Consider the following 816,966-nt stretch of genomic DNA (forward strand, 5'->3'; position numbering starts at 1 on the left):
AACTTCGTCCCATGGTTGTTGTGGTGGAGTCCTAAACTGTATATGTCCGTATTTTGCGTGTCGTTCAGCCTTGTTTTTCTGGCAATGTTCGCATCGCTTGATGTATTTGAGCACCTTTTGCCGCATCTGTGGAAAGCCGAAGCTTCTTTGGATGAGCTCTACAGTCTTGGTTGCTCCTGGGTGTCCTCTTGAGGGATCGTCGTGATGTTGTCGTATGCATTCTTCTTCTCGGTCCTTCGGTACCTGGTATTTTCCCTGTAGTATTGGAAACTGTTCCTCTGTGTCGTTGAGGATTCGCACTATGTTGTTGAATTCTTGTGTGTTGGCACTAAGGCTTCCGTCCGGGTTGGCCTTGAGAACTCGTTGTTGTACGGGTTCTTTTCCTTCCATGTAGTCGACTCTTCGACTCAAGGCATCTGCTCTACCATTCTCTTTTCCTGGAGTGCAGCGGATTTCGAACTTGTACTGTCCGAGCAGTTCCGACCAGCGGGCCTGTCTTCGGGTTAGTACTTTGGTCGTAGTGAAGTAGGTTAGATTCTTGTGATCAGAAAGAATCGTTAGTCCTGGTGCTCCTTCCGCGTAGTAGTTCCAGTGTTGCAATGCTGCAACGATAGCTAGCAGTTCCTTGTCGTGAACATCGTAGTTTTGTTCCGCGGGTGACATTTTTCTTGAGTAATAAGCCACTGGGTGTCGTTTCCCATCATGCATCTGTGTGAGGCATGCTCCTATGGCTAGATCCGATGCGTCAGTCTCGATGTAGACTGGTTCTTTCGTGTCAAACATCATCAGTACTGGTGCTTCGCAGCACATCTGTACTAGCTTGTCGAATGCTCTTTGATGTTGTTGTTCCCATTTCCATTTGAGGTCCTTCTTTGTAAGGTCTGACAGTGGTGTGGCGATCTTGGAGTAATCTTTGATGAACTTCCGATTGTAGTTGGCTAGTCCAAGGAATGACTGTACATCCTTGACTGTCTTCGGAGTCGGCCATGTTTTGATAGATTCGATCTTTTCCGGGTCGATTGCGATTCCTCTTGTATTGATGATGAAGCCAAGGAATTTGACTTCCTTCTTGTGGAATTCGCATTTCTCGGGTGCGGTCCGGAATCCTACTCGGGAGAGTCTTTCGAATACGCCTTGTACTTGTCGTTTGTGTTTCTCAAGAGATCCTCTAGTGTAGACGAGGATATCGTCCATGTATGCGATGACGCATATGTCGAGCAGGTCTCTGAGAATGTCGTTTACCATCTCCTGACAGGAGGCGGGTGCGTTGGTTAATCCCATTGGCATAACCGTGAATTCGTACAATCCGTAGCGTGTTCGAAATGCCGTCTTCCATTCCTCGCCTTCCGCCATGCGGATAGCATAGAATGCATCTCGTAGATCGATCTTCGTATACCAGTCTGATCCGGTAAGTCTGTCCTGCGATTCCTCGATGTTGGGTAGTGGATATCGGTTCTTGATCGTGATGTCGTTGAGCTTCCTGTAGTCAACGACGATTCGTGTCTTCCCGTTGGGCTTTGGAACGCCGAAGATAGGTGCGCCTGCACTGGACCTGGATTTTCGTATCCAGCCCTTGGCTAGCATCTTGCGTAGCCACTTATCTTCTTCTTGGAGCGCGTGTTCGGATTTCTTGAATAGTGGCACGAATGGGGGCTCCGTTCCGGGTTTCAGGTTGATCCGGTGGTCCCATGTCTGGTGTTTAGGTAAAGCGGTGATGTCTTCTACCTCTTCAAAGAGTTTCGCCCATTTTTGATACTCCTTGGGGATATCGGGTTCCGAGGCCGTATCCTTCGATGGTACGTTACTTCCATCTGTTCTCGTGACTTGGTTGTCCTCCTTGCCATCGCGAGTGACTGTCCGAGTTGGGCTCGATTGTTTCGTAGCTCCGGGCGACTGGAGTGTCATTTCGTTGATCTGTCTCCTAGCCTCATCTATCAGTGAACTCTGTCGCTGCATAGGGTCAATGCCGATAACGCAATCGCATTGTTCAAACCTGAGTACTCCTCGTCTCCAATCGATGATTGGATTGTGCTTTCTCAACCAAGGTATGCCTAGTACGACGTCATGACTGGCCATGTCTGTGATGTCTAAGACAATTTCCTCGTGGTGCTGTTGGATAGCAAGTGGTAACGGAATGGTTTCTCGTTCCACGCTTGGTAACGATGATCCGTCGACTGCGATCAATTCGTACCCTTCGTCCTTCGATTGGGTAGCTATCCCATATCGCTTCACAAATGATTTGGAGGCAAAGTTCCCGCTCGCTCCAGAATCAATCATGGCTTGGACCTTGTGTCCGTTGACGGTAATGTTGGTGCGAAAGACTGATGTTGATGCCTGAGCGCTTTCCGTGTTGCAGAACTCTCTTTGGACGCTCATTCCTTGAGAGTCGATCCTTTTCCCGACTGGGTCTCGATGGTAGGTGTTCTATACCATTCTCGGATCTGATGTGACTTGTATCTGATTGTTTCGTGTATTGTCTTCTCCTCTGGTGTTTCGATGCAAGCGTACATCGATTGACATTGTTGTATCTTGGCATATTGTTCGGAGATTCGGCGTATGTTTTCTCGTGCTGAGTTCGGCACGATTTCTTCGCTCGGTGTGACATATCCGAATGGTGTGATCGTGCTTCCGATAGGAACGAGTTCCTGTACCAGTGATCTGAAGTCGTACTGTACAGAGATTCTCGGCTGGTTCCAGAGTTTGATACGAAGTTCCTTGAGTGCGCGATCGAACTTGGTGGGGTGTAGGTATCGTTTCCCACCAATTCTCGGGAATATGTCTTCTTGTCGCATAGCCAGGAATAGCATAACCTTGCGCATTATTCCTGCCTGGGTACACGTGAATGTCGTGATTTCGTCATCCGGGTCTGGTTCTTCATCGGATGATTCCTCCGACACGTCTTCTTCGTCTGCGGACGAGTCTTGCCCTTCCTCCTCGGAGTCAATTTCAGGAGGGATATTCTCTTGGTTTTCATGGCAAGATTCGTCGTTATTTTCTTCCTCGGCGAGTCTGAGGTGTGGTGCTAACTCTTGCAGCTCCTCTGGAATAGGCAAGGGCCTACTTCCGTCATCATATCGCCGGATTGGAGGATCTTCTTCTCGGATTGGTTCGATCGGGAAGAAGTTGTTCTCCCTCTTGGAAGAGATGTGGGTTTGGCATGCGTCATCGTAACAGAATCGCCAGTGAAGGCTTCCGTGTCCGTGACGTTTTTCCCAGCGGATCTGTGTTGGGATGCTTCGTCGTTGCATCATTCCAAGCGTCCGTTTTGTCGTAGGTTCTTCGACCATTGCGTCCCTTAGAACTTCGAGTTCGTTGGTTATCCTGCTATACTGTCGAATCAGTTCCCTGAATCGCTTGTATTCCTGGTCCGTCCACAGCCCGGTCTTCGAGGTGAGGGGATGCATTTCGTTCTCGATTTCGCTTATTTGTCGGTCGAGCCGATCGAGTAGTATGAGTTGGTCGTCTTCTTCGGTAGTCGCCTTGTTCTCTCTCTTCCGAGATATCATACCGAAGGTCCTTACGTCTCTCTGGGTGTTATCGGAAAATTGACTTGCTCGGATCTGTTGATTTATCTCTTGGACAACCTTGTTCCTTTCTCCCACGATTCGATTGTGGAAGTCGCGAAGCTTGTGGGTTGACTCGGTGCGTTCTTGTCCCCGTGCTCTGAGCGAGTCTTCTTCTTCGCGAACCAGGTTGATTAGTCGATCCCATTCTTCAAGTCGTTCATCGAGGTTTATGTAGTCTTGCTCGATGTTCTTTTCTCGCGCAATCCATTCTGGCGGGATTGGCGTTCCTTCCGATTTTCGTTGTATCATGCCTAGAAGTCGGACCTCCTGAGGGGAGTTATTGTCGTTATAACCACCTCGTCCTTCTTCTCTTCTTTGCATCGTGTTGATGGATTGTCGCTGCACCATGTTCTTAGAACGACAATCCCTCGCAAAGTGGCCTGGTTTGCCACAATTGTAACAAGTCTTATCGCTACCTTGTTTCTTCTTGGGCTTGCCCTTTGGCTTGCCTCTTCCTTTGATCTTCCGACCTTTCTGGGTAACGTCGAGTTCCATTGGTTGGGGTCCGTAGTATGGTTTGTTGGACTGATTATTTGGCTTGGAATGGTATCCGCGGTTCCTTCCATAGTCTGGGGTGAACCCGGCGGTTCCTCCAACCTTGGAGTCGTACTTGCGTTCCAGCGCTCTCTCGTAGAGCCGGTCGTCGATTTCAATAGCCGCTTCGGTCAAATCCTTCAGGGTGTCAAGTGTTCCTCCGTGGTTCATTAACTGGTCCTTGACCGAGTCTTTGAGTCCACGTCTGAACATCGTCATTAACGCCTGTTGGTCCCATCCAGTCACCTGAGAGTGTTCCTCGAACTTGGCTGCATATTCGGATGCTGAGGTACGTTGCTTGAGGTGCTGGATAACCCTGATCGCTTGGGTTACCTCATTGGAAGATCCGAAGATCTCCTTGAGTTTGATCTTGAAAGTCGTGTAGTCTCTGAACATGCCGGTAGGGTCCTGTCGTCCCTCGCTGTCCAGATAGACCTTGAGGTGGGGTTTGATCCAGTTCTGTGCACTACCTCTGAGGTACGTGCTGGCAAAGACAGTCTTGAGATTTCCTTCGACGGGGTTGAACATGAGGAACATGTCCATCTGGTTGACCCAATCGTCGAACTTGTTCCGATCTCCATAGAAGTGGTCAGGCTTCGCTGGTTTGAAGCTTCTCGGTCTTGGGCCACTATCTTCGTCGTCGGAGTCATCTGGTGGAGTCGGTCTTGGAGGTTGGACTGGCTTGCTGCGGCTGGATCCTGCTTCGCTGGGGGCGGGATTCCCCCTGGAGCTTCCTGTGGTAGACATCCTTAAGGGCGTACAAAGCTGTTAGGTTATGAGCGGGATGCTGATGACCTAAGATCTCACTAAGCAGAAGCTTGGGCTCGATCGGGATTTGAGCTTGTCGGGTAGTCTAGAGGAAGGTAACGAAGTAGGAAGATTCACTTGATTCCAATCAGTGAGATAGAACAGTGAGTTGTACGCGATGACTATCTAGAGAGGCGATACTCATCGCTCGCTATATACAAAGGAGAATCCCATATGTTCCTCCGGGTCTGTTGTGTACGTGAGAGACCCGGTCCGCTGCTCTGTCGAGAGAGCGAGAGATCCGTTCCTTCATATGCAGGAGGATCTCTCAGGGTATGAGAGATCCTTCCTTGTCCCGTGACCGGGCGCAGCCGTGTGTCCACGAAAGATGACTGGGCAGGGGGAGTCGTGACGGTCAGAACCGTAACACTCCGTACCTGTTGTGACATCACCTACCTTTCCTGCCTGTCTCCGCCCGTGACATAGATTTCCGTACTTCCTTTCTAACCTCTATAACTATTTAGTATAAAGTATTAGAGACTAACTATTAGGTACTTTAGAGTATAAATTTAGTAATATTTAGTTAAGAAATAACTAAGATATACGCGTATTAAGTTGTTGTTTACGTAGGTGGATGCTCAAAGCTGGGTGCGGGTACTTCCGCCTATAACACACTAGAAACTAACTCCTTTGTATTGTTGGAAGGTGTGATGTCATCGGCTCGGAAACAAGCTTTGTGCTCGTGCACCTGCAGCGCCCGCGATTTGCATGTGCTTGCGCTTGCTTGCTTGCTTGCTTGCTTGTGTCGTCGCTTGGTTCTTTGACCCGTTGCTGCAGACAAAACTTCGGCCGCGCGCCATTGGACATTCTTCCACCGCACTGCGACGCGCCATGGCGAAGAAGAAGGCCAAGGGCGACGCGGGCGAGAGCTCCGCTGCTCCGCCGCCGCCGCCGTCGACGTCGAGCCTGATCATCTGCAGGAACAAGTAAGTAAGTCGCCCGTCTTTTCCTCGCGTCTCGCCCATCTGCCCCACTCTCTCCTCCTCTCCTTTTGTTTCCTCCTACCTCTCGGCCCTCACTCTTCCTCTCCCGCTGACGCTGCTCTCCACGCGACAGACACTGGCGGTACATCTCCAGCTTCCACGGACCATGGCTTCAACTTCCACCCGAGATCCTCGACTCGCTCGCCCACCAGAACTGGACCATGCCTGCCCCGCGCCTAATCGATCCCGCCGTCTTCTACGATATCGTTAAGATCCGCAAAGCTGTCGATCAAGCCTCAGAAGACTCGGTGCGTGCCTCGACGGGCTTGTCTAACGCTGCCATGAACGGCCGCATGGACTACTTTGGTGCTGGCGGGGGGCCGGGGAGTCAATTGAGCAAAGAGCGAATCTTCAAGATACGGCAAAAGGCTGTGAAGCTGCTGTCATCGGCTTTCCAGCTCGATGAGGTAGCCGCGAGCGTTGCGACCATGCAGGCAACGAGCACTGTCGAGGATGTGGCTCAACATGTGCTGAAGCGAGAGTCGCAAAGTACAGACGCGCGCTACGTGCACTTCTTCCACGAGAAGATTCCGAGTCGCGCCATGGAAGAATACACTCCCCTCGATCCACTCAACGAGATCATACAGGCACTGCCTATGGAAGAGCAGCCTGCTCCGTTGCGAACGCGGGCGCTGGTGCAGATCTTTAAACAGCAATGGCAAGGCGCTGTGTACGATCTGACCATCGCCTTGCGTATTATAGAGAACTTACGGCGCATACACAAGCCCGACCAACAGGAGCTGGAACTGGCGAGCAAGATGAAGGCCGAGCAGGAAGCATGGCAGAAGGGACACAGAGACTGGCGATCAGTACCGCACCTGAAAGAAGAGGATCAACCGAAGAGCTTGGAGATGCAACTCTTGTTCAATCGTGCTGGTGTATACCTCACTATTGCTTGTCAGAGCGTGCATGCTGCTCTGGACGGTCTACAAGAGTATCAGCAAGCCACTGCAGAAGGTGAGAGCAACGGCGTCGATCGAAAAGCGCAAGATGAGAGACTTGCCGCGCGAAAGATCGTGAAAGTGAACGCAAGGCGTGCCTTGAAGGACTACGAAGCATTCCTCTCACACTTCGACTACACGCCAGGCCTGCCTTATGAAATCACAAATGAGATCATGCGGAGGGTCCATGATCTGGCGAACGGCAATAAAACACAAACGACCCTGCCCAAAAGCAGGTTGATAGAGTTGAATGATTCTGGGGATGAAGTCCACAGCGACAACGCGGATGAGAAGCTTACGCCAACTTCGAGTTCCCTGGTCAAGCATCAGAAGCCGAAGTCGGATCCATTCGAACGCGGCGAGGATGGGTGGCCAAAGTTTCCGTCGCCCAAGATTCATCCTGCCAGCGCCCTCTTCACTCAGCAGCCTCCAGCCGATCTTCCTCCTTTTCCTAGTGAGGAGACCATAGAAGCGATGCGAAAAAACGACATTCTACATGAGGCATTCGGGAGTCGCGAAGCTGTTACCTACCACCCACTTCTCACCGATGCGCTGCACTCTTTACTATTGGCACATGCGCTCGTTCAGACAAGTCCCACTGAGATTCTGCGTCACGCGCATAATGCGGCGCGTCTGGCGAGGATCGCGGACGGCTATCCGATCTTCCAAGCGGCTCGCAGCCCTGCTCGTGCTGACTGGATTGAGGTACTTCGCAGAGCAAACAATTGGCTTGGTCTCAGTGTGCCGTGGCAGAAGCTTTGTGCGCCAGCTCCTCTACCTGATGCCGCCGGCGGTTGGGCAAAAGACACTTCGTCGAAAGCGGTTGCACGCCAGAAAGAACGAAAACAAGAAACTTCAGAGCAAAAGCGAGAGCGCATAAAACAGGAGTCCATCATTGATGCCCTATCCGATGATCGCGTCGTCGATGAAGAGTCCTTCCAGCGAGCCGTGCGTGCTAGAGAGCGTAGAGCGCTGGAGGACGAGGAAGGCATCAGTGGTCCACTCAGAGACAAAGACACCTCCGCGACGCCGTCTACCGGTTCGTCAACACCGACAACCGATGGTGACGGCTCTGGACCTCCGCCCAAGCGTTGGGCGCAAGATGAGCATGGCAAGGAGTATCCCATTAGTACTGAGCGCGCTGAAGCCATTGCTCGTTGGATCAAGGAGAGCCCGCTGAGTATGGGCGCGAGGAAAAAGAAGCGGCGCGCTGCTGGGCGGAGGACAGGACAGAATGGCGTGCAAGCCGCGACCTCTGGGATATCTTCTCTGGCCGTCGACGACGATGACGGGGATGATGATGGACCCGATTGATTTGATTCTTCCAATGCAGCTCTATATTGCAGAGCTGCAGATGCTTGTGCATGACTTAGGAGGTCCAATTGGATGGCTTCGCAAGTCTTGAGAAACCCAGCTTCAAGGGGCCGAGTTAGTAGGTACTTCGTTTTGGGCGGTCAATTGACGATCGTTACATAGGAGCTTGAAAATGGCCCATGGCGCATTCTCCTGCATCGCTATCCACGCGATGACTCTGATGTCCTCTACCATTCCAATCTTTCACCATGTCTCAAAATATCATTTGAAATGAAGTCAGCGTGTGTAGTCGTCATGTATTATGGCAGAAAAAGCCCCAGAACAGTATGACTTCGAACGTAGGAATCGCCTCGTTCTTTCACACTGTACTCGACCAAGTCATCCATGATGACTTGTGCCGTCTCTCGCTTCCTGCAAACTTCCATTTCCTTTTTCAGAAATCCTTAATGGGTATCATATCACACCTCGCCACTTTCATACTGCAAGGCCAGAGCGTGCAATCCCATGCCTCTCACCCGCGATCGCCACAAAGTCGTCAAGAACTCGGAGCGGCAGGAGCGACATTACTCAGTCCCAACTTCTCATTCTCCGCTCGCAACTCCTTGATCACTTTCTAATTGTCCCAAAACATGATCAGCCTAGTTTCTACGGGTATAGTCGACAGACTCGCAAGAGCCGGAGAACGGGACTCACCGCAAGAGCTTCAGGGTTGACCCCATTCTCAATCAGAGAAATGCAATATGATAGTGATTGTCGATCGAGGTTGCAGTTCTGTGTGAATGTAAGTTTGCTTGTTCGTTGCCAGCTTCTCGAAGGCGATCAAGGGCTGGGGAAGAACAAACCAGAATGGTTGAGATCTCGAAGAGAATGTCAACCGTGTCGCGTGCTGCGCGTCGTTTGGCTTCGGGATCCGCGGAAGGCATGGTGTTGTTGCTTTCCTCGTCAAGCGAGTATAGATGTTCCAGGCGTCGCGGTTCGCGTGAAGTGGGCTGTTGCGAGACGGAAAGCGAGAGAGACACGTCAAAATTTGAATGATAAATTAATGTCCCGAATTTCAATTCGTGTGAGAAAAGCGACAGGTATGTACAAAATATAATGCATTGTTCCTCCGCCTCTAAAGATCGTGCTGTTGCGCCGTGGTATCACTTCAATGCAATTCATGCATCCAATAAGAATTTACAAGCGCGCATAAGAGTCTGTGCCTCGAATTCGCGAGCTCCCATTTCCCATGGCTCATTCCTAGCTCCTTGTCTGTCCCCATTATAGCGATTGCATGGGAATCTCGTCCTGGGCCGGTTGATTCTGTTCCCTTCGAGCTCTTGCTTCGGCCCTTCGATTCGAGTACTCACGCCTCATCTTCCGCCACAACATCGCCAACAGAGTCCATATGGCGTACTGATCCGCAATCGCATTTGGTTCCCGTCGGTACCATGGAACACGAGGACGCTCTGGAACACGAGGAAGCTCTGCAACAGCAGAACGCTCTTCGAGACGCTCTTCGGGAGGCTCAAAAGGGTATGTCTGAAGCCCGTCGTGATCGGCAAGCTATGCTGTAGAGTGCTCTGTCACCGCGCGGTCGTCCACGAAAGCATTCAATATCTGGCCCGACTTCCAGCCCGTGCTTTCCAATGTTTGGTGATCCTTCAAGATCTTACCAAGATGGATGAGCTTGTTCAACTTTATGTTGTTCTGCTGTTCAATTTTCCGCTTGAGGACCAATATGGTTTGTTTAGAGCCAATGGTGACAGTCACATCTTGGGCGGCCGTATTCAATCGAGCGGTGACGCGCATTTCGTCTCCAATATCCTCGGCCCGGCCCTTGCCCTTTTCCTCTCGTCGTGAAGCCGAGTCTACATCTTCGTCATCTTCGGTGTTGTCAATGTCTTTCTCGTCGCCGCCCTCGATGATGTCGGCTGGATCAGCCACAATCCAGTAAGGTATGTCGTAAAGTTTTCCCCTATCGTCGTAGACACCCTCAAGACTCCTCTCTCTACCTTTAGCTCCTCGTGCCAGTCGACCATTGGGCACTGTGAGGCCTGCGGCGTCCAAAACTGCTTGCGCCTGGTCGAGATCGCCAGCACGCATCCTCTCTGTCACTATTTCTAGAGCATCCCAAATCTCCCTCCTGTTGCTGGTACGAGTATCGAAGAACTCTTTTCGCAGGTCCTCGAGAATGCGTCGTGTCCAGGGCGGCTGGTGGTGGCTATAATATTTCGGGCAGTGTCCCACTGGTCGAGGGGCCTGTAGCGGCTGGTTTGGGCGCACTATCGTTCCATCTGGTCGTCGACTCGCGCCAGCATTGTTAATTTGAGGCTCGCGCGAAGTATTACTTCGAGCATCGGGTGCTTGCGATGGTCGGTTGATCGCTGCGCGGGATGAGTCGTTGGGTGCATTGTGTTCCGATTCAGGCGCATTTGCCTCGCCGTATGGCGACTCGCTCGCGGCTCTCGAGTGACAGCAACCCTGCGGGACAGAACCCAATCAGCATGATTCCGCACATGCTCGAGGCAGGGCTGCGACATGCAACATACCATGACTGCTCATACTGCTGCCGAGCCGCCTCACTCTGCCCGCCTCGGCACGAAAGCCGAGATTGCTAATGCCTGTCGCCAGCGACGTTGCCGATTAGCGATGCTGTCTGTGAGATGTCTGCAAGGTTGAATACGCGAGGATATGGGACAAAGGGCAGCGAGAAGGCAGTCGAAGGAGGGATTTGGTAACGGCGCGACAAGCAGGAACGAACGGCAGCAACTCCGCGACTACTCGCACTGTAGCAGAAGAATACCGCGCCAGGCAAGAAGGAGAAAGGCGGGCGAGAGGCGTGTTCTAGAGGCCTTCATGCAGCTGGCGTACGTTAGTGTGCGGTGCGAGGTCGACACCCAATAGGGACGGATGACTTCACCTCTCGGCCGCCGGCTGCCACTCGCCATACCTTCGTACATTCTTGCGTGTCCTGCGTCAGTGGCATGATATCGATGCCGACACTACACACTTGCTTGAGCAGATGTTGTGCGCACGGAAAACTCATCAAGCACTCGATGGAACGGCACACTGCAGCAAGCGCGGAACATGTGAAATCATTTGTATTACCAGACTATTCTACCTTAACCGCTTCTAAACGGGTATCATCGTTTCAGGGGTATTCGCATCACTAAACATCAATGCAAACAAACTAATGTGGTATCCATCCAAAAGCAGACGCCACCGAAAGCAGATCCTTGTTCCCAATGCAGAAATGCAACTGACAAAGTTGGCTGCCACAGACCATGAGCGAGTGTCGGGAGTTGGAGATTAGGTGCGACGCAGCGGAAAGCGTGAGCAAGGGGTATCATTGTAGGGGTGACATCGCAAATGAGGCCATGTTCGTTGGGCAGTATGGCGGCCACCACGAACTGGTCGACATTCTCGAATGTCGCTGCGTCGGACCGAAAGCCAGTCACTTGAAGCATCAGATGTTTAAGCGCTGGCAGTGACGGCAGGAGTGTTGTGCTGCTGCTGTGGCTGACCAACGTTGACGGCATCAGGAACGACGTCGCCGATGGTCTTCTGAGCCTCTGGCTCTTCCTTCTTGGTCTCGCTGTTGACGGCTGGGGTCTCTTCAGCTGGCTTCACGGCAGCGGTCTCTTCGGCCTTGGCATCAGTGGCACCTGGGGCGGCGTTCTCCTTCTTTGGAGCTTGAATGCGGTTCAGAGCCTTGCTGGCACGACGACCGAGGCTGCCGAGCACCGACTGGCGCTTGTTAGGAGTGGTGGCCTCGGTCTTTGGCTCCTCGACCTTCTCGGCTGGGGCCTCGGTGGATGGCTCTGCAGCGGTGGCAGCGCTCTCAGTTGCTGGCTCCTCAGCTTTGACAACTGGCTCTGTGACGGCGGTCTCAGCTGGAGCAGCCACGGTCTCATCGGCTCTTGCAGCCTCCTTCTTGTGGGTGTTGGGGCTGACGCTGCGGTTGCGCTTGATGAAGCCTCCGATGCCAGACAAGAAGTTGTTCTTCTCCTTGTTGGGTGTAGCGACCTCATCCTTCTTCTCCTCAGTCTTGGTCTCGGCGACAGGCTCCTCGACTGCCGGAATGGCCGTGACGGCGGTGGAATCGGTGGTGGCAGCGGTCTCTGGGAGAACTGGTGGGTTCTCAGACACTGGAGCAGCAGTAGTAGTCTCGTTCTTGAGCTCAGCGTCCTTGATGTCCTTCTCCTTGGCTGGGCTGCGGAGTCCGCTCCAGCCAGACGAGACACGGCCAAAGATGCTACCACGCTTGCCGCCCTTCGCCTTTTCCTCAACTGGCGTCTCAACAGCCTTCTCCTCAGCTGCCACCTCGGCGGCAGCAGGAATCTCGGCAGCAGTGGTGCTGGCCACGATCGGTGCAGCCTCGGTGGAGGCAGCGACTGGAGTCTCCTCAGAGGCCTTGACCTCCTCCTTCTTGTCCTCACCCTCAATCTTCTTCTCGGCAGACTCCTCCTTGTTGGCCTTGAAGCGGTTCAAGATGCCGCGAGATGTGGAGCGGCTCTTCTGGCTCTTCTTCTTGTCCTCATCAGCCTCGCCGTCGGATGAGCCAATGCGCTCAGTGGGTGGGACATCGGTGCTCTTCTTTGGCTTGGAGAGGCTGCGGGTAGTGGCAGCGCCAACGACGTTTGGCTTGTCTGGTTTGACGTTAGTGTCGTGTTTCCGTTGCGTGGTGCGCGTCGTCAATACTTACTCAGCTTCTCGATCTCGGCCTTGTAGCCTTCACTGGCACGGATCTCCTCCTTGGAGGCCTTGGCGTGCTCAATCGCTCGCTCGATGGAGAGGTACCAGCCGTCACGCTCAGCATCGTTGGAAGCCTTGAATGTGTGATTGTCGCCGTTGAGCTTGAAGGAGAACTCGTGCTGGGCGGACTTCTTCAGGTCGCTGGCGTCGTAGAGCGCGAGGACGTCAGATGGGTGTGTGCGGTTGGTCTCGCCCTTCTTGTTGAAGAACAACAGACCCTTGCCGGTGTGGCTTGCCCAAGCAACGACGGGGTGGGAGATTTCTGGCTTCTCGCCACGGAGGTAGAGGTCGAGGTTTTGAGGAGCGACAGCCTCGTCGCTCAGCCAGAACTCCTTCTTGGATGGAATGATGGACCTTGTTCATGTCAATACGTGCTGTATTTTCGCTCCGATAAAACGCGTCCGACTCACTTGAGGAGACCTGGGCCCTTGTATGCAAGCTGCCCTTCGGTAATTGGCTCTACCGCCTTTTCTGCCACCTCTGTTGACTCGGCTGGAGCAGCATCGGTGGTAGTAGTGGCGGCGGGCTCAGCGTCGTTCTTTGCGGCCTCGGTGTCGACGACGGCGTCAGCGACAGGAGCGTCTTTGGTGATGCTCGTGGCGGTGGCGGGATCGGTCACGACGGTCTCGGTGACGGGAGCAGTCTGTGCCTGCTGCTGGGCGTCCGACATGGCTTCTCGATTACAGTAGGGTGATGGAGAAGTGGTACACTGCTGACTGCGTCGGGTGGGCTGGGGAAGGGAGTGGAAGCAGACAGAACGGGTATCAAGAAAGGGCAAACGCTGGATAAGGAGTTGCAGTGCAGTGGTTTGGGGAGAAGGGCGGCAGGAGATGCTTTTGACGAAGCGAACAGCACGCATGCACCGTGCACCGTGAAGCTCTGCAATCCAATTTCGCGCTGGCTCCACTTTCGTTGCGGTAGAGCGCTCTCAGCGTGCGCCGGCCTGCGTGCTGTGCTGCGCTGTGCTGTGCTGCACTGCTGTATGGCTGTCCCGACGCTGGTGGCCGTGAGATGGTCAGACGACATCAGCGGCCGGCCAGTTGACGCGATTTGATGGTGATGGTCGACGCAGACGCAGTCCCTTGCAAAGCTACTGCAGCCAGCCGCCGCTCACTCCACCACACCTCAGCAGGAGAATACTGTACATGTGAACATACAGCAGTGATAACAATACCAATCCGCACATATGGACCGTGTGAGGCTCGTCCGCCGTGTCAATCAATAGTGCGCCCCTCGCACGCCCTCCCTGGCCGCCGAAATCTGCTGAGACACGACGCTTTCTCTATATCGCGCTGTCTGTGCGGGAAACGCGCTAGCGCAGTAGTCGATCCGCTGCACCTGAACGACAAAAACTTTTGGACAGACGGCCTCGCGGATCTGAGATGCACTCAAGTCATCAGGCCAGACAGGTCACCAGCACGATATCCCCCGTCGACCCCGCCCAGCGAGCAGGCATACAGCTGCTTGCGAGCTCTGCGCCGCGCCGAGCAGCGTGTGAGATTGCGTCTTCGCAGCCAATGTCGACTCGTGCGCGAATCACCTGTTTCGCACACCGTCCGCGAGCAGGAGCTGGTCGCTCGCATGTGCTGCCACACTGCTTGCCCCGGTACTCGCCGTGCCGTTGTGCAACGCTCCGCTTCAGCCTCCCTCCCCAAATCTCCCAACACTGCATCCTGTCACCAGGGAACCATGGATGCGTGAAACACGACTCTCCCAAGAAGCTGCCGTGCTTAAACGCTATCTTTGCCGGCATTTCCACGGCCGGGCGCCACGACTTCAGGCCCTCCCGTCACATGTCCTACTATGGATCGCAGTGTTGATCAGTATATATGTGAGAGCGCACGGCACGTGTTCCAGACCAAGCTGTCGCCAGACCGCTCCCTTCCAATAAAGTGAACGCTTGCCTCTGATAGACAACTTCGCAAAGTGCTCCAACCTCAACGCCGGAAAATGCCTTTGCACAACTCGACGCGGCCAGTTCCATCCATCGCGACTCAGACTCTGCCAACGCTCACGTGTCATGACAGACGCGAAACGCGAATCGCTGGGCTTCGGGAGGCGTTTGGCACAAGCCTTGTGGAACCGAGTCCGACACCTGAATGGCCAATCACCGAATCTCCACATTGCCCTTCGTGCTTCAGATACACCGCACCTCACAATACCCTGCGACATGTCGCTTCAACCTTGTCTACGGAACAGAATTATCGAAGCAATGCGTTTCACCACAAATAGCAGGGAACCGAGCCTCCAACCGCACAAAAGATCCAGGCCGTCGTGTTGTTCTGGCGTGTAAACAACGTGTCTGTACAACCAGTTCTAGCCAAAGCTTTTCCCAAATGCATTTGGCGTTTTTTCGTCGAGGACATGCTTTCTTGCCGCCCACGCTATTCCAATGGCGCTCGTGCCGGTGCGTGACGCGGGAGCATGATTCTTGGCGGTCGACAGTCTATTCATTCCCCTGAGTGGCGGCGCCTTCCCGTGATCAGGGTCGTCGTTGCGAGGAATTTCGTGGCTGCGCGGCTGAGAAGGATTTCGGTCTCGAACATGTGCATTATTCTGACAGCCGTGTGAGTACATCTGTCCAGAGCTCTTTCCCTCGCACGTGTGCATGGTAGTAAGATTCTCATCAGTCAGTCAGCTGCAGGAAGCATGAGGTGGAGTATACTCCGGAAAAACTGGGTCTAGGATAACGATATGTAGTTCTACCACTTCCATCCCAAGACGTCACCATGCTGCACAATTGTCGATTCCGAGCACGATGCATGGTACAGCCGCTTGAGCTGCAGCACCGCAACAACCGCTTCCAAACAGACCCTACCGCCGGTTCCATAGTATCACCAAGCAACAGTGCAGTCGCCACGTGCGTTCCGCGAACCGCCAACGCCTCGCTGAGAGAATCACATCTTTCCAAGCAACTATCCCGCCATTTTTCCAACCAAACCTGGCCTGAGCTTGAGCTCCCTCTCGTCTCCAATATATTGTAACAATGATTATCACAGAATTCCACTCAACTCGCCGTAATCAACACATAACTAGTAATAGCATTCATTCGCTCCGCACTGAGCTTCATTCCAACCTTCAACAATTCCTGCGCCACTTCACTGTCCTTCTTTTGAAGCTCTTCCCATTTCTCGGGGGTCAATAGCCATGCAATGCAATCCGTTTCGGCGTAGACGCTACAGGTCCTTTCGGTCTCGCTGAAAAATGGCAATTCTCCACAAGTCGTGCCTGCCACAATCGATTCGTAGTAATTGCCTTGCTCGAGCGAGTAGTCCGCACGAAGCAGTCCGGATTGGAGGAGATAGAAGCCATCCGGTCGATCGCCCTTCCTGTATAGCAGCTGCCCTTTTGTCAACTCTCTCCTCGCGAAATATGGAACCGCTCGGAACCAGAAGTCTTCGGTTTTGGTTGTCAAGTCTTGGAAGGCTTGCAAGATCAGCGGCAAGGGCTGTTTCAGACTCTGCCACCTGTTTTGCTCGGGTTGGTTCACCTCTGTGATGGTCTGCGCCGCGGCCGCATGTCGAGCAAATGCACGCGGTGAGCCCACAATGCTGTCTAATTGAGAAATTGGCGATGGCTTGTGCTGATCGGGAATTGCCATCGGAGGAGAGTCTCCACCTGTCCTCAAGCTCTGCGACTGCTTCTCCGTCAGTGTGATGAGAAGGGCATTTTCGCACGCCTCCAGAGCACCATTCAGGTTCTCAAACACTTTTGGTGGCGGGGTCTCGTCGCTCTCCTCAAAGAGGCCATCTCTTTGCAGATTGCGTCCAACATCGTCGGTGAGGTTGACCCCAGCGACGACTAATTCTACATCCCTTCGCCTGAGAATGCGGTGCATACGTCCAAAGGCCTCTGCTGCTGAGAAGTCGATGCCGGTAACGTGGGAGAAGTCCAATATCAGGTATCGAATGGGCGCCTGAGCAAATGTCTCCGCGTCTATAGTTGCACGGACTCGTTTCTCCACGTCCACGATACTGCCGAAGAACAGGTAGCCTGCGATCTTAACAACCCGGATCTGAGGTCCAACGCGGTGAAGGTATGCTCGTTGCCTGGCATGACGGCGCACCGTTGACTCGGCAATTTCGCCGGAGAACTCTGCTCGGATCACAGACTTTCTTGACGTCTGCACGACATAGACAAGGCATGCCAAGCCGATGCCGATGGCAACGCCCACGACGAAGTCATAGATGCCCATGACAACGGCGATAACGAAGATCGTCAAGTATTCCAGGTTGGCCAGTCTTCCACGCGTGTCCCAGAGTGCTTCTTTCGCCAAGTCTATTCCTAGATAGTAGATAAGTGTCCCGACCACAATCACTGGCACGTAACCAATGACAACAGGTCCGATCATCCAAAGAACGGTCGTTGCTGCGGCAAGCATATAGCCAGCGAGCCGAGAGTCGCCACCAGTATCCATGAACAGTACGCTGTTCACATAGACCAGGTAGTTCTGGATACTGCCAACGCATCCTGACAGCGTATTGGAGACTCCGTGCATGATCAGCTCCCGGTTGAGGCTCACGTTGTCTTCCTGCATTTTCATAGCCAGATTCGGGATGTTGATCGGCACATGTAGGATGCCAAAGAAGCACAAAGCCAGCTGAGAAGGAATAGTCATGATGACAGCCTTCCAATCAACGATGCTGAACTGGTAATAGCTGTAAAAGTTGTAGAAGGTCGTGTCAGCAGCTGGGCCTTCAAACACCCATCCAGCTTCGCGCAACTTCTCCATGTTGAGCGACGGTACGGCGACAGTCACAATGTAGAAGATGGCGGTAATGGCGATATAGTATGCCGGTACCAAGAACGGCTTGTCGTAGTACCGCTTGATAACGAGAAGGAGTATCGCAAGCAACAAAGGTGGCAGCCATTGAGCAATACTCATTGGTGCAATAAGCTTGTCGAACACCTCCTTCGTGGGCTCTAAGTTGCCGTCTAGCCGGACAGATACTTCCAAGCCTGTCAAGAAGAGGAAGATGCCCACGCCACCAATGCAACCAACCAAGATGGAGTGCGGGAAGAATGAGACGAGGTTGCCCAGTCTCGCGGTTCCAAGACCGAAGAAGACGATTCCTGTCAAGATAGAGCTCATGGCGTATGAGGTGATGACTGTAGCTCTCAAGGCATCCGGGTCTTCGGTTCCCATTCGGGCCATAATCATATATGTCATCTTGTGGAAGAATGGTACGACCTCGATCATCTCAGAACCGACGCCTCCTCGGAAGATGCTGCCTGTAGAGTACACCAGCTGCGAAACAATGCAGCTGACATAGAACATGGACACTCCGTCGGCACCCATTTGTGAAAACACTTCTTCGCCGAGGGGGAACAAGATGATTCCGTAGGAGAGAGCATCCAGCAAATTAAGCAACAGACCCAGGAAAACCGAAGGCAAAGTACTTACGGGTCGCACAATCGCTGCTTGGTAGATCTTGCGAGCATCCCAGCTCTTGGGGTTTGCGACCGTTTTCGCGCGATGCTTGGCAGCATTGACAGATGGGGTGCGCAGAGCCCATCTGTTCCAGAACCCTCGGTCGCCTTCCCTGGCGACTGGCTGACCCTCAGCATCCGGCGTGGTGCCATATCTCTGCTTCCGGTACGAGGAAATCCTTTCGCGGGGCAATAGAGGTGCTCTCGCTGCTGCTTCAACGTCCTCTTGATCCTCAATGGCTTGTGAGTGACGGGTGGACGATCGGCGAAGTCCAGTGCCTTGAAAAGGTCTCGTTCCGTTCTCATTGTATATCAACAACGCGTCGTTACCAGAGGACAACAAGCCTGGAAAGTCAGATCCTCGGTGCTCAGTTGGCTCGTCCGGTGTCACTGGTTCGCTCTGCTCTTCGATGGGGTCATTCACGGAGGAGAGCTGCTGCCTGTTGGGTTCCAGGTGTTGAAAGTGCTTTGCCATTTCAGAGTCGCCCAAGAAGGACGACGACAACTCTGCCGTCTGCTCGCGAACGCCAGAGGAGGAGTATTGGACATCTGCGAGTAGTGAGTGGGTTTCCAACAGAAAGTCTAGATAAGGAGCTCGCGTACCTTGTAATTGGCTGCTGTGATTTACATTGTGAATGTGAGATCTGCTGGGAAGGCTGTTGCCATAGGCGGAAGTGATGGAGTGTGCTCTTGCGCGAGGCCTGGTACCGGAGGAGGCGCCGTCAGCTGCAAGGTCGTCCACGTCTCCGGCGCCTGATAGTGCAGACATCCTCCGCCGCTTGAAGTGCCGGAAGGAGGACATTGTCGTGCAAAAGTAAGACGATCACGCCAGTGCCAGTGCCAACAAAGTCTCCTCCCTCGACCGGCGCTGGGCGGGCCAACAAGCACAGACAGACGTCCAGCGAAGTCCTCCACGCTCAGCTCCTCATTGCTCCGACTGGCTGGCGAACGGGCAGTCACAAGCTGGCAGACGGCAAGAGATGCGAAAGCTTGCAATGATCAAGGATCACAAAAAGAACGCGCAACGTCTACTGGCAGCCGAAATGCACAGAAACTGGCTTTGCGCCCACGCTCACGGCAATCAAGTTGCTAGCGGCAGCTACCCGAAACTCTCGCTGCCCACAACACATGAAGAGAGACGCCCGCAATTCGTTCGCACGCTGAGGAATCCATTGGGGCCCGCAGATGGCGAAATTTTTCGTCAGGCTGCGTGCTGCAGAGAAGCAACTGGAGTCGGAGGTCCCATGCGGATTGCTAATGGGCCCTTGACCTTTTACTATTGGGCCCTTGACTTGCTTAGGGTAGGGTAGCCGTACCCACGATTACGGTTGACACTCGACTGCAAGACACTGCCGCCTCTCTCGACACTCGCCTTCGGCTCGGTCTCGTTCGTTGCCTAAAAGAAATAATGCTATCCTTTTAAGGGGCCTATGCCTCACGCGCTCGGGTATCGTACGTCGTCGTTCCGCTCGCAGGCTCGCACCTCCGAGTACTCACTTCGCTCGCAAGCTCGCCTCGCTTGTCTAAGCACAGTTTGGAGTCCGTGCGGAAGCGGATGTTACGCAGAATATCGCAGTCAAGGGCCCAATAGTAAAAGGTCAAGGGCCCATTAGCAATCCGCAGGTCCCATGCACCAATGCCCTGCATGATGCCCCACAGCCGGGTCTGGAAAGCGAGACCATGCTTTGCGTGCGTGCAGCACCACCTGGCACGCATATTCTCACACACGTTTGACGAGGCCATTTGGGTGCCTCGTCACTCCACCTGATGAGGCATATATGCACGGGAGTGGGAGCTATGAGCTTCTCAAGCGTGAGGCTAACCCTCTCTTCGGGACTCGTGCTATTACCGCAGGCATGACGATCACAGTGCACCAGGTGATCTGCTGGCGGTGATCTTCATGCTACGATGTAGGAAGCTCTATCCCCTCTTCCTCCGCCATTCGCAATATGAATTCGCGCACCGACTTGTCCGGGGCTAACTGTATGGGCAACTTGCCTTCACTGTCTCGCTTTGCGCCATCCGATCCAGCCTTCAACAATTCCACGGCTGTTTGTCCGTGTCCCTCGGCAATGGCGTGATGCAATGCCGTCAACCCATCAACATCTGATCCATTGACGGGACTACGATGCTCCAGCAACAGCTTAACAATGGGTACGTTGCCGACCGCTGCAGCTCGGTGGAGGGGCATTTGTCCGCGCCTGTCCTTGACCCTGGCACTGGCTTTGTGAGCAATGAGCTTCTTCGCCGTGTCGAGGTTCGACTTGGATGCAGCAAAGAACAGGGCGGTTTGTCCATTGTTGTTCTTGACGTCTGGATCGGCGCCCTTGTTGAGCAGCAGATCCACCATCTCGTCGCCGTCTTTCAAGCTCGCTGCCATCATCAAGGCCGTCCATCCACTTCCATCTTGTGCGTCGACATCGAACCCCTTCACGTCTGACAATATCTCGACAATGGCGGTCCGATTGTAGGACGCGGCGTAGTGTAGCGGGAGTCGATCATCATCGTCTCGTCTGTTGGCGAGTTTCTTGTCGGCGTTCAGCAGCGATTCGACCTGTCGTGCTGGCTGTTGTTAGACGAGTTCACATGTTCTCTTACCTTTGTCCTTTTGCTTACTCTGACCTTCGCGACAGCTCGCGTGAAGTGCAAATTTCGAAGCTTGCTCCTCGTCCATCGCGTTGGCTTGAAATCTAGAACCACGAGCCACGCGTTTGACAAGCGAACTCTGACGCAATATGAAGGGCGGAAGTTGCCGGAAAGCGCGCTAGTACAAGCGACCGGATAAGATCTTGAATTCAGCGAGGAAGGCCCGAGGGGAAGAGGTCACTTCAGTCCAGCCAAAACGGTTCGACGCCAGAAAATCTGGTGATTGCTTTTCGTGCCGTAGAGAGTCTTCGATCCAGTGCAAGTCCGTGCGTCGCTACTGACAGGAGCGCCTCAACCGTGCTTCTGCATCGAATGAATGAACCGGATCAATGCACCTCATGAAGTGGTCTCGTTGTCCACTCCTGTCCAGGCTAGGACCGTCTTATCGGCAGCTAGCTTGACGTGAGCGCTACCTGGATGGACTCGCAAAGTTTTGTTGTAATAGGAATCGACAACCTGCAAGTTCGGAGCAATCCAGGAGCCTCCTTCTGCATCATTGTGAAGCTGCAGTCGATACTCGACCTGGCTTCGACTGAGCGGCGCAAGGCTCAGAGCACGATACTTTGCTCCGCTGAACCCAAAGTCATCGTTTGCTTCCATTGTCAAAGCAAACGTGAGGTAATGAGTAGAGGGGTTCTCGAGATGGTAGCGTAAGATGGGGCTCGCACCCGTCTGACCACGTTCGATGGTACAGAGCACCCTAGGCTCCGACGTAGGAACTGTGAGGCGAGGCACAGCGATGATCGTTTCTGCCGTTTCAGTGGCAGTCCCTACCGACCATGTTGCAATCAACGAGAGGTCAATATGGCTTGGTCGGCGATCATCCAGAGAGATCTTTTGTGAAAGAAGCTCGAATTCCGACATGTGCCTCGCCTGCGCCGAAAGCAGCACTTCGCTGGTTCGTGTAGCGTCCGCAACGGTGCATAGTACATCACCCTGTGCCTCGTGAACAGCAATTTCCAATGTGCGCAGCAGAACATCTTGATCGGTCAGCGATGCCAGTTGAGCGCGAAGTCCCCATTGTTGCTTAATGCCAGTGGGTGTGTCTGTGCTGGTATTCGAGAAATAGCTCGGCCATGGGTCCGGATTCAAGCGTGGTAAGAACGTAAAGGTGGCTTCGAAGGCAGGCACGAAGGACAAATCGAATGTGACGACTTTCGACAGAATGGTGTCGGGATCTGATTTCAGAGCGTACTGCACCTCCAGGGTCAAAGCGATGCTTGATGCTTCAGTAGGTGCTTGTAAGAGAAGTTCTTTCGTTGCACTCGAGGACGCAGAGAGATCCGATATTACTGCCGGTGCACCAGAAGCGTCGTCACTAGCCCATCTCAGACTTGTTGCTGGGTCTTCGGTGGTGCCAACAAGCGCGGATGTGATTGTACCGCTTATGCAATCGGTTTCCTCGTTGAACACGTTCACGCGCAGGCGTATATGCTCGTCAGTAAAATACTGTTTCCGGGGCTCCAGAAGCGAGATCTGCAGTTTCGGTGGCTTCGGCAAGACTGTGATTGCTTTGGGGTCCACGTGAGGAAGCAACAGACTATCAACTGTTTCGTCGCTCCAAACCTGCCACCGGTTCAGAGGTAAGATGCAATGATCTGCCAGAACATGCTCCAGACTGAAGCTAGATTCTTTGACATAGATGATCACGTCGTCGATGCGGCACACCTGCGCCTCACGAAGCATGATCTCGAACTGAAAAGTCCTGGTGCTCCGTGGGCTGAAGAGTAGGTCTGCTGTGACGTCGGAGCTGCCACTATCGTGCTCAGCAAACGATGGCAAGATCGTCAGTTCCGATGCCGTCGAGCTTTGCGTGCTGCCAGGCTCGTGGTTAACGTGCACGTGCTTCTTCCCGAGTCGAATATGGACGGACGAGAGCTGTATCGGCTTGGCCATCGTGGCAGTGTTCAGCATCAATGTCAGCTGGCATTGTTGCGACTCACCGACATAACTGCTCTGCGTTGCGAAGGCAAAAGACACGGTGAAAGGACATAGCCTGTCTCCGTCTCTGTTTGTCAATGTGATAACGCCATTCTCGGACGGCGCGGGCATGCAATTCATCAAATCGAGCGGCATGTCCGATGGACCATCGCTTGCAATAGCAAGAAGTTCCCATGTCACGGCTGGTATTATCGAGGAATATTGCTCCGTGTTTTCTTGGCGTGCACAGTCAAGAAGCATACGCAGTAGACGTGCAAATGGAATGTGCCACTCGTCTTCTCGCCATGTGCAGCTTTTCCATATTTCCATCAGTATCTTGATGGCATCCGAGCGTTGACCTGCCGAAATGAGGTCTTCGGCAAGTTCAAGTCTTATCTGCTCGCTCATACGCAATTGCTGACGAGCGGCAAATTCCTTGAACGCTTGCATGCAAGCAGTACCAAGCTCTGCGACATGATCATGGCCTCCCTCCGCGGAGACAGACATTTCCTCGTGAGGGTCGGGTACGAGATATGCATCGTAAGTTTTCCAGCGGTTCGCTACTGACGAGGCTGGCGATTGCCCTGGTGACAAGCGGTCCTCATCTGGAATAGCCAGAGCCCTTTCCCATCGAGCTCGAATGCCTTGAGAAAAAAGCCGCAGCCAGTAGCCTGGATGATGCAGTAAGTCCCACGGACGTAGTCGCTCTGTCGCTAAAGCAACTCTTTCTGGTTCGGCAAACACTGCTACTTCCGTAGAACTTTCAGGGGGAGGTCTTTGCAAGGAAGGGATCTCAGCACGCTGAATCAGCTGTGACATGATGACAGCCCATCTACCCTCCCAAGCAGCCCAGCTGTACGTTCCTGATCCCTTGCCTCTCCGGTCGATCAGGTCTTTCATGCGGTGCTTGTAGCTGGTCCATGATTGAACAGCGCCTGTGGTTTGCCCGAGCCACAATTGACATCGAAGGATCCGCAAAGCAGTCACGTCTGACAACAATCTTGCTTCGTTCCATCTTGGAGACCACTAGACATCAGACTGTCAGTCAGTATTCACTTCGGGACCAGTGATTGGTGCATCGTGCAAGACAACCTACATTTGTCGTTGTCTCGAGGACACCGCCCTCAGTACTGAAGAGTTCTTCTAGAGCAGCAGCGAAATGTCGCTCAGCTACATCCATTTCCTGTCTGTATTCCGCGAACACGGCCTGCTTGAACTCGTATCGCACATTCCAACCAGATTGGGTCGTTGCTTGGGACGCTCCACCCACTGGCGTGTGCGATAGGGGAGGAGGACCACCCCTCGCTTTCTTGCGGCGGGCATGCTTAGTCAAGTCTCGGTAATAGTCTACACATTGCGGCTGCAAGACCTTCATCATGTCCTGAACGAACGTCTGAATCTCAGCATCTGAGCCCATTGGAGGCATGAAAAACAGCCCTGACTTGGAATCCAAGTTTGTTGCCCTGCGTATCATGCCCAGTCGGTCTTCAAGGTCCGGCGCTTCGAGAATACTTCGATCGCTAATAAGCAATACTGCAAAGCGGGTCTTAAACATGGAGCGAGTAAGAGCATTGCGAATAGCATTAATGTCTCCTCTCAGGCGCTCATCCTGTGAAGCTTCATTGGCACTGATCTGGAACGCAGCCAGCACGAGGCAAGGCACTTGCTCTTGGTGTTTGTGCAGCCACAAAGGGGTGAAAACGCCATCAGGAAAGACTGGCGAGCCAGGCGACAGAGGTGATAACGGAGAGTGGAGTTCGGTGCTCCTCGCAATATGTGGGCTTTCTGCTCCCGGTGACTGTGATAGGGGAGCAGCCTTCCGGGGCGGAAGACTGTAAGTCCTGCCCACAGCTTTGATCTTGAATCGAATGCTACTTGTGGGGCCGGGCTGGGCTGAGGAATTCCAGGCGCTATCTGTGCCGCCTAACGATCTGAACGCTTGCAGGAGTCGCTTTGCTTGATCTGAACGGCATTCTGGCGATTCGGTCGAAATCCGGGCGCCAGAGTCCTGTCGGGCAGGAGGCGACTTGGCCGAATCGTGGTCCAGCTGTCCCAAGCCAGACAACAATACCAGCGGCAGGTTGTGTTGGACATAATCAGGCGGATAGGCCTCCATGCTGGCCTTGAGAGTACTATCACCGCTGCTGCATGTCGGCTTCGGTGCGTTCCGTTGTTGGTATTTTGTTGACAGCAGCGAGATGTTTGACGCCCGGTCTGGAAGTTCACGCACGCCTGCCCTTTTGGCGAGCTTTCCATGAAAACTTGATTAGGGAGCATCAAAACAGTAGCACATCGGCAACAGACCCCGAGCTGCGGTCAGCTGCATCCAGCCCACGTTCTGCCAACGCGACACGACCATTCGTATATGCCCAGGTTCGTCGTCGCCCACAAGTCCGGCGCTCACAGACTCGCGGCGATCGCGCTTTATCGCGCCCTGCTCTCGCAATGTAATAAGCTCGACATTCCTGCCCAGCGCCGCTACGAACTGAGTAATGTCGTCCGATGTCGTTTCGCGGGCTTCCGACACACGACGTCGCACCGCCAGTTGAAGCTATTGTTCGAAGCTGGCTACGAAGCCATTGACCACCTGGATGCTGCGGTCGCCGGCGACGCGGACAGCAAGCAATATGTGCTGGACCTGCTGCAGAGGGCGCCGAGAAACGTGAAGAACGGGCCCTTAGTCACGCGGCGCTCGATTAGCGAAAAGTACAATGAGCCTTTTGACTACAACAGTGAGAGCACGGAGAAAGATAATGCTGCGGTCGTGGAGGATATGGCTAGCACGGGTACGCGTTGCGAGGTCGTCCTGGTCAAGCGCAACAGCGACACTGGGCGTATCATAGAAGGCATGTCCCAAGACAACGTGATCAGGCCGCCGATCTCGAAATATGTCTTCGACTCAACGGCGTTGCGTGGCACAGACTCGCCGCCCAGCTTTCAGTACCGCCCGGGAGACGCAGCGACTAGTCCCCCTTCTCCACCTTCCATTCTTGAGCATGCCACTCCTAGAGAATGGCTGGGCGGCTCCGGGCAACGGCACATCCCTAAGGTCTTCAGCGCCAACGCCATACCGGTCTTACGCATGAAGAAACCTCAGCCATTGGCTCTGACAAGGTATCTCAACTCTCGCATCAAGCAGCGGCAAAAACGACACGACTTGCGCCAGCATTTGCAAGAGCAGGAGCCTATCGCAGCTCAGGAGGATGAATGGGATGATATATTGTTTGCTTATGCTGGTGTCAGCGACGCCAGCTCTCATGCAAGCAATCGATCTCGGAACTCGTCTCGGGAGCCTCGCTGGGATTCGGAAGTGATCAGGTCGCTGAGAGAGGTGAGTTCCCACCTGAACGAGGAAAAGGCAAAGAATCGACGCATGGCAGAGAAAATGTATGCTGTCGTCGATCGAGAAGAAAGCCTGGCAGAGCAAGAGAGGCAAGAGGATAAGAGACGGAGGGACGAGATTGCGGAAGGGCTTGAGGGATTGAGTGGCATGGTTGGAGGTAGCGGTAGTGCTGATGACACATTCTCTCGTCCCACTAGCTAAAGATGACTTGGTCCCGAATTGAACCCTCTACGCTATCACGAATCCTGCAAGACATCATACGTGCTGGTGGTCAACAATCTCAGACTACTGCGCTTCCAAAGAATTCGGGATTCGACCAACAAACAAGCACAATCTCGCCAACATTCTCCGTCGTTGCACACGTCTTCTTCCTGCCACTTGCACCGTTGGCAACATGCAATTGCCCATCAAGGAGTCGGATAGGCGCGCGCTGGGACGCGAGTTGGCGTGGCTGGGCCTGTCGACGGCTCATACATGTTTCCGGCTTCTGTGAGGTCCATAACTTCTATGCCGCAATAATCGGTGTAGTGATGGCGATGATATTTTGCACATCGGTTAGATGCAGTGGCACATGGCAAAGTGACCGCAGCGTCTTTGACTTTGCCTCCCGCAGCTGTCAGACTAGTGCGGACGCGGTTGAGGAAGTCGGCAGGGCCATTGCGATCAGCATGTGGTTCGCGAAGCCCGGAGCCTAGGACATGTTAGTAGTGCGTCTCCAGTCATGCAGACCATTACATACCTTGGCCCTTCCACACGTGAAGGTCGACGATCACTTTTCTCAGGTTGTTACCCCAAGTGGTGTACTCCCAGACCTCAGCGGCCAAGTCAGTAGGAAAGCGGTCTGATAGCTCGACTTTTTCGAAGATGCTGTCCAAGACCTTATTTGCAAAGGCCTCATCGCTGAGAGACTTTGCTAAGACGTGTAGCAACATCAGGCGATGCCATTCTCTGTCTTCGTGAACCGTCTGCTTCCCGTCGTCAATATCGTCGATATCCCCATCCCACTGCGACCAGATTTTGCCCGTGTACAGATAAAGTCGCCAGATGGCAACGAGCTCTGGATCTTGGTCTACAAGGTGGATTAGACCGTTGAGCCTCGCCGGAACATTGTACAGCCAGTGGGCTGTGGGCAGGGCGAGTGTGTTCGTATGTAGCGTTATGAATTGGGGTTCTGGTCCCACAAACAGGAACAAGATCTGCTGGCCCAATCTGTGACTAATATTAGCTCAATGTGTCGATCACTGTCGAGGGCCTGGATTACGCACTTGGGTGCGTCGGCCAGGGGCGCGCGGCAACGAGCGAGTGCAGCTTCAAGGTCAATGACCTTCTTCTTGAGTACTTCAACCTCGTCAATCCTCTTCCGCTTCTTGCCTGTTGATGGTGGTGAGAGCATCTTGTTTGCGTGTCGAAGCAAGACCGGGTGGTGGCGTGTGCGGGTTGTGACGAGAATGAACAATGAGAAGCAGGTGGGGAACATTAATAGGCACGCAAGTGAGGTTTAGTTCAACTGCTGACTAGCCAATGTGAAGTGAGATTTCTTTGAGCAACTGCCTGACCAATATTAGGTCGGCAGTTGATGCAGTGTAACGCGCGCCGTTGCGCCTCTTTTGAGTGAATGAGTAAAGATACTTCTGTCGATATCTTGAGGTCAACCAGACAGGAAAACGCGCTTCACCAAGAACTCCCCAAAGTCACTGTTTCCAGTCGTCTGCGGAGTGCCAATGCAGCGCTGCAATCTGTTGCCTGCATTCAAAGAAAGCCAGTTGCCAGCATCACCAGGTCGCTCGCCCTCATCGCCCGCGGGCCGCTTCTTTCTCGTGCGTCGATCAACGACACACATGCCTCTTGTCCATTGTCCAGATGTCTCCACACGCAGGTCTTCGTCCTTGAGGATATCCCAGCCCGACGCGTCAGTAGCCATACAGTACCAGATACAGAGGGGATCATGCAAGTGCAGTCCGACCGCGTCCCCAGAGACATCCTGCTGCAGGGACTCCACTTTGTCAAACGTCGATGTGAGGAATGCCGTCGCCCACTCTGCCAGCGGCGACCCTACTGCCACGAGAGGCTCACTCAACGTTCGGAATAGGCCACGACTGAGTGCATGACATTCCGTGATGTCAAGGGGAAACAAGGTGACCTTCAGTTGACGCGAGAGCTTTTGGGGATAATCCGCCAGGTATGGCGGTGGTGCTTGATCAGCCTGCTGACCCGGAGGTGTTGGTGGCACTGGTGGCATAGTAGTCTTTGGAGTGGGCGAAGACAATGCGTACACGCGAGCGGCGGCTACTGCATCTGCGAATGTGTTGAATTCGGCAACTGGGGTGAAAGCGTTAGCTGACGAAGGCAACATGCATGCGAAAGTTTCCGAACTTCACTTACCTGGTGTCATCTGCCAGCCGTAGACCTACGTTAGCAAGTGTTGCGGGACCGCGAACACCACGAAGCTAGTCACTTACATTCCCTTTCTCATCAACGTTGCCGCCCATGACCACCACTTCCTTGGCTCTGAGGAAAGTTTCTGGGTCTTGTGCGGCAGCATGTGCAAGGTTGGTCAGCGGGCCGATTGCAACGATTGTAATCATATCTGGAAGGAAGCGCCTCTGTCAGCGTTCAATATATGCGACTTCCGCGTTGGTTCCGTGCTCACCTGGTTCGTTTTCTCTGAGCAATCGAAGGATTTCCTCGACTGCCGGTGCCTTCGATGCAGTGAACATTGCACCTTCGTTGCGCAGCTCACTTGCAATGATCTTATCAGCATCTGTCCCGGAGCTGACAGCTTTATCAAAGAGGCCCTTCCAGGTCTCGTTCGGAGTAAGATGAGGGTGCTGGTATCTTGTCAGTCAATGATCTTTGTTGGCGGACTCTCAGATCTCTCACTGTTCCATGAATCCCTCCAAGACCGTCTCTCCCATCTAAACTTTGGTCAGCTGCTGGTGGGTAAACGAAAACGGGGGAAAGCTCACGAAAGAAGTCCGCCATCAACATTTGATCAGTAAGTGGATGATCGCTGCCAACAGCAACAATAGGCTTCGTCTTGCGCAGAGCATCAAACCCCAAGGGCTTGCCTTGAGCTGCTCGCCATTCGATCTCTTTCTCAATATGGAAGAACATGGAAACGACATTTCTCAGACAGTTCTCCACGTCGATATTGCCATAGGTGATCGACAGAAGCAGTACTTCGAGTTCTTCCGGCAGGGCAGAGAGTGCCAGTAACATTGCCATAACATCGTCGACCCCCTTTTCTTGTTAGCATCGTCTTGACAAAAATAGCAGTTCCTCTCACCGGGTCGGTATCTATGATGACTTTTCGAGCCATGGCTGTGATTCTGCTGATGAAAATTTGTGCTTGGAGGTTGGTGAATGGAACTCCAAATCAGAGAGACTTCCAATTCTCCACGGGGCTCCAGAGCACTAATGGAACATCGGCAAACGAAATCTGTGCTGGAGGATGATTGTTACGTACAGAGCAGAGAGGCGCTTGGCGTCTGATCGCAGGTCGCCGAAACCAGCAGTCGGGATCTGACTCCTGCCTAAGGCTGCACACAGGAGAAGCTTGGCACTACATTAGAAAATCTCTCCAGCTGCGCGACTCTGTTCTTTTTTTCTTCAACAATGTCTTTAACCAGGCCACTTTTAGAGTCTCGGTGCGAACGTTCAGTGTTTGTGCAGGTCCCTCGAGGCCTCTTTGCGTGCTCCGGTGACCTCAGATTGAAATACACTTGTCTGGATAACCTGACAAACCGACTCGCGGTTTGCCCGATATCCTCCAAGCGTGACAAAAATTTATATACATGCGCAAACTAGCGCTCACTTGATGCCCTGGGACCGCTGCTTCATCTTCAATCTCAGCAGATTGGCCTTCGGGCAAGATACGGTGCCCGCGTCATCTCCTTCCTTCTGGTAGAAGAGGTTGCAACACTCGTATCTGGACGTGGCTATGTCAGCGAATGCGCCAGCGCGAGTTTTGTCGCATGTCTCACAGCGCATCGATCTGCAGGCCAAGTCAGCATGCCCTTCGTTCATCGTGAGCATGGGAGCACCTACCTGCTTTTGGCACTTCTCCTCCTTGTAGTTGTTCTTTTGTATGCACTCTACAACCTGAATTAATGCGTGGCGGCCATTGACGGCATCCGCATCCTCACCTTGAATTGCACAAGCTTGCGGGTGACAGGGAGGGTCCGTCTTCAGACCGTCTTCAGGCGTTGTGGGCTTCACTTCATCATCAGAGAGTGAAGTGACGCGCTTGAGAGCAGTTGTACATACCATTGTCGCGTGCAGTACCGTTGCTCTGCTGGTGACTACTCGAACGAGCAACAAAGCAATCGTGACGCTCTTGGCGCGTTCCGCTCCTTCTTTCCCCACTCTCGAGGCTTCGATTCTACGTCAATCCAGTCCAGCGTTGTCCCACAAGGAAATCTGATTCGCAACGCGCACACACACTGTTTGCTCACGTCCGCTCTTCGTAGTAGCAGCAGAAGAGCCTAGAAGCCACTCGACAAGGTCAGACGCTGAGTCGTGGTTGTTGCCGCTGCAGCGGATGCGACTGCCACTTGCAGATCACTTCCACCTTCCGAGCTAACGACAATTCACAGCACTCGCGCCACAAGGCTTCAACGCTTCAACTTCAACTGAGCTTCACGCTCACTCACGTTAGTCAGCGGTCGGCCGTATAAAGCGCGCTTCGCTCTTCCGCCTCCAACGTAAACCCCTCCAACCACTTCCTCCCACATCAAAACCAACGCGGTACATCCTCCGACCCCGCTACCACCCACGCTCGAGTCCACCATGGCAGAAAACAACGGCACGCCTCCTGCAGACCAGCCCGATGCGCAGCAGCCCGCGAGTGAACACCTGAACATTAAAGTCACAGACGGAAACAACGAAGTCTTCTTCAAGATCAAGCGCTCCACACAGCTGAAGAAGCTCATGGATGCCTTTTGCGACAGACAGGGCAAGAGTCCACAAAGCGTACGCTTCCTGTTCGACGGACAGCGTGTCAACGCGACGGATACGCCGGATGTGGTGAGTAGTTTTGCAAGTAGATTCAAAGAAACACACGCTGACATTGTCCGCAGCTCGACATGCAAGACGGCGATTCGCTCGAGGTGCACCAGGAGCAGATCGGTGGCTGTTGATCGTCACGCGAGAAGGATACGAGTCAAAACAGCGGCTGAGCTCTCGGTTGGATCAAGAGAGAAGTTTCCGAGTGGCTATCGAGTGCTACGAGAAAAAGACGCTTTTAAGGGCGCGTCGCTCGCCAGCTACAGGCAAGCACACATTGAGGTCGGGGAGCAGGTGCGACCACGGACACTTCAGCCTTTAAGATGGGCACAAGGCGCGGCGTCATGGAGTTCTGGTTCCGCGCACAGTCAACTGTGCACGGCACTTCGCAGATAGCTACACTGCCTGAATTTCAATATCAGTTTCTATGCCACAGTCTCATGTGAATTTCAATCTGCAAAAAAGCAGTCATAGAGGCTGAAGCCCACGATGAGCACACAGGCTAGACTCGAAAGTCACAATCATTGATATTGGGTATAGCGATAAACACGACTCGCTCCTCCAACTCCTCGCTGTCACGCATGTTTGGTCCTCCCTCATGTCAATCATATCACTAAAATGGTGCCTGCTGAGGCTTTTGTGTTGTTTTGGGTGTGATGGCAGCTAGCGTGTGCGAAATCATGGTCTGAATATCCTCCATTCCGTCCGTCTCAAGCGAGTGCATGAGTTCTTGCTGCTGCATTTGGGTGAGGCCTTCCCCGAAGACTCCCGTATCCATATCCCAATACTGCGGGACATACGGCTGTTGGTCTTGTCCATTCGGATCCTGGTCGAACCCGCCTGGGAAGGGATAAGCAGGGTTCGTTGGATCGAAAGCCTCGTGCGCGTAGGGGATAAGATGTTGCTGAGCCGGAAGTGTCGAAGTGTTAAGCATGGGCTGCTGCTGTGGAGCGGTCCATCCAGGCACTGTGAGATTAGGCATGAATTCCGGCAGGCTATTGAATTGTTCGCTGTGGTAGTGGTGCTGAGGCTGATACTCCATCGATCCGATCGTCGTGATCGACTCGGAACTCTGTTGATGGTGATTTCCCGTATTGGATAAGTGCCTCGGCGGCGTGGGCACATTGCTGAAGTTTGAATCGCTACGATATGGTAGTGGGGGAGGCTCTTCGATACTGCCCCTTGCCGCCTGGTGATTGATGTATCCGAACGGAGGCTGCTTCTCGGGCGGCGTCGCCACAGATTGCGTGCTAAGCGTTGCCGGACTCGTCGCCCGTGACCGGCTGTCTGGGAACATCGACCCTGGGGACGCCGCATCAGAGGGCGTGTTGGCGGATATTGGTACATCACCCTCCTTGTCATATATCTTCATGATCGCAAAGATGAGCTTTTGGTACAGCTGAACGGCAGAAGCCACGCCAGGCCAACGTTCCGAGGCCTGCTGAATAGCCGTCATTGCGATGGCGAGGTGCCCCTCAACTGATTCACGGGTGTACTTCCGTCGCACTTCCACGTAGCTCAAGGACCAGAGCATTGTATTGATTGCCATGAAGAGCGACTGTGTGAAGATCCACGTGAGGTCAACGTTTCTCTTCGCAATTTGCCCTCGCTGCATGTAGATGTTGTACTCGCAGGCTTCGTAACATTTGAGAGCAGCTTCCACCGACGGTCGAGGCACTTGGGGAGATGGTCGATACAAAAACACGATCATGGTATTGTAGCGTCCAATGAACCAGACCTTGTCGAGACCGGCGCCCTCGTCTTGAGAAGGCGCGGCATCCCTCCATGCAGTCAATTTTGCCTCCATGCGAATGAACCATGGGTCGCTATCGCTTTTCGGCTCTGGTCTCTTTTTCTGATACAATTTTCTCCGAATCTCAAGCTGAAGTAGTCGCATCTTGAAGAAGTGTATAGCAACCCATTTCTTGAGAGTCGGCCGTTGTGCAGCTGGATTGATGCCCTCAGGTGTGATGAATTGATCGTCACAAGTCTCGAACCAGCCAACATCGATGTGGTCTTGACCTGTCGCGAGCATGCCGGGTCTGCCGATCGAATGGGCGAGGCCCCACTCCATGACCATAATGCACCAGAATAAGCGCCGCCTCAGGTCGATCTCAAGACAATCGGCAGTGCCATCCTGCTGTCCTCTCGTAATTGTCTTCTCCTCTGTGAGACCTAGCGCCTGCAGCAAACGTACTGCGATGCCCACCACGTAGTATATTGCGGTGCGTGTCGGCGTCAACAGAGAATACTCTGCCATGAGTGCGAAACACTGTAAGGTTTTCAAGTTCATCGGTCGTACAACGGCCTCCATGTACTTGAGGGCAGCCAAATAATAGCTGTCCGCCAGTCCTGCGTATTGCGTATCCATCTTCTGGAGACTGATTGCAATGACCATGCGGCACACGAAATGCTGATACGGAGTGGCATGATCCGGCTGCACGTAAGCTGTGTCGAAATCTTTGTCTAGGGTGGGCTCGTGGAGTGCTGGATACATGGGCTGTACTTTCAGCTTGTATAGCTGTAATAACAAATCGCCCAGAGATCGCATGGGCAGGTCCGAGGCAGCAACATCGCTGATCAAGGGATATATCTTCGAAGTTGGCTTTGCCTGCTCTTGCGCATACAACTCCTTGATCTGTCGCGCTTGCTGGTCCGGCACGATTTCTGTGATACTCTTTGCGTCGGTGAACTGCTTTGCCAGCTGCATGACCAGGCGGGTGATGGCGATGCCGCTGGAGGGCCCGAGATATTTCGATTCCTTCTCATCGTGCATGCGCACGTTCGCCGCGCGCATGAGAGCTTCGGGATCCTCATGGCCATCCTCGTTCTCCACTCGGTCGAGCTCTTCCTCCAGCTCTCGGCATTTATGCTGTAGCCAGACTACATAATTGCGGTTGACATTGTGCCCTCGCGTGGAATCGTAGTATTCGCAGATGGAATTCGTTCGCTCGCAAGGCGTGCAGCGTGGCAGGCCGGGATCGCATCGCGTCTTGCGCTTCACACGTTTGTCAACGGCTTGATCCTCGTAACAACAGACGCTCGGTGTGCTGGTTTACCTGTCTGCACCGCGTGCACGCGGTCAATGTGTGAGCGACCTGACTCCCCGACGATCCATCCTCGGCACTTTCATGCCGCAGTGCGGCCTTTTTCCTCCCGCCGACATTGGTGTTGAGTGCGGCGAGCGGGTGAACTGCTGCCATGCTACAATCGATGGCAGAGGGTGCGCGCTTGGTGGCGCATTGCGCGTTGCTTATCTCGCCACTTGCTGAGAGTCGTGGCCTGCGATTCGGCGTGGGTGCCGGCAAGAAGCTCTGCGGTGTCTGCGGCACTGGAGGGGACGTTGCTTTGCCGGACGCGAACGTGCGGTGATGGCAGGCGCGCGGTAGAAGTTGTGGCAGCAGAGGGTGCGAAGCGAATAGAGGAGGCCTCCGCGCTCACATTCCATGAGCGCGCATATGAAGAACGTCCCTTCGCGGTAGTATCATCGTCCACTTCCCTTCCCTGCAGAGAGCCCCCACCCGCGCAAGACGGAACGACCTGTCTAAGGAGAGTGAATGATTCCAACTAGGGAGAGTGACCCTAATCAATTTGCGTCAAATCACAATCAATTTGGACAACTCGACCGAACGACACTGCCGCCTCTCTCGCGCGCGCGCCCTATGGCGCTTTGCGCTCTTTCGTTGCCCAAAAGAAATAATGCTATCTTTTTGAGAGGCCTATACCTTACGCGCTCGAGTATCGTACGTCGTCGCTATTGCTCGTAGGCTCGCAGCTCCGAGCAGTCACTTCGCTCGCAAGCTCGCCTCGCTTGTCTAAAGTACATTCAAAGTGTCGCCAAAGCGCCGCCAAAGTGTGGGGTCGTGACTCTCCGCAGTTGGAATCAGTCACTCTCCTTAGACAAACTGAAGACGAAAGGGCTCACCGCGTGCACGACATGCCATTCGCCAGCCGCCATCTCTGCCCGTCTTCAGCCAAGTGACGAAGGCGACGCCAGGCGAGCGCCGCGACACCGCTCCACGGCTCGGGCTGCGCTCCTCCAGCGCTCGTAGGGCAGAACGGGCATGCCGGTGGCCTCGCGGCTAAACCGAGCCCCAGTTCGGATTCCGAGCCCCAGTGACTTGTTACGGTTCATGTGACAAGAGGCTCAGCCCGAGCAGGCGCTGGGGCCTGAGGCATACGCCAAGGATCCAATGATCAGAGGCGCTCAGACCAACACCATCCTGATCACACTGATCACACTGATCACACTGAGCAGAATGATCAGGACCTTGATCAGCGCGATCAGTATGCTCAGAAGCATGAGCAGAATCCTTTTGTATATATCGAGCGATGAGTATCGCCTCTCTAGATAGTCATCGCGTACAACTCACTGTTCTATCTCACTGATTGGAATATTGAGATCCCAACTTCGTTACACTTCAACTTCATCCGACAAGCTCAAACCCCGATCGAGCTTAAGCTTCTGCTTAGTGAGATCTTAGGTCGTCAGCCTCCCGCAGATAAACCTAACAGCTTTGTACGCCCTTAAGGATGTCTAACGACAGAAGTGTTAGGGGAACTCCCGCCCCCAGCGAAGTAGGAACGAGTCGATCCTCCCGAACCACGAACGGAACCCTCGACCTTAAGGACTTGAAGGTCGCCAAGCCGGATCTCTATTGGGGAGACCGCGACAAGATCCAACCATGGTTCAACCAACTTGCCTTATACTTCAGGTTCAACGAAGTCAAGGAATCGGACAAGACACTCTTTGCCTCCACCTTCCTGAGGGGGAGGGCGGAGAACTGGTTCAAGCCTCACCTGGAAGACTATCTCTACAAGGGAGAGGACGAAGACGGATATTTCAACAACTTCTTCAAGTTCCGCAAGGAGATGACTGAGCTGTTCGGAATCTCCAACCAGATCAGCACTGCTGTTCGGGTTGTCTAACATCTCAAGCAAACCACATCGGCCTCCGAGTACGCGGCGAAGTTTAAGGAATACTCCCAGGTGATTAGATGGGACGACGAAGCCCTCCAAGTCATGTTCCGACGAGGCCTCAAGGAAAATGTCAAGGATGAGCTCACCCGTATGGGATTGGGCGCGAACATCGACACCCTTGAAGTCTTAATGAAAAAGGCAATCGAGATCGACGATAGCCTCTACGAGAGAGCGCTAGAAAGGAAATACGACTCGAAGATATCTGGAGTTGCAGGATACATCCCAGGCGGACCAAGACGACAGGGCCATAGACCAAACAACAATCAAAACAAGCCCTACTACGGACCCCAACCGATGGAACTCGACGCAACCCAGAAAGGTCGTAAGATCGAAGGAAGAGGCAAGCCGAAGGGCAAGCCAAAAGGAAAACAAGGTAGCGATAAGACTTGTTACAACTGTGGCAAACCAGGCCACTTCGCGAGGGATTGTCGTTCCAAGAATATGGTGCAGCGACAATCAATCAATACGATGCAACGAAAAGAAGGAGGACGAGGAGGCTATAACGACAACCAGTCTCCCAAGGAGATCCGACTTCTAGGCATGATATCCCAGAAACGAAAGAACGAGGAAGGAACCTCGGAAACCGACCAACTCATATCGCTCGAACGACTCAACCGACAAATAAGCGAGATCGAGAACGAAATGCATCCCCTCACCTCGAAGACCGGACTGTGGTCAGACCAGGAATACAAGCGATTCAAAGAATTGATTCGACAGTACAGCAGGACAACCAACGAACTCGAGGCTCTAAGGGACGCAATGGTCGAAGAACCTACGACAAAACGGACGTTTGGAATGATGCAACGACGAAGCATCCCAACACAGATCCGCTGGGAAGAGCGTCACGGACACGGAAGCCTTCACTGGCGATTCTGTTACGATGACGCATGCCAAACCCACATCTCTTCCAAGAGGGAGAACAACTTCTTCCCGACCAAACCAATCCGAGAAGAAGACCCTCCAATCCGGCGATATGATGACGGAAGTAGGCCCTTGCCTATTCCAGAGGAGCTACAAGAATTAGCACCACACCTCAGACTCGCCGAGGAAGAAAACAACGACGAACCTTGCCAAGAAGACCAAGAGAATATCCCTCCTGAAATCGACTCCGAGGAGGAAGGGCAAGACTCGTCCGCAGACGAAGAAGACGTATCGGAAGAATCATCCGATGAAGAATCAGACCCGGATGACGAAATCACGACATTCACGTGTACCCAAGCAGGAATAATGCGCAAGGTTATGCTATTCCTGGCTATGCGACAGGAAGACATATTCCCGAGAATCGGTGGAAAGCGATACCTACACCCTACCAAATTTGATCGAGCACTCAAGGAGCTTCGCATCAAGCTCTGGAACCAACCAAGAGTCTCTGTACAGTACGACTTTAGGTCGCTCGTACAAGAACTCGTCCCTATCGGAAGCACGATCACACCATTTGGATATGTCACACCGAGCGAAGAAATCGTGCCGAACTCAGCACGAGAAAACATACGCCGAATCTCCGAACAATATGCCAAGATACAACAATGTCAATCGATGTACGCTTGCATCGAAACACCAGAGGAGAAAACAATACACGAAACGATCAGATACACGTCACATCAGATCCGAGAATGGTATAGAACACCTACCATCGAGACCCAGTCGGGAAAAGGATCGACTCTCAAGGAATGAGCGTCCAAAGAGAGTTCTGCAACACGGAAAGCGCTCAAGCATCAACATCAGTCTTTCGCACCAACATTACCGTCAACGGACACAAGGTCCAAGCCATGATTGATTCTGGAGCGAGCGGGAACTTTGCCTCCAAATCATTTGTGAAGCGATATGGGATAGCTACCCAATCGAAGGACGAAGGGTACGAATTGATCGCAGTCGACGGATCATCGTTACCAAGCGTGGAACGAGAAACCATTCCGTTACCACTTGCTATCCAACAGCACCACGAGGAAATTGTCTTAGACATCACTGACATGGCCAGTCATGATATCGTACTAGGCATACCTTGGTTGAGAAAGCATAATCCAATCATCGATTGGAGACGAGGAGTACTCAGGTTTGAACAATGCGATTGCGTTATCGACATTGACCCTATGCAGCGACAGAGTTCACTGATAGATGAGGCTAGGAGACAGATCAACGAAATGACACTCCAGTCGCCCGGAGCTACGAAACGATCGAGCCCAACTCGGACAGTTACTCACGATGGCAAGGAGAACAATCAAGTCACGAGAACAGATGGAAGTAACGCACCATCGAAGGATACGGCCTCGGAACCCGATATCCCCAAGGAGTATCAAAAATGGGCGAAACTCTTTGAAGAGGTAGAAGACATCACCGCTTTACCTAAACACCAGACATGGGACCACCGGATCAACCTGAAACCCGGAACGGAGCCCCCATTCGTGCCACTATTCAAGAAATCCGAACACGCGCTCCAAGAAGAAGATAAGTGGCTACGCAAGATGCTAGCCAAGGGCTGGATACGAAAATCCAGGTCCAGTGCAGGCGCACCTATCTTCGGCGTTCCAAAGCCCAACGGGAAGACACGAATCGTCGTTGACTACAGGAAGCTCAACGACATCACGATCAAGAACCGATATCCACTACCCAACATCGAGGAATCGCAGGACAGACTTACCGGATCAGACTGGTATACGAAGATCGATCTACGAGATGCATTCTATGCTATCCGCATGGCGGAAGGTGAGGAATGGAAGACGGCATTTCGAACACGCTACGGATTGTACGAATTCACGGTTATGCCAATGGGATTAACCAACGCACCCGCCTCCTGTCAGGAGATGGTAAACGACATTCTCAGAGACCTGCTCGACATATGCGTCATCGCATACATGGACGATATCCTCGTCTACACTAGAGGATCTCTTGAGAAACACAAACGACAAGTACAAGGCGTATTCGAAAGACTCTCCCGAGTAGGATTCCGGACCGCACCCGAGAAATGCGAATTCCACAAGAAGGAAGTCAAATTCCTTGGCTTCATCATCAATACAAGAGGAATCGCAATCGACCCGGAAAAGATCGGATCTATCAAAACATGGCCGATTCCGAAGACAGTCAAGGATGTACAGTCATTCCTTGGACTAGCCAACTACAATCGGAAGTTCATCAGAGACTATTCTAAGATCGCCACACCGCTGTCAGACCTTACAAAAAAGGACCTCAAATGGAAATGGGAACAACAACATCAGAAAGCATTCGACAGGCTAGTGCAGATGTGCTGCGAAGCACCAGTACTGATGATGTTCGACACCAAGAAGCCAGTCTTCATCGAGACTGACGCATCGGATCTAGCCATAGGAGCATGCCTCACACAGATGCATGATGGGAAACGACACCCAGTGGCTTACTATTCAAGGAAAATGTCACCCGCGGAACAAAACTACGATGTCCATGACAAGGAACTGCTAGCCATCGTTGCAGCACTGCAACACTGGAACTACTACGCGGAAGGAGCACCAGGACTAACGATTCTTTCTGATCACAAGAATCTGACCTACTTCACTACGACTAAAGTACTGACCCGAAGACAAGCCCGCTGGTCGGAACTGCTCGGACAGTACAAGTTCGAAATCCGCTATACTCCAGGAAAAGAGAATGGTAGAGCAGATGCCTTGAGTCGAAGAGTCGACTACATGGAAGGAAAAGAACCCGTGCAACAACGAGTTCTCAAGGCCAACCCGGACGGAAGCCTTAGTGCCAACACACAAGAATTCAACAACATAGTGCGAATCCTCAACGACACCGAGGAACAGTTCCCAATACTACAGGGAAAATACCAGGTACCGAAGGACCGAGAAGAAGAATGCATACGACAACATCACGACGATCCCTCGAGAGGACACCCGGGCGCAACCAAGACCGTAGAGCTTATCCAGAGAAGCTTCAGCTTTCCACAAATGCGACAAAAGGTGCTTAAGTATATCAAGCGCTGCGAGCATTGCCAAAGAAACAAGGCCGAACGACACGCGAAGTACGGACATATACAGTTCAGGACTCCGCCACAACAACCTTGGGACGAAGTTACAATGGACTTTATTACCAAACTCCCACCCTCGAAAGACAAGGTCACTGAAACCACATTCGACATGATCGTGGTCATGGTCGACAGGCTCACCAAATATGCACACTTCATACCTGCAAGCGAAAAATACACAGCAGAACAACTCGGATACCTCGTGATGGACAGACTAGTACGGTACCACGGATTCCCGAAAATCTTTATTACCGACAGAGACAAACTATTCACGTCAAATTACTGGAAAACACTAGTCGGAACGATCGGAATCAAACACAAACTATCTACAGCCTACCATCCAGAGACAGATGGACAAACGGAAAGAACAAACCAAACCCTGGAACAATACTTACGACACTACATCAATCACGCACAAGACAATTGGGTTACACTGCTCCCCATAGCACAAATAGCACTCAACAACCACAAGTCAGAAACTACGCAGGCTACGCCATTCTTCGCGAATTATGGACGAAACCCGAACCTGTTCGGAGACCCGCATAGTCATCCCCAAGCTGAAAGAGCTATAATTGCGGCAGACGACATGAGAAATGTTCACGACGAACTACAGCACCGCATCAAAGACTCACAAAACACTATCACCAAAGCCAGACAAGAAAAGAGAAAAATGGCACCTCAGCTTAAAAAGGGGGATAAGGTCTACCTTCTTACCAAAAATCTGAGGACAAAAAGGAAGACCAAGAAATTGGATCACGTCAAGGTCGGACCATTTTTAATTGACGAAGTCAGAGGACCAGTCAACTACCGACTCAAGCTACCAAAGGATGCAAAGATCCACCCGGTGTTCCACGTATCGTTATTGGAACCCGCTGACGCCGAAACTCCATGCCAAGAAACATTCCACTTCCAGCCAGAAGAGGAAGACGAGTTCGAAGTCGAAAGAATCCTAGACCAAAGGGGCCAGAAGTTCCTAGTCAAGTGGAAAGGGTACGACGAGTCCGAAAGCACCTGGGAACCTCGAAGGAACCTCACGAACTGCCAAAAGCTCATCAGCGACTTTCTCTGGAAGGCGTAAGACGAACCAACCTTACGAACCGCCACCAGCCTCCAATACGGTCCCACCGGGATCGGCAAGGGAACCAAGATCCCAGTATTCGCTCGAGAGACCCTCGATAGCACCCCAGGTACCCGGAGACAAATGCAACGAGAAACCAGAGGCCGACTCGGGAAAGGTCAGAGTCTCGGCCTCCGCCCGCTCCTCAGCCTCCAACTCCTCGATGTTTGCAATCTCCACCGCGATAGCATCGTCCGCGCGACGATCTATCAAGTCCATCTGTTGCCGAAGCCTCATTTCCCGAGCAAAAGCAACCCGGGAAGCCTCGTGGGCGGCTTCAAGAGCACGGCGGGCGTCCTCCTGGGCACGCCTCGCATCCTCTATCCCTTTCAGGAGCTTCTCTTTCTCAGTACGAAGACGGTCAAACTCCGACTTGGTGACCTTGATGTCACATCGCTGACCACGACGCACACATTCATTACACTTTCCCGAGCGAGTATGGACCTTGCACACGCGCTTGTGTTTTGCGCAGGTCGAACAAGCACGAACCATGATGGTACCCTGAAGATCCAGAAAATCCGCAAGACGGTGACGACGCGAGGTGGAGGATTCAGAAGGGACACGAGGCATCGCGGAAGAAGGCCATAAATCCAGAAAACGGGAACGTGACGAGCTTATGAGTAAGCTTCGGGACGAAGCTAGGCTAAAAGGGGGATGGTGTTACGGTTCATGTGACAAGAGGCTCAGCCCGAGCAGGCGCTGGGGCCTGAGGCATACGCCAAGGATCCAATGATCAGAGGCGCTCAGACCAACACCATCCTGATCACACTGATCACACTGATCACACTGAGCAGAATGATCAGGACCTTGATCAGCGCGATCAGTATGCTCAGAAGCATGAGCAGAATCCTTTTGTATATATCGAGCGATGAGTATCGCCTCTCTAGATAGTCATCGCGTACAACTCACTGTTCTATCTCACTGATTGGAATATTGAGATCCCAACTTCGTTACACTTCAACTTCATCCGACAAGCTCAAACCCCGATCGAGCTTAAGCTTCTGCTTAGTGAGATCTTAGGTCGTCAGCCTCCCGCAGATAAACCTAACATGACTCCCCCTCAATAACCCATTCCGGATAGCCGCGGTGTCACGGGCTGGGCCCGTAGACATAAGACTGCCTGGAAGTCGGCGGAAGTTAGTAACGCCGGCCCCGGCTCACGTGCGCGGAAAGCACGGGAGCGCCTGCACACTTGTACGCTCGAAGAGAGAAAGCTCTCCCTTCCTCTCTTCGAGCTACGTCCTGTCAAAGAGGGCTACCTATAGGGTAGCGCAGTGTCTATAAAGCCTGTCCGTAGCACTCCGTACCTGTTGTGACATCACCTACCTTTCCTGCCTGTCTCCGCCCGTGACACTACGTAGCTCCTACCCTTAGGTGCTGTCGCACTTCCGATGTCCCAGCGACCGTCGCCTCCTCAGGCGGTAGACCAGCCTGCCGACCTAACCCAGTATGTACAAGAGAGCCCTACCGAGTGGCTCTTCTACCTCCGCAACCTCGATGCCTATATTTCAGGCCTCGAGGAGGAATTGCAAAATGCACGCGAGAGCGCCCAGGGAGCGCAATCGCTAGCCTCCCGATACCAGAAAGAGCTGGAGGATAAGAACGCTATTATCCAGTATCAGGGACAAGAGATTGAGGCCGCTCGGCGCCAGGCCTTCGCCGCTGAGGCCGAGAGAGATAGGGTGTTCGCTGCTGCGCGCGAGAACCCTACGCCTACCGTACCTACGCCCGACTCTCCACCTGCTTCCGCTACCGCTAAGGCTGTTCAAGATGTTGCAGCAAGAGAGACTACGCCTGCTCTTGCCACACCTTCCAAGCTATCTCTTTCCGAACGACTCCCCGACCCGGCCCAGTTCAACGGCGAAAGGAAGGACCTCCGCCGTTTCGTCCAGCAGATTTACGCTAAAATGACTGCCAACCTGGACCGCTTCCCCTCCGCTGCCTCCCGCCTTACGTACGTTGCTGGCCGCCTTCAAGGCGACGCGTATAACCTCCTGCTACCGAAGATGAAATATGGCGTGCCTCAGTTCGTCGACTACCCGCAACTCCTCGAGTTCCTCGAGTCTGCCTATGGCGACCCCGACCGCATCCAGAATGCCCAGAACGCCTTATACCGCCTTAAACAACGCAACCAGGAGTTCAGTACCTTTATCGCCGAATTCGATCGACTTGCCCAGGAAGGAGAAATGGCCGAAGAAGCCCTAGCTCCGCTGCTTACTCAGGCTATCTCCCGTGAACTCCAAGATATGCTCCTACATAATGAAGCCCCTACGCAGGAGTACCGCGCCTATACCCGACACCTACAGAAGCTCGATAACCGGTACCGCCAACACCAACGCCAGACCGAACGCCCCCGCCTACCGACGAACTCGAATACTCGTACCGCTGTGCCCGATAACCGCCCTCGCACTCCCCAGCCTACCCGTCAAGAAAAGAGCCCTATTGCGAGAGCTAAGAACATAGGCGACCCTATGGACCTAGACGTAGGTCGCAAGACCGACAAAGAGCTTGGGAACTGCTACCGCTGCCACAAACCCGGACACCAAGTCGCCGGCTGCCCTGAACCCGACCGTCGCCCCCTAGCTATTCAGAGGCGCGACGCTGAACGCCGCCGCACAGCTGCCGCTATATCTCCCTCGAGAGGCCGATCCCCGCCGAGCCCGCAACGCACCAATTCTCCCCCCTCCCCTCCGCCGTCGGAAAACGGAGTACGCCTGGCTTCAGTCGCAGCCCGGCGTTAGGTCCGCGCAGCCCTGTTCTGCCTGAAATTATCCGTGTCTCCCGTTCCTCGATCGACCCACTACTTGCTGTTCCGTATAAACACGACCGATCTACGTCACCGAAAATCCCGTTCTCAATCTCCCTGCAAGGGAGGATTGTCTCCGACTATGCTTTAGTCGATACTGGTAGCGAAGCCTACGCAATGATGGACCTGCAATGGGCTAAGGCCCAAGGCCTTAGTATTCAACCTCTAGAGAAAGAGGTTATTATGCTTCCGTTTGACGCCGATAGCAACGCCGAAGGGGTAGCTATCCGCTATGGCACCTGCTGTATGCTCCGAATTAACGACCACCTAGAAGAGGAGGTCGTTTTCCGCCTTACCGAGATAGGAGGTAGTCCTATTATCTTAGGATACCCGTGGCTTGAGGTCCACGATCCCGATATTCGCCCGAGCCGCTCTACCCTCCAGTTTAGGAGCGAATACTGTAAGAAGCACTGTTCTGTTCCAGCCGAGTCCCGACCTGTCCAGATGTATACGAAACGTCTTCCCCGGATCCAGGAAGGGAAACGCCAGACTGTCGACGTATTCAAGATATCGTTCCAAGCTGCTACGAAGTACGCCGCCCCGCCTATGCAACAGAGAGGATACCGCCTCTGCTACACGACGATCGAGGACCTACAGTCGATATTCACCTCCGAAGAAAAGGCCGACATCGAAGGACAGCTGCCCGAGTGCCTCCGTGACTTCAGCTCTGTATTTTCTCCGAAGCTAGCCGACCAGCTTCCCCCGCACCGCCCGTACGACCACGATATTAAGCTAAAAGAGGGCGCCGAACTGCCATTTGGCCCTTTATACGGGATGTCCCGAGACGAACTGCAAGCTTTAAAGGAATGGCTAGACGAGAACCTTCAGAAGGGCTTTATCCGACCAAGCTCTTCCCCAGTCGCCTCCCCTGTCCTATTCGTTAAGAAGCCCGGAGGTGGCCTACGGCTCTGCGTAGACTACCGCGCGATAAACGAGCTTACTGTTAAGGACCGATACCCGCTCCCGCTAACGACCGAGACTCTGAACAACCTAAGCGGAATGAAGTACTTTACGAAGATCGACATTATCTCTGCATTTAACAATGTGCGTATGAAGGAAGGGCAAGAGTACCTTACTGCATTCCGGACCCGTTTCGGACTATTTGAAAGCCTCGTTATGCCTTTCGGACTCACCGGCGCGCCGGGAACCTTTCAGCGGTTTATTAACGACACTCTGCGCGAATTCCTCGACCAATTCTGCTCAGCCTACCTGGACGATATCCTGATTTATAGCCGGACCCGGGAAGAACACGAGAAACACGTCCGAGCTGTCCTACAGAAGCTGCAAGATGCAGGTCTTTACGCAAAGCTATCGAAGTGCGAGTTTTTCCAACACGAGACTAAGTTCCTAGGGATGATCGTTGGCCAAAACGGCATCCGGATGGACCCCGAAAAGATCCAGACAATCCAGAACTGGCCCGAACCGAAGAATGTTACCGACGTCCAGTCCTACCTAGGGTTTGCGAACTTCTACCGCCGCTTTATACGGAACTTCTCGAAAATCTGCCAGCCGCTTACAGCTCTTACGCGCAAGGACACTCCGTTCGCCTGGACTCCCGCTCGCCAGAAAGCCTTCGACGACCTAAAGCAAGCCTTCGTAGAAGGCCCGATACTCGCCCCGTTCGATTGGACTAAGGAAGTTATCGTCGAGACCGACGCCTCCGACTACGTGTCCGCCGGGATCCTCTCCCAATACGATAACGAAGGAATACTACGACCTATCGCCTTTTTCTCAAAGAAGCATAGCCCTGCCGAATGTAACTACGAGATCTACGATAAAGAGCTGCTTGCTATTATCCGCTGTTTCGAAGAGTGGCGCCCTGAACTCGAGGGAGCCGAACACCCGATCAAAGTCTTGTCCGACCACAAGAATCTGGAATACTTTACGACGACAAAGCAACTTAACCGCCGTCAAGCGCGCTGGTCCGAATTTCTGTCCCGTTTCCGCTTCCAGATTACCTACCGACCAGGGAAACAAGGCCAAAAACCCGACTCTCTAACCAGGAGGTCAGATGATCTGCCTAAAGAGGGGGATGAACGTCTACAGCACCAGAGCCAAACGATTCTGAAACGAGAAAACCTCCCTGCCCCTAGGAAACAAAAACGAGTATCGTTCTCCGACCAGGTTACGATCTATACGCTGCCTACGCCGGAACCGCAGCTATACGCCTTCCCAATCCGAACAAGGGAACAGTCCCCGCCGAGAGACGCTATTAGCGCAGTACAGATCCCCGAAGAGCTCCAGGAAACGATAAGGCAAGGATACCGAACCGACGAGACCCTCTGCGAGATAATAGACGCAATACGAGAAGGGAAAAGCCGTTACCCGACGATCCAGCTCGCGCAGTGCGAGCTACGAGAGGACCTGCTCTTCTACCGAAGCCGACTCTACGTACCGAACGACGAAGAGCTTTACGACCAAGTTCTCCGCCTCTGCCACGAAACCCCAGCTGCCGGACACCCTGGAAGAGCCCGTACGTACCAGATCGTATCGAGGGACTACTACTGGCCAGGTATGAGCGCGTATATCCGCCGCTGGGTCCAGAACTGCCATGTCTGTAGTAGGATTAAGCCTAGCCGACAACGTAATCGAGGACTCCTACAACCGTTACCGACACCCGACCGTGCCTGGGATTCGATCTCGATGGACTTTATTACACACCTACCTAAGTCCGAAGGGTTCGACGCTATCTTCGTAGTCGTCGATCGCCTTACGAAGCTACGCCACTATGTCCCATGCCTTACGACCGACGGCGCCGAAGAGATTGCTCGCCTGTTTGTTAAGAATATCTTCCGACTCCACGGGAAACCGATTAACATTGTCTCTGATCGGGACGCCAAGTTTATGTCTGACTTTTGGAAACACCTTACGCGGAAACTAAGGATTACCTGCTCCCCATCGACTGCCTACCACCCGCAGACAGATGGCCAGACCGAGAGGCTAAATGCAGTCCTCGAACAACACCTGCGTGCGTACGTTTCGTACCTACAAGACGACTGGGTAGAATGGCTACCGCTAGCGGAATTCTCAGCGAACTCAGTATTCTCCGAAACTACCGGCTTGTCTCCGTTCCTAGCTACCTACGGTTTCCAACCCCTCCTAGGAACCGAAGTCCTACAGCATACGACCGACGCCCCTGCGAGTCGAGAAGCAGAATCTTTCGTCGCAGATATGAAGGCGATTACCGACTTCCTAAAGGCCGAGACCAGCCTCGCACAGTCCCGATATGAAGAGGCTGCAAATCGGCACCGTAGCGCCTCACGCAAGTTCTCTGTTGGAGAAGAAGTCTGGCTCGACGCTAGGAATATCAAGACCCTCCGCCCTACGAAGAAACTTGACTGGAAGAACCTAGGCCCGTTCCGCATTCTTGAGGTCAAACCGTATACCTGCCGACTAGACCTGCCAGCGACGATGAAGCTGCACCCGGTGTTTAACAACGATCTGCTTACTCCTGCCGCGAACAACCCGCACGGCTATCAGCGTACGCCCCCGCCGCCGCCCGTTATCGTCGACGGGGTCGAGGAATGGGAAATCGAAGAGATCGTCGACTCGAAGGTCGACCGCCGCGGCCGCGGTGGCAAAGAACGACTGCGTTACGTAGTAAAATGGAAAGGCTACGACGTACCGACTACAGAGCCTGCCGATACGATTATCGAGGATGTGCCACACCTCGTCCGGAACTTCCACCGCCGGTACCCGCTCAAACCAGCGCCCCGCCAAATGCCAGTGTAAAGAGCAAAAGTCGGCACGACGTTGAGACACCGCAGGTGCTATCAACGTTATGCATAGCCCGTCGAGGGTTCGAACCTCGAGCGTCAAGCATGGCAACCGAAGAGACAGACGTTGTGTCTCTCGGCCTACACCTGTGCCCCAGACCAACTGGACGAGCTGACTAAGCACGATTCCTGCCGCAGTATAATGCCTGAAATCCGTTGGACGTTACAGACTTGCGCTAGCATACGGCTGCAGCGATAACCGCCAGAGGTTACACGAGCCCACTGGAGTCGAAGATCTTCCGCGCATCCAGACCCCGGAAAAAGTCACATGACTTCTTGGCACGCCCGCCTGCTCCGCCAACTACCCCCTCCGACCGGTCGCGACCCGAATGTACACCCAACGCCGCTGCCCCGAACCGACTCGAACGCGTGACCCCGAGGAGATTGACCTCCCCGCCGAGAATGGCCATATCTCACCCGTCGTCGCCGGGAAAAATGTCCCGACTTCATCGCCCACCTGCACATGACCCCTGCTACGCGCCTACAGCTTGAACCGCTCGAAATCCGATACTTGGTTCCTGCCCCCAACGAGGATTGAACCCGAGGCCCCAGATTCCTGCTGGACAATCATAACCGCTGCACCACGGAAGCAACCCGAATTCTGAAGAGTTATGTTGGATCTGGAATCTTCTGCTCGCGACCAATCAGACAAAACTGACTATGGGGGTCCCCTCCGGGGGGTTCCTGTAAATTGAGGGGCTGCATATGAGACTGGCCTGACCACCCAGTGACTCTAGTGCAGTAAGAGGGCCGTCCTGACCACGAAGAACTGTGTACAGTAAAGCTCCGGTATTGTCTTTGGATTCTATGTACTAGTCGCAGCAACGATGGTGGATTGGGTTCCTCGAGCGGGCTGTACATACCAAAGGCGATACCGTGGAAGGCTCCTGCTTGCAGGAGCTAACCTGTTTGCTCCGCTGTTGCAGAGTATCTGTCCTGTTTTGTTCTGCCCTCGGGTAAGACCCGAGGAAGAGGAGCTGCACGCTGCCTAGGAAGGGAGTGCGCTGCACTCGCCCTATTTTGAAAGAACGTGACTCGGAGCGTCACTGCTAGGAAGGGAGTAATGTCACGGGCTGGGCCCGTAGACATAAGACTGCCTGGAAGTCGGCGGAAGTTAGTAACGCCGGCCCCGGCTCACGTGCGCGGAAAGCACGGGAGCGCCTGCACACTTGTACGCTCGAAGAGAGAAAGCTCTCCCTTCCTCTCTTCGAGCTACGTCCTGTCAAAGAGGGCTACCTATAGGGTAGCACAGTGTCTGTAAAGCCTGTCCGTAGCACTCTGTACCTGTTGTGACATCACCTACCTTTCCTGCCTGCCCCCGCCCGTGACAGCCTTCCCTTTACTTTGCAGCCTGCGTAGCCGCTTCCTTTGCCTCTGTTTTTCCTTCGGACAATACTAGGTGTCTAGCGAGTCCTCCTCTCACCAGGTCCTATCTCTCCCTTCTTCTCTCCTCCTTTCCTCCTAGTCCTCTTTCCCTGCCAGCGAGAACTGTTCTAGGACCCCTTCCTGGATAAGTGTTAGGTTATGAGCGGGATGCTGATGACCTAAGATCTCACTAAGCAGAAGCTTGGGCTCGATCGGGATTTGAGCTTGTCGGGTAGTCTAGAGGAAGGTAACGAAGTAGGAAGATTCACTTGATTCCAATCAGTGAGATAGAACAGTGAGTTGTACGCGATGACTATCTAGAGAGGCGATACTCATCGCTCGCTATATACAAAGGAGAATCCCATATGTTCCTCCGGGTCTGTTGTGTACGTGAGAGACCCGGTCCGCTGCTCTGTCGAGAGAGCGAGAGATCCGTTCCTTCATATGCAGGAGGATCTCTCAGGGTATGAGAGATCCTTCCTTGTCCCGTGACCGGGCGCAGCCGTGTGTCCACGAAAGATGACTGGGCAGGGGGAGTCGTGACGGTCAGAACCGTAACACCATCCCCCCTCTAGCTTAGCTCGTCCCGAGCTTCCGTGCTTATTAGCCTCAGGATTCCCCTCGTCATACCTGGTGGTAAAGATGTCTCTTTCTTTCCCTTGCAACATCAATCCTACTGACGCGCCGTCTACGAAGAAACGCAAACGCCGTGCCATTCGAATTCACCAGTTCGGAGAATACGCCATGAAGCCTTGTTCTCGCTGTCAAGAGAACAACTTGGTGTGTCGGATCCATATTTCGTCGGGGAAGTGTTCCCACTGTCATGCCAGCAACGCGAAGAGGTGCGACGCGCGGATAACAGACTCTGAATGGGAACGCCTCGGGAAACAGCGCAAGAAGCTACTGTCCGAGCTGGATCAGGCGAAAGATGCGCTCATGAAGGCGCACGCGAAGGAGATGCGCTTGCGGCGGCAGTTGGATGCCTTGGACCAGAAAGTAGAGGCTGGTCGTGCTCTTGAGGAGCGGGAGCTCGAGGAGATGGAGGAGGAGGAACGTGCCATGGAACAGGCGGGTGTTCTCCTTGCTCCCGGGGACTCGTCTGGTCTTGCTCTTAGTCCTCTGACCTGGAGTGCTATGGATGGTTCCGCGGATTCCGCCTTCTGGGGTTTTCTCGACGGAGTTGTGGCAGAGCCTGCCGACGGAACTGCTCAAGGAGTGGCCGGCAGTTCGTAAGGTTCGTCTCCGGCTCCCAGGTGTTGTCGGATTCGTGGTACCCTTTCCATTTGATGAGGTATTTCTGATTCTTGTAGTCCAGGATTTTTTCGACTTCGAACTCGTCTTCTTCCTCTGGTTGGAAGTGGAATGTGTCTTGGCATGGGGTTTCGGCGTCGGCGGGTTCCAACAGTGATACATGGAACACCGGGTGGATCTTTGCATCTTTTGGTAGTTTGAGTCGGTAGTTGACTGGTCCCCTGGCTTCGTCAATCAAAAATGGCCCGACCTTGATGTGATCCAATTTCTTGGTCTTCTTCCTTGTCTTCAGGTTTTTGGTAAGAAGATAGACCTTATCCCCCTTCTTTAGCTGAGGTGCCATTTTTCTTTTGTCTTGCCTAGACTTGGTGATCGCTTTTTGCGAGTCTTGGATGCGGTTTTTGAGTTCGTTATGAACGGTTTTCATGTCCTCTGCCGCAACCATTGCTCTTTCAGCTTGGGGATGACTATGTGGGTTTCCGAACAGGTTCGGATTTCGTCCATAATTCGCAAAGAATGGTGTAGCCTGCGTAGTTTCTGACTTGTGGTTGTTCAGTGCTATTTGTGCCATGGGGAGCAGCGTAACCCAATTGTCTTGTGCGTGATTGATGTAGTGTCGTAGGTATTGTTCCAGGGTTTGGTTCATTCTTTCCGTCTGTCCATCTGTTTCTGGATGATAGGCCGTAGATAGTTTGTGTTTGATTCCGATAGTTCCGACTAGTGTTTTCCAGTAGTTTGATGTGAATAGTTTGTCTCTGTCGGTAATAAAGACTTGCGGGAATCCGTGGTATCGTACTAGCCTGTCCATTACGAGGTGTCCGAGTTGCTCCGCTGTGTATATCTCGCTTGCGGGTATAAAGTGTGCATATTTTGTGAGTCTGTCGACCATGACCATAATCATGTCGAACGTGGCGTTGGTGACTTTATCCTTCGAGGGTGGGAGTTTCGTGATGAAGTCCATCGTAACTTCGTCCCATGGTTGTTGTGGTGGAGTCCTAAACTGTATATGTCCGTATTTTGCGTGTCGTTCAGCCTTGTTTTTCTGGCAATGTTCGCATCGCTTGATGTATTTGAGCACCTTTTGCCGCATCTGTGAAAAGCCGAAGCTTCTTTGGATGAGCTCTACAGTCTTGGTTGCTCCTGGGTGTCCTCTTGAGGGATCGTCGTGATGTTGTCGTATGCATTCTTCTTCTCGGTCCTTCGGTACCTGGTATTTTCCCTGTAGTATTGGAAACTGTTCCTCTGTGTCGTTGAGGATTCGCACTATGTTGTTGAATTCTTGTGTGTTGGCACTAAGGCTTCCGTCCGGGTTGGCCTTGAGAACTCGTTGTTGTACGGGTTCTTTTCCTTCCATGTAGTCGACTCTTCGACTCAAGGCATCTGCTCTACCATTCTCTTTTCCTGGAGTGTAGCGGATTTCGAACTTGTACTGTCCGAGCAGTTCCGACCAGCGGGCCTGTCTTCGGGTTAGTACTTTGGTCGTAGTGAAGTAGGTTAGATTCTTGTGATCAGAAAGAATCGTTAGTCCTGGTGCTCCTTCCGCGTAATAGTTCCAGTGTTGCAATGCTGCAACGATAGCTAGCAGTTCCTTGTCGTGAACATCGTAGTTTTGTTCCGCGGGTGACATTTTTCTTGAGTAATAAGCCACTGGGTGTCGTTTCCCATCATGCATCTGTGTGAGGCATGCTCCTATGGCTAGATCCGATGCGTCAGTCTCGATGTAGACTGGTTCTTTCGTGTCAAACATCATCAGTACTGGTGCTTCGCAGCACATCTGTACTAGCTTGTCGAATGCTCTTTGATGTTGTTGTTCCCATTTCCATTTGAGGTCCTTCTTTGTAAGGTCTGACAGTGGTGTGGCGATCTTGGAGTAATCTTTGATGAACTTCCGATTGTAGTTGGCTAGTCCAAGGAATGACTGTACATCCTTGACTGTCTTCGGAGTCGGCCATGTTTTGATAGATTCGATCTTTTCCGGGTCGATTGCGATTCCTCTTGTATTGATGATGAAGCCAAGGAATTTGACTTCCTTCTTGTGGAATTCGCATTTCTCGGGTGCGGTCCGGAATCCTACTCGGGAGAGTCTTTCGAATACGCCTTGTACTTGTCGTTTGTGTTTCTCAAGAGATCCTCTAGTGTAGACGAGGATATCGTCCATGTATGCGATGACGCATATGTCGAGCAGGTCTCTGAGAATGTCGTTTACCATCTCCTGACAGGAGGCGGGTGCGTTGGTTAATCCCATTGGCATAACCGTGAATTCGTACAATCCGTAGCGTGTTCGAAATGCCGTCTTCCATTCCTCGCCTTCCGCCATGCGGATAGCATAGAATGCATCTCGTAGATCGATCTTCGTATACCAGTCTGATCCGGTAAGTCTGTCCTGCGATTCCTCGATGTTGGGTAGTGGATATCGGTTCTTGATCGTGATGTCGTTGAGCTTCCTGTAGTCAACGACGATTCGTGTCTTCCCGTTGGGCTTTGGAACGCCGAAGATAGGTGCGCCTGCACTGGACCTGGATTTTCGTATCCAGCCCTTGGCTAGCATCTTGCGTAGCCACTTATCTTCTTCTTGGAGCGCGTGTTCGGATTTCTTGAATAGTGGCACGAATGGGGGCTCCGTTCCGGGTTTCAGGTTGATCCGGTGGTCCCATGTCTGGTGTTTAGGTAAAGCGGTGATGTCTTCTACCTCTTCAAAGAGTTTCGCCCATTTTTGATACTCCTTGGGGATATCGGGTTCCGAGGCCGTATCCTTCGATGGTACGTTACTTCCATCTGTTCTCGTGACTTGGTTGTCCTCCTTGCCATCGCGAGTGACTGTCCGAGTTGGGCTCGATTGTTTCGTAGCTCCGGGCGACTGGAGTGTCATTTCGTTGATCTGTCTCCTAGCCTCATCTATCAGTGAACTCTGTCGCTGCATAGGGTCAATGTCGATAACGCAATCGCATTGTTCAAACCTGAGTACTCCTCGTCTCCAATCGATGATTGGATTATGCTTTCTCAACCAAGGTATGCCTAGTACGATATCATGACTGGCCATGTCAGTGATGTCTAAGACAATTTCCTCGTGGTGCTGTTGGATAGCAAGTGGTAACGGAATGGTTTCTCGTTCCACGCTTGGTAACGATGATCCGTCGACTGCGATCAATTCGTACCCTTCGTCCTTCGATTGGGTAGCTATCCCATATCGCTTCACAAATGATTTGGAGGCAAAGTTCCCGCTCGCTCCAGAATCAATCATGGCTTGGACCTTGTGTCCGTTGACGGTAATGTTGGTGCGAAAGACTGATGTTGATGCCTGAGCGCTTTCCGTGTTGCAGAACTCTCTTTGGACGCTCATTCCTTGAGAGTCGATCCTTTTCCCGACTGGGTCTCGATGGTAGGTGTTCTATACCATTCTCGGATCTGATGTGACTTGTATCTGATTGTTTCGTGTATTGTCTTCTCCTCTGGTGTTTCGATGCAAGCGTACATCGATTGACATTGTTGTATCTTGGCATATTGTTCGGAGATTCGGCGTATGTTTTCTCGTGCTGAGTTCGGCACGATTTCTTCGCTCGGTGTGACATATCCGAATGGTGTGATCGTGCTTCCGATAGGAACGAGTTCCTGTACCAGTGATCTGAAGTCGTACTGTACAGAGATTCTCGGCTGGTTCCAGAGTTTGATACGAAGTTCCTTGAGTGCGCGATCGAACTTGGTGGGGTGTAGGTATCGTTTCCCACCAATTCTCGGGAATATGTCTTCTTGTCGCATAGCCAGGAATAGCATAACCTTGCGCATTATTCCTGCCTGGGTACACGTGAATGTCGTGATTTCGTCATCCGGGTCTGGTTCTTCATCGGATGATTCCTCCGACACGTCTTCTTCGTCTGCGGACGAGTCTTGCCCTTCCTCCTCGGAGTCAATTTCAGGAGGGATATTCTCTTGGTTTTCATGGCAAGATTCGTCGTTATTTTCTTCCTCGGCGAGTCTGAGGTGTGGTGCTAACTCTTGCAGCTCCTCTGGAATAGGCAAGGGCCTACTTCCGTCATCATATCGCCGGATTGGAGGATCTTCTTCTCGGATTGGTTCGATCGGGAAGAAGTTGTTCTCCCTCTTGGAAGAGATGTGGGTTTGGCATGCGTCATCGTAACAGAATCGCCAGTGAAGGCTTCCGTGTCCGTGACGTTTTTCCCAGCGGATCTGTGTTGGGATGCTTCGTCGTTGCATCATTCCAAGCGTCCGTTTTGTCGTAGGTTCTTCGACCATTGCGTCCCTTAGAACTTCGAGTTCGTTGGTTATCCTGCTATACTGTCGAATCAGTTCCCTGAATCGCTTGTATTCCTGGTCCGTCCACAGCCCGGTCTTCGAGGTGAGGGGATGCATTTCGTTCTCGATTTCGCTTATTTGTCGGTCGAGCCGATCGAGTAGTATGAGTTGGTCGTCTTCTTCGGTAGTCGCCTTGTTCTCTCTCTTCCGAGATATCATACCGAAGGTCCTTACGTCTCTCTGGGTGTTATCGGAAAATTGACTTGCTCGGATCTGTTGATTTATCTCTTGGACAACCTTGTTCCTTTCTCCCACGATTCGATTGTGGAAGTCGCGAAGCTTGTGGGTTGACTCGGTGCGTTCTTGTCCCCGTGCTCTGAGCGAGTCTTCTTCTTCGCGAACCAGGTTGATTAGTCGATCCCATTCTTCAAGTCGTTCATCGAGGTTTATGTAGTCTTGCTCGATGTTCTTTTCTCGCGCAATCCATTCTGGCGGGATTGGCGTTCCTTCCGATTTTCGTTGTATCATGCCTAGAAGTCGGACCTCCTGAGGGGAGTTATTGTCGTTATAACCACCTCGTCCTTCTTCTCTTCTTTGCATCGTGTTGATGGATTGTCGCTGCACCATGTTCTTAGAACGACAATCCCTCGCAAAGTGGCCTGGTTTGCCACAATTGTAACAAGTCTTATCGCTACCTTGTTTCTTCTTGGGCTTGCCCTTTGGCTTGCCTCTTCCTTTGATCTTCCGACCTTTCTGGGTAACGTCGAGTTCCATTGGTTGGGGTCCGTAGTATGGTTTGTTGGACTGATTATTTGGCTTGGAATGGTATCCGCGGTTCCTTCCATAGTCTGGGGTGAACCCGGCGGTTCCTCCAACCTTGGAGTCGTACTTGCGTTCCAGCGCTCTCTCGTAGAGCCGGTCGTCGATTTCAATAGCCGCTTCGGTCAAATCCTTCAGGGTGTCAAGTGTTCCTCCGTGGTTCATTAACTGGTCCTTGACCGAGTCTTTGAGTCCACGTCTGAACATCGTCATTAACGCCTGTTGGTCCCATCCAGTCACCTGAGAGTGTTCCTCGAACTTGGCTGCATATTCGGATGCTGAGGTACGTTGCTTGAGGTGCTGGATAACCCTGATCGCTTGGGTTACCTCATTGGAAGATCCGAAGATCTCCTTGAGTTTGATCTTGAAAGTCGTGTAGTCTCTGAACATGCCGGTAGGGTCCTGTCGTCCCTCGCTGTCCAGATAGACCTTGAGGTGGGGTTTGATCCAGTTCTGTGCACTACCTCTGAGGTACGTGCTGGCAAAGACAGTCTTGAGATTTCCTTCGACGGGGTTGAACATGAGGAACATGTCCATCTGGTTGACCCAATCGTCGAACTTGTTCCGATCTCCATAGAAGTGGTCAGGCTTCGCTGGTTTGAAGCTTCTCGGTCTTGGGCCACTATCTTCGTCGTCGGAGTCATCTGGTGGAGTCGGTCTTGGAGGTTGGACTGGCTTGCTGCGGCTGGATCCTGCTTCGCTGGGGGCGGGATTCCCCCTGGAGCTTCCTGTGGTAGACATCCTTAAGGGCGTACAAAGCTGTTAGGTTATGAGCGGGATGCTGATGACCTAAGATCTCACTAAGCAGAAGCTTGGGCTCGATCGGGATTTGAGCTTGTCGGGTAGTCTAGAGGAAGGTAACGAAGTAGGAAGATTCACTTGATTCCAATCAGTGAGATAGAACAGTGAGTTGTACGCGATGACTATCTAGAGAGGCGATACTCATCGCTCGCTATATACAAAGGAGAATCCCATATGTTCCTCCGGGTCTGTTGTGTACGTGAGAGACCCGGTCCGCTGCTCTGTCGAGAGAGCGAGAGTGTTACGTCCTGCCGGTCCGTTGGCAGCCTAACCCTAATCTAATATGGGGGTGGCCTAGGAAGTGTCGATCCTCGCAATGTCCTCGTGGTATATCAGAGAAGGTCCTGAAAGGTTTGTAACATAACCCCAAGAGAGTTGTATTGAGTTGAGCACGAGGCTCCTATCCTACGGTAGGGAGCGTCGTCTATATAGTTCCTTGTTACCTATGTGATCATCCTGATCACTGCGACCGCAGTGACCCGAGTGATCACTCCGTTCACTCTGCTCGTTCTGCTCACTCCTTGGCGAGTGAGCACGGCTCCTCCCGTGTTCGTTTCTCTCCTTACTGGCCAGCGGGTGGCCGCGAGGGCCAGACCGTAACAGAGAGATCCGTTCCTTCATATGCAGGAGGATCTCTCAGGGTATGAGAGATCCTTCCTTGTCCCGTGACCGGGCGCAGCCGTGTGTCCACGAAAGATGACTGGGCAGGGGGAGTCGTGACGGTCAGAACCGTAACACTAATTAGCTACTATTTCTTTATATAATTAAGGTAGAGCTATTGCTTTAAAGTCCTAATTTATCTCTATAGTGTTACGGTTTGAACAGGGAACGCTCACAGCCACTCGCTTCACACTCTGGAGCAGACAGGGGCTTGGCAAAGGGAGCTGCTCTGTCACGTGATGGACAGCTGCTCAGTCGGAGCAGAAAGAGCGGCTTGGGAGAAAGCGCTCTAACCGCTCTCTAGGGATAGTATATAGACGACGCTCTTTACCGTAGGATAGGAGCCTCGTGCTCAACTCAATACAACTCTCTTGGGGTTATGTTACAAACCTTTCAGGACCTTCTCTGATATACCACGAGGACATTGCGAGGATCGACACTTCCTAGGCCAACCCCATATCAGATTAGGGTTAGGCTGCCGACGGACAGGCAGGACGTAACATATAGTAATAGTAACAGCGTCGCGATTTGGGTACGTTTGTCACGTAATTTGAGATACGTGGGGATTATTGAGGGGGAGTCACTGGGGCTCGGAATCCGAACTGGGGCTCGGTTTAGCCGCGAGGTGCCGGTGGGCGCTGTTGGTCGTGGCCGCTCGCCTGATGCGTCAATCATATTGCAGGCCAGCAGCTGGGATGGACGGATGAGGGCAAGGCCACCGCCACGGCGTGTGCTGCAGCTCCTCTGACCGCTCCACGACACGCATGCTGCAAAGCAATTCTCGTCAGCAGCGGACGGCGACGAGGTGGTGAGTGAGCATCATCATCATTATCTGCCGAACCAGCAGCGAGCAGTCGGCGTGCCGGCGTGTCCGCATTCCACCCCTCCGGATTTCATTCCACTGCCGAACCTTCCAAATTCGCGTATGCACATGCTGCCTTGCCTATCGGCCCAGCTCTCACCAAAAGTGGGATCCGAGGTCGCGACTTCACTTGACCTGTCCTTCCACGCTCGCGGATCCGCTTCAGGCATCGCTGCACGCCCAGACATTGCTGTCCTGTCCCTCGTGCGCCTGCTCGTCGCGTGCAAGACACGACTCCAGCAGCCAACTCGACGTCGTCCTTCGCGCCAATGTCGATACGAGTGGCTTAGCTGGTGGCACCCCAAGACGCAGCCGTGCTACAGGTACGTTTCGCCTGCAGTGCGCCTGCTTTTAGGGCTACATCGCCTGCGGGAGGCACTATGTGGACAGCACAGCGACATAAGCTGCGCCATTCCCTGCCCGTCGGTTGCGTATGTCTGCTGAGCCTGGCCCGCACTGTGGAACCCGCCTGCAATCGAGGAGCTGACAAGATGCCTCCAGGAAAATTCGACGCCAACGGCCTGATGCCTTTGGAGACCCCCATCCTCAAGGTCTCGCGGTATGGCTGTGTCCGAATAACGAAGGTGACGCGTGTCACTAACGCCACGCTATCCCCATAGACCCGTCGCTGCGTGCTCGAGATGCCGCAATGCCAAGATCAAGTGCGATGGGTGAGTGGACGTGGATCGCGCAGAGACCACCTGGAGGGCACTCGCTGACCTTTCGCCGCTTGGCTCTGAAGTAAATTGCCAGCTTGCTCGTCGTGCGAGAAGAACGGAAGGGCTGCGGAATGCACCAGCACTAACGACCAATTTGCACGCGGCAAAGAACGCAGCTATGTCTCCACGCTGGAAACTCGGATCGAAAAGCTCAAGGAGAAATTAGAGGATGCCCGTGCCAGGAAGCCTTCGGTCGTGGACATGTTCGAGGACGACTCCGCTGCAAGACGTCAGTCGTATCAAGTCCAGGAGCCACCGACACCCAATACGCCTAACCAGACGAAGGCTATGAGGCGCAAAGAGGCCGCGACGATCGATGATTTGGTATCAGACTTTGGCTTCCTGTCTGTCAATGCCACCGCACGAGACTTTTATGGCTTTACTAGTGCCATGTCGTACGCTCGACTTGTGCTCTGGGCGAGCTCGAAGGAACAACTTCCAAAGTCCATGTCGCAAGAATTGCCCCCTCGCCATCAAGCAGTGTCTCTTATCCAGCACTACCTCAACAACGTCTTCGTGCTCTTGCCAGTCTTCGACGAGGCAAGCTTCTGGGGCTCTGTGGACAGAGTCTATTCACGCCATCAACATTCAGCCGATGGACATGATCACTATATGGTACGAGTTGTCCTGGCCATCGCGAGTGCCTCCATGTCCGAGCAGCGTGGCGACCAACGCTACATGGAAGCCATAGGCCATATTTGCGCTGCTCTCAGTCACTCCGAAGACGTACTCCATCCAGGAGAAATTGCTAGTATCCAAGCTTTGATCCTCTTGACAGAGTTCGCCATGTTGGATCCACACCACTTCGACTCGTGGGAATTGATCGGAGCTGCCTCTCGTGCAATGGTAGATCTCGGCCTGCACCAAGATCCTCCCAAGGGCACTGCGATGCCAAAGGCCAAGTTAGACTTGCGGCGACGGGTGTACCACTGCGTATACGCTCTGGATCGCTCCACATCTTTGGTGCAGACTCGCGCTTTCTCGTTCTCAGACGATAGCGCTAGGGTCAAAATCCCTTTCTCAAAACCTACAACTTCAGCTCCTACTTCTCCGGCGCCAAACACTTCACAGGGCCTCTGGCTGCAATCATATGAGCATGTCGCAGATCTGATCAAGCTTCGTCAGATCCAGTCTCAATGGTACACGGACTTATTCCAATCTGGTCGAACTCGCTGGGACGAGCCGTATCACTACATATGGGATACCTGCGATTTGATGCGCAAATGGTTCGACAACCTTTCTTCTTCGATGTCACCGAACATGCGGGCCTTTTTCGAGCTGGACTTGCTCTACTCTTACGTCTATGTACTGTCTCCGTCTCCGAGAGTACCAGTCGTGCATCCATTCGCACAGAAGCTCATCTTCGAATATTGCATCCGATATGCCGAGCTCATGCTGCGCATGATCTGCGACCCTGGCTACACCTCTCCTCTGACCTTCTACGATGCCATGAGGGTGTACATGACTGGAAGGCAGTTTCTCGACGTGTTGCAGCACAACATCGAAGGTCTGTTGCCAGGTCACGTACCTGCACATCCCGAAGTCAAGCCTTCAACTGCTGCACCACCCCGGATGCCAGTTGCCGCTTTGCCATCGGGCGACACAGTATTGAGATTCAACATCACACGCAGCATATCCTGCATCAAGCAAATTACAGAATGTCTCTCAAAGTTCGGTATTCGGTGGGGTTACATGAGGTAAGAGCATGAAGAAGGATGAGCTGTGCAATAACTGACATCTATGGCAGCTGGAATCAGCGATATCAAACAGAAACCTCTGGCATGCTCGATGAGCTGAACTCTCGCCTGCGCGAAATCGATGGAGCCGCCCGACGGCAAAGCACCTGGCACCACCACGGGTCGACCGGCTCGATTGGAAGTAGCATCAACGGCAGTCTGTCTTACGCAGGCTCTCCGTCAGCTTTGCCTGCCGGGCAACCTTTATATCAAGGATCTCCAGCTGCTTTGCAGCACACACCTGGATCGATGCATGCACATCCTGTACACCAAGTCAGCCCGCCCGCCCAGCAAGTCCCGCAGCAGGTCTCGATGTATCGAACAACGCCACCTCTAGTTCACGGGCAGAACATACAGGTTGGACAACAAGGACAACAGCAACAATCCTACTTCCAGCAACCTGTATACAATTTCAACGAAGTCCCCATGCCGCCGCAGCATCAGCGGTCTGTCTCACATCAGACCAGTGTCCATCCCGCTTCGCAGTTCGCAAACTGGACAGGATATGGAGGCCCTGGCGGTAATCCGGACACGCTTGATGAGGAGAACGCGGTACCTCCAATTTCATATAATCCCTGGAATGTTGATACTCATGGCTAGAGTGTGCTAATGGGATCCAGATCGCAGTTGAAGCTACTCGGTCTGGAGCTGCCATCCAGCTCAACCCAGGAAGTCAGATTTATCCACAGCCGGTCCCCGCTATCAACAGCGATGTGATAAACCCGGTTCATGAAGCCGCGGGTCGCGCGGACAGATCACGACTGCTCAATTTCAGCATCCCGAAAACTTCGATTCTGCCAGAACTCGATGGCAGAGGGCCTGCACCTGCACTTGCCCCGCCTGGCCGCCGTCACCCGAGAAGCACTATGATGGATGCAGCTACGACCATCTCGTCCCTGCCAGTGCGACTGCCATATGCTCAATCGCCAGGCAGTCTAGCAGGTGGACTGAACCGCATTGGGCGTGGCATATGACTCAACGCTCATTCATGCACATCGCCCATGAAGAACTTTCTCGCAACATCTAGCCCTGTACGGAGTTTCCTGTGTCAGTGCTGACAAACGCCTGCAGGTGCTGGTGATGAACCTATTCTTGGGTCATGCAATCGCTTCGCGGCGTCACGAGACATTCATTAGCAGAGCCGCAGCAGTAGTGGGGATCGATATCGATCGTGTGTTGTTGCACAAGCATTGTCCACAGCATCGACACTTTGGGAATGAATGAAAGGCCTTTTCAGAGGTTCTTCAGATAGTCGATGGCATGAAAACTATCAAATTGTACTATGCGAATTCAGTTCGCTATTCACAAAATTCTCTACATTCGGATTATCAGCTACATCAGTACGGCTCACAATTCTTTCGTTCTTTCCTCTGACTCTGCGATCCACTTGTCCAGCATTTGACGATTGCGTGGTCGAAGACCAATCTTGAAGGGCTTGGGATCCATCGTCAAGCCGTTCGGCAGCTTATTGCACTCCATGGCGTCGAGGATTGGCCGATCCTTGGGGTCTTTCGCTTCCACAACTTCAAACGCGACAATAATCTTCAAAAAGGCGGTGTACAATTCCCGATTTGCCAGATGTGTTCCAATGCACATTCTTGAACCAGCGCCATAACCGTAATGAGGAGTCCCTCGCGTCGCAGAGGCATCATCGATGGTTTTATCTGTGAGGTACCGATCTGGATTGAATGTATATGGGTCTTTGAAGTGGGTGTCATCGTAGTGTGCGGCGTAGGCGTTCATGTAGAAATCTGTGCCTGCGGGGATCGTGGCGTTGCCCCATTTTACGTCTTTGACGCTGCGTCGGGGCAAGCAGATGGGAATCACAGACCAGAAGCGGAGGGTCTCTTTGACGAGTGCTGTGATGAATTCGCATTTCTCTTCGACGAGGCAGCGTTCCCAGGCATCGTTATTGGGGTATTGGGCTTGGATTTCTTCGTATGCGCGCTTTTGGATTTCTTGGCCGTGGGGAGAGGAGAGGTAGGCGACGCCCTGAGGAGAGAGTATTAGTTCGATGTCTTTCTCGAGGTTTATATGTGAATGCTTACCATGATGAGATTGCCTGGGACTGTGTCAAGACCGGCAGAGACCATGCTGAGGCCAATGGACATGACCTCTGCTTCGCTGAGTTTGGCTTCAGGGTCCTTGAGGACGTGGCCGCTGATGCATGGCTTGTCTTTGCCTTGCGCCATGCGTTCCTTGAGTCCGTTGAGCAGCTTGTACATGTACTTCGCTCGACGAGCCTTGTACTCAAGTGGCTTGTTGTTGCCACCTGGAAGAAGTCGCATCAGAGGGATGTAATCTGCCCAGTTCGTGGCCGTGCTTCGGAATTTGCTGATCTCACGCTCGACGTGGACGATTTCTTTCAGCAGCTCGTCATCGATGTTTCCTTCAATCTTGTACCCATAGTTGAGAGTCAATGATGTGGAGAGCGCGAAGCGGGAAAAGTACAGGTTGATGTCAACATCGCGCTGGCCGTAGTCGGAGTCATGTGCCATCTCTTTGATGGACTTGGTCGATTCGTAGTCCAGAATGGGCATGTAGCTTGCCACTGCTGGTCTGTTCAATGCCGTTGCAGCGGCCTTTCTCCTTGCCTTGCAACTCTCATCCCAAGGACTAGTGCCGATTGTGAAGCCCTCACTGGAGCTGACCACAGTGTGGAAGGTGTGCAATGTCGGTCTGCTGATCAAGGCGGATTGGTTCGTGATCCAAAGATTCTTGACACTGTCGAATGTATTCGCGAAGACCACTCTGCGGTTTCCCAGACGAACTTGAAATACTGGGCCGTGCTTTTTGGCCATCTTCATTGCGTTAACAGCATGGTTGTCTCCTAGTTGTGCCAAGTTTCCGACAATGGGAACTCCGGGCACCTCGGGTAGTCCTTTGATTTTGGGGACATTAGTTCTGTCGATGATCTTGATGGCCGTGTAGATTGCGGCAATGAGGAAGAATGGCAGTATGTGTGGTTGCAGCAAGAGACCGACAATGCTTTGTGGCTCTGTCGTGTTCGCCATGACGGCTGAGACAAAGTGAGGTGTTCCTGCCTCTTCGTCTGCACTTGCTTTTGGGATTCAAGAATGACAGGTACGGAGACGATGCTGATGTGACCGAAAGGATACGAGGCAGCTCAATGGCCAGAGTAGCGAACAGCGATTGATGTTGTCTGATATACTAAAGCACGACGGAATCGAGGAAGAGAGTCGCCGATTAACCGTACGAACAATGTTGATAGACCATGCTAGAAGGTGGACATGGTGCACTTTCACGCACCTTTGATTCCGTCCAGGACATCATCTTTGCTATGATTGGTGCTCAAAAGTGGCACCAAGAGTACCAAGTACAGCCCCAGGTGGTGAGAAAGTGGGGATTAGGTTCGGTGGAGGAGCTTGACAGCGGGTCGAGGGCGCGAGCGCGGAATTTCGTCCGCCGCACTCCTCTGAACAGCATGTCCGTGCGCAGTCGAGCTGCACTTACGAGCTTAGGAGTGCGTAGACCCATGCTTCGGTACATGCGGATGATAATGGGAAGTCTGGACTGTGGAGGCATATGATAGAGTTGTTTGCTCGTAAAGAAGTTCGTATTTGGGCTTGAGGGTCTAGAATCGCTAGGAGGTATGCTCAGAATTTGATGTCGAGAGCAGGTTCGATGCGGCCAATGCATTGGCCAAAACCCACGATCGCACCGTTCTCAGACCCACAGTGTCCGGTCAAGGAGACAGTATCCCCATCCTCGAGGAATTTACGAGTCTCGCCACCAACGAGCTTCACGTCCTCCTTGCCGTTCTCCGTCTGCTCCAACAAGGCTCCCTTCTCCTCTTTCGTTGTGCCACTGATCGTTCCAGATCCCATGAGATCACCTACATTGAATGGACATCCGCCAATCGTGTGATGCGCGAGCATCTGTGGGAAAGAGAACAGCAGCTGTGTCGCTGACGTTCGAGAAAGTATGGTAGTGTCGCCAGACGCTGGCGTGAGAGCGAACGACAAGTCGATTTTGTAATGCGACTCTCGTCCTTTCTCATTAAGATATGGCAGCAGTTCAGTGTCGTTCGGGATGCCCGAAGTCTTGAACGGCTCGAGAGCATCCATCAAAACAACCCAAGGTGAGATGGTGGTGCCGAAGTTCTTGGAGTTGAATGGACCTAGGGGCACATATTCCCAGGCCTGGATGTCACGTGCGGACCAGTCATTCATTAGAACCACGCCAAATAGATGATCCGGTGCGTCATCAACACTGATGGGCTGTCCCATTTGATTGGGTTTGCAGACAAAGCAGCCGAGCTCCAGCTCGATATCCAGCTTCTTGCATGGACTGAGAATTGGCTGCTTCTTCTCAGCTGCTGGGTTGGCTAGTATTTGTCCTGTAGGCCTTCGAATGGGCGTGCCAGAAACGACCACAGAGCTGGCACGTCCGTGGTAGCCCACGGGGAGGTGCTTGTAGTTCGGCTGCAATGCGTTCGCTGCACCGCGGAAAAGGACACCGACATTGTATGCATGATTCAAGCCTGCGTAGAAGTCCTGCTCAAAACTCAGCTCAGGTCGTCATTGAGAGACGATCAAACGTACCGTGTAGTCACCTATTTGCATAGGTAAGTGTGTCTGAACTTGATCAAGAGGAAGAAGGGCCTGCTTCTGCAAGGCCTCGTTCCGTTCTAATACTTCCGGGAATGGTCCGTCTCTGAGCAGCACGCTTTGGATGTACTCACGCACTACCTTGTGGACAGGACGACCGAGCGCCGCAAAGGCGTTCAAGGTTGGGGAGGAGAAGACTGCCTGGTGAGGCTGGATGGCAGAAAGCTTGGCGAAGCCATTCCCTTCTGTGAAAGCGTGAAGGTCCAATGCATGATCCCCAATGGCAATGGCAGGTCGCGGTTGCTTCGAAGACTGTGTCGATATGATTCCGAACGGAATGTTGTGCATGGAGAAATGACTCAAGGGGTCAATCTGGAGCCAACTCTTGAGAGGCGCCATGATGGAGCGTATCTTGGCCAGTTTGTTGGTGAGGGTGGAGGCGGGGGACGAGATGCGGCTCAGGGAGGATGATCAGGAGCTGCGGGAGCTCTCGCCGTGTGCTCAAAGCTGTAGCAACCAGACCCAGTGGCAAAGCTAATGACAGCGCGTTGGCAGGGCATCTTGCTCCCAACTTATGGACGACGGTGGTGTCGATGGCTACTGATGGCTTTGGCGCAATGTTGCGCGCGGAAAGCGGCCGCCCGTCGCGCTTAACCCGAGATCGAACCCTGGCACATCGAAAGTTGACACTTGCACGATGAGCCTGCGGTAACCTTTTGTAGGCGGAATTGCATCACGGAATGCTGAGCTGGAGCTGTTGCGCGGGACTTTCGGTCAGCACTGCCTGCCATAAGAGCGACGCAGTTGTAGTCCCGTCGTTCTCAGGCAAGTACCTCATTTCCTCCTCTCCATCGTCACCACCATGCCCGTCACACAGTTCAATCGCGCCGAGAAGTACAGGTACCAGAACGGCTTCGGCTGCTACCACGAGACGGAGGCAGTCGATGGCGCTCTGCCTGTCGGCGCCAACAACCCTCAGAAGCCGGCATACGGTCTATACAACGAGAAGCTGTCCGGCACAGCATTTACCGCACCACGACACGAAAACAAGCAGTCCTGGCTGTATCGCATCCTCCCCGCGAGCGCACACTCCAACTTCGAGCCTCGAGAGAGCTCTTCGTACGACCTGAACCCTGGTGGGCTGCGAGATGCCAAATGGCATCAGATCCCCAATCAGCTTCGATGGAACCCCTTCGACCTAGATGAGACTGTCGATTGGATACACAGCCTCAAGTTGGTGGCGGGAGCGGGGGATCCAACAATGAAGACCGGCTTGGGCATTCTCATCTATGCTGCAGGCAAGGACATGGACGAGAGACACGCTTTCTACAGCGCAGACGGCGATCTTCTGATTGTGCCGCAGCATGGTGCTCTGGATATCCAGACTGAGTTGGGCAAACTCCTGGTGAGGCCTAATGAGATTTGCGTAATTCCGAGAGGCATTCGACACCGCATAACGCTGCCCGACGGTCCTGTCCGTGGCTTCGTCCTTGAGCTCTACCAAGGCCACTTTGAGCTGCCAGACCTCGGGCCCATTGGCTCCAATGGTCTCGCGAATGCACGCGACTTTCAAGCTCCAGTCGCCGCCTTCGACGAGGACACCGAGAATGAGCACACACTCTTTGCCAAATTCTCAGGGACACTCTTCGCGGCTAAGCAAAATCACACTCCGTTCGATGTCGTTGCATGGCACGGCAATTACTACCCATACAAGTACGACCTAGGACGGTTCAACACCATTGGCTCGATATCCTACGACCACCCAGATCCCAGCATCTTCACTGTCTTGACGGCTCAGTCCGACCACCCTGGCACAGCTGTGGCAGACTTTGTCATATTCCCACCTCGATGGCTGGTCGCCGAAGACACCTTCCGCCCGCCGTGGTACCACCGCAATACTATGTCTGAATTCATGGGCCTCATTCACGGCCAGTATGACGCGAAGACCGGCGGTGGATTCCAGCCTGCAGGTGCCTCTCTGCACAACGTGATGAGTGCGCATGGACCAGATGCATCGACACACGAGAAAGCGAGTAATGTGGAGCTGAAGCCAGCAAAGGTGGGTGACAACAGCATGGCTTTCATGTTCGAATCGTCTTTGATGGTCGGCGTTACGGAGTGGGGTCTAAAGCAGTGCAAGAAAGTGCAGGAGGATTACAATGCAGAGTCCTGGGAGCCATTGAAGCCGCACTGGCCAGGCAAGGCCAATCTCAAGAAAGGCGGAACAAATGGCACACATGCCGCCAGCACTGAAGAAGCAGATAAACAGCAATTACCCCACTACTCATAAGTTGGAATTTATAGCCATTGCATGCAAATGATATCCGGTCATCAAGTATGAAACAACTCACCCATTTTGCATAGTTTTCATAAAAGTTCACGAATTGCTTTCATGTGCAAGCGATGCCGGAGACTAGGCTGACACGGAAATAATAATCGAGACCCCAGATCTCCCCACAAACGTAGTAAAGCTCCTCGGATAGCGTGAACCCTGCTTCTCTCAGCCCCACAGCTATCCGAGGCCATGGTCTGGCTACCGACTCTGCAGTCGAGAGTCGGCGGCAATCAGAAGTACAGCACCTGTGATTCCACGTTGCGAAAGTCTACATCACCATCCCGGTCGCTATAGACATTTCTTCAATTTTCTCATCACAAACTCCCCATCAATCGATATCGCAACGAAAGCAGAAACGCGCAACATGACAGCCAAAACCCAAGTCGCCGTGCCCTTCGCCGAACCACCGTGGAAGAATGGTCTCCCAAGTTTCTGGCTTACACCAGAACTGAAGCAATGGCAAGAGAAATGCCACTCTTTTATCCAAGAGCATTTGACACAACATGCTTGGGATTGGGAGAAAGAGGAAACCATCCCGGCACACGTCTTTGAGACATTTTCCAAACACAACATGTTGATTCCCTCTCTGCCTGCACCCCTGCCAGTTAAAGAACTGCATGCAGCAGGGATCTACGATATATTGGGCACGAAAGTGGAAGACTTCACGAATTGGCATAATTATATCTATGGAGATGAGCTGATTTCGTCTGGATTGGCGGGGCCTAGTGGTAGTTTGACCACGGGAATGGCGTTTGGTAAGATCATGATGGGTCCTAGGAATTTGCCGTGAAATGCCGGACTGACGATGGACTGAAAAGGTGTGCCACCGATTATCAAGTTTGGAAACGAGCAATTGAAGAAGAAGTTCTTGCCTGATCTTCTGACCGGAAGAAAACGCACATGTATTGCCATTACAGAGCCAGATGCTGGCTCTGATGTTGCGAACATCCGCACCACCGCGGTCAGGAGCAAGGATGGCAAGAAGTTCATCGTTAACGGCACGAAGAAATGGTGAGTCGGAGCAATTCTTCGATCCGGAAAGTGCTTCTGATCTTGACGCTTCCAGGATCACAAACGGGTTCTGGAGCGACAACGCGTGTATGGCTGTGCGCACCGGAGGGCCCGGAGCAGCGGGTCTATCGCTCCTGGTGGTTCCTCTGAAGGGGCACAAGGGTGTCGAGATGAGGCGATTGAAGGTTTCAGGACAGATCAGTGCTGGCACGACCTTTATCGAACTTGACGACGTTGAAGTGCCCGTCGAAAACCTCATCGGTGAAGAGGGGAAAGGTAAGACGTGTTCTCTGACTGTGTCTGCGAATGTTTTGCTGATATATTGTCAGGAATGCTGTACATCATGACCAACTTCAACCATGAGCGCCTCAGTATTGCTATCGGCGCAACACGACAGGCTCGTGTAGCGCTTGGCTCGGCATTCGGGTATGTGCTCAAGCGAGAAGCGTTCGGGAAGACACTTTTCGAGCAGCCAGTCGTCCGGCATCGCTTGGCCAAGGCAGGACTTCTGCTCGAATCGCAGCAAGCTTGGATCGAACAGTTCATATTCCAGATGACGAAAATGAAGAAGGAAGATGCGGACCGCGAGCTCGGAGGCTTGACGGCAGGAGCAAAGGCGAATGCGGCCATGGTGGTAAGTCCACTCCAGAGCGTGCAGTGTAATAGCCGAAAGTGTGCTAATTTTTGCAGTTGAAAGAGTGTGCCGACTGTGCCGTGTTACTCTTCGGAGGAAATGGTTACACTCGCTCCGGCCAGGGTGAGATTGCAGAGAGAATGTGGAGAGAAGTCAACGGCAACCGCGTGCCTGGCGGCAGCGAAGATGTCATGCTTGATCTCATGGTCCGACAATTGGGCAAGAATTATGAGCGGAAGCTCAAGGAGCTTATGATGACGCCCGGCTCCAAGTTGTAGAAGTCGTGTATCAGGCAGAAAAGTGCCAGTAGATACATCCCAGATGCCATAATATGCTTCCCTGCTATGCTATCCCACATGTTGATCTTTTGCCCACAACTGTGCTTTGTACAATATATCGATGTTGAATGCGGCCGACAGTGCTAGTCGTCCCAGATGGCTTTCTTCGCGGCCTCTGCCTCTCGTTGCTTCCGCTCTTCCTCTGCCTTGGCCTGATCGCGTTTCTTCTTCTCCTGCACCTTCATCGCCTGATCATACTCCCGCTGTTCTGGAGTGCGTTTCGGTGCTCTCTGCCCCAGCCCAGCGGCGATGAGTCGTGAAGCGACCGCGGTGGTCTTTTCCGGCCTTCGCTCTGGGGTCGCACTGCCAAGAGGGGAGGTGCTCTGAGGTGGGCTCTCCAAGCCTAGAGGGCCAAAGTTTTGATAGTTGAATTCACGCTGCTTTGCATCAGTGGGCGAGGAGGGTGTCGGTGGCGGAGGGCCCGGCAGGTTGGCAGTGGTCGGGTGGACGGGGCTGGAGGCCCCATTGTCCTCGTTCTCGTCTGCAGCGGCATCCACCTCATCCTCCCATGACTCGGTGGGCCCGGGCTTGCGCGACTTGATGTTGTCGGCGATCTGAAGCTTGCCGAGCGACTCAGCGACGTTGGTGGGAGACATGAGGTGTGCAGGAGCAATGCCAGTGGAGCCTATGTCGGTCAGCAAGCTTGAACGCAACGCACCAGCGCACATGGCAATCTAGATCTTTTTGTGTTTGCTGCGGGTCGCGCCGAAAGCTGGGGAAAGCAGGAGCAATGGAGGCGACGTCATTCTTGACGTGCAGGAGCAGAGGAACAGCAGCAACAACGACATTGAACAGGGAAGGCACGGTTGATTTTCAACAGCAATGCTCCGCCTCCGGACTTGTCATTATTCCCAGCACCCGCGTCGAGGCAATGTCGCTGCGTTCAGGAACAGGCAGGAGCTGCACGCCAGCACGTCTGCTGCTGGCTGCCGATGTCGGCATTCCCGGCGATGAAATTATTCCCGGCAAGCTTCACGTCGACGCGGTTGTCGGTAAACTGGTATAAAAGCAAACTGGACCATGATGTCGTGTGCGGCTCAATGAGACACGGCCCCTTGTGCACCCTCTCGACCTCTCTCTCCTCTCCATCCTCATTTCTTCTCCTCAAGCATCACTCATTCACTTCGCGCGCCGCGGCAGACAGAAGCTGTGTAACGTCATGGCCACGGCTGTCAGAAGCTCGCGAGCTTCACGTCTCACACAGACGACACGATGTATACCGCGGAGCTCCACAAGATCCTTCTCGAGCTCGCCGCTGAGAGCTTCCTACGATGACACCGTGCACAATCTCAAGATTGGCAAGCACACGCGTGTCATGTACCAGGGCTTCACAGGGCGAGTTGCCACGGGAAACGCAAAGGACAGCTTAGCATATGGCACCAACATCGTTGGTGGTGTGACGCCTGGCAAGGAGGGCGAGCACATTGGTCTCCCTCTGCTGCCAGATATGAAGAAAGCCAAAGAGCAGCTCAAGCCAGACGCCACAGCAGTCTTTGTGGCAGCTTCGCAATGTGCGAAAGCCATTGAAGATGCCATTGAGGCTGAGATCCCGCTGATTGTTTCTGTTGCTGAGCACATCCCCGTGCATGACATGATGAGGGTGAGCATGAGCATGAGCACGGGTCGACTCCTGACACATCGGTTGACATCCCACAGGTTGCTAGTATATTGAAGACCCAGTCCAAGTCGAGACTGGTCGGTGCCAACGCACCAGGAATCATTGCACCAATTGGATTTTGCAGAATCGGGTTCCAGCCACTGCCTACATTTGCTCCAGGTCACATTGGTATTGCTGCAAAGTCTGGCACTCTTTCCTACGAAGCGGTTGCCTCCATCACAAGAGCAGGTCTTGGCCAAAGTCTGGTAATTGGCATGGGCGGCGATATCGTGGCAGGTACCAATCTTGTGGATGCTCTTAGGGTCTTCGAGAAGGACGATGAGACTGAAGGCATCGTTCTGATTGGAGAAGTTGGAGGCAAGGCAGAAGAAGACGCAGCAGATTGGATTAAGGACTATCTAAAGCGAGAGAAAAACCCCAAGCCCATTGCAGCCCTTGTCGGCGGCAAGTGTGCAAGACCAAACACCGTAATGGGACACGCAGGTGCATGGGCAGCTCGGGGTGAGCACGACTCTCACGAGAAGTACAGTGTGCTCAAGGAGGCTGGTGCGACCATGATCGACCATCCTGAAAACTTTGGCGGCATCATGAAAACACTCTTGTCGCAAAGCGGCCGCGACGTGAATAAAATTCAACAGAACGCCCAGGCTACACAGAAGCGCGGATATCACACCCTGCGTCGAAGTCCAGCATCAGCCCGATCAGGTCCAGTTCTCCGCCCACGACAACAGACACAACAGCAACGTGGACTGCACATCGCTCCCGAGCTCACGCCAGTCCCACTCTTCCCCTACCTCTCCAAGATCCAGGGTGTCACCCTCGCACTCGATGAGGCTCCCAAAGACGGCTACTATGTAGGCATCATCGTCGATCGAACCGAACGCTGCCCCTGCATCGCCGTCGCACCCACTGCCGACCCTTCCACAATCGACGCCCGCGTCAAGCGCTTCCCCTACGATTGGCGAGAAGGCCCCTCTGAATCGCTTATTGCTTCTGCAGTCGACTACCTCCAAATCGGATCTCAACAAACCGCTCGTCAACAAATCACCCAACTCATCACCTCCCTCGCCAAAATGTACACAGAAAAGGAAGCCATCATCCTCTCCGGTTGCCTCTCCATCGGCGGCTCCGGGAATCTCAAGCTGCACCAACCCTCCCTAACTCTCATGTTCGACGACGCCGCATACCGCAGCACAAAACGACAAGAAGACATTCATCGGCTACGACAAAAAGACCAGGAAGTCCCCGAAGAAGTCGAAGCGGAAAAGGACGGCATCGTATACGTGAAATTTGACGACCCAGACGCCAAAATTGGTACACTGGTCAACGGAGCCGGTCTGGCAATGAACACTGTCGACGCTCTTCGACTACATGGCGGCTCAGCCACAAATTTCCTCGACACCGGCGGCAAAGCCACCTCCGAGACAGTGAAGAAGAGCTTCGAACTCATTCTACAAGATCCTCGCGTCAAAGTCATCTTTGTGAATATTTTTGGTGGTCTCACAGACGGAGGCATGATCGCGAATGGAATTTTACTGGCTTTTAAAGAGGTGGATATGAAGAATATTCCCGTCGTCGTACGGATACGAGGCACGAATGAGGAAGTGGGACAAAAGACAATTGCCGAGTCTGGGTTAGGCTTGGATGCATTCGATAAATTTGAGGATGCTGCGAAGAGGGTCATTGAGATTGCGAACTCATGATCGGTGTGCGTGGAGAAGCATTTCATCGTCGACGTTATGTCAACATTTACCAGAAATTGCGAGGCATATACAGGGAAGAGGGTTAAACGGAACGTGAGATCAGTTTCAATAGGAGCCTCTGCAAGAGTTTCTTGTTCTTTTATACAAATGATATGCACACATTTCTGGCATCTCCGTGCCCAACACCTGTGAGCAGTGATGACGATCATGTTGCCCTTCCGTACAAGGCCTTCCTCTATATCCTGAGCCCGACATGTGATGATGGGTCTAAGGGCCGCCAGACTGCTGGCTTCCCATCGGTTTGCTCTGTTGTCTGTTTCGCTATGCTAAGGAAACAAATTTGTGCTTGCAATCCGAGCCAGGCATCTGCACCGGTGGCATTGGAGTGTCCTGGAAATGCCTCTTCGCGGCGCGGAGTTGTGCTCTCGGCACGGCTTTATGAAATCGATGCGGCGGGATCGCTGGGGAGGCTCGTAGGCCTGTCGGTGTTTGTGTACTGTGGTCCATCACCGAGTGTTTCAAGGCGCGGTATCATCTTTCTTCGCAGAACTAGGCTCTCCGCTGTACGGGCCTTGTGGAAATCGAGGTGTGGTGCCGTCTTGCTGACTGGGAGGATGCTGCGTGTTGGCCGGCGTCTCCTTCACAACCACTTCATCTTTGTTCGATGTCTCTGGGTGTGTTTCGAGGCGGTATTCTTTACTCAGATCGCTCTTCGAACGTTCGCGACCGAACCGCAGACTGTCGTTGTCGCCCTCTCTCCGCTCGATTGGTGACCAACCACCAGCAATCGAGCCGGCGACAATACCTGCCATGGCTGCGCCAGCAAAAGCAGAGTTCGATCGTGAGCGACCACGTTTGCGACGCGAGTCTGGAGTAGGAGGAGCAGGTGAGTGTCCATCTTGATCCTCTGGTTCGTTGTTTGGCGTTCTTGGTAGGCTAGAGCTCGCACGGCTACGGCTCGGACTACGGCTGTGCATGAAAGTCTCCTTCGGATGAGTGACGGCGAATTTGAGACTGTTGATGCGACCTCCCTTGTACTTCTTGAGCCAAGCCAACTCTTCCTTGATCTCGTAGAGTGCTTGATTGAACTCGAATGGATTCTGGGCACCTTCTTCATCCGTGATCATGAGATTCTTCTTGTCTTGTCTCTTCCGCGACCAGTTCTTGATGAAGGGTGGCACGAGCTTAGCAGCGATTTCATCGGGGAAGAGCCGGACTATTACGCCGACGGGAAGCGATAGGACACCCAGCACTAATGCAATGCCCCATTGGCTGCCAGTCTGACGCTCGGCGTTGAAGGCGTTCCATCCACCAACGAAGATGATGAGCACTTGACCACCAATCATGACCAGGAATATTCCGACAAAGAACAGATTGCGTGTCAGTCCTTCGAAGACATTGAAGCGGTTATCGAGGCGACGATTGTTCAAGGCGTTGAAAATCTGCATCCAGGTAAATGTGTTGAAGACGAGAGTCCTGTGTTGACGATGCTCCAGTTCGCCTTCGTAGTCCAATATGCTCGGCCCAGCAAAATAGAGTATCAAGGTCACAGTAAGCTGGTAAATGGCTTGTCCAATGATCATCTTCCACATAGTGACCGAGAATAGTGGTGCCGATTTAGGATCTGGCTTGCGGTTTAGAATCTGTCTGCTAGGCGGGTCGGTGGCAAGAGCGAGAGCGGCCATTGTATCCATGATCAGATTGATCCACAGCAGCTGTACAGCGGTGAGAACGGACTCTTCTTCTGCGTTTGACACCGCGCTAATAAATGCGAGCAGGACAGCCGTAATGTTGACGGTAATCTGAAACTGTAGGAATTTCCGGACAGCATCATTGACAGCACGACCCCACATGAGTGCCTTGACGATGGAAGTGAAGTTGTCGTCCATGAGGATAATGTCGGATGCCTCCTTTGCGACCTCTGTGCCAGCGATGTTCATTGCGAAGCCGACATCTGCAGCTTTGAGCGCAGGCGCGTCGTTTGTGCCATCACCAGTCACGGCGACGGTCTCACCCATCTCTTTGAGGCGCTTGACCAACGTCTTCTTGTCATCTGGCGAAGACCGGGCGAGAACTTGCAATTTCGGAATGATGGCGCGTTGCTCTGCTTTGGACATTCTCCTAAACTCAGGACCCTCGAGAGCAGTACCGCCCGCGGTGAAGATGCCACATTCTGTCGCAATGGCCTTGGCAGTGAGGATATTGTCACCAGTGACCATGCGTGGGAAGACGCCTGCCATGATACAATCCTTGACAGCGTCGGGCACTCCAGCTCGTAGTGGATCTTGAATGCCAACAATACCCAGGAATGTCATCTGTTTGCAGATATCCTCGATCATGGCTTGAGTCCTGTCGTCTTCTGCGCGTCTCACATTACGAGGTGGCCACGACTCGGAGTCGAAATCACGATAAATAAAGCCGATGGTGCGGAGAGAGCGGGAGGCATAGGCATCAATCAAAGCCTCCAATGTTTCCTTGTTCTCACCAGTCATGGTGGTCGCCTCAAGCCCTTGCGTAGGATCCCGGACGATGAAGTAGCAGTGACGGAGCATGATCTCGCTGGCACCCTTCACAATCAATCGGTAGCCGCTAGCGTCCTTTCGCTTGATAACCATGGCCATGAATTTGCGACCAGAATCGAATGGAATCATTTGCACAATCTCAGCGTTGCTCCGCTCGGTGGCGATGCGGTCCATGCCTAGATAGTCGCGTGAGAAGTCCAACAAGGCCGTTTCCGTCTTTGAGCCGACGAAGATCTGCTTTCCTTCCTCCTCGGCCTCGAAAGCGGTCGAGTTGATCGCGATGCTATCTTTCCACAGGTCCTTGATTGCTGGAGACAATGACTTGATACATTCAGCAGTCGGCACATCGTCCACGTTGTCGTGCACATCCTTGTTCGGATCCGGTTTAGAATCATCGGCGGCACCACCAGCGCGACTGCTGAAGCGACTCGAAGTACCAACAGTGCCGGCAACGACAGTCATGACATTCTGCGTGAGAGTTCCAGTCTTGTCTGAGCAGACCGTAGTGGCATTTCCCATCGTTTCGCAAGAACGGAGTACACGCACTAGATTGTTGTCCTTCAACATGCGCTTGGTTGCATATGCCAGGGACAGCGTGACAGCCAACGGAAGACCCTCCGGAACAGCGACGACGACAATGGTGACGGCGGTAATAAGGATTCTCATAAATTGTTGACCTTTGTCCGCAGGAGTCCTGTCGTTGTTCGGCAGCCCAGCCAAAAACTTGATCAGCAAGACCACAAAGAGTAACAACGCAGCAGCGCTTCCCAACTTTGCAATATATTCCGCAAGGTTATTCAGCTTGGCTTGAAGTGGAGTTGCGTCGTTGCTTTCCTGTAACGAGAGCATAGTCCTGCCGTACGTGGAGTTGGTGCCAACTGCCGTGACAACCATGCGTCCAATTCCCTCGGTGACTTTGCCGCCAGAAATCATGAAAGGATCCAGCTTCTTGAGAGGCTCGCGGGCCTCCATGGCACGGTGGACTTCATCAGCGGCAGTCTTCTTCATGATGTCTGATTCTCCAGTGGCCGAGGATTCGTCACATTTCACGCCGTGGCCAGTTATGAAGATGCCGTCGACAGGGAGGATGTCTCCGGGCTCAACCAAGAGAATGTCGCCAACCAATATCGCTTGGACATCGATCTCCTGAGTTCTGCCTGACCGGACGACTTTGACATTGCGCGCTTCCTTCTTCTTGTTCAATTTCGCGAATTGACGTTCCTTCTGCCAGTCATTGACAGCGCCTACCATCACGACTACAGTGATGGCAACAATGATTGCGACGCCTTCGATCCACTCGACGGTACTGTATGCGATTGCCTGGTAGATACCCAAGGACAGAGCAATGACAGCTGCGACCGTCAAGACGATCAGCACCTTGTCGTTGTAAGCGATCCACATCAGCTCGAAGATATTCTTGACCCTCTTCTCCGGCAGTTTGTTCTCGTCAAAGATGCGTTTGCGGTCATCGAAAGCGCCAGAGGTTGTGTCCGTGCCGCCTACGGCCATCTCTGGCTCTTCAGTCACCGTCTTGTCAGACGAGGGACTCGCCACATGAGTGGCCTCCTCGAAAGAGACTGTGCCCTGTAAATGGTTCTCATCCACACTGAGACCACTGTTGCGATCCGTCCGTAGTCCTTTCTCCAAACCAGCAAGGCCTCCTAGCGCGTGGAAAGCACCCAAGCTCTTCGGATTCAGCAATTTCGACAAGTGTCCAGGCGCAAACGCGAACGGATTGTTCTCACGGTGAAACTCTCCCTCGGTGCCAGGATCCGGTTTGAGGGCTTCTTCGTCCGAGAGCACCGCGTGTTCTTCGGCGTTAGAACTACCTCCGAACGCCTTTGAAGCGTCCGAAGGCGACTGCGTATTCACGTATGTGGTGTCAGAAACGGAAGATGTCTCTTCAGTGTCTATGCTACCTCCACGACTTCGCCCGGTTGGCACCGATAGAAAAGCTCCCGGCGACTGTCCCCATTGCTGAGGAGAAGACACATTATGCGGGCTCGTCGGCCGTGAATCTCTGCTCTCAAAGCTCTGCTTGCCTTGCAGATCTGGAGTAGCATGAGCACTATTGCCCGAGGGTCGCAGACCTGAAGAGACGGAACCATGATCTGCAGTATCGACGCCTTCTTCCTCGCCCGGCCTTGCCCCATCGGTCGACCTTCGCACGTTCGAAGTGTCGATGGTTATCGTGGGTGCCCTCTGCCTCCCCTTGGAGTTGTCTGAGGATAGGCCCGGAGGACCTTGATCTGGCGGGTCTGCCATGCTGAAATGATGGCCGGCGCGGTCAAGACTAGAGCTTCGGCGGCAGCCAGAAAGCTGTCGAGGGAGCTCGAGGGATCGCGCGGATCGGTGGCGGCCTCAGGATCGAATGCTGGTCATGTAGATGCCACGAGGGAATGCCCAGTAGTGCTGCTGGTATGTGAGGGTGGCGCAGTAATATCGCGTGAGAGGAATCTGTAGGACGACGATCTCGATTGGGGAAAGTATGGATGCGGGCAGTGGGATGTCGAAGCCCGGGCGGCCTCGTTTGCCGCTCTTGCTTGATTGTTGATATCTAGGTGTGTACTGCAAACACCGCTCGTCAGTATGATGATGTGATGGCCAACACAACGGCAGGAGCAGTAGCGGCGACTACGTGCCGCCAGTCGATGCCCCTGTGCAGACGGAGCGCGAGCATGAGGACCGGAGGGGAAGTAAGAGGGCGAGTGAGGCTATGCTGCAGCTGTCGGGCAACACTGCAGGCGCCTCCGCGGCCGGGGGAAGGCACATACCAGAGAAGGAGGCAAGTTCCTTCAGATGCGCTGGACAGGCGTCCAGTGAGCGGTCGAGGCGAGGGCGGCCGGGCGTCGGGCTGTGTTGGCACATGCAGTGGGTGGTGATGGCCGTCGAGCTGCAGAAGAGGCGGATGATGGCAGAACAGAACAATGCGAGGACGCGCAGGACACGCGACGGGCCTTTCGTGCAGCAGGCGTCGATAGAACAACAGCAGAGACAAAGACTGTCGAAGAGATCCAGTTCCAGAGCTCTCGCGCTCCCAAGCCGCTAGCAAGCGCTATTGGTGAGCCTTGGGCAATTCACTACGGTTGTGGTCGATTGAGGCAGTGCAAAACCGACATGGGTCGCTACGTCGGCCTGCGCTTCGTCCTCTCCGACGCCATCACGGCCAAACGACGCGACTCAGACTCGCTCCAGTCTGCCAGACATCTGCTACGCGCCGCACATCGTACTTTAACCACATCATGTCACACCCGTACAACACGCCGCCTTCTCCATCGATACCGCGAGGACTGTTTGCGGTATTTCGTGGCTCCACCCATACGAATCCCTGCTAAGCTCCGCTCCCTGGGTCCCACGCGGCAACAGAGGCATGCAAATGCAGGTCGCGCAGGATGCGGCAATATTTCGTCAACACTCATCAACCTCAAACGCCTGCCTCCAGCGTGTCATTCATCACCGCTCCCTCTCCTCGCCTTCATCTCCTGTCACAGTGTCCTGACAAGCGAGCCGACTCACAGACGTCCAAGCCAACGCTTCGACCATATCAAATCTCACCAGACTGATCGCCGCCAGCATCGCGATGCGCGCCGGCCGTTGCTAGCTCGTTTTCTCGAAACTGATCCGACCCGGAGATCTCCACATGGGTGCGCCAACCTAATTACCATGCCAAGCCCTTCAACCTCTCTTTCACCTTCGACCGCATCGTATAACAACATATTCAGCAGATGCCTTCACTCTTGTGATCGATAATCTCGTCCATATCAGCTCGCGAACTGCAAGATATGCCCGTATGCTCCTGGAGGAGAAATGGTGGCAGCTCCCGCCGGTGGCGCTCTTTCGAACCGGAGACCGTCCGGGCCAGTCATAGCCCAGCAAACTCCGACGCATCACTCTTACTGCAGGTCTGCTCGCCACCCAACTAACCTTACCACCTCGAGACACGAAACGATCATCCGCTCAAGTCCATCGTCATCGTTCAAAGCCTCCAAGAATCCATGTCGGCATGGCAAAACATGGTACTACTTCTCAGCCATTCAAGCGCGTGCCAATGCTTGCCTAGAAACTTAATCCATAAACTCGCGAGAGGCTTTCCAAAGTGTGTGCCCCTACGAAACGGCGAGAGTTGGCAGAGTTGGCAACGAGCGACCGAGCCATGACGGTCAACTCCTAATCAGGCGATGCGATCACCAGACTTCTTTGTTCTCGCCGCCACTCCATCGCGCAAACAGGCTTTACCAGTGTGTCCAGGTCGATTGGCCAAGCTCAGAACGAAGCTGGCATGATGCTTACATCCATGAGAACCCACCCTTCAAGCTTTTGGAGCTCCAAGAGCAGGGAACAGTAGTTCTGGCACTACTGTAGCACCTCCGTAGTAGCAAGTTTTGACAACACTCGTTGCGGAGTGACTCTTGATGGCATTCTGCCTCGATCGCAGCAGGAAATGGCGCGAGTCTTGACCTGGAGAGAGGTTCATGCTGGATGTATCTCACCACAAGGTGGCCAATCTCATCTCTGGTCAGGCCAGGGCCGTGGCAAGCCGCTCATACTCATTTTCGAGACTCGCAGGCGAAAGGCCTTGTCGTGAAAATTTTCGGCGACCTGGGCTTTGAGTCTGCGAGGGCTGCCCAGCTCATAGCACATGGCTGGCATGCTTCAGATGATTTCCACCTCGGCGATGGGCGTATCATCCGGGAATAATACGCAAGCTTCACATGCGCGGTCGGAAAGGGCATGTTGCAGTGCCCCAACCCTCCTATAACGATCGGGTTCATCCATCTTCTCCAAAATGAGTCCCAGCTGCTTGTCGATCACTCCCTTAGCTTCATTCCTGGTCTCCGTGACAAGCAGGCAGAATAGGTCCAGGTCGGCAGGTAAGATGTAGTCAGCACGGAAATTCCTATGCTCGTGCTCATGGTCTGACTCCCGCTCCAACGCAAGCTTTCGGTCAGTCGTAACAAAGTATCCATTGTCGTGCCGCCACTCATCTGGCCGCTCCGTCATGTCCTGACCCCACTTGACTTTGAGTAAAGGACCACGAAGACGAATGACATATGGTCCGAAGTCACGTATCTGGCCTAGAGCGACGCTGAATTCTGTAGGCTCGGGCAGCGTTATAAGCTCAGCCTTCAGCTGTGCATCGATCAGATAAGCGTACCTGCCGTCAAACATGGCACGAGATGCCATGTCTACTATCCAAGGGTTGTACACCGCTCGGTTTCGTGCCATCCAGGACCAAGAAGGCGCTCGATCGAATAGCTCGGGGTCCGAATGCGGTCCCTCTGCTCGAAGCGGAAACCAGAGAAGATCCGTCAAGAAGAAATCATGCCAGAGGCCAAAGGACGCCTTCATGCTGAATTTCTTTTGGATCAGAGCACCAGCTCCCGCCAACGCACGGCTTTTATCTTGGTCGAGCGATAGCGTCGAATTTGTGTAAGCTGAAACAATAAGATGCCAGGTTGTTCGCAGTATCGACTCCCACATCAGATCTCGTCCATCGACGTCCAGCATCTGGAGCTTGCTGTAGCAACGCTTTAGCTTTCCGGTCATGCCATTGTCCAGGAGGATATCATGCTCTCGGATATCGAATTTCTTGTCCTCTTCCTTTTCAGCTCTGCCGTATGCATTGGGGCCTTCGAAAGGTTGCTGCTCGTGGTCTGAAGTCTGTCTACAGTCCCAGAATATATGCTCTTTGCCGTAGTAGATGGTACGAGGAGACAGTAATCTTTCCTGTACTACCCATCCTCTCTTATCGAGAGGACAGAATCCCGGCATCTAATAATTGAACAGAGAAGTCAGCAAACGCCCTCTGCACGCGGATTTCTCTGTCGGTACTCAAGACTCACAGCAGAATGTTGTTGGCCTGCATCTGCATGGGCAACGATGTTGACATTTCCTTCTTCGGTAAGCCAACAATCCTGCCAGGACAATGGCCATCTCGTTCCCAGGAAGCCTGCGTCCGTCTCTGGAGCGTTGGCCAGGGCAACAGTGAAAGTAGAGCCAGCATACACCTCGTTCATTCTACTGATCTCCTTGGACAACGACGCCTCATCGTCTTGCACTATACAAAGGGCATCGATCCATAGATGTGTGAGTCCGAGCTTACGTACTACAGTCACAGCATCTTGGAACGTTTTCGGCAGATCTGAAAATGGTATGCGCTTGCCATACTCTTCCGTTGTCGCCTCTGTCAATCTAGTGGCAAGATTTGCTCCCCATCGCCAGCTAAGAGTGGCGTACTGGACTGTCGGGCCACAGAAATTTTGCCCAACTCGCACGTCTTCCGACCCGGGAAAGGCGTCAAGTCGTAGGAGTCTCGAAGGCGATCGATAGTGCTGGCTTGCTCGACAGTATTCATGCAGGTGTAAACAACGATCTAACCACTTCCGGACCATTTGGAAGCACACGTCAGCTTCGAGTGAAGTATGCCATCTGCTCAAATCTGACTCGATGGCAGTCGGTATGGTGCCTATAACCGTCGTCAGAAATACTCTACGTGTGAATTTGCTGTCATCACCTTGACTGGGTTCCAAATAGACACTTCCTTGATTCAGCGTCTCCATCGATCCATCATCCGCTCGCCATCTGAGATCCAGAATGAGATAGCCATTGTTCCTGAGAAATCTATGCTTTCGCTTCGGCCGGTCCACAATGCTGTCAACTGCGAAGTGATCATCCTCTCTCCACCGGGGCTTGTCTTTGATCTCGGGATGTTCTGCAGTATGTCTTAGTCGACCGAGGATGATCGAGCACAAGTGGCAGCCTGCTCGCGCTCCACGAGAGATGTTCAAATTGGAATTGTAATGTATCCATCGGTGAGGTGGAGTGAAGTGTTCAAGTGTCGCGCAAAAGACGCGGCATTCGTTGCAGAGCCGGTGGGGCGTGACTGTCTCCGGTAACGGCTGGTTGCTTGGGGTGGAAGGAACGTGGAGCTGGGGTAGAACTGGAGCGAAGGTGCGACGCCGGAAAATATAATGGTGCTCGACATCACCACGAAACATGATACCAGCTGGTGACTCTACAATTCTGCTTCCAGGTCAGTGATCTGGTGTCCAGAGTCAGCAGCATTGTCCAAATGCATAGGTGCGAGAGGAGGTGCGCTTTAGCGCCCATGTGGCGGCGGCTATGCATATTCCAGCCATGATGGATCGAACCAAAGGATTTTCTAATTTAAACATTTCTATAGACGTCGTAGAAACCTTATGGCCAATATACAGCCAAAATGCAAGATCAGCCTGATGAGTAGTAAGGATGGAAGTGGCCTATCACCAAGTCCATTGATATCGATCGACGCCGCAGAATCCGTGAAACTCGAGTCAAATGCTCGTAATGTGTCAAATCGTAGCACTGCCAGCCAGATGATGTCGAAGAACTCACTCTAGAGTCCGCGGTGGCTTGTTGTGTATGTGAAGTTTCCGTTGGCCGTGCAACGCAGTCCACAGCTATTTCCAACTAGGGTGCCATCGCAACAGCGCAGCAGTCCAGAACGGCGACGAGACCAGTCCAGGTGATCATGCACTACCGTCCACAATGTCTTGCTTTTGATCCACGCACCAGAGAAGGAAGGGACCAGAGTATGCTTCTCCCTCGATGATATTGGTTGGACTCCACCAGCGACCAATGATGATCTGGCCATCTGGCAGCACGACTCCTTCGTATGCCCACAGAGACTCATAGTCAATTTCGTTCGTGTCATCGTCGATGAAGTACTTCATCATGGTCATGCGCTGCCAACCTGGCACTCCCATCTGCGGCGGAAGAGAATTGAACCACCCATCAGCGAGGAAGTTCTGCTCTTGGTCCTCACCTGCGCCTCCAAAGCGGAAGGAGCGCAACTTTGGGTCCTCCTGAGCCATTGCGCTGGACTTTTGTGCCCGAGTGCGCATCTTGCGTTGTGGTTTCGCCAGGGACCGCAGAATATCCTCAAAGATCGGTGACCAAGACTCCGCACCAGCTTCTGTCACGTCGAGAGTGAGGTCTTGAAGATCTCCATGTACTTCGTCTCCACTGAATTCATCCTGGATGTGTTCATGGTCGCCATCGAGACTTCTGATGGTCAGCACCTCATCCTCAGTGACAAAACCATATGCTCCCTTCCACTTTTTGCCCATGCCAGGGGCAACGGCATGCTCCAGTTGTTTCTGCCAGAATCGCGGCCTCTCGTGGTCCTCGAGCAGGGAATAGCAGTAGTTTAGCGTAGCCTCTTGCGGCGAGAGCAAGTGAGAGCGCCAGAAGTTCAGCTGATGGAGTGTCCATGTGAAATTAACATCCAGGCCACTGCAACCGATGAATATCGGCTGCTGGCGAACACTCGAATAAGCCATGTACTGTGATCGCGGGTAATCGGCAATGTGTGGCTCGTTCCCGGGGTTAAAAGGACGAGGATCGAGCAGGCTGGGCGCCAGAAGGACCTGGAGCATTCGCATGACCGGATTTGCGTTGACTCGAGCGACATCCGACTCGCTGGTGGCACGTGGCACGTACTTGGAGCCGAAGATGCCCTTGAGCAAGTTGCAGTCATGTTGGAACGCGACAATGTGATCTTGGATGTTCTTGGAGCTGCCGTTCTGGCGGGAATAGGAGTCTGCGGGCTGGATTAGCAGTAGTGCGAGGCGCATGTAGCTCAACGTACCCAGGATCATGTCACGCAGCACAGCCAAACACTGAATTTCTCGTTTTCTGTTTCCCAGAAGAAAGAGTGGCTTGTTCCGGAGGACCTCTCGCCTCTTCTTGTATTGATCTTCAAACTGGGCGTCGCCTTTGATGAAGCTGCCGACCCGTGGATGATCAAACTTTGTCATGAAACGTTGCCTCCAGAATTTATCGCTTTTCACCGTAATGTCTGCGTCGCGGAAGCTCAATTGAAAGTTGCACAAATCTGCATCGTCTTCAATCTGTAGAGCGATGTTCCACATCAACTTCTCAAGAGTCAGTCACGGTCAGCCAAAAAGAATGGCTGTGCGTACCTCAAGGGGCAACTTGTGAAAGGGGTTTGGCACGTTGTCGGCATCGTGTCTTGGAGTGGCAACACTCGCATATTCACCATACACGGTGTGTTTAGGGGCTTGGTCAAGGCGCCCTACTTTTAGGGGCGCTGAACTTTGGAGGATGGCTTGGAGATCGGTCTCGACCACGGCGTTGGCGTCAACATCGCTTCTACCGCCGCCGTCTCCAAGATGGGTGCGCAGAGTGAGGATCGGTCGTGTAGCGGAGGTGACTTGACCAAGGAGCGCTGTGCGCGGGGCCAAATTCCGGCGAGGCAAGTCTTTTCGAGGCATGGCGGCAGCCTCAAGAGACAGATGGGTTGCAAACTGTTGGTGATATTCGGTAATGTCGTTGAGCGATGTGACTGTGGTCAAAGTACCTGAAGCTGGAAGTGGGAGTGGGCGGTGTCTGTACGTGAATAGTCAAGGTGAGCTTGCAAATGCACAAGCTGCAGGGGTTGCCTAGAATGTCAACAGGTGAATAAAGTGAGCACCTGCATGAGAACGTCCTCACTTGCGCCGTCAATCTGCCGCACATGCAGAAGCCAGGCTCCCACATGTGCAGTATCAACCTTGTTGAACGGCCGCATTACACGCAATTGGGTGCTCTTGCTCACTGTGCGCTGTACCAAGAGCTAGAGATATTGGGACTTATTTGATTGGAGAAAGGGTACTTACGGCGTGACAGCGTTGAGTGAAGGCAAAGTCGTCGCAGCCACATGTATGGCGCGTCACACAAGACTCTGCGATATTGTCAGCGCACACCGGCGCTGTGTGGAGATCTGATGCCATGGAATTGCAAACTTTTCGTGAGTAATCTATGGTCGTGCCGCTCGTTGAAATCGTCTAGGCTCGGGGTCGCAATCATTGATTGCCGCCAGCTCCGCGGCCTGCACCTGGGTTCATGAAATTCCTGGCCATTTCAGCGATGCTGGGGTCGTTCATGAGTTGACTGAGATCCGGCATGCCGCCTCCCCCAGCTCCGCCGCGGCCAGCACCGGCACCAGCACCACCTCCTCCAAATTGCCCAGCCATTTCCCGTAGTCGAGGGTTATTCATGAGGTTGTTCATCATGTCCGGATTGCTCATCAAGTTCTGGGCCATCTGTCTCATCATCGGATTCTGCATGAGCGATCCAAGATCAGGCATGCCGCCAGCACCGCCTCCGCCCATCATTCCTGCCAAAGCAGAGAGATCTGGCATGCCTCCAGCACCTCCTGGTCCTCTCGCTGATTCCTGGCCAGCAGCGGTGTCGAGCTCCCCATCCTGCTCCTGCTCCTCCACCTTGCGCTTGGCAGTCTCGTAGCCCTTCTTCATCGCATCGCTCCCACCGTTCCCCTCAGCATCGATACCCTGCTTGTATGCTTCCATGGCGCCCTTGGCATCACCCAGTGCGTATTTTGCGAGACCTAGTCTCGACCAAGCCTTGGTGTACTTTGGATCAGTCGCGGTCGCCAATTCGGCGTCGTTCTTCGCAAACTCGTGTTGGCTCATGGCGCTAAACGCAGCAGCTCGGTTGGACAGGTAGATAGGGTTGAGAGGACAGATCTCGAGAGCCTGTGTGTAGTAGTCCACAGCGGCCTGGTATTCCTTCTTCGCCAGTGCAGCATTGCCCTGGCCCTTCAGCTTCTCGCTCTCCTCGGTCGGCGCGCCTTTCGCCTCAGGCTTGTCACTGTTCGCCGCAGAAGCACCTGCAGCAGCACCTGAAGCGGCTGCAGCAGGCGTCGACTTGCCCTTTAGCTTCTCATAGACGCCAAAGATGGAGAGCAGATTTTGGCCGCCCAGGGCTTCTTTGACGGCGGTCTGGTCGGTAGGGTCAACGTGAAAGACATCGCCGATGCAGTTCGTGGCGATTTCGACTGAGTCTGCATCTTCGGGGGTGAGCGTGCCATCCTTTAAGCTGGTCTGGAGGAAGTCGCAGATCGCAAGAGCGAGGCGCTTGCGCGAGTCGGTAGCCTGGGTCATGATGTCAGTGGAAAGTACGTGGGTAGGCTGATGCAGCAGACCCACCATGATGGCAGAAAGTGTGTAGTGGTGTCAGCGGAGAATTGTCAGTAGTCGAGCAGTGCTGCAATTAAATAAGTCGAGATGTCGTTGGAAAGTTCTCGGGACAGAAAGTCAAGCTGGGCAGCTGCGACGTCTCGTCACGAGCCGAAGGCCGCACGGACCTGACTCCGCCCTCCATATGGTTGTGCCCCGCGATATCGAGGGGTCCATTGCTTCACTCAAACTGACATCTTTTCTGTTGCAACTTTTGGTCATTGGGCTCATACCAAGCCCTACACTCGCCCACCATGTTCAAGAAGGAGTTAGTATAATCTCCTCATCTGCACGTTCCCAGCCTGACATGTGCGCAACACAGGTTCCAGCCCGGAGCCAAGTCAAAAGTCAAGTCGTCTGCTCAGAGAGCAATACGCGCCAAGATCGTCGAAACATATCCTCTCATCGAGCCCTACATTGATCAGATTATGCCCAAGAAAGAGCAACTCGATGTCACAAAGATCCCAGACCGTGTCCAACTCTACAGCTTCGGCTCCACACCACTTTTCTGGCAGCACATGGACGACCCGATAATACCGCATCTGAAAGTTGTGCACCAGTACCCACAATGCTTCCAGCATATTCGGATCGATCGTGGTGCCATCAGATTTGTGTTGAGTGGTGCAGCACTCATGGTGCCGGGTTTGACGAGTCCTGGAGGAAGACTCCCGGGTGGAGAGGAAGAGCCGTGGAACAATGGCGGGAAGGAGATTGAGGCGGGTGATGTGGTTGTCGTGGACGCTGAGGGCAAAGAGAATGCTTGTATGGTGGGTGTGTTGAGCGTGGGCACCAAGGAAATGAAAGAGAAGAAGAAAGGACCAGGCATCGAGGGAGGGCATTACGTGGGCGATGGTCTGTGGAAGTTGGACTTGTGAGCAGCATCTGGATGGAATGCCACAGCATATCGCTCAGAGATGGAGACCTGGGTCAGGGTGCCTTGCGGAAACAAAGGAAGCGAGAGATACGCCCGGACGAGTGGTCTATGACTAGCCAGGCACAATATGCAGGCGGTCAAGAACCAAATCAAGGGTGCAATACGTGCGATCTCCAGTACTTGTGCACTTACATGCCCGGCTCTCCACAAGGAAATTGCAAAAATATTGCAACATGGGACAGAAGGTGGTGACAGGATGGCAATGCCTGATACAATCGCAAAATTCGTTATCAACTCTACCGCGAGTCCACAGGTATCCGCAGCGTGCCAGCAAATATCTTCGCCCTAGCTGTTCGGGTCAGGGCTCACTGCGTTCAAACGCAGGAGACCAAAACAATCGAGTATCGACGTCTCATTCACCCATTTATTGATGAGCCTTGACAACACGTTCACAGTACCTCCTTCACAGATTCAACGGGGTCGCCCGCCGAGAATTCGCATTGCCCTCTTCCATCCCATCGAGTTCATATGCTGATCAAGACTAGCTTCTGGCGGCACCACCACATTCCCAGCACCAGTGAAAAGAGCCTTGCGTGATAGAGCGTGGGGTCGGACAGCAGACTCACCACGCTAATCACAGCTTTGTATTTACTGGCGTTCAGCTCAGTCCAATCGTCAGGAGCAGAAGAGTTCTCAATCGGGGAGATTTTTGAACCACCTCGTGCCGCTCTCGCTCAACGTGTGAGCGTATTCAGGGCGGCAGCATCACATTCTGCCAATCTGCCAGCTGCACCGTAATGTCGAGACGCCCAGGCGGTAGGAAATGCGCTGCGTGCTGGAGCACTCCTTCCCCAAATGTCTCTGGGGTCAATAGCCAATGTATGTCGCCAAGTCGCGCAAGGAGATCGCATTTGAGAATTGAAATGCGCCGCCCGGTTTCATCGATTGGACATTCGGCCTTTTCATAGTGCCGATATTGGAAGACATTGCATCCATGCGTAGCTAATAGACCTTGAAGAGCTGCAGCAACATTGCAAGGCTCTTAAATGAACGTAGATCGAGCGGCCATCTTACTACAACTTCCACTTAATTGCAGGTGCCCTGGGTTTCGGGGGCAGCGACAGCCAAGCTCTTGGAATTTTACTACGTCGACCACGCACGTACTAGAGCGATAATCCGACCGGGATAAGAGGGAGGCAGTGGAGGAAAGCCGCAGCTGCGATCAGTGCTACGCGCTTAGTATAAGAATAGCTTACTAGGGAAGTCGTAGCCACTGCTGCTGCTAGTATTTATAAAGGCTGTCTGCTGAAGCCAGACTGAGATATAATCCATCGATTCTAACGTTAGTCTCCGCATTAAACATTATAGGGAGGGTCTTTCTGTGGTAAGCACTTCATGAGACTTGTGGAGGTGCCAGGAATCTATCTGCTTGCTTCGAGCATTCTGAAATGGTGGTGTTAACACGCTGCCTCCCTCTTATCCCGGTCGGATTATCGCTCTAGTACGTGCGTGGTCGACGTAGTAAAATTCCAAGAGCTTGGCTGTCGCTGCCCCCGAAACCCAGGGCACCTGCAATTAAGTGGAAGCTGTAGTAAGCCTATAATGCCGAGCAAAAGTTATACGATAATGCGCGGCTATACAGGACATCCGGACACAGCAAGTGTGGCATGTCCTGGAATAGCCGGGTAGCAATATCGAACGATACCTTCCCATCGACATCAAATGTCGCCGTCCTCACCGGCAGAGCACTCGTCGAAGATGCTGGAAGGGTCCGTGTGGGCCAAACATCTGAGCAGGACAGACAATGAGATTGCGGGCATTCTCGACACAGTTGGTCACCGAATCAAGACTGAGCCAATCAATACCTACAGGATCAACGAGGACATGGAGATAAAATTCCAGAAGCCGCTCTTGTCACCGCATGACTTTGTCAATGCCTCTCTCGGATAGCTGCCATTGCAAGCCGTGCCAAGACACGACTGTGATCAAGGCCCGCGGTACGGTACGAACTTGTTGGGCAGCGCACGCTGCTACACATGGCTCGCCGCCCCCATATCAACAAGCTCCTCTTCCATGGACTCGGGTCGAGTCTATCAAGCTGGTATGTGACCACAGGCCTTCTGGTGTCGTGCCACACTTGTATGCCACCTGATGGTGAGCGCTGGAGCTCACCCTCGTCTAGCGTTTGGCGGAGCATATTCGCTCGCTTCTAGCAGCTTGTCTTATTACACAGCTTTTATGCGCCTAGCAGCTGGCACGTCGGCCAGCCAGGTCGGTGTTTTGTTGTCGTCATAGTAGCGGTAATGCCTGGCCAACACCGACATTCATTTAGCAGTACAGGTGAAGCTGCACGCACGGAGAGCAATTGACCGAGCTCCAGATGTTTGCCATGGACGGGGGCCCCAGGCGAGGCGCTCGAGCGCGAGCGTCAACAAGCACGCGCAGAGAATTGGTACGGGTGGTGACGGCGTTGCACAGCACTGTCGTCGTCGTGGAGCGGTGGTGTACGCACGAGACAGCACGTTGGCAAGTCGCAATGTCCGGGTGTGTCAGGTTCGTCGTCCGCCGCGCTCCCGCCGCCGGACACGACCTGCATATGCTCGTCCAGTGCCCACCCGAGCAAGCGTCGCATGCAGAAGCTGGTGGGCTGTCTGGAGCAATCAGCAGCAGCGCAGTGCAGGCGGTGAAGACAAGTGCGGCTCTACGCGCACGCCCGCCGAGTAGCTCGCGGAGGATGTCGCGATGATTCGGCAGACATGTCGTGCATGCTGAACTCCTGCACCGACGTCTGCCACCTCTGCATATCGTGCGGCAGTGGTGGTAGAAAAATCTGCGTCGTTATTATTACTGCCCACCGTCGCCGCCGCTCGGAGTGCTCTCTGCTCTGCTCCCGTATCACAATCTTGCCAACAACCTGCCGCAGCGTGGGTGAAGCCTGTCGATCTCCCCAGCATGACGAGCCCGTCCTCGCCAGCCGCGCACCGCTGATTCGCTGCGACGCTCGCCAACGCGATTGGCTTCGATACACAGCGCGAGAAAAGGGCCTCCTGCACCCCTGGCACAGCGCTGCCATCCACACTTGCCCCAGACGAGTGATTTCACTGGCCTGCCTGCCCCATCCACACCACACCTCTGCCACTGCCGCACCACACGACGCCTCCTGCTGCGAGCTGGTCAGCACCTTCCCGGCCCTGCAACCTGCAATTTCTGCGACCCGCGAGCGTACTTTCCGGCTCGCATACTTGAGCGACCACCGCCGGTCGTGTTTGGAGCTCACGCGCGCAGCTCCAACTAGCTGTGTGCCGCCCGGATCTGGACAGTGGACGAGACTTCTCCCTCTACGCAATCGAAACAAGAGTCGCCTCTCATGATCACCGCCCTGTTGCACGCGTTTCAGACCGGCTACTCCAATGGCACTTCAAGTCGCAACAATCGGCGAATTGCCCCAACGCGACATCCCGCCAGCCACCACTTCTCGATCGGATGAGAAACATGTGCTCCATACGAGGATCAGGACACTGGTTGGGTTCTGGGAACGATTGACTGGCGCGGTTGAATTTCCCAGTCATAGGAGCTCGAAAACACAGCGCATCGTAATTAAGGACTTGTGGAAACCAACGAAGAGTGCTGCAGAGGAAGTGGGATCATTGCCGAGATACGAAGAATGTTTGTACGATCTTCCACCCGATTACAGCGCGACAGATTCCTTCGCCTATGCGCGATGTATGCAGGACACGGAAATTGCGACCAATGGCGTAGAGACACGAACACAGGGGAACAGCTCATGTCAGCTCCCCGGCCAGGCATTTGACGTCAAAGTCGACTTCAACTGCGAACACGGCTTCCGTTCGCATGCTAAGAAGAAGAAAGCTGCTGCTAAGGCGGCTGCAAAGAGTAAGTGGGCTGACAGCGACAACGAGGAGAAAAAGGATGAGGCTCCCGCCGGAGGGGATGAGAATAATGGGAGCGGAGGTGGAGGTGATGGGGCTGGAGGTGGGAGCGATCCGCCTGGCGGAGATGACGGCAATGGAGGCGGCGACGATGGTGATGAATGGAACTTTGGAGGCAGTAAGAAAAGCAAGAAGGGCAAGAAGTCCAAAACTGTGAGTGGACAATCAAATCACGGACATGTGTGGGCTGGGCTGATTTCGAGCACAGGAAGTTGAAGAGGAGCAGGACAAGGCAGCCGAGGAGGACGCTGCAGCTGTAGCAGATACTGCCGCAGCGCCCGCCGAAGCTGAACCTGTTGATGGTATTGACAAGTTTCCTGGAGTCACACGGTTCAGACGCTGACAACGCGCACAGATTGGGGCTCATTCGCGACGGTAGGCAAGAAGAAGAAGCCCAAGAAGTCCGCTTTCGCATGGGACGCAGTAGAAGAACCTGAAGCTCCAGTTGAGGTTGTCGCCGATCCACCTCCGCCACCAGCAGCAGCGGAAACGCCGGCCGCGGACGACTGGGGCTCCTTCGCGACAGTCGGTACGATTACCCACACAGACTATGAGATCCAGACTTTGCTAATGTACTGTAGGTAAGAAGAAAGGAAAATCCAAGAAATCTGCCGCTATTGAGCCTGTGATCGAGCCCGAAATGCCTCCCGAGCCTGCAGCACCAGCAGAACCAGTGCCTGCAGCTGAGGACGACTGGGCCACCTTTGGTAAAAAGGACAAGACCAAGAAGACCAAGAGCAAGAACAAGGTACGTTCAATGATCTATGTTCCCCCGTTCAAGTATTGCAGCATCTCGAGCTGTGGCGAATCATGAGCTTCTGACCCATTCCTGCACTCCATGCCACGGCCGCTCCGGGCCGCCGGGAACCTCCGCAATCTGACTTGCGGAGACGAGGCTGGAACGTTGCATGCCTATCGATAGCACTCACCCCTGATGTGATCCGGCTGCGCCCAGCTCGTGCACATCCGCTTATGTCGACTATGGAATACTGATCGCATGCGCAGAACGAGCCTGCACCCGAAACGACCGCGACCGACAAGGGCGATATGAAATTCGACGAGATCAACCTCGATGACGACAAGGGAGCACCAAAACTCGACCTCGACTTCGGCCTAGGCAAGAAGGAGACGCCAGCAGAGGAGAAGAGCGCCAGTGCTTTCAGCTTCGGCGGATGGGGCGGTGGATGGGGATCGGGCGCCACATGGGGATTTGGCAGTTCATCGGGCAAGGCTGAAGCTGATCCAGTTCCTGAAGAAGAACCGAAGATGGACACTGGCTGGGGCTTCACATCTACGTCGAAATCGAAGGAGAAGGAGGGCAAGAAGTCGGCGAACGGCTTCGACTTCAGCTTTGACGAACCCGCCGGCGAAAACGCGGACCTCGGAGCCACGACAGTGCCAAAGGAAGACAAGGCGGCAGACGAAGATCCTTGGTCGGGTTTCATGAGTGCTAAGGACAAGAAAAAACTAAAGAAAAAGGGCTTACTGGCGCCGGAAACAACACAAGAGCCTGTCGTAGCTGAACCGCCTCCTGTCGAAGAGCCGGCTAAGGCTGAGGACGATCCGTGGTCGAGCTTCACCTCTGGCAAGAAGGATAAGAAGTCGAAACTCAAGAAGGGAGCGCTGCCAGAGCCCGACCCAGTCGTCGTCGTTCCAGAAATTGAACCGGAGCCTGAACCACAGCCAGCGGCAGAGAAAGCTGCGGACGAGGATCCATGGGGTGGCAGCACATTCATGAGCGCTAAAGATAAGAAGAAAGCGAAGAAAAAGGGGGCGGTAGTTCCGGAAGCGCCGCCTGTGACCGTCAAAGAGGATGACGACTTTGGATGGGCTACAGGCAAAAAGTCCAAAGGCTCCACGTTCGACTGGTCCGAGGAACCCGTAGTAGAGGTTCCACCGTCTCAAGAGGCCGCTACTACTGGAGGCGATGATTGGTTCGGAGACGCTTGGAGCAGTAGCAAAAAGAGCAAGAAGCAGCTTACCGCAGCCGTGCCTGAGCCACCGCCCGTCCCTGAGCTTCAACCGGAGGCAGTCATTGAACCAACAGCAGCAGAGGATGACTGGGCGAATTCTTGGTCTACTGGAACGAAGAAAAAATCGTCCAAGAAGACTGACAAGAGTAAAGGTATCGTTGAAGTGGTAGACCCCAGCCCAGGAGCCTCTGTATTGCTTCCAGAGTCAGTACAAGAGAAATCCGCAGAAGATGACCCTTGGGGATCTACCTGGACTACCGGTAAGCTTGAAGTTATTCAGCGGTGCTGCGAGGAATGTGAGCTAATCTGTTTGAAGGCAAAAAGACGAAATCGAAGCTCAAGAAGGGCGCTGCTGCCGAGCCTCCCCCGCCGCCGCCCCCAGCCGCTTTGCCTGCGCCGCCTGGACTGGAAGATATCGCTATGGACGACGGAAATGCCGGGGCCGACCTCCTCGACATGAACGAACCGCCTGCCGACGATCCCTGGAGTTTCACGCCCGCGACAAGCAAAAGTAAGAAGAAAAGCGCGAAGGACGCGCCCGCTCCGATTGTTGATGCTCCGCTCTCGAAGTCAAAGTCGAAAGATTCGAAAACAAGCTCCAAAACACCTGCGGATGACATCCTTGACATCGTGGAAGAAGCCGAGCTCGAGCCGCCCAAGGAAGACCCAAAGCCTAAGAAGGAAGACAAGGCGTCTTCTGGCTGGGGAATTTGGGGCGCCCCATCCAAGAAGGAGACTCCCAAAGAGAAGAAAGCGCGCGAGAAACGTGAGAAGGAGGAACGCGAGGCTGCTGAAGCTCAGCGGATCGCAGAGGAAGAGGCTGCCGCGGCAGCAGAAGCTCAACGCGTTGCAGATGAGGCTGCAGCAGAGGAAGCAAAACGAATTGCTGAAGAGGAGGCGCAAGCAAAAGCTGCAGAGGCTGCCAAAGCGAAACCAAAAGCCAAGGAGACCACCAAGGAGCGCAAGGCGCGCGAGAAGCGTGAGAAGGAGGAGCGTGAGGCTGCTGAGGCCGCTGAAGCCCAGCGCATCGCAGATGAAGAGGCTGCGGCTGCTGCTGAGGCTGAAGCGCAACGAATTGCCGAAGAGGAAGCTCTCGCAGCTGCGCTCATCGATGAGCCAGAACCAGCACCTATCGAAGAGGCCCCCAAACCCAAGTCCAAGGTCAAGGAGTCTTCGAAAGAGAAGAAAGCCCGTGAGAAGCGAGAGAAACAGGAGCGCGAGGCTGCTGAAGCCGAAGCCGAAGCTGCAGCCCAGAAATTGGCTGAGCAGGACGCTTTTGCTGCCGCGTTCGGCGACGAAGGAGAGAGCATGCCAGCGGATGAGCCTCCAGCCGAACCAAGTAAGGCAGATGGCTGGAGTTTCTGGGGTACATCGCTCAAGTCGTCTAAGAAAGCCACACCCGCTGCCGAGATGAATAAGGATTTATGGGCCAATCAGGACACAGCAGTCGATGAATCTTCGAAGAAGCCAGGTTTCTCTTTGGACGTCGACTTCGCATCAGCAATGCCGCCTCCCAAGACAACAGAAAAGGCGTCTTCAAAGTCGAAAACTGTCAAGGGCAGCAGTATACGCGATCGTATTAGCGCTTTGGGTGCTGAAGCACTTCCCGCCGCCAAGGGATCCTCCAAGTCTAAACGGGACAGCTTCCCAGCCCCACCTGAACCACACTTTGACGAGGAACTCGAGGAACCCATTGTCGAGATTGTTCCAGAACCCGCGCCCGTCAAGAAATCGAAGAAGAGTGACAAGGCGGACAAGAAGTCGAAAGCGCTCAAGGATCCTTCACCACCGCCGCCGCCATCGATCTCACCTGTCCCGGGCGGATTTCCAGTTGATGATTTACTCGACGATATCGTGCCGGAACCTGAGATACCAGCATCGCCGCCCAAGAAATCGAGCAAAGACAAGAAGGCATCCAGCAAGTCCGCTAAGGCATCGAAGAAGCAAGAGGAGCCTATCATTGTGCCGCCGCCACCCCCAGAGGCTGACTTTGACGAATTGCTGGTCGACGCAACTGCAGAACTTCCAACTCCACCTCCCGAGGAGACACCGAGGGACAGGAAATCATCCAAAAAGGAACGCCCGAAGGTTGTGCGAGACGACAAATCCGCATCGTGGGCCTTCTGGGGCGCCACACCTGTGAAGAAGAAGCCCTCTGAGCGACCAGCAGGTCTATTGCGTTCCAAATCAGCACGCAAAACAACCGAAAGAGATCCTCTTGACAAGGACTCCAAGTCATCCGAGTCTGAAAAACCTCAGAAGCAGTCCAAATCTCGCCCGAGCACTTCTCGCGGTATGAGTTTCGGAGGTCTCTTCGGCACGCCACAGCCATCGCGTACAAAGTCGACCAGGGTTTCCTCGTCCGCGGCGAAACCCAGCTCGCGCCGTCATTCGACGGCTGTTGAGGACAGTGGTTTAGTCTCGCCGCCTCCAGAAATGTCAGCGAAGGCAGCGAAATTGACCGGGGTCAGTCGAAGTAAATCGACTCGTGAGAAGAAGACCCGCATGATTCCTGATCCGTATCCCATCGACTCAGACGACATGATAATGGTTGACGCGCCCGAGGATTCTGCCAAGGAGATCGATAACCACAGAGAGCGCAAGAAATCGAGTCGGTCGAAGCGGCACCATATGTCTGGCGGCTTAGGCGATAATGATGAGGAAATGGTTGACGCTCAACGGGGCCCCGAGGAAGCGCGACTCTTCTCGGGAACTGACGACATGGATCGACCTGCTCCGCCTCGACGATCTTCCACCATGAAGAAAGCTGGTCTGATGGGCGGTATCCTCGGCGCGTTTGGTGCTGCTTCGCGTCCAGCCGCAGATCGTCGCCAGAGCAAGTACGATAGTGAAGATGCCGGCGGTTCGCGTCGGAAGCGCGACGCCATGTACGAGGATGACGGATCGAAGCGGTTGCGGCGGGAGGATAGGAAGGTGCATCGCTCCTCGCGCAAGGCCTCCGAAGGCGAAGGCTTGACAGACGCAGCGCCAGTCACGGACATGGAGGCAGATGACGCCAGAGATGCTCGAAGGCGCGAGCGCCGCGAACGACGCGCAAGGGAAGAAGCTGAAGAGGCGGAGAGAACTGCACGTCGTGAAGAACGCCAGCGCGCAAAGGCGAAGGAAGAGGAGGACCGCCAGCTTCGAGAGGATGAAGAGAGACGTGCCAGGAGGCGTGCTCGCCGTGCAGAAGAGGAAAAATTGGCTCGTGAAGAAGAGCAAGCGCGTGCAGAAAGGCACGAGCGCCGGCGCCAGCGGGCTGCAGAGGCGCCAGTCGGCAAGACCCCACGTCCTACGACAGATCGAAGGCGTTCGTCGTACATGGACGCAGGCGAGGACGAAGAAGCTCGAAGGCTACGGCGCGAGGAACGCCGCATGCGCCGCAGTGCGGATGTCGGTGGAGGTGCATCAGGAAGGGATAAGGACAGACCTCGCACCTCGCGTCGTCCCTCTGAGTACCCCGAAGATCGCAATGGTGAGCCAACCTCTCCCCAGGGTGCAATTCCACCGTCGCTTGCTCACGCGATCAAGACCGGCGGCGATAAGACATCATCCTGGGTCCATTCGGTGAACGACGATCCACCGCCACCTCCACCCATTGAGGGAACCATAATCGACGCACCTGTCCACTTTGCGGCGGACAATGCACCTGACGCTCTCGATGAGAACGAGACTACGGCTCGGGAGTTCCGGCATCGGCGAGAGAGGCGAAGGGACAGAGACGATGGCTATGGGTATGGGCAAGACGACGACTACCAGCGCAGACGCCACGATAGAAGTGAAGGAATCAAGAGCAGCAGTGGTGAAGGCTCTTCGGGTCGGAGGAGAAGTCACGCCCCAGCATATGGAGACATGTACGGAGGCGGCATGAGAACATTCGATGGCAGGCCATCGATGCCGCAGAGAAGTGACAGTAAAAGAGGGAGTTGGTTCAAAAAGATCGCAGGACTCTGATCATCCTGTGTGGCGAGGGAGATATATCTCGGCCATTTGATGCTGCATGTGAGATGGCGTTTACGATTTTGCATTAATTTTCGGCTATGATACCCTTCTGCATTTCGCTAGGTTGTACGATTGCACGAACTGGCTTCTGCAAGTATATATCAGCCTTCTACATGGTTGTATGATGATGAAAGTTAGACTTTATGCGACTTCACAGAGTTTCCAGTACAGTGGCCATTCAGTAACTCGCCCTGCACACGCTCTTCAGTCGTAACCTTACGGTTTTGCGGATTTTGGCGGCTGTGGCAAGCACAATTATCATCACTTTCCAGTAAAGACGTTAGGCGATATTCTGTGCAGAAAGTGTTTACAGGAGCATCAGGACATCAATAGCGATTTATATTACATTCTCATCCCGAGGGGGGACTATCCACCTTGTGCTTGCGTAATACTAGTGAGCCACCTCCGATTAAAATGATGGCAATCGCTAACACGCCGTTGAAGATAGCCATGAGAAAAAATGGCGCTCCAGTGTGCCACGAGTCGAACAATGCGCCACCAGCTTTTGTCAGTATAAGAATGCCGGCACCTCCCGCAAAGCTGTACATGCCCGCAATACTTCCAGACAGCCTCGATCTATCAATCCCCTGTGCAGGGGCGCGCGACGCCCTTCGGAGCAGGGGAGCTCCTTCTTCTTCTGATTGTTGCTCTCCATGCTGAGGTGCAGCTGCGACTGATGTATTGCGAGTGGGCGCGGCTTGGTTCACACCTCTTCCAAGGAGAGCAAGGGAGCAGACGATTGCTCCGATCTGGCTGATGCCAACCAAAATGACCGACAGAAATGCCCATTGGCCGCCGTCGCCGTGGAACGCATCCGGATTTCTCAGAACGCCGAAACTCACATAACCCACCACGCCAACCACTGAAGCAACGAGTAACGGCCACTCTGATCGGCTTTTGACCGCCCGTCCACCGATCCAGCCAAAGAGAGGGGCACAAATGAGAGCTGCCAGTTCTCCAATTCCAGTGAGCGCCGCAGCAAGCTTATAGGCACGCTGGCAATTTTTCTTGATGTCGGTCAGGTTGTCAGGGTTGGAGGTACACAACCCGTTACGCACGAAATATGCATTCACAAATAGCGGAATGAAAAGGCTGATACCAACTGACGAAGCCCTCGCCACGAAGCCTCCGAGGTAGCCAAGACCGATGGCCGGATCTGTGAAACCAAGCTTGAATGACTCTTTGGCCAGTGAGAAATATGATGGCGCTGGCGACAATATGATATGCGGATTGCCATCGACGCCTACAGTTGTTGTCTCATCATAGGGAGGTTGCAAGAGGGCCGCCATGTTCTTCTTCTCTTCGCCAGGCAAGTTACGAAGACCCACAAAAATGAATACGGCCACACACAGAGCCACCAGCGCAACGATGTAGAAACTGACTTGCACGCTTTCGGCTTGACCAAAACCTTCGTTCTGGAGGTGGGCCGGCAGAGGTAGGAAGATGGCCAGGGCTACCAAAGCACCCGCTCCTGTGAAAAACCCGACCAGACCCGCGAGTTGCGAAGTGCCGGCGGAGCTCGCAGTAATCTCGTCGTCTTCAGCATGGTACCCACGAACGTTCTTGTTAGGTTCGACCCGCTGCTGAACGTGTGACGCAAAGCTCGCTGGTGTTATCGTGAGCTCACTGTTTATGCTCGGGGAAGCCGCATGGCCCACACTGCCGTTGCGGACGCGCTCTTCTTCTTGCACAGTAGCGAGATGGTTGTTGGGTATGATCGTCTCTTGATCCTCTGTTTCTGCTAATCGTCGATCGGTAATCATGGTCGGCAGGACAGCAGTGACCATCGTGCTGCAAGCAGCTCCGCCGAAACTAAACCCCAACCTGCCCAGCAGAAGCTCGGGGTAGACATTGGTGCTCTGCACAAGGCAGACCAACGAAAAGGCCACAATACAATATCCGATTACTGCCACATTCCGCACGCCAATGCGATCACTTAAGAGGCCCCATGCTGGACATGCGACCAATGCGAGTAACTCGTCTGCGAAGCCGAGCGTACCCACGGCATCTCCCACGCGCTCTTTCTGCCCGATCACTTCGGTCACCACGAAGGAGATGCTGCTGTTGAGAAAGACGAGAAACGAGATGCTGAACAGCGCGATGCCGAGTAGGTACGTCGTGGCCTGGAGTCGTGTAGCGGTGAGAGTGGGGAAGAAGCGCGCCATGGCGAGTGAGATGGCCTCGCGTCACCTTCGGGATTGTTGTGATCGGCTTGGGAAGTAGTAGGATGGGCTATCGTCTGGGCTTTGCCCTTCTCATGTGTGACTCGCCATGCGAGCGATGGTCCAGGCAGCTCTTTCAGCAAACCACAGCTCGACGTAGATGGTGTTGGCTGGGAAGTGGCTAGCGCGTCATTCGAAGCTTCCTGGACTCAGCCAAGCAAGCACCGACCAGCGCCGTCTCGTGACATGGCGTTCTTAACCCCACCGCACCGCCCAGCAGGCTGCTTTGTTCTTAGCATTGGAGTATCATTCCGACTCCGACCGTCGAATCGTCAAATTCGATGCGATCCAGAACATGATGGCCAGAGTAACGGCGCTCTTGTTATATTGTACTCGTCGAGGAAGCTTTTCATGAAGCGGAAGGTCAAGAGCAAACGTGCGGACCAGCTGATAATTCTTCCTATGTGCAGGCCTGTACCTCTGGCTGCGGGCAGGACCTTTTGGCAAGTCCACCAAAAGCGAGCCTACCCCTATCGGCAACAGGTAACGCACCGCGATAGTGCTGGAACGGAATTGGACGAGCGAGAACCTCCGAGCCGAAAGCGCATGGAGAATGTCGAACGTGCACAGCCAGATAGTTCCTACTGCTCCAATGTGAAGCCAAGGGACCGATGAGATGATCTTGGTGTTGCGCCCTATACTCCAGGCGGCAATGCGGCATCAGCACACCATGATCAAGGTCGTGCATTGCGATGTGACCCTGGAGGCGCCAAGTAATGGATTACTATACATGAAGTATTTTGGACAGCGTGCAATTCGCACCTGGATTTGCAACTGCCGCCGATGAACTGCCACCAATGCCCTCAGGAATCCGCTACATAATGGATACGAGGCAGAGGCGACGATGACATATCGCTGGGCCAGCTGCATGGGATTCGATCGACGCAGACGTCCGACAACCGACATTATTGTCAATGGAGCGGTTCTAGCACTGAGCCAGGATCTGTACAGGACGTGATTTGGCAATATCACGGGCGGCGCGCGTGACACAGAAGATGGTTCTACAACGGGGGCACGATGAACATCCTTCAACACATTCCTAGCTACAATTGGCCCATGTCCTGCCTCCTTCGGTATATGTATTCATGATACATCCATTGCCAACAACCTTGCAAGAGAAGCTCTAGTAAGGAGGGAGGAAAAGACGTTAGCGGCACTTCCGCGTGGATTCCACAGTCGATGCTATTTTGGCTTACTTCTTGGCAAGGCTGTGCGTTCCCGTCTGGGACAAGCACACCGTTGTCGTATTCCATGCAAGTGCCGTACGGATCGAATTGTCGCCAGTTATAGCCGTCATCGGGGTGGCCGCATAATGTCTGATCCTCTGTCAATCCATCATAGCAGTGCGGTGAGGTCTGTCGGAGTGCTACGATCATACATCGGTGGCGTAGACCAAGGTGCCGAAAAGAAGCGCCACGTATGGGATGAAGGCTTTCATGTTGGCGGCGAGATAGTGCTGGGTCTTGAGTATTACAGACTCTCATGCAGCGAGAATTTGTCGCTCTCTTGTAGTTTTCCTTTCGACTGCCGTGCACGACTCTAGACTCTTTGGCGCGAGAGCTTCAGAGATAGACTGACACCGGCGACTCGTTTTGATAGAGCTACCCGGCCCTCCAGAGATCACCCGTCAATATCGTCCAGAGTAGACATCCCGTGGCAACATGTCGCTTGCCTCTTCCCAACTGAGGATTACTTTCCATCGTTCGCAGTGAACCTCATTATGGCACCACGAGCGCACTTCTGGACTGCTGGGATGAACAGATCCATGATGGACCCCAGCTTCTGCAGTGGCCCATCAATTTTCCACCATATCTTCGTTACATGCTCGACGCTCGGCGGATCAGACACCGTCTAATCGCAATGAGTTCGCCCCAGCTTCGGCATTTAATAAACCCACTGTCGTGGAAGAACCTCGTCAATGCAGAGCGGTCTATGTGCGGTCTGAGTCTTTAATTTGAGCGTAGAGTCAGGCATCGCTTTGTGGCTGTCCTTCGCGCAATCGTCTAGAAAGAAGTTGCAGCAATTTCGCCACTTTTGAGGTTCTCTGTGGTAAGCCTTTATTCAACCAACCGTGGGTTCAGCATAAGCTGTTTCACCCTCAAGCTTGTGCCCAAAGCCCCCGAATATATTCTTTGGATGACGATAGAAAGTCTCCGTTCCCTGATGATGAAAGACTTGAAGCTGTTTACCGATGTAGCAGAATTCGCAAGCGCCGACAGGTTTAGGATACTGCTGCATTATGGACCACAAGAATGGACGGAATGAGAAAAGTTCACCGAGGCGTAGATGGCCTTTAGGGAACAGGCGTTGCTTTTACCTGCCTTGCAATTACTCGACGACTTCAAGTGCGTTGCATAGATTCGACGTGTTATCTGTGAGATCTGCTGCTTTGTGAGGCCAATCGTACTAGATCCCGCTGCACAGACGAGTCTGTTGTTGAATCGAGACCCTATGTCAGCGCGTGACATGAGGAATGTTGTAAGGCAAGTCCTGACGCTGTTCTATAAGCTCGCCTGGACCCCACCGCCAAGAACTAGATGCCTCAGCATTGCTCTTGATGTATCCTATCAGCCATACGAAGTATTGGGGGCGAATGAGTCAACAACAGCACGACACATTCTTTATAGAAGCACCGTGTCGCACCTGTCGGGATCTGACTTCCTGGGAATTCTTGCTCACAGCGACAACCTACATCGATTATGGCAGAGAGAGTCGCAGTCACTGATTATCAGCAGAGGGTGTATGCACTGCTTCGACAGATACCATCTGGACGAGTGTCGACATATGCTGCACTCTCAAAAGCTCTAAGCTCGAGTCCTCGAGCCGTTGGTGGTGCGCTCCGAAGGAATCCATTTGCACCCGAGGTGCCCTGCCATCGTGTGATCAGTGCGAATGGTGTACGTCTAAAGCGGTTGTCCTGAAACCTTTGAGCTAACGGGCATTGCAGTATATCGGCGGCTTCTTGGGAGAGTGGCACGAAGCTCCTAGCGGCATCAACCAAGTAAAGAAACTGGAACTGCTCAAGCAGGAGGGCGTTGTGTTCACTGAGAAGGGCATGTTGGTTGAGCAGTCACGATTCTGGGACGACTTTACCATGTGATGGAAATTGCGCTCTAGATCCGCCTGAAATGTTTCGCGCAATGCAAATCGGGCAAGTTTGAAGCAGTGAGGGAAAGAGCTGGGCCCAAGATGTGGACTGTCGGGAATAGGAGTGCAGGTGGATTACCGCACGAGCCTGCAGAATCGATCTCGGCCTCGTTGTGTTCTCGATTTATTGACTCAGGCCAGAAGCCGCGACAGGCAGAGCCAGACTCGCTCGCTGCGGAGCGTCTCCGACTGCTGCTGCCTCGTCACACCAAAGCATGTTACTGTACGCATTTCGGTGACATTTGTTTGTGGCCTGCCCCATTGCTTTGGCGCCTCCCTCACACCTTGAAGCCGGCTGCGAGCTTTGCAGGCCGAGACCGCACACTGAGGAGATGGGGCTTGAACTTAGCTCGAGTGTGCGGCGGACCACTGGCACTCTCAGCTCATCACAGCCACATGCTAACGCCTATTTTGGTCTCGACTTGTAGTGACAGCCGGGAACTGTGGACTGGCCATTTGTGGAGGTTTTCTGCACTTGAAGATCCTAAGAAGCTTATACACAAACAATATAGTTGAGTTGCACCTAAGTCGCACGTCGAATCCCGGTCCGTCAACGGCCAAGTTAATAGCACTATCGCAAGGTGTTGACCATTTCATGCGGTATTTGCTCGGTGGAGGTGGCCTTTTCAGCCAGATGCAGCACAAACAAGTGCTGCACGGTATGGGCGTAGCCTATGAAGGCTCAACACTCAAGAAGCGCGAGCTGAAAGCTTCGTGAGCATCGCGGCCAGTTGTGATTGAGCAAGTTGTTGAATGGAAGGCGTTTTGGTGGTTACTGCACATTCAGCCAAAGCTGGCCTAGATCGTTCGACAGATCTCCGACAGTGTCCTGAGCTTGAAGCCTCAAGCTTCGGTCCGTTCCATGGTTGGTGGCTCTTCCAAGACTCCGAGCTTGCTACCTCCGTAATTATTGGAGGCCAACCTGCATCTGTCAGCCTGAACGATGCGTGTGAACTATGATCACACGGCCAATTGCAGGAACCAAACCGGCCGACTGCATTAGGTCGGAGCCTTGGGCTTGCCAGGAATCTCAGTGCACTCCTGCTGGCAGGAGCAGTGTCTCATGCTGCCAACTGTTGAGCGTGTTTCAAGCTGCCAACTGTTGAGCGTGTTTCAAGCTGCTGAAACCGTGGTGCTCTGCCGGCCAGACCAGACGGCCATGTGAGTTCGTGCTGCGGTGGGACCGAGGGCTCTAACAACCAGAAAGTTCCGCATAGATTGCACGGCCAGGAGGAAGCTTCACGGCGCCAGCGTGAACTCCGGCCGAACTGTGCTGGCGGCGCGGTTGGCAGTGGTATTGGCGGTCGTGGTGTGGCGGCGTGGTGCGCTGGGAAACAGGTTGCCTGGCATCGATCTAGGCACGTTCGGCAGTGCGCAGATGTGGCTCACGCTCGCCAGCTTGGATGCACCGTCGCGCTGGTTGCCGGCCTCACCTCCGCGCATCAGAGATCCAACCACGAGCGTGCAGAGGGCGCGCGAAACTTGGGTGTGCTGCAGCAGCGAGCATCATTATTGCGCGACGCGATGCGATGCGCCATCGATGCGCCGGCGGGCATCGAAGCTAAAACGAGGGTCCGAGTCGTCCGACCAGGGCGCGATCGGGCGATTGAGCGTGCAGAGGGTCACGCCGGTTGCTGGACGGGCTAGGCGAATCTTTGATTCTGCTGGCCATCTGTGCGACACGCTCGCTCGCGGCAACCCACGCTTGTGACCGTGTCTGCCCAGCTGCACGCCCGCTCGCGATTGGTGTCGTGCGCCTGCGCCAGAAACCATCTGCGATGCCTGCTGAGATGATCCCCGATGTGCTTCCGCCCAGCGCCCTCCATATAGCCCACGCAGTCGCTGCCGGCACCATGGTGCGCCTTTGCGATCGCAGTCCCTGCTGCCCATCAGCCCTTCATTCCAGCGTCTCGACGACCTCCGGATCCACCAGACACGAGTACATGGCGTGTACGTGATGCCCATGCTGGACACCCTCGACTCTGGTTTTGACTACTTCACCATCCTCCCAAATCGATTGGCAAACGAGACACCACTTTGTTCGCCCTTGGCCATACCAGACGGCCTCACAACTCTCTCGGCAGAACATCCCCTACTGGCTTTTAGGCCCCCAACCCATCCACCACTGCTCTCGCCCATCATGGCCTCCAACCTGATGTCTGTCCAAACCACGGCCGCGCACGCACAATCACCTACTCGGCCACGTCCTGTTCCCATGCAGCAGAACGTTCTCTGGACCAGCAGCAATGACTCCAGCAGCTCCAGCGACAGCAGCTCGGAGAGCACCTCACAGATTCCCGTGACAGCCCGCTGCTCAAGATGCCAGCGCACACCGAGCGTGGACATTCACACAGGCAAGAGTAACATGATTTCCTACGGACTCAACCTCTGGTACTGCAATCGATGCGCTGCTCTCGTCGGCTTCAAGCGCTGAGCAAAGAAATGAAACGCCAGACGATCGACACAAGATTTCTGGTCACTCATCACTACCTCCTACAACGCCATATTAGATGGACAAACCTGCCTCTACCGGCATCAACAACAACGGGCTGTGTTCACAACATGCCTTCGACCCACAAACAAATGACACTCGGGCCAGGCACGAGAGTGTCAGTACCGCCAAGACGAACATGTAATCCATGTCGACTGAGCTCAAATCAAGATGATGCAATGGAGTGGAGATCATAGCCCTGCTGAGCCGAGATCTGCCTGATGGTGTGCAACCCACGGTGGTACAAAATTCGAATTCGACCTTTCAGGCGCGTAGGCGGCGCTTTTCTGACGACAGAAATGATAAGACGGGAAACAGAGACGAAGAAGTTGTGTATATTATTATGATGTGACGAGCAGAACGAGACATGATAATTTTATGTGTATATACTTCGCCTTCACACCAATCACATACTGCGAGGCTGTTCTCACCACGAGTGGTCGCTGAGCTCAGGCAATTTGACACTTCAACGTGAATATTACTTCCTGCATTGTTTGTCTCCGAGGACGATTGGGAAGTGGGGTAAACATTGAACTACCAATTTATCTTTCGATGAATGCTAAAAGTTGGCTTAATGCTTCCCAGCCTAGTGGTGTACTTTGGATGGAGTTTATGGCAGTTTCACATCGCATTGGTCTTCTCCAAGCGTCTGTCCACCGAAATGAAGCTCGTATAGTAGCCTCAAGAATGTCTGCCAACCGCAAGACAGTTTCTGCCGGACGTAGCGCTACACGCCAAGCCGCCTGAAAGAGTTTATTGCCGGAACAAGGTTGCCGGAACATCTGTATCGAAACGAGCTATCGTCGATGGGGATCCCGAACTCAATGTCCACTCCTCATGTCTCTGCCAAGCTGCCACTGTATTCCAGATCTCTCTTCAGCTGTACGATCTCAGACAGCTCACAGAGTCATTTCGACGTTGTCTTATCCTCATTCCTAATAGCGTGGATTGCCTGGCCCCCGAGGACTCGTCGCGCATGTCCGCATGATTGTAGTTTCGTGTAAACGCCTGCTACGCGGACGCGTATCCCGAGACTAGGTCACCTCAGCGTGAAGTCCGCGTCCAGCTCCGGTGGTATCGTGGCTTGCTTTGACTACTGGTCGGGTTTTAAGGTTATCGAACTGTGAATCCTGCTGGTATCCAGTGGCTGAGATGGAGCATGGATCTGAGCAAGACCAAGGAAAGACCAACATTTGTGGCTGCAACATCGAAATTTGGCAAGCACTGAGATTCCAGGCAGCGAGCAATCGCTGGCTAGTGAAGAGCATTATCAGAATTAGACCAATTAGTATTGACTGACCGTCCCCATGGAAGGTACAATCATCAATGTCGTGTGCATCGGCCTCGACTTGAGCACCGCGGCACGTCACCAATGACACATCGCAACATTCTTGCTGTGAGTGCAAGTACAACCGTAGTGAACGGCTATCTCTCTTCTGAAGAACATGGAGGCTGCCCTGAGCCACTCAGCGGCTGAGAATCAGAGGACGACCATCAGGCCTCAGGTCGCCACGGCCGCGCAACCATTCGCGCGGGATCATGATGGTGTGCTAGTGCATCGTGACATCGAACTCTCCATCAGCTGCATCGGCACAGGTTGCAGGCAACGGAACGGTCGGCAGCACTTGCAGTAGTGTGTTGTGTGAAGAACGTCGTCCTCGCCCCGAAAACAACATGGATTGGAGCGCAGGCACGTGAGCGGGCCGTTCCTGCTGGAGATCTGCAAAGTCTCGAAATTTTTGGAGAGCCTAGCAAATTGCAGCCAGGCACGACCATGGATGAGTACAAGACGTCGATTGCCAATGTCGACACGGCACTCAATAGGCTGAAGCATACATTGGCATCCTTCGAGCTGTCTGCCTCTTCGGCTCAGAAATCGAGCACAGTCCGAACGGAAAGCACTCCTGCGCTCAATCGCGAGAGCGACCAGCCCACTAACGGCAAAACACAATGCTCGATCTCTTCAAATGCTACGTCATCTTGTCCGGAGTCGATACTCACACTGCGAGCATCTCGCCAGTATCCGGAGGTGTGTTCCTGACTTCCACAAGCCACGACCTGTTGACGTCGAGGTAAGCTGATGCGGCCTCTAGAAACATGTCAAAGGCAGCGTCAGGCTGGCCGAGCTAGAAAAGAGCTTTCAATATGTTGCCGAAAATCCATACTCGATACCCGCGCATGTTCTGATAGCTAGCGAATATCTCGGTCTTGGCTACCCAGATCTAGCTTCTGGGGCTGCGTACAAGGCACTTTTGCTCTCCGATGCGCTCGAAAACGATGCCGAAGAATATCACGATGAGGCTTGTGAAGCTCTGAAGACGATTATTCAGGGACAGCCACTTGAGGAACGTATCAAAATCATTCGACAAGCAATGGATGCCGGCATCCAGAACGGCGGCGTGTCCCCTGAGTTGGATCCTGCGCTCGACATTGAAATCACACTCTGGTTAAAAGTGCACTATCTATTGATCATGTGAGTCTTCGCGCTATGAACGAGACCTGACAATCAATCTGACAACATCTAGCTATCGCATCTTGGCGCGCAGCCTCTTGCTTTGTTCATGTTACCGGACTGCCTATTCCTATGCACAGCAGGGCCTTTCCCTTTACTCGGACGATGAGGAGCTGAGCGATCTTCGACAGAAGATACGCAGCGAGGTCACAAGACTTCATGGCGCTCAGCTTGAGGACGCTCCAAATGAATGGCCCGACCAAGGCCTTGTGCGCCGAGAACTTTACCCCTGGAACGATCGAGAGCCCGACCGCATTGCCGACCTTGACCAGATCAATATGCTTATGAACGATGTGTCCGACAAACTTGAAGTTCGTGCAGTAGAATTGCCAGCGCTGACCGGTGATACCGAGGGGACTGTGACGCAGCTCGGTGTCTTTGCGAAAGTTGACATCCAGCCAGGCGAAATCGTCTTGAACGAGACGTCCCTCCTGACAGCGAACAACAAACTGCAAGATGCGCTCTGCGACGCTTGCAGTGCAGACCTCCCTGAAGTGGGCAGTGCTGACTGGGAAAAAGCAGTCGTCTGCGATGACTGTGAAGTCGTCTTCTGCAGCGATTGGTGTTTCGAAAATGCCAGAGACATGTACCATCCTGCTCTGTGTGGCCAGGACGTGGAAGCTATCGCAAAGGACGTCCCGCCGGCTCAAGCCGCAGATTCGCTATACTCACTGCTCTTGCTGCGAGCGCTGGCCATGGCGGAGACACAAGAGCTACATCCACTGGAGTTGCCAGATGTACGATACATTTGGGGCGACTTTACACCGACACCGGATGTTGACACACCTGCATACCAAGACCTGGACTCTTCTGCCTCTTGCCTGGTACCACGCACGTTGCCATTCAGCTTCGAGAACAACGTTCGTTTACCATTCCACATGCTCGAGAAGATGGACGTGGACATCTTCGCCAACACTCAGTACGATGTCTGGGTCTTCAACACGCTCTACGCCAAGTTCCGTGGCACAGCATCCGCGCGTCTTTCTGGTCTCGGTGGTCGTACAATTCGAGGCCCTGAAGTCTCCGCCGTGCATCCCATGTGGTGTCTCGCCAATCACAGCTGCGATCCAAACGTCAGCTGGGAATGGGGAGGTGCGATGAAATTCTGGGCAAAAGAAACTCGAGCGGCCTGGGTGGGCAAAGACGGAACCCAGTCCGTGATGTCTCAAGCTGGCATCAAGAAGGATGAAGAGATCATGAACCACTACTGTGACATCGATCTCCCAGTCAAGGAGAGACGGGAGTGGGCGCGCGGTGCGCTTGGAGGCGATTGTCTGTGTCCACGTTGCATATACGAGGCGGAGGCGACAACGAGAGAATGATAGCTTCGCCATACGAAGCTATCCTATATTTATTGTGTGGTCTTTTCTTTCTCACATCACAGGTAAGTCATTCCTGCTGCATTGACCACGGAACGAAATTGTCACCGTTCGACCTGCTGCCTTTTCCCATGCACTGGTCTGAACATTGAATGTTTCAACGTTCCAAGAAGAACACGATGTGTTTAATTGACTTTCCCTTTCGATTCCATGAAGGCGACAAGTCTCATTCCACACCGACAAACAAAGCGTGAATCATCGTAATTGGAGCGCGGACTCGCTAAGCATCTTCCCGGACACCGACTTTGCTCTTGCATATGCTACATACTGTATCTTTGAATGCTGTGAAAGCTCCTGGCGCCACTGACTCGCTATGCTTCAATCTCTCGAGAATGCTGTTCCACCTGATTTGCAATTTCCTCGTTGGTACGATGTAAGTCATCGCTGTCGCGGGCAGTGGTCCCAGATAATCGCGGCTCATCATCCCCACTTCCGGCGTTCTCAGCATCGAGTTGGGCCTTGTTCGCCTCTCTCCGTAGCTGAGCTTCGGATTTCGGATCGGAGTCAGCCCTGACCCCTGCGGGTATCAGAGGCGGACCGTCTTCGTCGCTATCAAGTTGAAGCAGGTAAGTCTCCCAGAGTTCGATGAGCTAATTTCTCGTTAGTAAATGATCGAGACACGTGGTATCGAACATCGTCTTACCTCTTTCTGTGCTTCAATGGCGCTCTCCAGGAATGTCTCGACTCCACTTTTGAAGTCTTCCACCTTCTCCCGCTCGAAGCGGTCGAGTTCAGCTCGCATCAGGCGACCCATGTCTTCGAATAGCAGTCGAGTGGCATGCACTCGTCGTTCCTGGTCCGCAACATCTGCTTGCATCTGGCCCAGTCGATCTTGTTGCGTTCGGCCAGCCCGAAGCAGTTTGTCTTGCTGCTTTTTGATGTCAGCCAACTTAGCCTCTGCCGAATGCCATGAGTGAAAGGCTTTTTGGCGTTGCTCGAAGGCTTTCTTCACTGAACCGATAAGGCGAATGTATTCATCAATGACGATCCCCAGTGTGAGCACATCCTGCATTGCCTGACGCTGGTAGAGCTCCTGTATGCGAAGTTGCAGATCACCGAGGGCATCCAGAGGTCCACTCAAGCTTGGCGACAGCTCGACAGCTGCCAGATTGTGCAACGACAGACTGAAGTCCGCACATGCTTCGGCGAGACCTTTGCGTTGAGCCACAACCGTGTCGGTGCTTTTTTGAAGCGCTTTGAGCTGGTTCTCCAAAGCATCGAGATATACACGGCGGTCGTGAAACCAATCATCATGCTCGATGAATTTGCCTCCCGAGCTGCCTCCCAGACCAATGCTTGACATAATACCTTTGGACTCAGTGCCGCCCAGGAGAGGGTCCTTTCCGGAGTGTTTGATTGCCACGCTGAATTGCTCTGATTCGAGGAACGTCTTGAGATCACCATCCATTTGCAGGATAGGGTGGGAAGCGATCTTGTTGATCATCCGCTCCAACGCCTGCCTTCTTGACTCGATGAAGTTTTGATCAAACCGTCCCATAGCTTGCTTCTCAGGTGGAGGCGGTACTACAACTCCGGGATTATTGTCGTGCAATCGCTCGTACAGCCACAGGAAATCGCGGTATCGTCTCGTCACAGTAAAAGTTGGATTCATATAGGCCTTGGAAGTGGTTTTTGTGATGACATTGTATGCCGTGTGGCTGCCTGTTGCTCCTCCTACATTGTGCGGGTCGCCAACGACAATGTGGAACGTCGGCTTCGCTGCTTGCTCAACAGGTTGTGATGGCTGTGCAGGTCTGTGTCGGCCACCAAACTGCGGAGGCTCCACTGGAGGAGGAATACGAGGTCCGCCATTCAGCGAGCTTCCATCATCGTCGAAATCTGCGCCGCGGCTGGACGCACCCGACGCCGCAGTCGAAGGGCGAGAGCCAGCAGCATTCCGGGTTCTCGAGGCCAGCTCTTTCACAGGAGGCGTAGGCGCCACGGGCTCGTCGACCGGCTCCATCCCTAATGGACCCAAGGGCCCCATGGAATCGTCGAGGGTCTCGAGCGTTGTCGACTGCGTGAGAGTGGCATGGCCGCGACCTCTTCGGGTTTTCGTTGGAGCTGGTTTGACGCCGGCGGCGATGTTCGGTGTAGATTTGGAGAGACCGGCGGGCGAAACAGGCTCTGCTGCTGTAGAGAGTCAGACAGCGTATCATGCCATGGTGTATGGACTTCTGACGTACCAGGCGGCGACGAGGGTGTCTCTTCAGCCTGTTTGGCGAGATTGTGGTTCGAAGGCGAGCGCGAAGGCACGTCTGTGGGCGCAATCAGCACATGAGAGCGATTGAGCGGGTGTGATATGGCGCATGGCACTGACCGTCCCAGGGAGAAGCGCCGTCATCCATTGTCGCCCATGGATCGTCGACGAGAAGAGTGTTGCTGGAGTGGTCCATGGCGGCGGCCTAGCTTCGTATGCGACTGCGGTTGGTCCCGCACGTGCATGTACGTACGTCGTCGTCGTCCTCCGTCTGCCCTGGACGCTCGAATCATCCGTAATCGTGTCTTGGTGCTGGCCGCGCAAACAGAAGCATGCACTGCAAGCGCCACACACACGAGCAACGGGACATGAGATGAGGTGGAAGGTTGACGCACGAGCCTCTGCTCTGTGCCCGTCAGCCTCGCAATGGCGCACATGGATGCCCATGGGTGGACGAGGGTTCAGTCTGTCTGACCGCCGCCTGTCTGCTCTGTCATCTCGACACTTCTGCTGCGCTGGACAGGAGGGCACATTGAACATGTCCATGCCGCGAGCTCATACGCGTGAGACGGCATGAGGCATAGCCGGACTACGTCCTCGCTGGAGAGCCTCGTTGCGCTACCTCTATGGCCAGGTCAAGGTCATCAACGGCGTTGTTTTTGGCAGCTATATGGTGGAACGATCAGAGTGGAAATACTACTGCCACCGCAATTTCGTATCATACTTCTGCCCAGCACCGCTGTAGTCTGTACTTTTGTTGTTTCAACGTAGCATTGCCAGGTCTAGCTCTTGGCACTTTAGTCCGACGTCTGCGAGCCAGAGTTGCGCGCAAACGGCTTTACCCGAGCTCTGGCGAGCCGGAGCACAGCTTCTGCTTCAACCACTTCCACATCCCATCTCCACCCCATTGACCACTCTGCCCGTCATGAACTCGCTGCGAATTGCCCGGGGCGCCCTCAAGGCTGCCAAACCTGCCTTCCGCGCCGCTCCAGCCCTCCGCCGTGGCTACGCCGACGTGGCATCCGACAAGATCCAATTGACCTTGGCCCTCCCTCACCAGGTACGTCAGCAGTGCGACGACCTTGCGATGCATCTGTCTTCGGCATCTTCAAGAGCACATCTTGATTTGCGCGGAATGGGCGAGCTAACGCGTATGCAGGCCATCTACAAGTCCCAGGATGTGTACGTGCTTCACCACTAATCCACCGCCGACCACGACCTCGAAAGCGACCCGAATACTGACACTGAGCGACAGCGTGCAAGTGAACATTCCAGCCGAGTCTGGAGAGATGGGTGTCCTCGCCAACCACGTTCCATCCATTGAGCAGCTCAAGCCAGGTCTTGTGGAGGTCATCGAGGAGCAGGGTGGAAGCAAGCAATTCTTCTGTACGTGGAATTCGGAATACAACCGATGACGAGATCTATCGGATATTATGAGAGCACAAGGGCTGCGGAAAATGGGGCAACTAGTGGCTAATGTGCCCTGTGAACAGTGTCGGGCGGTTTTGCAACCGTGCAGCCAAACTCGGTCTTGAGCATCAACGCCGTTGAGGGGTACCCGCTCGAGGATTTCAGCGCAGAGGTACGGTCATCGTTCAAGGCACATGTGAGGAAACTGCTGACATTGTGCAGGCCGTAAGGAACCAGATCGCCGAGGCACAAAAGATTGCCAGCGGCGGCGGTAGCGAGCAAGATGTCGCAGAGGCAAAGATTGAGCTCGAGGTACGTCGCATGCAAAGATTGCACATCTACAGCATAATCCACTGACCGTTGAATAGGTTCTGGAGACTCTTCAAGCCCAGCTGAAGTAGATTCCCTTGATTGTACATACTGTATACCATTAAGTCACTGCCTTAGATCGCCCAAGGACGCAGCACGACAGGAACGACTTCTTTGACGGCGCAGTGACACTCGCTCTTGCTTCTAGTGGCTTCGGCAGCACCGATGCCTGCAAGCCGAATCGTTCTGCCCTTTTCTTCCATCCTGCGACTGTGACAAACACCTGCACCTCCATTCTCGTGTCATTCGCAACCACCGATCTATATCTGGACTGACTATCGCTCACAGAAGCCGTCTTCTCACATTTATGTAGCTGCAGGTAAATGCCAGCCTGGTCCACCGTCAAGGCAAGCGGCGAGACCGCTTCTGGCACTCCTATTGACACCGGACTACATATTCGTGATGAATGGAATGATGAAGAAGGTAATGCTAGTCACTTACTGTAATTCTAGAGGCTGACAGTGGAACGCAGCGCGACAAGCTGCTCCGTCGCCTTCGCTCGCGCCCAACTTTCGCAAGACTTCGGGGCAACGACGATGCCGAAGTGCGCAGTGTAGAGAGCACCAGCACAAGAGTCAGTCGTGCCCTGAGCAAGAGAAAGTCCGTTGCAGACTCCTTGAGAGTATATCCTGGGTCTCCGCCTCTTCGATCTGTTCGCAGCGACGAGGAAGCAGACACAGGACCAGAAGCGGAGCCGCAAACAACGACAGAACTCGGACCCGCTGCAGATACTGCGGAAGTGACGAGGATACCTTCCAATATGACCCTAGATACTTTGCACACAGTCGATACCCTACACGATTCACCCCCTGGAAGTATTTTAACAAAGACTCGGCTAAAGGCGCGGCATCTGTTCCCGAAGAGTCATGGTCGTTGGCACGAGGACATTTCTTCACCGGAGAGGAACTCAGCCAGTCCACCACCCGAGGACAGCTCGCATTACCCAGCAAGCGTGAGATCAAGCGCGACGAGCATACTATCCAAAAGCAAGCGCGTACCAGCACGCATGAAGTCAAAGTTGAAACGCAGCTTGACGGTAGTGCGGACACAACTCCGTCGGAAGCGTGGAATCAAGCAAGCGGTGCCAGATCCCATGTTGTGAACGTGGCGGATCGTGTACGAGCATTCGAGTCGAAGGCGACAGGTCCATTCTCAGTCGCGACCTCACGCAAAGATGGCAAGATGCGGGCCGACACGACAAGCACGCGAGATGATACCGAACAGCCCGTTCCCCTCGTCTTTCCTTTGCACGTCAGACGGTTCACCAGAAGGACAGGTAATGGAAGGTTTCTACGACCGCAGACGCCGCTCTACAGATCTTGTCCGGACGATGACACAGAGATACATGCGCCGCTTCCTCAGAGGACGATACCGATAGTGAGGTCGCCCATTGAGCGGAATGTTGCGCCTGCAGGAACTTTCCCAGACGATGGTCTGGAGCGCGAGCTCGATCGACGAAGTGCGGACGGCCTCACTGCGCCTCATTCATTGTCGGGCGATGATGCCACGACGAAGGCCGCAGATCCGCCCAAGACACCACTGGCACTTCCCCAATACCAAGTCAAGCCCCAAGAATGGCCTATGCAGACTCCTCAGGCCATTACCGCGCGGGTAGGCCCAGTGTCTCACTTGCATGGTCGTCGCAATTCGTGCTTTCGGCATGGCAGGAAGATAACCACATTCAAAGGCACTCGAGATCTCTACGATCAAGGCGGCCGAGGTCAATATGTTGCGGCAGGTTTTGATGAACCACGGAATGTAGATGCTACCAGTCCCTATTTGGTGCACAACTTGACGAAATACTCGAGAGCCCTCGACAGAGATGATGCGTGCCCTGACTGCGTGGCTGAACTGAGGTTGGTCACGGTCACCTGTTTCCAGAAGCTAAGCATCTGCCTGCTGACACGAACTCAGCATTCGAAGACGCGAGCCAGAGGTTGAGAACCCCTCAAGCGCCGAGATGCCGATTGCTTCGAAATGGCTCCAAGACCATTCCACTTTTGAGTTCAATATTGAGCAAAAGGGTACCGACTCGGCTGGCATATTGCGTAGCTTGCATAACACAAACGGAGCTGCGATGATACCTTCACTGGGCCGAAAGTCGTGTCAAGAGGAAGACGACACAGAATGCACTTCGCTCGACACACCAAAGGATTCGCAAATGATTGCAGCCGACGAAGACCATGACAACAGTTCTCCAGATCTCAGCGAGCATGCCGCAGCCACGGACAGCAATGGAGATGACAGACTGAAAGATGAGGGCAAGATGGTATTGACGTCAGATCTTGGTGAGGGCTTGGATGCTGTGATCCTAGAAAGAGGAGGACGACTTGAGCGAGTGATCATGAATCTCAGGAAAAATACACCTACAGTGGCAGCCCTGCTACGACTGTCTCGCGAATTGATTCAGGTGGCGGATGCCTTGGAAGTAGCTGCTTCGCAGGGGGCAGATTCGACCGATGGTGCCCACTCGAGCCCAGGCGAGCCAACATTCTTCCCCGCCCAAACAGTAAGAGCTGACTTGGATACAACGCCTCCTCGCGTTACCCACAGCGCAATCACGCGCCAAAGCACCATTCCATCCACTATCGCTGATTGTGACTTTGCACACTGCCAAGCCGTTCCAAGTCAGGACTTATTCAAACCCTTTCCGAGGCGAGCATCGACCAAGGCACCTTTACCTTCGGCCGGTGCACGCATTGTGAATCGGCAAAGCATCGAAGCTGATTACAAGGCACTGCGCAAGCACTTCGGACGTGGGAGCAGCTATGACGAGGCCGAATTCGCCGAATTGGGCGCAGAAGACCGTCTACAGATGCGCGCCGCTCGCACCTTTCAGACAACACCTCTAGGTCACAACACCGAACCGAGACTCCTCAATATGGCTTCCGTACGCTCTTCTCACGACGTCTTCTTTGACAACATAGGGTCCTTGGATGTTCCGAACATCTCCGTCACAGACAACGGCAATTACGAATATGATCCGATTCCACTACCATCGCACATCCTCAAAGCACGGGACATGGTGTATCTACCATTTTCCTGGAGAACAACTGGCACTCGATCACCTGCGCTATTCTCTCAGTCGACTTGCGTATCTCCCACCGCTTCTGCGACCAGTTCTGCCGAGCACAGCCCCATGAGAGGCATCGATTCCACAGTAGCGGATCGCTCACGGGTACACACGTGGAAGGAGCTGACTGACGCGACCGCTCCTTCCCCCGACACAACAACACGAAGTGGGCAGACAACGTCTCAGGATCAACGCATGTACTCCGAGGATCAGAATCTGCGTCACGCAGATAGGATTAGCAAGAATCAAGCCGTGCATGAAGCTGCAGCGTTGGAGCGACAGACGAGAAGGCGGAGGTATACGAGATCACAAGTGAGGGCATTGGACGAGTAAATCACCGCTGTGACCTGTGCGATATATTTATAACACCAGCAACAACCTCCGACGAACCTATCAACATCTTTGTACAGGTGAAGAACCTGCTTCTCCATGAAACTACCGATCAATCCGCATTTTCACATTCCGTCATTGAGTGCGTGATCATGTCTCATCGTGCCCTGTAGTGCTGAGAATCTCCCGTTCCATAAAACCAGAATGCTCGCTTAGAACGCCAAATTCGAAGCCAGATGAATCCGCACACCATTACAGAACATGCTCACGAGAACTCGACCCTGTTTCCTCTTGACGCTTCCAACCTCCTCGCCCTCTCTGCTCTCCTTCTCTTCCGATTGTTGTCAAATGCGCTCACATCAGTGCCCGTTCCGAGATCCGTCCCTCCTGTATTCCCAGGACTCGCGACCATTCCGCTTCCAGCCGGACCACTCACTGGAGGCACTCCCGAAGGAGACTCAGAAGCCTGCGGAACACGGTGAGGAGGCGGTGTGGGCAAGTTCAGCTCCGATGGAGGCCGACCACTACCAATGAGAGAATTCGACATTGCTGGTGGCGGAACGGGCACGTTGGAGATTGGCTGCTGACTTGAATCCCTCATATGTGCACCATTCCTCCGATATCTCGAAGGGCCTTCATCGGCACTGCTCAGGCTAGAAGCACGTCGTGACCTTCGCTCGCGCCTTCGAGCCGCACGCTCAGCCGCGGCTTCTTCCTCGTTCAATCGTCGTAAGGTGACGTGCTGTCCATCTGGATGCATTTTCATCTTGAGACTGACTGGCGGGCTTTCCACGCCCAACGCGCTTGCTTGCGAAGGGCCCGCTGAGGTCATACTGCCACGTCGGCCGGGGATTCGAGATTTTGAGCCTGTCCGAGAGCGCTGCCGTCTGGTTGGGGATAACGACTGCGGCCTTTGAGTCGCTGCCAGCGCCGCGCCGGCCAATGCTGCTGACGTTGCAGCCGCCGTGGTGCCGTCTTGAAAGTGACTCTGCCCGTATGTCTGCTCCGAGACTAATCTCGATGGGTCTGGCTCAACGGCTCCTGGTGGCATCTGAAGCGAACCAGGCGGCGGGGGCGCGTAGTTTGTAGGCCGTGAAGTGTCAGCTGGGGGTGGACCTGGAGGCGGAGGTGGCAGCACAAACGTGGTGTTTTGCTGCTGGGACTGCTGTTGGTACGGTTGGGGCGGCATATCATATCTCACCGGGTCCTGTGGTGACATGGGAACCGCTCCAGCTGCCATTGGAAGCGGAGGTTGACTGATGTCTGGCCTCAAGCTCTGCCTCGATATCACAGGATTGCTGCCAGGAGCGTGCTCTGGGCCTGTCATTAGCGTGTCGGAGTGACTAGCGCGCCGACCGCTGGCATCCTGGGGGCGAGGGTAGCGATTGGAGTTGCGTCGGTTGTACTGTTCTTCGCTCTCGAGCTGTTCTTGTCGCAGCTGGTCCTGTTTCTGTCTCTCGTTTCGCTCTTTCCTACGCTTGTTCCATTCCCTAAATCCAGCAATTGCTCCCATAGTTGCGATGCTCTCTCGCAGATTCGGGCCATTCGATCCGGGTCTAGGTGGCGGTGCATAACTTGCGTCGTCGTCGTACGAAATAGAGCTCACGCTGGGTCGCCTCCTGTTCGGCGGTCTTGAAGGCGTCATCTGCGTCGTCTCCGAGACGAGTGTTCCATGACCCCGTTTCGGATCATGTGGCGAGAAAGGGGCATGGCCACCCTCAACTCTGGACACATCCGTTTGACTGACGGTATTGGTCATTCCATGAGGAGGGGGCCTGTAGCTGACATCGGAGTCGATGTAATTGTCTTTGCGCTTCTTGCTGCCGAACATACTCTTCAACCCTTGAAAAGCCGCTATTCCAGCGCCTGCTCCGAGAAGTCGATTGCGCCATGTGTTGTCACGGGGTGGCTTCTCGCCATACTTTTCGTCGTCGTCGTACTCGTCATTCTCCCAACTTTGGGGTGAGAGGACCGTATCATCATGCCTCCGCGCTGGGCCGCTGCCTCTGCTAGATGCTCTGTGCCGACCGTCGTAAGTAGCTGGTGGGGGTGGCCTGCTGGGTACGCGACCGGGACGGCCATAAGGTGCCGGTCCTGAGTAAGCGACTGAAGAACCAGGAGGACCTGGCGTGCGACCTGGTCGTTGTGTGTTGTTCACATTGCTCTCAGTGTACTCGCTGTAGCGGTCCTCGTCCTCCTCCTTCTCTCGCCGCCGAGACCACCACTTGTACGCTCCAAATAAACCTGCACCGGCCAGCGCTTTCTTGGCCCAGCCACCACCTTGCTTCTCATCTCGGGGTCTGCTCTCCGCTCTTCGGCTGCGCCGATCGTGCGTCAACTCTGTTCTGTCACCGGTCAAATAGCTGCCGCTATAGTCTGAGTAGTAGTCCGATCTTGCGCCTGATATGGCTACTCCATCTCCGATGCGAGGCTTGTTCCGGTATTCGAGTGCGAGATAGAGGAATACGAGAAGAGCGCCAACCAATGCGTAGAGAATGAATAGTACCTTTGGAGAGCCATAAAGCGTCAGACCGAGCGCGATCTGAACGAATGCGAGCATAGCCACTGCTCGACCGAACAGCCTATGGATATGCACCTTCAGTGGTATGGTTGGATGCGGCTTGGTCCGCTTTCTCTCTCGTTTGGACATCCACCAGCCGTAGATGAACTGAATCAGGACACAAACGTAGATGGCCAGCCCAATTCCATGATGCGGATTTGTCAGACTCCGTTCAGGACCCACAGCGAACCAGCCCAGGGTGAAAACCACGGTAGCCAGGAAGACGGTCATGATTTGGAGGTATACGTGTAGTTTATATGCCAGCCTCCCACCGGAGTGGTAAAACCTCGCGATGAAGATGGCGGCTGGCACCACGCCAATGAATGTAATGGCCGCCATAACTCCATGTCCAATAATGAGTGACCTGTATTGCGGCAGGTCTCGAAAGCGATTGCCCATGCCGTTGTATCGCATCGTGTCGAAATTCGGCCCTTGCAAGTTCGGCAACAAGAAGCTGTTGCGCGAAGCATCCCAGGTGCCGTCACCCACGAACATGGTGCTGCTGTCGTAGGTGCTGCTCCCGGGAGCAGACAGTCCGTCGGTGGACATGTCGATGCAGATGTTGTCGTGCACCGGTCAAGGCGACTGCGCGCTCGGGCGCCCGTGTGCAGTTGAGCACGCAGTCTCTAGACCATGGCGGTGCAGAAGTTTGAGTGCTCGTATCGCTTGCGATTTCTTCTCCAACTGTTATATGGCTTCTCCGCAGCTCGCTTCGTGGCGGGGTAGATGGACTGGATTCTGTGGGAGACGACGTTGCTGGTTTCGGTGTACAATCTTTGCGTGCGCTGTGTAGCGATGGAGGCGGTAGATGATGATTCCTTGTGATCTTGGTAACTGGCGGAGTCGCCAGTGGTGTTGGCATAGGCTAATGCACGACGCTTCTTACCGCTTGCTCTGCTCAGCTACCACGTCGATGCGCCAGCAGGGATGCGTGTTGACACGACAAGAGCAACCACAGTAACCGGCAACGCCCGCTAGCGCCCGTGCCGGGACAAAACCTAAAATATGCTTGGCAGTCCTCCCTCGAAGCCGATATTTAGTTGTGCAGCCCCGCCGGGGAATTCAGGATGTCCTGCTACTGCCGTGATGGCGTTGTCCTGTAAAACCTTTTCGAAAGCCGTTGTACTCATCAGTCGTAGAGTCGTCGTGGACTCGATTCAAAATGATGAGAAAAGTGGTGGCAGACGAGAGTCGCGTGCGAAACCTGTTTGGATCTGGCCTATGCGGCACTTCTGCACATTATCAATATACGTTTATGTGCACTCGTACTGCTCGCCCGCGAAACATCGAGTGGTGCATTCCTGTAACGATCTGTCTCACGAGCCACTCTCATCATTGACTTCAAGACCTCACCAGGTGTGCTATCTCAGACGAACCGCGCAAGGACCGCCGTGGTCAATGGATATCGGTAGGGCGCATCGGCCTCATGCTTCAGTCGCTCGACCTCATCCAAACGATCGGCACTAAGCCAGTACGCCTGGTATTTCTGTCAGACGGTGGAGGCTCCAGGATGCTGCACAAAGACTCACCTTGCCGCATTTCTGCTGCAGATCGCATATTGAGGACAAGCGGCGATCGAGGCGATCATGATGTTTGTCGCAGTGTTGTTCCTGCCCGGTAAAGTCGAGATCACTGTAGTTGGCAGCAATGGTGCAGGACGCGAGATGCAGTGCAACTTTCCAAGCCAATTCTGCACCACCGACCATTGGGCCGTAGCGTAATATCTCGTTCACTTGGTAGCTGACGGAACACAGAGGTCAGCAGAGGCTCGGAGCGACGTCGCGTAGTGCTGTTGATGGACACGTACACAGATGATCGCACGCAAGCTGTCAGAGCGGTTCTAGGAATTGCTGCAGGGCGGTCGTGTGCATCTGCTTTCACACGCCCGATCGCTTGGGCAATGTCTTCCATCGTTGATGTGTATAGCTGGCAGACTTGCGATCGACGTACGTTGGGATCTCTCGAGCCTCTCGTATGTGTGAGAGGAATCGGTCCAGTAGAGGTTGCCAGAGGTAGTTCATCTGTTGGCCAAGTCGCAATCGAGACGTTGGTGTGGGAGACGAGCACTTCCGTGGCTGACATGCTTGCGATTGTGAATGATGTTGAGGTGAGGGTTCAAAGGAAATCGGAGACGCAGTGCAGAGTGCATCTTACAGGTGCTTACTCTGCAATGCAGTACCGTGTAGTAGTCGCGTCTCTGTGTTTCATATCATTCGTGATCTATCACTTTTGCGCAGCTCCGACGCGTGCCTCTACGCGCCGTGAGCTCACCGTTCACAGCAAACTCTCAGCAGCGGCATATGCTACGCAGGCGTGGAATTAACCTTGGCCGGATGGTCGTATGTTCACTCGAAGAGGTGGAGAGACAAGCTGCCACGGTTCCTACCCGACTTCGATGCGACTCGGCTGGTGTGGAAAGCGAGAAAGCGTTGGTCACACGCGTCGCCTCAGGCGCGCTTTCCCCCGCGTCCCCGAACGCGTCTTCGCGCGTCTCGTCTCCAGCACGTTCGACCACCATCTCTTTTCGTCCTTTCCCACCATCGCCCACACTGAGAGTCAAGGCCATACACCACCATGTTGGCGATATCGAGCGCCCCGCGTATCGACGCGAAGAAGCGTGCCGTCAATCACAAAAAGGCTCAGTTTCAGACGGCCAACTTCGCGGAGCAGGATTATGCCCATCGCATGAACTTCTATGTTATACCACCGACTGGAGATGTGACGCTGGAGCAGTTTGAAGAATGGGGAATTGCACGACTGAAAGTGCTCGCTGAACTGGAGTCGTGCCAGTTTCGCAACCGCACGCCTGCAGAAACGGAAGAGTACATGCGGCCCATCCTCGACAAGCATCTGCCCCTCTCAAGTAACAGCTCTCGCAACACCGACATTCCCATGCAACGCAAACGGGACCACTACAGCCACTGGACGCTACGTCTCGCCTTCTCCAGCACTCAAGATCTCCGACAAAGGTTCGCCCGCCTCGAGACACAGCTGTTCAAGCTGCGCATCCAACAGGATGACCTACGAGAACGAAGAACATTCATCGAATCATTACCCATGTCGTGGGAGACTGTTGGCGAGGAAGAGAAAGCACAATTACTCGATCAGCTGAAGGCCGCCACCGGCTTTTTCAACAAGACCGATGAAGAGAGCTGGTTCAAATGCGAGTGGGAGAACGTACCAGAGCTGGTCGAGAGACGGCAGGTGTTGCTGAAGAGGGGCAAGGCATATGTCCATGTCAGAGAGCAGATGAGTATGGTGGTCAATGAGTTCTCGCGACAGCTGGAGTCAGGCCTAGAGCTTGCGGCACGATTTCTGCCTCGGATGGACGAAGACAACAGACTGGCCCCCATTCTCCACCACTTATCGCAATCCTTCGTTGCACCTGATGCGGGCTATTCAGAAGACTCGAGCTTGGGCGACATTACGAACATGACCGCGGCATCCATCGATTCGTACAGCCAGCATTTTCCTCTATGCATGCAGAATCTTCATCGAGAACTGAAGAAGAACAGCCATTTGAAGCATTTCTCGCGCCTGCAATATACCCTGTTCTTGAAAGGCTTAGGCTTGAACTTGCAAGAGTGCATCCTTTTCTGGAGGAGGAGCTTCAAGCTGATTACAGATGGTGAGTTGTTCCCTACGGTCACTGCTCAAAGTTTACTGATGAATGTACAGACAAATTCAAATCCGAATACCTTTACAACATTCGTCACGCTTACGGTGATGTCGGCGGGGATGCAAATAGACGCGGTCGTGGCTACACATCCTACAGTTGCCAGAAACTGCTCACCGAGCCACTGCCCGCCAGTGGCCAGAATAATGGTTGCCCTTATCGTACCTACAGTCCCGACAACTTGATCACGTTGTTGCAAAATGTGGGCGTGAACGACAAGGAACTCTTGAAGGGTGTTCGAGAAGACGTCGGCAGACAAAGGTATCACATTGCGTGCAACAGGGTCTTCGAAGCAGCGCACAAGAACGAGCTCAAGAAGGTGAGTACCAAGGTATACCCCATACGCTTTGAATCGCCCTGCTGACATATTCGTGAAGGTGAAGGACGAAGATCTGTGGCCTGCCAGCGAATTGGACACAATCTTGCACCCCAACACCTACTTCAAACGTAGCTTCCAGTTGAAGAACCTCGGCAAGATACAGAAAGGCGATATTGGTATGGACGGGCCGACGCCATCATCGGCACAGTGATGATCAATGCGCCAGTATTCTTGAACTAATAAAGTGTCTGAAGCGTCGTCGTAAAGACCTTCGACAGATCAAAATGCATTGCACGAATGAGTCCAGACGATCCACTCTGGTGACGAGTTCCCGAGCAGAACGAGCAAGATCTCGGTGAACGACAGGAAACGACGACATATGTTGCTCCTGCCTTTTCAGTACGGGGCCGAGAGCGTTACGCGTTTTGAGAGACGGAACCCTGATGGGGACGCAGCGATCGACACGCCCACACGACACGGCGGAAACTAAAGCTGCCAATTAGGAGCTCCGTTCAGACGCAGCTAGTCTGGTATAATCCGAGATCTGCGCACGCAAGACCGAGGCCGAGGAACAAGCTCCTTCCGCAAGGCTTGACTTCGAGGCTTGCAGTGCTTCTCATTGCTTAGTGCCTTCGACGATGCCCCAAAGTTCCGTCTTTCAGCACGCCTTCACCGTGCTGAGTAGAAGTCACGGATGGGGTTACAAGATCGGCGCACCCAGCTCCCTCCCATTGGACCATGCCCGCTTCAATGGCTTGTGCATTCGACACTTGTGCGATCGATTGATACGCCACGCACGAAGCGATTGCACGACTGACGTGTGGAGGAGGAGTAGTGGTGCAAGAGAGAGACCAAAGTATATAGCAGTCAATGCCAGGTATGCCTTTGACACAACACTTTTAACTCAATACATCTTCCCAGTATGAAGTTAGCCCTAATCCTCTCTGCTGGAGCACTTGCTCTTGCCGCTCCAACACAAGAACAAAGCCCAGACGCTCGAATCGCTTTCCCTAGGAAGAGACACAACCAAATTCGCAGAGCTGATGGCAGCGTTGACCTCACCTGGTTCAAACGCACACTGAAAACCACCGTCTTGAAGTATGACAGCGGATTCCAACTGCCAGAGATCCTCAACGATGTCGATCTGTTGTTCAAGCGTGACACGGACGCAGAAGAGCACCTAACAGACGTCGTTGAGGGTCAAGAGGACGAGCTCTACTATGGCGCTGGGCAGGTCGGAGCTGCGAAGCAGACCTTTACCTTTGACTTCGATACTGGTAGCTCGGACACCTTTGTTCCCGGCCCACAATGCGGTACTGCCCAAGGCTGTGATGGCAAAACCAAGTACAACCAAAAGGGTCAAGATGAGCATAACACTGTGAGTAGGTCTTGAAGCTTTCTCTTCGAAGGCATGCGCTGAGAGACATTCAGACTACAGTTACCTACGGCAGCGGAGAAGTTGCTGGCGAGAATTACTTCGACAGCGTAACTGTTGCTGGCCTCACCGCGACGCACCAGAACATCATCTCCCTCACTCAAGCTCAAGGCTTCAGTGGCACAGGCTCTGACAGCTTGATGGGCATGGCGTTCCAGTCGATCGCCAACTCCAAGCAGCCCCCTTTCTTCTTTTCGCTGATCAACCAAGGGAAAGTGTCGCCAACCGAATTCTCCTTCTATCTTGGACGTCAGAAGAGCGGCACAGCGCAGAACAGCGAGCTTACGCTTGGTGGAAGGGACTCCAGCAAATATAAGGGCGCCTTTACCCAGGTTCCTGTTACAAGCCAGACCTATTGGCAAGTCAAGATCGATGGTGCTTCCGTAGGCAGCAATGCAGCACCCGCAACAGCACCCGCAACAACCCCTGGTCAAGCGGCTATCGATACTGGAACAACGCTCATAATCGCTCCATACGCCGCCGCCATTTCGATCTTCTCTCAGATTCCTGGAAGCGTTCCACTTCCGCTCGGAGCAGGTATTGTCGGCTTTGCATACCCATGTGCATCGAAGCCACAAGTCAACCTCCAATTCGCGGGCAAAAAATTTGCCGTCAACCCCCTTGACTTCAACTTTGGTACCTTGAGCGAGGACTATGGCATTCAGCTCGGAAATGATACACTCTCAGGCCTCCTTGGTGGCTTGATCAACTCCTATTGCGTCGCCGGCATCGCTGGTGCGGACTTGAACCCTACATCGGCGGAGAACTTCTGGGTTGTCGGAGATACTTTCTTGAAGAACTGGTACTCTACATTCCAGTATGTCAACCCGCAGAAAGCATATGTGAACTTTGCGAAGGCGGTCTAAAGTAGAACGGCGGTGTGCTTGAACGACCTGGTACGAGATTTATGGAATTTATGAGTGTGAAATACGAAACAGATATGATCGAGCACGTTGCGTCTCGATCATCATTTCTGACGCAACTTGAACAGTTCATGAATCTTGGTTTCTTTACTATACATGTCATACAAGAGTGGGGCGGTGTTGACAGGCAGCTGCCTTCTGCCGAATGTCAATTTATGCATTATGTGATCGGTTCAGGGACAGTCGGGGCGCGCTCGGTGTTCGTTGCAGCCACGTCAGATGCCACAGCCTCGATGTAATGCGAGTAATTCTGTACACGATGGTGATACACTCCGTGAAATGCTGGCGCAAGGCGGCTTTTCCAGTGAAGCAGAACGCCGGATAGATGCACAGAAGCCGGAACGAACATGGCGGAAGGGAGAAGTGTCGCAGTCCATGTGCCAGTGACAAGGTCTGCAATGACTTTTGCCAGGATATGCCACTCCCAAGAGGGCGATAATGGTACAAATGGCGAAGATAATCGCATGGTCCAGATTTCCGCTGCTCAGAGATAATCTCTAGCACTCTTTTGCATTTCAATGAACTTCCAGCCTCTGGTTTCAGGATTGCTGACCTCCTCAGGTATTCTGGTGACGCCGATCGCATATGTGACTTGCTGGACTTTGTCCTCCATACCAGCTGCCAGCTCTCCGCTCTTAGCATTGCGATACACGTGCACTTCCTGCGTTCTGCACATGAGGACAAAGACCGGAATCTCGCCAGGGTCTAGAATCCTCGCGGAAAGTATATCCACACCTCGGATGTCCAAGATTTTGCCATCTGACTTGAGACCGGCTGTGGTATATTGCTGCATTAGAGCATGGTATACCTGAAACTGTGCAGCAGATAGCCACAGCTTCAGTGTTTCTACGTCTCCTTTGACATATGCCTCGAGGACCTCCGGGAGAATGTAGTTGCGCATCTCATTGAGGAAGGGATCGAGCTGGAAGTTAGGATCCATCTCGCGGAACTTCTTAATGACCATGGCAGTCTCGTTCTCCGCGAAGAAACCAGCGATGCGATCCGAAACACTTCGCGCCGTGCTGATCAGCGGATTTTCAGACTCTCGATATACGGATCCAAAGGTGGCGAAGCGCTTTCCAATACCGCTGTTGTCGCGGAAGTTCTTCCATGCCTCTTTCCACGCGGCATCTTTGTGCACAGTCACGTTTGTGCCGGCGTTGGGATCCTCTTCCATTGGCTCGGCGACCCTGTTGGGATCAAAGCCCATCTTGAGGTCCCGTTCTTCGCGACGTCGCCGCCGTTCCTCCTTTTCAACCCAGCCACCGTATCGTGATGATGCGCCATCGTCGATTACATCCTTCACGTCTTTGAATGTTTTGGTTTCTCGAATCGGCTTCGTTGCCTTGTCCACTCCTGAACCCACCGCAGCCGCTCCCTTGCGCACAACCTTCGCTACAGGTGTGTCCCAAGTCCATGCGGCCCCCTTTCCGATTGCACTTGCGGTGCCAAACAAAGCCTTTCCGGTCGTGGAAGTAGCAGCCTCAGCGGCTTTGCTATACGCACTCTTTGCTCGTTGCACGTTCGGGTTCTGTGTGAAATCGTGAATGGTTCCTCCAAGCTGCTTGGTGCTCTCATTCCACTCTTTACTAGCTTTGAATTCCTGCTGTAATGTCTCGGTGAAAACCTGCCAAGGGGTCTTGCCGCCATGGGGCGGCGGTGGAGGCGCATCATCCTTCTTTTTCTTCTCCTTCTGCTCGCCCTCAGCTCCTTCCTCGGCATTCTCTTTGTCCTTAGGCTGCTCCTCTTCCTGCTCCGCTGCCTTCTGCCGTGCGGTCCATTCCTTGTCGGCTTGCGCTTTGAACTGTGCAAATGCCTCGTCCGCAGCAGAGAATTCGGGTTCGGCGGCCTTCTTGGTCTCTGGCTGGGGCTCTTGCGCGGGCGCAGCAGCTTTATCCGTCTCCTGTCCACTCGCTGCCTTCTGGCCACCCGCTGCCTTCTCCTTCGCCCGCTGCTCTCGCAATTCCTTGAAACTCACGTGTCGCACCGAAGTGGCAGGAGATGCCCCAATAGTGGACGGGAGGAAATGCGATCGCAATGCCAAAGGAGGAGATGATAGCGAAGACCCATGTTGTCGGGATCGCAGAGAGGCTTCGCTGTATTGCCTGAGTGTGTCCCCTATTCGTCGATAGGCGGCGGTGCGGCCATGCTGTGATGTGTGTGCAGATGCTGGAAAGCTTCTCGCAACGCCGCCGCCAGCTCGCAGTGACACGGCGCGAAGTGCGGGCGTGCTCATGCTCTGAATCGCCACTTCCGGCCCTGTATTGATGGAAGAAACCTGCCGATGGACTAGCAGGAGCGTGGCGGCGAAGGACGTTGGAGAGTGATCGAGGGAAAGAAGTTGCAGCGACGGCTTCCTCCACTGCAGCTCGGCAGAATTCCGAGAGAGACTCCCGATACTGGCCGCATCTGAGCATCGTAGACCACGCTGCCGGCCGACAAGCATTGACAACGACAGCTATCGACAAACATGGCCGCGTTCAAGGCTCCACGAGCATTCGGCTCTTTCATCTGTTCCTCATGTCGCCAGCGCCTGGCGCCGACCATCCCTCAACGCGCCTTCTCCAACACCGCGCGAACTTCTGCAGCATCCGACCCATTCAGTGCTTTCAGCTCCCTCACGCCCAGCAACCCTCGCACTCGTGGTCGTGCACCGCAAGGGAATACTACTTCCATCGACGACCTTCTCCAGCTTGACTCCGAGACGCTACGAAATTCCACCTTCGCCAACGAAATAGCAGGGGTTCCGCGCGATCAGCCCCATAAACTCCACGTCTATGCAACGAAGCACAATACGCACATAACATTCGTGCAGCCTTCGAGGCCAGCCTCGCAAACAGCGTCATCTGGTGTCTCGGGCACGTCCGCATCAGCGAAAGATCAGAACAAAATGGTCGATGTGCTTCTCTCTCTAAGTGCCGGTAACATTGGATTTCGAAAAGCTGGAAGAGGCAGCTATGATGCAGCCTACCAACTTGCTGCTTTCACTCTGAAGCAGATGCAAGAGAAGGGTATGCTCCGAGATATGCACAGTCTGCAGGTTATTCTGAGAGGCTTCGGCGCTGGGAGAGAGGCAGTCACAAAGGTCATTTTGGGTAGCGAGGGGAGGATGATCAGGAACCGCATCGTGAGTGTTGTCGATGCCACAAGGTTGAAGCAAGGTGGTCCGCGAAGCAAGAAGCCGAGGAGACTGGGCTAGATAAATCAACGATCAGAAACGAAGTAAAGCCAGATGGCTTCGCCTATCCAGTCTTCCACGTCTGTATTGCTGCTGTCACTAGCAAAGCCACGACCACGCGCCAAAAATAAGGCGACCGCAGCTCAGTCTCCCTGCGGAGGATCATGGATCGCTCAATTACTCGCCCCGACATCTTCAGCATTACGAAAGGAGTGAAAAAATTCAAGTCAGGAAACCCGGCTCCACAACTTCCCTTGCAAGGAGACTTTGGCTCAGAGAACTAGAAAAGCGGTGGCTTAGTTAAATTCGCGCGGGCTCGACCCGCTGATTCATCTGCAAGAGCTGGGCACGAATAAGATATCATGGCATGAGGGTCGATATTGCCTGTGTAGAGGTTCTGCAGACTTGTTATGGCTGTATATATATATCTCTAAGGCGTAGGGCGCGAAGATATAAAGTAGCCTGGCTGACAGCGCAATGGAACATGAACAACACTCAAACGAGTCGAATGCAGAAAGATGCTCGGATGCTGAATGTAATTCCTCACTATGCCCCTGCTGTATTCGGCTGGCCCAGGCTTGCTACTACTGCTAACTTTGCAGCATGTTGGCACACGGACATGCGAGCTTCTGCCCCCATGTCATATCACTGCGGTGGACGCAGACCCGCAAAAACGCCCTGTGATGCCTTGCGTAGACCTTCGTTAAACCGTGATGTCGTAAGCTTGCTCCCTATTGCTGCTTCAGACTAGCCATGATGGCCTTTTCCTTCGCGGCCACCTCGAATGGATCTCCATAGCGATCTGTAAGTAGTTAGCCATGGCCGACACCTTCCTCGGCCTATCTGGGACCGTACTCTTGATCATGCTATCCTTGTGCTGCAAACCTTCCCAAGCTCGCGCAAACTCGTCTTGCGCTTTCTTGTTGAGCCACCCATATCCGGGCTCGTCCTCGGCCCTGTTGTATGTATACCCGCTACTTTCGTGTGTCTTGTACGGGGCGTCCGATCTTGCTTTGCCGTTGGCGTTGCCCATGGCTTGAAGCTCTATGGTTATCGTGAGTCGCTGCCCAACTCGAAGTCCAGCACAAGAATGTGATGATACTCGATGTACGCACCTTCCATGTCGTCTGCACCGTTGCTGATGTTTTGCAAAGGGCGCTTGCCGTTTGAGTTCGCGAGAGATGTGGTCGGCAAGGAGCGTTCGCGGCGCTGCGAGTCGGGCGGCGACAGCACTGTCTCGGCTGGGTTGGCGGTTTGGGTCACCGGGGTTGTGATTTGCTCCAGATCTGATTCTTCGGGTGAAGACACCATTTGACTGTCGTCTCCTCTGCTGGGCATGATTTAACGTTTCCGGAAAGGTTCAATGCGTCAAGCGTTCCAGGAAGCACAGGTGGGATGTGACGCATGTGAAAGTGAGCTTCATGACCGCTTGGCACTGGAACTTGCTCGCTGTCGCGGCGAACGTGGCAGGACAAGTTCGTTCTCGGGCGTCGCCCGCGATACGACGAGCTTGCGCTGCTGGCAAGGCCACAATGCATGCCATGTTGTCAGGCGGGCTCATGTGCAGTCGCGTGTTATTACCTTAGCAGCGGAACTGCAACTGCATGCTGCCGATATATCGGTGCAGCACTCTTCGAATACAACTGTTCGAACGAGTCCGCGCATCAATGCACTCTTGCACACGCTGTTCTCATTCGCAGACACGGCGGCAATAGATGTCGAGGCACACAAGTATCACGCGCAACGACGCGTCTCTTCGCGTCATAGTGTCATAGGCATAGGCATTGCCCGCTCTCAACCGTGCACTCTACACGACCAGCCTTTCGTGCGAAATGCAACGCACCTTGGTCTTCACGGTAATTTTTCTGTTATTCCGGACTTCGGCTAAGTATGGGCGCGAGGTTGTAAGGGAGATGTTGTGTCCGTATGTTATACAGCACATGGCTACCTTCGGCCTTGGCTGTCCTTTCGGCTCAAGCGCTGCTCCGAACTCTACGGCAGAACAAAAACAATGCCTATGCGCGGCACGAGGAATGAGAATGTAGTAGCGATTTCAGTTCGCATTGTGCCCTTCACTCTTGACATTTGCAATGTCTGCACCAACCATCGGCCGGTCATTCTCGAGAGTGCTTCAATACCAGCAACTACGAACAGCTGGGTTACCACGGCCACTGTTCTACCGCCAATACCATGCGTCAATACGTCGAGATGTGGTCAAGCCGTTCCTGTTAGCAGACATTGGCGAGGGTATCACCGAATGTCAACTCATCCAATGGTTTGTACAGCCTGGTGCCCGCGTAGAACAGTTCGACAAGCTCTGCGAGGTCCAGTCCGACAAGGCGAGCGTCGAGATCACCAGCCCCTTCGATGGAGTCATCAAAAAGCTGCATTACGAGCCGGACGACATGGCAATTACTGGGAAGCCGCTGGTAGATATTGATATCCAGCAAGAACTGAGCGAGGCGGATGAAGCCAAGCTCGGTGACGTTGGTGACAAAGGGGAGCAATCCAGTGCCAACAATGCTCAGGAAGCTGAGCAGGCTACGCAGCAGCAAGAGATTGAAGCCGAAGGTGTAAGTGGAGAAGATGCTGTGGCTGCAGAGAGCCAGGAAACATCGGGGCACGAAGCACGTCGAGAGAGCAAAGGCACACATGGTTCTCTGGCCACGCCAGCAGTGCGGCACCTGATCAAAGAGCACAAGCTAGACATTGAAGATATCGATGGCACAGGAAGAGATGGCAGAGTGCTCAAGGAGGACGTGCAGCGTCACATATCGCAGGGAGACAAGACAGCTTCACAGCCGTCTGCCACAAAAGCCGTGGCAAGCAAAGAGGACCGCAAAGTCCCTCTCACACCTGTTCAAAACCAGATGTACAAGGCCATGACGCGCTCGTTGAACATTCCACACTTCCTGTACAGCACGTCGGCGGACATGACGGCCATAACTTCTCTGCGCAAGAAGCTCAATGCTTCAGCAGAACCCGGTCAGAAGATCACTCACCTCGCATTCATCATGAAGGCGGTCAGCCTGGCGTTCACCAGGCATTCCATGCTCAATGCTGCACTCAACACCAAGGACCCGAAGAAGCCGGAGCTGACGTACAAGGGCAGCCACAACTTCGGTATTGCGATTGACACGCCCAAAGGTCTCTTGGTGCCGGTCATCAGCAACGTTCAGGACCTGAGTATAGCAGAGATCGCTGCAAAGATGAGGCAGTTGTCCGAGGCTGCACGAAACAACAAGCTTGCACCTGGGGACTTCAGCGGCGCAACGTTTACGGTGTCGAATATTGGTTCTGTCGGGGGAGGTGTTGTCGCGCCAGTGATTTCGGAGCCGCAAGTCGGAATTGTAGGCGTTGGGAGAAGCAAGATTGTGCCAGCATTCAACGAGCATGATGAGCTGATCAAGAAGGAGGAGCTGGTGCTGAGCTGGAGCGCCGACCATCGTGTGGTGGACGGGGCGGAATGTGCGCGGTGTGCTGAGCGAGTGAAGACATTACTCGAAGACCCATCATCGATGTTGGTCGAGCTGCGATAAGTAGTGCTCTCATCGAACGCACCCATTCACGTCCGTTCGCGGCTCATTCTCTGCGAAAAGTTCGGCATCCAACGCCGATGTCAGGATGTGCTCTGAGATGCCGTCTAGCGTGGCCTAGCAGACTCTGCAGACTGGTCAGAAGGCCGGGGTACATGTGCCGAGTGCAAGCGATCCAGGAACGGACACCAAAATGTCGCCCTCAGTCGCCAGAGTGGTGCAGGGCACCGATGCCGGCATCCAAGTCCGAACCCCACATTGTGTCGCGGTGCTGGTCGCAGTGCAGCAAGGTGACGAAAGCCGAAGATAAGCGACTTCGCAAGCTCGAGCTCCAAACACGACTTCTCTATTGAAGCAGCGATTCTACGCTCGACCACGTTGCACTCCTCTTGCACGTTCTCGACTTTCACATTACACCGACATGGCCTCACGAAGTCTGACCGGCAAGTCTCTTGCCGCCTCGCTGAGGAATGCATCGACCACAACAACCGGCTTGCGAGCTGGTCAAACCAGTGGACTCGCAACATTGGCCAATTTCAAGCCTCCCACTATTAACAACGAACCCAATGTTGGTCTTTTTGGTCATCGTCCGGGATCGTTCGTCAAAACTAATATATGACAGAAACATTACGAGAAGGACTCCGTCGACCGCACAAAGCTCGCAGCTGCCATTCAAGCTCTCCGATCACAAGCACCTCTGCAGGTCCCGATCGTTGTTGCCGGCAAGGAGTCGAGAACACAGACGATCTCGGAGCAACCGATTCCGTACTCTCACAAGGACTCCATCGCTTCTTTCTCCAACGCTACCGCTCAGGATGCGCAGAACGCCATTGAGTCGGCATTGGCAGCGAAGAGCTCTTGGGAAAGCCTGCCATTTGCGGATAGAGCTGCCATCTTCTTGAAGGCAGCCGACCTGGTAGCTGGCAAATACAGATACGATATCATGGCTGCCACCATTGTTGGGCAAGGGAAGAACGCTTGGCAAGCTGAGATTGACTCTGCCGCAGAACTGGCCGATTTCCTTCGCTTCAACGTCAAATACGCTCAGGAGCTCTACTCGCAACAGCCCGAGCACAACAGCCCGGGTGTATGGAACAGAGTAGAGTACAGGCCACTTGAGGGATTCGTGTACGCTGTCACGCCATTCAACTTCACCGCGATTGCTGGCAATCTCCCTGGCGCGCCAGCGCTGATGGGTAACGTCGTGGTCTGGAAACCATCGCCCGCTGCCATCGCATCAAACTGGCTCGTGTACAACATCCTGATCGAGGCCGGACTTCCTCGCGATGTCATTCAATTCGTACCGGGAGATGCTGTGGAGATCACTAAGGCTGTTCTTGCCCACAAAGAGTTCGCCGCTCTGCACTACACAGGATCAACATCAGTCTTCCGCTCACTCTATGGGCAGATCGGCCAAGGCACTGCAGAGGGCAGATATAGGGGTTACCCCCGTATTGTTGGCGAGACGGGTGGCAAAAACTTCCACCTGGTGCACAGATCTGCCGATGTCGAGAACGCCGTACTCAACACTGTCCGTGGAGCTTTCGAATATCAAGGGCAAAAGTGCTCCGCCACGTCACGCGCTTACTTCCCGAAGAGCTTGTGGGATCAGGCGAAGCCTCTCCTGATCAAGGAGACACAGAAGCTGAAGATCGGTTCGCCCGAAGGTTTCGGCAACTTCATTGGCCCTGTCATCCATCAACAGTCTTTCAACAAGCTCTCCAAGGCCATTGACGAGTCTAACAAGGACTCTTCTCTCGAGCTTGTCGTGGGCGGCAAGCACGATGGCAGCAAAGGTTTCTTCATCCACCCTACGATCTACGAGGCCAAGACGCCTGACCACAAGAACTTTACTACGGAATTCTTTGGACCCATCTTGACCGTTTATGTCTATGATGATACCACAGATCCTGTCAAAGCATACCAGGACATCTGCAAGACCATCGACACGACTTCGGAATACGGGCTCACTGGTGCTGTCTTCGCGCAGGATCGAGAGGCTCTCGTCTACGCCGAGAATGCTCTGCGAAACGCGGCCGGCAACTTCTACCTCAACTGCAAGTCCACCGGTGCCGTCGTCGGTCAGCAACCATTTGGGGGCGCTCGAGCGTCAGGCACGAACGACAAGGCTGGCTCTGCCAACCTGCTCTCACGATTCGTGAGCATGCGTGCTCTCAAGGAAGAGTTCAACGCGATTCCGTCAGTGGAGTACCCTTCAAACATTGTCTAATACTTTGCATACATCGTCATCCGCGAGTGACAGGGGGCGGCAATTGGCCTGGATGGCATCTGACGTGGCGCAACAGCGGATGGATGACATATGATTTGAAGCGTTCAGCATGGCAAGAAAAGAGAGTACTGTCCTTTCAGTAATCCGTGTAGCATATGGACATGGCATGGCGTTGCTAGGAGCTGGGCTTTTAGTAAAACGAGCAATGAGAACAAATTGAGCGAGCACAGGATGACTTTCTCCGCAAATCCGCTGGCAATTCCACTCAAACGCCGTCGGCATTTGACTCCCTCGCGTGGCAAACGTCATCTGTGTCGAAAGGCACGACGTCCCAGCAATGGGAGGCGATGCCGTGCAGCGGAGTCGACACGGCCCTCCATATTTCCCTCGTTCCGACGTGTTCGTGACCACTGCAATGGGTCGCTCTATCCCGCACCTAGCGGGCGCGCAGCATTCGTGCTCCTCCCGTCGGCACTTCCATACAGCAGCCGCCAAATATAAGGTACATTCTTGGTGTCGCTCTGCCCGTCGTCTTTGGATCGCTTCTCCAGCGTCAACGTTCCGTGTCGATTGCCCATCTCCTATCACAGCTCACGATTCCGACTCCCTCTGCCTTGTTTTCAGTTGCCACGACTTGGACTCCTCACTTTAGCCCATCAGACTAGGCCCGCCGGCAGTCGCCTCATTTGCTGGACAAGCAGTCGCTCGCAAGAATACCTTCACCACAGCCAACATGTCAACTCAGGCAGTCATCCACTCCCCGGAGCGTCAACAAAACTTCCCCCCAACCCCACCTTCCGAGCCAGCGACCGAGATTTCGAAGATGTCGTCCGACAATGCATCCGCCTCCGCCCAAACGACCGCACGCTCGAGGTGGCACTCGCAGCACAAGCACATCTGGGTCATAACTGGGCCGGCCGGCTGCGGGAAGACTTCAGTTGCTGAGTACCTGCACTCGACATTTTCGCTGCCATATCTGGAGGGCGACACGGTATGTCTCGGAAAGTGGGACTGTGGAGAATTTCGGGCCGACTAACGTTGGGGGTCACAGTTTCATACGCCAGAGAATGTCAAGAAAATGGCAGAAGGCAAACCGCTCACCGATGCCGATCGTTGGGACTGGTTGGTCCTACTCCGCGAAGAGTCTGTCAAGGCTCTGCAAAATTCCTCATCGGATGGAGTGATTGTCACATGCTCGGCGCTCAAGAGAAAGTACCGCGATGTCATCCGTATCGCCGCATACCACCATCCCGAGATCCAAGTGCACTTCGTCTTCCTCAAGGCTTCGGAAGCGCTGCTTATGGATCGCGTGAGAGCGAGGCAGAACCATTACATGAAGGACTACATGGTTCACAGCCAGTTCGAGAGTCTTGAAACACCCACCAAGGACGAGACAGATGTTCTAGCAGTCGATGCGAGTGGAACGAGCAAGGAAGTGCAGGACCTGGCACTGAAGGTCGTCGAGCAAGAGATGACACGCGATTCCTCCTCATAGCGGACGGAACGACAGTAACACGCTGTATCGCATGTTACTCCCTCTCTGCTACACTCAATGATTCTTGATTCGGTGTTTTAGCGTTGGCGTAAGGAAAAGGGATATACCTGAGTCGGTCATAGAAAATAATGGTTTTCGTGTTCAGAATCACTAAGCGTCGCTCCATGCCTCTTCAACAATGTCCGCCAACTCTTGGAGAGTTTCTACTCGAAGCTTGAAGCCGTACTTCTCTGAAGCACCGCTGGGGTCGCCGCCCATTGCGCCACCGCGGTCTACCCATACGCTCTGCAGCTCTACTTGCTTTGCTGGGCCATGATCGTGGAAAAGCGATTGCGCGACATGGCAAAGCTCTGCTTTTTCGATGCCGAAGTCCGATTTGACGTGCTCCAGAAGGTAATGAAAGTTCTTCAAGTCTGGTTTGTAGGAACCAATGTCTTCAGCAGTATACACTTTATCAAAGTGGCAACCCTTTAGAGGCCCCGAAAGTGTTTGCTGGAAAGAAGCGAGGTCCACGTTCGACAGTGGAATGAGCTTGTAGCGTTTGCCCCTGCACACCGTTAGTACATGCTGATAGGGAGGCAACGACAACACTTCTGTGATTCGTAAAGCACTCACAGAGACTGTATCGCTTTCACAGTGTCCGAAAAAGCAGGATAGGATCCAATCTGTGAACCATATTCTTTCGCTGCCTGTTCGACCTGGTCTTGTTGAAGGTGGCCATTCTCCACGACTTTGAGCTCTTTGGCATATCTTCGAAGACCCTCGGCAATGATGTCTTGTTGTTTACTTGATGGTTGTTCTTTTTGCACCGTGGTATCGTGTCTCTCGATTGAAAGCATGAGCTCTTTGTGATCCTTTGGGAGATATGGTGCCAGAGCGGTGTTTCGTGCTGCCTGAGCTATACCCGATTCCCAATCGATCAGAGCTGTAGAAAGTCAGCTCATCTGGCCATGTACATTGTGACGAGTTTCGAAATACAGACTTCCGTAGATGTCAAAGCTCAAGGCCTTGATTTGTGTCCAGGGAATTGTTGAAGACATATTGAATCTGTGTTTTTAACATGAACTTGAGAGACGCTTTGGTGGTATGGAATGCAGATGTATATATGTCGCCGGATTTTGTTGCGGCCCAGTACTCGATGGTATAGTGCGCCCTTCGATTTCTGTAAAAGGTCGCCGTGACACGTCGCCCGGGCCGGACAGCAGTAGCGAGACGCCGAGACCCTGAGCTCTTAGATCCACTGTGACCAGACAATCGGATACCAATAATTCGAGACACATATCGTTGGACATGGCTCAGCCGAAATACAGCGAACATGCCTTGGTGTTGCATGTCAGTGTTATAAAAGAAGGTGCCATGTCGCTATTGAGAGGATAAGTGCAGTTCTCTTTCTGCTTCTACTCTACCATTTCCCATCCTCGGGAATCTTGTAAAGACCATTCTTCCGCCTCTCCGCAGCCCATCGATCGCACCAGGCTTTCATCCTCTCGCGACTTTTCGCACTGCCAACATTGACAGTGGGAATGATCTTTTCGATCCGTAGAGCACAGCAGAACATGGTGAGCTCTCTGAAGCTGGAATGCTCGCTGTACGGAACACCAAAACAACTTGCTCTGCTTGAGCTGCCGCGCTGCGGCACTAGATCTCGCATGCTATATGTGCTTCGCCAATTCTCCGAATGCAATACCGTGGACACCAGAGGGCTTTCAGTAAAGCGACTGTTTGGCGGCTTGTAGTTCCAGCCACTTGGTCGAAAGCCTACGGCACGAGTAAAGTGCGGCCAGAAGTCTTTGAGGTAATCATCTAGTGTCTCTGCTCGGATCTCGAACAAAGGTGTCATGTGCACCTGCGCTTCTTTGGGATTGTTGGTCATTAGAGCATCCAGCTCTGGATCCTCTAAAGCCGCCACGATGCGCTGTTTCGAAGGCGGAGCATAGATCTTGGAGTTGAGTGCTTTGGCTATGCCCAGACATATGCGTTCCTTGCCAATGCTATACGTGCCCACCACCACCAACAGCCGGCCCCTGGACTTCTTGTCCCTGGCGCTAGAAAGGATTTGTTGGCTGGCATGTGGATTCTTCTCAACGGTCATACTGTCACCACTTGTCGCATCTGTGACTTCGTCACTGGCTGCGGCGCCGGATGATTCGCGCTGTATGAACTTTACCATCCCTTCACCTGCGCGTTGCCGCTTCATTGTCTCCCAGCCATCTTCATCGTCCGCCGTGTCCTTGCTGAGGCAGACGCACATATCCGCGCACGCTTTGATGACGTCTTCTTGGCCCGGAAACGCATATTTCGGATTGAGATATGTGGTATCGAGATAGCAGACGTCGATTTTCTGCTCCTTTGTGTTTCCACTGACCTTGTCGACAACTTCTGGCATTAGCAGTGGATGTTCGACGTGCATTTTGCATGCCCGGAAGTCGCCACAGTGCAATATTCGCTGCACTCGAGGCTCTCCATTCTGCTTGATGCCTATGGTTTTCTCAAACAAGTAAAGCGAGCTGCCAGGACAGTGATTCGCGGAGATCATAGTGACTTTGACGCCACGCGTGCCTGGAACATCAATCTGTCGCTCGAACTCTAAAGGTATCACATATTTGGGGTCAACGCGCAGTTGCTGCTTGACGAGATTGGCTGTGACCTTTGAGCAATAAATGGGACCGTGAGTCCAGGTGGATGTGAGTCCCACGTAGTGATCACTGTGGAAATGGCTGAGAAAATACGCTTGACAGCCTTTGACGGCTCCGTATCGGAAGGCATCGACGCAGATGAAAAGACCTGGTAAGATTTTGTAAAATGGGCAGGTACGCTGGTAGGAGGGCTTGCCTCGGGCAGCATGTTCAGATGCAGCAGCCTCAGCCCATGCAGCCTCCTCTGTGTGTCCGGACATGAGCTTGTTGAACGCTGATCCACCTCCGTTCTGTACTGCCGAATCGCCGAAATTGAACGGGTTTGCTTGACCTGGTCGAGCTGGCCGAGCTGGACGTCGATATTGGCCGGCAGAACTTGAATCTTCTGACTTCACGGGCCAAGGTGTGGCGCGAATTTGCTTGTTGAGCTTCTCAGGCAGAGGAGTGGGCTTGCCATCCAAGCAGTTGTTGACATGCACGCCTGCGTCTCGCTCAGTGACACCATCGAGGCACAAGTTGCAGACCGGACAAAGCGTGGTGGCATGGTCCTCCATTCTCTCTAACTTGACGTTGTCATCATTCGTTGGCCGGTCATAGTCTTTCTCGTCCTCTGCTTCCTCCGCTTCCAGTCTAGCTTGCTCTTCCATGTAGCGACGCTCGCGGAACTCGTCACCCTCCTCGAACTGGTCTTCGTCAAAATCGTCGTCTCCAAACTCCTCGAACTCGTCCATACCTGGCTCGTAGCTCGTCTCTTCCTTGATAAGGTTGGGCGGTGATTGAGCACTGATTGCTGCAACTGCAGTCTCTGGACCTTTCGCCGAAGCCTCTTTTGTCTCGAAGACTGGTATTGCCCCCGATTCTCCATGCGCGATGTTCTCGACACCCGCAATTGCGGCAGATGTTTCTTCCTCCTGCTCGCTATCCGACTCTTCGCAGAATGGCCCAACTTTCCTTATGACGGCCTTGGTGCCCGACTCCGGTCGTTGGGGTGCTGTCTTGTCAGGTCGATTATCCGTCTCTTCGCTGCTCATCTTCCGCCGTTTAGATGGCCCCTCGATTTCGTTGAAGCGCTCCGTGTCGAACGTTTCATCTGAAGTGAAGAGCTCGGCAGCATCTTCGTCAATGGCTGCAAATGAGCTCGCCGCAGACTGTCTTCCATCGACGAACAGGCCGGGTTGCGCAACGCCACCATCGTCGGACTTCTTGAAGAAGCTGAGAATACTGCCGTTGCCCTGGCTGGAGAGTTTGTTCCTGGGTGTAATCGGCTTTTTTGAACTGCTTGGGCCTTGTCGTCCGATCGTAGGCAGCGGCACCTGCTTACTCGCCTTGGTTCGGGTCGCCATCTTCGGTGGCGGGACGGTGGGAGGCACCGCAAGACTGAATGGTGTCTTCGCCTCTGTTGTGGGCGACGGAGGACGTCCTACCTCGATCGATGTAGAGTCTCGAGGCTTGCGAAACATGGCCGACGTGCCATGGTCCTAAGAGTGCGTTGTGGGTGTCAAGTGAAGGCCCAGATTGATGTCAGCGCAACGAGATGCGCCTGATCCTCGCGCCATCACGTGAATCTTCTTTGGAAGTGGCAGTGGCGACATAGGAATCAGGGTCTCCACACTTGCTGGCACATTGTCCGCAGCCTCGTGGTGATCACAAAGGACACGGACACGGAACGGAGTAGTCTTGCGCCACGGCACCAACTTCAAACCGCCGCTCTCACATGCGCCATGAACTGAAGCTCTGGATCAGCTTCAGCAGTGATGTTAGCTTCCATTCAAGCAGTACAACTTGCCCGTTCTTCACACATCGCCAGGAGCGATCATGGACATCGATCTCAGCCTGCTGCCAGATGACTTCGAGGACTGCTTATTCACCCAATACGAAATTTTGCTCAGAAGATCGACCTTTCGGCTGCTCGACCTGCCCCCAGAACTATGGGCTCGGATATGTGAGTTGGTAATAAGGCTCTCGCAACTCGAGCCTTGGAACTGCTGCTGACTCAGTGATGTCGATGTGTAGGCCGTCATCAGACCCAAAGGCATCGTCCTTGGCCGCGAGAGCCACTCTGCGGACATGGCTAGGATCGTAAGGCAGCCTAACATCACTCGCACATGTCGTTTACTACGTAGCGAGGCGCTCCCGGTTTTTTATGGTCTTAATAACTGGGAAATGGTCCATTCATATCTGGTACCATGTCCAAGGCACTTTCTCATTGCAATTGGAGACGCCAACTTGAAGAAGATAGGCACCATTCTGATTCACAGTAATTGCGGCCATCAATGGTGGGAAAGTACCTTCCAACGAGGCAAAATCAAGTGCAGGGTCGAGATGGTCGGCAATAATCTCAAGTACATGGCACCGCTCTCGTGGCGTGGGCTCCATACGTATCGAGTAACCTTCGTCTGACACTGCTAGCACAGGAATTTGGTACATCGGGATGAGAGGTTTGCAGCGCAGAAGTTCTGGCAGTGATCTGAAAACAATCGTCTTGACTCAACGAACGACCTGAGTGATGCGCCAGAATTACCAGAATGGAGAGAGAGAAGATTCGATGCTCTGTTTAGACCACAGCGGCTGGTCAGTCACGCTCGCCGCTTCAGGGTGCATTTGGATGCTCAACAGTGGAATAACCTAGTCTCGTTACCAAGCGAGTATATTTAGGGAAGACAGTACAACTCATGGTCGGACAGCACATTGATGCTCAAGAAACAATATCCAGGTGTCTTAGCTCATCGCACTAAAGCCGAAGACTAGTGTTTAGTATTTCGTTCATAGCGTGCGCATCAGCAGCAGCAGGATTGTGCTTCAGCGTTGCCGCGAGCTGGCTTTGAGATCCGTGGAGCTTGTATCAAGCTGAGATACTGTAGCACTCGCTCAAAGACCGGCCCACACGTTGCAATAGTCGTGCAAGAAGGCGAGCTCGCAAGTAGGGTCTTCTAGCCATGATCATGACTCGGAGAGAGAAATTGATTAGTTTATTGTGTAAATGTTGATTTGACCCACGGAAAGCAGCAAATAACCTTTGAAGCGGATCACCTCCGCGGCGAGTGAACCCTCGAGCCAAAAGTTTCGTGGTCCTCTACACGTCTTCACAGTGACATTGCTCTATCACGCGCTTCCCACCATGGTGGAGCCAGCAAACTCGCCGAGCAATGGGAGCGCGGCGGCGGCACCAGCAGCAGATGGTGCTGCGAAAACCGCTAAGGCAACTGCGCAGAACCCTGCCTTTCGCATGATGGGCTTGCCTCGACTGCGACTGCCATCACGGAACTGGACTATCTTCTGGACAATCACTGGTTCCTTTGCCGGCGCAGTGATCTACGACAAGTATCAAACGAAGCGCACACGAGAGAAATGGGTCAATCTCGTCTCCCACATCGCCGACGAGCGGCTCGACACGAAGACGATTCCGCGTCGAGTGACTATCTACCTGCAAGCACCTCCTGGGGATGGACTGCGGACAGCGCGCGAGCACTTTCATCTGTACGTCAAGCCGGTACTGGTGGCAGCGGCCATGGACTGGGACGTCGTGGAAGGGAGGAAAGAGGGCGATGTGCGACACAAGACGGCGGAAAAGATCAGGAAACAACGTAGGAGGAATGGCGAAGGCGAGCCGGTGACTGACGATGAGGATGGAGCACTCATGGTTGAGAATTTGCGCCGGCAGAATGGAGATATGGAATACCCAGGTGTTGCCGGAGACATCGTGATCGGTCGACACACCTGGAAAGAATACATACGCGGTCTACATGAGGGCTATCTGGGACCTGCAAGTCTGCCGAAGGAGGCTGATGCCGATTCAGTCGCTGGTACAGAACCCGCAGGCCATGCACCTGCCTCTACTTCTGCCAATGACGCTATTGCGAATGCCACAAGCGCCCACGGAGCTGGTGGTGCTGAGAGTTCACCGCTGACGTCCCTAGACACTGTAGTCGAAAGCGCCGAGACAGGTAGCGCTACGGACGCCGAAAGTGTTGGCGACGGGGAAAACGAGGACAAAAAGGGAGAAGAGAGCGCCGAGTCAAAGGAAAAGGACGGCGAGCAGAAGCCGAAACGACGGTTTCCACCATCACCTATCCTCCCTGAAGACTACAGCACGGCTGTGCTATCACCATCTACACCCGAGATCTTGGGCCCGAGTGTTGGCGTTCGATTGCCCCATCTCCTCGGAATCAAGAATACGCCAGTGAGGATTTACCGATTCCTAACCAGGAGACGATTGCAGGAGGATATCGGGCGACAGGTTGCGGCTGCAGTTCTGGCCTCGTATCGCCCATACACCACTGTGATCGCGCAGGACGATGGCAGCGCGTCTGACGTAGCAAAGGAAACATCGGAGCAAGCCACAGTCTTGCAGCATGAGGAGAAAGACTGGTACAAGCTTGTCCATAAGCCCCGTGCAGAACATGAAGAGAGCTTATGGATAGAGCCAATAACTCTTGACGAGCGCATAGCAAATCGCATGCGTGCATTCGAGCTCACTTCTGCAGATGAGGAGCGCTCACGAAGGATAGCGGCGGGCAAAGAAGCCGCGTCGAATCAGGAGTCCTGAGGTTGCACTCGTTGCTCGAGGCGCAACGCTTCATCCAAAGTCGCTTCGCATGGCTCTGAGCATGCCCATGCTAAGGTCATACTTTTTTGCGCCTGAGCCGGGCAGGTGCAGCTTGGCCAGTGGAGGTGAGCGGCCAGATTCCGAGCATGGTGGCTGCTCAGCTTGTAGGATAATGTACAGTAATGGGGTTAGCCGCAATGCACTCCGCAAAATGAGGCGGTGCCCGTGGTGTGAACATCGGTTCCACCACACAAATCACTGCATGGTCGTTTTCTCCCTAGGAGTTCTCTTGTCAGGCCAGTCCCGAGACGAAGTTCCGGGTTGGCAATGCTCGGACAGAGCTGTACGTGGTAGTCTCTCGTCGATCAATTCTCAGGTCGCGAAATGGACGTCCGGACAGCGCGAGGTCGAAGAGCCATTATTACTGCTGCGGAGAACCAATCTTTCATATGCTGCCGAGGGTTGCTGGCCTGAGGTGGTTGGTAGGTGCCGGGCCGTGGACATGCAGGACGAAAAGCGTCTGTCATTGGCCGACTCGTATAGATGACGACCCGCTAGACTCTTCACAGTCGAGGCCAAAGTCAATCATCCTCGCTGCACGACCGTCAAGGCGTGCTGACGCTGGGAACACCGGACTGGACTCGCCCTGCTCCGCTCATGGATTCGGGCGTCGTAGGCACTGATCAGTCTCAAAAACATGTCCTCTCCTTGGTCGATTCGCACCCGTAGAAACGCCATTCCGCACGCAGACCAGCACACGACGAGGTTGTCGCCGTGACAGCTGCTCCATCCACCCGCCGACGAGGATCATATTGCAATGGGTCTTCGTTATTATGCTCAGCGAGTCCACCATTGTGGTTGAACGGCCCCGGTCCGGCTCCGTCAGCAGTTCTCAGAGCAGTTCCTCCAACGACCACAAAGTGGTCTCACGAGAGAAGCAGCTGGCCAGGGCAGAGAAACGGCCTGGACACCAGAGGAGATATGCACCAAAGACGCGAACTGGCTGCATCACATGCAAAGTACGTCCATTGTACTGACCTAAACCTCCACACTGCTTCTTCCCCGCTGCAATCACAGGTGCGAGCGCACAGCACTCCCAATGCGGCAAGACGTTGGTGGCATGTGCGCTCGCATCTCACACGTTGGTCTTTTGCAAGCACCACATGGGGTCTAGCTAATATGTCCATCTTCTGCGCTTTAGATACGGAGAGTGAAGTGCGATGAGGAGAAGCCACATTGCAAACGATGCACGACGACGGGCCGGAAGTGCGATGGCTACGCCCAAATGGGCGAGTCGCCTACCAGACCGAAATCGCCTGAACCATTGACGGTTGCTCTTATCAACGACGTCTCAAGTGATGCCCTGGAGCGAAGGACTTTCGACTACTTCCGTGCTCGAACGGCACCCTGTGTCTCAGGCTATTTTTCCGATACCGTATGGGAACGACTGGTACTACAGCTGAGTCACCAAGAGCCTGCAGTCCGACATGCTATCAATGCTCTTGGTGCTTTGCATGAGGAGAGGTCTCTGCGCCGATCCGCTGGCGCAGAGGGCATCGATGTGTCCCTTGTGAAGACTGGGTTCCCCATCCTTCAATACTCCAAGGCCTTGAATGAAATGCAGGAGCTGCTGAAAAGTGGTAAAGCACCTCTGGATGTCATCCTGTTGTGCTCTTTGCTGTGCATACACTTTGAAGCGTTGCGAGAATCGTTTGTCCCTGCTCTGATGCACATTGAAAATGCTATTCAACTGCTGCAATCGAACACTACATTCGATGCACGCAAAGTCAACCCAAGTCTTGTTCGAGCAATAATGAGAATGGACCTGCAGGGGACTTTGTATCTGGCCTCACGCGTGCCGGGCATGCCGTTCTTCACAGCAGCCACGGACTCGATACTACCAACATCTTTTCATGATTTGACTCATGCCCGCGACCTGGTCAACACCTGGACGAGTCGCTTATATCACTTCATGCGCACAGTCGGCGACCATCATAGACTTCAATCGCCAGGCGGTCACACCATCGATGCATTAGCCCAGGCACAAGAACTCGAGCAGACCTTCTTGAAGCTAGACGGTCTGCTCTGGGAGTTCATGCATAAGCCCACTGCCAAGCTAAGCACAAGAGAGCAGCATGGTCTGGGGATGCTCCGGACGCGCACAAAAATGAACCGAATCCTAGCCGCATCAAGCTTATATGCGGAAGCATCCTACTTTGACCAATACATTGGCGAATTTGAGAATATCCTCGCCATCTGCATGTACATCATGGGATCCGACAATGCAGATCGTCGGTTGTTTTCCGTTAGCCTTGACGAAGGTCTGATCCAGCCGCTATTTTTCTGCGCAACACATTGTCGAGATGGAAAGGTTCGGCACCAGGCTCTTGCGCAACTCCGGAAGCTACCTGTTCGAGACGGTATCTGGCATGTTGATACCACGACACGCACAGCTGAGATGGTCGTCCGATTCGAGGAAGCCCTGTGTGATAAGCCACCTGGCGCTGCGCTCTGTTCTGATATTCCCGAATGGCGGAGGGTGCACTCGGCGATTTTTGATACCTCCGGACACGATTCCACACCTAGGAAGAAAGTCATGGTCAAGCTGAGAACTCGGCCAAACGGAATTGATGGAGAGTGGATCGACCATGAAGAATCAATAGACTGGCTGGTACCTTCTCAGTACAAGAACATGAAAGCAAATCTTGGCCTGATTGTCAAGAATGGCGCATTCCCACGGACGAGCTCATAAGGACATGAGAGTATCACAGCATCCAATCCCTAAGCGACCACAGAGATCTCAGGAGGGAGTGATTGCAAGTAAGCAGAGCCATGCAGCTGCAGATTCAGCCCGTAAGGTCGTCATCACAGTGGAGGTCGAGTCAAGCGATTCGTGAATACGATCGGTCGGATGTAATATAGTTACTGCAGTAATGTTTGCAAGTGCAGCACACCACAACAACATTTTGTAACTTCAACTACTAACATCTCGCATATGTGATAGTGGGTCTCGCACCATCAGCTGCTGCGTCAATTGCCTCCAATCAACTGACCCGATATAGTCTTCGCCTATCACGCCCGAATTCCTCGGGCTCGAAGATATCTCCAGTCCAACCAAGAACACTCCGCGATGATACTGCAACAGACAACATCAGCTTCAGTCAACTATCAAACACGAAGACGCATAACGGTGCGCAAGAGGGGCACCATATTGGTGATGCTGTTGGAGGCTTAGCTCTGCAATCACAGGCTTGCAAGACTGGTCGCTAAGAAAGTCGAAGAGCCACTCGACAGGAGTCTCTTGTCTAACCCTCTCTTCTGGACCTCAGCGCTCGGACGATAACTTGCTCTGCTGCAACAGAGATGACGCGACCGTGGCCCAGGTCCAGTACCACGCGACCAGCGAGCCGGGTGGGAGCTCTTTCATTCTACGACTTCACCGCCGACCAATGTTGTCGATTCCTGAAGCTCCGCTTGCGAGTCCTGTCGCGGATAAAGCAGCACGATCTGCTCTCGAGAAGAGTCTTAAGCGTAACCGAGACGATGCTGGTTTGGATGCACCACACTTCGAAGATGATGGCGGTATTCGTCATCCAACACCGAGTTTTCGTATCGCGCCTCTCCGTGTATTCACAATGGATACGCCGCAGCCTATGTCATTTCAACTTGCCCGTATGCTGGAGCATGATGACCTGAGTGGTGACAATTTCAACGGAATTTTCGTCGTGGAGAGACCACAATCCATGACCGGCTGACCTGTTTGTCAGCTCATTGCAGTCTTCGCAAGGTCCGATGTGCTGTGCGAGCACGCCGACAACTCTTTGCGAAATCAAGTCGGTCCTCACCGCGCAGAGGAGGATGACTGGGTTGGAGAGGTCGTCGTTTTTGCTTTCGGTATTGTCAACTTCACCTCGCGCCGACACGAACGCAACGACGCGGCATGTCTCGTCATGGCAGCCAGCGTCGGCCTCACCCTCGCAAGACGTGGCACCAATAACGATTTTGCGGTCAATTTTGCTACCAAGGCTTTCTTCGATGGCGCTTACGCTGATCAGGCTGCACGTTTCGTAATCCTTCAGTATCTTGGGGGGATGGAGAGCGTGAGACATCAGCTGTCGAGTTTTACTGGAGTTTCATTGGCACGCACGTTGGGGAACACCCGAGTAAAGAAGCATTGCAGTGTACACAGTGCAAGAGAACTGCAGTTGGTCTTGCTCTTGCTCTTGTCAAATGGCATCGAATTTGCTTAAACCTCTCAGACGTATCCCACATTCATGCACTGTTGTACACCTATCCTTCCCTAATTGCCCATTCATACGCGGCATTGCGCTGTCTGTTCATCAACCATGCCTCCAACAAGTCTTCATGATCTGCTCGCCCACCCATATTCTGCTTGCCCTGTGGCCATGTGTGGTTTAAATCCCAGAAGTCACACACTTTTGCGTCAAACTGTGATGAATTGGGATCCCTTGCCGCAGCCGATGCAGCATTCGCAATAGGGCCAGAGAAGTATCCGTCCATCCGACCATTCCATCTCATGAAATACCGGAAGAACGGAGTCGCCATTAGCTCAGGGGAAACTCTCTTCTGCAATACATGTATGGTGACAAATATATATTGAGTTTCCCAGAACAGCGCCCAAGTACGGAAGAGATCCTGGGTAGCAGTCAAACCATCAAGACCTTTGATGATCAGGTTGAGATGGATAGGTCCATTGCGCGGATGCGCACTGCGGAGGTTGTTCGTGTTTTCCATGAAGCGGCGATCTCCAGACGTCTGACGTTCGCCGGCATGAATGAGATCGATTCGACAACCCTCTTGCGCATACGCTCAGCCGTGACTTTGACCGGCGAGAGTTCGACCCAGTTTTGCTCATATTCGAATCTGCCAATGGTAAGAAGGTTTTCTTCCTTGAACATCTGAGCCGCGGAGTCTGAGTAGATCTGCCTGCTACAGCGCATAGCACAGCCGAGAGCCTGGCTTCGGCCCTGCTTGCTCGAGTTCTGAATGAACTCCATGGTCTCGGTGCCGACGTCCACAAATGGGTTGGTAAACGGCATGGTGAAGTGGGAATGGATGAGAGCATCGTACACTCTTGCCTCGCGCCTCGAACAAAGCGTCCGGTTGCTATTGTGAGTGGAATCGATAATTACCGACCACAACATGCCCTGCTTGCGAGCGATCGACACCATATTCCCTCGCACAATGAATCGCAGCTCTTGTGTAGAAATGTCCACACGCGAAAAGCTGCCAAATGCCGCATCCTCGGGCCAGTTCTCTCGCGGAAAGGCTGCGTGGATAGCAGACTCCCAGTCACGGTGGGTAACACCGCCAGGAGTAACGCCGCCAGAGTTGTGGAGTGGTGTCAAACTTTGCTCGATCCGTGCAGACATCGTCCAGTGTCCCATAGCCAGAAGAATGTCAGGGTTGGAAGCCTGTACTTGATAGTCTATCTGGCCACAGAGCATGGCAAGAGTTGCCGCTGAGCGAGGTTCGGTAGGCCGTCCGAAAGGAAGCTCCAATTGCTTGCCCACATAAGCAGACTGCACGGCGTCGATGGCGAACTGTGGGATGCCCTTGACATTGACTTTGTCGCCTCTCAGCATCATGTCCAATTTCTCGTCGCTTAGCCCAGCAAGGAAACCACTGCAGAAGGGCTCCGCCCAAGTTGTTTCATGCTTTCCACACGTAAGGCCTTGCAATTCGCAGCTGGCACAGGGGATGGTGTTATTATCGCATGGCCGACATCTCGGCGATTGCTCCAAGTGATCTTGAATGTTGCTTCTCAGTATTTCCTTGCCGCAACTGAGGCACGTTATGACATTGAGCGAGTTGTCGGTCGCGCCGCCCGCTAGCGTGTACTGCTTGTGGAGCTCATAACTTGTCGTAGTGTCTGTAATCATCCTCGCAACATTCGATCGTCCAAGGGGAATGGTTCGAATAGCTAGTCGCGGCAGGATCAGAAGACCCACTTCCGTGCTGATGAATGAGCGCAGCGTACTTGTGTCATCTTCAGTACTTGTCTGCGTAGCCATGTGCTCCTTTCTTTGTCGCCCGGCGACTAACCTGTCCGCGCTCGGGAACGATCGTGAGCAACCGACAACTCTGCAGCGCTCTGAGAGCGCAATGGCTTCTGAGTCCAGACATGGTTGGCACGCTGTGCCGCTCGGCGGTCCCAGCGTGTGTTGGTTTAAGGCTCCCGCAAGATCCTCCGCTTCAGACAGCAGCACCGTCCCATCGTATAGGTCTGGATTGGTGACGCGATGTCTCATTGCTTTGTGGTAGATTTGACGAACAACCTCCGTCAGCCTATCTGGCACAAATGGTCCGAGCCGACTGCTGAGGAGTCCTTAACGAATATACACCACCTTGATACCCGACTTGTTGTCAAGCTGCATTGCGTACCCGGCGAATGGGGTATCTGCGAGCCCCGGACTGGATTACCATTCACGTCGTTTGTCTGAGCCGACGTACTCGTAAAGCTCGGCAATGATTCTGGGAAATTCCCCCTCTGCAGCAGTGTCGACAAGGCCCGAGAAGTCGTCTTTGAGCATGTTGCTGAGTGTTCGCTCTGAGGCAAGGTCGGCAGCAGTCTGGACGACGTTGGGAGGATTCAGTGGCGACCATTGATCAAGTGCAGTGTCGAAGTCTCGCCGGAGCTGATCAAGCTCGGATAACGAGACGTTCATGCTTGCCATTTCTGTCATGTAATCCTCAAAGAGCCCTTGGGCGGCGGCGGCATGATCTTTCTTGATAGTCATGATATGCTGGCAGATCAGCTCGGCATTGGGCAGGACAGGTTCCATGCCCAGGTACTGTTGCGTGTGGACGTGAAGGCGTATCAGCTGGCCTAGGTGCGATTCTCGAGGACTCAACTTCTCAAGCCATTGCTGAGAGGCTGCTGGAGGATATAGATGCTCAGCTAGTCGGGCCAGCCGTACGATGGCCTCGGCTCGCTCAGTAGCGGCTTGCTGGTCACGCGTAACGAGGAGCTTCCAGCGCCTGTACACTGCATCTACGTTCTGATGTGGAAAGAAGCGCTTGACAATCTCAGGAACGCGGAGTCCTCCTGCTTTGGCTGTCCGCTAAGCCTCGTCGTCTTCTTCACCCCAGTCGGCAATGGGATCTCTAGCAGGCCCTTCTACATCATCGTCGTCATCCTCGAGTACAATGGAAGGGAGTCATGTCCGTACCCGAACCTTGGTAGGTGTCGGCTGGGCGAGTAGCAATCGTTGATACAGTTCCCGACACTGGAGAGACGCTGTATTTTCCACCTACTATTCTCAGACGAGCGGACGTCGTCATTGACATCGGAGTGTTAGCAAATGCGGGACCTTGGGGCGGAGGGGAAGCTGGAAGGCATCATATCTTCCGGATTGTTATGCGGTGTAGCTGTTTGGCGAGCGCCCTAATCAAAATTCTATTCAAGTGCATCAAAGTCGCATCAAAGTCTCAGCTAGTCGGGAAAGGTGGAGTGTGGAGCGCAACTGAGAAGGAGGCAGTCTAGCACGAGTATGGTGGGATTGGAAAGCTGTATTGATGATGAGAATTGCTGTACCCTAAGCATCGTCGCAAGACGACCACAGTGGGATCCTCACATCACCACCAAAATTTCCAGCACCAGCGCTCATCACAGCAATTGAGGTAAATCGGCAGAGGCGATATCTTATCATTAAGTTAGCGTAAAGCTTAGACGCCCAGCTTCCATGTGAACACGAACATCACCGGCGGTATCTCAGAGCGCAGTGGCCTTGCAGCGCAATGCAGCTTTCAAGAGGATGCCCCTCGAGCGCAAGCATGCTCTCATATCGGCCGTTGTAGCATTCGTCAGCTGGGCTTACATCACTGAGTGGATTCCACCATTGCGCTTGGTACCTCATGCCTTCATCGCTGGCTTTGTCGCGAATCTGCTGGCAGCGATATACGTCCTCGCATCGACCACGCGACCACGGACCGCTTGGAGCAACGCCCACCGAGATGCGCCACTCGCCCTTACGTTCGCCCAGCCCGGCGTGTGGGAGGAAGAGAAGGCGACGTTGAGGGACCGCGGAGAGTACAGACGACCGATCATCTTTCCTGAGGCCGAGAAATTCTCAAAGCAGGTAGATGGCTTGCTGGATGTGATCCTGCGCGACTTTGTCACAAGCTGGTATGGGCATATCAGCAAGCGACCGCTGTTCCAGAATGAGATCGACCGTTGCATCCGTTCGGTGCTCCTCTCGGTCACAGCGAGGCTGACTGACCTGGATCTGGTCGAGCTCGGTGTGGCTCGGGTATTGCCTGTGTTGACAAGTCATATGAGAGACTTCTACGATGCCGAAAGAGCTGTGCGTGGCAAAGCACTTGAACACAATGTGACCGAGAGTGAAGAGCTGAGCATGGCGATCGCTGGCAAATACAGAGGCGGCAGACTACATTCTGTTGCTTCGCTGTCACAATCGGATACCACAGCTTCTTCACAGCAACATCTGCGTAGACTTGTTGAGAAGATCCTCCCCTGCGTCCTTCCGATGAACATGAGATCAAGTTCTGCGGTAACAGTGCTCATTAGAGAGATTGTGGCTTGTGCTGTGATTGGACCCATCGTGACGATGCTCGCGGACCCGGACTTCTGGAATCAGCAGATTGTCAGCGTGGGCGGTGCAATGCTTCAAGACCGGAAGTCTGTCCGCAAGATGCGTGCTGCACTCGATCAGCATGCACCTGCTTCTCCTGGAAAGCCCGGTCGAGGGAGTCAATTTCCCAGACTGCGACCATATGACAGCGAGCGCCAATTCGAGCGCTTCGTCAGAGCTATCAGGCACGTTAGCACCCTGAACGATGCACGCCTCTTTCGAAGCCAAGTCAGCCTGCAACTTAGACGAGATGCGCAAGTCGAAGGTCAAGATGTAGCGTACATTCGGCGACTAGAGACTGGGCGAAGATTGCTCGACCAGAAAATTGCGTCCTTATCCGTCGCAGATGACAGTAAGCCAGCGACAAAAGTCACAACAGCACGAAACGAGGAGTCTTTATCGCGAAAACGGCAGGCCTCGCTTCGGGAACTGATATACGACGCTGCTGGACTGAGTTACTTTATGGAGTATATGGATCGTCAGAACCTGATGCGTCTTGTACAGTTCTATCTGGTCGTGGACGGGTTTCGCAATCCTCTCGAAGGGGACAATGATGAGCCCCCAGCGTCATTGGCGGCAGATCCAGACCGCATGGACATTGCGCAAATGTATGCCGAGTACTTATCAAAGCCAGAAATGCGGGTGCCTCAAGATACTTTGCAGATTGTGAAGCAATGTTTGAAGGCTGGGTCGAAAGTTGTCGCGCGAGACTATCTGGCTGCTCGGCGGGAAGTGCTGCGCATGCAGACCAGAGTCTACAACACCATGAAAGATCAACATTATGAAGCTTTCAAGAAGACTGACCTCTATTACAAGTGGCTGGCGGTCGATGACAAACCCACATTTGGGCCACTCTTGCACGGAGAGGGCGAGACGGCCAACGGGTCCCGTGGCGCCGAGAGTCCTGCCGTTCATGTCAGAAGGCCGCAACTGGGAGCATTACAGAAGGAGCCCGAACTGCGGCGAGCTGTGCTCTCTACATCAGACCTGAAAGCTGTCGGTCGTAGCAGCAGCATGTTTTCTGACACCACACGGCGATCTTTAGACGAGGCAAATGACGGCGGCAGAAATGCATTGTTCGGCGAGGATCGCTCTCCTCTGTTCGCAGAAGATGCAGAGGGTGAGAACATGGTACAATCGATTTCCAGCCTGAAGAGCTACGATTCTGATGGTGACGGCACAAAGCATGCTCAAGAAGAGGCCAAAGCTGTCAGAGAGATGCAAGCTGCACTCGACAACATTGTCAGTGATGACCGTGACAAGGCCAGCTTGTTCTCCGAAACCTCTGGCAGACGGTCGCTTGAAGGGGAAGAGAGGCGTGAGTCGCTAGATTTCATGAGCCGTTCTGGAGCGTCGGCCACAGCTTCTCAAATCTTGGATCGCAGCAAACCCAGTCTTTCTTCGCTAGGACTCGTTGGGGGCCCATCCAACCGAGGTGTGTTTGTGGACGACTTATTCGGCCACGAGCAAGAAAGGTTTGCCGAAGACGAGCGAGAGGATTCAAACGCCGCAACCGATGAGGAAGACGAGCGCGTCGAAGAAGCAGCAGCTGGAGATCTGGGGCTGGCAGAGGCTATTGACGTTCTCAATGCAGACATTGAGAGGCTTAGCGCTCAGAGAAACGTTCTTGACTCATTGACTGCCAAAGCGGAGCTCACCAACAACCAGGCTGAATTGCGAATCTTGCGAAAATCGGAACAAAGCTTACAACGTGAGATTAGACGCAAAGAGATGCAAAAGCAACAATATATCGTTCAAGAGAGCGACAACAGCCTTTATGGGCGGGCGTTGATCGCGATAAAGTCTGTCATGGTCGGCAGAGAGGAGGACGGCCACGAATATGCGCTATATGTCATCGAAATCCGTCGACAGGCTGGGGAACAAATGCCGGCAGCGACGTGGGTTATCACTCGCCGATATAGTCAATTCCACGACCTACACAAGAGGCTGAAAGCACGATTTCCGGCAGTGAGAGAGCTAGACTTCCCCCGCAGGCAGACCTTGTTTACTCTGCAGAAGGACTTTTTACAGAAACGACGAGTCACTCTGGAGAAGTACCTACGAGCTCTCTTGCTGGTCCCTGCAATCTGTCGAAGCAGAGAACTGCGAGCCTTCTTGTCTCAGTCTGCCATCGTGAACAACGGTACCGATGGCACACAAGCTGATGCCAAAGATTTTGTGACACGGATATACAACTCAGTCTCGGATGGCATGGAAGAGTTCCTTGGAAACATACCGGTCCTCGACCAATTGTCAGTCGCAGGTCAAAATCTCATCTCGGCCGCTACATCGCAGATGAGTGGCTCTTCTCCTGTCGACAGCATGGATCCAGCTGTGCAAAATCCTGCTACTGCGACGGAAGTTGAAGCCGAGTTGAACGCATACGAAACGAAAGAAGTTGAACCTTTTGTAAAGCCCATCTGCGATCTTTTCCTGGAAACTTTTGAACTCTCAAAGGGAAACAGCTGGCTTCGTGGTCGTACAGTAGTGGTCGTACTTCACCAACTACTTGGAGGCACTATTGAGCGGAAAGTCAAGGAAGCAACAAACAGTGCCTTGGAGGACGACAAGCTGGCGAGCTACGTTGAGAATCTGAAGAAGACCGTGTGGCCGGACGGCAAGATGCGGCCGCCGACTGTACCGCGCACACCGGCCGAGAAGGCGCGCACCAGGAAGGAAGCAGGTCTTCTACTGGGCGCGCTGGTTCCAGATATTGCTGGCAGTGTGGTTGGGCGAGTCAATGCGCAAGCGGCGAGTCGAAAGATCGTCGCCATGTTGAACAATCCTAGGTTGAAGTAAGTCTTTCGGTGTGCCTCCCCTGTTCGATGAACATCTACTGACTATCATAACAGTGTGCACTTGATCTTCAGCCTGATAGATGAAATCATTGGCATCGTCTTCCCGGAAACAGTAGATAAGTAATGTTTATGAGAGCCAACGAAGTCAATCGAATTCTCGTGTGTGTACCTATATCGATCAAGACTTTCTACCGCTCCACAGCTCTCCTCGCAATTTGCGCACAACCACAGCTGCCAATCGTCCAAGTCGCATGTACCAGTAGAGCATAAGCCGTACAATTGAGAGCGCTGTCAGTCGTCGGGGAGCTTCCCCAAGGTGCACGCCGTCAGAACTACCCACCACATCTCACGCGCTCCACTTGGTACTGGAAGTCATCGGCCAGGAAGCGTTCGAGTGCAATGTTCTTGAGATCCTGAGCGTTGACGTCCTCGCCGTGCTCGATGAGAAGAGAGTAGGCGCGCGCGAGAGACGTGCAAGCGTAGCCCTCCCCGAACCCTCCATTCATTCCCACCATCTTCTCGTCGTGCTGGCGTTCTTCGACAGCGGTCGACACAGCGATGTTGCCGAACAGGGTTTTTGCGAATTCGAGCACAGTTTTGCCGCCGGAGTGCAAGGTGAAAGAGGCGCAGATGAGGCTTTCCAGGACTTGGTTTTTGGCGATCGATGGGACGCTGGGGGAGATTGTGGACGGCATGGTTGTCGTGCCCTGTCGTTCGTCAGTGAAGTTCTGGTCAAATGAGGCGCGGCGCACCGACTGGTTGTAAGTGTTTATCAGGCGCCACCGATTTATTTGCTCATCGAGCCCTTTGTAGCCTTTCTCTGGCGTAGTTTGTGTTTGATGTATGTGTGAGCGATATCGGTGATTCGCGGAAGTGAAGGCTGGTAAATGTTGCAGAGTGTCTGTGCATTTGGTGTAACCACGCCTTTGTCTCGCGCGTTGAGCTTCTTGCAATGCAGATCGCGGATCTGCCAGTTGCTTGCGCCGGTCACAGAGAGGAACCGACGTCGAATAATGCAATTCCATGATTTGCTGCTCCAACATTTGCTGATCAGATGCGTCGCCGGTATGAGCCTGATCAGCTGTCCGAAAAGCCTTCTAGTGCTCGACTGATGGCCACTGCCACGGGGCTGTAGGTCAGGATCCGGTTGTGTCCTGTTGACGTTAGTGACCTGGACACTGGTTTCCATGCTGAAACAGGACGCACCACCATGTTCAACAAAATCAAAGCGCATTCTTGGAAACCCATCCTTCTTGACATCGAAGACAGCGGGCCCCTCGTTGCCTGCAATGAGCTCACTCGGCTCCAGCTCACCAGTATCGAAAGCATCTTGGGACTTCCGCTGGCTGAATACGCGTTTATAAATCATCTCCGTCTGGTGGAAAGGTATATCTGCGTCGTTCAAGGCGTGTCTGTCATCGCCATACGAGTCAGCTTTGTTAGGAGGGCACGCCATGCCATTGCTTACATGATCTGAACAGAGCCTTTGTCTCGAGTGCCGCCGTTCAAATTCGGAGTCCCTTCGAGCGCATGGTAATATGCCCAAAGCCTGTCGGCGGTTTGCTACCACGAAGAAAAGTGGAAGGTAAGCGGATGTTTGGCAAGATGTAGACTTTGTAAAGACGGTCTCCCACAACTTGACTTACCCATTTATCCACGACTTTCGTCATGAGCATCTGCGCGAGGGTAGGAAAGGGTCTGAGAGGCAGCAAAAGCGGGAGGAAGCCACCAATCCGATAAGTGAGTAGAAGAGTTGGGATGCTGTTGAACGGAGCCGCAAGAACGACACCCGCAAAAGTGGTCGGCGGCGTTTTCTGGTCCGATGCATGGGACAGGCTCGATGTATGCAACAATGGGGGCAACAGGGCATTTCTGCGATCCGCGAAGTGAAGGGCAACAGCTGCTGAGACAGCAGTACCCAGACTCTGGCCGAGGATCACGATCTGCTCTGGTGGGATCTTGGTCGTTTCCATGATATATTCGACAAGCGCCACACCATCAGCGATCAGCCCAGCCTCAGTAGGCGTGCCTGTAGAATGGCCGAACCCACGATAGCTGTCAAGCCGATGTCAACAGGTCGCACTTGGAAAGGGGAAAGAGCAACTGACTCTATTGTGAAGACGTGTGTATCGGGCATGTTGGTGATCAGACGGTTGGCTGCAGGACGCCAGCCTTGAGCGATGTGGCCAGCATTACCGTGGACTTGTCATTCAGCAAAGTGAGGCCAGCACCCGATCTGGAGGCCACGAATACTTACAACTGACGACCACCTTGGCGGGAGACGGATTGCGTGAGGTCAATACCTTGTATGCCGTGGTGGAGGTGAAGTCATCGACGGGGCCATCTCGTCTCTGAGCCTCATTGAGGATGGCAGTCTCGTGGCGTGTATACTGATCGAGAGGCAGGATGTGCCAGGCATACAGTGTTTCGCCATCAGGGGTAGAGAGATTAAATGGAGTTACTTGGTTCGGAGCAAATCCATGAGCAGTGCCATCGTGCACATCCCGCCATCTCAAGGTATTGAAGGCATTGGCATATCTAAAGGGTGTGCATCAGACGAGAGTGGCGTGTTGGCGAGAGCAAGACATACATGGCACTGCTTTCGTCAATTTCCGTTTCAGTCGTCGGCAATGACAGGTACATACAATCTCTGTGCTCTCGGTGTGAGCAGGATGCCGAGCACGACGGCGTATACAGCTCCAGCGGCAGCACATGCGGTGGCCAGCTTGCCCACGGCCTGCGTAGCCGACTTCATGCTCGCAGCGTGCAGGAGGAGAGACGAGGAGGTGGAGTCGGTGACGTGAATTTGGGGAAGCACGCGAGCTGCACGACGCGGGCAACGGGCGCGCGTTGCGATCTGCATCCATCTCCATCTCCATCTTTTTGCTGGAGCCTCACTTGCGCCTCCGCTGCCACGCAATCGCCCTCCATCCTCCATGCGCAGCGTCCGGCAGCGACGCCCGCCCACACGTAGCAGGCAGAATGGCAGCCATGGCCGACGAGGTCACCACCGGCCACAAACGAGGCCCCGGCCGGCCCTCGAGAGGCGCAATGCCCGCTGCCAAAAAGCAGAAGACGGCCGCCTTCACGCCGACTCGTGATAGCTCCGTCGCGCCCTCTCCTGTCGCTAACTCCCCAGCGCCCGAGAAGAAGCTGAGCGGCTTGGTCGCAAAGCTGTCCGATGCTAGACCGCTGCCTGTTCTGCCCGATCCTCAACCACTGTCCCTGTCCGACGATGAGTACCAGTCTCTGATATCCAGTGCCGTGTTGGCGACGTCTCTAGAACGATCTCGGCTACGATGGATCTCTGAGGGCGTGTTCGAGCGATATTGGGTCAAGCCCGAGGGCGGCAAGAATGGCAAGCCGCCGCCTCCCAACAATCCAGATGCGAAATGGATGAAGAGCCGAGGGGAATGCAGGATACGCATTGAGCCACATCTATTCGTGGCCGACATGTACGTCGAAGATAGAGGAAAGCCGCCCGGGGCAGCATCGAAGCAACCCATTCCGCAATACAGACCTATGCAGCAGCATGGATCTCAGCAGTATCAAAATCGGCCACTGCCACCAGTGCTCCTACCGCCGAACAGCGGACAGAATGGCCCTGGCGCTCCGCCAAAAAGCCAACAGCCTCAAAGACCCCAGCAACCAGGTCCTCGGGCGCCGCACGCGAGCTCTTCGGCCTCTGCATCGTCCTCAATCCCTCCACAAGGCCCGAAGCCAGATCCCGTCATCAGCATGTTGGCAACTCGAGCGTCGAATGATCCACAGCTTAAAGCCCTGATGAAGGAGGTCGCTACGGGCAACGCCACGCAGGACCAGCTCAAGGTATTTCAGAAGCATATCGACGAGCTCACTGCCATAATCACGAAACAGAGACAGGACGAGGAGGATTCCACAGCAAAACCCTTCGAGCAGGGTAACATGATACAGTACGACGGGCCTTCGGATACACAACCTAGCATCGCATCTCAAGCCACATTGCAGCAACCACTGAAGCCTCCTATTCATCCCGCTGCACAGCATCCTCCGCCACAATACGGACAGCAGCAGACGTGGTCGGCACCCTTACCAGCGCCGACAAACTTACCTGTCATACTCGCCTTTAAAGACGCTGGAGCCACCGAAGATCGGTTCTTGTTTCCGGAGCACAGTATCCTCGAAGCACTATCCCCACAGCACTTGCTTGTCAGCTTCATCGTGACGCGCAAAGGGCATCAAGCTGTTGACACAACGTATGTGGACCTGAACACGGAGTATTGGCAACCGGTGACCATCATGATTGAAGTCGCCTACGGGCGAGAGGAGCTATTGAACTGCATACGTCGGTGGGTCAAGCCGGCCGACGAAGTTCGGAAGCATATGGAGAGCGTTATGCGGAGCTGCGAGCGGGTTCCGGAATGCCACTTAGCTCTCCGTCTGCCCTTCAAGAGTACAGCTACGGCCGAAAGTGAAGAGGTCTCAAAAGAGGCCACGCCGGTATTGGAGGATCGTGCCAGGCCGAAAGCTGGTGCAAAGGCTGCCAAGAAGGCTGCTTCTGCTGCCAAGGGAGAGGCAGATGCTGCGAGGCGGCAGTCTGGGAACCAGCTTGCAGAATCCATTACTGTGCAGCCCAAGAGCGGGAGTAAAGTTCAGGTGCCTGGTACGATGCCAGATAAGCCTGCGTTACACAACGCAACGGCAACAGACCAGGCAGATGGCGCTGCAGAAGGCGAGGGCGGTGGAAGACCAAGAAGAGCGACCCGGAAGAGCGTCAGGATCAGTGAAGGCTAACAGTCTCCTGTCCCCTCCTAGAGCTAGCATTCTGAACGACAGAGCCTCCAGTGTGCGCCATGGCTTTCTCGCAGTCCACAGTGGCAATTCAAACAGAGCCATGCCCGAGTTTTACGTTCGCATCTTCTTCTTATCCGTGCTTCGTGACTCGTGATGTTTCATCCCATTGGTTAGTTGGGGACGCCTGATCTGGAAAGTGGTGGCTACGATGCCGTAGCAAGCGAGGGACGGCCAACCACGCTCTCTAGCTCAGCTTGAGTCTCATCAAGTACTTTGATCAGCGCTGACACGTCCACTTTCCTCCTCTGCAAGTCGCGTGTGCGCTGCCAGAGCGCCGGTTCACGGCCAGATATGCACAGCATCTGCTGCGTATTCAAGCTGTTATTGCCCCACGAGGGAGCCTGCTTGATATTGCTCTTGACGTCTTGCCATCTTGAGGATAGTGAAGCGGTTGATAGAACTTCGCGCCCATCTGCACTCATGTCTACGACTACGAATCGCTCGTTCGTGCTGGCCGTCTCGTCCGAGTCGGTGTGCAAAGCATGTAGAGCGGCATTTGTGAGGATATCGGGATCATCATCGGCGAAAATGTAGTGCACCGCAGGATGGTGGTGCTCGCCAGTGACGGGGTCCTCTATCAGCGTGAAGAATGGTTTGAAGTCCGACGGAGGTTGGAGCGTCATCTGCTCCTCCAGTTCGGGGTATGTGTCGTCTGCATCGTCTTCGGTGACTGATTGCTGAGGCGGAGCGGCAGATGTTGTTGTGGTTGCAAACTCGCCATCATCGATTGGAAGACTCATGTGTGTCGTCGGTGGCTGTTCGCTTCCATCTGTATCTAAGATATGAGCGCCCCGATGCGGTTGAGGAACTTGCTTCAGCTCGACCTACCTGGTCCAGGTTCATGTGACGTTTCCTTGGTTTTACTTCCGCCAGTGCTGGAAGTATTCTGATCCAGCACTACTGCAGGCTGCTGGGCATTTTGTGACGAGAGCGTTGTTGAAGGAGATGCCATGATTGTCTATGCAAGAGGGAGCTTGCCTGGAGGCTGGACCTATGTTGCGTGACGATCACCAGAACCCTGTATCATGGTAAAGCAGCCGATTCGCTCGCCAATCTCGCGTGCTGCACCATTCTTGCTAGCGCGGACCCCAGTCTCTGAAAATGTCCACCAGCACGCTTGCAGTCACTACTAAGGCTGCATCAAATTCCGTATCTCTGCGAATAGCCTACAGGACTTATAGCGATCGTCTGGATTGTGAGGTTGCAAAGCCAGCCGCGGCAGGTTCTACCCTCCGCGAACCACGAGAGCTGTGTCGAGCATCTGCACGTTCACGCGACACAAGGGCAATGACGTTCATGGGTGAGACCACAGGAATATTTGCTTCTCGAGAACCCTCTCGCGTGCTGATATATCAACCCATATATCAGACGACGGAATTGACTTCCTTAGACGTTGACTGGAAATGCCGCGCTGGCCTGACTGTATGAAGTCTCCCACTCAACATGTTCAGAGCCCCTTTGATACATTCTGGACTGCGAAGGCGACCACTGTCGCCTTCGAAGTGATTTCATGTAGTGATTGCATGTTTCATACGCTACGTACCAACAAGCAACTGGACATGTCAGTAAGGCCGGACGATATTGTGCATCTTTGCGGATTATAGCACCATTGAGCTGATCGATTTTCGAGCATGTGTTAGAGCAGGACAAGCACGGTCTACACCTTTCGAGAGGATCCTGGCGAAATGGAAGTCGCCTTTGCTGCATTTGATGAAAGGTAGTCGACAAATTGATGCAAAAAGGTGTAGTGTAAATTGTGCTTGTTACTCGTCCGCGTTTATAGAGATACATATGGACAAGTCGTTCTCAAGGTCTCCCTGCGCTAATCTCCGACACTGTATTCTCCGCATCGAATGAGCACCGTGACGCGGCCATTTCGGCTGCCATGACTGCGGCCAGAGATTCCCACTGGCCGGACAAACCTCAACGTGATCAACGCCCCCTGAAAGCGATATCACTTTTGCGTTGGGAGCTAGTGGATGAGAGTGTTGTGTGAGCGCGATAGCCATCACTGTAGGGCCATGCACGGCAGGACCGCCAGCCAGAAGTTCGAAGAGCACATCCAGAAAACAAAGCGAGCGTTGATGATGTGGATGGAACCTCGTCTATGGTAACTCCGCCTTGGACTTCTAGCACCATTCCGCTCGAGCATCTCAGCCTTATCGAGTGTAGCGAGAATGGGATGGCATCCAGTCTGTGGGTATCTTGCGCCTTTCATCATGTGGTACATGGTGTTCGTGTCACATGCATCTTAGCCTTGCCTACCCAATGTCAGGGTGACCAGAATGTGGGAATCGTTGCTGGGTCTCTTACCTCTGTTTGTGCTTTGGGTTCTTGCTGCAAATGATGTACACGTATTTCCCACCCTTCCTCCTCACACTTTTGCAGCCCTCGCAAAGCTTCTTCACGCTACTCCGGACCTTCATCCCTCGGGCTTGCTGGCCAGCAATAGTTTTGGGCGCGTTCAGTCGCAATGCCTGAAGTGCATTGACGATTGAACTATGCCGGCCGGAGAGTAGGGTGCTGTTCGTGGTGTATGTGCTGAAGCCGTGGGCGATAGATTTCGAACGGCTGCTCAATCGGGTCGCGGGAAGGCGTGACAACGTAAATCGTGCCACCAACATTGTATCGGTCGCTGGATGAGATGATGCTGTTCGTGCCGGGAAATGTGTGTCGAAGACAACCTGCAGCGGAGGTGGTCGGTGGTGCATTGGGGCTTGCCCCGGTCGGAGGTTCAGCGGCCGGCCTTACGTTGACCCGAAGCTGCCAAGCTTGGCTCGCACCAATTCGAGATTTCGGGCGACTTCACAAGAACACTTGACGCTCGCTGCAGCACGACCCACGACCACCGCCCTCGCCGCCAACCACTAACGACAACAGATTGCACCGAATCTGCGATCATGGCGACCGAGTTGACTGTCCAGAGCGAGCGCGCTTTCCAGAAGCAGCCGCACATCTTCCAGAACTCCAAGAGCAAGGCGAAGTCCACCAGAGTCGGAAAGGGTGGCCGGAGATGGTACAAGGACGTTGGATTGGGCTTCAGGACCCCAAAGACTGCCATTGAGGGCCAGTACATTGGTATGTGCTGTCCATGAGGAATAGTGGGGAGGAATCTGTTGCGAAGGGCGAAACACGGCGCATCCGGCGCAGGAATGGGAACATACACTGACGGTGGTGGTCCAATAGACAAGAAGTGCCCCTTCACTGGACTCGTTTCCATCCGTGGCCGTATCCTCACCGGTACCGTCGTTTCCGCCAAGATGCACCGCACCATCATCATTCGTCGCGAGTACCTCCACTTCATTCCAAAGTACTCCCGCTACGAGAAGCGCCACAAGAACCTCGCCGCACACGTCTCCCCTGCTTTCCGTGTGTCCGAGGGTGACCAGGTCACTGTTGGTCAATGCCGGCCTTTGAGCAAGACTGTAAGCAGGGCTGAAAGAGTAGCTGAAGTGGAAGGAAAGGACTAACATGCTGAAACAGGTCCGCTTCAACGTTCTCCGCGTCCTTCCACGAACTGGCAAGCAGGTCAAGGCATTCAACAAGTTCTAAGCGATGAGACATGCACTTTGGGAAATGATCAGGCACGTGAACGAGGGCAGGTCGCACCTCGAAGATGCGGCTGCATTACTGGGCGGCGTTTGGGCATGCTAGCCTGGACGTGATAGCAATCTGGTGATCGATTGCGGAAAGCACGTCACATGTAGCTCGGCGTAGCGAAAAGGCCAAATGAGAACAGTCTTCATGCACTCCAGTCACGTATCTTCGAATCAATGTTTGGAAATCGTTGGCGCGGCCGTTTCCTAGCGCCTCTCGTTTGAGGCGTCGAACAGCAACTGCCAGAAGCGAGCAATCGGAGAAAGGTGACATGGAGAGAAGCTGTATCTGGTTGGCGTCATGGTGTAAAAATTCATGTCGTTTAGCTCGTTATGGGCAGCTTGTGACTACGTCTTCGCGAGGCTGAATCAAAGCCCCGGCCGATTCTATGGCGTGCCATTTCACTCCAGAGCAATGACTTCCACATTTGTGCCCCGAAACCGCAAAACTGGCCTGAACAGCGCTCAGGGCTAAATATGCGACTACCTGCGGTCTTCATGCACAAGCACTTGACCAGTTGCCTCCCGCAAAAACGTTATGGCTATTCGCCTCCTCCACGCTCATCTCTTGCGCTCAAAGTACCCGCTCGAGCTCATTATCGCAACACTTTGATCCATGATTGTCTCCCCTACCCATAGATAGTTCTCTATCCACTTCTTGATGCTGGGTGACTCTGAAAACGTGTCCGGTTTCAGGCTAGGACTAATGTTAGGGTCAGATCGCTGCTATCTTGATTCGCTCTTTTTCTTTCTTCATCGCATGTCGTGTCTAAGGGAAGCTAGGCTTTGCGTGGAGTGGACGAGCTCGGAGGGTTGGAGACGTACGTGAGACCGGTGGAGCGCTTGACGCCGGCGAGGAAGGCAGATACTAGCACGGCGTCGAATGCATAGTGGGTGAGGCGACCGAGCTGGACAGTTTCGTTAGCTTGTGATCGAGCGTACGCGAAGATGTTGCTGCATACGACCATGTTGACGTCTGTTGGGTGGCGCTTGGCGCCTGATCGTGTGAAGGGCACAGAGGCTGAGCTTGAGCGTCGTATGTGCTTCTGCGAAATGTCGATTACCTCGCCACAGACGCAGGTACCGGGGTTGCGGTGCAAGATGCGGTGAAAGTAGAGGCGGTGCGCGGTTGTGTAGTGTAGCGAGTTGGGCGATCGATCACATGGAGAAGAGTGGAGACCCTGACCACAACCACAGCCACAGGTCACCCAAGCTGTTCCTTCAGCTCGCTCGCGTGCAATGTGCTCTACTAAAATGCCATCACTTGGATCATAGTCGAAAATCTTGTGTACTTCTGCGTCTTGCGCATAAAGGTACAGGCCGTCGGTATCCAGACATACTACCGGTGCCATCGGCTACGATGGCTGCGCACACGGTACCCAAGGTCAAAAGGCCACCAATAATGAAATACCAAGGTCTCCTGCGCGCCACGAGACGGACAGCACTCGCCCGCCGCCAGGCATGATTTGATGACTGTTCTGTTTGTGTCGCAGCAAGATCGAAAGACAAGGCGGAAGAACAATCCGGTGCAGCCGGCACCCATTGCGCTTCATTCATGTGGAAAAGGACCCGGCTGCAAAAGGGTATTGCGTACGCGGACATTCTCCAGCCGGCATCTTTGTTTGCAGTCCCAACGTAGATGACACGCTACAAGTCGACTGCGGCAGATTTCTTTCTCCGAACTAACATGCAGTCCGACACACCATTTTGTGGGCATCTATTCTGCTCAGATTGGGCAGAGGTTGAATACCAGGCATGCTAGTCATGCAGTCGCAGCCTTCGAACCCGAGGACCTGAAAGACCATGAAGCCCAAGCCCTTCATGTCGTAATCATTCTCGACAGGCTCTTGCTGTTGCCGCTACCGATAGATGACGACCTACAACCCGCTCCCCTCTCCCCGTCTAGCGATTTCCCAACTGTCCGCGGAAGCTCATGTCTTGGCAGATGGGGAGCCTGGTACTGCAGAGGCCTTGGAAACATCATGGCACCAAACTTACTGTGTACCAAGCATAAGCAATTACTGGGCATGCCAACAACTCTAAAACCCGAGCACCGCCCTCCATAATTTTTGTTCGACTTTCATTCACGGAAGATGAAGAGTGCAATGGCTTCACGATGGGCTTTCGCCGCAGCGTTTGCAGCATTTGGCTACGTCCATGCTCAAAATAACACTGCCTTCAGCGGTCCAGGTAAACATTCTCCCGCATTCTCGGATCTCGAGATGAGGGCGGCATCAGCGCACTTCTGCAGACGTACTTACAATGCACCCAGGTCCACTCCCTGAAGGGCAGGACTTCCTCGAAGATGCTCAAGTCACTGCTGAGAAGACCGTTACGTTCGACCTGTACTTTCCAAACGACGGAAATGCGCCACGCTGGCAATTGATCACCCGACTGGAGGAAGCACCGCCTCCAGATACCCAGATTCCCAACGCACAGGTTCTGAACACTGTCTACGATTTTGGATTTCCGAACGGAGGCAACCTCACCCAAGCAGTTGCAGCGAGCAGTGGGCAGTTGGACCAGAACAATTTCTGTGTTACGATTCTCCAAACTCAGATCCCAAGTAGCAGGGCGAACGATTACAACACAGACACCGAGGACAATGCCAGTGAGGGAAGTTGTGCGTATCCTTTCCGGGATGCATGCATCAATGCTATCGCTGCACGCATTGGCGAGACCGAACCGGGCGAGGACGGCTGCCGAATGTCGGCCATCTCTCTTACGGATTTGGTTCAATGCGAGGCTATCTTCGAATCCGACACCAGAGTCGCGACTTACAATCTGTTGGCCCCTGACGTTTCTCGGAACTTAACGGGTGGATTTGCTCACATCACCTCTGATCCCTATGATGGCAACAACCGTACGTTCTTCGACATTGCCGAGACGAGGATCCACTTCGTGGCAATCGACTCTGGAAACACATTTACTCCTCTTTGTGTTAAGGTGGACGCGGAGAGAGACCAGGTCACGGCTGGTGCACCGACTTTGAACAAGAACTTGTGGCTCGTTGGTGCTATGGTTGCTGGTGCCTTGGCATACGCTCTGTGAGCAAGTGAATGATCATGCTTGAACAATGCCACTGCCTGCACAGAAGAGATGTGATGGAATGGTGAGGGGGATTAACGAGCGAAGATAGAACGACACGTGTGTGGAGAAGATTGCCGTAGAATATGTATTCAATCACATTCTTCTGACGTTGGAAACTGCCCTAGTGTAGGAGTGCAATGGGACGAGGACAATTGCACGTGGGTCGATTAAATGTATGGTATCTCAGGCAAGACGGCGCTGCTGTGTCCGTAGTCCACAGCATCTGGACCAATGGCAACAGCACAAGGCATCGCGATCATGTTGTGCAAGTTCTAGTCCGTAGTCTATGGCAGTCGTATCCCTGACCGTTGCTTCCAGAACTTTTGGCTTAGCTCATCGAGTATGTCCGAGAAGCGGCAGGCGACAACACATGGTGCATAGTGTCCCGGGGTTTCCTGCTGCAGCTTGGATATGAAACGCGATGTGGCCCCGGTATACGAAGACGTGCGCGCGCTACACCCATCTCTCTCGCGTGTGGCAACTTTGGAGCAGCAACTGATGAGCGACGAGTCAACGTGCCACTGCTGGCGTCGTTCTGAAACAAGGTCGTTCGCGACTCTTGGGAGACCGGACAAAATGTTCTCGCATACTGGCGCAAATGAGACACCAAGTGCCGTGCCCGGTTGACCCTGGGCTCATGTGGACCGTGGCTTGGCGCAGCTGATGCTCGCAAGGTTCTGCTAGTGGATCGCACAATTGTGCCAAGGAAGAGTGTTGGACTTCCAGATGCTCGGGGTGCGAAGACGCTCACGGTTTCAATACGGCCATGTCTCGCTCTGCTTGCACCTCGTTCAGCCCAGCGCCGCGTGTTGTTGACCAGCGCGCCGATCATTCTTCTCGGGCGCTTCGGCAGACGGCAGGTGACGATCGCGACATGCTGCATTTGAGCAAACCTTCGCTGATCTGGCTCGGGTTCGGCGACGACTAAAGGGAGCACAGGGCATTAACCTCACGCGATGGTACGACGGCTCCGCATCGATGAGCACAACAGACACCACAAGCACCTCTGCACCGCGACATGCACCAGCCGCTCCACTGACTGAGCGAGACTCGAAGGCGCCGTGCTGCTGCAGCTTCGCGATGAATGGACGAGCCACAAATCAGCGATGGCTCGACGCCTCAAACATGATCCAAAAGAAAGGCCACGGCGAAACTCGTGCGCTGGTCCACGCCTTTCCCTAACGGTGCTGCATTTGGTTCCAGCCCGCAGCGTATGCCACTGAATCGAGTAGTGCAACCTCGTGTTAGCGTACGGCCTGAGCCTAACTTCACGCTGGCTACCGCGTGGCGCGTCCGGATTTGGAACGCAGTATTGCTAGCAGCCGCCTCAACATGCCTCTTCTCATGCACTGCTGCGCGAGATGGAGCCCTGCCGTCGGGCAGTGGTCGAGCGGCGCATGCAGCCATGCCTTTCTCACCGATAGCATGCACCGTGTGCCACTACACGCACTGCATTCGCCGAGTTCTTGCCGCATCGAGACGTGCAAAGTGGCTGCAGCATGGGCCATTGAACTCAAACGTCTGAGATCCGTGTGCGGGAGTGCTCAGCAGATAGGCCTCCACTTACGTGGAACCTCTCTGCCAGTGAACTTTGCCTCTCTAGCTGAAAGTGTCAGCTTCCCGCCGCTCATCAAAGAAGAGCTTGGCCCGCTCTTGTTGAGCTCAGTCAGCTATTATTTTTCTCGCTCTCCTGATCCTCCAACTCTGCAGCTCGTCCTCCGCTCGACTGACTCCTTACCCTTCCAGCTCGGCCAGCAGAGCCATTGTGCAGGCGAGATGGACTACCAACATGGCACGGCCACTACAACGGCGACCAATACGCCGCGTCCGGGCACACCTGATAGCGACCCGATCGAGCGTGCACCACCAAGAAACCCATTCGCTTCTCCATATGGCTCAATGCCAGCATCTGCCATGGGCTCCTCGACTGCTTTCCAGTCCAGCGCTCCTCCTCGCTACTTCCACTCTCGCCGAATCAACAAGGCCGAGATAGAGAAGCCTTGGCTGGAGAAGAAGGATCCCAAGGAGAAATGGAGCACGATCATTCCCATCATTGGCATGGTTGTCGGCCTGGGATTGGTCGGCTTCCTCATCTACGAAGGCATGCAGACAGTGCAGAATCACGTTTATTGTCCCGTACTGGACGAGACTTTCTCGGGTGGTCTCAATCCAAGTGTGTGGACAAAGGAAGTGGAGGTTGGAGGTTTCGGGTAAGATCGACTGTCGAAACGCCCGAGCCCGATTCATGCTGACCCTTCATCACAGTAATGGACAATTCGAGATGACCACCAACACTGACGAGAATGCCTTTCTCAAAGATGGCATGCTACACATCAAGCCCACGCTCCAGGACGCGTCCCTTATCGAATCGAATAATGTCATCGATTATCTGAAGAGCGGCGAATGTTCTTCTGACATTTGGTCGAACTGCGTTGCAGTCACGAACACGACAAACGGTACTATCATCAATCCTGTCAAGTCGGCCCGTCTGAGCACGAAGGCTGGAGCAAGGATCAGATACGGGCGCGTCGAAGTAGTTGCGCAGGTTCCAGAGGGCGACTGGCTCTGGCCAGCCATCTGGATGTTGCCGGTAAACAACACCTATGGTCCATGGCCCGCATCCGGAGAGATTGATATCATGGAATCCCGAGGCAACAATTATACCTACCCAATGGGCGGCAATAACATTGTGTCGTCCACTCTTCATTGGGGCCCCAGTCCCGGCGACGATGCCTGGTGGCGCAACAACGTGAAGCGAAAAGCGCTGCACACAACTTACAGTTCCCAATTCCATACCTACGGACTGGAGTGGAACGAAAAATACATTTTCAGCTACATCGACACGCGCCTCCTGCAAGTCATGTACGTCAACTTCGACAAGCCCTTTTGGCCCAAGGGCAACTTCCCTGCCTCCGATCAGAACGGAACTCGACTTGTGGACCCATGGAGCCAGACTGGGCTAGACAGCACGCCTTTCGATCAAGACTTCTACTTGATCCTCAACGTCGCCGTGGGAGGCACGAATGGCTGGTTCGAAGATGGCGTCAATGGCAAGCCATGGGTCGATGCTTCCGACACTGCGAAACGAGACTTCTGGAACGCGCGATCACAATGGCTGCCTACCTGGGAAAAGAAGGGAGAGATGATCATCAAGAGCGTCAAGATGTGGCAGCAACAAGGATACAATGGTTGCTAAATATGTTGTTCTTTCACTATTTCGAAGAAGCATAGGCAGGCATGGCGTTAGCGTAATATCCCTCTTTTTTGCGGAAATTTCATTTGATTGTGTAAGAGCTCAACGAAGATATGATTGAGAGATAGAAAGGCATAAAATTTCCATCAGATATAAATTCTACCGTCCTGCGATTTCAGACGACGTTACACGGATTCTCCAACTCGAATACTAGTCATACACCTTGTCCAAACCCAGACAGGAGCCTCAGCGCAAATTGCAGTGAGGCCTAGAACGCCAGCCCAGTGTTCGAGATTCCGTGGTTGTTCGGCCCACGTGAAAGCAACGTGAAAAGTCATGGCCACTGCTGGGATCCCATGCATACATTGATCCGTTGCGGACTGGAAGACCGGATGCCAAAAAGGTTAAACTTGATGTACGCGGTGTACAATGAATAAAGCGGTTCATCCTTCACAGTCGGACTTTCCCGCCTACGAGCTCATTCCAATCATTCCTCGTGAAAGGCACATACGTCTCAGCTCCGGGCTTGACCCACACGATCTGATCTTTGCCACTCTCTCCTGCTGCGATTTTGTCGGGATCAACTCCTTCTTTCCTCGGCGCCACCTTGGATTGCTTTCCGTTGTGCATTAATGAAGGCGCTTCAACCAGTCGTAGAAATATCGGGACAGCGTATCGCGGTAGGCCTTTCCTCGCGTGCCGCAGTAGCGCAGCATAGTCGAAGCTGTCTCGCATCTCTGGGCGAATGTATACTGCCGCGCAACCGGCCCGTCCGTCGTGGCTGGGCAACTCGACTCCGTACACGTTGGCTTCGATGATTCCGTCAAAGCGGCCGAGCACTTCTGCGACTTCAGCAGTGCTGACGTTTTCTGATTTCCATCGGAACGTGTCGCCTAGTCGATCCACTGGTGGCATGTTAGTATCATGGGATGTGTGATAGGAGATTCTGCTTACTGAAAAACCATCTTCCATCTGCGTCTCGTCGGAGAGCATCTCCTGTGCGGTAGTATACGTCGCCCTTGCGGAACACATCATGTACGAATCGCTTCTCTGTAGATGCTGGGTCATTCCAGTAGCTGAAATCGGAAGTGCTCTTGCAAGCGACCAGAATCTCGCCGCCTTGTTCGTATGGCGCTCGCCGAGCAAATCCAGTCTTGGGATTTCGCCAGATGTTGCCTGTCTCGTGGTCGATCTCGACGGGAATGTACATGTTGTGAGTTCTCCGACGTTCGAGCAATCCATGGTGTCCAACGTGAGCGGTGTGGAATGGCCCGCGCGACACGTTAATCATCGACAGCATGCCTTCGCTGCTGTTGAAGAATTCGTTGATAACGGCAATTCCAAATCGTTCCCGGAACTTCTCCCAGATATCTACGCGAAGACCGTTTCCATACATCGCTCGAACTTTGTGGGACCTATCCAATGGCGAAGGTGGTGCTGCTAGTAAATATCTTGCCGTCTCGCCGACGTAGGCAAATGCATTTGCAGATGAATCGTGAACGTCTTTCCAGAAATTACGCACGCTGAATTTGCGCCCGATGGCAAGAGTTACACCTGACAGCATACAAGTCATTGCTAGCGTCCCACCGGTCCCTGTGTTCGAAGTTAGCCTGATGCGAATTGATAGGCCGCTTCCCTCACGGGCTTCAAGACCATTGCTTACCATGATAGAATGGCATGCAATCATACCACACATCGCCTGGTTGCAGGGAAGTGGATCGTAATCGAGGAAATGTAATGGACGTTGCAGCAATCGCAGGCCACCCGCAGGCCTTGGGTAGGCCAGTTGTGCCTGACGTGTAAAGCAAAAAGAGGGGCGACATTGGAGTGACGCCGTCTCTGTATGTATCGTCTGGTCGCCGTGGTTCTCTGGCCTCTATGCTCCTTTTGGTCTCCGCGTCAAGCACGACGATGCGTATTCCTAGTCCATCAAGCTTCTCACGAAGCTCGTGTATCCGCTGCTGGCAGCCCTCATCGCTATCGACGATCAAAATCTTGCTGTTCGCAATCTTCAAGCAGTGAATGAGTCCATCGCCTGCGAGGTTGTAATTGATCATGGCCGCAGTCGCCCCAATTGCCCATAACCCCAGCAAGTTATGCATGAAACCGGGTGAGTTCATCAGATACGTCCCTACAAGATCGCCTGGCCGTACGCCCTGATCGAGGAGGAACTGAGCATATCTATGCACGCTATTATATGTTTGTGTCCAGCTGTGCACCTCTGCGGGCTGAGCAGGGTCGGGTCGGTACCATATGCAAGGTGCATCTTTCCGCTGCAACGCTTGCTCTTCGAATTGGTAGTACGCGGATAGTCTATTCTCTTTCACTGTGCCAGGGCCGTCAGTGGAATGCGGCAGATCGGCGACGGCGCAGCATACCGAGCTTCTGATTCTTCGCCGTGACTTTGTTTCGCTCTCGGATGGTCGCGACGTCTTTGCGGATGTGGTACTTTGCGTCGAGATACAGGGCGGTAGCTGCAACAGCAGCGGTGGTGGCTGTAGACCTTGTCAGCATACACTTCGCTGGGATGTCGCTGACGACGCCTACCTAGCGCCATGACGGTCGACGGTTGCGAGATGTGTCAGGGTGGGATCAGATGAGAGAGACAGAGACAAGAGATGGTCACCGTTTCCTACCAGTCATGCATCTATTACAGTCCAAGCAGAGGCGCTGGTCTGCGCCTCGTGAGCTGCCGAAATGGCAGCGCCGGGGAAGGTCATGGCAAGCAACCTCGGGGGTGTGCTCCGCGACAGACGCCTTTGGCTGAGGTCGGCAAATGCATCGGCGACAAGCCGCGCAGAGCCTCTGGTCGTCTGCACTGTCTTCGGCACTTGCTTCCCTACCATTACGACAGCGACCATATGTCTACACGTTCCGCCACCCTCGGGCGCCGGCTGCCAGGTTGATCACGATGCATCTTCACCCTCAATGCCATTGTGCTGGTGCACCTGCATGTCGAATTACTGTTACAGTCAATGTCCCACGATGACGGAGACAGCGACTTGTTGAGTAATGCTTTCAATCTGCCGCAGCAATGTCGGACGAGACAGGCTGGATGTGTGCGCCTGACTCCTCCATGAGACTCTGCGGTGGTGAGAATATGAGGCAAGAGGACCTAATGGGAAATGTTTTCATTTCGTTCTGTATCTAGCTGATAACGAGTCGAGGATGACCCTCCAAAGTGCAAAAGTTGAGTCAGAGATGCCATCTTCGCGTCCGTGTAAGTAACAAGGAGTGTGTGCCGAACGCAGATATCATGCTGCTCGCAGCAGCCAACCGCGCCCTTGAGCCCGGTGAAGGGAGAGCTTGGAAGACCAGACTGCGAGCCAGCTCATCTGCTACACGCTAGGCTTTCATCATCTGTTGTGCTGTCAGTGTCATCCAGATTCAGTAGTCGCGCGGGTGATACTCACATGTTTTTGACTAGGAGGGTCATTGTGGGAGAAGAATCTCGTGTTGCAGCGCGAATGAGATTTTAAAGTCGTGCGGGAGCGGGAGTGGGCGCGCGCACCAGCCACAGTGCCACAGTTGATGAGAACTTGCCTCGTGCGTTCGAGAACATCACATTACATTGGCATCACAACGTCCAGATACTTGATGCTTCCGTCCTGGAGTCGTGCTATCGCGACTTCCCGCGCTGCATCTGTATGCCGGGCATCAGGTCGAGCCCGCCTCAGCCTGCGTGGGCTGGGCCCTTTCGCAAATGGCATTCGATTCTCGTCCGACAAAGCAGATGCCACAGAGGCTAGCACAGCTCACGTATTGCAAGATTTCAAAAAGACATTGAGCTTCCCTGCAACGACCTGCACGTTCGACGACCTGCTGCAAGACTGCGACAGCTTTGTCAACACCGGCGTGACACTCCATGGCTACCTTGGAACGCGAAGAGATGCATCCAAGACGCTCACGTTTGCTGAGTTGCATGATATGCATCTGCGGACTTCGATACAGCTAGTTTCGACCCAAACCAAAGGCGAAGAAGGAAGCAATGTAGCGCATTCTGAGCTCCGGACCTTGTTAGATCATACACCAGTGGCGGTGACTGGCACTCTTGTGTCACGAAAGGCTCCAAAATCATCCACCGCGAATGGTGGAAAGCACTCTCTGGTGACTGGTGCAGAACTCAAAGTGGAGAACATTACCCAACTCAACAGCTTTCCCAAGGACATTATCCTGGGCAGTGACACCATCTTCCCAGCAGCTGAACGACATTTGCAGCTGCGCAACGACCGCGAGCTGCGCCATGCTTTAGCTTTCCGTAGCGAAGTCGCTCGCACAATCCGCGAGGAGCTCAGCCAAAAGCATGGCTTCTCAGAAATCGAGACACCGCTGCTGTTCAAATCGACTCCAGAAGGGGCTCGCGAATTTCTGGTGCCCACGCGGAGCCCAGGACTCGCCTACGCTTTGCCGCAGAGCCCCCAGCAATATAAGCAGATCCTGATGGCCAGTGGAATCCCACGTTACATGCAGATTGCAAAGTGCTTCAGAGACGAGGACCTCCGCGCCGACAGGCAGCCAGAGTTTACGCAGGTTGATCTCGAAATGGCGTTTGCCAGTGGCGAAGACGTTATGGCCGTCGTGGAAGAGACCGTGAAGCGATTGTGGGCTGTTCTCTTGCAAGTTGAATTGCCAGGGAGCTTCGACCGGATGACATACCAACAAGCAATGTCCAGGTACGGCTCCGATAAGCCTGATCTTCGACTGGGATCAGAAATACGAAGAATCGAGTACATGCTACCAGTGGACTTGATCCAAAAGATTGGGCCCTTGGACTTTCCAATTGTCGAAGTGATGAAGATACCCATCTCCAACGACACTCAACGAACCCGAGACTTTGTGAACACTTTTATGGATTCTCCAGAGGCTCAACCATTCGTTCAAAATCCAGAAGGTCAACCGGGAATCTTCATTGTCGACTCTCGCAAACCGCTCCAAGGCCTCCAACCATTTGGCTTCGAAGCCGCAGAACAGCTCGAAGAAGTCCTCGCTCTGGAAGACGGCGATCTGGTCGTCATCCAGGCCCGGAAAGATGCTCCCTTCTCTGGCGGCTCAACATCACTAGGTAATCTCCGCCTCGCTATGCACAAAGCCGCAGTCAAACACAACTACCTTTCTGCGCCACAAGGCTTTGCTTTCACATGGATCACCGATTTTCCTCTCTTCTCTCCCATCAACGAAAACGAGCCCGGTCAAGGAGGAGCCGCAGGCATCACGGCGACACATCATCCATTCACATCACCCAAAACACCGGAGGATGTAGATCTTCTGGTCACAGATCCTCTCCAAGTGACAGCAGACCACTACGACTTGGTCGTGAATGGCGTCGAACTAGGAGGAGGGAGTCGAAGAATCCACAACGCTGCAATGCAAGAATATGTCATGCGAGAAGTCTTGAAAATGAGCGACGAGCGCATGAAAGATTTTGCACATTTGATCGAAGTTCTCCGAGCTGGCTGTCCCCCTCATGCTGGCATGGCCTTGGGCTTCGATAGACTGATCGCCGTCATGCTCGGAAAAGAATCTGTGAGAGACGTTATCGCGTTCCCCAAGAGTGGGAAAGGAGAGGACTTGCTGGTTAAGAGCCCAACGAAAATGACCAAGGAGCAACTCGAGACATATCACTTGAGTTTGAAGAGGTAATTCGATTGTACTCATAGAATGTATACATTACAGATACCTGCTTTTGATGTGGTTTTCGTTAATTCGTAAAGCGAGTCTGGCTCTGGCATCCGGCATGAGCCACTGTTGGCGCGAAGCTAATAAAGAATATTGCCGCTGTAGCATATGGATCGTCTCGTTCAGAAGTCACATCGCTCTTCGCACCATGTCGCTGAAGTGCGAGAATCCCCTATCGGATTGAGCTCTGGCAATTGTATCGTGAGCGAACCGGGTGATTGTCCCTAGGCCACGTCGATGTCCATCTGGTCTCCGGCCTCGACGGTTGGGACTACCCCTGCTGACGTCTCGACAACAGCCTCGGGATCGCCCGCAGACTTGTGAGCGTCGTCGACCGCTGCACCATTCTCGACGATCTTGTCGGCGGGACCTGACCCATGCACTTCTACAGTGCCTCCGCTGTTGCCTCCGCCGCTCTTGGTCCGACGTGCCACACGGTCCTTGATGTCATGCTCCTCGCGATCCAGCGAACGCATTCGATCGCCGTTGTCACTCATCTCGAAGCGGAGGTCATCAACAGCCAGCTTGCTCCACTCCATGTGTCGTGCGCACTTCTTTCGATCGCAAATCTCCGGCACCGACAATTCCTCATCCACCACGCCGCTGGCATCTAGATCTTGCCCAGTGACCAGAAGATCTGTGTCGAATGCCTGTTGACCACCCCTACTGTTGCGCCACTCCTGAAATTGGTCTTCGCTCCACTCAATCCGAGGATCATATCCGCAATACTCTTTCGGCTTCAGCTCTTTCTCCGTCGCAACGCGGCTTGCTGCCTGCTTAGCCAGAGTGACAAACTTCATGCGGTCTTTGAGTAAGGCATGTCGCTGTCGAGCATGCTCCTTCTCTGATTCGATACGAGCCAGGTCTCGTGCTTCTGACTCCGTGTACTGCGGCACATCTTTCGCGTCATCGGCCTCCGGGGTAGCAGGAGGGCTGAGGACGCCATCGCCCAGTTTGCGGAATTCGTCGACCGTGTGGGATGCATTCAACAACGCCTTGACCTCGCCAGCGGCCAATGCACCTCCTCGAGCCCCGAGATCCTCATCATGTCTGTCTGATGTATCTAGGCTGCCCTTTCTACGTGCTGCTCGACGACTTGCACTGTCTCCTGCGCCCCGGCTCTTCCCAGCCATCTCCCGAAAGTAGAGCACTCCACACTCCTCGGAGCAGTACTTACTGCTGTGGCTACCACTCTTGGTCTTCCCGGCTTTTGCAGGGCGTCTACAGTCGCTCCGCCGACATATGCGCTTCCACGTGGTTTGACCAACGCCAGCCTTCGTGCACGCTGGGCAGATGTACTTATCGATGAGATTCTTGTCGCGCTCAGCAACACCGACGCACTTGCCGTGAAACCAGTCATCACAAGTGCCGTCACAACCTATCATGAACTCGCCACTGTCTGGCTTCCGGCAGATGCAATATAGGTCACCGTCCTGGCTTCTCCCTTCATCGTCAATGTCGTCGTCATCATCATCCAGCTCTTCCTGTGGATCTGCCGAATACGATCGGGTGGAAGGAGCGGGAGACGAATTGATCGGCGTTCCTTTAGCACTGGCGACCTTTCCGGCAGCGGTTTTTGACGCACGTGAAGAGGGCGTGTCTGCTCGCTTTGTCTCAAGTTTCCTCTTTTTCGCTGGTGGTGCCTTCTCCTTCTTCACCGTAGAAGCTGTGCCCTTCTTCTTTGTGGGAGCTGGGCGCTTTCTAGATGCCGCTGCCGCTGCCGCCTCCTCTTTGGTCGGATCTTCCGTAGACGGCACTGGTATGGAGGACTCGCGAAGTGGAGACTTTGCATGTTGTTGGGTATGTTCATATTTGAGCGTAGTCACTGCCTTTTGCGCGTGGCCGTCGGCCTCTAGTCCAGGACGAGTGTCATCCAGAGACGTACTTTGAAAGGTCGAGGGACTGTCCATTGGTGCAGATGATGTACCTTGAGGTTGAGGCGTGATCGAGGGAACGGCGGCGGAGGTGTTGGCGGGAGGAGATCCGACCGCGGCAAAAGAATTCGCGTCATTCGGAGCTCCAGGCGAAGCAGACTGATCCTCCGAGGCCGCCATGAGAGCGCCAGACGAAGGCGGACTGTGGGGTTGTCGCTGAAGCGAATCGGTGGCGGCGGCCTTCGGCGGTGCGAAATCCTGGATGGGCGGAAGAACAATGTTGGAGGGCTGCGGCGAGGCAGCAGAAAGGCGTCGGTGGTCCGGTGAACGCGACGCGGCGTGGAAGTGCTCCAGCGTCGGCGAAGTCGGTTTTCGCGTCAAGTCGCCAGGGACGGGAAGCTGTGCACTGGCTCGTCTCTCCCACGATCGCTTGCGCTCAAGGCTCGCGCCGTCCTGCACACTACTGCCGCTCCATTGCGTCGGCGGCGGGCTCGTGGAAAGGCTGGCGAGGGCCTGCGCGGCTTCGTGCGTTGTCGTCAAGACCTGCGTCGAGGGACGAGCTGGGTCGTGCGCGAGTGCGGGCTGCGCTGCGGACGGCGGGCGGTTTTCGGGATTGAGGAGCGATGCTAAGCTGGCCATGGCGACGGCCTACTGCCTCATGGCTGGTTCTTCACAGTGCGCGGTACTATTAAGAGCGCGAATTCGCGCCGGCAGAGGGTGAGGGTGCGGGCTGAAGTGAGAGGTCGAGGGTGGTGGTGAACCAGCTCCACGCACGCACATGCATGCATGCAAAAGACTGGAGCCAACGTCACACGTCTTGAAGCTTCTCGCGCCAGACTTCACACGTCTGTCCTCCGTCCTTCTCCTGCTGGACATTCACCCTATCGACCGTCACAGGCAACTGCGGCCCTGCCAGCGAGCCAGACTACGCGTCTGTGCGATTCTAAGACGGACTGACCGACGACGGCGATCACAGTCTCGTGCAAGAGCAGCGAACGACGAAAGTGAGGGGTGCATGAGAGCAGCAGAATGACCGACGCCCTCAACCAATTGCTGCACACCAGCATGGACATCACTCTGCTTCTGCGCTCCGCGTATCTGGGCCTATCGATACTGGTACACCCATGCGACGTGTATACGCAAAGACCAGCACCTTGCTGATCGGAGGTAGGTACTGGTGATCCACACCATTCCGCCGTTGCGGACGCGTTTCATGTCGTATGGAGCGCGTCAAGACCCTTCAAACATCGTGCAGAAAGCGAGCGGGTGTGAAGGTCGAAGTCATCCACTAGCAACTATGCTAGACCAGGTTGCAGCCATTTGTGTGCCACACAGCTGGTTCACGTCGTTCTATGCCGTCTCCGTCAGCTGCTCGTTGTATTGGGCTGCAGAACTGATCTTCAAAGGCCCAGCTCTTGCGGCTGCTTCTCAATTTCAAGTCATCCGGACGCGCTCCATGACGGTCAAGCAGGTCCAGGTGGTCTGGCTTATGATGTTTGTGCAAGGTAGTCGCAGACTTTTTGAATGTCTGAGCCTGTCAAAGCCGTCGCAGTCTCAGATGTGGGTGGGGCATTGGGTCCTTGGGATCTTGTTCTATGTCTGTACCAACGTTGCTGTTTGGATAGAGGGGACTTGTATGAACCCACAGTCCTCAGAGGATGCTTCTCATGCTGACGACTGCATAGCTGCGATTCAAAAGCATGAATTCTCATCACAAGACATAGTATTTTCGCCGCCCAGTTTCCGCACATTCGTAGGCTTTCTGGTCTTCATTCTGGCCTCTGGCTTTCAGCACGACTGTCATGCGTATCTGGCTTCGCTCAAGACTGGAGGACAGAGTACCAATGCATACCGTATGCCTGGTCATCCGGCGTGGAACGTATCGCTTACGCCGCACTATCTCGCCGAGTGTCTCATCTACTTGGCGATTGCAATAGTGGCAGCTCCAGCCGGTCATATCTTGAATGTGACGATGCTCTGCGCCTTGATTTTTGTTGCAGTCAACCTCGGTGTCACAGCTGACGGCACGAAGAAGTGGTATACGCAGAAGTTTGGGGCGGAGCAGACGCAAGGCAGAGCGAGGATGATACCGTTCATCTATTGAAGTCGGCATGCGATTTGCTTCTATGTCGTCCAAGAAATCGAACGTGCGCAGTTTTGCTCGCGGTTATTTTACTCAACAGTCGACATCAAATTCGAGCTTTCGACTCTCATGAAGCGCTCCGTGCAAGACGCGAAGATCAGAGGAGTCGTCGATGCTACGGATCTATCGCGCTGCTCAGCGTCCAAGCCGCCCGGGACATTAGCGACTGTCATGCGACTCGCTCACAAAGATCACAAGTACAGATGATCGATTCTCCTCAAACTTGACATTGAGCGTGCTCGCCTGGGGAGAGAGAGAGCGCAAAGGTCGCCCCAGTTCGCTCGACGCAAAGATAAAGCTTTCACTCGGGCATTGTGGATAGGATCAAGACGGACTGCGGTTGTCGGACACAGAGCAAATGAATATAATCTTGAGGGCTTGCGCGACTCCAGACGTTCTTGACACAGTTCGGTCGTATTGACCGGTTGCATAGTGTGCAGCAGTATCTTCCAATATCAATAGCCACATGGATGCACAATCTGCCGAATATGTTGTGCGCATTCTTATTAATACACGGTGAGTCGACGTGATTTGGCACGTGAAAGCGGGCCGGCTCTGTGTCACCTAGCAAACAATCATATGCGCCATGTGAAGCCGGCGTTGTCGCGCGAGAGAGCGACAGACTTTTTCAATGTCACATTCCTAAAACATCGCACAGCCGACACGGGCAGTCACCACCGGTGCATAATGCCAGAGCAACGTGGGATTAGCATTTCCCTCCAGAGCCAATACGATGCTCTGAGCCTGCCAGAATTTCCAGCACCGGTCCCGACTGCCACACCCAGCAACGAACTGTCGCCGCAGAACCTGCCAAATCATGAACCCAATCAGACCAGCATAGTCGAAGCATACACTCCAATATATCCTGGCTCACAGTTCTGGATCGTGTTCCGCTGCAGCCAGCCGGCTGAGGAAATTCGGTATTACTACTTCAAGCTGTTCCTGGGCGGCAGGTGCGTTCTTTCGTGGGGATGCGGAAAGAAGAATGGATGGCACGGCCGCGTCGGCTTCGGTATCTTCGAGAGCTCAGGGAATGATCTCGCTGGCTATCCACTCCTCGAGAAGAGGGCTTTTGTGTTCTCGAATATGCGCGAGGCAAATGAAGGAGGAAGTTTTGAGATCCGGGTGTATCGTGCAATCGGCAGGAAGAGGCAGGATCGGCCTATAAAGGTGTGGAAACAAGGCGCAGCATCGGAAGGTGTGCGAATGAACATTGTAAGCGCATTTTCCGAGATCATGATGTTGCTCTGATGGCTGACCATTGCGGTTCTTACAGGCAGGATACATGAAACCACAGGATCCTTGTCGCATGTACGCCTATGCGCTTCTGGATTCAGTGAACAAGCCGTGAGTACTGCCAATTGCATGATGTTGGATCATACCTTTCCAGAGAGTGCTGACCTGCGTTTGATGTCTCTAGTTATGCCACCTTCGTATACCACTGCCACTCTGGACAGCAGCTGCGAGAGCTGGGACTCGACATACCAGCAGAGTTTGATGTCGATGACATTATCAAAGCTTCTCCAAGTAAACGAGCGCCCCGGCAGACCAAGTCTACGACACCACCGCCAATTGCACGTCCAGTGTCGCCGCCGAGCACGCACACGGGAAAAGACTCTCTCGCTTTGCGCCGCGGCCGTCGATCTGTTTCGCCTTGCGTTGGCACTGCTGATGACGCTGGACCTGATCAGCCATCATCGACCAAAGAGCGGCGAGAACAGAGTGTAGATGGAGCACTGAGGGGTTTGACACTCTCGCAGGCTGGAGGACCTGATGAGATCAAGACCGAAGCACGTCTCTCGCGGACTGGCACTTCATTCGGCCGCTTCAGGAGCATGGCCGGACGTTGGAAGCGAAGAAGTGGTACGGGTGAGCAGGAAGTGCTACTGTACGACGGAACCCATTGAGTGAAGTCGTAGTATCCATTGAGGCTCTGATGCGTTGAGTCGAACAAAGGGAGATGGTCAACTCGAATTCTAAAAATAGACGCATGGCCACGACTTCTCCAACTTCGTCGTCTCCAACACGCTGACAGGTGCTCACACCCGGCATTCAACCTTCTGACTTCGCTGTCCGATGCCACAAATTTTGCGCCATGGCATGTAATGACCAAATGCTCCAACGCTAATGGACCAATATTGCGACCAAGATGTACAAATTTGTTGATCTCACCAAAGAGCAGCAGCACGAGCGGAGGGAGTTGCTGGACTTTTATGGACTCACTGCTCAGTGCTCGGTCATATTACCGCTTTTTGCCATTGGCGTCCTCCACGTGGTCTCTCTGAGTCGGAAATGGTGGCCACGAGGAACGGTTGAAACGCCTGCATCGCCGTACGTGAAGGCAGCACGCGAGGCAAAGGGCTTCACGGTTGCCGGTGTTCGGAATAGATGGCGTCGGGTATGTCACACAAACACCATTCGATTTATTGTACCTTATGAACAGACTATGCTCAGACTGGCTTCGAATAAATTAGTAACTAACCTGATCGATGCTAGGCTGCATGGTGGAGTGGTGATCCATTGCATGTTTTTGGCTACCATGTTGGCACCAAAGGAGAAATCCTTTGGGGAACGGTCTGGACGGCGTGGCTTCTGGTATTGACGTTTCTGGACACTGGAGATGGTTGGTGATATTGTAACAGCCTCGATGAGGAGCATTCAACTGACATGATAACGAATAGACTACCTCCATCTCACCAAAAGATTCGGCGCTGTAGGCGGATCGCAGCTTCCATTCCACTACCTGCTATCGATGAAATCACCTTGGGCTCCTCTACAGATCTTGACCGGATCCTCCGAGGCCACTTTGCTGTCCGCCCATCAGATACTTGGACGAATTATCGTCGGTTTCTTTTGGGCTCACGTTGCGCTCTACGTGAACTTCTACGTCGTCAAGTCATTACTGCTCGCCAAACTCCAAAAGTTCTTCATCATATGTGGCATCATCGCTATCATCAGCTTCACGACTCTCTCGACCACTGCGCTGAAAGTTGTTCGGGATAAAAGCTATCGGATTTTCTACATTACGCATGTGTCTCTTGCCACATGTCTGCTGCCGTTACTTTACTGGCATGTCCATCATATTCGGCCGTTCGTCTACGAGACTGTTTTCATATACTTGGTCAATGTTGTGCTTCGTTTCTTTGCGACTCGTAAGCACGCTGGAACAATTCGACAGGTCAAAGATGCTGGCCTCGTGGAAATAAACCTACCGTTAAGTGCGGGGGCAATGAAATGGCATCCCGGACAACACGCATATGTATCTCTCGCCGGAAATCCCTTCTTGCGGACTTTCAAGACGAATCCGTTCACTTGCGCTTCGATCCCAGCCATCGACAACAAACTTCGATTCGTAGCTCGGATACTTGATGGGAACACAGCGAAACTCGCCAAAGCCGACAAGGAGACGCAAATTTTCTCAGTCGAAGGACCTTATGGTCTCGCTAGCCACGCAGACAGGCTTCTTGGATATGATCGAGTGTTGTTCGTCGCGGGAGGTGTAGGCGCCACATTTGTGGCGCCGCTCTACAGGCAGTTGCTCTCAGACCTTTCCCCGAGCAAAGGCAGTCATCGAAGGCAGAGGGTCAGCTTCGTGTGGGCGGCCAGAACGCTTTCTGAAGTCGCATGGGCTCTGCCTGAAGATGTGAAGGAGAGAGATGGATTTACGGAGAGATTGACAGTTCATCTCAGCCGACAAAGCGATGGCCAGATCGAAGACAGCTCTTTCGCGCTTGCCAACGATGATGATGATGAAGGACCTGGCGAAGAAGGTATCGAGATGGAGGAGCAGAAGAAGCTGTTGCACGAGGGCACCGACGAAGATGGCTCGAAGCCTGGCCTGCCAGCGCAAGGGCTTCAAATCCGCAACGGTCGTCCCAATCTGGTCACGGTCGTCGATCAGGTATTCATGCAAAGCAGTACGGAGAGAGTCGCGGTCGTTGTGTGTGGTCCCCGTCAACTAAGTCAAAGTCTGCGCATACAGGTTGCAAGATGGGTAAGGAAGGGCAGAGATGTCTGGTACTGGGACGAGGCATTTGCGCTTTAGATCGGATGTAGTCGAAGTGACTTGTCCATCGTGACGGCATATGTGACGGATATGTCTTTACGCCGACATGAGCAGCTTTCATCTCGTTCCGCGTAAGAGGCCAATACTAGCCACATACCCTTAGTAGGGTAGATGATTTGGCCAACGTCAGATCCAAGATGATTTCTGCTACGATCCTTCTCATCGTGAATAATCAACGGCCGCTCGGAAGTGAGCACCTTGGAGCATCCGTTGCTGTGCCAAGATTGTTGCGCCATAGTCGATGGCCGAGCACACTGCCGCCATTTCGCTTTGCGAGGGCGAGTACGGCCGTTGTTAGCCTATCTCCTTGCGCCGAGGGTACAGCGGTCGATGTACAGGCATGGCGCGAGCTCTTGTACGGACTCGGAAGTGCTATCAGGTGCTAAATGTCAACGTGCCTGAGCGAGTGGTAGTGTTGAGTCGGGTCCCACACGACTCTGCCCGATGCATACCAGGAAGCACGCAAGACTTCGGCAACACTGGATGGCATGACGTGGGTGCTGCATCGACGAACTCGGCCGCGGGTCGTTTGGGAGAGTCGAGGAGAAACACGTGTCTCAAGTCACAGGGCACGGATGTGGGAGACCCTCGCAGTGGAGATCGCAGTCTTGGAAGCTCGATTTTAGAACAGCCGCGCCTTGCTCGCCGGGCTCCTGCGCGCAACGAGAGATGGTGGAATGCTGCCCCTCATGCGGCTCGAAGTGGGAGAGGGGCATGCATAGAGTGCGCGAGCAACAAATGCACCGACAACCGACGAGCTACGGCAGTAACTTAGTGCTGTGGAGACCCGCCAGCGCGAACAGGTGGGAAGGCGCGCGACAATCAATGCGGTACAATCGGGAAGCGGAGGCTGCAAGAGATAATTTGGATAAGTGAGTATCAGGTGTGTGAGTCCAGCGTCCAGATTGGGACTGCGTGGAGATTAGAAACGGAACGGTCTTCAGTCGTGTGGTGCACGCTGGCAGCAGAAACACGACGCGTCAGATGATGGATTAGTCGACACGGACGCGGAAAGTTGGCTGATGATGAGATGAGGTGCCTACCTGTGATTGCGCCCATCATGGCCATGTGGCCCGACGAGTGACACTCGATTGGGTGGAGTCATGAGTGCGAGCGAGCAACAGCGGCGGTCGGTTCCTCGACGCCTCACAGCCTGGCCTGCCTCCACGCCTACATACTACTCGGCCGTGACTCTCTTTCTCTCCCACACAACCCACGGACACTCGCACAACGCACCGCCGAAATACTCGTCTGTTGCCCCGTCTGTTGCTCCGCCGTCTCCTGCTCCCTCGCATCGCATCGCGCTCCCTTCGACGCGCAGCCCCCATCGGCCTCCGACTCTCGGCGCAGCAGCAGCAGCAGCGACACCAGCTCGAGCGACTCGCCACGACGCGCTCGACCTCGCTCGCACCAGCTTTCTTGCTCTGTCAAGTGAGTCCCATCGTGTCGCGTGCCATCTGCGAAAACACCCTTCGTTGTTTCCGCTGTGGTTCGCGCTGCCCGACGCCTTATCTGCACTCTCCCACCCGTCGCATACTGATCAGCCCGCGCGTGCAGGAAAGCTACATCCGACCCAGCGACCACGCTCATGGCTTCCGCACCACCCGCAGCGATGGCTTCGGCCTCGCAGACTCCTTCCGCCAGCATCCCCATCATGCGCGACACCAGCGACATCTCTGGCACCGCCTTCTTCGAGAAGCGTGCCAACACGCTCCTGACTCCTCCGAGCTCCATCAGTCCGGAGTTGGCAGCTCGCCCTGTTAATGCCGGCGCACTCTCTCCGCCACCAATCAACATTGAGCACGATACGGATATGCAGGACGATGTGGGCAGCCTCCCCAGCGGCGGCATTCCTTTGAGCCGGGGAGCGCTCTCCAGCCTCGACGGCGCGGTCGCCATCACGCCTAGCATGCTCGCCCAGCACCACCTCCCAGCAATCCTGTTGAACCAGGGACCGCGTCCCATTCGTCAGGTCATGGGCGAACTGAATCACACTGTACCTGGCTTCTCTCGCATTCCTCCTGCCAAGGCCCGGCGCATCGTGGTCGCCGCTTTGGAGAGCAGAGATGGAGGTGGAGTCGACGGAAGTGTCGCCTTCAGCAAGACAGGATGGGGACGGTGGGATGCGCACATCAAGGGCTCCTCGCGCGACTCTGGAATCGGCTCTTTCAACGAAGGCAACCTCTCGCCTCCACGCAGCGAGCACGGAAGCTACGCCGCATCTCACAACGACTCTGCTGTCCATGTTCCGGCCGGTCATATGCAAGCTAGACGCAGGGAACAATTCTCAGGCGGCAGCTGGACCGCGTCCAGCATTCAAGAGGAGAACGAGTTCGACATGGACATGGATCCCATTGAAGAGGCGGCCGACAAGATGTCCCTCGACGGTTTGTCGAGCGATTCTTCTGACACGAACGACGGCGAAACCGACAACGAGGACTGGACGGCACTCGGCCTCGAGACGATGCGGAAGGCTTCATTGCCCACTCCCAACGCCCCGATCCAAAACTACCGAAAGGTCTCCGTTCCCTATACTGGACGCTACGCTCGGACTGGCATTCGAGGCCCACCACCAATGAATCCTGCCCGTAAGATGCATTCTTCTTCTGTTCCCGTTGGAAACGGCATGCGCGCCATGCGTACTGCTGTGCAGTCTCCGGCCGAGCGTGATGCAGTCGCCGCCTTAATGAGTATGGGCAGCATGTAAAGATTGCTTTCCTGGAGTTTTTGGCGTTGTCACGGACCTCCTCCCCTCTCCCACTCTACCTCACGATCTCCTGTTTACGAACGACACTGGGCACCAGTCTTCCTGTTCAAGTGCTGACGGAAGAACCTGGATTGACATGGGTGGCGTTCTCCTCTCTCTCACCCTCACCTTCTCGGAAGATACCCATTTTTGCTTGCATTGTTTCTTGGGATACAGACCCACGGACGATGATCCCGTTCCTACCGACGTCAAGCGCTGACGCCTCGGTTTCTGGCGACGATCACGCTCGTTTGCTGGCATCTCTCTACCATACCACATGGACTGACGACCAACACATTCAACAGGCCAAGTAAGCCTTTCACGACCAACATTTACTTTCTACATCAGTCGGTGTCTAGCGACGAAAGTCAAAGGGCCACTGCTTACTCATACACATTCACATTCACATATTATGAACGAGCTTGATCTATTCTGGAGAAGCGATGACAATCTTGAGCTCGCGAAACGATGCTAGAGCTCGATGGAGTAACTCCGATTGGTTTTGTTCATTTGCGCAGTTGAGTCGCTGAAGAAGGAGGAGGCTATATTGGCGGACTTCAACACACGCTCGCAATGCGTTTGATTTTGAAAGAAAAGAAAAATCGAGGCTCTCTGACTCCGGCGCTGCGGCCGGCATGCGTCTCATTCATTTGAGCACGCGCGAGCTATTAGTCGTAGCAGAGATAGTTGGCCGTTTGTAGATTCAGTTGCATTCGCGACTTAATTCAATGGTCATACGCCTCACATGCAAATTCACGCCCAGATTACCTCGACGTGACGTTTGTCCTTGGCCCAGCCAGCTGTTGGCGCCCTATGAAACAGGTTGATGACGATTTCTCGTACTTGTTGACAAGCTGGGATTGACTGCTAATGTATTCTTGTGCTACACGCTCTATGTAGGCATCACCATGATATCTTCAAGCTGCAATGCATGCTCAAGAGAGCAATTGCTGGAAGTGAGCGGACTGGCGGAGTAACTACTGCTTGATGACGCAGGTCTGAGAGCTCAGGAACTCAAAACACCCGACCTCCTCAAGTTGCTCGTCCAGCAACCCTGCTCACCGACATTCTGTTGCAATTGAGGAGAGTTGTATACGTTTGAAGAGAGAGTAAAAGAGTAATTCAAGATGCCGTCGCTACTGCAATATGCTAATGTAAGTAAGCTTAACGGCAGCTTTCCCGTGTGTACTCTCGAGAGCTCCGAGCTAACTATATGGCGTTTGTAGACATACCACGCATACGTTTTCGGTCCGTTATCCTGATGCCGTAGTTGCGGTGTGCCTGCGACTTGTTGTCCCTGGGTCGGCTGACTGACTTCCTCATCAGGGACAAGCTTCTGGTACTTTCTCAGAGGCATTGTCCGCGTGATTGATCCAGCGACTGTAGGCCACATTTTGAGCAAATGAGAGCAGAGATGTTGAGCGATTGGCTGACACCCCACAGGTGTGTGGCTGGTTTCGTCCTCCGATTCAAGGAGCGGTAGAACCTAATGGTGAGTTGTTGCTTCGTTGGCCTATTGCATGCGTGACGCTGACCGCTTAGATCTGGAACTCTATACCACGCGAACAGACGCCTTCGGCCTTTTGGCACTGGCAGCTATCCTCCTGGCCGTTTCTGATGCTGTGCCTCTGCCGGCCGGTCTCACGGGTTCGTCCTTGTCTGATTATGCACCAGTGAGCTACAAGAAGCCGTATGCGAGGGCGGTGGTGCTCATCACTATCCTCCATCATGTGGCCACGGGATTTGGTGCTTGGTCCCACTGGAGATACGCGTCGCACCATACTGTTGCCATGGATATCGGAGTGTATGGAAACATTGGATTGGTGGTATTGGGTCTCGCGGCTCTTGCGTACGGGCTCGAAGATCGAAGCGGAGTCAAGGAACAGCTCAAGAAAGCTTGAGGACTTCGTCGCGCGTGGTTGACGTTTAACCTGGAAGAGGTGTGTCGGATGAATGGTCGAGTACAATGTAGGCTTGGATGCCATAATTGGGCTTGCGGACGAAGCTTAGGTCTACGCCCTGCAACTCGCACTCTGCCATGCTGTCACACTCATAGCATCCCGATTCCACGTGTACACAATCGATGCCGCGCATCGAGGCTCTGTAGTGTTGAACGTAGTCATGGTGATACTTTCCATATCAAACAATCTCTTCAGCCATAGCTCTCCAGCTCAATCTTCGTGATGTATTGTCCAGGCACAACCACAAGACCAACGAATCTTTTCTTCATGTCCAGCTTGAGCTTACCCTCACTGCCCAATTTCTCATGTTCCATCGCGGCACGTTGTATGTCAGATTCGGTAGGATGACGGTACTCGTGGGTCATGGCGAGAATGAGGTTGCGTTCGTTGTCTGTGCACTTCATTTGGCCAACGAACATGCGGCCGTCGGAGGTGTGGACGTGCAGCGTTCGATTGAGCGTTTGCGTGAGGTATGCGCGTGGGTCTTCGATTTCGTCGGCCATGTTGCCTGCCAATGCTTGGGCATGCAGGATGTGTGTGGCCGATGAGGCTGTCTGCAGAACATTGAGTTTGAGGTCAGAATTCTGGCGAGGCAAGCAACACGAGCTTTTCGAACGCATGTGCGGAGCCGCTTCCGTTTCTGTCACATTTGCACTCACACGAGGGGGAAACACACTCGAAATCACTGGAGATTCTGTTGCCAATGGGCGATGGATACGTTAAACATCACAGGGTCTATGAAGTCTAGACAATAGAGCCCAAACATGCCATTTTCGCGGATACCATTCCCTAAGCGATCAACCTCATAGCGGCGCTACTCTGAACTCGAACTCCAAGACACTCCATATTCAATATCTAAAGGAAAACCTCCAGATTGAGCTCGAGTGTTGATGTTGGGAATGGAAGCTCGAAGTTCTTGAGCACAGCAGGATGCAGAATACCAAAGGTGCCAATGCGCTGCGCCTTCTTGCCTGCAAGTTGGAGGTAAATGGCTGCTGAGTGGCCGGCAAGGTAGGTCGGGTCTGTCATGTAGCATTAGCGAATTGCTCAGCTGAACAACAGCTTGATATTACTCACCATCAACTTCTTCAATCCAGTATCCTTGCAGCGCCTCATTCTTCAGGCCGTCTTCTCTTGTAATGAAAGCTGATCTCAGCATAGTCATGACGCGGTCGAGCAGACCGTGTACCTGCTCGAAACCGCTTGACTTTCCATACCATGCAGCTGCAAAGTGGCGTTCGTTCCGGCTTCGTCGCTCCAGAGTGTCATCTTTGAAGCACACGTCCGCAACCTCAAAGATTTTCATTGGCACTGCATGGCGCCTGTTCTCCCTGATTGTCTTCAGCAGACCAGGTACCAGGGATGTGCGCACGATTTGATATTCTGCAGTCTTTGGGTTTGCAAGTCTCACTGCACGGCTGTCGTCCTTCTGATTTAGCCATGCGTAGTTCTCATCGTGACTGCATAGAATGAGAGGCATGACTTCACTCCATCCTGCCATAGCTGACTCCAGACGCACGATGTCCGCGAGCTTGTTGACCGGCAGAGCAGCTGCTACCGAAGATGAAGATGCTGGGAAAGATTTGGGCAGGTTGTTGAAGCCATATGCAATGGCCGCATCCTCCATGATATCTGCCTGGTGGAGTACATCCGCGCGCGTGATTGGAATGTCGACATCCAATAGATCTTGGTCTTCTGCAGATGGGCGAGCATCGTAGGCCATTTTCTTCAGTAGGTCACTCAGGGACTCTCGCGATTCATTGAGACCGCAGACCGAGTTGATGAAAGAGGCTGATGCTTGGGCCTTTCGAGGTTGCAAGCTGGGCGTTTGCCGCGTACGGCCGTTGTGTTCTGATACGATCTGGACAGGCTCAATCGTGAAGGGCTCGCTGCAGTATTCCGAGAACATGGCGCATAGAACGTGATTGACAAGTTCGAGCTTGGTCTCGTCAGTGGCAGTGATATCGATGAACACGTTCTTGGTATCGAGCGTGATCTTAGAGTGGTTGCTGTTGATGATGGGTGGCATGGAAAGAACTGTTCGGTTCTTGTCGTAGATAATCGGGTAGACTGGAGAGTCACGGATGATGTGCAAGTAACGGGACAAGTGCTTGTCCTTTTCGAAGAAATCCATTTGTTCCCTGCCCGTCATGACCTTCGTCTGGTTGAGGGGCGCGAACTTGATCTCGTCTGGAGGTAGAGCTTCGTAGGAGAATGGGCCTTCAATAGTGTCGAGGTCGTGGGTGCCAATAGACACCAGGGTCCGCTGACGCGCGAGGTTCTGGTGTAACTTGTCCTGTAAAGCGATGAAAGAGTCGTAGCGCGCCTTGTCGAACTTGATGCCGCGAAGGATGGCACATGAGAAGAAAGGTCGTATCTGCTCGGTCTCCTTCGTGATGTTCACGGTGAGGAGCTTTCCATCCTTTGGCGGAGCAAGTGTGAACTTGGGCATTGGCTGCCGGCCCAAGAAGACATTCAGGGCCAGGGCAATGCCCTCGAAGCAGAGCATGTCATAGCGGTTTGCAGGAATCTCGATTTTCAATTGCGGGCGCTCTTCAACGCCATCGACTATGGGTCGTTTGCTCTCCGAGGTGTCCTCGTCGAGCTCGATGCCGAAATCGAAGCACAGTTGGTCGAATTCCTCTTTGGTGTATGTTTTGGGATCTTTGCCAATGGCTCGGTAGAAGTCCTCCTTGTCGACTCCGATGGTAGGCATTATGCTGCTTCTCAAAGGCCGTCTGGCTGGATTGCGATGAGCTGCAGCAGGCGAGTGGGTGTGAGTTGGGTCAGGCTCGCAGTGCGGCAGTGAGGTGACTCTTTGGCATTAAATTTGGAGCGCCACATTTCGATTCAGCCACATCACAGCAGCTTTGCGATGAAACGGGCTACATCATTCGAACAACACTGCGCGCCATTTCCACCCCTCTCACCACCACCGCCGACCACCACACGCGACCGACCGCCCTCGCATTGCATTTGGTACGTACGTGTCTCTCCGCCCTCGCCGGCCCTCCAGTCGCTCTTTCTCCCGCGCGGCTGGCCGTGTTCCTGCATGGACGTGTTCGCCAAAACCTTGTCTTCACCTGCGCCCTCCCCTCCGCCGCATTGCTCTGCTCTGCTCGCGACCGCTACGTTGCAGGAGCTCCACCGACGCAGCGACGGTGAGCTGACGGACCACAGCGCGAAGCTCTGTTGAGATCGCCGCCTCATACCCACCGATCCAGCCCCGCCTCGATTCGACCTTGCGCGCCTACAACAACAATCCCTAGCCTGACGCTGCATGTAAAGGCCACACGCCCGGCCATCCGTTCCTTACCACCCCACGATCCTGCAGACTAGAGACCGATTATGGAGGAGCAGAGCGCGCAGGATGAGCTGTACCCAATCGCCGTGCTCATTGATGAGCTCAAGGTATGAGACAAGGACATCTACCCGGCCCTCGGGCACCGGGCATCTGTGCTGATCAAGGCTGAGAACAGCACGACGATGTTTTGTTGCGCTTGAACGCCATTCGGAGGCTGTCCACCATCGCACTGGCACTGGGCCCAGAGCGCACAAGGGACGAGTTGATCCCATTCCTGGATGGTACGCGAGCTACTCCCTCACGAGCCTTCACCGTGCACACGAGAGTACTAACGGTTGTGCCAGAGTCTGTGGAAGACGAAGACGAGGTCTTGACTGCCCTGGGAGATGAGCTGGGCAATTTCGTTGAGTATGTTGGAGGGCCAGAGCATGGGCACGTGCTCCTTTCACCGCTCGAGAATTTGGCCACGATCGAAGAGCCACTCGTGCGAGACAAGGTGAGAAATTCCGAGCAGGCATGTACGAGACGTGAAGCTGATTTTCCAACTCAGGCCGTTGAATCACTTAACAAGATCTGCGAGCACTTGTCTCAGCAACAAGTTGAGCAGTACTTCATACCCCTTACCATCCGCCTCTCGAAAGCCGACTGGTTCACGTCAAAGATTTCGGCGACGGGTCTTTACAACACTCCTTACCAACATGCTACACCTGCGTCGCAAGAAGGCCTCCGGCAGCAATTCTCTCAGCTCGTGCACGACGACACCCCTATGGTCCGAAGACAGGCGGCTAACAACCTCGCCAAGTTCGTCAAGAGCATGCCGGCAGCCGTTGTGATTGAGGACATGATTCCTCTCTTCCAGCATTTGGCAGGAGACGACCAAGATAGCGTGCGACTGCTCACCGTGGACGTACTCATTGCGATTGCGGAGGCCGTGCCTAAGGAGCAGCAGAGCAGTCATGGAGTCCTTCTTACCGCATTGCGCAGTTTGTTTGAAGACAAGAGTTGGAGAGTGCGCTACATGGTCGCCGACCGATTCGAGAAGGTAGCGAAGGCAGTCGACGATGAGGTGATCGCCAGAGATCTCGTCCCAGCATTCGTCAGACTGCTCAAAGACAACGAGGCTGAAGTGAGGAGTGCAATAGCTGGTCAAATACCAGGTACGTGGGCTTATGCGCTGCTTTGTGGACGAAAGACTGATGTACATGCGTAGGTTTCTGCCAGCTCGTGGATCGCCAGGCACTCTTGCGGGACATCATGCCGGCAATCGAGGATCTGGTCTCTGACTCTTCGCAACACGTTCGCGCAGCATTCGGCAACCAGATTAGTGGCCTGGCGCCGATCCTGGGCAAGCAAGAAACTACAGAGCACCTCCTGCCGATGCTTCTTCAGATGCTGAAGGATGACTTCCCAGATGTCCGACTCAACATCATCTCAAAACTGGAGCAGGTCAACAATGTTATTGGCATTGAGCTCCTCTCGCAATCCCTACTGCCAGCCATCGTCCAATTGGCTGAGGACAAGCAGTGGCGGGTGCGACTGGCTATCATCCAATACGTGCCCCTTCTAGCCTCTCAATTGGGCGTCAAGTTCTTTGATGAGAAGCTGAGCAGTTTGTGCATGTCCTGGCTGGGAGACACCGTCTTCAGCATTCGAGAAGCCAGTACGCAAAACCTCAAGAAGCTGACCGAAGTGTTTGGCGTCGAATGGGCAAGCGAGGCTATCGTGCCGAAGGTGGCCGCGATGGCGGAGCATCCCAACTACCTCTATCACATGACGACTTGTTTTGCTGTCTCTGTAAGTTGGGCATATCTCTTTGCAGCCGCTGTACTTGAACTAACCCTGCACTCAGATCTTGGCACCCGCGCTATCTCTTCCGGTCGTGGCCGAATCAGTCTTGCCTATTCTGCAAGCTCTCGTCAACGATCCGATTCCCAACATCCGATTCAACGTCGCCAAATCATACGCCGTCCTCATTGACGTTCTCAAACGTCTTCCGGACTCTCCGACTGCCACCATTGTCGAGTTAGAGAAGCAGGGGGAGACAAACTTCCCCGGCTCTCAACGAGGACAGCAGCTCATCAGAGAGGAGGTCATGCCACCTCTCGAGAAGCTGATGCAGGATGATGATGTTGATGTGCGGTATTTCGCAACGACGGCAAGCAAGGCGTGGACGGACACGGAAAATGCTATGGAAACCTAAAGTGCGGATTCTTGGCGCTTTACGATGGGATAGATTTTGACGAATGGAAAGATGGGACAGCTCACAGCACTCTCCAATGCAGAAATCTGGGGGCAGGCCGCTTCGCGACCCTGCTGTGCTAATGACCTTCCGACCGAGGGCAATGTGATGGGATCAGCTAGATTTATAGGTTGTCTGGCTGTGTTGCATGACTTGATTGCATGCAAGGCATCGCTTGGGTCTGGGCTGATAAAAATGATACCGAGCGAACTTTACCACAGTGTTTTAACCCCGCTGTTCACGTCGAGCGTGTCTAGGTTGGCTATAGCTCTGTCCGGCCATGTTATGCAGGCTGAAGTGAATCTCCTCAACTTGACCCCTTCGCACTAATCCGCGTTAGACATCCTTCCAGTAATCGCCACAATTGGTCCTTTTCGAGCGATCGAGGAATCCTCACGCCGGCAGTACCTTTGGACAACAATGTAGCAATCGTCCGCCCGCATTGTGACTCGCTCGACCGTATCTCATCGGATGATCCATGCAGACCTTCTGTAATGACTGCGATTGCGTAACGCTCGCCGTCATTGTCATGGAACAAGTCTTTGAAAACAATGGCCGCAACGGCCAACGGGTCGTGTACCGGAGGTCCTTGCGTCAACCCGAATACCTCTGCGTAAGTTTTGGCAAAGAACGTTAGAATCTCATGAAACAGCTTTCGAGGTAACGAGACTTCGTTGCAGGCTGCAGCTTGTCTCTCATCGAAGCCGTACAGCATACCCTGCTGCACCTCCTCCGTGGCGAGGAATTGGTGCGTGAGATCGAGAGGGATTAATGTAGTCTTCTTCGACAAGATCTCGTTGGAGAAGATGGATCTAGCCGATTCCTAAGAAGTCGACGATTTAGCAACAAGATCGAGAGTACTATTTCTAAAAATAGGGGCGATAAGTACGCACCGGATCAATATAGATGTTGAACTCTGCAAAAGGTGTCCAATTCCCAGGTCTATCTTCCTTACCATGCACTATACCCATTGGTGCATCACTAAAGCCACCACCGATCGCCCCACCCATGATAGACAAGCCAGCAACGTGCTCTGCAAGATCAGGATGGACAGCAAAAAGTAAAGCGATGTTCGTGCAAGCACCCGTTGCGACGACGTATGCGGTTCCAGCAGGCTGAGCGATTAGAGCTCGATACATGGCATCCACTGCTGTCAAATCTGTCCTCGCAGGCACTGTCGGCACAGGCAGACATGTCGTTCCATCGAGTCCAGATTCTCCATGGATGTCGGCAGCAGCAGCAGGAGTGCGGCAGAATGGCTTCGAGGCACCGATGTAAACGGGAACATCCTCGCGGTCAGTAGCCTTCAAGATAGCACGGGTGTTGTATGTGGTGTTATTGAGAGAGGCATTCCCATGGATTGTGCTGATGCCCAGGAGGTTTATGGAAGGATGTTGTGCGGACAACAGAATGGCCAAAGCATCGTCGTGCCCAGTGTCGCAGTCTAACCAAAGTGGTACAGTATCTTCTTTTGATGGTCCAGTCATGTCGGTATTTCACAATATCAATAAGAAGCTGTGTGGGTGGCAGGTACATATATTATGCAAGCATGCCTTTGGTGTTTTTCATCAATAAGAAAGTGTCAATCGACGGCGGAAAAAGTTGCCGAGACGGCCAAGCCGGTCTCGCCTACGTGTTCGGGTTAAGCTAGGGTTAGCTAGAGCTGCCAGAATGGCTGCATTCGTGCGTGCAACGTTTTACGTTAGTTACTAGGAAGTCAAGCCATAAGAGCATAAATCGAGGGGTAAACAGCAAATTTTGAATTGATTCGACGTGCTGTCTAGACAAGTACATAGAGAGCACATAACTGTGACAAATTAGCAAAGTCATGCCACGAAGGTTCTTTAGTAGATGGATACTGACCAAGCTCAGACCCAGGATCATGCTAATCCAAAACATGATATTGTTGAGGAGTTCGCGTTTTTTCACCCAGGGTATCTGCTGGGCCGCCGTGAGTGGAATTTGCAGCATCATGAGGAAGAAAGAGTAACCCCGGGCTTTCCTCGTTATAGACCCCATAACTGTGAGGGCCCACTGGTCAGAACAAGCTCAAAAGTAGTGAAAGAGCCCAGACTTACTCAGTTCGTGTGCAAGGGCACTGATCAGGAATGTGATAATTGTTGCCACCGACCTTGACAAATTCACACCACGACTCGCAAGATAGACGTGACGGTGGAAAAAGTGGTGTACTGGTTTGTTCCACTCCCTGCTGAACTCTAACCAGCTGGTTGAATTCCACCTTTGTAACCGTCAGTAACCACTACCAGATTTCATGTGATGCGATTGCCTACCAGTCGGAATAAAACTGCCTGTCGCCGAAACGTGTGAGTTCCGCGAAAGCCCCCAGCACGTACTCGAAAATGACGAGGAAGACCTTTGGAACAATTAGTAGCCACGACCAAAATTCGTGCGATGCGTCTCCTACCAGTAAAAATATGATCATGAACGGGAAAAGCAGACTGCTGACGGTCTCTGCAAAGATCAACGAGCTGTCGATCCAGTTTTGTGTTACTTGTAAACGAATAGCGGACTCATGCAGCACTGGCAGAATGAATTCCTCGGTAGTGACCGTGATGAGAAAAATGCACCCGAAAACTGCCAGAGTCTTGTAAAAGAGCTCCATGTATGATCGAGATGGAGTTCGTGGATACCTAGAGGACAGACGAAGGTAAGCGTGTGTCCAGGGCAAAATCCTTCGGTCTCATGATGGAATCGTGAGACGACCCGTCCAATAGCCTCATTCTGCTACCACAGACAACAAGAAAGAAGTCAGCAGTGAAACTTACTCCAATTCATAGCAGAGAGTTGGGCACATCAGATAAAACGCGAAATTCCCGAGGGTGAGGTTCTGCGGGTACGAAACGTTTCCCAGAGGCGATGTGAGCTCAGTGGCGAGATCTTCTCGGAGCTGCATGATGGAGGAATTGCGCTCAAGCTTTGCGTCTTCATCATCCTGATCGCTGGGCGCCGATTGGGTGTAGGCGTGAGGATACCGGACGGCAGCTGCGGTAGGTGTTTGCGGACTGATGGGCTCGTCCAATTCTCGCAGGCGCTGCAATGTGGTAGCCAGATGTCCATTGTAGAAGGCATAGGAATGGCCCTTCATGAACAAGGCCAGCGTGTGTAGAAGGAAGTACACTTGTGCTGTCCACGACCAGTCGCGAAAAGATGGCCAGCCCACCCAGAAACACAACCATATCACCTGGAGCACGCTCTGGACCACGATGCCTCCTCGATTCCACCTTAACGGGCCATGACTTCTCATGTATAGCAGGTTGAGGGGGAGAGCCAATGCGGTGCTGGCCGCCATTGAGGCATCGCTCAGGGCCAATTCGAACAGGTCTTTCGTGAACAAGGGCCACTGTTTGAAGTTGAGTAGCCTTCCAGTCTCCTTCAGATTCCGCAGCATGGATGTCAAAATCATGATCGCCAGCCCAATCCAAAAAAGTACGAAGAAGCCCCTGAAGTTGCTGTAGCTAGATTTGGGGTCGAAGTGTGACACGCGCTCTTCGTATTCGATGGAAGGGAATAGGCGCTGCTGCCTCGTCTTGCGACGAACATGTTTGCGGGCTGCAGAAGTGGCTTTCACAGACGGTGGAGCATCGTCTGGCGGAGCTGGTGTCCCTGGTCCGCTGATGTTTCCCGAGCCTGGCGTCAATCGATCAGAGGTGATCTCGTCGCTGAAGTCGCGGGTGAAGCGTGGGTCGAGTGTCTTGCGGGCTCGAGGCTGATGTAGCTGCGTGTCGCGGTAGCCATTTGCCTGTCCGTTCGCTTCATCGGTGGACATGGCGGCGTGTCGAAAGGAGATCAGTGGTGCTGAGAATTTGTGGTCGCACAGCGCGGAGAAAGAGGCGCGGTAGGCGACGTGGAAGCAGCAATTCAAGGCATGATGCTGAGCAGTCAAGTTTTCCTCGTGATGGAGCCAGATCAGCTGCCAGGCGCTGCACCGCGAGACGTCGTTTCTACGCCAAACAAAAACACGCGAGGCAAGAGCGAATGACGTGTGGCCGAACTGCGCATCGGAGGTGCACTCGCGCCAAGCCCCGCTAGTCGGCCTTCACTCATGCCGATCCGGCGCACTTTGGAGTATTTGCTATCGTTGTCGCTGTTGCAGCACAAAGTTGACGGACAGCCCTCTGCATCGCCCATCGACCATCGCAGCTCGCCCAACATGTCTCAGCAAGCCTTGAACAAGGTCAGTCACGCCACAACAACGCATGTGTCCTCCGCCGCCTGCTGACATGCGCTTTCACACAGATCGCACCCAACAGCCCATCGAGGCAAAAGCCCAATGAGACCGAGCAGCAGATCGCTACGGCGCTGTACGAGCTCGAGAGCAACATCCCCGACATGAAGGCTGCTCTCCGCCCTCTGCAGTTTGTCTCTGCCCGCGAGGTAAGCTGAGCAAAGGAAGAGAAGAGCACGACACGACACGTGCACAAGAGATGGATATGCAATGGACATGAAAGAGGAAGACATATATCCTCGATCCAACAACGAAGAGGCGGTGGGCACTGGGCAGCTTTCGCGCTGACACCAGGATTCTTACAGATCGAGGTTGGCCACGGACGCAAGGCCATTGTTATCTTCGTCCCAGTCCCTCTCCTCCAGGGATGGCACCGCTCTCAGCAGCGGTAAGTCTACTTCACTCGACTTTGCTCTGCAGTTTCTGACATATTGTAGCCTCACCCGTGAGCTCGAGAAGAAGTTCTCCGACCGCCACGTCCTCATCGTTGCCTCGCGCCGCATCTTGCCTCGCCCAAAGCGCAGCAACCGCAGCCGCACCAGCCAGACCCAGAAGCGCCCACGTTCGCGTACTCTGACTGCTGTGCACGACGCCATCCTTGCCGACCTCGTCTACCCTGTCGAGATTGTCGGAAAGCGTCTGCGCACCAAGGAGGACGGCTCCAAGGTTCTCAAGGTCATCCTCGACGAGAAGGAGCGTGGTGGTGTCGACTACCGCCTCGACACCTACTCTGAGGTCTACAAGCGTCTGACCGGCAAGGGTGTCAACTTCGAGTTCCCACAGGCCCCAGCTGAGTACTAGACGATTCACGGTCACGCATAGTCACTTGCCTACAGAAGGTCAGCCACCGAGAAACCGAGGGCTTACAAAAAGCATGGAGCTGAAAGGGCTCTGCAACGGCGCTGGATGGGCATGTAGCTATTTGGAGGCGTTTTGCAGATTGCACAGCAAAGACCTCGATCAAAATTTGACTCGCTGTCACCAATGATACCCAAGACGATTTCACATTACCAAGTTGTCTTCTAACTTTTATTGTGCTGCGGTATCTCTGTACACACATGCTGGCGGCTGCCCCTACCATACATACAACAACGATGTATCTCAATCACCATCTGGCTCTATCTGCATTGCCTTTTATGCCGTTCCCTCCGTCCGCTCGGGTATCTATCAGAAAGAGACGTCGTAAATCCAGCCGTTCACCACCTTGAGCGCATGATCGGATCAATCTATCATGTTGTGTCCCACGAAACGACCGTCGCCATGCAAATGCCAAATAATGTCAATAACAGAGGCTCAATCCTCGTTCTGCTTTTCCGGGTCACGTTTTCGTCACGCCGTCCATCATGCCGCCTGTGGAGTAGCGATTGCTGGTGACTTCGCCCTCTCCACATCGTCGTCCGAGTCGTCAACAACCAGACACCAAGGGTGGTCTAGAACAGCTTGGATCCCAATTCGTCGCTCCACGTCCCGGTCCAGCATTTTGCGAATGAGATCAATGCAATCTTCACTCATCACGTACGGCACTCGCAGGTCATGGTCCATAATCTCGTCGATGCTATAGAAGGGATTCTCCTTGTACACGATGGTATACAGGAGAATCCCCAATGCCCAGACATCCTGCTCTTTGCCTCTGTACGGTAGACCGCGGAGGACTTCAGGAGCCGCGTAATCTGAAGTCAAGTCAGTGGTATGCAATGTGATCGAACTTGCAGGGGTATCACATACCTATCGTGCCAACAAAGACATCAAATGGCCCAGATTTGATGTAAGCGGCACTGCCAAAATCCACGAGTTTGACGCTGCCCTCCCCGTCCAAGATAACGTTCTCATCCTTGATGTCCCGGTGCACCACCTTGGCGTTGACATGTAAATGGCGCAGTGCCTCGGCGACTTGCTTGAAGATTTTCCGGCATTCTCTCTCTTCCATCGTTACTCGCAGTTCAATGTAGTCAAAAAGATCCATTCCTGGGAGTCCGTGAGGTACCATCTCGATATAATAATTGATATCGTCCTCGAAGAAGTCGGCCATTTCAACAATGTTCGGATGCTGCATCCCTTCCTTTCGCAAATAGTCCAGCACATGGATTTCCAATGGCACCGTTCCAAGTCTCCGATCTCTGTGCCATGTGTCGACGAGAATGCGTCGCTTGGTAACATATTTGATCACCATCTTCTTCGCTGCAGGTTTCTTGTAACGTGCGAGCTTCACCTGCCCATATGCACCCTGACCCATCTCCTCAAGTATGGTGAAATCGTCGATGCGTTTCTTGGATATGAGTTTCACGCCCGCTTCGATCAGGTCAGGCGAAGGATGTTCATACGGCTCGGAAGCATCGGTCCCGTTTACAGTGGCGCTTTTGTTGTCGTCAACTGCTACAGCAGCCGAAGTTTCCACTTTTTGACTTGTGTCCTGCCCAGCCGCTGGACTAGAAGTCACTTCATCCTCAAGTTGTCTTAAACCTGGTGCTGGCTGACGTGGTGGAGTGCCAGGCCGACTCATAACCGCCGTGACAGGACCTGTACCGTGATTCACAGCATGGAGCTGCCGACTGTAAGTGATCCAGAGGGCATACACAACCTCGCTACCATGGAATGACGGAGTGCTTTCGTCTTCCACGACTGTTTCATTGTAAATGGGGTCCCGGTCTGACTTCACGACCCGCATCTGCACATCAATCATGATCTCAGCACCGTCTCTGTGTTTCGCGGGCAGGCCACTGGGGCGTAGGAAGATTGCGGCGGCATCCGCTGAGCCCTCTCTCAGGGCGAGCAAAGCACGGGCTCTCCTAAAACTATGTTCTGGGATCACAATCCCGTCGACCAAAGCGATTTGATCCTCATCAGTCATTACACGAAGGGTCTTGTCAAAACCAGGAATGAGTTCATTGATCGGAAGCCCATCTGGGCTGGCGTGACCAAAGAGCGCCGCAGAGAAGACGGTGTTCGAGCTGCTCACTCGCATCGTCTGCGGGTTGACCACAATTATTCCCGCAATGTGAGGGAAACTAGAAATGCGGAACACATTCTCGCTCGGCTGTTGGTCGATAGTCACCGGAATATTGATCGAGTTGCTCGTTCGGGCCGTGAATCTCCGTATTCGCGCAATCGCGTCGTAGTCGATAGCGCCGGTATTTGTGCCGGCAACCTTCGGCCAAGCCGGTATCAGGCGTGTCACGTCCATCCCATTTCGCACTCGGTCTAGCCCAAAGATGGCTTCCAAATCGCCGCTTCCACGGAGGACAAGTCCGATTTCGTCCACAGTGAGCATGGCAACGTCTTCTGCTATCTCCTCCAGAACCCAAATGAGATTACTGCCTTTCTCCTTGACCCAGAGTGAGGCACTGCCTGTTGAACCATTCATTTTCCGGATGGGGACCACATCGCCGCAGAGCAAGACACCCCTGCTCTTGTTGGCAGGATGATAATTGTCTTTGGTGGGTGCTGATGTCCCGTTGGACGTCTTGGCCCGTCGAGGCTGCTGCCTGGAAGGAGGCTTTGATAGAAGTTTGGCTGTGATGCCATTACCCATTGCCGCAAGACTGTTACTTGGAGTGGCCTTACCAGGTGAAGGGACTTGAAGCTTTGCCTGCTTCGGGACTGTTCCCGAATCTGGATTCTTCAACTTTTCTTCCAGCCAGCCTCGACGATCCTCTTTTATGACCTCCATGATACCCAATTTCCTGACCTCTGCTCTCCCGACGCCGAATACCAAGCACGCCAAGTCATTTGCTGCGGTTATCGTCCATGGCGCCTTAGCTTCGGTGGTGAATATAGCCTGCGCTGGAGCGTTTCTGTGCCCATGGGGGGCACGTTCTGTGACTGTCGTGCTAGATCGTACAGGTGCTTGTGAGACAATCGGTGCACGTGCTTCCGGAGCGCGGTATGGTCGTGCCATGGCCTCACTCAGTTTGTGTTGCAGTGAGTAACCGGCGGTATCTGTATACGTACGTTTTAGAGACGGTTTATGGGGACGTCGCGTAGGCAGGCTGGGCATGAAGTCCTCGTCGTCCGCTGTGGAAGTCCGCAGCAGATTGAGTTGCTCGGGGCTTTCTTCACTTTCTTTTACGGGAACCAGTTCATGGTGCGGAACTGTCGCAGCTGAATCGTCCCGTACTACCACCGAGCTGCTAGTCATGCTCGTGGGACTTTCTGTTTCATTTTCGGGAGCGAAGAAGCTCTTCTCAAACACATTCTCATTGACCAAATGCGCAGGGCCAGTGAGTGGCCCAGTATCGATGCCAAGATTCGAGGCATTGAGCGATGTCGAATTGATGGCATTCGCTCTCTGCAATAGCTCCATCATGCTGAGAAGCTCCTCGTCGCCTGCTAATCGAGCTTGTGCACTCGCTATCCGAGGTGACGTTGAGGCCCACGCAAGCTTCTCGCGCATGAAATCAATGCTGCGTTTTAGCACATTCTGTCGATTGTGCAACGATTCGGTGCTCTGGTGAGCAAAGGAGAAGGAATGGAGTGACTCTGAGGGAAATCGGGTAAGGTCTTCGCCGAAAGCTATGGTCGGTGATGTTGGTCCAAATTTGTCTGCAGCGAAGGACGACTTTCGGGAGGCAGCAGGACTTGGTAGGACTGGCGAGTGTGGAGCCAAGTTGGGCGACGAAGGAACTCTACTGATCGATTGAGGATTCTGCCGTATCCTCCTCAAGCCCGTGTCGCGCTCCGAACCGAGTATGGGTGACCTGTGACATGCACAACGTCAGCCAAAATCCTCATGTGTGACATGGCCTGCTCGACCGGTGGGCCAGCTCGTTTGTCGACCGCAATCTGACCACCTTGCCCGCTACTTTGCATGCTGCCACCGCGACTCTCTAATCTTATGGACACCTCCAGGTGGGAGAACGCACCTCGTGTCGTAGGGATCCGCAACAGTACCCTCGATTGATAGCCTCTTCAGGGCCTCGGAATTGTCGACGTGCAGGCTGGCGGTGGAACTGCTCTTGGAAACGGTGGCACGGTTCTTGGGGACGTGGAGGGCGGGGGGTCGCTGCGTGCTGGGCGGCTCGAGGATGGCAGGTTGATCGCTGTTGGTTGTTGCTACAAGCATTGCCCATCGGTCAGCATGTGCGTTTGTGTGGCATGTGCGCACGCGTATGCGTGCGCAGGAAGCCGGTGGCTGCCTTCCTGGACGAGTCACAGCATCAGGCGGAGGGGAAGGGTGCGGAAGGCCGGTGTAGGGGGAGGGTTACCGAAGCCATTGTCGTCGTTGATCGAGCCCTGCTCCTGCGGCGACATTGCGCTCCTCGCTGCCCCGACGCTGGCCTCAGCACGCACGAGTGGGCGCCGCAGCTGTGCTGGGATCGACCCCGTGGGAGCGCGGAAAGGCACACGACGTGTCGCAGCTGGGCGTTGCTCACGAGCCTAATTGACAGCGAGCCTGTGGACGGCGGGGCTGCGGTGTGGCGGTGGAATCGATGCTCACGAGGCCATCGTGTACAATGTCGACGGCACTACTATGGCGCTTCTCGACGTGAGTCGACGGAGGCCGTTGCTGCGGGTTCGAGAGCAGCAGATGGAAGTCTGGACGACTTCTCCACAGGAGCGTCACAGGCTTCTGGGTAGCTCTCCGCGCCAACCCTCGTCCGCCGGGCCTCATACGCCTACGCCTGGAAGTCCGTACGTGCGATGGCCGTGCTCGCCGTGCAGCCCCGATGATGGATGACGTTCGAATTGGGGCACGTTGCTGCTGCTGCGCATTGTCCTCTCCCGCGCTCTGCGGAAATCTCGCTGCGACCTCGAGATCGCTCCATCCACGATCTTGCAGCAGCGGGTCAGACAAAGCACACGCACCAACGAGCCGATTGGCTACAGACTTAGGACACTGACTGACACGGCGTTCTACAGACCTCACGCGGTCCCGACACGCTGGGTGGACGTTACCAGCTTTTCCATGCGCTAAGTGTTCATGTTCATCATGCGTTATATACCAGCTGTCAGTGACTGTTCTGCTTCTGCTACAACCCAGCGAGGACCGATACTTCAGTCTTGCCGTTCGGGACTCGTGGTCCTCGCTCTATGACCTGGCCATCGACAAATGTACGTGGCTGCGGCCTGGAGTCCATCGATGCACTGAGCTTTGTCACGAAGTTGCCGTTCCCCTTCCCAGCGACGCTGCGTTGAGCCACCTGCATGAAATCAAACCGCACCTCAATTGGCACGCCCTTGACGCTGGGGTGCAGGTTCTTCCATACTTCGTCCAGGCGCACGTAGCGCAGCACAGCCTCTCCGTCGCGAAGTCGCCCTTTCATCTGTGCCACGGCTTTGACCCTGTCTGCGGCCCTCTGCATATCTTCTTCAAACGACAATCGATCGTGCAATTCATTGTCCATGGCGGTCTGATCAGGGAGATGTTGTGGCAAGCTTGCTAGCACGGCGCCAACCCGATCGTAGTCGCTGACGAGAACGTCCTTCGTGTCCCACAATTCTGCCAAGCTGCCGTCGAAACCGGGGGCGCCATTGGCAAGCATCAGCTCCAGCCCATGTCTGCCCACTAGCGGTGCAGCTTGCACATTCGTCACCCAGTATGGAGCATCATCGCCGGCCGGGAGCGTTGCATAAGGATCTTGGTGCTCGTGCTTGAGTACTTGGAGTGGTGTGAAGTACTGAACCAGGTAATCCAGAGCAGTGTCGCTACCGTAGTCAAAGGTCGACGACGGATGCAGCACGTGGGAGATGGCGATCGGTAGGGAGAGCGCAACGCGCTCATGATGGCGGATCTTCGCAGCGATCATCGCTTCTTGAAGACGTGCTTGCTCTTCCTCTGCGATGCGTCGTTCTTCTGCCTCCCGCGCGGCTTGCTCCTGACGTGCCTGCTCTGCCCGTCGCTCCTCTTCGAGCTGTCTCTCTTTCTCTGCAGCCTGTCGAGCCGCTGCCTCCGCCTCTGCCGCGGCCGCCGCTTCCACTTCTGCTTGCGCAGCACGTTCCTGCTCACGTTGGGTATCAAGTAGCTGAGCCTCGGAGGAAGCTTTCTCCTTTGGCGCATCAGCTTCCTTGTCCTCCGAATTTTCTGGTAAGGTGGGCAAAGACGGCTCAGCTGGCCCACGAACAGATGATGAGCGTCTGCGAAGCCGCGGAGATGAGGCTGCTGGCTGTGCTGAGATACTCTTGCGTCTGGCCTGCTCTGGCGTCCGACTAGCAGGACTCTCCGGTGGCTTCATCGTTGCTTCCTCGCTATTTTCTTCTCCCGTGGCGACATCGGAACCAGAGTCTTCGGATGACTCGTCAGAGGGAGCTCTGCCGCTGGCTACGCGCATGTCACGCTTCGACATGAGCCTCCTTCCATTTTTTCGTCGCGGCGCCTGTTCGTCGTCGCTGTCCTCTTCCTCTTCATCATTGAGAGGGCTCCGCCGCACAATACGACGCTTGCCTCCATCTCTCTTGGTGACCGGGCTGGAACTGCGGCGTTCTTTCGACCCAGCCCGCTGATCGTACAAATGCTGCAACAACTCCTTCTCCTCACGCCAGTTGGGCCCATGTCGTTCTTCAGCAATCTCAGGCCAGGTCTGACCTGAGCGATTACGGTATAAGGGATTGAAGTTGTCCAACTCAGCGAGCGACTTCACCATCTCCAAATGGGACGTTCCCAGAACACTCAGCATCGGTCGTTCCGGTCTCTGTAGTGCCTTCTTTTCAGTCATTTCGGCGAGTAACATGTTCACCAGGTATGAGTCCCCAGTTTTGGCTGCGGCAGCGATTACGTGATTGTCGACGGGCACACGTGCGTCCAAGAATTCCTTGACACCATTGCGATCATTAATCTGCACGAGTTTCAGGAGATTCTCATAGCTGCGGGCCATGAAGTGCAGCTCCTTTGTAGGCCCAGCTCGGTGCCGCATCTCCTCTTCCTCTTCACGTCGTTGACGTGAGCCGCTGGTGTTCCAGACCTCTATGGCCCTTCTAAGGGCTGCACGTATTTCCTCGGCATCGTCAGTATCATCAGTGACGACGTCGAGTGCCTGCTGTCCCTTGAGATTTTGCCTGAGAGGATCAACGCCAGCCCGGAGCAAACTATGCACAACGTCCAGGTGACCGTTCTCTGCGGCATCGATCAGAGGAGTATCCTTGTCCACGTTGGCGCAATCAATTTGGCATCCTTGATCAATCAGATAATCCACTACTTCCACATTCCCGTTGAGTGCCGCAATCTGAAGGGGCTTATTTCCAGCAAATTCGGCAAGCTCCAACTGGTCGGGGTCTCGATTTCGCCATTCTTTCACTTGGTCCAGTTCACCGGCCTCGCATGCCTCCGCGAGTCGCGTGAAGCCATACTTGTTGACGTGTCGCTTGTGTTCTCGCCCGGCTGGTCTACCGGGAGTCGATGTCGACCGTCCCACGCCTCTCTGAGGTCGCCGATTCTCCGCGTATCCATGAGAAGTCGTTTCTGAGGACGCATCCGACTCTTCCCACGCCGGCCGCGCCGCTTTCACTTCCTTGATCGGGCCATGAGTCCCCGATCTGCGCTTTCGATTGGAGACCTCCGCGGCGCCATCTCCTAGCGCAGATTGCGTAGACACCGCCCGGCGATGACTGCGCAACTTCGGCGACAAGGAGAGTTCCGTCCTGCCGATGGCCTCTTCGGAGTGGAGACCACGAAGTCTGCGCTTCGGCGGCTCGATACTTGGGCGTTTATTGGGCAAGCTTACTGAAGATGCTCGATGTTTGCGCTTTCGGGGGTTGGGCGAATGCGCACCATTTCGTGAAGCTTCGGGCAGCTCCGAGAAAGCACGAGATCGCGATGAACCGCGCGATGGAGGATTGGCCGACGATCGTGGGGAGCTGAGAGAGTCGCTAGGGTCGTCCGCGCCAGCGTCTATATCCATGAGCTTCTCATCCTTCACATCTTTCGAGGCTGTTTCCTTTTCCACGCTCGCGACAGTACTGGGCACTGGCGACGGCTGGGCGGAATCATCCTCGTCGCCGTCAGTCGGGACAGGGAGACCACCGATGCGATGCTTAGCCTTTGGTCGGCGTTCAGCCTTCACGAGCATCTGCTTCTCAGCCTCTCTCCGCTTCACAGGACTATCAATCAATGTCTCGGCCTCAGAATCGCCATCCTCGTGGTTGCCGTTGGGTGCGACGGGCTCTACACCCGTGTCATCGCCTTTTGTGCTCCCTGCGCGCTGTTCGTTGCCTGTGTGCGAGCCTCCTGGTGATGATTTCGATACCGTGTCACTTGTTGCATTCGTCTGGCCCGAAGTGTGATTCCCGTTGGCGTCAGTGCTGTCGCCTTTGGCAGCCAGTCCAGTCTCCAGAGGTGCCGGATCTGGCGACTTGCTACCATTCATGCCGTTCCTTGCAGAAGACGCCTCGCATTACACCGTCGTGGGCGGTGATGGATTTCGGGCGCGTGCAGACGCGGTCAAGCACAGTGACAAGTGCAGGGCTGCTGCAAGTGGCCGGTGTCCAATGGGAAAGTTGCGCGCGATCGCGATGCTGGGTAAGTCGCGCGACGGAGGTGATGTGGGCGTGCGGTGTGGTCTCTGTTTGGACGGGAGAGGACGTGACGAGGTGGAGAGGTCAGAGGTCCTCAAGGCTGCCAAGAGACTAGACGGCGCGGATCAGCATGATTGGATCGCTACCACAGCCCCCAAAGCGCTGTTCGTTGACATGTCTCACGTTTCTCGTCCTACGCAACTGCAAATGTACCAGACGCCAGCATCATATATCAGTTTCCAAAAGCCCTCCGCAACTGAAATCCCCAACTTCTCGTGTAACGCTGTCTCCAAGACTAAAGCTGGGCAGTCTGCCTGTGCGACATGGCTGCAAGCACCACAGCTACTCGCAAATGATTCGGGCTAGGAGGTAGGAATGTCTTCACATCACAGCACATCCGCCGCTTCTTGCGCGTCTGCGCCGTCCTCCGCCAACGCCAATTCCCGGTGCGTGGGCGTCATCCTCTTCATCAGCATGCAACAGCTGGGCCTGACGTGCTCTACGCTGTCGCCGGTGCCGGCCTCCACCATTCGTGCTGGCTTCTTCCTGGGCGATCATGAACTCTGCCCACTTCCTCTCGAGGCGCCGGGCCGCGATGAAATCGCCGCGCATCACCCGTTTGAAATGCTCTTCCACGGTAGGCTGATAAGTATAAAAGCACTTTAGCTGAATCACCTCTGTGGGAAATGTCGAGCTTTTGACAACTTGCACATTCTGCTGTTTTGCCATGTCATCCCCAAGCAGCTGTTTGGGCTGCGTGGTGATGGAGATATCCGCGTTCCTGGACAAGATCTCGCGCACACCAGTCCACGTCACATTCTGACAGTCATAGGCTACCAAGCGCAAACCCACGGTAGGGTTGAATGAGTGCGGTGCAATTCCGTGGATTGTCGTGCGGCCGCTTCTCTGTCGAACCATGCTGGCGGCTTCAGTCAACACCAAGTCTCCAATCCGAGTGTTGTCCATCTCGACAGAGCGAAGGCTCGTGCACGCTTTGATCACGGGCATCATTCCCACGTCACCCATATTCTCACAGTATGAGATACTGAGATGTCTGAGTCGTGCCGCGCAAGGAGAATTCGCCAATGCATGGAGAGTACTATTACTCAGGTCCTCGAGCTCTTCCAGATCCAGATGTGTCAGCAGAGGCACAGTCGGCAGCAAGTCCGTCAGCGTCGCGTCAAGGATACCGTGGCATTTGGATAGCTGCAGACCTTCGATTTCAGGGATATTGTTGACGAACGTACGCACTCCCTTGTCCGTTATTGACCTGCACCTGGTGAGGTCGAGATGCTTGAATCTCCGAGGAGGCACCATGGGTCGGCCTGAGATGTAGTCGATCTCACTATCGGTGCCTTCGATTAGAACCGCCAAGGATTCGTCGGACAGAGTATCGCAGTTCATGAGTATAAGACGCTCCAGGGTGTTCCGCTCGAAAAGCAGCTGCATAAAGCTCAAGTCATCCCAGCCTCGGATTTCGCCGGCACGCAGGTCCTTGAGAAGTGGACAGCTTTCTACGACCTTTCGAAGCCCACGTGTATCAATATTGTTGCACCAAGATATGTTCAATTGTTCGAGCTTCGGACAATTCTGAGCGATGATCTTCATCCCAGCATTGGTGGCGCCGGCCAAGCCAGACAAATTTATGTGAACCAGCCGGCTATTTGACCACAGAAAATTGTGTATAGATGCTCGATCAATCCGACAACCCTCAAGTGAGAAGTTTTCCAAGTTGGTGCATGCGTCGGAGAGGCCTCGGTAGTTCCATCGTTCGCGAAGCTGAACACATCCTCGCAAGTTGAGATCCCTCACGAAAGGTCCTGCAGCGGTGATGATTCGAACAAGAGCGTCTCCCGGTATGTCCTGGTAGAAGCCAGCGGTGTCCAATATAGCCCACAGTTGTCCGTCAAAACACATCTGGTGCCACGACTTGGACACAATTGAACAACGTACGATCTCTTTTGGTTCAAGATACGTTAGAATCTCCATTTTCAGCTCTGATGGTAGATCACGCCAAAAGTTCAGATCTCGACGTGCCGGTCTCTGCTTCGTTATTGGTCGCGAGAAATAGTCCTCATCGACCTCGATGATGCCCGGCTCGGGAGCAGGTTTGATCGTTGATCGGTAATCTGTGGGTAGTCCCACGGACATTTTGCCTTCATGCTGCATCAGGTATCGAACACGAGCAGCCTCATCAAAAGGCGGGCCTTGGACACCTGGAGTGGTTGCCGCAGACGCGGGTGTTGTAGCATATCCAGCGGAATGCTCGCGATCCAGTGCAGTGCCATATGCGGTCGCTGAGTTAAGCGATATGCACGAGATCGACCCTTTGCCATTGCCATGGTATCCTCTTGAGCGCGATGTGCTGAGCTTGGCTATGGAAGGCGAGGAGGAAATGCGGTTCAGCCCGGCGAGGAGTTTCTGTCGGCCTCGCAGCTTTCGAGGCTGCTCTGCAAATTCCTGGAACGGTGGGCTAGATGGGTTTAGACTACGAGGTGAGCCGATGGGGTTGTGTGCCTCGTCGAGCGACTCCGTAGAGCCGCTCGCCGTAGGGGCCGCCATTCAACGCAGGTCGCTTGTCTGAATATGCAGCGGTGTTGTCCAACTTCACCGCAGTATCAGCCGTGTTCCCACCGTCCTTGCTTTTGTTTAGCTCAGAGAGAAGACAGGCAGACGTTCGTGACGAGGTGCGATGTCTGAGGGGTGGCTATCTGCAGAGCTTGTGATCAGCACGTCCCGCCCTTCATGCTATGCTGTGGTCATACGGACAGTTGCATGCGACAGGCAAAATCTTCAGAACCAGATTCTCTACCACTGTGTGAGCCAGCGCTCCCAGGTCCTTAGGTCATGAGGGCGTGCAAGCAATGTTGCGTTGGACGGCGAAGATCGCGTCTTATCGCAGCGATTAAGCACGATGGCGGGGTTCGGCAGGGCTGAATTGCACGCTGCACTGGGTTGGAGTTTTGCTTCGTGACTCGGAACACCAAACAATTCGCAAACAGTACCCTGTGACAGGCTAAAACTCACACCCTGTCCGTGTGAATGAAGGTGGAGTACCGGTGTGTCGTAGTGACGGGGACGATGGCGAGGTCGTTGCGGGACAAGAACATCGCTCAACCTCGTCCGAGCACACGACAAGGCCCCACGGCGTTGCGCGATGCCAAAAGGAGCATGGCATCCGGCGCAAGGGTAAGCGAACTCTCGAGCAAAGTCTCTCGGCGAGAGGGACCGAGAATAAGAACGAGGACATGGCACAGGCTTGCGAGACTACATACTCTTGTGGCATCGCGATACGAGCGTGCGACAATATAGACTTGACTCTGGACCTGCTTCTTGCGGTCCCCAAGCAGCGGCATGAAGAGCGGAGGACTGCGAAAGCAGTAGACTGGGGTATCGCAACCCGCAGCCAAGGCGCTGGAGGATCGCCGACAGGCCTGCATGTGCGAGCCATGTGGACTGGGCCGGGCTGGGGCTGAGCAGAGACAAGACTAGACAGTATTCCTTTTCCACCTATGAATTACCATCCACACGTGCGGGCAGTCACGGCACTTCATGCAGGGCATACTCGCATCTGGACCCTACTTCGACGCCTTCTGCAGTGGCCTGTTGGCTGTGGTCTACCCTGCTCCAGCGTGCTGCAAGCGTCCTCGGCACTAGTGTGTGGTCCTGGCAGAGGATGTCCGCAGCCGCACAAACGGCCTACACCTCCACTCACCACCTCGCTACAATCATCCCGCATGATGGAATCATGTCTTCTTGCTCTGTTTCTTTGCCTTGGCCTGTTCCGCGTGCTTTGGGCCCAAAGTCTCCATTTCCTTCTCGTCCCAGCCCTGGCCGCCAAGCTTGGGCAAGAATTTGCCAACACGCTTCTGATACAGACTGTATTCGGGATACTTGCCGCTGCTTATGCGCTCAGTGAGTGGTGTACTTCCCTGAAATACGAGAAGGTACGCAATGGCACCACAGCACGTCCAGTTGTACATTGTGTCAGACTGGAAGCAGGACCACTGATAGAGGATGACCCATAACGATTGCTCAGCCGCGAAGTTGGGATGCCGACTATACTTCCAGAGCCCAGTGGTTACGAAACCGCGGTCCATTTGAGCTCGGGTCCAGCCAGCGGGAACTTTCGCAGTCTGTTGATACTCCTTCTTAGCGTTTTGGTAGTTCCATTGCTGCTGGTCAGCGAAGTACGTGAGTATGACAAGGGCCAGCAACAGTCGCGCAATCGTCATATCGAGCGAGGTCATCTCAGGCTTGAGCTGTGAAGTGAGCATGAGCACGTATGTTGGCAGGGTGACGCTCCAGAGAAGAACCTAACACGCGTCAGCAAGCGAAAATGCTGTATGAACAGTACGCTCACAATTTGCGTAGAAGAGATGAACAGAATGTTCAACATGAAGAAGCCAAAAGACCCGATTTGCTTCTTAATGAGCTCCCATCTGTAGTCTTCGCTGCCGATTTGATATCCACCCTTCCGCCAGTAGTTGTACGTCAAACGTATCGACCATATTACGCTGAACGCCAGCACATGATCGACTCTTTTCGTAGACAGCCCGTTCAACCGAGCCCAAAGCGCATAGTGGAAGTTGAACACGGTTGGGAGTATGCTCCAAACTCTATCCACCTGGCTGTAGTTTTTGTTGATCTCCGAGGCGATCAGGAAGATGGGCGAGAGAGCGATGCACACGGCAAGTCCAAAGATGGCGGGATTGGTGGAGACGTATATGTGTTTCAGCGCCTCGATGTCTCCGAGTGCCGCGTAGAGCTGGTTAGGGAGCGCGTAGAGCTGAGGGAGGAAGGGTTCGAAGGTCTTGCTGTACTCTGCACACTGGCGTAGCGTCGTAACGGCTGGCAGCGCTATATCGACTGCTGTTAAGGGGATCACCATCTTGATGGTGGTGTTGGCGGGAAGAGACAATACTTTGGGGGCCTGCACGCGTCAAAAGTCGTCTGGTTTCTATGACGTGCATAGCAGCCAAGGCCAATGCCACGACCTTCCAGCTTGCCAGCTTCCTTCTTCTCTTCCCCCTCACTTCCCACAACTTCGACGATGCGACTTTGCCATCGCCGGTCAAGAAACACCGAGTGACCCAAGATCTCTTTCGAGAACACGCGAGTGATAGTCCTTCGGATGTCTCGCTCCAAGTCGTCCGTCCTGCGCTGCCGCAGCTGTCCGACACGTAGACACGCCGATTGCAGAAACATGGACCCGAGCAGGCGCCGCCGACTGAGGCCATGTGGGAATAGTCGTTCAATGTGAAGACCCACATGCCGTGTTCTCAAGCGTGAGTTCGTGAATGTGAAGTGAATGGCCTTGTTCGTCTCGTGCAGAGACCTGATTGTGGGCACTTCGTCTTCTCACCTCTCCAGCTTTGGCCACTCCTCCACTCGACCTGCTCGACAGTCACCCAGTCCGCGAGTTCAGCTCGCAGCTTCCGCAACCAGTCTACTTCCCTCAAGCCCAGTCACCATCATTTCCTGCCATGGCCGCCACAGTCAGCACCCCGGCACCCTCCCTCTCGGCAGGAGAACTAGACGAGAACTCGGCCAATGTCTCTGAGCATGTCGATGAGGAGTTCACGAACTTCGAAGATATTCTTCGTCAGGATTGGAGCATCCTCGAGCGCGACTCTGTGCCTCTGGCGGGTAGAAATTCTGAGGTGGATGGTCCAATCGATCCATATATGCTGGATGATATGCTCGTGGACCCTGTTGACGGCACCGAGCAACCGAAGAGGAGTCTTCGGCCCCAGCAAAGTACGAAACGGTTCCGAGATCCTTGTTATGACCTAGATAATAGCGGCGACTACGACCCTGCAGAACAAGAGCGCCTGTCTCGGCAGCGACTAAAGCGCAACAGAGCAAAGAAACGGGTGACAAGATTTTCGGACAGCGACGAGTTGTGTGCGGACGAGGCTGCAACGGAGGAGCACCACTCTTGTCACACCGACCGACAGTGTTCGCAAGACGCAGGGAAATCATGCATCGTGTTCCGCGTGAACAGCGAGCAGGGAAAGAGAAGACTCGAGGAGTTGCTATCATTGTCCGCGAACTCAGCCGATCCCGACGTGAAAGGCTATGTAAGCTGTTGTGCATCACGGTTTGAGAATACAGCTAATGCGTGTCCAGGCACTTCGACGACGAGCACCTGGCGACGTTGCCACTCACGACACTCCCAAAGGTGAGCGCGGTAATCTTGTCGGGCACCCGATGGCACGCGGTTGTCACGAATGCGCTGAGCTACACGATGAGTGCTCGCTGCTTCATGATGAAACATCCTGGCCGTGCCACCACTGCCAGGCTGAGGGCAACGACTGCCGCCTTATCACAACGCCTAAACGTTTCAAGGCTTGCAAGTCTTGTGGAGGGCGTAGGCTGCCCTGTTCATATACATACACACGGAATCACGGCTCCAGCTGTCAGCAATGCGTGGCCAGCGGAGCACCCTGCGTCGCAGGTCCAGCAAAAGACTTTATCAAGTTGCGGGCCAGATATCCTGCCCTTGAGGAGCAGTTAGAGACAGCCGATGTCCCTGTGAAAGCGCTGCCGTCTTCGCTCAATCGTATAAAGAAGAGTCACAACAGGAACAGGCGGAGAAAAGTACCAGGAGATTGCCTAGAGTGCTCCACAGAATCGAGGAGATGCCAATACCAGCTCGATGACACTGGACAGTATGACAGTGCTGGATGCATAAGCTGCCACGATAATGGGCTTCCCTGTACGATTCGCGAGAAGCTGCCTTCGGCTCTGGTGAATGATAGCCCACAGACCGACATGCCTGCTAAGATCTCGACGTCAGAGGGTAGGAAAGACGTTGAAGGTGAAGAAGGATCTTCAGAACGGCCGTCTGCCATCCAGCCGAAAGTCATGATCCGCAAGATTGAAACCTCATTCACGGTAAGTAACCCGCGTCACAGGGCTCCTCCCCTGGATATCTAGCGGATTTGACTGACTCTAACTGCTACTGGTATCCGACATACTTCAACTGCGACGACGCCGAACATTCGGCCAATGTGCGCGACTGTTTGTTCTGTACATCACCAGAAGCTGCTATCTACGGCTTTGGCCTGAGACAGACGCATATCGAGGACCATCAAGACAGCCGTCGGTGCGAAGAAGTATCGAGGAGGATGAGGCCTACATCAATCTGCACCATATGCACAACAGCACGAATGAATGTACTGCTTTGCGAGGAGCACGATATGCGGCCTATTGTCGGCGTGTACAAGCAAACGGGCGCAGCATGTTATGAAGAAGTCGATGTGCACCATGTTGAGGACTTGAAGGGCATTTGTGCCATCTGCCCTCTCCAGGCCGTATACGAATGTGCTTCGGAGAAAAGCTCAACAGAGGATGGTAATGGCTGTGGATTACGGCTTTGCGAGCCCTGTGCTCTTAAGGTTGAGATGGAGCACGATGGAAACCTACGACACACCCTCTCATCGCTACCCAGCAAAGTAGGCGAGATGCTACAGCTGCGTGCAGATTGCGAACTGCTGAGGGACGATGGAGCGTTGCAGAGGTACATTCAATGGCTGAGTATTGGCTCGCTTGCCACGAACAAATCTTTTTAGGCTTGCTATAGAATACATTTGTTTCCTGCTGCAGTACAGTCGCCAGTGCAGTGTGCTAAGTCACGAAACCATGAGACCCAGGTGCGGAAGCGGTCACTGCCGTGGACGGAGGCACAATCCAAGTGCGAGCAGTCTGTGCTCCCAAAAACCGTGCCAGGAAGAGTTTGACCAACCGAACGCCATGCTACCCAAATCGCAAGTTCAAGTTGTCAACTGTCGGCCAGTATCGCAATTCAAGCACCATTTTTGCCGGCGTCTAGGTAGTCCTGCCCGGCATGCTCGTATTCAGCAGAGAGGTAGACATCGACACGCTTTGACAGCCATTGGGTCATCTTGGCCAACTCTTCGCGTAGACGACTCACTGACTGCGCATCCATATTGGTGTGGACAATGAGGTCTGGCATAGAGACTGTCTCAAGTCAGTTCCGAGTACCAATATGGGTGGTCTCTTCAAACACTCACCGAACAACCGAAGCAAATGCTCGCATCCGTACACGTCGCAGAATGTCTTGCCAGCATAGTCTCCAGACCCTGCCTCGAGCTTTTTGTGCATCTCGTAGAACTGAGGACGTTCGAAGCGGTATAGCAAAATGCGGCCCAGACACTTGTTGAAATATTCCTTCATGCCGGCGATGACTTCTTCGAGGATATCTGCATCTGCAGAACCAGCTCTTCGATGTACACTCTCGGACTGTTGGTAGTCGTCCAGAAAGCGTGTGATTGACATCGAGGATGGAATCTGAACCAGCTTCTGCTCCTTGGTCACCTTCTCCCAGTCGTCCACTAGTATGCTCTTGAGGACATCCGGTATGAAGAGCCGTACAGCTGGCCTACGTACGAATTCCTCTTCCTGTATCCAGACGTTAGTCCCAGTTCAAGCAATCGCATTCAAAATAATGCGCGGGCGCAATGAAAGGCTTCAGCAAGAGTGCGACAAGACGTGCTGGCTGCCGGGTACCAATTTTGTTTTGGGCACCGCCTGGCCGGGGACTTTTCACACGAGAACAAGACAACTTGCCTTATCTATGCCTTCGACATCTCTCGAGCGTTTCGTCCCCCGTGGGGGAGGTGGAGCCGCTGAGCTTCGATCCTCGCTCCCTCGTGCCGAAACTCCTAGAAAGCATGGTTAGTATCGCGTGCAGCACTTTCTGGCGAGCCCTTTCGTACCGCTTGCAGCTCTTCGTTGAGCATCCATGTCCTTCTTCAGATTCTGTGCGAGCTCCTTGTTCTCATCGGTGAATTTTCGCAATCGCTCTTGTGGAACCCAGTCATCCCACCTGTTGTTGAAGCAGTGTCAGCAATAGTTGTCTCACGGTCAGATACAGCCCCAAGTGGTGGCTGTCACTGATACAATGACCGACACCGCCACATAAGATCGGATATGTCGCATGGCAGAGGGTACCCAGAGGACCTGCATGCTTGTCGCCTCTGCCATGCTGTTGCGGATATGACGGGCTGGACAAGAGTTGACTGATGCGATCGAAGTGCGTGGAGACTCGGACCACGAGCGAGGCCTCGAGCCACGGACAAGATTGAACTTACGTATTCTTCCAGCCCTTGTAGTGGACGCGATACTTGTGGCCGCCGGCCTTGTCATCGGCATCTTTGAGCTTCGCTTCGAGGACCTTCGCCTCGTAGAGTAGTTCTCCGTGAAAGCACAGAACACGTTCGTCTTTGGCGTACATGGCTTGCGTCCCGGAGGCAGGCGCCATGTTGGTCTTCAGTGAGATTCGGCGAGCTTGTTGTTTAAGAGACTATTCGCTTGTGTCGCACTTTGGCAGTTGTGAGTTGTGGTGTATATTGGGATTGTCGCGGCAGTGGAAGTGGAAGTGGCTAAAGTGCTGTCGCGTGCGGGAAGGACAAAGCTCGGACGCGTCGACCACAAACGCCTGACTACGCGTTTCTGCACACTTCACGACTTGGAAACATAACGTGGTGAATCTATTCTGCTCATGCTACGAGTCGACTACTTGAAATCCGCAGCGTGCCGTCTACGTGTGCCCGAGCGACCAGATTGCGCATGAAAAATATTGTCCTACTCCTGGCCTCCGCCCAGGTCTTACTTCGGCCGCATTTGTGGCTGTTCATTCTATGTCTCGTCGCTTACCTCTACTCAACTCCACGCGACACAGATTAGGGCGAGCTGGTAGACCACTCTATGACCGGCAGTATTGCTACGGGGCATGGGCAAGAGTGCACGTCGGGGAAACGCGCAAGACGTCTTCGGCCAGGGCCAAAATTCGCGCTGGCTGGATTACTCAGAGCATCACTTGTGTCACATTTCGTGCAAAACCGACAGGTAAAGAGAAGAGAACTCACCTTAGGAATTGGGCTCGTAATGATCCGTGATACTGTAATAGTTCGTGATGAATATCTGCGACGCAGAATGTGCATGGTTGGTGCTTACTAACCTGTCCGATAGAAACCTTCCATTCTCCCAGCAAGTGCAATCATTGCAAGCGCACACCAGCCGTCTTCTGCCTCTTCCCTTGGGCTTGTCCCACGTTCGAGAAACCGGCCTCGTCGGAAATGTTCAGAATGCCTTTTGATGCATTCTTCTTCTCGTCTTCAATCTTTTTGAGCTTCTTCTCGGTCTTTTGCTTGCCTGAGCCCTTGCCATGGAATGCGTGACTCAGGTGTTTGAAAGCCTCCTTCTGATTCATCTCGCGTCCAAATTCATCGTGGTACTGCAGCTTGACGTCTGGCCTGTATTCCTTGTTGAACTTGTCAGCCAACAGACGCGCGATAAACTGCTCCCTTTGCTCGTTCTGTTGGCGAGCAAGCGCATCGCGCTCCCGGTTGCTCATTTTATCGAAACGACCACTGCGACGGTCAGCTTCGCGCTGTTCCTTGGCTTTGCGATCATATTCATCGATCAGGTGCTGCTTGTCTGCAAGGAATTGGGCCCGCCGTCGCTCCCTCTCGGCCTTCTGGTCCGCATCGGCATTGTCGATCAGTCCGCGCTTTCGCAGCATGGCCAGTGAGGCACCAATACCTTGTCCGATCATGTTCTCCTCTTCTTCGAGACCGGTCGCCGTGAGGTCAACAGGTCTAGAAGTCTCGGAATTCTCTCGTTGCGCGCGTTCTTGAGCCTCTTCGGCGTCGGCATAGGACTCCATCTTAACGTCGCCATCATCGTCGGCTTCTTGGTCATGAGTGACCTCATCCGGCGTCCGGGCTTTGCGTGACCGTTCCTCCTGCAGCTCCTTCGGTCTCTTCAGGTTGGCCACGAATTCAGATGTCTCGTCAATGACGAGACCGCCTTCCTCCTGATCAGGCTCATCGATGGCCATCTCCTCTCGCATTCGACGGGCGATCTCTGTGGCATCGGTCTTCTTTCTCTTCTTCAGAGCTTCTCTGCGGGTAGCAGCAAGCCTTGCCTGAAGATCGTCATCATCGTCGAAATCGAATGCTCGCTTCTTTGCGCTGGAAGACGCGCCCTGTGATTGATCACCATCGACATCCATCGAGTCTTCCGGCTGCTCTGTTGATGTCGGTGGCACGACATCATCCTCATCAACGGCTTTGTGCCGTGTCTTTTTCTCCTTTTTGCTCTTCTTGGGCTTCTTGACTTTAATGGTGGATGGGTCAACGTAATCGGAGGTCGGCGCATCTTCCTTGAGAATGTCGAGGCTAATTTTCACTCCCTTGCTTGCACCGCCAGACTCCTCCGCTGCAACTTTGCGTCGAGCCTCGATACTGACGCCGCTGCCATCAAGCGTGAAACGCTTTTGTTGCCTCCCGTCGATGGTTTCGTCGTACTTGGACAACAAGTTTTGTGTGCCATCTTGCTCAGTTGGATCGTAATCGGGACGCTTCTTCAACAGTCGTAGCTTTTCTTCCAGCTTCTCCTTCGCCTTCAGGTCCGCATTCTCTAGTTCGTCGTCCTCGCTGTCATCGCCAATTTCTTGATCCTTGAGAGTGAGCACTTGCTCGCCGGTGAGTTCGTCGAACTCAGTAGCCTCGTGGCCGACCTTTACACCAGCAAGATCACGGGCAGTGTACTCGGCTTGTTGCTCCCGCGCCGCCAGCTCCTCTTCCAATTTCCGTGCTTTCTCGATCTTTTTCTGTCGCTTTTTCTGTTGCAGCAGCCAGGTTCTCGTATCCACTTCTTCGCCATCGTCCTCTCCCAACCCTTTACCCTCCAACTTGGCAAATCGAGCAGCCTGATCACGAGCCTTCTTCATAGCATCTTTCCGCTTCTGGCGCTCTTGCTTCTCCCGCTGCTCCGCCTCATGCTTCTCCCAGTTCTTACCTGCTGCTGCAGCGCGCTTCTCGAGGGTGCTCAAATCATCGCTGTCTTCAGCATCGCTGCCACTGTCCTCGCCGCTCTTGAACTGTGGTCCATCGCCGCCGGGCACTGGCAACGGCGCCATGCCCAGCGAGATACGGACCTTGTTCATCTGCTCGATATCAGCTGCTGACGCCATCTTTGCTGTTACTGTCAGTCAGTAGTTGCGCGTTCGAAGGCGGCCAGCAAGATGTTCAGGTAGAGCACAGATGCGCGTCGGCGAAGTCGTCGCCAAGCCCGATCTGACTCGCGACTGCTCAAAAACTTTCCGCAGCTTCTTCCAATTTCTCTTCTCTCTCAACCACAATGATCTGTGTCCAGCGGTCCCGACGTACCTTCGGGCGCTGAGGTTGACTGCTGCGACAATTCAACGACCCATGGAACCTTCACACAATACAATGGAGCACATCCGGTTGACAGATCTGAGAGCAAATGCGACGCGCATCTTGAGCTCCTCGTGAGCTCGGTGCGTTGTCCGGGCGCTATATTCCAAAGCGTTTCTGAGCCCGTCGGGCCTTGAAAGTTGGGACAAACCATAGCTTGCCTACATTCTTACGGTCTTTGGTCACCTTGTTGCAGCATGCGAGACGAATGACGACGCTGCTGGTGGCGCAAGAGGAGAACTCAAGACTTGTACTTTCATCGGAGACTACATTAGTCTGCTTCCTTCATTCACTCACATCCTTGCTAAGTACAACAGAAACGACTTGGATAATACACGAGACTGAATCGAACCTCCGAAATTTCTGCCCCTCGCGCCCTGTACTGTCGATGGCGCGCCCTCCAGCCTCCCCACATTCTACCCTTCGGCGCCCTATGGTCCTCGTCAACTATGTCCAAACTCATCGTACCCTCGTCTCGCATACCCTCGGCTTCGTTCAGACGGCTCGAAGTGCCCTATCCGACTGTGCTGGCAGACGCTGCCTTCATGGCCTCGCTGTGCTTTCAAGCCCCGAGTTGATGCCTTGGTTTGCAACACTTGTATATGCCGGGAACGATCCAGTAGAAGATGATGAATAGGAACAACAAGCCTCCGAGTGTGCAGCCAACAGAAATGCCGATGAGGTCGCCACGGTCTCCTTCCGCCCTCTGCCCCTGCTATTGGTAGATGCGCATCGAATTCATGATCGCCGGCTTGCTGCTGGTATGGCTGTGTTGGAACACCGGTTGCGCTGCGAATAATGGTGGATCGCGTGATAAGTTGTGGTCAATGCGGACTGATGTCGCTTGCTCGATGCGCCGAAAATATTCGTGATTGCGATGTGGTGGGCTGCGCATTCATGTAGCTGGAAGCCGTGACAGCAGCCATATCAACGGGAACGTCATGATGTGGGAAGCTGCAAGTGCAAGATGGCGGGCAGGCAAGAGACACCCTACTTTGTTGCTCGACGGCCAGGCATTCGCGTTGTTGCACGATCATGGAAAGTGCCTGGACGACTTGGGAGGAGCGCGCTTGAGTTGCCGGATTCAGAAAGAGCTAAAGCGCTCTTTAGGGTCAAACACTGATCTCGTATTATAGCTCTTTCCAGGCCACCTCACTCTGCATGATGATTGGTGAGTCATATCCATGCCGGGTGCCAAAATACTAAATGCCGAATTGGCCTACATTTAGCCACGCAGATCCCTCGAGCGATAGATGTGCATGTCAGCCGCAGCCTTCCAGCTCGTCCAAGACTTAAGTCGAACCTGCCCATCTACCAGCGTCGCGCATCACCATGTCGGATTCGGGCACATCAATGACAAACGGCATCATTCTAGACCTTGGTGACGGTCTTACCGTTCGCGAACATGTCAGTTGAGCGAAATTGTCTTCCAGCCAAACATGCCAACGCAGATCACAGCGATTAAGTGATGTGAAGTCGGCGTCACATCACGCCAACAACAAAAAGCTTTGGCTCCAGCTCAGAGACCGATTCGTACGCGCTTGAGCATTCATGTTTGTTATTTGTTTCCTCGTCGATTGACCATAGCTAGCCTTACCCTTATACTGAAGAGAATGCTACATTCTGGATCAAGCACTGCCTAAGCGAAGAGAACTGTGTTCGTTCCGGCGACTGGTCATACGAGAATGGTGCTTCGGGTCCGTTGATGTGCACACACTACGCAATTGCAATCAACGATGAGGCATGTGGCTCAATTGGTCTAGATTTCGGTTCAGGTATGTTATTGAATCTGCGACGAGGTCCTACCGGCTGACCCGCTTGTAGACGTCTACTTTCACACAGCTGAAATAGGGTATTGGTTATCGGAGGAACATTGGGGAAAGGGCGTGATGAGCCGAGTTGTAAGGACTGAGTACATGAAGTGTGTCGCGAGACTGATGTATCACAGGTGCCGGCATTCGTCGATTGGTCGTGGAGAACATTCGGAATCCTCGCCCGTATCAACGCCGAAGTGGCAGAGGGCAACCTTGCCTCAGCCAAGCTGTTACAAAAAAGCGGTTTGAAGCTCGAAGGCCGTCGCGAGAGGCAGATTTGCAAAGGTGGCGTGTTCAAGAACGCTCTCATGTTTGGCGCCTTGCGTCCATAACTTGGGGATCACCAGAGCAAGTTGGCCTCGGCGTCTTCAACATCACTTGAAGGGAGCGACCAAGTGCTGTGAAACCGAGCATATGCATAATACTCTGTACACTACATCTCGTTCGCTGCCCCCTCTGTCTAGGGGTACCATCGGCTTTGCGATGCCATCGGCTACTTACAGTCTGTGGTCAATAGAGGAGCAATGGCGTTGGTACAAGCACACCAGTCGCGATCCTGCTTTCTGTTGCCGCTGCAGTCGGCGTGCTCCCAAGATGCGACAAGCTGGGATATAGCAGCGCTCCCAAGCCACCTGCCTCTGCACTAGGAGGACAACGATGGCAGGCCACATCATCGCTGGTTGACACAAGCGTAGCGCAGCAATGCAATTCTTGTCGCACGCTTGTAAACCTGCACGCACGTGAGCTGAACTTTGACACAGTAGACCTATACCTCAAGCACAGATCGTCTGATAGCAACGCATTGATCTTGCACCGCTGAGGCACATCGGAGCCAGAGAGTCTCTGATCCTCCATCGTCAGACCATGCCGTGCCCCTTGGAAGCCTGCACTGAAGATGGGTCGTCGGTGCTGAGCTGCTGGCTCGTCTATCAGAACAAAGCTCCCGCTCGCCAGTCGCCGACTTCAGACAGCAGCCTATCTAGCTTCAGCATGTCCCACCTTTCGTCACGACTTGAGACGAAGGATTGGAGCTGACAGCAGGCGCAAACATCTGTCACAGCGGCAGTGGTGCTCGAGGGTCGGCCTGATATGCTGTGCTCGTGCTCCGTGCTGGACCGAGCGCAAGTATCTTCTGACAGTATGGCGCTATCTCTGAGCGTCGTAATATTTCGTCCACGTCTGCCGTAGTTTCAGGACCTTCGCTTCGAAATGCGACTCGTCGCAAGCAGGCTAGTGATTCGCGCATGGCGTGCGAACATGCGAAGTCTGATGAGGCGCGAAGAGGGCATTCACTCGACTTTTCGCTACCAAAGCGGCATGTTTTGCTTGACGAACAATCTCATGCTGTACACGCCGCGGTATAGAACCACAGCAATGGCGGCGTTGTGCTGAAACGTGAGGTCGGACGGCAGAACAATCAATGGTTGGCCACGTTGCCGCCCGAACTCGCTTCCCGCTTACGTGGCCCCAACCGAACGGATTGCGATCGCCGGCGATGTACGAGGTTCAACATGACAAGCGACAGCAAGCGTGAGTAGGCGTGGATGATGCTGTCAAGGCTTTCACGTGTTGCCCAGAAGTCTTGTGTGCGACCAAGACATGGACTAGCGGTTGCCGAGAAGGGCGAGAACGCAAGGCTGCCAACTGCCAACTAAAATTTCGTCAGCGGTGGAGCACTCGCACGTTGAGACTGGCACTTCGCGCGGCAACGATACGGCATCAGGAACAGCATTCACAAATCCGGTTCCTGGCCTGCAGTAGCGGGAAGAAGAGAATTTCTCTTCCACGTCGGAATGGTGCAGGTACGGCAAAAGAGCCGTCGGCGTCCAGCGAATCGCGGAGCTGGAGTCGTCAAACATTTCGCCCAGTCACAGAGGGACACGGCTGTGCCTGTCTGCCGCAGTTTCTACATCCCCTGTCCAATCTGACCCGCTGCTGCATGAACCTGTAGGGCTGGCTGCTGATTGATCGGGGCCGCGGCTGTCAAGGGGCAAAGCCTGTTCCTCGTGCGTGCTGCACTCGTCAGTCGTCGAGGGGACCCGATCATGCTCGTTCTGCTCGGTGGGGACCATAGTGTTCCCTCGAAATTAAAAGAGTTCGCAGCGACGCGCGGTTGAAGATCTTTCGCTCCTCCCCCTTGTCCACACCATCTCTATACCAGCGACTTTCACCTGCGCATTCGGTCGCATCACTGCTGTGCAGTACCACTCTTTTACTGCAAGCCTTCGATACACTCCCTTAGACTGCCGATTTACCCAATTTTTGGTCGGCCATTGGACCAATTGAACTACCAGCGCAAAGTTGAGCTTCGCCAGCCGGATCACTTCACCTTGACCTACCCAGCGTCGCAATCATGAAGAACACTGCGATTGCATCTTTCGCTCTCTTTGCTTCGGCTGCCGTCGCAGACTATGGTTACAGCAGCTCGTCGTCAATGGGTAGTGCCCATGTTGTGGTGAGTTTCCCATAATTCAGAAGCATCGTGCCAAGCCTGACCACTTCACTTCCAGAACAACTGCAACTACCCAGTCAAGCTGTGCAACGTTCCATCAGCTGGCGGTGGTTATGAGGAGGAAGACACGTCTCTCGCTCCGGGCGCCTCGTGGTCGCAGCCTTGGACTCCGCTCTCCAATGGCAACGGTTGGTCGATCAAGCTGTCCAAGACCGACAACCTCGACAACATTCTGCAGGTATGGCACGAATATAACTTATCAACAAGCTCTGAATGCTAATCATTCTCTTGCAGTATGAGTATACCACGCATTCAGATGGTATCATCTGGTACGATTTGAGCTGCGTGAACGGCAATCCATGGGATAAGGACTGGGAAATCACCGCGGACGGCACAGAGTGCGCTCCCAAGCAGCAAGCATACCGTTACTCCACCGACGATGCCTATGGCATGCAATCATGTGGCCAAGATGCTGTCATCACCGTGACATTGTGCACCGGCACTTCGGCCGACAACGGTGAGACTGCGAGCAACGGTACAGCCCCAGCCGCATCTTCCTATGCCGCAGCTCCCTCGTCAGCATCATCTGCTCCAGCATACGAAGCTCCATCAGCAGCGTCGCCACCAAGCTACCAGGAGCCATCTTCAAGCTCAAGCTCCAAACCTGCTGCCGCGCCTACGCCTTATGGCTACAACTGGAACAATAAGGATGCTTCGAAGTCTGCTGCCCAAGCGACGCCAACAACCTTGGCGACTTCTGTCACCGCTGTCTACACCAAGAACGAAGCTGGCGGCGTGACCATCACCGAGATCGAGACAGTGTACGCTACCGCAGTGGCCACCGTCTACAACCGCCACCGCAGGCACGAGCACGAGCACGCCCATGGCCACCGCGCATAAGCAGCGCAACATTTCCGCTGCAACCAACAATACATATCGGCAACCCCAACGATTCTTCACTTCTCGTCTCCGCTAGCCCGTCACTCCACTCATTCGTGACGAGCAGCGTTCAAAAATTTTTGGCATGCTTCTTTTGTGGATAGACTTCGATTTTTTGGAAAACAAAGCACAGAACGGTTTGGAGTATTTGCCGCCCCGGAGTGGTGGGTTTTGGAGAAGCTGTACATATTGAGAATATGAGCGGGGATCGTGCGCAACTGGTGTTGCTGCCGTCGCTCATTTCTCAAATGTCGGCTATGATCATGAGTGACGCAGACCATGTGACAGAACATTTCGCTGGACGACGTCCCGTCCGGCAGAATTTGGCAATACAGATAGGCCGATACATATATTGCGATGCAAACATTCTCTCATGTTCTCCTGTTTTTCATGATCTTCAAGAATAATTTGTTGCATCCTCGATTGGGACTAGGACAGCTATTGACCCCTGACTTCAGATGTGTGTAGCTCGTTTGGCGCCGACACATTCAAACTTGTGTTACTGGGGTACATTGCATGCCATCACTCGCCATTGTCGGTCTTGGCATTTTGGAACAAAGGTTAAGCTGCTCATCTGATTCGAATACTTGCCTGTTCTATTCTTTTGTATAATTGATCGCACGTAGATCCCTCAGTCTCCCGATGACCCATATTTGCAACAGCGCGCGTAAAGATATGGGTTTTCGTTTCACGCATCGATCCAAAGCCTGCGAGGAGGACTTGCGTTTAATCTCCGATGCGATTTTGCGGTTGGCACGAGCTGTGAGGAAAGAGCGCTACGTGTTCGCCGATGAGTGAATAAAGTGTCCGCGAGATTGTGAACGATGTTGCGTCAAGCATTATCGGGTACCTCCAAGGACGTCACATGACTGTTCTCGCCTTCAGTTAAATTGACTGCGGCGATGCGGAAATGCCTTATCTACGCTCGGCGGAGCCCGAACATGACCCAGACGTGCGGTCAGACGCCACGAACCCCCATGTCAACTTTCGTGCAGAGTGAAGCTTTGATCACGAGAGCTTCGTAGGCATTCCAGAAGGGCAGTCACCGCAATTGACGATAATGCACAGGAGGTCATATGCACGCTTGTATGTACCGCACTGCACAAGAGGAGGGCCGTTCCGATTGCTGAGGAACGAAGCAGGCGATGTGCTACCGTTCCTTCGTTGGGGATGTGATTTCCTTATCTGGTATGAAGCTCTTCACAACAGCTTGAGATGTCCGGTGACCTCGTCGATCTTGCCTACCACGCGCATTAGCATTAGTTATAGAAATCTCGTAGTATAGATACGCGGTGACTACAGCAGTGCATGCAGCATGGATTGCTCTCCAGCGTGACTCACTTTTTGGAGCAGGACCGATGCCCAGCACAGTGGCCGATCCACTGGCAATCTGCGTGCGGCCAGCGTCGTGGATGACCTTTGCGCAGAGACCGAGACTAACAGCAGTAGCTTGCAGCATGAGCATCTCGTCTTCGCTGTCTACTTTGAGCGCTACTTTGGCTTGGCCGAGGTGCTCCCACCGCTTCAGCAACGGATGGTTCGGATCACTGCGTAGGAAGGCTTTGTAACACGCGAGTGTCGCATGCCCGCATTGTGCCGCGATTTTGCCTACGTATTCAATCAGCTCGCTGACGACGTTGCGCGTGTGTCGCACGCGACTCTCATAAGACCACGATGTCATATGTAGTTGCAGTACTTCGGTAAAGCCATACCCGCCACGCGCGACAAGACAGGCACGCGGCACTTGAACCAACCCCATGCACGTAGGCGAAACTCAATCGTGTGTGCCGACTCACCTTTGGTCATGCCCAGATCCGTCCTCACGACGAGGACGAGTTTGCATTCCTCTTTGCTGCCATCGAAGGCCTGCAGCTCGCCCAGGTCGTGGGCGGACTCGTCGGAGTCTGACGCGGAATCGTCGTTGTCCAAGGCCGCTCCCGATGTGGCGGGGCGGGCGGGCGACCGGCCGAATAAGCCAATCGAGCGGGCGCTGCCCACAAAGTAGCCGGTAGTGAAGGCGATGATGGCTGCAGCGATCGCGTAGCTGGCAGCTGACGGCTGCGGGCGATCCAGCGGAGGCTGCGACATGGCGAAGGCGAGCGTGTCGGCGGCGAGCGAGCTGCTGCTGGATGGAGATCGCGTGGCAGGCAGGCGGTGGAATGGCTTGTCGGACGAGGGTTGTCGTTGCAAAATTCAGTCGCGTGACGGGCATGCGCTAGGCGCGATCGGGCGCCGACCCGCTGCCGCTCGTCGAGTATAAAGACAGCCAGGCGGCCAATCTCGTGAGATCTCCTCACAACTTTCGAACTCAAGCTGCATCGATGCCGACCGTGCCTGGAAATGGCGTCGAAACGACAGAGACGCTGCGTCGCGCAGCTGTGGAGCGAGCGACGTTCAAATAGAGGATACCATCGCAAGGATTCGCCGCTTGTCACCCCGGATGCTTGGCGCAGCTAAGGCTCAGTCAGGCTAGCTGGCTTTGTTTCGCTGCTGCTCATCAATCTGCTGTAGCACGCCATCGATGGTCGAGGCGTCAAGGCGTGCTGCTGAGACGTCTTGGACGCACACGATTATATAAGTCATTGTCCGCGAATTCATAATCTTCCTTTCCCCCACAACTCGCCCCATCGCAGCGCAGCAGTTTGTTGGTTGTTGGTCGTTGCCGTTTGGTGCAGCTCATATCCACATTCCCCCTCCAAACTCAATCACAACCTCGCGGCCCTTTGGCTGCCGACGACTGCACGCAACAATGGATCCCGTGCAGCGTCTTCGCAACCTGCCAGACACGCCACCCACATCGCCGCCTGTCGGCTTTGCCGGACAGAATGGCTTCAGCACGCCTCTGTTCCCCTCGCAGCCCAACATTCTGTACATCATGGCCGACCAGCTGGCCGCTCCCCAACTCAAAATCTACAATGAGAAATCGCAGATCAAGACGCCGCACCTCGACAAATTGGCCGAGCAGTCAGTTGTGTTCGATTCCGCTTACTGTAATTCACCCCTGTGCGCGCCATCACGTATGGCCATGATCACTGGACAGCTACCTTCCAAAATTGGTGCTTACGACAACGCTTCACCGATTACCGAGGACACGCCGACCTACGCGCACTACTTGCGGAATGCCGGGTATGAGTGCGTGCTTGGCGGCAAGATGCACTTCATCGGTGACCAGCTGCACGGCTATGAGTATCGCCTCACCGCCGATATCTACCCCGCTGACCTTGGCTGGTCGGTCAACTGGGACGAGCCCGACACTCGCCTGGAATGGTACCACAACAGCTCTTCGATTCTGCAAGCAGGACCATGTGTGCGCAGCAACCAGCTGGACTACGATGAAGAGGTCATGTACAAGGCCAAGCAGTTCTTGTACGACCATGTGCGCAAGCCACCGAACAGCCGGCCGTTCTGTTTGACTGTCTCTCTCACTCATCCACATGACCCGTACACCATTGAGCACAAGTACTGGGACATGTATGAGGATGTCGACATCGATATGCCAGACGTCCAGCTTCCCAAGGATCAGCTCGACCCGCACAGCAAACGCTTGCAGCACGTCTGTGATCTGGAAGATTACGACTTCACGCCAGAGCAGATCAAGCGTGCGAAGCGTGCCTACTATGGATCTGTCAGCTACGTCGACGACAATATCGGAAAGCTGATGCAGACCTTGAAGGATTGTGGCCTTGCCGACAATACCATTGTCATCTTCTCCGGTGACCACGGCGACATGCTTGGCGAGAGAGGCCTGTGGTATAAGATGTCCTACTTTGAGTCATCTGTCCGCGTGCCCATGCTCTTCAGCTATCCCAAGCAGTGGGCACCACACCGCGTGCCACAGAGCGTCAGCACTCTTGATATCTTGCCTACGTTGGTCGATATCGTAGGTTCGAAATTGGTGCCTGGCTTGCCAATGGATGGTGTCTCGATCGTTCCTCACCTGAAGGGCAAGTCCACGCATGACAACGTCTTTGCCGAATACATGGGTGAAGGAACCATCGCTCCGATGATGATGATTCGACGTGGTGCCTGGAAGTATATCACTTGTCCTGCAGACCCAGATCAGCTGTACAACTTGGCAGAAGATCCAAAGGAACTGGTCAACCTCGCCACTTCTACCGACGAGGCTACCAAGAAGGTGTACGATGACTTTGTCGCGGAAGCCAAAGCCAAGTGGGATATGGAAGCGATCACGGCGGATGTGATCAAACGCCAGCGCCAGCGTCGGCTCTGCTTCTCGGCCCTCAAGCAAGGCAAGTGGACCAGCTGGGACTATAGCGTGCCCGACAACAGCCAAGACAAGTATATCCGCAGCCACATGGACCTGGATGATCTTGAGCGTAGAGCCCGGTACCCAATTGTGGACGCATACGGCAATATCAAGGTTCTTGGAAGCACCGATAAGAAGAACGGCGTGCTGACAATGCCTCATCAAGCTGGAGCTGTCGGACAGTAGGTTCTTGTGACGGTCTTTTGACTTTGGAGCTTGCGACGGCTGCACCACGGGAGCTGAAGCTTTGCTTAACAGCTGCAGGCGTGAGGAAGTGTTTCAGCTGTAGCTATGGGTGGTTGCACATGGCAACATTGTTTACGACGGAAATGCCTGGGCGATTTTTTTGCAGCGTACTGCATGGCGTTTGGGGCGCAAGGTGTGGCATCTTGAAACGATGCATTTGATGATGAAGCGTCTTGGCCCTCTTGGGTACTACAGCTGCGACGAAAGGGATGGTGAGGCTGGGTTTGTGTTGCGGCAGAAATTGTATAGTAGCGCTTCCACCGCAAGCAAGGTGTTTGTAGCGTGCGAAATACCAAGGCAATGCGAAAAATTTGCTGCACTGACCCGTCGCAGTGAACGCTCGTTGTGACACGAATGTCGCACGCGATCTTGCATATTCCCAGCCGTGTCTTGGTGTTGCCTGTTACCTGCTGGTTGCCGAGCTGCAGTGCTATGCAGGCGGGCTTGCAGTACGCCATGCGACCATTGTTTGCTCGCCGTGCCGGCTACAACTCCGGCGGACAGAATTCTGCCGTGACCCAAGAATTGGCGCATCGCAATGCGGTCGTCATGATCATGGAAAGACGTCGAAGCAGCGGGAAGGAGTGGCCATGAAGGCATGCAGGCGGATGGCTTCTCGTGGATCCGAGTTGTGAGCGGGGTACTTGGTGACAGCAGACACGCTACAGCTGCGGTTTATGCTGAATACGAGTGGGAAATGCCAGAAGCGGCTGTAGCTGAGCGGCATAAAGTTCGATATGGAGGATTCTTGCATGTACCTTGACGAAGTCCAAAAGTAGGCACATCGCCTGCTCACCTGCGCTGCCAACGAGTCATCCCACTGCGATCTGTGCTTGGGAAAAGGCACGCAGAACGCTAACCTAATGGAAATTGATTGCGGAGAGTGTGATTGACGAATGTGGAGAAGGAGTCGGTCGTCATCTGGATTACCACACTTGTGCAGATGCTGAGATGACGGGTAGTAACTGCTCTGTTGCGGTTGGTAACTATGGGCGCTGAGCGGTTCAGACACGTTGGACAGGCGACGGCTGAAACGGTCATGTCGTGTGAGCTTGTTGAGAGATTCTCTCCAGACTGTGACTGTGGCTCCACCGCTGGGCGGGCGAGTAAGGGCTGTTCGCAGCGGTAGAGCGGTTGTACAGTCATCCGAATAATCGACATCGCGAGATGTACGCGCGGGCCACGCAGCGCCCAGCAGACAAGACGCCACGATGGTGCTGATCGGCAACTAGAATTTGGCGGCGGCGAGCTTGGGCTGCTTCTGCTTCTTGGGCCAGCTGGGGCCGCGAGCTTGTGCGTCTTGGGCCTCGTATTGCGCGCGTGGAGGAGCGATGAAACTGGGTCAACACGAAGAGAGCGTCAGCCGTAGAGCAGAGCGGCGGTAGAGGCCATATGGTCGTCGCCATCAGCGCTAGTACAGCCTCTGGTTTTGCAGAGCTCGACGGTGTCGCCGGGCGTCGAGAGCCGCATTGTGCATGCTGCAGCTCCCTGCCGCTAGCCTTCAACGCGAACCTTGTGCGCCCGCCATCCGACTTTGTGCGATGCGGCGCGCGGTCGAGGACGTCATGATGGACTGCTCGACTGTGGGCAGAGTGTCGCTCATCACGGGCGCTCTGGATGGCATCAGCGGCTCTCGGTTAAGCGGTGGCCGTTGGCCGGGCGAACGTGCGCGGCGCCGCAGCCGGGACTGCGATCAACAGCAGGCACATTGCCCGACGGTCAGCGCGAGATTGGGAACCTGAGACACGCACAACGACGGAGCGCAGAGCAGAGCAGCAGCAGCAGTGGGGCGGGCGCGCGGTGGCGGTGGGCTGTCTGCTGTCGCATGTAAGCTCTGCGGTTGGAGTGGGAGCTCCAGCAGTGGCCGACGCAGACGCAGGAGCAGCAGCAGGAGGGAGGAGGCTGGATCGTCCACCCCTCGTCTGCTGGCCATTCACAGCGCCGCCCGGCCTGCTGCATCATCGTGCTAGACCGTCCACGAGGAGAGTCAATCGGTTGCTTGGGAGGCCCGTTGTGCCCGTCCCTGGCCATAGCTCACGCCGCACCAACCTCTCTCCCAAGCGCAGCGCGCCAATGCGAGGACCCGCCTTTGTGTCAATGGGATTAAATACCTCTTACATTCCAGTCTCCATGCTCTCACAACAAACCCACAGTCTCCTCCGCTTGCATAACAGCCTCGACTCGCGACTGTCTATTGATTCTTCATAGACTTTCACTCGCTGTCTATCGCCACCACCCTTCGCAAGGACTACTACTCGCTACCGTCTTACGCCACCGCTTCGCTGTATCTATCCCAGAAGCTCTAATATCTTAATATCTCGACACCATGCGTTACTCTATCGCCCCAGTCGCGCTTGCCGCTTTGGCTGCTGCCAACCCAGTGCCTCAGGGAGTCACTGAGAACATCACCCCATCGACCTCTGCTCCAGCTGGCTGCTCTCCAGACTACCCAGGTACTTTCCAGATCCAAGTCGTCAATGTCACCACCCCTGCCATGGTGAAGAGACAGCAGCAGGGTGGCTCCGGCACTTTGATCCTCACCCTCCAGGGTGGTGTTCTCAAGGACGCTCAAGGCCGCACTGGTTACATCGCCGACAACCGTCAATTCCAGTTCGATGGCCCAGCTCAGACTGGTGCCATCTACACCGCCGGCTGGTCCGTCTGCCAGAACGGCTCGCTCGCCATTGGTAGCGATGTTGTCTTCCAGCAGTGCTTGAGCGGAACCTTCTACAACCTGTACGATGAGAGCGATGCTGCCCAGTGCAGCCCAGTCTACATTGAGGCCATCAACGGTGGTGGCTCTGCTGCCCAGGTTCAGTCAGATGGACAGCCAACTGCCCAGCCAGTTAACCAGATTGCGGATGGCCAGCCACAAGCCGTGACTCAAATTGCCGATGGACAGGTAAGCTCACATCGTCCTCTTCCAACAAGTCCCTCCCGCTGACGCCCGCATGGATCCAAGCTCCCACGGGCTCTCCTGTTACCCAGATCGGAGATGGTCAAGTAAGCCCTCATATTCCAACAACTACAACTCGTTCATGTGCTGACGCCTTTAAATATTCAAGCCCCAACTGGCGCTCCTGTGAGCCAAATCGCCGATGGCCAAGTGAGTTCTGCGATGCTTATGCCCAGCTGGAGGTCTTGCATGCTAACACGGTCGTAGATTCAAGCGGCCACTTCTGGTTCTCCTGTCTCCCAGATTGCTGACGGTCAAGTAAGTAATTGAAAGCATCTGTTGCGTTAATCATGCACTGACCCCCACGCTGGTGCAAGCACCGACTGGAGCCCCAGTTACCCAGATCGCCGACGGTCAAGTGAGTACCACCTTTGGTCATTGTCCCCCAACTCTTGCTAACAAGGCTTTAGGTGCAGGCTCCGACTGGATCTCCTGTTACTCAGATCGCCGATGGCCAGATTCAAGCTCCTCAGCAAACTGGCTCTCCAGTCACCCAGATCGCTGACGGTCAAGTAAGCTATATTCCTACAAATCAAAGTCGTTCATGTGCTGACCCCCTCAAATATTCAGGCCCCAACGAACGGTTCTGTTGCCTCTCCAAGCGTTGTTCCATACACCGGAGCTGCCGCAATCCCAACCATGCGCAGCGAGCTCTTCGGTCTTGCCGCTGGTGTCCTCGCCGTGGCCATGCTCTAAGCATCGTGCAATTAGGAGCAGAACTACGACAAGAACGGTTGTCTACACTGTTGAGCATCATCGTCGCCCGTCATCTTTGCCGAACGACCACGAACGGCCCCTCGAAAGTTTGATTTTAAATTCGAATGTGCATATGAACACAATCCTTGATACAGCTGCGGATTACGGAACGATTGGAACGGTCTTGGGAATGAAAGCGTAGGATACGCCATGGTCTATTGGTAATGTTTGATATAAGCTATTGGCATCGAATGGTTTCGATGGGCCAGGCTTTTTGGAGGAGTAGGCCATGGATTACTTTCCGCATGAGCGGCTGTTATTGAATTCTTGCATAGCATGGTGATTGAAAGAGACGTTTACGACGATTCACACATTTGAGCCTATTTCCTTGTCACATTGCCCGTCTCATCACTTCGAACATGACAGCACGCGACTCAACCATTTCGAGGCATCACATGCTGCCCCGCTCTCGATTCTGTCACTCTTGCTCAACGTTTCGGGCTTCCAATAGCTCACCCGCTCGCGCAGCTCGACATGTACTGTACGCGCGGCACACCCTTCCACTCCCTTCCTTAGCGCTGCATGTTATCGCGATGTACCTCCCCACAATTCTCCCATTGGTCCCAGCTTCCGGCTTTTCTTGTGCATGACTAGTCTGTAGATGAGGCTCTTCGCGCATGATCACAAGCTGAGGCCCATATTTCGATGCAGTCCATGGCGAAATGACAAGTCGGTGATGATGATTTCAATCGTTCTCGCTATGCCGTTTGCGTCGCGCTGTGGACGTGAACCAAGTGATGTTCAGCTCGGATGACGTGGCCGCAGAGTTCCGTGCCGAGGGCAGGACGAACTTTATCCAGCCGACACCAACAATCGTTCCACACCATACTGGCATGCTGAGGTGATGAGAGAAAGACGTCAGCACGCTACTATTGAACTATCAGAACTCATGTTTCATATCGCAGGTTGGTGGTGAAGTCAAGACAAGAACCAGCCCGGAAAAGTATATATTCCTAGTACGTCTTGACTTCTGGCCCGAGCACACATGGCAATTTCCTTGGATCTGCTTGTCGTGCAGAGGCTCAAGAGCTTGAGACGTTGGCATTGGCATGCCGCGGGCTTGGAAACTGGAGGCATGACCTGAGAGTTGGACAGTCACAAAGCGTGAATTCCTGCCACGAGCGCATCGTTCGACCACTCCGGTGAACAGGCCGCGGGATATCCTTGGTATGGCAAGCCCTGCGACCCCTGCATCGTGCGAGTCTTCGGAGAATGGACCGGCGACTCCAGAATTCCTCCAGGAACATGGGTATGTAAGCAGACGAGTGGGGTGACACTCACGTGTGAAGCGACACCTGCGCCGTGAGACGACACCTGTGCCGTGATGAACGGCGCGGCATTTTGGGTGGGTGAAGATGAATGTACAACCAGATTCCGACATGGCTCATTCCCAGCCGGAAACGAAAGGCAGAACAGCGTAAGCAGTGCCAAAAGACCCAAACAGATCACGCAGCGTGTTTGGGGGTCGAGGCTACGAGAAGACCATCAACTTGAGAGCGACCATCAAATAAAACAGCAGCAGGCCGCCACCGAATGCTTCATTGTCAGGGCATGGTAGTTGCAACGACCGAGACAGCGACGTGAGCCCAGAGTCAGCGAACCTGAGAAGAGGACGAGCGAAGAAGTTGATATGAAACACAGCTGCTGAGCACGTTGATAGAAAAGACTCCATTCACAAGCATCGTTTGGGCACTTGTTGTCACCAAATTGCTCAATCTAGCGGTCGGCACACTCTTTGTCCTTCTCGAGTTTTGGCTCGAGTTTGTCTGTAGCCAGTCGCTGCTCTTCTGCAGAGTAGATCGTTGGACCTTGGTCCTCCGGCAGGGCGTTGAAGTTGTACACCAGAGGGCTCCTGAGGTCCATCATCACACTATTCACTAATTTCCACGTGGTCTGAGCGATCACAGCTCGACGGTCTTGCAGGACTGTATGTTTCAGGTCGTAGTGCGGAGTGAGGTGAACGAATGCGCTCTTTTCTTCGCCATGGAGGTTGATCAAGGACGTCACCAAGGTGATCTTGGATGCGTCTGGAAGGCCTTCGTGGTTATATTCCGGTCCCAAGAGAGCGAGATTGTTGGCGTTGTATCCGTCCGATTTCTCTAGTGTTAGCCGCACGTGATTGTTTTTCCGATCGAATTTCATAATATCTCGGATCGGTCGCCACTGCTTTGGGTTGATGCGAATATCGAACAATTTGGTGATATACAGAGCTGGGCAGTCGCCTCTGTGGCGCTCGCCGTTCTCTTCCATATTCTTGTCAACACGCTGGAGGAAGGATGTCGTGGTGTGATCATCGTTGAGACGCATACGCATCAGCGGCGAGCCCATGCCCAGGTTGCCGCGCTCCTACTGTCATCGTTAGCAAGAGTCAATAACGTCTGGCTCTTCTTGTGTTACCAAATTCGGCACCGTAACATTGGTGGGCTGATAGCCCATTGAGCTCCGGGGCACTTCCTCGTATGATGCCGTGCTCAGGAAAGCCCCGTCCTTCCTCCATTGCTCGATAAGTGCCGGCGGAACGCATTGTACGGAGTGCTCTGCGCGTCTATGCCAGCCACCACAGAACAGGGCAATATCCATGGTTTGGTCAAGAAAGACAGGCAGAGCGCCGTAACGAGCAAGAGCTACTCGTGGATGGGTATCAATGATGCCCACGTGGGGTTCCATGTCGAGATCCGCATCGTCCCAGATCCTGTACAGCGTCTTCTGTGCCGACGCTGCTCGGCGGCTCTTAGACTTGCGCTCTCGCACACGTTCGTATATGCTCCTCTTGCGGCCCCACGCACCATCCCCGTAAGCGGCATGCTTGACCAATTTGCTCTTGTCCTTGAGGTAGATGAGATAGTGGCCAATGTTGTACGCGCATGTTGGGGTATCGAGCGCGTTGGGTAGTCTGGCCAGCACCTCCGAAAGCTTCCACGGCTGGTTTTGACGGACGCATTGATCAGTGTGTCGTACAGCTACGGAGATTTCTCCCTGGGCCGCTCACAGTACCCTGCGGCGTACTGATCGGCTGCCATGTACTTTTCCAGCATTTTGTTGACGAATCCGGTGACATGGAACGTCCATTTCCAGAGACTTCGTGCCGCGAATAGGGCAATCCCGCAGAGACATCGTGCTAGCATTCGGCGGATCGACCGACCATATTTCATCAGAAATAGAGGTGTGTAAGCAGGCGAGTGGGGTAACACTCACCAGTGAGGGTGCATCTGATCCGCGAGAGGGTGCCTAATCCTTCAACGATCGCCAGAAAGTACAGCTTTCTCTGAAGAATCGAAGAGATTCGTAGCTCACGCGACGGGGCACGCGCAGAAACGTGACATGGGAAATCGACGGGAATGGTATCGCCATCAACATTCGGAGTTCTCTCAGGCCAGACTCTAGTGCTCCAACGAAAAGTCGAAGACCTAATGCCCAGACAGAGGCCGCTATTGCAGAGACATGAGAGGGGCGGCTGCTTTGACAGCGGCCGCGCGATACCAAGCCTTGCAGCAGAGCATCGCGACACTAAGCCTCGCGGCAGAGCATCAAAGAAGGAGAGGACACCAAGCCTTGCGACAGAGCATCAGACACTAAGCCTCGCGGCAGAGCGTCAAAGACAACAGAAACACTAAGCCTTGCAGCAGAGCGTCAAAGAGAGGGACACTAAGCCTTGCGGCAGAGCGTCAAAGGGAAAGAAGACACTAAGCCTCGCAGCAGAGCATCAGGAAAAGAGGTGACCCGGTCGCGTTGATGGCGATGGGTGTCGCGGAGTTGTTGTTGTGGTCAGATTTGCATGTGCAGTTTTGGCGCGTGGTGGGAAGTGCCAAGCACGCGCCTTCGCGCTAGCGCGTTTGCAACCGACGCGCGCCTGCTCTTCGACTTCAACTTGACCGACATCATTACCTTTTCTCAGTATCTTGCCGCAAGGCTTGACACACTTTTTCAGTATCCTGCCGCAAGGCTCGACACCCAATTTTTCAGTATCCTGCCGCAAGGCTCGACACCCCATTTTTCCAGTGTCTTGCCGCCAGGCTTGATACACGTTTCCAGTATCCTGCCGCAAGGCTCGATACACCACTTTTTCCGTGTCTTAGCCGCAAGGCTCGACACCCATCTTCTTCCGTGTCCTAGCCGCAAGGCTCGACGCCCACTTCTTCAGTATCCTGCCGCAAGGCTCGATGCACAGTTTTCCAGTATCTTGCCGCAAGGCTTGATACCTTAGGTGCCGCTCCGGCGGTGCCCCCTTCTATGTCCTCCTAGAGGACCTCTGGTTGGGCATCAGTACGGTGGGAATCATCCCGCTGTGCTGGAGTCCGATCATCTCAGCCTTGAACCGCAGCTTTGCCTCTCCGTCCTGCCACGAAACTCGAGCATTCTGACGTATCGGCGCGTCTCATAGAATCGCTTCTAATGGAGCTCGTTTCGGCGAGGCGCCCAAGTGAAAGACAGGAGATTTCGAAAATGCGTGAAGAACAGAGACCATCTGGCGCGGACAGTATGACTTCCCTTATCGAGGATAGTCTCCATGGCACGTTGTGTGAGTGATGAAGAGGTCCGCTGCCCATGGTAGAGCGTTTTGAAGAGTCAAAGGGTGGTCTCAAACCCCTCAAACGTGGTTTTCCTGCTTGGGCCGACGAATATTCGGCGAGGCTCCTCCAGACAGAGTGGCCATGATGCTGGGATACTCGAGCTGTCTGTAAAGGCGTCGTGCTTGTTCATAGCGTGCGTACGTTTTAACGACATCGGTAGCGTCTGTTGAGACCGGCCAGTCCTCTCTGGACATACATGTACTCTTCAGTTCTTCCTCTCTGTGCAGTGTTCGTCAGGCTTACAGTGGACCGGGGTCGAAAGCTACCGTCATGCAGTGTTTAGAATCATTCCGCGGACGACCTCACGATTTGTCCTTCCACAGCAGACTTCATGCTCGCCCATACAAGTAGCAGAATGCTTGTGAAGGCCCTTGGATGAACCAGTTGTTTGAGTATCTCTGTTGAGGTGGGTCATCGTGGCTGCGGTGCATTATTTCAGCCCTCACCATAACACTTCCCGTCCGTAGCTTCGGGGTGCGGCGAAATGAAAGGGAGGCTCAAGATCCACGCTGCAAATCGTTGGAACGGGAGATATTGAGAACGCAGTTGAGGTATGGACTGCTGAACCCACATGGAGGGAAAAAAATGATAGATTGATCGATGATCTCGTGTCTGGATCTTAAAGCCTATGGACAAGGGTATCGCATCAGGCCCCACAAAAAATCAAAAAGATGGTTGTCGACTGTTACGTCGCGCTGGTAGGACACCAATGGTGATAATGGTCCTGGTTGTAGTTAGTACAAAGTTCTGATATTTACCGAGAACTGTGTTGCTCACCCTAAGGGGGTCGAACCCCTGCAAATTTGTTAGCAAGATGCTCTTCAACTGCTGTTGAGATGGGTGGGATCGTACTCGACCTTGGCGTTTGAACACATGTAAGTGTTATTAGCACCACGCTCTAACCAACTGAGCTAAGGAACCGTGGTGGTTGATGATGGCGGAAAATTGTGATTGTATATACAGCTTCCAATCTTGCCCCGCCCGAGCCGGCTTGGCGTTGACCATGGATCACGGCGGAAACAGACGCAAACAGCTATGCTGGCTGTAATGGTATTGCATTTGCACCTGCTGATCAGATTTGCATCATGACTAGTTGTGACCACGTCTCGGGGCAGAAGGAAGAGTTGCCCTTCGACACTGCCAGCTCCGGCAGTTTTTCAAGGCTCGGGCTCCACCTTCCAGCTGTCGCCTCGATTCTTTAAAGCAAGTCCACTGCGAGCTCCGAAGACAATGGACTATTACAGTGAACGACGTTGCGAGGTCTTGCAAGTCCAACGACGCAGCATTGCGACTGGCTTCGAGACGCTGGCACTGCGATGATCCACCGCGATCAGCCAATCTTATCCAAGATCTAGGCTACTCGCGGACAGCCAAACGGAAAGTACGAAATGTCCACACCTTGTGATCTCTCCGTACAATCTTGATCCTGCGCCTGCATCGCTTATTGAGATGCAATGCCTCGAGTGCGCTCGACAAGGCGGAGATACAAAACAGTGCAGAAAACTCTATCTATCCTAGAGGAGAACATTGAGGAGTCAAAGTCCTACTTTCTGCGCTACTTTCCGGCGATGATCCACTTGCATAGAGCTTCCTAGCGTAGCTGCAACAGGCAGAGATACGAGGATCTAAACAGTACGCAGTATGAGTTTTGAATTTCTGTTTTGCTTGCCTGTCACAGCCAGGTCTCTACCCTCTTGAACCTTCAACAAACGGGACATACGAGTTTCTGGCCCTCAAGATGTTCAAGATAGAAGACCTCGGTGCGGACAACACTACGCACGTTCTCATTCAGATGGCAAGAATTTACCTATCAGATGCTCCATATGCGACCTATTCATGCGACCAGAATCCAGTCTCACAAGATCCTCACTTCATGTGCTTCTCATTCACGCTCACATGTAAAGGGATTCTGCAGTTGAACGGACGATTTGGACAAGAACAGGACCATCAAGTCATGGTATCCTTGTTCTAACTGATCACTCTCGACAGATCGGCGGTCCTGATCTATGAAGATGGCCTACACGTACGCTTGAAGGCAAAGATCAGTCAAGATGTTGATCTCCATAACCACGCTTGTGGCCTTCCTCGCCATCTGCGCAGAATCGGTCCATGCAGCTTCTCGAAAGCTATCCGATGTGTTCGACGTGAACATGGCAAGTTTCGAGCCGTCGAATAGCAATCCCAATCAAGGCTCCTGGCACGGCTCATGTCTGCGTCCTCTCAACAACCCACAATTTCCCGGAAACACAAAACCGCTCTTCGATCCTGCCGCCGACTTCAACAGTCGCGACAATATTCTCAACAACATCTGGTATCAGATATACCAAATGACCTTTCAAGCTCGTGTTGCACTCGGGAACACTAATCTTAAAACTTATCCGGAAGCGCAGAAACTCATATGGTCATTCTGGGCTATCTGGTGGACTGATATTTGGAGCGAGACGAATCCAAATGGACCGGTGCAGCCGCGAGGACAGATTGGGATGAAGTTGAAGGCGATACGAGGTACGTAGTCCGACCAAAATGTTATCAAAATCAATTTTGACATTAGCGACCAGATCGATACAAGAAGCTACACGAATTGTTCGAGCCTCCGCAGTCAGTGTCGCCAATGAGCAGGCGGGACATGCCCAAGCTCTCTTGCGATTCGACATACTTTGAGTTGCAAGATTGGAATGATCCCGCGCTTGACAAGAACGGAAAAGAGATCATTGATCCTGAAACGGATGAGCCTTACCATCTCAAGGACTGGGAGGCTGAGCATGGTCGAAATTTTGGTATATGCCTGTCATGGCCTCTCACGCGGTTTCATGCTAATTGAGAGCAGAAGATATGTGGTATTTGTGGTATGACATCGGCACCGACGTAAGCATTCCAGCATAGTCTCCGGCATATTTCTGCTGACACGGGCACGCAGAAAGGATATCTCGTCCTATCAAGGAAGGACTACCCCCCTGAAGCACCAAATAAGCCATGGCCGTGGGCACTCGACAAAGATACCGGCGAGCCATCATACTGCGCACATGGAACAGAAAAGGGAACAGAGCGAATGGGTGCAGTCTTCGTTCCCCTAGAAGCCTACGAAGCTTCATCCCACTCTGGTAGCTCTGACGAAGACGAAGACAACGGTGCCAATGCATGGACACAATCGAATCACATCATACTGTGCCCGCAGAGCTTTAACATCGGCAGAGCAGACGACTTCCTCGAACCGGAATACGATGACTCAACGCTCGATGATATGGAGATCACGGCGCTGACATTGTACCACGAAATCTGGCATCACCTCTATCCAGGTCGATGGGCTCCAGACTATAAGGCTATGCCGGCAGTACGGGATGCCAACAACAAACTGTCTCTACTGTAAGTTATTAACATCCGCTTAGGCGGTCAAGACCGCAATACTTCTTTGGATGTCGCTAACAGAGTACAGATGGCCAGCCCACAAAGCCGGCTACAGAACCGACTACGAGCACGACATCAGCGGTGCGCTAGAAAGCATGCAGCTCGCACAATACGAGCGAGCCATACCTGAGACGTTGAATATCAACGAGTTCAAGACTTGGAGATGCCCCGAGTGCTATGCTTGGTTTGGACGGGCATATTACTTGACTGTCCATCCAAAAAGCAAGAAACACAACCTGCATACCAATACATCAAAGACAGGTGCAGGGAGATCCAGAGGCAAGCACAAGCAGGAAGGAGAACAAGGAACCCTGCAACACCAACCCAAACCAGACAGGAGGAAATCCTCCAGCTGGTCCAAGGCCAAGAGACAACAATGCAGACACACCCAGGCTGCAAGGCATGGTGGGCAAAACACCAGTGGGACAGGAAGTGGGAGAAGGACAAGGAAGAAAGAAGGGCTAGGGCAGGAGGAGAACAGCCACCTGCATGGAGAACCACCACCTCCTCTGCCATAGGACCAAGCCTGCACAAAGGACTTACCAGACCAGAGAGCACAATGGTCACACTCCTGAGGACAGAGCACATTGGGATGAGGCAATACCTCACCAAAAGGAGAGTCCCAGGATTCACACCAGACTGCGAATGTGGGCAGGGGCATGAGACACCAAAACATGTATGCATATTCTGCCCCAGGTGGAGGGAGAGAAGACACCTTTTGTTCCAAGAAGGAGGATCTACAAACTGGAAGGACCTAGCAAACACAAAAAGAGGACTGCATGCTACGGCCAAATGGCTAATCCAAGAAGGTATCCTAGAGCAGTTCTCACTTGCCAGAACAGAGGTATAGGAGGGAAGGGGAAGAGAGAAGGGAAAGGATAGGACCTGGTGAGAGGAGGACTCGCTAGAAACCTAGTATTGTCCGAAGGAAAACAGGAACGAAGGAAGCGGCTACGCAGACTGCAAAGTAAAAGAGAACGCGAGGGTTTTTCGAAGGCTTTTCCCTCGACCGAACTATATAGAGCGTGCTGCTTACTCTAGTTAAAAGAGGTAGACCGGCGTATAAGAATTATCTATCTATCTATTACTTGACTGTCAAAGCAGGGCAGGATTGGTCAACAGGTTTGCTCAGACCTCATGGGAGTCCTTTCGTGAGTCCAACAGAAAATGCACCGAATGACAAACATGCCGTGGCGAACATTTCTGCACATTCTTTTGGAACGATCGAAGCGCCGTATGAGGCGTGGGACTTCGAGAAGGAAGATGAGCTTCTGGAGGATGCTGCAATTTGGACTGACGGGGCCTTTCGAGATGGACAATATCGATGAGAATGCACAATCGTATTGAGCGCCCTGCAATTTGTATTTATGCAGTCTCACAGCATGGCTGGCTTCTCCTCATATCGTAGTCTTTCGCACCCAGTGCTGTCGCTGCGTTTGGCGACGTCTCTTACTTCCGCAGGCTCTCAGCTCAATTTTTCCCAGTAATACCAATTGCGCCTTTCCGTTCAGACTGCTACTCCATCAACGTGCTCGTAACGCCAGCGAAGTCTCGACCTCGAGCATCAGCCTCCTCAAACTTTCCCGCCCGCCTCTTTCCACTTCTTGATTCTCTTCCGCAAATCCCCTTCACTTCTCTGCATGTAATTAATCTTCATATCCCTCGCCATCTTCCCATAATCCTCTCCGTACTTCTTCACCAATTCCTCAATGAACTGCACTTCTCCCTCCGGCTGCCGTCTCTTATGCTTCGCCGCAGGTCTAGAGGCCTGCTCTTCCAGTGCTCTCACAGTATCCGTTTTCGCAGGAACAGAACCCTTCGTCCCCGTATTCGCATGCTGGTTGCGGAGATTGAAAACCTGGTCTTCCGGCGCTTCCTCCTCTTCGCTGTCGCTATCAAATTCGGCGAGAGGGTCGTTCAAGGGGTTCTTTTTGGGAAGATCCTGTTCAATGATGCGCAGAATCGCGCCAGTCTCGGGATCACGTTCGATTTTCGCTTCGGCGAGATCGATTTGTTGTTTCTTTCGCGAACTGGTACTCGTGATATTCAGAGGGTCGATTTCGTCTATGCCCTGCCATTCTTTCTCGTCGTCTCCTGATTGCCGTTGCTTGAGATCCGATAGTTTCTTCTCTGTACCTCCAGTGGATTTGTTGAGCTTCACAGCCAGACCTAGCTTTTTGTAGTTTTGCGCGAGTGTAAGAGATTTGTCCCAATTGGCGGCGATGATGGGGTTATTGAGGACGCGCTTCTTCGATTTTGGCTTTTGGCGGACTTTGGAGATGCCCGAGCGGTTTTTGCGTTTCTGCAATTCTCGACCCATGATTGCTGTGGTTGATGCGATAGAGCTTCGAACTGCGAGTGCGCAGTTGAAGATTTCTGGAGTAGCAAGACAGGGTCCGCAGACTCGGCTCGCGGCGGAACCTCGTATCGAGGCAGCGATAGCCTCCTTATCACAACCACTCCCGAATTACGGAGCTGTGACTTCGCTCACTGGGGACACGAGGCATTGAGACATCCGGTCAACCCAAGATGGCCAGAAGAAGCTACAGAAACGTTGCTCTCGCCATTGTGGCATTGCTGGCATATACTGTCTATGCTGAGGTCATACGAGAGAAAGCCATCGATGTCTCAGCATTGAGCACGCAAGAAATTGAAGAGCAGCTCCAGGTCAGCGCTTGTCACCAAATGAACTCTGCAGCAAACAGTAACTCATTGATGTACAGCAATGCTCTATAATCCAGCAAATTACCGCTCACAATGCTGAGCACCATCCGCCGACTTCGTCATGGCTCTCGAGAGCCTTCGCCGTCCTCTTTCCATTCGAATCTCCCGCGTTGAACGCGCTCATGGGAACGCTCTACATCTCCGGTCCGCCAAACTTCCTACTCGCATTATGCCCACCGAACATCGACCCGTCAAGCTTGAACATCATGGTAGCATTCGCAGTGGGAGGTCTGCTGGGTGACACCCTCTTTCACCTGCTCCCAGAGATCTTCCTGGGCGAGGTGCCAGAGGGAGAAGTCCGAGCTGTATTGGTCGAGCCAAATAAGAATCTCCTTCTCGGTGTGGCAATCATGGTCGGCTTCGTTACCTTCGTGGCTATGGATAAGGGACTGCGAATTGCTACAGGCGGAGCAGGTCACACACACGACCACTCCAGCCACAGCCACGAGCAAAGCAACGGACAAGCTGTAGCAAGCGCAACAGGTGTCGCAAAGCCCAACGAACAAGAATTCAAGAAGCGAGGCGGCAAGCAAGACAAATCACTTGCAGCAGCACCAAAGGAAGATGCTCCGAAGAAGGAAGTCAAGCTCTCCGCCTACCTTAACATCATCGCCGACTTCACACACAACATCACCGACGGCCTTGCCATGTCTAGTTCATTTTACGCAAGCCCTACCATCGGGGCAACCACCACTCTCGCCGTCTTTTGTCACGAAATCCCGCATGAAGTCGGTGACTTCGCACTTCTCATTCAGGGCGGAATGAGCAAGAAACTTGCCATGGGCCTCCAATTCGTCACAGCATTGGGTGCAGTCCTCGGGACATTAATCGGAATCGCAGTCCAAGAATTTGGCGGCAATGCTGCTTCTGTCGTTCACGAAGCTGGTGTAGGAAATACAGGACTCTGGGGCACAAGTCTGCAGTGGGGAGACATGTTGCTACCATTCACCGCAGGGACATTTTTGTATGTGGGCACTGTAGGTGTGATTCCTGAGATGCTGGAGACGGGTCCAAATGTTGGCAAAGAGTTGAGGACAACGGCGTTGCAGTTTTTGGCCATGGCCGCGGGGGCGGGTATCATGTTGGGGATCTCGTGGGACTAAATGGAAGTGGGTTGAAGTTGTGAAGAGAAAAGTGGGGGTTTGCAATATATCTAGAACAGTGATCTTGGCGATCAGTAGCCTTCTTTGGACATCGTCGAGCAACTCATCCTTATTGAGAAAGAGCTTATGGTGTTGGAGCCTCCCACAGGCGAGTCCAAGCAACGGTAGATATCGCCAGAGGTACCACTAATCGAAGTGGATGGGATCGTAGCTGAACAACAGAAGCCACCGTTGTTGCGCGAGGCTGCTCTCTTGTCTGCCGGCGGTGCACACATCCAAATGAGGACTCTCCTCTTCACCTCCTGCAAGTGTACGCCACCAATTGTTGGAACTGGCATCTGCCTTCATGGCATTCGCACGCCTCGCATTTCCTGCCAAGTTGGGATGATGAGATCTACGGCTAAACGTCAGATGAGTGATCCAATGTCGATATACCTGATGCGCGACTCAGCCAATACGGACCAAGCCTTGACATATCTTGGTTGGTACTGGCGCAATAGGAAAACGATCGTGTATATGGTTGTAGGTGCAAGGCGAGCCCTTGGCATTCGGCAATTGTTGTTATAGGATCCTAGTTCAATCGTTCCGGGCTTCGGCAGCCACGCACGAAACTCTGGGCATATTGTTCTCTTTTGGGGTAATGTACACGAAACTTTGCGAGGAAACTCCCCGCACGGAGGTTGAAGGGGATCGAAAATGTTGCGAATGCGTACTGTCCCGACGGCCACGTATCGAGAAGTGGAGTCTTGGGTGCTAGCTCAAGTCACACGGACCTGGATTGGTTGTCCATCGTGCTGGCGCAATATTGGATTGCAAGATCCAGTGCGTCGGAAGGTGATTTCTGCCTACTCTTGCGGGGACATCGCTGGTGAGTTGCGCTTTTGCTAAATCGCAATCCAATCTGGCTAAATCGCAATCTCGGCCCCACTCGGCTGTAAATATCGTCTGACTCTGAGATGCACTGTCACCAAAAATACGTAGATAACTATCGCGTTCCTCGATTCCGGCACCTCTACGGAGGGAATAGTTTCTATAGATTCTTACTATATATTTCTACTATAATAATGTTACGGTCTGGTTCCGCAGGAACACCACGGACCAATCACACCCGGGATGACCCTGGTGGAGACAGCGCCTGGGACCAAGACACCCACCCACGTGACCTACTCTGTTTGGTGAGAACCACCAGAAACAGAGGAGGATGCCTCTGCAGAGGGTCTCTCTCTTGAGACAGAGGCAGGACAGAGCGATGCTCTGTCCTAAGGGAACATCTCCTTTGTATTTAGCAGCGATGAGTATCGCCTCTCTAGATAGTCATCGCGTACAACTCACTGTTCTATCTCACTGATTGGAATCAAGTGAACCTTCCTACTTCGTTGCCTCCCTCTAGACTACCCGACAAGCTCAAATCCCGATCGAGCTTAAGCTTCTGCTTAGTGAGATCTTAGGTCATCAGCTCCCGTTGATTAAAACCTAACAGCTTTGTACGCCCTTAAGGATGTCTACCACGGGAAGCTCCAGGGGGAATCCCGCCCCCAGCGAAGCAGGATCCAGCCGCAGCAAGCCAGTCCAACCTCCAAGACCGACTCCACCAGATGACTCCGACGATGAAGATAGTGGCCCAAGACTGAGAAGCTTCAAACCAGCGAAGCCTGACCACTTCTATGGAGATCGGAACAAGTTCGACGATTGGGTCAACCAGATGGACATGTTCCTCATGTTCAACCCCGTCGAAGGAAACCTCAAGACTGTCTTTGCCAGCACGTACCTCAGAGGTAGTGCACAGAACTGGATCAAACCCCACCTCAAGGTCTATCTGGACAGCGAGGGACGACAGGATCCCACCGGCATGTTCAGGGACTACACGACCTTCAAGATCAAACTTAAGGAGATCTTCGGATCTTCGAACGAGGTAACCCAAGCGATCAGGGTTATCCAGCACCTCAAGCAACGTACCTCAGCATCCGAATACGCAGCCAAGTTCGAGGAACACTCTCAGGTGACTGGATGGGACCAACAGGCGTTAATGACGATGTTCAGACGTGGACTCAAAGACTCGGTCAAGGACCAGTTGATGAACCACGGAGGAACACTCGACACCCTGAAGGATTTGACCGAAGCGGCTATAGAGATCGATGACCGGCTTTACGAGAGAGCACTGGAACGCAAATACGACTCCAAGGTTGGAGGAACGGCCGGGTTCACCCCAGACTATGGGAGGAACCGCGGATACCATTCCAAGCCGAATAACCAGTCCAACAAACCATACTACGGACCCCAACCAATGGAACTCGACGCTACCCAGAAAGGTCGAAAGATCAAAGGAAGAGGCAAGCCAAAGGGCAAACCCAAGAAGAAACAAGGTAGCGATAAGACTTGTTACAACTGTGGCAAACCAGGCCACTTTGCGAAGGATTGTCGTTCTAAGAACATGGTGCAGCGACAATCCATCAACACGATGCAACGAAAAGAAGAAGGACGAGGAGGTTATAACGACAATAACTCCCCTCAGGAGGCCCGACTTCTAGGCATGATACAACGAAAATCGGAAAAGACACCAATCCCGCCAGAATGGATTGCACGAGAAAAGAACATCGAGCAGGACTACGTAAACCTCGATGAACGACTTGAAGAATGGGATCGATTAATCGACCTAGTCCGCGAAAAGGAAGACTCGCTCAAAACACAAGGACAAGAACGCACCGAGTCAACCCACAAACTTCGCGACTTCCACAATAGAATCGTGGGAGAAAGGAACAAGGTTGTCCAAGAAATAAATCGACAGATCCGAGCAAGTCAATTTTCCGATAGCACCCAGAGAGACGTAAGGACCTTCGGTATGATATCTCGGAAGAGAGAGAACGAGGCGACTACCGAAGAAGACGACCAACTCATACTACTCGATCGGCTCAACCGACAGATAGGCGAGATCGAGAACGAAATGCACCCCCTCACCTCAAAGACCGGGCTGTGGTCAGATCAAGAATACAACCGATTCAAGGAACTGGTCCGACAGCACGGAAGAATCACCAACGAACTCGAAGCATTAAGGGATGCAATGGTCGAAGAACCTACGACAAAACGGACGTTCGGAATGATGCAACGACGAAGCATCCCAACACAGATCCGCTGGGAAGAACGTCACGGACACGGAAGCCTTCACTGGCGATTCTGTTACGATGACACATGCCAAACCCACATCCCTTCCAAGAGGGAGAACAACTTCTTCCCGATCGAACCAATCCGGGAAGAAGATCCTCCAATCCGGCGATATGATGACGGAAGTAGGCCCTTGCCTATTCCAGAGGAGCTGCAAGAGTTAGCACCACACCTCAGACTCGCCGAGGAAGAAAATAACGACGAATCTTGCCATGAAAACCAAGAGAATATCCCTCCTGAAATTGACTCCGAGGAGGAAGGGCAAGACTCGTCCGCAGACGAAGAAGACGTATCGGAAGAATCATCCGATGAAGAATCAGACCCGGATGACGAAATCACGACATTCACGTGTACCCAAGCAGGAATAATGCGCAAGGTTATGCTATTCCTGGCTATGCGACAAGAAGACATATTCCCGAGAATTGGTGGGAAACGATACCTACACCCCACCAAGTTCGATCGCGCACTTAAGGAACTTCGTATCAAACTCTGGAACCAGCCGAGAGTCTCTGTACAGTACGACTTCAGATCACTGGTACAGGAACTCGTTCCTATCGGAAGCACGATCACACCATTTGGATATGTCACACCAAGCGAAGAAATCGTGCCGAACTCAGCACGAGACAACATACGCCGAATCTCCGAACAATATGCCAAGATACAACAATGTCAATCGATGTACGCTTGCATCGAAACACCAGAGGAGAAAACAATACACGAAACGATCAGATACACGTCACATCAGATCCGAGAATGGTATAGAACACCTACCATCGAGACCCAGTCGGGAAAAGGATCGACTCTCAAGGAATGAGCGTCCAAAGAGAGTTCTGCAACACGGAAAGCGCTCAAGCATCAACATCAGTCTTCCGCACCAACATTACCGTCAACGGACACAAGGTCCAAGCCATGATTGATTCTGGAGCGAGCGGGAACTTTGCCTCCAAATCATTTGTGAAGCGATATGGGATAGCTACCCAATCGAAAGACGAAGGGTACGAATTGATCGCAGTCGACGGATCATCGTTACCAAGCGTGGAACGAGAAACCATTCCGTTACCACTTGCTATCCAACAGCACCACGAGGAAATTGTCTTAGACATCACGGACATGGCCAGTCATGACGTCGTACTAGGCATAACTTGGTTGAGAAAGCACAATCCAATCATCGATTGGAGACGAGGAGTACTCAGGTTTGAACAATGCGATTGCGTTATCGACATTGACCCTATGCAGCGACAGAGTTCACTGATAGATGAGGCTAGGAGACAGATCAACGAAATGACACTCCAGTCGCCCGGAGCTACGAAACGATCGAGCCCAACTCGGACAGTTACTCACGATGGCAAGGAGAACAATCAAGTCACGAGAACAGATGGAAGTAACGCACCATCGAAGGATACGGCCTCGGAACCCGATATCCCCAAGGAGTATCAAAAATGGGCGAAACTCTTTGAAGAGGTAGAAGACATCACTGCTTTACCTAAACACCAGACATGGGATCACCGGATCAACCTGAAACCCGGAACGGAGCCCCCATTCGTGCCACTATTCAAGAAATCCGAACATGCGCTCCAAGAAGAAGATAAATGGCTACGCAAGATGCTAGCCAAGGGCTGGATACGAAAATCCAGGTCCAGTGCAGGCGCACCTATCTTCGGCGTTCCAAAGCCCAACGGGAAGACACGAATCGTCGTTGACTACAGGAAACTCAACGACATCACGATCAAGAACCGATATCCATTACCCAACATCGAAGAATCACAGGACAGACTTACCGGATCAGACTGGTATACGAAGATCGATCTACGAGACGCATTCTATGCTATCCGCATGGCGGAAGGCGAAGAATGGAAGACGGCGTTTCGAACGCGCTACGGATTGTACGAATTCACGGTTATGCCAATGGGATTGACCAACGCGCCAGCCTCCTGTCAGGAGATGGTGAATGATATTCTCAGAGACCTGCTCGATATATGCGTCATCGCATACATGGACGACATCCTCGTCTATACTAAAGGATCTCTCGAGAAACACAAACGACAAGTACAAGGCGTATTCGAAAGACTCTCACGAGTAGGATTCCGGACAGCACCCGAGAAATGCGAATTCCACAAGAAGGAAGTCAAATTCCTTGGCTTCATCATCAATACAAGAGGAATCGCAATCGACCCGGAAAAGATCGGATCTATCAAAACATGGCCGATTCCGAAGACAGTCAAGGATGTACAGTCATTCCTTGGACTAGCCAACTACAATCGGAAGTTCATCAGAGACTATTCTAAGATCGCCACACCGCTGTCAGACCTTACAAAAAAGGACCTCAAATGGAAATGGGAACAACAACATCAGAAAGCATTCGACAGGCTAGTGCAGATGTGCTGCGAAGCACCAGTACTGATGATGTTCGACACCAAGAAGCCAGTCTTCATCGAGACTGACGCATCGGATCTAGCCATAGGAGCATGCCTCACACAGATGCATGATGGGAAACGACACCCAGTGGCTTACTATTCAAGGAAAATGTCACCCGCGGAACAAAACTACGATGTCCATGACAAGGAACTGCTAGCCATCGTTGCAGCACTGCAACACTGGAACTACTACGCGGAAGGAGCACCAGGACTAACGATTCTTTCTGATCACAAGAATCTGACCTACTTCACTACGACTAAAGTACTGACCCGAAGACAGGCCCGCTGGTCGGAACTGCTCGGACAGTACAAATTCGAAATCCGCTATACTCCAGGAAAAGAGAATGGTAGAGCAGATGCCTTGAGTCGAAGAGTCGACTACATGGAAGGAAAAGAACCCGTACAACAACGAGTTCTCAAGGCCAACCCGGACGGAAGCCTTAGTGCCAACACACAAGAATTCAACAACATAGTGCGAATCCTCAACGACACCGAGGAACAGTTTCCAATACTACAAGGAAAATACCAGGTACCGAAGGACCGAGAAGAAGAATGCATACGACAACATCACGACGATCCCTCGAAGGGACACCCGGGAGCAACCAAGACCGTAGAGCTTATCCAGAGAAGCTTCAGCTTTCCACAAATGCGGCAAAAGGTACTTAAATATATCAAGCGCTGCGAGCATTGCCAAAGAAACAAGGCCGAACGACACGCGAAATACGGACATATACAGTTCAGGACTCCGCCGCAACAACCTTGGGACGAAGTTACAATGGACTTTATTACCAAACTCCCACCCTCGAAAGACAAGGTCACTGAAAACACATTCGACATGATCATGGTCATGGTCGACAGGCTCACCAAATATGCACACTTCATACCTGCAAGCGAAAGATACACAGCAGAACAACTCGGATACCTCGTGATGGACAGACTGGTACGATACCACGGATTCCCGAAAGTCTTTATTACCGACAGAGACAAACTATTCACGTCAAACTACTGGAAAACACTAGTCGGAACGATCGGAATCAAACACAAACTATCTACAGCCTACCATCCAGAGACAGATGGGCAAACGGAAAGGACAAACCAGACCCTGGAACAATATTTACGACACTACATCAATCACGCACAAGACAACTGGGTTACACTGCTCCCCATGGCACAAATAGCACTCAACAATCACAAATCAGAGACTACGCAGGCTACGCCATTCTTCGCGAATTATGGACGAAATCCGAACCTGTTCGGAGACCCACATAGTCATCCCCAGGCCGACAGAGCAATGGTTGCGACGCAGGACATGAAAGACATCCACAAACAACTCGAGAGTCGCATCCAAGATTCACAAAAAACAATCGCCAAATCCAGGCAAGATAAAAGAAAAATGGCACCTCAGCTTAAGAAGGGGGATAAGGTCTATCTCCTCACCAAAAATCTTAGGACAAGAAGAAAGACCAAAAAGCTGGATCAAGTCAAGGTCGGACCATTTTTGATTGACGAAGCCAGAGGGCCAGTCAATTACCGACTAAAGCTACCAAGAGATGCAAAGATCCACCCAGTATTTCACATATCTCTGTTAGAACCCGCCGACGCCGAAACACCATGCCAAGAAACATTCCACTTCCAGCCGGAAGAAGAAGACGAGTTCGAAGTCGAAAGGATCCTAGAGAAAAGGGGTCAGAAATACCTTATCAAGTGGAAGGGATACCCCGAATCAGAAAATACCTGGGAACCGAAATCCAGTCTCGGCAACTGCAAACAGCTCCTCCACAAATTCCACCGGAAGAGGGAATCATAGACAAGGAGCAATTTCCCTCGGAAACGACCCAGCGAGGACATCGGACCAGGGAATCTCAGAATCAGGACCACAAACTGCCTCCCACGAATCCAGAGGCATCTCAAGCATCCCGTGGAGAAAAGGGAGCTCTGGAATCTCGACCGTGGGCTCCTCGGATAAAGCTTCATCGAGTGGAGGCTCTCCGGCCTCCAGCTCGTCCAGCGCTTCGCCGGTCTTATCCTCCGCCCTTCGCTCAGCAAGGCGCAGTTGCTTCCGAAGGCGAATCTTCTTCATCCGGCGATCCTGCAGACGCTGCATGATTTCTACCTCCTCCTCCTCGAGAGCCTCGATCTCCCGACGCAACTTGTCACGCGCCTCCCGGAGACGCTTCCACTGAGCATACGACAGGCTCACGTCACAACTTTTGCAGTTCTTCCGAACGCACTCCGAACACTTCTTCGACCGCGCACCCAGGATACAGCGCGGCCTCTCTTCACCCTTCTTCACACGGGCCTTCTGACAGTTGGTGCAAGGCGCCATCTCTATTCCCTCGCTGGCAAGATCGTTCGCTAGCTCTTCACGTTCGATGGTGGATTTTCCCCGGATACGGTTTTTGGATCGGGAAGGAGAAGAGGAAGACATCGCGCTGAAGGTGACGAACACTGACGCGGGGACCTTATTAAGCTTCGGGACGAAGCTAACCTAGATGGGGGATGGTGTTACGGTCTGGTTCCGCAGGAACACCACGGACCAATCACACCCGGGATGACCCTGGTGGAGACAGCGCCTGGGACCAAGACACCCACCCACGTGACCTACTCTGTTTGGTGAGAACCACCAGAAACAGAGGAGGATGCCTCTGCAGAGGGTCTCTCTCTTGAGACAGAGGCAGGACAGAGCGATGCTCTGTCCTAAGGGAACATCTCCTTTGTATTTAGCAGCGATGAGTATCGCCTCTCTAGATAGTCATCGCGTACAACTCACTGTTCTATCTCACTGATTGGAATCAAGTGAACCTTCCTACTTCGTTGCCTCCCTCTAGACTACCCGACAAGCTCAAATCCCGATCGAGCTTAAGCTTCTGCTTAGTGAGATCTTAGGTCATCAGCTCCCGTTGATTAAAACCTAACAAATAAAAAGATACTTCTAGAAGGAATTAAATCTTTACTTTCTAGCTAGTAGACTATATAGATAGATAGATAATTCTTATACGCCGGTCTACCTCTTTAATACTAGAGTAAGCAGCACGCTCTTTAGATTTCGACCGAGGGAAAAGCCTTCGAAAAACCCTCGCCTTCCTTTTACTCTGCAGCCTGCGTAGCCGCTTCCTTTGCCTCTGTTTTTCCTTCGGACAATACTAGGTATCTAGCGAGTCCTCCTCTCACCAGGTCCTATCTTTCCCTTCTTCTCTCCTCCTCTCCTCCTAGTCCTCTTTCCCTGCTAGCGAGAACTGTTCTAGGACCCCTTCCTGGATAAGCCACTTTGCTGTTGCATGTAGTCCCCTCTTTGTGTTTGCTAAGTCCTTCCAGTTTGTAGATCCCCCTGCTTGGAATAGGAGGTGTCTCCTCTCTGCCCATCTCGGGCAGAACATGCATACATGCTTCGGTGTTTCATGTCCCTGCCCGCAGTCACAGTCTGGTGTGTAACCTGGGACTCTCCTCTTCGCGAGGTATTGCCTCATCCCAATGTGCCCTGTTCTGAGGAGTGTGACCATTGTGCTCTCTGGTCTGGTGAGCCCTTTGTGCAGAGCTAGTCCTACAGTGGAGGAGGTGGTGGTTGCCCATGCAGGTGGCTGTTCTCCTCCTGCTCTGGTTCTCCTCCCTTCCTTTTCTCTCTCCCACTTCCTGTTCCACTGGTGTTTTGCCCACCATGCCTTGTGACCCAGGTGTGTCTGCATTGTGGTCTCTTGGCCCTGTACCAGTTGGAGGATTTCCTCCTGCCTGGTTTGGGTTGGTGCAGCAGGGTGCCTTGTTCTCCTCCCTGCTTGTGCCTGTCTTCTGATCTCCCTGCACCTGTTTTTGATGTATTGGTATGCAGGCTGGTTGTCCTGTTTCTTGGCTGCCTGTCTGGCCAGGTCCTGGGTGTACAGGTGAAGGGGGGCAATGTTTGCTTCTTTTTCCAGGACTGCTGTTGCAACTGACCTGTATGCTCCTGTGATGTTCTTCATTGCCTCTCTCTGGATCTTCTCAATGGGTTTGGTGAGGTTTCTGCAGTAGCCTTGTGTGCCTTCTGGGTTGGACCAGACTTGGCAGCCAAATGTAATGGCTGGTCTGACAACTGCTGTGTACAGGTGTCTTGCTCTCTGGAAGGATGCTCCCCATGTGGATTTGCACAGTCTTTGGAGTGATTGCATCTGGTTGGCCCCCTTCTCTGCTGCTTTCTTGATGTGTGGGCCCCACTTGAGTTTGGTGTCTACCCATACCCCAAGGAGCCTGAGTGAGGGCAGTGGTTCCCCATCAAATCCTTGGATCTGGACTGTGGCCTTAAGGTTGTGCTTCCTGCTCCTGGTGAAGTGGATAAGCTGGTATTTCTGTGGTGCAAATTCTGCACCGTGTCTTTTTGCCCATTGCTCACACTTTTGATGGGCTTTCTCCAGTTGCCTGCAGTTCTCCTCTGTTGACATGCTGTATGTCAGGATGTTGGAGTCATCCACAAACCCCATTGCTGAGGTGTTCCCTTCGTGTAGTGTTGGGAGCAGGGTTGATGCAAAGAAGAGGAAGAGAATTGGGGACAGGGTGGAGCCTTGGGGAATCCCTGTGTTCTGAGGCCTTGGTTGGTCCATAAACTCTCCCAACCTGAGGCAGGTGGTCCTGTCTTGAAGGAAGGATTGGACAAAGCTAACTATGTGGTCTGGGAAACCCTTCATTCTGATGTTGTGGAGCAGCCTCTGGTGGGAGACTTTGTCAAATGCACCAGAAATGTCTAGGCAGAGCATTGATGCAACCGCTCCTGGCTTGGCTTTCCAGATAGTCCTAACTTGTTCTGTGATGAGGTCCAGTGCTGAGGTTGTAGACCGGCCTGGCCTTGCACCCATCTGTTCTTCTGGGAGGAGCTTTCTTTCTTCAGTTTCCTTGGATATCCTCCTTGCAACTACCGCCTCCAGGACCTTTGCTATTGTGTTGAGTAGGGCAATTGGTCTGTATGCTCCTGGCTTCGTGTAGTCTGGCTTCTGTGGCTTCCTGAGCACCACTGTAGTGGAGTGCTTGAATGGCTTAGGGTGGTATGCTATCCTCAGGCATGCAGTGAAGAGCTTGGCCAGAATTGGGGCAAGTTGGTCTCTGCATTCCTTGAGCAGGAGGTTTGGTATCTGGTCAGGCCCTGGGGCTTTGTTGCTAGGCAGTTTCTTGAGGATCCCTTTCACCTCCTCTGAGTTTACCTTAGTTTCCATGTGGAACTGGGGTGGCAGCTGGGTGTGTTGGATGTCACTCAGGTCTGCATCTCTTGGGTTTGGGAAGAAGTGTTTAGCCAGGATTGCAGCTTTTCCTTCGTTGGTGTCTCCATTGTGCTCTGGGTCAGCAAGGTCTGGGAAATGTGGCAACTGGTGCCCTTGATTTGCCCCCTCCCTCGCCCATTTGGCCATCTTCCAGATCTTCTTAGGGTCCTCTGTTACTTCTCTTACTAGCCTTCTCCAGGCTAGGTTCTGTTCTCTCCTCACAACCTTGCTTCTTGCATGGGAGGCCTTGAGGTATTGTTCGTGGCTCCATTCTGTCTTGCTTTCCCTCCATTCTCTTCTCATTCTCCTTGCCAGCTTTGTGGCATCTCTGCACTCCTGTGTCCAGGCCATCTGGGCATAGCTTGATGGTCTGGCTGTTGGGACTGTCTCTTCTACTACCCTCTGGATAGAGGATTGTATTCCCTTGGCTAAGGTGTCCAGGTGTTCCCTTGTGTTGACTGGGAATTGATTGAGTTGGTTGGTTTCCTGGGAAATGAGACTCTGGATCTGGGTCCAGTTAGCAGCTTTCCATTGTTTCCTTTGTCCCTGCTTTGGTAGCCCATAGAGATTGATACAGAGGGTTGTCCTTATAGGGATGTGGTCAGAGCTGTGTGTTTCCTCTGGGAGGGCTTTGCATTCCTGGATTAGGTTCTGGAGGGAGAGGCTAACAAAGACCAGGTCTAGTGTTTGGCAGCTGGCCATATGTCTTTCCCATGTGATTGTTCCTGGTTCAAGGGCCAGCTGTAGATGGGCCTCTGCAACCGTTTCAATAAGTTTGTCTGCCATAGTATGCTGGGTCTGGGTTGTGTTTCCCCCCCATCTTGGGTGGTGGAGGTTGAAGTCTCCTAGGACAATGTGGTTTGCAGATATGTCTTCTTGGGGTTGCGTAAGTGCCTCTTGGAGTGCAGGTAAAGTCCCATCTTGCCTGTGGCTTGTTGGTCCTGATGGATTGTAGCAGTTGTGGATAGAGATGGGTCCTGTAGGTGTCTGGAGTTGGATGGTAACCAGGTCTCCTGTATTATGGAATAGTGGCTTCCAGTTAGAAGTTCCGATCTTGTCCGACACCAGCATTGCAACCCTTGGGTTTTGCTGGGGTGGGAGGACTGTGTGGTATCCCTTCTTGGCCTTAGTCTTGCCATTTGTTATGTTGAGCCATGGCTCTTGTAGTGCAATAACTGTAGCTTCTCTTGCTGCTTGGCTGTCTAGCAGTAGGGTTTGGGTGGTGCTTGACCTGTTGACATTGTCAGCATATAATTACACTCGTTCCTACAAACTTATGTAAGGCAGGTAGACAAAGTCTGCCCACGCTTTCCCGCTTAGGGACACCTCTGCGCCTTTATCGCTTCGAGGGAGAGGCCCCAGGCCAAAGCCCCTACCCTACGCTCCATATACTGTTTGCTCCTTAAGCCTTGGTTATGCTCTTTCGGACTTCAGCGAACTGAAGACCGGTCGCCTCTCTTCCAAGACCGACATGCGCGTCCGTCCTCTCGGGCTGAGCAGACAGTGTCTCAGTCGCTGCCATTGCCCACCACGCCCCAGGAGAATGACTCCCTTCGCGTTACCATACCGCATCTCTTTGGCTATGGCCGGCCATGTCTCGCAGGCTTGCTCGAGCGTCTACTCCTAGCCAGGCAGCAGTGCTCTTGCGTTTCCACCCACTAACCAATGTATCGCCTCCTCCTCGCCTCCTCACGCCTTGCACCCCCTCCTTCTTGCCTCGAGTCTTCCCTTCGGCTCGCCTCTCTGTGTCTCCTTTGCCTGCTTCTCTATGTGGGCCTTCCTAAGTTTCCGAGCTCTTCTAGGTGACTGCTGGACTAGGTGTCCTTCTTTGTAAGGCTGTGCCCCGGGCAAAACCCTCCTACTCGCACCTGAGCAATCGACAGGCCCCTACGGGCTTCGTAGCGTTACTCCGAGCTCCATTGCCCGCCAACTAACGCCTCCCTTCTAGCTCTTTCACCTCGGCTCTTCCAAGTGCATAACGCATCTGCTTCCGGCCTTAACAACGCGTACGCTCTCCGAGTCCCCTCAAAGCCTTCCAGAGGTAGGTGGTTCGGATCCAGAGACTGCATATTGGGTGACTTGTTGTCCTTTTGGCTCCAAATACCCTCAGCTGAGGATTCCTCCCATACACCAGAGGTGTCCTATCGACGCCTAGGAGTTCCGCGGCTCTTTCGCACGCTCACGATTAAGCGGACCTGTTTCTAACGCAGGTAGGTCGTCGTCGGATGGTTTTCAAAACCATTTCGGTGGTAGTCCTCTGTTCGGAGTAGTCTTGGCGAAACCGCACCGGATTTCGCACTCCACCACTCCGCTCCACCATGCCGTGCACTTTGCCAGCACGGTCGAGTTGCGAGCTCGACCGCCTGTTTCCGCCTGCGGCCGCGTGGAGGCGTGCAATCGGTCTTCGCAGGCTAGTAGACTATATAGTTCGTAGCTATAGAACCTAGGCTACGACTTATAATATTAGCTAACCACAGGCAAGAAGGGACTATCCCTGCACTCCAAGAAGCCCTCTCAAAAGCCCCAAAAGACACAACTACTAGCCATGTAGTAGTAGGAGACTTCAACCTCCACCACCCAAGATGGGGGGGAAACACAACCCAGACCCAGCACTATATGGCAGACAAACTCATTGCAACAGCTGCAGAGGCCCACCTGCAGCTGGCCCTAGAACCAGGGACAATTACATGGGAAAGACATATGGCCAGCTGCCAAACACTGGACCTGGTCTTTGTCAGCCTCTCCCTCCAGAACCTGATCCAGGAATGCAAAGCCCTCCCAGAGGAAACACACAGCTCTGACCACATCCCTCTCAGGACAACCCTCTGCATCAACCTCCAAGGGCCAACAGGAAGAGGCCAGAGAAAGCAGTGGAGAGCCGCCAACTGGGCCAGAGTCAAGGACCTTATAGCCCAGGACATTGACCAACTCAGTCAACTCCCACTTGACACAAGAGAACACCTGGACACCCTAGCCTGCAGAATACAATCCTCCATCCAGAGAACTATAGAGGAGACAGTTCCAACAGCCAGACCATCAGGCTATGCAAAGATGGCGTGGACCCAGGAGTGCAAGGATGCTACAAAGCTAGCAAGGAGAAGGAGAAGAGAATGGAGGAACAGCAAGACAGAATGGAGCCACAAACAATACCTTGAGGCATCACATGCCAGGAGCAAGGTTGTGAGGAGAGAGCAAAACCTAGCGTGGAGAAGACTAATGAAAGAGGTTACAGAGGACCCTAAGAAGATCTGGAAAATGGCCAAATGGGCAAGAGAGGGAGCAAACCAAGGGCACCAACTGCCACACTTCCCAAGCCTAGCTAACACAGAGCATAATGGAGACACCAACGAGGGCAAGGCTGCAATCCTAGCAAAACACTTCTTCCCAAACCCAAGGGAGGCAGACCTAAGTGACATTCAACACACACAACTGCCACCCCAATTCCAGATGGAGGTGGAGGTCAACCTAAAGGAGGTAGAAGGAGTCCTCAGAAAACTGCCTAGCAACAAGGCCCCAGGACCTGACCAAATACCAAACCTCCTGCTCAAAGAATGCAGGGAACAACTTGCCCCAATCCTAGCTAAACTCTTCACTGCATGCCTGAGGATGGCATACCACCCTAAAGCCTTTAAGCACTCTACCACAGTGGTGCTCAGGAAACCACAGAAACCAGACTACACAAAGCCAGGAGCATACAGACCAATTGCCCTGCTCAACACAATTGCAAAGGTCCTAGAAGCTATAGTTGCCAAGAGGATGTCCAAAGAGACTGAAGACAGAAAGCTCCTCCCAGAAGAACAGATGGGTGCTAGGCCTGGCAGGTCTACCACCTCAGCATTGGACCTTATTACTGAACAAGTAAGAACCATTTGGAAGACTAGGCCTGGAGCAGTTGCATCAATGCTCTGCCTTGACATCTCAGGTGCATTTGACAAGGTCTCCCACCAGAGGCTGCTCCACAACATCAGAATAAAAGGCTTCCCAGGACATATTGTTGGCTTCATCCAATCATTCCTCCAAGACAGGACCACCTGCCTGAGGCTAGGAGGGTTCATGGACCAGCCAAGGCCCCAGAACACAGGAATCCCCCAAGGCTCCACCTTATCCCCAATCCTCTTCCTCTTCTTTGCCTCTACCCTGCTCCCAACACTGCATGAAGGGAACACCTCAGCAATGGGGTTTGTGGATGACTCCAACATCCTCACATACAGTATGTCCACAGAGGAAAACTGCAGGCAACTGGAGAAAGCCCACCAGAAATGTGAAGAATGGGCAAGGAGACATGGGGCAGAGTTTGCACCACAGAAGTACCAGCTCATCCACTTCACCAGGAGCAGGAAACACAACCTCAAGGCTACAGTCCAAATCCAGGGATTTAATGGGGAACCACTGCCTTCACTCAGGCTCCTTGGGGTATGGGTGGACACCAAGCTCAAATGGGGCCCACACATCAAACAGGCAGCAACAAAGGGAGCCCACCAGATGCAATCACTCCAGAGGCTGTGCAAGTCTACATGGGGAGCATCATTCCAAAGAGCAAGACACCTGTATACAGCAGTGGTAAGGCCAGCAATCACCTTTGGCTGCCAAGTCTGGTCCAGCCCAGAGGGCACACAAGGCTACTGCAGGAACCTCACCAAGCCTATTGAGAAGGTCCAGAGGGAGGCCTTGAGGAACATTACTGGAGCATACAAGTCAGTTGCAACAGCTGTCCTAGAGAGAGAAGCAAACATTGCTCCTCTCCACTTGTACACCCAAGACCTAGCCAGACAAGCATCCAAAAAGCAAGAAACACAACCTGCATACCAATACATCAAAGACAGGTGCAGGGAGATCCAGAGGCAAGCACAAGCAGGAAGGAGAACAAGGAACCCTGCAACACCAACCCAAACCAGACAGGAGGAAATCCTCCAGCTGGTCCAAGGCCAAGAGACAACAATGCAGACACACCCAGGCTGCAAGGCATGGTGGGCAAAACACCAGTGGGACAGGAAGTGGGAGAAGGACAAGGAAGAAAGAAGGGCTAGGGCAGGAGGAGAACAGCCACCTGCATGGAGAACCACCACCTCCTCTGCCATAGGACCAAGCCTGCACAAAGGACTTACCAGACCAGAGAGCACAATGGTCACACTCCTGAGGACAGAGCACATTGGGATGAGGCAATACCTCACCAAAAGGAGAGTCCCAGGATTCACACCAGACTGCGAATGTGGGCAGGGGCATGAGACACCAAAACATGTATGCATATTCTGCCCCAGGTGGAGGGAGAGAAGACACCTTTTGTTCCAAGAAGGAGGATCTACAAACTGGAAGGACCTAGCAAACACAAAAAGAGGACTGCATGCTACGGCCAAATGGCTAATCCAAGAAGGTATCCTAGAGCAGTTCTCACTTGCCAGAACAGAGGTATAGGAGGGAAGGGGAAGAGAGAAGGGAAAGGATAGGACCTGGTGAGAGGAGGACTCGCTAGAAACCTAGTATTGTCCGAAGGAAAACAGGAACGAAGGAAGCGGCTACGCAGACTGCAAAGTAAAAGAGAACGCGAGGGTTTTGTCACGGGCGGAGGCGGGCAGGAAGGTAGGTATGGTTATTGCAGGTACAGTTGCTACGGACAGGGCTCAGATGCTCTGCGCTACCATATAGGTAGCCCGAATTGACAGGACGTAGCTCGAAGAGAGGAAGGGAGAGCCTTCTCTCTTCGAGCGTACAAGTATACAGGCGCTCCCGTGCTTCCCGCGCACGTGAGCCGGGGTCGGCGTTACTAACTTCCGCCGACTTCCAGGCAGTCCTATGTCTACGGGCCTAGCCCGTGACACTAGGCGTATTCTATAGCTATATCTTATAGGTTAGATTATAACTAGTAGGCTAGCTATTTACTAAAAGATAGTAAATCTAGCTACTTGTTAGGTTATGAGCGGGATGCTGATGACCTAAGATCTCACTAAGCAGAAGCTTGAGCTCGATCGGGATTTGAGCTTGTCGGGTAGTCTAGAGGAAGGTAACGAAGTAGGAAGATTCATGTTACGTCCTGCCGGTCCGTTGGCAGCCTAACCCTAATCTAATATGGGGGTGGCCTAGGAAGTGTCGATCCTCGCAATGTCCTCGTGGTATATCAGAGAAGGTCCTGAAAGGTTTGTAACATAACCCCAAGAGAGTTGTATTGAGTTGAGCACGAGGCTCCTATCCTACGGTAGGGAGCGTCGTCTATATAGTTCCTTGTTACCTATGTGATCATCCTGATCACTGCGACCGCAGTGACCCGAGTGATCACTCCGTTCACTCTGCTCGTTCTGCTCACTCCTTGGCGAGTGAGCACGGCTCCTCCCGTGTTCGTTTCTCTCCTTACTGGCCAGCGGGTGGCCGCGAGGGCCAGACCGTAACACCATCCCCCTTCTAGCTTAGCTCCGTCCCTGGAGCTTATGGTTCCGGTCCGCCCCTCCATCTTTCGTCATCTTCTGTGTCCAACATGTCTTCTTCCTCCTCCAAACATCGTCGCCTTGATCGTGTTGCGAAGATTCTAAACGACCCGTTCCCCGCAATATCTCCCTGCGATCGTTGCCACAATCGCGGCCGAAACTGCATTTTCATCTCGGATTTCTCTATCATGGCATGCAGCGAGTGTACGCGTCTTGGTCGTCCCTGCGTTACTTCGAGCATCAACCGTCTTGACGCCGTCGTTGACAAGCTGTCTGCCAAGATATCCGCGGACGAGCAAGAGTTGGTCGCAAGCATGGACGAGATGGGTGCCCTCCTGGAAAAGATCCAGGATCTGCGTCGTCGCATCGCGCGTAACAAGACCGTTCGTCAGGCGAACAACGACAAGCTTGATGAGGATATTCGTCACCTCGTTGAGTCGAGTTCCAACACGGACCTGAACGAGGGTCTGTCGGAGAGCGTGGTTTGTGGACCGGTCCTTGCGTGATGTTGGGCTCCCTGACCTCTTTGACTGGTCCTTCGAGCCGTTGTCGTCGTCCGTTCCTGGGTATGTCCTTTCTTCGTATTTCCGTGGTTGCGGTGCTGATCTCTCTGTGTCTAGGTCATCGAACCAAGAGACCGCGGTTCAATGAGCCCTTCGGGGTTGTCTCTCCGAACTAGTCGGATTTCGAGGAGTCTTCCTCGCATTCCCGGTATGCTGTTGTCCGAGCCATGGTGTTCATCTCACGGCTGACCTTGTTTTTCTTCCTGCAGTTCCGCGCGTAGTGGCCTTCCTCGCCACACTCGTAGCAGGTGAAGCCTTTGCTCTTCAGCTTCCTTCCTCGCCTACGTTCGGTAGCATCCAACTCCATTGGATCTCCGTAATCAGGGTCCTGACTTCTGGCCTTGAAGCCCCCTCTTCCGCCTCGAGCGGGTATCCGGTGTCCAGGCTGTACGAATCGGTCGTATCTCAGCTCCTGGAGTCTTTCGTCGATTTCCTTCGCTGCTTTGATCATTGCACCAAGCGTCGCTATGCTGGAGTTTCGGGATAACTCGGCCTTGACTGAATCCTTCAGTCCCAGGTAAAACTGCGAACGATAGGCAGCGTCGTTCCACTCGAGATCGGCCTGATATCCTTGGAATTCTGACGCATAGGCGGCGACAGAAGTGGTTTGTCGGAGTTGTCGGATATGGCGATCGGCGTGTGCCTCCTCGTTGGGTATCCCGTATAGATCATTAAGTTTTTCTTCGAACTTATCGTAGCTGTGGAAGATTCTTCTGGTTTCCGTTTCTGGTTCATCATCTGAATTCTGGCAGACCAGCCAGTCCTTCAGGTATGCTCGGAATCCTCTGGCGGCTCTTCCTCGTAGGAAGGATGCGGCATACAAGACCTTGTCGGCCTCGCTATGAAACTGGTGCGCGTTGAAGTGGAGGTACAGCTGAACCTGCAGCTGGAAGCTCTCCAACTTCTCCTTAGTCCCGTCGAACGTCTCCGGCGTGGATATCTTAGGTGCGTGGGTTGACTCGTATGAGCCCGCTGTGCTCATAGTGGGAGTCGATTGTTTCCCGCTTCCGTTAATCGACATGTTGCTCATTCGTTCCGTGATTCCAGTCGATAGCTGTTGTCGTGATGGACTTCTCGTGTCGGCGACGTCCTGAGTCTTTCTTGACATTGATCGATAGCGCTTCCCTTCGGCTTTTGGTGCTCAAAGTTGTTACGTCCTGCCGGTCCGTTGGCAGCCTAACCCTAATCTAATATGGGGGTGGCCTAGGAAGTGTCGATCCTCGCAATGTCCTCGTGGTATATCAGAGAAGGTCCTGAAAGGTTTGTAACATAACCCCAAGAGAGTTGTATTGAGTTGAGCACGAGGCTCCTATCCTACGGTAGGGAGCGTCGTCTATATAGTTCCTTGTTACCTATGTGATCATCCTGATCACTGCGACCGCAGTGACCCGAGTGATCACTCCGTTCACTCTGCTCGTTCTGCTCACTCCTTGGCGAGTGAGCACGGCTCCTCCCGTGTTCGTTTCTCTCCTTACTGGCCAGCGGGTGGCCGCGAGGGCCAGACCGTAACAATTCACTTGATTCCAATCAGTGAGATAGAACAGTGAGTTGTACGCGATCACTATCTAGAGAGGCGATATTCATCGCTCGCTATATACAAAGGAGAATCCCATATGTTCCTCCGGGTCTGTTGTGTACGTGAGAGACCCGGTCCGCTGCTCTGTCGAGAGAGCGAGAGATCCGTTCCTTCATATGCAGGAGGATCTCTCAGGGTATGAGAGATCCTTCCTTGTCCCGTGACCGGGCGCAGCCGTGTGTCCACGAAAGATGACTGGGCAGGGGGAGTCGTGACGGTCAGAACCGTAACACCATCCCCCCTCTAGCTTAGCTCGTCCCGAGCTTCCGTGCTTATTAGCCTCAGGATTCCCCTCGTCATACCTGGTGGTAAAGATGTCTCTTTCTTTCCCTTGCAACATCAATCCTACTGACGCGCCGTCTACGAAGAAACGCAAACGCCGTGCCATTCGAATTCACCAGTTCGGAGAATACGCCATGAAGCCTTGTTCTCGCTGTCAAGAGAACAACTTGGTGTGTCGGATCCATATTTCGTCGGGGAAGTGTTCCCACTGTCATGCCAGCAACGCGAAGAGGTGCGACGCGCGGATAACAGACTCTGAATGGGAACGCCTCGGGAAACAGCGCAAGAAGCTACTGTCCGAGCTGGATCAGGCGAAAGATGCGCTCATGAAGGCGCACGCGAAGGAGATGCGCTTGCGGCGGCAGTTGGATGCCTTGGACCAGAAAGTAGAGGCTGGTCGTGCTCTTGAGGAGCGGGAGCTCGAGGAGATGGAGGAGGAGGAACGTGCCATGGAACAGGCGGGTGTTCTCCTTGCTCCCGGGGACTCGTCTGGTCTTGCTCTTAGTCCTCTGACCTGGAGTGCTATGGATGGTTCCGCGGATTCCGCCTTCTGGGGTTTTCTCGACGGAGTTGTGGCAGAGCCTGCCGACGGAACTGCTCAAGGAGTGGCCGGCAGTTCGTAAGGTTCGTCTCCGGCTCCCAGGTGTTGTCGGATTCGTGGTACCCTTTCCATTTGATGAGGTATTTCTGATTCTTGTAGTCCAGGATTTTTTCGACTTCGAACTCGTCTTCTTCCTCTGGTTGGAAGTGGAATGTGTCTTGGCATGGGGTTTCGGCGTCGGCGGGTTCCAACAGTGATACATGGAACACCGGGTGGATCTTTGCATCTTTTGGTAGTTTGAGTCGGTAGTTGACTGGTCCCCTGGCTTCGTCAATCAAAAATGGCCCGACCTTGATGTGATCCAATTTCTTGGTCTTCTTCCTTGTCTTCAGGTTTTTGGTAAGAAGATAGACCTTATCCCCCTTCTTTAGCTGAGGTGCCATTTTTCTTTTGTCTTGCCTAGACTTGGTGATCGCTTTTTGCGAGTCTTGGATGCGGTGCTGTAGTTCGTCGTGAACATTTCTCATGTCGTCTGCCGCAATCATAGCTCTTTCAGCTTGGGGATGACTATGCGGGTCTCCGAACAGGTTCGGGTTTCGTCCATAATTCGCGAAGAATGGCGTAGCCTGCGTAGTTTCTGACTTGTGGTTGTTGAGTGCTATTTGTGCCATGGGGAGCAGTGTAACCCAATTGTCTTGTGCGTGATTGATGTAGTGTCGTAAGTATTGTTCCAGGGTTTGGTTTGTTCTTTCCGTTTGTCCATCTGTCTCTGGATGGTAGGCTGTAGATAGTTGTTGCTTGATTCCGATAGTTCCGACTAGTGTTTTCCAGTAATTTGACGTGAATAGTTTGTCTCTGTCGGTAATAAAGATTTTCGGGAATCCGTGGTATCGTACTAGTCTGTCCATCACGAGGTATCCGAGTTGTTCTGCTGTGTATTTTTCGCTTGCAGGTATGAAGTGTGCATATTTGGTGAGCCTGTCGACCATGACCACGATCATGTCGAATGTGGTTTCAGTGACCTTGTCTTTCGAGGGTGGGAGTTTGGTAATAAAGTCCATTGTAACTTCGTCCCAAGGTTGTTGTGGCGGAGTCCTGAACTGTATATGTCCGTATTTCGCGTGTCGTTCGGCCTTGTTTCTTTGGCAATGCTCGCAGCGCTTGATATACTTAAGCACCTTTTGTCGCATTTGTGGAAAGCTGAAGCTTCTCTGGATAAGCTCTACGGTCTTGGTTGCGCCCGGGTGTCCTCTCGAGGGATCGTCGTGATGTTGTCGTATGCATTCTTCTTCTCGGTCCTTCGGTACCTGGTATTTTCCCTGTAGTATTGGGAACTGTTCCTCGGTGTCGTCGAGGATTCGCACTATGTTGTTGAATTCTTGTGTGTTGGCACTAAGGCTTCCGTCCGGGTTGGCCTTGAGAACTCGTTGTTGCACGGGTTCTTTTCCTTCCATGTAGTCGACTCTTCGACTCAAGGCATCTGCTCTACCATTCTCTTTTCCTGGAGTATAGCGGATTTCGAACTTGTACTGTCCGAGCAGTTCCGACCAGCGGGCCTGTCTTCGGGTCAGTACTTTAGTCGTAGTGAAGTAGGTCAGATTCTTGTGATCAGAAAGAATCGTTAGTCCTGGTGCTCCTTCCGCGTAGTAGTTCCAGTGTTGCAGTGCTGCAACGATGGCTAGCAGTTCCTTGTCATGGACATCGTAGTTTTGTTCCGCGGGTGACATTTTCCTTGAATAGTAAGCCACTGGGTGTCGTTTCCCATCATGCATCTGTGTGAGGCATGCTCCTATGGCTAGATCCGATGCGTCAGTCTCGATGAAGACTGGCTTCTTGGTGTCGAACATCATCAGTACTGGTGCTTCGCAGCACATCTGCACTAGCCTGTCGAATGCTTTCTGATGTTGTTGTTCCCATTTCCATTTGAGGTCCTTTTTTGTAAGGTCTGACAGCGGTGTGGCGATCTTAGAATAGTCTCTGATGAACTTCCGATTGTAGTTGGCTAGTCCAAGGAATGACTGTACATCCTTGACTGTCTTCGGAATCGGCCATGTTTTGATAGATCCGATCTTTTCCGGGTCGATTGCGATTCCTCTTGTATTGATGATGAAGCCAAGGAATTTGACTTCCTTCTTGTGGAATTCGCATTTCTCGGGTGCTGTCCGGAATCCTACTCGTGAGAGTCTTTCGAATACGCCTTGTACTTGTCGTTTGTGTTTCTCGAGAGATCCTTTAGTATAGACGAGGATGTCGTCCATGTATGCGATGACGCATATATCGAGCAGGTCTCTGAGAATATCATTCACCATCTCCTGACAGGAGGCTGGCGCGTTGGTCAATCCCATTGGCATAACCGTGAATTCGTACAATCCGTAGCGCGTTCGAAACGCCGTCTTCCATTCTTCGCCTTCCGCCATGCGGATAGCATAGAATGCGTCTCGTAGATCGATCTTCGTATACCAGTCTGATCCGGTAAGTCTGTCCTGTGATTCTTCGATGTTGGGTAATGGATATCGGTTCTTGATCGTGATGTCGTTGAGTTTCCTGTAGTCAACGACGATTCGTGTCTTCCCGTTGGGCTTTGGAACGCCGAAGATAGGTGCGCCTGCACTGGACCTGGATTTTCGTATCCAGCCCTTGGCTAGCATCTTGCGTAGCCATTTATCTTCTTCTTGGAGCGCATGTTCGGATTTCTTGAATAGTGGCACGAATGGGGGCTCCGTTCCGGGTTTCAGGTTGATCCGGTGATCCCATGTCTGGTGTTTAGGTAAAGCAGTGATGTCTTCTACCTCTTCAAAGAGTTTCGCCCATTTTTGATACTCCTTGGGGATATCGGGTTCCGAGGCCGTATCCTTCGATGGTGCGTTACTTCCATCTGTTCTCGTGACTTGATTGTTCTCCTTGCCATCGTGAGTAACTGTCCGAGTTGGGCTCGATCGTTTCGTAGCTCCGGGCGACTGGAGTGTCATTTCGTTGATCTGTCTCCTAGCCTCATCTATCAGTGAACTCTGTCGCTGCATAGGGTCAATGTCGATAACGCAATCGCATTGTTCAAACCTGAGTACTCCTCGTCTCCAATCGATGATTGGATTGTGCTTTCTCAACCAAGTTATGCCTAGTACGACGTCATGACTGGCCATGTCCGTGATGTCTAAGACAATTTCCTCGTGGTGCTGTTGGATAGCAAGTGGTAACGGAATGGTTTCTCGTTCCACGCTTGGTAACGATGATCCGTCGACTGCGATCAATTCGTACCCTTCGTCTTTCGATTGGGTAGCTATCCCATATCGCTTCACAAATGATTTGGAGGCAAAGTTCCCGCTCGCTCCAGAATCAATCATGGCTTGGACCTTGTGTCCGTTGACGGTAATGTTGGTGCGGAAGACTGATGTTGATGCTTGAGCGCTTTCCGTGTTGCAGAACTCTCTTTGGACGCTCATTCCTTGAGAGTCGATCCTTTTCCCGACTGGGTCTCGATGGTAGGTGTTCTATACCATTCTCGGATCTGATGTGACGTGTATCTGATCGTTTCGTGTATTGTTTTCTCCTCTGGTGTTTCGATGCAAGCGTACATCGATTGACATTGTTGTATCTTGGCATATTGTTCGGAGATTCGGCGTATGTTGTCTCGTGCTGAGTTCGGCACGATTTCTTCGCTTGGTGTGACATATCCAAATGGTGTGATCGTGCTTCCGATAGGAACGAGTTCCTGTACCAGTGATCTGAAGTCGTACTGTACAGAGACTCTCGGCTGGTTCCAGAGTTTGATACGAAGTTCCTTAAGTGCGCGATCGAACTTGGTGGGGTGTAGGTATCGTTTCCCACCAATTCTCGGGAATATGTCTTCTTGTCGCATAGCCAGGAATAGCATAACCTTGCGCATTATTCCTGCTTGGGTACACGTGAATGTCGTGATTTCGTCATCCGGGTCTGATTCTTCATCGGATGATTCTTCCGATACGTCTTCTTCGTCTGCGGACGAGTCTTGCCCTTCCTCCTCGGAGTCAATTTCAGGAGGGATATTCTCTTGGTTTTCATGGCAAGATTCGTCGTTATTTTCTTCCTCGGCGAGTCTGAGGTGTGGTGCTAACTCTTGCAGCTCCTCTGGAATAGGCAAGGGCCTACTTCCGTCATCATATCGCCGGATTGGAGGATCTTCTTCTCGGATTGGTTCGATCGGGAAGAAGTTGTTCTCCCTCTTGGAAGAGATGTGGGTTTGGCATGCGTCATCGTAACAGAATCGCCAGTGAAGGCTTCCGTGTCCGTGACGTTTTTCCCAGCGGATCTGTGTTGGGATGCTTCGTCGTTGCATCATTCCAAGCGTCCGTTTTGTCGTAGGTTCTTCGACCATTGCGTCCCTTAGAACTTCGAGTTCGTTGGTTATCCTGCTATACTGTCGAATCAGTTCCCTGAATCGCTTGTATTCCTGGTCCGTCCACAGCCCGGTCTTCGAGGTGAGGGGATGCATTTCGTTCTCGATTTCGCTTATTTGTCGGTCGAGCCGATCGAGTAGTATGAGTTGGTCGTCTTCTTCGGTAGTCGCCTCGTTCTCTCTCTTCCGAGATATCATACCGAAGGTCCTTACGTCTCTCTGGGTGCTATCGGAAAATTGACTTGCTCGGATCTGTCGATTTATTTCTTGGACAACCTTGTTCCTTTCTCCCACGATTCTATTGTGGAAGTCGCGAAGTTTGTGGGTTGACTCGGTGCGTTCTTGTCCTTGTGTTTTGAGCGAGTCTTCCTTTTCGCGGACTAGGTCGATTAATCGATCCCATTCTTCAAGTCGTTCATCGAGGTTTACGTAGTCCTGCTCGATGTTCTTTTCTCGTGCAATCCATTCTGGCGGGATTGGTGTCTTTTCCGATTTTCGTTGTATCATGCCTAGAAGTCGGGCCTCCTGAGGGGAGTTATTGTCGTTATAACCTCCTCGTCCTTCTTCTTTTCGTTGCATCGTGTTGATGGATTGTCGCTGCACCATGTTCTTAGAACGACAATCCTTCGCAAAGTGGCCTGGTTTGCCACAATTGTAACAAGTCTTATCGCTACCTTGTTTCTTCTTGGGCTTGCCCTTTGGCTTGCCTCTTCCTTTGATCTTCCGACCTTTCTGGGTAACGTCGAGTTCCATTGGTTGGGGTCCGTAGTATGGTTTGTTGGACTGATTATTTGGCTTGGAATGGTATCCGCGGTTCCTTCCATAGTCTGGGGTGAACCCGGCGGTTCCTCCAACCTTGGAGTCGTACTTGCGTTCCAGCGCTCTCTCGTAGAGCCGGTCGTCGATTTCAATAGCCGCTTCGGTCAAATCCTTCAGGGTGTCAAGTGTTCCTCCGCGGTTCATTAACTGGTCCTTGACCGAGTCTTTGAGTCCACGTCTGAACATCGTCATTAACGCCTGTTGGTCCCATCCAGTCACCTGAGAGTGTTCCTCGAACTTGGCTGCATATTCGGATGCTGAGGTACGTTGCTTGAGGTGCTGGATAACCCTGATCGCTTGGGTTACCTCATTGGAAGATCCGAAGATCTCCTTGAGTTTGATCTTGAAAGTCGTGTAGTCTCTGAACATGCCGGTAGGGTCCTGTCGTCCCTCGCTGTCCAGATAGACCTTGAGGTGGGGTTTGATCCAGTTCTGTGCACTACCTCTGAGGTACGTGCTGGCAAAGACAGTCTTGAGATTTCCTTCGACGGGGTTGAACATGAGGAACATGTCCATCTGGTTGACCCAATCGTCGAACTTGTTCCGATCTCCATAGAAGTGGTCAGGCTTCGCTGGTTTGAAGCTTCTCGGTCTTGGGCCACTATCTTCGTCGTCGGAGTCATCTGGTGGAGTCGGTCTTGGAGGTTGGACTGGCTTGCTGCGGCTGGATCCTGCTTCGCTGGGGGCGGGATTCCCCCTGGAGCTTCCTGTGGTAGACATCCTTAAGGGCGTACAAAGCTGTTAGGTTATGAGCGGGATGCTGATGACCTAATATCTCACTAAGCAGAAGCTTGAGCTCGATCGGGATTTGAGCTTGTCGGGTAGTCTAGAGGAAGGTAACGAAGTAGGAAGATTCACTTGATTCCAATCAGTGAGATAGAACAGTGAGTTGTACGCGATCACTATCTAGAGAGGCGATAGTCATCGCTCGATATATACAAAAGGATTCTGCTCATGCTTCTGAGCATACTGATCGCGCTGATCAAGGTCCTGATCATTCTGCTCAGTGTGATCAGTGTGATCAGGATGGTGTTGGTCTGAGCGCCTCTGATCATTGGATCCTTGGCGTAAGCCTCAGGCCCCAGCGCCTGCTCGGGCTGAGCCTCTTGTCACATGAACCGTAACACCAGATTGGATTGCGAATTAGCAAAAGCGGTGAGTTGGACGTCGATAGCAGTGCAATGCATGAACAAGGACTGCATCGGGTTAGTGACTCCGGTTAGTGTCTTTCCCATCACCTGCCATTGCTGAGATCTTGGTCGACGAGTGATGTTGAGATTGCCGTAAGCATGAAACGCATCCATATTTTCCGTCCTGTGCCTCAATTTCCCTGATGGAAGCTTGTGACAAGGGACGACGGGCAGATTCTGACCGGGAGATGCAGGTCTGTCAAAGTGGTACAGTTCACCGCAGCCGTTGGCAAGTTCTGTGATTGATGTGCGTGCCCTCCGCAAGCATGCAGACCATTTGATGAGGACAACGTCCAGAAGTGATCTAAAGTGATCTATAAGGACCACATTGCCGATTCCGATGATGAAGTCCAAACTGGCGCGCCGACGGACGTTGGTTGGTGTTGGTGAGCGAGAGCTTAAAGGCGGCAGCAGCAAATCACACCGGGCGATGATGAAGGAGGCCACGCGCTAGCGCTGCAAGCCGTGCGGCGGAGGCAGCGTCCTTGTTCCTGCAGATCCCCTGCGTGAGACATTGGACCGCATTCGCACAGGGCGGCAACGGGCCTGGCGCGCGTGGTCGGTCTCGGAGCAGCCAGCAGGGAGGATTTGATGCGCTGGGGGATGAGAATGCAATGACTTCCCTGCCAGAGCCGCATGAGGGAGCGCCCTTTTGAGAAGCTACTGCTCCTGCCGCCGGCCGCCACACAAACGGGCACTGGAGCACGCGCGGGCGACATGAATTGTTTGGCTCTGATGACGACGGCCGCCCGCTGAGATCCTTGCTAGCCCTCCGGCGACACTCGTGTGAGTTGCGGGAGCTGAGAGCGACGCCGCCCAGTGCATGCGCGGTCGCTGCTGGGTCCAGTCGCCTGCAGCTGGTCGCCTGTCGTGCACCACCTCTGCGAAAGGCTATTGGGGCTGCAGACTGGCGGCACGGCCATCATATACGACTTCAAGACATAAGCGCACGCCCTGCCCGCCATGTCTGGCCCGCTGCCTCCAGTGCAGACGCGCTGGCTGCACGACGATGAGAAACCGCTGCCTCAGCTCCCGAGTCCGACGTTGAGCAACATCGATATGGTGCTGCCCATGAACAGCAATGGGGCTTCCGCCGTTACGTCCCCACCACGCGCGATGCAACGCCCACCGAGTCCGAGCTACTTGCGCGACACGAATCAGGAGCACAACTACCGTGCCGGGGCCATGGGCAAGAAAGAGAAGCTGGGCCTGATGAGTCGCAAGATGATGCTGCTCAGGAGTCGGACAGGCAGCAACGGAGGCGTGGTTCGTGCTGCTTCCTCGCAGTCGCAGACATCCATCGATTTCGTGCCCTCGTCACCCGTGCTGCAGGATGTGGGCAACCTCGCACCCGAGAAGTCGGGAGCGGAATTCCTGCAGCTGCCCGAGAAAGAGCGGCGCAGAGCCAGTGGCAGTTCGTCCAGCGGCCTCTCTGGCATGACAGCGTTCCTCGAAAAGTACGGAAAGGCCAGCGACGAGGATACGCTGTACGACAGCAGCGAGCATGCCACACCCGCGAGGACCGACAGACGGACGAGCGTCGACGTGGGGGGCAGGCCCAGCTTGGAGGAAGACCCAGAGGAAATGAGGCGACGGCAACAACAGGAAGAGTACGAGTCGGCCATCCTGAGCAAGCGGGCAGAGGAGATTCTTGCCAATGCCAAGAAGCGACTCAATGTCATGGAGGGCAACTTGCGGGGCGCTCGAGATCTCGTGCAGCCATTGACTGCTGCCAATCTGAAGCGAGCCACTTCAATGTCGGGGGCAATATACGGCAATGGGCGGACGCTGCGGTACGACTACGATGACGAACAAACCCAGTCTTCACCACGCAGACTGCACAGCCAACACTCCTCACCGCAGATGAACCACGACTACCAAACTTCTGACCGCGCCGGGGCTGCTCCGCTACCAGATCGGCCTTATACTTCCTTAGACATTCGACCACAATACATGGCGACCCCACCAATGAACCTACGCAATCCCCTTCGATCGGCCCAGCAGACACACGAACGCAATTTGCGTTCTACTCGCAGTCACGATCAGCTCATGACCAACGGCAGCTACAGCGCTGGTCGATCTTTCTACAGTGGGCCATCTCCAATCCCAGACCACCTTGAGCCCTTGACCGAGGACGAAGAGCGACATGTGCAGCAAACGATCTCGCATACACCTTCTTCCAGTATAAACAATGGCCTTGGCATATATCGACCATCTTCTCGGACTTCAGAACTGCGAGATCAAATGTCGAGCTTGAAAGGGAAGATATCTACGCTTAAGGAGCGCGCTCGCGAAGACAGCCTTCGACGAAACAGTCAATCAAATCTGCGACATCAATCGCCGTTCAACAATGCAGCGACTACGCCTCCAGAAATGTTCTATACACCTCCGGCGACAGACTATTCTATTCACCAACATGCTAGCACTGGCAACAGTCCGGCCCTGCAGACATTTGACACCTTCACTGGAAGCCGCAACGCATTTGCTGAGCAAGAATACGAACGCGCGAGACGGCGGAAGCGAGCGACCAGCAAGACAATCGAAAGCAAAACTCACATCCCATTACAACTGCAAGGTCATCGAAGAACCGCCAGCGGGACTGCCATCGTAGAATCAGCAAAGAATCGCTACTCTCACCACCAGCATAATAACAGCAGCAGCAGTCAAGTGAGTCAGAATGGTGGAATGGTGATAGATCTACCCTCGGCACATATGGCCGAGCACGAGTATCTGCAGGTTCCGCAACCGAATTCCTCAAGTGACGAGAGTCCACAGTCTTCATCCGACGAAGCATTTCCACGATCGGATGAGGAATACGAGCAATACGAGCCTTCGGAAGCGGACGCGAGTGTCTACGAAGACGCAAAGGAGCAGATGCATGTCGTCGCACATGAAGACCGCGAAGATGCGTTTGACTATGAACACTTCTTCCTTCATAGCGCAATGGGAAACTATAGCACTGATCGAAGAGACTCCCAGTCCAGTGTGGAGTCAGAAGATTCGGTCGAGACGGCAAGAGGTCCTGCATTGGTAGGATATGATGAAGATGACGAGTTTGATCAAATGGCTGGCGATTTACCACCGACTCCGCAAACACCGGAGAGATTGAGAGAAATTGAGCGAAATCTACATGTACGATCACGCTCGACGGGAAGTGCAACTACCATGCACACCTTCGCCACTGCACATGAGGAGGCGCAAGACGATGACGAGGAGGAGGATGAGTACGAGGAGGACGAAGAAGCGCCAGAGGAGCCCGGGACGGAGCCAGTTTCACCGATGGAGGAGCCTGTGCAGTACAACGGCACGTACTCGTCAGGACAGCGCTCGGTCTCACCACTCGAACCGCCCGTCGAGCACCATCCAAGAACACACGTCAGAGCAGAATCCTATACCCCGCAAGCATCCCACACAGCATACCACACCGCCGGCAGATATCAACGAAATGTTCAATCAGCCCAAGCAATCGTTCATCCGGACACCTTATCCGAACGTGCAGACTCAGGAGTAAGCATCACAAGCCGCAACGATAATCGACGTCAGCAACCGCCTACTTCCATGTTCTACAGACATGGTGGAAAGCTTTCCAACGCAAGCGCGATCAGTACACCACCGTTGTCTCCGCACGACGCGCTGACCAAGATGGATCCCACGACGATTGCGGTGCAGGCCTTACTTGACCCGAACGGCAGACAACTCGGCTTGAGAAACAAAGCTGTCTTGTTCGGCGTGGTAGAGAGTCTACGCAAGATTGTCCGACAAATGCAAGAAGAAGACGATGCGACTTTTGCGAGTCGGATGTTGCGCAACACACTTGATGAGGCGAAGAGAACGTTGGACGGGTTATGAGGACGAGGAAGACGAGAAATGCGCCGACTTGACGAGGTTTGTTGTGCTCCGCAGGTGGCGTCGGCGCATGCCATTCATTCTTACCACTAAAAAATTTCCTGGCATCTGGAGACTTTGGCTCTTCTGCATCAAGCGTTCCAGCGAATTCGATCTTTGCCTCGTGAGAGACAATTTCACTTTTTTCGCGATTTGATCTTGGATTTGGATTGGAATATACCCCTGAACGATAACTAACTTATCGGATGCGTTTGCGGGAAAGGGAGGGCTGCGAAGTATAAAATAGTGTCTATATACATAACTGTCCAACATTAAATGTATAATTACTTGCTCTGCATAACATGCTTCGCCAAAATTCGAGGACTTTGAAGCCATTTCGCTTTCGAAGGCATCGGAAGCTCACGTCTGCATATTCCAGAGAGGTTCGATGCAAGAATATTTTATTAGATCACAGCGTACAGAGCAGTATCTTACATGTGTTGGGTCTATGGACAGCGGCAATGGGCCTTGTTGGAAGTGTAGCGAGCTTTGTCACATGCTTCTGATCGCTTTTGCTCTTCCCCCATCGCCTAGGGTTAGGGTTCCATCACCGAATGCGGACGACGAGAATCGGTGCCAGAGTGGCCAGACACGACGCCATTTCAACATCTTTACGCTTCTATGCAATCGCTTGTTCGTTGAACAAAATGACACAGATGTCGCAGGTTCCCTTCAACTGTCTGCTGACGGCACAGGGAATCAAATATGTCCGAAGTCTCGAGAATATTTGTTGGAAGCTCCTGCATTTCGAGCAGCACACGAGCCCGACAAAGCTCACACCGTAATCCACAACACAGACATGACAATGTTGCAAGGAAAATGTCGTTACTGCTGCTGTATGACTGTCCGAGGCAGACATGAAAGAGTACTGTTCCACATTCGCAGAAAAAGTGCATGTAAGCATACTTCATATTCACATGATGACGTGTCGAAGACACAAAACCAGCACAACAGAAAGCAGCAGCAGCAGCAATAGTAAAATTTCATCGTTAACACACTGTCTGAATGTCTTTTTCAGAAAAGATTCTCATTGACCAAAAAACAATTTCCCATTCCCATGCCTCATGATGACGAGCCGACCGGTACGAAAACCCATTCCTGCAAGAAGAACCACCAACGCCTCGCCAGAACAGAGATGCACATCGTCTTGTCGTCTTCGCCTCGGAGACGCTTTTATCACACATCAACAACAACAATCGGCCGGGGGTAACCCGCGCCCAAAAAGGAGACAATCAATCGTTCGTAAGATTGCGGCTGTCGGTTCATGAAGCTTTGTGCCCTCGTACAGTTCCCACACTGCCCACACGCCCACTCGTCTTCCGCACTGCACTCTTGCTTTCCGTGCTGCGGCGGACAGGTGAAGAGCGCTTGCCCACACTGAGGGTTCCGACACCACTGCCACTCCGAGCGGGCGTTCGCGGGGGCTTGCTTGGACTCGTGACTCCGACCAATTCGTCACCAGAACCAGGGCGGTTCTCGCCATCACTCGTGTCCGAAGGTGCTTCCCACTTTGTCGTTGTGGTTGTCGTCGTGGTACAAGAGACGGCTCTTCGCTTTGCGCTGCTGCGATTCGCGGGAGAATGGCTGGCCTTGCGGGACAGCATTCGGAGTGCGTACTCCTCTTCAGTCTCGTTAGATCCTCGTGTTCGGCTGGTGCTGACAGACTCTGATTCTGCTTTGAGATTCAAAGGTTGGTTCTCGGTCATGATTCTACGACCACCGTAGACCTTGTTCGTCTTCCGAGGCTGCCCTGGAGTTGGTGCTGGCAGGTTCTCGTCTGCTACGCCAACGCTGCTCTTCATGTGATCGGTGTAGGCTGACGCGGGAGCTCCCTCGTTGTTGGTGATTTCACCTAGTGCCCTGCGCGGGCTCGTCTGGTGGCGGTCACCATTCGGAGGTGTGAAAGTCTGGCCATTGCTGGCAAGCCTTCGGCTGTTCGATTGCTGTAACCTCGTTGGGGTCGCTGGCTGCATCGAAGCCATAATCTTCTCGCGCATGGTATCCTCGAACCACCATTCTCGGAAAGTGCCCTGGTTCAAGTGCAGCCAGTGCTGTTGAGGACCAACAACCATACCGGGTCGCATGAAACGCATGAATGCTATTACCTCGTTTGCGGTGAAACCATACCGGTAAATCAGGTACGCGCCGATCAGGCAGCCCGTGCGACCAAGACCGGCTTTGCAGTGCACTGCAATACCCTTGCCCTTCTCGTTGATCATTTGGTGTGCAAGACTGATGAACTTCTTGACAAGGTTCAAAGGTGGGCAGGTTCCGTCGTCGAAGATCATGTCGAGATGTTTGATTCCAAGTGCAGTGAAATAGCTGGGCGAGTACAGCTCCGAGTTGAGTCGTACCACAAGCCCAATGCCACGCTCCGCGAAGTGGGTGAGCACATTCTTGAATGGCGTTGGCAGAGTCGGATCGCGTTTCACTGCCGACACTGATCGCGGAAGCTGAGCGTACAGAGGCTCGCTGGGCTGGAAGATGTGCGTGGGTTGATGTTGTGGTGATGCGAAGGCGAGAAAGTCAGGCGAGACCCAATTGAAGTCACCCATGTCGACTCGCTCGTACTTTTCATACTCCTCCAGACTGAACTCTTTCAAACCCACAAGGTTTTCTTCCTTCGCTTTCCAGACACCATAGACAATATCCTGGATGGTGAGCGAGTAGTCCGCCTGGCTGTATCCTGCATCACGGAATGGCATGCATGGAGGGTCCATTTGCGCAATGGGCGCAAGCGCGAGATGTGGAGGCCAGTTCTGGATCAGGACCATGTAAGTTGCAAGGATGCATGCCGCATTGGCACGACCTATGCACTGATCAGTATACGGCCTCTCGCTCATCACGTTTTTCAACACTCACTTCTCGAATCAGCGTGACTCCAGAATACCACGGGTCGGTTCTCGTTGTCAGGGTGTCCAAGCACTTCGTGAAGCTGGACGGCAAAGCGGTATAGATGACCGATGTGGAGCGGGCCAAAGTCGGCGTGGAAGGCATTGTAGAGCAAGGTATGGTCGATGGAGAAGTAGAATGGCGGGTGCTGCGGGGAGGCTGCCGCAGACTGTGGTCCTGCTTGGGCTCGTGATGATCTGGACTTGTGTGGCGAGCGGCTCTGTTTCGCTGGGTATGGGAACGGCGTGCTCTCGTCGGGCGTGTGCGTGTATGATGCGAGGTACAGACGATCTGTGAAGAGCAGCGCGGACATGTTAGCGATATGCATTTCGATGCAACGAGAGTGGGTGTAGCATCGGATGAGAGCGTACCTTGGATGTATTCAATCACCTGGCCGAACGAAGTCACGGCAGCCGCTTCCTGCACGCTGGAGCGAGACTGGTGCGGCATGGCTGCAGTGGTGAGGAAGTCGCGTGGTGGTCCGTTGCGCCTTCTTCGCGGCAGTCGCTATCAGACTGTTATCGATGCGCGTGGTCGTCGAGCTGCAGGCACGCGAGCAATGGGCGGGAGCGTGGATGCGGCGGTGGTGGTGGTAGCAATGCGGGAGCAGAAAGGGTGGTGAGTCGAGCAATCGCCGCAGCAGCGCACAGCCGTCTCCCGAGCAAGCAGCAAAGACTATCGTGACGGGCGCATGGGCGAGGAGTGGTGGTGGTGTGGTGGTGGTGGTAGTGGGCGTTGTTGTGGTGGAATGGCCTTATGGTTGTCCAGCGGCTTGTTATGAGAGGTCTGTGCCCGGTGCTTGATGTCAAAACATCCTCCACCCAGCAACGCTTCGCTTCGCTTCCACCTTCCCGCGGCACGCCTGTGCACGTGCAGGCACCGTTTTCGCGTTGCGCCCCCATCACTCGACCATCATCCGCTGCACGCTGCAACGCCTTCGATTGTGCCTTGATTCTAGACACTCTCCTCCCGCCAACCTGCTCTCCTTCCTCTTCCCCGTACTCTCACTCGACTGCCCCGTCAAGTGGTTTCGGGAGTCCGCAGACCGTCTCTCCGCCCCCTCCCACCCCTGTCCCACACGTGTGGCAACCACCGCTAGCACCCGACTAGTTTGGTCGTGAAGACAACAAGGGTCAAGCGTCCTCGCACAGCATCTGTCAAAACATTTGCTGGCTCCAGTCACCTCATCTCGCGCGATAAAGCAGCACAAGTGCACGTGCATCCACCATGCTGATACGCCGTGGCAAAGCAGAAGGCTGGCTTCACCTCGATACCAAGAGTCTCAAGACATGGGCCGAAGCGAGTGGTATCACTTTCACAAACGCCTCGCCGACTGCTGTGCCAGGGCGTGGAACGGGCTTGCTCGCGGACAGAGACCTCAAGACTGAGTCATCACTTCCGACAGAAATTTTGACCATTGATGAGGAACTCGTGCTCTCTGGTGAGGCTGTCAGACGACATGCACAATTCGACAAGGACTTCAGAGAAGTGCTCGAGAGCTTAGGTGATTTCGGAAGAGTAGGTGCATCTCGTTTCCCTTGTACGTTTCCTGTATCGATGACCTAGCGCAGAGCAATCTCATGGGTCATGCGGTATGTCTGCGGTGTGAGTCGTTCGAATATCAGCAGCAGATGCTGATGTTCGAGTGCAGACGCCTCGAGGTGCTATCCTGTCTTTCCTTCTTTTCCAAGCTTCTCTCTCCTGTCCCCATCTTGAAGAGCGTGTTGGCGTGCATTGTGCTTTTACAGAGTAGGTCCCCGTTCGAAGCATACTCACCCTTGAGCACACCTTTGCTTGGAGCATCCCGAATCTTGCGTAGCGGACGAAGTCATACTCGAACCAACTTCCAGCCCTATCAAACAAAAGGACTTGCAAACACCGACTGTGGCTGACACATACTAGCTACGTAAAATCACTACCTAGCGAACTCCTCCCTACCTTTTGGACTCCGGATGAGCTCCAACTGCTGATTGGCACCACTCTTGCTCCAGCAATTTCGTCGAAGCTCAAATCACTACGTCGAGAATATGACCTTTTCTGCGAAGCAGCGTCCAACACTCGTTGGTACAATATTGTTTCCCCACACTTCTCCTTCGATGACTGGCTACAAGTCGATGCAATGTTTCGCTCACGGGCGCTGGACTTCTACGGCTCTTGCATGATTCCTGGCATGGACCTTGCTAGCCACGCAGCTCACGAGAGGACAAACGCCTTCTATGATCGAGGATATGGGAAGTATCACCTGTACCTGATGAAGGGTAAGGAGCTTAAGGTTGGCGAAGAAGTGTGTATCACATATGGGGATGAGAAAGGGGCATGTGAGAGTGAGTTCTTCATGACTAACTATTGAAAGAGGATACGGACGTGCTAAATGTAACGTTCCACCTATAGTGCTCTTCTCCTACGGCTTCCTCGACGAACACATGGACACAGCAGAGACCTTGTTCCTCAGCCTGAACATCCCCGACGATGACATCTCTCGATCCGCAAAAATGAAGATCGCCAATTGTGCTCCCGGCTTCAAGCTCATCGATATCTCATCGTCATTCTCCCCCAACATCAACGATCCCGAAAGTTCCACACAAGACGCAAATGAAGACGACCCATCATCCTCGGGCACAATTGACTGGACCGGCGACTTCATATATCTTCTCTGCGTCACCCCCTCCGACGGCCTCGAGTTCCAGCTCGCTCAAACCATCGACACAACCTCTGAACCCGAGCTCCAGGCCACCTTCAACGGAACCGAACTCCCCGAAGGCGCCATTTCGCTACGCCGTCTCCTCGCAGCAAGCGACAAGTGGGACGTTTACCGTCTCCGCGCAATTGTGATCTTGCAACAAAGAGTCTTCGAGCAAATGCAAGTCCTCTACAGCTCGCAAGAGGATATGGAAAGTGTGCCGCACGGCGAAGGAACGGACGTGAGAGATGTGTGTTATGAGCAAGCGATGAAATTGAGACGATTGGAATTTGAGCTTTTAGAGAAGGCCTATGAGGATTTTGAGAAGCAGGTAAGTTCAAGAGAAGATCTCGGAGGGGCGTGGCACATTCTAACAAACGTGAAAACAGAAAATCGAATTGGCAGAAACGCCAGCTGTCAAGAAATTTTTGGCCGAGATGAATGGAAATGTCGGGGCAGAGGAGGACGCGGCGATAGGTTCGTCAGAGCCAGTTCCAGTCGATGAATTTGCTTGAGGAAAAGCGCGCTTCGACGGAACGGATACGTGTATGCACCAACGACCGTGACACTCTCAAATCAGTCCAGTCCGTCGTCGATAGCTCACCGCTAGTTGCATATTCACCTCCTCACGACCGTCCACATTTCCAAAATGACAATGGTGATCGGGCATGCTTATAGAGACGGGTGTTTCACAGATCCGCCATGGCGAAGCGCTCTTCCCGAATCAACCTGAAGATGTGGATGCTGAACGCGGATATTTCAGGAAAGCTTTGCGCCAATTCTGGCAAGTAGCGTCGAGGGCCCAGCGGAAGTTTGCTTAAGAGAGCTCCCGCGCGCAAACGGAAATGGGTATGGACGAGTGGTAACAATCCTTCTAGGAGCAGAACGAGTTAGCGGGAAAAGGGAATCAGCCGCACGCGCGCGACTGGTCAACTTGAAACAGTTGTTCCAATATATCGTCCTGCTCTAGGGACTGTCGGTCTGCTTTGAGTGTTAGTACTAATAGCTTGTGCAGTTTGCAGCTTCTTCGTAGTGTCGTTGCAGCACCCTGCAGCGCCTCGCAGGAAGGCACCTGCAGCTTGCTAGTGGCCATTAAAGCATGGAGGCTGGAAGCTGTATTGTTTGAGGCGTTGCTGTACAGATGGTAGGGGCTGTACCCCGCGATTTGCTTCAGAGGAGGAGTTTGGCGTCTGTGTCTTGCGGACTTCTCATCGAGCCGGAGGAGTAGCGGTCAGTGCTGCATGCAATCCTGGAGAGCGTCGACTTTGAATTGCAAGCCGTTTGACATGTCATCCTTGCCAGTCGCTTCGTGCTTCGCATGCTGCATCTGGTACTAAAAAGAGCGGCAACAAAGCCACAGAACTTCATCGAGCCGTGTAGCATGTAGCGAGGCGTGAGCTGTTCAAAGGATCTAGACAGGTCTGCTTGACGACCAGGTTGTTGGCGCCTTTCAAAGAGCACCAGAGCGCGGTCCCAGGCATGTCGTTAATGTCGTTGAAAGCACATGGAGTCGATGCAATCGGGGATACATCCCGTCCAGTTGGGAACCAATGGAGCGAGCTCCGATTGTTGAAACGGTTCTCCTGTTCCCCACAAATGCGCACGTTGGGGACCACTTCTCCAGAATCCAGGGACATCAGACCATGTGAACGTGAATGTTGCGCCCATTCTTCCTCGTCCTTATTGCAGGGCAGTCGTGGTCTATACGAGAGGAGCAACTCCACGTCAGGCAAACAAGGGTGCTTCTACCAAGCCTAAGACGGCTTTTGCCGAACCACATTGTATGCTGCTCTTGCCTTTGCATCGTCTGCCAGGTCAGATTCTACGCGGCGGCCGAGATTGACACATCCTGTCCTCTGTACACCCGCAGCTGCCGTGGTAGTGTAAAGGCAAATAGCAATGTGCCTTTACAGTCGATGAACAGAATGACAGCATACGCAATGCCATGAAGTCACGTCGCGTGAGACAAGACAACCGTAGCATGAACTGACGAATCAGCGTAGTAGTCAACTACGATATGGCTTTGCGCCCCGCTCGTTGTACGGCTCGAGCCAACCCCGACTGCTTAGGCTCGTAGCCAGAGTTCCAGCTCATCTCGCGATCCAAATGAAGTCACAGCTCGATGCGGAACAGCAGAGGACTGTCGTCGATGTGGTTCTGCTTACGCTCGTTGAGACGCCGATGTTTAGCAGCGCGACTTTGCGCCTGAAGGAAGCATCCGGCACCACCAAGCGACTGGGTGGGCCGGATAGTGCTGCCAACCTGCCATAGAGCGTCGTTCTCAAGGATCGGGACTTTCGGTCGTCTGGAAAGTTCAGGGCTTGCCATTCGCCATGCCTGCGCTACCCTTGGCTGATCTCCCCACAACCGACAGCATAATCGAAGCCAACAGCCGCTCATCGCCCAATCACGTAGCTGGAAAGTGCAGCTAGAGGAGCTGTTTCGAGAACCGACTCCGCAAAATGATCGTGTGAGGTGCCTCGTGCAGCAAGTCCGTCCCCATGCATTCCCCAGACAAGACGACGTTGTGCTTGCGTCGTGCTGCCGCTCGCGCCATACGCTTTTTCGCTTGACCACTTTCCCGTCTTACACTGTCATTAACATTGACTCCATCTCGAAGGGCTTGGGAGGTCGAAAAGCAATGCTTTGGCTCGCATTAGACTCTGGTCTCAGCACTGCATGCGCGTGACGACGCATCCCTCGGATTTTCCCCACTTGTTTGGAGCACCAGCGTACCCGGCTGCGGCCTTTACCACCCTACTGCACTTTATTCTTTTCCCAGCCCGGTCGAGGAGGTAATCTAGGCGGTGGACTGCTGCCTCCACGTTCTTGCCCATCATGCCAGGCATTCTCCCAATGAAGGTGATCAAGGTTGGCTTGAACGCGCAGACGAGGATAGCACAAGCTTGCGACAGGTAGGCAGCGCCGTCGACACCGTTCGACACCCCTTCCGAGCCACGTTCTTACAAGCGCAGATGTCGAAGCAAGAAGATCCGCTGCGATGGTATCCGGCCGTGCTGCTCGCAGTGCGCCAACGTAGGATTCGAGTGCAAGACGAGCGACAAGCTGAGTAGGCGAGCATTTCCGCGAGGATATACGGAGTCGTTGGAAGAGAGAGTGCGTGGGTTGGAGCAGGAGGTCAGGGAGCTGAAAGATCTACTGGACGAGAAGGATGAGAAGATTGACATGCTGTCGCGGCTGCACTCGCAGTCGTCCCATCAGTTGCAGCTGCCGTCACCGCGAAGACCGCAGTCAGCAACGACGGAAGCAACTCCGGTCACGAAGATCGACTCGCCACCCAAGGACGATATCTTTCAGGTCCAACAATCACCTTACCTATTGGACGATGAGCGATCGGATTCATACTTTGCTGGGACTTCCAGCGGGAGGACTTTTATCGAAGCGTTCAAACATCGCGTGCAGGAAACGGGCCGCTCAACACAGGACATCGATGTGTCGTTATTACTGGCGAGCAGCATGCCCAAGACTTCAAACGTCAACTCGCCTGCATCGACAGTCAGCTTCAAGGCACCCGCTCGCATGGTATCAGATCAAATGATCAACATCTTCTTCCAAGAATGGGCGCCACTATTTCCTGTGCTGCACCGGCCCACATTCTTGACACTATACGGACGTTATGTTGCAGATCCGGATGATGTGACCGACAAGGCTGAGATCGCTCAGCTCAATCTAGTGTTTGGCATTGCTGCGCTGTCGACGGGCACTCGGTCGTCACCGGATCTGGACAACTTTGAAGCGCAATGGAAAGCTGCTCTCGATGGGATCATCCAAGACAACACGATGGCCACATTACAGGCCTTGATTCTTGCACAATTATACTGCGTACAGAAAGGAGACCTGACTCGCGTACTCACGTACAAAGGTCTCTCGACTGTGTTGTGTGCTCGACTTGGTCTACACCAGTCTCAGAAGCGATTCGCTCTAGGCACATTGACCTGCGAGACGAGGAAGAAGGTGTTTTGGACACTGTACACCATCGATAGTTTCACTGCCGTGCTTCTTGGACTGCCGAAACAACTGAAGGACGACGATGCTCACTGTGAGATGCCCGTGGACGCCGATGACGAATATGTCACCGAACGTGGCTTCCAGCCAACTTTACCGGGAGAGTCCACCAAGGTTTCAAGCGCTTTGGCACTCTTTCAAGCTTCGCGAATTCTCTCCAAAGTTCTCGAGGAGGTCTTTCCCGCAAAGACTTCGTACGAACTCTCATTGAAGAAACTCTCCGAGCTGTCGGATGAGCTGGAGAACTGGAGCGCACAGCTCCCACAGCATCTCCGCCTTCAATTTGCTCAAGATAAGCCCAGCACGGGCACGATTAGCAGTCGCTCGCCACTGTTGTCGCTGACCTACCACTACATCCGGTCATTGATCCAGCGCCCAGTCATCGGCGCTTCGCTTGGTGCACGATCGCAATCGCCTATGCTTACCATGGCTAGTTCATGTAAGCATATGATCCAGATTGTCCAGTTGCTGGATGAGAGAGGGCTTGGCTTCTCCTTCTGCCTTAATCGCGACGAGTTGTTAGTCATCTCCGGATTCGGACTTCTCTTCCAAGGACTGGGACTTGAAACGAATTCGAAAATCCTCAAGGACAACAGCAAGATGCTGGCCGCTGTCATTGGCATCTTGAAAAAGACATCTGCCCCATGTGCCGCGGAATTTGAGCGTGTCGCCAACTCTTTTGTCCCGGCTACCAACAGTAGCAAATCGAAATCCCCTCCTCTTTCGCGACACAACTCGGATGGCCAACTCTCTACGAACAGCTCTGGGTCGCAAAGTTCCACACGGAAGCAACTCAAAGCTATTGCGTCTCGGTTCACGTCGAATAGTCCCAACAAGAACTCGAAGCTCGCTGCAACTGACAGCAGGTACGTTCCTTTGCTCGTTTCGCCTAAACCAGTAATCGATGCGCGACTAACACGCCACAGGAGGGCCACTGTCCATCAAATCAATTTACATCCCTACAGTCAGCAAACTAGCAGCACGCCATCACTGCAACCTCAGACTTCATACAGTCCGACGTTAACATCACGATCCGAGCCAGCGCGAAGTCCTGTGAACTTGTACAGCCGGCCACAGTCCACAGCAACCACGAACGCGCCTGTTCGACCCTCAGCACCTCCTCAACTGAAACCCAAGCCTAATGCTGTTAAGAAAAAGCTTCCAAATCTGGACTATCTGTCCTTCGGCAACGAGCCTGAGACGACAACAACTCCGCCCAACGTTCGCAGTACTCAGCCAGTCAAGACCGAACCAGGCCCGACAGATTGGGAAAAGCTCCTTGGATCGCTCGACAACGGCGACGTGAACATTCACGACAGTGTGTATGGAGGCGCACCGCTCGAAGCGCTCATTGACACGCCCAATGTCAACTCAGCTTCCACCCCAGCTCTTGTCGGCGGAGAGACACCCATCGCTTGGTCCCAAGATCTATGGGCCTTATGTCAGACTGATACAAATACCACGAGTACCTCAAGTAACCCAGGATTGACACCCGTCAATAACGCGCCGGCCAGTATTCTGTCTTTCTCGAGTGCTGATGATGGTCTGAGTGGAAGCGAGGATTTCGGCACGGGCAACAGCCCAAATGATGATTGGACGCTTACCTCTGGTGAGACATTTCGAGGATTCGTGGTACCGGCCGACGACGCTTTTGGCAGCACAGAATGGATCAGTTGGTGAAACTCTTATGGCCTGCAACTGTAAAACATGATGGCGGTGTAAAGAAGGATCTCCTGGTGGGCTTGTTCGAAGCCGCTCTTGGATGGAATTTGACAAGTCCGGAGAGCAGAGAGTGCTGGGCTTTACTTGGGTGGAACGTATTCTTGCATGATTTGCTCTCTTGTTGACGATGATACCACTTGCTGCTATGTTGAGCTATGCTATGAGCTGCCAATGAAGTTTCTTCTGGAGCGATTTGATTAGAATGGAAGCGAAATGCAAAATGTCCATGTCACGTCAAGAAGTGAGAACGATGATAATGCTTTGTTGAGAATGTCTATCTTCTCTTCAGTGTTGCCAGCTCTTCGGATCTCGGGAGTTCAAGGCAGGTACGACTGCGCGGATGTGGCACGACGATGTTCATTGGGAGGCTGTTGACGGGGCCATGGGTCTGGATCTGCAGTGAACTGTGACGAAGTGGAGCACGTGTGAGGAATTTGGCGGATTGCTGGTGTGCTTGCTCGCATGTGGGTGGCAGCCACTACGTCATACCTCGCGTGGATGCGTCAGGCGCGTAAATGATGAATGCAATCACGAAGGAGGCAGCAATATATATGTATCGCTGCTCGAGAATCAATGTGATCAAACACGCTACGCTCCAAACTACGACTTGCAACCATCAGGAAGCATCAAGCATCAGCACGACACAACAACATCATGTCTGACCAAAACACCAGCACTGTTCAATCGGCCTATGAGGTTAGCATATATCACGCTTCGTGCCTGCTGAACGCGATCACTGACATCCATCCAGAAGGTCACAGGCGCTGCACAGAGTGCCCTCGGATCTCTCACAGGTAGCACAGCCGACAAAGCACAAGGCGAGCGTAAGTTTGCTAGCTTTTAATCTAACCACCAAAGCTCATCCTAATGTGTCTCTCCTTTCAGAAAAGAAAGATGTCGCCGAAGCCCGCCACGATGCCTCAAAGGCCGGCGCAACCGTAGCTGGCCACTCAGTCTCTGCATCGGGTGTCACCCCCAACGACCCCAACCGCCAACAAGGCAGCTGGAACCAGACAATCGGATCTGGCAAAGAATTCGTCGGCGGAGCTCTGGGACTTGAAGGCTTGAAGAAGGAAGGCCAGCAGCAGAATGAAGAGGGCAAAGCCCAAGAAGCAGCCGGACAGCTCAACGATTTGGGGTCTGGCGTTGCTGATCGTGTGGCTGGAACTGTCGGTGGTGCCGTTGCTGGTTTGACGGGTGATCGTGAAGAGCAGGCCAGACGTGCAGATCAGCATGACCAAGGAAAGACGCTGCAGAGGGGTGTGGAGAGTGAGTTGCAGAAGCAGGCTGATGCAGAGAGGAAGTAGGGTGGAAGCCGGGTGGCTGTGATGTCGATTCATCAGATTGAGCATGATTTATGATACCCAGTGCGGAATGATTGCAGTAGTCCTGTAGTAGCAGAATGAATGTATGGACGTGTACTTCTCTTATTATGGAGCGCTTCGGAATATTGTCGTGTTGGCCATGCCATGATCGTGTTAGCACTGTTCGCGTGCTCCGTAACACGAGAAGCAATAGACTCTTCGATGCTTTGCACCAGGGGCCAACATCATCTCATTCACTCAGGAACCTTCTAGTCGTGATTCTCTACGTCAGGTCTGGGGGTGGCTTGGTGTAAGTCCGGGCCGATCGGCGGTGCACGCTTGCCCATGGTCGTGGCACGGTCAATTTGGTCTGGCCACCGTGCTGGTCTGGCTGATCCATTCTAACATCCACAACCACACGTGCGTTCCATGGTGTGAATGGGGGGCGATTTATCTGCACTGCCGGGATTGGGAAAGAGCAGGTGAAGGGAAGATGGGAGGAATGGTGCCGGCCAGCGAAGCGACCCCAACTTGGGAGACGGACCGAGCGAATGGGTTACTCCGCTTGCGATGAACGACGATATAGCATCATTTGCCGGACTTTGCTTCCTGCGCGTCTGACCAACGGACCAAACCCGAGACCTCTGCCCCGAGCATATCCTCCCGCGACGCCCTCCACACCACCATGGCCTTCCTGCGCCACATTCTCTTTCACGATGCGACCACCGGCACAACACAATCGTAAGACCCGCCTGTGACATCTCCGTCTAAACGCCGAGGGAATCATCGCGCACATCCTGGCCCGCCATCTCCATCGGTAATCGTGCCGAGCGTCACCTATATCGTCTCGCCGTATCCTGCGATCGCACGACCCACGCGTAGGCACGCTCACCATGGACGGACGCACGTCGCACCCGGGCACGCCGAACGATGGCTCTCGCACACCCGCGCGGTCGGCATTAGGCGAAGCGCTGTCGAAGACGCCCGTGAGGAGAGATTCGTTCGATCGTGAATTTCCCGTGCTCGACAGCACCCCGCGACGCTTTTCCACAGGTGCGGCGAGAGTACCACCGCCTGCGCCGCAGGTTTTTGCTGCGCAAAGTGTAGCCGAGGAAATGCTCGAGGAGAAGCGTTCGCGAACGCCAAAAGAGCAGGAGCAAATCAAGGACGCAATGGCAAGGTTCAAGCTCTGTTCAGATACGCCTTCGATGGCACGGCTGGCGGCGTTGACAAGTCCTTGCTTTTTCCACAAGCGTTTTGGAGACGCAGTGAATATCGAGAAAGTTCTCGAAGAGGTGAAGGGAGACGATCAATTGTCGCACTCGCGCCTCATGCAGACTGCAGCCAGTGTGCGGGAAGTGTCAAGACAACTACAACGACGACCTCTCAAGCGCGCAGTGCGAAATGTTATGATTGTCACGAAAGCCAGAGACAATACTCTCATCACATTGACAAGAGAGCTGGCGCAATTTTTGCTTGCAACTCCAAGATATGGTAAAGAAGTCGGAGTCAATGTTTGGATCGATTCAAAATTGCGAAGGTCGAAAAGATTCGATATGGATTCTCTGCTCGCGCAAGATGAACGATTCAAGGACATGTTGCACTTCTGGACGCCTTCGGTTTGTCTCGAAAAGCCAGAGTTATTCGATCTGGTCCTGACACTCGGAGGCGATGGCACGGTTCTCTACACGTCCTGGCTATTTCAACGTATCGTGCCACCTGTACTGGCCTTCTCACTAGGGTCATTGGGTTTTCTCACCAATTTCGATTACAAGCAATACAAAGACCAACTCAACCGCGTCATGGGGCAAGATGGGATGAGAGTCAACCTGAGGATGCGCTTCACGTGTACAGTCTACCGTTCTGCAGCATCGCCGGTATTGCGATCTTCTGGCGCCTCGACGACCAGCGTCTCGACAGCTACGAGTGCGTACGACGCCGTCGAAGATGCAGAATCTCAATCAGCTAAGATCGAGGGCGAAACGCATGAGGTGCTCAACGAGTTGGTTATTGACCGCGGTCCGAGCTCCTACATCTCAAGTCTTGATCTATATGCCAACGACAGTCTACTTACCAGGATCAGCGCGGATGGCATCATTCTGAGCACTCCGACTGGCAGCACAGCGTATTCTCTGAGCGCAGGCGGCAGCTTAGTGCATCCAGACATTCCAGCGATCCTTCTGACGCCCATCTGCCCGCATACTCTGTCCTTTCGACCTATGCTACTCAACGATGATATGGCTTTGAAAGTCGCCATACCATCGACTGGCCGAGGCGGCGCTTTCGTTTCATTTGACGGCAAAGGTCGTGTTGAGCTTGGTCGCGGCGACGAAGTTGTCGTTCGGGCTTCGCAGTACCCCTTTCCCACCGTCATGGGCCAGCCACTGGAATGGTTCGACAGTATTTCCAGAACATTGCGCTGGAACACTCGAGCTGCAGAGCAGAAGGGCTGGACTGGCGAAGAGGAAGGCGACACGGAAGAGAAGCAGGGTGAGCGAGAGCCCGAATTCGACATCGACTTTGACGAAGACGACGAGACCGTCTCTGCCAACGATTCTGGATATGGCAATTCCGAGGCAGGGAGAAATGGCAGAGAGGAGAAGAGGTGGAGTTGACACGAATTGCTTACTAAATGACATGCGTAGAGAGAATCTAGACGCTACAGATCGTGCTATCCTTGCCTAGACTTAGACACGATGTGATGATTGGATGACTTCTGGTGGGACTGTTAGACCGATGCTGTGTTTTAGCCATATTGCATGGCGGGGAGGTAGTGCGCGCGGTGGAGAACATCACTGCCACCGCTTGCACCAAGCCTGCGTCAACATCTGGGGACAACGAGGAAGACGCGTCTTCAGGAGATGGAGGCGGACCCTCTGATCTCATTCTATGTAAATACTCCTGATTGCGAGTGCAACGAACAGCGATGGTGTCGGTGGTGTCTATGGGATATATAACGGCCGAGCAACATGTGGATTAGTGAGCCGTACGAGCGGCCGCAAGCAGCATGAAATTTTATTCTTACAGTCACGACATACCTCGAGTCGCAGAATTGCATGTGAAAGAGTGTAGAGTTCTAAGAATATGTCGTTGAATGACCCAGCGCAAATCCCTGCAGTCGATCCCGAAACTCTGTTCGGTGAAGTTTGCGTGGCACCTCGTGGGCGAGCCAAGCAATCGACTCACATGTTGTCGTTGGGAGATGTTTGTTCTCCTCTCTTCAGTCATCAACGCCCCACAGTGGGCGATGCTCTTCGGATCCCGTGACCGCAGGAATCTTCGCTCTGATCTGCTGCGCCGCGATAGTCGCGAAATGATATTGGGCTCTCACCGCGAGTCTGCTCACTGATAGCGCAGAGGCCAGAGGAATAGCGACCACCAACAGATGGCTTTGCTGCGCGCATTGCGGAAAATCGCAGAACAATCTCCTAGCGTCTGCCTGCCAGGGCTTGCACTTGCCATCCGACGACGCCTCTACTTCGGCGCTTCAAGTAACCTTATGTTCGAGAACGCCACAGACCACGTTCTGCTCGCGCCAGCCGCCGGATGCCATCTGCTGCTGAGCGGATGAACTGCTGCGTATCGCTGCTGCCGATTCTATCGCACGCATTTTTTCTGACGCTGACTCTTGGACGACATTCCACTGCCTGCTGGCGCGTTCGATAACGCGGCTTGCCCGGGCGATGGCGATGGGCGACTCCACTCTCTGCTGAGAAACCCAAGCATCCGTCCTGGCCTGCCGGGGGCTCGGGTCTGCGATCGCTGGGGGAGCTGCTGTTGCACGTGCTGCTGCTGCGAGACGCTTGTCGCTGTCGTGTCGTGCTTCGATGCTCGGTGGGTCAACTGATAAGTGTACTTGCTCGATGCGTAGCTGGCTATGGGTCCTGGCGAGTGCTCTCTTTCCTTTCTGGAATTGCGTTGCGACCGCCAGATACGCTGCCGTGGTTGTCCTCTTCAACACCCCCTCGCTCTGCTCTCTCTTCTTTTCTGATCAGCACGGCAGGCAATTTTTCTCTTGCATCCCGACATTCTCTGCAACATTTGTCGTCTGTCTCATTCTTGCCACACGGCTTTTTGTAATCACTTACAAGCACAGGATCTCTGGAGCTGAGTTCTCACGCCACTGCTCGGAAACTCGTCTCCATTGCTCAGCAGCATCGAAGATCTCTGTCGATTGTTCACACTCGCTCAAGATACCAACGCGACATCTCTGCGCTTTCGCTCGTTTCATCATACCAGTTCTTACAAGCTCGAACAACAACATTCTAAATTTGGCAACCAACTCTGGACGACGACATTCCTTTGTCCCAAAGTGGTAGACCGGTTGGAATACCACCGCCCTGGTTCAACCACTCTGACGGATCCGGCCCGGTTGGAACGGGAAGCTCGTTGTTTGTGAACGCATCTGGTATCGGCAGATCGGTCGGCCGACTCCAATATGAGTACTCCCGTAGAAGAGTTTGAGAATCCCTTCGGGGACAACAAAGTCATGGCGGAGTCCCCAAAACAGACCCCCACTTCGAGTGGCGCTGTGACCGGCAGCAATGGGGGCACGCCAACAGATCGACCAGCCCCTTCGAAGGGCAAGAAGAAAGTCGGCTTCTCAGGCAATGCGGAACCTGGAGGGGATCGGAGCCAACGAACAAGCTGGGTGGAGACTTCTCCCAGTGGTGCTACATCTCCCATTAATATGAACACTACCTATGGAGAATCACCGGATGCAAGTGGGCTAAGTACACCCACGCATACACACACCAGGAGTAATAGTGGTGACCAATTGCTTTCCGGCGTGAGCAAATCCCACCTACCGGAGCTGTCTCAACAACAGACTGAGCAGATTCGAAGCGGGCTTGTCCAAAGTCTCAACGTGCCCAGACCCCGTCCAGCACTCCGAAGAGCACGTAGTCCGACAAGAGCGGACGATCCGATCTCCCATATTGAAGGTCAGTACGATGATGAACAGAGGTCGAAATTGCAGCAAGCCAGTCGGAAAGCCTATGAAGAAGCCAAACGGCTCGAGACTACTGAGCGCATGCACTCGGAACCAAACTCTCGACATGCTTCACCAGCAAGGCGGAGGAGGATGTCGAAGAACTCGCCCGAAGAGATACCTCTTCAGGACTTCAACGAGGACGACGATATCTATTCCGATGACGAGAGGGACCTCAACGGCCTGGAAAGACAGCGAAGAGCTGCAGAAGAGGAAGCATTCAAGTTAGTCCGAAGGCACACATTTGGACGAGGAAGATTGCAACATTCGCACGAAGAGTCTGAGTCTGGTGGTGCCTCTGGAGCTGTAACGCCTGGTAATGTCACACCTACAGAGGAGCGCGACTATATGGAAGACTATCAACCTCGACCGCCCAAGTACCGTGGTGGAATTCTCGGCAGCTTGCTGAAATTGTATGGCGAGGCATCTCCCCACGATGGCCGTCATATGCGGTCTGCTTCAGGCGCTCTACCTAGAGGCCGCAGTAGGCGATGGAGTGACGATTTCAGTCAAAACACGAGCGCTGCAACTACTCCGCAGCATTCGCCTCCGGAGTCAGGTGCCAGCACTCCTAATCCTGCCAAATCTCACTGGTACTCCTCTAGGAGCAGCAAGAACCATTCAACATCATCGTTGGCTCAGCTCGTCGGGTCTTCAGCAAGCTTTGGCTCGCCAGCTGTCTCTGGATTTGGCGAGCAAGTGAACCAAAAGTTGCGAGAGCACCAGGAACGAAGTAAACGTCCAGGCATTGGCAAGCGCGGTCTTTCCGGAGGGGTCTTCAATCGATTGTCCAAGCAGAGACAAGCAGAACAATTCAGAATCACGAACCACATTGCCGAAACGATCGCGAGACAGAAGTATTTGATGAAACTCTGCAAAGCTCTCATGGAATATGGAGCGCCCACACACCGATTGGAAGAATACATGCGTATGAGCGCCAGGACACTCGAGACTGACGCACAGTTTCTCTACATTCCCGGAAGCATGATCATGTCTTTTGAGGATAGAGATACTCATACGAGTGAGGTCAAGCTCGTCAAGGTACCTCCAGGCTTGGATCTTGGAAAATTGCGAGACGTCCATGAAGTGTACAAGGAAGTGATTCATGACAAGCTCGGCGTTGAAGAGGCTACCAAAAGACTCAAAGAGATTACGGGACGCAAAGCCAAGTTCAATCGCCTGATTCGAATTCCTGTCTACGGCCTTGCAGCCGTGTGCGTGGGACCATTCGCCTTCGGAGCTCGACTGATTGATCTGCCAATCGCTTTCATTCTTGGAAGCATACTCGGGATCCTCCAGCTCTATGTCGCACCGCAGTCGGAACTGTACGCTAATGTCTTCGAGATCACGGCAGCGGTCGTCACATCCTTCCTCGCCCGCGCATTCGGAAGTATCAACAACGGCGACCTCTTCTGCTTCTCAGCCTTGGCTCAATCATCTATCGCATTGATTCTGCCAGGATACACGGTCCTTTGCGCATCTCTTGAGCTCCAGTCCCGCTCGATCGTAGCAGGTAGTGTCCGCATGGTCTACGCAATCATCTATTCCCTCTTCCTCGGCTTTGGTATCACAGTCGGCACAGCAATCTACGGCATGATCGACAAAAATGCAACCTCGGAAACCGAATGCCGCAAACCTATCGAGGAACACTGGTTCTTCTTCTTCGTTCCCGGCTTCACCATGTGTCTCATCATCATCAACCAAGCCAAATGGAAACAGGCTCCAATGATGATGATTATTGCTTTCACTGGCTACGTCGTCAACTTCTTCTCATCCAAACGCTTCGCAGGAAACACCCAAGTTTCCAACACACTCGGCGCTCTGGCCATTGGCGTTATGGCGAATCTGTACAGTCGCATCGGTGGCCGAGTAGAGAACATGGCACTGGATCTCTGGGAAAACCAACTTCGTCCACGCTACAAAGCCGTACGGAAACGCGTGTTCCGTCTCGAATCCCGAAAGAAACATCCTAAGACGATGGAAGAAGGTTCCTATCACGAACGCAAGAGCAGCGCCGATGCGGAATCGTTCTTTCAAGCTGCACCTCGACGACTCGGATACTCTCTCGCTGCGGCTGCGATGTTGCCTGCGATTTTCGTGCAGGTTCCTTCGGGGCTCGCAGTAAATGGATCGTTGGTCAGTGGAATTGCGAGTGCGAACCAGATTACGGGGAATGCGACAAATGGGACGCAGGTGGTCAGTTCGGGGGCGATTGCTTCAACGAGTTTGCAGGGGTTAAATTCGATTGCTTTTACGGTGGGGTATTCGGTCATCCAGGTGGCTATCGGAATCACGGTGGGATTGTTCTTGAGTGCGATTGTGGTGTATCCGCTGGGGAAGAGGAGGAGTGGATTATTCAGCTTCTAGTCTTCTTTGTTAAAGATGCGGCTGCTTTTGGAGGTATGTAGAAGAGCTCATGGGTCCTGGTGTTCATTTGGTTTGGGTAGTACTTGTGAATTGGGGCATGGCAGGAGCGAAGGCATTGCGTCGGATCGGGTGGGAGCATTTGGGCGTGGAACTAGAGATACCCAGATAGATCGTTTTTTGGCTTGTAAGATAGATGAAGTCGTAATGTGTACCGTATTCGCAAAGCTACTTTCGGCCTCTACGCTGGTCACGGTTCTTGCTTGTAGGCGTGCTCTGCCCTTGCTGGCCACGGTCTTGCCAGTCTTGCCAACCTTGGCTCAAGCGTGCTCGCTCTTGCTGTGCAATGCTCAAGACTCTGCCACTGCCACTCCCTGTTCTGGTCATCCAGCTTTTTTGCTACGCCGTCGAGCCAGTACGGGATTCACGACGGGGTGCAGTGACCGATGCCCAACGACTCTTCAAGGCGGCTGGTGTAATCTTCTTCCGATCTGAGACCTACATTGTCGCGTTATGCTCTGTCACCGCATGCACTTACCAAGACATCTCTTCCTTCCGCACCAGCATCGTTCCTGCCGCACCGTGCACTTCGACTCGGGTATGGTAGCCCGAAGAAACCATCGACTGCGCGCTTGGACACTAGCACCAGACTGTGCACCAGGGATTTTCGTGGGTCCGGCCGGCTTGGAATAATTTTTGTGTCGGTATGCCAGGTGTGCCGACGCCGGACGACTTGATCATCGCGGACGCATTCATCCCAACATCTCTGCGAAAACGACTTTGTATTCGGCGCGACGAAGTTCACGGTCTGTGTAGGAAGTGCAGGCATCGCGTTCGAGGCAAGCGAAATGCTGTGGCGTCTATGCACTGGTCAGAAACGATGGCTAAACGAAGCGCGAGACGTGATGAGCAGGACGCGCCCAGCCTGCTCCGAGGATCGTTCGACCACCAGCCACGAAGATCAGCGAGGCAAGCATTCTGTGCACACTGGGCGGTGGCTGAACTCTGTGGCCTGAGAGTTTCTCTCATCTCGATGCCTGACAGGCGGCGACCAGCCTCACGTATCGAGGACAGAACATCTCGATATGATGGGCAGAGAAGCCACCTCCGCAAATTGACAGAACTGCTCTGCGCAGGTTTCGAGGCCGTGGTTCCACTTTTTGCAGACAATGATGCCGGTTCTCGCGGCGAATAAGGCAAGCAGCGCCACAGCATGACGCCTCTTTTTTCTTGGATTTAGTCGCTCGACAGGGTTTGGCATTTGTCGAGCCGACGCACGCGTAGCGGGTGCAGATCATACATCATCGGGTCATGAGCGCGGTGTGTAGCTGACGCAGCTGACTGCCTGTTATCTTGTGCCCAGCGTCGATGCATGTTCGCGCGGTGGGTGCAGAGAGCGGCTGAGAACAGGCAAACAAATTGTGATGGTGGCGGAGGGTATCAGCCTCAAACCCAGCGTCATCTTTCGATGGGGAAAAGCTATCACGTCGTGCTGAGTTTCGTAGTCTGCGTGGCTCGGTGGCTGGTTCCGAGGAGCGCAGCAAGCAGTCGAGCGTTGTGCCTTGTGGGTGGGTCAGTGTGTGAGACGTGCCGGCTGGCCAAGTGCCCTGTGCTCTCGTGCACCAAGAAGTGTGAATGAGTGCGCTGGTGTTACGTCAGAAGTGACGAGCAAGTATATTGTCGCCAGCAGCGCCTGACTTGTGTTTCTCTTCCTCCCCCATTCACCACAAACACCACAGCAAACACCCTGCGACGACAAGCTCTAGAAGCCTGCCCACTTCGTCCTCAAGTAACCTCACCACTACCACACCAAACCACCGTCACCATGCCTTTCACCGGAAGGTAAGCTACCCACCACAAGCTCTCGCGTCGGATGCGCGCGGCTTCCGAACGCGCCAGCAACTACACTTCTACGACTGGAGAGCGCACAATGCTAACAGCAACCTCACAGCGACATCATCAAGATCATCTTCGCGATCCTCCTCCCACCTCTCGGAGTCTTCCTCGAGCGTGGCTGCGGCGCCGATCTCCTCATCAACTTGCTCTTGACCATTCTCGGCTACATTCCCGGCATCATCCACGCTCTGTAAGCTGACACTCCCCACTGCCCCTCTCACCTCTCACAGCCACACTAACATGTGAAACCACAGGTACATCATTCTTAAGTATTAAGAGTATTGCGAGAGCCGGAGAGACAGTACCACCCGCGCGAGTCAGCTTTGAAACATGCGAAACCAACAGCAACAAGCTTAACGAGCTTGCCTGCGATGAGCGACGACGATGCGTGATGGCGCTATGATACGATGAGAAACACTACCACCCACCTACCGAGATACCCCATATCTGCGACTTTGCAAAGGCCGACGGCAGCAGTGAAGCGAGAAGGAACAAAGACTTAGGTCTGCTACCACTACTGGTCATGAAAATGCGCTTGCTGCACTGAGCACTGGGCATTAGAGGCGTAATGAAGGCACGAGCATACCGATCTTATTGAGCGTTTTCCTTAGGAGAGTAATTTGTACAGGTTGATCATGGTCTGAATCATTTCCCTCTCCCTACCATTACATTTCCCATCGCATCAATCGTTCCCACGAATGTTTATCGTCACTGAAATGTGAATGGAGTCGATCAATTGAAATCGGATATCGTATCGCATGGCTCATCTACAGTCTAATCGCAGCCCATTGGCTTGTCCCTTAATATTTCACTTTTAACCCTCTTCGCAATGCTATCGTAAGCACAGAGCAATTGTTCCCATAGTGCCCCTTCTCGCAGTTCTACTCGCGCAGCGCCTTCTCCGCAAACTTTGGAAGCACAAAGGCCGCCTCGTGCACCTTCTTGCTGTAGTATCTGAACAACTCATCCTCCTTCTCGTCGGAAATCGTGCGCAGAGGCTTGGTGACATCGCGGCTCGCGTCCTTGGTGCAGACCATGAAACCGATTTGGCCGCTAGGGTAGGTCGGGATCGTGGTCCATCCGTACTCGGCGACAGGGAAAACGGACTTGCAGTCCTTCTTGAGCTGCTGGATAATGTTCAAGTGCAGCCATGGGTTCTCAGCTAGACGCAAAAGCAGTTAGTAAACAATTTCTCAGACACCTCTTCATCATGGTGTCAAAATGGAGAAGGGCTTACAACCTTGGGTACTGATCACCCCTCCCTCTCGCAAAGCATCGTGCAGGAGCTGGAAGTAGGGCTTCTGGAACAAGGCCTCTGCTGGCCCATCCGGATCCGACGAATCCGTAATAATCACATCAAATTCGTTCTTGTAGTCATCCAAGAACTTGAATCCATCTCCAACGTGTGTCTTGCACTTGGGGTGGTTGAAACCCACTGACATGCCCGGCAAGTACTTCTTGCTCAATCGAATCACTGCCTCATCGATATCGCATAGTGTCGCCTCTTCCACGCTCTCGTGCTTGACCACCTCACGCAAGACACCTCCATCTCCGCCGCCAATGACGAGAACTTTCTTTGGGTTTGGGTGGGAGAAGAGTGCCAAATGGGCAATCATTTCCTGGTAGGAGAATTCGTCGCGTTCGGTGCATTGGATTACATTGTCGAGGACGAGGACCATGCCGTAGTCGGAGGACTCGAAGATGAGGACATCTTGGTATTTGGACTTTTCGTGGTGCACGACTTGGTTGACTTTGAGGGTCATGGCCTGACCAGGCCACATTTTGTTGATCTCGCGGAACCAGCCATCTTTGATGGTGGGGTGGGTGATTTCGGACATGGTGCTGATAAGACTACGGCGAGCAGTGGTCGAGTGGAAGTTGATCGGTCGCGGTGGAAAAGGTGGAAGCGACAGTGGAAGTCGATGTTTAAGATGAAGCAGGTTTGTGATGCGTTGGCAGCTGCGGTGCATAATTTTTCTTCACATGTTTCGTTTCAAGGAAGCTTGCGCGCGCTGCCTGCCCCGCCATTGCCCGCGCCCGCTGCAGGGACAGGCATTGGGCTGCCTACATACTTTACTCCTCCCACACCACTTTCATCGACTTCGTTATCAGCAGCAGGTGTTGCCATCATGCTTCTCGGGATCCCGATTTAATCCTCAGCATTAGAACCAAGTCGAGGTACAGTAAACAGTGCTAGATTTGCATCTTCTCTACCCTCGCAAGGCTACTATACTCTCACAGCTTGACGAAACCAATTTCACTAAGTGCAGGCGCAGACCGCTCAAAATCTTCGATAATCGTCGCGAACATTCTCGGCATTCCACGCACAGTATTTTCTGAGGAAACGGTGGTCCACCTTAGCGCGTGCATTTCGAACTCCTCTTCCACGGGGTTGAATTTGAGCTTGCCCATTAGACGCTCAAAGGTCGTCTCTGCTTTCCTCGCTCCCTTCCCGGCGGCCTCTTTGACCTCTCCCCAAACGATGTTGCCAGCTTTCTTCGCCGCCGCTTTGCCGCCGAGGAAGTCGCCGCCCAGGTGCGTGAGTGCCCCCGAAAGAGCTCCTTGAGCGGCGGCCTGGCCCAAACCATCTGTCAGGTCTTTATCAGGATCCGAAAAGGACTTTTCGATACCATTATCGGCGATCTGGTTCACCTCGTTGGAGATGGCGCTCATGAGAGCCTCTCCGCCCGTCTTGATGGCTAGATTGAGGCTATCCGTGAGCGTGGCGCTCGCTGCCGGAGAGAGGGAACGCGCTCCAACTTGGGTCAGATTCCAGACGCCTTTGGCGCCCCATAGGAATTCTCCGGCGGCTCCTGTGATAAAGCCGACGGCGGCAGAGACTGCGACTTCGCAGAAGAAGCCTTTCCAGAATTTGCCGTGGTCGATGTTCTCGTTTGAGGCGTCCATGTGGTCGATGGAGTAGAAGATTGCTGTGCTTCCTGCTGATATGAGTGCGCCCACGGCCCTGAAAAAATTAGTCAAGCCTATTTCTATGTTTCCCATGGTTTGTCGCAAAAGTAAGGTACTTACCCAGCAGCTAGAGCAGCGCCAAGTGGGCTTGCGACTCCGGCAGTGGCGACTGTGACTGCTATCGCGGCTCCGATCAGTACGGCACCCAGGATTATGCCACCTATGGCATCCCAGCTCCAGTGGCCCGTAGGATCTACATGGTTGACAGGATCATTGTTTTCAAACACATAGCGATTCAATCCATCTCTCTTCCCCAAACCAGAAATATCCGTGACTGTATCAGGGGTAATGAATCTTCCGATGACAGGATCGTACCACCTCCCTCCGAAACAGATCAGTCCACTGTCAGTGTCTTGCACTTTCCCTTCGAAACCTGGTCCATTCTCTTCACTCCTCGCGAGAGATTTGCCGTAATCAGAGAAGTTTTGTTTCGTCACAGTGGCCTTGTCGCAGTCGTAACTATGCGTCACAGTGCCTTTATGATCGAGCAGATACGCCTTCAAGTGCTTGCTTCCATCTGACTGTGTCTTTAATTGAGCGACAGGCCCTTCTGGGCCAAGAAGTGTCACGCCTGTCGTCTCCGCACCATCTTTGGCAATATCGACTCGATACTCTTGACCCAGTGTTATCTGCTTCGATCCATCAGGTTTTTGGCAAAGAATATTATTGCCATCGGGATCTTGTAAGAAGGAAGTGATTGTGCCTGCTTCGAGGTCTTTAATTTGTGACAATCTGCTTCCTCCTGCGTATGTGAGTGCATGCTCAACATCGCCCAGCTTCCGGCTGGTGAGACGCCCTGCGCCATCGAATTTCGCTTCGTACGCAGTGCTTCCGTTTCTTGTTCCCGTGATTGATGCTGGGGCATAAGCTAACTGCATATCGCCGAGGCTAGTGATGTTTCCAGAGGCATCGTAGGCATAGTTGAAAGTCGCGTCAGCGTGCTGCGAAGCCGCCAGGCGCTGCTTGTCATAAGTATACGCCACCACTTCCTGCGTTAGAACATCAGTGATGCTCGCAATCTGGTCTTTCTCATTAATTGTATAAGTCATCGACGCAAGGTCGCCCTTGCCGCGCATCGATCGCTTCATTGGCGTGTTCAGCTCATCGTGCTCCGAGTTAAAGGTTATGCTGCCTGCCGACAAAAATGCTCCCGACGAGAGCTGGGAAGATTGGACACTCCCTTGGGGGTTGTAGGTTGCGTAAGACGATGTGACGTTGACTGTCTTGCCGTCGGCAGAGACAATCCTAGCTTCCGCGAGCAGGTCTCCCATGTAAGAGGACTGCAATTTGGTACCGTTCGGCAGAACCTTTTCGATGAGACGATCTTGCCAGTCGTAACGATAGCTGAAGCTGTATGTGCCGGTGCCCGAAATGGAGATCTGACTCGACGACAATCTGGCACGCTGATCATAGGTGAAGTCGTACTGCGATTCGACATTGGTCGATGAAGGCTTGGATATTGTTACGCGTGAAAGCATGCTGGTACCGTTCGCAGCAGACGAAAAGGTTCTTGTCGTAGTTCGTAAGTCGCTTCCAATGCTCTGAAGAATGCGGCCCTTGGCATCGTATTCTAATCTGTTCGTCTCACCCATGACATTCTTGGTCGTGAGGAGTCGCCCCCTTTCATCATACGTGAAGACCACTGCCTTTCCGGCAGCACTTCCCATGGTGTTCTGGTATTTGTTATTGATGCTGAGTAATTGACCAGTTGCATTGTACTCCCGGGCTTCCACGTGCCCAGAAGAGTCTGTCATTGCTGTAATACGTCCGACCACGTCATAATCGATGGAAGTTGACAACCCCGATTCATCTATCGTGCCGATCAACTGCGGCTGACCAGCCACATTCCGGAATGTGTTTAGAGTCTTAGCGATCTCCTTGTCGCTCGTCTCGACTCCTTTCTCGTCACAGTATTTCGTGATCGATGTAGACTTTGTGCCCCCATCGACATAGCTGTGTTGCATGAGCGTCGCAGACTTGGCAGCGGCGCTTCGTGGACGGTATTGCAACACCGGACGCCGGAGTGCATCATAAGCCGATAGTATGCACTTCTCAACCGGAGGAGACCAGTCAAAGCCATCTTCTATATTAGATGGAAGATGCCAGGGCGTACTACGCACGAGATTGCTTCCTCCGCTTTCGAAGGTATAATACATCCAGACAGGCTCGAAGGAGCCACTTTGTTTGCGAGAGATACGAACGCGGCCGGTGCAGTCTATGGCTTCGCATAGAGTTGTGCTGCTCTTGTCGTCTGCTGAACTGTACTTAGTCACAAACCTGGTCAGCAGATTCTTTCCGGACCTTGTTTTCATTCGTTTGTACTCCGTGCGGCTCTGGCAAACCAACCGAGCCTGCGACAATGTCTGAGCGAGATCTGCGCTGGCTGCTGTCGGATAATTGGTCCTCGTTGGGTACGTGATCGTCGAATCTGTTGGGTCGGTCGTAATGACCATGCTCTGTGCTCTGCGGCCGAAGGCGTCGTGAGTCAGAGCTTGGAGCACACCAGTCGAAGATCGTCCAGCTGAAGTCTGCATATCGTAGGCGTTGTTTGCAGATAGCGTCGTCAGACTCAGTCCGGGAGCCTCTTGCGTTGTCTGCACAGCACAATTGGGATAATCAGTACTATACTTGACGTTGGTTGTAAGGCCGACAGCGTCAGAAGCCTTGATTCTGTTGCCAAAAGCGTCATGCTCGTATGTTTCGCCGATGAACTTGTTGTGGTCAGAAGACCAGTGTACCGTCTCTCGAACGAAGGGTGCCGCCTTGTCATATGTGATTTTGGTCAGAGTAATGTCGCCAGCCTCAAACACATCAAAGCTTTTGTTTTGGACATTTGTCGTGACCTTCTTCCTCACCGGCATTCCCTCGGCAGTGCCAATCTCAGCATAGGAAAACAATTTCCACAATTGGTTCGATCTCGTCTTCAATGTTGCGTCTGATTCCCAAGATTCCTCACTGATCATGTTTCCGTTATCGTCATGTGTCCAATTCATTCCTGACGATATCTTCCACGGCTTCCCGTTGTCGTACTGAAACAACTCTTTGGCCGACTGAAGAACCCTTCGGGTATCCCACTCATTCACGTTCAGTGACTTCACATCAAAGTCCAGCCTCTCCCTCTGGATAATTGTGCCACTGCTCAGCAAAGCGGAGATATCATCTGGAGATGCATCACCATTTGCCTGGGTCGACAACTTTGGTGTCTTTGTAGCAATAGTTGTCGTCTGAAACTTGATCTTAGACAGTGGCCAGACCTGGTGGAATTGCTCCTCCAACAGAACGCCTGAAGAGACGTCAAGCATGGTGGTCTTCTCGAAGCCCTGCCAACCACGACCTTCGAGGTTGATTTTCGCATTGCTATAAGACCGGATGATTTCTTGTCTCCACGGCAGATTATTGATCAGTGGTTCGTTCGAGGAAACTGTACGGGTTACCACGAGGCTCTGCGATGCAATGACGTCTCGTACGGCTTGGTCTGTGGGCATGGAGATGTCATGCCATTGTCTAGCCGATTTGTACGCTCGCTGGTCAGACATGGGCATGTACGAGACGTCCACCTTCAGTCCAAGGGGGTTCGTCGTGGAAGTGAGCAAGTCAGGCACCCCACTGGCATTGTAGACCGGACAGGCCGACCAGCTGCCATTGACATTGGTAGTCAGCAGCCATCCAGCCTGAATGAACGTACGGGTCAGTGGTGTTTGCGCTTTTCATGACGTACGATACTCACCTTGCCTGTGCCATCAATATCGACTGATGCAAGATCTATCTCTTGGCCTGGAGAGTGATGCAACGTGCCTGCCGGCGCGATCAACACCGAGGATCTGCTAGCTCCTGGCGATGGGTACAGCTCCTTGACTTGGCCGTCAGAACTGCCAGACGCAACGAGACAGACCCAGTCGTGCGAGTAGCTCTGCTGAAATGCACAAACTATGGACGGGAACCTCGATCCGTCAAGGCTAGTCGCGTAGAATCTACAAGGGTTTCTTGGCTGTTCACCACTTCGAAATGTTCGCTGTTGTCGAATAGCATTCCCCCGTTCTGTGAAGGCACCTTGCCCGTTATTGAGAAAGCTGCGGAAAACAAAATCGACGTGGAGGCGATCGACACTGTTTATCTGTTGGCAGATGAGCAAGTCTGTTACTCCGTCTCCATTGATGTCGGTGGTGAGGACGGTCAAGCTCCTCGCCTCCTCGTGCGTAAATTGTCCGATTGTGGAAGGCTCCTCTGTTGTGGGCATGAACACTCCTCTCTTGGCAGGATCAGGAGATATACGAAACGCCCAGGCCCTGAGCTCAGCTCCCCGATTTGTCTTTTCAGTGTAGACGCGGATCAATCCCTGAAGGCCGTTGTGATCAATGTCCGAGATGAGCCATTCTTTGCTCTCCGTCCATGCCATGGTCGTCACTGTTTCTACAGGTGCATCGAGCGTTGCAATTCCCGTGACATGGTCGTATAGGGCCCAAAATACCCGGAAGGCGATGCGATTGCTGTGCTTGTAGATCTGTACAATATCGACTCGGCCATTTCCATCACAATCGAGGGCCAAGAACTTACAATCGGACTGCCACGCCTTTCCTGTGTAAACGTTGACAAAATCTTTGAAGCCTGTGCCAATCGATTGCGATATTGAAAAGCTGAGCATATCCCCGGTTGTCCTGTAAGGCATAATTATGTCTGTTCGACCGTCTCCATTCAGATCGGCACACAACATCGTGAAATTATCGCCGGAAAGCGCTCCACGTGGCCCATAGGGGAGTTTGGAGATACTTGATCGGCCCGACATGGATGTTTCTGACCAGTTAATCGTGGGAGACCCTGCGGGAGGAGGCGTGCTCGGAGTCGCAAGCCAAGTTTTGAGAGACATCACACCCGTGGCTGAGTCGTGACGCACAGCGACTAGATCACATAGCGTGCGCCCCGAGACATTCACTGGCAAAACGGCAGCGATGTTTTCGACGCTTGGCAAAGAGATCGCTGCAGTCTTGTCCGGCACAAATAGCTGCTCTGGCTTCATAAGCGCATAGTTCACTCCGTAGTCAAATGTTGTTGGTGTGAGGCTGCTCCCATCAACGCCTATCTCAGCGACTGCTGTCAACAGGGAGACCCCAGAAGACGCCGAGTGAGTATATGTGAAGATGTAACTCTTCATCGTCTGGATCTTCGTTCCGCCCGCGTCGAGTAGATCGAAGTCTACACGTTTCAGGAGACAGCCAGACGTGCTTTGATCATGCCCATTCGTGATGACGACGAAATCCTCTCGAGTTTGATAAACAAAATTCGCGCGCCAGCGGCCACTGTAAGTCGCCTTGTCATTCGATGTGAATCGAATGCTCTCCAGATAGTTGACACCTTGTTCCAGAGACCCGAGCTGTGGAAGGGGATTCTTGTTGTAAGCAAAGGTTTGATAATTGCCAAATACATCGATGCTTTTCTCCAAAAACCATTCGCGGACTTCAGTAGCTGCTGCCACTTTGGCGGTCCTTTGGGCTTGCTGGGTTGCGCCATAAATTTGACGTCGACCGCTTCGATCTGTGGCCACGAAACCTTCCGTCTCGTGCGCTGCCACGACTTGGACGTCTTGACCGATTTGAGTGGTGTACGTTGCCCCTGGGCTGTGATACTCGCCCGCAATATTCAACAGCGCCTGGCCATTTAAAGCGAGCTGTTCTGTGCGTCGATCGACATCGAGCGTTGGGCGTTCCGCCCCCTTGGCGACCGTTGCCGGGATACGTCTGACAGAGGAGTAGGTCGATAATACCCAACCGAGACCTAGCACACCATTGCCGCCACTCTGGATATACTCCAGAGATATCGAGGGCTCATTGCCCATGCCAACACCTTTGGGAACATCGAGGGGAAGGGAATAGCGCGAGACGCCATTGCTATCAGTCCAGTGTCGCCCGAACGGCCTGTCGATAGAGATCTCGTCGGCCATGATGTCTGGCAATTCAACAACACAATTTGCTCGTGATGCATCCAGGAAAGGCCACTACTTCATCGATCAATCATGGGGCTTTCTCAGACCCGGCACAGTAATAACGATTAGCTTGCTCGCCATACCGTTCTCACCGCAGCTAGGTGAATGTGGCTAGCTGAGGTACTTCAACAAGGCCAGGATGCCGGCGTTGCCTCGAAGCTTCCAAGCTGGGTAATGCGCGCAGAGAATCGTCGCCACAATGCAACAGCGACAGCTGTGATAGTGCCCGTAACAAGGCAAAGCATCTCAGCCAGCCACAGAGAAGCGGCTCAGCTAGCCATAGACAAGGAGCTCAGCTAGCCACAGAGAAGTAGCTGAGCTAGCCACAGAGAAGTAGCTGAGCTAGCCATAGACAGGTGGCTGAGCTAGCCATAGACAAGTAGCCAAGCTAGCCATATTCAAATAGCTCAGCTAGCCACAGGGAGGATGCCCAGCTTTCCATGTGTCTGCGGGCGTTATCTCCTCTCTTGAAGCGGTACAAAGCGTGCTGTGTCCGACCGCCAATCTGCAAGAACGACAGCTATTGCCTTGGCTGCGATAGCGTCGAGATGTGGCTACAATAGCGTCCGAGATGAGGGGAAATCCCGTTTGGTGTGAGCGTGCGTGCTGCCGCAGACGGTGAGCTCGAAAATGTCACGAGCGTGTCGTGCGGCGTGTAGTGTCCATGTGGCGAGCTGAAGGGGACAAGCGGCGGTCGGCGAGGCGCGCCAAGTCCACGGATCTGCCCTGCTCGTCTCCTGCCTTTTCTTCTGCACGGCAACGACGCAGGTAGCGACTTCACCCCGCATCGTCCTGGAGGACCGCCCGTGAGTCTAGCGTGGCACATGCCGTCCGAATGCGCCTAGGCACGTACACGTATTCCCCCCAGGCTGACGCCGCTCTAGCTTGCATCTTGTGCATCAAACCCGGCGTGGCGCACAGCTGTAGAAGCCACGGATCAAGCTGGCGGCTCGAATGCAGAGACGAGTGATGATGAGGTATGCAGTGTGTTGCTATTTATCTAGGAGTATGGGGAGCCATGTTCTGCAGCACCGTGCTCGCTGGGAAGCTCCAAGACTGCCTCGACGTACTGTAAACACTCTATTGGTCACACTTGCACCATGTCCGATCCTCAATCCCCCATGGCCCCTGTGCTGGCCTGGATAGTCGACGGCGGCTTGGAACTATGGGCATTCTCTGAAGCGTCCCCTGAAGACGGCTACTTCACTATGACAAGCGCCTCAGTAGGCGATCAATCCTTTACGGGACCAATAGGGACGGTCGCGTACGACGAGGAGAGCAAGATTTTGCACCTCTTAGCAACCAGAAAAGTAGACGATGACGTTCAGGAACTCTGTCATACCGTCATCAGCAAGCATGGCAACATCACGGCGAAGCACGCAGTGCTTCCTGACGGCGAAAGCAGCTACCTGCCCGCTGATACCGGTTTTCTGTTACACAATAGAGCATGGGTTATTGCAGCCTGCGTACATCCAACAACCTTGGACGGTGATGATGATGATGAAGATATAGCGTGGCCCTGCGTTTTTTTCAACGCTACTCAAGACGGCGACGTGACCTGGAAACGATACAGAATCAACGACGTGGAAGTGTCATACTCCAGACCCAGCTGGATGAAAATTTTCTCCGTTGGTGGAAGAGGCGATGATTCCTACATTTATACAGCATTTCCTGGAACAGACGACCAAGCCACTATACGCCTGGCAGGCATACCAACCTCACAATTCAATCAGCTTTCCACCGACAGCGGCAGCCAATGGACGATCCAAGAAATCCCGGGGATTGAAACGTGCTGCGCTCCTCACATTGTAGTGACAAGCGGACCGAAGACACACTTCATCCATGTTTTCTATGTTTGGGATAGCGCAGTGTCGTACTTCACACTCGAAGCGAATGAGGATGGTTGGATTCACATGCCCAACTCAATCACTACTGATACGATAGCTTTTCCGGACTGTCCTGCCAACGAGCAAGTCAAAACACAGACTATCGTCAGTGCGGTGGAGCACAACGGCATGATCTGGATTGTCTCGACACAGACTGCGAACTCAATTGTATCCGTGTCAGCAAAACTTGATGGCGGCAAAATAGGCGAATGGCAAACACAGGCCGAAGGTCTTGGCCTTGGTGGATTGGGCGTGCCAGAACCAGAGACTTGCGCGTATTCTACGCTCAGTATTCCCCATGACATGTTCGATTTCGCCGACTCGGAGCGTCAGCTGGCACGTCGCCCCAAATGAGGCATTTGTAATGGAATCATCATTTCATAATAACACGTAGAAGCTTGCGACACTAGCGAAGTTCACATCGTGCTTCCTCAGTCATGTAAAGTCCAGCTCCACAGACTAGACGAATATCACTTCACTCTCCATACCCCATTGAGAGATCGCTCAGCACTAGAGTTTTGTTCGCCTTACCGCCCCCACTCCGGACCAAGACAAAGGTTCAAATTCAACGTCACATTGCCCGTATCAGCACAGCTATGGCCCTTGCCCTCGTAACCTACGGCACTACCGCAAATATCAAAGTTCTCGTCGGCATCTCCAAGAGCAGTCGTGACCTATTCAGTCAGCCAAGATCCGAGCTCCGACATGTACACTAGCGCAGCAAACTTACGTTGAAGTGATCCATCGCGTATGGCTCCCCATCGAGACTGTTGATCGACCATGATATTTGTCCTTGGTCTAGAGAGTAGTATAGAACGACCTTGGGTGTTGCGGTCGTCCAGTAGTTGTTGGACGCGGTAATGCCGAGGGAGTCTGGTGAAGTAGCTATCTTAGTATCGGTTGTTCGCGCTTTTTCTCAAACGGCGTTGATGAGCGGAGGATTAGACTTACTTCCTTTCCCATTGATGCCCGTTTGATAGCTATAATCGATTACGGAGTAGTCAGCTCATTAAAATTTCTCAGTGATGCTGATCAATGGTGATCATAGCAAGGACACTCACGCGACCTGACGATTCAATTCCATGGTCTGCTCACCCTCCACAAAAAATGTCCCATTCATGATCGTGATCCAGTGAGAGAAGGAGCAGAAGTTATTGACTTGTACGACAGAATTGGCAGCTGCCAACGTCGCGAGCAGACTTGCTGCGGATAAGAACCGCATGGCGAAAATTTGTGAGATGGAAGTGAGCGTGTACTGTGATGGACGGAAAGCGAATGTACTTGGTGAGTCTGCACAAAGTGCAAGATGAGTTGAAAGGCCTGGGGAGGAGACGTGGTGGGCCCTTTTTGAACATGCCTTCTGCGGATACCCGTGATGCCTCGTGGCACGTGGAAGCCGGCTTGCAGACATTGGGCATGTACCACCTCTCGTACAGAGAACATGGTGTCGGGAGCCTGCTTGGTTTGGTTCATGGTACGCATATTTTGACAGTTGCTTGTGATTGCCGTGCACACCTCGCGCTACAATGCGCAAGGACAACTAGGCACCTTGCGTGTAGTAAATTATGAACTTCGCCAGGCTCGGCGGGGGCACATTCGCGTCATGAGGCCTCCTCGTGAAGCTCGCAGGCCTGCTGAGAGATGGCAAGCGATGTCGTAGTCCACTTTGAAACAGTAGACTCGTGTTCTGAACGACAAGCTCGTTAGTGCTTTCGGGAAACAATGGTGATCTACAGGAACACTGTAAAAGAAACCAGAACATTCGATAAAGCATGCTATGCACTCTTGTCTTGCTTTCGTGGGACTCGAAGTCCTGCATCGAAGCGACAGTGAGGCAGTATGTGCGCCACGTCGAGAGCACATGCGGCACTTTTGCGTGTCCAGAGGCGAACTGTCGACTTCGCCAGGACCACGCCGCCGGCGCAGCAGCCAAGGTGTTCATCTGTTCACGACCACGAACCTCAGCAAGTCTTAGTTTCAGCGCAGCTCGCAAATCACTGCCCTTGTCACAACATCTTCTTTGTCCAGTGTGTATTTTTGGCCGTCCACGCCTTTCCCCACGCTGCCTCTTCACCCAGCCTTCGCCTTCGCCGCAGTCTGTGAAGCCTCTGCAACCCATTAGTCACTAGTACCCAATCTTTCCAAATCAATTAAACTTACCTCTCCTCGTAGCATCCTCCAACAAAGGCGTATCCACCGCCGCAGCAGGCAAATGCACATATCGCACAACACTGCCTCTAATAAAGACATTCTTGACGGAGCTCTGTCGCAACACAATATCGTCAGCACTCTTTCTATCATTTCTTCTAGATTCCCATGACTGCCGATCCTCTTCCCAATGCCTTCTGTCCTGAGTGTGGGAATTGCACGTACCAAATGTGGATACTTCAATTCCTCCAACACCGAGATATCATCCAGCTTGATGTTCAAATACTGATCCACGCTCTTCAGCGTCCCGCGAATCGAAATGTCGTTTTTCAGTTCCACTGTGACTTCGTGGTTCACGAGCGTTTTGAAGAAGCTGAAGAACAGCATGATTGTCGGTTTTCGTTTCGGTGATTGCGTTCTAGTAGATCGCTAACTCAGATGGAGAAGTGAGTCGATTGTTCGTATGGGTGCTTATTGCGGTCGAGGCGGCGCGTAGAGAGGCGAAGGCGGCATTGGTGAGTGAAGTCGCGAGTGTCGGTCGATCTGAGAAGCTCAGTCTAAGCTTCCAACTGAAGGAACGGAAAGTGTCCCGCGACACGTGACGTGGTTTCGACAACGCGCCCTCTCAGGAAGTGAGGAGCAGGCCAAATGCGATTCTACTTCACTTAAGTTTGCAGGAACAACTGACGAGAAGCATATAGTACTATAAGTCTACGGGGTATCAGAACAACTCGAAAAAGTAAATCAAGTCCTCTCCGTCATTCTTCCTCCTTGACCCGACGGCCCACCTCTTCCAGCTCCTCATCCATATCTATCGTCCATCGTACATCCTCACAAATCAAAACCTCAACCCACCTTCTACTTTCGATCCTGGATAAAACTTAGCCTCTGCTTCAGCGACCCCCTCCTCTCCCGCTTCGGCACATCCAATCCGCCTTTCCCAGCGTCCTCATCATCTTGCTGATTAGCGCGGAAAAAGCTCAACCGACTCGAACTGCGATCTCTCCTTCTCGACTGACTAGCCGGACGAGCCTGTCTCTCACCACCAGCATCATCACCATTCGTCTCTCCCAACAGTCCCTTTCCCTGCTTCGAAAGTCTTCTCTTCAGGAACGAGCCCCTCCGACCCCTACCCTTCTCCTTATCCGTTTCATCTTCTTGCAAGTCTCCTTGTCCAGCGCCCGAATTCGCCTGCTGGTGCTGTTCTATTGCAGCGGCTGTCAGCGCCGCGTGCGCCGCGTCGATGGAATTTCTTGGCGTAACATCTTCCTCCTCATAACGTTCTCGATGCGGGAAAAGGGTGCCCAGCTCATGCGAAAAGGTAGCTTCGAAGCGGGGCACTAATTCTGCTCTTGTAGCGAGGTGCTCGGAGTTCTTGTACAGAGCGAGGCAACGTCTAATGGCCAGTGTATGGTCAAGCAGGGCGACTTGCAAGGCGCTTTGCATGGGCTCGAGTGGAGCGTCATAGGAACGTGCGTAGAGTGAAGGTTCAAGGGATTGGTTGTCCTGGCCATGACCTGCAGGAAGGAGGCCACGGTATCGCGACACACTAGTGCCAGAGTCGGGGTCAACTGAGCTCATCAGGTCTTCACTCAGTCGTGACATGGCACCCTTGTCCTGGCCGCTCGCAATACGCTTCTCCAAAGCTAGCAATTCTTGTGTCTTGCGCGTCGTTCGCTCTACTGCAGCTTCGATCGGTAAGAGGGTGACGGTCTCGATCTTTACAATCTCGCTTCGTCGAAGGATTGTTGGAAACTCGTCCGCAGCAGTGTAGATGACTTTCTCTACAACCTGCTCCGTGATCGGAATGTCGTGCGCGGGATGTCTCGAAGTCATGGCGAATTTTCGCGGGTTCGCTGTCAGATTGAAGTCTCGCACCGCCTGTGATACTTTGGTGCGCTGGTAGACCATGTGCTCAAGGTCCTTGTTGGGACTGACAGCATAGATCTGCAGGAACTGTCCTTCCACGGCAGGCTCAGCACCACCACGCAGGATCTGTGCTGAAGGATAAAGTTGCTGCATGCGATCCTCAAACAGAGCCAGTCTGTCGCTGGGGTAGCCCTCAAAGATGAACTGCTTGTCTCGAAGCGTAGGCGGGAAGCCGAGCCCTCGATATGCCACTCTGAAATATCTGGGGTTCGGACGATCGCCACGCGCAATGCGCTCGTGAACACCGGCAATGGCGCGTTGTGTGCGGGCCAACTTTGCGTAGTCGAAGATATTGGATTCGTAGTGCGTAGCCAGCTCCCGGTATGCCCCAAGCGCTCGCTTCCACGATTGCCCTTTCTCATAATGCTGGCACATCTTGAAATACAGCGCCTCTCTGCGCTCGAAGGCAGTTTGCGCAGGCATTGGAGGATCTTCCAAGGCAGGGAGATGCATGTTGGGATCCCATTCATACCGGTCCGCGTGCATCTGAAGTGCCAGTCCTGCCTCAGTGATGTTGCCAGCTGCGATTTGCATGCCTGCCAATTGGTGCACGTAGCGCGTGTACGCATCTTCGGATTGTACGTCACGCAGAAACTCCATCAGACGCAGGGTATCGACAAGGCGGCTGGCATCGTTGATACCCGCTTTGCTCGAGTGCACGCTGGCCAGCATTTCCAGTAACTCTTGGATCCTGCTAAACATATCAACCACTGCACTGAACAGTGCGCGCTCGCTCGTCTTCTCCAATGGTCGGAAGCGTTCGATCATCTCAGGTACGAAGGTCTTTTGCAGCATTGACTCGGTCACGTTCGTGTCTCTGCATAGCTTGTCCAGGCAGTCGATCATGGCGGTCTGAATGAGTGACAAGTCTTGGTCGATTTGCCAAGCTCCGATGATCATGGCACGCAATACTTCGATAGCGACGGCTCGCAGACTGCCGTGGACGCTGAGGCAAAGCTCGACGATCGGCGCGACCATTTCGGGCACGAACTGCACTTGGTACCCACCCATGCGCTGGTAGCCATACAATTGCTTCTCTTCCTCGTCCGTCTCCCAACCGATCGCTTCCCAACTCCGCTTGAGTAGATCAGCTCCGAGCTCACGAACGTCTCCTGCAATTTTCCAGACTGCTCGTCGCTTCTGCTCTGGGAAAGTTTCCATGGCCAAGATCGGGCTGCTCAAAGTCGCAAACAGTGTATCGAAGTATGTCCGCCACATTGTTGTATCAAACTCGAATGCCTCGCTGGCGTCAGGGGCATATACGTCTGGCAGCCCATCAATCAAGATTTCCTCTATCCGTTCAAGCGCTGTGATGCTGTAGCGATGATGACTGACGAGCAAGCTCAGCCAGCTGCTCGGAAACGCCTGACATGACAAGATGCTCTGGCTGACTTCTAAGGCTTGCATCAGCACAGTAGGTATGTCCACAGTGTTGGAATCAAAATAGAGCTTTCGATCAGAGGAAAGCGCTGCCGCCAAAAGCGCTGCGATTTCGAGCATCGCCTCGTCGACGTCAATGTCTTCGGTCGTCGGTTTCGTTGGAAAAGGATAAGAGGTGGGGAACAGCATGCTGAATACACGTTTGGAATGGCGCGGTTGCTCTTTCAAGACGCCAAAAGACTCAGCCAGTTTGGGCACGTACTGGCAACTTTCTTCGCCAAGGTGTTCCATTTGCGCTGCAACGACCGAGCAGCATAACCGGACTGAATCCCGCCATTGCTGATCAGGTTCTGGTACCCATCCCCAGTAAGGTTCGAGCCAGCTGAAGGTGCTTGCCATGAGATTCGCCCTTGTTTCGGGCGTCTTGAAGATATCGAGGTGACTGTAATTGACCAAGAGAATTAGACGATACAGCGTCATTTTGCCTTTTGCATGAGAGCAAGAATTCATAAGGTCAGTCGCTACTTCCAGGATGTCGTTCGATGACATGATTGGCATCAGTTCTGGCAGCCATGTGTGGAAGCGCTGGATCAGTAGCGTTTGTGTGCCCAGCAACACTGGCATAGGATTGCGCAGCAATGCCATGATGGCGACGAAGAACTTCTGCAATTCACGTCTAAGCTCACCCTGACGATCAGCCGGCAGGATGCTGTTGTGCTCTTCCTCATCCACGCTTCCGGGCGAGTGCTTCATCGAATCAATGATCAGCTTCAGCATCTGGTCACCAACCTTCAGAGCGGCACGGAGCTTCCGGGAAGACTCAGGGTCCATGTTGCGGGCGACAAGTCGATGAAATGCGCGAACCAGTGCTTTGCTTGCTCGCGGCCAGTCGTGCCTTGTCATAGCATATTCCTCAATGATGTTACCCAGTTCAAAGCGCTTGTCCCGACCGATGCCGAGAATGACCACGAAATTGTAAAACACCAGGTCCTCGTACTCTTCAACTTCATCGTACTCGTGCAGAATCTCAAACATGACCCCAAAGACGTCGTGCAGCAGTTTCACGATTTCGATCTCTGGCACAAACGGAAAGCGACCCAGGAATTCCTTCAGTCCTTCGCCGTGGTAATTTCGCCAGTGCAATACGCCAAGAAGTGTTGGGTCCTGTGAATACTCTGTGCTGCAGAGGTATGTTCTCAATGCTATGGTGGCTGCCGCTGCCTGAGAAGGATCGCTTTTGTCGTGCCACGGTGGCAGAGCCAAATACGCGCCCTTGCCGTTGATTATGCTGCTCGAGTATTCATCGTAGACGTACAGAGACATCTGATGCTCCCCATCACGTACGAAGGCATCGAACTCCCATAAAGGTAACCACGCGAGCGCGAAAGGAAAGTTGGGATAATCTGCAATGCTCATCACGACATGGCTGCCCGGAACTTCCTCTGCAGGTATGGCCAGTCTGATGGTCTGGTTCCAGCCTTCTCCGCGCTCGATGCCAGTCGTGCGCCATGCGGTGTGACCTTCGTGGTTCGCGGACGGGAATATGCACCCTTCAAAGCGCTCTCCACTGGCTTTGCGAACCTCCAGAGTGAGCTGTAAATTTGAGAGGCTTGTTTGGGTACGTTGGTTGAGCGGCACTGCACCGTATTTGGAATGTGCGAGGGTGGAACTGCGTTGTAAGCGTGGTTCGGTCAACGTGAGATAGATGTCGCTTCGCTTTTCCGTCGGCACGCCAGAGAAACCGAGTTTAGGAGTCATCAGAACATTGTGTAGCAATGTCGGAGTGTCGCGAACGAGACCTGCTAAATCTGCTGTTGCGAACGCTTGCACAAAGACATCCAGACGTTTGATCAACCCGACACGGGAATAGCCACGACTTGCGCTGCGAGTTAGGTCCCGCACGATCTCTAGCCAGTCTTCGTCCTCGTCGTGCTTGTCGTCAGCAACAGAAGAGTTGGGCGTCCAAAGCGAGACCGTCGTTTCTATGCTCGTGCTGCCCTGAGCAAAGCGGGTCACGTCGATGGCTCCGACGCCCACGCAGCGCCGCACGAGTTTCGTTTCGCCTGCCGTGTCCGAGCCAGCTTTTCCACCAGAAGTGCCAGTCCTGTCCGATCGCTGGGACTGCGATGTTCCGGGCCGGGAAGGCACATTGGAACCATTACGTCCGTGGTCGCTCTTTTTCCTCGTGCTGCCAAACACACTGAGCCGTCCCTTCGAACTTCCCTGAGAGCCACCATGCGCGTTGCTTGTCAGAGCGGGCTTCTGCGCGTGATTGATCCCTTGACCATAGACTGCCGACCTCACAGGTTCGTCCCGCATCAACTTGAAGACGACGTACAAGGAGCGTGACGCTGCGCCTGTGCCAACATCCGCATTGCTCAAGTTCACGAACAGTGTCTGCGGCTGGTCCTCGGGCGCGGCAGAGGGCTCTTCTGGTAGAGGTACCGAGATGGCAAAGTTCTCACTCAGGGGCTGTGGTTTCTCACCATGCTCCTTGGTGAAGAGACTGACGTGAAGCGTTCCTGGATGTTCTGCATCAGCGACCAGGTTGCGCGCATCCACCAGAAGATGGTGTAGCATGTGCTTGTCTGTCACGGGCTTCGGAGGTCTGTCAAGTATGCTCATGTTCGCTTGCAGCTTGGTCATCTCAATGACGGAGTCGTCTGCAGTCAGGATGCGACCATTTTCTGTGGGACTCCGGACGATGACCTCTTCGCTCAGCATCTTGTTGCCAGCAACAAGATCCCACACCGTGTCTTCTCGCAGCACTACGAGCTCTTTCTGAGTCAAGACATCGTGCATGAGCTGACTTCTCGCAGTGTCCACTCTCTTGACGAGCTGCTCAACCTTTGCAAGCTGGGTATATCCTCGCGCCAGGAGCAGGTCGTGCAGACGTGCATCGTGCCATTCTCGCAAGCAGGATGCGATTTCGTCTATCAGAGGCTCGGTCGCTGACAGGCTGGACTCATCTCCCACGCGCAGGAGAGGGACGGGTGCCAGGGGCTTGGGCGCGCCAGGAGCTCGAGGTAGAGGCTCGTCTGACAGAAATATCGACTTTCGCTCTTTCCTCAGACTGCGTGTGCTCTGCTTCTTGCTCAATCGCTGGCTCTTCCGACGCGCAGCCAATGCCTGACTCTTCCTCCGCTGGCGCGGGTCCTCAATGTTGTCTGTCGCTTCATCTTCTTCGTTCCCATCGGGCAATTTCCCCTCGCCTAGGTATTCGCGGACTTCGACGCAGTTGGCAGGAAAGATTCCGGAGAAGACGCGATGCTCCAACTGCTGGCCGCGATCACTGGTGAGGCCCGCCAGCAGCGACGGCGGGGCCACCAGGTATCCTCGATACCACTCATTTCGAGAGCCACCTTGTTCGATGACATAGATGTGGTCGCCAATCTGCAGGGGGAGATCGTACTTTTCACTTGCAGTGAAGGGAGCAGTAGCAATAGCAAATGCGACTTGGCGGAATGGTGAGCACGTGCAGATAGACGTGGAGGAGGCATTGGAATGCAAGCTGATTCTTCTTACCTGAAGGAAGCGGCTTCCACGGCATCGCTCTAACGTAAATAAAGTGACTGGGCTGTAAATAGAGGCAGTGAGCTCATCGCGTCGTCTGGCGCATCTGGAGGGTGGTAAGCTGTGCTGGAGAGGAATCCAATGGTGCTGCCGCTGGTGAGCTGCTCGGCTCTCGTGCTGCTGGACGAGGCGGAGTCGAAGGCGCGCTGAGGACGATGCAATGAACGAGGGACTGCTATACCAACTGCACCAAGAATCGCCCGCGCGCACGCGTCAATCTTAACGCACGAGGAGAGGGACGAGAGCTGCAGTAGTGAAGGGACGTCTGTGCGCGCACAAGCTCAAACGGCGTGGCGAGCACATGAATCGTACTCCCGAGGCCATCGCCGCGCTCATTTGCTGTCTCGTCCCACGCTCGCGACGCCGACCCGCGACGCAAATTTGCGAGTTCGAGGGAGGAGGAGCAGCTGGTATCGTGCGGACTGCGAGCGCGGGCTGGCGGCCGGGAGCAGTGGCACCGGCAGCACGTCAGTGTACAGCAGAAGCAGCGTGCGGAGGGAGATGAAACCAGACGCCGACACGTCTGTCCGCCGGCCGACGCGAGATGAAACGCGTCCACGCCCACGCCCACGGCGCCCAGCGCGCCCTCGTATGTCCTTTCCCTGCACATCAACCTCGCTCGCCTGCTTCTGCCTTCCGGCTGCACGACTGCCGTCCCCGTCGCCGATGCCTTGCCTCATGCCGGCTCTCTGCTGTGGCTCTCTGCTGTGGCTCTGCCTCCCGGCCTGCGGCACCGTTTCGCCAACGTCACTGCAGCGGAGCGGAGCGGAGCGGGGAGCGGGCATGCCTTCCCTGCGTCACTACAGAGGACAGCAGCAACGCGTAGTGGAGAGACGTGCTGGCAAGACATCATTCCATTGACAGCTCGACGATCCATTCTGCTTACAACACGCACCACCGCCCTCCGTGCTCTGTTCGTGAGGAGGCTCCGCCGCCGTCCCACTCTCCCCGCAGAACCATTGGCCTCTGGTGCAACGTCACATTGCTTGCTGCATTCACCCATCACTGCCGACGAATAAGCACTAGCTTTCTGTATGGGAGATATATTGCTGCCGCTGATGGCCAAGGCTTGTGAGTCTTGATCGTTCTTGTCATTGACCGCAGCCATGCGCCTCTTTCGCTATGCCCTGGCACTTGCACATCTGCTAAGCCTACCGACCTATGCCCAGCGAGTCATCAGTCTTGTCGGCGACGACTGGACACTGTCAAATCCTCTATTGAATATCTCGTTACCGGCAAAACTTCCCAGTCAAGCAACCCTCGATCTCTACGACAACCAGGTCATTGGCGATCCTCTCTTCGGCCGAAACAGCTATGGTCTTCGTTTCATCGTCTGGCAGAATTGGACATACATATCTGCTCCCATCTCCGGTCTCTCTTCCAACGCCAGCAGCACATGGCTACTCTTCAATGGTCTCGACACCTTCACCAGCATCTCCTTCTGCGGACAGCACGTTGCCAGCACGAATAATCAGTTTCGCCAGTACTGGTTCGATGTATCGAAATTCTTGACCAATTGCGCAGAAGAAAACAGAATCCTTGACATCAACTTCGGTTCGGCGGCGAACATCGCCGACGAGATCGCCAATCAGCCCGGGCAGGAGACTTGGGCTGATGGAATCCAGCAATTGTACCAGTTCCCCAACAGATGGTTCGTCCGTAAAGAACAGAACGATTTCGGATGGGATTGGAGTGCCGGTAAGTGATAAATGCGATGCTTTCTCCGATGTCCCTGGCAGTCGGACAACCCAATTTACAGCGACTTAGCTTTGGGCACACTCAGCTCACAGGGATTCGTATCAGCCACAAGCTAACCTTTCATCGCTGTATTATAGGGTTCGTCCCTGCAGGACCATGGCAGCCAGCATGGATTGTACAGCTGGAAGACAGAGAAGTGCACATACGCAACAGCTTGGTCGACATCTATCGCCAAGGTCAACTAAACAACCTCCCACCCGACCAGAATAAGCCATGGGTCGTCAATGCGAGCTTGGACTACTTTGGCAATGTAAGTCTGCTTTTGCGGTATCAGCATCAGGGATACATATATCTACTTACGCTCCCCGGTACTCCAGGTTACCGATTCAGCAAGTCTGAAATACAAACTCACGAGCATCGATAATGCTACCATTGCAAGTGGTGATCTTACAGGTGTCAATATTACCGACACCGCAGTTACTGGATCCACCATAGTTCCGCAAGAAGATGTCGAGTTGTGGTGGCCAGTCGGGATGGGGCCCCAAACTCTCTACTACATCACCATCGAGCTTGTGTCGGGAACTGGGCAGAAACTGGCCTCAGTGAGTAAGAGAGTGGGCTTTAGAACCATTGTGCTCAATGGCAACCCTGTCAGCGAGGCGGAGATGGCCAGAGGCATTGCGCCCGGCAATAATTGGCATTTCGAGATCAACGCCCAGCCATTCTTTGCAAAAGGATCCAACTTCATTCCGCCTGATGAGTTCTGGCCCCGAGTAACGCCACAGCGCATCTCCGATTTGTTTGACACTGCAATCGCTGGGAACCAGAATATGCTGCGAATTTGGTCCAGCGGCGCGTATTCGCCAGACTTCATGTATGACCTCGCCGACGAGAAGGGATTACTCCTGTGGTCCGAGTTCGAGTTTGGCTGCGCACTCTATCCCGCAGATCCGGAGTTTCTTGAGAATGTTCGAGCTGAAGCAGAGTACCAAGTCCGGCGAGTCAATCATCACCCGTCTCTCACTTTCTGGGCTGGTGGTAACGAGCTCGAGAATCTTGAGCTCCCTAATGCCAACCGCTCCTCGCCCGAGGAATATCCACGACTGGTCGGCGAGTATGAAGCACTTTTCCTGCACACCCTATTGCCAGCAGTCTACGAGAACAGCAAAAGTATCAGCTACCAACCCAGTTCTACCTCCAATGGCTGGCTATCACTCAACCACAGCGCTCCTGCAAAGGAGATCATGATTCAACGATACAACAATAAGACCCAAGGAGCCGTGTATGGAGAAACAGACTACTACAATTACAACTCTTCATATCTCGGCAACACCACATCATATCCTGTTGGCCGCTTTTCCAACGAATTTGGCTATCACAGCATGCCTTCACTCCAGAGTTGGCGGCAGCAAATCTCCGAAAAAGACCTTCAATTTAACAGTACTACAATACTTTTGAGGAATCAGCACAATCCGAATTCTGACCTCGACATTTACAACTTGACCAACTCGCGCGTAGGTCAAGGACAGATGACAACGGCGGTCGAATATTGGTATCCCATACCCGAGAAGACGGATCCCATTGCGAACTTCTCCGCTTGGTGCCACGCAACACAGATCTTCCAAGCAGAATTCTATCGCTCCCAAATCGAATTCTACAGACGTGGCAGCGGTCTTCCCAACCGGTGTCTCGGCTCTCTGTATTGGCAGCTCGAAGACATCTGGGTCGCTCCTACCTGGGCAGGCGTGGAGTACGATGGCCGCTGGAAAGTTCTTCACTATGTCGCCAAAGACGCATACTCACATGTCATTGTTGCGCCTTACTTTGATCGAGCGACCGGGAACCTCAGCGTCTGGGCCACGTCCGACCTTTGGGAAGATGTCAGTGGGTCGGCGACCTTTGCATGGTATAACTGGCAGGGCGAGAAGCTTGACATCCAAATGGATGAGTCCAGAGATGTGACTATTGGTGCGATCAACAGCACCCAGGTGATCCAGACCAACACCACTGAGATCTTGTCGTCTTCCGACCACAACAATGCAATTCTTCGAATGGAGATTCAAGTCGAAGGACGATTGCCAAATTCCAACACGACGGAGACCTTCACACACGCCAGCTTCTTCACTCCTGGTGCCTTGAAAGATGCACAGCTCGTCGATCCAGGCTTACAGCTTTCCTATGATGGATCTTCAAAAAAGTTCTCTGTGACGGCGACCCAAGGCGTTGCAGCTTGGGTGTGGCTCGACTACCCTTCTGGAGCGGTCGTTCATTTCGAGAGCAATGGATTCTGGTTAGGAAAGAATGAAACGAGAGAAATTGGATTTACGGTGCAGAAAGATGAGACGTATGGCACGTGGAAGGATGGGGTCACGGTGGAGAGTATGTGGAATCAGACGTTGAGTACTTGACCGAGTATGTGTACACAGTCTCATCGCGAGCGCTTACACACGAATTCTTGATGTACAGCGATTCAAGTTCAAAATGTTGGAAGAATGTCTCCTCCGAATTGTGCATATCGTTCATCGATTCGTTCATTCGTTAAGTCTGCACCAACTCGTAGTTCGTAAAGTCTGCACCAACTCGTAACCGTGAATACCTCTGAATGCAACTACCTCTAGGTGCAAGCGCCTAGTCAGATTGGCTCTCAATCCATGAAAAGCTTTGCTGATTGGCTTAGCGACCTTCGGTCGCACTCAGAGGTAGTTGGGTTCAGAGGTATCCACGGTTACTGGTAACTTTCTACTTCTTCTCCGGCTCCCCCTTCTGGGCCTTATTCTTGTTATCTCCCGTATCCTTATAATCTCCTCCTTGGGCTTCATATCGCCTTGCCATCTCGCCAGCTTTCCACGCGGACCACTTGCCTGCGCCGCCGCCTATCACCACGTGTCAGCGAATGCACGTTATAACATAAACGACGAGCAGTCGTCCTTGGGGCATGGAAGCCCATAGGTTACCTTTTTCCTCTGCTTTAACTTCCTCCTTGATCTTCTCTCTCAACTCCGGATCCGTAGGCTCGCCTTTCGAAGAGGGCATTTTGAGAGTTGTTGTTGAGGTGTAAAAGTACTTGGATTGACGTTCGGATTGGTTGTGGTAGATTTGTATCACGCAGAGGAAAGCCTTATCGCGATGAAATACTTGAGTCTTTCGAGGGATAAATTTAGGGACAGAAAAGTGCTTGAGATGCATGCACCACTTCTTATGCTTCCAATGTCAAGGCGTTGCGTACTGCATATGTCATACTATCCTCCTACCTTTCTTTCTTCGTAGGAGACTATCTTGATGGTTCGTTGCGAAGACAAAAAGTCATGATGTCAGCGCGGATCATTATTCAATGGGTTGGATTTAGTGGTTGGTGGCTAGGAGCACAGGAACAAAGGAAAGGGTAGCTTCGATCTGTGCCAGATCGTGCGCTTATGCAGGTACTGAGCTTGGGCTTTGAGATCCGATCTGAAGAAGATCATACTTGTGTGGCCTTGCTAACTGTATTATTGTTCAATCTGTACAACTCCAAGCAAAACTATAATGGTATCTCTGTCATCGCTAATGGAAAAGTAGCTACACGAACGAGTGGTCGAAGCAATGGTGGTCACTTCTTGCCACGCGTTGATTTGCGCTCTCCAGGCGTCGCTGGTTTGGCCTCTTTCTTTGGTGCTGCCTTAGTTTTCTTGCCCTTTCCAGCCTCTGGCTCGTCCTTCACTTTATTGCGCGAAGACTGTCGTTCGCCGGGCAGCACAGGTTTCGCTTCCTTCATCGATTTCTTGAGAGTAGTCTTTGCCTTTTTGGCCTTGGGTTCCTCAACCTCGCTTTCAGCATCTTCGTCGTCAACAGGCTCGGCTTTGACTTTCTTGCCACGAGGTATTGTCTTCACTACGGGCTCAGCTTCCTCAGTTGTCTCTGCCTTAGCGTTCCTGCCACGCTGCTTCTTGGCTGGCAAGACTTCCTCCTCCTCCTCATCATCCTCTTCAGCCTTGGCCTTACGCTTAGCAGCTTTCGTCGTTTTCTTCTCTGCCTTTGCATCTCCATTTGAAGTATCAACGTCACCGGCGACTGCCGCAGTCTTCTTCTGGACAGACGGAACTAATGCAGAAGTCCTGCCACCAACAGTGATGTGTTCGATCTTTTCTCCACTAGGTAGCTTGTTGACATCGCCTTTCTTGCCCTTGTCCCATCGATACTTCATCAGCCATGTCTCTGGGAATTGGGAGCTGTCTGCAAGTGTCTCGCAAGCTGTCGAGACGACGGAGATCATAGCGTCGTGTAATCGCTTGATCTGTGCCTCGTCGAATGTGTTGCTGTACTGTTCCGGATGTAGCTTCGCTTGGTACATGATCTCGTCGGCGACCCAATTGCCAATGCCACTGATGTTGGCTTGATCGAGCAGGAGAGCCTTGACGGGGACTTTCTTCTTGTTGAGGAGCTTTGTCAACCAGGCGACCGTGACGATATCCTTGTCGATGAATGGATCTGGTCCATTCTCCTTCAAGGGGCTGTGCTTCCGAATGTCCCCTGCTTTGCAATCGACAAGACCAATCCTGCCTAATCGCCTTGCGTCGACAAACGCAAGTTCGACAGCCTCTCGATCGCCCTCTGCATCGCACTTGATCAACCATTTCGTCCACTTCTCTTCTGGCGGCCAGCTCTCAGGCTTCTTGTTATCCTCCTTCGCTTGCTTGTAGTACGCAGTCTCTTCAGTGGAACACTTGATCCAACCTGTCATGCCCAAGTGCATGACCGAATGTGGCGGCTTGTCGAAGGTGACGTAGAAGTATTTGCCTGTGCCAGCGTCAGACGCCGAAGCAACAAAACTCCATAGAGATACTGCACATACCTTGTTGTCCAGCCCCAGTGACCTTCTTCCCTGTCAACGCTTTCGCAAAGGTCTCAGCATCCGTGCCTCCCTTCTTGCCGTATACTATTGTGTCTTCGAAGCCTTGACATGATGCGATGGTGCGATTGACAAGATGCTTCCGCAGGTAATGCACCATGCGTGCCACTTCTCCAATCTGGAGCTGTCAGCAATGTTTCTCTCGCCGTTCGAGCTTCGAGCCCTTACCTCAGGCATTGTTGCAATATGTACGCTCACTGAGCGGGAGAACAAGAAGAGAATGAATTGCTCTCCAAGGCAGCACGCTTCACGTGCATGGAGCTAGATTCGCTGGCCGAGTGAGACGCGCCTCCTCATCCTCGACGCGCGCGACTCGCGAAGCCGACAACCTTGATGTCATCACATTTCGGCCTCTTCCATCCTGCTCTCTCTCTCAACAACATCATCAGAATGCACAATGCTTGACGCATGGGCCATCAAGTCTGGCCGCGCCCTTCGTGTTTCAAGCTGCATTTCATGACTAACGCCGCCGGTATGCACACCTCTAGTTCGGCTTGAGCTGCCCGAAGCGGCGGGGACCACGGCGTAGATAAGCACGATGCTGCTCAGGCTAAGTAGTTTCTGTTAATCATGATCCAATTCTCCTCTTCTTGGCTCTCAGAACTCCTCGCAAGATGATCGTGAAGACGATAGTACTGGGTGCTATTGCCAGCCTCGTCGCTGGTCATGCGGGGCACAATCATGGCGAGAAGTACGAACAGAAGAAATTTGTAGGCGAAACGAAAGAGGACTGTCAGTATGTCTTGGGCGCTGGAAACATACAATGCTGAAGAATCGTAGTGGACGCAAAATGGGGCACAGACGTATGTGTCCAAACATAACAACAGCCGGTAGCATGCCATTGACTCTGCTCAAGTGGGGTTTCAGCGGCATCAGCACGTTCGCCCATCTGCCACACACGAGATGTCTCCAGAATCCAGATCAACAATTCGACATTGCAATCCTTGGTGCCCCATTCGATACCGCAGTGACCTACCGACCAGGAGCCAGATTCGGCCCACGAGCTATCCGAGCTGCTGCTGGCCGTCAAACAGCTTTCCGCGGCTACAATCCTCGAGCTGGAATTAACCCATACTCAAGCTGGGCGGAGATTATCGACTGCGGTGACATTCCCATCTCTCCATTCGACAATGCTCTCGCACTCCGCCAGATGACGGAAGCCTTCACGAACCTGGCTCACAGCACAGCTCCCAAGCACAATGCGAATTCGAACATCAAGTATCGAAATACTCCAAAGCTGCTGACCTTGGGCGGCGATCACTCGATTGCTCTGCCAACACTACGAGCTTTAAATCAGATCTACGGGCCCGTGGCAGTCGTTCACTTCGACGCACACCTCGATACGTAGGTCTCTGCATCTGTCGGGTCAAGAATACCACTAAATATACAACAGATGGCACCCAGCCAAATATCCTTCAGCCTGGATTGACTCCTCTAACCCCAACGAGCAATCCTTCTTCACCCATGGCACCATGTTCTGGGTAGCCCACAATGGTAAGGTGCCAAAACTTTCCGCCTACGTGTCTCGTTCATTCGTGCACGTTGCTAAGTCCTCTGCCTAAACAGAGTCCTTGATCCGCAAATCCTCCTCTGTCCATGCAGGCCTTCGAACCCGCCTCTCCAGCCCGGAAGACAATGACGACGACACAGAACAAGGCTGGACAAGAATCGCCTGCGACGACATCGACGACATTGGAACCAAAGGCATCGTTGAAAAGATCCTATCAGTTGTCGGAACTGAAACTCCAGTTTACTTGTCCATCGATATCGATGTGGTATGTGAACACCCCATCTGCTAGCATCTTATCTCCCGTTTGAACATAATTCTCTATCCGAAGCTTCTTTACTTACTTTCTATCTCATCACAGATCGACCCCGGCCTCGCACCAGGCACCGGAACCCCCGAACCAGGCGGCTGGACGACCCGCGAGCTCATCCGCGTCCTCCGCGGAATCGAAAACTTGAACGTTGTTGGTGCAGACGTTGTTGAAGTCTCTCCAGCATATGACGGAACGGGCGAAGTCACAGCTCTGGCCGCCGCACAGATCGCGTTCGAGATCCTGACGAGTATGGTCAAGAAGGGATTAATTGGCGACGAGGGAGCGGGGAAGCAGGGACGCGATGAGTTGTGACGGGAAGATGAGCACGAAGGCGGTGATCGGTGCTGAGAGCCGCTATTGTGCGGGATGGATCCAGGGCATAAGCTGGATCAGCTTTTCAAGTTCATGTTCGTCTGTAAAGAGATAACCAGTATTGAGAAAACCAAATCTATTCGTTCACTTTTGCTTCTGTCTCTCTCGACACGCTCTGACTCCCGAGACGTGACCCCAATAATACATTTCGCACACAAGCTTGGCACAGCGCAGCATAGCACAGCAGAGAGCATGATAGTCTTCGTCCTTGTTCCGCATCCGCAACCTCTCTGACCATAAGCTCCAGCTCCCTTTCATCGTCATAAAAAGAAGAACCATATCTACACATTTCCTTCATTCGTTTCCATCTCGCCTCCCTCGCACTCATCCATTGTTCGTTTATTTCCCCTCAATAACCAAAGTATGTCGTGTGCTGCGCTCGCGCCCCTTTGTTGGTGGTGATGACGGTTTGAACTCCCTAGCTTTACAGTGTGTCCACCACAGACAGTCAAAAACGCCGATTTCGAAAATGCTCATTTGTTCCCTCTCCCCGATGATGATGATGATGATGATTGATCTTTTTTGTTCTCTTCGAAAAGCCCGCGAAAACGAAGCAACTTAAAGCAAAGGGGGTATAAGAAGAAACAGGTTGCCTCGCCGCCGCATCAAAGCAGGCAGGCAGAGACGACAGAAGTAGAAGGAATGTCGCTGGTGAGTTTGGTGTGTTACTGATGGTAGCCATGAGTCCACTGTGCTGGAGAAGGCCGAGAACGTCGCCGCCCGGTAGCGCCCACAGGAGAGATATCGCTTCAGACCAAATCTAGTTATTCCAGATGGATCATGCAGGGGCGTGTTAAACCGGCAAAGCTCCTCCGAAAGGACGCGGATAAAGGGCATTCGCAAGTTCCCACGACTCCAACTAGAACATCGGACCAGGAGGAAGACAGTGTCGGCTCGGGTCGAACTAGGACATCGCGCCAGGAAGAAGACTGTGTTGTCCATGTCCGTAAGCTCCGGTGATAGGCGCTTCGGCGCCATCTGACAGAGCCAGAAGCAGCTGCGCCAGGCAACGCTTGGTCGCAGCATCGTCTCTCAAGACTGGCGAAAATGTTGCATCGCGCAGTGGCTCTGGTAGACACTGGCGGAGCGCTTCCCGAGCACGAGCATTATCCGACAATCTTTTAATTATCAGCGTGGCAACGCGTGTGAAAAAGCGCGTGATCGACTTACCGCAGAAAACATCGCACTACGTGCTTGAGTAAGCGCACAGTCTGTTGATCGACCAACTGAGTGACCATGTTGCTCAGGACCGTTCCCACGGCATAGAAGCGCTCGTAAGTCTGGCAGATGTATTGCAGACCCATGTCATCAAGCAAGATTTTCTGGACAATGAAGATGGCGACTGTCTTACTGAGCTCCGATCCGGTTTCCATAATTCGAAGGCAGAGTGGGATGATCTCGGTAGTCAACAAGAAGTTGATGACCTCAGAACTGTCATTCTTGACGAGCGCGCCGATGACACCCAGAGAGGTCAGTCGCAAATATTCAAACGGTCTGGATTTGGAGGTTGTATTGAGGAACGGGTATAGGAAGAGCGGGATGTGAGCTGCGCTATCGTTAGCATCGTTCGGAAAAAGCATTTCTGTAAGATCAGCCATACCATTCAGGAAGAGTCCTCTGGTCTCGCCATGGCTCGCCACGCATTGCAACAGGGCGAGCGCATTGCAAACACGATTGGATGCGGCTGCTGTGAGCTGACTGGGGTTCAGCAGCGGGTATACTGATATAATCTCTTGTAGCAGAGACGTCATGACGCCTAGGGTAAGGTGTAAGTGTGCCATCTCTCCAACTCCGCTACCGCGTCGCACTCACCAAAAGAGTGCCACAGTATGAGCGCCAGCTCAGGAACCTGCTCTCGCTTCTTGCTTAGTTCCAACAAAGCGGCCTCACGTGTCTCGGGTCGCAGGACTTGAGAGATCCAGTCCAGCACTCGGCGGTTGTCTTCGCTCATGTTCTCGCCTGAGCCCATCCCGCCGCCATGCTCAGCGCCAGCACCACCGCCTAGAGCACCTCCAACGAGCGCAGAGGCGCCGTTCATCGCGTTACCGCCTGGGTTGCCGTTGCCGTTGTTCTGGCCCGCGGCGCTCATCGCTCGTCCGTAGTGCTGCTGCTGGGCTGCGACGGCGTTGGCCGCAGCGGCAGCTTGCGTCTGCGCAGCATAGTGATGTTGCTGCTGTGCCTGGCTTGGGTGGTGTTGCCAGTCGGGTTGCCCTCCGCCATGATATGCGTTCTGTTGCGAGAAGGCGCCATGCATGTTGGATGGGTTCTGGCGGCGCTGAGGCCCATGCATGCCCCTTGTGTGCGCCGCGAAGGGCGTCTTGTCGTCAGGTGGAAAGGATGTCTCGTCGTCGCCGCGAAATCGGTGCCGTGGTCGTCGTGGGTTGTGAGGGTGGAAGGGAGGAGTGTTGCATGCTCAGTCTGGAGAGCAAGATCGAGCTCGGATTCGAGTCTCGTCGGACAAGCTGATCTCAACTGAACAAGCTTTGACCCACTGCGGCCCTGCCGAATCACTTACTTACAGCATCACGGCACGATCCTCACCTTGAACACACATTGTCTTCAGAGATTAAGGTTGAAGGCGACGTGAGTTGAGCAGCTACGAACTGATAAGAATGAGTGAGAGATGTCAGTTTCAGTCGTTTTCAGGCTCAAAAGGAGGAGCGAGTTGTCATCACATGGCCGTGATCGACCATCCGCGCCAAAGAGACGTTGCGTCCTGGGGTATCTACAAAATGAACTATACAATACAGATAAAGCACAGGGCACCAAGTCTACGGCACGTTGTCTATACTAGATCGGCCTCCTTGGCCTCTCTCTTCAGCTCGTCCGCGACTTCCTTCGCATCCCGTCGTACCATCTGCACTGCCCTCTCCTCGCCCCCAGATCGGTTCTGCGCAGCCTGATACCGCAAGGCGAATGCTGCAGCACCACCAGCTATGATACCTCCCACATGTCCCGCATGGTCAAGCGTCGTCTTCAACGCTCTGAATGCTGCCGCGGTCTCGGTCGCACTGATCAGCGCCAAATACATCCAGGCGTAGACGGGTATCTTGTATCCGAAGATCTCAATGGATCCGGTGGGCCGTAGTGTGCAGATTGCCGCTGTCACTCCCAGCACGGAATTCGACGCACCTAAAATGTACACCATCCACTGCTTGCGTAGGACATTGTAGACCAGGGATGTGTATGTCCCTGTAACACCCGAGGCAAGATAAATTGCAAGGAAAGTGCCTCTTCCAACTTCTTCATGGAGAAAAAGCCCGAACAGCCAAAGTGTAATAACATTGGATGCCAAGTGGTAGATTGAGTCGTGCCGGAAGCATGCGCCAATGAGACTGAGAGCATAGGGATATGCCGGGGAGCAAGTCATGTACTTATTGTAAGTCTTCCAAAGGGGTGGCAGGCGACCTAGAATGAAACTCATTGCTAACAGGCCAGTGATGCCCCATAGCGTTGCCGCTGCCGGAGGTGTATCAGGCCAAAGCCGGGCGGAAGTGGGTGGTGGTGTATAGTTCTCGTGAAGGTACCAGCATCCGGCCAGGACCAGCAGCAACATCAGAAAGGACGGCCCAAGTCGTGCAATGTTGCTCATCTGAGGCACAACATTCTCCTTGATGATAGTGGCTTTCTCCTCGTAGTACTTGATATATGCAGGCTTCGCTCGCGGCTTTCCAAGAAAAGCTTGCGCCGCTGGCGGACGAATCGAGATGCCAAAGGGTCCCTTGTAAGTCAACTGGGAAGGCATTTCCGCGCCACTCAAACCAGGCTGTACACCACCAAGAAGTTCCAGAGGCCCACGTTGGGCGGCAACAGCGTTGAGCTCAGCCCTTTTCTTGGCCTCTTCTTGCTCCCGCTTGAATATCTCGTACTCTGTCTCATTTGCTTTGCGAGTCGCTTGTAGCACACTTTGGCCTGTTTTCTGTCGTCCAGCTTCTGTTCCCTGTTGTGACTCTTCATTATCCTCGTATTCCTGTTCAGCGGCATCTTCCTCGGTGGCTTTGTACAGCCGCAGCTTGACTGCTCGCGCTTCAATTTCTTTCCGTAATCTTTCCTCTTCCTCTCTCACCCACTCTTCTCCATTTCCTGCCTCGTCCACATCTGGTAGTTGAGACCGCAGATATTCCAAGGCTTGCAAAGCCTGCTGCTGTGTTACCTCAATCCCGCCAGAAAATCTTAGTCCCACATCTATCAGAGCTCCCGATTGTCTTCTCCAATGCATCACATTCAATATGTAGTTGCCTGTATCAACGTCGACATCCTCGTTCCCAAATATGGCATTGATCTCAGGTTGACTGCGCTCTCCGCCAGGAAGCGGCATTCCTCCTTCTGGATCGTAGTCGCGCCATGTTAATTGGTCTTCCTCCAATCGAGATCGGACACCTTCTGTATGCGACGCTACTGTCGGCGCAGGTTCTAGCTTCGCAGCCGCTGAAAGGGCAGCGCTCCTGGCCTTATGTGCCTTGGTCTGCGTCGATGGAGGTGCAACCTTCTTTGAGGTGGCCGACTGGGTCGTTGCCTTTCGTGTAGTTTTCGCAGGGCCTTTCTTTGCTAGGCAAGGAGTCGTGGAAAAGGTGGCTTTGTGCGGACGATTTGTTACGTCCGATCTAGAGGCCTGGCGGTATCCATGACAGGCGAACGACCACTGTGCAAAGCTCCGAGTGGATTGCGATTTGGCATAGCCATTGAACAGCTGCAGCAAAGGACTGATGCGCGTCTGCTGTCGTGGCAGACTCGATGCTACCGATGTCCAGACATTGCTCATCGCTGCAGATGCCTGCTATCTCGAACGCGGTATGCGGTGATCAATTCTTGACAGTCGTCAATGTCGATGACGGGACGAAACTCGGCCTCGCTTCGTCTGAGATTCTGCGGCCAATGCGGGAGACGCTCGGGAGCTTGAACTCTGAACTGGCAACTTTTTCCTAGCCTCTCCCTCCCAGCTACTTTACCCGACACCGATATTCGACTACTTGCTGAGTAGACGAGCGTCATGAAAATGACCTGTGACACGACCACACGAAGGTGTTTTTCATTCACCAAGGACATCTCCAACGTGGTGCCAGAGATTGCGAACACATTGCTCACGCTCAGCATTAGATTACTATCATGTCCTAACGGAGCTAGACTGACTACACTCGGACGGGAATGTGTCGTAGAAACAACTCAAGCCCTTATACGACCTGCCTAAGCTCTCCAGTCTCATCATCAAGGGCATATCCTACGACCTTCGCGAAGTTAGGCAGGAAAGGCCAAGCCTTGATCCTCTCCACATCTTCACGAATGCAATTTTCAAGTCCAATATGTCCGAACGTGCCAAAGATCTTATCCCGGACTTCGTACGCGTGATCGGGAACACGTGCGGAAAGTCGGGCACGGATTTCGTCGTCTGTGGTGTTCATACCACCACAGTCTACTAAACATTAGCAAGCAACTTCCAGCCGCCACGAATGTACTCACCGCTATGGTGAATGACCATCACAAGACCTATCGGAGCAATGGTTCCCATGATCTCCAGCGAACGAAGCACCTGTTCTTGAACTCGACCGCCAGCAACACGAATGATATTCGCTTCCCCTTTCTTCAGCCTGAGAAACTCTGCAGGTTCGATGCGGGCGTCAGAGCACGAGACTAGGCAGCAATCAGATATCAGCGGTTGGCAGGCGCACTGGGCTATGGTAGACGTACCGATAAAGATCCTTCCATTCTCTGGAGTCTGGGGCATACCAATGAAGTTCTTCATTGCCAATGGCTTTTTGTATTCCGGGAGGCCTTCCCTGTGGGCAGGTGTCAATTCAAAATCCACACCCTCCGTCGCAGCATAAGAGGATAGGATACCGGTGCCGGGCGAGGAGTTGCTCGAATCGGCGTTCTGCTGCCATTTTGTTCGCTGCTGTGGGTTGCTGTTCCAGGTGACGACTGTGAAGGGCGAGCCTGTCGACACATGACATCGTGGCCGATTTATATGCTTAGCACATCTCGAATGATCGTTCTCGCACTCGCTGTATATATGACAGAGAGCGTGCTTAGTGAACATTATTTTGAAGAGGCAACAGCTTTCTCTCTCACGAAGTTCTTCCGCACGGTCGAAACGAGGCTGCCTTACTGCCGCATTGCTTACCTTACGCCCCAGGCGATGTGTGCTACTAATCAAGAGACAAGTCACTCACCTCATCTGCGCCGAGCCATTGCCTCGGGATCAGTGATCAACCGACGACTGATGAGAGACTGGTCAGGATAGTTCAGACAGTTTGCTGACATTGCAAAGGATAAAGACGAACAAAAAGGTAGCAACTTGCAGCGAACGACAGAGGAAGCGCTCCTCGTACCATCAACTCGGGTAGTTAGATTCTTGTATCAGTCCAGCTATCCTCATAGAAGAGGTTGAAGCAGACTATACGCGCCTGAGATTGCTCTTTCTGCCAGGACAAAGTGTACTGCACGATTCCATTTATATTGTCCTCTGTACATGACTCGTAACCAGATCTTGCGGGGGCAACTTTCGCGCAACCCCACGTCGCGCGTCGACGTAATTCGAACACGATCCAACTCACGAACAACATTCCCTCATGCCTCGTCCGCTGCCTCCGTGGCTCGAACTCATCCCAGCAGCGGAAGGCAACACTGACAGCGCGTCAACAACCATCGAACCTTCACAGACCGAGAATCTTCTTCCGTGGGACACAATGTCCTCCTCCAGCACTCCCATCTCGCCAGAGATGTTTGCCATCGCCATCAAAGACTTACCAGTCGACACTCTCTACGCCAAAGCTGCCGAGCTTCTGAACAGCATGCAACACCTCCGCGACTCCAACGCCCAGATGGCCGAGTTTGCAGATTCTGGCGACGAAGTGTGTAAGGAAGCTATCAGCGAGAACGACGTCGTTATTTCAAGAATGCAGGAGCGGATAGAGCTGTGCAAAGCTGAGGTTGAGGGCAGAGGGATGCGCTGGACGGGGCATGTACAGGCGGCAGAGGGGAAAGAGAATGGCGAAGTGTTGAATGGCACGTTGACAAACGGCCATGCAGAGCAGGATGAGAGTGTGCCAGAGTCAAGAGCCCCAAGCGGACGACTGACGGATGAAGAGCTGAGAAGGCAACTGGAAGCTCAGATGGGCGATGATGACGAGGACGGAGTGCATCTCTGATTGCGCATTCTCCAGCTCACAGAGCACGATCCAGGAAAAGATGCTGTCTGGTCGCAGTAGAGCATGAGAATATTCTGGAGCAAGCGTGAGCGCGTATCTGTCAACCTGGTCAAAGCTAGCAGACCACTCGACTCCCAGACAGAGCCTTCATCGCGCGAGCAGGGCTTCGAGATGGACCACGCACGCGACCTGCAGCATTTGACCAAACAGCGGAACTATGATACGATCGCCCATGTTTCAACAGAGACGTTTGACATTGACAACTCCGTAGCAGAACAGGAAGAAGTCTTGGAAAGGCTAGTCCTTGGTGAATACACGGACGGGAAGCCCAAGACACTTGGACATGTGAATGAGAACATGGAGTGCGCTCCGGACTTGCGTCTCGACTATATATTGGATATCGTGCATCACTCTTATACTTTCGCCTGGCTCCACTGACACAGGCCCCAGTCGAGACGGATTCAGCACTGCCAATGGCTTCCTCGGCTACAGGACACTCGAGATCTGCGTCGGCAGTCTTCCTTATTACGGAACCGTTCAAACAAATCTTGAGCAAGGTAGATGCGAAAACCCTACTGCTTGCTCAGCGCGTCGACAAGCACTGGCACGGGATAATTTCCACATCTGCACCACTACAGCAGAAGCTGTTCTTTCGAACCGCGACTCGCGAGCAACTACCGACTATCCATACTGTCGAGCGTCCACTGACCACCATACCACCCAACGCTTCTGGCCTCGGGCTACAACAAAAGTCCTACCTAAACACCTACAAGCTCGTAGATCCCGAGGACAGGGAACAACCTGATCTCGAAGCCATCATCTACAACGCCCTCCTGTTCGACCGCCAGATATGGCGACAGCCGGTCTTGCAACCCAAGACGCCTTGCTAGAGTCTCCACCATCAGACCATCCTAGGAGAGAATGCTCCTGACTCAACCTCCGCAGCCAAAACTCGTCTTGGCTTTCGAGAATAGCGATTCATCAATCCCCCGAACACGCCACGAGGTCACGCTGGCTGGAGATGTTCCGGTGACCAATGTGCTCATTGCCGCCGAGCGGGATCTCCTACAGGCATACGGCACAAAGCATTTCGAGGGCTTGCACGAAGATGCGACACCAGATCGCAAGGTAGACATGTACCTTGTGGGGAGTGATGTGTCTATTGTTGAGCCGGACGGGCTTGGGCTCAGTGAACTGGAGGCATAGAGGGCGGGCTGCTGAATTTGACTGAAGCTGTACCTGATGGAATCGAGATATGGATGCTTGGCCATGCACGACTGGGCGGGCAGTACCATCTTCTGGGGCTCTCAATCGTGTTGGCACTCAGACCGTGATGCACCTCGGAGATTGCCGCAGACTGGCATTGTGAGGTCACGCGCTGCGATTTGTTCAGAGACATCATGGACAGAGGTAGCAGCGTGATAAAATTGAAAGATAGTCATCGGCAAAAGACTACTGAATTCACAAAAGAGGCCCTTTGCCGCGTACTTAGGACCCTGAGATGCTGCACAAATAGCACGATACCATTCACCCATCCACAATCTTTGCAAGAGGCCGGTCGATTACTCGGCATGGTGAATGGACCTGAGTGGGGCAGGTGAACAGAGACTGACCTGTCCCTCCACTATATATTGGCCCATTGGCACTATATTTCTTACTCTGTCACACCAACACACGAGACTTGGAGCCGACCTCGAGTACCGCATTCGAGTCTTCAACATCATTTCCATAACAAGATACGGCAAGGCAGGTCGGTCAATACACTATGCACCCTTTGCACATAAGGCACTAATTCTCTGCGAAGACGCACACTGCATTCGAGATGGACGCAACACGCCCGACTGCCTCGAAAGTTGCTGAAGATTTGCACTGCTCACATGTCTTCTACGTTACCGAATTGTTCGAGCAGATCATGATCCACGTCGACATGAGAACCCTTCTCCTCGCCCAGCGCGTCGATAAACACTGGCACATGACAATCTCAGCATCCAAGCCCCTCCAACAGAAGTTGTTCTTGCTTCCAGTAACTCGAGCGCAACTCATTGCTCTTAACACGATTGAGCTGTGCCCGGCCGTCTGGCATCCCGACGACGACGACAAACGGCCGCCAACCCAATTCGGGCCAGCCACTCAGCCAGAGGACCGCTACAACATCTGCAAGCTCCCGGGGAAATGCTACACGACTGGACCGTATCACCCGCCGAGAGACTTCCAACTCGTAGTGTACAACCCTATCATACTCAACATGCCGAAATCGAAATATAAGCCTCCGGTCCTTCAGCCCAAGATACGCAGCGTACCAGACTCGACTGTTCGACCCTCTTGGGAGAAAATGCTCATCGTGCAGCCTCCCCAACCGAAGAAGCTGATGTACTTCGTGGACACTAGATACTCCTCGTGCCAGTACCGCGCTGGCGCCCGGAACTTTGCAGCTGGGGGCGACGCCGCATTGCTCGAAGTCCTCAGTCTGGCAGAACAGTGCCTGCAGGAGAGGTACAAATCGACCCATCCAGAATGCGTCTGCGAGATTAGAGGGCCAGGTCAAAATGCTACTGTGCGTCTTGGCGCCGTCGCTGCGTCTCCTGAGGATGTCGAGGCGTTCAAAGTTGGCGAGCTGGACACTTGAAGGCAGGGTAGCAAGTGTTTTCGTGGAGCCACCGCGTTATATGGAGGTGATTGCTGAGGCATGAGCGAAAGACGGGGCAAGATAGAGACGCACAGCACCTGGCATGGCTTAAGGTCTGCCTCAGAAGCTGACCATTACGGCCACTCAACGTAGATTTGCGAGAGAGGCGCGCTTATGCAAAACGACCCATGCAAATCATGAAACCAGAAGGGTGTGTACGCATAACCTCAGCACCAGTCCCACGAGTCTGCATGAGCGTGGAGTTGATAATCATAAGCGTGAGTGAATGGATCTGAGCGGGCCGTTCCACAAAACGGGGTAGGTGAATGGGAACAACGACTCGGCTCCCCATGACTTGAGTCTAGACTATAAATCCATTTCAGCTCTCGTCACAACGAAACTCCAGTGTAGCACTTGATCATCCTCGCCCGTCTTGTGTCGCTTCACAAGCTCAAACCTCATTCGAGATGGATGGAGCCACTGCTGCTGCTGTTACTACAACGGCCGAAGAACACACGAGCCATGGACCGGCGGTCTTCCACATTATCGAGCTCTTCGAGGGGATCCTGTGCAACTTAGACATGAAGACACTCCTCCTTGCGCAGCGCGTCGACAGGCACTGGCGCACCATAATCTGCACTTCGAAACCTATGCAGCAGAAGTTGTTCTTCCAACCAGCCACTTTCGACCAGATTCTTTCACTCAACGCAGTCGAGACCCGCCTGCCCATTACAGAGCACGAGTACCCAGGGCAGAAGCAAGACAATCAAGTTACCCCTGAGCCAAACATCTTCAATCTCGTTTACGCCCAGCCCTGGAAACTGGTCCTCTACAACCCCCTCCTATTCGACCCTCAAGTCTTCGAATCCCCACAACTCCTGCCCAAGATCTACCAAAAACCAGACTCGACCACCATTCGACCTTCCTGGGAGAAAATGCTTCTAGTGCAACCGACCCAGCATGAAATCGAACTGAGCTTCGAAATGAGCACTTCATCAGGCTGTTACGCCTGTTCTTCAGCCTGTTTGCCAGGCGACGTCTTGGCCCCTGATGTGTTGAAGGCTGCAGAGCAGCGCGTTCGAGCGATCAAGAAGCGTGGTGCTGTTGGGTTTCGTATGGATCTCGAACCAGGGCTAAAGATAGACAAGTATCTTTTTGGCGGGAGTGTGTCTCTTTGGGACTTGGAGGAGTTCATGGATGATGAGGTCGAGGAAGCTATACCTGATGAGTCGGACGAGTCTATGCTTGATTAGTTGGAGGCTTAGAGCAAGGACTACGATTCTCACTCGGAGGGACACCCAAGCCCGGGATGCGAATGCGTAGCCATTGAGGAATGGTTCTTTCTAGTATTACCCCAAGGCCACGCTTGTGCAGACGGACAGCACTTAGTGGATCTTGAATGCTGCTGCCGAAGTCAGGTGTTGAGAGGCTGCTTACGATGACTCTGCGATAGATGCAAGATCTATGCAGTCACACGAAACTTACTGTAATGAAGCTGAGAACCATCGTATGCGAGGGCCGCATGGGCGAGCCCGAACACTACGCTAAACCAGACATGTACAAATCTACACAATGCTCAAACCCCACTAAACTCCCTTTCCCTCAGTACTGATGCCCTTTTCAAAACCGCTCTGCCGTATGTCACATTTCAATCATACAAACAAAAAACCTTCCCATCCCTTTCCCGTCTCTACCACCTCCTCGGCACATCCTTGACCTGCCCGGTCCACCCAACCCTCAGACTCGTCGGGAACGGGAAATATTGATCCCAATCCTCTGTCAAATACAGATGATAATGCCAGCTCTCCGGCAAAACCTTGCTATCCCCAGGCACAAACTCCTTCATGACCTTCTTCACGCTGTGCGGCTCACTCTTCTTACCAACGGCCACAGGCATAGGCTTGAGGTTATCGAGTCGACCGATGACTTTGAGCATCGTGGTGAGAGCTACGCGAGTCATGGGGAGACCGAGACATTGGTGGGGTCCGTGGCCGAGGATCAAGTAGCTTTCAAGGTCTCGCGTGAGGTCAAGTTTATCTGGGTTGGGGAAAGCTCGGGCATCGCGAGAGGCGGATTTGAAGTTGACCATGATGACGTCTCCCTTTTTGATATTGTGTGTGACTTTGCCTTTGTCGGAACCGGGGAAGTTCTCGAGACCGGTGTCATCGACGATGGTGGTGTCCTTGGCTGCGTATCGGAAAGCGCCAGTCTCACCATAGAGGCGAGCACCTTCCATCAGATAGTGCATGAGGGTGTCATCGGCTTCGGGAGTGTCAAGCTTGGCGAGGCGATTGATTTCTGCCAGGTGTGATTGGCCTTCAGTGAAGAAGTAGTCGAGAGCTTGTCCGAAGAGTTGGCCTTGATTTGGCATCATGCCTCCGACAGTGCCCATAATGTTGCCCCAAACGAGTTCGTCGACGTCCATGTCCGGGTTGGCTTTGATGAGCTGAGCGATCATGTGTACGCCGTAGTCGCCGAGTGGTCCGTCGTTGGGTTTGATGGCATCGATGAGGAGTTCAGCAATGCGGCCTGTGCGCTTGATACTTTCCACTTGGAGTTTCATGAGCGCTCCGAGTTGTTGGCAGGCTTCGCGAGCTTTGACGCGCAGAGGGAATGACTTAGGTGGATCTAGGTCGAAGAATACGCAAATGAAGACCTGGTCAAAAGTCAGCTCCGTCTCCCAAGGCCACGATGTGAGGTCTTAAGGACTTACCGCAGCCATGATGAGGTACATCTGCGCCTCAGTGAATATCCCTCGGGGGAAGTCCTTGGTCTTGAGTGGAAGGCTGAAGAGCTCAGATCCGAAATGCACATGAGCCATATTGCTCACATCGCGGATGATATCAACATAGTTAGTATCACCTAGCTTGTACGACTTCTCCTTCAGGAGTTCTGTAGTCTTGTATTCGTAGAAGTCACGAACGGCCTTCAGCCACTTCTCGTTGCCCTTTGGAATCGCCCGTGATGAGCCACCTTGGTACACGGCCTTCTCCATAACAGTCCTGGAATGAGTATTCTTAGGCCCATCGCCAGCGAGCATGAAGTTCTTGGCTCGTGGACCCATCAGGAACTCCATTGCTGGGCCCCACGTGACCTTGAACGTTTCTGGATCCTCGGTGACTTGCTTTGCGGCAGCAGCACTGAAGAGCACCGTCGGGTGATGACTCTCTTTTGGCTTGTCAAAGTTGTAGATGTGAGCCTTGTTGAGGCCCTTCAAGATGGTGTGCATCTCGTCTGGAACAGTCAGAGGGTAGTGTACGTAGGTCGAAGCCGGATTGAAGCTGTTTGGCAGCGCACGAAGGAAGAGCTTGTAGAAGACACAGCCATTATCGATCGTAAGGTCTGACGAAGCTTCTTGATATCCCCAGTTGGTGAGCAGTGCGGGCGTGTACGAGCTTGTGTAGAATCTGTCGCCGCGCACAAGAGCAACAGCATCGGACAACACACCGCGAGATGTCGTGTACGATGGGCAGAGACCAGAGCCAGGCATTTTGGGATCTTTCGCGTCTTCGACCACGAGACCAGGGTAGAGTTCCACCTATATCACGAGTGGTAAGCTTTTGTTCATGCAGAGATGGCACGTGAAGTTCTCCTTACCTGGTCTGGAGTATCGTAGAGATGCTTCAAAGCATTCTGGACCTCCACGTTTTCTGTAATGGACTCAAAAGTCTCATGGGGCTTCAGATCAAAATGCTTGCGCATCTCGTTCAACGTTGCACATCTCCACGTCCTGGCCTGTTGGATGCCGAGAATCTCAACTGCCTTCATGACGGTGGGAACCTGCCTTGGACCCATGGCATTGGCGCAGTCCTCAATACTACTGGTCAACAGATTGGCGATGTCATCATCGTCGTACCTTCCTGCGAAAGGACCAGCTTTGATACGCTCCATCTTCTCCTCCTTCAGCGCTGGGAAGTCACGCTCGTTGGGCATCTTGGATTCTGTCGTCTCCTGGATTTCTTTCAGCTTGCCCAAGAACTTGTACATATGCTGTGGCTTTGCTGCATCTGCAGGTGGTACTCCTGGAAACATTTCCCGGAACAATTGCTGTGTCCACAGGTCATCTCGACGAGAGACAGAAGAGTGCCATCTGGAGCGATAGGTGTAAGCAATAGTCACTGTCTCACATGTGGTGGCGCGGCTGAAAGTGAAGGCGTGTTTGTTTGCCTGACGCGTTCTTGCCTGCTGCGTCGGTAAACGGCCACATACCTGTAGACAAGGTTGAACTCTGCTGCACATTGATTACCAGTGGCAACTGGTGGGCCGTCAGGGATATTAATGCGCGGATCGAGTTGCCAGTTGTCGTCGGTTCGATTCAAATTCAGGATAGTCCTAACATAGTCTGTTTTCTTTTGTCAGTAGTCGTTTTCAATGTCGTGATTTTCTGGCTTACCGATGAGAATGATGTTAATGTACAGACCGCAGGTAATGAGACGAGCCGTCTGAAAGAGGTCGTCGTCACGCTTGTCGAGCTTGTCCTCGCCGTAGCGGGAAATTGTAGGCTTTTTCGGGTCGACGCTGAACCTTCCGTCTTCGTTAATGGCGGCGAGCTGCTCCACAACGTAGTTATGGTATCGATTGAAGCAGATCAGTATTGCTCCGACTCCAGGTGGGAAAGTCAAGAGTCGTGTCTCGGAAAAGCAGTCGGGCTTGATCTTGCCATCCTTGAACGTTCGCATACGCTTTTGCTCTTCCCAATTGGAACCATACAGTGGAGCCAGGTCGAGATACGACGATGTGTTGGATTTGTTGTAATCATCGTGATCTGTGCGGAAAATGTCGTGAATGATGATCGAAGCCAAGTAGAAGAGCATGGAGGATATTTTGTTTGGGTGCTGTTCATGCTTGCCTTCTGGACGGGCCATGAGCGAGTCGAACAGAATGGCAGGATCTGGCAAGACACCGCCTTGTTTGACTTTGGGCGCCACAGTACGAGCATAAGGCATGCCCGCCTTTCCAATGTCTGGGTACAAGTAGCTGTTGTTGCTCCCATCTGGCTGACGGAAAAGAAACTCGTCGCTCAAAAGTGTCTTGGGCGGGTGTTCGAGGTCGTCCCACAAGGTTGTGACCATCGTCTCTGTGATCTTCTTTTGCAGGAAGCTGTCAGGCATTTTCGTGGCCACTGCGATCATGCTTTCCATCAAGTACTCCTTGTCATTGAGGGGCTGACCGAACTTGGCAGATTTGATAATCTTGAACAAGCCCTCTAGATCATTGACATCTTGCCTTGGAATGTCGCGGAATATTTCGGCCACGTCTTTCCATAAGCTGTCCTTCTCTGGCTGTGGCAGGTACGAGCCATCTCCCGTATGTGTTGGTAGAGGTGCTTTCACTGCATTCAAAAGTGTCTTCATTTGTTGTAATGATTGCCAGACACTCGTGCGTGCCTTGTCAAGCGTCGACATTTCTGGCTCTGGCGTGTGGTTGACGCCATTGGTTTCTGTTTGCACATTGGTCAATCGATCGTTCTTGGTCGTAGTAGTTGGGTTCGCGCTTCGTCTGTCATACCTGTGTCGTGGCCCATCTTGGGACTGCGAATCAGTTAGCAGGGCAATCTTCCATGTGATCGAAGAATCAAGAGCAAATGGTACAAGGCAGCTCCGGAAACCAGTGCAGTTCTGTCAATGCGATCGATCTCGCTGCCGATGTCCCTCAAAGGCGGCAATGGCTTCCACAGTAGCTGTTCCTTCCTCCTGGTCCTTCGTCCACTTTTCTGTGCCCTTACTGAATTCGTTCCTGGGTCTGGATGCATTGCTTGGCTCTGCGAGCTCTGACCCTGCGTAGCATTGGTAGTTTCGCGTTCGGTCGCCCCAAGAAGCTGCATCTGCTTGTACTGATAGCCGCGCGACTTGGAAGGCTGCGGCATGCTTTGCGGCACCCGTTCCAAGGTGCTCCGACTATCGTTCATATTTAGGTGTTGTAGGGACACGAGACCGGATGCTTGCCAATTGCTCTCCGTGTCTCGATACGAGCATGATTCCATACTTGCTTTCGTGGCCAAGGATGGCTCCTGCTTTCTTCATTCGTCCGGTGGCCGGCGGGAGCGGTGGGCGTCCAGAAGAGAAACAAGAGAACATTTGAAGACGGGCGACTCACCTGTTTTGATGACGTTGCTATCAAACGTCAATGGCAGGAGCGGTATACGGGCACGCTAAAGGAAGGATAGAAGCACGCAAGAATACAAGAGCAACAACCAGTGAGCAGGAAGAGCAGACCGAGCGAGCCAGCGACTCGGGCAGGCGACAGTTTTGTAGATGGAGCATCTCAACCTGCATATGCTATTTTGACTTTTTGAGCTCTAGCTGAGGCTGAGGCGGTCTTACCGATGCTCCGTCCGCACCCTGGTGCATCCTCCTAAAGGGTCGATGGAAGGGAGAGGGCGCAGAAGCCGTGTGCATTCGCGTTGGTAAAACGTGCGCGTTGTTTGGTCGAGGCCAGGCACTAGCAGGTTAGAGCATGCAAGCCACCTCGTGGCCCTGAAGCTGTGGACTCATGGCGGCGCGACAGCTTCAGCCCTCTCGCTCTCACCGACGGGCGAGCGGTGGGGTCAATGTCGGCGGCGCGGAATGACATCCGCAGCACGAGCGGTGATTTGCGCGCTGTGCGACTTCAGCTGATCCTTCGTCGACCATGACGATGAAGCCGCTCCCACAGGCGTTCGCAGCTACGCCAAGGCTGGCGAAGGAGCCGGTGAGAGAGGACATGTTGCCCTGTGTAGGATACGACGGCTCCTCTGCCCACGCCAGCTCCACCTGCTAGCTCCCTGCAGATGTGCACACGTGCGAACTGCACCAGGCGTCGTTACTTGCCTCGCACGCGGTCTGGACCAGCTCGGCCGAGAAGCCACGGCGCGAGCTCGACGCAGCATACCGGACAGGACAAGCAGTGGCATGCTGAAGCGAGGCAAGAGGGCAGCCCCGATGAGAGCTGGAGCATTGATCTGTAGCGAACACGTGAAGAGCAATGCAAAGTACAGCCATATTGATGTGTCGAGACGCTCATCTTGATTCGGGTGGCAGAGGCAGAGGACCGCGGCCCGAGACGAGGCCGGCACGCATGTGCGTGAGGCCAATGCCAGCCTCAGCTCCGTCTGTCAATTCTGCAACTTCGCCCACTGACGACATCTTCATCTTTCGCCCAACATGGCTTCCAAACCGGTGACGCTGCAGGTCAAGCCCAGAGGTACACTTACCACATCCATGCCGAGACATTCATCCAACTCACCGGTCCCACAGGCAAGCGAATCCCCAAGCTGCCCCAGGAAACGAGCATCTACGTGCAGGGCAGCACGAGCGACCTGTACCACCGCATCGCCGCCGAAGCCAAGTTCGACATCAACCGACTTCGCATCACCAAGGAAGATGGTACCTTTGTGCCCAATGAGAAGGGCAAGACTGTCGACAGCTTTGGCCTGAAAGATGGGAGTGTCGTACAGGTCAAAGATTTGGGTAATGCCCCTCATCCTGCAGAACTAACACCAAATGATACTGACGACCCCCTTCCCAGGCCTCCAAATCGCGTGGCGCACTGTCTTCATCATCGAATACCTCGGGCCTCTCCTCATCCACCCCATCTTCTACTTCCTCCGCCCTCAAATCTACTCTGGCGCACCATCCGAACCTTCGTCCCTTCAGACCCTCTCCGTAGCCCTCATCTCCCTCCACTTCCTCAAACGCGAAATCGAAACCTTCTTGGTGCACCGCTTCAGCAATGCCACCATGCCTGCTCTCAACATCTTCAAAAACTCCGCCCACTACTGGATCCTCGCCGGAGTCTTGATCGCCTACTTCATCTACTCTCCCACACACCCCACAGCAGGAGAGCTGAATCCTTTGATTGATTATCCTGCACTTGCGGGGTACGTCATCGGCGAGCTAGGCAATCTCAACACGCACCTTGTGCTACGCAATCTTCGATCTCCTGGTGGTACAGAGCGGGGTGTCCCCAAGGGCCTGGGTTTCGATTGGGTGACATGCCCGAACTACATGTTTGAGGCGCTGGCGTGGGCAAGCATGTGTGTTATCACGAGGTCTTGGACGACAGTCGTGTTCTCTGCTGTGGCCATCGCAACGATGGGCGCGTGGGCGAAGAAGAAGGAGAGGAGATACAGGAAGGAACTTGGAGCCAAGTACCAGAAGAAGAGGTTCGCTATGATTCCAGGAGTCATCTGAAGGACGCAATGAAGAGAAGAAATCGAGGACACTGTTTATATTTTCAAAAGTAAATCTACGCTACGCTAGATAAAGTATACGGGGAAAGTGGAAGAGGAAGATCATCTGCAACCGGGACGAAAGTCTGATCGAAGGGCGGTGCCAGCTTCTAGCAGAGCAATAGAACAGTAGGCATGTCAAGCGATTGATGCTAGGAGGTATGTCGCTCGATGAGCGAGATGCTCTATTCGCGATGAGGAAGGAGACCCCATGAAATCACCGTGTGCATAACTAATGGTTCTGAACTTATCAGTTGTCTAGAGACATTACTCCATGGGGGTCCCCCACTCTTCATCCCGTGGCTACTGCTCCCAGCCCGTTTGAAGTTGTGTGAGCTCAGAAAGTGCCTGATATTGAGAGACATCAAACAAGGCCGTCAACATCATTCTTTATTACAGTCTACACAGGACACTGCTACCCCCAACTCGAAGCATTGAACTGCTCTCGGTTCCATTGAAAACACCACCTCGTGGCCCACCTGAAGTTTTGGGAGCTCAGAAAGTGACTCGAAACCAGAGACATCAAACAAGGCCGTCACTTTCATTGTTGATCTCAACTACAGACCCCTTAACCCGCCCTGCCCCCTCAAAGCGTATACCTGAACCCCTCCAACCCCTCAATAATTTCCTCTCCCCTATCAGCCCTCTTATTCGCCTTCCAGAATCTCCAATCCAACCACGCCGTGATGATTATTGTGAGTATACCGCAGCCAATTGTCGTCCACATACCCGGTCTGTAATTCGGGGCATCCTGGGACCGGAACACGGTCGACCCGATGATACCACCAACTCCGCCGGCGCCGACCATTGTCGCAGAAGAGAAAGCCCGCTTCCATTGACCGCGGATGTTATTCGCCTGAAAGCTCATCATGCAGGGAATGTTGGCTTGTGGGCCGGTGGTGGCGAGGAAGACGCCGAAGTAGCGGACGGCGGGAGTTTTGGCGAAGCCAAGCAAGGGAAGGCCGATGAGACCGATAATGGCGTTCATGATAATCTGTTGGAGAAATAGTTAGTCTTGTTGTGCTGGGTGTATACGCCCTGTCACTTACAAGAGGGCCACGAATGTGGTACTTGTCTCCGACGACGGCACATCCAAACATCCAAATGGCGGCAAGTACATATGGAGGACTAATAAGGCATCTGGGATTTGTTAGCACTAGCCTCTACTGTCGCCCGAGGCACAGTCAACAACTTACTCCGACATTGCGAGATCAAATCCCATGGAATCGTGAAGGATGATGGGCAGGAAGTAAGCGATGGCCTGAGAGCAGAGTCAGCATAGGCTTCGACATGATCTCCATCAGGCAGAGAAGTATGTAAGAGAGAGACTCACATAACCAACAGTCGCAGTCAGCATGAACTGGACCGCAAATCCCCAGACTTTGATATCAAGACCATGGCGAAGATAACTCGAAAGCTGGAATGGCGTGGTAATCGCATCATCACGGTCCTTCTCGATCCGGGCAACGATATAAGCCGCTTCCTTCTCAGTCAAGAAAGGCCGTACAATAAATCGAGACCTCTTAGCCGCGTTCTCCGGGAAGTCACTTATGAAGAATGCACCCCCAGCCGCGACCAACACGGTAATCAATCCTTGAATAATGAAGATCCAACGCCAGCCTGCAATCCCGGGTTTTATGCCGAATGGCAGGTGGGGGTTCTTTTTGGTTGGTCCATAGTGCTGACCGTATTTATCTCCGAGATCACCAAGGCCATCCATTTGGAGGAGACCGTAACCTAAAATACCAGAAAAAGCAGCAGACAAGTTGCCGATAAGGAAGAACACGGCATTCCGCTTGTGAACTTCGTAACGTGGGTACCAGCAGGACAATAAATAGGCGCATCCAGGAAAGAAGCCGGCCTCAAAAGCTCCGAGAACTATGCGGAGGGGAATCATCTGCCACCAGTGTATTACGAAGCCAAATGTCATCATAGTGATTCCCCAGAGCAGGGTGATGAGAGGAAGGAACAGTTTTGGCCCGACTTTGCGGAGGACAACCGTCGCTGGTGGCTGCAGCAAAACGTAGGTGATGAAGAACACCAGTACGATCGTGGAGTAGCGAAACTTGATGAGCTTGAGATCAATGCCCATGCCACCAACCACAGCAATCCCCAAGTTGGTGCTGTGTTGTCACTCGTCAGCTAGGTGCTCGTCATGTGCGGTGAGATATGTGAATACCGATCCATCAGCGAAACGCAATACATCAAGCCCAGAGTCAAGCATAGTCGCACATCGATGCGCCATATGAGCTTCTTCTTCTCCTCTTCGGTGAAAAGATTGAGGATGTCATCGTTCGAATCAGGAACAGAGCGTTCAGACTGTTTCCGCTCATACTCAAAGATCTCTTCCATCTTGTGGTCTGCCATATTGGCGATGCTTGTGAGGCTCGAAAGAGATGCGATAGCCTTGTTCATATAGAAGAGTCCTACCTCAGTGCCCCTTCTGGAGAGGGACTGCAGTCCGGAGACTCCGACCACAGGGAAGACGCTGCTTGAAAACACTTTCCCATCCTAGTTCGGGCTTGACAGTTGTGACAAGCAAATACAAGGTTGCTTGAACCTAGATTCTCCTCTTATTTTTGGTTTAATCCCCGCCAACGCATACAGCGAGTGGATCATGAGAGACAGTGTGGAGTCTCTTCACAGCTCTTGCTGCATGCGATCAAGAGCATGCAGAGGATGCAGAGCATACACTGGCGCGATCTAGAGGATTGATCAACACTCGGCGTCATATTCCCTGTGTCGCGGTGTGAAATCTGGTGCTTCTGCATATTGGTGAGTTTCGTGAAGACTGCATTTTCTCTGCAGTGAGGGCATCATCACCTGCGAGGAAGCAGTCTGTTGTCAATGACCGGGTGCGGATGGAAGTGATTCCGTGTGAAGAACATGAAGCTGCTGTTACAAAGTTATCGGATGTTGGTAGAGTCTTCAGACACGTTCGGCAGCTCGCTGGATGGTCGAGCCGGGTTGTCTGAGTTTCGCACCTACCATCCTCACGGTATGCGGCCGAGAAGATGAGAAATCAGGTTGCATGGTGGACACCATCAAACATGGCCTTGCGATCGCGTTTTGAATACGCTTTGAGAGGATGTGTGATTGCCAGAGAAGCAAGAGTGATGCAGTGAGCCCATGCGTCGATCATGAACCCTGGATGTAGACATCTCCGAAGTCGCTACGCCCTGTGATGAAAGCCAAACGTTCAGAAATTCGCTGTCATCACTCTGCACTCATTGCATTCACACTTCCGATCTTGTTCCACCCTGTTGGCACTGCGCATCCGAAGTAGTCGGGATGGCAGCACGGGTCTGCAGCAAGCACGTCAGTGCACTGTTGCGTGCTCGAACGTCCACCGGAGTTCCGCGAAGATGCTATGCGTCTGCTGCCACAGCACCTTCCACTCTGCCAGCCGGGCAGAGGCAGGCCATTGAGGTTTGCAGCATACTTCTCCGAAGAAAGAGCACAACTGACAGCGCAGCAGAGAGAAGCATCGCTTCGCACACCAGATCCAGCCGCCGATTCTCAGACTGCCCGCCTCGTCGAATCTCATGCGCCATTTATGGTCCCCACCTATGTCCGACCCCCTCCAGTCTTTCACAAGGGCGAAGGATGCTATATATGGGACATTGAGAACAGGCGATACTTGGACTTCACTGCTGGTATTGCTGTCAATGCCCTGGGACACTGCGACCCGCAGGTGAGCAAGATTTTGTATGAGCAGTCCAAGACATTGGTGCACAGCTCCAATCTGTACTACAACCCATGGACAGGAGCACTCAGTCAGTTGCTGGTTGAGAAGACGCGAGAGGGTGGAGGTTTTGACGCTGCGCGAGTCTTTGTGTGCAACTCGGGAAGTGAAGCAAATGAAGCCGCGATCAAATTTGCGAGGAAGTACGGAAAGAGTGTTCAGCCAGATGGCAGCAAGCATGAGTTGGTGAGCTTCCAGGGCTCGTTCCATGGGCGAACGATGGGCTCATTGTCTGCAACTCCCAACCCCAAATACCAGAAGCCCTTCTCCCCAATGATCCCCGGCTTTAAGTACGGCACATACAACGACATCGCGGGCATCAACGACCTCGTGACGGAGAAGACTTGTGGCGTGATCATTGAACCTATTCAAGGCGAGGGAGGTGTCAACGTTGCTACACAAGAATTCCTTCTGGCCCTGCGCAAACGCTGCACAGAAGTCGGCGCTGTTCTGATCCATGATGAGATTCAATGTGGCCTGTCACGAACCGGTAAGCTTTGGGCCCACGCTGCACTACCGAAGGAGGCGCATCCCGATATTGTCACCACCGCGAAGGCGCTTGGTAACGGATTCCCCATTGGCGCCACTCTGGTCACAGAAGATGTTTCGAGCAAAATTGTGACAGGAGACCATGGCACAACATACGGTGGAAACCCGCTCGGATGTCGCCTAGCACACAACATCGTCACACGACTCTCAGACCCGGAACTACAGAAAGATGTTCTGAAGAAGGAGGCGCGATTCCGACAGCACTTCGTGCGCATCCACGAAGCTTTCCCAGATGTCGTGCAGGAGGTCAGAGGCCGGGGTCTGATCCTGGGTCTGCAGCTGAGTGCTGACCCAACACCTGTGATCACAGCCGCTCGGGAAAGAGGCCTGCTTGTGATTACATGTGGTACAAATACCTTACGTTTCGTCCCTCCTCTAATCATCTCTGATGCCGAGATTGACGAGGGTATGGAGATCCTCGAGAGCGCCATGAACGCCGTCTTCCGTGAACCAGGTCATATTCCCGGTACTGACGGTCAGCAAGAGATGCGCGCATCAAGGTGATCAGGTCCTGCTTATAGCATCGGCCATAAAATTCAAGCATCCGCCATGGCTGCGATCGATTCTTGACTGTCGCCGAGGTCACACAAGCACTTCACCCGCGAGGTCAGAGTTTCTGAAAGATCCCACTTTGCCATCAGTATGCAGAAACCAGCCATAAGCCTCCGTCGTGTGGCCGCTCCTCATGGAGCGTGACGGGCATTCCATATTGACGGCCGCAAGTCACTACCTGGAGAAGGTTTCCGCGGCATACGCGATTCTCGGATCCACATCGTCCGCTGTCAATTCACTACTACAGCATGCAGCATAAGCAGAGGATGCTCATTACCCGATATCAAGCGCATGAGCAAACACATCAGCGCTAGGAACGATATGGATGTCACACGCTCGGTGTTTTGTTATGCGCCGGATACGTCATCAGGAAGATGTCTGTCTTTCCACGCCGGCCAAGTGCGAAGAGGATTATGGTGCCGCGTCGACTGTCGAGCACGGAATTGAATGTGCTCAATTCACGATTGTAACGAGTGGTCTGTAGCTCATTGTATAGATTCTAGACCTAACACGAACCGCTATTGAAACACCCCGTCTTCATCGCCGAAGAGTTCTCCCGGCCGGTTGACTTCGTCATCGCCCAGACTCCAAGCCTCAAACGTCTCTTGGTACTCCCATTCACTGTAGCGCCATTGGCTCCCCAACGGAACTAAAACAAAGCAAGCGCCCGAATTAGAAGAGCGGCGGCGTACGAGGCGTAGTCGTTGAAAGCTCGCAGGATCTCACAATCGTTTGGGCAACAGAGCACACGATCGATACTAGCATATAATCCCCAGCGACGTCGAAAGTCCGCGCGGCGAAACTCGTTCGGTTCGGACAACCACCCAACCAGGTACAATCGCAAAACGCCACCGCGGAAGGCGCGAATCGCCGCGAGCAGATCACAGATGAAACCAGTTCGTGTTTAATGCTGAGCCACCCCAAGAGTAAGCTCTGGTCTTGGCCGCTGCCATTAGCAGTGAACTAATCAAGCCCATCAACTGACATTCCACGCGCTGTCGCATGCCCACTCTCCGCCTTGCTTTTTCCCCTTGCCGTCTCTTAATCCTTCTTCTTATCCATTTCTCGCTTGCGGTCGCATGATAAACGAATACAACGTCATTTGACCCATATCGCAGAACATCCCAGCTCTGCGGAAAGGAACCAGGTGCTATCATAAGCGGACACAGGGCAAGAGCTAGAGACCTGGCAGGACCAGCCTATACCGGCCAACGCGACAAGGCGTGTGCGCGCGCGTGAGACGCAATATCATGATGAACAGGGATACGCTTCGGGGCGCGTCTCGCGAAATGGGACATCCTTCGAAGAAACTCATCGCGGCATATGTTTTCGACTGGGTCATTATTGTCGTCTTCGCGGCAGCGGGCGGCTTCCTGTCGTTCGTCCACCCGACCCATCGAGCTTTCTCGCTTTTGAACACCGAGATATCATATCCATACGTGGAGGAAAGCATCCCGGCATGGTTGGTCGGTGTCATCGCAGGGCTTGCCCCAGCGCTCATCATTGCTGTGGTGGCCCTGGTATTCGTGCCTGGACGTGAAGTGCGACGGTTCTCGACGAGGTCGCAAGTACTGAGGTTGAAGCTATGGGAGTTGGAGAAGGGCCTTGCGGGACTATGCTTGTCTCTCGCGGTGGCATTCTTTGTTACGCAGGGAATGAAGAACATGTTTGGAAAACCGAGGCCGAATATGCTGGCAAGGTGTAACCCCAACGTGGAAGAAGTCAGTTCTGCCTATCGAGGTGGATATGGACAAGACATCAGTATGCGCTGGACCATGGTCGACTCGTCCATCTGCCAGGAGACGGATGAGGAGACTCTACAGGACGCGTTCCGTTCTTTCCCCAGCGGACACGCATCTTGGTCATGGGGTGGACTCCTCTATCTCACGCTCTTTATCTGCAGCAAGTTTGGCATCGGACTGCCACATCTTCCAGTAGTCTTCTCGACAACAGAGCAAAGACAATCTCCTACGAACGAACACGAACTCCTTCCACTCCACGCCAACCGAGCACGCGGCTCCTCCATGGAAACCGAGCGCAAAGATGCCGAAGACAGCCCAGGCGAATACGCAGCTCCCCACGCTCTCCATCAACACAACCGCTCCCTCGACAACAACAACTTCACCGCAAACACGAGCTACAGCAACGCCAACCGTAACAACTACGTAACATCCACATCCTCCAACCCTCTCAGCGTCCGTAACGCAGCAGCCGCTCCACCAAACTACCTCATCCTCCCAGCCCTCACCCCAATCGCCGTCGCAGTCTACATCTGCTCCACACGCTTCGCCGAATATTACCATTTCGGCTTCGATCTCATTTTCGGCTCTTTGATCGGAATCGTCACCTCTTGGCTCGCTTTCAGATGGTACCATCTTCCAATTTCGAGAGGCCAGGGCTGGGCATGGGGTGCCAGATCAAGAGATCGCGCGTTCGCGTTTGGCGTTGGAACGAGCGGATGGGTTTCAGATGCTGGGTGGTCGAGTAAACGAGCGAGTCCTGCGGATGTGAGTGCTAATCCTGTTCCTGTTTGAGCACGGCGATTGTGAGAAAGGAGAGGAGAAAATGGTGTCTTTTATGTTGTGTTTGCGAATCTGTGCTGAGTTTTTGTTCTCTTTGCAGATTGATATTTCGAATCGTGTATAGAGATGCTGCTTGCTCCTTCTGTTCTATCACTCTTATCGGCACGCGGAGAGAAGGGAAAGAAGTATTAGATTCGATTCGATTTGTATGATTTAGCGTTGGCGCATGGTTGAGGATAATAGGACAGTCGGGCGGGGTAGGAGAACGAGAGAGAGGGGCAAAAATGTTGTGAAACGGACAGCGAAACAGCAAGGAGAGAAACAGTTTTCGAGATTTTTTTGCAACACCGGACGACAAAACAACCCCAGTAGTGGATAGTATGTATATGATGAGGAAGTTATGAATTCTACGCTGAGTCTCTTGGCAACGTTCTTCTCATGCTCGCACGTTGACAACGTACGCACTTTGTCAGCAACATATTTCTGCCTGGAGATGACACATGCTGTTGAGGACTTTCACTTGTACTATTTCAACGAGGTGACGGAAAGGTGAGACTGCTTTCTATGTCAAACTTGACATGTCATATATTGTTACAGCTTGTGGCGGGCACAGTCTCTCTCTATACTGAAGAAGACTCTATAAAAAAGGGCCAGCCGATGCCCTAGCTCTCGAGTTGAAGTGAGAGACCAGGTGGTGTGAGAAACTCCTCATGCCGGCTAGATTTTGTGGTATCCCCTCTTTTTTCATGTTGAACGCCCAAGCGCCTTGCAATGCTTTTATCTTTTGGCCCGCCCCTCCCGGTAATTGAATGCTCTGTCTGTTGAAAAGACAAAACCCCTTTCTGTTCCCAGCGTAAAAAGTGGTATCTTGCAAGTTCCAAAAAATTCACGTGTTGAAGCATCGCTCATAAACATCATAAACATCTCTTTGATGAGGTGTGCCGTCTAGTAACGGTACATCTCGGTCTTGAATGGACCCTCGATTGGCAGGGACATGTACTCTGCTTGGGCCTCGGTCATCTTGGTGAGCTTGACGTTGACGTGTTCGAGGTGGAGGAGGGCGACCTGCTCATCGAGGATCTTTGGCAGGACGTAGACGCCGATTGGCATGCGTGGGACGCTGGACTTGACTTGACCCTCCTCTTGGACCTTGATTGGGCCATCGGCCTCGCCTTCGATGGCACGGGCGAACTCGACGTACTTGGTGGCGAATTGGCGGTCCCCAGCCTTGTACAGCATGATCTGTGCAAGGACCTGGTTGGTGAAAGAACAGGACATGACGAAAGAGCTGTGGCCAGTGGCGCAGCCCAAGTTGACGAGACGACCCTCAGCGAGGAGGATGATGTGGCGACCGTTTGGCATGAGGAAGCGGTCGACCTGAGGCTTGATGCTGACAACCTCCTTGGCGGTCTTCTTCAACCAGGCAACGTCGATCTCAATGTCGAAGTGGCCAATGTTGCAGACGATGGCATCCTCACGCATGGCCTCGAAGTGCTTGCCAACAATGATGTCTCGGCAACCAGTGGTTGTCACGAAGATCTGGGAGATAGGAGCGGCCTCCTCCATGGTGACGACTTGGTATCCAGCCATGGCAGCCTGGAGAGCGTTGATAGGATCGATCTCAGTAACGAGCACACGGGCACCCATGGAGTGGAGAGCCTGAGCACAGCCCTTGCCGACATCGCCGAAACCGGCAACGACAGCGATCTTGCCAGCAATCATGACATCGGTGGCACGCTTGATACCATCGACGAGGGACTCTCTGCAGCCGTAGAGGTTGTCAAACTTGCTCTTGGTGACGGAGTCGTTGACGTTGATGGATGGTGCGAGAAGTCCATTTGGCTTGCCCTTGTTCTTGAGCATCTTGTAGAGGTGGTGGACACCAGTGGTGGTCTCCTCAGAGATACCGTAACAGCCAGTGAGCATCTCTGGGTACTTGGTGTGCACGAGAGCAGTGAGATCACCACCGTCGTCGAGAATCAAGTTCAGAGGCTGACCCGATGGGAAAGACTTCAATTGTTGCTCCAAGCACCACTGGTACTCCTCCTCAGTCTCACCCTTCCATGCGAAGACGGGAGTGCCGCTGGCAGCGATGGCCGCGGCAGCGTGATCTTGAGTGGAGAAGATGTTGCAGGAGGTCCAGGTCAGCTCAGCACCGAGGGCCTTGAGCGTCTCGATGAGCACGGCAGTCTGGATGGCTGTGGGCGATACGTCAGCGCTGCAATGGCACGATGTGTGGCGGCGGACAATACGAAGCGGAGGAACTCACTCATGTGCAAGCAACCGGCAATGCGGGCTCCCTTGAGGGGCTGCTCGGCGGCATACTTCTCACGGGTCTGCATGAGACCTGGCATCTCCTGCTCGGCCAGCTCAATCTCTCGTCGGCCAAAGGCCGCGAGGTTGATGTCTGCAACCTGCACCACCGCCCGTCAGTCATTGTTCTCGCGGGAATGCGGCGCTCCAGAGCCATTGCGTGAGCGTACCTTGAACTTCTGTGCTGGCTCACCCATTTTGGCGGTGTTTGAAGGATGTGGAGTGGGATAAGAGGGTAAAAAGTAGAGTGAGAGAAAGATGAAGAGGTGAGGAGGGTTGAGCAGTGAAGCAAAAAAGTTGTTGTTAAGCTCCTGCCCCGCGCCGTTCAGCGAAGGGCAGGAAGCACGGGCACAGCGGGCACCAAACGACCCACAGCTCCCGCCTTGCAACTTTCAGGGTCTGCGACGACTCGGCAAATGCACAACACACTCACACCGCCGCTGCCGCCCACGTGTGATCTGGATCAATGCTGCTACCACAGTACTGCGGCTTCTAGTGCTGCACGCGACGTTTCTCGAACTGTTCTCTGCCTGCGTCGAGCAGTGAATGCCACTGCCCAGCAGAAAGTTGCTGGCCTGCTCGCTTCTCGAGCAAAATGCACCGCGGCATCCGCAGCCTACACCTGCTTGCAATTCCCTATCCTAGGATCCTGTCTAGGATCGGGGCATTGCTAGTCGGTCACCGATCTCGCTCTCAACGACCAGCATATCTTCACACTGAGACGTCTACGGCAACCGGTCTGGAGAAGTGCACAATTGTGTTCTTATGGCCATCGTGGGCTGTGAGTTGTATACCATTACATATGCTAGAGCTCATACATCCTCCCACGCTATGCCTTGTACCTCGGAGAGAATGAGCTTTTCAAGAGCTCTATCTCACGACACCCTCCGCCAAAGCAGCTGTAATCAATCAAAGAGTATGCTCGCTGGCTTGCATCAAACCGGTTCCTTGTTCTACATGTGCTGTGCTTGCAGCGCGTCCTCGCGCGCTACAGCAGGTGCGGTCAGATTTCCGCTTTTGCTTTTGGTAGTCTTCTAGAAACGCCATGCTGAACGCCATCATGTGCTGTGAATCATAAAAAAGTTTTGGCAAATGCGCTGCAAATGCGCTGCAAATTCAGCGGGTGAGGGAACCCGCACAGTTTGCTGAATCGGTCATCGTCTCAGTGAATCAGTATGTTAGGCACCATGGCTCACGATGGAAGGCTCATCTCTTGCATCGTTTCGTCGAGGCCGGCGTCATGGCTTATCATTGGTGATCCAGAGCCATCATGATCAGTGGTCGCTTGTTTGCGTCGTGACAATCGTCGATTCGTTACGTCGTCATCTTGGGGCGAGTTGAAGATGCTGCGGAAGGCAGGTTCTTCATCGCTAACAGTTTCCGCGCTTTCGTGGTCCATGGGTGACCGTCGCCGGTTCGGACTGGTGTAGAGGCCTTCAGTTTCTCGCAAGGCATCTTTCACTTTGCGCTTCAAGCTACTAACATACGGCACAATATGCCGAAGTGTAGCTGTATCGAAGGGCACTTTCTTGTTTGTTGGGTATATCGAAGGCAGCGCAGGCGAGTCCTCCGCAGTCCCCCTGGACTGCAGAGCTGCGATGACCTTTTGAGCGACGAGTTCGGAGTCTTTCCGGGGCCGTGTCACAACTGTTGTGCCTTGCTTTTGACCGCGTGTTGGCGAAACATCCGCACAGACCTGGGGTTGTATCGCCATCACGTTCGATCTGATCGGCGTGACTTCCTCAAAGGCACTTACATCGAAGCCGGGAGACGAGGGAGGCGTTCGGCGGGGTTCGAGAGTGTGTTCCTCGCTTTCTTGGTCTGCAAGCTCAATCATGGCGTCCACCTCTCGCCACGACTGTGCATACGTGCCAGTCAGCATGTTCAAGGCGACAGCTCGGATGCGCAATTCCTTCAGCTCTTCGATCAATAATCCCCACTCTCGTAGCAAGCTTATGTTCGCTACGACATTCTCTTGCTGTTCACGGATGGATTTGGGTACGAACATGACATGCCCGCTGTCAATACGCCTCGAGTCGCTCTCGTTGATATCTTGCGCGGGCACTGGGACTTCATCGAAGTCGAAGTCGTCGTTCCAGTCTTCTGTCACACCTTTGCTGCCGACACCCCATGTGCCGAATTTGTTGGCTACAACGTTACTACGTTTGTTGTCAAAATCAGGCACAACAGGCACACTGTGACTTCGTGCGTGCATTCCGCTGACAGGTCGGCGACCAGCCGGTCTGCTTCCTCTGCTGTCTTGATCCTTCTTTCCATGTACAGTACGAGGCCGAGGGGGAGACTGTTGAGGATGACTCGGACTCGGTTGTGGCTCTGACCAATCAAACAAATTTGGTTTGTCCATTGGCGAGTATCCGTTGCGATATGGCGTGGAGTTCGCGGATCTCGAGTTAGTGAATCGCAAAGCAGGACCAAACCGGAATGGTAACGTTTGTGTTATTGTTTGCCCACCAAAGGAAGGCATGGAGTCATGTCGTTGAATGCCAAGGCCTGGCTGAAATCCACCATCGTTGTCGGTATCCCAATCAACATCGTCTGTATCGGGCATTAGGCGCATAGTAGGTGGCGACGAGGAGAAGATGTGAGTCGCTCCAGGGCGTGCTGAAGGCGTGGAAGTAATGCTCTTGTTCCGCAGAGACCTTACTGGCGTGCTGACCACGCTCCCTTCCTCCTCGATAGTGCTGTAGCGGGCGTTGTTGTGCTCATGGCCATCACTCAAAAAATCCCGTAGTTTGGTGCTTCGACCAGAGGAGAATGTAGGGGGTGATTCATCGAATATGGTTTCGATAGGAGGTCCACGTCGTCCCGAACTGCTTCGCGTTGTCCTCGTTGGTATCGAATCGTAGTATACGTCGCTTTGATAATCAGTGCTGTTATCACCTAACGAGCGCCGTTCACTTTCCGAGCCGACAGTTGAAGCAATTTCTGAGTAGGTCGCAGAGATCCTTGGCTGCCTCACCGAAGGCGCGAACGCGCTCTCGGGGGGCGAGCGATGGTGATCCGGTGTGCGTGCGCCGGAGCCGGGCGCAGGCGCTGTTTCATCTTCTAGATATGGTGGTTGCGGCAGCTCGCCACCAAGTTGGAGGTCGACCTCGTAGGCGGGATCCGAGGAAGAAGGATGCTCGCTAGAGAACGATGAGTATATGCTGCGCTGCGACGATGTTGGGTCGGTTAAATCGCGGCGTTTGGCAGGGCGTTCCAACTCTGGCTCTATGTTTCTGCTCACAAGACCACCCATTGAAGCTGGCCTGAGTCTGCGGTTCGATCTTGCAGACCACGGTCTGCCATTGCTCGTTGATGGTCGTCGCCACAATGGTTGTGGCCCTGTCGAGAGGAGGTCACCAATAGAGAAGGATCGTCGGGGAGACGCGCTTTCTTCGAAGAAAGGAACGTAACTGGGAAACGGCGAAGAAGCTGTACTCTGCGCCACCTTGACTTCGGTGGTTGCGTGGAAGGTCTCAGGTTCATCTGCAGCAAAGGGGCCTTCGACAGTAGACACGCGAACTGGTTCCTTTGCGGAGACCAGGATTGGTGTGTACTTTCGATCAGGAAACATGCGACGTACAGGATTCGGAATTCCTGTGGAATTTCGTCGTCTGGTCAATGTCGATTGCTCACGTGTCGCTCCGGGCGAGAAGTACGATCGCCAATGTGAAGCATTACCGGACGGAGGACAGGTACCATGGGATATGGGGCTATCCCAGCCCGAGCCTGATATCCGCTCGTGCAGTGTCGCGGAGCGCTGATGACTTGTAGCTGGCCTTCGAAATACGGGAATCCGCGAATTGGGCGATCCATGAGTGCTGCTGAGCGATGTTGTACGCTTCACGAGCTTGTTGGCTGCAAGTGGACGTTCGTTCGTTGGTGGTGTGCTGTCTGCAACCACGGGAGTGGACGAGCCGGTGACGGAAGGGGTAATCGATCCATTGGAGTGCGAGATGGCGGCGGAAGGTGGGCGTGATGTCGGCGTGCGACTGGAGTCTCGGGACGAGGATAATGAACTGGACAGTCGGCGGAACCACTTGCTGTTGACGGCGGATCCTGTCGCAGAGGCATTGGTGTCCCCGGGGTCGCCGTGCTCCTCCTGCGTCTGCGGCCGGCGCGAGGATCGATCCATGCCCACGCTGAGGCCGGTGTAGCTGTGTCGCTTGGCTGCTAGTGTCGTGGAGGCGGTGTTGGTGGAGCTGGAGCGCGACCTCCGCACATGGCTGCGTCGCCCGGGCAGCTCAGCAAACAGGTGCGGATGGGCGTTGAAGGTCGACACGGCGGTGGCGGTCGCGCTCATGTCGGCAGCAGGCCGCGCCGTGCCTGGAATGTGCGTGCTTGCGCTGGCGGGGGCATGGGCGAGGCGGTCGTGGGCATCGGTGTGGGCGCGCGGGCGGGACTCAGAGGCGGTTAGGACGAAGCCGATGCTCGCGAGGGCGGTGATGGTCGACGTGGCTCCGAGCGTCGAGGCAAATGTTGGCATGCCTCAAGACCGCACGGCCGGCCTGAGAAGGAGGAAGGCGAGGAGGCAGCGAAGGAGGGCGTCGTGGAGCATGTAACCATGTCTCGCATGTTTACTCGGGATGCTTAAGGTCCACCCTGCTGCTGCTGGCACTTAAGCGCGGCGCGCCCGCATGGCATCTGGTTTCACAATGACAATGAGCGACTGGGACCAAGCAGGAACGAGGCGAAAGAGTGGATGCGATGAGGAGGGGGTGCTTGTTGCGGACGGCGGAACAGCGCACAACCCTTGCACCAGAGCTGAAAGATCGTGGAGTCGGCCAATGCTAACTAGGCCCAAATCTCGAGCGCAACGACATCACTGCTCGTCCTTCCTGAGTTCGCCTACGCCATCCGTGACTTCCTGCGCCCCATGGCGGCGCTCGCTGCTGTGACTCAAGCTCGCCAGATTAGTGGCTCGCAAGCACCGACTGCCTCGCTCGCAACATGCACACTCCCTGGAGTCGTGGACGCAGGTTGTCTACGCACGAAATCTTCCGCTATCCTGCTTTTGCTGGCTCAAACTCTACAAGCGGTCGATCCACTCGTCGAAGGAACTCGTTCTTACGCGGGAATCCTGGCACGAAACGGCGTATCGACCATTCTTTGGTACACGACCCAGCCGCGGCCACCTGCAGATCCAGTCCGACTGCCTGATGCGGTTGCCGTCGCGGTAGGCACTCAATGCCGTCAACCGGGTCTTTGGACGACAGCACCGCAGGAGGCGTCTGTCTTGCAGCCGTCACCGCATTGTTCTGCAGCACGAGATGGACAGCGCATGACGGACCGATAACCTCGTCCTCCACTGCCTGCTGGGAACGGCTGCCCGCCAAGCACCGGATGGAGCTCGTTAGGATCGTCAACACGATCCTGCACAGAAAACGCCATCCGATGGGGTACTTTGGTGCCAGCCGGCCGACGTCGCACGAGCCGCAGCGTGACCCCGTAGCAATAGCACGGGGTGCCATGATGAAGCACCGTGTGAACATTAGGCGTTCCTGGTCAAACTCCAGCGTGTAACTGTTGACACCGGTCCAGCTGTAAGGAGTACTAACAACAGCATGGAGCAGCAACTGTGCAACTCTCGTGGCTCGTACGAAACACAATGCTGAGGTGTATAGCTCGGATCCCTGCTCTTACTACTATTAGACAGAGTGCCTTGCAGTAGATCCGTCTCGCGGGGCGAGTGACATCGCCCACCGCTCGGCATTCGCGTTGCTTCCTGATACGGAAGTCACACATAGATCCGCTCTACAATCAACGCGAGACGCTTGCAGTGCACAAAATACTATGTAGTATGCCGGCTAATGCCCGTCAACATGTTCTTCGTATAGCGCAATGTGGGATTGCCTGCTGAAGCCAGCAAGGAGCGGCTGCAGGGATGAGCTTTGATGCCCTCTCGCACACAAAATGTATGGCGCCTCGTCGAACTTTGCGCTCCCCAAGGTGAGAACAAGGTTCTTACAGTGAGAAATTAGGAAAGTGTCATTTCTCGACCAACGTCTTGCAAGTTGACAGAAGACTCTGACATTATTATTGTCGCTGATGTATAATGAAGACCGCAAGCTCGATCGATGCACGTGTGCATTCGGTGCAGGTGAGCTGCGGTAAGCGTACCAGTACTTCGTGAAGAAAGCGTTTCCTGCAGGCAACGCTCAGCAACCTTTTGACCACCACTGCCAACATCTCAAACTCTGCCTCAAGCCCTACCCCCGCATCGAGATCTGAAGCAACAGATCGCAATTCACCGGCTGGTTCAGCAAGCGCGCACGGTAATTCTGAAAGACTCACATGAAAAACTGACCTTGCCTCCTGCGCCATCCGGTCAAGCTCGGAAATTATTGTTTGCGCTCACGCCCAGCGACACGTCAGGTCCGATAGGCGACAGGTGCTAAGACGCCACTGCCATGCAGTCTGAGATACGGGAGCAGCTCCCGGACATCGATTCGGTCGTGGTCGATTATGCAGCTGGCTATCTGAACCACGCGGCTCGACAGTTCAGTGCAGAGGTCGATCCGTTAGCGGAGGCCGCAGCAGTGATAACGCAGCTTCTGATATCTGCATCTGGAGATCTTTCTGATGAAAACGAGACCTCCGTCCAGAACTTGGTCCAGAAGTTTGTGTCCCGACTCAATAGCCAAAATGGCGTTAACAGTGAGAGGCGACAGCAGGCGCCATCCGCCAAGAGGCTTGATCAAACCATTCAAGTAGCGTCACAACGAGGCGTGTCATCTACGCTCGGTCTCACAGGTGGCACTGTCGACCTGGAATCAGCAAACACTCGCAAGGTGGAGTCTCGTGTCGACAAGAAGAAGCTCGAAAAAGCCGAGCGCAAATTGCGCGCGAAGCAAGACCGTAAAGTCTTCAAGACTGTCGAGTATGAGGCCTCCCGCCTGCTGGACCAGCCAGACGAGCAGCAGTCATACGAAGAATTCTTCATGGCTGTGAATCCTCTGCAGCTGGGCTCAGATGCGCAATCCAAGAGCAAAGATATCAAGGTCGATGGCATTGACATCTCCATTGGTGGTAAGCGTATCTTGTCAGACACAAACCTGACTCTTGCCTATGGCCGTAGATACGGTCTGGTGGGTCAGAATGGTATTGGTAAATCGACATTGCTTAGAGCGCTGAGTAAACGTGAGGTTGGAATTCCAACTCATATTTCTATCCTTCACGTCGAGCAAGAAATCACTGGAGATGACACACCCGCTCTGCAGGCCGTGCTGGATGCCGATGTGTGGCGAAAACACCTGCTCAAGGAGCAGGAGAAGATTTCGAAAGAACTTGCCGAACTTGAAGCAGAGCGATCGTCCATGGCGGATACGTCAACCGATGCTGCGCGCCTAGACAAGCAACGCGAGGGTCTAGACATAACGCTCAGCGATGTCCAAGGCAAGCTCGCAGAAATGGAGTCCGATAAAGCTGAATCTCGCGCGGCTAGCATTCTCGCTGGTCTGGGATTCTCGCACGAGAGGCAACAATTCGCCACCAAGACTTTCTCTGGTGGTTGGCGTATGCGTCTGGCGCTGGCACGAGCCCTCTTCTGCGAGCCCGACCTTCTGCTGCTCGACGAGCCTTCGAACATGTTGGACGTGCCTTCTATCACGTTCTTGTCAAACTATCTGCAAGGATATCCAAGCACAGTGTTGGTGGTGTCCCACGACAGGGCTTTCCTGAACGAAGTTGCTACCGATATCATTCACCAACATTCAGAGCGCCTAGACTACTACAAAGGCGCGAACTTCGACTCCTTCTATGCAACCAAGGAGGAGAGGCGGAAGACCGCACAGCGAGAGTACGAGAAGCAGATGGCCGAACGTGCTCATCTGCAAGCTTTTATCGACAAGTTCCGTTACAACGCTGCAAAATCTTCTGAAGCTCAATCTCGTATCAAGAAGTTGGAGCGTATGCCCGTGCTTGAAGCGCCAGAGAGTGTCTACACTGTACACTTCAAGTTCCCTGAGGTGGAGAAGCTGTCACCGCCAATCATCCAAATGACTAATGTCACTTTCGGCTATACACCAGACAAAATATTGCTGAGGAACGTCGATCTGGACGTGCAGCTGGATTCACGTATTGGAATTGTTGGACCAAACGGTGCAGGCAAGACAACGGCGCTGAAGCTGCTCATTGGCGCACTCTCACCCACTTCCGGATTGATCTCACAGAATCCACGCTTACGCATTGGATTCTTCGCTCAGCACCATGTCGATGCCCTTGATCTCAACGCCAGTGCCGTTGGCTTCATGGCCGCAAAGTATCCTGGCAAGTCAGATGAAGAGTATCGTCGCCATCTCGGAGCGTTTGGCATTACTGGCATGACCGGATTGCAGAAGATGGGACTCTTGTCAGGAGGACAAAAGTCAAGAGTGGCATTCGCGTGTATTGGTCTGCAAAATCCACACATCCTGGTACTCGATGAGCCTTCCAATCACCTTGATATCGAAGCGATGGACGCTCTCAGCACGGCATTACGTGAATTTCAAGGAGGCGTGTTGATGGTCAGCCACGGTAAGTTCTTCATTGAAATTTCCATACTCTTGGATCAGTCTGCTAATCCATTGCCAGATGTGACGATGCTTCAGAACGTCTGCACCAGTCTCTGGGTGTGTGACAACGGAACGGTCGAGCATTTCGGTAAGCCGCATAACCACACATACATATATACCATCAACTAACATCTGCACAGACGGTACTGTCAAGGACTACAAGAAGCGCATCTCGGCTCAAGCGGGTGAGGCAGGCGTGGTAGCTCAGCATTAGATGTTCGAATACTGCGCATTTGTGCTTGCTACGACGCAGTGTAGACCAGGGAGGAATCACCAGCGTGCAATCGGCTCTCGAGACACGTACCGAGGGTTGCATTCACACATCGAGGCGCACAGCGGAAGTAAATATACACTAGACACGGAAAGTGAGCAGACAGTAGACATGGATGTGTTCACAAGCCACACTTGACGAAATGCTCCAGCCTCAGGCCACACAAATTTCCGCAACCCCCGCGCTCCTTACTCGAAAGCTCTTGCGAATTTCTCACAAAGACACTTCTTCCAACCTCCACACCACAAACTCATCACCACTGTGACGACAGGACACAGTCGTCGCGCACACTGTCAAAGTGTCGCTCCCTTCGCTTTCACGAATCCTCTTCTTTTCTTCAACACTCGCAGCCGGTTCTGCTTTCAACAGCTCAGCACGATCTGCGCCGAGAGTCCTCGCACTCTACACACAAACACAAGTCCGGACATACGCGAGCAAAAAGAAGAAAATGCCTCCCAAGAAGGAAGTGAAGCAGGAGAAGGTCCTGCTTGGGCGACCTGGCAACAGCTTGAAGAGTGGGATCGTATGTACGGCGAATTTGTGCGTGCTCTGCGCGTGCGCTGGGAACATCGATCTGACTAGTGACGCAGGTTGGTCTTGCAAACGTAGGAAAGTCGACATTCTTCCAAGCCATCACAAAATGCCCATTGGGTAACCCAGCCAACTTCCCATATGCCACCATCGACCCCGAGGAGGCGCGCGTTATAGTGCCTGACGAGCGCTACGACTGGCTTGTCGACCATTACAAGCCAAAGTCGCGCGTACCTGCCGATCTGACAGTGTACGATATCGCCGGTCTCACACGTGGCGCATCGACCGGCGCAGGTCTCGGAAACGCCTTCTTGTCACACATTCGAGCTGTCGATGCATGTTTCCAGGTCGTGCGTTGCTTCGACGATGCCGAGATTATCCACGTGGAGGGCGACGTCGACCCCATCCGTGATCTCGAGATCATTGCTGAAGAGCTTCGGATCAAGGACATTGAGTTCGTTGAGAAGGCACACGAGAACTACGTTAAGCAGACTCGCCGTGGTGGCCAGTCACTTGAAATGAAGAAGCTCAAGGAGGAGCAAGCATGTGTCGAGAAGGTTCTCGAGCACCTAAAGGCGGGCAAAGACGTTCGCAAGGGCGACTGGAGTCCGAAAGAGGTTCGTTCACAATTCTTCTCCCTCCCATCCTCCGCGCCCCCAACTATGATGAACCAGAGATTCGTCTCTATAATCCCAGCTCTTAGAAGTCTCACCCAACGCTTTCGAGGCATCATGTTAAGAAATCCGATCTGATCAAAGCTTGCACCACACAATCGTTTTGACTAGCTCTTGCTATCGAACAGTAGCTGACAAAGAGATGCGCAGGTCGAGGCAATTAACCCACTGTTCCTTTTGACGGCGAAGCCTGTGGTCTTCCTTGTCAACCTGAGTGAAAAAGACTACATTCGCCAGAAGAACAAGCATCTGCCGAAGATTGCAGAATGGGTCAAAGAGCACGCAACCGGTGATCCTATCATTCCAATCTCGGTTTCCTTCGAGGAGCGTCTATCAAGATTTGATACAGTAGCAGAGGCAGATGAAGAGGCAAAGAAGCTAGGCACCAAATCTGCCTTGCCCAAGATCATCACCACCATGCGCAAAGCGCTTGATCTTGGCTCTTTCTTCACGACTGGAACTGATGAGGTACGGCAATGGACGATCAGAAATGGCACCAAGGCGCCTCGTGCTGCTGGTGTGATTCACGGCGATTTTGAGAAGACCTTCATCCAGGCTATTGTGTACAACTTCAAAACATTAAAGGAGCTGGGCAACGAAGCGGAAGTAAAAGCACAGGGCAAAGTGATGACGAAGGGTAAGGATTATGTCGTCGAGGATGGAGACATCTTGCTATTCAAGGCTGGAGCTGCCAAGTCATAGACAGCTGGGTAAGCTGTACTGTGCCTCCGCAGTAGACTATATGCATGTTGATGAATGAAGACCTTGACTCTACGTCGGTCAAAATGAAGAATGCCAACTCGTCAAATGAATCGCAATGACACAATGCCGTCTCAACACAGAATCACTACTATCTTTTGCCCGGCATGACCACTTTCGCACCAAGCCGCTGTAGCTCTGGTTATCTGTCACATGCGATGCGCGATTAGACTAGGTTTCACTAGCGCCGCAGCTCGCAGTCCTCGTTTGCACCACTTTCGTCTCTGCCGTCGCTGCGCCATCCTGCTCCACTTGGAAACTACCCTTCCGGTCGATAGAACGCTCTGCGGCGACGACAGCATGAGTGTAAACTCTCATGCACCCACTCAATCCTTTTGTGCGGGCCTTCTTCCGAAGCGCACTGCCTGCGCAATGTCAGCCTATCGGCCATCACATCCTGCTTGTGCCCACGACCGAAGTCCTACTGCGAGCGAAGGACCGCGACACCAATACAACCTATGCTGATCTAGCGGGCACCGAGGAGTTCTTAGCCAGTCATGTGCTGCGCGTACCAGGAGGAGGACCACCGTTGAGCGGAGGCGGCGGCGGCGGAAATGCGCGAGAGAACAAGAATAAGGCGAAACAGTACACCACGATTAATGGACGTACGGTGGTGGTGAAAGATAGCTTTGTATACAGCAATAAGGGATTCAAGACACTCAATCAGGCGCAACTGCTGAGCGATGCCATTTACTATCCGGATGCCGCGGATGGGCAGCAGTGGTTGGTGTACTTCATCTCCCGACCTCTGATGGGCACATATCAGGCGACACCGATAGTGCCTGCTGTAATCAGCGATGCGCCGAGCAAGGAGCGCAAAAGCGTGCTGGCAGAAGCCTCGGGGACCTCCAGCGCATCAGGATCTACGACATTGGCACCTTCGCCGAAGAAGAAAGAGATCAAAGGCTTTGGGGATTTACTGGTTCAATTTCCCATGATATCGCGGCAGATGCAAAATGGACTGGAGAAGATCATTCGGGAGTTCATAGCGACCAACGACAAGCCACTACCGAAGCCTAGGTCTCGAAGCTCCTCGTTCGGCTCGCAGACATCGCGCCCATCCATCAGTGATTCTGTGTCCTCACTCAGGTCCTCGCTATCAGGCACAAGCACTATCCACCCTACCTATCTCGAGCTGGAACCCGAAGAGGAAACGCTCCGCACTGCATTGGAAACAGCAATTGTCGCAGCTATCGACCTATTTCAAAACGTGGACAAACAGCAGTTATCGATCTTGGGCGCGAGCACTGAGCTTACCGGGCCGGCTGTCGAGCGCATGATTGAGCGCTATGTGACTGAGCAAGTACACGACCAGAATCTCTTCCCTCGCGTATGTAGCATCCGACGACCGGACGATTCCGACCTGGAATCAAAGATACGCAAAATGTCCGACATCGATATTGCTCAGGTTGGCATACCTGTCGACGATGGGATGCAAGGAAAGCGAGCGCTTGCTATCCGGCTGACCAAAGGAGTTCAATTGTTCAGGAAAATGGGTGTTGCAAGCAGTCCACAGGAGATGTTGGACATCCTGCTTGAGACGCAAAAAGTCATCACCGCGCCCGATGGAAACGATAGCTCTGCATCAGAAGATCCTACTTTATCGACTGTGGCTGCTAGTCCCTTGACGATCAATGCCGACGTCCTCGTCTCAATGCTTTTGATTGTGATTATCCGCAGCGGCGTAAGGCACCTGCACTCGCGCCTGTTGTACATGCGTTACTTCATCTTCATTGATGAAGTCGAATGCGGCGAACAGGGCTATGCACTAGCTACCATGGAAGCAGTATTGGCACACTTGTCCAGTAGCTCCAATACTTTGAGGAAAGCCAGCAAGAAGAATCGTCTTCTATGGCAAGCCGTCAAAACAGGGGACGTGAAAGCTTTGGCTACTATACTGCAGGTTGACAACCTCCCAGTGCAAAACGACACCACGGACGGCTATCCGACGGCGCTCTCGTCGGATTCGGAAGAGGACGATTCTGCTGATACGTCGCTTGATGTGATCGAGTCTATAGAAGGGTCAAGGTCTGACGGCGCTGCTTCAGAGTTTGCAGCAGTGAACGGTTCTCTTCAGCACGTCTTCCCCTTCCAGAGACCGCCAACGCCCCCACCCGAGCTCCCGCCACGCAAAGCAAAGAAACACGTTTCGATGGCATCTCTCCCACGAAGTCACTCAGCATCCTCTGCGTACTCCTCTCGGTCGCACTCCCGACAAAAGAGTGTTGATTCGGATGCTAGTTATAACGTTGGAGGCGACTTATCTGTTGACAAAATTGCGCAAACTCAGGATGCCGACGGCAACTCAGTGCTCATGATGGCAGTTGAGGCTGGCAAGCATGATGCTTTGCGGTTCTTACTGAGTCTGCCGGCACACTTCCGTGCTGATTTCATCCTTCAAGATGCCAACAACGATGGCGCTACTGTTCTCAGTGCAGCGATTCAATCTGGAAATGGAAGGGTGACAGAGGAACTAATACACTACCTGGAGAGCAATGTGTCAGAAGAAGAGCTGCGAGGATACATTAGACTACAGGACAACAAGGGCCGATGTGTTGCTCATTATTTATTCCACCAACCTCACCTGATAAAGCGTTTTGGGAAAAAATTGCCCTGGCGGCTAAAAGACAAGAACGGACAGACACCACTCTTTGCGATGTGCAGATCCTATGATCATGAGAAGTACCACTACATGGTCGAGGAGGCCTTGAAGTTCGCAACCGAAACACAAGGTGACGGCGAGCCTCTGCACCTGGACGACCATGTAGACGCGAAAGGGAACACCTTGATCCACGTCATGAATGATATGCAGCTCACCATGCGGCTACTCCGATATTGCGATTCTGATGTTAATGCCGCCAACGACAAGCGCTTCACACCTCTGATGGTTGCCAGTAAATATGGTCGCATAGACTTGGTGCGAGCACTCTTTGGCGATCCACGAGTCGACATGACCTTGAAAGACATTCGTGGGCTTACAGCTGTCGAGCTGGCCAAGGATGACGATATCAGGAATCGCATTGACGACCTGAAGCTACTGTCTTCGGCGCCAGGCAAGGACGGGCGCACTACGACTGTAGTCAGATCCTTCTTCGTGGAGGATTCTACTGTACGGCTGGTGCTCAAATCTGGTGCACCGAACGCGAATGGACTCATTACTGTGACTACTTGTCGCAGGACAGTCGCCGACTTTGAAAATCTGTCAAAGTGGCTAACGATCGAGTGCCCAGCTAGCTGGATTCCGATGCAGTTCAATCTGACTTCGCCATTCTTAATCCCATCGAAACCTTCCCGAACAGTTCTGAGGGATATACAGATCAGGATGGACAACTTCTTCCGCAATCTTCTAACTCACGGCACCTTTTCGACACATGAGCTTGTGTGGGAGTTCTTTCTGGTGCCAGAGCTTGATCCGGAAATGCTTCTGGAACGGAGCAAGCGCAAAGCTGAAGCACGCGTAGACAACGTCAAAGACGATTTCGAGCCAATATCCGACACGCATGAAGTCGAAAACTTTGTGGAACATGCAAGGGAACAAATCAAGGGTGTTGCGTCCGCCACGAAAAAGGTCATCCGCGAGACCAACAAATACCGCATGCTGAGCAACGACATTTCGGATGCGCAAAACCTGGCTTCATCTGCTTTATCTACATTGACCTTCCTTCCTGATCAATACCACACTGCCATTGCACGGTACAGCAAACTGCTCATACCTAGCGAAGCCTCGCCTTTCGCAGGTCTGTACTACAATCTACACGCCTTCTACTCTTCCGCAACGGCCATTCAGTTCGCCACAAATCGGCCGGCGTACCTCATTGGATCCATGCAACAAGCGCAGAGAACAATAGATCGCAGTAAAAACAGCATATCTCGATCCAATCGCTGGACGCCGAATATTGGTCTCTTTGAAGACGCAAAGAAGGCTGTAGCAATGGAAGCTTGGGACAAAGCCGCCAAAGCTCGGACAGAGCTCGAGACACTCGGCAGCGAACTGAGGTATACGCAGCAGACGATTGCATCAGAGCTAGCTGTCTGGCAAGAAGAGCATGTGAGGAGCGGGAAGGAGATGCTGAGGCGTTTGGCGAGAGACGCAATTGTGAAAGAGAAAGCCAAGTTGGAGGGAATGAGAAGGGCGTTGAGGTGTGCTAGGAATGGCTCAGTATCAGCACCGCCAACGGCGCATCCGAACATGGCTTCCTCATGAAACACGGCGATCAGCTTGCTTCGAGGACATGATCATGGAGTTAGTGCACGTTGAGGGAACAAGAGAAAATGACATACTCAACGCGAACAATTTCCTCACGTGTCCCAAACGAGTTCTCATATCCTAGCGCCGTCTCACCTAACGTTGTCTAGGCCCATCAATGTTATCCCAAAGCCACCAACAAGGTCAAAAGCAGTAGCAGTAGCAATCATCGTAGCCACAGCAACTAGCCGAACACTCCTCCTACTTCTCGCCCCGAAGAGCTCACCATTAGCTCACCTCATTACCATCATAGTCATCACACTCCTGCATGGCGCTTCCACGTGGCCATCCAAACGCATCCTACCACACCACGCCTGGCACACCAACGAATGACCTTCCGCAGTCCCTCTGCACGCCTCTTTACGCTTTCTCGGCCCGGAAAATCCACAATCGGCGACTACGAGAAAGCTTAAACTTTTGCTCTCTCGCAAGCTCGCGTGTGGAAGATGACCCTAACTAGTCTAGCTAGCTGGAGCAGGCTAGCGCCTGGTCTTTCTGTTTCCTCCGTTGCGAGAAAGGAAAATGGTCGGTCGAACTCAGCAGCACACTTGTGTGCTTGCGTACAGCCTTTGACGGCAGCAGGAATGGATCGATGCGAACGTTGTTGATGAGTGTCAATTGGACACATTGGAGGAAGCGCAGCACCACTGTGACCGTACGAGCAATCGTGAGACAAGCTTGAATTTACCTGTTGTCGATCGACGGAACTAGTACCTGAGCTATAGTACCCTGTCTGCTCGCTGGTTGTTTGATTGTTATTAGACAGAACAGTAGTTTCTCGAATTTCTCCGTTTCGCTCGCGTGTGCAGATGGTTTCACGATATCTTCTTGACGCGAATTGTCGTTACTACTCTTTTCAGGAGATGGTGCATGCATAGTCATTCCTCGGCCAGTGAATGGCTTGTCAAGGGTAGAGAGGGTAGAGGGCGACTTGATCGACAGCTATAAGGACCCTTATTTCCATTTGCTGACACCGTTGCAAGCTAGCTAGCAGGTGCGAGATTCGAAGATAGGGATCCAGATGGTCGGCAGATGGTGTGCTGAACAGATCATTGTGGCTGAGCTGTGCTCTCTGGGCTTGATGAAGAGGCAGACACGTCTGTCTGTTCTGAGAAGCTCGTAAGAATTTCGACAAGGGAAGCGAGTGTCACTAATCTTTTCTCTTTTTGATGGCCGTGATAGGCGTGTTCGTAAAGCTATGAGTTCGTTCATTGCGCTATTCCATACATCCCGGTCCTTCAATCCTCACCCGAAGATGTCTCTCGGCTTCTCCTATATCGTACAATAGATCTCACTTTCTACCACTTCCTGGTCGAGATGATGCCGTGTTCCGTAGACTGCCAGCCAACCCAGAAAACGCCGCGCTAAAGATACAATATTGAATCGCGAAAACGACAAGTCGAGGTCCGTCTCATCGCCGCTGCTGCCACATCGCGATGACGGTTTTGAGCATCGCGATTATTTGTTCATTCCCAGCATTTGCCTGTGCCACTTGCAGAGGTGTTTCGTACGCTTCGTTCCGTACGAACGGGTCAGCACCATGTCGCAGAAGGACTTTGACCATGCTCGCTGACCCTGTGAGTATGGCACAGTGCAGCGCTGTGCTTCCGTCGGGCATCGTCTGATTGGGGTCTGCCTTGGCGCGCAGGAGTAGCTCAGCAACGTCAGGCCGCCCTGAGAATACTGCCCAGCTCAGTGCTGTGGAGCCTATGTGGGAGACTTTGCTCAGGTTCGGCCGGTGTTGTAGTAATAGTGAGATGACCTCTTTGCTCGAATATTTGCAGGCGTACATAGTCGGTGTGATCTTGTAGGCATTGTCGATGTCCACGTCCGCTCCGTGTTCGAGCAGTAGGCTCACAATGTTGAAGCTGTTGCTTCGGCACGCTTGGTGGAGAGGGCTGCTGGCGGATCTCGTAGTGCATGGCGAGATTTCGGCGCCGCTCGCAATGAGGAACTTCACCGCAGCCAGCTGACCATTCGAGGCGGCTCCGGCAAGAGGTGAGAGATGACCACTCTTGGCAGGCTTGAAGGCCTCAAAAACGCCCGGAACTAGCACGGAAGAGTTGACCGATGCGCCTTGGCTAATTGCGGATCGCATCGCTTGCAAGTCACCAGCACATGCTGCGACGAAGAGAGAATTGGCAATCTGACTTGGCGTCCTGGCTGGTGATGTAGTAGTGCGTCTCGATGATGTCTGCAACGATGCTGGTGATGCTGTTCCTGGCGAAGCTGGAGGCGACCATTTTGATAATGCAGCTTGAAATGCAGGTACTGCCGGTGCGAGAGAAGATGGTTTGTGTGATCGAACCATTGTCCTTTTGGTTTGTGAGGAGCTGTATTGCGGTCAGTATAACATTTAAATGTCCAGTTGGTTCTACCTACTCTTGCTGAGCTTGTTGCTGCTGTTGTTTTACTTCGCTCTCGAACACGCAGGAGTCCTGTCGCTTGAGCGTGTCTGAGTCGTCGGCCGCGCTTCGACGGATGGAATGCTCGACAAAGCGCTCAAAGGAGCGCATGGTGTCGAAACCCATCTTGACGGATTGGCAGAGTCAAGAGGGATGAATATGGTTCAGGCAGATATGTGAAGTAGGCAGAAGTGCACAGGATATAACTCCCCGATGGCTTGCTGCCCGTTCAAGCCCATTCAAGCCAAGTGGAGCTCAGTAGCGCAGGTGCCGCCTCAGCTGATATGGGGGTGATCTGGTCCGTGTAGTAGTGAAGAAGGATGTCTAGTCCCAGGCCGGAGGTGGTGCGTCGGTGGTCAGGAGGATATATCACATCGCACGCACACTGGGCAGCAGCAGCGCATGAAGGCATTAAGAGCAGATGCGACGCGGGCGTCAACACCATGGCCGGCCGAGCTTACTCACGCATGCTGGAGACGAAGCGGAGCAGCACAGTCATGGCGGTGACGCCAAGCACAGACGTTAGATTGCGCTGCGAGGCCGACCGCGAGCGCCCTCCGCTCTTTGCGCGGCAGCAGCGCCCTCACGGCCAGCAAAACAGGCGGCCGCGAGCTGGAGAGTTTCGGTGAAGGATCATGCGGGTCTGGCGGCAGCAGCAGCTCCGCCCAGTCGAGGAATGCCACTAGGCAAGGTCGCCGGCGTACAGTGCATGGGTCAGCGCTGCACCTCTGGCGACTCCGTGCGGTCGTGGAGCTCGCGCGTCGCTTACGCTCCCGACGAGGCGGCGGCAGGATGCGCGTGGTGTGAGAGTTGTGTATCAGGAGAGCAGCACGGCAGAGTAGCATTCGGAGGAGGCAGCCCTACGTGGTGCACTCACCATTCACATCCCTCGACTTCCCTTTCCACGTGCTCGGTTCGGCTGGTCCCGTGCCCGCAGAGTGCCCGCGACATCTCATGCAACTCAAAGCTGTGGAGCAGCGCATCACCACCAACTTCCTAATCGCGTTGCACCGCCACACCTTTCTATCCACTTGCCGGACCGCCGCGTTGGCCATACCGTTCGACATCATTGCGCGCATCGCTGCGTGACACCGTGCATGCGGACTCCATTCCAACGCGCACCGGTGGACCTCCTCGCAGACACTGCCACCGGTGAATAGCAAGATGCTGAAGCTGAAAATCGGAGCCGGCACCAAGGCCGCACAACAGGGCGGCGGCGCCAGTGGAAGCGGCGACGGCGACAAGACACCACAGACGCCTGGCGCGAGCACCCCGGGCGGCGGCGGCATCAAATTGAAGTTGAACTTCTCGCAGCCTCCGACTCCCATCGAACCAGGACCATCGTCGCTCAACCCACCAGCGAGCGCACCAGCGGAGAAGAAGAAGCGCGCATATACCAAAAAGGCTACGGATGGCGCGCCCAAAGGCAAGAAGCGCGCCCTAGAGGATGACTCTGCCGCCCCGGCTGCCAAGCGGAAAATCTCCCTCAAATTGGGAGGACTAGGAGGGCAAGTAGGTTCCGCAGCAGAGGCTTCAGCATCGCCGAAAATCACGCTGGGGCAGAAGAAGACGAAGACTCAGCCGAGACTGGTCGACATTCGCGCGCGTGGTAAGGTGCCACCGCGGCCGAAAGGTGTTGGATATGATTCTGAGGATTCCGAGACCGAAAAGGACCCCGCTGTCCAGCAAGCATTGATTTTGCGCATGCAGCCTGGGCCAGACGCCGAATACATCAGGAATGCGATTGCCGAAGGCAGGATTGGACCATCATCGAGCGGTGGTGATGCGGAGATCTCAATCAAGTTCCTCGAGCGGAATTACAGGCGCGCTTACATCAAAGTGCAAGGCAGGATGTACGGGGCAGTATTGGTCGATTTACCGTGCATCGTCGAGTCGATGAAGAGCTTTGATAAAAAGGGCTGGTGGAAGGTGGCAGACATCGCACAAATGCTACTAGTGCTCGGGAGATGCGACACAGAGGAGCAGGTGAAGATGATGCCCCTTCCGAGAGAAGTGAACAAGGAGAACTATCAATACGCACACGGAATCACGCCGCCTATGCATTGGGCTCGGAAACGCCGCTTCCGGAAGAGGCTGAACTACAACGAGGCCATGAATGTCGAAGAAGAGGTTAACAGGCTTTTGCAGGCGGATAAGGAGTGGGAGGAACGGGGAGGCTCAGTCACAAGCGCGAGGATCGGAGAACTCCAGCAACAGCAGCAGCAAGAGCGACACGAGGATGTGGAAATGGGGCAGGCAGACCAACAGAACGGGGGCTACTCATTCGAATTCGGAGATGAAGATGCGGAAGGCGAGGACGCGATAGAAACAGTCGAGCACGACGATATGGAGGAGGGCGATCCAGATCTGGAAGCGGGATTGCAGGCTATGTTCGACGAGAATGAAGACGAAGCCGACGCATCGCAGCTGATTTCTGACTCACCTGCGCCTATTGCAGATCAAGGGGCTTCTCTGGCCGCTGCTGCCATGCAATCAGACATCGATGCTACTCCTGTGGGTACTCCAGCCGCCGAACAAACGCAGGATGAGCAATCAGACGACGAAGACGAATCGGACGAGGATGAGGATTCTCCTGACGTTGTGGACGAAGATGCGGCAGCGAAGGCAGCAGAACGTGCTCAGCAGCTAGAAGAGGTTGCTGATCTGGAACGTGAGGTGGAGCGGGCAAAATACAAAGTCAACAGCATGTCGAATCAGCTGCTGCAACAACGCGAGAGGAAGAAGCTGGCGGCGCTGGAAGAAGAACTTGCTGTGAAGAAGCAAGTCTTTGGTTTGGATATGGAGGACTGAAAGTCATGCCGCATGGTCTGCAGCTAGAAACGCCTATCACTATGCAAACGGCATTATGTGACTGCCGTAATGAAAGAGCACCCCGCGGGCTTGCCGCGAGGGTAGAGTATCACTTCCCGAGCTATGTTGCTCTTGTCGTCAAGCATGGCATACTGATGCCTCCATTGTCTTTCTGTGCTTTTGCCTTGCTTTTTTGAGAAGTCTAAGCGATTCATCATCTTCCTAGTGACCGTTTGTCACCCCGTTCGTCACCTTTGTACCGATCACCACCTTTTCCAGTGCTTGCTTGACGTCGGCAATCAAGTCATCGGCGTCCTGCAAATACAAGTTAGCACACAGTCAAGCCGATCGATAGCATGTGGAGGACAGTACTCACCTCTACACCGCAAGAAATCCGCACGAGATCGTCAAACACTCCCGCAGCTTCTCTCTGCTCCTTTGGAATTCCCATGTGCGTCATGCTCGCGGGGACCTCTACCAAACTCTCCACGCCACCCAGACTCTCCGCCAACGTGAAAATCTGTGTCGCCTCGCAGAATCTGTTCGCAGCTTCGTTCCCACCCTTGATGCGGAACGACAGCATACCACCGCCCATGCCTTCTCGGTGTTGCTTGATCGCCACTTTCCTCTGCTTATGGCTGTCCAACCCAGGATAGTTGACTGCAAGAACATGTGGGCTCGCCTCGAGAGCCTGTGCGACAGCTGTGGCGTTCTTGGTCGCCTCGCGAGCTCGCAAGTGGAGTGTCTTAGCTCCACGGTGCGCGAGCCAGCAGTCAAATGGACTGGGCACAGCTCCAATGGCATTTTGCAGGAATTTCAGACGCTCGTGGAGAGCGTCAGAGTTGTAGGCTGCCACGCCCATGAGGACGTCTGAGTGGCCATTGATGTATTTTGTTACGCTGTGGACTACGATATCGGCGCCGTGTTCGAGAGGGTTTTGGACGTAGGGTGACATGAAGGTATTGTCGACGACGACCATGATGCCATGTTCGTGGGCGATGGCTGCTACGGCGCGGATGTCGACGAGGGAGAGGGTGGGGTTGGAGGGTGTTTCGATCCAGATCAGTTTGGTTTCTTGTGTGATTAGTTCGGAAATGTCGAGCTCGATGCTGGGGGAGAATGTGACGCGGACGCCGTGTGCGGAGGCCACTTTGGTGAAGTAGCGGTGCGTCCCACCGTATACGTCTGAGACGGACACGACATGGCTACCTGCCGCGAGGCTTTGGAGAATGATTGCTGTGGTCGCTGAGCCGGATGCGAATGCTAGCGCGTACTTGGCCTTCTCCAGAGCTGCTATTGATGTCTCGAAGTTCCATCTATTCGGGTTGGACGATCGTGTATACTCATGGTCGCCGACTGGCTTGCCAACGGAGGTTTGTGCGAAGGTTGTGCTGAGCGAAATTGGCTCAATGACAGCTCCGGTCACTGGGTCGTGTGGCGAACCTGCGTGAACAGCCAATGTACCAAACTTGTGCACTGGCGACGGAGCTCGCGGTGGCGTCTCAATGGGGCCGTGGCCGTTCAGCTGTGGAACAGTCATTGCGCCTCGTGCTTGTTCTTGGTCGCTTTCGAAGCTGTCGTGGAAAAAGTGTCGCAGAGCCTCAGGGAGCGGTATGCGATTCGAGGGGTCAATGTTAGGAGGACGCGCGGGGTCAGATGTAGGGCGCGTCGTCGGTCGACGTCAGAAATAATTTTTCGAGTCGCTTTGTGCCGGGCTTAAGAGTGTCTCAGCGTGGAGGGCGAAGGAACGCGATTACCAATGTCGAAGGCGAGGGAATGACAATGACATATACGAGTGTTGCGCCTGGCCCGGCTATTGGTATTGAACTTCTTTTATTGCGTGCTTTCAAATCACAAATTTAGACTCTGCCCTCCATGCGGTTCACTTTGTCAGGACCATCTTTTGCCGAGGGGCCGGGCCAGTCGGTGTGACACTTCCCTTTCGAGCGCACAGCTCTGTGAACAGAGAGCCGAGAGTTTGTCACGGTACCGTTTCCATACCATACCGTCCAACGGAAAATAAATGCGTCGGTACCTGGAGCTAGTGTCAGAAAGATGCTGGCATTGGTTCATTGTTGGATTGCATCATCCACGTTTGACGTCGACGTGCTCGACCAGCCGGCACGAATGGCGCAATTGACAGGAACAAAAGTACAGCCATTTGTAGAGACACAGAGGAGTGCAGGAACGCAGGAACCGCACATGTGGTTGGTGTGGAAGCCTATGTACCTGAAGAGACTAGTCCGATAGATGGCGTGCATATCACTAAATGGAGGCGCTGTCGTCCATGAAGCGCTTTCACAGGCCTCTAATTTGCACTTCCTTTGTCATGAGTGTCAAGATTCTAATATATGGACTTCGCTCGACTCGATGCGAACGAGAGGCATCAAAGACAAGTTGCAAAGGCAGGAGGCTGGCTTCCACTGCACATCCTAAGTCGCCGCGAGTCTGGCCAGACACGAGGTATATGGTTGCGTGGAGATATGGTACTTTCTCGACGACGGTATGGGAACAAATTCGTGAGTGACGAGCGTGTGTGCGTGATGGCATGCCGGAGAGACGTCTCTCGTGTGCTCCTCTGCGTTACAATAGCTTGCTTGATACCAATTGAGGATGGTCGTGGGAGTAGAGGGTGTGAGATGCCGGCTAAACTGGTTCCCTTTATTCGACATGCTTGTCAGACACTGGCAAGGAACAGTTGCGCGCCGGTCATCTTCTGTCAAATTCGGGTCATCGTTGGTGTTCCGTTGGTATCGTAGGTGACATCTGGCGCGCTGGGAGGATGGTGCAAGCGCCAGGGAGTCTTGGACTGATAGGCTTCCGGGTGGAGGCTGCGCTATGTCTGGTAAGTTTGAGGCCCTCAGGCACAGAGCGTGTGCGTGCCATGTGTTTTGAGCAACCAGACTCGCCCGGGAGAGTCTCGAATTGATGTGAGGCGTGCTGCGATGAGTAGGAGGAGGAGAAGCCATGCCAGTTGCTCGATAGCGCCAAGCCTCGACGCATCATCAGCGCAGTGGCCGAAGATGAAACACGGCCATCAAATCACAGCGCTCCACACAAGGCCGCGTCCCCTGCCTGGGGCCCCTTTCTGCTCACAGCGACGACCTGCCGCATGCCCGCTGCCAATGCGATCATCACTCGGCGGGTTTCTGTTACATGTATACAACAGACTCTTCACGACATCTCGCATGTGCCACACACAGCAGCAACGGCGCAGTTGGCGGTGAGATTGGGCGCAAGTGCAGCCGGGACAGCTGTCGAGCACCTTCCACCTGGTGGATGACATTCGCAGGCCGACTATGCCACCTTCTGCCAGGATTCTCCAACTGGCGGCAGCCACTACTCTCGTATTCACCTTCGCCTACTTTCTCCTGACTCCGTCCAGCGTGCACCAGCCACTGAACGTCACGCGATGGCAGAAGACCGCGCCACTGGAGCAAGCCGCCAACCTCACCTTGGACGTCGAGATATTGAAGCAGCTGAACGTGCCGCAAAGCTTCAAATTCCAGCGCCACTGTATTAATGCGAGGGAAAAGGACGGCCTGACTCGAACGTCCCTCATCGACATCCCGCAGCCTCTTTTCAGCGATGGCGAGTTCAAGGAGATCTTACTGGATGAGAACTTCCAACCCGATCCGCAGTATATGGCGATAATGCCGCCATGCGATTCTGCCATCGAGATCAACGTGCCCGAGTTTCAATCACATGCCGATGGCAACACACGTTCTCTCATGCTGGGCGTTGCGACCACGATGAAACGTATCGAAGAGAGTCTGCCTACCTTCTCACGCTGGCTGTCAAATACCGGATCGCCTCTTGTTGTTCTACTGGTCGACCAAACCGATCTGAAGAAAGTGGATCTGGACATTTTGCGGACGAATACGCAGGCTGAAGCCCTGGGCATTGAGCTCATATTCGAGCCGTATCACCACACGTTTCAGGCTGATAGCGAGGGTTTGAAGAATTTCGGACTCGCTACCGTGCTCGACAAGAATCGCCGAGAAGAAACGCAATGGTTCGGCATCATTGATGATGACACTTTCTTCCTTTCATTGCGACGGATGGTGGAGAACTTGGGAAGATATGACCATCACTATCCATGGTATATCGGAGCACTGACCGAAGGCCACACCCGGGTGGCAAAAGAAGGATTCAAGGCATGGGGTGGTGCTGGGTTCTTCATTTCACCACCCTTGATGCGAACTCTGGCGGACAATGCTGTCGAGTGCACACGTCTCGATAAATTCTTTGGTGATCTGCTATGGCGGGACTGCATTCAGGAAGTCACCTCGCCCACTGTCCAGCTCACTGAGATGCGTGGCCTGAATCAGATCGACTTGTGGAAAGACCTGTCTGGATGGTATGAGGCCGGCTTCAACCCTATCCTGACTGTCCATCACTGGAAGAGCTGGCACTTTTATCCTGTTGCCGTCGGCCACATTGTCGCCGATGTTGCCGGGCCAGATTCGTTCCTGCAACGATATAGATTTGGCAACCATACGGTCTTCACGAATGGCTTCAGCATTGCCGAGTATCCCTTCGGCTTGCCAGATCTCAACCTTGTGGAGTTGACCATGACCGAAGACGTGAATGTCGATCGTCCGCCGGAGCAACTAGAGTTTCATCACAGCTTCGGACATACACGACCAAAGATGGAGCTGGGACGCGATAAGATCCAATGGAAGTTTGAGCACGCGGTGAAGACGTCTGCGGGAGTGGTCAGGCAATTCTACACGAAGAGAGAGAACCACGACATTGATGTTAGCATCATTGAGATCGACTGGCGCCACGTAGGATGAAGCTGAGCTTTGGACCGATTTCTGCCAAGCCCAAGCTACCTCGTGGGTGCGAGCCTGGGGCACTGTGACGTATCGAAGCAGTATACCAGCGCCTGTCTGGGTCGTGCAGCGTCTTCGACGCACCGCAAATTGCCCCTGGTGGCTTGATGCCTGTGACCAGAGGCTCGGTGGACGAAATCTCGACACTGTAGTCACTTGGATTGCAGACACGTTTCTTGCCCCTTCACTCTCCTACGAGACAAGCGGTGTCACCAAGGACTGGGAAAGATCGGAGGAATAGATCCGAGCATTCATGGCGTCTGGCTGGCTGACACGCGCCGTGAAGGAAAAGTGTTCTTGGGAGATTCATTAGGACAGAGATACCCTTTTACCGGTTATGATAGCGTTTGTTGCATTTTCAGGAAGCATTTTCAGGCGGGATTGCATAAGCTGCATAGATTTCTTCCGTTTTCTCGTTAGCCTTCTCTTCTCACATTCTATGTCAGTTTGTCGAATAGAAATTATACAAAGCATGGGTCAAGTTTGATCCGGATGAAGGAAATCTCTCAATTGTGCAATTCGCTACATGTGTCTACCGCCGATCTGACTGAGCAAGGAGAGATCATCCGCTGCCATTGTCGCTACCTCTGCTCAGGCATACCGAAAGAACGCCCTGAGCTATGCAGCGCAAATCAACTTCTAACATATAAAAGCAAACCGAGATCTATCTGCGGAGCTCTACCTCTTCCGGCAAGGTGTTCCCATTGCAGGAAAAATGGATATCGCGATGCATTCGAAAGTGCAATATTCCGATGCGGCAAACAAGCCTCCCCCATTAAGCACGATCCTGTCTCCGTCTCAGGTTCCTTGTCCGCTTCATAAGCTTCTTGTACTTGTGCTTCTTCATCTTCAACTTTCGCTGGCGCTTGACAGAAATTAGAAGCATGCGGTTGAGCCTAGATGCACTGGGGGCGTTTCGGATAAAAGATTGTCCCATTGGTCTGGCTGTCATCTTTTCTTGTTGGCGGAGGAAGTATGCTCTCTGGTTGCGCTGCATGCGTTCTCGGAAGCCGCTGCGGTTGCTTTCCTGCGCAGGCTCTTCAACTACGGCCTGTGATTCCGGGATACGGACGATGGGTGATGTAGATGCGGTGTACGTTGTCTGCCCTGTCTCGCTAGTTGACTCCGTGAGGAAGATCGTAGTGGCGTAGTGCTTCTGTTTTGGTTTGGAGGCCTTTTTCTTCTCCACGGCCCTCACTTCCTCGGGAAAGGGCTGTGGCGGAGGAGGTGCCTCAAATGGTCGGAACTGGGCGACCATCTCGTCAAGTGTCTTCAATCGCGGCGGTCCGTCAAGGTGTTTCACACCGTCGTGCTGCCCGGACTGTTCCTGCATGACTTCCCATCGCACGCCGTCCTCTTCTGTCTGCCCTGTCTTGATCTCCATATCCTCGAATTGATGGCGCAATGCGTACACAACATCCTCTGGCCTTCCTTCTGCCGAATTCCCGTTCTCCCATGGATCTCGCGGTTTTCGAGACTCGAATATCCGGTCAAAGGCTTCGGTGCTCGATGGAGGCGGTATCGTGGATCCCAAGGAGAGTGGTCGATGCAAGGAGAAGAAGTTGGACACGGAGAATTCTATAGGAGCGGCAAATGTCAGTTCGCATCGCATCTCCTAGGGCCTGATGTACTCACCTGGATACTGCATGTGCATTCCAGGCACGGCAGGCAATCCCGCAAACTGATCCTCTTGCTTGTCGGGCACTGCGGTAGTCCGTGAACGCTTTGCCCGGGTAACTTTCTTATTCCCTCGCTGCTGCGATGCTGGCTCTGCCATAACCGCCTTCTCCTCCGCGACGGGCTTCGCAGCCGGTGCTGGTTTGCCATCGCTCGCAGCGTTTTCCGGAGGGCATGATGACGCCTTACTGCTGCTACTGGAGGGCCTGCGCTGATGTGGTTGTTGGCGAGCGGCTAAGCACTGTGTGGTTCGCTGAACAGCGGTAGTCGAAGAGCTGCCCGGTCCAGCAGCCGCAGCGCATGTGCGATTCGCAGCGCGGGCGAGCGATTTGGAGAACATGGCCTTTGTGTGAGCCTCGGTGGGTGATGCGAGGCTCTTGGAGAGTGCAGATGCACGAGGGGTGTGACGAGCTATTGTTGCGTGAGATGGGAGTCGGTCAAAGCAGGCACACCACCGAGTCTTGCCGCCGTCTCCACTTCAACCTTCAGCCACCTCGGAGTGCCGCCCACTACAAAGTACAAGGTCAGGCAGAACAAAAGGCGGAACTACCTCTCTCGCGCTTCACAGCAATACGAGTGCCAGAGGCGAACTGCAATGTGACAGGTCATCACATAGGGCGCGTAGACACATCTTACGCTCTTGGCTACCTGTAGGTCTCGGATATCATCCTTCCCGAACAGATACAGTACACATCACATGTTGCGCGGCTGAACGTATTCCACTTGCCTTACCCATATAATATCAAGCTACGAGAGCTCTCGGCTGATCAACTAGCTTTAACCATGGCCACATCTATCACAGACGAGAAGAGGCGTGAGTTGCCTTCCCAGGCTACGCTGGACGAAGTGGGCGAGATCAACATCAAAGACAAAGATGGCAAAGAGGTGCCCCTCAAGTCGCTGTACACTGGCAAGCCTGCGAACGAAAGGCAACTCATCATCTTCGTTCGACACTTCTTCTGTGGCGTAAGTTGTTATCTCCGTCCCGCGACGAGGCATACACTAACGCATCTCTAGTCATGCGAACAATACATCGAAGCGCTCGCCAAAGACTTGCCACCAGCCAAGCTGTCCGCTGTGGACACGACACTTACCATCATTGGGTCTGGAGAGCCTCTTCTGATTGAAGGCTACGCAAAGCGCACTGGATCACCATATCCGGTCTACACAGACAACTCAGTTCAGATTTACAGGAAACTTGGCATGGTTAGCACTCTCAAAGGGTCAATGGGCGGTCCGAAGTATACCCACAAGGGGTTCTTCAAGAACACGATTGATTCTATGTGGAATTCTGTCATGTCTGGTCATCCGCTGTCGAGTGGACCACCAGCTCAGAACGGAGGCGAGTTGTTGTTTCAGAACGGAGAGTTGAAATGGTGCTCGAGAATGGTGAGTCTGATCTTCGAGATGTGAGATTCTTCATTGCTGATCGTGGCGCGCAGCGCAATCCTACCGACCACACGGAAGTTGACGAGCTGAAGGAAGTCCTTGGCATCAAAGAGTGATTTATTGCAGAGTACCAGTCGCAGTGCACACGGATGTCCCCCTCCTCTCGTTTCATAAAATACCCTTTTAGCTTCAATGAGCAGGATTCCCTTAAATAGCAAATCAGGCTTGGTACACTTTACGTGCAGGCGAGTGTGATAGGTTTGAACGCGTTTCTGAGCATAAGCGCCAGTTCCAACGTGTAGCCCTCACAACAGTCTTGTTCTTCCGTCGAGCGCAGCCTGTTACTCAACTGACAGCCAAGACTCAGGATATATATACGCAACGGGTACTCCCGCTTGCTATTGCCATCGTGGCCGAGTGGTCTAAGGCGGTAGATTTAAGTCAGTCAACGACATGAAACTCTACTGGGGAGACCCGCGCGCGTTCGAACCGCGTCGATGTAGGTTATGAAGCCCAGTTGCTCGCAAAGGATGTACACTTACGCTTCATCAGGGCATCATCACACACGTATGAGATTTTACGTCTCTACAAAACTTTTTTTGTTTTCGCAATTCCCTACTACTGCTTTGATATCAAAGCCACTTTGAAGGTAGATGTAACTAGTCGACTTTTGAGTCACAGACCAGCCCTTCGTCAAGGATGCCAGAAAAGTCGTGGCAAGCAGCATGTCTTTGGTTTGCCTCGTGATTCATTTACGGTGGCTAACACTGTCCTCATTCTGCTGATAATATCAAGTACTTTTCTAAAAGTTTTGCAGTGCCACTTTCTGCAGGCTGTGAGGTGACACCAAGCGTTCCGCCTTGTCAACTCAGCCTCTTGCTGGGGCTTTGTCGTCCGCAAAGGATTGAGGAACATGGTTCGCACTCTGCCTGTGCCAGGCAGAGCACAGGCAGGGCAGCGTCGCGGTGCAAAACAATAAGTCTTCCCTGTATATTGTTCTGCCTCATCATTGGGCACATAGGTGCAGGAACAGGCGGCTAATGCAGGCCTGGAGCGAGGTCTTCACCGGAGAATGACGATCTAGCACATGAGGCCGCCTTTAAGATGCTTGTACATAGCCACTATGTTTCCGCTGACTTCGCCTCAGTATGGCACTCAACTTCATTGATTCCTACACATCGCATTGCCTTGGTAGCTGGTTATGGTGAAGTATCCTTGCGCTCTCTGTTGTCCTCTCTTCTGCTCCCCTGTACACGTTTCATCGTATCTTCATTGCAATTCCCTGGGCTTGGTCAACTTCTGTAGTGAGAGATACGACTTACGCTTGGGCAGAGTGCTTCGCCGTGTTCTGATTGACCTACATCGTCAGGACATTCTAGCTGCCTGCGCAGCGACTGACAGGCCTCGGGATTATCACCTGCACCGTCGCCCGCACAAATTCTTGGGCCGACTCCGTCGAACGACATTCTCCACTGTTGCTGTCGACGACAGTGGTCCAAATCAGCACCCACTTCACCACTGCCACTTCACAGCGCCCGACCACCGCGACGACCCCAACGCTATTGCCATTCTGCCGCTCAGAGAAATTGCCTCTTCTCCTCAAACATGCCCAGGAGCTGATAGAAGTCAAGCTGGCTTCGCTCTTCTCTTCCGTTCGAGACTGACCCGAAGAACGTAGGCCGCGACCTTCGAGGAGTCTTATCCGCTGTGACAGCGCAATCCAGAACATTCGTGCAGCCCAAAAGGTGATAACAGACCAAGGCAACCGCGATCTTCGAAGCAGCACCACTGGTCCACGCCATCACTAGACCGCGGCCGCCTCTTCCTCTTCGTTTGCTCTCCGGCCGTATCGCTTCGAGTCTAGGTCGGCATGCTGAGGACGAGCGGTACGGTCGCAACAGTATGACTCGAGCCAGTCAGCGCATCTTTCCGGGAATGAACAGTCGCGAGGCCCATTGGCAGATAGACGACACCTCTCAGCAGTGGCAGCTCGATCCCGTTCAGGTCCGTGGTGCGTCTTCTGCAGCGTCTCGCATTGCGAAGAAGCGCAGGAAGGAGTGCCTGGCGGAGGAGCAAGACCAAGACCCCACAGCTGCGATGGCAGTCGCGCCCAATCACGACTGGGCAGGTGGGCCGGAGCCGAAGGCGACCAGCCAGCCGCGGGCGCTCAGCCACACGACCTTCAATTATTCGAGCAGTCCCCATCCTGCAACACTCCCACCGAGCACGCAGAGCCGTGAGTCACCTAGTGGCCGTCAGCTGCCTAGCGCATTCAGCACTAATTCGCTGCCAGCATCAGGCGTCATCTGGAGCCCGGAAGTCTGTCAGAGCGTGCCGAGTCTTGGGCTGCTGTATAACACGTGCACTGCCGCACTGCCTCGACCGGGAGTCGCGGCCTTTGCACCGAGTGGGAATCTGTCGGCGTCGGTGCCTCAGGACCGTCGCATTTCATCCGTCGACTTGCACAATTCATCACCAGCGACACCGACGTGGCTGCACGACAACCAGTGGACAGCAGGCTTCTTTACTGATTGCAGCGGTGTCGACAACTCGCATTCTTTGCCACCCCGTCTGCCGCCCAACCAGGGACCTCCGACCATAAGACTCACTACTGCGACCGCCGCATCCCAGCCTCAGGCCGCGTACCTCTCAGCATCGGCATCGCCACCTGCAGGCCGCGATAATAATCACATTTCGGCCTTTCTCACACATCCGCACTCGCAGATGTCTCCATACATGGCTAATGAGACGATGGAACCCATCCAGGCGCCCGTGTCGCCCATCAGCCCGCGTCAGTCGCCGCACGACACGACCATGGGCGACCAGCAGCACCAACTCCCTCGAAAACGATCACATTCTGTCATGTCGCAACAGCACGATGCCGCCATAGCAGATGTGTTACGCAGCCGCGCGCCTTCGACTCATTCGCAGACGGGCGCGTCGCCGACTGAAGAATTCTCCCCACGAGGCTCACGGGCTTTCAAGCGCGGCGATCCACCGATGAATACAGAAGGTAAATACATATGCAACTTCTCGGACGATTGTAATGGCCAAGTATTTGAGCGAAAATGCGAATGGAGGTGAGTTTCCCCTGTGGCATCATCTTTGCGCTGTATCTGACATGACCATAGTAAGCACATGGACAAGCACGATCGACCATATCGGTGTCCACATCCATCATGTGCCAAACTCCAAGGCTTCACGTACAGTGGCGGACTACTACGACATGAACGAGAAGTTCACAACAAGCACGGCGGACCCAAGGCCCAGCTAGTATGTCCTTTTACGGATTGCAAGCGACATTCCGGAAAGGGCTTTACGAGGAAGGAGAACCTCAACGAACATCTACGGCGAGTGCACAATAACAAGGATGCGAGTTCTCAGCAAGACTCCATCTTAGAGCCAAATGGCAACGAAGTCGTTCCCGGAACTCTCGATGGCGAAACCCAAGCGAGTACTATGACGACTACTGGCGGCGATGATCTATCATCTCTTGAGCCGAGTCTAAAGCGAAAACGTTCTAATCCGCCTCAAGACCAGGTGGGGTTGTCTGCGCTGGACGAGAACAACATGATGCAGGAAATGCATCGACTACGTCAAGAAAACGCATGGCAGGCCGACCGCATTCGACAACTGGAAGCTGCAGCGGCCATGAACGCCGAGAAGACGCAACGGCTAGAAGAGACTATAAGTCTGTGGGCGCAGCAACAGAGCCAAGCGCATGCACAGCACGAGCAGCAACAACAGCCGGAGCAGCCGCTTATGCAACATCATGAGCCAGATCAGCAACAGTTTGCTTCACAGCACGAGGAGTCACAAAACAATGAGCATCAACAACTCGCCGAGCAGCAAATTGCTGAGCATCACCTGGCAGAGCAGCATCTGAGTGATCAACAGCTCGGAGAGCAACAGCTTGGTCAGCATGATACTGTGGAAGGAAACATGAAAGCGGTATTCGATGCTGTGCAAGCAGCGGAAAGCTAGGAGCTTGCCGCCGCTCATGCAGCACCGTCACTTTTTGTCTACGGTACAATACAAGGAGATTAGAAGCCATTTGAGCTCACTCCGGCATCGAGCCTCTATCTCTATTGGCAGGTCGGCAAGGCCTCGTCGAAAATGAGGCGCAGCGTGCGCTCACCCGGCTTATGATCGGCAGAGATTGGAGGATGTTTGGGTCAAGAAATGCTGCTGCCTACTTCACCGACACAGCTTATATTTTCGTCTTTCGTTACGTTTTGCGCTTCGCTGCTCACAATACCCCACAATCGTAGCGTCATAGAATGTGCTAATACTAAGTTGGTCAATCCAAGACATTGGATCTTACATTGTGGCTTAGTGGTGGTTGAGAGGTGACGTTGGAAGTGAAATGATATGCCTCAGGCAGATGAAATCCGGAACGTTTCTGTCATGGCGCAGTATCTCCAACGCTGTCTTCGCTATCCTTGGTGCCGTTGTGCCTAGCTCTAACATTGAGATCATTGCATCTCTGCGCGGAATGTTTGGTCACTTGTTTATCTGACTTCCTCACGCTGTACCGCATCCGCGTCCTTCACCACGGCAATTCGTACCCTTCGCGATGCCAGAACTTGCCCGTCTCTTCGATTCCCTTCTCCTGCACAATAGCCCATAACTTGGTCGCCGCTTCCTCAGGCTGAACAGCCTCCACCGGAGCCGAAGCCTCAGGCGTCAAATTCGATATCACAATTCCCGGATGCAATAAATCCACCACTATACCTTTCTCTTTCAGTTCCACTGCCATGCTTTTACCGATACTGTTTACTGCGGCTTTTGAAGCCCGGTAAGCGTAATTTCCGCCTGTGTTGTTGTCGCCTATGCTTCCGACACGAGAGCTCACGATGCCGACCTTTGGGCTCGAGGACTGGAGAAGGTTTGGGAGGAGGGCTTGGGTTAGGAGGAGGGGACCAAAGGTGTTGGTCTCGAATATGCGGGTTAGGATGTCTTTTGTTACGGTGGAGAGTTCGTCGTTGCCGGTCCCCGGGGCCATTACTCCGGCTATGTTGAGGAGGAGGTCTACGGGCTTGTTGACGAGTTGGGCGGCGAAGCCGGAAATGGATTCTGGAGAGCGGACGTCGAGGCCTGTTGGTGCGGGCGGTATGAGTGGAATTGTAGTACTCATCAGTTGGAGCGCGGTTCTGCTTACGGTGTAGGCGGCATTGAAGGGATTGCAATTTCTCGCCCACTTCATGGTCTGCGGCCTGCGTGGACGAGTCAACTTCCTCTCTACTATCTTGAGGTCGCTTTATTGGTTCGTACGTGTACCTCATAGCCCTACGGATCTCCGTCAGTCGCATACTCGAGCCTCTGCTCAGCTTGCCGTACCTCACTGATCAAGATATTGGCAAAGGCATGGCCAATACCTGAGTTAGCTCCTGTCACAACGGCCGTAGGCATCTTGCAGGTAATTTCCGTCTGATTTAAGGAGCAAATGTGCTTGACTAGAGTGGTAGGAAATGTGTTCACTTGCTCTTGATTGCAGCACTGGGCCGGAGGGGACATCAACGTCATCGCTGCTCGCCCGCATGTGCTGCTGTACGCCTTTCTACAAGAGCCGTGGCCATTGTGCGTGGACAGCTAAAGTCGGCCGTAGTAAAGTAGAGCTGCAATGCTCTGAAGCCATATGAGCGGCTGAGCCGACGAGTATCTGGATCATGAGCAGCAGGAGGAAGTGGCCAGCCGTGGAGGTTGGGCAGCAGCAGCCGGCACGTGATACCCATGGAGCAACCACGGGAATTGATGAGACTGAGTCATTGCATTGACGGCACTTGCTCGATGCCCGTCAATCCCCCTTGAAGATGAGCGATGTCCCATCCCCGTTTCAACGTTATAGGGAGACGAGTGGACTAGTGCAGGAGATATCCGACGACTTTGATGTTGATCTTTCCCTGCCGACTCATCGTTCTCGGTGTCCGAGTTCAGAAGATTGCAATATTCAATAGCGAACAAGCGATTGTTTCAACATTGATGTCCTCACGTGGATCACAAGCTTCTTCGCTGGAAAGACAAAATTTCACTGAACAAGGCCCATCGTCGGCTGATCTCATGGTTAGGAGAGAAGTAGGCACTTCCCTGCACAAAAAGTATTAACTTCAATATAGCCGCGCAGAAACTACTGGCGTTGGCCATAGTACAGGCATTCCTGGGTTTCACCACGACCTACCGGTGCTGCGGTTTGATCTTCACTGGCGCAAGATCTTCGTCCTGACATGAAGATCAGGTGGTCGTGGGGTGTCCCATCTGCAAGTCATCGTTTAGCCAATTGCTTCGACTCCTGTCTACGGTATCCACTCTATGCTGGCACAGCGACGTGGTCAGAGGGCAACGCTTCATTTCGCCAGGCATAGCAATGTGCATCATGAGCAAGTATGCGAATCGCCAGTCATGTCAGCCGCGGAGAGACATGTCACGGCGTGGATAGCGAGTCGCCTTGCGGACTACCGGTGCATGCGCGGCGCTCTCCACAGACCATAGATTGGCGCGGCATCTTGGAATGCTGCTCGAACAGTTGCCTCGTCTGTACGACTGCTTCTGCGGCAAGCTGAGGCGCTTTGCATGACAGATGTCTCGTTTAGCAATGTGCAACATCGCCAGTCGCTGATGTAAGTGCAGATGCGTGCTGCGATCCGTGGAAGCACTTGCCCGCGATCGACCGGAAAGGAGCCTGCAGAGCAGCGAATGCATACCGCGGAGCAGCTGGCCGATGCATAGTGATGGCGTGAGAAAGGGCATCGATGCCATTTGGGTCGTGTCGCAGGCGATCGAGCAGAGTTGTGATATTTTCTTCCAGCTTCGCGTGGCAATAAAGTGGTCATGGGACGCTCTCCGCCTGAAGACCACCTGTCCTGGAGTGGCGAAGCTCCGACCAGTTGTCGAGGAAGCTTATCGCGAGAACAGAGCGCAGCGCAGGAATGACTGCGGGTTCGAAATGCCAGCGCGCTGCTCATGCGATCAAATTGCAAATTTGACATGGAAAGTGTCGGAAGTCTACCGTCTACATGGATCCAAGCGTCTCGTGGCGTGATGTGACACGATATCGTCGAAGCTGCACGACCTGTCCGCGGCTTCGCTCCCTCGAAGGCGGTGTTGCATCTATTTGCATTGACCGGATGAGACGGCGGCCGCAGCAAGGCAACTTGTAGCACGTAAGCAGCAACGCGTGGTCGCTATTCTTGCTGTACACGTTGTCACTGCTGCTATGCATATCGAAGAGGCTGTTGGGATCAGCCTGTACGAACTCTGGAGAGGGCGGCCACGTGCTCGACGCCTCGCTGTGTTGTATGCACGGGTGCAGTGAGTGTCAACGTGATCATGCTTTGCGTTGTGCGTCGAGGCGTGCAGAGCGCGTGCCGCCATGAGCACTGTTCCGTCATCTCATCTGTGACAGAAGCTTCCATGCATGAGGACGGTGTATCGCCATGCCACCAAGGTACATAGAGTCAGATCGAGCTGGCCAACGTGCTTCAGTGTTGAGCGTTTCGTGCTATGTTTGTCAAGAAACACAGCACCGGCGCCAACGCCTCGGATTGTACAAATGACGCCAAAATATGCATACCCCAGCAGGGCATCGTCTCGTCTGCCTGCATGCCGAATCTCTTGGGATTCTGGCATGGAAAGTGCGTGGGTTTCATTGGCGAAGAAGCACGCCTCGAAGCACGCGCGCGAAAAGCCGCTCCTTCGCGCGTGGCTGCCCGCTGACGCTGCTGTGCTGTGTTGCTTGCGCTCGACGATACCGCCGGCAGTGTTGCTCGGCCAATGGTGAGTCAGACGTCGTCGTTGCGGTCTGCTATACGCCCATGACAAGTCGGCAGTGCTGTGCCGGCCAGTTAGCAGGCCTGGGATGTCAAAACTTGCTTTGGCTCACCGCCAGGCTCACGGCACGCTTGATCTGGTAGCAGACCTTGGGAGCGTCGTCAAGATCCAGAAACGTTGTCATTCGTGGTCGATTGGGCCGTTGGAAACCTACTTTGGGTGGTTATGCTTCGTCGAGTCCGCGGCGGCACTGTTAGGTTCGCTGACTGTGTGGAGAGCTCCCCTGCACGAGCCGGGGGCCACCATTTCTACGCTCGAGGGAAGAGTTTGGCATCGTATGGCAGCGACGCTATAGGCAACGCCGCGCTCGCCGCTGGCTGCCGCTCCTCGGCGGTCACGTAGCTCGTTTAAGCACGGAAGCGAATGGAATGGATGGCATCGCGTCGCATCGTCCGATGGGCATCACAGCATGCTCATGCCGCTCCACCGCTGCAGACAATGCTCCCTGGACGAGCGGCAGCCTCACGTGGGAGTCGGCTCATGTAACGACAAGAAAGGGAGCGGCTCCACTGCAGCGCACATCCTGGGCCGTCAGGATGGTGCGATCACAGGCACTCCGTAACGCCGGCGTTCGTGAGTGAGACTCGAGTCGCCGCAGCAGGCGGAGCTCTGCGCGGGGGCGGGCGCGTTGCGTTGATGGTCGGCGTGAACTGCGAGCAACAGCAGCAGCAGCAGCAAGCAGATGCAGATGCAGCAGGACCATACCCAACGGGCACGCATATGAGCCAAGGTGGATTCTACCAGAAATGGCCGCGGGAGGAGCACGAGTAGTTCGCACCCAAATAGAAGCTCTCGCGATGCCTTCCCCGGGGTCCGCGTAGCCGGGACTGCCACTTGCGGTTGCGGCTCGCTCGCAGCCAAAAACACGGCGAACGACCACGGCGGGCTGCATGCATGGCATGGCCCTCGTGATGCTGCGCGAGGCATTCTTAGCCTGCCAGCGCAGCAGAGCTAGCCCGCTGGCCCTCTCGCAGGTACCAGCAGTAGCAGTCGCAGCAGCAGCAGCAGCAGCAGCAGCAAGCGCTCACGGCCGAAACGCGCCAGCGCGCAGCGCAGCGCTGAGACACGAACGAAACCGTGTTCACGCAGTGCCATCGGCACTTGCACCCAAGATGAAAGGCAGTTTGTTGGGGCGCGCTGCGGGATGATGTCAACGCAACCGGGTCGGGAGCGCTCCTGCTTCCTGCACCGTGCCTGATGAGATTCGGGGTGAATAATGATGGAGCGTGCCTTGTCAGCGCTGGCGGAGCTGCTGCGTTGTGCTGCGCGGTGATGCACATGCAGCCAGCTCCGCGCGATCCCTCGCCTTGCGCTGCCTCTCCGACACGCGCACCGCCGCATCACCAGCCCGCCTGCCAGACCGACCAGCATCCGCCGTGGATCTGCAGCGACGTTTTGGCTGCAGACGATTCGACGGAGCACAAGGTTTTCTCAGCCTTCTGGCGACGATCTCCAGGGTCAGGGAGGAAACGAATTTGTCCTGGCCTGGCACAGGCTGGCAGGCTCGCTAGTGCCGCCCGCTAGCTTTCTCGTGCTGCGTGCTTGCTCACTGTCCGAACGCACCGATTCACACATCACCGACCGCTTTTCCATCCTCGCCAACCTCACCTCAGTCATTCCTTCTCACCTCCGCCGCTACACATAGACCCCGGGCGCCAGGACGCGACCCAGCGACAGCAGCGCGCCACTCCCACCGGCAGAGAACACAACCCTTTTCGACAGCTGCCGTTACACGACCGCTCTGACACAGGCACGCTGCTGCTGCTGCTACTGCTGCGCGCGCACCTCATTCCTGCGCACCACGCTCTGATCCGAACTTAAAGCACCCCCACATACTGCTGCGGATTCATTCCCATTGCAATCAGCCCTGCATACTCCTGCTGGCCTGCGGCGCAGTGCACCGCAGACTGTGCCGAGTCCTGTCGTCTTCCTGCCTGGTTGCAGCAAGCGACACATACAGCACGCCGCTCCGCAATCCTTCTCAGGCAAGCACGACTATACCACCAGGCCGGACCTACCGCGCTGTGCGCACTCAACGACTCCTCATCGCAATCAATCGCCTTGAAACCCGTCCAGGAAGTCAGCGCGCCCTCGCCTCCTCAGTGCTACCCGGAGACCCGGCCCCCATTGAGCGCTCCTGGGCTGAGATTCCATCCAACTTGGCGCCATCTTGCCAGGACGACTGTCTCCCGCTGCGCAATCCCGTCTCGACTCACCGGCTGTGCTCTCTGGTGTGACAGCATATCGTTTGGCGACGCTCTCTATCGCTGGTCACCATGAGCAGGCATTGTCGATTCGAATAACCCACTCCATCACCTACCTGTAACAGCCATGAACCTCTCCTCCGGCACTCGCAGCCAAGATGCCTTCTCGGCACGCACTGCTGCTGGTCCTGGACCCATCTCTAAGGCGCACGCTACTCCTTCGCATTCTCAGCCGACGAGAATCAATACAGCTATAGCCTTGACCGTTACTCCCTCTTCAGCTGGCATGAGCGCTTCGTCTGTCCCCAGCCGGAGCAGCTCTCTGCATCACATCTACTCAGTCAAATCGTATCGCAACGTATCCCAAGACTCTTTGGCTGAGAGCAGAATGTCTCCTCAGACATATCCTTCTCCCTCTTCGGTTCCACGGAGGGCCATGTCAGATCGTGCATTTTCAGAGCGCTCGCCTTCGCCACATACCCGCGTAGGACATCCTGGAGCGATGGCGGAGGCCATGTCTGCGACTGGCCGAGGCGATGGTCTCTTTCGGAGGTTGTCTCGAGGCGCTTCGAACAAGCTTAGACGCCGCGCATCCACCACGCATTCGCTTCGTATGCGGGACCAAAGCGCTGGACCCCTGCTAGTCCGTCGTCGCAGTGACAGTAATGGAGCTTCGGATTTCCAAGATGTGTCGGACTTGGAGCTGGACAGCAACCTGGATGACATGGACGAGTGCCCTCCCTACGTCAAGGATCGAAGCAATGCACTTGGAATCAACGTCGGGCGTCCTACTCTTGTGTCGCACGGTACAGGCAGCACATTCGTGGGTGGGATCGCGCCATCATCCTCTGCGATCCTGGAAAAGGGCACATGGGTCTGGAAACACACGCGGCGCAGCAGAAAGCGAATTCAATTGCGACTTGATTCAAGCTCCGCTAGAGTGTGCTGGCACGGCAAGCGACCCGACAAATCCTTCTTCATTGACGATGTCAGAGAAATGCGAGTTGGCGAGGAGTCCCGGAACGCTCGAGACGATATCAAGGTCCCTACGGACCAGGAAGACCTACTCGTCACTATCGTCTATGCTGTGGCAGAACGATCCAAAGGCCGCAGCATCAAAACTATGCATATTGTCATGCCGGACCACTACATCATGAAATTATGGACGAATGCGCTCAACATTGTGACGAGGCAGCGCATAGAGGTCATGAACGCATTGTCTTCGAATCCAGAGAAGGCAGAGAAAGGAATGGCCTTGGCTTGGAAGCAGGTCATGAGCCAGAAGGACGTCACTCAAGAAGAGCGATTGACTCTTGCAGATGCCATGGCGTTGTGCCGGTCGTTGGAGATCAACTGCTCCGAGTCCGCGGTCAAGACTCACTTCAAGGCGATCGGTCGTGATGAACATGCAGCACTCACCTATGACCAGTACAAAGATTTTCTCCAGTCCTTCCGGGAGCGAAAGGATGTCACCCACATCTTCAAAAATTGGCAGCTTGGCACCGACCACGACATGGTTCTAGAAACCTTCTTGGAATTCATGCGCTACGAGCAAAAGGCTGATGTCGACAAGGATCGTGCTTACTGGGAAGCTGTCTTCCAAAGGTTTGCACGACCTGGAAACAACCGTCCAACCCTACCTGATGCTGCCCCACAGCTGGACCAAAAGGTGTGGACAACTCAGAGCTTCCAGACGTTCTTGACCTCATCATTCACATCTCCTCTTGCACCACTCGGCGGTGAACCCTTCCTGGACAGACCGCTGAATGAATATTTCATCTCGAGCTCACACAACACCTATCTACTCGGGCGGCAAGTCGCTGGCACATCGAGCGTTGAAGGCTACATCTCTGCGCTGGTCAAAGGCTGTCGCTGCGTCGAGATTGATTGTTGGGACGGCGATGATGGTCGACCCATTGTGACCCACGGACGGACAATGACCAGCAAGATTCCATTCGAAGACTGCGTGTCGGTCGTTGCAAAATATGCTTTCCACAGCTCGCCATACCCGTTGGTCGTCTCTCTCGAGGTGCACTGCAACCCCGAACAACAGCTTGTCATGGTGGAGCTGATGCGCAAGTACTTCGGCACCATGATGGTCACTGAGCCGATTTCGAACAACACTGTCAGTCTGCCTTCACCGGAGGAGCTGCGCAACAGGATCTTGATCAAGGTGAAAGCATCGGCGGAGATAGAGCAATTGCAGTCGCTTTCGGAAGCTCCCACTGGTCGCAGCAGAGCACGGAGTCTCACGCAGACTTTCGGCCGCGCGCCGTCGACAGAAACTTCCAGCACAACATCATCTCCACTGGTTTCCGGTTCCTCGGCGACAAGTCCGTTGGAGGTCAACGGCGTCTTCACGCCCCGAGGATCAATTCCATCCGGAGTCATCACTCCTAGCAGCTCTGCAGACGACAGCGACGAAATTCGTCAGCCCGTGGACAGGGCGAAGCGACGCGGCAACAAGACTCGCATCATCCACGAGCTTGGCAAACTGGGTGTGTACGCGCAGGGCATCAAGTTTGGCGCTGGCTTCCAGACGCCCGCCGGCAAAACCTACAACCACATCTACTCCTTCAACGAGAACACATTCGACGATCTATGCACGAAGAAGACGGACAACAAAGCTCTCTTGGAGAAGCACAACGTCAGGCACCTCTTGCGCGTTTACCCGGCTGCCAAGCGCGTGGATTCTTCCAACTTCAACCCACTGTCGGTTTGGCGCCGAGGAGGACAAATGGCTGCTCTCAATTGGCAGACTTACGATGTCCCTCAACAGATCAACGAGGCCATGTTCGCCGGTGGTTTGGATCGCTTGGGATATGTTCTCAAGCCGGACGAGCTTCGACATGCCAAGCATCAGCCCATCTTCGACGCTGTTGACCAAGGTCCCAAGGACCACGAGAAGAGGGGCAAGAAGTGCGTCAAATTGAGTGTCGACATCATCTCCGCGCAACGCTTGCCCCGCCCACGCAATCAAAGCTCGGGGGCCGGCATGAACCCCTACATCGAATTCGAGATGTTTTACGCGGAAGATAAGGAGCGCGTGATAACCAAGTCGGATGGCATCAATGACGCGTCAGTACCAGAGCTGCCTACCGAGAGGGCGCTACCGAGCCGCAGCCGGACAAGAATTGTCGAAGGCAATGGCTTTGACCCGCAGTACCACCAGAACATCACGACTTCGGTCGAGACGAAATTTCCCGGTCTGGTCTTCGTCCGATGGACCGTGTGGAATGCTCCACAAGGCAAAAAGTCGGGGTCCAACGGCGTGCTCCTTGCTGCATATACAGCTAAGCTCAGTAGTCTACAGCAAGGCTACCGACACCTTCCACTCTTCAACCCTCAAGGAGAGCAGTACCGCGACGCGAAGCTCTTCGTCAAGATCAAGACGGAGGCTCCAGTTGCGATCCAGCAACACCATGACGAAAGCTTGTACTACGGCATTGTGGACCCCACAGCTTCGCCTCGATTCGACTCGTCCCGAGGCGCCTGGCCACGTCGCATTTTCAGTCGAGCTTCGTCACAACGGCGAAAAGACGCCTCCAGCGAAGTTGCAGGACCTTTGTCCCGAACTTCCAGCATGGACCGCGAGTCCTTGCAATGACCAAAGCACGTTTGAAACTTTTTAATTCTGCGCGCATTTCACGATACCCGTACCACATTCACATATTCGGCGTTCCACGGGCATAATTCGGCAAACACAGCTGGCATGCTGTTGTTCCATGGGCGGCTACATTGAGTTGAGAAAGAATACAGTCTTATACCCCACTTCGCAATCGCATTTGCAGGGCTCATCATCCGCGCATTCTCCACGTCTGGCGTTTTCTCCCTTCTTGCACCTTCGCATTTGGATCTTCTGTTCGGCTGGCTACCGGACTCTGTGCAAGAAAGAGAAGGGGAAGAATGCAAGGCGGCGACGACTACAACGCCCAGGTCGTGTTTTCTGGTTTTTCATTTGTTGTCTGTCTTCTCCTTCTGAAAGATGTACAACTTGGCACTACAAGAACAAGAAACGACACCGCACAAGGGCTGCGCTCTTCAAGAATGATTTCTGCATCATTTACGTTTTCTGTTTTTCTCCGTTTTTCCAAACAACTTCTGCACTTCGCTACGCCACCTCTTTGCGCTGGTCTCAAGGAGGGCAAGGGCCAAGCGTTGCTGTAATTGTATCACGAACCCTTTTACCGCAAGTTGCAATTGCGGAGGGCGCGTCAAGAGACTACCACCTTTTGTTGTTTTTCCTTTCGGGTTGGAGACATGAAGGAAATAGAACAGAACTTCTGGAAAGAGAGGAAAGTGAAGCATGGGAGGTTGACATTCGCTTTTCCACTTTTAGATCAGGCCTTGAGGACGGACAGTTGGGATTTGGCTTGAGGCTCTATCAGCGTCTTGGTCCTTCCCTTCTGCCACTTACTCAATGGCTACGAGAGAGACTCTTTGTAATTTCATGAAGATTTCTTCTTGGATGACATGGTTTTCCCGTGACTCGTTTCCTCGTTTCATTCAATCTCAATCTTCCTTCTGCATAGATGATCGCGATTCTATGCTATCCCATCATTGTCACCCCACATCGCGACACGTCACAGATGAAATATGGATAGCATGTTCCATGCTTCGGGCGGACACGGACAGAATGCACGCATAACCACATCGCTTTCTTGCGGTTTAGAAAACTATACGCCGAGTGGAAACAATGGATTTCGTGGGCATGTATGAGGTCAGAGCTGCAGTAGTGAAGGATTCAGAGCCTACTTCTCCGTGCAGACATGCTAGTGGGGGTTGTTTTCTATTCATAGAGTTCATTTGAGAGCTAACAGATAAAGTGCGGGTACAGTAGCTAGTCGGTCACGCGTTACGAGAAGCAAAGCCAAGGCAACTCTTCCTCGGCCTCGACACGGATACGAAGATGCGAAACCAGCGTCGGCAAATCTCGTGTTCTGACAGGATTCAGCAGTGCAGCCGTGCATGATAGCGATGTGCTGGTACAGTATGCTTCCGCGGAAGAGAAGCTGTTGCGCAAACATCAGTGGTCTGTCTTCACTTCTTCGCCTTCTTGCCTGCTCCCTTCTTCGCCAGAGTTCCTCCAAGCGGTAAGGTCAACACATGCTCATCACTGTCGAGGTCGATGTCGGCATTGATGATCCATTTTGCAAGCGCCGTCTTATCGAACACAACACGGCCGTGTGTCTTGATCAAATCTTCAGCATCGTCGTCTGCAGCGTTGTCCTCACCAAAGAAGATAACGCTCTCTTTGGGCTTCGTCTCGTGACCTTTGTTCGCAGTGCCGGCCAGGACCTCGACTGCTCCGGCCTCGTTGGCAAGCTTGACCACCTCTTGCCAGTCTTTGTAAGTCTGGGCCGCTCTGACAGTAAAGAACAAAGTCTTCTGAGCGAACAGCGAGCGGCGCGTTGTTGAGTCCGCATCGACATCCTTCAGATCGGCGTGGATGTATTCTTCCGTGTCCAGCAGCTCGCCTTCCTTGCGTGAGTCGGTGATCCAGGAGTCACCAACCACTGGCTTCCCTGCTACGAGTGATCGCAGAACCTTGAGGGTAGATGGCAAAACGTTGTCCCTGACTACGCAAACAAAGTTCGTTCCTTTGCTTGGTGTCTCTTCGATCCTCTCGATCTTATTCTGGGTCATCCACGCTTTGGCAGCCGGAGGCAAGTCGCCGGCGCTGAGCAGGATCTTTGGTGTTCTGCGCACTGTGGCAGACGGCGTGGCTGTTTGTCTGCGTGAGACCTTCTTTGCAGGCGTCGCAGCAGCTTTGGTGGAGCGCAACGATTTTCTCGCCTTCTTCTTGCCAGCTGCAGGAGGAGTCGATGCATCGTGATCGTTGACACGGGAGGCCTTCGGTGGCCTGCCCCTACCGCGCTTCTTGGCGGGCTGATCAGATTGCACAGCAGGAGCGATCTCGTCGTTGCCAGCGTCCGTGCTCTCCTCATCTTCGTCTCCCTCCTCGTTGTCCATTACTGCGGCCATTTTTGGTCTGCCGTCCTTGTTTGCTGTAGTGGTAGGCGGTGTAACGGTGGCAGCCTCGTCTTCGCCATCGGCCATCTCCACCTCTTCTGCGTCTTGCTGATTCTCTGCAGATGTCTGAAACCTTGCTGGCTGCCGCTGCGATTCCGTCGGGCTGGCAGCAGGCTGATCAGACTCGGTAGACTCACCATCGGCAGTTCGAACAGCTTGGAAAGCCGCATTGAGCTTCTTGGTGGCGGTGGGCGGCGCACTCGATACGTCCTTGTTGTCTTCCTCGCTGTCTCTAGCAGCCTTCGGCAGTTTGGCCCGCTTTCGTTTGGCTTCCAGATCGGAGTCTGGATCCCTCGGGACATCGTACTGATCAGCTCGAGCCTCCAATTTGCGCTTGATACCACGCGAGGCTGCTACAGGTGCAACGGAAGGCGTGGCGTCTTCTGCATCGCTGTCTTGAGGCTCTTCGACCTCATGCTGCTCGTTCACACCAATAGCCTCGTCATCTAATGAAAGTCCTTGAGAGTGCATCGTTATGCCATTGCTGTGTTTGGCAGCGGCCGGAACTTCGAGTGGTTGTGTCGCTTGCGTGTGGAAGGAACTATCTGCTTCGTCAAGCTGATTGGCTGCCATTGATGGCGACATGTCCTTCAAAGTTGCCTTCTTCTTCGATTGAAATTGCGGCGAGCTCAGATTGTCGCCGTCTGAGTCGGTCACGCTATCTCGCGCGAAGTCGTCGTCCTTGGCGGATGGCTGGTTGCTGGGGGTCACCATTGTGACAGAACTCCGGGGATTTGGATTTTGGTCGTTATGACGCGACAGCGCAATCTCAATCTTCACGTTCAGAAGTCTGAAGTCAATCGTGTCGCCTGATCTCAGGAGGATGGATTCGCCTGTCGAGGTGAGCACGTCATCACATCGATTAGGCGTGAAGCTGCAAGGCCAACATACGGTGCTGCGCTGTGCTTTGAGTAAGAGACAGCTGACTGTGATCCCAGTCGATTGAGCGGTACTTTGAAGGCGGGAGCTCGATCTTGGTGTCCTGAACGTAAGACTCGAGTTGAATGATTGGGCCGCGGACCTCTGCTGCAGTTAGTCAAGTGAAGTGAAGCAGATTGTGCACGACTCACTAAGGCGTGCGGCCACGTCGCCTGCAGTCCGGTTGATCTCTGTCTGCTCCCGAAGAGCGATGGTGCCGTTTCTGTAACAGATCTGCGTGTATGTGAAATCGGCGGGGTCGTCGCGCAAAGAGAGATTGACAATATCAGGCTGTGAAAGGAGGTTTCCGTACATGCACCGCAGCGCTAGTGTCGGCTCTGCCATGTCGAAGACATCTCTGCATGGGAGTGTTGAAGTAGTACGCCTGCGTTTGCTGCAACTTCTGCCTGAAGGACGCGCGCAAGACGCGCCAAGATTTAACGGTCGCAAGTGAAGGAAAGCACGGGGCGTGCATCGAGCGCCCTCGACACTTCCACATTTTCTCAAGTGATGAAGTCATGAGAACAGCTATTTGGAAGCTGCCATGTCGGTACGCTGGCCCGAAGTGATGTTCGAGATAGCACGAGCTGGTCAATGCTGGTCCGTGCCCCTTCATATTGTTCTTTCTCTGAGACCTCGCAGCATGTCGCTCCTGCACCTCTCCAGATGCTTCCGGGCTCAAACATGCACTGCCTGCCGACCCGCTATCCCTCTCCTCGTCGCACGAGCTGCAGTAGCGAGCGGCATCTGCATGTTGCAACGGCTGCCGTTGGACTGGAAGGCGGTTCAGGAACTGCCTAGGCGTACGGCAGAGAAGGCGCTTTCACGGAGCTGCCTCTCACACCATCCGGCAGCTTCCATCTCAACACCTCAGTCTTCTGCGCACCTCATTCCACTTTCCGCGGATTGGCGTTGAGCGGGCTCCGGCCACCTCGACGTGGTATTGTGCTGCGTTCACCTCCCCAGGCGAGTGGAGCGGAGCACTGAACAATTGCAAGCCAAGGCATACCCGCCGCCAACAACGTATTGTCTCAGGCTCAATTGTTCGAGAAGATACAAGAACTCCTCTGTTCCAGCGCAACGGCTCCTGTTTCTCGCTCTTTCATGACACAGGGAACGCGTGGCCCAAGCTGAACGAGAATATACCACTTCCCCATCGCGCAACCACGTTCTTCTTTATCTGGCTTTCAAGTTTCCTCCAGCAAACTGCGACTTCTCTGCGCATCCATCCCAGCGCTGAACAAAGCACCAGCAAACAGCAAGCATGGAGCTCGCTGGCCTGTCACCGAATGCCACGTTCGATCCATACCGCCAGGTCTTCACCATTATCATGCCAGATGGAACTACCGACATCGCCGTCCACATGGAGCACATCTTCCGACTTCAAGACACCACGGTCGACACGGGTATCATCTATGGCGTCCAGCTTGGTATTTCGGCAATCCTGATGCTGATCCTCGCCATCATGACCAGACCGGAGAAGCGTCGCAGCATCATCTTCTTCCTCAACCTCGGCTGCTTGGTGCTCCTGCTCATACGTGCCATCATGATGAGCATTGCACTTCATGGTCCCTTCTACAACTTCTACAACTGGGTCGTCAGCTACTACCATGACATCGATGGCTGGATTCGACTCTCTGTGGCTGCCGAAGTCGTCAACTTCCTGGTCGTCCTTGGTCTCGAGCTCTCGCTTCTGTTCCAAGTTCGAATTGTCTGTGTGACGCTCAAGACACGTTGGCGACTGGTGGTAACAGCAGTGACCACATTTATCGCGGTAGCAGTATGCGCTGTTCGCTTTGCGACTATGGTCGTCAATGCTAGACTTGGCATCGTGAAGGTCGCCGGTAAGACCGACGCAGAATGGGCCCTGATCGATGCGATGGCCTCAGCTTCGAACATCTGCATCATTACCAGCATCATCTTCTTCAGCGCCGTCTTTATCGCCAAGCTCGGGCACGCTATCTGGCAGCGCCGCTCCATGGGCATGAAGCAGTTTGGGCCGATGCAAATCATCTTCGTCATGGGCTGTCAGACCATGTGCATACCAGGTGAGTAATATCAATTCATGTGTTGCGGAACAAACACTGACCTGCATGCAGCGATCTTCGGCATTCTCACATACTTCGTGTACGGCGCATCACAGATCTACACCTTGATGCCCGTAGTTGTCGGTACCTTCCTTCCGCTTTCTAGCATGTGGGCCGCCACCAACACGAACAACATCAACATTGCCGCACCACACCAAGTCAAGCGCAATCGCGACATCGCTCTCGGACCACGTACACCGGGTCAAACTGCAGACAACGAACGCTCGCAGAGCGAGAAGGCGCTTGTGTGCGATGATACTTTGATCGGTGACGACTCTCCGAAGAAAGTGATTCACCAGGATGGCACTAGCGTGGACGTGGAGCTGGGAAACGGGCCGGGCTACATCCATGTTGACCGCACCTACAGTGTCAGATCCGACTAGGAGTCGCGTCACTACCAGGACGCGTCAAAGCATGATGGGGCAAGCATAGCCTCGTCCGAGTTGAGAGTCTTCTGATAGAATGGGAAGAACGCGTCGCGGGTGCGAAGTAAAAGACAGGCGAGCCCAGAACTGCTCATAATCAGCCTTGTTTCCTTTTGTCGATAATGATGGCATCTGGACAGATGTATCAAGCACAGCATACACCACACGGTGTAGATTTGGTTTCCTGGGTTCGAGGTTGTAATGGGTGATGCGCGGTTGTGATGAAAAGGGCAACGTACATATCTGCTTAATGGACCCGCTGAGCTTGACTAAATCTTCCTGTTCCGCATTTTGAGAGGTACCATGAGCTGTGGCGTGCACGGCGGTATTCCTTGGAGGAAAGTGGCACAGTCCCCGGAGGAGTGCTGCTCGTGATACGTTCACGAGTGCTGTCATGCGGGTTGCCGCTTCATGTCCAGGAGGTGAGAATGGTCCTTCGCCAACCATGCGTGCCTGAGCTCCTCGTTCTCCCAGCGCATGCGTGTAGGTCCAGTGCCTGAGCATTCGGATACCAACATTGTCACGCTTTTGCAGTCCTGCAGCATTGCCTCTCTGAGCGTGTCTCTTTCGCCTGCTGCCATGTCCAACACGTCCTACCCCACAATGATTGTTTCTCTTCTTCCTCGGTACCGTAATTCGTCTTAGCCTGGTCCGATTCTCGGCATGTCGTTGTGCTCGGAGAGTGTCGAGAGATACTTGTTCAGCTCTTGCACGCGCTCTTTGTGCGTTTTGACGCCTTCGCGTTGGAGTCGTTCCTCGAGCTATGGCGTGTTAGTCATGTGTCTTCTCAGAAGGCCTCTATGCGCCATGCGAGATGTAGAACCTACTCTTTTCTTCCTCCGCTCTTCATACCTCCGTTGCGCTTCCGTCTTGCCGTACGTTGTGATTTCTGTCGCGTCAGGGGATTTGGAGGTATCGTCGGTGTCTGCGAGAGCTTTTTGGAGGGCGGACTGTGAGGTTTCGGGATCTTTGGTTGCTGGCTTCTCGTTGTTGTCTGATTCGGTGGTGGGTTTTGAGGATTTCTTCTTTTTCTTCTTGGATTTGTCGATGCCAGATGACGAGCCTTTGAGTTTCAGCCCACCGCCTATGGCGGAGGAGTAGTCGGAGGAGGGCATTATGCGCACATAAGTGGGGGATCGCTGCAGGTTCGAGACGACGTGAGAACTCGAGGGTCGATGGAAGCTGCCACTAGCTATCTTGGGAAGGAAAAGTGGGGCTTTCATCGAGATACATGTAGCTCAAGGTGCCTGGCGCATAAAGTGTCTAATTTCCAGCTCGGTAGATATGGCATTCATCTTCTGTTGATCGTGTTGCCGACGAAGTCTGCAGTCTCTTGCTTTCGCGTACACATGTAGAGAATAATTGAGCTTTCTTAGCTTTTCGACCATACATATCAAAGCAGCGTCCTATCACTCGCAAAAGACATCATTCGGGCCTCGAGTGATGATCTTGCCAAACCCATAAACGTTACTCCTGATAATTTCGCACGTTTCGAGATCATAATCGTGAATCTCCTTGACAACCAGACATCTCAGTACGGGCTCGTCCGGTTGGATGAAATCTGCCGTGACCGAGCCGTTCGCATTGACAGAATATCGTGCATTGAGAACTCTCGCGTTGATGGCTGTTGCAGCTGACACAAGGACGGCTCGAACGCCGGCGCCGGTGACACCGAGAGAGACGGGAACAGTTGATTCTGGACCTAGTTCCGTATCCCTGAGGGAGGAGATCTAGTTAGGTGGCGAGTCTGGTAGGAGGGGAAGATTTGGGACTCACTTGAGGAACGCGGTCCTGCTTGAGAGAAGAGCAAGTGGAATCTTCGCAGCGTCTGCTATTGAATGGGATTCGATGGTTTTAACAAGCTGAGCAGTACCGGCAATGCGACGTTCTGGAGTACAAGGACCATTGGATCTTTGTGGTTCTGTGAGAGGGCCTCCAAGGACCGCTGTGGCACTCAGAAGCAGGTACGAAAGGATGTGGAGCATTGTTGCAATATTTCCTTCTCTCTTGTGAAAGTAGATTGCAGCTCAAGAGCGTTCGAGCTGGCTGAATATCAGATTATACTGGCGTTAGGGCATGCGAGGGGTCGGTGGGAATAGCGGCATCAAGGACGACTTGGCCGATCGGTGCTACATTCGTCGTTCTCGAGGTGCGATCCAGTTCACCTGGCAAGATCCGTGAACGCTAGTGATCATTACTTGCGTAGAACTTTGGTGGCAAGTTCGCTCGTGCTGGATGGGTAATAACACTCGCTTGTGCTCTTTGCGCAACACAATTCCTCTTTGTTATGAGAGTGTGAGGATTGCATCACCGGTCAATCGATAGGCTGGGCGACATTATTATTGAGCGCCATCGCCATCATCCTATCGATTTGCAATACATCTCCTTGTAGATTGGGTAGTGCGTTGCAGCTCGCGCCTCATGCCGATCAGCACCAAAAGTCGCTATAACCGTCGCAAATCCGCGAATCGAGTTGATCAGGAACTGTAACTACTACAACTTTCTTCTTTTTGGGTGAGCCGATCTTTCGTTCTGGCAAATAGCGTCCTGAGCCCCGCTCCTTGGCGGGTTGTAAAAAAGATGTAGCGCGGTGTAGTACTTAATATGTGTAGAGTGTTGCGCTTGGGGTCCGTCAATACCACAGCCTTCGCGATGTCTCCCATCGGCCGGATTTTGGTCTGCGTGCTGAGTTGGGCGCAAGCTGTGCGGAGTCAGAGATGCAATACACTACCACAAAATGAATATGCTCAGGCCTCACCAAGCAGTCAAGGCTTTGACTCTGCGAAACTGCAAGATGCGTTGAACTACGCCTCGGTCATGGGATCGTCTTCGATCAAAGTCTTCCGACACGGCTGTCTTGTTGGCTCAGGATTGCGTGATCCTCTCCTCGAAAGAGTACCAGAACTCAACGCGGGCCAGACCAAGACTGTTGTCGCCTTGCTCGCCGGAATTGTGGCAGGTCGAGATTGGGTCGATATCGATGCGGCCATCGATCAATATGTCGAGCCTGGGTTGGGAGATGCTGCTCACAGGAATCGAACTCTACGGAACTTCATGAACTTGGTTGCCGGCCAGAGAGTCAACCATGTCACGGGCCTCAATCTCTTCGCCGATATTTCTCGCTACCGCGAATACTTCTCCACAGAGCTGCTCAGACCTGCCGGAGAGTATTACGAGTTCGATGAGATTACCCCTTCGGTGGTCACTCATATCCTGGAACGCCAGGTCCAGCTCAACACGGGCACCAACGTAGACTTCCAAGACTTTGCTCAAACGGAGCTGTTCAACAAGCTGGGAATTCCACGCTCAGCTTATTTTTGGCAAAAAGATCGCGCTGGTGACACCACCGGATACTCCGGACTATGGCTTAGGCCACTGGAGTACGGTCGCCTTGGCTTACTGATGCTCAACGAGGGAGCTTTTGGCGGTCGTCAGATTGTGCCCGCAGACTTCATTCGCCAGATGCGGCAAGGCACGACCGCGAATTGTGGATTTGGCCTCTACGCCTGGCTTAACAGCTGCAAACCGGGCGAGCAACAAGTCAACACGGACTATCTCACCAGGAGATTGTATCCAGGCGAGGCGTGGGTCCAAAGCGCGCCTTCTGATATGTTCTACAGCCTAGGTCTCGGGACCAACACGTTTGTCATTCCAAGTCTTGACATGGTCGTGAGTCGAGCGGGTTATCAAGAACTTGATACAATTCCAGGCGCCCTAAACCTGGACTTACACGGCGCGTTCCCTGGCAATGCCGGAGGTCCCGGCGAACATGAGTTCTTCCGCCGCCTGATGGCTGCGGTGACCGACATGCCTGCCGACGTGCAAGCGACGATCCAGAATTCAGGTCCTTACAACCGCCCCGCGGACAACAATGTCGACACCCAGCCCTTTCTCGTACCCCTCGATGCAGCTGTGGGCAGCTACCTTGGAGTTGGGCACCATGCCGCTGAAGGCTGCAATGCTTTGCGATGTAACGGCGCAGACAACGACGGACTGCTTTACTTGCTGCAAATTCCGCGAACAGGTCTTGGTCTCATCGGACTGGAGCGACGGCCATCAGGCTAGATGCTTGTGCTTGGAGCAAGCAAGTTAGGTAGTATTTGTATCGCGATATAGAACTGCTCCCAGCAAGCGATCAGTGCATCGCTCAATTTGACCTGACCAGAGGTCTTTGATTGTCTGTTCATCGTGGTCTGACATTGCATACCCTAATACTTTGCTTTTGCAGTCGATCAAGCATTGCACGCTGGGACCATGTTAATGCGTGGCGATTGCAGTCTGGCGACGTCGATCTCGCTCACACACTGCAACTGTCGTTTTCGTACCAATACCCGGAACAGGCGTTGCCTCAATTGCCGGAGAGCACGCGCCGGGTGTGAAATGTCTCAGACTGGTGACACCATCTCCATGACTATCATCGTAACAACTGTTCTCAAGCAATTTGTGGGGAGATCGTTGCGCCCTGCATTGGAAGATCGTTATGTAACGTGGAGTGGTTGTCGCACAAAACGTTGACCGACTGCTGGGCGTGAAAGAGCAATGTCCCAAACAATCAGGGTGGATCGATTGCCAAAGGGTCCGGCTTCCAATGGTACCACTGATGAAGTGGAAGTGTGGTCCAGATGATCTTCTGCCCTACAAGCGAACGTTACTGCATAGGTCAAGTCGCTCCAGAACAGGCCACTGTGCGCAAAGTGCAGGATCTGAATGCCCCCATCGCGCTCTGACCAGTATCTGTCGATAGCCAAGTTACATCTGTCATCGGCCCCACCGCGCATAGGTCATCGTCATTGCCACGTTCGGCAGCGGTGACACATGAACGTTTTGAAAGAGTGCAGTGGGCTGGCCTTGTCGGTGCGCTGTCGTGACGTGCAGAATCATCTATCGAAAGACGGCCTGAAGCTTGCGGTCAATATCGATCCTGTTTTGCTGATCATGTCTCTGCGCAGAGTCGCAAAGTGCCAAGTTTTGCGGTTGGATGATGCATCGGTGGATCCTCGGCGCGGGCGTCACTCGCGGGGTGGCTGGTGGTTCAGTGGCACAGCACGGCTCGTGCCCTGGCAACGGAGAAGAGCTTCATCGTCACAGCTGCAGTTGCGCAAACGATTGCATTGTTTCTCTATCTTGATTGCGCACTGCACTGGAATCACTCGTGGCACACTGGCACCTCATGCTGTGCACACAGCACTGGTAGCACTGCGGCGCCAACGAAGGGGTTAGGTTGCGGGAATGCCTTCAAACAGTGGGAGATTAGATGTTGTACATAGTGTCGACCACGCGCCACAGCGGGCAGGAGCCGTCCTTGGCTCACTTCCCGACGTCCAACCATAGGGGCGGAGTAGCGAGATCAATAGTCGGGCATATTGTCGCAGCGCGGTGTTTCCAAATGGCGGGCAAATGCGGGCTGGTTGCGATGCACCTGCCATTGGCCGTACGGGAAGTGAGATAGTCGTTGCTGGGGTTGTTCGCGCCTGAGTAGTGTGCGCGAAACGAGGGCAGCAGGGAGCAAGCAAGCAGCAGCAGCAGCAGCAGCAGCAGCAGCAGTGCTCGCGCCACGCCGGCCGTTGCTATCTGGAAGTCATGCCTCGGCCGCAAGATTGCGACGCGCCGATGAGCTGCCCGCCGTTTGCGCAGCGCAGAACAGTCGCCGTTTGGGAGCGACGAGAAACATGTTTGCCAACGCAGAAGCGGTCAGCGCAAAGTGAAGTCATGCTGCTCAGTTTGCGCTGGGCCGGCGCTGCAATTCGACATGGTTATCAAGCGACGCGCCTATCACAGGCGGCGAGGACAGAACGCACGCTGGCTGCAGCGCGAAACACCAGCCACACGCTAGCTCAGGAACCTGGCGCGGCATCGCGCGAAGTTGGATTAGACTTTGCGACCAATATGGGAAGCTTCACAACGCTGCTCGTACGGGGCAACCGACTCGCAGGCAACGGCCACGATCGCTGCACCACCGATATGGCGGCGGAGCGCGAACGCGAGATGGGCGTGTTCCAGGCGCATCGTGCGTCACAAGCCGGGTGAGGTGAAGCGATCGTGGGCAAGCGCGAGGTGCAGTCACTGCAGCAGAGGCGCGCCCGTGCCTGCGCATGATTAAATGCTCGCCAACCGCTGTTCCCTGAGCGACGTCTCCCTCCTTCCTCACCCAACAGCTCCAGCACTTGCAAGCGTTCGCATTCCAGCCGTTGCTTTGGTTCAGATCGCAAACCACATCCATCTCATCGCCCCCGCGCACATCGACTACCACTCATCGATCCGAGCAGCATCACTACCACCAGCATCATGAAGGCCGCGTTCACCGTTCTCGCCATTGGCGCCACCCTTGCCGCCGCCCAGGACCTCGCCTCGCTGCCATCGTGTGGGGTACGTTCTTCCATTCCACGCGACTGCGTTGCGCAACGTCGAAGATCAATGGCTGACAGGACAACAGCAAACATGCATCAACAACATGCTGGCGCTGGCTCCATCGCTCGGCTGCCCAGACGCCCAGGCCGACTGCTTGTGCCGCAACGCTGACTTCGGCTTCGGTGTGCGCGACTGTGCCAACCAGGCCTGTGGTGACGCCGCCGCTGCTCAGCAGGTCATTGCCTACGGTACCCAGTACTGCGGTGGTGGGTCCTCCCCGAATTTAATCTTCTACAGCGTTTCCAAGCTAACAAACTTTCAGGCGCTCTTGCTGGCGGCGACGACTCCAACGGAGGTGCAGGCGGCGCTGGAGGTGCTGGAGGTGCCGGCGGTTCTGCTTCCGGTACTGAGTCTGGTGCAACTCCTTCTGCCACCGGCAATGGCGACGACAGCGAGGAGGGCGGTGCTGCTGGTGCAGCTGCCATCACCACTTCTGCCTTGACTGCTCTGGTCTCTGCCTCCGACTCGACCTTCGTCACCACCACTGGTTTCACCACCATCTTCGACACCGCCTCCGGTGGTGCTGCTGGCGCTGCTCCAACCGGCACCAACAGCGATGGCCAGACCACCGACTCCGCCGGCAACGTCGTCAGTGGTACGGAGACACCAACCGTAAGTTGACCCCTCGTGAGATCATCCTCTGAGTACACGAACTGACTTGTCAAAAGGACGCTCAGGGAAGCGCAAGCGCTGCTGCTTCCAGCGTGACCGATGCTGCCGGCTCTGCCGCATCCAGCGCCAGCGACGTCGTTATGTCAGCGACTGACAGTGGCAACGGAGCTGCTATGATGACCGCCGCACCAATGCTCGCCGCTGGTGTTTTGGCCATGCTCGCGCTCTAAGCACATCGCTGACCGATTCTTTCTTCACCACCATGAGGACGACGAGCGTTATCCACGCTCTGATTACGACTTTACGATACAGCCGAAGTCGCTTCACAGTGGCATTTTGCGAGAGGCTTGGGGGATTGCGGAATGATACCACACTTGGGCATTGAGCGAGCCTTCTGCCTCGCAGTCTTGTATTGAGCATATGCGTCGATGATTCTGACGATATAATGTCTTAAGCGTTACTTCGAAGTAGCCATCAATTAAATGGAACAAACTTCGAAACATTCTCGAGCATTCCTTCATTGTCACATGTTTGACTTCCCTGACAGTAATCTGGTGACGTCCACCTCCCGAGCAGTCCTCATGCATCACCACAGCCACGTGGGTTCATCTAGTCCAACGTTAACAACTGAGAACTGCTGACGCATGCACTGAGTGCCGCCTCGAAAATCACCAGAACGCCGCTCAAAATACGGAGAAAAGTCGAATCCGTTGCAGGTGCTGACCGGATGCCCAAATTCGTGGATGGAGCGCCATCGCTTCACAATTAGATCGTGCTCATGAAGGAGTGGGGATGCAATGACATCCCTCCCTCATGATGCAGACGGCCATGAGAGCTATAGCGTTCTCAATAGAGTTCAAAAGAACACATACTGAAAGCCCCAGTCAGGCCGGCAGTTCCTTTCATTTATGATCCAGAATGCGATCTGACTCTACTGGTACACATGGTTCATTGCCAGCTACGCGCTCAAATTTCCAAAACTCCCTGCCTGCCTGCCTGTCGCCTAGTTGAGAAAGTGGTTTGGTCACTTCACATGATGGTATTAATACAAAAAAGATAATTTCGGGGGTATCTTCCCATTTTCTCCAGATGAAACGCCAGCGCTCTTCTCTTGACTTCTTCCTGTTTTGTTATGGTTTCCGCCTTGCTGATCTAAAAGCTGCTAAAGGAGGGATGCTATGCTTTTGGCCCATCAAACTCGTAGATGCCGCCATTTTTGCTCAAGACTGTTCCCATTGCAGGTACCACTTCTGCTTGAAAAGGTTCGAATGGTATTCTTTCGCCGTCGACAGCGATCAGTCCATCATCTGAGCCTCCGACTGTTGTACCTCCTAGCCATCTTCGAAGTCTGGGTCCCAATTTCCGAGATTCTGCGGGCGCCGCGCGAGGTGTGATCCTGTACGCAAGGATTTTGCTGTATTTTGCATCGGAAAAGTCTATCATCGTCCCATCTTCGACTTTGAGAAGCATGCTTAAGCAAGTCGTGCGTTTGATGTCGCCGTTGATTGCCATCATGTCCATGCGGCCGTCGGCAGGTAATGCGCAGGCGAAGAAGGGGGCATCGGGAGACATGTAGCACATGTTTCCGACGTAGAAGTTTCCTAGTTTGGGCATGTCCGTTGTGATGAAGGATGAGGGGAGCGGATCTGTTGCTGTGCCGTACTTGAGTGTTGGGATGCCAAGTTCATCATCGTTGGTGATGCTTTTGGCTTCGTCATCGTCGTGAAGTGAATTGTGCATATTCTTTGCTTTCGCTGCTTCGTGTTCTTGCCGCGCACTTCGATATCGGTCTTTAATCGCGCGCTTGTCGTCCGTGTCCGTCAGCACGCTGACCTCCGCAGGATATATCGTCTTGCCGAGCATCCTAACGAGAATGCCCCACGTGAATCGGAATGCTCCCATCCAACGCAAACTCTCAGTCCCAAGGTCCGTGTCAGCAATCACGCCAACAGATTGGCTCAGAAAACTGTATAGTCTCCTGTCACCCTGTGTAATAGCGACAAGATCGAGTGATGTCCGGATTCCCTTCACAATTTCCAGAGCGGCCAGACTCGGATAATTCGTCCCGTTCAAGTTCAAGCTCATAGCATTTCCACTTCCACAGGGTAGCTGCACCACAGCAATCTTCCTCAGCGCCCTTCTCGCATCCCGTCTCTTGGCCAGTCCATTGAACACTTCATGTGGCAGTCCATCTCCTGACGCGCATGCCACAACATCAAACGCATCAAGATCCAGCTTCTCCGCAATCTCCACAGCGTGACCTCGATATGTTGTCCGCTCCACATCTATCTCGCAGCCCGCTGCGGCAAAGATGGGCTGGATCTCTCTTGACCACAACTTCTCGGCATTTCCTGTTCCTCCGTAAGGGTTGACGAGCACCTTGATTCGCTTCCGCCTCTTTGTGTGTACCGGATAAGCTCGATCGAGCAGCTTCTGCAACCATGCTCTTGTATGAGCGTACAGACTCTTGTCCGTCACAGCATACGAGATCACGCCAACCCGGCACGCTTTTCCTTTCCTCCCTATCGGCTGTGCATACCGCACTGTAATATCAAACGTCGATTCATCAAATTCCGCCCAGAGGATATCGTGAAAGGGTATGGCTTTCGTTGTCTTTCCCAGACGAGGTATAAGGCCGCAACATGTCGATGCAGCCCGTCGATGTCGGAGTCCTTCGTCGAGCACGATCAGACTGTCTGTGCCGAGTGTGAGCGTGGCGTCTCGGTCCACGGTCAGCACCAAGGCATCCAGCGAGGATGACGCTGTATCAGAGGCATCGGGATCGTCAAACGGATTACTATCGTCAGCCTGGAGGTGAGTTTTGCGGGAGGTGTCGGCCATGATTGTACTGGACTGCGCTGAGCGAGTGGAAGCGCGAGAGTCCGCAAATGGCGAATGGTCAGACGGACAAGGAAAGGGGAGGATCCGGCGTGCACGAGAACAGGAATGTGGAGAGTTTGTGCTGAGACGTTGCTGACCCTCGCTTGTGGCCAGTTCGTCATCGGGACCCCGGCGCGCCGTGGAACGCGAGGGTTCAGCTCGCATGCCAAGATACTCGCGTGAATAGTGCTTGAATAGAACAAGGCAGGTGAAGAAGTCATGCGGGTATTCTATAGCGTCTGATGTCCAATGCTCTGCTCCTACAGCTCGAAGACAGGTCCCACCTGTCGTCCATCTCCAGCCCCGTTTCTTCGAATATCCGCTAGATCCACTCTCCACCCCTTCCACTGATCAAGACCTCGTTTGACATCTTTGATTCTCTCCAGCCGTCGCTTCTGCTCTTCCTCTTGAGCGAGTCTGAAAGCCTCCTCGTCAAATCCGCCATCATCAGACATCAAGCCGAGACTCTCTGCTCTATTCCTAGGCGGTTGATTTCTTTCTCTCCCCGTGAAAGCATTGATGCCCGAATTGATCACATCTTGGAATGTGCTCGTCTGACGGGGAAGAGAACCCCGCTGTCTGTTCGTGCCATCAGGCGTGTAAAGGTCCACATCCTCCAACCCGTCGTCGTTCATGCCTGGCTGAAGTTCGGCTCGCTTGTCTCTCCAGACTCCGCGTCGTAGATCAAAGTTCTCGGCCTCCAATGCGCGTAATCGTGCTTGCAGCTGACCCGTCTCGGTTTCTGATTCAGACAACTCGAAATCGTCCAAGTTGTCCGGACGAACGTGAGAGCTTCTCTTATTTTGACGCTGCAGCTGTGATCGAAGGTCTGCGACTTCTCGATCTTTGGCCTGTGAGGTGGCATTGGCATCCTTGTGCAACTTTGTCAAGGCTTCAATCTTCTGTTCAAGAGACGTTGCGCGTTTGGCAGCGGCCTCGAGATTGTTGTTGGCAGTACGAAGATCAGACTCAAGAACGCTAATACGCTTAGTAAGAGCTTCCGGGTCGTCCTTCGCTGATGCTGTTTCGTCGCTCGGGAACGAGATCGATACGCGCAGAGCATCGAGTTCCTGCTTGACACTCTCCGTCTGGGCTTCTGCCACCTTCGCGCGGTCCTCCAAATCCTTTGCTGCAGCATCGCGCTCCGCTATCGTAGAGTCCAGAGTGGTGATCTGGTTGCGAAGATTGGAAATGTCCAGCTCCAAAGACTGAATCGTCGAGTCCTTCGTCGCAAGTTGCTCGACCAACTCCGGGCTTGCACTGGACGACGCTCTGCGTGTAGTATTCTTTTGCTCCTTTTGAGCCTGGGTCAGTTGTCTCTGAACAGTGGCCAGCTCAGTCGTCAATCGCTCAGTCTCCTTCGCCTTGCTGCGGAGTTCCGCGACCTCGCCGCTACCCTCACGTAGGCTTTCCAGCTCCTCCTCGGCCTTGCTCAGCTTCTTTGTGTTCTCCTCTTGCTGCTCCTTGAGCGACTTGTTCTCTTTCTCGAGCTCCTCGATCTTGGCCGTCTGCTTCTTATAGAGCTCCTGAACTTCGGACTGTGCGGCTGATGCCTCCTCTTTGAATGATTTCGTTCGCTCCTTGCCCTTCACCTCTTCGCGGATCTCCTCCTCCTCTTGCGCATCTGCCTCCGCATCCTCTACGTTGGCTGCGGCATCAGCTTCAGCTCCCTCCTCGCCCGCGTCTTCGGTCTTAACGTCGGCATCATCTTTCTTGTCGGCCTTCTTCTTGCCGCCCTTCTTCCCCTCTTTGGCTTGCTTCTTCTTCAGTTGTTCAAACTAAACCGAGAGACGAGTCGCGTTAGTCAATGCGTCGCGAAAGCGCGTTCGTCATGCATACCCGCTTCTTGGCCGCGGCGAGCTTCTCCGCCTTCTCCTTGTCCTCGTCTGCCATATCGACTGCGGTTCTGAAGGGATCGTGATGTACGTGTGTTTGAGGATCGGAGCTCAACAAGAGGAGGCTTGACCTTGGCAAGCCAGCTGTCCAATGTCAATGGCTCGGCGTGAGACCTGCAACGATGATCTCACACCATCGACGCGACCACAACCTCAAGACCTCGAAATAGCGAGATCTTCGTCGCGAGAAGAACCTGATTTGACTCAATGCAAGCCAAAGGAGGAGTTTCCACCAGACGAGAATGATGGTGGCGGCAGCTGCGAGTCCAAGATGTGGCTACACGCCATTGCACCTTTTGCTCTGCACGCCAGGGCAGCCAAGCATACACTGAGCTGATGCCGAACACGGAGACAGACAGTCATTATTGTTCTTCGTGTTCGGACAATCAGCATGCGCCTCGTTGAGTCCACCCCCGGAGCCACGCCTCTAGCCGGCCATCAATATGATATGCTATGACATTTGGTTGCACAATTCGTCACAAGATGGGCAGCGTGAAGACTGTCCAAAGAAGCGCGAGGCACATTGTCATCAGCGGAGACTCGTACCGGTTACAAGCAAGTCATTGAGCAAAGACGGTGTTAGCGACGCAGGTCAATACAAAGCCGCTCGCATCTCATCAACTATGTGGCCAAAACCACCATTGCCTCTGGGAATATGTGCCCGCTCAAGCTGTGGCGAATTGAATTCGGCTTCCAAATGTCACGCAGTGCGTCTTTGAGATACTTCGTACCAGCAATCGTCAACGGCACATGGTATGTAGACGTCTGATGACCTAGGCTAACACAATGTAGTTCGATCAGGGATATCGAGGCTAAAAAGCACGAGGACTTGATTCCAATTCCGCTCAATTCCACTACACACTGGATGAGATACACAACACATCGCTCCCTTTGTGTTACTGCCTCAAGTTGCAGAATTCTCGGCCAAATGCCTACGCAAAACCAGCCATCTCCAATTCTTCTCTTGAGCTCGACTCGGAAGGGAAGGCTCATTCATCTCGAGTCCCGATGCTTATCGTGCTGGACAGAATTAGTTTACATCCGATCTGACCACAGAGTGGAACTCACGAGGGCAGTTGCAGCCGCAGTAGCAGTTGGATGTGCCTGCACCTACGACCGACGAGTAGGAAGGCGTGCAGCACAGTCTCTGTGCCTGATAGCTGTTCCGGCAGGCATTCGCACACGAATTGACACTCTGGCATGCCAATCTCCAGTTACGTGGTGGGCAGCTTTGGCGAGTGTCGAGGTCGCTCTCGACGGAAAAGTCGAATGGGGTCGGGTTGGCAGAGACGACAGTAAGGGTTGCAAGAACCGTTGCAAGGATAGAGTTGAACAACATCTTTAATGCTGAATGGGGCAGATCGTTGAGCTTTGAAGAGTCGTTTTGCGAATTGAGCGATGTCTGGACTGATGGGAGTCTCTACCGCTACTGGACGTCTAGCAGGCTTTTATACCACTTGCTGCATTGTGAATGCGAGCGGCGTTCTTCTACGCATTTCGCATTCGACCGCTGTGTCGTCGAGATCGATACTGCAATACTCGACTGCGATGCTGGGCATGAAGTGTGCCTAACCCTTTTGCGGCGGACCAAGCTCCTGGGCATCTAGGCATCTGCAAGCACATGAACCACCCACCACCGCCATGGCATCGGAGGCGCTACAGAAGACTTTCTCGCATCGTGGCCTTGCCCTGCAACTAAAGACGAGATGTTGTTCGGGTAGTTCGACGATCAATTACGAGGTGAGATCTGATAATCCGCGTAGCTTCAGGTCAAGACAGTAGCGTGACTGGGCAATCGCCCTAACACCTGGTCGTGATGGAATGGCAATTGGCCCAAGACTATGGCTTGCATACACGAACCCCGCAAGCAAAAAGAACAGTAGCACTATCTGGCCGATATTCCTGCTTTCGCAAGACTATTTGCTTGACAATAAGCTTGATATGCGCCGCTTCGCTCACTGGTACTTAGGGCCACCTCGACATTCCACTCCATTGGGGATCGGGAATTCGATCGTCTTTGATCGTCCGGTAACACCTTAGTCAATTTCGAAAGCTCATCTACACTTACTATACTCAATCTCAGCCAAGCTTCGAATGTCTCTCTGGTATATACTTCGATCTCGCACGTGGCTTTGCGGCGATCAGTTTTGCTTCTCTGTGCCACGAGATCCCACGCATAACGATCGGTGCTTTTCACTGCGCGATGAGCACAGATGTAGCACATCGAATCTTGAACGTCGATTCTCTCTACCCGCCCACAGTCTAGCGCTCTAATACGACCGCGTCGGCCATACTTGCGCCGTGCCTACACCTTGAGCAATGCTGCACGCTGATCCCACTATCCTAGGAACAAGAGTTGGAGGCCCGAGATCGCGACTCACTGTGTCATGGCGAGGCATTGATTGTTCTCTGGGCGACCGAATGAAAAATCATGCTGACGTCGGGCGTTTCTCCTTTCTACTACGGCCTCGAGGAATGTAGTCGTTCTTGCCACCAGTTGAATACCCACCGGCAAGCTCGTACCGTGCTTACGGTGCTGCTGACGGAGGAGCTGGCTTCTCTAATAGGTTGGAAGCGAAAGCCGGGCTGACAAGATGTGAAGACAACTGCACGGCAGAAAGCAAGATGAATGGAGGGGAGGGTTGGAGGGGTCTTTGATCTCCACTCGTGTCTGGGCCCAAGCGAGTCGCAGACCCTCCGACCTCACGTATGTTCTTCGGCGGACCAAGTACTTTTGCCATTGTATGCCACGACTTTAACATGTCCACCACGACGTTTCTAAATGCGAGGCTATGCCGCAGCGGCGTACTGGTTGACGACGAGAAGCTCGTGGTCTCCACTGAGACAGGCAAGATCCTTTCAAATACTGGTCACGTTGAGGGCAACATCATCGACTTGGCCGGAGCCATCATAGCACCCGGATATCTTGAGCTTCAGACGAATGGCGTGAGAGGATTTCACTTTACGAACTTCGAAAATGAGGCAAAATATGCCGAGAAGCTCGAAGAGGCCGCGAGCTTCCTGGCTACTACAGGCGTCACAGGGTTCTATCCAACCATTCCAACTGTACCTGTTCAACATTACCACAAGGTAGGAGCGGCTCTCCTCTACAATAATATCGACCCACCAGAAGCATATAATTCAGATCAACTGTCGAAGCGACCAGGTCTATTGAGTCGTCTTCAGTGTCCGTCTGGCCTCAGCTCACATCGTGACAGCTTCTCCCAAGTCTCAAGCCCCGTACAGTCAAGAACGGCGCCTCTATACTCGGAGCCCACGTCGAAGGTCCATACCTTCATCCCTCCAAGAAAGGCGCCCACACATCATCACTCTTTCAACCAGCCACAACCTCACCAGAAGAGATTTACGGCCCATCCGGAACGTCCTCCCAGATCATCAAAATCATCACTCTCGCTCCGGAACTCCCCTCCTCAACCCCTCTCATCCAAAACCTCGCCTCAAAAGACATCATCGTCTCACTCGGCCACTCCTCCGCAACCTACACTGAAGGCCTCACAGCCCTCACCGCAGGTGCAACATGTCTTACACACACCTTGAACGCCATGACCCCCCTCCACCACCGCAATCCAGGTCTCGCGGGACTTATCACACTCAGCCCCAATCCCTCATCCCCTCCTCCACCCTACTTCAGTCTAATTTCCGACTCGCACCACGTCCACCCAAATATTTCCACCCTGCTCTGGCGCTCGTCTCCTCAACACTGCATCCTCATAACCGATAGCATCGAACTCCTCGGTCTTCCCGATGGAACCTACCCCGGGAATTCCCAAATCGACACATCACAAACAAAACTCGGATCCAGAGTCGTCAAAACAGGCACCGATACTTTGATCGGCGGGTGCGCGACACTCGACCTTTGCGTGAGAAATTTGGTAAAGTGGTCGGATTGTACTTTGGCTGAAGCGGTGAGGTGCGTTACAGAGAATGTGGCAGGACTGATGCGCGATGAGACGAGAGGGAAATTAGAGGCGGGGAGGAGGGCAGATTTTGTGGTGTTAGATGATGCAGGGAATGTGTTGCAGACGTGGATTGGTGGGGAAAAGGTTTGGGAGAAGGAAGAATGATGAGTATCTGGCCGCCGACATAATATAAAATAGAAAATAGACAATTCTTCATCAGATCATAACACATTTTCATCTACAGAGGTATATTTATTTTATCCTCATCGAGCCCGAATCGTCAAACGCATTCCGCTTCCTGCTGACCATTCGCATAATGGTAGCGCAAACTCTTACATCGCTCCTGTGAAGCATCTAGATGAGCTGCTGGAAAGCACGGTTCAATGGAGATCGGAGAGGCTTGACGTCCTTGTAGAAGTCAATGGTGGCCACAGCACGCTTGGCAATGCCCTCTGGTGTGAACTCAAACTTGGCGTAAACCTCCTTGTAAGGACCGGAAGCACCGAATCGGTTGAGACCGAATTGCTCGTGCGAGTACTTCTCCCAGCCAAGGGTACTCATGACCTCGACGGAAAGAGCTGGGATACCGTCTGGGATGACCTTGAGCTTGTAGTCCTTTGGCTGTGCGTCGAAGACTTCCATGCAAGGCATCGAGACAACACGCGCAGTGACGCCCTTGTTGTCCTTCAGGTACTTGGCGGCCTCCAAACAGAGAGACACCTCGGAACCAGTAGACACGAGAGTGATTTGAGCGCCCTCTGCCTCGACTGCAACGTAACCACCCTTGATGCCGTTCTCGATGGTTGAGCCCTCGAGCTGTGGCAGGTTCTGACGGGTAAGTGCAAGGATGGATGGGGTCTTCTCCGAAGTCAGAGCAACATAGTAGGCGGCAGAAGTCTCGTTTCCGTCAGCTGGACGCCAGACCATCATGTTGGGCAGAGCGCGGAAGTGAGCGAGCGTCTCGATAGGCTGGTGGGTTGGGCCGTCCTCTCCCAGACCAATGGAGTCGTGAGTGGCGATGTAGATGACTCGGTGGTGAGACAGGGCAGAGAGACGGACAGATCCAGCAGCGTAGGAAACAAAATTGAGGAAAGTGCCACCGGCTGGGATGAGAGTACCATAGGCCGCGAGACCATTCATGATACCAGCCATACCGTGCTCACGCACACCATAGCGGAGGTAGCGACCGCTCCAGTCACCGATGCCCAGGCTTGGGGGCTGGAAGTCGACGGCGCTCTTCCAGCGAGTGTTGTTGGATCCAGTCAGATCTGCGGAACCAGAAAGAAGTTCTGGCACAGCCTCATAAATGGCCTCAAGAACGGACTCGGACAACTTTCGCGAGGCGACAGCCTTGTCCGAAGGCTTGTATACTGGGAGCTTGTTCTGCCAGCCCTCTGGGAGCTTACCAGTCAAACGACGCTTGAGGTCAGCACCCAGCTCCTTGTGCTCGTTGGAGTACTTCTCGAGCAGCTGGTTCCACTCCTGCTCAGCAGCAGCGCCCTCAGCGGCGTGCTTGTGGTATAAGTCATACACCTCTTGTGGGACAGCAAAGCTCTTGCTTGGGTCGAAACCGAACTTCTCCTTGACCTGCTTGCAGTCATCCTCCTTCAATGGGTTTCCGTGCACACCGCCAGTTCCCTGGAGCACGGAGCCGAAGCCGATGGTGGTGGTCAATCGGATCATGGATGGCTTGTCCTTGACCTCTTTGGCCTTCTTGATGGCAGCCTCAATGCCTTCGAGGTCATTGTCGCCGTCCTTGACCCACTGCACGTGCCAGCCGTAGGATTCGAATCGCTTGGTGACATCTTCGGTGAAGGCGCACTTGGTGTCACCATCTGTGTCCTGTTAGCTCCAAGAGCGATGCTATTACTGCCCAAGTGACTCACCAATGGAGATATGGTTGTCGTCGTAAATGGCAATCAGGTTGCCGAGCTGCAAGTGACCTGCAGTGGAGGCGGCCTCGCTGGCAACGCCCTCCATGGCACATCCATCGCCGAAGAAGGTGTAGGTGTAGTTGTTGACAAGCTCGTATCCGGGCTTGTTGAAGACGGCGGCAGTGTGAGCCTGTGCAATGGCAAGACCGACAGCGTTGGTGAATCCTTGTCCGAGAGGACCGGTTGTCACCTCAATGCCGGGTGTGTCGGTGGACTCTGGGTGGCCAGGCGTCTTGCTGCCGACCTGGCGGAAAGCCTTCAGGTCGTCGATGGTGACGTCGTAGCCGAAGAGGTGCAGCAGAGCATACTGCAGCATGCATCCGTGGCCGTTGGAGAGCACGAAGCGGTCGCGGTTCAGCCACTTGGGGTTCTTGGGGTTGAAGGTCATGAATTTGTTGAACAGCACGTGGGCCACTGGGGCCATGCCCATGGGCGCGCCCGGGTGGCCCGAGTTGGCGGCGAACGTGGCATCGACCTGCGCGGATCTCGGTGTCAGCGGGGGTGCTCAATGGCGTCGTCGCGGTGGCGGGCGAAATGTTTCGAAAGTGTTGAGGCGGGCATGGCGGGGCACACTCACGGCCAGCGTCCTGGGGAAACACAGTCAGCTCGAGTCACGGCGGTGAGGGGCGGAACAGCGGATGCATACCGGATGGTGTTGATGGCAAGCTCGTCCGTCTTGTTGTAAGGCATGGTTGCGGTGTTGAGTCGAAGACGAGTGGAGGAGAGAAGGACGGACTTTCTTGAAAAGAGCTCAAGTTTTGCGCTGATGTAACTTCCCACGCAGGGCGACAGGGTCCCCACTTTGGACGTGATGACTATGTTGGTGCTCAAGCAGACGCCGACACGGTCTTACAACGGCAATACACGCGCCCCCCTCGGCGGCACTGCTGGCCTCGACACCGCGCCGCCGATGACGATTGGCTTCAGCACACCGCGACCTGCGACAGTGCCATCAATTGCTGAGCAATCTCGTTGTTTGTGCGTGCACGGCAATTTTTCCTCCTGCACCGGCGCGCGACGGGTCATCTCGCCATGACCAATGCTGACGGAGATTTTGCAAAGCACGTGTTTAGCCTTGCTCAGGTACCATTGGCACCTCAGTCACTCTTATCCGCCCTGGGATCTCGCTGAGAAGAGCCGCATCGGCTTCAGTGAAATCTGCCCCCATCCGCAGAGCGATCGGCATCTGAACAGAGAAACATTACGATGCCATCTTCGCCATCGTTGTCAGATTCTGCAATTATGCTACATGTACCTCTGGAACTGGAATCTCTATCGTCTACTAGTACAGGACCATTGCGGTCTTTCCGCTTGAACGCTGCAAATGAAATCACACTATGCCTCCATTCATCGTCGGTCATATAATTCGTGGAAATGACTCGCTTGCGGAGTCGCGACAGATACGCTCAAGAACAGATCGTCGCCTTTTCGACTAGGCGTCATCTTAGGCTCCCACAATGGGCTTCCCAACGATTCCGCAGGACTCTTCACTTGGACCGTTGCGGACTGGTTCCTTCCAGCGCTTGGCGGATTCGTGGGCCTGCCATATCCTTTCAATGGATTCTGCTGTCCCCGATGAGCGCGATTTTCACCCGGAGCCTGCGTCGCATTCTTCCGTGAGGTCGTATCGTAGGACGAGTTGCTAATGTGAAGGCCTTGTTCCAGATTGTGGGCGGCTGTATCGCCTCTCCGCTTCGCGGCTAAAGTCGAGCCGCTCAATGTCGGAGCGTGACCCGTGGTCTTCCTCACTTCCGTCGTCGTGTCTGCTCGACTATCTGTCCTTTGCGGGTGTCGAACAGGCGCGCCGGAATACACCGGCGATCGAGGAACAGCCTGATTGCTAGGTCTAGGAATTCTAGGATACCGGACATTCGAGATGGGCGACTCCACAACAGGACTCAATCGTTTATCTTCGTCCTCAGGCGGTGTCGTATCATCCGGATTGGTGCTCTCAAATGAAGTACGACGCGATATGTCTGATGCAATCGAGTCCCTCACAGCTTGTGGCTGATACGAGGGCTGGGTAATAACTATAGCAGCAGGAGCGGGTCGTCGCACCTGGATAGCCTCCTCGATGGGCGTCGAAGAATTGAGATCCTGAGGCGAAGCGCCGCTATCTGCGCTCGCGTAATAGTCCAGCAAGCTCGTCTTGCTTGAGAAGGCACCTGAATTTGTTCCCAGGCGTTGAAGTTCGCAATGCGGTTGCAGTGCTGGAGGTGGCGGAAGAGGCCAATTGACTGAATTGTGCGTGTCAGGCGTTCGAACAGGCTGCTGGGGGATCTGGATCGACAGAGCTGGCGGTGCCATGCTTACATGTGTTGCTCTGACGGGTTTGTTCTTCATTACCGCTGGATGAGCTGGTAAACCCGGGAACGAGACATCAGGCAGCCTTGGTGTGTGTTCCTCCTCAAAGACCGTGGCCGGAGTGTAGATCGCTGGGGCGTACGCCAGCGATTTTGATGGTGGAGGTGGAGGCTGACGGCCTGGTCGCTCGGGCAATAATTGCGACAGTGTTCGAATGCCTGTGTTGCTACCTGCGCTGTCCGGTGATGCGTTGCTTGTGCGACACACTTTGCTCTGCTTGTGGCCGTACTGCCGCTCCGCTATGGTGCCATGGCCTGCATAGGGTGACGGCCAGAACGTATGGTGTTTCTCCGAAACGGTCGCGGCGTTGTATCCACTCCACCCGTACGATGAGTTGCTTGTATCCAAATTGCCATGCACGAACTGCGAATGGTTCGTCGGCTCCTGGTCAGCAAAATCCCAGCTGTGTCTCTGTGTGCTATTCTTTTGTCTCTTGCGTCGTCGCATGCAAGATATAGCATATATTAGAGCTACAATGAGCGTCACTGCAGAGACAGTACCGATGGCGATGCCCACAGCTTGCCCGCTCGACAGTCCCGAGTCATCTTCAGGACGGGAAGATGCGAAGGCTCCTGCAGTCGCCGCACTCGAAGAGTTAGTAGTCGCTGCCGACGTTGTCGACGTTCTGACAACGGAAGAAGTTTTTGTTGCCGTCGAGGTTGCGGAAGAGGTCCTTGTCGTTGATGTTGATGGGACCACAGTTAGTGTCGTGTGCACGCCTGGAGCAGCGCCATATCGACCCGAACACAAGTTGTATGCCACCGCCGCGGCTTTCTCAGTTATCTCAACGCCATCGCAGCTTGGTCCCTTCACGCACTTCAAAGCGAGCTCCCCGAGTGAATACTCTGGTTGCGAATTGGAGTAGAAGCTGCATATGCAATCTGCTGCGAGACATGTTGGGTTGAATTGTGTTCGGATGTAGTTGCCTAGACAAGTGCGCGCACATGCAGGCACTGCACTTTGCAGCTCCTTGTCGAGAAGTGACTGTGTGGTGTTCGAATTGCCTTGTCTGTCTGATCGGCGCGAATTGTGGAATGACGGTGTCGGAAGGCGCCACGGCATGGTGCCCAGTTGCTCCCAAGCATGAAGTCCGGTCCTAACAATTATCGAATGCAATATTACGGCCGTCCAGCAGCCTGAAGAAAGAGATGAAAGGAAAGGAGTACAACTATACCAATGAGATTCGTGCAGTCGTAGCAACAAGTAGCGTCATGGCCGGAGGCTTGTGGACGTGGTTACTATGTTCAATTTGAACGAGACGACTCACCTCGCCAGGCTGTCGTTGCCGCCAGAGACTTCGTCATGGGAGCAACCGTTCGTCATGTAGCCGCCAACGACGCCGCAGCCAGGCATCGAGAAGGATCGCATGCGTTTGTGAGTGGCGACGCATCCTCGAAGACTGGATGGGCGCGTAAAAGCGCGCCTGATTGGCGCCACGGAGCCAAGACCGCCGCAACAGTAAAGACGGGCCATGTTGGTGCAGGATCAAAACATCAGCTCTGAAAAATGATAGGCGATGGGCAAGATCTTCTCTAGGCCTGCTGTTGTCCTCAGCGGCATCCGGCAAGGTGTCCAGAGACGCCTTGGATCTGCTTGGTATCGTATCCCGCTCAAGCGAGTATTCTTGAGGTCCGCCTTCATCCTGCGTTCGCCTTGCTTCTTCGCGCCGCCGGCATTGGGTGATACGCTCACATCGGCCTTTGGAAAGACAATTTGTGTTATTAGCTGACTTGATTTTCACTGCTCACCGTGGTCAAGGATGGGGAAATCCGAATCCTGTCATTTCATGGCTGTTCTTGATACTGGCCGTTGTTAGGACATATTCGTTGCGCGATTGTCGCAGACAAAAATGCGCAATAGATGCTAGTCGTATATCGGAATATCCGAAGCCTCTTGATGGTATGTGTCGGTAGAAGATGGATACGATGATGGAGAGGCAAGTCGAGGAGGGGCGAGATTTGGACCCTGCATGGTGAGCTCATCTGGCTCGGACGTCCAATTTTGTTTGACGGCCGCCGGACGCCGAACAGCCATTGACTCACAAGACTCTTTATTACTGCTGCTATCCTCTCTTAACACACCCCGCTCCCTTCCACCGACGAGAGTGCCCCCCGATTATACGACAAGCAACCTTCGTGAACGAGACCAGCCACCATGGCAGAGGGCATCCGACAGGCGTTTGCCCGCGCGAAGAGCGAGGGCCGGGCGGCTTTGGTGACATACACGACTGCTGGCTACCCCACGATAGCAGAGACGGCCGACATCCTGCTGGGTATGGAAGCTGGTGGCGCCGATATCATTGAGCTGGGAACGCCCTTCACCGACCCTATTGCAGACGGACCGACAATTCAGACAGCGAACACTATCGCGTTGGCAAACGGCACAACAACGACTTCATGTCTGAACATTGTCAAAGAGGCCCGCAGCAAGGGTTTAAAGGCCCCGGTCCTGCTCATGGGCTACTATAACCCACTGCTTGCCTACGGCGAAGAGCGCATGCTACAAGATGCCAAAGCTGCAGGCGTCAATGGCTTCATCATGGTGGACCTGCCGCCAGAGGAGGCTGTGAGATTCCGCCACCATTGCAAGACCTACGGCTTGTCGTATGTTCCCTTGATTGCACCTTCGACGAGCGACAAGCGTATGAAGTTGCTGTGCAGCATTGCAGACTCCTTCATCTACGTTGTATCGAGAATGGGTGTCACAGGTGCCACAGGTGCTCTCAGCACAGGTCTTCCACAGCTCGTTGAACGTGTGCACCAATACTCAAATGGAGCACCGGCGGCTGTCGGCTTTGGTGTCAGCACGCGGGAGCACTTTGTCGAGGTGGGACAAGTGTCAGAGGGCGTCGTGATCGGCAGCCAAATCATCACCACAATCAAGAACGCGCCGAGTGGGCAAGGAGCGAAGGCTGTCGAAGAGTACTGCCATAAAATTACTCAGCGAAGAAACCCTCGCGTTAGTCCAGAAGCGACCAACGGCCACAGTATCTCAACCGCTGCGAACACGAACGGTGACGGTAGCGGTTGGATCAAACAGACAAACGGCGAAGCGCCAAAGGAAATCTCGACTGCGGATCCTACGAAGCAACCCGCGAGCGAGAGCAACCCGTCGAATGGCACAGTGCACGTTGATGGAGTTATAAAAGATTCGGACACAAAGGGTCCTGGCCTTGCAGATCAACTGGAGGCGCTGAACACAGAAGAGAAGGACCCAGAGCTTGTTCCCTCACGCTTCGGTCAATTTGGTGGACAGTATGTGCCAGAGTCACTCATGGACTGCTTGCGGGAACTGGAGCAAGGCTTCAGTGACGCTATCAACGACCCAGAGTTCTGGAAAGAGTTCAGGTCCTACTATCCATACATGAGTCGTCCTTCGAGTCTCCACAAGTCAGAACGACTCACGGAGCGAGTACGAGAGGAAAGTCAGCCTGGTCATGGCGCCAATATCTACTTGAAACGTGAAGATCTGAACCACACCGGCTCACACAAGATTAACAACGCGGTCGGGCAAATCTTGATCGCCAGACGACTCGGCAAGACAGAGATCATTGCGGAGACAGGTGCTGGCCAGCACGGTGTTGCCACTGCCACCGTCTGCGCTAGATTTGGCATGAAGTGCACAGTTTATATGGGTGCTGAAGATGTACGAAGACAGGCTCTCAATGTCTTCAGGATGAAGCTTCTGGGTGCATCTGTCGTTGCGGTCGAGGCTGGCTCTCGGACACTTCGCGATGCAGTTAACGAAGCTCTCCGAAAATGGGTTGAGAAGCTCGACACAACACACTACATCATTGGCTCTGCGATCGGTCCTCATCCTTTCCCAACAATGGTGCGAACGTTCCAAAGTGTTATTGGAAATGAAACGAAGGAGCAAATGCAAGAACTGACTGGCCGTCTTCCGGATGCCGTCGTCGCGTGCGTTGGCGGTGGCAGCAATGCCACGGGCATGTTCTACCCATTCTCAAATGACCCAAGCGTGAAGCTGCTCGGCGTTGAAGCGGGTGGTGATGGCGTAGAAACCAAGAAGCACAGTGCCACACTCACAGGTGGAAAGCCAGGAGTTCTGCACGGTGTGAGGACGTACATTCTGCAGAACGACGAGGGTCAGATCGACGAAACCCATTCTGTATCAGCAGGTCTGGACTATCCTGGAGTTGGTCCGGAATTGTCTGGCTGGAAAGAAAGTGAGAGGGCCAAGTTCATCGCTGCCACGGACACAGAAGCTTTCATCGGCTTCAAGGTCCTCTCTGAACTGGAAGGTATCATCCCAGCCTTGGAGACCAGCCACGCCGTCTTCGGTGCGATTCAGCTTGCAAAGACCATGAAGGACGACCAGAACATCGTGATCTGCTTGTCCGGACGAGGTGACAAGGACGTGCAGTCTGTTGCAGAGGAACTTCCACGCATCGGACCACAGATGGGTTGGGACCTGCGATTCTAGTCGACGACATCCCTCCAATCGCTTTTTTCGCATGCATGAATTATGACTGGCGTTCGGATTGCGGATTGGACAACATCATTGCGCTCTCAGGCACTTATGTATAATGACGGCTTCTTCGCTTCAGCCATGTTGACGATGTAAAAGTTTCATAGATGTCGAAATACGACTGACCGGCTGAATGCCGATGATCAGCTTTGAGAGGCTGGAAAAGTATACCCCGGACATCCTTGCAAAACTGTGCACTCTACGAATCACGCTGACCTCTAGCAGCTGACATTTGTCGTAGAGCTTCGATGACTTGCTCCTCAGTGCCTGTAGGCACGAAGAGATGATCGTGATAGAATCCGCTCACTGGATTGACACCTATTCGTAACTTCGAAGCCAACTCTGTGGTGATGGCTGCCAAGAATCCCACAGCATCCAGACTAGAGTGGACGTTCAGAGTGATCTGCCGACACTCGAACATGTAGTCGAGCTTCTCGGCAGTTGCCATTGACTCTGGAAGTATGAGGGTCCATGCTTCCTTCTCTCTGAACAACATCTTCACGCCTAAATCGGATATCTTGAGAATGGAATCCAGGGCTTGATTCGAATCCAAGGGAAGCTTTGAGAATACGAAAACTTCGTCTTCTAGGGTTGGATTCATCGATTCAATGAGCTTGTCGAGATTTCTTTCGCCTGAGTGGGACATCTTGCAGGTAGCAATAACAATACCGGAATATCCGTCTCTTGTATTGCCAAAAACCCGGTCGGGAAAGGTATGCGGCTGTCCTGATCTCTAGCTCGCTGGTATGAAACACATCAAAAATCCAAGACCATCTGGATTGTCCCTAGGCATAGGTGTAAGGCTGCTACGCGGATTTCACGCACGTCGTTGGCTGCAGTACTCCACACTTCTACCCCTCCCCAGTGGCTTCTTTAGTCGGGAGTGAGGGGAGCTCCATGGACGGTTTGCCCCACACTTGCTAACCAGCCAGGCAAGCCACCTCTCGTTGGATCCAGACAACAAATGCACGCAGATCCAGTCAAAGGCAGCACTACACAATGTACGCTAAATCAATGCCGTGGAGCAATACTGCGTTAATTGGAGCTGCCGAGGTTCTACTCTCCCTCCTGGTCGTCTTATCTCATAGCTCTACCCACATGCTGTGCACGAGTCGAGACGTACGATTAAAAAGACCCATAAGTCTGCTCTACACTTTTTGGTTCTTTTCTTCGACATACCAATTTTTGTGTAACTGTAATCCAACTAACTCACCAAGTACTTCACACCTTCGAGAAATCTCACAATGGCCGCTCCAGAGATCCCAAAGAAGTACAAAGCCGTCATCTACGATGAGCCAGGCAAAATCTCCACCAAAGTCGTCGAGCTCGACACTCCAGAGCCAGGCCCAGGCGAGGTCCTCGTGAACCTCACACACTCTGGCGTCTGCCATTCTGATCTTGGAGTAAGCTGAACTTTTTCACCAAAAGCTCCCCACATAAAACTAAACATCATCCAGGTCATGACAAACCGCTGGGCAGGTCTCCCATACCCAACTCAAGCCGGCCAAGTCGGTGGCCACGAAGGCGTCGGCAAAGTCGTCAAACTCGGGCCCGGAGCAGAGAACAGTGCCGTCAAAATCGGAGACCGCGTAGGAATTAAATGGATTTCCGCCATTTGTGATTCTTGCCCAGCTTGTCATGCTGGACACGATGGTGTTTGCTTTAATCAGAAGATCAGTGGGTACTACACTCCAGGAACATTTCAGCAATATGCTCTTGCGCCAGCGAGGTAAGTGGTTCTCTATGTGTCTGTCTATCTTATTGATCAAAAATGTCATATACTGACAATTTTTGACGTCTAGCTACGTAACACCAATCCCCGAATCCCTCCCCTCCGACGCCGCCGCTCCCATGCTCTGCGCCGGTGTGACAGTCTACTCCGCCCTTCGCAAATCCAGCGCCAAAGCCGGAGACTGGATCGCTATTCTCGGAGCAGGAGGTGGTCTCGGACATTTGGCCACACAAATTGCCTCGCGGGGCATGGGAATTCGAGTCATCGCCATTGATGCCGGCAGCAAGAAGGATTTGGCCAAAGACTGTGGAGCGGAGGTCTTCATTGATCATACGCAGGGTAAAGCGGAAGAGGAGGTTAAAGCTGCGACGGGAGGGTTGGGTGTTCAGGCTGTGTTGGTTTTGACTGCTGCTAATGCGGCTTATGCGAGGTGAGTTCTTCTTTTCTTCTTGAGGGGTTTTGGCTGGGAGTGACTGACATTCTTTTTCCTACAGCGGCATGGGTATGCTCAAATTCGGCGGCACCCTGGTCTGTGTCGGTTTGCCAGAAGGAGAACTCAAGCCCATTGCCACAGCTTTCCCACAATTCCTCGTTGCCAAGGCACAGAAGATTGTGGGTGTTGCGGTTGGCGATCGCAAGGAGGCGATTGAGACTCTGGAGTTTGCGGAGCGAGGAGTGGTGAAGACGCACTTCACTACTGCGAAGCCAGAAGAGTTGACGAGCATCTTTGAGAGGATGGACAAGGGAGAGATTAGTGGACGTGTTGTGCTCGATCTGTCGTGAGTAGAGAGGAAGGATGAGTAGTCAGTCTTATGCACTCTTCGCTTGTTCCACGGGCTTAGTTCATAACACTGCCATGTACAGATGAGATGCAATTCGAGTTAACGATGGTTATAGCTCCGACGTAAGCTTCAGAAATACGTTCATTCATGATTTATCATAGCCATATCTTTATGTCTGATGCTGATCTTCTCTAATCACGCTTGCCGAACACCTTGTCGTATCCAGTCAAGACATATCTGTATCGAACCGTGTTCTCAGACACAGCCTTCACAGCCTCTGCACATCCCGACTCAGAGATGTCAACTGTTTGGATCCAGCTCTTGATGTTCTGCTTCGACGCCAAGTCGAACATGGCAAGCATTTCTGGTCGGTTACCAATGTGCGAGGCACCAATATAGCAACCATTACCAGCGAAGTCTTGTGCCATCAGCTCTGGAAGAGGATGGTCGCCAAAGCCGACGTTGTGAAAGCGACCCATGACCTTCAGTGTGCCGAAGTAGTCCTTCAGGTTGAACTTGTGCGTGGCATCGGCGCAGTTCAGAATGAAGTCGAAAGTGAAGGCCAAGTCCTTGTGCCAGCCCTCCTCGTTTGTGCAGATGAAGTGCTTAGCTCCCATCTTGAGGGCATCATCCTTCTTGTTTGGACTGTGAGAGAGGACGTAGACTTCAGCTCCGAGGGCCTGGGCCCAGAGCACAGCGAAGTGACCGAGTCCTCCAAGACCAACGATGGCGACCTTCTTGCCTGGGCCTGCTCCGAGACGTACGAGAGGGGAGTAGACTGTTAGACCGGCGCACAGCATGGGAGCTGCAATCGCGCTCTCGATGTTGTCGGGGATCTTGAAGGTGAAGTATTCGTGAGCGCGGATGTGGGAGGCGTAGCCACCTTGCGAGATGGTGCCATCTTTGTAAGGAGCGCCGTATGTGTCTGAAAACAAGCCTGTCAGTTCGACAACCCACTCTTCGGCGAGAGATTTCACTCACCAATCGAGTTGGGACAGTAGTTCTCCTGGTCTGCCTTGCAGTTGCCGCAAGTGAGATCGGCTCCGATCTGAGCACCAACACCTACTCGGTCGCCGACCTTGATCGTCTTGACGTCCTTGCCAACCTTGACGGCCTTTCCAATGACCTAGCGACGCCATTAGTTTTCGACGGGGACGCGTGTCTTGCTTGCGGTGATAACATACCTCGTGTCCCACGCAGATTGGGAGTGGGCAGTCGCCCCAGCCTCCGTTGATGGTGTGGACATCTGATCCGCAAACACCGCAACACTCAATGGCAATGTCAATGTCGCGGTCCTCAAACGGCTTCAGCTTGAACTCCTTCTTCTCGAAGCTCGTCCAGTTCTTCTGGTCAGCGATCATGAAGCCCTCGGCAGTCTCTGGGTAACCCATGTTGGCGGTTGTGTTGGGACGTTTGTTCCTGTATGAAATCGAGAAAATGGGAAGTTACTCTTTCAACTCTGCAATTGGCAGGCACGCGGCTATAAGACAGCGCGTCCGCGGGAAAAATTGAGCAGAGGTGCAGCTGGCGCCAAGTGACCTCATCAATCGTCAAAGATAGGTGGGCTGGCTCATCGTGATGCCCCCAATTGTCGGAGGCCGTTCCAAATAGCATCGTCCTCAGGCTGCTTTTCAGAACCACCATCCACGATCGTAGCGACCAGACTCCTTCTCCTCCTGAAGACTTGCTGGGGACGCAGTCAGCCTTACGCTCCAGTGTTGCGTGCGATCTACGCCTTCTTCATCAGTGAGATTCGAGCCTCAAGCGGCTCGGGTCAAAAGTGTCCGGCGGGACCAGCTCCACACTGCGCTCCCCCCAATCTCAGCATCTCTCCACAGGCAGAATGTCGATGAGTCGCAGCAGCAGGCCCAAGACTTCGTCCACTTGTCAGGTGCTCCAGCCTCGCGTTTCGCTGCCCTACATGGCAAGCGCCATCTGTGTGTCTCACTCCGCCGTGGCCGCCGGGATATCCGTTGCCAGACATCTCTCGTCCTCATCCCATACCATCATCTCACGCTCGCGCTGCACAGCCTTCACGTGCGACGCTTCTGATCGCTCGTGAGCGCCCGTCGTCTTGCTGTATGCGGTGATCCTTCGACATGTCGCACCACGTCGGTACACCGTCCGTGCCGTCTCCCCTCTCTTACCCCTCCACACGTGGTGTCGCGGCTCGAATAAGCTTCCAAAAGGACACGAGGCTTCGCGGAGAGTCCAGAAACGGCAATCCGGCCTGTGTATGTGCTTCTTTGCTCGCTGTGATGGCCGGTCAGTAGGAAGACCAGTGTTGGCAAACCTGTCCTTTCTTCTTCTGCTCCCCATCTCAATTCATCCTTCCCTAGTTCGAACCTACCTCACCGGTTATAGATTGATCATCAGTATGTCACAGCACGCTACAATTCAAGATAGCTCCCTCGATCATGCTACCGAGAACAAGCCTGCAGCCGAAAGCGGCAAGACGATGAAGGCAGTACGGTTCTATGCCAAAGAAGACCTGCGATTCGAAGAGATCCCAGAACCCGTCTGCGGTCCAGGTCAAGTCAAAGTCAAACCAGCGTGGTGGTAGGTCGCGCAGCTCGAATCCTGTTTGAAGCCAGACTGAGTCGTGTTACAGTGGCATTTGTGGAAGCGATTTGCATGAATACCTAGGCGGGCCGAATCTCTGTCCAGAGGACAAACCACATCCCATTACTGGAGAGACGGTACCTTTGACGTTTGGCCACGAGTTTGCGGGTGTCATCGAAGAAGTCGGCGAAGGCGTTTCCGACAGGTTCAAGGTTGGTAGCAGAGTAGTTGTGGCGCCAATCATTTTCGATGGCGATTGTGGCGCATGTGCAGAGGGCCTTGTCAATTGCTGCTGGAAGAACGGGTTCATTGGGCTCAGTGGATGGGGAGGTGGTCTGTCCGAGCACATCGTTGTGCCCGAGTACACGTTGTACAACTGCCCTGATAATGTCGGACTAGATGTTGCTGGTAAGTGCCGTGCATTGGGGCTTCTCAAACCCGACTGACGTTATTTCACAGCTCTGGTCGAGCCGTTAGCCGTTGGCTGGCATGCCGTGGAGTCATCGCCATTCAAGCGCACAGATTCATGCCTGATTCTTGGAGGAGGCCCGATCGGACTGGCCGTTATTCAAGCACTCAGAGCGCGGGGCTGTGCGCAAATCATTGTTTCAGAAGTCTCTGGTATGCGCAAACAGTTTGCCAAGGATTTTGGTGCTCATGTCGTCTTGGATCCGACAAAGGTATGTTGTCGTTTGATGTATACTGCGCGCCGAGCTCCGAACTGACCGATTCGAACAAAGGACGACATCGTGGCTGAATGTCTCAAATTGACAAATAATCGTGGCGTGGATGTCACCTTCGATGCCGCAGGTGTTCAAGCGGGTCTTGACCAGGCAGTGAACTCGTTGAAAGCACGAGGCACGCACGTCAACATTGCCATTTGGGAGAAACGATGTTCGCTCTTTCCCAATGACTTGGTGTTCAAGGAGCGGAAATATTTGGGAGTCGCAACCTACGTCAAGGCTGATTTCCAAGCTGTGATTGATGCATTGTCAGATGGTCGACTGGACAATGCAAAGAAGATGATCACGAAGCGAATAGAGCTGAATGAGGTTCTCGAAGAAGGATTTATGACTCTGATCAACGATAAAGAGCGGCAGGTGAAGGTATTGGTGAAGGGTAGCGGAGAGATTTAAGAGGTTGGGCCATTTGGGTGCTGCTTGGAAGGTATACTGTATTTTGAAAGGGGAAATCGGGGGGAATTCGGATCACGACATGAGATAGTGCCATCAAGGTCGGAGTTCACATTTGCAGCTGGCTTCGGTCGAGTAATGGCCGAAGTCATATAGTATTGAAGCATCTTCATACTCAGTCTTTTATTCTGCGGAGTATATCTGTATACTTCGGTACTGCAGAGATGAAATTGGCAAGTGCAATCGTGATGCGAAATGCCGCAGCGTTGGTGGACAGCAGCAGAGTCCGTGCGGCGCAATTTACTATAGTTCAGACTGTGAACTGTCAACAGACGCGCCGCTCCAATTGCAAGGCAACGTGATCTCGTTAGGCCGGGTGACGAGAAGAGGCGTTCTGTGCTGTGCCTTGGAAATTGAATGAATCGAAGGTGAAGTCGTGCCGTGGTCGAGCGGAAGGTTTCCTTGATCGGATGCTACCTGCTCGGTGGAGCGCGTAGCCATTGATCTGCCCTCTGGTGCATGCATGATGCCAGCTCTTCATGTGGCCGCGTCGTCACTGACGAGAAGGTGATGTCGTGGGGACTGTAACGTCATCAGCAGCCAGGAACACTTTTTGCAGGGAGTGCCGCTTTCTTGCTGGCAGCTGCAGGTGGGCGTGGCTCAGCGCGCTTAGACTTTGTGGCTGCTTCACCAGATCCGAACAGCGGCCAGGAGGATCTCCAGGATCGAGGTGGAAAATGACGAGAGGCAGCGAATCAGCGCAGTCCTCAGGCCTCCAAAACTTGTTCCACCCGGGCACTCTCTGGTCTGGGCCAGATTGTGCGCCACAATGCCGTCTCAGAAAGTGACGTCGCGTGGCTCAAGGATCTGCACGGCACATCACAACAAGCACCTACATTTAATCCTCCCTTCTGCCCAGCCCAGCACTTCCCGTATTCAAGCACCCTTGCCTTGCCAGATTCTCGCAACGTCCGTACAGCATACCCAGCATCAGCATCAGCACTAGCCAGCGACCGCCGCCATCATGGGTCTCGTCAAAGGAGGCTTCCTCAGGTTCTTCCAGACCTTCCTCTACGCCCTCGCCTTCTGCTGCGCTGCAGTCATCCTCGGCATCTTCAGCTACTTCCTCGCGACCATTGCCGACCGCAATGGCACAATCTTCACATGGGTCAAGGCCGTCGAGGGCATTTCGGGCGCTGCCGTCTTGTACACCATCTGCGCCGTCGTCTTCACCTGCTGTCTAGGCGGTATCTCATTCTTCGCATTCGTCGCCATCGTAAGTCTCACGTGCGTCGCGTCGCGTCCGCCCGTTCCATCTAACGATCGCGCAGGTCCTTGACATCGCTTTCGTCGGTGGCATGATCGCCATCGCCGTGCTGACCAGATATGCTACCGACCCCTGCACCGGCATCGTCACCACTCCCCTTGGCACTTTCCCAGCTTTGAGCACTTCTGATGGCTTCGGAGGCGAGGTCACGTACCAAGTCAGCCAGCGCACCGCCTGCCGCCTGCAGAAGGCTTGCTTCGCTGTCGCCGTCATTGGCGCGTTCCTCTTCTTGGTCACCGCAGCCATGCAGATCGTCTTGGTCCGCCACCACAAGAAGGAGAAGCGCTACGGACCAAGCCCATCCAACAACTACACTTCAGGATTCGGCAAGAGGAAGTTCTGGCAGCGCAAGCCAAAGAACGCCACTCGCGATGCTGAGATGGCTGGCGGCGCCGGTGGACTCGCAGTCCCTGCCAACCCAAACAACCGCGCTAGCTACGAGACTGGAACCACGGTGGGCAACAACGCCGCTCTCAACGACAAAGTCGACCACACTACTTATGCCCCACAGCCAGCCACATCGCACTCTGGCTACTACACGCAGCCAACTGGCACCGGCGTCAGCAACCCATACGGCACCACTGGCACCGCCACCAACTATTAGGAAGTTACTGCAATTTAATGACGAATCACACGCTCGCTGGCTAGTTGCCATATAACAGGTCATAGAACACTCGACCGCAGCGGATCCCAATCCTCCAGGATGGGCTTAATGATCGTGTATCACTATAATGATTGGACGCAGCGAAGGAAATGATACCCCATATACATATGCCTTAATCTAATGCAATACAACACGTTCAACCAAAATTCATAGCCGCATTCCTTCTAGGTCACGTTGAATCCCCGCCAGCTACTGCCACGGCATTCTGGCCGCGATTGTACTAACTTGGCGACATGAGTGTGAATAGAAAAATAATTGAACAGTCAAAGAAGACGAAACTCGCTTCATTGGCAACAGTGAACTCCGAACATGGAAAAACCCCAGACGCCGAGCTGAAGAGCAACAAGCAGTATGAACAACACTTGCAGGAGTTGTGGCCTGCACGACATCGAAAACTCGCATCTAGCTCAAGTCGGCATATCGTTCCAGAACGCATCAGTCACTCCTCCACCCATTCTCTTGCTCCTGTATCAACGGCGAAGCGACAACTCGCGGGCCCCGTCTCCCATTCTCAACGTGCGTCGCAAGAGTCGAATCTTTGTTTAGCCTGCTAACTTCCTCCCGCAGACTATCATCATCACCCTGCTGTTCGATATCACGATACATGATTGCAGGCCGCGGAAGATTCGAGCCTCGCGAACTCTCACTCGGTAAACGAATACCAGAAGGCAACCAACTCGACTCCGAAGCAGCGGCGAGGAACAGAGCAAGCTGGAAGAAATATTAGCACCTTTCCCACAACCTCCACGAGCCAGAGAAAAAGCAAGAAGAGGCTGAAGAGGAGAGATAGGACATACCTTCCACAAAAACACCCCCACCGGCACAACCAACAACATAACAGCCACTTTCCTCTCCTCACTCCTCCAAGGCTCCAAACAAGCCCTCGTCCTGTCTTCAAACCTCACACTACACATCTCCGCTCCCCCGTTCCTTCCTTGTCCTGGAAAAGGCCAAGCCATATCCTTCATACTCGCAAACCCACAACATTCCAACGCATCCTGAATCGCTCGAATATGCCTCCCATCTTTGTTCTTATACAAACTCTGCCAGCGATCATGAAGCGGACACCAGAGGCCTCCGATGGGGGCGATATGGGTTCCGGATAGTGTTGCGAGAACGGTTTCGTAGATGAGGAAGAGGGCGGTGAGGGTTTGGAAGGTTTTGGTGTAGGGAAGATTTTTGGAGGTGGTGTTGTTGGGGAGGAGATTGGTTTTGAGGGCGAGAGAGGATTGGAAGGATATGAGAGTTTCGAGCACGATTCCGGCCAAAGGTGGCAGGGCGAGGGTTAGGGCTGCTTGCACGTTGGGGATGGGGAGGGAGAGGGTGTTGTTGCGGTGAAGGGCGTAGCCGGCGAGGATGGTGAGGAGGAGTAGGTACTGGGTTGGAGATATCGATGTTAGTGATTGGGGTTTGAGAGTGGCGTGTGTTTTGTTTCTCGACTTACGAAGACGCTTATGGTTGTTATGATTTGGCGGGGCGTAAAACGCGCCATCACACTATGGACTTGTTTTGCTGCTTGTTCTGTCTTCTTCTTGATCAGCCACACGAGACTGTCGCTGCGAGGACGAATCCTAGAATGCTTTTGTAGATTTCTTCGTTTGCTCGCAGCACGGAGTGAAACTAGTCGATACCTCTCGAAGCTTGAACTCGAATGCAATCAGTTTTTGACCAGCAGACTCAACATGTGATGATATGTCTCTTCCTTCCTCCCAACTGCAAGGCTCGCAGCATGACCTTCACATCACGCAATCGCACCTGCACGACACAGAGTCTGAACTGGCGAATGCGGTGAAACAGGTCTATCAGCGGGGTAGAGTGTGCACAGCACTGTGGTCACACCCTCCACCTACCTAGATGTTGGTAACGAGTACAGACTGCACGCCAAAATGCTGTGCGGCAGATTAGCACGAATCTTTATCGATGATGGGATCCGAATCCTTGAACTTGGTGCGGAGTACGACGCACCTGGTTGGTTGGATGCAACGGAGGAGGCTCGAAGCTCTCGTGGGAAGAGGTGGGAGCTTCCTTGCTCGAGCTTGTGGAGTGCATGATCAGGAGTAGACTCCGTGCAATGCGGGATCGCTTCGATACGATGGCTGCATTTGTGCAGATACCTGGTCTATTAAAGCCACTCGCCTGGTGTACGACTAACTTGACCTCTATCCACGAAATAGTGCCCTCGCTTCTCGCCGTACTTACGCCAGTAACCAATAGTTCATACACAAGCAATGTCTTTGGAGATGTGCGAACCACGCCAGGTTCATCATTTCGCTTCTCAGCCGCTCGGGACTGATGTCTTCCATCTCAGAGCCGCATCTTCTGCAGATCCTTCTCTGCATATCGCTTTGCATGGGAATCTTTCTGATCACATCATAAGTCTTCCCATCTTCTGCCTGCCGACAATTTCTTAGCCCAATTCCTCGAGTGTCCCAAAGCATAAGGTCAGTCAAATTGACATTGTCACTCAATTTCGGCAGCATGCTTTCCAAAAGACTGTCAATCGGATTCTCCAACTCTGCAGGGATGGCGCCATCGACAACCATATTCGTCTCCACTTCGCTGCGCTTCTCCGCAGAAACTGAAGATTGGTTGTAGGCGCCTCGAATAGCCGTATCGAGTTCTGACATCATCTGTTCGAAATGCCGGAGTTCGAATGGCATGTCTTTCACTCGCTGAAGGGTCGCACTGAGCTCTTGTTGTTCTTGAACGGAGCGAGCGCGAGGAAGAACAAGCTGTGCTGCGTGTGTGAACTTGATCACCCACATCGTCTGAAAGCGTAGCATCACTCGTGAATAGCTGCACAAAAGGAGATGCAGCGCCACGCTTCCGGAGGAGCTTATGAGATTCGAGAAAGCCTGTCTGGGAGTGAGATCTGCGTTCAGACTACGCTTCGTCTCAACGAGCGTATTGACGATGTAGACCATGAGGTCCACACTCCACTTCACAAGTCCTCGAAGAGAGTGCACTGCATCTGCTGGGATGGTCTTCATGTCCTGTCGACTGAGTGTTTGAGCGCAGGCTGTGCCAGCTAGTCGAAGACTGAGCATGGCAAATGCATACTGGGCCGAAAAATTGCGTTCACCAGTAACTGCGTTGGTGCCGAGCGCCATTTGCGCGCTAAGACAGCGTGGCACGAACGGCTCTTTGAGCACGATCATCTGTTGCCTATTATTCTCTTGGCAGGAAATGTCTGGTGTCCTTTGTAGCATCTTTAGAATCATCTTGATGACCATCGATCGTAGTTCAAACTCGGCGTTATTAGGCAAGAGGGCGAGTACCTCGTCGGTGGAAATGTTGTTGAAGCACAAGAATGCATACTGCCTTGCGAGGCAGACTGTCGCCGCTTCAATGTACGCCTTGTTGTCGCCACCAAGACTATCGTCTGCGACCTGCCATCCGTGCGTAAAGGTCATGTTTTGCGTCACGATAGTTTTGTCCGGACGCTGCAAAGCTAGAGCACTGCCATCAGGGGAGATGGCAACATTGAGGTTCTGCTCGCCAGGCATATGATAGAACCCAGTTTGTGAAGCATTGGCCACTGTTTCTGTGCTGCCAAAAGATCCCAACCCGGTCATGGTCACGCGATCTCTGAAGTCGACACTGCCGTCGCTGGCTGCAAACACGTGAATTGTGTCGAATGCTTGCGAGGCAAAGGCCAAAACCATCTTATTGATCGTGACATCAGCCTGCCGCCTAAGAACTGTTGCCTGGTTCAGTACGTGATGGGCCTTTGCAGCAGCGCCTGGCTTGAGCTTCTTGAAGCTTTCATGTAGAGTAGGTGTATATGACTCTACAGTCCATCGCGAGATTGTGCTGCTGTAGTCTTGATTCTGAGAGCCGTCTAGAGGTAGGACGGCGTGTGTGAAGATAGCCTGAACAGTCGGTAGCGTAGGAGCCTGTTGGGCAGCCTCAGGAACAGCCGGTATGATATCGAGACGAGATAACTTTGCACCATCGATCTGCTGAGCGCGAACCTTTTCCACTGTCGTCAGGTGGTGCACGTCTAATTTCGGCGCCACTTGGGTATATTGCTGATTTCCTCGGCTGAGCTGACTTGCGTTCCAATGAATGGTGATCCGATACAACCGCAACTGTGAGCTATGATCGTATGTCACAGCCAGCAGGTCTGCGCCATCTTCGCCTAGAGCAGCATGTGAGATGTAGTCATCGCTTGACCTTGCCGTGTGAAGAACCACGCTCGTGGACTGCCACCCACTGCCTTCATTTTGAAACAGAAGAGTGAGCTCAGTTGAACGACTGATATGGAGCAACGCCTGTCGGCCCTCGGCCGGATGACGGGGCTTTAGAGCATTCTGGTCTCGATGCTTTATCTGCGCCTCCCACTTGTCGCCGTGCTTGTGAGCCACGTCGAGATACGGTCCCTAAATCGAGGTCAGTTGCAAGCGAGTTTGCGATCCCCCATATCCACTCACTTTGAACTCAGCTGGAAATAATGGCAGCCAATGCAGGCCAACCACCACGTTCAGCTCATGGGCTGCACCCTTCCGTGATAATTCACCCCCTGCAGCTGGCATCATCTTGCTCAACGCGCCAGTCAACGTGTGCATGTGCACGACACCGGCACTGTCAATGACTGCAAGTTCTATACCGAGCCCATTGAACTCAACGTGGACGAATTTACGACCCGACGGGGCTGGGATGGTGTGCTTGGAGGCCTCGCTGATAGTCCAGGCACCAGTCTTTCGATGCCGGACCATGGCACGAAAGGCGATATGAGAGCCATCAGGAGCGACTTGGGCTATGCTTCCGGTATTTGACCAAGCCAGCTTTCTACCACGTTATCAATACCACACCGCGACGAAGCGTGCTGCTGGGGTCAACTGACTCACGTGCAGCAACCACGGCTCTGCATTTCTGCCACCCGCAAGAACAAAGGTGCTGGCAATGGTGTCGCAGGCATCGCTGCTACGAGATCATTCGCTGCATCGCCAAATAAATCGTCCATATTGGTGTCCATCATGGATGCGTCTGGTATGGCTCCGGAGTCGTCCATGCTGGGCACGTCCATGGCCGCGAGTACGAGGCTGAGGCCAGCTCAACCGTGCCTGTTGATGATGGCTTGGAGATGTCTTGTACTTTTGGGGAATGAACACTCTGGACAATGGTCTGCGCGGAGTTACGAAATGGTCAAGCTTGACCCGGCTGGAGTGTCCGGATGGCCGCAAGGCTGAAACCTCGCCGGATCTGTGTTACGCGCCAAGAACACTCTACTCGGAAAGCAGTATCGTCACTCCTGCCACGGGGGATAGAGCCTGCTACGAGACAATTGGAGTGATCACTATTGTCATCAGGAAATCCGCAGAGTCATTGTCGCATTGCTGCATCGCAGTATTGTCATTGTAGAAGACGTGGTCGGCCGATTGTTTACAATCATAACAATCGGCAGTTCCCGTGTCCAGCACGTCCGGCTACACCTCGACTAACTAACGTCGTTCTACCGTTCCAACCAGCCTTCTTCACGACTCTCACGCGTGCCTCGCCCAACGTCAGCAATCGCGTGCCGGACCTTGCTCACTGGACTCGAGAACATCGCGCGACATCCTTACCATGCGATTGTCGCAGTAGCTGGTGCATTCCATCCCTGTTCGCGCCGGGCGCATTGCTTCTGCACATCGCATCATATCGACTGCGCCTACCCGCCGACTGCCCCTACACCTCCAACTCCACCATGGCCGCGTCCTTGAGCGACCCGGGTCCCTCCTCCCCCCTCAGCAGTGCGCCTCCCTCGTCGCGCTCCTCCTCGCCTCTCTCGGAACTCTCGCGGAGCCCGTCGCCGCCGTCCGCCGACATCATGGCGCGCGCCCCATATCCCTCACCCCCCGCCAGTCAACAAACCTCGCAAAGCGGTTCGCCTGCACCAGATGGCGGCATGTCTTCCGACAAAGACGGGCCTCCGCCCGCGAAGCGCAGAAGGATATCAGAGAAAACAGAGCGTTCGACCGAGCACTTGGACTTGCGCGGCAGTACTGTGCATCCCGACCAACAACATCAACTCGACCGCCTCGTCAACGTCCTTCATCGGCGCCAGAAGATTGTGGTAATTGCAGGCGCAGGCATCTCCGTATCAGCAGGCAGTGCGTATAACTCAGTGCGGCCGCGCAATTGACGCGTCCTTTGCTAACAACAACACGTAGTCCCGGATTTTCGTTCCTCGCAAGGCCTTTTCCGCAGCCTCAAGGAAGAATACAACCTCAAAGGCTCTGGCAAAGACCTTTTCGACGCGTCTGTGTACAAAGACGACGTGTCGACATCGTCCTTTCATGACATGGTCAACACCATGTCGCGTCTGACCAAGGATGCCAAGCCTACAGCATTTCACCACATGCTCGCAACCATTGCACAGGAAGATCGATTGCTTCGATTGTACTCACAAAATGTCGACGGCATCGATACCGGGCTCGAGCCATTGAAGACGTCCATACCTTTGGCGAAGGGCCCTGATGGTAAATGGCCGCGCACCGTCCAAGTGCACGGCGGACTCGACAAAATGGTGTGCTCGAAATGTCACGACTTGGCAGACCTTGACCCAAGTTTATTCGATGGGCCTGTTCCGCCAACGTGCCCACGGTGTGTAGAAGTCAACGACATCAGGGTGGGTGTGGAGGGAAAGCGCAGTCATGGCATTGGCAGAATGCGTCCGCGAATGGTCCTGTACAACGAGCACAATCCGGACGATGAGGCGATTGGAGCGGTCACGAAGGACGATTTGCGGAAACGACCTGATGCGGTCATTGTGGTTGGCACGACACTGAAGGTCCCTGGCGTACGAAGAATTGTGCGCGAAATGTGCGCTACTGTGCGAGACAGAAGAGGCGGCGTCGCCATCTGGATCAATAGCGACCCGCCACCGATTTCCAAGGATCTTGAGGATTGTTGGGACATCATCGTGCAAGGCCCTTGTGACAAAGTGGCTCGACACGCAGCCATGCGCAAGTGGGACGAGCCGGCCATTTCTGAGGAGTATTCGGAGGTCAGCGAGAGCGAGGCCAAGAAAACGGCTGCTAAGAGGATGCGCGTGCAACTGCCACCAAGTAATAACGCGAAATTCGCTCCAAAACTGGCCCGACCTTCTGCCTTGCATAGGAACAACAGTTTCAAGCCTCCTGCAATTGGCGAGATGACTCCACAGAAGCTTTTGGAACGTGGCCCCATCGACTGGAGTCCTATGCCGATGCCACGACTTTCAATTGTCCAAAGCATCGAGGGCGAGTCACAAACGGAGGACAACATCACTGTTATGACGGATCAGACGGATACATCAATCGACAGTGGGCTTTTGACGCCAACAAAATCATCGCGAGGCTCGCCAGCCAAGAAGACTTCAGCGAAGCTGCCCAGTTTCCCAAATCTCAATAAAGATGCGAAAAAGCCGCAAGGCGCGAAAGGTGCCAAGAAACCGGTGGTCGCAAAGACCAAGAAGCAGTCTAACGTCAAATATTTCCCGGCAGCGCAGCCAGAATCGAGGGGGGCGAAGCCGGTTGTGAAACCGAAGAAAGCTGGGCTAAAGACAGGATCGAAAGGCAGGTCGAAACGTCAGCCATCTCCCAAGAACACGTTAAAGTCGACATTGGGCGTGAGCAAGACGGCAGCCGATGCAGAACAAACATCCAAAAAAGAGACCGTTGGGAAGAGTCCCAGCAAGCTTCGTCAAGTGAGCAATGCCTCCTCGGAGCCCATGAACCCTGTTTCACCGCAGGACCTTAGGATGAATCCCAGCCCAGTGCATTTGCATGAGCAGTGTGGGAAGCCTGAACGGCCGATCAATCGCATGAGCATCGCCAGTCTTATGGACTGACGTTTAGGCTGGCGTCTTGAGGGGTTCGCTCGTCGCATATTTGGTATTTGAGCATGTGCAGCGTTAACGCATGGCGAGGCGTTCTTTGAATGCAAGACGGAGTCTCTGACCAGATGTCATGGAGGCTAGAAACCGCTGAGAGACGGCGCGGCATATTTGCACGCATTGCTGGATGAATCTATCATGGAGAGTTACGCATAATGATCAGCGCGTCTGTAAGAATACAGCGGACGCGTACAGAAGCGTTGTGGACGCGACTGCGTTGCTGTGAGGGCATACGTTGTAGAGAGAGATCAGTCGCAATCGCCGCTATTCACGAATCGACTATCTTTCAATTCATATCTGGGTAGCATCTTCGTAACACCGACTTCTCGCCCTAACGATTCTCCATCTAGCTGAATATGAGGCCGTAGAAAAATAATTCGCGAGCTTGGTATATTGCCAAAGTGCTTCTCGTGCCATCTGAAGCCTGACGATTCCCAATGCGGCTGAACCTTAAAGCGCGATAGTCTCCACTTTTAAACTTAAAGTAGCCGCATGCACGATCCCATCGTCCAAGCGCTCATGGAGCTTTCACAACAACTTCTCCGGTTCATCGTTCCACATCATCCAGTATGCGTGGCGGTAATGTGGCAGGCGCAGCACTAGCGACTGTATGCGGAATCGCTACTGGTATGTCCTGCACTACCACGTTGGTCTCTAGCGAAACGCATGTGGCGAGGTTGTCAAGACTGTGATACTGACATGCTATCTCATCGCAGCTTACACAACCTTCGTGCCGGCACTGGAAGAAGAGGCGGAGAGAAAAGCTGGGACATTCGAGGCGCAGCATGGCACTGAAGGTGACAATGTGAGGGAGAAAGATACACAATTGAGCAGGGCCATTCTCAGTGATCTGAAAGAGGCGAAGAAGCAGGCTATTGGAGAGGATCAAGGACGAGGAGGTTTCGCGTGGGGAATAAGGCAGTGGTTTTGGTCTTCTGGTGAGCCTGCGACCAAGACAAATGGTGAGGACAATGCTGTAAAAGCAGGGCCTGGTGTCACGGATCGCAAAGAGGCGAATGGCAAGTGAAGCATAGAGGGCGCACAAACCTGCTCCTCTCTGCCACCGGAGTGGAAACACGAAAGCCGAATAAGACACAAGATCGCGCTACACAGGCTGAACGAATGCAGCTGGAAATTTGTCGTGAAAGGGTATCTGGTTTGCTGCTCTAACGGCACTACTCCGCCCGGCATATTGGACCAACACCAACGCCCGCGCCCCAGCATTCGACTATGCGAAGTCTTCCTCCTGGCTTTGGATATTGTCCTTGACTTTCAACAGCAGCGTTGTCTTCCACTTGTCCAGCTTGGACATCTGGTCATACTGGAACAGCTTGTCCGCGAACTTCTCCTGGTCGCCTTCCTCCACAGCTTCGGCCAGATCTGCGAGTAGTTGGTGTTCTCGTGTTTGCTCGAAGGCTGGGTCAAGAACGCGGTAGGATTCGATGGCACGTTTCGTGGCGACATTGTCGTTGTTGGCGAGGTGGCAGATTCCGGCTTTGAGGAAGTACTCCTTGACAGACCACTTCATGAGATTGTTATTGATGGCGGATTTGGAGATACGCTCGTAGTTGGAAATGGCTGTGAGGTAGTCGCCATTGAGGGCTGCGAGGTCTGCGAGCTTGAGGTAGAGCTTGTTGGCGAGTCTGTCACAGTGTTAGTACGAACATGGGTATTGTATGTTTAAGCAGTACGTACTGTTCGGCACCATCTGTCTCAAACCAGCCTGCTGCGGTCTCGTACGCTTCCTGCGCCCGCTTGTCGTCTCCCAAGTCGATCTCGTACAGTTCCGCCAAGTTCTGCTTATGCGTGGCTGCTCTTCGGAAGTTGCCCTTCGTTGTGTAATGTTGAATCGCTTGTTCGAGTACTCGCGCCGCATCCTCTGGCTCGTCTTTCTTGTAAGCCTTGTATGCCTCGGTCAAGGTGTTGGCGGCATCATCTGGCTCGTTGAGTTTCTGTTGTTGTATTTGCGCCGCGCGCTCGAACGCTTGCCCCGCTGCTTTGCCATCCTTCTGTAGCCTGAATGCGTTCGCGGCCTGTGTGTACAACTCGGCGGCCTCTTCCAATTTCTGTGTCTTGCCGCCGAAGAAGGAGAAGCCTCCGGACGCAGCTTGCGCTTGTTTCTCTGCCTGATCACCCACCTGATTAGCCAAAGAGGTGGGATGGCAATACCGAGGGGTCTACCTTTTGCAGCAGCGCTCGTGGGTCTTGTGCCATGGTGAGGGCGAAGTGGTCGAGTTCCAGTAACGAGAGGACACGGAGGAAGCTGAAGTTACAGCGATTTGGGGTGAAAGATCGATACCGTCCTGGCCAGCTGGTCTGTCTCGTGTTTGGGTGGTGCTGCCTTCTGTTCTTTAGCTGCGTCACTTTGTCTTGGCGCTGTTGGTGGACCCTTGCAACGCTCAAGTCGCGTCGTCGCGTCTTCCGACCTCCCAAACGTGCGTGTCTCTGCTCTCCGAACGACAGCTCGCATTTCGACGTTCGAGCACGTTACCACAACATCGATAGACATGCTTACACAGTCAAATGAAGCGGTGGCAAGATCGTGGCGAGGTGGAGGATTCTGAAGACGATGAACTCGAACTGAACCTATCTTCTCCAAGCCCGGAACGACCTATAAAACGCGTGAGGCAGGACGAAGATGCGGCTGATGCCCAGGACAACTCCGTTGCGCCTTTCGCAATCGAAGATGGCGCCGACGACGAGGACGAGATCGCGTGGCTGCCTGCGAAGGTGGCAAACACCTATGGACGAAAAGGGAAGCTAAAACGGCCATCACGACGGGCACGAACGACCCCGGCAAAAGCCTCCAAGCGTGAAGCTTCGATTTCACCATCGCAAGGTGGGCCGCCATCTTCTGGAGAGCGATCGGACTTCGGGAGCCCAGAGTCTGCTGCAGAAGGTGCCGCTCCAAACAGCATTGTAGGACAAATCTCTGCCTCTCAAGGTGAAGCATCCAAAGCCATTGTTGCAACGACAGCAACGCACGAACAGACGCGCACGATCAGTCCACAACCTTCTACAGCCCCCACGCCAGCTTCGAAGAGGTCTCCGGCCCCGGACCGTCAAAAGGACTCGTCTTCAGTGAGGCCCGCGTCGGCGCCGTTGATCTTCGGCGACAACGTCAGCTCGACACAAAACAGCAGTCAAGAAAGTCTTCCCGATGCGCGAGAGCTGTTCGCAGCTGCAAAACTGAGACTCCCATCAGCTGCACCCTCGTCACCTTTGAGTGAACGCGAAGTCTCGCCACCGGCATATTTTGAACAGCGTGATGGACAGATTGTGGCCAACAAGGCCAAGGAAGTCTCCGGAAGCTTGGAAGATGAGAACGCAGTCCACGATGAGATATTGCGAAACTCCATGCTCGTTCATACACAATCAGAAACGACGACCGGACGACGAAGTCTGCGAGCTCGGAAGGAAATCCAACTGCATCCGTACCTGATCGACAAAGCTAAGTACCAGAGACAGTGCAAGGAGCGTGGTATTAAGCCAGTGCGTCTCATTGACGCAGAACCGCCGGAGGAGGAAAGCCAAGTGCTTGAGGACAGTAGCCAGCAATCGCCAGTTGAACCACAGTTGTCAAGCTCAGGAGGACTGGACGACTCCTTGAACTCACGACCCAAGGCTTACGTCAGGCTATCTTCACTCAGAAAAGAGCGATCTGTTGCAGAGCTGGCTACCGAACGTGCGGCCAAGCGGAGAAGGATTAGTCACGGGAAGGGTCGTTCTGCCAGACTTGATATGCTGGATCCACCACGCTCAACTCTTGGTACTCAACGAGACAGTTTCTCAGTTCCTCCATCGCCTCCGCAAACGTCGAGTGAGACTAGCACTCCAGGACCGTTGAGACAGCCTATGCAACAGACAGCTTCTGGTTTTCAGCGGCCTCATGGATTGAGCCCTGCGCCGCTACCAACGCCACATTTCTCGTCCGAAGTCAAGAAGGGTCATATCAACGAGAATGCCTCCACAGAATCGGGTTCGAGACTTCGCGGCTCACGAAATCGAACACACAGCCCTGAGGCTTTGTCGAGCGCCGGGGAACGGGAGACGTCTGGGTCAGAGGCCGAGTCGGAAAGCGAGGTGCTTGCACGACGATTGCGTCGCGAGCAAAAGCGCATCAGAGGCGTTCTACCAGCTTCGTGGCTGAGGATCGACTTCAAAGCACAAAAACCCAAACCGATTGCATTACTGACAGGGCATCGGGTCAGCTCGACCTCACCTGAGCGCCGGACACCACAGCGTGGTGTTGCGCAGAAGATCACGTCAACTCATCGAAAAGCTAACGATGCCGCTGGGGTCAATATTTTGTCTGATGATGGTGGTGATTCGGACGGTTCAATACAATTCATACGCGCAGAGCCGAAACAGTCGCGCTTGGCATTCGATGCAGATCGTCTTAACGTTGCTCCGAGCGAGATCATCGATGATGATACCATGGAGAACGATTTTGTAGATGCGATGCTGGCTGGCCGTCCTCGTTCAACCAAAGCTGCAAAAACGAAATCCCGACAGCCACGCATCACCGATAAGTTTCGAAAAAGTGTAGGAAATGCAGACATATTCTCAGAGGAGCGGGAAGCGCGAAAGCAAAGCGGTAACGCTCGTGGTATGAGAGGGGGACAAGCGAGGACATCGAAGAAACCACGGCGTGCCACTGTACGGTTGAGCATTGCTGATGTCCTAAGTCCCACCACGTCGTCGAATTCCGGCATGCCACCATTCATTCGTCTTGCAAAGAGGCAGGCAAAGAGGCTCCCTGATCGAGGTCGACATTCGCCATCAAACAAGATTATCCACCTCGCGACCGCCGACGATACTCGCGAGGCTATGTCGGTCCTGCGTTCATGGCGAGACGGCACCCTGGCACCTCGAAAAGATGGAGTTCGTACGCAGCCTCAAGGAGATCACTTTCATGGCGACGCAGACGCCGAAGATGCATTACCGAGTTCAATGACTGAGCGGCAGCCTCTGAGAGTGGTTTCTGGAAATGCGGACCAGCCGCATGCTTTACCATCGGCTCGTAAAATGGCAACGCGGCGTAATGGTGCCCGAAAAACAAGTGTGCGCCAAACGCAACGCGCAAGCGGCACACCACAAGTCCGGCGACCTTCAAGTAGTGGAGCAGATGTCACTCAACCAACGAGACGAGCAGTTGTGCCTTCACGGCCAGTTGGCTTGCGGCCAGTGCAGCTCGAGTCATTACAGCATGATTTTGATGAGCGCCATCGAGCAGCTGTGTTTGAGCGGCGAATGCAGTGCTTGACTGAGAGTGTTGCTGTGCGCGGGCGTCGACCTCATACTGCCGATTTCCAGCTTGCGAAATACTTTGCGCAAGAAGACGGCATAATACCTACAACTGAACACGACACTCTTGCTGCAGCTGATCATATACCGCTAGCATCTGACGAACAACCAAAGGTTTTGCTCCCGCATAGGCGAAGGAAGCGGCAAGCTCGAAGGCTTGAGGTCGAAGAGCATCAGCATTGGCAAGGCGACGATGCGGTCATTGACTTCGTAGAAGACGTGGTTGAAGTAGAGCCCGTGACTGACATCTCAAAACCTGTGCTCCAAGGATTAGGTGCATTCGGAATTGGTTATCCTGTTGATTTCGACGTTAAGCAGTTGCCGCCCCGACCCTTGTTTGGACAAGACAGCTTCATTGGGAGTGGCGACTTCTACGATGCGATTAATCTGGCATCTTTAGGCCTAGATTCTCCGCGCAACCATATCAGCGTACACTTGGACCGATCGATCGTTTCATGGTCAGCTTGGAACGAGGAAGTCGCCACATCATTCTCAAGAATACCTGCTGTGATCCGAGAAGCGTTGAGTGAATGCCATGCTGGGCCAGCAGGGGCAAGCGTTCCCGCAGAGGTGGATGAGTCAATTGCCTACCTTCTGCGCTCTGTTGTACGGTACTGCTCCAAGTGCTTGTACTTCGAGGACCCAGTCGATCGCGAGGAATGCGTTCAAAGTCTTCAACGCCTCATCGGAGAGCTGGCGGAAGCCATTGCAGAATGTCATGCCGATGCTGCGCTCATGCATGATACTGTTTTACTTGTCATGCAGTATCAGGTTGTCTTAGCGGCTCAGGCGGTCCAGATCAATGCCAGATCGAATGCCGATTGGCAGACTGAACCTCCATTACTGGGTCTTTTAGAAAGTTCCGCCAAATCTCTTGCGAAGCACGCTTTGACGGGCAGTTTCGATGTCCTTCGGAACTGGTGCCAGGTAATGCGAACGAGCGAAGACTGTACCGAACACTCTGCCGCATCTACGATCATCATCCTCGCCCACACATCGCGCCATCTCGGACATAATTGTACTGCGTGGCAGACGGTTGGGGCAGTCCTGGACTCGGACATCCACAGCATGATTAGCGTCAAGGACCTTGACGGAGTCTGGCACAACCTGTTTACCGTGCTTCCTTTATTATACATCGACGCCAAAGGGGTAGTTGAGCGGAATCCTGACTCCATGCCGCTCCAAGAAGACTGGACAATCGTCCGCAAACTGCTACAGCGAGCCTTCGAGCTTTACGAGAACACAAGCCACGTTCGGGGCTTCACTGCAAACTCATATTTGCGCACTCTGTTGCATCGCTGTCACAGGCTGGTCGACAAATGGCAGTGGGCAAAGTGCGAGATGATGCTCTACAGCGTTTACGACTTCTTCTCTAAACAAAGTCGAATGCTGCTGAAGAATGAGGAATGCAAAGGCTCGCCACGATTTCTTGAGGAGCTCAATCTTTTGCCGTCAATGGACATTCAGCCCGATGACTTGTCATTTCACATCTTTCTCAAGACACTGGTCAAAGGGCTGGTGGCGATGCGCGAGCGAAATGTGTACAATGATAGGAAGATCGGCTCCAGTATCACATATCGCATGATCCCGACCCATGGGCGCACGTATCCGAAGGAAAAGGACATGCAGCAGAGCGATGTTGATGCCCTTCGCAACCACCATGACCTTCTGTGCACTCTATACTATGCCTCGCCTCCGGGGTATCGGCCTGGCGTTGATATACTCAGAAACCTCGTAGACCACGCCAACTGGCATCGCAAAGCATGTCAATTGAACGTCAACGCATGGACTATGCTCACTGTCTTCCAGGCTTCGACTCAGGAACCTGCTGGAAGACTACAGCCTCTAACCGTCTGGTTCTCGGAGATACTGCGACTGACCATTATGCAATACCGGCTCGCTAGATCTGAGGCCGAGCATGACTTCCATCATGCAAGAGGCATGGGAGCAGACATTGGCGAAGCGTTCTTGCACGGTACTATTGCAAACAACCAACTGCAAATCGCAACAACCCTCGCTACTGCCCTCGCTGGACTCAAGAGAGCAGTCAGTGCAGCTTCCAGCGTTGGTATGATGCAGAAGCTAATGCAAGACACCAACTTCTGGACGATTTTTGAGCTTTTCGATACCTCACAGCGCCGCTTGCTTGGTACAGTGAGGGAAGCCCTGCATGTCATTGACGCCGCCTTTGACACTGCGCAACGACTGTCCGCATCAGGAGAGAGTCAGATCACTAGCAACGATAGTCAAGACTTCGGAGACTTTAGTGCTCTCGATGAACTTGTCGGATCTGATAAGGCAGATTCGCCATTGCCTGCAACAACCGCCAGAGATCTTCAGGCACCCGTCGGCTCTTTCTTGTCGAACGTTTTCGGCGCAGACATGCCCCCTGACGATACGCTTCTGGAGCACGTTGTCCGCATCTGGATTCGCATGGGCAGGGATCTGGTCAGCAATTGCGAAAAGAGCTGGCTGAGTTACGTTGATGACTACTCGCCCAACAGCTGGACACAAATGCGTGACACGAAGCAAAAGCGGAAGTTCACGCCGTACTACATGTCGCGCATTGTAGAGCAGCCGAACGTCGATGATGCCGCACTCGAAAGCATCATTACAAGCTGGCTGTTGTCCCTCGTAGAACGAGAGGCATTACTCAAGTTTCAGCATAGCTTAACGAGCGCACTCCTGAACCGCTGTGAATCCGAATTGCTGCTACAGAATCTTCCCTTCGCCAGAGACGTCCGAATTGGGCGTTTTAACATTTCATTGGAGGACCTACGGCAGCGGCGACTGGCTTTGATCTCATCAACCTTAAGCAACATGCGGTGTGCATTAATGCGGGCCAGGCACAACGTTCCTCCTCAGGCACAAGGCGTTCGGACCCGATATACAGAGATGCTTCGTCGCTTGATGCAGACCATGAAACAGAATTACCAGGAGTTGCAGGCCAATGGCAGCTCTGATGTCGCAGAGGGCAGCGTACAAGGTGCCTACGTTGAGTTTGTTCAACAGGTGGTCTCATTGTTGCAACAGCACACTGCCGACTTTTGCCCTGTGGACAAGTTCTTCACAGACTCCAGTGCTTTCCCTCTTCCCGCAACGGACCCGACATATGTGGTCGGCAAGCTCAAGGGCTACGCTCTAAAGCTCGCTGATTCAGGCCCGCGAAGAGAATTGACCATGTTTATTCAATCAGTCATCGAACGTGCCGTGGTGGATCGACAACAGCAATATCTCGTCAGCCAGATAGCGACAGCTATGTCTGATGAGCCCGAGATGGGTGACAGCAGTGCGCCAACATTACGATACGTGCTGCTGACAAGCATATTTCCCGCGTACTTCGATACAGCTCTTAGCTTGCCATCTGGATGGATGCTCTCAATGCCACTGCTGCAGGCTTGCGAAATCGTCGTTCGAGATATGCTGTACAATTTTGACCTCGACTTTGATCCCAGCCTGGCAGCTACCGTCGCTACCTTGAAAGCTATCTTGCGAAGCTTCAACGGACAGTGCGATACCGTCCTTGCACGGAACAGCCTCGATGGACAGCCATCGGCTCTATGTGTCATCTCCGCTATCTACACTGTCTGCTCGGCCGCGTTGCCAATCATCACCTGCATCCAAAGGCTGTCATCACATGGCAAAGACCTTCTGAAGCTCATACGAGCACTGTATACACAGTGCGATGTGCTCAAGGATCATCTCGAAGGCGCGATGTCACTGGACGAACCGAAGAGGACGCATCTAGACACCCTGGGTCCATGCCCCTGGGCTGACACTAAAGCTTTCGCGGAAAGACAAGTCCGAGAGTCCACAAACTCCTGGTATATTGCAGACGGCAGACACTATGTCAGGAGAGGAAATATTTCGAGAGAGGTGGAGGTGCAGCTAGGAAGCGTCGAAGAGGAGGAGTTAGCTATGTTGCAGGCTATCGCTGCTTTCCAGAGAGCCTACGAAGCAAGTTTCGGTGGGGGAAGGGAACGACGGAGAGAAGAAGTTGCGAGACAGGACACAAGCGGGCTGGCGGACTTGATCATTTGAGCATCGACTTTGTGTATAGTGTATAGCGTTCCGAGCGACTTGACAATGTGTTGTGAGATCGTCAAGGATGAGTACTCATATTCGCGCTCGCCTTCAGCAACGGATCTCAAAATAATCATTGAAAGAGCTGTGCTCAGACTCAATCATCATATTCTGTAGCCTTGCGGTTCTCGTTTTCATAGCAAAAGACAATTCTTCCAGCCACATCAAGCTTGTTAATTCTGCTCGTCAGGCGTCGAGCAGGTATCGAGTAAGCACGACAACGCACAGATCACGGGTTGGGTGAGACAGCAATGCTTTTGTGAGTCGATGCTACACGTAAGAACGATGTGCCTGTGAAAAGTCGCCTCGTTGCACCTGTGCAGTGTTGACTGAACTCAATATGGCATCTAATGATGGGATCTTCTAAATTTCCCGATGGCTGAGCAGCATGAAGTCTGTTCATGTTGGGACTCTCTTCACCTGCGAAGCTACAGTACCCGCCCAGCCGCCAAGCTGACCGCCGGCATTACCTCGCTAAATCACACGTCTCCCCCGTTCACAACACGTCGACGCATCATGTGAACATGTCTCGAAGGCATGAGTGTCTGACGCGCAGCGCCATGGTTACGCGCACACCACGCCACCACGAAACTGCCGCAGCGCCCTGAAAACGGGACTGCCGATGAAGTCATCGAGCATGAGCTTACCGCCTCAACCTGTACCACAGCGCGAGGCGACTTCTTAGCTGTCCTGGCAAAAGCACTTTCCACAGCCTAAGCATACTTTTCGTGAAGCTCTCTAACACCTCACTTGCCTTGTTCGCCCCTCATCCTACAAAGAAATCAGGAATTCTTCACGCACAAGACCGGCCGCACTTTGCTATAACGACTACATTGAGCAGACTGCAAGCTTCCTAGACCTCCGAGAAATCGAACCATCACAATGTCTCAGCAGAACGAGAACGCCCACAAGGGAAACCACCCTTCGTTGGTTGGAGGCCATGCACAGTACGTCAAGGGCCTAGGCGAGGTACGTTCTCGAACATCCATGCAACAGCCACGACAAAACCGTCTGAACAAAACGATGCACGAGCGAACAACCTCGCCATGACTCTTCTTCGTCTGATCGCCAGCTATGCTGAAGCGAACACACAAACGAGGTCTTGGGTGACTCCGTCGTTCAGCACTGCAAACAGCCTCCACAGCAGTCATCATAATCAGTTCGACAAGACACATCCCAGCTAACTCGTGCCTCCGCACTTCTAGGCCGGTGTCGCAGCCGTGACCGGCAACTCTGCCTGGCAACGATCCGCCGACCACGACAAATCCGCCGGTGTCGCAGCCATGAAGGCTGCTTCCGCGAACCGTGACCCCAACGAGCAAGGCATGGGTAAAGTCGAGGAACTCGCAGGCAAAGCTGTCGGATGCGAAGGCATGCAACAGGAAGGTGCTGCAAGTGCTCAGAGGCGCGAGAGTACGAGCGAGGGTGTGCCCAAGGGGCAGAGTGGAGAGGGAAAGACTTATTATAGCAGAGGCGAGGGCGTCGAGATCTAGAATTATGCGAGGGACAAAGATATGCTAAGAGATGGAACATGAATATGGGAAACGAATGTTATTTTGCTGTATATGATGTTTATGCTTTCATGAAATGAATACGACTGTAGGCTAGTGTATGAATTCTATGCTGCCTCTATCGATTGGGAGTACAGTCTCTGGTTCGCTCAGCCCAGCTCATGGTCGATGCGGGAAGGGCGGAGCCCTGAACATCCGCGTTATGCTATTTTCCTCACAAGATGATCGTTGTGGCCTGCTCGGTACTCATCACGTCTGGATGGGTCGAGACATTGACTGGGAAGGAATCCCAGTGCCGCAGAAATGGATCTCATTTCCGAGATGACATGCAAAATTGTTTCCATATGGAAGCAGTGTCCGGCCTGCGATTCAACACATTGTACTCCAGCAGACATATCGACCACTTCCGTGTGCGTGCAAACTGGCTGGCACAGCTTCAAGGGAGTACAGTCCATTCCCAACGAGCTCTTCGATCGTTGGCTGAGTTATTCCTCAAGCGACAGGCTTTGCAATTCTTAGCCTATGCTGTATCATCCAATCCTCTTCTTCTCCTTCCTCCTAACCCAAACTTCCTCTTCCGTTTCCCCAAACCCATTCTCCCCACTCCGGAGCTCCACCTCCCACACTCCCAATTTGTAGTTCCCCCGATCACTCTGTCCAGTATTCACATCAAAACTCCAGCCATGCTTCGGACACTCAATCCCCGCACTGAGCACAATTCCAAAATCTTCAATGTCGTATAGACTAGCTCTTGATAGCGGATAATTCTGATGCGGACACGAATGATCTATCGCGTGGATTTTATCTCGATATCGGAACACGAGGACTTGGGGCTGGATGCCGAGGGTCGTTTGGGCGACATCGGGAGTCAGCTCTTCTGCGGAGGAAGAGCCTGGAGCGGCGAGTTGGAGGATCTTGCAGGGTGTTGTGATGGTGGGTGAGGCGAAGATGTCTTCGGGATCGGCGGGAGGTTTCGTCGAGGAGAGTTTGGTGTTGTGTTTGCCTTCTGCTGGGGTGATATCTTCTATCGAAGATGCAGGACCGACATAGATCCAGGGATTGGGTGTTGCTTGAGGAGGAGCTCGGTAGGGCTGCATTGTGGTATGGGGGCTGTAGGTGAGGAGGAAGATAAGGGAATTTTGGGATACTTATGCTGAGCGGGTGATGGCCGTCGGGCTTTGCTTAGGAGAGAGCTCGGTCGACGGGTGTACGAGGCTCGGAGCGTGTTGTCAGTAACATACACGTCTACTGGCCACTGATGAATGTAGCAGCGCTCTGGGATGTTTGGATGCGAAGGAATAGAAGACAAGGTGATCTGCGTAAGGTAAGGTAGTCGAGCAGCTTGGGGTCTTGGCGGATGTGCACCCTCTGTGAAACATTGAAGGGATCGCCATGCACTGCACACAATGCACCAGGATACATTATTGTGTGATCGCAGGCTTTGGACTCTCTGGCAATGGGTTGCTTACATTGCTGAGTCGCTGGAACATCGTTCGGAGGAAGCGACGAGCGTCATAGTAGGATTTTCTACTCCTCATTGTGATTGACACATCCTGACTTGAACAATACCCGAGAGCTGGAGCTCAGGCTGACATGATATTACATGTAAACGCTTGCTACTGTACACATGGCATCCGACAATTCCATTATGTTGCTTCAAGTGCATTTAGCGCCCTTTCCCACCTCGCTCGTCCTCGAATCCAATCTGTACGGGCGACTCTGGGAACTCCTTCTTGGCCTTCGCTTTGGCTCCCTCATCTTTCTGCTCAGTGGCGACGCCGCCAGTGTCGTTTGCTCGAGCACTGTCATCCTACATCAGTAGCGGTCGACGTTCCGACCATGAGATAGGACTCACCTCCTGCCTGCCTTGCTCTCATATGCTTGCACGTTTGGTTCGTGATCCTTTTCCAAAATATGCTTCTTGTTCTCTCTCGGCCCTCCTACGTCAGATTTGTGCAAGTCGCCCTTCTCTCCAGTCGAGCCTGCCAGCGATGGTACTGTAGAGCTGAAAGGTCGCGTTCTGGCTACCGTTCTTGAGATTGTGCTAGTACGGAGGGCACTTGCACGAGTGAGAGTGCGGTAGAAGGTCAGGAACTCGGATGGTGAAGACATGGCTGTCTTGTGGTCGCAGAACACGGCGTGAAGTGGTAAGGGGACAAACGTGCGTACAGACGTGAAACTGTACAGCAACTTACCAGTTACACAAAGGCCATCGTGATGGGCTCGGCTATGCTGAACTTGTGGTTGCTAGGCGCGTGGTGATGAAATCATGACTGCGCGTGCCGCACGCTGCGCGCATGTGCAACGGCTCGTCATACCCAAACGCCGATTGACTTTTGGCTAGCGCCAGATGCAAGTGAGGCTCAAATCTCGCCCGGGCCAACTCGTCAGCAAACATCACTCCGACGACCAGACGACAGCCTGCGCGAGACACCATGGCGGCCGCAGTCGAAGACCCCGATTTCCCTTGCTCATTGTACGCCTTTCTTCTCCAGCACGAGCGCACCGCATTTGGCTGAGAGGCGGACAGGACGGTACACATTCCATTCCCCACAAACCGCTTGGCTCTGGCCGCTCTGCGGACACTGTCCGTCGACCAGGAACTGTCGCCGCTCGTCAAACGACACTTCAGTCTGGTCGAACCAGTCTCGAACATTCAGAGCGATCCCTCAAAGGCTCCGCTCGAGGCTTCGCTATGGGACACGCCGCCCGTACAGTCCACAGAAGCACCCTCGAGCATCGTGAAAAGTGCCAGTAGTTGGGAAAATGAAAGAAAGACGGTGCTGAAGACTGAGTACAAGGCTACCACAAATCGCATGTTGCGAGTGTCGGTCAATGGCTTCTTCGAGTCGCTAGGCACTGTCATACAGACCATGGAAGAGCTTGATCTGGACGTGGTGCACGCGAAGGGACTGGAGAGCCTAGAAGGCGCTCAAGGTGTTGAGCAAGGCTTGACTGGAAGCACTGGCTGAGCATGCGGCACCATCACATCGACTCCGCTGGAGATATGGAAAAGACTGCGTGGTGAGCTCTGCCTTGGCAATCGCGGATGTGGAAGCGGCCTCTGCGGCACGATTCCAGCATCCCCAAAGCGCCTCAGATTTGAGTGTAGGCCCTGTTCTTGCACCGACGACACAGTACGAGATGAATGTGAGAGCCACGGTTAGATTGAGACGGACAATCTGCGGCACAGCCAGTGCAACGTGCCTGCCACTACAATTGCTCTTTGAGACGGACACCAGAGGTCACACGCCTTACATCGCTTCAAATACATCACTTCGTAAACTACTGAGCCATCTCGCAGAAATTCCCATCTTGGTCGATTCGAATGCCCAGAAATTGCCCGCATGCCTATCCGCCGCTTCGGCCAACTTCATGGCCGAGTGGGCCGATGCTATCTAATTTCGTCCTATTATCTTTGCGAAAGGCTCTAAACGTGTTCTCTGTGAACATGTTGAATGAAAGTCCACGATGCGCCCCGAACTGCTACTCGTCCCCGCCCTCCCAGGCGCATCGGCCGTTTTTGATGCAAGAGAAGCCACCATTTCATCGACTCATCACGCGTTGTTCACGGGCCTGTCAACATGCAGAGAAGTCGTGTCGTCATTCATCAGTCGCATAGAATCTTTGAACAACAAGACGAATGCTATATTATCTCTCAACCCGAGGGCTCTGATTATCGCCGATGCATTTGATGAACGATTACAAGCCAACAATGTGTCTTATGGCGCCCTGTTCTGCATTCCCACACTTCTCAAGGATAATTATGACACGTCAGAAATGCCAACTACAGGTGGCAGCCGGGCCCTCCGAGACTCCCAGCCGACTGAGGATGCACCTGTCGTTAAGGCCTTGAAGAAGGCCGATGCACTTATCCTCGGAAAAGCTAACCTTCACGAATTAGCTCTTGAGGGCCTCAGCGTCTCTTCTCTGGGCGGACAGACTACCAATCCCTATGACAGCACTCGAACGCCTGGCGGTAGCTCGGGCGGCACTGGCGCAGCTGTAGCAGCCAGTTTTGCGATCTGGGGTACCGGAACAGATACCGTCAACAGCCTACGATCGCCGGCCAGCGCCAACAGCTTGTTCAGCTGCAGACCGACGCGAGGACTGATATCGCGGAGCGGCGTGATACCTATCAGCTACACACAGGACGTGCTGGGACCAATCGGTCGATGTGTGGAAGACGTAGCGACTGCGTTGACTGTGATGGCCGAGACGCCCTATGATGCAGCCGATAATGCCACAGCTCTTGCTCCAACTGGGATCAAGGGCACTGATTTTGTCGAAGGACTCGCAGCTGGGTCACTTCAAGGGTTGCGACTGGGTCTTGTAGAGGGTTTCTTTAATCGTACCCAGTCTGCCGAGACGGATCCCGTCAATGAAGCGATGGCGAACACCACAAAGAAATTACAAGCTGCAGGAGCGACGGTCATCTCAATAACTGACGACATGTACGATACTTCTACGATTGCAAACCTCGACACACAGCGCTACGAGTTCCGCGAATTATTGGATGCCTACCTCCAGCGACCTACACTTGAAGGTTCTCATCCGAACACGACATCCGAACTCTACCAGAGTGGCGATTTCGTCGTTATCCCGGCCCAGTACGAGTATGTCAACACAGCACTTGTTAGCTCGACGGCTAATGCAACATATTCCTCCGGAAACCTCACGAAACCATCATACGAAACCATCCTAACTGGGGTCCAGAACCTGACACTTGCCCTCAAAAGTACTTTCAAACAACATGAACTCGACGCAATCCTTTACCCCGAGCAGAAGAACCTCGTTGTCAAAATCGGCTCTCCTTCTCAAAGCGGCAGAAATGGAATTCTGGCAGCTCTGACAGGGACTCCCGTGGTCACGGTTCCTGTAGGATTCAGTCCCGCGACGGAAACGGCCCCCGAGGGAGTGCCAATCGGGATGGAGATTCTGGGACTGCCGTGGACAGACAAAGAGTTGTTGAAGATTGCGTGGCAGATTGAGCATAAGCTGGGAAGAGTGAGGAGGAGCCCCGAATGGGCGTTGGAGGTGGTTGAGAGCAAGGACTACGAGCGTGTGCCGATTGTTAAACCGAGGGCGATTGGGGTGGACTGGGAGGCGTATCCTTTGGGTACTTTGAGAAGGGTTTGATGCTGTCAGACTGAGCTGGAGTTGCGGAAAAGACTTGAGTGGGGCAGGACGATTGAACGTCTATTGATACAGCACTGGCAGTTGCCTGAGGTGTCTGCCAAGAGTCGCGTGTATTGACGACTGCACATCTTGCAAAGTAGCCACCTCTCGAACAATACATCACGAACCACCACGCACCACAGCTGCCGTCACAGCCACGTTGACCATGTACGAAAATGATGAACGTGAAGCCACGTGCTGGTGGGACAAGGCCAGGAACAGGAACTGCAGCAGCCCCAGGAACCCGGATTCAAGAGCAAATACCGTTGTACTCAAGGATTGTACAGCAGATAAGAGGTGCCTACCAGCACTTCTGCGTCTGGATGATCCCGTGGCCACGCGATGTTGCCGTGGTCAGGCGAGCAAAGATTAATGATAGGCTTACTTGGCTGTGGCTGATTTCCATTGCTGGCACGGCAGATCGACGATAGACTACGGACACTCCAGCTCGGAATGGCAGTCAGGCTCCGAGCGCAGCGTAGATGAGGCCACCGAGAAAGCGCTTTCGTACCTCATTTATTGCGGCCTCGGGTTCGCTGCCGGATGCCTGCACAGAAACGGCGTCGTGTCGTCCGGGCCGTGTATCCACGTGTCTGACACGGAATTTATACTTCTGCACTTGCCCGGATTCGTTGGCGCGCGCTTCACCACAGCTCCTGCTGGTCCTGCTGCTTCAGCTTCTCGATAGCTCGCATTCGCGTTCTACCGCACGCGCCCAGCTGCAGCAACAACGCGAATGCTGCATGTCTGGGTATTGGGCATGGCGGAAGCTTTTGCAAGTGGCCCAATCCGAGGCCCAGACCTAAACCCTCGCATCCTTCTTCGACTCAGACACGATTGCGCCCTCCTCCACGCTGATGTCTTCTTCAGCAGCATAAGCCATCGCCTTGCCCGGTGCAACTCAAGCTTGCTGACCCGAGGCTGGATTCGCTCTCGTACACTGCGCCCGATGCTCTCCACCGATCGCAGCCTTCAGGGAATATCCTCTCGCTCTGAGCTAGAGGCCGTCAATCAAGGCGCGTCTGCAGAGGAAGAGTTAGCGCAAGAATGACTGAGGCTACGAATCTGAAAAGATGAGACACTCTTGATGAGCGATACGCGTGCGGTCGCGCGTGTTGCGTGAGGTGTTGGACATGAGCGCATTTGGTCCTACCCATGCAGGCCAAGCCACCGGCCGTGTCTCTATGGTATCGAAGCTCGCAGCTGCGCCTTGTCGAGCCACCACGCCACAAGCTTGCAGCTCTGTTCGGAGAAACAGGCTGAGCGAATCGTTATACTGTCAAGCTCCAATGAGTAGGTGACAGAGGTCCGATCATGCTCACAAAGGACTTTTTCTTCTGCGCCAGCAATACCATGTCAACACGGTAAGATGTATGGATACAATGTCTGCACAACCAACCTTCTCGCACTTTCCAAAACTGGTAGGTTGATCCCACAATTGAGAGCAGATAGCATCTCGTCGCGCGAAGGATTTTAGCTCGCCAAGATGCCCAGAAACGTGCAGCCAGCAGGAGGGTTACTCCCGGCAACGAACGCCTGGATTGCTTTCTATGGAACGGCAAGGAATGTTGTGCATCAAGCCTTCTATGTCAGCCAACACAGGAACCTGGCGTCTGGAGCTTTGTCTGGCCTGAGCTCTCATCGAATCACATGCGCACGATTAATGACAAGTGCGCTTTGCTGCGAGAGGACTCTTGAGCTAACTTCCAGTTGACAGCCATTTTTTCCAACTCAAATCGCGAGCTGCAGCACCACTACCACCATGGTGCATGAACTGCCTAGGCTTCCCCTCCCTATTATGACCCGGCGTGGTTCCATGTGGGACCTTGCGAATTCTTTTGCCCAAGCACGCAATGTCAACGACCTCTAACGATATGTACGCTTGCTCGCACCCACCAGTCTCTCTTGTCGTACCGCTGACATGCGCTGAGGTCTGAACAATGCTTCTCAGGATGGGTCTCCAAGCCACATCGTATGCGATCAGCATGCTGCGAGTGTCACGCCGCAAAGGTCAGCAGAAGCCGTGGTGGCACACGAATCACTGGCGAACGTAAGCACTGACGTCTGTCACGCCCAAAGATTCGATGTAGCGGGCAGAAATCAGGCTGCCAGCGGTGCTTGAGCCTGGGTCTACATTGTGAATATGTGATATCGCTAGTTGGTCGCACGCCGCGACGAAGAAAGCAGCAGGAGCACGAAGACGCCGATGCCCGTGGAGCAGACAGTCGCTCGCAGGTCTCAGAACGTCGAAACACCTTCAGCGGAGTGAAGGCTACACCGAGTACAAACATTGAATCTTCAGCAACAATCGCCCCGAACGAAATTTTCAATGGCCAACAGACAAATTTCGGCCCATCTTGCTCGCACCCAGACCAGTCAGACATAATGGATGAGGAACCCGACTTCGACTTCTTCTGCAGCGAAGAATGGATGACGAACGACATCTCAATGCCCACTGCAGACAACAGTCACTTTTCACCTGCCATCAACACGTCAACGTTCGCTCAAAAGTCCCAATCCAGTAGTGGAAAGATTCGTAGCTCAGCATCAGCAACTGTCACGTCTGCTACAGCCCAAGGTGTTATCAGTCAATTGACGACTGCCCAAATTGTCGGCGCTTCGCCTCGTGCGACCATTGCTTGTTCTGTGGCCGAGATGAGCACAACTGTACCAGCAGACCCCAACAATCCTCAACCGCACTGGCCACAATGGCCGAACCTGATGGCGATCTGCGTGATGATCCGCCAGCTGGAGGTCCAGAAGGACGACGAAGCGGCTACACTCGACAAGATCATGCTGCTCAGCCAAATGTGCATCAAAGAGCTCGTGACCATTTCGAATGGAGAGCAGTTCAATCGCCACATCAGTTGTTCCATGATGGCAGCTACAGTTTTGGAGCTCATCGTGGGTCTTTACGAGCGGGTGATCCTGTTGCAAGCTGAGAGGCAAGTGACGAAGCCCGGCGGATCCGCAGCGAGTACCCAGGTTCCGCCGTTACAGTTTGGATGCTTCGAATTGGATCTGGACGAGCAGAACGCCTTTCGAGACCGCATCATTCGAAAGGAAGCTCAAGAATGTGTCCGCATTCTTCATGCGCAGAGAACGTTGCTCGAGGCGGCCGGCACTCAACAACCTCACTTCGAAAGACTCTGGTCATGGTATGAGAGCATGGCTACCAGGATGGACACGCTCATCGCGAAACTGGCGCGGTCTTCTTGATCGACATCGTGGTGGTAGGCGACTCGCACACGTTTCGAGGCCGAGCGTTCTTCGATTTTTGCTTTTCGATTCGATCTGAGAGCGATCTGATCGGTGTTGTTGGTGGTAGGAGATCGAAGATTACGACTGGTTGGTAAATCTGAATCTGCACCTTCAGCTTATGGTGTCTCGCTTCCAACATTAAAGGCTGGCCAGCTAATGCACAATCGCTTGATTGCCATTTTCAGTCAACGCATTCCGCGGCCCCGAACTTACTTTCTAGAAAAGGGTCTCGCGCATGCAGGTGCTCGGCTAGTAGCTACTATGCATGGGACTGCGCAGTGCATGTACCTCTCGAAGTAGATGGTAAGCACCGTCTTGGCACTGTGGAGCGGCCCGGGACTTCCAAATCGACAATCCTGCTTCCGCTTCCATCAGGAGTACTCGCTTGCATCCTTCCAGGAATGAGGATGCCGACCCGGCACATCAGCGGGCCGAAAGTTGCACGGACCAGAAGCCAGCGCTCGATGCGACTCCGTGTGCCGCGACGCATTGAGCTCTGCTGTTCGTCGGTGCGCCCAGCAGTGATGGATCACCACAAGCATTATTGCGTAGCCTTGCGGGCACGAAGGAGTGATGTGCACCAAGGAAAAGCATTGGTTCAAAGACCAAGGATCCTGACCTGGTCTCAGCGGCGCGTGGTCATCTTCTAGATATCAAGCCGCGTTGTGAACCACTAGACGTGATCTGTACTCAGACAAGCACCACGCGCGACTATGATGGGCTTATCGTTCACGGCAGGAGTGCCGCTCGCGATTGCAACACTGCTACTATTGATCGTCGTACAAAAAGTGTTCCAATTTGCCCGACTCCGTGCCTTCGAAGGCCCCAGACTTGCAGCATGGACCAAGATCTGGTTGTTGAAAGTCGTTCAGAGCGGCGAGATGCACCACATCTTCCACCAAATCAGCACAAAGTATGGTACGTCGAGCGAATAAACTGTCACAGGTCGCAGCGTAGACATACTTACATCACTTAGGCACATTCGCTAGAATCGGACCCTCTTCTCTCTTGGTAGCAGATGGTCTGGCAATGTCCGCTCTTTGTTTTACATGACGGTACTGATGGCCTCATAGTTGAATTCCTTCGCCGTGTGAATGCTCCAAAGAGCAAGTACCATCGCTCGGATTGGTACAAAGGCTCACGATTCACACCAAATGAGGACACTTTGATCAGCGAGACTGACGAGGTCATCCACAAGTCTCTGAGGTCTCGAATGGCACCTGGAGTAAGTAACTCCCCATCTAGGCTCCAACTCTGACGTACAGAGGGGCTGATGTGGGGGCTCAGTACAACCTGAAGAAGGAGAACGCTCGCTGCGAGAGCAGCATCGACCGTCAAATGGGAGTCATGCTTAATCTCATCGAATCGAAGTATGCCGCAGATTCCAAGAGACGCGGTCAACCGCTTGACTGGGGATACCTCGCAAGCTACTTTGCCATTGACTCCATTACGGACATTTCCTTCAGCGAGCCTCTTGGAAACCTGAAGGTGGACAAAGACCAGTGGAACTTTTTGCACAACACAGAGGAGAACTTGAAGCCCATGTCCTTCTTCACCATTTATCCCGAGATTTTGAACCTGATCCCTACCACTATACTTGTCAAGTACATGGCTCCTCATCCGGGCGATAATTCACCCTTCGGCATGGTGATGGGGTTCGCCCGCGACCGTGCAAGGGAACGTTACGGACCTGACAAGATTGAGAAAGATGATATGCTGGCTGTTTTCGTAAGGCAAGGAATGAGTCAAAACGAGTCAGAGCGCACCGGCTTGCTTCAACTGTAAGTCTTGCATTATTCTCTTTCGATCGCAACTCCCGATTGGAACTGATCACTTCGATCAGCATGGCCGGCTCGGATACAGTGGCGACATCGCTTCGTGCGGCGATTCTGTACATCGCTAGCGACCCTATCGTCACGAAGCGTATCCGAGATGAACTCGAGGCATCAGGCATCGAAGGACACCGCGCCACCTCAGATATCATATCTTACAGCAAAGCACGAGAACAGAAGTACCTTCTCGCTGTGATTCGTGAAGTCCTTCGCATCCACCCTCCAGCCATCGCCACGATGGAAAAGCAGCTGGGCAACGAAGACGATGTCCTGCCCGATGGACGAGTCATTCCCGCACGCACGATCATCGCTCTATCGCTTCGTACCATTCTCCGAGATCCTGACGTGTTTGGTGAGGATGCTGAAATCTTCCGTCCTGATCGCTGGCTTGAAGACGTCAGCGAGGAGCAGCGAAGAAAGATGGATCAGGCGCATGAGCTCATCTTTGGCTCCGGAAGATTTATTTGCATGGGCAGGGAAATTGCCATGATGCACATTACGAAGATTGTAGCAGAGGTGAGTACAAGCGTGCGTAATTCGATTTCTCACACTTTTGCTGACTGGACATGCTTCGTGTCGCAGATCTTCACGAGATATGATGTGTCGATTTTGAATCCGGAGAAGCCGTGGCATAGCCTTGCATACGGCATCTTTGTGCAGCATGATCAATTTGTGCGCATGACAAAGAGGGAGGACACGCGCCGCGATAGTGGGACTGCTTTGGATGAGCACATGCCCGCTGACCAGCTCAAGGCTTGATTGGAGGTTGCTTCGAGGTCTATGAGATTAACACAGGCAATGTCGTATAGTATCAGAATCCAGGTTTCAAGATCTGCTTTCGTCGATGGTTCCTGATGAGATTCGATGCAAAACCGTTGGTATGACTGAATCCCGAAGTCTCAGACTAAGTCGCCATGCAGAAAAGGGTCTCCACGACCAGCCTGGAGCCTGGAGAGCTGGCACTCCCGCAAATGACCTATTACTGTCGCGCTAGGCAGCTAATGGGACAGTGGAGTGGAGTGCGGGCCGATGCACAACTCAGGATCGGCGCCTATAGAGTTCGGAGAGTTCTCCCTCTACGTTTCCGTCGCCTGACGTTGTTCCGGAGACTTTCGAATCTGTGCGTGTAGAGTACAAATTGCTCTCACTTCATCACCGCCATGGCTGCTTTCAACGTAACGCAGGAACACACTGTGAACAATCGTAATGGCTTTGAAAGACGTCTCCAAAACCCTCGGACAGCGCAATCAGGAGTACTTTGAGTAAGTCAGCATGCCAAATATGATCTGACTGGGACTGCTTTGCTAATAAACGTTGGCAGCTCTGCTGCAAAAGACGCTTACAAGGAGAAATGGATTCACGATCTAGTGGAACAGATCTCGCAATACCTCAAAGACAACATCGATTGGATCGTGCCAAAGGATTCAAAGCAAGTCCGGATCCTCGATTACGCCTGTGGCGGCGGAATTGTGTCAAAGGTATCTCATTACAAAACACTGCGACTCGTCCACTTGATCTCGTGAACTAAGCTTGAGTAGTCTCTAGCCTCTGCCGCCCACGAACTACGAGGTATCGATGTCTCAGGTGGGATGGTCGACGCATATAACAAGTCGGCGAAAGACTTAGGACTCTCGCCGCAGCAGATGTGTGCTATAAGAGGAGACTTGTCGTCAGATGCCCTGGATGAGCAGGACCTGTTCAACTTCAACGTTGCGGGAATGTCCATGGCACTGCACCATGTGGAAAGTCCGGAGGACATGATTGTCAAATTGACTCAGCGTCTCGCTCCTGGAGGCACTCTTCTCATCATTGATTGGGTCACACATGCTGATCCTCAGGTTGGAGGGTCGCATAGCCATCCAGCAGCACATACGGTCACGCGTCATGGATTCAGTGAGAAGGAGATGGCGGAGATGTATACTGCTGCAGGACTGTCAAATTTTGATATCAGGCTGCACCCAGAACGTTCAACAGTTCCTGGTGGAGGAACACAGCAGCTATTCTTTGCGCTAGGTAGATTGGAATAGGGTTGAGTGATAATCATTATCGGCTCGGAATTTGGGACATGAAAGATGCCAGTCGCAGACACGGGCAGTCCTAAAGAACAACATGGTGCGATTCGCTCGCGAGTACTTGTCTCACGTGTGCGAGACTATGAACGCAACAAACACTTGGCCTTCGTTCTCTACATCGAACATGAGGAAATAAATAATGTGAACTTCTTGAATGCGGAAGAGATATAGGCTGGCAATGTGAGCCCGCTTTTCCTTTCTGATCGCTACATTAGACAACATCCCTAACCGAGAGGAAATACCATTAAAATCATTCTCTTGATCATACTTCCGACGCATTCGACCTTTACGACAACAAGTTATCATTACACAGCATCCTCAGGCGAACTAGAATTCTCGTCTTTAGTCTTCGTAGTCGCCTGCGGAGGCCTCAATTCACCCCATTTAGGAACAAGAGCTAGCAAAACGCTGACACCGAGGAGAGCGGTAGCCAGTGCGAAGGTGACCTTGATGCCATCCATGTATGCTCGCAGGACCGCATCCAGCTCGGTACCTTGGTACACCAGGTCCAGATCCGAGGCTCCCACATTGAGTAGGTTTGCTGCATCGATGCCTGGCGCATATTGGGTAACTTTGCTGACCAGAGTCGATGCGAAAGCAGCCTGAGCAGCAGCAAGTGAAAATGCTCCGCCAATGATCTGGAAGAATATGGTGACAGCGGAAATCGTCGAGATCTCCATGGGAGTGACGGCGGCTTGGTTGGCCATCAAGGGGATCTGCAGAGTGATACCAGTACCGATACCAGTCAATACCTGGTAGCCTATGTATTCTCCAATCGAGGTGTCCAGATCCCAAGTGTAGATCAAGCCGGCTCCAATGGTAGCGAGAACTGCACCTCCTGTCATCAAAGGTGCCCAAAGGCGACCGTAGGCAGTGACGATCATGCCAGATGCAATTGAGAGGAAGCAGCCGATGTTGATAGGCAAGCTTCGAACACCAGACTGGATTGGAGTCCTGCCTTGAACCGATTGGAAGAAGATCGAAATGTAGTAGATGAGGATGAAGAAGCCACCTGAGACACAGAAAACATGTGCATTGTTTGCCCAGATGCGCCTCATTTTCATCAGTCGAGGAACCAAAACTGCCCGTTCTTGCATCCAGATCTCGTTAGCGACGAAGACAGCAGAGATTGCGACGAATCCCACGATAGTACCAATGACAGTGCTGTCAGACCATGACTTGACAGACCCTCCCCACTGGAAAGCCAGGATGAAACACACCACTGCAGCCATGATAAGGAATGTCCCGACCAGATCCATTTGCAAGATCTTCTCCTTCCAAGTAGCTTGTTGAGGCTGTGCAGCCTTTGGCGTGCGATAGACCAGGATCATGACTCCAACTGTGACAGCACCGATAGGCAAGTTGATCCAGAAGCACCATCTCCAGGTGACGTTCTCAGTGAACGCGCCGCCTAGAAGTGGGCCTGCGAGAGAAGCTAGGGCATAAGTGGCTCCCCCAAGACCCATGTATGCTGGAACATGCTTTGGAGGGGCTGAAAACGCAATTAGTGTGAAGACACCTGCTGTCATGCCCGACGCTCCGAGGCCGGTAATTGCCCTGCCTATCACGAGTGCGGTGCTTGTGGGTGCCAGGGCACAGATCAAGCTTCCGACCTCAAAGATGAGAATCGAAAACAGAAACATGATCTTGATGGGAAAGTATCGAAAGATCTTGCCCCATGTTGATTGGAAGGCAGCTGAGACCAGCATGATTGCAGCTGCATACCAACTGACATCTCGGATAGTCCTAAATTCGGTCGTGATGTATGGAATAGCAGTGGCAAGAATCGTGGTATCTACAACTTTCGTTAGAATCCAAGATCGAACTTTTGATATCTCGTCAGTTCAGAGTATATCGAGAAACGTACCAAGATTCGCCGCGAACAATGCCAGAAACAATCCTAACATGACCAGGACGAGTCTTTTCGGGCTCGGAAAATCCGAAGTGTCCATTTGCCATTGTTGGCTTGTATCTCCCTCTCCCTGCTCCTGATTTGATTCATGATCGGAGTCTGTTCGTCTCTCTGGAGATCGACTACTCTGGGAAGAGGAGCTTTTGGTCTCCTTTCCATCGTCCGTCGTGGGATCGTGACCGGCGGCGGTAGACATCGTGATATAGAGTGATTCTCTTGCGGACAGAAGCCCAAACGTACTGTTCGAGATGCAATGTCTTCCCTATGTTCGGCATTATAGGCATCTGCTCATATACCGAAGTGACTTGCTCCTACCACTCGGAGACATATGACGAAGTGTCGATCGATGGGGGCTTTTGATTTGCGCTAGACCCAAAACGGCAAGAAGTTTCCGCCAATTACAGCTCGTTCAGCGTCCGGAGTCTTGGCTGGAGCTCAGATCGCCATCAAGGTGCTACAATTCAGACTGGCTTGTATGGCGCATTGTAGTTGTGAGCTATGCTAAAGATCGCGCCGATGTGCTATTCAAAGTTTGTCATGCAAGCCTCGCTGCAACCCGCATTCACATCTCACGCCACGGGCCGCAAGTCCAGAGCTTGCACCCAAGAGTTCCTCATCGGATGGATCTTTTCAAGTCTCCAGCCAGCATTCCCGATCAAGCGACGCCAAGTCTCCTCAGTTCTCTCTTGACCCTTGGCCGTCATTGCCATGTTGATGTCACCGTACCTGGAAAGTCTCCCAACTTTCCCGTCAGAGAGTATGGATTCCAGGACGATCAGGCGACTTTCCTTGCCTGGAACCAAGGCGTCTTTGATGTTTCGGAGAATAGTCTCGCATTCTTCATCATTCCAGTCGTGAAGACACCACTTCATCGTGTATACCTCGCTTGGTGGTACCCAAGTAAAAAAATCGCCCCCAATCAGATTTGCCTGGGGCACTCGATCGATCAGATCCTCGCAGGCTCCACCTTTGCTGAAAAGGTCAGAGGCGTGGGAGATGACATGAGGCAGATCATATATACTGCCTCTCATAGAAGAGTGCTTTCGCAGCAGCATGGAGATGAAACCTCCACTGCCGCCGCCGATATCCAGCACAGTCTTGTCTGCAACCTCTTCCCACGGGTAGTCTGCGAGTATGCCAGGACCCATAGCGACAGCTCCACCACCAAGGGTACGGTGGAGTCGAGGTACCCAGCCAGAAGCATTGAAGTACTCGAACATGTTCAGGTCCGTATCAAAGTTTATCTGCGCGGCCGAGCGAGTGGCGTCTTTGCGAACTGATTCGGGAATGCCGCGAGCAATATCATAGAAGACATCACCGTACAAGTCGACCCAGTTGCGCCATTGGGTCCAATGATCGGATCGTAGCAGCTCTGCGACGTGAGTGTTGGAATACTGTTCACTTGCTGCATCGAAGTCGAATATTCCGTTGTTCCGTAGTGGGCGGAGAATTTGGACCAGGCGGTCCGCGCGAGCACCGCTTTCGTCAGCCAAATCTTGGACGTTCAGTGATTTCTTGGCGAGTATGTCTGGCAGATTAAGTTCCACGGCGGCAAGGAGACATTTGGTGTCAGTGTAGCCTACAGCATATTAGTTGATTTTTTTCTTTCCGCTTCTCGAAGATTAAAAGTTAGTGGACTCACCAAGGAAATGATCAGCCAGGACTAGATGCGCTGGTTGCAATAACTTTTCAAGTTCGGACAGAAGATCGACGGCTTCGGATGCTTGTTGGGTCAAGAACCGATCAGGGAGCTTCTCAGTATCATGAAGACCTGAGGCTAGTTGGGTCGATGTTTGAGGAGCTGTCAAAGCCTTGAGCGAGGCACGAAGGTGAAGAACAAGGTCTCCAAGTGCCACATTCGCAGCATCGTATTTTGTAGTTGCAGAAGGCATTTTCGTTGAGTTTCTTGAGTGATCAGAACAGGCAGTGCTAGATTACTTCACATGAAATACTGCACAAGATCTCAGGAATCGCTTAAGTATCGCAACACTGACCTTCTGCCAACATTCTATGACCTTGCAGTCTGATCCATTTCGGACAAAGATCTTGAGAACGGGCGCCGAGAAGCTCGGACCGATCAGAATGCACATAGACGGCCACGTTTGAGCTCGGAGACTTTTCGTCAAGTCTTTGACTGGTACCTAAAATCCGACCATGCGCCAGCTACAAGTAGACGGAGCTCTCTCATAGCTAAGATGGCAACACAGTTCCATCTGCACCGCTTTTCCATCACTCTTATTGCACTCTGCTTGCTGTTTGGCTTCACAAATCCTTGCCTCGACAGCAAAATGAAGCCACTAATTGACGTTTTGATCATCGGCGGCGGCCCCGGTGGACTCTCAGTGGCCACGGGCGTCGCTCGCCAGCTTTATACAGCTGTTGTCTTCGACTCCATGGTCTACCGCAACATGAGAACCGATCACATGCATAATGTGCTGACCTGGGACCATCGAAGTCCCGGAGACTTCCGAGCCAAAGGACGGGCTGATCTCGCGGCACGGTACAACACTGTTACTTTTGAAAATACGAAGATCGACTCCATCAAGCGCTTGGATACTGGCCACTTCGAAGCTACTGACGCCAAGGGCCGGATTTGGACTGGCAAGAAGGTTGTTCTTGCTGTGGGCTGCCACGACATCATGCCCGAGATTCCGGGCTACGATGAAGCTTGGGGCCGTGGAATGTGAGTATCGAGCAGACAATTCTACGCGACTTCATAATTACTGACGCATATCACAGATATCACTGTCTATTCTGTGATGGTTACGAGGACAGAGGCGTAGAGTCTGCGGCGGTTCTGGCAATCGGAGACATTGCCAAATTGCCACCTGCACTGCACCTTTCGCGCATGGCCAAGAGGTTGACTTCGAACGTGACCGTCTATGTCGATGGCAACCAAGAGTTGGCGAAGCAGATCAAAGAATCTCTGGGCAACGATCCCGTCATCTCAGTCGATGAACGACGCATCTCCCGACTTGAGAAAGTCTCAAAGCAGACATCAGAAATCATATTGCACATGGAAGACGGAACCAAGGTGTCCCATGGCTTTATTGTGAGTCATACTGCTGTTGGGAACTGTATGAAGGCCACTCTTGCTAACCTACGTCTAGGTCCACAAGCCAAAATCAAAGGTGAATGGTAACTTTGTTGAACAGTTGTCTCTTGAATTGAATGAAATGGGAGTCATCAAGACTACGCAGCCGTTTTATGAGACGACGGCTAAGGGTGTCTTTGCGGTTGGAGATTGTGCAAGCCCTATGCCGGCCGTCATGAATGCAGTTGCTCAGGGAACTTTTGCCGCTGGAGGCTTGGCTGCTGCCCTGGGTGCTGAATGACTGGAAACGGTACTTGCGAGGTTGTAGAGCGATACGGCTTATTTATTACCTATCCTTGTTGATAGCATCTATGCAGCCTTCTATCTGCAATGCGTGAAAGAGCACTCAGAGTATGTTTGAACATGTTGCACATCTCTTCCTATTCGTAATATCCTCTCCCTCACATTTTGGGCGTTTCAAAGTTCCTGTCCCGGAGCCACTTTGGGGCAACCCAAGCCTATCGAAGTTGAAGGAAGGCAGTCCTAGTGTTCTTTCAATACGATCGAGGCTCTCGTTCAATAGGATGACTGGTATAGCGAAGGTGATTCTAACCCAGTCGTCTACTGCAGTGTGGCTGTCGTTGAGATCGCCCATATGGAAGCTAGTGCACGGAGCAACAAGTACAAGTGCCTCACGCTTCAAGAATTGTACAACAGTCTCATCATCTGAGATTGTCGAAGTTTGCTCATCAGATGACGTTGAAAGCGGACTGTCGTGCCTTTTCATCGTTCCGGACGAGTCGCCGACTCGTTGTGATTCCAAGCGAGCCTTCAGTCCAGAGCCCAATTTGGCGACAAGATACGGAGCGCTCGTAGCTGGCAGGAAGGGAATGTTCCAGAATCGAAGTCTTGTACTTATTATGGTATAGTTGTGCCTCAGCCGAGTCTTGTTTAGTGTCACCAACTTGTCGAGTTGCTCCGATAGGAGAAGAGCTCTCGTCATCGCCATTGAGACTGTGGATAATTGCAGTGCGGATAGTAAACCAAGAGATGTGGTCAATAATGCATTTTTCGCTTCAACAACATGGTTTGCCCCTTGCTCTTCTTCGCAGATTGATGGTCTTGCTACATGGACACCTATCCGCAACCCACTCGAGCCCAGGTCCTTCGATGTGCCCCAGATAGTGCTGATTGGGGGTGTCTGCAAAGGATCCAAATCGACAGCGAGTGCTGAAATGAAAGGAGCACAGCTTTCTGGAAACAGTGTCTGATCAATTGCATCCTCGGGGCACGACATGAGGCCCGGAGACTGACGGCTTTGCTGCATTTGAGCGAAATCCGAGAGAGCGTATATCTCGTCGGAAATGTAATGCAGATCCTGCTTTGCGCACCATTGTATGGCTTCTCGTAGGACTTCCTTGGTATAGCATGTGGCAAATGGGTTGTGCGGGTTGGATACAATCAGAGCTTTCACTTTGGTCTTGTCCTCAACAGTCGCTAGAGCTTGAGACAAAGCTGGTATCAGTGAATTGGGGAGCACTTTCGCGAAAGTCTCAAGAGCCGCGATAGGCGTAGTATACACGGGGACAATCCGAACATTTGGTCGAATGGCGAGGTGAACATCAAATCCATCTATCGAAAAATCAGTTCTCTGTGCTTAATGGTGACAAATGAGATTGGCATACTCCAGTACGGAGCAAGTACTAGTACGCTGTCTCCTGGCTCGCAGAGGCTGAATAGTAAGGAGTCGAGGCAATTGCTTGCTCCTGGTGTCACAACGATATGGCGAGGCTTTATCTCAGCAGCAGGCTTGAAGTATTTGTTGACAAAGGTGGCCAGTGCTGCTAGCAGGCCCGGTTCCCCGCTGAGTCCATCCACATAGGATAGATCCTTATTCATGATGTTAGTGATTTTCGAGGACGGAGAATAGCTAACTCACCGCGCACGTGAGGCTTGTTTGCAATGCTTTCCTATATATCTGAAGCACCTCTTTTCTGATGAGCCAATTCTCGGCTGTTGCAAGGTTGACAGATTGAGCTGGATCATTTCTTTGTGCAAGAGAAGAGTTGATCTTCGGTAGGAGTGCCTCTGTGGGCCTCTGCATTCGCTGGGAGAGTTGAGCCATGACGCCAAGAAGAGGGTTGTCTGCCAGCAAACGATGGCAAGTAGAAGCAATTGTCAGATAGTCGACTGCCGTTGCATGCTCGAGATGCTAGGCACCAATCTTCCTAATTTGGGAAATGGAATGCCAGGTAGTCACTTACCATTATTAGCGCTAGTGATATGGGGGCCGAGCGGCAGGAAGGTCTTGGCGAGTGAAAGTCCAGCGGACCGAAGACATCACAGTGGTCGAAAGCTGTTTGCAGGAGCTTCGGTTAGCCAGGTTACGTCAAGCATAGCTTCTGCATGCACATTCTAAAAGTTGTGTTTGTTGTATATTGCGCAACAGAGACAGTACCGCGTATGCTTGCAGACTCTTGCTCATTCCAAAACTGAGACGCAATATCTGCAATCTTGCCGGGCACAAATACCATGGCAATTGAAAAGGCAGCCACGAATGGCAACGGGACCAAACACTCGTCCAAGAATGGACAAGTAGTGATCGGGGATCCTGAGTTCGATGGGAGAACCATCATCTACGTTATCAAAGGTGTGATGATCTCAGGTTATCTGCATTGACGAGAGTACATTGCTAACTGTGCAGCCGACGAAACGTCGTACATCAATTACATGAAGCCACTGATTCTGGCACGCGAGCTCGATGCCCCGCATGTACTCTCCGTCATCGACACTCACAGTGACTGGTACTACTCTGTGCACCCTGAGCGGTACGTGCCAGCAATTCGCGATCGCGATCCTGTGACAGGAGAGAGCGCCATTGTCTTCGAGGGTACAGCATGCATCCAGTATCTTGCTGAGCGTTACGACACGCACAAGAATTGGATAGGCCGTAACTATGCTGAGCGAGCAGCCGTAATGTCGTGGACAGAATACCAGACCGCTGGTATAGGGTAAGTTCTTGACACGAGTGATTGTGCCATGGAAGCTCACCGAGATAGTGCGACTGCAAAGTACTGGCTTTATTTCTCTCGTGGATATCCTACGAGAGCAAATCCAGTCCAACTGCCTCGAACTATCGAAAAGTAAGCCATATTCAGCGATCAATGGTACCCAGGCCACGACTGACGCGTTTGAAGGTTCCACTCGAACACGATTAAGCAGTGGGATGTCTTGGAGAAGCAGCTTTCCAAGCCTGGACAAGATTACATAGCTGTACCAGACCGCCCGACACTGGCAGATCTGGCTTACTATCCGTTCGCGATGCCTTGGATGTTCAAGTTTCTGGGGGTCGACGTTGATGATTGGCCCAAGATCAAAGATTGGGCCGAGAGGATGTCGGCACGTCCGGCCTTCGAATATGTGCTGAAGCATGCTCCGACGATTGGGCATGAGGTGTGATCGTAGTAGAATGATTCGCGATGGTTTGCAATGTTCCAACGCAGAACAAAACATCCACGTCCATTTTGCTTCGATTGAAACGACTTTTGACCTGTCGACTCATAATGAAGGAAATGTATTATAGCGATGGAGAGCAATATACCGTGTGGTATTACATTAGTTAAGGTTCGGAAAAACTCCCTAAGAAATTCTCTGCGTGAAATCCCGAAGTCGCTTGCCAAAGAAGTCTTGCCCGTGGAAATGGTCCAATCCATCTGGCGGAGTACCTTCCACCTCGGCCAATCCTTTCTTCAGACTCTCGTGATTAGCCTTAGCAGATATCAGCGACATAGCCAGTGGTATCTGGTTTTGAATGCGTGCAATGTCCTCGTCAGGAACGATAGTGTTGTCATATTCCAGTCTCAATACCAATTGCCCGTTTGCTAAAGCAGTGAATTCGCACATGAGCTTGAACTTGGAGCCTCTCGACCAGACGAATGTTGGATCGGTGCCAGGAATTGCCACATCGAGGTCGTTATGCTGCCTGAAATCATGCATTGTCACCATGATCTCGAATAGTGGATGATTTGGCCAGTCTGTGGATATGTTGAGGTGATCAAGTAAATGATGCCACGGGACGGAATTGGCCAAGGCTTCTCGGCAGCTCGAAGCTACCGATGCCACGAAAGAGCCAGGTGAGCTGTCGTTGAACGATACCCTGATCGGAAGTGGCTGCAGGAATAGGCCAAAGGTCTCCATCTCATCTACTGTGTTTCGATTGAGATGTGGCACACCGATGAGCAGATCTGTGACCTGTGGTCGCGGATCAATACTTGCCGCAACGCTTGCAACTACCAATTGTTGGAGAGTGATATTCTCATCTTTTGCGAGCTGTTGGCAACTTGACCATACATCTTGAGGGACCGTCGAGCATATTGAGGAGCCAGAGTATCCACTTCGCCTATGATCAGAGAGCCAATGGTATGAGCCATGTGTGGAGTCTTTGAGATAGCCTTCCCAGAATGTCAAACTCTCGGACGAAGGCTTCACGTGGCCAATGGATGTCAAAGAGACCGGAGGTGCATCCAGACAACCACCATCATAAACTGTCTTGACTTCTCGAAGAAGAATGGAAAGAGCCGTGTAGTCGGCAATGATGTGACTCATGACTACGGTCAGTCTAGTGTCGTCGACCAGAATCCGGACGGGAGGGTCGAACTCCAGATCAAAGGCACGATTGATCTCGGTCTCTAGGTTCCACTCGGGACATGTCTGTACTTTTGGTACGCGTTCTGACAGCACGCGGTATACTTTATTCAAATCCTTGGTAGTATACGTCGATGCCAGAAGAGTGTGGCGGCTGAGCACAGTGTTCCAAGAATCAATCAATTTGTTCTTGTCCACAACCTCCAGGTCGAGCGTTGACGAGATCGAGACATTAAAAGCAGGTGTATCTCTATCAATGCGATACTTCTCAAACCATTCAGCTTCGATCGGCGTTGCTAGTCCATCTGGCAGTGTACCCGCTGGGGTCGGAGCGGTGGGCATCTTGCTTTTGCTACACTCCTCTACAGCCAGAGCCAAGTCCCGAACAGTGTCAGCGGACATGATCGTCTTGAGAGACAGGCGCATATTGAACGCCGCGTTCAACTGCTTTAGTAATTTCATATGAAGCAACGAATGTCCTCCCAATTCGATAAAGCTCGACCCAGAAGTGATCTCGACATCTTCTGAGAGATCCAAGACTTCCCGATATGACCCAACGATGGTGACTTCGGCTGGCGTCAGTTTGTTGGGAGCCGATCGTGCTCTTGGCTGGGGAGTAGCTTTCGCCACAGTCTTATAATCCACCTTGCCTGCTGGAGTCATGGGTAGCTGTTCGACCGGGGCAATGACGTGGGGAATCGCGTATGTTGGGAGAGCCTCTTCCAGTTCTTTCTGCATTTCTGCAACATCTATGTTGGCAGGTTGCACCATAGCTACTAGCTGATCCTGACGAGTAGTGACGCTGACTGCTTGAACGGCGTGGTATGCTTTAGCGATGCGCATCTCCAGATCGTCCATGTCCAGCCTATATCCGCGGAGTTTGACTTGTCGATCGTTTCGGCCCAGACAGACGACTTCTCCTTGCTTCGTCCAGTAGCCCCGATCTCCAGTCTTGTACATCGTTTCTCGAGATCCTGCAGGCCAGATCTCGTCCGGCAAGAAACGCTCTTTCGTTTGATCAGGTAACCCTAGGTAGCCTTTGGCTATCTGCACGCCTGCAAGATAGATTTCTCCAATGGTACCAAGTGGGGCCAGAGCTTTGTTTTGGTCGAGAATGTATATTCTCGTCGTAGGATTTGGGGCACCAATCGTGACCGGCCTCTGGGGCAGAAGACGTTTGATTGTGGCACCACATGTGCCTTCCGTTGGGCCGTACATGTTATAAAGCTGCTTGGAAGATGCCCAGTTGTCACATACGGCTTGCGAGACTTGCTCACCAACAAGGTAAACCTATTCGATGTAAGAATGTGCAGTGAGGTTCATGTGAGCAGCGGTACGTACCCATTTTAGCCGCTCAAACTCGTCTGGATCAAGTAGACGAGCAATAGAGGGGGTCATAATAGTGGTATCAACGTCGTGCAAATGTCCGAATGGGTCGGTTCCGCAAGGCAAAACCAATGTAGCTCCGTAGCAGAAAGTCGAGAAGATTTCGTGGATGCTTCCATCGAAGGCGACGGACATGATGTGCGCTATTTCCCGCCCAGGTGCAGCGAATAAGCGGACATCCAAGCTAGACTGGAAGGCGACCAGACTGCCATGAGTACAAAGCACACCTTTCGGCGTTCCTGTCGAGCCAGAGGTAAAGCAGACGTACGCTGAATTGTGTGGGCGTGCCTGCTCACGATGTTCAAGAACGTGTTGCGCATCATCTTCGATGACACTAGTCACTGTGAAGTAATGCCTGCAGTCCCCAGGAACGATTGGCAATTGGCAAGACTTGCCCACCAAGAAGACTTTCGCACCAGAAAGGCCATAGATCTTGTTGCGAGCTTCTGTTGGCAGTCCTGGGTCAATGGAGCAGTAAACGCCTCCTGCCTTGAGTATACCAAACATTGCGCAAAGCCAATACATTGAGCGATCAGAATACACGCATACAATGTCTCCAGGCTCGATGATTTTCGAGAGGCGTAGTGCAATGCGAGAAGCGATGTTGTCCATCGTGGCGTAGCTCATTTGATCTTTTCCTTTCTCAATAGCAATGCTCTCTGGGACCTCGCGAGCTCTTTTCTCGAAGAGAGTTACAAGGTCCTCTGTGATACTTGGAGTCAATGTTGATTTTTCGCAACGCCCAAACTTGAACAATTTGGCAAGGTTTTCTTCTGTGAGCATCCGGCTCATCACATCCCCCAGGGCATCTTCCGGATTAAGCAGTAGCCGGAGAGCATTGAGGAAATGGTCGGCTATTTGCTTGACAATCTCTTTCGAAAATCTGTCGTTGTGGTATGTGAAGCAGACTTCGTGAGCTGTATTGATCGCAAGACCAAGCGCTACATCGTGCTCTTGTCGAGTGGAACGAGCCACAGGACAGATTGTTGCTTTGCTACAATCTGGAAAATCGAACTGAAGGCTGACAGCTGTTTCAAACTCTCGACTGAAGCCGTCGTCGGAGGTCGTCCATTGGTACGATTCCAATTCCACGAACTCGTCGAAGGTAGACTTGAGAAAGTCCCGCACAGACTTCGATCTGTCTATGCGTATCATGAATGGCAGAGTATTAAGAAGTGGACCGACAGTTTCGAGGGCTCCAGCCATTGGGATGCAGCGGCCGCACAGCACCGCACCAAATGACACGAGATCACTGTCGCAGTAGCGTGAGAGCACCAAGCCCCATGCAGCGTTGAATATTGTCGTAGGTGTAATACCCATATCCCTCGCATGGGATTGAATCTGACTTGTGACGCCGTCGAGATCGAGCACTATGGAACTGCTCCCTTCTGTCTCGGGCCCGAGTGTACTTTCTGGAATCAGCATTTGATGGCGAGCTTGCGCAAGATCACGTTTTTTACTGTTCCAGTACGCCTGCGCCACATCCTTGTTCTCTTCTCTGTATTGCTCAAGCTCAATGAGAAGATTCGAGAATGAAGGTCCTGGCCCGGAATACGCTTGCCCATTAACGATCGAAAGGACCTTCCTCGCCAGTAGCACTGCACTGTAGCCATCGATGAGCGAATGGTGTACAGTCCACGTGAGTTTGCTGAAGTTGCAATCCACAGTCCGCACTTGGAAGAAAGATCCTATTCCATGTTTCTGCTGCTGGTCCTCCGGAGAATCCTCCTCGACCACGTGCTCCCAGTTGAAAGAGTGGGCAACATCGTCTAGAGCTTCGTGCTGTGGAAAGTCCTGGTTGAAGATAGGCTCAGATTCGATGACTTGTTTCCAAGCTTCCTTGAGCGCCGAGATATGCTCGGTAGCATAAGTCTCGCTGTGGACGATGAAGTTTCTGCCCGGGTGCTTGATGGACGAATGAATGAATGCTATCTGGAGCTCTGTCATCGGTACGTCATCGGAATGCGAGTCGGATGCTTCTGAGCTTGAGTATCCCGAGTCACTTGGACTTCTGCCGCGTCGAGGAGACAATTCATGCAGCTTCTCGATGGCCTCTGCAAGCTTCCGGCGGAACTCCTTTTTGCTGAAGGTGGCATCGGTCGGAGCCACAGGCTCCACACTCGATAATATCTCTCGCAGAGAGCTGTCTTTGAGAAGCTTCTCTCTCGATAGACCGAGTCCGTAGGCTCTGCACGCACCCACGAGTGCGATGGCTGAGATAGAGTCACCGCCATTGGCAACGAAACCCTGATCAAGCTTCAGGTCGAAGGGGCTTTTCTTGAGCGAGCTGCATAGCTCGTACACGACGAGGAATTCTGAGTCGAGGAACATGTCGGAATGGATATAGAACGGGTCGCTGTGAGTTCACCAGGGATCATCAACAAGGGTATAACCGCTAACTTCGATTGCTTCTGCGGAATAGAATGATAGTAGACTGTCGGTGTGGTCGCATCCAGTACCTTAGAACACGACCTTACAGATGTACCTTTGCAAGGCGACCATGCGCCTAGATGCCACGCGAGTCCGGCTCCTGCAGAGTCGTCGGCAGACAGGCATTGTGCGAACAGCATTGCCTCCGAGCATGCTGATATGCCGGGCCGCTCGGCCGGCACATTCTCGTAGCAACAGTGCGAGCGAAGAGCACCTATCCGCTTCGATGGGCGCCGGGATTCACTTCCAGATAGGGAATGTCTGGTGGGAATTTGTGTTTGGGAGCGCCCTCGGTTTGGATGTAAGGTACGGGCCAAAGCAATCAAAGCACATAGCGCTAGCCCAAACGATTGTATTCCAGTGAACTCCAGAAAATTGGCTTTTTGCCGGTCTAACAGCACGATGCGCGCTCAGTAGATACCCAATGCGATACTCCAATTTCAAACATTGGGAATAACTAAGCACTTCGTGGATCGTGACGTCTGAGTGTTGATCAATGCTTTTGAGCAGAATCGCACGATGCCCCAGTCAATGCCTAGCTACCTCAAGATCACTCGCCATTGCGCAACGAACCTCGTGCTAGTAATAGGGAAATCTGCTCTGGCGTCCAGGGCGACCCTATCTCATCGCAGAGTACATCCCAATCTCCTATGTCCTGAGCGACTCTACTCAGTGCTTCGACATCTTCCATCACTCTCAAAATGTTGAGGCCCATTAAGCTTTTGATATCTTCTTCGTCCACGCCTCTCTTGAGGAGTTCCTCTATGATTGCGGGAAAGCCAGTGGTGTCGTCCAGATCCGTAGGTCCTTCGAGCATACCATCGAAATCAGATCCAATACCAACATGCGCCCAGCCAATTGTGTTTGCGGCGTGCATGATATGATCAACGACCGACTGAACACTCGACGTCGATCGAGGCTCGTTTGATGCGCGGTCCTTTGGCTGTGGTACCAAGAGTGAGGGTACGAAGCATATCATGATGATACCGCCATTCGCTTTGAGTGCAAGTAGTGCTTCATCTCGGACGTTGCGTGGGTTTTGACACAAGGCAAAACTAGCCCGCAAATGTCAGTTGTGTGGCGTGAAAGGTGTGGAAACGTACCATGATGAGTGTGAATATATCACTGGTGCCTTGGTGTGCCTCAAGACATCCATTTGTGCCTCGTGGCTTGTATGAGATAGGTCGACGATCCTGGATGCGTTGTCAGTCATATTCTTGTTGGCCTACAGTGTTCGACATTCAGACATTCCCATGCGATTCATCTCAGTGATCACATCCAAGCCTCTCTTTGACAGACCATTGTGAGTGGCGGGTGCAGTCTAGAAGACAATTTTGTCAGTGCCAAGTCAGTTGGAGGTCTCTTGTCAACTCACAGCACTATCCACAAACTCGTTGCATGAATTATGGCACAGTGTTGCGTATCTGACACCCAGTCGATAGAGCATCCGCAGTGCACTCATACTTCCGTCAATCTGATGTAGTCCTTCGATCCCCAAAAGACTGACCAGCTTTCCAGCTCTGAACGTGGGCAAGATGTCGGACGATCGATGCACAAAACCAAAGGCTTTCGGATGTTGTCGAAACAATTCATGGAGGAGATCGATCTGTTGCAAAGTTTGTGCAAGAATGGAATATGTAGCCCCATCTTCCTTGGGCGAACTGCGATTTTGTTAGTTTGTGCTTCACGCTTCATTTGTAGCTAAGAAGTGAGTACCATGGCACAAATGCACTCCAGAATTGCCCTCCCAATTTGCCCTTCCACAATCGACGCAAGTCTGTCTGCCCTATAGGCAATTGATTGATGTCAAAGTCTGACCTGTTCAGATCGTTTCTGAACCATCCACGCAGGATATAGGCAAAATCATTGTGGCCATCTGAGACGTTTAGCGTCATGTTTTGTTGGAGCACTGTATTCTCGGCTCATTACCTATCAGTGGAACTGTTTCGAGGAGACGTGCGGCATCAATACGATATGTGTCATTGTCAATATGGTTGCCGTTAGCGACCATCATGATGAAAGCTATCGGATTGTGCAAAGAAGAGTTGTGGCAGAATTGGCTGTCAGACTGTCTGCATGATCAAATCTGATGCTAACGTCTGCCGCCCCCATGACCCCACAACCAGCAGTGCAGATAGTCGTAGTGAAGCCACACCGCTCTGAACAGCAACCAGACAACAGTCGGTGCCTCAATCACACTACGGCCGGTGTTCTGCTTGTTGCCACTGTCAGTTGAGGTCTTGATACGCCTCATCGTCCAGTTCACGATTGGCATCCACAAACCGAGAAAGAAGCGAGATCCGAGTTCTTCGGTCCGGGACAGATTTCTGCGATAGGTCGGAAGACTTGCAAGATAGTTTTGATATGCTGTCGGCAGGCCGTGCTCGCTTGCACCTTGGAGAAGCAAATCCTGCGTCAAAATGTTAGTTGAGGGATGATGTGTTGTGAATGAAATTTTGACGCGTACCAAGTACCGCTGGCTTGGTAGCGGGTTCGGTCGAAACGGATACCGGCTCACCAGCGTTCGGACCGTTACCACCTCACCTGCTTCCTCCTCACCAGAGACGGGCTCGGCGGCAAGGTCAACTTCCTGGTATGCGGTTCCGGCGCCTTCGGAGACCACGAGCTTCTGGAAGTCGGCCACGGAAAGCAGGTACCCAATCCCGTGCACTGCTGGTGACCGGTCCTCTGCTGGATCCTTGGGGCTGCTTCGTCGGCGTGCAATGCTGGCCATAGCGGGCTCGTTGTACGGTATACCGAAGACGTCGAATGTCAAGACGTGAGAGGGAATACACAGCCGTTTGGCATCGAGGATGGTCATCCCTCGGCGTCGCATGACATCAGTCTTCATGTTTGACCCGAATGCGAAGTACCAGACGTTGCTGCTGGAGGAAGCCATTGAGTGCACTATGAGGGTAATCCCAAGCAAGAGCTTTTTGGTCTCCCAGAGCTATATGTATGCAGGAGGTCGGCTGCCGAGGGTTGGCGGGTCTATCCTCCTGTGGCATAGTGCCACTGTCTTACGTCGCTTCTTCCGCCATTGGCAGCAAACCCTCCTCCTGGATCTCTGAATCACTTTCTTGCCCTTTGTCCCTCATCGACATCGTCACCTACTGTCGTCAAAATGAATTCTTCAGGCTCCATGAACCGAGTGCTCGACCTCGAAGCAAGCAGGATGTACCACTCCGTTTTGCAGATGCTGGGCTCGGTTGACAGCGTATCCTCGCGATACATTGGTGATGTGCAGTGGACGAAGGAAAGTCTGTTCTGGCTCTCTGCTGGGATTGCCTTGATCTTCAGCCTTGGTATCTTCGTGACTTCACGACGCAGAAAGCAGCACAATTTGCCGGTAGTGAAAGTCACAAGCAACAATGTGGTGAAGTTTCTGGAAGATGGACACGCAAAGGTCGAAGCTTCATTCAGTCTGAGCTGAACTCTCACTGAAAATCAGCAGTACCCTCATCAACCCTTCATGCTGTCTCTACCAGGCATGGAGATGGCAGTCCTTCCAGATTCGGAAATTGAAACCATTCGCGGACTTCCCGAGACTGACGTATCGATCAAGTGAGCCAACTGTGGTTGCAGATCAATGCTTCGCAACTGACTCTGACTAGAAAACACCATTACGACGTTTTTCTCGGAGAGTACTCGTACATGGGCACAAAGGCCGATGAATTCGACAGTACCATGCGGAATGTTCTGACACGCAGAACACCTGCATTGCTCGCATCCTTCAACGCCGAGGTCGAATACGCCGTCAACAAGATGATCGGGCCGTGCAAGGAAGCCACCTTGATCAAGCCGAGATATGCCATGTCCCGCATAGCATCCATCATGTCAGGTCGCGCATTTGTCGGATTACCACTGAGCAGGCAAGATGCCTGGGTCGAGGCAACTGTGGACTATACAGCAGGTGTGTCAAGAGCGTGGCTCGTCCTCAGACTCATTCCTTGGCCACTTCGCTTCTTCATAGCGCCTTTCTTGTCACAAGTCAAGGCATTGAAACACCAAAGAAAGCTGAACGAGGATATGCTCGCTCCTGTGATCGCCTCAAAGCAAGCTGGTGATCGTAAGGATGAGAAGATTCCTGGCGGCGACATGCTGGACTGGTTCATTTCACAATACGATCGACCTCCCAATGCACAGCAACTTGGACGCGACCAGTTGCTGGCAACTTTCGCATCGATTTACAACCTTTCCAACGCGCTCAGCTACATTGTATTTGATCTTGCAGCATTATCTTCCGAAGAGGTCCAGCTCATGCGAGATGAGGTATCCGCTCATGTGGGCGAGGACGGTATCGTCGATAAATCGAATCTCCCCAAGTTGAAGAAACTCGACAGCTTTGCCAAAGAATCGCAACGACTTTCGCCACCGTCTCTAGGTGTGTTGCAATAGTTTCGCTGAGATCTACTACACTGACGATTTACTACAGTCAATATTCCTAGAATTGTGACAAATCCCAAGGGCCTGCGCTGTTCCACAGGTGAAGTCCTGCCTCAAGGTACAAGAATGACTATACATGCACACGTGATCAATCAGAACCCGAAATTGTATCCCAACCCATCGGAGTTCCAGCCGTTCAGGTTTTCTTCACTACGAGAAGTTCCCGGAAATGAGAACAAATATCAGCACGCAACTACTGGAATTGATAATATCAACTTTGGTGTAAGTGGACCCCAATTCCAATCTACCCGGCATGTTTGTGCTAACCTACATTGCAGCATGGCATATGGGTGAGTCATTTTGCCGTATACGAACATGATTACCGAAAGTGAATGCTGACCCTGCACAGGCATGTCCTGGTCGTTTCTTCGCAAGCGCCGAGATCAAAATTGTTCTTGCGTACATTTTGAGGCATTACGATGTTACTTTGCAGCCTGGACAAGAAAAGCCAAAGCAGCAGCACTTTGGCCTGGCCATTCTTCCTGATCCTGAGGCCGAGGTTGTCTTCAAAGCCAGAACTTGATTCAATGAATAGGCAAGGTGCAGAGCGGATTTCTGGCAATCAGAGAGGCTCTTGAAGATGATGTCGTTCCTTGGACAGGTTTATGGGCCCTGGTGTGGTGGCAGAGAGGACTATAGCACTGAAGCTAATCTAAGACTACTTCTAAGCAGAATCGAATAAGACAGGTAACTGAGCTCCACTGAACTTTTATGACTACTGCTTCCGTCGGTATTTGCCTTGACAAAGCCGCTCGGCTTCGTCTTACCGCAGACAGAATGACCCGAGGATTTTGAGAAGTCAACAAGAAGAACTCAGCTTGCACATGGTTATACGATAATTACTCCTCAAAACGCCCTTCTCATGCCTTGTTCTTTGCGTGCAGCTCTCTTTTCTCACACTTCAACTTCGTGACAGGATGATTAATCCAAACTTCACCATTCCGAGCCCACTCTTGGCTGTCTTCAAGAAGGTCGAGACGATAATTTTCGACCAGATGCACCAGCAACGTGCGAATGATCAAATCTGCTGCAGCTTTTCCCATACATTGCCGAGGACCAAATCCGAAGCGCCAAAAGTTGTACCTGTTCTGCGAAGAACTTCGCTCTAGAAAACGACTGGGGCGGTACATCAATGAATCTTTTCCCCAATACTGATTTCGTTGATTCAAAGCGTAGGAATCGATAATAAAGTTCGTACCGGCAGGGAAAGAGTACCCTCCGACTACCCGGGCAGTTGGACACGCTTGTGGCACGGAAAATGCGGCTAGAGGTCGGAGTCGTGAAGATTCGGAGATGCAAGCGGCCAGAAATGTGTCTGTCCGTCGAACGTATGCGTCAAGAGTGGCATCATGGCCTACTTTGGTTCTTTCCACTTCGATCTCCTCTCGCAGAGTTGTCTGGCATTCTTGCGAAGCAGCCAGGTATACCAAATTCCAGGAAATGCCGCCAAGAGTAACGTCCAGATTGGCGAAGAGGATCTCATCGAGCGTGTGTAGAATGGACTTTTCTTCAATTGTGCCATCTTGAACGCTGTCGTAGTAGCGTGCAATTGGCTCGTCGCCCCGAGCTCTACTACGAGCTTGACGATTGAACGCAGCCCACTTGATCTGGAAGTCTTGTAGTGCCTTGTTTGCAGGGAGAGGCAGGTAGCTCGACCAACCATATCTGGTGAGCCCTCCTTGAAGAACTACCTTCATTAGGTTTTCTCTAATCGGAGCCAACTCTGCAAGCGTCTGCTCCATATCCTGCGTCAAAGGTCCATACAGCATTTCCGCAATTATCCAAAAGGGCAGCATCTTCAGATCCTGTGCCGGGTCAATGACCGCGATGCAGAGTTCTGAAGTTGCTTCCAATTGTCGAAAATGCTTTGCCGTACGCTCTATCATTTGTGGAACACACGCTATCGCTGCGGATCGAACGAATGGGCCTTCACAAGCTGTGCGTAGGGTCTTCCATTCAGTACCACTAACGAGACCAACGCATTTTCCGAGCAATTCGCCTAAGAAGTGGCCTGAATTGTTGTTCTTGGCTTTCAGATGTTTGTCGGAGTCTTTGAAAACCTCCTGGACATGCTCAGGCTTAGTGAGAACACTGTAAACCTTTAGTCAACCTGCTTTGTCTATACGTCACGCTGCATTCCACTCACATTTCAGGAGTGGTTCCGGACCAGATGCGATAGATCGATCCATACTGTCGTTCCCAGCTGATGCTATTCTCCCTCCCTCGCAGGAATTTGGCAGCATCTCCTTGCCCGTTGGGAAACTCGTACGTCGCGGATGGAAGTGTACCGTTGTCTCCAACACTTCGTATAACATGTCGTCGGGACAGTATGAGCTGTAGCCGTATAAGCTAGAAGTTTGAATCGCTATAAACTTTCCACTAACGTTCAAGATGAATGAAATGCAACGGATTGTAGCATGTTGGACAGTTGCGGAGAGCTTCAGGACAACAATCCCGAGTGATATGGCCGAAAGCAGCAATGAGACATACAACAGCATGGTGGGCAGACTGCTAGTAAAACTTCGACAAGATTCAGTACAGGTCAAGCGCGATGGTACCCATTCGTGATGCGAATATACCACCTCGCACATTCTCGCCACTTACTCGTGACAATCACCAACGTGCCCATCTGGAAACATGACGTCTCTGGTGACCCGATTTTATGTAGAGGCTAGAAATTGCTCTCATGAACCGCCCAGAACTTCGGCCAGCTCCACCCCAAACAGCAATGGTCTTCCGCGATAATTTCCCAAAACGGCAATTCTGGCTGCCCTTACTTTTGTAAACTCCGTGAGCGAGACTGCAACGTCATATATTCACAACAAAGCGCGGAGATTGTGAGCTATAGTATGATAATATCCATGTAGCCTACTTTCGTGACCCTCGCACAAGATCACATCTAACCTCATTTCTCGTAAAAGTCTCAGTCCGAAAATCTACCATCGCCCACGAACGAAACCCGTACAGGAATAATGTCGCCGCCAAGTTTCAACTTCAACGTTTCATACTCTGAGCCCGTGAATGGACCTGGCCTCGAGCCAGTGCTGACACTCGACGACGTTTGGCAAGGAATTTCTCGCGGTGCCCGCCGCCCTCAAGATATGGCGCCGTACGTGGCTGACTGCCAAGAGCTGCCGGGAGGCAGCGCGTTGAAGTTCTCACGCAAGCTCATCATCGGTGGAGATGGAGCCGTGCACACGGAAGCCGGAGAGCCCATTGTGCAAGATGTGATCTTGCGGCCGGGTTTGAATGTAGGTTGATGCGCGAGCGACTCGTGTGGTTCCGGGCGAAATTGTGGGTAGTAATGCTAATGAGCCTTACTGCGTGCAGGTTGAAGCTGTGACCCCAGACTCGGGGGCCACGACAATTTTCGGTATGTCGCTAGGCACGGCGGAGAAGGTAGATGAAAGCCGACCAGATATTTACTTCACCGGCGTTTATGAGCTATGGATTCCTGGGATCCAGGACGGTACGAAAGAGGCCGAAGAAGTTCGTGTCAAATATGGAGCACTGGCTCGAGGGGCTACGAAGGACGGCGTGCAGACATTCAGGAAATGGAAAGTTGACGGGAAGTTGGATGAGTGGCGGAAGATGTCGAACGGTAGCGCTTGATGGTCTCGGGTGTCCCCTGGTAGTCATTAGCTAAGTTTCGTTCGCAAACGCTTCCGATCGAAGAGCGTTGATTCGACTCTGCCAAATTTTCTAAGTGGTGTAATCAATCAAATGTGATCTTCCGACACAATCGCCAGGAACCACGGCTTTCTCTGATGCGTGACAGGCTTCACAGCACACGAGATTGGAGCAGGCCAGAAAGCTGCCATACGAGAATGGCTGAGATGTGATTGCCTCCAGCAGGAGTGATCGAGAGAAGAAAGTTCTTCTCCAAAACGGCGAAGTGTTCTCTGGCTCTTCGCCTACCGAGGAGGCGCAGTTGTGCAGCAAAAGCGTTTCTGAGACATGACTGCATGTGCATGTGAAGTATTCGTGCAGCGGCATGGTCTGAAAACTAACTTTTACCCTCTTCAGCTTTGGGAAAGTCGTGATTCGTATTGCTGATACACATCCATACACCGGCAGTCATCTGACCAATCGTCCTCAACTTGACCTCGATACTCACCGCTTCTACGAGACCTCGCTCGGTACCCATTTCAAGAAAGGTCCATTCTTATCGCCAGCTGCGAAATGATCCTTCACCTGAAACTCCAACGGCAATTCATCCCTCGTCTCCATCTCGAACAAGTAGGCCAGTCTCGCCACTGTGATATGAATCGTCGCAAGAGCCAAATTCCTTCCAATGCAAGCCCGAGGTCCATAACTGAAAGGCAGATGCGCAGATCGCAGCTTCTTGATCTCGTCGTCATTATCTGTCAACCAACGCTCAGGACGGAAGACTCTAGGCTCGGGGAAGACCTTCTCATTGCGATGCATCGCCCAGCCGGGCACGCCAATGCTGGCGAAGGCGGGGATTGTGTGGCCGTCGATGACTCCGTCGGTTGTGGACTCGCGAACCAGATAGCTTGGGACACCGGGCGCCATACGTAGAGCTTCTTCGACGCAAGCACGGAGATATGTGCAGCTGCGTAGCTTCTCGCCGCTCACGATGTCCTCGACAGATGTGAAAGTGGAGCGGATTTCTGTCTTGAGACGATCGTAGCATTCCGGATAGCGCGCGAGGTAGAAGGAGAGGCCAGTGAGCGCAGTGCCTGTTGTATCGCTTGCTGTCGATCGCAGACCGATCAGTCACTGTCACTTAATTATGATAGGATTGACTCACCGGCGATGATCAAAACGACAGCTTCATCAGAAAGCTCTTTAAATTCCATCTTTTCGCCAGTGTTCTTATCTTCTGCATTCAGTAATAGCTTGAATATGTCATCTGGCCCTTTGCCCTGCTCTTCGAGCTCAATTCGATGCTTGACCTGGCGGGCTACGTAGTCTCGGAACCTCTTGACTGCAGTCGCCATTGGAAGGAAGAGCAAAAAGCTTAGGCCGAATCGCTCAACCCAGGGCACACAGCCAAGAACGATTTGCATGTGTTGGAAAGAGTCGATAATCGGCTGGATGAAATGATCGTCATCTTTTGTGAGCATGTTGTATTCATGGCCGAAAGTAAGATTGCCCATGATGTCGTACGTCAAATAAGAGAACCAGCGGGACATGTTCTTGTATTCGCCTTGGAAGGTGCTTGGGTCTGAAACTCCCTTGCAGAACAATCGGACTTTTTTGAGGATGGTGTCTTCGTAAGATCGAATGGCAGCTTCACTGAAGGCATGTGCAATGATACGACGCTTGCGAGCGTGTACCTTTTTGTTGACAGCGCTGGCAAGGTTCTATCCCAACTCAGCGAGCATTCTTGCCTTTGCGGAGGAATACTTACAACGAGCACTTGCTTTTCGATCGGTCCTCGGGAATAGTAGTAGCCCTTGCCCCATTGTGAGCCCGTACCGTAGATAGCTAAAGACTGTGTAAGCTTTTACATGTAATTCAACGACACGTTTGCCTTACATTGAACCGAGTTCGGACTCATGATGGAGATGAAGTTAGGCTCGATCCTAACAATTTCGCCATATTGTTCGTGAAGCGCTTCGACTACGAGATGCTTGTCGCCCTTCCAATTGTGGTACAGATTCGGTAGGATGGTCATTCGATAGAAGAACGGCCCTGGGATCTTTCTGCACGGATGCAACAAGAGATTATACGTCCAGTCTAGCAGTTTCTAAACCGATGATCAGTTGATGCGCAAGTCCGGTTACTGATGCTCTTACAAAGACTATTGTCGACACAATGAGCCAATTGATAATCGTTGATGCGTCCATCGCCATAAGTGTGCCATTTTGGCCTTCGACCAAATGAGATCCGAAATCCTTGATGGCATTTGTCGAGTTGTGAATCATTCCAAGCACGGCCTCTGCCTCCGGCAGGCGAGTGGTAAGCATAGAGGCCATCTTGAAGCAGTGCAGGCAATCTGCTCGAGGTTCCAAGATGTTCTCACGAGCACACTTCACTCTTGAGCATTGGGGACTGAGGTTCCTGGCTTGGCTTGGCACTCGCCTTGAGGCAGAGCTAAGGCGGACCGTACTGGGTGAGCTGCAGCCATCGTGGTGTCCAGCGGGATAGACCGCATCCGATGATCTGAATCGGTCCCCTGCAAAGCTGTGTAAAGCAGGTAGAGAAGCGGCCGGCCAAGACTCCAGTCATGTGTGCACCGGAGACTTATTTCCGTTTGAGGAAGTACCTGTCCGAAGGTCACGACACAGCTTTCACTCCTCGATTAGCTTCCCATTGCATGCGGCACGTTCGTTGTGACTCACTGACACACTGATACATGCCGTTCACCGGTCTGGCTCGACGTAGCAGGCAACAAACTTAGGCGTCGAGAAAAAGCATATCTCAGCAGTTTCGATTTCTTAGTATTTGCCAAGACCCGGAGACATATCTGAACACCATGATACATTCGAACAATGTGAGAATGTCGTTAATGGAGGTTGCTTCCTCAGCACTGAAAGCAATCTCATGGGTCCTTGTATTTGGGCGATATCTTTCGCGCTCCATCATTTCGCATCGGTTTCGGTAGCTTATCCCAGTCAATGTCATGGAGTATCCGCAAATTCAATGGATGTGAGTTCTTCATCGACTGTGCAAAACCTCGTGTCGGTACTGCACCCAGCTCCTTGAGCTCGTCTTTCGAACGGTGGGCGTATTCATTCGTCATGCACACGCCGCAGACTGTGCAGAATGTTTTGTTGAGCACGTGGTGACTGAAGCTGTAGCGGCCAATGTTTTCGGACTCGGCTGCGGAGAGCACGACTTGCTTAGCTTGGGGATATATCCAGATGTACGCATTCTGTTGACAGTGGTCAGCAAGAGCTGATTGAATAGTGTGACGTGGGCTGTACCCGGACGCAGACGCTGCACGTGCACTCTGCGATACGGCCGCTGTAAGTATCATCAAGAGGTTTGCTCACAAGAGCCAGGCCAACTCCACCGCAATGGCAGGAGCCGATGTATGACTGCTGCCCTTTGGATGCAGTTGGGGCTTTGCCTTCATATTCCGGCGGTGCGTAGTCACCTCCTTCGGCGGCGCCGTCATGTCTTGCGAGGTGTGTCAACGCTGCGATTGGCAAGCAATTTTGGGGCGAGAAATACTCACTGCTGCCTCTTTAGCGCCCAGATATCAAGATCTTGGAGAACACGGACCTAGTGAGTTCAATTAGCATGGACCTGCGCCGCTCGATCCACTTCTCTTACATTGAGATAGAGGGCATCCCCTCCGGTCTCTTCTGCCATGACAGGCGAAGCACAAGTTGGACAGAACTAATCAGTGTCACTATCGCTGCAAGCAGTGCTTGGGATACGAATATGGCACCGACTCTGTGTGCCAGCTTCTCTGGACCAAAGGTATAGCTGCTGAGAGATTTCACGTCACCTTTTTCCACGTTCAGATCCTTGCGACTTGAAGTGACCCATAGATAGCCTTTTCGATAGCAAATGCTACAGTTGCATTCCGTGACTGTATGAATCTGCGGCAGATCGATCTCGAAGACGAACGCTGCACAATGGCAGTTGCCTCGATATGTTTGAATCGGCGCTGGCTCGTTCTCACCCATCTTCAGCGTTCCGAAAAGTCAAGAAAGGTCCAGTATAATCAGATTAGACAGCGAGGCAAGAAAGAGACGCGCTGTCTCTAAAAGAGAGGCGAATTTGTCGCGTCTTCTCCAGGAGTCAGTCCAAACCGGCGCCATTGACGTGGTCGGCCGCGCTAGTCAGTCGAACTGTGTCTCAGAAGAGCAGCGTCTCAGGAACGCGAATGACCTTCCCCTCATTCACGCAAAGATGTTTCGCATATTCCATTGAAGGATACCCCGTCTCTTCTTGTTGCTGTAGCAACACTGCAAGGGTGGGGAAGCTTGCTTCTCGTTGACCAACCTCGCATGGTGGTCCAGCATAATCAATAGCACAACGTCTTTGTGAATTGCAATGCCTGCTGACAAGTCGTCTCCAGCAGATGGCCTACACGTTAGGCTCATATCGGAAACCCTGCATATTACCACGTGCACATGCAGAAGATCGAGCGTTGCACGTTTACATGCAGCATGCTCCGTGGAGGAAAGTACGCGGCACAGTAAACTAACTTTGGTATGCCACTTGCCAAGTCGGCTATCAAAGTCACTTTGCTGTGCCACGAACCGGAGCTCCGTGTTCGACCAACGAAAGGCTTTGAAAGCGAGACAGGATAATAACCGCAAGCTGGTGACAAGTTGAAATTTTTGCAATCAAGCAAGCTCCTCGAAGATGCTGCTTTTCCTCTCAAACACGCTTCGGTCTATAACGGTTTTCGTCGCGGCAAGCAGTCTGAACATCGTACTTGTTGAATCAGTACTGCTTCCTGGAGACGAACCTGTAGTCCTCGGTCCTCAAGATGCGATCAGTGTCAAGTCTTCGGAGCAATGGCAACGAGCCAGATGTCAAAATCGCGACCGCGTCTGCTTCGATATGCCTCAGCCGGCTTGTTGCGACATGGCGCAGGGAGAGCCTCAGGACAAGTGTACCGAATGCGACAGCAATCAGCTCACAGCGCATTTCAAGCTCGAGCCGGGCGTTTGCAATAAGCATGCCGCAGTGAATGAAAAGGAGAACGGAGAGGCAAACCAGAAAGTTGTGTATGCTGGTGATCTCGCTTGGTGGCCACCCTCGCATGCAGCTCCCAGGAAGGGAAATATCATTACCATTGACGGAGTCCGGTGGTTCAAGATCAGTCCCGATGTTCCAGAGGAGCATACTGCGATGCTCGAAGCTTGGTGGACGAAAGAGGATGCAAGCTACGATGAGTTGCCTGACGAGCTGCTGCAGTATGAGGTCGCATATCCCACATGAGAACTCGGCTCGACAGAGTGCTCTTGGCGAGTGAGAGACAGCATCAAGAGGTTCATGGCGCTGCAAAGCGACCTGGCCTGCAGTCAGTGGTGTTGACGGCAGGCTGCACTTTGTCTCTATCACGCCCGCTGAACGAACGGCGACAAGCCTTCAGATTGGGTTGGGTGTCAGCAAATGGACAACTGCCCCAGACAGCCTTTCTCATGGTCGTTTTTCGAGCGTTCAAGTGCTCTGAATGCAGGCCTGGACGCCTGTTGGAAGTGCAATGACAGCATGTTGCAGCAATCAAGGAACAGGGCCGCGAGAAGCGAAAGCGGCCAGGTCCGGATCTTGCATTAGCCTTGTCAGTAGGTTTGTCAGTAGGATCAATAATGTTCAGACCCGTCGCTTCTCCAGAGCTTTGGCGAAGGTGTCATGGCTGTGAGGATACATGTACGCCTGACCACGCAACATCGCTCAAAGCACTTGCACATCTCGCGGCGGCAGCGACGGCCGAGCAGTTGACGTGTCGCGCCCCAGAGAATAGATTGCCTTGACGCAGCGGCGTGCCAGCATTCTTGGTCATGTCGAGAGGCGCGTCAGGCAATCCCAGCGACGCCTCCACCACGCACTTCGACAGCGCTGCTGCATGGAAGCCGCACAACCATCGGGTAAATGTCTGCACGGTCTCCTGCACAGTCTCCTGCACAGCGCATATCCAGACTAGGCTCTTGCTCTTTTACCCACGCGGGGCGTCTCAGAAACGGAACCGGCAGCAGAAGTACCTCCTGTCCGCCGTTCGGTCGTCGTTTTCCGCTCGTTGCACGCCGCGGCGGTAACGCGGCGAGTGGCTGGTGGATCGTGGGACGACGTGTATGCAGGCCAAATTGATGATGGAAGCCTGGCACAGCCTGGTATGAGAAGATCATCTTGCCATTCTGTACCTTCCTACTCACGCTGCGAAACGGGGTCGAGACGGCGTCGGCAGCAGCAGAGACCGACACGCCGCTCTTGGCGAGATCACCGCCCGCAACGTTACGTCGACTGCTTGTCAGCACACTTCAGCCTGCGGATATGAGGTAACCCTACGCTGTACTCTTGCCACTACCGCACGCTGCTGCGCCGGTGGCATTGCTCCAGGGATGATCCGCCCTTCGTTGAGTTAGCTTAGGGCTCCCCGAGCAACGATTTGCGTCAGACTCCTTCGTCAGCGGGCGATGCTCGACAAGACTCACGCAGACGCCTTCGCAGGAGTGCAGAGGATGTGGTGTGTGACGCTGACCGACGACTAGTCGACATATCACCTTCACGTGCGACCACATGCCGTGACGATGGCGCATGCTCGCACGCGTCTCAACTGCCAGGATCATAGATGAATCGACATGCGGTGGTGGGGAACCCCAATAGCTCCATCTGCCTAAGCAGACAATCTTTCGTTCCGATTCGCCAAGACACACGTACGACCGCTGATCAGGCACCCCATCAAACACTCTGAAGCAGGCTACGCCGTGCTCGTTGGCCAGGGAAGTTTGACTTCGAGTCAAATTATGCTCTGCATAAAATCGGCAATGTGGTGCCCGCCGTGGAAGCATCATGGAATGGTGCGTGTGTCTGGAGGGAAAAATCCATATAAAGAATAGCAAGCTCCTCCTGTGCTCGATCCTGTCAGTATAAGCACTTCGAAGTGACAGCCACACAATGTTGATCCACGATCTTCCAGTGATTGGGAGTCTGTCCCCAAACGAAATCGCCAAAATATCTGCTTCATTCCTCCTCCTCTACGTCCTCTACCATGTGACAGCAGCATTCTACACGGCTTATCTGGGACCTCTTCGCAAATATCCGGGTCCGCCACTCCGCGCTCTTACGAACATTCCACTGCTGCGCGCGACTGCACGAGGCGACGAGGATCTTATCAACGTGGAACTCCACAAGAAATACGGGCCAGTGGTCAGAGTTGCGCCAAAACAACTATCCTATGCTGGGTAAGTAGCACACAAAAGTTCATTAGAGCGCTAGGCGCACGCTTACCTTGATTCGATTGTGTATTTCAGAGGAGCTCAGGCGTGGAAGGACATCTACGGACACCGCAAGCAAGGTCAAGCCAGCAACGACAAGTACCGACCATTCTATGGCCAGAACTTCAATGGTGTCGATCATTTGATTACTGCTGATGATGCCGATCACACTCGACAACGTAGAGTCGTCTCCCATTCGTTCGCGGATCGAACACTGAAAGATCTCGAGCCACTGCTTATGCGTTGGGTCACCAAGATGAAGGATCGACTATACGAGTACGCGCAGAGCGGAGAAAAGGTCGATCTTCTCAAATACTACAACTGTAAGTGATAGCCAAGGACCGATGCCACAGCTCTTGGTGAAGCAGCTACTGATCAGCCTCTCAGGCACAACGTTCGATATTATGGTATGTCTAGGAAGGGTTTCGAGTGGTATACAACAATGCTAACAACATCTAGGGTGATCTGACATTCAGTGAAAGTCTGGGCATGCTTGACAATGGCGACTACTCGCCTTGGGTCAAGACCATATTCAACGGCATCAAAATCGGCACGAAACTGCGCACTTTCCGGGAATTGAATGTGTTCACAGATTGGATATTCATGAGATTTATCTCTAGGAACCCGAAAGTCGCCAAGTCGCGCGCAGAACATTGGAACTACTCCGCCGAGAGAGTTGCTCGGCGACTTGAGCGAACACCTGAAACGCCGGATTTGTGGACGAAAATCATCGAAAAGGGCGAAGGCGGAAAAGGTCTCACTTACGGAGAGCATGAAAGCAACGCATCGTTGTTCATGATCGCTGGAACGGAGGTATGCTGCCGATAAGCCAAGCGTCAACCTCGTTCGTTCACTGACTGTGAAGTAGACCACAGCCACGCTGCTCTCCGGCGCCACCTACAATCTCCTCCGTAACCCAGACTACCTCTCCAAACTCACCAACGAGATCCGCGAAGCTTTCTCCAGCTACGAAGAAATCAACATCGAATCCGTCCAACGTCTGAAATACCTGCATGCAGTCCTCCAAGAGTCTCTCCGAATCTACCCTCCGGTCCCCGCCCGTCTGCCCCGCGTAACACCCAAAGGCGGCGCCATGATCTGCGACGAATTCGTCCCAGAAGGGACACAAATCGGTGTGCACCAACTCTCCACCTACCGCAACGAAGCCAATTTCAAGAACCCTTACGAGTTCCGCCCAGAACGCTGGCTCGGAGATCCTACCTACAAAGACGATGACCTCAACAGTCTTGAGCCATTCTCTTATGGCCCAAGGAATTGTCTGGGCAAGAATCTCGCTTGGCATGAGATGAGATTGATTTTGACGACGGTGTTGTATAAATTTGATTTGAAGCTTTGTGAGGAGAGTGCAGGATGGAATGAGCAGAAGATCTATGTTATTTGGGAGAAGAAGCCGCTTATGGTGGAGTTGAGTCCTGCGAAGAATTGAGCATGGCGTTTGCAACAGAGCAAAGAGAATGAGAATTGATGAGCATTTCATTGAGCGAAAGCATTGGGAGGGGCGCAGCTGCTGTACGAAGACACGCATCAGGGGCAATAGTAATGACCTGACAGAATTAGCCGGCAGAGTCTGCACGGGAATGAATCCTTCACTACTCCAGACTGGGCGTTCATAGTGACATAGATTGTTTCGAATTATGCAACAAACACAACTGCCATTCAAGGCCCAGACGCCATTGAAACGAGACATGTGGGGGCCAAGTTGTCTAGCGCACATGTATGCATGGCAGCATCATGCCTTAGCTCCATTTCTTGATGTTCATATGACATTAAATTCTCGCTATTCATATAGCACTTTATGCATCTTCACATCCCATGCGTCTTTCATCTATCGTGCATCAAAGCGTTCAGTAATCCTCGGTAGCTTTCATATAATTCCACGTCATGTGTTCGGTAATCTTTCAGCGCTTAGTATCCTTGGCGTCCGGAAGCATATCCTGCAAGCTGATCAGTACAGGCACAATCTCTTCGATGTGACATTCAACCTCACCTTTTATCGCCGGCTCAGTGGTGACCTTTTTCGGGTATGTTACAATTGTCAACGCCGCAATCAAAATCGCATTTTCCGTCAACAAGAAATCGGAGAGGTCAAGGCCAGGACTCAGAAAATTCGTACACAGCGAATCGAGGTCCGGGATGCGGGAAACTTTGCCAGGACCTTCGTGTGAAAGGGCATCTTTTAGCAGAGCAAAGCCGATTGCGTTGTATAGCACGCCTTCATGAGTGAAGAAGCTACCAGCTGGTGCTCCGGGGCAGATTTGTTGAACTTCATTGTTCGAGACACCGACTTGTCGAGCATCTTTGATGAACGCCGATGCTGCTGTGCCGGCTTGCGGTTGAACGATTTCGTCGAAGAAGCTTGAGTAGACGCTCGTTGTTGGCACGTAAGCGGAGTCTCCTCCATTGGCGCGAAGAGTCTTGATGAAATCCGAGCCTGCTTCTTGCTGGAGAACTGCTGGTGGCAGAGGGATTCCTGGTGTGGCAAGAAAGTTGGCGTTGATCGTCCCCGCATAGTCTCCTGAGAATGTGACAAAGTCGGTGACTTTGGCGCGAGCGGAAGGCCAGTACTTGAATGCCCACTGTCCATCGATGCTGCCCTGTGACCATGCTGCCACCGAGACCTTTCGCTTGTTGCTGATGCCGTGAATGTAATTGACTGCGTACGCGACATATTCTGCATGTACTTGTGCATCTCCTAGAAGGAATCCCGGGATATTCAGCCATACTGGGTCTGCGATGTTCGAATCTTGCAGTAGAGGTATGTAGTTGCCAACGAATGTTGTGTACCCTTTCCATAAGTTAGACCATACACTGACTTGAAGTTTCGAACGACGCTTACCTGTTGCACCAGTTCCTGGTACAAGGATGATGGGGTTCGGCGCTCCTCTTGCACCGTACTTGTAGCTGGATGGAATATGGATGGCCGCGCGAAGGTCAGCCTCCGATAGAGAGAAAGGTGCATCCTTTGGGTCGGCTTTAGGAAAGACTTTGATCGAAGGTCTCCGCAGGTTGACATTTCTGGAGCTGTTCTCTGGACCAATGGCACCCTTCGCGAATTGGAGCAGATCAGGAATGTTGTCTTTGCTCAGACCAGCTGCAGCTAGGCTCCCAGCATAGCCGAAGAGGTTCGACGGCTCCGGCGCTGAAATGAGGATCTCTTTCAACGCATCTGCAGCAGCTGGAATGCTCACTGGCACTGCAGTAGCGGTGACTAATTGAAAGTCCTCAATCAGTCTGTCGAATAGCCCGTTCGTTGGAGGATTTCGCAGCGTCTCGTTGACGAGATTGTTCAAGTTCTTGACAGCCAGCTCGACTGGATTTGCCGGGAAAGGATTGAGGTTTCCATCCTTCGCTGTTGGCGTTGGCACCGCCTGGATATGAGGAAGCAGAGAGGCTATGAGCCCAAGTAACACAGTCGAACGCATTTTTGCAACAGTGTGAAGCGAGTGAACCACCGTTTGACGAAAAGAGCTGGAAGGAAATATGCTGAGGATGGAAGAATGAGGTGCACGAGATAGCGTTGCCGTAAAATTAACCTTACCTGTCCAAGACAGTAGACTACAATGAGTTGTAGACACAGATCGTCCACACTAGCACCGGCAGTGCACCCGACGGCGTCTGAATCTGAGCCGCAAACCCTACGATGCATCGCTCGCGCTCTGGAGATACGCCAGCGTCGCGATCAGTCCAGCAACCAGAAGTCCGCCGGGTAGACTGCTTTCCGCGAGGGTTCGCGCATGGCATCAGGTATCACTTCGGTTGGTGATCTCGCGGACGCTGCCACTGTCGCAGAGGGGAGGGAGTCCGGAAGCATGTACGTGGACTGCCGCAGCACTCTGAGTCGTGCCACGTTCCAGCACAAATTTCTTGTGCATTGAGAGCTGACTCGCGATGCGTGGCGCTCATCAGCAAGATTGCCGGAGTGTATTGTCTCGAAAAGGCAGTCTGCTTGCTAATGGCACTGTCGTGGTCAGACTAGCACGCTGTGCGTGAAGCCGCTTACGAGGTGCTCGATTATATTCCTGGCAAAGAGCCGTAAGAACGCTCAGTCGGCTCGGAGGCAGGCCCGCTGTTTAAGATTTACGGCTTGACACGATGTTGCCGATCAAGATCTTGTTTGGTACCGTCGACGCGTGTTTGGAACGGCTCATCGCGCGCACGATGCGTGGCATATGCCTGAAGTGACTGCTGCTGCCGCGCCAGACTTTCCGTCTCGCTGGCTCGTTGCACCCAAGGCGCGTTTGTGTTGACGGACAGAACCTCATGTTGTTGAAAAGAAGTGAAGTGAGGAAGAAGGGCGTTGCGGAGATGAGCGACCAGGAAAGTGCTGCTGAGTAAGCCAGCGCTCGGATCTCGCAGTGACGACATCCCTTCCTCGGGTACCACCAACATGCCCAGTACTACAGACCATCTCAGCTCGACGTGGTGATAACGACAACCAATATCGCACAGAAAGACAACGCGAAGGTAGGACGGACGTTTCCGAGATCGTGAAAGACTACCGGGTCTCCACTCGCAAGGAACACTATCCACGCCCTACCATTGACACGAACATTCATTCCACGAGCTCTGCTTTGTTGCTCAGAGTGCTCTCGTGAAGCGCAGCATCAACATCGCCATGTCGAGCTACAGGGTTGCTGTACCGGAGGAGAAGCTGATCACTCTCAAAATCAAGCTTGCTCAGGCAGAATTCCCAGACGAGGCATGCATCCCATTCTTCAGCCACACGCTGCACGGCAACTGACTCAAGCATCAGCTCGAAGGTGCAGAGTGGAACTATGGGGCTCCACTGGCAGACGTGAAACGTCTTGCAAAGCATTGGCAGAAGAACTTCGATTGGTAAAGACCCCAGCATGACATGCGAAGTACGTCTACTAATCCAGCGTGCTCGCCTCAAGGAGACTGCAAGAAGCAAAGCTCAATGAGCTACCCAACTATCAGCGAAGCGTGAAAGTTGAGGGCTTTGGTGATATCGACATACATTACCTGCATCAGCCTTCAGAGAATCCCAATGCCATTCCACTCCTCTTCGTTCACGGATGGTAAGCACAGCATTGAGAAGTGGAGGCACGAGCTGATCTCCTACAGGCCGGGCAGCTACCTTGAAGTGGTCAAAATGTTACCTGCTCTGCGAAACGGCAGCAACGGAGTGGCCTTCCACGTTGTAGCGCCATCTCTACCGAACTTTGGCTGGTCCCAAGGCATTTCAAGAACAGGGTTTGGACCAGCGCAGTACGCTGAGACGTGCGATCAACTCATGCAGTTCCTAGGCTACAACCAATACGTGACTCAGGGTGGCGACTGTAAGGAGTTATAACTCAAACCATTTGCAGAGCAAGCAGACTGACGAGTCTAGGGGGGTTCATGATCACCCGTGTGATCGGACTTCGCTATCCGCAACGCTGCTTAGCTTCCCATATCAACATGATCCGCGCAAATCCTCCGACTTGGCTCAAGAACCCTATATTGGCTCTACGACATAACCTCACGCCATATAGCCAAGCCACGAAGGACGGTTTCGCACGTTCACAGTGGTTTCTCAATGAAGGGTCTGGCTATCGATCGATACAAGCTACCAAGCCGCAGACTCCTGGCTATGGCTTGCATGATTCTCCAATAGCTTTACTGGCTTGGATCTACGAGAAGCTGCATGATTGGACCGACAACTATCCATGGACTGACGACGAGATACTGACCTGGGTCTCCATTTACTACTTCTCGACCGCTGGCCCAGCCGCCTCGCTTCGTATATACTACGAGGCGACTCACTTGTCAGGCCTCAACAACGTTCATCGAGACAGAACTCATGATTGGATCCCAAATGTGAAGCTAGGCTTATGCCATAGCCCTCGAGAAATAACGCTTGTCCCAAGCACGTGGGCGAGGACTCTTGGTCCGGTGGTCTACGAGGACTTCAAAAAGAAGGGTGGGCACTTTGCAGCTCACGAGATTCCAGAGGAGATCGTGAAGGATCTCATTGCCATGTTCGGTAAAGGAGGGCCATGCTATGGCATTATCAAGACCAAGGCGAAGCTGTAGCTGTGCGATGACGCCCAACGAACGACGACCGACGATGATTTTCTGGGTGCACCCACTCAGCAGTAGCGAACGCCATCAACAGTATGGCATGCTTTCTTTGTACCAAAATTGGAATGACACGCCACTAATAATCGGCTTTGTCTGCACACTCATACAATAAACTCGGGGCGCGCAATATAACCATATCGGCTATGCCGCCTCGGGTACCACTCGTTCCTGCTTTTGCGTCCTTCCTCACAATCCTTTCCTTTTCTGTCATTTCCATTCTTCATTCCCTATGTCTTCTACTTCCCTGGAGGAAACCCGCCGCGTGCAGACCGAAGTCGAGACAGCGCTGGCGCTAGTAACTTCGAGTACCACAGACCCGCACGTCGTTCATTTCCTGCGCTGTATCTACACCAACGAATCCACCAACAACTCCATCCATCCCCTTCTCGCTTGGAAACAGTGGAAAAACATCACCAAAGAACAATACCTCTCCATCTTACCTGCATTGGCACTAGCATCGCATATGCTGACCGAGCCCTTGACGTCCAACTTCATCAACGCGCTGATTTACTGCCCAACAAGCATAAAATTCGACAATCTAGGAAAACCGAGAAAAGCCTTCAAATGGCTTTGTGAAGATATCGAAGAGCCGCTTCGACCGGCCGCGCAAAGGAGATATGAAGAAGCGCTGGAGAGGCTAGTTCCTCATGTCCGTTTGGCACCTGTCAAGTGGCCGCGGAACATCTGCGCTGTGACGGAACCAAAGAAGGCGATAGCTGGATGTGGACCTGGTGTACAGAGCGAGATTCAGTTCTCCTTGGAACGAGTAAACGATGTGAGTCCACGATCAAAGAGTCTGGACTCTTTACTACTCTGCTACCTGGAATTGGTCCAAATCCTACTTCACGAATTAATGCACGCCATCGCTTTCGCATCAGATGGCGCGAAATATGGTGAACGATTCTTTTGCGACAACACTTATGTCGAAAACGGATTTTCGTGGGAGGAAGCTGTACTTGGCGGCATTTTGGAATTGGAAAGAAGGAATTCGCGCGATGTCATATTGACATTGAAAGATTTGGATCTGGCTGCGCTGGTCAGTTGTCATACGGCGAGGAATATCAGCTTTCCGGTCACGAGTTGCGAGGGACTGGCTGGGAGGATTATAAGAGAGATTACGACGCAAGAGGTGATGCAGCGCTTTGAGAGCCTGCTTCAGCGGTCATGAGGCGAGCGTATCATGCGAGTAAACATTGAGAGATTTCAAAAGCGTATGAGTAATGCGTTGCCATTACTCATTTTCCTACAGTACCTTCAGAAGCTTGCATTCTACCTCTCGGTCAAAGAGTGACGGAACGTGGGCTATCCTTTGTCGCTTGAGAGGTCATTAATTTCGCTTGTGCTTTGTTTCCCGCACCCATGTCCTTTGTGCGGGATCCCATGAACGACAGTCTGCCTTCTCCGGCAGTAACACGTATAAGGGTCATCCGGAGAAGGGGTGGTACATTTCGGATATGTGGGTGCAGAAGCTCTTCCCCAAATAATTTGGGCACATCGCAACGCTGGTGGCGCGAGAAGTGCATCAGTCATGCTCCAGACATACTGTTCGAGATGTTCTAGTCCGAAGGAAAGGCTGTGAGGATTAGTGAACATCCCACCCATTCATCCTCTGCTACTGCAGCACGAAGCTGCAATAAGCCCATCACATATACCTCCTCGTGTGCTAGTGGAAGGTAAGGAAGCAAGTTGACAGCACAAGAGTCATGAGCCTGGGTGGGCGGTTCAGTACTTCCGCTAGCGTCCTGTGTACAAGAGCCAATCTTTGTCGTTTTGGCGTTAGGGGTCCAGAGCCAACCACAGCATCCGCTGCGAGAAGGACCGTCTATTGGTTGACAGCCCCAAAGGGCTAACGGAAGACCAGAGCGGCCGCCGGAACCAGGTTTCTATTTGCAAATAACTTTCGGGTCCTGCTCGCTCGAGCGAACGGAACTTTATTGCGTCAGTCGGCCAGATGGTCTTCGTGACTTCTTCGAGGACAACGAGACGGATGCATGCTTCTTGGACTTCTCCATTGCCACGCAGGAATGTAGATCACGTTTATTGGTGCAACCTGGCGAGGATCAAACCTGCGATGCTTAGGAATTGTGACCGCATATGTGCGATGTCTGTACACGCATGCAGATGCTATCAGAATGCTCGCTATGCTGGCGCTCTCAATTATGATTACGAGGTTAACCTCTGGCTACCGTATAGGCACTGCCTCCCATTTCGCCTTGAAAGGGTTCTCCCTGTCCGATGCGGGTGTATCTGTATACAGGCTTTCTTGACGGTAGAGACCTGGCTTCGCTTCGCCGCCTCGGTCACCCCCTCGTTGCAGATACGTTCTATAGTCATCCGGGTTATCATCCCAGTTGGCTCTTTTCACGTGCGGCGTCCTCGGAGTCTGCACATATCCCGTCTGGCCCATTGATGCGAACGGCGTTTGGTGCATTTCGTATTCGTCCGGAGGCTCTACGCCAAACTCTTTCCGCCCGAAGTCTTCGCCTTCCGGCTTGTACATATGCTTCTTGTTGTAGTAGTAAATGGCGGCTGATAGTCCTCCGAAAATGACAGCCATGATTGCCACTGCCACGCTGTAGCCTACGACCGAGCTTCCAGCAAAGTTAAGGCCGAGACCACCGTTGATGACACCCAGTACCATGATCGACAGGCCAAGGAAGCGATGAATTTTGCCCAAAACAGTCGGTGTACCGGAGCGCAAGAAGATGATATGGTGACTCAGTCCGAGGCCGATCTGCAGCAGGATTCCAGCGAAGATGAATAATCCGATCACTTGATGCGCAGACTTGAAGTGCTTCGACTGCAAAATATTAGCGAGCTTCAGTTGGCAGTCTTCACGCGCTCAACGAACCTTGTTGTACAGTTGCGACGCATATACACCGAGCCCTAACCCGATAACAACTAAACCAAGGCCGACCACCTGGAATCCTGCATGGATGGGGGCTCTTCGCAAGAGCCTAAGACTGATGGCTCCAAGGGGAAAGACCAGAAGGAAAGCCAGAGACATGAAAACCGCATGCACAATTTGTGCCCACTCCGAATCGCGACCAGTGTTGTAGACATTCGAGCTGAAGTAGTTGGCAAAAGCCCAGTACGAGTCGCCGACCTGGAGCCCCGGGTCTTGTGGCGCAGGAACTCTTCCATACCATCCAGTGCTGTTAGTCGCGACAGTCATATCAAGTTGGAAGACACCATGAAACTCGTGAATATGCAGAGGCGCATTTAGGTCGTCCGAGTGAAGAGTGACATTCGGGCCGAGAGCGAAGATGAAGGGCTGGGTTTTGCTGGTCGTATCGATACTTCCAGTCGCCCACGATGAGCAATTCCGGCAAACAGCGTGCGAGATCATGATTCCATCCGGGCTCAACGTGTTGGAGAATGGAGCGTAGGTATCGTTGCGCACGTTGTCGATTCGGATGTCCTTTTCCCACTCTGGCTCGGAGTGCCCTTTGGACATGCGCGGACTGTTGATCAGCGTGTGGCCATCGTCGCCGATGTAAGAGATGATCATCCTGGTGTCTTTCATGCTACTCCCGAAACCGACACCCATCCATGAGTGTGAAGCAGGCGCATTCATGTGGAAGTAGACGTCTCCATTCTCGGCCACGTTGAGAGCAAAGACGTAGCCCGAACTCGCCAGGACGAAGTAAGCGGCCTTTGCATGGTCGTCGATTCCCGCAGATTTGATCTCGTCCTCGTTGCCGGCCCAGACCAGCTGGAGGGCTACCAGGAGAATTAAGAGGATGCTGTTCATGTTCGCGGTCGTCGAAGAGGCCTGCGGCACGCCACCCGCAGAGTGATCAGCCTGGAGGCGCAGGGACGAGGAAAGAAAGTTGGGAGTTGGGATGTGCCAGCAACGGAAGTGCCGCTACAAAGTTCAACTGTAGGCGCGCCGCGTGAGAGAGGACTCGTCATCCCAGCTACTCTCGAGCAGGTTGTGCCATACAGTCAGATTGTAGGCGCCCGCCACGTTGAGCTGCCACTCGCCGCGCGCGCTGTGGTTGCACGCGGGTCCAGGGCTGAGAGACTATTAAGCGCTGTGGTGGGGTATCTGCATGCAGCTGCGTCCTATCACTGCTCGTCTTCCACCTTTTCACTTCTGCTGGCCGGAGGAGCGGCGATGAGTGCCGGTCGCTCCATGCTGACGAGGTTGGTGGTGCTGCAGATTCCGTGTACCGCTAGTGATAGGTTCATCGCCGTCGTGTTGTGAACACGCGGAGAATGCAGGGAGCGTTCGAGCGGACGGGATGGGAGACCACTTGCTGACTCAGCCAATTCCCGCCCGCCTGGCTGGACGAGCATTCTTCCCTTCCTCTTGCAACCATATACCTCGCGGCATCAAGACGACCATCACACCCAGCTACGCGTTGGCGGTGCGGAACTCATGAGTCTACCACTGCATCCAGTTCGCCGCCTCGGCATCGGCTCACCTGTTGCACTTCAGTATAGATCAAACACAAGAATAAGTTCACACAGTGTCCCTATATGCCCGAGGCAGCCTTGCTCGCGATGGAAAAAATTCTTTGCTTACACCAGTGTGTGCCGTTGCCGTATCTCTTTCCGACGAGCACTGATGCTTTCGCCATTATTTTCACGCGATTGGAGCACGAGCAACTCCTTCTGGCGAAACTCGCATCTCCGATCCGGCATCTACACGAGTCCACGCATCAAGTGCATCTTCGCAATCGTGGAAACGGTCCGGACTTCGACGAATCCTTCGGACTTCTTGAAGCGAGAGTCGCCTGGCTCAAACCATCCAGCTCCCCTTGGCCTGCTTGTTTCCCCAAAGGATTCCATGGACACTAAATTCAGCCCTGAGCGGCATATGCCTTGGCACTTCGCGATGGACATCGACTCCACTGCATGCAAACACTAATAATAGACGTTCCGGAAGTGCTTGACTGTGCTTGACACTCTTCTTCTGTGGAGGCTTTATGCTTAGCACGTTCCAAGTTCTCTCCCAAAACAATGCTTGCTCTTGAGGCATTCTGCCACAAGCCGCGCGACGGAACCCTCCGACTTCGATTGTCTACACAAGATACCGCAAGGGTTGCCCTCCGCCTCGCGACAGAACGGATCTCGACTTACGGAAGATGTTTAGCCGATGCAAGGGCCGACATATTTTCGGCAAGACGATTGGCACTATCGTGAACGGAACCACATAGTCTACCCTGTTGACACGTTCTCGTGTCTGCATGCCCGCACAATGCCAGCAAATCTATCGCGTGCACGCATCTAGACTGTGGCCGGCTCGAGAAAAGACAGCGCCACCGTTCATCGTTCTCGCTGCTACGCGAACTCACAAATTCCGGAGGCGTTTCCAATTCCTGTTTCGCGAACTATGCATCGCTTGCTGAGTGAAAGCTTGCCTGGAGAACAGTAGGTGCCTTGCTGCAGAAAACCTATAAGAGTGGCGGCCCTGCTATCTGCTCCTCACATCGTCCCTTTGCATTCCCTCGAGCAAGCTGAAGTAATCAAGATGCTTTTACCACTTATCACATCCGCGCTCCTGGCGACTTCAGTCGTTGCTGACAGCGTAAACACATATTCTCAACAAATGTGCAAGACGGCATTGAAGCCCTCGCAAGGCTCGGGCGGGACAACGACACATTCGACCACCCAGCACTTGACCAAGACCGTGACACAGACGATCACGCCAACAAGGACTATCACACCCACCAGTACTACTCTCACGAAGAAAACCACTACCACAAAGTGGTTCACGCAGACATTGCCGCAAAGCACAAGCACCTTCTCCACCACTCTTAGTTTTACGATTACCAGCAGTGCCTACACCACCTTGGTCAGCACTCTCACCTCCTCAGTGAGCTCGACTACCACGACCACATTCACAACCACCACCATTCAGCCGTCTGCAGGTTTTGTTGCCATCTCGTCTGCATTGGCTGCCGAAGGTCACGCTGCTGCCAAGCGAGCCAAACGAGGCGCTGAAGTCGCGTCCAGTGAGCCTGTGTCTGTCCAGATGCAGGAACGTGCGACTCAGCAGAAGATTATCTGTGGCAACGACGGAACAATCACGTACGACCCACCACAATACAAAGGCTCCGTCACTTGCAACAGACGCGTTCAAATCGTTACCACCAAAACTGTCACATCTACTTCCAAAACTACAAAGACAATCCAGGCACCCCGTGGCACTGTAACACAGGCGAGTGGTTCCCTTTCCCTCCTCCACGAAATAGTCCTAACATCAAATAGACCTCCATTTCGACAAAGACCAGCACCACAGTCACACGGCTTCCAGTGGCCTCCACAACCATCACAATCTCAACCACAAGCACACTAAGCACAACCTTCACGGAGTCATCTACTACAACCACATTCGTCACTTCTATCTCAACCATCTACCAACCTCAACCAACATACTACGCAGCCTGCGGCCCAAGTAATACCGTCTCCTACGTCGACAATACTCGAATCGCCAACATTGCTGCCATAAACCCAGACAATGGCTTCTCATTCGGTTCAGGTGCGACAAGTGCCTACGAGTGCTGTGTTCAATGTCTATTGAGCGGCACATGCGGTGCTTCGACCTGGCATCCCGCTGCGAGTGTCTGCTACTTCTTCCCATTCGGCTTGAGCGGTACTTGCTCTGCGACTGAAGAGGTCGGGACGTTCGCCAAGGGCACAGGTAGCGCTACTGTCGGGTTCGTTGTCTCAAATAGCAACTGTGGTGAGATTGAGTTTGCTGGATAGGATATGATCTGGGAAAGCTGGACAAGTTTGAGGTCGTTGAATCGTGAATGCGTATATGGGTATCTCTAAAAATGTGAAAACCGCCTCCGCGATCTAGTATACAGAAGCAACAAATCAAATGCCACCCTCGGCTAGAGCCACCAAATCCAAAATGCCTTGTTCTGTTCACTGGGTTTGTAGAAGTCTGTGAAGGCACCGACAGAGCTCGTCTGTTTGTTCCTGCAATGCAATCAGTCATGACGCTCACTAGCTACGCAGGATCCGTGACCGCTTACCGAGCTTTCTCCCAGTCCTTGAACCTCTTTTGCTGATCAATTTTCCATTGTGGAAGCGGCTCTTCCTTCTTCTTCAGCCTTGAGAAAGGATTCCTGCTCTCTTTAGGCTCCGATGGCTTTGCAGTGCTGGGTGCTATTGAGGCTGGTTTCTCGCTGCCGAATTTGGTTGAGCATTGTGCGAGGCTTGCTGCATCGGACATCGTTTGTTGTTGTTGGTCTCTGAAGTGGGAGGATATCGCAGTCACGGAAAAGTCTGAATGTGTTTGAGTGTTGTGTGTTGCACTGAGATAGTATCACGATACCCTGGCGCGATGCACAGTTCGTTCTTTATGTAAAGTGGTCGGCGATGATGCTGCGGCGCAGGACAGGCCTGACCACGATCCTACAGACAGAATCCTGAGGCTGAATGAACTTTCATACTCGTAAATGGGGAGATGCCTGAAGATCATTGTGGCTAATGCACTTGATCGTCTTGCGACTCGGCAGTGTATGCAGTGGCTATGTTTCTTGGCGTACGTATCGAAGGATTCGCTGTGTCCCCAATTTACAACCGCGGCTACCACGATCGTTCAGATCACGCCAATGCCAAATAGAGTCAGGCAAGCTTGTTCGGTGGGTCAGAGTCTGGCGCTTCCGAGATATGGAATGTTGACTTCGCGAAGAGCAGGGGTGGAGGACCTTGAAATTCTTCAGCTCATCTATCAAGCATCCACATGGGCCAATCTGGGCCGGCACCTTGGCAGACCCCGTTTAGGGCTGTATCTTTGTTTTCTTGCGACTAAATCGACCAGCTTTTCAAACATTTCGGGTGTTGTTCAGAAAAGCGCGAAATGGTAAATGAAACGCTCGTTCATGAGCTCCACTGCTTGGTCCGAGATATACAACAATGAGGCTCTCGAGAAAGAGCGAACCCAAAATCCCTTATCGCATTATATGGAGCCTCCAGCTGCACGTGGAAGGATTTGTAGCGCGTTCAGCCCTCAGTGTATCATTCATCCTGCGAAAGGAGTTCAACATATATGAGATCTTGCGGACGACGAGCAATGCAGTCGCCCACGCATCTCTCACCCCATATCGAGACTTCGCCCCATGCAACTGATCATCGAGACGGCCTTCGCAATGGCACGCACAAAACAACTGTCGGATTTGATCAAGCCCCGCGAGCTGAAGGAGACATACAACTCGACTCCTCATCCGGAAACAGGCCGCATGATCGACAACCACCCAGGGATAAGGACCAAACCGATGAGAGTCCTCGTCCTAGGCGCTTCCCGTACAGGGACCATGTCCATGTTTTCGGCCCTGGAAACGCTTGGTTATACCCCATACCACATGGCTAAAGCTGTCCAAGCACCAAAGTCGAACCTCAATGTCTGGGCAGAAGGTCTCGAGGCCAAATACGAGGGCAAAGGGAAGCCCTTTGGGCGAGCGGAGTTTGACAAAATTCTCGGCAACTTCGATGCTTGCTGCGATGTTCCATGTATTGCGTTCGCCGAGGAGCTCATCGAGGCATATCCGGAAGCAAAGATCGTCATCACCACGCGCGATGCGGAGAAGTGGCTGCACAGTATGCAGACCACCGCAGGAAGGGTCCTCAGCTGGAGATCATGGGAATGGCTGGCTCCATGGGACAAAGCTCTGAGCGAACCTTTCTGGCGCCACGCGAACGCCTTGATGCCTAATTTCTTTGGTACGATGACGGACTGGTCGGTCAATGGTCCTGCCCACAAGCGCTTCGTTGAGCATTACGAGCTCGTTCGCCGATGCTCGCCTCCTGAGCGAACGCTCGATCACTACCAGGTCTCGGATGGTTGGGGGCCACTCTGCGGATTCCTAGGTCACGAGGTACCGCAAGAGAATTTTCCACGCATGAACGACGCCACTCAATTCATCATGGCGCACCGGGCCATGTATGTTATAGCACTTTCCAAGTTCATGCTCAAGATATCCGTGTTTGCCGCGCCTGTACTGGCCATTGGTGCCTTGACATGGTGGGAGCCAGATCGCTGGAAAAGACTGTGGTAGCTAGCAGCAATCTCAGACTGTTAGATCAAGCTTCATAAGCACTTTTTCGCCACTCTCTCTTCTTGCCATTTCTTCCCAGCCATGCTGTTGAAGCACCGCGTACATTCTCTCGAACCTTTTCGGATAAGTGCACACAGTCATTGACTGAGCACCAGCATTCCGAGCATGCTGTGTCGCCTGCTGCATCAAGAGTGCAAAGACACCGGAGCCACGGCTAGCTGGATCAACAGCAGCAAGCCATATGTGTGGCAGCTCAATGCCCAGCTCAGGCGCGGTCCGCAAGAGGACAAACACGAAGCCTAGTGGAACATGTTCATTCTCCGAATCTGTGACGTACAGCACAGCCGATCCATCTCGACGCAGATGTTTCTGCCACTCGGAGAGCTGGTTCGACGGCCTGTGTTCGTCCTCTTTTGCCGCAAAAGTCCTTTTCGAAAGTGCGAACACGCATGTCAATGCTTCGTGTGCTGTGTCTTGTGGACCGAGCGTATGGCAAAGGATTTGCTTGGCATGCATTTTATTTGACGAGAATTGACTGTAAGTTCTGTTCTGGTGAAGTCGCGTTCAACGCGGTGGCAGGAACCTCGAAGGTGGGAGAATCAAACCGGAAGATCGGGTCGTCATGATGACTCATCAGTTGCGTGTCTTCGTGTTCGCTCCAAGCCCGAGTCCTTCATCATTCACTTCACTACACTCCAATGGCTATTTGCGCTCTTGGCATTTGACGATAACATGAAGATGACCCTGGATTCGACGCTTGACCCAGGTCTCTGACTCGCTAGCCACGAGCCAGAACATACGCAATGATCCACCGCACCAAGCTCAGCGAATACATTCTCACCTGGATCGAACTACTCGCTTGGCTCTGATGTGAGATCCGTGACCACTTCCACCAGTCTTACAGTGCTGGGGAGCCTTGTAGTGCCTCCAGATTTTCTGTCACCCGTATACAGTAAGTCTTTATCTTCGAGGTGGCAGTGCTTGCGGTATTGCCTCTTCCATCTCTGCCGTAACAGAGCAACAGCTCCATGTTCCAGTTGCTGACAATGCCCAAAGATGAAGACCTCCATGGCACTAATTGGAGAGCTGCGATCCGCGCCTGCGGCCTTTATGAACAGGGCTCGTCTCCATCGCGAGCTCCAAGATCGATCTGAGAATTGATGCCCTCATCAATGTGCGCGTAGGGAGTCGTTCTTGCTTTTGCGTACCTTTTGCCTTCTGCCAATCTGCCACCCAATACGAACGATCTCATCCATGCCTGGGTCTCGATATATCCGGGTGTGCGTGGCTTACACTGATCACAAATCGTGGATGCAAATACCGCGTGACACCCAAGGCAGTTTGCCAGCATGAGACGATGCTGGATAGGTCATTGCTGATGTCCGGGTGTCCTTCGATGTCGGTGTGCAGACAGTGCACTACTGAGCTGCGTGAAACGCCGTCAGTTTCCTGCAACCTGGACTAGGACTACAGTATGTTGAGCGTCGCAAATTCGGCGAACCTCGGTCCAGAGGGCCACTCCGTTCCTACACCGCACACAAAGTCTAGGTGTAGTCGATTGGTCTATGCTCATCATCAATGTCTTACATACAAGCACACGCCGGCACGTGGGCTGCTTCACGTTCGCCAAGCGATGATGTTGCGCAGCTCGATAACACGTCATGGTGGGAGAAACCTTGTGAGCCGAACAACCGCAGGAATGGGCCGATGCCGACCGCTGTGCATTTATGCAAACACGTACACACATTCAAAACTGACACGAGCATGAGACAGCTGCGATTCTCGAGCAGTTCGCATTCTTCATAAGCAGGAGTATATTTCTGGACCCCGCTGCCACGCGGACAGAGTGCATTGACCATTGTCGGCGCGATGTTCGTGATCTGACGATAGATTCAACGTGGTCGGGGGTCGCTGTTTGCAAGGGCCGATTCCTCGGTAAGCAAACCTTTTCCCTAGTCAAGCTCAACGATGAGCTTGGTTATGCACGCGCCCGGGTACGGCCCATACCTGGCGACCCACGGCTTGGGTGCTTCTTCCAGCACTAGAGCCGCCACAGACGAGCATGAAGTCCATCTGATACCATCGAAACTCGGATGTTTGGTGGCGACATGCGCGGCGTTAACAATGCCTCTTGCCGGTTCGCCGGCAAGGCTTTTTTCCAATCTAAAGAAAACCCACTCGCATCCCTTGCCTCGAGCATTCCAGTTCAATCTTCAATTCTGTGCTGTCGATCTCCTAATACCACTACACCCGAGGCACTTGTCGATAAGACTTCTCTTCCTGGACTTGGCCGCCTAGACGTCCAAAAGCAAACAGCCACCCGTCATCGAAAACTTGTTTAGCCATATACTTCGTTTCATCTCCTGCGACCGTACAGAAGTCCAGCACACGTCGCCGACTCCTCTTTTCGAACCAGGGTCGAACGCCAGGTGCCGCCATCCGAGAGCATCTCCGTCTTGTAACAATAATAAGGATTTCTTCCACCGGCGCGCAAATCTTCTGAGAAGGACGAACGACATTGACGGCATTCACTTTCGCTGTCGGCAAATCGCAACACCCTGCTGCAATTGCGCGATCACGCAGGGGACTGAGATCTCCGCGAGATCTGACAGGGCGGAACCATGGCCGACAAGGACGTGGAAGCAGGGACCCCTCAGCAGATACCACATTTCCGACAAGTACTCTCCAAGTCTGGCATAACATCAGAAGTTCGAGAGTGGGAATACGATGGGTCAGGAACTGCAGAAGATCCCTATGTCGTTGAGTGGATTGAAAATGACCCGCGAAATCCCATGCTGTATGCAGAAAGCAAAAAATGGGGTCTGACCTTCGTGGTCGCACTCGTCACCCTTGCAGTGGCCTTCATCTCCAGTGCGTACTCGGGAGGCATTCAGGACATCATCCGCGAATTTCAGTGCAGTCAAATTGTAGCGACTTTGGGAGTGTCGCTATACGTACTGGGATTTGCGGTCGGACCACTATTGTGAGTCTTTCAGCACATTTTCAACGATTTTGCACTGCGGAGCACTACTAACGTGCTTTTAGATGGGCACCGCTTTCAGAAATGTACGGACGACAGATTTGGTTCACAGTTACCTACGCCGGCTTGACCGCGTTCACTGCTGGTGCAGCTGGATCACAGAACATCTGGACGCTGGTGATTCTACGTTTCTTCGCTGGCGCTATCGGCTCAAGCCCCCTCACGAACGCAGGAGGTGTGATTGCAGATATCTTTCCAGCGAGGCAACGAGGGCTGGCGATGGCCCTTTTTGCAGCAGCGCCATTCATGGGCCCGGTAAGTGTTTACACCGATCATTGTGTGAAGACAAGTACTGACTCTGATACAAGGTCCTTGGACCCATCGTGGGCGGCTTTACCAGCCAGTACGCGGGATGGAGATGGAACCAAGGCGTCATGGCACTTTTCGCTGCCTCTCTCTGGATCTTGGGCACCATCCTTGTGCCAGAAACCTACCCACCTGTCCTCCTCCGTGCTCGCGCAAAGGAATTGAGCAGGATGACCGGAAAAGTCTACAAAACCAGAGGCGACATCCAAGCAGGCGACACTTCGGTCGTGGAAGTGTTCAAGACTTCACTCTCGAGACCCTGGATCCTCCTCCTGACCGAACCAATCGTCTTATTGCTCTCCGTTTACATGGCTATCATTTACGGCACGCTGTACATGTGCTTTGGGTAAGTTTAGTCGTTGTCAGGCATCTCCGACGCGCGAAAGACTTGTCTTAGACATCTTCGTACCGCTTACTGACTGCTTTGGATAGCGCATTCCCAATTGTTTTCCAGCAGGGTCGTGGATGGAGCCCAGGAATCGGCGGACTGGCTTTCCTAGGGGTTGCCGTCGGAATGCTTTGCGCGGTGTCGTACTCTGTGTGGGACAACAAAAGATATGCCAGAATTTCCGACGAAAATAAGGGATTCGCACCGCCGGAAGCACGTTTGCCAATGGTCATGTTGGGTGGCATCGCAGTTCCCATCGGACTCTTCTGGTTCGCCTGGACAAATTCTCCCTCCATCCATTTTATGGTCCCTATTATTGCGACTGCACCCTTCGGATTCGGCATGGTTCTCATTTTCCTAGGGCTAATGAACTACCTCATCGATGCCTACACCATCTTCGCCGCATCAGTCCTTGCAGGAAATTCCGTCCTCCGATCCCTTTTCGGAGCCGCGTTCCCACTCTTCACCTCGCAGATGTACGCCAATCTCGGTATCCACTGGGCTTCGAGCGTCCCTGCCTTCCTCGCATTAGCCTGCGTACCTTTCCCATTCTTGTTTTACAAGTACGGAGCCGCAATCCGCAAGAAGTGCAAGTACTCCGCCGAATCCGACCGATTCATGAAACAAATGGCTGGCCAAGCTTTCAGCGATGACGAAGAAGATGACGAGAAGGACGATGACAGGAGATCTGGCGCCGACATGTCAACAGAATCCGATCCGGAGAAGAACGCAGAAAATACGGATGATACTGCTGTAGAAACAGATCAGGAAGCACAGGGTCCAGCCAAGGAAGAAGTTGAGGAGCCTCGACGAGATTCGATTGATGGAATTTCCGACACCGAAGAGGATCAACCACGATTTGCGCCGATCACGCAAACGAAATCCAAAGCCAGTTTGAGGAGTACCAGGAGCCGCGCAAGTCAGAGAGGCCCAATCGGGTACCAGTCCAGTCCCTTCGACCTGGACCGAATCAACACCAGAGAGAGCTTCAAAGTCGTACACGATGCAAAAGCTGCATCCCGCTCGTCGTCCGTTGGATCTCGAAGAAGCAGAAAGTAATTGTTTTGCTGAAGACTTGTTTTCGCGATTATTGGTGCGAGGGTTATATAAGGCATAGCGAGCGTCACCAAAAGATACCACTACAGGCTGGCACGGAGAGCCAGGAAGTTTTGTACAGTAATGTCATGACAACGCATCGTCGACGACGTCACGAAGTCAATTAGAATCTTAATACCATACTCTTAGAAGGTGGTTTTGAGCTTGTGATTTACCATGGTCTACCACGCATCGTACACACTTTGCCCGTGACCACTGCTCCCACTGAGTAAGGTAGCAGTGTATCACCGTGATGCAGCTAAGGCTTTGCTTTGGGGTTGTCGCTTCCGATCGCTGCTCCTCCTGAGAAAGGCACCAGTACATTAAGTCGATGCAACTAGGATTCTGGGCACTTCGCCGTGCTTCCTGGCACATTGCAGATTCTCGAGACTGCTGTGTTGGCGCATCCAGGTGGTGCGCTACCATTGGAGTTGTAGACGCCCCAGCTCAATACGGTAGTCTGCTTACCGTTCACAGTGGCCTGGCATGCTATTTCCTTTTGTCAGTAGGAGACAACCCATTTCGAATGGAATTTGCTAGTCATGATCCACTTACCGTAGAACCCGTTGTTGCCAGCAGCGAGCTTGCGATGGACTTCGGAGTTCGAATCGCTGACGAGCCACTCTTCTTGTTGCATGTCCTTGACAGCAGTGATGGTGGTTGCAATGCCGTAGACGGAACCCTGAAATGACGAGTCAACTCGTGTTTCATTTGGGATTTACAGCAGGGAGAACGAAGGTGAATGTCATTTACCACGTCTGCTGCGAAGAGGCCATATGAGGTACCCTCCACGTCCATGTTCAGCGCCACGTAGTCGAAGCCATTGGCTTCTTTGGGCTTGAAGTTGTACGTGTACGCTGGAGTTCCGCCCAAGCCTGCCGCGTGATCACCGACAAGGACGAGGTCTTCATTTGAGCCGTTCTTGGTAGCCACGAGTGCCACATACATCGGCTGCCCAGCCTCTCCAATTACACGCATGGTGAGAGCGAATTCTTGATCGCTAATGGCCTTGGAGAGTGGCTGGTAGCCAGATGGCGGGGTCTGAGGTGCAGCGAATGCGACTGCGATAGCAGCAAGGGTGAGGAGTAGGTAGGTCAGCATCGTGAACCAGGTGTTGTGGTTGTCGGTTGTGTTTGGAGGATTTGTTGTTTGCAGTGTGGGTGTAAGACTTCGGAGAGAGAGGTCTTGGAATGAGGAGGACTACTGCGCCATGACACGCAAGATCGACGCTCACTATAATTGTGCCTGCCACCACATGATGGGCGATCTTGCCTCACGGCTAGTATTCGCCCTCACTTCGCGGAAGGCGCATACCGCTGTCGCACACAGCAACTGTATCAAGCGTCGTGCATGCATATCGCCAGCCATGTCACTTTCCGCACAAAGCGTGCAAGATTGTGAGGTGAACATGGAAGAGTCGATATCGACTTCAGGCGACAAGTGGTTAGGAGGAGGTGTCGCTGCGACAAGGATGGAACTCTAGCGCGATGCCAAGGCCGTAAGGCATCATTCACTTTCGTGCCTGAAAGTGAAGCCAATTCCTCCAACACGACAACGACTTCATCATTGCTGTAGACTTTGCAAAGTATCGGGCATCATCCATCACTGTGTAAAAACAGCATTACATTTATAGCAAGAGTTTCGTGTGACAGACATGCCAAAACGTCTGGATCATTAGCACCACCACCACCACAGACATGCAGGTCAGGATGAATAATTTAGATTTATTTCTATCGTATCTCTCAAGGATACCACCACGCATCAGCATGCTTCAACTCATGCAATCCACTAAGATGCCTCCTCTGGGGCCGATCCGTCAGAGGATCAACCAAATCCTGCGCCACAGTCTCCGCCAAAGTCTCAAAATGCGGCCCTTTATCATGGTACGCCACACTCCTCTTCCTCAAAACAGCAGAAGGCTGATCATCATCCTCGACATCTTCTGTCTGGCTCAATTTCCCCTCCTTCGTCTCCTCCGCAAGCTGCGAAACCCGGATGGCCTGATCAAGTCTCACTCTCAGCCTGCGCTCCGCGCTGGCAATCCTCCCTGCATCACGGGCGCTCAAACCACCAGCAGCATCCAGTGAGCTCGTAAGCTCGGAGCGCTCGGCGAGTTCAGGCAGCCTTCCATCAGTCAGGGCATCGAGAGCGGCTTTTCGTGCCATTAATTTGTATTCTTGTTCTGGCTCGGCGTTGTTGTTACTGTCACTGCGGACTTCGGGATGTACGCGAGCTTTGCAAAATCCTACTGAGATGTCTTCGCAGTCGGCGAGTTTTTTTACGTCGACTTCCATGAGTGAGTCGCGTACGATGGTTTCTAGGCGTTTGGCGATTTTGGCGACGTCGTCTAGTGTTGCGGGGGTGGTTTTGGGTTCGTCACTTTCTGCTTGGGTGAGACTATCGAGCCTTCGGGGTTCGAGTCTTCGTGGTTCTAGCCTTCGCGGCTCAATCGCTCGTGGTTCAATCGTTCGTGGTTCAATTTGTGATTCTGCCGCTTGTCGCGGCGACCTGGTATATGCAAGTGTCGCACTCGGTCTTTCGAGGTGTGCCACTCTTGAGTATCTTCGGGTAAGGTATGTCTTTGGTAGTTCGGCACTGACGCAGTTCAGGCCATTAATTGTTGCTTCGCCGGTCTGCTGCAAGGACTATTAGACGATGGCGACAAGCAGATTCCCGAACAAGGCTTACTTGTGTGGCGAAACTCGATTTGCAGCATACTGGGATGCTGGATAGCCCAGTTGGGCATTCATGATGTGGAGAAGGTGCGAAGCTCTCAATAGGATTGCCTGGGAACACCAACATCAGCATGGTTGCGACACACTTTCTGCTTCAGGTTGACTCACGAGTTCTTCGCACCATCTGTGTAGCGACAAGACAGTCTTCCACTCCACCATTGGAGCGTACATCAGCAGGACAACATAGCCCCACATTCTGAGTCCTGGGGCAAGTGAACGTCGGATCATTCAGCTCTGGAAAGACGATCGGACTGGCGTGTGATAAGGAGACTAGAGAGAGTGTTGCTGAAAGAGCAGATAAGAGGTGCATCGTGCGCACGAAACTGGACATGGTCGGCCGAAACATTAACGAGTAGATGAAATTATGCAAAAGAAAGACAAAGACATAAAGCGTTGAGCATGAAACAAAAGACTGTGATGGGTAGTGAGGGAAAGCATCAGCAACTGAGCAGTATTTGCATGCTTCATATACAAATGCTGCTGTTTTGGGCGGCAATAGGCATTTTGGCAAAGCTTGGTTATGCCGTTGACAACGATGATGAGGAGAGTCGGTGTGCCGTATATGTAACAGCTTCTAACGTCGAAGAGGGCATGGTGGAAGTGGCTAAGCGTTATGCAAACCAGACGCGAAGCTCTCCTCCAGAGGCTGGGAAATGACCTAGAGCTCACGAAAGTAGCTTTTGCAGGTTTGTCGGGCGTTAGAGGCGTGGGTCTGGAGCGGTGATGAACGAGACGGAGGCCTATCACAGCATTGAGGGTCATCTCGGACGTTGGCACGCGTGCTTCCGGTCCTTCAAACGGCAAACACGCCAACAGTGAGTCAAGTTCACGAGGTTGAACGGCGAGCACATGTTGCAACTGTGTGGAGAAAACTGTCGAAGGTGTGATATGTCTTTCTGAAGTTCGCATTCTGTCGTGACGCGCAGCTAGAATACAGCAGCTGGATAGAGATGCATGTGCACCTGGCTCAAACTCCTTTCATTTCACCACCTCAGCCAACTCGAGCACTTCCACGGCATCCCGAGCCGTTACGGCGCATCATCCAGTTCCAGTCGGCTTGAGAAGCCGTTGACTCCGGTTCTCAGGAGTCGTTTCCAGATTCCGGATGTACCGGCGATCGACATCCGTACCAGATGACATTCGACAGGGTCGTGCTCTTGTGAGCTCCGAAACCCAACCTCAGTTGCATTCATTGCATTCGCACTACTGATCACCCTCTCCGCCATGGTATAATCGCTCTTGTCAGAAGAATCCTTTCGCTCAATCGAGTAGACAAGCTTCGCTCCACGTATGTTCAGGTTGATCCCTGCCGGCTTGATTCACCAGCGTGCTTTGAGCGGTCGCGCTGGAAGGCAGCCTCGAGCATGTTGTTACGTGCTTGTAGCTTGTCGTTCTGTGCTCTGAGGGCCAACACTCTTGCTTGTAGCTCAGCGATCTTTCCACGCTGTCTATCGCGATATGCTCTTTGGCTGTGTTGACTGTTAGCATTGCACAGTACCGTCAGGCTCGGACGAGCTTACGATGCTCGGTTTTGCTCTCGTCTTCGCATACGCTTGTTTGCGCCTGCTCCAGTGGCCACGATACCCGCTTGCGCTGTTTCGGATGCTGTGTCGTCGAAAGCAGACATGGGTGTGCTGATTTGCGAAATGTCGAGAAAGTCTTCGTGGTAGAGATTTGGGTCCAGCGTGGTATGTGGTTCGGGCGATGATGACCCAGACTGCTCGGAAGGGACGTAGTTGGTCGTCTCATACGTCTAAACACCTTTCTCAGCACCTATGTCAACGAACAAGAGACGGGCAGATCCTACCCATTGCCAGAAGGGTTGCATTGTGCCTTGTACCTGAGTATTGTGGTACTCTGCGAGAAGGTCGTTCGGCATCTCGGCTGACCACTCGCCATACATCACGTTGGGGTGACTTGTCATGGCGAAGTAATTCCGCGCTTTGTCGGTACTTGGTGATGGTATCGAGGCTGTGCTGAGCCTATGGTGTTTGTGTTACTGTCGTCTGTGGAAGATGACTGTGACTGACAGGGTAGAGATCTACAGTAATATAGGTACGAGCTGAAAGGTAGGCTGATGTTCCCCTCTGTATTGCGAGTGCGAAAGCGCCTCGTGGCTTAATGAGCCAAGTCTTGATAGCGAGCTCGAGATAGCAGTGAAACAGCCCTGTGGCAGAGGGTACTTGCCCTGTACGGTATACAGTCTGGACAAGTGAAGAGGATAGGATGCTCCCAGGACCGTCAGCGTTGCAGCAACTCGGAAACACCGCCAGCTCACCATTGCGACGGCGTGCCGTAAAGAACATTCTACTGCAGTCGTGCTGAAGCCAATTGGCACAGGCGGTGCGAAGCAGTGCTGCCAAGCAGCATATGCTCGTTGCTAACCTCGTGGAAGCGTTGTATGGTTGCTTGGCGTCCAAGCCATCGGATGTAGGCGATGTTTCTCTCATGAGAGGGCTTCAGCAGTAACTTCCGAAAACGGTAGGCGCCACAAGTGCTAGCATCACGTGAAGCAACATTGGCCCAGAAGCATGTTGGCCGAAGGATTGAGCCCTGTTGGTAGTCACTGGGAACAAGCCTCCACAAGCCAGAGGCACGAATGGCGCTGAAGACGTGCTGGGCCACGATGCTGGGGCTTGCGACTTACTGCACCCGCCCGTCGCTTGCTCCGAGCACGCGGTACAGCAAGATGCGTCTGAAGCCAATGAGCTCCCGCCAATATGGCGTGCGTCTGGAAAGCGTCCATCGTGGCAGGCTCGTGCTGAACGTCGCACGTGGTTTTTCGCACGGCTGGAGTGAGACGTTGTCGCTGTGGGCTGATGGATGGCCGTGCTGGGCAACGCTACGATGGCGGGCCATCCCATATAGTCTAGACTCCAGGAAAGAGGCCTCGTTCGCGCAGGGCTGAGTTCGACCCGCCCCTCGTGGCAGGCAGTGCTATGCTGTGCTGTTCTTAGTCTTCATGCTCTGCGGTCGTCATCAGGGTTGCGCTTGCTGATTGAGTCAGGCTGGCCGGGCTATGCTGTGCGGCCTGCGGAGTTGACTGCAACGCTGCTGGCTGCAACACGCTCTGGTCGACACGTCGACGGGACAAGATGCAGCACGTGTCGGGATGCCGTGGCTGCATTGTTGTTTGGTGGAGCGGGGACAAGATTCGAGGAAGCGAGCCCAGGCCCAGACCCAGACAGAGACAGACAGACCGCAAGCGAATCGCCTGAGGCATCAACCACGGACTCGTCTCGGCTAAACTGGTTCTAACGTTAGCGAGGCACACTTGATCGCATGGGCTGCCTTGTCCTTTGATCTACGAATCTTCTTCCATCTCACGACGATTATGGATCATCACCGCGAACTATTCGCTTCCGGTGGCATGTCCCACTTTATTGGGGGCTGCCGTATGCGGCTGAACGCAGTGTCGATCAGGCAGGGACCTCAGGCGATCCGCTGGTGGCACGAGGAGCAGTTGCGCTTCTCTGCCTGCGTGAACCCGTCCGAGCCAACGAGGTAGCCAACTCGGGCCACCATCATGGGCGACTCAACCCCAGAAGCTTCCGCTGTCCAGTACGAAGACATCAAAGACCCGAAGCTCGATGAGCTTGTGCGAAAAGTCCTCGAGGAATTCCACACTCCCGGACTGTCAATCGCGATTCTTCGTGATGGCAAAGTCAAGGCGAAAGGATATGGCTTTGCTGATCTCGAGGAGAAGACTCCAGCTGAGCCAGAGACACTGTTCTGCTGTGCATCTACAACAAAATCCTTCACTTCTGCTGTAGCGGGAGGTCTCGTAGAATCTCCGGATCATCCGATCACCTGGCAAACACCACTCGCCGAGCTCATACGAGATGACTTTGTGCTTGATCAAAGGTCTGCTGGTGGTCAATGGGCGACGAGCCATGTGACCCTAGAGGACGCTCTCTCGCACCGCACGGGTTTACCAAGACATGACAAGACCTGGATCAATGGAACCTGGTCAGATCGTGAGGTCGTGCGATCTCTACGTTTTGTGCGCAATGCAGTTTCCGTCTCTCGAGCAATTACTGACCCGTTATCACTAGCTACCAATGCATCATGAACTCAGAGAGAAGTGGGAATACAGTAATGTGCCTTACACGGCCGTAGCACATGCTGTCGAAACAGTAACTGGAGTTCCTTTCGGAACGTTGCTTCGCGACCACATTTTTCACCCACTGGGCATGCTCAATACCACGTATAGTTTGGCTGACGCACTGAGGCTATTTGAGAAGAACGAAAGAGCTCGTCTAGCTAGAGCCCATCTGTGGAATGAAGCAAGCAACGAGTACGAGCGCGTTTCCTGGGACGATGTTCCACCTGAGCACGGCTCTGGTGGGATCATCTCTAATGTCCTCGACTACACCCGTTGGATGCAGCACCTCATGACGACGCCTCAGGACCACAACCATGTTCTGAGCAAGAAAGTGGTGGCCGAGCTACGCAAACCGAGAATGCTGGTCGAAAAGAAGCCGCAACGACCTTGGATCGGACCAGAAGCATATTGCCTCGGATTGTATTCGCAAGTCTATCGTGGGCGTGAGATTCTGTCTCACACCGGTGCTATTGCCGGATACATGGCGAACATGCTCATGGTTCCTCCAACAGCAGCGGAGATCGAACAAGGGGAATCGGGATGGGCCGTAATGCTCTTGCAGAACTCCTACAGTATGGCGTACGACATAATCGTTCAACACCTCTTAGACGATTACCTCCAGACTCCAGAAGCCGAGCGTTTCGACACGGCGAAGTACATGCAGCAGGCTCAGAAGGACAAAGAAGCAGAACTGAGGGAAGACGCTGTTCTCAAGAAGCTGTTCGGTGACAAAGCTTTGTCGTCCCACATCCCGCCCTCGCTACCCGTACAGAGGTTTGAAGGCGTGTACCAGCATCCCGCCTATCACGCGTACCGGCTTTCCATGTCGAAACCGGCTCGTGGTTGCATTGAAACTGAAGATACGATGGGGCAACAAAGCAACCAAGAAGAAGCCGGCGTGCCGCTCTACCTCACCCCTGCAGGCAAAGCCTACCTTGATGTTACAGCAACGCTTCATCACGTCTCTGGTGACTACTGGTGGGCACTTCAATGTATGGGACCGAGCACCTGGATAACAGATGAAGCACTGAAAGTTCATTTCGTGGTTGGCGCAGATGGAGAAGTCAAAGGCATGCGATTTCAGGCCGAACCATCGATGCCAGACGAACTGGCTTTCTTTTTAAAGGTCGAGTAAGCTCCTAGCTCTCCATGTGAGCCACATGTAACACTGCAGGTACTTCAGTACCTGACCCAGCCGAACCCTGTGAGCTCACTACTTGTGCTTTGTGACAATGACGATGGGAGGTGCTAGAATATGGAGTCACGCGATGACTCCATCTCCTGATACATTGGCTGAACTTCGATTGGCCGGAGAATTGCGGCCGCTAATGGATGTTCTCAATCTGCCACCTACGCTCGTCACTCTTCTTTCACCGACTTGCTTCCTTTCTTCACACTTGAACATCGATGCACCCTGCTACACCTGGTTTGTCCAATGCGTCAGGTACACATGCTCGCATGGAAAACAGTATGAAGCGATGACCACCACGAGTGCTCATGCGATCCGTGATGCCCAGCTGTGATACTCAGCAATTGTCCTCGACATCAGCTAGTTTGAGCGCAACATCAATTGGCACGCTTGCCTGTGATGTCCTAGAGAGTGCCCATCAAAGCCACGAGGCTGTCGCGAACTGCCTGCCATTCATGATACTGCCGCGCAAGTCTCTCCCCCGTACCTGAAAAGGATCAGCGTAAGCACGGAGAAATCGGCAGCATCGTCTGAACCTTGCCATATTTCAGGCGTCCAAGGCGTACCACGTTCTTTCATACATAAGATCTTGCGTAACCTCATTGACGGGCCAGATGATCTACAGGCACTGCATTCCACCTCCGCAACCTCACTTACGTGGTCATCCGCATGAACCGAAATAACGCGTAACAGCAAGACAGGCCACGAAGCTTCACCGCAATCAAGAGATATAGACCAATCTCGACATGGGCCTAAGTATCCTAATCGTAGGAGGAGGCCTAGGCGGCCTTGCCGCAGCCGCCTACCTTCGACGAAACCACAACGTGACAATCCTAGAACGAAACCATCTCGACTTCACCAAAAACGACTACGGCATAAGCGTCATCGCAAATGCCTACAATTTACTCCAAAAAGCCGGAATCGATGACTCCAAACTTGATATGGCAGTCATGACAAGAGTCTGGATCCGCAACTACAAGAACCAAGAGATTTTCACCGAAGACTTCGACACGCGGCAAACATTCGGAGCACCCAGCGTTCTGACCAAACGGAGTCATCTGCATAAGGAACTACATCGACTTGCTACGAGCCCAGACCTCACTGGCAAACCCGCTCAAGTGATCGAAGGCGTTCGAGTTGTAGAAGTGGACACCTCGAATGGCACGGTACACAGTGCTGACGGAAATGCATACACAGCCGACTTCATCATCGGCGCCGATGGGATAAATTCAGTCGTACGAAGTGCCGTCGTCTCCAAATCAGGAGAAAGCAAGCTCGAAGCAGAAGCCAGAAATCACGATCTGCTTGCATACATGGCACAAGTCCCCATCTCAGCAGTCGAAGCCACGCCCGAACTCGCATACTTCGCTGCTTCCGGACACTTTGGACTGACGAGCTGGTCATCACCAAACGGACGAAGTGACAAGCGGAGAATGCTAGCTTACCACATCAACTCACGGGAAGTGCAGTTTGTGGGATATGCTAGAGAAGAAGAATTCGCTGCGCAATTCGAGGAAAAAAAGACGACAATTATCAAAGGTGTTCCAGCCACGAGAGTTCAAGCGGCGTTTTCGGACTATCCCCCAGCAGTGACGAAGATCTTCTCCCATCATCACTCCGGCGATGGAACTGTCGAAGCCTGGCGAATTCGTGACATTGATCCGCAGGATACATGGCATCGGGGCCGAGCTTTGCTTATTGGTGATGCGGCCCACGCTGTCACGCCACATGCTGGGCAAGGTTGCAACAGTGCGTTCGAAGACGCGGAAGCGCTGGGTTTCTTGCTCAAGGATGCTGAGACGTTCGAAGATGTCGAAGCAATAATACCGAAGTTCTTGCAGATTAGGAAGGCGCGCGCTCAGGATATTGCGTGGTCGTCGAGGCATATGGGTGGTTTGCTGTCACCAAAAGACCAAGCAGCGGCGGGTGAGTTTGATCAGGTTGAATTTGGGAAGAGGAACTATGGATACAGAGGTGCCGAGGATGCGTTGAAAGCTGCTGCTGCCAGTTAGTCGATGACATCGCCATGAATAGAAACTCAGCTTACCTTCAACGATTATGCTCGATTAGAGCCTGCTCCACCAAGGAATATATTCCAGGCTCTACAGCTGAATTTCGCCTACTGATAGGCGCCAGAAAGTGAAATCAAGGAAGCTGAGCTCTTCCACGCTGCAATACTCTATGCACTCCCCATCAGGGCGAAGACAGCCCTCGATGCCGACACACCTGCCCTGGTAGATTCTCATTCTTAGAGCTCGTTCATGGTCGAATCACTGGACCTTTCAAGAGGAGACCCGTTCGAGGTCGGATCACAGGACCTTTCCAGAGGCTTGAAAATGGTAGCTGATGGAACATGCCCAAAATGGCATCCTGACGCTGACTCTCAGTGCACAGACATGTCGCCGTTAGCTTCGAAAATGCCTATCGAACATCAGTAAGCTATCCATCCATCTAGAAAACTCGGAGAACTCACGACCAGGAGCGGTGGTGAAATCCTGGCCACATTTGCAATCGCTGAGATCGTCATCAGGTAAGGAATTTTTGTCATTCTAGTTTTGTTGAGATTTTGGTCTGGAAGTAGCTCTGCTCGAATGTAATTCTTCAAGACTCTGAAATCATTTTCTGCTGCTGTGAGTGACTGCCTTATTGGAAGCGTGGAGTGGGTCTACCAGACTGCGCGATGAATCAGCGTGCAAATAATTGATCTTACTTCCCGCTGCGCCTTGCAGACCAAACTTCTTGAAATCTCAGGACTCGTGACTGAAGAGGAAGTTGTCATTGTGTTGGACAAATTCTGCAATGGCAACTACACGAAAGCGCTTGCTGTGCATCTGCAAGCTGTTATTGCCATCGCTCATTCATTTCGAGTTTGGTCTGTGCGGATCATCGTCATGTTGAAGACAAGTGAAAAAGGTTTGGCAGGACTCCGCCTCGATGACACGAAGTCCGTATCGAATTCCCGTCCTGTGAGCCGCGTGCTCTTTTATGAGATTCTTGCTCTCGTTCCCTCCTGCAAAGACCCAAGACCGATTGCAGGATAAGGAATTCCCGCGCTATACAGTTCGCACACTTTCCATCCAAAGCCAGCCGGCGCCCGCCTATCCCGCTAAGTCCCCAAAAATGGTTCATGCGCAATACCAAGTTCTTTGCGGCATTGTGGTTGAACATCTGCCGACCTCTTGTATGTCCAAGGTTCTCCAGATTGAACATTACAAATTATTACTTCCTTTCAAGACGATTGCCACTTCTTTTCTCGAACGTACTGTTCCCTTCCAGCCTTTTTGCGCTCGCCGGTGACTTCTTCTTTCCATGACCAGTACTCTTTGAAGCGGCCTTCTGCGTATTTGACATAATCAAAGTCGATTTGACTGATGTCTGCTTGGATCAGTGCCCAGATGCCCCACTGTAGAAGTATGACTGTCAGTAAAACGTTCGAGCGGCCTCCGAAAAGGTAGTAGAACTTACATAGAATCCAGGCAGACCGCGGAATAAGTCGACCTGCACCATAAGAGTATCGATGTCTTTTTGAAAGTCAATCTCAATCGTCGCATCGCCTTCGGGAATCGAGTGGTATCGGTATGAAGCAACATAGTGCTGAATGAACTCGCGCCTCTGGGATTTGTTCGGAACGCAGGCATGGTCGCAGTCGTAACCTGCCCACTCTGCGAAGTGGTTCGCGATATCGAATGCGGCGGGACCGGGAGTCGCGTATTCGTAGTCGATGAAGCTGACTGGCTTCTCTTTGGCGTCGGAGTGAACATCGACAATCACGTTGCCGCAAAGTAGATCGTGGCTACGAGACATGTGTTAGTATATGGCTGTTCAGAAAATTGTGAGATATCCCTGGGCGAGGCCTACTGTGCGAACACGAATTCTCGACCATCAAAACTGGTATTGCCGAGCTTTGGCTCTAGCCATTGAAGTTCTGTCTCAATCATTTTTATGCGCTCTTTCTCCTCTTCGGTGCTTTTGGGCAAGACGTCGATCCATTGGCGCATGGTCGCCCACGTGTTGGGGAATGGGCGTGTGCTGTTGCCATTGACAGGCGCAAGGTGCTCTTGGGCTTCGGGCTCGCGATCGAGAATGGGCGTAGAAGTGATAGCGCCAATGGGCAGAGAATGCCATTGACCAAGCATTTTGGCTACTTGACGCGAGATCTCTGGCTTTGCGAGGTCCAGGTGCGAGCAGACATGACCAGGGATGAATGCATACATCAGACCATTGTCAAAGCGTGCGAGCAAAGGAGGCGCGAGGCCGAGATTTGCCAGGAGGTTATGTGCTCGAAGCTCTCTTTCACGGTCTATGATAACATCTGTGCCCTCGCCATATGCTCGCATCAATATGGCGTTCCGGTCAATCTCAAGCTCCGTCATGCCTGGCCGCCGCTTGATTGCCTTCATGAGCGTGTTTGTGATGCCGTCTGTGAAGCGCACGAATTCCACTGGCCCCTCCTCGGTCTTCCATTTCGGGTCATATTGCTCGATGAGTGCCAGGGCACTCTTCTCTGGCGCGGAACTGTCGAAGTGGAAGGAGATGTGTCGGAGGGCGAGCGGCGAGTCGACGCGGTCAGGTCGGGAGGGTGTCGAAACGGCGTGAGGCGAAGACATTGTCTGTGGTGTGAGCGGTAGCACAATATCTCATTATTCTAAGGAGATGGCATAAGGAGAGTCGCGGTCGACGAGGGGGATCTGTCGGCCGGTGATCACGCCAATTTCGGTTGAAGTGTTCAGTGCGTGCGTCGTGGGAGAGGAAAATGTTCACCTGCAGGCTTCCGGCAATCACTTATAGCAGCAATGCGCAGCGGCGTCGTAGTGTGCCTTCTCGGCAGCTGCCACTGACCATCAGCGTGTGCCTGACGGGCCCTTGGTAGCTTGACGTGCCATCATGCAGCCGCCGAGCGGGGCTCCTGAATACCGCCAGGGTCGTCTGGCATGTGAAGAATAGCCGGACGCCCGCCTCAGGCGCAAATGGCGCGGTGGATATGTTGTCGGGGCACTTTCATTTTCCAAGTGGCCTCCTCTGGCTTCGCATCGACTCACTCTTCGATAGAGCAACTGCGTCTTGCTGTTCGAATTGAGCTTCTCTGTTGGCAAACGACGCTACCGCGGCCCAGCAGAAGCCTGTGGGAGACGTGGACGTGGCTGCAGTGGCGCAGAAAAGTGGTGGACAGGTCGCGGTGCTTTTCTGGTTCGGCCGCCAAGCGACCCGCTCCTCAGATCAACTGTCTGCCCATTGAACATATGCAGGGGCTCGCTTCAAGGAGATTTACGACGCTCGTTCGTACGGATGCCCAGTCAAAATTCCTGATCCGTGGGCGCATTGATAGAGAAATCCACTACGCTCCTACTTCAGGTCCCAATAGGAAAGAAAGTGGCCGCGACTTTCTTGCTGCACGATGCAGCTGTGGACCCCTGCGAGACGCCCATGATCGTCGTGGCGCCCTTGGCTTTTGCGTTCGATGGCTTTCGCCGGCGTGCGCGCTGAGCGAAGCACGGCAGGTGGTCTCGTGAGCGGCCAGGAGTATGGATAATTGTTGCCGCATAGGATCAAAAATGTCGCAGGAGATCACTGCGCTGCTGAGCATGTCATTTGTCGTTCATCGATCATGTCCATCGCATGTCAGAACAGTTGCGATGCGGCTCTAAGTCTACAAGTCTGCTAGTTGTACAACTCCGCTGCCCACTCTCAGCCGAATGCTCACGACGCACTAGGGGTACCACTTGCTGCTGCTGCCGCCTTTTCTGCCAGGAGACTTTGCCGCTGACCGTAGCCCTGACTGAGGTAACTGCCAACACCAGCGGCCCCAGGATAGTTGCCACCACTTCCGCCGTGCCCTTCAGCTGCCAGTCTCCTCTCTCGGTACTTGCGTCCATTAATAATGTTCTGCAATCGTTTTCTCTCCCTGGGCTCTGTGATCTTGGTCCAGTCGAGATCTTCTCCTGGTTCTGCATAATTGATGATATCTGCCATAGTGCTTGCACTGATCTGTCCCTGACCACCGGTCGAGGCGCCCGTGTAGAGGTGAGAATTGGGGTTGATGCTATCATCGCGAGGGCGGGCGGGCGTTTGCGCAGGCGTTGACACCGGGAAAGAGGCGACATCAGACTGCAATTGAGACATATGCCGTTGAGGTTGCGCTGGCTGCGCATATTGTGGAATGTGAGCTTCGCGGGAGCCTTGATTCTTCTCGTGTGCGAATAGTCGGGCGTTCCAGGGTGGCAAGCGCTTGTCCCGTTCGTAGAGCAAGCCGCAATTATTGCACAGCGTCTGCGTACACGTTAGAAAAGCATCAATCTCAGCAGCTGGGAGCAAACTTACTCTTGCACCAGCAGGTCCATCGCGAACACCCCAAATCGCTGAGCCCCACACACAGCAGTGCGAACAATGCCAATACTGACGCTCGCCTTCGGTGAGCTGATAGGAGGTGCCTCCAAACCCTGCGGCTTCAGGAGTCTCGCGACCAACCGGAGACAGACTCCTAAACCGTCTCTTCTGTTTCGATCTTGCGCCTCTACCCATTCGCTCCTCATCGCCGCCGACTGTAGCTTGTGACGCGCCGAGACCACCGGAAAAGTAGTCGTTGAGCCCACTGCTCTGTGTCTGGTACGTGAGAGTCGTTGTAAATCGAGCTGTCTCTCGTCGCTGCCGCCGGATCTGCCTTTCTCGATCGCCCTCACGTTTTTCAATCTCGTCTTTGCTGAGCACTTCGATCTTCGGTTCCCAATCAGCGCCAAGTCCGTCCTCGTCCACTCTCCAGCCTGCGCCGACCCCGAGCGAAGTGATGCCAGTGCCATGAAACTCGCACACTTCATTCTCTAGCACCCCCCAGCCGTCCACACCACTTCCTACCACACCAGCAAGAGTGCCGTTGTTGTCCACCATGTCCTTCTTTAGACGCAGACTGGCCTCGTAGATAGCATGTGCCATCGTTGGAACCCATTCGCTCGGAAGTCCTATATCAGCACATGTTTGACGAGCAAAGATCTCAGGAAATCCAGGTGGGTGTAGCAGTGACCACTCGAACTTGTCAGTGTACAGCCTGTTTTGGACGTTGATGGAGAGCGTTATGATGCAGCGATGCGAGTCCGCAGGGTTAATAGCTGACGACGTCAATGAGTCGCGTGCGACAGGTGTCGCTGTCACTGCCACTGCAGGAGTCGAGCTGCCGTTTTCGTTGGGTGTAGCGGCGTCCGATGACGGCTCGATGCCGTTCATATGAGGTAGGTCAAGATTTCTGTTGATGGGCGTGCCAATTTGTAGCGGCGTGGAAGAGTCTTCGCGAGACGGACCAGGTCGTATTGACGGGGTGGGAGCATTTGTGGTGGTGGCCGGTCCGTTTCCTGCATCGGGCTGGAACAGTGGGTGAAGCGCAGTCGGCGCGTGCTCTTCCAGCTGCATACGGATTTGGGTAGCAATTTCGTTGATCATGTGCTGTTTGCGCATTACAGGAAAGTCCAGCTCGTCTACCAAAGTCTTGGCAAACATGTCGGGGGTGATCAGAGCTTCGTGCAGATTCCACAAAAATGTGTCCTTGAGCCTATATGGCGGCGTCGGCTCCGGTGCCTTGTATGCGGGAAGATTCTCATCGATCCCAAAATCCTTCGCATTGTTAGGCGTAGGTAACGCGGCCTCGGGCCTGAAAGGCGCAATATCCAGATCGATCTTGATTGGTATCAACGTCGTCGGTAGTGCAGACTGAACATGCATTTGCCTCTCAGTCAGGGTCCGCTTAGGTTTCCCCATCCAGTCTCTCCAAATGCCCTGCACGTCTACTGGCGCGTGAATCTCCTTGCCCAGCTCCTTGACCTTCTCGACCATGGGATCAGGCACATTGCGTTGCTGCGCGGTGCGCAAGCCCGTTGCGCGCCGCGAAGGGCCATCTGAGTCCTCTATACTATCATCCTCGAAATCGTCGGCGTAGTTGATAACGGTCGTGCCTCGTTTCGTTGTTCGTGCTGGCGGAAGGATGGTTTGTGGCACCACAGGCGTCAAAAGGGAATTCCCATATGTGCGTATTCGTGGAGCGTAACTCGAGACAAACGCCTGTGGTGCGTTCACACGCGTCGAGTTGACCGCTGCGGTGGCCATCTTCTCTGCTCGCGATCGTGGAGCGTTGCGGGTTTCTCAGTCGCGAAGAAGCTGGCGGCGCAACGCGTTGGAAGATTATGGCGACATGGACATCATCGAATTCGCATCAGCCCGGCGATCACGATAGGTTCGTTCTGGGTGCGGTAGTACGTTGGTTGTGATGTTGATGGTGGATGTTGGACATGCAAGGGACCAACGTGTGTTGCTTGTCCAGCGCGCTTTCTGCGAGACGTGTGGAGTTGTTCTCGGCAGACGGCCGAGAGCCCTACTTATCTGCTGACTAAGTCGCACGTCTACATCACTCACCCTTCGATCTCACTTCGCATTTCACAGCATACACATCCAGAAGCACCCTGCATCCTGCCTCGGTCGATTCATCGCATATCGAACGCTATCAGCACATACGGCTGGCATGATTCACCACGGCATGACGGCAATCGAGCGGGCGACTCCGAAGCGAGGTCTTCACTGCAGCAAGGCGGCGCGTACCTCGCGTTTCAGGTCGGGCGTCTTGTCTGCAACCGCACGACGAGAGCGCCTGGCTGCTCGGCACCTCATGCCGACAAACACATCTGGAACAACGCCCACGGGACTTTGAGCGCGGCACAATGCGCATTCTCTTCAAATCTTTGTGCTTCTGTCTAATCGCAGGTCTCGTCTCATGTTTGAATCCCTGGCGCACCTCCATACCGGCACAAAGCTTGGGAAATGCTTAGTGTTCGTGAAACATCGAATTGCGTCGAGCACTGCACACTCTTTGCCAATGAGCGCTTCGAGTCTCAAGAGACGCCCGTCACTTTCCTGCAGGACCCACCTGGAACGCGTGAATGCGACCATTGTGCGGCCAATCCTTTGTCCACGGTCGACAACGAGAAGCCATTCATTGTGTTACAGACACAATACATTGTGAATGAAAGGCCCTCCGACGCCTTCGTCTTCATCTTTTAAGTTCTACAGACCACTCTCCTTCTCTTCCCTTTCCCTCATTCAAACTCGAATCAACTCACAACTCGTCTGCACAGACAGTCTCAACACACTCTCTTGCAAACACACACCGGCTTCCACAAGCTACCTACAGCTCAACAGCAACTGCGTGCATTTCTAGCTGGTCTAGATCTGCAAGCACACAACCAAAACAGGCTCGAAACACGAAATCGACAGCAGCAACGAACAAGATGTTCACCAACGCACTCTCTTCCACCGTTGCGGTGCTAGCTCTTCTCGGCCAAGTATCCGCGCACATGAAGATGGCGCACCCCGTTCCATTCAACGCGGACGCCGTGACAACTTCCCCACTCGAGTCTGACAGGAGCAACTACCCTTGCCAGATAAGCAACGGGGTCTACAACGTTACCGAGCAGAACATGATGAAGGTCGGCGAGGAGCAACTGCTTTCATTCAACGGCAGCGCTTCTCATGGCGGTGGTACCTGTCAGCTGGCGGTCTCGCTCGACAAGAACCCAACAAAGGAGTCTATCTTCAAGCTCATCCAGGTCTATGAGGGTGGATGCCCCACTTCAGGTGCTGGTAATGATGGCTCGCACCCCTTCACTTTCAAGATCCCTGAGGGGTTCCCAAATGGCGAGTTCGCGTTAGCTTGGACCTGGTACAATAAGATCGGCAACCGCGAAATCTACCAGAATTGCGCCCCAATCACGGTCACTGGTGGCTCTGACAACCATGATGTTTACGACTCACTTCCCGAGCACTACATCATCAACCTTCCGCCGTCAGATTGCTCCAGCGTTGAGACTTCTGACCAGATGATTCCATTTCCGGGCCAGTACATCATCAAGGGAGAGGGCGCTAAGCCATCCGCAGCCACTGGACCATCCTGCGAAGCATCCGCGGCCGCTATGACGAAGAACGTCAAGGGATACAAATCTGAAGCCAGTGATAACGGCGCTGCATACACAGCTCCGGCTGGTGGCAGTGGCTCCGGCGCGAGCGCACCTGCTTCTAGTGCTGCCCAGGCCACTTCCGCCGCAGGTTATGGAAGTGCTCCGAGCAGTTACAACAACGGCCAGTACTCTGCACCCGTCACAACATCCGCCGTGACATCTGTCGCAACATCTGCCACAGCATCAGCAGACGCCCCTCCCACGGCCTCTCCAGAAGCTGAGTCGGCACCCATCAGCTACCCAACGCTCTCTCTATCAAGTGGTGCTGGAGTCAACGCTCCAGCTGCAGGCACCGCGTCTGCTTACGCCCCGATCGGTACGGGCAGCACTCCTGCTCCTACCGAAGGCTCGTCCTCTGGCAACGGCATCGTCTGCGATGCCTCTCACGCAAACCAATTCGGTGTCAACGTTGGAGGTGAGACTGTGTGGCGAGCGGTCGCTGCGGGAACCACATGCGAGCAAATCGCTGCGTACCGCAAGCGTTCTCTTCGTCACGCTCATGTCCGTCGACACCTTCAGAACGTCGGTCGTATCTAGGCAGTGGCCAGGTTCGACTTTCACGACGCTTTCGACACACCGTCACGGAATTGTATTGATCAGCGGGAATGTTAGCAGGCGCTAAGTGACGACGACACGATATTTTCTTTCTTGCATAGCGTCGGCTGGGTTTAGAAATACATGGTCATCCTGCTTGGTCAGGTTGCAAAATTGCATAGCATGGGTTTCGCCGAGGTTCTCATTTCTTCTTGTGTTATTGCATAGCGTGGGTTCACAAAATGGATTCCAAGCCTCGAAGGCCCCGGAATGTGCCAGCTAGATACTGCGAATACACAGCAATGAATCATTTCTTCGCCGCTTTCCTTGCCGTTCCCTGTATTGAGCATAACATGTCACGTGATCTTCTTTGCTCTGAGGTTGAAAATTTGTGGGACGAAAACGAAAGCCTCGATGTTCCTACACTTCGTTTCCACACTCACCTCATCTTTGACCACACCCACAACCCTCTTCCGTCGCAGTCGGATAGTTCTACTACTTGACACTACCGTCCAGTCCACTATCGCGTCAAGGACGGCACCGAATGCTCACCTGGGATGCATCGCTTAGCCGACATGCTCCACACTACGTGACTGCACCATCTCAGTCTATTGACAGCTCTTCGCCTCTAGAGGACATGGCAGATAGGCTGAGTCGCAGATTTGCGTGGGTCGCCAAGTGGAATAATGTAGCTAATGTTAGAGGATTCAAGGACTTTGTGCATGCGGCACAGCAAACGAGCCGCTGCTGTACGGCGCAGTCGACTCTAAGCGCCAGACCTTGCAAGGAAGACAGGTCCAAATACTTCAGAGCAGAGCAATATTCTCCAACAATGCATTCAGCTTCCATTTCTCACTTCTGCATTTGCACTTGCTAGTTTGTCTCGCCGCAGCTGGACTGCAGCAATCTCGTTCTTTCCTTTTCTCTGTTGCCAACCATCATGCAGCATACCGGCCCTTATCATCGCAGGACACACTGGTCCACCTTCGCCCTACTATTGGGGTCACTGCTATTTGGCATTTGCTTAGGGTTCGGACACCATGCCTTCTATCAGAGCCTCCACAAGTCCCAGGTTTCGGCAGAGCCTTTGCTCATAGCCGGCTGGAAAACGTCACGGCAACAGCTTATCTCTGTCGGTGGCACGGCTTTCGCCTTCGTGTTCAAGGCCAGTCTGGTGCTTTGTGCGACAGTCGCATATATGCAGCTCTTCTATTGCACTTTGGTGAACGGCACTTTCACTCTGGAAAAGCTGGATAGGTGGTTCTCCTCGCTGGACGACATTCGTTCACTTTTCTGCGTGACGACTTATTGGAGACACCCGTGTCTCACGTTGATGGCAATCACTGCATGGTATGAGTTTCTCAATTTTGGACAAGAAGGTTTGAGCGTTGACGCAGTCCACAGGTTACTTCCACTAGCCGCCATATTTTCGCCAGCTGCTCTTTCAATCAGCTTCGATGAGATCCAACCGAACCCTTTCCAATCTGTACATGTCCCACAACTCGCTTTCGACAGTCTCGCATTCTGGAGTCCAACACCAAAGAACGGGCTGAATCCCAACACGACCAGCGGTTTGCAATATAGAAGCCCCAGCGAGAACACACAGCGCATAATCCGGGCAGTCGCTGCTGGTGGCGAGATTCTTCCGATCACCCCGCCGGGCACAAATGCTTCTTGGACATCGGTTCTAGAATTGCCCAGGCTGTCATGCGCGCCGCTTGATAGCAGTGCAAGGAAAGCTGTGGAAAACAATATCAGCCAGGCGATCTTGGAAACTGGAGACGAGTTCAACTTTAGTCCAAACTCTGGATCCTATCTGACCAGGGCAATGTTCGCATATATGTCCTGGATGAAGTATAATGTTGGCATCGAGGGTCATAGTTACAGTGTGCCCTTTCCCCAGCCGGACGAGAACCAGACATATAAAATGAATGTTCAGGACTTCCTAAATGGTCGAACGTCCTACAACGGACTCGACAGCTTTTTTGGCGTGGTCCCGCGAGCTAGTAATTACACGGTTCCTGACAAATACTCTTTCTGGGACACCAAGAACAACACAGCGCCGCAATGGAATCCGCTAGAGCCGGGACAGAAATGGGGCAGTGAAGCTGAGGACAGCTTTACTTGGCGCAACCTCAGCAAGACATACCTCGACAATTACCTGTTGTTGTTCAAATGGTACATGGAGGATGCTGTCTTTCTCAGGTGTCAGCTGGCAGCTGCCAAATACACGCTGGATTTCTCGTATTCGAACCAGGCACAACGAATCCACATCTCCAGCATCGAAGAAGCTTCACTTGTGCCTTCTACAAGTGTCTTCAGGTTTGAAGTGGATGGCAATGAAACTCTATTGCTGGACACCTGCCAGACTTGGTGCACATCACAATCCCGCAGTCCGGTGCCAATGCGGGCTAACTCCTATCTGGCAATCTATCAAGCCTTCATGTCTCTCCTTGTTGGGGCTTATCAGTATCATTCGGGTCATCTTGGTACCGCTCAATTCTCTGGCGGCCCTTATTCGACGGAAGTCTTTTCCACTTCCCTGATCGAGAGCATCGAACTCTCGAAACTCGCTCTGTGGCAGCCATCAGCAGCAAACATCAGCAACGCTACTTCTGGGGCAGCCTTCGATGATGCAGTTAGCCTGTATGCTCCAGCTCGAACCGAGCCAGAATCACGGAAGCCTTTGGAGGAAATGCTGGAAGAGCTGTTTTTCAATGTGACCATCTCAATGGCAAGTTCCGAAGCTTTGTTGTAAGTGTCTTTTCGTGCACAGGTAGGTAGGTTCCTCTGACTTACAAGATGCAGATACAATCATTCCTCCCCCTTCGCACCTCCACCCCAGAATGTTACATTCCATGTGCACGGCAACATCTACACATACGATGCATACAAACTCTGGATACCGTATGGCATTGCCTTAGCTGTCAGCTTGCTGAATATCATCTGTGGACTCTGGGCAATGTTGAGCGTCGGCGCGTCGTTCACAGCAGACTTCTCCAGCGTGGCACGCATTGCCAGAAACGCAGATATTGGTGCCGACTTGAGAGAGGATCTCGCCGGGAAAGATCCTCTGCCCAAGTATATGGCTCGAGCTACACTGGACTTGCATGGCGATCAGAAGTTGAGCATCGGAAAGCCAGAGCTGGTCGTTCAGGAGGTCCGTCCTGACAAGGCCTGGGTCCATAGCCGGGAGTAGAAGGCACCGGCGTTTTACATGCATGGCGACTACGCATAAGAGAGTGACTTGAACAGCCATAATGCTCTAGAATTTCATATCCAGTGTCCTGGCAATTTTTCTTATGTCAAATGTCGTATATGCCACAGGCCGAGATCGCCATGACGACTACGCGCAAAGTAAGACCATCTACTCCACCACAACCTCCACATTCGTCACAACATTCCCCTCTGTAGCCCTCGAATAAGGACAAACACCCTTCGTCTTCTCCACCAACTTCTCCACCTCCTCTTTGCTAATGCCCTTGACCTTAACCTTCATATCCACTCGAATCCCCAAATCCAACTCCTTCATACTCCCAATCAGATGCACAGTCGTATCGACCACACTATCGCTCGGGAATTTGATTCCCATCGTTGGAGCGACAGCGTTCATAGCAGATTGGAAACATGCTCCATAGCCTGCAGCGAAGAGCTCTTCTGGATTTGTGGCTCCGCCTTTACCGCCGAGGTCTTTGGGCTGGCCGAGTTGGAGTTGGAGATTCTCAGCTGTGACTTTACCATTGCGGGCGCCCGTGACGGTTGCGTGGGCCGCATAGAGGGATGGGGAGGTGGATTTGTTGAGGTAGCGGACTTGGTGGGTTTGGACTGTGCTGCGGGTTGCGAGGCGGGGAGCGCTGCGGAGCAGGGGTTGAAGTGTGCGGACGGTAGCCATGTTGTAGCAATATCTTGTTGTATGGTATGCTTTTGTGGGACCTCGAAGGATTGCTGAAGAACACTATGTACTGTTGGTATGCGGCCAGAGCTCCGTTTATAATGAGCTCGGCGAGCTACCCTGGTTCGTCAGTGACGTGGGTGGTGGTCGCCATTGAGTATGGAGTCTGGGCAAGTCCTCCATTGGTGCGAACACAAGGTTTGCCTTCCAAATAACAAACATTGCCGCGATGGAGACCTCCAGAACAAATTATCGGCCGCGTGATGCAGAAGACAGGAATGATATGAGACACTCAAGAGAGGCGATTTCCTGCCAGCCATTCTACGACGAGGCCAAAATATTGCATTGCTGGCATTATTCCGTATGCACCCTCTGTTCTCTATGCGATGCGACAACGTGTGGGCATAATCCACGTGAAAGTCTGGAAGTAAGCCATCTCTGGAAGCACAAAATACATATGTTCTCAGAGTAGGTTGAATAATACTGAGCAGTGTTGTATAAGTCTAATACATCAACCTTTGTTTGCGGACCTCTATGGTCGATGGACAAACTGCTCAAAGCATGCTGGCTTGTTGAGGCGCGGCTGGATTATGATACACCTGTTTCCTGACTCTGGCGGCATCCTCCGGTCTCATTGTATCAATCAGCGATTCAAGCTTACTGCAGTTCTTCATCCGCACTTCTTTCATCCTCTCCAAAACCGCCTTCCTCTCTTCGGGAATCTTGGGCAACGGCGAAGCCATATGTCTGAACCAGTCCAAGCGGGAGTTTGCCAGCCATTTGAGCGTCTCGGGATATTCGCTCAACCGCATGGTGTTCTGAGAATTCAAGAGCGATACTGCGATCCAGTCAATGCCATGATTAGGATGGGGGATCGGACGGGAGAGGTAGTTCTTCGTCTGAGTGTCTGGGTATGTTGCTTCAAGATGTGCGATGAACGCAGCGCTGAATACTTGCTGACAATACCGGACTGACTGGAGAATTATCAAGTTCTTCTGGAAAACGGGCACTGCGTCCACTTTTGCGAGTCCGTCGGCAGTACAATCGATCCAAAGTGTGTCTCTGTCTGGGGCGTAGGAGCCACGCTCTAGTGTCACTTTAGTCTGATCAATCTGGAGCACTCGGCCTAATCGAATAACATTTTCGATCTGCTTGAGAGCCTCGAATTCCTTCCGCGAGACGGTTGCGCAACGGAACATGGTTGGCCAAACATTCTCTGATAAGCGCATCAGCTGGCCAGCTTCCGAAAGTTGCTGAAGTAGGTCATCGGCAGTCGTTGCGGCGTGGATGGCTTTGGCTTGGTTGGGGATGATTGCATGACGCCACTCTGCGAAAATGTCCCCCGCCTGATGGAAGCGGCGGTCAACGAGCCACTGGTCACGAGGCATGATCCATGAAATGGCCGAGGGCTGAATACCGATCCCAAGTAGCCAGAGGCATGCATCGATGCCCGTTTTGCCTGCTCCAACAACCGTGTAGTTGGAGTAAGGCCTGGACTCCAATGGCATGGTATTGGGTGTCACAAGCTTGACTCCCTCGCCAATTCCGTAATCTGGTGGTCCCATCGACGGAACCTTAACCTTCATATATGTCGCATCGACAATGCAAGTCGACTCGGTCGTTCGATATGTCTTGCCGGTGACCATGGATCTGAACCTGCCATTCCCAGTATATTCACACTTTGGATAGTATGCCACCCTACCCGAGGGCAAGAAAGTCTGGTGCATAACCTGGTCAAAATATGCGCAAAGTTCGCTGGCAGATGCGAGTTCGAACAGTCCTTCATTCCAACCTTCCTTGTCAATCGTGTCCATGCCAAGGGCCCTCGAATTCACACCATAGAAGTTTGAGGGCTGATGCAGTCGAACAAAGGGGTAAGCTGTAGTCCAGTGTCCGCCAGGCTGATGGTATCGATCCACGATGGTAATGGTGGCTTTGGAGTCCGTGAGCATGGTGTCCACAAAAGCCATTCCCATAGCTCCGGCTCCGATCACCAGATAATCAGAAGAGATGATTTCTTCGGTCATGTTGGGCGATGTTGTTGCTGCCAGAGGGCATTCGGCAAGGGAAAGTGGAAAGCACTTGGTCTTTTAGGAGATCCACCAGTTGAGCTTTATTTCATGTCGAGACACATCGGACCTGGCATGGGCACACTAGGCTCAAGGCACACCTGGCATGACCTGGGTACAAAGCAGCGGTCAATGAACCCTGGGATGGTACACCTTGTTGCTCAGCGGAATTTGCTTGCTTGCCGTTCACCTAATCTTGCTCACTTATTGTTCACCTAATCGTGCTTGTGCCGAGGAGTACACGCTGTCCGCTCACAACCACTTCCAAGCGGATTTGATGTCCCCGTTGCCCCCAAGGGGGATGCTCCAATACGCCAGTGAGATGGCAAGGCGAGACCGACGGATATGTTCAATATCAGTATTGTCGACTTTGAAGTGCTGAGATCTGGCGCAAAGAAAAGCTGTATTTGAAGAGTCTCGGGTTTGGTTGTGGCCTCTCGATCCAAGCCTAAATTGAGATTCTTCACAGGTAGGTGCAATTGGAGTGTTCCATAAAGCATCTGTGCCACGAGATGAGGCTTTTCATAACAGGAATCTACTACCTAACAAGGGTATGGCACTGTCGGCCGACGCACTTACTCAGCAGCTTTCATAAAATCCATCGCAAAGTCTGCAAACGTCTGCTGCACTCTCGGCGGCTCCGCTGGGCCATACAGCCTCCGATCGAGCTCCATGGCAGCATTCGATTGCACTGCACGGCATTCGACAAGACCAGGCTTTCCGATGGCTCTTCCCAAGACCTGCTGAATACCGACAAGTCTTTTCAAAGTGTCCAAGACCACCCCACCATGTTCAAAACTCAGCACAATGCTACATCGTATGGTGACCGCAGCCAGCCATTTACGACTCTCGTCTTCCTCGCCACCGGGCTCTCCCTGAGTATTGACACCCACCGAATCAGGATTCGCACAAGCGCCAGCAATCAGTGTGATGAAGAATAGAACTCCTGCCATGTGGCCCCAGCAGTCGCTTAGGTTCGATGCGACAAGAGCTCTTTGGATGAGAGTGTGCCAGCTTAGGCTTCCAATGTCCTCGTTGTGTAAGTGATCAGAGTTGAGATTACAGCTTCCCGTGTTCCCATTGTAGACACGACTAAGTTGAGCCGATGCAGCAGAGAAAGGAAGCCTCGATGCCAAGGCGTGAGAGTACACAAGAGCGGTAAGACGTAGCGACTCGTATTGCGAGCGCGCGTGCGCCGAACCGAAAGATTTGGCAATCTTGTTGGACGAAGGGAGCGCGAAGATCCTTTCTCGCAGAGAGTGCGCGCTGTCGATTTCTGTACTGGATCCGGAGTCAGGCACCAACCTCGTAGTCTCCCGGACAAAAGCATGCGTCAGGCGGCGGAGGAGCTGCAGCACCTCAAATGTCGGGCTTGATTCTTGTATCGCCCGCTTGACGCTTTCGTAGCCCGTCGGCCGAGTGTACAAGGGGGACTCTGGTATTTGCCCGGATGCGTGAGGTACTGAAGTCCGCGGTAGGCTTGCATGTTTCACATACTCAATCCGTGGTTGGGTTTCCCGAAGTGCACCAATCACGTACATCGTAATGGTGATAATGCTCGCCAGCTGACCATCGAGGCCCAAATGACTTAGCCCTCCTCGCTGACTAACAAGATCGTGCAAACCATTCTGATGTATCTGCATGATCTGATCGTCACAACCCATGATCTCGCTGTTCAGAACCTGCAGAATGGCAATGATCGTGCCATCTGTGCTTTGCGTTTCAGGATCTGCTAGGGCCTGGTTGATAAGAGCCAGGACCTCCGATCTGACCTTCAGCCTTGCTGTAGATCCATATGGTAGACGCTCGTGCGGCGCTTGTTGGCCTCTCATCATTATATCGTCATGTGAAGCCGAAATGCAAATAGTGCTCAAGAATGCATGTCGCGATTTGAGTAACGTTGGCACCCAGTGTAGACTGATTCCGCGAGTCCCAAATTTGCGACTGCAACTCCACTTGAGTTGTTCTACATTCAGCGAAGGATCGTTCAGCGTTGGCCAGCATGCAAATGGTTGTATGTTGCTGCCAATGTACGAATTGGGCCCAGGGATCTTCTCCATCGATGTTCGCAAGTACCGTGAATTATTGAAGCCACCTGCGATCCCTCGGATGAGGGGTGCTATGTCGTCGGCGAACCTGATCGGTTTTGGCACCAGGTCTTGCTGAGTCGACGGCATTTGCCGGGCTCGGGCGACAACGATATTGCTCTCTATTGACTGCAGTGCTTGATCACTTGAGCACGAATTGCGTACTGAGCCTGTGCGATGTGCAGATGAAACACCTTGGCGCTGGGAAATGGCGTTGCTTGGTGCGGCAATATCGGTCGTCACTGCTGTAGCCACACTCGAGCGCTTCCGTTTTCTAGAGGTTCCGGACTTTGTAATACGGATGTCTTTGCTCATCGGCTTCTGACGCTCCTTATCAAGGTAATCATGCATAACATGTTGGCGATTGGCCTTGAGCTGAGTCTTGTCTTTGAGCTTTTTCGGATCGTCGACCACGAAGAATCGTAAGGCAGTGGTTTTCGTAGTGGGCTCGCTTGCTGTCTGTAGGGCTGTGACAACCGACTTTCGCGGCCTTACAGGGACACAAGCTTCGGGCGATGCGCTTGATGCGACGTAAGAACTGCCAGGTGTGAGGTACTCGCGTCCACTATTCGCATCGGAATCTGTAAAGAGCACCGAGCTGTTGCTGAAGGGTGAATCTACCCGTAGGAGTGTCGATTCCCATGTCTCTGGCACGCCGTACGAAGCAGTGGGCATTGCAGCGGGAGCACTCGAAAGTAACGGAGCCATCAAGGAGTCGTCCTTGGGCGCAACACGCCTTTAATTCTCACTAGATCTTGATATCTTCTTGTTGACAAGACCCTCCCGTATAGTGTTTCCACTGGCCGGAAACGGTTCGCTTGGTGTCCAGAGTAGCCGTGTTGACACAACTAGTGCCTGCCCACGTGGCTACTCGTTGCTGACCGTCGTCAGGCTATCTCTGAAATTGCTGCTCGGTCTAGTGATGAGACAGCACGTTGAACACAATCATTGAAGTCGGCCAGAAATGGCGCCGAGGCTGACCGGCGAGTGTGGGCTGGCAGCTGCAGCGATAGTGTGATAGTGGCTTGAAGCTCCACGCTGAAGGTTCCTACGCTGACTGCCGGGCTTGCTGGGCGAATACTGAAGGAGGAAGGTGGGAAGGTGGTGTCTCTTGCGAAGAAGCATCATGTAGGATTGTCTTCATCTTGTACATTCTGAAGACGCTGCTGGCTGCATGCCCGGCAGGCATCCTGTTCGTGCTACAGCATGGGTGCGACGGAAGCTGTGGTGACCAGCTTGACCGGTCCGCGCAGTATGCAATAGCCAGGCCGCACAGGGTAGGCGAAGCCTTGGTGTCACACCGATAGCCGTGTGCGCGGAGTCGATGGGCGTCAGTGAGTGAGATGGACAAACTGGCGGTGCGTGCCTGCATGAACCTGAGGCTGAGCCGGGTGGGGCCATCTCTCTTCGCGTCCGATTGCCGCCCCCAAACGGTCCACAGCGAAGAGTCGTGGAGACAGTGAGCGAGCAATGCACTTGACCGACAAAAGCTCCAAATTGCTGGCGCATCAGTAGTGGCCCCATCGATGCGCTGACATGCGTACAGCCCTATACCGTCCAATCTGGCAGTCTTCAGAGGATCATGAGTATGGAGTAGGGCTGATGGTGCGAAGCTCGAGCCGAAGACATCACGTGTCACCGCGATGGTGTCGCGATTTCCACGCCTCGAGCATCAACAACATCTCTCCCACAACACGACACGCCATGTCATGGACAACATTCTGCAGGGCCTGAATCCTGCGCAGAAGGATGCCGTGGCCTCCGATAGCCACGTGTTGCAGGTGCTGGCACCTCCGGGCTCGGGCAAGACGAAGACACTCACAGCACGCGTCGCGTACCTGATCGCGCATCGCGGATTGCAGCCATGGAACATCATCGTCTGCACATTCACCGTGAAAGCGGCAAATGAGATGAAAGAACGGATCACGAGCTTTGTCGGACCAGAGTTGGCGAAACAGCTCAAACTGGGCACTTTCCATTCGGTGGCGTTGAGATATCTCAAGGCTTACGGACAACACATTGGTCTGCCGAAAGACTTTGGAATCGCGGATACCTCGGACACAAAGGCGATCTTGAAGCGGCTCATCAAGCAACTTGGGCTCTCAATTGAGCCCGGTCCAGCTCTCGGTCGAATCTCGTCTCGAAAAGTCAAAGGCGAGCCGACGAAGAACGCGCCGAAAAGTGTTGATCAGCAAGAATTCACGCGACTGTTCGACGAATATGAGGCGACACTAGCAGCCTCGAATCTTCTCGACTACGACGATATTCTGCTTCGATGTTCATTCCTGCTCAAGAGCCATCCGCAATGCGTGGCGAACGTGCAAGCCGTCCTGATCGATGAGTTTCAAGACACGAACAACATCCAATATGATCTGATGACACTCTTCGCGCAGAAACATAACATCATCACGATCGTTGGCGATCCTGATCAGAGCATCTATGGCTTTCGAGCTGCCGAGATCAAGAATCTGTCAAGGATGAAGAAGCAATGGCCTGATACGCTTACCATCAATCTCGAAGAGAATTACCGATCATCCGGTGCCATCTTGCATGCTGCACAGAACGTCATAGAGCAAGATGAAAGCCGCCCGCCGAAGAAGTTGCAGGCAACACATACCTTCGGCTTGCGTCCAGTGCTGCGAAAACTGCCATCAGCCACTGCGGAGGCGGACTGGTTGGTGTCAGAAATCAAACGGACCCGTTGTCTTTCTGGGAACATGATGGATCTCAGCGACTATGCCATCTTATTACGATCAGCAGCGCTCTCACGGGCTATAGAGACGGCTCTGGGCAATGCTGGACTTGCTTATCGCATGGTAGGCGGTTTACGATTTTATGATCGCGTCGAAGTGAAACTCGTAGTTGACTACCTCCGAGTGATTCACCAGCCTGATAACAGCGAAGCGGTGGAACGAATCTTGAATGTGCCTTCACGACATATCGGAGAGACTACCATCAAGAAATGGCGAGTAGAAGCGCAAAGCAAAGCCACGTCTCTGTGGTCATTGATATTGGGCATTGCTCAAGGGCGGCATAAGTCGGAAACCAAGATCATGGAGAAGACACTGAAAGGACTTTCAGGTTTCGTGGATGTCATCCTCAGTGGTCGCAAAAAGGTGGAGTCGTGGGCACTCGACAAAGACGCAGCGCCATCAGTGGTGGACTTGATCAATCTGATCTCGCAGAAGATCAAGCTGCAGTCATATCTGAGGGACAAGTTCCAGGCGGAGGAGACTTTCGAGGCACGCTGGACGAATGTTGAAGAGCTCATGGCACAAGCAGCGGAGATCAGCAAGTCTGAAAGCATGGCTCAGGTCGTCGAGCTGGACGGCTTGCCAGTACTTGACGATATCGAACAGCGATGGGACACAGACCAAGATCTGCTTTCAAGCTTTCTTGACAACATCGCTTTGACAGCATCTGCGGAGAAGAAAGCAGATGAGGAAAACGAGAAGGTGCAACAGATCACAATCTCGACCATACATGCTGCAAAAGGCTTAGAGTGGCCTGTGGTCTTCATCCCTGCATGCTACAATGGATCAATACCACACTCACGTGCCGACGACAATGATGAAGAGCGTCGTTTACTCTACGTTGGGATGACACGAGCGCAGGCTCTGCTGTATTTGAGCTGCCCCGTGAAGAACACCCAGCGTGAGACAACAGACATGTCCTCTTTCCTCACCCATTCAGGTGTGGGCAGTTTCTTCGAAGAGCATGGCCCAAGTCTGCCTACAGCGGCACTGACGAGTTTGTCGATAACGCTGAGGAAAGTATGTCCCGACGATGCGAAGCTGGCTGAGGTGGGAAAGACATTGGAGCGTGATGAAGACAATTACTGGCCCCTGAATGGCGAGGAGCCTGCCGAGGAGCTCTCAAAATGGAACCGCGCGAAGCCTGGCCAATCCTTCTCTCATGCCGGTTTCGCAACGGCGCAAACGCATACAATGACATCTGTGCAGCAAGGATTCTCCACTGCAACGGCAACGATGCCCGTTCAGCAAGGTTTTGTCAGCGTGGCTGCCCGCTATGACGAACTCATGGAACAAGCACAATTGCGGAAAGTCGACAAGCGAGCCGAGCAGAAGCAACAGGAAGACAAAACCCAGAGTTCAACATCAGCATCAGCATCTGCAGCTGTATCCAAGGGTCGAAAACGGCAGATCGCTGGCCAAGGCAGTATCGCGAGCTTCTTTTCGAATAGCAACAACACTGGCACTGGCCCGGCGGCTTTGAAGAAACAGAAGTCAAACGCCTCTGTCGAGGAAGGCGATGCTGGATTTGACATATCTTATGATAAATCGATGGCATCAACAACAACAGGCGTGAGATCTCAGCCATTACGTGAGATCTCGAACATGTCGAACACTCGCAGCACAACTCCAACGGCAGCAGGATTCATGACCGCCAAACAAGGCGGCTTACCAACGCACAAACCACGCTCGACGCCAATGTTCAGCAAGCCTGCTTCTTCAATGCAGATGGCTGGAGGTCGACAACGGCAGAATTATGAGAACAATGATAGTATCAACGGAGGAGATGATGCAGCGCAGAGAGAAGAGAAATACGTCTTCTTGTCGAGTTCACCTGCGAAGCCTGAACCGGATCATGATACTGAGGTATCTTCAGCGACGGCGCCGAAAAGAGAACCTGGGAGCAACGCAGGCGGGTACTCTGAGTCTTTCCAGCCTGCGAGTACATTTCATGCAACTTCCATGAGCAGCATGGCCGCTAAGAGCGCACCATTGCAGCAGCAGAGAAAGACGCTAGGGGTCAAGAGAAGCATGAATGGATGGGCTGCGAGGATGAATAGATAGACAGACAGACACGTCAGGGGCCAAGAAATGGAACGCTTCAGGGACATAGTTCGACGGAAACCGCAGACCGTCGTGGTCATGCTATTATTGTTTCATTTGGGGTATCATTACTTTCGTCATGAAGTAGAAGACTCTCCATCTCCCTCGCTGTCACTGTCTCCAGCGTGGATTGTTGCACCGCCTTCCCCGGCGCTTTCCTCACTTTTATCTTCTTCCCCCTTCTCGTCAAAGCCCTCGAAGTCATCGTCTTCCTCGTCTTCGTCCACATCATCCTCCTGCTCCGCTTGCATCTCACCCAACTTCCTCTTATGCGTGATTCCCAACTTCTCATCCCTACTACCTTCCTTCTTGCTCTCCAAAGCCTCCTCACCTTCTGCTTTGGGCGGCGCACTGAACCAAGGAATCTTCCCTCTCAAGAAATCGTTCAACACCATCTTTGCCACACCATCCATATCAGCCTCACCACCTTTCAATAATCGCCCGCCTTTTCGCGCGAGCATTTCCAAGAACTCAATCGATTCAGTCACACGCTCCTTCTCGGATTTCTCTTCAAAGGGCTGAGAGTCTTCGGTCCAGTTCTTGATTTGATATGTTCGTTCGAGATGATGTCGTTTGCAGCGGCCGAGCACAGCAGGAATATATTGTGCAGGGTTCTCAACATTTTCCACGCGAACAACACCTCGAAGGAGAATGTCTTCGGGTGTGTCGGTAATACTGGGTGGCACGATGCCGGGACAATCGATGAGGTAAATACGCTTCATAAGAGTGATGTATTGCCAGACCTTGGTCTCTCCGGGGATGGGCGCTGTGGTGCACACTTTCTTCTTGCGCAGGGTGTTGATGATGGAAGATTTCCCTGTGTTGGGATAGCCGATGAAACCTACGGATATTTGTTTGCGGGAGCTGTGGAGCGACGAAAATTGGCGGAGTAGAGAAATCAAGGAGCCTTTGCCAAATGAGTTTGTCATGCTGGCGTGGAAAGCAAGAGTTGGGTATTCGCGGGAGAGAATCTTTACCCATTTGGCCTAGCAATGCGATGTCAGTACGTTTCATCCGACTTTTCGATTGCTCGGAATTCCGCAGATGAGGCGAATGAATGTACGTCCCGTTACTAAGCTGTCCATCACGGGAATGAAGCATGAAGCTATCCGGATCGCTACTCAAACAAGACACAAATGCTCCGAGGTGATCATGCCAAAACGGCAGAGGATCGGGTGGAGCTGGGGTTCAATCTGCCATCGCTGTAACAGGTCTGCTTCATCGAACTGCCTGGAGTGGCGGAAGCAAACCTTGACTTGAGCAATGGCGAACATGTGTAGAATTGGATACGAAGAAATGATCAGACTTACCGCGACTGTAGTTGGCACCAGATCGCACTTGTTGAGGAGGAACACCAAGTGCTTGTGTGGGGCTTCTTCTCTCATGTATTTCTCCACACTGCGACATCGAGTGCCTTCTGGATCTCGACAATCGATCACATGGATGATCACGTCTGAGCTGTCGATGACCTTGTACAGTTCGTTCCATATTCGTTTGCTCTGGCCTTTCGAGAAGACGGGTTCTTTTGCTGTTGTGAGCTCGCCGTTCTTGTAATCTTCGCCACCAGTGAACCCGGTATCACCTTCCACATCTCCTGCGCCTGACAACAAGCGGGCTTCCTCTAAACGTTGTTCGTAGGTATTGAAGTCTTTACCCGATGCATTCGCAAGATCTTCGATATTCGAGACTGCTAGTCGAGGTCGTTTCCGCTGCGCCTTTGGCCCGAATGTGTCGCCGAACTTTTCGCTCTCTATCCGGATCTTGGCCTTGTGTTGTATGAGACCGTCTTTCCGTTCTTTGTCCTTGTTGTCGTTGATCAAGCTCATTGGAAGCTTGTTCTGTTTCAGCAAGTAGCTGTATGGGTCTTTACTCTGTGCCTCTACCGCCCCGCGGAACTTGTCAAGCGCATCTTGAGAGATCACTCGAGTGTTGGTAAACCATTTCCTGTTCGGCTCGACTCGCGCGCTGGGCTTTTCTTTGCTCTGATACGAAGCAGCTTGCACAATGTCTCCTTTTGCGTTGCGCACAGCCTTGCCCTCCTTGTACATGTTCAGCGTCTTGACCCGCTTCGCGCTACGGTAGAAGTTCTCGCCCTTGGTCTTGACGTTGGCCATGCCATCGCCGGTCTTGCCCTGCCGCTCCTTGCGGGCGGCTTCCTTCTTTCCTGAACCCATGGCGACTGTCTACTCAAAGCGTCGCGGGCAAAAGCGGTGGTGTAAGTTGTTGCGTGTGAGGCGGTGGAAGGAAAGAGTGGCTGGACTTTGCAGCAGCGAAACTTTTTGAGAGGGTCGCGCTGCCAAGATTTCAGTTGAGCCTCAAGCTCGCTCGGGGGTCCGCAGAGACACATCGAGCAGCCATCTCACATTGCGCTATACAGTCATCCACAATGCCGCCCCGGGGCTCATTATCGACGCTATTAGCGTGGAAGTGCCCGCAATGTACCGCTCGATCATTTTCGACCACCACTCGACAGCTGGCCGTCGGCCCTGAACATCCTCGCTTCGTGGAGATTCCTGAGCCACCACAGCAAACCGTGCCATACAACCCACCAGTGAAAGGTGTTCTGCCAGTCCCTCGCAATGTCTTCGCTGGAACACCGAAAGATCTTTCATCAGACGAGCAGATCGCTCTTGCTACGAAGCCGCCAGCGCGAGAAAAGAAAGTCGCTCCTCGCAGCAGAGAAGAATGGAAAGTCAAGATGAGCGAGCTTCGACGGCAAAATCTGCGCGAAGGCCTGAAGAGCTTGAAGGCGCGCCAGCAAAGCGAGGAGCAGCGCGTCGCAGCCCGATCGCGAGCCAAGCAAGCAGAACGAATGAAACAATTGAACATGCCCGAACGCGAAGACGAACGCTTGACAGCGCCGAGCAACAACCTCGATCTAGACGCTCTCTTTAACAAACCAATCCCTGACCCTACTCGCGAAGAACGACTCGAGAGGAAGCGTCTAAATCTCGAAGCGGATCTCCTTCGAAGACAGGAAGAACGCATGGATGCCCTACATTCGCTCTACATGAACGCGCGTGACTTCATCGTCACTCCGCAACAGCTGGACAAGGCAGTCGACGCGGCTTTTGGTACGCCCGAGAAGCCTGTCGGATTTGGTGCCAGCATGGGCGCGTGGGATAGTGTGGGAACAGGAAAGTCCATTTGGGCAGAAGGGAGACCAGCTCGTGTGCAGGATATGCTCAGGAGGGCGAAGAATGCCCCATCGGATAGAGCAATGGATGATGCGGCTGGATATAGCGGTATCAACAAGGACAGAATCAGGAGAATTGCTGAGTCGCTCACCGGGGGCAAGATGGACAAGGAAGCGAGACAGTAAGACTCGCCATTTCTGCAAATGTACATATATACTGTATGATTGTCACCGATAGCCATTCAGTGCAAGCCGAAGAGCTAGTTGGAATACCAGAAGTGGTGCAGTATTTGGCTCGGATGGGTCTCCTGCCACTGCGATGCCTTACGCACGAGTCGAAGGCGCGACGATGAATTGAATGCCCTGCTCCAAAGTTTGAACGCAATCTGGGGTCTGGATTACTGATCAGTGAAGCCCCCGTTCCACGCTTCCTACCACAGCTACCTCGGACCTCTTCACAGAAGCATGATTACTCTACAGCTCACAGACACATATACGTGCTTGCGACAGTAGTTCAGTACTTTCTCTGCCAGCGTACAGTAGGTCTGCATACTCATCATCATTCAAGCTCTTGTCAGCATCACAAACAGGTCCTAGCAGCAGAGCAGCTCCAAGGCCATGGCTTCAAACCAACCCGTCGCTCTCGTGATTGGCGCTTCTAGAGGTATAGGACGACAAGTCGCAATAGACCTCGCAAAGAATGGATATGCTGGTAAGAGAAGACCAAAGATTGCTACCGACTGCGCGGTTAACTCTTCCACCATAGTAATCGTCTCCGCCAAATCCACCTCTTCGCCTTCCTCCAACGCTCCCTTCCCTCCAGACCCCAACTCCTCCGACTCCACAATCACCACAGTCGCCCGCGAGATCTCAAAACTAGGCCACGAATCCCTCGCAATCGCCTGCGACAACCGCTTCCCAGATCAAATCCAGACCCTCATCACCAAGTCCTTCGCCTGGAAGCAACGCCTCGATGTCGTGGTCTACAACTCTGGTGCAATCTGGTGGAGTTCAGTCGACAAAACCGACCTGAAGCGATTCCAATTAATGCAGAAGATCAACCCCGAAGGTTTATATGCCGTAGTACAAGAAGTCCTCAAAGTCTGGAACGATGGGAAAGACAATGCACACAGAAGGATCGTGGTCGTCAGTCCACCGATTTATTCACGCTTCGTGAAGGGAAAGACAGCTTATGCGAGTGAGTATCCCCCTTCCTCGATTGAAAAAAGCCGAAAGATAGCAACCAGCTAATTTTGTAATAATACAGTGGGCAAATTCGGCATGTCAACCCTTACAATGGGTCTAGCCGTCGACTTCGAACGACAAGGAAAATCCAACATGGCCATAACCAGTATCTGGCCAGCCGCAGCCATCGACTCCGCCGCAACACAAGCGAACCGCACTCGCGAAGCTCGCAGCGCCTTACGCAAACCTGAGATCTTCTCCGACGCCATTCTCGCTATAATTCGGTCTCCTGCAAAAGATGTCAATGGCAAACTGGTTCTTGATGAGGACTTCCTTCGCGATCACGAGGGGGTTACGAATTTTGATAAATATGCTTTGGTACAAGGCACGGAGCCCAGACGTATCATGCCGAAGAAGATGCCAGATTTGAGCGTGGAGGAGCAGGATGATGAGGGCGTCAGAGTGGATAGTGTTGAGATCAGGAAGGATAGAGGCGCGAAGTTATAAGAGTCCACGAGTACATAGAACGTTGTATGCATGATGATAAGAGCAAGCACTTTGGGAATATGAGATATTGGAAAGGTTGTGAAAGCAAGCAGAAGATTAACAAGTCTCTGTTTTCAGAACTGCTAATACTGTTGATACAGAAAAAGTCGTCACTCAAATTCCCCATGATGCATGCCAAATGCCTCTTTTTGTGCATCACCCAAAAGAGGACACAGAAAAAAAACGCCGTTTTGCCTGATCTTTGTCTCTAAGCCGTTATGCCTTCTTCAATTCGCGCGTGAATCCATGACACATTACAATTGACTGTACACAAATCTATGCATCTAGTCAACCTCCTCCATGGCGCTCTCGGTGGCGCCCTCGGTAGGAGCTGGTGCGGCAGCCTCTGCCTCGGTCTCGACATCCTCGTCGACATTGAGGCCGAGCGACACGAGCTTGTGGATGCGCTCGGCGAAGTCGGCTGGCTCATCGATAGTGAAGCCAGAGACAAGCAGCGAGGTCTCGTAGAGAAGAGTGGTGATGCTCTTGACAGTGCGGTCGCTCTCGCCATCGGTCTCAACCTTCTTCTTCAACTCCTTGATGATTGGGTTGGCAGGCGAGATCTCGAAAGTCTTCTTCGAGCTCATGTAGCTGGACATGGAGGTGTCACGGAGAGCCTGGGCCTTCATGATGCGCTCCATGTTGGCAGACCAACCGAACTGGCCGGTACGGATGGCGCAAGGAGCACCGACGAGCTTGTGGCTGACAACGACCTTCTCGACCTTGTCACCAAGGACGTTCTTGAGGGACTTGGCAAGAGACTCGAATTCCTTCTCCTCTTCCTCGCGCTTCTTCTTCTCGTCCTCGGTCTCCTCGAGCTCGAAGTCCTTGGTGATGTCGACGAGCTTCTTGCCCTCAAACTCCTTGAGCTGAGTGAAAGCGTACTCGTCAATTGGGTCAACGAGGAAGAGCACTTCGAAGTTCTTGGCCTTGAGAGCATCAAGGAATGGTGACTTCTCAACAGCCTTGATAGTCTCGCCAGTGATGTAGTACATTTGCTTCTGGTGCTCTGGCATACGGGTGACGTAGTCCTGGAGGGAGGTGGTCTCCTCACCAGACTTGGTAGACTGGTAGCGGAGGAGCTTAGCAAGAGCAGAGCGGTTCTGGCTGTCCTCGTGGATACCGAGCTTGATGTTCTTGCTGAAGGCAGTGTAGAACTTGTCGAAGTTCTCCTTGTCCTCGGCGATCTCCTGGAACAGCTCAAGAGTCTTCTTGACGATGTTCTTCTTGATGACCTTCATGATCTTGTTTTGCTGGAGAGTCTCACGGGACAGGTTGAGTGGGAGATCCTCAGAGTCGACGACACCCTTGACGAAAGAGAGCCACTCTGGAATGAGGTCGGTGGCATCGTCGGTGATGAAGACACGGCGGACGTAGAGCTTGATGTTGTTCTTGGTCTTCTTAGTCTCGAAGAGGTCGAATGGTGCGCGCTTTGGCACGAAGAGGATGGCGCGGAATTCGAGCTGACCCTCAACGGAGAAGTGCTTGACGGCAAGGTGGTCTTCCCAGTCGTTGGAGAGCGACTTGTAGAAAGCACCGTACTCCTCTTGTGAGATGTCTTGTGGGTTGCGAGTCCAGATGGGCTTGGTCTTGTTGAGCTCCTCTTCCTCGATCTTGCTCTCCTTGACCTTCTTGGTCTTCTTCTCTTTCTTCTCTTCCTCCTCGTCGTCGACCTCCTCGACCTTTGGCTTGTTGTCAGAGTCTTCCTCCTTTGTCTCTTCGGCGTCCTCGTCTGGGACCTCCTTCTCGGTCTCCTTCAGCACGTGAAGGTAGATGGGGTAGGAAATGAATTCGGAGTGCTTCTTGACAACCTCCTTGATCTTGCTCTCGCCAAGGTAGTCAGTCTGCTCATCCTTGAGGTGGAGAACAATCTGGGTACCACGGCCGAGCTGCTCGCCCTCGGTGTCTTGCGAGATGGTGAAAGTGCCACCGGCGCTCGACTCCCAGGTGTACTGCTCATCGTCGTTGTGCTTCGATGTGACAGTCACGCGGTCGGCAACGAGATATGCCGAGTAGAAACCAACACCGAACTGGCCAATCATGGACACATCGGCACCTGCTGAGAGGGCCTCCATGAACTGCTTGGTGCCAGAGCGGGCGATGGTACCAAGGTTGTTGACGAGGTCCGCCTTGGTCATGCCGATACCGGTGTCGCGGATGGTCAGCGTCTTGTTCTCCTTGTCGGGGATGATGTCAATGCGCAGATCTTTCGCTGAGTCGAGCTTTGAGGGATCTGAGAGAGCCTCGTAGCGGATCTTGTCGAGTGCATCGGAAGCGTTGGAGATGAGTTCTCGCAGGAAGATCTCCTTGTTGCTGTAGACGGTGTTGATGATGAGCGACAGGAGCTGCGAGATCTCCGCCTGAAACTCGAACGTCTCGCCCGACATGATTGCGGTGGTGTGATGTGACTGATGGAGGTGCGCTGGATGTCTTGTGTGGTGGTCAGTGGATGTTCGTGGAAGCAAACAGCAAGAGCTGCGAGCGCGGGCTCAGATCGCCTATAGCAACGGTGGCGTCGAGAGACTCACAGTCTAGTCGAAGTGTGTGTGTGGTGTGGAGGGTGATTTGATCAAAGAGCGCGGGGAATGTGAAGCACAATGGGGTATCTCAGTTGCAGAGAAGAAGGCGAGGTGCGTGTAGCTGTGAAGAAATAGTTTGGAGCTCGGCCATGCGCACCTGCCTCCACTGAAACTCCAGCGATTTCTCGTACCTTCCATATCACTTTCCAGCTGCACTAGCGCCGGCTACTGCCGCTTTGGAACTGAGCGGAACAGAGCAGACAACAGTGCTCTCCATCGCCGAGCAACAGTCAGAATCGCGCACAGTTCCATCGAAGCGTCTACGAGGATCTGTTCGGTCGTTGCTTTCCATGGCCTGGTGTGATTCCGGCGCTGACAGAGGATATGGCGGTGATCAAAGTCTCGGCGGTTGAGCGCGGAACCACTCTTGCATCTCTGTCCATCCTGCTCTCGTCCTCATTCATTGCATTTGTCGACCTACCATTCTGTCGAAAAGAAGGACATTCGCAGCATCAGGCAGCATTGCTTTCCTAACCGTTCAATGGAGCCACCTCACAGTCAGGATTGACCGGCGTCCCGCAGTGGGCGGCCCTTCGGTTCAGCCGACGCGCAGCAGCTCACCGAAGGCGCAGGCAGGCAGGCAGCGATACCTCCCAGCGGGCCCAGCTGAACATCACCGCATGTGTACACCGTCCGTTTATTTCTGACTCACTGCAGCACCACGCCGCAATGCCCACTCGCTCGCCTGCCTGCGGTACTGCATAAGGCTCGTATGCCAGACTTCGCCTCAGGTAACCTATTTTCAACCATCTGCCATATTCGCCTACATCCCTTCTTCTTTCTCCCCTTCCTCAGCATGCTGCATAGCAACACAACTGAAGGCAAACACCTGCCTTTGCTTGATCCGGACCCACATTCAACGACTACGAGCCACCTTCTTACTACTGCCTTTCACAAGCTTCCCGAGGCCGCGTGATTGCCTGGAACATCTTGTGCATTCCGAAAGCACCTCATTACAAGCCTCTCGACACTCGATTGTCACCGCAACTCCACGCTAAATTACTAATCCCACGGCCAACAACTGGCACAAGTGACCAAGCACCGAGTCGAACGGCATCGGCAGCACCGTCGCCACCATGCCTGCCCCGTGGACGCCGATGCCGATCCACCTGTCCCTCTCCTTGTTCGAAGTGGCCACAGGCCTTCGCTCTGGGACGGCAGAGATCTTCGACCTCAATGCTGAGAAGGTTTGCAAGAATGCCTTGCGCATAGTGCAACGCCGGTCGCCGTTCCTCGCCAAGGCCATTTCCACACTGGTACCAATTGCCTTCCTCGGATATGGATCATACCTCTATCTCTGGAAACCTCTACGCCTGCAAACCGCGATCAACTACGTCACGTCGTTCTTCTTCGCTGAGGTTGTGGTTGAGGGCAGCGATACCGTTCGTCAGCACGTCAAGGACTGGATCGCTGACCAGACTTCCTCACTTCAAGGCCGCTCCGTGACATTGGTCCGGGAGGGCACATACGGACGCTCCTCAGAAACGCCGTACAAGTACATCTCCAGTGCTCAGACTTCTTGGTTCAAATACGACGGCCGGTGGCTTCGCTTCGAAGATCAAGAAGTGGCTGAGAAGCCCGCCGAATCTGATGATTATGGCCGGAGAGGTCGGTCTTTGCCAGTGAAACCAGATCTGAAAATCTCTTGCCTGTCTCTTACCGGTAACAACGGGCCCCTGCGAGACTTTCTTGAGCACATCCAAGACGACAACAAGGACGAGTCATACACCTACATCTATCGTGTATCGCGTTACTCCTGCGACAACGATGTCTGGGATCAACCAATCTCTCGCCCCGTGCGGACTCTCGATACTGTAGCAATGGAGGTGGCGACTAGGCAAGCCATCATTGCGAGTGTCGAGAAGTATTTGGCACCGGAGACGAGCAATTGGTATGCTCAGCGCGGTCTCCCTTTGCGCAAAGGTATCTTGCTCCACGGACCGCCTGGGACGGGCAAGACCTCATTCAGCACAGCACTCGCCGGCCACTTCGGTCTTGACCTCTACATCCTCTCTTTCACGAGCACTGAGATGGATGACGGCAAACTCGCTACCCTGTTCGCCGAGCTTCCAACGCAGTGTGTCGTCCTCATGGAAGATGTAGATTCTGCTGGTGTCGAACGCGAGAACATTGTGAAGCCCAGCAGTGATCTTCTGACGCCGAAGAAACGCGTAACTCTTTCTGGCCTCCTCAACGTTATCGACGGTGCAGGCGCTTCGGAAGGTCGGCTACTGATCATGACCTCCAATTCAGCCAACAGCCTGGATCCTGCTCTCGTCCGTCCTGGACGCATCGATCACAAGATTTTCATGGGAAATGCCAGTCAGGAAGTCGCAAACATTCTTTTCACGCAGATCTACACGGATCTCGATGAAGAGTTTGACGACAGCGAGACTGTGGTCGATTCGCAGCCAGACATTGACGTGCTAGCAAAGACTTTCGCATCCAAGGTCGAAGCCAATTTGTTCACGCCTGCTGAGATCCAGGCCTTCCTCCTCTCACATAGGGAGTCCCCGGAAGAGGCACTCGACTGCGTAGACGAATGGGCTGAGAAACTAAAGGATATCAAAGTTGCGGGACAGAATGTGAAGGAGTCTTATTCCGCCGCTGCCAGTCAAGCCTCGACGATAGCCGCCAACGATTTCGAAGAGCGCAAAGAACAGCTGCAGCACGGGCGGCCCATCTCAAGGCGACATAGCTGGTCGTACGTGGACGCCACTTCGGAGGTGTATGACTGAACGTGATGGATGACTTGATGACTCAATGATGCGGGAAACCTGGCTACCTAAAGCGCGAGGACGGATTTGCGATTAGCATCTGGAGGCATGATTCATGGCGCTACAGAGGTCGAATCTACAGTATAGAGATGACATATGCCGCCGCATGGTCAGACACCATGTTTACGAGTGCGAGCAAAATGTTACAAGCCAGAGCAAATATCAGATTATTAGTTATGGGTGAGAAAGGCCTGCTCCCCATGGCGCTGAACTGCATCAGATCGAATAGACTCTGGAGCGCGAGATCAACGATTAAAAGTATATTCTGACACTACATTCAACAGAAACAACTACTGTCCACCTTTCTTCTCATCCGCACCACTATCAATCGATGTCTCATCCCCTTCCTGATGCCGATCTTGAACATGGAAGCTAAAATCAATGACTCCGACCAGAGTCTTTACATGTCTATTAGAAACATAAAGAGTTAGCAAAATCACAACTACCAACGATCCCTCTCAGAAGGGAGACTCACCTAGTAATCTTCACCACATCATCATTAATACACTGCGCACAAATCTGAATCACCGCAAAAGCAGAATATTCCGGCTCATCAATATGTCTCACGCTCAAAATGTCCTTATCAATCTTCTCCATGCGTTGCAAATATTTCGCGTGTTGCGGGATCTCCAGATAAGGTGGAAGAGCTCTTGCGTCTGTGATGCTGGAGGACAGGAGGGATAGCAGAGAGGTGAGTTTGTGAGATGTGGCATTGACGGACGTGAGTAACTTCCGGAAATCCTGGGACCAGGCTGTATGTCGGGAAGATGATTCGTTGTCGTCCGGGTGGGAGAAGGTTCGAGAGGCGTAGGATATTAAAGTTATGTATTGCATCACGCGTTGGATGCTGGATATGAGGCCAGTGTATTCTTCGTGAGGAAAGCGGCCGCCGACGCGGATTTGGAACTTGGAAAAGGCGGAGTTTTGTTCGAGGGTGGTGAGGAGGGTGAGTGTTTTGGTGAATACGAGGTTTCGCGCTTTCTCGAGGTGGAAGGCGCGGGTACCTTTTGTGGCTTCGTCGCCGGCGATATTCTGGAGTCGGGCGCGGACGAGTTCGTTTACAACCGAGTTGAGGTTCGCGAGCATGTAGAGGGCAGCACCGACGTCTTTGCGGAGTTCAGTCGATTCACTGACCGGGTAGGGGAAGATGGTCCAGATGTAGGCTACAGCGAGACCACCACAGACAGTAGCGAGACGGTAGGGAGCGAGAAGGTAAGTTTCGTAGTAGGGCTGGCCGTTGGACTCGCTCGCTTCGATGCCGACAACGCGGGTCTGGAGTTCGTAGCCAATGATCAGGATGGCGGTAACAGCCTACACGATTGTCAGCAAATATCTCAGGCGAACGGGTGACGATGAAGGCTCACAGAGATGATGCCCGCAATGAGCAGTGTCTTCTGCTTCAGCAGAATATAAAAGGCCAAGAACAGCCAGAACCACAAGAACACGATCACACCAGCTGTTTTGCCGTCCACGATGTACCAGATAATGTACGCCGCAATCATCGCAATCGCGGTACCCATAATACGCAGCGCAAAAGACCATGTCGACTGTCCGGCTGTTCTCGTCATACTGATTGGCACCATGATCATCGCCCATAGGATTCGGTGCCTCAGAAACCATGCCTGCGAATCATGCAGGAAACAGATAATGGCCACTGTCATCGTGGCACACGCGACACGGAATCCAAAGGCCGAAGCATCACTTCTGAGCGCCCGCGGAATCAATCTGATCGTCTCTCCGACCTTCTCCCACGCATTCCTGGGTGGCAAGTGCTCTGGATCCTTCGATTTGCCAAAGGATTCTCCTAGATCTAGAGCACGGCCAGTAGAGACATCAGCGGTCAGGAGATTTTCATCATGGAGGTCGTCTTTCCCGAAACAAGAGAAGAGCCATTTCTTGAAAGTCTTCAGCCCGGGGACAATGAGACGGGATCTCTGCATAGTGCCAGACGCTTTGCGCTCATCTGCATAGAGAACTAACTCGAGGGCGGCTTCACCGGCTTTGTGGAGAAGGTGGTGCACATAGAGAGCGAAGAAAAGGTGCCGTTGGTCTCGTTCGCGTGCATGCTCAGAGCGATCATCGCTCCATTCTTCTGGTCGCTCAAAAGTAGGTTCGAAGAAGTCGTCCGGAATGTCGAATCCATGCTGATGACACCATTCTTCGACGGAATGCTTTTTAGAGTGGTAGAACTCGTCCAGTTGTTTTCGAAAACCTTCCGCATATGTGGCTGTCCCGGGAATTGGTCCAGCGTCGGCACTCTCTTCATCACTGGACTTCTTCTTGGGCGGTTTAGCGAGCTCCAATGTGTAGAGAACATGCTGGAAGGCGGAATCGAGATGCGCACCCTGCGTGGCTAAAGGCTCATGCAGAGACTTCATAAGCTCGTGCAGATCGTCAATTTGTCGTCTCTTTGAGCGCTCGTCTGCCTCGTTGGTGTTCGGCTTCTCCCAACCCGCTTCCTCAGCTCGTCGTTGCAAGATATCCAGCACTGAGTTCAAACCAATGATAGGCACCAGTATGAACCTCATTCGCTTCCATGTCTCGGTAATATCCTTTGGCGACAGTTTTCCGAACGCAATCTCTTTCTTTGCAAAGGAGATATCCGTGGGTAGCTTCGTGTGTAGCTCGAGTATTTTCTGCATAGCTGCCTTCATTTTCTTACCAGCTTCAGTCATTAATAATGGTGCTGGTCCCTTCTGCTTCCTGTCGTTGTACTTGTCCATTCCTGGTTTCTGCTCGCTGCTCTCCGGTTCCCAGGTTTCCAAGCTCGCAAGGTAGGCGCCTTGAAGTTTCAATAGACCACTCATGCCTTTGAGATATCCTTCCATCTCTTTGAAAACGACCATTCTCGAGCTTACAGGGAAGACCAAGAATGAAACTCCCACTGCGAGGGCAAAGCCAGTCAAGAACGTCTGGATGAGCCGTTGCATGAAACTAAGTGCGTAGTCCATTGTAGGGAACTGTGTGCCTGTAGCGCATTAGATGGTCCATCATCTAAGGAGGCGCATTTCCTACCGTATGTCATTGACACCGAAATAAATATGGAGAAAATGATGACAGGGAACTGCATCTGAGGTAGAGCAGCTCGCAAAATATTGGCAAGATAGACAAAGAAGAAGAGCCACACTGCCAACACAGCTGAAGCGCTCGAATTGTATCCTATCGGAGGAGCACCTGCTGGCGTTGTATGTATCCGTGCTTGAATGGCAGAGTACAATGCGAGAAGACACATTGCACCACCAATGCATACGCCCAGAACATTGAGAGTACTAGCGACATGTTAGTTCTGGGTACGTGACAGAGCCGGAATTGACGAAAGTTCTCCTTCTTTTCAATCCGACATATTCACGGGCTGACCAAGCGAAGACAAGGCCAAATAGAGAGTTGAGCATTACTCACATCGTTTGCACAAACATAGCCCTCGGCATGATGCACATTCCCAGAACGGATGTGATAGCGATCAAGTAGCCCAGCGTGGTATATTCTCTCGCGACTGCTGGACTCTGATACATTGCGACCGCAATCGTGGGCGGCAAAGATGCCTTAAACATCAGTATAACAGTCTGCACATCGAGGTCAAGCTTTTGCCAAAGCTTCTTGAACATGTTTGGCTTCTTGGTCGATTCCGGGGCTGGAGAGGAACGAGCAGCAGGATGCTGCCGCTGGTCCACTGCTTTCATCGTCGCGTCGTTGTCCGTTGAGATGTCCGGAGAATGATAGTCAGGACGAACATCGTGTTGCTGAGCCGCCATGACGCGGGCAGGATGGACGTGCTGAAGCCGTCAAAGTCGCTCTGGAAGCGCGACCAGAGGAGGCGTCCGGTCAAGTACTGTATCAATGGGCAGTGCTAGCGATTGGCAACCCAATAATACGGATCCGAGAAGATCAAATCGCCCAAATGTCGGTGGCAGCAAGGGTGTGTGAACTGGAGGTGGAGACATAGCTGTCAATGCGGTAAACTTACAACGATGGTGGCGCTGAAACTGGGCCACCATAGGTCCGTCCGGATGCCTGGCGAAGAGCCCACCCGACCCGCCAAGCTCGAACTCACGAACGCCCGATATCCGTATGTCGATCGCAGCGGTCTTGGCTGTGGAGATACATTTATTCTACTATTTCGAACGTGCAGCTCCCGGTCGAAAATCCAAAGTCGCACGTCCTTAGCCGATGTACAATGCCTCGTTCATGACGCAAGTGCTGGCGAGCCTATAGCTGCATGCAAACGCCCATTGCATCAAGAAGAAAGAGCACACCACTCTCTGTACCATAAACACTGAAGGCATCCATGGGCTGCAGCACTGCAGAACTGAATGACCATTCTACCGCCGAAGAGCAGCTCAGAAATCAGGACATCAGATCCGACGTGCTTCATCAGAGAAAGTGCAATTTTGTGCCCTCCTCGTGTCTCTGATTTGTCGATCGTGTCCAAGGTGTTCCGTCTCGATAAGTAGGCAGGCGTGGAATCATGGTCGCGTCGGGTGAGGTGGTTGCAAAGTCAGAACGTTTCCGAATTCTCATGCTACTGCCCGCAAGCGGCCACCTCTTCGGCGCTTTTGGGACCTTCATCATTCGCTCTTCTTGAAATACGTCAATAGAGTGTTCTTTTGCTTCGCAGGGCTTTCCTTCATCTTGTTCTTGCTCGGACCGCTGTCATTGGCCTTTTTCACGCCGACTTCCATTCGTTTCATCAGCTCTTCAAAATCCTCAGTTGCGACGATCCCACCGCTGGCCTGTACGTGCCCACGCGCGAAGTTCTCCCCCATTCTTTCCAACAGAGTCGGTTTTACAGTGGCCATCGAAGGCGGCTCTTCCGTGGTACCATCCTCCTCTACAGGAACAATTTCTGGCAGACTGGCATACGCCTTCAGACTTTCGATGATGTTCACTGGGATCTCTCTGCCTCGTGCACATCGAGCTATGCGGCAGCTGAAATTCACTTTACCTTCCAGATATCCTTCGTTCGCGACCATCACAATTTCAAGTTTGTTTGATTGAAGATGACCTGCCCATCGAGTGGCGATCACTGGATGGACTTGTGCTTCGCTCCTGATTCGGAAAACGGCGACCTTGCCGTCAGACGAGAATTTGGGTGCAGCATGTGTGCAGCGCTCCACTTCGGCATTGACTTCAGCTCGAGCATCGAGAAGGCGGGGGTTATTCAAAACGCTGGCAGGATCATCAGTCTTGCTGAGCGCTTCCCAAGCTGACCTGACATCATCTGTGAAGAATATTAGTGAACGTCACTTGTCAATCCATGCTATCGCTATGACTTACATGTTGCTGTCCTTCGTGGAGCATTTACCAAGCTCACCACATCATTCAGCACCTTCTTCTTATATTTCTTGAAGGTACTGGTCATGTCTGGAAAGGGGTCCGACCACTTGAGTGTAGTTCCCAGATCGCCATGTGTGCCTACTACACAAAGCCAGTCACATTTCGAGGCGACTTCAGGATGCAACGTTTCGCAGATGTGGTACGTAAGGAGCGCAGAAGTAGCAACCGGCGGGGAGTGACAGGCTGTCACATGGTTGGAGCGTTCTGGGAAATCGGAGGGAGTAGCGAAATGGTGATCTATCACTAGACCAGTGTGAGGAACATCCACAATTGGAGGCCCAGGTCGAGAGCCTTGATCTATGACAAAGACATATTCAGGATTGAGCGAGGCGAGGCGTTGCCTTTCCACATCACTGTGCACCGTGGTCCCTTTGGTCAACAAATGAGTTTTTATTCTTTCTGGCGACACTCCCAACAGCAACAAGGTGTGTTGCAGTATTGCTCCAGCGGATAAGCCGTCAGCGTCCTTATCCGGCACGAGCACGATGTTGCCCTTGGCCTCGGCAGATTCTACGATGATGCTGCGGGCCTTGTCGATTTGTGAACGAGGGGCGGGCCATTGAATGCTTCCGTCGTCCTCCTTGACACTAGGAGTCGTGTGATATTCTGGGATGTCGGGCTTTGGACGCTTCTTAGCGGGTGTGCTGCTTTGGCTTGGAGGCGCTTTCCGCTTGGAGGAGATCATCTGCCGCGCGCAACCGGTCCCTGGGGCAAGTGGTAGAATGGGGCTGTGTCGCGAGGGCAAGGCGAGCTTGGGAGCAGTCCGAATGAGGAATGTGCAACTCGGCAGCCAGAAGCGCCTTCTCAGCAGCATCAGTGGGGTATGCGTATGCTAGACTGGCAGCAGCAAACAAAGGAGACGTTCTTCGATGTGCATCGTGGCTGGCCCATCGTCCCGGTGCTCGTCATCGATCATCATCGCATCAGCCCTACGCGTGGTTGGACGCATGGCGGCTGTGGAGGCTCATATGGCATTCACAGCATACCACGCCCACCGCACTGCAACTTGTCTCGCACAGGTTGCCTGGAGCAGTCTAGCAGACGTGTGCATGGCTGCCGTGACGGTGGAGGGAACCCTGCTTCCGCACCGCAGAGCGTGCTGTCCGCAAAATGGCGAACGCGGAAAGCGGCTTAGCTCCAGCCTCGCACGCCCGGCACCTTCCACGCTCTCGCTCGAGGACAGTACAACACATCCGCATTCTCCAGTCACCACCGTCAGCTTACACGCTCCGCGACGCGGCGCAACCAACTACAACACTATTGCGCCAGCCTGGCCACCGAACGGACGACCGCCAGCAGCGCTGCTGCGTGCTCGATCGCCGCGCGCGAGAACGTGAGGCTCCCATCGGGCACCCCCACAGCTTGCTTGCTGTTCCCTTTTATGCTCGGACGACGTCTGCGTGGCTGGAGGTGCGGGTGGTGATCGGACGTTCTAGGCCCACACCACGACGTCTCTGCCGAGCTGCTGGTCTTTTGGCAGCTGCGAGGCTTCATTTGGCGAGACATATCGCACGCGCAACACGCCGCAAGCACACCTATTCTTCTGCGACGGACACGCCTGCTCTGCCGCGCACTCGCCAAATTGGGACAACGCAACGTCATCGCGGCTGAGAGGCATGGTGCCTAGGTGAGTCGACCAGCCCCGGTATCCATGCGCCGTACATGTTCTCGACACCTCGTCTTCGCACAACCTGCTCAGCCGCCGGGTCATATCGCGGCCCATCCGACATCTCCCAGAACGCCTCCCTTTATGCATTCGCAGCCTGCTCTTGTGGTTGCTGCCAGAGCTTGAGCCGCATCACCCAACTTCATTGCTTGCGCCGGGCTGTGCGACCAGCATGTTCAGCCGGCAAACCGTACTGACTCGTTCACAGGAAGCCCCAAGCTGACCTACCGACGATTGCATTGCTGTGGATGGACTCGAACTCGGCGTCCGAACGTTGCCACTTGTCTTGCATGACCACGAACGGTCCTCCTAGCCTGCTGCTCACGAAAGTACCATTTCTTCTGATTTGAGCCCGGTTGCCCACACGACCGCGAGTGCCTCGACGCGGCACACATCCTGGGATTGAGTTCGCTGCCCATTCGAAAGTCAGTCGCGTATCATTTGTCACTGCACTGCACCGGACGTGGCAGCACGAGAAGTCCAAGGCCATCGGAAAGCACCGGTCTCGATTCATCCTGCATTCGTTCTCATCCGCGAAGTCTGCACCAGTATAGATCTGCGAGCCTCACCTGCGGCAGAGTGGGCCATCTCCGGCACCAACCCTGGCCGCTCTCTTCCATTCTCCACGCGGAACACAATGTCCGACAAGTCGTCATCTAATGCGGCCGCCGGGAGACCTTATATTGTGAAAGCTGGGCCCGACTTGCCTGAGCAACTGAGCTCGCACAATGATGCTGGCGAAAAGCACAGCAACAGCACCAGTGATGCCTTGAAGGCCACTGCTGCCGCCGCGATGCAGGAGAGCGACCGGGCGTCGCATCCTCAGCAAGAAATGAAAAGTCTTGTGGAGCGGACTAGAATCGATTCAGCACAGAACAGTGCCGATAGCGTACCCCAATTACCATCGCAAAAGTCCCAGGATAGCGATGCGCTCGTTCCTCTGGAGCTCGGGACCTCTCCTGCGCTGGACCACGTGCCAAACCGAGCTTCTCGAGATTCAATCGCCAACTCTCCTACATTGCGCAAACACGCAATACCAGTCGAGGAGGGCACTGCGAACACTCTGCCTATCGTGCAACCTTCGTCGCCCAGCAGGGAAACTACTGCAGCATCACCGACCGGTCAGAGCTTGCCTTCCTTCCGGCAGTTGACCGGACAGCTAGGCCAACTCACAGAGCTGGCTGAAGCAGCAACGCAACAAGACTCCCGGATAGCACAAGCCGCTCATCATCATCACAGTCAATCTTTCAGCTCCGCCACGTCACAGTCTCCCATGATGCCCTTTTTCCCGCCATACGCAAACAGTGCACAGACATCGCCAACTGCATTTTATCCTCCCGGACCACGGTCCCCGACAAGTGGTGCGGGTGAAAGCCATCATTACGGATCGCCAAAGCAATATGCCGTATCTGCTTATTACACAGATCGAAGGCGGTCATCAGCAGCCACTGAGGCAAACCCTAACTTTCCACCACCGATACCCTCATTACCAACAATACCAACGAATTCCTCCTCAGGCGACAGTCACGGACAGACCAGTTCGAGCACGGATGGATACAGCACCGCGCAGACGACGCCGACCGAAGGACCCATACCGACAGAAGGAGTTCAGAGACCTATATTGCCGCCGCCTCCGGGAATGACCATTGTCCCGATAGGTGGCTTCAAGTGCGACTATCCTGGATGTACGGCGATGCCCTTCCAGACACAATATCTTCTCAGGTGTGTCTAGATTCTAGTGTAGATGTGGACGAAGGCTGACCCCACATAGCTCGCACAGAAATGTGCACTCGCAGAATCGACCGCACTACTGCCCTGTGAAAGACTGCCCACGCAGTGAGGGTGGCAAAGGCTTCAAACGCAAGAATGAAATGATTCGGCACGGACTTGTGCATAACAGTCCTGGCTATATTTGCCCCTTCTGTCCCGACCGCGAGCACAGATATCCCAGGCCCGACAACTTGCAAAGGTGAGGCAGGACTCGCGCAACTTTCAAGGTCACAAATCTAACAAGTCTTAGACACGTCCGTGTTCATCACGTTGACAGGGATCGCGATGATCCCGCGCTTCGGGAGGTGCTTGCGCAGCGGCAAGAGGGGGTGGGCAAGCAACGAAGAAGACGAACACAGTCTTCGGTGCCTGAGCCATCGTAGTGCGATATACCACGACCAATTGTAAATGTAATGCTTATACTGAAAGCGGAGGTGCTATGAGGCAACCTCAGGTAGCGCGGCGTTCTGGAACGGCGTCCATGAGCGTTTTGGGACGCTGGAGCATATGAGTGCTCGGCGGTGTCTTGTAAGAATCGAGAGGAGAGCGATACGATCACGTCTGGACGACTTGGTCGTGTCCTGGTCCCAATGAGAAGGGATCTGGCAATCATGCATGCCGCTGCATGCCGTGAACGAAATTAAGATGCTAAAAATCGAGTTTGCACGCGCATTGCACATGGCGCAGATTGAGCCTCTGCTACATATTGCATTTACATCACTGTCGCGTGATGCTGACCAGGGTGTGGCGTGGGTCAAGTGCCAACTCCACAAAGATTGCAAAAGGCACAGTAGCTGATTTACCAGACAGCATCTTCGCTGCTTCGTCAACCGTGTGATTGTGAGTCGCGACGGTGCATCCCGGTGGCGATTGGTTTGTGCGTTGTCTCAGAGCGGCCGTTAGTTACCGCTGCGATGTTGAGAGACAAGACAGGAGTAGCGAGCGACAAGAGGTCAAAGGTGCCAACGGTAAGCTTGTTGGTGCCAGCTGAATACTGGCGCCGAGGAGGACCTTGCGATCACGGTTGCGTAAGCGCGAGAGGTTGGTGCAACATGTGCAACGATAGCATGCACGCGAGTGAGATGCTAAAAAGAATCCACGCGGAGAACTAGCCGCATGCATACATCGCAGCGAATCCAGGCATGCATGCAGGCAGGCAGGCAGGCAGGCCAGCTTCTTCTTTCAGCCGCGCGCGCGCTGGCCGATAACGTGAGATGTGTGTGAAGAGCATGTCAGCGCATCAGCTCACCACTACTGCAGCTGCAGCTCTGCCCATGTGTCGCTGCTGCGGTGCGTGAGTCCGGCCGAACTCTCGCGCGTTGGAAGGTTCTGTTTGGCGAACGCGCGCACGAACAGGAAAGCGAGCTAGCTGGTTCGGCAAGTCTCTGGGCGTGCATGAGACAGGACTGGGTTGCAGCCGGACGGGCTCCAGAACCGCTCCAGATGGTGAGATGCTTGGTGGCTTTGTACTCTACCAATGTATCGCGGATTAGCATGCATTGCGCAGCGCAGGCGGACTTGCGCGATGGAAGCAAGCAGGGCGAGGAAGGATTGGACTGGGTGCAATCAGGAATGCGTCGCTGACCGAGGAGACGAAGATGCGCGCAGACATGAGAGGCATCGTCCGCGGCCCTGCAGAATGCGACTTCGCGAGACCTGCAGGGTCCAGTGTTCTTGTGACGGTGCGTGGTGCAGTGAGCTTGCGATTGGCGCCAAGTTGAGTCGTTACGGACCCGGTCTTCAGCAGGCTTTGCCCGTGGCGTTTCTAGATCATCGCCTGCCCACGAGTGCACATGCACACGCGGGATCGCGGAGAGGGGACGGTAGCGTCTTTGTGCTGCTCGTACATGTCTCTCTACACTTCCTGCTCCTCCTCATCCATCCCACCCAATTCACCAAATCTGCGACCCGTTCACTAACGCACGCGGCACGGTGTTAAGACCACCAGACCTGGATCTGCTCCTACCGATTTTAGCCCGGCGGGACACGGTCTATACACATTGACACCCATCTCCGACTACTGCCTTCTTCTTTCAAAACGCACGCGTCTGCGCCCAAAAGCAGAGTCAAGAGCGACGACATCATTGCGATCGCAAACCGGGAACACCGCCGACATTACTCGATGCGGATCCAGCTCGGGCAGCTCTAGCGTCGGAAGCCGATGACATACCGACCATTGAAGATCCTCATGATTTGGGCTTGAGGGGCACTGGCTTGGGCATTAGACGCTGCGAACCTCACCACTGCACTTGCCTTTCGCGTGTGTGTGAGCGCAAAAACAGGAAATCATGGCCATGGCGTCGACACTGGGGGAGCTGCGGAGGAGAGTGACATCGGACGGTGCCGAGCTTGCCAGACCAGCTGCCACCCAGGATCACCAGCATCAGCCGGCTGAACAAGCTCGGCCAGGAAGACCGCGGCGAGCGACAAGCTATTACAACACCTTCCAAACGAAATGCGACGTCTCGAACGACACACCACCAGCCTACGCCGCCGCTGCACGAACTCCTGCACGACCGTTGCGAACCTCGCAGGATGGCAGAGAACAGCTACCCAGCTATACCTGCACTGTGGGTGCAGAGGCCAAAGTTTTGTTGAACCTGGAGTCGATGAACCCACTGCATGGGTGTTGCGAGGGCGAGTGGAGGGAAGTTTACGTGGTGGTACGTGGTACCATGATCAATTTCCACAGAGTCAAGGACGGAAAGGCTGGGAAGCTGCTCAAATCCTACACACTGCAACACGCCGAAGTCGGGTTGGCGACTGACACCGAGCACACGATTCTGGTCCCGCAGTCGAGATTTGCGCATTTGATTCCTTCTTCGGCGAGAAGAAGGGCGTGGCAAAAAGACCCGGACTTGTACAAGCCTGTTCCCCAGACGATTCTGCGTTTGCGGCTTGAGACGGATCAAATTCTACTGGCTGACAGTTGCGAGGAGCTGATTTTCCAGCTGGTCCACATCATCAGCGCAGGAATTGATATCTCGTATGCTATCGACGAGCGAAGTATACCGAGGCAATGCACAGTACCACGGAGGAGAAGACGTAATCGGCCGCATTACAACGGCAATATGGCGGATCCCGGGTTCCTGGCCGAACAGGAACGTCTCTTCCGGCAGATGTACCCAGATTTTGCCGCAATGAATCCCACACGGCCTGAACTTCCACGAATAGACACACAGACCACGATGCCGCCTACGCCTGGGCGCGAAGAAGACGAAGTGGATTTATCGATGATTCGCGAAGACTTTGCAGCTCCTGCGCCTGCCAGCGAACGTACCACGGATGCTACGACACGTCCACCGAACGTAAGGCAGACAACAAGTACCACTATCAATTCACTGCTAGGCACGGATATGATGTATGCGACGCCCAGTACCAACTTCAACGAAGACGGAAAATGGCAGCCTCCGCATTTGCGCACGCCACAGCAAGTACTGAGGTACATTCGAAGATGCATGCCCATCCTCAACGCCGATGCTCCACGCGCAAGCGATGTCATCGTCGTAGACGGCCGACGCATGAAATTGAACTGGCGAATGGAGCTTCTTGAGCAGTGGGAACTACAGCCACCAACTTACAAAGCCCACAATTTCAGCGATGGCACAACGAACGAGCTCCAACGAGCCACTTCTCAACGCTCCTCCTCAGCCTCCGCGGGCCAGAGTACAGAGCCACAATGTTCCAGCTCTATGCACGAGGGCTGTGACCAAATCCTCCCTCTCGAGACTTCAATGGACGCGCTACAACTTACAAAGTTGGTTTCCAACATCACGCACGCGGGAGACAAAGGTGCCGTACACACGGCGCAATCTCCCACCACCATCAATGAAGAAGAATCAAAATCACATCGCATGCAACAGACAACGTCAGCGGGCACCAGTCCAACAGACGTGCATGGCGTGTTGTTTTGTTTTTAAGCATCGGAAATGGGAAACGAGACTATATGGCTCTCGCAGCAGCACCCCACCACAAGACTTACGAGGTGCCTTTACAATAGGCACTTCCATGATCCACCACAACTACGACCTTAATGAGACCCACGATGCATCACAGCAAAAAAGCATCTGAGCATTAGCATTCGCTCCTTTCTCATCTTTTTTCTTCATCTCTCATCAAAGAGGCGCATTCAGGGGACCTACCACGACGATGATGACAATCGCTGGACGCGAAAGGAGCGGCATGCATCATCCATCTGCATTTTGTTGATACCTGTTTCCCATCATCACATCACCACCTCGACCCGAACGAAAAGAAGGAACGAGATTCTCCTTCAGCTCTGATTCTAACCGCAGTTCCTATCTCTGAGACACCACTTCTAGCTCTCATGTGCATGTGGGGGAGAAAACGGCGAACGGACGAAGGGCACCATTTTTCGTTCGGGGTTCTTGTGTATATATTCGAGGAAAGATTGAAACACTTCATTGTATCTCATATCATCAACTACTCGATCTAATCTTGGTTCGTTGCGTTCTTCTCTCTTTCCCAATACTGATGGATTTCCTGCCCGACAGATGAGGAAAGTGAACTTCTGACGTGAGCTTCTCTGGACATGGAGACATGTCAAGATTTGGACACAAAGTTTGGTATTGAATTATACTTCATACTTGCGCCCGCGGAGCTTTTCTTCAGAACGCGTGTGCCATGTGTGCATGTGAGTTGGCGAGGCTTTGGACGATGCGATGCAGCTCGGTGCCGGGATGAAGTGAATAGTTCTAGCAAAGAGCTTAGTGTTTCGATAGGGCGTGCAGTAGGTGAGCAGTAGTATGCTTTGATAAGTTGAGGTTTTGTGGGAACACTGCACATCTTGCAAGTGCACTTTCGTAGTGCTCCGAGCAGATAGGCAGTTAGGGCTTTCCACTGATACCCTGCACCTGCCTGTTCTGCCGGCAGATGCGGTCGAACACCAAAGACAAAGTTGTGACGGAGATGATGTGAGGGATGTGATGTCGAACCAAAACAAAAGGTAAATCCAGACCTTCGTTATTAATAGATAGTAAGACTTATTATTAATACCTTATAAGTTCTATATGGAAGTAGTCAGTCATGCTGTTGCTAGAAGCACACATATGCAAAAACTGGAAACAGCAGTGTTCCGTTGCCATCCACAAATTCTCTGCTCCATTTGTTCTCTTCCTCTCTCTTTTCCTGTCTGTCTTGGTGCGCTGTCGCTTTTACACTAGATGCAATAAATATGATTGAAAGTATCGGTTCCGCCGAAGAAGAGTCTTTCTGATCCAGTACGCCGCGCTAAACATCAAAATCCAATTGCCCGATGGTCGAAGTGGAAAATAGAAAGAGTCGTCTGTCGTTGCCATGTACCATGCAAATGCATCTCACTTTCCCCCCCCCCATGTCAGTGGAAGATCAGCGCTTGATCTTCTCCGCTCAACGTTTCGTCTTCGCTCCATCCGTCGCTTTGCTTTTACCCAACAAAGCTCAACAACAAAGTCAGAATGGTGACGAGGAATGCCAGAGGCTGCAGTGTGGACTGCATTGATCCAGAGCCAGAATTCTGTACCGTGGCTTGAACAAAAGTAGGTCCACAGTTCATCTGAATCTGTGACGCAGCAGAATGATAATCCCCGTTGAGAGGTTGAGTATGGTTGCTCGCTGTCTGAGCGAAAATGGCCATGGTATTCTGAAGACACGTTGTGCAAGCTGGCCGTGAACCTCCGGGCAGTTCGACGCCAAGGGGAAGGTAGTAAATGTAGCTGCTCGTGGGGGATGATGAATTAGTGACGGCGTTGGCGTAACAGTAACTACCACTGTTATCGTTCAGGCATCCGGCGTGGTACAAGGTGTCGTAAGCTAGGAAGCCATTGTACGCTTGCACGACACTGGGGTTGCCCATTGCGAGATCAGAGCCGCAGTTGGCGGTCTGCTTGACTTGTTGGGCATAGCTGGCCATCAAGGCCGAGCATGTTGGAAAGTCGACGTTACATGTGCTGTCGAGAATGGTCGTGAGTCGTACGAGAGATCGTGAGGCTGTGAAGAAGCCACTGGATGTCTGGTGCATACTGTTAGCGATGCTCATCTCCCCGGAGATACCGTCTTGCATACCTGGAGAAGTAATGATAGAGGTAAACAAGACGCGAAAGCTTGGTCGTTTAGAAAGCGCTCAAAGAAAGTGGGGCAGGTGCTTGTGGTGAAGTTGTTGCCCAAGTTCGAATCGAACGGTCTGGGCAATGTCGTTGCAGTCTCCGTCGCGACCTGGATATCGCCAGTGGCCGTAGCAGAGCCACTGGGTCGGATGGTCGTCGACGCTAGCACGGATGCCTCATCTCTCACCTCGAGATGCATCCGAGGTGGCGGCGGCGGTGCTCTTCGGTCGTAGAGCAGCTCCTGTGGAAGAATGTCGTCCTGGCCCAGTAGTTGATGGGCATGAGATGCGCGACATAGCAAGAGTAAACAGAAAAGTAACGAGATGGTAAATTTCTGTACGAGATTTGCTTTCCCTGATATTCGATAAGGCTTTCGTGATTGCTGCCGTCTTTGTCGGATCGTTGAAGCTGTGTTACAGTGTGCCAGATTGAATCCATTCCAGGCCGGTTCCTGATGCCGACCGCGCCATGTTGGCTGCACAGCAGCGAGTGGAGAAGTAGATGAGCTGCGGGACGAGAAGGCACATGTGGCCGTTGTCATCGCACTGGTTTCCATACGCCGTGCTGCCGTCGCATGTCCAGTCTGCAGGTCCAGTCCTGCGAAAGGAGAAATCCAAGCCGACCAAGATCAATTGTTATGGTCTGAAAGCAAAAAGGTCAAGCGTCTTGGAATAGGTGTAACACGTGCGCGAGTCGGAAGAGGCCTAGAACGGCGTTTAATGGGATCCCTTGCAGCCTCGTGTGTCGGTTGACGGTCCGGATGTTTCGTTCGGGCAGATCCCTGGAGGGTGTGCCCGCGTCCACCGAGTGTTGTCGAAGAAGCTGACCAGAAGAAACGACGATCAGAAAGAGATGATGATTGTCGCGAAGTGCCGTTGTTATGAAAGTGCGCGGAGGGCTCGCCTTGGGCGCATGAACCGTCTTCGGTTACTGTAAATGGTCGGAGCAATAACACTATCACCAGCTAATGCAGCCTACGGGCGCCTGGAAATCAATACCACGCGGCTGTGGTGCACGCCAGCGGCAGGGATCGAGCCAGGCTCTTTGTGTGAAGAGCAAAACGCATCGCGGACTCTGCGCCATTCTGCTGGTGGGGGCTCTCATTCGTTGGAAGTGCATCCACGGCCATCGCGAAATGCCAGGAGACAGTTGTCAGGGCTGCGTGTTTCCCATTGCGGGCCCGCATGGTATCGCGCTGGCAGGAACCATGTCGGCCCATGTCCTTCCGCCAACGACGTGCCCTTTCTGCGGGCGACTTCCTCATCAGCCGGCGCGCTCCAGCTGCACTCCAGCTCCTACAGGACCTACACTATCGAATGATCTCGGGCTGCTGGATCTGATCATGCAAGGGCGCATCGCGGTGGATTTGAGTGCACGCTGTCTTCGACAGACGCCACTTCGCGTGATTGGTTGAGCAGCAGATCCACTCATCTCGCAGCCAATATTTCCGCCACCATGCAGCCTCCCGCCCGCAGCGCGGAGCCATGCAGATGTGTGGTGTGAAGGGGCCGCTATGCAGCATGTTCTTGCAGCCGCGAGAGAAGCCGTATATCCAGATTCAGGTTGCGCAAGAATCAGAGCAACTGGTCGACAAGCCATTGAGCAGTCCTCGAGAAGCATGGATGATGGGGCAAGCCATCGCATGAACCCGCACGGGCTGGCCGAAAAGCAGTCTCCCAATCTCCCAGCTGGCGCGAGCTGAGCCCAGCGGGTCTGGTCGCGTGGAGTGGGCGGCAGCCACCAAATCAGCCCTCAGATATAGTGACAATCAAATCGATGACCACTCGGTGTAATGCTGTCTTCCCCCTCCCTTCTACGCCGGTCAGCCATGCATCATTCATCTTGCTGGACCCGAGCAGTGCAGTATGAGGGCGAGAGAATTGTCGGGGTGAAGCTGAGAAGCACGACGGGGAGAAGGCCGGTGTGATAGAATCTCAGCCTGGTGAGCTTGGTTGATGCCTCAGGGCACGTCCCTGTCAGAGCTCTTGCTCTTGCTCTAGCTTCCGTTGCCGATCGCCGCTGGAGGCAGAGCTTCCAGAAAGCGTCATGAACACCACCTCGACACATCCTCTTGACTACGCGAGGACGCCCGTCAACTGACATTAAAATCGACAAAGCACATCGACAGCACCTCCGCCAGCATGTCCGCTCCGCAGCAGAAGTCAGTTCACACCGGAAAGCCGCAGCCTGACGACAACCAGCTAACATTACCGTCTCCTACAGCGTGTGGCAGACCCGAAGCGCCAACTTCCGCAACAACAACAACAACAACAACAACAACAATCAGAATCCTGCCTCGCGCAACGCACCCCAAAGCAGTAGCAACCGCTCCAGCGCCGTAGCCTCGCCGACTCAGACCTCCAATCCTACACAACCCCCAGCACAACAGCCCAAGCCCCAGGACACCAGCAACCCACCACCACGTAACGTCTGGCTCTCGAAACAGCAAGAACGCGCTGCTTCAAACGGCCCCTCTCCCGTCAACAGCACATCACCTACGGTGCCCCAGCCCGCGCAGCAACAGACCAGCAGTTTCAATATCGAAGACGCCAAAGCCTTACTGATCAACAAAAAACCTACTGCCGCGCCATACAAACCAGCCTCGGGCTCCCCATCCTCAGGAGGGGGAAAAGCTGCAGGAGATAAGATGGCCAATGGCCAGCCGTTTTTCGCGACGCTGGCCAAGCAGGTTGCGAATTTGGAGGCGGGCGGTTGAGTCACGGAGGATAGACTAGGTTCTATTTCCACGCAGAAGAGGACGTGAAATGGGGGGGAAAGACGCTAGGCACGAGGATCGAATCGAATATCAGGATACGCGCTTATTGAGGGTCGATCTGCCACAAAGCGACCGGGAACGCGAGGGGAAGGAAGAAGACTCACGATGAGCATGTACACCGCTTGCGATGCTGAAAAAGTGCTCACAGGCGAGGATGTTGCGCAGGCTGAAAGTGCCCGGCGGAAACAGCAACGTAAGAGCCTCGAACAGATCGATGTGAACGGATGACCAGAAATAAGGCTTCGAAGGAACAGCCGCATTGCAGGCAGACAACCGGGTGCTGTGTTTACCCCCATCTACCGCAGAACTATCTGCCTTAGCAAACTTGTATACTCATACAGAATCCTGTGCCCCAAAAACCGTTCTCGCTCCTGAGCAAGCCAGCATCTCACACTCTTGAGGTCCGCGCAAATAAATCATCAGAATGTCCTCCAACTCCGGCGCTAGTATCATCTGCTTGCAATCCTGGTCTATCATATACAAATACGTGTGTGCTGGCTCCCGCTGTACCTTCATACTTCGTTCTGCTCCTCCCATTGCACTCGCTTCAACGAGACCAATGCGAACGCTTCGGCCTCTTCTTCCTATTGCTATTAGCTCGAGCCCTCGTGCCAGAGCCCGGCACAGATGAAGACGCAGCATGAGAGCCACCATTAACCTTGTCATTCGGCGTAGCATCCGTGCTCATTCCTGCGAGTTCGCCTAGAGTATCCTCATCCATGTCCGAGAGCTCCTCAGACATGGCACGTAAGACGGCTCGGCCAGTATATCGTTCCTCGTGGATCGTGGTGCCGATGGGATCAAATGGCTCGAGGTACCACGGAACACCGCCTTGAGCGAAGACGTCGTGGTTCTCGCCATTGGCATTGCTAGACTCACCGCTCGCAGAAGCGGGTGCGCCGGAAGGACGTGAGGAGGACCGGGAGATGGGCGGAGACAAAGGTTCGGTTGTCGGCTTGTCGCTGCGAGTCTTACTCGACATATTGAGGTTGGAAGATGCATGACTGCCAGCTTTCGAAGCAGGTGTGTGGGTATCATTGGCGAATGGAAGCATGTTGTCCTTGGCAATGGCCGGCTCAACTTCTTGTTCCACAGTTTCAGCATCTGGCATCTCAGTGTCGACATTGTCTTGCTCTTCAGCACCTGCCACAACCGAAATATCAGAACCTGTCCTACGATGTGTCTGTGGTGTCTGGAATTCGTCCTCACCATCTACGTCGCCAGATTTGGATGTCGCTGAAGCAAAGATCCCCATCGAGTCCAACTTCCTGAGCTGTTCTTCCAGTTCGAGGCCTCTCAATTCGGCTTCCTTCTTCATGGCCGCTTCTAGTGGTTCCTTGACCGCCTTGACGATTCGTTTTGCTAGACGTTTCAGGTCCTTTTGTTCTTGTGTCAGAGCCATGTGTGCGGCACTGCCGACCTTGACTTCGTTCAGCTGGTTATGAATGGCCTCAATGTCAGCCTCAGTTGGCTCTCCAGAGGTGCCAACCGCTGCGAGCGCTTCTGCGAAGATTTTGGACAGGTCACGGGAGAAGTCGGATACAGATGTGTAGTACCGTTCTCGCAACCTCTGCGCAAGCATGTCGAAGCCGGTTCGGAAGGACCGCGTCTTCTCGTCCAATCTGTGATTTAGTCAGTAAACAGCTTCTGTAGCCTTGTTGTCAAAATCACTCACTTCTGTGCTCGTAGTAGAATAGGCCGCAGCAGAGGAGGGATGGGAAAGTATACAGTGTCGACCAGTTCCCGAAGAAGCTCGACTTCCCTGAGGCGAAGTTCTTCTCGTTGCTTGACCTTCGCTGTGAGATCTTTCAGGAAGCTCATGTCTTTCTGCAACATCTCAGCAAAATCGATACGCCTCTGGAGCCTGGGCCCACCAGCAGCACCCATGCCGGCAAAGCTGCGACGTGTGACTTCCATGCTAGAGAAACCTTCCAGTTGCAGCTGTAGCCGTTTCAGCAGAGCTGCACCGCGCCTTGCCTCTCGCTTCAGTGTCCAGTATCGGCACACCTTCTCGACGAATTCTTTCTTCTTGCGTATCGTGAAGCGCGTAAGACTCGCCTCGACCGTGGTGTAGACTACCTGAGGCACGACCGGTGCGCCCGAAGCAAGACGCCAACTGCACTTCTGGTCCTTCTTGTTGCGTCGCTTGGAGACAGCAATAGTGTCTTCGGTGCCGTGCGCGTCACCCCCTAATCCGCCGTCTGGCGGCGGAGGGGCTCCAAGTTCAAGAGCAGCTGTCTGGCTGTCTGCCCACTTTCGGTCCTTGAAGGCATGCTTGTACCACCGCTTGGCCTCAATTGTCGCATTCTCCGTGTCATTGTTGCGCCGCCACTCCTGCGGAACATGCTTGTCACAAAACGCTTTGAGTGCACTAGTGTCAATTCCGCCCTGAGTCTGCGATTTCATCTTCAGGAATAATCTCGCTCGACGAGCGCAGGTAACATGAAATGCCTGGTAGCAATTCTTATTCCCGCACTGAATGCAGGCGCCCATCTTCTGGTTGCAAATATAGCAGCTCAATTTCCATCGTCCTTTGGGCACTTTGTCTACATCCTGGATCGGCTCCATAAAAGTCATGTTAGCAATATTTACTTCAGGGATCCAGATGGCGCACAACAGATGACTCCAGCGTAACGTGCTCGTCTGTTTGAAGGCACCGTCCACATTCGGGCAGAAGATGCAGGTAGGAGTGCCGCGACCTATCTCCTTGCACTTCCGACAGAACCACTGGCCCTCCGGGATGAAAGGCACGCCATAACATTCCTGATGAACTGCCAGGTCACAGCCGTCACAGAATATTATCGCATTGGCGTTCTCGCAGTCCCCATCGTCACAGATCGAGCATTTGCTATCCGGCTCATCTCCCGGGGGATTAGGATCTCCGTTCACTGCAGCCTGCGAACTGGATCGTGGTCGATGCGTCTGCGCGTGCCGGGGCTGCGGCTTAGGGATGCGCTTCTCGAGCGCATGATATTCCTTCTCGATTTGAGTCATGGTGATTTCGAAGATTGCTGGCTTGATCGCTGGCAGCTCCTCGGCTTTGCGGTGTTCGTTGAGCTCTTCCAGCCAAGCCACATCCTGCTCGTCCATGTCATATTCCACCTTGCCAACAACTGGATGTCCCAAACCGACTTCCGCAGGTCCATCGCTCGCTAACCTCAAACTGACATCTGCTTCATCTTCCACATGTTGATTCTCGGCCAAGCGTATCAGCACGTTCGGAGGCAGCTCGAACCGATCACTTTCTTGATATCCCACACCAGCCATCGTGCGGTCCACGTAGTTGACCTTGTTTTGTAATTGGTCTTCCTCGTATTGCAGAAAGTGGTTGTAGTGTCTGTAGGACGGCTTCGGAAGATTAAGACGTTCCTTGGGATTGTGTGTCGCCAGTGGCTGTATGCGTGGTGCTGGCGGAGAACCTAGGCCGCTCAACATGGACTCTGGCCTCCTCGGTGGCCGTCCAGGCCTGCGTCTGTTGGGTGTGCCATTTCGACCGGACTTCTCATCGTCTGAGGCGTCTTGCATATCTACGTCTCCATTGACCTCCAATCCGTTCAATTTCAAGTTCTGTAGCTTCGGATCATGTTTGCTTGTCCTCCCATCTACCTCGTCTGCGGAGAAGACCATAAGCCCTGCTGCCAGATCAAGCTCTGGGTGAAATTCATCCCAACTCCTCTCTTCTCGCGGCTTGTATCCATCGCTAGCCTGGCTGGCAGCTGCCGCAGCTGCAGCATTGCTATATCGGGGACGTGGTGTGGTCGGAGGTGGGGCATATCGTTCCGGTCGTTCGCGACGCGGTCTCGTGGTCATGGACGAGCGCGTTACCGAAGGGGTGTGGCCATCTGTAGCAGCCGGAGTGCGATGCTTGGGCGCTTTGGCGACTATGTTGGGCCTTCCACCTACTGGCCTCCTCGAGCGACTTCTTGGCGCGCTGGAGATGAGGCCGCGCTCGACAGCTTCGGCGCGTGTCATCTCGTTGCCGTGCTCATCGATGTACCGTCCTCCGCCGCCCGGTCCTCCTGGCTCGAAGCGCAATCGCTGCTTCTTCTGCGTGGGCTCCGTGGTGGGCTCGATTGACGCTAGGGCGCGTGGAGTGCGAACAGCGCGTCGCGGAGAGGTGTCGGAGCCCGCCATTTTGGCCGTCGTTGGTGCTGTCACTAGTTAAAGCGCGGGTGAACGTGCTTCTGCCGCTTGTTGGCTGCTCCACTGCTGCGCATGCGCTGGCGCTACAGGTCCGGCTACCAAGTCGAAAGCGATCATCGGGGCATCGACGCGTAGGAGAGTGTTCGAATGGCGAGTTCGTAAAATTGGCGATAGCCTTCCCCCATGGGCGAGCGAGATACGCGTAGATGCAATGAAGTGGAGAGTCACTTTCAGGCGGCCCGAGCTAAGGCCAGGCACGACTGAGCAAGGATCCGACCATCTCCACATCGGGGTCACGGGATTCTGCTCACAGAATGCGTGCTGGTTCTTCTCAACACATGGGCGATGACGGAATGCGTTAGTCTGCAGGTGTGAGATATGGCGTTTCTCCCTCTTCGCCAGGCGATAGCGAGCCCTCCGTAAACAGTCTCGCACGCACTCTCACAGCCGTCGGCGGCGCGAGGACAGCATCACGACAAGATGGCGCCTGGCGAGCTCACTCACTTCGCGCATATCATTTCTTGGTACACGAAAGTATAAATCGCGCCTCTGATCTATTCTGACTGCGGCTAGGATTTTTGGCTGGGTCTACTTCACAGCCTGGACGATCTCGTTCTTCCCACAAGCTGTTCTGAACTGGCGTCGACAAACGACCCATGGATTGATGCCAGATTTTCCTCTGCTCAACTGCTTTGGATTCTCGTGCTACACTATTAGCACCATGCTTTTCCTGTACTCGCCCACGATTCGCCACCAGTATGCCGCACGACATCCTGCGTCTCCGGAGCCAACAGTCCGCTTCAACGACCTCGCCTTTGGGTTGCTTGCTCTGGTTATGAGCTTTGTGACATATTCGCAATTCTGGCCTCGACTCTGGGGTTGGAACCCAAAAGCTACAATTCACCGACATGCCACGAAAGTCACTCTTGGCCTGATATATGGCGGCTTCCTAGCTTTGACCATTCTAATTCTCATCGTTGCGATGAAGGGTGGCGACCAGACTGGCCGCGGATGGGCATGGATCGACGTGGTCTACGGTTTGGAGTACATCAAGCTCATGTACACCATTTTCAAATACGTCCCGCAAGTTGTGTCAAACTTCCGCAGAAAGTCAACATTAGGATGGTCTATCGAACAGCAGTTACTGGATTTCACTGGTGGCACCCTCAGCCTTGCACAACTGGTCATTGACAGCAGCCTTCAATCAGATTGGAGTGGTTTGACGGGGAACCCTCTCAAATTCGGCCTGGCGAATATCTCACTCGTCTTTGACATCATCTTCATATTGCAGCACTTTGTGCTCTTCGGACCTGTCGAAGAAACTCCAATCCCTGAAAATTCAGCGAGGGAGCGGTCTGAAGCCGAAGAGGAAGCCTTGTTGCCCGACAGACGCAGATGACACGGCACGACTGTGATAGACCTGGTTAGAAATGCACTGGAGGAAGCAAGATACCAACACCGAAACGATAGTCAGCTTCGAGAGTAGATAGCATGGCGGCCATAAAGTTTCGGCATGTTTCACGTTGTGCTCGCCGCACGGCGTGCTTACAAAGTCATTTCCCCAGTGAAACGGTGACACAGTGCGGTAGGATGGCAGACGATTGGACGGTGCGCCAATAGCAGTAATATGGTCGAATGCCGCGGGTGAAACGGGTTGTTGTACGCCTGGAAATTGGAAGGTTCGAAAAAGGTTCAATGGAGATTTCCTTTCATGCGGATGATATGCAAAGAGAGGATGTCTCGCCTCGTCGCGAGCCTGCCTTCGCGGTACCTCTCTGTAGTATATGCGGAGTAGGGAGGGTGCGACTGTCCCAGCATGTGAAGCCAGAGAACAAACATAGCATTTGAGGCGGCCAATTGTAGTGTGCTCTCAGTGCACCAGGCCCCCTTATGCTGGCCTCTGTTGCACGGACTGCGGCATGCAGAGCAGTTGCCCAGCTCTCACGATTCAGACAACCATGTACCAGGATAAGCTGCGCGGCAGATGTCTGGAAGCTGTTGTCCACGTTTTCTGTGACAGATGCCCGTGAGCACGCGCCAGGCAGTTTCGACACGAAGCTGCCTGGCACTTCGTCCATCGAGCATCGGCTTTCAGAGGCGTCCAGGAAGCCTGATGGGGGCATGGACAGTGCACGCTGGGTTGGTGATTTTCGTTAGCTGCAAGCCGGATCGTCAGCCAGCATTGCGTCGCATCGCAGCGCATCGCACGGCTGTTCCTCGCGTACCTTCGCGCCGGCCGCGCTGTTGCGCAAGGGAGCTGCAGCAGCGAGCACTTCACCTCTTCACGCAATACCTGTGATCCAGCTGCTGAAGTGCCCAACGTGCGGCGAGTAATGCCATGCGCCCGGTGGAGCAGCGCGCACGAGTCAATGGGATGGAAAGACCTCCCCAGACGACGTGCGCCGCCGCCCGGCCGCCACTGAGCAACGCAGGACCAAACTCTGTTCTGCTCCCTTCGTGTGCGGAAAGCGTCGCTACTGGCCACCGTGGTGCTCGCAGTGGCACTTGCGCAGGCCGCGGCTCTAGTCGGTCAACGGTCGCCTCGCTCCACGCAGGAACGCGGTGCTCTGGCCGCAGATCTGCGTGAGCGAGCAACGGTGCACGCCCACCATGCAGCTGGACGCAGCAGCAAGGAGGATCGATCACTCGCCGTGGGTTACGAGACGCCCAGATATAGAGCAATGGCCAACCCTGCAGGCGGGCGTTGCGCGAGACCTTGTCGCATCTTTTCCTGCTGCTCTGCATTATCGGCCCTGTCAGCCTCGAACCGGACCACCGACCCAACGGGACATGCTCGAATGACCGATGCACTCCTCGCGCGCCTCGGTGACGCAGCAAGTCCTGCCTCTGCCGTTAATACTCGGCCGGAACGAGAGCAGCGCTTCGAAGGCGTCGTCCAGCACCAAACGCGATTCCGCCATCGGCCTGGGAGGCTTCGTCCGCAAGATATCCTTGAAACGACCAACTTCGCAGTCGCCGAGTCACGAAACGATGGCTCCGGTCTACAGATTGGTAAGATACGTCACCATCTTCGCTGTCCTCAGCCTTGCCTATACGAGACTCGACTAGCCCACGCGGCACTCTATTTCACTTTCTGCTGTGCGACCCAGCCGTACACACCATCCGTCATCCTCCACTGCTCCGATCGAGTTTCATCACCACCCCAGTCGCCGTCCGAGATATACTTCTCGCAGCTGCATGGGCACCAAAGCAGCTGTGTCGCGTCCGGGATCGATTTCAGCCGCTTGCGCGAGCGATAACTCATCACTTTCCTGCTGCGTTCCTGCATATTTGGACCGCACTCCCCGCACCACCGATTTCCAACGCTTGCGCACAAGCGCCAATGCCTTTCAAACCGACGCGCGAGATTCGTCTAAAGGCGTTCAGTTCCGCTTACGAGTATGTGAAACAGTACCCGCAACAGTCGTCCAGCGGTCGGCGAGAACTGCGCGCAATGGAGAAGGAGAACCAGAAGGATCGCCCGCAGGCCGGCACATCGCTCTCTCGCGACCGCAGCAAGATGAACAGTGTCGACACTGTTGACACTGCCATCTATTCACCCGCAGTACTCAACGACCTGGCCAATGGCACCACCAGCCAGGATGCTGGGCACGCGCGACGTTCGCTGGCACGGAGCTCGACTCAGTCAGACGGCACTGCAGCGCAATCAAAGAGCATTCACAGCGTCGACACCGATTTGCCACAATCGCCAAACTTCGATATGGACGACGCGCCTGGCATGGCCGCCGCGCCAGCTGAGCTCAGTAAACGAGGCATCCATATCCCCACCAGAACCAGGTATGTCCCTGCATGTATAGTAACAAGTAACTGACGAGGCGCACATTGTGCTGATACCCTGCGATGTAGCAGCAGTAATGACAAATCGACCATTGTACAGCCATTCCAACCTACGCCGGCGAAGCCATCGACATGGCAAGATGCAAATCACGAAGTCGTCCCACCTTCGCCCGACACCCCAGACGAGCCAGTGTATGAAGCCGGGGCACGTAGCAGTGCAGGCTCGATGTTCTCACAGGAAACAGCCGCGACATCAGTTCACACCCTTCCGCCCCTGCAAACCAAAGGACCCGACAATGCCGATCCCACGTATTTGGAGCCGGTGATGGAAGACGATCCGAGATCGTGGGATCTCGTGGCACCTATTGAAGAAGGCCAAGAAGAAGAGCAATACGGTCTTGAGAAGCGGGCAGATCAATTGTTCAGCGCTGAGCATCTAAGGATTATCTTTGAAGACCCGCGCCTGCTTCTCAGATTCACGGGGTATTTGAACTCACACCGACCGCAAAGCATTCCTGTATTGATATATTACCTGGATGCCCTGAAGGCCTTGAGAGCGATCAATTACGCCAACGCAATATCGGAAGCGTTAGAACCAATCAAGGGCCAGAGCTTCACTGACGAGCCTTCGAAGCCAACACTCAATGCCACACTGGAAGAGAAGGCAAATCGCGCATTCGAATCGCTGGTGCAAGAAGATCTCCCTGCTTACATTGCACACATCTGGACTCAAGTCGTGAGTGTCAGCATACAGCGAAGAATCACCGGCACACTGGCTCCGCATCTCAGAGAGGCAAGCGAAGGACTCGCCGAGGTCTTTTGCCTTACAGATCCAAGTCGAGCGGACAATCCTATCGTGTTCGCCTCAGAGGAATTTACGAGAACAACGCAATACGGAATGAACTACGTGATCGGCAGGAATTGTCGGTTCTTGCAAGGGCCCAGGTCTTCGCCGCATGCAGTTCGCAGATTGGCCATTGCAAATGCAAATGGCAAAGAGCACGTTGAGGTATTCGTGAATTATCGAAGAGATGGCAGCCCGTTCATGAATCTGCTAATGACCGCGCCTCTGATGGACAGCCGCGGAAAAATCCGATACTACATCGGTGCTCAAGTGGACGTGTCTGGGCTGATCAAGGACTGCAGCGAAATGGAGGGGCTTGTACATTTACTAGAAAAGGAGCAAGCCGAACGCGAAGGCCAAGAAGTTGAGGAAGAGCACAAGGACGAGTTTCAAGAGCTCAGCGAAATGTTCAACGGCGCTGAGCTTGACACAGTGCGCAAATGTGGTGGCCGCATGCACAAAGAATACGTGGATGACAGCGATCGCGAGAGCATACATCGTCCTCGTCTGCTGCTCAAAGACCCTAGCCAGGAAGAAGTGGAAAAGAAGCGCAGCATGTCCAGCGAAGGCTCCTCGGCTCTGAAGGAACGTCTGAATGGCAAGCTGGAAGGAGTGTATCAGAACGTAAGTTGGCAATATCAGCGGGTATTGATTCTGGTCCATGAGCTGACATGTCTGACAGTATTTACTCATCCGACCTGCTCCCTCATTGCGAATTCTCTTTACCTCGCCGTCACTGCGAGTGCCAGGAATCCTGCAGTCTCCATTCCTAAACCGCATTGGCGGCTCAAGTCGCGTTCGTTCAGACTTAGCAGCTGCTCTGGGTGAAGGTCGTGGTGTAACAGCCAAGATCAGATGGCTCACCCGACCCGATGAAGCTGGTGAAGGAGAAGGTCGTCCACGCTGGATACATTGCACCCCGCTTCTTGGCCATTCTGGCGCTGTCGGTGTTTGGATGGTGGTCCTTGTCGATGAGGAGGGATCATTACCCGGCGGTTCATCCGGTCGACGCTTTAGGCAAGCGCCACCAGTTTCGTCAAACATCGGCGGAAAGGAATGGGACTCGACAAGTGCACGCGAACGACGGCAGCAAAACGCATACGATAAGAGCGATGTGCGAAGAGGCGCTGCTGGCAAAGCTGATTTCCATCGACCAGCGAGTCGAAGTGGCATCCATAGCTCGGCGGCGAGCGTGACCCATCTTGCGAGCCCAACTCGCGCCAGGGAACGAGGCGGACCTGAGCCACATCATCTGACAAGCGCGTCTGCCAGCGAGTTTTCTTTCAACCTGCGAGGATGATAGGAATGGACATGGAGAACGAAGTAACGTTTTGGAATCTCTTTGAGTCGATGAGGCGTTCTTTTGGTCTGAAGGCAAAGCGGCGCAAGCCAGCTTCTGGAGCATGTATTATATTATACCCCAAGTTGCGCATTGCAGACGGTTCGTGTAAGAAGAGAAAGTGAAATAATGTATCTTTCGAACACTTCGAGTTTCTGGCATCTCTCGCACAGTCTCGGCTACTTCTCGGGTGGCTTCCCCGAAATCTGACAGATCACTTCACACTGTCGTCACTACACCAACCACAATATCGAGAAGTACACAAACATGATCAGATAAATTGCTCCGAATTTGAAAACGGGAAGCAACAGAACCGGCAGATTGAGTACTATCGAGCCTGCAAGACAAGATGGCTGACGCCACACCCACGATTGGAGAACACGTCCACGCGAAACCAGCCCAAGATTCCCGCCTGACAAGCACGAAATCTAATATTAAATACCTCTTCGATCCCAAGAATGCTTCCCACCAGCCCTCTCAATTCCGCACACGAGCTCTGCTTCGCAGCTTGCGATACGTCACCATCTTCACATTCTGGCGTTTGGTCCGTTATGCCAAATATGCAGCTGTAGGGGCAATTACAGCTGCGTTGGCCACTACTGCTATCGGATCAGTGGTCAGTGGTATGGGGTTTGTTGTCGCACCTACGGGGATCGTGGGCGGCGCGACGATGGGCTTGGTCTGGGCTGTGGCGAAGTTTGGGTGGCGGAGAGTTTGGAGAGATGGCAAGAAGAGAGGTGAGACAGACGGGCATGGCGACGCGAGGAGGGACGAGAGGGAGGATGCGGAGGGAGTGGATGATTTGGGTCGTGGGGAGAGGAGGGTTATGGAGGTTAGGACGCCAGGGGCGAGGGTTGAACCTTGGTGAGCAAAGGAGTGAAGTTCGTATTAACTTCAATCGATTCTGCTATATTTCGAACTGCAAGTGGGGAGTAATCACCTCTTGTGAGACGTTGCCGCTGATCACTGCATCTTGCAATCGTCGGGTGCAACTCCCTAAAGGTAACAGTAGACACAGAATCTTCCAAGGTCGCCGACGTTGTTTCCCTCGAATTATTCTTGCTAACAAGCGGCTATATAAATCCTACTCGCCGCCCTCACATCAATTCCAATTCTGGCTCCATGGTGCAGTGGCCAGCACGTCCAGTATCAAGGAGAGTCTGCGAGGAGAACGTGGTTCTGCCTGGGATTCGTTGGGACCATACTCATGCCTTGTGAAGGATGGAGTGATGACTGGAAAACCCACGTTCGATTCGTGGTGGAGGTATTCTTTTTTGCCTCTTTTTGTAATGCTGCCGCACTCGTTTGTACCGAGTAGGTGAAGTGAGCGTCCTTTGTTACATCGCCAAGCTACTGGAATGGAACATTGGCCGTCTTCTTTTGCACCGGATGAAATTTGTGTTGTCATTTCCAGCATCTTCGTTACGTATACGAGGCATTCCTTGCACCATTGGACGAGTCGTTTGTTGGCGACTATCAGAATGATCTACTTTCTTATGGCATTTCACTTCACCACTGTTCAATGACTCAATTTCTCTTTACTTCACGGGTACAACTACCTAGCTACACATTCGCTCACGTTGAAACTAAGCATAACAATGGCTTCGTGGTGCAATGGTCAAGCACATCCAGCTCTGGTGAGGACGAACACTTTCAGTGGATCTTCCGCCTCGCTCGGCCGGTTGTAACGACCCGCAAGGGCGCATGGAAGATCTACGTTCGATTCGTAGCGAGGTCAACTTTTGTCGCGGGGCTGCGTTATTCTTCGCTATCGACGGCTACCTCAAAGCAACCGAGCAGGACAGAGCAAAAGAGCAACGTAGCTATGGTCTTCTTTCCCTTTGGCTTGCATGTGGGTCAACACTCTTTCTTTTGTCTCTCATCTCCCAAACGATAATCCTCGAGACTGAGCACTTCACCTCCTCCTTTGCTTTGAGCCTATACATTTGCTCATGTGGAATTCAGATACAACAACGGTTCCGTAGTGCAGTGGTAAGCACGTTCAGCATCAATGAGGGAGAGTGTGTCGTTCGCCCTGCAAAGGGCCTTCGGCTTAGCGTCGCCGACAGTCCCTCGTGGGCTGTCGATATGGCAGTGGTCTGTTTGCCCCCTGGGCTCCAGACATTGCAATCCCGGCTGTAGCATCTGCAAAGGTGTCTGGAAGGCCCACGTTCAATTTGTGGCGGAATCGCTCATGTTTTTGCTCCATCGTCAAGCTAGTAAGATGGCGATCTTTCCGCAATGGCTGCCTCTTGCTCACTGGCGATTGCCAGTGTCGGTCACTTCACATCCGGTCAATTCATCCTCCAAATCTGATCGCACACAGCTTAGTAAATTCGCGCATGCCCTCCGAAAGCTCGGCATGATTCACTTCTCGCAGCTTTTTGATCAAATCGAGACCTTGCTTATCAGCTTTCACTTGCGTCCACGGGCCATGTTGTCTCTCATCGACAGGCAGCTCGTCCGCGATATTACCACGTCCGCCCTGATAGCCGCCTCTGAAACCTCCGCGGCCTCGTCCGCCGCGGCCCCTGAATGCCTTGGGTCGCTGAGGAGCGCTGCCATCGTCAAACCATTTCTGCTTTCCCCGGGTGTAAGCTTCCTCTGGGCCGGGCTCTATCGTGATGCCATAAACGAGCTGGATCTGATATCGAAGATAAGGATATCTGGTCAAAAGCCGCCTTAATTCTGCATCGTTCTCGAAGCCGTCGAACTTGGAATTTTCATATGATTTCGACTTGTCATCTTGATGAACGTGCCTCTCCTGGGCTGCCGACTGTTGTGAGACCGATACAGCGGTGGAAGCCGGATTCGTCGACGCTTCGTCCTCGTGTACCGGCTTGTGAATTTTATTACATGCGACCGAGCAGCTGCTGAACTGTTAGTGATGCTCGATCTGTAATGAGTCAGTTGATCCTACTATCTTGTCTCGCATTTTGGACATCGATATTTCGACTCAGCCTCGTGGCATACGCCACATATTGCAGGCATCGCTGCAGTTCCGTTGTTGGTGATGCATGGAATTCTAGACTGGGGGTATGCAAGCGAGTTGCATGTGATGGAAGAAAAGTGGAGAGGAAGGAAAGGAAAGCGGAACCGAGAAGTGGACAGTGCGGACTCCCGCGCATCATCATCGACTGGACTTGAACTTTTGACAGAGCGAGACACAACACCATCACACAATGGCGCCTCCACGATACAGGAGCTTGCTGGACCTAGCGACGCGACGAGGGCAATGGCTGTGCTCGACATGCACAAGATCTGCCAGACGATCGCAGTGGAATGCGCAGACGATTCGAAGCATCCAGACCTCCCAAAAGTCTGCGCAGTCGACACGGCCTGGTGCTGTTCCTAGCATGGAGCAGATGCGCAAGCCTTTCGAAAAGAAGAACGCGAACACTCTCTACTATACGCTATCGATCATTCTCGGGACTGTCGCGCTCAGCTACGGCAGCGTGCCGTTATACAAGACGATATGCCAGCAGACTGGATGGGGAGGACAGCCTATCAAGTCCTCGGCGCATTCGGGGCCTCTCACCGATGATGATGATGTGGCATCCAGATTGACACCGGTCACATCCTCCCGACGATTGCGCATCACCTTTGCAGGGTCAACATCAGATATCTTGCCCTGGAAGTTCACACCCCAGCAGAGGGAAGTAAGAGTGTTGCCTGGAGAGACAGCTTTGGCATTCTACACAGCTACCAATAATAGCAAGGATGAGGATATTATTGGGGTTGCCACATACAGTGTGACACCTGCGCAGGTCGCGCCATACTTTAGCAAGATACAATGCTTCTGCTTTGAAGAACAACGTCTGAACAAGGGAGAGACCGTGGATATGCCGGTGTTCTTCTACATTGATCCGGATTTCCTCAAAGATCCTACAATGAAAAACATCGATACCATCACTTTGAACTATACTTTCTTCAGTAAGTGGTTTTTGCCCCAGAATGGGCCTCACGCTAATTCTCTATGCAGAAGCAAAATATGATAAAGACGGACATTTGGCGCCAGTGCCAATGCCATATTGAAATCGTAAATGTATACACATACAGCAGATAAATTGTACAATAAGTCCCAGACTTCTATCACACCTCTGTGCTTAAGGCGAAAAGCGTCAAGTCCCGAAGTTTTGCAAGATACCTGCTCAGACAGCCAAGAGCCAAAGAGTCCATTATAGTGTCAGCACAAGAAACATAGCCTGCCTACCTGGGCTGTTACACCAATGATCGCTATTCGGAGAGCGACCGCCTTTCCGGCCCAGAAACGAGCTACCCCACCCTGACAGCCATCTCCCGGTTGATCCCCAATGCTTCAAAGGCTCCCCAAATCCCGACCCGCGTCAAAAGCTCAAGTGCTCGCACAGAAGCTCCAAAGATTACAAAACAGCCAACCCCTCTCACGAAAAGCCGAAAGCAATACACAAGCTCAAATTGCCTCAAAAGACCTCAAGCCATCACGTAAACAACTCACGATCAACACCCACAATGGCAGACGACCGCAAACCCACCCCAAACCAACTCGCCACCGACCTTCCGGGTCCAACGACCTACCTCACAGGCCACGACCAGAACACCGGCAAAGCCATCATCCACGCCAGCAACCCCGTAAACTGGGCCAAATTCGAAGATGACAAACTTGCCATGTCAGTAGGCTTCACCACCCAATTTCCCGCAGACCTGAACAACGACGCCGACGTCACAGCCCACCAAGAGAAAATCTCCTCGGGCAAGCTAGGTCTCGTATCCGGCGGTGGAACAGTTCTGCGCTATGTGGATTTCGCTCCGGATTACGAGTGTATGATGCATAGGACACAATCGGTGGATTATGGGATTGTGATTGAGGGTACAATTGAGAGCGTGTTGGATTCTGGGGAAGTGCAGGTTATGAAGAGGGGGGACGTCATGGTGCAGAGGGCTACGATGCATGCTTGGAGGAATCCGAGTAAGACGGAGTGGGCGAGGATGATTTTTGTGTTGCAGGACTGTAAGCCGTTGTTTGTCAAGGGGGAGAGGTTTGGAGAGGATTTGGGGAGAGGAACGGAGGGGCTGCCGAGCAGTGGGAATGATGTTTAGATGGGCGAGGTAGTACGAAGAAAGCCCTGTTCACGGCTCGGCGATCACAGTCGCTCTTTGGCTTCTACTCTCAGATCTGCCACAATATCCTACAGCCTGTCTGCTAAACTCACGTTTCCCGCCTCATCCCTCGTCTTTCCCAGATTTCTCCACCTCTCCTTCTTTCCCGTCTTCTCATTGATCACCTTCGCCTTCTTCTCACTATTAGGATCTTCCCACTTCTTCCTCCCCTCTAACTTCGGATTTGGCACGCCATGCAACACTCTCCATTTCTTCGGCGGCTTCATCCCATGTACCTCACTCATTTCCCGCCACTTCTTCACACCCCTCTTCTCCCATCTCTCCCTCCTCTCCTCAACCTCTTCGGGAGTGGGTTTCCATTTACTCTTCAAAATCCTCCGGATTGCTTCCGGCGTGACCTCGAAATGCTGAGAGAGCATTTCCGTGGTGTATGTCCCAGGATCGCTGGCATGTAACGCGCGAATCCCGTCGAGAGAATCCGGAGAGAGACGTTTACGCGGAGCCCACGCTTTCTCGCCGAATTTCTTTTGGAGGGCAGATTTATCGCGTTGCCAGATTTCGAGCTTTTTCTTTTTGGATGCTTCGGCGTCGGAAACCGCACGACGTTCGCTCTCTAGCTTCTGTGCTGCGAGTTGTTGGGACCTGCGTTTCTTGTCGGCCGATTTGGCGGCCAGTTTTTCAGCGTGCGATTGTTGGGCTTGGATGATGGAGGGACCTCCTAGATCGCTGTCGAGTTTAGCGAGGACAGATTGGACTTGATCAGTCTCGTTCTCCTCTTCGTGGTGCTCCTCGTCCTGTGCTGTTTGCTGGGTCGAGGTCATCGCAGCTTGCTTCGCCTTGCTTTTCAACAGCAGTGGCGCCTTGCTCTGATCGAGCTTGCCCTCTGCCAGTCTCCTCTCTTTGCGAGCCTTTCTAGCTTCCGAGATCGGTTTTCCACTCTTTTCGTTCTTGCGAGGCACTCCGTTCTGCTCGCGAGCAGATCGTTTCTGTTCCACTGGCTTAACCCATTCAGGTGTCGGCCCAGTGGGCTCTTGTGCATTTCCAACGTCCTTCTCTGCAATCTTCGGCACTGTCGTGACGCCACCTTCGCCTTGTAGAATGGCAGGTCTCCCCAAATCTTCCTGTTGAGTCTCAGTGTGCGCCGATTCTTCTATGGCCACTTCTCCGCCTTGCTCTTTCTCGGCCACCACTCTGATCTTCCCAGCGTCCTGCGCTTCGATTATCTTCGGCTTCTCTGCCGTCTCGAATGGTATGAAGCCATCTTCGGTCGCGCTTATCTTCGTTGTCTCATGTTGGCGCAAGGACAGCCGCGTGCTGATGGACCGACATCGTTCAAAGTATAGCTGTGCCCGCTGGCGACGTAAGTGAAGACCAGAAAGATCCCGGACGACCAATTCCAGTGCTCTCGTTGAACATCTACACGCTTGCATCTTTTGTACTGGTGCATGGGACGAAACATTAAAGGGTGGTTCGGAAAAGAGAGGGCATCTGGAAGCGGGTAGGCGGGATTAGTCATTGACTACTACATATAAGTGAGCAACTAAGTGACGACCAGCAGTCTGTACAATCCGATGTTCATTATCATAATAATATATCTTCTATAACACATGCTTGCCGTCATGCTGGTCATACAGGAATGCCACGGCATCAATCGTTGGCCGTCATCCCTCTCTTGCAGGACTTCTCGTCGCTGTTCACTCTATGCTGTCCCTTGAACTGTCTTTCGTCCCGTAAGCAGCTGAGCTTGTACAACTACTCCACTGCATGAAAGCTCCCTGAGCAGTGTTCCCTGTGGATTCATTCGTCACAGAAGCCCCGCGCGGGACGCACAGTTGCCGATGAGTACTGCCACATCCTCGATGGAGAGTGGTAAGTTTGCATGCGCGCATCTCCACGGCTGCTGCAGAGGCTTTGGCGACTCCTCTTTCTGCCTAAACGGAATGGCACTCTTCGCTTTTCACATCGCACCCTTCGAATCCTATGCGCCGACTCGCACGGTGCCTGACCCGCCACTGGCAAATAGTAGAAGCCCAGCTGCGGCTTCCCTCCTTGCAGCCTCTTCCATAGCGATTCTCTTCTTCCTCGCAGCCCCGCTGCGATCCACGAAGCGATTTGCTGGCCCTTCATCCACAAATTCTATGCTGTGTATCATATATGACATACCGTCATGCTTCTTCTTCCACTCTCGTGAAGCCACATGATGTTGAGTTGTGGCAGCATACGAGTCGAGCGGAGGAAGAATCAGTACAGTGATATGAGCATCGTGACCATCTGGGACCTTGACCGGTTTGGGGGGTCGTTCCACCAGTGACAAAGGCATTCCGTCTCCGTTGGTCTGCCCTGGGGTCTCATCGAAAAGCTCTCGTATATCGTCATTGAGTTCACCCCAATCGCCTTTCAGCCAGCCAGAGTGGATCGCTGCTGCAACGACGTCCGAATCATCCGTATAAATCTCGGTCCCCCATAGTTGCCGCCGTTTGCAGATTTCTTCCAGACTATGATTACCGTTCGACTCGCCATCCACGGAGTTCAAGTAGTACCTTGGAACACGAACAGTGTAAGTGGAATTTTCGTGGCCTGTGAACACCGGTATTGGCTTCATCTTGCTACTGTATTTGATCTTGGCATCGGCTGGAGTGTCCACGGCAGGCGGAGTAGATAGCTCGGTCGTGTACAAATGCGATCCAAGATGCTTGCGTGGCTTGCTCGCAACCTCGTCGAGCACTTTTTTGTTGTCAACAGTCAATGTTGGTTTCCGCGGCATCGGCATCGCTCTAGGTGGGTGATGGTGATGGTGGCCTACGGGATGTGCATGGTGGTGGTGATGATGATGCGCTTGGTTAGCCATCGGATTCACGTGTGGAAGTGGGTTTGATGGATGCCGGACAGCATGGGAACCATTACTGGCCTCCGCGTTTTCGTGATGATGGTAATGATGGTGGTGGGGGTGAACGTGATGATGGTGATGATGATTCTGAGCGGCGGTCTTCGGCTTTTTGTTTCCGCGCTGAGCGTCGGGCGTGTTTCTGCCTTCAGCTTCTTCGAGTTCGTCTCTCGATCTTCGACCATTGTTGCGACGACCCAACCTAGAACCGGCCTTGCCTCGGCCCTTATGAACATCCACTTCTGCACTTCGCCTGAGGTCGCCCCCGTCCAACATTCGAGCGGCGGGACTCATGCGTGTGGGTGTGCTGGCTCCATTGGCAGGGTGTCCGGGGTGAGGTGTACTGCCGACACCAGATCCCAGCCCGGAGAACATGCGGCCAAACTCCATCTTAATCCCCGGATTGTCGCCGCCAGGACCCACGTGTCTAGGCTGTGCGCCCTGCACAGCTTGTGGGAGTGGCGAGTTACGTCCTCTCCGATCCAACTCTGGACTAATATTGAGGATGCCTTTGCGGAGAGAGCCCTCGCTTTCCTTGCGGTGCTGCTCTCGTTGCAAAGCCTCCATTCTCTGATGCTCTTCAAGGGTCATGGGTCGTTCCGTGAATCCGTTCCGTGGTCTGTCATATCCATGTAAGTCTCCGGGAGGTGGTGATGGCCGTGAAAATTGCCGCCGCATCTCTTGCGCCCGCCCTTCAATGGATTCCCTCAGAGGCTCCACTATTGGGTGCGATGTAGGCGGATATGCTGGTCGGAACAAGGGCGCTGCGTCTTCCCTTGGCGGACCTCCAAAAGGTCCTCCTGCAGACGGCGTATACCGTGGCGGAGCAGGTGCGCCTCTGTCGCGCTCTGTTTGCGGGCTGTTGAATACTGATCGCTCCTGTGGATGCGAGGTCACACCATTGTGGTAAGGTTGTCGCTCCGGCCGAAACGGTGGCTCGCTGCGTGCAGGGGGCTGTGGATCGCCCAGAGGTCGAAAACTCGTGGCCCTGCCTCCAAACATGCTTTCACGATGTGCTGCCTCCTCCAACCCACGTAAACGATCCGCTTCAGCTGGCTGACTGCTCGGCCTTGCAGGCGCGCCATGTCCATTTAAATGTTGTGTAGGCTCCTGCGCATGAGGAGGGAAGGCCCTAAAACCATGCGCCGGCTCGCGGCGGAATTGTGGAGAGCCAAAAATACCGTCTCTTCGTGGCTCTGATCCCATGCGTGCAGGTTCTCCAAATGTTCTCAACGGGCTGTGTCGCCTCATTCCGCGATCGCCACTTTCGCGCATACTCGACGATCTGGCCCTTCCTGGCGATGGGGGTTGCATTGGCCGAGGGGTTGAAGATGGGCCATTTGCAGAGCCATGGGGCGAACCGGGCGGCTTGCGCTCGTCGCTACCACCTAGAATGGCCGATATTGACATTCCAGGGCGATGATGTGAGCTCGATAGGTCGCGAATACCAGTAAATGGTGACGCAGTGGGAGGCCCTCGAGGCGCAGAAGTTAGATGAGACGAAGGGGCGTTTTGCGGCGAGGAAGGTGGAGGCATCGCTCGGGTTGGGTATGACGGAGGCGGTGGTAACGATTCCAGCGGCGCTGATACGATGTCTTTAGTATTGAGTTCGTAGTTTTGCGACAGATGCGACAGCTTCTGCTCACCTCCATACTGCGGGCTCCCCGCATTGCCCAATGACCGTCTTCGCGATTGATCGTAGGGAGGTGGCATCGGCATGGCACTCAGAGGGGCGGGGTGCGCCGACTGGCTGGGTGGAGGGGGCGGCGGAGGTGCGTGATCGAGCGGTGAGTGCTGTTGCGAAGTATTACCTGGAAAGCGCAAAACGCGCAGAGTTAGCCGAGTCGAGATCGTCTGAGCTCATAGCTGTGTTTGAGTTCGCTAGCTGCATGAGTGGGGCTGGTTCCTCGCTTGTGGCCCGAAACCCTGCTAGAGACACAGACACAGGCCTTGGTTCTCTGTTGTCACCCACGAAACATGTAGCCGGTCCTGAAAGCGTATTGTGCGTGTGAAACACAACGGCAGACCGCTCTCCACGTTTCTGATGCCCGATAGACGCGTCGCCCGGCGGCTGCCATCGCACACGCAGCTGGTGTTGAGAGAGCTCTGCTGTGATGATGCATGCAGCCCAGTTCTTCTGGCGAGCTGTCCCAGCAGCAGAGCTGTTGCCGGCGCTAGGGCAAAGCATGGTGCGCGTGCCCCTGCTCCCCAAACGGTGTTCGCTGCAGCTCTTGGTCATGGCCACACCGATGTGGCATCATCACAGCAGGGAGCTGTCGGGAATGTGTAGCCTCGCCGTGGTTCTGCTGACCGCATCACGAGGCGATCGAGGGTTCCGGGCAGAGTCCAAGCATACTTGATGACAGCACCGTACCAGAGCTGGTAGCTGCGAGTTGCTTGCGCATCGTCTCCGCCGGCCAGCTGTCATATGCCCATGCTTCTTCCGACGTTGTGCTGAGAGATATTGAATCACGTACCTTGCGTCGGCTGCCATGCTCTTGACGACAGTCCTGCACTGCCTCGTCGGTCTCCACCGGGCATGAACGGATCCCTATTCGCATGAAAAGGGTCGGAGTAGGGGATTTGCATCGGAGGTTGAGCGGTCGACGGCATGTATGGCGATGGGTGACTCGAAGACGATGTCGTCGGCGGATGTTGTCCTGGCAGGCGCTCGCCCGCACGGCCATACGATGTGCGTTCCATGCTGTCCTTTTCCTGTCGACCTCTTTTCTTTTTCGGGATTGTGTCAAGCGACACGTTGTTGACGCCGTCGTGTGCTCGCGTGGCTCGTGTGGACTGGACTGCGAGGGTGGGAAGAGGGCATGCTGTGCCCGCAACACGTCCGGCGCATACCTCAACACGGCCACATGGTCGAAAGTATGCTGCGTAGAAGTGGTGGTGTGTGCAAAGGGCGGTCGCAAGGCAGCTGCAAGCCGTCGACGAGTCGTCAGGGAAAAGAGACAGCGGACGGGGAAGTGGGTTGTGGATGCGCGCAGCGCAGGAGAGCAGCCATGGCCGCCCATGATCGGCGTTCCTGGGCAAACGCTCGCTCGCTGCACCCTTGCTCCCTGCGAATGTGCCGACGGGCGGGAAGCTGGCGGCATCGTGGATTGGCCCAGAATTGCATGTGAACACTCGCGCCAGCTGACCTCATCGCGTTTGCTGCTGCGGCCGGCCTCCAGTCTGTCGAGTGTCGGACATCTCACGAACCCGTCCGACGACGCTCCTGTCGGTGTGCACGTTGTCGGCGGCGGCTTTTGCAGCGCGACCATGCTCCCCATGCCTGGCGCGCCGAGTTCGTCGTGGCAGTTGACCAAGGCCCGTCTGGCGGCAAAGTTCGAGGGTGCTTCGGCGCGCGTGTGCATCGCCTTCTGGTTGTTCGGTGAGTCCACATGCGCATGCGGCAACGGTGTTGGGGATACCGCAGAGCTAATGCTGCACAGGCCTGATCAACAACATCTTCTATGTCATCATCCTAACCGCCGCGCTCGACCTCGTCGGCCCGTCCATCCCCAAGGCCACGGTGCTGCTCAGCTGTATCATCCCAGGCCTCGCGACCAAGATCGTAACGCCCTACTTCATCCATCTCGTCCCATACCACCTCCGCATCATCGTCTTCGTAGGCCTTGCAACATGTGGCATGCTGGCCGTGGCACTGTCGCCCAGCACGACAGATGCGAGCAGCATCAGTAGCAAGATCGCGGGCATCGTGCTAGCCAACATCAGCTCTGGTGCCGGGGAAGTCAACTTCCTCGCCTTGACGCATTTCTATGGACCCTTCAGTCTGGCAAGCTGGAGCTCCGGCACGGGCGCAGCAGGTCTGGTGGGAGCAGGAGCGTACACTTTGGCAACCACGACCCTGGGCTTCAGCGTCCACGCGACATTGCTGTCCAGCTGCGTCTTGGGCTTTGCCATGCTGGGATCCTACTTCCTGCTCTTACCCCTAAGCCCGCTCAAGGTCACACACCGCAAGGAATCTCAATACCAGCGCGTAGCAGCAGAAGAGGAGGATGCAGATGTCGACACGTCACAAACGGGTTTGCTGGAACAGCCAGGTGCCAGGCCTTCCTCGCCAGCATATGGTCACCGCGCGAGTTGGCTATCGAAGGGCCTTGCCGATCTCAGGTCCAAGTTGATCCGTGCCCAAAGCCTGGTAATTCCGTACATGCTGCCACTGTTCTTGGTCTATCTAGCAGAATACACTATCAACCAAGGCGTGGCGCCCACGCTTCTGTTTCGACTTGACGAATCGCCATTCAAAGAGTATCGAGAGTTCTATCCCACATATGGCACGATCTATCAGCTCGGCGTCTTCATCTCGCGGTCGTCATTACCCTTCATCCGGATTCGGAGCTTGTACATCCCGACATGGCTACAAGTCCTCAACCTCGTTGCTCTGACAGCACAAGCGTTGTGGCCTTTCATTCCGACTGTCTGGTTCATATTCGCCATCATTCTGTGGGAAGGACTTCTCGGCGGTCTGGTCTATGTCAGCACCTTCGCTGCGGTGCGTGAGGACGTCTCGGAAGACGAGAGGGAGTTCTCTTTGGGCGCCGTATCAGTGTCAGATAGCGCGGGCATATTCTGTGCGGGCATCCTCGGAGCCGGTATGGAGACGGCACTCTGTCAATGGCAAGTCAGCCATGGCAGAGACTGGTGTAGGCAACGCTGAAGCTTGACCATTACGAAGTTCACGTTATCGGGCTCCCATGTGTCACGATCGCTACTTGCACGGGCATGCTTGGTGCGGAGCCCTGTTGACATTGCTGCACGACGAACAATGCCACCCGACCAAAAGGATATACTTCTAGCAGTATTGATCACCTAAGCAGAGGCACCTTCCCATGGCTTCAATCAGTCAAATTCATCAAAACAACCCTTGGCGTCATGAACATTCGACCATGACAGGGAACTTGCCACTATTGAGGCCTAGAACGATCGACGGCGAAGTGAGCTCTCGCGTGCGTCTGCCTGCGCTGCGTAGCCCAGACAAGCTCACTTTGGAGCTCGCCAGAGCTGACTGGCAAACCTCACTTCGTTGCGGCATTTAAGCCCGACTAGCTACTGCGCGTAACCGAAATTCGAACATCAACAGCCTGACAACCACAAAGGCACGCAAAGACTGGGACTTCTTCAACATGTCTTCCGCAAACGGCCTTGCTCAACATGTTTCCACAGGCGGTGACACACTGCCAAGACATCCAACCACTGGCGGCAAGAGACTACCTGGACGTGCCACCACTGGCGGCAAGCGGCTGCCGGGGCAGTCGTCCACTGGCGATAAGGGGCTACCTGAGCATTCATCCAGTCACGAGGAGGAATTGCCGAAGCACTCGTCCACCAGCGGGAAGAAATTACCTGGCCGGGGATCGTATGGTTCCATTGGGGGCAAGAAGTTACCAGAGCACGTCGAGGCAGGAGGCAGCGGATTGCCTCCGCCGCTGCCTGAGACTGGCCTGGAGCTTGACAGCGACGATGGCGCAGTGGTACAGAAGGACGTCGGTGAAGATGACAGGGATGCACTGGTCGACGGTGAACTTGACGACGAGGGCGGTGCCGTGTTAGAGAGCGGACACAACGACGAGGACGCATCACCGGCATCTGAGGTTGACAATGACACCAGATCCCCATCACGAAACACAACACGAATCACAGAGACACCAGGCAATCGGCCATCTAGCAGCGAAGAGGTGGCACTGACCTTGCCCAAGGCTACAGAGACTACGAGGACAAAACGCAAGAAGCACCGGCCCATGGATAAAACCGAACAGGAAGAGCAGATGAAGCGACTCAAAGCCCAGCTGGACCTTTTCCGGCAACCTGACAAGAAAGAGGACTCAGTGATGGCTTCAACGACCAGCCCAGACCAGATTACCTCGCCGGCCATCTCAGCATCGCCGAACAGCGCGCAGGAAATTCCTAAGCCTGGCTCAAAACGACCAGCCAAGAAGCGCAAGAGCACATCGCTCACTCAGACAGCACAGGTCGACTCTCCGCAAGCTGGCAAGAATGCCAAGCCAACGCGTGTCAAAAAGCAGAAAGCCTCTGAAACAGATGAAGCGATGGAGAAAGTCTACGAGAAGATCACCACTGAAGCGAAGGTGGTCATGTCCACCCTTCGAGATCTGGGCTCTGCTTTCGAAACCTCACTCGATGCCGTAGCCACCAATGCCGGAGCCGTGCTCTCCAGATCCAGCCACGGCGGTAATGCCGCTGTGGCTACCGGTGCGGCTGCATTGATCGGCGCGTGGAAAGAAAGTCACCGGGAGCATCTGGGTGGTGTGGTGAGCTTGCTGGAGCGGTACGGGGTGCTGGCGATGGGATCTGTGGAGGTGCCCCGCGGGGACAAAGGGGGCGACGTTTCTGGGAATGGAAGGGAGGGCGCTGAATATGCTGGGGGACTATTCGATGGCGTGGAGATCGGAGAGAATGGAGAGGCGGGAATTTCTGAGGCCTGATTGTGGAAAGACCTACCTTGTGATTGGGCTCATCGCTCTGGAAAAATGCTTCTATAGAACGGCAATAAATGTGGATTTGGAACGTGAAATTAAAAAAGCTTGTTCTCTGGAAGCACGTCGTCGCTCTAAAAATCATTCTTTCTGGAAGGCAGTAAATATGGGAATGAATCGAAAATCCCGATTTTGAAGCTTTGGAAGCATTCCATCCCTCTGAAACCCTCCACTCATACAAAGCCATCGAAAGGCGAAATGGAGAGATCCAGGGACTTTCTGCTGCTCCAGAGGCATGAACATGCAGTTCATATCGCTCTAAAAATTGAGCGTATACCCACGCTGTGGCAGGGGAACGGCAACCGAAATGGATGTTCTTGCTGCTTAGCGAGCACGGCATTGCTCTAATATTTTGATCAGGAGAAAGCCAATGAATATAGGAATGGGATATTGACAACATTGGACCAAGCTGTGGAAGCATGCAGTCGTTCTGACAAATTGACGCACGCCAACGACATTGCAAGTGGGACTGCAAGCAACACGAGACAATGCATTTTCACAGAAGCATAAAATTATTCTGCAAGACCACTAAGAGGGGCTGGAAAGTGAAACATAGTTTGTGATGCTTAGAAGCATACCATTTTCTTCACTATCTGTTGCGAGGAACAATCGGGTTTCAAGCGTTGTAAACCACTCGCTCCCGATAATGACAACTTAGTCACCTTTGCAACACACGCACCCTTCGACGCATATATCCGTATCTTGCTGGTCACCTACTCAATCAAGCGAGGGATACAAGTCAGCCACAGCGGCCGGCAGTCCAGCATCACCGTAGAGATCGATCAAGTTCTGCCGCTTGACCATGTAGTACTTGTGTGCACGAGTGAGCTTCTTGTCCGCAGTTTCCTTCCACTTCTTGAATGGTATGCCCTTGTCCACAGTCTGGGAGTATAAGAGAGCGCTCAAGTGAAGATCGAAAGCGCTTTGGAGCGACTTGGTGGCCTTTTCGATAGGGGTAGGCTCAGGTGGAGGGGGGTTGCGAATAGCTTCTTCGGCGGCAGCAGCGGCCATCTCTGTTCTCTTGGTCAGTAAAGTCTCTTCATCGATAATGACTGGGACGCAGCTTACCACGCTTCACATCCTGTCGCATTTGCTGCGCGCCGTCTGGGGTGACCGCTGGACGCATGAGATCGATTGACGGGAACACAGGGAACCACTCCTTGTCCAGCTCGTTGAGAGTACCGGTAGGCATGAGACCGGCCAGCACAGTGCGCTGATCCAAGTAGGCAGCGGTCGCAGTCTCCAATCGCCGTATATTCTCGATCGAGGATGTGCTGATGAGATTCACTCGGAGAATATCACGCTCAACCCACTTGCGCTTCAGCAGTTGACGTGCTTCACGTCTCAATTTCGCGGCGGCCTTTTTGTTCAGCTCTGTAGTATTGCCACTCTCTGTCTCGTGTTCTCCACTGGCTTGCTGGCTGCTATCATCGCTAGATCCAGCGGCTGTCTGGACTGTCAGAGTCTGACTGCTGTCCGGCTCATCTTCACCCAGATCTTGCTGGTCTTGGACTTCAGAAGAATTGGACGAAAGATCAAGTAGGTCGCCTTGATCATCCTCATCAGACGAGCCAGCGGCAGCCTCGTTGGACGCACCGTCATCAGACGACCCAGAGGAAGATCTGTCGTCCATCTCGCCCTCAGAGGAACCCGAGGAAGACGCATCGCCTGCGCCCTCATCAGAGGAGCCAGATGAAGACGCATCATCAGACTGTGTTCCAGAGATGGCATCGTCGTGATAAAGGTGAGGCGAATCAGCTTTGGAAGCGATGGAGTCCGACTGTGGGCTCCAAATCTCGGTGACTGGACTCTCGTTGTCGTTATCGTCTGTGGGCTGCTCCAGGTGAGGCGTTGGGCCAAGGAGGAGAGCATCAAATGAAGTCTGACGATCATGAACAGCTGGTCCAAGGCCGGGCGGCGTACGGTCGATGACAGTGCTGGTTGGCCTCGGCAGCACGCCCCAGTGATCACACTCTCCATCATCTGTAGCTTTGTCTTCTATGGTTGGTGTTGTTGAAGAAAGCTCGTCAGGAAATGCAGAGAGCGCGCGTGGTGTGTCCTCATTAGGTGCATAGTTGCGAGCCACGGGTTGCTTGCCCTTGAAGCGATTGAACTCTTGCGAATCGCTCTGAGTCGTGTCGTCGATTTGGATGAAAGGGGGACCGATCTCAATCAGCAGACCTTCATGCCCCTGTGGCTGCCACGGGTCGGCGGTGTAGATGGCCGCGTTCGGGTACCGCTGGCTGCGGGCAGGCTGAAAGATCTCTACCATCGGACTGACCATTGCGGCCCTGTGGTTGTACGGCGGAGGTTGGGTCGCATATGGGTCACCGTGTTCGTATTGGTAATGCGCATCCTTGCATACTGTGTATGGAAGATCCCGCGTGATGCTCTCCTCGCCAGTCTGCGGGCGCTTGGAGAGGTCATTTGCGGTCAGGGTGCCTCTGACATTCGACAGCTCAACGCAAGGTTCCTCAGTCTTGTCTTTGGCAGCATCCAGGTCATTCTCGGCAGCAATACCGTTGTCGTCGCTATCCATTTGCGGTGCTGAAAGTGTGTCGGTATCATCGAAGCCCTCCTAAGACTGCTGAGTGCCCAACACACTGCCGCGATCATCCAAGGCCTTAGCAGCAGCAGCTGCTGCTCTCCTCGCCTCAGCTTCCATGGTCTTCCGCTTGTGTGGAGGCACGAAGTCGACAGACGGACAGCTACCGTTCGTGACATTGGTGAGCTGAGAAGGCGTCGAGACAGCGGAGACAGGCGTGCCCGTAGGCTGCTTCACCTGGGTGGACTGGATAGCAAGGCTCTGCTGGCGCAAGTCTCGCTCTCTCTTGGTGCCGGTCTTGACCGATCTCGAGAAGTTGCGTGCTTCGTCGAGTTGGGCGGAAGCGACTTTGAATGGGTTGGCACGAGGTGCCACCACTGGAGCGACCGTGGTGTCCCTCGCTGGGGACTGGCTCACGGGAGTCTGCTCGTCACTTGCTTCTACTTCAGCCTGATAAACGTCAGCATTGTGATATCCCTCGTGGGCCGCGCTGTGTGATACCTGGTCGTTGAGAGGCTCTGTGGCCTTCTCAGTGACAACCTCTTGAGCAAGGGGCCGCAAGGATGTCTCGGCGGCCGATGGCTCAGTCGAGGGTCCGTCAGTGACGGGCGCCTCGTTCTTCGCCTCCTCGGTGCGGCGGAGATGCAGCGCAGGCAGCGGTGTGTCGATGGTGAGGCGCAGCAGTTGGAGGTGGAAGACCAACAAATGGGTCTGGAGCCACAGGAGAGCCAGCCAAGTCAGGGTGAAACAGTAAGCAACCACCAGCACACACAAGGCGGCGACAGCAAGGCCTAGATAGGCTACTAGACGTACGGTAGCCAGTGCGGCGGAGATCTGGACGGTTGTCAGTCGAGAAAAGTAAGGCGTTGTTGTTGGTTGCTGAACTGACCGGAAGGTTGACGTCGTCGTCGGGTCGAGCGAGTAGGTCGTGAAGGGTCAGCTCCTTGTCTATGTCTGGCGGAGTGTCCTCGAAGGCGGTTGTGTCCATAGCGATGGATATTCTGATGGTAGACGAATGTGTTGGTCGAATGTTGTTGATGGAAGAAGTGTTTGTGCGAAGATGAACTTTGAGCGGAGCCAAAGCAAAAGTCCAGGGACAGGCAGCACTGACGCTGCAGCTGCGGCGAGGAAGGTGCCTCTCTGGCTGTCAGCCATTGGCCCCGCTGCTGCCCTAGCAAGCAGTACAACCCATAGTCAACGACCATGGACATCGACAAAGAGCAGGATGTTGCCCGTAGGTTCTAGAGATGGTAAGGAGAGAAGCGATCAGGTAAACTGTTGAATTCAATGCGCTCAATTCGCCATACTATACAGAATCAACTCAATGACACCCGCTCACTTACAGCCTAGCCGTCACTACTTCCAGTTGCGCCGCCGCATGCCCACCTTCAGTGCCAGAGGCTTTCTCAGGAAACCCTCACGCGTCTCTAGCTTGTCCTGACGGAGATCGAACTCGTACCGGCGGAAAACAGTCGCAACGATCAATGCCAACTCCATCTCAGCCTACACACGAACCGTCAGTCGCAGCCACCACAGCACACAATCGATCGAGACTTACCACATTCCTACCGACGCACGCACGAGGACCGTAAGAGAAGGGGATGAACGCGAGCTTTTGCCTGTACAACATCGTCAGCTGTGGGTAGGACGGGGGATCACAGAATGGACGGGACATACTTCTCAGTGACCTTCTCCCAGCGCTCGGGGCGGAACTCTTCAGCGTCAGGTCCCCAGATCTCCGTGCTGTGGTGCATTACATATGCCGGTACACTGAGAACAACACCCTGTGGCCAGAAACGACCAGCGACGGTCGCTCCACCAACTGGGACAACGCGAGGAAGGCCCTGGCTAGAAGTCGAATGGATACGAAGAGTCTCTTGGATCACCCAATCCAGGTACTTCAAGTCCTTGACCTGCTCGTAGTTGGGGACATCGTCAGAGGGCAGGGCAGCATCCAGCTCTTCTTGCAACTTCTTGACCACATTGGGCTTCGTCAGGCAATGATAAAGCAGCGCACAAGACGTGTTGGAGGTGGTGTCCGACCCAGCGATGAGTTGCGTAAGGGCCTCCGCAGTGAGCTCGGCCTTGCCCAATTTATTGCCATGCTCGTCCTTGCCCTCCATAAGTCGGGCAAGAAGATCCACACGATCGATCTCGCCTCGCTCAGCAGCAGCCAGTCTCTGGTTAACACGCGCCGTAGCAATACCCGCAAGATTCGCAATCGCCTCCATGCCCTTACTGAAGAACGGATCTGGGAGGTACTTCGCATAAGGCTTGATCGACGGCCAACATCCCACAGCGTTGGAGACCTCTCCTCTGCGGTTCAGCACCTCAATGGCTGGAGAATAGCTTGGAGGACCATCTGGAGTCAACTGCACTTCAGTAATATCGGCTCCCTTCTCAAGCATGCCAAATGGAGCCCCGAAAGCAAGATCTCCGATGATATCGAAAGCCGCATAGTTGAACCAGTGCAGGGCATCGAACTCCGTATACTCTCCTCGTCCGGTCTTCTCGTTCAGCTCATCCCATCGCTTGGCGAGAAGATCCAAGTTATGATGAATGTACTGCTCAAACTGGCCCACGGATTTGGCACTGAAGGTATGCGAGACGGTCTTTCGCTTGCGGGTATGTTCGGCTCGGTCTCTGGTATTGAACAAGCCGCGCTGGATACTCACAAACGCATCATAGTATTGCGCTTTCAAGAATCCAGTTCCGTGGCCATAGACGATTGGAATCGCCTCTGGATCCGCGATGGAGACGTGATCAGGCTGGACACGAACAAATTTGCCTAGCTTCTTGTGCAGGTTGAAGACTGTAAGATAGCGCCTGGTTTTGCGGCATTCGTACATGTACCAGAGATTCGTGAATTTTGCCAGGAAAGGGCCTGGAATATCGTGAATGGACCAGTTGCGAATGTACGGCAGCAGGTAGAAGAGGACTGGGAGTGCGAGGATTGCCCATGGCGTGAAGAGGAACGAGAGGAACATGCTGGGCGACCTCTTTGATGTCCAAGCACTGTTCTTGTTCTCTCCTCCTGGGTTGAGCCAAAGCTCTCTGCGCAGCTGCGCAGGCTGCTGAAATGAGGTGGTGTCGTTCCGGCCTCGGGGACGAGGTGAAGCGGAGTAAAGTTCAAAACTTCGAAGGGTATGTGCGATGCAGTCGTGATGTACTAATACGAAGCCGAGAGTCCCGCTTCTTCCAGGTCCAATGCGAAGAGACCCTCTGGTGATGAGTGGAGCGGTCCAGCGGCGGTACAATTGCCTTTACTCTTCTGCTGTTTCAACAAGAAAAGACACAAGAACCTCCAGCAGAAATAGCAGCGGCTTCAAACAGTATTCACTGCTACACAACAGGAGACAGACAATATTGAAGAACAAGGCCAACGCAATCACATTTAAAGTATACACATCACCAGACCCATGCTTCCCGTCTCTGCTGCCGGAGAGCCCAGCTCACCGAATTAACTTCGAACGACCCCGTCTCCAACTACTCTGCGACTCCACAACCCGCCAACATGGGGCGTCCAGCAGCAGGCACAAAAACACAAAAGAAGCGGGCATCTGCATCATGCCAAACTGCGGGGAATGAGCTAGCCAGTCGTTGATGACCTGCCCCAGCCAGAGGCAAAGCAAGGGCCTAGAGCTTGATTGCTTGTTTTAGTCTTGCTCGGAGCGGGAAAGAGGAAAAAGCATGGCGAATTGCAAAGCTCGAAATGGTCGGCTGGCTCAGCTCACGCAGACTGGGGGAACGCAAATGGCTGCATTGGACTCTTTCGGGCGTGCTTGGCGGTGGTCATCTTCGGACTTGTCTCGCTCATTGGAGGCTCGGATGCAACTTTCGGCTCGCGGGAGTATAAGACGGCTTGTGTCCTCCCCCGCTGATTCTCTACAGATAATCGTATCTCGCTGTGATGAAAGCGCGAGCACTCACGTTGTGCATACATACATGTTGTGTACTGTGAGACAAGCCGCGTGTGCATTGTTACGGTGTACAGTGTCAGCTTATGTACAGTACACAGCTCATCATCCGCGGATCGCTCGCGCTTTGCGGACAGATCCTAGTCGCGAGAGCGCGAGCAAGCAGAACAGTGAGATGTCAAAAACATCGATGGGGATAGGAATTTCATGCTATACAAATTTGCGAGCGCAGCTTTCGACATGCTCTCATCTGTCTACAATATGCAACAATGTACAAGAATTAATTGAGCTTGCTTTTCAAACCTTCATTCCCCCTTTCACATGCTCAATCATAGAGATCCTCGTCGACTCCTGCATTTCCATTTCCATTGACAGGGAGGTCTTGTTGTTGCTGCTGCTCGCCATCCACAACAGGTTCGCGAGATTTTCCTTTGCCCTTGCCCTTGCTCGGCGAAGATTTTGTTGGGCTGCCAATATTGTGATGAGTATTGTTGGTGCTGTTCAGCGTTAAACGATCAGTTCGGATTACAAAGTCGTCGTCGTCGTCGTCTTGTTGAGCATTGTTCGAGCCGCTATGTTGTGCACCCGAGGACGCGATACCATTCGTGGCCGGTCCATTTCCTCGTTGAGCACGCTTCATGGCTTCCAAAGCCTGACTGCGAGCATTTCTCGTGCCATTAGGTCCAGGTTGAGGCGGCGCAGACGGCGCTTCCTGAGCAGCATTATCTTGCTTCTTGGTAGCGCCCTCGAACATGCTTCTCACGCGCTCGTAGTGCTGCAGCTCATCAAGACTGACGCTAGGCACGAGGTCCTTGCGAGCCATGGTGAAGTCCTCCTCAGTGACCATGACATTGACGTCCTTGTCAGTTCCATAGTGGTCGAAGTAGTAGCCGACGGAGATTGCGCCTTGTCCTCGAGTCTCTCTCTCCGCATTTACAGCACTTACGCGCTGATCAACCTCGCGAGCTGAACGCGTGACCGCTTTGAGCATCGCGTCTGAGCAGAGCGCATACAAGTCAGCTCCCGTGAACGTGAACGGTAGAGCTTCGGCGACCCGAGGTAGCGAGACCGATGGGTCAAGCGTGAATCTGTCATATTATGTCAGTCCTTATCATGTCACTGCAACCTCGATGAAACTCACTTCCTGGTAAGCGCTTGCAGAATGGTGGCCTGCTTCTCATGAGTATCGCTGATGCCAAGATAGAGCATTTTGTCAAAACGTCCGGGTCGTAGCAACGCTTGGTCCAGCAAGTCAGGTCTGTTGGTCGCACCAATTACGAAAACACCTCCTCCGCCTTCGTCTCCATCGCTCATGCCATCGAGCTCAGCAAGCAATTGGGACACAATTCTGTCCATCACACCACCGCTGTCACCCTGGTTGCCACGCTTTGGAGCAACAGAGTCCAATTCGTCGAAGAAGACACAGCAAGGGCGAGCATCACGAGCTCTCTGGAAGACGCGTCGCACATTGGCTTCTGACTCTCCAATGTACATGTTGAGCAATTCCGGGCCTTTAACAGAGAAGAAGTTGAGGCTGAATTCCGTAGCAATAGCTTTCGCCAGCAGCGTTTTACCCGTGCCCGGTGGTCCATAGAACAGAATACCACTTCGTTTCTTGAGACCTTTCGCGAACAACTCTGGTCGAGACAACGGCAACTGAATCGTTTCAACAACAGCTTCTTTGACATGCGTGAGGCCTCCGACGTCTGACCACTGAACGTTCGGAATCTTGGGAGCACCAATCGCGTCAGCAAAATTCTTACGAGCCAGCTCTACAGCAGTCTCAAAATCAGCAGGAATGACTGAGGTTGCAGCAGCACCGCCAGCAAGCTGAATGTCCTTGATAGTGATGGGTGCTTGCACGGCGCCGCCTTTGGAGTGAGCTAGCGCCTCGAGACGCTCCGATTTGGCAACAATCGCGCGGTCCACGACATCCACCAGATCTCCTGCCACCAGAGCCGCAGTCTTTACCGCAATTGATGACAAGTCTACCTCTGGCGCGACTGGCAGACCGGATTCAGTAATGACATCTCTGAGGATACCTTCTCGCTCGCCCTCATCTGGCGCGGACATCTCCATCTCGTGGGTGAAGAGGCCACGCACAGAATCTGGTACTTTGTCGATGTCAGTCGTGGTGGCGACCAGGACCCGCGCTGTCTCCAAGACGCTCTTCAGAGATGTAGCGGCCTTGTCACCACTTAGTTGTTCCAAGTGAGAGATGCAAATAGCCGTGAGGTCTGCTCCACAGTCGAGCGCTCGCTCGCACCGAGCCTCCAACAACCCTTGTACTTGAGTGTCGACACCAGCACCACCTTCTGACACAACATCGTGCGCGTCGATCAGAAAGAAGTGCATCCCAAGATCAGCACAAGCGCGCTCGATAGTGCTGGCCTTCCCGATGTTGCGCTGCGTGGAGGTGACAAGCACTGTCAGAGGTGGCATTCCTAGGTGAACGGCGCGAGGACTTATTGACACTGCCATCAGCTCTCGAAGACGTCGCTGAAGGGGCGAGATATAAGGCTGCATAGCTTCAGGGAGACCACCGATTGCGTTCGCTGAAGCAGATTTGGCTTGCACTTTGCGCACGCCAAGGTAGTATTGCCACGGATTGCTCGATGCTGACGGCAACTTGCGTCTATCATCCCCAGATTGCCGCATAGTCATCTTGGATGGGTCAATCGATGCTGCATCGCCCCAAGCGTCGGCCTCTTGCGCATCCTGATCATCTGCGTTTGACACGCTGACGCCTTCGATGATGAACCACGCGACGTTCCTTCTGCCACCGTGGTCCCGAACATCGTTGAGAGGTCCAAGGTGAGATAGCAGAGCACCAGTGCTGCTCCCGTCTTGTTCGACTTCTCCCTCGTACACTGATCTGCCCAGCGACTCGTCAATTGGAACTGCTAGCAAGTCACCTGGCCTGACGATACGCTGTCTTTCTTCAAAGTACTGTTTGAGATTCGCAAACAGGGCATTGTTCAGCGACCGCTCTGTTGAGATCGGCGTGACCACTTTGCGCAATGTGACCTCCGATGCTGTGGGCGGCATACGAGCGGAGGTTGATGGCGGTCGCGGCGTCATGGGCCTCTTCAGAGTTGCGCGTTTGTTTGCCGCGATAGTGGTCATGCTGATGTTTGTTGGATCGCCTAAATTGGCTAAGAGGATCGGTGAGAGGTGTATGGTAGCAACATTCGCTGACGCTGTTACCAGTGAAGAGATGCTGTCTCTCCTTCCACCCCTGACATTCACTTGGTACCGGGCTGGCTTCCTTGACAGGCTCTCAGGGAGCGTATAAACTTTGACGGGACGGGCTGGCGACGCAGAATCATCTAGTTGTCCGAAAGCGCTGAAGCTTGGAAGTATATGGCTTTCCGCGGGCTCAATCTTGACCCAGTCGCCTGAAAAGCACCCTAATCGAGCCAAAGCCGTTGCTTCCACGTACACTCTTGCCTCGTCATCTTCGTCAGCGGTAGGCTTTGGGTGGAGGAGCTCGGTTGGCAACCGCTCGAGCAAAGCCTGTGCTCGGAAGACTTTATTTCGCACAGCTTGACCGCCTCTGATTGTGGTGGCTGTCATGTTGGAGAACACGGACCCAGGCGTGCTGATGCCACGATTGAGAGCTCCAAAAGGCCGGGGTGTAGCAGAAGTCAAAGCTGAGCTCAGTCCAGAGGGAGCATCGGCAAGCCCCGGCTTTGCAAGAGAAATCATATCGTCAGAATCGTCAGACAAATTGCTCTCCTCAGCGCTTGAATCGAACATGTCTTCAGAGTTCGACATATCGGTAGTGGACTTGGATATGACAATTGGCTTTGCGGGAGAATTCTCCTCCTGGGCAGAGAAGAAGACTTCTGCGCCCTCATCACCCGACTCTTCATCAAGCCTTGGGCTCAGAACAGCTTTGTTGCCGAAGTTGCTGGCTCGTTTGTCTGAGGAAGGTACGATCACAATCTGTGTAGATTCGGTTATGATGCCCTGCGAGACTGGCTCGCACGCCAAGATGCGCGCAGGAGGAGCCGGTGTATGTGTGACTGGGTGTGCAAGCGCCAATGGCAAGAAGTCTTCGGCGTGTACGATTTGCACGTTGCTCAGGGCCTCGTTCACCAATGATTTTGCCTTGGAGTCTGCGTCCTCCGCCGGAGAGCCGTCTTCTTGCCCTTCGGTGACTGCACGCTTTCCAGCTTTCCGCGCCGCTTGTGTAGGGCCGTTCGCGAAGCCGCCTCCATATCTCTTTTGCACATCTTCGAGCTTCTGGATCGCCTCGGTCTCGACTGTGACGAACACGGTGTCCAACGGGATTGGTAACACATCGCTGACTCTGACCTCCACCGCACTGTTCTGTCGCAGCGTTTTGTTCGGCGCTAGAGCTTGGACGATCCTCACGAAGCTCTGCGTTCCATGGGCGCCGGCGGGAAAGCGAATCGTGGAGGCAGGCAAAGGCTTCTCCTTGAGGTTTTGACCCCGGACGGGCAGGATGGTCCAACTCGATTCGGAGGGTGAGGCATTTGGGGTCCACAGCGTGATGGCAGCATGGTAAGGCTTATTCACCTGGCCGTCCTTTTCTGTTCCATCCCCCGGGAACAGGTCCTCCTCCAAATCGCTCGAGATGACTCCGACCTCCCCTTTCAGGCCGCTGTCGAGGTAGAGTCTGGCAGAGATGGCTGGCTTATCCAGCCGTCTCCGCCGCTTCCGCTTGAGCGAGCCTGGCATGGGCACGTCGTAGGCCATTGTTGCCAGCGACACGTACCAATCGCTCTCAAGCTTGCCGAGCAAGCATAGAGAGACGTTGCCAGACCAAGGGGATCGCTCAGCAAAGAAGCTGGGTCTTCGGCGAGGGTACGCCAGTTGGGAGGCTGCCGAGGTCCACTGGGCGCGGCACGAGGTGTTTTTGGTGGGTCCGGCGGGCGTTGGAGCTACGAAGGGCACATGGATTGGCGAGAATGGCAGCGAGACACGAGCGAGACGACGCGTTCTTCACGGAGACGAGACAGCACGATCAGCAGCAGGCAGCTCCAGCACACCTCGGGACGGCGAGGGCACGGTCAGGTGAGGCACGAAAAGGCAGCGGGCGCCTCCTCCTCCTCCTCCAGCGCGCGGGCGAAAGCTTGTCGACGTGCCATGGCCATGCATGCTTCGACGGCCCTGCAGTCTGACGGCTGACACCAGCGCACGCTGAGCGCCTTTCCTCTCTCCATCGCGCACTACAATCCTACTCTCCTACATCTCCGCATCGCCGCCCCGATACGGATCGCGCAGGAGATTTGGATGCACAAAGGTCGCGGCGCCATTGTTGACGTGTGCGCGGCCAATCTCCGTGCGTGAGAAAACAGCACGAGCGCTTTCACAAGACGATCGCGTACGTCATTCTTCACGCAAAAGACGGCCATGCATGTCAACAACGGGCCAACTTGGTTGAGACGTGATTTCGCCTCCAACGCCCCATCCGCCATCCACCTTATGTGTCTCGAATCGCCCGGAGCTGATAGTCCTGCTTGTTCAGCCTGATCAGCACATTGCGAGCCATTTCCCCCCAGAGCAAGTACGAGCACAGGTACTTTCTACTCATTTCCCATGCACTGTTTCCTACTCCCATGCTCCCTGCACACCACACACATTCGCCGATTCTAACCGCCCATCGCTGTGAAGCGCACGCGTCCGAGTCGGACAGTGGGCACCGGTGTTAGATCATGGTGCTCAAGGATAGTGCCAACGATGGAGTCTCCGAAATCTCGGAACACGACATTGAATACAAAAAGGACAAGGCGATAGCGTATGCGCGACAGGCCGAGAAGCTGGGAATCCTGAGAATTGATCAAGAAGATGAGAATAGCGGTTCCACACAGGCGGTCGAGGCGAAATGGGTTACACCTTTCGATCCGGTCGTGGAGACAGCAGAAGGCAAACGACTGCCGGGAATATCTGTCGAAGAGGCGAAGAAACTCAACAGGCTAAGGGACGAGGCTCGCGGGCTCACGGCGCGCTCGCCACCAGAGAGTGCGTTGCGGGAAGGCAAAGATGGGACGACACATGGCATACAGCATGGCGATGGCGACAATGGAAAGCAAAATGAGGCAAGCGATGCGCCTCTGCGAGAATCTGTCCCAAATTCGACGACAAATCCGCTCTTCCCTCCTCTACCATTGTACGGACCACCCACTGTATGGAGAGCAATTCAATGCATGTTTTTCCGAGCAACTTCCGCGGTGTTATCGCTTTGCTTCTTATTAGCGATTGTATGTGGCGCAATCGTAGATGCACTTCCAAGGATCCTGAAAAGGACCACTAAGAGAGCTATGCTGCAGGATCCCAAGAAACAGAGACCTTTTTACGCAGAAGAGCAAAAGAGGGCACAGGAACGAAAGGAGGCCGAGCAGGCGTGGATGAAATCTAAGAGGGGCTCGCAGACTCCATCTGGCGAGAAGGGCATTCCACAGGATGGTGAGTTTGTGCCGACAGAGGGCGGCCCGGATCCTCTTACAGTCGATGTGGGATACTACGCTCGTCGTGTCGGTCTCGATGCTGAGATACACGAGGTTCAGACCGAGGATGGCTTTCTGATCGAGCTCATCCATATTGTCAACCCGAGAGACCACGATGCTTCTACGTCGAAAAGCCATGGATCCCGAGGACCGGAGATCCTCCGCGCGCAGCGCAGCAATACTAGCTTCGCAGGAGCCGGCGTCGATTCCAGTGGCAGCAAAAAGTACCCAGTTCTGATGATGCATGGACTACTGCAGTCTGCAGGCGCATTCTGCTGCAACGACGATGATTCACTTGCTTTCTACCTGGCCAAATCTGGTTACGATGTTTGGCTTGGCAACAATCGCTGCGGGTTCAATCCGAAACATACTTCGCTATCATATGGCGATCCCAGAATGTGGTGCTGGAACATAAGGCAAATGGGCATTATGGATTTGCCCGCTCTCATTAGTCGCGTGTTGGCCGAGACGGGGTTTCCCAAACTCGCGCTAATCGCGCACAGCCAAGGAACAACTCAAACGTTCGTTGCACTTGCAAAGGAGCAGCGACCTGATATTGGCGAGAAGATCTCAGTATTCTGCGCTCTTGCCCCTGCTGCATACGCTGGTCCCTTGATCGGCAAGTTCTACTTCAAAATCATGCGAATAGTGAGCCCAGCATTCTTTCGAATGATTTTCGGCATCCATTCTTTCATTCCGATCATGATGGAAGCTCACAAATATTTGCCGGCGAAGCCATACTCGTGGATGGGGTATCACGTCTTCAGTTACCTCTTCAGCTGGAGTGATTTCCGATGGGACCGTGGCCTACGCGATCGTATGTTCCAGTTTGCTCCATCATATGTGAGCTCCGAAAGTATGCGATGGTGGTTAGGCAGAGAATGCTTTGCGAAGCAGAAATGCATTCTGACAACCCGCGAGGAAGCGAAGCTGGAAGACGAGGAAGATGAAGAAGATGACGAGATCATTCGAAAGTACTACGTGGACCGCGAACCTCATGTTACAGAGCGAAAGAAGTTGCAGCGCAACATCTCGAGCTACCATTGTCAGAAGCTCACTCACCAGCATCATGACTCTACGAGAGGCAAATTCGCATGGTATAATTCACAGTGCCCCCCTTTTGCATTCTGGGTTGCTGGCGCGGACGATCTCGTTGATGGACGGCGTTTGCTTCGACGTTTCGATCGAGGAAGGGAACCTCACGTCCGAGTGGTACACAAGAAGATCATCGAAGGGTACGAGCATCTGGATGTCATCTGGGCTATGGATGCCATCGAGAAGGTCGGCAAGGAAGTGCGTGAAGTAATCTGGCGCACAGCAGATGCACATGCCCATAAGATCTGCCGTGTGCCTGTTGGCTGCACGAACCCGGTTGAACAAGACCCGGACCCGGAAGATGTCCCGATGATCAACTCAGGCGGCCGCAAGCGAATGAATAGTATGAATGAGATTTATGGATCCCGAGAGGAAGTTCCACAATCGAATGGATCGACGATTCAGATAGACAAGACCAGAGGCTGGCAGAAGAGTCAGCGCAATTATGAGGAGACCATAGGCGAAGTCGACGAGCTCGCCGATGACAACGGCAAGAAGTTGGATAGGACTTTCTCAGAAGGAGAATTCAAGGACATAGAGGAAAAGCCGAATCCACTGGAATAGAGCATTACATAAAGAGCATGGAAGGCAGCATATCAGGTAGCACATGAACATGGCGTTGCGAGATACCCCCGAGTGTTCGTATATAGAGATGGAATATAGCACTTGATCTGTTCACTGTCTATACCTTTACTCCCAGCTTTGCAGTCTTGGCTCACAATGGCCAATGAGTTGGTCCTTGCCAAAACGAGTAAACTCGATCGCACCTCTCCTTGGACCCTGCAGCTTACCCTTGAGCTGCACCTCATTGGACTGTACCATCGTCTCTGTTTCAACAATCTCGTGTCACCAGAACCCACGATGCGTACGTCGCGTATTTCCAAAGATACGGCACGCATTGTCAATGCGCTGACACCACCAAGAAGAGCTGCCGCCCAGCATGCCTTGCGAAGATTCACCAATGGCGATGCAAACCAACCGAGCACCGCTTCGACAACGTCCGACACCGACCTCTCCGATCCTGCGACTTTGAGTCCAGAGGCACCAGAGATTGCATCGAATGGCACCGCACGAAAGAGAAAGCGTGGAGATACAGCGACTCCTGCGACCACGCTGAGCGTGCAATCCACGACCGAAGTCCGCAGATCGCCACGCAAGGCCCCAAAGCTTGAGAAGCCAGAGGATGACGAGGATGAGTATGATGAGGACGACAAAGCGAGGCAAGCAGCAGGAGGACCAGTCAAAAGGATACGCAAAGCCAGACGCCAACCCTCCAAGAAAATCAAGAGCGAAGATGGTACAGTCCAGGTCGAGCCTCCCGCAAACTGGGAGCAACTTTACAACCTCACATCGGAAATGCGCAAACACATTCTCGCGCCAGTCGATACCATGGGCTGCGAGAGCCTCGCCGAGAAGGATCGTTCACCCGTAGACCAACGTCTTCAAACCCTGATAGCACTCATGCTCTCCTCGCAAACCAAGGACACAGTCACAGCGGTCGCAATGAAGAATCTCCAAGAAGGCTTGCCCGGAGGTTTCAATCTCGACGCCCTTCTCAACATCGCGCCCGAGGATCTAAATTCCATGATCAACAAAGTCGGCTTCCACAACAACAAAACCAAATTCATCAAACAAGTCGCTGTGATCCTGAGGGAGAAATTCAATAGCGATATCCCCGATACTATCGAAGGACTCGTGTCTCTTCCTGGTGTGGGGCCTAAGATGGCGTATTTGACCATGTCAGCCGCATGGGGAAAAGACGAAGGCATCGGAGTAGATGTCCATGTTCATCGAATAACGAATTTGTGGGGTTGGCATAAGACGAATAATCCGGAGCAGACGAGGATGGAATTGGAGAGTTGGCTGCCGAAGGAGAAGTGGCATGAGATTAATCATTTGTTGGTTGGGTTGGGACAGACGGTTTGCTTGCCTATTGGGAGGAGATGTGGAGAGTGTGATTTGGGAGTGCGAGGGGTCTGTCCCGGGGCCGTGGCGGGGAGTCCGAAGAAGAGGAGGGTGAAGAAGGAGGTTGAGATTGAGGTCAAGGAAGATGAGGTTGTGGTGAAGAAGGAGGAGGAGACTGTTGTGGAGGCGGATGATCAGGCAGCTGTCGTGAAGATCAAGTCGGAGGACCTAGGGGAGGTGGAGTTGGAGATTGGATTGCAGGGGAGCCGAATACCTGATATTGAAGACATTGCGTCTATGCGATAGCACATCGGGATTTCGAACGTCAATTCGCAGAAACAGATGCCGAACAAGTTCTCTACAACTCGTGGGACGCTATATGCATCACAAGGGTCGAGAAGCTACCACAAACAACTTCTTTCACGCGCTACATCCTTAATCAAAGCTAAAAGTGCGGCCCTTTTATCGAAGCTTGTTTCCAACAGACTACAATTTCGACGTGGCTGAGGGTGCAGGCACTGAGCAGGAATGGCATGCAACACGCAGAAAAATTTTGATCCTATCCTGCATACACTTCTGCCACTCGAGATACCTGGACTCACGATCCTGCATTCGCTCAAGTATGGAAGAGACCCGTCAACAACTTTGCTAAGTTCAGTAAACTAATTGTTCTTAACTACTGAGTCCCTCATCGCTACCTGACCCAAGAAACCCTATCCACCCTGCGACCGATTCTTCGATGCACAGATGTCACGCCATCCTCCCAACTACTTCCATCCCCAAGCCCGCTCCGGAGATACCTAGCCTGCACCCAACAACGCACAAGCTGAGCAGTATGTTCACCAGCTTAGACATTTTCGCGTAACTCAGGAGGCTGAGGGCATGTGTTTGGCCCGCATTCGGCCTCAGAAGTGCATACATCTTCTGACAGACCAGCCCGGAAGACGCTCGCTTTAGCGTGGTTTCATTTTATTGGCTAATGGAAAATGAACTCTTACGGTGTTTTCGCACAAGTCTAAGCATTCATCATAAGCGTCTTGACATAACTTGTACGGGTCGATGCCAAAGATGGAATCCGGATTGTCATCTGCGCCTTTTGGAGCTGCTGCGACGAGTGTCACGATCGACAGCAGAAATAGTGGGTAGATGCGCATATTTGGTGGTGGGCGAGTTTGATTGTTCTGATTGTGTGTACAAGAATAATGTATGAGCGACGGACGTGGCGAGTTTGCTGTTGTTGAGGACTGAAGGCAGTCTGAGGATGGGAAGTTGTACTTATATTAGCGTTCGAAGCTCTTGAGCCCTAAGATACTGGTGTCGACATGCTCGAAAGCAGCATCCCCAAGCCCATGGACCGTAAACTATACTTTACTAAGAACTCAGTTCTTACACACTTGTTGGGTTCTATTTTGCATTTATAGAATGATGGCAATCGTGGACCGGGAAGGTCTGGTGTCACCATCGATCAGGCAGGGATGCGCGATTAAGATTTCGAAGGACTCAATTCCACGCTGCTACATTTTGTTGTCGAGACTCTTCTTCACATGCATGAAAGACAGAGGTTTGATGTAGCAAACACTGACAGGTGGTCTGTTACCACTCTGAAGTAGATAGGCTCGTAATCAAGCGAAAGAGCTCACACTCATAAGCAGTTTCAACACATTTCCCATCAAATAGAGAACTAAGAGCAATCTCGAAGTGTGGATTGACCATACATTGTTCACTCCATCTCAATGGTACCCTTTATCAATGCGAGGGTCAATCGTCTCTTGCTAAGCCTTTGGGCAAATTCAAATTGAGATCAATTTATGCCGACACATGAGGTATAAATTTTACCGCATGCCCATCCGCAGCTGTTTATGGTGCCTGGAGTCTGCAGTTCACTCAGAACAATTCATGTGCTGGCTTTGGGAAAGGTTCTTACATGGGGGCATGGATTGAGACACAAGTTGTAGTCGTCGAGGCATTTGTCTTGCAGAGCACCTCTTACTACGAGTGTCAAGACTGACAGAAGCAATACTTGGTAGATGAGCATGTTTTGCGGGAGGCCGATCAAGCAGTTGGGTGGTCTGGTGACTAGAGCAATCGATGTTGGTGTCCGGGAAGAAGAGTAAATAGTTAGAGGCTGCACGAGAGCGGGAGTCATTTATGTCTGCGTTCGGATCGCTTGAACAAATCGGTCAGAAATCCATCCGCATGCCTGTGAGAGCAGGCACAGAGAGAGACAGCGGAGGAAGACACTCCGAATCGGGGATTTGGACGGCAAAGCATGAGCTCGTCGAAAGTCTGCTGTTGGCTACTGTAGACTCTGTCAGCAAGGTCAAGGCCGTGGTGATCAGCTTTTTTGCAAGCTCCTCAGATCTCAATTCTAGCACAAGTGCTGGTACTACCATGCTTGCCAGTTGGCCTGCGGAGTGGATGGTCTTATTGGTCGCGAGTTGTTTTTACTGGCATTGAGCAATGTCTAGAATAGGCAGGTGTCATGATATCTGTAGTCAGCATATATATGCTTCAAGGCCCCTCCTAGCCACTTCGTTGGTGAAGGGCCCTCGCGACACCAAAGCCCGTAGCCTGGTAATCATAGTCCATCTTAACAAAAAGGACTCGGAGTAACTCTGGCAGAGCGTGGTGGAATGTTGTGAAAATCCAAGGAAGAACTGCGCCGCGCATGACGTACATCAAATTTCATCGTCTCATATAGGAGACCAAATCGAGGGCCTTCTTCCAGCATCTGGAATTTGCAGATACGGATTCCTCTTCTTCAGCCCAGTATACAAAGTCTGCTCCGGCTTCTGATCCGGCGGCGCGAGTTCGGGGTTCTGCATACCACCAGGGTACATTTTGTCGAGGGCTGCCTTGTACTTCTCCTTCTTGACTTCTGCACATTCGCTCTGCTCTTTGAGACCATACTCGGCCGTGAAGACTGGATTGTGAGGACCCCAGACTCCACCAGGCTGCTCGAGGCCAACTCTTGTACAGGCATCCCAAAGCGCAACCATGAACTTGTTGCGACGGTGCAGCCGGATCGCTTGATTGGCCCAGTTACCTCTGTGGCGGATCTCGATGCGTAATTCGAGGTTGCGGATATCTATGAGGGCGGAAATTTCGAGATCGACATCTGGGGAGAAGTCACGGCAGTTTTCTGGTGCGCGAACGAATTTCTCCATCTCTTTACGCAGGGTAAGGAGTTGTTGCATATTGGTGCAGGTACCTGAAGTAATCCAGCTGAAGCGCTCTTTCATCTCTCGGCTGCGGGTGAAATTCTCGATCCAGATGTCGTTGGCGAGGTTGTCTATTGTGCGCAGTTTAAATATGGTTAATCGCTCGACGTACATGCATCACTTACGTGGAACCTGCACGAGAGAGTCGGTGTCAACTTTCTTGAAGACGGTGAAGAACAGACTGGTGTGCTTGACGATTAACTCAAGACCTTGCTTTTCGCCTTTAGTCATGAGCACTACACAGTCGCCTTTGTAGGTCAGCAGAGAGATCCTATATTCATGTGAATTGGATGCACTCACCAACATCGTACCTGCGGGAATCTCAAAAGTCAGTGACTGCAACATTGACAACCACGGGAAGGGACAACTCACGGATGTTTCACAAAGAGAAAGATGCAACACTGGAAGAACTCATGCACAGTATTGCTGATCATGAATGACAGACCACTGATAACTCCCCACAGCTGAATACTCTTGCTCGCGAATGATTTGCTGAAGAACAGCGCGTAGATGAGCGAGACAGCTGCATCCATGTCAGTCTTCACTACCACCATTAACGCATGTGAGGACATACCTATTACCACCACGCAACAGAGGATGCTATCCAATACTCCAATGGCCGAAGACATATCTTTGATAGTGCTTGCACGATATTTTCGCTCGCGACCACAATTGACCACCAGTAAGGTCATCTCTTCGAGACTGACGTCTCCGTTACCATCGATGTCCAGAAGGTTGAAAAATGCATCGGCTTCAGCTTCTTTCCCCGGTCCCAGTACTTGAAGCATATCCTCCCTGATAGACTCAGCTACACATTCGACAAGTGGAGTGCAATGCGTGTGTATAACTCACTTCAGTATCGCATCCTGACCCTCTGCGCATATCGACAGAAACAATCTCCTTGCCAACGCGTGGGAGGACTGCTGAGTTTCCAAAGCCTTGGTAACGATGGCGTGTGAATTATTTGGCGCATGGATACCTGAGGTCTCAGTGTCATCAGAGGCCGATCCCAACGTGGATGCTACATAAGTTTTGGCTTTGACAACTCCACCAGCAAGTTTGGTCCCGAAGCTGGCATCCTTTTTGCGCTGGACACGCAAGTCGAAAGTATTTGCTCGATGCAAATCTGCATCTTCCTCTGCAAAATCAGGAGTGAAGTCGGGAAACAGGTGTCTCGAGGCATCGTAGAGCAAGACGAGCAGACGAATCAATCTTTTGCTGTCTCGGATATCGCGCGCTGTTATATTTGAGTTCAGCTTATGCGGTTGCTTCTCAAACCATCACTGCACTCACCGTACTGCTTTCGATAGTACGCTATGGAGATCATCTGGATGAAGATCTGCTCAGATTGTCAGAGTGAGGTTTCTCGATTGCCGGCCGTGTGGTATGTAGGCACCTTCTCCACCAGGAAGATGGCTGCAGCAACGATGCTCGCCTGGCCCATGTGCTTGACAATTTTGATCCATTTCCCCTTGCCGTCAAGATATGCAGCTCTGTCGAAGACGCTGATAACGTCGATCGTAGAGTATGCGGATAGCGCCCATAAGAGCATAGATGTCGGTAGCTCGAGTTCGGCAAGAACAAGAGAGTATTTGCGCATGCCTGAGAGATTTGATCTCGTGAGTTACACGGCTGTGTACAAACTGCGGACGAAACCACACATACCGCTGCCCACAATGCCGCATACACTCTGGATAAGAAACGGGATTGCGTGGGCAACCAGCCTGCAGACCTTTTGGACGTATATGTTGTTAGCAGAAGCGACTGATGCTGCCTAACTTCATCAAATGAAGAGCATTACGAACCCAGAAGGAGATCCAAATTATCTCGATCCAGATGAACAGTCCTAGCAACCGAATGCCATCTGCACGGGACTGGTCGTGCGGAGGAGTGCCGGTGATGACCAGCGGAAGGGCCAGGAGTATGGCACCAGGTAGACAGAACATGGCGTACCGAACAGCAATCGATTGCTCACGGATCTTGCCAAGGTACACTCCGAGTCCGGACGGGGAGTCATCTTCGCTCGAGCATGCGAGCGCTTCGGTGTCTTCCACTTCGTTGGCGTGCATGGATAATGACGTTCTGCGACGACCGAGGCTTTTGATAGACCTCTCTCCATCATCAGAGAATCTTCTTTCCGAGCATGCAGCGGGCGTCTTGGTTGTTCTAGGTAAGTGCGTGCCTCTGGCCGTCATAGGACTTTTCAGGTTGTCGATGGCGCTGCGGCCGGCCTGTGCAAAACCCCTCGCTGAGAAATCCACCGAGCTGAAGCCCACTGATCCTACTTCAGTGTTGAGTGGCGTGAGATGCGAGGACAAGGTCTTCATCTCGTCTTGTGGCAAACGAGTTTATGATGGGGTCAATGGGGACTTCAGAGTAGCTCGCTCTGAGGTGTAGTCTGGCAGAGCGCGGCGTTTCCTAGACAATGTCAACGCGCCTATTCATCGTCATCCATACGCTGCAAAAGTCACAAAATCTTGCGTGATCTGTAGTGTGCAGGCCGTCCAAAGGCGATCGTGCTGTATACAGGCATAGCAATCATTTGCCGCTGCCGAGGAGGGGAAGCAAGGCTGTAAAGTTTTCTGCTTTCGTCTGTTTGGTGATAAATATCAACAAGCTGGTGCTTGTCCAGCGTTCCGCACCTGCGGCTGATCAAAGATGCTGCCCGTTCTCCAGTCCACCGCATCGAGACTATTCTCGGAAATTGACGAACTCCGTCGTTCAGTCTGGTGGGATCTGTTCAGACATGGCACAAAGATGGACTATGTTTAGTAGTCCACTCTTACAAGTGAAGATTGAGAGCGTCTTGAGAAGGGCGGACTCCCAAGAGATTCGATAGTCCGGGCTTTGCATACAGCTTAATCACACAGCTGCGCGCGGCGATTCGCGGGAGCCATGCCCTTTGCAAAGTCTGAAGTCTGGAGAGGCAAGCTCGCACCAGACCAGAATGGAGAAGCTGTCACAGTGGGAAACAGTCGGGCTTGACCTAGGCGGTAGGCCCTTGCTCGTAGAGGGCTGCCCATTCGGTGTCTCGCACGCGCGAAGGAAGCTTTAATGCGTGACGCACGTGCTCGTCTCTGTGGTGCTGAAGTCTAATTTGACTTGTGAGAGTTGCTCATGCTTTTCCCCGAATGGCTGGCACCGTGGCACGAGCAGGGCCAGACACTACAGCCCCGGCCGTAAAATATGCCCGAGCACAGCATAGTTTGGTCACTGATTGTGAAGAAGTACTTTGACATCGTAATATCAAAGTGGACCTGATGCCTTCTGCGATTGAGTCCCCACCAGCGCAGACTACACGATCGAGAGTCGTGGTGTTTGTAGAGTTGTATACGAACGCCTCGGGCATGGCGTCAGTGTAGTCCATTGTCGGCGCGAAGGATGTCGAAACTGATCGATGGATGACGCGCAAACGTTGAAAGCTCTACGGACTTCGGGCATGACATTGTAGTGGACCCCATCCAGTGCTCTTGACCCTGTAAAACATCAGCATACCGACGCCAGCGCCCTTTGTCCAGTGTTCTCAGGCCAGCAGTGCGAACACATCTCCGTGCGGCTTCACCGACGGGCAATCCGGACAATGCTGGCACGAGGTGCAACGCAATAGCCTGTCAAACTCATCCTAAACGCCACGGTCCGAGCCTTGAAGTGAGTTCACAAAGCTTGTACTGTACAGCACAGCGAGGTTCCATGATCGACAGCGGAGCCCAGCTGATACATCAAAGACCAGGAAGCCTGTCTCAGGAATGGTGGAGTGAAGGTCAATTCCATCGCCGATTGCTCTTGCCACTTTCCTCACTTTATCACTGTAGCTCGATATCCAGATACTTCCATGCGGCCCTGGAGTGCGAAAGCAAAGTGGAGGCGTGGGTGGAATGCTGTGAAGTGAGGTGACTGAGACATCGAAAAGCCCCCGTTTATGCTCCAGCCGACCTCAATGCTGGATCTGAAGTGCTGATGATACTTGATGCGCGTCAGCATCCGGGGACAGTGGAATGAAGTCAAGGTCAGAACCTCGAAGTGTCCGGACAAGGCGCGGGTGCAGCACGCGTGTCGAAGATATTGTGTCTTGGTGCCTCAGGCTGAGATGCGCCATGGAAACCACTTGACCGTAGAACTGCGTGACTACTTCTTCCGGGCATTTATCCTCCAGAAACAGTACTCATCAGTCTGATTATCATAACTCTGTACTCGCATCAAGAAATTTCCAATCTCCAGGCTGCTGAGTCTTGTAGGAAAACTGGAGACACGGCCCCTTCGGTCGCAAGAACCAAACTGGAGAAACCGAATTTTGTACTACGGAAAGGGAGAAAATACCTATCGAGACTCGAGCTCAAGCCGCATATGCCTGGTAATATTCCAATACGGTAGTCTCCTGCATCATGCCACTCTGACTCCTCTCAGTGGGCACTCAGTCCCCTTCCGGTAATGAAGCAGCATGATGACTTGTACAATAATCAGAGCTCCTTTACAAACGATCTCTTCCAAGCATTACTCATCGAATTTGACATCTCAAGCTAATGTGCTTCTGGAAGAATCGCAGACTCATTTCGCACGCCTTCTGCCCACATAAAAGCATTGCGGAGCACAGCATTATCCGGAATCATGCGCAGGACATTTGCTCCACGCACAGATTGCAAAACATGACTTCTCATACTTGGTTACTCAGATCTAAAGACCTGTCGATTCAACTCCTTTGCCGCCAAGGGAGCATGGCATGTACTAGATTCAGCTGGAATCTGACAGAAATATTTTTCCTCGAAGCGCAAATTGCGACCATTCACTTCCATTTTGTTATGTCACTCAGGATGAACATGATTTCAAGTCCAGCTCACTCTGCCACCCAACAAGCCTCGCAATTAGCGGGCAATCCGAAATGGCTACGCAGGTGAGTTTTCTCGAAGCAAAGATGATGTGAATAGTCATCTCATACGTGTCGTTCAGATTTAAGGAGACCTTGACTCGAATTTCTTCTACTTATTGAGACGCATTATCATTAGCAGAATGCTCTGAAGAGCTGGGCAAGTGATCCTTTTCGAAGCAAGATTAAAGTGAAATCGCATCCTAGTGTCGGTCGCTCAGAACTCACATGATTCCAACTCGAGTTCCTTTCTCTGACAAAGCAGCACGCAATTCGGAGAACGGTTTGGAACTCACCACAAGTAGCTCATTTGGAACAAAGATGAAGGACAATTTTTTCTTCTCATGCAGATCGTTCAGAATTAATACGGCCTTGGCTCGGGCTTCTTTTGCTGATTAAGATGTGTTGTCATTGGCGAAACAATCGGAGATGCGGCGCAAGTGTCCTTTCTCGACGCAAAATTGAAAGAAATTGCTTTCTCGTGCAGGTCATTCATAGTTTGTATGACCTCGACTTGGGCTTCTTCTACCGACAAAGCAGCTCCCATTCAGCCAAATTACCTGAAGACCCGGTGCAAGTGAATTGCTCTAATCACAAATTAGGGAATTTTACTTTTCGTGCAGGTCGTTCAGGATCAACACAACCCCGACTCCGGCTTCTTTTGTCGATCAAGACGTGTTGTAACTGGAAACTTACTCGGAAATGGGGTACGAGTCGCTGTTCTCGAAGCAGAATTGACACAAGTTGCTCTCATGTGCAGGTCGTTCAGAATCAGTATGTCCTCGACTTGGACACTTTGTATAGATCAAGAGGCTTCCAATCAACCAAACCACCTAAGACTTGGTGCAAGTGAATGGCCATAGGCACAAATGAGAGAATTTAACTTCTCATGCAAGTCGTTCAGTACCAGTGCGATCTCAACTCGGGATTCTCCTGCCGACAAAGAGGCAGAAAGCCCAGCGAATACCCGGAAATGCTACATGTGACGCACAAAATAGGGAACTTATCTCTCAAATTTTCTCATTTTGGACAGACTCGAAGTACAGTGAATCCTCGAAATACAGTCTGGTGTGGCTTCCACACATGCTCGAGTACAAGAAAACACGATCGCTCAGGCCGCACGACCTTTCACCCAGCAAGCCTTGTCACCACCCAGCAGCACCGCCCAGCACATTCTATTCAGTCTCATCCATCTCGTCCAGGATATCGGAATCCTGCACAGAGACGGCATCGCTGCGCTCGCTCTCGCCAAACTCTTCGCCCTCCTCCGTATCCTCCACCTTGGAGGCAGCATGGCTACCCTCAGCGTCGAGCTTACGACGCTTGCTGGGGCCAGCCTTGCCTTCCTCCTCGATAGCAGATGGAGCCTCTTCGACAGTAGACGGACCTCCGTCGACCTTGACTTGCCACTCAAGGGCAGCGCGGCGCTTCTCGCTCTGCATCTGGATCTTGAGCATGTTGCGATGACCAGTACGACGACCGAAGTATTCGATGTAGCAAGTAAAGTCCTTAACGTTGGCATCGTACCACTCCAGTTCGGCCTGGTTATAGCGTCTGCTATTGGGGCTGACCTGCTTCTGACCGAGAGCCGCGGAGATGCGCTTGGTGATGGTGGCCTTGTCGCAGTAGCAACCGTTGTAGCAGAAACGGTCACGGACATCCTTGTTGCCGTAGCCGCCCTCGCTGCAGACACGGAGGAGGATGCCGCGCCAGAGCAGGTCCGGGCAGAAGTCGACGATGCATTCGGCGGCACGGCGGTTGAGGATGAGCGTCTTAGACAGCTGCTTGCGAGTGAGCACGCTATCGCGGACGCTGAACCGCGCCTGCTCGAGGTCTGCAGGACCACCCTTCTTGCCAGGATTCCAGTAGATCTTGAGCTTTGCCATCTGCTCATTGCTGACTTTGTCGTCCATACCCGCATCGATGGCGTCGTCTGGGACCTCGTAACCTAGCTGCCGACCCAGCGTCTCTGATGCCTCGTCGGACCACGAGAAGCAACCGGAGTGATACGGGTCGCCGTTGTCGGTTTTGGCCGAGCCACGCTTCTTACGCTCCTTTGGCTTGGCCTCGGTCTCTGAGGTGGCCTCAGTGTCGGCCTTGGCCGTATCGCCATCAGCTGTTGCGGCCTTCTTCGCGTTCTTTGCATTCTTCGCGTTGCGTGCTTGACCTGTCGTCTCATGATCAGTACAATTCGCATATGCACGGTGATGGAGAACTCACGCTGCATCTCCTGCAATCTAGAATCGACACCCTCTATGAGATGGATGTTGTGGCGCCGAGTGTCTTCCATGTCGTCCAGAGTAGCGGTGTCGTAGATCGTGTCATCCCAAGTGGCATTCTTCTTTGCCTCTGGGAAGTCGATTTGTCGCGTCCACGGGAACTCCTCTGCCTCTGCCTGGCGACGCTGAGGACGCTTGCCTGCCTTATTGCTACCACGAGGCGCGCGCTTCATAGGTCGCTGTGCCTCTTCTGGCTTCGTGCGAGCCGGGTACGGCGGAACAGGAGCTGCTGGTGGTGGTGTCCCAGCCATAGGAGTCTCTTTCTTCTCGCGTGGCTTTCTGTTTCTATCGTTAGCGCTGAAACTCTGTCTAAGAAGTATCTCATACCTAGGGGCCTTTGGAATGTGTGGTCCTGATGGGATCACTCGCATCGGGGGGCCTGTGTAAGTCGATGGTACTGGATGCCCAACGTATGTACCAAGCGGTATACTGTACGGCATATTCTGAGTAGGGCCGACCGGATGAGGACCCGGTTGCCCATGCTGTGGAGGCATTGGGTGCGCGTATGGCTGCGAGGGTAAGACACCAGGAGGTAGTTGGCCACGGTTTGGATGTGGTGCCGGTCCCACGCGTTGCTGAGGTGGTTGCATTTGTGGCGGCATGGGTGAGTGCATGTGCGGGCCCGGATGTTGCAGATGAGGCACGAGCTGGCCATACAGTGGCCCAGGAATGTGTTGGCTTGGTACGGGACCGGGTGGTGTTGGGCGTGCGCCTCGAGATGGTGGCATTCCAGCTTGTGGAGGTGGAGCACGAGACCCATCTGGCGACCAGACAGGTACTCTATCTCTACCGTAGATCGGAATGCCGAAATTGCGCCAACGCAGACGCTCCAAGAGCTGGTTGTGGGCGCTGTGTGCCAACGACTTGGTGATGACCCAGTCGTCAAGGGGGTGGTCTTGCAGATAGCGGAGCATCTCATTATCCTTCTCGCGTTGATACTCTTCGGTCACCGCCCAGCTGCCACTCATTGCGAACGGAGTCACGTTGGAGTACATGAGCTCCCACACCTCGCGCTGCTTCTCGCTGAAGTGTGCCCAAGGGCGAGGTTCAATCGGACACTCGGGCTCGTTGGGGGTAGAAGGCTCCGAAGACAGCGTGATGACAGAGCGCGCATCATCATCGAGATCTTCGTCGTCAGTATCCTCGACATACTCAGGCTCGTTCGAGAAGTCGTATTCTTCAACCTCGTCGTCTTCATCTCCGACGTCGAGCTCTGGTGGAGGAGCGTCTGGCATGGCATCATCTTCGCCAACTGGTGCCTGTAGTTCATGTCAGCTCGGGCAGTAAGGGTGGGAAGTAGGATTTACTGACCTTGCTCTTGCCCTTGTCGCGCGAGGGAGTCTTTCCGATGTCCCCATTTGACTCGCTCGAGTCGGGTTCGGCTTGTGGCTGGATCTGCTGGACAGCAGCTTGCGAGAGCTTTCCAGCAGAAGAGCGCGGCTTCACGTCAATTGTGTCATTGCTGGAAGAGTCTGAGAGTCTTGTGCTGCGGCGGCCTTTCGCCGCGCCTTTAGTGGTTGTCGCCGCCATCTGTTTTGCCTGTGTCGAGCAGGTCAGCCAAATGCTCTGTGCGTGTTTCCACGTAATGTCAGTCGAGTGAGGCACACGCTGGCAAGGCGAGGCGTTGGCTGGCTCTGGTCACGTTAGTGTCGCAGGCGACCAATGTCGAGTGATGGAGGCGGGCGACCGTCATATAAACAAGGTCGCCTGACTCAGCGCGAAGGACGGCCAGCGATGTGGAGCAGATCGATCGGGCTCGTCCGCAGTGTTTGCCGCTGTTGCCTGTCGGGTGACATCCGTCGCACTCTGGATTTCCACTTCGGTGCTGTGGAAGGTGAATGACTGCTCGGAGCCCCACAATTTCTTGGCAACACGCGATCATTCACTCGCGGCCCATGCAAGCAGGTGAATAGTGCCCGACAGTGGGATGAAGGCCTTTGGCACGTGGGAGTGCACAGCGGTTCGGTCTAATTCTATTGCCTAGTGATGGGGATAACACGAAACCTGCGGACGCTTGGCACTCACCCAACTCGAGTCTGCGCAATTGCAGTCGCGCGCCTCCTTGGCTTAGCGTCTCACGTGCGGTCGCGCAAGTGAACATGTGCAGAGATTCGATCTTGTCATGTGTGTGCTTGTGTTGGGAACGTTTTCTTGTGCTGTCGAGGCGAGATCGATGATGTTTTGTGATGGCGCTCGTGAATGTGTAAGGGAGGAAGTTTCGACGTGAGTTTGCAGGTGCGGATGACGCTAGCGCACGGCTCAGGCCGTGCACGTCCCGAAGTGAAGCGCATCGCGCATCGAGCTTCAGAGCTAAGTTAGTGTCGCTTCGCGGGATTTAATGAATGTGACACCGACGCATGACTTTCATGTGACAATGGCTGCCTATATATTTGAGTCTGTGATCTCTAGATTTATCAAAGTCACCTTGTCCCCATCAGCTCTGTGCAGCAAGTCGTCCTTAGGCTCGCTGTCAATACTGCCAAGCATAACTGGGCGAATGTCGCATTCACGTGGTGCAGGTCGCACAGTAAGGTGCTCGCCGTCTGCACGCGGCCGTTAATGCAACCGGGAAGGACAAATCCTCATTCTTCGATTTCGGAAACTGACTCCTGCAATGTTCAAGGAGTATGTAACGTAGCAGTAGCAGACTAGCACGCCTTCTCATGCTAGAATATGATCTCCCCGCTGTTCTCCCCTTCGAAGCCAAATTCGGCCAGTCGCTTTTGCCGAATTTTGTCACTTTTCTTCCTGTCTTGCTCTTCTTGTTTCTTAAGTTGAAAGACCTTTTCTGCTGAAGCTTGCTCGAATGGCTCGGGGATGTAGTCGTCTTTGTCCAGATCCTGTGAACCGGTCAGCAAGCGCCATTGACAAAAGACTGTGTGCGGTTGTGTTTCGCGTACAATCTCTCCAAGCAGAAGAACATTCTCTCCTCGGACGAGGAACAGTCCTCGCTCGATGTCCGCATAGAGGTTCTGCACGAATAAGCGCTCGACCGTGTCTTGCAGCACCAGGTTTCCTGTTCCAGCCCATCAGCTACGACGCCCGACTTGTAACGTTTCTCTTGGAGCATACCAAATTGATCCCAGCTCCTCAAGACTCCGATGAGTTTTCTGCCATCGCGCAGGGCAATCATGAGTTTCTCTAAGCGTATGCTAGTATCGCTTGGTTCTTTTTCACGTTGTAGCGGCAGTCGCGCGGCCGCACTCACTGTCGGTAAGGTCTAAGAGCTGCGCAGCAGTCGTGAACATCTGTGGTGGAAGCTCTGCAAAGCATTAGATTTGTCCACAGCAATCACTGGGTGCCCAATGGAAGGCTTCACATACGTGGTGGTCCTGGAGGACCGGGTGGCATCTGCGGGCCGCCTGGCGGGCCAGCATCATGGAGACTGAGGTTCTCCATGTGCTAAGGATCGTCGGAGTGGTCAAAGGAGTGTGTTGGTTGGTGGTGGCATGGAAGTGCTGAGTTGAAGACGCGAACACCGCGCACATGACGTGTGGAGAGGGAAGCCGACCACGACCAGCTTCACTTCGAGCTTCCACCTCAGTCCGCCTCCACAACGCACCGATCATGGTCTGCCGGTAACGAGACAGGATGCTCTCGGCATTCCAAGCACAGCCGATCTACGAGGTCAAATCGCGCGACAAGGCCAAAGTCGAGTCGCTGCTGGCGTATGGCGACCGCATTCTGGCCGGTCTCAGCACCGGCGCGCTGCGGGTCTTCCTCGTGAACGAGTCCGCGAATACCGATACCACCAACGGCAACGGAGATGCGCCGCCGAGTCCGGTCAAGACCAAGCTGGTCGATGTGCTGCGCGAGGAGGAGAAGTTCAGCAAGAAACCCGTGCAGCAGCTGGCCATCATCAAAGAGGCCAACCTGCTGGTCAGTCTGAGCGATGCGTGCGTATCGCTGCACGACTTGCAGACGTACGAGCTCGTGGAGCGCCTGGAGCGCACCAAGGGAGCGGCATGCTTTGCTGTCACGAGCAATGTCGTAAAGGACCCAGAGACGAACGTTCCGGGCTTGGTGTCGAGACTCGCTGTTGGGGCTAAACGCAAGATTCTGTGCTGGACGTGGCAGGACATGGAGCAGGTTCCAGATGTTGCTGAGATCAGTCTGGAAGCGACCATCAAGAGCTTGATATGGGCAGACGGCACACATCTGGTCGCTGGCATGGACCCAGGCTTCAGCACAATTGACATTTTGTCGCAAGAGGTCACGCCCATCAGCAAACGCGTCGCCAATTCAGCTACAGATGCAAGCTCAGGTGAACTTGCAGGCGTTCGCTTCGGCGCGGTGAGCAGCAGCGGCATGGGATATATGGGCATGGGGAGCTGGGTACCAAAGCCGATGGCCACCAGTCTGTCTGGAGACCAAGTGCTTCTGGCCAAGGACGTGAACACTCTGTTCGTCAACGTCGATGGCAAGCCGCTCGAGAAGCGACAAGTTCCCTGGGCTCTTGCGCCAGAACAGATCGGCTACAGCTATCCATATCTTTTAGCACTCCAGCCGCCTGATAAAGGTTCGCTGCAAATACGCAATCCCGACACGTTGTCCCTGCTGCAGACCATCAGTGTTCCAGGCGCAACCATCCTCCACGTTCCACAGCCTTATATCAGCTTGGCTCATGCGGGCAAAGGTTTCCTGGTGGCCTCCGATCGCACGATTTGGCGAATGAATGCTCTCTCATATCCAACGCAGCTCACGGAGCTAGTCGAAAAGCAGCGCTTCGATGAGGCGATAAGCTTACTGAAACTTCTTGAAGACACGTTGATCGATGACAAGGCTGGACGCATACGCGAGATCATGACGTTGAAAGGAATCGCGCTCTTCCATCAACAAAAGTATAGCACTGCGCTTGATCTTTTCACAGATGCACGCACGACGCCCGAACGCGTGATCTCCTTGTATCCTCGCAGCATTGCAGGCGACCTCAGCTCAATAGCAGAGGAGTCCAGCGAGTCGGAACCTGCTGAGAATGGTGATTCGAAGGTAGAGGACAGCAACAAACCAATCCCAGTCACTCCGGTCAAAGGCATGTTTGGCAAGCTCACTGGGAGCCACAAGAAAACAGACTCAGACGCTGCTTCAGTGCGTTCGCCTGCTCGCAATGATGCTGATAATATGAGCATCCGCACCAAGGCAGGCAGTACGGCAGATAAGCCACTGGAAGGTGATGATCTGAAACGCGCAGCAAGGTGCCTCGTAGGATTTCTGGCTGACACGAGACGACACGTACAGAATGTCCTGAATTATGATGGCACTCTGAAGGAAGACCCGCCGAGTTTCGATGCAGAGACTGGCAAGCCAGTTTTCAGCCATTTGCTTACAGAGGAGCTTCTGGCGGCGCCAAGTAAAGAGGTCGATTGGTCGGGCGAGCTATTGAAAGTTGCTCAGCTTGTCGATACAACACTGTTTCGTGTATACATGCTCACGACACCAACCCTCGCGGGCTCTCTGTTCCGCATCGACAACTTCTGTGATCCTGAAGTTGTTCAATCGGCGCTGTACGAAGGCGACCGATACAGCGAGCTCATCGATTTTCTGCATGGGAAGAAGATGCATCGTCAAGCATTGGAACTTCTAAGCAAGTTCGGAAAAGGCCAGGCAGAGGGTACGATACCCGAAGCCATGCGTGGCCCAGAACGTACTGCTGGCTATCTCAAACAGCTACCACCTGAGCTAGTAGACCTTATCCTTGAATACGCACGATGGCCTCTTGAAGAAAATCCAAACGTAGGAATGGACATCTTTATCGCCGATACCGATAATGCGGAGCGCCTACCACGCCAGAAGGTACTGGAGTTCCTGGCCGAGAGCGATAGGAAGCTGGAAATGCGGTACCTTGAGCACATCATACACGAGCTCAGTGACAATGATGGCGAATTCCATCAGCGACTCATCGATCTTTACCTCGCCGAGCTTAAGCAGCCGGAGATTAAAGACAGCGATCGCGAGGAAACAAAGTTGAAGCTCGAATCCTTCCTACTCAAGAGCTCGTCCTACAGTAAACGTAAGACGTTTCAGCAACTCCCAACTGACGACCCCACTTTCTTCGAATCGCGAGCCATTGTCCTCAGCGCAATGGGTAACCACAAACAAGCATTATCGATTTATGTGTTTCAAATCAAAGACTTCTCCAAAGCAGAAGAGTATTGCAACAAGGTATACCTCGAAGACAAAGCCGAGCAAGAAGCTTGCCTGCTAGACAATAGCACGAAACACGAGAAGCACTTCCGCCAAGTGGAACCAAAAGAAACAGATGACAGATCCAACATCTTCGCAGTCCTGCTCGGTCTGTACTTGCGGCCCCCAGCTGGTGAAGAGAAGCAGTGGCCGCAAGCTCTTGATCTCTTGAGCAAGCATGGTGCTCGCCTTCCTGCTAGCAGCACGCTCGATCTTATGCCAGATGACCTTGCAGTCAAGGAGCTCCAAGACTATTTCCGAGGTCGAATTAGAAATGCGACCTCGATTCTTCGAGAAGAGATGATTGTTCGTGGGCTCGAGGGTGTGAGACGGGCGAATACGGAGAGGACGCTCTTGCTCGGGCCTGATAACCTCGCACAGGAGAAGCCTTTGGGGAAGAATAGAAGAGTGAGAATCGGAGAAGATGATCACTGCAAAGTGTGTCACAAGAGATTTGGTGCCAGTGCTGTGAGAGTCTATCCCGATAACGAGGTGATTCATTATGGGTGTATAGGGAGAAGTGGAAATCGTAGAATGGGTGGGGGCGATGGAATCGGAAGTAGCATGAGGAGGAATGCAGCTGGTTGGGGATGAGTGTACACTATTATGATACCCAAATTCACGCGCTTGTGCAAGTGAGCTCGAACCAGATTTCCAGGAGGAGTCAAGTTTGGCCACGGAGTTTAGGGAAAGATGACTCTGTTCACCTTGACCAACATCACATCGTAAATCCTCGTATCTGCAATCTCCTATAATCGTTCACTATTCTACGCCATTCCTACGCAATCCAATACCACACCTTCTCGACCCAATTCCTCGGAGTCTGATCCGGCCAAACCTCCGCATCAAGTTCTGCCTTACCCGTCCAGATATCCGCCTCAGAACTCTTGACAAATTTAGTCCTCTTCACAACCTTCCAAACCAAGAAGAAGGTAATATATATTGGACCACAAATGTACGCCGTTACAAAGTCCTGCGCACTCCATCTCCCCTTGGTGAAAACAGCGAAGCCATTGAACACGATGATGATCAGGAAGAAGGCCAGTGGGATGTAAGCGGTATATGGTTGCCATTTAGATTTGAAGACCAGGGTGTTTCGGTCCACGCCTTGAGCCGCGAGAGCTTTGCGGAAGGCGATGTAGGCGACCAGGATATTGACCCAGGTTATGACGGATGTGATAGTCGTCAAGGTTTGGAACCATCCGAAGACGTTGGCTGCACCACTTGAGACGGTCATGTAGGTCAGGAGACCTATCGAAGCGGTGATGAGGACGCAGTAGATCGGAACTCCGGTCCTAGTGCAGGTGAGAAGGAACCGGGGCGCCTGACGGTTCTGTGCAAGGGCAAAGAGGTAGCGAGAGCCAGTGTACAAGAAAGCGTTTCCAGAGGAAGTCGCCGAAGTAAGAATAACGGCATTGATAATGTGCGGCAGAACAGGAATTCCCGCTCGCACGATCCCAATGACCCAAGGTGAAGAAGCAGCTCCGGCTCCACCGCTCAACAAACGGTCGTCGTCAGCGGGGACAATGACTCCGATGGCCAAAGATCCAAGCACGTAGAAGAACAGAATCCGCCAGAAGACACGTCGAACAGCCTTGGGAATATTCTTCCTGGGGTTTTCTGCTTCACCAGCAGCGACAGCAACCATTTCAACCCCGCCGTACGAGAAAGCTGCATTGGCCAGGACAGAGAAAAATCCAAAGAAGCGTCCAGCATCTCCAGTAGAAATGTACTCTTTCATCGGCACCCACGGATGCCTCCAGTACCTGAATCCAAGGCGGTCTCCATTAGGGGCACCTCCAAGATCGATAATCAGGGCCAGGAGCAGAAGTCCAACGATCGTGATAATCTTGATAGAAGCAAAAATGAACTCCGCTTCTCCATAGATGCTGACAGCAAACACATTGAGCAGAACGATCACGACCAAGATGATCGAAATCCAAGCAGCTTGGTTGATAGAGTCATTCCAGAACCCGATTACGACAGAAGCTGCACTGATCTCGGCGCAAAGTGTTAAAGCGTTCGAATACCCTACTGGAGTTAGCGTGACTGTCACGGTTTCAGGATTGTGGAAGGTGGTTACAATTGTTCCAACCCACAGCGAAGCCCATCGCAGGATCCACGTAACGTGCCGCATATTGAGGCACGGCACCAGGAAGAGGGAGCCAGGTTGCCATCTCACCAAGACATTGCATCATAAAAAAGATAGCAATACCAGTGATCGAATAGCCAAGCAAGACAGAAAGAGGTCCCGCCTGTGCGAAAGCTTTGCCGATACCAAGGAAGAGACCAGTACCGCTGTAACGAGTCAGTTTGGCTGAGCGCGATTCACGACACGAGGTGAATTCATCTCACATTGTGCCTCCTAAAGCAATGAACTGGATGTGTCGTGACTTCAGCCCTCTCGCGACCTGTGAAAACTGTCAGCGACCAGAAACCTTGACTGTTCAAGTGTGAAACGCACGTAGCCGTATTGCTCAGCATCCTGTATATCTCCATACAGTGCTTTCGCCTCTCCGATGGCGATATCGGCCGTTCGCTCTCCAGCGTAATCTGCAGCAGGTCCATGCTCGATGTTGTATTCCTTCTTCCCGTCGATAGATTCCGCCATGCTGGTGAAACAGCAGCCTTTGGCGCGAAAGGTGAATGGTGAAGTCGAACGTCAGACGGCCTGGACGAACGCGATGTGGGAAGAGGTATATGTGCAAGACCCTCTCTTCGACCAGGGTCGGCGTGCTTCAAGCCGAGCGAGTCCCCAAATACCGCAACACGACCAGGGTGATCCTGAGAGCTCCAAGGTAGGATAGAATCCTAGTCGACCACGTGATGTGTACAGCAGCGAGTATGAGTTCGATCACTACCGCTGGAACAGATAGGGCAAGATGGGAGGAGAGGAGGAGAAATGTCAGGAGATGCCACCATTCAATCCTTGTGAATGCGCATGCAGTGCTGGTCTTATACAAAATCACACCATCCTCTCAGCCGACAGACCTCGATATTCCCGAGACCTTGCAGTCTGATGGGAGTTGCTGACGGTCGCTGGTATCTTTCTAGAACGATAGAAGGATGCCACATGAGCAGGAAGTGTGTAACGCGTTCAGGTAAGGAGTGAAGCCAAGGTAGCGTGTTAGAGCTAAGTGAGCTTAGAGGCCACCAAGCTAGCCTTGGGAGCTGCGCATTGCAGGGATTTGTACGAATGGTCATTCGTCTTGTTTCGTCATCAGATATGAAGTGAAGCGAGGCATGGCCCATGAGACTCCGAGAATGCCTTCTCAACTCCAGATCATCTCGTGTCTCGAGTCTGTGCATGCTTTCGCAAGCGAATTCGTATGATCGCGGCGCGGTGCTCGCAGCCATTGCACGTAACATGTCTGCTCCCAACGAGAGTTACGCATGAAGTATTAGACACCGGCAGCTGCCCAAGCACGCAAGACTCGCCCATCTGACATGCCCTCCAAGTGAGGCACGAAAGCCGTGGTGACAAGCATGTAAGTGGCCAGGCTGAGGTGGTCGGACGAAGCGGAAGGCAGCCGGCCATGCATGCCCTCGCCAGGCTAAACGCGGGCATGTCTGGGGTTGCTTCTGGAACGACGATAAGGTCGACGCTAAGCTTTTCTAAGAAACGCTTGGTGACAGAACAAGATAGCAGAAGACTCCTTGGTAGTGGATGACCATTTGGGCCGACAGAAGCGCGAATTGAATGCTCGTGCCGAATCATAGCCAGCCGAAGAGGACTCCTTCAGCTGATACGCAATCGCAATTACGAGAAATGCGCTCATCTCACTGGCGAGTGGCGACAGCTTCGACTCTTGACTATTTCGATGCGGCGCGGTCGGAGGTATGGGCCTGATATGTCGAATAACGCCGCTGCATGTGGTTGCGCACCGAAGAGGCCCAGTAGTCTCGACTCCTCTAGTCCACTGGCCGCGCGCGCCAGCAGAGACGTCAGTACAGTACTCCTGGGTGGACGTTCTTCACTTCTCAGTCCTTCGCCTTATCTGCTGGCTCGGCAACCTTTTTCGTGACAAGCCTCGTCCAGCGTCTTCGTCTCCACTCACCTCGTCGCTCCAAACCCGTGCCTTCTTCCCATCCACTCTTTGGAATACTCTTGACTCTTCTCTTGTTCTTACCTCTGCCAGGGCTTCCCAAAAGCTCCAGCAGATCCACTTCTTCGGGAGGAATATCGTAGACCCATCGCTCACCCTCGGTCTCAACCTCTACTCCGCTGATCATGCGCTCCTCCACCCATTCTCGCGTAAAGAGATCAAGGTTCCATTTCTTCTCCTTGTAGTCCCACCCGTTTGGTGCCTGTACATCTTCGAAGAACTGCGTGCCTTCCGGCCGGTTGCCCGCGATTCGTGCTGGAGATAGCGGATCGTAAGGGGACGGACTGAACAGCCACGGCTCCCAAGTGTCGCTCTCAGTATGATGTTTCTGCAACTCAAACACCTCCACCTGTCTCAGCTCAGGCGGCTCGTGAATCACAATATCCTGCTCGACCCAACTTCTCAACGTCCTCTGCAACAACTCCAAGTGCTGCTTTAATTGTTTCATATTCCGCGTCGACAGCAATATCTTCTGCGCTTGAGGATGGCCACCCAACACCGCAGCCCATCCTCCCAGCAATGCGATCGCTCTCCACGGAACCAGCCCACTTCCCACAAAAGCCGCACAACTGAGCACACTGAGCCAGAGAAAGATACCCGAGCTCATCGACTCATCGCTGAAATTCGTATACGGTGTGATATATTCATTCGCAGCATCATGCAACCGAGAGAAATCTTCCATGCTATTCTGCAAATCCCTCATATTTCTCCAGAAATCCGTACTAAAGTCCGGGGCAGGTTTGACGCGGCTCGCAGGAGCGGTGGCAGCGCCGCGGTAGCTCGGTTCGATTCGAGGGTCGTTCTTGGGAGTCGGATGTCGAGCGAGGAAGGAGGGGATCATGATCCAGAATAAGAGGACTCCGAGTGGTATAAGAGGGAGCAGATGTGGTTTGAGGCATACAAGGGAGTAGATGGCCAGGAATGAGAGCGTTGAAGTAGGTTGGCGCCATGTGAAGAGGCGGATGAGCATGTTCTCAAACACGAAGACGACACCGATACGAGCATTGAAGCGGCGGAAGTTGTAGGTCATGAGACGAGGGCCGAACTCAGGCTTGTCGACATACTTCTTACTCCGTCGGTCTTTCTTTTTGGGAAGTTGGCCCTCATCGTCGTCGACGTCTGTTGGAGGCCCTTCCGATGGGATGATCTGAGAGAGCACGCTGGCAAACAGCCGGTCTTGGAGGCTTTGTCGCCCCCCTTCGCCGCTTTCGAATTTCTCGCGCAGTCTGCTAGTGCTCCGACTCGCGCGTTCCCGCAACTTGTCGCGCCTGCGGGTTGTGACCTCGCTTTCTGCATCGGAGGAATCGAAATCGTCGTCTTCGTTCGAAGAGATACGGATGACGGGAATGGGTTCATCGCGATTGGCGATCGGACTGGCATAGTCGTCCGCCATGGCGGCGATGAGGTGAGCACTACTCCAGGTACATGGAAGTGGGTGTACGAGTTGCGAAACTCATGTGATGAATGCTCAAGGTAGAGCTGCTTGCTTGATGGTAGACATCACGCGCGCCTCGGTGAATGACGCAGTTGCGGGATGCATGTGAGAGCCAAGCCATCAATGTGCGGAAGGGAACAACTTGGTGAAATAGCACAGTTCAGAGTGAGTCGGAATCCGTGCTTCATGCACATCTATAGAAGAACATGTCTAATGCTCCAGCTCGCTAAATTGCTAGACTGATCAATTGAAACCCCTGTCATGTCATTTTGCTTCACGCCCTGCACGTGCTTACGTGAAAACTCGCGTCGGACTGGCGCTCTGACTGCGAGCACCATCCGCCGAAGCATATCCGCTGTCCTTTTCGTCCCAGCCTCCCATTTCCCTCGCAATGCTCAAGCACAATTTCACGATCTTAGTCCGGCCAACGTGCCCAAGTCCGCTAGTCCTACCGGTTGTTGTTCCTGCCCAGACCCTGAGGCTGCCAGCAAGCTCTTCCACGCCCATTGCGCGAGCAGCAGTGTTGCCGAAGGTCAGCGTGCGAAGCAGACGATAAGCAGCAACGGCCGTCAGAAGTGTAAACTGGCCAGGAGCAAGCTTGAGGCCGTTCAGGGCGCGAAGTGCGCGCTCGCGGGCAGCTTTCGGTGACGAGCTAGTCGAAAGTGAGATCAACTTAGCCAATGTCAAAGATGTGAAAACATCGGGCGATGCGGGAGCATGGCTGACCAAGTTCATACCGCCCGTAGGAGACATGACGGGCAGTGCGTCCAAAGCCACGACAATGTTTGCAGCACGATTGGTGTTGGACAGCACAGCCTTGGCGGTCAGGGCGCGCACATGCGTGCTAGATGCGGGCGGCGCCACGCTCAACGCAAGACCAAGGTAGTACTCAATGTCGAACGAGGAGGCGTTGTCAGTCAGTGTATCCGCAAGCGTGTCGTCGATGGTGGTATTCGCATACCACGCGGCAACAGCATCGATGGGCGAGCGGATAGCGTGGTCCTCGACCACATTGTCCTTGGCCGCGTTGGGATCAAGGGAATGTGCACTGGGTTTATTCCACGCTAGATTCCACGCACGTTGGATCATTTCATCGCTTAGCACTTCGTCACAGTCCAGCTCCACGAGCCGTGCCAAGTGATCCGGCAATAGATCAATATCGTCCTCTTCTGTGGGACGTCCTTGGGCTTTGGCAGCAAGCAGTTCCTTTTGTTGACGGCGAGCAGAATCCCAGTAGATACGGCCGACTTTCTCGGTGAAGGACTTGAATCCCAAGATGTTGCCATAGCCCGCATTAGCAACTTCCCAAAAGAAGACGCGGAAGTGGACGGCCTTTTGCATGAGTCTGGCCGGTGAGTCGGGTAGAGTACCGCTCTCCATCAAAGTCAGTAATAGTCGATAGTACGAAACTTGAGCGTCGCCCCCGGCAAGCTGTGCATCAATGGCAATGTCCCATCCTTTGACACGCGCTGCCTCCTCTTCCTTGTTGGTGCCAGTGAGTGCCATGAAGACCTCCGGGCCGACAAATCTGCGCAGGCTGAGCTGGAACATTTTGGCGCCCACTGCGGCAACTTCTAGGAGGAAGTGCTTGGGAACCCATACAGTTTGAATGGCGGTGAGCCAGGCTTGCCGGCGAACTTCTACCGGTGAAGCCAACGAGGGAGCCTTGGGAAGGCGCACTGTGGTAGACATATTCTGTTTCCGTCGTGGAGAGAAGTTCAGTAACGGAGCAAGCAAGTAGAGAAGTGTGCCAACGACCATGCAGACCTTCAGCATTGGCAGCAGAGCTTGACGTGACATAGCTGCCATGGAGGAAGATGACATGCCATCTTCCATGCCGCGCTTGAAGAGTGCTGTAGGTAGCGCGGCCAATCCAGAAGTGCCTTCGCCGGACTGTTGATGCTCGCTGTACCCTTCCATAGCCATGACACCGGCCATCGTTCCAAGCATCACCTTGTTCACGAAGCCTTTACCGCGGCCTTTAGCAATTGGCTGCTGGTTTTGCGCCTCAACGGGTGGATTCGGGGGCCGAGCATATGTTGGCTGGCCTTGCGCCTGCATATACTGTTGCTGCACAATAGGCTGTCCAAAGCGCGTTTGATCCTGGGGCACATTGAGAAAGTTTGGCGACGCGCCATGTCCTGCAGAAGAGGTTGCTCGAGATCGATCAGACTCGGATATCGGGCTGCTATGAACGCTCCCCTGCCTCGATTGGCCGACGGAAGCTTCAACTCTTGCAAGCTGCTCCTTCAGTGCGGCCATCTCATCAGCCATGGTCTTGTTGCGCTTTTCCAGGTGCTTGATATACTCGGTAGCTTTGGCCATGATGGTGGCCTTGTTCAGCTTGTGTGCAGGGGTTAGACCTTCGAGATCTTCCAAATTGTCTCCCTTGTTAGAGCGGCCCATAGCACGCAAGCTGGGCACACTTTGTCGAAGCTCGATGATTTTGTCGTTCAGATTGTTGCGATATCTCTTCTCAATGACATTGTGTGAGGTGATCTTCTTGTTCGGATGATCCTCCCCCTCGGGTGAGTCGCCATCACCATCGCCTCCGCTGGGTTCCGGCTGCGTTTCAGCCTTCCTCTTGCGTCCTCCTTTCTTCTTGGGCGGCAACGGTGATGTGGATGCAATGCTCTGCCCCCGCTGTGATGTATTGGAAGACCCAGGACTTTGGTGCAAGCTCGGCGTCGCGGCGGTCAATGAGGTCGCGGAAGTTGGTACTTGGGCAGTTTCGACAGCCAGGGCAGCAATGGGATCGACTGCTGCATTCGAGGGTAATGTCCATTGGGCGACATTGGTATCAATCTTTGGAATGTTCGACAGGCCATCTAGTCCGGTGTTTTGGGAGAAGTCGAAGCCAGCATTGATGTCGCCAGCCCCGAACAGCGCGAAGTCGGGATCTAATGCTGTGCCGTCTCCAAAGCCCAGGTTGTCGTCGCCCACGATGAGCGGTGGTGCCAGAGGCTCATCGTCGATCCCACCAAAGGCAGGGAAAACGGGGTCCTGGAGGGGTGAGTCGTTCTTGGATGAAGCGGAGTTGAAGGTGTCGTCGGGCGAAGTGGGCTCAGCAGCCGGATCCCATCGCAGCCATTCTTCCCAGTCCTCGTTGTTCTGTGCTGCATCGAAGGGCCCGCCAAAGGTGGGTGTCTGTAAGCAGCCTCCCGCAGCTCCTCCTTGCCGCCAAGCGGAGTCCATGTCGCGGTCGCGTTTCTGGTGCAGGTTGAATGCAGAAAGTCAAATCGTTGAGTCAATTGTCACGCTGGCCCATCGCGTGCACGGGGCGCGAGGAGCGGAGGTCAGTGGGCGCGACAATTTGGTGGTATGTTTTGGTGTCAATTGGGGAGGAGAAGTGGGCGGAAGCCGTCCAATTCATCAACCAGGCACACGTACGATAGTTGTCGTATGATTCTGCGCGGCATAGCCGCAGCGGAGTCGTCTGCCGGCCATACAGGGGTGCGAGTGCTGGTAAATGACGAGGCTTTGTGGACGGCGTGTTTGGTTCCGGGGAATACTGCCCGCTGATTCGCCTGACCCTTCTTTTCCGCAGTGTCTCTGGCAGCAAAGCACCACGGCTGCCAGCCCTGCCGATATCAGGCTCGCTCCTTGCTTCAACTTCAGCGGAAGTCATCCTCTCCGGACTCGCTATAATCGAAATAGCAATTGCTGCGCCTTGGAGATGGACGTGTCTCGACTACGCCTTATTTCCAACGCATGCCAAGCATCACTTAGAACGGAGTCTACACCTAGTCGGCATTTTCAGCAGGTGCAGCTGCTTCCACTGATGACAGGCAGTCCGCAAGCGTGCGACTGGAAACAGCGACTGCTGACATCGCTGGATGAGTCGGAGCGAAGTACTGGCTACATGTACGCAACTGAACTACCTCACAATGCTTCTGCTTCCAACTTCAGCGCCTTCTCATCAGCAGTCAGGTCGCTCTTTTGTCGCGGCACCCTCACGAAAGCCACGAATATCACAAGCGCCGTGGACCCGCATGCCAGATTGAACCAGAACACATTGTGATAACTCTGCTTCAGGCCCTGATGCGCGGTCTCCGATCCGACGAGTTCCGCAAATCCCAGTAGCACAGCGATCCCAAGCTGCATCAAAACATTGGAGAGCGATCCAGCCAGACCTTGTTGACTTCTCCGGAGAGTGCTCGAGAAAAAGACATTTGCTACCGTGCTATAATGCCAAGTCAGAACAGATCTCACAGCGAATTGATTGACCACACTTACAAGACTATGTCAATGGACAGAGTCATCATGACCATCGGCACGAAGATCCAGGCCCAATAGTAGGCATCGGACGGAGCGAGTGCAAACAGGACCGACTCAATAATAATCGCGCCGCCGGTGATGACCAGAAGTATCATTGGCGGCACTTTATGCAGCAATGCCCCGCCCGTGATCGCTAATATTATACCGATGGTTGCACTTGGTGTGTACCACGCGACGAGCTGCCTACCCGACGTTAGCCGATGACATTTTCCTAGCAGACACTGAGACATTACTTACATCGGTGAAGCACCGAGAATGTTCATGCAGAACAGCGTTGCATAAAGGAGATATATCCCGCAAGTGCCGTAGGAAAATAGTAGGCCGAGCATGAATGGACGGACATGCTTCTTAGTGAAAATCTCGAATGGAAGCAAAGGCTGTGCTGCCACCCACCCCTCGACCCAGAAAGCTATCGCCAGAGAAGCCAGACCGAGCAGGAACGTGACCAGGATGTATGGTGCGGTCCAGCCGCCATGACTTGAGGAAGTGATGGCAAAGACCACCAGAACCAATCCCGCAATGGTGAAGAAACTCCCAAGCCAGTCCATCTTCACATTGGACAGCTTGTGCGCTTCCATGTCGTTTGGGATACAGAACAATGATGCGACAACCACTATGGCACCGAGCATGGTCCCGATCCAGAAATACCATCTCCAAGTAGCATATTCCCCTGCGACGCCAGCGAAGAAGAGCCCAACTTTGTCGTTTGTCAGTACTTGCCCTAAGCTCACTGCATTTCCATTCACTCACTAAAGAATCCAATCGCAGCCATCGCGCCATAAATCGCGAAGACCAGGTTCTTCCGAGGACCGGGCCGATACATGCTCCCCAAGAGCTGCAGGCCCGCTGGCAAGTACGCTGCTGGTCCAAGTCCTTGTATTGCTCGACAGACGTTGAGCATGACTTCATTCTGCGCGAACCCAGCGATCAAAGCCCAAATGCAATACCAGACGCAACCGCCAATGTATACCGGGTACCCTCCGTACATGTCACCTATTCTTCCGAAAGGAAGCAGGAAAGACGCCACGACTAGGGAGAAGACACTGGCGGGCCATGTCTGCGAAGTCGGATCGATGGAGAGCTCTCTTGCGACGGTGGGTAGTAGGATGGTGAACCCGCTGACCATGTATTCGTTGAGAGCTTGGGAGACAGTTATCGAGAAGACGAAACCGATTTCTTGCCAGATGGATGTGAGCTGCTCTGGTCTCTGACGACCAAGTGTCTCGATGCGGGCGAGCTCATCGTGGTCCAGCTCATCCCCTGAAGATTGCCTCTCCTGATCGAAGTCGGGCCCAGCCTTGTTCTCGAGAGAGAGCTTCGATGCCATGGTGCCGTTACGAGATCTCAGGACAATGGATGCACCAAATGAGACGGACAAGATGGTTTGTGGGTGAGAGTGGTGCAACACAATACACCCACTCTGTCCACTCTATATGTCAAGATCATCGGTTCCGATGAGAACAATGCCCCCATCGCTACAATACGGAATTCCTAAGCAACAACAGCCAAGTCTGCAGCCATTTGCCGCTGACGCCCTCCGTGACGCCCTTCATGACGACCCTGACAAACCCGAACTCACCCATCACTAATGCCATCAAGCAAGCATCAACACACCGTAATGTCAGAGTGCCATTCCATCGCTCTGCCGAATGCAGAAGTCACTTACGACGTATGTGGTCGGTTCCTTGGTCATATAGGCGTACCTGGGATTTATGTCCACCGAAGTTGTTGCAGTCAGCACTACTGACAGCAGACTCTTGGCAATCGTATTCAGCTTCCTCTTTTCGTGGCTTTACGAACATAGCAGATACGACTTGAGCGTACGGCGTTCGGAGTCGCACGGCAGCCACGTGCAAATGTTGAAATCCGCTTGCAACTTTGGTGGCAGAAAAGGCAGACTTCACGGCTGCACGTATGCATCCGCAAGGATTGCGCCATGCGTGATGAGTTTTTGTAGGGGTACAAAAATGCTGTTCATGCTTCGGGCCTCCGAGGATCTGAACGCATCAGTCTCCTCGAAGCCTATAGTAGTACAGTTTCCATGCTGCGACATGTTCTCCTGCCCAACCGGACGCCTCGCTTCGGTATTCAACACTTTGCAGCCCTAGTCCTCATCGTCGTCGTCCACCACACGCCGCCGCTTGACTCTGGCCTGTGGCAGATCATCATCGATCTCGCCCTCTGCATCTTCATCCTCTCCGACTCCACTCGACTCGGCTTGGGGACGATCTCTCTTCGGCGTCCTCTCTCTCCGGTCGTCGACAATTCCATCATCTGGATCATCATCATCCTCGATGACCTCCTCTTCATCGCTTGGAGCGACAAAGTCGTCCTCCTGGTCGTAATCATCCTCCCGATTCGTGAATCGCTTGTGGCCATAGTCTTCATCGTCGCTGTACTCGCTGTTCCGTCGTCGCCTAGGCTTGGCACGAGGCTTCCCAGCTCCAGAACGGCCACGTCCACCCTCCATCTCGTCATCCTCCAGCATGCCAACGTTAAGTCCACCATAGCGACCAGATGACACACCTGCACGACCTAGTGCGCGATCCGTTCGTAAGCGTTCACGTTCTTGAGCGTTCTCCCGCTTCTTCCGGTCTCGCATTGCTTGTCGTTCCGCTTGCTCTGCCTGCCTCCGCTGCTCCTCTGGATCCACATCAACCGCATCAAGCTGCCCTGAACCGGTACCCACTTTCGTCGCATTTGCTGCTTGGGCAAGAGCAGCTTGCAAACGCTGTATAGCATCATCTTCACCACTCTCATTTTGCTTGATTGTTAGGCCAGCGGTGATCCTGTGGGTGACCCGAAGCGAATCTGCAGCTTCGACAGGTGCAACCAGATACGTGAAGCTGTCTTTCTTCGGATCGTATCCTTCACCTGATACTTGGCCGATTCTGCCTCCCTTATTGCCTCCTGTCACACTGACTGGCGTGGGCCGTACTGGGTTTCGCTGCGGAGGTGCCAATGAATTCCCGTCAATCTCGTATTGTGTGTTCGGGTCAGAGGCCAACTGGACTGTTAAAGACCCGTCAGACCACCTGTTGATGCGAGCGTTTGATTGTAATTGCGATGGGTCTGACGGGGAGTGTCGCCAGCGTATCGTAGTCATCGCGGTATTGAAGGCGGAAAAGGTCGAAGAAGCGGGTTTCTTGGAGTGGTGATCGGTCTTGGGCGGCTGAAAAGTCGTGACCTGCCATGCATCGGGGTCTATTGACATGAAGTCGGGTACCTTGAGGACATACATCTGGAAACATGTTAGCGGCACAATTACGTTGCATCTACTTCGTCCATCTCACCTCGCCATCGCTGGGCTCGGGCACAGGCTGACGAGCAACCTCGAGATCCAATGATAGCATTTCATGTTCCTCGAATTGCTGCTGCTCTTCCTCATCCTGGTTTTGCGCACGATCATTGCGGCCCATGTCGTCGCCAGAATCGAGCTCTTCATCATCTAACTGGCGTTGGCTATGGCACGTCAGTCCTCATCTCGATGACATTGCCTCATCACACATACGCTGGCTTTTCTGCATCTCCAGCATCTCCCTCATCATCTTCGTCGCCGAAAAGGTCATCGCCAGCGTCGTCCTCTTCGTCTTCTGCGACTTTCCCGCTCAATGTTTGCGCATTGTTCTCGCCGTCCGAAGCATCGCCGTTAACGCCGTTCGCGGCAGCATCAGCAGGAGAGCTAGCTCGCTCATCTGCAATGCCAGCGGCAGCAGGCGATTGTTCCGCGGACATTTTAGCTCGCGACGCGTCGATCGAGTGAGGTGAGGGTGGATAGAGGACCGCGGCGGGCGGGGACGGAGGTGGCGGTAGTGAGGATCAGCTGAGGCAGACAATGGAGCTCAGTCTGCCCAGGATTCACCAGTGAGGAGGTCGGTAGGTAGGTAGAATATACGAACAACAATTGCAGCTCGAGAGGTTCATCAATCCTCAAAGGCCAAGCGAGTCGCGAACTTCCTCTTGCAGCAGCGCGCGCGGGCCGCCAACCTTGTTTGGGCGACACCCTTGCGCTCTTGCCTGCACGCTGTCTCTGGCTAACGTTTGGCCTCTCTCCTGAACCCAGACCACAACTCTTCCCAGTCGACCGCCACACGCACAACCAGACATCCCGCCGCCACCTTTTCCCTTCCTCTTCTTCTCTTTCTTTTCTCCTCCCGGCCTCGGCGGCCTTTTTCGAGACGATCCAGCAGGCAGTCAGGAACATGTCGTCCTGGATGAACAACCTGTAAGTGAATAAGCTTTTCCTCCATTTCAGTCGGTGAAACTGGGACGAAATTCGGGGGCCTGCATGCGGCGGGACCAGGTCGATATATCCGGACCTTCCTACTGCCTCCCTCTACTCGACATCACCCCAAGCACGACGACCAATTCCATACCGCTTGTTCCAGTCTCGGCGGGCAGGCACGGTGAGCGAAGGCGGCACTCCCACGCAGGTACGATCCATTTTCTCTTCGAACATGTGTCGTCCCTCTCTGGCCTGGATGTGTTCGAGGCATTGCCCCTTGCTCGGTCCACCTGTGTGGTTCGGATCCGGACATGAGCGTGATCTGCTTAGACTATGGCCCGCTTGACAGTCCGAAGTGGCATCTTCGTCAACTTCACTTCCCATAAACTGGCCCGCCTCCACGCATCGAACAAGTCGAGTTTGTGCGGTCACCAACATGCGATTTCGTGGCCGACCTCGACGATGCATGTCGACACACCAAGATCAATGCTCGCGGGACGCCGGATTCGAATGCTACAGACGACCTCGCAATCGTCGTGCTTGATCGATCTTTCTTGGAATCTGGCGATTACTTTGTTTCCGTGAGCATCGTTTTCATGCTCTAAGTACCGGAATCAAAGCATGGCGCAAGCTTCACAATGACCCCGGGCACCTTCCTTCTGCGAAGTGAAGAACTGCTCAACGGTCGATGGTAAACATGCGCAGAGGCAATGCGACGCGCCAATCAACTGTTTAAATTACTGCATGTCATCAGGCTGCCATAACAGAAGTGAAGATGTGGACTTCGGCGTTGTTTTGTCGCGCCGCTGTGTTCGTCTTTGCTTCACCACAACACACACCTGTTGGAAACATTGTCCGGATCCGCTTGCAATTGCCGTCCAGCCCAAGATGTCGGATCCAGAGCCAGAACCACCGCCGTCGCCATCGACGCCGCCGCCATTGTCCGTGCCAGACGATGCCATCTACCTGTGTTATCGCCCCAAGCACCCGCGACGCCGCGCCCCGGAGCCAGAGTCTCCGCCGAAGCCCTCCATGCTGATCATCGGCGAGCACTCGTTTCGTTTCGATGTTGGACCACGTACACCTACTGACGATGACTCTGCACCTTCTAGTCGCAACTTGGGTCGTCAAGCCAACCCCACTCGCTCGAGCCCAAGTCAGCCACCAAGTCGCGGCAACACTTCGTCGCCATCAGCGAACAGTCCATCATCACTCTACCCACCAAACCTTCAGCAAGGTCAGACGCCTTCGTCAAGTGGCGCAGCACCAGCCAACATGACCACCAATGAGCAAGCACAGCCGGCTGGCAGGAAGCCTCCATTCTTCTTCCGCGACGAGTACGCCGGCTTCATCGTCAAGGGTAACTTCATGACTCTAGCCGCAAACCCGCTGCATGTTGAGTCCGGAGAGTGGCTGGCACATCAGAGTACGTACTTGACATCACAGTCTATCACTGACCGCGAAGCTGACATCCATTTGCAGTCGTCGAACAGAACCGTCTCTTGACCGGCATGGTGAAGATTGTGCAGACGGATGACCGCGCTAGTGGTGTGGGCCTTTGCAACGAGAAGACTTGCCCAACCATGTCCGCCGGCGGGCAAGTACTCCCTCACCCTCGCTCTCACGCACCTCACTGACAGCCGCTGCAGCACCACGTACACCTGGATTGACACCAACCGCAATCCCATCAACCTCCCAGCCGCAACGTACATCAAGCACATTCAGACCTGGGTCGCTGGCAAGATCCAAGACGAGTCTGTCTTCCCTACCACCACTTTCACACAGGCGCCACCAGTTCCGGCCTCACAGCAACTCAGCAACGACCCAAACAACTGGCTCGGCAAGTCCTCTGGCTTTCCTCAGCGCTTCGAGGCCGAGATCAAGAACATGTACAAGCAAATGTTCCGCTGCTACGCTCACCTGTACTGGTCGCACTGGCTCCAATTCTGGGACCTCAACTCCTACCGCGAGCTCAACACCTGCTTCATTCACTTCATCAACGTCGGTCGCGCTTCCAGCCTCCTTACCGACCGCGACACCGAGCCCATGCAGCCACTCATCGACTTGTGGCTTCGCCGTGGCGACCTTCCCCGCCTTGCCCAAGATGGCGAGACCAAGACTGCCGCTGAAGAGGCCGCCAAGGCCCCAGCTCCTGCTGCGCCTGTTGACCAGGCCGCACCAGCTCCACCACCAGCTCCAGCCCCAGCTGCCTAAGCAGTAAGGCAGAAACTTCGATTAGGCAGGACTCAGTTGACAAGTTGCGCTCAACAATACGTCATTGGAAGTAATGACATACGTAGTGAGCTCAATAAGGAAAGAAAGAAAGAATTACGACCCATGTTGCATTGCCTTTCCGTCCAATCGTCCAATTTCAAGCCAACTAGAGTGGGAACTAAGGATTTCTTGCCGTATTGGGTTCCAAGAGAATATCAAATGCTGACCATCGCTCTAGACGTTGCCACTACTGTGAGCCGCTCCATAATAACACAGCGACCATTCGATTAGTTGAAACAAGACCGAAGAAGGCAGCTACATCGCTCGTTCTTAAAAATTGAGTTCGCTTCCGTGCCATCTGAGGAAGACCGACTGATGTTTTCTCATTTGTGCTCACGATGGAGCTATGACCTGTCGACTTTTGCCCTGAGCACTGTTCACTCGGTTGCTGTTCAATCATATTATGCCGAAGACCTGATCCGTCGAACAGTAAAGAGAGACACTGCTGCACTGTCATTTCTGCGTGATTGAGGTCCTTCGACGCTGTTTGAGGCGGGCGTGCAAGCGAGCCTCCAAACGTGGCTAAGGCGGAGCAACTGGAAAAAGGACTCGTTTCTTGCCATCGAGGTCTTCTTCCATGGAGCCCAGTGTCAATGAAACCTTCAATCGAATCGCCGAGACGCTTGGAGCTATGCTCGGATGGTCTCAGTCTTCTTGTCCGCATCCAGTTACTTAATTGCCACCGCATGTTGAGAAGCTCGAGTGATACACCACTGAGACCATTCCAAAGATATGACTACTGGCGCACATTCTAGCCCATTTCATCGCCCAACTTGGATTCATTCTGTAAACCTACACTCTCAAGTATCGTATCACGCAGACTGCCAGAGTCATCATTTTTCTCGTACTGTGTTACCCTCTTTCACTTTCAATCTTTCCTAGAGCAATCACATCAGGCAGTTCTCTTACATCGACCGTCTGTCTCGTGTCCAGATCTATGATCCTCAATACACCCAAATCTAACACACCAGACCGTAGCGCCTTGAAAGGCATGTGCGTTTCGAAACAAGCGCCAGGCGGGAGAGGGCCAATCCTGGCATCGGGGTTGAGATCGAGGACGTCGGGCGGCTTGGCCTTCTCTAGTGCCGGAGCATTGAATAAGGTGGCCAGAAGGTCGGACGTCGTTGACCCATCTAATGTGGCTGCGGCAATTGTAGTATGTCCCGTTGTGGGCCGTGGCTTGGTATTGGTACTACTTCGAGGATGTAACATCATGAGTCCAAATTTCTTCGCACGTGTGGAGCGATTATTGCAGTGCACTGAGATCCTAAATTCGGATGATTCATGGGTTGTGGGCGCTGCGTGGAAATTGAAGACGATGCTTCCTCCATTTGATGTATGCTCTGTGCGATCGGTCGATGCTCCAGAGGTCGTCTCCATCGAGGGTCTGGTAATCGAATGCGCTGAGAGTGATTTCTTGTGATATGATGAGTGGGTAGCGACGCGAGACCAGCGGTAATGAGGCTTTTGCCGTGTATGTGTCAGATCAATGTGTGCTTGCCAGTCGATTTCGAGCGATATTCTTGAGCCTTGATCGAGGAGAGCTTCGGCTCGAACAGATATTGATACAGGGCTTTCGGCCAGGGAGTTGCGTTCTGCATGTGCTTGTGCATGAGGCGTGACCTTATAAAGTAGCACTGTCTCATCTGCTCCCCGTGCTTTGAGCGGTAGTGCGACGTTGGTCAGATCCTTGACGTCCGCATTCGTGACGTTAAGCTCTGCTTTGTGGATTGTTGTTGTGCCCGCGATAATGTGAGAAGTCTCCAGATGCAGGCTGGCAATAATCGCATCGGGTAATGTGGAATATCGAATTCGCGTAAAGACTGCTGGGACTGCTGGAAAGGCCCGTCTAGTTGCGCCTCTGATTGGCTTTACAGTATCTGTGAGGTTTGGAGGTTTTGGCGCCACTTTCGTGATTCTTGATTCGGAGATGTAAACATCTGCCGCTCCTGGCGCCCGACTGAATGCGAGAGATTCAAGAACATTTGCTGGTAGAGGTTCAAAGGGCTTTAACAACTGTTCCTTGGGCCTTTGAGAAGCACTTTGAGGCTGCTCGGCGATCCTTAGGTTGGCAGTGAAGTAAATCGCTGGTCGTTGCAATCGAGCGCGCGGCCGAGACAAGTGCAATTGTTGTTTCCAGATCACGTAAGTGTGCTCTTCTGTCACCACTAAGTCGTCGAAACCATCTGCCGCCAGCGTCCTGGAATTGAGATCATGCTTTCCGGAAGCCGAAGCGGTATTGCCGCCTCCTTGAGGTACCGCATCCGTAGCATGAGCTGCCAAGATCAAGTCGAGATAAGGCAGAATATCACGGACTTCGCTTTCCTTTATTGTGGTCTTGAGGACAATGAGGATACTGGCTTGCTCGTCTTAAAGTCCTGCGTCTAAGTAAGCTGTAGTGAGTTTTATTACTGAGGAGCGACATACCGAAGAACAAATTCCGCCTGGCTGGGATACGGCCTATCTCTGTAGCCTTGCCGTCACGGATGAGCGTTGCAACGTCAACGTCTGAAGATCGTGGTAAGTTGACGTCGACGAACGCGGATTTGGACAAGCTCTCGAAGCGTGCTCTGATGTTCTCGAGAGCTGCCATACCAGCTGCCGCTTTTCGTCGAGTCCAATGCGACAAGGAGTGTTGGCGCTCGCTTGCGTAGGTGGATGTGGATGTGCCGCGGCATATCTGCCTGAGGCCAACACAATAGTGGGGCTTCGAGTCGACGATCAGGCAAGCGCATCGTGCAAACGACATCCCACCATCGACAACAAACACCACAGCGCAGACATGGCGACGGTGCCTCGAAACTTCAGGCTGCTCGAGGAGCTTGAGAAGGGCGAAAAAGGACTTGGAGCAGGTCTGTTTTTGTGGAAACCTCCTACCTTGTACGAAAATCTGACAGTCGATCAGAGGCTTGCTCATATGGTCTCGATGAGGGTGATGATCTTCTGATGACGAACTGGAATGGCACAATCCTAGGTCCTCCTCATGTATGCTCCATCTCTGATGCTACCGTATACAGTCTTGGCTGATCTTATCAAACCAGAGCGTGCACGAGAATCGTATCTACTCGTTGAAGATCGTCTGTGGAGACAAGTACCCAGACGAACCACCGGAAGTCACCTTCATCAGCAAAATCAACTTGCCATGCGTGGATGCACAAACGGGGAAGGTCAGTGCTCACGTCCTGCTCGAGGAGGAAAGTGATGCTAATGAGATCACCCTAGGTCAATCTTAGTGCGATACGTTCTTTGAGCACGTGGAAGCGTGACTTCACCATGGAGACGATCCTGATCGAGATCCGCCGATTTATGGGCACACCAGAGAACAAGAAGATACCACAGCCTCCTGAGGGCACGAACTTCTAAACACTTTGACCCAAGGACAATGCCTGTCCACTCACACAGTTCTTTGCAGCGAATCGATCACACAGCATGACATCAAGTCGAAGACAAGCAAAGGAGAGATTGTTCATCAGGGAATTACATTGTAGCATTTCTGGATGCTCTATGTCTATGGCTGACAGCGGGTCGACTACCCGAAAAGGGTGACCCAAGCGCTTCAAAGCGTGATGTTCAAACGTTCAATCCTCGGACAACCCAAGCATGGGCTCGCACTATTGCGTGCTGTACACCCTAGCCATCTGCTTAGCCTGCTTAGGCTCGATAAATAAGGCCTCAGCCTCCACGACTTTGGTGCCAGTTCCATCTTCTTCGCCTAGAACTTCGATCCAACCCTTCACCCACGCTTTACGGCCTTCGACCTTTGTTGTCTCTGCCTTGAGTACTACATAACTGTTCCCGGGGCACGGGACTCGGTAGTCAATCTTCAGACTCGCAGTGACTCCAACTTTATTCGGCAATGCTGGAAAGCATGCTCTTGCCAATCCCTCATCGAGCAGTGTAGCCAGTAACCCTCCGTGCACGATGCCAGGATGCCCGCACAACCCTGATCCCAGATAAGCGATCTGGGTCAAAGTAGGCAGCTCTGCATCTACATCGCTGAAGTTGAGCGGCGGCACTTCGATCTTGTTCTCCCCAAGTAGTGTCCCGCCTGTCAGGTTGTGAGGGCGCATCGCAGGTGGGATCTTCAAATGAGGTCTTGACTCGCGCATTCCTTCTTGTGCTCGGAGCCTTTGGGCGAGAGGGTGGTTGACAATGTGTTCGTTGATTTCTGCAGCCGTGGGAGTATCTGCTTCGTATAGGTGGAGGGTTTCGGCGTCGGTGGGAGGCTTCATGAAGCCATTGACGGCGTCCAGGCTTGGAGCTGCTGCCATTGCGGCGCCGGCAACGAGGGACAGAATGAGTAGTGTCGAGGTGAACAGAAAACGACCTGCCCGGGATTTCTGCTTCGGAGACTCTGGTGTTGCGTCGGGTGGTGTTGCTGAGGTAAGAGTTGGGCTGGAGGACTGGAAACGGACGCCGTTTATATACGAAGGTGTTCTATATCCTGCCGTGGAGTTGTGAGAATGAGCGCCGGAGCAAAATCTGCGTTCATCCGCGCGTCCGCGTGCTGATATCGTCGCCAAAGATCTCGTCACAATGCTGGTTTCGTAGCAATGCCGAACGACAGCCGAGCGAACCGCTGGGGGCGATGCGAGCAGAGAATGCACCGCGCGGCGTGCGGTGGGAACGGCGCTCATACTCAGTTGGAAGATCGTGGCTCCTCACACAGGTACGGCCGTACGCTGTGGTCCTCAATTGTTGAATAATTCGCGACCAGAGCATGCCCCATTCAACTCGAGAACGGCGTTCGGACATGCTGCGAGCCTCGAAGGATAAAGTTCCGTCGGCGCGACCAAGGCAGACGCCGAGCTGGCGTCAGAGAACACGATAACGATAGAACATCCAGGGTGCAACTTGCATGTGAATGTCGCCACTACGGGCGATGACAACCTGCTTCGTCCATGCCAATGCGTTCAGCAGGCTAGCATTGATCACCTTGTAGTGGTCGACCGGGGCAAGAACCGAATTCTCTCGGCGGACGATGTTACTCCCAGGGCCTCCTGAGGAACCATGGCCCACGAAAATGAGGAAAGCCTGAGCCCGCTCAAGGCACTGCCCAAGTTGCGCACCGCTACTGCCGACCTAATGTTACCGACGCGATCGCGAACAGATCCTCCTGATGAGCGCACGCACCTCCACCGCCGGTTGCATTCTTCCAGCCTTCGCAATAGGGCATTTACTGGAGGAGAGAAGCATGGCTATCGGCATGCTGCAAAAGAGACCGTACAGTCTGCCATGGATCTGAAGCCCCCGATCAGCTTTGACTCCCTCCTCCGTCGTGACAAGAAAGGCGCAGAGTCAGGACGACACGGAAGCAGCAAGCATAGCCATCAGCACCGAGCATCACAACAGCAACGCGACGTGGATGAATGGACTCGTCGGCAAGCCCAGCTGGCCAAAAAGAGGGAGATCAGACCCGAGCACATTGAGAAAGCTAAGAGGGAGAACGAGAAGCGCGAGAAAGTGTTGCGCGATGACCTGGCGCAGGTAGAAGATGTAGCCATGAGCAGTACCCGACAGCTGGACGATACATACTATGCGATACTCGAGAAGGCTTCTTTGCTGCGGAGCACCGTCTCGAGCTTGCAGCAGCTAGCAGAGGAGAGCCGAAGCATGCATGCGAAATTCAAACAGGAATCGGACCAGCTCGAGCAGAACACCAAGACTACTTTCGACAGCTTTGCAGAATTCGAACCTCAGGAGAAAATCATCAATGGCTTGGTAGATCAGCTTCAAGAGTCCAAACAGAGGACGGATCGACTCAATGATCGATTAGAAGCTGCTCGTCATCGGATGGAAGCATACGAGGCGCGTGAGAAGCAGAATCGAAGAACGAGCCGGCAACGTTGGAGTGCTGTATGGATAGTTCTCGCCGGTCTTATTGTCTTGCTCGTTGCCCTCCTGCTGGCAAGGAATCGTGGCACACCCAGCAGTAACCCGATCAGTGCTGTGGTGAAGCCGAAGCCCAAGCTGGAACGGGACCCGATTCTGGACAAAATTTTCGAGGACCTATAACATGAATGATACCCTGTCTGTTGGGTGGACCAACAACTTCTCCAGTGTCTCTCGAGACGAGTTCTCTATATTCGTTCTTGGTTGCTCTCGGCCATCGGAGCTGGACCCGCTCTTCTCGGCGCGCTATGTCGTCACAATGACAACTGAGCGTATCCGCGGTAATGTGCTTTTCGAGGAAGCTGGTGCTACGCGGGAGCTCTTCAATTGCAAACGGTTGCGAAAGCTATCTCTGCAAGCTCCAGACATTCGCGCAACACACACATCGCAGTTCCACTGTCAACAATTACTTTGTACGCAGTCCTGCTCTCCATTAGGCGAAGCTAAACCTTACTAACTTACTGCCCACATCAGCTCCCGAACTCGCCTTCACACAGAATCTAACGAGCAACAATGCGCGCATTCACTCGTCTCCAACCAACACGCAATGCTGTGCAAAGATCTGTTGTATTCCAGCGACCTTTGAGCTCTAGCCCGCAGCTGCGACTGAAGGAGGACAAGCTTCAATCACCGCAAGAGATTGAGAAAGCGAAGCAGCAACAGCAGGACCCAAAGCAGCGCGAGGAGCTTGAATCATCGTCGGAAACAGTTGTGAAGGCTGAGCAGAATAGTAAAAGCCCGGAGGAACTGCAGAAAGAGACAGCACAGCAGGCTCAGAAGGAGCACCCTAAGTCAAAGTAGTGTTCAAGTGCTGGCCAGTCTGAAACTTTGGCCGATATAGACATGGAATCTCAACATCTGTACAATGTGAAGAATTGTTGTCATTAGTCCCAAGGAGTACTCTTGCGACAATTCGTGTCGTGCTCAGTATCTGGTGTGAAGGTTTCTACCGTGCTTCGTTAATGCCAAGATTGGAGGGCCTCCATTCTCCAAAACATGTCTCTGAGGAAGAAGATAAGAACGAAGCACGCTTCAATGCATATAACATACTTCGTTCTCACCCGAACCGCAACAAATCCCATCTCCCATGGTCACCCAATCTTTGATCTGCCATTCGTCAGTCTTAATCGCGTGCCAACAGGGACGAGATCCACATCCAGATCTGATCGGATCTACATCTCAACCATGACATCACCAAGTCGCGTTTATTGAATCGAGGTGAACAGTGCAGCATCTGCGAGTAAGAGTCCGAAAGGCGTGTAGACGCCATGCCTCAACTTCTTCCATTCTCTCGTCTCCCTTGGTTTGTCTCTGTATGTTCGTCTTCGCTCGTGCTAGCACTATAGGAGCAGCACAACATTCCAGCTTTCGAAGCGCACTTTCGACGCGTCTTTGGCAGCGCCATATATCTTTAATCATGCCACCAGCAAAGAGGAAGAGATCAATTGACCCAGCGAAAGCTCTTTCGAGCAGTGAGCAAGCACCACCGCCTCTCAAACGACGAGCTTCGTCCCGAACGGCCACGACTTCTGCGATCACGAATCCCGATCGAAGTGCCGATGTTATCGACGCCCCAGACGCCTTGCGAGCTTCGCCAGACAGCGATGTGAACACAAATATTGTACCTGGTCCTGTCAAAGGTCAGACGAATGGCGAAGGTGGAGACAGTCCGCTGAGCGATGCTCCAGAAGTAGTGAAGGCGCCAGCTCCGGTGGCAAAGAAGAGAGGAAAGCCAAAGAAGGCTGCGACAGAAGTGGTAGACGATGCTGTTGATGGCGATGTCGACCCTTCAAAACTCAAGACATCAGCAAAGAAAGGTCGAGCTAAGAAAGCTGTCGCCGAGGCGCCAACAGCAGATATTGAGACGCCAGCCACGACAACCAAGAAGAAGCCCATCGAGAGCGCTGGTGACCCTGAGGCGGATGGAGATGAAGATGCGGATCCTGAAGAGATCAAGGAGGCATTGTGTCGTCCACCTCCGGTCAACAGCGATTACCTACCATTGCCATGGAAGGGGAGGCTAGGATACTGTTGTCTCAACACGTATCTGAGGATGTGCAATCCACCGATAGTAGGTGCATTCGTTGCTAATTGCCTTTCGAAAGCCTACTGACTGTCTATTTCACCGCATAGTTCAGCTCCCGTACTTGTCGCATACAATCTATACTTGAGCATCGCCACCCCCTGCAGGATCCAACGCAACCTGAGCATGCAACCAAAAATCGACCAGATAAAAGCAAGCCAGCAGATGTTGCCCTCGGACAGAGATACGTCGAAGAGCTAGGACTAGCGAACGTGAAGGACATCATCAAAATGGTTCGCTGGAACGATCGATATAACATCAAGTTTTTCAGACTCTCCTCGGAGATGTTTCCATTCGCATCACACCCGGAATATGGCTACAATCTAGCTCCATTTGCGTCAGAAGCGCTTGCAGAAGCTGGACGAGTCATCGCGCAACTTGGCCACCGCGTGACAACACATCCAGGACAGTTCACACAACTGGGAAGTCCGCGAGCTTCTGTGATCGACAACGCCTTCCGAGACTTGGAATATCACGACGAATTGTTGTCACTGTTGAAGCTACCTGAGCAAATGAACAGAGACGCTGTGATGATCATGCATATGGGAGGTCTTTTCGAAGGAAAGGAGGAAACGCTACAGAGGTTCAGAGAAAACTATGCCAAGCTGAAACAGAGTATTAAGAATCGTCTGGTGCTGGAGAATGACGACGTGATCTGGTCGGTACATGATCTGCTTCCGGTGTGCGAGGAGTTGAACATCCCACTCGTCTTGTGAGTCTACATCATCTCTGACCTGCCGAGGACGATAGTACTAACGGGGAGAATAGGGACTACCATCACCACAATATCATATTCGATTCCAATCAGATCCGTGAAGGCACAAAGGATATCATGGAGCTCTACCCTCGTATAACCGCTACCTGGACCCGCAAGGGTATCAAGCAGAAGATGCATTATTCGGAGCCGACCCCACAGGCCATTACAGGTCGGCAGCGCCGCAAGCATAGCCCGCGTGTAGCCTCTCTCCCACCATGTGCTCCAGACATGGATCTTATGATCGAAGCCAAGGACAAAGAACAGGCAGTGTTTGAGCTGATGCGGATATTCAAGCTGCCAGGATACGATACATTCAATGATATCTTGCCTTACGTTCGCAATGATGACAACAAGCTGGCATTGCAGGCAATGAACAGAAAGAAAAAGAAGGAGGATGAGCCGGAACCCAAGTTGATCCCCGAAGAGGACATTGGCATGGGTGGACCAGAGGGCAGAGTATATTGGCCTCCAACGATGGAAGAATGGTTGCGTCCGAAGAAGAAGGAGGTCAAGAAGAAGGATCCGAGTGAGAAGGCCGAGAAGTTGAAGCAAGAGGCTGCAGCTTTATATGCAGCCCGAGAGGCAGAGAAGAAGGCCGCTAGAGAGGGCAAAACTGTCAAGGAGGAATCGGAAGAATCTGACCCAGAGGCCACGCCGGCAACCAAGAAAGCCAAAGCTGCCATGAAGAAGAAGGCCAAATCAGACGCCGAGAAGGCTGCAATCAAGCAGCAAGAAGCAGAAGCCAAAGCCGCGGACAAAGCAGCGCTCGCTGCTGCCAAGGCTGCAGTGAAGAAGACTTCCAAAGTGAAGGAGGCACAGCCGGTGCCCACGCCTAGCAGTAGTGAGAATGAAGAGGCTCCTGAGCTTGACGATGAAGACGATGAGCCTGTGATGAGGAAGTCGGCAAAGACAGCGACAGCATCGAGACCAACAGTCTCGAGGACAGCGAGCAGACGATCGGCAAAGAGCAAGGTCAACTACAATGAGGATGAAATGGAGGAATGAAGGAAAGCGTGATCCACCTTGCAGGCGGGATACCTGACGAGCGTACGAATTGGAGCACACAATCTATGTATTGAGTATGAATGTGTTGTATACGATATGAGCGGATGACTGTTCAAGCAAAATAGCTTCACAGCTGCCCGCCAAGCACCATGACAGCATCCCCGCTGCAGCATCTCGCATGTGAAAGAGTCGCACGTCTTCGACTCTGACTCTACACAGAACAACACCGCCACAATGATCAACGCGGTGCTGGTCTTCAATAACAACGGGCAACCGCGATTGACGAAGTTCTACACCCAACTTGTACATACAGCTCACGTGTTCCTCGCCTGAAACTCCCCACTGACACGCACGCCTAGGATACAGCAGTCCAGCAACGCCTGATCTCCGAGATCTTCACCCTCGTCTCCGCGCGTCCAAACAGCGCGTGTAACTTCCTCCCTCTACCACCGCTCCTCGCGCCCGCGTCCGCCTCTTCCTCTTCCGCCAACCCCACCGAGCACAATGACGCTCCATCGCTCGTGACCTACCGCCACTACGCGACACTGTACTTCATTCTCATATCCACCAATACCGAATCTCCGCTAGCATTGCTCGATTTGATCCAGGTCTTTGTGGAAGCGCTCGATAGATTGTTCGAGAATGTCTGCGAACTGGATCTGATATTCAACTTCGAGACGCTACATGCTGTGCTGGGAGAGATGATAGTTGGAGGGGTGGTGGTGGAGACGGGGCTGGACAGAGTTGTGGAAGGGGTCAGGAGTCAGGGACGTGTTGCGAAGAGACCGGTCAACGAGAGGTCGGCGGGAGTTACGGCTGGTATGTGGGTTGGGAGATGAGACAGCACGTCACGGGGAACTTCTGCTTGGACCAAAGGATAATTGGGAATCGGACTGGGCGAGGGTAAAACGCACATTTACATGCTCAGTTGGTACGGTTTATGGCGAAGCCGTCGCTGGTTTCAGCACCGAGACGACTGCTACGGTATCTCACGAACAATGGCTCCAGAGTCTTGCCGACACCCTGACGTCGCACTCTGCCACGATCAATGCAGCGTCCGGCGCGCAGCATGGTCAGAACTCGATACAATGGCGAGCTAGTGGCTTTGAGTCGAGGACGAGTCTTTGTCTCATCACAATGGGTCAGGACGTAGCAGGGGATTTCCTTTGTTCGCGCCCCTCGCCACGATGGGTTTCAAGAAGATATTACTTAGAGCTTCGGCGAGCCACTCCTCGGCTCAGAACTTCGACAGATCTACTCAGAGTCATTTCAGTGATTGCAATTCTGGCTGGCCCAGCATTGTATTGCAGACGCTCATAGTAGATCTGCCCGACCAAATACAACCACACTTCAACGACATCCATCATATCCTATTGACATTCAAGATGAAGGCGAACAGAGCAAGTCGCCTTTCCCGTGTCATAAACCCTACCGCCATGACCGTTGAAGCTAGGCGACAAACTGTCAATATCTCGACGCCCTCTCCGAGACATTCCTTCATCACTGTTGCCAGTAAGTCACCGGATCAGCTGACAGCGGACACTTTTGTTGTAACGGAACATGTGGTGCCGGCTTCACTCGTGCCAAGAGCTCGAACTAGACGTGCGCTTATGAGAATCATCCGACGCTTGACGAACAGACCGCCGTACAGGAGACGGCCTCAACAGCGACGCTTCGTACGTGTAAGCGTCGCGAGTTCCGCGTCCACACCTGCACCTCCGGGCTCGGCACGTTCGAGACGAGTTGTGTACTCCGTGCACATTGGCCCAGACCCGAAGATACGAGGCCCAGCACGAGTGAGAAAGAGTGTTCTTGTCGCTCATCCCCCGTGCGTGGAGGTTCATACGGCAGCTCCGTTGGCAAGTGCGATCGCCACTCCTCTGCCCCGACCAGGAATGCTTCCTCGCACCAATTCCGAAAAGACGCCTTTCACTGCAGAATTTCCAGGACAGGTCAACCCTTCTAACATTGCCAAGCGCAGAGGCGGCCGCTTCGTTGTGAGCGCCAATATGCTCGACGGCCTGCAGAGCGAGACAGGGGTTGGACTTGGTAAGACACAGTGGCAACCCTCGACTGATCGAGGTCACTCGATGGCAAACGAACCCGCACCTCGTCTTCCTTACCTTGCTTTTCAGTCGTCGATGCCAGGAACCCATGGTCTGCCGTCGCTATCATCCCTGAGGTCTCCGATACCACAGGCCGATTCTCCTCCACTGACGCCCCTTACAGAAGAGCCAGCTTTGCCGAAGCAGTTCACGCTACCTTATCTCCCCTCTCAGCGACCACTGAGTCCTACTGAGTTCGAGTATAGTCCAGACCACTATGTCAAGGCCTATGATGAGCGTAAGAGAAACGAGCGTGAAAAAGCGCTAGCTGCCTTGGAAGGTAAAGCAACGATCAATGCTGACGATGAAGAAGATGAAACAGATCTGCCGGTATACCTTCGTGGCCTGCGAATTCATTTGCCACGTTCAGCTGATGAACAGCAGGGCCGAGTGGAAACTTCCCCTACACCGCCGCAATTCTGTGAGCCACCGACACCTTCAGCATCAGAGCCAACTTCACCGCCGCTTCGAGAACCCCCACAGGCATTGTCGCGCCACGCTCGCCTTACCCGCGAATTCGACAACTGCGACTTCGACCACAACCATCCCGAAGTCGCAGGTTCCGTGCGGTCTTTCTCAATATACTCCACGGACATCGAGGGTCAACGCATCTCCCAGCTCCCAGCCCAGCCCTATCGACCCTTACCTCCGCCTCCTCCACCATCTGCACACCACAGCATTGCTCGAAAACCGCTTCCAAGACGTACGTGCCATTACACACCTAAGCCTACAGACTCTTACATGCAACCAGATGCCGCACCGACCTTCATTCGTCAGTCTTCACCTCCACGCCCCATGCAAGCTCCCGTAGCCGTCATTGAAGAAGCAGCACGTAACACGCCTCCCACAGGTCAACGTCATCATACACCTTCTCCGCCCATAACCCCGACTTTCACACAGCCGCGTCCTGCGCCCAGACCTGCTCCTCGCGTTATTTCACCAAACACAGCGCACCACCGTCGCGCGACTCTTCAAGCACTAGAAGCAAACACCCCTGCCCCTCGTCCTGTTGTGTCTCCGCCTCGGACCTTCGAGCAGATTACCATGCAGCGTCCTGAGCCTCCGATGAGGCGCCACGCGCTTCATCCTTTGCGTGAAGCGTTTTCGAGATGGCAAGCTGGGAAGAAACAGCTATCTGGAGCGCAGTATAGGAGCTAGGGTGTCGAGGAAGTGAGGATAGTGGATGTTTAAGAGCCGGGGGGCGGGGCGGAGTTGTCGAACACAAGTATGATAGCGTCGACACTCGAAACCCTGAAAGTCAGTATGTATCAACGTATGTATGACGACAAATTTCACGCTGGAAGACATGTAGAGATATGAAATGTTATAAGAAGACATGAGATGAAGTTATGAAGAGCGAGTTGCGAACGATGTCTTGTCTGCGGACGAGCTCATTTGATACCTGACCAAGTCGACGGGCTTTCGTCCACTGTGCCTCGAGTCTCATGTGTAATAATCTCGCGAACCTTACCTCCCTTCCTCTCCCTTACCTTGCATCAAAATACGGAATCTCGCTTACGCATCAGATAAAGTACAACATCAAAAGAACCAATCGATGTCCTTGCCCCGGGAGCATGAAAGTAGAGAGCGGAGTGTTTCCCCAAGTAACGAGCTGAGTGGCGTCAGATGAGACCCAACAAGGCAGACCTAGCAGTGTCTTCAAGTCTTACGCGAAGGGTGAAGGCACAGTAGTCCTTGTCAGTGGTTCCCAATAGGGTAGGATACAGGGTTGAAGGGGGATTACTTACCTGTCGTGATTGCTTGTGATCACTTGCGGACCTCGCCCCTCGAAGGGTGTAGCATCGAGTGATAAGGCTGACGTGAGGTAGGAGCTAAGGTATTGCCCATCCTAAAGACGGTTTCTCCCGATGGCAGAGATCAAAGTGGAAAGTCGAAGTGGTCATCCGCCGAGGAAGAGCTACAAGCATGACCGTGCGCTAGGCTATGCTTCTGCATCTGCTCGATGCCGCCGAAAGTGAAGCTCAAGCACGCGCATCAGCGGATCCCCAGGTGGCATCACTTGGCGGTGCCCGCTTCGTTCGCGGGATCGGAGTGTTTAGATAGGGCCTGGAGTGAGCATTCTTGTCCCAGTCAGATGCAGCGACCTCGGGACGCCTAGTGAAGCCCTCCTGGACAGCAATAGCAGCAAAGTTATCAGGGGTGAGCGCGGTAGAGTGTGCGTTGCTCTGCGCCTGCGCCCACAGCAACGTCTTCGTCAATGCGTCGCTGTCATTGCTGGTCGAGTGGTTGACGATATCGTCCATTACTTGCTTAAGCATTGGCGGACCATGTGTCTGAGGTGCGGGATGGACGTGACCGGAATCGTACAGTGTCTCGAATTGTGGACCGCTGGTCTGGTCGAATGAGCCGCCAGCAGGCGACGCCGTATCCTTCAAGCTCTCACGAGCACTGTCTTGAGCATCGTCGAGTAGCGCCATCAGCTCATGACCCACAGCTTGAAGACTCTCCTCACGACTACACTCTAGATCCGGAATGTGGTGTGTCCGCATGAAGATGTCCACCTCGGACGGAAGCGGGTGCCAATAGTTCTCGAGAAGACATGGTTCGATGAAATTACGCTGTTGCCAATTCACAGTAATGTTTCCCTGCACACGGGGCACGGCGGGAAATCGTCTGTGGAGGAGATCTGTGGCGATCCGTCCGTCGCCCTCGTATTTGGATTCTTCTTTACAAGGCCAATCGGAGAGGCCGCGTGGTGCGTCGTGCTTTATGTGGAACGCATTAAACACAGTCGGCATGCTCAGCACTGCCGAGCGGCCGTCTTCGAAGGTATACCCGGTGCGTCGAGTAGGCTGGATGACAAACGGGCGGCGTGAAATGTGACAGTAGCTTGTCTGACGATTCGGAGGAGGCTTGGGCACCCGCTGGGAGCGCTCTTTTCGCGCTTCGTCGACGGCGGAACGCCAATAGGGGTCGAGTTTGAGGGCCATGTGGATAGCTTGTGGATGAGATCAAATTCAGGATAGTGATACCCGGTTGCCCACACCAAGGTCTGCTGAGTGTCACCCTTCAGGCGTTGCTCTCCACGACCAATGAGCGAACTTTGGATCAGCGACGTGTCGGGGTCGCTTTTGCCGCGAGAATAAGACCGGATTCGAATGATAAAGGCCGGTCATAAATCTTTTCTCGTATTCAGCCACGATGTGCGCGTTGTTTGGAAGTTGCTCAGGAGCAAGTAGTGAATCAGGTCGAGTTGTTCAGGGGTAAAGATGCCTGAACCCAAAGATTGCCTGTTGTTGTTGTTCGGGAACAGTGAATGCCGTAGGCAGGTAGGCTGCAATGGGCGCGACGCGGGCGCAAGAAGTCGCTGTTAGTCTGACTAGACGACGGGCGCCAGCACGGGAGGCGCTGCCCAGGTCAAGGTGGTAATGCGCTGGGTACGGCTGATGGGACTATCGGCGGTGGTGGTCGGCTTTGACTCAGCGGACGATGATATGTTGGCAGAAGAAATGGAAAGGCGAGTGCAAGAGATAGTCACAAGGTCAATCAATGGAGTGAGGTAGTCAAGCAATATTGTGGGTATGTTTGCCGTGCGAGAGTGAAGCCTGCGTGCCACTCTTTCGCTTCCATGCAGTCTTCGACTTGTCCCGCACGCGCCGTGCTTCGGAAAATTATGCTCAGCTTCCGATCATTGGCAGACGACCCGTGCATCGCAGCACGGCGCGAGCGTGACAAGGCACTGCTTTCAGAGCGTCCGAGGGCAAACTGTGAGCATACAACGAGGCGCATACCAGCTTGTCGATCGGACCACCACCTTCACTTGGATGTTGCAGCCACGCCAATTTCCTATCGGGCTGAACAGAGAACGAATCTTCAACAGAACATGCTTGGGAGAGCGCCCCTGTGGTTTGCAGGGCGGACGAGCGGGGTGGAGACAGCGGATAGCGGACAGCGACTGTCACGTTGCAATGGAAGAAGTGTCATGCTACGGCAGGCGCGAACGCTCTCGCGGCTTCGTCGTGGACTGGCACAGGCGCATCTCGAGGACAGAAGACAAAAGCTGGAAGAGAGCTGGAGAAGCATAGCATCGGACGGATAACGACGAGATGATCGGTCGTGAGGAGTGATGTCTGGGTTGGCAGGGTGTGGTTGTTGCAAGAACAAGAGCAGGGTGAGGTCGGGAGATGAGATGAGGCAGCTCGGATCGGCGCCAACGCCAACGCGGAAAGCACGATGCTTCCAGACGCGTCGCTCCTCCATCACCAGACGTGACTTTCGAAGTCGACGCGCTTCACAAGTACTGTAGAAGACGACATGAAGGTGGCAGGTGCGAGGAGCGTCATGGCGTGCACAGCTGAGGATCGTGTTTGGGTTGGTGGCAGTGGCGACGACGACGGTGGATCCATGCAAGAAACAGGGAAGACATCCTTGCATGCCCCCAGCACCACCACATCATAAGCCCGCGCGCTGCCCGCCGCCTTCCTCGAGCCCACTGGACGCACTCCTCCTGCTGGGCGGAGTGCGTCCAGCAAGAACTCCCCCATCGACTGCGACTGGGACAGCGCGCCCGACGCCTCGCCGCCCCCGGCGTGATGAAGCACGCCCGGCGAGGACGCTGACGGGCCAATCCACGGCGGCGAGAGTGCTGGTGGAAGAAGAAGACGACCAGATGCATCAACGCGGCAATCTTTCCACGCTGCATTCTGGTCGCACTGCACTCTCCCGCCGACGGGACTGTCCTCTCACGCTGCTTCAGCGCAGCTCGCAGCCCGTCGCGCGACTGGCTGCGAAGCGCCGGCAGCTTTCGTCGGACGAGGTCCCGTGCCTGGCGACACAAGCGCGTTTCCAATTTTGGACCGCGCGCGACAATGAATGTCCAGCAGCGAAACGCCTATTCACACGGCCATACAAAGACTTTCAATGCGCATGACCGTCATTGACAATGGTACGTCGCCTCGCTGCTTTATTGTGGTCGCCATTGTGCGGCCACCGCCCCTCGACGCCCCATACTATGCCACCACTCCATCATCTTGCATCGCTTTCCTATTCCATACCATTTCCTGCATAGCGCGACACCTGCATTCACTGCTTCAACACTCTCTTCACTACGCCTGGCGCGTATCTACTGCGTTCCTTCAGCATCGATCGAAGACACCACGAACCATCACACATACTGAACCTGCTTTCCAGGCCAACCCGACTTTCGCTGTGGGCGCCAGCCATGGCACCCTCAGAGAACCAACAGCAACTACCACATCCTGCGCCTCCATCTCTTTCCGCTGGCGACCATGAGTCGCGCGACTACTACGCTGCGCAGGATGCATCACGACCTCCCTCACAAAACGAACCTTACCCGACACCTTACCTCGGTCTTCGAGCTAGACTCTCGCAGACATGGATCAATCGCTGGACCGTTCTCCTCCTACTCGTACTAATCCGAACCATATTCGCCATCGCAAGCGTGGACGACAATCTGGGCATTGCCCGCAAGCAAGCTCTGAGCGCCTGCACTTCCGTCGAAGATGTAGGCTCCGCAATGGCGAGCATGCCGCATTACATGAGCTCAGGCTTGAACGAACTTACCGCTGAGGGCATCGAAAAAGCCATCAACGGACTGATGCAAATGCTCGTTCTCAGCCTCACCGGAGTCGAGGAAATCGTCGTCTTTGTCATCAACATGCTGACACAAACCTACGTCTGTCTTATTACTCTTGCTATCAGCGGCGGTCTACATGTCGCTGTCTCAGTAGCCGAAGACGTCGGTGATTTCCTCAACTCGACCGCCAAAGACGTGGGAAAGGGGCTCGGTGATGTCGCCGAAGATTTCCAGAAAGCCATGAACGGTTTCATGGACGGAATCAACGACATAGGCAATTTCTTTACCGGAGATGACGACAAGCCCCCGACTGTCAATTTTCAAGACGCCATCCAGAAACTGGACAATCTGCAGCTACCCAGCGGCTACGATCAAGGCCTCCAAAACCTGAACAAGTCTATCCCGACGTTTGCGCAAGTCAACAACCTCACGCAAACGGCCATCAGGTTTCCCTTTGAAGAGGTCAAGAAGCTGCTGAACGACAGCTTGCCGAAACACACGATGAATCGGTCAATGTTCCCAGTGCCCGCCAAGGAGCGGCTCACATTCTGCTCCGACAACAACGGCGTGAATGACTTCTTCGATGACCTCGTCAGAATTGAGCGCCTAGCAAAGAAGACATTCTACGCTGTGCTCATAACACTGGCAATACTGGCTATAGCGCCCATGGCTTGGCGCGAAATTCGTCGTTGGCGCATGACGCAAGAGAGAGCCAAAATCGTCAAAGATGAAGCACATGACTCTATGGACGCCGTCTATCTTGTTTCACGACCGTACACTTCCGGTTTTGGTCTCTGGATCTCAAAGAAATTCTCTACCCGTCGCCGCGCCTTGGTGCGATGGTCGGTCGCGTACGCAACCACCGTGCCCGCTCTGTTCGTTCTATCGCTGGCGATCGCTGGCTTGTTATCTTGTTTATGTCAATACATTCTCCTGCAAGCACTCAAGCAGGAGATACCGAAGCTGGAAAACCAGATTGTCGGCTTCACAGACAAGGTCATCTTTCAGCTCAACAATGCTAGCGAGCAATGGGCTGTTGGCACAAATGCCATCATCAACGATACGAACACCGACATCAACAACGACGTCCTTGGTTGGGTCAACACAACCACTGGTGCCATCAATAACACTTTAAATGTGTTCGTCGACGAGATGACGGGTGCGCTCAATACAACTTTCGGAGGCACCATCTTGTACGATCCAATCTTGGAAGTGCTCAACTGCCTGATACTGTTGAAGATTCAGGGCATCCAAAAGGGCCTCACGTGGGTCAGTGAGCACGCAAAGATCGATATCCCACAAATGCGGAACGACACATTTTCACTTGGCACTGTGGCTAAAATTGGTGATGCTGAGTCCAATATTCTGGCAACTGGACCCGACGGAGCTGCAGCTGATGCGATTAGCGATGCTGTCAGATTCGTCATTCGGTCTCTTGAATCCGCAATACGACAAGAGGCCATCATATCCACTTGCGTCTTGCTCATCTGGGTCATCATTGCATTGATGGGCCTAGGCAGGGCAGTTTTCCTCATGTGTGGAAAAGATACCGGTCCAGGCATCACGACCACCCCGAAACTTCGACGCTCCTCATCGTCCGCCAGGACAGAAAAGTTCGAACTCAAAGAGTTTCCAGAATATGAGCGAACTGCCGAGGTCACCCAACCAGGCAATCACCGTGGCAACCTGTACAATGGCCAGTCCTACACCTTGACTCCAGCCCCAATGCCGGTGCTCAATAGGAACAGCGTAACCCCTGTTCCTGCCGGCTCGCCACCACTCTTGCGATCCAATCCATTCTTTAGTTCGAGCAGTTTCGAACCTCCTCAGCGCAATCCATTCGCAGATCCTGGACGTTGACCCGCTGTCATGAGTGAGTGTCAACCACACACCTGACCTTTTCTTTCTCCCGCCGTCGACCGGGAGAGTTCTGCGTCATCCGTGTGGCATACGATCCCAGCTCTGCGACTGCGACTTGAGACTTTAAATATGCTCAGACTCGAGAGGTGCTTCCGGTCTCTGTTTGTCCTGCTGCACGTTTTCCTCAAAACTGTGCGCGGACAACAGGCGCATCATGCAATCTACCTTCCGAGGCAGATTGGAATTTGCGCAAATTGCGCTTCTTTTGTGAGCGTTCTTGAGTTGTGCTCTGCACCTGTTTTATTTTATTTCTTGCTTAACAAGAAAAGCAGCGGTGCTGAAACCCCTTTACTTCTTTCCTCACCAGATATACCGGGAGATGCAAGATACCCTGCTTAAAGGAGACATCACTCTCACTTTCACTGGACGAACTTCGACATCTTTCCGATGAAATCTGGAAGCTTGCGAGAGAATCACCACCAAAGGCGTTGCATTTCACTTTGGTTAGTCGCCCTCGTCGCGCCATTCCATCCCGCTCCTCTGTTGTTCGACCTGCTACATTGCAAAGATACCTTGGGAAGCTGTGTTTTTCGGCGAAACGAAATCAGAAAAAAAAAGAAAAAAATTCCTCCAGAAATTCCGTTCAATCGACCCTGCTGGTACTGGCACTTTTCCAATCGACCTTCTCCTCTCCATCTTACTTGCCTCATCCTGTCGTGGCTTGCCCCGGGAGAGCGCAGCACAGAATGGCAGAAAGCTACAGCTCATTCGGCAAAAGCAGACGCAGCAACGAGGTCCATCCGAACGCCGAACCAACTGAGAAATCTTTTATTCAATCGTCCCGAAACACCCCCCAAGAAGCACTTTCGACAATGGGAGTTTTTCAGCGTCACAATCATGAGCCGGACATGTGTTGTCATTGCTACAAGGTGCATGACATGAGTAGCTTTTCCGATCTTCGTGAGAGGGAGCTGCTTGCGTATGGTCGCTCTTTCGCCGACTGTTGTTGCCGAACCTTCCTTGCTGCCATTTGCGCAGGATTGTCGTTCGAGCCGACATGTCTTGAGCTGACTGATAACGAGCGTGTGTTCCGATCCCCACCCCCTCTTTGGCTTCTCGTCTACGAGAAACTTATACCTTTTTTGGATCGTTGAACACTAGAAAGAGATGCGTATGCTGTGCGGTTATTTTCTTCTATTCGTAGAAGAAGCGATCTGGTTATCCTTTTCCCTGTAGACAATCAGAGACTCCTCTTCGGAGGTTTCTTTCTTGTCTGGATCTGGGTTGGTTCACTACCAAAAGCGTCCTCCATCTTTTGTTGGAGTCGACGCTGGGAATCTGTTGCTCGTCTGCGAAAAATGAAGGCTAGTCCCAGAAGTCGTTCTCTATGGCTCGATGGGACTTTCGAGGAGACAGAATGCTGTACGTAGCTGGCAATATTGAACTCATCACTCCTCGATATCTTGCTGTTTTCATTTCATGTCGTTGCTCTCGTTTAAATCACAATATGAGCTAAGTAAGAGACACTGGCGAGAGTGCCGAGTAGTCCTGTCGCTTAACTCTACCCAGCCCTGCCGATTTCACCCATGTCACACATCCCAAGCGCCGTCTCGCTAACCGTGCCGCCATAATCTGTAGAAATTGTACTATGCCTAGCTTCCAGTCTCCGTTTCCTGTAACACAAAAATTAGTGGATCTGTACATATTTTGAATCTTTCAGAAAACACTTACAACACCAGGTTGACGACCCTCCAGACCACCAGTGATTTTCCCCTTCAACTTCCTCATCCCAATAATACCTTCATTCTTGGCGAATCTCAAATTACGGGCTGGTCTCCATTGCATCCTCCCACGATGCTTACGTTCTTCTGTCTTCTTGTTCTGTTTGTTCAAATCTTTCTGTGACTGTGCAGTATCTGTGGTGCCTGCGGTCCAACCAGATTCCATGGTTCCGATCGATTGTCTTCCAGAAGGACTCGAAGGGCTTCCATGTGTAGCATCTACAATGCCGAGATCGGAGTCGCTGTCTTCCTCCTCCTCGTCTGCAGTGACGATGCCATCATTGTCGGGATCTTCTCCCTCGCGCAAAGGTGGATCGACGCCAGGTTCGCGTCGCTTCTTGCCATTCTTATCCATGTAATTAGCAGGATCGTCGCCGAAAGCGCCACTCCAGTCTGTGCCAGTCTTGGTAAGCCATCGCGTCTTCTCGTCCTCGGATGCCTCTTTCAAGATATCGCGGCCTTTGGTCAAAGATTCGTCGTGCATCGTCTGGACACGCTCAGGCAATTCCTTCTCGACCTTTTGCGTTCGCACACCTTCCGCAAGACAAGCTTCCCAAGATTCGAAGGTCTCGCGCGAGTTGTTGTCGGAGACGAAAGCCTCGTGAGACTCGTCCATTCCTGCTTTGAACATACCCGCGAATTGCAGGCGCCCAACCTCTTTAAGGTCCTCCAAGCCGGGCATGTTGCCGCTGGCGATCATCTCGTCGGTGAAGTAGTTTTGTGTCAGGCGTGACGACGCAGCAGTCTGATAGATGGGGATGTCTATCTCCTTCTCTTGATTGTCCGCAAGCTCATGCAACCAAAGTACGGCATATGCATCTGCCTTTCGCTTGTTGGCGATGTGAAACTCAAACACAACCGGCGATCTGTAGCGGTGCTTCACTGGAAGTCGAATCAATTCGTTGTGGTTGTGCTTTTGTGCTTCTGCCATATCCCAGTAGAATCCAGACATACCACCCTCGTTGACAGCATGGCAGGAAGAACGACCGATCTTACCAATGGACCCTCCGGTGCGCATTTTCAGTCGAGCGTGATGCGTGTAATCCTTGGCGGCGATTCTGGCTGAAGTGAAGAGGAAAGTACCAACATCCCATCCAAGTTGCGGCGGCGGGAGGCGAGTCTCAACAGAGCGGAACAGCAACGAGATGCGAATGCGGCCGAAACCAATACCTCCATCAAGTGGGTACCATCTTGTGACCTGGCTGCTTGTCTCCAAGATGTCGGAAAGCTTCAGTGGCACCACGCCGAGGATAGGATCGTGCTGGCGGTTGCGTTGGTCCCGCACAGTGACAGTGATAATGGCACTTCGCCAGTCTCTGATAAACCTTTCCGTGCCAGCATTGAATATAGGCTTGCTGCTGACAGCCTTGGCTCGCGTGCGGTAGATGAGTTCATCATTGAAAAGGATCGTGCAGTAAGATGTTGGCAGGTCTGATCCTTCCTCCTCGGTTGATTCGCCGTAAGACTTTGCAGGCTCATACTCGCGTCCGTTGCGGCTTCCGCGCGTGCCCTTGACATTCTCAAGCTCGAGATTGACGATCTGATGAACGATGACAGAGCACACACCACTTGGCCACAGTGGATCCGGAGGTGTGTGAGCGACAGCATCATCCGTTGCGGTATTGGTAACTCCCTTTTCGTCCTGAAGCTCCGGATTGTCACGCAGAGTCTCTGGCAATGCTTTGTTCTTACCATCAGTGCGCAGATCAGGACGGAACTGAGGTTTACCAAAGTAGCCAACCTCCCAGTGTAGCTCTCCTGGCATAGACGAGCCTTCGTCCATACCTGCGAGTTGCGACACTTGTGGGTACATCTTTCCAGGATGCTGGATCATCTTTTGCATGCTCAATTCGACCTTGCCAACAATATCATCAGCAGAATGTCGGTCACTGTCCCAAAGCTCGACGCTAAGGTTCTCATCAGCCTTGATGAGTTCAGGCGTGACCAGGAGAGCAGTAGTCTCTTCCCAGACCGGGTTCAAATCGTCGGTAATGACTCTCGTGCAGTACATTGGCTTTCCGTACTTGGAGAATGAAAGGGTAATGTACGGATCGCTGCCACCCCATTTGGAGCCTCGCTTGTCTTGCTTGCTCAATCCAACGGCCTTGTGAATGCGGATCCACAGGACGCCCAGTGCCTGAACATCCTTGGTAATGTCGTCGCCCTGTAGCATAGCACGCATGTCCAAAGACATAGACTTGGGCGCGACGTACATGCTTGCTGCGGCCCCGATAGCATAATTGACGAAGTTTGAGATCAGTGGCAAGTTGAGGATGTTCACGCCTTTCTGAACCATCGGTATGCAGCCTGCGGACACATGAGGCACGCCCATCAAGGTGAAGGTCAGCGTCTTAAGAAATGGTGGTTCAGGTGTCATGGCCAATCGTAAGCGGACTGTGCCTACAAGTTCTTGAAGTTCGACGAAAATGGGTAAAGGAACACCAAAGAGCCCTTTGATGCCAAGGTAGAACACCAGTTGCATGTGCATGTTCCGTGCTCGGTCGCTCGCTCTTTTGCCGGATGGCAGGGCGTGGTATGCGAAGCTGATTTCGAGGTTGTAGTAGTCACCACCCTCTTCATCAGCGGCTGCCTCCTGTGGGTCCTTATTTTTCTTGTTCTCCTCATGGATTGCCTTTTTCATGTCTTTCATATGATCGTCCGGCAACGCTCGCAAGCTGAGGATCCGGATGGGGTTGCTGCCTTGGTCGATCTCTGCGACTCTGACGTTCTCGATAACACCCGGCACTGAAGCTTGCATGACATCCTCCAGTGTGTCGGCAACGGCCTGGAACATATCGGGATTCACAAGACCCCAGACAATTCCAAGTAGAGTGTTCATCCACTCCACACTTTCAGGCAAAAGATTGGCAGTTGCGGTCTCGCCGCGAGTCTTTTCCGAATCCCACTCGACTTCTCTACCCGATCGAATGAGCTCCTTGATCCACAGCCAAATGCCGCTCGACACGCAGGCCCCCAGAGGGATAAGGCCGATGTATCTGCCTCCAAAAACACGACCGATAAGAACGATTCCGAAGAAGACACCCACGATCAACCACAAACCACGCTCTTCCAATTTCTTGAACATAGCCTCGTAGCTAACGCTCGGTGTGGGATGGAACAGAATGTTCGTCTTCTCGCCATGAATCGGCACATCGCTCGTGGAGCCCTCGGCGATAGGGTCGGGTGGTGCAGTAATGTCTTGCATCTCTTTGTACTCTGCGCCGGTCTGCGAAGGGTCGGTCTTCACTGGTGTATCCTTGCCCAGGTTCGCGTTAGGAACCGATAGGTGGGGGTTCACGGCGCGGTCTCTGAAAGCATCATTCACGTCCTCAATGACGACCTGCTTGCCAGTCGTTGGATCTGTGACTGTCTTGCCCTTCGATGGGTCCTTCTTCTCATTCTTGTGAGGCCTGACTTCTGCTGCACCGCCAGGAGTTTTCCTTTGATCGATCTGCTTGTCCCGCTCCTTCTTGTCCTTGTCCAAGCTCTCCACGAACTGCTTAATGTTCGGAACCTTGTTCTGGCCAGAATAGTGCCCGCCAGGCGCATGCTGCTGAAGAGGTGGCTGCTGGTCCGCCATGGTGTCTTCGAGCACACAATCTTGTGCTTGCCACCACCTGCCTGCCTGCCCGCCTGCGGTTAGTAGTCAGAGTCGAGAGGAGCTGTCAAGGAAAAGGGCAGGAGGGTGGGTGAAGAAAGAGCTAGGGGCATAAGTAAGGCAGCAGTGGAGAAGAGTGAGCTCAATGGCAGCGTAATGGCTTGCCCGTTGCTCCAATCAAGGAACAAAGAGTGCGATTGTGCGTGGTCCTGCGAGCCATGATATACAAACGTCATCCCGCAGCAAGTTGCGCGGAACTCTGCACATCTGGTTCGCGTAAAAATGCTTGTGGTACGTCGCACAGGATCACCTGCGATTTCGCTGCAGATCGCGAATATCGAGCTGCTGTGTGGCTGTGCGCTCCTCACGCTCGCGTTGAATACCAGGACGCATGTCGAGAGTGAGGACGAAGTCGCGTCGCAAGCTTTACATTCGTGACGCACTCTTGGCGAAACGCGTCCAGGATTCAAATCTGTCCGCCAAGCTGGAGTATGACTTCACACGGAACAGTATACAAGATTTTGAGGATGACCACAGCATGAGGGGTACATGATTACTACAGGTCACCCAGGTCCACAGACTGAACGGAGTTTCTTGATATGCTGCCCTTGGTCACAGCATCACATTGCCTTGAACATAGCCAACGGATTGTCTGGGAACACGCTGGATGAGCTGCAAAAGCTCGTGCACGTGCCCGTGGGGTGTAGATATTCAGCATTCTTAGCTCATGTTGTGCTCTTGTGCACGACCAAGTCTGTTACTTGCTACCTACTGAGCGTCCATCAATACCTTGGTCCAATCGAAGGCATCCCATCGTTTCCTGAAGCTGTCCAACCTTCTGTCGTGTCGCTCCCATCTACCCTGCTTCTTGATGATTTCAGGGCCCTTGTCAAGCATGCCCCCTAAGACTTCTCTTGCAAACAAATCCCCTTTTGGCCAGCGCCGCTCGTCTTCAATGACATGCCCCATTCCGCCATCAAGCGTGTAGAAAACATGGAAATATGGCATCTCCTTGACCATCGCTCTCCGGAACGCTGCTTTCCCGTAGCCGGGCTTTTGCGTGAGCGCCAGTGTGTCGATGATCGGCTTGTGCTGACTCCATTGCTCATCCGAGGCGAGCACTGCTTCCTTGAAGTAAGCCGGCGCATTCTCAGCAAGATGATGGGGTAGAGGAACTGCGATGAGTGCGGCGTGACCCTTCCGGCTATGCATAAAAGCAGCGTTCTCGTAGAAAATGACACTCTTGTCCTGAGCATGGTAGAAGCGAGTGAGCGACTTCATGAAATTCCTCATCTCTTCCCACTCATCGTCGTCGCATTCCAGCAGATTCAGGCGATGTTGTAGTGGAACAATCACAGCGCCATACTTGGCGAGCTCTGGCTCGGTGGCCAGTGTCAGATAAGTGCGAGTTGCTAAGCTGACGACAGGAGCAACAGGCGGCGTGTTGGACTCCTCGTGGTAGCACAGCGGGCAATGCTCCAAGATTCTCTGCATCTTTTTGAAATCGCCAACTGCCGCATTGCGTAAATTTGTGTCTGACTTGACCACCTTCTTGGATAAATTGGTGGCATTGTCATCCATGTAGTCGAGGTCGTCCTTGAACTTGCCGTCTTTGGCGATGCGTTCCGCGAATGCTCGCCCTTCACCGCCTTGCATCCCGCGGGTGCGCTTTTCCTGTTTCACCATATCTTCAATGGACATATCCTCATTCTCCTGTACGGTGCCTCGCTCGCGAGCGCGCTTGCCAGATAAAGCTGTGACTTCACCCGAACGATCGCCCGCCAGCATGCGATTCTCCACTTGATTCAGCACGACCACATCGGGTTGTGCCCGATTCGCAAGACTCGCCGCTTCTGCAATGTTGTACTCCTCCTCTAACTGTGCTGCATTTGGAGCATTGCGTAGCTTGGCTTTCACCATTTGCGCCTTCAGCCGATTCAGTGCAGTCTGATCAAGTGGAACAGTCTTGGCAGACGGTTCGACTTCACGCGCGATCTCTCCTTGTGGCAAGTCTGGAACAGAATCATTCTGATCTTTTGACTCCCGATGTATGCCTGCCTGCATCTTCCGCTCCTGGAATAGCTCGCCAGATGGCTGCTGCAATCCCACGTACTCTTTGCCATACATCTTCCGTCGGTCCATTTCGCGCTCTTCTTCGCGAGCATCGTCGAAAAGCCGTAGATCTCCGTAGGTCTCCTCGGCAACATCGTCCACTTTTCTTCCAGTCTCCTCGGACTTTCGATATACACCTTTCAACTTCGTCATACGCCATGAGCTCCCACCATCGCCAAAAGTATAGTTGACATCGTGCTGAGCAGGTTCATCTTTCACTGCTCCCGCATCGCCTTCCCCTTCCTCCGAATCGAAGTCCTTTTGCAAGTCTGCAAGGTGCTGATTGACTTGTGTTTCGGTGATCTTGAAGTCATGGTTGTCCTTCGCTCCAACAAATTGGCTAGGAGGTGATTTCGGCCGCTTTCTTTGCACATAATCCACGTCGAGTGCAGATGGTTCCTGCATCCACGAATCACGCTGTACTTTGGTGCTCTGGTTCTGGTCGCGCTGATCTAGGATATCTTCCTCGGGCGGAGCGATCGCAGCTTCCTTCTCAACCCACGCATCCTCGCCATCGCTGTCAAAGACTTTTACCTCATCGTGATCCCTTCTCTTGTTGTCGCGAGGAGAGCGGCTGCGATGCTTTTTCCCGTGTCTATCCGAATCTCCATGATCGCGGTCGCGATGGCGCCTCTTGTGGCTCCTTCGTGATTCGTCTTCCTCATCTCTGCGCCGATGCCGCCTTTCTCGGTCGTCGTCCTCGTGGTGTCTACTACGATGCGATCGGTGGTGGTGACGATGTCGGCTCTCGCGGCGCGTCTCTTCTTCCTCGTCGCGCGACTTGCCTGCGGCCAACTGCTTTTCAAAATCCTCGAGACTGGCGGCCATGGTGAGGGAAAGACGTGGAAAAGTTGTTGGCTTCGGGACCTGCGTTTTATTTATCGGAGACGATTGGCGAGCAATGACGAAGGTGAAGCAGGTCCCCGCAGAAAGTTCCGCCTTCACATGCGCAGACTTCTGAACTTACATTCTGCATCCCACATCCAACATCAGCGAGGAGACGTGCGCAAACATGGCGACGCCGTGCGCGATTGTGTGTGTTGGCATGGCCGGCTCCGGCAAGACGACCTTCATGCAGCGCATCAACGCGCATTTGCACGCGCAGTGCCAGACGCAGAAACAGCAGCAGCCGCCATACGTTGTCAACCTCGATCCAGCAGTACGCAGTGTGCCATTCGACTCGAACATTGACATTCGCGACTCTGTCAACTACAAGGAGGTCATGAAGCAGTACAATCTGGGTCCGAACGGCGGCATCCTGACCAGCCTGAACCTCTTCACCACCAAGATCGATCAAGTCATGGCCATTCTTGAGAAGCGCTGTCTACCACCTGCTGCCGCCTCTGCTGCCTCTACTTTGCCCGCGCTACCTAGCCACATCATCGTCGATACGCCGGGCCAGATCGAAGTCTTCGTTTGGTCAGCTTCTGGCAACATTCTTCTCTCTTCGCTAGCCTCGAGCTTCCCTACAGTCATCGCCTACATCATCGATACCCCGCGCAGCACGGAGAACACCAGCACATTCATGTCTAACATGCTGTATGCCATCAGCATTCTGTACAAGACGAAATTACCCATGGTGCTCGTCTTCAACAAGACTGATGTCAAGTCTGAGGAAGGTGCCGTGGAGTGGATGAGGGACTTTGAGTCTTTCCAGGCTGCAGTGCAGCGCGAGGAGGAGGATCAACGTGAAGGAGGTGGCTACATGGGACCTTTGCTCAACAGTATGAGTTTGGTGCTGGAGGAGTTCTACAACCACCTCTCAGTGGTCGGCGTATCAGCCATGAGTGGTGATGGCATAGATGACTTCTTTGAGGCTGTAGAGACCAAGCGACAGGAATTTGAGAAAGACTACAAACCTGAGCTGGCACGGCGACGACAGGAAGCCGAGGAGCAAAAGGCTCAGATCCGAGACAAGGAAGTTAGCCGCATGATGAAAGACATGAGTGTATCTTCGAAGGCAAAAGGCACCGGAAAATATGCCAAGAAAGACGAGCCAGAAACAGTCAGTGATCTGGAGGACATGGAGGAGGATGAAGAAGACGACGAAGATTCCGATGCTCGGGGGGACGAACAGGAAGACGTCGACAAAGCTTTCGAAGAGAGCTTCAAGGCTCGATACGAAGCAGCTCTCCGAGACCAAGGCCCGGACGCAGCAACAAAAGCCGCTGCAGCGTACATTCGATCAAGTCAGCGCTGAAACGCTAGTGATAATGGATCGCGAGTGCAACCAGGTGGCTGATGCTCTGTCATTTGCCGAGGTGCCATCCTCACTCATAAGTACTATCACACTAGAAACTTCTGGTGATGTTGCAAGTGTTGCAACGTGATATAGGGCACTCGGCGTGGCCGGAACTACGACTCGGGCATGGAGCTTTGACATCCGCAGAGCTGCATTTGCCAAAGTCAACTCGCTGGACGCCCCCTCGAAGAGACCCTTGTCCTGGCAACAACCACGAATACTGCCGTATGATCACACTCGGGGAGCTATGGCCATTGATCAAGCTCATGGGCAGCAGCTTTTCACAAAACAAGCTCGAAGCGCTCGCGTGCTCCTGCTTGATATCGTCTCTCTGCTATCGCTGAGCCCAGGATGCCTGCGACACAGCGAGCAAGACTTATGTATCAGCTTCCAGCGCTCTGAAGCTGTGCTGGTTGCACAAACTTGGCCAAAGTACGACCACTGTCAAACTCGAGACATGCTGCCACTTGTTGTCCTCCGAATCATGGTAGCTGTCTTTCCCATCACAGTGATCTCCATCGCTGTCGAAAGAGGTTACGAATCGCTCCCTAATCTAAGCAGAAAAAGGTCGATGCTCATGTGCACCAAAATCGATAAATTTGTACACAGCAGAACCATCGATGACCGGCATGCTCGCGATCGATGATGCAAGCTACCGATAGGCAGATAGGAATTGGTTCTTCAACGTTTTCTGCACGGTTCGTGCGAGCCACGTTCGTTTGCAACTTCCTCCGCTCCGCTCACCGTGCCAACGGTCGAGGGCAAAACCTTGAAGAAAAAAGATAGAATGGAACCTCACAAGCCACCCGAGCCAAAGAAGCAGACCCGACCGAGTGAACGTTTTTTCCTCGACTCGTTCATCACTTCAATTGACTTTTTTTATGCTTGTGAGCTTGTTGCTACGTTGTCAACGAAACAACCTGGCGGGTTTTATCTCTCAGTCCTTGCATATTGGCATTGTGGCTCAAGCTAATGTCAGGGAATATCACCAGGTTGAATTAATGCACATGCACAGTCTATATGCCACAATGCTGCCTTCTTACCATCGTTTTAAACTTCTACAACCCTAAGAGTCGCCGTATTGGACATGACATATGCGCGAGCACAGACGGGGGAAAGAGTTACGGGTTTCTGCATTGTGCGACAAAAGCCAACGACTCTTTGTTCGTCTTTGCCATCCCTCTGTGCTCTGCCTGTCGGTCTGTTCCCCTCCAACGCTCCCCGGAACCAAAGAGTTCGAACCCTTGTACATACATATGCACGCGATCTTTCGATCTAGTGCAGATCTTCGCTTCGGGTTCGCTGTGGCTTAAAATTTGTTCGTCGTTGTGTCTGTCGTCGCGCACACACTGCACGGTGTGGTTTGTCTTAGGCTATCTGTCCTCTTTCGTTCGATGTGAGTCAAATGACTCTCCTTACCTGTCGGTTTCTCTCTGCACGGCTTCTGAGTTTTTGTGGACTACCTGTTCTGCTCTGCACGGACGATCGATAGCTCATCACAATGTCAATTCTAGATCGCATCGCGATTCATGTGTTTACTTGGTGAGGAAGTGACGAAATGTGTTGCAATGTGAACGTGTGTGTAGGGCCTAGACAGAGAGCTATGTGATGAGGCGTAAGTTGTATTGCGGTCGCACCTATCACACTGGCAATGAAACTCGAAGCTCACATAGGTATAATAATTTTTGTTAAGGTCGTGGTTGGATAGCTTGGTCCAGGGTTCATTGCAGCACATATGCAGGTAGCTTCCGAGTAAAGAACCCTGGAAATAGCTCACATCAAAAATCTGACTTCACGTCTCCTCTCAAGTGTGGATGTGGAGGTGGAGGTGAAGATGGTGGAGGTGGCTGATGGATATTACAGACATTGGGAAACAGTGGAGACGATTATCGAGAGGACAATGTGATTGTCATTTTTGGTGTGGCGGTGATAGCTAGAAGAGGAAGTCCAGCAACCTCGATGAAGCTACAATATTTCCACCACAAATCATGCCTCGTCATTAGACTCAGTGTATCTCATCTGCTCGTGGCGATTGTACTTCTGGCCTTGAAGTCTCTCTCGCTTTTGCGCGTGTGCATTGCATCTTCATATTCGTAACAGAACAGAATTAGTCTCACATGTCATATGTAAGACATAGCGGCTTTCCTCCCAGCCATCGACGGCCTGCGCGTCCATGTACCAGGACAGTCCCTGTATCTTGAAGCTGCCCGCCTGAAGTCAAAGACTCCTACCAAACCAAACCTGTGGGTATATCGCTTGAAAAACAATCCAGTGTACTCGAAAAACTAAAGCGAAGTCCGACTTAAGAGGAACTCTCATCAGGCGTTTCTTGAGAAGGGCTCCGCGATTGCTGTGTCTTCTCTGTCATACGTCGGTGTTCGCTGGCTGCCAAAGCCAAGCTGTTGAGCCCATTGCTGAGACCCGGACTCGGGTAACTGTAATGCAGTGTCTCGGGATCGATCATGGGTGCGATTGGTGGTACATATTCGAGAGACGAGGCGAGGCTAGCGCGATGGAGTGGAGGTCGAGCAGTCAAGTCCGGCATGGCCATAGGCAGACTGGGCACTGGCCCGCTGTCCATGGTATTGAGGAAGTACGGCCCTGAGCCTGGAAGCATCATCTGATCGATGGGCATAGGCGGCGGGATCTGTTGGGCTTGCTCGATGGCTTGCACTGCTTGTGCCTGTGCAGCTTGGGCTTGGGCCTGGGCTTGCTGCTCGGCGAGTTGCTGCTCTACTGCAGCCTCGAGTGCAGGCTCAGACTTCACGGCGGTCTTCTTCGCGGGCGCCTTGCTGGGCTTCTTGACTTTGGAGTCGTCAGTGCTCGTGCGAGAGGCACCTCGGCCGTTCTGGTGCGTTCTTCGATGCTGCTCCATGTTGTCCTTGCGCGTGAACGCCTTGTTGCATTCCGGGCAGAAGGCGTCCTTCTTGCCGGTGTGCTTCTTCGCATGTCGCGCTGCGTGGCCTGAGGTGGTGAAGAAGTCGTTGCAGCCTACCTGCTTCGCCATCGGGCAGGGATACTGGTTCTTCTTCGGCGGCTTCTGATTCGACTGCGCAGACGCGGTGGACAGGCGTGAGGGCTCCGAGGCGGGCGAGTTGGATGCGCGGAAGGCCTGGGCGTTCTGCTGCTGCGGCTGAGGAGGCAGGGCTTGTAGCGGCGGTTGCTGCTGCTGTGGAGCCATTTGGGGTGGCATTGGGTAGGCCTGCGGCATGGACCCGGTCGCGTCGGGAATTGGCGGATACATGGAGGCATTCTGGTGATCGTCCATCTTGGCGTGTGAGTGGTTGTGCAGGTAGTAGCGTTGGTGGTGCTGGGATTGATGGCTCGCGTGCGGGTGGTGCTTCGCCAGGTGCTGGGCCTGGTCAAAGCTATTGTAAGCCGGGGTGAGCGGTGACGGAGTTGAGAAGGCGCGGGAGTCGCTTGACGAGCTGCGCGACAACTGTGGGGTCTGCGGCGAGAGACTCGGTGTTGAGTCGCAACTCGACGAAGCCCGCGAGTGGAGGCTGAGCGGCGGCAGCTGGATCTTGGCGTTGGCGTGTGGATGATGGTTTGACGAACTGTCGTCACTACTGTCGTTGAGCAGTGATGTGATAGACATGCAATTTCTACCGTCCATCATGTGTGAGCCAGCGTCCAGAGGGAGGTGGGTGATGGAGCAGGAGGGGTTTAAAGTGCCGCGGACAGCACTGTTTCGTGGGCAGCTACGAGTGAGCACGCGTGTTGCAGATGAGGCCTTGGCGGAGCGCTGCAGGTGATTGCCGTGGTTGTTGTTGCGTTGATGGTGACTGGGCTGGACGGTACTGGCAGTGCGGTGGAGCAGACACAGTAGAGGTGTTGGCGTGGTGGTGGTCTGGGCAGCAGCGGCAGCAAGGTCGGTCTCTGGATGTCTGGATGGGATGCGAGAGCAGGATGGAGGACCCTCGAGGGCAGGCAGACTATTTGGAGTACAACAGTACAGTAATGCAGGCAGTGGGAGCGGGACCAAGGTTAGAGACCGGCAGCAGACGAGAGAGTGTAATTGTTCATCATCCCAGACTGCGCCGAGGGAGCATGGGAGATGTTTGGAGAGAGGGTCAACGCAACAGCAGGACCCTGGATGGGAGGGTGCCTTTTAGCAGCGCAGAAGTTATGCGCGTTGGTGGTGGTGAGCTGCGCGAGCGAGACGAAAAGAGTGGGTAACGGGCATAGTTCCATGTTCACACATCCTGCATCCTGCACGTCTAACCTTAACTACCTAGCTTGAGCCTTGCCGACCCTGCCAGAGCTACGCGATCGCCGATTGCACCTGTGGCTCGTGAACTCTACTGCCACTGCGAGGCTGTTCCGACTTCACGCTGTGCGATGGTCCAGCAGCAACATTCTCAGCAATACACTCGCTCGAGCAACCTGCACACCCCGTCCGGTGCCGTGAAGACATGACGTCCCACGCAATGCTCCGGCGTCGAAAAATCAGAGACACCGCCCCAGTTGGCACCCACCCGGGCGTCTAGTGTGCTCGCATGCTCACGATCGAGATCGGGCGCGACGTGCAAAGTGTCGATGTCACTGCCAGCACGGCGCGCCAAGGCACTGACTGGTGGCTTGCGACGATCCTGTGACCGCCGTTCGTATACTGTCGCTATTGAAACGGCTTGCCCGAGAATCGTAGGCGCTCTCTCTCGATACCGACCTGGCCGCCGCTAGGAAGTCTTGGGCATTGCGATTGGCAACTACCGCAAGTCATGATGCAGGTGGCCGCGCAAGGAGGAGGTGAACAGCCGCCGTGCTGCCATTCGCACGCAACGAGGGTCGTGGTGGGCGCGTCGCGTGGCTAGTGAGCGGTGCGGCTCCCATGCGAATATACATAGCTGCGTCGAGGATGGCAGCGTGCGGACTGCGACGCTTGCGACACGTCTGCTGTCGCCGACCGACACGACACGACACGCCCGTCGCAGCGGGCACATCCTGTCGACAGCGTGTCGGTGGCTTGGCCGCAAGCAAGGCGGACGACTCGCTGCGCACGTCGGCATTGCTCGCGCGCGTCGCCTGCGCTGCACCCGGCAAGACCATCCGCCAGCAGCGCGCACTCGAAACGCTGCCGCTGCCGTTGTCGCGATGCCAGAGTTGAGCCACCGATGGCCCTGGTCAGGCACGCGCGCCTCGTCTGCACTGTGGCAGCCGACCCGCTGGGTTGGCCATGTCCCCGATCGAGCCAAGCGCGGACCTCTGCAGGTCGCTTGCAGGCGGGCCGCTCGCAAAACGTGCTTCAGCCTTCGATCAGTCCCTTCATCTTCGATCACTGCGCCGCTTCACACCTGCGCCGTGGTCCGCGGTGCCTGCTCCGCGTATCCCGACTTTGTGCGTCCATCTACGATCTGCTCGCCCTCCCGCGGCCTCCCAATTTCATCCTGCCCTGCCTGCTCTGTACGGAACGGACGTCCGCTCGACAGCCTCTGCCAGGCGCGTGGTAGCCCCTGCCTGATCAGGAACGCATCCTACAGGGGACGCAGACGCGTCTCCACAGCCCACCGCCCGGCCAACTTCTGGCGCGTTCGACCCGACGTCATCGCACGAGAGCCTCAGATCAGCATGACGAACGCCTGAACGCCCCGGAACCGAAGTCGTGCAGCTGCAATCATCACGCACTGCAGAGTTTTTCGCCGGCCGAAACGGACAGATTGGACGACGGCTGCTGCCATCGTGATACCTCTGAGCTCCCTCATGCAAGTCACCAGAGGAGAGTTCGCGGCACGGCTTCGACCCCGCCCTTCTCAATTGACCTGCAACATGCTGGACAACACGTTCGTTGGCAGCGTGGCAGCAGCAAGCAACTTCCTCTCGCGCCGCCCTCCATCTGAAACGCATGTCATCTCGTCCGCAACGACCATCTGCGATGCCACGTCTGCCAACGACATCCCGGACCAGCGCGACTGCATATCAGCGGTATGTGCGCTGGTCTGGTCAGACTCCTCGTTCCGACCGAATAGAGTTGTAGCTATCGGTTCTGCACCTTGGCGACGGGTACCCCTCCGTGTGAATCTTCGATCGCAGAGCATGGTGAGATGCGCTGGGCAAATCACACGTCCGGGAGCTGACAATTGCGACCCGCGACTGTTGGGTCCGCCAGAGAGTAAATTCGATATCTCGATGGCGCCAGTATGCAATGACTCTGGTACTCACTAGTCTTCACAGATGCGATCTCCAGTCTAAATCCAGGCAATACATCTCAAATGCAGCCGCGCTAGGACATGTGGATGTGTTGTTTTGACCTGTCCCCATCGTAGCAGTATCGGCAAATGTTCACGGACTGGCCGAATGGTCAGACCACCTGGGTAACGACACACCGAAAGTTCATACCACTTTCTAGTCATGTGCTGAATCCCACTCGCCAACTGCATGTGCTGAAGGAAACGTGCTTGCGGACAAACTGCCTGAGGTACTTGACGACAACTGCCAATGCTTGAAAGCACTCGAAAGCATAGCTGGTCCGCCTGCAGATTCGAGGGACTCTACAGCCGGACACAAGCCCGTGTACCGACACAGAGGCTCATCAGGGTCGATACATCTAAGGCAGGGACTCTCTTCTCGACGATCTCCTTTGCGTAACGAGTACTTAGCGGTGGCTGAAGCCCACGCTCGCCCGTCATCGGAGCTGCCTCCATTCTGTTCTACACATGGGCGATTGTTCCACAGCGTCGACCTGCCCTGCTATTCAGGTTGTCGGCATAGGCATGTGTGGCGTCCTGAAGCCTCATGGAACTTGAGCATCTGCTAGAGCAAGATCCTCCGCAAGGCAATGCTTCTTGCTGGTCGCATTGATCGCAGCGGCACATCTTCATGCCGTACTCGAGACCATGCCCGGGGCAACTTTGGCATCGGTGCTCCGCACACATAATGCCGCTTCATCCGGTATGAAGGGCATCTTCAACCACAGGACCACCGAGGAACTGCTCGAAACGACAGCTGATTTCTCAGCCGTGCGAGCGCGCGCTTTTCTGATTGCCTATTTGCGTCCGCGGAACTAGCTCCTCGAGCTCCTGTCTGACGGGCCTTCGTCAGTTCTCCACATTACGCGCTGCCGCGCCCTTGCCTCCACAGGATCAGCCGAGAGAGCGATAAATGGATACCCTCAAGTCCCGTGTAACCAGTGCCTGCGGGCCCTAAAATTGCCCTTCACTTTGGTCTCGCGTAAGGACACAAAGGGGACGCGACTTTCAGCGTGTGCCGCTGTTAACCTTAGGCGTGTGGGAGAAGTTCGCCTACGCGTCGAGATCTCATATAGGCCTCAGAAGATGTGCCTGGCAGCTCTTCCCGTCTAGGTCGTCGTCTTGTCTTGTCTATCACACAAGCACGAAGAGTGCTCTGCGCATGCCTGGCAGCTGCATCAACGACGTAGCAGGCGAGACGAGTGCCATGTGTCTACAACAATCCTAGACTCCGCTCAGCTTCCAGCCTTGTCCAAGCTATAAGGCGTTCGCGGGTGACAGTCTGCATGTATCACAAAGCCAGAATGGGATTAACCGCCACGAGCATGGTCCATTGATTTTACCCGATTATGCACGAGGAAGGAACCCACAAAATATACGGAGCGACATGGCCCTTCGCTCATAGACTCTGGCTACAGGCCCTGTGCAGCACCCTCTCCATGGAGATCAAGTTACCGCCCTAGTACACAGCTAGGAAGAAATAGACGAGACCTACGTCGGCCATGAGGCACTGATCAGAGGCGTAGTACAGCAAACAGACTGTTCGGATTTGCGACGGGTACATTATGCCATGTTCTGATTGTCACATCATCATGCTTGCAGATGACAGGGTGGGCACAAGGATATCTCTGCTTGACGCACGCGACTTCAGCTGCACACGGCAGATTCTCTGCTACAGCCTGCGCCCTGGGTGGCATACTAAGGTAGGTGACCACCTGCATTGATTGCGTCTCGAACCTGAGACGTGTTGGGCCTGTTCTCCGCATACCTTTCGTAACTATCAAGGTACAGCTCATCAGTGCTTGTCGTGTTATTGACAGGTTCACTTGTTTCGATCGCCTGGACCCAGCTCTGATTGCCAGCAGTCAGCGTTCGTTGCGGACTCCGAATTGCGAATATTATATGCCCGATCGCGGCAAACATACCTCAAATCGACTACCGGGTTCGGGGTCGGGCCAACCACGGTATGGCTTCAATACTCTATTCAGTCTCACGACCCACGGCGCGAATTGAACATCGACAAAACTCAGTGTCGGGCCCAAGAAGAATGGGCCTTGCTGATCAGCAGCTTCTACGAGTTTCGCGATCTGTTCGGTCAATTCCTGGGCGAATTTTACCTGATTCTCCGGTTCTTGAGCTTGGAGATACTTGTAGAATAACGGGATAATGTGTCTGTTAATGTGATCGGACCACTAGGTTGTCGATGTCCCGTCAGTGCTGCCAACGCATCACTTGACCCACGGGAGACTCACAAGACGCGAATGTGCGCGAAGTTTTGGATCCTCTGGTAATAGTGCCGGGCCTTGCTTCAGATCCTCCAGATACTCCATCAAAACCGTGCTTTCGTAGCTGCCCCAATCGCCATGACGGAGCGCCGGGACGAGACCTCGAGGATTAATATCAAGAAGGAGCTTTGGTTTCCGATAGACGTCAACTTCGACGTATTGATAGTCTAGTCTCTTGAACTCCAGGGAAATCCACACTCTGTGGACCTGAAATTGAAAGCATCTTCAGCAGTAGGATTGACGGTATCGATATGATCGACTCACGAACGGGCAGAAGCAACTGCCATAGCTGAATGATTTATATTTCAATCAGCGAGTAATACTGTAGTGCTCTGGTCACGCCGTCCTTACAGCTTCAACTCCTTCTCATCGGCATGAGCAGTTGCAGTCTCAAGAGCGTTGCCAGTAGGCTGCTTGTGATATGTCTTCTTCGACGAGTCTCCGCCTTGGTTTGGATCAAGCTCTCGCTGAGCACGTCCGTTGGCTGAGTCACTTGACGACATTTTGGCGAGCGATGAGATCCAGACAGCAAGCTCTGAGCAGCAGCATGTTTATAGTTGTGACTGACGGATGATGTAGTTAGCATGTCGTCGGCCCTTAGCGGGGGAAGTCGCGTGGGGCTCAGGCCGCGAAGTCTTGGCGGCGGCTCCCGCCAGTGAACCCCAAAATTCAAAGAAATGCCACGACACGGACACGGCCACGAGTTGAGCAGACACCACCCCATCGCACCGCTCCGCCGCCACCGCAATCATGGCAGAAATCAACTTCAACAAGGACTCGCCGATCAAGGAGGTGCAGATCGAGGCGCTGGTGGCCATGCGAATCATCAAACACGCGACTACGACTTATCCCACACCGAGCACCGGTTTCCTGCTAGGCCTCGATGTCAACTCGCAGGTCCAAGTGACCAACTCATTCCCCTTCCCAGCCGCTGTTGCGGAAGCCTCTACCTCGAACGACCCATACCACCAGCAGGATGCCGCCTCGCTCGCCGCCGCCGCTCCACGTGCCAAGAGCAACGTCGCCTACCAGAATGAGATGATCAAATTCTTGCGCGAGGTGAACACAGATGCGCAAAATGTTGGATGGTACATCAGCTGTAACATGGGTGGTTTCATCAACCAGAACTTTGTGGAGAACCAATACTTCTACCAGCGGGCTCAGGACGAGCGCACAGTAGCGCTTGTCTTCGATGTGTCACGCAGTAGCCAAGGGTCGTTGAGCTTGAAGGCTTACCGCTTGTCGTCCAGCTTCATGGCTGCGTACAAGGAGGGTAAATTTACTACAGAAAGGTGAGGCTGGCAGCACGCATTGTCACGGATGACACTGACACACGGCCGCAGCATTCAAAAGTCCAACCTGCGATTCCAGGATATCTTGGTCGAGCTTCCCGTGCAAATCCACAACTCACACTTGCTCACAAGCTTCCTGCATCAATTACCGAAGGAGGCGCCGAAGAAGACCGCCTTGGACTTCCCAGCATCTCTCGCTGAGCTGTCCCGGGATCCAGAGATTTCCGATACTCCTCTGGCGCCAAACCTCGAGAGCCTGGACTTGTCCATCGACCCATTCCTGGAGAAGACTTGCGATCTGATCTTGGATAGCATAGAGCAGCACCAGACCGAGAACAACAACGCGCAGTACTACCAGCGATCACTTGCGCGAGAACAGGCTAAGATCACAACATGGCAGCAAAAGCGCAAGCAGGAGAACGCGCTCCGCGTCCAGCAGAAGCAGCCACCTCTTCCAGAAGATGAATGGCAGAAGCTTTTCAAGCTGCCTCAGGAGCCATCTCGCCTCGAGTCGCTGCTGGTCGGCAGGCAGGTCGAGCAGTACGCCAGACAAGTGGATGGATTCTCCGCCGTTGTCACTGGAAAGATGTTCGGTGTCAAGGGTAACCTTTTGCCTGGCGAGACTGTTTGAGGTGATGGAATTGATGTTGAACATGGGTCGGGTCTGCATAGCGCGGCGTTCGGAGCTGGATGGAATGAGTAATGCCTAAAGGGCATAGAGTTCGGAAGCACTCTCAAAAGTTGGAGTGCCATCAATGGATGCCCAGAGACGACGCGAGGCGCCCTGCGAGGTTGAAGTTGAGCTGGGAAGACTGTCGATCTTGTGGGCGGATACGAAGTTAGATGCCAAGTTGGCTGTGACGCTCTACGAACATAGATGAAATCCTTCTGCTGTGCTTCCAGCACTTGCTACAGATCCATCCACCGACCAAGCCCGCGTCCCATCCAGAGACTTATGGTTACAAGCGCGCGAGCATGCTCAAATGACAGCAGGGCTTGCGGTTGTCCCATTACAACCACGTTCGCATTCACAACAATGACAATGCAGGCAACGCGTGACGCCCAGAGAGAGCATGCGTGCATATCTGCCGCTGGTCAAACATCAAAGATAGTTACGGTCATTATTATAAAAAGCTTTATACACCTCTCGGTCTCCATCTCAGTCTCCAAACATCTTTCTTACTCATAAAAGCATAGGCACGTTTTTCGTTCAGACCTCCTCCTTCCTCGCCCAACCAACAAGAGATCTCCAACCAGCATTTCCCTTACCACCCTCCTCCAAAGCCTTAGCGACATCACCCATGACACGCTTCTCGCTACGTCCCATCTCGACATTGAGCTTGAGCATCCACTGCTCCCACATTCTCGCGCCAACGAGACCTGTCAAGGCGCGGACAGCGGTCGTGCTGCCTGTGAGCGGAGGCTCGAATTGCATGACGGTGCCATCAGTGGTGATGGATCGCTGGACGATGGAGGTGGTACTGGACATGGTAGCCCTCTTGCCTGCATCATTCCATCGAGGAACGACATCGGCAACAGGAAGCACCATCCAAGCGCGCTTGATGTCGCAGAAGCCAGCACGCTTCAGGCGTGGAAGGAAGCTCTTGCCAGCAGCAGGGTCATAGCCACGTGTCTTGAGATTGAAGGCGAATTCGACGCCGAGGGCCTGGCTGACGGCGTCGGTGTGGACCATTTCGGCATCGAGAAGGTCGAACTCGAGGTAGCCGCCTGGCTTCAAGCAGCGAAGGCATTCGCGGAGGGTCAAGTCCCACTCATCAGCGGCGAAACCCTTTGGCCAGGTAGTCTTAAGGTGAGTGTAAAGATTGCGGGCAGAGATGACATCGAAGTGTCCGTCGGCGAAGGGCAGTTCCCAGAGCCTTGGAGAAGTGACAACGTGGTGGTTGATTGGTCCTTCCAGAGACAAGACGTGGGCTTCGATGTCAGAAGCAACGGTCGTGAAAACCTCAGCATTTGGGTGCTCTTGAGCAACAGACCAGGCCCAGCTGCAGTTGACTTGACCAGCAAGATCGAGGATTCTGACGTCCTTGCGGTTCTTGAAGCTTGACACGATTGGGCTGGTGAGGAGCTTGCCTCCATTGACCTCACGCTGAGCAGCAAGATGCCAGTTGGAAGACTGAATCTGCTCAAGTGCCTGGCGTTCTCGGTCGGCGGTCGCAATGAGCTCGGTTCTCTTGTCCTCTGGCGCTACAGGAAGTAGGTTGGAGACTGGTCGCGCAGGTGCTGGTCTCTCGGCAGCGACAATTTCGAATTTGCCCTGCAATTGCTCAGCATGGTTCTTTGGCAAGCTGACACGTCGGACTTGCTCTGCCTCTACGCGGGCTTGACGGTGCTGAAACACATCGCGGGCACGCTGCGAACGCTTGTTGTGGCGCCATGCCTCCCAGAATGTACCATCGTGGATGGGGGAGACACGACGATCTTCAGTTACTGTCAACCCGCCGCTCTTCGGCGATACTGCCTTGGTCTCAGCGAAGCGGACAGACTTCTTGCTTGGCGACTCGAAATCAGCAACCGGAGAAGGCTGCTCGGGGGTCTTGGGTGAAGCGTCCTCAACGTCGGCGAAGGACTTGATGACTTCGTCTTCCTCGCAGATCGCGACCATGTATGCATCCTGAGCAGAGAGCCACAATTGGGTGCGGTCGATATTGGCTGTGGCCGTCTGCTGCAAGGTGTTCTCGTAGGTCTCGTCGATCTCATCAACTTCGCTAATGACATCTGTTGGCGAGAACATGACCTTGCGTGCGGTGATCGGAGCTTCCGTGGAAGTTGGAGATGCGATTGAAACAACGTGCTCTACTGTGTCCTCGGGACGAGCGGACCATGGAACGTTGTAGAATGAGGTAGCGGTGCTTGTGGGCAGGGCAGAGCTGCGTGCAGAGCGGAATGGCACGCCATAAAACTCTGTCGCGGTGCTTGTGGTTGGCGTTGGCTCTGCACCAGCCCAGGTCTTCCTGGCCATGGTGGAGTCGAGCGACGCGAAGAAGCCTCCTGGAGATGGCACGGAGAGTGCAGATAGCTCGTCATCTGCGTCTTCCTCGCTGGGCGGGCAGAGGTTCTGGGTGTCGATCCTGAAGCGGCCAGTGATTGGTGGTGAGTCGACAACCTCTCGCATTTCTGCGGTGGCCTCTTGTGAGATCTCAAGGACCACATGCTGCTCAGACTCTGCTTCGCGAGTGATGTGCTGAAGGAGGTTGATCGAGGATGGGTTGAGCTGGACTGGAGGTTCCCAAGTGTTCTCGTCTTCTGGAGCTTGTGAGATGTCAGGAGTCGAAGGACAGCTCGAATCAGCAAGCTCCTCAGAAGTGAGGCTTCCGTCCAAAGAAGGCGCAGAAGATGTGCTTGGCACTCGCAGGTTCCTTGACTGGAGTTGTGCAAGGATCGAAGGTGAAAGGTTGATGTTGAGGGGCGGTGACAGAGCCGATGCCGACTTCAGCTTCTCGATAGTCGGCCACTGTCCAGGGCTCGGAATGACGATGGATGGAAATCGACTCTTCTGATCCTTCTTGCCCACTCGTCGTTTCACTGAAGTCGATAGCTTGATTGGCACTTCTTCTGACTCGCTCTCGGTGATATCGTAAAGCTCGTCGTAGCTCTCTGAGCTACGCTTGCTCCAGAGAGAGCTCTGGTCGGACTCAGAATCGGAGCTGCTGAGGTTGGGGCTGCTCTCGACGGTGGTGCACGAGGAGATGGCTCGGGGAGTTGGGAAATCATCGCTCATGGGCGAGACGATTTGTACGCGTGCCTGGAGCTTCTGTGGGGGCGCTCGGCGGACTGAGACCTGGAATTCATCCTCGATTACTGTATTACGCATGCCGTTGACCTTGCGAGCCGGCGCAGGTGGCATGAAAGCAACGGGCTGAAGAAATGTCGTGTTCGTCATCTTGTGAGAGTGCTGTGTGATTTTGGAATGATTGTAGGCCGACCTGCGGTGACTGTGTGCTAGTCTTCGATCAACGAAGTGTATACTGAAAGAAACAACAGGAACTAAGCACAAAAGAGAGTAGTAGCTGACACACACCCCGAACGTAAAACAGGTGCAGTAGAGCAGAGGCCTGCGCAGGTCGGGCCCGCGGCGTATGTATACAAACCCCAGTGGCAAGCAGCAGTCGACCAGCAAGCGCCAGCGCAGCCAACTCTCTATCCTCCGCAGGGCGGTTAAATGGACCCACGGTCCTGCGATCAGGACGTGGTCTGGGCTGGCGCTACCACTTGAGCCTCACGCTCGGCCACGAGCCTGGTTGGATCTCAAAAGGATGAGTCTCCACGACTGCCACGGCGGGAGGAAAGGTCTGTGGCACAGCCGTCTGCAGTCGCGGCGCGCGACATCGAATGAAGTGTCCCAGGACGAAAGCTGACAGGACTTGGGCGCTTCGGCAGCCAATCGTCCGGCCAAGGCGTATTATCCGCATACGCTCGCGGCGCAGCACGAGAGTGGTATTACGCCATCAGGCAACGTTCATTAGCAGTCGTAAGATGATCCAGACACGCGATGGGCATCGTTCAGGTGGAAGTGAAGAAGTGGAGGTTTTAGTGTTGAAGGTCAGGGTGCCGGATGCAATAGCGACGTTCTACGTCGGCGTTTGCAAATGACGCACCGCGTTCCCACGCGCTCATCTCTGCTCAAAAGCTTGCCCGGCACCTGGCGCCTCTGTGATATTTGCTGTTCATCAGTCCTCGCCTGTCACGACATACATCGCCTTTGGTGGAGCACACGCTGTCTGGAAATTGCCCAGACCATCCGCTATCTGCAGACAGCAGCCTCTACACTTCGCTGCCTCTCGCCCCGCCTTCGAATCATGGCCCCGCCAGCGATTATCGCGCCCTCGATCTTGAGCGCAGACTTTGGCGCTCTGGGCAAGGCATGCTCTGATACGATCAGTCAGGGCGCAGACTGGCTGCATGTGGACATCATGGACGGGCACTTTGTGCCCAATATGACATTTGGCGCGCCTGTAGTGACCATGATCCGAAAGCATGTGGATCGGCCGCAAGAGGCATTGGGCAAGGGCACATTTGACTGCCATATGATGATTGCTGAGGTATGCTGGAGAGAGCACTAGGCGATACGGTAGGATGGCTGTCGTGCTGACCAGCACCACAGCCAAAGAAGTGGGTGAAGTCGTTCAAGGATGCGGGCTGTGATCTCTACTGCTTCCACTACGAGGCCGCTATGTCTTCCACAGCTGCGGAGTCTCCGGAAGAGCATAGCGACCAGAAGACGAGTCCAAAGGAGCTAATTAGATATATACATGCACAAGGCATGAGGGCAGGCATCGCCATCAAGCCCAAAACCCCAGTGGATGTACTGTATGAGATCTTCGACAGCGACGTCAAAGAGGAGGTCCCTGAGGTGAGTGAAGGGTTGAATCCGCTCCCTTCGTGTATTGTTACTGATCCTTGCGCAGATGGCCCTCGTGATGACAGTTGAGCCAGGCTTCGGAGGCCAGAAGTTCATGCCAGACATGATGCCCAAGGTGGAAGCTCTGCGGGCACGATATCCAGATCTCAACATCGAGGTGGATGGTGGACTGAGCGAGAAGACGATTGACACGGCGGCTGACGCAGGCGCGAACGTGATTGTGGCCGGAAGTGCAGTATTTGGCGCTCAGGACCCAGGACATGTCATCGATGCCCTCAGAGCGGCAGTGGACAAGCGCCGATGACTACCTGCTGGGAGCAGACTATAGTATAGGTAGCCTTGGTACTGTAGTCCTCTCGTAGCCGAGAGCTGTCGCGGGAGATTAGCTGCTCGTTCACAGCTCCGAACGCCTTCTAGAGTCCTGCGCGCAGCGTGGAGAGACCCTGGTCGGTGGAGCAAGTTCGGTCGATGTGCACATTGCTCAGATATGCCGGACTTCGGAAGCAGCACATGTCAGACGTGGCCGGTATTACTGTTGTCTTGCTGCCGTCTTTGTTCTGCAACGTGGCCGCGGACGGGCTGCTCCCAGAGTGTTTATTGTGCACCATTTTCGACCTCGACGGAGGGCCGAGATGAGCTTGGCGATGCAGGCTGTCGCGACCCCGGAAACCTTGATGTTGCTATAGATATACGTGACCCGCGGCGTGAGACACGAGGAACGGTAGCCCAGAGGCTCTTTCGGTGAATTGCACCACCAACATCACCACACGACGCTGCGCATTCGGTGCTGAGCTCGGGCTGCTCGATCAAAAAGGCCACGCCCCCGGCTGCCTGTTCATGTTCAAACACACACATGTCGCGCGTGAACTGAACTTCCATTGAACTCTCTTGCCATGGCGCCTTCCAAGGATGAGGTCGCCAGCGAGGAAATGCAGCCGCTGAACCGCTCGCGAGACACGCCGAGCCCCTACGAAGACGATGAAGGACGGCCATCGGGCTCTTCGGCCAGCACCACTTCGTTTGTTCTCGAGAACATGAACGACAAAGCCAAAGAAGCCTTGTATGCCGATGGGCCGCATACCAAGGAGGACGACGATGGAGGTGACGAGGAGGATCTTGCCTGGCAGACGAAAGTCAAGCCGGTCGATCGTAAAGCGCGACGCATACTATATGTGCTGGTTGCGATAGGTGCCGTAGGCTGGATCGCAGCGCTATTCCTGTTCTTGGGTCAGAACAGGCAGTTGACACACGCCGAACGACCGCACGATCCACATGCTACAAGCACGACAGGGAATGGCAAAAAAGTCACGTTGGAGCAAGTGCTGTCAGGCTCATGGTTCCCGCAACAACACTCAATACGATGGGTTGCGGGCCCTGCTGGCGAGGATGGCTTGCTACTGGAGCGAGGCGGCGCCGATGGACGTCACTACCTGGTTGTCGAAGATGTGCGGTACAGAGGCCAAGACGTAGCGGTGCAGAAACAGAATGCCAAAACTCTGATGCAAAGAGGTGTCTTCCAAGTGGGCGGCGAGACGGTCATGGTTCACGAGGCCTGGCCGAATCGAGACCACAAGAAAGTCCTCGTCCAGAGCGACTACCAGAGCAATTGGAGACACAGCAACACTGGGAGATACTGGATATTCGATGTTGAAAAGCAACAGGGACAGCCGCTCGACCCTGCCAATACCACTGGACGCGTACAGCTTGCGTCGTGGAGCCCGACTGGCGATGCTGTCGTGTTCACACGAGAGAATAACATGTTCATCCGACATCTCGACTCGGACATCGTAAACCAGATCACGACCGACGGCGGCAAAGACCTCTTTTACGGCATCCCGGATTGGGTGTACGAAGAAGAAGTGCTCGCAGATGGTGGTGCGACCTGGTGGAGTGGAGACGGCAAGTACGTCGCCTTTTTCAAGACCGAAGAAAGCAAAGTTCCTACATTCCCCGTGCAGTACTTCTTCAGCCGGCCAAGTGGTAAACAGCCTCTGCCTGGCGAGGAGAACTATCCGGAAGTGCGAAATATCAAATATCCAAAGGCCGGCGCCCCGATGTCTGTCATCGAGTTGTTGTTCTACGATGTCGCCAAGGGGCAAGTCTTCAACGTACCCATCCAGGATGATTTTCCAGACGATGACCGACTCATCACCGAAGTCATCTGGGCTGGTGAGACTGGCAAGGTGCTCATTCGCGAGACAAACAGAGAGAGCGACAAGCTCAAGATGATCCTGGTCGACGCGGAGTCGCGGACTGGCAAGACTGTCCGCGAGCGAGATGTACAGGGTCTTGATGGTGGCTGGTTTGAGGTCAGTCATACCACCAAATATGTACCTGCGGATCCCGCCAATGGACGACCCAATGATGGCTACATCGACACCATCATTGACGACAATTTCGATCATTTGGCATATTTCACACCTCTCGACAATCCGGAGCCAAAGATGCTCACCAAGGGCTCATGGGAAGTTGTCAGCGCCCCTTCTGCTATTGATCTGAAAGCCAACGTTGTCTACTTCATTGGCACGAAAGATGGCAGCACTCAGCGGCACGTCTATACCACGAAGCTGCTCGAAGGCCCATCCAGTGTAACCGCTGTGACAAAGACTGGCGAAACCGGCTATTATGATGCTTCTTTCTCTGCCGAAAGCAAATTCATGTTGCTCACCTGCAAGGGGCCCGGCATTCCATGGCAGAAAGTGCAGTCCACGCCAACGAACAACGAGATTTCTGTTGATGTCACGATTGAGGAGAACACGCGCCTGAACGAACTGGCCAAGAGAACGGAGCTTCCAATCGAGATATACTCCACGATTAATATCGATGGCTTTGACATGAATATCATTGAGCGCCGCCCTCCGCATTTCGATGAGAAGAAGAAGTACCCAGTGCTCTTCTGGCTTTACAATGGACCAGGATATCAACAAGTTGACCGACAATTCACTGTCGATTTCCAGTCTTTTGTTGCAAGTAGCCTTGGGTACATTGTAGTCACCCTCGATGGATTTGGAACTGGTTACCTGGGCCGAGCGCAAAGGACCAAGATTCGGGACAACATTGGTTATTGGGAGGCATACTCTCAAATTGCCGCTGCGAAAGCGTGGAAAGCCAAGAAATACGTCGACTCTGACAAAATGGCCATCTGGGGCTGGAGTTATGGTGGCTTCATGACATTGAAATGTCTCGAACTCGATGCTGGCGAGACTTTCAAGTACGGCATGGCTGTGGCTCCTGTCACCGATTGGCGCTTCTACGACTCTGTCTACACAGAGCGATACATGCACACGCCACAGAACAACCCATCTGGCTACGACAACGCCACCATTTCGGACATGAGCGGCTTGTCAAGCAATGTCCGGTTCCTTGTCATGCATGGCGTTAGCGACGACAATGTGCATTTCCAAAACACCTTGCAACTTTTGGATAAGCTCGATCTTGCAAATGTGAGGAACTACGATGTACACATTTTTCCGGACAGCGATCACAGCATCTTCTTCCACAATGGCCAGGTCATGGTGTATGAGAAGCTACGAGACTGGCTCATCAACGCTTTCAACGGCGAATGGCTGCGCACTGACGACCCTACGCCATTGAGGATTGGCGCGTCTTGAGGTGGAAGAGATGTGTGAACCACACAGAGTCGACACCATACGGTACCCACCATACCATCTACCTCCGCCGATCAACCAGCAAGACTGGTTTCGTTCATAATCGCGGAATCTCCACCTCGAGTATCCAGCATTTCGAATTCTTCAGGACTCATTTACTGCTTGCCCTAAGCCACTCGTCTGGCACACCCGAGGCTATGCACAAAGGAAGCCCTACTTTTGGCTTTCCACCGGGCGATCGAGGAAAGGATCTCGTTACCATGCAGTCTCCAAGAATGTGTGCTTGGATGAGAGCATGCAACGCCGTAGCTTATGATCAAGAGACGTTATTCTTATGATCTGTAAATGCTCGCAAAGAGCATCAAATTTTTTGATACGAGGGGTGTAAAATGAACTGGAGACCACTGCGTCATTGTCGAATAGACTCGATATGTATGTACAGAGAATGAATGTCGGGAGGAGACATTGGATTATGAATGGCTCGATTACCATTTCTTCCTTCTTGATCTGCGAGTGACAGATGAAACGCTTGTCAGCATTTGACAACACAGTGGTTCTGGCGCAGATCCTGCTGTTTGATGTGTTCTATCCGGCGCACCTATCTTGGGCTAAATACACTCATTGAGTCTTTGCATCGTCTATAAATTCTCACTCGAGACCGACGGGAGGTTAGACCTACGAGAAGACACAAATTGGAGGTTCTGCCACCTCAACGGAGCCTGACGGTGCAACGTAATCCTCCGTCCTGATCCTGTTGGTGACAAAGTGTGCACATGGGATTGTCATGAGCATGCTGTCATACAAGGTCTGACACTCGAGAATACAAAAGTGACGTTGAGAACATCAAATGGTATGTGAAACGTCAAAAGGGTGGTGGTATCATCGATTTTTGTCATTGTCCGACTATCATGAGCTCACTAAGAGCGTATAGACATTGTCCATTGCCGAGACTGAAACGTCATCCATGCCAAACCATACCCGTACTCGTCGTCTACTTCAATGGAATGAAACGCGAGGAGTGGGTAGCACCGATACCTGGACGACCGTGCTTGACTGGCTTGCTGTTGAGGCTGTTAGCATTTGCTTCTCGTGTTGATTGCGGTCAAACGTACTATGAGATGGAGAATTCTCCGAGGTAGTGGCCGACCATCTCTGGCTTGATTTCGACCTGGTTGAACTCCTTTCCAGAGTAGACACCGACGACAGAGCCAATCATCTCTGGGACGATGATCATGTCACGAAGGTGAGTCTTGACGACGTCTGGCTTCTCGTTTGGCTTAGCCTCCTGCTTGGCCTTGCGGAGCTTCTTGATCAGGCCCATAGGCTTGCGCTTGAGACCGCGGTTGAATCGTCTGCGGGCACGAGCGTGGACGACATCGCGGAGCTGCTCGGAAGAAAGGTCGAGGAGCCTGTTGCGCATGGCTGTCAGCTGTTGTCCTGGCGCGCTGGTCTCCCACCGCCAACTGGTATGCGCCTTCCACTCACTCATCAAGGTCAATGCCGCGGTAAGAGAACTTGCGGAACGCTCTCTTGCGCTTCAGCTCTGTTGTGACAATTCTGTATTAGCCCGATATCCTATCTTCCAGCACCCCTTCGTGGCCTATCCACAGGGTTTTAACCACTGCGACGTCCGACGGAGGAGCGCCTGATCGTGTCGCGCGATGTGCATACCGGCAGCCTCCTCGGCGTTCTGCGGAATTAACGTCAGCGCATATCTTCAGATCGAGTAGCGTGGAAACTCACGTAGTCTGCGTCAGCCATGTTGTCGGTCGGTCGTTTGGCGATGTGGTTGTCGACTGATGTTCAAAGTCCCTCTTCAGGACTGGCGAGGAATATCTGGTGTGCCAAGAAGAGGTGGCCGCACGGCGCGGGCCGTGTTTCTCGTCCCACGTGATATGGCTCCGAAACACCACTTTGCGGCTCACTTGTTGGACGAATGAAGAGGTGTCGTACAGTCTGGATCACAATATTGTCCTTGTGCACATATTCCGAAGGATTCGTTGTACCAGACAATATATTCACAAGTCGTCTACTATTCTACAATGAATGCAACGCCGATGTTCAGCGAGCATTGATCCCAAGCCTCTCCAAAATCATGGAAAACTCCGCCCTTAAAAGCAGATCGCTATGCAATGCATGAGTGCTGGAAAGGGGGCGAGCCCCAAAACACTCGATCTCGATCCTTCGCCAAAAGTCATTCAATCGTGAAGCCAGCCTGTGGGGGGCTTTCGGCATCTTAGAAGCGCTTACGAGCAGCAGCGCTCTTACTCAATGCTTCAAGCTTCTTCTTGCGCTCCAATTTCTCTCGCCTGTGCCGCTCTTCCTCCTCAAGAGCTTCCTGGTCTTCCTTTCTGGCGGCTCTCAGAGCCAGCTCTTCCTCTCGAGCCATGTCATCGAAACCCGCGTCCATATCATCAGACTCGTCGGATCCGTAACCTTCTTCATCCTCGTCTTCCGCCTCATCCAGATCAGACCAGCTGGCGTAGCCGCCGTATTTGTCTTGGCCAAGACCCTTCTTGGCCACAGGTTTCGAAGGCGGTGCTCCTGGTTCTGCTCGCTTCATGGTTCCTTTGTATGATATCTCAGGCACTACGGGTGTCTTCTTCATAGTGCCCTTGTACGCAGGTTCGGGTACAGTCTTCTTCTGTAGAGCTGCTTTGCCGTCCGCAGGGGTACCGCTCCGGCTCCGGTTCGCCACAGCACCTTGTCCACTCCTTTGCCCAGGCTTTTGTTTCGCTTCCTCATGCTGCTTCAGGCGCTCCTTTTTCGTCAACCTCTCCACCGGTTTGTGCTTGATTGTGTTTGTTCCTGCAGCCTTAACAGCTTCCTGCGCTGCCTTTGCCTTCTCCAGTAGGGAGGCGAATCCTCGCTTCGGCTTCGCCGCAGAAGATGTGGCGGACGCTGTTGCTGGGGCAGATGCACTGGAGGCCGATTTTGCGGGAACTGCTGATGGTCTGACAGGCTCGCTGGGTTGAGCAGGTCTTGCAGTGCCACGGTAGGGTGCACTCGTGCTCGAGCCACCGCTCGCCGTTTTCACCGAAGTACCATTCAAGGCTGGCGGCCGCACGGGCACCTTGACCTCAGTCCGCACCGTCTTTGCTGGAGGCGCTGCGAGTTGCTCGTCCGGCTTTCGCTTCACTCCGGCGGTGACATTGTTCGCGATCGGCCGCGATACCGGCCGCGACACTCCGGAAGTCGCAGGTGGGGGTCTAGTGAGTGGTGGCGCTCCTGGTCGATTCGTAGTCGCTGACGATTTTGGCGCGGGAGCTTGGTTCTGCTTCGAGCCGCCGATGGATCCAAGAAGAGATGTAAAGGACTGCAAGTGAGTCAGACAACTGTGCTCTGCGGCCGTTGGAGGTATCGCCTACCGTCATTTGCGCAAGGCCCTCAGATGCGCGTTACGATCCGGAGAAGGTATGAAATGGCCAAAATCGCATGTTCCCAAAAGTCGTGCGAGAGCCGGTGCGCGGTTGTTAGACGTTGTGGGTAGAGTGATGTTGGACACTTTGTTCGTGTTATATGGGCAGCACGCTCTGGGTTGCCGCTTGCGGCGCGGGATCCGCTTAGATAAGATGTCAAGTCTTGGCACTCCACACTGAGGAAAGAATCAAATGGGCGCGACTAGCAAGTTTGACCACCGACCACGACACGACACCCTTCCTTGAGCTTTAAGGATCAGTCTGCACCCAAGTGCTTAAATCGATTGATTCTCTAGTTCTCCCACCACATTCAACAACAGTACGCGCGCCTCCTTCTGCACCACCGACGCAACCGCAGGACATTGACACTAGCACAGACAACTTCAAAATGAAGCACCTGGCAGCATACCTCCTCCTCGGCCTCGGTGGCAACGAGTCTCCTTCCGCCGCAGACATCAAGAGCGTTCTCAGCGCTGTCGGTGTGGAGGCTGACGATGAGCGCCTCAACAAGCTGATCTCTGAGCTCGAGGGCAAGGACATCAACGAGGTGGGTGCAGACATATTCGGCGTGTCGGGCGCAAGAGCATTTGAACAGTTCGGACTAACACACATCACAGCTGATCGCCGAGGGTTCGCAAAAGCTCGCCTCCGTCCCATCTGGCGGTGCCGCCGCTGGTGGTGCTGCTCCAGCTGCTGGCGGTGCTGCTGGTGGTGCTGCCGAAGCTGCCCCAGAGGCTGCCAAGGAAGAGGAGAAGGAGGAGTCCGACGACGACATGGGATTCGGTCTCTTCGACTAAGCGTATCGCTCACCTGGCTGTCGTGGAGGGAAAAGTGCAAGAAACGGTGTGGAAACATCTGGCCGAAAGTTTGGAACGATTCATGGCTCCGAGTGCATGCGCTGCGGCCATGTCTACACTCTCACGTCACGCTATAGCATGATGCATAGCGCGAAAATGAATGTGCCTGGCCAGGTCCACATGATTACTGTGCCTGTCGTAGCGCTGAGCTGCGATGACGAATGACTTCCTTTTCACTTCTCCCCAAAAAGTGATTTATTTCATGACAAGGTCGCCCTCTCGTAACGTTCATGAGCCATGACATTGTCAAAATGCCCATTGCATGTCTTCCTCTCTGACTGCTGACGTAGACTTCCTACTGTCCGTTGACCAACTCGGTGCCAGGGGCATGGTCAATGGTTTTACGCCGCTGCAAAAGTCCAAATCCCTCGGGTATCTCATGATCTATGCAGACAGTCTTCGCTCACGCATCCCATGCGTTTGTCATATCCAGTACGCCGCGCTGAAAACCAGACTATTCCCGAATTGTTGCTGCGAAGGAATGCGTCCGAGTTCGTGCTTCATCTCCCAAAGTCTCTTCCTATCAGAAACTGCCATGCGCAATGCAAATTACTGCAAAAGAGCCCTGTTTTAAATCAGTAAATAGTGAGACCCTTTTTGATAAGGATGTGAACTCACCCAAGGTAATCCTCGCGGATGCTACCGATGGCATACATGCTGCCCATCTCTCCGCGAATACCCTTGATGCGTAGCCGCACTTGTGCGCCTCGCTCGATGGTCTGGTCCGAATTGTCCGTGAAAGAGGGTGTCGAGCCCTCTACTGAGTATTTGAGAGCAGGTGGGATCATCTGCAATCATTGTCAGACCAGCATGTGTACATGTACGCCTATTTTCCGCTTACCGCTTTGCTCACAAACACACTCAACGCACCCACGTCCACGAAGAACCCGTTATTGACCACACTCGTCACCTGTCCGTCCACCACTTCACCTCTGAAAGGCCGCCATACGATCGCGCGATACGACAGCGTGTACTTGGCCATTCCCGTGCCCGGCACCAGCACCGGCTCACTGATCTCATCGATCTCGATGATTTGAATGATCATTTCCGTGCCCTCAACCTTCCCCTCCATGTCTTCGTAAAGCCTCTCGCGAATCCTGCTGTCTGCAGTGTTGTCGAAGAAAGACGGATGGAGCGTGCAGTCGCGTGTTCGATGCGCGACGAAGAACATGTTGGCGGTTCAGGCGAGGGCAGTCGGAGGTCCAAATGATCGATTCGCTGTTTGCAGAGTGCGCGACCTTGAATACAGTCAAGCCGAGTCGAAGATAGGACGCGACCTCGATCGAAGCTTGCCGCAGACTTCACCAGTGGAAGCTTTTGCACCTGGTCGCAAGGAGTTTTGATGAAGGATCAAATCTCTGTGACGAGATGGTGCAGGTAGCCGAAGGAGGACTCGGTTTGGAGGGAGGGCGGTTCCTTTGTGTGGACGGTGTCGGACAACGCGAGATAATTGTCAAAGCGGGCATGTGAAGACGAGACGTGAATGCTCCATCACGTGACGCAACCAAAGTGCTCCACTGAAACTGCCTCAATCTCAGTCACTACAATCACTTCGACTTAAATGTTGTCGCTGAGAGAGCAGAACTCATTCGACATGATAATAATTCAGCCCGTACTCTTGGTTTCACGACATCTCATAAGGTTCTGGATTCATATTTTCACTGTGCTACAGGTATCGATGTTCATATACTCATAAATCCCTCACTGTGCCGCTTGAGCTTACTCTCACACGGGGTGTGCCGGCACACGGAGTATCGCCATGTCGTCGCTCATATCAGTACTACCAGCACTGCTCCCACAACCGAGCTCATATGGTTCGCCCCGCAGATCTTTACTGGATAGATCCTGGTGAAATGTCGACCTCAGACTCTGTCGCTGGTCTGCCGCAAGTTCGCAGGGTTGCACAGCACGTTCTTCCACCTGTGGTTGCGCCTTGTGACCGGAACATCCAGAATCATCTGACACGCCATAGCTGCCTTCCGACTTGCCACGCAGCTGCGCGACGCCGAAACCAGTGTTGAAGTTTTCAGTGAAGGTCTTCAATGCTGAGAACGTGCTATTGCATTGGGTCAGTTGACGGAGTGTACGTTCTGACTTCGTCTGCTCACCTCGCTGCTATCGCGTAAGCGAGTTCTATCTCCATCCAGATGTTGACGAGTGCGCTGTCGAGCCCGGCGTCGGATTCTCGTCCACTCAAGCGCAAGGTATAGTGACTTCTCGCTATTGAGAAAGCTAGGGTGCTACACAAGATTGTCAACACCCCCATGAAACACCAAGGACAGCCTCGCATCACTTACGGAAAACGAACCCAGAAGGCAGTGACAATCACTGCCTTTCGCAACAGTCGCATCTGGAGTCCCCAGACCAAATGTACAGGTAGGCCCAGTAGTAAAGCTTCCGTGACACAATCAAAGACTGTTATGATCTGCCAGCGAATGTGCTATGTCCCGTCAGCTGTCGCTCCGCTTTGACCAGGTCAGACAAATTACCTGTGAACTACAAGTCGACCTGTTGATTTCGAATGCCCCTGATGGAAGCCAAAGCCATTAGTACATAGCTGCATCGTGCATGCTGACTTTCCTGCGCACATCATCAATGCGCTAGAGGCATTCTGATGATTGCCTTCCAATACTGCATCTAAGGAGACATCGATATACGCACAGTAGTAGCCTGAGGCACTCGAGCAGCCAGCCGTAGCAACAATAATCGAGACCAAGCCGAGCGCAGCGACAATGCCATTGCAAACATGGTAAAGCTTGATTTGAGCAGGAGCTTGTGTGATACGACTCAGGAAGGCTATCATTGCAATTTTCGACAGATACAACGTAATGAGAAACAGGACCAAGCTAGCGACCGAAGCCTGCATCTGTCAGCATGGTGTCAAACTATGGCTTATCTGGTTTGTACTTGATTCAGATTGCGCAAGTCATCCTGCACGGCGATCCTCGTCCAAGGCTTGCCGAGACCCTTTGCATAGCTCACGTAGCTTGCGCCGATTTGTCCAAGAGAAGTGATTGTGGCCGCTGCGATTATGGCATCGTCGGAGCCATAGGCATGCCTGCGTATCCATAACCGGATGATGGCGACGCAAATGGTGAATACTAGACAGATGCTGATCGTGAAGCTCACAGCGTTCTGGTAGCCTTCACGGCGCGGCATGCTTCATTAGTTGCTTGGGCGAATCAATGATTGAGACGACCACCTGCTGTTGAGACTGCAAGGCTCCGCACAGAAAAACGCAAATGAGAACCGAGCAATCGGACAGATCTTGGGAGGGGAGAGTGGACCGAAGGTGTGTTCATTGCAGACTTCTCGAGCTCTTGAGAGATAATCGTCAAGCAGATGGATGGGTTCCAGTGTCACAATGTGCGGCCTAGTGCGGTGTAACAGCATGAAGGTCCACCAATGCCGCAGACAGCGGCAAACTTTGTGCTTCTCGAGACGGCGGCGAGGTGCATGGTCGCTCGTTGCTCATGGTCTTTCCTGCTGAGAACAGAAGTTGGATCAGGGAAATGTCTTTGTGCCGGGCCTCGAATTGCCATGCGAACTCCAGCGGGCGGATCGGATGTAGACGCTATCAGCAAACAAATGAGTCTGGTGCCATGGAGCTACTACTGCAGTGATGATCTTCGAAAGTAATAGCTGCAGTTCTGTGCCACTGTGGCCAGCGGGACGATGTCCGTGCTACGTCGCACAGTCCCAGAAACCGACTCCAGCCTATGCGGTGATACAGGGTTTTATCTGCAAGGGCAGCAGTTACTCCATGCAGACAACCTGTCAAGCGCAAGAAGATGAGGCAATTCCAATAAGTTTCTCTGCAATGTGCCGCCCGCGTTACCTCGCACGCCTGTCCGCGTCGTCGTATCTGCGCAAAGAAGCAGGAAAATACGGCCGCCACAATGCCGCTGCAGCTCGGCACTCTGTACAAAGAGTGACAGTCTCGGCAACTCGCTTCCGCTCTCCACAAGAAACGACGGGCCTGTCTGTTGTACGAAATGCATGTGGCTAACGGACCTTGCTCGGCATCCAGATTCGTGAATCGACATTCAAGAAGTCCCTGAACTTCCGTCGTTCGTGCCGCTTCCTTTTGCTGCGCTACTTCCTATCATATCCTTTTGATCGAAAGAAGAGCTACGAAACGATGGGACCAGACAGGAAGCCGGAAGATGGAATTTCCGTTCGGAGCATCCATGAAGTCGAGACTGCTGCTGTCGAGAAGAAGGGCGGCACCATAACTGATGGCTATGAAATGTCCAGGATGGGTGAGTCAACGATATGACTTGGGGGCGGTGGCTTGGTACGTGATGACTGACATTCCATACCATGCGCAGGTAAGAAACAGGAACTGCGTGTGAGTGGCAGCGAACGGTGTCTGACTCAAATGCGGCTGACATAGATGGAGCGCAACTTCAAATTTGTTGGTATGTTCTGCGCAAGAACGTTGAAGTCGCAGTGCTGACTGGCTATGCTTTTCAGGAATTGTCGGCTTTGTGACGATATTGCAAGCAACGTGGGAGAACGTGCTTCTCGCGAACTGGTTCGGACTGTATAACGGCGGGTAAGTCTGATCGTTGGGTGGCATATACTCCCAAAAACATTTGTTTGACACATCGGCTTACCGTCACCATTTCTTGTTAGCACTGCTGGCGTCATTTGGTGCACGATCGCCGTATGGCTGCTGATGCTCTGTATGATCGCGTCACTGGCTGAGATGGCTTCAATGGCACCGACAGCCGGTGGACAGGTGAGTTTGCGAATGGTCGGCTCCGGATGCGGCATTGCACAATCGACGCTGACTCACGGATAGTATCATTGGTAAATTATCCAGCATCCAAGGCGGGCTGCTTGGCGCAAGCGAGTTTTGCTAATCTGGTCTCGACGTCTAGGGTATCCGAGTTCGCCCCTCCGTCTCTACAGAAGCCACTCAGTTACGTTGTTGGATGGTGCTGCTGCCTTGGCTGGATCGCCGGAGTGCCTTCTTGTTGCGTCCAGCTAGCTGGCATGGTGCAGACGATGATTCTTCTGATGCATCCCGAAGCGGACGTATCGCGCTTGTATCAGGCTACGCTGCTGCTTTACTGTTTCCTCGTTCTCTGCGTCGGGTTCAACATCTTCTGCGCCCAGCAATTGCCGCTGGCCGAAGGTATATTGCTATTCGTCCATGTTCTGGGGTTCTTCGTAAGCAAGTTTCCGAGTCACTCATTACCATTCTGACAAGAGTCAGGTCTTTCTCTTGGTTTTCTGGATCATGGCTGATCACGCACCGGCCGAACGTGTCTTTCGCGAGTTCCACGACGGCGGAGGTTGGGGTAGCACTGGTCTTTCTTGCCTCGTTGGGCTAGCTACGCCAGTCTGGTGCTTCATTGGACCTGACGCCGGAGCGCACATGTCGGAAGAATTGAAAGATGCATCCCTGCAGCTACCTCGTGCGATGATGTGGGCGACGGTACTGAATGGCATACTTGGCGTCACGATGCTCATCAGTTTCTGTTTCTGCATTCAAGATATTGAAAGTCTTGTGAGCATGGATTCAGACTTTCCCATCATCGAGGTGTTACTCAATGCCACTGGATCGAGGGCTGCGACCTGTGTGCTCGGCGCCATGTTGGTGGTACTGCTTTTCTTCTCAACCGTCACTACCACAGCCAGTGCTTCGAGACAGGTCTGGGCGTTCTCGAGAGATCAGGTAGGTGCCAAATTGATCAATGAGGACGCATCACTAAGATTTGCAGGGCTTCCCGTTCTCGAAATGGATCCGCTTCGTGAAGCCCGGGGTGAACATTCCCACCAATGCGATCCTGTGTGTCGGGCTTGTAGCTGCGGTGGTGTGAGTACCGATTGTCTGTGGGCGAGAAGAAACTTCCGCTAATGTTGGTGAACAGTTCCGCGATCAACTTCGGCTCGGGTACAGCCTTTAACGCCGTGGTCGGTGTCTCCAATGCTGCTCTCGGCTTCTCGTACATCGTCTCCATTGGTTGCATCCGGCTGAAAAGATTTCGCGGTGAGGAGCTCCTACCGGCACGCTGGTCGCTCGGACGTTATGGTGCCGTGATCAACGACATATCACTTGCATTTCTGGTGATCGTTTTCGTGTTCTCTTTCTTCCCGACAGATGTCATCCACGGCAACGAGCAGTGGGCAGAGAGCTTCAATTGGGCCATCGTAAGTGACTTACCCGCGGCTGGCTGATCTGCTTCGACGCTAATGAGAACATCTCCGTTCGCAGGTGATTTTCGGTGCGACCTGCTTGTTGGCCCTGGCGTACTATATGCTAGGAGGAGGACGCCAAAAGTATATCTCTCCAGCGTCGCTGGTCAAGCAGGAATAAGTGTGGTGTGGGTGGCTGACAAATGTGTACGGGCGGCATGCCAAACTAGAGCATGACATAGCGTGCTCAGTTGATGGATGTGGTGTTTCTCCTCGTGTGTATAGAGATTGTGAGCATGGGAAGTCGTTGGCAAAGTAGGTGAGGGAAAGATTGAGATGGACAGTCGGCAGCAGCCGGCTTTTGCGCCATGCACTTTCCTCTTTGTCATCCAGACCAGAACACGCTTGCCAGGGTAGTGACAGCCAAACCCATCCCCATACTGCAACTACTCATGTCATGGAATCCTCAGTCACGTCGCTCACTGCCGATTGACAGTCCATCGCGACTGATACTCGCCAACGAAAGAACGCGTCTCCGGGTCGTGCAACACGGTGTTGCACGCAGCCTGCGCACTGACAGGGATACCATGGATCCGTTCCTCGCCTCCAATCTCGCCCTAGGGCATTGTATCAACCACGACATTCTCCAACTCGTGTCCGCACCATTTCCTTTGCTACTCTCACAGCATGTTTCCACTCTCGTTCCAGTCGCTCGTTTGCATTGCTTTCTTCCTTCTGCAGTATTCAGTCTCAGCACAGCACCAGGAACATCCCAGCCATACCCATTTGCACGCGGGAGTGACACAAAACGGTGGCAAGTACGATTATACGAACGGAAGCCATTCACCCTCGTCCGCTCTAGAGTTTGTACCTGGGCCGGGTGGTTGTTCAGCGTCACAATCTTATCTTTCAGGGCAATACTGGCTCCCGAATCTACCTGCAAAGAACGATGGTCGTTCTCCCTTCCTGGTGAATGGCGAAAACTATCGGATTTTCAGAAATGTTAAGGACTATGGGGCAAAGGGAGATGGTCAAACGGACGACACAGACGCTTTCAATCGTGCTATCTCGGAGTGCGTAGCTCATCAGCGACCGTGGTGATGTCCGCTAATGTTGGAGCAGCCAAAGCCGTATGGGAGGTGGAAAGGGCAGAGCAGGCCAGTGTGACGCGCAGCACAAGTATCAACAGCGACTGACTGGTCCCTCTAGGTAGCACTGGTCAGCCAGCATTGATCTACATCCCTTCGGGAACCTACATCGTCTCCTCCACTGTTCAATTATGGATTGGGACACAGATCATTGGCGACGCGCTGGAACCTCCCGTCATCAAGGCCTCATCTATCATGAGAAACGGCACTCAGCTTATATCGGCCTTTGATTTTGCGTTGCAAAGTACCACAAATTTCTACGTTGGCATTCGCAACATTGTCCTCGACTCGACGGACGTGGCGCCCAATAAGACCATCTTCTGCCTCAATTGGGCTGTGTCACAGGCAACAAATCTACTGCACGTCAACTTCACTATGCCCAGAGACAGTCAGCATATTGGTATCCATATGGATGGTGGCAGTTCTGGAGGTGGAAGCGGACTCTTCATGGTCTGTGCCTGCAGAATCAAGGCGATTAAATGGCAACGTCGCTGACGAAGACTTCTTCCAGGGCGACCTGACCTTCTCAGGCGGACTCATTGGACTTGAATACAACAACCAACAAGTAAACTTATCTCCCTGACGGCAAAGTCCATGCTAATGCAGACCTAGTACGCGTTGAGGAATTTGCGATTCGATAGCGTGAAAACAGCCATCGCTGTGAAGCACGCTTTCACGGTGACTATGCAAGACATCTACTGCTCCAATGTTAAAATATGTGTCGACGCTGGCGTCAATGACGTTCCAGGGGGCTCCATCAGTCTTCTGGACAGTGTCTGCGATGGGTGTGGTGTGATGGTCAATGCAAGTACTTCAGTCATGCTCGAGAACCTGGAAACACACAATTCCGGCCCAATCATTCGCGTAGATGGACGAGAAAAACTTATTCGAGATCTCTGGGGCAAGAGTTATGTTCTTGGAAACGCGGACAGAACGAATGGCAGCATGATTTCGGCGACCAACGGCAGCTTGATCCGACCTATTCGGCGAGACAGCAGTTTGGTTGACGAGAACGGACGTTATTTCACCAAAACCCAGCCTCAATACACCAATTTGCCATTGTCCGCGTTCGCCTCAGTCAAGGACGCTGGTGCAGTTGGTGACGGCGTCACTGAGTGAGTTGCTTGTGCCCTAGCCTCTCCAACGGCAGATACTGCTGTACTACAAAACTGACACGCAATAGTGATACTCAGGCTATCCAGCAGGCTCTGCTGTTAAACGCGGACTGTAACAAAGTCACATTCTTCCCTCACGTATGCTGTCCTGAGCCTACGGAACCGGTTTGACGAATTCGCTGACTGAATGTCGCAATAGGGCGTGTACGTGGTTACCGGTACTTTATATGGTATGATATCTCCATGACGAGCTGGCAGAAATCATGAGCAATCGCTAATGCTGCGCTCTCTGACCTACAGTGCCACCTGGCAGTCGCCTTGTTGGCCAAGTGCTGTCCGTAATCACTGCATCCGGAGATCGTTTCGCCAACGAAGATGACCCTCAGCCCATGTTGCGAGTCGGACAGCCTGGTGAGAGAGGTGTTGCAGAATTCAGCGATCTTCTCTTCTCCGTGGCAGACGTGCTACCTGGTCTGATCGTAGTCGAAGTCAACATGGCCGGAGAGCATCAAGGGGACGTATCTTTTCACAACGTTCGTACGTACAACCCAAGGCAGACTTCCACTTCACGTACAAGTCATACTGATTCTTCACTGCGTTGCTTGCAGACTATCGCGTTGGCGGAGCACGGGATTCACTCCTTCAAACCTCGTGCCAGGAAATCAGCAAGCCGTGCAAAGCAGTGTTCATGGTCATGCATCTTAGAGAGACGAGTTCGACGTATATCGAAAACAGCTGGCTGTGGACCGCAGATCATGATCTGGACGACTCCTACAACCAGCAAATTGGCACCGGGAGAGGGCTGTACTCGGTGTCGCAAGGTCCAACCTGGCTGGTTGGCACAGGATCTGAACACCACGTTTTCTACGCGTAAGTCACGACTTTCCTGCAAGAAATTGCAATCCTGCTGATCAAGTTTCACAGATACCAATTCGAGAACGTCAAACATGTCTACGCCGCTCTTATGCAAGTCGAATCACCATACTGGCAGCCATCTCCCCGAGCACCTGCTCCATGGGTACCACAGACAGCAACCTGGAACGATCCCGACTTCTCCAACTGCCAACAGAACGTCTCTCAGTGCTACATGCAATGGGCTCTCCGCATTCTCGGTGACGAGACCGAGGGACTGCATCTGTATGGGATGGGATTCTGGGTATTCTTCAGTAAATTCCTCAACACTCAGCATTGACTTCGAAAGATGTGATAACGCTGACTATATGCATAGATGGACCAAACTATGGCGCATGTGCAGGGCCCAACGGTTCCTGTCAAATCAACATCGTGGAGCTCGACGATGAATTGCAAAGCGATAACGACGTTGCGTTGTACAATCTGAGTAAGCCACCTGCTGATGATGTCTTCCGTACCAAAAGGACGAATGGCTGACGTTGCTGGTTTTACCACGTGCAGATACCAAATCTGTGCTGAATATGATCTCCGATTCGAACGGTACGGTTTTGGCCACGCAGGATAAAAATAGTGGGAGTTGGGGAGGCGTTATTGTGGCGTATCGAGATTTTTGAGTTGGATGTGTGAGGCATATTGACAGACTTGTGAGCATGCGATGCTCAGGTGGGTTGTGCTGTCAGAGCGTACTTTGTGATCAACTTCAAAGGCATCAAACTCAATGGATTGTGGTATAGGAATTGCCGTTGAGAAGGCAATCTGTGTGTGTACCTCGCGGATACCTCCGGACTGCCCGCCCCGAGATCCGTTCCATCATTCGTTCTCTCGTGACCGCTACCGCACCGCAGTACACTCCGGCGATATAGTAATCAGCTTGCGCTCGAATTTGTAGTCGACAACGTTTCCCGAAGTTGAGACGGCTTGTGCTAGGGGTGAAGTATGTACGCGTTGAGTGTCGATGGTGGCTAACATCTAGCATGTCCGTGTCCATCACCTATCGGGCTTGCATTCCAGATTTCTAGAAGACGTGGGAGTGGATGCTGGAAGTGTGGGGAACCTGGTCATGGGATAAAGGATGGTTTGTATTTTGTGGAGGTTAAGAGTCCAGCAAGCGATGGTTGATGATTCGGAACAAACTGATTCAAGGTTGTTGGGTGTCTGTGAAAAGAGAATATGCGTGTTAGCTTCGCTGGAGAAAGTGTTTGTCAATGATAGCTGTGAATTGAAAAGATCGATGGCAGTGAGACGTGTACAACAGTGCGATAGCAGGACCAGAAAGGGAAGAAACGCTGAAAAGTATATCTTGACTGTTTGCACTCGCCCAGCCAACTGTACTGAGTCGAGAACGAAAGTTCCCTGCTCCTTACGTGATTCGAGTCGATAGAGCACACCTCTTACGAAGTCTTGATGGGTATCTAGCCACAGTGATAAGCTGAAATGTCACCGCTTCGTCCAGCTCTCACGGCAGCACGAGAACGGTGAGGAAATGCAGTTCTATGCGACGTTGACGCTCATTCTCTAAACGAAAGCGGGATCGTATAGGCACCATCGAGAACCATCAGAAACGACGACAGATGGCGCTCCGCCTTCCTACCTCCGACCTGCATTCATGTTTATTATTGTGAGAGCAGAATGCTGTAGCTCACCCTGTACATGAGACTGTTCCGATTCGACCCGACATGTATAAGCTACAAGCATCACAGCACATGCATGAGATATACTTTAGGATCCTTTTGATGAAGACGAGCATCGCCGAACTTGGACCTCGGACGTCTTCTGCCATCGCGATGCCGGAGCAGGTGAACGCGTCTTCAGATCTCTTGTATGTAAAAGGAGGTGTCCTGGTGACTTTGCCAACGCCAACGTAATGACCGTGCGTGGTTGGCGGTTTTTGATGGCGCGCACGTGCTGGAGGCAGGCAAAGCCGTGGTACTGCGAGCAGGATGCCGCGCGTGAGACGTGCGCGCACTGCTGAGTATGATGGGCCGCTGTCCACGCGAAAAGACGGTGTGAGGCATAGTAGATATTGCAGCAGGCGAGGTCTGTGGTCGGTGTATGATGCAGCAGTAGAAGGAGTGAAAGTGATCGACACTGGCCGAGGCAGCGTGGGAGCGCAGCACTTCCATCTGGTGGTGGTGATGCTCCGTGGTCGCCGGGCAAGAGGACTTCACATGGAGGGAATAAGGAGGCTCGTCATCGGGTGCTTTCGTTTCAGCGCACAATTTCCAACTCGTGGCTGAAACAGACTTTCACCCTACAGGCGTTAGGTGCGGTGGGTGGACGCCATCTGGCTTGTGCCGCCTGCCCGTGGGCAGCAGAGCAGGAGAGGCATGCACCAGCAGCATGAAGAGCGCTGGACCGTATCTTTCCGAGCGCGCTGAGTGGCCGCTGATGCAGACAGCTCTGCGCAGCGCTGTCAGATCGGAAGCAGCTCGATCGTGGGCGAGCAGGGAGACGCGGTGGGGGGAACGAGCAGCAGCAGTGTCTCGACTCTCTGCATTTACATTTGCTGTCGATCGTGTCGGCTTGGGGTGCGTGGCCCACCAGCGCCACCTCATCCACTTTATTATACCTGGCCCAGACTACTTTCAATTCTCTTCATTAATTGTCTGGCGCGCTGTTGACGTCCATTGCTCTCCAAACAGGCACCATTTCTCCCAAATACACGATTTGTTTCGCGTCGACGTTGGCTCCTGGAACCCGCCCACGCCTAGAGCGAAAACGAGCTTCAGCGCTGCGCTGCACCCTGTTGATCTCACCTGACCATCGTCATCCTCAACGAGCAGCCGCGATTGTTCCATTGGCCTCGCCAGTATCGTCGACCTGTCGTTGTGGAGCTCGCACGCACTGCACACCGCACCATACACACACCACCCGCACACATTCTCCGACCTCCAAGCCCGACGTCCCTGTCCGCACTTCCCCAGTCCAGCCTGGTCGGCTCTTACACCGCGAGACTTCGACGCGCATGAGCACTGCTCCGTCCTTCCACAACGCTTGGGCCCTGTGCCCGCCAACACGACATGTCGTCCTCCCCACCGCCGCAGCGGAACGCACCTCGACGTTTCGCTCCGGAGCCCGTAGAGACGACCACTAGATCCTCCAAGCAGGCCCGCAAGCATTCGCCCGATGACCAGGAGCCGCCCAAGGTCCGACGCTTCGCACCCGAGCCCATTGAAACCACCACCAAGTCTTCTCGAGACAAGCCTGCCAGCCCTCCGAGTGACGCAAAGCCTGCTGCACGCCGCTTTGCCCCACAGCCTATTGAAACGACGCACAAGAGCAGCAAGGACAAGTCGGAATCCAGGCGGAGTGACAGTGGCAGCGGGGCTCACATACGCTTCAAGCCACAGCTTGTAGAGACCAGCTACGGCAGTAATCGGTCGTCTCGCAACAGCAGTCGCAGGACTAGTCAGCACAGCGACGCTGGATCTGGAGCAGCGACCGAACACGCCAAGTCGCGTAAATTCCAGCCCGAAGTGTTATCTTCCGCGAAGCGATCAAGGAGAAAAGGCGACGCCAACGATCAGATTTACCAGGACTATAAGACGGAGGACGGTTTCGTAATACACGCACGGGAGCATCAGCGCCATGCAGGCAAAAAGGTCGGCAACCCTGAGGCTTTCCTCGAGGATGAGAGCAAATTGGCCTCGTCTTCGAGAAGCCGTGAAATTCCACCACATATGAGACGTCCAATATCTCCATTTGATGGCAGTGCACCAGCTCGCCCTGCGGTGCAACCGGAGCGAACGCATTCGTTCCGGTGTCCCGAACTCGACACGATCGAGAGCTCTGAAAGTGAAGGCGACTCGGGCTCGTCCTCACGCAGGTCCTTCAGCCCCGGCCAAGGCTCTCCGATCACCGCATCCGAATCGTCGTATCCACAAGAGTTCTACAAGCATGCTACGCGAATGCGCGAGAGCGTGGATGAGAGCTTCAGCCATTATCTGTTGCAGCTGGAACAAAAGAAGGCCCAGCGTCGCTTGCAAGAGGCAGCGCTCGCGGCTTTCCCCAACTCTGACTTCCACGAACCTGTCCATCACTATGTTAACAGCGAGCAAGACAGCAGTGAGGAGATGGAGATCGAGGATCGGCCAGTGACGTGGGAAGGCTTCGACGAGGAAGAATTCTTCAATCGCGCTGCAATGCGCAGAGAAAGCACGGGCAGAGTTCCGTGGGAGCAGCTGGAAATGCAGCGCCACGCGGAGCAGTTAGAGCAGGAGCGCAATGCCAACAAAACAACAGAAAAGAAAAAAGACAACAACAACTCACCATGGTGGAATCCAGCTGCTGCGCTGTCAATTCATCAGCAGGACAGTGAGTTGACGTCCATGCGCGATCGCGCTCGTCCGCCGATGCTGGGGCGTGACTTGGTGTTTCCGCGATGCCCGTCACCTGAGCCAGCTCGATTCGACGTGACCCAGAGTTGCGAGACACTTCGTAAGCAGATGTGTTATCTCAACGAACAGTCAAATGCAGAATCTGGCAAAGGCGGACTTTGGTGTGCTGCACCTGCGAAAAAGACCGAACAGAAATCGTCGCCGAGTAAGAGTCCATCGAAAAGCACAGCTGCAAAAGGTCTCTGGGGTGGTTTCTGCATTAACAAGGAGGACACTACTTCCAAGGCATTATCTCCGCCTGCTGGACCTACTGGACTAATGACGCCTGCTCCTCGAGCCGATAATGGCAATCCATTTGAGCAGTCCTTCGCTCAGCGCAACGGAGCGAATATGACATTGGCCCCACCCACACCGCCGGAGAGCGTTGATCTGAACCGACTGGACGCCATGCTCATGACTGAGAAGGAACTCTCCGCTCAGATCGAACGCGAGTATCCAGATTCCTTCGTCACACAGGTGTACAATTACCTGTCTCTCGGATATCCCTCGCTAGCTCGACCCTTTGACGATGAATTGTCAAAGATCAGCTGCATCCCCGTGTCTGAACTTCGAGAAGACGATGTCAAAGCCAAGCAGAGTCCACGAGGTTACATCCGCCTAGGATCAGATTTTGAAGGCGGTGGTGGACAAGGTCTTACCACACAAGACTGCAAACGCTGGCTGGCCCTGAGATTATACATCCATGAGTGGGCCAAGCAGGAGAAGAATTTTGACAAAACAGATGCGCCAGGTGGAAACTGGGCTACTACGCAGCGAAGAGGAAGTTGGGCGATTTAGGCCCTTCATTTTTGGAAAGCACGACTATTACTTATGCGGCAGAAGCTTTGCATGTTTGTTTGATTGTTTCTGGTTGTGGTTTTCGCACACACAATGGCGCGGCGTTCTGGGTGGGACTGGGGCGTAAGGCGGCACACTTGAATGGCCGTCCGCTCTTTTAATTTTGATTTGCTTTACCGTTCATTCATGATAGACGGCCGGCACATTGGAGATCGTTTCGAGTGGCGGCACAGAAGGGGCATGTATGTGTTACTAGCTAGCATTTTTTCGGTGGCAGAGATGGATGAAGAACAGCATTGGGAATGAGGAGGCAAAAATCGCCTAGCCTCGATACACAGACTGAGATTGACCAATGCGGGGAGAAGGGAAGAGGAGGAGTATTATGACCAGCAGATTCATATGACGAGCACAGAATCGAATTATCAATTGCTCGAATCAGTTATTTGCACGCATCCGCTCATACCTATGCCTTTTTCTTCTGCTTGAACGAGGCACTCCGCTTCGTGATCTTGGTCTTACTCTTGTTCTTCGCGCCCTTTGCGCCTCCCAATTTGAGTCCACTCTTCCCTGACCTCGCACTCGCACGATGGCCCTCAAACACGAAATTCTCCGGCTTCCTGATGCCCCCTGCCAGAGTCTGGGAAGAGCGCTCTGAAGGTCCTCGGGCAGACGCCTTATCATCTCCTCCTTTCCGCAAATTCGCTGCCGCAGCCCGCCCGAGCAGTTTTGCCGATCGTCCCAACTTCGAAGCTTCCTCTCCTGTCAATTTCCGTTGATAACCACTTCCTGCCCTACCCACAGCTCGCTGGGGTCTCAAAGAAGGCCGCCCGCTACCCGCTTTGGCATTCTTCTTCGGTGCTTTGGCTCTGCTGACGCGCAGTTTACGGGGAAGCATGGGCGGGAATTTCTTTTCATTCAGCAGGAGAGCTGCTTCGACGCCGTTTTCGTCTTCGAACTGGACGTATGCAATGCCCTTGCCTACTCGGGTCGTACTGTCGCGGATGACACGCACGCTTTCTACTTTGCCGCATTTCCCAAATGTTCGCCAGAGGCCTTCTTCGATATCGGCGGGTTCTTTGCCTCGTTTGCGTTTTTCGCGGCCGTCTTCTTCGTTGGCTTCTTGGATATTGGATTCGTCGTCTACGAAGCCGAGGTTGCCAACGAATACGCAGCGTCTGTTGTCGACTTTGGCGGGATGTGCGATGGAGTCGACTCGGAGGTGACGATCGAGGACGACTGATCCGTTGAGATGTTGGCATGCTTCACGAGCGAGTGCGGGTGTAGAGTAGACGGCGTAGGCGTTGGTGGATTTGGCAGTGGCGTCCATGAGCTCTTTCTTCGCGTATGCAGCTTTCTTTGGAATCGCAGATGCGTATGGGGTCGAGCGGAAGCGGATCGATTCGACCTTGGGTTTCGAGGTTCCTTTCTCGCCAGAGAGCTTTGGAAAGAATGAGGCGAGGTGATTCATGAGAGCCTTGCGAGAGGACTTCGAGGAAATGGCGGCGGTGGAAACATTGCCCAAGAATACAGTGCGGTTGGCCTTCTCCAGTTCCACGTCCTTTGCTTCTTCCGTTTCGTGCTTGGGTGGCGCAAATTCGCCTTCGCCGTCGGAGGAGGCAGTTTCATAATGGTCATTCTCGTCCACAGAGTCGCCGTTTCCTTCCTCTTCACTGTCGTTCGCTTCCTGCTCGGGCGGATCCTGCTGCTCCTCACTCTTCTTAGCACGCTTTGCAGCTCGCTCGGCCGCGACACGCTCGGCATCCTTCTCTTCTTCTCGTGCCAGTCGGTCCATGTACGCATCTTCGATCTGCTCTTCCGCATCCCTTCGTTTGCGCTTTCGCCTGGGCTCGCCAACCTCTTCCACAACTTCTGGAGCATCCTCGATCTCTACATCTCCATTATCATCCTCTTCATCATCTTCCATCTCTTCGTCCAGCTCGGAAAGTTCAGCATCGTTATCCTCGTCAGAATCTTCGTCTCCGGCGGCTGGACCCGTCTTCTTCACAGTAACCGTCGCAGTGACAGGCTTCGATTTCACAGGAGGTTGCTACACTGGTCAGTAAGAAGTTCCCAACAACTGTATCTTATCATATTGCGCCATACTTTGACTGCAAAGAGAGACGACAGGGCCGAGTCGACATTTTTCTCGTCTGCAAGCAGGGCAAAGGCCGTCGCAGATTGTTCCCGCTTAGATTTTGTCTTTTTTTCCTTCTTCTCCTTCCTTTCTCGCTTATCTGCCTTTTGAGCGTCTTTATTTTTGTCCCCTGAAGCCATAGTGGGCGAGAATCAATTTTCGTGCAGGAGTGTAAAGTCTCGAGGATGGCAGAATTCAAATAAGCTCAAGCTCAGTGACGATCAAAAGCCGACCGAAGTTGCACGGGCGGTTTCATCACCAGCACCAACTCCGCTCCCCTCTTGTTACCGCACACCATCTGCTACCCTGCCCACCGTACTTACGCTCTATACACTCACAAATTACTGGCGATCGCATGTAGCGCCATCCCGCAGCGAACGACATTGTCAGATCGGCTCCGCACCTCGTTGGCGACCGCGCAGAGCAATGGCGACGCCGCCGGCGCGTCCCAGCCAGAATCTCGACCACAGCTCCACCGCCGCCGGCACCTCTACTCGCGCTCCGCCGTCACCGACGAGATCAGACAATCCCCGACCATCAATATCTCCATTGAGTGCCAAAGCATCGCCCGTCGCCCTTCGCGATCATGCATCGCGGGATACTTTGACCCGAGAAGAGGAAGATGGGCTCGACGCTCCCAGTGGGGACCGAGACGATGACGACAACCGTTCTAGCAGTCTCAGCGAGCCGGACGAGGATCTGGAGGCTGATGCGCAGCAAAATGGCGTGTCAGAGACACTAGCGACGAATGAAGAGCTTTCGGCGCATCAGTCCTTGGAGGTGGACTCGGAAGCGGAAACAGAAAGACTCGATCAAACACCTCACAAGGCTCGAAAACAGCTGGAAGAGACTGGCAGGACACCCAGTAAACTCAACCAGGCTGCCGCGCCCGATGATGAATTGTCGGACCCTCCCTCCCCTCTACCCGCTGGGCCGGGTGCCACGTCGAGTACTGGCACTACAGACACCATTGGTGAGTTCAGTGGACGCAAAACCAGTGTCAATTCGGGATATATACGTGCTGATACCTTTGCGTAGGGAAAAAGCGAAAGCGCTCAGATACCGCAGAGAGTTCTTTGAGCAGTGCCGATTCCGCACTGGCCGAATCGCCGCGAAAACGAAGCCACAGTGTGCCCGACGATAACGCGGGGCAAGAGGACGCAGTGGAAGTGGAGGATGCAGACGGAGATGCAGCTGAAGATATGCTTGAAGCTGCTGAGCCTGAGCATCCAGAGCCTCCAACATCGCCAGTGAAAGGCTCCGGAAAAGCTAAGCGTGGACCTAAGCCGAAAGGCAAAGGCAAGAAGGACGCGGCAAAAGACGCAGGGATAGAGAGCGCGGAGACACTAGAACCGACAGCAGAACAGAGCGCTGAAGCGGCAGCAAAAGCAGAGGAGGAAATGAAGCACAAACCAGCAGCTGCGACTGCGTTCGAAGAATTGGCAAAGCAATTCGCTGCTTTCCGCGAGAAAATGGTCAGCGAAAAACTGGCCGCTACCAATGCGGAGTTGGAACTGCTCAACCAAGCAGATAGCAAGCACCCCGAGTATCTGCGACAAGTGGCTTGCATTGATGCTCGAAAAGCGAAGCAAGAGAACGAAGCCCATGCTTACTACAGATTCAAGCTTGAGAGTCTTCGCCGAACAACGCTTGGTGAGCGAAGCCAAATACACAGCCAGTACTTTCAGCACACCCGACAGCTGCGCGAAGATGTCATGCAACAGCTTGGCGATGATTGGTACAAGATACAGAACGAACGGCGGCAGAGCAACCAGCAAGAGGATGAGAACTACATCTACAAATTCCCGACAAAGAAGGCGGACCAGATCAAACAGCAAGCGAAATACAACCAAGAAGTGTCTGTGTTGAGCGGCGTCGCCAAATACGTTGGCTTCCCGGCAGCCCCAGATATCACTGGCGCAGATCGTGATATGCTGGAAGACGATTTGAAGGCCATGAAGGTAGGATCGCGTCCCCTGATCGCGCAATGGACCGCAAGCTGACCGAGGAGAAGATATCTCGACGTGTGCACCAGCCTGCATCGCATCCGAGGCCTGTGTACTTTCCGAATAGGACGGGACTTGTGCAACCTCAAAGCGAACGTCTCGCACATGAGCAGTTCATTGAGCAAAATGCATGGGCACGCCCTCAAGGGCCAATCCATAGCCATTTAACGCCGAACATCGCACACACTCCCGACTGGGCAGAGCCGAACAACGGACCCAAGCATCTGCTCAACAACCTTAGCGGAGCTCCTGGGTACACAACACCAATGCCCCAGCGGCAATCGCTCGTGGAGCACTCCAGCGCCGGCACCGTGCCAGCTAATAGTGATCCTGCAGAGCCCCCTTCCAGCGCTTTGGCAGCACCTCCCACGCTAGACAGAAGGCTGCCAGACAACCAACCATCTCCACTCGTAATGAATAAACACAAACATTACGGGGCCGAATTCACCGGCTTCCGCAACATATCTGGGGCCAGCACCATCGAGGCGCCGGGCTCAGCTGAGAAAGATTATCGAACAGCAGGGGGAGGTCCTCTGAAAGAACATCCTGAATCTCAGCGCACATTCGACACCAGCCAACTACAACGACAAGTCGCCGAAGTGAGAAGACAGCATGAGCCTTATGGTCAGCCTCTTGTACATGCTCAAGATGGCGGAACGTCAGTAACTTGACGAAGAATTCGGCGAACGCGGTGGCAGAAGATGACAACGGGTGGGACGATGGGTCTCACGAATGTGGCGGCATAAAGACAGGCTGGCCAGCAAGCAGGCAGCACTGCACTGTGTACGAATGTAATGAAGATACCCAGCACCATGTGCTCAATGGATTTGTGCACATCCGCATCCACGCCCGTGTCAACCAACCTAGTAGTTGGTAACCTTGTGAAAGTAATGCATTGAAGCTGAAGATCACGTGTTGACGCATGTGTAAGGCTGGGGCTAGCCGCCCTTTAGCGAAACTCAATTTAGCAAGAACCCCTTCCTCGTAGCTGTCGTCGTGTACAGCTGTCTGATAATTCGCTACCATCCTCCTCCTTTCTTCACGTTCCTTATTTTCATTTCTCTTTTCTCACCCGGAACTTCTCGACCCATGCTTGCGCTGCACGGGTGAACCCAAAGACGCCGCATGTCTCAACAACAGCAGCTCCGCCAGCGCGGAGCCAAGGACGCCAAACGACCACTCACGCCGAGCAAGGATCCAGCTACCGTGCTGAACGGCAAAGTTGAAGAGTCATGGGACAGCCTCAAGGGCAAGGCCAACGAAGTGAAGAACAACGATTGGGATCATGGCATTGCATTCACGATCATCACAATCCTTGGGTTCCTCACCAGGTTCTGGGGCATTAGCCATCCAGATCAAGTGGTCTTCGATGAAGTTCACTTTGGCAAGGTGGGTCGAGTTACAGAGCAGAAGTCTGAACGATGGATGCTCTGTCGAGTATTGTGCCATTATACTAACGAGTACGACTAGTTTGCCAGCTACTACCTCCAACGAACCTACTTCTTCGATGTCCATCCACCCTTCGGCAAGCTGCTGTTCGCATTCGCAGGCTGGCTTGTTGGCTATGACGGCAGCTTTCTTTTCGAAAACATTGGCGACTCGTACATCGACAATCATGTTCCATACGTCGCATACCGAGCGATGCCGGCATTGATGGGAGCACTCACGGTATCTGTAACATACTTGATCATGTGGGAGTCTGGATACAGCCTCCCGGCTTGCATACTGGCTGCTTCGCTCGTGCTATTCGACAATGCACACGTGGGGCAGACGAGGCTCATCTTGCTGGACGCCACACTCGTGCTGTTCATGGCATTGAGTGTGCTTTGCTACATCCGCTTCTACAAGTTGCGCCATGTGCCATTTAGCAGGAAGTGGTGGAAGTGGCTATTGCTTAGCGGTGTCTGCATGAGTTGTGTGATCAGCACCAAGTACGTCGGAGCTTTCACGTTCTTCTCCATCGGTGTGCCGGTTCTGATCGACCTCTGGGATCTGCTGGACATCAACCGCAAGAGGGGTGCGTTGACTCTGCCTGAGTTTGGCAAGCATTTCTCAGCGCGTGTCATTGGTTTGGTCGTGGTGCCCTTCCTCATGTACTTGTTCTGGTTCCAGGTCCACTTTGCGATCCTTTCACGTTCTGGCCCAGGTGATGATTTCATGACACCCGAATTCCAGGAGACTCTTTCGGACAATTTGATGGCACAGAAGGCGATAGGCATCGACTTCTTCGATGCCATTTCCATGCGTCACAAGGACACGAAGGTGTATCTTCATTCGCACACCGATCGCTATCCGCTTCGATACGAGGACGGCCGTGTCTCATCGCAAGGTCAGCAGGTCACTGGGTACCCCCACAACGATACCAACAACCTCTGGCAAATCATTCCTGCCAAGCAGCTGGAAGGTCTCGGGCACCACGTCAAGAACAACGATATTGTGCGCTTCAGACACGTCGTCACAGACACTTGGCTCTTGACGCATGATGTCGCATCGCCTTACTTCCCGACCAACCAAGAATTCACCACTGTGCCAGTTGACCAGGCCAATGGTGATCGTTTCAATGATACGCTGTTCGAGATCAAGATCGACAATGGCAAGGCTGGCCAAGAATTCAAGACACTCTCCTCGCAATTCAAGCTCATCCACGTTCCCACCAAGGTGGCCATGTGGACTCACACGACACCCCTTCCAGATTGGGCTTACAAGCAAGCTGAGATCAACGGCAACAAGAATGCTCTTCAAACGTCAAATACGTGGTATGTCGAGGACATTCAGGGAATTCCTGCCGACTCGCCTCGTCTGGTGAGAGAGGTCAGGAAGCCAAAGAGCATGCCATTCATGAAGAAGTATTTGGAGCTGCAGCGCGCCATGTTCTACCACAACAACGCGCTTACATCGTCCCACCCATACGCATCGCAACCCATTCAGTGGCCGTTCCTGCTCCGTGGAGTCAGCTTCTGGACCGAGAATGCCACAAAGCGACAGATCTACTTTATGGGCAACCCCATTGGCTGGTGGTTCGCATCTGCGCTTCTGGCTGTGTTTGCCGGCATCATCTTCGCGGATCAAATGTCTGTCCGCCGTGGCGTGGATGCACTTGACAGACGTGAGTGACCACTATTTCACCTCCCCGTACACTCAAAGCTGACACACATCTGCAGGAACACGATCTCGGCTGTACAACAGCACAGGATTCTTCTTCCTCTTGTGGGCCGCTCACTACCTTCCATTCTTCATCATGGGTCGTCAGCTGTTCCTCCATCACTACTTGCCGGCACACCTGGCATCGTGTCTTGTGGCCGGCGCTATCGTTGAATTCATCTTCAATATCGAGCCTCAAGAGATCCAGAACATTGGCTCAGGCAACCCCATTGTGGATGGCAAGAAGGGCAGCAAAGCGCAAGCAGCACAGCGAAGCAAACCAATTCGTGAACGAATTGCTGGTCAGACTCTCCTGGCTACATGGGCAGCAAGCGGGATTGTCGTCGCGGTGCTTATCTGGAGTTTCTGGTTCTTCAGTCCGTTGACATACGGCAAGCCTGGCTTGGAGGTCCCACAAGTACTTGCGAGGAAGTGGCTCAACTACGATTTCCACTTTGCCAAATAGGCGAGGAGAGGCGGGATGTAACGTGTACGATTTCACTTGAGGAGGGTCATGACGGCGCGTTCAGCGGGCGTTCGTTGAGGTTGGAGCACCGGAAGATTCGAATGTTGAGACAGCAGAGCAACGAGACAGAAAGCATTTCGTGCATCTCATAGAAACCATAGTGTGGAAAAGCGTGATCTTGAGTACTACAGTCGTCGCCGCCTGACGGAACTGGGTCCGAGTCAAGCAACACCAAGCAGGGCAGACCGTCTCAGACAGTGACTGCCACTTTGCCCCGCGACCCTGCGTGAATTGCGTGCCCTCCAAAGTTTTAGCTGCAGATCGAGCAGTGACACTTTTGCAAACGCCGCCACGTCAACGATCAGACGAGTGCCCGCGAAAGACGATCCTCGGTGAGGTCTCGTGCTGCCCTTCCAGAACTTGGACCGCACTGGCCATGCCAGTCGAATCGCTGCGTCCGGCCCACGACCTCGCCCACTCCACCGCCGTGAACAACACCGACGGCGCCTCGTCGTACAACGCATCCTTCGTCGACGCCTACGACCACGCCTCACAACAGTCCTCATCTCACGGCGGCGCTGCATCGCCCATTGCCCCCGCATACAGTCCCATCACACCCAAAGTGCAACCGGTGCTTCCGGCCTACAGCGCACCTGCCTTCGCAAACGCCCATCATGGCGCCGAGTTCACATTTGCTCCGGTGACGGAGCAGCAGCAGCAGCAGCGGAGGTCCTCGAGTGGGTCTCCGCATACACAGCAGCAGCATGTGCCAGCCATGGTGCCGGCTCAAGGCCAGACGCTGGCCAAGTCAATAGAAACACAACCGGCGCCCAAGCCAGCTCGAATACCGCCGACCGAGTACATACCGCAACCTGCAAATCTGCCTTTCTCAGGCGAAGACTCTGGCGATGCGATCGCCTTGCGCGCCGCAATTTCCACGCTCCAGATTCAAAAGAAGAAGGCGCAAGACGATATCAAAACACTAGCGACTATAAAACAGCTTGCTTTAGAAGACCCGGCAACCTTCCACAAGGAATTGGCCGCTGGGCGTCTACGCGAGCAGAAACCTAGCCTGCGTGACATTCTTGATAACATGGAGGACGACGATGACGATGATGAGGAGGAAGTGGCACTGGGAGCAAGTCGCGAAGAGGATCAGGAGGCTTCGCAGAGAACCGTCAGGCTGCCGTCTGAGATCCCAGATTCACAGCCTTCTCAATCCGCCTCGGGAGACATTGATATGGATGCCGGGAAGGACAATCCTCCAAAGCAGTTTCCTCGAATACCCGCTCCTCAGAACGTCGTGCGGATGCCACATATCAACTGGGACAAATACGGCATAGTGGGCCATCCTCTTGATGACCTACACGAACAGCAACGGAAATGGCCGGGCACGCTAGGCGGATCGGACGGGGAGAAAAGACGCGAATTCGCCATCGCAGCACCTTACAGTCCATGGGAGGACAAACTCCATGACCAGCAACCTGGTCAGGCACATGTGTCAACGCCCGACGCCCTTGATGGTGGAATACGCAAAGATTCCGGTGCTCCCGTGCCGTCTGCCACGGGCACGATTAGTGAGCATATTATGGAAACGAGGAGCAGGAATTGATCGACTTGAATGATATTCTTGCTCAGAAATGGCAGCTGGTGAAACGCCAAAAGTATGGGATCATGCAGTATGGAAATGAAATTGGAAATGGAAACACGACTCAATTGATGAATGATGTGGCGACGATGATAGGTAGCATAAATATGCACTGCGATGAAGTCGTCGACTCTGCTCTCCACCAGACTACATTCCCGTCTAATCTTTTGAACTCTCCACTCCTGACGACGTCTGACATATGTGCTGACAATTTATGTTTATAGGCAAGCACGCCACCGATAGATCTACCAGCGGACGTTGCTCTGCAGTTCTCGTTGCTTGATCTAGGCCTATTCCCGAACGCAGCGTGACTCGCAGGCAGGCGGAGCACGCAAAGCCAGGGACGTACGTGCGGCTCACATCCGTTTCAACTGTTATCGATGCAGTACGAGGCAATGACCAAGCACATTTCCCGGTCAGAATCTGGTCATCACACGGGGAAGAGTAGGTGAAACAAGGGAAAAGTTCTTCGCATATCTACACTGCATCGTCCCGCTTGCTAAAGCAATCTTGTTGCCCGTATTTCTCTTCTGACTGTGAGCTCAAGCTTGCCTTTTGTACTATACACGACCCCGCCCCGGGGACAAGTCTAGATTTACGAGAAGCTCTTGAGGAAGCTCGTCACAACGTCCTTCAGCTTGCCCTCGAGATCCTTGCTCAACGCACCCTCCTTGTCAATCGACTCCAAAAGACCGCTCTCGTTGGTCTTGAGGTGGTTCAAGAAGTCAGACTCGAACTTGAGGATCTTGTTGACGGGCACGTTGTCGAGGTAACCGTTGACACCAGCGAAGATCAAAGGAACCATCTCGTTGACGGCCATAGGTGTGTACTGCTTCTGCTTGAGCAGCTCGGTGAGACGCTCACCACGCTGCAGGGTCTGCTTGGTGGCGGCATCGAGATCGGAACCGAATTGAGCGAAAGCAGCGACCTCACGGTATTGGGCCAAGAAGAGCTTTAGGGAACCAGCGACTTGCTTCATGGCCTTGAGCTGAGCAGCGGAACCGACACGGGAGACAGAAAGACCGACGTTGATGGCTGGACGGATACCCTTGTAGAAAAGTCTAAGGAGAATATTAGCATGCAGCAGGAGCTCACAAGACATTGTGGGGGCACGTACTCGGACTCCAAGAAGATCTGGCCATCAGTGATGGAAATGACGTTAGTTGGAATGTAGGCGGACACATCACCACCCTGGGTCTCAATGACTGGAAGGGCAGTGAGCGAACCCTCGCCGAAGTTCTTGTTCATCTTGGCGGCACGCTCAAGGAGACGGGAGTGGAGGTAGAAAACGCTTGAGTACGATTAGTTGTCGTGTCTGTGAATTCAGGCGCTTGCTGCACTTACTCGCCAGGGTAGGCCTCACGTCCTGGTGGACGACGGAGAAGCAGAGACATTTGACGGTAGGCGACGGCTTGCTTGCTGTGTACTGGTCAGTGATCGTTTCTCGCTGGGGTGGCTTTGAGAGGTAAACTCACGAAAGATCATCGTAGATGATAACGGCGTGCTTGCCTGGGAAAATGTTAGTTCACATTCGAGGTCTGTCAGAGTTGTTTTGTTAAATACCCGAATCCCGAAAATACTGTATGGTGAAATGAACGGTTAGCACATGTTGCTGTGATGTTGTGATGATGTTGTGCAGATGTGTGAAAGATGGGTCATGTGATGCTGAACAGTCATGTGATCCGGTCCGGAAAAGGCCAAGTGTGCAGAAATTTTCGGACAGGCGGGAAAGGGACAGTGTCCGCCAGAGTCCAGTAAGGATGTTGCGTAACGTGTTACACGTTGCTTCCAAGAATGGTGGTGATGGGTGAGGTGCTCAGACGGACGTCGTAGTTGTGAGGTCCTTCTCCGCAACGCCGGCGAGACGAGCCTCCTTCTTGTGTACCTTGCCAATGAGATGCTTGTTGAGATCAGCTGGCTTTCCAAAGGCGGTGTCGCAAATCGCGCAGTAGTACTTCTTTGCAGCCTTGGCTGCAGCGAGGCATCTGGCGGCGCGGGCAGAGTTCTTCGGGTCCTTGAGCTTCTTCTCCTTCTTTGGACTCGGTCCAATGTTGGCAGCAACTTGATCTCGGTGGGCTCGGCATTTCTTGTGATTGCGGAGAGCGGTGGCATCAGCCAGAGAAACATCGCAATCGTCGCAGTGGAAACGCCTCAACGCTTTGGCTTTCTGGCGCACCCCCTTCATTCGATCGAGCTCCTTGACGCGCTTCAGGAACACGGTCATATCAAGGCCGTTCTGAGCGACTTCGGCCTCGTATGCTTCCGCAGTGACGTAGACTTGAGGCTGCTTGATTCGAGGCTGCTTCTGAGGTGCGGCGACGCGGCGAGCCTTCCGATATTGCACCTGGTATTGCACGCGATGCGCCTGTCTCGCGGAAGCAATGTCGCGGAGCTCACTTTCAGACAGTCTCAAATCACCGACCACACCTTCCCTCAGTGGAGTGTGTGAATTGAGGGGAGTCCATTGAACGTCCTCACGTGAGTATGGCACCATGTACTCCCACAGAGCATCCATTGTCGATTTGAAGGATGAGAAGCAGAAGTTTGTGCAGAGCCCTTCGTGACCTTTGAGCCGCAGACGAGCCCGAGGCACGAGCCCAGCCTCCGGAATAGGTGTCTGGCACAGTACACCCACGTGGACCAACTTGAAACCATTGTCGTAGGCCAGACGCACAAAGTGAGGTAGTGCAGAGTGAGTGTAGTTCTTGTAGACGTCCGTAAGCTTGGTGATGCCTCCCTCAGCAGTGCCGGAGCCAACATTGAGGGCATACTGAGTTCCTTTGACCAAGTGTGTGACGTAAACACCCCAGGTGCCCTCACTTGGCTTGGGCAGGGTCTTGAAAAAGGAAGGAGGTGGAGGCTTGTCCGATTGGAAGGCGTCCAACACACCTGGTGACCATGTGATAGGCACGGCGGACATGATCTTCTCACTCTCTGCGTGGAGGACGACCTTGAAGGCTGGGTTGATGTACCAATCGGGAGCATCGATTGACACCAACTCCAGGCACAATTGGTCGATGTGGACACTGTCCGCCATAACGTGTAGCACGTTCCACAAGAGCGGACTGAGTCCATAGCTGCAGTCTTCTCTCGTGATGTGTCTTTCAGCCTGGCTGATTCTTGCTCTTGCTCTTTCGTGTCTCCGGCTCAAGTTTGGGACGTGTTGTAGCTGTCGCCCTGGTCACGACCACACAGTGGCTCTGAAGTAATGAGCGGTTCTCTGCAACTGGTCAGCCAACTGCTCAGTGAAAATGGACGTCGTCATGGCGGAGACACTCACTGAAGGATGGTCTGGATGTCTGGAGACTGACAGCGTCCGAGGGCGACAGTGAGAGGCACTGAACGTGTAGCACGTTATGAGAAGAATGGGACAGCCTGAAGAAATGGCCTCGTCTGTAATGTCAGTCAGCGCGATGCACGAGACCAGGGGACTTGGTGGTGGGTGTACTTACAGCTTTGAGGTGCGCCTTCAGAGAGCGCCGGTGTCCAGCGAGCGCTGGTGCTGATGAGGGTGGTGGTGGTGGTGGTGGTGGGGGTTGTGTCGTTGGACCAGGTCCATGATGAGGTGCTTTGTAGGCAGCTGCCATATTGTGGAAGGAACGCGCCCATCGCGTTCGTGGGAAGTCGCGCTTTCCCTCTGACCACGACCTCACTTGGAGCCCAATTTCGGGGAAATCCAGCATCCAGAACCCAGCACACAGGATCCAGTCCTCATTTCACGGCCAATTGATACTTACCTATGACTGTTTGGGGGGTGAAGGGTGTGAAGTGATGGGGTGGTTATGAGTGACGGGATGGGAATTACGTACCTCTCCCATGGAGCAAGCCGAGAATGGCGCGATGAACTGCAATGGAGCAGCCTCAGAAGCGGTGGCGGCCACAATAATGCAGTACTTCATGGCATCCTGCTCCTCGAGAGTCTGCACGAGCTGCGCGACGGTGGAACGCTTCTGACCGACAGCGACGTAGATACAGTAGAGCTTCTTGCTCTCGTCGTTGCCCTGGTTCCAGCGCTTCTGGTTCAACATGGCGTCGAGGGCGACGGCAGTCTTTCCGGTCTGACGGTCACCAATGATCAACTCACGCTGACCACGGCCGATTGGCACCATGGCGTCGACGGACTTGAGACCGGTCTGCACTGGCTGGTTGACAGACTTGCGGGGAAGGATACCAGGGGCCTTCATCTGAGCACGGCGGCGCTCCTTGGTCTTGATTGGGCCCTTGCCATCGATGGGGTTACCGAGAGCGTCGACCACACGTCCGAGGAGCTCAACACCGACTGGAACGTCGACAATCTCTCCAGTACGCTTGACAGTCTCGCCTTCCTTGACCAATCTGTCGGTACCAAAGAGCACGACACCGACCTGTCCGGCTTCGAGGTTCATGGCCATGCCCTTGACACCAGAGGCGAACCTAGCGCATGCTGTCAGTCCAGCTCACGTGATCTCTACATCTCCATGGTTGGGACATACTCGACCAGCTCCTCAGCCTGAACATTGTTCAAGCCGTAGACACGGGCGATACCGTCACTGTGTGCCCATTAGCATCCTCCTCGCTTCTCGATATGTCTGCCATTGTTGTCCGCATACCCAACAGTGAGGACTCGGCCAGTCTCGGCGAGACCAGACTCCTCTTGCACGCCACGGATTCTCTGTTCCAGGATGGAGGACACCTCGGTGGGCTGTGCCTTTGATTCTGCGGCATATCCGCGAGCGAAAGCAGTGGCGACGGCTGGGGTTGTTCGTTGCTACAAGCAAAACATGACATGTTAGCGCGCTGTCCCTGAGAGCCTCGGGCGTGCCTGGACGACCCGCGCAGCTCGAATGAAGCTCCAAAACCGCATCCGCCTGGTGCAGAAGGCGATGCTCCGACCCATTGAGCCCATCGCTGGTGGTTTCGTGCGGCATTGGAGCTCGTCTGGTGGCGCGAGAGGGCGTACGTACCGCTGCAAATCTGCTGCTGGCGGAAATGGCACCGGCCGCGCGAGCGCTCGACCGGAGCGCGGTTCTGAACATTGTGATGGTGCTCGGGACGCTGCTGATGTGAAGTGCTGCTCCCTCAGCAGATGAAAGATGAAAGTGTGAGCGGAGAGGTGGTTGATGGGTGGACGAGGTTGAAGCTGTGCTCCTCTCACTCAAGTTCTTCCAGCCGGGACATCTCGGCGGACGCTTTGACGCTTGGCATCCGACCGCATCGCTTCCAACAAGCTGACAGCTGCTCAGGCAACTTCACTTCATTTCTTCTACGCTTTACTTCATATTGCCAGAACTGGTTTTGCGAGGCATCTGGCACCTCCCTACAGCTTCAGGTCGCCATTTGTGAGCTCATATCGACACTTTTTCGCACCAACAGGCAACAGGCTCGGTTATCTCGGGATCATGGCGCTCAACCTCGAGAAACAGCTACTTTTCGTACGCACAGCTTACCACAAGGAATGAGATCCGGATACTGATACATGCTGCAGTATGGATCCTATCACCATGACCCGGTATGACTGGCGACTTCATGGACGTTCAACAAGTCATGTGCTCATAGTCGCAGGTCAACGTGGGGATACATATCGTCTTCGTGCCTATATTGCTCCTGACAGGGTTTCTGTTTGTGAGTTGCAGCAAGACAACAAGTTTGGCTCAACTGACAACCATAGGGCACAAATACACCAGCTCTGCCATTTCCCGACTGGTTGACGATACCCAACTTGCCACCGAATCTAGGGACGATTGCCTGTCTAATGTACTTATCGTTATACATTTTGATGGAGCCTGTCGCAGGCGCCATGCTTGCACCCCTGTTACTTGCCGGGACGGCATATGCGAACCACTTGACTTCGACATACGGAATGCAAGCCAACTACATCGCCATCGGAGTTCATATCGCGTCATGGCTGGTTCAGTTTGTCGGTCATGGCGTGTTCGAGGGTCGAGCTCCCGCACTCCTTGACAATCTAGTGCAGGCGATCTTCCTGGCGCCCTTCTTTGTCTGGCTGGAAATTCTCTTCGCATTTGGCTACCGCCCGGAACTCAAGTCACGCCTCGATTCTGCTATTGAGAAGGAACTCAAGAAGCTCAAAGCACAAAAGGAAGCCAAACAGGCAGGCACAACGAACGGCCATGCCAAGTGATTGTATCGCATATTCGGATCAGATTGTACGAATGGACCAGCATGATTGTAATCAATTCTGAGCGAACGGGGGACCCTGCATGAGATTGACGGGCAGGCAAACAGACTGCTACGCAATTGTTCACATAGCTTATCGATATGTTTCTACAGACAAGCTGCATACATAATTGGCGACCTATGACTTCGCACATTTTGTGCAGGTTCTACCGTCGCGTCCGACAGTCGTGGTGGACGGGAAGGGTTCGATGAGGCTGGAAGGTGGTCTTGCCAATGGAGCCGGATTTCGTGCATTTCCAAGACTCAGTATCGAGCGCATCTTGTCTTGATGCTGGCACTGAGCTGCATGCGGGGTTTCGAAACTGCGGTGTTCGAACGAGGCTTCCATGGGCACGCACTGAAAGTGAATCCCAGGAGCCGTGGAATCGCATCAACGGTTGCTGGGGTTGCCATCTATCGCGACTGGTATCCAGAGAGGGGTGCCTGCCGCAGAAGTGGCACTTGAAGTCGGCGTGCCTGCTCTGTCGCTCGAAGTCCTGGTGACTCACATTATAGCTCTGAGAAATGCTCCTTTCAGCGCTTTCGTGACACAACTGTGTACTGCAGAGCAGGCCACTGGTGCGCAGGAGCGTCAGCGCATAGCAATGTGTGAATCTCATTGGACTCCTTGAACTTGTCCGCTCTTCTCCATCCTCGGTCTCCAGTCCCGAATGTGCTGATAAGGGCCGCCCTCTATCACAATTTCCTTTTCATCTGCTGTCCTCCCAAGCACTGTCCCTTGTAACCTGCTGTCGTCGCCCGATTTGCTGTGCTTCTTCTTGAGCGCAGTGAAGAAGTCATCTTCCTTGACGACGCTACCGCCAACTCCAATCAACGGCGCAGCTCCAGGAACGCTGAGGTCTTTCTCCAGTCCTGCCACCCGCTTGATCTCTCTGTACTGACTTGAATCGTACCACTTGGTGAATTCCTTAACATCTCTCGTGTCTTCCTCATCACGCTTCCTCTTCTCCGCGGCAACGCGTTTCTCTCCTCCTTTGGGTATTTGAGCCATTTCTGCTAGAGGTAGACGCATGCGCTCTTTCCATGCCTCTTCTGCGGCTCCATCGAGGGGAACCAGAACTCCGCAGTCTGATAGGGCCATGCGCACGTCTGTGAGCGTCGGAACCGGATCGTTGTGACTCGATAGTGCATGCTGCGCAGTCGTCGAGGCTAGCAGTACGAGATGTCTTTCGGCGAGATTCGTCAAGGTGTCGAGCACCGATGGCTTCGTGCTGTGGAAGCCAGCGGCGCGCAGAGTGTGAAGGATGACCGGCCGCAGAAGCGCGCGATGAAGATCGTGCGACTGCGACATATTGTCGAGCGATGTTTTGAACTGTGATTCAGTAGTACTATCAAGGAATCATGTTGTCGGCGATGCTGTAACTTTCAATCAAGCGGACCGGGTCGCGTCGATGGAGTTGCACGCGGCAAGCTCACATTCACTTCGCCAAGTGACGTCGACCTGCCAAAGCACCGCTCCTTCGGGTCAAAAAGGCGGACGCGAGCTACTTTCAAACATAATCTTACATTCTTCCCTCCGACGATCAGCACATCATGGACAAGATGGATGTAAGCAGCTCGCTCTACACTGCTTACGTATAACTCGAACTGACACTTCTGCCTAGTCCTACAAACACTACAGTAAAACTACACCGAACAAACGAGCTGAAGCAGTCACTAATCCAACTTTTCTTCAGATGCCGCAACCTCTGGTTACCTTGCACTGCAGGCTCTGCCATTGCTAGTCAGCCCCAAGCTGATCGTCAATATGCTCGCATCCGAGCCTCGCCTCATCACCGAGGTCGAAACTTATATGCTACGGGCACTCGGCTTCGCCCTTATAGCACTCTCTGTATTCACGCTGCTGTTGAGTGGGCTATTGCCTGTCTCGCCTCCTTCCACATCAGCGGACACTTCGACGGGCAGCGATAACCCTTATGTTTGTCGCACCTCGGTTACATAGTCTCTATGGGACGCGACTGACTTCAAACCTAGGCTTACCCAACAGCCGTGACGGCCACAGTCTACCACGGCCTTTCGGCTTTCTATTTGTATACCCAAATTACCTATGGATTCAGCTTTGGGTTCGGAAGTGGCATGGTACTCAGCTCAGTACTCTTCTGTCAGTGATTTGTGAAAGAAATCTAGTTAGACCCTCGCTAACTTGTACCAGGTTTTGGCGTTTTCACCTGCTTGTTTGGTAATGAACGAAGCAGAGTCAGTAAAACGACGGGAGCGGACAAAAGAACGTCCAACTTTCCATTCACAAACACCGAGAGTGCTCGCGAGAAAAAGAAGGAGAGTAAGAGGAAGTCTGTGTCCTCGAGATTCAGGTAAAGCACGCCGCAGCATGGAAGGCTTCATGACTCGTACATAATACAACGAGACAATCTATATGTCTCCAAAATTTAGAAATGATCGAAGCCTCTTCCTCGTCTCCATAGCGATACTCCCAGCGCCAGAGTTCTATTCTGACGCCGCATTGGCAGGTGTGTTCTGCATACTCCTGATTCTCTCTCGCTTCTCATACTCCGCCATCTGCCCGGCCAAGTAGTTATCGTACGGATCGTCCTCTCCATCAAAACCGCCAGACATACCGGTCGGCGGGGGCGAGGGTGTGCGATGTGCATGAGGTCTGTCTGGTGTCTCTGAGTTCGGTCGATCGTGCGGTACCGGGGCCGGCTTCTTTCGCCATTGGGGTTCTCCCTTCGTCCAGCTCAATTGCTTTGCCGACTCCACGTCTTGGGCCATTTCGACTCGTACTCTCTCTTCCACATTCCTCATCATATGCTCTTGCTCCGCTTGCGCCAGTGACGCCTCCATCACGCCCTCGAGCAGGATCTCCTTCAATTCCCACTCTTCGCGCTTCTGCCGCTCCAGCTCGTCCACTTGCTTCTTCAAATCTTCACGCTCCGTTTCAGCCCAATACACCTGTCGTCGTAGCAGGCGCATCAATTGGTCGGCGGAGATGCTGCTTTCCCACGCCGTGAAGTGGATATCAGGCGGATAGTGAATCATGAATCCCGGTTGTCCCGTGATAGGATGATGCGCCGGTATATACGTGATGTTGTCGTTCGGGGGCGATGGGTCCACATAATTTCCGTCCTCATCAACTGTAGGCCCCATATCTTGCGTAGGTTGTGTCTTTGCACCGCCGTTGCTCTTGGCCTTGAATCCTTTGCCTTTGCCTGTCGTTGAAGCAGCCGGGTCGGCAGCAGAGCCCCGCGCTGGTTCTGGCTCGTGGACAGTGCGCATGTGTTTCGCCAGGGCGTCGGATCGAGTAAACGCCTTGTCGCATTCTACCGGTCGAGTTAGTCTCCCATGACAGCTGGACGTCGTGAACGAATGTACTCACCTGGCAATTGACAGTAGTATGGCTTTTCTTTGGTATGACTTCGCATGTGCGCTTTGAGCGCATATCCGCTGGGATGATTGCTCGTCTTGCGCTGGCATTCTCCCCATTCGCAAACGTACTTGGTCTTCTTTGGACCGCCTGTTGCGCAGTGTGTCCCTTGCACGTGCTTCACAAGCTCGTCGTTATTCTCTGCGGAGCCAAATGTACAGTCCTTCCAAAGACATTGGGTCTGCGCCTGCTCGCGCAAGGTCCACTCGTTATCGTTCGGCGAGCCAGGCGCGCTGCTGTAGCCGTCGGAGGACACACTGATATTGTCGTCATCCTCTTCTGGATGTGGTGTCGCCGCTTCAAACGTCGCTAATGAGGAGAGTCCAGTCCTGCGACGTTTAGCTGGCGGCTGATCGGCGTCGATGTGCGTGATATCGACACTGGGTCGCGACGATGGTCCGGGTGTACTGAGTCTCTCTTCGGCGTCAGAGTCGACAGACGGGGGATCGGACAGATCGGACGATGCGGGAGAGTCGGCCATGGCGATGAAGGTGTGCAAGATGTCGTCGTGGCTATAGATTTCCTACTTGTGCTGGGGGATGAGGTGGAGTTCAAGGTGAACCCACGTCAAGCTCCCCTGCAGCAGCAAGTGCAACACGCGCGGCCGTTCCCGCCTCTTCACATGCTAATGACCATCACAGCCTGAACAAAATTTCCAACTTACACGCCAACATCCAGAGCCATGGCACAGGCCCCATCGATCGACGTGCTGCTAAATCTGGTGCCGGAACGACCCCAAGTAGTTCAGGACAAGCTGCAGTCCCATCCGGAATTGGCTTCCAAACAAGACCATCATGGCTACAGCCTGGTGCACGCATCTGCGTCATACGGGCATGCTGATTTGCTCAAAGCCTTGATCAAAGACTTCGGCGTTGACCCGAATATCAAGGATGAAGATGGGGAGACGGCCTTGTTCAGCGTGGAGGAAGTGGCAATGGCGAAAGAACTTCTCGAACTTGGCACCGACCGAGCCCTGCGCAATCACGATGGGCAAACTGCTGCGGAGAAGCTGGCAGACGACGACGAGCAACCTGAGGTGGCTGCTTATTTGCGAGAACTCTCAAGCGGCCCTGAAGCACAAAACAGCAATGCTCAACCACATTCTGTGCAAGATGGAGCTCAAGCCCTGCGTCCGCCCCCCTTGCCCGAAGGTCTACAATTGAACATCGGCACCATGGTGCCTGAAGAAGGAGCCGCCGACCCAGAATTCAGAAGACGCATCGAAGAACTAGCTTCTCGAGACGATTTTGACACCGAGGAAGCTCAGCGTGAGCTGCGTGATATTATCGCTGATGCTCTTTCTGGCACTGCCACGGACCCTCAAGCACCTCCCGCATCGAGACGACGCATAGACTGATGAGCCACATGTGACACAAAAAAACTTTCCAGACGGTCACGCAAATATATCCTCATGCCTGATGCCAAGACCTGTCCGATCCGAGAAATCCTGGTCTGTCACGCAGCAACGTGCACCACGATTGACAGCCCCATCGCCGCCGTCACTTGCCGGAGTCTGACTTCCTGTCTTGCGGTATCGAACACTGCTTGCTGCCGACCATACAGCTTCAGCTCGCTTAGCTAGGGCCACCTCGCACGGCCATAAACTTGACGAAAACAGGCGCTCGGTAGAACATCAACCGAGCTGCATTCATCCCCAGACTGGGGTTTTTGCGGGGTACACGAATGAGAGTAACATGCAATGCCGCTAAGACGGCCTTCGACATGGATAATGAGCGACAATGTAACACCTCATGCCCTAGTCGCGGAGCATGTGGCGAGTGCGTTAGTTGATAAGGCCACTCATGCGAGTGGTCTCGCGAAAGCTGGTTACCAGCACGTGGCACGCGGGCAAGGAATTACACTTCTTCCTAAATCCTTCTCCTCTACGACCTCTCTTCACTTCTGCGTGCATCTTTCCATGTGTTTCATCGAGTCCCATCAGCATTGATTTCGGCTCCAGAACCCTTACGTCGTTATGACAATCTTCAAGAAGCACTCGCTTCGCGCGGGTAATACAACACGGACGAGAGCTTCTGAGCTCACGCTCAAGCAATCGATCTACCCATTGGCATTGGTGACGATTTTGTTCTTTCTATGGCAAGAAACACCGCTGCGTTGTAATTCACGAACACTGCTGACTTGTGACTTTGTCGAATAGGGGTTTTAGCTATGGGTACGCTACAAGCGAGACGCCCGCTCATATTCGATATAGCCACTAACAACTGAGGAAACCGATAGGCTACTGGACACGCTCAACAAAGTCGGTACTGACCATGCCACAAGCTTTGCAAACACTGAACAAAACGGCAGCACTTCCAAAATACACTTGGCATTACAAAGGCACGATCCAGCGGGTAGGTACCTGCCTTGCATGGCGCTTGCGATCGTTGTACACAAACTGACAGTCATATCTGCACGTAGTCTTCAAGCCGCGTATTTTGGAGCGTATCCGCTTGCCTCCCTTGGCCACGCAAATTGGCTCCTGCGCCATTACGGATTCAAGATCGTCTTCATATGGGGTCTTTTCTTATAGTACGAGAAAGATGTTGATATTGTCTAGATGCCTCTGACTTTTGGTAGTGGAGTGGGCGCCCTCATTGCATGGCCGTGCATCCTGTATCGATCATTCGGCGGCTTCTGTGCCGCAACATTCATCATCGGAAATGGTCTCGGTTCGCTGGAAACGGCTGCGAATCCATACATCACGATTTGTAAGAATGGCGGCTTATGCTCAGGTGGCATGACAGACTAACGCTTCTCATCTCACAGGTGGACCTCCCAGGTATTCTGAGCTCAGAATCAACTTTTCACAGGTATGGAAATTGGAATCGCAAGTCATCCGCCATTCCGAACACGTTCTGATTGCAACAGGCTTTCAATGGTATTGGCACCGTCGTCGCTCCAGTCTTGGGATCCTATGTCTTCTTCAAGGTATACATCAGTGAAGTCCTTGACAAGGGGAAACCACTGATCTGTCTTGATCATAGGATACTGGAGATAACACAGATTCGCTCAAGAGCGTGCAGTGGGTCTATCTGGCCATCGCTTGCTTCGTCTTCCTCCTCGCCGTAGTGTTCTACTTGTAAGTCCCGGTGTTCACGCATATCTTACTGGAAGTTCTTGCTAATGCCTTCCGAAGCTCCCGTAAGTGCAGTGACAGGACCGCAAAGATTGTTCAAATCAGCATACTTACCTGGTAATACTTCGTTTTAGCATTACCCGAAATCACGGATGCAGACATGGCATTCCAGGCCGAAGAAACTCACGCCAATGCTGCCGTCAAACCATTCTGGCAGCAATATCGCCTGTTCCATGCCGCTTTTGCCCAATTCTGCTACACCGGAGCACAAGTTGCGATCGCAAGCTACTGTATGTCTAGACGAAATTGTCCACCTGTCCCGCCACACGCATACTAACGGAAGCCTTCGTTGCAAAGTCATCAACTATGTCGACGAAACGACAGACTATAACGATTCGCAAGCCGCCCAACTTCTTGCAGGAGCCCAAGGAGCTTTCACCGCCGGTCGCTTCGCCGGGGTTTTCATCATGAAATATGTGAAAGCTCGCTGGGTCTTCCTAGCTTATCTCAGCTTGTATGTCATTTGTCTAATCCAATATCTTGCGTGTTTCGACAGATGCTGACGGAGGGTACACAGGGCCATCATATTCATCTCGCCATCGATTGGCGTGCACGGAAATGCAGGTTTGTATTATCCTTCCTTTCTTCTGACCTCTCCCTTCAGACTGATCGATATGTGAACTTCTGCTGATGTCTCACAGGTATTGCTATGCTATACCTTACCCTTTTCTTCGAATCTATTATCTTCCCGACGATCGTCGCGCTGGTAAGTACTTTCGCTTGGACCATGAACAGTCGTGTACTACAATCTGTTCATCGACTGTGTGTAACAAGACCGTAAATATCGCTCACACTTGTTTCTCACAGGGAATGCGTGGCCTAGGAAAGTACTCCAAACGCGGCTCCGGTTTCATCGTGGGAGGCGTCGCAGGAGGAGCCGTCGTACCTCCAGCTCTAGGAGGAGCAGCAGACGCTTCATCCACCGCGCACGCCATGTCCGTCCCTCTAGCCTTCTTCGTCCTCGCATGGTCCTACTGTTTCGCCGTGAACTACATTCCAGCGTACAGAGATCCCATCGATATGCTCGGCCAAGCAGATATCGGATTGAGAGACAACCCGACCATTAGCGATGAAGAGAAACTCGGCAACAGCGACAGAGAAGCAGAGGTCGGCAAGAACGAGGTCGTGCATAATTAATCGGCTACGCCAGAAGTCACTGAGACGAAGAGGTGAATGAAGAGGAAGGCGAGCAGGCGCACAAATCTGATTGGATCTTAATAATGACGGCACGATCTCCGTGTATATCGCTTGTTATGCTCATTAGCATCGAGGATGTGGTTCGGACATATGATATATAAGCCACGCCATTTCAAAACGTACATCTTTAACGAACATCTGGGGTATTTGTTTTTGATACGAGAAAAAGTCTGTTTTAGCCCTCCGTCTCTGTCTCCAAGTCGGATACGAAGTCGACCTGAGCACCTCTATTCACTCCATTTTCTTCTACATGCATCTTCGATGCCCCAAAGTCCACGTCGACCCCCGAACACCTTGCTAAGTAAGGCAGCACTCAAAAAGAAAAGGTGAGAGATATAAATATCCAATCGTCATCTCCAATGGGCCTTGGTCGTCCCCACACAAGACTCCCCTCGCAGTGTCAGGTATACGACACTCTCTGCTTCTGCCGGCCGCAGCTATAGCTATGGCGCGATCGTCTTCAAATCTCAGTCGAATTCTCGTTCTTGGTATCCTTTGTCGTGGAATCTAAAAAATCAGGTTAGCCTATTCCCGAGTCTGACTTCATCTTATTGGGCCAACTTACAAATATTCTTCGTAGGTCATGCCGCGCCACACCTTTTCTGTCGTGCCATCGGGGAGGTGTTTGACCATATAAGGCTTTGGCTCATGGGTCATTTCTGACCAGACCTTGAACAAATGCCTGAAGTAGCAGGTTTGTGCTGCTGGCGTGAAGTACCGATCACGAAACTTTGCAGCTGCATTGTCTGCGATCCGCTTTGCCTTTTTGTTGTCTGCCAGCAGAGAATCCATGGCCTGGGGCAGATCCTTCCAATCACTTTCACATCGAACGTAGTTCTGATTGGGCCCGTCTGCCTCGAGCAGATGGTACAGATGTGTTGTGTAGGTCAGAGGGTGGATGATGATGGTCGAGTGGCAGCTCAGCAGGTACTTCAATCGGCCGGACCATGTTGTGCCTTCCGTGTGCACGGCGAATTTATATTTGCAGTGGTCGGGCATGGCTATTCTCCACTTCTCTGCCTCCTCGTCGTTTACATCTTCGGCCACTCTGTGTACATCAGACCAACTCTTGTCCTTGCTCTGCTCAATCAAAGCCACTCTGATCTGTGGGTTGAAATCCGTCGTGCCTCTCCAGACCAGTTTCGGGATCTTTTTGCTGTAGTCGTTGTAGAAGTCGATTGCCTGGCGCTGGAAATCTCCGTATGCACCAGCAACGCGTGGGTATGCCCAGAAGTTGAAGTCGGGGATGAGCCAAACTTGCTCCATCGCCTTGTCATGGATATTTCGATTGAAGTTCCACACGGTCGTGTTGGGGAAGTCCTCAGTCAAGTCAATAATGTCGTTGATCTTGATGCTGAACTCGATGTTGGGAATGGTCTCCCTCGAGCTAACAATGGCTCGGTGGATGTTGTGTAATGTGGCATGTGATCTCTCCTTCCAGTGCAAGAAATGGTTCAGGCCTCGCGACTCGAGGATGTACAGTTGGCCCTCGTAGATCATGGCCCGCAGGCCTCCATCACCACTCCACTTCAAGCCATAGTTCTCCTCTGTCAACTTCCCATCTGGGCCCAGGCGGTCCTGCCAATAGGCCCGCGATCGGTCAATCTCCTTGTATAAGTCGGGGAAAGCCTGGTCGCACTGAGCGAGTGTAAGGGAGTGGTCGTTGCGATCGCGATCGGCGATAAATTTCCACCCGCTGGTTGAAGTTGTGTCGGAGTAGGGTATGGGCGGTATCTGCGCTGAACCGTAGGAGCGCGACTGTCGGAAGAAGAAGAAAATAATGGCAGCCGCTATCGTCGTGGCCAGGAGCGTGCCTCTGCAGGTTCGAAGTGGGGAAGACATGTTGGCGCAGCTGCCATGCGAGCTCTCGTGTGCTTCAGTCGGGAGCTGTGCTGCCTCGCCAGGACGCGCGCACCAGCTCACCGCGCATCAAAGTACAGGAAGAGAGGGGGGAGGAGAAGTAGAAAGACAGTTGGAGGAAAGAAATGGTGTGCCCATGCACGTCGGGAGTCGTAGCGAAGTGGGTGAGCTTCACGTTCCAGAAAAGGAGAGTTGGCGCTCAGCCCTACATACGCAATGCAACGCGTGCTTGCGCAGGGGCGCCGAACTCCACTCCCGCCGACGCCTTTTCCGCGTCCCGTCTTGCTCGTAGGCGTCTTGGACATTGGTATCGCAGTGAAACAAGCATGCCCACGAATTCATGACACGATGAGCGCGCCCACTTCTGCTGCAAAGCCGCCCCCGGTGCTGCCACCCGGGAAGGCCGTCGACATTCTGCAGAACTCGCCCTCGCAGCTCTACGCGAATCTGCACCCGATCCTGCTGCTGTCCATCATCCCCATCGCCTTTGCAAGTCTGGTGTCAGACCCCGTCAACACCCTCCTCGGCCTGGCACCCACCACTCTCGTCCTGCAAGCAATCTACTGCGTCATTGGTCTCCCGCATACTGGACAGACCACACCTGCGAAAGCGAAGCCAGGCCAAAAGGCCAAACCTGCGAAACCCGCTCAAGATATCTGGGCGAAGCTGGTGGTATGCTCTATTCAACTGGCAAGTCCCAGCACACCCAGCTAACAACCAATAGCCCGCCGTACTCTCCCTCGTCCTCACCTTCTTCCTCACCGCGCCTCTCCTCTACATCATCCTCATCCTCTTCGGCGCTCCACTCGTCTACCATCTCCCCCACACAGGCCTCCTCTCCGTCCACCTGGCCCTCCTCACAACACCCCAACTCTACTACGTCCACGGTCTCGACACAACAGCCTGGCTCCGACTCGCAAGTCTCCAACAACCCTTCGATGAGGTCTATGGCATGTCATTAGGAGCTTGCGCAGGAGCTTGGTTGGGCGCAATCCCCATCCCCTTGGACTGGGATCGCGAATGGCAGAAGTGGCCTGTCACCATCATCTGTGGGATGTATGCCGGTGCAGTGGTCGGAAAATTGGCAGGAGGGTATTTACTCAAGGGTTTCAAGACGAAAATGTCATGATCGACAAAATATCGAAAGCTTCAATAGCACAGAAAGAAACGCATGTGGACATTTTACACCACAGATATTGGTCAAATATTCCCACATTGCGTTATCAGAGCTGTGCACTTGAGAAATCGAAATGGAGAAAATCCACAAATGCTTTCATTATGTTTCGTGAAGCGTCCACCCTCCGCTATGATCTATATGCACCTCAAGTCCAACAAACATTGCCGCTATGCACTATCCTCCCACCCATACCGTACATCAAATTTAATTTCGTTATTCATGTAAATCTGTTCAGATTAAATGCTGCCAAAAGCAGGACTAGATTCACCACAACATAGCTGCTCCGATCAATGCTCCGGCAAAAAGGGTAAGGCCGGCGCCGAAATAGCCAGATACCGAGACTGCACCAGATTGCAATCCCGGCTGTTCCTCAGAACTGTCACCACTATTGGCTTCAGGAGCGCCAGTCTCGGCTCCGACTTCTGCAAAGGATGTAATGGTTGATCGCTGGCCGTTTGGCAGAGTCGTGGTTCGCACTCGAACCTGGCTGACAGTACCTCCTCCAGGCTGGTATGTAACAATCGCGACATCGCCGCCGGAGTCAGTTGCCGTGTAAACGCCGCCGGAAGTTGGTCTGTTGTCGTGATTAGTATGACCCCGATTGGGGATTGCTTCGATAACGTACCTGGTCAGGACTACAGAATCGCCTTGACTATCGGTAGTCGTGACCGAATCAGGAGCAGATGTCACTATGCTTCCTCCTGGGGCAACTGTTACTTCCGGAACTGGTGAAGTCGTAACGATCGTCGAACCTTCAGCATCGGTCTGTGTCACAATCGTCGCGGGTTGTTCAGTGGTGGTGACAACTGTCTGACCTTCATCGTTCGTCGTCGTCTGCTCCACTGCAATCGTCGTTTGAGCAGTAGTCTCGAACGCGGTGGTAGTTACGACCACAGTGCTCTGATCAGCAGTTGCCGTGGTTGTGATGGGTACCAAAACTCCGGTCTGTGTTGTGGCGGGTGCGCTGGTGTCTGGAACTACAATCAAGGATGAGCCCTGCTCTGAAGAAGAAGAAGAAGAAGAAGTCGGAAGCGTCTCGGTCTGCACGGAGGATAAGGTCGAGGCGGGAGTCGTCTGACCTTCATTGTTGCTGCTCGTGGCCTGCACCGAGCTCACCGTCGACGACAACGTCCGAGTAACAACACTCGTATCGACAACGACAACGGTAGAAGGCTCCGCTTCCGAGGACTCTACCGATGAGAGAGAAGACGACTGACCTTGCGAGGTAGGAGCTGTGGTAGTAGCTTGCACCGTCTCCGTCTCCACTTCCGTGGTCGTCTCAAGGTCAGTGACAGTGACGGAGCTGGTCGTCGCGGAGTCTGTAGATACCGTGGCATTATCTTGACGCTTTCGCAGATAGTCTTTAATGGCCGCATCTTGTTTCGCGAGGTCGACTAGCTGGGACGCCAAATTGGCATCCTCGCTGTGGACTGCAGCAATCGCCTCGTGTTCGTCTTCGAAGACACCCTCTTGGTACTTGGGCTGCAGATTGCTCCCCATCGCAGCCTTCAGGGATGTCCCAGACACGGATTCGAGGTTCTGCTCCCAGCTGGCATCGTTGATTTCAGGCAGACTGCGAGCGTGCGCGATCGAGGCCAATGGCAAGGCCAAAAAACCGATGGAGCGAACGGACAGCGGCATCTTGGCTGGCCGGGAGCCGGAAAGCGCTGCCAAACGAATGTAGTTGAGCCCAGCTCAGTGAATTAATAAAGCGACTGTGGGCACTGTCAGCAAGCCATGTCTGAGAAGCAACGGAGGTCCGTCGCGATAAGATGGCTCGTTCTGAACGTACCAGCACCCGGGTGGCTGGCCTGAAGGCTGAAGAAGTACGACGACGAGGACGCCGCCGCCTCGGCTGCCAAGTTGCCGTGTCGGAGCTCCAATTCTGGTGGGCTGACGAGAGTTTCCCGTCCAAGATCTAGAATAGATGCGAACACTTTTCTGCAGTCCTGTTGAGCCTGGTGCAGTCTGTTCACGGGCGAGCTGTATAGCAGTGGTGTGAGTACGTGTAGAGCAATGCAGTCGCTGGGAGCCACTTTATCTCCCTGTCGACTTTGCCATCCACCACACCGACCGGCGTGGATACGGCGAGGCAGGCACGGCAAGACAAGTGGAGAGCACTCGCACACTTGCGCACCCCAGTCAGTCATCGATACGAGCATGCCATGCTCAGCATCCTCACAAGCCTTTCTCAGCCGCGAGCAAAAAGAGAAGATCGACAGCCATGCTTGCGACAGCTCCGTGGCCAAACTGCTGAGTGTGGCTTCGAAATCCTGCTTCGCTGACGACGTGTCGTGATGCCGGACGCCGAACAGCCAGGCATGTTTCAAGTCACGAAGCCGTGCCGTGATGGAGCTACGCTTCGCAGCATCCATTCATTCATATGCCTATGATCGGTGGTCGATACGTCAAAGGTACGCATCGAGGTTGACAGATGCTTTTCATGTGCTCGAGCTCGAGCTCACTGCCTTTTTTCTGAAACCTGGTTCCCTGTCTGCTGTGCCCAGAATGACCCACAGCAGATCGGCTGCGACGGGAAGCTGTGGTGTGCCGCCCGGCATGGCGGTCTTGTCTCAGTCGAGGAGCCTCAATACGGACGCACAGTCTGTGAGCTGACGACTCAAATCAGGGAGACAATATCCTTCCTTCACATTGTAGCAAGTGCATTGCTAACACTCCGAGGAAGAGCTCTGCTTGAGAGCATTCGTCGTACAGCAGCAACTTTGGTACCTTTCGTAGTTCTGCAACTGCAACTGCAGCTCTGCACACTGCATTGTCACCGTCTATTTTTAACCCACAAGCTACCTGCAACCTGTTCACGACACGGCAACAACTCCAGCCAATCAACATCGACTATGCCATCAGAACGAAAGACGAAGTCCGTATTCTCAACGTTGGGCTCGTGGGCGCAGAAATGGGATCGATCGCAACCAGGAACAATCGCTGGAAGCGGTGCTATCGTACGTCATTCTCTTCATCATTGTAGACATAATTTATCAATGAGAACTGGTTCGGCGGAAACAGCGTTCCAGTTTCCGTAGATATAACTGTCCCAGACTCCTCCATCTGCTGAATAGCATCATCGTTTCAACGCAAATACAGTCACATCTTTTCCGCTGTCGTAAAACGCCACTCGAAATCAGAGGCGCTGTGAATTTCTACTGGCCGGCTCGTTGTCCATCTGTGCCTACCACAGTATCTTGTGGTCTGGCAGTATCTCGCAACCCGTTACCATTTGCACTCACAGGTTGCGTGGATTCCACAGGATCTGTCGGTTGCTGTGGCGTGCCTATTGCGCCTGTCGGCTGTGTCATAGCCCCTGAAGCGCTGCGACCTTGTTCAAATGAACGGCCGCGTCCGGAGAATCGATCTTCACTTGGAGTACCGAGATCTTGTTTGCTCTTGTTCCGCTCGTGCCCGCGCTCTGGAGTCCTTGCGCGCTTCTCGACGTCCTTGTCTTTGCGCTCCTGTATCTTGTTGCGCAGCCAGGACATCGGTCCCTTGCGCTCGCGTTCCGAGTCGGAGAAGAGCGTATCAGAAGCAGTAGTAGTCTGTGTCGTTGGGGTGGCGAAGGATTCAGGATCCTCCGAGATAGGATCAGTAGCAACAGCGGACATGGGCGGCGGTTCCTGGAAACTTTTACGCGGTTGTGATCCACCACTGCCTATGGTTGATCGAGACATGGCATTTTCTCTCCCTGACATTGCACCCAACGCATTGATGCTGCCAGGTGTTGATGGTTGCTCCAATTTGTTTTGGGTGCGCGAAAATCTCCAGCGGCTCCTTTTCTTCTTCTCCGGTTCTTCGGTAGATGGCATATCATCACCCACCAGATCAGCATCCGATTGGTCAGTGTGGGAATGGAAGGAGTTCGATGGCGAGAGAGGTGGCTTCAGCACAGTGTCTGGGACGTTGCGCTGAGGAGTCCCTTGTGCTGAATTCGCTTCTGGTGGTGACTGCGTATATGATTCTGTGGGCTTTTCTTCAAGCCTTTCCAAGGGAGCTCCAGCATGCTGCACCACTGCGGGCTGCATTGAGGACTTCTGCGTTGTATCTTTCGAGTCTTCATGTAACGAATGGCTTGAAGAGTGTGCACTTGAAAGAGCAGAGCCAGGAATACGCTTTTTCTGAAGTTTGTTGGGCTTGCGGCCCTCTCCATCGCTCCCTGGAGACTGCTTGAGAATGTCGAGAAATTTGCGGCTCGAGACTGACGTTGTCGTAGGAGTATTGGAAGCCGATCGTTCCGCGGAGCCAGCCAGGATACCACCACTGACAGGCGCCAGTAAAGGTGCAGTATCTTTGCGAGGTGTGTGGTAGTCAGCGGTGCTATCGCCAGCAATGTTTGCCATCGGAGTCGTGGCTTCGCTGGACGACGCAGAGGTCACCTCAGGCGGGGCCGGGAATACTGGCGCCGTCGCAGCGACTGGGGTGTTCTGAACAGAGCTGTGGGTCTCCGAGTACGGTTGTTGCTCAGCAGTGCTGTGCAACTGCGGAGTTTGCCCTGAAGCACTATCAGGAGCTCTTGGCGTAGACGGATCCGAAGATTCCCTTTCGCGTGGGAAACGAGGGGATTGTGCGCCACCCACACCCCGTCGTGATGGCACGGTATTACTCCGATTCACACCAGTCGTGGGTGTCCCGGGCGCAGGCGAGTTCGCACTAGGTCCGTTCTCAGATCTTTTGCTATGTTTGCTGGAGACAGACACGTTTCGTCGGATGCTGCCCCATTTCCGAACGCTCTCGGCGGCCACGCTGGAGTTGGAGCTCGACCGTCCAACGGTGGTTTTCGCGCGCGTTGGGGTCGTGGGTGAACCTGCGGGTTTGGTATGTGCACCGCTCTGCACTTCTCGCACAGTCTCCGGGTCAGCAGCAGTCCCCTGCATACCGATAAGGAAGCTGTCTTGGTTCTCTATCAAGAATATCAGAACGTCTTGGCTGAGGCGATATTCCTGCGGTGCCATGTCATGCTGCGGATGGTTGAGGATTCCTGGCTGAAAGATCGCTGCAAGATTAGGTGTGGTCATCTTGTTCAAGTCGGACTTGCTAGCGAATACTGCCAGGAGATCGAGGATGTAGAGCAATAGTTGGCGGTTCAATGGCGGTAGTTCTGTGATGAGAGCCTGGTACACTCGGATTGCTGCTTCGTGGTCGAACTCGCCATGGCTCGGACTTTGCGACTCCAGAGCGCCCACGGCCTGCGCCTGGTGGTTTCTCAGAGGATCGCGAAAGCGTTGATAGAATTCGAGGGGAATAATGGGCTCTGGCAATTGGTTGAAGTAGCGGCGTAGAATGTTGGCAGCATCGTGCACGGTGTAGCCGGTCCAGTCCAGACCTTTACCATATCTATCAGGACTGTCGAAAGCTACCTTGAGCTCTTTAATGCGCTTCTCGCTGCCCGCCAAGCGGAAAATGCCCTCAACATCGGTGGCTGGCCTCGGTGTCAGTATGAGTGGCAGGGAGAGTATGAGGCAAAGGTACCTTTCTCCTTGAGAAACACGCCACACTTGGCTACTACAATGGGCACATAGCCATATATGTAACTCTGGCCCTCATCGTTGAATAGGCTAATTGCGACATTCGCGTAGCGAATGCTCTGCTGTAGAGGGACGCCGAAGATACCTTGCGGAGCTGCTAGACGGCCTGGTCAGAGGCGAAGACACGCGTGCGATCAGACGTGAAGAGGTGTGGGCAGCACTCATGGTAAAGGTGCTCCCGGGAGACATGAAGCCCACGAGGCAAAGCAAGTGGGTGTGAGATCTCGCCGGGGTTGTCGCATGGGTTGTCAGGCAGGACAAAGGCCATGACGCATGGCTTCTGGGTGCTGCGTACCTTGATCCTGCGGCTTCTTGTCGCTGCGCTTGAAGTTCTTCCACCAGCTGGCCAAGTCCTTCTTCTCCTTGATCGACTCGGCCTGCACAGATCGCGGCGCCGCTCTGGGACCGCCTGCGCCAGCGAGAGCCGTCGACGGACCACTCGTGGTCATGCCTGGCGATGATCCGGGCGGTGTCGCGTCGCCGGCCTACTGCATGCGCGATGCCAGCGGCGTGCACAGAGAGCGTGCGGGCGAGGAGATGGGCGGTGGCAGCTGCGCGTAGTGGCCGGCCAGGCTGGGGGATTGGGGGAGGATGGGGACAACGGGGGCGGGTAATCTCGTTTCGTCGCTGTCGTTGGCGCGGCGGGTGTTTGTGCGCGGTGTCGCGGCGTCCGCAATGCGGACGGTAATGATGCAGGCTGCAGATAGCGGTGATGCGCAGTCGAGCGGGCAGCAGGTGGCCGGCAGCAGACTGCGCAGCGGCGTGTGGCAGAGTGGGCGGGCGTCTGTTGTGTCTGCTGCCAGGCTCGAGCCGTGCAGGCAGGTCTGTGTCGCAACTCACTCGGTCACTCGGCGCGCTAGGCTCGTTTAGCAGACCCTCCTCTGGGAAACTTGATGCTGTCTGCGCTGCATGCACAGCAACGAGCCGCCTTCGATTCCACCCCCAAGCCACGCGCCCTCGCATCGCCGTTTCATCGCACACAGTAGCAGACGGAGCACCACACACAATGGATAGGTATGCGCATCAGCACGCTCTCTTTGGAGACCCTCGCTAACGACGGCCAAGTCTCAATGCGGCAGAGCAGCGCGAGCTGCAGACTCGCATCGAGCGAAAGCAGATGAAGGACTTTATGAACGTGCGTCATTGCAATCCAATGCACCTTCCGGAATACGCAACTGATATCAACAGATGTACTCGAACCTCGTCCAGCGATGCTTCAACGACTGCGTCAGCGATTTCACATCCAAGAGCCTGTCGAGTAAGGAGGAGGGATGCGTGATGCGATGTGTCGACAAGTTCCTGAAGAGCTCCGAGCGGTTGGGCGAGCGCTTCCAAGAGCAGAATGCGCAGATGCAGCAACAGGGAAGCATGGGCCTGGGAAGATGAGCAGATTTTGAGTCTGCGATTGTACAAATACTCAATGTGCTGCGAATGGCGACCACGGAGGCGCTGCAATGCACGGCGCTATTCGGGATTGACTCGATGAAGCATTAGCTGCTCAGCTCTGCCCACAAAGGCCAGGAAGTGCTACCGGTCTATGTCGGGCGTGTCCCCTGAGAGACAGAGGTCTCGGGAGAGCAGATACGCATGGTCTTTGCAGCATACTGGACAGAACCAGCAAGCATTCAACTCTTGGTCAATAAGCCACGAAGGCTGAGATCGTAAACAACGTCCTCCACCTCCTTCACCTTGTACTTGATGCCGTCACTTCGCTTCCGTAGGGTGTCATTCTTGAGGTTGAGGATCTGGAAGCCAGCGTGGACGTCTTTGATAAATTGGCTGATCTGCATCGGACGCTGGTAGTCTCCGAGCGTAACTGAATTGCGAGCCAGACGGGACAGCTCTTCGAGCAGCGAGATCAGTGCCAGGAGATACTCTTCGATCGTCAAGTGGAAGACGTCTCGATCCTTGACGTTCACTGGTACTTGCATGATGCCGCCGACTTCATCGATCGTCAGAAGCTGGCCGCCCTCCGTCTTGCCGAAGCCACCCAGAAAGCCGCATAGCAATATGTTGAATGTCTGCGATTTGTTAGCAGGGCTAGTTGTGAAGCGGCTCGCAGAAACACCGACCGAGCTCTCAATCTGCTTCTGCCACGCATAATTGAAACGATAGTATGGGTGGTTTGAAGCGACCTGTGCTAATTGCTGAATCGTGACGACCGCATTCTGAATGCTAGATTGTGCTGCTTGCACCACAACGGGCACTAGACGGTATCAATAACTGTTGCAAACGTCATGTATCTCGTCGCTTACGGTCTTGGCCGGTGGTAGAATGAGCTCTTGATAGGATGGATTGCGTGTTGCGGTCTTCGAATCAATCAGCACAGGTCCTCTTGATCCGTTCGTCGATAAGCTTCACCCTGCTTCTCGAGTGTTTGGACGATTTCTCTCAGTTCCTGTTCACGTATGTTCAGTAGGTGCGCGTTGTGGGCGCTTCATTACAAAATTGTTTACGTCTTTGATTGCAGCATCTGCGTCGATTTTGCGCTGGAGGTCTTCGAAGATGCCGGGCTGAACAGGCCCGTTTCCGGAGGGAGTGGCCATATCGTCTGCAGTTGTTGTGCGTGAATTGCGTGTTTATTGTGATTCGACGACCGGGTTTGTCTTTACTTTGCTGTTCGAAAAGTGGACGTCTTCCATCACTTCAATATGGTAAGCAAACTTTGCTTAAGCCAGTGATCTAAATTAAGGCCGGCTGGCCAGCGAGACTTCGAAAGCTGCAGTTGCAGATACAGAGTCGACACTTCCTAAACAGAAGCTGTGAAATTAGTGGTGTACGAGCGATCATGTTACGAATTTCTGCTCACAGTAAACTCACGAGCTCACGAATTCATCGCCATTGACGTCCATTCACTTGTCCTCCGCGGCTGAAAGCCACGCGAACCGGTCCCGCGCTAGTGGTCAGGGTCCCCCCAGCTCCTGTGATTTCTGGGGACTTGACACCTTGCTCCATCTGCATCAACGCTGCACCAATGCCTCCGCGGTAACATTTTTCGACCGACAGCACGAAAGCTGTCAAGCCGCCGACATGGATGGATTCAAGGATCACGGACTCGACGAGGACAATTTTGGGAACAAAGGCGCTCTTGCGGCTGTCAAAGCGTTCGATGCCTTCCCGAAGACGAAACCCTCATATCAGGAGCGAACATCGACAGGTGGCATATGGACAGTCACATTGATTGCAGCATCGATTCTACTTGCATGGAGTGAACTCACTCGGTGGTGGAAGGGCGAGACTGCACACCTCTTCGCCGTGGAGCAGGGCGTCGGTCACGACTTGCAGATCAACTTGGACGTGGTGGTGAGGATGCATTGTGATGATCTGCACGTCAATGTGCAAGATGCATCCGGAGACCGTATTCTTGCAGGAACGATATTCCAAAAAGACCCAACGATGTGGGCCCAGTGGTCAGGCAATCGAAAGGCTCACGCCCTGGGCTCGACGAAGGAGGAGCGACTTGACTTGACGGGCTATCCAGGCTTTGCTGAGTACCGGGAAGAAGATGTTCATGATTACGTTGGGAATGTACGAAGGGGTAAGAAGTTCTCAAAGACACCCAGACTTCCCAGAGGGGTCGAGGGGGACAGCTGCCGGATATTTGGCAGTATGCATGGCAACAAGGTGCAGGGCGATTTCCACATCACGGCTAGAGGTCATGGATACATGGAGTTCGGCCAGCATTTAGACCACAGTGGTGAGTGTTCACATTTCAGCGCATGTTGGATGCTACCAGCACAATTGCTAATCGATCACCAGCGTTCAACTTCAGCCATCGCTTCAACGAAATGTCCTTCGGACCTTACTACCCCTCATTGACGAACCCACTCGACAATACCTTCGCCACCACCGAAGAGCACTTCTACAAATACCAGTACTACCTATCGGTAGTGCCAACGATATACACCACAGATCCGAAAGCGCTGCGGAGGATTGACAAATACCACGAATCTCCAACTTCAGGAGAGGATGGCCTCAATCAGCACTCGAGAAGAAGTACCAGGAACACGGTATTCACAAACCAATACGCAGTTACGGATCAATCACATCCGGTGCCAGAGACCGCGGTGCCGGGCGTCTTTGTCAAATTCACCATTGAGCCGATACAGCTCACCATTGCGGAGACTTGGAGCTCTTTCCCTGCCCTCTTTATCCGAATCGTCAATGTGGTGTCGGGGCTTTTGGTAGCGGGCGGATGGTGTTTCCAAATTAGCGAGTGGGCAAAGGAAGTTTATGGTCGCAAGAACAGGCGTGTCGACAGCTTTGGCATGCTGAACGGTAATCACCATAATGAGAAACATGCATTGTAGGTGTTATGGCCGAGGTTTGTTGATATGAAAGATCTCAAGTTTGGCAAGCTATCTCTCGAATTCTTTCAATTGTTTTGTGCGACTTTTCGCGGCTGCACCACAACTTCGGTGACTCGCGATAGGTGCTGTTACCCCGTGACTAGCGAGCTTGTTCTCCGCTACAGCTGTATCTATTGCGCTTGCACGGCTTCTACCAAATGCATCGGCGTTGCTCATGGCGGGCTCCCCTGTACGCGTGCCATATTGATTTGCTATTCCTCCCCCAAAGCGCGGCCGATTCTGAGACCACATTCCGACGCAGCATCGGCAGAGTGTAAGGACCAACGGACCTTTGTAAGCTCATCCAAGCCTGCTATTTCCACGGCGAATGCAATAAGTAATCATTCTATCTCTTCCAAGAGCCTTGGCTGAGGCGCAACAACCCTTGTATACAATCAAGGTCCGCATCTGCTGACGCTTCGCCAACGGTTTCACGACCTTTGGCCATAAATGAGGACAATTCGGGATCCGCCTCTGGATCGTCCACACCGCCCCGGAGAGTTCGTGCCTTCTTGTTGGGCGACAAGGTTTGGCGGATGCCACTCTGCCTTGGGGCAGACATAGGCACCAAGTACCCATCGTTGGAGTCGTCAGACGCCGGGTCAGATCCGAAGTTGACACCGGGCGACCAATTCTCTTTGTCAGAATCAGCGCCACTTCTGCGATGTGCGATTGCTGAGCCCGAATGCTTGAGTTTCGACGACATGTGTGTGCTGCCTGTCTTGCCCTGGAGCCGGCCTGCGGACGTATGCGATCGCTGCAACGAAGAACGCTTATGTCCAAGCTTTGATCGTTTCGCTGAGTGTCCGTGACTGTCTGCTGGAGCATTACGCTTAGAGTTGAGTGGACCTAAAACACTTCGCCCTGATGCTGACCGGAGGAGACCTATCGCACCAGCCGCGGAGCCATGAGAGTCCTTCTCGGCCACATTTTCAAGTTCGGAGCGCGCGTCTTTGTCGCACCAGAATTCCCAGGATCGTGAGTCCCGTGAACGCCCATTCGTGGATCGCTTGGTGCCACTCACGGCGGAGGAGAGCGCAGGACTTGGTACGCTAGTTGGCTCGGGCAATAGAATAGATTGCGGCGGACGTGGTGGTGAAGGTGAGGAAGTATCTTTTGTCGTCACAATGGCGTTTCCTTCGGAGTCCATTGACAGGCGGATAGCGCGAGGTCTTTTTGGAGCAGGAGCCTCTTTCGTAACAGGATGGGTTGTGGCATTTTCCGAAAAGCTACGGTGTAACGAGGGTGCACTCCGTCGATTAGCCAGGTAGCCTATGTGCGTTGGCACTCTCGTCAACATGGGTGATGATGTCGAAGCTGTTCTTGATAGAGGTGGTCCTGAGGCGAGAAGCTGGGCTAGTGGCGGCGAGTTGGGAGGTGTTGTGGAGTCCTGAGCTGCGTCTGTGTCCGGTACGTCGTATTGGCCTACTGATACGGTGGGAGTCTGATCATGAGTCCTGTCCGGCCCAGAATCGTCGCCAAAGTGTGGCATGTTTGCGTCTGCGACTGGCGGTCCGTCCAGGTCGTCGTGGCCAAGGCCTGTCGACCTCGCCATATGATATTGCGCAATCTCGTGCGGTAATAGAGGTCGACCAGACCTTCGTCTGCAGCTTTGCCTACGGTTTTGGAACCAAATCTGTAGGATGGATCAGATCGTGGTCATACGCGCACGAGTACCGACTAATGCTGACCTGGACCTCTTTCTCGGTCAATGCCACTTGCTCGACGAGCTGAAGGCGTGCAGCCTTGTCAGGCTTGGGATCATTCTTGTACGCAGCTTCAAGTACTGCCTGATCATCAGGACTGTGAGAAGTCGGTCAGTGGAGTGGACGCGACAGTCACGGTATGAAAAGGCATGCCTGGTTCTCTTCCGCTTCTGACGTGCTTGTCTTTTCTCATCTACACTCGATGACAGATCATCTTGTGAGTTGCTCGGATGATGATCAAGAAGTTCGTGAGTCTCCTCAGCTGCACTGTTTGTGTGGTCCATCACTGTTGTCTGTTAGGCGTGTTCGTGGGCATTGTTGTCGACGGGCGGAGGTGAGACGCGCTGGAGAACGCGTTCTACGCACAGACACAGTCTTGGTACTTGCCTGCTGTGGATCTTCGACCAGCCTCCACAAGCCCTTCGTCAAGCTCGCGTCCACGAGACCATCTGCGTCAAGCTGTATTCTCATCTGCAAAGGCCAGTTTCATGCCAACGGCGATCAAAAACAATCTATTGCGGCTTATCCTGCGTTAAGAGCTGGCAGTAAGACGTTGAGTGCAACACGTCTGCCCCGCGCCGGCACGTGACGCTCCCGTTCGAAGCTTCCCTTTCAAGCTGCAACACATCCATTGAGACGCGTCCCAGTCACGCCTGATCACTCACTAACATCGTCATTCTACCGCTTTGCCGTAATACAGGCTGCTATGGCGATGCAAGATTTACGCGATGCGAGAGGCACCTTGAGAAGACCGCGGAGAAATTTAGAGACACACAAGGGGGCAAGCAATACGCGTACAATGACCACGATTCATCGCTTTCATTCCGCTGATTGACACTCTAGCAGCTAACATAAGCTGCTGTGCCATGAAGATCTGTTTGGTACCGGAATAGGCACTTGATTTGTCTCCAATACACAGCCCTCATTGTCCTTTAGCGGAGTCTCCATCGGCCTCAGTTGAATACATTTACCACCCCACGAACACTCAACAGCCCAAGAGCCAACAGCGTCATGCTTCGCTATACAAGATCTCTTTTGAGCTTTCAATTAAGCCGAGGTCTCCCCAAGGCTGTCGAACTGGCCATCATTCGAGACTTGTCCCTCTCGTGGACCGGCACCGCCTGAAGAGGGCACGTTCTTCTCCTGCGCTGCATTGAGTGCAACGCGGCCAGGGTCATTCTTGCCTCCAATATCGGTGGTGAAAGAGGCGTTCGGGGCTCCAGAGTCGAACCCTCCCTCTTGAAGATTCTGACCCTTGGGCTGGCCTACGCTTTGTGCATATGAAGAGTGGCCTTGAGCACTTGCGTTGCCAGTAGCAGTAGTTGAGGAGGATGAACCAGTACCTCCGAGTTGAGTTGTCTGGTTTCCCCGAGCTGAAGCTGATGTGGTGGAGTCTAGTTTCGTCGCGTTTGAGGTATCGGTGGTATTTGTTGTGGTGGAGTAGCTCGGTTGCGCACTTGGACCTCGCGAGTCGGAGTTCTCTGCGAAGCTACCACCGGCATTGACTGACTCTGCGGCGAGAGAATCGGAGGTCACGGTGCCTGGTGCCTCGTTCTTTGGGTTGTTCTGAGACGCTGGGTCGGTGGTGACCTGGGAAGTGTCAGCCACATGGCCATGTAGGATGTCTGACAGTATCGTCACTGACCTTCTGCCCTGCGGATGAAGACATGATACTGAGATGTGCTTGGTGTGTTTAGGACGAAGTGCAACGACAAGTGAGTAGCAAAAGTGTATTGTTCTTGATGCTGATCTCTTGCGACAGTTGAGCCCTTTTCTAGAGCATTGCCTTCATTACGCCTGCATGACGCAAATTGTAAGCTGTTGAGATGAGACAGCATCGCATGAGGTGTGGAGGGTCCTCCAGTTTCATCACGATAGATCATCCCGCACCCACCTTCGAATCCTGCGCGCGACATACGTGGACTAATGCTGCGACCCCACTCCAGGCACAGGAAATGGGAGCTGTGGGAAAAGTGACATGTGGATCCAAGGCTACTTCATTTTTTCGACACACCAACTTCGCCCGCTCGACGCTGGAGACGGCCGCGATCTCGACTATAATACAGATTTTCAAAAGTCTGCGAATGCTTCCAAAAAGACATGGCTATTCTGCCTCGGCGGCAAGCAAATGTCTAAACGCTATTGTAACAAGACTCTGACCAGCGCGACTGACGCCAGCCGGAAGCTCCCATTTTCGGTCGTAAAACTCATGACATCGTAGCATCAGCATGGAAGACCACCTGAAGCAGACGAATAAAAGCGACCTGCTTAGTTGGTGCTTGCTGGGTCGCTCTTGTGTGGGTAGCCGTAGTCCTTCCCGGTCGTGTCGGCAAGGCCAGCCTTGTTCTTTGAGCCTTGAGCCATCGCATCTGCTGGAAGTCCTCCAAGTCCGTCCGCAGCCTGACGGCCGACACCCTGTCCCAAAGTGTTCCTGCCAGAGACATCGCCATCTTCCCGAACAGCGCTACCACCAGTAGCTGGCTCGCGCAATGCGTCGTTGCCGTGGGAGAAAGCACCGCCGGACAGGCCGCCAGAGCCAACGTTGACGGTTGACTGGTCGGAGCTGTTGAAGTCGGAGGCGACTGGGGGCTGATCGGGCAGAGGAAGGTTTGCTTGACGTTCAGAAATGACCTCGCTCTTGTTCTTATCTGCGGAGTCGACTACGGACTTCGATTCAGTCAGTAAACTATTCTTCCAAAGTGTTCAGATTTATTGATCGTCGACGTACCTGGAGGCCGGCAGTAAGAGAATCCGCTGGAACATTGCCTCCATGAGCTTTAGATTCGCGAGCCTGCTCCTTCTTGATGTCCTCCTTGGTCAGGTGTGCGGTCTCTGATGTGCCAGACATGATGTGTGGTGGTCGTGTGAGGTTCCTACAACATCAGTGTTAGTGGTGACTATCATTGCATTTATGTTTCACTGCACTTACTTTTTCGATGAGTTGATTGGGGAAAGTCGATCAGAATTGCGATCTGTGAGCTGTAGATGAGTGTGAATTGGTGACTGTACCGCAGCGGAGAAGAAAAGTGTCGAATATATGTGGCATCGCGATGCGGTTTCTGACGACCAGTGATGCAAGAGGTGGGCCAGTCGTTCCCGCTTTTTCCTATTCAGGGAAGGTGATCCTGGACGGTACCTGGCCTGGTCGTTGCGTACAGAGCTCACATGCTTCCGCGCTCTGGCAGTGACGCAGGCGTCAGAGCAATCGGCCCACGACCCACGACACGGACGGAGATCCATCGCCAGGTATCCTCATCACCGCAGCCATGGCCGAAATGACGACGACGAGGCTCGACGCGGACTCGCAGATGCTGCTGGACCAGCCGCTGCTACGCCTGCCCAACGAGCTGCTCCGCAAGAACCTCAAGGCCGCCCAGCGAAACATCGAGCTGACGAGCAAGAACCTGCAGAAGGATGTACAAACCGCCGCCTCCGCTGCTGCTGGCCAGAAGCCCACGCAGACCCTCGCCTCGCTAGAAGCGACGCTGGCAAAAGCCCAGAGTCTGAAGCGCAAGTTAGAGGCCCTCCATGCCGAGGAACAGCAGATCCACCGCCAACAGCGGGCTCGCATCCAGCACCTCCAGCAGCTTCACGAGATACCCAGTCTTGCAGACGTCAAGTACGACAAGTGGTCACATACTCGGCTGGACCGGCTGCTTGTCGACTACCTGTTGCGGCAAGGCTACACCCAAAGTGCCAAAGAGCTAGCGGCCGAGAAAGACGTGAATGATCTGGTGGACATAGAGGTGTTTGAAGAATGCGGACGCATAGAACACAGTCTGCGTTCGGGTCGCACTCAGGAGTGTCTGGCGTGGTGCAGCGAGAACAAGCAGGCGCTCAAGAAGATTAACAGCAAACTCGAGCTCGAGCTGCGTCTTCAACAATGCATTGAGCTTGCGCGGAGTGGGAAACAGGTTGATGCCATTTTTCACGCACGTAAATTTTTGGCTAGCGACCAAGATCCAGCCTTCGGTCTCAAGGCCGCTGGTCTTCTCGCCCATCCTGCAGATACTCCTGTTGAGCCTTACCAGGTAAGCTTCCTTTCACTATTCATCCTCCTTTCCCTTTGCTAATACTTTTACAGGACATGTACAACTCTGACCGCTACGCTTACCTCGCTGAGCATTTCGTCAGGACTCACCACGAACTCTTCAATTTGCCCACTCATCCACTTATTCATATCGCACTCTCCGCTGGCCTATCAGCCCTAAAAACCCCTAGCTGCCACTCGCAATACGCACTGCAAACGAGCGCTAACACCGGTGCACCGGTTTGCCCCATCTGTAGCACTGAGCTCAACGAGCTCGCACGGAGTGTTCCATATGCACATCATACGAAGAGTCACATGGAGGACGATCCGGTGGTATTGCCAAATGGTCGCGTATTCGGGCGGGAGAGGTTGAACAGGCTCAACGAAAAACTAGGCACGAAACCAGGAAGGATCAAGGACCCTACTGATATGGAACATGAGTGGGATGAAAAGGAGTTGAAGAAGGTGTACATTTCGTAGGCTCATACTGGTCTCGAGCCGCATCATACCAATCGATGCATTCTTTCTCCCTGGCTATGCTCTGGCAATGGGTCATGTCGCCCTTCAGCTGAAGTAGTGTCTGCAAATTGGTCCTCCAATGCCCAATGTCGTGTCGAATGCCTGAATAAAAGTCTGGTACTGGCCAACCCTCCCTGAATCTCAGCCGCAATACTCGCTGCCATGCCGTCGATTGTCGTGATCGCTACAATTCGTCCTGCTCGTCCTGTTCGTCTCGTACTTGAATGGCTTCGGGATCAATCCATGGTGCAAACTCCTCATAGCCTTCCAGCGACGCAATCGAATATTCTGTGGTCAAATTTGGTGGTGCCAAGCGTGTCTGCTGCTGAATACTGTCTGGTGGTGCTGCTCGGTACAGTGATGGAGTGTACAAATTCGATGGAGGAGGAAGAGTCGTAGCTGGAGAAGAAGTCGTAGAAGGCTCGCTTGCCTCAGAGATCGAGTCGAGATTTGGTTCGTGCTTCGATCTGGACGGCGTGCTGCGGACTGAGGCTGGGGTCGCTCTGGTGCCGTCCAGATCGAGCATTTCTTCGAGAGCGAGTGAGGAGGTCGAGGGGGAGCGGTTCTCTTCTGGTGCTGGGCTGGAGGAGTTCACCTCCTCCACGGAGAGAGAGCGACGGTCTTCTCCGTTCATCATGCCGAATTCCACGCCATCGCGGCGGGCCCTCGAGTTGGCTCGGCGCCGCGAGTTCCACCAGAGAAGAAGGATGGTGACTGCTGTCACCGCAGATGCGCCAAAGGCGATTCCAATCGCCGCCCCAATGCTCACTCCGCCGCCTGTCGCCGCCGCCACGCCTTTGCTGGTTGTACTTACTTGTTCCATGGTTGCTGCAGTTCTGGAGAGCGAATTGGCTGAGACAATGGTTTACTTGTGTGGGTGGGCAAAAAGGGAAGTTTGGAGTGGTGTCAGGTGGAAAAGTCTTGGAAGTGAAGTGAAGCGGGCATTGTGTCGAGAGCTACAAACAGTGGCTTGCATATCGATGTGAAGAAAGGCCAATGGCTATAAACATTAGCTGATTCAAGCTCTCTGACCTACTCAATGCGACCCGCGCCGCTATAGCTCCGCGTCACCTCGTAATGCGCGTTCGAACTCTGCTCGAAGTGTGCAGCCGATCTCGACACTGCGTCTCAGCCGTGAAAAATGAAGCCTCGCTCACTACCTTCCTTACTCGAGTTTCGGCAAAGTCGCAGCAAAATCCTGATAAGTATCCACGACCCACTGACAGAACGTCTCCCACTCCTCATCGAATGTAGCTTTCAGTTGCATCCTCTGGCTTTGGTCGAGACACGAGTGGTCGATGCTCCAGTGCGCGAGCTGCTTCCAGCCGTGGATATTCATCCTCGGGTCACCGACGAGAACCTGGTAGAACTCATATGACAAGGACTTGTTGTCGAGTGAAGGGCCCCTAGAAAAGGTTAGAGTGGCGCGAGATACTATACATGTGCCTGTGCTTACCTAAATAACGACGGATTGTCGGCGTTGAGGGTGCAATGAAGTCCTGCGGCTAGTAGTTCGTAGAACCGATGCTCTCTGATGTTGCTGCATAGCCCTAGAAGCTCGTTCGAAACGGGACAGAGTTCCAAGCAGATTTGCTCATCTCTGAATGGCTTGAGCAGTGCTGGGTGTTTGAGAAGAGCGTATCCGTGGCCTATTCGCTTTGCGTTGAGCAGCAACGAGTCGTACAGGTTGCTGTTGTCGGGGTTGTGAGATCCGCCTGTGTCCAGAAGAGACTCACCCGCGTGGAACATGAACGGTATGCTGATGTCGAGCTCCTTGCACGTGCCGACGAAAGCAAGTAGCAGGTCGGCGTAGAATCCAATGTGGTTCGGTCTGTCTTCAGCACCCACGAGGTCGAAGCCACAGATCAGGTGTGGGAATCGAAGCTTCAGCCGAATGCAATTTTCCAGCTCAGTCTGCATTCGCTTCCTCGGTATGCTTCTAGGCGTGCAGTAAATGATCTTAATACCAAATGGAAAGAGGTGCAGTTTGTTGGCCGTTCTGAGTTCGGCTTCCTTTTTAGCGAGCTCTTCGCAAATGATCGTCATCTGCGCTGCATGATCAAGCCGGCCTATGCCGTCGTTCGCCGGAATGTCTTTGTCCAGAAGCATTGGTCGCAATTCCGCATACATGACCTTGTCTGCGATCATGCTGTCGATAGCGTGGCCAATGTACCATCGATACACGTGCTCGTAATTCAGGAGGCCCTTGAAAGCTCGGGTGCCCTGGTTGAAGCATGCCCAGACACCGTTTGTAGTCTGCCCCGGTCTATAGGCCTTGTCACGCGTGATGATCATCTTGTCTCGTGCCCACTGCTCGGCTGCGCCTAGCGAGGTGTCGTCGGGGTCATAGTTCTCAATGGACACGCCCTTGGGGAAGCGCTCACGGAAGTTGCGCCACAACATCCAAGCGGTACCTTGCTGCCATCTCGGATGGTCTTTCGTCTTGCAAGTGGGATCATAGTCCAGGGAGAAGAGGTCGCCTTGCGCTGTATCCTTTGGTAGGACATCGAACACGATCTCACAGTCATCGAAGTCCTCTGATTCCAGCAGCGGTTTGGTGCTCCGGATGAACATAGTGTCCTCGACTGCTGTCGATCGAGCGAGGGGGAGCAGGATTTCCGCTGGCAATTCGGCATTGAAATGCAAATGTAGATGAGCGCCTTTGGGCATCCGCGTTGCAATGTCAAAGACTTTGCTACGATCGATGCGTTCCTTGTTTACGAGAAATCGACCGCCCATGTCGCGAGTCTCTTTCCCCGGTACGGCTTCACCTGGTCGGTTGCCGAACAGAGTCTCTGCATAACGCTCGTGTTCTCGAATTGGGATCACGATCGAGTTCGCGGCGACTTCTGCCTTACTCGCAGACTTTCGGGCAGGCTCGTCCCAGGCGACATCGCGCTCTTCTGTCAGTAGCTTCTGTTTGTCTATTGCGTACGCATTCGACGCCTGGAGCAGCTCCACCTGGTGTGCCAGTCGAGCAGTCAGGTCGCCCGAGTCACTCGAGCCCATCTCAGCTTGAGTTGGAGCTCCTTTCCGGAACAGGGAAAGTCTTGAGGATTTCTTTCGTGGTTGTACTACTGGTTCCTTGGACTCGTTGTCGAGTGAGGTCTTGTGTTTGTGCGAGGTGCGGCGGGTGAGCTGTGTCGAAGAATCAAAATTAGCTTACAGGAAACGTGCAGCAACAGCCCAACTCCAAACAAACAACAATGCAAGCAGGACGAAGCATCTACATACCTTGTCGATGAATTTACTCGCCATTGCGGGCGCACAGCGCCAAAGTGGCACTCGGCAGGGCTATCTCACAGCCCCAATGGCGGCTAGCACTGTCGCCCGTTAATGCGCTGCGGTACTGGATGTCAGCTAGATACTGGCGGCTCGCTCTGAGCTAGGTTGTATTGAGGCCGGTGTCGTGGGGTCAGCGCGCTCAGCTTGAGCAATTTGAGGCGTTGACGGCGTTGACTGCGCCTCGCAGCCGAGTTAACAAAGGAGCACAAGCGCCCACATGCACATTCACCAAGCGGGCGCATTGCATCACGGGTACTGCCATTCACTCGAGGAGGGTGAATGGCGATGAGGTCAGCAAGTTTGTATAGCAACAGCATGCATGTCTTCAACGATGCAGTTTAGGAGACGAAGAGTGCCTTCCCTGAGACAACTCTGCCGCCAAGACGGCGCAGCTGCCTGGCTGCCTGGCTGCCGCTTTGATGACAGGAGCTTGCCCCAGACAACAACATGGAACGCTCCCATCTTTTGCATCAGACTGTCGCACCGCATGCGAACCACCGCGAACGAGGCGACTTATGGGCAACAAAGTCTGTGGTAACGAGACATCATGCATGCACTGCGAGCTCTTCGCAAACGCCATGCAGCGTGGCGGAACGCCAAAGGCTGAGATTCGTGGCCGCCAGTCTCAGACATCGCGACTTTCACTCGCATCACGTCGAGTTGTGACCTCTTATTCTGCACCATCTCCCACTTCTCTCTTCTCTCCCAGAAGCAAGCAGAAAATCTGCTCTTGTCCTCACTCAATTGACTTCTACACCCCAATTGTGCCATATCTCTTCCTCCCTCAACAGACCTCCATCTCAGGCAATGGCGGGCAACAACAATGTCACAGTTGCCATGCCTGGCCAACCGAACTGGGAAATCTGGTGGCAATGGTCCCAATTCGACAATTTTCAGCTGGACATTGTCGGCTTCCTCGCTCTGCTGGGAGAAGGGGCTGTTCTCGCTAACGCACAGGTCTCAGCTCTCTCACGCCTGTCCTTCCTGCCAAGATTGATACCAGCACCGCAAGCTCTCATTCGGACTACGCGGCCAACTGAACTTCCACGTACGGCGGGTAGGGTCACTGGAGTGCACTCTGGCAATACGAAGCCCCATGTACATCATGTGGCACACATTCTTCTTCAGGCCAAACCAATGCCATCATACACAGTTCGGTGTGTAGAGCTCCAGGTCAAAGATAATCCAAGACCAACACCCAGCCGCCTGGACAGATTCTTCCGAGGGCACCCAGCAAATTATGACAATGCTGGCCCTCCGCTCGTCAAGGCAAAAGCTACCGGACCGCAGACCTGGGTGACGCTCTTCGGCTTTTCGGAAACTCTCATCCTGCTGGCAAGCTCCATCGCATTTGGTGATGGTATGTCGCTCCTGGCGACCATTTCACTGTCATTGCTGTCTACAGTCGTCGGCATCAGCAACAAGTGGACTCTAAGATTGCCCAAAGCCACCAGTGATTCGACACCGGGAGATTTGGTGGTCAGATACCCTAATGGCAGTTACCTTGTGGTCAAGTGCAAAGAAGTCGTTGCTAGGGCCCTGTATTTCGCTCCTGAGGAGATCGATTACTACATTCAACACCCAGTAGCGTATCAGATGCTCTCTTTACTGGGCACGCTTCTTCTAATGCTGGGTATTGTGTTTCTGGCAAACGCAAAACTACGTAAGTATCGACCTTTCTTCGTGCAAGCAGCCACCGCCTCGAAAGATATATGCTAATCATGTTGATGTATTCAGAACTTCAATTTGCTTGGGCCGGGGCATACGTCCTCATCAACATTGCGCACTGGATAGCAGCAGCCTTACCGGAGAGCTCTCATTGGGACCTCACGTGTTTCGATATCAAGGAGCAAGGCGTCCAAGGTGGTCCGGAATCCGGCAATTTCACCATAGCATTATGGAAGGCGATCTTACTCACCAAGTCCGTGCAATGGGTCAAGCCTAACGAGGCAGCACCACAGACAGGCGTCTGGAGTGACTGGGTGAACGAGGCCGAGGTAGAGGCATGGAAACACACGAAGGAAATTGGCACACTAGTTAAGCCCATTTGGGATGGAGAGATAGATGGGACAACAGGCGTTGTCTGGACTGGGCCCGATGCAAATGTCTGGGACCCAAAGGAAAGGTGGGATGAATTGGCAAAAGAGGCAGCGGCGAAGAATCTCCAGGCGGCGGCAGGGCAAGGTCAGGCAGCGATGGAGAATGCTCAGGCAGCGACAGGGAATGCTCAGGCACCGATGGAGCAAGGGCAAGCAGCAGAACCAAGAAGATCAGGAGTAACAGACACAAGCGGCTGAAGTTCTGGAAGGATCGAAAGGCATATCGACAGACTTGACTTGATCGGCGTTTATGAGCGATAGACCAGTTTGTACAATACGACACAGCGCATAAAACTACACTCCGCATCTGTCTCTGCTGTGCCAGACTATTGACCTTCGATGAAATTCGGGTGCTTCGCTGCATCGACCAGAGTATTCCCCTTGCCTCACTGACTATGCCTCGCAGCTCTAAGAACGTTTGACGATCTAGAACGGCACTGAGCACATCCGCTCAACAGTCGCCGCTCCGCCCGAATATCGCTGAGGCGCTTTGATGACGGTAGCTCATTGCACCATTTGGCCGTATTGACGTGGTTTCGTATCGGCATATCGTTCGTCTAGGATCTTTCAATAGCGCCGAAGCTAGCTGGTGGCGTCATCATAGAGCTCGCTGTGACAGAACAGTTGCTGGCGACTGCAGCTGGCATCGGCGCCGAGTAGCCTCGCCTCGAGATTCTAGGTCGAATTCGGGGCTTCGCAGGGATGTAAAATGCCTGGCGTGTGAACAACAGTTCTGCCACGCAGATCGCCAAGCAAGACGTAGGTGTTTTGTGTAGGTCATCGAGAATGATCGATGCTTCTCAGGTCAACTCAGCAACAGCGAAGTAGCCCTTGTTCTCCACAACGCCTCTGTTCTTGACCACAGCGGTGTATTTGACTACCCACTGCGGTTGCACTTCCCCAGTGAGACCGTCCCCAGCATGTCCATTTGTTTTATCCTCTACGTGAACGCTCTTGCGTTTGCTCCCCGTCTTGGCTTGCTCCGCTAGAACTCTGGCGCCTGTGTGCCCGGGACCGAGGAGCTCGCGCACAGTGCCCCGAGGCAGAATGTTTGAGCAGTCGTTGTGTACCAGTAGCTCCACGCTCTGACTCTTCGCAAGCGCCATGAGTTCCTTGGGCACAGAGCAGCAGTCACGGAGGTTGACCTGGTCGACGGTTGGCTTTATTCTCACCTTGTTCAGGAAAATCTCCAAGCGCTCTTTCCCAAACTCGGCGACTCCAAGTTTTGCAACGATGCCCTCGTCGAAGAGCGCTTCTACAGCGTTCCATGCGTCAATCTGTCGCTCGAGAGGTTCGGGCTCGGCTTCTATAGGGCCGCGGGTCGATATTTTCTCAGGGCAATCTTCCTCCTCGTCGAAGTATATGCCGGGGAATGAGACAATCAAAAGGTCGATCGATGTCACATGCAGCTCTTTCATAACCAAGTCCAATGCTTCCCGTGTCTGAGCCTCTCGCGAAGCATTAGTGCCACCAGGCAAGTAGAATATTTTCACAGTGATATCGTATTGTTCGCGCTCCTCCTGCAATGCCGACTGCGAGAAGTCCAGCGCTGGGATTTGCAGAGCGTTGCCGTCCCGTTTCGTCCACGTGCTGTAGTGTGGAACGGCACATTGGATGTCGCTGCCGTTGTCGCCATTCTTTTGCCCATTGGCTTGGCTCGTCGAGCTGTTGGAAGCGTTCAGATCGGCGCCCGAGTGCTCTGCGAAGTTGGCGCGTAACGACGAGACGAGTTCGGTGTTAGACTTGGACGTGGGCGATCTGCGGATCGAGGACCCGACGCCCATGATATTACTGCATGGTCAGCCACAATGGCGACGCAGCGGGCGTCCGAGGTCGACTCACGAGGTGGAAAGAATGAGCTTCATGGCGGGCATGCAGGTGGACGTGCGAGCGAACGTGCGGGTGGTGGCAGTTTGCGAACACGGCGCGAGCTTTGTCTCTTGGCTGGGCGGGTGTTTGGTCTCCTCCAGCGCAACACTGCTCCTCAAACACCGTCCGACCAGCAGCAGACACGAAGGAAAATAGCGGCCAAAAGGAAGGGCGTGCAATTGTCAGCGGGACATCATCGACGAAAGTAGTGCCCCGTCGGCAGATACCTTCTCCCGCGCTCAGTCCACTTCCTGGTGGGGCCGACTTTTCGTCCTTTGCCATTTCTCTTCTCCTCCACGTGCCTCGCTGCCACGTCGAGGAAATCATGGCCATTCGGTACGTGCAGCGACCGCGACCACGACTGAGTGCGCCTGGCTGACATGACCCTCGAGATATCTCATCCTGCTGTCGCGGCAGGGCAAAGTCGTAGGTTGACCGTTCACTTGCAGTCGAGAGCGTCCGCGGGTGGCACACAACACAGCATACTAAAGCACTCTGCACTTACAGCGTCTTGCGAAATGGTTCACCACATTGTCGCCTAAGGATAAGGCCAAGATCATCAAAGACGTGTCGCAGCTGGTCTTAGCACGCCGCGCTCGCATGTGCAACTTCCTCGAATACAAAGGTAGCACGCTACTCCCTGTGGCGCTCGAGCACGTTGCTGATACGTGATGCTCCAGACACCAAAGTTGTCTACCGCCGATACGCTTCGCTCTTCTTCATCGCCGCCACCGACCCGACGGATAACGAGCTCATCACCCTCGAAATTGTCCACCGATACGTAGAGCAGATGGACAAGTACTACGGAAATGTGTGTGAGCTCGACATCATCTTCAACTTCCAGAAGGCATACTTCATCTTGGATGAGCTACTCCTTGCCGGTGAAATGCAAGAAAGCAGCAAGAAGAATGTGCTGCGGGTGATAGGTGCTCAGGACAGTCTCGAGGATATGGAGGTGAGTTGTGGCGCGACTTCAGGCACAGTTTCCTGCTTTGCTACGCCCTCCCTTGCCAGTCCGATAATACTGGATCGTCGCCCACTGATTCCTTCGCCCCTAGGTCGAGGACGATGCTGTCACGAAGATCGGTTGAAGAAGCCCACGCCGCATATTTGTATCGCCCACTTTGCATGCCCATAGACTCTTCAAGATCCGGCTAACATACGCTCTCGCGTACAGACGAATGAACAGCAAAGTGCAGAAATCGAGAAGTCGCTCAGAGCTGCTGGGCTCATTTAGCTGCCTAGTACTCTTTCAGAGCTTTCTGCTTGGGAGTGGGACAACAGTACGCTTCTAACGCGTGGCGTTTGGTCGGCGTTTCACTGGAGACTGAAGATACCCAGATGGTATGACGCGATGGCCGACTTCGATCCAGCCTGCCTGTTGTAGGTATAGCAAATCAATCTGCACATAGTGCAGAGCAAGCGGCGCACCGCATGCATGACAATATAATCATCACTTTCGCGGCAATGCGCCATGAGCATCCACGCCCGGCTCGCAATCATCTTCGTACGATCTCGCGCACTTACATGAACAGCATTGCAGCGCACATCGAATATCAAGCTGGCAGCAATACCAGTCCGGAAAGTCGAGATTGTAGGTACTCTCCCCATTCCTTCCTGTTGATTCTGCGTGCTAAATTACCTGTCGTGATTCAAGTCCGTCGATACACCAGGCACAGCGGCGAGGCAGCCGACCACGCTGCCCACCGTGACGAGTGACACCATGTCAACTGATGTGAGCAAAGACTGATCTTCTGACACACGCCTACTCCGTCGTAAGCCAAACGAGGCGTGTCAGCGGAGTTCTAGCTCATTGGTCTGTCGCAAGCCTCGCCAAGCGGATGGGGCTGATGGGGTCCGGATCTCGACATCTCTCATCGGCCGTCACTTCCACAACCCCGACAACGCGCGCAACCACACCGACACCACCACGATTCTTATGGCAACCATTATTGCGTTGTGCGCCTGCTAGACGCATCGAGCGTCTAGTCTACAGTCTCGCGACCGACCGGCTTCCGACTGAGGGAAGTGATATCAGGCACATCCGACATCCAGCTACTCCACTACGACTCACCGGCGGCGCGCATCGACCTGCGCATTAGCTAAGACTCCAGCGGCTTCAGCAACTGTATATTTGCGAGACGCACAGTTTCCTTATAGCCCGGCAGTGGTTCTGGGGGCGCGGACGAGGATCAGAAACAGCTTGGAAGAACAGCTTGCGCTTGTGCAACAAGCCGACAGACACGATGAAGGTGCGTTTCCAGATCACCGTGGGCGTCGCGCGCAGCGATCTTGTACAAGTTGCGGCCCAGTGAGATGAGTTCGAGGGTCGCAAGTTGGATGGATCGCGATGCGCGCTGCGCCGCCATCGGTCCTCCAGCAAGAAACAACAGCTAACATTCTCGCAGTACCTTCAATTACGGGAACTCGACACGGTCACGAATGCGCTGAATTTTTCCACCCCGGACTGTCACATTGTAGGCGGATGCGACCTTTATACCACGAAAGCCGCGGGCGGTGATAAGAAGCTGTACAAGAATATTGAGAACAATCTCGAGTCACAGTATGAATCTCTAGTGAGACTATCCGCTTCGCTAAGCCCGCCATGTTTGCCTTTCGAGAATGGTAGAGGTAACGATAAGGGATCAAGAACTCGAAGAAGTAGGACAGTCGATACTCCGGAGATCGACCTTTCTCGGGCATCGCCATTTGGCAGTCTATCACAGGGGAACGCACGGAGAACGTTCGCATACTTGATCGCGACTTTGAATGCTTCACATCCGGACTATGACTTCTCACATCTTCTGAAGCCAGCGGATTTTCGTAAAGAGCGGAGTCTCCGGGCCATCATGCACAATCTGGACAGCACGCTGCAACATCTGCGGCCGAGGCAGACGGTGATATCGAATTATTTGAGCCCTGTGTCTCTGTCGAGCTCAGCTCCCGGGCCAGGAAGTGGGAATGACGTATGGAACCAAAACATGTGGAAGCTCATCGACAAGGAAATGGGCCTACGACAATGTGAGAAATACTCATGGACACCGGACGACGACCCCTTCGATGGGGAGGAAGGCGCCATATGGAGCATGCATTATTTCTTCTTCAACAAGGAGAAGAAACGGGTATGCTACATATACTTACGCGCATTCAGTGTTATCTCGCACAGCCCCGCAGCGATGACCGTTCAGCGGCCTCGACCGATGAAACGCAAAGTGTCAAGTCTTTCGGTCGGCGAGGGCGCCGGGAAGCGCGCGGCGTTCTGGCTGAGCAACGACATGCTTCAACGAAGCATCGACACTGTCAGCTTCGGAGAAGATGACGATGACGAAATGATTATTTCTGAACACGACGATGAAGTTGAGGTGCCGTACATGGACCTGGATGAAATTCGCGATAATCTAATCGACGGCAGATTCAGCTATAACATCGACGAAGACCCCATTTACGAGGCCTACGACGATGACGAGATGGAGTATTGGCCGGCGAGAGAGGTGAGGGGCATGAGTGAGGAAATTGGCGCTGCGATGGAGATTGCATGAATTGTGTTACGATACCAAACTGCATGAAGGGGATACTGGCGTTGAATCCACGGTTTGGGCATTTTGTACATGTTTGTACGGCGGTGATGATGGGGAGTTTTCAATTGTTCATTTGGCCTGCAAAACGTACGGTCTCGTATTATAGCAGTCACTTGTCTAGTATGCTGATGACTTCTGCTGAGCTTTCAACTTTTCTTCAAGACCTTTCCCACTTTCCAAATTGTCGCCAATCCTGTACCACCATGCGCAAGATTGCCCGCTCGTTACTGTTCATAGCTGCGCTCAATGATCTGACACTCGCTTCATCATAGGCTTCCATGGCCTCGATGACTGCGAAAATGCCCGGTCTGACTGCCAGTCTAACTCCTTCGGCCGGCGTTGAAGAGAGGACCAACACACAGTAATGGTGTAGAATGTGCTGGACGAACTGGCCGGCATATTTCTGAGCCTCTCGCGATGCGTCCACAAGATTTGTTGCTGTGCTACGGACCCAGATGGGTTTGCAGAAAAGTTCCAGAAGTTTGGCGACGAGTCGACCGTGATAGTCCTGCAAGCGCGCGGAAGCTAAGGAGGTGTCGTTCAGAAGGCCGGAAAGTAATGCCTGGAAGACAAGGGTGACCAGATGAAAGCGGCCTTGCAGTTTGGTGCGGTATTGGTTGATGAGCACTTTGAGGATCTTGCATACTTTCGGAAAGAATGACTCAATGTGACTGGCTGTTGTCAACAGACCGTGGAGTGACTGGAGCGTCTGCTCTAGGCTATACTGATTGAGTACGAAGCCTTTGGCTTTGAGGATGACAGCAATTGTTTGCAGAGCTTCTCCGCGAATACGAAAGTCCTGCCCTTCGAGGAGCGTTCGAAGCAGATAATGCCATATATCGTTCGCGGAGAGGTTCGTTGTTGATTCTAGAATTTGTCCACAAAATTTCCGGACTGCGCAGAGGTGCAATTGCGCTATGGCACAAGTTTGAGGTGGTCCTGAGGCGATGATTTTTGAGATTTCGTCTGGCCCAAACTTGGTGTCGAGTGCTTGCTCGTATATTCGAAGTATCGCACCCGAGCTCCTAGCATCGAGATCTCTCGACAAGATATCACTGGCTCTTGTTGTGGTTTCAGAGGCAGGATCATACTTGCAGAGCAGTCTGAAGCTAGCCACCAAGACATTATGGGGGCACCTGGACTGTGCTTGCAGAACTCCTTCGGCGGACGCAACGATTCTAGATGCGAACTGCTTGCTCTTGCTACCGATCAGACTCAGCACAGATTCTGGAAGATTGAGGAGACCCTCCGCGGCGGCCGAGAAGATTTCGGGATTGAAGTCGCGGTCAAGAGTTGACGTGACGCTTTCCAAAGATGTGACCAGAGCGTCCATGAGCGTATTCACGAGACGCTTGTTTCTATGTGCATAAGTGGATGCATCATCAGCCGATTCTTCGATGAGAGCGATGAGCACGGACACCGCAAGCATTGCTGGATTCGAAACGGGTTCTGTTCCTGTTGATGCCTTCTCCAGAAGACCAATGGTTTCCACTGCAACAGCAGATAGTTCCTGATAGTCTCTACTCGTTTTCGTAGACATTGCTTGAAACATCGCCCGCATACTCGGTTGCACGAGAGTAAAAGCGCGAGCAAAGGTCTCGCTGTCTCCAAGGACGTTTGCAACAAGTGAGCGACGTACGTAGTCACACAGCTTTGAAATTGCGGTTGTCACGCTCAGAGCTTCGACCGGATATGCCAGTAATTCCACGATGAGAGCCAAACGATATGCTGGCGGGACTCCATTATCATTGTCGTGAGCCTCATCAAGGAGCCTCGTAATCACCTTGGTACGTTGGTCTGGAGCCAGAGATGACGGTGAGAACGCCACGAGTAGGTGAATCGGCAACTCCGCAAGGATGGCAGTGAAGTTCTCAGAATGTGGCAAGCTGGCTGAGAGTCGAGACAGCAGGCGTTGAGCTTCTTCATTTTGAGCGGCGAGCGCCGTCTGTAGCAGAGTCCCAATTTGCTTCGACGACAGTCCAGTAATTAATTGAGGAAAGTTCACCATCGTAGAAGGACGCTCGCAAAGTGCTTCGACAGCCCGCTTCAATGCCTTTGTGCGCTGTTTGCTCATGTCGTATGGTTGGGCAAGAGTGCAGACTGTACCAATCAAGACTTGTGCCGCGGAGCTGGACTTCGATTTGCTCTGGCAATCCTCAACTGCTGTCTCGAACAAGTCGTTCGCCACCAGGTTTTCCAGTACATCCTTCACCGCGGATTGATCATGCTGAGCAGCAATATGTGAGGGTGACCAGAGCTCGAGAACTAGTGTGCAAAGCTGCCAGACCTCGTTAAAGCAAGAGGAAAGTATATTCTTTTTGTTGATTTTGCCCAAAGTCATTAGTCTCGCGCGGGTTGCGTCAAGTTCTTGCTGGACTTCGACCAAGTGGCTATTGTTTCGCAGTCCCTGCAGAACCGCTCGAAGAAGAACGAGGTCAGAACGAAGTCGACTTGCCACATTGTCCCCATTCAGATTTTCCTGTGCATCAGCCACTTGTTGGAGTAGCATTGAGTAGCGAGCAAGAGCCGACATCGCTACAGCGTTAGCCGTAGGCGATGCTAATGCTTTACTTATCTGTGGTACGATGACATGCCAGATTTTCGCAGATTCGTGGTCCTTGCGTTCGATCAGCTGTTGATGCCATAGCTCGAGCAGCTCTGATATCTTTTGTTTCTGGGCGAACGCCTCAATAACTGGATTGGCGATAAGCTCTCTGATGATTACTGTGTCAACTGCCGAGTTAGACGCTTGCCACGTCACAATAGCCTTGAATAATTTTCGAGCGATAGAGGCTTCGGTGAGAGCACCAGCGTTGAAGGCCATGATCTCGGCGACCAAGGTGCGTCCAGAATCTGGAAGGGGTCAGTCAGTGTTGTATTGGCCACCATGACGGGGAATGATGCAGACCTTTGTGTCCAGATGCATCAGCAAGTACACTTGCTGCTAAGCTCGCCAGCTTCTGCGTTGACAACGGCATTTTGCGTGAGCGAATATAACGAAGCATTTCCGCAATGGTCGCAGATCTTTGCTCCTTGCTGTCACTGTCCAACAGATTGAGCAAGGCATCAAATAAAGTCTGTACATAGTCAGCCAACCATGCGACACAGACGAGCACAGTACAGTTGCTTCGGATATGCCAGTACGGGTGCCCGCTGTTCAAGCGACTGAGCATGGAGTGAACATACCTCGATCCAGGGCGCTTCGCGGCTGCGTAGTCCAGGAGTTGGAGTGGAGACGGCACTCAACGCAATACCGATCAGGACTGGTGCTATCTCGTAGCAGTTCACTGGAGAGTCCTTGAATGCTTCGAGCATCTGTTCTAGTGACTGCTCAGTCTTGCCCGATGCAGGTCGCTTCTTGTGCCCGTCTTGCTTTTGACGCGTGCTTGCGAATACTGAGCGAGCGGGCAGTACACTATGCTGGGCAATCATCGACTCCAGGGAGAGCAAGGGATTGTCATACGACTCAAGAGCCTCTCCAGCGCGTTTGCGCTTCGCTCCAGCAGGTACGTTCTTTCTGAGAAGGACGACCAACTGGCATGCAGGCAGCAAGCAATGCTCTGAAAATGCGGCATCATCAGACTGTGAGCGCCTACGCAATTCCCAGAGTTGGAACCCAGCTTTCAATAAAGAAATTGCAGTGCCAGTGTGGGAAGCAGAGTCTTCCCTCTGCAGAACTGCATAGACGTGCCGGTACCAGTAACCGGAGACTCTCGCCGCAGCAGCGCCATCCGTCTTCAGGAGTGCTTTGATTGCAGCGCCAGACAACGGTTGGCTCTGCTGTGACAGCAAGTTCCATGCAGCCGCCACGGCCTGTAGAGTCCGTTCCGGAAGGCCACTTTCCGCACATGTCAGTTGTAAGATTTCCTGAAAAGATCCAGGACCAAGGACTGATGCGATCTTCTGTACTGGTAGTAGACGCAGGCACAATGTGAATAAGTCCCAAGATCCATCATCGGTTCGTGCTTCCTGTGAGCTTTTCAACCTGTTCACCAGCCAGCGCAGAATCATTTCGGCTCGAGAAGGGTGGTTGCATAGTTGCTGAGCTTCTTCTAGCTGTAGGGAAAGTTTAGGTAGCTTGTCCAGTGCCTTGAGGCGATCCAGTGAAGTTGATTTCTCCATCGCCACAGTCCCCATCCTCGGCCCCGAGCGGCCTTACGGTCGTGTCTTTTGGTGGACTTTTCTGAAGTCGAGATGTTTAAAAGTCGCAGAAGCTCGGGCCAGATGCCGATCGGGCGCCGCCGCCGCGCCAGCTTCCGGCTTTTGGCATTGAGAGCTCGCAAACAACAGGTGCTGCGACAGCGACAGCCTACGCCCATCTGCGCCGCAAGTCTTCCACTTACTTCGCGAATCAGCGCCACATATACTTCGGGCAAGACCGAGACACATCAGCGACCATGGCTGACTCAAGCTCAAGCAGCAACGCTGTTGTTCCACCCCCAGCCCGATCCAACCGACCGATGAGCGAAGCATTGTTGAACGAGAAGGTGAGACATGAAGAGCAGGAAGACAGAACATTAGGACCGTGGAGCGCTGACAGGAAGGCACAGTGGGATCACTGCTTGAGCACACTCCTGATTCGATCCGGCCTCGGCGCATCTTTTGGCGTCATTTTCTCAGTACTCCTGTTTAAGCGTCGTGCATTCCCAGTGTGGGCTGGCCTTGGGTTTGGTGCTGGACGAGCTTGGGAGGAGTGTGATAGCGTATGTATAGGACCCCGGGATTCATGGCGCAGTGATTGACCTTCGCTCAGAGCTTCAAGCGTGCCACAGCACCATCGCGCGATGGCCTTCGAGTACTGAGACCTTGAGTATGGGAACACCGTGGACTGGGAAAGAAATGGACTTGATATGAGAGACAAAGGAGCCGAGCACGCTGAGCGATAACGACCGGGCGCCGCGAGCGTCTCGTTCACAGAGTTGATGTTTGCGAGCGCGTTCAAGTAGAACACCTGTATATTTGCTAAGTGTGGACTATGTCCAGTCTTCTAGATGATGCGCTGAACAGGATCAGCGATCCATACTGTACAGAAACCAAATCGCATGCAAGGATGTCGAACGTCCTCAGCTTTTTGATGAGCAGGGACGAATTTGCATTTGGGGCGTTCTATTTAGGCCAAACCATGAGCTACACTCCCTCCGCCTTCCGGCGGCAAAAGGCAGCCGCTACGTCTCCAAGGCTGTGATCGAGTCTCATCGCTCGCCTAGCTTCTTCAAGGCTGCGGATCCTTGCTCTTCCCACTCCTGCTTTGATACCCACATATTCTCCTTGTCGGCCATGATGTTCGCAAGGACTGCTCCGCCGAGGAATACCATATGTCGTCTCCTGGGCGGATCTTCAATTCGCACTTTGAACTTGCTCAATCGCTCCGGGTTGCCACCAAGTACCTTTGTGAGCCACAGCTGCTTGATCTCCTTTTCCATTCTCGATGGCAAGCCCGGGTACATACTGCTTCCTCCGGAAAGAACAATGGCTTTATACAGTGACGATCGAATGTCCACGTCGGCTGACTGTATCGTATTGAAGAGGAATTCAGCAATACCAGGTTGTTCAACGTCGACCAGATGTGGTTGGAAAAGACATTCTGGAGCCTCGAAGCGCTCACTACCGACGCGAATAACACGTCCGTCCGGCAAAGTATACGATTCGACAAGAACCGTGGTATCCTCGCTGAGCCGTTGGTCCAGTGCAAGATCATATGATACATAGCACAATTTCTCCTTGATCGCACGAACCGTTTCGAAATCGGCGGTACGGTTCAGCGCATATCCTCGTCGTAGTAGCAGCGAAATCAGATTTCGAGTTACGTCGCGACCTGCAACATCCAGCCTTCGCGTAAGATGATTGAGGACTGTGCTCTCATATACAGGCACAATATGCGTAACACCGTCGCCAGAATCGACAACAACTCCAGATGACAGTCCTTGTGCGTACAGGGCCAGCACTGCCTGGATCGCAACATATACACCGCCGAAGTTGTAGCGCTCGAACATGACCTCGCACATTTGCTCTCGGTTCTTCAGCGGGTTCATCGGAGGTTCTGTTAACAGGATTTTGCGGCCGGTCGGATCGAGCTGCATCTTCTCAAAGAATGTGTAGTCCCAGAGGTGCTGCATGTCCTCCCACCGCTTCACAATACCGTTCTCCATCTGCGATCACGATTCAGTCAGCCCTCCGGCGCGCATTTGCTTCGTGGCCCAGATGCTCATCGTACCGGGTATGTGATTTGTAGCATTGATCTCGCCGCTGCTGCCTCATCTCCACACATTATGTCCTTCAGTTGAATGTCGCCAGGTGCCTGCTCTTCAGTTCGCAATATTGGCCGGCCGACGATCGAGGGATATTGGTGGTCCGGGAAGTTCTGTGTATCATTCGCGTCAGTGTGTATCGCCCGTCAGAGGTGTTCCGGCCATGCCATACCTGACCGGCGTAGCCAGCCTTGAGGAAGCCCGTACCGCCATCGAGCACTATACTGCGCATTAGTGATGAAAACAGAAGTGTCATGCGCTGTCGCTTACCAATTGGCGCCTCCGCCATGATTGCTGTGGTTTGTATGTGCTGCTTGTGGCGAGGTTTGTAGTGTCAGCCGTGAAGTGACGGCCGCAGCTCGAGTGGGTTGCTGTATGTTCCAAGATGCCTAAATCGCAAGCGGGAAGCAGGTACGGCCCCACACCTTCAAGCGTTTCTGATGACGACTCACGACAATTGGCTTCTGAACACGCGGCAACGAGGATGCAGAAAACGAGAACTTCATTTCAACGGAGAGGCGCGCTACGAGAATTAACAAAGACATTATGTACACAAACCGGTCGAAATTTGCGAGACCATTGCGGCAGGTCTCATCACATCAGCGCTGAGCTCTTGTCGTAGCAACTCAAGCAGTTCACATGTACTCTCCACTGCAGCGGTTGGCGGCTGATGGCAACCAGCGCACTTCGATGCCACTCGCCCACACGAGATCAAGTGTGTTGAAAGCATGTTTCGTTCGAAAAGTAGATGAATCGTGCAGCGCTCAGCACCGAACCAGCAGCCTGAGGAGACGAAGCACGATGCCGACCAATTGCCATGCTCGTGAGGCGCAAAGCATGGGACGAAGCATTGCGCAGTTCGTTGAAGACCTCGTCTACTCATCTTGATCGTAAATGAAATTCGTGAACGAAGCATGTGCCAAAAGAATTCCGCGTGGTCGTTTGAATCGGCGAGCGGCCATGGTCTAGCTCTTCTCAGTGCCACGACTTCACGACTAGGAGAAGACGTAGGTCGCCGTGCCCGAACTTAGAGAGACCTGGAAATAGCAAATCAGCATTGGAACGCACAATCAATTCAACCTTAGACACCTACCGTGCATCCAGTAGTCGAGCTGCAAGATGTGCCTGAGCAGTACTGGCCGTTCTCGTATTTGCAGCTGCCGCTGATGCCATCGCCGACGATTTCGACACAGAATTCGAGTTTGGCGTCTGTGGTTGGTGCGTTCTGGAAGATGGACAGCCAAGCAGCTCCATTGCTGTAACCAACCCCGAGATTCATTGGAGCGTAGTTTCCCCATGGCTTATCTGGCGTGCCCCATTGGCACGCGTCCTTCACAGCCACTCCTGCCGGGTTGACGTAGTACTGCGCCGAGGTCTTTCCACCTTGCCATGTGTAGTAGTTGTCGGCCTCCGGACAGGTGAGGTTTGAAGTCTGGCCCGGTTGAACGTCAACAGGGACTGTCTCACTCTCCGTACCCGGGTAGTCCGTACGGCACACAGCGACGTTCTTATCGAGTTTGTTCTTGACGAGAATCTGCACCTTGTCCGAGCCTTTCATGCACAGCTTATTGGACATGCCTGGGTTCGTCAAGTGGAGTTTGCCGTCCTTGCACAGAATTCCGCCAACGGATTGACCTGTGGCACCTTGAGTAGTCGGCCATTGAGACTTTTGGTATCCAGCTGGGCAAGCATATGAGCAGTAGGCGCCCTCTTCGCAGTTGCCGCCGGAGGTGACCGTCCTGATGTTGTCAATACCTGTGCCAGACGAACCTGAGCCCGGGCATTGCACTCCGGTCCAGCCTCCCAATCCAACCCACTCTACGGGTACAGCGCCGTAGTCCGACGGGAAGGTGTCGCAAGACAACTTGCCATCAGGGAACTCGGCATCGACACCACTGCTTCCGCCTCCATAGCTGGGTGGGGCCGGCGCAGGCTCTGGTTTTGGTTCTGGACTTGGTTTTGCCTGTTGGGTGGGCTTCGGAGCTGGAGGAGGCGGTGGTGATGCGCTTGACAATGGGGCCGGTGCATAGGCTGGTGGCGCGGCATTGGTGAGCCCGCCCTCCGAGAAAACCAATGTGCCATTCCTAATGCCTTCCTGGACTTCATCCTCTTCGATTGGCTGTCCGTTCAGCACATAGAGGACCTTCGTGGGTCCTGGCACGGTCACATAGTCGGCTTCCGGATACGCGACAGGGTTGCGCTTCTCCTTGTGCAGGTGCTGATGGTGTCCATGGTGTTGATGCGCAGGCTGTGCAGCCGACAATGCGACAGCTGCACTGAGCAGCGCGATGGAGAGTTTCATAACTGAGCAACGCTGCCACTGATTGGTGTGCCTGGTCGCGTCGGTCCGGTGGTGGGCTGTGGGTCAGCCAAGTGGTGAGGGCCTGGTCGTCTTTTCTCGTCCCGGCGAAGCCACGGTCAATGCCTCTTTGTTCGAGGTCGAGCGGTCGTGATTCCTGTTGACGATCGCAGCGTTTGGGCCACAACGCACGTCTCGTGGCGGCTGCGTGTGTTATCGGCGAGATCTGGGGCAGATGGCTGGCTGGCGCGCAGCGTGTTGTGGTAAAGAATGTGTCGGCCGGCGCGCGCGTGGTCAATAGCGATTCCAAAGAGCGAATTGGAGCGACGACTCCGGGTGGAATAATGGGCTTTGCGGAGCGAGTGGACTGTCGACGCTTTCACAGCATTTGGCTGGCCTTCTGACGACGATGCGTGCACAAAGACGAGCGGAGGAGAAAGAGAGGGAAGGGCGGTTGAGCGTGGTGCAGATGCTGGGGCTTGTGCCTGCCTTCATTTCGCTTACCACGAGCTACAACCTTCCACTCATCTGCCAACAACTCTACTTATTTATTAGATTCTCGCCCGGTCCATCACCACCACAGCACTCCTCACATCTCTCGCGCCACGACTCACACATCACGCTCTAGCGGCACACTGGCCGGCTCGCAAGCACATTTGTGCCGCGGCAGCAGTATGGTTGTGAAGGTGCAAATTGCAAACATGTAACTGTTCGCAAACCGACACGGCGGCAACATGTCAATGGTCACATGGCCATCGAGAGATGACACAAAATTGAGCACAACAGAAGCCAGCAGATCTCGCCTTGCCGCATGCATCCATTTGATGCGCACATCAGTGCCCTGTCCCGTTTGCTGTACACCACCAGTTGACAGGTGTAACGTTCCACGCACTGCTGCAGTGGAACACCTTGGCCCTTCCATCTCGTGGCATGCTTGTCAAGGATTGCTCGCCCTGTTCAGAGCCTGCTGAACCTAGTCATCTGTATTATTTGCGCCTTGCCAACACGTCGCGCTGGCAACAGTCGCGCAATAATCGTCCCCATCTCGGAGAATTCATCGAGACGCTAGCTCTGCCACGCTAGTGCAGGTACCGCGATGCATGTACCTCATTCCATATCTTATAGACATCACAACACATCGCGCATGCCATCTTTCATCATTGCATGATCATGCTGCCATAATAGTACACAGGTGTACACAGGCGTACGTGCGCCAGACGTCTGGCCATCAACCAGGCTTGCATTTACAAGCGCGCGATATGTCACGCTAGCAGGACGGATGCTTTTTCTTAACGACAACGCAATTTCTTCCGTGGGCCATTGTTGCCGATGCAGACGCTCCCATCGACTTGTGATGTTTCCTGCGATAAATCATCATGTCTTTATAGCCTCCATCAATAGGCTCATACGAGCGAAGATGTGAACCGATGGAGTGGCGGAATACGCACTGGCATGTCGATCCTCCAATGCTTGTACGCCATTGGCATGCTGAAGGCTTCCCGATTGCGGTCCACGGACAACAAAATGAAGGTCTGGAAACATCTATAGGCTGAGTTTTCGTCGCGCCCTTCATCCCGTGTCTCTCCCGCTTCTTGAGACTGCCTTAGATACACGGCATAAAGATCCGAACATCGAAAGAGCACTACAACTTTCCAGGCACAGAATGCAGTGTTGACCCTGGTTTCTGTGTTGCTTCACAATAACAACTTGTAAAGTCAGATCAGACCAGCTAACTAAATGCCTCTCCATCGTCAGTGTCCTCTGTATATGAGAAAAATAGTCCCGTGTCCGCACGAAGTTCATGAGACGACGTCGGTCGTAGGTCTCGTATTGTCGTACACCCTTGCTTTGTTTCAGATATGTCAGCATGTCACCGATTTGGTCAATGTGCGCTATGGTGAACGTCAGGCTCGCGGAAAGAATATCGTTTATGAGCATCGACGTGCAAGTGAGCCATAATATACTCATCAGCATTGCCTGGCGCGCCTGTCGGGTCGCCGAAATGTGCTCCGCCTCCGTTTCCTGCCGAAAGTCCTACTGCGTGTCGGCAGAAAAACGATCGTCCCAGTCAGTTGAGAATATATCAGTCCGATGTCTTCGAGCGTCAACGAGAGAATGTCGGTACCAATGGTAGAAAGTTCTTAACAAAATGAAATTGATCGCTAGGATTCACCTCTCATCGTGAAGCTGATTCACTGTTCGAGGCACAGCACAGATAGGTCGCTCGCTTTGCGCAATGCTGCTGGACCTTGAAGACAAAGTGGTATGCCCTGATACACGCTTGTATATGTACACGGATCTTTGGGTGCTTGCCCTCGTTGCAGCCGTCGATGCGGCTTACACCTCCTCGCCAAATTCTGCACGTCCTGCCTTAGAGTTGTAGTACTCGTTCCTGCATTCTCGTTAGCAACGCGATCTCACATCATCGCCGCTGCGAAAAGCAAGCGCATATGTGCTTTTGGGGATAACCCGAATGGTCAAGCACTCACTTCTCAGTTGCCCAGTTCATGGACTCATATGCGATAAGCATGGGAATAGCCCAGTACAGGATTTGCCCACGTGTCCGTCGGAAAGTGTTGAAGATGGCTGCTTTAAAGGTGCCAGCGAGTGGGTTGGTGCGGTTTGCTGAGATTCCGTAGTGTACAATGCCCTTCTGAGGCATTGATCCAAGTGCACCCCATGGTCCAAGGTATCTATAGCGCAGTATTAGCAAGCCTGTCTGCCTGCTTGCTTCGTTTCTGTCGCTGCCACGTCCTCCTCCTCATCTTTCGGGAGACTCACTGGCCTGGCCTCTTCTCACCACCGCCTGCGCGCAAGATCTGGGAGGCACGCATCTCGTCGCACGTCGAGCGGTCACGCTTCTGTGTAGGTATTCGAGGGAGTATCGGTCGAAGGGGTGATGTCGGGCGTGGTGTCGTGAGAATGGCGTTCTCAATGCCAACGTCGGAGGAGAAGGCGAAAGATGGTCAGCACTTTCCAGCAGCCGATTGGTCCGTGCGCCTTCCACACCTCATCACAGAGGAAGCTACTTCGCGAAACGAACTGACAGCATCACGCCCGACTCTGGTTTATCTCCTCGCCGCACGAATTCCATCATGGCCGCCAACGCATTGAACGGCATCTATCGATGGGCAATTCCCACAGCCGCCGCCTTCTCCCTCGCCTCCGCCTCCATTTACGATGTCAAGGGTGGCACTCGAGCCGTCATCTTCGACCGTCTGCGAGGTGTCTCGGATCAAGTCGTTAATGAAGGAACACACTTCCTCGTGCCATGGCTACAGAAAGCGATCACTTTCGATGTACGGACAAAGCCTCGCAATATCAGCACCACAACTGGCAGCAAAGACTTGCAGATGGTGAGCTTGACGCTGAGAGTGCTCCACCGTCCTGAGGTGCAACAGCTGCCCAAAATATATCAGGTAAGACGCGTCACTATACCGGTGCTATTCGGAGGTTCGGTCTAAGTTGTTGGCAGAATCTCGGACAAGATTACGACGAGCGTGTGCTTCCTTCGATCGGCAATGAGGTGCTCAAGGCCATCGTGGCCCAATTCGACGCTGCGGAGCTCATTACCCAACGTGAGGCGGTATCAAACCGGATACGAGCTGAGCTGCTCAAGCGTGCCTCGGAGTTCAACATTGCGCTCGAGGATGTCAGCATTACACATATGACCTTCGGGCGAGAGTTCACCAAGGCCGTCGAGGAGAAGCAGATCGCACAGCAAGAGGCCGAGCGCGCACGATTCATTGTGGAGAAGGCCGAACAAGAACGACAGGCGAACGTCATTCGCGCAGAGGGTGAATCAGAGGCCGCCGAAGTCATTTCGAAGGCTGTGGCGAAGAGTGGTGATGGTCTGATCCAAATTCGAAGAATTGAAACACAGAAAGATGTGGCGCAGATGCTCGCCAACAACCCGAACGTCACATATCTGCCAGGTGGTGGGCAGGGTGGTCAAGATGGCAGCAAGGGTGGGAACTTTCTGTTGGGACTGAGATCATAAAATGTGCAACGGCGTAGGTGTGCAAGACAAACGTAGAAACAGCCAGCACTGGTGCGGACTGACGGCACAGTACGGCACGGACGTATGATACTCTTCTCTACTAATGTACAAAATGCATCATTAGCGTACGATCAAACACTCGCCTCGAGCCGATCCAAAATGGTCTCGAGTCGTCAGGCATTCTCGAAGGCAGCGTCTCTCCATCGAATTCGATGTCCGAATACAGTCCGCCGAAGGGTCTCATCCTGCAATTCACAAGGTCAGGACAGGTACGACGAGCGCACTGGGTATGAATACTTACTCCAGGATCCTCCTCAAACATGACTTTATCCATCTGCTTCTCTAGAATCTTCTCTACGACGAAACCATCGTCACGAGCTAGGTCGAAAAAAGCGAGATCTTTTTGCAACAGCCAAGGTCGATATGGCGTGAAGAAGACGAGTGCCTGAGCATCTTTTGACCTCTTCAACGTCCGACGAATGCTTTGCAACAGCTTTCCATGTTCTGAATGGTTGAACAGCAGGTCAGCTAAGATGACGAGGTCGAATCCCAAGCTTCCTTGACCAGGCTCAAGATAGGAGGTAAGATCGGAGCTATCGCCGCCCCAAATGTATCCTGTGGCCACGATGTTGCTCGCGTTTTCTGGCAGCAAAGAACAGTCGCGAATGTTTGCGCGCAGGTTGTCGATCAATTCAGCGTCTGGGTAATCAGTAACGATTACTTGCTTCGCACCATTGATCGCACAGATCAGGCTCGGTAGTCCAGCTCCAGCGCCAAGCTCAAGGACAGTCTTGTCCTGAACATATTGAGATTTGTTCGTTTCTAGATAGTCCGCTATCGTCCGCCCTGCTTGCCAGAGAAGGTGGCCCTGTGTGCGACATCAGTGTCCACGCGCACGCTGTGTTTTGTTGACAGTCCGTCAGAGATGTGCGTTCTGTGCCCATTTCACCTACCCAGAGGGGATTTTGCGAGCTGAGGTGCAATTGGAGGACGTTTCCGCTGAGGGTCCTATGCGTGACGTCCGCTGGCTTTTCTCGCTCCTTGTAGTAACCTTCAGGCTCCTGGAACAAATCCAATGTGTCTTCTTCGTTGTCCGTCTGAGCCATGGTCCATCAAGGTGAGCTCTCCAACACAGCGGCAAAAGTGAAAGTCGAAAAGCCTCGATGCGAGACGTCACAAAAGACGGCCCGCGATTTGGAAGAGTGCCGACACTTGGTGCGCTGAAAGGGCCCAGCACCTCCATCTCTCAAATTCACATGCTGGAGTGCTTGCTGAATGCGCGCCATGCACTCGCGATCCGCACCCGCGAAGTCAGTCGACGCTCACGAGGCAGACGGGTAAAACTCAGTCCATTGCAACTCTCGTAAGCAAGGTCTGGCACCAGTTGCCGCCCTCGGGCAGTGGCACTCGCCTGGACCCACCTCTCCTGCTTCACCTGCGTGAATGTTCTCAGACTCGCCCGCCAAACTCTCAACCTCCCTCCTCCACACGAAGCCGCACCCGCCGCCGCGGTCCTCCACCATGGGCGCGCCCCGAGCGGACTACTGACCAGCCCACCGCTTCACCTCACGCTGACCGCCCCCACGCCCCATTCGTTGCTCAATAAAGACCTTTGCGGGTGTACCCGAAAACTTGCTCATTGCGGCGGTCCTCGACTATAAGGTCAGTTTTCACGTTGCGCGGAGCCCTGCATGCTTGTCCCTGGCGATGACGGTACGCCATACTGCTCTTGACGCTGGCCGCAGAGGATAGTTGCTCTGGCAAGCCTTCCGTTCCGTTACGCCATCGTCCCCGAAACATGGATCGGGACTTCAATGTCACGACCAACTTCTGTGACTACATTGCTGACCAGGTTCAGCCCAGGCGGAGTACTGTAGTCTACCGACGTCGGTGGCGAGAAGATGGACCAAGAGAAACCGTTCAAGACCATCGAGGTCGTTGATTTCAAGACGAACCAAATATGTAAAGTGGCCTGTATGTCGTGCATAAGAGGCCACCGTACCACTTCATGCGGAATTCCAGTCTGTCGCACCAAGATCTTCTGGACGGTGAAACGACCAGGACGGCCTTCGAATTCGTGCACATGCCGCTACGGGGCCACGGGCGGTTGCAAATGTGTCGTGGCACGATCAGCATGTCCGCACAAGTCCAAGAAAGGCGAGAAACGCAGCGGCGAGTGTCGTTGCGATGAACAGGGGCGGTACTGCTGTCTGCTTGAGCCGGATCACTGGGCCGCACTGTTCGCGCTGCAAAAGCCCAACGTGGAGTTTTTCCCGAGTCGAGAGGCACTCGAGGCCAAGCAAGCGGCAGCCGCCATATCGATGCAGCACTTCTCACCGTCGCCTATGCATACCATCACAAGCCCCTCAGAGAGGGTGAGTCTACCCAGCACACCCGGGCCCATCGTTCACACACCTGGATCACATGTGATGCCCCCGCCCTACTCTGCCTTCAGCCCGTCGTCCACGTCCTTGACACCTCGATTTGGTCTGATGGGGATCGGCGCGCCACAAGGCTCCCACGACGTTGGAATTGATGTACTGGCGTGGGATAACAATGCACCCATACCGTCGAGAGAATTCCAGGCGCCATATGTCGATTCGCAACCGCCTCGCAGCTCTTGCTGTCAAACGCCCGCCACAACGATATCACATACAGCTTCACCTCTACCAGTACCGGATATCCCGTTCATACAACCGGAGCCGTTGCACGACATGACCCTGCCTCAGCAATACAATGGGACAGGTGAAGTAGGCGATTTGCACGGCACGATCCCACCGTCAGTTCTATCATCGACGCAGTCACCTGCATATGATTTCGAACGATTACGGGCTGACTATTACCACTACCAATTCCCAAATGCCATATGCCAAAATTGTGGCGTAAGTGGATGTACTTGCAAGAATTGCCCGCCACCATTCCAGAACCCAGGTACGGGCAGCTGGGCGCAGTGCTGCAGTCGAAAACATGCTCGAGAGCCAACTCCCGGCGCTGTTCCAAACAAGGTCCAGCGCTCCTCCAACTACGACGGCAGCAGTGGGATACATCAGCATGCACAAGCTCAACAAACATCTGGTGGCTGCTGTGGTTCTTCATCCCAACAGGAACTCAGCGGCGAACATGACCCAGTACAATTCGGGAACGGCGTGATACCCGCCGACTTCGATGCTTTCAATTTGGATCACGAGTTCGTGATGCCAGATGGAAGTGCACCGCTGAACATTGCCGATTATCTGAGCGTCGATCTGGACGCGGAACCGCCAGACGACGACCAGAATACCAATGGATGCTGCTGTAGATGACCATCATGAAATCATGATGCATCGAGGAGCGCGATCACTGATCAGCGCTGACCTCAGAACAAGTCAGGGCATATTGAGCCAGATCAATTGTGCCAAAGCATCGTGTAGAGGTTCTGAGAAACGTTGTTATTTCGGAAAGTACCTGTCAGGGACAATACATGGTGTTGGCCAAAAGTTTACTGGGAGGAGGACATGGCTGCGAAATCACTTTCGATGCGGCAGGAACGCGTCGTCGCTGTATGACACATCACGAAGAGGACTGAACAAGTTTCGGTACGGCCCAGCATTTATAGATAGATCAAATGTCAAGAAGAAAGACTCCTGTTCATGTGCCGTATCAAGATGTTCATTAATGGTCGAGATTTTCCTACGAAAATTACCCTACCCTACCACGCACTCCGCTATGCCTGACTGTGCTACAATCACCGCCTCTCGTCCCTCATTTTTCTGTACAAAGTAGCGACTGTGGCAGCCGCTTGAGTAGTCTGCCCGTGGGAAGACTAAACCGAGAATAGCAATTCCCTCGTGTTTCTTTTCTTCTTGGTTTTTCGGATATTTTGAACATGCGCACGCGCTCTCATTTTTCACACATCCTCTCTCGCTACTATTACCACGTCCTCTGAATGCTGATATCTGGTGCTCTCGGATTTGCGGCTCTTCGGGGATATCGATTATTAGTTGTTCCTCAGACCAAAGTATAGACCAAGAACCAGTGCCAGGATTGCGACGATCGCCACGCAGATGAAGAAGCACCACCATTTGAGTTTTCGGGCCCTTCGCGCGGATTCGATGCCCTTGTCGAGTTGGACGTTGCCGGCTTCTGTGTCGTTCTTTACGTTTGTCGTGTGAAGTTCGGCTTGCTGGATGGGTTCCTCTTGGAGTACGACGGCAGTGGCCAGGTCCTCCATAAGTTGATTGAGTTCTATCAGAGTCTTTTCAATCTTCTGGATGTCATTGTGTCGGGCTCGCACGGCGCCGAGGACTGTGTTGGCTGTCGCAGATCTGTTCGTCTTAAGCGCGGTTTGGAAGACGCCCTCGTTGCCCCAGTCGGCATTTGCTGCTTCCTGCACCTCCGACTCGGTAGCCTCTGGGTTGACTATTCGGTATTGCCGTGCGATTTGCTCTCGGTAACGCTTCTCGTAATTGGCCTCTTCTACTCTGTACTCCTGCAGTTGCTTGGTGAAGCTTGTCTTGAGCTGTCCCACCTGAGTGTTCTTCACCTGGTTGTCCTTGCTGCGCGCAGCATCGGTCTCGAGAAATTTGATCTGATCCTTGATCGAGGTGTTGAGAACCTGGGTCTGAGTAATCATGGACTCGAGCTGGCTCGATGATGTGCTATCGGGCGAAGACAGCGCGCGCTGGTGCAGGGACGCGATTTGGCCCACATGGGTGGTCAACGTGCGGATATCAGCCTTGACGGCCTCAACGCGCGACAAGAAGTCCGAATTGGACATGACGGACGGCCCTGCGGTAACATATTGCACATTCTGACCGGGTTGCGGCGGCTGGCCCGGGATGGACGGCGCAGGACCTGTGCTGCTGAATTGGTCAGAGGATGTATCTTCATGGCCGTCGCAACTGGTATCTGTGCGGCGCGGCCGAGGAGTGTAGACGTACCCATAATTCGCATCGGTTGCGTTGCCTGGTCGCGGGTTGCCCGCCTGTGTCGGTCGGTCAGCTGTGCCTGTTTGTGTCGCCCTGCCACTCCGCGCCTCCACTCACCACTGCCTGCCCGTCGTACCCGCCGCCGTAGGGGTTTCCCGCCTCGCCTGAGTATGGATTCGAGGCGCCGTAGCTCTGCTGCTCTCCGCCGTACGGATTGCCGCCGTAGCCGGAGTATTGGTTGTAGTTGCTCATGTCGCCCGCCCGACTGCGCGCTGCCGTCTATGATGCTCAGCTGCGATATGCGAAAGGTGCCGCGTGCGCTTTCGAGGTCGGGGTGGTGCGCAAGGGTGCGGTGGTGCGTTGAGGTTGCCAGTGGCTGGAGTCGCGCGGTAATTGGAGCTTGGGCTTAGGGCGGACTATAATCACGGACGCTCTGCTGGCTGAATAAGACGGACGCATGCACGCACGGTGAAATGATCTCACATCTCACATCACGGACGGAGGTCATCAATCGCCACCAGCGGCAGCAGCAGCGGACAGTAGGATGCCGAAGTGCTGACTGAACAATCCGCGCTCGACGTTCCAATGCATCCGCTCCTCATGGGACGCATTGGGATGACCCCGGCCACAACCGTTCTCTCTGCCCCCAGGCATCGTGTGACAAGCCAGCGTCATCGCAGCGGCGCCGCCAGCCGCGGCACACCGACAGAAGGCGACACATACTGCTGCTGCTGTTCACATAGGCCATGATGATGAGACGGTCTACAGGCACGACGAACCGCTGCAGAAAGTGGAATCCTGCGTCGGCCCAGTGCTGCAAGCTTGTGGCCCCATGCTGCAACGCACGTGGGAAGTGGAGCCTCACAGTCAAGGTCCTGCACGAACTTGTGGTCTGATGCAGCAGAGCGCCAGGAACGTGTGACATGGTCTTGACTCCAAGCCTGCTTCACCATCTTCCGCGATGGCGATCGAGCTGATATTTGTCGACTATCTTCTACCAAAGAACCACCTCGCGCTACGCGTCCCACTGCCCTCCATGTGTCTATATTACACGTCTACCCTCGATCTTCCGCAATCAAGTGCTGGATGCTGTTGTATCATGCTGCGCATCATCAGACCGCTTCTGGTGAGCACTTCCTTATGAGATATCGTAAATCGTGGAACAATATGCTGCTGTTCCGTCTTCAGCTCGCCTCCTCATAGCCCAACATCGTTCAGATCCCGCGACAGACAAGCCATCTCAGCCCTCTTCGCTGCTTCAGCAAGTAAATTGAAGCCTTGGAGGAACGGTGCTGTTTCTGGAGCGTCGCCAGAGTGTCGTTGGCCAGCAAATGATTTCTGTTGTGAATTCGATTGCGCAGCCAGTGGCGACTGAGCGGCTAGCGGGGCAAAGTAATTTGCGGGCTGCTGTGTTGATGGTGAGGGTAATGGGGCGGACGAGCCTGCCAGGCTCATTGCTGTTGAGCGTTGCATAGCAGTGGCGGATGCGACAGAGGCGACGGAGGTCGTGCTTTGGAACGCCGACGAGCTGGTGGACGCTTGTGAGGTGTGTTGTGGAAACGGAGGTCGCTGGTGGGCGTGTCTGTGCTGCCGCGATTCCATCACTTTGCCCTCCAACAGTCTTTATGAGAAGTGCGACAGTACGACTTCTCAAATGTCTGTCTGTGCGGTGAAATAGCACCCTGGATCAACGGCGTCGAAGGCGATACGATGCTAGATGCCGAGGACGACGTGGAGAAACTGGCCCAATCTATAGCTGGAGTGTGCTGATCCGTGGGAGCTCCGAAGACAGAGTTTGGATACAGCCGGTTGCTTCTCAAAGCGGCAGCCGCAGACAACCGCTTGTTTCGAATGCGGTTTTGGAAGAAGAGGACAAGTTCTTGGAAGCAAGGTGGACGGAAGAGGTAGCACAGGCGTGTCAAGAGGCTCTTGTGGGGGTCAGTTGTGCCGTCTCGCAGTTGCAGAAGAGCCGCCGAGGCACTTGCTCGAATTTGTAGATGCCGGGGCAGGATTATAGCGACGTTCTTGATCTAGTCCAGAAGAGAGGATAGCCTGATTGCACGAGAAACACGTTTGTCGATGTTGTACTGGGGCAGAGTTGGGAGGAAGCAAGTGCAAGTGTGTGGGAGAGGGAGAGTATTTTGCAGGCATTTCTCTGGCGCCTTCAGTTGCCGCGGTCTAGTGTGTGCATATATGCAGGCGGGCGCGAGGATGTCACAGACGCTGGAAGCATCATGCCTTCTTTCCCCACGGGCAACAGCACCCGAAACGAGGCAGCTGCAGCAGAAAGAAGGCAATCAAAGCTGGCAGTGACGAAGCAAGCTTTGCCCTCCGAGTCACGGCGACTTGTCCCCGAGGCAGCCATGAACCACGATTAGCCGGCACGCGGACATTATCGCTCCTATCGACTCACGCTCGAGATCGACCATATCCGACAAAGCACAATGCCGGCACGTCCACCGCATCGACGACTTGGGGAGTGTGTTCACTAACATGCGGTCGTGCAGCTGATTCTCTTGTCGGGCTATCCGTCCAGCGGCAAAACATATCGCAGCCAGCAGCTCATCGAAGTTTTCAATCGAAAAATATCCGAATCCAGCGAGCCAAGAGTCAAGCGCCTGAAAATCCACCATGTCAATGACGACAGCCTGGGACTTACTCGAGACGTCTACGCTGCTGCACGATCCGAGAAGGATGCTCGCGCGACTCTGTCGTCAGCCATCAAGCGCATCCTGACACGCGATAACATCGTCGTGGCCGATGCAATGAACTACATCAAAGGCTTCCGCTATCAACTCTACTGCGAAGCCAAGGCCGTTCAGACAACAAATTGCGTGATTCACGTTGGAACACCAGCGGATAAATGTCGTGAGCTCAATGACCAGGCACTCAAGGATTCAACTGGAGGCTACGCTCCAGAAGTCTTTGAGAACTTGGTTTTTCGTTACGAAGAGCCAAACGGCATGAGCAGATGGGATGCTCCCCTGTTCACTATCCCATTCGAGGATGCCGAGCTGCCATATGATGCAATCTGGGAAGCACTAATCGGGTCGGATGGGAAAGCAAAGGTCGTGCGGCCAAATGCCGCCACGGTGCTAAAGCCAGCGGCCGAGCAAGGATATCTCTACGAGCTCGACAAAACCACCTCGGATGTGATCTCGCTGATTACTAACTGGCAACAAGACCATGTCGGAGAAGGCGGCGGTGAACTCCAGGTCCCTGACACAGAGTTGGTGATCAACTTGCCAATGAACTCGCCATCAGTGCCGCAGTTACAACGGTTGCGCAGGCAGTTCATTGGTTTGAATCGTCAACACAGCTTGAGCAAAGCTCGCATACGCGATCTGTTTGTTGACTATCTCAATGATGCTTTCCAGAGCTGAGACCCAAAGGGCTATGCGATCCCTCGCGCCCGTAGTTATATCGAAGCGAACTGCGAAAATCGGACATGCGCCATAAAACTAGCCAGGCGCGCGACGTCCTGTATGCGAAACGCCATTGAATCCTCCACCAGTCATGCATTAAACAAGTTTCCAACCAAGGCATCAAGGGTATATTAGCGCCTCCAATAACAATGAAGAAATCCTCCGGATACCCTCTGCCAGAAGCTCCACGGCACCCACTGATATCGTCTCTCATCAACACTTCCCTAGGCCATTGACCATAGGAGTGGCATCTGGGGCCGAAAGACCAACTGCTTCTGACAATCCACGACCTGGCAGTTCCACTCCATCCTGCCAGTTAGATCACTCTGCGGGCCGCAGACACACATTTCCGGGCCCATAGGAATGTCGTTCGAGGCGTGTCTTGTTACCGAACCTGGAAGGCTTCTCAACTGCAGACCCTCCTCATACGGTCTCTTGTTCATCAGGCTTGTTGTGCCACACCTCTTGCTCGGTGCGGTCGAGGGGGAACATAGCATGGGATGTCTAGCTTCGCCATCCCCCTTTGTCGTGCAAGATTCTGACACCTCGTTTTTGTCGTGGGGACGCCGAATTGAGGTGCGTAGAGAACGCTCGCATTTGCAAATGATCTAGGCAGAGCGTATGTGTTCGGAGCTGAGTTCACGTCTTGAAGCTTGCAAGCAAGTTCGGTAACTCGTTGAGTCAGCTGGGCGAGGCGAGTATGTAGTTCGGCGGCGCATTGCTCTTGAACGGTGATGAAGTCTGCAATGGTGTTGATTCGCTCCATAATCGACTTGTCAGGAGGCGTGCCATAGACCTCAAAACGATCATCAGGTGTTCGAGGAGATGTGAATGAGCTTGCCGTTGAGCCCGACGACGTGAGGCATGGGGTTGGAGCTGATACCGTCTGTAAAGCCATCATTGCCTGTAACAGACGTCTGTCTCACGTCTCGAATGCCTTGGGTGCAATGGCTAACACGACGACCAGGCTTGCTACTATCAGGGCTGTAGCGACGGCGGACACTATGATGATCGTTCCTCGCGAGGCAGGAAACTTGCCGCGAATCACGTAGTGCTGGCTCTCGAAGTAGCGATGGAAGCCCAGTAGGAGGATCAAAATGGCTAGAAGAACCCATCAGCATACATGGTCGAGGTGCAACTGCAAATAAAACTTACAAATGCCCAAGAACGTTGCTCCGAGCGGTTTCCCCACAGATCTCAACCTTGCAGTTGTCCCGTTGACGTCGGATCCAGGTTGAATGGCAGTGTTGAGTCGAAAGAGTTGCGTGACAGCAATACCGATAGACGCAAACGATAGAGAAGTTCTCAACCAGGCCAGGAAAGTGCGTTCTAGAGCGAGGTGATCTCGAGCAACACTGCCTTTGTTTTCGAGCTCGACACTACCGTACTTATCAACCAACGTCTTCCACCACCGCTCGCCAGCCTGCTGCTGCTGATGAGCACCAGCTCCAACGCTCGGGTCCTGTAATTGTGCTGAACCGCCCGCAGCACCATCTGAACGACGAGCTCGTGACCTGACTGAGCCATTGTTCATCGTGTGAGAGTCTGGCCCGCCAGTGTGGTTTCTGCTATTCTCCTGAGCATCCTCACTTGCCGCCGCGCCCGTTGTCGTGCCGTATCGGATCGCTGTGTTCCTGTAGATTGCAGTTTGCTCATCCGCAGAGGACTCGCCCGAGTCCCGTACCGCTCGATTCCGCCGCGTGTCCTGCGAACTGAGCATGTCGGCTGCTGCTTCGGCCGCTGCCATGTCTCTGCTGATTGCTTGCGGGACAAAAGAAGGGCGTTGAAGGCGAGGCGCTACTGGCCGTTTGTCCGAGTGTCCCTGTTCTCTTGCTCCAAAGAAACAAGCCGTTGCTCTCCTATCTTCTGTACCACTCTTCACATGATAATGGGCTTGTGGCCGGAAGCTGCGAGGTGCTGTCCCGCGCCGGACTCGAGCCCGCCGCGTGGGCTGTGCGTGTGTTTACAGGAGGGTCAAGAGTTTTGGGTCGTGGATCAGCGTCTCGTGGCCACGAATGCGTCGTGGTGAAGGAGTTGGATGATTTAAATCCATCATGTGCCAATGTCAATGCTACCAGGTCCGACTGAAACCTAAAATCCGATCACTCGATGTTGCGCAGCTGATCCACCCGACTCTTAACGCAACCCCGGACACCTTCAGTTCGGGTCAAGACATGCTACACACGCAGCAATGCGATCAGCAGGTCAGGTACCACCGACTATAGTACGACGGATTGCTCAAGGCACTTGAGACCAAATGCAGAAGTCTGATTTTCACAAAAGAATGCTCTACGTAATGCATCTCTATACTGCTGTCTACATGCTGCACATTCGTGTTCAGATCACTCTTCTTCCTCAGTCCCCTCATCTAAAGCAAGCCAAGCACTTCTACATCTCACCGCCTCCATCCGGACATTCCGCTTCCCATCATCGAGGCAGGAAAGGAGCTTCTTGACCACAGGCCGACGATACGGAACGACTGCCTCGCGTTTCAGCTGCTTAGGCACCAGTGTCAAGCATCTCAACGCCTTCGCCCGGACTTTGGCTTCATTCGGTGAGCCATGCGTTGCATCTAGCAAGCGATTGATCAGTGAGCGAGCATGCTCGGCGACTATCGCGGGATCGTGCATCAGCACAGATTCGAAAATGACCAGTGTTGAGTATTTGACAGTTTGATCGCCAGCATCTTTCAGATCCATGCACTGGAGCAGAGCCGGCATCAAGTCTCCTAGTGACGACTCGATCACTGAGTATGGAAGCCATTGGAGAACTCCAGACATCGCAATGAGATAGTTTGTCTTGGCCGATGCTTCCGCAGCTCGCACACGATCATTGATCGGCTTCACGAGCTGGCTGAATGCTCGCTGTTTGTATAGGCCAGAGATAATGCAGTGGTTCTCCTTCGAAAGGATGTCGTCCGGTGAGAGCAGAAGTACGAAGTTCCGTGCGAAAGCCTTGTTGGCTTCGGGAAGCGTGCGGAGAAGGGCCTCGATATATCTTGAAGTCAGCGCTCCACATTTGCCCTGCACCATCATTGCTCTCAGAACGGCGAACGATATGCTACTCTTTGTCGTGTCCGTGTGGTCGGAAAGTAGAGCCTCGACATCAATTCCGCCGAGCTGCAGCGACGATTCCAGGGTTTTGGGCTCCAAGAACTTATTGATCAAAAGTGATAGGTGCCGGATCACTGACGCGCGAACTACTACGTCCGGCTCGCCATTCAACAGTAACGCCGCCTGTGTCTGTAGAGTGGTCATAATGTCCTGGGGATCTATGATCTCCGGTCGAACAGCAGCGTAATAGTAGAGCGCAAAAGGTGCGTAGTCGCGAACACGCTTGGTCGCATCGTCCGGCCCGGATGCTTTGGCTGGTGACAGCCACTCCAGATCTTTATTGTAGACTGTCGCTTGGAAATGGGGGGTCTGCTGACGGAGAATGTGGTTCGTCAAGCGTCCAACGATGGCAGCTGTAGAGGTTTCCACATCAGGTGCTGAAGTGTCCTGCAGACGCTGGATCATATACTCAGCGTAGTCAGTATAGTAATCACTTCTGATGCTACCACTCTCTTCCTTCATGGGACTTCCGTTCGTGAAGCAGTACAAAATGGCCAGCAATAGATCCGACGCCAGCTCCTTCGATTCTGGTCGGGACTGCGCAGCCTTGAGCTTGTTTTTCAGTCGCAAGACCACAGTATCGAAGATTTGTTGCTCATGACTTAATTGGGCAAATGCTTCCAATGCGCTTCGATACGTCGCCCGATCGGGGGCATCGTCGGGTAATTCAACCATGAATGCTGGTACGGTTTGGTCCCGTATTGCATCGGGTGCAGCAGCGGCGATCTCTATCAATGCAGCGATGGCTTCTGATCTGATGTTCCCATGCCCTTCAATCTGTTCATGAAGGACAACATCGTGCACAGCACTTACGGCCAGGCCTAATTGCTCCGGAGAGAGGACTTTTCTCGCGCTGATCAATTGTATGAGACCATTCATGGCAGTTAGACGGAACGAAACTTCCGGTTTTGGGGCTCGTGCAAGGGCATGCAGCATGGCAGTCATTGCTTGATCAAGGAAAGCCTGGAGGCCCTCTACAGAGACCTCGTGTCCCGAAGCCTGCAGATCGGCATGTGCTTGTACCAGACTGTTATATACCTCCAACAAGCCACGTCGTTTCGCAATGGATGTCGAGGACCCGTATAGAGAGAACAAGACAGGCAATATTCCTTTGGTCACTTTGTCGGCCACAGTAGGATTCGTCCTAGCTATGGCCAAAATGATCCGCCCAGCCCCTTGAGACTGCTTTGTTGGTGCGTCCTCCAGATGCTCATTGCATTCCTTGACGATGGGTTTCAAGTATGCACTGAGTGCATTGTCGATTGGCGCGAGCTTATCTGCGATGAGTGCCAAAGCCTTCAGAGCCTCCTCAGCGAGATCCTCTTCTTGCACATTAATGATCTCAAACTTGAGGGCATCCCAAAGAGTTACCGAATAGAGGTTGACAGTGTTTGCTGAGTAGCTTACAGCACAAGCCTGTAATGTATGAAGCACATCACGTTTTGTGTTCATCGATGTCGAGTCCAACTTGTCCAGTAGCGCAGGAAAAGCATATGGCGAAAAGTCCGAGTTCGCAGCGATACAATCGCGAAGCCGATCCTTGAGGTCTTGAGCTGTAATGCCATATGGATCATCGGGAGGTGGCTTGAACGTGATCGGAAAGTAATTGAAGACTGCATCGAACATGTCATGTGCGTAGGCGTGAATATCCCACTCCGCCATCGGTACTTGCAGAAGCGAGAAGACGATCATGAGGTTTCTGGGATCCTTCTCGCCTTCAAAGTAGGAGATAAATCCTGGCATGAACTCGGGGTCGTCTTCATGTAGTTGCTTCATGCCGGATCGATAAGTGGCTAGCAGGCGGTCGATGAGTCGAATTATGGGATATCGTTCGGTCTGTAGTTTGAACTGCCGCAATGGATGTGTATGATCCATGAACGTACGCATCACCTTCTGCGCAGTATCTACGTCCCATTTGCCCAGCGATTCGAGCGCCAGGAGCGCCCTTGCAGAAGCGCCAATGCCCTCGAGATCACTTGCGATCCTTCCGAGAACAAAATCAGTGAGCAAGCGACGTTCTTGAAGTGAGAAGACCTTGGGCGGTACTTTTTCGAGAACATCCGCAAGATATGCTACTGACTTGGCACGGAGAGCGCCATCGTCCTTGTTGTTGATATACTCCTCAAGACTGGTGATGAGGTTGACGAGTTTGAGTTGTTTCTGCTCAAGTTTCTCGGCGCTTCCGGCTGCTATTGTCTGAGCCGCGGCCTTGTTTTTGTCCACCTCGAGGAGGTAGAGTTGTATGTCCGACATTGCAGCATTGCAGAGAGGCGTTCTGAACACAAGCTCACAGAACACGCAAGTTCACTGGCATGAAATTCATCACCAGTCGTTCGTCATTTTGAGCTCGCTTAGTGCACGGGCCGAGCCGGAAGATCCACTACAGCACAGCAGCTGCTGTCGAGTACAGTATCATGACAGAGGCCTCTGACAGCCAGTCGTGATTTGCATTTATTGTAGCGAACCTATTACACTATATACAGGGAGGCATCCTGATGCTCTTTCACATCTTAACAAAATTTACACTTCAGATGGATGCTCAGAACCCGAATGGATTTTGCGGAGCTGTGCATCGGTCAGCATGTGCTTGTGGAAAGCTCTGTGTATTGGGACAGACTTACTCGCTTTCGCCAGATTGGCTCTGCCGGTAGGCTGCGGCATTAAAGGTTTCGCACCAGGCTGCACACCGAAGCGGACTGGAGGTGGCGGGCCAGTCTTCTGGGGTACAAGGGGAGCTGCTGGCACTGAAAGTGGTTGCGATGGTCCAAAGACACCCCCTGTTTGTTGAGGAGGCAACTGCGGCGCAGGCTGGGTTGGCTGAGCACCGAAACCATTCATACCAGTGGGTTGTGACAGATTGAATGCAGGCTGGAATCCAGTCTGCTGTGCGGTGAAAGAGTTAGATAAACCAGATGGAATTGGTTGGAAAGGCTGTCGTGGTGGATCGGCGAAAGGTGACCCAGTCTGAGTTCCGTTGACAAGTTGTTGCTGGTAGTTGGGCTGACCCATCCCGTACTGCTGAGCTTGTTGTTGGCCATATTGGTTTTGTGGTTGGAACCCTGTAGGCTGTGGTTGCATTGCCGGATAGTTCTGCTGCAGGGACTGAATGCCGCCCTGCTGCTGATAGTTTGGATTGTACCCTTGGGGTTGGAAAGAGGTGTGCTGCGGTTGCATCTGCTGAAATTGTTGTTGCATGCCTGGACCAGGCGGGGACATTTGTGGCATCATTTGTTGAGGCTGATAGCCAGTCAGCTGTGCCTGTAGCGGCGGTGGACCGAACGAGGACTGAATTTGAGGCGGGAACCCGGGCGCCGAGGCCGCGCGAGGAGGTGGCGGCAGTCCAATCGTGCCGGGGCCGGTTTGCTGCTGAGGAGCTGCAGGGCGTTGTCGTGGTAGTGCTGTCTGCTGCGGTTGCAATTGCTGCTGCGGCTGATATCCTGTCTGCAGTGGCTGTTGATACCCTGTCGGCTGTGACTGCAATTGGCGGTTCGCGGGTGCCAAAGCAGCAATCTTGTCGAAAATGGCCTGGTTCGCGACTGGCGCTGCAGAGGGTGTTGTCTGGGTTGGCTGTTGAACTGGCGGTGTAGGCGAGGGCTGAGAGGCCGGTGTTGGCTGCAATGGTGGCGCAGATATAGATAAGGAAGCAATGTCGTCGTTTATTAGGGGCTTGGGAGCCTCTGGCGTAGATGCAGCAGGTTTGACAGCAGGAGCAGCTTTAGTTGGTGTCTGTGCCCGCGGAGGCTTCACATCCCACGCGTCATCATCAAAGCCATTTGTGGATTGGCCACCAGTAGCAGATGCCGATTTTGCATCTGCCAACGGAGTCTTCACACCTGGACTGTCGACCTTAGCCTTGAACGCGCTTTCGTCGACCACATCATTGGTCTGGACTGCTGGCGCAGGTCTTCCCTTGCGCGTGTTGTTCTTGAGGACTCCACCGGGACCCGCAAACAATCCTCCGGCAGCACCATCCTCTTGCGTTGCAGAGGGCCCTCCATCAGCATGTCTGTTGTATTTGTTGTCCAAGAACTTCATCACCCTAAGGATGTCGCCTTCTTTGAGTCCTAACGTCCGCAGCAATTGTTGATTGACCTCAGGAAGAATCTCTGGGCCCATGTTGTCCCGCGAGAAGGAGCCCGCGTAACGCTCACAAATGTGCGGGTCGACGCCGCATTGCAGAAAGAAGTCAAACCAATCATAGTCTGATTTCTTCTGCACACTGGCCCCTGCCGCAGATCGCGAGCCATTAGCTTGCCTCTGCGTGCTCCGGCGTTTGATGTTAGAAAGCGGTTTATCCTCGTCCAGGCTTGCCCCTGTGGCACGCTCAACATACTCCAGGTCCTCGACAGCCATCTTCGCAACCGGAACAGCAATTTTAACGCCATTCAGCTTGTGCAGGTGGATCTTCCCTTCGCGCAAGCCAATGAACTCTGCCTCAACTTTGAACGTGCCGCTGCGATCTGTCCATGTCCTGACTCGACTCTGGTTTGGCTTCGCCTTCGGCTGATCTTTTGAACCTCGTTTGTCGGCTCCACGCATTGATGTACGTCGTGTGTCGCCTGCTAGACTGCTGTTCCTCTCGGGTGGAATGACCTCACTCTCGCGTTTCTTGCTCTTCCGTGCTGCTTCTTTTGTGAGTCGTTCCTCTTCCAATCGGTTCTGTTCCACAGTACTCCGTGCTGCGTCTAGACCGGTGATGGCCTCTGGTCCTTGCGAGATGATTCCTGTCACTTCCACGTACGAGGAAGGCACGACACCTTGCTTGCCGTTCTTCATTCGTCGGACCATCCACCATTCCTCGCTTTTGACGTCGTCCAGAATCACGACCTCATCTCCAGCGGCTACGGTCACCTCATCGTCTCCCTGGGCCATGAATTCGTAGAGCATTTGTCCTTTTTTAAGTCCCGATAGTCCTGTCCCAGCACTGGCTGCTAGAACTTCCCGCAGACCTTCTTGTCGTACCGCGCCCGCCATTTCCCCGAGTGCAGCAACTATCTCTTGTGCGGTGTCCTTGGCTCCCGCGTGAAAATCAATGCTCCTACTCGGCCTTACGAGTTCTACAAACACATGTTTGCCCTCGATGCTGTAATGCGTGAGCTTTTCTGCTGTCCATTCTTTGCTCGGTCCATCTCTGCTCTTCTCTGGACTTATCATGATGATGCCCTTGGCAGGATTGATGCCGAGTGTAGTAGGCATCTTCTTATTTTTGCCCATGTGTGACACCATTTCATGAATATTGTACAAGTGGAAACCTCGTGGCGACAACGCTTCGTCCCCATAATCATCATGTGATGCAGAACCGGCTCTGTTGTATGACGGTGATGGCTGTGCCCCGGAAGGCTCGGGCGAGAGACGCGTTGCATATTGCGTCTGGAGCGGAACAGGGGACGAAGGAGACGCTGGTGCAATAGTCTGTGAGGGTGGCCGACGGGGCAGTGAGGGTGCAGCTTCTTCGTCGCTTTCATCGGGAGTCAGTTGCGATCGCTGAGGCAGCGGCGGAGAGGCGAGTGAACGATCTGCGGGCGGAGAAGTCGGGTTGCCTCCTGTCCTTTGTGCTATAATTCCCGCGAGCGCTGCAGCTGGATTGCTGGCCGAGGGCTCCGAGGACGGTGGGACGTAATCGGCCTCACCGGGAATGGGTCCATCGTCAGCAACAGGACGCGTTGGCATCGGAGGTGGCGCCAGAGCTCGTGGTTGCGGCGCAGCTGCTGGGGATGGGGAAGCTGGAGCGGGAGCTGAAGTCGAGGCAGCATCCAGACGTTCAATATAGATGGCGGGAGCAAAGCCGTATTTGCCATTGTGGCCCACCAACGTCCAGTCCGGGTCTGTCTCATCGTATATATTGAGGCGCGTGTCCTCCTTGAAGCTTAGCTCCTCGTCCGTCTGTTGTGCATAGTCGTAGAGTGCTTTGGCCTGAGCAATAGGCCGCACCTCCTCAACGTAGTTGTTCGGTACCAGGCCTTCTGGCTCGTCGTCCTCGTCAGATGAGGCCTTCTTCTTGCACTTCCACCAGTCATCATCCTCGCTCTTATCGAGCACCAAGAGTAGATCGCCATCCTTGATTTCGAGCTCTTCGGCACTCTGCGCAGCGTAATCGTAGAGCGCGCGGACGACGTCGACAAAGGGCATCTTGCACGCACGGCGCTCGCTCGCGGACAAGACGGTGGTCAACAAGCGGCAGTGGGTGTAGGGAGCTGACGCCTGGAGGTGCTTCGTGAAACAAGGCGCTGCCCTGGTCGGGGGCGGATCCTGGCCGAGGCGGAGCGGAGAGGACAGCGACGACGTCAATGCCCTGCGACGATGACGGTTCGCTGCACCTCACTGCTGCTACAGCTGCTTCTCACGTCGCAAAGAATGGGTTCTATACTTCAGCAGTTCGGCGCGAGGATTGGTCGGCAAAGATGTCACTGAGAACGGCTTGCGCTTGGCAGCATCACCTTTCGCGACTCTTCGGACCGCCAGCTCCACCGTCCGCGCATGCGAGAAACCGTACGGGTGTATCCTCGCACAACAGCCAGAACCAGACGCGTCTCTCACCTCAGAATCAATTCTGCTTGTTGGTCACCTTGGAGGTTAATAAGCAGGAATATCTCTCGGCAGCAACTTTCACCAGACCGTTGCAATACTGTAGCACATGGCTTTCGGTGCAGTCTACCCACATCGGCGCTGGAGCTGTGGTGAAGATCTGCGCGAGCTAGTCACCATTGCTACGATCTATGGCGACCGTGAATGCACCGGCCACTTGCGATCAATTCAGCAGACGTTCAAGCGAGCGAGCGGAGTTCACCGCCCTCGACGACTGTCCTCGATAACTTTCAAGCATGACCGGGCCGCTTTGGACAGAGGATCGCGGGTAGGCATGTGAGCGTAAGGCAGACCTAGCACATCGATCAGACATCTGAGTGCAAAAGGCACGCATCACATTCGTTGACATGCTGCTGCGGAATGTCTTTAGACGTAGAGCTAAGAGTCGTTGTTCTTGCGCATCAAGGAGCATGGACATGGGAGACACCAATGCGCAACACGTCTCACCACATATGCAGCATGCATGTGCAGAGTGGGTCACAGTGACGCAAAAACATCCCGGAATACGACTGTCAACCCACGACAACACACTTCACCTCAACTCCGTGGAGAAGTATGACTATGTTCATCGACACTTTCTCAGCAAAGCCCAAAGATTCCTGCTCACAATAGCAGTTCTGTCGATTTAAAAAGCGCCCTCATCGATCGACCTTGCAAAGGCCTGAAGATTCTCGCGCAAACTGTACAAGGTATCTCGAATTACATCCGCTCTTCGCGCATTACATGTGGGCTTCTTCTGTGCATCACCGCATCACCTCTCGCTCTACCCAAGCTTCCAGCTTACAAAGCCAATGCACCGAGTGCGACAGCACCGAGCATGCCGACCATGGCAGTCGCACGAGCACCAGCACCGGAGTCGGATGTCGTCGACTGGGTGGCCTGAAGATCACCGTTGCTCGAGGTAGGGGCAGCAGTTCCGGTAGTTCTGCTGTTGGTAGATCCTGCGCACACAGAATGTTAGTTTCACTTCTGTCATAATCAGGACAATAGCACACACCGGTAGTCGCCGAGGAGGTCTCAGAGGTCTCGGTTCCGGTCGTGGTCTCGCTCGCGGTCTCGCTGGCGGAGGAGCTCGCGGCAGTGGACACGGAGGACGAGATTGGAGCCGAAGTAGAGCTTCCTTCAGTAGGGATAGGACCAACGTTGTCACTCTCAAGTACAAATTGAGGAGTGTAGTTGGTCACAGATGTGTCCGAGTCACTTTGAATTTCAATGGCCTAGAAGACAGGTGCAAGGTAAGCATGTATCCCAAACATGCCTCTGCATAGAGATCCGATCTAGCGATGCTACTTACGTAGTTGCTACCACGAACAGCACTTTCGGGGATGCTCCAGTCATAAGAACCGCTGTTGGGGATGTTCGACGCAATGGTTTCGACAGTGTCCAAGTCATTGTTGGCGCCTGTGCGGAGGATGAGCGACACGGTGCCCTCGGTACTTGGAGTCCTACACCCAGTCAGCTGGCGGCGCGGATGCATGATGCCTTCCCCGTCATTTACCATGTGAGTGTCAGTGTCTGGCCAGCTACGGCGTTGTAAGCCGTGTTGGTGAAGGCATTCGGTCCAGTGGACTGAACTTGCGCGTAGGCAGCGAAGGCGCTAGCGAGCGCAAGCAACAAAGAGCGTGAGATCTGCATGGTGGATATATGAAATAAGGATACGAAAAGTAGTCGAGGATAGAACTGTTCCCTAAACGAGTGGTGAGAAGGTTGGAGTAGAAGTGTTCGACAGAGCCACGCGACGGAGGATACGAAGTGCTCGAGCAAGAGGGCGGCTCTTCAGCAGTTAAACCCCCTGCGAATTTGCCTAGTGTACACTGGGAGATGGCGACAGCCAATAATGAACAGTAGGAGTTAGTCTGCTGCAGTTGTGGTTGGTGAGAGTAGCGAAGCAGGCGCTTGAGCTAGGTCAACCTTATTTCACGTAGGAGCAGCGAGAGTTCCTGCGCACCGATGTTGTGAGGCGCGCATTCCACAAATCTGGGGTCGCAAAATGTGGTGTGCTGAAGTTTGAACATTGCGTCGATACAACACTATATCGTTGAACAACGTGCCGCCCAGGAAAGATTGAGTCGCGACTAGGATCGTGGGTCGAAGGTTGCGCAGGGTCGATTGGCCGGAGATGAGTCGCCTTTCCCAATCAGAGATCCCATGAGCGCTCTGCCGCGTCCGTTGCCCAGAATGGAAGGCAATGCCAAGAAGGAATCCACTGCCACTCTGTCTCGATTGTTCGAAAAACAGCAGAGGGAACAAGCGAAGATTCGCCACCGCCGCTGTCATGGATGGTGAGAAGAAGGTTGTCGGCGCAGCGAGCACGATTGCACCGCGGCGTTCCGAGAAGGCCGCCTGGTGTGAATTTGTGATCCAAGTTCCAACGCTCGTCAGCTCAATGGCGCGCCGCTAGTTGTTCGTTCTGCGCGGCCAAAGCCGGCAGCGCTCGAGAAGACATGGTGTGTAGCTAGAAGGCCTGCTATATGAAGGCCTCGATCCCCACTGCCGGCGACAGTGGAAGGGGAGCGTCCTGAGGCAGGCTGAAACGCGTCCACTGTTGGTGGTGAGCTGGAATTAGCTTCGTGGTGGCGGACTGGGCCGGGGGAGGCGCCCTTTAGTGTTTTCTCATGCCCAACATGGGAATAGCGCGATGCCACATGAGCCATGTCAGCCGAAGCTTGCGCGTCTCCCTAAGTCGCGTGCTCGTCCGTAGACTCCATCCAGGCAGTCGGCGGCAGGAGCGTCGTCGTTGAGCGCCATTGCGGCGACGGCTGGCAGCGGCGCAGCGTGCAATGGCGGTGGTATGGCTGCGGCCGCTGGTGGCACTGCAGCCGTGGCAGGCCGTTCGAGTCGTACGGGCTGGGTGGAGTGCGGCAACCCCCGGCGGCCATCATCCATGCTGCCAGTGGGCCTCATTTCCGGGGATTGGAAGCGACGACCCAGGGATCTTGGCGATTCGCAACCTCTTCTTCTCCTTCCAACGTCCCCGGCGGTTTTGTCTTCAACATTCCACGCCGCCGTGACAGCCTTGTGCACCACCACCTTCGTTTCGTCGCCAGACATCCACTCGTTCCTCAAAACATCGACCCTCGAGCGCTAGATCACCAACACATTTCTCGATCGCCCGATCCATACCATCCACCATGTTTGTCAAGTCGATTCTTGTTGGCGCCTTCGCCGCCCTCGCCGCTGCGCAGTCCGCTGCCATCAGCTTCACCAACGTATGTCGGCTCCAGCGCATGCTGTCTCGGATGTCACTTCGTCTTCACCTTGGGTTCAAGCTCGAATATCAGAATCCGAGGCGGCCGATGCGAGACAAAATCTGAGATGGCGAGAAACGTGCTGACTTTCTTCCCTGTAGCCTCTGCCGCAAGCTGTGGCCGGTCAATCTGTCGAGCTCACCTGGCAGACTGACGATGCTACCACTCCAGTGACCATTCTCCTGCGTGAGGGCGTGAGTAATCTCCGAACTTGAAAATAAGACACCCGGCGCTAAATGTACCGCAGGACGCAAATGACCTCAAGACCGTCAGCACTCTGACCAGCACTGGTACTGGCGGCAAGTTCACATGGAACGTGGACAGTCGACTCGAGGCGGACGATGATTATGCTTTGCAAATCACACAGGGCAGCAACACCAACTACCTGGGCCCATTCTCCGTCTCTGGCGGCAGTGGTACTGGCAGCTCGTCTTCCTCTTCTGCCGAGACTCCAGCTGGCTACTCTACCATCTCTGCTCCTGCCAACAGCACCACCTCGCACACCATCACCGCTGTGCCACCATACGCTACCGGCAACGTCACCATTCCACGCAACACCACCTTGAGCTCTGCCACTCTCACTCGCACCGCCACCACTCCAGGCAACACCAACGATGCCGGCTTCCAGGGCTCCCAGACTGGCTCCACTGGCGCACAGTCCACCGGTGGCGCTTCATCTCTGCTTACTGGCGGCAGCGCAGTCGCACTTGTCTTTGGTGCCTTTGCAGCCATCATGGTCTAATTTACTAAAAGCGAAGAATGGCTTCAAAGCCAGTCTCAGTAATGTGTCATGGTCGGCGTTATATGCATTTCTGGGTTAAAAGAGGCTTATACGAACTGTCACACGATACTTGTCCAAAAATTCAATTAATGGAGCCAAATAATATTTCCGTTCCACAGCACTGCTACACAATCGCGTTCCATTCCACGAGCACAGGGGGTGGCGAACTCATACCCCTTCACCATTTCACCCTTTCGTGCAAGACGTCAGTGTTATTTCATTTGCCAATAGTTGACCGAAGATGGTCCCATAGCCGTGTAATCGATCCCGCGCAGCATGAGAAATGTGCTTCGGAGCGTGCAACGCTGCCAGGAGCCATATCATGTGAGATAACAGTACGAGTGACCACGAACCAGTTAACTGGTAGAAAAGCAAAGCCACATTGAAACTCGCGCGCGTTCCCTACTTCACATGCGCTATATTCTAGCACTACTGGCCTTTTCATCTTCTTCTCTGTCGCCGATTGAGCAGACAGACCCGCTACATCACTCATATGGGGTAGTCAAAAACAAAAAACAAACAAAACAAAGAGTCACGCTTTCTGTCCCACTCACGGGCAACATGTACACCAGACTCCGATTTTCTTCTCCCCTTTGGCAACAAGTCAAAAGCCATGCGCCGAGGGTGGCGCAGACACGCTCCTTCCTTACTGCTCTCTTAATTCTTGTGTTTCTCTGTGCATGCATGACCCGTATCGGGCCGCCTGGATGCCAAATGGTCGCCGCGCCGCTGCGTCGACGGCAAACGATTCGTGTAAGTAGTCTGTCCTGTCTTGTTCTGAAGATGTCAACAGGTGTGTGTCCGGTTCACTTATTGTGGTTTTCAAAGTCTGTATTGATTCTGGCTAGGTTCCGGATTGTGCTCTGTTGCGATGAGACCTCGCCTATGCCATACCAACAGGGCGTTGTTGTTGCGGCCCTGCACGACTCGCGCGGTTCGGACTGCCGTGGGACTCGGTGGATGCGTTGGGATTCGCGTATGGAAGTGTTGGTGGTGTCATCGGGTCTCGATCGCTGCCGACATGCCTGACTGAGCTCTCATTCTGCCATGCGCTCTGCTGATATGGGTCGGTGTCGACACGCGTAACGACTGGCGCAGATGATGGCGGCGAGGTAGTGCCGTTCTGTGCTGCGACAACATGCCCGCTATTGACTGTCGGCGCCTTTGCTCGGTCACCATAGCGCTTCAGAATTTCCTTCGTCGTGATTTCTGCGTTGTTGCTGAACAGCGAAGAGTCGTTCAAGATCATGGCAAGATCTTCTGGCACCTGTTGAGCGTTAGCATTCGGGACAGCGAAGTCCACGATCGGCAACTGTACATACCTCACACATGCTTTCGTTGCACTCTATCAAGCTGTGAACAGCTTCGATCGACAGGAAACTGTCCTCTACAGGTACAACGTCCTTGCCGCTGTGCATGATATTGGGTGTTATGACCGTTGCAAGGTTGTGGATGTCCATCTTGCTGCCACTCTCCTCGTCCACGTGACTGAAGCTCGAAACCCAATTCATAAAGGTGAACAAGACCTCCATCGTGTCTCTGTGCGATTTAGGCAGGAGACAGCACGTTAGGTGCAATAGTCGTCGCCGTTTCTCGTTGTCTTCGATGCGCGAGGACGTCGTCCATAGCTTGTGGAGCTTGTTTGTCATCAGCGGGTCTGGCAATTCACGCAAGTACTTTTTGAGCAGCGCTGCAACTTGCACCGGGTTCTCCTTTGTCAGATCAACCTGCACGGCCCCTTTGGCGTCGATCTCTTCCTTGGCGTCGTTGAGTCGCTTGATGTTGCCGTTCTTTCGGAAGACACCCTCGACGGACATGTCCATGGTCTTCATGGCGCTAATACACTCTTGGACGATTGATGGAATCTTCAAAGAGCCAGGGCCAACACCATCGGTACTTTCCTCGTAGTCACGTTCAATGACCTGCTCCAGAGGTATCCCGAAGATGGCGTTCTTGGCAGCCCGAGGTCTCTTCTCTTTACCCTGGAATGCCTTGCCGAACTTGCTCCAGAAGTTCTGCTTCCTAGTCTCGATGAGGTCCAACAGCTCTTCCTGGTTGAAGTGCCCTTCGACCAAGGGCTCCATCGACAGAACTGCAACATGACGGACGATGAAGTACTCGAGTGCTGTCAGTTCTGAGAAGTACTTCTTTGTGCCAGGCGGCCTTGTCTCCAGCTTCTCTTGACCATCTCCTGAAAAGTCGCGAGTATGACCATTGACTAGCTTGGGCACGGGGTCCTGTGGAATCATTGGCTGTCTTGCGTACCGGGACGCATTTGGTCGTTGTTCCCTCGTCTGTTGCGCTTGCACAATCCTAGGAATGTCATCGAGAGTCATTGCATCCTGTTTGCCAAATGTAAGTTGAGTGACGGAATCCCCATGCGCAGCTCGATCCTCGATAATTTGGAACGTGCTCTTGCGACGATTATCGCCTCCATCTGCCGAACCTGGCCGCATGCCTTCGGGACCATCGATGATTCGAGACGTGCGAGCCTTCTTGGTGGCATTGGAAAGGTGTTTGTCCATTCTGGTGCTTCGTAAGCGCCGTATATCTCCCATTGTATCCTCATAGCTGGGCTCGCCCTGGTTTCTTTGACCGGGCGACCTGCCAGCATACGATCTCGATCTTGTATTCGAACGTAGTAGCGGAGGTTGTTCCTGGCCGTCGAGGCTGTGCCCCTCTCGAGAGTCGTATCCGAGCAAATTGGGGTCGTCGCTGGTATGTGGTAACGCTCCGCTTGTCCTCAATGTGGCGAGGAGCCGTGCGTGCGCGACTCGAAGCAGATGGACATATTGCTGCAAGCGTGATACGGCCACGAAACCACCTGTCGTCGCATCAGAGGGCGCATGAATCTCACACCACGCCTTCTGCCCTTGCTCGCTCCACCGTGCATTTGCTGTATCGTCGCCAAAGTCTTTGTTACATTTGGCACAACTCAAACATTGCGTGTGAATCACCCGATTGTCTCGGCGGAAACACTTGTCCTCGACAGCCTTATCACAAACTGCGCATGTGTCTGCGCTCTTGTCGACGTAGGCCTCAGCGTCGGCCCTTGAATCTCGTTGGCTTTCCGCATCTAGCCTCTCATCAAGTTTGCTGATATCTTTCAAGAAACCCTCCAGTCCTTCTGCGCTGGACGTCTCTCGTTCCAGCTTGAGAGCGCCTGAAAGACATATCCGGATCATGAGTTTTAAATAGTGTGCCAGACCAGTCACAAGGGAGAGCAGCTCTTGCGTAACACCCAGCCGTCGGACGCCATTGTCCTGATTTTCGGCGAGAAGCTGGAAGAAAGCCACTACTTTCTTGCACAGCAACTTGGCTTCTCTGCTATAACTCAGACCCGGATGCACGATAGCGTCAAATGTGCGGACTGTTTTGTCTGCGCCCGCGGTCGGCCGTACTTGGAGTCTGTGGTCCAGGTCATCGGCTGCTCCGAACAGTAGGTCAACATGAGTTATGAATTTCTTCGCAGCGACGACTCCATCCATGTATGCACCATTACTGACGTGCAGCAACATGTCGGAAATTCGAGTGGCGGAGCGCTCTTCAAAAGTCGACAAAGTATGCCAAATCCAGTGGACTTTGTACTCCACCGCCTCTTCTTCTGTTCTGACGGTTCGCCGTTGATCTTCGCTTGCATCACCTTCACTGCTAGCCTTTATCTGCCTATGATGCTCCAGAGTCTGTTCCTCTTCAGAGCCCTTAGGTGGGGGTGCATGCAGTCGCACGTTCCAGTATTTATGTATCATGTAGCACTCGGGATGCCAGTGTTGATTCACTCCATTTCGGAAGATCTCCACAAACTGCTTAAGGATAGCGGTCTGGCATCCGTTACACTTTTGCGCGAACTTGGTCGAGTAGTGGTAATGGCAATACACATTGCCCTCGTGTTCGTAATATGAGTCCTGTGCACCAAAGACCGTGGGGCAGACTGAACACGTGAAGTGCTCGATGTGGTACTTGCGTTCCAGCGCAGTGATGTATGATCCTCGCAATGCCCCTCCGCAGGCATAGCACAGCAGGTCCAGTCTTCGAAAATAGTCGGTCTCACAAAGGGGATATTGATTCGGCGGCTGATCTGGCACGGGAAAGAATTTTGAAGCCACAATCTTCCCGCAGTCCTAGTAATCATGTCAGCTATCCAGCATGCCTTCAACAAGCAGCTCTGGGCGTATTGCGAGACCTACGTGACATGTGAAGCATTCCAGATGATATGTGTCGCCCAGCGCTCGTACGAATTGTCCGGTCAGATGCCTCTGGCATTTCCCACATGTTCGCTGCTGCCCGCTTGGCCTTCGTCCATTTGACTTGGAACGCTCTTTGCTACTATGCTCGTGCGGTCTGTCTAGAGAAGTTCGGGACCTGTCTTGCGGTGCGGGCGCAAGCCCACCCACCGCATTCTGGTCGTGCGGTCGGAGGGCGAGCTCGGTCTGGCCATTTCCTGGAGGGGACGCGTTCTGCCTGCCGTTGTTTTCGTCTTCATGGGAGCTTTGCTGCTTGCCCGGCGGCCGGTCGTTGTCTGTGGGCACCGCCATGCCTGCGCGAGGCGGCGCTGGCACAAGCGGTCGTTGCGCAGTCCTGCCAACAGTGCGCACACTGCCACGGGGACGCAAGAGGGGTGGCCAACGCTGTAGGAGGCAGGCTGCGCGGGTGATTCAAGCGGCGCTGCAAGTTACGGGGGGCGGTCTCGTAGCAGCGATTGCGGATTCGGTGGTGCACTGGCAAGACGGCGCGACCAGAGGGCTCGTGCGGCGGCCAGCACCGTGCGCGCAGCGGTATTGATCGAGCGGAGCTGTCGTTGGGCACGGGTGTGTGGAGGGTGGCGTGGACGGAGGGCGGTGCTGTGCTAGTGACGGTGTTGGTCGATGGAGATGGAGATGGTGAAACCGCTCTAAACTATGCCGACTGGAGACTGACTGACTACACACTGCCATCGCGCCTCTCTGCAAGCCCACATCGCTCCTCACGTTCACACGAACGCTGCATGTGCGAACACTGGCTTCGTGTCTGCCGACAGTACAGTGCGTAAGGTGAAGAACTCGCTTTTCCATTCCCACAATGCAGCAGTCCTCGACATCCCTCGCCCTCGCCCTCGCAGCTAGGCCTCACTGCGGCTGTCACGTGCCTACGTGTCTGAAGTCATTGTCTCCCGCTTGCTGGTCCTCTAACCTCCAGACACCACGTCCCCACGCTCCCTCACGACCACGCACATCCGCCTCTGCCCGACCTTCGACATCTCACGCAGTATGGCAGGTCCCAGCGCCCCCGCTGCGACCGCGCAGACGTCGCGACGCCGCCCGCCTCCAACAGGCGATGAGGAAGCGACCGCGGTGCTCAAACTCGGGAACATGACAAACGAGCAAGCCCTCTCTCCTGCGGAAGTCACACTCATGCTTGAGCGCATCGAGGAACACGGTGAACGCCGCAATCAGACCGAGATCTACTACAAGACCAAGGAATACTGCAGGGCTTTCAGCAGATTCAAGGATGCAAATGCGATCACGCAGGTCAATCAAATCAGTACACAGTTGACGCAGCGAGGCTACGGGATAGTGGAATTCGAGAGGGCGCAATTAGGTGAGTAGAAGCGCAACCGGTCTGCATAATGCGAATTCTCGGGTGTGGAGCGCGGACAGGCTAGCTGTGCGATCGGCTCTTTCGAAAATGGATGTGTCGCTAACAATGCTCTTTGTTGCAGCCACGCTATGTTGCGATGCTGCCGAAGAAGCTCGCACGCTCATTCCCTCATTGGAGGGCAAGATCAGCGACGACGAACTCCAGGCGGTTCTCGATGAGATCTCCAAGTTGCGCGATTTCTCGTGAGCGACACCACGAGCAGACTTGGTGATTTAGCGCGGCGTTGAAGGACATATTTTCACACCTGGGGCTTGCAGCTTTGGGACTTCATGGGCGAATACTTAATTTGCGTTGACCGAAAAGGCGCGGACACGAAAGGCGGACGAGGCCAATGTTATTTGCACGAGACTAGGGCTCTATCTGACCCACTACACTCGATGGCTTCACCAATACAGCCTTCCTCTATCCGAGGCCGGTGACTGTCATTCCGCGACTGCTGCGCTTTCGTCGTATGCTCTCCCTCACAGCAACTGCGTATCACACGATGCCGCTCCCGGTGTCGAGGAAGACCCTAAACCAGCCGCCATCTGCGCTCGGATTTTGGAGTGTACAACTCCAGGGCATGGAGCCCAGAACAGGACGCATCATTCAGCAGGAGTTCAATGATCTCCATTCGCCTGTGGTTGGTTCTGTATCAGACGCAGCAGATTACGCATCAGCACGACGATCGTGACTTTTCCGATGGCAGGGACGTAGATCGAAGCTTTTTCTTTGATGTCCGGGTCAAAGTTCTAAGAAGTCCAACTCATTAGCCAAAGTCAAGATGGCAAGCACACGGATCGTACCTTTTCGCTAGAAAAGTTAATGCAAACTGCACCGTCGCGCACAAGATGCGTGGGCACCTTGAACTTTTCTCCTGGCACACCGCTGATAACCACGTCGCTGATGGGTAAGCATTGCTCGAGAGCCCAGCCTGGCATGTCGCGACTCTCGTGCTTCTGCTTCTTCAATCCGGAGCCTCTGCTGAACTGTTGGACACCAGTAACGTCCACGCTGTAGACTTCAGCTCCGTCGTTCGCAAGCAGTGCTGCAAGTGGTCGACCGACAACCTCGCTGCGGTTGATGACTGTGATTCGTCTTCCGTGAAGGCGCTTGCCGTAGTCCAGGATATTGTTGTAGATTTGCAGGTACTCGAGAATCTTGACGATCGCGAGCGGCGTACATGGCAGTATCGACTTGCGAGTGTTCTCTGGTGGATCCAGAAATCGGATGTTCTGATACATGTTGCTGATGAGTTGCGGCGAAAGTCCTTCCACGTCCTTGTACAAGCTGACGGTCCATTGCAAAGTGCGATCTCGCATCGTGTCGAAAACAGGATAGTAGACGATCATTCCGTCCACCTTCTGATCCTGGTTGGCGTAGCGCAGTTCATCCTCGAGTGCTTCTCGATCAACTTTGCGTAGCGTGAAATCAACACCACTTACTTTGCATCAGTGTCGTCTGATCGAGTCACATGAATCACACAGAGCCTCACTTTTCTTCGCATGTCTTTTTGGTCCAGTTCGCGTACATCTCCGCAGCTGGATCGTCATTGGCGAGGAAGCCATGCAGGCGAGGAGGCTGCTTGAGCGCCTTGATGCCGCTTGCAACTTCTTCGAGTAGACGTTTGGCGATCGCGCTCGCTAGCACCACTTTGCACGAGGTGCTCGTGTTTGTTGAAGCCATGACCTGCAGCTTTATCCGTTCTTGCGTTGAGCAGATGCTGGTAGTTGACAGATGGGGTGCGAGGGTGTTACGGAGTCAAAAACTAGTGAAAATCTCTGACTGTGGTTGAAACGAAAATTGGCTCACTGTGATTTGATGGCGCTGACAGTCCACGTACACATTCACTCTCGGCTTTCATACATGTGAGTGCAGCACTAAGAAAAGATCGTGCTTCGCGCGATCAGAATCAGAATGCTCGCTTCAGCGAACACCAGCAGCCCACGTGGCGACGCCTTCCCGTCATTCGGGCACTCATATCGCGCTTTGGCGGGAGAAGGCACAAACCAGTGCAATGACATATCCAGGCTTGCGTGGTTGCGAGTGCGAGACACTCTGGAATGAAGACATTGAAAGCAATGTAGTCAAGCTCTCATGTCTGCAGTGCTCTATGCATCAACGCATGGCAGGGAAGACGGGATGAAGGTTTGAGCCGGCGACCTCATACCTCGTGACGACAGACGTCGACAGACGTTCAACTCAGTCACATTCAGCTGGTGGGCCGAGTGATTGCAAAGCAGATGCAAGGCGCGGAAAGACAACGAAGTCAGCACAGCAAGGAACACTCGCTGCAGCTAGCCAACCAAGCATGAAATGCATTCCTCCGCCATTGCTAAAACGAATCCTCTTGACGGATGATCAGCGGTCTGGAAACTGCTTCTACATTCAGCGGGGCATGAAACACCTGGCTCCCGTCACTGCCACTGTCAAGCACACGCAATTAAGCCCGCTTCCGCAACTCCGCGACCCGGTGCTTCGCCGTACCTCAGTAGTGATACTTCGACTATCAGACCAGGGCAATGCGATCTCGAGAGCTTCTGCACACCGTCAAAAACACACGAGCCGTCCACGAATGAACGTCTACGGAGGATTACCCCATCAGCTTGCCTTCTAGAATACTTCCATTAGGTGCAGCCGTCTCGCAGGCCTTGCTGGAGCGCGTGATCGCTTGCTCGATGGTATTGCATTCATGGTACTTGGCTACGGTCACACCTCGCTAAGAGGAGCTATCAATGGAACGAGCTCCGGATCCCTGGACGGCCGCTCTGGGTGTGCGTCGTGCAGTGAGACCTTGAAAACTGGTACGCAGTCAGACTCGTCCTTCAAGCTCCGTGCCAATCGTTCAAGTCGTCGCGGCCAGGTCTGCTGGGGCCCTGTAACATCTGGGCAGCTAAGAGCTGATAAGTATCGTTGAGCAAGACGTGCTTCCAAATGAGCATGGTAGCACGGCAGGCCTGCCTCCTGTTGTCTATGGTATGCAAAACGTTGCATGGTGTAGCAGCGAGCCTGGACAACTTTCAGAGCTTGGTCCAGGTCATTAGCCGGCAAGTGGGTGAATGTGCAGGCGACTCTGGTGCATGCGACGGCGTAGGATGAGCATGCGTGAAGAAGTAGTGGTGCGCCTCACAGGCAAAGGTCGTGGTACAGGGCGGTGGAACGAGGCAGCTGCCGCGAAAACCAGGGTCCTGGTCACTCTGAACTCAAGAGCATCTGAGACTTGCGAGGTGTGCATTATATTACTCTCCCTCACGGCGAGGGAAGGAGGTGGGCTAGTCTGCTTCGGTGGTCAAATTCCACGTTGGTTCCGTCGGTACATTTCTTTTGGAACAAATAGACCCCGCATGTGCTGCGAATAACGTTGCGCCAATGTACGCGGCAGCGCGAGCGTAAGAACAGCAACACACCTGGTGCTCCTTGCGGGAGTGTGCCCTTCTCTGTCTTGATAACGAGCGTCGTGCCCACTTCGTCTACTGTTCGTTGCTGCCGACACGCCGGCGCATCGTCGCGTCGTCATTCGTCATTCGCTTCGCCTCGCCGACTACACACCCATCCACACGTTCATTGTTCTGCCGATCGGCGGTGCCTGGGACACGACAACACGGTCTCTGGTCGACGCCATGGGCAAGCGGACACTGCGGGCATAGGCGCCATCTCTGCGTGCCCGTGTGCAACTCAGTCGGGACCACGTACGAACAGCAGAGGTGCAATGGCGGAGGATGAGCAGCGGCTCGCTCCTCCGGCGGTGGCGGCGTTGCGAGAGGAGGCCGCACACACAACGGCCGACAAGGGGGCGATGCTGAGGACGATTAGCATGGACATCCGGGAAGAGCGAGAGGACCTCAAGAAGGCTGCTGAGCAGTCGTTGAACGCGATAATTGAGCTGGATCTGGACGGCAGGGTGCGCTGGGTCAGTCCGTCATGGCAAGAGGTTACGGGAAATGCTGCCAGCAGCTTGATTGGCAAGCCGATATCAGAGATTCTGGTGGAAGATCCTGAGGTTTTCGCACGTTGTGTCGAGGCGATGCGCAAGGACGACTCAAAGAGCCACTTCATCCGATTCACCGTCCACGCTCCACCCTCTCCACCTGTCGCAGATGCGCTCTCCGGGGACGAAAAGACGCCTGTGGAGCCCAAAGCCGGTGTCGATTCTATGCCGGATACCGAGCAGGAGGCCACCGAGACGCAGAAAGTCGATACCATGGAGCTCGAGGCACAGGGCATCATGGTGTATGATAGGACCTCGGGTGCGGAGAGTCACACCATGTGGATGGTCAAGCCTGCAGTATCTCGAGAAGTCACTATAGATCTCCCACAGATCCTCGTGGATTCTTTGGGAGTAGGGGCTGAGATGCTTGCCAATTACCTAACGCTGCTCGCCGATGTGGGAGTCCACGATCCTGCCAACCACCCTCCACCACTTCCCGTTCTTTGCCGGATATGTGAACGACAGATCACGCCGTGGTGGTTCGAGAAGCATACCGAGCTATGTTCTCAGGAGCATCGAGCCGAGATGGAAGTGCAAATGGCGCAGGAATCGCTCAACGAACAGCGCTCGGCCATTGTAAAGGTGTTAGATGCGATGGAAGCACAAAGCCGTCTAGCACAGCCCACAATGGCTGAGCCGATCACTTCACCTGGAGGGCCCAAGGCTGAATACAAAGGACTGCCCATTGGTTTGGGCTCTTCGCCTTCTTCAGGACCGTCCTCAGGCCGTGCGTCCCCTTCACATCCTGGGCGCTCTCGCGAGCCTTCTGCGAGTGGACTAAGCCATCACCGCGCGCGGTCATTTGCTGTTCGACGGCCCCTGGCGCGGATCGTCGAACTTGTACTGGACATCTGTGATACTGCCATGGAGATCAGTACGCCAGCGATCAAGGACACCAGAGGCTATGCAACCGGCGAGCTACGCACTCAGTCTCCGCAGTCAGAAAGCCGAATACAACAAGTGATCCAGACTCCATCGCCAAGTGCTGGTCTTTCTGAGAACGAGCAAGGATTAGCCCTACTTTGTGACGATACCCACCAGCTTGCCAGAGCCAAAGTAGAAGCCGTTTTCCGCCATCGACGCGTCTTAGAATATTCGGAGCGCATCCGGGTGGAGTATGATATTTTGGTACAAGAATGCATCGAAGCGGCTCTGCAAAAGGCTGCACGCATTGCCGCTGGTGAACTCAGTGACTCTAGTGGAAGTGGTGAAGGGGAGAACTTCGATGAGTCCGAGCATGAAAAAGGCATGGAATCGTCATACGAAATGCTTAGCGGTTCTCTTGAGCAGTCTACTGCGGATGAGATGTTCACCATGAGCTCTTACCGGTCTACTGCCAGTCCGTCTGCGATGGCGATGGCTCTGCGCAATTCTTCGGACCAAGCTCTGCGGCAGCGCCAGGCTTCCGTCAGCTCTTCTAGAGCTAGCAGTCCCCATGGCGGTGCAACAACGCCTAGATCATCCTACGCTGGTCCTACAGAACCCCACTTTCTACACAAGCGCGGTTCCATAGCGCTTGAGAGTGACACTGGTGCCGAGAGCGATAGCAGTATGCGCTCCTCAATAGCCAGCGGGAGCCATCGACGTGCTCATTCACCGAGCGCGGAGCTTACTCTCGGTCGGGCGGCGAGTTCACGTTCACGCGACCCGAAACGCAAGAGCCTGGTGCTACCGAGTCTACAAAACATTGGTCGCCATCAATCTCCTGCTAGACAGCCGCCAGCACCATCGTCCCCCTTGCGCATGGCGAAGCCTCGCATCCCCAGCAGCGCGGATAGCCTACCATCCCCAATCACTTCCCCCATCCTTACTCAAAGTGAGTTCAATTCACCGATAATCAGAGCACAGCATCATCACCACAGGCGGCAGTCATCTGCCGCCCTATCAGAGGCACTGGGTCGTCCTGCATCTCCTCGATTAAGTGCTGTGATATCAAACCCGCAGCCTCGTGCTGTGCAAACCTCCATCAAGGACTTTGAGATCATCAAGCCGATCAGCAAGGGCGCATTCGGCAGCGTGTACCTCTCGAAGAAGAAATCGACTGGAGATTATTATGCAATCAAGGTACTCAAGAAGGCAGACATGGTGGCCAAGAATCAGGTCACCAACGTCAAGGCTGAACGCGCGATCATGATGTGGCAGGGTGAGAGCGATTTCGTGGCCAAGCTCTACTGGACGTTCTCGAGCAAGGATTACCTCTACCTAGTTATGGAGTATCTCAATGGTGGTGACTGCGCGTCTTTGATCAAGGTTTTGGGCGCCCTGCCTGAGGACTGGACTAAGAAGTACATTGGCGAGGTCGTACTTTGTGTACAACACCTGCACAGCAGACAGATTGTCCACCGAGATTTGAAGCCTGACAATCTGTTGATCGACGCGAAGGGACACTTGAAGCTCACCGATTTTGGTCTGTCACGCATGGGTCTTATCGGACGACAAAAACGTGCTATCAATGCGAAGCCTGGGGATGCACCACCAGACCTCCTTAAGGCAGGACCATTCCGCCGCGCACCATCAGTCACATCCTCTCGCTCCACGTCGTACGATTATCAGGGCACTCATCATTCGCCTGTGCAAACCCCAGCCATGACGCCAGCGCTGGTTGATCACAATCAACCATCATACTTCAGTCTCTACAGAGAGAGCTCGAGGGAGCCATCTCGGCGAACTTCAGGTCATCGAAGCGATAGTGGTGACAGTGAAGCTCTTGCCACAATGTTTCGCAGATTTTCTGTGGCAGATGGTCGGACACCAATTGAAGAAGAGACTGGAAGTGATGAAGGCGGTGATTCTCCTGACCCATATGCACTGCAGCCGGTGGCAAGCAACTCGAGTCTGCCACGAACAGAGACACCACCACAGCAGCCGTCGACGCAAATGCCACCGCCGATGATGGCGTTGTTCGACCCGGAGGACAGCAACCGTCGTTTCGTGGGCACTCCAGACTACCTCGCACCTGAGACCATCAACGGTGCAGGGCAGGACGAGATGAGTGATTGGTGGTCTTTGGGATGCATTCTGTTTGAATGCCTGTATGGCAGACCTCCATTCAACGCGGACACACCCGAGCAAGTTTTCCAGAACATCTTGAATCGCAACATTAGCTGGCCACCCGAGGATGAAGAAGATCCCGTTTCCGAAGAAGCTAAGGATCTCGTCAACAAGCTCATGTGTCTCGATCCCAAAGAGCGTCTAGGTTCGAACAAGGATGAAAAGTACGCCAATGGCGGCGACGAGATCAAGGCGCACCCCTGGTTTGCTGATATCCACTGGGATACCCTGCGCGAGGATGAGGCTTCCTTTATTCCCATGAGCGAGAATCCGGAAGACACCGAATACTTCGATTCTAGGGGAGCTACCATGCAGAATTTTGCGGCTGAATTTGAAGACCAAACAACATCTCCTTCACAGACTCCAGGGGCCGATTACCCAGACCGTCCGCATGACGCCTTGTCCAGAGTTAGGAGCCAAGTCAATGCTGTCAAGCGAGGCTTAATGCCATTGCATATCCCGCCGCATGTCCGGGACGCACGATCGCGGAGGCTCAGCGAGCCTGTGGTAACTGACGATTTTGGCAACTTCCAATTCAAGAATCTACCAGTCCTTGAAAAGGCAAATAAAGATGTCATTCAGAAACTGCGTGCAGATGCTATGCAGGCCCAGGCCAAGACTGCAAGTGGCGCAAATTCTGCTGCACCATCTGCTGTGGCCTCTCCGTCTCCTGCACCATCCTTGGAGTCCAGTCCCGTTGTGCCTGGCCCACTCAAACGCACCTTGTCTGCCAACAAAGGTGCTGCTCACCGACCACATTCACCCTCCACTTTCAGCCAAGCCAACTCCTCGCCCAGTCGAGGATCTCAGCCTTCTTCCCCGCTACTGGTCTCGTTCTCTGCGGGCCACAACCAAGAACGACGAAAGACGTCCAGTGGGTCGTCTAGTCTCTCGCACAGTGGGTCCCTCCAGCCAGGGCACTTGCTTGATCAAGCTCCACGGTTGCCTGTAACATTCAAGGCCAGCCCATCTGTGCCGTCGCCAATTAAGCCAAGCAAAACCAATTCTGTGCATCTGCCAACTCAGCATGACCGTGCTACGTCCTTACACCGGCACTCTGGCATCGGTTCTCCGCGGCAGAGATCGCAAACGGTAGGCTCACAAGACCAGGACGGAGAGCTATTACCCGAAGTTCTGCCAGCTCATCACCACAAACGAAGGAGTGGCGTGTTCGATGTATCTCCATCATCATCGGACAATGAGGAGACTCGACAGAAGGCTTTGTTACGTGTCCAGCGCCGGAGGCAGAGTTCTCGACGCCTCTCGCAGATCAGTCTCACAGATGGACCCTCGTTCCGGACCCTTGATGTGCTTGTGTGCGAAGACCACCCAGTCTCGAGGTTGGTTATGGAACGCCTGTTGGAGAAGCTACGGTGTCGCACCATCGCAGTGACAAACGGCTCTGAAGCTATGCGGTATGCCATGAGCGAAGTCAAATTCGACATCATCATGATGGAATACAAACTTCCGCAGGTCAACGGGGCCGATGTCGCCCGCATGATTCGTGACACCAAGAATGCCAATTCACACACGCCCATTGTTGCCGTCACAGGCTACCTAAAGGAGCTACACGCACCTCATTCTTTTGACGCGCTGGTTGAGAAGCCCCCAACGAAGGAGAAACTAGAAGAGGTCATGGGGCGACTTTGTCACTGGAGGTCTCCTCCCGAAGGTTGGAAGCCAGTTGCGCCACAAGCAATTCCTTCGACTCTGAAGCGACACGATACCGTGGGCACCGAGCATAGCCCAACCACCACCGCATCTTCCGGATTCACGGGATTCAACAGCGTCTTCAGCGGCACGCGAGAGAATTCAATTGGCTCTAGCTCTCTGGGGGAGATGGAAGATCCTATCCCCAGCATTCCGCTCATCATATCTCGTCAGCCGACGAACGAGATGGAGCAGAGTGAGCTGGAGCGCAACTTCGGCGGGCTTGGAATCTCTCATAGTCTGAGCCACGACGAAAAGGGAAAACGGCACACGAACCTTTCCACGAGTTTGGAGCACCAGCTTTCAGCCCCCGCGGCCCTGGAGACAGCAGAGATGCCTACACCTAGGAAAGTGCCGTCGAACGAGGCGATAGCTGCCAAGAAAAAGTCTATGGAGAAGCTTCGTCAGGAATCTGCTGCTGGAGAAAGCGACGCCGGGGACGACGAGGACGAAGAGCTGGGAAATGTCAAGATTCGCCAGCGCTCTCCAAAGCGCAATGTCAAGCGGACGTCCAAATTGGGCACTGAAATGATGCGCACCAACAGTCAGGGCTCTGTGGTTTCCAGCGAGGATCTGTTAGCTGCGCAGTCCTCTCAGCCGGCGCATGATACGACCATTTTGGAGGAGTCAACAGCAGATGTGGAGCAAGGACACATCACTCCACCTTTGATCTTCTCTCCCAACCCTGGGAATCACGTCGAAGAAATTTGTATGCCGGAGGCTGATGCCACGCCAAAACCTACACCTTCGATTGAACCAGAAGAACCGGCGCCAGACGTCACAGGATCGAAAGCCGCATGAATGAGCGGAAACAGGTCTCGCGGCTTCCACGACACCACAACAAATTTGCAGAGTACCATCACTGTGTTGCATATCTCTTATGTTATTGTTTTGTATTACGACTACGTTACGCAGATCTTGAGCAAGCAGGGTGTTGGGGGCGTTTTCGTTTTGGTACAGAGTCAGGCTGTGTTCGACAGGGTAGGCGCGATCTCATTGTGAGCGACTACTCTTCTCCCTTTAGAGATCCGTTCAAGAATGACATGCGACGCAGAGGTTTTGGTGTGAAAGAGGAGTCCTTACTACGAGCAGTACCAAAAGCAAGGCAAGGCCGGGAAACTGTAGTATAAAGAGCGCGAAAGCGCCTGGCAATATCAATCACCACACTTTGCGCATTGTTCATTCGTACGTATATTTTGTCTAGCGACACCATCCAGAGTGTTGGCGTTGAAGAGAGGTGGAAGAAATCTGCGCATAATTGTACCTATTGAGTTACTGTCGATGATGAGCCCTCGCTGCACCAGGGGCGATTCCACCTCCGCGGCAAGATTTGCCTCTACCGATAACTTTTGGCTCCGTGCGCACGACGTTTGACGAGCATCCATCTTTTCTGCATCCCCATCACTCCGAGTCTGTCGCTGCATCCACTCTGACCTTGAGCCAACTCTGTCGCCGGACCCAATAGTACAGATAACAAGTTACGATGTTCGCCCTCCGCCGCGTTGCCGCGCGTGCTCTACAATGCCAGCCAACCCGACAGCTTTCCAATGTCCGATGCACATCATTGTCAACACGCATCGAAGCGAGCAAACCCTCTCTCATCCGATCATTCCATCAGTCGCAGCGATGGCTCGCTGATGAGGAAGCAAAGAAGGCCGATGTAAGCGTGGCAGAGCAGAGTGAGATCAAGAAGGCAGATGAAGACACAAGCAAGTTGGCGCCTGCAGAGGACGGAGTGCAAGAGGTATCAAAAGAAGTCAAGAATGCGACAGAAGCCGCAAAAGACGCCATCTCAAGCGCTGCTGAGACCGTCTCGAGCACCGTCGCCAGCGTAGGACGAGCAACAGGAGATCAATTTCCGGGCGATCGCAGTGCAAAACCAGGCCAATCTGGAAAGATTCTCTACGTTGGTAACCTCTTCTTCGAAGTTCGAGCACAAGATCTCGAGCGTGAGTTTGCTCAATATGGGCAAGTGGTCAACAGCCGCGTTGTCACAGATCAAACTGGCAGGAGCAAGGGCTTTGGTTACATCGAATTCTCCACGAACGAGGAGGCCGATAAGGCCATTCGTGAGCTCGATCAAAAGACTTTCCAGGGTCGCCGTATGGCAGTGCAGCATCACGTCCGTCGAGATTCCAGGAACCCGAGGGAGCCAAGGAACGACAGGAACAACAGGAACGACAGGGGCGATAGGAGCACCGTTCGACAAGAATATAGGGAGAACCCTCCTAGCAAGACGCTTTTCATTGGAAACATGTCCTACCAGATGAGTGACCGTGATTTGAATGGTACGTTGTACGCCCGAGCGCACTGTGTTGCACGACTCTAACCCATTTAAACAGATCTGTTTCGAGAGATCAAGAACGTCCTCGACGTGCGCGTAGCGATCGACCGCCGCAGTGGACAGCCTCGTGGCTTTGCCCACGCAGACTTTATCGACGTCGCGAGCGCAGAAAAGGCCAAGGCATACCTGAGCTCAAAGGTCGTCTATGGTAGAGAATTGCGCGTAAACTTCTCACTTCCAAGCAGCAAGACGGAACAGTCGTAGAGAAGGAGGTGCATCATTGAACGTGTATAATAATAGAGCAGGCCGCCCTCGAAGCATATGAGGGCCTCGCGAAAGGCCGAGGGAGAGACACAGAGTCGCACAGTGGCGAAAGGAGGAATGCCAGTCGGGCTGGGCACAGAAGGTGCCAGAGACGATACTGTGATCCCTGATCTTCGGCGATTGGCACGGCGACAGAAGCGCGGTTAGGGCGGGTCCGCACATCAGAGGGGGAGGTGGCCATGCTGTTGGCAGCGGTGTTG

The 816,966-nt window shown here is 53.5% G+C and overlaps 307 protein-coding genes across 320 annotated transcripts; 150 read left to right on the forward strand and 157 right to left on the reverse strand.

Annotated features, from left to right (window-relative positions):
• Positions 1–5,738: 5,738 nt before the first annotated feature.
• CKM354_000363100 (uncharacterized protein) lies at positions 5,739–8,145 on the forward strand (the record flags this gene model as incomplete). Its single annotated transcript, XM_044798837.1, has 2 exons — positions 5,739–5,833; positions 5,964–8,145. The coding sequence occupies 2 exons, from the start codon at positions 5,739–5,741 to the stop codon at positions 8,143–8,145; spliced, it is 2,277 nt and encodes a 758-aa protein (XP_044654772.1).
• Positions 8,146–9,690: 1,545 nt separating this feature from the next.
• CKM354_000363200 (uncharacterized protein) lies at positions 9,691–10,679 on the reverse strand (the record flags this gene model as incomplete). The annotated part of the gene is made up of 2 exons (XM_044798838.1): positions 9,691–10,608; positions 10,677–10,679. The coding sequence occupies 2 exons, from the start codon at positions 10,677–10,679 to the stop codon at positions 9,691–9,693; spliced, it is 921 nt and encodes a 306-aa protein (XP_044654773.1).
• A 922-nt stretch (positions 10,680–11,601) lies between these two features.
• CKM354_000363300 (uncharacterized protein) lies at positions 11,602–13,552 on the reverse strand (the record flags this gene model as incomplete). The annotated part of the gene is made up of 3 exons (XM_044798839.1): positions 11,602–12,776; positions 12,833–13,236; positions 13,293–13,552. The coding sequence occupies 3 exons, from the start codon at positions 13,550–13,552 to the stop codon at positions 11,602–11,604; spliced, it is 1,839 nt and encodes a 612-aa protein (XP_044654774.1).
• A 2,337-nt stretch (positions 13,553–15,889) lies between these two features.
• Positions 15,890–19,114, reverse strand: CKM354_000363400 (uncharacterized protein; the record flags this gene model as incomplete). Its single annotated transcript, XM_044798840.1, has 2 exons — positions 15,890–18,861; positions 18,916–19,114. The coding sequence occupies 2 exons, from the start codon at positions 19,112–19,114 to the stop codon at positions 15,890–15,892; spliced, it is 3,171 nt and encodes a 1,056-aa protein (XP_044654775.1).
• Positions 19,115–20,215: 1,101 nt separating this feature from the next.
• Positions 20,216–20,986, reverse strand: CKM354_000363500 (uncharacterized protein; the record flags this gene model as incomplete). Its single annotated transcript, XM_044798841.1, has 2 exons — positions 20,216–20,874; positions 20,929–20,986. The coding sequence occupies 2 exons, from the start codon at positions 20,984–20,986 to the stop codon at positions 20,216–20,218; spliced, it is 717 nt and encodes a 238-aa protein (XP_044654776.1).
• A 308-nt stretch (positions 20,987–21,294) lies between these two features.
• Positions 21,295–24,994, reverse strand: CKM354_000363600 (uncharacterized protein; the record flags this gene model as incomplete). The annotated part of the gene is made up of 2 exons (XM_044798842.1): positions 21,295–23,904; positions 23,975–24,994. 2 exons carry the CDS (start codon positions 24,992–24,994, stop codon positions 21,295–21,297), a joined length of 3,630 nt encoding a protein of 1,209 aa, XP_044654777.1.
• Positions 24,995–25,243: 249 nt separating this feature from the next.
• Positions 25,244–26,422, forward strand: CKM354_000363700 (uncharacterized protein; the record flags this gene model as incomplete). Its single annotated transcript, XM_044798843.1, has 1 exon — positions 25,244–26,422. The coding sequence occupies one exon, from the start codon at positions 25,244–25,246 to the stop codon at positions 26,420–26,422; it is 1,179 nt and encodes a 392-aa protein (XP_044654778.1).
• Positions 26,423–26,628: 206 nt separating this feature from the next.
• On the reverse strand, positions 26,629–27,614 carry CKM354_000363800 (uncharacterized protein; the record flags this gene model as incomplete). Its single annotated transcript, XM_044798844.1, has 3 exons — positions 26,629–26,912; positions 26,961–27,430; positions 27,487–27,614. 3 exons carry the CDS (start codon positions 27,612–27,614, stop codon positions 26,629–26,631), a joined length of 882 nt encoding a protein of 293 aa, XP_044654779.1.
• A 255-nt stretch (positions 27,615–27,869) lies between these two features.
• CKM354_000363900 (uncharacterized protein) lies at positions 27,870–29,540 on the reverse strand (the record flags this gene model as incomplete). Its single annotated transcript, XM_044798845.1, has 7 exons — positions 27,870–28,540; positions 28,604–28,628; positions 28,681–28,808; positions 28,872–29,049; positions 29,102–29,136; positions 29,188–29,461; positions 29,508–29,540. 7 exons carry the CDS (start codon positions 29,538–29,540, stop codon positions 27,870–27,872), a joined length of 1,344 nt encoding a protein of 447 aa, XP_044654780.1.
• A 1,469-nt stretch (positions 29,541–31,009) lies between these two features.
• CKM354_000364000 (uncharacterized protein) lies at positions 31,010–31,359 on the forward strand (the record flags this gene model as incomplete). The annotated part of the gene is made up of 2 exons (XM_044798846.1): positions 31,010–31,246; positions 31,300–31,359. The coding sequence occupies 2 exons, from the start codon at positions 31,010–31,012 to the stop codon at positions 31,357–31,359; spliced, it is 297 nt and encodes a 98-aa protein (XP_044654781.1).
• Positions 31,360–31,838: 479 nt separating this feature from the next.
• Positions 31,839–34,428, reverse strand: CKM354_000364100 (uncharacterized protein; the record flags this gene model as incomplete). Its single annotated transcript, XM_044798847.1, has 2 exons — positions 31,839–34,223; positions 34,285–34,428. The coding sequence occupies 2 exons, from the start codon at positions 34,426–34,428 to the stop codon at positions 31,839–31,841; spliced, it is 2,529 nt and encodes an 842-aa protein (XP_044654782.1).
• Positions 34,429–41,292: 6,864 nt separating this feature from the next.
• Positions 41,293–41,889, reverse strand: CKM354_000364200 (uncharacterized protein; the record flags this gene model as incomplete). The annotated part of the gene is made up of 1 exon (XM_044798848.1): positions 41,293–41,889. The coding sequence occupies one exon, from the start codon at positions 41,887–41,889 to the stop codon at positions 41,293–41,295; it is 597 nt and encodes a 198-aa protein (XP_044654783.1).
• A 16,512-nt stretch (positions 41,890–58,401) lies between these two features.
• On the forward strand, positions 58,402–61,339 carry CKM354_000364300 (uncharacterized protein; the record flags this gene model as incomplete). 2 transcript variants are annotated; one of them, XM_044798849.1, is made up of 5 exons in its annotated part: positions 58,402–58,469; positions 58,531–58,581; positions 58,653–60,326; positions 60,377–60,917; positions 60,986–61,339. In XM_044798849.1, the coding sequence occupies 5 exons, from the start codon at positions 58,402–58,404 to the stop codon at positions 61,337–61,339; spliced, it is 2,688 nt and encodes an 895-aa protein (XP_044654784.1). The 2 variants fall into 2 exon arrangements, with proteins under 2 accessions (XP_044654784.1, XP_044654785.1); XM_044798850.1 differs by lacking the exon at positions 60,986–61,339 and having other exon boundaries at positions 60,377–60,965.
• A 373-nt stretch (positions 61,340–61,712) lies between these two features.
• Positions 61,713–63,379, reverse strand: CKM354_000364400 (uncharacterized protein; the record flags this gene model as incomplete). Its single annotated transcript, XM_044798851.1, has 2 exons — positions 61,713–62,357; positions 62,414–63,379. 2 exons carry the CDS (start codon positions 63,377–63,379, stop codon positions 61,713–61,715), a joined length of 1,611 nt encoding a protein of 536 aa, XP_044654786.1.
• Positions 63,380–63,982: 603 nt separating this feature from the next.
• On the reverse strand, positions 63,983–65,335 carry CKM354_000364500 (uncharacterized protein; the record flags this gene model as incomplete). The annotated part of the gene is made up of 2 exons (XM_044798852.1): positions 63,983–64,882; positions 64,931–65,335. 2 exons carry the CDS (start codon positions 65,333–65,335, stop codon positions 63,983–63,985), a joined length of 1,305 nt encoding a protein of 434 aa, XP_044654787.1.
• A 463-nt stretch (positions 65,336–65,798) lies between these two features.
• On the forward strand, positions 65,799–67,226 carry CKM354_000364600 (uncharacterized protein; the record flags this gene model as incomplete). The annotated part of the gene is made up of 1 exon (XM_044798853.1): positions 65,799–67,226. The coding sequence occupies one exon, from the start codon at positions 65,799–65,801 to the stop codon at positions 67,224–67,226; it is 1,428 nt and encodes a 475-aa protein (XP_044654788.1).
• Positions 67,227–67,635: 409 nt separating this feature from the next.
• On the forward strand, positions 67,636–69,194 carry CKM354_000364700 (uncharacterized protein; the record flags this gene model as incomplete). The annotated part of the gene is made up of 5 exons (XM_044798854.1): positions 67,636–68,026; positions 68,090–68,282; positions 68,338–68,558; positions 68,612–68,916; positions 68,973–69,194. The coding sequence occupies 5 exons, from the start codon at positions 67,636–67,638 to the stop codon at positions 69,192–69,194; spliced, it is 1,332 nt and encodes a 443-aa protein (XP_044654789.1).
• A 143-nt stretch (positions 69,195–69,337) lies between these two features.
• Positions 69,338–69,850, reverse strand: CKM354_000364800 (uncharacterized protein; the record flags this gene model as incomplete). The annotated part of the gene is made up of 1 exon (XM_044798855.1): positions 69,338–69,850. The coding sequence occupies one exon, from the start codon at positions 69,848–69,850 to the stop codon at positions 69,338–69,340; it is 513 nt and encodes a 170-aa protein (XP_044654790.1).
• Positions 69,851–70,413: 563 nt separating this feature from the next.
• CKM354_000364900 (uncharacterized protein) lies at positions 70,414–72,575 on the forward strand (the record flags this gene model as incomplete). Its single annotated transcript, XM_044798856.1, has 2 exons — positions 70,414–70,854; positions 70,911–72,575. 2 exons carry the CDS (start codon positions 70,414–70,416, stop codon positions 72,573–72,575), a joined length of 2,106 nt encoding a protein of 701 aa, XP_044654791.1.
• A 518-nt stretch (positions 72,576–73,093) lies between these two features.
• On the reverse strand, positions 73,094–77,362 carry CKM354_000365000 (uncharacterized protein; the record flags this gene model as incomplete). The annotated part of the gene is made up of 1 exon (XM_044798857.1): positions 73,094–77,362. The coding sequence occupies one exon, from the start codon at positions 77,360–77,362 to the stop codon at positions 73,094–73,096; it is 4,269 nt and encodes a 1,422-aa protein (XP_044654792.1).
• A 2,388-nt stretch (positions 77,363–79,750) lies between these two features.
• CKM354_000365100 (uncharacterized protein) lies at positions 79,751–81,452 on the reverse strand (the record flags this gene model as incomplete). Its single annotated transcript, XM_044798858.1, has 3 exons — positions 79,751–80,869; positions 80,941–81,281; positions 81,335–81,452. 3 exons carry the CDS (start codon positions 81,450–81,452, stop codon positions 79,751–79,753), a joined length of 1,578 nt encoding a protein of 525 aa, XP_044654793.1.
• A 1,153-nt stretch (positions 81,453–82,605) lies between these two features.
• CKM354_000365200 (uncharacterized protein) lies at positions 82,606–84,372 on the reverse strand (the record flags this gene model as incomplete). Its single annotated transcript, XM_044798859.1, has 3 exons — positions 82,606–83,678; positions 83,727–84,012; positions 84,061–84,372. 3 exons carry the CDS (start codon positions 84,370–84,372, stop codon positions 82,606–82,608), a joined length of 1,671 nt encoding a protein of 556 aa, XP_044654794.1.
• A 570-nt stretch (positions 84,373–84,942) lies between these two features.
• On the reverse strand, positions 84,943–86,043 carry CKM354_000365300 (uncharacterized protein; the record flags this gene model as incomplete). The annotated part of the gene is made up of 1 exon (XM_044798860.1): positions 84,943–86,043. The coding sequence occupies one exon, from the start codon at positions 86,041–86,043 to the stop codon at positions 84,943–84,945; it is 1,101 nt and encodes a 366-aa protein (XP_044654795.1).
• A 329-nt stretch (positions 86,044–86,372) lies between these two features.
• On the forward strand, positions 86,373–86,993 carry CKM354_000365400 (translation machinery-associated protein 20; the record flags this gene model as incomplete). The annotated part of the gene is made up of 2 exons (XM_044798861.1): positions 86,373–86,386; positions 86,441–86,993. 2 exons carry the CDS (start codon positions 86,373–86,375, stop codon positions 86,991–86,993), a joined length of 567 nt encoding a protein of 188 aa, XP_044654796.1.
• Positions 86,994–90,402: 3,409 nt separating this feature from the next.
• Positions 90,403–96,869, forward strand: CKM354_000365500 (uncharacterized protein; the record flags this gene model as incomplete). Its single annotated transcript, XM_044798862.1, has 6 exons — positions 90,403–91,095; positions 91,151–91,244; positions 91,298–91,471; positions 91,524–91,690; positions 91,948–93,175; positions 93,232–96,869. 6 exons carry the CDS (start codon positions 90,403–90,405, stop codon positions 96,867–96,869), a joined length of 5,994 nt encoding a protein of 1,997 aa, XP_044654797.1.
• A 398-nt stretch (positions 96,870–97,267) lies between these two features.
• CKM354_000365600 (uncharacterized protein) lies at positions 97,268–99,082 on the reverse strand (the record flags this gene model as incomplete). The annotated part of the gene is made up of 1 exon (XM_044798863.1): positions 97,268–99,082. One exon carries the CDS (start codon positions 99,080–99,082, stop codon positions 97,268–97,270), a length of 1,815 nt encoding a protein of 604 aa, XP_044654798.1.
• A 2,756-nt stretch (positions 99,083–101,838) lies between these two features.
• On the forward strand, positions 101,839–102,239 carry CKM354_000365700 (uncharacterized protein; the record flags this gene model as incomplete). Its single annotated transcript, XM_044798864.1, has 2 exons — positions 101,839–102,036; positions 102,087–102,239. The coding sequence occupies 2 exons, from the start codon at positions 101,839–101,841 to the stop codon at positions 102,237–102,239; spliced, it is 351 nt and encodes a 116-aa protein (XP_044654799.1).
• A 4,312-nt stretch (positions 102,240–106,551) lies between these two features.
• CKM354_000365800 (uncharacterized protein) lies at positions 106,552–108,611 on the forward strand (the record flags this gene model as incomplete). The annotated part of the gene is made up of 3 exons (XM_044798865.1): positions 106,552–106,806; positions 106,871–107,250; positions 107,303–108,611. The coding sequence occupies 3 exons, from the start codon at positions 106,552–106,554 to the stop codon at positions 108,609–108,611; spliced, it is 1,944 nt and encodes a 647-aa protein (XP_044654800.1).
• A 368-nt stretch (positions 108,612–108,979) lies between these two features.
• Positions 108,980–111,064, reverse strand: CKM354_000365900 (sorting nexin 1; the record flags this gene model as incomplete). The annotated part of the gene is made up of 4 exons (XM_044798866.1): positions 108,980–109,258; positions 109,312–110,801; positions 110,855–110,926; positions 110,989–111,064. 4 exons carry the CDS (start codon positions 111,062–111,064, stop codon positions 108,980–108,982), a joined length of 1,917 nt encoding a protein of 638 aa, XP_044654801.1.
• A 729-nt stretch (positions 111,065–111,793) lies between these two features.
• Positions 111,794–112,679, forward strand: CKM354_000366000 (F1F0 ATP synthase subunit delta; the record flags this gene model as incomplete). Its single annotated transcript, XM_044798867.1, has 6 exons — positions 111,794–111,928; positions 112,028–112,050; positions 112,124–112,254; positions 112,362–112,450; positions 112,501–112,590; positions 112,647–112,679. The coding sequence occupies 6 exons, from the start codon at positions 111,794–111,796 to the stop codon at positions 112,677–112,679; spliced, it is 501 nt and encodes a 166-aa protein (XP_044654802.1).
• Positions 112,680–112,970: 291 nt separating this feature from the next.
• CKM354_000366100 (uncharacterized protein) lies at positions 112,971–116,053 on the forward strand (the record flags this gene model as incomplete). Of its 2 annotated transcripts, none has more annotated exons than XM_044798868.1 (3): positions 112,971–113,070; positions 113,120–114,503; positions 114,562–116,053. In XM_044798868.1, the coding sequence occupies 3 exons, from the start codon at positions 112,971–112,973 to the stop codon at positions 116,051–116,053; spliced, it is 2,976 nt and encodes a 991-aa protein (XP_044654803.1). The 2 variants fall into 2 exon arrangements, with proteins under 2 accessions (XP_044654803.1, XP_044654804.1); XM_044798869.1 differs by having other exon boundaries at positions 114,571–116,053.
• Positions 116,054–116,315: 262 nt separating this feature from the next.
• On the reverse strand, positions 116,316–119,159 carry CKM354_000366200 (uncharacterized protein; the record flags this gene model as incomplete). The annotated part of the gene is made up of 1 exon (XM_044798870.1): positions 116,316–119,159. The coding sequence occupies one exon, from the start codon at positions 119,157–119,159 to the stop codon at positions 116,316–116,318; it is 2,844 nt and encodes a 947-aa protein (XP_044654805.1).
• Positions 119,160–121,184: 2,025 nt separating this feature from the next.
• On the forward strand, positions 121,185–122,816 carry CKM354_000366300 (DNA primase subunit PRI2; the record flags this gene model as incomplete). The annotated part of the gene is made up of 3 exons (XM_044798871.1): positions 121,185–122,238; positions 122,289–122,605; positions 122,664–122,816. The coding sequence occupies 3 exons, from the start codon at positions 121,185–121,187 to the stop codon at positions 122,814–122,816; spliced, it is 1,524 nt and encodes a 507-aa protein (XP_044654806.1).
• Positions 122,817–123,527: 711 nt separating this feature from the next.
• On the forward strand, positions 123,528–124,906 carry CKM354_000366400 (uncharacterized protein; the record flags this gene model as incomplete). The annotated part of the gene is made up of 2 exons (XM_044798872.1): positions 123,528–123,983; positions 124,037–124,906. The coding sequence occupies 2 exons, from the start codon at positions 123,528–123,530 to the stop codon at positions 124,904–124,906; spliced, it is 1,326 nt and encodes a 441-aa protein (XP_044654807.1).
• A 541-nt stretch (positions 124,907–125,447) lies between these two features.
• Positions 125,448–127,199, reverse strand: CKM354_000366500 (protein translocase subunit TIM44; the record flags this gene model as incomplete). Its single annotated transcript, XM_044798873.1, has 1 exon — positions 125,448–127,199. The coding sequence occupies one exon, from the start codon at positions 127,197–127,199 to the stop codon at positions 125,448–125,450; it is 1,752 nt and encodes a 583-aa protein (XP_044654808.1).
• A 234-nt stretch (positions 127,200–127,433) lies between these two features.
• Positions 127,434–128,162, forward strand: CKM354_000366600 (mitochondrial 37S ribosomal protein YmS18; the record flags this gene model as incomplete). Its single annotated transcript, XM_044798874.1, has 1 exon — positions 127,434–128,162. The coding sequence occupies one exon, from the start codon at positions 127,434–127,436 to the stop codon at positions 128,160–128,162; it is 729 nt and encodes a 242-aa protein (XP_044654809.1).
• A 710-nt stretch (positions 128,163–128,872) lies between these two features.
• On the reverse strand, positions 128,873–129,479 carry CKM354_000366700 (uncharacterized protein; the record flags this gene model as incomplete). The annotated part of the gene is made up of 3 exons (XM_044798875.1): positions 128,873–128,943; positions 128,997–129,185; positions 129,257–129,479. 3 exons carry the CDS (start codon positions 129,477–129,479, stop codon positions 128,873–128,875), a joined length of 483 nt encoding a protein of 160 aa, XP_044654810.1.
• Positions 129,480–130,231: 752 nt separating this feature from the next.
• On the forward strand, positions 130,232–131,680 carry CKM354_000366800 (uncharacterized protein; the record flags this gene model as incomplete). The annotated part of the gene is made up of 1 exon (XM_044798876.1): positions 130,232–131,680. One exon carries the CDS (start codon positions 130,232–130,234, stop codon positions 131,678–131,680), a length of 1,449 nt encoding a protein of 482 aa, XP_044654811.1.
• Positions 131,681–132,098: 418 nt separating this feature from the next.
• On the forward strand, positions 132,099–133,907 carry CKM354_000366900 (uncharacterized protein; the record flags this gene model as incomplete). Its single annotated transcript, XM_044798877.1, has 2 exons — positions 132,099–132,245; positions 132,300–133,907. The coding sequence occupies 2 exons, from the start codon at positions 132,099–132,101 to the stop codon at positions 133,905–133,907; spliced, it is 1,755 nt and encodes a 584-aa protein (XP_044654812.1).
• Positions 133,908–134,640: 733 nt separating this feature from the next.
• CKM354_000367000 (uncharacterized protein) lies at positions 134,641–135,402 on the forward strand (the record flags this gene model as incomplete). The annotated part of the gene is made up of 2 exons (XM_044798878.1): positions 134,641–134,898; positions 134,959–135,402. 2 exons carry the CDS (start codon positions 134,641–134,643, stop codon positions 135,400–135,402), a joined length of 702 nt encoding a protein of 233 aa, XP_044654813.1.
• Positions 135,403–135,552: 150 nt separating this feature from the next.
• CKM354_000367100 (uncharacterized protein) lies at positions 135,553–136,442 on the reverse strand (the record flags this gene model as incomplete). The annotated part of the gene is made up of 3 exons (XM_044798879.1): positions 135,553–135,949; positions 136,018–136,327; positions 136,385–136,442. 3 exons carry the CDS (start codon positions 136,440–136,442, stop codon positions 135,553–135,555), a joined length of 765 nt encoding a protein of 254 aa, XP_044654814.1.
• A 362-nt stretch (positions 136,443–136,804) lies between these two features.
• On the reverse strand, positions 136,805–139,498 carry CKM354_000367200 (uncharacterized protein; the record flags this gene model as incomplete). Its single annotated transcript, XM_044798880.1, has 1 exon — positions 136,805–139,498. One exon carries the CDS (start codon positions 139,496–139,498, stop codon positions 136,805–136,807), a length of 2,694 nt encoding a protein of 897 aa, XP_044654815.1.
• A 1,658-nt stretch (positions 139,499–141,156) lies between these two features.
• On the forward strand, positions 141,157–142,584 carry CKM354_000367300 (uncharacterized protein; the record flags this gene model as incomplete). The annotated part of the gene is made up of 1 exon (XM_044798881.1): positions 141,157–142,584. The coding sequence occupies one exon, from the start codon at positions 141,157–141,159 to the stop codon at positions 142,582–142,584; it is 1,428 nt and encodes a 475-aa protein (XP_044654816.1).
• An 833-nt stretch (positions 142,585–143,417) lies between these two features.
• CKM354_000367400 (uncharacterized protein) lies at positions 143,418–145,336 on the forward strand (the record flags this gene model as incomplete). Its single annotated transcript, XM_044798882.1, has 2 exons — positions 143,418–143,603; positions 143,786–145,336. The coding sequence occupies 2 exons, from the start codon at positions 143,418–143,420 to the stop codon at positions 145,334–145,336; spliced, it is 1,737 nt and encodes a 578-aa protein (XP_044654817.1).
• Positions 145,337–147,275: 1,939 nt separating this feature from the next.
• Positions 147,276–148,190, reverse strand: CKM354_000367500 (uncharacterized protein; the record flags this gene model as incomplete). Its single annotated transcript, XM_044798883.1, has 2 exons — positions 147,276–147,690; positions 147,742–148,190. The coding sequence occupies 2 exons, from the start codon at positions 148,188–148,190 to the stop codon at positions 147,276–147,278; spliced, it is 864 nt and encodes a 287-aa protein (XP_044654818.1).
• An 834-nt stretch (positions 148,191–149,024) lies between these two features.
• Positions 149,025–149,390, reverse strand: CKM354_000367600 (uncharacterized protein; the record flags this gene model as incomplete). The annotated part of the gene is made up of 1 exon (XM_044798884.1): positions 149,025–149,390. One exon carries the CDS (start codon positions 149,388–149,390, stop codon positions 149,025–149,027), a length of 366 nt encoding a protein of 121 aa, XP_044654819.1.
• A 972-nt stretch (positions 149,391–150,362) lies between these two features.
• On the forward strand, positions 150,363–154,121 carry CKM354_000367700 (uncharacterized protein; the record flags this gene model as incomplete). Its single annotated transcript, XM_044798885.1, has 2 exons — positions 150,363–153,994; positions 154,052–154,121. 2 exons carry the CDS (start codon positions 150,363–150,365, stop codon positions 154,119–154,121), a joined length of 3,702 nt encoding a protein of 1,233 aa, XP_044654820.1.
• Positions 154,122–154,329: 208 nt separating this feature from the next.
• CKM354_000367800 (uncharacterized protein) lies at positions 154,330–154,692 on the reverse strand (the record flags this gene model as incomplete). The annotated part of the gene is made up of 1 exon (XM_044798886.1): positions 154,330–154,692. The coding sequence occupies one exon, from the start codon at positions 154,690–154,692 to the stop codon at positions 154,330–154,332; it is 363 nt and encodes a 120-aa protein (XP_044654821.1).
• Positions 154,693–155,074: 382 nt separating this feature from the next.
• CKM354_000367900 (uncharacterized protein) lies at positions 155,075–156,752 on the reverse strand (the record flags this gene model as incomplete). The annotated part of the gene is made up of 7 exons (XM_044798887.1): positions 155,075–155,151; positions 155,204–155,409; positions 155,466–155,560; positions 155,644–156,052; positions 156,106–156,199; positions 156,255–156,535; positions 156,643–156,752. The coding sequence occupies 7 exons, from the start codon at positions 156,750–156,752 to the stop codon at positions 155,075–155,077; spliced, it is 1,272 nt and encodes a 423-aa protein (XP_044654822.1).
• Positions 156,753–156,979: 227 nt separating this feature from the next.
• Positions 156,980–158,770, forward strand: CKM354_000368000 (uncharacterized protein; the record flags this gene model as incomplete). The annotated part of the gene is made up of 1 exon (XM_044798888.1): positions 156,980–158,770. The coding sequence occupies one exon, from the start codon at positions 156,980–156,982 to the stop codon at positions 158,768–158,770; it is 1,791 nt and encodes a 596-aa protein (XP_044654823.1).
• A 203-nt stretch (positions 158,771–158,973) lies between these two features.
• On the reverse strand, positions 158,974–159,782 carry CKM354_000368100 (uncharacterized protein; the record flags this gene model as incomplete). The annotated part of the gene is made up of 2 exons (XM_044798889.1): positions 158,974–159,599; positions 159,659–159,782. The coding sequence occupies 2 exons, from the start codon at positions 159,780–159,782 to the stop codon at positions 158,974–158,976; spliced, it is 750 nt and encodes a 249-aa protein (XP_044654824.1).
• Positions 159,783–161,730: 1,948 nt separating this feature from the next.
• Positions 161,731–162,382, forward strand: CKM354_000368200 (uncharacterized protein; the record flags this gene model as incomplete). Its single annotated transcript, XM_044798890.1, has 3 exons — positions 161,731–161,908; positions 162,017–162,255; positions 162,314–162,382. 3 exons carry the CDS (start codon positions 161,731–161,733, stop codon positions 162,380–162,382), a joined length of 486 nt encoding a protein of 161 aa, XP_044654825.1.
• Positions 162,383–162,987: 605 nt separating this feature from the next.
• Positions 162,988–163,394, reverse strand: CKM354_000368300 (uncharacterized protein; the record flags this gene model as incomplete). 2 transcript variants are annotated; one of them, XM_044798891.1, is made up of 2 exons in its annotated part: positions 162,988–163,123; positions 163,252–163,394. In XM_044798891.1, the coding sequence occupies 2 exons, from the start codon at positions 163,392–163,394 to the stop codon at positions 162,988–162,990; spliced, it is 279 nt and encodes a 92-aa protein (XP_044654826.1). The 2 variants fall into 2 exon arrangements, with proteins under 2 accessions (XP_044654826.1, XP_044654827.1); XM_044798892.1 differs by having other exon boundaries at positions 162,988–163,129.
• A 1,125-nt stretch (positions 163,395–164,519) lies between these two features.
• CKM354_000368400 (uncharacterized protein) lies at positions 164,520–165,477 on the forward strand (the record flags this gene model as incomplete). Its single annotated transcript, XM_044798893.1, has 2 exons — positions 164,520–164,616; positions 164,699–165,477. The coding sequence occupies 2 exons, from the start codon at positions 164,520–164,522 to the stop codon at positions 165,475–165,477; spliced, it is 876 nt and encodes a 291-aa protein (XP_044654828.1).
• A 1,815-nt stretch (positions 165,478–167,292) lies between these two features.
• CKM354_000368500 (uncharacterized protein) lies at positions 167,293–168,712 on the forward strand (the record flags this gene model as incomplete). Its single annotated transcript, XM_044798894.1, has 2 exons — positions 167,293–167,726; positions 167,782–168,712. The coding sequence occupies 2 exons, from the start codon at positions 167,293–167,295 to the stop codon at positions 168,710–168,712; spliced, it is 1,365 nt and encodes a 454-aa protein (XP_044654829.1).
• Positions 168,713–169,159: 447 nt separating this feature from the next.
• CKM354_000368600 (uncharacterized protein) lies at positions 169,160–171,266 on the reverse strand (the record flags this gene model as incomplete). The annotated part of the gene is made up of 5 exons (XM_044798895.1): positions 169,160–169,614; positions 169,664–170,302; positions 170,373–171,035; positions 171,088–171,204; positions 171,257–171,266. 5 exons carry the CDS (start codon positions 171,264–171,266, stop codon positions 169,160–169,162), a joined length of 1,884 nt encoding a protein of 627 aa, XP_044654830.1.
• Positions 171,267–172,306: 1,040 nt separating this feature from the next.
• On the forward strand, positions 172,307–174,349 carry CKM354_000368700 (aspartate--tRNA ligase MSD1; the record flags this gene model as incomplete). The annotated part of the gene is made up of 1 exon (XM_044798896.1): positions 172,307–174,349. The coding sequence occupies one exon, from the start codon at positions 172,307–172,309 to the stop codon at positions 174,347–174,349; it is 2,043 nt and encodes a 680-aa protein (XP_044654831.1).
• Positions 174,350–174,609: 260 nt separating this feature from the next.
• On the reverse strand, positions 174,610–176,898 carry CKM354_000368800 (uncharacterized protein; the record flags this gene model as incomplete). Its single annotated transcript, XM_044798897.1, has 1 exon — positions 174,610–176,898. The coding sequence occupies one exon, from the start codon at positions 176,896–176,898 to the stop codon at positions 174,610–174,612; it is 2,289 nt and encodes a 762-aa protein (XP_044654832.1).
• A 426-nt stretch (positions 176,899–177,324) lies between these two features.
• CKM354_000368900 (uncharacterized protein) lies at positions 177,325–178,363 on the forward strand (the record flags this gene model as incomplete). The annotated part of the gene is made up of 3 exons (XM_044798898.1): positions 177,325–177,375; positions 177,431–177,893; positions 177,945–178,363. The coding sequence occupies 3 exons, from the start codon at positions 177,325–177,327 to the stop codon at positions 178,361–178,363; spliced, it is 933 nt and encodes a 310-aa protein (XP_044654833.1).
• Positions 178,364–179,089: 726 nt separating this feature from the next.
• Positions 179,090–180,309, forward strand: CKM354_000369000 (uncharacterized protein; the record flags this gene model as incomplete). The annotated part of the gene is made up of 3 exons (XM_044798899.1): positions 179,090–179,617; positions 179,679–179,749; positions 179,823–180,309. The coding sequence occupies 3 exons, from the start codon at positions 179,090–179,092 to the stop codon at positions 180,307–180,309; spliced, it is 1,086 nt and encodes a 361-aa protein (XP_044654834.1).
• A 242-nt stretch (positions 180,310–180,551) lies between these two features.
• Positions 180,552–182,447, forward strand: CKM354_000369100 (uncharacterized protein; the record flags this gene model as incomplete). Its single annotated transcript, XM_044798900.1, has 3 exons — positions 180,552–180,800; positions 180,899–181,025; positions 181,084–182,447. The coding sequence occupies 3 exons, from the start codon at positions 180,552–180,554 to the stop codon at positions 182,445–182,447; spliced, it is 1,740 nt and encodes a 579-aa protein (XP_044654835.1).
• Positions 182,448–184,056: 1,609 nt separating this feature from the next.
• On the forward strand, positions 184,057–185,175 carry CKM354_000369200 (uncharacterized protein; the record flags this gene model as incomplete). Of its 3 annotated transcripts, none has more annotated exons than XM_044798901.1 (1): positions 184,057–185,175. In XM_044798901.1, the coding sequence occupies one exon, from the start codon at positions 184,057–184,059 to the stop codon at positions 185,173–185,175; it is 1,119 nt and encodes a 372-aa protein (XP_044654836.1). The 3 variants fall into 3 exon arrangements, with proteins under 3 accessions (XP_044654836.1, XP_044654837.1, XP_044654838.1); XM_044798902.1 differs by having other exon boundaries at positions 184,081–185,175; XM_044798903.1 differs by having other exon boundaries at positions 184,843–185,175.
• A 1,166-nt stretch (positions 185,176–186,341) lies between these two features.
• CKM354_000369300 (uncharacterized protein) lies at positions 186,342–187,115 on the forward strand (the record flags this gene model as incomplete). Its single annotated transcript, XM_044798904.1, has 5 exons — positions 186,342–186,368; positions 186,441–186,462; positions 186,541–186,596; positions 186,658–186,706; positions 186,757–187,115. 5 exons carry the CDS (start codon positions 186,342–186,344, stop codon positions 187,113–187,115), a joined length of 513 nt encoding a protein of 170 aa, XP_044654839.1.
• Positions 187,116–187,366: 251 nt separating this feature from the next.
• CKM354_000369400 (uncharacterized protein) lies at positions 187,367–187,678 on the reverse strand (the record flags this gene model as incomplete). Its single annotated transcript, XM_044798905.1, has 1 exon — positions 187,367–187,678. The coding sequence occupies one exon, from the start codon at positions 187,676–187,678 to the stop codon at positions 187,367–187,369; it is 312 nt and encodes a 103-aa protein (XP_044654840.1).
• Positions 187,679–188,030: 352 nt separating this feature from the next.
• On the reverse strand, positions 188,031–189,891 carry CKM354_000369500 (uncharacterized protein; the record flags this gene model as incomplete). The annotated part of the gene is made up of 2 exons (XM_044798906.1): positions 188,031–188,197; positions 188,253–189,891. The coding sequence occupies 2 exons, from the start codon at positions 189,889–189,891 to the stop codon at positions 188,031–188,033; spliced, it is 1,806 nt and encodes a 601-aa protein (XP_044654841.1).
• A 632-nt stretch (positions 189,892–190,523) lies between these two features.
• CKM354_000369600 (protein phosphatase 2A structural subunit TPD3) lies at positions 190,524–192,679 on the forward strand (the record flags this gene model as incomplete). The annotated part of the gene is made up of 6 exons (XM_044798907.1): positions 190,524–190,586; positions 190,655–190,760; positions 190,824–190,975; positions 191,030–191,636; positions 191,690–192,273; positions 192,329–192,679. 6 exons carry the CDS (start codon positions 190,524–190,526, stop codon positions 192,677–192,679), a joined length of 1,863 nt encoding a protein of 620 aa, XP_044654842.1.
• A 346-nt stretch (positions 192,680–193,025) lies between these two features.
• Positions 193,026–194,205, reverse strand: CKM354_000369700 (uncharacterized protein; the record flags this gene model as incomplete). Its single annotated transcript, XM_044798908.1, has 2 exons — positions 193,026–193,541; positions 193,612–194,205. 2 exons carry the CDS (start codon positions 194,203–194,205, stop codon positions 193,026–193,028), a joined length of 1,110 nt encoding a protein of 369 aa, XP_044654843.1.
• Positions 194,206–194,498: 293 nt separating this feature from the next.
• On the reverse strand, positions 194,499–196,505 carry CKM354_000369800 (uncharacterized protein; the record flags this gene model as incomplete). The annotated part of the gene is made up of 6 exons (XM_044798909.1): positions 194,499–194,525; positions 194,582–194,739; positions 194,797–194,957; positions 195,010–195,092; positions 195,144–195,369; positions 195,505–196,505. The coding sequence occupies 6 exons, from the start codon at positions 196,503–196,505 to the stop codon at positions 194,499–194,501; spliced, it is 1,656 nt and encodes a 551-aa protein (XP_044654844.1).
• Positions 196,506–196,889: 384 nt separating this feature from the next.
• CKM354_000369900 (uncharacterized protein) lies at positions 196,890–197,765 on the forward strand (the record flags this gene model as incomplete). Its single annotated transcript, XM_044798910.1, has 4 exons — positions 196,890–196,913; positions 196,976–197,113; positions 197,270–197,352; positions 197,402–197,765. 4 exons carry the CDS (start codon positions 196,890–196,892, stop codon positions 197,763–197,765), a joined length of 609 nt encoding a protein of 202 aa, XP_044654845.1.
• A 540-nt stretch (positions 197,766–198,305) lies between these two features.
• On the reverse strand, positions 198,306–202,211 carry CKM354_000370000 (uncharacterized protein; the record flags this gene model as incomplete). The annotated part of the gene is made up of 4 exons (XM_044798911.1): positions 198,306–198,634; positions 198,690–201,658; positions 201,824–202,013; positions 202,166–202,211. The coding sequence occupies 4 exons, from the start codon at positions 202,209–202,211 to the stop codon at positions 198,306–198,308; spliced, it is 3,534 nt and encodes a 1,177-aa protein (XP_044654846.1).
• Positions 202,212–202,930: 719 nt separating this feature from the next.
• CKM354_000370100 (uncharacterized protein) lies at positions 202,931–206,260 on the reverse strand (the record flags this gene model as incomplete). Its single annotated transcript, XM_044798912.1, has 1 exon — positions 202,931–206,260. The coding sequence occupies one exon, from the start codon at positions 206,258–206,260 to the stop codon at positions 202,931–202,933; it is 3,330 nt and encodes a 1,109-aa protein (XP_044654847.1).
• Positions 206,261–206,789: 529 nt separating this feature from the next.
• CKM354_000370200 (uncharacterized protein) lies at positions 206,790–208,970 on the reverse strand (the record flags this gene model as incomplete). Its single annotated transcript, XM_044798913.1, has 1 exon — positions 206,790–208,970. The coding sequence occupies one exon, from the start codon at positions 208,968–208,970 to the stop codon at positions 206,790–206,792; it is 2,181 nt and encodes a 726-aa protein (XP_044654848.1).
• Positions 208,971–210,154: 1,184 nt separating this feature from the next.
• Positions 210,155–211,299, reverse strand: CKM354_000370300 (uncharacterized protein; the record flags this gene model as incomplete). Its single annotated transcript, XM_044798914.1, has 2 exons — positions 210,155–210,724; positions 210,772–211,299. 2 exons carry the CDS (start codon positions 211,297–211,299, stop codon positions 210,155–210,157), a joined length of 1,098 nt encoding a protein of 365 aa, XP_044654849.1.
• A 595-nt stretch (positions 211,300–211,894) lies between these two features.
• On the forward strand, positions 211,895–213,985 carry CKM354_000370400 (uncharacterized protein; the record flags this gene model as incomplete). The annotated part of the gene is made up of 4 exons (XM_044798915.1): positions 211,895–212,491; positions 212,541–212,592; positions 212,869–213,213; positions 213,351–213,985. 4 exons carry the CDS (start codon positions 211,895–211,897, stop codon positions 213,983–213,985), a joined length of 1,629 nt encoding a protein of 542 aa, XP_044654850.1.
• A 233-nt stretch (positions 213,986–214,218) lies between these two features.
• CKM354_000370500 (uncharacterized protein) lies at positions 214,219–215,697 on the reverse strand (the record flags this gene model as incomplete). Its single annotated transcript, XM_044798916.1, has 5 exons — positions 214,219–214,394; positions 214,448–214,835; positions 215,004–215,098; positions 215,153–215,262; positions 215,528–215,697. 5 exons carry the CDS (start codon positions 215,695–215,697, stop codon positions 214,219–214,221), a joined length of 939 nt encoding a protein of 312 aa, XP_044654851.1.
• Positions 215,698–216,435: 738 nt separating this feature from the next.
• CKM354_000370600 (U4/U6-U5 snRNP complex subunit SNU66) lies at positions 216,436–218,415 on the reverse strand (the record flags this gene model as incomplete). Its single annotated transcript, XM_044798917.1, has 1 exon — positions 216,436–218,415. The coding sequence occupies one exon, from the start codon at positions 218,413–218,415 to the stop codon at positions 216,436–216,438; it is 1,980 nt and encodes a 659-aa protein (XP_044654852.1).
• A 4,411-nt stretch (positions 218,416–222,826) lies between these two features.
• CKM354_000370700 (uncharacterized protein) lies at positions 222,827–223,825 on the forward strand (the record flags this gene model as incomplete). Its single annotated transcript, XM_044798918.1, has 3 exons — positions 222,827–222,928; positions 222,984–223,163; positions 223,220–223,825. The coding sequence occupies 3 exons, from the start codon at positions 222,827–222,829 to the stop codon at positions 223,823–223,825; spliced, it is 888 nt and encodes a 295-aa protein (XP_044654853.1).
• Positions 223,826–225,064: 1,239 nt separating this feature from the next.
• On the reverse strand, positions 225,065–225,952 carry CKM354_000370800 (aminoacyl-tRNA hydrolase; the record flags this gene model as incomplete). The annotated part of the gene is made up of 3 exons (XM_044798919.1): positions 225,065–225,105; positions 225,206–225,472; positions 225,661–225,952. 3 exons carry the CDS (start codon positions 225,950–225,952, stop codon positions 225,065–225,067), a joined length of 600 nt encoding a protein of 199 aa, XP_044654854.1.
• A 661-nt stretch (positions 225,953–226,613) lies between these two features.
• CKM354_000370900 (uncharacterized protein) lies at positions 226,614–228,317 on the forward strand (the record flags this gene model as incomplete). The annotated part of the gene is made up of 1 exon (XM_044798920.1): positions 226,614–228,317. One exon carries the CDS (start codon positions 226,614–226,616, stop codon positions 228,315–228,317), a length of 1,704 nt encoding a protein of 567 aa, XP_044654855.1.
• A 2,386-nt stretch (positions 228,318–230,703) lies between these two features.
• CKM354_000371000 (uncharacterized protein) lies at positions 230,704–232,029 on the forward strand (the record flags this gene model as incomplete). The annotated part of the gene is made up of 6 exons (XM_044798921.1): positions 230,704–231,307; positions 231,386–231,483; positions 231,541–231,595; positions 231,651–231,691; positions 231,744–231,845; positions 231,904–232,029. The coding sequence occupies 6 exons, from the start codon at positions 230,704–230,706 to the stop codon at positions 232,027–232,029; spliced, it is 1,026 nt and encodes a 341-aa protein (XP_044654856.1).
• A 1,776-nt stretch (positions 232,030–233,805) lies between these two features.
• On the reverse strand, positions 233,806–234,231 carry CKM354_000371100 (uncharacterized protein; the record flags this gene model as incomplete). Its single annotated transcript, XM_044798922.1, has 1 exon — positions 233,806–234,231. The coding sequence occupies one exon, from the start codon at positions 234,229–234,231 to the stop codon at positions 233,806–233,808; it is 426 nt and encodes a 141-aa protein (XP_044654857.1).
• A 216-nt stretch (positions 234,232–234,447) lies between these two features.
• On the reverse strand, positions 234,448–235,124 carry CKM354_000371200 (uncharacterized protein; the record flags this gene model as incomplete). Its single annotated transcript, XM_044798923.1, has 2 exons — positions 234,448–234,982; positions 235,096–235,124. 2 exons carry the CDS (start codon positions 235,122–235,124, stop codon positions 234,448–234,450), a joined length of 564 nt encoding a protein of 187 aa, XP_044654858.1.
• Positions 235,125–238,711: 3,587 nt separating this feature from the next.
• On the forward strand, positions 238,712–241,393 carry CKM354_000371300 (uncharacterized protein; the record flags this gene model as incomplete). The annotated part of the gene is made up of 6 exons (XM_044798924.1): positions 238,712–239,165; positions 239,219–239,437; positions 239,488–239,525; positions 239,578–240,023; positions 240,094–240,287; positions 241,167–241,393. 6 exons carry the CDS (start codon positions 238,712–238,714, stop codon positions 241,391–241,393), a joined length of 1,578 nt encoding a protein of 525 aa, XP_044654859.1.
• A 245-nt stretch (positions 241,394–241,638) lies between these two features.
• Positions 241,639–242,385, reverse strand: CKM354_000371400 (uncharacterized protein; the record flags this gene model as incomplete). The annotated part of the gene is made up of 1 exon (XM_044798925.1): positions 241,639–242,385. One exon carries the CDS (start codon positions 242,383–242,385, stop codon positions 241,639–241,641), a length of 747 nt encoding a protein of 248 aa, XP_044654860.1.
• A 209-nt stretch (positions 242,386–242,594) lies between these two features.
• On the forward strand, positions 242,595–243,892 carry CKM354_000371500 (Zn(2+) transporter YKE4; the record flags this gene model as incomplete). Its single annotated transcript, XM_044798926.1, has 2 exons — positions 242,595–242,732; positions 242,789–243,892. 2 exons carry the CDS (start codon positions 242,595–242,597, stop codon positions 243,890–243,892), a joined length of 1,242 nt encoding a protein of 413 aa, XP_044654861.1.
• A 27,514-nt stretch (positions 243,893–271,406) lies between these two features.
• CKM354_000371600 (uncharacterized protein) lies at positions 271,407–274,292 on the forward strand (the record flags this gene model as incomplete). Its single annotated transcript, XM_044798927.1, has 1 exon — positions 271,407–274,292. The coding sequence occupies one exon, from the start codon at positions 271,407–271,409 to the stop codon at positions 274,290–274,292; it is 2,886 nt and encodes a 961-aa protein (XP_044654862.1).
• Positions 274,293–275,590: 1,298 nt separating this feature from the next.
• Positions 275,591–277,670, reverse strand: CKM354_000371700 (phosphoprotein phosphatase CDC14; the record flags this gene model as incomplete). Its single annotated transcript, XM_044798928.1, has 3 exons — positions 275,591–277,137; positions 277,191–277,511; positions 277,592–277,670. The coding sequence occupies 3 exons, from the start codon at positions 277,668–277,670 to the stop codon at positions 275,591–275,593; spliced, it is 1,947 nt and encodes a 648-aa protein (XP_044654863.1).
• A 777-nt stretch (positions 277,671–278,447) lies between these two features.
• On the forward strand, positions 278,448–280,692 carry CKM354_000371800 (uncharacterized protein; the record flags this gene model as incomplete). 3 transcript variants are annotated; one of them, XM_044798929.1, is made up of 7 exons in its annotated part: positions 278,448–278,738; positions 278,792–278,812; positions 278,872–278,969; positions 279,123–279,544; positions 279,612–280,231; positions 280,290–280,387; positions 280,596–280,692. In XM_044798929.1, 7 exons carry the CDS (start codon positions 278,448–278,450, stop codon positions 280,690–280,692), a joined length of 1,647 nt encoding a protein of 548 aa, XP_044654864.1. The 3 variants fall into 3 exon arrangements, with proteins under 3 accessions (XP_044654864.1, XP_044654865.1, XP_044654866.1); XM_044798930.1 differs by lacking the exon at positions 280,596–280,692 and having other exon boundaries at positions 280,290–280,415; XM_044798931.1 differs by lacking the exons at positions 278,792–278,812; positions 280,596–280,692 and having other exon boundaries at positions 280,290–280,415.
• A 2,046-nt stretch (positions 280,693–282,738) lies between these two features.
• Positions 282,739–285,606, forward strand: CKM354_000371900 (uncharacterized protein; the record flags this gene model as incomplete). The annotated part of the gene is made up of 3 exons (XM_044798932.1): positions 282,739–282,815; positions 282,876–284,792; positions 284,853–285,606. 3 exons carry the CDS (start codon positions 282,739–282,741, stop codon positions 285,604–285,606), a joined length of 2,748 nt encoding a protein of 915 aa, XP_044654867.1.
• Positions 285,607–286,302: 696 nt separating this feature from the next.
• Positions 286,303–286,955, forward strand: CKM354_000372000 (uncharacterized protein; the record flags this gene model as incomplete). The annotated part of the gene is made up of 3 exons (XM_044798933.1): positions 286,303–286,344; positions 286,400–286,472; positions 286,534–286,955. The coding sequence occupies 3 exons, from the start codon at positions 286,303–286,305 to the stop codon at positions 286,953–286,955; spliced, it is 537 nt and encodes a 178-aa protein (XP_044654868.1).
• Positions 286,956–287,845: 890 nt separating this feature from the next.
• On the forward strand, positions 287,846–289,567 carry CKM354_000372100 (uncharacterized protein; the record flags this gene model as incomplete). Its single annotated transcript, XM_044798934.1, has 1 exon — positions 287,846–289,567. One exon carries the CDS (start codon positions 287,846–287,848, stop codon positions 289,565–289,567), a length of 1,722 nt encoding a protein of 573 aa, XP_044654869.1.
• Positions 289,568–291,390: 1,823 nt separating this feature from the next.
• Positions 291,391–294,309, forward strand: CKM354_000372200 (uncharacterized protein; the record flags this gene model as incomplete). Its single annotated transcript, XM_044798935.1, has 1 exon — positions 291,391–294,309. One exon carries the CDS (start codon positions 291,391–291,393, stop codon positions 294,307–294,309), a length of 2,919 nt encoding a protein of 972 aa, XP_044654870.1.
• A 2,774-nt stretch (positions 294,310–297,083) lies between these two features.
• Positions 297,084–298,040, reverse strand: CKM354_000372300 (the record flags this gene model as incomplete). Of its 2 annotated transcripts, none has more annotated exons than XM_044798937.1 (2): positions 297,084–297,364; positions 297,443–298,040. In XM_044798937.1, 2 exons carry the CDS (start codon positions 298,038–298,040, stop codon positions 297,084–297,086), a joined length of 879 nt encoding a protein of 292 aa, XP_044654872.1. The 2 variants fall into 2 exon arrangements, with proteins under 2 accessions (XP_044654872.1, XP_044654871.1); XM_044798936.1 differs by having other exon boundaries at positions 297,440–298,040.
• Positions 298,041–298,437: 397 nt separating this feature from the next.
• On the reverse strand, positions 298,438–305,107 carry CKM354_000372400 (uncharacterized protein; the record flags this gene model as incomplete). Its single annotated transcript, XM_044798938.1, has 3 exons — positions 298,438–299,167; positions 299,233–302,843; positions 302,900–305,107. 3 exons carry the CDS (start codon positions 305,105–305,107, stop codon positions 298,438–298,440), a joined length of 6,549 nt encoding a protein of 2,182 aa, XP_044654873.1.
• A 1,142-nt stretch (positions 305,108–306,249) lies between these two features.
• On the forward strand, positions 306,250–307,389 carry CKM354_000372500 (uncharacterized protein; the record flags this gene model as incomplete). The annotated part of the gene is made up of 1 exon (XM_044798939.1): positions 306,250–307,389. The coding sequence occupies one exon, from the start codon at positions 306,250–306,252 to the stop codon at positions 307,387–307,389; it is 1,140 nt and encodes a 379-aa protein (XP_044654874.1).
• Positions 307,390–307,562: 173 nt separating this feature from the next.
• Positions 307,563–308,257, reverse strand: CKM354_000372600 (uncharacterized protein; the record flags this gene model as incomplete). Its single annotated transcript, XM_044798940.1, has 4 exons — positions 307,563–307,709; positions 307,766–307,908; positions 307,987–308,015; positions 308,097–308,257. 4 exons carry the CDS (start codon positions 308,255–308,257, stop codon positions 307,563–307,565), a joined length of 480 nt encoding a protein of 159 aa, XP_044654875.1.
• An 848-nt stretch (positions 308,258–309,105) lies between these two features.
• On the reverse strand, positions 309,106–309,570 carry CKM354_000372700 (Sm-like protein LSM2; the record flags this gene model as incomplete). Its single annotated transcript, XM_044798941.1, has 3 exons — positions 309,106–309,143; positions 309,196–309,298; positions 309,409–309,570. 3 exons carry the CDS (start codon positions 309,568–309,570, stop codon positions 309,106–309,108), a joined length of 303 nt encoding a protein of 100 aa, XP_044654876.1.
• A 471-nt stretch (positions 309,571–310,041) lies between these two features.
• CKM354_000372800 (uncharacterized protein) lies at positions 310,042–316,042 on the reverse strand (the record flags this gene model as incomplete). The annotated part of the gene is made up of 2 exons (XM_044798942.1): positions 310,042–315,947; positions 316,018–316,042. The coding sequence occupies 2 exons, from the start codon at positions 316,040–316,042 to the stop codon at positions 310,042–310,044; spliced, it is 5,931 nt and encodes a 1,976-aa protein (XP_044654877.1).
• Positions 316,043–317,171: 1,129 nt separating this feature from the next.
• On the forward strand, positions 317,172–320,171 carry CKM354_000372900 (uncharacterized protein; the record flags this gene model as incomplete). Its single annotated transcript, XM_044798943.1, has 3 exons — positions 317,172–317,763; positions 317,901–318,073; positions 318,141–320,171. The coding sequence occupies 3 exons, from the start codon at positions 317,172–317,174 to the stop codon at positions 320,169–320,171; spliced, it is 2,796 nt and encodes a 931-aa protein (XP_044654878.1).
• A 331-nt stretch (positions 320,172–320,502) lies between these two features.
• CKM354_000373000 (uncharacterized protein) lies at positions 320,503–320,796 on the reverse strand (the record flags this gene model as incomplete). Its single annotated transcript, XM_044798944.1, has 2 exons — positions 320,503–320,636; positions 320,718–320,796. 2 exons carry the CDS (start codon positions 320,794–320,796, stop codon positions 320,503–320,505), a joined length of 213 nt encoding a protein of 70 aa, XP_044654879.1.
• A 553-nt stretch (positions 320,797–321,349) lies between these two features.
• CKM354_000373100 (uncharacterized protein) lies at positions 321,350–322,825 on the reverse strand (the record flags this gene model as incomplete). The annotated part of the gene is made up of 3 exons (XM_044798945.1): positions 321,350–322,536; positions 322,592–322,766; positions 322,817–322,825. 3 exons carry the CDS (start codon positions 322,823–322,825, stop codon positions 321,350–321,352), a joined length of 1,371 nt encoding a protein of 456 aa, XP_044654880.1.
• A 437-nt stretch (positions 322,826–323,262) lies between these two features.
• CKM354_000373200 (uncharacterized protein) lies at positions 323,263–324,780 on the forward strand (the record flags this gene model as incomplete). The annotated part of the gene is made up of 6 exons (XM_044798946.1): positions 323,263–323,380; positions 323,429–323,451; positions 323,505–323,992; positions 324,042–324,142; positions 324,215–324,423; positions 324,517–324,780. The coding sequence occupies 6 exons, from the start codon at positions 323,263–323,265 to the stop codon at positions 324,778–324,780; spliced, it is 1,203 nt and encodes a 400-aa protein (XP_044654881.1).
• A 964-nt stretch (positions 324,781–325,744) lies between these two features.
• CKM354_000373300 (CCR4-NOT core subunit CAF40) lies at positions 325,745–327,094 on the reverse strand (the record flags this gene model as incomplete). The annotated part of the gene is made up of 4 exons (XM_044798947.1): positions 325,745–325,958; positions 326,011–326,386; positions 326,441–326,596; positions 326,653–327,094. The coding sequence occupies 4 exons, from the start codon at positions 327,092–327,094 to the stop codon at positions 325,745–325,747; spliced, it is 1,188 nt and encodes a 395-aa protein (XP_044654882.1).
• A 531-nt stretch (positions 327,095–327,625) lies between these two features.
• On the reverse strand, positions 327,626–329,602 carry CKM354_000373400 (uncharacterized protein; the record flags this gene model as incomplete). The annotated part of the gene is made up of 1 exon (XM_044798948.1): positions 327,626–329,602. The coding sequence occupies one exon, from the start codon at positions 329,600–329,602 to the stop codon at positions 327,626–327,628; it is 1,977 nt and encodes a 658-aa protein (XP_044654883.1).
• Positions 329,603–330,011: 409 nt separating this feature from the next.
• On the reverse strand, positions 330,012–330,874 carry CKM354_000373500 (uncharacterized protein; the record flags this gene model as incomplete). Of its 2 annotated transcripts, XM_044798950.1 has the most annotated exons (4): positions 330,012–330,250; positions 330,298–330,468; positions 330,526–330,614; positions 330,676–330,719. In XM_044798950.1, the coding sequence occupies 4 exons, from the start codon at positions 330,717–330,719 to the stop codon at positions 330,012–330,014; spliced, it is 543 nt and encodes a 180-aa protein (XP_044654885.1). The 2 variants fall into 2 exon arrangements, with proteins under 2 accessions (XP_044654885.1, XP_044654884.1); XM_044798949.1 differs by having other exon boundaries at positions 330,526–330,874.
• A 532-nt stretch (positions 330,875–331,406) lies between these two features.
• On the forward strand, positions 331,407–331,985 carry CKM354_000373600 (uncharacterized protein; the record flags this gene model as incomplete). The annotated part of the gene is made up of 1 exon (XM_044798951.1): positions 331,407–331,985. The coding sequence occupies one exon, from the start codon at positions 331,407–331,409 to the stop codon at positions 331,983–331,985; it is 579 nt and encodes a 192-aa protein (XP_044654886.1).
• A 473-nt stretch (positions 331,986–332,458) lies between these two features.
• On the forward strand, positions 332,459–332,875 carry CKM354_000373700 (uncharacterized protein; the record flags this gene model as incomplete). Its single annotated transcript, XM_044798952.1, has 1 exon — positions 332,459–332,875. One exon carries the CDS (start codon positions 332,459–332,461, stop codon positions 332,873–332,875), a length of 417 nt encoding a protein of 138 aa, XP_044654887.1.
• A 31-nt stretch (positions 332,876–332,906) lies between these two features.
• On the forward strand, positions 332,907–333,191 carry CKM354_000373800 (uncharacterized protein; the record flags this gene model as incomplete). The annotated part of the gene is made up of 1 exon (XM_044798953.1): positions 332,907–333,191. The coding sequence occupies one exon, from the start codon at positions 332,907–332,909 to the stop codon at positions 333,189–333,191; it is 285 nt and encodes a 94-aa protein (XP_044654888.1).
• Positions 333,192–333,807: 616 nt separating this feature from the next.
• On the forward strand, positions 333,808–334,611 carry CKM354_000373900 (uncharacterized protein; the record flags this gene model as incomplete). Its single annotated transcript, XM_044798954.1, has 1 exon — positions 333,808–334,611. One exon carries the CDS (start codon positions 333,808–333,810, stop codon positions 334,609–334,611), a length of 804 nt encoding a protein of 267 aa, XP_044654889.1.
• Positions 334,612–335,078: 467 nt separating this feature from the next.
• CKM354_000374000 (uncharacterized protein) lies at positions 335,079–335,864 on the forward strand (the record flags this gene model as incomplete). Its single annotated transcript, XM_044798955.1, has 1 exon — positions 335,079–335,864. One exon carries the CDS (start codon positions 335,079–335,081, stop codon positions 335,862–335,864), a length of 786 nt encoding a protein of 261 aa, XP_044654890.1.
• Positions 335,865–336,301: 437 nt separating this feature from the next.
• CKM354_000374100 (uncharacterized protein) lies at positions 336,302–340,519 on the reverse strand (the record flags this gene model as incomplete). The annotated part of the gene is made up of 7 exons (XM_044798956.1): positions 336,302–337,267; positions 337,325–338,149; positions 338,209–338,701; positions 338,821–338,953; positions 339,005–340,051; positions 340,120–340,142; positions 340,203–340,519. 7 exons carry the CDS (start codon positions 340,517–340,519, stop codon positions 336,302–336,304), a joined length of 3,804 nt encoding a protein of 1,267 aa, XP_044654891.1.
• Positions 340,520–341,753: 1,234 nt separating this feature from the next.
• Positions 341,754–342,782, forward strand: CKM354_000374200 (trans-2-enoyl-CoA reductase (NADPH) TSC13; the record flags this gene model as incomplete). The annotated part of the gene is made up of 3 exons (XM_044798957.1): positions 341,754–341,793; positions 341,847–342,059; positions 342,118–342,782. 3 exons carry the CDS (start codon positions 341,754–341,756, stop codon positions 342,780–342,782), a joined length of 918 nt encoding a protein of 305 aa, XP_044654892.1.
• Positions 342,783–343,406: 624 nt separating this feature from the next.
• On the reverse strand, positions 343,407–345,187 carry CKM354_000374300 (uncharacterized protein; the record flags this gene model as incomplete). Its single annotated transcript, XM_044798958.1, has 5 exons — positions 343,407–343,814; positions 343,870–343,960; positions 344,017–344,081; positions 344,154–344,943; positions 345,000–345,187. 5 exons carry the CDS (start codon positions 345,185–345,187, stop codon positions 343,407–343,409), a joined length of 1,542 nt encoding a protein of 513 aa, XP_044654893.1.
• Positions 345,188–346,111: 924 nt separating this feature from the next.
• Positions 346,112–347,618, forward strand: CKM354_000374400 (acetylornithine transaminase; the record flags this gene model as incomplete). Its single annotated transcript, XM_044798959.1, has 2 exons — positions 346,112–346,249; positions 346,299–347,618. 2 exons carry the CDS (start codon positions 346,112–346,114, stop codon positions 347,616–347,618), a joined length of 1,458 nt encoding a protein of 485 aa, XP_044654894.1.
• A 1,298-nt stretch (positions 347,619–348,916) lies between these two features.
• Positions 348,917–350,200, forward strand: CKM354_000374500 (uncharacterized protein; the record flags this gene model as incomplete). The annotated part of the gene is made up of 1 exon (XM_044798960.1): positions 348,917–350,200. One exon carries the CDS (start codon positions 348,917–348,919, stop codon positions 350,198–350,200), a length of 1,284 nt encoding a protein of 427 aa, XP_044654895.1.
• Positions 350,201–351,133: 933 nt separating this feature from the next.
• CKM354_000374600 (adenosylhomocysteinase) lies at positions 351,134–352,698 on the reverse strand (the record flags this gene model as incomplete). Its single annotated transcript, XM_044798961.1, has 3 exons — positions 351,134–352,386; positions 352,458–352,602; positions 352,672–352,698. 3 exons carry the CDS (start codon positions 352,696–352,698, stop codon positions 351,134–351,136), a joined length of 1,425 nt encoding a protein of 474 aa, XP_044654896.1.
• A 995-nt stretch (positions 352,699–353,693) lies between these two features.
• Positions 353,694–356,990, reverse strand: CKM354_000374700 (uncharacterized protein; the record flags this gene model as incomplete). Its single annotated transcript, XM_044798962.1, has 1 exon — positions 353,694–356,990. One exon carries the CDS (start codon positions 356,988–356,990, stop codon positions 353,694–353,696), a length of 3,297 nt encoding a protein of 1,098 aa, XP_044654897.1.
• A 1,924-nt stretch (positions 356,991–358,914) lies between these two features.
• CKM354_000374800 (uncharacterized protein) lies at positions 358,915–361,270 on the forward strand (the record flags this gene model as incomplete). The annotated part of the gene is made up of 3 exons (XM_044798963.1): positions 358,915–361,018; positions 361,076–361,144; positions 361,197–361,270. The coding sequence occupies 3 exons, from the start codon at positions 358,915–358,917 to the stop codon at positions 361,268–361,270; spliced, it is 2,247 nt and encodes a 748-aa protein (XP_044654898.1).
• Positions 361,271–361,775: 505 nt separating this feature from the next.
• On the forward strand, positions 361,776–363,234 carry CKM354_000374900 (Obg-like ATPase; the record flags this gene model as incomplete). Its single annotated transcript, XM_044798964.1, has 3 exons — positions 361,776–361,850; positions 361,918–362,475; positions 362,683–363,234. The coding sequence occupies 3 exons, from the start codon at positions 361,776–361,778 to the stop codon at positions 363,232–363,234; spliced, it is 1,185 nt and encodes a 394-aa protein (XP_044654899.1).
• A 373-nt stretch (positions 363,235–363,607) lies between these two features.
• On the forward strand, positions 363,608–367,495 carry CKM354_000375000 (uncharacterized protein; the record flags this gene model as incomplete). The annotated part of the gene is made up of 1 exon (XM_044798965.1): positions 363,608–367,495. The coding sequence occupies one exon, from the start codon at positions 363,608–363,610 to the stop codon at positions 367,493–367,495; it is 3,888 nt and encodes a 1,295-aa protein (XP_044654900.1).
• Positions 367,496–368,948: 1,453 nt separating this feature from the next.
• On the reverse strand, positions 368,949–370,068 carry CKM354_000375100 (uncharacterized protein; the record flags this gene model as incomplete). Its single annotated transcript, XM_044798966.1, has 2 exons — positions 368,949–369,870; positions 369,920–370,068. The coding sequence occupies 2 exons, from the start codon at positions 370,066–370,068 to the stop codon at positions 368,949–368,951; spliced, it is 1,071 nt and encodes a 356-aa protein (XP_044654901.1).
• Positions 370,069–371,106: 1,038 nt separating this feature from the next.
• Positions 371,107–372,753, forward strand: CKM354_000375200 (uncharacterized protein; the record flags this gene model as incomplete). The annotated part of the gene is made up of 1 exon (XM_044798967.1): positions 371,107–372,753. One exon carries the CDS (start codon positions 371,107–371,109, stop codon positions 372,751–372,753), a length of 1,647 nt encoding a protein of 548 aa, XP_044654902.1.
• A 222-nt stretch (positions 372,754–372,975) lies between these two features.
• CKM354_000375300 (cystathionine gamma-lyase CYS3) lies at positions 372,976–374,293 on the reverse strand (the record flags this gene model as incomplete). Its single annotated transcript, XM_044798968.1, has 2 exons — positions 372,976–373,068; positions 373,130–374,293. The coding sequence occupies 2 exons, from the start codon at positions 374,291–374,293 to the stop codon at positions 372,976–372,978; spliced, it is 1,257 nt and encodes a 418-aa protein (XP_044654903.1).
• Positions 374,294–376,052: 1,759 nt separating this feature from the next.
• On the forward strand, positions 376,053–377,552 carry CKM354_000375400 (uncharacterized protein; the record flags this gene model as incomplete). The annotated part of the gene is made up of 1 exon (XM_044798969.1): positions 376,053–377,552. One exon carries the CDS (start codon positions 376,053–376,055, stop codon positions 377,550–377,552), a length of 1,500 nt encoding a protein of 499 aa, XP_044654904.1.
• Positions 377,553–378,366: 814 nt separating this feature from the next.
• Positions 378,367–379,608, reverse strand: CKM354_000375500 (uncharacterized protein; the record flags this gene model as incomplete). The annotated part of the gene is made up of 2 exons (XM_044798970.1): positions 378,367–379,169; positions 379,227–379,608. 2 exons carry the CDS (start codon positions 379,606–379,608, stop codon positions 378,367–378,369), a joined length of 1,185 nt encoding a protein of 394 aa, XP_044654905.1.
• Positions 379,609–380,051: 443 nt separating this feature from the next.
• On the forward strand, positions 380,052–380,773 carry CKM354_000375600 (uncharacterized protein; the record flags this gene model as incomplete). Its single annotated transcript, XM_044798971.1, has 3 exons — positions 380,052–380,234; positions 380,286–380,657; positions 380,711–380,773. 3 exons carry the CDS (start codon positions 380,052–380,054, stop codon positions 380,771–380,773), a joined length of 618 nt encoding a protein of 205 aa, XP_044654906.1.
• Positions 380,774–382,559: 1,786 nt separating this feature from the next.
• On the forward strand, positions 382,560–384,641 carry CKM354_000375700 (uncharacterized protein; the record flags this gene model as incomplete). The annotated part of the gene is made up of 3 exons (XM_044798972.1): positions 382,560–382,893; positions 382,951–383,737; positions 383,789–384,641. The coding sequence occupies 3 exons, from the start codon at positions 382,560–382,562 to the stop codon at positions 384,639–384,641; spliced, it is 1,974 nt and encodes a 657-aa protein (XP_044654907.1).
• Positions 384,642–385,206: 565 nt separating this feature from the next.
• Positions 385,207–386,069, reverse strand: CKM354_000375800 (uncharacterized protein; the record flags this gene model as incomplete). Its single annotated transcript, XM_044798973.1, has 4 exons — positions 385,207–385,754; positions 385,819–385,873; positions 385,932–385,946; positions 385,998–386,069. 4 exons carry the CDS (start codon positions 386,067–386,069, stop codon positions 385,207–385,209), a joined length of 690 nt encoding a protein of 229 aa, XP_044654908.1.
• Positions 386,070–390,815: 4,746 nt separating this feature from the next.
• CKM354_000375900 (uncharacterized protein) lies at positions 390,816–394,295 on the forward strand (the record flags this gene model as incomplete). The annotated part of the gene is made up of 1 exon (XM_044798974.1): positions 390,816–394,295. The coding sequence occupies one exon, from the start codon at positions 390,816–390,818 to the stop codon at positions 394,293–394,295; it is 3,480 nt and encodes a 1,159-aa protein (XP_044654909.1).
• Positions 394,296–395,728: 1,433 nt separating this feature from the next.
• CKM354_000376000 (uncharacterized protein) lies at positions 395,729–397,954 on the reverse strand (the record flags this gene model as incomplete). Its single annotated transcript, XM_044798975.1, has 3 exons — positions 395,729–397,554; positions 397,613–397,744; positions 397,792–397,954. 3 exons carry the CDS (start codon positions 397,952–397,954, stop codon positions 395,729–395,731), a joined length of 2,121 nt encoding a protein of 706 aa, XP_044654910.1.
• A 949-nt stretch (positions 397,955–398,903) lies between these two features.
• CKM354_000376100 (uncharacterized protein) lies at positions 398,904–400,109 on the forward strand (the record flags this gene model as incomplete). The annotated part of the gene is made up of 2 exons (XM_044798976.1): positions 398,904–399,687; positions 399,739–400,109. The coding sequence occupies 2 exons, from the start codon at positions 398,904–398,906 to the stop codon at positions 400,107–400,109; spliced, it is 1,155 nt and encodes a 384-aa protein (XP_044654911.1).
• A 683-nt stretch (positions 400,110–400,792) lies between these two features.
• CKM354_000376200 (uncharacterized protein) lies at positions 400,793–401,266 on the reverse strand (the record flags this gene model as incomplete). The annotated part of the gene is made up of 2 exons (XM_044798977.1): positions 400,793–400,912; positions 400,979–401,266. The coding sequence occupies 2 exons, from the start codon at positions 401,264–401,266 to the stop codon at positions 400,793–400,795; spliced, it is 408 nt and encodes a 135-aa protein (XP_044654912.1).
• A 294-nt stretch (positions 401,267–401,560) lies between these two features.
• CKM354_000376300 (uncharacterized protein) lies at positions 401,561–402,136 on the reverse strand (the record flags this gene model as incomplete). Its single annotated transcript, XM_044798978.1, has 2 exons — positions 401,561–401,867; positions 401,928–402,136. 2 exons carry the CDS (start codon positions 402,134–402,136, stop codon positions 401,561–401,563), a joined length of 516 nt encoding a protein of 171 aa, XP_044654913.1.
• A 667-nt stretch (positions 402,137–402,803) lies between these two features.
• CKM354_000376400 (uncharacterized protein) lies at positions 402,804–404,216 on the forward strand (the record flags this gene model as incomplete). The annotated part of the gene is made up of 1 exon (XM_044798979.1): positions 402,804–404,216. One exon carries the CDS (start codon positions 402,804–402,806, stop codon positions 404,214–404,216), a length of 1,413 nt encoding a protein of 470 aa, XP_044654914.1.
• A 2,220-nt stretch (positions 404,217–406,436) lies between these two features.
• Positions 406,437–407,401, forward strand: CKM354_000376500 (uncharacterized protein; the record flags this gene model as incomplete). The annotated part of the gene is made up of 4 exons (XM_044798980.1): positions 406,437–406,517; positions 406,585–406,765; positions 406,822–407,171; positions 407,228–407,401. The coding sequence occupies 4 exons, from the start codon at positions 406,437–406,439 to the stop codon at positions 407,399–407,401; spliced, it is 786 nt and encodes a 261-aa protein (XP_044654915.1).
• A 946-nt stretch (positions 407,402–408,347) lies between these two features.
• CKM354_000376600 (uncharacterized protein) lies at positions 408,348–410,012 on the reverse strand (the record flags this gene model as incomplete). The annotated part of the gene is made up of 1 exon (XM_044798981.1): positions 408,348–410,012. One exon carries the CDS (start codon positions 410,010–410,012, stop codon positions 408,348–408,350), a length of 1,665 nt encoding a protein of 554 aa, XP_044654916.1.
• Positions 410,013–410,311: 299 nt separating this feature from the next.
• CKM354_000376700 (uncharacterized protein) lies at positions 410,312–411,944 on the reverse strand (the record flags this gene model as incomplete). Its single annotated transcript, XM_044798982.1, has 2 exons — positions 410,312–411,829; positions 411,891–411,944. 2 exons carry the CDS (start codon positions 411,942–411,944, stop codon positions 410,312–410,314), a joined length of 1,572 nt encoding a protein of 523 aa, XP_044654917.1.
• A 2,762-nt stretch (positions 411,945–414,706) lies between these two features.
• CKM354_000376800 (uncharacterized protein) lies at positions 414,707–416,031 on the forward strand (the record flags this gene model as incomplete). Its single annotated transcript, XM_044798983.1, has 2 exons — positions 414,707–415,036; positions 415,165–416,031. The coding sequence occupies 2 exons, from the start codon at positions 414,707–414,709 to the stop codon at positions 416,029–416,031; spliced, it is 1,197 nt and encodes a 398-aa protein (XP_044654918.1).
• Positions 416,032–416,220: 189 nt separating this feature from the next.
• CKM354_000376900 (uncharacterized protein) lies at positions 416,221–418,490 on the reverse strand (the record flags this gene model as incomplete). Its single annotated transcript, XM_044798984.1, has 4 exons — positions 416,221–417,701; positions 417,753–418,275; positions 418,378–418,387; positions 418,447–418,490. The coding sequence occupies 4 exons, from the start codon at positions 418,488–418,490 to the stop codon at positions 416,221–416,223; spliced, it is 2,058 nt and encodes a 685-aa protein (XP_044654919.1).
• Positions 418,491–419,147: 657 nt separating this feature from the next.
• CKM354_000377000 (uncharacterized protein) lies at positions 419,148–420,611 on the reverse strand (the record flags this gene model as incomplete). The annotated part of the gene is made up of 1 exon (XM_044798985.1): positions 419,148–420,611. The coding sequence occupies one exon, from the start codon at positions 420,609–420,611 to the stop codon at positions 419,148–419,150; it is 1,464 nt and encodes a 487-aa protein (XP_044654920.1).
• A 1,707-nt stretch (positions 420,612–422,318) lies between these two features.
• On the forward strand, positions 422,319–424,607 carry CKM354_000377100 (tryptophan synthase TRP5; the record flags this gene model as incomplete). The annotated part of the gene is made up of 1 exon (XM_044798986.1): positions 422,319–424,607. One exon carries the CDS (start codon positions 422,319–422,321, stop codon positions 424,605–424,607), a length of 2,289 nt encoding a protein of 762 aa, XP_044654921.1.
• Positions 424,608–424,851: 244 nt separating this feature from the next.
• Positions 424,852–425,298, reverse strand: CKM354_000377200 (uncharacterized protein; the record flags this gene model as incomplete). Its single annotated transcript, XM_044798987.1, has 1 exon — positions 424,852–425,298. One exon carries the CDS (start codon positions 425,296–425,298, stop codon positions 424,852–424,854), a length of 447 nt encoding a protein of 148 aa, XP_044654922.1.
• Positions 425,299–425,896: 598 nt separating this feature from the next.
• CKM354_000377300 (uncharacterized protein) lies at positions 425,897–427,167 on the forward strand (the record flags this gene model as incomplete). The annotated part of the gene is made up of 4 exons (XM_044798988.1): positions 425,897–426,055; positions 426,110–426,381; positions 426,455–426,814; positions 426,879–427,167. 4 exons carry the CDS (start codon positions 425,897–425,899, stop codon positions 427,165–427,167), a joined length of 1,080 nt encoding a protein of 359 aa, XP_044654923.1.
• A 190-nt stretch (positions 427,168–427,357) lies between these two features.
• CKM354_000377400 (uncharacterized protein) lies at positions 427,358–428,557 on the reverse strand (the record flags this gene model as incomplete). Its single annotated transcript, XM_044798989.1, has 3 exons — positions 427,358–428,091; positions 428,148–428,292; positions 428,351–428,557. 3 exons carry the CDS (start codon positions 428,555–428,557, stop codon positions 427,358–427,360), a joined length of 1,086 nt encoding a protein of 361 aa, XP_044654924.1.
• Positions 428,558–429,543: 986 nt separating this feature from the next.
• CKM354_000377500 (uncharacterized protein) lies at positions 429,544–430,864 on the forward strand (the record flags this gene model as incomplete). The annotated part of the gene is made up of 4 exons (XM_044798990.1): positions 429,544–429,725; positions 429,778–430,136; positions 430,188–430,408; positions 430,469–430,864. The coding sequence occupies 4 exons, from the start codon at positions 429,544–429,546 to the stop codon at positions 430,862–430,864; spliced, it is 1,158 nt and encodes a 385-aa protein (XP_044654925.1).
• A 1,021-nt stretch (positions 430,865–431,885) lies between these two features.
• CKM354_000377600 (uncharacterized protein) lies at positions 431,886–432,792 on the forward strand (the record flags this gene model as incomplete). The annotated part of the gene is made up of 2 exons (XM_044798991.1): positions 431,886–432,137; positions 432,193–432,792. The coding sequence occupies 2 exons, from the start codon at positions 431,886–431,888 to the stop codon at positions 432,790–432,792; spliced, it is 852 nt and encodes a 283-aa protein (XP_044654926.1).
• A 495-nt stretch (positions 432,793–433,287) lies between these two features.
• On the reverse strand, positions 433,288–434,344 carry CKM354_000377700 (uncharacterized protein; the record flags this gene model as incomplete). The annotated part of the gene is made up of 3 exons (XM_044798992.1): positions 433,288–433,563; positions 433,650–434,228; positions 434,297–434,344. 3 exons carry the CDS (start codon positions 434,342–434,344, stop codon positions 433,288–433,290), a joined length of 903 nt encoding a protein of 300 aa, XP_044654927.1.
• A 703-nt stretch (positions 434,345–435,047) lies between these two features.
• Positions 435,048–437,881, reverse strand: CKM354_000377800 (uncharacterized protein; the record flags this gene model as incomplete). Its single annotated transcript, XM_044798993.1, has 3 exons — positions 435,048–437,234; positions 437,286–437,643; positions 437,703–437,881. 3 exons carry the CDS (start codon positions 437,879–437,881, stop codon positions 435,048–435,050), a joined length of 2,724 nt encoding a protein of 907 aa, XP_044654928.1.
• A 660-nt stretch (positions 437,882–438,541) lies between these two features.
• CKM354_000377900 (uncharacterized protein) lies at positions 438,542–440,668 on the forward strand (the record flags this gene model as incomplete). Its single annotated transcript, XM_044798994.1, has 2 exons — positions 438,542–438,947; positions 439,008–440,668. The coding sequence occupies 2 exons, from the start codon at positions 438,542–438,544 to the stop codon at positions 440,666–440,668; spliced, it is 2,067 nt and encodes a 688-aa protein (XP_044654929.1).
• A 614-nt stretch (positions 440,669–441,282) lies between these two features.
• On the forward strand, positions 441,283–441,740 carry CKM354_000378000 (uncharacterized protein; the record flags this gene model as incomplete). The annotated part of the gene is made up of 2 exons (XM_044798995.1): positions 441,283–441,340; positions 441,430–441,740. The coding sequence occupies 2 exons, from the start codon at positions 441,283–441,285 to the stop codon at positions 441,738–441,740; spliced, it is 369 nt and encodes a 122-aa protein (XP_044654930.1).
• A 201-nt stretch (positions 441,741–441,941) lies between these two features.
• On the reverse strand, positions 441,942–442,927 carry CKM354_000378100 (uncharacterized protein; the record flags this gene model as incomplete). Its single annotated transcript, XM_044798996.1, has 3 exons — positions 441,942–442,356; positions 442,409–442,839; positions 442,895–442,927. The coding sequence occupies 3 exons, from the start codon at positions 442,925–442,927 to the stop codon at positions 441,942–441,944; spliced, it is 879 nt and encodes a 292-aa protein (XP_044654931.1).
• A 309-nt stretch (positions 442,928–443,236) lies between these two features.
• Positions 443,237–450,061, forward strand: CKM354_000378200 (uncharacterized protein; the record flags this gene model as incomplete). Its single annotated transcript, XM_044798997.1, has 1 exon — positions 443,237–450,061. The coding sequence occupies one exon, from the start codon at positions 443,237–443,239 to the stop codon at positions 450,059–450,061; it is 6,825 nt and encodes a 2,274-aa protein (XP_044654932.1).
• A 924-nt stretch (positions 450,062–450,985) lies between these two features.
• On the forward strand, positions 450,986–451,596 carry CKM354_000378300 (uncharacterized protein; the record flags this gene model as incomplete). Its single annotated transcript, XM_044798998.1, has 2 exons — positions 450,986–451,072; positions 451,309–451,596. 2 exons carry the CDS (start codon positions 450,986–450,988, stop codon positions 451,594–451,596), a joined length of 375 nt encoding a protein of 124 aa, XP_044654933.1.
• Positions 451,597–452,144: 548 nt separating this feature from the next.
• CKM354_000378400 (uncharacterized protein) lies at positions 452,145–452,711 on the reverse strand (the record flags this gene model as incomplete). The annotated part of the gene is made up of 1 exon (XM_044798999.1): positions 452,145–452,711. The coding sequence occupies one exon, from the start codon at positions 452,709–452,711 to the stop codon at positions 452,145–452,147; it is 567 nt and encodes a 188-aa protein (XP_044654934.1).
• A 569-nt stretch (positions 452,712–453,280) lies between these two features.
• Positions 453,281–453,726, reverse strand: CKM354_000378500 (uncharacterized protein; the record flags this gene model as incomplete). The annotated part of the gene is made up of 2 exons (XM_044799000.1): positions 453,281–453,416; positions 453,470–453,726. The coding sequence occupies 2 exons, from the start codon at positions 453,724–453,726 to the stop codon at positions 453,281–453,283; spliced, it is 393 nt and encodes a 130-aa protein (XP_044654935.1).
• A 323-nt stretch (positions 453,727–454,049) lies between these two features.
• CKM354_000378600 (uncharacterized protein) lies at positions 454,050–454,586 on the forward strand (the record flags this gene model as incomplete). The annotated part of the gene is made up of 2 exons (XM_044799001.1): positions 454,050–454,090; positions 454,145–454,586. The coding sequence occupies 2 exons, from the start codon at positions 454,050–454,052 to the stop codon at positions 454,584–454,586; spliced, it is 483 nt and encodes a 160-aa protein (XP_044654936.1).
• Positions 454,587–455,085: 499 nt separating this feature from the next.
• Positions 455,086–456,753, forward strand: CKM354_000378700 (uncharacterized protein; the record flags this gene model as incomplete). The annotated part of the gene is made up of 1 exon (XM_044799002.1): positions 455,086–456,753. The coding sequence occupies one exon, from the start codon at positions 455,086–455,088 to the stop codon at positions 456,751–456,753; it is 1,668 nt and encodes a 555-aa protein (XP_044654937.1).
• A 1,525-nt stretch (positions 456,754–458,278) lies between these two features.
• Positions 458,279–460,011, forward strand: CKM354_000378800 (uncharacterized protein; the record flags this gene model as incomplete). The annotated part of the gene is made up of 2 exons (XM_044799003.1): positions 458,279–458,462; positions 458,951–460,011. The coding sequence occupies 2 exons, from the start codon at positions 458,279–458,281 to the stop codon at positions 460,009–460,011; spliced, it is 1,245 nt and encodes a 414-aa protein (XP_044654938.1).
• Positions 460,012–460,766: 755 nt separating this feature from the next.
• On the forward strand, positions 460,767–462,644 carry CKM354_000378900 (uncharacterized protein; the record flags this gene model as incomplete). Its single annotated transcript, XM_044799004.1, has 6 exons — positions 460,767–460,971; positions 461,030–461,074; positions 461,127–461,278; positions 461,341–461,834; positions 461,897–462,401; positions 462,468–462,644. The coding sequence occupies 6 exons, from the start codon at positions 460,767–460,769 to the stop codon at positions 462,642–462,644; spliced, it is 1,578 nt and encodes a 525-aa protein (XP_044654939.1).
• A 447-nt stretch (positions 462,645–463,091) lies between these two features.
• On the forward strand, positions 463,092–463,912 carry CKM354_000379000 (uncharacterized protein; the record flags this gene model as incomplete). The annotated part of the gene is made up of 3 exons (XM_044799005.1): positions 463,092–463,147; positions 463,207–463,363; positions 463,424–463,912. 3 exons carry the CDS (start codon positions 463,092–463,094, stop codon positions 463,910–463,912), a joined length of 702 nt encoding a protein of 233 aa, XP_044654940.1.
• Positions 463,913–464,262: 350 nt separating this feature from the next.
• CKM354_000379100 (uncharacterized protein) lies at positions 464,263–466,065 on the reverse strand (the record flags this gene model as incomplete). The annotated part of the gene is made up of 2 exons (XM_044799006.1): positions 464,263–465,752; positions 465,825–466,065. The coding sequence occupies 2 exons, from the start codon at positions 466,063–466,065 to the stop codon at positions 464,263–464,265; spliced, it is 1,731 nt and encodes a 576-aa protein (XP_044654941.1).
• Positions 466,066–466,438: 373 nt separating this feature from the next.
• Positions 466,439–467,761, reverse strand: CKM354_000379200 (uncharacterized protein; the record flags this gene model as incomplete). Its single annotated transcript, XM_044799007.1, has 2 exons — positions 466,439–467,448; positions 467,512–467,761. 2 exons carry the CDS (start codon positions 467,759–467,761, stop codon positions 466,439–466,441), a joined length of 1,260 nt encoding a protein of 419 aa, XP_044654942.1.
• A 396-nt stretch (positions 467,762–468,157) lies between these two features.
• CKM354_000379300 (uncharacterized protein) lies at positions 468,158–469,204 on the forward strand (the record flags this gene model as incomplete). The annotated part of the gene is made up of 3 exons (XM_044799008.1): positions 468,158–468,552; positions 468,609–468,921; positions 468,980–469,204. The coding sequence occupies 3 exons, from the start codon at positions 468,158–468,160 to the stop codon at positions 469,202–469,204; spliced, it is 933 nt and encodes a 310-aa protein (XP_044654943.1).
• Positions 469,205–469,309: 105 nt separating this feature from the next.
• CKM354_000379400 (uncharacterized protein) lies at positions 469,310–471,028 on the reverse strand (the record flags this gene model as incomplete). 2 transcript variants are annotated; one of them, XM_044799009.1, is made up of 4 exons in its annotated part: positions 469,310–470,157; positions 470,218–470,535; positions 470,589–470,793; positions 470,843–471,028. In XM_044799009.1, the coding sequence occupies 4 exons, from the start codon at positions 471,026–471,028 to the stop codon at positions 469,310–469,312; spliced, it is 1,557 nt and encodes a 518-aa protein (XP_044654944.1). The 2 variants fall into 2 exon arrangements, with proteins under 2 accessions (XP_044654944.1, XP_044654945.1); XM_044799010.1 differs by having other exon boundaries at positions 469,310–470,535.
• Positions 471,029–471,435: 407 nt separating this feature from the next.
• Positions 471,436–472,362, forward strand: CKM354_000379500 (uncharacterized protein; the record flags this gene model as incomplete). The annotated part of the gene is made up of 4 exons (XM_044799011.1): positions 471,436–471,553; positions 471,608–471,914; positions 471,963–472,046; positions 472,101–472,362. 4 exons carry the CDS (start codon positions 471,436–471,438, stop codon positions 472,360–472,362), a joined length of 771 nt encoding a protein of 256 aa, XP_044654946.1.
• Positions 472,363–472,542: 180 nt separating this feature from the next.
• On the reverse strand, positions 472,543–477,264 carry CKM354_000379600 (uncharacterized protein; the record flags this gene model as incomplete). The annotated part of the gene is made up of 2 exons (XM_044799012.1): positions 472,543–474,837; positions 474,889–477,264. 2 exons carry the CDS (start codon positions 477,262–477,264, stop codon positions 472,543–472,545), a joined length of 4,671 nt encoding a protein of 1,556 aa, XP_044654947.1.
• A 649-nt stretch (positions 477,265–477,913) lies between these two features.
• On the reverse strand, positions 477,914–479,377 carry CKM354_000379700 (uncharacterized protein; the record flags this gene model as incomplete). Its single annotated transcript, XM_044799013.1, has 6 exons — positions 477,914–478,418; positions 478,467–478,556; positions 478,611–478,684; positions 478,739–479,024; positions 479,080–479,239; positions 479,293–479,377. 6 exons carry the CDS (start codon positions 479,375–479,377, stop codon positions 477,914–477,916), a joined length of 1,200 nt encoding a protein of 399 aa, XP_044654948.1.
• A 78-nt stretch (positions 479,378–479,455) lies between these two features.
• Positions 479,456–480,262, reverse strand: CKM354_000379800 (uncharacterized protein; the record flags this gene model as incomplete). The annotated part of the gene is made up of 2 exons (XM_044799014.1): positions 479,456–479,773; positions 479,831–480,262. The coding sequence occupies 2 exons, from the start codon at positions 480,260–480,262 to the stop codon at positions 479,456–479,458; spliced, it is 750 nt and encodes a 249-aa protein (XP_044654949.1).
• Positions 480,263–480,487: 225 nt separating this feature from the next.
• On the forward strand, positions 480,488–482,332 carry CKM354_000379900 (uncharacterized protein; the record flags this gene model as incomplete). The annotated part of the gene is made up of 6 exons (XM_044799015.1): positions 480,488–480,769; positions 480,818–480,927; positions 480,978–481,747; positions 481,799–482,031; positions 482,088–482,099; positions 482,159–482,332. 6 exons carry the CDS (start codon positions 480,488–480,490, stop codon positions 482,330–482,332), a joined length of 1,581 nt encoding a protein of 526 aa, XP_044654950.1.
• A 337-nt stretch (positions 482,333–482,669) lies between these two features.
• CKM354_000380000 (uncharacterized protein) lies at positions 482,670–484,307 on the reverse strand (the record flags this gene model as incomplete). The annotated part of the gene is made up of 3 exons (XM_044799016.1): positions 482,670–483,900; positions 483,956–484,143; positions 484,194–484,307. The coding sequence occupies 3 exons, from the start codon at positions 484,305–484,307 to the stop codon at positions 482,670–482,672; spliced, it is 1,533 nt and encodes a 510-aa protein (XP_044654951.1).
• A 474-nt stretch (positions 484,308–484,781) lies between these two features.
• On the forward strand, positions 484,782–485,421 carry CKM354_000380100 (uncharacterized protein; the record flags this gene model as incomplete). The annotated part of the gene is made up of 2 exons (XM_044799017.1): positions 484,782–485,060; positions 485,140–485,421. The coding sequence occupies 2 exons, from the start codon at positions 484,782–484,784 to the stop codon at positions 485,419–485,421; spliced, it is 561 nt and encodes a 186-aa protein (XP_044654952.1).
• A 510-nt stretch (positions 485,422–485,931) lies between these two features.
• Positions 485,932–487,754, reverse strand: CKM354_000380200 (uncharacterized protein; the record flags this gene model as incomplete). The annotated part of the gene is made up of 5 exons (XM_044799018.1): positions 485,932–486,527; positions 486,584–487,139; positions 487,187–487,263; positions 487,315–487,525; positions 487,575–487,754. 5 exons carry the CDS (start codon positions 487,752–487,754, stop codon positions 485,932–485,934), a joined length of 1,620 nt encoding a protein of 539 aa, XP_044654953.1.
• Positions 487,755–488,320: 566 nt separating this feature from the next.
• CKM354_000380300 (uncharacterized protein) lies at positions 488,321–489,416 on the reverse strand (the record flags this gene model as incomplete). The annotated part of the gene is made up of 5 exons (XM_044799019.1): positions 488,321–488,653; positions 488,706–488,901; positions 488,960–489,006; positions 489,058–489,123; positions 489,180–489,416. The coding sequence occupies 5 exons, from the start codon at positions 489,414–489,416 to the stop codon at positions 488,321–488,323; spliced, it is 879 nt and encodes a 292-aa protein (XP_044654954.1).
• A 685-nt stretch (positions 489,417–490,101) lies between these two features.
• Positions 490,102–490,683, forward strand: CKM354_000380400 (uncharacterized protein; the record flags this gene model as incomplete). Its single annotated transcript, XM_044799020.1, has 1 exon — positions 490,102–490,683. The coding sequence occupies one exon, from the start codon at positions 490,102–490,104 to the stop codon at positions 490,681–490,683; it is 582 nt and encodes a 193-aa protein (XP_044654955.1).
• Positions 490,684–492,360: 1,677 nt separating this feature from the next.
• CKM354_000380500 (uncharacterized protein) lies at positions 492,361–494,127 on the forward strand (the record flags this gene model as incomplete). Its single annotated transcript, XM_044799021.1, has 5 exons — positions 492,361–492,647; positions 492,717–493,003; positions 493,068–493,087; positions 493,140–493,493; positions 493,549–494,127. The coding sequence occupies 5 exons, from the start codon at positions 492,361–492,363 to the stop codon at positions 494,125–494,127; spliced, it is 1,527 nt and encodes a 508-aa protein (XP_044654956.1).
• Positions 494,128–494,599: 472 nt separating this feature from the next.
• Positions 494,600–496,123, reverse strand: CKM354_000380600 (uncharacterized protein; the record flags this gene model as incomplete). Its single annotated transcript, XM_044799022.1, has 2 exons — positions 494,600–495,486; positions 495,538–496,123. The coding sequence occupies 2 exons, from the start codon at positions 496,121–496,123 to the stop codon at positions 494,600–494,602; spliced, it is 1,473 nt and encodes a 490-aa protein (XP_044654957.1).
• A 1,193-nt stretch (positions 496,124–497,316) lies between these two features.
• CKM354_000380700 (uncharacterized protein) lies at positions 497,317–498,737 on the forward strand (the record flags this gene model as incomplete). The annotated part of the gene is made up of 5 exons (XM_044799023.1): positions 497,317–497,400; positions 497,455–497,537; positions 497,597–497,740; positions 497,787–498,001; positions 498,055–498,737. 5 exons carry the CDS (start codon positions 497,317–497,319, stop codon positions 498,735–498,737), a joined length of 1,209 nt encoding a protein of 402 aa, XP_044654958.1.
• A 277-nt stretch (positions 498,738–499,014) lies between these two features.
• On the forward strand, positions 499,015–499,953 carry CKM354_000380800 (uncharacterized protein; the record flags this gene model as incomplete). Its single annotated transcript, XM_044799024.1, has 1 exon — positions 499,015–499,953. The coding sequence occupies one exon, from the start codon at positions 499,015–499,017 to the stop codon at positions 499,951–499,953; it is 939 nt and encodes a 312-aa protein (XP_044654959.1).
• Positions 499,954–500,967: 1,014 nt separating this feature from the next.
• Positions 500,968–502,539, reverse strand: CKM354_000380900 (uncharacterized protein; the record flags this gene model as incomplete). Its single annotated transcript, XM_044799025.1, has 2 exons — positions 500,968–501,585; positions 501,637–502,539. 2 exons carry the CDS (start codon positions 502,537–502,539, stop codon positions 500,968–500,970), a joined length of 1,521 nt encoding a protein of 506 aa, XP_044654960.1.
• Positions 502,540–504,264: 1,725 nt separating this feature from the next.
• CKM354_000381000 (uncharacterized protein) lies at positions 504,265–505,502 on the forward strand (the record flags this gene model as incomplete). The annotated part of the gene is made up of 2 exons (XM_044799026.1): positions 504,265–504,954; positions 505,005–505,502. 2 exons carry the CDS (start codon positions 504,265–504,267, stop codon positions 505,500–505,502), a joined length of 1,188 nt encoding a protein of 395 aa, XP_044654961.1.
• Positions 505,503–505,633: 131 nt separating this feature from the next.
• CKM354_000381100 (uncharacterized protein) lies at positions 505,634–505,977 on the reverse strand (the record flags this gene model as incomplete). Its single annotated transcript, XM_044799027.1, has 2 exons — positions 505,634–505,721; positions 505,778–505,977. The coding sequence occupies 2 exons, from the start codon at positions 505,975–505,977 to the stop codon at positions 505,634–505,636; spliced, it is 288 nt and encodes a 95-aa protein (XP_044654962.1).
• A 919-nt stretch (positions 505,978–506,896) lies between these two features.
• CKM354_000381200 (uncharacterized protein) lies at positions 506,897–507,802 on the forward strand (the record flags this gene model as incomplete). Its single annotated transcript, XM_044799028.1, has 1 exon — positions 506,897–507,802. The coding sequence occupies one exon, from the start codon at positions 506,897–506,899 to the stop codon at positions 507,800–507,802; it is 906 nt and encodes a 301-aa protein (XP_044654963.1).
• Positions 507,803–510,423: 2,621 nt separating this feature from the next.
• CKM354_000381300 (uncharacterized protein) lies at positions 510,424–512,595 on the forward strand (the record flags this gene model as incomplete). Its single annotated transcript, XM_044799029.1, has 4 exons — positions 510,424–510,785; positions 510,848–511,097; positions 511,151–511,494; positions 511,581–512,595. The coding sequence occupies 4 exons, from the start codon at positions 510,424–510,426 to the stop codon at positions 512,593–512,595; spliced, it is 1,971 nt and encodes a 656-aa protein (XP_044654964.1).
• A 373-nt stretch (positions 512,596–512,968) lies between these two features.
• On the reverse strand, positions 512,969–513,732 carry CKM354_000381400 (uncharacterized protein; the record flags this gene model as incomplete). The annotated part of the gene is made up of 3 exons (XM_044799030.1): positions 512,969–513,120; positions 513,187–513,313; positions 513,385–513,732. The coding sequence occupies 3 exons, from the start codon at positions 513,730–513,732 to the stop codon at positions 512,969–512,971; spliced, it is 627 nt and encodes a 208-aa protein (XP_044654965.1).
• Positions 513,733–514,373: 641 nt separating this feature from the next.
• On the reverse strand, positions 514,374–515,697 carry CKM354_000381500 (uncharacterized protein; the record flags this gene model as incomplete). Of its 2 annotated transcripts, none has more annotated exons than XM_044799031.1 (3): positions 514,374–515,267; positions 515,320–515,417; positions 515,475–515,697. In XM_044799031.1, the coding sequence occupies 3 exons, from the start codon at positions 515,695–515,697 to the stop codon at positions 514,374–514,376; spliced, it is 1,215 nt and encodes a 404-aa protein (XP_044654966.1). The 2 variants fall into 2 exon arrangements, with proteins under 2 accessions (XP_044654966.1, XP_044654967.1); XM_044799032.1 differs by having other exon boundaries at positions 514,374–515,276.
• Positions 515,698–516,660: 963 nt separating this feature from the next.
• On the reverse strand, positions 516,661–517,290 carry CKM354_000381600 (uncharacterized protein; the record flags this gene model as incomplete). The annotated part of the gene is made up of 3 exons (XM_044799033.1): positions 516,661–516,835; positions 516,887–517,119; positions 517,174–517,290. 3 exons carry the CDS (start codon positions 517,288–517,290, stop codon positions 516,661–516,663), a joined length of 525 nt encoding a protein of 174 aa, XP_044654968.1.
• A 1,602-nt stretch (positions 517,291–518,892) lies between these two features.
• CKM354_000381700 (uncharacterized protein) lies at positions 518,893–520,606 on the forward strand (the record flags this gene model as incomplete). The annotated part of the gene is made up of 2 exons (XM_044799034.1): positions 518,893–519,369; positions 519,422–520,606. 2 exons carry the CDS (start codon positions 518,893–518,895, stop codon positions 520,604–520,606), a joined length of 1,662 nt encoding a protein of 553 aa, XP_044654969.1.
• An 800-nt stretch (positions 520,607–521,406) lies between these two features.
• CKM354_000381800 (uncharacterized protein) lies at positions 521,407–522,672 on the forward strand (the record flags this gene model as incomplete). The annotated part of the gene is made up of 1 exon (XM_044799035.1): positions 521,407–522,672. One exon carries the CDS (start codon positions 521,407–521,409, stop codon positions 522,670–522,672), a length of 1,266 nt encoding a protein of 421 aa, XP_044654970.1.
• A 1,217-nt stretch (positions 522,673–523,889) lies between these two features.
• Positions 523,890–525,267, reverse strand: CKM354_000381900 (uncharacterized protein; the record flags this gene model as incomplete). Its single annotated transcript, XM_044799036.1, has 3 exons — positions 523,890–524,063; positions 524,126–524,453; positions 524,519–525,267. 3 exons carry the CDS (start codon positions 525,265–525,267, stop codon positions 523,890–523,892), a joined length of 1,251 nt encoding a protein of 416 aa, XP_044654971.1.
• A 1,090-nt stretch (positions 525,268–526,357) lies between these two features.
• On the reverse strand, positions 526,358–528,748 carry CKM354_000382000 (uncharacterized protein; the record flags this gene model as incomplete). The annotated part of the gene is made up of 2 exons (XM_044799037.1): positions 526,358–526,927; positions 526,979–528,748. The coding sequence occupies 2 exons, from the start codon at positions 528,746–528,748 to the stop codon at positions 526,358–526,360; spliced, it is 2,340 nt and encodes a 779-aa protein (XP_044654972.1).
• A 1,175-nt stretch (positions 528,749–529,923) lies between these two features.
• CKM354_000382100 (uncharacterized protein) lies at positions 529,924–531,186 on the forward strand (the record flags this gene model as incomplete). The annotated part of the gene is made up of 1 exon (XM_044799038.1): positions 529,924–531,186. The coding sequence occupies one exon, from the start codon at positions 529,924–529,926 to the stop codon at positions 531,184–531,186; it is 1,263 nt and encodes a 420-aa protein (XP_044654973.1).
• Positions 531,187–532,123: 937 nt separating this feature from the next.
• On the forward strand, positions 532,124–534,382 carry CKM354_000382200 (uncharacterized protein; the record flags this gene model as incomplete). The annotated part of the gene is made up of 3 exons (XM_044799039.1): positions 532,124–532,533; positions 532,588–533,937; positions 533,992–534,382. The coding sequence occupies 3 exons, from the start codon at positions 532,124–532,126 to the stop codon at positions 534,380–534,382; spliced, it is 2,151 nt and encodes a 716-aa protein (XP_044654974.1).
• Positions 534,383–534,550: 168 nt separating this feature from the next.
• Positions 534,551–535,075, reverse strand: CKM354_000382300 (uncharacterized protein; the record flags this gene model as incomplete). The annotated part of the gene is made up of 1 exon (XM_044799040.1): positions 534,551–535,075. The coding sequence occupies one exon, from the start codon at positions 535,073–535,075 to the stop codon at positions 534,551–534,553; it is 525 nt and encodes a 174-aa protein (XP_044654975.1).
• Positions 535,076–535,629: 554 nt separating this feature from the next.
• On the reverse strand, positions 535,630–537,102 carry CKM354_000382400 (uncharacterized protein; the record flags this gene model as incomplete). Its single annotated transcript, XM_044799041.1, has 1 exon — positions 535,630–537,102. The coding sequence occupies one exon, from the start codon at positions 537,100–537,102 to the stop codon at positions 535,630–535,632; it is 1,473 nt and encodes a 490-aa protein (XP_044654976.1).
• Positions 537,103–537,719: 617 nt separating this feature from the next.
• Positions 537,720–539,939, reverse strand: CKM354_000382500 (uncharacterized protein; the record flags this gene model as incomplete). Its single annotated transcript, XM_044799042.1, has 1 exon — positions 537,720–539,939. The coding sequence occupies one exon, from the start codon at positions 539,937–539,939 to the stop codon at positions 537,720–537,722; it is 2,220 nt and encodes a 739-aa protein (XP_044654977.1).
• Positions 539,940–540,940: 1,001 nt separating this feature from the next.
• CKM354_000382600 (uncharacterized protein) lies at positions 540,941–544,048 on the forward strand (the record flags this gene model as incomplete). Its single annotated transcript, XM_044799043.1, has 1 exon — positions 540,941–544,048. The coding sequence occupies one exon, from the start codon at positions 540,941–540,943 to the stop codon at positions 544,046–544,048; it is 3,108 nt and encodes a 1,035-aa protein (XP_044654978.1).
• A 116-nt stretch (positions 544,049–544,164) lies between these two features.
• CKM354_000382700 (uncharacterized protein) lies at positions 544,165–546,261 on the reverse strand (the record flags this gene model as incomplete). Its single annotated transcript, XM_044799044.1, has 2 exons — positions 544,165–545,073; positions 545,398–546,261. The coding sequence occupies 2 exons, from the start codon at positions 546,259–546,261 to the stop codon at positions 544,165–544,167; spliced, it is 1,773 nt and encodes a 590-aa protein (XP_044654979.1).
• A 212-nt stretch (positions 546,262–546,473) lies between these two features.
• On the forward strand, positions 546,474–547,409 carry CKM354_000382800 (uncharacterized protein; the record flags this gene model as incomplete). Its single annotated transcript, XM_044799045.1, has 1 exon — positions 546,474–547,409. The coding sequence occupies one exon, from the start codon at positions 546,474–546,476 to the stop codon at positions 547,407–547,409; it is 936 nt and encodes a 311-aa protein (XP_044654980.1).
• A 432-nt stretch (positions 547,410–547,841) lies between these two features.
• Positions 547,842–548,915, forward strand: CKM354_000382900 (uncharacterized protein; the record flags this gene model as incomplete). Its single annotated transcript, XM_044799046.1, has 3 exons — positions 547,842–547,935; positions 547,990–548,421; positions 548,491–548,915. The coding sequence occupies 3 exons, from the start codon at positions 547,842–547,844 to the stop codon at positions 548,913–548,915; spliced, it is 951 nt and encodes a 316-aa protein (XP_044654981.1).
• A 323-nt stretch (positions 548,916–549,238) lies between these two features.
• Positions 549,239–551,341, reverse strand: CKM354_000383000 (uncharacterized protein; the record flags this gene model as incomplete). Its single annotated transcript, XM_044799047.1, has 1 exon — positions 549,239–551,341. One exon carries the CDS (start codon positions 551,339–551,341, stop codon positions 549,239–549,241), a length of 2,103 nt encoding a protein of 700 aa, XP_044654982.1.
• A 1,268-nt stretch (positions 551,342–552,609) lies between these two features.
• Positions 552,610–554,271, forward strand: CKM354_000383100 (uncharacterized protein; the record flags this gene model as incomplete). Its single annotated transcript, XM_044799048.1, has 1 exon — positions 552,610–554,271. The coding sequence occupies one exon, from the start codon at positions 552,610–552,612 to the stop codon at positions 554,269–554,271; it is 1,662 nt and encodes a 553-aa protein (XP_044654983.1).
• Positions 554,272–554,600: 329 nt separating this feature from the next.
• On the reverse strand, positions 554,601–558,062 carry CKM354_000383200 (uncharacterized protein; the record flags this gene model as incomplete). The annotated part of the gene is made up of 5 exons (XM_044799049.1): positions 554,601–554,718; positions 554,786–555,621; positions 555,675–557,278; positions 557,326–557,579; positions 557,710–558,062. 5 exons carry the CDS (start codon positions 558,060–558,062, stop codon positions 554,601–554,603), a joined length of 3,165 nt encoding a protein of 1,054 aa, XP_044654984.1.
• Positions 558,063–558,875: 813 nt separating this feature from the next.
• On the reverse strand, positions 558,876–560,458 carry CKM354_000383300 (uncharacterized protein; the record flags this gene model as incomplete). Its single annotated transcript, XM_044799050.1, has 2 exons — positions 558,876–559,528; positions 559,585–560,458. 2 exons carry the CDS (start codon positions 560,456–560,458, stop codon positions 558,876–558,878), a joined length of 1,527 nt encoding a protein of 508 aa, XP_044654985.1.
• Positions 560,459–561,947: 1,489 nt separating this feature from the next.
• Positions 561,948–563,463, forward strand: CKM354_000383400 (uncharacterized protein; the record flags this gene model as incomplete). Its single annotated transcript, XM_044799051.1, has 3 exons — positions 561,948–563,032; positions 563,082–563,279; positions 563,331–563,463. The coding sequence occupies 3 exons, from the start codon at positions 561,948–561,950 to the stop codon at positions 563,461–563,463; spliced, it is 1,416 nt and encodes a 471-aa protein (XP_044654986.1).
• Positions 563,464–565,368: 1,905 nt separating this feature from the next.
• Positions 565,369–567,000, forward strand: CKM354_000383500 (uncharacterized protein; the record flags this gene model as incomplete). The annotated part of the gene is made up of 1 exon (XM_044799052.1): positions 565,369–567,000. One exon carries the CDS (start codon positions 565,369–565,371, stop codon positions 566,998–567,000), a length of 1,632 nt encoding a protein of 543 aa, XP_044654987.1.
• Positions 567,001–568,505: 1,505 nt separating this feature from the next.
• Positions 568,506–569,740, reverse strand: CKM354_000383600 (uncharacterized protein; the record flags this gene model as incomplete). Its single annotated transcript, XM_044799053.1, has 2 exons — positions 568,506–569,090; positions 569,144–569,740. 2 exons carry the CDS (start codon positions 569,738–569,740, stop codon positions 568,506–568,508), a joined length of 1,182 nt encoding a protein of 393 aa, XP_044654988.1.
• A 1,585-nt stretch (positions 569,741–571,325) lies between these two features.
• Positions 571,326–571,900, forward strand: CKM354_000383700 (uncharacterized protein; the record flags this gene model as incomplete). The annotated part of the gene is made up of 2 exons (XM_044799054.1): positions 571,326–571,345; positions 571,408–571,900. 2 exons carry the CDS (start codon positions 571,326–571,328, stop codon positions 571,898–571,900), a joined length of 513 nt encoding a protein of 170 aa, XP_044654989.1.
• Positions 571,901–572,507: 607 nt separating this feature from the next.
• CKM354_000383800 (uncharacterized protein) lies at positions 572,508–576,094 on the reverse strand (the record flags this gene model as incomplete). The annotated part of the gene is made up of 2 exons (XM_044799055.1): positions 572,508–573,582; positions 573,636–576,094. The coding sequence occupies 2 exons, from the start codon at positions 576,092–576,094 to the stop codon at positions 572,508–572,510; spliced, it is 3,534 nt and encodes a 1,177-aa protein (XP_044654990.1).
• Positions 576,095–576,583: 489 nt separating this feature from the next.
• Positions 576,584–577,502, forward strand: CKM354_000383900 (uncharacterized protein; the record flags this gene model as incomplete). Its single annotated transcript, XM_044799056.1, has 2 exons — positions 576,584–576,627; positions 576,677–577,502. The coding sequence occupies 2 exons, from the start codon at positions 576,584–576,586 to the stop codon at positions 577,500–577,502; spliced, it is 870 nt and encodes a 289-aa protein (XP_044654991.1).
• Positions 577,503–578,908: 1,406 nt separating this feature from the next.
• Positions 578,909–582,045, forward strand: CKM354_000384000 (uncharacterized protein; the record flags this gene model as incomplete). Of its 2 annotated transcripts, XM_044799057.1 has the most annotated exons (4): positions 578,909–579,115; positions 579,516–579,901; positions 579,971–581,369; positions 581,428–582,045. In XM_044799057.1, the coding sequence occupies 4 exons, from the start codon at positions 578,909–578,911 to the stop codon at positions 582,043–582,045; spliced, it is 2,610 nt and encodes an 869-aa protein (XP_044654992.1). The 2 variants fall into 2 exon arrangements, with proteins under 2 accessions (XP_044654992.1, XP_044654993.1); XM_044799058.1 differs by lacking the exon at positions 578,909–579,115 and having other exon boundaries at positions 579,447–579,901.
• A 388-nt stretch (positions 582,046–582,433) lies between these two features.
• Positions 582,434–582,952, forward strand: CKM354_000384100 (uncharacterized protein; the record flags this gene model as incomplete). Its single annotated transcript, XM_044799059.1, has 1 exon — positions 582,434–582,952. The coding sequence occupies one exon, from the start codon at positions 582,434–582,436 to the stop codon at positions 582,950–582,952; it is 519 nt and encodes a 172-aa protein (XP_044654994.1).
• Positions 582,953–585,266: 2,314 nt separating this feature from the next.
• CKM354_000384200 (uncharacterized protein) lies at positions 585,267–586,119 on the forward strand (the record flags this gene model as incomplete). Its single annotated transcript, XM_044799060.1, has 2 exons — positions 585,267–586,017; positions 586,067–586,119. 2 exons carry the CDS (start codon positions 585,267–585,269, stop codon positions 586,117–586,119), a joined length of 804 nt encoding a protein of 267 aa, XP_044654995.1.
• Positions 586,120–586,575: 456 nt separating this feature from the next.
• CKM354_000384300 (uncharacterized protein) lies at positions 586,576–587,163 on the forward strand (the record flags this gene model as incomplete). The annotated part of the gene is made up of 1 exon (XM_044799061.1): positions 586,576–587,163. One exon carries the CDS (start codon positions 586,576–586,578, stop codon positions 587,161–587,163), a length of 588 nt encoding a protein of 195 aa, XP_044654996.1.
• An 89-nt stretch (positions 587,164–587,252) lies between these two features.
• Positions 587,253–588,614, reverse strand: CKM354_000384400 (uncharacterized protein; the record flags this gene model as incomplete). The annotated part of the gene is made up of 1 exon (XM_044799062.1): positions 587,253–588,614. The coding sequence occupies one exon, from the start codon at positions 588,612–588,614 to the stop codon at positions 587,253–587,255; it is 1,362 nt and encodes a 453-aa protein (XP_044654997.1).
• Positions 588,615–589,162: 548 nt separating this feature from the next.
• CKM354_000384500 (uncharacterized protein) lies at positions 589,163–592,771 on the reverse strand (the record flags this gene model as incomplete). The annotated part of the gene is made up of 3 exons (XM_044799063.1): positions 589,163–591,651; positions 591,715–591,879; positions 592,546–592,771. The coding sequence occupies 3 exons, from the start codon at positions 592,769–592,771 to the stop codon at positions 589,163–589,165; spliced, it is 2,880 nt and encodes a 959-aa protein (XP_044654998.1).
• Positions 592,772–593,338: 567 nt separating this feature from the next.
• CKM354_000384600 (amino acid transporter YHC3) lies at positions 593,339–594,740 on the forward strand (the record flags this gene model as incomplete). Its single annotated transcript, XM_044799064.1, has 2 exons — positions 593,339–593,450; positions 593,512–594,740. The coding sequence occupies 2 exons, from the start codon at positions 593,339–593,341 to the stop codon at positions 594,738–594,740; spliced, it is 1,341 nt and encodes a 446-aa protein (XP_044654999.1).
• A 466-nt stretch (positions 594,741–595,206) lies between these two features.
• CKM354_000384700 (uncharacterized protein) lies at positions 595,207–596,526 on the forward strand (the record flags this gene model as incomplete). The annotated part of the gene is made up of 1 exon (XM_044799065.1): positions 595,207–596,526. One exon carries the CDS (start codon positions 595,207–595,209, stop codon positions 596,524–596,526), a length of 1,320 nt encoding a protein of 439 aa, XP_044655000.1.
• A 768-nt stretch (positions 596,527–597,294) lies between these two features.
• Positions 597,295–600,110, reverse strand: CKM354_000384800 (uncharacterized protein; the record flags this gene model as incomplete). Its single annotated transcript, XM_044799066.1, has 5 exons — positions 597,295–597,590; positions 597,646–599,124; positions 599,182–599,572; positions 599,624–599,956; positions 600,012–600,110. The coding sequence occupies 5 exons, from the start codon at positions 600,108–600,110 to the stop codon at positions 597,295–597,297; spliced, it is 2,598 nt and encodes an 865-aa protein (XP_044655001.1).
• A 368-nt stretch (positions 600,111–600,478) lies between these two features.
• On the reverse strand, positions 600,479–602,109 carry CKM354_000384900 (uncharacterized protein; the record flags this gene model as incomplete). Its single annotated transcript, XM_044799067.1, has 3 exons — positions 600,479–600,625; positions 600,681–600,741; positions 600,800–602,109. 3 exons carry the CDS (start codon positions 602,107–602,109, stop codon positions 600,479–600,481), a joined length of 1,518 nt encoding a protein of 505 aa, XP_044655002.1.
• Positions 602,110–603,364: 1,255 nt separating this feature from the next.
• On the reverse strand, positions 603,365–607,764 carry CKM354_000385000 (AAA family ATPase peroxin 6; the record flags this gene model as incomplete). Its single annotated transcript, XM_044799068.1, has 2 exons — positions 603,365–604,127; positions 604,181–607,764. 2 exons carry the CDS (start codon positions 607,762–607,764, stop codon positions 603,365–603,367), a joined length of 4,347 nt encoding a protein of 1,448 aa, XP_044655003.1.
• A 959-nt stretch (positions 607,765–608,723) lies between these two features.
• Positions 608,724–611,174, forward strand: CKM354_000385100 (uncharacterized protein; the record flags this gene model as incomplete). Its single annotated transcript, XM_044799069.1, has 1 exon — positions 608,724–611,174. One exon carries the CDS (start codon positions 608,724–608,726, stop codon positions 611,172–611,174), a length of 2,451 nt encoding a protein of 816 aa, XP_044655004.1.
• A 297-nt stretch (positions 611,175–611,471) lies between these two features.
• On the forward strand, positions 611,472–612,821 carry CKM354_000385200 (uncharacterized protein; the record flags this gene model as incomplete). The annotated part of the gene is made up of 1 exon (XM_044799070.1): positions 611,472–612,821. The coding sequence occupies one exon, from the start codon at positions 611,472–611,474 to the stop codon at positions 612,819–612,821; it is 1,350 nt and encodes a 449-aa protein (XP_044655005.1).
• A 2,387-nt stretch (positions 612,822–615,208) lies between these two features.
• On the reverse strand, positions 615,209–616,042 carry CKM354_000385300 (uncharacterized protein; the record flags this gene model as incomplete). Its single annotated transcript, XM_044799071.1, has 2 exons — positions 615,209–615,807; positions 615,862–616,042. 2 exons carry the CDS (start codon positions 616,040–616,042, stop codon positions 615,209–615,211), a joined length of 780 nt encoding a protein of 259 aa, XP_044655006.1.
• A 62-nt stretch (positions 616,043–616,104) lies between these two features.
• CKM354_000385400 (uncharacterized protein) lies at positions 616,105–618,063 on the reverse strand (the record flags this gene model as incomplete). Its single annotated transcript, XM_044799072.1, has 7 exons — positions 616,105–616,259; positions 616,311–616,531; positions 616,589–616,973; positions 617,030–617,075; positions 617,133–617,338; positions 617,402–617,468; positions 617,542–618,063. The coding sequence occupies 7 exons, from the start codon at positions 618,061–618,063 to the stop codon at positions 616,105–616,107; spliced, it is 1,602 nt and encodes a 533-aa protein (XP_044655007.1).
• A 3,709-nt stretch (positions 618,064–621,772) lies between these two features.
• Positions 621,773–624,406, reverse strand: CKM354_000385500 (uncharacterized protein; the record flags this gene model as incomplete). The annotated part of the gene is made up of 4 exons (XM_044799073.1): positions 621,773–622,764; positions 622,818–623,155; positions 623,204–624,135; positions 624,188–624,406. 4 exons carry the CDS (start codon positions 624,404–624,406, stop codon positions 621,773–621,775), a joined length of 2,481 nt encoding a protein of 826 aa, XP_044655008.1.
• Positions 624,407–625,542: 1,136 nt separating this feature from the next.
• Positions 625,543–626,275, reverse strand: CKM354_000385600 (uncharacterized protein; the record flags this gene model as incomplete). Its single annotated transcript, XM_044799074.1, has 5 exons — positions 625,543–625,716; positions 625,777–625,892; positions 625,949–626,017; positions 626,085–626,138; positions 626,200–626,275. 5 exons carry the CDS (start codon positions 626,273–626,275, stop codon positions 625,543–625,545), a joined length of 489 nt encoding a protein of 162 aa, XP_044655009.1.
• Positions 626,276–626,467: 192 nt separating this feature from the next.
• CKM354_000385700 (uncharacterized protein) lies at positions 626,468–629,653 on the forward strand (the record flags this gene model as incomplete). Its single annotated transcript, XM_044799075.1, has 1 exon — positions 626,468–629,653. One exon carries the CDS (start codon positions 626,468–626,470, stop codon positions 629,651–629,653), a length of 3,186 nt encoding a protein of 1,061 aa, XP_044655010.1.
• Positions 629,654–629,837: 184 nt separating this feature from the next.
• On the reverse strand, positions 629,838–631,670 carry CKM354_000385800 (uncharacterized protein; the record flags this gene model as incomplete). The annotated part of the gene is made up of 4 exons (XM_044799076.1): positions 629,838–631,090; positions 631,143–631,357; positions 631,415–631,470; positions 631,524–631,670. 4 exons carry the CDS (start codon positions 631,668–631,670, stop codon positions 629,838–629,840), a joined length of 1,671 nt encoding a protein of 556 aa, XP_044655011.1.
• A 1,370-nt stretch (positions 631,671–633,040) lies between these two features.
• CKM354_000385900 (uncharacterized protein) lies at positions 633,041–634,558 on the reverse strand (the record flags this gene model as incomplete). Its single annotated transcript, XM_044799077.1, has 1 exon — positions 633,041–634,558. The coding sequence occupies one exon, from the start codon at positions 634,556–634,558 to the stop codon at positions 633,041–633,043; it is 1,518 nt and encodes a 505-aa protein (XP_044655012.1).
• Positions 634,559–634,891: 333 nt separating this feature from the next.
• CKM354_000386000 (uncharacterized protein) lies at positions 634,892–637,795 on the reverse strand (the record flags this gene model as incomplete). The annotated part of the gene is made up of 1 exon (XM_044799078.1): positions 634,892–637,795. The coding sequence occupies one exon, from the start codon at positions 637,793–637,795 to the stop codon at positions 634,892–634,894; it is 2,904 nt and encodes a 967-aa protein (XP_044655013.1).
• A 687-nt stretch (positions 637,796–638,482) lies between these two features.
• Positions 638,483–640,205, reverse strand: CKM354_000386100 (uncharacterized protein; the record flags this gene model as incomplete). Its single annotated transcript, XM_044799079.1, has 4 exons — positions 638,483–638,783; positions 638,837–639,061; positions 639,116–639,575; positions 639,629–640,205. 4 exons carry the CDS (start codon positions 640,203–640,205, stop codon positions 638,483–638,485), a joined length of 1,563 nt encoding a protein of 520 aa, XP_044655014.1.
• A 777-nt stretch (positions 640,206–640,982) lies between these two features.
• CKM354_000386200 (uncharacterized protein) lies at positions 640,983–642,613 on the reverse strand (the record flags this gene model as incomplete). The annotated part of the gene is made up of 3 exons (XM_044799080.1): positions 640,983–642,119; positions 642,172–642,340; positions 642,390–642,613. The coding sequence occupies 3 exons, from the start codon at positions 642,611–642,613 to the stop codon at positions 640,983–640,985; spliced, it is 1,530 nt and encodes a 509-aa protein (XP_044655015.1).
• Positions 642,614–643,080: 467 nt separating this feature from the next.
• Positions 643,081–645,317, forward strand: CKM354_000386300 (uncharacterized protein; the record flags this gene model as incomplete). Its single annotated transcript, XM_044799081.1, has 4 exons — positions 643,081–643,103; positions 644,216–644,529; positions 644,586–644,700; positions 644,753–645,317. The coding sequence occupies 4 exons, from the start codon at positions 643,081–643,083 to the stop codon at positions 645,315–645,317; spliced, it is 1,017 nt and encodes a 338-aa protein (XP_044655016.1).
• Positions 645,318–646,229: 912 nt separating this feature from the next.
• CKM354_000386400 (uncharacterized protein) lies at positions 646,230–647,970 on the reverse strand (the record flags this gene model as incomplete). The annotated part of the gene is made up of 2 exons (XM_044799082.1): positions 646,230–647,746; positions 647,805–647,970. 2 exons carry the CDS (start codon positions 647,968–647,970, stop codon positions 646,230–646,232), a joined length of 1,683 nt encoding a protein of 560 aa, XP_044655017.1.
• A 189-nt stretch (positions 647,971–648,159) lies between these two features.
• Positions 648,160–648,740, forward strand: CKM354_000386500 (E2 ubiquitin-conjugating protein MMS2; the record flags this gene model as incomplete). Its single annotated transcript, XM_044799083.1, has 4 exons — positions 648,160–648,229; positions 648,283–648,362; positions 648,419–648,544; positions 648,600–648,740. 4 exons carry the CDS (start codon positions 648,160–648,162, stop codon positions 648,738–648,740), a joined length of 417 nt encoding a protein of 138 aa, XP_044655018.1.
• A 248-nt stretch (positions 648,741–648,988) lies between these two features.
• On the reverse strand, positions 648,989–649,648 carry CKM354_000386600 (uncharacterized protein; the record flags this gene model as incomplete). The annotated part of the gene is made up of 1 exon (XM_044799084.1): positions 648,989–649,648. One exon carries the CDS (start codon positions 649,646–649,648, stop codon positions 648,989–648,991), a length of 660 nt encoding a protein of 219 aa, XP_044655019.1.
• A 739-nt stretch (positions 649,649–650,387) lies between these two features.
• Positions 650,388–651,392, forward strand: CKM354_000386700 (uncharacterized protein; the record flags this gene model as incomplete). The annotated part of the gene is made up of 1 exon (XM_044799085.1): positions 650,388–651,392. The coding sequence occupies one exon, from the start codon at positions 650,388–650,390 to the stop codon at positions 651,390–651,392; it is 1,005 nt and encodes a 334-aa protein (XP_044655020.1).
• Positions 651,393–651,782: 390 nt separating this feature from the next.
• Positions 651,783–652,070, forward strand: CKM354_000386800 (uncharacterized protein; the record flags this gene model as incomplete). Its single annotated transcript, XM_044799086.1, has 1 exon — positions 651,783–652,070. One exon carries the CDS (start codon positions 651,783–651,785, stop codon positions 652,068–652,070), a length of 288 nt encoding a protein of 95 aa, XP_044655021.1.
• Positions 652,071–652,686: 616 nt separating this feature from the next.
• CKM354_000386900 (uncharacterized protein) lies at positions 652,687–655,114 on the forward strand (the record flags this gene model as incomplete). The annotated part of the gene is made up of 3 exons (XM_044799087.1): positions 652,687–653,340; positions 653,403–654,064; positions 654,121–655,114. The coding sequence occupies 3 exons, from the start codon at positions 652,687–652,689 to the stop codon at positions 655,112–655,114; spliced, it is 2,310 nt and encodes a 769-aa protein (XP_044655022.1).
• Positions 655,115–655,348: 234 nt separating this feature from the next.
• On the forward strand, positions 655,349–655,953 carry CKM354_000387000 (uncharacterized protein; the record flags this gene model as incomplete). Its single annotated transcript, XM_044799088.1, has 2 exons — positions 655,349–655,417; positions 655,474–655,953. 2 exons carry the CDS (start codon positions 655,349–655,351, stop codon positions 655,951–655,953), a joined length of 549 nt encoding a protein of 182 aa, XP_044655023.1.
• Positions 655,954–657,009: 1,056 nt separating this feature from the next.
• Positions 657,010–658,377, forward strand: CKM354_000387100 (uncharacterized protein; the record flags this gene model as incomplete). The annotated part of the gene is made up of 1 exon (XM_044799089.1): positions 657,010–658,377. The coding sequence occupies one exon, from the start codon at positions 657,010–657,012 to the stop codon at positions 658,375–658,377; it is 1,368 nt and encodes a 455-aa protein (XP_044655024.1).
• Positions 658,378–659,201: 824 nt separating this feature from the next.
• CKM354_000387200 (uncharacterized protein) lies at positions 659,202–660,170 on the reverse strand (the record flags this gene model as incomplete). Its single annotated transcript, XM_044799090.1, has 1 exon — positions 659,202–660,170. One exon carries the CDS (start codon positions 660,168–660,170, stop codon positions 659,202–659,204), a length of 969 nt encoding a protein of 322 aa, XP_044655025.1.
• A 2,231-nt stretch (positions 660,171–662,401) lies between these two features.
• Positions 662,402–664,636, forward strand: CKM354_000387300 (pheromone-regulated protein PRM1; the record flags this gene model as incomplete). The annotated part of the gene is made up of 1 exon (XM_044799091.1): positions 662,402–664,636. One exon carries the CDS (start codon positions 662,402–662,404, stop codon positions 664,634–664,636), a length of 2,235 nt encoding a protein of 744 aa, XP_044655026.1.
• Positions 664,637–666,288: 1,652 nt separating this feature from the next.
• Positions 666,289–669,997, reverse strand: CKM354_000387400 (uncharacterized protein; the record flags this gene model as incomplete). Its single annotated transcript, XM_044799092.1, has 2 exons — positions 666,289–666,309; positions 666,368–669,997. The coding sequence occupies 2 exons, from the start codon at positions 669,995–669,997 to the stop codon at positions 666,289–666,291; spliced, it is 3,651 nt and encodes a 1,216-aa protein (XP_044655027.1).
• Positions 669,998–670,783: 786 nt separating this feature from the next.
• Positions 670,784–672,955, reverse strand: CKM354_000387500 (uncharacterized protein; the record flags this gene model as incomplete). Its single annotated transcript, XM_044799093.1, has 1 exon — positions 670,784–672,955. The coding sequence occupies one exon, from the start codon at positions 672,953–672,955 to the stop codon at positions 670,784–670,786; it is 2,172 nt and encodes a 723-aa protein (XP_044655028.1).
• Positions 672,956–673,139: 184 nt separating this feature from the next.
• On the forward strand, positions 673,140–674,327 carry CKM354_000387600 (GTPase NPA3; the record flags this gene model as incomplete). The annotated part of the gene is made up of 1 exon (XM_044799094.1): positions 673,140–674,327. One exon carries the CDS (start codon positions 673,140–673,142, stop codon positions 674,325–674,327), a length of 1,188 nt encoding a protein of 395 aa, XP_044655029.1.
• A 2,344-nt stretch (positions 674,328–676,671) lies between these two features.
• On the reverse strand, positions 676,672–677,637 carry CKM354_000387700 (uncharacterized protein; the record flags this gene model as incomplete). The annotated part of the gene is made up of 1 exon (XM_044799095.1): positions 676,672–677,637. The coding sequence occupies one exon, from the start codon at positions 677,635–677,637 to the stop codon at positions 676,672–676,674; it is 966 nt and encodes a 321-aa protein (XP_044655030.1).
• A 4,615-nt stretch (positions 677,638–682,252) lies between these two features.
• CKM354_000387800 (uncharacterized protein) lies at positions 682,253–683,342 on the reverse strand (the record flags this gene model as incomplete). The annotated part of the gene is made up of 5 exons (XM_044799096.1): positions 682,253–682,405; positions 682,480–682,746; positions 682,807–683,046; positions 683,104–683,128; positions 683,191–683,342. 5 exons carry the CDS (start codon positions 683,340–683,342, stop codon positions 682,253–682,255), a joined length of 837 nt encoding a protein of 278 aa, XP_044655031.1.
• Positions 683,343–683,589: 247 nt separating this feature from the next.
• CKM354_000387900 (uncharacterized protein) lies at positions 683,590–684,762 on the forward strand (the record flags this gene model as incomplete). The annotated part of the gene is made up of 2 exons (XM_044799097.1): positions 683,590–684,131; positions 684,183–684,762. The coding sequence occupies 2 exons, from the start codon at positions 683,590–683,592 to the stop codon at positions 684,760–684,762; spliced, it is 1,122 nt and encodes a 373-aa protein (XP_044655032.1).
• Positions 684,763–685,341: 579 nt separating this feature from the next.
• CKM354_000388000 (uncharacterized protein) lies at positions 685,342–688,032 on the reverse strand (the record flags this gene model as incomplete). The annotated part of the gene is made up of 1 exon (XM_044799098.1): positions 685,342–688,032. One exon carries the CDS (start codon positions 688,030–688,032, stop codon positions 685,342–685,344), a length of 2,691 nt encoding a protein of 896 aa, XP_044655033.1.
• Positions 688,033–688,948: 916 nt separating this feature from the next.
• On the forward strand, positions 688,949–689,815 carry CKM354_000388100 (ribulose-phosphate 3-epimerase RPE1; the record flags this gene model as incomplete). The annotated part of the gene is made up of 3 exons (XM_044799099.1): positions 688,949–689,191; positions 689,254–689,502; positions 689,558–689,815. 3 exons carry the CDS (start codon positions 688,949–688,951, stop codon positions 689,813–689,815), a joined length of 750 nt encoding a protein of 249 aa, XP_044655034.1.
• Positions 689,816–690,404: 589 nt separating this feature from the next.
• Positions 690,405–693,122, forward strand: CKM354_000388200 (uncharacterized protein; the record flags this gene model as incomplete). Its single annotated transcript, XM_044799100.1, has 1 exon — positions 690,405–693,122. The coding sequence occupies one exon, from the start codon at positions 690,405–690,407 to the stop codon at positions 693,120–693,122; it is 2,718 nt and encodes a 905-aa protein (XP_044655035.1).
• Positions 693,123–694,110: 988 nt separating this feature from the next.
• Positions 694,111–694,880, reverse strand: CKM354_000388300 (ribosomal 40S subunit protein S15; the record flags this gene model as incomplete). Its single annotated transcript, XM_044799101.1, has 5 exons — positions 694,111–694,180; positions 694,232–694,528; positions 694,605–694,662; positions 694,791–694,809; positions 694,863–694,880. The coding sequence occupies 5 exons, from the start codon at positions 694,878–694,880 to the stop codon at positions 694,111–694,113; spliced, it is 462 nt and encodes a 153-aa protein (XP_044655036.1).
• A 475-nt stretch (positions 694,881–695,355) lies between these two features.
• On the reverse strand, positions 695,356–696,493 carry CKM354_000388400 (uncharacterized protein; the record flags this gene model as incomplete). Its single annotated transcript, XM_044799102.1, has 2 exons — positions 695,356–696,435; positions 696,488–696,493. 2 exons carry the CDS (start codon positions 696,491–696,493, stop codon positions 695,356–695,358), a joined length of 1,086 nt encoding a protein of 361 aa, XP_044655037.1.
• Positions 696,494–696,926: 433 nt separating this feature from the next.
• CKM354_000388500 (uncharacterized protein) lies at positions 696,927–697,335 on the forward strand (the record flags this gene model as incomplete). Its single annotated transcript, XM_044799103.1, has 2 exons — positions 696,927–697,085; positions 697,156–697,335. 2 exons carry the CDS (start codon positions 696,927–696,929, stop codon positions 697,333–697,335), a joined length of 339 nt encoding a protein of 112 aa, XP_044655038.1.
• Positions 697,336–698,009: 674 nt separating this feature from the next.
• CKM354_000388600 (DNA-directed RNA polymerase II subunit RPB7) lies at positions 698,010–698,566 on the reverse strand (the record flags this gene model as incomplete). The annotated part of the gene is made up of 2 exons (XM_044799104.1): positions 698,010–698,183; positions 698,237–698,566. 2 exons carry the CDS (start codon positions 698,564–698,566, stop codon positions 698,010–698,012), a joined length of 504 nt encoding a protein of 167 aa, XP_044655039.1.
• Positions 698,567–699,120: 554 nt separating this feature from the next.
• On the reverse strand, positions 699,121–700,554 carry CKM354_000388700 (uncharacterized protein; the record flags this gene model as incomplete). The annotated part of the gene is made up of 6 exons (XM_044799105.1): positions 699,121–699,451; positions 699,504–699,635; positions 699,693–699,835; positions 699,885–699,922; positions 700,057–700,255; positions 700,303–700,554. 6 exons carry the CDS (start codon positions 700,552–700,554, stop codon positions 699,121–699,123), a joined length of 1,095 nt encoding a protein of 364 aa, XP_044655040.1.
• Positions 700,555–701,536: 982 nt separating this feature from the next.
• Positions 701,537–703,723, forward strand: CKM354_000388800 (uncharacterized protein; the record flags this gene model as incomplete). Its single annotated transcript, XM_044799106.1, has 11 exons — positions 701,537–701,657; positions 701,727–701,746; positions 701,792–701,816; positions 701,872–701,953; positions 702,034–702,139; positions 702,203–702,210; positions 702,282–702,573; positions 702,620–703,081; positions 703,128–703,222; positions 703,278–703,557; positions 703,622–703,723. 11 exons carry the CDS (start codon positions 701,537–701,539, stop codon positions 703,721–703,723), a joined length of 1,593 nt encoding a protein of 530 aa, XP_044655041.1.
• A 506-nt stretch (positions 703,724–704,229) lies between these two features.
• On the forward strand, positions 704,230–707,331 carry CKM354_000388900 (uncharacterized protein; the record flags this gene model as incomplete). Its single annotated transcript, XM_044799107.1, has 12 exons — positions 704,230–704,615; positions 704,665–704,699; positions 704,752–705,140; positions 705,202–705,255; positions 705,303–705,805; positions 705,874–705,943; positions 706,005–706,035; positions 706,106–706,342; positions 706,414–706,675; positions 706,730–706,971; positions 707,034–707,144; positions 707,219–707,331. The coding sequence occupies 12 exons, from the start codon at positions 704,230–704,232 to the stop codon at positions 707,329–707,331; spliced, it is 2,433 nt and encodes an 810-aa protein (XP_044655042.1).
• A 2,406-nt stretch (positions 707,332–709,737) lies between these two features.
• On the forward strand, positions 709,738–711,891 carry CKM354_000389000 (uncharacterized protein; the record flags this gene model as incomplete). Its single annotated transcript, XM_044799108.1, has 1 exon — positions 709,738–711,891. One exon carries the CDS (start codon positions 709,738–709,740, stop codon positions 711,889–711,891), a length of 2,154 nt encoding a protein of 717 aa, XP_044655043.1.
• Positions 711,892–712,354: 463 nt separating this feature from the next.
• On the reverse strand, positions 712,355–714,165 carry CKM354_000389100 (uncharacterized protein; the record flags this gene model as incomplete). The annotated part of the gene is made up of 2 exons (XM_044799109.1): positions 712,355–713,938; positions 713,995–714,165. The coding sequence occupies 2 exons, from the start codon at positions 714,163–714,165 to the stop codon at positions 712,355–712,357; spliced, it is 1,755 nt and encodes a 584-aa protein (XP_044655044.1).
• Positions 714,166–714,451: 286 nt separating this feature from the next.
• CKM354_000389200 (uncharacterized protein) lies at positions 714,452–716,702 on the forward strand (the record flags this gene model as incomplete). The annotated part of the gene is made up of 3 exons (XM_044799110.1): positions 714,452–714,998; positions 715,064–715,986; positions 716,040–716,702. 3 exons carry the CDS (start codon positions 714,452–714,454, stop codon positions 716,700–716,702), a joined length of 2,133 nt encoding a protein of 710 aa, XP_044655045.1.
• Positions 716,703–717,156: 454 nt separating this feature from the next.
• On the forward strand, positions 717,157–719,638 carry CKM354_000389300 (dolichyl-phosphate-mannose-protein mannosyltransferase; the record flags this gene model as incomplete). Its single annotated transcript, XM_044799111.1, has 3 exons — positions 717,157–717,420; positions 717,502–719,137; positions 719,193–719,638. 3 exons carry the CDS (start codon positions 717,157–717,159, stop codon positions 719,636–719,638), a joined length of 2,346 nt encoding a protein of 781 aa, XP_044655046.1.
• Positions 719,639–720,074: 436 nt separating this feature from the next.
• Positions 720,075–721,250, forward strand: CKM354_000389400 (uncharacterized protein; the record flags this gene model as incomplete). The annotated part of the gene is made up of 1 exon (XM_044799112.1): positions 720,075–721,250. One exon carries the CDS (start codon positions 720,075–720,077, stop codon positions 721,248–721,250), a length of 1,176 nt encoding a protein of 391 aa, XP_044655047.1.
• A 631-nt stretch (positions 721,251–721,881) lies between these two features.
• Positions 721,882–726,301, reverse strand: CKM354_000389500 (F1F0 ATP synthase subunit alpha; the record flags this gene model as incomplete). The annotated part of the gene is made up of 9 exons (XM_044799113.1): positions 721,882–722,347; positions 722,404–722,577; positions 722,631–722,705; positions 722,762–722,795; positions 722,850–722,865; positions 725,096–725,699; positions 725,759–725,815; positions 725,876–726,033; positions 726,230–726,301. 9 exons carry the CDS (start codon positions 726,299–726,301, stop codon positions 721,882–721,884), a joined length of 1,656 nt encoding a protein of 551 aa, XP_044655048.1.
• Positions 726,302–726,664: 363 nt separating this feature from the next.
• Positions 726,665–727,407, forward strand: CKM354_000389600 (uncharacterized protein; the record flags this gene model as incomplete). Its single annotated transcript, XM_044799114.1, has 4 exons — positions 726,665–726,697; positions 726,751–726,774; positions 726,828–726,887; positions 726,934–727,407. The coding sequence occupies 4 exons, from the start codon at positions 726,665–726,667 to the stop codon at positions 727,405–727,407; spliced, it is 591 nt and encodes a 196-aa protein (XP_044655049.1).
• A 651-nt stretch (positions 727,408–728,058) lies between these two features.
• Positions 728,059–728,754, reverse strand: CKM354_000389700 (uncharacterized protein; the record flags this gene model as incomplete). The annotated part of the gene is made up of 1 exon (XM_044799115.1): positions 728,059–728,754. The coding sequence occupies one exon, from the start codon at positions 728,752–728,754 to the stop codon at positions 728,059–728,061; it is 696 nt and encodes a 231-aa protein (XP_044655050.1).
• Positions 728,755–728,996: 242 nt separating this feature from the next.
• CKM354_000389800 (uncharacterized protein) lies at positions 728,997–729,779 on the forward strand (the record flags this gene model as incomplete). The annotated part of the gene is made up of 5 exons (XM_044799116.1): positions 728,997–729,011; positions 729,068–729,083; positions 729,140–729,381; positions 729,438–729,564; positions 729,616–729,779. The coding sequence occupies 5 exons, from the start codon at positions 728,997–728,999 to the stop codon at positions 729,777–729,779; spliced, it is 564 nt and encodes a 187-aa protein (XP_044655051.1).
• Positions 729,780–729,908: 129 nt separating this feature from the next.
• On the reverse strand, positions 729,909–731,326 carry CKM354_000389900 (uncharacterized protein; the record flags this gene model as incomplete). The annotated part of the gene is made up of 2 exons (XM_044799117.1): positions 729,909–730,741; positions 730,798–731,326. The coding sequence occupies 2 exons, from the start codon at positions 731,324–731,326 to the stop codon at positions 729,909–729,911; spliced, it is 1,362 nt and encodes a 453-aa protein (XP_044655052.1).
• A 201-nt stretch (positions 731,327–731,527) lies between these two features.
• On the forward strand, positions 731,528–732,202 carry CKM354_000390000 (uncharacterized protein; the record flags this gene model as incomplete). The annotated part of the gene is made up of 1 exon (XM_044799118.1): positions 731,528–732,202. One exon carries the CDS (start codon positions 731,528–731,530, stop codon positions 732,200–732,202), a length of 675 nt encoding a protein of 224 aa, XP_044655053.1.
• Positions 732,203–732,820: 618 nt separating this feature from the next.
• Positions 732,821–735,121, forward strand: CKM354_000390100 (uncharacterized protein; the record flags this gene model as incomplete). The annotated part of the gene is made up of 15 exons (XM_044799119.1): positions 732,821–732,942; positions 733,004–733,018; positions 733,084–733,105; positions 733,156–733,199; positions 733,267–733,377; positions 733,426–733,556; positions 733,615–733,658; positions 733,717–733,776; positions 733,833–733,927; positions 733,985–733,998; positions 734,059–734,214; positions 734,282–734,438; positions 734,502–734,548; positions 734,626–734,690; positions 734,792–735,121. The coding sequence occupies 15 exons, from the start codon at positions 732,821–732,823 to the stop codon at positions 735,119–735,121; spliced, it is 1,413 nt and encodes a 470-aa protein (XP_044655054.1).
• A 527-nt stretch (positions 735,122–735,648) lies between these two features.
• On the reverse strand, positions 735,649–737,023 carry CKM354_000390200 (uncharacterized protein; the record flags this gene model as incomplete). The annotated part of the gene is made up of 2 exons (XM_044799120.1): positions 735,649–735,688; positions 735,747–737,023. The coding sequence occupies 2 exons, from the start codon at positions 737,021–737,023 to the stop codon at positions 735,649–735,651; spliced, it is 1,317 nt and encodes a 438-aa protein (XP_044655055.1).
• Positions 737,024–737,389: 366 nt separating this feature from the next.
• CKM354_000390300 (mannose-ethanolamine phosphotransferase GPI11) lies at positions 737,390–738,170 on the forward strand (the record flags this gene model as incomplete). Its single annotated transcript, XM_044799121.1, has 2 exons — positions 737,390–737,713; positions 737,766–738,170. 2 exons carry the CDS (start codon positions 737,390–737,392, stop codon positions 738,168–738,170), a joined length of 729 nt encoding a protein of 242 aa, XP_044655056.1.
• Positions 738,171–738,482: 312 nt separating this feature from the next.
• Positions 738,483–739,859, reverse strand: CKM354_000390400 (uncharacterized protein; the record flags this gene model as incomplete). Its single annotated transcript, XM_044799122.1, has 2 exons — positions 738,483–738,792; positions 738,844–739,859. 2 exons carry the CDS (start codon positions 739,857–739,859, stop codon positions 738,483–738,485), a joined length of 1,326 nt encoding a protein of 441 aa, XP_044655057.1.
• A 1,517-nt stretch (positions 739,860–741,376) lies between these two features.
• On the reverse strand, positions 741,377–744,201 carry CKM354_000390500 (uncharacterized protein; the record flags this gene model as incomplete). Of its 2 annotated transcripts, none has more annotated exons than XM_044799123.1 (3): positions 741,377–743,646; positions 743,697–743,849; positions 744,048–744,201. In XM_044799123.1, the coding sequence occupies 3 exons, from the start codon at positions 744,199–744,201 to the stop codon at positions 741,377–741,379; spliced, it is 2,577 nt and encodes an 858-aa protein (XP_044655058.1). The 2 variants fall into 2 exon arrangements, with proteins under 2 accessions (XP_044655058.1, XP_044655059.1); XM_044799124.1 differs by having other exon boundaries at positions 743,697–743,858.
• Positions 744,202–744,758: 557 nt separating this feature from the next.
• Positions 744,759–745,138, forward strand: CKM354_000390600 (protein transporter TIM9; the record flags this gene model as incomplete). The annotated part of the gene is made up of 3 exons (XM_044799125.1): positions 744,759–744,766; positions 744,818–744,887; positions 744,941–745,138. The coding sequence occupies 3 exons, from the start codon at positions 744,759–744,761 to the stop codon at positions 745,136–745,138; spliced, it is 276 nt and encodes a 91-aa protein (XP_044655060.1).
• Positions 745,139–745,377: 239 nt separating this feature from the next.
• CKM354_000390700 (uncharacterized protein) lies at positions 745,378–746,298 on the reverse strand (the record flags this gene model as incomplete). Its single annotated transcript, XM_044799126.1, has 5 exons — positions 745,378–745,773; positions 745,825–745,958; positions 746,008–746,061; positions 746,114–746,150; positions 746,209–746,298. 5 exons carry the CDS (start codon positions 746,296–746,298, stop codon positions 745,378–745,380), a joined length of 711 nt encoding a protein of 236 aa, XP_044655061.1.
• A 484-nt stretch (positions 746,299–746,782) lies between these two features.
• On the forward strand, positions 746,783–748,062 carry CKM354_000390800 (uncharacterized protein; the record flags this gene model as incomplete). Its single annotated transcript, XM_044799127.1, has 2 exons — positions 746,783–747,449; positions 747,512–748,062. The coding sequence occupies 2 exons, from the start codon at positions 746,783–746,785 to the stop codon at positions 748,060–748,062; spliced, it is 1,218 nt and encodes a 405-aa protein (XP_044655062.1).
• A 385-nt stretch (positions 748,063–748,447) lies between these two features.
• Positions 748,448–750,091, reverse strand: CKM354_000390900 (uncharacterized protein; the record flags this gene model as incomplete). The annotated part of the gene is made up of 3 exons (XM_044799128.1): positions 748,448–749,737; positions 749,793–749,904; positions 749,961–750,091. 3 exons carry the CDS (start codon positions 750,089–750,091, stop codon positions 748,448–748,450), a joined length of 1,533 nt encoding a protein of 510 aa, XP_044655063.1.
• A 763-nt stretch (positions 750,092–750,854) lies between these two features.
• On the reverse strand, positions 750,855–751,476 carry CKM354_000391000 (uncharacterized protein; the record flags this gene model as incomplete). Its single annotated transcript, XM_044799129.1, has 2 exons — positions 750,855–751,397; positions 751,453–751,476. 2 exons carry the CDS (start codon positions 751,474–751,476, stop codon positions 750,855–750,857), a joined length of 567 nt encoding a protein of 188 aa, XP_044655064.1.
• A 599-nt stretch (positions 751,477–752,075) lies between these two features.
• Positions 752,076–752,655, reverse strand: CKM354_000391100 (uncharacterized protein; the record flags this gene model as incomplete). Its single annotated transcript, XM_044799130.1, has 2 exons — positions 752,076–752,474; positions 752,536–752,655. The coding sequence occupies 2 exons, from the start codon at positions 752,653–752,655 to the stop codon at positions 752,076–752,078; spliced, it is 519 nt and encodes a 172-aa protein (XP_044655065.1).
• Positions 752,656–753,073: 418 nt separating this feature from the next.
• CKM354_000391200 (glucose-induced degradation complex subunit FYV10) lies at positions 753,074–754,317 on the forward strand (the record flags this gene model as incomplete). Its single annotated transcript, XM_044799131.1, has 2 exons — positions 753,074–753,838; positions 753,892–754,317. The coding sequence occupies 2 exons, from the start codon at positions 753,074–753,076 to the stop codon at positions 754,315–754,317; spliced, it is 1,191 nt and encodes a 396-aa protein (XP_044655066.1).
• A 223-nt stretch (positions 754,318–754,540) lies between these two features.
• CKM354_000391300 (uncharacterized protein) lies at positions 754,541–755,179 on the reverse strand (the record flags this gene model as incomplete). Its single annotated transcript, XM_044799132.1, has 1 exon — positions 754,541–755,179. The coding sequence occupies one exon, from the start codon at positions 755,177–755,179 to the stop codon at positions 754,541–754,543; it is 639 nt and encodes a 212-aa protein (XP_044655067.1).
• A 342-nt stretch (positions 755,180–755,521) lies between these two features.
• Positions 755,522–757,614, reverse strand: CKM354_000391400 (uncharacterized protein; the record flags this gene model as incomplete). Its single annotated transcript, XM_044799133.1, has 3 exons — positions 755,522–755,762; positions 755,813–757,494; positions 757,591–757,614. 3 exons carry the CDS (start codon positions 757,612–757,614, stop codon positions 755,522–755,524), a joined length of 1,947 nt encoding a protein of 648 aa, XP_044655068.1.
• An 834-nt stretch (positions 757,615–758,448) lies between these two features.
• On the forward strand, positions 758,449–759,938 carry CKM354_000391500 (uncharacterized protein; the record flags this gene model as incomplete). Its single annotated transcript, XM_044799134.1, has 3 exons — positions 758,449–759,001; positions 759,047–759,304; positions 759,379–759,938. 3 exons carry the CDS (start codon positions 758,449–758,451, stop codon positions 759,936–759,938), a joined length of 1,371 nt encoding a protein of 456 aa, XP_044655069.1.
• Positions 759,939–760,540: 602 nt separating this feature from the next.
• CKM354_000391600 (uncharacterized protein) lies at positions 760,541–761,605 on the reverse strand (the record flags this gene model as incomplete). Its single annotated transcript, XM_044799135.1, has 2 exons — positions 760,541–761,531; positions 761,583–761,605. The coding sequence occupies 2 exons, from the start codon at positions 761,603–761,605 to the stop codon at positions 760,541–760,543; spliced, it is 1,014 nt and encodes a 337-aa protein (XP_044655070.1).
• A 329-nt stretch (positions 761,606–761,934) lies between these two features.
• Positions 761,935–765,148, forward strand: CKM354_000391700 (uncharacterized protein; the record flags this gene model as incomplete). The annotated part of the gene is made up of 5 exons (XM_044799136.1): positions 761,935–761,945; positions 762,002–762,035; positions 762,117–762,234; positions 762,290–762,564; positions 764,018–765,148. The coding sequence occupies 5 exons, from the start codon at positions 761,935–761,937 to the stop codon at positions 765,146–765,148; spliced, it is 1,569 nt and encodes a 522-aa protein (XP_044655071.1).
• A 196-nt stretch (positions 765,149–765,344) lies between these two features.
• Positions 765,345–769,324, reverse strand: CKM354_000391800 (uncharacterized protein; the record flags this gene model as incomplete). The annotated part of the gene is made up of 3 exons (XM_044799137.1): positions 765,345–768,040; positions 768,096–768,264; positions 768,374–769,324. 3 exons carry the CDS (start codon positions 769,322–769,324, stop codon positions 765,345–765,347), a joined length of 3,816 nt encoding a protein of 1,271 aa, XP_044655072.1.
• A 1,055-nt stretch (positions 769,325–770,379) lies between these two features.
• CKM354_000391900 (actin-related protein 2) lies at positions 770,380–771,724 on the reverse strand (the record flags this gene model as incomplete). The annotated part of the gene is made up of 4 exons (XM_044799138.1): positions 770,380–771,336; positions 771,402–771,548; positions 771,608–771,654; positions 771,706–771,724. 4 exons carry the CDS (start codon positions 771,722–771,724, stop codon positions 770,380–770,382), a joined length of 1,170 nt encoding a protein of 389 aa, XP_044655073.1.
• A 706-nt stretch (positions 771,725–772,430) lies between these two features.
• Positions 772,431–773,737, reverse strand: CKM354_000392000 (uncharacterized protein; the record flags this gene model as incomplete). Its single annotated transcript, XM_044799139.1, has 2 exons — positions 772,431–772,472; positions 772,529–773,737. 2 exons carry the CDS (start codon positions 773,735–773,737, stop codon positions 772,431–772,433), a joined length of 1,251 nt encoding a protein of 416 aa, XP_044655074.1.
• Positions 773,738–776,071: 2,334 nt separating this feature from the next.
• CKM354_000392100 (uncharacterized protein) lies at positions 776,072–776,568 on the reverse strand (the record flags this gene model as incomplete). Its single annotated transcript, XM_044799140.1, has 3 exons — positions 776,072–776,126; positions 776,224–776,427; positions 776,516–776,568. The coding sequence occupies 3 exons, from the start codon at positions 776,566–776,568 to the stop codon at positions 776,072–776,074; spliced, it is 312 nt and encodes a 103-aa protein (XP_044655075.1).
• A 261-nt stretch (positions 776,569–776,829) lies between these two features.
• Positions 776,830–777,734, forward strand: CKM354_000392200 (prohibitin subunit PHB1; the record flags this gene model as incomplete). The annotated part of the gene is made up of 2 exons (XM_044799141.1): positions 776,830–777,153; positions 777,210–777,734. The coding sequence occupies 2 exons, from the start codon at positions 776,830–776,832 to the stop codon at positions 777,732–777,734; spliced, it is 849 nt and encodes a 282-aa protein (XP_044655076.1).
• Positions 777,735–777,907: 173 nt separating this feature from the next.
• CKM354_000392300 (uncharacterized protein) lies at positions 777,908–778,840 on the reverse strand (the record flags this gene model as incomplete). Its single annotated transcript, XM_044799142.1, has 3 exons — positions 777,908–777,979; positions 778,036–778,602; positions 778,688–778,840. The coding sequence occupies 3 exons, from the start codon at positions 778,838–778,840 to the stop codon at positions 777,908–777,910; spliced, it is 792 nt and encodes a 263-aa protein (XP_044655077.1).
• Positions 778,841–780,079: 1,239 nt separating this feature from the next.
• Positions 780,080–781,036, forward strand: CKM354_000392400 (uncharacterized protein; the record flags this gene model as incomplete). Its single annotated transcript, XM_044799143.1, has 1 exon — positions 780,080–781,036. One exon carries the CDS (start codon positions 780,080–780,082, stop codon positions 781,034–781,036), a length of 957 nt encoding a protein of 318 aa, XP_044655078.1.
• A 674-nt stretch (positions 781,037–781,710) lies between these two features.
• Positions 781,711–782,893, reverse strand: CKM354_000392500 (uncharacterized protein; the record flags this gene model as incomplete). The annotated part of the gene is made up of 3 exons (XM_044799144.1): positions 781,711–782,572; positions 782,654–782,697; positions 782,759–782,893. 3 exons carry the CDS (start codon positions 782,891–782,893, stop codon positions 781,711–781,713), a joined length of 1,041 nt encoding a protein of 346 aa, XP_044655079.1.
• A 945-nt stretch (positions 782,894–783,838) lies between these two features.
• Positions 783,839–784,243, reverse strand: CKM354_000392600 (uncharacterized protein; the record flags this gene model as incomplete). The annotated part of the gene is made up of 1 exon (XM_044799145.1): positions 783,839–784,243. The coding sequence occupies one exon, from the start codon at positions 784,241–784,243 to the stop codon at positions 783,839–783,841; it is 405 nt and encodes a 134-aa protein (XP_044655080.1).
• A 632-nt stretch (positions 784,244–784,875) lies between these two features.
• CKM354_000392700 (uncharacterized protein) lies at positions 784,876–786,024 on the forward strand (the record flags this gene model as incomplete). The annotated part of the gene is made up of 2 exons (XM_044799146.1): positions 784,876–784,950; positions 785,149–786,024. The coding sequence occupies 2 exons, from the start codon at positions 784,876–784,878 to the stop codon at positions 786,022–786,024; spliced, it is 951 nt and encodes a 316-aa protein (XP_044655081.1).
• A 964-nt stretch (positions 786,025–786,988) lies between these two features.
• Positions 786,989–787,813, reverse strand: CKM354_000392800 (uncharacterized protein; the record flags this gene model as incomplete). The annotated part of the gene is made up of 2 exons (XM_044799147.1): positions 786,989–787,167; positions 787,222–787,813. The coding sequence occupies 2 exons, from the start codon at positions 787,811–787,813 to the stop codon at positions 786,989–786,991; spliced, it is 771 nt and encodes a 256-aa protein (XP_044655082.1).
• A 595-nt stretch (positions 787,814–788,408) lies between these two features.
• Positions 788,409–791,432, reverse strand: CKM354_000392900 (uncharacterized protein; the record flags this gene model as incomplete). Its single annotated transcript, XM_044799148.1, has 1 exon — positions 788,409–791,432. The coding sequence occupies one exon, from the start codon at positions 791,430–791,432 to the stop codon at positions 788,409–788,411; it is 3,024 nt and encodes a 1,007-aa protein (XP_044655083.1).
• Positions 791,433–791,718: 286 nt separating this feature from the next.
• CKM354_000393000 (cytoskeletal protein-binding protein SLA1) lies at positions 791,719–795,308 on the reverse strand (the record flags this gene model as incomplete). Its single annotated transcript, XM_044799149.1, has 2 exons — positions 791,719–791,744; positions 791,801–795,308. The coding sequence occupies 2 exons, from the start codon at positions 795,306–795,308 to the stop codon at positions 791,719–791,721; spliced, it is 3,534 nt and encodes a 1,177-aa protein (XP_044655084.1).
• Positions 795,309–796,544: 1,236 nt separating this feature from the next.
• Positions 796,545–797,399, reverse strand: CKM354_000393100 (uncharacterized protein; the record flags this gene model as incomplete). Its single annotated transcript, XM_044799150.1, has 4 exons — positions 796,545–796,705; positions 796,762–796,981; positions 797,059–797,209; positions 797,263–797,399. The coding sequence occupies 4 exons, from the start codon at positions 797,397–797,399 to the stop codon at positions 796,545–796,547; spliced, it is 669 nt and encodes a 222-aa protein (XP_044655085.1).
• Positions 797,400–798,895: 1,496 nt separating this feature from the next.
• Positions 798,896–799,754, forward strand: CKM354_000393200 (uncharacterized protein; the record flags this gene model as incomplete). Its single annotated transcript, XM_044799151.1, has 3 exons — positions 798,896–798,973; positions 799,114–799,206; positions 799,260–799,754. 3 exons carry the CDS (start codon positions 798,896–798,898, stop codon positions 799,752–799,754), a joined length of 666 nt encoding a protein of 221 aa, XP_044655086.1.
• A 922-nt stretch (positions 799,755–800,676) lies between these two features.
• On the reverse strand, positions 800,677–804,328 carry CKM354_000393300 (uncharacterized protein; the record flags this gene model as incomplete). Its single annotated transcript, XM_044799152.1, has 3 exons — positions 800,677–801,060; positions 801,116–803,914; positions 803,981–804,328. The coding sequence occupies 3 exons, from the start codon at positions 804,326–804,328 to the stop codon at positions 800,677–800,679; spliced, it is 3,531 nt and encodes a 1,176-aa protein (XP_044655087.1).
• Positions 804,329–805,039: 711 nt separating this feature from the next.
• On the forward strand, positions 805,040–805,616 carry CKM354_000393400 (DNA-directed RNA polymerase II subunit RPB4; the record flags this gene model as incomplete). The annotated part of the gene is made up of 2 exons (XM_044799153.1): positions 805,040–805,370; positions 805,492–805,616. 2 exons carry the CDS (start codon positions 805,040–805,042, stop codon positions 805,614–805,616), a joined length of 456 nt encoding a protein of 151 aa, XP_044655088.1.
• Positions 805,617–806,029: 413 nt separating this feature from the next.
• CKM354_000393500 (methylenetetrahydrofolate dehydrogenase (NAD(+))) lies at positions 806,030–807,095 on the reverse strand (the record flags this gene model as incomplete). Its single annotated transcript, XM_044799154.1, has 3 exons — positions 806,030–806,161; positions 806,216–806,849; positions 806,905–807,095. The coding sequence occupies 3 exons, from the start codon at positions 807,093–807,095 to the stop codon at positions 806,030–806,032; spliced, it is 957 nt and encodes a 318-aa protein (XP_044655089.1).
• Positions 807,096–809,118: 2,023 nt separating this feature from the next.
• CKM354_000393600 (protein kinase RIM15) lies at positions 809,119–814,959 on the forward strand (the record flags this gene model as incomplete). Its single annotated transcript, XM_044799155.1, has 1 exon — positions 809,119–814,959. The coding sequence occupies one exon, from the start codon at positions 809,119–809,121 to the stop codon at positions 814,957–814,959; it is 5,841 nt and encodes a 1,946-aa protein (XP_044655090.1).
• A 682-nt stretch (positions 814,960–815,641) lies between these two features.
• CKM354_000393700 (uncharacterized protein) lies at positions 815,642–816,706 on the forward strand (the record flags this gene model as incomplete). The annotated part of the gene is made up of 2 exons (XM_044799156.1): positions 815,642–816,446; positions 816,501–816,706. The coding sequence occupies 2 exons, from the start codon at positions 815,642–815,644 to the stop codon at positions 816,704–816,706; spliced, it is 1,011 nt and encodes a 336-aa protein (XP_044655091.1).
• Positions 816,707–816,966: the final 260 nt, after the last annotated feature.

The sequence above is a fragment of the Cercospora kikuchii genome (assembly GCF_019650295.1).
Source record: "Cercospora kikuchii DNA, contig_00002, whole genome shotgun sequence".
NCBI lineage: Eukaryota > Fungi > Ascomycota > Dothideomycetes > Mycosphaerellales > Mycosphaerellaceae > Cercospora > Cercospora kikuchii.